The sequence below is a fragment of the Mastigoproctus giganteus genome, chromosome 3, assembly GCF_048544385.1.
Source record: "Mastigoproctus giganteus isolate SK-2022 chromosome 3, ASM4854438v1, whole genome shotgun sequence".
Lineage (NCBI taxonomy): Eukaryota > Metazoa > Arthropoda > Arachnida > Uropygi > Thelyphonidae > Mastigoproctus > Mastigoproctus giganteus.
Window position 1 is genome coordinate 520,113 of NC_143577.1, and position 1,117,397 is coordinate 1,637,509.

The 1,117,397-nt window shown below is 39.6% G+C and overlaps 5 protein-coding genes across 10 annotated transcripts; 2 read left to right on the forward strand and 3 right to left on the reverse strand.

The window, feature by feature from the left end:
• Window positions 1-21,598: 21,598 nt before the first annotated feature.
• Ntmt (N-terminal methyltransferase) lies at window positions 21,599-47,724 on the reverse strand. Its single transcript, XM_090369881.1, has 3 exons — window positions 47,497-47,724; window positions 26,320-26,509; window positions 21,599-21,921 (listed from the first exon to the last, which is right to left on the reverse strand). Exons 1-3 carry the CDS (start codon window positions 47,644-47,646, stop codon window positions 21,599-21,601), a joined length of 663 nt encoding a protein of 220 aa, XP_090226007.1. The 5' UTR covers window positions 47,647-47,724.
• Window positions 47,725-71,746: 24,022 nt separating this feature from the next.
• Window positions 71,747-340,017, forward strand: LOC150087600 (uncharacterized). Of its 4 annotated transcripts, XM_090369160.1 has the most exons (9): window positions 71,747-71,959; window positions 96,261-96,571; window positions 120,840-120,962; window positions 135,610-135,819; window positions 164,379-164,572; window positions 194,010-194,121; window positions 289,842-289,928; window positions 313,240-313,354; window positions 339,798-340,017. In XM_090369160.1, the coding sequence occupies exons 1-8, from the start codon at window positions 71,836-71,838 to the stop codon at window positions 313,279-313,281; spliced, it is 1,203 nt and encodes a 400-aa protein (XP_090225286.1). In that variant the 5' UTR covers window positions 71,747-71,835; the 3' UTR covers window positions 313,282-313,354; window positions 339,798-340,017. The 4 variants fall into 4 exon arrangements, with proteins under 4 accessions (XP_090225286.1, XP_090225287.1, XP_090225289.1 ...); XM_090369161.1 differs by lacking the exon at window positions 313,240-313,354; XM_090369163.1 differs by lacking the exon at window positions 289,842-289,928.
• On the reverse strand, window positions 315,806-920,062 carry LOC150087601 (ras GTPase-activating protein nGAP-like). 3 transcript variants are annotated; one of them, XM_090369157.1, is made up of 25 exons: window positions 919,945-920,062; window positions 819,457-819,569; window positions 788,802-788,899; window positions 748,799-749,008; window positions 736,290-736,382; window positions 695,323-695,421; window positions 678,273-678,358; window positions 678,133-678,187; window positions 661,615-661,729; window positions 624,174-624,239; window positions 601,405-601,501; window positions 584,784-584,863; window positions 581,332-581,394; window positions 555,819-555,934; window positions 534,374-534,522; window positions 490,428-490,503; window positions 473,525-473,615; window positions 444,078-444,200; window positions 425,402-425,631; window positions 390,224-390,533; window positions 366,728-366,947; window positions 362,644-362,881; window positions 340,907-341,009; window positions 340,558-340,760; window positions 315,806-316,240 (listed from the first exon to the last, which is right to left on the reverse strand). In XM_090369157.1, exons 1-25 carry the CDS (start codon window positions 920,012-920,014, stop codon window positions 316,000-316,002), a joined length of 3,345 nt encoding a protein of 1,114 aa, XP_090225283.1. In that variant the 5' UTR covers window positions 920,015-920,062; the 3' UTR covers window positions 315,806-315,999. The 3 variants fall into 3 exon arrangements, with proteins under 3 accessions (XP_090225283.1, XP_090225284.1, XP_090225285.1); XM_090369158.1 differs by lacking the exon at window positions 919,945-920,062 and adding an exon at window positions 869,777-870,210; XM_090369159.1 differs by lacking the exons at window positions 340,558-340,760; window positions 340,907-341,009.
• A 44,030-nt stretch (window positions 920,063-964,092) lies between these two features.
• Window positions 964,093-964,668, forward strand: LOC150087602 (uncharacterized). Its single transcript, XM_090369823.1, has one exon. The coding sequence runs from the start codon at window positions 964,093-964,095 to the stop codon at window positions 964,666-964,668; it is 576 nt and encodes a 191-aa protein (XP_090225949.1).
• Window positions 964,669-989,260: 24,592 nt separating this feature from the next.
• On the reverse strand, window positions 989,261-1,045,078 carry LOC150087603 (calcium channel flower-like). Its single transcript, XM_090369882.1, has 5 exons — window positions 1,044,818-1,045,078; window positions 1,024,777-1,024,849; window positions 1,011,339-1,011,464; window positions 1,000,618-1,000,725; window positions 989,261-990,031 (listed from the first exon to the last, which is right to left on the reverse strand). Exons 1-5 carry the CDS (start codon window positions 1,044,921-1,044,923, stop codon window positions 989,923-989,925), a joined length of 522 nt encoding a protein of 173 aa, XP_090226008.1. The 5' UTR covers window positions 1,044,924-1,045,078; the 3' UTR covers window positions 989,261-989,922.
• Window positions 1,045,079-1,117,397: the final 72,319 nt, after the last annotated feature.

Genomic DNA, 1,117,397 nt, shown 5'->3' on the forward strand with positions numbered 1-1,117,397 from the left:
TGCCTTCAGCCGTTGAATTTCTTTTTCTTCTTTCCACCTCTGGCATGCTCGTGAATAGGCTGGGTGTTCTCCTCACAGTTAATGCAGGTGAGTTTTTTGCCTGAACATGCTGTTGTTTCGTAGTCCTTTGCACCACATCGAGCGCATGCAAGGACTCCATGGCAGGCCATTGGAGAATGCCCATATTTCTGGCATTTAAAACACTGTAAAGGGTTCAGAACATATGGACACACTGGACAGTTGATGTAGCCAGCTTTAATCTCATCAGGAGGTTTGGGCGAGTTAAGTCAGCATAATGCTCCTGGTTTTAACAAGTTTCCCATCCCTACGCACACTAATTCTCTTGACGGCGATAACTCCCTGTGGTTTCAATTTCAAGCAGATTTCCTCCTCAATTACGTCGAGAAGATCCCATTCTGAAATGACACCTCTCGATGAATTTAGTGTTCTATGTGGTGTCACTGTTATGGGTACTCCTCCGATTGATGTTGCTCGGAGTAGCTGCTCAGATTGCCTGTCAGTTTTAGTTTCAATTAAAGGGTCTCCAGAACGGAGCCTAACTGATTTGGGTGACCCTGCTAAACCACCTAAACCTTTTTGTATAAAAAAGGGTGACATTTTACCAATCGGTGTTTCATTGGTAGAATGTATAATTAGAAATCTTGGAACAGTCCCTGATATTTCTGTTCGCTGCCTCTTTTTAGCAATAATGCTATCTGAATCTTTATCTATGTTTTCAGATAGTGACCGGGTTGGGGCCCCTGAAGAAGTTAATTTATCATGATTCATAGTTTTAATATGGTTCAGTGCCCGGGCTCCCCACCCACCACGGAGCCCAAAGGGATGCCCACTACCTGGCATGCAATAAATTCGCTCGGGAGTGGAACGCCAGGGCTACCCAGACACCATACCCGCATCACCGCCAGCCTGAATCCTGTCCCTCGGACCATGAGGGTAGGGGCGTGGCATTGGCACAGTTGACCCTCGCAGGCAAGCCTACTAGCCAATTGATCCTAGCCGGGCCTTCCAGGACTACCCATCGAAGCAGGGGCCAAAGTGGTGTATTGAAGCTGGGCCCCTCAACCACCAGGATCCCCCTTTTCGAATTTCCATGGGTCGCAACACATGGCAAACACGACGGATTCCATTGATGTAAGCCTGGAACCTGGGCTGTGGGCGTTGGATCCCAGTGATGCTAGTCTGGAAGTCCAGCAGCGTCACTGGAAGGTCCCCTCACCACGTACAGGTGCCCACATCGAGGGGAAAAAGTTTCATGTAAATAGTTAAAAATACAATGGACCCCCGCTTTACAATTGGTTCACTATACAACCAAATCACATTACGATGGACTCACTATAGCAAAGTACCGTTCACTATATGTGTAGTAAGCGCCGGTCATCGTGATCATGTATGTGAATTCAGTTTTAATTCTATTAAACAGCGATTCTAATTAGCGAAAATAGGAGAAATATTATCCACAGGCTATAAAAGTAAAGATATATTAAGAACAAATTTACCCTTTATTACCTTACCAATTAAAAAATTAAATGATACGTGAAAATCGGAATAATTAATACTTACTGTAATATGTAAGCAGAGTAATTGCAAGTAGAGATAGGGACATGATAATCCCATTATATAAGGCTTTTGTTAGACCACACTTGGAATACTGTGTTCAAGTATGGAGACCGCACCTAAAGAAAGACATCGAGCTTCTTGAAAGGGTGCAAAGAAGGGCAACTCGACTGGTGAGATCGGCAAAAGGGCGTCCTTATGAAGAAGGACTTCGAATATGTGGGTTGCAGAGTTTGGAAACTAGACACCTTAGAGGAGATTTGATTGAGGTGTTTAAGGCTCTGAGAGGCATCAGTAAAATGAATGAGGACAAAATTTTCAAGATTATAAATGATGCTAGAACTAGGGGACATAAATTCAAGTTATGGGGGGAAATGTTTAGATTGGACTGCAGGAAGTTTTATTTTAGCCAGCGAGTTATAAATTACTGGAATAAGTTGCCTTCATGGGTGGTAGAAGCCGACAGTTCGGGGAAATTCAAAGGTCATCTGGATAGTACTTTCGGGTAAGGGAAGCGCATAGGATGATAGGTTTAATTTCCTTTTTATTTTATTTTTTTGGTGCAGCATAAGCCATAGGCTTTCTTGCACCATGTGGCCGTTACTAATATTAATACTAATGTACATACTAACTAGTTGACATTTGTGGGTGGGGGTTAAAATTTAAAACAGTAAATAGATAAGCAATCAATAACAAAGAACACGGCACACACAAATTGCAAGTAACACGATACGCGCAAGTGAGAACGGAGTAACAAGTTACGAAGCTTTAAAAATTGGAATGAAGAGAAGATTCTGAAAATAAATTTTTTTATATGATTGGAGATTCCATGGAAGTGTAAACAGATTTCACCATAATAACCCACAGAATTCCAGCTGTCAGTATTATCGCAAATTCAATAAGATTGAGTTTACTATCTGTTTATGATAGATTGCACTAACAGAAAAGCCCAATAATCAGATGACTGCTAATCGTTTTTGTTTTATGGTTGTGACCTCCAGAAATCCGACTGAACCATGTGGTATGGTCGGAGACAATCGTAGGGTAATCTCCAGTGCTGCAGTCTCCTGCCCCGATTAAATGGCATGTTGTCCCAATTAAGTTAAGTAAACCCTGGCTATTTTCTCGATTGGGTTCTGTTTTTTTCAAATTTGCCCCAAACAAATGGTTGCCCCGATTAACCGGTGGCCCAAATAACTGGAATCCACTGTATATATAAATATATATGTATACACATTATGGCTGTACGGTACACTTTGCTAATGCAGTGACCCTGATCCATAATCAACACTATCTTCATTTTTGCACTCTCTAAACTCTATGATTACATAGCTTCTTAATATTATTCTTTTATTATATATATATATATACACATATATACTTAACTGTTAATTTGGTCTTATATGTTCTATAAATATGAATATAAATGCTCTGACATTCTTTAAAGAATTCTATAACGGATGTCAGATGAATTAATGAGGTTCGTGGCAGAGGACATATGGAATGCATAAAAAGTATCAGGTGACACAGAAGCCTATGGCAGGTATAAACTAGTCTGTGATCAAGTCACAAAGGAGGTTTGGCAGGCAAAGGCAGATTACAAGAAATCTTTGGCAAAGGAAAACAGCAAAGAATTCTTTACTTATGTCAACTCTAGAAGGAAAGAGATGAATCAGATTGGACCACTGAACATAGATGGGTTGACTATTGATGATCATGCTCAGGTAGCTGATAAACTGAATGAGTATTCTGCATCTACATTCACACGAGTCATTCAATGAGGAGAGTGCCAGAAGTTTATCAAACGCTAACAGGGAGCTAACTGATTTTGTAGTAACTGAGAGCAAAGTGGAGGAGAAATTGTTGAAGTTAAACAAGGCACCTGGGGTGGATGGGATCTATCCAGTTATATTAAAGGAGGCAGCAAACCCTTGGCCATAATTATGAGAGCTTTCCTGGACTCAGGGGAGGACCACACAGACTGGAAGTGTGCAAATGTATCACCAATTTACAAAAGGAGTTCAAAAGATGACACAAGTAACTATAGATCTGTTAGTTTAACTTGTGTTCCAGGGAAAATAATGCAATCACTGGTAAAAGAAGCATTGCAGGATCATCCAGACAAAACTGCAGTAATAGTTAAGACACAGCATGGGTTTGTTAAAGGGAGGTCTTATCTGATCAATTTGACTGGATACTATGATGTGGTCCCAAAGGAACTGAATGGCCAAAAATAATTTTGATATCTATTTGGATTTCAGGAAAGCTTTTAATACTGTTGCACAGGAAAGACTGCTGTACAAATTGGAGAGGTATGGCATTGAGGATAAGTTGCTACAATGGAAAAGGGATCGTTGAGTGGGAGACAACAGAGAGTGGTAATCAATGGACACTGCTCTTCGTGGACAAATGTTATTAGTGGAGTTTCCCAGGGTTCAGTGTTGGGCCCATTGTTGTTTTGTGTATTTATCAATGATAAATATACATTTATATATTAATAAATAAATATATATATCTATATATATATATATATATTATGTGAGGTAAAAATTAGGCAAAAGTAATAAAAATAAATAAATATGGCTATGTAGCTATCATTAGAGGCAGCAAATGCACATCCTCCACATGATGCCTAATTATATCTGATAATTAAAATAAAAATAAATATGATATTTAAAATAAAAACATCAGCCAGTAGTACGGCAATAATGCAGAGCGAAACGAAACGCAAAATAATATAAAATAAACAAACAGGGAAGGGAAAGTAAAGATAATAGGACAAAAAGGTAGTCGATAATCCCCTGTATAATTTAGTCAATTAAGTCATTAAACCCAATTAATAAAATGATGTAAATTTAAAATAATGTCAATTATAAATAATTTAGCGGTACCTAAATTATTTATAATTGACAATTACAAATAAAAGCGGTACCTTTCCCTTCTGCATTATTGCCGTACTACTGGCTGATGTTTTTATTTTAAATATCATATTTATTTTTATTTTAATTATCAGATATATATATATATATATATACACACACACACACACACACACATATATATATATATATATATATAAATAATATATTTATCAATGATAAATAATAATATATTATCATTGATAAATATTTATCAATGATAAATAAATGATATTGATGAAGGTATATCAGATTTAATGCCCCAGTTTGCAGATGATACAAAGGTTGGCAGGATTGTTAACGACAATAAAGACAGTATGCTGCTCCAACTGGATCTAGATAAGTTGGGATAACGGGCTGAGAAGTGGCAACTGAAGTTTAACATTTACAAATGCAAAGTACTGCATATGGTTGGCAATAACCGAAGAGAAATGTACCAACAGGGTGGTGCTACACTCAGAGACGGGGAAAGTGAAAAAGACCTGGGGGGTAATTGTGCAGTCAAATATGAAGTTCGCTGAGCAGCGTAGACAGGCTGCCAGGCAGATCATGGAGTCTTGTCAATGACATCTAGGAATTTTGCTAGCAGGGACAGAGAGGTTATTATCCCGTTATACAAGGCAATGGCCAGGCCACACCTAGAGTACTGTGTACAGGTCTGGAGGCCTCGTTTTGGGAAGGATGTAGAGTTGCTAGAACGAGTAAAAAGGGCAACAAGATTGGTGAGGGGAACAAATGAGTGCTCTAACCAAGAAAGGCTTAAGTTCTGCAAATTGCAACACCTGGAGAGTAGGCACCTGCAAGATGATCTGATTGAGGAGTATAACGCCTTAAATGGGTTGAGCAAGCTGAATGTTGATTGGATTCTTCCACTTGCTCACACTAAGAACCTGAGAGGGCACTTATTAGCCAGCGGGTAGTTGATTGGTGGAACAAGCTTTCATTCTTTTATTGTGGAAGCTAATAGCCTAAATAAATTTAAGGCTGAGCTGGACAGGCATTTGGAACGAATGGAGGGGTGAAAAGGTTTTTTTTTTTTTTGGTTGATGCTGCATAAGCTTGCTTTCTTGCATCATATGCCTCTACTAATGCTAATGCTAAAGGAATAAACTTTCAATTGTATAAGTAGCTGCAGAACTGTGGCATTAATGCTATTGTAAAGTTAACAATTATCCAGGGTCCTCAGCTGGATATCATCATTCTTCTCTTTCTTGGGTGATTTCCTTCTACTTCTCTCTCTCTCTCTCTCTCTCTCTCTCTCTCTCTCTCTCTCTCTCTCTCTCTCTCTCTCTCTCTCTCTCTCTCTCACACACACACACACACACACACAGGGTAACTCAAATTTTTTTTGGCTGGTGCAGCATAAGCCTCAGGCTTCCTTACACCATATGGCTAATAATAATAATAATAAAATAATAATACATTATATGCACATTGGGGCTTAGAGGGGGAACTGGCGTTCTGTGTGTTAACAACACTCAGTCTAAAACACTGATAGATCCAATATCTTTCTATTTCAGAAGATTTAGGAGTATGAAGGCCTATTTAGGAGTAAATAATTTAAGAAATAATTTAATTTAGGCAAATAATTTATAATTTAGGAGTTTGGCCTGCCTCCCTAAAATCCACTCATGCACACCTTCTCGATGGCAAGCCCTGTTACACCACTTAGGTGGCAACGAACGTGTAGAGTGGTTCCCTTCAAGATGCGTGGTTAGCGTGAAGAGGAAAAGACCAAACCCTCCAGCAGATAACAAATGGTCCTCAGTCCTAAGTAGCTTTCACTCCCCCTCTTACGGCAGCAAGAGGATCAGAGTGAAAGCGGAGGGTGCTAAGAATCTCTGGGTAAGACCAGGCTGCCATGCACATAAACTAAACTTGGCCTGTTACAATGTAAGATCACTCATCGGTGAAGATAGGATATTAGAGCTGGAAAAGAAATTAGAAAATGTGAATTGGAATATCATCGGTTTCGCTGAAACAACAAGAAGAAATGCACATTGGGGCTTAGAGGGGGAACTGGCGTTCTGTGTGTTATCAGACACTCAGTCTAAAACACTAAGTATATCAAGTGGAAATCTGCTGTACACCTATGGAAACAGTGAAAGGAGCGAAGGTAGAGTTGGCTTTCTGGTCCATAAAGATATAAAAAACAAGATATTGGAATCCAAAAGTACATCACCAAGGGTGTCAAGACTACTACTCAGGATTTCTAAGAGGTACAAGCTAAAGGTTATAATGATTTATGCACCAACATCAAGCCATGACAATGAAGAGGTTGAAGAAATGTACACAGAAATTGAGAATCTATTAGATGAGCAGAAAACCCACTACACTACAATTATGGGAGACTTCAATGCTAAAGTTTGAAGAAGACAAAACAGCACAGAAAGAAGAACTATAGGAAATTTTCAAATTAGTGAATGAAATGAAAGAGGTGAAAGACTTGTGGAATTTGCAGAATCTCGAGGAATGTCAGTAATCTACACTTTTTTCAAGAAAAGGGTGAACAGAAAGTGGACATGGAAGAGCCCAAATTGATTAACAATTAATGAAATCAACTTCATCCTCACTAATAGAAGATATATTGTGAATGATGTTACTGGTAAATGTCGGAAGTGATCACAGAATGCACACTAGATATAGATGTCAGAGAAGAAAGGAAAAAACTGACTCGAGTAAATAATACAAAGGTCTTTGAGATAACAGAAGAGGAGAAAAAGCAGAACGTAATGAAACTTAAGAACAAGTTTGAGCTTCTGCAGACTGTTCAGGACAAGGAATACTACAACTTTCTGAAAGTGATAAAGCCCAAGAAACCTATAAGTAAAAAGAAATCCAAAGAAGAAAAAATTAGTAGAGAAACACTTGTCATGATGAACCAAAGACAACAAATGAAGAGCAAGATAAACACTGACAAGGATAAAATTGAGTATACTGAGTTATGCAAAGCCATTAAAAAGAGACTCAGAAGACATAAGATTTAACACACGAAAAGTAGAACAAGCATTAGGGGAAAACAAAGGACTTAAATCAGCAGCCATGACCAGTAATACAGAAAGACAAATGATACTGAAACCGAAGAATAGCAATGGTGTACTTATAAACAAAAGAGAAGGCATCATTCAAATAACAGAAGACTACTACAGAGAATTATACAAGGAGTGAGGAATGATGTCAGCAGTGGGGAAGATGGATAACAAATTAGTAACACATACGACATACCTGATATCCTTCCTGATGAGGTAGAACATGCTTTGAAGAAAATGAAGAATCAAAGCCCTGGGGGAAGATGAAGTTACTGTAGAGTTGTTAAAATTGGAAGAGAAATAACACAAAAACTGGCAAGATTCTTCACAAAATGCATTAGAAAAGAAGTGACACCTGAGGAGTGGAATAATGCAATCATAGTTTTGCTGCATAAGAAAAGAGATAAATCAGAAATTATAGACCAATTAGCTTGTTATCCCACATCTACAAGTTGTTCACAAGGGTCATTACTAACAGATTAGAAAGAATACTTGATGAGAATCAACCAAAAGAGCAATCTGGCTTTAGGACAAGATTCGCAACTATGGATCACCTTCATGTAATATCACAGCTAATAGAGAAAGCAAATGAATATACAGTAAGTAACAGTAATTATTCCTGGCATTTGTGGATTATGAAAAGCCATTTGATTGCATACAACATAATGCAATGTTTCGGGCACTGGAAAGACAAGGCATAGATACCCCATATATTATTTTTTTGAAGAAAATATATGAGAACGCTACCTCCTTTATTAGACTAGACAAAGACAGTAGCAAATTTAAAATTGAGAAAGCAGTTCGACAAAAAGAGACAATTTCTCCGAAGTTGTTTACTGCTACCCTTAAGAAAGCTTTCAGGAGATTAGACTGGTCGCAGAAAGGATTTGGTTTGGTTTGGTTTTTTTTGGCGCATTAGCTTCTATGGCTATAATGTGCCAAGACCATACGCAGAAAGGAGTCAATGTGAATGGAGAGTACCTAAACCATTTACAATTTGCAAATGACAATGTGATCATAAGCCACGATCCCAAAGAATTAGAGGAAAATCTTAATCGGTTATGCAGAGTTAGTAAGGATTTAGGACTAAAGATGAATATGGCTAAAACAAAAATAATGATGAACAAGTGTGCTACAGAAGGGATATAGTCGTTGAAAGAGCAGTAATTGAAAAGGTGGATTCATAGACTTATCTGGAATAAGTCAGCTGTAATAATGATAAATGGCTGGAAGTGAAGAGAAGAATAAATTTTGGATAGTTAGCATTCAGGAAATATAGTCACATACTGAGAAGCAATATCCCAATTTGTGTGAAATGTAAAATAATGAACCAATCAATGTATACTCCCCACCATGACTTATGAAAGTGAAACTTGGGCACTCACCAAAAGAATAGAAGAAAAGCTGAGAAATATACAGCAAAGAATGGAACAAATTATATTAGGAATCACTGTTAGATAAGAAGAAAAACACATTGATTAGGCAGCAAACTCAAGTAAAGGTCATTCTTATCAAAACTAAAGAACTAAAATAGTCTTGGGCAGGACACATAGCTCGAAGAAATGACAGATGGACTAAGAAAATAACAGAATGGTACCCAAGAGGAGCTAGAAGACCTGGAAGACAATGACATAGATGGGCAGATAAAATTCACGAGATTGTGGGTAATAAGTGGATAGCTATTACCCATAAGTGGATGGCTATTGCACAAAACAGAAGGAACTGGAAAGTTGCTGGAGAGGCCTTCCTCCTCGGCACCGGTGAGGTGATCTGATAGAGGTGTATAAAGCGTTGAATGGTTTGCGCATGCTCAATGTCGATGGGATTCTTCCTCTTGCTCAGACTAATCAGCTGAGAGGGCATAAATTCAAATTGAGGAAAGACAGATGTAGGATACATGTGCGGAAATTTGCCTTTAGCCAGTGGGTAGTTGGTTGGTGGAACAGACTTCCATCCCTTGTTGTGGAAGTTGATAACCTAAATACATTTAAGGCTCAGCTGGACAGGTATTTTGAATGAACAGAGGGGTGAAATGGAAGTTTTTTTTTTTTTTTGGCTGATGCTGCATAAGCTTGCTTTCTTGCATCATATGCCTCTACTAATGCTAATGCTAATGCAGTGGATTGAAAATGGCTGATGATAATGATGATTCACATTAATATATTCAGGGTGAGATCTCTTTTAGCATTTACGTTTGAATATATATTTGAACAGGGGGCATTTCGGTCAAGGGCCTAACCGTACTGTCTAACAATTTGGTGTGCTAGCAGGTGCTGGTTCGTCTAAAGGTCTATGTTGTGAATTTAAACTAACCTAATCTAAAAAGAGATGGCCAAGTGAATTTCATTCACTTGGTCATCAGGGGGTTTTGAGCAGACAGACAGCCAACCAGCCATACTCAATGAATGTGTCATGCATACCTGTTTCTGTAGTCCCAATAACATTTTACTAAATTTCATTAACCATATTAAATAACCTTTATATAATAAAGTGCACCTAAATATTAATTATTTGTATCTTAGATTGGCATTTACAGTAAAGTGGAATTGGGACCCAAAGTCCAATGGGTATGCATCAGTATAAAGCATAAAAGTATTTACCTGCAATCATTCTGGGTGGTAGTCAGCATAAAAATATCGCTTATCAGTCCATGGTGCTGACTTTATACTGTAGATTTCTGCAGCACCATCTGATCACTTTTGCCAATCTGGGTGTAATTACAATTATTTATTTTTTAATTTTATTGGTTTATCTAAGACTAAGGGTATCTTTTAGGTTTGCATTAGTTCAAGAAAAGTGTTTTTGTGGTGTTATGGATTATAGTTAAATACATATTAGAATAAAATGAACTTGTAATACATTTAATTACAACTTTGAACTAAATTATAATTCTATATTACTACCAATTAGTAATGTTATGCATCCAATAGAAAAGGTACAATTAAGAGGCACAAGGTTACTCCTCACTCCTTGTATAATTCTCTATAGTAGTCTTCTGTTATTTGAATGATGCCTTCTCTGTTGTTTATAAGTACACCATTGCTATTCTGTAAAAAGCATTCCTGCAGCAAGGAATGCTTTGTTTTTGGATTGTATTAATGAAATCAGACATCTGTAAGAGGATTTATGTATTTAAGGTTTGAATAAATCAATAAAGGCAGTTATCTTTTTCCTTTTGCATGTGGCAGAAATAATTTTTTTTCTTTTTTTTTTTTTTTTTATGTAAACCCCAAACATGAGAAGTATTAGAACCTACAGTACTTAGTACCGTGCTTGGGTTGGAGGTTGAGAAGACGAAAGAAGATATTTGTTCACATTGGACTTGAACTTCTGTAGACTGTAATTTTCAGGAAATACGTACGAAGGAAGGTTGTTCCAGAAAATGGCAGTTGAACGAATAAACGAGGAAGATGAAAAGTTGATTCTGTGAGTCTGAAGTTGGACAGTAAATGGATGTTGGCAGGTGGCTGCATGTGTTCGAACTGTTTTGAAAGAGAGAGTGGGAATTATAGAAGCCAATTCAGAAGAACAGTGCCCATGGAAATACCTGTAGAAGAGGCATGCAGCAGAAACAGTATGTCTATGAGACAGCAAGTGGAGAGACTCTGTTAGGGATGAATCATTAATTAACCTAACTGCCCTCTTCTGAATGGAATCTAGAAGCCTGAGAGAGGTTTTGGAGGCCCCACCCCAGATGTGGGAACAATATTCCATGGTAGGGCGGATTTGAGATTTGTACAGAGTGAGCAGCTGTTTGGAAGAAAAGTAACGCCGGGAGCGAAAGAGAAAACCAAGATTTTTAGATGCAGAGGAAGCAATATTTGTAATGTGCTTGTGCAAAGAGAGATCAGAAGTCAGGGTAATCCCCAAAAGAGATGTATCATTTTGCCTAGAAACCGGAGTGTCGCTAAAGATAAGCATAGGAGCAGAAGAATCCTTTTTGTGAGATATAACACAAGGCTGAGTTTTAGAAGGATTGAAATCAACTAAGTTGTCTTTGCCCCACTGGAGAATTACATGATCAGCATTTAAGGAATTGGTAGCAGATTTTTCGAGAAGTTGAAGCTGATTGAGCAGAGAAAGGTTTCTCAAAATGGAAAGTGGAATGCAATATGCTATCAGTGGCAAAACTATGGATAGGATTTCCAGTCAATGGAAGAAGGTCATTAATATACAAGAGGAAAAGAGTGGGGAAAAGAACTGAACCTTGGGGGACACCAGCATTAGTGAACTTAGAAGACAGAGAGCCATCTCCCATCACCCTCAGTGAGCGATCAGAGAGAAAACTGGATAACCAATTACAAAAAACAGATGGCAAACCATAAGATGGAAGCTTGTTTAGAAGACCTAAACAAGTGTTTAGGTCTTCTTGTGTTTCACCGAACTTTTCCATTGAATTAGTCTATAAATAGGTAACATAAGCCAGAATATCACAAGAGGAGCAACACTGATGGAATCCATACTGGTAATCGTTGATCAGATTGTTGTTGTTATTTGGTTTTCAGGAGCATTAGCAACTAAGGCCATATTGCTCCGGGATATGCGGTGGTTATTCCCTCACCTTTCCGCATCCTCCGTATTTGGTGGTGACGGGCTCGAACCCCGGTCTAATCAAGAAGCGTGTGCTACGCACTGCTGCTCCTTCCCACCTGGCTACGGAGGCGCCTCGTTGATCAGACAGAAGGTTTCTAGGTAGTTTAACAGTTGGCGGTTAATTGATTTCTCCATTACTTTAAAAGAGTAGAAGTTTGTTTGTTGTTTGTTATTTGGTTTTTAGGAGCATTAGCAACTAATATGTGGTGGTCATTCCCTGACCTTTCCACATCCTCCGTTATTTGGTGGTGACGGGCTCAAACTCCAGTCTAATCAAGAAGCGTGTGCTACGCACTGCTGCTCCTTCCCACCTGGCTACTGAGGCGCCAAGAGTAGAATAACTGCAATGGGATGATAACTGGATGGGAGGGATTTGCAATCCTTTTTAGGAACTGGCTGCATATGAGCAAATTTCCAAGCAGAAGGAAAAACACCTTTGGAATAAGAAAGTGAAAAAATGTGGCAAAGAACAGGAGTAAGTTCAGGAGCACAGGTTTTGAGAACAAGGGGAGAAATACTATCGGGGCCTGGAGCTTTCTCAGCATCAAGATTCGTCAAAATCCTTCTGACATCCTTTTGATGGAAGACCACAGGAGGCATTGAATGGAGCGTGTTGGGAATGGTGGGAGGTGTTTTACCAAGATCATTAACACATGAGTTGGAAAAAAAATGGAATGCTAGCAGGTCAGCTTTATCCTTGGCTGAAGTGATAACAGAAAACCATCTGGTTTGATCAGAGTTGGGAGCAGAGATGGGCAAAAGTTGCAGCCAACAGCTTTGGCAAGAGACCAGAATTCTCGGCTACCATTAGGACAAGAAGCAAGTTTTCTACTCTTAGCCTGTTCATCAAACTCTAGTTTGGACTGATTAATAACTGCTTTACAATTGTTGCAAGCTTTGGTGTAGGCAGAAAATAAAACTGAAGAATTAAAAACAAGCCAATTATGATATGCAACTTTCTTCTCTTAAACAGCCCTAGCACATTTATTGAAAAACCAAGGTTTAGATAAGGGACGAGATTTTAAAGTGGAGTGTAGGATAAAGGATTTCATTCCTGCAAGAATAATTTCACTGACACAATCTGAGCAAACGTCGACATCAAAAGTTTGGAAACGGTAATCGACCAAGGAAAAGAAGAAAAGAAATCTCGCAGGTCATCCCATTTTGCATTCTTGTAATATTAAACAACACGAGGTTGTGAATAGCCCTGAGATAAAGGCTCCATTGGAGAAGGGACAATCACCAAGTTGTGATCTGAGGTGCCTAAAGGACCTCTCACTTCGACCGTGTACTTAGAAGGGTTGTTTGTGAGAAAAAGATCAAGCATATTGGCTGTATGATTAGGATTGTCCGGTATTCTTGTAGGTAAATGAACAATCTGTGCAAGATCATTAGTAATTGCAAAAGCCTCAGCATCTCGACCAGCTGGATCAGTGTGACTAGAAAATGAAAGCCAGCAGCTGGAGGTGTGAACATTAAAATCACCAAGGAACATTGCCTCACTGTTAGGAAAGTTGGACTGGAAAAAGTCAAGTTGCAAAGAGAGGAAGTCAAAGAGCTCCAAGTGATTAGTGGAGTTGGGAGAACGGTAGAGACAACAGATTGATTTGACACAATGAGGTAGGGAGATTTTAAGCCAGAGAACAGCGAAAAGAGGAGATTCCAAATTACCAAGTCTCTGACAGGGAATATCGGAACGGGCATATGCACAAGTACCACCTTTGAGGTGAAAGGAATCATATAGCGAATAATTTGGGCATCTGAGATGAGCAATAGTTGAATCAACCGATAACTGAGATTCTGTCAGAAAAATTACACGGAGTTTGGCAGACTGCAAGCAGAAATGGACATCGTTGAGATTAGAATTGAGACCACATATATTTGTGAAATGAATTAGGAAGTGTTTGGGAGGTTTAGATCTTTTCACAGGTAAGCTTGCTCTATTAGTTTGACAGTTACTTCTTCAAACTGCACAAGGCTACCTAACCCCCTACTTACCACCCACCATCAATTTTTTTTCCATTTATTTTTCACATAAAAATAATAATTCTAGTCACTGGAGATTTTCCCAGTATTTTCCAGTACCTTCAAAAGTTACAAACTATTAACTTTTTTTTTCTAACAGTATGGTTTATTTTCAGTCAAAACTGAGAGAAATGCAATCAGAATTGAATTAATCCCATTATTTGCAAACTTCGTGATATATTAATTTCATGATTCCACAGTGAAAAGCATGCAAAAAAGGTTACAAAACACATTTCTTCAAATTATTTCTGCTTATTTGCCTACAGAAAACAAGCAGATGCACTGTTCTCAAGAAGCAAAAAAAAAAAAAAAATTCTAAGAAATAAATAAATAAATAACAAGAGGTATTCTTAAGCTAACTTCTACTCCACCAACTCTACTTTGCTGAAGAATTAATTTGTTTGAAATCATTATGTGTTTTGTATGTATTAGCTGTATATGCATATATTCGGACGCATATGTGTTTATATGTCTCTACCTTTTGCTTGTGTCACTGTATATATTTGTATCTGCTTTATTTGCTCACTTCAGATGTTATTTGTTGGAATATAGAAACTAATGTTTCTATATTCCAACAAATAACATCTAAATTAATATAGAAACTAATGTTTCTATATTAAGTATGCTTAAGCTAACTACTACTCCACCAACTCTATTTTGCTGAAGAATTAATTTGTTTGAAATCATTGTGTTTTGTATGTATTAGCTGTATATGCATATATTCGGACGCATATGTGTTTATATGTCTCTACCTTTTGCTTGTGTCACTATATATTTGTATCTGCTTTATTTGCTCACTTTAGATGTTATTTGTTGGAATATAGCAACTAATGTTTCTATAAAATAGAAATAATAATAATATGCATAATTTATGTACAATTTCTATGTTTGTCTCTGAGTTATAATGTACAAATGTATATAGGCACCCTCCTAGCTGAAGGCTGTTCAGGGGTGAAGCAGATGTAATAAATTGAATAATAAATAAATAAAAAGTAAATAACTCTAACAGCTATGATCATAACATTTTATATTTGCAATGCTAAAGGAATTTAATTTTTTCTTGAAAAAGTAGACAAAACAGAGGATTGCTATATGATAAATGTTTGAAAATTTGTATTTTCAAGAATTTGTAAAAACCCTACTGCAGTTGTAAAGACATATTGCACATTTATAGGTGTTATACTTTTATAATTAGCATTAACATTAGCATAGGCACATGATGCAAGAAAGCAAGCTTATATACCATCAGCCAAAAAAAAAAAATAAAATAAAAATAAATAAATAAATAAACCCTTCTCATTTCACCGATCCATTTGCTCTAAATGGATGTCTAGTCCAGTGGTTTTCGACCTTTTTTTAATAACGGCACCCCTAAGTAATTTATTTTATTTTGCGGCACCCCTACTCAATTTTCTGTCTGTTAGATCTGATTCTCTCCCTCTCTGTATATGTCAAATATTTGAAAGGGATCTGGGGGTGATTGTGCAGGCAGATGTGAGGTTTTCTGAGCAGTGTGGATGGTCTGCAGGAATGGCTCATGGTGTCTTGTCGATGATATACAGGAATATTTCTAGAAAGAATAAGGAGCTGATTAACCCCTTGTGTGGGGCAGTGGTCGGACCACACCTTGAGTACTGTGTACAGGGCTTGGAGGCATCATTTTGGGAAGGATGTAGAGCTGTTGGAATGAGTACAGAGAAGGGCAACAAGATTAGTGAATGGAACAAAGGGGTGCTCTTACGAATAAAGGCTTAAGTTTTGCAAATTACAGTGTCTAGAGACTAGGCACTTGCGAGGTGATCTGATTGAGGTGTATAAAACCTTGAATGATTTCAGCATGCTCAATGCTGATGGGATTCTTCCTCTTGCTCAGAATAATCCACTGAGAGGGCATAAATTCAAACTGAGGAAAGACATTTGTAGGATAGATGTGCGGACGTTTGCCTCAGCCAGCGGGTAGTTGATTGGTGGAACACACACTTCCATCTTTTGTTGTGGAAGTTGATAGCCTAAATAAATTTAAGGCTGAGCTGGACAGGTATTTGGAATGAATGGAGGGGGTGAAATGGGAGCATTTTTTTTTTTTTTTTTGGCTGATGCTGCATAAGCTTGCTTTCTTGGATCATATACCTCTACTAATGCTAATGTCTCATTAGTTCATTAGACATCCATTTAGCCCTAAACCATGAACAATATTACTTAGTTGGTATGAAAAGCCTAGTAGTTTCCAAGATTAATTCTTTGAATGCATCCCATTTTGAATTTGAAAATGCTTCCCATTTTGAAACAGCAAATTCAAAATGGGAAGTGACCAACATCATCAGCTGGTCCCACCATACAGAATTTAAATACTGTTTCAGATCACCATAGTCACCTTCTTTACACTTGAGGGTAGTTAGCTCTTTGAGTAAATCCCACTTCAGCACACTGTGATCACTGCCACCTAGTGGTTTCTTTATCTGCAGATTAATGCACGAAGAATCACTACTGATAATTAGATCAAGAGTATTACTCCCTCTAGTTGCCTCCTGAATATGCTGCCATAGAAAACAATCATCCAATAAATCCACAAAAGCCTTCCTTATATCTGTGTGACACCACATCTCTGATATCCCAACAATATCTGCCTTTGATGTTTTGACCAACACCTCAAATTGATCAAATTTATTAACCAAACTCCTAGCATTGCTGTACACACCAGTATACGTGCATCTGTTCCTATTCTTAGCTACCCTAACACAGCCCATGCATTTACTTGTTTCGCAATGCCTCCCAGCAATCTCTGGAATGGAATCCCCTGCACCTTGTTTTCCAGGCTGCTGCTCATTCCAATAGAAGTAGTGCAAGAATCACTTTCACCTCTGCCGGCGACTACTGTTAATCAATTATTCTGTATATCCCCCCCCCCAAGCTAGCAGTTTTCTGTTACAACTAACAATGCCTCGATAGCTTCAGTAAATATTCTTGTACCCTTTCTATTTAAGTGTATCCTGTCCCTGTAGAAGCAGTCTCTCCTGTTAACAAGCACAGACCGAGCTGGAAAAATTCTACCTCTAATTAAAAGTATAATATCTATTAATTTTTTTTTATAATTTATAAAAAAAAACTGCATGAAATATTTACTTTTGGCTGCGCTACAGCTTTTCAAAAGAGGCTTGAATACTGCCATTTAGATTGAAATTTATTATTATTATTTTTTAAAAGTATGATGAGTACTTATTTCAATATACAAAGATGAATTGCAGACTTATAATCCTACAGTTTTGTTAAAAAATTTTAAAAAATAGTGAAAATTACAAAACAGCTTTAAACCTATAGGCATTACGAGTAGCTATGCATCAGATATAACAAGATTCTCTTTTAGCTAAGGGGATCACTACCATAACATAAATTACCATGTGATTTTATAAAACTAGAGATCATATATAAATTTAAGGAAAGGTTGGATGAAACTGGGTGGTTTTTTTTTTTTTTTTAAATAAGGCTGATTATAAATCCTGGTGTGCACTCAATTGTCTTCATTAATACATTTATATATATTATTAGTATTAGTAATGGCCGCATGGTGCAAGAAAGAATATGCTGCACCAGCCAAAAAAAAAAAAAATAAATAATAATAATAAAAAATAAATAAAAAAAATAAAAAATAATAATAATTAATAAAAGAAAAGGAAATTGAACCAATCATCCTATGCGCTTCCCTCACCCGAGGGTACTATCCAGATGACCTTTGAATTTCCCCAAACTGTCCGCCTCGCCCACGTAGGCAACTTATTCCAGTAATTTATAACTCGCTGGCTAAAATAAAACTTCCTGCAGTCCAATCTAAACATTTCCCCCCGTAACTTGAATTTATGTCCCCTAGTTCTAGCATCATTTATAATACTGAAAATTTTGTCCTCATTCATTTTACTGATGCCTCTCAGAGCCTTAAACACCTCAATCAAATCTCCTCTAAGGTGTCTAGTTTCCAAACTCTGCAACCCACATATTCAAAGTCTTTCTTCATAAGGATGCACTTTTGCCGATCTCACCAGGCGAGTTACCCGTCTTTGCACCCTTTCAAGAAGCTCGATGTCTTTCTTTAGGTGCGGTCTCCATACTTGAACACAGTATTTCAAGTGTGGTCTAACAAAAGCCTTATATAATTGGATTATCACATCCCTATCCCTACTTGCAAAAGTTCGATAGATCATCGGATAGGACACCCTGGGCCTTCTTCTTTGCAACCCGTTTACAATGCTCAGAGAATTTCATGTCTAACCGTATCGTAACACCCAAGTCCCTTTCCTCCACTACTGGGTTTAGTTGAATTCCACGAAATGAATAAGTTATTTTGGGATTACTGTTTCCCAGGTGTAATACCTTACACTTTGTTGGATTAAAGCATAGCTGCCATTTTTCTGACCATTCCTGAAGCCTATCTAGATCTCTCTGAAGAAGCTCAGCTTGACAGTGATCATTAACTACTCTACCAATTTTAACATCATCTGCAAATTTAGACATCATGCCCTCTATCCCTTCATCGATGTCATTTATGAAAATTAAAAACAACAGTGACTGTAATACTGATCCTTGGGGAACCCCACTTCTTACATCAACCCAATCTGAGGAACAGCCATTTATCACAACCCTCTGGCTCCTGCCCTGAAGCCATTCTGCCATCCATCTAAGGATTTTCCCAGTGATTCTAACATATTCCAGCTTATAAAGCAACCGTTCATGTGTGACTGAGTCAAAAGCTTTGCTGAAATCTAAATAAACAATGTCAAAATTATTCCCTAAATCCAGCTCGTAAGTGACCCTTTCAAAATAGCGAACCAGATTTGTTAAACATGATTTTCCCTTTACAAAACCATGCTAAGTATCCTTGAGAATTTCAATTCGATCCAAATGATCCTGAATTCCACCCTTGATCACTGCCTCCATGATTTTCCCTACAACTGAAGTTTATATTTATATTTTATTTACTTTTAATTTAAATTTAAAGTTTATATTTAACCTTATATTTATATTTTATATAAATATATACTAAATATAAATATTATGACTAAGAAATGGATAATTACTGGATCTCAAATTAGTGTACCTCCTGAATAATTTTACTCCAGGGACTCACATCCAGTGAGTATGGGCTTGGCACACCAAAGGTCCTGAGCTGAATATCAATCATCATTCTTCTCTTACTTGGCGATTCTCTCTCTCTCTCTCTCTCTCTCTCTCTCTCTCTCTCTCTCTCTCTCTCTCTCTCTCTCTCTCTCTCTCTCAGGATAACTCAGAATTTTTTTTTTTTGGCTGGAGCAGCAAAAGCCTCAGGCTTCCTTGCATCATATGGCTAATAATGATAATGATAATTCTATAACAGATTATTTAAAATGCAATGCATTTTGAAGTTGCTACCATTACCCAATTAATGATACAAGAATCCTATATGAATTTTAGTATGAATAATTAAAAATACAGTACAATAAAATTTGAAGCCTGAATTGGGCCTCGCAACTTGGGAATAGCCCATCTAATTCAAGACTGCCAATTCAAGATTTCTCAAGAATTGAAGAACTGTAGAGAATTCAGACACCTCTAGCTGGTTTAATAGGAGCACATATAATGCATTTGTTTACACCACTAACACTAAATATGCTGACTGCTAATGATAAAAAATATTCCAAATGCAGGTTCTGTACATCTTCAAGTTATGTCATGTTCAATATTCGTGACAGTGACAACGAATTTGCTTCGGCAAAAAAATAATTTCATGCTGGAGGAAATTAAAAAAAAAAAAAAAAACCTTCTAGAGGAAGAATTCACAAAAAAGGTAAGCAAAATCTTTCTTAATTTCTCGCATATAATTATAAAGCTTTTGCCACCATACTAGCAATGTAGCTCAACATATAGGAACTGTTCAGCAGTGGTGGCAGATCACCTTGTTTTCTGCATTCATTAATGATACTGATGATGGTATTTCAGGCTTCATGTCCAAATTTCCAGATGATATGAAGGTTGCCAGGGTTGTTAATGACACTAATAACAGTACGTTGCTGCAACAGGATCTAGAAAAGTTGAGCAGATGGGCTGAGAGGTGGCAACTGAAGTTTAACATTGACAAATGTAAAGTACTGCATATGGGAACCAGTAACCCCAGAGTAACGTATCAACTCTGTGGTACTACACTGACAGTGGTAGAGAGTGAAAAGGATCTGGGGGTAATTGTGCAGGCAGATATGCAGTTTTCTGAGCAGTGCAGACGGTCTGCAAGAGTAGCTCATGGTGTCTTGTCAATGATATACAGGAATTTTTCTAGCAGGGATAAGGAGGTGATTATCCCCTTGTATAAGGCAATGGTCAGGCACACCTTGAGTACTGTATACAGGTCTGGAGGCCTCATTTTAAGAAGGATGTAGAGTTGTTGGAACGAGTACAGAGAAGGGCAACAAGATTAGTGAATGGAACACTCTTACGAAAAAGGCTTAAGTTTTGCAAATTACAGTGTCTGGAGGCTAGGCACTTGCGATGTGATCTGATTGAGGTGTACAAAGCCTTGAATGGTTTGAGTAAATGCTGATGGGATTCTTCCTCTTGCTTAGAATAATCACCTGATAGGGCATAAATTCAAATTGAGGAAAGACAATTGTAGCATAGATATGTGGAAGTTTGCCTTTAGCCAGCGGGTGGTTGATTGCTGGAACAAACTTCCATCTGTTGTTGTAAAAGTTAACAGCTTAAACAGATTGAAGTCAGAACTGGACAAACATCTGGAGCAAGTGAATGGGTGAAATGAGAAGGGGGAGGGTGTTTTTTTTTTTGGACGATGCTATATAAGCTTGTTTGTTGCATCATGTGCCTTTGCTGATGCTAATAATCACCTTGCAGGTGCCTTTCCAAATAACAATCCCACCTTAAATATTAGTTACTGATTAAAAATCTTAAATAACTTCTACTTTCTAAATATAGACACAATAATGGTAATACCATACACTGCATGACACTTATAACACATGTGCGAAAACATGCTAGCAGCTATGCCATACAGTAATCAATTACTAATATGAATTAATTATTAATATACAAGAAACAACTACATGCAATAAAATATTGATGCCAAAAATTCATACTTAACAGAAATACATTTTGGAAAGCTGGTTCCAAAAACTTTAAGATTAGTTTTCTGTTGGGCTCATGCTAAATCCAAATCCTTGATCCTTTTCACCACAATTTCTTTTTAAATAGGAAGACATAAAATAAATTTTTTGCAAACTGGCATTTTAAATTTGTTAGGCAGAAATGCATTAAATCTAAGATGAAATATATGAATTAGTATCAACTTTTGAAAGAATGTAAAGCACAACAACATATTCATAACTGGAGCAATGCTTATAACAAATGTTTATTTAAATTTTTGGACAGTTAAAACAATACAGTCAGAAACATGTGCATTTTAAATATCTTCAAAATAAATTATCACCTCAAAGAAAACATCTTCACTTCATATAATCCTTTAGGAAATTTGTACTGTTTTCTTTCTCCAATTAAACTGAGTCCTGCTTCTTCAAAGAGCTTTAGAAACAAATCTCGCGGACGAGTTACACTACTATCTTGATTATCAACATCCACTTCACCAGATGCAGTCACATTGTCTTTTATTACAATGATTCCATTTTCTTTAAGAGATGTTTTACATCGCTTCAAGAATACAATGAAGTCCTTATCTGTGAGATGTCCTGTTACCCACTGACACCAAATAACACTATACATTCCAGGACCAGGTATAAAATCTTGAAGTCCTGAGATAAGAATAACCAATCATTTAAAATAATCATATTAAAGTAAAAATTAAATAAACAATTAAAACAATATTTGACTAATATTTTTTTAATTTACTATGAAAATTATTTCAGATTACTTTCTCTTCAATATATCATAGACAAAATATGCTGCCTATTGTCTAATAACTTGCATTGCATATTCAATGGGGTATCAGGATCTTGGATGGAGCTATTTATACAGCACAACAACATCTAAGTTCATAATGCACTGTGTGTTACATTTGTACAAGTGACCAACAGAACAATTTGCATGATGTACAAGCTGAAAAATCTTGAATAACCCACTACCTTGCACCAGAGATCAGAAAATTAGCCACTATGGAAGAGACCATTGAGAATTCTACAATAGAATTCTTATGAATATTAATATTCATAAGAAAATAATTTCCTCTGATTATTATAAATTTCAAAGAATTAACAGCCATTCCAATGTATTAGAATAGTCATTTTTTTCAGAGAAAGGAAAACTATGTTGGTAAATAAAGTTTATATCATCACTGCTCAGAGGTATCTTTATACAGCTTCACAAAACTGGATTTCAAGATCATTTTTTATAAGGGAAGGCCTTTTATTGGATTTTCCCATTACATTGAAAACTTGAGAATACAAAAAGTTAAAGGAACACTGGTAATCAACTATCAAGAACTGCAACTAAGGAAAGAAGTATCACTTTTCTAAAAGCGATACCATTCTTCTTCTTAACTTTATAAGTATACCTAAAGCATCCCAATGAGCTTAATAATTGCACGTGGCAAGAAACACTATACAGGTAGCCCTCGGTTTACGAGGGGGTTTCGTTCCTGAAGAACTGTTGCAAAAAAAAAAAAAAAAAAAAAAAAATCAGTGTAAAATGAACCTAATTATACAGGGTTATTCAAAATGAAGTCCGGAGTTATTCAAAATGAAGTCCGAATAACCCTGTTATAATATCTCAAGTTTCGTTCCCATGCTCGCGATGTTCAGACTTCATTTTTAATAACCCTGTATAATGTAAGTCAATGAGTTATGTTCCAGGCCCCTCTCAAAATTGACATAAGTAATATAATATTATATTTAAAGCTCTGAAATGAATGCTATGAATGTAAAAACAGTATTTTATGAATATAATCAATTAAATGTAATACAATATAAAATAACCAAACTAAATTTAATTAAATAAAGAAAATTAAATTTCGTACATTTACTTTGATATCTTCAAAGCCCAGACCAAAAGTTTTTGTCCGGGCTTAAACCCGGTATCATCATTTACTTTATTTTTGAAGCACCAGTGAAGCACCTGCATTAATCTTTGTTGACAGTGGCATAATGCAGAGATTTCACTTCTCTGATGAAGTCCCTGGTTGAGGATCTTCCCTTTTTTTTTGAAGAAAGCATGCAGTGCTGACTGTCAAGATTTCCTCTTTCTTTCTTTCTCTGAGAATCTCAGAATAAGGGCTAATGTACACAATTACGGCCCTTTTCACTTTTGCACGTTGCTCCCAGTCATGGTCAATCTCAGAGCTCATCAGTGAGGATCTCCATATCTGAAAGAATGCACTGTAAATCACTTGTATTCATAGAATTTATACGAGACTCTTCATCTTTTCCTTTCTCCTCCTCCTTCTGTTGGCTTATTTCTTTAGCCAATTCTTCCAAATCTTTATTGGAAAGCTACTGTCCATGGCTATCAAACAGCTTGGTTACATCTTCAGCTGTAACCAATCCTGCCTCTTGCACCAGCCTACTAACATCTTCAACAATGTTCTCCACTGGCTCTAATCCTATGAAGTCATGCATAAATTGAGGGAGAAGTTTGCAGTACACTCCATTCAAACAGTTCACTGACACTTCCTCCCAAGCTGCGTTGATGTTATTAATGCCCTTCAAAATGTTGAATGAGTAATCTGTCCAAAACTCTTGCCATTTCCATGAAGGTTTGGCGGAGGTTATAGGCTTTAAAGGTTCTATTACCCCCTGGTTAATTGGTTTCAAAACTGAAGTGGTGTTTGGTGGCCTGTAAACAACATTGACATTCAGAAATGTTCTGACTTTAGCAAGGTTTGCAAGATGGCAGGGGCATTGTGCAAGAGAAGAAGAGTCTTGGCTGGTAACTCAGGACCTCAGGACCTTGAGGAAAGAGAGGAATGACCTTGGCATTCCATGAGAATACCAAGGTCATTCTTCTCTTTCTTGGCAATTATTTTCTGCTTCTCTCTCTGGGTAATTCAGGAATTTTTTTTTGGCTGGTGCAGCATAAGCCTCAGGCTTCCTTGTGCCATATGGCTAATAATACTAATACTAACTCATTCTCTTGACAAAAAGCACAGTATGGCAAAATCAACTTGTGTACCAATCCAAGAAGATTTCTTGTGTCACCCAAGCCCTCTTGTGCCATTTCTAGTAGACCGGCAACGTGGCTTTGTTTAGGCCCTTGAGAACACATCATGTCTGTGAATGGTACACCAACATTGGTTTTAATTTTTAAGTGCCAGAGACATTTGCGCTCAGCAGAAGCGTTAGCCTGTCCTTTGAAACCTTGAAACCGTGCAGATTGCTGTTCGTGGGCAATGAAGGTTCATGACGGAAATTTCTTCCAATAAAGCCAGATCATCATCAATATTAGAAATCATCAACATTAAAAATGAGATTAGGAAGGTAATTACCCTCCTTTACAATGGCTTGAAACTCTGCAGGAAATGCTGCAGCTGCCTCAGCATCTGCACTTGCCATTGAATTTCACACAGAAGCACTAGGAGATTTAAATCACATGAACCATCCCTTGCTACTTAAAAATATCTCCACCCTATTTTTTTTTAAGATCTTCAAAAATTGATTTTGCCTTATCAGTAATAACGGCTTGAATCAACAGAATGTTTTTTTTTTTTTTTTTTCTGATTTAAGTCATCCACCCACAATGACAATAATTTCTCCATTTTTTCCTTCTCACTTCTGCTATAACTGCTACTTTACTTCCACCATAACTAACTTGCATCACACTTACTGTCATAGTATGTGGCATTGATTGTTTTATTTCATCTGCATTTTTCATTATGGTACTCACAGTTGATGGTGGCAATTTCATACTTCTACACACATTAGGATGTGTCTGACCATCTTCCATTCTACGAATTACCTCCATATTTTTTTTCAATGTGATAGATCTAAGTGACTTTTTAGAGACATTTTCATATTCACTTGGCTTTACTGCACTTCTCTTACTAGACATGGCGGCTCTTATTTTATTAATTTAATCAATTTTTAATTAAAACTCACAAATTGACACCGTAGAATAGTGGCCCAACAAGTAAACTGACTGTTCCTCTCCTCTTATCTCCGGCCACCTCAATCCTGATTAATTTAGATGGCAGATGGAGGATAGCTTTTTCTTTACATCATAATGTAATTTAATGGGGGCAGAAAATGAAGGTTTTATATACAAGATGCAAGCTTAAAGTAGAATGTGGAATTAAGGATTTCATCTCTGCAAGAATAATTTTATTGATATGATGTGAGCAAACACTATATCACATTTAAAACAGTAATCCAACCCAAGAATGAAGAATAAAAATCTTGCAGATAATACTATTTCACATTCTTGTACTGCAAAATAACACAAGACTAAGCACAGGAGAGGGAGGCTCCACTGAAGATGAGACCATCACCAATATGTACTGTGAGGTGCCTAGAGGGACCACCACCACTGATCACTTTAAAGGGTGATTTGTAGGAAAAAAAGACAGAGTGTTGATCTTTTTCTCACAAACAACCTAGTGGGTATATGAACCAGCTGAATTAAGTTACTGGTAATTTCAAAAACCTCAGAATTTTGTCCAGCATGGACCATGCAACTTGAAAACTGAAACTAACTAGAATTGTGAATATTAAAACCATCATGGGAAATTACCTCACTTTTAGGAAAACTAGATTGGGCAGAGTTTCTAAGGCAAAGCAATAGACGATTTTGACAAAATGGGTTACAGAGATTTTAAGCCAAAGATCAAACAGAGACAATTCCAAATTAGGAAGAATCTGACAAGGAATATCAAAGTGGACGTGAGAACAAGTATTACCTTTGAAGCGAAAGGAAGGAATCCTAAAGAAAATAATTAGGGAAACTGAGATCAGTAGCAGTTGAAGCAACCAATAACTGTAAGAAAATGTAAGTGGATCCACTGCAGACTGTAGATGGAAATGGACATCACTGAGAATGAGATTTAACTTAACAAGATTGTGTATATTAGGGAAAAGAACGAGAAGTTTTTGAATGAGAATAATAATGTAGAGCATGTGCTTCTCAGAACATTTTGTAATATAGCTGAAACTCCCATATTAACTGCATTCATAATAATACTAATCAAATTAACTAATAATCATTACCTGAGCAAAACAAATTATCCACACGGCACGCATCAGGTCCTATGTACTCTCTGGCTGAATCAAGAAATCTTTGGTTTTGTTCCACCATATCCACTGTAGAAAAAAATTTTAATAAAAGATGTTTCGTAATGCGTCCAATACCAGCACCACAGTCAAGTGCCCTTGCACAAGGAACTGGATTATCTTTGTTCTGGAAATATTAAAGATGCTTAGAAGACATCTACCCAACAGTAAACAGTTATGTAAAGTAATCTTATATAATATTGGTGTAGATACACCATAGTTTACCCATAAATTTGAACTACGTATGTAGTGTAAAGGCATCATTTTAATTGTATCTCATTGTGGGTGCCTTTACACTACATACGTAGTTCAAATTTATGGGTAAACTATGGTGTATTTACATCAATATTATATAGTTAATTACCTAAACCCATAAGAAACTATGCCTTGTGCATTTTGTCTTCTAGTAAATTAATCTTTTAGGTTTAAGATTTATTTATTTTGAATGCATTTCTAGTCAAGATCCTTTGACTTGCTAACAGCACCCGGCCTTGAGACTGACTAACTCAAGATACTGAGAAGGAAATCCACGACTACCAACAGCTGATCTCAAGCTCTGCACACTCCACTCAGTACAGCCTTATGCTCTTGCTAACATGGCTACCGGAGGCCCTAGGTTTAAGGTCATTTTACATAACTGATCCTTTTAAAGAAAGATTAACTGCAATTTGGCTTAATTTCTCATTGATTTCCAATTTTAGCCATATGACCACTTATAAACTAATCCCTTTTAGTAATACTTTGCATTATTTGTACTAATGCTATTAACAGTAAGAGATCTCATGATTTAATTAACAAGTACAGAACAATGTTGAGAAAAAAAGTCAGTACAGGATAAGAGTCTTGTCAATCGATTAGGAGAGCCTATGCAACGTTCACAGAGTAGAATTTTTCCCTGTGCAATCTATGCTAGTTAATAGGAAAGAGTGTTTTTACAGGGATAGGATACACTCAACTAGGAGTGTAAGAATATTTGCTGATGCTCTTAAGGCAGTGTTAGGTGAGTTGCAAAACTGCTGGCTTAGGGGGTTACCCAGGACTGCTAAATAAAAAAGCCTAACAACTAGAGTAGGCTTTGCTGCCAATATTACAAAGAGGCAATCACTATCTTCCTTTAGTGATCTCAGTTAGTGACCTTCATATAGTGATTGTACATGTGCTGATTTTTAGATTCATACAGGTCATTAATAATGGTTAGAAAGTGTTCCTATATATCTAGGTAATTACGCCAAAAGGACACGGTTCACTTTTTAAATTTCCTAATAACAGAAAAATGGATAACAGCTATTCACTGAAGAGATTTTTTGACTTCAAAGCATTAAGATGAAAGTGCCACACAAAACAAATTTCACCACTCTAAGTTAGTTTCCCTTTTACAGCCACTCACCGATTAATGTAAGGGTTGCACATTCCGCAGAACTCTACATAACTCAGAATTTCCCCCATGCATGTGCAGTACTCGCAACTGTGCTCGCTGATTTGATTGAATCAAAAAAGAAATATCCAATGAACATGCAAATAGAATTATTTATTGTATTTATTCAATTTTTTATCTTGTGCACAGGAAAAATTGCAAAAGCGTGCAATTTAAACAATTTCAAAATTATAAAATTACAAAAAAAAGAGACGAGACAGTAAGTTTTAACTCTCGAGCATCGTTGCCAGAATTGATGTCTTCAGCTGATAAGTATGGCACTGCGGAGGTTGAGGGCTGTGGAGATTTAGAAGGGGTCAGCCACTCAATCTTATGAAAGAACATATTAATCGATGACTTGATGGTGGCTTTTTTTCTTTTCATCATAGATTTCTTTGTAGCAAGCAAGCATACAATTCACCCATCTGTTAACTTTTAAGAATCGCTCGCTGTCAGGATCCATCTTCTTAAAATTTAGCATTGCCAATGCAATTTCACGAAATGCCATTGCCATTTCTCTGGTGGTGAAGTGTCTTGACTCCTCGTTTGGTTCATTCTGAGCTTCGTCAGCATTTTCTTCTTTCACTGTCGATGCCTACAAGTCAATAAGTTCTTTGTTAGATAATTCCATCTCCTCTTCCTCTATGTCTTTTTTGGAGGGGCAACAACCTCCAACTGAAGTAGCTCTGCAACCTTTACAATCTTATCTGTAACCTCTTCATATGATTTGTATTTTTTAAACCCTTCGAAGCCTTTTAGGCATATTTTCTACCACGTGCCATTTAAACAACTTTTAGTAATTTCTGTCCAGGCCTTATTAATGTTTAAGGTGGCGTGGTAAATATTGTAAGATTTCCAAAAGTCTCTTAACGTAAAATTTTTCTCACCATCTACTGCAGACAATGCCTGAGCAAATGTTGTGCGTAAATAGTATGCTTTTAAATTCGAAATCACACCCTGACCCATAGGCTGGATGGTGAAGTCATGTTTGGCAGTAGAAATATGATCCTCACGATTGAACTGAAATCATCTTAATGCGTAGGATGTCCAGGAGCATTATCTAATAGAAGCAAAATCTTGAAAGGAATGCTATTGTCTTTACAATATTTTTCAATCTCGGGAAAGCAGCAGCATTTAAACCAATCCTCAAAGAGAGAGATATTGTTATCCATGCTCTCTGGTTCGATCGTAAATGCATGGGTAGGGTGGCTTTATTGATGCCCTTAAATGCACAAGGATTTCCAGAATGGTACATAAGCAGTGGTATTAATCTGTAATCTCCTGCTGCATTAGCCCCTTCGCTTGAAGCCTTGAATACTGGCATTGTATTTTCCTCTTTGGCAATGTATGTTCGACCCAGCATTTTTTTCCAACACAGAGCAGTCTTATCAACGTTAAAAATTTGCTGCGACGAATAGCTGTCTCCATCGATAATTTTTTCCAACACATCACAAAATTTCTCTGTAGCTGCAGAATCAGCACTGGCAATTTCACTACATACTTTAATATGGAGTTGCCGTACTTATCTTTAATATCTTCATAAATACTTCTTGTTTCTTTTGAATGGCCATTGGACTCAGGACCCACTTATAATTAGATTGTGCTAACAGAGAAGTCCAATAAACTGGAAAGTGCAAATTGTTTTTATTGTTTTTTGGTCGTAACCGCCAGAAACATGCTTTAGAAAAATATCACAAAGATATTCAAAAATTGATTCTTATAAAGGGAACATATGATAACAATGAATGGGTAGTGCAATTTCCATTATAAATATGACCTTTTAGAGAGATAAATAGCTTAGTAACATAGCAAAATTTTCAACTCCCAAGGACTTGGAACAAATTACAAAAAAAAAAGTTATTGGGTTCACATTACGATATTTTAATAATACTTCCATTTATCCCTACAGATGTAAAATACATTTCCATATTTTTTTCAGTTTGCATAAGCTGGCAAAAACTTACGTTAAGTCGAATTTGTAAGTTGAGTATTACGTAAGTCTGGAAGTTCCTGTATTTTATTAATGATATTAAGAGTAGGAGACCGGCAGAATTACTTAACAAGTACAGGTCACTGTTGAACAAAAGCTGAGAATTAGGGTTGAATTTGAAAGTGTCTGCAATTCTGCCCAGACACGATAGGAGGGAATATATGATAAGAGCCTTGTCGATCAATTCGGCCCTGGAAAAATTGTGCAAGGCTCAAGGGGTAGAAATTTTTTCAGCCTGGACTGTACTTCTTAACAGGAGAGATTGCTTCTACAGGGATGGGATACACTTAAATAGAAAGGGTGCAAGAATATTTGCTGATGCTATCGAGGCAGTGTTAGGTGGGTCGGAAAACTGCTAGCTTGGGGGGAGACAAAGACCAATAGATTGACACTAGCCACTGGCAGAAGCGAAAGAGATTCTTGCACTGCTTCTATTAGAATGAGCAGAAGCCTGAAAAACAAAATGCATGATATTTCAGAGACTGCTGGGAGCCATAGCGGTACAAGTAAACACATGGTTTGTGTTAAGGTAGCTAAGAATAGAAACAGGTGCAGGTATACTTGCGTGTACACCAATGCTAGGAGTTTAGTAAATAAATTGGATGAATTTGAGGTATTGCTCAAAACATCAAAGGCAGATATTGTTGGGATATCAGAGACGTGGTGTCACGCAGATATAAGGGATGCAGAACTGAAATTTGGGGAGTACAACGTCTACAGAAAGGATAGACAGGATAGGAAGGGGGGAGGGGTTATGCTATTAGTTAAGAAACACATAAAAACCAAGGAAGTGAAGCCAATCGACATCGCTGGACAGTGCAGTGTTGAATCAGTTTGGTGTGACATAAGCATTGGGAGATCAAAATTGAGTAGGAGTGTGCTATAGGCCTAATGACTCTGATGAGTATAATAAGAAACTGTACAGGGAAATAGAGTGGGCCAGTAAATCAGAGAGTCTTATAATGGGAGATTTTAATTTCCCAGATATTGACTGGAATTTGGGGATTGGTTACTCACACACTAGCAGGGCTTTTGTGGATTTATTGGATGATTGTTTTCTACATCAGCATGTTCGGGAGGCAACTAGAGGGAGCAATACTCTTGATTTGATTATCAGCAGTGATTCTTCATGCATTAAGAATCTGCAGATAAATGAACCACTAGGTGGCAGTGATCACAGTGTGCTGAAGTGGGATTTACTCAAAGAGGTAACTACCATTAGGGGTAAAGAGAAGGGTTATTGCTTCCGTAAAGGCGACTACGATGGACTGAGACAGTATTTAAATTGTATACAGTGGGACCAACTGATGATGTTACCAACATCAAATTCAAAATGGGAAGCATTCAAAGAACTTATCTTGGAAGCTACTAGGCTTTACATACCAACTAAGAAATATTGTTCAAGGTTAAAGCCAAAATGGATGTCAGATGAACTAATGAGGCATATGGCAGAGAAGAAAAATGCATGGGATACTTACAAATTAACACATGACACAGAAGCCTATGATAGATACAACTTGATCTGTAACAACGTTACAAAGGAGGTTAGGCAGGCGAAGGTAGATTACGAGAAATCCTTGGCAAGGGATGCAAAGAAAAACAGCAAAGAGTTCTTTACTTATGTAAACTCTAGAAGGAAGGGGATGAATCAGATTGGTCCACTTGATATTGATGAGTCAACTGTTGATGATCCTGCTCAGGTAGCTAACAAACTAAATGAATATTTTGCATCGACATTCACACATGAGGAGTTGTTCAGCGAGGGGAATGCCAGAGGTGTTCAACTCTAGCAGTAAGCTACAGAATCTTGAAATAACTGGGAGTAAAGTGGAGGAGAAACTGTTGAAGATAAACACAAGAAAGGCACCTGGGGTGGATGGGATCTATCCAGTTATATTAAAGGAGGCAGCAAAGGAAGTAAGCAAACCCTTAGCCATAATTATGAGAGCTTCCTCGGACTCAGGGGAGGTACCCATAGACTGGAAATGTGCAAATGTGACCCCAATTCACAAAGGAGGATCAAAAGCTGACACAAGTAATTATAGACCTGTGAGCTTAACTTCTGTTCCAGGAAAATTAATGGAGGCACTGGTTAAAGAAGCACTGCAGGATCATTTAGACAAGACTTCAGTTATAGCTCGGACACAGCATGGTTTTGTTAAGGGGAAGTCTTGCCTGACCAATTTGATTGGATACTATGATGCAGTCACAAAAGAACTGGATGCAGGGAATAGCTTTGATATTATATACTTGGATCTTAGAAAGACTTTTGATACTGTTGCACATGGAAGATTGCTACACAAATTGGAGCAGTGTGACATTGGAGGCAAATTGCTGCTATGGATAAAGGGGTGGTTGAGGGGGAGAAGACAGAGAGTGGTAATCAATGGACACTGCTCATCATGGACTAATGTTATTAGTGGAGTCCCTCAGGGCTCAGTGTTGGGTCCATTATTGTTTTCTGTATTTATAAATGATATTGATGATGGTATATCAAGCTTAATGTCCAAGTTTGCAGACGATACAAAGGTTGGCAGGGTTGTCAAGGACACTACTGACACTATGCTGCTGCAACAGGATCTGGAAAGGTTGAGCAGATGGGCTGAGAGGTGGCAAATGAAGTTTAACATTGACAAATGTAAAGTACTACACATGGGAAAGAGCAACCCCAGAGCAATATATCAACTCTGTGGTACTACACTGACAGTGGTAGAGAATGAAAGGGACTTGGGGGTGGTTGTGCAGGCAGATATGAAGTTCTCTGAGCAGTGCACACGGGCTGCAAGAGTAGCTCATGGAGTATTGTCAATGATATACAGGAATTTTTCCAGCAGGGATAAGGAGGTGATTATTCTCTTGTATAAGGCAATGGTCAGGCCACACCTAGAGTACTGTATACAGGTCTGGAGGCCTCATTTCAAGAAGGATGTAGAGCTGCTGGAACGAGTACAGAGAACGGCAACAAGATTAGTGAATGGAACAAAGGGGTGCTCTTACGAAGAAAGGCTTAAGTTTTGCAAATTACAGTGTCTGGAGACTAGGCACCAGCGAGGTGATCTGATAGAGGTGTATAAAGCCTTGAATGGGTTGAGCATGCTCAGTGCTGATGGGATTCTTCCTCTAGCTCAGAATAATCACCTGAGAGGGCATAAATTCAAATTGAGGAAAGACAGATGTAGGATAGACGTGCGGAAATTTTCCTTTAGCCAGCGGGTGGTTGGTTGGTGGAACAGACTTCCATCCCTTGTAGTGGAGGTTGATAGCCTAAATAAGTTTAAGGCTCAGCTGGACAGGTATTTTGAACGAACAGAGGGGTGAAGTGGAAGTGGGTTTTTTTTTTTTTTTTTTTTTGGCTGATGCTGCATAAGCTTGCTTTCTTGCATCAAATGCCTCTACTAATACTAATTTTATGATTACAAAATATGATTTATTCAAAATGCTATAGTTAATGCACATTTTTACATATAATGAATAATGATCTGAAAAACAATCTAAAAGAGAAGCTTAAAATTTTGGTTATATTTCACGCTACTGAAGTTGAAGAAATCAGTAACGTTGAACATGGAGATAAATTAATGATGAAAAGTAATAGCCAAGAGATTCTTAAACTAAAAACAAGCATTTAAAATATCTTCCAAGAAATACTCTAAACATACTATATAGTATTTATTCTATTGTCATATTTGGATAAATTGACTGTAGGTTTTAAGTTGCAGATTTCTGCCCTAGCAATGGGTGATTCAAAATTCGTCCAATCCAAATACTAGTAATTAAAATTCTGTCACTATCAATTTCATGATCTAATAGTAAGAAGGAAAACTTCTTTGCATGTAATTTAATCAAAAGGCTAGACAGAAGAGGTTTAAGATGCCCCCAGCAATAACCCGTGTTTCAGTGTATCATATACTTTTATTGTTATGGAAAAACTGCTGCCTGAACAGAAACAAACATTTTTAAATGGGAAAAATCATGGATTTGTAGCTTGGAAATTGATGGTTAATATTGTTTTATCCAGTGAGGAATTTCTGTTAGAAAATATTTGTAATCAGCATTCCTCTCAGAAATTATGGGAAAAAATTGTAGGGACTTGTTCAAATATTCTGCTTAATAATTATTGTACAATGAGAAATAATTGAAGCCATTCAAAACCACACAAAATAAAATTAAAAACCGAAAACATTTAATAATTAATGTTCCACTTCTGTTCAGTAAATTGTGATTAATGTAATGGTATATTTATTATTTGCAGGGCTGCCTTAGGCCATTTGGACCTAATCGGGCCCCACACTCTTGTGGCCATGTGTGGCAGAAAAATTAAAATTAAACGAAAAAAGAATAGATGAAAAAAAGAGATAAATGAAAAGAAAATGCAGAAGGAAAAAGTAGTTTTAAGTTTAGTTAAAGAACTGATTTAAAAACATATTTAAATCATGTGGGGGTCCTGTGAAACCGAAACAATGACTATTTTTAGCTATGTTTAAAAATTATGATTAGCATTTTATAAATTAGTACAAAGGACGCAGAGAAAAATAGTGTTTAATTTTTATTATCATCTTCTTTTTTTTTTTTTTTCAATTCATATGTGAAAAGCAAAATCTGTATAATTTATAAAAGTGTGAAAATTTTGGCCATTATCAATTATCTCAAGGCCAGTTTTTACACAAGGGACAAGAATGTAACAACGTTCTTGTCCCTACCTACCTTCCATATGGGCCAGCCATAAGGTGGAGTATACAGGGTTATTCAAAATGAAGTCCGGGGTTATTCAAAATGAAGTCCGAACATCGCGAGCATGGGAACGAAACTTGAGATATTATAACAGGGTTATTCAGACTTCATCTTGAATAACCCTGTATATGTATGAAAATTAATTACTTTCATCCGGCACCCACTGTATGGCTGAGGAACCCCACTCACCCTGCCGAATGCAGTACACATCGCTATAAAGTTGCTTAATATTGGTGTGTTTTTATTTGAATAATTGTGCTCCTTATGTAAGTAAGTAAAATTTATTTTATTTATTGAGCTGGAGCTGGAATGTGACACAAACCCAGTGGCATAACTATGCCAATGCTGCTGCACTGGGGCAGAGCTTGAAAGGTCCCGTGAAATTTGGAAGATAGATTCATTTCAAGATAATTAATGAATTTCATTAATAAACGAGCAATTTTTAAAAATTAAATGTAATACATTCTTGTCAACTTGGCAACTAGCTGCCCGCATATTGTTTAGACCGATACCACACTTATATAGAAATATTAGTAAATAAAAAATAGTTGTGAAATATTCAGCAAAACCAGCGTCAACTATAAATATACATCATAGTCTGATTTTATTTTAGTGTTGGTGAATTTATTTTACATTTTTTGTGTGTAGAATACTCTGATTGTTGTCGGAGGGCAATATTTATTTTACAATACACAAATTTGTCACATAACAGTCTAGCTATGGCCAGTGTTGTCGTTTTAGCACCTATCGTGCTAGATTTGGCTTTTATTTTTTTGTTTATCTGAAAAGAAAAAATACAAGGACTAGGAATGAGTTATTACTATACTAACAAGAGACACACATCTGAATTGCTGATCCTTTGAACCTCACATATGGCATTCTGAAACTGATCAATGCATTAGGAGGGACCCTTCCTGTAATTAGCATTTATCCCATCTTGTTCACAGAGTGGAATAAGCAGTGACCACGAATAAAGCGTCTACTTAAGTCACTGCAAAGCATGAAGTTTCATTAAATTTAAGGTTTTGAGGTTCATTTGCCATTTTCACAACAACATTCTACCCTTGTCTATTGCTTTGTTTCTATATAGCCAGCAGGCTCTGGATTTTGTTGCTGGCCACGAATATTACATTTTATAAGGCTTTTATATGTACCTGTTCTGTTTTCGTTTGTGGTGGGAAAATTTGTTGCAAAGTTACGTGAAAGAGTAACTTAAGAAACAAGAGTGGGAAACGAAACAAAAAATTCAGCCAATCACAGAGATTTTCATTTGCTTTATTGGCAAAGAAAGAAAGTTCTGCAGCTCTTATGACCCTGTTTTGCTGGACGAAAAAAAGCTTGCTATCTGCACCTGAGACTGACTAACTCAGCAATGGAGTGAAAAAACTATGGAGTGTTAAAGTTCCTCACGTCATCAGTTCTACATTTTCAAGTACAGTTATTCTACATTTTTAAGTTTCTCAGAACATGAAAAAATTTACTCGTTACCACCATTTTTTCTAACTTGTGATAGAAAGGCTGAAGATGTAAGTAAATTTATTATTACAGTTTTCACTAGTTTCCAGTTTTCATTAGTAAATTATGAATGATCCATGACGGCGTCGATCATCAAACTTTGTCCAGTTTTGATATTAACATTTTTGATATTAACATGTTACTCATTGCTGTAAATTTATTTATTTACCGTTCTTTGCATTTTGTTACAGTTTTACAGAACGCTATGTAATTTTTGACTCTGGTGGTCAGTAAATTTTTTTAATTGAAAATTTGTTGAAGGATCATTTACAGATAAGAGAAGGATATAATATGAAAGATACGATATAATATAATATGGCTTTAAGGTATCAAGTATGCAATTTTTATGATGCACTTTTGGAAATAGCAGAAACATCAGAAGATGCCCAAGCAAGAAATGAAGCTGAATCAGTGGCTAACCAGATCAAGGAATAGAAGGTTTCTTGTTTCATTAGTATTTTGGAATGATTTGTTGTTTCAAGTAAATTTGTTAGTAAAGAACAGATCTTGCTACAGCTCGCTCTTCATTTAAAAAGCTTTTGCTCTGGATGTAAAAGTATAGAGAGACTGGCTTTAAACAAGTCTTAGTTGGTACCACAGAACTTACAACAGAATTGGAAGTATCTCCAGAATTTCGCAAAAAATTACAAAAAAGAAAGAAACACTTCAATTACGAGCCTGCTGATGAACCTATAACAAATACAAAGGAAGCTTACAATGTAAACCGCTTTGATCAAATTACAGACAAGGTTTTGCTGTCTGTAGAGCCACGTTTCAAGCAGTTAGTAAAACAATAATCTCTTTTGGTTTCTTGGGTAAATTTCTAAGAATTCCAAAGGATGAGTTAAGAAAACGTGCTGCAGATTTCAAAATCGCACTTTCAGATGCCAAAATTACTGAGGGCAACAAATTGGTCAAGTCTGTGAAGGTATCAGATATTGATGGCCATATGCTAGTGGAGGAAATGGAAGCACCGAAACCAATTGTTCCAGAATTGTGCTTTGAAAATCCTTTAAATATTTTAAAATTTCTCGCAACTAATGAAAGAGCCACTGGATTTCTGAATTGATTCATATCGCTATGAATATTTTTAACAATTCCAGTGACTGCAGTGTCAGGGGAAAGAAGCTTTTCCCAATTGAAGTTAATTAAAACATATCTGAGGTTGATGATGCTCCAAGAGAGACTCAGTCTTGCAATTTTATTCATTTAAAGAGAAGCAAGGAATTTAAATTTTGAGAAAGATTTGAAGGACTTTGCCGATAAAAGGGCAAGAAAAATATCCTTCTGATTTTGTTATATAATCAAAATACCTGGTCAATTGTTAACAAATTGTAATAATATAAAAATAATCAAATTAAATCAAATTATTTTATTAGTCACCCACAATTTCTTCTATATACCCATATATGTATTGTGTCTGTAAATTGGGTGTGTTCTCTTGTCGATTTTCCTGTTTTACTGGGCGAAGAAACCTTGCTATCTACGCCTGAGACTAACTAACTCAGCGACGGAGTGAAAAAAACCATGGAGTGTTAAAGTTCTTCACATTATCAACTGGATTCGAACCTGGGCCTTCTTTTCACCTGGTGTGGGGAGAATGGTGACAATGCCACTGTGCTACCCAAGCAGACAATATAAAAATAATAAAGAATTATTAATAGATTTAGTTTTTCATTATTTCAAAATATTGAAGGGCTAATATTGAATTTTTAGCAATGCATGCTCCAATCGGACCCAGCATTTGCTAAGGCCGGCACTGATTACTTGAGTACATTCAAAGAAAAATTTTATATTACAAGGTTGTGTGTGTGTGTGTGTGTGTGTGTGTGTGTGTGTGTGTGTGTGTGTGTGTGTGTGTGTGTGTGTGTGTCATACAATTGTGTTGTTTGATAACATTAACTGTGATTACCAAATGTTTGATAACATTAACTGTGATTACCAAATTGACTAATTCCTGCCACAATAAATATATTAAATTTATGTGATTAGTTCAAAACTATCATTATTGTCGTTTTATATGACTCCTTCAACTATGTGAAAGTAATTTTTTTTTGTAAAGGAATTATCAATAAAGTAAATTTGTACATTCTATGTTGTCCTTCTTAAAGTATTAAACATTCTGAAGTTTAATGTGAGGAATATTTTGATGTTGTAGATTCTAGCAAGGATGCAAGGATAGAGTTTAAGTTTACGAGAATAGCCCTTTTCAAACAATTACAAATTATTTAAAGAACAAAAAAAAAAAAAAAAAAGAGATTAGATTACTTATCTATAAAGGTATAAAAATTGAAATGCAGTAGAACCCGGATAAGAAATTCCCGCATAAGAAATTTTATCCTTATCCTGTAGGTTTGGTTTCTTAAGTCCCAATTTCAACTCTATACTGCATATTATAATTTATTATTTTCCCGAGTAAGAAGTTTCCCGCATAAAACGTTTGTGATAAAGAATACACAGTGTATTATTATAATGACGTTTTCCCACTTAATATATTTTTTAAATATAGAAATTCTTTCATTTCTATCTTTATTTCTTCACACATCAACAACGTGAAGCACAGTGAAATGTTTGCTGTTAAGTTCTCCCGGGTTCTGAATTAGTTAGTGGATTGCTGCTTTGTCTAATTGTAACCTTCTAAGGTATGTTGAAAGCTGAACTTATAATACTATATTTTATTTATTTCTGTAGATTACCATTACTATTTTTGGTAATTCTTTAAAGAATAACCGTATTGGCTCTAATTCTTTGTCCCTCCTTGGCAGTTTTATTTTAACGCTACAAATATTAATTATACTGAATTATAATTTTCTAATTTGGAAGGATGAACTCCAAAGGAATAAAAAGAAAGGCTTTGACATTAAAAGAAAAACCTGATGTCATAAAAACGGTGGAATCATGTGTCGAGGTGGCAAAAACACTTAATATGGCAGTTTCTATAGTAAATGGAATTATGTCACAAAAAGAATTGTTGAACTCAAATGCCCTTAATGTTTCATGTAAAGTTAAAAGGAGATGAACTGGAAAATGAAGATGTGGAGAAGACATTAGTGGTTTGGTTTAAGCAGATATCTACTGCAAACATTCAGTAAATGGCAATTTTTTTGAGAGAGAAGGGCAGAAAAATTGCCGATAGGCTTACAGTGAATTTTATTCCTTCCAACAGGTGGATTGATAGATTTAAAAAGAAATATGGTTTAGTTCTACAAAGTAATTTGTGGAGAATCTTCTAGTGTGAATATGTTACAAGTTGATGAGTGGAGAAAAAGAAAACTACGTGTTTTGATCAAACAATATGGATGGGTGAAATGTGATTTTTATTTTTATTATTGGCTGATGCTGTATAAGCTTGCTTTCTTGCATCATATGCCTCTACTAATGCTAATATAGAACGTGTGATATTTTTAATGTTGACGAATTAGGACTCTTTTAAAACCTACTTCCTAATAAGACTTATGCATTCAGACAGAATTGCCATGGTGGTAAACTGAGTAAGGAAAGAATTACAGTGCTAGTGGGAGCTAATATGGATAGCTCAGTGAAACTACCATTGCTTGTGATAAGAAAACCCAAGAAACCACGCTGTTTCAAGAATGTGAAAACACTTTCATGTAAATACAGAAACAATAAAACAGCATGGATGATCTGAGCTCTTTTTGATGAGTATTTAAGAACTCTAGATTCAAAGATGGCAGGAGAGAATATAAAAATTATTTGTCGATAACTGCCCTGCTCATCCGAAAAACAATCAGCACACTTAATGTCCATGTGGAGTTCTTCCCTGGGGATTCCACGTCAATTGTGCAACCAATGGATAAGGGAGTGATCAAAGTTTTAAAGATGCATTTTCGTAAGTAACATTTACATAAATCGCTTACCCTTGTAAAACTGAAAAGTTCAAAATTTCTTTGTTAGATGCAATATATTATTTGGAATCATCGTGGGATAAACTAAGCCCTCAGTTATAATTAATTCCTTTAAAAAGGCTTAGTTCCATAATGATATAGAAGAAAATGTTAGTGTTGAAAGTGAAGAACAGGAAGGGATTCCTTTTGACGAAAGGGATTTCCTACAGAGTAGATTTCAGTAAATTTTTATGATTATGGTAATGTTATCACATGTGAATTGCAATATATTGAAGATATTTGCAATGAAGATCAAAACATGACTGACAGTGATTCTGAACAAGAAGATGAGCCTGCTGTACCAACATTCCATGCAATGATTGGCTTTTCATCATTGCAGCAAATCATTCATAGTGTGTTCAATGTTCTTGAGTCAGTGTTAAAATGTGATAGGGAAATTATTTATTCTGTATGAAGCTTTCCCCAAAATATTTGAAGCAATCTTCTCTGGATAGCTACTTGAAAAAAATTATAAACCAATATAGTTAGGGAAGGATGTTATGTTATTGTTATCCATTAAGAATTATTAATATGTATAATTAACCACTCTTATACCACATGGAGTTATTAATATATATTTTATTTAAGAATTATACCCATCATCAGACTGTGCTGCTGACTGCCCTCAGACCTGAGGGCAGTCAGCAGCATGGTCTGATGATGGGTATTGGTAAGATACCTGAAATGTTACCCAATTGTATATATTAGTTTCGGATATGCTTAAATAAAATATATAATTTTATTTAAGAATACATACATATTAATAATTCTTAAAATTATAAACATTTTTTAGTTATTTTTTTGTACTACTTATTACAAGTATTACAATTATTGTAATCGATTTTTATCATTCTCATTACCTTTCTTCTACTACTTATTACAAGTATTACAATTATTGTAATCGATTTTTATCATTCTCATTACCTTTCTTCTTATTGCATCCTTGTTATAATTTTGAAATCTTATTAAATCATGAATAATAAATATTGTGTTGCATTAAATGTTAACTTTTATTCTTAGATAGTTTCCTACAATTTACATGATCATTCACATGTATGTGTATCTTTTCATTTTTATTCGTGTACTTAATAATATTTCATACCCTTATGCCATTTTCCCTTCTAAGAAATTTTCCCTCTTAAGAAGTTCTAAACCTCTGGTCCCTTGGAAAGCTTCTTATTCGGGTTCTACTGTATATTTTTAATTAAATGGAAAAGTACTTAAATATTTCATCATAAGATACAACTTACAAACCTGTTACATGTTTATAATATGGATAAGATAGGATTTCCTGTCAGTGGAAAAGGTCATTAATACAAGAGGAAAACAGTGGGAGAAAGAACTGGAAATTGGGGAACACAGCATTAGTGCAGAAGTTAACCAACTGATGATGTTAGCAACAGAAAATTCTACATGAGAAGCATTCAAGGAAGTAATTTTGGAAGCTACTAGGCTTTTCATTCAACTAAGAAATACTGCTTTTTTTTTTTTTTTTTTGGTAGTTGTTGGGGCATCGGCTTCTGTGGCCAAATTGCACCTCCCAAGGTTTTTGCATTTTTTTACTCTGATCCAAGCCCGAGGCGGGATTCAAACCCGCAACCTTTGGGTTGCCAGGCAGGCACTTTACCCAGCCGCCTAGCCCGGTCAGCAAATACTGCTCTACGTTTAGGCCCAAATGGATGTCAGTTGAACTAATGAGACTTGTGGCAAAGAATAAAATTGCATGGGATGCACATAAATTGTGAGGCAGTCACAAAGGAGGTTAGGCAAGGAAACGCAGATTATGAAAAATCGTTGGCAAAGAATGCAAAGACTTCTTTACTTATATATATTCTAAAAGGAAGGGGATAAATCAGACTGGTCCACTTGATATTAAGGGTTTGACTACAGATGATCATTTTCAGATAGCTGCCGAACTAAATGAATATTTTGCAGATACATTTACAAGTTATTCAAGGAGGAGAAGGCCAGATGTTTATCCAACTCTAACAGAGAGTTAAAGGATTCTGCAATAACTGAGCAAAGTGGAGGAGAAATTGTTGAAGTTAAACATAAGAAAGGCAACTGGGGTAGATGGGATCTATCCAAGGATGCTCTCATAATTATGGCTAAAGCCTTAGCCATAATTATAAGAGCATCCTTGGACTCGGGAGAAGTTCCGATGGATTGGAGATGTGCAAATGTATCTCAAATTTACAAAGAGGGATCAAAGGAATACATGAGTAGCATTAGAATTAGTAGAGGCATTTGATGCAAGAAAGCAAGCTTATGCAGCATCAGCCAAAAGAAAAAAAAAAAAAAAAAAACACTACTTCACCCCTCTGTTCGTTCAAAATACCTGTCCAGCTGAGCCTTAAACTTATTTAGGCTACCAACTTCCACGACAAGGGATGGAAGTCTGTTCCACCAACCAACCACCCGCTGGCTAAAGGCCAATTTCCGCACGTCTATCCTACACACCTGTCTTTCCTCAATTTGAATTTATGCCCTCTCAGGTGATTATTCTGAGCGAAAGGAAGAATCCCATCAGCATTGAGCATTCTCAAACCATTCAAGGCTTTATACACCTCTATCAGATCACCTCGCTGGTGCCTAGTCTCCAGACACTGTAATTTGCAAAACTTAAGCCTTTCTTCGTAAGAGCACCCTTTTGTTCCATTCACTAATCTTGTTGGCCTTCTCTGTACTCGTTCCAGCAGCTCTACATCCTTCTTGAAATGAGGCCTCCAGGCCTGTATACAGTACTCTAGGTGTGGCCTGACCATTGCCTTATACAAGGGAATAATCACCTCCTTATCCCTGCTAGAAAAATTCCTATATATCATTGACAATACACCATGAGCTACTCTTGCAGCCCGTCTGCACTGCTCAGAGAACTTCATATCTGCCTGCACAACCACCCCCAGTTCCTTTCATTCTCTACCACTGTCAGTGTAGTACCACAGAGTTGATACGTTGCTCTGGGGTTGCTGTTTCCCCGTGTGTAGTACTTTACATTTATCAATGTTAAACTTCATTTCCCACCTCTCAGCCCATCTGCTCAACCTTTCCAGATCCTGTTGCAGCAGCATAGTGTCAGTAGTGTCCTTGACAACCCTGCCTACCTTTGTATCGTCTGCAAACTTGGACATTAAGCTTGATATACCATCATCAATATCATTTATGAATACAGAAAACAATAACGGACCCAACACTGAGCCCTGAGGGACTCCACTAATAACATTAGTCCACGACGAGCAGTGTCCATTGATTACCACTCTCTGTCTTCTCCCCCTCAACCACCCCTTTATTCATAGAAGCAATTTGCCTCCAATGTCACACTGCTCTAATTTGTGCAGCAGTCTTCCATGTGCAACAGTATCAAAAGCCTTTCTAAGATCCAAGTATATAATATCAAAGTTATTCCCTGAATCCAGTTCCTTTGTGACTGCATCATAGTATCCAATCAAATTGGTCAGACAAGACTTCCCCTTAACAAAACCATGCTGTGTCCGAGCTATAATTGAAGCCTTGTCTAAATGATCCTGCAGTGCTTCTTTAACTAGTGCCTCCATTAATTTTCGTGGAACAGAAGTTAAACTCACAGGTCTATAATTACTTGTGTCAGCCTTTGATCCTCCTTTGTGAATTCGGGTCACATTTGCACATCTCCAGTCTGTGGGTACCTCCCCTGAGTCCAAGGAAGCTCTCATAATTATGGCTAACGGTTTGCTTACTTCCTCTGCTGCCTCCTTTAATATAACTGGATAGATCCCATCCACCCCGGGTGCCTTTCTTGTGTTTATCTTCAACAATTTCTCCTCCACTTTACTCTCAGTTATTACAAGATTCTCCAGCTTACCACTAGAGTTGAATACACCTCTGGCTTTCCCCTCGCTAAATAACTCCTCATGTGTGAATGTCGATGCAAAATATTCATTTAGTTTGTTAGCTACCTGAACAAGATCATCAACAGTTGACCCATTGATATCAAGTGGACCAATCTGATTCATGCCCTTCCTTCTAGAGTTTACATAAGTAAAGAACTCTTTGCTGTTTTTCTTTGCATCCCTTGCCAAAGATTTCTCGTAATCTGCCTTCGCCTGCCTAACCTCCTTTGTAACTTGGTTACAGATCAACTTGTATCTATCATAGGGTTCTGTGTCGTGTGTTAATTTGTATGTATCCGATGCATGTTTCTTCTCTGCCATATGCCTCATCAGTTCATCTGACATCCATTTAGGCCTAAACCTTGAACAATATTTCTTAGTTGGTATGTAAAGCTTAGTAGCTTCCAAGATAAGTTCTTTGAATGCTTCCCATTTTGCATTTGCTGTTGGTAACATCATCTGTTGGTCCCACTGTATAGAATTTAAATACTGTCTCAGTCCATCGTAGTCGCCTTTACGGAAGCAATAACCCTTCTCTTTACCCCTAATGGTAGTTACCTCTTTGAGTAAATCCCACTTCAGCACACTGTGATCACTGCCACCTAGTGGTTCATTTATCTGCAGATTCTTAATGCCTGAAGAATCACTGCTGATAATCAAATCAAGAGTATTCCTCCCTCTAGTTGCCTCCCGAACATGCTGATGTAGAAAACAATCATAACTCCACAAAAGCCTTGCTAGTGTGTGAGTGACCAGCCCCCAAATTCCAGTCAATATCTGGGAAATTAAAATCTCCCATTATAAGACTCTCTGATTTACTGGCCAACTCTATTTCCCTGTACAGTTTCTTATTGTACTCAGAGTCATTAGGCCTATAGCACACTCCTACTCTCAATTTTGATCTCCCAATGCTTATGTCACACCAAACTGACAACACTGCACTGTCCAGCAATGTCCACTGGCTTCACTTCTTTGGATTTTATGTATTTCTTAACTAATAGCATAACCCCTCCTCCCTTCCTATCCAGTCTATCCTTTCTGTAGACGTTGTACTCCCCAAATTCCAGTTCTGCATTCCTTATATCTGTGTGAGACCACGTCTCTGATATGCCAACAATATCTGCCTTTGATGTTTTGAGCAATACCTCAAATTCATCAAATTTATTTACTAAACTCCTAGCATTGGTGTACACGCAAGTGTACACCAATGCTAGGAGTTTAGTAAATACATGCACCTATTTCTATTCTTAGCTACTCTAACACAACCCATATGTTTACCCCAATGATTTCCAGCAGTCTCTGAAATATCCTGCATCTTATTTTCCAGGCTTCTGCTGCCCATTCCAATAGAAGCAGTGCAAGAATCACTTTCACCTCTGCCAGTGGCCACTGTTAATCTATTAGCCCTTGTATCCCCCCCCCAATCTAGCAGTTTTCCGACCCACCTAACACTGCCTCGATAGCATCAGCAAATATTCTTGCACCCTTTCTATTTAAGTGTATCCCATCCCTGTAGAAGCAATCTCTCCTGTTAACAAGTACAGTCCAGGCTGAAAAAAATTTTACACCTTGAGCCTTGCACAATCTTTCCAGGGCCGAATTGATCGACAAGGCTCTCATCATATACTCCCTCCTATCGTGTCTGGGCAGAATTGCATACACTTTCAAATTCAACACTAATTCTCGGCTTTTGTTCAACAGTGACCTGTACTTGTTAAGTAATTCTGCCGGTCTCCTACTCTTAATATCATTAGTGCCAACGTGTACAACTATATCACCTTTTGTGCCCTTAAAAGATGATATTCGCTCTACAACGTCATCAACCTTTGCCCCTGGCAGACATACCCTGGTCCTGTTCCACCTATCCTTTTTACAAAGCATGTTCCCCGTTTCCCTTTAATTATTTGTCTTTCCAAAATATTCCCTATAGAGCTAAGTATATTTTGGAAATGAAAATTTCTCGTACGATAATGTAGAATATGTACTTGCTGGTAGCACAGTGATCACGATGACCGTCCTTCGATTGTCCCTCATGTGGTCAAGTTAGTTGTGCAAAGTTTCCATAGTCCCCTGGCATCCCATGAAATTCTGGTTTTGCAACCAATTAAACAGGTGAACCATGAAACAAACATACTAGCATAGAGAGTATACTGTGATTTGGCTGTTGCTCAAGGAACCTCAAACATCAATTTCAGGTTTCCAAGTTTTCACATTAGGTTATATGAAATTATGCACATACAACACCACTGCGTTTTTCCATATAGCGTAAATTACTTTTCCAGGAAAAAAAAAAAAACACATACACACACAACTTACAGTACAGAAATACAGTGGCTTTTACATTTCAGCATTAGTAAAGTCAAATGATGCAACAAAGCAGGCTTATAAAGCATCAGCAAAAAAAAAAAAAAAAAACTTCCTACATCAAACCTCTCCATCCCCCTCCAAATTTATTCAACTTCTTTCTTGAATTTATTCAAACTATCAACCTCAACAATAACATAATGGAAATTGTTGCAACAAATGACAGCCCATTGGCTGAACACAAACTTCAACAAATCTATCCTGCAACCATCTTTCCTGAATTTGAAGTCAGACTACACACTTCTGTGAGCAGTCTGAGCAAAGAAAAAAAATTCTATCAACACTGAGCTTGCTCAATCCATTCAAAGCTTTAAACACCTCGCTGAGATCATCTTGATGGTATATAGTTTCCAGATGCTGCAATTCGCAGAACTGAAGCCCTTCTTGGTAAGACCAATCTTTTGTTCCCTTCATTAATCTAGTTGCCATTTGCTGCACCTGCTCCAGAAGAGCTACATCCTTCCTAAAATGACTTGTATACTATACTAAAAGATGTAGTCTAATGACTTCCGTCTACAATGGGATAACCACCTTATTCCTGCTAGAAAAATTTCTTTATATCATTGACAAAACCCTATGAGCTGTCTTGGCAGTTTGTCTGCATTTTTAGAGAACATCATGTCTGACTATTTATTTTTTTTCATTTTCCACTGACCTGAGTACAGTACCACACAGCTGACATGGTAATCTGGGATTACTACTCTCCATATACCATACTTTGCATTTGTCAATGCTAAACTTCAACTGCCATTTCTTGGCCCACCTGCCTATTTTTTTTTTATAGATCTTGTTGTAGTAACTGCTGAAATTTTGTATCTGGTACCCCTCGTCAACCTTTGTAGTCTGCAAACTTTGACATTAAGCCTGATATACTTTCATCAATTTCGTTATTTTTGTTGAACTATAATACTATGCCCAAAATCTGGAAATTTTCTCTGAGGATTTAGTTCCAAACTGCCTGTTTTGGGAGGTTTAACTGCAAGAGAAATAATTTGGGTCAATAAACTATGGGGTTACTAGAATCCATGTAGAGCAACTCAATATTTGTTTATTTCATAAATGAGCATACTTTACAAACAGGAGTGGTTCCAAGTAACGGCTAAAGGGGATACACCCCTCTCCTTATGTTAAAACAATGTTTTTTTTTTTTTTTAATTGTATATGATGATTAAAGCTGATGGATTCTCCGCAATGCCACTTTAGTCGCTCCCTTTAGAAAACCCTGGGACCGCCTCTGCTTACAAATAATATAAGTGAAAAAAAATTTTGTATGCTGAAAATAAAAGAACAGCTCCTATGTTATCAAAAATTTCGAAATTACTAACATACCTGCAAAAATGTGCTCAAGAATCTGGAGGACGCCTGGATATCAATATTGGAGATATTTGAGAAGCCTCCCAACATACCATCAACTGTAGCAGGAACCATTTCCCAGTATGCTTTCCCTTTACTGTAAAATTGATTATCAATTAAAGCCATGTCACAATAAAAGTAGCAAAACTCCAATAACAGAACTCTTATTTCCAACCAACCCACGTGTTATTTGCGTAAAGAGAAAATAAAATTTCTCAAACCATGAATACAACTAGAAACATCTTACATTGCTGATACTTATTTAAAAACAAAATGGAATATTGAACTTTTAATTGAACAATTTATTTTCTTAACACAAATATACATAACATTTTCGTAAATCGAACGCGGACAACAACCAAATTCCCAAACATTTCTGTTCACAGAAGATAAATAACAAACACACCAAAACCTGAGCACACTAATATAACCGCTAACGAACTTCACACTTGAATTTGGTTGAGCGCCCTCCAGTAGTAGTGTTTCTTTTTTTTGAAAATTGGTCCACATAAATTTGAACTTTAACCTTTAACCTGATTTTTATCAATTTCGTGAAAATCTATTATTTAAATTTATTTTCTTGTTACTTTGCGTTTCCCATCCTGTATGTCACTTAAACCAAATAAACTTTAATGTTAGATTTCATTTTTTATCGGTTTTCTTCAACGGGCAGGTCTTTACCTCGTAGGTAAAACAGTAGAATAGTAGTATAATCACCGAACTCTCCACACCGGATGGAAAAGATCAGAATTCTAAACCCGTAATAATGCGAGGGATTTTATGGATTATTTTCACAATGTGGCTAAGGGAAAGATAGTATGTTTTTTCTTCCGGAAACTTGGGTTTTTCGTAGCAAATCAACCCCAGAACACACGCAATTTACAAAGATATATAGCCGCAATACGGCTTCATTGCTCATGCGCCTAAAAACATACAACAACAATAATAACAATACTTCTCTGCCGCGCAAATCGACTTGGGGGCCTGGACGCAAAATGGGTTAAGGGCCTCGTTTATTTATGATGAGACTTTGATAGCTCCCTCGATTGGGCCCTCCTAGATCGCGAGATCTCGTGCGGCGCATCCAATGCATCCCCAATTGCACGGCCCTGCAGTCCAATTTTCCCTATCCTCAGCCCTTTTTTCATTTGCACATTGCAGAGCCGCCTCAGTATTCATTTAAGAGGGGTGATCATTTAATTCGCGGGTGCAAGATCCTATCTTAATCGTCACCAACTGAATCTTCTGTGAATTTCTCCTACTCAAACTACTCTCCCTTGAACTTACACACTTTCGCCACATCGATGTTTAAACTGTTTCCATAAAATACGAATTGTACTTTGGATTATCAATTTCCTGGACTGTGTCGACCATTTCAGTGGATGCAGCATCGCATCTTCTACCTGTAGGTAAAATTTTATACTTTTTTGATGTGAGAAGGCCATTTTACAAGCAAGTGAATATATCAAAGCGTCACAGAGGCAGTGAAACCTGTAAACTGTGAAACTGCAATTCTGCCCAGACACGATAGGAGGGAGTATATGATGAGAGCCTTGTCGATCAATTCGGCCCTGGAAAGATTGTGCAAGGCTCAAGGGGTAGAATTTTTTTCAGCCTGGACTGTACTTGTTAACAGGAGAGATTGCTTCTACAGGGATGGGATACACTTAAATAGAAAGGGTGCAAGAATATTTGCTGATGCTATCGAGGCAGTGTTAGGTGGGTCGGAAAACTGCTAGCTTGGGGGGAGACAAAGACCAATAGATTGACAGTAGCCACTGGCAGAGGTGAAAGAGATTCTTGCACTGCTTCTATTAGAATGAGCAGAAGCCTGAAAAACAAGATGCATGGTATTTCAGAGACTGCTGGGAGCCATTGTGGTACAAGTAAACACATGGGTTGTGTTAGGGTAGCTAAGAATAGAAACAGGTGCAGGTATACTTGCGTATACACCAATGCTAGGAGTTTAGTAAATAAATTTGATGAATTTGAGGTATTGCTCAAAACATCGAAGGCAGATATTGTTGGGATATCAGAGACGTGGTGTCACACAGATATAAGGGATGCGGAACTGCAATTTGGTGAGTACAACGTCTACAGAAAGGATAGACAGGATAGGAAGGGGGGAGGTGTCATGCTATTAGTTAAGAAACACATAAAAACCAAGGAAGTGAAGCCAGTCGACATCGCTGGACAGTGCAGTGTGGAGTCAGTTTGGTGTGACATAAACATTGGGAGATCAAAATTGAGAGTAGGAGTGTGCTATAGGCCTAATGACTCTGATGAGTATAATAAGGAACTGTACAGGGAAATAGAATGGGCCAGTAAATCAGAGTGTCTTATAATGGGAGATTTTAATTTCCCAGATATTGCCTGGAATTTGGGGGCTGGATACACACACACTAGCAGGGCTTTTGTGGATTTATTGGATGATTGTTTTCTACATCAGCATGTTCGGGAGGCAACTAGAGGGAGCAATACTCTTGATTTGATTATCAGCAGTGATTCTTCATGCATTAAGAATCTGCAGATAAATGAACCACTAGGTGGCAGTGATCACAGTGTGCTGAAGTGGGATTTACTCAAAGAGGTAACTACCATTAGGGGTAAAGGGAAGGGTTATTGCTTCCGTAAAGGCGACTACGATGGACTGAGACAGTATTTAAATTCTATACAGTGGGACCAACTGATGATGTTACCAACAGCAAATTCAAAATGGGAAGCATTCAAAGAACTTATCTTGGAAGCTACTAGGCTTTACATACCAACTAAGAAATATTGTTCAAGGTTTAGGCCAAAATGGATGTCAGATGAACTAATGAGGCATATGGCAGAGAAGAAAAATGCATGGGATACTTACAAATTAACACATGACACAGAAGCCTATGATAGATACAAGTTGATATGCAACCAAGTTACAAAGGAGGTTAGGCAGGCGAAGGCAGATTACGAGAAATCCTTGGCAAGGGATGCAAAGAAAAACAGCAAAGAGTTCTTTACTTATGTAAACTCTAGAAGGAGAGGGATGAATCAGATTGGTCCTCTTGATATTGATGGGTCAAGTGTTGATGATCCTGCTCAGGTAGATAACAAACTAAATGAATATTTTGCATCGACATTCACACATGAGGAGTTATTCAGCGAGGGGAATGCCAGAGGTGTATTCAACTCTAGCAGTAAGCTACAGAATCTTGAAATAACTGGGAGTAAAGTGGAGGAGAAACTGTTGAAGATAAACACAAGAAAGGCACCCGGGGTGGATGGGATCTATCCAGTTATATTAAAGGAGGCAGCAAAGGAAGTAAGCAAACCCTTAGCCATAATTATGAGAGCTTCCTTGGACTCAGGGGAGGTACCCATAGACTGGAAATGTGCAAATGTGACCCCAATTCACAAAGGAGGATCAAAGGCTGACACAAGTAATTATAGACCTGTGAGCTTAACTTCTGTTCCAGGAAAATTAATGGAGGCACTGGTTAAAGAAGCACTGCAGGATCATTTAGACAAGACTTCAGTTATAGCTCAGACACAGCATGGTTTTGTTAAGGGGAAGTCTTGCCTGACCAACTTGATTGGATACTATGATGCAGTCACAAAAGAACTGGATGCAGGGAATAACTTTGATATTATATACTTGGATCTTAGAAAGGCTTTTGATACTGTTGCACATGGAAGACTGCTACACAAATTGGAGCAGTGTGACATTGGAGGCAAATTACTGCTATGGATAAAGGGGTGGTTGAGGGGGAGAAGACAGAGAGTGGTAATCAATGGACACTGCTCATCGTGGACTGATGTTATTAGTGGAGTCCCTCAGGGCTCAGTGTTGGGTCCATTATTGTTTTCTGTATTTATAAATGATATTGATGATGGTATATCGGGATTAATGTCCAAGTTTGCAGACGATACAAAGGTTGGCAGGGTTGTCAAGGACACTGCTGACACTATGCTGCTGCAACAGGATCTGGAAAGGTTGAGCAGATGGGCTGAGAGATGGCAAATGAAGTTTAACATTGACAAATGTAAAGTACTACACATGGGAAACAGCAACCCCAGAGCAACGTATCAACTCTGTGGTACAACACTGACAGTGGTAGAGAATGAAAGGGACTTGGGGGTGGTTGTGCAGGCAGATATGAAGTTCTCTGAGCAGTGCAGACGGGCTGCAAGAGTAGCTCATGGAGTATTGTCAATGATATACAGGAATTTTTCCAGCAGGGATAAGGAGGTGATTATTCCATTGTATAAGGCGATGGTCAGGCCACACCTACCTAGAGTACTGTATACAGGTCTGGAGGCCTCATTTCAAGAAGGATGTAGAGCTGCTGGAACGAGTACAGAGAAGGGCAACAAGATTAGTGAATGGAACAAAGGGGTGCTCTTACGAAGAACGGCTTAAGTTTTGCAAATTACAGTGTCTGGAGACTAGGCACCAGCGAGGTGATCTGATAGAGGTGTATAAAGCCTTGAATGGTTTAAGCATGCTCAATGCTGATGGGATTCTTCCTCTAGCTCAGAAAAATCACCTGAGAGGGCATAAATTCAAATTGAGGAAAGACAGATGTAGGATAGACGTGCGGAAATTTGCCTTTAGCCAGCGGGTGGTTGGTTGGTGGAACAGACTTCCATCCCTTGTGGTGGAGGTTGATAGCCTAAATAAGTTTAAGGCTCAGCTGGACAGGTATTTTGAACGAACGGAGGGGTGAAGTGGAAGTGTTTTTTTTTTTTTTTGGCTGATGCTGCATAAGCTTGCTTTCTTGCATCAAATGCCTCTACTAATGCTAATGCTAATGCTAATGCTGACTGGGAACGGAGTTCTCCCAGGAAACTTTTAAACTAGTCACCTCACATTCGTCTTTATTTTAGATCTTAGCAGCAGCCGAGTGATCAGGCGCGAGGGTGCATGAGTACACGTGCTTGAGTGACCGTGCCTTCAAGCCCGTGACTGCTAAATACGGTGCTGATTCTCGTATGCTGTCTATATTGTGAACTCTTCTGACCGGTTGGTCGTCCCGGAGTGTAAAGAGAAAATTTGTTTTTCGCCAGTCTCCTTTGTTCGCCACCATATAAGCCTAAGGAATCCTTGCACCATATAACTAATAATAAAAATACAATGCAATGCAATACAATACAATTTATTTTTAACAAGAGAATTTGTTTAAAATAAATGCACTTGTTAAGAAAAGTAAATTTCTTGACAACAAGTTCTAATTATTCATTTATGCAAAATGTTCGATTCATTTATGCAAAAAGTCGATGCAAAATATTCATTTAGTTTGTTAGCTACCTGAGCAGGATTATTAACAGTTCACCCATCGATATCCAGTGGACCAATCTGATTCATCCCCTTCCTTCTAGAGTTTACGTAAGTAAAGAACTCTTTGCTGTTTTTCTTTGGATCCCTTGCCAAAGATATCTCGTAATCTGCCTTCGCCTGCCTAACCTCCTTTGTAACTTGGTTACAGATGAACTTGTATCTATCGTAGGCTTCTGTGTCACGTATTAATTTGTATGTATCCCATGCATTTTTCTTCTCTGCCATATGGCTCATTAGTTCATCTGATATCCGTTTAGGCCTAAACCTTGAACCATATTTCTTAGTTGGTATGTAAAGCCTCCAAGATAAGTTCTTTGAATGCTTCCCATTTTGAATTTGCTGTGGTAACATCATCAGTTGGTCCCACTGTATATAATTTAAATACTGTCTCAGTCCATCGTAGTCGCCTTTACGAAAGCAATACCCCTTCCCTTTACCCCTAATGGTAGTTACCGCTTTGAGTAACTCCCACTTCAGAACACTGTGATCACTGCCACCTAGTGGTTCATTTATCTGCAGATTCTTAATGCATGAAGAATCACTACTGATAATCAACTCCCTCTAGTTGTCTCCCGAACATGCTGATGTAGAAAACAATCATCCAATAAATCCACAAAATCCTTGCTAGTGTGTGAGTGACCAGCCCTCAAATTCCAGTCAATATCTGGGAAATTAAAATCTCCCATTATAAGACACTCTGATTTACTGGCCCACTCTATTTCCCTGTACAGTTCCTTATTATACTCATAAGAGTCATTAGGCCTATAGCACATTCCTACTCTCGATTTTGATCTCCCAATGCTTATGTCACACAAAACTGACTCGACACTGCACTGTCCAACGATGTCGACTGGCTTCACTTCCTTGGATTTTATGTATTTCTTTACTAATAGCATAACCCCTCCTCCCTTCCTATCCTGTCTATCCCTTCTGTAGACATTGTACGCTCCAAATTCAAGTTCTGAATTCCTTATATCTCTGTGACACTACGTCTCTGAAATATCAACAATATCTGCCTTTGATGTTTTGAGCAATACCTCAAATTCATCAAATTTATTTACTAAACTCCTAGCATTGGTGTACACGCAAGTATACATGCACCTGTTCTTTTTCTTAGCTAACTTAACACAACCCATGTGTTTACTTTTACCCCAATGATTCCCAGCAGTCTCTGAAAGATTCTGCAGCTTATTTTCCAGGCTGCGGCTCATTCCAATAAGTAGTATAAGGTTGGGGTTCTAGCCGAGTACGGCTCTATGAATTTTGGCGTCAATTTTCGTGCGTGCTGCCGCGTCGGTCGCTTGTTTTGCCGTTTAGGTTTTGCGCGTGTGCCGGTGAGGCGAGCCGAGGTTTAGGCTTAGCTGTTGCGCCGAGGCTTAGTTGCGTAGTTGGAGGAAAAAATATTTTAGTTCTTATTTCGCCCGCTAGATGGCGCCACCTATTTTTCACATTAAAAATATAAATTTTATTTTCGCTTTACCGAGGCTCGTACCCGTGTCGTTGCTACTGGTGGTCCAGTGCTTATCCCCACGGCTACCCTAAAGTTGTAAGAATATGTGTAAATGTAGCTCTTATAGTTAAGAGTGGTGTGAGTGACGTAGGAAGTTGTATTTCGCCTTGTTCTGATTGGAGGGGGATATGAACCGATGTTCTGATTGGTTTGGGGGTATAAACCGACTTCGACTCTGAGTCTACCGGTGATTTTCTGGTCTGTTTTTGCCGCGTTGGTTTTCAAGGTAGCGTTGGAGCGTGCGCAATGAATTGTGGGTTCGCGCACGCACACACACACAAGCCCGAGTTCTCGTGCGCGCACACACACACACACAAGAAAATAGAGCATTTCTTTCCCAAGACAAAGGATTTGGCGGGAAAAACGTGGACGCTGTAGACATACGGGTATCTGGGGGCCACACCACTTAGCGCACGACGATGCCCACGACAACAGAAGCCCACGAAACAGTGCAGCCATCTAGCGAGTCATTCTGAAAGCTGAAAAGTCTGAAACTAAAGATTTTATTTAAATATATATTTTTCTCACATACGGGTACTTTGGGGGTCACAAAAGTTCGACCACGACGATGCCCACGACAACAGAAGCCCACGAAACAGTGTCGCCATCTAGCGAGTCATTCTGAAAGCTGAAATCAAATATTTTATTTTATTTAAGGTGTTTAAATATATATATTTTTTTCCCCTATGTAGCTATGACTTTGCCGTTTAAATATATTTCAGTGGCTTTGCAAGATGTAGCGCCATCTGTGGAAGCAAACTGAAAGCTGAAATTAAGGATTTTATTTAAATATATATTTTTTTTTCCCCACATACGGATACTTGGGGGCCACAATACTTCTTGAACGAGAATGCACGACATCGGAAGACCTAGATTCTGAAAGTTGAAAAATCTGAAATTAAGGATTTTATTTAAATATATATTTTTTCCCCACTTACGGATACTTGGGGCTACAATACTTCTTGAACGGAGATTGTCACGACATCGTAACAACCAAGAAACTGTGTCGCCATCTAGCGTGTCATTCTGAAAGCTGAAATCTGAAATTAAGTATTTTCTTTAAGTTGCTTTGATGTTTAATTTTTTTTTTTTTTTTTTTACCAAAAGCACTGAGACTGTCATAACATCGTAACTACCAAGAAACTGTGGCGCCATCTACCAGGTCATTCTGAAAGTTGAAAATCTGAAATTAAAGATTTTATTTAAGATGTTTAAATATATATTTTTCCAATAGCTATGACGTTTAAAATATATTTCCGTGGCTTTGCAAGATGTAGCTCCATCTACCAGGTCATTCTGTAAGTTGAAAATCTGAAATTAAGTATTTTCATTTTATGTGTTTTTGTTTAATGTTATGTGTGCTTTTTTTTTGATGGTTAAATTTATATGTATATATTTTTACCTATAACTATTTGTGATGGTTCAAGTTGAATTTGTATTCTGATGATTAGAGTCTATCTTGGAAAAAAAAAAAAAAACTGAAAAGTAAAATGTATTGATGTGTATATTTATTTATTTACCGTCTTCGTGATATGGTGGCGCCATATTCAGATTCTATCTGCAACTTTGATTTTTTTTTAATCTATATTTGAAATCATTTTATGTCTTTTTTCTCTTTCCTAAAAGTAACTTCTCAATTTTTAAAAAAGGTTATTGATTAATGGAAAATTAAAACCTATTTTCTACTTTCTAAGAAAAAAGACAGGCAATATTTTTTCAAATAGATATGTTTTATTGGTAAGTTTTACAGATGTAGTTACTAATCACAAAAAAAATTCAACACAAACACTTACATGTGTACATTGCTTTGATCAGAACGGATACTTCGTATAAATGTATTGATGTGTATATTTATTTATTTACCGTCTTCGTGATATGGTGGCGCCATATTCAGATTCTATCTGCAACTTTGATTTTTTTTTAATCTATATTTGAAATCATTTTATGTCTTTTTTCTCTTTCCTAAAAGTAACTTCTCAATTTTTAAAAAAGGTTATTGATTAATGGAAAATTAAAACCTATTTTCTACTTTCTAAGAAAAAAGACAGACAATATTTTTTCAAATAGATATGTTTTATTGGTAAGTTTTACAGATGTAGTTACTAATCACAAAAAAATTCAACACAAACACTTACATGTGTACATTGCTTTGATCAGAACGGATACTTCGTATATTTCGTCGTGTAAGCAGTTTGAAGTTCTTCGATCATCGAAACTACAGCGTTGTACAAAGCATAAGGGTTGAACACCGTAGCTACACCTTCTTTCAAACACTTAGCAGAAAAAATTTTAACAGTTGTAGATGGTTCAGCATTTCTAAGAAAATAAGCATAAACATCGTTAAACGAAACATCGAGGGAGTCGATAAAGACATCATTCTTTATGCGCTCTCTAACGCAGTCAAGATGCTCCAATATAACTGTTTGCATTAACAGAAATGCAGGTTTTTCGTCTTCTAGACGTTCAAGAAAAGAATCTATGTCTATGATTCTAGTATATATCGATTCTATTTCAGAAAGGTGTAGAGTCATTCGTCTTTCTGCAGCTAGCGAGAATTGCTTCCAATAGAAATCACATTGTTACTGGCTCATAAACTCGTAACGTATCAGGAACAGGTAGAGGCGTGTTGTACAAAGGTTATATAACCGCATATAGTTAGCGCAGATGTTGCTCCCAAGTCTTTGTTCAAATTTAGAATGCTAAAGCAAAAGGTAGCTCAAATTCAAAGGCTTCGTTTGGTCACAGCTAGACACAAGACGTACAAAGACTATATATAACTAGAGGAGATACCACCCCCAAGTCGGCTCTACCACTCCCAAAGCCTTTGTACGACATGTGCCTGTACTACCGCTCCCTAGACTTTGTTCAAAATGTAGAGTGACAAAAAGTGCCATCTATCTGCAACTTTGAATTTTTCTGTATACATTATTTTTTAAAATTCATATCGATCCTTTTCCTAACAATATTCAAAGTATTGCTTCTAAGTTTAATGAAAAAATATACTTTTATTCTGAAATCAAAAAAAAAATTGTTTAAACTATCAATGAAAGTTAAGAGTTTAAGTTGGCACCATCTAGAGAGTGTTTCTGCAAGTTGATTTATTAATTTTTTATTAACTGACTACTATTCTTAGCAAGACAAGCATGTGATTTTGTGTTTTCTTTAGTTCACAACATTCCTTAGAAAGACAAAATAGAATCACAGCAACCAAATATCTTTTTACCCCCAACACAAGGCTTTCAAAACAGTTAAGATTTTTTTTTTTTTTTTCTAACGCTCATTGCTTTCAAAAATGCATTTCAAGGCAAGTAACAAGTTCCATGACATGGCATATTTTAAAGTTAAAAACTGGTTCCATCTAGTGTGTGTTTCTGCAAGTTGATTTATTATTATTTTTGCAATCTGTTTAATCTCAAAAATAACACGGTCACTTTATGATCACATGCTGTATCTCACACACACATATAACGGAAATAACTCGTTTCCTTTTCTCACAACCAAAACGGCGACTTTGTTTAAAGTTGATTTATTATTATTATTTTTTATTAACTGGATACTATTGTTAGCAAGACAAGCATACGATTTTTTTTTTTTATTAAGTTCATAACTTTCCTTAGAAAGACAAAATAGAATCACAGCAACCAAATATATTTTTTTTTAACGCCAACACAATTCTTTCAAAACAGTAAAGATTTTTTTTTTTCTAGCACTCACTGCTTTTCAAAAACTGCATTTCAGCTTTTAAAATTGAATTTCAAAGCACCAGCCATTCAAACCATACACTTTAATTACACACTTACAACGTATAGGATGTACAAGAGCGAACTTCGAACACAGAAACCAAAAAGACAAACCAAACGCATCCACAATGCGCATTCACAGACCTTCTGCTTCGCAGAAGGATTGTGAATGTTCGTCGGTTGGTTATGCCTACAGTGCCAATGTCACTTACTGCATACGCATTCCAAAATTCGATATCATCGTCAAGCTCCAAACCAAAGTCGTTGTTTGCAGCCTGGAACTGGTCAAGGGAGTATGATGATTGCCCTGAATATGAACTAGACATACATTTCAAAGCAACAGCATAGTACAAGATGTATGATGACTATTTCAACAAGTTGACTTATTATTTTTGGTCTATTTTGAAATATAACGACTTTACATTATAAAGTAACTTACCAAAATTTAAACTTATTGATTAATGTAAAAAAAATTAACTTATTTTCTAGTATCTAAGGAAAAAAAAGAGACAGACAGACATTATTTTGCCAAATACAAATAGTTGATTTTATTGGTTTAACTTTACAGGCTCGAATAGCAGTAAAAAGATTTAAAATACAAAGAAAAATGCTAAACCTAACTACAGTAGCCTGTTTCTGATGTGAACTCGTCACCGCTTCCATCGCTCAACATGAATGGTTCTGTAGTGGCACCTGACGTTGAAAACACACTGTCACTAGCGGCATACGGATTCCAAAAAATTCGATGTTATCTTCAAGCTCCAAGTCCACGTCGTTATTAGCACCCTGGAACTGAATATAATTTTCAATGAAGTATGAGGATTCATCTGAAAAGGTTCTAGAAGTAATAGTCGATGACAGATCGCCATAGTAATCAGTGCTTGAAGCTTCAGACATTGAGCTTTCACTGAACGATACCGGTGTTGAGCGTTTAACACTTGTAAAATTTAAATCAAGATCACTATTAAATTCATCGTCAAAGTCCTCTGTATGTAAAACGTTTTCAATTTCAGAGGAACCGAGAGAGTTGTTCAAGGCAAAACTTACACTAGCCGATGTACAAGATGTGCGATGATATGCCATTTTTAAAGTTTAAATTGAAATTTAAGCATTGCGGTGTTTTGTGTGCATATTTATAACCGCTCACAGTCAACACGTAGTACAGATACACAATGTACAGATACACAATGTCGCAATAAAGCAAAGACTTGAACTAAGATAATTTTTTACAACCTATGGAATGTACATGAGTGAACTTCGAACACTGGAACCCCATAGCCAACCAAACATCAACAGCCTTCTGTGAAACTGAAGGGCTGCGGGAACGTTTTTTCTGATTTGCACAGACCAGTCAAACCTAACGCGTACGCAGGATTAGATACAAACCATCAGTAACGATGACATTGGGTTCGAACCTCAGAAAATAAAAACAGAGAAATACATGGCGCCAGCTAGGATACGAAATAAGAACTTTCGTTTTGTGTGCGTATTTACAGCCGTCCAAGAGTGAACTTCGAACGATGAAACCACAACCGCCCAAACGCGACCTTCTGCGACGCAGAAGGTCTGTGGTGCGTCTAGCGGGCGAAATAAGAACTAAAATATTTTTTCCTCCGACTCCGCAACTAAGCCTCGGCGCAACAGCTAAGCCTAAACCTTGGCTCGCCTCACCGGCACACGCGCAAAACCTAAACGGCAAAACAAGCGACCGACGCGGCAGCACGCACGAAAATTGACGCCAAAATTCATAGAGCCGTACTCGGTTAGAACCCCAACCTTATACTACTCCAATAGAAGCAGTGCAAGAATCACTTTCACCTCTGCCAGTGGCTACTGTTAATCTATTAGTCCTTGTATCCCCCAATTTAGCAGTTTTCCGACCCACCTAACACTGCCTCGATAGCATCAGCAAACATTCTTGCACCCTTTCTATTTAAGTGTATCCCATCCCTGTAGAAGCAGTCTCTCCTGTTAACAAGTACAGACCAGGCTGAAAAAAATTCTACCCCTCTAGCCTTGCACAATCTTTCCAGGGCCGAATTGATCGACAGGGCTCTCATCATATACTCCCTCCTATCGTGTCTGGGCAGAATTGCAGACACTTTCAAATTCAACCGTAATTCACGGCTTTTTTTCAACAGTGACATGACCAGCCTGCAGGTTTCACCCACAGGTGGTAGATGACTTTCATCAACCGGTGAAATACCACCACTTTGCTTATTGGAGGCTTGAAGTGGTGAAACCCATGTTTAGTCTCTAGAGCAAAGTTTCCGGCATCCCCCTCTCCCCATACTTCTCCTTCAACCCATGCACGGTACTAAGTACTATAGGTTTTGATACCTTTCGTGTTTGGGGGTTTCATAAAAATAAAAATAAAAAAATATATATATATCCTAGCAGAATTCCCGACAAGAGGAATCCACTGACAATCACTACCAAACTTGGAAGACACTCCAGACCATGACAGCTAACCCCATATTGCGGTGGGATTACATAATCTGACTCTGCCACACTGAGTGGGAAACAGGCCTCGTCCTAGTAGGCACCCTACCAGAGAACCACTCACTAATCCTTAGAGCAGTGGTTTTCGACCTTTTTTTTTTTAATAACGGCAGCCCTAAGTAATTTATTTTATTTTGCAGCACCCCTACTCAATTTTCTGCCTGTTAGATCCGATTCTCTATCACTCTGTATATGTCAAATATTTTAAAAAAAATGTTATATGCTAGTTATTACAATAATATAACTCTAAACAAAATTACAATTCATAATACAAATTATATTTATAATAATTTTATTCTTTATACTGTATAAAGGTACTAAATAAACATCAATTATAGATCACCACAAAATTAAATAGATACTGTACACCTTTTTATAATGAAATAAATATATAAATTAAAAAAATAATAAATTTAAGTAACTTAAACCCAAATGACGTGGCACCCCTAGAATGTTGTTGCGGCACCCCGGTTGAAAACCACTGGCTTAGAGGGTAGAATATCAACCCCTCCACGGATCCGCCACTAGCTGATCCCTTTCCGGGATCAGCAAGTCCAGCTACAATCTGTAATCTGTTACTACTCTCATCACTTAGTTTTCTAGGGAATGCCTTCTTCGCTCATTCCCAACTTACTGTCTTCTTATCTCTCACCCCCCCACCCACCCAAACATCCCAAACTTCTCCAATATCACTAACTCCTTTCACTTACAACTTGGGGGTCTCCCAGCTTACCTGGGACCCCAGTAAAGAGTCATCGACAGTAGAACCCGGTGTGCCTCCACACGGCTAGGGATGGGGGTCAGGGGGTGCTAGACCTAGTGTCTAGTGCATCCTGACTGCTATACACCTGTTGGGTTTGGCCTGTCACAATATGTTCTGTTGTTGGCCGGAAGTAACGGCTTGGGCTATGCCCAGTACAGGGGACTCAGTAGAGAATGGGGGAAACCCTGGAGCCTGCAACAATGATACCAGACGTGTTTGCAGCTGAACCCCACAACTCTACTCCACACAGTACACCTTCGAAAATCACCACATGTCTTGATGTATATTTTTATCAGATTTCTGTTCTGAATATGTAACAAGTGCTGCTTGGCAATCCACTGTTCCTATTGAATTTGGCAGAGCTCCTCTATATTCTAAAAGCTGTTTAAAAAATGCTGAAGAATAAACCTCTTTGAGTATGGATTTATTCCCTATTCGCATTTAAAAAATTGGACATGCGTTAAATATGGAACATGTTTTTAATCCTATTTTTCTTTTTTTTTTTTTTGTAGGATTTTGCAGGTTCCGATTACAGACGGCGAAGTCATGAATGATTATAGCCTCTTCGCATACTAAGAGAAGTCGCTATAAGCAATAAGTCCGCATTCAAAAGTTCTAAAACTTATATATGGAAATCTTATTGAGAAGAATAGAAATTTTATTGAAAAATCATTTTACTCTTTCTTTCAAAATTGTTTTCTGGGAGGAGGGCATGCAAGATTGAAGAAATAGTTAGTGTGTTAGTAATTCTAAAGTATATCGTCCCAAATTCTCAGCAATCCAAATTCATCAAATTTCGACCTGTGGTTGTTCCGTGACATAAACCTGCTATTCGGAGCTGGCGTGTTGATCGATTACCTGTTACTCATCTCAATAGTGTCGCAGATTAGAAGAAGAATCTTTATTGCAACACTTAGATTTTTTTTATATATACGTTTATTATTTTTATTACTATTTTATTTTATTTATTTATTTTTTAACACCACAGGAACTTTTTTTCTTCTTCCTTATTTTTTTTACTTTTAAATTTTTTATTATTTTTAATAAATTCAACCCCAGGAGCTCACATCTGGTGAGTATGGGCTTGCCGCACCCAGAGTCCTGAGCTGGATATCAACATTCTTCTCTTTCTTGGTGATTCCCTTCTACTTTTGACTCTCTCTCTCTCAGGGTAACTCGGGAACTTTTTTTTTCCTGGTGCAGCATAAGCCTCAGGCTTCCTTGCACAATATGGCTATTAATAACAATAACAATAATAATAATAATTATTATTATTTTTATTTATTTATATTTTTTTATGTATATATATACTTTTTTTTTTTTTTTAGTTTTTTATTATTATTATTATTATAAATCAACAGGGATTACCTTTATTTTAGGTATAGGAAGCTTCTTTTCCAACTCAGAGAGTTGGAAAAATAATTCCTATATCTAAAATAAAGGTAATCCCTGTTGATTTATAATATAATAGAATATAGGAATTATTGAGCATTTAATAGCTCTCAATTATCAAATTTAGTTTTTTATATATATACGTTTATTTTTTTATAATTTTATTTATTTCTTTTAACACCCGGGAACTCTTATTCTTTCTTTTTTTTCCTTATTATTCCCCCCCCTGGAGTGGGCCCCAGAGGAATCTGGCCCACCTTTTCGCTACATCAGGTGGATCAGAGTCTCAAATTGAGACAGTACGAGCACTATAGGACTAGCACACCTTCTCGTGGTGTGGACGAGTCGGGGGATGGATTGATGCTTCTGAGTGGCGCTTGGCTACTCAGAAGCATCAATCACCTCTCCAGCTGATTGATGCTTCTGCGTAGCCAAGCGAAGCCCCACACACACACACACACACACACACACACACACGAAACATACGTCACTCACATATCTGGCCCATTTATAGTGACACTGTTCTTAACAGAGATACGAGGCAGAGTTAAACTGAGGTTTTAGGAGCTGCCTTTTACAAAAACACGTCCAACGCTTAGAATGATAACTCACATAACAGTAGTTATTATTATTATTATTATTATTATTATTATTATTATTATTAGCCATATGGTGCAAGGAAGCCTGAGGCTTATGCTGCACCAGCCAAAAAAAATTTTCCCTCCTACCCTGAGAGAGAGAGAGAGAGAGAGAGAGAGAGAGAAGTAGAAAGGAATCACCAAGGAAGAGAAGGAAGAGAAGAATGATGATATCCAGCTCAGGACCCTGGGTGTGCCAAGCCCATACTCACCAGATGTGAGCCCCTGGGGGTAATTGTAACAGCCCGTCACGACACAGTGGCCAAGGGATTACTACAATGTACTAAGAGACCTTATTGCCTCAATAAGCCTATGCTTTATTACATAAATAAAGCATAGGATAATAAATACGTGAAAAATATTACAGGAAAATGGAGAAATGAATTGAGTAAACTACATAAATGTACAAAACACTAAGACAGACTAAAAACCTATGCGGTTTGCTTCGTTATACCCTAGAAATAAATATATAATTAACAATGAAATAAAAATAAAAAATAAAATAATGATTGTGTGGGTAATTATTCATAATTGGATACATTGAATGGCACTTTTTCGAGGGCTAATAAAATTTTTTACAAAAAAATTAGAATATGGGAACCGCATAAACAAATGTGGAATGATAAATATAGACAAATGCAGAGAGCGGACACTAACCCTGATGGAATAAATCAAACTAATAAATAATTGATGAAAATTAATAAATCAAAGAATACAAACAAAATAATAATAATAAAAAAAAAATCTGCGTGTGTACCCTGTACGCACGCAAGATGTTTTATGTGAAAACATCATTAACAAAAATCCGGAATGTTTTAAAATTCAACTGCTAGAACCAAAGTCATGAATGATGTAAATTGTTATGCTCATGCCCTTCAGGCATATGATGCAAGAAAGCCAGCTGATATAGCATCAGCCAAATAAAAAAAAAAAAAAAAAAAACTTATCATTTCACCCATCCGGTCACTACAAATATTAATCGAGTTCAGCCTCGAATTTATTTGAGCTATCAACTTCCACAACCGACACAAGTGAAAGTCTGTTCCACCAATCAACTACCCGCTGGCTAAAGGCAAACTTCCGCACATCCATCCTACAACTGTCTTTCCTCAATTTGAATTTATGCCCTCTCAGGCGATTATTCTGAGCAAGAGGAAGAATCCCGTCAACTTTCAGCTTTCTGAACCAGTTCAAGGCCTTATACGCTTCAAACAGATCACCTCAGCAGTACCTAGTCTCCAGATGCTGCAACTTGCAGCACTTGAGCTTTTCATGGTAAGATGGCCCCCTTCGTTCACCTCACCAATATTTTTGCACTTCTCTGTACAAGCTCAAGCAACTCTAGATGCTTACTAAACTGAAACCTGCAGACTTGTACGCAGTCAGTCTCAAGGCGTTACCTGATAATTGCCTTAAAAAAAGTTGATAATCACCTCCTGTTCCCTGCTAGAAAAATTCCTATATGTCACTGGCAAGACACAATGTCATGTTCTGGCAGACCGCCCGCACTGCTCAGAGAACTTCATATCCGACTGCATAATTACCCGCACGTATTTTTCATTTTCCACATCCATCAGTGTGGTATCACACAGTTAGTACGTTTCTCTTGGATAACTGCTACCCATATGCAGTAAAGTAAAGTAAAGTGCAGCCATTATCAACCCACTGCAGGATGGAAGCCTCCTCAACAATTCATACTGAGGGAAATGGACCATAATCTGCCACGCTGGTCCAGTGCGGGTTGGCAGATCGACCGTATTCAGCAGTCAGGGGCTTGAACCCCGATCTACTCAAAGAGCGTGTGCTACTGCACTCCCGCTCCTGCCCACTCGGCTACGGAGGCCGGCAGTACTTTGCATTTCTTAATGATAAAATTCAGTTTCCACTTCTCAGCCCATCTTTTATAGATTCTGTTGCAGTAGCATACTCTCTTTATTGTCATTAACACCCTTCCAACTTTTGTATCAACTGCAAACCTGGACATTAAGCCTGATATATCTTCATCGATATCATTGATAAACACACAAAACAACAATGGACCCAGCACCGAACACTGGGGGACTCTACTAATAACGTTAGTCCAAGTACAGAAGTTAGTCCATTTATTACCACTCTCTGCCATCTATTACTCAACCATCCCTTTATCCATTGCAGTAACTTGTCCTTAATGCCATACCGCTCCAATTTGTAAAGAAGTCTTGCATGTGCAGCAGTATTAAAAGCTATCCTGAAATCCAAGTGTATGATATCAAAATTATTTTTTGCATCCAGCTCCTCTGTGACTACATCGTAATATCCAATCAAATTGTTCAGACAAGACTTCCTCTTAAACTCATATCTGTGTCTGACTGCAATATTGTCTAGGTGATCCTGTATCACTTCTTTAACCAGTGACTCCATTATTTTCCCCTGGTACAGAAATTAAATTAACAGGTCTATAATTAATTGTGTGACCCTTTGCACCCCCTTTGTGAATTGGCGATACATTTGCAAATCACCAGTACATGGGGTCCACCCCTGAATCTAATAATCTTCTCTTAATTTTGCCTAAGGGTTTGCTTATTTTCCTAGCTGCCTCCTTCAATGTAACTAGATAGATTCCATCTGTCCCAGGTGCCTTTTTAATGTTTAACTTCAACAATTTCTTCTCCACTTTGCTCTGAGCTCTCAGAAAATCACTTTGCTCCCTGTTAGAGTTTAATAAACTTCTAGCATTTCCCTCCACGAATACCTCCTCACGTGTGAATATAGATGCAAAATACTCATTCAGTTGACAGCGACTTTAGCAGGATTATCAATAGTCGAACCATTTATGTTATTGGATCCATCTGATTCATCCCCTTCCTTCTAGAGTTAACATAAGTAAAGAATACTTTGCTGTTTTTCCTTTGCATTCTTTGCCAAAGATTTCTCGTAATCTGCCTTTGCCTGCCTAACCACCTTTTTGACTTGATTACAGACTAGCTTATATCGACCGCAGGCTTCTGTGTTGCCTGATAATTTATATGCATTCCATGCATTTTTCTTCTCTGCCACAAGCCTCATTAGTTCATCTGATATCCATTTAGGCCGAAACTTTGAACAGTATTTCTTAGTTGGAATAAAAAGCCTAGTAGTCTCCAAAATTAAGTTCCCGAAGCTTCTCATTTAGAATTCAACGTTGGTAACATCATCAGTTGATTCTACTGTACAGAATTTAAGAATTGCTGAGACTCCAGTAGTCACCTTTATGAAAGCAAAAGCCCTTCCCTTAAGCCTTGATGGTAGTTACATCTTTAAGTAATTCCCATATCAGTACATTGTGATCATAGTTACCCAGTGGTTTCTTTATCTGCAAATTCTTAATGCTTGAATAACCACTGCTGATAATCAGATCAAGACTATTACTGTTTCTGGCTGCCGCTTAAACATGTTGGTGTAGAAATCAATCCTCCAATAAATCCAGAAACTTCTTGCTAGCATGCGAGTGATCATCGCATAAGTTCCACTCAATATCTGGAAAGTTAAAAACCCCCATTACAAGACTTTCTGATTTACTGACCCACTCTATTTCTTTGCACAACTGTTCGTTGTACTCATCATAGTTATTAGGCCTACTCTCATTTCCCTTGTGCAGTGTTTATGTAACACCAAACAGACTCGACATTGCACTGTCCACCCATGTCAACTGAAAGGACTTCTTTAGGTTTTATGTGTTTCTTAACCAACAGCATAACACCCTTCCTCCCTTCTTACCCTGTCTATCATTACTATACACATTGTGCTCCCCAAATTCCAATTATGCACAGCTTATATCTGTGTGACACCACCGTCTCTGATGTCCCAATATCGTCTTTCTTTTAATGCCTTGGTCAGCATTTAAATTCATCAAATTTGTTTACTATACTTCTAGCATTTGTGTTCATTGAAGTATACATGCACCTGTTCTTAGTCACCCTAACACAGCTCATGTATTTACTTGTTCCATGATGACTCCCAGAAGGTCGCGAAATTCCCAGCAACGTGCTCTCTAGGCTGCTGCTCATTACAGTAGAAGCAGTGCAAGAATCACTTTTGCCTCTCCTTGCAGCTACTGTTAATCTTTTAGACTCTGAATCCCTACAAGCCAGCAGTTTTCCGGATCGCCTAACGTCGTCTCGATAGCATCAGTAAATATTCTTGCACCCTTTCTACTTAAGTATACTCCGTTCCTGTAGAAGCAGTCTCTCCTGGTAACAAGTACAGACTAGGCTGAAAAAATTCAACCCCTTGAGCCTTGCACAATCTTTCCAGGGCCGAATTGATCGACAAGGCTCTCATCATATACTCCCTCCTATCGTGTAAGGGCAGAATTGCTGACACTTTCAAATTTAACCCTAACTCGAGAGTTTTTTTCTGCATTGTCCTGTACTTTTTAAGTAACTCTGCAAATATCTGACTCTTAACTAAGGTCATTACTGCCAACATGTACAACAATATCACCTTTTGTACCCTTAAAAGATATCTTCCCTACAATGTCATCAACTTTTCCCCCTGGCAGACATACCCTGGTCCTGTTCCACCTGTCCTTTTTGCAATATATATATTCTTCAGTCTCCCTGACAATAGGGTCATGAACAATAACTACTTCCACTGGGATCAGCACATTCTGCCTTGGAGATTGCCGCTGTGTTGCCTGATGCTCTGGCATTGAGTTGGGCAGCTGAGAGCTTCATGAGCCTCCCTGATATTAATTTCTTTGAGGGCATCTACCCTACAACTCAAAATCTCATAGACGTCCATCAGAACGCTGAGTTGGAACCTAATTTCTTCAGAGTCTTTGCACCTAGCCCACACAAAGACTTGGCTAGATGATGTTCTGTTCTAGAAAGTTCAGCAAAACATTTCACACATTTTTTTTAGATGTGCTGGAGAATCGGACCCTTCGGTTTTCCCCGAGCCACATCACACCTGTTATTTGTGCCCTTTGTTTTGTTGCTCTAGTCTGGGTCATGATTTCGTTTAAGTATAATTTAATTAACAATGTATTTAATAAGATTAATAAATTTTATTGATTAATTGATGATACAACACTAATCTAACAGATTTCGAACACAGTGCGTATTTCGCTATTTAGTTTTACGTTAAATATTACGCTAAGAAGTTCGGGATATAATCAGGGGCTCACATCTGGTGAGTTTGGACTTGGCACACCAAGGGTCCTGAACTGGATATCATCATTCTTCTCTTTCTTGGTGATTCCCTTCTACTTCTCTCTCTCTCTCAGGATAATTCAGAATTTCTTTTTTTTGCTAGTGAAGCAAAAGCCTCAGGCTTCCTTGTACCATATGGCTAATAAGAATAATACTACTACTAAAAATAATTGCTTTACGCTATTCCGTATCGTATAATAATGGGACAAGTTACGAATGGTAAGATCTATCGACATAAAGTATTAACTTTCAAACTTGCTATCTAAATTCAGAATAAACCACGAAGCTTGATTATAGTTACAAACCTACTTATAGAAAATAATACAGTATAACTATCAAGTAAATAAAGTAAATAGAAAAAAGCTGGTCTGTAACCAAGTTAAAAAGGAGGTTAGGCAGGCGAAGGCAGATTACGAGTAATCTTTGGCAAGTGATGCAAAGAAAAACAGCAAAGAGTTCTTTACTTATGTAAACTCTAGAAGGAAGAGGATGAATCAGATTGGTCCACTTGATATCGAGGGTTCAACTGTTGATGATCCTGCTCATGTAGCTAACAAACTAAATTAATATTTTGCATCGCATTCACACATGAGGATTTATTCAGCGAGGGGGAATGCCAGAGGTGTATTGAACTCTGGCAGTAAGCTAGATAATCTTGTAATAACTGAGAGTAAAGTGGAGGAGAAATTGTTGATGATAAACACAAGAAAGGCACCTGGGGTGGATGGGATCTATCCAGTTTTATTAAAGGAGGCAGCAAAGGAAGTAAGCAAACCTTTAGCCATAATTAAGAGAGCTGCCTTGGACTCAGGGGAGGTACCCATAGACTGGAGATGTGCAAATGTGATCCCATTTCACAAAGGAGGATCAAAGGCTGACACAAGTAATTATAGACCTGTGAGTTTAACTTCTGTTCCAGGAAAATTAATGAAGGCACTGGTTAAAGAAGCATTGCAAGATCATCTAGACAAGACTTCAGTTATATCTCGGACACAACATGGTTTTGTTAAGGGGAAATCTTGCCTGGCCAATTTGATTGGATACTATGATGCAGTCACAAAAGAACTGGATGCAGGAATAACTTTTATATTATATATTTGGATCTTAGAAAGGCTTTTGATACTGTTGCACATGGAAGACTGCTGCACAAATTGGAGCAGTGTGGCATTGGAGGCAAATTGCTGCTATGGATAAAGGAATGGTTGAGGGGGAGAAGACACAGAGTGGTAATCAATGGACACTGCTCATGGTGGACTAATGTTATTAGTGGAGTCCCTCAGGGTTCAGTGTTGGGCCCATTATTGTTTTCTGTTTTTACCATGAAAGAAAAAACATGAACATTAGAATTTTATTCTTAAGATTTTTTTAGTGTGTATTTATAAATGATAATGATGATGTATATCAAGCTTAATGTCCAAGTTTGCAGACGATACGAAGGTTGGCAGGGTTGTTGAGAACACTACTGACACTATTCTGCTGCAACAGGATCTGGAAAGGTTGAGCAGATGGGATGAGAGGTGTCGAATGAAGTTTAACATTGATAAATGTGAGGTACTACATTTGGGAAACAGTAACCCCAGATCAACGTATCAATTCTATGGTACTACTCTGACAGTGGTAGAGAATGAAAAGGACCTGGGGGTAATTATGCAGGCAGATATATAGTTCTTTTAGCAGTGCAGACGGGCTGCAAGAGTAGCTCATGGTGTCTTATCAATGATATACAGGAATTTTTCTAGCAGGGATAAGGAGGTGATTATTCTCTTGTATAAGACAATGGTCAGGCCACACCTTGGCCTGAGTACTGTATACAGGTCTGGAGGCCTCATTTCAAGAAGGATGTAGAGCTGCTGGAACGAGTACAGAGAAGGGCAACAAGATTAGTGAATGGAACAAAGGGTTGCTCTTACGAAGAAAGCTTAAGTTATGCAAATTACAGTGTCTGGAGACTAGCCACCGGCGAGGTGATCTGATAGAGGTGTATAAAGCCTTGAATGGTTTGAGTATGCTCAATGCCGATGGGATTCTTCCTCTTTTTCAGAATAATCACCCGAGCGGGCATAAATTCAGATTGACGAAAGACAGATGTAGGAAAAATGTGCGGAAATTTGCCTTTAACCAGCGGGTAGTTGACTAGCGGAACAGACTTCCACCGCTTGTTGTGGAAGTTGATAGCCTAAATAAATTTAAGGCTCAGCTGGACAGGTATTTCGAAAGAACGGAGGTGTGAAATGGAAGTGTTTTTTTATTTTTTATTTTTGGCTGATGCTGCGTAAGCTTGCTTTCTCGCATCATATGCCTCTACGAATGCTAATAAAACGACTAAATTAATAAAATCTTAGCGTTCGCTGGATTTGCAAAAAATCTTGTTGAGCGCGTGGATTTACCGTATAGGAGTCTGCAGTATACAGTATTATTATTATTATCATTAGCCATATGGTGCCCGGAAGCGTGAGGCTTTTGCTGCAGCAGCCAAAAAAAAAAAAAAAAAATTATGAGTTACACCTGAGAATTGTCTGAGAGAGAGAAAGACTAAGATATCGTTGATATTTTATTATATAGTTGATTGCGTTTTATTGTTATTATTATCAGCCATATGCAAGGAAGCCTGAGGCATATGCTGCACCAGCAAAAAAAATTCTCGAGTTACCCTGAGAGAGACAGGAGTAGAAAGGATTCATCAAGAAAGAGAATGATGATATCCAGCTCAGGACCCTATATCACAGGAAAGTAAAAATATAAACTTTAAATAGCATAAAAACTTGCACTAGGAATGAGAACACTATTCAAACTATTATCAAACTTTATTATTATTATTATTTTTTTTTTTCTGAATTACCGAAAATCTTTTGGTGAACGCCAATTTCAAGGTGGTAGATGACTTTCATCAAACGGTGAAATGCCATCACTTTGCTTATTGGAGGCTTGAAGTGGTGAAACCCATGTTTAGTCTCTAGAGCAAAGTTTCCGGCATTCCGCCCCCCAATACTTCTCCTTCAACCCATGCACGGTACTAAGTACTATAGGTTTTGATACCTTTCGTGTTTGGGATTTTCATAAAAAAAAAAAAAAAAATCACACGAATGATTAAGACCGCAGTGTACTACTATATCTTACTTCTCTGTGCCTGGAACTTTGAAATTGTCCCAGCCAATCACGGTTCAAGTCACCGCTCTTAGAATTGTGGGATTGGGAACGCTAAACTATAGGTTTAATGTATGAATAGAATATGTATTCTTCCACTATGTGTCGACGCGACATTTCGCTTATTTTCAAAAAGATATGGTCGCTTCATTGAATCAAGTGTATACGAATAGTGACATGGAAGAACAGGGTTCAATTCTACAAATAAAATTTTGGATTTTGGAACATGCTTTCAAGCATCGTATGGAGACGGTTATTGCGGGTAATAATTTCAGTACTTTTGCATTTTAAAATATACTTTGTACCGGCTGTTCGGACGCACTCCCTTCCCTCCCCACTCAGAAAAATGAAATATTCAGGCTTCCTTGCACCATATGGCTGATAATAATAATAATCAATGAAAATGTGCAAATAACCCCCCCCCCCCTTTTACGTACGATGAAATGGTCTTCAGTAGGTTTTGATTTCATTAACTTTTGATTTCTTCGGCAGGAAGTATTACTGCGGGAATTAATGATACTGAAATATTAAATATGCTTCTGAGAAAAGAGAATCACAGACATTTGTGTGTAAACAAACAAGTTCTGTCATACCAGATATCGCGATTTCAAGTTCAGCTTTGTTCAGTTCAGCATTGGACTATCCCAGTGTCTACTGATGCTAGAGTTGAATTTGGAATGCCCCCTCCCCCCCAAAGGAAAATCATCTTTGCTTTTGCAATTTCCCAATTCTGAAAGGTATTTGGATGATGATTAATTAATAGTATTTGCCATGTAGTGCAAGGAAGCCACAGGCTTTTGCTGCACTCACAAAAATCACCCAATAAAGTAATTATATTTGCAATAAGATCATGAAACACTAAATGAATAGAAGTAATTAATAAAAAAAACACTAAATAAATAACATAATTTCATCAAATACTAATACTAAATAAACAAACAATTCCTTGTGTGTTCATTTTATTCATTGTTGTTTCAGATAGTGCAGTTAACCTCAGGGGCTCACATCTGGTGAGTATGGGCTTGGCACACCCAGGGTCCTGAGCTGGATATCATCATTCTTCTCTTTCTTGGTGATTTCCTTTTACTTCTGACTTGATCTCTCTCCCTCTGGGGCGCCTCCGTAGCCAGGTGGGAAGGAGCAGCAGTGCGTAGCACACGCTTCTTGATTGGACCGGGGTTCGAGCCCGTCACCACCAAATACGGAGCATGCGGAAAGGTCAGGGAATGACCACCGCACCGGAGCAATATGGCCTTAGTTGCTAATGCTCTTAAAAACCAAATAACAATCTCCCTCTGGGTAACTCAGACTTTTTTTTTTTTTTTGACTGGTGGAGCAAAAGCCTCAGGTTTCCTTGCACCATATGGCTAATAATAATAAGTGGTACTGCCTCTTTCAAAACAGGCCATTTTCAACTGTATGAAAAAGGCCAATATTTTGAAAAATGCTCCCATTAGAATGAAAGGAACTTTTATTGAACAAGTGTGAGGCTTTTGTTCTCCCAGAAGTTCTGACTTTTCCTTATACAGATTAGGCATACTGATCATAGAATAGAAGTAATTTATGGACAACATGCTATACTGATACCATGTAGCTGTACTTGACTTGGAACAAATTTCAGCCCAACCTGTTCTGTGAGCTGGGATTGTGGGTTCATTACTCATTGCTCATAAAGAAAAGAACATTAGACTCTTAAGAAAAGGGTGTGGATTGAGACAAGTTCAGCAGATGCTGAAAAGATAAGTAAAGCAACTTTTATTATTGGGGCTAGATTGATGTTTGATAAACCCAAAATAACAAATTCTACAGTCCTTATATACGGGGTTCAAAAGGACTACATAAAAGATGAGATACTTGAGGATCTTTATTTAAAGAACTTTAGCATTAGTAGAGGCATATGATACAAGAAAGCAAGCTTATGCAGCATCAGCCATAAAAAAAAAAAAAAAACCTTCCACTTCACCCCTCCGTTCGTTCGAAATTGAGATATCTGTCCAGCTGAGCCTTAAATTTATTTAGGCTAACTTCCACAACAAGGGATGGAAGTCTGTTCCACCAACCAACTACCTGTGGGTAAAGGCCAATTTCCACACATCTACCCTATATCTGTCTTTCCTCAATTTGAATTTATGCCCTCTCAGGTGATTATTCTGAGCAAGAGGCAGTATCCCATCAGCATTTAGCATGCTCAAGCCATTCAAGGCTTTTTACACCTCTATCAGATCACCTCGCCGGTAAGCCGACCGGGCTAGCCGAGTGGGTAAAGTACCTGCCCGGCAACCCAAAGGTCGCGGGTTCGATTCCCGCCTCGGGCTTGGATCAAAGTACTGCAAAAACCTTGGGAGGTGCAATATGGCCACAGAAGCCGATGCGCCAATAACTACCAAATCAAAAAAAAAAAAAAAAAAAACCTCGCCGGTGCCTAGTCTCCAGAATGTAATTTGCAAAACTTAAGCCTTTCTTCGTAAGAGCAACCCTTCGTTCCCTTCACTAACCTTGTTCCCTTCTCTGTACTCGTTCCAGCAGCTCTACATCCTTCTTGAAATGAGGCCTCCAGACCTGTATACAGTACTCAAGCTGTGGCCTGACCATTGCCTTATACAAGGGAATAATCACCTCCTTATCCCTGCTAGAAAATTCCTGTATATCTTTGATAAGACACCATGAGCTACTCCTGCAGCCTGTCTGCCCTGTCAGAGAACTTCATATCCGCCTGCACAATTACCCCCAGGTCCTTTTCATTCTCTACCACTGTCAGTGTAGTACCACAGAGTTGATACGTTGCTCTGCGGTTACTGCTTCCCATATGTAGTACTTTACATTTGTCAATGTTAAACTTCATTTGCCACCTCTCAGCCCATCTGCTCAACCTTTCCAGATCCTGTTGCAGCAGCATAGCGTCAATAGTGCCCTTAACAACCCTGCCAACCTTTGTATCGTCTGCAAACTTGGACATTAAGCCTGATATACCATCATCAATATTATTTATAATTACAGAAAACAACAATGGACCCAACATTGAACCCTGAGGGATTCCACTAATAACATTAGTCCACGATGAGCAGTGTCCATTGATTACCACTCTCTGTCTTCTGTCACCGAACCATCCCTTTATCCATAGCAATAATTTGCCACCAATGCCACACTGCTCTAATTTGTGCAGCAGTCTTCCATGTGCAACAGTATCAAAAGCCTTTCTAAGATCCAAATATATAATATCAAAGTTATTCCCTGCATCCAATTCTTTTGTGATTACATCATAGTATCCAGTCAAATTGGTCAGGCAAGACTTTCCCTTAACAAAACCATGCTCTGTCTGAGCTATAACTGAATTCTTGTGAAGATGATCCTGCAGTGCTTCTTTAACCAGTGCCTCCATTAATTTTCCTGGAACAGAAGGTAAACTCACAGGTCTATAATTACTTGTGTCAGCTCTTGATCCTCCTTTGTGAATTGGGGTTACATTTTCACATCTCCAGTCTGTGGGTACCTCCCATGAGTCAAAGGAAGCTCTCATAATTATGGCTAACGGATTGCTTACTTCCTTTGGTGCGTCCTTTAATATAACTGGATAGATCCCATCCACCCCAGGTGCCTTTCTTGTATTTATCTTCAACAATTTCTCCTCCACTTTACTCAATTATTACAAGATCATCTAGCTCACTGCCAGTGTTTACTTCAACTATGGCATTCCCCTTCCTGAATAACTCCTCATGTGTGAATGTAGATGCAAAATATTGATTTAGTTTGTTAGCTACCTGAGCAGCATCATGAACAGTTGAACCATCGATATCAAGTGGACCAATCTGATTCATTCCCTTCCTTCTACAGTTTACATAAGTAAAGAACTCCTTGCTGTTTTTCTCTGCATACCTTGCCAAAGATTTCTCGTAATCTACCTTCGCCTACCTAACCACCTTTGTAACTTGGTTACAGATCAGCTTATATCTATCATAGGCTTCTGTGTCACGTGTTAATTTATTTGTATCCCATGCATTTTTCTTCTCTGCCATATGTCTCATTAGTTCATCTGACATCCATTTAGGCCTAAACCTTGAACAATATTTCTTATTTGGTATGTAAAACCTAGTAGCTTCCAAGATAAGTTCTTTGAATACTTCCCATTTTGAGTTTGCTGTTGGTAACATCATCAGTTGGTCCCACTGTATAGAATTTAAATACAGTCTCAGAGCATCGTAGTTGCCTTTACGAAAGCAATAACCCTTCCCTTTACCCCTGATGGTAGTTAACTCCTTGAGTAAATCCCACTTCAGCACACTGTGATCACTGCCACCTAGTGGTTCCTGTATCTTCAGATTCTTAATGCATGAAAAATCGCTACTGATAATCAAATCAAGATTATTGCTCCCTCTAGTTGCCTCCCGAACATGCTGATTTAGAAAACAATCATCCAATAAATCCACAAAAGCCTTGCTAGTGTGTGAGTGACCAACCCACAATTCCAGTCAATATCTGGGAAATTAAAATCCCCCATTATAAGACTCTCTGATTTACTGGCCAATTCTGTTTCCCTGTACAGTTTCTTATTATACTCATCAGAGTCATTAGGCCTATAGCACACTCCTACTCTCAATTTTGATCTCCCAATGCTTATGTCACACCAAACTGACTTGACACTGCACTGTCCAGCAATGTCGACTGGCTTCACTTCCTTGGATTTTATGTGTTTCTTAATTAATAGCATAACCCCTCCTCCCTTCCTATCCTGTCTATCCTTTCTGTAGATGTTGTGCTCACCAAATTCCAGTTCTGCATTACTTATATCTGTGTGACGCCACGTCTCTGATATCCCAACAATAGCCGCCTTTGATGCTTTGAGCAATACCTCAAATTCATTTACCAAACTCCTAGCATTGGTGTACACGCAAGTATACATGCACCTGTTCTTTTTCTTAGCTACCCTAACACAATCCATGTGTTTACTTGTAACCCCAATGATTCCCAGCAGTCCCTGAAATATCCTACACCTTATTTTCCAGGCTGCTGCTCATTCCAATAGAAGCAGTGCAAGAATCACTTTCACCCCAGTGGCTACTGTTAATCTATTAGTCCTTGTATCCCCCCAATCTAGCAGTTTTCCGACCCACCTAACACTGCCTCGATAGCATCAGCAAATATTCTTGCACCCTCTCTATTTAAGTGTATCCCATCCCTGTAGAAGCAGTCTCTCCTGTTAACAAGTACAGACCAGGCTGAAAAAAATTCTACCCCTTGAGCCTTGCACAGTCTTTCCAGGGCTGAATTGATCGACAGGGCTCTCATCATATACTCACTCCTATCGTGTCCGGGCAGAATTGCAGACACTTTCAAATTCAACCCTAATTCACGGCTTTTTTTCAACAGTGACCTGTACTTGTTAAGTAATTCCACCAGTATCCTACTCTTAATATCATTAGTGCCAACGTGTACAACTATATCACTTTTTGTGACCTTAAAAGATGATATCCGCTCTACAATGTCATCAAGCTTTGCCCCTGGCAGACATAGATTGTGGCTTCTTGCAGGATGAGGTTACAAATAAGACTACCTTTTGATTCAATTCTGGATCAGCTGTCAAGGTTACAAACCGAGTGATTGGGTTTAGGCCTAGACTTTTACATTGTTTAATACAAAACGACAGAGTGTATTTTGGTTTTATGTTACATACGTTTTGTAGATTTACCGTGGTTTCAGATTAACATTAGTAGAGGCATATGATGCAAGAAAGCAAACTTATAGAGCATCAAACTCATTTCACCCATCCATTCACTCCAAATGTTTGTCTAGTTCTGCCTTGAACTTATTTAAGTTGCTGATCTCAACTACAAGAGATGGAAGTTTGTTCCATCTGTTGTAATTGATCCCAGCAGTATTTCCTCAATATTTTCAAATTTATAAAATTTGAAAATATTGAGGAAATACTGCTGGGATTAATGTAGCCTTCAAGTTACAGGTGATTAGAGACAAACATGTTGAAAGGTGGTGTAAAGGTGATGGTAACTGTTGAGATAATTAGAAGAGCACATATGGATAGCTTGATTGTATAAACTCACCAGTATGTAAAAGTAAAAATTTTGGAGACTAAATCCATCTGTGTAGTTCTACAAGATTTACCGATATAGTCCTAAGTTTCAAAATATAAGAGCGATGAAGCCCAATTCTTCCTACTTTAAGTAATATTGTTAAAATATAACATAGATTATCATACCTTTTTGTAGGAAATTTCCCCTGACGCTCACATCAAACTAATGTGGATAGTATAATATAAAAGATCTAAGTGTATAACAAGAAATTATCCTTATTAAAAGATATAAAATTATGCAGTTTTTTATAAAACTAATCTTTTATTAATAATTACAATATAAATATAATAATAATAATATAAAACTAATCTTGTCTTCCTCCTCAAATACTGGTTCAAAATAGTCTACTGGTTCAAAATAGTATACATGCATATGTTTCTTTCTCTTAGTTAACCAAACCCATGTATTTACTTGTTTCATGATGACCCACAGCAGGGACCGAAATCTCTAACTCCTTGCTTTCTAGGTTGCTAATGTACCAGTAGAAGCATATAATAATAGTAATAATAATATAAAACTAATTTATAAAACTATTAATTTCTTAATTAATCTAATTTTAAAAACTATCAATGTCTTAATAATAACATAAATGTAATAATAATATAAAAAACCACATAATTTTATAATCTTTTAATAAGGATATTTTCGCGTTAAACACTTAGATCTTTTATATTATATTATATTAACCGGATTAGTTTGATGTGAGCGTTGGAAGAAATTTCTTACAAAAAGGTATGATAATCTATCTTATATTTTAACGGTAGCCTAAGATTGGAATAGAAGAAATAATTTTAGTGAATCTACTCTGTACTAGAGGTGGAAGGAACATCTGATGTTATATTGTAAATACAGATTGTTTAAAAGATTGTATATTATTACCCATTAAGAGTAATGAGTAAATTGAGGAGGAAACTTTGTATAATTGTACTGGTGTGATGAGTCCACTGGTTCAAAATAATTATTTTTTAAATTTATTTATTTTTATTTTATTTTATTTTATTTTATTTTTTTCTTGTTGATACCCATGACTGGGAGCCTGGGTATGGGATTTTTCTGGCATCCACAGGTATAGCACTACCTCCTGTGGATGTGGGATTTTGTCAGTGTATCCACTGGTTTTGTACTACCTCCAGTGGATGCAATAAAATACAGGAAACAGGACTGACTCCACATGCCAAGGACAGGCACTGGGAATCAGTTATGCAAGTGATGGCTGCTCCCTGGTGGCAAAGAGGACTGACACTCACAACACACCACAGAACATTCACTAACATTACATATACATTCATTAACCACACATCAGGCCCATGTTTTTAATGAATGTATATGTATCTTTTGTATTTCATCACAGTGACACTAGTTGGACATGGACATTAGTCTGGGATCCACCATAGAGAGGCTACACATATATCACTTTTTTGGCCTTTTGGCTAAGATCAAAATGTGTGCCCTTCCTATATACATTTACTTCCCATATTCAAATTCAGCATTGGTTATGGCTGAGCAACAACATGTTTCTGCTATCCCTACAATGTTTGCATTTGATGACTTCAACAGTACTCAAAATTCATCAAATTTATTTGTAATGCTCCTAGCAATGGTATACATGAATATGTTTCTTACTCTTAGTTAACCTAACCCATGTATTTGCTCGTTCCATGATGACCCACAGCAGGGACTGAAATCTCTGACGCCTTGCTTTCCAGGTTGCTACATATGCCAGTAGAAGCAGTGCAAGAATTAAGCTAGCAGTTTTCCAACACACTTATCACTGCTTCAAGAGCATTAGCAAATATTCTTTCCCCCTTCTATTTAAGTGTATCCTATAAGGCTGAGCTGGACAGACAGACATTTGGAACAAATGGAGGGGTGAAATGGGAGGGTTTTTTTTTTTTTTTGGCTGATGCTACATAAGCTTTCTTTTTTGCATCATATGCCTCTGCTAATGCTATTCCTTTAAAAACCATCTTATTAACAAGCCGACCAGGCTAGCCGAGTGGGTAAAGTACCTGCCCGGCAACCCAAAGGTCGCGCGGGTTCGATTCCCGCCTCGGGCTTGGATCAAAGTACTGCAAAAACCTTGGGAGGTGCAATATGGCCACAGAAGCCGATGCGCCAACAACTACCAAATCAAAAAAAAAAAAAAAAAAAATCTTATTAACAAGCACAGACCACACTGAGAAAAATTGTACCCCATGAGCCTTGCACATTCTCTCCATAGTTGAATTCATTTGTAAGGCTCTCAACATGTACTCCCTCCCTTCTCTCATTTCTGGGCAGAATTGCAGACACTTTAAAATTCAGTCATAACTCCAACATTGCTTTTTTTCAACATTGCCTGTATTTGTTGAACAAACTGTTGGAGGAAATGGATACTGTATACTGTTCAAGATTTAGACCTAAATGGATATCAGATGAACTAATGAGGCTCTTGGCAGAGAAGAAAAATTTGTGGGATGCATATAAATTATCAGGTGACACAGAAGCCTATGGCAGATATAAGCTAGTCTGTAATCAAGTCACAAAGGAGGTTACACAATCAAAGGCTGATTATGAGAAATCCTTGGCAAAGGATGCAAAGAAAAACAACAAAGACTTCTTTACTTATTTTAATTATGGCTAAGGGTTTGCTTAGTTCCTTTGCCGCCTCCTTTAATATAACTGGATAGATCCCATCCACCCTCAGGTGCCTTTCTTATATTTAACTTCAGCAATTTCTCCTCCACTTTGCTCTCAGTTATTACAAAATCATTAAGCACCCTGCTACAATTTGATAACCTTCTGGCATTTTCCTTCCTTAATAACTCCTCATGTGTGAATGTGAAAATACAATAAAAGAGAAATATAATGGATAAATTTTTTTCATGATAAAATATTAATATTGCAAATAAAAAATAACATGAAATATTTCCCATATGTCAAATAACATAAAAACTATCACAAAACATTTTACAATATAAAAAAAACAGATATTACATAAAACACAAACTATTCTAGAAAAGATACACAAAAAAGTTACACAAAAAAAAATTATTACGCAAATATTCAAGAAAAATTTATTCTAAAAACTGCCATATAGAATTTACTTCTTTATTAATATTTGTTGTCAATCTGTCACTCGATTTTAAAGTTAAATTGTCTTTGACAAAATCCCTAAAATCATTAATTTTTATTTCATATTTTATTAGAAAACTTAAATTTCTTATTTGGTTTTCATGCCATGGAGATGAAGGTTCTTCCATATTCCACAATTTCGGATAGCATATGTTTAAAATTTCTTTCCATTTCTCATCGTCAATGATATCATTTTCTTTATTTAATTTAAAATTACTCTGTCATTAATAACTGATCCTTTAAGGATAAAACAATGCAGTTTAATAACTTGTCATGAGGTAATTTTTTAAATGTGTTCTTACTTTCGATTTTGATTTCTTGAGATTCTTTCGACTTCAACATTCTCTCAATTTTAGCTTCATCATTTCCTTCATATTTGTTCAAATTAGCAATAGCATTGATAGTTCGAATAATTAATTTATCTGCTTTTACTATAGTGATGCTGCGATGTAAAGCTTCTGAAAGGTAAGAGAGCTCCAGCAGGATGACAATCATTAGTGCTAAATCATTAAGAAATTCCAGATTTAAAAATCAGTTTAAGAATCCCGAATATTTAACTTCTGATTCAAAATGGTTGCACAAAGCGGGATAATTCCTCAAAACTGCAATTGCCGTCCGCAAGCTACAAGCTGCACATCGTGGCCTGAACACACAATCGACCTATATAATTTCCACTTCAAGTTCTTTAGCAATCATCCTTAAATCACGCTGGTTTTTTGTAGATTGGTGATAATGCATACAGTTTTTTTTTTTATTATTGCCTATATCAGGCCTGGGCAAACTTTTTGGCTGAAGGGCCACATTAGGAATTCGAAAAGAAGGCGGGCCGCACGTAAAATACTATTTTTAGATATATATTATTTTTTATCATGAAGAAGAAATATAACATAAAAAAAAATTCTCTAATAATCAAGAATTTAATGAGATGGATGGAACTGTTTTACATCTTTTAACATTTTTTTTTTAATTTCGGGTGTTATTTTGTACTTGAGATTCTTAAAACTGCTTGTAAATGTTCATCGGTGATGCTCGATCGTAAAGAATTTTTATTTAGATTCATGATGGAAAATGTTTGTTCACATATTTAGGTCGATCCAAAAATAACCAACATTTTTCGGGCAAATCTTTAAGTTCATCGAATTTGTTCGAATTAAGAGTATTGTAGAATTTACAGATTTTCTCACGACGGTGCAATTCCCTTAAACCGGTATCACACTGCAGGTCTGTAATCTGAAGTTGTGGTTCACTTGGTGCCAGTGACGGATTTAGCACTTGAGAGGCCCCAGGCGCAATTCAATTTTGAGGCCCCCCTCTAAATATTTCCGGTACCACTACAGTGTGCATTCTACGCGCACGTTTTTACTATAGCACGCGCTCTAGATTTCGTGTTGCGGTTTTAATCATTTTGGTTGCGCAATTCTTTCATACATATTTTAACTAATGTTGAAATGAAAAAATGGCACAACTAAGCATTAATGATAATACGTATTCACTTAGTTCGCGTAGATATTTCATATAATATGTGGGGATATTCGCAGAAGAGTTGACTAACTTCTCATATTAAATTATAGTTTTATTCAGTAACGGTAATAAAGATGAGTGTAAAAATTTTAAATGAAACAATTTTATTTATTATTTTTTTTTGAGATCTGAGATTTGAGGCCCCCTCGATTTAAGAGGCCCCAGACGCGCGCCTCGTGCGCCTGTGCGGAAATCTGCCACTGCTTGGTGCACTATCCATTTCTATTGAAAATGGGTCGCGCACTATCGCCAAACTTCATGGTTGGAAAGTGGTCTACCTTGTTAATTAATAAATGTCGAAGGAACAACTGGAGTTTTAATTGAAATCCATTCAAACTTTTTACCATATCATGGGCGTATAAATTTTTCCCTCGTAACACGGTGTTGAAAGTATTTAAGCGTGTCATGATGTTCAGGGTAAACGCAAAATCACAAATCCAGTTAGTTAATTCGGGAAAGTCCATAATCTTTTTCAGTTTTAAAAATAGAACGATGTCATCTTTAGGATCCAATACTCGCCGAAGAACTTTTCCTCATCTGAGCCATCGAATTTGGCTATGATAAGGAATATCTGTGTACTCGGATTCAATATCTTGTACGAATTGTCTGTGTTTCAGGCCCCTCGAATTTATTCAGGCCCCTATTAAATTTACTAGTTTAACAATACAAGATGTGACATGTTCAAATATTAACACAATTTTACATAATACTTGTCGATGTATAATACAATGAATTGTAATTAAATTATAATCGGGATAATTTTCACAAATTTTATTCTTAATTTTCATTAACGCTCCAACATTTTTACCTGTCAAACTTGTTGCTTTGTCAGTTGTTACGCTGACCATTTTGTTCCATTGTAAATTATATCTTGTTAAGCATTTTTCAACTCTGTAACTGTTAAGCATTTTTCAAATTATAAAAGCACCCGTCGGCCCGCTCTAGTTCGCTCACAATTTCAAATTCTATCTCAATTTGAAGAATAGAGAGATGATAAAACAATTTACAAGTCGACAAATTCTATAATGTATTACATACACAAATTTATTTTTCAAAAAGGTGTCGCAAAGGGCATAAAATAAGTAAACTTTTTTCGAAAATACCATTAAAGCTCGCGGGCCGCACAAAAATGTTCAGCGGGCCGCATGCGGCCCGTGGGCCATAGTTTGCCCGGGCCTGGTCTATATGCATGGGTGCCAGCAGGATATTTTGCAGTGGTGGGTGTGGGAATAAATTTTTTGTTCACCAAATTTTCGAATATATGCAATATCTTAATTACATGTACAGCCAAGCCAACATTTTGTGTAGAATTTTTTTAAATTAATGAAAATATAAAAATTGCGTATTACAGGTAAGTGTTATACGGGACTAAGAACTAGTATAAAAAGGGGGGGGTTACATTCCAAAAGCTAACAATAATACACCTTTTTTTTTTTATAACTATCGGAAACTTCATTTTTATAGTAGTAATAACTTAATATTTTAACTTTATTTTTTATAATAGTAGTAACTTAAATAGTAATAACTGAACAAATGTTACAAACTGTGATACTTATATGTCAGATAATGTGCATTCATTTAATTTTCTTCTTCTTCATTGCTGCTAAGAACAATCTCTTCTGCAGCATCTAGATTTCATGCACCTTTTGCTCTCTTTAAAAGTCACCAACTGCACTTTTCGAAGTCACAATTATTTTTTATTGTCTGAAACAAGCACAAGTTCAATAGCATAGAACCTAACCCAGGGATCTCCCAACAAAATACAGTGGACCCCGCTTTAAATGATACGTGAAAATCAGAAGAATATTTTCCAGTTAGCAAAATAAAAATAAATTTACGCTTACATACATAGCTTAATTAATACGTACTGTAATATGTACGTACTAATTGATATTTCTGTCACTGACTTTTTTTTTTTTTTAGTTGTAAAATTTGAAATAGTAAAAATGATAAGCAATTAATAAAAAAGAACACGGCATGCACAAGTTGCAACAAACACAATACGCACAAGTGAGATACGGTGTAATGATTTTCTGAAAATTTATTTATGTTTTTTATATGATTGAATATTTCATGGAAGGGGAAACATGTTTCACCATAAAAACATGAAAACCCACAGAATTCCATCTGTCGGTACTATAGCAAATGCAAGAAAATTGAGTTTACTATTCGTTTAGAATTGATTACAGTAACAGAAAAGCCCAATAAACCGGAAACTGCAAATTTTTTATTGTTTCATTGTAGTGACCTCCAGAAAAGTGCTTCAGAAAAATATCACAAAAGCGATAACAACTAGTGAGTCAACAGCGGGGATTCACAAAAAGGAATGGAAAGGTTGAAAATTACATTGAACATAATAGCAGGGTTTTTCCAGCACTGGTCCTTGAGGTTGTCACAGACATCCTCTCAGATATGCCAGACAAGCTGTACTTTCTACCTGGGCATCTAAAACGCTGATGGAATTAATATTCGGATGACATTCAAGTCAAGTGGACCCAATTTCAACGAAGCACGGATGAGCTGTGACAGCCAAATCCTCTGCTTGCATCTTCACGATGGTGGGACTGTTAGTAACGCTGGGTATAACCTCCATGCACATGCACACTGTGGCTGACCACCCAGGTGTGTGAGGCGCCTCCGTATCCAGGTGGGAAGGAGCAGCAGTGCGTAGCACACGCTTCTTGATTAGACTGGGGTTCGAGCCCATAGCCACCACGGAGGATGCGGAAAGGTCAGGGAATAACCACCGCATATCCCGGAGCAATATGGCCTTAGTTGCTAATGCTCCAAAAAACAACAATAACAACCCAGGTGTGAACCAACATAGGTAGGGGGCGAGGCGTGGCACCACGCCACATGGAGGAATGCCAGCCCTCTGTGTTACCAGGCAATACTAGGTGGTAGATGACTCTCATCAACCGGTGAAATACCATCACTTTGCTTATTGGAGGCTTGAAGTGGTGGAACCCATGTTTAGTCTCCAGAGTTAAGTTCCAGTCAACCCTTCCCCATCTCTTCCATCATGCAGTATGACTGATGACTTTTGAGGTTATGATGAACATCGTGACCAGATCCGACAGGTGCCTCCGTAGCCAGGTGGGAAGGAGCAGCAGTGCATAGCACACTCTTCTTGATTAGACCGGGGTTCGAGCCCGTCACCACCAAATATGGAGGGTGCGGAAAGGCCAGGGAATGACCACCACATATCCCGGAGCAATATGGCCTTAGTTGCTAATGCTCCTAAAAACCAAATAACAAACAAACGAGATCCAATCTTCCTTACATTTTGAGGATACAGCTCTAAAACAGTATTTGCAGGCCGGACGCTAGTTAATACGCCGTACCGAACCTATTGGTAACTCTTTAGGAGGCTTCTGCATCAGCTAGTGTATAATCTTGCTACCTCTACACTGCCAGATAGTGACTGGAGCGAGTCTGAGTAGTGTTTATGTGGGGGGGGGGGCATTGTCGAGGCCACATTATGTCAAGGATCTGGGTATATTCTTACCATGTGCACACCATTTCCAAAAATTTCATTACGTCATACAGCATGTATCTCCCCCCCCCCACACTTTTTCTTACTATTGAATACACCACGAATTGGCAAACTAATAGCGTACGTTTATCTGCGAAAAGATCTAAACCTCTCAAACACTTCCTAGTTCATTTCACAAATATACGTGGTCTCAAATCTAATCTCAATGATGTCCATTTCCACTTGCAGTCTGCCAAACCCCATGTACTTTTTCTGACTGAATCTCAGTTATCAGTTGATTCGAACACTGCTCATTCGAACACTGCTCAGTTGCCCAAATTATGCGCTTTATGATTCCTTTTGCCTCAAAGGTGGTACTTATGCATATGTCTGTTCCGATATTCCCTGTCAGAGGGTTGGTAATTTAGAATCTCCTCTTTCAATCTTCTCTGGCTTAAAATCTCTCTACCTCATTGTGTCAAATTCATCTGTTGTCTCTAATTCCACTAATCTTGGAGCTCTTTGACTTCCTCTCTTTGCAATTTGACTTTCTCCAGTCCAACTTTCCTAACAGAGGTAATTTTCCTTGGTCACTTTAATGTTCACAACTCCCACTGGCTTCCGGCTAGTCACACGACCCAGCTGGTCGAGATGCTGAGGCTTTTGCAGTTACTAATGACCTAGCACAGATTGTTCATTTTCCTACAAGAATACCGAACAATCCTAACCATGCAGCCAACACACTTGATCTTTTTCTCACAAACAACCCTTCTAAGTACACGGTTAAAGTGAGTGGTCCTTTAGGCACCTCAGATCACAACTTGTTGATTGTCTCTTCTCCAATGTAGCTTTTATCTCATGGCTATTCCCAACATTGTATTGTTTGGCCTGGCACCTCCGGAGCCAGTTGGGCAGGAGCAGCAGTGCATATCACATGCCTGTTGATTAGACCGGGGTTCGAGCCCGTGACCACCAAATACGGAGAATGGAGCAATATGGCCTTAGTTGCTAATGCTCCTAAAAACCAAACAACAAACAAACATTGTTTGGCATTACAAGAATGCAAAATGGGATGACCTGCGAGATTTCTTTTCTTCTTTTCCTTGGTCGGATTACTGTTTGAAAACTTCTGATGTCAACGTTTGCTCAGATCAGGTCAGTGAAATTATTCTTGTAGGAATGGAATCCTTTATTCCACACTCAACTTTAAAATCTCATCCTTTATCTAAACCTTGGTTTTCCAATTATTGTGCTAAGGCTGTTCAAGAGAAGAACGTTGCATATCGTAATTGGTTTGTTTCCAAATCTTCAGATTCATATTCTGTCTACATCAAAGCTTGCAACAATTGTAAAGCAGTTATTAATCAATCCAAACTAGATTTTGAACAGGCTAAGAGTAGAAAACTTGCTTCTTGCCCTGATGGTATCCGATCATTCTGGTCTCTTGCCAAAGCTATTGGCCGCAACTTTTTCCCACCTCTGTCAAAACCAGATGGTTCTGTTGTCACTTTAGACAAGGATAAAGCTGACCTACTAGCATCCTATTTTTCTTCCAACTCATTTATTAATGATCTTGGTAAAACATCTCCCGCCATTCCCAACATGGTCCATTCAATGCCTCCTGTGGTTTTCCGTCAAAAGGATATCAGAAGAATTTTGACGAATCTTTATGCTAAGAAGGCTCCAGGTCCCGATGGTATTTCTCCGCTAGTTCTCAAAACCTGTGCTCCTGAACTTACTTCTGTTCTTTGCCGCGTTTTTTCAATTTCTTATTCCAAAGGTGTTTTTCCTTCTGCTTGCAAATTTGCTCATATCCAGCCAGTTCCTAAAAAGGGTGACAAACCCCTCCCATCAAATTATCCTCCCATTGCAATTACTTCTACTCTTTCTAAAGTAATGGAGAAATAAATTAACGGCCAAATCTTAAACTGCCTAGAAACCTTCCGTCTGATCAATAATATCCAGTATGGATTTCGTCAGTGTCGATCCACTAGTGATATTCTGGCTTATGTTACCCATTTATGGACAAATTCAATGGAAAAGTTTGGGGAAACACAAGCAGTAGCTCTAGACACCTCAAAGGCTTTCGATTGTGTTTGGCATAAAGGTCTCCTAAACAAACTTCCATCTTATGGTTTGCTAACTGTTTTTTGTAATTGGTTATCCAGTTTTCTCTCTGATCGCTCACTGAGGGTGATGGTAGATGGCTCTTTGTCTTCTAACTTTTCCACTAATGCTGGTGTCCCCACCAAGGTTCAGTTCTTTCCCCCACTCTTTTTCCTCTTGTATATTAATGACCTTCTTCCATTGACTGGGAATCCTATCCATAGTTTTGCCGATGATAGCACATTGCATTCCACTTTCCATTTTGAGAAACCTTGCCCTGCTCAATCAACTTAAACTTTTAGCATTAGCATTAGTAGAGGCATTTGATGCAAGAAAGCAAGCTTATGCAGCATCAGCCAAAAAAAAAAAAAAAACAAACAACTACTTGAACTTCACCCCTCTGTTCGTTCAAAATATCTGTCCAGCTGAGCTTTAAACTTATTTAGGCTATCAACTTCCACGACAAGGGAGAAGTCTGTTCCACCAACCAACCACCCGCTGGCTAAAGGCAAATTTCCGCACGTCTATCCTACATCTGTCTTTCCTCAATTTGAATTTATGCCCTCTCAGGTGATTATTCTGAGCGAGAGGAAGAATCCCATCAGCATTGAGCATGCTCAAACGATTCAAGGCTTTATACACCTCTATCAGATCACCTCGCTGGTGCCTAGTCTCCAGACACTGTAATTTGCAAAACTTAAGCCTTTCTTCGTAAGAGCACCCCTTTGTTCCGTTCACTAATCTTGTTGCCCTTCTCTGTACTCGTTCCAGCAAGCAGCTCTACATCCTTCTTGAAATGAGGCCTCCAGACCTGTATACAGTACTCTAGGTGTGGCCTGACCATTGCCTTATACAAGGGAATAATCACTACCTTATCCCTGCTAGAAAAATTCCTATATATCATTGACAGTACACCATGAGCTACTCTTGCAGCCCGTCTGCACTGCTCAGAGAACTTCATATTTGCCTGCACAACCACCGCCAAGTCCCTTTCATTCTCTACCACTGTCAGTGTAGTACCACAGAGTTGATACGTTGCTCTGGGGTTGCTGTTTCCCATGTGTAGTACTTTACATTTGTCAATGTTCAACTTCATTTGCCACCTCTCAGCCCATCTGCTCAACCTTTCCAGATCCTGTTGCAGCAGCATAGTGTCAGTAGTGTCCTTGACAACCCTGCCTACCTTTGTATCGTCTGCAAACTTCGACATTAAGCTTGATATACCCTCATCAATATCATTTATGAATACAGAAAACAATAATGGACCCAACACTGAGCTCTGAGGGACTCCACTAATAACATCAGCCCACGACGAGCAGTGTCCATTGATTACCACTCTCTGTCTTCTCCCCCTCAGCCACCCCTTTATCCACAGCAGCATTTGCCTCCAATGCCACACTGCTCCAATTTGTGCAGCAGTCTTCCATGTGCAACAGTATCAAAAGCCTTTCTAAGATCCAAGAATACAATATCAAAGTTATTCCCTGCATCCAGTTCCTTTGTGACTGCATCATAGTATCCAATCAAATTGGTCAGGCAAGACTTCCCTTTAACAAAACCATGCTGTGTCCGAGCTATAGCTGAAGTCTTGTCTAAATGATCCTGCAGTGCTTCTTTAACTAGTGCCTCCATTAATTTTCCTGGAACAGAAGTTAAACTCGCAGGTCTATAATTACTTGTGTCAGCCTTTGATCCTCCTTTGTGAATTGGGGTGACATTTGCACATCTCCAGTCTATGGGTACCTCCCCTGAGTCCAAGGAAGTTCTCATAATTATGGCTAAGGGTTTGCTTACTTCCTTTGCTGCCTTTTTTTAATATAACTGGATAGATGCCATCCACCCCAGGTACCTTTCTTGTGTTTATCTTCAACAATTTCTCCTCTACTTTAATCTCAGTTATTACAAGATTCTCTAGCTTACTGCTAGAGTTGAATACACCTCTGGCTTTCCCCTCACTAAATAACTCCTAATGTGTGAATGTCGATGCAAAATATTAATTTAGTTTGTTAGCTACCTGAGCAGGATCATCAACAGTTGACCCATCTATATCAAGTGGACCAATCTGATTCATCCCCTTCCTTCTAGCGTTTACATAAGTAAAGAACTCTTTGCATCCCTTGCCAAAGATTTCTCGTAATCTGCCTTCGCTTCCCTAACCTCCTTTGTAACTTGGTTACAGATCAACTTGTATCTATCATAGGCTTCTGTGTCATGTGTTAATTTGTATGTATCCCATGCATGTTTCTTCTCTGCCATATGCCTCATCTGTTCATCTGACATCCATTTAGGCCTAAACCTTTAACAATATTTCTTAGTTGGTATGTATAGCCTAGTAGCTTCCAAGATATGTTCTTCGAATGCTTTCCATTTTGCATTTGCTGTTGGTAACATCATCAGTTGGTATAGTATTTAAATACTGTCTCAGTCACTGTATAGTATTTAAATACTGTCTCAGTCCATCGTAGTCGCCTTTACGAAAGCAATAACCCTTCCCTTTACCCCTAATGGTAGTTACCTCTTTGACTAAATCCCACTTCAGCACACTGTGATCACTGCCACCCAGTGGTTCATTTATCTGCAGATTCTTAATGCATGAAGAATCACTGCTGATAATCAAATCAAGAGTATTCTTCCCTCTAGTTGCCTCCTGAACATGCTGATGTACAAAACAATCATCCAATAAATCCACAAAAGCCTTGCTAGTGTGTGCGTGACCAGCCCCCAAATTCCAGTCAATATCTGGGAAATTAAAATCTCCCATTATAAGACTCTCTGATTTACTGGCCCACTCTGTTTCCCTGTACAGTATCTTATTATACTCATCAGAGTCATTAGGCCTATAGCACACTCCTACTCTCAATTTTGATCTCCCAATGCTTACGTCACACCAAACTGACTCACACCAAACTGACTGCACTGTCCAGCGATGTTCACTGGTTTCACTTCCTTGGATTTTATGTATTTCTTAACTAAAAGCATAACCCCTCCTCCCTTCCTATCCAGTCTTTCCTTTCTGTAGACGTTGTACTCCCCAAATTCCAGTTCTGCATTCCTTATATCTGTGTGACACCACGTCTCTGATATCCCAACAATATCTGCCTTTGATGTTTTGAGCAATACCTCAAATTCATCAATTTTATTTACTAAACTCCTAGCATTGGTGTATACGCAAGTATACATGCACCTATTTTTATTCTTAGCTACCCTAACACAACCCATGTGTTTACTTGTACCGCAATGACTCCCGGCAGTCTCTGAAATATCCTGCATCTTGTTTTTCTGGCTTCTGCTCATTCCAATAGAAGCAGTGCAAGAATCTCTTTCACCTCTGCCAGTGGCTACTGTTAATCTATTCGTCTTTGTCTCCCCCCAATCTAGCAGTTTTCCGACCCACCTAACACTGCCTCGATAGCATCAGCAAATATTCTTGCACCCTTTTTAAGTGTATCCCATCCCTGTAGAAGCAATCTCTCCTGTTAACAAGTACAGTCCAGGCTGAAAAAAATTCTACCCCTTGAGCTTTGCACAATCTTTCCAGGGCCGAATTGATCGACAAGACTCTCATCATATACTCCCTCCTATCGTGTCTGGGCAGAATTGCAGACACTTTCAAATTCAACCCTATTCCACTGCTTTTTTTCAACAGTGACCTGTACTTGTTAAGCATTTCTGCCGGTCTCCTACTCTTGATATCATTAGTGCCAACGTGTACAACTATATCATCTTTTGTGCCCTTAAAAGATGATATCTGCTCTACAACGTCATCGACCTTTGCCCCTGGCAGACATACCCTGGTCCTGTTCCACCTATCCTTTTTACAAAGCATGTTCCCCATTTCACTGACAATAGAGTCACCAACAACTACTAGTTCCTTTGGGACCAGCGCATTCTGCCTTGGGGGTTGCTACTGTGTTGCGCAACGACCAAGTGCAAGCTCTGGCGTTGATGTGGGCAGCTGAGAGCTTGATGGGCCCCTCAGTTTAGTTCCTTCGAGGGCATACACCCAGTCCTTCAAGCTCTCATAAAGGCCCATAAGAACGCTGAGTTGCCTGATTTCGATACACTCCTTGCATCGTGCATACACAAAGACATCCCCCATGGCAATATCATGTCCTGTACCTGAATGCTCCACAAACATCATGCAAGCTGTGCATTTTAGAAGGCTGTCATTCAGAAGGCAACTGCCCCCCTCAGTTCTCCTCTGAGCCACAGCACTTCCATTAGCTTGAGCCTTTTGTTTTGCTGCTCTGGTCTGAGTCATGTTTCTCTTAATTTAAATAAAATTTCAATTTCAGTTTATAACCCTAAATTATCTCCCAACACAGTTAGAACAGGATATATATTTTTTAGTGTCAAGTATTAATTATCTCCGAGTTCCCTTTATATAACTTCCGTGTCAGTTATGTATTAATTAATTATGTTACGTTTGTAATATAAGTCGGTATATGTATTTAGTTAAAAGTACAATTTAAATGCCAACGAAGTTCAAAACGTTTCATAGATTTTACCGATCACTGAAAATATTATAACCTATACTATACTAACGCTACCTAGGTTCGATATATGACGATCGTATGACAAAGACAAAGGCGGGAAGTTACAAATGGTAATCTATGGACACTTATGTATTAATTAACTTTCAAATCTCGCTGTCTCAATTCAGAATAAACTAATGATCCTTACTAGGTCTATAAGCTACTTACAAAAAATAATTTGATAAAATAAATATGGCTAAAAAAAAACTTCTCGTTCAGTGGAGTTGCGACTTGTAACACGTGTATACTCTTACCGATACTTTTATGCAGTGGCAAGGCCGAGTAAAGAATAAATACACCAAATTTTTTTTTTTTTTTTTATGTGGACCCCAAACACGAGAGGTATTAGAACCTATAGTACTTAGTACCGTGCTTGGGTTGGAGATTGAGAAGACGAAAGAAGATATTTGTTGACATTGGACTTGAACTTCTGTAGATTGTAATTTTCAGGAAATACGTATGAAGGAAGGTTGTTCCAGAAAACGGCAGTTGAACGAATAAATGAGGAAGATGAAAAGTTGGTTCTGTGGGTTTGAAGTTGGACAGTAAACGGATGTTGGCTGGTGGCGGCACGTGTTCGGACTGTTTTGAAAGAGAGAGCGGGAAGTATAGAAGCCAATTCAGAAGAACAGTGCCCATGGAAGTATCTGTAGAAGAGGCATGCAGCAGAAACAGTGCGTCTATGAGACAGCGAGTGGAGAGAGACCGTTAGAGATGAATCATTAATTAACCTAACTACCCTCTTCTGAATGGAATCAAGACGCCTGAGAGAGGTTTTGGGGGCACCACTCCAGATGTGAGAACAATATTCCATGGCAGGGCAGATTTGCGATTTATACAGAGTGAGCAGCTGTTTGGAAGAAAAGTAACGCCGAGAGCGAAAGTGAAAACCAAGTTTTTTAGATGCAGAGGAAGCAATATTTGTAATGTGCTTGTGCCAAGAGAGATTAGAAGTCAGGGTAATCCCCAAAAGAGATTAATCAGAAAATCACAAAAATAATGCTATACTGCTAAATTTAAATCAAAAGTTTTAGAAAAACAATAATTTCAAATCAATAAATAAGAAGAATCCACTTAGCGGCTTTGAACACGTCTGGACCCTACTAGCCTCGTCAGCAGACTCCTGACGAGAATATCTGCTTCTCGAATATCTGCTACCAATTCCTTAAATGCTGAACTCCAGGTAATTCTTCAGTGGGGCAAAGACAACTTAGTTGATTTAAGTCCTCCTAAAACTCAGTCTTGTTTTATATCTTGCAAAAAAGGATTATTCTGCTCCTATGCTTATCTTTGGTGACACTCCAATTTCTAGGCAAAATGATATATCTCTTTTGGAGATGACCCTGACCTCTAATCTCTCTCTCTCTTGGCACAAGCTCATTACAAATATTGCTTCCTCTGCATCTAAAAAACTTGGTTTTCACTTTTGCTCTCAGAGTTACTTTTCTTCCAAACAGCTGTTCACTCTGTACAAATCGCAAATCTACTCTACCATGGAATATTGTTCCCACATCTGGGGCGGTGCCCCCAAAACCTCTCTCAGGCTTCTAGATTCCATTTAGAAGAGGGCAGTTAGGTTAATTAATGACTCCTCTCTAACAGAGTCTCTCCACTTGCTGTGTCATAGACATACTGTTTCTGACATACCTTTTCTACAGATACTTCCACGGGCACTGTTCTTCTGAATTGGCTTCTATAATTCCCGCTCTCTCTTTCAAAACAGTCTGAATACGTGCCACCACCAGTCAACATCCATTTACTGTCCCATTTCAAACTCACAGAACCAACTTTTCACCTTCCTCGTTTATTCGTTCAACTGCCATTTTCCGGAACAACCTTCCTTCATATGTCTTTCCTGAAAATTACAGTCTACAGAAGTTCAAGTCTAATGTCAACAAATATCTTCTTTCATCTTCTCACCCTCCAACCCAAGCACAGTACCAAGTACTATAGTTTCTAATACCTCTCGTATTTGGGGTTTTAATGAAAAAAAAAAAAAGCACAAAAGCTAAAAAAAAAAAACACCCCAGGGGCTCACATCTGGTGAGTATGGGCTTGGCACACTCAAGATCCTGAGCTGGATATCATCATTCTTCTCTTTCTTGGTGATTCCTTTCTACTTCTGACTCTCTCTCTCTCTCTCTCTCTCTCTCTCTCTCTCTCTCTCTCTCACACACACAGGGTAATTCAGAAATTTTTTTTTTTTTGGCTGGTGCAGCATAAGCCTCAGACTTTCCTGCACCGTATGGCTAATAATAATAAACACCGTGTTATGCAAGATTTCCAGAAATTCTCAACCCATGTTAGAGCGAAACAGTGTTATATAAGTGCTGTTTTGTGTGAGGATTGCCAGAAGTTATCAATTGTGTTAGAGTGAAACCGTGTTGTAGAAGTACCGTGTTATACGGTGGTTGCCTGTACTTCGAAATCCAAAGTTGGTGCACTTGCACCATGCCTCTATGCCATTATATTTTGAAACATTTTCTTCACAGTGAAGGCCTAGATGCAGTTTCAAAATCTCCCAACGTTTCATCTTCGGAAAGTTTATTTAATATCTTAGTTACCCTCATTTCACCCCCACCCCTTCAATGTTGCTACTGTCACTGTTTTCACCTCCTTAGTTCTTTGAAACTGTTGGAATCACTCGGATATTCAGATACTGTGACCATGTAAACTTAGGCAGGAGAAAATTACTGAAAGGCATGGATCACTCAATTCTCCAAAAAACAGATGACTTCTTTCCGGAGTAAAGGAAAACCACAACACAGATTGACCATAGGCTATTATCATCCATGTCGGGAATACACCTTAATCTTCTGACTGGCAATGGAAAGCATATTGACTAGTGCAACTTATCAGGTGGTGGGATAGGTGGCTGCATTTTTTTTAAGGGCACCACTAATATTACAGACCGGTAATCCCTTTAACCCTTAATTCACGCTTTCTAACTGCCTAAAGGTCGAACAATGCTTACAATATTGTCTCTCATAATCCGTTCGTTATATGGAAATTTTCTTTGTTCTACAGAAACTATTTTGAATGTTTAAACCAAGGGGAATTCAAAAAAATTGACTATAAAGAAGTTAATTAAACAGAGGTCTGACTGAAATTAAATCAAAAATGAAGCAACTTTAAAACATATCTGGTCGATTGTGCCAGTAAAATGCTGCGGATGGGGCCCCTGCTTGCCCCACCATAGTCCAGTTCTGGATATTCAATAATTGAATACAGGATTACATTTGTAAAATAAATAATCGTTTCAACAATGGGCTCGCAAATTAAAAAAAAAAATTAAAGGGGCTCTCGCGAACCCATGCGAGCCCACTATAGCTCATCACTGGGTACACTTGCGTGCGACTCCAAACACCTTTTGTGTGTATGGTCATGGTAAAAATATCGAGAGTGTAAAAAAAAATAATCTAAAGTAGAGTATGGTAACAGTTTATCATTAAACATTTTAAAAAGTAATTTACAATTGTAATTTACAAATGACAAAAATAATTTATGTATGGGAAGAATCCCTTTTTGGAATACAGTAACAAAATGTAGAAATAACAATGGAAGGAGTCTCTCTCTCTTTCTCTGCTTTCTGAGTTGTTTAAAATTTAAATCTTATAATATTTTTAATTTTTTTCATTTTATTTTTCATACCATTGCTGAAATGCATTTTCTCTAGTCATGTTGTATTTAAAATAGAAAATAATATTAGATACCTGTTTTCTGTTTCAGCTTTACTGGACAAAGATTCTCCATGTACAAAGTTAATTTTTGAACGGAATACATTTAATTTTGTTGAATTGAATAATCGTGTGAACCCAACTTTTCTTGGAATTATTTTATTAAATGAATTTGCAAGGATCCTAAATATGAAATGTAGATGCAGGAATAGTTCCAAAATGAAAAAGAAACCAGCAATGAATGTATTGTGGGATGCAGAATTTTTGGATATTCTTGTGGAGCTGACAGAAGAGCTGTATGTGCAGGACAAAATTATTTCTTTGAAGTTATTTTCTGATTTGAATGCTACTCTAAAGCTGATGGTGAGTTTCATATAAAATAATTTGAGTTGCAAGCTTTATGGTGAATTTATTATTAGTTACTAAAAGGTGTATATTAAAAATAATAGAAAAATTAAAAAAAAATAACAGTGATTAACTAATGCTAGTTAGTAGTAAAGATCTTAACATTATGCTAACTAGGATTATATCTAAGAAGATTTCCAGTTGCTCTATAGCAGTAATAATCACAGATAGCAAAGCTTCTTTAACCCTCCTTTGTTTGGGCCTAAATGGAATGAATACATTGGTGTGGTATCTGTATGACACATTTTTTGTTTAATTTTAAAAAAGTAATTTTTAGCTTTTATTATTCAAGTGAAAGCTGTGGTCTATTAATTATTACGTGCCAAATTGATTACAAAATATTGAAATAAATAAATGAGAGAAACAAATAATAATAATAAAGAATGTTTTTTTTCTAAAAATTTTTTGAAGGTTGCTGATCCCTGATTTGAAACACTGCTCATGTAGCATCTGAGAGATGCCAGTTGAGTATCTCTTGCTTTTGTAAGCTGTTTGCATTTAGTTTCTGCAAAGCTAGAGAAGCCAAAGCTCTATAGAAAGATTAGACAGCTCTTACCGGCATGTTGCAGATGCCACATCAATATGGGTGTTGAATATAAGAAACAGATGCTGTTGCTTGCCTGGCATCTGTTAAATACCGAACAAGCTATTTGTTATTATTCATGTTATATCAAAATGAAAACAGAAAATGATGTAATCATCGTTTAGAGAATATTGGTGGGGAAAGATACACGGGAAGATTTAATTTTATTTCAAAATTAAAAAAAAAAAAAAAAATTAAAAAAAAAGGGGGCATCTTGGACACCATGTTAGCAGCAGAGTTAATTTAATAACTGATCTCTGAAAATTTGAATAGTTAAATACTTATGTGGAAAGATCAGAAATAGAAAAGAAATAAAAACAACGAAATACAGAAATTGAAAAAACCAAAATACAAAAGCCGAAACAGAAATAAAAAAAAAAAAAAAATAGAAATAAAAAATGTAACCATTAAGGGGCATTAATTATTCTGAAATTAGCATTAGCATTAGTAGAAGTATATGATGAAAGAAAGCAAGCTTAAGCATCAGCCAAAAAAAAAAAAAAAAAACACGTTCCCATTTCACCCCTCCGTTCGTTCCAAATACCTGTCCAACTCAGCCTTAAATTTATTTACACTATCAACTTCCACAACAAAGAATGGAAGTCTGTTCCACCAACCAACCACCCGCTGGCTAAAGGCAAACTTCCACGCATCTATCCTACATCTTTGGTGGAATAAACTTCCATCCCTTGTCGTGGAAGTTGATAGCCTAAATAAGTTTAAGGCTCAGCTGGACAGGTATTTCGAACGAACAGAGGGGTGAAGTGGAAGTGATTATTTTTTATTTATTTATTTTTTTTTTTGGCTGATGCTGCATAAATAAGCTTGCTTTCTTGCATCAAATGCCTCTACTAATGCTAATGCTAATCTGTCTTTCCTCAATTTGAATTTATGCCCTCTCAAATGAGTATTCTGAGCAAGAGGAAGAATTCCATCAGTATTGAGCATGCTCAAACCATTCAAGGCTTTATACAGCTCAATCAGATCACAGATCACCTCGCCAGTGCCTAGTCTCCAGACACTGTAATTTGCAAAATTTAAGTCTTTCTTCATAAGAGCAACCCTTTGTTCCATTCACTAATCTTGTTGTCCTTCTCTGTACTCGTTCCAACAGCTCTACATCCTTCTTAAAATGAGGCCTCCAGACCTGTATACAGTACTCAAGGTGTGGTCTGACCATTGCCTTATATAAGGGGATAATCACCTCCTTATCACTGCTAGAAAAATTCCTGTATATCATTGAAAGACACCATGAGCTACTCTTGCAGACTGTCTGCACTGCTCAGAAAACTTCATATCTGCCTGCACTGCTCAGAAAACTTCATATCTGCCTGCACAATTACCCCCAGGTCCTTTTTGTTCTCTACCGCTGTCAGTGTAGTACCACAGAGTTGATACGTCACTCTGGGGTTGCTGCTTCCCATATGTAGTACTTTACATTTGTCAATGTTAAACTTCATTTGCCACCTCTCAGCCAATCTGCTCAACTTTTCTAGATCCTGTTGCAGAAGCATACTGTCATTAGTGTCCTTAACAACCCTGGCAACCTTCGTATTGTCTGAAAACTAAGCTTGATATACCATCATCAATATTATTGATAAATACAGAAAACAACAATGGAACAACAATGAACCCTGAGGGACTCCACTAATAACATTAGTCCACGATGAGCAGTGTCCATTGATTACCACTCTCTGTCTTCTTCCACTCAACCATCGCTTTATCCATTGCAGAAATTAGTCTCCAATGCCACACTGCTCCAATTTGTGCAGCAGTCTTCCATGTGCAACAGTATCAAAAGCCTTTCTAAGATCCATATATATGATATCAAAGTTATTCCCTTCATCCAGTTCCTTTGTGACCACATCATAGTATCCAATCAAATTGGTCAGGCAAGACTTTCCCTTAACAAAACCATGCCATGTCCGAGCTATAACTGAAATCTTATCTAGATGATCCTGCAGTGCTTCTTTAACCAGTGCCTCCATTGCCTGACCATTGCCTTATATAAGGGGATAATCACCTCCTTATCACTGCTAGAAAAATTCCTGTATATCATTGACAAGACACCATGAGCTACTCTTGCAGACTGTCTGCACTGCTCAGAAAACTTCATATCTGCCTGCACTGCTCAGAAAACTTCATATCTGCCTGCACAATTACCCCCAGGTGTTATTTTAACTCCTGGAACAGAAGTTAAAATAACAGATCTATAATTATTTGTGTTGCCCTTTGATCCTCCTTTGTGAATTGGGGTCACATTTGCACATCTCCAGTCCATGAGTACCTCCCCTGAGTCCAAAGAAGCTCTTAATTATTATAAATCACAAATAAATAGCAACTTTATTTAATTAATTAATAATGTCTGAAAACCTGTAGATTTAAATTCACATGTGCAAAGGTCAAAGATACTTGGATTGCAATCCAGGTATCTTTGATCTTTGTACATGTGAATTTAAATCTACAGATTTTCAGACATTATTAATTAATTAAATAAAGTTGCTATTTATTTGTGATTACAGAAACCAACTTTTTAAATTTAATTGTTGGGTTAAAGGAAAACATAAGTTGCGATATAAGAGACTTAAGTTGAAAATGACAGTACTGAACTTTTCCGTAATAAAGAAACTTCATAATTATATTATTGTTTTCCCTGAAATAATATCACTTATCCGAATGTTCAAATACTAATTTTTTAATCATTTGCAGTTTGGAAACTGCATTACACACATTAAATTGAACCTAGATGTATGTAGCCAAGTAGTAGTAGTGGTGAGCGATGCAAGAACATAAGCTTATATAGCATCAGCTAAAAAAAAAAAAAAAAATTCCACTGCACACTTCAACCATCCATACCCTCCAAGAATTGGTCTAGTCCTTCCTTGAATTTATTCAGACCATTCATTTCCAAGACAGCAAATGGTAGCCTATTCCGTCAATCGACAGCATGCTGGCTGAAGACAAACTTCTGCACTTCTGTCCTGCAACCATCCTTTTTAAACTTGAATTTATCCTCTCCCTCATGTAGTCTTAGCAGGTGGAAGAATGTTATTAACATTCAGCTTACTCAATCCATTCAAGGCTTTAAACATCTCAATCAGATCTTTCCTCAGGTGACTTGTCTCAAGGTGGTGCAATTTGCAGAAGTGAAGCCTTTCTAGATAACAGCACCCTTTTGTAGTAGTAGTAGTAGTAGTGGCATGTGATGCAAGAAAGCAAGTGTATGAGCTTATGCAGCATCAGCCAAAAAAAAAAAAAAAAATCAAACTATTCCCTCCAAATGCCTGTCCAGTTCTTCCTTAAATTTATTTAACGTATCAATTTCCACGACAGATGGAAGTTTGTTCCAGCAATTAACCACCCACTGGCTAAAGGCAAATTTCCGCACATCAACATCTATTCTACATCTGTCTTTTCTTAATTTGAATTTATGCCCCCTTAGGTTCATAATCTGAATCTTCAGTGGAAGGATCCCATCAGAATTCAGCGTGCTCAACCCAATCAAGGCCTTATACACATCAATCAGCTCACTGCACAGGTGCCTAGTCTCCAGCCACTGCAATTTGCAGAACTTAAGCCTCTCTTGGCAAGAGGATCCCTTCATTCCCCTCACCAATCTTGTTGTCCTTCTCTGTACATGCTCAAGCAAATCTACATCCTTTCTAAAATGAGGTCTGCAGACTTATATGCAGTACTCAAGGCCTTATACAGAGGGACAATCACCTCCTTTTCCTGCTAGCAAGATTCCTATATATCTTTGATAAAACACCATGACCTGCCCTGGCAGCCTGTCTGCATTGCTCAGAAAACTTCATATCTGACTGCACAATAACTCCCAGGTCTTTTTCATTTTCTACCACCTTAAGTGTAATATCACACATTTGGTACATTTATCTGGGGTTACTTCTACCCATATGTAGTACTTTGCATTTGTCAAGGTTAAACTTCAGTTGCCACTTCTTAGCCCATCTGCCTAAATTATCTAGATTCTGTTGCAGTTGCACTCTACTATTACTGTCATTAACAACCCTGCCAACCTTTGTATCATCTGCAAACTTCGACACTAAGCCTGATATACCTTCATCAATATCATTGATAAATATACAAAACAACAGAGGACCCAACAATGAACCCCGTGGGACACCACTAATAACATTAGTCCACGAAGAGCAGCGCCCACTGATTACCACCCTCTGTCTTCTCCCACTCAACCATCCTTTTATCCATTGCAGCAACTTACCCTTAATACCATTCTGCTCCAATTTGTACAGAAGTCTTCCATGCGCTTCAGTGTCAAAGGCTTTACTGAAATCAAATATATGATATCAAAATTATATTTTGCATCCAGTTTCTTTGTAACCACAAAGGAACTGGATAATATCCAGTCAAATTTGTCAGACAAGACTTTCCCTCAGCAAACCCATGATGTGTCTGAATTATTGCTGCAGTCTTCTCTAGATGATCCTGCCATACATTTTTAACCAGTGATTCCATTATTTTACCCGGAACAGAAGTTAAACTAACTGTTCTGTAATTACTCGTGTCACCCTTTGATTCCCCCGTCCTTTTTGAATTGGGGATACATTTGCAAATCTCCAGTCCATGGGGACCTCCCCTGAGTCCAAGGGTTTGCTTACTTCATTTGCCGCCTCCTTTAATATAACTGGATAGATCCCATCCGCCCCAGGTGCCTTTCTTATGTTTAACTTCAACAATCTCTCCTCCACTTTGCTATCAGTTATTACAAAATCATTAAGCACTCTGCTACAATTTGATAACCTTCTGGCATTTTCAATATTTAATAACTCCTCATGTGTGAATGTAGATGCAAAATACTCATTCAGTTTGTTTGCTATCTGAGCAGGATCATCAACAGTTGAACTAGCGATATCAAGTGGAACAATCAGATTCACACCTTCCTTTTAGAATTTATATAAGTAAAGAAATCCTTGCTGTTTTTCTTAGCAACCAAAGATTTTGCCAAAGATTTCTCGTAATCTCCCTTCACCTGCCTAATCTCCTTTGTGACATGATTACAGACTAGTTTATATCTGCCATCGGCTTCTGTGTCGCTTAATAATTTATATGCATCCCATGCATTTTTCTTCTCTGCCACAAGTCTCATTAGTTCATTTGACAACCATTTAGGCCTAAACCTTGAACGATATTTCTTATTAGGTATGAAACTTTTAGTAGCTTCCACGATTAATTCCTTGAATGCTTCTTACTTAGAATTTTCTGTTGGTAACATCATTATCAGTTGATCCCACTGTACAGAATTTAAAAACTCTCTGAGACCACTGTAGTCACCTTTACGGAAGCAAAAACTCTTTCTTTACTTTTGATGGTAATTATATTTTTAAGTAAATCCCACATCAGTACATTGTGATCACTACCACCTAGTGGCTCCTTTATCTGCAAATTCTTAATATATGAATGATCACTGCTGATTATTACCCTCTCTGTTTGCCTCTCGAACATGCTGTTGCAGAAAACAATCATCCAATAAATCCACAAACGTCTTACTAGTGTGCGAGTGACCAACCCACAATCCCATCAATATCTGGGAAGTTAAAATCCCCCATTATAAGACATTCTGATTTACTAGCCCACTCTATTTCTCTATACAATTGTTCATTGTACTCATTCGAGTCCTTAGGCCAAAAAACACTCCTACTCTTATTTTTGCTTTCGCAGTGCTTATCCTCCCTTCCTATCCTGTCTATCTTTCTGTACACATTGTATTCTCCAAATTCCAATTCTGCATCCCTAATAACTATGTGACACCTCGTTTCTGATATCCCAACAATATCTGCCTTCGATGTTTTGACCAACACCTCAAATTCATTAAATTTATTTACTAAACTCCTAGCATTGGTGTATACGCAAGTGTATACTTGCGTACAATGCTAGGCCGCTGCTTATTCTAATAGAAGTAGTGCAAGAATCACCTTTGCCTCTGCCTGTGGCTAGTTTTAACCTTTTAGTCTGTGAATCCCTCCTCAAGCTAGCAGTTTTCCAACCCACCTAACACTGCTTCGATAGCATTAGCAAATATTCTTGCACCCTTTCTATTTAAGTGTATCCCATCCCCATAAAAGCAGTCTCCCCTGTTAACAAGCACAGACCACGCTGAAAAAAATTCTACCCCTTGAGCCGTGCACAGTCCCTCCATGGCCGAATTAATTTACAAGGCTCTCATCATGTACTCCCTCCTATTGTGTCTTGGCAGAATTGCAGACATTTTCAAATTTAACTCTAACTCATGGCTTTTTTGCAACAGTAACGTGTACTTGTTAAGTAAATCTGCATATCTCCTACTCTTAATGTCATTGGTGCCAACGTGTACAACAATATGACCTTTGGGCCCTTAAAAGATGATATATGCTTCACAATGTCATCAACTTTTGCCTCTGGCAGACACAAGGGGCTCTGCTATCGAATTAAAAAAAGGTATTCCAGCAACGATCCTGGATATAGAGCTCTCACTAACTACGGATATAAAGCAGGAGAAATCTCGATGTCTCAATAAACTCTTCAATGTATGGCAGACCAGATGGGATTCTTCTACTGTACGGGTTGTAACTCGGAGTTTTCTTCCGGAGGTAACCTTTGCAACCACTAAAAATAACGCCCGATGGTTCTCCCTCAGCCTCGAATCTTCCTTTCTCATTACCGGACACGGTTCTCTAAATGAGAAACTGCATACACTGGGACTCATCGACACTCCCTACTGCTTTTGCGGACAAAGTGAAAGTTGGAAACACTTGCTTCTGGAGTGTGTACATTACAACGTCATCAGAAACCATCTCCAGAATAAGATCCAGGACTTCCCACCAGCAGATCTGCATCAACTGATATGTACCCAGAACAATCTTGAAGCCTTCCAGACCTTTGCAGCTGAGGTATTTGCCTGGAGGAGGACACTGATCGCCAATCACCAACGTGGAAATGCCGATCATTAACAATTCTACTGCCAACTGAAAGTCACTCAGAACTTCTACTGACTGTTTTTTTTTTTTTTTTTCTAACCTTCGTTCTGCACTGTTTCCGGGTCCTACCCTAGAACTAGGAGAAGCCTTGGATCACCTTTTCTTCTTTCTCACTCTGTGCAAGATTGATAACCACTCTCCCTTTTTTTTTTTTTTTTTCATTCTCTCTCTCCTGGCACCCTACTTACATCTTCCTCTTCACTGTAGCCATAGTGTGGGATTAAAATTATTTATTTATTCTTTAATTATTTTTATTTACTATTATTTTTTTATTTTTTTTCCCCTCTAACCTGCGTTCTGCACTGTTTCCGGGTCCTGCCCTGGAACTAGGAGCAGCCTTGGCTCACCTTTTCTTCTTTCTCACTCTGTGCAGGATAAATAACCACTCTCCCATTTTTTTTTTTTTTTTTTTCTTACTCTCTCTCTCTCTCTCTCTCTCTCTCTCTCTCTCTCTCTCTCTCTCTCTCTCTCTCTCTCTCTCTCTCTCTCTCTCTCTGCTGGCTGCTGGCACCCTGACTTACATCTTCCTCTTCACTGTGGGATTAAAATTATTTATTTATTCTGTGATTATTATTTATTTTTTTTTCAATTACTTAGCGTCATTTTTTTCTCTGTTCTGACACCTGGGATTTGGGCTGTCATTGGTGCCAGACAGCTCTCTCTTTCTTTTTTTTTTTCACAGGGAATTTATTTATTTATTTTATTTTTTATTATCATTATTTATTTATTATTTTTATTTATTTTTATTTATTTAATATATTTTCTTTTTCACTACGGGGAATTATTATAATTAATTATTTTATTTTATTTATTTTTTTTTTTTGCACCACGGGAAATATATTTTGTTTTTAGTTTATTTACTTTTTATTTATTATTTTTTATTATTATTATTATTATTTTTTTTTCCCCTCTCTGGAGTGAGCCCCCAGAGAAATCTGGCCCACCTTTTGGCAACATTAGGTGGTTCAGAGTCTCGTATCGAGACAGTATGTGCTCCATTGGGACTAGCCCACCTTCCCGTGGTGTGGACGAGTACCCAGAATCATCTGTCCAGGTGACTGATGCTTCTGGGTAGCCAAGAGGCCAGAACAGAACACACACATAATACACACAAACCTACGTCACACACATCTGGCCCGTTTGTAGTGATACTGTTCTTCACAGAGATACGAGGCGGAGATGAATTCACGTTCTAGGAGCCGCCCTTTACAAAAATACATGTCCACATGTCCACATACCCTGGTCCTATTGCATCTACCCTTTTTACCCGATATATTCCCCGTCTTCCTGGCAATAGAGTCACCAACAATAACTAGTTCCTTTGGAACCAGCAAATTCTGCCTTGAAGGTTGTCGCTGTGTTGTCTGAAGCACAGGAGTGGGCTCTGGCGTTGAATTGGGTAGCTGAGAGCTTGAAGGGTCCCCCTGTTATTAATTTCTTCGAGGGCATCTACCCTACACCTCAAGTTCTCATAGACGCCCATTAGAACGCTGAGTTGATGCCTAATTTCTAGACTCTCTGCACCTGGCACACACAAAGACATCCTCCTTGGCTAGATCATGTTCTGTTCCAGACAGTTCAGCAAACATTTCACAAGTTGCACATTTTTTTAGGCTGTGATGCATTGGAGAATTGTCCCCCTCAGTTCTCCCCAGAGTCACAGCACTCCTGCCATTTTGTGCCTGTTGCTTTGCTGCTCTGGTCTGGGCATGATATTTTAAATTAATAAGATCAATAAATTTAATCAACTAATTTTCAATACTACAATATCTAATAGGATCCTAAATGCAGTGATGCGTATCACGTTATGTATTTTTACGATAGAGCTACCTAGTTAGCACAATTAAAAATTTGAATTCCCCACTACTCTCTATACAAAAACAATGACTTCAAGATTCGAATGAAACAATGTTTTCATGCATATTAAGTAGCAATCTGCAAAAATTCTTATCTAAATAAAAAATAAAAATAACCAGCGTAACTAGAACTAAAAGGCTACTTATAAAGTAGAATATAAATAACAATTAGGTGACATGGGTAATTACAGATCTCTTTCCAGGGAAATTAATGGAGTTACTGGTTCAAGAAGTAATACAGGACAATCTGGACTGCAATACAATTATACTGAAGTCAAGCACGGATTTCCTAAGGGGCAGTCATGTTTAACCAATCTGATAGGTTACTATGATGCAGTGACCAAGGAACTGGATACAAAACATAATTTTTACGTAAATATACTTGGATTTCAGAAAGTTTTGATGCTGTTTACATAAAAGAGGGCCATATAAACTGGAGCAAACTAGCATTAAGGGCAAGTTATTGCTATGTGTAAAGGAATGGTTAAGTGAAAGAAGAGAGAGTGGTTATCAATGGACACTGCTCATTGGGGACTAATGTTATCAGTGGAGTCCCCAAGGGTTCAGTGCTTGGCCCATTGTTATTTTCAATTTTTATTAACGATATTGATGAAGGTATATCAAGCCTAATGTCAAAGTTTGCATATGTGGCAGGGTGGTTAACGATAGTAATTCGGGTGAGCTATTGCAACAAGGTCTGAGAAAATTGAATCAATGGGCTGAGAAAAGTTGAAGTTTAACATTGACAAATGCAAGGTACTGCACATGGGTAGCAGCAACCTCAGCGTAACTTATCAGCTATGTGATACTACACTCAGACTAGTGGAAAATGAAAAAGACCTAGAGTAATGAAGCCATATATGAAATTCTCTGAGCAATGCAGATATGCTGTCATGCAGTTTTGTCAATGATATAAAAGAAATTTTACTAGCAGAGATAAGGAGGTGATTATTCCTTTGTACAAGGTCATGATTACGTTGCACCTGCATTTAGTGTATACAGGTCTGGAGGCCTCACTTGAGGAAGGACGTAGATCTGCTGGAATGGATGCAGAGAAGGGCAACCAGATTAGTGTAGCAAACAAACAATCTGATTGGTCCACTTGATATCAGTGGTTCGACTGTTGATGATCCTGCTCAGATAGCAAACAAACTGAATGAGTATTTTGCATCTACATTCACACATGAGGAGTTATTAAGGTTTGAAAATGGCAGAAGGTTATCAAATTGTAGCAGGGTGCTTAATGATTTTGTAATAACTGAGAGCAAAGTGGAGGAGAAATTGTTGAACATAAGAAAGGCACCTGGGGTGGATGGGATCTATCCAGTTATATTAAAGGAGGCGGCAAAGCAACTAAGCAAACCCTTAGCCATAATTATGAGAGCATCCTTGGAGTCAGGGGAGGTTTCCACTGTCTGGAGATGTGCAAATGTATCCCCAATTCACAAAGGGGGATCGAAGGGTGACACGAGTAATTACAGACCAGTTAGTTTAACTTCTGTTCCGGGTAATTTTATGTATATAATAGTATATCCTATTAACAAATTTGATAGGATATTATGATGAAGGTATATCAGGCTTAGTGTCGAAGTTTGCAGATGATACAAAGGTTGGCAGAGTTGTTAATGACAGTATTGGTAGTGTGCTACTGCAACAGGATCTAGAAAATTTGGGAAGATGGGCTGAGCAGTGGCAAATGAAGTTTAACATTGACAAATGCAAAGTACTGCATATGGGTAGAAGTAACCCCAGAGGAACGTACCAACTTGTGGTACTACAGGTAAGGTGGTAGAAAATGAAAAAGACCTGGGAGTAAATGTGCATTCAGATATGAATTTTTCTGAGCAATGCAGACAGGCTGCCAGGGCAGGTCATGAAATTTTGCTAGCAGGGAAAAGGAGGTGATTGTCCCTCTGTATAAGGCAATGGTCATGGCCACACTTTGAGTACTGCATACAGGTCTGGAGGCCTCATTTTAGGAAGGATGTAGATTTGCTTGAGCATGTACAGAGAAAGGCAACAAGATTGGCGAGGGGAATGAAGGGATTCTCTTACCAAACGAGGCTTAAGTTCTGCAAATTGCAGTGACTGGAGACTAGGCACTTGTGAGGTGATCTGATTGAGGTGTATAATGTCTTGAATGTGTTGAGCATGCTAAATTCTGATGGGATTCTTCCATTGTTCAGATTCCGAATCTAAGTGGGCATAAATTCAAATTGAGGAAAGACAGATGTAGAATAGATGTGCAGAAATTTGCCTTTAGCCAGCGTGTGGTTAATTGCTGGAACAAACTTCCACCTGTCGTGGAAGTAGATAGGTTAAATAAATTTAAGGAGGAACTGGACAAACATTTAGAAGGAATGGTTGTGTAAAATTTTTTTTTTTTTGGCTGATGCTGCGTAAGCTGATACTCTTACTTTCTTGCATCCCATGCCGCTCTTACTACTACTACTACTACTACTACTACTACCTAATGTAGTACCTTTTGGCCCCCCTTTATGAATTAGGGATGCATTCGCACATCTCCAATCCATAGGAACCACCTCTGAAACCAAGGATGCTCTCATAATTATTGCTAAATATTTTCTCACCTCCTTCTCTGCCTTCCTTAATTGATTAGACCGGGGTTCGAGCCCGTCACCACCAAATATGGAGGATGCGGAAAGGTCAGGGAATGACCACCGCATATCCCGGAGCAATATGGCCTTAGTTGCTAATGCTCCTAAAAACCAAACAACAAACAAGCCTCCCTTAATATGATTGGATAGATTCCTCTACCATTGAGGAATAAAAGGTGTGTAGTTTTAAAAGTTGAAAGGTTCTTTGAAATTTTCAAACTACACACCTCTACAAGACCAGATGGGAGTTTGTTTCAACAATCTATCATCCTCTGACTTAAGGCAAATTCATGTGAACCAACCTGTAATCATCCTTCCTCAGGCCCCGGGTGCCAAGCGAATTCAAGGTCAAGCGATTTTTCTGCTATATATAGAGTGCTCATCAAAAGCGATTAAAGTTATTTCTAATTTCTTATGTTTTTATTAGCAGATTTATTTTTATATCGTTCTAAACTTAAAAGCCACAAGTTAGAACAGAGAAAGGAAACTCACCTTTCTTTATTTATCCATATATTTCTATTTCCACTAACCAACTAACACTTTAACTGCTTGGCCTCCTAGCGGCACTGCTCCTGCCTCCCTGTGGCAGGGCCGGAAATCTTGGCAGGTAAGTCCACTTGCCAAGGGCTAAAAGGAGCAAACATGGCAAACACAGACCATCAGGATATTGAGAATGATAATCCGAAGAGACAAAAGACTGATCGGATGGAGCAACCTTGCCCATCGTTCTTAATTATCCACTCTCTTACTAGTCAACCCATTAATAAAATGTCTCCGTTTGTCATACAAAAAAAAAAAAAAACATCTGGAGGGTATTGCAGGATCTCCCAAGACGGTAAAGAGACTGCAATCAGGAGACTTACTAGTAGAAACCACCAACCACAGACATTCCGAGAGGCTGTTACAACTTACAAGCTTTGCTGGCATTCCAGTTAAAATATCTCCACACACACACACACAACCCTAAATTCATCTAAGGGTGTGATATCCAGTTGGGACTTATTAAACGTTACTGAGGAAGAAATAACCCAAGAGCTGCAGTGACAACACGTAATTGAAGTAAGACGAATAATGATTAAAAAAGATAATGAACTTACACCTACAAGAAATATTATTCTCACCTTCAATACACCCAACTTACCCTCCTCTGTAAAAGCAGGTTATTTACTTTGCCGAATCCGCCCTTACATTCCAAACCCTTTAAGGTGTTACAAATGCCAAAAGTATGGCCACTCACAAACTGTATGCAGAGGAGTTCCTGTCTGCCCTAATTGTGGATCCTCAGATCACATACAAAGTAACTGTACAGCTACAAAAATTACCTGCCCAAACTGCAAAGGTGACCATCCTGCATATTCAAAGACATGTGAAAAGTGGAAAACCAAGAAGAAAATAGTAAAATACGAGGTTGAGAACAAAGTAAGTTACCCAGAAGCGAGAAAATTACTTGCTCCTTCTATAACCAAAAATATGACCTATACCAATGCTGTAAAAAAATATCAGACAGTCTCTACTCAAACCGATGTAACAGTTCTCACTAACAAATCAATTTCTGATTAGGCTAGAAATGTTCTTTCTAAGCAACAATCCAAGTTCTCTGACCAGGCAAATAATACTCCTCTGACAATACCAGCGGCATCTCCTACTCCAGCCATAGATACCACATCTCATAGTTCAAACGCAAATGTAGTGAAAAATTTTCAAGACACAACCATGGACACAGATGGCACATCCATGCAGGAAGATCCCCTTCTAGAAATCCATGCAGAAGAAGAAATGGACACAGGTCGGCCAGTTTTCTCCAAAAAAGATAAATCTAAATTAGAATGTCATAAGCCAGTAACCTTCAAAAAGCAGTCAGATACATCTCCATCAATTAAACACAAATAATGCCTTGTATTTTACAATGGAATTGCAGAGGCTTTCGTTGCAACACAAATGATATCCGTGATCTAATTAACCGATATTCTCCAGTTGCCCTTTGCCTTCAGGAAACTTACCTAACCTCGCAAATTTCTCCTTCAATAAAGAACTATTGTCTTTATCGAAGAGATCGTAATACAGCAAATGCTGCCCATGGTGGTGTAGCAATCCTGATAAATTCAAAGATCCCAATTAAACATATTCCACTTCAAACTGAAATAGAAGCTGTTGCTGTTCATATAACTCTCCATATTTCAATAACACTTGTCTCAGTATACCTACCACCAAACCATACTTACTGTTTAAAAGATCTTGAAGATCTCTCTTCATACAGATACCTCCACCTCTGTATATTAGGGGACTTTAATGGGCACCACCCCTTATGGGGCGATCCTAAACTAGACACACGTGGTCGACTCGTTGCAAGCTTTCTAGAGTCACAAAACCTCACCTTACTCAATACTGGTGTGCACACTCACATACAACTCCCAACTGGACACACCTCAGCAATAGATCTCTCAATTTGTTCTCCAATACTCCTTCCAACCATAGAGTGGTACGTTTTAACTGATCCTATGGGCAGTGACCACCTTCCAATCATATGCAATTTTTTAATATCACAGTCTCCTTCAAACAAACTCTGCAGGAAATGGAAATTTGTTCGTGCAAACTGGGCAAAATTTCGATCATCAATCTCTCTTGACGAGGAAAAAATCCAGCTCCAGAATATTGATAATGTACCATATTACATCACATCTCCTAAAAGTGGCCAAGGACACAATACCATTATCAAATCCCCCTGGTCGCAAACATTATAATTACTGGTGGAATGACGAATGCACAAAAACAAAGAAAGCAAAAATCAAAGCCTGGAATTTATTTCGGCAATGTCCAACCACAACCAATCTCATTAATTTTAAGAAGCTAAGAGCAAAAGCACGATTTGTACAAAGACAAGCCAAGAAAGAATCCTGGACCCTCACCAGCACATAGTCTCTACATTGATGCCCATGAACCCCCACTAACTTTACGTAGGAAAACACTGTTATTGAAGTATGCTGTCAAGATACAAAGCTGTGCCATGCATCCGACTCAGTCATACCTGTTCAATCCACCATTAGAAAACCTTTTTAGAAATAAACCAAGCATAGTAAAGCCAGCTGGTCTTTGCCTTCTTGAACTGATGCAAATTTGGAATGTTTCCATCCTTTCCGTACAACAGGTAACAACTTGTACTCAACCACCATGGGTTCCACCTCCTATACCGACCTGTGACACTTACCTCTCAATGGGGAAAGAACATTTTACAAACATCAAATTTCAAACAACTTCACGAAGCTCACACTCAAAGACACTCTGACTTTTCTCCAATTTATATAGACAACTCTAAATCTAAATCAAACGTTGGAGCGGCTGCAGTGTTTCCAAATACCGTTATTTCAGCATCCTTGCCATCTAAATTCAGTATCTTCTCAGCTGAATTATATGCAATCAAACTAGTTTACAGAATCTCTCTTCTGACTGTGCTTTAAAATCTGTTATTTACACTGATTCCCTCAGCTCAATCTTGGCTTTATGTAACCCCTTAGATAAAGTACACCCTGTTCTAGACGAAATAAAAAGCATATTACTACAAATTGAAGAACGTCATCAACTGGTCACCTTCTGCTGGATTCCAGCTCATTCTGGCATTTTGGGCAATGAACTGGCTGATAAAGCTGCAAAAAATCCAACTAGCTTCGATTTAACTGATATCCCTGTTCCGCCATCAGACTATGCATTAACCATTCAGGCTGCATGCCTGTCAAAATGGACAGCAATATGGCACTCTCAAATTAATAATAAACTCTTTCAATTTAAACATGATCCAAAAATTTGGTGCTCCAGTGTCCGCACATCAAGACGAGAAGAGGTAGTCCTTCCAAGGGCAAGAATAGGACGTACTTATCTGATCCACCTTTATTTACTCACAGGGAACGACCCGCCACAGTGTCCACTTTGTAATATAAATCTGAGTATTAAACACATTCTCATTGACTGCCCTTACTATGAACAAGACAGAACTTCAACCCTGCTATCACTGGTTAATCTTTGTAGACCAACAACTTTAGAGAATCTCATTGGAGATGATGCAGATATTTCCGAAATTTTCAACTTCTTAAAGCAAACTGGACTTTTTAATCAATTCTGAATTTATGAAACTTTTTCATCTTTTTTTATAATAAATGAATAGGTGCATTATAGCCAAAGTAGCTTATGCACCATCAAACCCCCATATCAACAACAACAACATCCTTCCTCAGTTTGAATTTATGCTCCCTCATGTGTATTCTGAGCAAGAGGAAGGATTCCATTCAGCCAACACTGAGCTTACACAATCCATTGAAGTCCACCTACACATCAATCAGATATTGTAGGTGCCTAGTGTCCAGATGCTGCAATTTGCAAAACTGAAGCCTTTCCTGGTAAGAGCACCCTTTTGCTCAGCTCACCAATCTTGTTGCCCTTTTCTGCATTTGTTCCAGCAAATCCAAGTCGTTCTAAAATGAGGCTTCCAGACCTGTATGCAGTACTCAAGATGGCCATTGCCTTATACTCTGGGATAATCTCCTCCTTATCCATTTTTGCAAAATTCCTGTATATCATTGTAAAAAACCTAATAAGCCATCGTGGAAGCCTGTCTGCACTGCTCAGAGAGCTTTATATCTGACTGCACAATTACCTCCAGGTCTTTTTCATTGTCTAATACCCTGCTGGTTTGTTAATCTGGAATTACCTTGCATTTATCAATATTAATCTTCAGCTGCCATTTGCATAATATGTCTGGATCTTGTTGTAGGAAGAATTTGTCATGTTATGATTAACTACCTCCAAGTTTGATATCAATTAGGACACAAAAACATCAAGCAGAGAAAATTCGTTTTTTTCTCTCTATGCAACAAACTAAAGACCCAGTTTACCGATCAGGGCTGTCAGAAGCCCACATGCTTACCCCCATTAAATGCTCAGTCTGGGAAGCAGCAGATCCACCTGCGCCACACCACATCCTGTACCTCCTTGCAAATGTGTCCAGTTTGGTAAAGAAGCAGAGATTGAAACCCAAAATCTGTCACGGGAGGGACAATGACAATGTAACTATATTATTTATGCTGAAAAAATTAAAATATTCACAATTTCCATGGACTATACCCAAATCACTGAGATTAATTAGCAAGCTAAACTCACAAATTCAGGCTGTGATTCAGAGGACAACTGCCCCCCCCCCCCCTTCAGTTCTCCCCTGAGCCACAGCACTCCCATTAGCTTGAACCTTTTGCTTTGCTGCTCTGGTCTGAGTCATGATTTCGATTTAATTTCAATAAAATTTCAATTTCAGTACAAAATTATAACTCTAAACTTGTATCCCAACACAGTTATAATGCTATATATATTTTTCAGTATCGAGTATTATCTATAAGTTCCGTTTATATAACTTCTGTATCAAGTTATGTATTAATTATTTATGTTAAGTTTTTAATCTAACTCATTATATGTATTTAATTAAAAAGTACAATTTAATTGACAATGAAGTTTAACAAGATTAATAGATTTTACTGATTAATTGACAATATTATATTATATACTGTACTATACTAAGCTTACGCTATCTAGTTCGGGATATAACGTTGTATCGTATAATAATGGCGGCAAGTTACGAACGGTAAATCTACAGACATTTAAGTATTAATTAACTTCCAAATCTTCCTGTCTCAATTCAAAATAAACTAAGGATCCTGACTAGTCCATAAGCTACTTATAGAAAATAATTTAATATAACAATTGGTCAATAAAGCGGCTAAATATGGCTAAAAAACTTCTTGTTCAGTGGAGCTACAACATGTAACACGTGGATTTGATACCCTTACCGATGCTAGTAATACCTACATATCTCTATCTAAGTTAAACTTTAAACTTAGTACCGTAACTAGGAATATAAAGCTACTCTAGAAAATAAGCCAATATGCCAATTTAAGCTAATAAAACAAAAAAAACTTTTCTATTCCAGAAGCAGTAAAAACTTCGCCTGTACAAAGCTACTCTTGTTCTCCCCCGATGATCATCTAGACAAGACTTCAGTTATATCTCGGACACAGCATGGTTTTGTTAAGGGAAAGTCTTGCCTGACCAATTCGATTGAATACTATGATATTATATATTTGGATCTTAGAAAGGCTTTTGATACTGTTGCACATGGAAGACTGCTGCACAAATTGGAGCAGTGTTACATTGGAGAGAAATTGCTGCTATGGATAAAGGGATGGTTAAGCGAGAGAAGATGGAGAGTGGGAATCAATGGACACTGCTCATCTTGGAATAATGTTATTAGAGGAGTCCCTCAGGGTTCAGTGTTGGGTTCATTGTTGTTTTCTGTATTTATAAATGATATTGATGATGGTATATCAAGCTTAATGTCCAAGTTTGCAGATGATACGGTGGTTGGCAGGGTTGTTAAGGACACTACTGACACTATGCTGCTGCAACAGTATCTGGAAAGGTTGAGCAGATGGGCTGAGAGGTGGCAAATGAAGTTTAACATTGATAAATATAAAGTAGTACATATGGGAAGCAGTAACCCCAGAGCAACGAATCAACTCTGTGGTACTACACTGACAGTGGTAGAGAATAAAAAAGGACCTGGAGATAATTGTGCAGGCAGATATAAAATTTTCTGAGCTGTGCAAGCAGATATGAAGTTTTCTGACAGTGCAGACGGGCTGCAAGAGTAGTTCATGGTGTCTTGTCAATGATATACAGGAATTATTCTAGCAGGGATAAGGAGGTGATTATAAGGCAATGCTCAGGCCACACATTGAGTACTGTATACAGGTCTGGAGGCGTCATTTCAAGAAGGATGTAGAGCTGCTGGAACGAGTACAGAGAAGGGCAACAAGATTAGTGAATGGAACAAATGGTTTCTCTTACGAAGAAAGGCTTAAGTTTTGCAAATTACAGTTTCTGGAGACTAGGCACCGGCGAGGTGGTCTGATAGAAGTTTATAAAGCCTTGAATGGTTTGAGCATGCTCAATGCCGATGGCATTCCTCCTCTTGCTCAGCATATTGTATTTTGTAAGGAAATCAGGCGACAACTCAGCGTTGTTATGGGCCTATATGAGAGCTTGAAGGACATGGGCATGGAACTTTGCTGGTGGGAGACAAGAATTCTTGTTGCTCTTCAGCAGTTTGCATCCGATGTTTTCACAAGAAGAAGAATTAGTTATACGTCTACGAATAATTCTACTCCTTTGTCTGGTGAAGCTACTCAATAGGGAACAACATTCCCAAAAAAAATTTTTTTTTTTTTTTTTTTTTATTATTTTATATTTATTTTTATTTTTATTTATTTTTTTTTTATTTATTTATTTATTTTTTTTTTATTCATTTATTTTCTATTTATTTATTTATTCATTTACTTTTTATTTATTTGTTTATTATTATTTATTTATTTTATTTATTTATTTTTTTTTATTATTATTTTTTTAACACCACGGGAAATCCTTTTTTTTTTTTTTTTTTTTTCTCTCTCCTCTGGAGTGGACCCCCAGAGGAATCTGGCCCATCTTTTGCCAACATCAGGTGGGTCAGAGTCTCGAATTGAGACAGTGCGAGCTCCATTGAGACTGGCCCACCTTCCCGTGGTGTGGACGAGTACCCAGAATCATCTGTCCAGGTGACTGATGATTCTGGGTAGCCAAGCGGTCAGACACAACAACAGAACACACACATAATACACACAAACATACAATACTTATTTCTGGCCCTTCTACAGTGGTACTGTTCTTCACAGAGATACGAGGCGGAGATGAACTGACGTTCTAGGTGCTGCCCATTACAAAAACACATGTCCACATGTATTTTGTAAGGAAATCAGGCGAAAACTCAGCGTTGTTATGGGCCTATATGAGAGCTTGAAAGACAGGGTGGATGCCCTTGAAGTATCTAAATTGAGGGGCCCATCAAGCTCTCAGCTGCCCACATCAATGCTAGAGCTTGCACTTGGTCATCATGCAACACAGCAGAAACCCCCAAGGCAGAATGCGCTGGTCTCACAGGAACTATAGTTGTTGGTGAATCTATAGTCAGGGAAACGGGGAACATGCTTTGTAAAAAGGATAGGTGGAACAAGAAGAGGGAATGTCTGCCAGGGGCAAAGGTTGATGATATTGTTTGAGCAGATATCATCTTTTAAGTGTACGAAAGGTGGTATAGCCAGACACGTTGGCACTAATGATATTAAAGTAGGAGACCTGTACTTAACAAGTACAGGTCACCGTTAAAAAAAAGCCATGAATTAGGATTGAATTTGAAAGTGTGTGCAATTCTACCCAGACATGATAGGATGGGCGCCTCCGTAGCCAGGTGGGAAGGAGCAGCAGTGCGTAGCACACGCTTCTTGATTAGACCGGGGTTCGAGCCCGTCACCACCAAATACGGAGGATGCGGAAAGGTCAGGGAATGACCACCGCATATCCCGGAGCAATATGGCCTTAGTTGCTAATGCTCCTAAAAACCAAACAACAAACAACAAACATGATAGGATGAGAGCCTTGTCGATCAATTCGGCCCTGGAAAGATTGTGCAAGACTCAAGGGGTAAAATTTTTTTCAGCCTGGTCTGAACTTGTTAACAGGAGAGACTGCTTCTACAGTGATGGGATACACTTAAATAGAAAGGGGACAAGAATATTTGCTGATGCTATTGAGTCAGTGTTAGGTGGGTTGGAAAACTGCTAGCTTGGGGGGATACAAGGACTAATAGATTAACAGTAGCCACTGGTAGAGGTGAAACTGATTCTTCCACTGCTTCTATTGGAATGACCAGCAACCTGGAAAACAAGAACAGAATATTTCAGAGACTGCTGGGAGTCATTGCGGTACAAGTAAACACATGGGTTGTGTTAGGATAGCTAAGAATAGGAACACGTGCATGTATACTTGCGTGTACACCAATGCTAGTAAAGAACACTCTGATATCCAAACTCCTAGCATTGGTGTACACTTGCGTGTACACCAATGCTAGGAGTTTGGATATCAGAGACGTGGTGTCACACAGATAATAAGGAATGCAGAACTGGAATTTGGGGAGTACAATGCGTACAGGAAGGATAGACAGGATAGGAAGGTAAGAGGGGGTTATGCTGTTAGTTAAGAAACACATAAAATCCAAGGAAGTGAAGCCAGTCAACATCGCTGGACAGTACAGTGTCGAGTCAGTTTAATGTGACATATGCATTGGGAGATCAAAATTGAGAGTAGGAGTGTGCTATATGACTCTGATGAGTATAATAAGACTCTGATGAGTATAATAAGAAACTGTACAGGGAATTAGAGTGGATCAGTAAATCAGAGAGTCTTCTAATGGGGGATTTTAATTTCCCAGATATTGACTGGAATTTGTAGTTTGGTCACTCACACACTAGCAAGGTTTTTGTGGATTTATTGGATGATTGTTTTCTACATCAGCATGTTTGGGAGGCAACTAGAGGGAGTAATACTCTTGATCTGATTATCAGCAGTGATTCTTCATGCATTAAAAATCTGCAGATAAAGGAACCACTAGGTGGCAGTGATCGCAGTGTGCTGAAGTGGGATTTACTCAAAAGAGGTAACTACCATCAGGGGTAAAGGGAAAGGTTTTTGCTTTCGTAAAGGCGACTACGATGGTCTGAGACAGTATTTAAATTCTATACAGTGGGACCAACTTATGATGTTACCAACAGCAAATTCAAAATGGAAGGTATTCAAAGAATTTATCTTGGAAGCTACTAGGCTTTACATACCAACTAAGAAATATTGTTCAAGGTATAGGCCTAAATGGATGTCGGATGAACTAATGAGACATGTGGCAGTGAAGAAAAATGCATAGGATACATATAAATTAATGGGTAACATGGAAGCCTATGATAAATATAAGTTGGTCTGTAACCAAGTTACAAAGGAGGTTAGGCAGGCGAAGGCAGATTATGAGAAATCTTTGGTAAATGATGCAAAGAAAAACAGCAAAGTGTTCTTTACTTATGTAAACTCTAGAAGGAAGGGGATGAATCAGATTGGTCCACTTGATATCGATGGTTCAACTGTTCATGATCCTGCTCAGGTAGCTAACAAACTAAATCAATATTTTGCATCTACATTCACACATGAGGAGTTATTCAGGAAGGGGAATGCCATATATGAAATAAACACTGGCAGTGAGCTAGATGGTCTTGTAATAACTGAAAGTAAAGTGGAGGAGAAATTGTTGATGATAAACGCAAGAAAGGCACATGGAGTGGATGGAATCTATCCAGTTATATTAAAGGAGGCAGCAAAGGAAGTATGCAAACCCTTAGTCATAATTTTGAGAGCTTCCCTGGACTCAGGGGAAGTACCCATGGACTGGAGATGTGCAAATGTGATCCCAATCCACAAAGGAGGATCAAAGGGAGACACAGGTAATTACAGACCTGTTAGTTTGACTTCTGTTCGAGGGAAATTAATGAAGGCACTGGTTAAAGAAGCATTGCAGGCTCATCTAGACAAGACTTCAGTTTTGTGGTTTTCTTAAGGGAGTATCTTTCCTGACCAATTTGATTGGATACTATGATGTGGCCACAAAGGAACTGGATGGAGCGAATAACTTTGATATCATATATTTGAATCTTAGAAAGGCTTTTGATACTGTTGCACATGGAAGACTGCTGAACAAATTGGAGCAGTGTGGCATTGGAAGCAAATTGCTACTAGGGATAAAGGGATGGTTGAGTGGGAGAAGACAGAGAGTGGTAATTGACGGACACTGCTAATCGTGGACTAATGTTATGGGAGCCCCCGAGGGTTCATTGTTAGGTCTGTTGTTGTTTTCTGTATTTATAAATGATATTTATGATGGTATATCAGGCTTAATGTCCAAGTTTGCAGACGATACAAACGTTGGCAGTGTTGTTAAGGACACTAATGACAGTTGTTGTTTTTTGGAGCATTAGCAACTAAGCCATATTGCTTGGGGATATGCGGTGGTCATTCACAGACCTTTCCGCATCCTCCATATTTAGTGGTGACGGGCTCGAATCCCGGTCTAATCAAGAAGCGTGTGCTAAGCACTGCTGTTCCTTCCCACCTGGCTATGGAGACTCCTCTAATGACAGTATGCTGCTGCCCAGGATCTAGAAAAGTTGAGCAGATCGGCTGAGAGATGGTAAATGAAGTTTAACATTGACAAATGTAAAGAATTACATATGGGAAGCAGTAACACCAGAGTAACATATCAATTCTGTGGTACTACACTGACAGTGGTAGAGAACGAAAAGGACCTGGGGGTAATTGTGCAGGCAGATATCAAGTTTTCTGAGCAGTGCAGACGGTGTGCAAGAGTAGGTCATGGTGTCTTGTCAATGATATATATATTAATATTTCTAGCAGGGATAAGGAGGTGATTATCCCCTTGTATAAGGCAATGGTTAGGCCACACCTTGAGTACTGTATGCAGGTCTGGAGGCCTAATTTTAAGAAGGATGTAGAGCTGTTGGAATGAGTACAGAGAAGGGCAACAAGATTAGAGAATGGAACAAAGGATTGCTCTTATGAAGAAAGGCTGAAGTTTTGCAAATTACAGTGTCTGGAGACTAGGCACCTGCGAGGTGAACTGATTGAGGTGTATAAAGCCTTGAAAGGTTTGAGCATGCTCAATGCTGATGGGATTCTTCCTCTTGCTCAGAATAATCACCTAAGAGGGCATAAATTCAAATTGAGGAAAGACAGATATAGGATAGATGTGCGGAAATTTGCCTTTAGCAGCGGGTAGTTGGTTGGTAGTACAGACTTCCATCCTTTGTTGTGGAAGATGATAGCCTAAATAAATTTAAGGCTGAGCTGGCCAGGTATTTGGAATGAATGGAGGGGTGAAATGGGAGAGTGTTTTTTTTTTTTTTTTGGCTGGTGCTTCATGCTTTCTTGCATCATATTCCTCTGCTAATGCTAAGTTTGCTTTCTTGCATCATGTGCCTTTACTAATATAAAGTTTGGAATTATGTTTGTTTGTAATTCAAGTTTTACTTGCTTTTTGACTGCCCATTATTATTTAACAAAAAAAAAAAAAAAAAGAACATAAAGTCTTGTACCAGCCAAAATCTCAGTCAGTGGGAAGTTTCGTACCAAATGGGGCATTAGTAGTTCACTCACTGGCCTGGGTTTCATAATAAAATATTTTCCTTCATAGAATTATTTAATTTTTTTTAGGAACTGTGTACTTTAATATCAGAAGGGAAGAATGTACCAAGCATAGTTGAGAGGCTAAATAGATTATTTCCAAGAGAAAGTGATGGTCTTATAAATAAACTGAGAGAAAGTTTCAAGATTCAGGTGAGCTTAATTGTTATACTTAAATATGCATAATTCTGCATTTTGAGATTAACAATTTCAAATAAATTTGATTAACAAATTGTGTAAACTCAATTAACAAAAGGTAATCAAAGTCACTTTTATTTAATTTTCTTTTCTTATTCCAATGAACTTTACCAATTAAAAGTAATTGAGGCATCATCAAAATTAAATTTTATTTCATTAATAATATTAGCAGATTATTTTGGAAGGAGTACACATTCATGTATTAAATTAATTTAATTAAAGGAGAAATTAGCAATTTACAACCATCGTTATTTTTTTTTAAAACCCAAAGATATTAGAACCAATGGTACTTAATACCATGTATGGGTAAACAGTTGAAAAGACAGATGATATTTTTTGATATATTACACTTGAATTAGATTGTAATTTTCTGGAAATATATATGAATGAAAGTTGTTCGAAATCAAAAAATTAGAAGGACTAAAAAGAAAAGTTAGTTCTGTGAAACTGATGTTAGTGAATGGATGTCGACCAGTTTCATTAAGAGTTGAAACTGGTTTGGAAGAGCATATGGGGGGGGGGGGTGGATTAATTATAGATGCCACTTCAGACGAGCAGTGCCCATGGAAGTATCTATAGGAAAGCCATGCAGGAGGAACTGAACTCCTGTGAGAGTGGAGAGGCTTTGTAAGAGATAGGTCATTAATGAACTTAACTGCCCTCTTTTGAATACAATCTGGAAACTCGAGAGAGGTTTTTTGGGGGCACCAACTCAGATGTGGGAACAATATTTCATTGTAGGATGTATCTGAGATTTATATGGAGCAGCAGTAGTTTATAAGAAAAGTAATGGCAAGAGTGAAAAGGAAAACCACTTGTTTTGATGCAGAGAAGGCATTATTTCTGATATGCCTGCCATAAGCATATAATGCTCTATCTCTCAATAAATTAGCATTAGCATTAGCATTAGTAGAGGCATTTGATGCAAGAAAGCAAGCTTATGCAGCATCAGCCAAAAAAAAAAAAAAAAACCCACTTCCACTTCACCCCTCTGTTCGTTCAAAATACCTGTCCAGCTGAGCCTTAAACTTATTTAGGCTATCAACCTCCACCACAAGGGATGGCAGTCTGTTCCACCAACCAACCACCTGCTGGCTAAAGGCAAATTTCTGCACGTCTATCCTACATCTGTCTTTCCTCAATTTGAATTTATGCCCTCTCAGGTGATTTTTCTGAGCTAGAGGAAGAATCCCATCAGCATTGAGCATGCTTAAACCATTCAAGGCTTTATACACCTCTATCAGATCACCTCGCTGGTGCCTAGTCTCCAGACACTGTAATTTGCAAAACTTAAGCCTTTCTTCGTAAGAGCATGGAACATGGAACATGGAAGACAACACGGCAATAGAGATGCCACAGAACTTTCCTCAAAGGATACTCGTGCTAATTCGTACAATATCACAGCAGTTCAGACTCGTGGTCTAATCTTTATATCTCGATAGGAACCGACTACTAAACCAGACAGCATTAAGGCCATGTTTACAGAAGTACATGGGATAAATATTGATGTGAGACAGAGAAGAACCAGGTATCCAACCTATGCCTTTTTCATCCTTACCTGCCACCCAGAGAAGATGAGCTTCGTACTGGATCCAAGGCTATGGCCCCCCTGGAACCCTCATCAAACCCTTCCTAGATCAGCAGCCAAGAACTGCAATAAACCACAGACATAAACATCAAATGCAATAGCAATTAAAGCTACCAAGCTTCCAAGCCAACAAAACGCATGAGAAATCAAATAACTTCACTGAGAACAAACTTACCAGAGGAAACAAACTGTCCACATATCGTTCAATCCAACTCTCAGCAGATTATAATGATAATCCCCAGAGCTTCAGACCTGTAAAGAATATCCCTGTACACATCGCAATGCACAGTAGACTAGTGCGAACCTTAAAAAGAGACCAGCCACCTGTACGAACTCCAGTTATTACGGCTACTACGATTCGAATTGTCTATCAAAATGCAAGGAGTATTTGTAACGAGCTAGACACTGTCGAACAGCTTCTCCTCTCTAAAACCTTTGATATTCTCTGCATTGCCGAAACGTGGCTTGGAAACGGGCGGGACTCCCTTGCCTGTGCTCCTCAGGCTGGGTACCAGATGCTCAGTTCCTCCAGAGAGGATCGTAGAGGGGGGAGTCGCAATATTCTATAATACCACTATCTTCTCATTTGGCACATTCTGTAGTAACCCAATCCCTTGCATTTGAAGCTGCTATGGTATCCCTCAAGCTCAATGCCAACATGATAGACATAGCAACAGTATACATTCCACCAGACCCAAACAGTGGCATCATTGAAGATGTGATCCACTGGCTGGTAAATCACCTCCATGCCTCTGCTAATCACATTGTTTGTGGAGATTTCAATCTTCCACCTACTCTCACACATCTTAGTAGGAAACTCATTAGCAGTATGGATTCATTGGGTATCGGCCTACTTAATTGCCACCTCACGAGAGGATCTAATCTCTTGGATCTGATGTTCTCTTCAGCACCATGCGACCTCGAAGACAGTCCTCAAAACCTATTTCAATCCGATCACGAACCCATTGCCATACTCCTGCACTTAGCCGCACCTAACTTTGATATCCAAGGCCCAAAAAAGAAAAAAGACATCACAGCACCCAGATTCATTGATCCATCACCATGTCTCGAAGCTGCATCCTCGATACCTTGGGAGGCTCTCAATAATTGTGATCTCGAGCTAGCTGTGGACCTCATGGCCAGATGGATTCGAACCATTGCAAGTTATGGTGCTACAAAGACTGTCTGCATCACTCCCCGTTCGAGAGCTTGGTGAACAACAGCTTTCAACAAAAACAAAATCTGCATAAGAGATGGAAAGAATCAGGCGCTATACAAGATCGTATTGCCTTCTCCAGAGCCCGGGCAGTTTTCAACCATCAGAAAATATTTTGCAATTAAAAAGCATTTAAATTCAACCCTACGAAAAGGCAAATCGTTTTATGACTCTCAACGCACAGGATTACCTAAAGCACTGGACCTTGAACTGTGGATGGACCACATTGTACGGTTCTCAAACACTGTGGCCCCGATGCACCTAGGCAACTTACCCATCAACAACGTCCCTACTGATATGCTCGCCACCGTTCGCATCACCAGGAAGCAGCTTATAACTGCAATAAATGGATTGCCACCCACTGCAACTGCAGGCCCCGATCGTGTGCCCCAATTCATGATTAAATGTCTTAGCTCGTTTATAATCGGTCCTCTACTATCAATTTTTAACCATGTCTTAACGCAGCAATACTTTCCCCCTCTCTGGAACAGATATACTGTGAAGCCACACCCTAAATGCCAATCTGCAACCCTAATTAAACAGTTCAGACCAGTTTCTCATTCTTCCAGTCTCCTGAAGCTCATGGAGAAGACATTACTTTCCACCATCATCAATCAAATCATGCCTCACAAACCCCCAAAGATTCACAATGGCATTCCAGGTAGATCCACAGTCACCAATTTAACATCGATAACCAACACCATTCTCAGTGCACTAGAAGCTAAAGCAGAGCTTTCTGTCACCTACATCGACCTGAAAGCTGCTTTCGACGCCATCAGTATCCCCTCACTTGTTCACCTCCTAGAACACTACTTCTACATAAAAGGTGACATGTTGTGGTTTATCACAGCCCTGCTCTCTGAGAGAACCATTCTTCTTAAAGCGGATCAACACACAATCCGGAGAAAGATCACTGCAGGAGTTCCCCAAGGCAGAGTTCTCTCCGGAGCATTATTCACCGCACTTATTATTCTGTTTGTGCAACAGAGAGAAGACATACTCTGCTATGCCGATGATATTAAAATATATACTCAGATTAACCCTGGCGAACATCTCTCAAACATCAATAAAAAGATCTGTGAAAAGTTACACGACTTAGGATCCTATCTCCATCAATTTGGCCTCCTCATTAACCCTGCCAAATCAGCCCAAATTGTCTTTTCGCTGAAGCGCCAACCCACTGAAATCCAAGCTTCTCTAGACGGCATTCCCTTCCCAGTGGTCAAGATGCATACAGACTTGGGAGTCGTCTTCGACTATAAACTGAGCTTCAACCCCCACGTTGACAAGCTCATAGCAAAATTCTGTCAAATGCACTGGACCACAAAATAATTGCTCCACGTTAGGGATCTGGATGTGACTCGTCGGTACATATACACCTCAGTATACTCCGTCGTACTGTATGCCTCGGAAATTTGGGGGTCCGCGGCCCTTACCAACATCAAGCGCGTGTACTCCGCCGAATACTGGCTCCTTCGTTGGATCACGCAAAAACATCGTCGTCCACCCCAGCAAAGGACAACTGCGATGGCGACGTCACTTCACTTTGCCCTTCCAGATCTTGTATTTGAAAAACGCCTTGTTCTCACTGTCAAGATGACAACTGGAATGGTCTCGAGGCCAAGCATCTGGGAACTGTGTGGCTGGAGGATCCCTCTACCCGGACTGAGGTCAGCTCCCACGCTCACAGCTAACTATAACAGACTATCGCTCAGTGACCGCTTTCTCCCCAGGGAGATGCTCCCCACAATCCTTTCAATTAACGGCGACCTCTGTAGGTTTGTGAAGGATCGGAGGTACCGAAGAGAGATCCTTAAGAGCCTGACCTTGGCCAGGCAAAGTGCACATTGATAAGGGCAGCATAATAATGCCCAACATATTGTAAATAATGTTCAAAGCACGATGTCTTTATGAGTATGTTGTAAATAAAGTCAAGAATATCTTTATGAAGATAAATATTAATATAACATAATGTAAATCGGAATATCTTTATTATTTCATTGTAAATACTGTGAAAAGCACAATATCCTGTAAATAATCTGACACTGATTCTATTTTATTGTTGGCTCTGGGGGATGAGCCCGAACTTCGATGTGGGCCCCCGTCTCCCCAAGGCTATTATTGTCCACCATACAATGTAAAACCCCTGGCATTGCTGCTGTGAAGGGTCTATTGTATATACCACGTTTGTATACAATAAAGATTATATATATATAATAACTGAGAGTAAAGTGGAGGAGAAATTGTTAAAGATAAACACAAGAAAGGCACCCGGGGTGGATGGGATCTATCCAGTTATATTAAAGGATAGGAAGGGGGGAGGTGTTATGCTATTAGTTAAGAAACACATAAAAACCAAGGAAGTGAAGCCAGTCGACATCGCTGGACAGTGCAGTGTTGAGTCAGTTTGGTGTGACATAAACATTGGGAGATCAAAATTGAGAGTAGGAGTGTGCTATAGGCCTAATGACTCTGATGAGTATAATAAGGAACTGCACAGGGAAATAGAGTGGGCCAGTAAATCAGAGTGTCTTATAATGGGAGATTTTAATTTCCCAGATATCGACTGGATTTTGGGCGCTGGTTACTCACACACTAGCAGGGCTTTTGTGGATTTATTGGATGATTGTTTTCTACATCAGCATGTTCGGGAGGCAACTAGAGGGAGTAATACTCTTGATTTGATTATCAGCAGTGATTCTTCATGCATTAAGAATCTGCAGATAAATGAACCACTAGGTGGCAGTGATCACAGTGTGCTGAAGTGGGATTTACTCAAAGAGGTAACTACCATTAGGGGTAAAGGGAAGGGTTATTGCTTCCGTAAAGGCGACTAAGATGGACTGAGACAGTATTTAAATTCTATACAGTGGGACCAACTGATGATGTTACCAACAGCAAATTCAAAATGGGAAGCATTCAAAGAACTTATCTTGGAAGCTACTAGGCTTTACATACCAACTAAGAAATATTGTTCAAGGTTTAGGCCAAAATGGATGGCAGATGAACTGATGAGGCATATGGCAGAGAAGAAAAATGCATGGGATACTTACAAATTAACACATGACACAGAAGCCTATGATAGATACAAGTTGATATGCAACCAAGTTACAAAGGAGGTTAGGCAGGCGAAGGCAGATTACGAGAAATCCTTGGCAAGGGATGCAAAGAAAAACAGCAAAGAGTTCTTTACTTATGTAAACTCTAGAAGGAAGGGGATGAATCAGATTGGTCCACTTGATATTGATGGGTCAAGTGTTGATGATCCTGCTCAGGTAGCTAACAAACTAAATGAATATTTTGCATCGACATTCACACATGAGGAGTTATTCAGCGAGGGGAATGCCAGAGGTGTATTCAACTCTAGCAGTAAGCTACAGAATCTTGAAATAACTGGGAGTAAAGTGGAGGAGAAACTGTTGAAGATAAACACAAGAAAGGCACCCGGGGTGGATGGGATCTATCCAGTTATATTAAAGGAGGCAGCAAAGGAAGTAAGCAAACCCTTAGCCATAATTATGAGAGCTTCCTTGGACTCAGGGGAGGTACCCATAGACTGGAAATGTGCAAATGTGACCCCAATTCACAAAGGAGGATCAAAGGCTGACACAAGTAATTATAGACCTGTGAGCTTAACTTCTGTTCCAGGAAAATTAATGGAGGCACTGGTTAAAGAAGCACTGCAGGATCATTTAGACAAGACTTCAGTTATAGCTCAGACACAGCATGGTTTTGTTAAGGGGAAGTCTTGCCTGACCAACTTGATTGGATACTATGATGCAGTCACAAAAGAACTGGATGCAGGGAATAACTTTGATATTATATACTTGGATCTTAGAAAGGCTTTTGATACTGTTGCACATGGAAGACTGCTACACAAATTGGAGCAGTGTGACATTGGAGGCAAATTGCTGCTATGGATAAAGGGGTGGTTGAGGGGGAGAAGACAGAGAGTGGTAATCAATGGACACTGCTCATCGTGGACTGATGTTATTAGTGGAGTCCCTCAGGGCTCAGTGTTGGGTCCATTATTGTTTTCTGTATTTATAAATGATATTGATGATGGTATATCAAGCTTAATGTCCAAGTTTGCAGACGATACAAAGGTTGGCAGGGTTGTCAAGGACACTACTGACACTATGCTGCTGCAACAGGATCTGGAAAGGTTGAGCAGATGGGCTGAGAGGTGGCAAATGAAGTTTAACATTGACAAATGTAAAGTACTACACATGGGAAACAGCAACCCCAGAGCAACGTATCAACTCTGTGGTACAACACTGACAGTGGTGGAGAATGAAAGAGACTTGGGGGTGGTTGTGCAGGCAGATATGAAGTTCTCTGAGCAGTGCAGACGGGCTGCAAGAGTAGCTCATGGAGTATTGTCAATGATATATAGGAATTTTTCCAGCAGGGATAAGGAGGTGATTATTCCATTGTATAAGGCGATGGGCAGGCCACACCTAGAGTACTGTATACAGGTCTGGAGGCCTCATTTCAAGAAGGATGTAGAGCTGCTGGAACGAGTACAGAGAAGGGCAACAAGATTAGTGAATGGAACAAAGGGGTGCTCTTACGAAGAAAGGCTTAAGTTTTGCAAATTACAGTGTCTGGAGACTAGGCACCAGCGAGGTGATCTGATAGAGGTGTATAAAGCCTTGAATGGTTTAAGCATGCTCAATGCTGATGGGATTCTTCCTCTAGCTCAGAAAAATCACCTGAGAGGGCATAAATTCAAATTGAGGAAGGACAGATGTACGATAGACGTGCGGAAATTTGCCTTTAGCCAGCGGGTGGTTGGTTGGTGGAACAGACTTCCATCCCTTGTGGTGGAGGTTGATAGCCTAAATAAGTTTAAGGCTCAGCTGGACAGGTATTTTGAACGAACAGAAGGGTGATGTGGAAGTGGTTTTTTTTTTTTTTTTTTTTGGCTGATGCTGCATAAGCTTGCTTTCTTGCATCAAATGCCTCTACTAATGCTAATGCTAATGCTAAAAAGGAGGCAGCAGAGGAGGTAAGCAAACCCTTAGCCATAATTATGAGAGCTTCCTTGGACTCAGGGGAGGTACCACAGACTGGAGATGTTGAAATATGACCCCAATTCACAAAGGAGGATCAAAGGCTGACACAAGTAATTATAGACCTGTGAGTTTAACTTCTGTTCCAGGAAAATTAATGGAGGCACTAGTTAAATAAGCACTGCAGGATCATTTAGACAAGACTTCAGTTATAGCTCGGACACAGCATGGTTTTGTTAACGGGAAGTCTTGCCTGACCAATTTGATTGGATACTATGATGCAGTCACAAAGGAACTGGATGCAGGGAATAACTTTGATATTATATACTTGGATCTTAGAAAGGCTTTTGATACTGTTGCACATGGAAGACTGCTGCACAAATTGGAGCAGTGTGACATTGGAGGCAAATTGCTGCTGTGGATAAAGGGGTGGCTGAGGGGGGAGAAGACAGAGAGTGGTAATCAATGGACATTGCTCGTCGTGGACTAATGTTATTAGTGGAGTCCCTCAGGGCTCAGTGTTCGGTCCATTATTGTTTTCTGTATTCATAAATGATATAGATGATGGTATATCAAACTTAATGTCGAAGTTTGCAGACGATACAAAGGTAGGCAGGGTTGTCAAGGACACTACTGACACTATGCTGCTGCAACAGGATCTGGAAAGGTTGAGCAGATGGGCTGAGAGGTGGCAAATGAAGTTTAGAAACAGCAACCCCAGAGAAACGTATCAACTCTGTGGTACTACACTGACAGTGGTAAGAATGAAAGGGACCTGGGGGTGGTTGTGCAGGCAGACATGAAGTTCTCTGAGCAGTGCAGATGGGCTGCAAGAGTAGCTCATGGTGTATTGTCAATGATATATAGGAATTTTTCTAACAGGGATAAGGAGGTGATTATTCCCTTGTATAAGGCAATGGTCAGGCCACACCTAAAGTACTGTATACAGGTCTGGAGGCCTCATTTCAAGAAGGATGTAGAGCTGCTTGCTGGAAAGAGTACAGAGAAGGGCAACAAGATTAGTGAATGGAACATAGGGGTGCTCTTACGAAGAAAGGCTTAAGTTTTGCAAATTACAGTGTCTGGAGACTAGGCACCAGCGAGGTGATCTGATAGAGGTGTATAAAGCCTTGAATGGTTTGAACATGCTCAGTGCTGATGGGATTCTTCCTCTCGCCCAGAATAATCACCTGAGACAGCATAAATTCAAATTGAGGAAAGACAGATGTAGGATAGACGTGCGGAAATTTGCCTTTAGCCAGTGGGTGGTTGGTTGGTGGAACAGACTTCCATCCCTTGTAGTGGAGGTTGATAGCCTAAATAAGTTTAAGGCTCAGCTGGACAGGTATTTTGAATGAACAGAGGGGTGAAGTGGAAGTGTTTTTTTTTTTCTTTTTTTGGCTGATGCTGCATAAGCTTGCTTTCTTGCATCAAATGCCTCTGCTAATGCTAATGCTAATATTGTGTCTCCTTGTCGAACTCCTTTCCCGATTTTAAATTTGCTACTGTCTTTGTCTAGTCTAATAAAGGAGGTAGCACTGTCATATATTTTCTTCAAAATCATAATAATTATTATTATTATTATTATTATTAGCCATATGGTGCAAGGAAGCCTGAGGCTTATGCTGCACCAGCCCAAAAAAAAAAAAAAATCCCATGATAACCTGAGAGAGAGAGAGAGAGAGTAAAAGGGAATCACCAAGAAGGCAAGAAAGAGAAGAATGATGATGTCCAGCTCAGGACTCTGGGTTTGCCAAGCCCATACTCACCAGATGTGAGCCCCTGAGGCAATATATGGGTTATCTATGCCTTGTCTTTCCAGTGCCCGAAACATTGCCTTATGCTGCATGGAGTCAAATGCCTTTTCATAATCCACAAATGCCAGGCATAATGGTATTTTATATTCATTTGCTTTCTCCATTAGCTGTGATATTACTTGAAGGTGATCCATAGTTGAGAATCCTGTCCTAAAGCCAGCTTGCTCTTTCGGTTGATTCTCATCAAGTATTCTTGCTAATCTGTTAGTAATGACCCTTTTGAACAACTTGTAGATGTGGGATAACAAGCTAATTGGTCTATAATTTCCAATTTCTGATTTATCTCCTTTCTTATGCAGCAAAACTATGATTGCATTATTCCACTGCTTAGGCGTCACACCTTTTCTAATGCACTTTGTGAAGAGCCTTGCCAGTTTTTGTGTTATGTCTCTTCCTCCCAATTTTAACAACTCTACAGTAACTTCATCTTCCCCCAGGGCTTTCCGAGTCTTCATTTTCTTCAATGCATGTTCTACCTCATCAGGAAGAATATCGGGTATGTCGTATGTGTTGCTACTTTGCAATCCATCTTCCCCACTGCTGGTATCATTCCCTCGCTCCTTGTATAATTCTCTATAGTAGTCTTCTGCTATTTGAATTATGCCTTCTCTGCTGTTTATAAGTACACCATCGCTATTCTTCAGTTTCAGTATCATTTGTCTTTCTGTATTACTGCTCATGGCTGCTGATTTAAATCCTTTTTTTTTTCCCCTTAATGCTTGTTTTACTTTTCTTGTGTTAAATCTTCTTATATCCTCTCTGAGTCTCTTTCTAATGGCTTTGCATAACTCAGTATACTCAATTTTCTCCCTATCAGTGTTTTTCTTGCTCTTCATTTGTCGTCTTTGGTTCATCATGACAAGTGTTTCTTGACTAATTTTTTCTTCTTTAGATTTCTGTTTCCCTATAGGTTTCTTGGGCTTTATCACTTTCAGAAAGTTGTAATATTCCTCGTCGATATCTTGGTCCTGAGCAGTCTGCAGAAGCTCAAACTTGTTCTTAAGTTCCAGTACATACTGCTTTTTCTCCTCTTCTGTTATCTCAAAGACCTTTGTATTATTTACTCGAGTCAGTTTTTTCCTTTCCTTTTGTACAACTATATCAAGTGTACATCTTACCATTCTGTGAACACTTCCAACATTTACCTTATTCAGGACGGTAACATCATTCACAATATATCTTCTGTTAGTGAGGATGATTTCATAAGTTGTTAATCCATGAAGTCGATTTCATAAGTTGTTAATCCATTTGGACTCTTCCATGTCCACTTTCTGTTCACTCTTTTCTTGAAAAAAGTGTTCATTACTGACAGTCCTTGAGATTCTGCAAATTCCAACAAGTCTTTCACCTCTTTTATTTCTTTCACCAATTCCAAAATTTCCTATAATTCCTCTTTCTGCGCTGTTTTGCCTTTTTCCAACCCATAATAATAGTGTAGTGGGTTTTCTGCTCATCTAGAAGACTCTCAATTTCGGTGTACATTTCTTCAACCTCCTCATCATCATCATGGCTCTATGTTGGTGCATAACTCTTTATAATCTTTAGCTTGTAACTCTTAGAAATCTTGAGTATTAGTCTTGACACCCTTGGTAATGTACTTTTGAATTCCAAAATGTTGTTTTTAAAATATTTATGGACCAGAAACCCAACTTCACCTTCACTCCTTTCACTGTTTCTATTGGTGTACAGCAAATTTCCACTTGATAAACTTATAAGTGATTCATTTCTTCTTCTTGTTTCAGCCAAACCGATGATATTCCAATTCACATTTTCTAATTCCTTTTCCAGCTCTAATATCCTGTCTTCACTGATGAGTGATTGTACGTTATAACAGGCCAAGTTCAGTTTCCGTGCATGGCAGCCTGGTCGTACCCAGAGATTCTTAGCACCCTCTGCTTCCATTCTGATCCTCACGCTGCCGTAAGAGGGAGAGTGAAAGCTGCTGGGGACTGAGGGCCATTTGTATTGTTGTGCTCTCATATGCTGGAGCGTTTGGTCTTTTCCTCTTCACGCTGACCAGGCATCTTGAAGAGACCACTCTACACGTTCGTTGCCACCTAAGTGACATAACAGGGCTTACCATCGAGAAGGTGTGCATGAGTGGATTTTAGGGAGGCAGGCCAACCGGACTTCTCCTAAATCTTCTGTAATAGAGAGATATTGAATCCATCAGTGTTTTAGGCTCAGTGTCTGATAACATACAGGATACCTGTTCCCCTCTAAGCCCCTAGACTAATGCACAGGAAGGTCCATCTAGAGAAAAAGAGAAGATATGATGCACTGCATGACTTGTTTGCCACTTTTGTGCAGGAATATGAGTAGTTAGAAGACAAACTGAAATACTTACAGGGATTGGCTAACTTACAGTAATGAAAATTCTATTCAAATCTTTGAGAAATAAATAAATCACTGAAATATGTCTGAATTAGTTGTTTGTTGATAAAAAACCAAAAAGTGTTGACTGTTCACTTTGTAAGACAGAGAAAAAAAAAAAATTAATTTTATAAATAAAATAAAAGGCTTTAGTTGCAATAAAACCAGAACATTTTATTTCCTGTAATTTCCTTTACAAACATTTACATCCAAATATTCTATTTTTTATTAAAATTAAAAGTTTTATATCAAAAGTTATTATTTGGTTTTTAGGAACATTAGGAACTACGGCCATATTGCTCCAGAGATATGTGGTGGTCAAGGGCTTGAACCCTGGTCTAATCAAGAAGTGTGTGCCACGCAGTGCTGCTCCTGGCCACCTGGCTACGGAGGCACCTCAAAAGTTATATTAAAATATATTTCTAAAATGTATTTCTAAAATATATAAATACAAAGGCGCCTCGGTGGGCAAGAGCAGCAGTGCATAGCACACGCTTCTTGATTAGACCGGGGTTTGAGCCCATGACCACAAAATACGGAGGAAGCGGAAAGGTCAGGGAATGACCACCGCATATCCCCGGAGCAATATGGCCTTAGTTGCTAATTCTCCTAAAAAAAAACCAAATAGCAAAAAAAATTACAATATAAATGCAAAATTTGTTGTATTTTGAAATATGAAATAATTTGTTTTTTGTAAATTAAAATTATGTGAGCATTCTTCCATGTGAGCATTCTTCCTGTGAGCATTTTTCATGTGAGCATTGATGACAGTGGGGGTTTTTTCTGTGCAGAATTTTCGTGTGGGCTTTTTTCATGTGCGCATTTATCTGGTCACCAAGACAGACTGGAGCATTGTGGCATTAAGGGCAAATTACTGCTATGGATAAAGGGTTGGTTAATTTGAAGAATACAGAGAGTAGTTATCAGTGGGCATTGCTCTTCGTGGACTAATGTTATTAGTGGAGTTGCCCAGAGTTCAGTGCTGGATCCATTGTTCTTTTCAATATTTATCAGTGATATTGATGAAGATACATCAGACTTAATGTCTAAGTTTCCATGTGTAAAGGTTGGCAGGGGGTTAACAACAGTCATCAGGGTGAGCTACTGCAAGATCTAGGAAAATTTGGTCAATGGGCTGACATTGACAAACCCCAGAGTAACTTATCAATTGTGTGTTAATACACTCAGGGTAGTGGAGAATGAAAAAGATCTGGAAGTAATTGTGCAGTCAGATATGAAATTCTCTGTGCAGTGCGGACATTCTGCCAGGAAAGCTCATGGGGTTATGTTAATGATATACAGAAATGTTGCTAGCAAGGATAAGGAGGTGATTATACCTTTGTATAAGGCCGTAGTCAGGCTGCATCCTGAGTACTGTATACAGAATGGAGGCCTCACTTTAGGAAAGATGTAGATCTTCTGGAATGGATGCAGAGAAGGGCAACCAGACTGATGAAGGAACAGAAGAGTGCTCCTACCTAGAAAGGCTTCAACAAATTGCTGAAAAATTGCAGAATTGGGTTCTGAAAATTGCAGTGTCTCTAGACTACTATGCATCTGAGGGGAGATCTGACTGAGGTATTTAAAGCCTTGAATGGATTGAGTATGCCGAATGTTAATGGCATCCTTTCACTTGATAAGACTACACATGGGGCATAAATTCAAGATGAGGAAGGATGGTTTCAGAATAGATGTGGAGGATTTTGTCTTCAGCCAGTGGTGGTTGATTGTTGCAACCAACTTCCATCTGTTGTGGAAGTGAATAGGTCGAATAAAATCTAAGAAGAATTAGGCAAATTCTTGAAGATTACGGATGAGTGAACTGTGAAGGTATTTATCTTTTTTGGCTGATTCTGTGTAAGCTTGTTTTCTTGCATCATTTGCCATTACTACTAATATTACTCTCCAGGGCTTCTACTTGCTTTCTCACCGATTTGATTTTTCCTGATAACCACGAATTTTGACAAAGCTAAACAGAATTTTGATAAAATTGAAAATATTAGAAGATAATCATTCTTCAGAAAATACATTATTTCAAAGAAATTTTAAAAATAACAACAAAAAACTATCTGTAACCTGTAACCTTTACTAATGTACTGTGTATTTCTTTTCTTTTATTTAAAGCTGCTTTCAAATAGGGAATTTGAACAGACAACACTTTATAACACTTTGAATAAAAAGTTTAAATAAAAATTCAGCTGCATATGACAGTAATAAAACTAAGGTATTTTAAAAACAATTTTTTTTTTTAATACATCCATACTTTAGGGACCACAAAGGAAAAAATCATGGAAAAAAAAAAGTTTTACCCATCTGCTACAGGCTGGAAAGGTGTGTAAAATGCAGGGAATGTCCACTTATATTGCAGGAGGTTAAATTCTTTTACCTGCTTCTTTAATTAGAAAGGGACACCTTATTTGAATATTGTCAGTTAGGAAAATGCATCCCCTAAATGGCAAAAAATAATTATTATAAAATAATTCTTTTTTTGAAGAATGAAGCATTGATATAAGAATTTTATCATTGTCTCTATTAAATTTTTGATACTTTACTTTTGATATCTCATACTTTGACATGTTTAAATTTTTATTAGGGTTCTAAAGCACTACAAAAGTATTTAAAAAGTCACAACAAATGTCGAGAATTTATTCTGCAAGTTCTGCTCACATCATCTCGTCGAGCTGATTATGTTAATGACCGTTATGAAAAAGATATGAATGCCTTTGGAATTTCTGTGAATGAAAATCTAAGCTCCATATTGAAAATATTGGAAGATAATTGCCCTCAATCAGCTATTGAACAGGTATGATTATTTGCATAATAATGCATTAGTTCTTAAAAACCTTCTTCATATAAATTTTATTTCCCAGATTAACACATCTAATTGTTAATTACAGTAGTGTGAAAAACATGCCGTAATTTGAAGGTTTGATTTAAGCTTATCCAGAATAGAAGTGTAATGTACCAGCTGTCATATTTTAAAGGGAGTCATTCCGGCTTATGAAGAAGATTCGACTCTAATCTAATTGAATACACAGCTAATGAGCACTGTGACATCCACTTCATTTTGGGAAAGTGCAAGGAAATATATGCAGTACACAGCATACACCAAACAGATTAATGGTATCCTGACACCAGTATCATCGGACAACTTTATGAGCACTTAAAAAGTGATCATGGCATGCCTACAGTTGATACAAATATGACGGCTTGCTTAGTGGAAATGCCTGATGTGGAAAAGTAATTCTGGACACTGCATTTGATCCAATGACTGGCTCAAGCATGCCAGCTCCATGATTAGGAGTAAATCTCCACAACACCACATTATTGAGAATAAATGGATTACATCCATTAGTATTAGAATTAGTAGAGGCATATGATGCAAGCAAGCAAGCTTATGCAGCATCAGCCAAAAAAAAAAAAACCCACTCCCATTTCACCCCTCCGTTCGTTCGAAATACCTTTCCAGCTGAGCCTTAAATTTATGTAGGCTATCAACTTCCACAACAAGGGATGGAAGTCTGTTCCACCAACCAATTACCCACTGACAAAAGGCAAATTTCCACATATCTATCCTACATCTGTCTTTCCTCAATTTGAATTTATTCCCTCTCAAGTGATTATAAGTGTTTGCCTTTTTATTTACATAATTGTTATTTTATATTGTACTTAACACGTAGTCTTATAGTTATAGTTACGCTGGTTATTTTTATTTTAATTTAGATAAACAGTATTTGTAGATATACTTAATATACGTAAAACCGTTATTTCGTTCGAATCTTGCAGCCATTGTTTTTGTATATAGTGGTAGGGAATTTAAATTTTTAATTGAGGTAGTTAGGTAGCTCTAACGTATAATTTATAGAGTATTACGTTTCACTGTTTCTATTAGATAGTGTAGTATTGACATTTAATTAATTTAATTTATTGATTTTATTAATTTAAAGTATCATGCCCCAAACTAGAGCAGCAAAGCAACGGGCACAAAGTGGCAGGAGTGCTGTGACTCGGGGGAGAACTGAGGGGAGCGATTCTCCAATGCATCACAGCCTAAAAAAATGTGCAACTTGTGAAATGTTTGCCGAACTCTCTGGAACGGAACATGACATTGCCATGGGGGATGTCTTTGTGTGTGCGCGATGTAAGGAGTGTAAGGAAATCAGGCGACAACTCAGCGTTGTTATGGGCCTATATGAGAGTTTGAAGGACAGGGTGGATGCCCTGGAGAGATCTAAATTGAGGGGCCCATTAGGCTCTCAGCTGCCCACATCAATGCCAGAGCTTGCACTTGGTCATCACGCAACACAGTGGCAACCCCCAAGGCAGAATGCGCCGGTCCCACAGGAACTAGTAGTTGTTGGCGACTCTGTTGTCAGGGAAACGGGAAACATGCTTTGTAAAAAGGATAGGTGGAACAGGACGAGGATATGTCTGCCAGGGGCAAAGGTTGATGACGTTGTAGAGCGGATATCATCTTTTAAGGGCACAAAAGGTGATATAGTTGTACACGTTGGCACTAATGATATTAGGACTAGGAGACCGGCAGAATTACTTAACAAGTACAGGTCACTGTTGAACAAAAGCCGAGAATTAGGGTTGAATTTGAAATTGTCTGCAATTCTGCCCAGACACGATGGAAGGGAGTATATGATGAGAGCCTTGTCGATCAATTCGGCCCTGGAAAGAATGTGCAAGGCTCAAGGGGTAGAATTTTTTCAGCCTGGACTGTACTTGTTAGCAGGAGAGACTGTTTCTATAGGGATCGGATACACTTAAATAGAAAGGGTGCAAGAATGTGCAAGAAAGGGTGCTGATGCTATCGAGGCAGTGTGAGGTGGGTCGGAAAACTGTTAGTTTGGGAAGATACAAGGACTAATAGTTTAACAGTAGCCGTAGGCAGAGATGAAGGTGATTCTTGCACAACTTCTAATAGAATAAGTAGCGACCTGGAGCGTCGGGTGTTGGGGGTTTCAGGGATGGATGGCAGTCATCCTGAAATAGGTGGGTATATGGGATGTGTTAGGGTAACTAAGAATAGGAGTAGGAGCATGTATACCAATGCTGAAGTATAGTTAATAAATTTGATGAATTTGAAATGTTGGTCAAGACATCAAAGGCGGATATTTTTGGGATAGCAGAGACGTGGTGTCACACAGATATAAGGATTGCTGAACTGGAATTTGGGGAGTACAGTTTGTACAGAAAGGATATACAGGATAGGAAGGGAGGAGGTGTTATGCTGTTAATAAAGAAAAACAGAAAATCAAAAGAAGTGCATCCAGTTGATATAGATGAACAGTGCACTGTTGAATCAGTTTGGTGTGACATAAGCACTGCGAAAGCAAAAATAAGAGTAGGAGTGTGTTATAGGCTAATGACTCGAATGAGTACAATGAACAATTGTACAGAGAAATAGAGTGGGCTAGTAAATCGGAATGTCTTATAATGGGGGATTTTAACTTCCCAGATATTGACTGGAACTTGTGGGTTGGTCACTCACACACTAGTCAGACTTTTGTGAATTTATTGGATGATTGTTTTCTGCAGCAGCATGTTCGAGAGGCAACCAGAGAAAGTAATACTCTTGATCTGGTTATCAGCAGTGATCATTCGTGTATTAAGAATTTGCAGATAAAGGAACCACTAGGTGGCAAAGATCACAGTGTACCGATGTGGGATTTACTTAAAGATTTAATTACCATCAGGGGTAAAGGAAAGGGTTTTTGCTTCCGTAAAGGTGAGTACAGTGGTCTCCGACAGTTTTTAAATTCTGTACAGTGCGATAAACTGACGATGTTACCAACAGTAAATTCTAAGTGGGAAGCATTCAAGGAATTAATCGTGGAAACTACTAAAAGTTTCATACCTATTAAGAAATATTGTTCAAGGTTTAGGCCTAAATGGTTATCTAATGAACTAATGAGACTCATAATAGAGAAGAAAAATGCATGGGATGCATATAAATTATCAAGCGACTCAGAAGCCTATGGCAGATATAAGCTAGTCTGTAATCAGGTGACAAAGGAGGTCAGGCGGGCGAACGCAGATTACGAGAAATCCTTGGCAAAAGATGTTAAGAAAAACAGCAAGGATTTCTTTACTTATATAAACTCTAAAAGGAAGGGGATGAATCTGATTGGTCCACTTGACATCGATGGTTCGAGTGTTGATGATCCTGCTGAGGTAGCAAACAAACTGAATGAGTATTTTGCATCTACATTCACACATGAGGAATTATTTAGGTTTGAAAATGGCAGAAGGTTATCAAATTGTAGCAGGATACTTAAGGATTTTGTAATAACTGAGAGCAAAGTGGAGGAGAAATTGTTGAAGTTAAACATAAGAAAAGCAACTGGGGTGGATGGGATCTATCCAGTTATATTAAAGGAGGCGGCACAGCAACTAAGCAAACACTTAGCCATAATTATATGAAAGTCCTTGGACTCAGAGGAGGTTCCCACGGACTGAAGATGTGCAAATGTATCCCCAATTCACAAAGGGGGATCGAAGGGTGACACGAGTAATTACAGACCAGTTAGTTTAACTTCTGTTCATGGAAAAATAATGGAGTCACTGGTTAAAGATGCATTGCAGGATCATCTAGACAAGACTGCAGCAATAATTCAGACACAGCATGGGTTTGTTAAGGGGACAGCATTGGGGATACATAATTATATGAGCGTCCTTGGACTCAGGGGAGGTTCCCACGGACTGGAGATGTGCAAATGTATCCCTAATTCACAAAGGGGAATCGAAGGGTGACACGAGTAATTACAGACCAGTTAGTTTAACTTCTGTTCATGGAAAAATAATGGAGTCACTGGTTAAAGATGCATTGCAGGATCATCTAGACAAGACTGCAGCAATAATTCAAACACAGCATGGGTTTGTTAAGGGTAAGTCTTGTTTGACAAATTTGATTGGATATTATCCAGTTCCTTTGTGGTTACAAAGGAACTGGATGCAAAAAATAATTTTGATATCATATATTTTGATTTCAGGAAAGCTTTTGACACTGTTGCGCATGGAAAACTATTGTACAAATTGGAGCAGAATGGTATTAAGGGTAAGTTGTTACAATGGATAAAAGGATGGTTAAGTGGGAGAACACAGAGGGTGGTAATCAATGGCTGCTGCTCTTCTTGGACTAATGTTATTAGTGGAGTCCCACAGTGTTCGGTGTTAGGTCCACTGTTGTTTTGTATATTTATCAATGATATTGATGAAGGTATATCAGGCTTAATGTCGAAGTTTGCAGATGATACAAAGGTTGGCAGGGTTGTTAATGACAGTAAAGGCAGTGTGCTACTGCAACAGGATCTAGATAATTTGGGCAGATGGGCTAAGAAGTGGCAACTGAAGAGTTTAACCTTGACAAAAGCAAAGTACAGTCTGTCCTCGTATAGCACGATAGTTGCGTTCCTAGAAACCCTCGTGCAATGCAAAATCGTGCAATATAAACAACAGGCCCTATGGGAAAAGTAGGGTTAGGTGCCGACCACCCAAGATTGAACCCACATTTGGAACCAAAACATTACCAAACACAATAAATAATCCGGTAATTTAAGTATTTTATAACGATTAAAATACATAATAAAAATAATATATTATAATAAAGTATTTTTTAATACTAAAAAAGTATTTTTTACGAATAAAATACGTATTTTATTCGTAAAAAATTTATTATATTAAATAAAATAGTCGTAATAAAATACTTACGTATTTTATAATACGTAAGTATAAATTATAATACGTAAGTCGTAATAAAATATTGCTAATGCTTTTGCTTCTGTCGTAAGCAAACTTGCTTTTTGTTTGATTTTCTATCCAAACAGATGACAGCCGTTCCATCTCTTCCAATTCTTTTGTCTTAATCTAATGGATTTTAATTACACTTTGAGTTGTTCCCGCTATGAAAGTTGTTTTTATTTTCTCTGCATTCTTTGTAATTCTCGGCGTTGCCTCATTTAGGTCTGTAGCACGTGCAATATCACATGGTCTTTAATTTCGCTTAAAGCGTTTCACAATTTCGTATTTTTTCTTTATCGACAGAAGAGGACTGGCCATAAGCCTTACGGGGGAAACCACGGTGGGCCGGAGGCCGGTGTGATTTTGGCCATAAACCCTAGTATGAGGCCACTATAAATTTTCCCGGGTAAGAATTTTTGACCCAGTCCGCCTCTGTTTATCGATATTGCTTTTTTTTTTTTTTTCTCTCTCTGAATCTGCAGTGTCTTAGCCAGGACGCTTCCTTTTCACACCTTTTAAGTATTTTACTAATTTTTAGGGAATAAAGCACAATTACAAACGAGGTGGCACACTTGATACACATAAACAAAGCTGCGCGCGTGTAGCAACTGAATAAATAACACCGTAAAGGCCGAGATACACTATTAATTAAAACCTCACATTTAACTAAAGCACATTTCTGGAGGTTACTACCATAAAACAATAAAAACAATTTCCAGTTGCATTTCTGCTAGTGGAATCTGTTATAAACTGGTAGTAAACTCCATCTAATTGCATTTGCGATTATACCGATAGCTGGAATTGTGTTGGTTTTTACGTTATTATGGTGAAATGTGTTTCCCCTTCACTGATATAAAACACATACATACATTTTCAGACTCTTCTTCATTGCTATCGTGTTGTGTTCAGTCGGGGTGATTCCGCGTTCGACTGCCATTTCTTGTAAACACAAAGGCGAATCGTGTATAAGCGAATTCAGTTCGTGTTATATAAGATAACGTTCCCCTATTTATAAATCGTGTATGATCGAATTCGTGTAATGCAAACATGTGCTATACGAGGACCGACTGTACTGCATATGGGTAGAAGTAACCCCAGAGAAACGTACCAACTGTGTGGTACTACACTTAAGGTGGTAGAAAATGAAAAAGACCTGGGAGTAATTATGCATTCAGATAGGAAGTTTTCTGAGCAATGCAGACAGGCTGCCAGGGCAGGTCATGGGGTTTTGTCAATGATATATAGGAATTTTGCTAGCAGGGAAAAGGAGGAGATTATCCCTCTGTATAAGGCAATGGTCAGGCCACGCCTTGAGTACTGCGTACAGGTCTGGAGGCCTCATTTTAGGAAGGATGTAGATTTACTTGAGCGTGTACAGAGAAGGGCAACAAGATTGGTGAGGGGAATGAAGGGATCCTCTTATCAAGATAGGCTTAAGTTCTGCAAATTGCAGTGGCTGGAGACTAGGCACCTGCACGGTGATCTGATTGAGGTATATAAGGCCTCGAATGGGTTGAGAATGCTGAATTCTGATGGGATCCTTCCACTTGTTCAGATTACGAACCTAAGGGGGCATAAATTCAAATTAAGAAAAGACAGATGTAGAATAGATGTGCGGAAATTTGCCTCTAGCCAGCAGGTGGTTAATTGCTGGAACAAACTTCCATCTGTCGTGGAAGTTGATAGGTTGAATAAATTTAAGGAGGAACTGGACAGGCACTTGGAGGGAATGGTGTGATTTTTTTTTTTTTTTTTTTTTTTTTTTGGCTGATGCTGCATAAGCTCATACACTTGCTTTCTTGCATCACATGCCACTGCTACTACTACTACTACTGCTACTACTATTATTCTGAGCAAGAGGAAGAATCCCATCGGCATTGAGCATGCTCAAACCATTCAAGACTTTATACACCTTTATCAGATCACCTCGCCGGTGCCAAGTCTCAAGACACTGTAATTTGCAAAATTTAAGCCTTTGTTCTTAAGAGCAACCCTTTGTTCCATTCACTAATCTTGTTGCCCTTCTCTGTACTCGTTCCAGCAGCTCTACATCTTTCTTGAAATGAGGCCTCCAGACCTGTATACAGTACTCAAGGTGTGGCCTGAACATTGCCTTATACAAGGGAATAATCACCTCCTTATCCCTGCTAGAAAAATTCCTGTATATCATTGACAAGACACCATGAGCTACCCTTGCAGTCCGTCTGCACTGCTCAGAAAACTTCATATCTGCCTGCACAATTACCCCCAGGTCCTTTTCATTCTCTACCACTGTCAGTTTAGTGCCACAGAGTTCATACGTTGCTCTGGGGTTACTGTTTCCCATAGATAGTACTTTACATTTGGCAATGTTAAACTTCGTTTGCCACCTCTAAGCCCATCTGAGGGAGAATGAAAATAGCTGAACGAGAAGTTTTTTAAATTAAAACCCTAAACTTGTATCCCAACACAGTTATAACGCTATATTTATGTTTCAGTATCAAGTGTTATCCACAAAATCCCTTTATATAACTTCCGTATCAAGTTAAGTATTAATTATTTATTTTTGCTAATTATTTATGTAACATAATGTAAGACGTTACGTGTATATTGTTAAAAGTACAATTTAATTGACAATGAAGTTCAACAAGATTAATAAATTTACTGATTAATTGACAATATTATATTATGTACTATACTATACTAAGCTTATGCTATCTAGTTCGAGATATTATGTATCGCGTAACTGTGGCAGCATTTTACGAACGGTAAATCTACGGAAACTTAGGTATCGATTAACTTCCAAATCTCGCTGTCTCAATTCAGAATAAACTAAGGATCCTGAATAGCTACTTACAGAAAATAATTTATATAACAATTGGTTAATAAATCGGCTAAATATGGTTAAAAAAAAAAACCTCTCGTTCAACGGAGCTGCAACTTGTAACACGTGGATTTTGATACCCTTACCGATACTAAGTGATACCTACAAAATCTCTATCTAAATTAAACTTTAAACTGAGTATCATAACTAGGAATATAAAGCTACTCTAGGAAATAAGTTAATATGCCAATTTAAGCTAATAAAACAGAAAATAGATCAGAAAAAACTTCTCTGTTCCAGGAGCAGCAATAAGCTACGTCTGCACACTACGTCCATAGCCAAGTGGTCCAAAGGGTTGCTCTTATGAAGAAAGCCTTAAGTTTTGAAAATTACAGTGTCTAGAGAATAGGCACCGGCGAGGTGATCTGATGGTTTGAGCATGCTCAATGCCGATGGGATTCTTCCTCTTGCTCAGAATAATCACCTGAGAGGGCATAAATTCAAATTGAGGAAAGACAAATGTAGGATAGATGTGCGGAAATTTGCCTTTAGCCAGATTTCCATCCCTTGTTGTGGAAGTTGATAGCCTAAATAAATTTAAGGCTAAGCTGGACAGGTATTTCGAATGAACGGAGGGGTGAAATGGGAGTGGATTTTTTTTGGCTGATGCTGCCTAAGCTTGTTTTCTTGCATCATATGCCTCTACTAATGCTAATCTGCTCAAACTTTCCAGATCCTGTTGCAGCAGCATAACGTCAGAAGCGTCCTTAACAACCCTGCCAACCTTTGTATCGTCTGCAATCTTGGACATTAAGCTTGATATGCCATCATCAGTATCATTTATAAACACAGAAAACAACAATGGACCCAACACTGAACCCTGAGGGACTCCACTAATAACATTAGTCCACCATGAGCAGTGTCCATAGATTTCCACTCTCTGTCTTCTCCCCCTCAACCATCCTTTTATCCATAGCGGCAATTTGCTTCCAGTGCCACACTGATCCAATTTGATCAGCAGTCTTCCATGTGCAACAATATCAAAAGCCTTTCTAAGATCCAAATATATAATATCAAAATTATTCCTTGATCCAGTTCTTTTGTGACTGCATCATAGTACCCAATCAAATTGGTCAGGCAAGACCTTCCCTTAACAAAACCATGCTGTGTCTGAGCTATAACTGAATTCTTGTCAAGATGGTCCTGCAGTGTTTCTTTAATCATCGCTTCCATTAATTTTCCTGGAACAGAAGTTAAACTCACAGGTCTATAATTTCTTGTGCCGGCCTTTGATCCTCCTTTGTTAATTTGGGTCACATTTGCACATCTCTAGTCTATGTGTACCTTTCCTAAGTCCATGAAGCTCTCATAATTATATCTAAGGGTTTGCTTACTTTCTTCTTTAATATAACTGGATAGATCCTATCCACCCCAGGTGCCATTTTTATGTTTAACCTCAACAATTTCTCCTCCACTTTCCTCTCAGTTATTAAAAAATCATCTATCTCATTGCCCGAGTTTACTTCACCTCTGGCATTCCCCTTCCTTAATAACTCCTCATGTGTGAATGTAGATGCAAATACTCATTTAGTTTGTTAGCCACTTGAGCAGAATCCTCAACTGTTGAACCATAAATATCCAGTGAACCAACCTGATTCATCCCTTCCCTTTTACAATTTACTTTACAAAGGTAAAGAAGTCTTTTCTGTTTTTCTTTGCATCCTTTGCCAAGGATTTCTCATAATCTGCTTTTGCCTGCCTAATCTCTTTTGTGACTTGGTTGCAGACTAGCTTATATCTATCATAAGCTTACATGTCACCCATTAATTTATATGTATCCCATGCATTTTTCTTCTCTGCCATATGTCCCATTAGTTCATCTGACATCCATTTAGGCCTAAACCTTGAACAATATTTCTTAGTTGGTATGTAAAGCCTAGTAGCTTCCAAGATAAGTTCTTTGAATGCTTCCCATTTTGAATTTGCTGTTGGTAACATCAACAGTTGGTCCCACTGTATAGAATTTAAATACTGTCTGAGACCATCATAGTCTCCTTTACGAAAGCAAAAATCCTTCTCTTTACCCCTGATGGTAGTTACCTCTTTGAGTAAATCCCAATTCAGCACACTGTGATCACTGCCACCTAGTGGTTCCTCTATCTGCAGATTCTTAATGCATGAAGAATCATTATTGATAATCAAATCAAGAGTATTACTCCCTCTAGTTGCCTCCCGAACATGCTGATGTAGAAAACAATCATCCAATAAATCCACAAAAGCCTTGCTAGTGTGAGAGTGACCAACCCACAAATTCCAGTCAATATCTGGGAAAATAAAATCCCCCATTAGAAGACTCTGATTTACTGGCCCACTCTTTCCCTGTACAGTTTCTTATTATACTCATCAGAGTCATTAGGCCTATAGCACACTTCTACTCTCAATTTTGATCTCCCAATTCTTATGTCACACCAAACTGACTCAACACTGCACTGTCCAGCGATGTCGATTGGCTTCACTTCCTTGGATTTTATGTGTTTCTTAACTAATAGCAAAAACCCTCTTCCCTTCCTATCCTTTCTGTACACACTGTACTCCCCAAATTCCAGTTCTTAATTCCTTATATCTGTGTGACACCACGTCTCTGATATCCCAACAATATCTGCCTTTGATGTTTTGAGCAATACTTCAAATTCATCAAATTGATTCACCAAACTCCTAGCATTGGTCTACACGCAAGTATACATGCACCTGTTCCTATTCTTAGCTACCCTAACACAACCCATGTGTACTGCATTGACTCCCAGCAGTCTCTGAAATACCCTGCATTTTGTTTTTTAGAATGCTGCTCATTCCATTAGAAGCAGTGCAAGAATCACTTTCACCTCTGCCAGTGGCTACTGTTAATCTATTAGTCCTTGTATCCCCCAAGCTAACAGTTTTCCAACCCACCTAACACTGCCTTGATAGCATCAGCAAATATTCTTTCACCCTTTCTATTTAAGTGTATCCCATCCTTGTAGAAGCAGTCTCTCCTGTTAACAAGTACAGACCAGGCTGAAAAAAATTCTACCCCTTGAGCCTTGCACAATCTTTCCAGGGCCGAATTGATTGACAAGGCTCTTATCATATACTCCCTCTTATCGTGTCTGGGCAGAATTGCAGACACTTTCAAATTCAACCCTAATTCACTGCTTTTTTTCGACAGTGACCTGTACTTGTTAAGTAATTCGACCGGTCACCTAATCTTAATATCATTAGTGCCAATGTGTACAACTATATCACCTTGTGCTCGTAAAAGATGATATCCGCTCTAGAACGTCATCAACCTTTGCCCTGGCAGACATACCCTGGTCCTGTTCCACCTATTCTTTTTACATACCATGTTCCCCGTTTTCCTGACAATAAAGTCACCAACAACTACTAGTTCCTTTGGAACCAGTGCATTCTGCCTTGGGGGTTGCCGTTGTGTTGCGTGATGCCCAAGTGCAAGCTCTGGCGTTGGTGTGGGCAGCTAAGAGTTTGATGGGCTCCTTACTTTTAATCCTTCGAGGGCATCCAACCTGTCCTTCAAGCTCTCATATAGGCCCATAACAACGCTGAGTTCTCGCCTGATTTCCTTACGTCGCACACACACACACACACACAAAGACATCCCACATGGCAATATCGTGTCCTGTACCCCATTGCTACACAAATATCAAGAGCAACTGACCCCCTGAGTTTTCCCCTGAGCCACAGCACTCCCATTAGCTTAGCCTTTTGCTTTGCTGCTCTGGTCTATGTCATGATTTCGATTTAATTTCAATAAAATTTCAATTTCAGTACAAAATTATAACCCTAAACTTGTATCCCAACACAGTTATAACACTATATATATTTTTAAGTATCAAGTATTATCTACAAGTTCCGTTTATATAACTTCTGTATCAAGTTATGTATTAATTAATTATGTTACGTTTGTAAAATCTAAGTCGTTATATGTATTTAGTTAAAAAGTACAATTTAATTGACAATGAAGTTTAAGAAGATTAATAGATTTTCTGATTAATTGATAATATTATATACTATGCTATACTAAGCTAATGCTATCTAGTTCGTGATATAACGTTGTATCGTATAACAATGGTGGCAAGTTGTGAACGGTAAATCTGTGGACACTTCTGTATTAATTAACTTCCAAATCTCACTGTCTCAATTCAGAATAAACTAAGGATCGTGATTAGGTCTATAAGCTACTTATGGAAAATAATTTAATATAACAATTGGTCAATAAAGCGGCTAAATATAGCTAAAAAACTTCTCGTTCAACAGAACTGCAACTTGTAACACATGGATTTGATACCCTTACCGATCTCCATCTAGAGATTTTGTAGGTATAAATATCACTTTCACCATATTTAATAACTCTCTGTTTACTAGAATTATCGGATTATGAATATCACATTTCCCACCTGAATGGGTTCTGCAATAATAGGTACTGATGAAGTTTTACAAATGTACCCTGTGGACTGTTAAAGCATGGTTCATTAGGGCATCAATGTGTGATCAGTATTCTTGAAGACAAGTCAGTTATTGGTCTGTATCTCTTCTTCAGACTATGGATCGTTATATCCCAATTTTTATCTATTGTGTTATTAGACTTAGATAATGTGCCCTTGACCATGTGCCATACAATGCAGCTCCAACCTGATAGGTCCTTGTGCATTTTAGTACTCCTGTTTACCGTTGTCTCAACATTGCATTTCCTGGGAGGTGGATAGGCTAAGGCTGTTTTGACTGTTTATACTGCCTGATCTAAATCCATTGGTTTATTTTCTCTTGAGCCAGTTTGAAAGAAGAGATTTACACCAACTTGGAAGCTTTGAAGATTTAATTAGCATTAGTATGATGCAAGAAAGCAAGCTTATGCAGCATCAGCCAGAAAAAAAAAAAAAAAAAAACTTCCACTTCACCCTTTCCGTTCGTTCCTGAGCCTTAAATTTATTTAGGCTATCAACTTCCACAATAAGGGATGGAAGTCTGTTCCACCAACCAACTACCTGTTGGCTAAAGGCAAATTTCCGTACATCTATCCTACATCTGTCTTTCCTCAATTTGAATTTATGCCCTCTCAGGTGATTATTCTGAGCAAGACGCAGAATCCCATTAGCATTGAGCATGCTCAAACCATTCAAGGCTTTATACAGACACTGTAATTTGCAAAACTTAAGCCTCCAGACACTGTAATTTGCAAAACTTAAGCCTTTCTTCGTAAGAGCAACCCTTTGTTCCATTCACTAACTTTGTTGCCCTTCTCTTTACTCGTTCCAGCAGCTCTACATCCTTCTTGAAATGAGGCCTCCAGAACTGTATACAGTACTCAAGGTGTGGCCTGACCATTGCCTTATACAAGGGAATAATCATCGCTGCTAGAAAAATTCCTGTATATCATTGATAAGACACCATGAGCTACTCTTCCAGCCCGTCTGCACTGCTCAGAGAACTTCATATCTGCCTGCACAATTACACCCAGGTCTATTTCATTCTCTGCCACTGTTAGTGTAGTACCACAGAGTTGATACGTTGCTCTGGGATTGCTGTTTCCCATATGTAGTACTTTACATTTGTCAATATTAAACTTCATTTGCCACCTCTCACCCCATCTGCTCAACCTTTCCAGATCCTGTTGCAGCAGCATAGCGTAAGTAGTGTCCTTAACAACCCCGCCAACGTTTGTATCATCTGCAAACTTGGACATTAAGCTTGATATACCATCATCAATATTATTTATAAATACAGAAAACACAATGGACCCAACACTGAACCCTGAGGAGCTCCACTAATAACATTAGTCCACGTTGAGCAGTGTCCATTGATTACCACTCTCTGTCTTCTCCCCCTCAACCACCCCTTTATCCATAGCGGCAATTTTCCTCCAATGCTACACTCCTCCAATTTGTGCAGCAGTTTTCCATGTGCAACAGTATCAAAAGCCTTTCTTACATCCAAGTTTATAATAACAAAGTTATTCCCTGCATCCAGTTCTTTTGTGACTGCATCATAGTATCCAATCAAATCGGTCAGGCAAGACTTCCCCTTAACAAAACCATGCTGTGTCTGAGCTATAACTGAAGTCTTGTCTAGATGATCCTGCAGTGCTTCTTTAACCAGTGCCTCCATTAATTTTCCGGGAACAGAAGTTAAACTCACAGGTGTATAATTACTTGTGTCAGCCTTTGATCCTCCTTTGTGAATTGGGGGTCACATTTGCACATCTCCAGTCTATAGGTACTTCCCCTCAGTCCAAGGAAGCTTTCATAATTATGACTAAGGGTTTGCTACCTCCTTTAATATAACTGGATAGATCTCATCCACCCCAGGTGCCTTTTTTATGTTCATCTTCAACAATTTCTCCTCCACTTTACTCTCAGTTATTACAAGATTCTGTAGCTTACTGCCAGAGTTGAAGACACCACTGGCATTCCCCTCGCTGAATAACTCCTCATGTGTGAATGTCGATGCAAAATATTCATTTAGTTTGTTAGCTACCTGAGCAGGATCATCAACAGTTGAACCATCGATATCAAGTGGACCAATCTGATTCATCCCCTTACTTCTAGAATTTACATAAGTAAAGAACTCTTTGCTGTTTTCCTTTGCATCCCTTGCCAAAGATTTCTCGTAATCTGCCTTCACCTGTCTAACCTCCTTTGTAACTTGGTTACAGATCAACTCTGACTTCATCTGTCACCACAGAATTTATTATATCGGTTATAGGAGTAAAACTTCCTTTTTCAGCACTTTTTTTTAGCATGCTCCTGTAATTGTCCACAATGTTGCCATTTCATGGGCAGTTATTTTTGTTAGGTTCCATAATAAATAATAAAATTTCATGAATTTTAACTCTTGGAAATCATACACTAGTTCTAGTCTTTTTTACCTGTGTGTTATTTGTTTCCTCAACAGTTACTCATCAGAGTCATTATGCCTATTCTCAATTTTTCAAATCAAATTTGAAAATTGATATCAAAATTGAGTTTTCCTACTCTCAATTTTGATCTCCCAATGCTTATGTCACACAAACTGACTCGATACTATACTGTCCAACGATGTTGACTCGCTTCCCTTCGTTGGATTTTATGTGTTTCTTAACTAATAGCATAATCCTTCCTCCCTTTCTATCCTGTCTATACATATTTTACTCCCCAAATTCCAGTTCTGCATTCCTTATATCTGAGTGACACCACGGCTCTAATATCCCAACAATATCTGCCTTTGATGTTTTGAGCAATACCTCAAATACATCAAATTTATTTACCAAACTCTTAGAATTGGTACTAAGCAAGTATACATGCATCTGTTCCTATACTTAGCTACCCTAACACAACCCATTTGTTTACATGTACCACAATGACTCCCAGCAGTCTCTGAAATACCCTGCATCTTGTTTTCCAGAGTGCTCCTCATTCCAATAGAAGCAGTGCAAGAATCACTTTCACCTCTGCGAGTGGCTAATGTTAATCTATTAGTCCTTGTATCCCCCCCCAAGCTAGCTGTTTTCCGACCCACCTAACACTGCCTCGATAGCATCAGCAAATATTCTTGTATCCTTTCTATATAAGTGTATCCCATCCCTGTAGAAGCAGTCTCTCCTGTTAACAAGTACAGACTAGGCTTAAAAAAATTCTATCCCTTGAGCCTTGCACAATACTTCCACGGCCAAATTGAACGACAACGCTCTCATCATGGGTCCTTGAGGTTGTCACAGACATTCTCTCAGATATGCCAGACAAGCTGTACTTGCTAGCTGGGAGTCTAAAACACTGTTGGAACTGATATCCGGGTGATACTCAATTCAAGTGAACCCAATTTCGGCGAAGTCCAGAGGGTCTGTGACAACCAAATCCTCTGCTTGCACCTTCACGGCTGTGGGACTGTTAGTAATCCTGGGTATAACCTCCATGCACAAGTATATGGTGGGCGACCACCCAGGTGTGAACCAAAGTAAGCAGGGGTCGAGGTGTGGTGCCCAAACCACATGGAGGAATGCCGCCCCTTTATGTTACCTGGCAGTACTAGGTGGTAGATGACTCTCATCAACTGGTGCAATACCGCCATTTTGCTTATTGGAGGCTTGAAGCGGTGGAACCCATGTTTAGTCTCTAGAGCCTAGTTCCGGGCAACCCTTCCCCATCTCTTCCATCATGCAGTATGATTGATGACTTTTGAGGTTATGATGAACATCGTGGCGAGATCCATCTTTCCTTACATTTCGACGGTACAGCTCTAAAACGGTGTTCACAGGCCGGCCGCTTGTTAGTACACTGGACCGAACCTATTCATAACTCTCTAGGAGGCTTCCGGATCAGCTAGTGTATAATCTTGCTACCTCTACTCTGCCAGATAGTGATTGGAGGGAGTCTGAGTAGAGTGTATGCGGGGGCCATTGTCGAGGCCACATTATGTCAAGGATCTGGGTATATTCTTACCATGTGCACGCCATATCCAAAAATTTCATTACTTCATACACCATGTCCCACCCACTTTTTCTTACTATTGAATACACCATGAATTGTAAAACTAATAGAGCAAGCTTATCTGCAAAAAGATCTAAACCTCCCAAACACTTCCTAATACATTTTACAAATATACGTGGTCTCAATTCTAATCTCAATGATGTCCATTTCCACTTGTGGTCTGCCAAACCTCATGTACTTTTTCTCACAGAATCTCAGTTATCGGTTGATTCAGCTATTACTCATCTCAGATGCCCAAATTATTCGCTGTATGATTACTTTCGCGTCAAAGGTGGTACTTGTGCATATGTCCGTTCTGATATTCCCTGTCAGAGACTTGGTAATTTGGAATCTCCTCTCTTTGATCTTCTCTGGCTTAAAATCTCTCTACCTCATTGTGTCAAATTCATCTGTTGTCTCTATCGTTCTCCCAACTCCACTAATCACTTGGAGCTTTTTGACTTCCTCTCTTTGCAACTTGACTTTCTCCAGTCCAACTTTCCTAACAGTGAGGTAATATTCCTTGGTGATTTTAATGTTCACAACTCCAGCTGGCTTCCGTTTTCTAGTTACACCGACCCAGCTGGTCAAGATGCTGAGGCTTTTGCAACTACTAATGATCTTGCATAGGTTGTTAATTTACCTACAAGAATACGGGAGAATCCTAATCATGCAGCCAAATCCTAATCCTAATTAGGAGAATCCTAATCATACAGCCAACACGCTTGATCTTTTTCTCACAAACAACCCTTCTAAATACATGGTTGAAGTGAGAGGTCCTTTAGGCATTTCAGATCACAACTTGGTGATTGTCTCTTCTCCAATGGAGCCTTTATCTCATGGCTATTTCCAACCTCGTGTTGTTTGGCATTACAAGAATGCAAAATGGGATGACCTGCGAGATTTCTTTTCTTCTTTTCCTTGGTCGGATTACTGTTTCAAAACTTCTGATGTCAAAGTTTGCTCAGATCGTGTCAGTGAAATTATTCTTGCAGGAATGGAATCCTTTATCCCATACTCCACTTTAAAATCTCGTCCTTTATCTAAACCTTGGTTTTCCAATAAATGTAGCCGACCGGGCTAGCCGAGTGGGTAAAATACCTACCCGGCAACCCAAAGGTCGCAGGTTCGATTCCCGCCTCGGGCTTGGATCAAAGTACTGCAAAAACCTTGGGAGGTGCAATATGGCCACAGAAGCCGATGCGCCAACAACTGCCAAATCAAAAAAAAAAAAAAAAAAAAACCAATAAATGTGCTAAGGCTGTTCGAGAGAAGAACGTTGCATATTATAATTGGCTTGTTTCTAATTCTTCAGTTTCATTTTCTGCCTACACCAAAGCTCGCAACAATTGTAAAGCAGTTATTAATCAGTCCAAACTAGAGTTTGAACAGGCTAAGAGTAGAAAACTTGCTTCTTGGCCTAATGAGACCCGAGCATTCTGGTCTCTTGCCAAAGCTATTGGCCGCAACTTTTGCCCATCTCTTCTCCCACCTCTGTGCAAACCAGATATGTCTGTTGTCACTTCAGCCAAGGATAAAGCTAACCTGCTAACATGCCATTTTTCTTCCAACTCATGTATTAATGAACTGGGTAAAACACCTCCCACCATTCCCAACACACATCATTCAGTGCCTCCTGTGGCCTTCCGTCAAAAGAATGTCAGAAGGATTTTGATGAATCTTGATGATAAGAAGGTCCCGATGGTATTTCTCCACTTGTTCTCAAAACCTGTGCTCCTGAACTTACTCCTATTTTTTGCCGCCCTTTTTCACTTTCTTATTCCAAAGATGTTTTTCCTTCTGCTTGGAAATTTGCTCATATCTAGCCAGTGACTAAAAAGGGTGACAAATCCCTCCCATCCAATTATCGTCCCATTGCAATTACTTCTACTCTTTCTAAAGTAATGGAGAAATCAATTAACCGCCAACTTTTAAACTACCTAGAAACCTTCCGTCTGATCAACGATTGCCAGTATGGATTCCATCAGTATCCATCCACTGTTGATATTCTGGCTCACGTTAGCATTAGCATTAGTAGAGGCATATGATGCAAGAAAGCAAGCTTATTCAGCATCAGCCAAAAAAAAAAAAAAAAAAAAACCCCACTCCCATTTCACCCCTCTGTTCTTTTGAAATACCTGTCCAGTTGAGCTTTAAATTTGTTCAGGCTATCAACTTCAACAACAAGTGATGGAAGTCGGTTCCACCAACCAACCACCCGCTGGCCAAAGGCAAATTTCCGCACATCTATCCGACATCCGTCCTTCCTCAATTTGAATTTATGCCCTCTGAGGTGATTATTCTGAGCAAGATGAAGAATCCCATTGCCAATGAGCATGCTCAAACCATTCAAAGCCTTATACACCTCTATCAGATCACCTCGCCGGTGCCTAGTCTCCAGACTCTGTAATTTGCAAAACTTAAGCCTTTCTTCGTAAGAGCAACCCTTTGTTCCATTCACTAATCTTGTTGCCCTTCTCTGTACCCGTTCCAGCAGTTCTACATCCTTCTTGAAACGAGGCCTCCAGACCTGTATACAGTACTCAAGATGTGGCCTAACCATTGCCTTATACAAGGGAATAATCACCTCCTTATCCCTGCTAGAAAAATTCCTGTATATCATTGACAAGACACCATGAGCTACTCTTGCAGCTCGTCTGCACTGCTCAGAGAACTTCATATCTGCCTGCACAATTACCCCCAGGTCCTTTTCATTCTCCACCACTGTCAGTGTAGTACCGCAGAGTTGATACGTTGCTCTGGGGTTACTGTTTCCCATATGTAGTGCTTTATATTTTTCAATGATAAACTTCATTTGCCACCTCTCAGCCCATCTGTTCAACTTTTCCAGATCCTGTTGCAGCAGCATAGCGTCAGTAGTGTCCTTCACGACCCTGCCAACCTTTGTATCATCTGCAAACTTGGACATTAAACTTGATATCCCATCATCAATATCATTCATAAACACCGAAAACAACAACGGACCCAACACTGAATCTTGAGGAACTCCACTAATAACATTAGTCCACGTTGAGCAGTGTCCATTGATTACCACTCTCTGTCTTCTGCCACTCAACCATCCCCTTATCCATAGCAGCAATTTGCCTCCAATGCCACACTGCTCCAATTTGTGCAGCAGTCTTCCATGTGCAACAGTATCAAAAGCCTTTCTAAGATCCAAATATATAATATCAAAGTTATTCCCTGCATCCAGTTCTTTTGTGACTACATCATAGTATCCAATCAAATTGGTCAGGCAAGACCTGCCCTTAACAAAACCATGCTGTGTCTGAGCTATAACTGAATTCTTGTCTAGATGATCCTGCAGTCCTTCTTTAACCAGTGCCTCCATTAATTTACCTGGAACAGAAGTTAAACTAACAGGTCTATAATTACTTGTGTCAGCCTTTGATCCTCCTTTGTGAATTGGGGTTACATTTGCACATCTCCAGTCTATGGGTACCTCCCCTGAGTCCAAAGAAGCTCTCATAATTATGGCTAGGGGTTTCCATACTTCCTTTGCTGCCTCCTTTAATATAACTGGATAGATCCCATCCACCCCAGGTGCCTTTTTTATGTTTATCCTCAACAATCTCTCCTCCACTTTCCTCTCAGTTATTACAAAATCATCCAGCTCACTGCCAATGTTTACTTTACCTACATCATTCTCCTTCCTGAATAACTCCTCATGCTGAATGTAGATGCAAAATACTTGTTTAGATTGTTAGCCACCTGAGCAGGATCCTCAACTGTTGAACCATCAATATCCAGTGGACCAATCTGATTCATCCCTTTCCCTCTTGAGTTCAAATATGTAAAGAACTCTTTTCTGTTTTTCTTTGCATCCTTTGCCAAGGATTTTTCGTAGTCTGCCTTTGCCTGCCTAATCTCCTTTGTGACTTGGCTACAGACCAACTTATATCTATCATAGACTTCCATGTCACCCATTAATTTGTATGTATCCCATGCATTTTTCTTCTCTGCCACATGTCTCATTAATTCATCTGACAACCATTTAGGCCTAAACCTTGAACAATATTTCTTAGTTGGTATGTAAAGCCTGGTAGCCTCCAAGATTAGTTCCTTGAATGCTTCCCATTTTGAGTTTGCTGTTGGTAACATCATCAGTTGGTCCCACTGTATAGAATTTAAATACTGTCTCAGACCATCATAGTCGCCTTTACGAAAACAAAAACCCTTCCCTTTACCTCTGATGGTAGTTACCTCCTTGAGTAAATCCCACTTCAACACACTGTGATCACTGCCACCTAGTGGTTCATTTATCTGCAGATTCTTAATGTATGAAGAATCACTACTGATAATCAGATCAAGAGTATTGCTCCCTCTTGTTGCCTCTCGAACATGCTGATGTAGAAAACAATCATCCAATAAATCCACAAAAGCCTTGCTAGTGTGCGAGTGACCAACCCACAAATTCCAGTCAATATCTGGGAAATTAAAATCTCCCATTATAAGACTCTCTGATTTACTGGCCCACTCTATTTCCCTGTACAATATCTTATTATACTCATCAGAGTCATTAGGCCTATAGCACACTCCTACTCTCAATTTTGATTTCCCTATGCTTATGTCACACCAAACTGACTCGACACTGCCCTGTCCATCGATGTCGACTGGCTTCACTTCCTTGGAGTTTATGTGTTTCTTAATTAATAGCATAACCCCTCCTCCCCTCCTGTCCTGTCTATCCTTCCTATACACATTGTATTCCCCAAATTCCAGTTCCGCAATACTTATATCTGTGTGACACCACGTCTCTGATATCCCGACAATATCTGCCTTTGATGTTTTGAGCAATACCTCAAATTCATCAAATTTATTTACCAAACTCCTAGCATTAGTGTACACGCAGGTATACATGCACCTGTTTCTATTCTTAGCTACCCTAACACAACCCATGTGTTTACTTGTACCGCAGTGACTACCAGCAGTCTCTGAAATATCCTGCATCTTGTTTTCCAGGCTTCTGCTCATTTCAATAGAAGCAGTGCAAGAATCACTTCCACCTCTGCCAGTGGCTACTGTTAATCTATTAGTCCTTGTATCCCCCCAACTAGCAGTTTTCCGACCCACCTAACACTGCCTCGACAGCATCAGCAAAAATTCTTGCACCCTTTCTATTTAAGTGTATCCCATCCCTGTAGAAGCAATCTCTCCTGTTAACAAGTACAGTCCAGGCTGAAAAAAATTCTACCCCTTGAGCCTTGCACAATCCCTCCAGGGCCGAAATGATCGACAAGGCTCTCATCATATACTCCCTCCTATCGTGTCTGGGCAGAATTTCAGACACTTTCAAGTTCAACCCTAATTCACGGCTTTTTTTCAACAGTGACCTGTACTTGCTAAGTAATTCCGCCGGTCTCCTACTCTTAATATCATTAGTGCCAACGTGTACAACTATATCACCTTTTGTGCCCTTAAAAGATGATATCCACTCTACAACGTCATCAACCTTTGCCCCTGGCAGACATACCCTGGTCCTATTCCACCTATCCTTTTTACAAAGCATGTGTCCCGTTTCCCTGACAATAGAGTCACCAACAACTACTAGTTCCTGTGGGACCAGCGCATTCTGCCTAGGGGGCTGCCTCTGTGTTGCCTGATGACCAAGTGCAAGCTCTGGCGTTGATGTGAGCAGCTGAGAGCTTGATGGGCCCCTCAATTTATTTCCTTCGAGGGCATCCACCCTGTCCTTCAAGCTCTCATAAAGGCCCATAACAACGTTGAGTTGTCGCCTGATTTCCTTGCACTCCTTACCTCGTGCACACACAAAGACATCCCCCCTTGGCAGTATCATGTCCCGTACCCGACTGCTCCGTAAACATCAAGCAAATACTGCATTTTAAAAGACTGTGATTCAGAGGGCAACTGCCCCCCTCAGTTCTCCCCTGAACCACAGCACTCCCATTAGCTTGAGCCTTTTGCTTTGCTGCTCTGGTCAGAGTCATGATTCCGATTTAATTCAATAAAATTCAAAACAAAAATTAAATCCTTAAGTTATATCCCAAAACAGTTATGTTATATATATATTTTTTCGGTATCTAGTGTTTTCTACGAGTTCCCTTTATACAACTTCCGTATCACGTGTACCACTATAGTTATGTATTAATTATTTGTTACGATTAAGTCGTTATATATATATAGAGTTAAAAATACAATTTAATTGACAATAAAGTTTATCAAGATTAATAGATTTACTGATGTTACCCATTTATGGTCTAATTCAATGGAAAGGTTCGGTGAAACACAAGTAGTTGCTCTTGACATCTCAAAGGCTTTCGATCGTGTTTGGCCTAAAGGTCTTCTAAACAAACTTCCATCTTATGGTTTGCCAACTGTTTTTTGTAATTGGTTATCCAATTTTCTCTCTGATCGTTCACTGAGGGTAACAGTAGATGGCTCTCTGTGCTGTAACTTCTCCAGTAATGCTGGTGTTTCTCAAGGTTCAGTTCTTTTCACCACTCTTTTCCTCTTGTATATTAATGACCGTCTTCCATTGACTGGAAATCCTATCCATAGTTTTGCCGATGATAGCACATTGCCTTCCACTTTCCATTTTGCCCTGCTCAATCAGTTTCAACTTCTCGAAAATCTGCTACCAATTCCTTAAATGCCGATCTTCAGGTAATTCTCCAGTGGGGCAAAGACAACTTAGTTGATTTCAATCCTTCTATAACTCAGCCTTGTCTTAAATCTCGCAAAAAGGATTCTTCTGCTCCTATGCTTATCTTTGGTGACACTCCAATTTCTAGGCAAAATGATATATCTCTTTTGGTGATTATCCTGACTTCTAATCTTTTTTGGCATAAACACATTACAAATATTGCTTCCTCTGCATCTAAAAAACTTGGTTTTCTCTTTCACTCTCGTGTGTTACTTTTCTTCCAAACAGCTGCTCGCTCTATGCAAATCCGCCCTACCATGGAATATTGTTCCCACGTTTGGGGTGGTGTCCCCAAAACCTCTCTCTGGCTTCTTGATTCCATTCAGAAGAGGGCAGTTAGGTTAATTAATGATTCATCTCTAACAGAGTCTCTTCACTCGCTGTCTCATAGACATACTGTTTCTGCTGCATGCCTCTTCTACAGATATTTCCATGAGCACTGTTTTTCTGAATTGGCTTCTATAATTCCCGCTCTCTCCTTCAAAACAGTCTGAACACGTGCAGCCACCAGCCAACATCCATTTACCGTCCAACTTCAAACTCACAGAACCAACTTTTCATCTTCCTCGTTTATTCATTCAATTGCCGTTTTCTGGAACAACCTTCCGTCATACGTATTTCCTGAAAATTACAGTCTACAGAAGTTCAAGTCCAATATCAACAAATATCTTCGTTCGTCTTCTCAATCTCCAACTCAAGCATGGTACTGTAGGTTCTAATACCTCTCGTGTTTGGGGTTTACATAAAAAAAAAAATAAATAAAATAAAAAAAAATCATATGTTCCCTCCTATTGTGTCTGGGCAGAATTGCAGACACTTTCAAATTCGACCCTATTTCACGGCTTTTTTTCAACAGTGACCTGTACTTGTTAATTAATTCCACCAGTCTCCTACTCTTAATATCATTAGTGCAATGTGTACAACAATATCACCTTTTGTGCTGTTAAAAGTATCCTCAACTTAGTCGTATATTTGGTTAGACATTCGTAGTCCTTGTAGTTTACTGCTTTAGATAAACAAAAAAAAAAAAACCGAAATTTAGCTAGACTTTTATGTGACAAATTTGTGTATTGTAAAATAAAAGATATTGCCCTCCGACAACACAGTACACATAAACACAAAAAATGTAAAATAAATTCACCAACACTAGAATGAAATCGGACTGTGATGTGTATTTATATTTGACTCTGGTTTTGCTGAATATTTCACGACTATCTGTTACTAATATATATCTATAAGCATGGTATGAGTCTAAACAATACTCAGGTGGCCAGTCGCAGGGTTGATATGAATATGTTATTTATTCTTTTATTTTTTTTTATGAAAACCCCAAACACGAGAGATATTAGAACCTGTAGTACTTAATACCATGCTTGGGTTGGAGGTTGTGAAGACGAAAGAAGATATTTGTCGACATTAGACTTGAACTTCTGTAGACTGTAACTTTTAGGAAAGACATAAAGGAAGGTTGTTCCAGAAAACAGCAATTGAATGAATAAACAAGGAAGATGAAAAGTTGGTTTTGTGAGTTTGGAGTTGGAGAGTTGGACGCGCCACCACCAGACTCACAGTTGTGAGTCTGGTGGTGGCGCGTGTTCCCACTGTTTTGGAGGAAAGAGCAGGAATTATAGAAGCCAATTCAGAAGAACAGTGCCCATGGAAGTATCTGTAGAAAAGGCATGCAGCAGAAACAGTATGTCTATGAGGCAGCGACTGGAGAGATTCTAGAGATGAGTCATTAATTAACCTAACTGCCCTCTTCTGAATGGAATCTAGAAGCCTGAGAGAGGTTTGAGGGGGGCACAACCACAGATGTGGGAACAGTATTCCATGGTAGTGCAGATTTGAGATTTGTACAGAGTGAACAGCTGTTTAGAAGAAAATAAAGGTGAAAGCAAAGGAGAAAACAAAGTTTTTGAGATGCAGAGAAAGCAATATTTGTAATGCGCTTGTGTCAAGAGAGATTAGAAGTCAGAGTAATCCCCAAAAGGGATATATCAACTTGCCTAGAAATTGGAGTGTCAACAAAGATGGGTTCCTCTGTAGCCAGGTGGGCAGGAGCAGCAGTGCATAGCACACGCTTCTTGATTAGACCGGGGTTCGAGCCCATGACCACCAAATATGGAGGATGCGGAAAGGTCAGGGAATGACCACCGCATATCCCTGGATATGCGGTCTTATGGCCTTAGTTGCTAATGCTTCTAATAAACAGATAAACAGAACAGTCACCAAAGATAAGCATAAGAGCAGAAGAATCATTTTTGCGAGATATAAGATAGGACTGATTTTTACAAGGACTGAAATCAACTATGTTGTCTTTGCCCCACTGGCGCAAAAATTATCTGGTGATCGGCATTTAAGCAATTGATAGTGGATATTCGGGAAGTTGAAGCTGATTGAGCAGGGTAAGTTTTCTCAAAATGGAAAGTGGAATGTAATGTGCTATCATCGGCAAAACTATGGATAGGATTCCCAGTCAATGGAAGAAGGTTGTTAATATACAAGAGGAAAAGAGTGGGGGAAACAGCTGAAACTTGGAGGCACCAGCATTTGTGGAGTAGTTAGAAGACGGAGAGTCATCTACCATCACCCTCACTGAGCAATCAGAGAAAAAACTGGATAGCCAATTACAAAAAAACAATTGGCAAACCATAAGATGGTAGCTTCTTTAGAAGACCTTTATGCCAAAACAATCGAGAGCCTTTAAGATGTCAAGAGCAACTGCTTGTGTTTCACTGAACTTTTCCATTGAATTAGTCCATAAATGGATAACATAAGCCAGAATATCACAGAATATCACCAGTGGATCGACACTGATGGAATCCATACTGGTGGTCATTGATCAGACAGAAGGTTTCTAGGTAGTTTAAGAGTTGGCGGTTAATTGATTTCTCCATTACTTTAGAAAGAGTAGAAATAATTGCAATGGGACAATAATTGGATGCGAGGAATTTTTCACCCTTTTTAGGAACTGGCTGGATATGAGCAAATTTCCAAGCAGAAGTAAAAACACCTTTGGAATAAGAAAAATTATGTTCAATATAAAAAAAATTGCTCATTTATTTGAAATTTGTTAATTGAGAAATTAATATGACTTTGAAATTTACCGTCTCCTTTCAAGCTCGGGTGCCAATGCAGCTGTGTTGGCATAGTTATGCCACTCAACAAAATCATTGGTTTTTCCAGAGATTTTTTCACGTAGACTGGAATCTCTTGAGAGAATAGAGAAGTGAAATGCCTCCTGTATTCTTTTTCTTTAATTTCGAATTTTTGGTTAAGGGAGGGCATATGCCCCCTCTGACATCTATTTAGGCTTAAACATTGAACAGTATTTCTTAGTTATCATAAAAAAATTAGTAGCTTCCAAGATTAATTCTTTGAATGCTTCCCTTTTAGAATTTGCTGTTGGTAACATCATCAGTTGGTCCCACTGTACAGAATTTGAAAACTGTCTGCGACCACTGTAGTCATCTTTACGAACGCAAAGGAAAATAAAAACTCAGTGCATTACTAGAAGAATTTGAGTCATGGAAGAAATGGGTGTTTGCAATAGAAGTAAATGTAACTAGTAGGTTGTTAGGGACTCAAGTATCTTGTGACCCTCTAAGTGTTACACCCTCCCCCCCTTACAATTTGGGTCCTATAACATCACATTGAAGGGCATACTGCTCTGATTGAATGGGATTTAGTTTTATTGGGATATTCTACTGATAGAAAACAGGTAACATTTTTTGTAATTAAGACAGGTGGAACAGACCAGAGTGTGTTTACTAGGAGAAACAGTTGATGATGTTATCAACAGATGTTCAGATTTTAAGGGACCATGCCGAAAAATTGAAGCTTTGGTAAAAAGGAAGAATGCGTATGCATCTGTAATTCTGCACATACATGATAGTATCTCTAGACTTAAGGAATTGTGTCTAGAGTTACAAAAAACTCTTAAGTTAATCATGTCTAGAGTTACATGATAGTAACTCTAGACATGATTAACTCTAGACTTAAGGAATCGGCAAGGCTTCCCTTGGGGGGGGGGGGGGTTCATCAGCATGGCTTGCACTTGTAGGTAGAAGGAAGTTATTTTGTAGAGATGGTACTCATTTGATCAAAAGTGGTGCTGTAGTTTTTTGCCAGTATCATTCAGGATACCCTGCGAATTCAAGGAAACCATAAATTAGAGGGAAGATAGCAATATAGACCTGTGTTCATCTGATGATATGGATCAAAGTAAGGTTTTTGTGCACATTTCAAGAATTCTTGTATGTTGCTCCAACAGTCAACATTGACAATATGTTCTGAGACTGGCAACATTTCAAATGAGCAGGAAGTTAAAGCTAGGTAAACAAGGATGAACTTCAAGGGGTATGTCAGGGTAGTAATCTATAGAAGAATACTTAGTCTTAACTGTGTCTCCAGTAATGTCATAAGTGTTGTCAACAGAATGGATGAATTCGAACTCCTGATTAGGACAAGAAATGCTAACATAATGGCAAATGTGACGTTACGTTGGCAAATATGATGTGACGTTACCTGATAATTGGGGATGATGATGTCCTTATGGTATGTATTTAGGAAAGATAGAGATGATTGAAGGGTTGATGGGTTATGCTTCTTATCACAAGCAGCTTGAGCATGAAAAGAGCTTTTGTTGAGTCAGAAGTTACTTCTGTCAGCATAGGATCTGTGTTGTATGAGTTAGTTGGATGCAAAGATGTAATGACAGTAGGAGTAATATATAGACCAGAAGATTGTGAAGATTATGATGAGTGCCTCTACATGCCAATGGAATGGGCAACTAATTCTGAATGTCTTATAATGGGTGACTTCAGTCTGTCCTGAATTGTTTGGAATAAGTGCGCGGAAAACTTGTCATGGGCAACAAAACTTTATATAAATTAGAAGGCATGGGTTTTAATTTCAGAAAAGGAGACTGGGAATTTAAGATGCTTCAGGGGCATCTGTTAATTGGGTGGATTGCAGAGGTAGTTCAACTACATTAGAATTATGGAATACCTTCAAAGCAATAATCATAAAAGCATGAATGCATATATATACCATTAAGAAAATTGCATATATACCATTGCAGAGAGTTTGGCAAACATTTCACAAGTTGCACATTTTTTTAGGCTGTGATACGTTGAACAATCGGCCCCCCTCAATTCTCCCCCGAGTCACAGCACTCCAACCACATTGTGTCCATGGCTTTGCTGCTTTAGTCTGTGGCCTGATATTTAAAATTAATAAGATCAATAAATTTAATTAATTAATTATCAATACTATACTATCTAATAGAATCCTAAATGCAGTGATGCATATTACACTATATAATTTTAAGTTAGAGCTACCTATTTGCCACAATTAAAAATTTGAATTCCCTACCACTCTATATGCTAAAAAATTATATACATAAAATTATATGTTAATATATAGCATATAATTTACCATAAAAAGAGTTTTAAGAAGTTTAAATAAGGTTTTAAAAAAGGGTTTGCATTAAACTTGGTGTTTTTGATTTTTCAACATCCACTTAACAGTTTTACCACTCCTTACTCAGCTCCTTTTGTATGAAAATTATTGACTCTTTTATTTACTTCAAAACTTATCATTATTAATATCTGAATTTTTTCTTTCAGATATTATATGGGACATTTGATGATTTAGCTTATTCTAAAGATGCAGCTATACAAATTATGCTTGACCATCTCAACACAAATATGACAGAAAGTGACTTTTTGAAGTTGATCAGTGCTTTAGACACAAATGCAGAAATTCCTTCAATTTCACATCTTTTTGACACCATTAGTGTAATATCTTCTGTAGATACAAGGTAAAATAATTTTTTTTATTAAACTATTTTTATTAGGTTTTTTTATAACTCATAATATTTTTAATGTTTAAATGTGTTTTGTGGATTGAAATAGTTTTTATGATCCAGTATAGAGAGAGAGATGCTTTATTATATTCTAAAAATGGATAACTTTATATTTATCTAAATGAGCCATACAGCCGTTTTTCTAGCTCTTCTTTAATGTCTATATCAATAAACAATGTGTAATTTGCATATACAATTAAAATGATTAAATTGTGCAGATAAAAGGTTACATCCTAACTGGGAAGCTACTAACTGAGAAATGAATTTTTTTTTTTTTTTTTTTTTTTAATGAAAACCCCAAAAATGAAAGGTATAAGAACCTGTAGTACTTTGCTTGAGTTAAAGGTTGAGAAGATGAAAGAAAATACGTTTGACATTATTCTTTAATTTCTGTAGATTGTAATTTTCAGGGAATACATGTGAAGAGAGGTTGTTCCAAAAAAAAAAAAAAAAAACAGATGTTCAAGGGATAAATGAGGAAGAAGAAAAGTTGGTTCATTGAGTTTGAAGTAGACAGTAAATGGATGTTGATTAGTTGTGGGACAAAAACTGGTTTGAAAAAGAGAGGGGAATTAAAGAAGCCAATTCAGAAGAACAGTGCCCATGGAAGTATTTATAGAAAAGGCATGTGGCAGAAACTGAATATCTCTGAAACATAGTGGGGGGAGACTTTGTAAGAGAGGAGTCATTAATTAACCTAACTGCCCTCTTTTGAATAGATTCTAGAAGCCTGAGAGAAGTTATGGGGACACACTCCCTAGATGTGGGAACAATGTTTAATGGTAGGATGGATTTGAGATTTATACAGACTGAGTAGCTATTTAGTAGAAAAGTAACGTCAAGAGCGAAAGAGAAAACAGATTTTTATTGCAGAAGTTGCAATCTTTGTGATATGCTTATCACAAAGATTGACTAAAAGTCTGGGTAGTCCTTAATAGAGACGTGATCTTTCTAGAAGTCTCAGTGTCACCGCAGATAAGCATAGGAACAGAAGAATCCTTTTTACAGGATAGAAGTATTGAAATTAACTAAGTTATTTTTGCCACTTTGGAGATCAGCATTTAAGGAATAGGTAGCGACTCTTTGAAAAGTTGAATCTGATTCCGTAGGACAAGGTTTCTCAAACTGGAAAGTGGGATGCAGTAGGAGGAATTTTTCATCCTTTTTTTAGGAACTGGCTGGATATGAGTAAATTTCCAACATGATAGCCTAAATAAATTTAAGGACAGGTATGTGGAATGAACAGAGGGGTGAAATGGGAGCGTTTTTTTTTTTTTTTTTTTTTTTTTTTTTTGGCTGATGCTGCATAAGCTTGCTTCTTGCATCGTATGCCTCTACTAATGCTAATATAGAAGGTCAGGGAATGACCACCGCATATCTCGGAGCAATATGGCCTTAGTTGCTAATGCTCTTATAAACCAAATAACAAACAAACAAACAATCCGAGGTTTAGAAAACCACTCGACTCGACTATGTACATGGAAGGGTTGTTCATTAGAAAATGATCAAGAGTGTTGGGTGTGTGTGGTTAGGCTTGTCTGGTATTCTTAGGTAAATGAACAATCTTTGTGAGGTCATTAGTAATTGCAAAAGCCTCAGCACATGGGGTCAATGTGACTAGAAAACTGAAGTCAGCTAGAGTTGTGAATGATAAAATTGGCAAAGAACATTATCTCTGTTAGTTAGGTTGGACTGAAGAAAGGAAGTCAAAGAGTTCCAAGTAATTAGTGGAACTGGGAGATTGATAGAGGAAGCAGATGAATTAGATAGAATTTGATAGAAAGACTTTCAGCCAGAGAAGATTGAAAAGAGGAGATTCCAAGTTATTCAGTCTCTGACAGGAAATATAAGAGCAAACCTATGCACAATACCACCTTTAAAGCAAATGGAATCATACAATGAATAATTAGGACAACTTAGATTAGCAATGAATAACCTGATAATTGAAATTTTTTCAGAAAAGTAAGTGGGGCTTGGCAGACTCTAAGTGGAAATGGACGTCCTTGAGATTGAAATTGATAATACATATTTATGAAATGAAGAGAAAGTTCAGGAGATTTAGACCTTTTTGCAAATAGTTTCTTCTATTAGTTTGACTATTCAATGTGTATTTAGTAGTAAAGAAAAGGTGGTGGGGCATTTTGTATGAAGTAATGAAATGTTTGGCTATGGCTTACACTAGGCAAGAATATATCCAGGACCCTGAGATAACCTCGACAAGACAATATACCCCCATGCATACATACCACTCAGACTCCATCCAGTTATTACCTAGCAGAGTAGAGAGATGAAATGAGATTATATAACTGTCAGCCTCAACAACCTGACAGGGCAACTTGTTCTAGCAATGAATAATAATAATAAGATTCTTTATTAACATAAATTTTATACACTAGTGATTCCTTACACAGAAAGCCAGAGGAATCTTACAATTAGTTGTTTATACAAGTGATTTTGATTTATAAAAAAAAAATAATAAATAAATAAAATAATAACTAAATAATAATTAATAGATCAAAGCAAAGATAATAGTCAAAATATAAAAATGAATGAAGTAGTAATTACAGCGAAAAAGGACTACAAGTTGAGCTGAACATGAAATTACATCGGCTAACTAAGATCGGCACTTACATAAATGTCCTTTACAAACAGCAAGATGGGACAAGATGCCATCTCGATATGCCTTGTCTATCGTCCACAGGTCGATGTCGATGTTGAGCGAGTTGAGAGTGTCCAGAGTCACATTTGGGAAGTGTCTCTTGAAATTCTGTAACCGCTGGAGCCTTGAGCACAAGGAGGGAGCACTACGGAGATGTCTGCCTGGCAAACGCCAACCAACCGTGTTCCAGATGTTGATGTGATCCTGCTTAGCTGAGCACAGATGAAGGAATGACTTTATTTTTAGCACATGGGCTCTGTGGACTATGGGCGTATATTGCAGGTTGCAGCAGAGAGTAGATTTAGATGTTGTGTAGATCTGGTGCGACCACAAGTTGGCCCACTTCAGCACCCAGAATTCGAGGCCCCACAGTTTCATGAGGCTGGTGGGTGGTGCCGCCGACCAAACTTCCACGGCATAGGAGAGTACACTACAGAAATAAGTTGCGAGGTACTTCTTGATTATTTTCTTATTGTGCGTTTTGCACAGATCAATTTTCATTCCCCAGAACGCTCTCAGGGCTTTGGAATACTGAGCTTGGATTTGTTTTTTATATGTGAGGTTGGCATCAAGGATTACTCCTAGGAATTTGACACTGTCTGTGGGAGTCAGGACATTTCCTGCCAATACCGGAAGTAGAGAAGATGCAGTATCAGTAGAAGTCATCCGACTTGGCGTAAAGATAAGATAGTTTGACTTCTCTGGATTGACTGACAGGCCAAAAAATTTAGCATACTTATAGAATGTATTTAGGTAGCTGTTTACAGATTCAGAGGCGGTTTGTCTTTCTTGTGAGGGACCAACATGGCGTTTGCATGGCAAATAGCAAACAATATCATCAGCATAAGATAGGAACGCTGGAATTTGATCCATTAGTGGAACGAATATTGCTGCAAATAACAAGGCTGAGAGACAACTACCTTGTGGGATCCCTACTTCAACGCTTTTAGTGACTTTAACGCCATTGCCTTCAAAGTGAAGCATTCTCCTAGATAGCAAACTATTGAGGATCTCGAGCCTCTTTCCGGATATCCCGTAGAATCCCTCAAGTAAGGCAAGAAGGGGTGTTATTTGGACTGAGTCGAAAGCAGATTTCATGTCGAGAAAAATGGTGTGAAGATCTTCGTTGTCATTCCAGGCCTGAAGTATTTTCTGTGATAATGACTGTAGGCAGGTTACCGTAGATCTATTAAGCATGGCATAATGGGTGTGTTCTGGCCTATGCGCAAAGATTGTGAGTGCTACATCATTATAGATGCACTTCTCGAGGCATTTCAGGAAGGGAGAGGCAATTGATATTGGCCTGAAGTCAGCCGGTATTTTCGCATGAGACTTTTTCGGAACTGCCACGACTCTGTATGATAACCAGCTTGAAGGCACCTGTGCAAATTTGAGTACTTTGTTGTAGAGTTGAGTGATCTCTTTGCTGATGAAACGAGAAGCAATTTTTAGACTAAACAGAGGTATTGCGTCAATTTCTATGGTGGACTTGTCAGGTAGTGAATTTATTATTTTTATTAGTTGTTCTTTGGAAATTTCTGTATTACTAGTAGGTGAAGAAATGTTAATCGCTTCGTTCCAAGGATATGCTTCGGACTCACGGTGATCTCGCTTAAAACGCAGCACATGCTCACACCATTCCTGGACATATAAAGGCAGAGGGGTGCAAGTATGACTTGTGGACCACACACGTTTTTCCCTGGATAGGCGGCCGTTCATGAAATTGTCAATAGAAAATTGTTTCCTCTTTTGGAAATCCATCCTTGCTTTGGAAAATCTGGCGTATGACTCTTGTGAAGGCGACTTCTTGTAAGAGGCATGGGCTGCCTGTTTTTCCCTAAAGGCCTTGGTCAGGAGGTCATTCCACCATGGCTTTGAGTGGGGACTAAGGATGCAAGTTTTGGACATTGCAGACCTTGCAATGAATTCCATCCATCTCGAAAGCCAGTAGGCAGCCTCATTTATGTTAAGCTCAGCCAGTATGTTCCATGGATAAAGTTGGAAAAGGGTAGTAACATTTCCAATGTTGATGTATTTTGGATTGTATACTCTCCTGACAGTGTTCGTAGTTTGTACTTGTGTACGTTCATCCTTAGGTGCCTGCAGAGATATCATCGCAGTAGTCGGAACATGATCGGACGGGAGGAAGTTCTCAGTTATGGTCAGGGTTTCCTCTACTAAACAGTTTGAGAAGATGCACTGCAGGGTGGCATCGCCGTGTGAGGGAGGAATGAATAAGACCAATGCCCATTTCCGACATGTTCAATGACAGAGTATCTAGGAGCTTCTTTGTGGCTGGCAGTGGAAGGTTAAAGTCTCCGAGGATGATGAGCTTTTGCCGATGATTGATTGTGGATGACAGCCATGCTGTCAGATTAAGGACAGAATCCTCAGAAACTGGTGGAGGTAAATAAACGGCACACACAGAGATCGACAAACCAGCAATTTGGTAGATTCCAAGAACAGCTTCTATATCACCTCCTGGATAAGTGGATGCCTTAATCAGGGGTAGTGAACTCCTTTGACAGATTGCTACACCGCCACCTCGTCTCCCAATTCTATTAGCAGCCAGCATGTGATAGCCAAGATTTGAGGTGAAGGCAGCAATTTCCATTTCATCTCTGAGCCAGGTTTCAATCAGAATGACGAAGTCGTACTCTGAGCAGGAAAGCAAATCAAGTAGACCATCTAGCTTGTTTTTGACACTCCTGATGTTTTGTAGGAAACATCAAATTTTTACTTCGACAGAAGGTTGTACTATGATGAGATTACTCTTGGAACAGTATTTGCTTTTCACATAATGATCTGAAATCTCGTCCTGGGATCGATGTCGCGTTCGATGTGCTCTCATTCTGGATATTCTAACTGGAATGCGATCGGTCCGATGTTCGCTCGTCATCTCCACGTTAGACATCCATAAGTTGCACCCGCTCTCGGATATAATTTGGGAGACTCCGCTAGAGAGGACAGGTAGCTATGCTGGTGTAGTTATATATTGTTGTGGAATGGGGTTCGGGTTTGATAAGTTCTTGTTCTTTGGTGTCCCGTAGTATGGCATTACCAACAGACCTCTGGGCCAGTATTCTGCATTGAGGTATTGTTGGTAATTAGGCCCATCAATCTGAATCCTAAAGGAAGCATAAGACGGATGCTTGGTATTGATTTTGAAAGGCTTTCCGGGTATGCCTAGTTCCATTAGCATTAGTAGAGGCATTTGATGCAAGAAAGCAAGCTTATGCAGCATCAGCCAAAAAAAAAAAAAAAAAACCCACTTCCACTTCACCCCTCTGTTCGTTCAAAATACCTGTCCAGCTGAGCCTTAAACTTATTTAGGCTATCAACCTCCACCACAAGGGATGGAAGTCTGTTCCACCAACCAACCACCCGCTGGCTAAAGGCAAATTTCCGCACGTCTATCCTACATCTGTCTTTCCTCAATTTGAATTTATGCCCTCTCAGGTGATTTTTCTGAGCTAGAGGAAGAATCCCATCAGCATTGAGCATGCTTAAACCATTCAAGGCTTTATACACCTCTATCAGATCACCTCGCTGGTGCCTAGTCTCCAGACACTGTAATTTGCAAAACTTAAGCCTTTCTTCGTAAGAGCACCCCTTTGTTCCATTCACTAATCTTGTTGCCGTTCTCTGTACTCATTCCAGCAGCTCTACATCCTTCTTGAAATGAGGCCTCCAGACATGTATACAGTACTCTAGGTGTGGCCTGACCATTGCCTTATACAATGGAATAATCACCTCCTTATCCCTGCTGGAAAAATTCCTGTATATCATTGACAATACTCCATGAGCTACTCTTGCAGCCCATCTGCACTGCTCAGAGAACTTCATATCTGCCTGCACAACCACCCCCAAGTCCCTTTCATTCTCTACCACTGTCAGTGTAGTACCACAGAGTTGATACGTTGTTCTGGGGTTGCTGTTTCCCATGTGTAGTACTTGACATTTGTCAATGTTAAACTTCATTTGCCACCTCTCAGCCCATCTGCTCAACCTTTCCAGATCCTGTTGCAGCAGCATAGTGTCAGTAGTGTCCTTGACAACCCTGCCAACCTTTGTATCATCTGCAAACTTGTACATTAAGCTTGATATACCATCATCAATATCATTTATAAATACAGAAAACAATAATGGACCCAACACTGAGCCCTGAGGGACTCCACTAATAACATTAGTCCACGATGAGCAGCGTCCATTGATTACCACTCTCTGTCTTATCCCCCTCAACTACCCCTTTATCCATAGCAGCAGTTTGCCTCCAGTGTCACACTGCTCCAATTTGTGTAGCAGTCTTCCATGTGCAACAGTATCAAAAGCTTTTCTAAGATCCAAGTATATAATATCAAAGTTATTTCATGCATCCAGTTCTTTTGTGACTGCATCATAGTATCCAGTCAAGTTGGTCAGGCAAGACTTCCCCTTAACAAACCATGCTGTGTCTGAGTTATAACTGAAGTCTTGTCTAAATGATCCTGCAGTGCTTCTTTAACCAGTGCCTCCATTAATTTTCCTGGAACAGAAGTTAAGCTCACAGGTCTATAATTACTTGTGTCAGCCTTTGATCCTCCTTTGTGAATTGGGGTCACATTTACACATTTCCAGTCTATGGGTACCTCCCCTGAGTCCAAGGAAGCTCTCATAATTATGGCTAAGGGTTTGCTTACTTCCTTTGCTGCCTCCTATAATATAACTGGATAGATCCCATCCACCCCGGGTGCCTTTCTTGTGTTTATCTTCAACAGTTTCTCCTCCACTTTACTCCCAGTTATTTCAAGATTCTGTAGCTTACTGCTAGAGTTGAATACACCTCTGGCACTCCCCTTGCTGAATAACTCCTCATGTGTGAATGTCGATGCAAAATATTCATTTAGTTTGTTAGCTACCTGAGCAGGATCATCAACAGTTGACCCATCAATATCAAGTGGACCAATCTGATTCATCCCCTTCCTTCTAGAGTTTACATAAGTAAAGAACTCTTTGCTGTTTTACTTTGCATCCCTTGCCAAGGATTTCTCGTAATCTGCCTTCGCCTGCCTAACCTCCTTTGTAACTTGGTTGCATATCAACATGTATCTATCATAGGCTTCTGTGTCATGTGTTAATTTGTAAGTATCCCATGCATTTTTCTTCTCTGCCATATGCCTCATTAGTTCATCTGACATCCATTTTGGCCTAAACCTTGAACAATATTTCTTAGTTGGTATGTAAAGCCTAGTAGCTTCCAAGATAAGTTCTTTGAATGCTTCCCATTTTGAATTTGCTGTTGGTAACATCATCAGTTGGTCCCACTGTATAGAATTTAAATACTGTCTCAGTCCATCGTAGTCGCCTTTAAGGAAGCAATAACCCTTCCCTTTACCCCTAATGGTAGTTACCTCTTTGAGTAAATCCCACTTCAGCACACTGTGATCACTGCCACCTAGTGGTTCATTTATCTGCAGATTCTTAATGCATGAAGAATCACTGCTGATAATCAAATCAAGAGTATTACTCCCTCTAGTTGCCTCCCGAACATGCTGATGTAGAAAACAATCATCCAATAAATCCACAAAAGCCCTGCTAGTGTGTGAGTAACCAGCCCCCAAATTCCAGTCAATATCTGGGAAATTAAAATCTCCCATTATAAGACTCTCTGATTTACAGGCCCGCTCTATTTCCCTGTACAGTTCCTTATTATACTCATCAGAGTCATTAGGCCTATAGCACACTCCTACTCTCAATTTTGATCTCCCAATGCTTATGTCACACCAAACTGACACCAACACTGCACTGTCCGGTGATGTCGACTGGCTTCACTTCCTTGGTTTTTATGTGTTTCTTAACTAATAGCATAACCCCCTCCCCCCTTCCTATCCTGTCTATCCTTTCTGTAGACGTTGTAATCCCCAAATTGCAGTTCTGCATCCCTTATATCTGTGTGACACCACGTCTCTGATATCCCAACAATATCTGCCTTTGATGTTTTGAGCAATACCTCAAATTCATCAAATTTATTTACTAAACTCCTAGCATTGGTGTACACGCAAGTATACCTGCACCTGTTTCTATTCTTAGCTACCCTAACACAACCCATGTGTTTACTTGTACCGCAATGGCTCCCAGCAGTCTCTGAAATACCATGCATCTTGTTTTTCAGGCTTCTGCTCATTCTAATAGAAGCAGTGCAAGAATCTCTTTCACCACCGCCAGTGGCTACTGTCAATTTATTGGTCTTTGTCTCCCCCCAAGCTAGCAGTTTTCCGACACACCTAACACTGCCTCGATAGCATCAGCAGATATTCTTGCACCCTTTCTATTTAAGTGTATCCCATCCCTGTAGAAGCAATCTCTCCTGTTAACAAGTACAGTCCAGGCTGAAAAAAAGTCTACCCCTTGAGCCTTGCACAATCTTTCCAGGGCCGAATTGATCGACAAGGCTCTCATCATATACTCCCTCCTATCGTGTCTGGGCAGAATTGCAGACACTTTCAAATTCAACCCTAATTCTCGGCTTTTGTTCAACAGTGACCTGTACTTGTTAAGTAATTCTGCCATCAATAGTGCCTGAATTTCTTCAACTTTTGTCAACGGATCCAGCCTGCTAATGAAGATATTTGCACGAGTATTGCTGGTGGCTTGGCGATCTCGTATTCTGAGGCTAGTGTTAACTACTCTTGTGCCAATCAAGGTGGTTTTGCTGTTTCTGGAATACAGTTGGCGTGGGGATGCTTGCGTCGGTTGAGGTCCGGGCATCTGGCTTTGCTGTGCTCCATTCATGCCTGCAATGTCAGAGTTCCGTTTCGTTGATATTAGCATGGCGCTATAGGCGCTGTCTTTAGAGAGTGTAACTGTATCTGTTTCGGGTAGTAGCGATGACTCAGGTGTGGGAGATGGGCGTTCCAGTGGGCCAGGACGAGGGAGTCTAGTGTTCACGGGCAAGAGACCTTGTAGTACGCTCAAGGACTTTCATTGATAATCTTCAAGCTGGCTCAGACGTTCCCTTAGCGAGCTATTTTCTGAATACAGTTTTCTTAGAATGCCTTCAATAGTTTCAAGTTTCTCAGTGTTACACCTGCAAAAAGCGCAGCTGACTTGAGCCTGTGATTCCATTTGAGAATAATTATCAGTAACCCCAGGGAAAAAGTTGCTATTCGTAGCCGGTTCACTGAGAGTGGAATTGATATGTGTGGTGACGTCATTAACAACATTCAGCATTCTAGAGGGAGAGACTGTGGGGGAGGGAGACAGTTGCACTAAGGGAGCAGCCAAATTGCCAACTGTATCTGACGAATCCCTATTTTGCTTGCGGCAGAGTACACATCTCCATTTTGATTTCCTAAGTTGTGCTGTCCGTTTTAGATCTTTAATGCCACTACAAAAATTGCAAAAAAGAAGCTGGCATGATAATGATGAGCATTTTATTAGGCAGTCGGAAAGTTTTTCGCAGCTCGAGCAGGGTTGCATATTTTTCGATGGCATTGTACCCAAAATTCGCTAAACACTACAGGGAGAGATATGGCAAGGTTGCTGACAAAGTAAAAGCAGACTACTTACTGACCCAGGAATGTTCCTTCAGGCTAGGATTAAGTAGGGTGATGAAGAGCTGACCGCTTACTTTTCGCAGTATGTGGGCTCGAAAGGGTAAATGAATACACACTGTACTCTCAATGGTGAACAATAAGGTCCGATTCAACTTTAGCAATTCTGCCAGGAAATCCGAAATTACTGTACGAAATAGTAGCAAAAACACTTTGATTTTCACTCTTCACGAGCTATGAATATAGATCTAAGACATTAGATGAAAATTAAAATGGTTACACTAGTTTAAGAAACTAAAACAATTGAAGTAAGCGGAGCATGTAAATAACCCGACCCGAACAATCACGCGCACGCGCACTCGCGTGACTCTGGAATGACTCTGGCTAAAAGAAAACTTCCTACAATCTAACTCAACCTCAACCACTGTAATTTATATTTATGGTCCCTAGTTCTGGAATCCCTCTCAGAGCCTTATAAACCTCAATCATGTTACCTCTGAGGTGACCTGATTCTGGTGAACTGTCTAGTGGCCTGCTTGAAAACATCATTTTAGAGCTCTATTCTTGAACTATAAGAAAGAGAAAGATTGGATCTCACCATAATGCCCATTATAACTTCAGAAGACATCAGACATACTTTTCATGATGGAAGATGGGGGATTGCCTCAGAGTTGGTCTAGAGAGTAAACTTGGGTTTCAGCTATTCAAGACTCCAATAACCAAAGTGTTGCTATTGCACTGGTTGATGAGAGTCATTTACCACCTAGTATTGCCTGCTAAAACAGAGGAGCAGCATTCCTCTGTGTGGTGAGGATGCCACATCTTGACTCCTGCTTATGTTTGGTTCATATCTAGATGGTCACCTCCAGTATAAGATGTACCATATTTCAGAGGTTCTACCCAGTGATTCTCATCAAGATGAGAATCAAACGAAACTTGCTCTTTCGGTTGATGAGAATCAACCGAAAGAGCAAGCTGGCTTTAGGACAGGATTCTCAACTAGTGATCACCTTCACGTAATATCACAGCTAATGGAGAAAGCAAATGAATATAAAACACCATTATGCCTGGCATTTGTGGATTATAAAAAGGCATTTGACTCCATACAGCATAAGGCAATGTTTCGGGCACTGGAAAGACAAGGCATAGATACCCCATATATTATCCACAATATCTCCAAAGTTTACTGCTCTTGAGGAAGCGTTCAGAAGATTAGACTGGTCGTAGAAAGGACTCAATGTGAATGGAGAGTACCTAAACCATTTATGATTTGCAGATGACATTGTGGTCATAAGCCACAATCCCAAAGGATTAGAGGAAAATCTTAATCAGTTATGCAGAGTTAGTAACGATTTTGGATTAAATACAAATATAGTTAAAACAAAAGTAATGATGAACAAGTATGCCACAGAAAGGGATATAATGATTGAAGGAGCAATAATTGAAGAGGTGGAGTCACTTATCTGGGACAAGTCATCAGCTGTAATAATGATAAATGGCTGGAAGTCAAGAGCATTAGCATTAGTAGTATGTCCGTTCTGATTATCCCTGTCCGAGACTTGGCAATTTGGAATCTCCTCTCTTTGATCTTCTCTGGCTTAAAATCTCTCTACCTCATTGTGTAAAATTCATCTGTTGTGTCTACCGTTCTCCCAACTCCACTAATCACTTGGAGCTCTTTGACTTCCTCTCTTTGCAACTTGACTTTCTCCAGTACAACTTTCCTAACAGTGAGGTAATTTTCATTGGTGATTTTAACGTTCACAACTCCAGCTGGCTTCCGTTTTCTAGTCACACCGACCCAGCAGGTCGAGATGCTGAGGCTTTTGCAATTACTAATGACCTAGCAGAGATTGTTCATTTACCTACAAGAATACAAGACAATCCTAATCATACAGCCAATACGCTTGATCTTTTTCTCACAAACAACCCTTCTAAATACAAGGTTGAAGTGAGAGGTCCATTAGGCACTTCAGATCACAACTTGGTGATTGCCTCTTCTCCAATGGAACCTTTATCTCATGGCTATTCCCAACCTCGTATTGTTTGACATTACAAGAATGCAAAATGGGATGACCTGCGAGACTTCTTTTCTTCTTTTCCTTGGTCTGATTACTGTTTCAAAACTTCTGATGTCAACGTTTGCTCAGATCGTGTCAGTGAAATTATTCTTGCAGGAATGGAATCCTTTATCCCACACTCCACTTTAAAATCTCGTCCTTTATCTAAACTTTGGTTTTCCAATAAATGTGCTAAGGCTGTCCAAGAGAAGAACGTTGCATATCGTAATTGGCTTGTTTCTAATTCTTCAGTTTCATTTTCTGCCTACACCAAAGCTCGCAACAATTGTAAAGCAGTTATTAATCCGTCCAAACTAGAGTTTGAACAGGCTAAGAGTAGAAAACTTGCTTCTTGCCCTAATGGTAGCCGAGCATTCTGGTCTCTTGCCAAAGCTATTGGCCGCAACTTTTGCCCATCTCTGCTCCCACCTCTGTCCAAACCAGATGGTTCTGTTGTCACTTCAGCCAAGGATAAAGCTGACCTGCTAGCATCCCATTTTTCTTTGAGCTCATGTATTAATGATCTTGGTAAAACACCTCCCACCATTCCTAACACGCTCCATTCAATGCCTCCTGTGGTCTTCCGTCAAAAGGATATCAGAAGGATTTTGATGAATCTTGATGCTAAGAAAGCTTCAGGTCCTGATGGTATTTCTCCACTTGTTCTCAAAACCTGTGCTCCTGAACTTACTCCTATTCTTTGCCGCCTTTTTTCACTTTCTTATTCCAAAGGTGTTTTTCCTTCTGCTTGGAAATTTGCTCATATCCAGCCAGTTCCTAAAAAGGGTGACAAATCCCTCCCATCCAATTATCGTCCCATTGCAATTACTTCTACTCTTTCTAAAGTAATGGAGAAATCAATTAACCGCCAACTCTTAAACTACCTAGAAACCTTCCGTCTGATCAACGATCGCCAGTATGGATTCCGTCAGTGTCGATCCACTGGTGATATTCTGGCTTATGTTACCCATTTATGGACTAATTCAATGGAAAGGTTCGGTGAAACACAAGTAGTTGCTCTTGACATCTCAAAGGCTTTTGATCATGTTTGGCATAAAGGTCTTCTAAACAAGCTTCCATCTTATGGTTTGCCAACTGTTTTTAGTAATTGGTTATCCAGTTTTCTCTCTGATCGCTCACTGAGGGTGATGGTAGATGGCTCTCTGTCTTCTAACTTCTCCACTAATGCCGGTGTCCCCCAAGGTTCAGTTCTTTCCCCCACTCTTTTCCTCTTGTATATCAATGACCTTCTTCCATTGACTGGAAATCCTATCCATAGTTTTGCCGATGATAGCACATTGCATTCAACTTTCCATTTTGAGAAACCTTCTCCAGCTCAATCAGCTTCAAGTTCTCGAAAATCTGCTGTCAATTCCTTAAATGCCGATCTTCAGGTAATTCTCCAGTGGGGCAAAGACAACTTAGTTGATTTCAACCCTTCTAAAACTCAATCTTGTCTTATATCTCGCAAAAAGGATTCTTCTGCTCCTATGCTTATCTTTAGTGACACTCCGATTTCTAGGCAAAATGATATATCTGTTTTGGGGATTACCCTGACTTCTAATCTCTCTTGGCACAAGCACATTACATATATTGCTTCCTCTGCATCTAAAAAACTTGGTTTCTTTTTCGCTCTCGGCGTTACTTTTCTCCCAAACAGCTGCTCACTCTGTATAAATCGCAAATCCGCCCTGCCATGGAATATTGTTCCCATGTTGGTGGTGCCCCCAAAACCTTTCTCAGGCTTCTTGATTCCATTCAGAAGAGGGCAGTTAGGTTAATTAATGATTCATCTCTAACAGAGTCTCTCCACTCGCTGTCTCATAGATGCACTGTTTCTGCTGCATGCCTCTTCTACAGATACTTCCATGGGCACTGTTCTTCTGAATTGGCTTCTATAATTCCCGCTCTCTCTTTCAAAACAGTCCAAACACGTGCCGCCACCAGCCAACATCCATTTACTGTCCAACTTCAAACCCATAGAACCAACTTTTCATCTTCCTCATTTATTCATTCAACTGCCGTTTTCTGGAACAACCTTCCTTCATACGTATTTCCTGAAAATTACAATCTACAGAAGTTCAAGTCCAATGTCAACAAATATCTTCTTTCGTCTTCTCAATCTCCAACCCTAGCACGGTACTAAGTACTATAGGTTATAATACCTCTCGTGTTTGGGGTTCTCGTAAAAAAAAAAAAAAAAAAAAAAAAAAAAAGTAGAGGCATTTGATGCAAGAAAGCAAGCTTATGCAGCATCAGCCAAAAAAAAAAAAATAAAGTAAAATAGATAAATAAAAAATAACCACTTCCACTTCACCCATCTGTTCGTTCGAAATACCTGTCCAGCTGAGCCTTAAACTTATTTAGGCTATCAACTTCCACGACAAGAGATGTAAGTCTGTTCCACCTACCAACCACCCGCTGGCTAAAGGCAAATTTCCACACATCTATCCTACATCTGTCTTTCCTCAATTTGAATTTATGCCCTCTCAGGTGATTATTCTGAGCAAGAGGAAGAATCCCATCAACATTGAGCATGCTTAAACCATTCAAGGCTTTGTACATCTCTATCAGATCACCTCGCTGGTGCCTAGTCTCCAGACACTGTAATTCGCAAAACTTAAGCCTTTCTTCGTAAGAGCACCCCTTTGTTCCATTCACTGATCTTGTTGCCCCTCTCTGTACTTGTTCCAGCAGCTCTACATCCTTCTTGAAATGAGGCCTCCAGGCCTGTATACAGTACTCTAGGTGTGGCCTGACCATTGCCTTATACAAGGGAATAATCACCTCCTTATCCCTGCTAGAAAAATTCCTATATATCATTGACAATACACCATGAGCTACTCTTGCAGCCCATCTGCACTGCTCAGAGAACGTCATATCTGCCTGCACAACCGCCCCCAGGTCCCTTTCATTCTCTACCACTGTCAGTGTAGTACCACAGAGTTGATACATTGCTCTGGGTTTGCTGTTTCCCATATGTAGTACTCTACATTTGTCAATGTTAAACTTCATTTGCCACCTCTCAGCCCATCTGCTCAACCATTCCAGATCCTGTTGCAGCAGCATAGTGTCAGTAGTGTCCTTGACAACCCTGCCAACCTTCTTATCGTCTGCAAACTTGGACATTAAGCTTGATATACCATCATCAATATCATTTATAAATACAGAAAACAATAATGGACCCAACACTGAACCCTGAGGGACTCCACTAATAACATTAGTCCACGATGAGCAGTGTCCATTAATTACCACTCTCTGTCTTCTCCCCGTCAACCACCCCTTTATCCATAGCAGCAATTTGCCTCCAATGCCGCACTGCTCCAATTTGTGCAGCAGTCTTCCATGTGCAACAGTATCAAAAGCCTTTCTAAGATCCAAGTATATAATATCAAAGTTATTCCCTGCATCATAGTATCCAATCAAATTGGTCAGGCAAGACTTCCCCTTAACAAAACCATGCTGTGTCCGAGCTATAACTGAAGTCTTGTGTAGATGATCCTGCAGTGCTTCTTTAACCAGTGCCTCCATTAATTTTCCAGTAACAGAAGTTAAACTCACAGGTCTATAATTACTTGTGTCAGCCTTTGATCCTCCCTTGTGAATTGGGATCACATTTGCACATCTCCAGTCCATGGGTACCTCCCCTGAGTCCAAGGAAGCTCTCATAATTATGACTAAGGGTTTGCTTACTTCCTTTGCTGCGTCCTTTAATGTAACTGGATAGATCCCATCCACCCCAGGTGCCTTTCTTGTGTTTATCTTCAACAATTTCTCCTCCACTTTACTCTCAGTTATTACAAGATTCTCTAGCTTACTGCTAGAGTTGAATACACCTCTGGCATTCCCCTCGCTGAATAACTCCTCATGTGTGAATGTCGATGCAAAATATTCATTTAGTTTCTTAGCTACCTGAGCAGGGTCATCAACAGTTGACCCATCGATATCAAGTGGACCAATCTGATTCGTCCCATTCCTTCTAGAGTTTACATAAGTAAAGAACTCTTTGCTGTTTTTCTTCGCATCCCTTGCCAAGGATCTCTCGTAATATGCCTTCGCCTACCTAACCTCCTTTGTAACTTGGTTACAGATCAACTTGTATCTATCATAGGCTTCTGTGTCACGTGTTAATTTGTATGTATCCCATGCATTTTTCTTCTCTGCCATATGCCTCATTAGTTCATCTGACATCCAATTAGGCCTAAACCTTGAACAATAGTTCTTAGTTGGTATGTAAAGCCTAGTAGCTTCCAAGATAAGTTCTTTGAATGCTTCCCATTTTGAATTTGCTGTTGGTAACATCATCAGTTGATCCCACTGTATAGAATTTAAATACTGTCTCAGTCCATCGCAGTCGCCTTTACGAAAGCAATACCCCTTATCTTTACCCCTAATGGTAGTTACCTCTTTGAGTAACTCCCACTTCAGAACACTGTGATCACTGCCACCTAGTGGTTCATTTATCTGCAGATTCTTAATGCATGAAGAATCACTGCTGATAATCAAATCAAGAGTATTACTCCCTCTAGTTGCCTTCCAAACATGCTGATGTAGAAAACAATCATCCAATAAATCCACAAAAGCCTTGCTAGTGTATGAGTGACCAGCCCCCAAATTCCAGTCAATATCTGGGAAATTAAAATCTCCCATTATAAGACTCTCTGATTTACTGGCCCGCTCTATTTCCCTGTACAGTTCCTTATTATACTCATCAGAGTCATTAGGCCTATAGCACACTCCTACTCTCAATTTTGATCTCCCAATGCTTATGTCACACCAAACTGACTCAACACTGCACTGTCCGGTGATGTCGACTGGCTTCACTTCCTTGGATTTTATGTGTTTCTTAACTATTAGCATAACCCCTCCTCCCTTCCTATCCTGTCTATCCTTTCCGTAGACATTGTACTCCCCAAATTCCAGTTCTGCATTCCTTATATCTGTGTGACACCACGTCTCTGAAATCCCAACAATATCTGCCTTTGATTTTTTGAGCAATACCTCAAATTCATCAAATTTATTTACTAAACTCCTAGCATTGGTGTACATGCAAGTATACATGCACCTGCTCTTCCTCTTAGCCACCCTAACACAACCCATGTGTTCACTTGTACCCCCATGATTCCCAGCAGTCTCTGAAATATCTTGCATCTTATTTTCCAGGCTGCTGCTCATTCCAATAGAAGGAGTGCAAGAATCACTTTCTCCTCTGCCAGTGGCTACTGTTAATCTATTAGTCTTTGTATCCCCCCAATCTACCAGTTTTCCGACCCCCCGAACACTGCCTCGATAGCATCAGCAAATATTCTTGCACCCTTTCTATTTAAGTGTATCCCATCCCTGTAGAAGCAGTCTCTCCTGTTAACAAGTACAGACCAGGCTGAAAAAAATTCTACCCCTTGAGCCCTGCACAATCTTTCCAGGGCCGAATTGATCGATAGGGCTCTCATCATATACTCCCTCCTATCGTGTCTGGGCAGAATTGCAGACACTTTCAAATTCAACCCTAATTCACGGCTTTTTTTCATCAGTGACTTGTACTTGTTAAGTAATTCCACCGGTCTCCTAGAAGAATAAATTTTGGATGGATAGCATTCAAGAAATATAGTCACATACTGAGGAGCAATATCCCAATTTGTCTGAAACCTAAAATAATTAACTAGTGTATACTCCCACCATGACTTATGGAAGTGAAACTTGGACACTCACCAAAAGAATGGAAGAGAAGCTGAGAACTACACCTCGAAGAATGGAACGAATTATATTGGGAATCAGACTGTTAGATAAGAAGAGAAACACGTGGATTAGGTAGCAAACTCAAATAAAGGACATTCTTATCAAAACTAAAGAACTAAAATGGTCTTGGGCAGGTCACATAGCTCGAAGACATAATGATGGATGGACTAAGAAAATAACAGAATGGTACCCAAGAGGAGCTAGAAGAAAACCTGGAAGACAACAACGGAGAGAGACAGATGAAATTCATGAGTTTGTGGGTAGTAAATGGATGGCCATTGCGCAAAACAGAAGGAACTGGAAATTTGTTGGAGAGGCCTTCATCCTGCAGTGGATTGAAAATGGCTGATGATGATGATGACCCAGAGTTACTAAAAGTCCTACCATCATGAAAGTGCAAACGGAGGATTTGGTTTCATATCCTCCATTCCTCTGAATATCAGTTCCATCTGCATTGGCCCTTGTGGGTAGCTTAGTTGGTTGAATTGCTGTCCTCCGAACACCAGGGGGAAAAGACTTGAGTTTGTGTCCCATTAATGACATGAGGAATTTTTTTGTGGGTATTTTTCCCAACATGGCTGAGTTAGTTGGGCTCAAGTGAGGGTAGCATGGTTTTTACTCCTGGACAGTCGAATTTTTCATCCAGCAAAGAGAAAATTGACCACAGAACACATATATGGAGCAGTATGGCCTTAGTCTTACAACTCGATTACAACAACCACCATCAGCATTTTAGACTCTCAGGTAGTAAGTCCCTAGCTCGTCATACCTGTGAGAATGTTTGTGATTTTCATCAAGGACTATAGTCTGTTTCCTATAATCTCGTTCAATCTCTGTCTCCCCTTCCCTCGATGGTCAAGTGGCTATTTTTCTTTCAGTTGTCTGATCATCATCTTTTTGGCTTGGTTGGATGACATTGCATTGGGAGCTGTATGAGTGTTGCTTGTATGTTGATTAGTAGTACTCATATAGCACGCCCAATGTATAAGTGCTGCTGGTATTGTGATTAGTTCTCCCAATGCTGCATTGGGGCAGGACAGAAACAAGATAGTTGTGCTACAATGATAATATATGTTCTCTGGCTATTGTTTTGGCCCTCCTGGAAAGGGAAGGGTTAGGTACTATAGCTACCATGCTATAGAAAATTGCAGGCTGTGAGTTCACAGTCTCAAATACTTAAACAGCTATAGGTGCAGTGGAGAAAAATTGCTCTCTGTTTCTGTTATATTTCATGGATGAACATTTGGTATTCTGTGGATTATCATCTGTAGTTGTGGATAACAGATAAAGTACTGTTGAAGAACTTGGCGTGTGACATTAAAGGAACTAAGGGGTGGGGGTTAAGTTGCTTCCATGCTGAAGGAAATGCAGGCTGTCTGTTTACAGATTAGTTGTAAGATTTGCATCCTCTCAAGACATGGATTAGTTGTAAGGCTAGCATCCTCTCAAGAGAACTTGTGCACAATGTTGATTTACTACATTCACAGAAAAAGATAAATGATGTATGTGCTCAGACTGTCAGCAAACATAGGCCATAGGGAACAACTTTTTTATCTAAGAGAAATTAGAGAATGGAAAAAAAAAAAATTAAAACTGTAACTTATCTTTATAGTAATGACATAAGTGTTGATTACAGGCTGATTACAGGGTTTAAACCTGTGGAATTATGATTAAATATTTTGTGGAGAGGAAAATGGACAGTCACATAAAGCAGCCAACCTAAGAGAATCAACAAAATCAACAATAGCAATCAGGGGTAACAGGAAGAGCTTGCCATACTGACATACCACTTTCAAAATGTATGATGCTTGACAAACAAATTGTCTCTTCACAAAACTTTTTCTTTCTTGAAAGATGTACCTTATTAATAAGAAACCTATTTAGTATAAATAAAATAAATAAATAAATAGAAAGTAGCTCATGGTGTCTTGTCAATGATATACAGGAATTTTTCTAGCAGGGATAAGGAGGTAACTATTCCCTTGTATAAGGAAATGGTCAGGCCACATCTTGAGTACTGTATACAGGTCTGGAGGCCTCATTTCAAGAAGGATGTAGAGCTGCTGGACCGAGTACAGAGAAGGGCAACAAGATTAGTGAATGGAACAAAGGGTTGCTCTTACGAAGAAAGGCTTAAGTTTTGCAAATTACCGTGTCTGGAGACTAGGCACCGGTGAGGTGATCTGATAGATGTGTATAAAGTAGTGAATGGTTTGAGCATGCTCAATGCTGATGGGATTCTTCCTGTTGCTCAGAATAATCACCTGAGAGGGCATAAATTCAAATTGAGGAAAGACAGATAGATGTGCGGAAGTTTGCCTTTAGCCAGTGGGTAGTTGATTGGTGGAACAGACTTCCATCCCTTGTTGTGGAAGTTGATAGCCTAAATAAATTTAAGGCTCAGCTGGACAGGTATTTCGAATGAACGGAAGGGTGAAGTGGAAGTGGGTTTTTTTTTTTTTTTTTTGGCTGATGCTACATAAGCTTGCTTTCTTGCATCATATGCAAGAAAGAAAAGCATAGATCTGAAAGCCACAGATTGCAAATAGAAGAGATAGAAGAGGGGTTTAAGTGATATTTTTTAACATAGACTTTCAAATAGAAAGCATAAAAGCAAAACAAACAGTATGAAAGCCATGTGTACAGTATTAAAAAATTATAGACTTTTCCATATCTGTGTCAGTTACCTCTCTCCATCCTCCATTATCATAATGACAGCAATTGAATGGAGTTTAGAAGTGGCAAATAATGCAAGAAGCAATGTTTATGCAGCATCAGGAAAAAAATCAGCTTTTCACCTATCAGTCCCTTCCAATAGGTTGTCTAGGTCTCCATTGAATATGTTTAGACTATCCACTTCTGCAAGAACATTCTCTCAGATACGCCAGACAAGCTGTACTTGCTACTTGGGAGTCAAAACACTGTTGGAACTGACATTCGGGTGACATTCAAGTCAAGTGGACCCAATTTTGGCGAAGTCTGGATGGTCTGTGACAGCCAAATCCTCTGCTTGCACCTTCATGATGGTGGGACTGTTAGTAATCCTGGGTTTAACCCAGGATTACTAACAGCATGCACTCCATGCACAAGCACACGGTGGGTGACCACCCAGGTGTGAACCAACATAACCAGGGGTTGAGGTGTGGTGCCCACACCACATGGAGGAATGCCACCCCCTCTGTGTTATTGGGCAATACTAGGTGATAGATGACTCTCATCAACCACTGCAATACCACCACTTTGCTTATTGAAAGCTTGAAGTGGTGGAACCCATGTTTAGTCTCCAGATCTAAGTTCCGGTCCACCCTTCTCCATTTCTTCCATCATGCAGTATGACTGATGAATTTTGAGGTTATGATGAATATCATGGCGAGATCCCATCTTCCTTGCATTTCAAGGGTACAGCTCTAAAATGACATTTTCAGGCTGGCTGCTAGTTAGTACACCGAACCGAACCTATTGGTAACCCTTTAGGAGGCTTCCGGATCAGCTAGTGTATAATCTTGCTACCTCTACTCTTCCAGATAGTGACTGGAGGGAGGGAGTTGGAGTAGTGTATATGTGGGGAGGCATTGTCGAAGCCACGTGATGTCAGTGATCTGGGTATATTCTTACCATGTGTATGCCATATCCAAAAATTTCATTACTTCATACAGCATATCCCCCCCCCCCACTTTATTTTACTATTGAATACACCACGAATTGTCAAACTAATAGCGTAAGTTTATCTGTGAAAAGATCTAAACCTCCAAACACTTCCTAAATTTCATTTCACAAAATGCGTGGTCTTAATTCTAATCTCAACGATGTCCCTTTTCACTTGCAGTCTGCCAAACCCAGTGTACTTTTTCTGACAGAATCTCAGTTATTGGTTGATTCAACTACTGCTCATCTCAGCTGCCCAAATTATTCGCTGTATGATTCCTTTTGCCTCAAAGGTGGTACTTGTGCATATGTCCGTTCCAATATTCCCTGTCAGAGACTTCGTAATTTGGAATCTCCTCTTTTTCGAACTTCTCTGCCTTAAAATCTCACTACCTCATTGTGTCAAATTCATCTGTTGTCTCTACCATTCTCCCAACTCCACTAATCACTTGGAGCTCTTTGACTTCCTCTCTTTGCAACTTGACTTTCTCCAGTCCAACTTTCCTAACAGTGAGGTAATTTTCCATGGTGATTTTAATGTTCACAACTCCAGCTGGCTTCTGTTTTCTAGTCATCCTCAGTAAAAGTGCTATTTAAACTGCCGAATTCAGCCTTATATCCCTAATCCCATTTGTTGTTTTAAATGCCAAAAATATGTACATTCCCAACAAGTATGCAGAGGTGTTGCCATTTGTCCTATTTGTATAGAAGGAGACTGTTCAGCCTCAAGTCCCATTTGCCCCAACTGCAAAGAAAGTCACCCAGCTTCTCCAAATCTTGTGAAATGTGGAAAACAGGGAAGAAAATCCAAAAATATAAAATAGAGCACAAAGTCACATACCCTGAGGTGCATAGACAGGTTATATTGACCATGTTAAATCGTTCATATGCATCTCACACTCGAAGCTTTCATTCAACAGCAGTTCAAACAGATGTATCAATACCTCCCAGCACATCTCTAGCTAACTGGGTTAAAAATACATTATCAAACTCTGGAAAAGACACACATCAAACTAAAACCATTGAATTGACCAACACTCCAGTCAGTATCCCAACTGATACTCTGACAATCCCGCACGACAAAGAAAAATTAAAAACTACTAAAGACAACAAGAAACCTGAATCATCCACCAATAGTATGGAAGTAGATGTACACTCAGATCATTAGGAACCCATACTAGAACTTCACACAAATGACACTGTGGATACCGGATGCCCCACCTTCCCAAAAAAAGACCGAAAAAAATGCTTCTCAAACAAAAAACAATCAGACAAACTAAACCTAAACCTAACTAAACTCAACTAAACCTAAATGAATCACAGTATCTTACAATGGAATTGCAGAGGTTTTCGTTGCAACACTGATGATATTCAATACCTAATTAACCAATATTCTCCAGTTGCCTCCTGTTTACAGGAAACTTATCTAACCTCACAAATTTCTCCTTTGATAAAGAACTATTGCCTTTATCGAAGAGATCGAAATACAGCTAATGCTGCCCATGGTGGTGTAGCAATCCTAGTAAATTCGAAGATCCCAACTAAACATATCTCACTTCAAACTGAAATTGAAGCTGTTGCTATTCGTATAACTCTCCATAGTGCAATAACACTTGTCTCAATCTACCTACTGCCAAACCGTACTTACTCTTTAAAAGATCTTGAAGACCTCTTTATACAGATACCTCCACCTCTCTGTATATTAGGGGACTTTAATGGGCACCACCCCTTATGGGGGCTCTCCTAAATTAGATAGACGGGGTAGCCTAATTGAAAGCTTTTTAGAAGCACTAAATATCACCATACTCAATACTGGTTCACTGACACATATACAACTCCCAACAGGACACACCTCAGCAATAGATCTCTCAATTTGTTCACCAGTACTGGTCCCGACCTTAGAGTGGTATGTAATAAATGATCCCATGGGCAGTGACTACTTCCCAATTGTATGTAACATTTTGATAGCACAGACCCCTTCAACTCAACACCGCAGAAAATGGAAATTTGTCCAAGCAGACTGGTCAAAATTTCAGTCATCAATCGCCCTTTATGAGGAAAAAATCTGCCTCCAGCATGTTGATAATGTGACAGATTACATCATGTTGCATCTTCTAAATGTGGCTAAAGACACAATACCACTATCAAATCCGCTAGACCGAAAGCATTATAATTACTGGTGGAATGAGAAATGCACCAAAGCAAAGAGAGCAAAAAATAAAGCCTGGAATTTGTTTCGGCAATGTCTGAGCACAGTCAATCTCATTAACTATAAGAAATTAAGGGCAAAAGCACACTTCATACAAAAACAAGCCAAGAAAGAATCCTGGACCTGTTTTGCATCCAGTTTTCACAGAAACACTGATCCCAAAATAATATGGAAAAAAAATTAGACAGCTGTCTGGTAAGTTTCCTACTATACTTTCTCCAATCCTCTCCTGGGATGGGCAAGATCTATCTAATCCTGTAGATATAGCTAATGCTTTGGGCAATACTTTTGCAGAAATCTCCGCAACATCAGCCTATACTACCTCATTCCAACGAATGAAACACACTAAAGAAAAACATGCTATTAATTTTCAAACTGCCCACCTTCTCCCATATAACAAACCTCTGCAATATTCTGAACTATTACATGTCATTAGAACAGTGCAATGGTGCTGCCAGGCCAGATGGGTTTTATTGTGTCATGCTACAACATCTTGATGACAAAGTTTTGCGTCTCCTCCTGGTCTTTTACAATTGTATATTTTTAGAAAATGTTTTTCCAGCTTCTTGGCATCACTCTACTGTTTTGGCATTCCTGAAGCCTGGAAAAGATCCATCCAATCCTTATAGCTATAGACCCATATCTCTCTCAAGCTGCGTCAGCAAAATCCTTGAGAAAATTATCCACAGAAGACTCTCTGGATCATTGAGTCAGAAAAGGTCACGCTTATGGTCAAGCTGAATTTGCCATTCATAAAGCTTTTGTCAAACATGAACATCTAGTAATGGTTTCAATAGATATAGAGAAGGCTTTTGATACCACCTGGTGGCATGGTATACTTAGTGATCTTTACTTTTTCGGACTACAAGGCAACCTTCCTATATTTGTTCAGAACTTTCTACATACTAGATCTTTTCAAGTTCGATACCAACATGCCCTTTCTGCAACTTTCATCCAGGAAGAAGGTGTTCCACAGGGATCAGTACTGAGTGCCACTCTTTTTTGCTCTTAGAATAGATTCTATCACTTAGCAGCTTTCAAATATAGTAGAAACTTACTTTTATGCAGATGACCTTTCCATCTCCTGCCATTTCTAAAATATGAGATCTATTGAAAGACAGCTCCAGATATCACTTAATAAAATGCATCCAGGCAGAAGATGTTCCACAGGGATCAGTACTGAGTGCCACACTTTTTGCTCTTAGTGTGGCACTCAGAGCTGCTCTGAGTGCCAACCTAACTGCTCACTTTTGAATGGAATCTAGAAGCCTAACAGAGGTTTTGGTGGCAATGCCCCAGAGGACGCTCTGGTCGCAGAAGAGAACAGTAGGTGGATTTTTGGCCGCTGTAAAGGGATAAGTATTGTTGATAGTTTTACTGTATTCTTCTAACCTACTACATTGTGTTTTACAAAGATATTAAATAGGTTTAGTAGCATTCGTTAGCTTCTTATTTTGAATTTAACTACTGATTTTTGGAAGTTACGACTCCCAGTGTTGGCGCCAATATTGTTGAACTAGCCGCCATACTGTAATCGATAAGAAATAGCATAATGTATATATATATATATATCTCGAACTGATAGCTTAAGGTTTAACATAAAACTAGATAACGTAATAAGAAGCACTGTATTAGGAATCTGTTATTGATAATACTGTACCGTGGTATAGTATTATCAATTAATCAAAAAGATTTATTAATGTTATTAAATTTCATTGTTAATTAAACTGTATTTAAACGGAAATCATGACCCAGACTAGAGCTGCAGAGCAAAGATCACAGACTATCGAGAGTGCTATGACTTGTGGGAGAAACGAAGGGGGCGATTCTCCAAAGCATCACTGCCTCAAAAAATGCCGAAATCTGAAATGTTTGCTGAACTTTCCAAAACAGAACATGATCAAGTCAAGGAGGTTGTCTTTGTGGGTGCTAGATGCCTAGTGTCAAGAAATTAGGCGCCAGCTTGACGTTCTGAGGGCATCTATGAGAGCTTGAGGTGTACGGTAAATGCCCTCCAAGAAATTAATAAGAGGTGCCCATCAAGCTCTTAGCTGCCCAGCTCAACGGAAGAGCTCACTCCTGTGCATTAGGCAACGCAGAGGCAATCTCCAAGGCAGAATGCGCTGGTCCCACAGGAACTAGTTATTGTTGGTGACTCTATTGTCAGGGGGTTGGGCAATATACTATGCAAGAAGAATACTTGGAACCAGGGAAGGACCAGGGAATGTCTGCCAGGGGCAAAGGTTGGTGACATTGTACAGTAGATATCATCTTTTAAGACCATGATATTGTTGTACACGTTGGAACTATTGACATTAAGAGTAAGAGACCTACAGTTTTGCTCAACACATACAGGTCAATGTTGAGAAAAAGTCGCGAGTTAGGGAATAATGTGAAAGGGTATGCAGTTCTGCCCAGACACAATAGGAGGGAGTATATGATGAGAGTATTGTTGATCAGTTTGGCCCTGGAGATATTGTGCAAGGCTCAAGAGGTATAATTTTTTTCAGCCTCGTCTGTTCTTGTTGACAGGAGAGACTGCTTCTACAGGGATGGGATACACTTAAATAGAAAGGGTGCAAGAATTTTGCTGATGCTATCGAGGCAGTGTTAGGTGGGTCGGAAAACTGCTAGCTTGGGGGATACATGGACTAATAGATTAACAGTAGCCGCTGGCAGAGGTGAAAGTGATTCTTGCACTGCTTCTGTTGAAATGCAATTGAGCAGCAGCCTGGAAATCAAGGCAATGGGGATTTCCAGGACTGCTGGGAGTCATAGTGTAACAAATAAATACATGGGCTTTGTTAGGGTAACTAAGAGTAGAAACAGATGCATGTATTCTTGCATGTACACCAATGCTAGGAGTATAGTTAATAAATTTGATGAGCTTGAAGTGTTAGTCAAGACACCAAAGGCAGATATTGTTGGGATATCAGAGACGTCATTTCACACAGATATATGCAGTGCAGAATTAGAATTTGGGGAGTACAACGTTTACAGAAAGGATATATAGGACAGGAAGGGAGGAGGGGTTATGTTGTCCACAAAAAAGGAAGTGCATCTAATTGATGTTGGTGAACACTGCAGTGTTAAGTCTGTTTGGTGTGACATAAGCACCGGGAAAAAAAAAATGACAGTAGGTGTGTGTTATAGGCCTAATGAATCTGATCAGTATAATGAGCAGTTGTTCAGAGAAATAGAGTGGGCCAGTAAATCAGAATGTCTTATAATGGGTGATTTTAATTTACCAGATATTGACTGGAACTTGTGGGTTGGTCACTTGTACACTAGCAAGACTTATTTTTGATTTATTGGATGACTGTTTTCTACATCAGCATGTTCGAGAGGCAACCAGTTAGAGTAATACCCTTGATCTGATTACCAGCAGTGATTATTCATGCATTAAGAATTTGCAGAAAAAGGAACCACTGGGTGACAGTGATCACAATGTACTGATATGGGAATTACTTAAAGATGTAACTACCATCAAGGCTAAAGGGAAGGGCTTTTGCTTTCGTAAAGGTGACTACAGGAGTCTCAGCCAGTTTTTAAATTCTTTACAATGGGATCAACGTTGATTTCTAATTGGGAAGCCTTTAGGGACTTAACCTTGGGGGTTACTAGACTTTTCATTCCAACTAAGAAATACTGTCCAAGGTTCAGGCCTAAATGGATGTCAGATGAATTAATGAGGCTCGTGGCAGAGAATAAAAATGTGCGGGATGCATATAAATTATCAGGTGACACAGAAGCCTATGGCAGATATAAGCTAATCAAGTCACAAAGGAGGTTAGATAGGCAAAGGCAGATTACAAGAAATCTTTGGCAAAGAATGCAAAGAAAAACAGCAAAGAGTTATTTTCTTATGTAAACTCTAGAAGGAAAGGTATGAATCAGTTTGGACCACTTAACATATATGGGTTGACTATTGATGATCATGCTCAGGTAGCTGATAAACTGAATGAGTATTTTGCATCTACATTCAAACATGAGGAGTTATTCAATGAGGAAAATGCTAGAAGTTTATCAAACTCTAACAGAGAGCTAAGTGATTTTGTAATAACTAAGAGCAAAGTGGAAGAGAATTGTTGAAATTAAACATAAGGACGGCACCTGGGGTGGACGGGATCAATCCAGTTATATTAATGGAGGCAGCAAAGGAAGTAAGCAAACCCTTAGCCATAATTATGAGAGCTTCCTTGGACTCAGGGGAGGTCCCTATGAACTGGAGGTATCCAAATGTATCACCGGTTTACAAAGGGGATTCAAAAGGTGACACAAATAACTATAGACCTGTTAGTTTAACTTGTGTTCTGGGGAAAATAATGGAGTCAGTGGTAAAATAAGCATTGCAGGATCATCTAGACAAGACTGCCGTAATAGTTAAGACACAGCATGGTTTGTTAAAGGGAGGTCTTGTGTAACCAATTTGATTGGATACTATGATGTGGTCACAAAGGAACTGAATGACAAAAATAATTTTGATATCATATACCTGGATTGCAGGAAAGCTTTTGATACTGTTGCACATGGAGGACTGCTGTACAGTTTGGAGAGGTATGGCATTAAGGGTAAGTTGCTACGATGGATAAGGGGTTGGTTGAGTGGGAGACAACAGAGAGTGGTAATCAATGGACACTGCTCTTCAAGGACAAATGTTATTAGTGGAGTTCCCCAGGTTTCGGTGCTGGGCCCATTGTTGTTTTGTGTATTCATCAGTGATATTGATGAAGGTATATCAGGATTAATGTTCAAGTTTGCAGTGATACAAAGGTTGGCAGGGTTGTTAACGACAGTAAAGACAGTATGCTACTCCAGCTGGATCTAGATAAGTTGGGCAAATGGGCTGAGAAGTGGCAACTGAAGTTTTAATGTTGACAAATGCAGAATACTGCATATGGGTAGCAATAACCCAAGAGAAACATACCAACTGTGTGGTACTACACTCAAGGAAGTGGAAAGTGAAAAAGACCTGGGGGTAATTGTGCAGTTAAATATGAAGTTCGGTGAGCAGGGCAGGTCATGGAGTCTTGTCAACAATATGTAGGAATTTTGATAGCAGGGACAGGGAGGTGATTATCCCGTTGTACAAGACAATGGTCAGGCCACACCTAGAGTACTGTGTACAGGTCTGAAGGCCTCATTTTAGGAAGGATGTTGAATTGCTAGAACGAGTACAATGTTAGGTTAAAGACAGTAGTAGAATAAATGTGTGGAAATTTGCCTTTAGCTAGCGGGTCGTTGATTGCTGGAACAGACTTCCATCTTTTGTTGTGGAAGTTGATAGGCTAAATAAATTTAAGGCTGAGCTGGACAGGTATTTGGAACGAATAATTTCTATTTTGCAACTTCAGCAGTTGCAGTGCTGTGCTGTGCTGTGCTATCATACTTTTAAACGTTTCTGGTGTTTTCGATGCTGTTAATTTGTTTTTTATGAAACATTAAGTTTATTCAATGATGCTTTGTTTATGGAGAATTTTTATATATGTAATTATCAAATGTGTCATTCTTAGAATATATCAGAATATATGAATTTGTTTCCTTCTTATAGGTATAAAGAGAATAATGATAATTCTCCTTTGTGCATTGATACTCTTGAAAATGAGACCTCATCTAATCCAGTCAAGGAGTATATATCAATTGGGCAAGTGTCTGAGGAAGAGGTACAACAATTTTCTTTCAAAATTCAGTCAGAAGTAGATATTGTTTCCTCTTTTATGATTAAGGCCATAATATCTATGAAGCACAACCGCCAGCTGAATCATACCATTAATTTACTATGGTGCATTTGAAAACTATCTGAAGTTTCATTTGGAAATTGTCACATTACTTTTTTTGAGTGGTTAGCCATGGCTCATTGCAAAATAAGTGTTGTGAATTACTCAGTTTGCCCATTCAAATCATATACAAACATCATTCGTATAGGCTCCGGCATATATTCTAATGCTGGTCTACTAGACAAACCAAGTTCATCTGGCAATTCTTTTCTTTGCAACTGATGTAAGGAGTGTACTGAAATTAAACATAAGGACGGCACCTGGGGTGGACGGGATCAATCCAGTTATATTAATGGAGGCAGCAAAGGAAGTAAGCAAACCCTGATTGATCTCATTGATCTGATTGATCTCAAATTACAACTTGGTGCATTACAAAAAGAATTTGAGTCACTGAAGAAACAAGTGCTTGCCCTAGAAACAGATGTAATTGGGAGCTCATCAGGGACTCAAGTATCTCCTGACCTACCAAGTAATGCACCCCTGATTCGGATCCCAGAAAAGAATAGTCAAGTGCAGACTTCTCAGGTCAAAAATGATCTAGTTTACTGGAAGATTATTGTCAGGGAAATGGGTAATAACATTTTTTATAATAAAGATAGGTAGCCCAGAACCAGGGTGTGTTTGCCAGGAGAAACAATTGATGACATTTCAAACATTGGTCCTCAAGGACCAAAATTTGGTCCTTGAGGTTGTCACAGATATTCTCTCAAATATGCCAGACAAGCTGTACTTGCAACCTGGGAATCTAAACTGATATTCGGGAGACAATCAAGTCAAGTGGACCCAATTTCGGCGAAGTTTGGATGGTCTGTGACAGCCAGATATTCTGCTTGCACCTTCACGATGATGGCACTGTTAGTAATCCTGGGTATAACCTCCATACACATGCACACTGTGGTTGACCACCCAGGTGTGAACCAACATAGGTAGGGGGTGAGGTGTGGCACCCACACCACATGGAGGAATGCCATCCCTCTGTGTTACCAGGCAATACTAGGTGGTAGATGACTCTCATCAACCGGTGAAATACCACCACTTTGCTTATTGGAGGCTTGAAGTGGTGGAACCCATGTTTAGTCTCCAGAGCTAAGTTCCGGTCAACCCTTCCCCATCTCTTCCATCATGCAGTATGATTGATTACTTTTGAGGTTATGATGAACATTGTGGCGAGATCCAATCTTCCTTACATTTCGAGGGTACAGCTCTAAAACAGTGTTCACAGCCTGGCTGCTAGTTAGTACACTGGACCAAACCTATTGGTAACTCAGTAGGAGGCTACTGGATCAGCTAGTGTATAATCTTGCTACTTCTACTCTACCAGATAATGGAGGGAGTCCGAGTAGTGTGCATGCAGAGGGGGGGGGAATTGTCAAGGCCACATTATGTCAAGGATCTGGGTATATTCTTACCATGTGTATGCCATATCCAAAAATTTCATTACTTCATACAGCATGTCCCACCCACTTTTCTTACTATTGAATACACCATGAATTGTCAAACTAATAGAGTAAGCTTATCTGCAAAAAGATCTAAACCTCCCAAACACTTCCTAATTCATTTCACAAATATATGTGGTCTCAGTTCTAATCTGAACGATGTCCATTTCAACTTGCAGTCTGCCAAACCTCATGTACTTCTTCTGACAGAATCTCAGTTATCGGTTGATTCAACTACTGCTCATCTCAGTTGCCCAAATTATTTGCTGCATGATTCCTTTCACCTCAAAGGTGGTACTTGGGTACGTTCACAACTCCAGCTGGCTTCCATTTTCTAGTCACACCCAGCTGGTCGAGATGCCGAGGCTTTTACAATTACTAATGACCTTGCACAGATTGTTCATTTACTTACAAGAATACCGGAAAATTCTAACCATACAGCCAACACGCTTGATCTTTTTCTCACAAACAACCCTTCTAAGTAGACGGTCGAAGTGCGAGGTCGTTTAGGCACTTGGTGAGGGGCATCTCCGTAGCCAGGTGGGCAGGAGCATCAGTGCGTAGCACACGCTTCTTGATCAGACTGGGGTTCGAGCCCGTGACTACCAAATACAGAGAATGCAGAAAGGTCAGCAAAATGACTACCGCATATCCCCAGAGCAATATGGCCTTAATTGCTAATGCTCCTAAAAACCAAATAACAACAATTGGTGATTGTCTCTTCTCCAATGGAGCCTTTATCTCATGGCTATTCCCAACCTCGTATTGTTTGGCATTACAAGAATCCAAAATGGGATGACGTGCAAGATTTCTTTTCTTCTTTTCCTTGATTGGATTACTGTTTCAAAACTTCTGATGTCAACGTTTCCTCAGATTGTTAGTGAAATTATTCTTGCAGGAATGGAATCCTTTATCCCACACTCCACTTTAAAATCTCGTCCTTTATCTAAACCTTGGTGGCACCTCCGTAGCCAGGTGGGCAGGAGCCAGCAGTGCGTAGCACACGCTTCTTGATTAGACCGGGGTTCGAGCCCGTCACCACCAAATACAGAGAATGCGGAAAGGTCAGTGAATGACCACCGCATATCCCGGAGCAATATGGCCTTAGTTGCTAATGCTCCTAAAAACCAAACAACAACAACAAAATAAACCTTGATTTTCCAATAAATATGCTAAGGCTGTTCAAGAGAAGAATGTTGCATATCATACTTAGCTGGTTTTTTATTCTTCAGTTTCATTTTCTGCCTACACCAAAGCTTGCAACAATTGTAAAGCAGATATTAATCAGTTCAAACTAGAATTTGAACAGGCTAAGTGTAGAAAACTTCTTGCCCTAATGGTTGCCGGGCATTCTGGTCACTTGCCAAAGCTATTGGCCGCAACTTTTGCCCATCTCTGCTCCCAGCTCTGTCCCAACCTGATGGTTCTGTTGTCACTTCAGCCAAGGATAAAGCTGCCCTGGTAACATCTCATTTTTCTTCCAACTCATTTATTAATGATTTTGGTAAAACATCTCCCACAATTCCCAACACGCTCCATTCAATGCCTCCTGTGGTCTTCCGTCAAAAGGACGTCAGAAGAATTTTGACGCTAAGAAAGCTCCAGGTCCTGATGCTATTTCTCCACTTGTTCTCAAAACCCGTGCTCCAGAACTTACTCCTGTTCTTTGCCACCTTTTTTCACTTTCTTATTTCAAAGTTGTTTTTCCTTCTGCTTGGAAATTTGCTCATATCCAGTCACTTCCTAAAAAGGGTGAGAAATCCCTCCCATCAAATTATCGTCCCATTGTAATTACTTCTATTCTTTTTAAAATAATGGAGAACTCAATTAACCGCGTAGTCTTTAACTATCTAGAAACCTTCCATCTGATCAACGATCGCCAGTATGGATTCCGTCAGTGTCGATCCACATGATATTCTGTCTTATGTTACCCATTTATGGACTAATTCAATGGAAAAGTTCGGTGAAACACAAGCAGTCTTGACATCTCAAAGGCTTTTGATCGTGTTTGGCATAAAGAGCTTCTAAACAAGCTTCCGTCTTATGGTTTGCCTACCGGTATTTTGTAATTGGTTATCCAGTTTTCTCTCTGAGGGTGATGGTAGCTGGCTCTTTCTTCTAACTTCTCCACTAATGCCGATGTCAACCAAGGTTCAGTTCTTTCCTCCACTCTTTTCCTCTTTTATATTAATGACCTTCTTCCATTGACTGGAAATCCTGTTCATAGTTTTGCTGATGATAACACATTACATTCTGCTTTTCATTTTGAGAAACCGTGCTCTTTCAATCAGCTTCAACTTCTTGAAAATCTGCTACCGATTCCTTAAATGCAGATCTCCAGGTAATTCTCCAATGGGGCATAGACAACTTAGTTGATTTCCCTCCTTCTAAAACTCAGACTTGTCTTATATATCTGTTATGTCTTAATTTGGGCAGATGGGCTAAGAAGTGGTAACTGAAGTTTAACCTTGACAAATGCAACATACTGCATATGGGTAGAAATCACCCCAGAGAAACATACCGACTGTGTGGTACCACACTGAACGTGGTAGAAAATGAAAAAAGACCTGGGAGTAATTGTTCAGTCAGATATGAAGCCTGGCAGCCTATCTGCAATGCTGAGCAATCCAGACAGGGTGCCAGGGCAAGTCATGGGGTTTTGTCAATGATATATAGGAATTTTGCTAGCAGGGAGAAGGAGGTGATTGTCCCTCTGTATAAGGCAATGGTCAGGCCGGGCCTTGAGTACTGCGTACAGGTCTGGAGGCCTCATTTTAGGAAGGATGTAGATTTGTTTGAGCGTGTACAGAGAAGGGCAACAAGGTTGGTGAGGGGAATGAAGGGATCCTCTTATCAAGAGAGTCTTAAGTTCTGCAAATTTCAGCGGCTGGAGCTGCAAGGTGATCTGATTGAGGTGTATAAGGCCTTGAATGAGTTGAGCATGCTGAATTCTGATGGGATTCTTCCACTTGTTCAGATTACGAACCTAATGGGGGGCATAAATTCAAATTAGAAAAGACAGATGTAGAATTGATGTGCAGAAATTTGCCTTTAGCGAGCTGGTGGTTAATTGCTGGAACAAACTTCCATCTGTCGTTGTGAAAGTTGATAGGTTAAATAAATTTAAGGAGGAACTGGACAGGCATTTGGACGGAATGGCGTGATTTTTTTTTTTTTTTTTTTTTGGATGACGCTGCATAAATTCATACATTTGCTTTCTTGCATCACATACCACCACCACTACCACTACTACCACTATCTCGCAAAAAGGATTCTTCTGCTCCTATGCTTATCTTTGGTGACACTCCAAATTCTAGGCAAAGTGAAATATCTCTTTTAGGGATTACCCTGACTTCTAATATTTTTTTGGCACAAGCACATTACAAATATTGCTTCCTCTGCATCTAAAAGACTTGGTTTTCTCTTTCGCTCTTGCCTTTACTTTTCTTCCAAACAGCTGTTCACTCTGTACAAATCGCAGATCCTATTGTTACTACATCTTGGATGGTGCCCCCAAAACCTCTCTCAGGCTTCTTGATTCCATTCAGAAGAGGGCAGTTAGGTTATTTATTGATTCATCTCTATAACAGAGTCTCTCCACTCGCTGTTTCATAGACGTACTGTTTCTGCTGCTTGCCTCTCTACAGATATTTCCATGGGCACTGTTCTTCTGAATTGGCTTCTATAATTCCCACTCTCTCTTTCAAAACAGTCTGAACACGTGCCACCACCACCAGCCAACATCCATTTATTATCCAACTCCAAACTCACAGAACCAAATTTTCATCTTCCTCTTTTATTCATTCAACTGCCATTTTCTGGAACAACCTTCCTTCATACGTATTTCCTGAAAATTACAGTCTGCAGAAGTTGAAGTCAAATGTCAACAAATATCTTCTTTCCTCTTCTCAACCTCCAACCCAAGCAGGGTACTAAGTACTATAGGTTCTAATACCTCTTGTGTTTGGGATTTTCATTAAAAAAAAAAAAAAAAGATTAGCATTAGTAGAGGCATTTGATGCAAGAAAGCAAGCTTATGCAGCATCAGCTAAAAAAAAAAAAATAAAATAAAATAAATAAATAAAAAATAACCACTTCCACTTCACCCCTCTGTTCGTTCGAAATACCTGTCCAGCTGAGCCTTAAACTTATTTTGGCTATCAACTTCCACGACAAGGGAGGGAAGTCTATTCCACCAACCAACCACCCGCTGGCTAAAGGCAAATTTCCTCACGTCTATCCTACATCCGTCTTTTCTCAATTTGAATTTATGCCCTCTCAGGTGATTATTCTGAGCAAGAGGAAGAATCCCATCAGCATTGAGCATGCTCAAACCATTCAAGGCTTTATACACCTCTATCAGATCACCTCGCCGGTGCCTAGTCTCCAGACACTGTAATTTACAAAACTTAAGCCTTTCTTCGTAAGAGCACCCCTTTGTTCCATTCACCAATCTTGTTGCCCTTCTCTGTACTCGTTCCAGCATCTCTACATGCTTCTTGAAATGAGGCCTCCAGACTTGCATACAGTACTCTAGGTGTGGTCTGATATTGCCTTATACAATGGAATAATCCTTATACAATGGAATAATCACCTCCTTATCCTTGCTAGAAAAATTCCTATATATCATCGACAATACACCATGAGCTACTCTTGCAGCCCGTCTGCACTGCTCAGAAAACTTCATATCTGCCTGCACAACCACCCCCAGGTCCCTTTCATTCTTACCACTGTCAGTGTATATAGATTTGATACGTTGCTCTGGGGTTGCTGTTTCCCATGTGTAGTACTTAACATTTGTCAATGTTAAACTTCATTTGCCACCTCTCAGCCCATCTGCTCAACCTTTCCAGATCCTGGTGCAGTAGCATAGTGTCAGTAGTGTCCTTGACAACCCTGCCAACCTTCGTATTGTCTGCAAACTTGGACATTAAGCTTGATGTACCATTATCGATATCATTTATAAATACAGAAAACAATAATGGACCCAATACTGAACCCTGAGGGACTCCACTAATAACATTAGTCCATGATGAGTAGTGTCCATTGATTACCACTCTCTGTCTTCTCCCCCTCAACCACCCCTTTATCCATAGCAGCAATTTGCCTCCAATGCCACACTGCTCCAATTTGTGCAGCAGTCTTCCATGTGCAACAGTATCAAAAGCCTTTCTAAGATCCAAGTATATAATATCCAAGTTATTCCCTGCATCCAGTTCTTTTGTGACTGCATCATAGTATCCAATCAAATTGGTCAGGCAAGACTTCCCCTTAACAAAACCATGCTGTGTCTGAGCTATAACTGAAGTCTTGTCTAGATGATCCTGCAGTGATTCTTTAACCAGTGCCTCCATTAAACTAACAGAAGTTAAACTAACAGGTCTATAATTACTTGTGTCACCCTTTGATCCTCCTTTGCGAATTGGGGTCACATTTGCACATCTCCAGTCCATGGGTACTTCCCCTGAGTCCAAGGAAGCTGTCATAATTATGGCTAAGGGTTTGCTTACTTCCTTTGCTGCCTCCTTTAATATAACTGGATAGATCCCATCCACCCCAGGTGCCTTTCTTGTATTTATCTTCAACAATTTCTCCTCCACTTTACTCTCAGTTATTACAAGATTCTCTAGCTTCCTGCCAGAGTTGAATACACCTCTGGCATTTCCCTCGCTGAATAACTCCTCATGTGTCAATTTCGATGCAAAAGATTCATTCAGTTTGTTAGCTACCTGAGCAGGATCATCAACAGTTGACCCATCGATATCAAGTGGACCAATCTGATTCATCCCCTTCCTGCTAGAGTTTACATAAGTAAAGAACTCTTTGCTGTTTTTCTTTGCATCCCTTGCCAAAGATTTCTCGTAATCTGCCTTCGCCTGCCTAACCTCCTTTGTAAGTTGGTTACAGATCAACTTGTATATATCATAGGCTTCTGTGTCATGTGTTAATTTGTATGTATCCCATGTATTTTTCTTCTCTGCCATATGTCTCATTAGTTCATCTGACATCCACTTAGGCCTAAACCTTGAACAATATTTCTTAGTTCGTATGTAAAGCCTAGTAGCTTCCAAGATAAGTTCTTTGAATGCTTACCATTTTGAATTTGCTGTTGGTAACATCATCAGTTGGTTCCACTGTATAGAATTTAAATAGTGTCTCAGTCCATTGTAGTCGCCTTTATGAAAGCAATAACCCTTCCCTTTACATCTAATGGTAGTTACCTCTTTGAGTAAATCTCACTTCAGCACACTGTGAAGTTTAACATTGACAAATGTAAAGTACTACATATGGGAAACAGTAACCCCAGATCAACGTATCAACTCTGAGGTACTACGCTGACAGTGGTAGAGAATGAAAAGGACCTGGGGGTAATTGTGCAGGCAGATATGAAGTTCTCTGAGCAGTGCAGACGAGCTGCAAGAGTAGCTCATGGTGTCTTGTCAATGATATACAGGAATTTTTCTAGCAGGGACAGGGATGTGATTATTCCCTTGTATAAGGCATTGGTCAGGCCACACCTTGAGTACTGTATACAGGTCTGGAGGCCTCATTTCAAGAAGGATGTAGAGCTGCTGGAACAAGTACAGAGAAGGGCAACAAGATTAGTGAATGGAACAAAACGTTGCTCTTACGAAGAAAGGCTTAAGTTTTGCAAATTACAGAGCCTGGAGACTAGGCATCGGCGAGGTGATCTGATAGAGGTGTATAAGGCTTTGAATGGCTTGAGCATGCTCAATGCCGATGGGATTCTTCCTCTTGCTCAGAATAATCACCTGAGAGGGCATAAATTCAAATTGAGGAAGGACGGATGTCGGATAGATGTGCGGAAATTTGCCTTTAGCCAGCGGGCAGTTGGTTTGTGGAATAGACTCCCATCGCTTGTTGTTGAAGTTGATAGCCTAAATAAATTTAAGGCTCAGCTGGACAGGTATTTCGAACGAACGGAGGGGTGAAATGGGAGTAGTGGTTGTTTTTTTTTTTTTTTTGGCTGATGCTGAATAAGCTTGCTTTCTTGCATCATATGCCTCTACTAATGCTAATGCTAATGATCACTGCCACCTAGTGGATCATTTACCTGCAGATTCTTAATGCATGAAGAATCACTACTGATAATCAAATCAACAGTATTACTCCCTCTAGTTGCCTCCCAAACATGCTGATGTAGAAAACAATCATCCAATAAATCCACAAAGCCTTGCTAGTGTGTGAGTGACCAGCTCCCAAATTCCAGTCAATATCTGGGAAATTAAAATCCCCCATTATAAGACTCTCTGATTTGCTGGCCCACTCTATTTCCCCATACAGTTTCTTATTATACTCATCAGAGTCATTAGCCCTATCGCACACTCCTACTCTCAATTTTGATCTCCCAATGCTTATGTCACACCAAACTGACTTGACACTGCACTGTCCAGCAATGTCGACTGGCTTCACTTCCTTGGATTTTATGTATTTCTTAACTAATAGCATAACCCCTGCTCCCTTCCTATCCAGTCTATCCTTTCTGTAGACATTGTACTTCCCAAGTTCCAGTTCTGCATTCCTTATATCTGTATGACACCACGTTTCTGAAATCCCCACAATATCTGCCTTTGATGTTTTGTGCAATACCTCAAATTCATCAAATTTATTTGATGAATTTGAGGTATTGCTCAAAACATCAAAGTGTACACATGTATACTTGTGTACACACAAGTATACATGCACCTGTTCTTTTTCTTAGCTACCCTAACACAACCTATGTGTTTATTTGTACCCCAATGATTCCCAGCAGTCTCTGAAATATCCTGCATCTTATTTTCCAGGCTGCGGCTCATTCTAATAGAAGCAGTGCAAGAATCACTTTCACCTCTGCCAATGGCTACTGTTAATATATTAGTCCTTGTATCCCCTATTAGTCCTTGTATGAAGTAAAGAGAAAATTATTATCCATGTGGGGAATTAACGATATCAAATGAACACAACGACAATCTGTGGACATAGGAAGAATGTGTATGTGTCTGCAATTCTTCATGGACACAATAGGAAGGATTATATCCTTGAAAACCTTGTGAATTAACTCAAGACTTGAGGGTATCTGCAATTGAAAGCATTATCAATCAATTTGGCCCAGAAGAGATTGTGCACAGCAAATGGGATTGAATTTTTCTCAGCATAGTCTCTGCTTTTTAACAGGAGAGATTGCTTCAACAGGGATGGGATACACGTAAATAGAAAAGGAGCAAAAATATTTGCTAATGCTATAGTAGTAATAGTAGTAGTAGTGGCATGTGATGCAAGAAAGCAAATGTATGAGCTTATGCAGCATCAGCCAAAAAAAAAAAAAAAAAAATCACACCATTCCCTCCAAATGCCTATCCAGTTCCTCCTTAAATTTATTCAACCTATCAACTTCCACAACGACAGATGGAAGTTTGTTCCAGCAATTAACCACCCGCTGGCTAAAGGCAAATTTCCGCACATCTATTCTACATCTGTCTTTTCTTAATTTGAATTTATGCCCCCTTAGATTCGTAATCTGAACAAGTGGAAGGATCCCATCAGAATTCAGCGTGCTCAACCCATTCAAGGCCTTATATACCTCAATCAGATCACCACGCGGGTGCCTAGTCTCCAGCCACTGCAATTTGCAGAACTTAAACCTCTCTTAGTAAGAGGATCCCTTCATTCCCCTCACCAATCTTGTTGCCTTTCTCTGTACACGCTCAAGTAAATCTACATCCTTCCTAAAATGAGGCCTCCAGACCTGTACGCAGTACTCAAGCCGTGGCCTGAACCATTGCCTTATACAGAGGAATAATCACCTCCTTTTCCCTGCTAGCAAAATTCCTATATATCATTGACAAAACCCCATGACCTGCCCTGGCAGCCTGTCTGCATTGCTCAGAAAACTTCATATCTGACTGCGCAATTACTCCCAGGTCTTTTTCATTTTCTACCACCTTAAGTGTTGTACCACACAGTTGGTACGTTTCTCTGGGGTTACTTCTACCCATGTGTAGTACTTTGCATTTGTCAAGGTTAAACTTCAGTTGCCACTTCTTAGCCCATCTGCCCAAATTATCTAGATTCTGTTGCAGTAGCACACTGCCATTACTGTCATTAACAACCCTGCCAACCTTTGTATCATCTGCAAACTTTGACTGTAAGCCTGATATACCTTCATCAATATCATTGATAAATATACAAAATAACAGAGGAACCAACACCGAATCCTGTGGGATTCCATTAATAAGGTTAGTGCATGAAAAGCAACACCCATTAATTACCACCCTCTGTCTTCTCCCACTCAACCATCCTTTTATCCTTTGTAGCAACTTACCCTTAATACCATTCTGCTCCAATTTGTACAATAGTCTTCCATGCGCAACAGTGTCAAAAGCTTTCCTGAAATCCAAATATACGATATCAAAATTATTTTTTGCATCCAGTCCCTTTGTAACCACATCATAATATCCTATCAAATTTGTCAGACAAGACTTTCCCTTAACAAACCCATGCTGTGTCTGAATTATTGCTGTAGCCTTGTCTAGATGATCCTGCAATGCATCTTTAACCAGCGACTCCATTATTTTACCCGGAACAGAAGTTAAACTAACTGGTCTGTAATTACTCGTGTCACCCTTCGAGAGAGAGAGAGAGAGAGAGAGAGAGAGAATCTTTATTACCCTTCACTGCCATAAAGCCAGGAGCTTACAGTTTCCCAAACTTCCGGGAGAATTGAACAATTATTTACAAAAAGGTAATTTTACAAAGAAAACATATTATAATACAAAGGAGAGAACTCCTTACGACAGTTAAATCTGATTGAGCTGGCTTAACATCGAGATAAGAGCACCAGCTCAATCAGACAGGAAGAGATGCAAGGTACACATGTCATTGCTGATTAGTCCTACTAGACATAATTTTTTTCCGGTAAGTCCGGTCAACAGCGAATTTGTTCAGGTCAGCGTCAAGTGCCTGGGTTTGCTTGAGCATCTGTTGAGGGAGGAACCTGTCCGAGAGATGGAGTCGCGCTGAATGCGAGTAGAGCTCGGGATTGGCCCTAAGGGCAGCAAGGGGAATCCTCCAGCCACAGGTATCCCAGAGTGAAGGTGTTGCGATTATGCCTGTTATCATCTTGACTGTTGCTAAGAGGCGTTGGTCGTCAACTAAGGTGGGAAGCCGTGGAATCCCAAGAGAGTTGGCAAGCTGCGTGGTACGAATCAGAGCTGAAGGTTGTGCTTCCTGTTGCCCCACTTTAGGAGCCAGAATTCTGTGGCAGAGAGTGGTTTCTTTATTGACGGTGCTGCTGACGCCCAAATTTCAGCAGCATAGAGTAAAGGTGGAAAGATAACTGTTCTTATGTACCTCACGGTTATCTTTTTATCTGTGATATGAAGGAGATGTTTTGCTATCCACCGGAGTCTTGAAGCATGTGTGAGGAGCATATCTATGTGGGCGTTGAATCGAAGTTTTGGGTTGAATACAACGCCCAGATCACGATGGCTGGACACAATTGGGATGATGGTGTTGCCGACCGAAGGCTGGAGAGAAGAAGGAGTTTGCTTCAATGAATACATCATGAATTCAGACTTAGCAGGATTGATCTTGAGCCCAAACTGGCAGAGGTAAGATGTGACTGTGGTGAGAGTGTTGTTAATTTCCACTTTTACCAGATCTAGGTCTTGACCGGGGATGATGGGAGTGAGTATCTTGATATCATCCGCATAGCTCAGTAGACATCGAGAATGTGCAACCAGTGGGAAGATAATGGATGAAAACAGAAGGCCCGAAAGGACCCCTCCTTGTGGGACTCCTGCGGTGATGGATCTAGTAAGGGTGCGATCTCCTGTATGAAGCTTTATAACTCTTATTCAGAAGAGAGGAGAGAGAAGTTGGTTTACTTGGACGGCATCAAATGCAGCCTCAATGTCTAAGTAAGTCACAGCTAGTTCCTCCCTATTCTCCAATGCTGACAAGATAGTATTTGTGGTGGCTAGCAGATTAGTGATCGTTGATCTGTTTGGAAGGGAGTAGTGAATTTGGGCTGGATTACTGGGCAAGATCTGCTTAGTGAGGATGGGGAGTAAGGCCTTCTCCAGGAGCTTCAGCAGGCTGGAGGAGTTGGAGATGGGTCGGAAGTGTTTAGGGTTCGATGGCGACTGAACTTTGGCTAAAGGTTTGATGAGATAGTTTTTCCACTGTTGTGGGAAAATTTTGTTCGAGAGTAACTGGTTGAAGATAATTAAAAGTGGCTGAATAATGTACGGACTTAGGCATTTGAGCATGAATTGGGGAACTCCATCATCATCACCGGTAGTTGACGAGGCAGGTAGAGAATTGATGGCTACGATCAGCTGTTGTTTTGTAATCTGAATGTTGTTCAACACTTCTTGCTGGATGGGCTCTGTTAGTAGAGCTAGATCTGAGTTTGGCATAGGATTACGGTTAAATCTTGTGACGAAATCGAGCCACAATTCAGGATCAAGTTGTAAAGGAAAATGAGGGTTTGCTTTCTTGTATGGAATTTTTCCTTTAGCCAGCTCACGGTTAACATGTAATTTGATTGCCTCAGATTTCAGGCGATTAAATTGAGCCTGTGCCCTTGAATAAACGATACGATCATTGACATTTTGAGACTGTTTCTATGTGCGATGGAGCTGTTGCTTCAGCTGGAAACTCGTTTTGAGTTCAGAATTCCACCAAAGTCTTGTATATGGACTGATTGTGATCTTTTTAGAGGCAGCATATTTGGCAACCGTGTTGATCCAGTTTGTGAGAATGTTCACAGCTAGTTCTGGGTCACAAGTCTCTAAGGCCATCCAGGGAATGAGAGAGGCGGCTCTGATGCACTTATCTACGTCAAGTAAGTTGGGACTAGTGATGTCAACCTTTGTTGTTGTCCTTCTGGCTTCTAATTTGGGGGCTGGCAGATATGCGGTCACATGTATCGGGACATGATCAGAGTCAAATGACGTTTCTGTAATGTAATCAAGGGTGCAAGGGAAAGAGGCTAGAACTAGATCTAAGAGGTTATTCCTCCTGGTTGGAGCTTCATTAATAAGTTGTAGGTCAGCACATCTCAAGTGTGCCAGAAGATCCTTTTTCAGATTAGATAGCTGAAGAGGTAAATTGAAATCACCACAAACTAAGTGAGAAGCTGTGGGATGCAGCTGATTGATTAACCAGTTGGAAACTTCAAGGATGATTTGCTGGGACGGCTTTGGGGGTATGTACAGCACACAGATGTCAAACGTCACGAAGTTGTATCCTAACGTAACGAGGATTGCTTCATAGTTAGGAGAGTTACTGGATTTATTATCCAATAGCTCGAAAGCGGATTTCTTGTAGAATATTGCGACACCTCCACCCTTGTGTGCAATCCGAGATGTGAATACGACCCCATAATCAGCTGGGGCAGCTGCCTCTAGGAATTCTTCATCATCATTCAGCCAGGTTTCGGTGATGGCGAGCAGGTCAAAATGTCCGGGGAGCAGAATTTGCTCCATAGTATCAAGCTTGTTCCTAAGACTACGCCCATTCTGATAAAAGATGGTGCAGGCAGGTACTCTAGGTACTTTGATATGGACGGGTGGTCTCTGACATGGCACTACTCAATTCAGTGGGGTGTGTCTAGGATTGACGAGCACAGGGATCGGCATATTGGTGTTCTGTGTCTGTGATTCTGGTTGCATTAACAAGATCTGGGATTGCTATGAATCAGGGTGCCATTGGTGGGAGTCCTTTCCATTACTCCTATATCGCTGCCCGAGATATGGCATAACAAGAGCTCCAGCAGGCCAGATTTCAGGATTGAAGAGTGCTTCAAAATCTGCATCAGCTGCATCGATCTTAAAGGAGGTGTAGGTGGGATATTTCGTGGACAGCTTAGTGACTCTACCATTCATTTTGCATGCAGCAAGAAGGTTTTCCACATCATCAGCTGAGGTAGCAGGGGAGAGCCTACTAATGAAGACATTACGCATATTTTTAGATATTACCTGGTCTTGGCGCATTATAGCCTTAGTCGCTAATGCGCCAATAAAATCCAATCCAATCAATCAAACATTACGCATCTGCTTGTCCATCATTCTAGCATTCACAATTTGCATCTTGCTGAAGTGCAAATTGGTTCCAATAACTTTAAGATTGGGGCTCAGTTCCTTAAGAGTTGGATTACGTGTCAGTGTTTGTTCTTTTGTTCGTTGGCTTGCAATCATTACATACGTTGTAGTGTCTCTATGGGTCTTTACATTAGATACAATCGTAGTCCCTGTATAATGGTTACCCCTCACGTTGTTTGAGGTGGAGCCACAATTGCGATGTACTTCCGCAGACAGAGCATTATCCGGTCTCGAGCACGAGGACCCCATATGTGAGTTTTGTGATCGCGAAAAGGTGCAATTTGGCAGGTTTTGCTCCTGATGACTTCTTTGGATCTTCTGGGAGGCAGTATTTCCAGAGTATTCGCTGGCATCTGCTGTGATTTCAGGGCACACAACTTCAGACTGACATCTTGTAAGAATGGGGGCTGAAGAGGAGTCATGTGATAATAAAAATGGGGTGGTTTGTGTAGGAGCTCTCAGTTTCGCATGAACGTGTCCGTCCGGAGGATGCTGCTCATGATGGTTAGTTTGAACAGCAAGATCACAAACAGAGTGCTTCAGATCATCAAAGTTTTTTTCCAACACCTCCAATGTTTTGTGCATGCATTCATTTTATTCTCGTAGTCGCTTGTTTTCAAGCAGTAGGTCTGCGAGGATATTATTAATTGGGGATAGCTTCTTACATAGAGTTGTCTCGATATTTGTGAGGAGCGAGACAAAAGTGGACTGTGTTCTAGTGATGCTTGATTAACTATTTCTGAGATCTCTGTTGATAGGATGTTATCCTGTTGGGAACTACTTGATTTTTGCATGATGAGATTTTGTTTTGCCAGTAATGAGTCAGGGGTCAATTCCACATGTGAATCTGACGATCTCAGTTTTTCCGTGTCTCCTTCAGGTGCGGGTTGGGTCCTGTGCTGAAGTGAATCTGAAATTTGGTTAACGTTGTTGTTAGAAGTTTCACCAGTTGTTCCTAGTGACTGCATATAATTTTCTCCCTTACAGGGGGTACACTGCCATTCTTTCCGTCGCTGCTTCCTGAGCCTCTTTAGGTCCAACGCAAGACATTCGCTTCCGTATGTCTTGAGACAGGAAGTACATTCTATAGCTACGTCCGGAACAGTGCCACAAATTACGCAGCTTTCATTATTTGGGTGATCTTGCTTTAAAGGCATTTTCAGATTTTAGGCGCAGATAAAAGGATTACAAGTGGGTTGAAAAAGAGTTTACAATTGTGTTTAGTAGTCAAAGTAAAAGTGGTCTGTTGAGAGCGTTGTCCAGCAAAAGCTGACAATTTCCAAAACTTCGTTGCCAGGCAAATAGCAGACAAATAACCAAACGCTTGATTGCCAAGTTTCTTCCAGCTTGTTGCCGAAGGCAGTCTCATAAGCAGAGCGGGAGCGTAAATAGGTCGGAGTTGTAAACGTCCTGCAATACGGGGGGTCGACTGGCGAAATAACTCCCAACACAATGCAACTGCTTGACCTTGTGATACAGTAGTGGGCAAGGGTTAGTGAGCAGTGAAGGCTAGTAACCAAGGAGTTAACATCCGGGCATTGAGACAAGCAAAGGCAGCAAATATGAATACAGTACAGGCAAGAAAAAATCACGTAAAAAAACAATAATTACCTAAAGATTCATGGTATTCATCTTCACCAAGGATGCAGGATAACTTAGGAAGTCACTATACGAACATATTACTCAGACTCGCTAAAAAAATACATTAAACACTGAAAACTTGAGGAGCTCAAGATTAGGCAGCCGTCACACCGACACGCACGCGAAAAGGTGCCCCCTTTGTGAATTGGGGTTACATTTGCACATCTCCAGTCCGTGGGAACCTCCCCTGAGTCCAAGGATGCTCTCATAATTATAGCTAAGGGTTTGCTTAGTTGCTTTGTCGCCTCCTTTAATATAACTGGATAGATCCCATCCACCCCAGGTGCTTTTCTTACATTTAACTTCAACAATTTCTCTTCCACTTTGCTCTCAGTTATTACAAAATCATTAAGTATCTTGCTACAATTTGATAACCTTCTGCCGTTTTCAAACCTTAATAATTCCTCACGTGTGAATGTAGATGCAAAATACTCATTCAGTTTGTTTGCTATCTAAGCAGGATCATCAACAGTCGAACTATCGAGCTTACTCAGACTCGCTAAAAAAATACATTAAACACTGAAAACTTGAGGAGCCCAAGATTAGGCAGCCGTCACACCGACACGCACGCGAAAAGGTGCCCCCTTTGTGAATTGGGGTTACATTTGCACATCTCCAGTCCGTGGGAACCTCCCCTGAGTCCAAGGATGCTCTCATAATTATAGCTAAGGGTTTGCTATCGAGGTAGTGTTAGGTAGTTTCTGAAAACTGTTAGTTTCGGGGGATTTAGAGACTAATAGATTAAGGAGCAAGTTGCAGGGGATTTCAGGAACTGCTGGGAGTCATGAAACAAGTAAATACTTGGGCTGTGTTAGAGTAACTCAGAATAGGAACAGGTGCATGTACACTTGCATGTACACCAATGCTATGAGAATACCATTGGTTTCTATTGGAATGAGCCGCAGCCTGGAAAATAAGATGCAGGATATTTCAGAGACTGCTGGGAATCATTGGGGTACAAGTAAACACATGGGTTGTGTTGGGGTAGCTAAGAAAAAGAACAGGTGCATGTATACTTGCATGTACACCAATGCTAGGAGTTTAGTAAATAAATTTGATGAATTTGATGTATTGCTCAAAACATCAAAGGCAGATATTGTGGGGATTTCAGAGACGTGGTGTCACACAGATATAAGGAATGCAGAACTGGAATTTGGGGAGTACAATGTCTACAGAAGGGATAGACAGGATAGGAAGGGAGGAGGGGTTATGCTATTAGTTAAGAAATACATAAAATCCAAGGAAGTGAAGCCAGTCGACATTGCTGGACAGTGCAGTGTCGAGTCAGTTTGGTGTAACATAAGCATTGGGAGATCAAAATTGAGAGTAGGAGTGTGCTATAGGCCTAATGACTCTGATGAAAATAAGTTTAAGGCTCAGCTGGACAGGTATTTTGAACGAACAGAGGTGTGAAGTGGAAGTGGGTTTTTTTTTTTTTTTGGCTGATGCTGCATAAGCTTGCTTTCTTGCATCAAATGCCTCTACTAATGCTAATGCTAATAAGAAACTGTACAGGGAAATAGAGTGGGCCAGTAAATCAGAGTCTTATAATGGGGGATTTTAATTTCCCAGATATTGACTGGAATTTGTGGGTTGGTCACTCACACACTAGCAAGGCTTTTGTGGATTTATTGGATGATTGCTTTCTACAGCAACATGTTAGAGAGGCAACAAGAGAGAGTAATACTCTTTATATCTGATTATAAGTAGTGATTATTCATGCATTAAGAATTTACTGATAAAGGAAACTCTAGGTGGCAGCGATCACAGTGTACTGATGTGGGATTTACTTAAAGATGTAACAACCATCAGGGGTAAAGGGAAGGATTTTTGCTTTCATAAAGGTGACTACAGTGATCTGAGAGATTTTTTTTTGTTCTGTAGTGTGGGATCAACTGATGATGATGCCAACAGCAAATTCTAAATGGGACGAATTCAAAGAATTTATCTTGGAAGCTACTAGGCTTTCCATACCAACTAAGAAATACTGGATGCCAGATGAACTAATGAGACTTGTGGCAGAGAAGAAAAATGCATGGGATCCATAAAAATTATCAGGTGACAGAGCCTATGGCACATATAAGCTGGTCTCTAATCAAGTCACAAAGGAGGTTAGGCAAGGGAAGGCAGATTATGAGAAATCTTTGGTAAAGGATGCAAAGAAAAAGAGCAAAGACTTCTTTATTTATATAAACTCTGAAAGGAAGGGGATGAATCAGATTAGCATTAGTAAAGGCACATGATGCAAGAAAGCAAGCTTGGCCGTGACAGGACAATTGCAACTTCACTGAAATCTATGTACATTGTATTCATTTAGTTGCAATAAAGAGTTGCTCTCTCTCTCTCTTATATATAGCATCAGTAAAAAAAAAAAAAAAAAACCTAGTTTGACCCATCCACTGTCTCCAAACGTTTGTCTAGTTCTGCCCTGAATCCATTTAAGCTATCAACTTCTACAATGACAGATGGAAGTTTGTGTCAGCAATCAACCACACGCTGACTAAAGCAGACTTCTGCTCATCTATCCTACAATTGTCTTTCTGCATTTTGAATTTATGCCCTCTCAGGTGATTATTCTGAGCAACAGGAAGAATCGCATCAGCATTGAGCATACTGAAACCATTCAAGGATTTTTATACACCACAATCAGATCACCTCGCAAGTGCCTAGTCTCAGACACTGTAATTTGCAAAACTTCAGCTTTTTTTCTTAAGAGCAACACTTTGTTCCATTCACTAATGTTGTTGCCCTTCTCTGCATTTGCTCCAGCAGCTCTACATCCTTCCTAAAATGAGGCTTCCAGACCTGTATAGAGTACTCAAGGTGTAGCCTGACCATTGTCTTATACAAGGGGATAATCACCTCCTTATCCCTGCTAGAAATATTCCTGTATATCATTGACAAGACTCCACGAGCTACTTTTTCAGACTGTCTCCGCTGCTCAGAAAACTTCATATCTGCCTGCACAATTACCCCCAGGTCCTTTTCATTCTCTACTACTGTCAGCGTAGTACCACAGAGTTGATACGTTGATCTGGGGTTACTGTTTCCCGTATATAGTACTTTACATTTGTCAATGTTAAATTCCAGTTGCCACCTCTCAGCCCATCTGCTCAACTTTTCTAGATCCTATTGCAGCAGCATACTGTCATTAGTGACATTAACAACTCTGCAACGTATCTTTTCCAAATATATTGTCTGCAAACTTAGACAATAAGGCTGATGTTCTATCATCAATATCATTAATAAATACAGAAAACAACAATGGACTCACCGAATCCTGAGGGACTCCACTAATAACATTAGTCCACGAAGAGCAGTGTCCATTGATTACCACTCTCTGTCTTCTCACACTTAACCATCCCTTTATCCATAGCAGCAATTTGCCTCCAAATGCCACATTGCTCCAATTTGTGCAACAGTCTTCCATGTGCCACAGTATCAAAAGCCTTTCTAAGAGTGAAATATATGATATCAATGTTATTTCCTGCATCTAGTTCCTTTGTGACCACATCATAGTATCCAATAAAATTACTCAGGCAAGACATCCCCTTAACAAAACCATGCTGTGTCCAAGCTATAACTGAAGTCTTGCTAGATGATCCTGCAGTGCTTCTTTAACCAGTGCCACCATTAATTTCCTTGCAACAGAAGTTATTTACATCAGCCATTTACAGTGCACTGCAGGATGAAGACCACTCCAACATCTTTCCAGTTCCTTCTGTTTTGTTCAATGGCCATCCATTTACTACCCACAAACTCATGCATTTCATCTGTCCATCATCTTTGTCTTCCAGGTTTTCTTCTAGCTCCTCTTGGGTACCATTCTGTTATTTTCTTAGTCTGTCTATCATCATGTCTTCGAGCTGTGTGTCCTCCCAAGACCATTTTAGTCCTTTAGTTTTTATAAGAATGTCCTTTACTTGGGTTTGCTATCTAATCCATGTGTTTCTCTTCTTATCTAACAGTCTGATTCCCAATATAATTTGTTCCATTCTTTGCTGTGCCATTCTCAGCTTCTCTTTCATTCTTTTGGCGAGTGCCAAAGTTTCACTTCCATAAGCCACAGTGGGGGGGGGGGTACATTGATTCATTATTTTAGATTTCAGACAAATTGGGATATTGCTCTTCAGTATATGACTATATTTCCTAAATGCTATTCATCCAAAATTTATTGTTCTCTTGACTTCCAGCCATTTATCATGAGTACAGCTAATGACTTGTACCAGATAAGTATATGACTCCATCTTTTCAATTACTGCTCCTGCAATCATTATAACCCTTTCTATGGCATACTTGTTCATCATTACTTTTGTTAGCATTTAGCATTAGTAGAGGCATTTGATGCAAGAAAGCAAGCTTATGCAGCATCAGCCAAAAAAAAAAAAAAAAAAAAAAAACCACTTCCACTTCACCCCTCTGTTCGTTCAAAATATCTGTCCAGCTGAGCCTTAAACTTATTTAGGCTATGAACTTCCACGACAAGGGATGGAAGTCTGTTCCACCAACCAACCACCCGCTGGCTAAAGGCAAATTTCCGCACGTCTATCCTACATCTGTCTTTCCTCAATTTGAATTTATGCCCTCTCAGGTGATTATTCTGAGCGAGAGGAAGAATCCCATCAGCACTGAGCATGCTCAAACCATTCAAGGCTTTACACACCTCTATCAGATCACCTCGCTGGTGCCTAGTCTCCAGACACTGTAATTTGCAAAACTTACGCCTTTCTTCATAAGAGCACCTCTTTGTTCCATTCACTAATTTTGTTGCCCTTCTCTGTACTCGTTCCTGCAGCTCTACATCCTTCTTTGAAATGAGGCCTCCAGACCTGTATACAGTACTCTAGGTGTGGCCTGACCATTGCCTTATACAAGGGAATAATCACCTCCTTATCCCTGCTAGAAAAATTCCTATATATCATTGACAATACACCATGAGCTACTCTTGCAGCCCGTCTGCACTGCTCAGAGAACTTCATATTTGCCTGCACAACCAACCCCAGGTCCCTTTCATTCTCTACCACTGTCAGTGTAGTACCACAGAGTTGATACGTTGCTCTGGGGTTGCTGTTTCCCATTTGTAGAACTTTACATTTGTCAATGTTAAACTTCATTTGCCACCTCTCAGCCCATCTGCTCAAACTATCCAGATCCTGTTGCAGCAGCATAGTGTCAGTAGTGTCCTTGACAACCCTGCCTACCTTTGTATCGTCTGCAAACTTCGACATTAAGCTTGATATACCCTCATCAATATCATTTATGAATACAGAAAACAATAATGGACCCAACCCTGAGCCCTGAAGAACTCCACTAAAAACATTAGTCCACGACGAGCAGTCTCCCCCTCAGCCACCCCTTTATCCAAAGCAGCAATTTGCCTCCAATGCCACACTGCTCCAATTTGTGCAGCAGTCTTCCATGTGCAACAATATCAAAAGCCTTTCTAAGATCCAAGTATATAATATCAAAGTTATTCCCTGCATCCAGTTCCTTTGTGACTGCATCATAGTAGCCAATCAAATTGGTCAGGCAAGACTTCCCCTTAACAAAACCATGCTGTGTCCGAGCTATAGCTGAAGTCTTGTCTAAATGATCCTGCAGTGCTTCTTTAACTAGTGCCTCTATTAATTTTCCTGGAACAGAAGTTAAACTCACAGGTGTATAATTACTTGTGTCAGCCTTTGATCCTCCTTTGTGAATTGGGGTGACATTTGCACATCTCCGGTCTGTGGGTACCTCCCCTGAGTCCAAGAAAGCTCTCATAATTATGGCTAAGGGGTTTGCTTAATTCCTTTGCTGCCTCCTTTAATATAACTGGATAGATCCCATCCACCCCGGGTGCCTTTCTTGTGTTTATCTTCAACAATTTCTCCTCCACTTTACTCTCAGTTATTACAAGATTCTCTAGCTTACTGCTAGAGTTGAATACACCTCTGGCTTTCCCCTCGCTAAATAACTCCTCATCTGGAATTTTGATGCAAAATATTCATTTAGTTTGTTAGCTACCTGAGCAGGATCATCAACAGTTGACCCATCGATATCAAGTGGACCAATCTGATTCATCCCCTTCCTTCTAGAGTTTACATAAGTAAAGAACTCTTTGCTGTTTTTCTTTGCATCCCTTGCCAAAGATTTCTCGTAATCTGCCTTCGCCTGCCTATCCTCCTTTTTAACTTGGTTACAGATCAACTTGTATCTATCATAGGCTTCTGTGTCATGTGTTAATTTGTATGTATCCCATGCATTTTTCTTCTCTGCCATATGCCTCATTAGTTCATCTGACATCCATTTAGGCCTAAATCTTGAACAATATTTCTTAGTTGGTATGTATAGCCTAGTAGCTTCCAAGATAAGTTCTTTGAATGCTTCCCATTTTGCATTTGCTGTTGGTAACATCATCAGTTGGGCCCACTGTATAGAATTTAAATACTGTCTCAGTCCATCGTAGTCGCCTTTACGAAAGCAATAACCTCTTCCCTTTACCCCTAATGGTAGTTACCTCTTTGAGTAAATCCCACTTCAGCACACTGTGATCACTGCCACCTAGTGGTTCATTTATCTGCAGATTCTTAATGCATGAAGAATTACTGCTGATAATCAAATCAAGAGTATTCTTCCCTCTAGTTGCCTCCTGAACATGCTGATGTAGAAAACAATCATCCAATAAATCCACAAAAGCCTTGCTAGTGTGTGCGTGACCAGCCCCCAAATTCCAGTCAATATCTGGGAAATTAAAATCTCCCATTATAAGGCCCCGGGTGCCAAGCGTTATAGTGATCAAGCGATTCCCTGAGTGATTTCTAGAGCGTTTTTGTCAAAGCTACAGTTATATTCATTTGTAAAAGTTTTCTTACGTTCCCATTAATTATTTGTTAACTTAGTAACTTTTGTTAACTTGTTAACAAAAGTTAACTTTTTGTTAACTTTTTTTTTTTTTTTTTTTTGGCTGGTGCAGCATAAGCCATAGGCTTTCTTGCACCATACGGCCGTTACTAATACTAATACTAACTTAGTATTACGAATTGTAACTAAGTTACAGGAAGGAAATTCACCTTTCTTTTTTCTCTTTAAACTAACGCATTAACCCTTATACCGCTTGGTCACTCTAGCGGCACTGCTCCTGCCTCCCCGTGGCGGGGCCGGTAACCTGGGAGAAGAAATCCACTCTCCCAGGGCTGAAAGGAGCAAAGATGGAAAACAGTTCTTTTCCACCTTTAGAGCCATCGAGCTCAAGACTAGAAAAAGACACCGAAAATGACTATTCTCAACCAAAGAGGTTGAAAACAACCCCACAAGAGGAAATACCAGCTTTCCTCATACTACACTCTCTATCAGAGCTGCCTCTGAGTAAACTGTCCCCATTCCTTATCCAAAAATGCATCGAGTCTGCTGCAGGCTCACCAAAAACAGTAAAGCGGCTCCAGTCTGGAGACCTTCTTGTAGAGACTATGAAACCACAGCATTCCGAAAAATTACTAAAGATGACTACTTTTGGCGGACAACCAATAAAAGTTACTCCCCATGCCACCTTAAACTCCTCGAAGGGAGTAATCGCAGAATGGGACTTGCTAACTGTATCAGAGGAGGAGATAGTTCAAGAGCTAGGTAAACAAAAAGTCATACAAGCAAGGAGAATTATGACTCGGAAAGATGGTGTGCTTGTTCCCACTAGGAGCATAATTCTCACTTTCAGCTCTCCCATCCTACCATCATCTGTCAAAGCAGGCTATCTCCATTGCCGTGTCCGGCCTTACATCCCAAACCCAATCAGGTGCTACAAGTGCCAAAAATACGGACACTCCCAATCTGCATGTCGAGGTGAGTCAGTATGTCCAATTTGTGGATCGAAGGAGCACAATCAAACTGAATGCACTGCTACGACGTCTGTTTGCCCAAACTGTAAGGGTGATCACCCAGCTTTTTCCAAAAGTTGCGAACTTTGGAAGCAAGGAAAAACAATCCAGAAATATAAAGTTGAAAATAAAGTGACATATTCAGAGGCCCGAAGGCAAGTACTAAAAACAGATCGAACACGTACATATGCAATGGCTGCTAAACAATTTCAGTCAATAGGTACACAAACAGATGTTGCCGTTCCCCCAAATATGTCCATCGCTAATTGGGCACGCTCCATTCTCTCTGCTCCCAAACAGTGTCCTTCGCAACAAAAAACTGAACAAGCCTGTAATACCCCAATTACCATTCCAGCTAATGTAAACCCAACAGCAAAACAAAAAGTGACAGAAACCATGGTACTGAAACCACCAAATTCAACCAGAATGGATATTGACCAGCACAATGACTCCGAAGAGGCCATATTAGAACTTCATGCGACTGATGAGATGGACGTAACACGCCCCTACTTTCCAAAGAAAGACAAAGGAAAATTGGATCGATGTAAACAAGTCACAACTAAAAAGCAGTCAGAAACAAAAACAACCAACAAAACCGCTTAATGGAAAGAATTCTTCAATGGAATTGTAGAGGGTTTCGCAGTATAAAAGATGATATATGTGATCTCATCCACCGTTATGATCCAACGCCGACCGGGCTAGCCGAGTGGGTAAAGTACCTGCCCGGCAACCCAAAGGTCGCGGGTTCGATTCCCGCCTCGGGCTTGGATCAAAGTACTGCAAAAACCTTGGGAGGTGCAATATGGCCACAGAAGCCGATGCGCCAACAACTACCAAATCAAAAAAAAAAAAAAAAATGATCCAGCAGCCATATCCCTTCAGGAAACATTTAAATTCACAAGTGTGTCCTACTATAAAAGATTACTCTATCTTTAGAAGAGATAGAAGTATCGACTCTCCAGCCCGTGGAGGAGTGGCGGTTCTTATAAGAAACAACATACCATCGAAACATATTGCTCTTCAGTCTCCTTTTGAAGTAGTGGCAGTGCGCATTGAAATTGGCATCACTCTTACAATAGCATCTATATATATTCCTCCTAATTTCTCATTTTCTTCAGATGACCTAGAAAATCTAATAGAACAGCTACCGTCTCCTTTCTGCTTACTTGGAGATTTTAATGCTCATCATCCGATGTGGGGATCTCTAACAATTGACAAGAGAGGCAAGTCAATAGAATCCCTTCTGGACTCTTATCAACTTACCCTTCTGAACACTGGTGAACCTACCTATATTCATTTTTCGACAGGATCCATGAGTGCAATAGACCTATCAATCTGTTCTCCTTCCATATATAGTATTATGGAGTGGTCGGTTCTTGAAAATCCGCTAAACAGTGACCACCTTCCGATTCTCTGCAAGCTGCAAACACGGGTAAACTCTCCTTCACTACGTCGCTCCTCTTGGAAATTTCGTAGGGCACACTGGTATGAATATGCCTCTCATGTGCAGTTAGACAACAAAATAATCCAATCTCAACCCATAGACAATGTCACAGAACATGTAACTAATCAAATACTACGAGCTGCTACCTCTGCAATACCAAAATCCTTCTCAGGGAAACGGAAACATAGTAATTACTGGTGGAATCAAGATTGCGCACACGCCAAACAGTACAAAAATAAAGCTTGGAATTTATTTCGTAAATTTCCCACAACTACCAATCTAATTAACTTCAAAAGACTGAAAGCCAAGTTCCGCCAAATAAGACGAAAAGCAAAGAAAGATGCCTGGATCAGCTTTTCCTCGAGCATAAACAAGGATACAGACAGCAGAATTATCTGGAGGAAAATACAAATGCTTAATGGCAAATACATTCAGTCCCCAGCTACAATACTAAACTGGGAAGGGAAAGAGTTGTCATCCGCGGGAGAAATAGCAAATGCCTTAGCGGAATCATTCGCCAGTATATCAGCAATAGCCTCCTACAAACCAGCCTTTCAGCAAATTAAAAAAACTGCAGAGCAGCATAAGATTAATTTCTCTACCAGAGTTTCACATCCATATAACCAGCCATTCACATTAACAGAGCTTTTTGGAGCGCTCAATAAAACATCAAATAGCGCTGCTGGCCCAGATGGGATCTACTATATAATGCTAAAACAACTGAACGACAGAGCAAAAAGATCACTGTTAAACTATTACAACCGAATATTCTTAGAAAATGCTTACCCTATCTCCTGGTGTCACTCAATAGTTCTAGCCTTCCCAAAGCCCGGAAAGGATCGTACCTTTCCACATAATTATAGGCCAATTTCACTGACCAATTGTTTAGGCAAAGTCCTGGAAAAAATGGTTCACCGGCGTTTAATCTGGTTCCTGGAAACAAACAACTTGCTAAATAGTAATCGGTACGGGTTCCGAAAAAACCGTTCCACCTTAGACGTAATGATAAAAGCAGAGTCAAATATACGGAATGCCTTCATAAGGGGACAGCATCTGGTCATGATTAATCTAGATATTCAGAAAGCCTTCGATACCACCTGGCGATATGGTGTTCTACAAGATCTTCATTCTTTCGGCTTGAGAGGTCATCTACCCCAATTTATACAAAGCTTCCTATGCCATAGAACTTTTCAGGTCAGATACATGAATAATTTATCTAAAACATTTGAACAAGAGGAAGGTGTACCACAGGGTTCCATTCTGAGTCCAACTTTATTTGCAATAAGAATCACCAACATGACAAGGGATGTACCAAATACAGTACAATCGTACATGTTCGCCGATGACCTCATTATCTCTACTCAATCCCAGACTATGAACACCATTGAAAGGCAACTTCAAATTGCTATAGCTAGAATAGAATCATGGGCATTGCAGAATGGTTATTCCCTAGCAGAAAAGAAGTCTGCTGCTATTCATTTCTGTAAAAAACGGAAACTACATCCGGATCCAGAAATATTTTTAAATAACAGCCTCATTCCTGTCACTACCAATTTCCGTCTGTTGGGTTTACATTTAGATAACAAACTTAACTTCGCTTCCCATATGGCATACCTCCGGAATACTTGTCTTAAAAAACTTAATATCCTAAGAGCTGTCTCTGCTATGTCCTGGGGTGCTGACAGAAGCTCTCTCCTACACCTCTATAGAGCTTTAATAAGATCGCGCTTAGATTATGGAGCACCTATCTACGACTCCGCCAGGAAAAGTTCTCTATTACATCTGAACACCATCCAGCATAGTGCCCTTAGAATAGCTGTTGGAGCCTTCAGAACATCTCCGGTTCACAGCCTGTATATTGAGGCAAACGAATCCCCTCTACATCTCAGGAGAAAAATGTTATTGTTAAATTATGCAGCAAAGATTGGAAGTAATCCAGCTCACCCCAGCTGGCAGTATCTGTTTGATCCTCAACACACCGTGCTATATCACAATAAACCTAATGAAAACCGCCCCGCAGGGATTCGACTGCAAGAACTCATGATCAGTTGGAAAATTAACTTTAAGAATATATTCCAAGACCTTGCCACTCCTGAACCTCCCTGGACTGAATTCATACCTCTCTGTGACAATTTCTTTTCAAGATGGGGAAAATCCTCCCTGGCAAATACCAACATTCAACAGCTACATAAACTGCATTCTTTGGAAAACTCAGAGAAAGTTCATATCTATACTGACGGCTCCAAAACAGATACGGCTGTTAGTGCAGCAGCAGTTTCTGCCACTTTCTTAACAGCTGCCTCTCTTCCCACTGAATGCAGTATCTATACTGCAGAATTATTTGCAATAAAACTGGCTCTAGATAACATAAACAAATATCATATCAAACAATCTTTGATATATACAGACTCTTTAAGTGCAATCAATGCCTTTCAATCTACCTTTCCTCCCTCTCATCCCGTTCTTAAAGAGATCCAGTCTAAATTATCTTACCATCAAACAGCCAACTACAAGGTTACCTTCTGCTGGATTCCTGGTCATGTCGGCATCCAAGGTAATGATTGTGCAGATGAGGCTGCTAAACATCCCGACTCTGGATCTTACAGTCAACTGAAAGCTCCATACACAGACTATAAATCCATTATTAAAAAAACATGTTGGAAACAATGGTCTGATCTCTGGCAATCTCAAACCAATAATAAACTGTTCCAGATAAAAAAAAGTGCCCCAACTGTGGACATCTAGTTTTAGAAGAAACAGGCGACAAGAAGTAATTCTGGCAAGGCTTCGCATCGGTCATTCACACCCAACTCATCTGCATTTGCTTTTGGGAGAGACTCCTCCTAAGTGTTTTTTCTGCCAGTCGCAACTAACAATAAAACATATTCTCATTGAATGTCCACACCTTTCATCTGTCCGAAATTCCAGCTTCAGCTCCCTCTCCAATTTGCAGGAACCCTTAACGTTATCACATATTCTTGGCAACGAAGCAAATTTCGAGGATCTCTTTAAGTATTTGAAACGCATCAATTTATATAATAGTCTCTAATCATAACGTGAAATCAGTGATACCCAAACCATGAACAGGCACAATATGGCCCAAGAGGCCCTTGTGCCAAAAAAACCTCAAATACAACAACTCCCATTATAAGACTCTCTGATTTACTATCCCACTCTATTTCCCTGTACAGTATCTTATTATACTCATCAGAGTCATTAGGCCTATAGCACACTCCTACTCTCAATTTTGATCTCCCAATGCTTATGTCACACCAAACTGACTCGACACTGCACTGTCCAGCGATGTCCACTGGCTTCACTTCCTTGGATTTTATGTATTTCTTAACTAATAGCATAACCCCTCCTCCCTTCCTATCCAGTCTATCCTTTCTGTAGACGTTGTACTCCCCAAATTCCAGTTCTGCATTCCTTATATCTGTGTGACACCACGTCTCTGATATCCCAACAATATCTGCCTTTGATGTTTTGAGCAATACCTCAAATTCATCAAATTTATTTGCTAAACTCCTAGCATTGGTGTACACGCAAGTATACATGCACCTATTTCTATTCTTAGCTACCCTAACACAACCCATGTGTTTACTTGTACCGCAATGACTCCCGGCAGTATCTGAAATATCCTGCATCTTGTTTTTCAGGCTTCTGCTCATTCCAATAGAAGCAGTGCAAGAATCTCTTTCACCTCTGCCAGTGGCTACTGTTAATCTATTCCTCTTTGTCTCCCCCCAAGCTAGCAGTTTTCCGACCCACCTAACACTGCCTCGATAGCATCAGCAAATATTCTTGCACCCTTTCTATTTAAGTGTATCCCATCCCTGTAGAAGCAATCTCTCCTGTTAACAAGTACAGTCCAGGCTGAAAAAAATTCTACCCCTTGAGCCTTGCACAATCTTTCCAGGGCCGAATTGATCGACAAGGCTCTCATAATATACTCCCTCCTATCGTGTCTGGGCAGAATTGCAGACACTTTCAAATTCAACCCTATTTCATGGCTTTTTTTCAACAGTGACCTGTACTTCTTAAGCAATTCTGCCGGTCTCGTACTCTTGATATCGTTAGTGGCAACGTGTACAACTATATCACCCTTTGTGCCCTTAAAAGATGATATCTGCTCTACAACGTCATCAACCTTTGCCCCTGGCAGACATACCCTGGTCTTGTTTTAGCCATATTCATCTTCAGTCCAAAATCCTTACTAACTCTGCATAACTGATTAAGATTTTCCTCTAATTCTTTGGGATCGTGGATTATGACCACAATGTCTTCTGCAAATCGTAAATGGTTTAGGTACTCTCCATTCACATTGACTCCTTTCTGCGACCAGTCTAATGTTCTGGAAGCTTCCTGACGGCCAGCAGTAAACTACTTCGGAGATATTGTGTCTCCTTGTCGAACTCTTTTTCTCAATTTTAAATTTTCTACTGTCTTTGTCTAGTCTAATAAAGGAGATAGCATTCTTATATATTTTCTTCAAAAAAATAATATATGGTGTATCTATGCTTTGTCTTTACAGTGTCCGAAACATTGCCTTATGCTGTATGGAGTTAAATGCCTGTTCATAATTTACATATGCCAGTTTTTGTGTCATCTCTCTTCCTCCCAATTTTAACAACTCTACAGTAAATTCATCTTCCCCCGGGGCTTTCTGATTCTTCGTTTTCTTCAACGCATGTTCTACCTCATCAGGAAGGTTATCAGGTATGTCTTATGTGTTACTAATTTGTGATCCATCTTCCCAACTGCTGGCATTATTTTCTCGCTCATTGTATAATTCTATAGTATTCTTCTGCCATTTGAATTATGCCTTCTTTGCTATTTATAAGTACACCATCACTATTCTTCAGTGTCATTTGTCTTTCTGTGTTACTGCTCATGGCTGCTGATTTAAGTCCTTTGTTTTCCCTTATTGTTCGTTCTACTTTTGTTGTGTTAAATTTTCTTATAACATCTTTGAGTCTCTTTCTAATGGCTTTGCATAACTCAGTATACTCAATTTTCTCCTTGTCAGTGTGTATCTTGCTCTTAATTTGTCGTCTTCAGATCCTCATGACAAATGTTGCTTGGCTAATTTTTTGTTCTTTGGATTTCTTTTTACCAGTAGGTTTCTTGGGCTTTATCACGTTTAGAAAGTTGTAATATTCCTCTTCGATATCTTGGTTCCGAGCAGTCTGAAGAAGCTCAAACTTATTCTTAAGTTCCAGTACATACTGCTTTTTCTCCTCTTCTGTTATCTCAAAGACCGTCGTATTATTTACATGAGTCAATTTTTTCCTTTCTTTTGTTACATCTATATCAAGTGTGCATCTTACCATTCTGTGATCACTTCCAGCATTTACCTTGTTCAGGAAGGTGACGTCATTCACGAGATATCTTCTGTTAGTGAGAATGAAGTTGATTTAATTAGTTGTTAATCCATTTGGGCTCTTCCATGTCCACTTTCTGTTCACCCTTTTCTTGAAAAAAAAATGTTTATTACTGACATTCCTCGAGATTCTACAAATTCCAGAAGTCTCTCAACACTTTAATTTCTTTCACCAATTCTAAAATTTCCTATAGTTCCCTTTTCTGCACTGTTTTGTCTCTTTCCAACCTTAGCATTGAAATCCCCTATAATGATAGTGTAGTGGTTTTCTGATGATCTACAAGACTCTCAGTTTCAGTATACATTTCTTCAACCTCTTCATCATCATGGTTCGATGTTGGTGCATAAATCATTATAACCTTAAGATTGTACCTCTTAGAAATCCTGAGTACTAGTCTTGACACCCTTGGTGATGTACTTTTGAATTCGAAAATGTTGTTTTTTACATCTTTATGGACCAGAAAGCCAACTGCACCTTCACTCTTTTCACTTTTTCCATTGGTGTACAACAGATTTCCACTTGATAAACTTATAAGAGATTCATTTCTTCTTCTTGTTTCAGCCAATGTGATATTCCAATTCACATTTTCTAATTTCTTTTCCAGCTCTAATGTCCTGTCTTCACCGATGTGATCTTAAATTGTAAGAGGCCAGGTTCAGTTTCCATGTATGACAGCCTGGTTGTACCAGAGATTCTTAGCACTCTCTACTTCCACTCTGATTCTGTCTGCCGTAAGAGGGGGGGGGGAGAAAGCTGCTGGGGACTCGGGCCATTTGTTTCATGCTGTCATATGCCGGAGGGTTTTGTCTTTTCCTGTTCACGCTGACCACGCATCTTGAAGAGAACCACTCTACACGTTCGTTGCCACCTGCATGATGTAACAGGGCTTACCATTGTGAAGGTGTGCATCAGTGGATTTTAGAGAGGCAGGCTAACCACATTTCTCCTAAATCTTCTGAAATAGAAAGATATTGGATCCATCAGTGTTTTAGACTGAGTGTCTGATAACACACACCTGTTCCCCCTCTAAGCGCTGAAGTTAAACTAACAGGTCTATAGTTAGTCGTGTCACCCCTAGATCTTCCTTTATGAATTGGGGTCACATTTGCACATCTCCAGTTCATGGGTACTCTCCCTCAAATCCAAGGAAGCTCTCAGAATTATGGCTAAAGGTTTGCTTACTTCCTTTGCTGCCTTGTTTAATATAACTTGGATAGATCCACCCCAAGTGCCTTTCTTATGTTTATCTTCAATAATTTCTCTTCCACTTTGCTCTCAGTTGTTACAAAATCATCTAGCTCACTGCCACAGTTTAATTCACCTCTGGCATTCCCCTCTGTGAATAACTCCTCATGTGTGAATGGAGATGCAAAAAACTCATTTAGTTTGTTAGCTACGTGAGCAGGATCATCAACAGTTGAACCATCAATATCCACTGGACCAATCTGATTCATCCCTTTCCTTCTAGAGTTTACATAGGAAAAGAACTCTTTGCTGTTTTTCTTTGCATCCTTTGCCAAAGACTTCTCATAATCTGCCTTCGCTTATGTAACCTCCTTTGTGACTTGATTACAGACAGGCTTATATCTATCATAGGCTTCTGTGTCACCCATTAATTTATATGTATCCCATGCATTTTTCTTCTCTGCCACATGCACACCCAGAGTCCTGAGCTGTATATCATCATTCTTCATTTTATTCGTGATTGTGTCTCTCTCTCAGGGTAATTGAGAAAATTTTATTTTGCTGGTGCAGCATTAACCTCAGCTTCCTTGCACCATATGGCTAATAATAATAATGTCAGATTAGTTCATCTGACATACATTTAGGCCTAAACCTTAAACAATATTTCTTAGTTGGGATAAGTCCCATACACTCCAGGTGGATAAAACTCTGATCCTCTCCTTGAATAACTCCTCATGTGAATGTAAATGCAAAATATTCATTTAGTTTGGCAGCTACCTGAGAATGATCATGTCATTGAAACCATTGATAAGAAGTGGAACAATCCGATTCATCCCCTTCCTTTTAGAGTTTATATAAAAAGATGTCCTTGCTGTTTTCTTTGCATCCATTGCCAGAAATTTCTCATAGTCTGCCTTCACTTATCTTTGGGGTCACAGACCAGCTTATATCTATCATAGGCTTCTGTGTCACCTATTAATTTATCTGTATCCCATGCATTTTTCTTCTCTGCCACATGTCTCATTAGTTCATCTGACTAAACCCTGAACAATATTTCTTAGTTGGTGTGAAAAGCCTAGTAACTTCCAAGATTAATTCTTTGAATCTTCCCATTTTGAATTTGCTGTTGGTAAATACAGTCTCAGACCTCCATAGTTGCCTTTACGAAAGCAAAAACCCTTCTCTTTACCCCTGATGGTAGTTACCTCTTTGAGTAAATCCTACTTCAGTACACTGTGATCACTGCCACCTAGTGGTTCCTTTATCTGCAGATTCTTAATGCATGAAGAATCACTACGGATAATCAGATCAAGAGTATTACTCCCTCTAGTTGCATCCCGAACATGCTACTCTAGGAAACAATCATCCAATAAATCCACAAAAGCCTTGCTAGTGTGTGAGTAACTAACCCACAAATTCCAGTCAATATCTGGGAAATTAAAATCCTCCAATTATAATCCTCTCTGAGGTTAAAGTTTACAAAAGGGTATGGATACCTTGAATTTTCCGAGGCCGTAGCCTGACGCCGTGTGTGACAGGCGTTGCTTCTCCGAAGAAGTTACATGATGTTTATGACGTCATACTTCACTTCCAATCATGTGATTTTTGTCATATTTGGTAGTGTGGGGACAACTGACAAGAGGGTACGGATACCTTGAATTTTACGAGGGCGTGGCCTGATGCCGTGTTTGACAGGCGTTGCTTCTCCGAAGAAGTCACGTGGTGTTTATGACTTTATATGTCACTTCTGATCATGTGAGTTATGACATATTTGGTCATGTGACATACGTGCGGAGTCAACCGCCGAGACTGCACATTGCCGTAGTAAGCTGGCCATATGACATTAATGGCATTATGCCTGCACTTTTCTTCGAACTCAGCAACCAGCAGTCTCACAAAATGTACATGGATGGCGCTATTCCACTGCTGCTTTCCTCGGATGTCGGCAACAGCAGTCTGAGCGAATGCAGGCATCCACTTGTACACATGCAAAGTAGCGCTAAAATGAATTCCTTTTTTTCCACCGGCTGCGTGCATGCCACACACACACACATGTCCACAGAACTGGCTAAATTTCGAAAGCCAGTCACGTGGTGTCATACATCATACACATAAACTGGTCATGTGACACACTGTTGCTTTCTCTGATCTCGTTGACAAGCAGGGAAAATATGTGTACCCACTTCTACACCTTCATAGAATGCCACACAAGTGCTCTACAGTGAATACCGTCTTTCCCCTGACTGCCAGCCAGCATGGCATGCATTCGGTGGCACTAAAAGGAAAACACATTAAAGAGAATACTTATGATGAAAAAAGCAAATATCTACTGAAGCAGTACACTCTTGTGATTTTTTCAGTTTTTTTTCTAAAATTATTGAATTCGTGTTTTGTGTAAACAGATATGGCCCTAAAAAGCGCAGTATGAAGAAAATTTAAAAAATTGATATGGCGAAAATTTCAACATCCAACGTCTTGCAAAGAATATAAAAATAAAAGTTACTCTTTTGCGAGGGGAGGCGGGAATTTTATTCCACCAGAGGTTAAACTCATGAATCCGGAAAAATCTGATTTTCTATTTTCCGCTTAAAACTATACATAGACACTTGATCTGACAAATTTTCAAGGAAAAATCTGTCGCTCTCACGTATTGTCGAATCCAGGAGGATGATCGGGGAGGGATAAGTTTCATCTTAGGTCGATTTCATTTCCTCTGGCCATAAAACAGCAATTTTTATTTTGATTTGGCAACATTCCATTATCAGAAATATTAACAAGCAATGCAATCCATACATATGCAATCATGAATAAGATTATAATAGTACTGTACTTAAAATGTTCCATTTTGGGCGAATTTTAATCTGCGATTTTGATATTATTGAAATGTGATTATTGTTTTCCCACATTCTCTAATAATTATATAAATTTTTTCCTTTTCTTTTTTTTGTAACATTTACACATATTATTAATGTATACACATGTGTAAAGTGTATTTAGGGTCATATGGCACCAGGAGTTACCCCATCTCCGCGTTGTTTATATTGTGATGGGTGTGCCAATTTGCTGGAAATGCCAGAGATTTAAAAGTGTATGGATATTGTACAGTGTATGGATATTGTACATGGATATTGTAAATGTACATGGATGGCGCTATTCCACTGCTGCTTTCCTCGGATGTCGGCAACAGCAGTCTGAGCGAATGCGGGCATCCACTTGTACACATGCAAAGTAGCGCTAAAATGAATTCCTTTTTTTCCACCGGCTGCGTGCATGCCACACACACACACATGTCCACAGAACTGGCTAAATTTCGAAAGCCAGTCATGTGGTGTCATACATCATACACATAAACTGGTCATGTGACACACTGTTGCTTTCTCTGATCTCGTTGACAAGCAGGGAAAATATGTGTACCCACTTCTACACCTTCATAGAATGCCACACAAGTGCTCTACAGTGAATACCGTCTTTCCCCTGACTGCCAGCCAGCATAGCAGTCAGGGGAAAGACGTGCCAGAGGTGAATTATGTAATGTCATGTACCGTTGTTCATCTGGTCATTTAGCCGCTGGACCCCTACTGAGGCCCAACGTTGCCCCATTTTTGCCCCCGTGGAGACAGACCAGGTACACCAGTATTATAATTATTTACTCTGGCAGGTCCTGCCACCTAATTTCCTTAGATTTCAGTGTCTAGGGCCCCTAAAAAAAAAAAAAAAAATGCACATATACACACATACAAAAATGCATATACATACACATCAATTGGTATAGGTTAGTTCGCATGGTGAAGGCACTAGAATGAGAAGCCGTGAGTTTTGGGCGAAATTCATTTTGATGGTTAAATTTGGATTGTGTGTGACTGTCGCTTGCGTATAGTTAGAGTGGGGGAGGGAGGCTGAAGATTGGGGGATATAGTTAGAAAAGGAGCCAATAGGGAAGGTAGCTCCAGCTTGCAGTGGGGCATGCCCATGCCCTACCAGAAAGAGAAGGGTGGTGGGGGTTGCAGGAGATGGCAAGCCGACTCCCTCCCCCACCGGGGAAGGGGGAGTAATAGTGGACCAGACAAGGGAGCTGACCCAGATCACCAATAGGGCGTGAAGGCTTGTGGCTGCGAAGTGGTCGTCTATCATCAGTGGCCTACCATCCAGGGCTAATGGAATTCGCTCAGGCTTTCTTGTCAGGTCCCTACAACGACTGTGCAGGTTCTTCATCTTTTGGTGAGAGTCGCTCATGGGACTGAGTCCCATCCGTGTGTCAGTTGAGAAGGATTTTCATCAGGGTTGAAGGTCCAATCATGTCCATTTGTTGTCTGTGCAGCGCGACAGCTGTTTGGTCATTAGTATTTATAGATTGGGCAACGCCCCAGCTGTGGGTTAAAAGAGTCAGATCTTTACGATCACTGTTTGTGGGATCTGTTCTCGTCATAGTGGCAGTCTTTACATGTTCATTTCTGTGCTTTTGTCCCAACCTGGGTATCTACAGTCATTTGCACGCTATAGGTTGGGCTTGTCTTTGGTAGTCGTGGTTTATCCGTGGGCCCTATGGCCTGTCCAGGAGTGAAAGTCGGGATGTTTGGATTCAGTCACAATGGGGAAATAGGGAGTCAAGACTCCTGTTTTTTTTGTGCTGGTTATTCCGCAAGTCAGTGCGGCTTGGTGTGGTCATACAAGCAGTGAGCTATGTTGGTTCTGGTTGCAGGAGGGTTTGCCATCTGGCATAGAGGCTCTGGGCAAATTTAGAGAATTGCTTGTAATTTTCTTCATTCTCCAGTAGATAATGCTCCTGGTTTTTGGGGTTGAATTGCATCTGTGTGATCAGGTGTCCACGTAGATCTTCATAGTGCTCATATTCATGCATTATGTGGTCCCATGTCTCCAAGGAGGCACACGCGTCAAGGAGGTTCAGTTTGTTGCGAATCGCTCCGTGTCCTGTGAGGAGGTAAGTAGCGTAGCGTCTGGGGTTGAACCATTACGGATATTGTGGGTAGACCTGTTGGAGATTAGATAGACACTTTCGAGTTATTTCACCTTTGGTTGAGTCAGTCCAATGTTGCTGCCAGATTGTTTGTAGGTATGTTTTCAGTCTTTTCTTCTCTGCCTGTCTGTAATTTATCGGATCTGTGGTAAGGTCTAGATACGTTGTGGCTTTTCCACGCCTGAGTTTCTGCTGCATTCCTGTGTGGATTACTTCCAAGTCGAGAGGCAAGGTTCCCGTGATAACTTGCAGTGCATGTGTTGATACTGTATTGCATGCTCGGGTGATGGTTAGGAGGATCGGTCTGTGTATTATTTCCAATCGTTGACGATTCACCACTGTTGAGGCCTTTTGATACCAGGCGCCGGAGGCATATATAATTGCTGGGATGATGGCTGCCTTGTAGAGGAGTGCAAGGGTGCGCCTCTTCAGCTCACAGTCTCGGCGGGTGACCCTGGCAAGCATGGCTATGTAATATTTGATCTTTGTCTGTATATAGTTGAGGTGGGGGTTAAATGATCGGTTTCTGTCTAGTATAATTCCAGGGTATTTAAGTTCAGTGACAAGCTTAATGGTTCTATCATTGATTCTGATTTGGGGCAGTCTGGTTGGGGTCAGGAAGCCTTTTAGGAGTATGGATTTCGTCTTGGTTGACGAAATGGTCAGGTGATGTCCCGGAGGGACATCACCTGACCATTTGACCTCACCTGACCCAGTCTCAGAGGGTGGTTAGTGCTTCGTTTGTGATGATCTCCATCTGAGCCCTTGAGTTAGTAGCCAGTACCAAGGAGAGATCATGAGCAAATGCCAATGATTTGACGTTCCCTAGATCCTTGCAGAGGAACATATCAAGTACACAGTTCCACAGGAGGGGACCCAGTACCGAGCCCTGGGGGCATCCCTGACAGACCCGGCGCTCCACCCTACACTAGGGAGTATCTACTAAGATTCTTCTTTTACTTAAGTAGCTCCGCATACAGCCATAGAGATTCATTAATAATTTTTATTTTTATTTTATTTTATTTTATTAATAAAAAGATTACACAACAGGTAACCATTAACAGTGTATCTGAGATCAGATCAATAAACATAATAACAATAATGTGAAATCCTACAGGACGATAAACATTCATATAGATTCAAACAATAAAAGCATATGTACAAAAGAGGATTGTCTTAAGTTAAGTTACCGGTAAAACAAGTAATAATTAATCCGTTAGAGAATAGAAAAATAATATAACAAATAATAAGCTACGATAATTAGATGTGAGCTAGTCACTTTGCAGTTTAAGTGAAGAGGCAAACTTGTGGATGGAGTTCATCAGTGATTGGGAGTTGTCAAAGAAGTCAATGCGAGAGTCATTTGCTGATTTGCTGATTCTGTTCAGTGGACTGAACTTCATTAAGTCCGTGTTGGCAGAGTCAAGGCGAAACGGTGTAAGGTTCCTGACTTGTCTACAAGGAGCATTGAAGTTTATTTTACTCAGGATATCAGATGCTTCATAAATTCCAGTGATTACTTTGGCTAGGAGGGCGATGTCAGCAGTAACTCTTCTAGTGCACAGAGGCCTTAGATGAAAGTAATCACACAGCGATTCATAATACACTGAATGATAGAATAGAGGATTGCGGTACGTAAGGTAACGGATAAAGTTTTTTTGGACTGCTTCAATTTTGTTAGTTAAAGTCTTTGTGTGAGGATTCCAGATGGGTGAACTGAATTCAAGGATTGGCAGAACAATAGTTTTATAAAGGATAACCGCATATCTGTAGTTTTTGAACTTGTATGTGTTCCGTTTGATGAATCCCAGTGTTTTGAATGCTTTGCTGGTGATTTTAAGGACATGGGCATCGAATTTAGCACTGCTGGAAAAGAGAATCCCTAAGTCGTTAACTTGGTCACACCTTTCGATGATCACAGAGTTAATACTATACTCCGTATTCATTAGTTGTGGAGATCTGCAAGATGAGAAAGAGATAACTTTGCACTTCGAGGGGTTAGCAGACAAGCCATTCAGAGATAGCCACAGAGAGAATTTATTGAGAGCACATTGAAGTTGTTGAGAATCGGTAGTCTCCTTCACTGCTGAGTAGATCTTAAGATCATCTGCATAGAGAGCAACTTGAATATTGGAGGTGTAGATGAAAGAAGGAAGATCATTTACGAAAACAATGAAGAGAAGAGGACCTAAGGGAGAGCCTTGTGGTACTCCGCTTAGTGGTATAAAACAGTCTGAGTTCACTTGATCGATGATAACGCTCAAGGAACGATGCGTAATGTAGCTGCGTAGCCATGAGAGCAAAGGGTCACGGATGCCATATAGCTTAAGTTTTTCCAGAAGTTGTTCGTGCGGGACTTTATCAAATGCCTTAGATATGTCTGTGTAGACTGCATCAACTTGTAGGTGGTTATCAAGAGCTTCAGAGGTGTATTGCCAGAAAGGAAGTAAATTTGTGACTACTGACTTGCCACTGCAGAAACCATGTTGATTCTGATCGATAAAAGGCTTGAAGAATTCGAAGAGATGTTTGTGCACTGCTGTGTCGAAGAGTTTAGCCAGGCTGTTTTGCAAGGTTATGGGTCTGTAATCGCAGACGTCATTTTTATCACCTTTTTTGAAAATAGGAACTATATTGACCTGCTTAAAGTGCTTAGGATACTTCCCCAGCCTGAGAGACAGGGTGAAGATCCGCAGTATGAGGGGTTTCAATGTAGTGACAGTCCTTTTCCAAAATAAGCCTGGAATGTCATCTGGGCCTCTAGTATAGTCATTTTTCATGCATTTTAATGCCGAATTTAAATCTTCATCAGTGATAAAGAGATTAATGAGGATATCATCTTTAACAGGTGTGAAGTCAGGAAATGAGGCAGGTCTCAATGTATCATTTGTTTGAATTCTAGAAAAGTGTTTGGCAAACTCTTGAGCAATACTGAATTCGTCAGATAAGAGAATTCCATCTGCGTTTCGGAGTTGTAACTTTCTACTGGTTATGTTCTTATGCTTCATGAAATTCCAGAATGGTTTGATATCTCTGTGAGTAAGCAGACTATCCTGAACTGACTCTGTATACATGTTGTAGGAGTTTAATATGAGAGTTTTCACTTCTTTGCGGAGTTGGCTGAATATTTCATAGTATTGACTGTCACCTGTTTGCTTATATTTGTTTCTGTAGAATTCTTTGGATTTAATTTTACGTATTAGTTCACTATTATACCAGTGCGGGTAGGTAGAGCGTGCGGTAAGATGGGATTGAGGAACAATGTCAGATATAACTGAATGGACACAGTTAATCAGGTTGTTGGTGAGCACATCGATGTCATCCATAGCGTCAGCGAGCTGCTTGTCTACGTTTCTTAGAGCTAGGTTGAGCAGAGGCCAGTCAGCCTTTCTGAAATTGAATCGAGGAGTACGGGAGCTGCATTTGAAGTTATGAGAAGTCACTGTGATGTCAAAAGTAATTGGTGAATGATCCGAGTGAAATATGGGGTTGTCGGTGTGAACATCTATATGAGTAGAGGAAAATATTAGGTCGAGGTAGGCATTTTCTCTGGTTGGAAAGTTGCAAATTTGTTCCAGACCATAGCTGTGAAGCATATTAAAGAAAGCCCTAGTCTGCAGTGAGGGAGAAGAAGATTCTAAATTGGCCATTTGACAGTTAAAGTCACCCAAAACCATTGCTATGTCGGCAGATTGAATTAGTGGGAAGATTGATTCCAGCGAGCTTTCTAAGTACTGGAGGTCTATATTAGTTAAGGGAGGTGGAAAATAAAGCAATACTATTAAAACCTTTAACTTGCCAAGATGAAGAAGGCAGTATACTGATTCAATATTTGTGAAATTTGATGCAGTTTCACAGAGTATATGGTTAGAATGTATAATAGCTACTCCGCCTCCACGAGATCCTCTGTCCTTTCTATGGATTGTATATTGTCCATCTATAATCTCCTGATCATCAATATCAATGGAGAGCCAGGTTTCAGTGAACAGGTAAATGTCGTAAATATGTGAGCCTTGGATTGCTCTGAAGTGGTTTAGGTTGCTAATTATACTCCTGCAATTCTGAAGGTAAACACTGAACAGTTGGGATCTGGGGATTCTATGACGAGAGGAGAACGTAGTATGTGTAGATAGCAGGGTATCTGATTGCTATGCCGGTGGAGAGGAGATTTTGGACTCCCTTGATGGTCTGTCCGTGAAGCGTTTTACTAGAGCCCCTGATAAAAGGGATCTTAGATTCAACACTTTTTCTGTTTGTGATGGAAGGCATGTTATTATAAAAGATGAGTAGGCGGGACATCGTGTCTTCAGAGAACGGACATCTACTCCGAAACCATATTCTTCTTTAATTAGGTTGATAAGATCTTCAGATTTAGTGGAGGGTCCAAGTCTAGAAAGAAAAATTCGGTCTTTTGTGGGAATAATTGTGATATTATACTTGTGTTTGAGTAACTGAGATTTTTCTGCAGTAGTTACATTCTGTGTTTGATGAGTTATGGCTGGAAGCTTGGAGAAAGTACCTTGAGATATAGATGCTTTAATATTTTCTGACGGTTTGTTCTGTTTTGATCTTTGGTGCGATATTTGAGACTGGCAATCAGAAACAGGTTTACTCACTGTGGCGGCAGATCTACAGACAGGTTTGCAGACCTCATTAGATGTGGCAGCAGTTATTTTTGCATATGTTGCCTTAACTGATGTTGAAGAGGATTCCGCTTGGTGACTCTGAGCTTGTGAAATAGAAGTACAGACAGAACTGTTCCGCAGAGGAGAGTAGGTGGGAGGAGTGGTTCTATTTACATCAGAAGAATCATCTAACAGAGTCTGTTTGGCAATAAATTGCTCAGTTGAATGACTTGAATCATGAATGTTAGCAGGCTTGGGCAAATTAATATTTGCAGCAGTAGAAGTATTGAGGCCGGTAGAAGGTGAAGATCTGGTCTCAGTAATGAGGGCATCGTCAGTTAATGAAGAATTCGTATTCACTTTGAGCCTTTTGGTGTCGAGAGTAGGTTCAGAATTCTTCCTAGCTTCCCTTAAGTGGCAAGACATAACTGATGTGAGATTTTTAATTTGGGCGTTAATGTCAGAAATTTCAGCCTGTTGATTAGCTAATATTGTTTTTATACCACAAATCTCCGTGTATAGCTCGCTGTTTCCTTCATTGAGTGTATTAGAATCCAGGAGAATTTCAGAGTTTGCAGTATGAGGTGCGCTGATTAGATGAGTTTGAATGAGGATTTTCTGCATGGTGTTAAAGAGTAGTTCCTGGAATTCAGTTGATTGCAGAATACCAAAGGTTGGATTCAGAGTTTCCGTAGGGAAGGAGTTAGCGCTGAGATCTTCTGACAGCACAGATATATGTGTTTGAGTTGATGCATCTGAGATGTGATGCGACAACAAAGAAGGATTAGAGGCTTCATCCATGTACGATTCAGAGTCGGTATTTCTAGTTATTGACATGATATTTGTCTCAAATGTACTAGAGTACGGCATTTCAACTTTGTTAGCCGAAGAGGAGGAAAGTGACTCAGGTTCCGTGCTGTTTGGCGTTGCAACAGTTATAGGGCTTTTCTGAGAATTTCTGAGTCGACATCTATCACAACAGAATGATTTCCGCCGACTTTTATTTAATTTTTTCAGGTCAGAATGTGTACAGTCATTGCATATTAATTGTTTGCACTCAATACATTGGACAATGGGGTCAGAGCTGGTCCCACAGATGGTGCAGACGTTAGAATTTTGACAGGAGGTAGTATTTGTCATATTGAATTCAGTTACTGTAGTTTTACTAGATAATTTAATATCACCACAGTTGTGGTTTAGCAAGCAATAGGCACTGTGACCAGCTGGTCGCCTTAGTTGCCCTGCAGTGAAATCCACAGGGAGCAGGGGACTAAGTAGGGAGGGAAGAACAGAGCGGCTAGGCAAAACTCTAATGCCTGGTCAAGGTCAAGTGTCTGTTGGACACATGTATAAGTTGAACTACAAGATAATGGCTGAAAGCGCTTGTATGGAGTAGCGGAATGAACATGCAGAAATTCATTTAATACTTATCTGTTGTCCGTTCAAATAATACAGTACTTGCACCTGGCAATCCAAGGGCCTATCCTTATGTGGTGGCACTAATAGGAACTTAATACTTTAAATAAAAAACACACAAAACAAGAAAAGTTTACGGAGCATATCATACAGACAGCCGGACACAATCATCCCCCTAGCGGCACCATGTTTGCTCTGAGTCTTGCAAGGATGCTCGGCCACCATAGAGCATCGACCGCCCCCGCAAAATCAGTCGAGATGAGAAGGAAATATTTTCGGTCACAACTCTCTGCTAAGTCCAGGATATGTTCCAGGTTTAAAGCCGAATTGGTTGTTTGCAGTTAAATTTGCTGTGTTGTAGTGTTCTACTATCCTCTGTTTGAGCAGTTGTTCAAATACTTTGCTTAGCACTGAAAGTAGGGCTATTGGTCAATATGATTCTGGTATCTGTGGCTGTTTGGATAGGTTTTTAAGTATAAGTTTCACGCTGGCCACCTTCCAGTCTGAGGGGAACCAGCTAGAGCTGAGGTAGTGGTTGTACAAATCTAGGCAGAGGTCAGGGGTATATTCGGCAACTTTCTTTACTATTTCCTGCTCCAGCATGTCCGGACCTGGAGTTCTTTTGCTTTTTAATTTGCTTATGGCTGTTTGTAATTCGTGGTGAGTGAAGGGCTCTTCCATTCGGGTGGTTTGGTAAGCTTTGTTGGCCAGACAAAGTAGTTGTTGTTCAGGAATATCATTTCCGTTTAGTGGTTTGAAGGTGGTATTTAGGATGTTGTTGATTGAATCTTGCCAATTTTTTGTCATAGTGCCTTGCGGGATAATTGTGGAGGATGTCACCTCCGCTCTGGGCAGTTTGTTCATGGTTATGCGATATATTATGCTCCATGGGCTCGAGTTGCCTACAGTAGACACCAGGTGCTCCCAGGACAGCTTCTTTTGCTGCCTGATCATCGCGGTATATGTATTCCTGGCAAACTCCACCTCAAGTGGGGGCCAGGTCCGTCTAGCTCTCTGGAAGGCTCGTCTCTTTTGGTTCATTTCCCATCTCAGTACTTCAAATTCTCATGACCACCACTGGACTGCTCCCGGCTGTGGGGTCCTTGTCCTGATCGTCTGGTTTGCAGCACTTGTTATGGCATTTGTTATTGCATGTTGGTGGTGATCCAGTGTGCAGCCCAGTAGTTGGTCGGTTTGTAGGTTATTGGCTTTGCAGATGACAGCCTCTTTGAATCGTTCCCAATTCGCTTTATCTACTGCATACCTGTTTAGTTTGAGACTAATGACTGGGGCTTGGTGGAGTGATCTTTGCATGTCAAATGTGATAGCTCGGTAGTCGGAAGTGTATACACATGTATGGTATATCCACAGAACTGGCCAAAGTTTCGCAAGCTGCTCATGTGGGGATACTTCATACACATAAACTGGTCATGTGACATGCCATTGCTTTCTCCGATCTCGGCGACAAGCAGGGAAAATATGTGTAACCACTTATACACCTTAGTAGCACATGCTTCTTGGTTAGACCGGGGTTCGAGCCTGTCACTACCAAATACGGAGGATGCGGAAAGGTCAGGGAATGACCACCACATATCCCGGAGCAATATGGCCTTAGTTGCTAATGCTCCTAAAAACCAAATAACAACAACAACAAACACCTTCGTAGAATGCCACACAAGTGCTCTGCAGTGAATGCTGTCTTTCTCCCAACTTCCAGCCGGCATGGCACTGAAAGGAAAACACATCCTAAAAAGAGCAGTAAGAAGAAAATTTCAATTAAAATTTTAAAAATATATATGGCAAAAATTTCAACACCCGACGTCTTGGAAAGGATATTAAAATAAAAATTTCTATTTTGCTCCCGGGGATGGGGGAGATTATTCCAACAGAGGTAAAAGTCACGAATCTGGAAAAATCTGATTTTATTTTTTACCTCTGAAAACTATACATAACTGCTTGATCAAATAAAATTTCAAGGAAAAATTCTTTAGCTCTCACCACGCAGTGTCAAATCCAGAAGGATAGATAACTGGGGGTGAGTTTTGTCTCCGGTAGATTATATTCCTCCCGCCCGGTGAAAAATAGCAGTTTTAATATGGCAACATTACATTATCAGAAATATCAATAAATAATGTGATTGATATATATGCAAAGATGAATAAGATTGTTATAGTACTTATGTTTGATTATTATTAGTATGATTTTGTGCGAATTTTAATCTGTGATTTCGGTATTATTAAACTATGATTATTGTTTTCTCATATTCTCTTATTATAATTAATAGTCATAAATATACAGAGTTCTCCCCCTAACATATACATATCTTGTAAATATATACACATGTATATCCACAGAACTGATTAAAGTTTCGCAAGCTGGTCATGTGACATTCCAGTGCTCTCCTCGGATCTTGGCAGAAAGCAGGGAGAATATAGTGTACCCACATCTACACCTACATAGAATGCGACGCAAGTGCTCTGCAGTGAATGCCGTATTTCCACTGACTGCCTGCCGGCATGGCTCGCATTCTGTGGCGCTAAAAGGAAAACACACCAAAAATCCACGTAAGGGATACCTGCTTATAAAAATTAACATTCGTAAGATAAAAAAAATCCACAGGAGAGGTACACTCTTATGAAAATTATTTTCTTTGTTTTTTTCTTGCACGAAAAGCTAGGCATAATCACTGATTATGCATAGCTTTTCTGAATGATTGAATGATATACACGTCAAGGGACGGTGAATATATCTCCTGTTCTAGAAATAATGATTCAAAAAGGAAGTTCAATGATGATTTATTTTTAAAGAGGAATATTTCCATTTGTAATGGGAATACTCCTCAGCCTGCAAGTAATTTTTGGTGGTAATTTTTTACCGCCAGAAAGTGGGATTCAAGGTGATGTGATCAGTTAGACTTCCAGCTATCATGCACTCCCGTACTCAATCTATCCATGTCCTCTTTGGTATTCTCCCTCTTCCTGGAGATATCCATTCCAGGATTGCCTTTGCATATGTTGTTTCTTGCATCCGTTTTATACGTTGATACCATTTTAAACGCTTTGCTTCGATAGAGACAATGATATCCATATCCTTTTTTTCGTCTTTGATTTTGGGGGGGGGGGGTATATCAACCCTGTACAAATCGCAGATTCGCCCTACCATGGAATATTGTTCCCAAATCTGGGGTGGTGGGGTGGTTGATTCCATTCAGAAGAGGGCAGTTAGGTTAATTAATGATTCATCTCTAACAGACTCTCTCCACTCGCTGTCTCATAGACGTACTGTTTCTGCTGCATGCCTTTTCTACAGATACTTCCACAGGCACTGTTCTTCTGAATTGACTTCTTTAATTCCCGCTCTCTCTCTTTCAAAACAGTCCGAACACATGCTGCCACCAGCCAACATCCATTTACTGTCCATCTTCAAACTCACAGAACCAACTTTTCATCTTCCTCGTTTATTCATTCATCTGCCGTTTTCTGGAACAACCTTTCTTCATACGTATTTCCTGAAAATTACAGTCTACAGAAGTTCAAGTCCAATGTCAACAAATATCTTCTTTCGTCTTCTCAACCTCCAACCCAAGCACGGTTCTAAGTAATTTGAATTTATGCCCTCTCAGGTGATTATTCTGAGCAAGAGAAAGAATCTCTTCAGCATTGAGCATGTTCAACCCATTCAAGGCTTTATACACCTCAATCAGATCACCTCACAGGTGCCTAGTCTCCAGACGCTGTAATTCGCAAAACTTAAGCCTTTATTCGTAAGAGCAACCCTTTGTTCCATTCACTAATTTTGTTGCCCTTCTCTGTACTCATTCCAACAGCTCTACATCCTTCTTAAAATGAGGCCTCCAGACCTGTATACAGTATTCAAGATGTGGCCTGACCATTGCCTTATACAAGGGGATAATGACCTCCTTATCCCTACTAGAAAAATTCCTGTATATCATTGACAAGACACCATGAGCTACTCTTGCAGACCATCTGCACTGCTCAGAAAACTTCATATCTGCCTGCACAATTACCCCCAGGTCCTTTTCATTCTCTACCACTGCCAGTGTAGTACCCCAGAGTTGGTACGTTACTCTGGGGTTACTGCTTCCCATATGTAGTACTTTACAATTGTCAACGTTCAACTTCATTTGCCACCTCTCGGCCCATCTGCTCAACTTTTCTAGATACTGTTGCAACAGCGTGCTGTCATTAGTGTCCTTAACAACCCTGCCAACATTCGTATCGTCTACGTGGACATTAAGCTCGATATACCATCATCAATATCATTTATAAATACAGAAAACAACACTGAACCCTGAGGGACTCCCCTAATAACATTAGTCAACGATGAGCAGTGTCCATTGATTACCACTCTCTGTCTTCTCCCCCTCAACCACCCCTTTATCCATAGCAGCAATTTGCCTCCAATGCCACACTGCTCCAGTTCGTGCAGCAGTCTTGCATGTGCAACAGTATCAAAAGCCTTTCTAAGATCCAGATATATGATATCAAAGTTATTCCCTGCATCCAGTTCCTTTGTGACCACATCATAGTATCCAATCAAATTGGTCAGGCAAGACTTTCCCTTAACAAAACCATGCTGTGCCCGAGCTATAACTGAAGTCTTGTCTAGATGATCTTGCAGTGCTTCTTTTACCAGTGCCTCCATTAATTTTCCTGGAACAGAAGTTAAACTAACAGGTCTATAATTACTTGTGTTACCCTTTGACCCTCCTTTGTGGATTGGGGTTACATTTGCATATTTCCAGTCCATGGGTACCTCCCCTGAGTCAAAAGAAGCTCTCATAATTATGGCTAAGGGTTTGCTTACTTCCTTTGCTGCCTCCTTTAATATAACTGGATAGATCCCATCCACCCCACGTGGCTTTTTTATGTTTATCTTCATCAATTTCTCCTCCACTTTCCTCTCAGTTATTACAAAATCATCTAGCTCACTGCCAGAGTTCAATTCACCTCTGGCATTCCCCTCCCTAAATAACTCCTCACGTGTGAATGTAGATGCAAAATACTCATTTAGTTTGTTAGCCACCTGAGTAGGATCATCAACAGTTGAACCATCAATATCCAGTGGACCAATCTGATTTATCTATTTTCTTCTAGAGTTTACATAAATAAAGGACTGTGCTGTTTTTCTTTGCATCCTTTGCCAAAGATTTTTAATAATCTGCCTTTGCCTGCATAATCTCCTTTGTGACTTAATTACAGACCAGCTTATATCTATCATAAGCTTCCATGTTACCCATTAATTTATATGTATCCCATGCATTTTTATTCTCTGCCATATGTCTTATTAGTTCATCTGACATCCGTTTAGGCCTAAATCTTGAACAATATTTCTTAGTTGGTATGTAAAGCCTAGTAGATTCCAAGATAAGTTCTTTGAATGCTTCCCATTTTGAATTTTGCTGTTTGTAAGATCGTCAGTTGGTCCCACCTTATAGAATTTAAATACTGTCTCAGACCACCGTACTCGCCTTTACGAAAGCAAAAACCCTTCCCTTTACCCCTGATGGTAGTTATCTCTTTGAGTAAATCCCACTTCAGCACACTATGATCACTGCCACCTAGTGGTTCCTTTATATGCAGATTCTTAATGCACGAAGAATCACTACTGATAATCAGATCAAGAGTATTACTCCCTTTAGTTGCCTCCTGAACATGCTGATGTAGAAAATAATCATCCAATAAATCCACAAAAGCCTTGCTAGTTTGTGAGTGACCAAATCACCAATTCCAGTCAATATCTGGGAAATTAAAATCCCCCATTATAAGACTCCCTGATTTACTGGCCCTGTACAGTTTGATTATTATACTCATCAGAGTCATTAGGCCTGTAACACTCCTACTCTCAATTTTGATCTCCCAATGGTTATGTCACACCAAACTGACTTGACACTGCACTGTTCAGTGATGTCAACTGGCTTCACTTCCTTGGATTTTATGTGTTTGTTTACTAATAGCATAATCTATCCTCCCTTCCTATCCTGTCTATCCTTCCTGTACACACTGTACTCCCCAAATTCCAGTTTTGCATTCCTTGTATCTGTGTGACACCACGTTTATGATATCCCAGCAATATCTGCCTTTGATGTTTTGAGCAATACCTCAAATTCATCAAATTTATTTACCAAACTCTTAGCATTGGTGTACACGTAAGTATACATGCACCTGTTCCTATGCTTAGCTACCCTAACACAACCCATGTGTTTTCTTGTACCGCAATGACTCCCAGCAGTCTCTGAAATACCCTGCACCTTGTTTTCCAGGCTGCTGCCCTTTCCAATAGAAGCAGTGCAAGAATCACTTTCACCTCTACCAGCGGCTACTGTTAATCTATTAATCAGTGTATCCCCCCAAGCTAGCAGTTTTCCAACCCACCTAACACTGCCTCGATAGCACCAGCAAATATTCTTTCACCCTTTCTATTTAAGTGTATCCCATCCCTGTAGAAGCAGTCTCTCCTGTTAACAAGTACCGACCAGGCTGAAAAAAATTCTACCCCTTGAGCCTTGCACAATCTTTCCAGGGCCGAATTGATCGACAAGGCTCTCATCATATACTCTCTCCTATCGTGTCTGGGCAGAATTGCAGACACTTTCAAATTCAACCCTAATTTACAGATTTTTTTCAACAGTGACTGTACTTGTTAAGTAATTCTACCGGTCTCCTACTCTTAATATCATTAGTGCCAACGTGTATAACAATATCACCTTTTGTGCCCTTAAAAGATGATATCCACTCTACGTCATCAACGTTTGCCCCTGGCATACATAACCTGGTCCTGTTCCACCTATACTTTTTACATACCATGTTCCCCATTTCCCTGACAATCACCAACAACTACTAGTTCCTGTGGGACCGGCAACTTACAGTTATGTCTGGATTCATTAGCTTGATACACTGTTTACCATTAAAAAGGTAGCCAGGTGGGTAGGAACAGTAGTGCGTAGCACGCACACTTGATTAGACCGGGGTTCGAGCCCGCTACCACCAAACACGGAGGATGCGGAAAGGTCAGGGAATGACCACCTCATATCCCCATAGCAATATGGCCCTAGTTGCTAATGCTCCTAAAAAAAAAACAAATAACAAATAACGATGAATTGATTAGTTTTTCTCATTATTAAAAGCAGATTTACTTACAGGTATGCCCTCCAGACTGCCTCAGTCCCACGATGTTAATCTCCCCTTCCTGCTGTTTTAAAATAGGAAAACGCCTTCTACAGACAGTGCGTGTTATCAGTAGAAGTCGTTTTTCTATCGGGTTAAAACAAAGGGGGACAAACACTCTAAGACTGAGGCAGTCTGGAGGGTGAACCTGTAAGTAAATTTCAGAGCACTCATGAACTACAATAATCTGTTTTTAATAACGAGAAAAAAGTTACCCTAACACAGCCCATGTGTTTACTTGTATCCCAGTGACTCCCAGCAGTCTCTGAAATGCCTTGCATCTTGTTTTCCAGGCTGCTGCTGATTCTAATAGAAGCAGTGCATGAATTACTTTCACCTCTACCAGCCACTGGTAGAGGTGCAAGTTTCATTACCTGCGGCTACTGTTAATCTATTACTCCGTGTATCCCCCCAAGCAAGTAGTTTTCTGACACACCTAACACTGCCTCGATAGCATCAGCAAATATTCTTGCACCCTTTCTATTTAAGTGTATCCCATCCGTGTAGAATCAGTGTCTCCTGTTAACAAGCACAGACCAGCCTGAGAAAAATTCTACCATTTGATCCTTGCGCAATCTCACCAGGGCAGAACTGATCAACAAGACTCTCATCATATACCCCCCCTCCTATCGTAACTCCTATTGCCTAACCTCCTTAGGAGGTTAGGCAAGTGAAGGCAGATTATGAGAAATCTTTGGCAAAGGATGCAAAGAAAAACAGCAAACACTTCTTTACTTATATAAACTCTGAAAGGAAGGGGGTGAATGAGATTGCTCCACTTGATATCAATCGTTTGACTGTAGATGATCATTCTCAGATAGTTGCCAAACTAAATGAGTATTTTGCATCTACATTCACACATGAGGAGTTATTCAAGTAGGAGAGGGCCAGAAGTTTATCAAACTCTAACAGGGAGTTAATTGATTGTGTAATAACTGAGAGCTAAGTGGTGGAAAAATTGTTGAAGTTAAACATAAGAAAGGCACTCACTTGTGGTGGATGGTATCTTTCCAGTTATATTAAAGGAGATGCCAAAGGAAGTAAGCAAACCCTTAGCCATTTTTTTTTTTTTGGCTGGCGTAGCATAAACCTCAGGCTTCCTTGCACCATGTGGCTAATTATGAGATCATCCTTGCCCTCAGGGGAGGTGCCCATGGACTGGAGATGTGTAAATATATCTCCAATTCACAAAGGGGGATTAATGAGTGATATGAGTAATTACAAACCTGATAGTTTAACTTCTATTCTGGGGAAATAAATGGAGGATCATCTAGACAAGACAGCAATAATAATTCAGACCCAGCATGAGTGTGTTAAGAGGAAGTCTTTTCTGACCAATCTGATTAGATACTATTATGACATGGTCACAAAGGAACTAAATGCAAAAAATAATTTTGATATCATACACTTGAATTTCTTTTCAAAAGGAAAGCTTTTGATGCTGTTGCATATGGAAGACTACTGTACAATTGGAGCAGTATGGCATTAAGGGCTAGTTGCTACAATGGGGAGAAAGGGATGGTTGACTGGGAGACAACAGAGAGTGGTAATCAGTGGACACTGTTCTTCATGGACCATTGTTATTAGTGGAGTTCCCCAGGGTTCAGCAATGGCCCATTGTTTTTCATCAATGTATTCTAGTGTATTCATTAATGATATTGATGAAGGTATATCAAATTTAATGTCAAAATTTGCAGATCATACAAAGGTTGGCAAGGTTATTAGTAATAGTAATGACCGTATACTGCTGCAACAGGATCTGGAGAAGTTGGGCAGATGTGCTGAGAAGGGTAACTGAAGTTTAACATTGACAAATGCAAAGTACTGCATATGCATAGCAGTAACCCCAAAGAAATGTACCAACTGGATGGTGTTACACCCAAGTTAGTGGTGAATGAAAGAGACCTGGGAATAATTGTGCAGTCAGGCATGAAGTTTTCTGAGCAGTGCAGACAGGCAGCCAGTGTAGGTCATGGGGTCTTGTCAGTGATGTATAGGAATTTTGCGAGCAGGCAAAGGAGGTGATTATCCCTTGTATAAGACCACACCTTGAGTACTGTGTACAGGGTCTAGAAGCCTCATTTTAGGAAGGATGTAGAGTTGTTAGAATAAGTACAGAGAAGGGCAACAAGACTGGTGAGTGGAACAAAGGAGTGCTCTTACGAAGAAAGGCTTAAGTTCTGCAAATTGCAGCATCTGGAGACTAAGTGCCTGTGAAGCTATAGGCTATCTGATTGAGGTGTATAAGACCTTGAATGGATTGTGCAGGCTCATTGCTGATGAGATTCTTCCACTTGCTCATATTGAAAACCTGAGGGGGTTTACATTCAAACTGAGGAAAAACATTTGTAGAATAGATGTGCAGAAAATTGCTGTTAGCCAGCAGGTAGTTGATTGGTGGAAGAAACTTCCATCTGTTGTTGTGGAAGTTGATAGCTTAAATAAATTCAAGGCAGAACTAGACAAACATTGTTAACGAATGGATCAATGAACTAGGAAGGTGTGTTTTTTTTATGGGGGTGATGCTGTAGAAGCTTGCTTTCTTGCATCTACTAACACTAATGCCAATCTGCACTGCTCTAGGGGGAAAACGTTTATCAGTGCTGTCTGCATTTGTAGGTAGAAGGGATCTGTTTTATAGAGATTGGATACAGTTGAACAAAGGGGATACAAGGATTTTTGCCAGTATTTTTGAAGATATGATAAAGGTTCCTGGGAATTAGCATTAGCATTAGCATTAGTAGAGGCATATGATGCAAGAAAGCAAGCTTATTCAGCATCAGCCAAAAAAAAAAAAAAAAACACACACCACTCCCATTTCACCCCTCCGTTCGTTCGAAATACCTGTCCAGTTGAGCTTTAAATTTGTTTAGGCTATCAACTTCAACAACAAGTGATGGAAATCGGTTCCACCAACCAACCACCTGCTGGCCAAAGGCAAATTTCCGCACATCTATCCGACATCCGTCCTTCCTCAATTTGAATTTATGTCCTCTGAGGTGATTATTCTGAGCAAGATGAAGAATCCCATTGGCATTGAGCATGCTCAAACCATTCAAAGCCTTATACACCTCTATCAGATCACCTCGTCGGTGCCTAGTCTCCAGACTCTGTAATTTGCAAAACTTAAGCCTTTCTTCGTAAGAGCAACCCTTTGTTCCATTCACTAATCTTGTTGCCCTTCTCTGTACTTGTTCCAGCAGCTCTACATCCTTCTTGAAATGAGGCCTCCAGACCTATATACAGTACTCAAGATGTGGCCTAACCATTGCCTTATACAAGGGAATAATCACCTCCTTATCCCTGCTAGAAAAATTCCTGTATATCATTGACAAGACACCATGAGCTACTCTTGCAGCTCGTCTGCACTGCTCAGAGAACTTCATATCTGCCTGCACAATTACCCCCAGGTCCTTTTCATTCTCCACCACTGTCAGTGTAGTACCGCAGAGTTGATACGTTGCTCTGGGGTTACTGTTTCCCATATGTAGTACTTTACATTTGTCAATGTTAAACTTCATTTGCCACCTCTCAGCCCATCTGTTCAACCTTTCCATATCCTGTTGCAGCAGCATAGCGTCAGTAGTGTCCTTAACAACCCTGCCAACCTTTGTATCATCTGCAAACTTGGACATTCAACTTGATATCCCATCATCAATATCATTCATAAACACCGAAAACAACAACGGACCCAACACTGAACCCTGAGGAACTCCACTAATAACATTAGTACACGTTGAGCAGTGTCCATTGATTACCACTCTCTGTCTTCTGCCACTCAACCATCCCCTTATCCATAGCAGCAATTTGCCTCCAATGCCACACTGCTCCAATTTGTGCAGCAGTCTTCCATGTGCAACAGTATCAAAAGCCTTTCTAAGATCCAAATATATAATATCAAAGTTATTCCCTGCATCCAGTTCTTTTGTGACTACATCATAGTATCCAATCAAATTGGTCATCAAGACCTGCCCTTAACAAAACCATGCTGTGTCTGAGCTATAACTGAATTCTTGTCTAGATGATCCTGCAGTGCTTCTTTAACCAGTGCCTCCATTAATTTACCTGGAACAGAAGTTAAACTAACAGGTCTATAATTACTTGTGTCAGCCTTTGATCCTCCTTTGTGAATTGGGGACTAAACTTTGCCCGACTGCCAAATCTTATGATGGAAACACGCTTCACCCTAACTGCCAAAATGACCACTGGAATAATCTCGGAACAAAACATATGGGAACTGTGCAGCTGGAGTATCCCTCCACCCGGACTGATTTGCACATCTCCAGTCTATGGGTACCTGCCCTGGGTCCAAAGAAGCTCTCATAATTATGGCTAGGGGTTTGCTTACTTCCTTTGATGTCTCCTTTAATATAACTGGATAGATCCCATCCACCCCAGGTGCCTTTTTTATGTTTATCCTCAACAATCTCTCCGCCACTTTCCTCTCAGTTATTACAAAATCATCCAGCTCACTGCCAATGTTTACTTTACTTACATCATTCTCCTTCCTGAATAACTTCTCATGCGTGAATGTAGATGCAAAATACTCGATTGTTAGCCACCTGAGCAGGATCCTCAACTGTTGAACCATCAATATCCAGTGGACCAATCTGATTCATCCCTTTCCTTCTTGAGTTTAAATATGTAAAGAACTCTTTTCTGTTTTTCTTTGCATCCTTTGCCAAGAATTTTTCGTAGTCTGCCTTTGCCTGCCTAATCTCCTTTGTGACTTGGTTACAGACCAACTTATATTTATCATAGGCTTCCATGTCACCCATTAATTTGTATGTATCCCATGCATTTTTCTTCTCTGCCACATGTCTCATTAGTTCATCTGACAACCATTTAGGCCTAAACCTTGAACAATATTTCTTAGTTGGTATGTAAAGCCTGGTAGCCTCCAAGATTAGTTCCTTGAATGCTTCCCATTTTGAGTTTGCTGTTGGTAACATCATCAGTTGGTCCCACTGTATAGAATTTAAATACTGTCTCAGACCATCATAGTCACCTTTACGAAAACAAAAACCCTTCCCTTTACCTCTGATGGTAGTTACCTCCTTGAGTAAATCCCACTTCAACACATTGTGATCACTGCCACCTAGTGGTTCATTTATCTGCAGATTCTTAATGCATGAAGAATCACTAGTGATAATCAGATCAAGAGTATTGCTCCCTCTTGTTGCCTCACGAACATGCTGAGGTAGAAAACAATCATCCAATAAATCCACAAAAGCCTTGCTAGTGTGCGAGTGACCAACCCACAAATTCCAGTCAATATCTGGGAAATTAAAATTCCCCATTATAAGACTCTCTGATTTACTGGCCCACTCTATTTCCCTGTACAATATCTTATTATACTCATCAGAGTCATTAGGCCTATAGCACACTCCTACTCTCAATTTTGATTTCCCTATGCTTATGTCACACCAAACTGACTCGACACTGCCCTGTCCATCGATGTCGACTGGCTTCACTTCCTTGGACTTTATGTGTTTCTTAACTAATAGCATAACCCCTCCTCCCCTCCTGTCCTGTCTATCTTTCTATACACATTGTATTCCCCAAATTCCAGTTCCGCATTACTTATATCTGTGTGACACCACGTCTCTGATATCCCAACAATATCTGCCTTTGATGTTTTGAGCAATACCTCAAATTCATCAAATTTATTTACCAAACTCCTAGCATTGGTGTACACGCAGGTATACATGCACTGGTTTCTATTCTTAGCTACCCTAACACAACCCATGTGTTTACTTGTACCGCAATGACTCCTAGCAGTCTCTGAAATATCCTGCATCTTGTTTTTCAGGCTTCTGCTCATTTCAATAGAAGCAGTGCAAGAATCACTTCCACCTCTGCCAGTGGCTACTGTTAATCTATTAGTCCTTGTATCCTCCCCAACTAGCAGTTTTCCTTCCCACCTAACACTGCCTCGACAGCATCAGCAAAAATTCTTGCACCCTTTCTATTAAAGTGTATCCCATCCCTGTAGAAGCAATCTCTCCTGTTAACAAGTACAGTCCAGGCTGAAAAAAATTCTGCCCCTTGAGCCTTGCACAATCCCTCCAGGGCCGAATTGATCGACAAGGCTCTCATCATATACTCCCTCCTATCATGTCTGGGCAGAATTGCAGACACTTTCAAATTCAACCCTAATTCACGGCTTTTTTTCAACAGTGACCTGTACTTGCTAAGTAATTCCGCAGGTCTCCTACTCTTAATATCATTTGTGCCAACGTGTACAACTATATCACCTTTTGTGCCCTTAAAAGATGATATCCGCTCTACAACGTCTTCAACCTTTGCCCCTGGCAGACATACCCTGGTCCTATTCCACCTATCCTTTTTACAAAGCATGTTCCCCGTTTCCCTGACAATAGAGTCACCAACAACTACTAGTTCCTGTGGGACCAGCGCATTCTGCCTAGGGGGCTGCCTCTGTGTTGCCTGATGACCAAGTGCAAGCTCTGGCGTTGATGTGGGCAGCTGAGAGCTTGATGGGCCCCCTCAATTTATTTTCTTCGAGGGCATCCACCCTGTCCTTCAAGCTCTCATAAAGGCCCATAACAACGCTGAGTTGTCGCCTGATTTCCTTGCACTCCTTACATCGTGCACACACAAAGACATCCCCCTTGGCAGTATCATGTCCCGTACCCGACTGCTCCGCAAACATCAAGCTAATGGGAGTGCTGTGATTCAGAGGGCAACTGCCCCCCCCCCCCCCTCAGTTCTCCCCTGAACCACAGCACTCCCATTAGCTTGAGCCTTTTGCTTTGCTGCTCTGGTCAGAGTCATGATTCCGATTTAATTCAATAAAATTTCAAAACAAAAATTAAATCCTTAAGTTATATCCCAAAACAGTTATGTTATATATTTTTTTTCGGTATCTAGTGTTTTCTACGAGTTCCCTTTATACAACTTCCGTATCACGTGTACCACTATAGTTATGTATTAATTATTTGTTACGATTAAGTCATTATATATATATAGAGTTAAAAATACAATTTAATTGACAATAAAGTTTATCAAGATTAATAATTTACTGATTAATTGACAATATTATATTATGCACTATACTACACTAAGCTTATGCTATCGTGTAAAAATGGCGGGAATTCTCGAACGGTACTTCTACGGACTCGTAAGTATTGATTAGCTTCCAAATCTCGCTATCTCAATTTAGAATAAACTAAGGATCCTGACTAGGTCTATAATCTACTTATAGAAGATAATTTGATATAACAATTGGTTAATAAATCGACTAAATTTGGTTAAAAAAAAAGACCTCTCGTTCAATTTGTAACACGTGGATTTGATACCGTTACCAATACTAAGTAATACCTACAAAATCTCTGTCTAAGTTAAACTTTAAACTAAGTATCGTAACTAGGAATATAAAGCTACTTGAGAAAATAAGTTAATATGACAATTTAAGCTAATAAATCAGAAAATAAATCAGGAAAAACTTCTCTGTTCCAAGAGCTTCAAAGAGCTTCGGCCGCACAGGCTGACCTCGCACCCAGACAGGTGCGAGGTTAGCCTGTGCTAACCTCGCACTACTAGTTAGGGGGATTAGGGTAATTTAGATTTGCATTTATCTGATTGTTGTCAGATAATATCTGATATTGATCAAAGTAATGCTTGCACTCACCTCATGAATTCTTGTTTGTTGTCACAACAGCTGATATTGATCAGATGCATGGAAGGTGGCAATGTTTCAAATGACAAGGAAGAAAAAAAGCTTAGGATACAATTCCAAATTCCTTCAAGAAGGTCTTCCAGGGTAGTAAACTATAGAAGAACACTTTGTCTCAAGTGTGTCTACAGTAATATCAGGAGTGTTGTCAATAAAATGGCTAAATTTGAACTCCCGTTTAGGACAACTAATGCTGATACAATAGGGCTTACAGAAATGTTGTGCCACCCAGAAATTGGGGATAACAATTTCCACTATGGTATATATAATGTATTTAGGAAAGGTAGGGAAGATAGAAAGGGTGGAGGGGTCAAGCATCCTGAGCAAGAAAAGAGCTTTTGGTGAGTCTGAAGTTACGTCTGCCAGTATAGATTCTGTGTGGTGTAATTTAGTTGGAAGAAAGGAACAATGAGAGTGGGAGTAATATACAGAACAGAAGATTGTGAAGATGACACAAATCTTTCCATGCAGATAGAATGGGCAACAAACCGTGAATTGAACTAAATGGTTATTATTTGTTAGAGAAAGTACTAGCAGTGAGAATATTCTTGATCTCATCATTATTAATGATTCAGATGATATCACAGGGCTTATACAGGAAACATTATCCGAAATGATCATGCAATTGTCAGTTGGAAGATGAAGAATGATGTTGCAGTAGTTAAAGGTAAAGGAATGGGTTTTAACTTCAGAAGAGGGGACTGTGATAGTTTAAGTTGCTATATGGCATCTGTGAACCGAACAGATTTTCGAGAGATGCCGAATACATTTGAATTAGCATTAGCATTAGTAGAGGCATATGATGCAAGAAAGCAAGCTTATGCAGCATCAGCCAAAAAAAAAAAAAAAAAAAAAAAAAAACACTCCCATTTCACTCCTCCATTTATTCAAAATACCTGTCCAGCTGAGCCTTAAATTTATTTAGGCTATCAACTTCCACAACAAGGGATGGAAGTCTGTTCCACCAGACAACTACCTGCTGGCTAAAGGCAAATTTCTGCACATCTATCTGTCTTTCCTCAATTTGAATTTATGCCCTCTCAGGTGATTATTCTGAGCAAGAGGAAGAATCCGATCAGCATTGAGCATGCTCAAACCATTCAAAGCTTTATACACCTCTATTAGATCACCTCACCGGTGCCTATTCTCCAGACACTGTAATTTGCAAAATTTAAGCCTTTCTTCGTAAGAGCAACCCTTTGTTTCATTCACTAATCTTGTTGCCCTTCTCTGTACTCGTTCAAGCAGCTCTACATCCTTCTTGAAATGAGGCCTCCAGACCTGCATACAGTACTCTAGGTGTGGCCTGACCATTGCCTTATGCAAGGGAATAATCACCTCCTTATCCCTGCTAGAAAAATTCCTGTATATCATTGACAAGACACCATGAGCTACTCTTGAAGCCCATCTGCACTGCTCAGAAAACTTCATATCTGCCTGCACAATAACTCCCAGGCCCTTTTCATTCTCTACTACTGTCAGTCTAGTACTACAGAGTTGATACGTTGCTCTGGGGTTACTATTTCCTATATGTAGTACTTTACATTTGTCACCTCTCAGCCCATCTGTTCAACCTTTCCAGATCCTGTTGCAGCAGCATACTGTCAGTAGTGTCCTTAACAACCCTGCCAACCTTTTGTATCATCTGCAAACTTGGACATTAAGCTGGTAGATGAATTTCATCAACCGGTGAAATACCACCACTTTGCTTATTGGAGGCTTGAAGTGGTGAAACCCATGTTTAGTGTTTAGAGCAAAGTTTCCGGCATCCACCTCTCCCCATACTTCTCCTTCAACCTATGCACGGTACTAAGTACTGTAGGTTTTGATACCTTTCATGTTTGGGGTTTTCATAAAAAAAAAGCTTGATATACCATCATCAATATCATTTATAAATACAGAAAACAACAATGGCCCCAACACTGAATCCTGAGGGATTCCACTAATAACATTAGTCTACAGAGAGTGGTAATCAATGTCCATTGATTACCACTCTCTGTCTTCTCCCCCTCAACCCCTCCCTTTATCCATAACAGCAATTTGCCTCCAATGCCACACTGCTCCAATTTGTGCAACAGTCTTCCATGTGCAGCAGTATTAAAAGCCTTTCTAAGATCCAAATATATAATATCAAAGTTATTCCCTGCATCCAGTTCTTTTGTGACTACATCATAGTATCCAATCAAGTTGGTCAGGCAAGACTTTCCCTTAACAAAACCATGCAGTGTCCGAGCTATAACTGAAGTTTTGTCTAGATGATCCTGCAATGCTTCTTTAACCAGTGCCTCCATTAATTTTCCTGGAACAGAAGTTAAACTCACAGGTCTATAATTACTTGTGTCAGCCTTTGATCCTCCTTTGTGAATTGGGGTCACATTTGCACATCTCCAGTCTGTGGGTACCTCCCCTGAGTCCAAAGAAGCTCTCGCAATTATGGCTAAGGGTTTGCTTACTCCTTTGCTGCCTCCTTCAATATAACTGGATAGATCCTATCCACCCAGGGTGCCTTTCTTGTGTTTATCCTCAACAATTTCTCCTCCACTTTCGTCTCGGTTATTAAAAAATCATCTAGCTCACTGCCAGAGTTTACTTCACCTCTGGCATTCCCCTTCCTGAATAACTCCTCATGTATGAATGTAAATGCAAAATACTCATTTACTTTGTTAGCCACCTAAGCAGGATCATCAACAGTTGAACCATCAATATCCAGTGGACCAATCTGATTCATTCCTTTCCTTCTACAGTTTACATAGGTAAAGAACTCTTTTCTGTTTTTCTTTGCATCCTTTGCCAAGGATGTCTTATAATCTGCATTTGCCTGCCTAATCTCCTTTGTGACTTGGTTGCAGACCAGCTTATATCTATAATAGGCTTCCATGTCACCCATTAATTTATATGTACCTATGAATTTTTCTTCTCTGCAATATGTCTCATTAGTTCATGTGACATCCATTTAGGCTTAAACCTTGAACAATATTTCTTAGTTAGTATGTAAAGCCTAGTTGCTTCCAAGATAAATTCTTTGAATGCTTTGTGTTTTGAATTTGCTGTTGATAACATCATCAGTTGGTCCCACTGTATAGAATTTAAATACTGTCTCAGACCATCATAGTCGCCTTTACGAAAGCAAAAACCCTTCCCCTTACCCCTGCTGGTAGCTACCTCTTTGAGGAAATCCCACTTCAGCACACTGTGATCACTGCCACCTAGTGGTTCCTTTATCTGCAGATTCTTAATGCATGAAGAATCTGCAGAATCACGACCCACCTCAGGGACCGCCAGCAACAGCACTCTCGATCGACCCCCCTGAGGTCTCCATGGTCGATGTTGAGCCTACAGTAGAAGAAGTGAAAGCAGCCATACAATCCCTGAAGAATGGCAGGGCACCAGGTGTGGACCAAGTCACCACAGAAGCGATCAAAGCCGGGGGAGATGTACTGCTTCGCCGACTACACTCGCTCCTCAAAACCATCTGGTGCACTGAACAAATTCCGCTAACATGGAGGAAAACCATTATCGTACCGATCCACAAGAAATGTGATAACCGGGACTGCAAGAACTACCGTGGCATCAGCCTCCTTTCCATCATCGGAAAGGTCTTTATGAAGATCATCCGGGCGCCTCCGTAGCCAGGTGGGAAGGAGCAGCAGTGCGTAGCACATGCTTCTTGATTAGACCGGGGTTCGAGCCCGTCACCACCAAATATGGAGTATGCGGAAAGGTCAAGGAATGACCACCGCATATCCCGGAGCAATATGGCCTTAGTTGCTAATGCTCCTAAAAACCAAAATAACAAATAACAAACATGAAGATCATCCAGTCAAGACTGCAAAAACATCGCGAGCAAACCAGTCGAGAAGAACAGGCAGGATTTAGACCCGGGCGAGGATGCTGTGATCAAATCTTTGCCATTCGTCAGCTGATGGTGGAGAGGATCCAGTGTGGACAGCGAACCGTCATTGTTTTCATTGACTTTAAGTCTGCTTTCGACTGTGTCCACCGGCCTGCCTTATGGAAACTACTAGAGGTTGAACATGTACCTCGAAAAGTCATCACGCTCCTCCAAACTGCATACAACGGTTTAACCAGCCAGGTGCACATCCAGAACGATTTATCTGAGGAATTTACCATCCAAACTGGAGTCTGCCAAGAGGATGTAGCCTCCCCATTGCTTTTCAACATCGTGGTCGACGCCATTATGAGGCAAGCATTCAGAAACAGACAGGGCATACAATATGACAAGGATCACTATGTGACTGACCTGATGATATTGCTATCCTTGCCGGTAACGACGCTGAAGCCACGGACATCCTCTACGACATTGCCTGCATTGCCCGGCCATACGGTTTGAAGATCAATGCTGGTAAGACAAAGGCCCTGACAACAGATGGGTTGCAGGCCACCATCTATCTCGAAGGCGTCCAGATCGAGCAAGTGCAGGACTTTAAATACCTTGGGTCGCTGGTCCAGGAGAAGAAAGTTGCATCCACCATGGAAATCCACAGCAGAATTGGACAGGCGGCCACTGCGTTCGCCTCGCTCAAATGGTGTCTGTGGAAGAGGACCAACATTTCCACAAAGACTAAAATCCGACTCTTCCGGACTTTGATCCTGCCCATTCTTCTTTATGGATCGGAAACATGGATTTGTCTCAAGTTAGATTTGAACAAACTTGAGGTATTCCAAATGCGATGCCTGCGGCAGATCTTGGGCATCTCTCTTCGCGACCGCATCACTAATGATACCATCCGCGCCAGATGCCAACAGCAACCAACCATTGCCGACCAAATCCAGAAGCGAAGGCTTAGATGGTTTGGCCACGTATGTAGAATGGGCATGAACAGAATACCATCCGCACTCCTTTGGAGACAACGACTCACCCAACGGACCGTGCCTAGGAAAACGTGGGCCAAGCAAGTGGAAAATGACTTGAAGAGCCGACGTCTCGACCTTAACCAGGCCAGGACTGACGCCATGGATCGTAAGGTATGGAAGAACATCACAGAGCAAGTCCGAAACCCTGCGGCACCTACAGCAGCATACTGGTTGCGTGGCCAACCGCCTCCCCTACTGCCAGCTAAGGACCAAAGAAGAAAGAAAAAGAAGAAGAATGCATGAAGAATCACTACTGATAATCAGATCAAGAGTATTACTCCCTCTAGTTGCCTTCCGAATATGCTCATTTAGAAAACAATCATCCAATAAATCCACAAAAGCCTTGCTAGTGTGTGAGCGACCAACCTACAAATTCCAGTCAATATCTGGGAAATTAAAATCTCCCATTATTAGCTCTCTGATTTACTGGCCCACTCTATTTCCCTGTACAGTTTCATATTATACCCATCAGGGTCATTAGGCCTATAGCAGACTCCTACTCTCAATTTTTATCTCCCAATGCTTATGGATTTATGGAATACTTTTCAATCAAAAATCACAGAAGCTATGAATGCATACATACCTTTAAGAAAATATTGCAGTAGGTGCAGGATGCTGAAATGGATGACTGCAGGGCTTGCTAGTCAAATAGAGCAGAAAACGATAGCATGGGACAATTACAGAGCGATGAAAAGTAGTGAAGCCTATGGCTTCACTACTTCACTACTAAGTTGATCTATAATAGTACCACCCAAATAAGGGAGGCCAAGGCTGCATTTGAGAAAGCATTGGCTAAGAGAGCATGTGGACATGTGCATATGTAAAGGGCGGCTCCTAGAACTTTTGTTCAACTTCGCCTCATGTCTCTGTGAAGAACAGTATTAATACAAATGGGCCAGATATATGGTGATGTCGGTTTGTGTTTATTATGCGTGTGTTCTGTTGTTCTCTTCTGGCCGCTTGGCTAACCAGAAACATCAGTCACTTGGACAGATTATTCTGGGTACTCATCCACAGCATGGGGAAGGTGGGCCAGTCCATGTAGAGCACGTACTGTCTCAAGAGAGACTCTGACCCACCTGATGTTCTCAGAAGGTAGGCCAGGATCCTCTGGGAGCCCATTCCAGAGGGGGGAAATGATCACCCACGGTGCTGGATATGGAACCAAAATTAATAAAAATGAAGCAGAAGAAAATAAAATAAAACATTTATTAAAAAAAAAAAAGAGAAATAAATAAAATGGAAGAAGGTGCTGCTAAAAAAAAAAAAAAAAAAATTAATCTAATAAATAAACAAATAAAAGAAATTAGTGGTGCTCCTAAAAAGAAAAAAATTATAATAATAAATAAATACATAAAAGAAAGAAAGTGATGCTACTAAAAGAAAAAAAAAAAAATCGAGAAAGAAAGCGCTTATTTTGTCTGCAGGTCGAGGAAAAATTTCACTTCTTGTGGATTTGAGTTTATATAACCATTATTAAAGGAGATCTAACCAGCTATGCATCAGCAGGACCATTGTGCTGCATTCTGTTGAGATCTGTCGCCACTGAACGCCTTCGAAGAAATACGCCTTGAGCGAAAGCCTGAAGAATCTGATATGACTCCGAGCTTTGAAGCAGAGACGATTCCTGTCGTGGTTGAAAATTAGAAGTCTGAGATCGTCATATAGGGAGCAATGAAACAAGATGTGATCCCAACTTTCTGGTGATCCACACAAACAGAGGTCTGTTTGTGATAAATTGAACCTAAAAAGACTCTGGTTCATCGATCCATGTCCTGTCAACAGGTAGGATGTGAATATAAATAAGTTTTCTGTTTATACTCCGGCACGACAACCAAGTGTGTAGAGTTTACAATAAATTGTCAATACAAATATTTATCGTATTTAGTAGTCACGGGCTTGAACCCCAGACACTCAAGTAACGCGTGCTATGCACCTTCGCTCCTGACTACTCGGTTACAGAATATGTCCATGCAGAACCACAATCGAACACGTTTATCAAGGAGAAATGAAACTTGTGGTATAAATTTTCTTATTGTTGCACCAACGGGAGCTGTATGCCATCGAGACTGCCAGATGTTAACTGACTCATTCCACAGTCTCCTTTCTCTTTTAGCATCATCTTGAAGGTTGATGGTTATTCCAAGAAATTCAGTCTCAATGTGGTTTTTCAGTTTGTATAAAAATCCTCTATAAGTAACTTGCAAGTCTAAAGGTAATGTTCCGGCTAGTACTTGCGTCGAGACTGTCCTGCATTCCTTAACTAAACACCGCAAAATGGTTGTCTGCAGTGAGGTGAGTTTTGCTTTGAAGTGTTTGAGCCGTGCCCTGTGAAACCATGCACCGGCAGCATACGTGATCAAAGGGAGTAAAACTGCATTGTAATAGATCCTTAAAGTTTTTCTGGAGAGCCCCCATTCAACACGGGACACCCTAACAATTGCATTAGTAAATCTACGTATTTTAGATGATAATTTGTCAAGTGAGGAATAAAATTAAGACTCGAATCAATTACCACTCCTAGAACCTTGTACTCTTTAACTATGGGGAGACGAATGTTGTTGATCTTGACCAACGGAGGACGAGAGATATCCAACTTTGATCCAAGAATCATCATCTTTGTTTTTGACAAGCTGATTTTAAGCTTATTGGCCACAGTCCAATCGTAGAGATCCCGGAGAACAAAATTTGCGGTAGTTTCAAGATCGGCCCTAGAGTTATCATTTACCATTAAGATGGTGAGATCGTCTGCATACGTTATTATTTTGACGTTATTGAAAGATCGGGAGGGCCACTGCTGCAGCACCATGTTCCATTTAAAAGGACCCAATATAGAGCTCTGTGGGCACCTTCTTGATATTTCGCTGTGTTTAGCCTTGACTATTATGGTTCTATTGGCAAAGTAATTACGGATTAAAAGGTGAAGGTGGTTGGAGCACCTAGCCGATCGCCGATGCTCTAGGATGCTCTCCCACCAAAGGGAGTTGAAGGCGCCCTCGAAGTTGATGAAAACGGCCAGGGTATATTTATGTACCGAGTTTCGAACTGAAGAGACAAAGTCCACAAGAACATCCTTGCAGGAACATCCGGTTAGAACCCATATTGACTCCTTGAAAGCAGATCCTGTTCTACCAGTAGGGTATTCAATCTAATGGCCATTAATTGCTCTAGCAATTTACCCAAATTTGCCAGCAGAGTGATCGGCCTGTACGATCTAGCCTCTCCAGAAGGCTTATCCGACTTTCTGATCAACTTAACTAGAGCGATCTTCCGAATTTCCGGAAAAGTTTCTTCCTTAAGGCATCTGTTGAATAAGTTCAGAAGAACATAAGGTTTTAATTTCAAGACTCTGATAATAAAAATATTTTCTAAAGATCTAGTTCTGGGCACTTCTGAACATTAACTTTATGCGAGACTGCCTGCAGTTCATCCAACGTAAAAGGTTCGGTGGTTGTTGAGGACACATAAGATTCATTGTCTGATCGGATTTTAGAATGAACAGATAAGTCTGAGGTAGGATCATACAACGGAAAAAGAGCATCTAAGATTGCATTTGCAGAATCGTGCCAGTTCAGTGTTTCCACAGAGTCCGCCACAGTTGAGCCAAATATGTTAGATACAGAGGTTTTTCCTCTTACAGGCTTGTATAGAAGACCCCAAGGGTTAGCATTTCCAGAGGTGTGAATGAAATTCATCGACATTTCATGCTTTCGAAAGCTACGTGAATGGCCTTCACGTAGCTTTTCCTCACTGAAGAATACTGCTGGTAAAAATGATTAACGTCAGCTTGGGGCCAGTCTCTATGCCTTTGGTAATACCTACGGGCTCGATGAACTTGCCTTCTTAACTGGGATAACTCCTGCGTCCACCATGAACACGTCTTCTGGTTAACCATCTTTTTCCTATGACGCTTTTATTATAGCATTTTGAATATAGTTCACTCGATGAGAAATAGGTGAGGTTTGAAAACAAGCAAGTTTCTGTTCGTCAAGGTCCAGAAGAATGGAAGAGTCAAAAGCACATCCAATCAATATTTCTGATGGAAAATCTTATTAATTCTGGCTGTGAGAAAGTGTGTGAAGATGGAATGGCAGAATCAGGGGAAAGCATATAATAGATGACTCTATGGTCACTGGTGCACCAGTCTGTATACACAGTCCAGTGAGAAAGCCGCAAATCGAAGTGAGAGTTTGTCATCGTTATATCTATATTAGATTCTCCCGCATAACTTGAGAAAGTATGAGGGTGATTAGGCTTGTTGTGAATTGAAACACAATGATTAATTATGAACTCCTCCAAGAGAAGGCCATGTGCATCTGTAGAAGAGCTGTGCCAAAAGTTTGATTTTGCGTTGACTTCCGATGAGATCAATATATTGCTATTTGGTCCCAAAGTATTTATCACAGTCTCAAGGTAAGCTAGAGAGTAATGAAAGTCCTCCGATGGAGGGCAGTAGATAGAAATTAAGTAAAAATTCATTACGGAGTGTGTGGCAAGAATGTAGGCAGAGAACTGAGTGCAAAATCCATGAAGAACCGTGATGCCTAAAGAGTCATTAAGAATTAATATAAAAGATTTGGGGTTCTGGTCAACGGGTTGTATTATTCTCATTTTCAACGAGTAACCCAGGATTTTAGACTTTGGTCCAGACTGGACGCTTGCAAAATAAGGCTCTTGTATAGCGACAATGTCAATACAGTTTGTCTCGGCAGAAAGCCTAATCTCGTCAGCTACTGCCCGAGATCGCTGCCCATTTATCTGCATAATCCTCAGACGTCCTGTCTCCCTCACTGAAGAAACTGGTGTAGAACCGTTTAGAGAAGTAGTGTTGTTTTCATTATGTACAGAGTGATGAGCCAAATTACTCATAAACGGGCCTTATTCTTGCAGCTTCTAATGCTCTTTTATATTCAGGACATTCACTGGCCTTTACAGAATGGCTGTATTCCCGTTTACGTTGCTTGCAGTTTGCACAACAAGCCGCCTCTTCCTTATGAGGGCACTCAGAGAAAACATGACCATTGCGGGCACAGTGACCGTATGAAGAGAATTCGTGGGAACAAAACTGTGTAGTGTGCCCATATCCTAAGCAGAGGTAACACTTTGTTACAATTGTAAACAGACAGAATTTGTGAGAACTCCAAGATAAGAAAATCCTTTCTTGTGACAGAAGGCGTGGCTAAGAGAGCAAAGAATGGGGGAAAGAATTAGACATTTTGAAGTGAATCCGGTCAATGAAAACTGAATGTGTGCACAATAATATAGAACTGGCAGGGTCAGCTGTAAACAAAATTATAAAAAATAAACAATTAATTTTAGCAGTGGGAAAGGTAGCTGTTTCAATATGGGGTACACTTAAATAGAAGGAGTGCAAGAATGACTGCTGATGCTATCGAGGTGGGTCGATAGTGTTCTTGCACTGCTTCTTTTAGAATGAGCAGCAGCCTGGAAACTAAGGTGCTTGAAATTTCCAGGATGCTGGGAGTCAGTGGAACAAGTAATAAATGGGCTGTGTTAGGGTAACTAAGAAGAGAAACAAATTCATGTATACTTGCATGTACAGCAATGCTAGGAGTAGTATAGTTAATAAATTTGATGAGTTTGAAGGTACTGGTCAAGACATCAGGGGCAGATAGTTAATAATATAGTTAATAAATTTAATGAGTTTGAAGTGCTGTTCAAGACATCAATGGCAGATATTGTTGGTATATCAGGGACGTGGTGTCACACCGATATAAGCAGTGCAAAATTGGAATTGAGAAGTACAATGTGTACAGGAAGGGAGGAAGGGTTATGCTGATAGTTAAGAAACATAAAATCTAAGGAAGTGCATCCAGTTGACATTGGAGGACAATGCAATGTTTAGTCAGTTTGGTGTGACATAAGCACTGGGAAAGTGAAAATGAGAGTAGGTGTGTGTTATACGACTAATGAATCTGAAGACTATATAATTAGCAATTGTGCAGAGAAATAGATGGGCCAGTAAATCCGAATGTCTTATAATGGGAGATTTTAACTTTCCAGATATTGATTGGAATTTGTGGGTTTGTCACTCACACACTAGCAAGATTTTTGTGGATTTATTGGTTGACTTTTTTCAACAGTAACGTGTTCGAGAGGCAACCAGAGGGAGTAATACTCTTGATCTGATTATCAGCAGTGATTATTCATGCATTAATAATTGGGTGACAGTGATCACAATCTAGTAGTAGTGGCATGTGATGCAAGAAAGCAAGTGTATGAGCTTATGCAGCATCAGCCAATAAAAAAAAAAAAATCACACCATTTCCTCCAAATGCCTGTCCAGTTCCTCCTTAAATTTATTTAACTTATGAACTTCCACAACAACAGATGGAAGTTTGTTCCAGCAATTAACCACCCGCTGGCAAAATTTGAATTTATGCCCCCTTATGTTCGTAATTTCAACAAATGGAAGGATCCCATCAGAATTCAGCATGCTCAACCCATTCAAGGCCTTATACACCTCAATCAGATCACTGCGCAGGTGCCTAGTCTCCAGCCACTGCAATTTGCAGAACTTAAGCCTTTCTTGGTAAGAGGATCCCTTCATTCCCCTCACCAATCTTGTTGCCCTTCTCTGTACACGTTCAAGCAAATCTACATCCTTCCTAAAATGAGGCCTCCAGACCTGTACGCATTACTCAAGGCGTGGCCTGACCATTGCCTCATGTAGCCGGGTGGGCAGGAGCAGCAGTGTGTAGCACACGCTTCTTGATCCAACCACCGTTCGAGCCTGTGACCACTAAATATGGAGGATACAGAAAGGTCAGGAATGACCACCGCATATCCCTGGAGAAATATGGCCTTAGTTGCTAATGCTCCTAAAAAACTAAATAACAACAATAACAACACCATTGCCTTATACAGAGGGACAATCAACTCCTTTTCCCTGCTAGCAAAATTCCTATATATCATTGACAAAACCCCATGACCTGTCCTGGCAGCGTGTCTACATTGCTCAGAAAACTTCATATCCAGCTGCACAATTACTCCCATGTCTTTTTCATTTTCTACCACCTTAAGTGTAATACCACACAGTTGGTACGTTTCTCTGTGGTTACTTCTACCCATTTGCAGTACTTTGCATTTGTAAAGGTTAAACTTCAGTTGCCACTTCTTAGCCCATCTGCCCAAATTATCTAGATCCTGTTGCAGTAGCACACTGCCATTACTGTCATTAACAACGCTGCTAGCCTTTGTATCATCTATAAATTTTGACACTAAGCCTGATATATCTTCATCAATATCACTGATAAATATACAAAACAACAGAGGACCCAACACCGAACCCTGTGGGACTCCACTAATAACATTAGTCCACGAAGAGCAGCACCCATTGATTACCACCATCTGTCTTTTCCCACTCAAACATCCTTTTATCCATTGTAGCAACTTACCCTTAATACCTTTCTGCTCCAATTTGTACAATAGTCTTCCATGCGCAACAGTGTCAAAAGCTTTCCTGAAATCCAAATATATGATATCAAAATTATTTTTTGCATCCAGTTACTTTGTAACCACATCATAATATCCTATCAAATATCCTATACGTACTGATGTGGGATGTATTAAAATATGTAACTACCATCAAGGATAAAGGGAAGGGCTTTTCTTTTTGTAAAAGTGACTACTGGGGGTCTCAAACAGTTTTAAATTTTATACAGTGGGATCAACTGATGATGTTACCAACATTGAATTCTAAATGGGAAGCCTTCATGGAATTCATCTTGGAGACTACTAGGTTTTTCATATAAATTAAGAAATACTGTTGAAGTTAGGCCTAAATGGTTGAATTAATGAGACTCCTGGCAGAGAAGAAATGTGTATGGGATGCACATAAATTATCAGCCAACACAGAAGCCTATAGCACATATAAAATAGTCTTTAATCAAGTCACAAAGGAGGTCAGGCAGGTGAAGGCAGATTATGAGAAATCTTTGGCAAAGGATGCAAAGAAAAACAGCAGAGAGTTCTTTACTTATACGAACTCTTGAAGGAAAGGGAGGAATTAAATTGTACCACTTAACATACATGGGTTGACTATTGATGATCATGGTCAAGGTAGCTGATAAACTGAATGAGTATTTTGCATCTACATTCTCACATCAGAAATTATTCAAGGAGGGGAATGCCAGAAGGTTATCAAACTCTAACAGGAGTTAAGTGATTTTGTAATAACTGAGAGCAAACTAGAGGAAAAATTGTTGAAGTTAAACATAAGTAATTTACATGAGTGGACAGGATCTATCCAGCTATATTAAAGGAGGCAACAAAGAAAGTAAGCAAACCTTTAAACCATAATTATGAGAGGGCCTCCCCTAAGTCCAAGGAAGGACTTAGGGGAGGTCCCCATGGACTGGAGGTGTGCAAATGTGTCACCACTTCACAAAAGGGGTTCAAAAAGGTGACACAAGTAACTAAAATGCTGCTATGGATAAAGGGGTGGTTGAGGGGGAGAAGACAGAGAATGGTAATCAATGGACACTGCTCATCATGGACTAATGTTATTAGTGGTGTCCCTCAGGGTTCAGTGTTGGGTCCATTATTGTTTTCTGTATTTATAAATAATATTGATGATGGTATATCAAGCTTATTGTCCAGGTTTTTTTTTTTTTTTTTTTTATGAGAACCCCAAACACGAGAGGTATTAGAACCTATAGTACTTAGTACCGTGCTTGGGTTGGAGGTTGAGAAGACGAAAGAAGATATTTGTTGACATTGGACTTGAACTTCTGTAGACTGTAATTTTCAGGAAATACGAATGAAGGAAGGTTGTTCCAAAAAACGGCAGTTGAATGAATAAATGAGGAAGATGAAAAGTTGGTTCTGTGGGTTTGAAGTTGGACAGTAAATGGATGTTGGCTGGTGGCAGCATGTGTTCGGACTGTTTTGAAAGAGAGAGCGGTAATTATAGAAGCCAATTCAGAAGAACAGTGCCCATGGAAGTATCTGTAGAAGAGGCATGCAGATTTCCCCGGTTGATGAGAGTCATCTACCACCTAGTACTGCCTGGTAACATAGAGGGGCGGCGTTCCTCCATGTGGTGTGGGCGCCACACCTCGACCCCTGCTTACTTGTGCATGAAGGTTATACCCAGGATTACTAACAGTCCCACCATCGTGAAGGTGCAAGCAGAGGATTTGGCTGTCATAGACCGTCCGGACTTCGCCGAAATTGGGTACACTTGACTTGAGTGTCACCCGAATATCAGTTCCATCAGCGTTTTAGACTCCCAGGTAGTAAGAACAGCTTGTCTGGCATATCTGAGAGAATGTCTGTGACAACCTCAAGGACCAAGGTTTGCAGACGATACAAAGGTTGGCAGGGTTGTTAAGGACACTACTAATGCTATGCTGCTGCAACAGGATCTGGAAAGGTTGAGCAGATGGGCTGGGAGGTGGCAAATGAAGTTTAACATTGACAAATGTAAAGTACTACATATGGGAAACAGCAACCCCAGAGCAACGTATCAACTTTGTGGTACTACACTGACAGTGGTAGAGAATGAAAAGGACCTGGGGGTAATTGTGCAGGCAGATATGAAGTTCTCTGAGCAGTGTAGATGGGCTGCAAGAGTAGCTCATGGTGTCTTGTCAATGATATACAGAAATTTTTCTAGCAGGGATAAGGGGGTGATTATTCCCTTGTATAAGGCAATGGTCAGGCCACACCTTGAGTACTGTATACAGGCCTGGAGGCCTCATTTCAAGAAGGATGTAGAGCTGCTGGAACAAGTACAGAGAACGGCAACAAGATTAGTGAATGGAACAAAGGGTTGCCTTTAGCCAGCGGGTAGTTGGTTGGTGGAACAGAATTCCATCCCTTGTTGCGGAAGTTGATAGCCTAAATAAATTTAAGACTCAGCTGGACAGGTATTTTGAAAGAATGGAGGAGTGAAGTGGGACTGTTTTTTTTTTTTTTCTTGGCTGATGCTGCATAAGCTTGCTTTCTTGTATCATATGCATCTATTAATGCTAATGCTAAAAACCTGTTAGCTTAACTTGTGTTCCAGGGAAAACAATGGAGTCACTGATTAAAGAAGCATTGCAGGATCATCTAGACAAGACTGCTGTAATAGTATTAGCATTAGTAGAGGCATATAATGCAAGAAAGCAAGCTTATTCAGCATCAGCCAAAAAAAAAAAAAAAAAAAAAAAAACAACCACTATTCCTATTTCACCCCTCCGTTCGTTCGAAAAACCTGTCCAGCTGAGCCTTAAATTTGTTTAGGCTATCAACTTCAACAACAAGCGATGGGAGTCTATTCCACAAACCAACTGCCCGCTGGCTAAAGGCAAATTTCCGCACATCTATCCGACATCCGTCCTTCCTCAATTTGAATTTATGCCCTCTCAGGTGATTTTTCTGAGCAAGAGGAAGAATCCTATCGGCATTGAGCATGCTCAAGCCATTCAAAGCCTTATACACCTCTATCAGATCACCTCGCCGATGCCTAGTCTCCAGGCTCTGTAATTTGCAAAACTTAAGCCTTTCTTCGTAAGAGCAACCCTTTGTTCCATTAACTAATCTTGTTGCCCTTCTCTGTACTCGTTCCAGCAGCTCTACATCCTTCTTGAAATGAGGCCTCCACACCTGTATACAGTACTCAAGGTGTGGCCTGACCAATGCCTTATACAAGGGAATAATCACATCCCTGTCCCTGCTAGAAAAATTCCTGCATATCATTGACAAGACACCATGAGCTACTCTTGCAGCTCGTCTGCACTGCTCAGAGAACTTCATATCTGCCTGCACAACCACCCCCAGGTCCCTTTCATTCTCTACCACTGTCAGTGCAATACCACAGAGTTGATACGTTGCTCTGGGGTTACTGGTTCCCATATGTAGTACTTTACATTTGTCAATGTTAAACTTCATTTGCCACCTCTCAGCCCATCTGCTCAACCTTTCCAGTTCCTGTTGCAGCAGCATAGTGTCAGTAGTGTCCTTGACAACCCTGCCTACCTTTGTATCGTCTGCAAACGTCGACATTAAGCTTGATATACCATCATCAATATCATTTATGAATACAGAAAACAATAATGGACCCAACACTGAGCCCTGAGGGACTCCACTAATAACATTAGTCCACGACGAACAGTGTCCATTGATTACCACTCTCTGTCTTCTCCCCCTCAGCCACCCCTTTACCCACAGCAGCAATTTGCCTCCAATGTTACACTGCCCCAATTTGTGCAGCAGTCTTCCATGCGCAACAGTATCAAAAGAATTTCTAAGATCCAAATATATAATATCAAAGTTGTTCCCTGCATCCAGTTCCTTTGTGACTGCATCATAGTATCCAATCAAATTGGTCAGACAAGACCTGCCCTTAACAAAACCATGCTGTGTCTGAGCTATAACTGACGTCTTGTCTAAATGATCCTGCAGTGCTTCTTTAACTAGTGCCTCCATTAATTTTCCTGGAACAGAAGTTAAACTCACAGGTCTATAATTGCTTGTGTCAGCTTTTGATCCTCCTTTGTGAATTGGGGTCACATTTGCACATCTCCAGTCTATGGGTACCTTCCCTGAGTCCAAGGAAGCTCTCATAATTATGGCTAAGGGTTTGCTTACTTCCTTTGCTGCCTCCTTTAATATAACTGGATAGATCCCATCCACCCCAGGTGCCTTTCTTGTGTTTATCTTCAACAATTTCTGCTCCACTTTACTCTCAGTTATTACAAGATTCTCTAGCTTACTGCTAGAGTTGAATACACCTCTGGCTTTCCCCTCGCTAAATAACTCCTCATGTGTGAATGTCGATGCAAAATATTCATTTAGTTTGTTAGCTACCTGAGCAGGATCATCAACAGTTGACCCATCGATATCAAGTGGACCAATCTGATTCATCCCCTTCCTTCTAGAGTTTACATAAGTAAAGAACTTTTTGCTGTTTTTCTTTGCATCCCTTGCCAAAGATTTCTCGTAATCTGCCTTCGCCTGCCTAACCACCTTTGTAACTTGGTTACAGATCAACTTGTATCTATCATAGGCTTCTGTGTCATGTGTTAATTTGTATGTATCCCATGCATGTTTCTTCTCTGCCATATGCCTCATCAGTTCATCTGACATCCATTTAGGCCTAAACCTTGAACAATATTTCTTAGTTGGTATGTAAAGTCTAGTAACTTCCAAGATAAGTTCTTTGAATGCTTCCCATTTTGCATTTACTGTTGGTAACATCATCAGTTGGTCCCACTGTATAGAATTTAAATACTGTCTCAGTCCATCGTAGTCGCCTTTACGAAAGCAATAACCCTTCCCTTTACCCCTAATGGTAGTTACCTCTTTGAGTAAATCCCACTTCAGCACACTGTGATCACTGCCACCTAGTGGTTCAATTATCTGCAGATTCTTAATGCATGAAGAATCACTGCTGATAATCAAATCAAGAGTATTCCTCCCTCTAGTTGCCTCCCGAACATGCTGATGTAGAAAACAATCATCCAATAAATCCACAAAAGCCTTGCTAGTGTGTGAGTGACCAGCCCACAAATTCCAGTCAATATCTGGGAAATGAAAATCTCCCATTATAAGACTCTCTGATTTACTGGCCCACTCTATTTCCCTGTACAGTTTCTTATTATACTCATCAGAGTCATTAGGCCTATAGCACACTCCTACTCTCAATTATGATCTCCGAATGCTTATGTCACACCAAACTGACTCAACACTGCACTGTCCTGCGATGTTAACTGGCTTCACTTCCTTGGATTTTATGTATTTCTTAACTAATAGCATAACCCCTCCTCCCTTCCTATCCAGTCTATCTTTTCTGTAGACGTTGTACTCCTCAAATTCCAGTTCTGCATTCCTTATATCTTTGTGACACCAAGTCTCTGATATCCCAACAATATCTGCCTTTGATGTTTTGAGCAATACCTCAAATTCATCAAATTTATTTACTAAACTCCTAGCATTGGTGTACACGCAAGTATACATGCACCTATTTCTATTCTTAGCTACCCTAACACAACCCATGTGTTTACTTGTACCGCAATGACTCCCAGCAGTCTCTGAAATATCCTGAATCTTGTTTTTCAGGCTTCTGCTCATTCCAATAGAAGCAGTGCAAGAATCTCTTTCACCTCTGCCAGTGGCTACTGTTAATCTATTTGTCTTTGTATCCCCCCAAGCTAGCAGTTTTCCGACCCACCTAACACTGCCTCGATAGCATCAGCAAATATTCTTGCACCCTTTCTATTTAAGTGTATCCCATCCCTGTAGAAGCAATCCCTCCTGTTAACAATTACAGTCCAGGCTGAAAAAAATTCTACCCCTTGAGCCTTGCACAATCTTTCCAGGGCCGAATTGATCGACAAGGCTCTCATCATATACTCCATCCTATCGTGTCTGGGCAGAATTGCAGACACTTTAAATTTCAACCCTATTTCACGGCTTTTTTTCAACAGTGACCTGTACTTGTTAAGCAATTCTGCCGGTCTCCTACTCTTGATATTGTTAGTGCCCACGTGTACAACTATATCACCTTTTGTGCCCTTAAAAGATGATATCTGCTCTACAACGTCATCAACCTTTGCCCCTGGCAAACATACCCTGGTCCTGTTCCACCTATCCTGTATGACTTCAACTAAGAGTTTAATTAAGTGAAAAATTTCCTTAATAGGAAGCTTCGTATAATTAATCAGTATCCAGTTATTATTTAACATATCCCAAAGAATATCTAATGTATATCAATATTTACATTCATATATAACGAGGTAACATCTAGTGAGAATAAATTGTCATTACCGCCAAGTCTACAGTCCTTAAGGTTATTATTAAATAGTGTATCGTAGTTCTTAGTACCAAATTGTATTGCCTGTCTAAAGGATTTTATAATGCTATATATATATATGTGTGTGTGTGGCCAAGGATGAAAATGCCGAGTTTCTGTAGGACACAATAAGCCAAATAGGAAATCCGGTCTTATGTAATTTTGCCTGACCGAAAAGTGCAGGAATATCGTAAGTTTTGGCCTTCAATTCCTTTAACTGAGCCATAGTAATGTAGCCGTTTTTTCGATACGTGGTTAACATTTTATTGTATTGATCCAAATTCGTAAATAGTGCCAGGTCTACTTCAAGATAAGTGGAGGTATCTGATAAACTGACTCTTAATTCATTAATATCATCAGGTTTATTGAGTATTACCACTGTATCTCCTTTATCAGCTCTCTGAATGATAATGTCTTTATTTTTCCGAAGTTCACGTATAGCTGAACTGTCACGTGTATTCAATTTAGGAAATCGCGTTTCTTTTATGTTATTCTCCACCTGGTTAACTTGTTGAATAAATAAATCTTTTTGTGGAACATTACAAAGTACAAATTCAATATCAATTACACACTGTTTTTCAGGTGGTTTTTGAGGTGGTAAATTGCAATTTACCTTTGGATAAAAGTGAAATATGGTCCTGCGATAGCGTATACAAGGAAAGATTTATAACCTGTGGATATGTCGGTTTGTTGAATGTTGGGCGAGGGGGTGTTCGCGAACTAACTGAAGTATTCTGCTGTAGACCATTGTGTGTATGTGGGGGGGGGGGGTTGTCATACAACGCATATGCATTTGCTCGCAAGCTCGCGACAATGTGTTTGACCTCATTAATAAATGTGTCTTGACCCTCACGATAATGTATTCAATTTGTTAACGTGTTTTTTTTTATTTCAGAGGCCTGTGCCTCATGTCGCAAATCTATGGAGGTCTTCAATACAGATGAATCGTTAGGATGCAGATAATTTTTTTAATTTGTCGTAACATTTCCTAACTTGGGAAAGGTATTTTTGGTTATTAGAATACCAAGATCTTAATGCAAGCTTAACTATGTTATGCGATGTGGCAAGTGCTTGTTACTTAACGCCCAAAAATTTATGATTTAAATTGACCCTGGCAAACTTTGGAACAATGTTTTAAGGCAATACTTTAGAAAAGAAATATGGTAACTTAGGGCCAAGTATCTTAGTGTTAATCTAATGTAATTTTGCTCCAAGGTATTCAAAAAATCCCTCATTATTGTGTGTTATTATTTGGTTTTTAGGAGCATTAGCAACTAAGGCCATATTGCTCCGGGGATATGCGGTGGTCATTCCCTGACCTTTCCGCATCCTCCGTATTTGGTGGTCATGGGCTCGAACCCTGGTCTAATCAAGAAGAGGTGCTACGCACTGCTGCTCCTGCCAACCTGGCTACGGAGGCATCTCCATAATTGTGTGTATCGATAGGTTATACCTATACGATATGATACGTATTGAGCATTATATCTCTCGTTCATGCTGTTAAATTCATTTTTAATCTCTTATTGACTATTTCATTCACTTCCTTTCTCTCCGCATATAACTTATTGACACACAGTTACACTATCACAGGACCAGATTTCACTTTTATCCAAAAGGATTAAATTATAATTTACCACCTCAAAAACTAGCTAAAAAACATTACATAATTGATATTGAATTTCAACTTTGTAATGTTCCACAAAAATATTTATTCATTCAACAAGTTAACCAGGTGGTGAATAACATAAAAGAAACGCGATTTCCTAAATTGAATACACGTGACAGTTCACTATATGTGAACTTCAGGAAAATAAAGACATTATTATTCAGAGAGCTGATAAAGGAGATACAGTGGTAATACTCAATAAACCTGATGATATTAATGAATTAGAGTCAGTTTATCAGATAAAGTAAAAAAAGTAAAGTGCAGCCATTATCAACCCACTGCAGGACGGAAGCCTCCTCAACAACTCATGCTGAGGGAAATGGACCATAATCTGCCACGCTGGTCCAGTGCGGGTTGGCAGATCGACCGTATTCAGCAGTCAGGGGCTTGAACCCCGGTCTACTCAAAGAGCGTGTGCTTCTGCACTCCCACTCGGCTACGGATCAGATACCTCCACTTATCTTGAAGTAGACCTGGCACTATTTGCCAATTTGGTCAATCAATACAATAAAACGTTAACCACATATTGAAAAAACAACTACATTTCTATGGCTCAGTTAAAGGAATTGAAAGCCAGAACATTCAATATTCCTACACTTTTCGGTCAGGTTAAGACCGGAAATCCTATTCTTCCTATTGTTTCCTACAGAAACTCGGCATTTTCATCCTTGGCCACACATGTATATAGCATTATAAAACTCTTTAGACAGGCGATACAATTTGGGATTAAGAACTATGATACGCTATTTAATAATAACTTTAAGGACTGCTGACTTGGCGATAATGATAATTTATTCTCACTAGATGTTACCTTGTTACATACGAATGTAAACCTTCAATACCCATTAGATATTTGGGATGCGTTAAATAATAACTCAATACCGATTAATTATACGAAGCTTCCTATTAAGGAAATTTTTCACTTAATTAAACCTTTAGTTGCAACCAACTAGAAGCCAACCTTTTGAGACAAAGTATACAAACAAATTTTTGGTTTGCCAATGGGATTAAGCTTGAGCAGCCTAATATCGCAGATGTAACTCTCAACGATTGAACTATACATTTGACTCTTTTTCTACCCCATATCTTGTACTATGGGAAGTATTTAGACGATGTTTTAGTCATTACCGATAGTAGCACTATCAAAGACATTTTACATTCGTTTAATAATATTCATTCTACACTCAAATTTACACTGGAGAGGGAGAATACGGATATTAAGTCATTAAATATTGCAAATTTCACACTTATTCGGAACGTGAATAAAATCCAATTTAACATCTATCGTAAACCTACAAGCACCAGTATGCTTCTGTGTTATAACAGCTATCACCCGTTCACCTACAAAATATCGATTATCTTTAATCAATTTCTCAATTCTTATAAATATTCAACAACGGAATATGCTTTGGGCTCAGAAATACAAATATTCACCAGCAGATTTTTAAACGGTTTACCCACTTGCTACAATAGACAGCTTTAGGGTACAAGCTAAGGATAGCATACAAAAAAAATACACCAACCAACCAACAAAAGTAATATCAAAAAATACTTTATTTCTGTTCCATACGTTGAACGGTGGCACAAACAACTTAAGAGATTCTAAAAAAATTGAATGGCAAATGCCTAAAAAACGGTACTCACCTTGTATAAATCTGCAATAAATTTATTAGTAAATGGTGGCTGAATTTAGTTTGGAAGAAGCATTAAAAAGAATAGGGTAAAAATATTTTTAAACAAATTTTAGCGCAAGGAAGTAGAAGTGCAGATCTCCAATCCTTGGTTGTCATAAAAAGGTTGAAGGATGCGAATGAAAGAATGAAATAAAAGAGAAGACCGGTGGTGCCAATAGTCGTTGCGAGAGACTTTCGTTAAATGAACCGTCATCAGTTGGCAAATGGAAGAGAAGTGAGCACGTGTTGTATTTAAAGTTGGTCTATACTCTCGTGATGCTCTTTTTGACACGTGGGAATTTTAGCTGTGAGAGGTTCCAAGCCGGTGAGGGGTTGAAGGGAAGTTTTGCGTTAATAATATTGAGATCGGAATTTTGTCAGTACCATTCGATGGTGAGGGCTTCATATTGAAGAATTCTGTAGCTCGATCTAAGTTTAATAATAGTGATGGCAGAGTCAATAAGGGGGGGGGGTTGTGGTTTTGAGCATGGGTTGTTAACTCAGTGCAGGATTGACTTGTCCTGAAACTGTTGAAGTGGTAGTATGCGCGGGTGTTGGAAGTTGTGGACGAACCGAATTTGGTGGTAGTGCTGCCGATGTAACAGGTGTCGCAGTTTGGTTGGCATTTTATGAGATATATTATATTATTGAGATCATTGATGGGATACTTGTATGTTTCTTTATAAGAATTAAATAGGGAACCTAGTTTATTATAAGTAGAGAAAGTGAGGGAGATGTCGGTATCTTATCAAAGATCTCCAATCCTTGGTTGTCATAAAAAGGTTGAAGGACGCGAATGAAAGAATGAAATAAAAGAGAAGACCGGTGGTGCCAATAGTCGTTGCGAGAGACTTTCGTTAAATGAACCATCATCAGTTGGCAAATGGAAGAGAAGTGAGCACGTGTTGTATTTAAAGTTGGTCTATACTCTCATGATGCTCTTTTTGACACGTGGGAACTTTAGCTGCGAGAGGTTCCAAGCCGGTGAGAGGTTGAAGGGAAGTTTTGCGTTAACAATATTGAGATCGGAATGGTGTCGGTACCATTCGATGGTGAGGGCTTCATATTGAAGAATTCTGTAGCTCGATCTAAGTTTAATAATAGTGATGGCAGAGTCAATAAGGGGGGGGGGGGGGTTGTGGTTTTGAGCATGGGTTGTTAACTCGGTGCAGGATTGACTTGTCCTGAAACTGTTGAAGTGGTAGTATGCGCGAGTGTTGGAAGTTGTGGAGGAACCGAATTTGGTGGTAGTGCTGCCGATGTAACAGGTGTCGCAGTTTGGTTGGCATTTTATGAGATATATTATATTATTGAGATCATTAGTGGGATACTTGTATGTTCGGTTCCTCTTTATAAGAATTAAATAGGGAACCTAGTTTATTTTAAGTAGAGAAAGTGATGGAGATGTCGGTATCTTTGAATGTACGTCGGAATTGTGCTGCGAGTTCACTATGGTAAGGGAGAACTGTGCGAGTATTTGTCTTGTTACTGTGTCTGATGGGGTTATTAATGTTGTTTTTAACGGTGGATAATGTGTGTTGAATGAGTTGAGGGGGATAGCTCCTGGCTATGAATTTATAAATACAACTCTCCAAAGCGCTTATCAAATATTTCTCCAACAAATTACACATAGCTTTCCTTCAAAAATGCTTATATCACAACGTCATCCCCAAATTCGCCCGCATCTTTCCCAAAAATAACTGTAAAAAATACCCACATATCATACACCGCACATCCATCGCGATCATACGCGAAGAACTTAAGAAAAGATTTAACAAAAAACACCAACTTTTAAACTGCATTCACCAATTACGATTCCTTCTCAAAAGAAATATGCCATCAGACGCCTGGATCGAATATACTAACCACAACAATGTACATATCAACGCCAGCATCCAACACATAACACAAAAACACACCAAAAAATGGAACACACTCACATCCAAAACCCCCCCAAAAATTTCCACCGTTAACCTCTCTTCAAAATCCTTCACCCCTTCTGAACTCTCCGGCCTAGAATTTGGCTTTAATTTTGCCATTAAAGAAGAACACTATCCAATAAAAGATTGTATAATCGAACTCCAGTCTAAACTCGACCAACATCCCGATAAGTGGCGACTTATACACCAGTCTAACAGGATAATAAATTCTAAACTCACATCTCTCTCCCTAACATAAAAAAACAACAAATCTCGGATTTACAAAGACTAAGCAAAACCCCAGATATCATCATCCAAAAAGCTGACAAAGGAGACACAATCGTTATCCTGGACAAGGACACCTACACAGAAAAAATGGAATTAATTTTAGCTGACCAAGATACATATACAAATGACAGCAACCACAACATTACAAAACTTAAAAATAAACTTGACACAATTCTCAGAAAACTCAGACAGAACAAAGAAATCAACCTCTTTACTTTACAACAGATAGGTATTCGCAACAACATTCTGCCCCACATGTTTGGAATAACCAAGCTACACAAACCTGGCCACCCACTAAGACCTATTGTTTCTTTTAGTAGATCAGCTTTTGCTAATTTATCCACCTTCCTTGTTAAAATTATATCCCCACTCACTCGATTCTCTACATTCAAAATTAATAATACAAACCAAGCGTTCCAAAAAATCAGCAACACCACAATATCCGACGAAGACATATTAGCTTCTTTTGACGTCATATCCCTATACACTAACGTGCATATTCCTTTCACCCTACAAGCATTACGCGTACTTCTAACAGCTGATGACACTTTAACGAAACGTACCTCTCTTTCAGTTGACTACATCCTTGAACTTACTACTCTTTTACTAGACGCTAGATATTTTAGATTTAATAATAAAATTTATCGACAAACATTCGGTTTACCAATGGGTTTAGGCATTTCTGCTCCCCTTTCTGAAATTTATCTCGCCACTATTGAAAACCAAATTTTACAACCTTTCCCTTCTGAAATTAAATTATACATCTGCTACGCCGATGATGTCTTAATAATAGGCAACAGAACAACCATAGACAATCTTTTTTTAAAATTCAACACAATACATGACAGGCTAAAGCTTACCCTCGAAATCGGAACGGACAACCAAATTAATTTTCTTAATCTCACTATTTATACAACAGACACAAATTTAAATACCAAGATTTTCAGAAAAAACACGCATACTGGTAAATATCTACATTTCACTTCACATCATCCCCTTAGTACCAAAAAAGCCGTCCTATACAACCAAATCTACAATGCTATCAAATTCAGCTCTTCACAAAACGATCTACACAATGAACTTCAATACCTTACTGATAAATTCATAGCCAGGAGCTATCCCCCTCAACTCATTCAACACACAATATCCACCGTTAAAAACAACATTAATAACCCCATCAGACAGTAACAAGACAAATACTCGCATAGTTCTCCCTTACCATAGTGAATTCGCAGCACAATTCCGACGTACACTCAAAGATACCGACATCTCCCTCACTTTCTCTACTTATAATAAACTAGGTTCCCTATTTAATTCTTATAAAGAAACATACAAGTATCCCGTCAATGATCTCAATAATATAATATATCTCATAAAATGCCAACCAAACTGCGACACCTGTTACATCGGCAGCACTACCACCAAATTCGGTTCCTCCACAACTTCCAACACTCGCGTATACTACCACTTCAACAGTTTCAGGACAAGTCAATCCTGCACTGAGTTAACAACCCATGCTCAAAACCACAACCCCCCCCCCTCTTATTGACTCTGCCATCACTATTATTAAACTTAGATCGAGCTACAGAATTCTTCAATATGAAGCCCTCACCATCGAATGGTACCGACACCATTCCGATCTCAATATTGTTAACGCAAAACTTCCCTTCAACCTCTCACCAGCTTGGAACCTCTCGCAGCTAAAGTTCCCACATGTCAAAAAGAGCATCACGAGAGTATAGACCAACTTTAAATACAACACGTGCTCACTTCTCTTCCATTTGCCAACTGATGACGGTTCATTTAACGAAAGTCTTTCGCAACGACTATTGGCACCACTGGTCTTCTCTTTTATTTCATTCTTTCATTCGCGTCCTTCAACCTTTTTATGACAACCAAGGATTGGAGATCTGCACTTCTACTTCCTTGTGCTCATTTTAAAATTTGTTTAAAAATATTTTTACCCTATTCTTTTTAATGCTTCTTCCAAACTAAATTCAGCCACCATTTACTAATAAATTTATTGCAGATTTATACAAGCTGAGTACCGTTTTTTTAGGCATTTGCCATTCAATTTTTTTAGTCAGTTTGTCACGGTATTATAAGACTACTATAATTTCACTATCGCTTAAGAGAGTCTTTAAAGATACCGAATTTAAAATTGTATCCAGGCCAATGCAGAAATTACACATATATTGAAGAATTGTTCAGACCTTTCCACGTTCACAACACAAATAAATGACCTAGTATACATTTCTTGCGGTGATTGCGACTCGTCTTATCAGGGTTCCATGCGGTTTCCTCTGAATTTTCGTGTTATTCAACACACGGCCTCAGTTCGTGCTTCTTGTTCAGCAGCGTCAGAATTACCCTTTCATTCCTTTAATGAAAAACACTTTTTTATTTAACAAAGCCAAAATACTTAATGTGCCCAACGTAATTATACGAGACTATTAATTGCAGAAACCATCGAACTTAAATTACATGAGAATTCTGTTAATGTTCACTGGCCCTACTAATCTCCGACTCGAGGTCCTTTACGCGCATGTGCGAAGACAAATAATCCCTATTTAAGTTCCATGTTCATTCCTATTCAGTAATTTTCATTACTGTGATCACGACATATGGTCGAAAAGCATAAATTAATTTTTTAATTGCATTAAATTGCAGTTTAATTTTTTAATTATTGTTAATTATTTCTTACTGTAAATGTAAGATTTTTGTGGGTTTTTTTTTAATTTTTTTCATTTTAATTTCTGGAGAGTATTATACGGAAGTGTTCTATGTATCATATTGAAGTAAACTTCTCTTATTCTTTTACAAATATTGATATCAACTTAGAAGGTATTGAGAATTATAGCTCTGGTTCACACTATCAAATTCGTTGTATTTCATTGTACTGAAATTATTTGGCAGCTGTGACATTATCATTGTATTCGATTGTACTGAAATTATTTTTTCAATAAAAATAATGCAGCAATACTTACTTTACTGTACCAGTTTCATAATGAGTTCCTGCAGTAAATATGATTTTAGCGGCTGCCACTGTGACACTGTCAGTCTCAGAGTAGAGCGGCAGCAACTCATTATGCACCTAGTACATAATTTTATTTATTTTACTGTATTTTAGTTGTATAAAAGAGTTAGCAAAAGCTTAAGATGCCGAAGTTCATGACAAGAAATATACATCTAGTCAAAGCTTAATAAAGAGATGGCACTCACCTCAATAATCCATTGTGGTTATATGAATCATGAAATAGTACAGTGAGAAGTCATTGGTTAAACTTAAAACAGAGTTTAAAGATTGCGAGAAGGAAAGCGTAATTTAAAAAGAGTAATGTAATTGAAAAAACAGCCTAGAGGAGGAGGGGTGCACCATATCGCCTCTAGTTGTCGAATTACAAAGCTGTATAAATAAGGCGCCTCCATAGCCAGTTGGGCAGGAGCAGCAGTGCATAGCACACGTTTCTTGATTAGACCAGGGTTCGAGCCCGTGACCACCAAATACCGAGGATGCGGAAAGCTCAGCGAATGACCACTGCATATCCCCAGAGCAATATGGCCTTAGTTGCTAATGCTCCTAAAAACCAAATAATAACAAAAAATATGTATAAATAAAATAAAATTATCTGAAATTAAAATTAAAAATTAAGAAAGGAATAAGGCCAATAGTCGAGAACAACAGACTTTCGATAGATTCATCTTCAGTTGTTGATAAAAAGAAGAGCAAAAGGGTTGCTGTAGATCTTAAGTACCCAAAATGTTTTGCTGAACACGTAATTTAATTTGTGTGAGATTCCAAATGGTAGACAAGGAAACCGGAAGTTTTGTGTTTAAGATGTCAAGATCGGTGTTGAGACGATACCATTCTATTATGAGTTTATAATTCAAATTTAATTTGACGATGGTTGTTGTGGCATCAACTGAGGGGTTGTGGTTATACATGTTGAGACAGTTCAGTATTTCCTTTTGTCCAAAAACTATGGATGTGATAGTAGGTGCATGTTTGCGATGGTGGATGATCCAACTTTATTAGTAGTGTTCCCGATGTTGAATGCGTTACAGTCGGGTTGACATTTGATTAAATAAACTATGTTATTGATGTCTTTAGTGTCGTATATGCGGGGTTTCTTTATATTTGTTAAAAGGGGTTCCTAATTTATTATAGGTAGGAAAAATTATAGATGTTTGTTATTTGGTTTTTAGGAGCATTAGCAACTAAGGCCATATTGCTCCGGGAATGTGCGGTGGTCATTTCCTGACCTTTCCGCATCCTCCGTATTTGGTGGTGACGGGCTCAAACCCCGGTCTAATCAAGAAGAATGTGCTATGCACTGTTGCTCCTTCCCACCTGGCTACGGAGGTGCCTAGGAAAAATTATAGAGACATCAGTGTTAGTGAAGATATGACATAATCGTTTAGTGATTTGGCAGTGGTAAGGGAAAACAACGAATGTTGGATGGGTTGGATTTTTTATAAAATTGGGTGTTTCTAAACCCAGTTATAAAAAATCCAACCCCTCCAACATTCGCATTGTTCTCGCTTACCACTGCCAAATCACTAGACGATTATGTCATACCTTTGCTAACACTGATGTCTCTATAAATTTTTCTACCTATAATAAATTAGTAGCCCCTATTAATAAATATAAAGAAACCCATATTTATGAAACTAAAGACATCAATAACATAGTTTATTTAATCAAATATCAACCCGACTGTAACACATGTTATATCGGGAGCACTACTAATAAATTTGAATCATCCACCATCGCAGACACGTGCCTACTATCACGTACATAGTTTTCGGACATGGCAAGGAAATACTGAACTGTGTCAACATGTACACACTCATAACCACAACCCCTCAGTTGATGCCACAACAACCATCATCAAACTAAATTTAAATTATAAACTCCTCATAATAGAATGGTATCGTCTCAACACCGATCTTGACATCTTAAACACAAAACTTCTGGTTATCTTGTCTTTGGAATCTCACGTGAATTAAACTACGTGTTTGGCAAACATTTCGGGTACTTGAGATCTACAGCAATCCTTTCGCTTTTCTTTTTATTGCCAACTGAAGGTGAATCTATCGAAAGTCAGTTGTTCTCGACTATTCACCGTATTCCTTTAATTTTTAATTTTAATTTCAGATAATTTTATTTTATTTATACAGCTTTGTAATTCAACAACTAGAGGTGATATGGTGCACCCCTCCACCTCCTCTAGGCTAAGTTTTTTCAATTACTCTTTAAATTACGCTTTTCTTGTCACAATCTTTAAACTCCATTTTAAGTTTAACCAATGATTTCTCACAATATTGTTTTATGATTCATATAACCACAATGGATTATCGAGGTGAGTGCCATCTCTTTATTAAGCTTTGACTAGATGCATATTTTAGTTTTATTTATTGATTTTATTGTATTTTAGTTTTATTTATTGTATTTTAGTTTTATTTATTGATTTTATTCTCTCTTCGTGCTCTGCTCTGCTCTGGATTTGGGACTTGTCCGTGGCTCTGAAGTAGCAATAGGACTCTGCTGCTAACTTTTTCCTCTTGTCTCCATCCTGTGCAGGATGGAAAAAAATTTTTTTCTTTTTAATCTGTCATGCTGTAGCTGGCACCCTGGCCAAAGCTCTTTTCCTTTCTGTAACTGGAGTGTGCAGGATCAAGCAAAAAATAAAAGGGGAAAAAAGAGAAAAAATTTTTTTTTATTTAATTATTTATTTTTATATATATATTTGTTTATTTTATTATTATTTTTTAAATTTAATTGAATTGAATTTATTTATTATTATTATTTTTTTTTTCCTTGCGACCAGCTTTGGGCTGGAGCTCCCCAGGTCAGTTCATCACAGCACATCCTCTCTCTCATCAATGTTTTTTTTTTTTTTGTTTAAAAAAAAAAAACCTGGAATGAGACTTCTCTGGGCCAGGGAGGTCCCTTTCCTCTCTTCTCCCTTCCCCTCTTTATCTTTATTGCTTACTTTTTCTCCTGAGGAAATTCTTCTCTTTCTAGGGAGGCGGTCGAGCTGGTAGTAGGGGAGGCCTTGCCTTCCCACAGCTAGGGACGAGTACTTGGAAACAGTTATCCAGGGAATTGCTGCTTCCGGGTAGCCAAAAGGCCAAAACAAAATGCTAAACTACAGAACATGCATCTAAGCTCCGATTTCTAGGCAAAATGATATATCTCTTTTGAGGAGTACCCTGACTTATAATCGCTCTTGGCACAAGCACATTACAAATATTGCTTCCTCTGCATCAAAAAAACTTGGTTTTCACTCTTCGTGTTACTTTTCTTCCAAACAGCTGTTCTGTACAAATCAAAAATCCGCCCTGCAATGGAATATTGTTCCCACATCTGGGGCGGTGCTCCCAAAACCTCTCTCAAGCTTCTCGATTCCATTCAGAAGAGGGCAGTTAGGTTCATTAATGACTCCTCTCTAACAGAGTCTCTCCAGTTGCTGTCTCATAGACATACTCTTTCTGCTGCATGCCTCTTCTACAAGTATTTCCATGGGCACTGTTCTTCTGAATTGGCTTCTATAATTCCCGCTCTCTTTCAAAACAGTCCGAACACACGCCACCACCAGCCAACATCCATTTACTGTTCAACTTCAAACTCACAGAACTGACTTTTCATCTTCCTCGTTTATTCATTCAACTGCTGTTTTATGGAGCAACCTTCCTTCATACGTATTTCCTGAAAATTACAGTCTACAGAAGTTCAAATCCAATGTCAACAAACATCTTCTTTCGTCTTCTCAACCTCCAACCCAAGCACAGTACTAAGTACTATAGGTTCTAATACCTCTAGTGTTTGGGGTTTACACAAAAAAAAAAAAAAAAAAAAAAGCTCACAAACACTTATTTTTTCTTTCCTATCTTTCTTCCGTGCGGGATGAAAAACTCTTGTGTGGGATGAAATACTTTTTTTTTCTCTCTCTCCCCCTTCCTATTCCTCTAACCTAACCCGGTATGATATTTACCTGTGTGAGATGAAATTTTTATTTACATACACATGGCCTTATTTTAACAGATTTTGAAAAAACTGAACAGAGCAATGACGTGGAGATGAACCTATGTTCTAGGAGCCGCCCAAACACAAAACAAATAAAAAAAAAATGTTCAATTTTAAAATGGTTTTGATTTGCATCAAAGATGTTTTCACACAAAACATCTTTTGTGCATACGAAAGATGTTTTGTATGAAAACACAAAACATCTTTGTATAAGGACCTTCCATGCTTTCTTGCATTATTTTCCACTACTTCTATTACCACTAATAATATTATACTTTGTATATATATTCATTGAGTTGCATATTAAAAAGGCCCCAGGTGCCAAGCGTTTCCGTGGCCAGGTGATTATTGTGCGTATATCGAGCGTTTTTCTTCCCAGCAACGTAGGTTTTCCTTTGTTTTCTCTTGCAGTTATTAAATTTTCTGTTAAGTAGCTCTAGTCTCTTATAAGAAATAAGAAGAGAGCCCAGAAGAAGGAAATCACCTTTTTCTTTAATTTAGATTTACTAACCATACTAACTCTATGCTTGGCCACAAAGCGGCACTGCTCCTGCCTCCCCGTGGCGTGGGTGGTAAGGAGAAATCCTCAGAGTGAAAAGGAGCCATTATGGATAAAAATAATTATCCTCCGTTAGAGCCTTCGAGCTCAAGAACAGACAATTATATTAATCATGACCCCAATCACGACTTAGAAAATGATCATCGAAAGAGACAGAAAACTAATCAGATGGAGCAACCCTGCCCATCCTTTTTAATGTTCCACTCCCTTACTAGTCAGCCAATGAGCAAACTGTCTCCCTTCGTAATACAAAAACATCTCGAAGGTATTGCAGGATCTCCTAAGACTGTCAAGAGATTACAATCAGGAGACCTGCTAGTGGAAACTATGAACCACAGGCATTCGGAGAAACTCTTACAGTTAACAAACTTTGCGGGCATTCAGGTAAAAATATCTCTTCACGCAACCCTAAATTCATCTAAGGGTGTCATATCGAGTTGGGACCTGTTAAATGTCACAGAGGAAGAAATTACCCAAGAGCTGCAGGGACAAAATGTAATTCAAGCCAAACGTATAATGACTAAAAAAGATAATCAACTTATCCCAACCAGAAACATTATTCTCACGTTCAATACACCCAACTTACCCTCCTCTGTAAAAGCAGGTTATTTACTTTGCCGTATCCGCCCGTACATTCCCAATCCTTTAAGATGTTTTAAATGTCAAAAGTATGGCCACTCACAAACTGTATGCAGAGAAGTTCCTGTCTGCCCCAACTGTGGTTCCTCGGATAAAAATACAAAGTCATACAAAGTGACGGTACGACTACAAAAATGACCTGTCCAAATTGCAAAGGTGATCATCCTGCCTATTCCAGAAATTGTGAAAAATGGAAAATGGAGAAACAAATTGTAAAATCCAAGGTCGAGAACGAAGACTAGTGGCACCTACGATGAATAAAAATATTTCCTATGCTAATGCAGTTAAAAAATACCAAACAGTCTCTACTCAAACTAATGTCACAGTTCCTACTAATATTTCAATTTCAGATTGGGCTAGAACTGTCCTCTCTGAGGAAAAACCAAATGTACGTAAACAACAACCCAAACTCTCAGACCAAGCAAATAATACTCCTCTTGCAATACCAGCGGAATCTCCTCCTCCTCCAATGAGTGCTACCACATCTTGTATTATAAACACAAATACTGTGAAAAATAGTCAGGACACAACCATGGATACAGATGGTACATCCATACAGGAAGATTCTATTTTAGAAATTCATGCCGAAGAAGAAGAAATGGACCCTAGTCAGCCAGTCTTCCAAAAAAAGACAAACATAAATTGGAACGCCATAAACCAGTCACTTTAAAAAAGCAGTCAGAATCAGCTCCATCAACTAAATACAAATAATGCCTTGTATTTTACAATGGAACTACAGAGGTTTTCTTTACAATACAGTCAATATCCAAGATCTAATTAATCGATTTTCTCCAGTTGCCCTTTGTCTTCAGGAAACTTACTTAATTTTGCAAATTTCTCCTTCGATAAAGAACTATTGCTTTTATCGAAGGGATCGTAATACAGCAAATGCTGCCCATGGTGGTGTAGCAATCTTGATAAATTCAATGATCCCAACTAAACATATTCCACTTCAAACTGAAATAGAAGCTGTTGCTGTGCGTATAATGCTCCATATTGAAATAACATTAGTATCAATCTACTGGGCGCCTCCGTAGCCAGGTGGGCAGGAGCAGCAGTGCGTAGCACATGCTTCTTGATTAGACCGGGGTTCGAGCCCGTGACCACCAAATACGGAGGATGCGGAAAGGTTAGACAATGACCACCGCATATCCCCGGAGCAATATGGCCTTAGTTGCTAATGCTCCTAAAAAAAACCAAATAACAACAATAATAATAACATCAATCTACTTACAGCCAAACCGTACCTACTGTTTAAAAGATCTTGAAGATCTCCTTATACAGATACCTCCAACTCTCTGTATGTTAGGGGACTTCAACGGGCACCGCCCCTTATGGGGCAATCCTAAATTAGATAGACGAGGTCGATTCATTGAGAGCCTAATAGAGGCAGTAAACCTCACTATACTCAATACTGGCACACACTCACGTTCAGCTCCCAAATGGACATACCTCAGCCATAGATCTCTCCATTTGTTCTCCATTACTGGTCCCGACCATAGAGTGATATGTTTTAAATGATATAATGGGTAGTGATCACTTCCCAATCGTATGCAACCTATTAACAGCACAGGCTCGCGCCTCCGTAGCCAGGTGGGAAGGAGCAGCAGTGCGTAGCACACGCTTCTGGATTAGACCGGGGTTCGAGCCCGTCACCACCAAATACGGAGGATGCGGAAAGGTCAGGGAATGACCACCGCATATCCCGGAGCAATATGGCCTTAGTTGCTAATGCTCCAAAAAACAACAACAACAACAGCACAGGCTCCTCCAGCTCAACCCTGCAGAAAATGGAAATTTGCCCGAGCAAACTGGGCGAAATTGCGGTCATCAATATCTTTTGATGAGAAAGAAATCCGTCTCCAGCCTATCGATGATGTGACAGAATACATCGCGTCACATCTCCTAAATGTGGCTAAAGAAACAATACCGCTATCAAATCCCTCGGTTCGTAAGCATTATAATTATTGGTGGAATGAGCAATGCACAAAAGCCAAAAAAGCAAAAAAATAAAGCCTGGAATTTGTTTCGGGAATATCCAACAACACCCAATCTAATAAATTATAAGAAGTCAAAGGCAAAAGCACGTTTCATACAAAGGCAAGCCAAGAAAGAATCCTGGATCCGTTTTGCATCAAGCATTAACAAAAACACTGACACCAAAATAATATGGAAAAAAATTAGACAGCTTTCTGGTAAGTTTCCTACCGTACCTTCACCAATTCTGTCCTGTAATGAGCAAGATCTATCTAGTCCTTTAGATATCGCAAATGCTTTGGGCAACACATTTGCTGAAATCTCAGCGGCAGCAGAGATATTCCACCTTTCCAGAGAATTAAAAACACTGCAGAACAGCACTCTATTAACTTCCAAACTGCCCTCCTTCTGCCGTATAACAGACCCCTACAATATTCCGAACTCTTGCATGCTATCGGAACAGCCCACAATGGTGCTGCCGGACCAGATGGAATCTATTAAGTCATGCTACAACATCTTGATGACAAAGCTTTGGGTCTCCTTCTGCTCTTTTACAATCGTATTTTTCTAGAAAATGTCTATCCAACTTCTTGGCATCATTCTACTGTTTTGGCATTCCTAAAACCTGGAAAAGATCCAACCAATCCCCATAGCTGTAGACCAATATCCCTCTCAAGCTGCCTCAGCAAAATTCTAGAAAAAATTGTCCACTGTAGACTCGTCTGGATCATTGAGTCAGAACAGTTAATGAGCAATAGTCAGTATGGCTTTCGTCAAAACATATCATGCCTGGACCTTATGGTTAAGGCTGAATTTGCCATTCGTAATGCCTTTATTAAGCATGAACATCTAGTAATGGTTTCCATAGATATCGAGAAGGCTTTTGATACCACCTGGCGGCATGGCATACTAAGAGATCTTTACTCTCTTGGTCTGCAGGGCAACCTTCCTATATTTATAAAGCAATTTTCTACACACTAGATCGTTTCAAGTTCGATACCAACATGCCCTCTCTGCAACTTTCTTGCATGCTTTCATTCAGGAAGAAGGTGTTCCACAGGGATCAGTACTGAGTGCCACTCTTTTCGCCCTAAGAATAGATTCTATCACTAAACAACTTCCAAATACTGTAGAAACTTACCTTTATGCAGATGACCTTTCCATCTCCTGTCATTCCCAAAATATGAGATCTGTTGAATGACAGCTTCAGATATCATTAAATAAAATACAGCAATGGGCCAGCCTTAACGGCTATAGGCTTTCACAGCAGAAAACAGTTGCTATCCATTTTTGTAGACAACGCAAATTTCATCTGGATTCTGAACTTCACATCTCTAATATTTCCATCCCAGTCACTAGTAACATTAGATTTCATCATGGACAACAAACTAAACTTCTTAGAGCACATTAAAAAAGTACGTACTGCCTGCTTAAAAAAGATAAACATACTCAGAGCTTTATCTGCACAAGCGTGGGGTGCAGATCGTACCTCCCTTCTTCGATTATACAGGGTATTAATCAGATCCCGTCTTGATTATGGAGCTCCCATTTATGACTCTGCCAGAAAGAGCGCATTACGCTGGCTTGATCCAGTTCAGCACAGTGCACTGAGGATTGCACTTGGCGCATTCAGAACATTGCCAGCACATAGTCTTTACATTGATGCACATGAGCCGCCACTATCTTTACGTGGGAAATTGCTATTGCTAAAGTATTCTGTCAAGATACAAAGTTGTGCCTCGCATCCCATTCAGCCATATCTTTTCAATCCGCCATTAGAAAATCTGTACAGAAATAAACCTAGCATAGGAAAACCAGCTGGTCATCGCCTTCTTGAACCACTGCATGTTTGGAATACATCCATCCATTCCGTACAACAAGTAGCCACTTGTACTCAACCACCATGGGTTCAACCTCCTATACTGACCTATATGTGACACTTACCTCTGTCAGTGGGGAAAGAATATTTTGCAATCATCAAATATCAGACAAGTTCATGCTGTTCACACTCAAAAGTATATTGATATTTTACCGATATACACAGATGGCTCTATATCCAATTCAAAAGTTGGAGCAGCTGCAGTGTTTCCGAATACAATTGTATCAGCAGCCCTTCCTCCTGAATTTAGTATCTTCTCAGCTGAATTATTCGCAATTAAACTAGCTTTAAAAAATCTCCCTCCTGACTGCTCTTTAAAATCAGTAATTTACACGGATTCCCTCAGCTCAGTCAAGGCTTTGTGTAGTTCCACAGATAAATTTCACCCTGTTATAAATGAAATTAGAAAATTATTACTAAAGATTAAAGAACGTCACCAACTGGTCACCTTCAGCTGGATACCAGCACATTCTGGTATTTTAGGCAATGAACAGGCTGATAAAGCTACAAAAACCCAACCAGCTTAGATTTAACCAATATCCCTGTTCCAGCCTCAGACTATGCACTAATGATTCATGCTGCATGCCTATCAGAATGGACAGCACTATGGCATTTCCAAACGAATAATAAACTCTTTCAGATTAAACAGGTTCCGAAAATCTGGCTCTCGAGTGTCCAGATGAGAGGAGATGTCCAAGACGAGAAGAAGTAATTCTTTCAAGAGTAAGAATAGGTCATACTTACCTGACCCACCTTCATTTACTCACAGGAGATGATCCACCACAATGTCCACATTGCTATATAAATATGACTGTTAAACACATTCTCATTGACTGCCTCTATTATAAACAAGACAGAATTTCAACCCTGCAATCACTGGTTATCCTTCAACAACCAATAACCCTAGAGAATTTGATAGGTGACAAGGAAAATATATCTGAATTTTTCCGTTTTCTGAAGCAAACTAGAATTTTTAATCTTTTCTGATTAAGGACATATCAGACAGTACGATTCTTTCTCTTTTTCTTTAATATAAATGAATAGGCGCATTACAGCCAAAGTAGCTTATGCGCCATGAAACCCCCACAACAACAACAGCATATTAAAAAATTTTTGTTTATTGAAAAAATGGAACTTTGAAATTATAAAATAGTTTTTATATTTTGGCATTTTCAAAATCATGAAAAAAGAAAACTTTCTCATGCTATTTTATCTTTTTGACTTTTTAAATCCTGCTAGTCAAAAGAAACAGAGTAGGAAAAGGTCCACCTTTTCCCTATTTATAAAAATGGAAATCAGCATATTTTCACTATTTTTTCTGATAAATATAATAATACTTCTGTTTTCAGATTTTGTCCAATGGTATTTTGCTTGTTCAGTCTTATAATCGAACCACCTGTAGAAAAAGATGTGAGGTAAAACTATACAAACGTATGGTATGTTTAATTTCCTTCTTGGTTTCTAAGTTAAAAAAAAATAAATAAAAAATTATAAAATTTTCTGTAATTCTGTAGGAGTATAATTAATATTAGAAGTGTTTATAAATTTATATTACATTATAATACATAATGTAATATAAATTTATAGCATACTACTGTGGCATAACTTTGGATTAGTTTAGCAATATCATTTTATTTGCATATCTCATAGTTAGAGTGGTATTTTTAGTTTCAGTTTAAGCCAAAATCATGAAAAAAGAAATATGACTGTCAAAGTCATGTATCAGACTACAACAGCAAAGCAATGGGAATGCCCTGGCCCAAGGGAGAAAAATCAGGGAAGTGTTCCTTGTATTTCTCCCAGTTGAATTGGCATTTAAAATTTTCATTACTGGTGTGGAAGACTCGGACTTAAAAGTTTCTGTTAAAGTAAAACTCTTAGTAAGGAGGGAAGGAATGGCAAATAACCTGGACCTGGAGGAGTTTATATGGAACATCTGAAATGCGGAGAAAGAGGAGTGGCTGTTTTGATACAAAAATTACACAAAAATGATACAAAAATGACAACATTAGAAACAACTTCACCTGGAGATTGGATGCTGCAATTAACATAGAGATAAAAGGTAATACTAAAGAAATCTGCGAATATTTAAAAAATATTGCAAAAAAAATAGCTCATGAAATCCTAGGCAGAAAGAAGAGCCAAGGACCAAAAAATACCTGAATTACAGAGAAAGTAAGAGTTGCTGTAGAGGAAAAGAAACATTAGCATTAGTAGAGGCATACGATGCAAGAAAGCAAGCTTATGCAGCATCAGCCCAAAAAAAAAACAACACTCCCATTTCACCCCTCCGTTCGTTCGAAATATCTGTCCAGCTGAGCCTTAAATTTATTTAGGCTATCAACTTCCACAACAAGGGATGGAAGTCTGTTCCACCAACCAACTACCCGCTGGCTAAAGGCAAATTTCTGCATGTCTTTCCTACATCTGAATTTCCTCGATTTGATTTTATGCCCTCTCAGGTGATTATTCTGAACAAGAGGAAGAATCCCATCAGCATTGACCATGCTCAAATCATTCAAGGCTTTATACACTTCTATCAGATCACCTCACCGGTGCCTAGTCTCCAGACACTGTAATTCGCAAAACTTAAGCCTTTCTTCGTAAGAGACTCTTGCATATCAGAAATGGCTGGGTGAAAGGAATGATGCATATAGGAACATTTATGTTGAAAAGAAGAAAATAGCCAATCGGTAGTAGCAGCAAAAACTGAAAAATTGGAAAGGAAGTGCATGACAATAGCAAATTGGGCTTCAAGCATTCAGTGGAATCATGGAAGGTCCTTAAATACTTGAGAAAACAGAATAAATACAATGCTGGTTTGCAATTAATACCTTTGAAAGATTGGATGAAGTACTATGAAGGACTTTTAAAAGAAGATCGGGAAGAGTTCAAGTCTGTGGAGGATTTCGGTGTGGAAGACTCGGGCTTAAACATTTCTGTTAGGGAAGTGGAACTCTTACTAAAGGAGGGAAGGAATGGCAAATCACCTGGACCTGGAGGAGCCTATATGGAACTTCTGAAATACGGAGGAAGAGGAGTGGCTGTTTTGATACAAAAACTGTTAAATAATATACTGAGAGGAGAAGAAATATTGAAAGAAATGACAACAGGATATATTACATCAATTTATAAGAAGGGCGATCGGAAAAGCTGTTCAAATTACAGAGGAATATGTGTCCTGAACCTGCTGTTAAAGATTCTTGGAAAATGGATCAGGAACCATTTAGAAGCCCGATTCGAGGTGTCAGAAGAACGAACTTTTTCATCTGGGAGGTCATGTATAGACCAAATCTCAACTGTACAACAGATTCTTGAAAAATTCCAATCGAAAGGAAAAGAAATCTTTATGATTTTCATTGACCTTGAAAAGGCATATGACAGTGTTCCAAGAAAACACTGAAAAACACATGGGAAACACTGAAAGAGGCAAATATTGGTGGATAATTGATTAACATTATTAAGGCAATTTACAGGAATAATAGATGCAGAATTAAAGTGGGATCAGCCTTATCACCTGAATTCCACACTTCAAAAGGCTTATTATAAGCCTGTTGCATGTCGCCAACACTTTTCAAAATTTATATCGACATCTGCCTAATATCCTGGTCAAAAAATACAAAATGGGATTGCAGATCAATACGAACATCTATATTCATAATTTACTTTTTGCAGACAATCAGGTAAAGTGAAAGTGCGTTTAGGGTCAAACGGCACCAGAGGTTCCCCCCATCTCTGCGTAGTTTACATTGTGGGTGAACCAGTTGACTGGAAAAGCCAGAGATTTAAAAGTGTGTGGGAATTTTATTTGTGTGGTGTCGTGTACCATTGTTCATCTGGTCATTTAGCTGCTGGATCCCTGCTGAGGCCCAACGTTGCCCCACTTTTTCCCCATGGAGGCAGACCAGGAACTCACTTGACTTAAGTTACTCTGGCCGGTCCTGCCGCTTAATAGACAATCAGGTGGTGATAGTACAAGAATTAGAAGATGCAGACTATGCATGTCGTAAATTGTTTGAGGAATATCAATGGGGTCTAAAAATTAATTTTAGCAAGACTGAAATGTTGTCTTCAAGATCAGGACACATTCTAAATGTTGAAGGTTTTAAAATGAAACAAGTCGATAAATTCAAATATTTGGGATTGATTTTACAAAGTGATGGATCATCCCAAGCAGAGATCAATAAGAGAATTGCAGATATCAGAAAGGCTATCGGCATTTTAAATTCTGTACAAAGTCTTCTATTGTATGGAGCGGAAACGTGGACGTTTAATAGGCGAGGGGAAAACAAATTGCTCTCCACAGAAATGGATTTTTGGAGAGCTCAGCAAGAACTTCTAGAAGAGACAGATAAAGGAATGAAGACATGAGAGAAAATGGAAGTGAAAAAGAATGTTATCGACACTATCAAAGAAAAGTGTTTAACATGGTATGGACATGTAAAACTGATGCAAGAAACCAGATATCCAAAGGCGATCCTGAAATGGCTACCTCCTGGAAGAAGGAGAAGAGGAAGACCTGGGAGGACATGGATGGGTGGAGTACGGGAGTGCATGACAGCTTGAGTTTTAACTGACCAAGACACCTTGAACCACACTTTATGGCGGGAAAAAAATTCTTACCAAAAAATATCTTGTAGGCTGTGGAAACCCATTGTAAATGGAAACACTCCTCTTGAAGAAGAAGAAAATTTTCATTACTTGTTGCATGTCTGTGAAGCATCTGTAGCAGGATATGGTACAACCAAAGATCATTTTATTGTGCAGAGTGCAAGGAAATTCTGCATTCTGATAGGTAATTATCTTCGGCATAAAAGGTAATAGTGTTTGCACATTCATACCAATGATATTAAGAATAGGAAATCTGAGGATTTCTAAACAAGAATAGGCAACGTTGAGAAAAAGCTGTGTGTTAGGATTAAATCTGAAAGTATAGTAAATGATTACTATATTTAATACCAAGTGAAATTAATAATATAGTTTATTAAGCAATTGCCTAAATCACTATATGTTAAGGTAAATTTCAGGTTTGCCAATACCCATCATCAGACCATGCTGTTGGAAGAAGAACAATAGAAGAGTTACGAATTTGACTATACAGGCTGGCCTCAATTAACGCGATTAATTTGTCCCATGAACGACGCATCGCGGAAAACACGTTAATCGAATATAATAATCAATAAGAAAAATTATAATTGGTCCTTGACCTTCTGGAATGTCCATAAAGAATTTTAAAAATACTTTTTAAATAACTTTTTAACTGTATACAATGTAAAAGATAATGAAAATAATTATGGAATTATCCCACTAATAAAGTCTGCATTGACTTTATTAGTGGGAAACAAACAAGTAACACATCTTCCAGTGGTTGATGGAGCACACCGAGGCGGGCAGCAGGCAAACGTTTGTTTATTTCCTGTCCGACATGTGGTAAGCTTAACGCACGATTCAAATCTTTTTCAACTATCGCATAAAAAAAAAAAAAAAAAAAAAAGATCGCATTAATTGGAAATTTGCATCTTGTAAAGTGAAAAGTGGTATAATTTTTTCAAATAGCGGTAACTGGAAAAATGCATTAATTAAACTCACATTATGCAAGGCCTGGCTGTATTATAGTAACAATTACAATTATTACAATTACAAAATTATTAATTAATTGTGAATATTAAGTCTAAAGTATCCAGTTTAAATATCATCAATGTTTCTTGCGGCAACCGACTAACTGGTTAAAATAAATTTATTAAAATAAAAATGATATATGCATATGATAAAACAGAAATAAAATAAGATAAAAGTGTTAAAATATAATATAATAAAAGCGTTAAAATACATAGTAGCTTTTGAAGCGAAGTACCTCTTTATCAGCTAGTCTCTGAATGGTGTACTTCAGTATATATTGATGGTTACAATAGCACAAGTCAGCTGGGCATGATCATGTATCACGAGTCTGGTGTCAATAAAGCAGAATTACGTACATGTGATAATCGCCAGCACTCATCACACTGCAATACAGTACATTTTATAATAGGGTGTAATCCCCTCGTGTGAGTCATAGTACTATTATTGGTGGCCATGAGCACTGGCAGTAATCATGTGAATAGCCAACGATTTCAATATCCCATTGGGGATCCCAAGATTGTGCTGCTCAACCCAGTAATGTTCGGCGACTGAGGAGCGTTCAAAATTAGTGGTTCACAGAGCCACCTCATGCTCAGAAACCCAATCTTTCAATCTTCTACCAGACTCACCTACATAACACCCCCCCCCCACAGTCCAGACACGTAATACGGTATACGGAACCACTCCGTAGGAAAGGAGGAACTGGTGTTTTCACCTGAGAAATAATAATGGCAATTTCCTCCCCAGAAGTTGCACACATTGTACATGATGGAGACGCAAAATCCTAGCAAGATGTTCCGATATGCCCGGATAATAGGTCATATTATCCAGGTGTATCGGAACATCTTGTTAGGATTTCTCCTATTATGCGGGCATATTGGAACGTCTTGTTAGGATTTCCCCTATTATCCGGGCGTAACGGAACGTCTCATTATGATTTTGCATCTCCATCATATACAATGTGTGCAACTTCTGGGTAGGAAATTACAATCTATTATTTGTAAGGTGAAAACACTTGTTCCTCCTTTTCTGCGGAGTGGTTCCGTATACCGTATTACGTGTCTGGTTTGTGTGTGTGGGGGGGAGGGATATTATGTAGGTTAGTCTGGTAGAAGATTGAAAGATAGGGTTTCTGAACATGAGGTGGCTCTGCGAACCGCTAATTTTGAATGCTCCGCAGTCGCCAAACATTATTCGGTTGACCAGCACAATCTTGATCCCCAACGGGATATTTAAATCGTCGAATATTCACGTGATTACCGCCAGCACTTATGGCTTGAAGCACACATAGCCACCAATAATAGTACTATGAATCGCACGAGGGAGTACGCTTACACCCTATTATAGAATGTACTGCAATGAGCACTGGCAATTATCACGTGTACGTAATTCTGCTTTACCAACACCAGACTTGTGGCACATGATCATGCCCAGCTCACTTGTGAACCATCAATATACAGGGTGTCTCAAAAATATTGGTACAAATGTTTAAGGAAGGTAGGTAACATCTAAAGGAATGTGAATCGCATACGAACCCATAACCAGAAACGTCACGGGAAAGCAGTAGCAGAGGCACAAGAAGCAGAAATGACACAAGACAGTAATTAGTGGCAAGCATTTATTTGACATAATATTAACAATGGAGTACAAGATGGATGCATTTCATGATGTTACAACAGATGCTCAAAGGTTCCAACATGAGATGCGATGCATGCGTGACACCGACGCGGCATGGATTGGCGGACACGGTTGAACACACCTGGAGTTTCTTTGACAGTAGCAACAGCGCAGACGGTCTCGCCACAAGATCCATTTCTGTCTCCACAGGCGATTCATACACGATAGGTTTGATGGGCCCCCCCACAGAAAGAAATTAAGGCTCGATAAATCAGGTGAGCTGGGGGCCCAGGCAACGGGTCGACCACGGCCAATCCATCGACACCCAAAACGCCTGTTCACGAACACACCTTCCATAATGGGCAGGCGCCCCGTCTTGTTGTAACCAAATGTTGCGACTCATTTGCTGGAACATCGTCAAGTAACCCTGGTAGAACTTGTTCAAGAAAGATCTGATATTTAGCAGAGTTCATGCGGGATGCTAATAGGTATGGGCCGACTAAGCAGTCACCGACCATCCCTGCCCACACATTTATTGCAAAGCGATGTTGTGCCGCATGGGGTGGGCGCACTGTGTGTGTGGGCCCTCTGCTAATCCATACACTAGGTGCATGTCTGCCAGCTCACAGTTCTTATATCGATGCATGCTCTTCGTGCGGAAACTACTGCTTGAATGAGTAAACCAAAAATTTTCCCTCTCTCAAACTGATGAACAGCGCCATGTACCGACTTACGGTGATATTTCCAGTTATTGGTTCCTATGCAATTCACATTCCTTTAGATGTTACCTACCTACCCTAAATGTTTGTACCAATATTTTTGAGACACCCTGTATACTGAAGTACACCATTCACAGACTAGCTGATGAAGAGGCACTTTGCTTCAAAAGCTACTATGTATTTTAATGCTTTTATTATATTATATTTTAACTCTTTTATCTTATTTTATTTCTGTTTTATCTTATGTATATATCATTTTTATTTTAATAAATTTATTTTAACCAGTTAGTCGGTCATCGCAAGAAACTTTGATGATATAATGCAACCCGACACACAAAGCCTGTTTTCTAATATTCAGTTTAAATTACGATTACAATTGGAAACAGATATTAATTTAAGTAAAGTCAAATATACATAAAGATTAAAATCCTTACTTGCTGATGCTGCCAGAAACCTGATGTGCATCCAGGCAGTTAATACCAAATACCTAACTTGTATTTTTTTCGTGTTAGGGTATTATTATTCATTTGTAAAACATTTTCTTATTTATTATTTACAGTATATATAGACACTTTCGACATTCGAATATTTAAATGATTAATAGTTATTACAAACTTTGAAGCAGCTTTTCAAACAAAATCCTCTGAAAGTTGCAAGGTTTTCACAATTAAAATGTTAGTGGTTACTGCACTTATGTGGATACCTGGTAGAACCAAGCTCCCACTTTTTGTAGCTAAAATGTGTTCCTAAAATATTATGTATAAACACTGTGATTGTTATCTTTACTAACAGTAATAAATGGAATATTAGTGAGGCAGAGAGAGAGGGGGGGGGAGCTAATAGTTCCTCTTAATTGACCGATTATATTATTCAGGAAGGACCACATTGTGCCATGCACATTATACTAATACCAAAAAGGGGCCCACTAAGAACACCAGCCCTGGTTTCCCAAGAACCTAGATCTGCCCCCCCTGGCCTGGTATAGCCTTCTGAGGATGCTGGGGCTCCCCGCAGGCTGTCAAAGGCACCAACAAAATTAACAGAGATGGCTGACATATATTTTACCTTCAGTATTCTGTGTTGTATTTATTTGTTGTTGTTGCATGACTTGAAGCCGAATTGTTTGTCTGACTACAGAGCTGCTCTTTGGTAGTGGCCTAGTAGCTAGGTTAATAAAAGTCTTTCCAAGAGCTTATCATAATAAATAAATAAATTTTCTGTTTATACTACGGCACGACAACCAAGTCGGTAGAGTTTACAATAAATCGTCAATACAAATATTTATCGTATTTAGTAGTCATGGGCTTGAACCCCGGTCCACTCAAGGAATGTGTGCTATGCACTCTTGCTCCTGACCACTCGGCTACGTCAGGCCTAATTAATATGTATATATGTAGCATGAAGTTGTGTTGTTCATGTTGAGTGACTATCCACTTAACCCAGATGGTGGTGGCAGGAGTTACCATCCCTGGCACATCAATCTGGGGTAGGGATCTACTGATCTAGCATTCCTTTTGAACTACACTGAGTGAGTTCTCTTCTCCCCCAGAGGAGAGAGATCTAAGTTGCATTAACAAAAGTAACATGTAGTAAGTAACAAAAGATTATTAAGTAGAATTTTTGAAGTATTCATTCTTGCACTGTTTTTGTTAGGATTTTCAACATGTGTGAACATATCACCAATTCATAAAGGGGGGATCAAAAGGTGACATGAGTAATCATAGACATGCTAGCTTAACATGTATTCCAGGGAAAATACTGAAGTCACTGACTAAAGAAGCAATGCAGGATCATCTGCACAGGAAGATTATACTGTAGTCACAGCATGGATTTGTTAAGAGGTAGTATGGTCTAACTAATCTGATAGGTTGCTATTTTAAAGGGACAAAGGAACTCAATACAAAAAATAATTTTCATATCATGTGTACTTGGATTTCTGAAAGGCTTTTGATACCGTTGCACATAAGACTGCTGTACAAACTGGAGCAATATAGCATTAAGGGTAAATTACATCATTAATTGTCAAACTAATAGAGTAAGCTTATCTGCAAAACCATCTAAAACTCCCAAACACTTCCTAGTTCATTTCACAGATATATGTGGTCTCAATTCTAATCTCAACAACGTCCATTTGGACTTGCAGTCTGCCAAACCCCATGTACTTTTTCTGACAGAATCTCAGTTATCTGTTGATTCAACTACTGCTCATCTCAGTTGCACAAATTATTCGCTGTATGATTCCTTTCGCCTCCAAGGTGGTACTTGTGCATTTGTCCATTCTGATATTCCCTGTCAGAGACTTGGTAATTTGGAATCTCCTCTGGCTTAAAATCTCTCTACCTCATTGTGTCAAATTCATCTGTTGTCTCTACCATTCTCCCAACTCCACCAATCACTTGGAGCTCTTTGACTGCCTCTCTTTGCAACTTGACTTTCTCCAGTCCAACTTTCCTAACAGTGAGGTAATTTTCCTTGGTGACTTTAATGTTCACAACTCCAGTTGGCTTCCGTTTTCTAGTCACGCTGACACGGCTGGTTGAGATGCTGAAGCTTTTGCAATTACCAATGACCGTGCACAGATTGCTCACTTACCTACACGAATACCGGACAATCCTAACTGTACAGCCAACACACTTGATCTTTTTCTCACAGACAACCCTTCTAAGTACACGGTCGAAGTTAGTGGTCCTTTAGGCACCTCAGATCACAACTTGGTGATTGTCTCTTCTCCAATGGAGCCTTTATCTCATGGCTGTTCCCAACCTCGTTTGGCATTACAAGAATGCAAAATGGGATGACCTGCGAGATTTCTTTTCCTTGGTCAGATTATTGTTTCAAAACTTCTGATGTCAACATTTGCTTAGATTGTGTCAGCAAAATTATTCTTGTAGAAATGGAATCCTTTATTCCATACTGCACTTTAAAATCTCGTCCTTTATCTAAACCTTGGTTTTCCAATAAATGTGCTAAGGCTCTTCAAGAGAAGAATGTTGCATATCTTAATTGGCTTGTTTCCGATTCTTCAGTTTCATTTTCTGCTTACACCAAAGCTCGCAACAATTGTAAAGCAGTTATTAATCAGTCCAAACTAGAGTTTGAACAGGCTAAGAGTAGAAATCTTGCTTCTTGCTTTAATGGTAGCCGAGCATTCTGGTCTCTTGCCACAGCTATTGGACGCAAATTTTGCCCATCTCTGCTCCCACCTGTGTCAAAACCAATTGGTTCTGTTGTCACTTCAGCCAAGGATAAAGCTGACCTGCCAACATCCTATTTTTCTTCCAACTCATGTATTAATGACCTTGGTAAAACACCTCCCACCATTCCCAACACGCTCCATTCAATACCTTCTGTTGTCTTCCATCAAAAAGATGTCAGAAGGATTTTGACGGATCTTGATGCTAAGAAAGCTACAGATCCTGATGGTATTTCTCCACTAGTTCTCAAAACCTGTGCTCCTAAACTTACTCCTGTTCTTTGCCGCCTTTTTTCACTTTCTTATTCCAAAGGTGTTTTTCCTTCTGCTTGGAAATTTGCTCATATCCAGCCAGTTCTAAAAAAAGGGTGACAAATCCCTCCCATCCAATTATCTTCCCATTGCAATTACTTCTGCTCTTTCTAAAGTAATGGAGAAATTGATTAACTGCCAACTCTTAATCTACCTAGAAACCTTCCGTCTGATCAATGATCGCCAGAATGGATTCAATCAGTATCCATCCACTGTTGATATTCTGGCTTATGTTACCCATTTATGGACAGATTCAATGGAAAAGTTCGGTGAAACACAAGCAGTTGGTCTTGACATCTCAAAGGCTTTTGATCGTGTTTGGCATAAAGGACTTCTAAACAAGCTTTCATCTTATGGTTTGCCAACTGTGTTTTGTAATTGGTTATCCAGTTTTCTCCCCGATTGCTCACTGATGGTGATGGTAGATGGCTCTCTGTCTTCTAACTTCTCCACTCATGCTGGTATCCCTCAAGGTTCAGTTCTTTCCCCCACTCTTTTAGCATTAGTATTAGCATTAGCATTAGTAGAGGCATTTGATGCAAGAAAGCAAGCTTATGCAGCATCAGCCAAAAAAAAAAAAAAAAAAACCCACTTCCACTTCACCCCTCTGTTCGTTTAAAATACCTGTCCAGCTGAGCCTTAAACTTATTTAGGCTATCAACCTCCACTACAAGGGATGGAAGTCTGTTCCACCAACCAACCACCCGCTGGCTAAAGGCAAATTTCCGCACGTCTATCCTACAACATCTGTCTTTCCTCAATTTGAATTTATGCCCTCTCAGGTGATTTTTCTGAACTAGAGGAAGAATCCCATCAGCATTGAGCATGCTTAAACCATTCAAGGCTTTATACACCTCTATCAGATCACCTCGCTGGTGCCTAGTCTCCAGACACTGTAATTTGCAAAACTTAAGCCTTTCTTCGTAAGAGCACCCCTTTGTTCCATTCACTAATCTTGTTGCCCTTCTCTGTACTCGTTCCAGCAGCTCTACATCCTTCTTGAAATGAGGCCTCCAGACCTGTATACAGTACTCTAGGTGTGGCCTGACCATTGCCTTATACAATGGAATAATCACTTCCTTATCCCTGCTGGAAAAATTCCTGTATATCATTGACAATACTCCATGAGCTACTCTTGCAGCCCATCTGCACTGCTCAGAGAACTTCATATCTGCCTGCACAACCACCCCCAAGTCCCTTTCATTCTCTACCACGGTCAGTGTAGCACCACAGAGTTGATACGTTGCTCTGGGGTTGCTGTTTCCCATGTGTAGTACTTTATATTTGTCAATGTTAAACTTCATTTGCCACCTCTCAGCCCATTTGCTCAACCTTTCCAGATCCTGTTGCAGCAGCATAGTGTCAGTAGTGTCCTTGACAACCCTGCCAACCTTTGTATCGTCTGCAAACGTGGATATTAAGCTTGATATACCATCATCAATATCATTTATAAATATAGAAAACAATAATGGACCCAACACTGAGCCCCGGGGGACTCCACTAATAACATTAGTCCACGATGAGCAGTGTCCATTGATTACCACTCTCTGTCTTCTCCCCCTCAACCACCCCTTTATCCATAGCAGCAATTTGCCTCCAATGTCACACTGCTCCAATTTGTGTAGCAGTCTTCCATGTGCAACAGTATCAAAAGCCTTTCTAAGATCCAAGTATATAATATCAAAGTTATTCCCTGCATCCAGTTCTTTTGTGACTGCATCATAGTATCCAATCAAGTTGGTCAGGCAAGACTTCCCTTTAACAAAACCATGCTGTGTCTGAGCTATAACTGAAGTCTGGTCTAAATGATCCTGCAGTGCTTCTTTAACCAGTGCCTCCATTAATTTTCCTGGAACAGAAGTGAAGCTCACAGGTCTATAATTACTTGTGTCAGCCTTTGATCCTCCTTTGTGAATTGGGGTCACATTTGCACATTTCCAGTCTATGGGTACCTCCCCTGAGTCCAAGGAAGCTCTCATAATTATGGCTAAGGGTTTGCTTACTTCCTTTGCTGCCTCCTTTAATATAACTGGATAGATCCCATCCACCCTGGGTGCCTTTCTTGTGTTTATCTTCAACAGTTTCTCCTCCACTTTACTCCCAGTTATTTCAAGATTCCGTAGCTTACTGCTAGAGTTGAATACACCTCTGGCATTCGCCTTGCTGAATAACTCCTCATGTGTGAATGTTGATGCAAAATATTCATTTAGTTTGTTAGCTACCTGAGCAGGATCATCAACAGTTGACCCATCAATATCAAGTGGACCAATCTGATTCATCCCCTTCCTTCTAGAGTTTACATAAGTAAAGAACTCTTTGCTGTTTTTCTTTGCATCCCTTTCCAAGGATTTCTCGTAATCTGCCTTCGCCTGCCTAAACTCCTTTGTAACTTGGTTGCATATCAACTTGTATCTATCATAGGCTTCTGTGTCATGTGTTAATTTGTAAGTATCCCATGCATTTTTCTTCTCTGCCATATGCCTCATTAGTTCATCTGACATCCATTTTGGCCTAAACCTTGAACAATATTTCTTAGTTGGTATGTAAAGTCTAGTAGCTTCCAAGATAAGTTCTTTGAATGCTTCCCATTTTGAATTTGCTGTTGGTAACATCATCATTTGGTACCACTGTATAGAATTTAAATACTGTCTCAGTCCATCGTAGTCGCCTTTACAGAAGCAATAACCCTTCCCTTTACCCCTAATGGTAGTTACCTCTTTGAGTAAATCCCACTTCAGCACACTGTGATCACTGTCACCTAGTGGTTCATTTATCTGCAGATTCTTAATGCATGAAGAATCACTGCTGATAATCAAATCAAGAGTATTACTCTCTCTAGTTGCCTCCCGAACATGCTGATGTAGAAAACAATCATCCAATAAATCCACAAAATCCCTGCTAGTGTGTGAGTAACTAGCACCCAAATTCCAGTCAATATCTGGGAAATTAAAATCTCCCATTATAAGACTCTCTGATTTACTGGCCCACTCTATTTCCCTGTACAGTTCCTTATTATACTCATCAGTCATTAGGCCTGTAGCACACTCCTACTCTCAATTTTGATCTCCCAATGCTTATGTCACACCAAACTGACTCAACACTGCACTGTCCAGCGATGTCGACTGGCTTCACTTCCTTGGTTTTTATGTGTTTCTTAACTAATAGCATAACCCCTCCCCCCTTCCTATCCTGTCTATCCTTTCTGTAGACTTTGTACTCACCAAATTGCAGTTCTGCATCCCTTATATTTGTGTGACACCACGTCTCTGATATCCCAACAATATCTGCCTTTGATGTTTTGAGCAATACCTCAAATTCATCAAATTTATTTACTAAACTCCTAGCATTGGTGTACACGCAAGTATACCTGCACCTGTTTCTATTCTTAGCTACCCTAACACAACCCATGTGTTTACTTGTACCGCAATGGCTCCCAGCAGTCTCTGAAATACCATGCATCTTGTTTTTCAGGCTTCTGCTCATTCTAATAGAAGCAGTGCAAGAATCTCTTTCACCTCTGCCAGTGGCTACTGTCAATCTATTGGTCTTTGTCTCCCCCCAAGCTAGCAGTTTTCCGACCCACCTAACACTGCCTCGATAGCATCAGCAAATATTCTTGCACCCTTTCTATTTAAGTGTATCCCATCCCTGTAGAAGCAATCTCTCCTGTTAACAAGTACAGTCCAGGCTGAAAAAAAGTCTACCCCTTGAGCCTTGCACAATCTTTCCAAGGGCCGAATTGATCGACAAGGCTCTCATCATATACTCCCTCCTATCGTGTCTGGGCAGAATTGCAGACACTTTCAAATTCAACCCTAATTCTCGGCTTTTGTTCAACAGTGACCTGTATTTGTTAAGTAATTCTGCCGGTCTCCTACTCTTAATATTATTAGTGCCAACGTGTACAACTATATCACCTTTTGTACCCTTAAAAGATGATAATCGCTCTACAACGTCATCAACCTTTGCCCCTGGCAGACATACCCTGGTCCTGTTCCACCTATCTTTTTTACAAAGCATGTTCCCCGTTTCCCTGATAATAGAGTCACCAACAACTACTAGCTCCTTCGGGACCAGCGCATTCTGCCTTGGGGGGTTGCCTCTGTGTCACGCGATGGCCAAGTGCAAGCTCTGGCGTTGATGTGGGCAGCTGAGAGCTTGATGGGCCCCTCAATTTAGTTTCTTCGAGGGCATCCACCCTGTCCTTCAAGCTCTCATATAGGCCCACAAGAACGCCGAGTTGTTGCCTGATATCGATACACTCCTTGCATCGCGCACACACAAAGACATCCCCCTTGGCCGTATCATGTCCCGTACCTGATTGCTCTGCAAACATCAAGCAAACAGTGCATTTTATAAGGCTGTGAGTCAGAGGACAACTGCCCCCCTCAGTTCTGCTCTGAGCCACAGCACTTCCATTAGCTTGCGCCTTTTGCTTTGCTGCTCTGGTCTGTGAAATGATTCTATTAATTTATTAATTAATTATAATTAATTATGTTATGTTATTAATTACGTTAAATATAATTAATTATATTACGTTTGTAATCTAAGTCGTTATATGTATTTATTTAAACGTACAATTTAACTGCTAACGAAGTTCAACTAACGCTATCTAGTACGGTATATAACTATCGTATCACAAAGGCGGGAAAATTACGAACTGTAGCGGAGTTTTCCTCTTGTATATTAATGATCTTCTTCCATTGACTGGAAATCCTATCCATAGTTATGCTGATGATAGACATTGCATTCAACTTTCAGTTTTGAGAAACCTTGCCCTGCTCAATCAGCTTCAACTTCTCGAATATCCGCTACCAATTCCTTAAATGACGATCTCCAGGTAATTCTCCAGTGGGGCAAAGACAACGTAGTTGATTTCAATCCTTCTAAAACCTAGTCTTGTCTTATATGTCGCAAAAAGGATTCTTCTGCTCCTATGCTTATCTTTGGTGACACTCCGATTTCTAGGCAAAATGAGATATCTCATTTGGGGATTACCGTGACTTCTAATCTCTTTTGGCACAAGCACATTACAAATACTGCTTCCTCTGCATCTATAAAACTTGGTTTTCTCTTTTGCTCTCGGCATTACTTTTCTTCAAAAGAACTGTTCACTCTGTACAAATCGCAAATCCGCCCTAACATGGAATATTGTATCCACATCTTGGATGGTGCCCCGAAAACCTCTCTCAGGCTTCTGGATTGCATTCAGAAGAGGGCAGTTAGGTTAATTAATGATTCCTCTCTAACAGAGTCTCTCCTCTCTCTGTCTCATAGACGTTCTGTTTCTGCTGCATACCTTTTGTACCGATACTTCCAAGGGCACTGTTCTTCTGAATTGGCTTCTATAATTCCCGCTCACTCTTTCAAAACAATCCAAACACGTGCTGCCAACATCCATTTACTGTCCAACTTTAAACTGACAGAACCAACTTTTCATCTTCCTCGTTTATTCATTCAACTGCCATTTCCTGGAACAGCCTTCCTTCATACGTATTTCCTGAAAATTACAGTCTACAGAAGTTCAAGTCTAATGTCAACAAGTATTTTCTTTCATCTTCTCAACCTCCAACCCAAGCACGGTACTAAGTACTATAGGTTCTTATACCTCTCGCGGTTGGGGTTTTCATAAAAAATAAAAAAGGATGTGGTATGAATAAAAGGATGGATAAGTGGAAGAAGATTGGTTAAAGAAGCATTGCAGGATCATTTAGACAAGACTGCAATAATAATCAGACACAGCATTGGTTTGTTAAGGGAAAGTCTTGTCTGGTCTGACAGATTTTGGATACTGTGATGTAGCCACAAAGGAACTGGCTGCAAAAAATAATTTTGATATCATATACTTGGATTTCAAGAAAGCTTTTGATACTGTTGCACATGGAAGACTACTGTTCAAATTGGAGCAGTATGGCATTTAGGGCACATTGCTACAATGGATAAAATGATGGATGAGTGGAAGAAGACAGAGTGGTAATCAGTGAACACTGCTCTTCATAGACAAATATTATTAGTGGAGTTCCCCAGGGTTTGGTGTTGGGCCCATTGTTGTTTTGTATATTATCAATGATATTGATAAAGGTATATCAGGTTTAATGTCCATCTTCCAGCCAGATGATACAAAGGTTGGCAGGGTTATTAATGATAATAATGACAATATGCTACTGCAACAGGATCTAGAAAAGTTGGGTGGATGGGCTGAGAAGTGGCAATTGAAGTTTAACATTTACAATTGCAAAGCACTGCATATGTGTAGCAGTAACCCCAGAGAAACATACCAGCTGTGTGATACTACACTCAAGATGGTAGAGAATGAAAAAGATCTGGGGTTAATTGTGCAGTCAGATATGAAGTTTTCTGAGCAGTGCAGGCAGGCTGCAGAGCAGGTCATGGGGTCTTGTTAACGATATATAGAAATTTTGCTAGTAGGGAAAAGGACGTGATTATCCCTTTGTTTAAAGCAATGTTCAGGCCTCGTCTTGAGTACAGGTCTAGAGGCCTGATTTAGAAAGTATGTAGAGTTTCTAGGACAAGTACAGAGAATGGCAACAAGATTGGTGAGGTGAACGAAGGGGTCCTCTTACCAAGAAAACCTCTTAAAGTTCTGCAAACTGCAGCTTCTCGAGACTAGGCACCTGTGACGTGATCTGATTGAGGTGTATAAGGCCTTGAATGGTTCCAGCAGACTCATTTGATGGTATTATTCCTCTTGCTCAGATTATAAACCTGACAGAGTATAAATTCAAATTGAGGACAGGCTGTTGTAGAATATATGTACAGAAATTTGTCTTTAGCCACCGGGCAGTTGATTGCTATAAGAAACTTCCATTTGTCATTGTGGCAGTTGAAAGCTTAAATAAATTCATGGAAGAACTGGACAAATTTTTGGAGCGAATGGAAATGGGCAGTTTTTTTTTTTTTGGTCGTTGCTGTATAAGCTTGCTTTCTTGCATGATATGCCTATGCTAATGCTAAAGACAGAAAGTGGTTGCCAATTGGCACTTCTCTCTCTCTCTGTGGACATACGTAGCACCCACCAGTATTGCACTACTTTTGGTGGGTGTGAGATTTTCGGTGGTAATTACACCGGTACAGGATGACAGTTGACCCAGGCCTAGTGCTAGGGATGAGCATCAGGTAGCAGCTGCCCATGTGTTGGCTGCATTCTGGTGGCAAAGTGGCCTGATACAAACAAAACAACACACATTAATATTTACACACACACATACACTTACACTTTTTCAGGCCCATTATGTAGAGTTTCTGCACCATAGCAGAGTACAAAGGTGGAGATGGGCTAACACCTGAGCTAGCCCAATACAAGAACACACACACACACACACACACACACACACACACACACACACACACACACACACACACACACACACACACACACACACACACACACAACCTTGATTACTATTATATAAAATGGATATATATATATATTATAATGTGTATAAAAAAACTGTATATAATCTTGTACATAAATTGTATATAGGCAGTTCTCGCTTTACGAGTTTTTATTCCCAATCAACAAAATTGAAAATATGAACATTAATTGCAAAAAATGAATGTTAAACATTCATAAATGCTGCATTCCAAACCACGTGCATAGCTATACAATACAGTGTACCCCACTTTATGATATTAATCAGTTCCAGAGACAGCATTGTATCGTTAAAATATCGTAATGTTAACCCAATAACACGTTGTTTTTTGGTAATTCGTTTCAAGAACTCGGAAGTTGAAATTTTCACTGTATAACTAAGCTATTTCTCTCTCTAAAATGTCATTTTTAAGGTCATGAGCATGGTTTGTAAATTGTATTAGTTACCAATTAAAATCCTTAAAATGCACTAGACTTTCATTGTTATATGTTCCGTTATAAGAATCAATTTTAAATGCCTTTGTGATATTTTTCTAAAGCACATTTCTGAAGGTCACGACCATAAAACAATAAAAACAATTTGCACTTTCCGGTTTATTATGCTTTTCTGTTACTGCAAGCAATTATAAACAGGTAGTAAACTCGATGATCTTGCATTTGCGAAAATACCAATAGCTGGAATTGTGTGGTTTTTTATGTTATTAGGTTGTTGTTTTATTTGGTGTTTAGGAGCATTAGCAACTAAGGCCATATTGCTCCGGGGATATGCGGTGGTCATTTCCTGACCTTTCCGCATCCTCCGTATTTGGTGGTCACGGGCTGAAACCCCCAGTCTGATCAAGAAGTGTGTGCAACGCACTGCTGCTCCCGCCCACCTGGCTACGGAGGCGCCACGTTATTAGGTGAAATGTGTTTCCCCTTTACCGAAATCTTCAATCGTATAAAGAACATAAATAAATTTTCAGAATCTTCTCTTCACTCTTTTTTTTTTTTTAAGCTTTAAACTTGTTACTCCACGCGAATCATGTTAGTTGCAATTTTCGTGTGCCTCTAAAAATACAATCGTGAAATTTATAATTAAAAGAGAAGATTATCTTGGAAACAAACGCCTCTTGAAACATTTCTGAAGACGACGACTCCTTGTGCAACAAACCAACGAGTGCCAAGCCAATAATGAGTGATCAATGAATGTGCATTTAGTCGATGATGATGAAGAATAAACATTCTTTAACATTTTTAAGTCGTAAATAATTTCTCTATTATTATAATTTGCTTGATTTTACAGGCTACATTTTCATTTCTTTCGATAAATCAGTCATTGTTTAAACATAAACTAATTAGCTAAAACTAATTTCATTGTTGAGAACGTGTCCCATATTTTTAACCTTATGTCTATGGGAAATAAATTCCCGCTTTACGAGCGTGCACTAGGAACGAATTAACTCGTAAAATCGAGAACTACCTGTATATATCATGAGAATGTACATAAAATTGTGTGTAAATAAATGGAATGGAAATGTGGACAAACGTTATTAGCAGTGTTCTCCAGGTTTCAGTGCTTGGCCCATTGTTGTTTTTGATATTAATGAAGGTATATCAGGCTTACTGTCGCAGATGATACAAAGGTTGGCAGGATTCTTAACAACAGTAATCAGGCTGATCTACTGCAGGAAAATTAGATCGACTGGCTGAGAAATGGCAGTTAAAGGTTAACACTGACAAATGTAAGGTACTGCATATGGGAAGCAGTAATCCCAGAGTAACTTATCAATTTGTGGTATTGCTCTCAGTGTAGTGAAAAATAAAAAGATCTGGGGGTAATTGTGAAATCAGATATGAAATTCTCTGAGTAGTGTAGACATGTTTGTTTTGTTTTGTTTTGTTTGTTATTTGGTTTTTAGGAGCATTAGCAACTAAGGCCATATTGCTCCGAGGATATGCGGTGGTCATTCCCTGACCTCTCCGCATCCTCCGTATTTGGTGGTCACGGGCTAGAAGACATGTTTGTAGGGGGCTTTTGTCAATGCCAAACAGAAAAGGTTGCTAGCAGGAATAAGGAAGTGATTATCCTATTATACAAGGCCATGATTAGGCTGCAACTTGAGTACTGTTCTTGAGTTCTGGAGGCTGCACTTTAGGAAAGATGTAGATCTGCTGGAAGGAGTGCAGCAAATGGCAACCAGATTGGTGAAAGGGACAAAAAGGTTTTACCAGAAAGGCTTCAGTTTTGCAAATTTCAGCATTTATAGACAATTAGATCTCCCCTGTGGGATCTAATTGAGGTGATTAAGGCCTTGAATAGATTAGATAAGCTAAATATTGACAACATTCTTCCTCTTGCTGCAAATACACACAATAATGTATGTATTAACCCAAAATGAAGAATGCCAAAAACTTAAATATTAATGGCACTCTTACTCTTTCTGAGAGTAAGAATGCCATTATTTCACGAGGGGGGGGGGGGCATAAATTGAAGTTGAAGAGGGATAGCTATAGAATAAATGTGCCGAAATTTGCTTTAGCCAGAGGGTGATTGATTGTTGGAACAGACTTCCATCTGTTGTGGAAGTGGATGGTTTGAATAAATTCAATAAAGAAGTAGACAAATTCTTGGAGAGTATGGATGGGTGAAGTGTGTGTGTGTTTTTTTTTTTTTTTTAATTGGCTGATGCTATATAAGTTTGTTTTCTTGCATCATTTGCCACTTCTATTTAAGTATTAGTGATGCAAGAAGATTTGCTGATGCTATCAGAGGCAGTGTTATCTGGGTCATAAAACAGGCAGCTTGGTGAGATAGAGAGACTAATAGCCACAGGCAGAGGTGAAAGTGATTTCTGCATTGCTTTTATTCCCAACAATTTAGTTGTTGGGAAACCTTGTGGAACAAGAAAATACTTGTGATAAATACTTGAATACAAGATAATACAAGAAAATACTTGAGCTGTGTTAGGGCTACTAACAATAAAATCTTTTGTAGGTATTCTTGTATGTACATTAGTGTTAGAAGAGCAGTAAATAAATTTTATGAATTTTAAGTGTTGATTAATTCACCATATGCAGAAATTCTGCAGGTATTAGAGCCATTATATTACTCAGATCTGCACATCTATTCAGGGATTCAGAATTTGAATATGGGGATTACAGTGTGTACAGAAAGGACAGGAGAAAGGGGGGAATTATGCTCTCAATTAAGAAGCACATAAATTCTAAGGTTATGCATCCAGTGAACATGGGTGGCTTATGCAATGTTGAGTCAGTTTGGTATTTATATTTATATCCCCTGAGGCTAATTTATGAGGGAATTTATATTGCCTCAGGCTACCAATCTTGGCAAGAGGAAGAATCTTATCAGCATTGAGCTTGCTCAAACCATTCAAGTCCTTATACATCTCAATCAGATCATCACCTGGGTGCCTAGTTTCCAGACGCTGCAATTTGCAGGATTAAGCCTTCTTTTAGTAAGATGTCATTATCACTGGGAAAACAAAAGGGAGGGTAAGAATGTGTTATTAGCCTAATGACCATGATGAGTATAATGAAAAACCTACAGACATAGTGGGCCAGTAAATCATAATGTCTTATAATAAGGGACTTTTAACTTTCCAGATATTGACTGAACCTTGTGGGTTGGTCACTCACACAGTAGCAAGACTTTTCTGGATATACTAGATGTTTCCTACAACAGCATGTTAATGCAAGGATGGTTAATACGCATTAAGAGTCTGCTGATAAAAAAAGACCCACTAGGAACAGTGATCCCAATGTTTTGATGTGATATTTATTAAAGATGTAACTCCTGTCAAAGGCAAGAGAAGGGGCTTTAGCTTTTGTAAAGGTGACCACAGCAATCTCAGACAGTTTTTAAATTCCATGTAGAGGTAACAACTGATGAAGTTACCAACAACATATTGTAAATGGGATGCATTCAGGGATGCATTTATTGTAGAAGATACTAGGATTTTTATACTGTTCATCCTAAATAGATGTCAGATGAACCGATGAGAGAAACTTGTGGAAGTGAAGAATAATGCATGGGATGCATATAAATTATTAGGTGAAACAAATGCCTACAACAGATATAAACTAGTCTGCATTAAAATCCACAAAGGAGGTTAGACAAGTTAAGGCAGATTATGAAAAGTCGCTGGAAAAGAATATGAAGAAAAGTGGCAAAGACAGGGGTTGAATCACTTTGGTCCACTTGACAGCAATGTTTTAAGTGTTGATAATCCTTCTCAGGTTGCTGAAAAACTGAATGGGTATTTTACATTACACATATGGAATTTATTTTTTAGGGTTGGGAATGCTAGAATTTAGTCAAATTCTGGAGAGGAAGGTGAATGATTTTGTGATAACTGAGAGAAAGTGGAGGAGAAATTGATCTGTTTTGTTGCAGGAGGTATCAGAGAGGTACACAAATCTTTAACCATAATTATGAGAGCATCCCTGGATACAGCTGAGGTCCATGTGTACTGTAGATGTGCAAATATCCTCCAATAACAACGGGGGATCAAAGGGAGACAAAATTATAAACCTGTTAGCTAAATATGTTTCAAAACAATCACTGGTTAAAAAAGTAATGCAGGATCTCCTAGACAGGAATGCAGTTATAATTTAGTCAGAGCATGTGTTTAAGGGAAGATCTTGTGTGACCAATTTGATTGGATACTGTATTGCATTGACAAAGGAACTGGATGAAAAAAATAATTTTTACATTATATATTTAGACATCAGAAAAGTTTTTTAAACTCTTGTGCATAAAAGACTGCCATACAAATTGGAACATTGTGAGATTAATGACACGCTACTGCTATGGATAAAGAGATGGTTCAGTGGGAGAAGAAAGAGAGTGGTTATCAGTGGGCACTGCTCTTCTTGAACTAATACTATTAGTGGAGACACACAGGGTTCAGTGATTGGCCCATTATCGTTTTGTTTTCTGTACTTTTTAATGATATTGATGAAGGTATATCTGGTGTAATGCTAAGTTTTCAAGTAATATGAAAATTGGAAGGGTAGATAATCACATAGTAATCACGGTATGTAATCAACAAGATATAGGCAGATAGGTTGAGAAGTTGCAGATTAATTTGGGATTATTTCTACCCATACTTCATATGGGTAGAAATAATCCCAGATCAATGTACCAGCCATGTGGTACCATAATCAGGATAGTGGAGAATGAAAAAGATGTGGGGGTAATTGTCCAGTCAGATATGAAGTTCTCGGTGTAGTGCCAAGACAGCTCATGGTATATAGGAATTTTTCCAGGTGGGAAATTGAGATGATTACCCATTGTACAAGGCAATAGGTAAGCCACATCTTGAGTGCTACATACAGGTCTGGAAGGCCTCATTTTAGGGAGGACATAGATCTGTTGTTGGAATGTATGCAGAGAAAAATAACAAGATTGGTGAGGGGAGCAGATGGGTGCTCTTACCGGGAAAGGCGCCTCCGTAGCCAGGTGGGAAGGAACAGCAGTGTGTAGCACACGCTTCTTGATTAGACCGGGGTTCGAGCCCGTCACCACCAAATACGGAGGATGCGGAAAGGTCAGGGAATGACCACTGCATATCCCGGAACAATATGGCCTTAGTTGCTAATGCTCCTAAAAACTCAATAACAATCTTACCGGGAAAGGTTTCAGTTCTGCAAATTGCAGTGTCTGGAGACTAGCTGGATGCAAAATCCCCCTCCCCCATTTTTTTTTTGCTGATGGTGTATAGACTTGCTTTCGTGCATCATTTTCCACTACTACTAGTAATAATAGAAGTTATAATAAATTTCTATTAACAGTGCATTTTTAATATTCAGTTTGCTTTATCAGATTTCTAAATGATGAAATATTAAATTAAATATATATATATATATATATATTTTTTTTTCCCCTTCAGATTTTTTGCAAAAATGATGAAGCACACGCCATCTTCAGCTGAGCTGGACTGTCTTTTAAATGGAATGAAATGCTTACCAAGAGTTTTTTAAATTTATTCTATCCACTTCATTGATGTAATTACAATTTATGATTTTATTTAAACTCCTTTCTTTTGGATCTGTTCTGCTCTGTTAAGATTCTAAACATATTCTATCATAATTATTGTATCAATTTATTTATATATTTAGAAGTGAAATGTATTTAATACCATTTCAAGAACATAATGATAAAAACATTTTAAGTAAATTCCACAAGAATAAAAAAAATAGATAATTCAGTCTATTTTCATTGAGGCCTATATGAATAGGAAATCAAGACTGTTGGATCAATTTTTTTGCAGAACAGATGGAGGCTTTTTTGGAAATTATTTGATATTTATTAAACAAGGGGCTGCCTCCATAGCCGAGTGGGAGTGCAGTAGCACATGCTCGAGTAGACTGGGGTTCAAGCTTCTGACTGATAAATACGGTTGATCTGCCAACCCGCACTTGACCAGCGTGGCAGATATGGTCCATTTCGCTCACCATGAATGGTTGAGGAGGCTTCCATCCTGCAGTGGGTTGATAATGGCTGTAGTTTACTTTACTTTTTATTTTTAAACAAGACATATGTTCAGTTAATGGAAAAAAAATTTGGCTGTTGCAGCTAAGGTCTGCAGCTTCCTTGCTCCATATTGCTAATACCAATTTCACAACAACTGATTTAGTCTATTGCAAAATAGATTGACCAAACTAATTTTACTATAACTTGTTGATCTTTGTGGATGTTTTCTGCAACCAAACCTCACTTTTAAGTTCATATTGCATTGGATAAAAAAATCTTTCACAGAAAAAAACACTGATCATTAGTGTATTCCATCTTGCTTACAGAATTTTCCTGGTAGAGCATATCACTGAATGGTAAAAAACTTCCATATCTTACGTATTTAATAACCAAAACTTGCCCAATGCCAACTTAATCTCAAAACAGAAGGCATTTTAAACTGTTGCATTTTTCCTTGATGGTCTTTTATATGATTAAAATTATTCTTGCATCCACTTCTGTAGGGACAACTTTGCAGCACTAATTGGAATTAGCAGACATGATTTTTCCCTGATACTGAACTGCAATTATTCACATCAGCATTTAAATGAATTTGAAGTGCTTGTCAAGTCATCAAATACAGACATTATAGGGATGTCAGAGACATGGTATCACTCAGATATAAAGTATGCGGAACTTGAATTACAATATGTACAGAAAGGTTTAATAAGATAAAATCAATGATCCAATGCACCACGGAACTGGAGCCCCTCGGACCCCTAAAAACTTTTGTCCAAAGGCTTAAATTATAATTTACCTCCCCACAATTTCCTTAAGAAACAACTCGTTATAGATGTCGAATTTGGATTTTGAAATGTTCTGCAGAAATAACAAAAGCATTCAACAGATTAACAAGATAGTGAATAACCCTAAAAGCCCGCTCCTTTCTGTTTAATTTGGGCAGGTGCGGGCTTTTAGGGTTATTCGCTATCTGGTTAATCTGTTGAATGATTTTGTTATTTCTGCAGAACGTTTCAAAATCCAAATTCGACATCTATAACGAGTTGTTTCTTAAGGAAATTGTGGGGAGGTAAATTGTAATTTAAGCCTTTGGACAAAAGTTTTTAGGGGTCTGAGGGCCTCCAGTTCCATGGTGCATTGGATCATTGATTTTATCTTCAAGTTTGAGAAATTTATCTCAAAATTATTTCAAAATTTATCTCAAACTAGGTAAATTATTTACCTAGTTAATTCAGCAACAGAGAATATCAGGTCATCATAGAGGTAATTGCTCCTTTTCTTAACTAATTAGAGTGAAATGTATTGGCTCTTACAATTCTATCTCAATGAATTGTGGTCTTGGGGAGGGAGAACATAAGCAAACCTTCCCTTTATTTTGAAATTTCATTCTTTTGAGAAAAGTAATATCTGTGTTTTATTTAATGCAGTTTTTGCACATACATTCACACCATCCTGAGTTTAGGACAATTTTAAATGGTCATTATAAATTAATTGAATGCTTAATAATTCTGAAAGGAAACATTTTTTCCCCTTATTTTAGACTCAGATATGTCCCAGAATTTTTTGCACATACTTTTGAAATGCCTCATATTTTCTAACACAATAACAATCAAAATATAAATAAAATTCTGTTGCAAAGAAAATTTTAAATATAACATCTGTAAACATTTGTGATTCTTTAGAATAATGGAATGAAATAAGGCCACTTGAAATTTGTGCATAAGATGAAATTAATCAATATCCTGTGTATATTTTTACTTATTAAAGACTGTACAATTGGAGAAATAATTTTTACATTTTTTCTATTTTCTTTAAAAAAAAAAATTCATTATTCTCGAACAAAGATAGGTGAAGACTATTTCATAGGAATGAAATGCACTTATCACTGGTGTGCACCAACATCCTGGTAGCCTATCTTCATAGAGAAAACTGTTCACATCCTTTTCTTCTATGATTAATGAAAATCTCCATAACGGCTTAAGAAAGGCAAGAATTTATTGCTATTTATAATAGAGATCCTATTTGAGTACTTTATACATAGAAAACCCACTGCTATCGCAGAGCAAAGCTAGTTCATTACTTAAAACATCAGTCCCCTTGTTTTAGTGATATCTAAAGAAGCAAGACAAAGTTTAGACATGCTGTTAGGTGTAAGAGTCATCAGTACAAGTTGAATTCAACACGATTTACTTTTGGTTACAGATGTTCGATGTGCAGAATGAGATTTCACGAAGCCATTTCGATGTTGCATCTGGTATCGCTCTCGAATATCCGATAGCATCATAATAAGGTGGTTATTTGCTGCATCCAAAGACTGGATTTTTTTTTCTTGTGCTTCGATGACCTTCTGTTTTGAGACAATCATATCTTGCATTTCTTGTTGTTCTTTCCACAGTTCTTCTTCTACACTAATTAATCTGAAAAAAAATATATATATTAACTACATTATTTTAAAGTATAAATATATTCTAAATAAACAGTTTTCATATATAATATCCTTGGCCCTATTCACTATTTCCATTCCTGTGGCTGCTAGTTTTAAAATAATGTTGAAAGCAATTATGAACTTAGATTTGTTTTTTTAATAGTGTCCCTTCCTTGTATCTATTATACATTTGTATGGTCTTGTACTGTATGTTACTACCCTGACTCACCTTTTTTTTATTTTATAGTAAGGCATCGGTTATCTGCATCAATCAAGAAAGTGGACACTAATGCATCCGCATGTGCTGTACATATACATGTTAAAATGTCTTAATAATAAAACACTTAATTTGTTTTGTTCAGCAATATCAAACAAGAAAAATCCAAATGCAAATTGTCTAATTTCTTCTAAGTGCAATAACTATTTTGAAATACTGTACAGAAAGTTGTGTATATGACTTCTGCCATTATATGGTAATTTATTTTTTGTGTTAAACTTAAACTTGAAAATGGGACAGGAAATTGTGTTTTTATGGAAAGATGCATTTAATATTTATAACTGAGAAACTGTAAATTAATGCATCCACATGTGCTGGACTTAAAATATTTTTTAACAGATTTAATTTACACAATTTGCTTTAGCAATATAACTTAATAAAATACAAATGTGAATAGTTTTTTATTCTGTTTTAAAACCAGTGACAACTGTACAGCAAGTTGTTTTTGTAACTTTTGTTGTTATACTGTTCTGTTGTAATTTATTTTAAGGCATTGAAAAATGTTAAACAGTATAAAACTTGAGCACAGGATAAGAAATTTTGTTCTTATGACAGCTTGGCTTAAAGTAATGCATATACTCTTTTAGAATATTTATTTCTAATGTGGGAGGTAAATTTTATTCTTTATCACACAGATTACTAAACTTCACTGAATTTAATAAATTTATATAAATAATTGATATTTCAAAAATACAATTTCCTTGTTATTCTGAAAACTAATCAAAATGCTAAACAACAAAAACTAACTTGAACTGTACATGGTAGTGATCTAGCTACCCTGCAGTCCTGTATCAAATCTGCAACATGATGATGATCTCTCTGATTTAATTATTTGTGACATAGAGTCACTGAGTTAAAATTATTTGTGACATATTCTACTGCTATTGTCTTTCATAATGGTCTCTAACTCTGTTCGTAAGATTAAGGCCTGCTCCAGGACTGTCTCCTGGGGAAGGGTAGGATCCAGTGGGGGGTTTTATCCCCCTGCATTTGGTCTTCGACACCTTTGTGCTGCTCTGACAGTTCCTTGGCTTTACTAGTGCTGCGCATTTCCCGGTCCAATTTTAAGCCCATTCTTCTTCTATTCTTCCATTTTGTGGTCTCCCGTCTTTGTTCTTCAGGGTCATCAACTCTTTCAATTGGAGTTTGTTCATTCATGCCTTCCTCAGATTGGCTTTGTGAGTCATTTGGGGTTATTTCCACAATTTCATTTTCCATTTTGTAAAGTTTCCGGATTAACGGGGTTGTCCGAATTAGCAGTTCCTAGTTGTATTACTTTATTGGATGCTCCAAGAGCTGCTGAAGGATTCAAACCACAAGTCTGTGGGTATATTTGTTGCCCTATAATCAACGGGCGAAGTTTTGGGCTCTCCCCCACTGGCAGGTGGGGGGATGCCAAATAACTCTTCAGATGGACATTAGTGAAATAGCGCAGTCAAAGTCACGGCTGAGGGGTAGTTGTTAATTCACTAATCCCTGAGCCAGAGGGGTTGTTGTCACACAAGCCTCCCAAGTCAGGTGCAGGGTATTTGCATAGCAACCACAGTATAATTGCCTCTCTATAGCCCTCCTGTCAGCCGCATGGTGACCAGTAAATAAGCAAAAGTTTCTCACCCTGAGATCCACTGTAGTAGTTCTACTAAAGAGTACACTTTTCAAAAACTAGTAGGCACTGTAACCACAAATTCATGAACAAAATTCAGGAGCGCAGAAAACGTGCGTCCACACTTAATGCCGGCCATACTGGCGATCCCTAAACCACACCAGTGTGTGTTTCTTTATCATAAACAGTTGTCATCATTTCTATTACAGATTTTCACAGTTTAAAGCAAAATTTGATACTTGTGTGTTGCAGAATTCCAAAATAGTAACAACGAATGTTAATGCTGCTAAAAAAAATGGTTCTTGCAACCTGTCAGCTCACTGGACAATGTACCATGTACTCTGTACCACCATCTGTTGGAGGAAGTTTGAACAACATACCACCATTTATTTTCAAACTTGTTCAACTTGAATGCAACAGTACCAGTCTGGGAACTTTACTGCTACACCTCATACGATTACTTGTTGGGAAACAGATAACAAAATACATGTTAGAATAAATTTACACAGATTTCAAATTATATATACAGAGTGTCTCAAAAATATTGGTACAAACGTTTAGGGAAGGTAGGTAACATCTAAAGGAATGTGAATCGTATAGGAACCCATAACCGGAAATGTCATGGGAAAGTAGTAGCAGAGGCACAAGAAGCAGAAATGACAGAAGACAGTAATTAGTGGCAAACATTTATTTGATATAATATTATAAATGGAGTACGAGATGGATGCATTTCATGATGTTACAACAGATGCTCGAAGGTTCCACCATGAGACGCGATGCATGTGTGACACCGACGCAGCATGGATTGGTGGACACGGTCGAACACACCTGGAGTTTCTTTGACAGTAGCAGCAGCACAGACGAGTCTCGCCAGGAGATCCATTTCCATCTCCACAGGCGATTCATATATGATAGATTTGAGGGGCCCCCCACAGAAAGAAACCAAGGCTCGATAAATCAGGTGAGCGTGGGGTGCCAGGCAACGAGTCAACCACGGCCAATCCATCGACGCCCAAAACGCCTGTTCAAATGGTCATGAACAGACCTTCCATAATGGGCAGGCATCCCGTCATGTTGAAACCAAATGTTGCATCTCACATTTGCTGGAACATCATCAAGTAACCCTGGTAGAACTCGTTCAAGAAAGATCCGATGTTTAGCAGAGTTCATACGGGATGCTAACAGGTATGGGCTGACTAAGCAGTCACCGACCATACCTGCCCAAACATTTATTGCGAAGCGATGTTGTGCTGCATGGGGGGCACACACCATGTAGGTTGTCGTGAGCCCACACATGAGCATTGTGCTGATTTTATTCAATAAGCCTTCCTGAGTGAAATACGCCTCATCCGTGAACAAAACATAGGCTGGAAAATTCAAGTCTTGAACACTTTCTTGGAGAAACTACTGTGCAAAAGCCACACTTGCAGGATGATCTTGGGGGAGCAGTAACTGAACCCTTTGGAGATGAAAGGGCTGTGGGGAATCATTGTGCCAGACATGCTGTACACTGCAACGAGACATTCCTAAGGCAAAGGCAACGGCACGTGTGCTGGTAGCAGGATTATTCTGGACAGCATTCAACACACTTTCTTCCATGGCGGGAGTTTGCGTCGAACGTGGTCAGCCCACACTACTCCTGTTACCTCTAAATGACCCATATTCGCACAAATTTTGATGCATATGCGCAAACAAACGGTGGCCGGTACATGTCTGTCTGTCTGGGAAGCATTCTCTATAAATTAAATTCGTTGAGCGGCTCGTCCATTGCCCTCTGCTAATCCATACACTAGTTGCATGTCTGCCAGCTCACAGTTTGTATATCGATGCATTCTCTTTGTGCGGCGACTACCGTGCCATCTACCGCCTTATGGTGACGTTTCCGGTTATGAGTTCCTATGCGATTCACATTCGTTTAGATGTTGCCTACCTCCCCTAAACGTTTGTACCAATATTTTTGAGACACCCTGTATAAAAAATTATTTATTGCCATTATATAAAGTAAGGGCAATACCCTAGTATAGCCAAGCTAGATGACGGGTTTACATAAATTAAGTGATAATAATAATGTATAAAATAGGTAAATGTAGCTTTAATATTTACCTGTTTTGTAAAAGGAATAAAATAAAACTGGAGATAAGTCTGCAAAAGTTGAAAATAAATGCGAGAGAATCTAAAATTCTTTTTCTGTACAACTTGTCAAGATTCCATACATCAGGGTGAAATCAATGCAGGGGCCTGGCTTAATGGAGTTGTTGAAAAAGCACATCTGTTTTTTTTTTTTTGGAGAGTTTAGACTTTAGAGTGGCTCTTGTGCTGTTGGATGGAATTTGCTACTGAAGAAAGTTCCAGACATTAAGGAAGTCGCTTTGGCTTGTGATCAGAGTTATGAAACACTGAATGGTTTTGCACTGCCAGCAAACAGTAATTTATGTAAAAGTAAAACTCTGGATAAAAATTCAAAAATAGAAGTGCAGCATTTTCAAGAACACAGCATCATGAAAATGCAATTTCTATTCTGGCCATAGCTCAGAACATGTTTAAAAGGGGTATAATCAAAGATTTGTTCATAATAACCAAAAAAATTATGATGTCATACAAACTGAATAACGGATTAAGTGATACATGCTGTATTTATAACACACAAAACCAATATGTATGTGAAATCAAATTTAAAACTGTATATGATATATTACTGCAGCTTATGTAATGAATACCATTTCAAAAACATTTCCAAGATCCAATCATCTTCCCTACATTTCGAGGGTAAAGCTCTAAAATGGTGTTTGCAGGCCGCTTCTAGATAGTTCACTGGACCAAACCTATTGGTAACACTCTCTCTCTCTCTCTCTCTCTCTTATATACATGGTCTCAGTTCCAATCTCAGTGATGTCCATTTCCACTTACAGTCTGCCAAGCCGTACTTAACTTTCTCTGACAAAATTCCAATTATTGTTCAATTCAACCACTGCTCATCTCAGTTGTCCTAATTATTTGCTGTATGATTCCTTTTGCTTCAAATGTGGGACTTGTACATATGCCTGCAATGATATTCTCTGTCAGATTCATGTGTTGCATCTATCATTCTCCCAACTCCACTAATCACTTTGGGCTCTTTGACTTCCTCTCTTTGCAACTTGACTTTCTCCAGTCCAACAGTCCTAATAGTGAGATAATTTCCCTTGGTGATTTTAATGTTCACAACTCCAGATGGCTTACGTTTTGTAGTCACAAGAACCCAGCTGATCCAAAGGGTGAGGGTTTTGCCATTACTAATGACCTTCCAAGATTGTTCATTTACCTACCAGAATACCAAACAATCGTAAGCACACAGCTAGCACCCTTCATCTTTTTCTCACAAAAAATTGTTCCAAGTGAGTGGTTCTCTAGCCACATCAGTGAACAAATTGTGACCGTCTCTTCTCCAATGGAGCCTTTCTCCTGTGGCCATTCTCAACCTCCGTTTCTGTTGCATTAGAAGAATCCAAAATGGGATAACCTGCGAGGTTTCCTTTCCTTAGATGGATTACTGTTTTAATTTTCTGATATCTATGTTTGTTCATATCATGTCGGCAAAATTATTCTTGTAGAGAGAAATCTCTTATTTCATACTCCTTAAAATCTCATCCTTTTATTTATTTATTTTTTAAATCTCAGCCTTTGTTTTTCCAGTAAACATACTTAGGCTATTCAAAATAAGAATGTTGCATATCACACAATTGGCTTGCAGCCAAATCTCCAAGTTTATTTTCTGCCCACACCAAAGCTAGCAGCAATTGTAAAGCAGTTATTAATCAGTCCAAACTAGATTTTGAGTACACCTCATTCAATGCCTCCTGTGGTCTTCCGTCAAAAGGATGTCAGAAGAATTTTGAATAATCTTTGTGCCAAGAAAGCACCATGGTGGTTCTCCAGTTCTCAAAACCTGTGCTCCTGAACTTATGTGTTGCCTTTTTACACTTTCTTATTCCATTGGTGTTGTTCCTTCTGCTTGGAAATTTGCTCATATCCAGCCAGTTTCCAAAAATGGTGAAAAATCCTTCGCATCAAATTATTGTCCCATTCCACTTACCTCTACTCTTTCCAAAGTAATGGAGAAATCTATTAACCAGCAAATCCTAAAGTATCTAGTTCCATCTGATCAATGATTGCCAGCATGAACTCCAACAATACTGATCCGCTGTTCATATTTTGGCTTATATTACCCATTTATGGTTTGGTGAAATTCAAGCAGTTGTTCTTGACATTTCAAAAGCTTTTAATCACGTTTGGCACAACAGTCTCCTAAATAAGATCCCATCTTATGGTTTGCCAACTGTTTTTTTGTAATTGGTTATCCAGTTCTTTTTCTTTCTCCAGTTCTTTTTCATCACTTCAGGTGATGGTAGATGGCTCTCTATCTTCTACTTCTTCACTAATGCTGGTGTTCCCCAAGGTTCAGTTGTTTCTCCCACTCGTTTCCTCTTGCATTAACTGGAAATTCCATCTGTAGTTTTATAGCACATTGCATCGCTTGTATATTAATGACCTTTTTCCACTGGCTGGTAATCCTATCCATAGTTTTGCTAATGATAGCACATTGCATTCCATCTTTCAGTTTGAGAAACCTTTCCCTGCATAAACAGCTTGAACTTCTCAATACCCACTAGCAATTTCTTAAATGCTGATTTCCATATAATTCTCCAGTGGGGCAAAGTAAATTAGTTAATTTTGAATGTTCTAAAAGCCAGACGTGTCTTATATCTTACAAAAAGATTCTTTTGCTCCTGTGCTTGACATCTACAAACCTCAGCTTTCTAGATAAGAACATAAAATTAGGCAGATGGGCTGAGAAATGGCAATTGAAGTTTAACATCGACAAATTTGGCCCTGGAGGGATTGTGCAAGGCTCAAGGGGTAGAATTTTTTTCAGCCTGGACTGTACTTGTTAACAGGAGAGATTGCTTCTACAGGGATGGGATACACTTAAATAGAAAGGGTGCAAGAATTTTTGCTGATGCTGTCGAGGCAGTGTTAGGTGGGTCGGAAAACTGCTAGTTGGGGGGATACAAGGACTAATAGATTAACAGTAGCCACTGGCAGAGGTGGAAGTGATTCTTGCACTGCTTCTATTCAAATGAGCAGAAGTCTGAAAAACAAGATGCAGGATATTTCAGAGACTGCTGGTAGTCATTGCGTTACAAGTAAACACATGGGTTGTGTTAGGGTAGCTAAGAATAGAAACAGGTGCATGTATACCTGCGTGTACACCAATGCTAGGAGTTTGGTAAATAAATTTGATGAATTTTAGGTATTGCTCAAAACATCAAAGGCAGATATTGTTGGGATATCAGAGACGTGGTGTCACACAGATATAAGTAATGCGGAACTGGAATTTGGGTAATACAATGTATATAGAAAGGATAGACAGGACAGGAGGGGAGGAGGGGTTATGCTATTAATTAAGAAACACATAAAGTCAAAGGAAGTGAAGCCAGTTGACATCGATGGACAGGGCAGTGTCGAGTCAGTTTGGTGTGACATAAGCATAGGGAAATCAAAATTGAGAGTAGGAGTGTGCTATAGGCCTAATGACTCTGATGAGTATAATAATATATTGTACAGGGAAATAGAGTGGGCCAGTAAATCAGAGAGTCTTATAATGGGGGATTTTAATTTCCCAGATATTGACTGGAATTTGTGGGTTGGTCACTCGCACACTAGCAAGGCTTTTGTGGATTTATTGGATGATTGTTTTCTACATCAGCATGTACGTGAGGCAACAAGAGGGAGCAATATTCTTGATCTGATTATCAGTAGTGATTCTTCATGCATTAAGAACCTGCAGATAAATGAACCACTAGGTGGCAGTGATCACAGTGTGTTGAAGTGGGATTTACTCAAGGAGGTAGCTACCATCAGAGGTAAAGGGAAGGGTTTTTGTTTTCGTAAAGGCGACTATGATGGTCTGAGACAGTATTTAAATTCTATACAGTGGGACCAACTGATGATGTTACCAACAGCAAACTCAAAATGGAAAGCATTCAAGGAACTAATCTTGGTGGCTACCAGGCTTTACATACCAACTAAGAAATATTGTTCAAGGTTTAGGCCTAAATGGTTGTCAGATGGACTAATGAGACATGTGGCAGAGAAGAAAAATGCATGGGATACATACAAATTAATGGGTGACATGGAAGCCTATGATAGATATAAGTTGGTCTGTAACCAAGTCACAAAGGAGATTAGGCAGGCAAAGGCAGACTACGAAAAATCCTTGGCAAAGGATGCAAAGAAAAACAGAAAGGAGTTCTTTACATACTTCAACTCGAGAAGGAAAGGGATGAATCAGATTTAGCATTAGCATTAGTAGAGGCATTTGATGCAAGAAAGCAAGCTTATGCAACATCAGCCAAAAAAAAAAAAAAAAAAAAAAGTAACATAAATAAATAAAAATAACCACTTCCACTTCACCCCTCTGTTCGTTCGAAATACCTGTCCAGCTGAGCCTTAAACTTATTTAGGCTATCAACTTCCACGACAAGGGATGGAAGTCTGTTCCACCCACCAACCACCCGCTGGCTAAAGGCAAATTTCCGCACATCTATCCTACATCTGTCTTTCCTCAATTGGAATTTATGCCCTCTCAGGTGATTTTTCTGAGCTAGAGGAAGAATCCCATCAGCATTGAGCATGCTCAAACCATTCAAGGCTTTGTACACCTCTATCAGATCACCCCGCTGGTGCCTAGTTTCCAGACACTGTAATTTGCAAAACTTAAGCCTTTCTTCGTAAGAGAACCCCTTTGTCCCATTCACCAATCTAGTTGCCCTTCTCTGTACTCGTTCCAGCAGCTCTACATCCTTCCTGAAATGAGGCCTCCAGGCCTGTATACAGTACTCTAGGTGTGGCCTGACCATTGCCTTATACAAGGGAATAATCACCTCCTTATCCCTGCTAGAAAAATTCCTATATATCATTGACAATACACCATGAGCTACTCTTGCAGCTCGTCTGCACTGCTCAGAGAACTTCATATCTGCCTGCACCACCACCCCCAGGTCCCTTTCATTCTCTACCACTGTCAGTGTAGTACCACAGAGTTGATACGTTGCTCTGGGGTTGCTGTTTCCCATATGTAGTACTTTACATTTGTCAATGTTAAACTTCATTTGCCACCTCGAAGCCCATCTGCTCAACCTTTCCAAATCCTGTTGCAGCAGCATAGTGTCAGTAGTGTCCTTGACAACCCTGCCAACCTTCGTATCGTCTGCAAACTTGGACATTAAGCCTGATATACCATCATCAATATCATTTATAAATACAGAAAACAATAAAGGCCCCAATACTGAACCCTGAGGGACTCCACTAATAACATTAGTCCACGATGAGCAGTGTCCATTGATTACCACTCTCTGTCTTCTCCCCCTCAACCACCCCTTTATCCATAGCAGCAACTTGCCTCCAATGCCACACTGCTCCAATTTGTGCAGCAGTCTTCCATGTGCAACAGTATCAAAAGCCTTTCTAAGATCCAAGTATATAATATCAAAGTTATTCCCTGCATCCAGTTCTTTTGTGACTGCATCATAGTATCCAATCAAATTGGTCAGGCAAGACTTCCCCTTAACAAAGCCATGCTGTGTCCTAGCTATAACTGAAGTCTTGTCTAGATGATCCTGCAGTGCTTCTTTCACCAGTGCCTCCATTAATTTTCCGGGAACAGAAGTTAAACTCACAGGTCTATAATTACTTGTGTCAGCCTTTGATCCCCCTTTGTGAATTGGGGTCACATTTGCACATCTCCAGTCAATGGGTACCTCCCCTGAGTCCAAGGAAGCTCTCATAATTATGGCTAAGGGTTTGCTTACCTCCTTTGCTGCCTCCTTTAATATAACTGGATAGATCCCATCCACCCCAGGTGCCTTTCTTGTGTTTATCTTCAACAATTTCTCCTCCACTTTGCTCTCAGTTATTACAAGATTCTCTAGCTTACTGCTAGAGTTGAATACACCTCTGGCATTCCCCTCGCTGAATAACTCCTCATGTGTGAATGTCGATGCAAAATATTCATTTAGTTTGTTAGCTACCCGAGCAGGGTCATCAACAGTTGACCCATCGATCTCAAGTGGACCAATCTGATTCATCCCCTTCCTTCTAGAGTTTACATAAGTAAAGAACTCTTTGCTGTTTTTCTTCGCATCCCTTGCCAAGGATCTCTCGTAATCTGCCTTCGCCTGCCTAACCTCCTTTGTAACTTGGTTACAGATCAACTTGTATCTATCATAGGCGTCCGTGTCACGTGTTAATTTGTATGTATCCCATGCATTTTTCTTCTCTGCCATATGCCTCATTAGTTCATCTGACAACCATTTAGGCCTAAACCTTGAACAATATTTCTTAGTTGGTATGTAAAGCCTAGTAGCTTCCACGATAAGTTCTTTGAATGCTTCCCATTTTGAATTTGCTGTTGGCAATATCATCAGTTGATCCCACTGTATAGAATTTAAATACTGTCTCAGTCCATTGTAGTCGCCTTTACGAAAGCAATACCCCTTCCCTTTACCCCTAATGGTAGTTACCTCTTTGAGTAACTCCCACTTCAGCACACTGTGATCACTGCCACCAAGTGGTTCATTTATCTGCAGATTCTTAATGCATGAAGAATCACTACTGATAATCAAATCAAGAGTATTACTCCCTCTAGTTGCCTCCCGAACATGCTGATGTAGAAAACAATCATCCAATAAATCCACAAAAGCCTTGCTACTGTGTGAGTGACCAGCCCCCAAATTCCAGTCAATATCTGGGAAATTAAAATCCCCCATTATAAGACTCTCTGATTTACTGGCCCACTCTATTTCTCCGAACAGTTTCTTATTATACTCATCAGAGTCATTAGGCCTATAGCACACTCCTACTCTCAATTTTGATCTCCCAATGCTTATGTCACACCAAACTGACTCGACACTGCACTGTCCAGCGATGTCGACTGGCTTCACTTCCTTGGATTTTATGTGTTTTTTAACTAATAGCATAACCCCTCCTCCCTTCCTATCCTGTCTATCCTTTCTGTAGACATTGTACTCCCCAAATTCCAGTTCTGCATTTCTTATATCTGTGTGACACCACGTCTCTGAAATCCCCACAATATCTGCCTTTGATGTTTTGAGCAATACCTCAAATTCATCAAATTTATTTACTAAACTCCTAGCATTGGTGTACACACAAGTATACATGCACCTGTTCTTTTTCTTAGCTACCCTAACACAACCCATGTGTTTACTTGTACCCCAATGATTCCCAGCAGTCTCTGAAATATCCTGCATCTTATTTTCCAGGCTGCGGCTCATTCCAATAGAAGCAGTGCAAGAATCACTTTCACCTCTGCCAGTGGCTACTGTTAATCTATTAGTCCTTGTATCCCCCCAATCTAGCAGTTTTCCGACCCACCTAACATTGCCTCGATAGCATCAGCAAACATTCTTGCACCCTTTCTATTTAAGTGTATCCCATCCCTGTAGAAGCAGTCTCTCCTGTTAACAAGTACAGACCAGGCTGAAAAAAATTCTACCCCTTGAGCCCTGCACAATCTTTCCAGGGCCGAATTGATTGACAGGGCTCTCATCATATACTCCCTCCTATCGTGTCTGGGCAGAATTGCAGACACTTTCAATTTCAACCCTAATTCACGGCTTTTTTTCATCAGTGACCTGTACTTGTCAAGTAATTCCGCCGGTCTCCTACTCTTAATGTCATTAGTGCCAACGTGTACAACTATATCACCTTTTGTGCCCTTAAAAGATGATATCCGCTCTACAACGTCATCAACTTTTGCCCCTGGCAGACATACCCTGGTCCTATTCCACCTATCCTTTTTACAAAGCATGTTTCCCGTTTCCCTGACAATAGAGTCACCAACAACTACTAGTTCCTTTGGGACCAGCGCATTCTGCCTTGGGGGTTGCCGCTGTGTTCCGCGATGACCAAGTGCAAGCTCTGGCATTGGTGTGGGCAGCTGAGAGCTTGATGGGCCCCTCACTTGTAATCCTTCGAGGGCATCCACCCTATCCTTCAAGCTCTCATATAGGCCCATAACAACGCTGAGTTGTCGCCTTATCTCCTTACACTCCTTGCATCGCACACACACAAAGACATCCCCCATGGCAGTATCATGTCCCATACTTGACTGCTCCGCAAACATCAAGCAAATAGTGCATCTTACAAGGCTGTGATTCAGAGGACAACTGCCCCCCTCAGTTCTCCCCTGGGCCACAGCATTCCCATTAGCTTGAGCCCTTTGCTTTGCTGCTCTGGTTTGAGTCATGATTTAGAGTTACTTTCAATAAAATTTCGATTTCTGTACAAAATTAAATCCTAAACTTGTATCCAAACACAGTTATAACGCTATATTTATGTTTCAGTAACGAGTGTTATCTACGGAATATTTACGTTTCAGTAACGAGTGTTATCTACGAAATATTTACGTTTCAGTAACGAGTGTTATCTGCGAAATCCCTTTATATAACTTTCGTATCAAGTTATGTATTAATTATTTGTTTTTACTAATTATTTATGTTACGTAACCTAAGTGGTTATATGTATAATTAATTATGTTAAATAAAATTAATTATATTACGTTTGTAATCTAAGTCGTTATATGTATTTATTTAAACGTACAATTTAACTGCTAACGAAGATTGGTCCACTGGATAGTGATGGTTCAACAGTTGAGGATCCTGCTCAGGTGGCTAACAATCTAAACGAGTATTTTGCATCTACATTCACGCATGAGGAGTTATTCAGGAAGGAGAATGATGTAGGTAAAGTAAACATTGGCAGTGAGCTGGATGATTTTGTAATAACTGAGAGGAAAGTGGAGGAGAGATTGTTGAGGATAAACATAAAAAAGGCACCTGGGGTGGATGGGATCTATCCAGTTATATTAAAGGAGGCAGCAAAGGAAGTATGCAAACCCCTAGCCATAATTATGAGAGCTTGTTTGGACTCAGGGGAGGTACCCATAGACTGGAGATGTGCAAATGTAACCCCAATTCACAAAGGAGGATCAAAGGCTGACACAAGTAATTATAGACCTGTTAGTTTAACTTCTGTTCCAGGTAAATTAATGGAGGCACTGGTTAAAGAAGCACTGCAGGATCATCTAGACAAGAATTCAGTTATAGCTCAGACGCAGCATGGTTTTGTTAAGGGCAGGTCTTGCCTGACCAATTTGATTGGATACTATGATGTAGTCACAAAAGAACTGGATGCAGGGAATAACTTTGATATTATATATTTGGATCTTAGAAAGGCTTTTGATACTGTTGCACATGGAAGACTGCTGCACAAATTGGAGCCGTGTGGCATTGGAGGCAAATTGCTGCTATGGATAAGGGGATGGTTGAGTGGCAGAAGACAGAGAGTGGTAATCAATGGACACTGCTCAACTTGGACTAATGTTATTAGTGGAGTTCCTCAAGGTTCAGTGTTGGGTCCATTGTTGTTTTCGGTGTTTATGAATGATATTGATGATGGGATATCAAGTTTAATGTCTAAGTTTGCAGATGATACAAAGGTTGGCAGGGTCGTTAAGGACACTACTGACGCTATGCTGCTGCAACAGGATCTGGAAAGGTTGAACAGATGGGCTGAGAGGTGGCAAATGAAGTTTAACATTGACAAATGTAAAGTACTACATATGGGTAACAGTAACCCCAGAGCAATGTATCAACTCTGCGGTACTACACTGACAGTGGTGGAGAATGAAAAGGACCTGGGGGTAATTGTGCAGGCAGATATGAAGTTCTCTGAGCAGTGCAGACGAGCTGCAAGAGTAGCTCATGGTGTCTTGTCAATGATATACAGGAATTTTTCTAGCAGGGATAAGGAGGTGATTATTCCCTTGTATAAGGCAATGGTTAGGCCACATCTTGAGTACTGTATACAGGTCTGGAGGCCTCATTTCAAGAAGGATGTAGAGCTGCTGGAACGGGTACAGAGAAGGGCAACAAGATTAGTAAATGGAACAAAGGGTTGCTCTTACGAAGAAAGGCTTAAGTTTTGCAAATTACAGAGTCTGGAGACTAGGCACCGGCGAGGTGATCTGATAGAGGTGTATAAGGCTTTGAATGGTTTGAGCATGCTCAGTGCCAATGGGATTCTTCATCTTTCTCAGAATAATCACCTCAGAGGGCATAAATTCAAATTGAGGAAGGACGGATGTCGGATAGATGTGCGGAAATTTGCCTTTGGCCAGCGGGTGGTTGGTTGGTGGAACCGACTTCCATCACTTGTTGTTGAAGTTGATAGCCTAAACAAATTTAAAGCTCAACTGGACAGGTATTTCGAACGAACGGAGGGGTGAAATGGGAGAGGGTTTTTTTTTTTTTTTTTTTTTGGCTGATGCTGAATAAGCTTGCTTTCTTGCATCATATGCCTCTACTAATGCTAATGCTAATTCAAAGTAACCTCAGAGTAATGTACCAACTGTGTGATGCTATACTCAGGGCACTGGAAAATGAAAAAGTTGCTTTTCATTTTCCAATTTTTCAATTAAAAAAATGTGCAGCTGGATATTAAGTTCTCTGAGCAGTACATACAGGGCAGCTGATGAAATTGTCAATGATATACAGGAATTTTGCTATCAGGGATAAGAAGGTGAGGATCCCATTGCATAAGGCAATGGTCAGGCCATATCTTGATTACTGCATATAGGTCAGGTGGGCTCATTTTGGGAAGGATGCAGTGCTGCTGAAATGGGTACAGGCAATGAGATTGGTGAGGGAAAGAAAAGGGTGCTCTTACCAAGAAAGGCTTCACTTCTGCAAATTGCAGCATCTGTAGACTAGGCACCTGCGAGGTGATCTGATTGAGGCATTTAAGGCCTCGAATGGCTTCAGAAAATTTTGTGATGATGGGACTCTTCCTCTTGCTCCTACTATGCACATGGGGCATAAATTCAAATTGAGGAAGGATGGTTGTAGAACAGAAGTGTAAACGTTTGCCTTCACAGCCTATGGGTGGTTGAATGCTGTAACAAGCTTCTGTTGTGGAAGTGGATAGTTTTAATAAATTCAAGGAAGAACTAGACAAACTACTGAAGGGGATGGATAGGTGATTTTTTTTTTTTTTTTTTTTTTTGCTGATGATGTGTAGGCTTGCTTCTTTGCATCATTTGCCCCTATTAATACTAATATCTCTGTTGGCATTAACATTATTTCTAATTTCTCTTGGCATAATCACATCATAAATATTTTTTCATATCTGGAGCAACTACCCCACATTTGGGAACAATTTTTTCTCAGTCCCATTTGAAAGGGGGCAGTTAGGTTAATTAATGATCAATCTCCTTACAAATTTGTTTCCATTCTCTGTCCCATAGATGTTCCATTTCTGCTTCATGCCCCTTCTATAGATATTTCCATGGACCCCATCTTCTGAATTGGCGTTTATATTCCCCCCACCCCAAACCAGTCCAAGCACGTGCCGCAACCAGTGAGTACTCTTTCACTGTCCAATTTCAAACACAGAGAACCAACTTTTCTTCTTCCTCATCAGGATATACATATAACAACCTCTGTATATGTATATCCTGAAAATTGCAATCTACAGAAATTGAAGTCTAACGTCAATAAGTATCTTCTTTTATCTTCTCAACCTTCAACCCATGTGCGGCACTAAGTACCACCATAAAAAAATAAAGGGATGATTTTGTGTTAGTGGTGAGTATATGCCTTCTTCCATACCTTGAATATGGAGAGTGAGAGCCAACAAACCATCATGATTACTTCTGATTTTTATGGTGGATATATCAAAGTTTACAAAGTCTGCAGATTAAAAAATCTAGTTTATTCCAGCATTCCATCCTCTATTGCTCCAGAGGCACACAATGAAGATCTGCCAATTCTCAATCTACTTCCAGAGTAAAGTGTTCAGAATTTGATGGTGAATCCAGTGAAAAGAATAATTGGGATTATACCTCATAAGCTTTTTTGAGTAAATTTTGAGCGGATGACTTAGTGAGGGACATGGATTTAACTGAATCCAATGCAAAGCTCCTGACATTTAAAAGAATGGCATCTATTTAATATCAGCTTCAAGACATCTACATACAGAAAAAGATATGTCACTTATGCATATCTTTACACTGCTCCCTGTGCTACTGTTTTAGTTTTATTGATCTTCATGAAGAAATTGGTATTAGTCAAAATACAAAAGAGTGGCATCTCTTCAAGTTTTGGAAGCTATTTTTATTCACAGTAGGAATAAATATACACTCATTGATGAGTATATTTATTGTATCCTGTTCATATTAGCATTAGCATTAGTAGAGGCATTTGATGCAAGAAAGCAAGCTTATGCAGCATCAGCCAAAAAAAAAAAAATAACTAGTTCCACTTCACCCCTCTGTTCGTTCGAAATACCTATCCAACTGAACCTTAAACTTATTTAGGCTATCAACTTCCACGACAAGGGATGGAAGTCTGTTCCACCAACCAACCACCTGCTGGCTAAAGGCAAATTTCCTCACGTCTATCCTACATCTGCTTTCTTCAATTTGAATTTATTCCCTCTCAGGTGATTATTCTGAGCAAGAGGAAGAATCCGATCAGCATTGAGCATGCTCAAACCATTCACGGCTTTATACACCTCTATCAGATCACCTCGCTGGTGCCTAGTCTCCAGCCACTGTAATTTGCAAAACTTAAGCCTTCCTTCGTAAGAGCACCCCTTTGTTCCATTCACTAATCTTCTTGCCCTTCTCTATACTCGTTCCAGCATCTCTACATCCTTCTTGAAATGAGGCCTCCAGACCTGTATACAGAAAAGTGGCCTGACCATTGCCTTATACAAGGGAATAATCACCTCCTTATCCCTGCTAGAAAAATTCCTATATATCATTGACAATACACCATGAGCTACTCTTGCAGCCCATCTGCACTGCTCAGAGAACTTCATATCTGCCTGCACAACCACCCCCAGGTCCCTTTCATTCTCTACCACTGTCAGTGTAGTACCACAGAGTTGATATGTTGCTGTGGGGTTGCTGTTTCCCATATGTAGTACTTTACATTTGTCAATGTTAAACTTCATTTGCCATCTCTCAGCCCATCTGCTCAACCTTTCCAGATCCTGTTTCAGCAGCATAGTCAGTAGTGTCCTTGACAACCCTGCCAACCTTCGTATCGTCTGCAAACTTGGACATTAAGCTTGATATTAGCATTAGCATTAGCATTAGAAGAGGCATTTGATTCAAGAAAGCAAGCTTATGCAGCATCAGCCAAAAAAAAAAAAAAAAAAAAAAAAAAACCACTTCCACTTCACCCCTCTGTTCGTTCAAAATACCTGTCCAGCTGAGCCTCAAACTTATTTAGGCTATCAACCTCCACCACAAGGGATGGAAGTCTGTTCCACCAACCAACCACCCGCTGGCTAAAGGCAAATTTCCGCACGCCTATCCTACATCTGTCTTTCCTCAATTTGAATTTATGCCCTCTCAGGTGATTATTCTGAGCTAGAGGAAGAATCCCATCAGCATTGAGCATGCTTAAACCATTCAAGGCTTTATACACCTCTATCAAATCACCTCGCTGGTGCCTAGTCTCCAGACACTGTAATTTGCAAAACTTAAGCCTTTCTTCGTAAGAGCACCCCTTTGTTCCATTCACTAATCTTGTTGCCCTTCTCTGTACTCGTTCCAGCAGCTCTACATCCTTCTTGAAATGAGGCCTCCAGACCTGTATACAGTACTCTAGGTGTGGCCTGACCATCGCCTTATACAATGGAATAATCACCTCCTTATCCCTGCTGGAAAAATTCCTGTATATCATTGACAATACTCCATGAGCTACTCTTGCAGCCCGTCTGCACTGCTCAGAGAACTTCATATCTGCCTGCACAACCACCCCCAAGTCCCTTTCATTCTCTACCACTGTCAGTGTTGTACCATAGAGTTGATACGTTGCTCTGGGGTTGCTGTTTCCCATGTGTAGTACTTTACATTTGTCAATGTTAAACTTCATTTGCCACCTCTCAGCCCATCTGCTCAACCTTTCCAGATCCTGTTGCAGAAGCATAGTGTCAGTAGTGTCCTTGACAACCCTGCCAACCTTTGTATCGTCTGCAAACTTATACATTAATCCCGATATACCATCATCAATATCATTTATAAATACAGAAAACAATAATGGACCCTACACTGAGCCCTGAGGGACTCCACTAATAACATCAGTCCACGATGAGCAGTGTCCATTGATTACCACTCTCTGTCTTCTCCCCCTCAACCACCCCTTTATCCATAGCAGCAATTTGCCTCCAATGTCACACTGCTCCAATTTGTGTAGCAGTCTTGCATGTGCAACAGTATCAAAAGCCTTTCTAAGATCCAAGTATATAATATCAAAGTTATTCCCTGCATCCAGTTCTTTTGTGACTGCATCATAGTATCCAATCAAGTTGGTCAGGCAAGACTTCCCCTTAACAAAACCATGCTGTGTCTGAGCTATAACTGAAGTCTTGTCTAAATGATCCTGCAGTGCGTCTTTAACCAGTGCCTCCATTAATTTTCCTGGAACAGAAGTCAAGCTCACAGGTCTATAATTACTTGTGTCAGCCTTTGATCCTCCTTTGTGAATTGGGGTCACATTTGCACATTTCCAGTCTATGGGTACCTCTCATAATTATGGCTAAGGGTTTGCTTACTTCCTTTGCTGCCTCCTTTAATATAACTGGATAGATCCCATCCACCCCGGGTGCCTTTCTTGTGTTTATCTTCAACAGTTTCTCCTCCACTTTACTCCCAGTTATTTCAAGATTCTGTAACTTACTGCTAGAGTTGAATACACCTCTGGCATTCCCCTCGCTGAATAACTCCTCATGTGTGAATGTCGATGCAAAATATTCATTTAGTTTGTTAGCCACCAGAGCAGGATCATCAACACTTGACCCATCAATATCAAGTGGACCAATCTGATTCATCCCTTTCCTTCTAGAGTTTACATAAGTAAAGAACTCTTTGCTGTTTTTCTTTGCATCCCTTGCCAAGGATTTCTCGTAATCTGCCTTCGCCTGCCTAACCTCCTTTGTAACTTGGTTGCATATCAACTTGTATCTATCATAGGCTTCTGTGTCATGTGTTAATTTGTAAGTATCCCATGCATTTTTCTTCTCTGCCATATGCCTCATTAGTTCATCTGACATCCATTTTGGCCTAAACCTTGAACAATATTTCTTAGTTGGTATGTAAAGCCTAGTAACTTCCAAGATAAGTTCTTTGAATGCTTCCCATTTTGAATTTGCTGTTGGTAACATCATCAGTTGGTCCCACTGTATAGAATTTAAATACTGTCTCAGTCCATCGTAGTCGCCTTTACGGAAGCAATAACCCTTCCCTTTACCCCTAATGGTAGTTACCTCTTTGAGTAAATCCCACTTCAGCACACTGTGATCACTGCCACCTAGTGGTTCATTTATCTGCAGATTCTTAATGCATGAAGAATCACTGCTGATAATCAAATCAAGAGTATTACTCCCTCTAGTTGCCTCCCGAACATGCTGATGTAGAAAACAATCATCCAATAAATCCACAAAAGCCCTGCTAGTGTGTGAGTATTCAGCCCCCAAATTCCAGTCAATATCTGGGAAATTAAAATCTCCCATTATAAGACACTCTGATTTACTGGCCCACTCTATTTCCCTGTACAGTTCCTTATTATACTCATCAGAGTCATTAGGCCTATAGCACACTCCTACTCTCAATTTTGACCTCCCAATGTTTATGTCACACCAAACTGACTCCACACTGCACTGTCCAGCGATGTCGACTGGCTTCACTTCCTTGGTTTTTATGTGTTTCTTAACTAATAGCATAACACCTCCCCCCTTCCTATCCTGTCTATCCTTTCTGTAGACGTTGTACTCCCCAAATTGCAGTTCCGCATCCCTTATATCTGTGTGACACCACGTCTCTGATATCCCAACAATATCTGCCTTCGATGTTTTGAGCAATACCTCAAATTCATCAAATTTATTTACTAAACTCCTAGCATTGGTGTACACGCAAGTATACCTGCACCTGTTTCTATTCTTAGCTACCCTAACACAACCCATGTGTTTACTTGTACCACAATGGCTCCCAGCAGTCTCTGAAATACCATGCATCTTGTTTTTCAGGCTTCTGCTCATTCTAATAGAAGCAGTGCAAGAATCTCTTTCACCTCTGCCAGTGGCTACTGTCAATCTATTGGTCTTTGTCTCCCCCCAAGCTAGCAGTTTTCCGACCCACCTAACACTGCCTCGATAGCATCAGCAAATATTCTTGCACCCTTTCTATTTAAGTGTATCCTATCCCTGTAGAAGCAATCTCTCCTGTTAACAAGTACAGTCCAGGCTGAAAAAAATTCTACCCCTTGAGCCTTGCACAATCTTTCCAGGGCCGAATTGATCAACAAGGCTCTCATCATATACTCCCTCCTATCGTGTCTGGGCAGAATTGCAGACACTTTCAAATTCAACCCTAATTCTCGGCTTTTGTTCAACAGTGACCTGTACTTGTTAAGTAATTCTGCCGGTCTCCTACTCTTAATATTATTAGTGCCAACGTGTACAACTATATCACCTTTTGTGCCCTTAAAAGATGATATTCGCTCTACAACGTCATCAACCTTTGTCCCTGGCAGACATACCCTGGTCCTGTTCCACCTATCTTTTTTACAAAGCATGTTCCCCGTTTCCCTGACAATAGAGTCACAAACAACTACTAGTTCCTTCGGGACCAGCGCATTCTGCCTTGGGGGTTGTCTCTGTGTCACGCGATGCCCAAGTGCAAGCTCTGGCGTTGATGTGGGCAGCTGAGAGCTTGATGGGCCCCTCAATTTAGTTTCTTCGAGGGCATCCACCCTGTCCTTCAAGCTCTCATATAGGCCCAAAAGAACGCCGAGTTGTTGCCTGATATCGATACACTCCTTGCATCGCGCACACACAAAGACATCCCCCTTGGCAGTATCATGTTCCGTACCCGATTGCTCTGCAAACATCAAGCAAACAGTGCATTTTATAAGGCTGTGAGTCAGAGGACAACTGCCCCCCTCAGTTCTGCTCTGAGCCACAGCACTTCCATTAGCTTGAGCCTTTTGCTTTGCTGCTCTGGTCTGAGTCATGATTCTATTAATTTATTAATTAATTATGTTATGTTATTAATTATATTACGTTTGTAATCTAAGTCGTTATATGTATTTATTTAAACGTACAATTTAACTGCTAACGAAGTTCAACTAACGCTATTTAGTACGGTATATAACCTACGGTATATCTAGTACGGTATCACAATGGCGGGAAAGTTAATAACGGTAGCGGTAGTTACGAACACGTGGAAACCCTTACCGATACTTTTACAAGGCCGAGTAAAGAATAAATACACAAAATTAATCAAAAAATCACAAAATAATGTTATACTACTAAATTTAAATCAAAAGTTTTAGAAAAACAATAATTTTAAATCAATAAATAAGAAAAATCCACTTAGCGGCTTGGAACACGACCGTCACTAGTAGCCTCAATATACCATCATCAATATCATTTATAAATACAGAAAACAATAATGGACCCAACACTGAGCCCTGAGGGACTCCACTAATAACATTAGTCCACGACGAGCGGTGTCCACTGATTACCACTCTCTGTCTTCTTCCCCTCAACGACCCCTTTATCGATAGCAGCAATTTGCCGGCAATGCCACACTGCCCCACTTTGTGCAGCAGTCTTCCATGTGCAACAGTATCAAAAGCCTTTCTAAGATCCAAGTATATAATATCAAAGTTATTCCCTGCATCCAGTTCTTTTGTGACTGCATCATAGTATCCAATCAAATTGGTCAGGCAAGACTTCCCCTTAACAAAACCATGCTGTGTCCGAGCTACAACTGAAGTCTAGATGATCCTGCAGTGCTTCTTTAACCAGTGCCTCCATTAATTTTCCTGGAACGGAAGGTAAACTCACAGGTCTATAATTACTTATGTCAGCCTTTCATCCTCCTTTGTGAATTGGGGCCACACTTGCACATTTCCAGTCTGTGGGTACCTCCCCTGAGTCCAAGGAAGCTCTCATAATTATGGCTAAGGGTTTGCTTACTTCCTTTGCTGCCTCCTTTAATATAACTGGATAGATCGCATTCACCCCAGGTGCCTTTCTTGTGTTTATCTTTAACAATTTCTCCTCCACTTTACTCTCAGTTATTACAAGATTCTCTAGCTTACTGCCAGAGTTGAATACACCTCTGGCATTCCCCTCACTGAATAACTGCTCATGTGTGAATGTCGATGCAAAATATTCATTTAGTTTGTTAGCTACCTGAGCAGGATCATCAACAGTTGACCCATCAATATCAAGTGGACCAATCTGATTCATCCCCTTCCTTCTAGAGTTTACATAAGTAAAGAACTCTTTGCTGTTTTTCTTTGCATCCCTTGCCAAAGATTTCTCATAATCTGCCTTCGCCTGCCTAACCTCCTTTGTAACTTGGTTGCATATCAACTTGTATCTATCATAGGCTTCTGTGTCATGTGTTAATTTGTAAGTATCTCATGCATTTTTCTTCTCTGCCATATGCCTCATTAGTTCATCTGACATCCATTTTGGCCTAAACCTTGAACAATATTTCTTAGTTGGTATGTAAAGCCTAGTAGCTTCCAAGATAAGTTCTTTGAATGCTTCCCATTTTGAATTTGCTGTTGGTAACATCATCAGTTGGTCCCACTGTATAGAATTTAAATACTGTCTCAGTCCATCGTAGTCGCCTTTACGGAAGCAATAACCCTTCCCTTTACCCCTAATGGTAGTTACCTCTTTGAGTAAATCCCACTTCAGCACACTGTGATCACTGCCACCTAGTGGTTCATGTACCTGCAGATTCTTAATGCATGAAGAATCACTACTGATAATCAAATCAAGAGTATTACTCCCTCTAGTTGCCTCCCGTACATGCTGATGTAGAAAACAATCATCCAATAAATCCATAAAAGCCTTGCTAGTGTGTGAGTGACCAGCCCCCAAATTCCAGTCAATATATTAAAGGGGACTACAGAAATGTAAAGCATGTGTTAAAAGATCAGGTATGACCAGTATAAATGGGATGACTGCCTACTTCAAAATTATGAAATTCCTTCTGGTTTTTCAAAGTGGTTGCACTAGGTTCTCTTTCTTTCTCTGCCTCTCAAACAGCCAGGCAGTAAATGAACAGTACAGAAGAAGAGAGATCAGTTTGCCAAAATTGATTGGCCTGCTTAGCACCCACAATCCTTCGATTCTGAGAAACGAAGGTTTGCCTCCATCACTACATATCAAGCTGGATATGTAGTGATGGAGATATGGCTAAATACTTTCTTGAAGCATTGTAACCTCAGGTGACACACCCTCAAGCATATACAATCTATGTTACCAAAGATTGTCTGATTTAAAAGTGAGAGGTGGCTTATTTATTGTTCTATAACTTAAACCAACATTGACTGGAAGATAGAATGACTGATGCTGAGTTAATGCCTGGCAGTTTTGCCTTGCAGTGAATGGCTTTCTTTCTTGGTAACATTGAGTGAAATTACAAATTTTTTGAAAAGTTGATTGAAAATTATAAAAATATAAAATGCAGAATGTCAATAAAGATACATTAATGGTACCTCACTTGGATTTTTTCAGGCCAAATTTGGGCAATGTTAGTAAAGCATGGGGAGAGATTCCACCAGGACATGTAGTCAATGGAGAAAAGAAATTAAAGAAACTGTGATGGATGACTATATCTGGTTCTTGATTTGAGATGGTTGCACTCACCACAAAAGACGAAGACATTCGAATATAAATTTTTAAGGAAATTTTCTTGATTAACCTGGGAGTTTCTTTTTTAGTTTGTTTTTTTACTTGTAGCAAAGATGAATACTCTGTTGTTATGTAGAAGTTAAACATTGTTCATAGATCTGATATAATATTATTACGTATTTAATTTTCTTTAATTTCTGGACAAACCATTGATGCTATTCTGATTTTGAATAAATTTTAGTCGTATTCAGAATCAGCATTCCCAGATCATATATAAATACAAAGAAATTTTGTTACAGTGTTCTTGATATATATATATATATATTCAATGTTTTGTTGTTTTTTATTCCTTAGTGGCACTCTCTAACTTCTTAAAATTATACAAAAGGTGCCTGGCCAGCCAAAGAATGGTTGGTAGTACAATCATTTAGTAAAATTTATCACCATATTAAAAAAAAAATTATAAATATCAATTATTACATTTATTCACTACTTGAAAATTAATGGAGAAATTATTCAAAGCAAAGCTCAAGGCGAAGCTATAAGATGATTATGTATATTGTGTAGGCTTTACAAGGTTTATAACTTAAAAGTAGAATGAGAATGATCTTATTGAATAAACAAAAGAAAAGTGAAAGCATACCTGGTTACAATTGATTTCATCTGAAGTTCTTTTTCCTCCTGATGTTTGAATACTTTTTGTTCTTCTTGTTCAAGATGAAGCTGCCATTCCTTCAGTACCTGTTCTTTAGAAACTTCTTGTTGCCGTAATCTTTCTTCTGTATTCTGTAGCTGGGCCTGCAACTGCTGAGTCATTATCCTCAGTTCTTCCAGTTGCTCCTCACACTACACAAACAAAGATTGTGTCACAAGTCAAACAACATTAATCTTAAAAATGCAGAACTTGGGCCACTGACATGTAACATGCTATGTGATTGGCAGAAATGCATGCATCATGCACAGTCCTATGAAATTAGTCATAAAGGACCCACCTCCTCCACTGTTTTCTGTGGAACAAATACAGATATGCAACTAGAATGTTCAGAATGCATTTTGTGAAGAGAAACATTGCGTTGCTGCTCTCTCTCATTGGATCTGTCAAAAAATATATAATTGCATTATTGTTTTTCCAAGCTTAACTTGATAGCAAGATTTACAATAAATGTGGGTGAATCATGTGCGAAAGTACACAGTAATTTCAGTGAGGTTTTTTTTTTCATATTTTCTTGTTTTTTAGTATTTTAAAACTTCCTTGCAGGCAAACTGATGCAAGGAAGCTAGGCTTATTTAGCATTAGCCTTAAAAACAGTCACCTAATTTCATCCTTTAAGAATCTGTTATGGGAATGAAGCTAGTTAAACTTTTCAAATAGTAATTAACAGATAGTGCTTTCACTCTTAATTGTCGATAATCTGTTTTATCTTAAATTAACCAGCAACATGGACATTCAGTCTAATCCCTTATTGAATAAATAAATAAATTTCTATTTATTATTAACTTTTTATTTATTGATTATTTATTTATTAATAAATTTTCATTTGTTTGTTTATTTTATTTATTTTTTTTTATGTATAAATTATTCATACAATCACCATGGACAGAGGAGTGTACAAACTATTCAGATGCTTCATTGCAGCAAATAAATTAGTGCAACAGTTAAAAATGAGCTGTGCACTTTTTGTGGCAGGATATGAACTCAGGTCTCCCAATGCATATACTTTTGTCTGAATATGTTACCCAAAGACCACACCAACCCTTGAAATTAAGACTGGCATGGGAGGAGTTCATCCGAAGATTCAGTAATGTTATCTAAGTAACAGATTAGAAAAATATATTAACTGATAAGATAAAGAATAAAATAAATATCAGAACACTGGGCCCAACTAACCCAGTGTTCTCATATCTGCAAACTTCCCTTATAGGGAAATTTGTAAATATTAGTAATTTGCCCATGACATGCTGGATCACATGTGATTGACATATAGAAAGGCTTCAATCTCTGTGGAATTAAAAGTGTACCAATGAAAAGGGAGGTGCCACCAACAACCTCATGGGAGACATGATTATAGTTGCTCTGACTGTGGGAGCATTGTTACAGTCAATAATAACAAGTTTAGTTGGAGAAGATACTCCATGACTAGGGCCACAGATGCCTGGCCCAATGCATACACCAAAATCAGACGGTAACATTGCAGATAACCATCAAAACTTTTAACACCATTAACTCGAGTACAACACATCTTTTTCATTTACATCTAAATTGTAAAATTGTAAATTTAGATGAAAATGAAAAAGATGTAAATAATTGCAAAACTAAATAACATAGTGCACTTATCTTTAAAGAATGCAATAGGTGATATTGTTTTGCACATGGGCACTAATGATATTAAGAGTAGGAGATGTGAGGATTTAATTAACAAGTACACGACAATGTTGGGAAAAAGTCATGAGTTAGGATTAAATCTGAAAGTGTCTGCAGTCCTGCCCAGACATGAGAGATACATGTCCAGAGCCTTGTCAATCAGTTTGGCCCTAAAGAGATTGCAAGGCTTATGGAGTAGAATTTTTCTCAGTTTGGTCTATGCTTGTTGACAGGAGAGATTGTTTTTACAGGAATGGGATACATTTAAACAGAAGAATATTCACTGATGCTATTGACACAGTATTAGGTGGGTCAAAAAATGCTATCTCGGGGGGGGGGGGGGGTTACAAAGACTAACACATAACTAGAGCTCAGGCAGAGGTGAAAGTGATTCTAACACTTCTTCTATTGGGAGGCCATGCAAGAGCCTAGTGAGCGAGGTGCCAGGAATTTCAAGCCCTGCTGTGAGTCGTCACGGAACAAGTAAATACATGGGCTGTATTAAGAGTGATTCAGATTAAGAACAAGTGTGTGTGTGTGTGTGTGTGTGTGTGTGTGTGTGTGTGTGTGTGTGTGTGTGTGTGTGTGTGTGTGTGTGTGTGTGTGTGTGTGTTATTTGGTTTTTAGGAGCATTAGCAACTAAGGCCATATTGCTCCGGGAAATACGGTGGTCATTCTCTGACCTTTCCTCATCCTCCGTATTTGGTGGTGACGGGCTCGAACCCCGGTCTAATCAAGAAGTGTGTGCTACGCACTGCTACTCCTTCCCACCTGGCTACGGAGGCACCCATGTGTGTGTGTGTGTGTGTGTGTGTGTGTGTACTTGCTATTTGCATGTGCAAGAAGAATTGTAAATAAATTTGAATTTGAAGTACTGATTAAATCATGAAATGCAGACATTGTGTGGATATCACTGATGCAGTGTCACTCAGACATAACTCATGCGGAATTTGAATATGAGAAGTACAATGTGCACAGAAGGGAGAGGAGGGCGGGGTTATGCTCTTAACTAAGAAGCATACCAAATCTAAGGCAGTGCATCCAGCCAGTGCAACGTTGAGTTCGTTTGGTGTGACAACCACTGTGAAAATGAGGATAGGAGTGTGTTATAGGCCCTGACTTGATGAGTATACCAAACAGCTATACAAAGAAATAATGTACTAATGTAAAATTTAAATAAAAACAACTACTGTGAAGGGTAAAGGGAATGGTTTTTCCTTCTGTAAGGGTAACTATAGGAACTTTGCCAGCAGGGACAAGAAAGTGGTTATCCGTTATATAAGTAATGGTTAGGCCACATTTGAAAGGAAATTTTGGTATACAAGTCTGGAGGCCTCATTTTAGGAATGATGTAGATTGGTGGGAACAGATCTACATTATTCCTCAATTTGAATTTATGCCCTTGCAGAGGACAACATGACTGGTGAAGCAAATGAAAGGGTGGTCCTACCACAATAGGCTTCAGTTCTGGAAATTGCAGTATCTTCAAACGGTGCACCTGGAAAGTGATCTGATCGAAGTTAGCATTAGCATTAGTAGAGACATATGATGCAAGAAAGCAAGCTTATGCAGCATTAGCCAAAAAAAAAAAAAAAAAAAAACTTCCACTTCATCCCTCCGTTCGTTCGAAATACCTGTCCAGCTGAGCCTTAAATTTATTTAGGCTATCAACTTCCACAACAAGGGTTGGAAGTCTGTTCCACCAACCAACCAAACCACCTGCTGGCCAAAGGCAAATTTAAGCACATCTATCCTACAGCTGTCTTTCCTCAATTTGAATTTGAATTTATGCCCTCCCAGGTGATTATTCTGTTAGCAAGAGGCAGAATCCCATCAGCACTGAGCATGCTCAAACCATTCAAGGCTTTATACACCTCTATCAGATCACCTAGCCGGTGCCTAGTCTCCAGACACTGTAATTTGCAAATCTTATGCCTTTCTTCGTAAGAGCAACCCTTTGTTTCATTCACTAATCTTGTTGCCCTTCTCTGTACTCGTTCCAGCAGCTCTACATCCTTCTTGAAATGAGGCCTAGAGACCAGTATACAGTACTCTAGGTGTGGCCTGACCATTGCCTTATACAAGGGAATAATCACCTCCTTATCCCTGCTAGAAAAATTCCTGTATATCATTGATAAGACACCATGAGCTACTCTTGCAGCTCATCTGCACTGCTCAGAGAACTTCATATCTGCCTGTACAATTACCCTCAGGTCCTTTGCATTCTCTACCACTGTCAGTGTAGTACCCCAGAGTTGATATGTTGCTCTGGGGTTGCTGTTTCCCATATGTAGTACTTTACATTTGTCAATGTTAAACTTCATTTGCCACCTCTCAGCCCATCTGCTCAACCTTTCCAGATCCTGTTTCAGCAGCGTACTGTCAGTAGTGTCCTTAATAACTCTTCCAAACTTTGTATCCTCTGCAAACTTGGACATTAAGCATGATATACCATCATCAATATCATTTATAAATACAGACAACAATGGTCCCAACACTGAACCATGAGGGACTCCACTAATAACATTAGTCCAAGATGAGCAGTGTCCATTGATTACCACTCTCTGTCTCTCTCCCTCAACCATCCCTTTATCCATAGCAGCAATTTGCCTCCAATGCCAGACTGCTCCAATTTGTGCAGCAGTCTTCCATGTGCAACAGTATCAAAAGCCTTTCTAAGATCCAAATATATAATATCAAATTTATTCCCTGCATTCTGTTCTTTTGTGACTGCATCATAGTATCCAATCAGATTGGTCAGGCAAGACTTTCCCTTAACAAAACCATGCTGTGTCCGAGCTACAACTGAAGTCTAGATGATCCTGCAGTGCTTCTTTAACCAGTGCCTCCATTAATTTTCCTGGAACGGATGGTAAACTCACAGGTCTATAATTACTTGTGTCAGCCTTTCATCCTCCTTTGTGAACTGGGGTCACATTTGCACATCTCCAGTCTATTGGTACCTCCCCTGAGTCCAAGGAAGCTCTCATAATTATGGCTAAGGGTTTGCCTACTTCCTTTGCTGCCTCCTTTAACATAACTGGATAACTCCCATCCACCCCAGGTGCCTTTCTTGTATTTACTTCAACAATTTCTCCTCCACTTTACTATCAGTTATTACAAGATTATCTAGCTTACTTCCAGAGTTGAATACACCTCTGGCATTCCCCTCGCTGAATAACTCCTCATGTGTGAATGTCGATGCAAAATATTCATTTAGTTTATTAGTTACCTGAGCAGGATCATCAACAGTTGAACCATCGATATCAACTGGACCAATCTGATTTATCCTCTTCCTTCTAGAGTTTACATAAGTAAAGAAGAACTGTTTTCTGTTTTTCTTTGCATCCCTTGCCAAAAATTTCTTGTAATCTGCCTAACCTGGTTACAGATCAACTTATATCTATCATAGGCTTCTGTGTCAAAAGTTCTTAAGGCTTTGAATGGATTGAAGTAAGCTCAATGCTGATGTGATTCTTCCTCTTTCTCAGACCACACACTTGATTTTTAGAAATTAAAATTGAGGAAGGACAGTTGCAGAATAGATCTGTGGAACTTTTCTTTTAGCCAGTGAGTGGTTGATTGCCAGAACAAAATTCACTCTTTTGTGGAAGTTCATAGCTTAAATAAATTTAAGAAGTTGACAAACTGTTTCAGGGAATGGATGTGTGAGATGGGAAGTGTTTTTTTTTGCTGTTGCTCTTCAAGATTGCTTTCTTGAATCATATGCCACCACTAGTGCTAATGCTAAAGAGCAGTCTGTAAAAGTTTCAAAGAAGGTAATGCAATTAGTGATGAGATGCATATATGCTAATGCATCAATTTTATAAAACCAGGCAAACTTCTCACCTCATCAGGAGATCCTTCCCAATCATAACTCATTAGGTGTATTCATGAGCTATGACTGGGAAGGGTGCAATCAAATAAAAATCAATAGAAGAATCTTCCAATTGTCTTGCTGAAACACTAAGGCAGTTGGCTGTTGATAGAGCTTCCATGGTAACCCGAATTGTCCTCTCCCCCCACAATTTGGCATGGTTCAATCCAACTGTAAAAAGGGATTTTCTCAAAAAAAGAAAAGCATACCTCCCGACTAGAAGATTACATAATGCACAAGAGGCGCCTCCATAGCCAGGTGGGCAGGAGCAGCAGTGTGTAGCATACGCTTCTTGATTAGACCGGGGTTCAGGCCTGTGACCACCAAATACGGAGGATGCGGAAAGGTCAGGGAATGACCACTGCATATCTCTAGAGCAATATGGCCTTAGTTGCTAATGCTCCTAAAAACCAAATAACAAACAAACAATGCACAAGAAAGGGAGAGCTAATTTCCTCAGGAGTAAAAGAGGAACAGTAAAACGTGATTTACTTCAAACTGTGTTGATGAAAGTGAACTTATAAAAACAGCACTGAAGCTTTGAAATGAATGAATAAATGTTCCAAGAATGGTTTCAGGTGACATTTGATCAGGGCAGTCATTCCATAGCCAATTTACATCTCCCGAACATAGCTGAGAAAAAAAATAAATAGCATTAGCAGAGGCATATGATGCAAGAAAGCAAGCTTATGCAGCATCAGCCAAAAAAAAAAAAAAAACTGCTCCCATTTCACCCCTCCGTTCGTTCCAAATATCTGTCCAGCCTCAGCCTTAAATTTATTTAGGCTATCAACTTCTGCAACAAGGGATGGAAGTCTGTTCCACCAACCAACTACCTGCTGGCTAAAGGCAAACTTCTGCATATCTATCCTACATCTGTTTTTCCTCGATTTGAATTTATGCCCTCTCAGGCGATTATTCTGAGCAAGAGGAAGAATCAAATCAGCATTGAGCATTCTCAAACCATTCAAGGCTCAAACCATACACCTCAATCAGATCACCTCACAGGTGCTTAGTCTCCAGACACTGTAATTTGCAAAAATTAAGCCTTTCTTTGTAAGAACAACCCTTTGTTCCATTCACTAATCTTGTTGCCCATCTCTGTACTTTTTCCAACAACTCTACATCCTTCTTAAAATGAGGTCTCCAGACCTGTATACCATACTCAAGATGTGGCCTGACCATTGCCTTATACAAGGGGATAATCACCTCCTTATCCCTGCTAGAAAAATTCCTGTACAGTAATACCCCGACTTACGCTACCCCGACTTACGCGAACTCGGAGTTACGCGGTTCTTGATTTTTTCGTTTGGCAACGCTGCCGCCCACTATCTTCAAGGTCGTTTTTTATATGTTATCGATATACGGTGCGACGGCGGAGATTGAGAGCGAAAGATGAACAAAATTCAACTTTGCTGCTTTTATGTTTTTTATATCAGTGAAGGGGAAACACATTTCACCATAATAACGTAAAAACCAACACAATTCCAGCTATCGGTATAATCGCAAATGCAATTAGATCGAGTTTACTACCAGTTTATAACAGATTTCACTAGCAGAAACGCAACTGGATTTTTATTGTTTTATGGTAGTAACCCCTAGAAATGTGAGGTGTTAATAGTGTATCTCTGCCTTTATGGTGTTGTTTATTCAGTTGCTACATGCGCGCAGCTTTGTTTATGTGTATCAAGCGTGCCACCTCGTTTTGTAATTGTGCTTTATTCCCTAAAAATGAGTAAAATACTTAAAAGGTGTGAAAAGGAAGCGTACTGGTGAAGACACTGCAGATTCAGAGAGAAAAAGAAAAGCAATTATCGATAAACAGAGGCGGACTGGATCAAAAATTCTTACCCGGCAAAATTTGTAGTGGCCTCACACTATGGTTTATGGCCAAAATCACACTGGCCCACCGGGGTTTCCCCGGTAAGGCTTATGGCCAGTCCGCCTCTGTCGATAGAGAAAAAATATGAAATTGTGAAACGCTTTGAGCGAAATGAAAGACTATGTGATATTGCACGTGCTACAGGCCTAAATGAAGCAACGGCGAAAAGCACATGACAATTGCAAACTTGACAGGTTGAAAATTGAAAAGGGCTCAATTGTAAAGGGCTTAAAAATTTTAGAAAACAGACTCCAACGAAGAACGCGTTATAGCTACAAAGCAAGGAATAAAAAAAATTATTAGCTTGCTACGAAGAAATTCTGCGTGAAAAAAAGAACGCGCTGTGTCGTCAGACGAATTTGTTAGATTTTATGAAGCCATCGACATCGAAATAACTTTTTAACGTAAGTCATTTGTTTTTTTAATACATATTTTGTATTAATATGTATAAAGAACTGCAATTTTATTAATATTTTTCTTCTAAACTAGTGTTTTTGTTGGTCCTTGGTCCCAATTAAGCAAAATTTATATGTATTTATATGCAAAGTTGTACCCCGACTTACGCGAATTCGACTTACGCGATTTTCGTCGGACCCACCTATCGCGTAACTTCGGGGTATTACTGTATATCATTGACAAGACACCATGAGCTATTCTTGCAGAGCATCTGCACTGCTCAGAAGACTCTACCACTGGCAGTGTAGTAACACAGAGTTTATACATTACTCTGGGGTTACTGCTTTCCATATGTAGTACTTTACATTTGTCAATGTTAAACTTCATTTGCCACCTCTCAGCCCTTCTGCTCAACTTTTCTATATCCTGTTGCAGCAGAGTACTGTCATTAGTGTCCTTAACAACCCTGCCAACCTTCGTATCGTCTGCAAACTTGGACATTAAGCTTGATATACCATCATCAATATCGTTTATAAATACAGAAAACAACAATGGACCCAACACTGAACCCTGAGGAACTCCACTAATAACATTATTCCACGACGAGCGGTGTCCATTGATTACCACTCTCTGTCTTCTCTCACTCAACCATCCCTTTATCCATAGCAGCAATTTCCCTCCAATACCACACTGTTCCAATTTGTTCATAAAGAGAAGACCCTCTTTATGAACAATTAGGATTACTCGTGAGAGCCTTAAGGAAATTATTGGCCAAAATTAGACCACAGTAGGACCAAATGGTTCCCCACAATTTTTGATAAAAGTATGCAGGAAAGAATCAAGGATGAAATCCTTGATTCTTTCCTGTATCTCTCTAATCACGTCTCGGAAGAGGCAATCACACCAAAGATTTGGGATCATTACTGCTTGTGCTCAAATCAAAGAACCCAAAGGTACCCAAGGACTTCCAACCAAAATCTTTAAAAGGGTGCAGAAGAAGGCTGCACCCTTTTAAAGATTTTTGTAAAGGCAATATAGTTTGATCTTGTTCAGCACTGCTTCAGTCACAGGCCTTCCCACTTGCACATGGTTGTTCAGGGAATATCCACCATCATCAACTTGCTTGACTCCTTTGCCAAGAACCCAGCATACACTCAATAGTAAAGCACAGTCAGACATCCTCTTCCTGGATATAAAAGTAGCCTGTGATAGCTTGGCTTTACCTGCTTTACTACATATACTCAGAAGATACTTTAACATAGAGAGGAAAGTATTGGAGGTCATTAATGTGATCATTATGCCTAGGCACCTCTCAGTCACCCATAAAAATCTCCAAGCATCATATACAATTGACAGAGCGGTATCTCAAGGAGAAGGGGCCCTCTCAGCGACCCTATTTGCAGCAGCACTGGAACCTTTTTTTTAGTCCTATCTCCCACTTCACTTCTAATGAAGATGACAAATCTTTTCATAATCTCAAAAGATGCTAAGCAGATTCCGTACATGCAGAAAAGTGCAAATCATCAAATACAGTTGCTTCTGAATTATTTAACCCCATTTGGCCTCAAGCTTAACTCAACCAAATCTACTCCACTGGTAGTGACAAAAAAAGAAAGAAAAACAACATTGACATCCAAATAGGAGGCACTCTAGTGAATAAAGGTTCCTCCCACTTAGACCTGGGCATTATATGGCACAAAGGATTAACCATTGGAAGGCACTTTAACTACTTAAAGTGTCTTCCAATATACTGATATACATAGTGCATCAATATATCCAAAGATGCTTCTTTCTGCTGTATGCCTTCATAATGTGGTCCTCCACCCCACAAGCACAGCTCAGCAGATACAATGGGCTAGGATACTGGATCATGCAGTGGGTAAACTGGTTAACGGGATGACTGTTTACAATCTCTGGGTTAATTCTCTATTCCAACCTCGGTCTAACCCCATGGAAAATACAGATTTAGCAGAAAATCTCTGCCTGCTAGCAAAACTTATCACAGGGATCATGGATAGATGTATCCTCAGTTTCAAGTATTATTGGATGCAGAGGCCAAGCGAGCTGAGAACCAGTATGCAAGAGACTTCCACCACTCTGGACCACTGTGAAACAATTTAGTGTGTCTCAAAAACATGTTCCCATCCAACACAACTGGCCTCTTCAATGCACTCAACACAGATCCCTACAAATTTTGTAAAGAGTACAGCTACATGAAAGATGCAATTAAGAAAACTTACCAATTCATTGAGATATAGGCAGCAACCACTGACCATGTTGGACAAGAGCGAAGTAACAACCAGTTTATCATAACAAAGTGGTATCCTCCTGCTAAAATTCCAACAAGCATGCCTTGCATCCTCAAAAGAAATGACTGGTTCTAGAGAATATATTTTATTGTCACTCTACAAAACTTATGCAATTCCAACCTGAATTTGTAAATACATTATAATCAGTAAATAAGTACTGATGATATTGTGGTGTTATTCATAAGTATCTGTAAATAGTTATTCAGGTATTTCTCGACTTTACGAGTTAATTCATTCCTAGCGTGTGCTCGTAAAGCGGGAATTTATTTCCCATACACATAACGTTAAAATAGCGGTTATGTTCTCAATAATATGATTAGTTACCTAATTAGTTTGTTTAAACAATGATTGATTTATCGAAAGAAATGAAAACGTAGCCTGTAAAATCAAGCAAATTATAATAATAGAGAAATTATTTACAACTTACAAATGTTAAAGAATGTATTCTTCATCATCATCAACTAAATGCACACTCGTTGATCACTCATTATTGGCTCGGCACTCGTTGGTTTGTTGCACAAGAATTCATCTTCCTCAGAAATGCTTCAAGAGGCATTTGCTTCCAAAATAATCTATTCTTTTAATTATAAATTTCACGATTGCATGCATAAGCATTTTTTAACGGCACACACCAATTGCAACTAACATGATTTGCATGGAGTAACAAGTTTATGAAGCTTAAAATAAAAGGAATGAAGAGAAGATTCTGAAAATTTATTTGTTTTTTTATACGATTGAAGATTTCAGTAAAGGGCAAACACATTTCACCGTAATAATTAAAAACCACACAATTCCAGCTATCGGTATTTTTGCAAATGCAAGAAGATCAAGTTTACTACCCATTTATATTTGCTTGCAGTAACAGGAAAGCCCAATAAACCAGAAAGTGCAAACTGTTTTTATTGTTTTATGGTCGTGACCTTGAGAAATGTGCTTTAGAAAAATATAACAGGCATTTAAAATTCATTCTTATAATGGAACATATGATAACGATGAAAGGGCAGTGAATTTTTAATAATTTGAATTGGTAACTAATACAATTTACAAACCACGCTCACGACCATTTATATGGCCTTACGGTCATGCTTGTGATCTTAAAAATGACATTTTAGAGAGATAGATAGCTTAGTTGTACAGCGAAAATTTCAACTTCCGAGATCTTGAAACGAATTACCAAAAAACAATGTGTTATTGGGTTCACATTACGATATTTTAACAATACGATGGTGTCTCTGGAACTTGTTGTTGTTGTTATTTGGTTTTTAGGAGCATTAGCAACTAAGTCCATATTGCTCCGGGAATATGCGGTGGTCATTCCCCGACCTTTCCGCATCCTCCGTATTTGGTGGTGACGGCTCGAACCCCGGTCTAATCAAGAAGCGTGTGCTACGCACTGCTGCTCCTTCCCACCTAGCTATGGAGGTGCCCGTCTCTAGAACTGATTAAATTCATAAAGTGGGGTACACTGTATTGTATATCTATGCACGTGGTTTGGAATGCGGTATTTATGAATGTTTAGCATTCATTTTTTTGCAATTAATGTTCATATTTTCGATTTTGTTGATACTTGGGGAAAAAAAACTCGAAAAGTGAAACTTGTAAAGCGAGAGCTGCCTGTACATGTTTTCATCTCTCAGTTGTTACCTTAACCTGAATATGTAAGCACATCATCTTCTGTCAAAATGGAAACATTACTTCAAACTTCCACTGCTAATTAATATCTTGAATGCATATGTGAATCTCACTGAATTGGATTCATTTTAATTTTGTATCATGGCCTTCTGTCTGTGTAGGGGCAAAACCTTACATTAGCATTGGTATTAGTAGAGGCATACAATGCAAGAAAGCAAGCTTATGAAGCATCAGCTATAAAAAAAAAAAAAAAAACTCTCTCATTTCACCGCTTCGTTCGTTCCAAATACCTATTCAGCTCAGCCTTAAATTTATTTAGGCTATCAACTTCCACAGCAAAAGATGGAAGTCTGTTCCACCAATCAAGAGAGAGAGAGAGAGAGAAAAATCTTTATTATACACTAAAGATACAATAATGTGCTCACCACAGCTAGGAGGCCAGGGGCTTGACAAAGATATAGGGTAATATAAAAATATGTATAGTATAACAAAAAGATAACATAACATTAAATTAACTTAAAAATGTAGCATTAACCATTCAATAGATATGAGTATAAGGCAGTCATACACCAAGGTATATACACGTTCATATGTACAAAGCACATATTTCAGAATATTTACACAAGTCAGAATATTTCACGGTGCCAAATTGATGTTCAGTATAGCATTTTCTTGTGAAACAGTTCATCGATTTGCCTGTGACGTGCCGTTCTGTGCCTCATAGGAGATAGCAAGTGGAGATATCAGTAACAGTCGACATCAGGGGCCAAACAAAAGGGAACAAGTTCGGCCAACAAGTGCCTGTAATTGCGATCCGAAGCGAGTTTCAGGAGATCAACTCCGATCATTAGCAGAGCTTGTATTGTAGGAAGTACTTGGCCAGGTAGGAATCTGTCACTGATCTTCTTCCATTGTAGCTGAAGAAGAGGTGCGGCTCGTAAGGAAGTAAGTGGAACATGCCACTGACATATATCCCAGAAGTCAGGGGAGTTGATTTTGCCAACCAGCATTTTGACTGTGGTCACAGTTCGAGGTTGAGAAGACAAGGGAAGATATTTGTTCACATTAGACTTAAACTTCTGTAGACTGTAATTTACAGGAAAGACATATGAAGGAAGGTTGTTCCAGAAAACAGCAGTTGAATTAATAAATGAGGAAGATGAAAAGTTGGTTCTGTGAGTTTCAAGTTGGACAGTAAATGGATGTTGGCTGGTGGCAGCATGTGTTCGGTCTGTTTTGAAAGAGACAGTGGGAATTATAGAAGCCAATTCAGAAGAACAGTGCCCATGGAAGTATCTGTAGAACAGGCTAGCAGCAGAAACAGTACGTCTATGAGACAGCGAGTGGAGAGACTCTGTTAGAGATGAATCATTAATTAACCTAACTACCCTCTTCTGAATGGAATCAAGAAGCCTGAGAGAGGTTTTGGGGGCACCACCCCAGATGTGGGAACAATATTCCATGGCAGGGCGGATTTGCAATTTATACAGAGTGAGCAGCTCTTTGGAAGAAAAGTAACGCTGAGAGAAAACCAAGTTTTTTAGATGCAGAGGAAGCAATATTTGTAATGTGCTTGTGCCAAGAGAGATTAGAAGTCAGGGTAATCCCCAAAAGAGATATATCATTTTGCCTAGAAATCGCAGTGTCATTAAAGATAAGCATAGGAGCAAAAGAATCCTTTTTGCGAGCTATAAGACAAGACTTGAGCTTTAGAAGGGTTGAAATCACTAAGTTGTCTTTGCCCCACTGGAGAATTACCTGAAGATCGGCATTTAAGGAATTGGAAATAGATTTTCGAGAAGTTGAAGCTAATTGAGCAGGACAAGGTTTCTCAAAATGGAAAGTGGAATGCAATGTGCTATCATCGGCAAAACTATGGATAGGATTTCCAGTCAATGGAAGAAGGTCATTAATATACAAGGGGAAAAGAGTGGGGGAAAGAACTGAACCTTGAGTCACACCGGCATTAGTGGAGAAGTTAGAAGACAGAGAGCCATATACCATCACCCTCAGTGAGCAATCAGACAGAAAACTGGATAACCAATTACTAAAAACAGTTGGCAAACCATAAGATGGAAGCTTGTTTAGAAGACCTTTATGCTAAACACGATCAAAAGCCTTTGAGATGTCAAGAGCAACTACTTGTGTTTCACCAAACCTTTCCATTGAATTAGTCCATAAATGGGTAACATAAGCCAGAATATCACCAATGGATCGAGACTGACGGAATCCATACTGGCGATCATTGATCAGACGGAAGGTATCTAGGTAGTATAACTGATTTCTGCGGTTAACTGATTTCTCCATTACTTTAGAAAGAATAGAAATGATTGCAATGGGATCATAATTGGATGGGAGGGATTTGTCACCCTTTTAAGGAACTGGCTGGATATGAGCAAATTTCCAAGCAGAACAAAAAACACCTATGGAATAAGAAAGTGAAAAAAGGCGGCAAAGAATAGGAGTAAGTTCAGGAGCACAGGTTTTGAGAACAAGTGGAGAAATACCATTAGGACCTGGAGCTTTCATAGCATCAAGATTCATCAAAATACTTCTGATATCCTTTTGACGGAAGAACACAGGAGGCATTGAATGGAGCATGTTGGGAATGGTGGGAGGTGTCTTACCAAGATCATTAATACATGAGCTGGAAGAAAAATGGGATGCTGGCAGATCAGCGTTATCCTTGGCTGAAGTGACAACAGAACCATCTGGTTTGGACAGAGGTGGGAGCAGAGATGGGCAAAGGTTACGGCCAATAGCTTTGGCAAGAGACCAGAATGCTCGACTACCATTAGGGCAAGAAGCAAGTTTTCTACTCTTAGCCTGTTCAAACTCTAGTTTGGACTGATTTATAACTGCTTTACAATTGTTGCAAGCTTTGGTGTAGGCAGAAAATGAAACTGAAGAATTAGAAACAAGCCAATTACGATATGTAACATTCTTCTTTTGAACAGCCTTAGCACATTTATTGGAAAACCAAGGTTTAGATAAAGGACGAGATTTTAAAGTGGAGCATGGGATAAAGGATTCCATTCCTGCAAGAATAATTTCACTGACACGATCTGAGCAAACGACATCAGAAGTTTTGAAACTAATCCGACCAAGGAAAAGAAGAAAAGAAGTCTCGCAGGTCATCCCATTTTGCATTCTTGTAATGCCAAACAACACGAGGTTGGGAATAGCCATGAGATAAAGGTTCCATTGGAGAAGAGACAATCACCAAGTTGTGATCTGAAGTGCCTAAAGGACCTCTCACTTCGACCATGTACTTAGAAGGGTTGTTTGTGAGAAAAAGATCAAGCATATTGGTTGAATGATTAGGATTGTCCGGTATTCTTGTAGGTAAATGAACATTCTGCATTCTGTGCTAGGTCATTAGTAATTGCAAAAGCCTGAGCATCTCGACCTGCTGGGTCAGTGTGACTAGAAAACGGAAGCCAGCTGGAGTTGTGAACATTAAAATCACCAAGGAAAATTACCTCACCTCACTGTCAGGAAAGTTGGAGTGGAGAAAGTCAAGTTGCAAAGAGAGGAAGTCAAAGAGCTCCAAGTGATTAGTGGAGTTGGGAGAACGGTAGAGACAAAAGATGAATTTGACACAATGACGTAGAGAGATTTTAAACCAGAGAAGATCAAAGAGAGGAGATTCCAAATTGCCAAGTCTCTGACAGGGAATATCAGAATGGAGATATGCACAAGTACCATCTTTGAGGTGAAAGGAATTATACAGCGAATAATTTGGGCATCTGAGATGAGCAGTAGTTGAATCAACTGATAACAGATTCTGTCAGAAAAAGTACATTAGGTTTGGCAGACTGAAAGTGGAAATGGACATCATTAAGATTAGAACTGAGATCACGTATATTTGTTAAATGAATTAGGAAGTGCAATGGGCTATCATCAGTAAAATTATGGATAGGATTTCCAGTCAGTGGAAGAAGGTAATTAATATACAAGAGGAAAAGAGTAGGGGAAGGAACTGAACCTTGGGGGGACACCGGCATTAGTGGAGAAGTTAGAAGACAGAGAGCCATCTACCATTATCCTCAGTGAGCGATCAGACAGAAAACTGAATAACCAATTACTAAAAACAGTTGGCAAACCATAAGATGGAAGCTTGTTTAGAAGACCTTTATGCCGAACACGATCGAAAGCCTTTGAGATGTCAAGAGCAATTACTTGTGTTTCACCGAACCTTTCCATTGAATTAGTCCATAAATGGGTAACATAAGCCAGGACATCACCAGTGGATCGACACTGACGGAATTCATACTGGCGATCGTTGATCAGACGGAAGGTTGTTTAAGAAGACTTGGTAGTTTAAGAGTTGTCGGTTAATTGATTTCTCCATTACATTAGAAAGAGTAGAAGTAATTGCAGTGGGACGACAATTGGATGGGAAGGATTTGTCACCCTTTTTAGGAACTGGCTGGATATGGGCAAGTTTCCAAGCAGAAGGAAAAACACCTATGGAACAAGAAAGTGAAAAAAGGCGGCAAAGAATAGGAGTAAGTTCAGGAGCACAGGTTTTGAGACAAGTCTAGAAATACCATCGGGACCTGGAGCTTTCTTAGCATCAAGAATCGTCAAAATCCTTCTGACATAAGACCACAGGAGGCATTGAATGGAGCGTGTTGGGGATGGTGGGAGGTGTTTTACCAAGATCATTAATATATGAGTTGGAAGAAAAATGGGATGCTAGCAGGCCAGCTTTATCCTTGGCTGAAGTGACAACAGAACCATCTGGTTTGGACAGAGGTGGGAACAGAGATAGGCAAAACTTGCAGCCAATAGTTTTGGCAAGGGACCAGAATGCTCGGCTACCATTAGGACAAGAAGCAAGTTTTCTACTCTTAGCCTGTTCAAACTAGTTTGGACTGATTAATAACTGCTTTACAATTGTTGCGAGCTTTTGTGTAGGCAGAAAATGAAACTGAAGAATTAGAAACAAGCCAATTACGATATGCAGCATTCGTCTCTTGAAGAGCCTTAATTATTTATTGGAAAACCAAGGTTTAGATAAAGGACAAGATTTTAAAGTGGATTGTGGGATAAAGGATTCCATTCCTACAAGAATAATTTCACTGACACGATCTGAGCAAACGTTGATATCAGAAGTTTTGAAACAGTAATCCGATCAAGGAAAAGAAGAAAAGAAATTTTGCAGGTCATCCCATTTTGCATTCTTGTATTGCCATACAACATGAGGTTGGGAACAGCCATGAGATAAAGGCTCCATTGGAGAAGAGACAATCACCAAGTTGTGATCTGAAGTGCCTAAAGGACCTCTCATTTCGACAGTGTACTTAGAAGGTTTGTTTGTGAGAAAAAGATCAAGCGTGTTGGCTGTATGATTACGATTGTCCGGTATTCTTGTAGGTAAATGAACAATCTGTGCAAGGTCATTAGTAATTGCAAAAGCCTCAGCATCTCGACCAGCTGGTCAGTGTGACTAGAAAACGGAAGCCAGCCGGAGTTGTGAACATTAAAATCACCAAAGAAAATTACCTCACTGTTAGGAAAGTTGGACTGGAGAAAGTTAAGTTGCAAAGAGAGGAAGTCAAAAAGCTCCAAGTAATTAGTGGAGTTGGGAGAACGGTAGAGACAACAGATGAATTTTACACAATGAGGTAGAGAGAGAGATTTTAAGCCAGAGAAGATCAAAGAGAGTAGATTCCAAATTACCAAGTCTCTGACAGGGAATATCAGAAGGGACATATGCACAAGTACCACCTTTGAGGCGAAAGGAATCATACAGCGAATAATTTGGGCATCTGAGATAATCAGCAGTTGAATCAACCAATAACTGAGAATCTGTCAGAAAAAGTACATTGGGTTTGGCAGACTGCAAGTGGGAATGGATATCATTAAGATTAGAATTGAGACCACGTATATTTCTTAAATGAATCATGAAGTGCTTGGGAGGTTTAGATCTTTTTGGAGATAAGCTTGCTCTATTAATTTGAAAATTCATGGTGTATTCAATAGTACGAAAAAGTGGGTGGGACATGCTGTATGAAGTAATGAAATTTTTGGATATGACGTACACATAGTAAGAATATACCCAGATCCTTGACATAACATGGCCTCGACAATGCTCCCCGCATACACACTACTCGGACTCCCTCCAGTCATTATCTGGCAGAGTAGAGGTAGCAAGATTATACACTAGCTGATCCAGAAGCTTCCTAGAGAGTTACCAATAGGTTCGGTCCGGTGTACTAACTAGTGGTAGGCCTGCAAACACTGTTTTAGAGCTGTACCCTCGAAGTGTAAGGAATATTTGATCTCGCCACGATGTTCATCATAACCTGAAAAGTCATCAATCATACTGCATGATGGAAGAGAAAGGGAAGGGTTGATCAGAACTTAGCTCTACAGACTAAACATGGGTTCCACCACTTCAAGCCTCCAATAAGCAAAGTGGTGGTATTGGACAAGTTGATGAGAGTCATCTACTACCTAGTAACATAGAGGGGCGGCATTCCTCCATGTGGTGTGGCCGCCACACCTCGACCTCTGCTTACGTTGGTTCACACCTGGGTGGTCACCCAGGATTACTAACAGTCCCACCATCGTGAAGGTGCAAGAAGAGGATATGGCTGTCACAGACCGTCCGGACTTCTCCGAAATTGGATCCACTTGACTTGAGTGTCACCCAAATATCAGTTCCATCAGTGATTTAGACTCCCAGGTAGCAAGTGCAGCTTGTCTGGCATATTTGAGAGAATGTCTGTGACAACCTCAAGGACCAGGTTGTATATCATTTTGCCTAGAAATCAGATTGTCACCAAAGATAAGCATAGGAGCAGAAGAATCCTTTTTGCGAGATATAAGAAAAGACTGAGTTTTAGAAGGATTGAAATCAATTAAGTTGTCTTTGTTCCATTGGAGAGTTACCTGGAGATTGGCATTTAAGGAATTGGTGGTGGATATTTGAGAAGTTGAATCTCCTTGAGTAGGGCAAGGTTTCTCAAAATGGAAAGTGGAATGCAATGTGCTATCATCAGTAAAAGGACAGTATTCAATGGAAGAGAAAGTCATTAATATACAAGAGGAAAAGAGTGAGGGAAAGAACTGAACCTTGGGGGGCACTAGCATTAGTGGAGAAGTTAGAAGACAGAGAGCTATCTACCATCACACTCAGTGAGTGATCAGAGAGAAAATTGGATAACCAATTACAAAAAGCAGTTGCCAAACCATAAGATGGAAGCTTGTTTAGGAGACCTCTATGCCAAACATGATCGAAAGCCTTTGAGATGTCAAGAGCAATTGCTTGTGTTTCACTGAACTTTTCCATTAAATTTGTCCATAAATGGGTAAAATAAGCCAAAATATCACCAGTGGATCGACACTGATGGAATTCATACTAGCGATTGTTGATCAGAGGGAAGGTTTCTAGGTAGTTTAAGAGTCGGCGGTTAATTGATTTCTCCATTTCTTTAGAAAGAGTAGAAGTAATTGCAATGGGACGATAACTGGAAGGGAGGGATTTGTCACCCTTTTTAGGAACTGGCTGGACATGAGCAAATTTACAAGCGGAAGGAAAAACACCTTTGGAATAAGAAAGTTAAAAAAGCGGCAAAGAACAGGAGTAAGTTCAGGAGCACAGGTTTTGACAACAAGTGGAGAAATACCATCAGACCTGGAGCTTTCTTAGCATCAAGATTCGTCAAAATCCTTCTGACATCCTTTAGATGGAAGACAACAGGAGGCATTGAATGGAGTGTGTTGGGAATGGTGGGAGATGTTTTACAAGATCATTACTACATGAGTTAGAAGAAAAATGGGATGCTAACAGGTTAGTTTTATCCTTAGCCAAAGTGACTACAGAACCATCTGTTTTTGACAGAGGTGGGAGCAGAGATGGGCAAAAGTTGCAGCCATTAGCTTTGGCAAGAGACCAGAATGCTTGGCTAATATTACGGCAAGAAGGAAGTTTCCTAGTCTTAGCCTGTTCAAATGCTAGTTTGGACTGATTAATAACTGCTTTACAATTGTTGCGAACTTTGGTGTAGGCAGAAAATGAAATTAAAGAATTGGAAACAAACCAATTATGATATGCAACGTTCTTCTCTTGAACAGCGTTAGCACATTTATTGGAAAACCAAGGTTAAGAGATTTTAAAGGGGTGTGTGGAATAAGGATTCCATTCCTACAAGAATAATTTTGCTGACACGATCTGGTCAAACTTTGACATCAGAAGTTTTGAAACAGTAGTTCGACCAAGGAAAAGAAGAAAAGAAATCTCACAGGTCATCCCATTTTGCATTCTTGTAATGCCAAACAACACGAGGTTGGGAATAGCCATGAGATAAAGGTTCCATTGAAGAAGAGACAATCACCAAGTTGTGATCTGAGGTGCCTAAAAGACCACTCACTTCAACCGTGTACTTAGAAGGGTTGTTTGTGAGAAAAACATCAAGCATGTTGGCAATTGCAAAAACCAAAGCACCTCGACCAGCTGGGTCGGTGTGACTAGAAAACGGAAGTCAGCTGGAGTTGTGAACATTAAAATCACCAAGGAAAATTACCTCACTGTTAGGAAAGTTGGACTGGAGAAAATCAAGTTGCAAAGAGATGAAGTCGAAGAGAGCTCCAAGTGATTAGTGGAATTGGGAGAATGGTAGAGACAACAGATGAATTTGACAGAATAAGGTAGAGAGAGATTTTAAGCCAGAGGAGATCAAAATGAGGAGATGTCAAATTACCAAGTCTCTGACAATGAATATTGGAATGGACATATGCATAAGTACCACCTTTGAGGTGAAAAGAATCATACAGCGAATAATTTGGGCAACTGAGATGAGGAGTAATTCAATCAACAAATAACTGGGGTTTGGCAGACTGCAAGTGAAAATGGACATCGTTGAGATTAGAATTGAGACCACGAATATTTATGAAATGAACTAGGAAGTGTTTGGGAGGTTTAGATCTTTTCCCAGAGAAGGTTACTCTATTAGTTTGACAATTCATGGTGTATTCAAAAGTAAGAAAAAGTTGTGTGGGGCGGGGGGGGAGACATGCTGTATGAAGTAATGAAATATTTGGATATGGCATACACATGGTAAGAATATATCCAATTCCTTGACAAAATGTGGCCTCAACAATTCCCCCCCCCCATGCATACACTATTTGTACTCCCTCCAATCACTATCTGGCAGAATAGAGGCAGCAAGATTATACACTAGCTGATCCAGAAGCCTTCTGAAGAGTTACCAAAAGGTTTGGAAGATTGTATCTCACCATGATGTCCATCCTAACCTCAAAAGTCATCAGTCATACTGCATGATGGAAGAGATGGGGAAGGGTTGACCGAAACTTAGCTCTGGAGAGTAAACATGGGTTCCACCATTTTGAGCCTCCAATAAGCAAAGTGGTGGTATTGTACCAGTTGATGAGAGTCATCTACCACTTAGTATTGCCTGGTAACAAAGGGGTGGCATTCCTCCATGTGGTGTGGGTGCCACACCTCGACCCCTGCTTACATTGGTTCAACTTGGGTGGTCACCCACAGTGTGTGTGCTTGTGCATGGGGGTTATACTCAGGATTACTAACAGTCCCACCATTGTGAAGGTGCAAGCAGAGGATTTGGCTGTCACAGACTGTCCGGACTATGCCGAAATTTGGTCCACTTGACTTGAGTGTCAACCAGATATCAGTTCCATCAGCGTTTTAGACTCCCAGGTAGCAAGTACAGCTTGTCTGGCATATCGGAGAGAATGTCTGTGACAACCTCAAGGACCAAGTTGAATAATACTAAAATAATATGAGTAATAATCCTATACCTTTTATTTTTGGCATTTGGATTTTTTTTATTGAATTTTAAATTTCCATTATATTAAGAATAAATTTTTTTCAAAAGTTTTTTTCCTTAAATTTACCATTCCGCAATTAGGGTGCATCTTCCATGCTGCAGTGTCTTATAAGCAAACAAATACGATACCTACCAGTGGCAGAGGCAATAAGCCTGGCTAGGTTAAAAGTGGAATTCAATATTGAATTATTGTTCATACTGTGTGCGAATGGGAACAGTATGAACACTGTGCTTTATTTTTATTATAATTATTATTTGATTTATGTTTTTTATTTTTTGTTAATGCAGGAAAAGTGTGCTTCCTTACATCATTTGCTTCTACTAATAGTAATATTAGATCATTGGCTTTAGCACATTGTAGTAAATGTAGGTATGCAACTTCAAACTTTTGTACAGTTAAGTTCAATAAATATTTCTCATTTCAAGTACTAGCAATATATTTACTCTTACTGTCTGTTAATAACCGAATCAGTGGAAGACCTCTGTATGTGGTTCCTTGCAGATGTCCAATCTAAAAAGTCCTGAGTTCCCCATAATTTAGTGGCAGTGCAGTAACTAGAGTTACGTATTGGAGATGACTTTTTACTAGTTTGAGATATCCTTGCTGATTCGAGCAAATACTGATCAGATGAATGTGTATCAGATACAGCCTGGCTTGAAAGTAATGTTGATTGACTCTCAGAAGATCCTATAAAGTACAAATTTTTCATACTGGAAGCTTTTTCATCTTTCAAGAAAAAAATAAATAATCAGAAACACATTTCTGTTCTGCAACACGCATCTGAATATCAAGTAATTTACTGTATTATATTTAAAAAAAAAAGGAAACTAAATCATAAGTATAGCGTAGCTTAGTTTTCAGCACTCACCTCATAATAATCTGCATGGTTTGATGAAACTTATAACAGGTACATAGTAATCATAAAAAGTGGCTATTCGTAGCTTAGTGTAATTAAGAATTAAAAAATTACTAAATTATGAGCTTTAAAACATGTTAAAATTTGCCTAAGAAAGGAAAGTGCACATTCCATTCTATTCGCGCACGAGCAACTTTTGAAACTGTCCTCAGTTAGCTTTAGCTACCCCAAAACTAACTGAGGACGGTTTCGAAAGTCGCTCGTGCACAACTATTAGCTTCTATCCCGTTTTAATTCTTTCTTAATGTAATATATAAATTTAATAAGACAACCATAGAATGGAATGTGCACTTTCCTTTCTTAGCAAAATCCATTTTAAAGCTCATAATTTAGTAATTTTTTAATTCTTAATTACACTAAATTACGAATAGCCACTTTTTATAATTACTGTGTATCTGTTATAAGTTTCATCAAACCAAGTGGATTATTACGAAGTGAGTGCTGAAAATTAAGCTATGCTATACTTATGATTTAGTCGTTATATCACAGCACATAAGGAATCCTTAATATATGATCAAAAAAGGAAACTATTTTCTATGGTTAGTGAACATTTTTTTTTTTTTTTTATGTGCTCAGAAATGGTACATTTAATCAAGCACAGAGGAATATCATTATCAAAAAAAAAGAATTCCTTGGGTACATAAAGTGATTGATTTAGGTGTTACATTCACTAATTATGCTAGTTTTAGAAATTGTATGTAGCATTTTACCAAGCAGGTCTCATGAATTAGACACCCCTAAGAGAATTTTTTTGAGAAATTGACAAAAATTATACAATTAAAGTCTAATCAAAATTTATATGCTTTACCTGTGTTCAATTTCAATCATGGAGAGACTTACTGCTATCGCTGAAGATGGAGTACAGAGTACTAGGTGCTAAGGCTTGAGGTTATGTTCAAATCAGGGAAAATACCATTATGCACAGTTCTGCTTAAGTTGCTAATAACTGTTTAAATTGTATAGCATCAACAGAATAGGTGAAATTTTTTTTTATGAAAACCACAAACAGTAAAAGTATTAGAACCTATAGTACTTAGTAAAGTGCTTGGGTTGAAGTTGATAAGATGAAAGAAGAAGCCTGTTGATATTAGACTTCAATTTCTGTAGATTGTAATTATCAGGAAATACGTATGAAGGGAGGTTGTTCCAGAAAATAGAAGTTGAAGGAATAAAATGAGGAATGTTTGTTTGTTATTTGGTTTTTTAGGAGCATTAGCAACTAAGGCCATATTGCTCCGGGATATGCGGTGGTCATTCTCTGACCTTTCCGCATCCTCCGTATTTGGTGGTGACGGGCTTGTACCCCAGTCTAATCAAGAAGCATGTGCAACGCACTGCTGCTCCTTCCCACCTGGCTACAGAGGCGCCTAAAATGAGGAAGAAGAAAAGATAGTTCTATGAGTTTGAAGTTGGACAGTAAAAGGATTCTGACTGGTTGCAACATGTGTTCAGACTGGTTTGGAAGAGAGAGCAGAAATTATAGAAACCAATTCAGAAGAATAGTGCCCATGCAAGTATCTTTTCTATAGATACTTGCATGGCAGAAACATAATGCGGCAGAAACATAATGTCTATGAGATAGAGTGTGGAGAGACTTTATACAATAAAGGTCCTTAATTAACCTAATTGCCCTCTTTTGAATGGAGTCTAGAAGCCTGAGATGGGCTCTGAAAACACCACCTCAGATAGGGAAAAGAGAATTCCTAGAGGTTAATACAAAGATGAAGCAATATTTGCAATGTGCTTATGCAGAGATAGAGAGAGATTGATCAGAAATCAGTGTAATCCCTAGTAGAGATATGTGATCTTGTCTAGAAATCTGAGTACATTAAAAAAAAGCATAGGATCAGAGGGATCGTTTTTGCGAGATATAGGAAAGGACCGAGTTTTAGTTGAAGTGAAATTAACTAAGTTCTATTTTCCCCATTGGCAAATTACCTGGAAATTAGCATTTGCAGAATTGGTAGTGGATATTCGAGAAGCTGAAACTGTTTGTGCGGGGCAAATTTCTCAAAATGGTAGATGGAATGCAATGTACTCCCATCAGCAAAACCATGGATAGGATTTCCAGTAAATGGAATATAATGTCATTAAACCTGCTCCTCAAGTCCTCATATCAGCCCATCACAACAGTGATTTGATGCCGATCCTCACACTCTCTATAACAAAAAGCACACAAACACAACTACCCCATGGGCTTTATCATATTCCACTACAGATAGCCAAGCAAAAAAGGCCACACTTAGAACAATGAAGGCAGTTATGATTCCAAAGAGAACTGCCATCAACGTTCTATCCTGAGCCAAGAATTCCTGCTATTTTGTATTTTTTGTTTTCCTGCTCTTGTTTGAGGGCATGATCCTATTCTAAATTTAATTTCAAATTACCACATAAACTAAGGGGTAAGAATATAACAATGCACAGCATTATCAGATTTTGTTACTAATGTGCTAAGCTATTACCTTTTGAATAACACTACTAAATTTCTAATTTTTTAGCAAAAAACAAAAAAAATACCAACCAACTGTAGAACCTCTGAGCTACTTATTTACCAAAATTACTACTATGGTGCACTATACTACACTACAAGTTACTAATTACAAGATACAATGCTCACAACAAAATTACCAATAGCAAGAACTCTATAAATATAAAGTTGTAACTTATTAAATCCCTAGCTAAATTTAAAAATCAAATAATAAATGTGACTGGGACAATTATAACTGTTTAATTTAATTTACTGAGCACAATTTAGTATAGTAATTAAGTAAAAGAACAGCAAAAATTAAAAAAAAACACGTTTTCAAGAGCATAACATTCTTTGCCTTTCACTCAGTTCAATACTGATCTCAAATTATGCAGTTATTATTAATCTCTTCACCCACCAAAACAATTTAAGAAATCCTATAGTAGCTTTTTATAACAAAAATGTAAACTAAGGCAATTGCAAGACCACACTTGGAATAGTGTGTTCAGATATGGAAACTGCACCTAAAAAAGCCATCAAGCTCCTTGTAAGGGTAGAAAGCCTGGTGAGATAGGCTAAATGTCATCCATATGAAGAAAGACTCTGAATAGGTGGACTAGAGAGTTTGGAAATTAGGCACCTTAGAGGATTCTTGATTAAGGTGTATAAGTAAAAAAAACGAGGGTGAAATCATCATTATAACCGATCCAGAATTATCAGGGAATATACTGGAATGCCATACATTTTCTTCTAGAAAACAAACAAGTTGTCCATTACTGGAAGAGTGGTTGAGGCTGACAGCTTGAGAAATTTCAAAATTCAACTGGATAGATATCTGTATGAGGAGAGAGTCAAACAGGTAGTTTAGTTTAATTTATTTTCCCATTTATTTATTATTTTTAATTAAATAACTTATTATTATTTATTTAATATATTTTTTTTTGGCTGGTGCAACAAAAGCCTAAGACCTCTTTTCATTTTAACATTAATGCTGCTAACTTCCCAACAATTCTGGTGTAAAGTTTCCCATTCTCTTTTCACTTTTATAAAAAAAAATAAAGTAAGCTTAGGAATGGGAAGAGGAGCTTATTTTATTTAAATTTCAGTGTAATTGACTTATTATATAAGATTATTTATGTTTAAGCCTTACCAATACAAGGCTGAACAATGATGGATATGTCTTCATTACTGTCACTGATTACTGAACCAGATGTTTTTGAGCAGCAGAAATCATCAGGCACTGGAAAGTGATACATAGGGTTACTAAAGGCAAGAGCCTGGTAAGAAAGTGTCTCAGAACCCTCAGGCTTCATTAAGGAATGGGATGAGGGAAGGAAGGAATAGTACTCAATAGATTCGGCAGTAGATTCCTGAAATATTAAAAAAACATCAATAATTCCTGCTTATTATATCTAACTGCTGTTTGCTATACACAACAAATGAGAACAAAGAACATCTTCTATTCATTGCAAAAAATAAACTGACATCAACAGTACAGTTTCAATCTGTAATGTAAGGCACTGTCATCTGAGAAAGAACAAATTCTGAAAAGAGAACTTGCTCTTCCTCAGACATCAAAAGGATGGTTGCAGGGTAGATGCGCAAAAATTTGATTCCAGCCAAAAAGTAACTTCATTGCTAGAAAACAAACTTCCATCTGGCATTGTGAGAGTGGGTAGCATGAATAAATATAAGGAAGGATTAGAAAAAATATTAGAGGGGATGGGCAGATGGTATAGGTAGGTTTCTTTTTTTTTTGGTTGATGCTATATAAGCTTGTTCCATTTAAACTACTAATACAAACAAAGGCAGAATATTAGGTGAATGGGAAGTGGGTTTTTTTTTTTTTTTTTTGGGTGATGCTGTATAAGTTTGCTTTCTTGCATCATATGCCAACTACTAATGCTAATGTTATTCTGCAACCAGGAGAGACTGCTTCTATAGGGATGGGACACACTTATATAGAAGGTGTGCAAGGATATTTCCTGATGCTATCGAGGCAGTGTTAGGTGGGTCGGAAAACTGCTAGCTTGGGGGAGATACAAGCACTAATAGATTAACAGTAGCCACTGGCAGAGGTGAAATTCATTCTTCCACTGCTATAGGAATGAGCAGCAGCCTGGAAAACAAGATGCAGGGAATTAAAGAGACTACTGGGAGTTATTGCGGTACAAGTAAACACATGGGTTGTGTTAGGATAGCTAAGAATAGGAACATGTGCATGTATACTTGTGTATACACCAATACTAGGAGTTTGGTAAATAAATTTGATGAATTTGAGGTATTCCTCAAAACATCAAAGGCAGATATTGTTGGGATATCAAAGACATGGTGTCACACAGATATAAGGAATGCAAAACTGGAATTTGGGGAGTACAATGTGTACAGGCAGGACAGGAAGGGAGGAGGGGTTATGCTATTAGTTAAGAAACACATAAAATTAAAGGAAGTGCAGCGAGTCGATATTGCCGGAGAGTGCAGTGTCAAGTCAGTTTCGTGTGACAGTAGCACTGGGAGATCAAAATTGAGAGTAGGAGTGTGTTATAGGACTAATGACTCTGATGAGTATAATAAGAAACTGTACAGAGAAATAGAGTGGGCCTGTAAATCACAGAGTCTTATAAAGGGGGATTTTAATTTCACAGATACTGACTGGAATTTGTGGGTTGGTCACTCACACGCTAGCAAGGCTTTTGTGGATTTATTGGATGATTGTTTTCTACATCAACATGTTTGGGAGGCAACTAGAGGGAGTAATACTCTTGACGTGATTATCAGTAGTGATTCTTCATGCATTAAGAATCTGCAGATAAAGAACCACTAGGTGGCAGTGATCACAGTGTGCTGAAGTGGGATTTACTCAAAGAGGTAACTACCATCATGGGTAAAGGGAAGGTTTTTGCTTTTGTAAAGGCGACTACAGTGGTCTGAGACAGTATTTAAATTCTATACGGTGGGACCAACTGATGATGTTACGAACAGCAAATTCAAAAGAGAAAGCATTCAAAGAATTTATCTTGGAAGCTACTAGCGACTAAGAAATATCATTCAAGGTTTAGGCTTAAATTAGCATTAGTATTACTAGAGGCATATGATGCAAGAAAGCAAGCTTATGCAGCATCAGCCAAAAAGAGAAAAAAAAAAAAAAAAAAAAACCCACTCCCATTTCACCTCTCCGTTCATTCAAAATACCTATCCAGCTGAGCCTTAAATTTATTTAGACTATTAACTTCTACAACAAGGGATGGAAGCCTGTTCCACCAACCAACTACTCACTGGCTAAAGGCAAATTTCCACACATCTATCCTACATCTGTCCTTCATCAATTTGAATTTATGTCCTCTCAGGTGATTATTCTGAACAACAGGAAGAACCCAATCAGCATTGAGCATGCTCAAACCATTCAAGGCTTTACACACCTCTATCAGATCACCTCGCCGGTGCCTAGTCTCCAGACACTGTAACTTGCAAATCTTAAGCCTTTCTTTCGTAAGAGCAACCCTTTGTTCCATTCACTAATATTGTTGCCCTTCTCTGTACTCATTACAGCAGCTCTACATCCTTCTTGAAATAAGGCCTCCAGACCTGTATACAGTACTCAAGGTGTGGCCTGACCATTGCCTTATACAAGGGAATAATCACCTCCTTATTCCTGCCAGAAAAATTCCTGTATATCATTTACAAGACACCATGATGACCTACTCTTGCAGCCCATCTGCATTGCTCAGAAAACTTCATATCTGCCTACACAATTACGCCCAGGTCCTTTTCATTCTCTACCACTGTCAGTGTAGTATCACAGAGTTGATACATTACTCTGGGGTTACTGTTTCCCATATGTAATTCTTTACATTTGTTAATGTTAAACTTCATTTGCCACCTCTCAGCCCATCTGCTCAACCTTTCCAGATCCTGTTTCAGCAGCATACTGTCAGTAGTGTCCTTAATAACCCTTCCAAACTTTGTATCGTCTACAAACTTGGACATTAAGCATGATATATCATCATCAATATCATTTATAAATACAGACAACAATGGTCCCAACACTGAACCATGAGGGACTCCACTAATAACATTAGTCCAAGATGAGCAGTGTCCATTTATTACCACTCTCTGTCTCTCTCCCTCAACCATCCCTTTATCTATAGCAGCAATTTGCCTGCAATGCTAGACTGCTCCAATTTGTGCAGCAGTCTTTCATGTGCAACAGTATCAAAAGCCTTTCTAAGATCCAAATATATAATATCAAAGTTATTCCCTGCATTCTGTTTTTTTGTGACTGCATCATAGTATCCAATCAGATTGGTCAGGCAAGACTTTCCCTTAACAAAACCATGCTGTGTCCGAGCTACAACTGAAGTCTAGATGATCCTGCAGTGCTTCTTTAACCAGTGCCTCCATTAATTTTCCTCGAACAGAAGGTAAACTCACAGGTCTATAATTACTTGTGTCAACCTTTCATCCTCCTGGCGCCTCCGTAGCCAGGTGGGAAGGAGCAGCAGTGCCTAGCACACGCTTCTTGATTAGACCGGGGTTCGAGCCCGTCACCACCAAATACGGAGGATGCGGAAAAGTCAGGGAATGACCACCGTATATCCCGGAGCAATATGGCCTTAGTTGCTTATGCTCCTAAAAACCAAATAAAAACAACAACTTTCATCCTCCTTTGTGAATTGGGGCCACACTTGCACATTTCCAGTCTGTGGGTACCTCCCCTGAGTCCAAGGAAGCTCTCATAATTATGGCTAAGGGTTTGCTTACTTCCTTTACTGCCTCCTTTAATATAACTGGATAGATCCCAACCATTCCGGATGCCTTTTTTATGTTTATCCTCCACAATTTCTCCTCCACTTTCCCTCAGTTATTACAGAATCATCTAGCTCACTGCCAGAGTATAATTCACCTCTGGCATTCCCCTTCCTGAATAACTCCTCATGTGTGAATGTAGATTCAAAATACTCATTTAGTTTGTTAGCCACCAGAGCAGGATCATCAACAGTTGAAACATCAATATCCATTGGACAAACCTGATTCATTCCTTTCCTTCTGGAGTTTACATAGGCAAAGAACTCTTTTCTGTTTTTCTTTGCATCCTTTGCCAAGGATTTCTTATAATCTGCCTTTGCCTGCCTAATCTCCTTTGTGACTTGGTTACAGACCAGCTTATATCTATCATAGGCTTCCATGTCACCATTAATTTATATGTACCCCATGCATTTTTCTTCTCTGCCATATGCCTCATTAGTTCATCTGACATCCATTTTTGACATTCATCTGCAGGATCATCAACAGTTGAAACATCAATATCCATTGGACAAACCTGATTCATCCCTTTCCTTCTGGAGTTTACATAGGCAAAGAACTCTTTTCTGTTTTTCTTTGCATCCTTTGCCAAGGATTTCTTATAATCTGCCTTTGCCTGCCTAATCTCCTTTGTGACTTGGTTACAGACCAGCTTACATCTATCATAGGCTTCCATGTCACCATTAATTTATATGTACCCTATGCATTTTTCTTCTCTGCCATATGCCTCATTAGTTCATCTGACATCCATTTAGGCCTAAACCTTGAACAATATTTCTTAGTTGGTATGTAAAGCCTAGTAGCTTCCAAGATAAATTCTTTGAATGCTTCCCATTTTGAATTGGCTGTTGGTAACATCATCAGGTGGTCCCACTGTATATAAATACGGTTTCAGACCATTGTAGTCACCTTAGAGTAGATTGTTGGCATTCGAGGTGAGCGGACGCGCTTTGACAGGGCTCCTTAGTTAAGTGGTTTACTTTCGGATAGTGCTTTTAAATATTTGATTTATTTCGATATTGTTGGATTATTTTGTTATAGGTTTTCCTGTAACTGTTTGATTTTAATAATATTATAGATATAATTTTTTAAAGTTACTTTCATTGATATTTATTTAATTTTATAATGGTAGTTACGAGATCTGGCTTTAACACGTCACAGGGTATCGTGACTCACACGGAAATAGCCGATGGCGATTTACGGGGGAGTAATGATTTAATCCGTTGTGGAACGTGTGGAATGTTTTCCAAGGTTGACCTGGTGACTAATCCTACCTCACCTGGGGATTCTTTTCTTTGTGATCGATCTAAGGAGTGCACCGATCGTAAATTACAATTTGGTGCACTGATGGAACAATTTGAGTCCCTGAAAAAACGAGTGCTTGCCCTCCAAATAATGCATCTGGGAGCTCATCAGAGACTCAAAACTCAAGCAATCTACCAAGTGATGCACACCCGATTCGAGCCTCAAAACAGAAAAACCAAGTGCAAACTACTCTGGTTAAAAAGGACATTATTATTAGACTCCATTGTCAGGGAAACGGGGAATATTTTTTGTAATAAGGATAGGTGGAGCAGAACCAGGGTATGTCTGCCGGGAGCAACTATTGATGATGTCACGAACAGATTGTCAGATTTTAAAGTGGGTAAAGAAAATATTATTATTCATGTGGGGACAAATGATATTAAACGTACACGATCTGACGATTTGTTGGAAAAATACAGGACCATGCTGAGGAAATGTCGCAAGCTAGGCCATAATGTCTATGTGTCTGCAATTCTGCCCAGACACGATAGGAGGGATTATATGTTAAGAGCCTTGTGGATTAACTCAAGACTTGAAGCAATCTGCAAGGCTTTAGGAGGTAAATTTCTATCAGCATGGCCCACACTTGTAGGTAGAAGGAATTTGTTTTGTAGAGACGGGATACACTTAAACAAAGGTGGTGCAAAGGTTTTTGCCAGTATTATTGAGGATACCTTAAAGGTTCACGGAAACTGCTAGTTAGGGGGGATGTGGGTAATACTGACACGCATTTATCTGATAATATTGGTCAAAGTAACTCTTGCACATACCTTAAGAGTTCTTATCTGTTACCCCACATCCCCCACATTACCACAGTCTGCTGACGAGGCTACTAGTGACGGTCGTGTTCAAAGCCGCTAAGTGGATTTTTCTTATTTATTGATTTGAAATTATTGTTTTTCTAAAACTTTTGATTTAAATTTAGTAGTATAACATTATTTTGTGTTTTTTTGATTAATTTGGTGTATTTATTCTTTACTCGGCCTTGTAAAAGTATCGGTAAGGGTTTCCACGTGTTCGTAACTACCGTTACCGTTAGTAACTTTCCCGCCATTGTGATACCGTAGGTTATATACCGTACTAGATAGCGTTAGTTGAACTTCGTTAGCAGTTAAATTGTACGTTTAAATAAATACATATAACGACTTAGATTACAAACGTAATATAATTAATAACATAACATAATAAATTAATAGAATCATGACTCAGACCAGAGCAGCAAAGCAAAAGGCTCAAGCTAATGGAAGTGCTGTGGCTCAGAGCAGAACTGAGGGGGGCAGTTGTCCTCTGACTCACAGCCTTATAAAATGCACTGTTTGCTTGATGTTTGCAGAGCAATCGGGTACGGGACATGATACTGCCAAGGGGGATGTCTTTGTGTGTGCGCGATGCAAGGAGTGTATCGATATCAGGCAACAACTCGGCGTTCTTGTGGGCCTATATGAGAGCTTGAAGGACAGGGTGGATGCCCTCGAAGAAACTAAATTGAGGGGCCCATCAAGCTCTCAGCTGCCCACATCAACGCCAGAGCTTGCACTTGGGCATCGCGTGACACAGAGACAACCCCTAAGGCAGAATGCGCTGGTCCCGAAGGAACTAGTAGTTGTTGGTGACTCTATTGTCAGGGAAACGGGGAACATGCTTTGTAAAAAAGATAGGTGGAACAGGACCAGGGTATGTCTGCCAGGGGCAAAGGTTGATGACGTTGTAGAGCGAATATCATCTTTTAAGGGCACAAAAGGTGATATAGTTGTACACGTTGGCACTAATAATATTAAGAGTAGGAGACCGGCAGAATTACTTAACAAGTACAGGTCACTGTTGAACAAAAGCCGAGAATTAGGGTTGAATTTGAAAGTGTCTGCAATTCTGCCCAGACACGATAGGAGGGAGTATATGATGAGAGCCTTGTCGATCAATTCGGCCCTGGAAAGATTGTGCAAGGCTCAAGGGTTAGAATTTTTTTCAGCCTGGACTGTACTTGTTAACAGGAGAGATTGCTTCTACAGGGATGGGATACACTTAAATAGAAAGGGTGCAAGAATATTTGCTGATGCTATCGAGGCAGTGTTAGGTGGGTCGGAAAACTGCTAGCTTGGGGGGAGACAAAGACCAATAGATTGACACTAGCCACTGGCAGAGGTGAAAGAGATTCTTGCACTGCTTCTATTAGAATGAGCAGAAGCCTGAAAAACAAGATGCATGGTATTTCAGAGACTGCTGGGAGCCATTGCGGTACAAGTAAACACATGGGTTGTGTTAGGGTAGCTAAGAATAGAAACAGGTGCAGGTATACTTGCGTGTACACCAATCCTAGGAGTTTAGTAAATAAATTTGATGAATTTGAGGTATTGCTCAAAACATCGAAGGCAGATATTGTTGGGATATCAGAGACGTGGTGTCACACAGATACAAGGGATGCAGAACTGCAATTTGGGGAGTACAACGTCTACAGAAAGGATAGACAGGATAGGAAGGGAGGAGGGGTTATGTTATTAGTTAAGAAACACATAAAAACCAAGGAAGTGAAGCCAGTCGACATCGCTGGACAGTGCAGTGTGGAGTCAGTTTGGTGTGACATAAACATTGGGAGATCAAAATTGAGAGTAGGAGTGTGCTATAGGCCTAATGACTCTGATGAGTATAATAAGGAACTGTACAGGGAAATAGAGTCGGCCAGTAAATCAGAGTGTCTTATAATGGGAGATTTTAATTTCCCAGATATTGACTGGAATTTGGGGGCTGGTTACTCACACACTAGCAGGACTTTTGTGGATTTATTGGATGATTGTTTTCTACATCAGCATGTTCGGGAGGCAACTAGAGGGAGTAATACTCTTGATTTGATTATCAGCAGTGATTCTTCATGCATTAAGAATCTGCAGATAAATGAACCACTAGGTGGCAGTGATCACAGTGTGCTGAAGTGGGATTTACTCAAAGAGGTAACTACCATTAGGGGTAAAGGGAAGGGTTATTGCTTCCGTAAAGGCGACTACGATGGACTGAGACAGTATTTAAATTCTATACAGTGGGACCAACTGATGATGTTACCAACAGCAAATTCAAAATGGGAAGCATTCAAAGAACTTATCTTGGAAGCTACTAGGCTTTACATACCAACTAAGAAATATTGTTCAAGGTTTAGGCCAAAATGGATGTCGGATGAACTAATGAGGCATATGGCAGAGAAGAAAAATGCATGGGATACTTACAAATTAACACATGACACAGAAGCCTATGATAGATACAAGTTGATATGCAACCAAGTTACAAAGGAGGTTAGGCAGGCGAAGGCAGATTACGAGAAATCCTTGGCAAGGGATGCAAAGAAAAACAGCAAAGAGTTCTTTACTTATGTAAACTCTAGAAGGAAAGGGATGAATCAGATTGGTCCACTTGATATTGATGGGTCAAGTGTTGATGATCCTGCTCTGGTGGCTAACAAACTAAATGAATATTTTGCATCGACATTCACACATGAGGAGTTATTCAGCGAGGGGAATGCCAGAGGTGTATTCAACTCTAGCAGTAAGTTACAGAATCTTGAAATAACTGGGAGTAAAGTGGAGGAGAAACTGTTGAAGATAAACACAAGAAAGGCACCCGGGGTGGATGGGATCTATCCAGTTATATTAAAGGAGGCAGCAAAGGAAGTAAGCAAACCCTTAGCCATAATTATGAGAGGTACCCATAGACTGGAAATGTGCAAATGTGACCGCAATTCACTAAGGAGGATCAAAGGCTGACACAAGTAATTATAGACCTGTGAGCTTAACTTCTGTTCCAGGAAAATTAATGGAGGCACTGGTTAAAGAAGCACTGCAGGATCATTTAGACAAGACTTCAGTTATAGCTCAGACACAGCATGGTTTTGTTAAGGGGAAGTCTTGCCTGACCAACTTGATTGGATACTATGATGCAGTCACAAAAGAACTGGATACAGGTAATAACTTTGATATTATATACTTGGATCTTAGAAAAGCTTTTGATACTGTTGCACATGGAAGACTGCTACACAAATTGGAGCAGTGTAACATTGGAGGCAAATTGCTGCTATGGATAAAGGGGTGGTTGAGGGGGAGAAGACAGAGTGGTAATCAATGGACACTGCTCATCGTGCACTGATGTTATTAGTGGAGTCCCTCAGGGCACAGTGTTGGGTCCATTATTGTTTTCTGTATTTATAAATGATATTGATGATGGTATATCGGGCTTAATGTCCAAGTTTGCAGACGATACAAAGGTTGGCAGGGTTGTCAAGGACACTACTGACACTATGCTGCTGCAACAGGATCTGGAAAGGTTGAGCAGATGGGCTGAGAGGTGGCAAATGAAGTTTAACATTGATAAATGTAAAGTACTACACATGGGAAACAGCAACCCCAGAGCAATGTATCAACTCTGTGGTACTACACTGACAGTGGTAGAGAATGAAAGGGACTTGGGGGTGGTTGTGCAGGCAGATATGAAGTTCTCTGAGCAGTGCAGAAGGGCTGCAAGAGTAGCTCATGGAGTATTGTCAATGATATACAGGAATTTTTCCAGCAGGGATAAGGAGGTGATTATTCCATTGTATAAGGCGATGGTCAGGCCACACCTAGAGTACTGTATACAGGTCTGGAGGCCTCATTTCAAGAAGGATGTAGAGCTGCTGGAACGAGTACAGAGAAGGGCAACAAGATTAGTGAATGGAACAAAGGGGTGCTCTTACGAAGAAAGGCTTAAGTTTTGCAAATTACAGTGTCTGGAGACTAGGCACCAGCGAGGTGATCTGATAGAGGTGTATAAAGCCTTGAATGGTTTAAGCATGCTCAATGCTGATGGGATTCTTCCTCTAGCTCAGAAAAATCACCTGAGAGGGCATAAATTCAAATTGAGGAAAGACAGATGTAGGATAGACGTGCGGAAATTTGCCTTTAGCCAGCGGGTGGTTGGTTGGTGGAACAGACTTCCATCCCTTGTGGTGGAGGTTGATAGCCTAAATAAGTTTAAGGCTCAGCTGGACAGGTATTTTGAACGAACAGAGGGGTGAAGTGGAAGTGGGTTTTTTTTTTTTTCTTGGCTGATGCTGCATAAGCTTGCTTTCTTGCATCAAATGCCTCTACTAATGCTAATGCTAATGCTAATGGTTCACGGAAACTGCTAGTTAGGGGGGTTTGTGGGTAATACTGACACGCATTTATCTGATAATATTGGTCAAAGTAACTCTTGCACATACCTTAAGAGTTCTTATCTGTTACCCCAACTGGACGTATTATCTAGATGTTCTGGGGGCAGAAACGTTTCACATGAGCGGGTAGCTAATATCAGGGAAGAGAGCCTAAAAAACTTCAAGGGTTGTGTTAGGGTTCTTAAATATACAAGAACAGTAAATCTTAATTGTTTATACAGTAACGTTAGAAGTGTCGTCAACAAAATGAGCGAATTCGAACTGCTGGTTAAAACAAGTAACACGGACATAATAGGGCTTACAGAGACGTGGTGCCACCCGGAAATTGGGGATGATGAGTTTCAGTACGGCTTGTATAATGTATTTAGGAAGGATAGGTTAAATAGAAGGGGTGGTGGGGTAATGCTTCTTATCAGAAGCAGCCTGAGTGCGGCGATAGCTTTCCCGAATTCAGACATTTCACATGTTAGTATAGAGTCTGAATGGTGTGAGATAGTTGGAAACAAAGGTATAATGCAAGTAGGAGTAATCTACAGACCAGGTGATTGTGAAGATTATGACAAAAGCCTCTACATGCAAATGGAATGGGCAAGTAAGCGTCAATGCCTTATTATGGGTGATTTCAATTTGCCTCTAATTGATTGGAGTAAATGGGAAGGAAACTCGACATGGGGAACAAAATTTTTAAATCAACTAGATGACTGTTATTTGTATCAACATGTCGGGGAAAGTACTAGAGAAAAGAATATCCTAGACCTCATCATCACACATGATTCAGATGACATAACAGGGCTGACAGTAGAGGAACCAGTAGCAGGAAGTGATCAAGGAGTTCTACGGTGGATGATGACGAGAGAGGTAGCAGAAGTAAGAGTCAAAGGAATGGGTTTTAATTTCAGAGGCGCCTCCGTAGCCAGGTGGGAAGGAGCAGCAGTGAGTAGCACACGCTTCTTGATTAGACCGGGGTTCGAGCCCGTCACCACCAAATACGGAGGATGCGGAAAGGTCAGGAATGACCACCGCATGTTCACGGAGCAATATGGCCTTAGTTGCTAATGCTCCTAAAAACCAAATAACAAACAAAACATTTAATTTCAGAAAAGGAAATTACGATGCCTTAAGGTACTACATAGCCTCTATTAACTGGGTAGATATCGCGCAGAGAATGAATACAATTGAACTGTGGTATGCTTTTAAAACATTAATCACAGATGCCTTGAATGCGTCTTTACCATTAAAAAAATACTCCACGAGAAGGGTTCGAAGTTGGATGAATAGTGAAGTAGCCACATTACTTGAGCAGAAAAAGGTGGCATGGAAAGGTTGCAGAGCAATAAAAAGTACTGAAGCCTATAACAGCTACAAGGTGATGTGTAATAGAGCCACAGAAAAGGTTCGACAGGCAAAGGCAGTTTATGAGAAATCACTAGCAAACAGAGCAAAGAGGGGGGATAAAGAATTCTTCACATATATAAATGCCAAGAAGAGCAGGACAAATCAGATCGGACCTTTATGTAAGGGAAAAGGGATAGTAATAAATACACCAGCTGCCTTTGCAGATGAACTCAACAGTTATTTTGCATCGATATTTACAAATGAAAAGCCTTTTGTGGCAATGGGAAATTGTGGGAGCAAAGTTAAAAAATATGTAATTAATGATATTGAAATTTCACAAGATTATTTAATGAAAAAACGTTCGAGCCTACAGACCAGTAAGGCGCCTGGAGTTGATGGAATATACCCTATAATCTTAAGAGAGGCGGCAAGCGAGTGCATTGAACCATTGAAGCTAATTATGCGAGCATCACTAGACTCTGGGGAGATTCCCTTGGATTGGAAAAGTGCAAATGTATCTCCCATACATAAGGGTGGCTCTAAATGTGAAGTTGGAAATTATCGACCTGTCAGTCTGACTTCAGTTGTAGGGAAAATCATGGAGGCAATGATCAAGGGTGGAATTCAGGATCATTTGGATCGAATTGAAATTCTCAATGATACTCAGCATGGTTTTGTAAAGGGAAAATCATGTTTAACAAATCTGGTTTGCTATTTCGAAAGGGTCACTCACGAGCTGGATTTAGGGAATAATTTCGACATTGTTTATTTAGATTTCAGCAAAGCTTTTGACTCAGTCCCACATGAGCGCTTGCTTTATAAGCTGGAACAGGTTGGAATCACTGGGAAAATCCTTAGATGGATAGAAGGATGGCTTCAGGACAGGAGGCAGAGGGTTGTGATAAATGGCTATTCCTCAGATTGGGTTGATGTAAGAAGTGGGCTTCCCCAAGGATCAGTATTAGGACCACTGTGTTTGATGAAGGGATAGAGGGCGTGATGTCTAAATTTGCAGATGATGTTAAAATTGGTAGAGCAGTTAATGGTCACTGTCAAGCTGAGCTTCTTCAGAGAGACCTAGATAGACTTCAGGAATGGTCAGAAAAATGGCAGCTGTGCTTTAATCCAACAGAGTGTAAGGTATTACACTTGGGAAACAGTAATCCCAAAAAAACTTATTCACTTGGTGGAGTTCAACTAAACCCAGTACTGGAGGAAAAGGACTTGGGTGTTACGATACGGTCAGACATGAAATTCTCTGAGCATTGTAAACAGGTTGCAAGGAAGGCCCATGGTGTCCTATCGATGATCTATCAAACTTTTGCAAGTAGAGATAGGGATGTGATAATTCCATTATATAAGGCTTATGTTAGACCACACTTGGAATACTGTGTTCAAGTATGGAGACCGCACCTAAAGAAAGACATCGAGCTTCTTGAAGGGGTGCAAAGAAAGGTAACTTGCCTGGTGAGATCGGCAAAAGGGCATCCTTATGAAGAAAGACTTTGAATATGTGGGTTGCAGAGTTTGGAAACTGGACACCTTAGAGGAGATTTTATTGAGGTGTTTAAGGCTCTGAGAGGCATCAGTAAAATGAATGAGGTCAAAATGGGACATAAATTCAAGTTACGGGTGGAAATGTTTAGATTGGAGTGCAGGAAGTTTTATTTTAGCCACAGAGTTATAAATTACTGGAATAAGTTGCCTTCATGGGTAGTAGAGGCAGACAGTTTGGGGGAATTCAAAGGTCATCTGGATAGTACTTTCAGGTAAGGGAAGCGCATAGGATGATAGGTTTAATTTCCTTTTTTTTTTTTTTATTAATTATTATTATTTAGTTATTTATTTATTATTTTTTTTTATCATTGTTTTGTTCGGATTTTTTTTTTTTTTTTTTGGCTGGTCCAGCTTAAGCCATAGGCTTTCTTGCACCATGCGGCCGTTACTATTACTAATACTAATACCTTTACAAAAGCAAAAACCCTTCCCTTTACCCCTAATGGTAGTTACCTCTTTGAGTAAATCCCACTTCAGCACACTGTGATCACTGCCACCTAGTGGTTCCTTTATCTGCAGATTCTTAATGCATAAAAAATCACTACTTTTAATCAGATCAAGAGTATTACTCCCTCTAGTCTGCCTCCCGAACATGCTGATGTAGAAAACAATCATCCAATAAATCCACAAAAGGCTTTCTAGTGTGTGAGTGACCAACCCACAAATTCCAGTCAGTATCTGGGAAATTAAAATCCCCCATTATAAGACTCTCTGATTTACTGGCCCACTCTATTTCCCTGTACGGTTTCTTATTATACTCATCAGAGTCATTAGACTTATAGCACATTCCTACTCTCAATTTTGATCTCCCAATGCTTATGTCACACCAAACTGACTTGACACTGCACTGTCCAGCAATATCGACTGGCTGCACTTTCTTGGATTTTGTGTTTCTTAACTAATAGCATAACCCCACCTCTCTTCTTATCCTGCCTGTAGACATTGTACTCCCCAAATTCCAGTTCTGCATTCCTTATATCTGTGTGACACCACGTCTCTGATATCCAAACAATATCTGCCTTTGATGTTTTGAGCAATACCTCAAATTCATCAAATTTATTTACCAAACTCCTAGCATTGGTGTACAGGCAAGTATACATACATACATAATGTTCCTATTCTTATCTACCTTAACACAACCCATGTGTTTACTTGTACCGCATTGACTCCCAGCAGGCTCTGAAATACCCTGCATCTTGTTTTCCAGTCTGCTCCTCATTCTAATAGAATCTTTGCAAGATCCACTTTTACCTCTGCCAGTGGCTACTGTTAATCTTTTAGTCCTTGCGGTACAAGTAAACACATGGGTGGTGTTAGGGTATCTAAGAATAGGAACAGGTGCATCCCATCCCAATAGAAGCAGTCTCTCCTGTTAACAAGTACAGCCCAGGCTGAAAAAAATTCTACCCCTTGAGGCTTGCACAATCTTTTCAGGGCTCAATTGATCGACAAAGCTGGTTGCACATCTCATCATATACTCCCTCCTATCATATCTGGGCAGAATTGCAGACACTTTCAAACTCAACCCTAAATCACCGCTTTTTTTTTTTTCAACAGTGACCTGTACTTCTTAAGTAATTCCGTCGGCCTTCTACTCTTAATATCATTAGTGCCAATGTACAACAATATCACCTTTTGTGCCCTTAAAGGATGATATCCACTCTACAACATCATCAACCATTGCCCCTGGGAAACATACCCTGGTCCTGTTCCACCTATCCTTTTTTACTTACCATGTTCCCTGTTTCCTTGACAATAGAGTGACCAACAACTACTAGTTTCTGTGGGATGTCAGATGAACTAATGGGACATATGGCAGAGAAGAAAAAATGCATGGGATACATATAAATTAATGGGTGACATGGAAGCCAGTGATAGATATAAGCTGGTCTGTAACCAAGTGGCAGAGGAGATTATGCAGGTGGGGCAGATTATGAGAAATCATTGACAAAGGATGCAAAGAAAAATGGCAACACGTTCTTTACCTATGGAAACTCTAGAAGTAAAGGGATAAATCACATTGGCCAACTGGATGATAATCCTGCTCAGTTGGCTAACAAACTAAATGAGTATTTTGCATCTACATTCACACATAAGGATTTATTCAGGAAAGGGAATTCAGGAAACCAGTGTTGAATTATACTCTGGCAGTGAGCTAGATGATTTTGTAATAACTCAGAGGAAAGTGGAGGAGAAATTGTTGAAGATAAACATAAAAAAGGCATCTGGGGTGGATGGGATCTATCCAATTATATTAAAGGAGGCAGCAAAAGAAGTAAGCAAACCCTTAGCCATAATTATGAGAGCTTCCGTGGACTCAGGGGAGGTACTCATGGAGTAGAGATGTGCAAATGTGACCCCAATTCACAAAGGAGGATCAAAGGGTGAGAAAAGTAATTATAGACCTGTTAGTTTATCTTCTTTTCTAGGAAAATTAATGCAGGCACTGGTTAAAGAAGCACTGCAGGATCATCTAGACAAGGCTTCAGTTATAGCTCGGACACAGTATGGTTTTGTTAAGGGAAAGTCTTGCCTGATCAATTTGATTGGATATTATGATGTGGTCACAAAGGAACTGGATGCAGGGAATAACTTTGATATCATATATTTGGATCTTAGAAAGGCTTTTGATACTGTTGCACATGGAAGAGTGCTGCACAAATTGGACATGGAAGACTGCTGCACAGTGTGAAGAAGAAAAGACCAAACCCTCTAGCATATGACAGCACAACAATACAAATGGCCCTCAGTCCCCAGCAGCTTTCACTCCCCCTCTTACGGCAGCGAGAGGATCAGAGTGGAAGGAGAGGGTGCTAAGAATCTCTGGGTATGACCAGGCTGGGGCCTGAGGGCCATTTGTATTGTTGTGCTGTCATATGCTGGAGGGTTTGGTCTTTTCCTCTTCACGCTGACCAGGCGTCTTGAAGAGAACCACTCTACAGCCACCTAAGTGACGTAACAGGGCTTACCATCGAGAAGGTGTGCATGAGTGGATTTTAGGGAGGTAGGCCCACCGGACTTCTCCTAAATCTTCTGTAATAGAGAGATATTGGATCCATCAGTGAATTGGAATATCATCGGTTTGGCTGAAACAAGAAGAAGAAATGAATCACTTATAAATTTATCAAGTGGAAATCTGCTGTACACAAATGGAAACAGTGAAAGGAGTGAAGGTGGAGTTGGGTTTCTGGTCCATAAAGATTTTAAACACACAATTTTGGAATTCAAAAGTACATCACCAAGGGTGTCAAGACTAATACTCAAGATTTCTAAGAGGTACAAGCTAAAGATTATAACGATTCATGCACCAACATCGAACCATGATGATGAAGAGGTTGAAGAAATGTACACCGAAATTGGGAGTCTTCTAGATGAGCAGAAAACCCACTACACTATTATTATGGAGGACTTCAATGCTAAGGTTGGAAAAAGGCAAAACAGCGCAGAAAGAGGAATTATAGGAAATTTTGGAATTAGTGAAAGAAATAAAAGAGATGAAAGACTTGTGGAATTTGCAGAATCTCAAGGACTGTCAGTGATGAATACTTTTTTCAAGAAAAGGGTGAACAGAAAGTGGACATGGAAGAGTCCAAATGGATTAACAACTAATGAAATTGACTTCATCCTCACTAACAGAAGATATATTGTGAATGATGTTACCATCCTGAATAAGGTAAATGTTGGAAGTGATCACAGAATGGTAAGATGTACACTTGATATAGATGTAGGAAAGGAAAGGAAAAAACTGACTCGAGTAAATAATACAAAGGTCTTTGAGATAACAGAGGAGGAGAAAAAGCAGTATGTACTGGAACTTAAGAACAAGTTTGAGCTTCTGCAGACTGCTCAGGACCAAGATATCGACGAGGAATATTACAACTTTCTGAAAGTGATAAAGCCCAAGAAACCTATAGGGAAAGAGAAATCCAAAGAAGAAAAAAATTAGTCAAGAAACACTTGTCATGATGAACCGAAGACGACAAATGAAGAGCAAGTAAAACACTGACAGGGAGAAAATTGAGTACAGTCGGTCCTCGTATAACACGTGTTTACATTACACGAATTCGATCATACATGATTTATAAATAGGGGAACGTTATCTTATATAACACGAACCGAATTCGCTTATGCACGATTCGCCTTTGTGTTTACAAGAAATGGCAGTCGAACGCGGAATCATCCCAACAGAACGCAACACAACAGGAATGAAGAAGATTCTGAAAATGTATTTATGTTTTATATCAGTGAAGGGGAAACACATTTCACCATAATAACGTAAAAACCAACACAATTCCAGCTATCGATATAAGCGCAAATGCAATTAGATGGAGTTTACTACCAGTTTATAACAGATTCCACTAGCAGAAACGCAACTGGAAATTGTTTTTATTGTTTTATGGTAGTAACCCCCAGCAATGTGCTTTAGTAAAATGTGGGGTGTTAATAGTGTATCTCGGCCTTTACGGTGTTGTTTATTCAGTTGCTACACGCATGCAGCTTTGTTCATGTGTATTAAGCGTGCCTCCTCGTTTTGTAATTGCGCTTTATTCCCTAAAAATGAGTAAAATACTTAAAAGGTGTGAAAAGGAAGCGTCCTGGCGAAGACACTGCAGATTGAGAGAGAGAAAAAAAAAAAGCAATATTGATAAACAGAGGCGGACTGGATCAAAAATTCTTACCCGGGAAAATTTATAGTGGCCTCATACTACGGTTTATGGCCAAAATCACACCGGCCTCCGGCCCACCGGGATTTCCCGGGTAAGGCTTATGGCCAGTCTGCCTCTGCCCATAGAGAAAAAAATATGAAATTGTGAAACGCTTTGAGCGAAATGAAAGACCATGTGATATTGCACGTGCTACAGACCTAAATGAGGCAACGCCAAGAATTACAAAGAATGCGGAGAAAATAAAAACAACTTTCATAGCGGGAACAACTCAAAGTGTAATTAAAATCCATTAGATTAAGACACAAAGAATTGAAAGAGATGGAACGGCTGTCGTCTGTTTGGATAGAAAATCAAACAAAAAACAAGTTTGCTTACGATAGAAGCAAAAGCATTAGCAATATTTTATTACGTAATAGTCGTAATAAAATACGTAAGCATTTTATTACGACTTACGTATTATAATTTATACTTATGTATTATAAAATACGTAAGTATTTTATTTAATATAAAAAATTTTTTACAAATAAAATACGTATTTTATTCGTAAAAAATACTTTTTTAGTATTAAAAAAATACTAAAAAAAACATACTTTTTTAGTATTAAAAAAATACTAAAAATACTTTATTATATTTTTATTACGTATTTTAATCGTTATAAAATATTTACGTATTTTATAATGATTAAAATTACCCGATTATTTATTGTGGTTGGTAATGTTTTGGTTCCAAATGTGTGTTCAATCTTAGGTAGTCGGTACCTAACTAGGCGCCTCTGTAGCCAGGTGGGAAGGAGCAGCAGTGCATAGTGGTACCTAACCCCACTTTTCCCATAGGGCCTGTTGTTTATATTGCACGATTTTGCATTGCACGAGGGTTTCTAGGAACACAACTATCGTGCTATACGAGGACAGACATTATACTGAGTTATGCAAAGCCATTAGAAAGAGACTCAGAGAGGACATAAGAAGATTTAACACAAGAAAAGTAGAACAAGCATTAAGGCAAAACAAAGGATTTAAATCAGCAGCCATGAGCAGTAATACAGAAAGACAAATGATACTGAAACTGAAGAATAGCGATGGTGTACTATAAACAGCAGAGAAGGCATAATTCAAATAGCAGAAGACTACTATAGAGAATTATACAAGAAGCAAGGGAATGATACGAGCAGTGGGGAAGATGGATTGCAAAGTAGCAACACATACGACATACCCAATATTCTTACTGATGAGGTAGAACATGCATTGAAGAAAATGAAGAATCAGAAAGCCCCGGGGGAAGATGAAGTTACTGTAGAGTTGTTAAAATTGGGAGGAAGAGGCATAACACAAAAACTGGCAAGCCTCTTCACAAAGTGCATTAGAAAAGGTGTGATGCCTAAGCAGTGGAATAATGCAATCATAGTTTTGCTGCATAAGAAAGGAGATAAATCAGAAATTGGAAATTATAGACCAATTAGCTTGATATCCCACATCTACAAGTTGTTCACAAGGGTCATTACTAACAGATTAGAAATTATACTTGATGAGAATCAACCGAAAGAGCAAGCTGGCTTTAGGACAGGATTCTCAACTATGGATCACCTTCACATAATATCACAGCTAAAAAGAGAGAAAGCAAATGAATATGAAACACCATTATGCCTGGCATTTGTGGATTATGAAAAGGCATTTGACTCCATACAGCATAAGGCAGTGTTTCGGGCACTGGAAAGACAAGGCATAGATACTCCATATATTATGATTTTGAAGAAAATATATGAGAGTGCTACATCCTTTATCAGACTAGACAAAGACAGTAGCAAATTTAAAATCGAGAAAGGAGTTCGACAAGGAGACACAATATCTCCGAAGCTGTTTACTGCTGCCCTTGAGGAAGCTTTCAGAAGATTAGACTGGTCGCAGAAAGGAGTCAATGTGAACGGAGAGTACCTAAACCATTTACGATTTGCAGATGACATTGTGGTCATAAGCCACGATCCCAAAGAATTAGAGGAAAATCTTAATCAGTTATGCACAGTTAGTAAGGATTTTGGACTAAAGATGAATATGGCTAAAACAAAAGTAATGATGAACAAGTATGCCAATGAAAGGGAAATAATGATTGAAGGAGCAGTAATTGAAAAGGTGGAGTCATATACTTATCTGGGACAAGTTATTAGCTGTAATAATGATAAATGGCTGGAAGTCAAGAGAAGAATAAATTTTGGATGGATAACATTCAGGAAATATAGTCACATACTGAATAGCAATATCCCAGTTTGTCTGAAACGTAAAATAATGAACCAATGTATACTCCCCACCATACTCCCCACCATGACTTATGGAAGTGAAACTTGGGCACTCACCAAAAGAATGGAAGAGAAGCTGAGAACTACACAGCGAAGAATGGAATGAATTATATTGGGAATCAGACTGTTAGATTAGAAGAGAAACACATGGATTAGGCAGCAAACTCAAGTAAAGGACATTCTTATCAAAACTAAAGAACTAAAATGGTCTTGGGCAGGACACATAGCTCGAAGACATGATGACAGATGGACAAAGAAAATAACAGAATGGTACCCAAGAGGAGCTAGAAGAAAACCTGGAAGACAAAGGCGGAGATAGATAGATGAAATTCATGAGTTTTTGGGTAGTAAATGGATGGCCAGTGCTCAAAACAGAAGGAACTGGAAAGTTGCTGTAGAGGCCTTCATCCTGCAGTGGATTGAAAATGGCTGATGATGATGATGATAGTAGAGGCATATGATGCAAGAAAGCAAGTTTATGCAGCATCAGCCAAAAAAAAAAAAAACCACACTTCCACTTCACCCCTCCGTTCGTTCTAAATACCTGTCCAGCTGAGCCTTAAATTTATTTAGGCTTTCAACTTCCACAACAAGGGATGGAAGTCTTTTCCACCAACCAACTACCCTCTGGCTAAAGGCAAATTTCTGCACATCTATCCTACATCTGTCTTTCCTCAATTTGAATTTGTGCCCTCTCAAGTGATTATTCTGAGCAAGAGGCAGAATCCCATCAGCATTGAGCATACTCAAACCATTCAAGGCTTTATACACCTCTATCAGATCACCTCGCCAGATCCACATATATATCTGTGCAATCAGTTCGAAAGGTTTTCTTGGAGGTTTAGTTTTTTTTTTTTGGGATAAATTAGTTCCATTAATTTTATTATTCATGATGCAATAATGTAAATTAAGTAAAATTAGTTTGTGGAGGAGGAGTATATAAATTGGGTAATTTTTAGGTTTGACATACATTTGTAAATATATACCATTGTATTGTCCTACCTAGTTTCTTAACAAAACATGGACTTTGCAGTGTCCTCCGAATGATAACATACTAGTCAAAATGGTAAGACACTAGCTGATCCACATGTTCCTTAAAGTGTAACAAATCAGTTTGGTTCAGTGGGCTATCTAGCAAGTGGGCTGTAAAAACTACTATTACCTTATAATGCTTGTTTTTGTTTTGTTTTGTTTGTTTTATGGCGCATAGCATCTAAGGCTATAATGCGCCGTCAAATCTTATAATGCACACACATATTAAAATATGCTTGTTCAGTTACTGGATTTGGAAAATAAGGCAATAAACATTCAATATGGTGCATTCTAAATTTTAATCCTTATTCTGACAATATTGGATAATAAGTAATAATACCTTTAGCAATAGTAGTCTTGTCAGCCAAAAATAAAAAAAATATATATAATAAAATAAAATTCATGACTACCATACATCCAAACTCAGGCCAGAAGCATGCAAAATCAAAACTGAAACCAAACATCAGAAAAATTAATACAGTATGCCTATATACAGCTTTAAAGAAATAAAAAGTAATCAATGATGCACATTTAAACTGATGATACCATACTGAAGGAATACAAAAATATATTTTTTAATTTTAGAGAGAATTTTTAGAATGCACCATTTTAATATAAGAAATCCAAGATGTAGTTGAAAATTCAATATAAGAAACATTGGATTTTCAATATCTTGCCTTTTTTTCGAAATATATTCATTGAACCTGCATATTACAATGTGTAACTTTTTTATATAATTTTAAGCAAGTTTAACTTTTTTGACATGCCCACCAGAAGGTAAAAGTGATAAAAGCCCATGCCTGAATTCTACAGCAAAGCTATGGTATCTCCCCATCTCAAACCTTCATCAAACAAAGTGGGGATCCTCTACCAGCCTGTCTCCGTAGCCAGGTGGGAAGGAGCAGCAGCAGTGCGTAGCACACGCTTCTTGATTAGACCAGGGTTCGAGCCCGTCACCACCAAATACGGAGGATGCGGAAAGGTTAGGGAATGACCACCGCATATCCCGGAGCAATATGGCCTTAGTTGCTAATGCTCCTAAAAACCAAATAACAAACAAACAAACATAACGATACTCTACCAGGTATTGAGAATTGTCTTTCATCTAGTATCACAGACTCACTCATTCTTCTGTGTGGTGTGAATGCTACACACCTCAATCAACGCTTACAGTGGTTCATACCTGGTTTCTCATACTCATAATAAGCGCTCATATTATTTTTAGACCATGAACATGGAAGATATACCCAAAGTTACTAACAGAATTGGTTGAACATTGGCAAGCTCCAACATTGAAAAATTATCATGCAGTTGTGACAAGAATATCAGCTTCATCAGCATTTTAAATTTTCAAGTGGCATCCTTAGACTGGAAGAATATTTGCATTATGCCTCAAAGAGCAAGTTGCAAAGGATATCATTAAATTGCTCATAAAGGATTATCACTAACTGGAGGCAGAACTATATTCTATCATCTCTTAGTAATGAAAGTTAGAAACTTTTCTGGGGAGGAGCCTTCTACAACCTCCTGTATGCAGTGGTGAAACTATCAAACTTAAGTTGTTACTATAGGAGAAATGGTGGGCTTGTTACATTTTTTAAATGAGCCTGGCAGGCCTTTTCATGAATCCCACTTTCAGAATTTGTAATTTCATCACTGATCCTCATCATAGTCCATTAACCAACAAAACTTTACAGATTTCTGTACTTGTATAGGATGAGAGTTAGACACTGTTTTTGAGATAATAATTCAGAGGGAAAAGGGAGAGATGAATATATGATTACATTCTGGCAATTATGGACCAGCCTTGTGGCAGAAAATATATGATAATGATAGAATTCTTGAAATACCTTCATGATGATAAACACGATCTCCTCCTCCTCCTCTTGAATAACTGTTAGCTCTATAAATATCTCAAATGCTTCCTTCTATGGAACATTGTTATATCTGAAAGAGGTGATCTCTCTAAACTTCCATAAAACTTGAACTCTATCCAAAAGAGTGCAGTTTAATTAAATACCTCACCCAGCAGCTGTTCATTTGTTATACAACTTTTTTTGCAGATATTTCCAAGGGCATTGTTGTAAATTAACTAGCACCTATCTTTTTCTACATTCTTTCCCCACCAATCAAATGTCAAATTGCCAATATCCATTCCATTTGCTCTAACTCCAAAGCATTAACCATTGCTGTTGTTGTTGTTCTTCTTCTTCTATGCTACGGAATAGCATTTCTTTGTATATACTTCTGAATTTAATGAACTATAAAAATTAGAAACTTAAGTCCAATATTAACAACCTCCCTTCTGAATTGAGCCTGAATCCATCTATGGCATTATAAAATGATAATTCTCTACAATCTTGTGTATTTGTCATAATGAGAAAAAAAAAGAAAGCTGACTAATTTATATTAAAAGTTATGCCTTCATTTAATCTTTGCAGACATTTTCTTTTAATAATTTTTTAAATATTCAAAAATGCATACCGAAAATCCAGAAAATCGACTTGCTTCACCCAGTTGCTCATCATCTTGCCTGAACATAACAGGAAATGTGGGAGGTGCACTGGATCTTCCTTTTTCTATTTCAGTGTCTTCTCTACTTGTCCAGCTTCCAGGCTCTGTTTCTGTATATGTGCATTCTACACCTCCTTGAACACAAGAATGATTGTGTCCTTTTTTATTATTATAAAATTCGTTGGCACTTGGAGAATGATCTGGTAAGGAATTGAACAAGAATGAATAATCTGTTGTAGCTCGCCTGGCAGTCAGATGTCTTCTTTCTGCTTCAAAGGAACTGAAAGAAAAAGTTTATAAATTACAATATGCTTCATAAGCCACATTAGCATCCTAAATAATGGTTCCCAAATGTTTCATTGTAAAGTTCCCATTCTTGCTTTTCATTTTACTCAAGCAGCAAAACCCTTTTTGTTTGTTTTTTGTTAAAAAAATTCCAATTTTAAAACCACTTCCTTAATAAATATCAAAAGATATTCCTAATATTTTAAAAAATTCTCAAAATAAATAAATAAACAAAAAACCAAAATAATTGCTTGCTTAAATTCACTCTGATATTTTTTATAATTTTGCTGTGATCAAAGAAAAGTTTAAGCAAGCCTTCTATACAGACTGCTTTAGAAGCAACTAATATTCACAAAAGATCACTTGGTTTAATATGCACATGTCAGCAATTCTCAGAATGGGTATTAAAAAGACACCTGCCTGCCAAAACTTTCAAATGCTGAGAATTACCTCAGCAAATTATTAAACTAATAAAATTGTTCAATAAAATTAAACTATATTCATTACAGTGATATGTCAAGAAATTACATATACCTATCAGATTATACATCTGAAGTCTTTAGAGTTAACATACATAACATGCCTGCATTTACAAATATTTTAACATTTCCAGAACTATAAAATATTGTGAAAATTTGAAATGGTGCCATCTGGGTGGTGGTGGTAGCCGCTGAGAATAAGTAACAGTAGTCTTCTCCACTGGTGAAGTGTTACTTATTAGAGGAAGTACAATACCATGGCAACATGAGGGATGTCTTTGTGTGTGCGCGATGCAAGGAGTGTATCGAAATCAGGCAACAACTCAGCATTGTTATGGGCCTAGGAGGACAGGGTGGACAGGGTGGAGAGCTTGAAGGACAGGATGGATGCCCTCGAAGGAACTAAATTGAGAGGCCCATCAAGCTCTCAGCTGCCCACATCAACGCCACAGCTTGCACTTGGTCATCACGCAACACAGCAGCAACCCCCCAAGGCAGAATGCACTGGTCCCACAGGAACTAGTAGTTGTTGGTGATTCTATTGTCAGGGAAATGGGGAACATGCTTTATAAAAGGATAGGTGGAACAGGACCAGGGTATGTCTCCCAGGGGCAAAGGTTGATGACATTGTAGAGCGGATATCATCTTTTAAGGGTACAAAAGGTCATATATAGTTGTATACATTGGCACTAATGATATCAAGAGTAGGAGACCGGCAGAATTACGTAACAAGTACAGGTCACTGTTGAAAAAAAGCCGTGAATTAGGGTTGAATTTGAAAGTGTCTGCAATTCTGCCCAGACACGATAGGAGGGAGTATATGATGAGAGAGCCTTGTCGATCAATTCGGCCCTGGAAAGATTGTGCAAGGCTCAAGGTGTAGAATTTTTTTCAGCTTGGACTGTACTTGTTAACAGGAGAGACTGCTTCTACAGGGATAGGATACACTTAAATAGAAAAGGTGCAAGAATATTTGCTGATGCTATCGAGGCAGTGTTAGGTAGGTTGGAAAACTGCTAGCATGGGGGAAGACAAAGACTAACAGATTAACAGTAGCCACTTGCAGAGGTGAAAGAGATTCTTGCACTGCTTCTATTGGAATGAAAAGAAGCCTGAAAAACAAGATGCAGGATATTTCAGAGACGGCCGGGGGTCATTGCGGTACAAGTAAACACATGGGTTGTGTTAGGGTAGCTAAGAATAGAAATAGGTGCATGTATACTTGCGTGTACACCAATGCTAGGAGTTTAGTAAATAAATTGGATGAATTTGAGGTATTGCTCAAAACACCAAAGGCAGATATTGTAGGGATATCAGAGACGTGGTGTCACACAGATATAAGGAATGCAGAACTGGAATTTGGGGAGTACAACGTCTACAGAAAGGATAGACAGGATAGGAAGGGAGGAGGGGTTATGCTATTAGTTAAGAAACACATAAAATCCAAGGAAGTGAAGCCAGTCGACATCACTGGACAGTATAGTGTAGTGTCGAGTCAGTTTGGTGTGACATAAGCATTGGGAGATCAAAATTGAGAGTAGGAGTGTGCTATAGGCCTAATGACTCTGATGAGTATAATAATAAACTGTACAGGGAAATGAGTGGGCCAGTAAATCAGAGAGTCTTATAATGAGGGATTTTAATTTCCCAGATATTGACTGGAATTTGGAGGCTGGTCACTCACACACTAGCAAGGCTTTTGTGGATTTATTGGATGATTGTTTTCTACATCAGCATGTTCGGGAGGCAACTAGAGGGATTAATACTCTTGATTTCATTATCAGTAGTGATTCTTCATGCATTAAGAATCTGCAGATAAATGAACCACTAGGTGGAAGAGATCACAGTGTGCTGAAGTGGAATTTACTCAAAGAGGTAACTACCATTAGGGGTAAAGGGAAGGGTTATTGCTTTCGTAAAGGCGACTACGATGGACTGAGACAGTATTTAAATTCTATACAGTGGGACCAACTGATGATGTTACCAACAGCAAATTCAAAATGGGAAGCATTCAAAGAACTTATCTTGGAAGCTACTAGGCTTTACATACCAACTAAGAAATATTGTTCAAGGTTTAGGCCTAAATGGATGTCAGATGAACTAATGAGACATATGGCAGAGAAGAAAAATGCATGGGATACATACAAATTAACACGTGACACAGAAGCCTATAATAGGTACAAGTTGATCTGTAACCAAGTTACAAAGGAGGTTAGGCATGTGAAAGCAGATTACGAGAAATCTTTGGCAAGGGAATCAAAGAAAAACAACAAAGAGTTCTTATGTAAACTCTAGAAGGAAGGGGATGAATCAGATTGGTCCACTTGATATCGTTGAGCCAACTGTTGATGATTCTGCTCAGGTAGCTAACAAATTAAATGAATATTTTGCATCAACATTCACACATGAGGAGTTATTCAGCGAGGGGAATGCCAGAGGTGTATTCAACTCTGTCAGTAAGCTAGAGAATCTTGTAATAACTGAGAGTAAAGTGGAGGAGAAATTGTTGAAGATAAACACAGGAAAGGCACTTGGGGTGGATGGGATCTATCCAGTTATATTAAAGGAGGCAGCAAAGGAAGTAAGAAAACCCTTAGCCATAATTATGAGAGCTTCCTTGGACTCAGGGGAGGTACCCACAGACTCGAGATATGCAGATGTGACCCCAATTCACAAAGGAGGATCAAAGGCTGACACAAGTATTTATAGACCTGTGAGTTTAACTTCTGTTGCAGGAAAATTAATGGAGGCACTGGTTAAAGAAGCACTGCAGGATCATCTAGACAAGGCTTCAGTTATAGCTCAGACACAGCATGGTTTTGTTAAGGGGAACTCTTGCCTGACCAATTTGATTGGATACTATGATGTAGTCACAAAAGAACTGGATGCAGGGAATAACTTTGATATTATATACTTGGATCTTAGAAAGGCTTTTGATACTGTTGCACATGCAAGACTGCTGCACAAACTGGCGCAGTGTGGCATTGGAGGCAAATTGCTGCTATGGATAAAGGGGTGGTTGAGGGGGAGAAGACAGAGAGTGGTAATCAATGGACACTGCTCATCGTGGACTAATGTTATTAGTGGAGTCCCTCAGGGTTCAGTGTTGGGTCCATTATTGTTTTCTGTATTTATAAATAATATTGATGATGGTATATCAAGCTTAACATCCATGTTTGCCCACGATACAAAGGTTGGCGGGGTTGTTAAGGACATTACTGATGCTATGCTGCTGCAACAGGATCTGGAAAGGTTGAGCAGATGGGCTGAGAGGTGGCAAATGAAGTTTAACATCGACAAATGTAAAGTACTACATAGGGGAAACAACAACCCCACAGCAACGTATCAAATCTGTAGTACTACACTGACAGTGGTAGAGAATGAAAACGACCTGGGGGTAATTATGCAGGCAGATATGAAGTTCTCTGAGCAGTGCAGACAGGCTGCAAGAGTAGCTCATGGTGTCTTATCAATGATATACAGAAATTTTTCCAGCAGGGATACGGAGGTGATTATTCCCTTGTATAAGGCAATGGTCTGGAGGCCTCATTTCAAGAAGGATGTAGAGCTGTTGGAATGACAGAGAAGGGCAACAAGATTAGTGAATGGAACAAAGGGTTGCTCTTACGAAGAAAGGCTTAAATTTTGAAAATTACAGTGTCTGAAGACTAGGCATCGGCGAGGTGATCTGATAGATTTAAAGCCTTGAATGGTTTGAGCATGCTCAATGCTGATGGGATTCTTCCTGTTGCTCAGAATAATCACCCGAGAGGGCATAAATTCAATGGTATTTCGAACGACCGGGGGGGGTGAAGTGGAAGGTTTTTTTTTTTTTTTTTTGGCTGATGCTGCATAAGCTTGCTTTCTTGCATCATATGCCTCTACTAATGCTAAAGGTATAAAATAATGATATATAAATAAAAAAAAGAAACATTATCACACTGAAAAGAAACTGAATCTTTATATCTTCAAAAAGAAATATATTTCCAATTTTAAAATAAGCTGAATGGAATTATGAAACACACACACACACACTCTCTCTCTCTCTCTCTCTCTCTCTCTGGCATCTATATAAGTTAATTTTAGTCTGAACTGAACAGCTAAAGCACTTTTAGGATAAACACTTATAAACGCTGATAAAATTTATTAGTTATTATCATTAAAATACCATTCAAATTAAAACTCAATGAAAGATAACTTAAAAACAAGCAATGTTGTGTTTACACATAGGCACATACAGTATAGGTGGTTCTGAGCACTAGGCCAGTGTCCAGAATCACCTTTGGCCTGAATGATAATTAATCTTCTTAGGAATACTTTCTTCCAACATCCAGTAGTCAACTAGAATTCACCTACAAACAACTAAAATTATAGCCTGAAACAGTGACTGGTGCAATTCTAGACTCAAACAACTATTGAAAACTTTTGGGAATGCCTAATAAGTATGGGGCAATACTGAGAAAAAGTTGTAAGTTCGGAATACATTTGAAACTGTACGCAATTCTGCCCAGACACAATGATGGGGCACATGAGGAGAGCCTGATCAATGAATTTAGTTCTGGAGAGAGACTGTCTGGGCTTATTACAGGGATGGGACACAATTAAATGGAAGGTGTCAAAGAATATTTTCTGATGCTATCAAGGCAGAGTTAGGCAAGTCACTAAATTGCTATCTTTGCGGATACAGAGCGAAAGATTAATAGCAGCCACAGGCAGAGGTGAAAGTGATTCTTATACCGCTTCTATCATGGGACAAGCAAATATTGTATACGGGTTGTGTCGGGGTTAATAAAAGCAAAAACAGGTGCATGTACACTTGCTTGTACACCAATAATATTGATAGAAACAAATATCTCAAAAATATTGGTACAAATGTTTAGGGGAGGTAGGTAACATCTAAAGGAATGTGAATCGCATAGGAACCCATAACCAGAAACGTCACGGGAAAGTAGTAGCAGAGGCACAAGAAGCAGAAATGACACAAGACAGTAATTAGTGGAAAATATTTATTTGACATAATATTAGCAATGGAGTACGAGATGGATGCATTTCATGATGTTACAACAGATACTCGAAGGTTCCACCATGAGACGCGATGCATGCGTGACACCGATGAAGCATGGATTGGCGGACACGGTCGAACACACCTGGAGTTTCTTTGACAGTAGCAGCAGCGCAGATGAGTCTCGCCACAATATCCATTTCCGTCTCCACAGGCGATTCATACACGATAGATTTGAGGGCCCCCACAGAAAGTATATTTGTAACCAAATATTACGATTCACATTTGCTGGAACATCGTAAAGTAACTCTAGTAGAACTTGTTCAAGAAAGATCCGATATTTAGCGGAGTTCATGTGGGATGGTAACAGGTATAGGCCGACTAAGCAGTCACCAACCATACCTGCCCACACATTTATTGTGAAGTGATGTTGTGCCACATGGGGGCGCACCCACGTGTGGACCCTCTGCTAATCCGTACACTAGATGCATGTCTGCCAGCTCACAGTTCGTATATCGATGTATGCCCTTTGTGCGGCGACTATTGCTTGAGTGAGTAAATTAGAAATTTTCCCGCTCATGAACTACTGAACAGCGCCGTGTACCGACTTACGGTGACGTTTTCACCGTAAGTCGGTACACGGTGAAATCACATTCCTTTAGATGTTACCTACCTCCCCTAAATGTTTGTACCAATATTTTTGAGACACCCTGTATATATATATACAGACTAGCTTATATCTACCATAGACTTCTGTGTCAGTGTCACCTGATAATTTATATGTAATGTATATAAAATGTTAACGATGTATCGAAAAAATTACTACATAACTGTGTCTCAATTAAAGGATTTGAAGACCACACAATATTCCTGCATTTTCAGTCAGGTGAAACTGCATAGAACTGGATTTCCTATGGATGAAAATGATGAGTTTCTTATAGAAACTCACAATTTTCATCATCAGCCACATGTATATAGTATTATAAAACCCTTTAGACAGGCGATGCAATTTGGGATAAAAAAAAACTAGGATACATTATTTAATAATCTTGAGGACTGTAGAGTCGGTGATAATGATAATTTATTCTCAGATGTTACTTCGTTATATATGAATGGAAGAAATGTACACCGAAATTGAGAGTCTTGTAGATGAGCAGAAAACACTATTATTATGGGGAACTTCAATGCTAAGGTTGGAAAAAGACAAAACAGCGCAGAAAGGGGAACTATAGGAAATTTTGGAATTGGTGAAAGAAATGAAAGAGGTGAAAGACTTGTGAAATAACAGAATCTCAAGGATTGTCAGTAATGAACACTTTTCAAGAAAAGGGTGAACGAGAAAGTGGACAGGAAAGACTCCAAATGGATCAACAACTAATGAAATCGACTTCATCCTCACTAACAGAAGATATATTGTGAATGATGTTTTTTTTTTTTTTTTTTGTGAACCCCAAACATGAGAGGTATTGGAACCTATAGTACTTAGTACCGTGCTTGGGTTACCGTCCTGAATAAGGTAAATGTTGGAAGTGATCACAGAATGGTAAGATGTACACTTGATATAGACAAAGGAAAGGAAAAAACTGACTTGAGTAAATAATGCAAAGGTCTTTGAGATAACAGAAGTGGAGAAAAAGCAGTATGTACTGGAACTTAAGAACAACGCCATTTTTACACGATAGCATAAGCTTAGTGTCGTATAGTGCATAATATAATATTGCCAATTAATCAGTAAATCTATTAATCTTGATAAACTTTATTGTCAATTAAATTGTACTTTTAACTCTATATATATATATATATATATATATATATATATATATATGTAACGATTAATCTAACAAATAATTAATACATAACTATAGTGGTACACGTGATACGGAAGTTGTATAAAGGGAACTCGTAGAAAACACTAGATACCGAAAAAAAAATATATATAACATAACTGTTTTGGGATATAACTTAAGGATTTAATTTTTGTTTTGAATTTTATTGAATTAAATCGGAATCATGACTCTGACCAGAGCAGCAAAGCAAAAGGCTCAAGCTAATGGGAGTGCTGTGGTTCAGGGGAGAACTGAGGGGGGCAGTTGCCCTCTGAATCACAGTCTATTAAAATGCACTGTTTGCTTGATGTTTGCGGAGCAGTCGGGTACGGGACATGATACTGCCAAGGGGGATGTCTTTGTGTGTGCACGATGTAAGGAGTGCAAGGAAATCAGGCGACAACTCAGCGTTGTTATGGGCCTTTATGAGAGCTTGAAGGACAGGGTGGATGCCCTCGAAGGAAATAAATTGAGGGGCCCATCAAGCTCTCAGCTGCCCACATCAACGCCAGAGCTTGCACTTGGTCATCAGGCAACACAGAAGCAGCCCCCTAGGCAGAATGCGCTGGTCCCACAGGAACTAGTAGTTGTTGGTGACTCTATTGTCAGGGAAACGGGGAACATCCTTTGTAAAAAGGATAGGTGGAATAGGACCAGGGTATGTCTGCCAGGGGCAAAGGTTGATGACGTTGTAGAACGGATATCATCTTTTAAGGGCACAAAAGGTGATATAGTTGTACACGTTGGCACTAATGATATTAAGAGTAGGAGACCGGCGGAATTACTTAGCAAGTACAGGTCACTGTTGAAAAAAAGCCGTGAATTAGGGTTGAACTTGAAAGTGTCTGCAATTCTGCCCAGACACGATAGGAGGGAGTATATGATGAGAGCCTTGTCGATCAATTCGGCCCTGGAGGGATTGTGCAAGGCTCAAGGGGTAGAATTTTTTTCAGCCTGGACTGTACTTGTTAACAGGAGAGATTGCTTCTACAGGGATGGGATACACTTAAATAGAAAGGGTGCAAGAATTTTTGCTGATGCTGTCGAGGCAGTGTTAGGTGGGTCGGAAAACTGCTAGTTGGGGGGGATACAAGGACTAATAGATTAACAGTAGCCAGTGGCAGAGGTGGAAGTGATTCTTGCACTGCTTCTATTGAAATGAGCAGAAGTCTGAAAAACAGGATGCAGGATATTTCAGAGACTGCTGGGAGTCATTGCGGTACAAGTAAACACATGGGTTGTGTTAGGGTAGCTAAGAATAGAAACAGGTGCATGTATACCTGCGTGTACACCAATGCTAGGAGTTTGGTAAATAAATTTGATGAATTTGAGGTATTGCTCAAAACATCAAAGGCAGATATTGTTGGGATATCAGAGACGTGGTGTCACACAGATATAAGTAATGCGGAACTGGAATTTGGGGAATACAATGTGTATAGAAAGGATAGACAGGACAGGAGGGGAGGAGGGGTTATGCTATTAATTAAGAAACACATAAAGTCCAAGGAAGTGAAGCCAGTCGACATCGATGGACAGGGCAGCGTCGAGTCAGTTTGGTGTGACATAAGCATAGGGAAATCAAAATTGAGAGTAGGAGTGTGCTATAGGCCTAATGACTCTGATGAGTATAATAAGATATTGTACAGGGAAATAGAGTGGGCCAGTAAATCAGAGAGTCTTATAATGGGGGACTTTAATTTCCCAGATATTGACTGGAATTTGTGGGTTGGTCACTCGCACACTAGCAAGGCTTTTGTGGATTTATTGGATGATTGTTTTCTACATCAGCATGTTCGTGAGGCAACGAGAGGGAGCAATACTCTTGATCTGATTATCAGTAGTGATTCCTCATGCATTAAGAACCTGCAGATAAATGAACCACTAGGTGGCAGTGATCACAGTGTGTTGAAGTGGGATTTACTCAAGGAGGTAACTACCATCAGAGGTAAAGGGAAGGGTTTTTGTTTTCGTAAAGGCGACTATGATGGTCTGAGACAGTATTTAAATTCTATACAGTGGGACCAACTGATGATGTTACCAACAGCAAACTCAAAATGGGAAGCATTCAAGGAACTAATCTTGGAGGCTACCAGGCTTTACATACCAACTAAGAAATATTGTTCAAGGTTTAGGCCTAAATGGTTGTCAGATGAACTAATGAGACATGTGGCAGAGAAGAAAAATGCATGGGATACATACAAATTAATGGGTGACATGGAAGCCTATGATAGATATAAGTTGGTCTGTAACCAAGTCACAAAGGAGATTAGGCAGGCAAAGGCAGACTATGAAAAATCCTTGGCAAAGGATGCAAAGAAAAACAGAAAAGAGTTCTTTACATACTTGAACTCGAAAAGGAAAGGGATGAATCAGATTGGTCCACTGGATATTGATGGTTCAACAGTTGAGGATCCTGCTCAGGTGGCTAACAATCTAAACGAGTATTTTGCATCTACATTCACGCATGAGGAGTTATTCAGGAAGGAGAATGATGTAGGTAAAGTAAACATTGGCAGTGAGCTGGATGATTTTGTAATAACTGAGAGGAAAGTGGAGGAGAGATTGTTGGGGATAAACATAAAAAAGGCACCTGGGGTGGATGGGATCTATCCAGTTATATTAAAGGAGGCAGCAAAGGAAGTAAGCAAACCCTTAGCCATAATTATGAGAGCTTCCTTGGACTCAGGGGAGGTACCTATGGACTGGAGATGTGCAAATGTGACCCCAATTCACAAAGGAGGTTCAAAGGCTGACACAAGTAATTATAGACCTGTTAGTTTAACTTCTGTTCCAGGTAAATTAATGGAGGCACTGGTTAAAGAAGCACTGCAGGATCATCTAGACAAGAATTCAGTTATAGCTCAGACGCAGCATGGTTTTGTTAAGGGCAGGTCTTGCCTGACCAATTTGATTGGATACTATGATGTAGTCACAAAAGAACTGGATGCAGGGAATAACTTTGATATTATATATTTGGATCTTAGAAAGGCTTTTGATACTGTTGCACATGGAAGACTGCTGCACAAATTGGAGCAGTGTGGCATTGGAGGCAAATTGCTGCTATGGATAAGGGGATGGTTGAGTGGCAGAAGACAGAGAGTGGTAATCAATGGACACTGCTCAACGTGGACTAATGTTATTAGTGGAGTTCCTCAAGGTTCAGTGTTGGGTCCGTTGTTGTTTTCGGTGTTTATGAATGATATTGATGATGGGATATCAAGTTTAATGTCCAAGTTTGCAGATGATACAAAGGTTGGCAGGGTCGTTAAGGACAATACTGACGCTATGCTGCTGCAACAGGATCTGGACAGGTTGAACAGATGGGCTGAGAGGTGGCAAATGAGGTTTAACATCGACAAATGTAAAGTGCTGCATATGGGAAACAGTAACCCCAGAGCAACGTATCAACTCTGCGGTACTACACTGACAGTGGTGGAGAATGAAAAGGACCTGGGGGTAATTGTGCAGGCAGATATGAAGTTCTCTGAGCAGTGCAGACGAGCTGCAAGAGTAGCTCATGGTGTCTTGTCAATGATATACAGGAATTTTTCTAGCAGGGATAAGGAGGTGATTATTCCATTGTATAAGGCAATGGTAAGGCCACATCTTGAGTACTGTATACAGGTCTGGAGGCCTCATTTCAAGAAGGATGTAGAGCTGCTGGAACGGGTACAGAGAAGGGCAACAAGATTAGTAAATGGAACAAAGGGTTGCTCTTACGAAGAAAGGCTTAAGTTTTGCAAATTACAGAGTCTGGAGACTAGGCACCGGCGAGGTGATCTGATAGAGGTGTATAAGGCTTTGAATGGTTTGAGCATGCTCAATGCCAATGGGATTCTTCATCTTTCTCAGAATAATCACCTCAGAGGGCATAAATTCAAATTGAGGAAGGACGGATGTCGGATAGATGTGCGGAAATTTGCCTTTGGCCAGCGGGTGGTTGGTTGGTGGAACCGACTTCCATCACTGGTTGTTGAAGTTGATAGCCTAAACAAATTTAAAGCTCAACTGGACAGGTATTTCGAACGAACGGAGGGGTGAAATGGGAGTGGGTTTTTTTTTTTTTTTTTGTTTTTTTTGGCTGATGCTGAATAAGCTTGCTTTCTTGCATCATATGCCTCTGCTAATGCTAATGCTAATGCTAACAAGTTTGAGCTTTTGCAGACTGATCAGGACCAAGATATCGACGAGGAATATTACAACTTTCTGAAAGTGATAAAGCCCAAGAAACCTATAGGGAAAAAGAAATCCAAAGAAGAAAAAATTAGTCAAGAAACATTTGATATGATGAACCGAAGGTGAAAAATGAAGAGCAAGATAAATACTAACAAGGAAAAAATTGAGTATACTGAGTTATGCAAAGCCATTAGAAAGAGACTTAGAGAGGACATAAGAAGATTTAATACAAGAAAAGTAGAACAAGCATTAAAGGAAAACAAAGGATTTAAATCAGCAGCCATGAGGAGTAATACAGAAAGACAAATGATATTGAAACTGAAGAATAGCAATGGTGTACTTATAAGCAGCAGAGAAGGCATAATTCATTTAGCAGAAGACTACTATAGAGAATTATACAAGGAGCAAGGGAATGATGCCAGCAGTGGGGAAGATGGATTGCAAAGTAGCAACGCATACGACATACCCAATATTCTTCCTGATGAGGTAGAACATGCATTGAAGAAAATGAAGAATCAGAAAGCCCTGGGGGAAGATGAAATTACTGTAGAGTTGTTAAAATTGGGAGGAAGAGACATAACACAAAAACTGGCAAGACTCTTCACAAAGTGCATTAGAAAAGGTGTGATGCCTAAGCAGTGGAATAATGCAATCATAGTTTTGCTACATAAGAAAGGAGATAAATTGGAAATTATAGACCAATTAGCTTGTTATCCCACATCTACAAGTTGTTCACAAGGGTCATTACTAACAGATTAAAAAGAATACTTGATGAGAATCAACTGAAAGAGCAAGCTGGCTTTAGGACAGGATTCTCAAGTATGGATCACCTTCACGTAATATCACAGCTAATGGAGAAAGTAAATGAATATAAAACCATTATGCCTGGCATTTGTGGATTATGAAAAGGCATTTGACACTATACAGAATAAGGCAATGTTTCGGGCACTGGAAAGACAAGGCATAGATACCCCACAGATTATGATTTTGAAGAAAATATATGAGAGTGCTACCTCCTTTATTAGACTAGACAAAAACAGTATGAAATTTAAAATCGAGAAAGGAGTTCGACAAGGAGATACAATATCTCTGAAGCTGTTTACTGCTGCCCTTGAGGAAGCTTTCAGAAGATTAGACTGGTCGCAGAAAGGAGTCAATGTGAACAGAGAGTACCTAAACCATTTACGATTTGCAGATGACATTGTGGTCATAAGCCATGATCCCAAAGAATTAGAGGAAAATCTTAATCAGTTATGCACAGTTAGTAAGGATTTTGGACTAAAGATGAATATGGCTAAAACAAAAGTAATGATGAACAAGTATGCCACAGAAAGGAAAATTATGATTGAAGGAGCGGTAATTGAAAAGGTGGAGTCATATACTTATCTGGGAAAAGTTATTAGCTGTAATAATGATAAATGGCTGGAAGTCAAGAGAAGAATAAATTTTGGACGGATAGCATCCAGGAAATATAGTCACATATTGAAGAGCAAAAATCCAGTTTGTCTGAATCGTAAAGTAATGAACCAATGTATACTCCCAACCATGACTTATGGAAGTGAAACTTGAACACTCACCAAAAGAATGGAGAAGAAGCTGAGAACTACACAGTGAAGAATGGAACGAATTATATTGGGAATCAGACTGTTAGATAAGAAGAGAAACACATGGATTACGCAGCAAACTCAAGTAAAGGACATTCTTATCAAAACTAAAGAACTAAAATGGTCTTGGGCAGGACACATGGCTCGAAGACATGATGACAGATGGACTAAGAAAATAACAGAATGGTACCCAAGAGGAGCTAGAAGAAAACCTGGAAGACAAAGGCGGAGATGGATAGATGAAATTCATGAGTTTGTGGGTAGTAAATGGATGGCCAGTGCTCAAAACAGAAGGAACTGTAAAATTGCTGGAGAGGCCTTCATCCTGCAGTGGATTGAAAATGCCTGATGATGATAATGATATGAATGGAAATTTGAATATATGTTAGATATTCTTTGGGATATGTTAAATAATGCTATAGCAATTAATTATACGAAGCTTCCTATTAAGAAATTTTTCATTTAATTAAACTCTTAGTTGAACCAACTATATCACCTTTCGAGACAAAGTATACAAACATTTTTGGTTTGCCAATGGGATTGAGTCTAAGTGGCTTAATATCAGTGATCTATCTCTAAATGTTTGAGCATATACATTTGATGCCGTTTCTACCCTATATCACATATTATTGAAGGTATTTTGACGGTGTTCTGGTTATAACTGATAATAGCACTATTCAAGACATTTTACATTCATTTAATAATATTCATCCTAGACTTAATTTTACACTACAAAGGGAAAATACAGATAGTAAGTCATTAAATTTTCTAAATTTCATGCTTACTCGGGATGCAAATAAAATTCAATTTAACATCTATTGTAAACTAACAAACACCGATATGCTTCAGCATTATAACAGCTATCACCAGTTCACTTACAAAAGGCTATTATCTTTAATCAATTTTCTCAATGGCTATAAATATTCAGTGATGGAATCTGCTTTAGACTCAGAAATATTGATATTAACCAGCAAATTCTTAAACAGGGGTTAACCTCTTTCTAATAAACCGAATTAGAGTACAAGCTAAGGATAAGATACAAAAAACTACACCAACCAGCAATAGCATGCTATACTGAACAAATAAATGGCCTGGTATGCATTTCTTGCAGTGATTGCGACTCATCTTACCAAGTCTCAACGTGATTTCTGCTGAATGTTCAAGTAAAACAGCATGCATCCTCAGTTCGTGCTTCTTGTTCAGCAGCGTCGGAATTAGTCTTTCCTGCCGTTTACGAAAATCATATATTTTTATTTAATGAAGCCAAAATACGTAGTGTCCAACGTAATTATACGAGACTATTAATTGCAGAAACCATTGAAATTAAATTACATGAGGATTCTATTAAAATTCGCAGTCCATAGCTAATCTCCAATTCATGGTCTTTTACATGCATGCACAAAGACAAATAATCTCTCTATTTAAGAGTCAAGCTGTGGGATGTTAAAATCCCCCATTATAAGACATTCTGATTTACTGATCCACTCTATTTTTTGTACAGTTGTTCTTTGTACTCATCATTGTCAGTAGGCCTATAACATGCTCCTACCTTCATTTTTGCTTTCCAGTGTCACACCAAACTGACTCCACATTGTCTGTCCACCCATGTCAACTGGATGCATTGCCTTAGATTTTGTTTCTTAACTAACAGCTGTGATTACCTTCACAACTGGGTTGTCATGACTGCAATACCAGGGTACCTGCCCACCCACCGATGATAGGCCAATAGCTTTGAAACGGTTCCGTCTGGGTCGTGGTACTCACTGAGAATAAGTAACAACAGTCTTCTCTATTAGTGAAGCGTTACTTATTCAAGGTTGTGCAATACCATGGCAACTCGTGAAGGAAGAGCACAATATGAGATACAGAGCAAATGATGCTTCCCACATTACCACCATAGTTTCTTAAGAGTTATCTTTGGTGTATCTACACCAATATTATATAGATATTAACTAACAGCATAACCCTCCTCCCTTGCTATCCTGTCTATTCTTACTGTAAAATTGTACTCCCCAAATTCAAATTGCGCATTCCTTATATCTGTGTGACACCACATCTCTGATATAATCCAATGATATCTGCTTTGGTTGTGTCTTGACAGCACCTCAAATTCATCAAATTTATTTACTATACTCCTAGCATTGGTGTACACGCAAGTATACATGCACCTGTTCTTATTCTTAGTTACCCTAACACAACCCATCTATTTAATGGTTCCAAAATGACTCCCAGCAGTTCTTGAACTCCCTAGCAACTTGCTTTCCAGGCTGCTGCTCATTCCAATAGAAGCAGCACAAGAGTAACTTTCACCTCTCCCTACGGCCACTGTTAATCTATCAGCCTGCGAGTCCCTCCAAGTTATCAGTTTTCCGACCCATCTAACACTGCCTTGAAAGCATCTTCAAATATTTTTGCACCCTTTCTATTTAAGCGTATCCCATTCCTGTAGAAGCAGTCTCTCCTGTTAACAAGCACAGGCCATGCTGAGAAACATTCTTCCTCAGGAGACTTGCATGAATTGACTGACAAGGTCCTCATCATATACTCACTCCTATCGTGTCTGATCAGAATTGCAGAAACTTTCAAATTTAATCCTAACTCGCAACTGTTTTCAACATTACCTTGTACTTGTTACATAAGTCTGCAGATCTCCTAATGTAATTTGTGCCAAAGTGTACAACAATATCACTTTTTTATGCTGTTAAAAGTTGATATCTGATCTCTAGCGTCAGAAACTTTTGCCCCTGGAACAGGACTAGGCTATGACAGGCATACCCTAGACCTGTTCCACCTATCTTTTTGCACAACTTATTTCTCATTTCTTGATAATTGAGCCAACAATAACTAGCTCCTGTGGGTCCAGCACATTCCCTTGAAGATTGCCATTGTATTTCTTGATGCACAAGAGTGAACTCTGGCACTGAGTTGAGCAACTGAGAGCTTGATGGGCCCCCATTTTAATTCCTTCGAGGGCATCTACCCTAATCCTCAAACTCTCATAGCCTGAATCAGATTGCTGAGTAGGTCCCTAATTTCTTCACACTTTTTCGCATTTCTTCACAAAGGCTTCCATAGTCGAGTGGTCAGGAGCGAGAGTGCAGTAGCACACGCTCGTTGAATAGACCGGGGTTCAAGCTCCTGAATGCTAAATACAGTCGATCTGCTAACCTGCACTGGACTAGCATGGCAGATTATGGTCCATTTCCCTCAACGTGAATCGTTGAGGAGGAGGCTTCCATCCTGCAGTGGACTGATAATGGCTGCAGTTTTTTTTCTTCACACTCTCTGCACCTAGCACACACACAAAGGCACCCTCTTTGGCTAGATCATTTCCTGTTCCAGAAAGGTCAGCAAACATTTCATAAGTTGTACATTTTTTTTAGACTGTGATGTTTTGGAGAATTGTCCCCTTTCTCGTCCCAGGAGTGCTGTGCCTTGGTTCTCCCCCAAGCCACAGCACTCCCACTACTTTGTGCCCATTGCTTTGCTGCTCTGATCTGGAGCATGATTTCCATTTAAATACAATTTAATTGATTAACAATGAAAATTTATAAATTTAATTGATTAATTGACAATACTATACTAAGCTAACAGATTCCTAAATGCAGTGCTATGTATTACACTATCTAGTTTTATGTTATACCTTATGCCACCAAGTTTGAAATATATGTCACATTATACTGTAACAATCTGATATACAGGGTGATCAAAAAGTCAGTAAACAATTACAGACTCTGTATTTCAGGGAGTTTTTGACGTATGGTAACAAGATTAGTGCAGAAATGCATAGAATTACGTGGGTTTTTTTTCCCGAAAGGATGCCAAAATTAGTTTCAGATATGTCCACCAGGTGGCACTGTACCATGAATGACATCGCGCAAGTGTCTGCTATAAAGGCACTGCAAGAACAACAGCTAAGCAGTTTAGTGAACATTTTGGAAAGAAAAAGAAAAGAAGCTAAGCGGTCATGTTATCATTACCGGATAAAACACTGTTGGTTAAATGTTATTACCTTAACACTGAATCTGCAACTGCATCTTTAGGCGCATTATAGCCAAAGTAGCTTATGCTCCATCAAACCCCCATATCAACAACAAGCAACTGCATCTTTGCGTCAGCTGAAGGGTAGCGATGTGGTAAAGGACCAATCACTGTTGCAGGACTAAAGACGATTAAGAAATTTGAGACAACTGGTTCATTACAAGATCGTCCACGAAATGGAAGACCATCAATATGTGCTACAACTGTGGCTGCAGTTGTGAAAGACATGGATACTCTAATGGCATCATCATCACATGGAGAAGCAAGCTCTCGTGAAGTTTCACTTCAAACTGGCATCCCATATGGGAGTGTGTGGAGAGCACTAAGCGTAGTCCTCCATAGATATTCGTACAAAATTCAACACCTTCATGAACTTAGGTGTCCTGATTTTGCAGAGCGGGAAGCATTTCGTTATGGTTCTTTCAATGGATTGAAGAATGTGACAACTGGCTGTCAAATGTTTTGTGGACAGATGAAGCCCATTTCACTCTCAAAGAATTTGGGCGACAGAAAACCCTCGAGCTTACACAGAAACACCATTGCATGTCAAAAGTAACAGTGTGGTATGGATTCGCCTCTTCTTTTGTTATAGGGCCATTTTTCTTTCAGGAAATCAGTAGCTCTGGTTTTGAAACTGTTACTGTCACAGGTCAGAGTTATGCTGACCTGTTACAAAACTGTGTTACCCGTAGCCTGGGGGAAAGGCAAGCTTTGGATTGTGACATTCATACAGGATGGAGCACCACCCCTATATTGCTTCTCCTGTGAAACAACTGTAACTCTCAGCATTTGGAGAGAATCGAGTGATAAGCCGTCATTTTCAGCATGAATGGCCACCAAGGTCTCCAGACCTGACACTCTGCGATTTTTGGTTATGGGGCTACCTGAAGTCCTGGGTTTACAGAGATTACCCAACAATGGCAATGCTAAAAGACTATTGATGGCAAGTATCAATGATACTTCCAGAAATGTTGTCCATAATGTCGTTACTCATCTTCAGGGAATGCTCAACAGCAAAGGCCACCATATTGAACATTTACTATAATGAAGTGCTTTGTGGTGTTGCAGATCAAGCGCCACCTGGTGGACATATTTGGAAATAATTTTGACATTCTTTCGGGGGGAAAACCCATCTAATTCTATGAATTTCTGCGCTAATCTCGTTACCATACGTCAAAAATTCACTGAAATATCGATTCTTTAATTGTTTACTGACTTTTGGATCACCCTGTAACAACGGCGGCAAGTTTTGAACAGTACAAAAGTTCTATAACTTACAAAATCTCTAACTAAATTCAAAATAAACTAAGCAGCATGATTGGGACTATATAGAATATATAGTCCCAATATATAGCTACTTATAGAATATGCTTTAATGTGACAATTAGGTAAATTAAATGGCAAAAATATTAAATACTTGTCAGTATCCAAGGGCAGAAAATTCTTCATTTCCAGGATTCTAGAGCATTATTATTGGACTTCAAGAAATATTTCACATATAAAATATTTTTGCATAATCAATTTGTTTAAGAAACTTGCTTTCAACATTCACAGGTTAATTTATTTAATCCTAAATGTTATTTCTAGTGATAAGCATTCCCATTATATTCAACACATAGTATTATATTTATTTATTTTTGTACTTTAACACAACACTGCACTGAAATAAAAAAATGACTTTTGGAATAACTTATGAAAGTACGCACTGTGTGCTGAGATGACTGTACATTCTTCTTCATGGCACATGCTTTCACGGTTCTAGATTTATATACTAAGATGCCAAAAGATAAATTACCATTAGCTAGGGCACATGACGCAAGAAAAAAAAGCTTTTATAGCATGAGCCAAAAAAAAAAAAAACCACACCTACTTCTCATTTCACTCATCCACCTGCTCAAAATGTTTGTCTATTTCTGCCCTGAATCTTTAAGTTATCCACTCTACAATGTCAGATGGAAGTTTGTTCCAGTAATTAACCACATGCTGGCTAAAGGCAAACTTCAGCACATCTATCTTATAACTTTCTTTCCTCAATTTGAAATTATGCCTTCTAGGCAATTATTCTGAGCAAGAGGAAGAATCCCATCAGCATTAAGCATGCTCACACCATTCAATGCTTTATACACCTCTAACAGATCACCACGCTGGTGCCTAGTCTCCAGACACTGTAATTTGCAAAACTTAAGCCTTTCTTCATAAGAGCAACCCTTTGTTCCATTCACTAATCGTGTTATTAGACATAACATAATATGTTGCCCTTCTCTGTACTCATTCCAACAGCTCTACAACCTTCTTAAAATGAGGCCTCCAGACCTGTACACAGTACTTAAGATGTGGCCTGACCATTGCCTTATAAAAGGGGATAATCACCTCCTTATCCCTGCTAGAAAAATTCCTGTATATCATTGACAAGGCACCATAGGCTACTCCTGCAGACCGTCTACACTGCTCAGAAAACTTCATATCTGCCTGCACGATTACCCCCAGGTCCTTTTCACTTTCTACCTCTGTCCGTGTTGTACCACAGAGTTGCTGTTTCTGCTTCCCATATGCAGTACTTTACATATCTCAAGGTTAAACTTCAGCTGCCACCTCTCAGCCCATCTACTCAACTTTTCTAGATCCTGTTGCAGCAGCATACTGTCATTATTATCATTAACAACCCTGGCGACCTTTCTATCTTCTGCAAACTTGGCCCATTAAGTCTGATATACCATCATCAATATCATTAATGAATACAGAAAACAATGGACCCAACACTGAACCCTGGGGGACTCAACTAATAACCTTAGTCCACGAAGAGCAGTGTCCATTGATTATTTGTGCAGCAGTCTTCCATGTGCCACAGTATCAAAAGCCTTTCTAAGATCCAAATATATGATATCAAAATTATTCTTTGCATCCAGGTCCTTTGTGACCACATCATAGTATCAAATCAAATTGGTCAGACAAGACTTTCCCTTAACAAACCCATGCTGTCCGAGCTATAACTGAAGTTATGTCTAGATGATCCTGCACTGCTTCGTTAACCAGTGCCACCATTAATTTCCCTGGAACAGAAGTTAAACTAACAGGTCTGTAATTACCTTTGTCTTCCTTTGTCCTCCTTTGTGGATTGTGTCACATTTGCACATTTCCAGTCCATGAGTACCTCCCCCTGAGTCCAAGGAAGCTGTCATAATTATGGCTAAGGGTTTCCTTACTTCCTTTGCTGCCTTCTTTAATATAACTGGATAGATTCCATCCACTCCATCCACAATTCTTCTATTGGAATGAGCAGCAGCCTGGAAAACAAGATGCAGGGTAATTCAAAGCCTGCTGAGAGTCATTGTGGTACAAGTAAACACATGGGTTGTGTTAGGGTAACTAAGAATAGGAACAGGTACATGTATACTTGCATGTACACCGATGCTAGGAGTTTGGTAAATAAATTTGATGAATTTGAACTATTGCTCAGAACATCAAAGGCAGATATTGTTGGGATATCAGAGATGTGGTGTAACACAGATATAAGGAATGCAGAACTGGAATTTGGGGAGTACAATGTGTACAGGAAAGATAGACAGTATAGAAAGGGAGGAGGGGTTATACTATTAGTTAAGAAAAACATAAAATCCAAGGAAGTGGAGTCAGTCAACATCGCTGAACAGAGTAGTGTAGAGTCAGTTCAGTGTGACATAGGCATTGGGAGATCAAAATTGAGAGGAGGAGTGTGTATTATAGGCCTAATGACTCTGATGAGTATAATAAGGAACTATACAGTGAAATAGAGTGGGCCTGTAAATCACAGAGTCTTATAAAGGGGGATTTTTATTTCACAGATATTGACTGGAATTTGGGGTCTGGTCACTCACACGCTAGCAAGGCTTTTGTGGATTTATTGGATGATTGTTTTCTACATCAACATGTTTGGGAGGCAACTAGAGGGAGTAATACTCTTGATCTGATTATCAGTTGTGATTCTTCATGCATTAAGAATCTGCAGATAAAGGAACCACTAGGTTGCAGTGATCAGTGTGCCGAAGTTGGATTTACTCAATGAGGTAACTACCATCAGGGGTAAAGGGGGTTTTTGCTTTTGTAAAGGTGACTAGTGTGGTCTGAGACAGTATTTAAATTCTATTCAGTGGGTCCAACTGATGATGTTACCAACAGCAAATTCAAAATGGGAAGCATTCAAAGAATTTATCTTGGAAGCTATTAGGCCTTATATACCAACTAAGAAATATTGTTTAAAGTTTAGTCCTAAAGGGATATCAGATGAACTAATGAGATATGTGGCAGAGAATAAAATTGCATGGGATACATATAAATTAATGGGTGACATGGAAGCCTATGATAGATACAAGTTGGTCTGTAACTAAGTCACAAAGGAGATTAGGCAGACAAAGGCAGATTATGAGAAATCTTTATCAAAGGATGCAAAGAAAAATAACAGAGTTCTTTACCTATGTAGACTCTAGAAGGAAAGGGATGAATCAGATTAGTCCACTGGATATTGATGGTTCAACTGTTGATGATCCTGCTCAGGTGGCTAACAAACTAAATGAGTATTTTGCATCTACATTCACACATGAGGAGTCATTCAAGGAGGAGAATGCCAGAGGTGTGTTAAAATCTGGCAGTGAGCTGGATGATTTTGTGATAACTGAGAGGAAAGTGGAGGAGAAATTATTGAAGATAAACATAAAAAAGCACCCGGGGTGGACAGATTCTATTCAGTTATATTAAAGGAGGCAGCACAGAGAGTAAGCAAACCCTTAGCCATAATTATGAGAGCTGTTGTTGTTTGTTTGTTATTTGGTTTTTAGGAGCATTAGCAACTAAGGCCATATTGCTCCGGGAATATGCGGTGGTCATTCTCTGACCTTTCCGCATCCTCCGTATTTGGCAGTGACAGGCTCGAACCCTGGTCTAATCAAGAAGTGTGTGCTACGCACTGCTGCTCCTTCCCACCTGGCTATGGAGGCACCCTTATGAGAGCTTCTTTGGATTCAGGGGGTACCCATGGGCTGGAGATGTGCAAATGTGACCGCAATTCACAAAGGAGGATCAAAGGACAACACAAGTAATTATAGACCTGTTAGTTTAACTTCTGTTCCGGGAAAATTAATGGAGGCACTGGAGGATCATCAGTTATAGCTTGGACACAGCATGGTTTTGTTAAGGGAAAGTCTTGCCTGCCCAATTTGATTGGATACTATGATGTGGTCACAAAGGAACTGGATGCATGGAATAACTCTGATATCATATATTTGGATCTTAGAGAGGCTTTTGATACTGTGGCCCATGGAAGACTGCTGCATAAAATTGCAGCAGTGTAGCATTGGAGGCAAATTTCTGCTATGGATAATGGGATGGTTGAGTGGGAGAAGACAGAGAGTGGTAACCAATGGACACTGCTCTTAGACTAATGTTATTAGTGGAGTCCCTGAGGGTTAAGTATTGGGTCCATTGTTGTTTTCTGTATTTATAAATGATATTGATGATGGTATATCAAGCTTAATGTCCAAGTTTGCAGATGATAAAAAGGTTGGCAGGGTTGTTAAGGACACTAATGACAGTATGCTGCTGCAACAGGATCTAGAAAAGTTCAGCAGGTGGATTGAGAGGTGACAAATGAAGTTTAACATTGACAAATGCAAAGTACTACATATGGGAAGCAGCAACCCTACAGTGATGTATCAACTGTGTGGTATTACATTGACAGTGGTAGAGAATGAAGAGGACCTGGAGGTAATTGTGCAGGCAGATATGAAGTTTTATGAGCAGTGCAGACGGTGCAAGAGTAGCTCATAGTGTCTTGTCAATGATATACAGGAATTTTTCTAGCAGGGATAAGAAGATGATTACCCCCTTATATAAGGCAATGGTCAGGCCACACCTTGAGTACTGTATACAGGTCTGGAGACCTCATTTTAAGAAGGATGTAGAGCTGTTGGCGCGAGTACAGATAAGGGCAACACGATTAGTGAATGGAACAAAGGGTTGCTCTTACGAAGAAAGGCTTAAATTTTGCAAATTACAGTGTCTGTCATGCTGCTTTTACTGCTTGCGGCCTAAGCCTTGGTCGCACTATACTGCCTTCGGAAATAATTTTCCACCCGCGACCACCTGTTTTTACCCCATTGCATTGCAACGCGCTTGTCCGACTTAAACGCTATTGTTCTCCCTCAAACTCTACCAACTTGCACTTAGACTTCAGAATTGTCAACTGACTGCCCCACCCCAAAAATTCCCACACTTCACTATGTGTGACACAGATATCGAGGTTATTGACCGGCAAAATGAAGCGCTGGTTACAAATGAAGAGACAACCAAATCTTCAAAATTAAAACTAAAGAAGAGGTGTAGAAGAAAATCTGCGACAGACTCGCAACCAGCAAAGGAAAATCCAGACAACGGAGAAAATGATCGACAAGTGATTCCGACCACAAGGATAATAATACCCGAGCCTCTCCCCTTGCTCAGGTTCCCCCACTATCAGGAACCCCTGTGGACCAAGTCATTGCTCTTAGAGGGACACGATGAATATTTGGGCAAGAAATCCAACAGAGTCACTGCTGCTTTCCGCACTGACATTCTCACCATCTTCAGCGAAATGGAGACGGTAATCCTAAATCTCCATATTGAACATGAACGACTACAATCCAAACTGGAAGTTCTTTCACAGGAAAGAGGAAATAAAATGCAACAATGCCCCCCAACCTTTGCAAAGGCTTTGAGAAATGCCGCACCTGTTGCGCATAACAACCCTGACATTTTCCAGACCAAGAGGACAACACAAAAGCCAGAATCGCACATTGTTTTGATTAAACCGGTAGAGGATGCACAGCTTGACACTAGTGAAGCCATCAAAGAGACCCTGACAGCTAATCTAAAGGAGAAAATGAAGACTGTCAAGATTAGGAGTATCCGGAAGACCAGGCACCCAGGTGTGGTCATAGAAACAGACGCCAGGGAGGAGGCACAAACTATCCTTAAAAATGCCAATATGACCAAGTTTGGACTAAGGGCAGAAGTTCCCAAGAAAAAGGGGCCTTCAATTGTAGTGTTTGACGTAGATCAGGACGTCACCCCTGAAGAACTTGCAGAAGAAATTTACAGTAAAAACCTCAGCCTGCACTTACATGAAAACACAGATGAAGATGACGTCACTCCAAAATACAAGACTAAATCAAAAACTCACTCTAATGTAAACTGGGTAATCCATCTCTCTACTAGAGCGTGGCAAATCCTAGGAATGCAGAGCCGTATTTTCATTGGCTGGGGAAGCCACAGATTTAAAGAACATATTCCTGTCCCCAAATGGTATAAATGTCTTCGCTTTGGCCACACTTCGCACACATGCAACCAGCGAGAGTCAACGTGTGGTCACTGTGCCCAAAAAAGGGCATGGATACAGGGACTGCCCAGCAAAAGACCAACCACCAACCTGTGCCAACTGTAAGGTGGCCAAGGCACCCCACCAGCACTCAATCAGGGATGGAAACTGTCCAGTATACCTTAAAAGCTAAAAGTCTGTACCAAATGAGAATCAACTATGGATAGAGCCCCTTTAACCAATAACTACAAAGAAATAAGAACTGTCCAACAAAATGCACAGAGAGCTAGGGGGGGGGGGTAGCCGACCAGCTAAAAGTAAAAATAGAGGAAAATCAAATAGATGTGGTCTTACTTTAAGAACCCTATGTCCGGTCGGGAGTGGTTACACGGTATCCTGCAACGTACAAAACAGTTTATTGCACAACAGAGAACCCTTGGGCTGCAATAATAGTCAGAAATCTATATATCACTACCACTAAGATAACGCCACTCTGTACTGCAAACAGTGCCTGCGCACAAATTATAACTCCGCTGTCGTTATATACCCATCCTGGAGAAGATATTGCCCCAGCAATCTCAACTATCCAGACAGCTCTCCAACTTCTTTCGGGTTGGGGGGGTGGTTGCTGCTAGCCATGGATGCAAACTGCCGATCTGTGCTTTGGCACAGTCACACACCTGACAGGTCTGCTCATAGGAATGGTGCACGACTCGAGGATTTCTTCCTCACAACAGGACTTCAAGTTGCAAACCGCCCTGGTCATCTCCACACCTACAGCGGCCCCCTCTGGGAAAGCAACATTGACGTTACAGCGGCGACTCCAGATATTGCTGTCAAGCTCGCCAGATGGACTGTTCAAGAATCCTGGACTACGTCGGACCACAGAGCGATTTCATTCTCCCCGGTTCGCTCTCTGGATCGTATCCCTCTAGTCCCCAAAGATGTGAGATACATTATAACGTCAAGAAGGCTGACTGGGAGTGCTTTCGAACTGAACTGTCAACGAGACTCCCTGAAGATATTCCACTCTTTGACACACTAACTCCGGATGACTGTGTGAAAAGCATTACCGCTACTATCAGAAGCCCCACGCAGAAGGCCCTACAGGTATGCTGTCCCTAGGTGAACCACCAGCTAGACGATCTAAGAAGAAGGGTCCACCATGCTAGGAAAATGTTCCAGCGGGCAAGGGCGACGATGTCCTCCCAAGAGATTACAGCAGCCAGGGAAGCTTACCGCACAGTCAGAAATGAATATACTAAAGAAATTTGCAAAAACAAAAAGCAGTCGTGGCAAACTCTGGTGTCTATCTCTGGAAATGAGAACTCCTGGGGAATCGTTTTCAAAATTGTAACTAATAAATTACCAAGTGGTGAGGTGCTTGATACAACACTGAAAATAGACGGTACTTCCACCTATACCTGGGAGGACACTATAAATAACATTCTTGATACCATTTACCCTGTTGAAGAGGCACCCTTGATGCAACAGCAACAAGAAATTATCAACCAGAATTTAAAATACCACACAGCAACGGTGGAGCCTCCGTTCACCGGCTTTGAGATGGACCTGGCAATTAACAAGATGAAAGATGGAAAAACACCAGGTGCAGACCTGCTGGAGGTAGAAGTTCTCAAAAAATTCGCTGAGGCCTGCCCAGCTATACTTCTAAGCTTACAGAATAAGTGCCTGGCAGAGGGCACCTTCCCAGCTTCATGGAAGACTGCAACCTTAAAACTAATTCTGAAAAACTCGGACAAGTCACCACAGAACCCAGCCTCATATCACCCGATTGCCTTACTCTCCGTGATGGCCAAACTACTGGAGCGTCTACTCTTGTTTCGACTTTCTGCCTGCTACGAGGAACACCAACTCTCCTCAGAAAAACAATATGGCTTTAAAACAGGCTGCAGCACTGAAGATGCTATCAACAATCTAATCACCCAAGCAAAGCACTCCGCTTTCAAGTACTCTCTTGCTATATTGGTGGACTTTGCTGGAGCTTTCGAACGCCTGTGGTGGCCCAGGGTTCTTCGGAGACTTTGGCAATCAAATGTTTCTAAAAATCTATATAACAGTTTGAAGTCTTATCTAACCAACAGAAAAGTACGAGTTACTAACAAATATCAGACAGTTACCAGATTCATCCACTGGGGATGTCCGCAGGGCTCTGTGCTTGGCCCGTTCCTCTGGTCTATTGTCTTGGACGAGTTCCTGGGCTTGGACCTTGGGGGGGGCTGAGCCCTTGGCCTTTGCGGACGATCTTGTCCTGTTGGTGCGTGCGGACACTAGGTCGTCCTTGGAAATTATTGCAAATGCGGCGCTTGTGAAGCTCCAGAACTGGGCAGCCTTGCACAACCTTACCATCTCGGCAGAAAAAACAAAATCCATTCTCCTCAAGGGCAGACTACAAATTAGAAGACCACCTACATTGAAATTAAACTTCACCCCCATCCGACTGTACACAGAGGTTAAATACTTAGGTATTTACATTGACTCGGGTCTTACTTTTCATAACCACCGGAAATATCTAGCCACCAAAATCCGGAAGTATGCCGCCATGATCGGGAGTGTGAGCAGAGCCGACTAGGGCCTGAAGCACAAAGCTCTGACCCTCATATACAAAGCAGTATACGTCCCGATTGTTTGCTACGGTGCCTCCACCTGGTTAGTATAGACAAGCTACACTAACAAAAAACAAACAGAAGCTGGATACAATTCAAAGGTTCATGCTGCTATCAATTAGTAGGGCGTGCCGCACTGTTAGCACCCCTGCCTTGCAAGTTCTAACAGGTTGTCAGCCACTCTACCTAGAAGTAGTCAGGCGAGGCCTATATTACCACCTTAGGAAAGGAACACCAGCTGAAATAGTTAATCTCCAGCTGGATCTTGCAAATGACCCCAAGATAGAGAAGAGGAGAATCACCCAACACCTACAAGTGATATGGCAACAGAGCTGAAACCACGCAGAAAGGAGACATCGCGAGGCGATTCCTCCCAACTATAAACCATACTCACCCAGAGCCCCCTCCCTGGTTCTCACCTGGTCTGCACATGACGTTTATTATCACTGGACACGGCCCCTTCCGTCAGAAACTCACAGCTCTGGGGATTGAAAGAGACCCGCAGTGCCATTGTGGAGAAGAAGAGTCCTGGGGCATCTCATGTATGAGTGCCCTGCCTATGACAACAGTAGAATCAAGTTTGCTACCGCAATTCAAAGGAATCCACATAACCAAGATTCCTCGCTATTGCTCGATGAAAACACGTACAGGGCACTAACTGTGTATGCGCAGGAAATCTTCGCACTGAGGTTAGCCAAGATTGCTGAAATGAGAACAACATTGGATCATGCTGCCCAAGGCCTGAATCAGACTGGTGTGGGTTAGCTCCTTCTCCGCTAGAGGACACTGCCTTGACAACTTGCTAATCCTTTAAGGGTAGGAACACTGCTGGTACCATTCTGGTGCAGGACTGCTGGCACTCATCGAGTGCGGGATACTGCTGCAAACCCCTTATAAGGTAGGATCAGCCGGCACTGTTCTGGTGCGGGATTGGTGGCACTCTGGAGAATTTCTGAGTGCGGGATACAGAGTCTATTGGCCTCTGGTGATCATGCAGGGACACCTGTCCCCTGCTACTTTAAATCCCACTTCCAGACCCTTATTTTCACCTCACAAAGAGCGGACTGCTCCTCAACTTCAGTCCGTCCTCCTTTTCCCTCTTTCTGTTCCTTCTAACTCGTACTCCTGCTCTATGTTTCCTCTCCCCCCCCCCTTTTTTTTTTCACTTGACCTTTGTCAGGAAGCTCAGGCAACCCTGGCAAAGGCCAGCCAGAGTATAATGGGCAGCCTGGCTCACCTCCCAGTGGTGGCGGCGGGCAACGTGGGGTCCCACTAGGGGCTCTGCGGCCAAACAGCCAGAGACACAACAAAACATAACACTACTCTGACAGAAACCAGACAAATGACCTACAGAGATTCTGTACTTCTTCACAAAGTACCATGGTGCAGATGTGGGAAACCACAGGTGGCACCTTTCACAAAACACTATGCCACTATGTCTGTAGACTAGGCACCAGCGAGGTGATCTGTTTGAGGTGTATAAAGCCTTGAATGGTTTGAGCATGCTCAATGCTGATGGAATTCTTCCTCTTGCTCAGAATTATCATTTGAGAAGGCATAAATTCAAATTGAGAAAAGACAGATGTAGGATAGATGTGTGCAGATGTTTGCCTTTAGCCAGCAGGTGGTTGGTTGTTGGAACAGACTTCCAACCTTTGTTGTGGAAGTTGATAGCCTAAATAAATTTAAGGCTGAGCTGGACAGGTACTTGGAACGAACAAAGGGGCGAAATAGGAGCGTGTTTTTTTTTTTTTTTGGCTGATGCTGCATAAGCTGGGTTTCTTGCATCATATGCCTCTACTAATGCTAATTCTAATTTCTCCTCCACTTTACTCTCAGCCATTACAAGATTATCTAGCTTACTGCCAGGTGACTCCGTAGCCAGGTGGGAAGGAGCAGCAGTGCATAGCACACGTTTCTTGATTAGACCGGGGTTCGAGCCCGTCACCACCAAATGCGGAGGATGCGGAAAGGTCAGGGAATGACCACCGCATATCCCGGAGCAATATGGCCTTAGTTGCTAATGCTCCTAAAAACCAAATAACAAACAAACAAACAAGCTTACTGCCACAGTTTAATACACCTCTGGCATTTCCCTCCCTACATAACTCCTCATAGGCGAATGTAGATGCAAAATGTTCACTTAGTTTGTTATCTGGTTAATGTTCAACTATTGATGATCCTGAGCAGGATCATCAACAGTTGAACCATCGATATCAAGTGAACCAATCTGATTCATCCTGTTCCTTCTAGAGTTTATATAAGTAAAGAACTCTTTGCTGTTTTTCTTTGCATCCTTTGGCAGAGTTTTCTCATAATCTGCCTTTGCCTGCCTAAATTCCGTTGTGACTTGGTTCAGAGCAGCTTATATCAATCATATGCTTCTGTGTCACTTATTAATTTATATGTGTCCCATGCATTTTCTTCAATGCCACATGTCTAATTAGTTTATCTGACTTCCATTTAGGCCTAAATCTTGAACAATATTTCTTAGTTTGTATGAAAAGCCTAGTAGTATCAAAGATTATTTTGTTGAATGCATCCCATTTTGAATTTTCTGTTGGTAACATCATCAGTTGGTCCCACTGTATAGAATTTAAATACTGTCTCAGACCACCGTAGTCACCTTTACAAAAGCAAAAACCCCTTCCCTTTACCCCTGATAGTAGTTACCTCTTTGAGTAAATTCCACTTCAGCACACTGTGATCACTGCCACCTAGTGGTTCATTATCTGCAGATTATTAATGCACGAAGAATCACTACTGATAATCAGATCAAGAGTATTACTCCCTGTAGTTGCCTCCTGAACATACCGTTGTAGAAAACAATCATCCAATAAATCCCCAAAAGCCTTGCTAATGTGTGAGTGACCAACCCACGAATTCCAGACAATCTCTGGAAAATTAAAATTCCCCATTATAAGATACACTGATTTACTGACCTACTCTATTTCTCTGCACAATTGCTCATTATACTCAGATTCAATAGGCCTACAGCACACACCTACTCTCATTTTTCCTTTCCCATTGCTTATGTTATGTCACACCAAACAGACTCAACATTGCATTGTCCAACAACATCAATTGGGTGCACTTAATTAGATTTTATGTTTCTTAACTAACAGCATAACCCCTCCTCCCTTCTTCACTGGTTATGTCTGTATGACACCACATCTCTGATATCCCAACAATATCTGACTTTGATGTCTTGACTAGCACTTCAAGCTCTGCACCTCCGTAGCCAGGTGGGCTGGAGCAGCAGTGCATAGCACACGCTTCTTGATTAGACCGGAGTTTGAGCCCAGGATCACCAAATATGGAGGATGCGGAAATGTCAGGGAATGACCACTGCATATCTCCGGAGCAATATGGCCTTAGCTGCTAATGCTCCTAAAAACCAAACAACAACAACTTTAAGCTCATCAAATTTATTAACTATACTCCTAGCATTGGTATACACAAAAGTATTCATACACCTGTTTCTACTCTTAGTTACCCTAACACACAGCCCATGTATTTACTTGTTCCACTATGACTCCCAGCACTCCTGGAATTCCCCAATTCCTTGCTTTCCATGCTGCTGCTCAATTGCATTTCAATATAAGCAGTGAAAGAATCGCTTTCACCTCTGTCAGCGGGTGCTGTTAATTTATTTGTCCGTGTATCCCCCCAAGCTAGCAGTTTTCCGACCCACCTAACTCTGCCTCAATAGCATCAGCAAATATTCTTGCACCCTTTCTATTTAAGTGTATCCCATCCCTGTAGAAGCAGTCTCTCCTGTTAACAAGCATAGACCAGGCTGAGAAAAATTCTACTCCTTGAGCCTTGCACAATCTTTCCGGGGCCAAATTGATCGACAAGGCTCTCACATCATATACTCCCTCCTATCGTGTCTGGGCCAAATTGCAGATTAAATGATTGAATACAACTTACAGGTCCCCATCTCATCAGCTACTACAAGGCTGTTTGGTTGTTTTGAGTACCAGTAGTCAAAACAACCAAGGACCATGGCATTTCAGTAACCTCAACTGTTCAAAGACTACATTTCTATGTATTATTCAAACCACTAAACAAATGAAGTAGTGCAAGAAAGAAAGCATTACCTATGCTTTCTTTTTTGTGCTAATTCATTTGTCAGTCATTTTCTTCAGTGATCACTACAGACTTCAATGATTACTCCCACATAGCAAACTCTAATGAAAAATTAAATAGAAATGTGAACGGCAGAACAAAAAATTTATGAAAAACAGAACGAAAAATTAAAATAAAATAATACACAAGAAATGTTAAAAATGTTCTCATACAGAAATTAATCTGGTATTCCAAAACAGCAGATACTACTACTAAATATCAAGTTTCCCAAAACGTCAAGATTTTCCAGTAGGAGAAAAAAATATATATGCACCTGTGAGTAGATTGTAATTCCTGTGTATATCCTTCCCTCATATACTTTTGAAATAAATGTTTTCATTTATTCATAATATCTTCCCTTTGATTTTTTTTTTTAATTCTTTGAAAAAAATTTCTTACTGGGATTTGATCCCACTTTCAAAAACCTGTACGTATGCACTATACAGTCATTCCCCAATTAACGTAAGGGTTGCATTCCACAGAACTCTACATAAGTTGGAATTTTACCCATTCTTGTGCAGTACTCACTGAATTGATTGAATCAAAAAGGAAATGTTCAGCAAAAATATGAATATAATTATTTATTGTATTTATTCAATTTTTTATCTCGTGCGCAGAAAAAATTACAAAAGTGTGCAATTTAAAAAATTTAAAAATTATAAAATTACAAAAAAATAAAGGAGACAGGTATAATATCAGTAAGTTTACCTCTTGAGCACTGTTGCCAGAATCAACATCTTTAGCTGATAAGTACGCCACTGCGGAGGTTGAGGGCTGTGGAGATTTAGAAGGGGTCGGCCGCTGAACCTTACGAAAGAACATATTTATGGATGGCTGGATGGTGACTTTTTTATTTTCATCATAGATTTCTTTGTAGCAAGCAAGCATATCATTCACCCTTCTATTAACTTTTAAGAATCGTTTGCTGTCAAGATTCATCTTCTCAAACCTCACCATTGTCGATGCAATTTCACAAAATGCCATTGCCATCTCTCTGGTGATGAAGCATCTCGGCTCCTCATTTGGTTCATCTTGAGCTTTGTCAGCATTTTCTTCTTTCACTATTGCTACTTACGAGTCAATAAGTTCTTCGTTAGATAATTCCTTCTCTTCTTCCTCTATTGACTCCTCCTCCATGTCTTTGACATCAACCTCCAACTGAAGTAGCTGTGCAACCTTTACAACCTTATCTGTAACCTCTTCATATGATTTGTCTTTTTCAAACCCTTCGAAGACTTTTACATGCCGTGGGCATATTTTCTTCCATGTGCCATTTAAACAACTTTTAGTAATTTCTGCCCAGGCCTTATTAATGTTTAAGATGGCGTGGTAAATATTGTAAGATTTCAAAAAGTCTCAACGTAAAATTTTTCTCACCATCTACTGCAGACAATTCCTGAGCAAATGTTGTGCATAAATAGTATACTTTTAAATTCGAGATAACACCCTGGTCCATAGGTTGGATGAGTGAAGTCGTGTTTGGCAGTAGAAATATGACTCTCATGTTCCAATTGAAATCATCTCGATGCATAGGATATCCAGGAGCATTATCTAATAGAAGCAAAATCTTGATAGGAATATCGTTGTCTTTACAATATTTTCCAACCTCGGGAATGAATCAAATTTTAAACCAATCCTCAAAGAGAGATATTGTTATCCATGCTCTCTGGTTTGATTTGAAATGCATGGGTAGGGTGGCTTTATTGATGCCCTTAAATGCACGAGGTTAGTTAGTTAGTTAGTTAGTTGGTTTTTAGGAGCATTAGCAACTAAGGCCATATTGCTCCGGGAAATGCGGTGGTCATTCTCTGACCTTTCCTCATCCTCCGTATTTGGTGGTGACGAGCTCGAACCCCGGTCTAATCAAGAAGTGTGTGCTATGCACTGCTGCTCCTTCCCACCTGGCTACGGAGGCGGCAAATGCACGAGGATTTCCAGAATAGTACACAAGCAGTGGTATTAATCTATAATCTCCCGCTGCATTAGCCCAAAGCAAGAGCATGGCCCTATCTTTTGAAGCCTTAAAACCTGGCATTGTCTTTTCCTTTTTGGCAATGTATATTTGATCCAGCATTTTTTCCCAATACAGAGCAGTCTCGTCAACATAAAAAATTTGCTGCATTGAATAGCCACCTTCATCAATAATTTTTTCCAACACATCACAAAATTTCTCTGCAGCTGCAGAATCGGCACTGGCAACTTCACTGCATACTTTAATGTTTTGGAAACCAACGTGATGCTTGAACCTATTAACTACCCAATGCTTCAGGTTCGCCAGTACTTATCCTTAATGTCTTCATAAATACTTCCTGCTTTTACTTGAATGGCCATTATACTCAGGCACACTTGCTTCTGAATCTGATTTTCCATCCATATTATTAATAGCTGTTCCGTCTTCGATATAGCACCTGAACACTGTTGATCTTAAATGCATTGATCCTTTGCCATGTTCTTTTATACAAGCACTGTCCTTTAAAATAGTATTCACTGTGGTAGCAGCAAGACCTAATTCCCTTGCAATAGATGAAAAACTTTGTCCTGCTTTGTACTTCTTAATCATTTTCGTCTTCATTTCTAAATCAATTTTGTTTCGTTTCCTGGCACTGCCAGCACTTGCACTTTTCATTGGTCCCTTTCCCTTCATCATTGTAATACTTAATAGGAATGAAGAGAAGTTTCTGAAAATTTGTTTTTTTATATGATTGAAAATTTCAATCATATAAAAAAATATAAAAGTGAAAGGGAACACATTTCACAATAATACCATAATGTAAAAACCTATAGAATTTCAGTTATCGGGATTATCGCAAATGCAATAAGATCGAGTTTACTACCCATTGATAATAGATTGCACTAACAGAAAAGCCCAATAAACCAGAAAGTGCAAATTGTTTTTATAGTTTTTTGGTCGTGACCTCCAAAAATAAAGTGCTTTAGAAAAATAACACAAAGGCATTCAAAATTGATTCTTATAACAGGAATATATGAAAACCATGAAAGTCTAATGCAATTTCCATTTATAAATATGATCTTTTAGAGAGATAAATACCTTAGAATTATAGAGAAAAATTTTCAACTTCCAAGGACTTGGAACAAATTACAAAAAAAAACCAAACAATATGTTATTGGGTTCACATTACAATATTTTCACAATACCTCCCTTTTATCCCTACAGATGCAAAATATATTTTTTCAGTTTGCACCGGCCGGCAAAAACTTATGTAAAGTCGAATTTGCACAAGTCAAGTATTACGTAAGTCTGGGAGTTCGTGTACTCTGATTCACACAATACACTGCAAAAAAAAAAAAAAAAAAAAAAAAAGAAAGAAACCACCAAGGTAGTTAAAACATCCACAGTGATCAAATGATATGCCTTGCTATTCAAGTGATAACTTCAGAAAGTTTACTAAAATGGCTAATATTGTTCTGATATCTCATTCCTAGGCATGATTTCATTTCAAAATATTAGTTCAAATTTGATTATCACAAATTTGATTCCTTGTTTAGCCGATAAAAGGAATGCCTATTATAATCTATAATAGGCATTTACAAAATTAACCTTTACAAAATTAATTTTTGTTTCTCATTATACAAATTTTAATGAATGTTAGATTACATAAAATTATACAAATTCAGAACTGTTCACTACTTACCTTGGTGACAATGACAGTGTGGAGTAAGAAGCAGCTTGGCATGCACTTCTTTTATTTTCCATTTGACTGGAAATATCTGGGCTAAAATTATTTACATTGTTAAACTGTCCACACTGATTGTCATGCAAAGGCAGTTTGAAATTTGACTGGCAGGAAGATGACGGCTGATAGAGATTATTAGATATTCCCTTTAGAACTTGTTTTAGCTTGTCAACTTGGTCATATAAATGCTAAAGTAAAATAATATTTTTTTTCCAATTACCATAAAAGAATAATTAATACAAAATAAACAACTGAAAACTTTATAATAAGTAGAGGTTATAAAGAAATAAATCAGTAAGAAGAATTAAATCCCTTATATTTAGGTGTTACTAGTAAAGGATAGCGAAAGCTTAAAAAGTGGTACTCACCCTGAATTAATCTGCGATGGCTTACTTAGGCAGCGTGGTTAATATTTATGTTGAATTATTAAATTGAATAAAATTAAAAGGGAGGAAGTAGGTAAGTGTTGACTGAGTTAAAATAAGCACAAGGAGACAGAAGCATACACATCCAATCCTTGGTTGTCATTGAATTAAAGAAGCAAAAGAATAATTGAAAACTAAATAGGTGAATATTGGTAAGCCAATAGTCGTTACGGGGACTTTCGTTAGTTAAAACGTCTTCAGTTGGCAATGTGTGGAGAGAGAATGCGCATGGTATTTAAGAAATAAATAAATTATACTCTTGTGATGCCTTTTTTGACATGTGGGAACTTTAATCGCGAGAGGTTCCAAATTGGGGAAAGATTGAAGGGGAATTTGGAATTTAGAATTTTGAGGTTTGAGTGGTGCCAGTATCATTCAATAGCTAGGGCTTCATCTTGAAGTATTCTGTAGCTAGATTTTAGTTTAATGATGGAAATGGCAGGGTCAATGAGGGGGTTGTGGTTGTGGGTCTGGGCATGAATTGTAAGTTCTGTAACAGATTGGTTAGACATAAGACTATGGAAATAATAGTATACACGGGTGTTGGATGTTTTTGATGAGCCAAATTTGGTAGTGGTACTTCCAATGTAACATGTGTTACAGTTTGGTTGACAATTAATGAGGTATATTATATTATTGAGGTCATTTGTAGTATATTTCTGTGTGTCTTTATAGGCACTGAAGAAGGATCCTAATTTGTTGTAGGTGGGAAAAAAAAAAAAAGGGAAATATCAGTGTCGTTAAATAGACGGCGGAACTGTCCTACAAGTTCATTGTGATAAGGGAGAACTATGCGGATATTTGTTTTTTTATTGTCTTTGGTTGGGTTGTTAAGTTTCATTTTATTTTTAGCGATGGAGATTGTGTTTAAAATAAGTTGGTGGGGGGGTAACCTCTGGATATAAATTTGTCGGTGAGATATTGGATTTCATTGTAAAGGTTGGTAAGGAACTGTACTTTAGTGCATTGTGAATTTGATTACATAAAACTGCTTTTTTAGTGTTTAGAGGGGTGATGAGAAGCAAAATGTAGGTATTTACCATGTTTGTATTTTTCTGAAAATTTTCGTATTTAATTTTGTGCCTGTTATATAGATAGTGAGATTGAGAAAATTTATCTGATTGTTTTGTCCAATTAAAAGGGTGAATTTAAGTCTGTCGTGTATAGAGTTGAGTTTTACGAAGAGGTTATCAATAATGGATCTGTTGCCTATTACAAGAATGTCGTCGGCTTAGCGCATGTATAGTTTTAGTTCAGGGAAAAAGGGGTGTAGAATTTGGCTCTCAATGGCAGATAGGTAAATTTCGGACAATGGGGCCGAAATGCCTAGTCCCATTGGTAAGCCAAATATTTGTTGGAAAATTTTTTTTGTTATATCTAAAAAATCTTGCTTCTAATAGGCTTGTAAAGTAAATGGAATATGGACATTAGTGTAGAGAGAAGTGACTTCATAGGAAGCTAAGATGTCTGTATCGCATATTGTAATATTATTGATTTTTTGAAAAGCTTGATTGATGTTATTTATCTTGAATGTGGAAAATTTAGTAAGAGGGGTTATAATTTAGACCAGAAAGGAGGATAAATTAGCGAAAGCTGATTTGCTGTATGAAACAATTGGTCTTAAAAGATGGTCAGTTTTGTGTAACTTAATGAGCCCAAACATGTGGGGGAGGATGTTATTGCGGATTCCAATTTGCTGTGGAAAGGTTGATTTCCTCATTTTCCTGAGTTTCCTGAGAATTATGTTGAGTTTGTTTTTAATTTTTATATGTTATGGTTATTTTCATTTATGTATGTATTTGAATCTGCTAAGATGGATTCTAATTTTTCGGTGTAGGTATCTTTATCTATTATAGCAATCATGTCTCCTTTATCAGCTTTTTGAATAATAACATTAGAAGTTTTAGTGAGTTGTGTAAATCCATAAGCTGTTGTTTTTTATATTAGAGCGGGAAGAGAGTTTGGTGTTAATAATACTATTAGTTTGGTGTATTAGATGCCATTTAGCATTAGCATTAGTAGAGGCATTTGATGCAAGAAAGCAAGCTTATGCAGCATCAGCCAAAAAAAAAAAAAAAAAAAAAAAACCACTTCCACTTCATCCCTCTGTTCGTTCCAAATACCTGTCCAGCTGAGCCTTAAACTTATTTAGGCTATCAACCTCCACCACAAGGGATGGAAGTCTGTTCCACCAACCAATCACCCACTGGCTAAAGGCAAATTTCCTCACGTCTATCCAACATCTGTCTTTCCTCAATTTGAATTTATGCCCTCTCAGGTGATTTTTCTGAGCTAGAGGAAGAATCCCATCAGCATTGAGCATGCTTAAACCATTCAAGGCTTTATACACCTCTATCAGATCACCTCGCTGGTGCCTAGTCTCCAGACACTGCAATTTGCAAAACTTAAGCCTTTCTTCGTAAGAGCACCCCTTTGTTCCATTCACCAATCTTGTTGCCCTTCTCTGTACTCGTTCCAGCAGCTCTACATCCTTCTTGAAATGAGGCCTCCAGACCTGTATACAGTACTCTAGGTGTGGCCTGACCATTGCCTTATACAATGGAATAATCACCTCCTTATCCCTGCTGGAAAAATTCCTGTATATCATTGACAATACTCCATGAGCTACTCTTGCAGCCCGTCTGCACTGCTCAGAGAACTTCATATCTGACTGCACAACCACCCCCAAGTCCCTTTCATTCTCTACCACTGTCAGTGTAGTACCACAGAGTTGATACGTTGCTCTGGGGTTGCTGTTTACCATGTGTAGTACTTTACATTTGTCAATGTTAAACTTCATTTGCCACCTCTCAGCCCATCTGCTCAACCTTTCCAGATCCTGTTGCAGCAGCATAGTGTCAGTAGTGTCCTTGACAACCCTGCCAACCTTTGTATCATCTGCAAACTTGGACATTAAGCTTGATATACCATCATCAATATCATTTATAAATACAGAAAACAATAATGGACCCAATACTGAACCCTGATGGACTCCATTAATAACATTAGTCTGCGATGAGCAGTGTCCATTGATTACCACTCTCTGTCTTCTCCCCCTCAACCACCCCTTTATCCATAGCAGCAATTTGCCTCCAATGTCACACTGCTCCAATTTGTGTAGCAGTCTTCCATGTGCAACAGTATCAAAAGCCTTTCTAAGATCCAAGTATATAATATCAAAGTTATTCCCTGCATCCAGTTCTTTTGTGACTGCATCATAATATCCAATCAAGTTGGTCAGGCAAGACTTCCCCTTAACAAAACCATGCTGTGTCTGAGCTATAACTGAAGTCTTGTCTAAATGATCCTGCAGTGCTTCTTTAACCAGTGCCTCCATTAATTTTCCTGGAACAGAAGTTAAGCTCACAGGTCTATAATTACTTGTGTCAGCCTTTGATCCTCCTTTGTGAATTGGGGTCACATTTGCACATTTCCAGTCTATGGGTGCCTCCCCTGAGCCCAAGGAAGCTCTCATAATTATGGCTAAGGGTTTGCTTACTTCCTTTGCTGCCTCCTTTAATATAACTGGATAGATCCCATCCACCCCAGGTGCCTTTCTTGTGTTTATCTTCAACAGTTTTTCCTCCACTTTACTCCCAGTTATTTCAAGATTCTGTAGCTTACTGCTAGAGTTGATTTTTTTTTTTTTTTTTTTCTTTTTTGATTTGGTAGTTGTTGGCGCATCGGCTTCTGTGGCCATATTGCACCTCCCAAGGTTTTTTGCAGTACTTTGATCCAAGCCCGAGGCGGGAATCGAACCCGCGACCTTTGGGTTGCCGGGCAGGTACTTTACCCACTCGGCTAGCCCGGTCGGCTGCTAGAGTTGAATACACCTCTGGCATTCCCCTTGCTGAATAACTCCTCATGTGTGAATGTCGATGCAAAATATTCATTTAGTTTGTTAGCTACCTGAGCAGGATCATCAACAGTTGACCCATCAATATCAAGTGGACCAATCTGATTCATCCCCTTCCTTCTAGAGTTAACATAAGTAAAGAACTCTTTGCTGTTTTTCTTTGCATCCCTTGCCACGGATTTCTCGTAATCTGCCTTTGCCTGCCTAACCTCCTTTGTAACTTGGTTGCATATCAACTTGTATCTATCATAGGCTTCTGTGTCATGTGTTAATTTGTAAGTATCCCATGCATTTTTCTTCTCTGCCATATGCCTCATTAGTTCATCTGACATCCATTTTGGCCTAAACCTTGAACAATATTTCTTAGTTGGTATGTAAAGCCTAGTAGCTTCCAAGATAAGTTCTTTGAATGCTTCCCATTTTGAATTTACTGTTGGTAACATCATCAGTTGGTCCCACTGTATAGAAATTAAATACTGTCTCAGTCCATCGTAGTCGCCTTTACGGAAGCAATAACCCTTTCCTTTACCCCTAATGGTAGTTACCTCTTTGACTAAATCCAACTTCAGCACACTGTGATCACTGCCACCTAGTGGTTCGTTTATCTGCAGATTCTTAATGCATGAAGAATCACTGCTGATAATCAAATCAAGAGTATTACTCCCTCTAGTTGCCTCCCGAACATGCTGATGTAGAAAACAATCATCCAATAAATCCACAAAAGCCCTTCTAGTGTGTGAGTAACCAGCTGCCAAATTCCAGTCAATATCTGGGAAATTAAAATCTCCCATTATAAGACTCTCTGATTTACTGGCCCACTCTATTTCCCTGTACAGTTCCTTATTATACTCATCAGAGTCATTAGGCCTATAGCACACTCCTACTCTCAATTTTGATCTCCCAATGCTTATGTCACACCAAACTGACTCAACACTGCACTGTCCGGCGATGTCGACTGGCTTCACTTCCTTGGTTTTTATGTGTTTCTTAACTAATAGCATAACCCCTCCCCCCTTCCTATCCTGTCTATCCTTTCTGTAGACGTACTCCCCAAATTGCAGTTCTGCATCCCTTATATCTGTGTGACACCACGTCTCTGATATCCCAACAATATCTGCCTTTGATGTTTTGAGCAATACCTCAAATTCATCAAATTTATTTACTAAACTCCTAGCATTGGTGTACACGCAAGTATACCTGCACCTGTTTCTATTCTTAGCTACCCTAACACAACCCATGTGTTTACTTGTACCGCAATGGCTCCTAGCAGTCTCTGAAATACCATGCATCTTGTTTTCCAGGCTTCTGCTCATTCTAATAGAAGCAGTGCAAGAATCTCTTTCACCTCTGCCAGTGGCTAGTGTCAATCTATTGGTCTTTGTCTCCCCCCAAGCTAGCAGTTTTCCGACCCACCTAACACTGCCTCGATAGCATCAGCAAATATTCTTGCACACTTTCTATTTAAGTGTATCCCATCCCTGTAGAAGCAATCTCTCCTGTTAACAAGTACAGTCCAGGCTGAATTTATCGGGATGTTGTTCGAGTTTGGACTGGAATTCGACAATGCAGTCTTTTATACAGTAATGTTGATTTTTGATGGCAAAATTAAAGCCGTATTCCAGGCCAGAAAGTTCAACGGTGGTGATTTGGGGGGGGGGGGAAGACATGAGAGAATTCCATTTTTTGTTATGTCTTTGTATTATATTTTGGTTGATAGCGTTAATACGTGTATTGTTTTGATTGGTGAACTCGATCCAGGCATGAGGGGTCATTTCTTTTTTAAGGTAAAATCTAAGTTGGTGTATGTTATTTAAAAGGCTACATTTTTTGTTAAATCTCTTCCTGAGTTCTTCACGGATAATCATGATAGATCTACGGTGTATGATGTGTGGTTATTTTTTACAATTATTTTTAGGAAAAAGGTGGGCAAATTTGCAGATGATATTGTGGTGGAGACATTTTTGTAAAAAGGCGATATGTAACTTATTAGAAAAATATTTAATGAGTGTGTTGGTTAGTTGAGGTTTTTTATTATTATTAGACGTGTCTAATAATAATAATAATAATAATAAAAACCGCAATGACTCCCAGCAGTCTCTGAAATACCCTGCATCTTGTTTTCCAGGCTGCTGGTCATTCCAATAGAAGCAGTGGAAGAATCATTTTCACCTCTGCCAGTGGCTACTGTTAATCTATTAGACCTTGTATCCCCCCAAGCTAGCAGTTTTCCGACCCACCTAACGCTGCCTCGATTGCATCAGCAAATATTCTTGCACCCTTTCTATTTAAGTGTATCCCATCCCTGTAGAAGCAGTCTCTCCTGTTAACAAGTACAGACCAGGCTGAAAAAAATTCTACCCCTTGAGCCTTGCACAATCTTTCCAGGGCCGAATTGCTCGACAAGTCTCTCATCATATACTCCCTCATATCGTGTCTGGACAGATTTGCAGACACTTTCAAATTCAACCCTAATTCACGGCTATTTTTCAACAGTGACCTGTACATGTTAAGTAATTCAATGTTCCATGTTCCATTAGTCTCTACTTAATTTTATTATTGAAAAGTACATTCCAGAGTTCCCCATATTTCATCCCTTGTTTCTGTTTAAAGCCACCTGGATAAATTTCTTAATGTAAAAGGCCTATTTTTATTTTTTCAACACCTCTTTCTTAACCCTATTACTGCAAAGTTCCTATCTATATTCCAATGTATTCCAATTCATGTTCCACCAATTCTAATTTTGTAGTGTTGACTTTAGCTACGTGTTTGTTATGTTCATCTATGCTCATTTGAAATTTTCTTCTTGTCTATACAGGGTGATTCACTACCAGTGCGACAAACTTGCAGGAGGTGTAGGGGGCACAAAGACGAATCGGAATCACATACATTATAGCATTGCAGGGTCCGAAATGCCTTCATCATGCGGTAGAGGACGTTGAATGGGAGGTCGCATGAACAGCGATCCCACTGGAAGTCAGCATTTGTGAACTGGTTCCCAAGGCAGTAGGATGGACGAGTATTCAAACGTTGAACTGGCCGACATGTATCTCGCGTATGGAGCTGTGGACTGTAATGGGTGCACCGCTCTGCGCTTGTACCAGGAACGTTTCCCGCACAGGCGTGCTCCTCATCATACGATTTTCACACGTGTGCACAGAAGGTTACGTGAGACTGGTTGTTTCACCAGAGGTACCATGAATCGAGAGCGAATGATGAGGACACCAGACAATGAGGAGAATGTCCTACGTCTTGCGGAAGGCAGTACGAGTATTTGAGCGATAGGCCAACGATTGGGTATTTCCCAATCCACTGTATGGAGAATACTGTCAACAAACCAAATGAGTTCATACTATCTGCAATGCGTTCAATCATTGGAGCCTGCGGATTATCCACTCCGGAGGACTTTTGCTACTTGGTTTCTTCGAGAGAAACGGTTCGCAAATGCTGACTTCCAGTAGGATCGCTGTTCACGCGACCTGCCGTTCAATGTCCTCTACCGCATGACGAAGGCATTTCGGACCCTGCAATGCTATGTGATTCCGATTCATCTTTGTGTCCCCTACACCTCCTGCAAGTTTGTCGCCCTGGTAGTGAATAACCCTGTATATACTTTTGCCACATTTGCACAAATTTTTGTATGGTATATACTCAGGTGACAGACCTTTGAACAAGCTTTCCATCTTATTAATTGGCTTAAAGATCAGTTTAGAAAAGATAACTGTAAAAAGTACAGGCTTGGATTTTTCTGTTCAAAACCAAGTTAGGCTTTGAACAGAAAATGGCAAAGGTAAAGAAAGCCAAGATGAGAACCATGGCAAACTACAGGAAACTTACTGAACAAACTGGTTTGCCACTATTGCACTTTAGTGCTGCTAGTTCGGTAAACAATATATATATTGACACATAGGCATGACATATGATGTAATGATGACTGGTGCCTTAACATTAATAAACGATAATATCATATGGTTAAATTATTGGTTTGCATGTATTGACGTGAAGGCAATGAAATGATTGATGTATTAAAAAAAGGAAAAGATTTCTTTATATTTCCTAACCTTACATTAAATGTTAGGTTACAAAATAATAGAAAAAGTTTCCTTACCTATTTTTAAAGGTTAGGTTAGGAAAAGGTTTCCTATTATTGGGAGCACACTCCAGTCTATTCGGTTAAATTATCATGCCAGTGAACTGCATTTTTTTTTTTTTTTTAATAGATTACTATTCAGCTATTGAAAAAGGTTAGGTTATTTTACACCACAGATTCAGGATGGATTAAAGCAAAAACGGTATCGTATGCGATCACAGTTTTTCACTTGAATCTGTCCTGAATTAGTGGCATAAACTAACATAACCTTTTTTTCACTAGCCAAATATTAGCCTATTAAAAAAAAAAAAAAAACAGTTCACTGGCAACATAGTTTAACCAAATAGACTGGAGTGCACACCCTGTTCTAAATTTAATCTATAGAGGCTCACATCTGGTGAGTATGGGCTTGGCACACCCAGGGTCCTGAGCTGGATATCATCATTCTACTCTTCCTTGGTGGTTCCCTTCTAATCCGGCGCCTCCGTAGCCAGGTGGACAGGAGCAGCAGTGCGTAGCACACGCTTCTTGATCAGACCTGGGTTCAATCCCATGACCACCAAATATGGAGGATGCGGAAAGGTCAGGAAATGACCACCGCAAAGCCCCGGAGCAATATGGCCTTAGTTGCTAATGCTCCTAAAAACCCAACAACAACCTTCTACTTCTCTCTCGCAGGGTAACTCAGAAATTTTTTTTAGCTGGTGCACCATAAGCCTCAGGCTTCCTTGCACTATATGGCTAGTGCAAGGAAGCACTAGCCATATTATTATTATTATTATTATTATTATTATTATAATAAAATGGTATTCTCCCGATGGTATTCTCCACCTTGTCGCGGTGGGGGGGGCTTGCGTGTCCCGATGACCCGTAGCGCTAAGTCAGCGGTAGCTTAGCTACTGGTAGGGCCTCCCAAGCTGGACAGGTCAAAGGGTAGGGGCCAGACTAAGAGAGATACCCCGGCCCTCCAGGTTGGGGGTTGCTGCAACAGGCTAGCTCCTAGTTCAGTGTAAAAAATACACAAATGCTAAACGACCTACAAGTGAAAATGAAAATGGACTGTACTTTCGGAAACGACTCGGCAAACGGAATAGGACTATGATTTTGGGATGCTGGAATATTCAAGGCTTTTCAACTAAAAGAAACTTTCTTCCAGATGAACTGCAAAAATTCAAGTTAGACATCATCGTGTTATCAGAGACAAAGAAAAAGGGATGTGGAGAGGAAATAATGGGAGAATACTACCATTTTTAAAGTGGAGTCAATAAGAGTGAAAGAGCAAGAGCAGAAGTTTCTATTGTTGTGAAAAAGAAATTGAGACACAACATCAAAAACTGGAAATTTATTAATGAAAGAATGATCTCATTGGAACTGAAAATGTATGGGAGAGAAATATGTATTTTGGGAATATATGCCCCGACTAATGACACCGCTGATACCTTGAAGGATGAATTTTGGGAGGATCTGAGAGAATTAATAGAAAAAAATCCCTAAGAACAAAGAGATATTTCTAATGGGAGATTTCAGTGCAAGAGTAGGAACTGAACAAAATAGCAAAGTTATTGGAAGATTTGGAGAGAAAGAGAGGAACGACAACGGAGATAGACTATGCAATCTTTGTGAGCAGTTCAACTTGAGAATAAACAACACATTTTTCCAACACAAGGATATCCATAAATATGCTTGGTCACAGGAGACAAGACAAATTAGATCAGTTAGATCTGAAAAATAAGATGTCAGAGTTTATAGAGGAGCTGAATGTGGATCTGACCATTTTCTTGTTAAAACAACACTTAGGTGGAACTGGATTAAGAAAATATGTGTGGACAACCAACAATGCAGGAAAGGAGAAATGCTACAATTGAATCAATTTAACGTTAACCTACTCCAGGACGACAGCATTAGAAATGACTTCACCCAGAGACTGGATGCTGCAATTAACATAGAGATAAAAGGTAATACTGAAGAAATCTACGAATATTTAAAAAATACTGTTAAAAAATAGCTCATGAAATCCTAGGCATAAAGAAGAGCCAAGGACCAAAAAAGACCTGGATTACAGAGAAAGTAAGAGCTGCTGTAGAGGAAAAGAAACTTGCATATCAGAAATGTCTGGGTGATAGGAATGATGCATATAGGAACATTTATGTTGAAAAGAAGAAAATAGCCAATCGGTTGGTAGTAGAAGCGAAAAATGAAGAAGGGGAAAGGAAATGCACAACTATTAATAGCAAATTGGGCTTCAAGCAATCAGTGGAATCATGGGAGGTCCTTAAAGACTTGAGAAAATAGAATAAACACAACGCTGGTTTGCAATTAATACCTTTGAAAGACTGGATGGAGTACTATGAAGGACTTTTAAAACAAGACTGGGAAGAGTTCAAGACGATGGAGGATTTTGGTGTAGAAGACTCAGGCTTAAAAGTTTCTGTTAGGGAAGTGGAACTCCTGCTAAAGGAAGGAAGGAATGGCAAATCACCTGGACCTGGAGGAGTTTACATGGAACTTCTGAAATATGGAGGAAGAGGAGTGGCTGTTCTGATACAAAAACTGTTAAATAGTATACTGAGAGGAGAAGAAATACCGAAAGAAATGATAACAGGATATAATACATCAATTTATAAGAAGGGTGATCGGAAAAGCTGTTCAAATTATAGAGGAATATGCATCCTAAATCTGCTGTTAAAGATCCTCAGAAAATGGATCAGGAAACATTTAGAAGCTCGAATCGAGGTATTAGAAGAACAAAGTGGTTTTTCAGCTGGGAGGTCATGTATAGACCATATCTCAACAGTACGACAGATCCTTGAAAAATGCCAATCAAAAGGAAAAAAAAAACTTCACGATTTTCAATGACCTTGAAAAAACATATGACAGTGTTCCAAGGGAACACTGTTATATGCCTTATGGGAAGCACTGAAAGAGGCAAATATTGATGGACAACTGATTAACATTATTAAGGCAATTTACAGGAATAATAGATGCAGAATTAAAGTGGGATCAGCTTTGTCACCTGAATTCCACACTTCAAAAGGCTTATTACAAGGTTGTTGCATGTCACCAACACTTTTCAAAATTTATATCGACATCTGCCTAAGATCCTGGTCAAAAAAATGTAATAAAATGGGACTGCTGATTAATAAGAACACCTATATTCACAATTTACTTTTTGCAGACGATTAGGTGGTATTAGCACAAGACTTAAAAGATGCAAAGTATGCATGTCGTCAATTGTTTGAGGAATATAAACATGGGGTCTAAAAATCAATTTTAGCAAGACTGAAATGTTGTCTTCAGGGCCAGGACATGTTCTAAATATTGCAGGTTTTAAAATCAAACAAGTCAATAAATTCAAATATTTGGGATCAATCTTACAAAGTGATGGATCATCCCAAGCAGAGATCAATAAGAGAATTGCAGACGGCGGAAAGGCTATCGGCATGTTAAACTCTGTTCTGTGGAGAAAAAATATCCTAAATAAAACAAAGAAACTTATATTTCAAACGATTGTACAAAGTCTTCTATTGTATGGAGCAGAAACCTGGACATTGAATAGGCAAGCAGAAAACAAATTTTTCTCCACAGAAATGGATTTTTGGAGACGCTCAGCAGGAACTTCTAGAAGAGACAGAAAATGGAATGAAAACATAAGGGAAAAAATGGAAGTGAAAAAGACTATTATTGACACCATCAAAAAAAAGCATCTAACATGGTATGGATATGTAAAACGGATGCAAGAAAACAGATATCCAAAGGCTATCCTGGAATGGATACCTCCTGGAAGAAGGAGAAGAGGAAGACCTAGGAGGACATGGATGGATGAAGTAAGACACCTTGAACCGCACTTTATGGCGGGAAAAAATTCCTAACAAGAAATAACTTGTAGGCTGAGGAAACCCATTGTAAATGGAAACACTCTTCTTGAAGAAGAAGATAATAATAAAATAATATATACATATCATAATGTCAGTCAATCACTTAAGGCTATGATATTATTGTTTGTTGTATTCACGCACCAATCAGCACAGTGTGTTTCATGCCTAAGTGTCAATCAATATATTGTTTTCGATTTCTGCTCCAGACCAATAGCATGCACCACTTGTTTACTGAGCATGCAGAAGCTTCGGTAGCAGCAAACCAGTTTGTCCAGTAAGTTTCCCATTGTTTGCTGTGGTTCTCATGTTGGCTTTATTTACCTTAGCCCAGTAAATATTAAGAAGGAGCATGGCAAGTGTGCTGGGGAAGAATTTGAGGATGTAAGAACACCAGACTTTGGATTGGAGATGTCTCATACGATTTAACAACAGCAGTTAGAGAAAAGCTATTTTTTTTTTTTTTTTTTTTGGTAGTTGTTGGGGCATTGGCTTCTGTGGCCATAATGCACCTCCCAAGGTTTTTCCAGTACTTTGATCCAAGCCCGAGGCGGGATTCGAACCCGCGACCTTTGAGTTGCCAGGCAGGCACTTTACCCACCCGGCTAGCCCAGTCGGCAGCTAATTTGTAATCCTTGTTCTGACTCATTATGTATATGAACATGGATCTGATAACAGGTAAAGAATTTGTAATGTGATTCTCATTTACTAAAATTATTTATCATGATGTATAAAGTTTATTTCTTGATACTATTCTTACTGAAATGATTAGCTGTGAACTCCTCTAATATTTCTGGTCATGTGGGAGCATAGACAGAAAATTTTTAAAAAATTAAATGAAATATCTGGTATGAAAGATAAAAAAAGGATACCCCACACTATATTTTAGTAATTATTTTTTATTACTGTGAATTATCACATATCTGTTGGAGACAATGCACAAATGTTAATTTTTGATCATTTCTTCAGTCTGTTTGTAAGTTTGTCTTCATTTAATTTTTTCTAATTTGTTTTTAAGTATTTTGTCACAAAAGTAAAACTAAGATTATTTGAATTTAGACATCTGATTTGTTAATTTTTAATGCAATTATTCCTGGCATTTCTCTTGTATTTGTTCATTATCTCCAACAGACATGCCTAAATTGCTGTGTAACTCACCAGCAATAACATATATAATCACAATGAAATAATGAATTTCTCTTTCTTATCTTTCATTTGACTTTACCATGCCTTTCAGAAATCTCAGTACTAATATCTGGTATACACGTTAAAAGTAATTTTAAAAAGTTAAATTAAAGACTAAGAAACACAAAGTCTTCAGATCACCTCGCAGGTGGCTAGTGTCCATATGCTGCAGTAGTAGTGGTAGAAAAGGAATATGATGCCGAAAAGCAAGCTTATGCAGCATCAGCCAAAAAAAAAAAAAAAAAAAAAAAAGCCATTACGCACATCCATTTTCCTCTAAAAGTTTGTCCAGTTCCTCCTTGAATTTATTTAAGCTATCAACTTGCACAATGATAAATGGAAGTTTGTTCCAGCAACCAACTATCTGCTGGCTAAAGACAAATTTCTGCATATCTATTCTACAACTGTCTTTCTTCAATTTCAATTTATGACCCCCCCTCAGGTTTGTGATCTGAGCAAAAGGAAGAATCCCATTACAATTGAGCAGGTTCAACCCATTCAAGGCCTTATACACCTCAATCAGATCACCTCGCAGGTGGCTAGTGTCCAGATGCTGCAGTTTGCACAACTTAAACCTTTCTTGGTAAGTGGATCCTTTTGCATATGCTATCAATACAGTGTGCTTGAAAACTGCTAGCTTGGATGAGGGAATACACAGACTAACAAATAAAAATAGCCGCAGGTAGAGGTGAAAGTGATTCTTGCCTTCCTTCTATTAGAATAAGCAGCAACCTGGCAAACTGCTGGGAATTTCTATAACTCCTGGGAGTCATCATGGAACATGTAAATATATGGGTTGTGTTTGGGTAACAGAGTAAGAACTAGGTGCATATATACTTGCATGAACACCAATGCTAGGAGTAAAGTAAATAAATTAGATTAATTTAAAGTACTGGTCAAGACATCAAAGGTGGATATTAGCATTAGCAGAGGAATATGATGCAAGAAAGCAAGGTTATATAGCATCAGCCAAAAAAAAAAAAAACCTTCCCATTTCACCCAACCATTCACAAAAATGCTTGTCTAGTTATGACTTGAACTTAATTAAGTTCTCAACCTCCACTACGAAAAATGGAAGTTTGTTCCAACTACCTACCACCCACTAGCTAAAGGCAAATTTTGGCACATCTATTCTACAATTGTCTTTCTTTAATTTGAATTTATCCCTTGGGTGAGTAATCTGAGCATGAGGCAGTGTTAGGTGAGTCGGAAAACTGCTAGCTTGGGTATACAGTAGCCACTGGTAAAGGAGAGATTCTTGCGCTGCTTCAATTGGAATAAACAGCAGCCAGGAAAACAAGATGCAGGGGATTTCAGAGACTGCTGGGAGTCATTGAGGTACAAGTCTTAGCTACCCTAACACATGGGTTGTGTTAGGGTAACTAAGAATAGGAACAGGTACATGTATACTTGCTTCTACACCAATGCTACGAGTTTCGTAAATAAAATTGATGAAGTTGAGGTGTTGACCAAAACATCAAAAGCAGATATTGTTGGGATATCAGGGACGTGGTGTCACACAGATATAAGGAATGCATAAATGGAATATGGAATTTGGGGAGTACAATGTGTACAGAAAGGGCAGACAGGGTAGGAAGGGAGGAGGGGTTATAGTATTAGTTAAGAAACACAAAAAATCCAAGGAGATACAGCCAGTCGACATGGCTGGACAGTGCAGGGTTGAGTCAGTTTGGTGTGACATAAGCACTGGAAAATCAAAATTGAGAGTAGGAGTGTCTTATAGGCCTAATGACTCTGATGAATATAATAAACAACTGTACAAGAAAATAGAGTAGGCCAGTAAATCAGAGAGTCTTATAATGGGGGATTTTAATTTCCCACAGATGGAATTTGTGCATTGGTCACTCACACGCTAGCAAAGCTTTTGTGGATTTATTGGATGATTGTTTTCTACGGCGGCATGTTTGGGAGGCAACTACAAGGGGTGTAATACTCTTGATCTGATTATCAGTAGTGATTCTTCATGCATTAAGAATCTGCAGATGAAGGAACCACTAGGTGGCAGTGATCACAGTGTACTGAAGTGGGATTTACTCAAAGAGGTAACTGCCATCAGGGGTAAAGGGAAGGGTTTTTACTTTCGTAAAGGTGACTACGGAGATCTGAGACAGTGTTTAAATTCTATACAGTGGGACGAACTGATGATGTTACCAACAGCAAATTCAAAATGGGATGCATTCAAAGAATGAATCTTGGAAGCTACTAAGCTTTTCATACCAAGTAAGAAATATTGTTAAAGGATTAGGCCTAAATTGATGTCAGATGAACTAATGAGACATGGCAGAGAAGAAAAATACATGGAATACATATAAATTAACAGGTGACACGGAAGCTTATGATAGATATAAGCTGGTCTGTAACCAAGTCACAAAGGAGGTTAGGCAGGCAAAGGCAGATTACGAGGAATCTTGACAAAGTATGCAGGGAAAAAAAAAAAAAAACAGCAAAGAGTTCTTTACTTATGTAAATTCTAGAAGGAAGGGGATGAATCAGATTGGTCCACTGGATATCGATGCTTCAATTGTTGATGATTTTTTTTTTTTTTTTTTGGTAGTTGTTGGCGCATAGGCTTCTGTGGCCATAATGCACCTCCCAAGGTTTTTGCAGTACTTTGATCCAAGCCCGAGGTGCGAATCGAACCCGCGACCTTTCGGTTGCCAGGCAAGCACTTTACCCACGCGGCTAGCCCAGTCGGCACTGTTGATGATCTTGCTCAGATAGCTAACAAACTAAATGAGTATTTTGGAACTGTATTCACACATGAAGAGTTATTCACGGAGGGGAATGCCAGAGATAAATTAAACTCTGCAGTGAGCTAGATGATTTTGTAATAACTGAGAGCAAAGTGGAGGAGAAATTGTTGAAGATAAACATAAGAAAGGCACCTGGGGTGGACGGGATTTATCCAGTTATAATAAAGGAGGCAGTAAAGGAAGTAAACAAACCCACAGCCATAATTATGAGAGCTTCTTTGGACTCGGGGAAGGTACCCATGGACTGGAGATGTGCAAATGTGACCCCAATTCACAAAGGAGGATCAATAAAGGGACACAAGTAATTACAGACATGTTAGTTTAACTTCTGTTCCAGGGAAATTAATGGAGGCACTGGTTAAAGAAGCACTGCAGGATCATCTAGACACAACTTTAGTTATAGTTCAGACACGGCATGGTTTTGTTAAGGGGAACTCTTGTCTGACCAATTTGATTGGATACTATGATGTGGTCACAAAACAACTGGATGCAGGGAATAACTTTGATATCATATATTTGGATCTTAGAAAGGCTTTTGATACTGTTTCACATGGAAGACTGCTGCACAAATTGGAGCAGTGTGGCATTGGAGGCAAATAGCTGCTATGGATAAAGGGATGGTTGAGTGGGAGAAGACAGAGAGTGGTAATCAATGGACACTGCTCATCGCAGACTAATGTTATTAATGGAGTCCATCAGGGTTCAGTATTGGGTCCATTGTTGTTTTCTGTATTTATAAATGATATCGATGATGGTATATCAGGCTTAATGTCCAAGTTTGCAGACGATACGAAGGTTGGCAGGGTTGTTAAGGACACTAATGAGAGTACGCTGCTGCAACAGAATCTAAAAAAGTTGAGCAGATGGGCTGAGAGGTGACAAATAAAGTTTAACATTGACAACTGTAAAGTACTACATTTGGGAAGCAGCAACCCTAGAGTGACGTATCAACTGTGTTGTACTACACTGACAGTGGTAGAGAATGAAAAGGACCTGGGGATAATTCTGCAGGCAGATATGAAGTTTTCTGAGCAGTGCAGACGGTGTGCAAGAGTAGCTCATAGTGTCTTGTCAATGATATATAGGAATTTTTCTAGCAGGGATAAGGAAGTGATTATTCCGTTATATAAGGCCACACCATGAGTACTGTATACAGGTCTGGAAGCCTCATTTTAAGAAGGATATAGAGTTGTTGGAACAAGTACAGAGAGGGGCAACAAGATTAGTGAATGGAACAAAGGGTTGCTCTTTCGAAGAAAGGCTTAAATTTTGCAAATTACAGTGTCGGGAAACTAAGCACCTGCGAGGTGATCTGATTGAAGTATATAAAACCTTGAATGGTTTGAGAATGCTCAATGCTGATGGAATTCTTCCTCTTTCTCAGAATAATCATTTGAGAGGGCATACATTTAAATTGAGAAAAGACAGATCTAGGATCAGTGTGCAGAAGTTTGCCTTTAGCCAGCTGGTGGTTGGTTGGTGATCAGACTTCCATCCTTTGTTGTGGAAGTTGATAGCCTAAATAAATTTAAGGCTGAGCTGGATAGGTACTTGGAACGAAAGGAGGGGTGAAATGGGAGCGTTTTTTTGTTGTTATTTTTGACTGATGCTGCATAAGCTTGCTTTCTTGCTTCATATGCCTCTACTAATGCTAATGGCAGAAGGGGGGTAATTCTGGGGAACTTGAGAACACTAGACACTGAATTGAAGACATCTCATACAATGTAACATCAGCAGTTAGAGAAAGGCTAATTTGTAATCCTTGTTCTGACTCATTATGCATGTGAACAAGGACCTGGTAAAGGGTGTGCAATGTGCTCATTTATTAAAATTATTTATCATGGTATATGTGTTTGGATAGCTTATTTCTTGATGGATAACATCTTATTTAAAGACATGATTAAAGCTAAAGAATAGTATCATTCATTGTATTGTTATGTATCCATATTTAATTAACTGGTGACATATAGTTAGAAGCTGGCACATGAAAATTAACAGAGTAGCTGCCTCAGTAAAAGAATTAAATCATAAAACCCCTGTGGATATGTTAAAATGACACTACCATCTATCATGTACAATGCAAACTACGAATCAATGTTATGCAAGTCTCCGTGCCTATATGCAGCTAGAAAGCTACACTATATAGTTTACTCAATGCAATCTATAAATTAGAAATTTTGTCTTCTCATCCTGGACACATCACATGTCTCATACTGAATTAGAATTTGAAGACATTGTTGGCTGTACTGCAATGGTCAGACTCATGACCCTTAGAAACTTAAATCTCAATGCTAGTGACCTGTTGTCATTCTGTATAAATTTCTTTTATTTTTATTTTTATTTTTGTTACTCATGGCCTCTGGTTATGAAGCATTTGCTTATTTGTGAGAAATCATTGTTGCATACTCATGAAAATAAGGACATTATATACTGACCTTGTCTGTAATTCGGGAAATGCATTCACCAAGAAGACCATGAAGTACTGCTAATTCTCTTCCTGTGTCAATGTGACCATCAAACTCATACTGAGTTGGATAGCGACTAATGTCTACAGGATCCTGTGAAAAGGATATAAGATATAATGTAATTTAGTAATGACAATATGTGGTGTTTATCCATAGATTAATTATATAATCTCAGTGTAGATACACCATAGTTTACCCATAAATTTAACTACATTCGTAGTGTAAAGGCATTGTTTAATTTTATCTCATATTGTGGCTGCCTTTACACTATGTATGTAGATAAATTTATGGGTAAACTATGGTGTATCTACACCGATATTATATAGTTAATTTAAACCCATATCATATCATGCCTTGTGCATTTAATCTTCAAATACGTTATCATTCTGTACACCATTTGGCATCTCTCATATTGTGGAATGACTTCACAACTGTGATGGCATGTTTGCAATATCATGATACCTGCCTGCCCGCCCACCAGTGATGAAGCCAACCAGCTTCGAAATGGCCATCTGGGTGGTGGTGCACACTAAGAATAAATAACAGTAGTCTCCTCTACTAAAGGAGCATTATATATTCGAAGTAGTGCAATACCTGGTATCTCGTTGTGAAGGCAGCCACAATATGAGATAAAATTAAACAATGCCTTTGCACTACTTATGTAATTAAATTTATGGGTAAACTATGGTGTATCTACACTGATATTATATAGTCAATTTATGATAAATTATGTATAATTAATGATATATAATTTATCATATTATGCCTTGTGAACCTTAAAATAGATTAATTATATAATGAAATACTTTTATACCACACGAGATTTTCAAAATTAATTATTAAGTAAATTTTTGACCATCACTTTTGAAAAACCCTGTATATGAGCTGAAATTTAAATAGAGCAAAAAGGGCAAATTAACATTAGCATTAGTAGAGGCATATGATGCAAAAAAGAAACATCTGTTATTTCTAAAAATGTGTCTTTGATGAATTGACCATCAGAAAATGATTTGCATTTTTTTGCAAGAAGATGATTCACTTTAAATGATGCCAAAAAAAAATCGCTTCCGATTTCACTCACCTATTCACTCCAAAAGTTTGTCTATTTCTTCAGTGAGTTTATTTAAGCTATCAACTTCCACAACAACAGATGGAAGTCTGTTCCAGCAATCAACAACTGATGGGGCTAAAAGCTAAAAGCAAAATTTGCACATCTATTCTACAACTGCCTTTCAACAATTTGATGCTATCAGCATCAAATTCAACAATTCATGCTATCAGCATTGAGCATGCTCAACCCATTCAAGGCTTTATATGCCTCAATCAGATCACCTTGCAGGTGCCTAGTCTCCAGATGCTTCAATTTGCAGAACTTAAGCCTTTTTTGGTAAGACCAAAGTACCACCTTTTTCCCCCTCATCAATCTTGTTGCCCTTCTCTGTACTCACTCTAACAACTCTATATCCTTCGTAAAATCAGGCCTCCAGACCTGTTCACAGTATTAAAGTGTGGCCTTATACAAAGAGATAATTACCTCCTTATTCCTGCTAGTATATTATTTACAAGACTGATGATCTGCTCTGCTCAGCTCAGAAAACTTCATATCTGACTGCACAATTAGCCCTAGGTCTTTTTCATTCTCCACTACACTGAGTGTAGTACCGTACAGTTGGTATGTTACTCTAGGGCAGGGGCAGCCAATTTAATTTGTGATGCGATCTACTTTTTTTCCTTCAAAATGTGTCGTGATCTACCATCTCAAAAATTTCATTGCACAAGGTTAAAAAAGTTAATGAACACATATTGAAAAATGTTGTTTATAAATTTTAAAATTCAATACAATTCAGAATTCTTATTTTAAATTCATACGTATTTAAAATTTTAATTTATGCGAAGTTTGTCTTCATTTCAACTGCCAAGCTTTCAAAATCGGGGATATACTGTGATAAGGCCAACCATAAAGAAGCTTCTGTATGCAAGTCCGTAAGAGCACAGTGATTCTTCGTCTTTATTTGTTTCAAATATGAAAAGGCTGATTCACACAGATATGTGGAACCAAAACAGGAATTTAAAAGTTCACTGCATTTTTTTACATTTGGGTAGTTTTCTCGGCAAACATATTTACAAAAGTCTTCTTCTGATGATCTGGCTTTTAGGAAGATATCGTTTCCCAATGTAATAATTTCATTTTCTCCATGTGAAAAATTACAGCGATTTTTTTCTGCATTTGTTTCATATCTAAGTGGACATTAAATGGATAAGATATATATTGAATAATATCTTCAATTATTTTAAAATCACTGATTCTGGTTTCAAAATCGTCCACAACATTCTCACTTTCAGAAACATATTTCTCACTATTAAGTTCAAAAACACGATATTTTTGCAAATGACCTTGCATATTTGCAAAATGGTCGAATTTTTTTTTCTTTGAAATCCTTAGCCATTGCCAAAAACTGATATTCATAAGCAGAAATACTACTAATCGTGTCACCCACATTTTTATTTTTTCCTTGTAATTCCAAATGCAGATCACTTTTACTGGTAAAATCTGCCAAAAAAGCCAGATCACACAACCACTCCGTATCTTTTAGCTGCTGATAATCATCTCCCCTTTGATCAACAATTTTTTTAAAATTTCATTCAGCAAATTTCGAAATCTCTGTAGAAAATCTCTCCGACTCAGCCACCTCACATCCGTGTGTAATATCAGATCTGGTTCATTTTCATCGAGTTGCATTTTGAAAAGTCTCCTTTGAAGAGATTGTCCTCTGATGGAATTCATGATTTCGAAAGTGATGTACATAATACTTTTAGTATTTAATCTTTTGCTTGCTAACACTTGTTGGTGGATGATACAGTGGTAACTCAAAAAATCTGGGAATTCATCATCCTTTTGGCACAATGCGATGAATCCGTTAAGATGCCCTGTAGCTCCATCTGTTGTTACTGATATAAGCTTAAATAGTGGTAATTTAATTTTTTCAATAAAATGTTTGAATGAGTTAAAGATATCAAGACCTCTAGTTCTTTCTTTTAACGAAACCATACCCAGCAGTTCTTCTCTAGTGGCAGAATCATCGAAAAACATACCAACAAAAACAAGCAATTGAGCTGTATCACTGACGTCTGTAGATTCATCCAGTTGTAAAGAAAAGGACACACAATTGTTCGCTCATATTTTTACTCATTTTGTCCAATGCATTGCATCACAGTATTTCAAGATAATTGCAAATCTTGAAGGGCACTTTTAATTTCATTTTTATTCTTAAAATTTTCAAAAAGAGAATCTGTTATTTCTAAAAATGTGTCTTTGATGAATTGACCATCAGAAAATGATTTGCATTTTTTTGCAAGAAGATGATTCACTTTAAATGATGCTACAGTTACTGCTTTAGATTGTAAATTAGGTGTCATGAAGAAATTTTGTTACGCAAATAATCTGGATTTAAGTTCTAATTTATTTTTTCTAAGGTCACTATTTGGCGTTAAATTTGACTGGTATCTACCATGTTGTGCATTGAAGTACCTTTCTAAATTTCCTTTTTTGGGTATAATGTTCCACGGAAGCATTGCAAATCAAACAGCAACATTTTTCTTTCACCATTACAAAAAAAAGTATTCTAGTTCCCACTCTTGATGAAAATTATATGTTTTACTCTTTTTTGTAGTATTTATTTTAAATCAAAAGGTATTAAATTAACATAAATACTGTCCAGTTATTAAATCAGCAAATGCAATGCTTACTGATTAAAACACTTTAAGTTGCGGGAACCAGTAAATATTCTGTCTGTACAGCTAACATAAGATAATTGATGAAGAGGATTCCTGAATGAGGAAGTTGTTTCCAAAATAACCAGACAAACAACCACCGTTTATTGCTCTGTTTGGTTATATCCTTATAAGAATCAGTTTTGAATGCCTTTGTGATATTTCTCTAAAGCTATTTCTGGAGGTCATGACCATAAAACAATAAAAACAATTTGCACTTTTCTGTTAGTGCAATCTAATTATAAATGGGTAGTAAACTCAATCTTATTGCATTTGCAATAATACCGACAGCTGGAATTCTGTGGTATTTTATGTTATTGTGGTGAAATTTGTTTCTCCTTCAATGAAATCTTCAATCATGCAAAAAAAAAAAAAAAAAAAACAAGAATAAATTTTCAAAATCTGCTCTTCATTCCTATTTTTTAAGCTTCATAAAAAATAACGTGCAGGTAGCAAAACCCTTCTGTGCAATATAAAATTTTGGTAGTATACTTGTCACGCAAATTGAGGGATGACTGTATATTTAAAATTTGTCGTGATTGACAAAAATTAAAGCACGATCGGCTTGCTGGCCACCCCTGCTCTAGGGCTACTGTTACCCATATGCAGTACTTTGCGTTTGTCAATGTTAAATTTCAGTTGTTACTTCTCAGCCCATCTGCCCAACTTTTCTAGATCCCATTGCAGTAGAATACAGTCATTATTGTCATTAACAACCCTGCCAACCTTTGTATCATCTGCAAACTTGAACATTAACCTGATACACTGTCATCAATATTATTCATAAATATACATAAAAACAATGGGTCCAAGACCGAACCCTGGGGGACTCCACTAATAACATTAGTCCGCAAAGAGTGGTGTTCGTTGATTGCAAATCTCTGTTTTCTCCTATTCAACCATTATTTTATCCATTGTAGCAACTTGCCCTTAATGCCATACTGCTCCAATTTGTAATGTTGTCTTCCATATGCAACAGTATCAAAAGCTTTCCTGGAATCCAAGTGTATAATATCAAAATTATTTTTGCATCCAGTTCCTATGTGACCCCATCATAGTATCCAATCAAATTTGTCAGGCAAGACTTTCCCTTAATAAACCCGTGCTGTGTCTGAATTATTACTGCAGTCTTGTCTAGATGATCCTGCAAAGCTTCTCTAACTAGTGACTCTGTTATTTCCCCAGAACAGAAGTTTAACTAACAGCTCTGTAATTATTCTTGTCACCCTTTGTGAATTGGGGATACATTTGCACTTCTCTAGTCCGGGACAACCCCTGACTCGAAGGATACTATCATAATTATGGCTAAGGGTTTGCTTACTCTCTTTTCTGCCTTCCTTAATATAACTGGATAGCTCCCACATGCCCAGGTGCCTTTCTTATGTTTAACTTCAACAGTTTTCCCTCCACTTTCCTCTCAGTTATTACAAAATCTTTTATTAGAGTTTGATAAACTTCTGGCTTCCACTTCTCTACAGAATTCCTCATGTGTGAACGTAGACACAAAATACTCATTCAGTTTTTCAGCTATCTGAGCAGGATCATCAACAGTTGAATCGTTGATATCAAGGGGACCAATCTGATTTATCCCCTTCCTTCTAGAGTTTACATTAGTAAAGAAGTCTTTGCTCTTTTTCTTTGCATCCTTTTCTAAAGTTTCTCATAATGTGCCTTCACTTGCCTAACTTCGTTTGTGACTTGATTACAGACTAGCTTATATCTACCATAGGCTTCTGTGTTGCCTGATAATTTATATGCATCCCATGCAGTTTTCTTCTCTGCCCTGAGTCTCATTAGTTCGTCTGATATCCATTTAAGCTTACACTTTGAAGAGCATTTCTTAAAATTGGTATGAAAACCTAGTATCTTCCAAGAATACTTCCTTGAATGCTTCCCATTTGGAATTTGCTGTTGGTAACATCATCGGTTGGTCCCACTGCATAGAATTTAAAAACTGTCTGAGACCACTGTAGTCACTGTGATATATAAACATATGACAAAATTAACTTATTTTTTAAAGTATTAAAATTTATAAAAAGCTACACAATAACATAAATAATAAAATAGAGTTAAATAATAAAAAAATCAATTAATTTTACACACCTTGCAATCTAATACAACATACCTGATAACAACTCCTCACTTCTTTGTCCTCATTCCTGCATCCTCAATGCTCCATCCTTACTGTACAAGGATGCAGCATTCTTCACAGCCTCCTGACTTTGCATGCTTAAGCAGTAGCAGTGAGATTGACAGCCAAAAGATAAGGAGATGTTAACAGCTGTTAAATTTTAGCTCATTGTTCTGATGACATGAATGGCAAGGGCTATGAAATATCATCTTTGTGTCAGATTTAGTGTAATTAGTATTAATATTAGTAGTGGTGCCTCCGTAGCCAGATGAGCAGGAGCAGTAGTGCATAGCGCACGCTTCTTGATTAGACCGGGGTTCGAGCCCGTACCCACCAAATACAGAGGATGCAGCAGGTCAGGGAATGGCCACCGCATATTCCCAACCCGGATAAAGGGAGAGGATTGGCGTCAGGAAGGGCATCTGGCCGTAAAAATTGCATGCCAAAACAATAAAAACGCCGACCCCATATAATAATGGGAAAAGGCGAGGACAAAAAAAAAAAAAAAGTATTAATATTAGTAGTAAGCAAATGATGCATTAAAGAAATACACCAGCCAGAGAAAAAAAAAAAAAGAAATCGTTTCCCATATCACCTCTAACAGTATGTCTAGTTCTTCCTTGAATTTATCCAAACTGCCTACTGCAACAACAACAGATAGAAGTTTGTTCCAAAATGAACTACCTGCTGGCTGAAGGCAAATTTTCAACATTTATCCTGTAACCATCCTTCCTCAATTTCGATTTATGTCCCCTTATGTTGCATAGTTTGAGCAAGAGAAAGAATACCATTAGCACTGGGCTTGCTTAATCCATTTCAAAGCTTTAAACACCAAAATCAGATCACCTCACAGACGCCTAGTCTCCAGATGATGCAATTTGCAGAACTGAATCCATTTCTTGGTAAGAGAACCCTTTTGTTTCTGTTATCTTTTTCTGCACTCATTCCAGCAGAACCACACCTTGATTGGAAACTGTTAGCTGTGGGGGGGGGGAATACACAGACTAACAGAAGGCACAGGTGAAAGTGATTCTCACACTGTTTCTATAGGAACATGCAGGAGCCAGGAAAACAGGTGGCTTCAAGGCCTGCTGGAAGCCTTCATGGAACAGGCAAATACATGGGCTGTGTTATGGTTAATACGAGTAAAACCAGGTGAATGTATACTTGCATATACACTAATGCTAGGAGAATATTAAATTAATACGATGAATTTGAAGTATTGGTGAAGTGCTTGAAAGTGATCAAACACAGAGACTGCGGAGATTCGGAGACATGGTGTCACTCAGATATAAGGAATGGAGACTTTGAATTTCGGGAGTACAATGTGTACAGAATGAACAGACAGGACAAGGGGGAGGAGGGTTATGCTCTTAGTTAAGAATCATAAAATCTAAGGCAGTGCATCCAGTTGATATCAGTGGCCAGTGCAATGTTCGATCAGTTCAGTGCTACATAAGTGCTGGGAAAACAAAAATGAGAGTATGATTGTTATAGGCCTAAGGACTGTGATGAGCATAACAAACAACTGTACAGAAAAATAAAGAGGGTGGGCCGGTAAATCAGAATGTCTTATAATGGGGGATTTTATCTTTCAAAGTATTGACTGAAACTTCTGGGTTGATTGCTCACATAGTAGCAAGACTTTTGTGGATTTACTGGATGACTGTTTTCTACAGTAGCATGTTAGAGAGGCAACAAGAGGAAGCAATATTCTTGATATGAATATCAGCAGTTACCCTTCATGCAATCAGAATCTGCAGATAAAAGATACACTATGATCACAGTGTGTGGATGTGGAAGTTACTTAAAGATTTAACTACCATTAAGGGTAAGGGGAAGGAATTTTGCTTTTGTAAGGGAGACTGAGATGGTCTTGGGCTGTTTTTAAATTGCATGCAGTGGGACCAAATGATGACATTAACAACAGCAAATTCTAAATGGGAAGCATTCAGAGAAATAATAAAAGAAGCTACCAGGCTTTTCATAGCAACTAAGAAATATTGTTCAATGTTTAGTTTAAGATGTCCAATAAACTGATGAGACTTGTGACAGAAAAGAAAAATGTATGGGATGCATATAAATTATCAGGTGATACAGAAGTCTATGGTAGATATAAACTGGTCTGTAATCAAGTCACAAAGGAGGTTAGGTAAGCTAAGGCATATTAATAATAGAAGATAGAAGTCTATAGAAATCAATAGAAGTCTCTGGAAAATAATGCAAAGAACAGCAGCAAAGACTTCCATGCTTATATTTTCAGCAGAAGGAAAGGGTTGAATCACATTGGGATACGTCATGACTTTAACTGTTGATGGCCCTGCTCAGGTTGCTGACAATCTTAGTATTTTGCCATTCACACATGTCGAATTCCTTAGGGAAGAGGATAACAGAAGTTCATAAAACTCTAACAAGGAGCTAAATAAGTTTGTGATAACTGAAAAGAAAGAGGAAGAGAAATTGTTGAATCTAAACATAAAAAAGGCACATAGGGTGAATGGAATCAAACCAATTTTATTATGGGAGGCAGAAAAGGAGGTAAGCATACCCTTAGCCATAATTATGAGTATACTTGGATGATGTGCAAATGTATGCTCAATTCACAAAAGCAGATTGAAAGGTGACATGACTAATTACAGTCCTGTTAGCTTAATGGCTGTTCCAGGAAAAACAATGGCATCACTAGTAAAAGAAGTAGTAGTAGTGGCATGTGATGCAAGAAAGCAAGTGTATGAGCTCATTCAGCACCAGCCAAAAAAAAAAAAAAAAAATTACAAAACAATCCCCTCTAAATGTTTGTCCAGTTCCTCCTTAAATTTATTTAACCTATCAACTTTCAAAATGACAGATGGAAGTTTGTTCCAGCAATTAACCACCCACTGGCTAAAGGCAAATTTTCACACATCTATTCTACACCTGTCCTTCCTCAATTTCAATTTATGCCCCCTTAGGTTCGTAATCTGAACAAGTGGAAGAATCCAATCAGAATTCAACGTGCTCAACCCATTCAAGGCCTTATACACCTCAATCAGATCACTTCGCAAGTGCCAAGTCTCCAGCTGCTGAAATTTGCAGAACTTCAGCCTCTCCTGGTAAGAGGATCCCTTCCTTCCCCTCACCAATCTTGTTGCCCTTCTCTGTACATGCTCAAGCAAATCTACATCCTTCCTAAAATGAGGCCTCCAGAACTGCATGCAGTACTCAAGGCGTGGCCTGACCATTGCCTTATACAGAGGGAAAATCACCTCCTTTTCCCTGCTAGCAAAATTCCTGTATATCATTGACAACACCCCATGACCTGCCCTGTCTGCATTGCTCAGAAAACTTCATATCTGACTGCATAATTACTCCCGGGTCTCTTTCATTTTCTACCACCCTAAGTGTAGTACCACACAGTTGGTACATTTCTCTGGGGTTACTTCTACCCATATGCAGTACTTTGCATTTTTCAATGTTAAACTTCGGTTTAACACTTCCCAGCCCATCTGCCCAAATTTTCTAGATCCTATTGCAGTAACACACTGCCATTACTGTCATTAACAACCCTGCCAACCTTTGTATCATCTGCAAACTTCGATACTAAGCCTGATATACCTTCATCAGTATCATTGATAAATATACAAAACAACAGTGGACCCAACACTGAACCCTGTGGGACTCCACTAATAACATTAGTCCACGAAGAGCAGCACCCATTGATTACCACCCTCTGTCTTCTCCCACTCAACAATCCTTTTATCCATTGTAGCAACTTACCCTTAATACCATTCTGCTCCAATTTGTACAGTAGTCTTCCATGTGCAACAGTGTCAAAAGCTTTCCTGAAATCCAAGTATATGATACCAAAATTATTTTTTGCATCCAGTTCCTTTGTAACCACATCATAATAACCAATCATATTTTTCAGACAAGATTTACCCTTAACAAACCCATGCTGTGTCTGAATTATTGCTGAAGTCTTGTCTAGATGATCCTGCAATACGGTTAACCAGTGACTCCATTATTTTACCCAGAACAGAAGTTAAACTAACTGGTCTGTAATTACTCGTGTCACCCTTCGATCCTCCTTTGTGAATTGGGGACACATTTGCACATCTCCAGTCCATGGGGACCTCCCCTAAGTCCAAGAATGCTCTCATAATTATGGCTAAGGGTTTGCTTACTTCCTTTGCCGCCTCCTTTAATATAACTGGATAGATCCCATCCACCTCAGGTGCCTTTCTTATGTTTAACTTCAACAATTTCTCCTCCAATTTTTTCTCAGTTATTACAAAATCATTGCACCCTGTTACAATTTGATAACCTTCTGGCATTGTCAAACCTTAATAACTCCTAATGTGTGAATGTAGATGCAAAATATTCATTCAGTTTGTTTGCTATCTGAGCAGGATCATCAACAGTCAAACCATCGATATCAAGTGGAATCAGATTCATTCCCTTCCTTTTAGAGCTTATATAAGTAAAGAAATCCTTGCTGTTTTTCTTAGCATCCTTTGCCAAAGATTTCTCATAATCTGCCTTCGCCTGCCTAACCTCCTTCGTGACTTGATTACAGACTAGCTTATATATATCATAGCTTGTGTCGCCTGATAATTTATATGCATCCCATGCAGTTTTCTTCACGAGTCTCATTAGTTCGTTTGACAACCATTTAGGCCTAAACTTCGAACAATATTTCTTAATAGGTATGAAACGTTTAGTAGCTTCCACTATTAATTCCTTGAATGCTTCCCCCTTAGAATTTGCTGTTGGTAACATCATCAGTTGGTCCCACTGTACAGAATTTAAAAACTCTGAGACCACTGTAGTCACTAAGTAATGCAGAACCAGCTAGACTCTTGCAATTATACTACAGAATGGATTTTGTTAATGGATGGTCTTGTTCACCAATATAATTGGCTACTATAATCCAGTAACAAAGGAGCCAGATGCAAAAAATAATATGGGCTTAAGTTGCTAATGCTCCTAAAAACCAAATAACAAACAAACAAACAAGCAAAAAATAATTCTGATTTCATATACTTGGTTTTCTGAAAGGTTTTTGATATTGTTACACACAAAAGACTGCTCTGTACAAACTTCACCAATATGGCGTTAAAGTCAAGTTACTTCTATAGAGAGAGTGGGCTAATGTTATTAGCGGAGACCCGAGGCCTCATTTTTGTTTTAATATCTATTAGTGATATTGTTGAAGGTATATAATGCTTAATATATAAATTTGCAGATGATACAAAGGTTGGAAATTTGGTGATGATAGTAGTCAAGGTAAGCTACTGAAATAAGATCTAAAAAAAATTAAGCCAATGGGCTGAGAAATGGAAGTTGAAGTTTAAAATTGACAAATGCAAGGTACTGCATAAGAGTAACGGTAATCACAGATTAATATAATCAAATGTGGTTACTACACTCAGCATAGTGGAAAATGTGCAGTTAGATAAGTTTTCTGAGTAGTGCAGGTGCGCTTCCAGGACAGGTCATGGTGTTTTGTAAATGATATACAGGAACTTTGTTAGCAGGGATAAGGAAATGATTATCCATTTGTATAAGGCCATAGTTAGGCTGCATCTTGAGTACCAAATATGGGTCTGAAGGCCACCTTTTAGGGAGGATGTAGATCTGCTGGAACAGGTGTAAAGAGATTGGTAAAGGGAACAAAAGGGTGCACCTACTAAGAAAGGTCTCAGTTTTGCAAATTGCACCACTTGAGACTAGGCATCTGAGAAAAGATCTGATTAAGGTGTTTAAGGCCTTGAACAGATTAAGTAATCTCTATGTTGATGGCATTCTTCTTCTTGATGGGACTACATGAAGGGCCATAAATTCAATTCAAGCAAGGATTGTTGCAGAATAGATGCACAAAAGTTGGTCTTCATCCAGGGGGTTTTTGACTGTTGGAGCAAACTTCCATCTCTTGTGTGAAAGAGGATAGTTTGAATAAATTCAAGGAAAACAAATTCTTGGGGAGTATGAATGGGTAAAGTGGTTTATTTTTTTTTTTTTTTTGTCTGTTTCTCTATAACCTTGCTTTTGCCTCCACTAGCACTAATACTTCATTTGCCACAACTAGCACTAATACTAATACCATAAGTTCACTTCCCTGACATCATTTAGCCATTATACTAATATACCAATATAAGTCAAACTCTTATAAATTCTCAAAATCTTATTTACAAACTCCTGTAGCAGTGTATTAAATTAAAATCTGTATTTAGAGCATTACTTTGCCCTTTCTTTTAAAACTTTATGTTATAGCATTTCATTACCATGCATAATAAACTAAAAAAAAAAAAAAAAATGAGCATACTGTACTTCTTTATGAAGGTCACAAAAGCAACATCTACAGACATTAAATTAAAAGCTGTATTTAGATCAATATTTGGCCCTTTCTTTTAAAACTTTATGTTATGGCATTTTATTACACTGCATAATAAACTAAAGAAAGCTAAGATCATACTGACATATGATCTTAGACACAAGTGAAGTTTTTTCATCACTCTTATTGACATATGTGTACATGGGAGACTTTATGTAATCCAGTCATTCCTCATTGTCTGTGTTTCATACTGTAATGCAAATTGATTTCAGTGCAAACAAAACACCTCCATATGGAAGCACACTTACTACAAGAAATTGAACACTCTTGAAAGTTTTCTTTTTCCAGTTCTCAAAAAGTCAGCCCAAGATCATAACTCCTGAAGAATTACATGAATTGTTTATCTGTCTGACAAAGAAGATAAATAAATTCATGAAATTTTAAAAGGTGAAGCAATGTACATTTTTGTAAATAATATATATATACAGGGTGATTCACTACCAGTGCGACAAACTTGCAGGAGGTGTAGGGGGCACAAAGACGAATTGGAATCACATAGCATTGCAGGGTCCAAAATGCCTTCGTCATGCGGTAGAGGACGTTGAACGGGAGGTCGCGTGAACAGCGATCCCGCTGGAAGTCAGCATTTGCGCCCATTACAGTCCGCAGCTCCATTTGCCTCAGTTCCCGAGGCAAATGGAGCTGCAGACTGTAATGGGCACGCCGCTCTGCGCTTGTACCAGGAACATTTCCCACACAGGCGTGCTCCTCATCATACGATTTTCGCACGTGTGCACAGAAGGTTACGTAAGACTGGTTGTTTCACGAGAGGTACCATGAATCTAGAGCGAACGTTGAGGACGCCAGACAATGAGGAGAATGTCCTACGTCTTGCAGAAGGCAATCTGAGTACGAGTACTCCAGCGATAGGCCAACGATTGGGTATTTCCCAATCCACTGTATGGAGAATACTGTCAACAAACCAAATGAGTTCATACCATCTGCAATGCATCCAATCATTGGAGCCTGCGGATTATCCACTCCGGAGGACTTTTGCTACTTGGTTTCTTCAACAGAAATGGTTCGCAAATGCTGACTTCCAGCGGAATTGCTGTTCACGCGACCTCCCGTTCAACATCCTCTACCGCATGACGAAGGCATTTCGGACCCTGCAATGCTACACGATTCCGATTCATCTTTGTGCCCCCTACACCTCCTGCAAGTTTGTCGCACTGGTAGTGAATCACCCTGTATATACAATATACACTAGGCCTCTTACAGCTTAGAAAACCTGTACCCACCAATTGGCCTAACACAGTGTATTAACCATGTATATAATTTAATTTTTAATTTTCATTTCATTATCTATCTGTCATATTTTTCTCACTCACACAACTGGCCTTAAATACATGATGTACTCACTCCCAAACTTTCGTTCAAGGTCCTAACTACAGGAACGGGTTTTGCAACCCCGAATTACCCGAGCCTTTACTTTCCTCTACTTCATTCATCTTTCTGCTTTATTTGTCAATACTTCTTATGTCCTGTGAGCCATTAGTTTATCGAATGCAATATGCAGGATACTACCTTCTTACTTTACCCAATCTATTTTTTGCCTTAACAAAGTTTAGCTGCTTTTCACCACTACTTTGTAAGCTATTATATCCCTCAACTATCCTAGGCAGTTTGGGCAACATGTATTTAACAGCGTTCATCACCACATATTGCATTTCAATTTATATGTCCAACTAGCCCACAGATACCATACCATACAATTTTTTTTTTTTTTTTTTCGCACCATTTTCTAATGATAGGAACTGCTAGCGTAACTATACATAAATATACTGGCGCGCCGCCATCTTGGTCATTTTCAGTTTTACAAGGTAACAGTAACTTCCTTTCTTCTTGCTTATTCCTACATTCCAATATCATTACTTCAGTTTTTTAAATTCTTTTTACTTGCTTCTGTAAGGTCATCCATGATCTGTATGACCTACATAATATATTTACATTTATTGGCACAATTTATTAGACCTTATTCTTGCCGCAAATTTTCAAATTTTGTTCTTAACACGTGTCTACAGCACATGTGCACCATAGCATACAGAACATGTTGGAAACAGAAGCAAGAACATTGCTGTCTTTCTCATAATTTTGGTGGATAGCCTCTGATAAAAACACTGCAATGCAGTCTTATTTTGGTCGCCTTTTCATTTCTTATTTTAATTTCTTGCCAACTATTTATCTCTCTCTTTTTTATATCTTACCTGGTCACCTCATCCTACCATATATCACTACATTCCTTGTCCATTTCGTCAAGTTCACTTCTGGAGGCATATATATATATATATATATATATGCCTCCAGACCACCAAGTGGTCTGGAGCAGAAGTGCAATAGCATGTGCACTTTGAGTAGACTGGGGTTGAATCCCCTGAATGCTAAATACAGTTGATCTGCCAACCTGCTCTGGACCAGTAAGGCAGATTATGGTCCATTTTCCTCAACATGACTTTTTGTTGAGGTTTTTTGGTTTTTTGTTGAGTAGGCCTCCATTCTGCAGTAGATTGACAATGGCTGCAGATTTAGTTTATTTTTTATTATATATATATATATACACACACACACACACACACACACACACAGTTGGGTCTCCATATTCGCAAGATCTGTATTTGCGGATTCGTGTTTTTGAGTTAGCAGTCGCGGAATTTATCATACTAAAAATTTGGCTGCTACTTGCTGCAATCACCCTGAGGCACGTTCATCTTCAGTCTAGCAGTCTGCATGGGTAGCACAGTGGTATCATCGCCATCCTCCCCACTCCAGGAGGAATCCCGTCAATGATGCGAGGAACTTTTATGGGCTTTTTTTCACTCTGTGGCTGAGTTAGTCGGTCTCAGACTTAGATAGCAAGGTTTTTCCCCGGAAGCCGAGGTTTTTGTCCAGAAAAACATGCAAATCGACTAAAGAACACATGAAATTTACAGACACAATGTACATGGATAGTTAAATTAACATGCTGGGCACTAATAAATAGTTGTTTTTTTTTTCAGTCTTGCAGTGAGTGCCATCCTATTAGGACAGCTTTTGACTTTTGTGTGTTGTGTGTATCTGCATTATGCTAAAAAAGGCAAAGGGTAAACTGCAACCATTATCAACCCATTGCAGGATGGAAGCCTCCTCAACGATTCATGCTGAGGGAATGGATCATAATCTGCCAAGCTGGCTCAGTGCCATTTGGCAGATTGACTGTATTTATCAGTCAGAGACTTGAACCCTGGTCTACTCAAGGAGCGTGTGCTACTGCACTCCCACTCCTGACCACTTGTCCACAGAGGCTGCTTGCATTTGGCTACTTGTGCTTAGGTGAATACCTAAGTACAAAGTGCGAGAAAGTGCAGATTCTGATAAATGTTGTGAAGGACTCATATACGTAGCCATAGGCCACATGTTTGGTATCAATGAAAGTACCGTACGATACATAAGGAAACAAGAAACTGAGATCAGAGAGGCAGTACAAACTGGTGGAATTCTTACTGCTAAATACACGGCTTATTTATGTGATAAAGTGGTGTTAAAAATGGAGAATGCACTGTTCGTTTGGATCGAAGACCAGCACAAGAAGAACTTGCCTGTGAACATTGGTATGATTTCTGCTAAGGCCCTCGTTCTTTACAACAGATTTGAGCAGCAACCCCCCCCCCCCATGTACTAGCAGCTCTGCAGAAACCACTTTCATTGCCAGCAAAGGCTGGTTCCAGAAATTCAAGAGGCTTTGTTCACTCTGTAATGTAAAGATTATAGGAGAGTCTGCTTCAGCTGATCATAAGGCCTACCCTGCGCAACTCGAGAAGCTCATCAAGGAGAAGGGATATAAACCTGAACAGGTTTTCAATGCTGATGAGATGGCATTATTCTGGAAGAAGAAGATGCCAGCACAAGACTGGGTTATGCTGTTAGTTTGCAGTAATGCAGCAGTCCATATGAAAAGCCTGGCCTACTTTTCCATGTTTCCTAAAATGAGGCCTCCAAAAGCTTTTAGAGGGCGAAGTTTCAAGGAGGAGGGCATCAATGATTTAATTGATGGAAGCAATAACACTGATGGATAATGAACTTGAGGAGCTTGTTTGTTTCAACTATGAAGATGAGGACGAGGTTGAGGAAGAACCACGCCAATAGAAGAAGTTTGACTTGGAAAACTTAGCGCAGGCAATGCATGACTCCAAAACGCCTAGCAGGCTTCTTCTATGAATATGATGAAGAAGAAACAGTTTCCCATCACAATGTTCCCGAAAAGGACAACTTCTACATCGACACCTAAACTCCTCATGCCACCAAACCAGAAGTATAAATGACAGCCAATCCTGCTTCTTCTCCAGAACCTGCGACCCCTACTACTGAGGAGTACTGGCTCCTGTAGTGAATACCCTGGTGCATGCCTTGTTCTCAACTATGTAATAAAATTTTGATACAGTATTTCTGAAACATGGGTCTAAAATATTACTTATTATTGTAAAACACATTTAAACATTTTTCTGTTAATTGTAAATGGTTGCATAAGTGTTTAGCGTATGTAGAAAACATCTGGGGCTACTTGGGAGAAAATACAGATTTATGCGGGAAGTGTTAACACGAAATGGAGACTCGACTATATGGAGACCCGACTGTGTGTGTGTATATATATGTGTGTGTTTTTAAGGTAGCAACAGTTTAAAATATTATTAATAATAGAAATAAAAATAAAAATCATAATGGATTATGGACCTGGGATACTGCTATAAGCAGAAAGTACCCAACAACCATAATTTCTACATAAGTTAGTAGTTCTCCATAACCAGCATTACCATTCCAGTAACGTTAGCACAATACCCTTCACCACTACTAATTTATATATATATATACATATAGTAGTAATATAAAACTATTAAGAAGCAAAAATAAGCAGAAAGAGGAAAATAACAAAAGTTATTGTATGTTTAATGCTCCAAAACATGCAGTGAAGGAAGTAAAGGAAGCAAAAGGATATAAATAATGTGTGGTTCGTAAAATAAATAAAGTGTCTGTGAAAATGAAAATGAAAAAACACCGTGTGTACTTTTCATTTCCATGTTCACAGACACTTTATTTATTTTACAAACCACACATTATATATATATATATAAATAACAATAATTATTAATAATTATTGTTATTAATTATTAATAATTATTAATAATAATAATTATTAATAATTAACACCATACTATATACCCCCATATAATATAAATATATATATATATATATATATATATTATATGGGGGTATATAGTATGGTGTTAATTATTAATATTAGTATTAGCATGCAGTATTTATGGGCTGGAAATTACATTAAAAGTGGCAAATGATGCAAGAAAGCAAGCTTATACAGCATCAGCCAAAACAACAACAAAAATAAAAAAAAAAGACACTTCCCATTTTGCCTATTCATTCCCCCCAATAGTTTATCTAGTTCTTCCTTGAATTTATTTAAAGTATCAACTTCCATAACAACAGATGAAAGGTTGTTCCAACAATCAACCACCCATTAGCTAAAGGCAAACTTCTGCACATCTGTCTGCAACTGTCCTTTCCCAGCTTGAATTTGTGTCCTCTCATATGTGTCTGTTTGGTCTGAGCAAGAGGAAGAATCTCATCAGCACTGAACTTGCTCAATCCATTCAAAGCCTTAATCCAGAGCACCCATTTGTTCTGCTCACGAATCTCACTGACTGTCTCTGTACTAATTCCAGTAGCTCCACATCCTTCCTAAAATGAGGCCTTCACATGTGTAGCAGTACTCAAAATGTGACCTGACCATTGCCTTATATAATGGGATAATCACATTCTTATCCCTGCTAGCAAAACTGATAGCTGTATATCATTAACGAAACCTCATGAGCTGTCCTAGAAGCCTGTCTGCATTGCTCAGAAACCATATCAGACAGAACAATTATCCCCAGTTCTTTTAAATTTTCCACTATCCTGAGTGTAGTTCAACACATTTGGTACATTACTATGGGGTTATTGCTACCTATATGCAGTACTTTGCTGCATTTATCAAGGTATAAACTTCAATTGCCATTTCACAGCCCATCTGCCTAACATTTCTAGATCCCGATGATTAATCACATTACTGTGATTAATCATCCTGCATCCTGCCTACCTTCATACCATCTGTAAACTTGGATATTAAGACTGATATGCTTTGATTAATATCACTGATAAATATAGAAAACAACAATGGGCCCAATGGCAAACCCCTTTTTTTTTTTTTTGTTAGTTGTTGCCGTATTGGCTTCTGTGGCCATAATGAACCTCCCAAACTTTTTTGCATTTTCTACTCTGATCCAAGTCCGAGGCGGGATTCGAACCCGCGACATTTGGGTTACTCGAACCCCATGGGACCACTAATAACATTCATCCACAAAGAGCAAGGTCCACTGATTACCACTCTCTGTCTTCTCTCAATCAACCATGCCTTCATTTATAGCAGCAACTTTCTCTTAATGTCACGCTACTCCAATTTGTACAGCAGTCTGTTATGAGCAACAGTATCAAAAGCTTTCCTGAAATCCAGTACATGATATCAAAATTATCTTTTGCATCCAGTTCTTTTGTGACCACATCACAGTATCCACTGAAATTGGTCTAACAAGATTTCCCCTTAACAAATCCATGCTGTGTCTGAACTATAACTGCAGTCTTGTATAGATGACCATGTGCTTCTTTAACTAGTGACTCCATTATTTTCCCTAGAACCCTAGATATGAGTAATTACAGGCCTGTAATTACTCATATCATCCTTTGATCCTCTTTGTGAATTGGGGATACATTCAGACATCTCCAGTCCACGGGGACCTCCCCTGAATCCAAAGGTGCTCTCATAATTATGACTAAGGGTTTGCTTAATTCCTTTGCTGCCTCCCTTAATATAATTGGATAGATCCCATCCACTGCAAAGGCCTTTCTTATGTTTGACTTCAACTTTATCACTTTCTCTTTCACTTTCCTCTCAGTTATTACAAAATCATTTAGTTCCTTGACAGATTTCCGTTACCCCTTCTCTAAATAATTCCTCATGTGTGAATGTAAATGCAAAATACTCATTCAGTTTGTCAGCACCTGAGCAAAATCATCAACAGTCAAACCATCAATATTGAATGGACCAATCTGACTCATCACTTTCCTTCTAGTGTTTGCATAAGTAAAGAAGTCAATATATATACTACAACCGTAATGTCATATATAGTATTATTTGTTAGAAAATGAGTGTATTAGTATTTGGCAGAGAGTATGAAAATTTTCAACAATTTAACATTACAAATGTTAAATTGTTGAAAAAGAAATGTTTGATTGCTAAAAACATGTTAGATTTTTAAAGAATACAAATACATATGATAAAATACAAAACTCATTATTGTATACCTACAATTTTGTTGACTTTCTCTAGGGTCCAAACACCCAAATTGAAAGGAAAATAACAATAAGCGGTTCTCTGTTTCTGTGATCATCAATATTCAGTATGGCAAAACCAATTTTAAATAGGCTTTTGAGGTTATATGCACAATACGATGTTAAACGGTACCTGGTATTTAAATGACATAATAGTATTGTCTTCCTTTTTTCATTACTTTCTGCCAAACACTAATACACATATTCTAACAAATAATATTATATATATAAAGTGATCAGATGAGAAGAAAAGGAATAAAAGTATAGTAAAAAAAAAAAAAAACGGAAAGAATAGAAATAAAAGAATAAAGTTAAAGAAAGATAGTGAGCAGGACAGATAGTGAAAATAACTAAGAGATAACTAATAAAATATGCATAATAAAAATTTATCAAAAGAGAAAGTTGCCACACAACTTAGAAAACCAGCCTCTCATCGAGTGCTAACAACAGGAACTGCAAGAAAAATAGCAACGTTGTCTTCATTTCTGATGTAAACCATAAGCCAATGGGCAAAAAGCATAAACATAAATGAAAATGAGAATAAAATTTAGTTATCAATATAATGGAAGGTGCAAAATATAAATTACTAAATCAAAAGAGGGATTGATTAGAAAATGGCTTGTGAACTTTAAAATTGACATAATGTAGAAGCAAAATTGACAATGTACACAGGGAAAAACTTTGGCAGATTCTACGTGAAGAAAATATCCCAACCAACTCCGGAAAGCGATCCAAAGCCTATATAAAAACTCAAGTCTGTATAAAATATTCTAATGGCCAACTATCAGACCCAATTAACACCAATAAAGGAATGAAACAAGGATGTGGACTATCACCAAATTTATTTAATATCAACATCAATAAAATTCTTAAAGAATGGAAACAAACAATTAACAACAGAATACAGTTGAACAACAGGAATAAAATCCAAACTATATTATATGCTTATGATCAAGTTATAATTGCAAAATCCGAAGATGAACTACAAATAGCAGCAAATGAACTTAATAAAATAGGTAAAAAGTACGAGATGAAAATCTCCACCTCAAAAACAAAATCAATGGGATTATGTGGAAAAAAACATACAGAGAGTCAAAATTGTTATTGATGATAAAATAAAAATAATAGAACAAATATCTGACTTTACCTATTTGGGAAATTTAATATCAAATGAAGGGAAAGACATCCACACTAAACTACAAAAATATAATAAAATGAATGGAATGATTAAACCACTTCGGAAAACAAATGACAACTGAAACAAAATTACAACTGCACAACATCACTTCAAAAACCAGCCCTCTTCTACAGCTGTGAGACTTGGGTCATAAATAAGAAATGTGCACACAAACTAGAAGCAGCCCAAATGAGATTTTTAAGACCATTATTAGGCTTTACACGACTAGACCACCAAAGAAATTTAGATATCCATGAGAAATTAAAAGTAGATAACATAGTAAATAGCATTAGTAGAGGCATATGATGCAAGAAAGCAAGCTTATTCAGCATCAGATAAAAAAAAAAAAAAAAAACACAACCACTACTCCCATTTCACCCCTCCGTTCGTTCGTAATACCTGTCCAGCTGAGCCTTAAATTTGTTTAGGCTATCAACTTCAACAACAAGTGATGGAAGTCTATTCCACAAATCAACTGCCTGCTGGCTAAAGGCAAATTTCCGCACATCTATCCGACATCCGTCCTTCCTCAATTTGAATTTATGCCCTCTCAGGTGATTATTCTGAGCAAGAGGAAGAATCTCATTGGCATTGAGCATGCTCAAGCCATTCAAAGCCTTATACACCTCTATCAGATCACCTCGCCGATGCCTAGTCTCCAGACTCTGTAATTTGCAAAACTTAAGCCTTTCTTCATAAGAGCAACCCTTTGTTCCATTCACTAATCTTGTTGCCCTTCTTTGTACTCAGTCCAGCAGCTCTACATCCTTCTTGAAATGAGCCCTCCAGACCTGTATACAGTACTCAAGGTGTGGCCTGACCAATGCCTTATACAAGGGAATAATCACATCCCTATCCCTGCTAGAAAAATTCCTGTATATCATTGACAAGACACCATGAGCTACTCTTGCCGCTCGTCTGCACTGCTCAGAGAACTTCATATCTGCCTGCACAATTATCCCCCAGGTCCTTTTCATTCTCTACCACTGTCAGCGTAGTACCACAGAGTTGATACGTTGATCTGGGGTTACTGTTTCCCATATGTAGTACTTTACATTTGTCAATGTTAAACTTCATTTGCCACCTCTTAGCCCATCTGCTCAACCTTTCCAGATCCTGTTTCAGCAGCATAGCATCAGTAGTGTCCTTAACAACACTGCCAACCTTTGTATTGTCTGCAAACTTGGACATTAAGCTTGATATACCATCATCAATATCATTTATAAATACAGAAAACAACAATGGACCCAACACTGAACCCTGAGGAACTCCACTAATAACATTAGTCCACGTTGAGCAGTGTCCATTGATTACCACTCTCTGTCTTCTGTCACTCAACCATCCCTTTATCCATAGCAGCAATTTGCCTCCAATGGCACACTGCTCCAATTTGTGCAGTAGTCTTCCATGCGCAACAGTATCAAAAGCCTTTCTAAGATCCAAATATATAATATTAAAGTTATTCCCTGCATTCAGTTCTTTTGTGACTACATCATGGCATCCAATCAAACTGGTCAGACAAGACCTGCCCTTAACAAAACCATGCTGTGTCTGAGCTATAACTGAATTCTTGTCTAGATGATCCTGCAGTGCTTCTTTAACCAGTGCCTCCATTAATTTTCCTGGAACCGAAGTTAAACTAACAGGTCTATAATTACTTGTGTCAGCCTTTGATCCTCCTTTGTGAATTGGGGTTACATTTGCACATCTCCAGTCTATGGGTACCTCCCCTGAATCCAAAGAAGCTCTCATAATTATGGCTAGGGGGTTTGCTTACTTCCTTTGCTGCCTCCTTTAATATAACTGGATAGATCCCATCCACCCCGGGTGCCTTTCTTGTGTTTATCTTCAACAATTTCTTCTCCACTTTACTCTCAGTTATTACAAGATTCTCTAGCTTACTGCTAGAGTTGAATACACCTCTGGCTTTCCCCTCGCTAAATAACTCCTCATGTGTGAATGTCGATGCAAAATATTTATTTAGTTTGTTAGCTACCTGAGAAGGATCATAAACAGTTGACCCATCGATATCAAGTGGACCAATCTGATTCATCCCCATCCTTCTATAGTTTACATAAGTAAAGAACTCTTTGCTGTTTTTCTTTGCATCCCTTGCCAAAGATTTCTCGTAATCTGCTTTCGCCTGCCTAACCTCCTTTTTAACTTGGTTACAGATCAACTTGTATCTATCATAGGCTTCTGTGTCATGTGTTAATTTGTATGTATCCCATGCATGTTTCTTCTCTGCCATATGCCTCATCAGTTCATTTGACATCCATTTAGGCCTAAACCTTGAACAATATTTCTTAGTTGGTATGTATAGCCTAGTAGCTTCCAAGATAAGTTCTTTGAATGCTTCCCATTTTGAATTTGCTGTTGGTAACATCATCAGTTGGTCCCACTGTATAAAATTTAAATACTGTCTCAGTCCATCGTAGTCCCTTTATGAAAACAAAAGCCTTGCTAGTGTGTGAGTGACCAGCCCCCAAATTCCAGTCAATATCTGGGAAATTAAAATCCCCCATTATAAGACTCTCTGATTTACTGGCCCACTCTATTTCCCTGTACAGTATCTTATTATACTCATCAGAGTCATTAGGCCTATAGCACACTCCTACTATCAATTTTGATCTCCCAATGCTTATGTCACACCAAACTGACTCGACACTGCACTGTCCAGCGATGTCCACTGGCTTCACTTCCTTGGATTTTATGTATTTCTTAACTAATAGCATAACCCCTCCTCCCTCCCTATCCAGTCTATCCTTTCTGTAGACGTTGTACTCCCCAAATTCCAGTTCTGCATTCCTTATATCTGTGTGACACCACGTCTCTGATATTCCAACAATATCTGCCTTTGATGTTTTGAGCAATACCTCAAATTCATCAAATGTATTTACTAAACTCCTAGCACTGGTGTACACGCAAGTATACATGCACCTATTTCTACTCTTAGCTACCCTAACACAACCCATGTGTTTACTTGTACCGCAATGACCCTCGGCCGTCTCTGAAATATCCTGCATCTTGTTTTTCAGGCTTCTGCTCATTCCAATAGAAGGAATGCAAGAATCTCTTTCACCTCTGCCAGTGGCTACTGTTAATCTATTCGTCTTTGTCTCCCCCCAAGCTAGCAGTTTTCCGACCCACCTAACACTGCCTCGATAGCATCAGCAAATATTCTTGCACCCTTTCTATTTAAGTGTATCCCATCCCTGTAGAAGCAATCTCTCCTGTTAACAAGTACAGTCCAGGCTGAAAAAAAGTCTACCCCTTGAGCCTTGCACAATCTTTCCAGGGCCGAATTGATTGGCAAGGCTCTCATCGTATACTCCCTCCTATCGTGTCTGGGCAGAATTGCAGACACTTTCAAATTCAACCCTATTTCACAGCTTTTTTTCAACAGTGACCTGTACTTGTTAAGCAATTCTGCCAGTCTCCTACTGTTGATATCATTAGTGCCAACGTGTACAACTATATCACCTTTTGTGCCCTTAAAAGATGATATCTGCTCTACAACGTCATCAACCTTTGCCCCTGGCAGACATACCCTGGTCCTGTTCCACCTATCCTTTTTACAAAGCATGTTCCCCGTTTCCCTGACAATAGAGTCACCAACAACTACTAGTTCCTTTGGGACCAGCGCATTCTGCCTTGGGGGGTTGCCGCTGTTTTGCACGACGACCAAGTGCAAGCTCTGGCGTTGATGTGGGCAGCTGAGAGCTTGATGGGCCCCTCAATTTAGTTCCTTCAAGGGCATCCACCCTGTCCTTCAAGCTCTCATATAGGCCCATAAGAACGCTGAGTTGTTGCCTGATTTCGATACACTCCTTGCATCGCACAACACACACAAAGACGTCCCCCATGGCAATATCATGTCCCGTACCTGAATGCCCCACAAACATCATGCAAGCAGTGCATTTTAGAAGGCTGTGTTTCAGAAGGCAACTGCCCCCCTCACTGCTCCTCTGAGCCACAGCACTTCCATTAGCTTGAGCCTTTTGTTTTGCTGCTCTGGTTATCAATATCAATTAAAAGAAACATGTCTGAGTCATGTTTCTTTTAATTTAAATAAAATTTCAATTTCAGTTTATAACCCTAACTTATCTCCCAACACAGTTATAACGGGATATATATTTTTTAGTCTCAAGTATGAATTATCTCCGAGTTCCCTTTATATAACTTCCGTATCAGTTATGTATTAATTAATTATGTTACGTTTGTAATCTAAGTCGGTATATGTATTTAGTTAAAAGTACAATTTAAATGCCAACGAAGTTCAAGAAGTTTAATAGATTTTACCGATCACTGAAAATATTATAACCTATACTATACTAACGCTACCTAGGTTCGATATATGACGATCGTATCACAAAGACAAAGGCGGGAAGTTACAAACGGTAATCTATGGACACTTAAGTATTTATTAACTTTCAAATCTCGCTGTCTCAATTCAGAATAAACTAACGATCCTTACTAGGTCTATAAGCTACTTACAAAAAATAATTTGATGTAAAAAATATTCAATAAGCGGCTAAATATGGCTAAAAAAAACACTTCTCATTCAGCGGAGTTGCGACTTGTAACACATGCATATTCTTACCAAAACGTTTATGCAATTGCAAGGCTGAGTAAAGAATAAATACACCAAATTAATCAGAAAATCACAAAATAATGCTATACTGCTAAATTTAAATCAAAAGTTTTAGAAAAACAATAATTTCAAATCAATAAATAAGAAAAATCCACTTAGCGGCTTTGAACACGTCTGGCCCCTACTAGTCTCCTACTACCCCTACTGGTTGGAAATCACTTGACCTATTACAGTGTCTGGAGACCTTAGTCTCCAGACACTGTAATTTACAAAAATTAAGCCTTTCTTCATAAGAGCAACCTTTGTTCCATTCCTAATCTTCTTGCCCTTCTCTGTACTCATTCCAGCAGATCTACTTCCTTCTTAAAATGAGGCCTCCAGACAGTACTCACAAGATGTGGCCTGACCATTGGTGATAATCACCTCCTTCACCCTGCTAGAAAAATTCCTATATATCATTGACAAGACACAATGGGCTACTCTTGCAGACCGTCTGCACAATTACCCCCAGGTCCTTTTCACTCTCTACCTCTGTCAGTGTAGTACCACACCGTTCATACTCTAAGGTTACTGCTTCACATATGCAGTACTTTACATTTGTCAATGTTAAACTTCAGTTGCCACCGCTCAGCCCATCTACTCAACTTTTCTAGATCATGTTGCTGCAGCATAGCATCAGTAATGTCCTTAACAACCCTGCCAACCTTTGTATCATCTCCAAACTTGGACATTAAGCATGATATACCATCATCAAACAGGCCTCTGTAGCCAAGTGGTCAGGAGTTGGACCCCAGTCTACTCAAAGAGCATTTGCAGTAGCAAATGCTCTTTGAGTAGACTGGGGTTCAAGCCCCTGACTGCTAAATGCAGTTGATCTTCCAACCCGCACTGCACCAGCATGGCAGATTATGTTCCATTTCCCTCAGCATGAATTGTTGAGGAGGCTTCCATCCTGTAGTGTGTTGATAATGGCTGCAGTTTACCTTTTTTAACATCATCACCTTTTACCTTTTTTTACCATCATCAATATCATTAATGAATACAGAAACAACAATGGACCCAACACTGAACCCAGGGAGACTCCACTAATAACATTAGTCCACGAAGAGCAGTGTCCATTGATTACCACTCTCTGTCTTCTCCCACTCAACCATCCCTTTATCCATAGCAGTAATTTGCCTCCAATGCCACACTGCTCCAATTTGTGCAACAGTCTTCCAGGTGCAACAGTATCAAAAGCCTTCCCAAGATCCAAATATATGATATCAAAATTACTCCTTGCATCTAGTTCCTTTGTGACTACTTCATAGTATCCAATCAAATTGGTCAGACAAGACTTCCCCTTAACAAACTCATGCTGTGTGCGAGCTATAACTGAAGTCTTGTCTAGATGATCCTGCAGGGCTTCTTTAACCAGTGCCTCCATTAATTTCTCTGTAATGGAAGTTAAACAGGTCTGTAATTAGCTGAGTGTCCCTTTGATCCTCCTTTGTGGATTGGGGTCATATTTGAACATTTCCAGTCCATGGGTATCTCACCTGAGTCCAGGCTTCCTTGGACCCAGGAGAAGTTTTCATTTTTCCTCTCTGCCACATGTCTAATTAATTCATCTCATTTAGGCCTAAATTTTGAACAATATTTCTTAGTTTTTATGAAAAGCCTAGTAGCTTCCAAGATTATTTATTTCAATTCTTCCCATCTTGAATTTGCTGTTGGTAACATCATCAGTTGGTCCCACTGTATAGAATTTAAATACTGCTTCAGACCACTGTCGTCACCTTTACAAAAGCAAAAACTGTTCCCTTAACCCCTGATGGTAGTTACCTCTTTGAGTAAATCCCACTTCAGCACACTGTGATCACTGCCACCTAGTGTTTCCTTTATCTGCAGATTCTTAATGCATGAAGAATCACTACTGATAATCAGATCAAGAGTATTACTCCCTCTAGTTGCCTCCCGAACATGCTGCTGTAGAAAACATTCATCCAATAAATCCACAAAAGCCTTGCTAGTGTGTGAGTGAGCAACCCACAAATTACAGCCAATCTCTGGAAAATTAAAATCCCCCATTATAAGACACTCTGATTTACTCTCCCACTCTATTTCTCTGCAGATTTACTCATTATACTCATCAGATTCATTAAGCATATAACACACCACTCTCATTTTTCCTTTCCCAGTGCTTATATCACACCAAACAGACACGACATTGCATTATCCACCAACATCAATTGGATGCACTTCCTTAGATTTTATGAGTTTCTTAACTAACAGCATAACCCCTCCTCCCTTCCTGTCCTGTCTGTCCTTTCTGTACACTTTGTGCTCCCCAAATTCCAATTCTGCACTGCTTATGTCTGTGTGACACCACGTCTCTGATATCCCAACAATATCTGACTTTGATGTCTTGACTAGCACTTCTAGCTCATCAAATTTATTAACTATATTCCTAGAATTGGTATACACACAAGTATACATGCACCTGTTTCTACTCTTAGTTACCCTAACACAGCCCATATATTTACTTGTTCCACTATGACTCCAAGCAGTCCTGGAAATCCCCATTGCCTTGCTTTCCAGGCTACTGCTCAACTGCATTTTAATAGAAGCAGTGCAAGAATCATTTTCACCTCTGCCAGCATCTACTGTTAATCTATTAGTCCATGTATCCCCCCCAACTAGCAGTTTTCCAACCCACCTAACTCTGCCTCAATAACATCAGCAAATATTCTTGCACCCTTTCTATTTAAGTGAATCCCATCCCCATAGAAGTTGTCTCTTCTGTTAACAAGCACAGACCAAGCTGAGAAAAATTCTACCCCTTGAGCCTTGTACAATCTCTCAAGGGGCATATTAATTGACAAGGCTCTCATCATATACTACCTCTTATCACGTCTGGGCAGAATTGCAGACACTTTCAAAATCAACACTAACTCACGGCTTTTTTTAAACATTGACCTGTACTTGTTAAGTAATTTCCCTGGTCTCCTACTCTTAATATCATTAGTGCCAATGTGTAGGGCAAAACATGCTGTTGTTATCATTGTTATTTGGTCTTTAGGAGCATTAGCAACTAAGGCCATATTGTCTGGAGATATACAGTGGTCATTTCCTGACCTTGCCGCATCCTCCGTATTTGGTAGTCACGGGTTCGAACTCCAGTCTAATCAAGAAGCATGTGCTATGCACTGCTGCTCCTGCCCCCCCTGGCTAGGCAGGTGCCGGTAAAATATGCAGGTGCCCGTATATCAACTATAGCCAACATAGTAAAGTACGCCCATTCTGTGGTGTTACAAGTCTACTATAACTGGCTCAATGGGTTATGGTTGTATCACTGTGGAGCCAGTCATACTACCATAACTGATCACACATGGCACAGTTATATGTGGTCAGCCCGGGGTGAGTGTCATGTGTCATAACACAGTAGCAATGTATCAGTGTCATAATTAACTACCCAGTACAACAGAGGAATAACAAGACCAATATCCACATGGAATATGCACCAGCCATTTAATTGAAAAGGCTATGGTAGATGACAGCTGTGACCCATGTTCAGCGCAAGACACAAGAAACCGCACCTAGAATGGGCACTTCAGCATCAACACTGGACCCGTGACATGGAAATCTGTCACCTGGACTGATGAATGCCATTTAAAACTCCATAATACTGACGGGGTTGGAAGAAGGAATATTGAATAAATGTGTAATAAAATGTAAATATACTGGTATTGATTCATGTCTTTGTAATCTAAGTTAAGTTGGACCTAAAATTTTATAAGATATTTTAGGGCTTAAAAGTACAATTTATATAGGAAAATATGTGGTATATATTTTTGAACAACTTTCTATTCTATATAATTTCCTTTACTCCCCCCCCCCCTCAAAAAAAAAAGAATATGCTTAATTAAGCATTATACTGTGCATGTATGTGAGTGTAAAAATACTCTCTAATACTTACAGATATTAGGCCTAGAAACATTTTCATTGTACTCCACTCTCTCTCTAGAAACTCATTCATGAATTCCATGAAGTTTTCTTTCCCACCAAACCTATAAAAGTCCAAATGAATCAAGTGGAACTCTTTAGCATATAATAATAATAATAATATAATAAAATTCATTCAATAAAATTATTCAATGAATTTTATTAAATTCAATGTAATAAAATATTACATTGAATTTAATAATAACAATAATACAGTCAAATTCATTACAACAAACTTCTTGGATATGCACAGATCATTTTTTTCAGAAAGAAATGATTTCAAAAGAATTATTATTTGCTTACTACTGATAATCAGATCAAGTGCTTTAGTAAATATTTAACGGTAACTGAAACTTAATCATGTAGTTACTACATGAATTTGAAGTGTTGGTCAAAACATCAAAGGCAGATATTGTTGGGATATCAGAGACGTGGTGTCACACAGATATAAGGAATGCAGAAATGGAATTTGGAGAGTACAATATGTACAGGAAGGATAAACAGGATAAGAAGGGAGGAGGGGTTATGCTATTAGTGAATATTTGTAAAATAATAAGAGGAGTTTACCTCAATATAGTAAACAGAACACTTCCATATGATACTCTCCAGAAATTAAAACGAAAAAATCGAAAACTTACCTTACAGTAAAAAATAAATAATTAAAAACCAATTTAACACAATTCAAATCAATTTAACACAATTAAAAATCAATTTAACGCAATTAAAAATTAAAAAGAATCTAACGAAAATATTCAAAACAATTTTCCTTCCTGAAGCTGACAATGCTTTTTGACCATATGTCATGATCACAGGAATGAAAATTACCGAATAGGATTGAACCTGAAACTTAAATAGTGATTATTTGTCTTTGCACATGCACATAAAGGTTCACGCATCGGAGATCAAATATGGCCACTGAACATTAACAGAATTCTCGTGTAATTTAATTTCTACAGTTTCAGCAATTAATAGTCGCATATAATTACGTTGAACATTAAGTCTTTTGGCCTCGTTAAATAAAAAAGTATGTTTTTCGTTAATGGCATGAAAGGCTAATTCTGATGCTGCTGAATGAGAAGCACAAACTGAGGCTTCGTGTTGATTTACATGAATATTCAGAGAAAATCGCGTCGAACCTTGGTAAGACGAGTCGCAATCACCGCAAGAAATGTTGTATACCAGATCATTAATTTGTGTTGCGAATGCGGAAAGAACCAAGCGATCGTTCAGTATAGTGTGTAATTTTCAGTATAGTCCATATTGGCCTGGCCACAATTTTAAATTCTGTATCTTTAAAGAATCTATTAAGCTGTTTGCGCCACTGTTCAACGTATGGGACAGAAATAAAGTATTTTTTGATATTACTATTGTTGGTTGGTGTAGTATTTTGTGTCCTATCATTAGCCTGTACCCTAATTCAGTTTATTGTGGCAAGGGGATAACCCCTGTTTAAGAACCTGCTAGTTAATATTTGTATTTCTGAGCCCAAAGCAGATTCCGCCGTTGAATATTTATAGGCATTTGGAAATTGATTAAAGATAATCGATCTTTTGTAGGTGAACAGGTGATAGCTATTATAATGTAGAAGCATACTGATGTTTGTAGGTTCTGAACGAGAAGAATGAACTGAGGCTTCATGTTGATTTACACGAATATTCAGAGAAAATTGCATCACACCTTGGTAAGACAAGTCGCAATCACCGCAAGAAATGTGGTGATTGCGACTCGTCTTTCCCAGGTTAGCAAGCTTCACAATAAATTAAAAAATTATCTACATCCGAACGATTGGTCTGTATTGAAGACCTCCATAGATTTGCGACGGGAAGCACAGGCCTCAGAAACAAAAAACAGACACGTTAATAAATTGCAAACATTATTGGATAGGTCAAGACACGTTCAGGCAAATTCTAACACATATTCGCTGGCTTGCAACCAAGTACATACGAGTTGGGTGACAATCCTCCCCCCCCAGACACAACGTACCCACAGAATACGTCAGCTAGGTCACGAACATCCCCTCACACAGTATTCAACGAACCGACATATCAACAGGTTACAAATCTTTCCTTGTGTACGCTATCGCAGGACCAGATTTCTCTTTTATCCAAAGGACTAAATTATAATTTACCACCTCGAAAACTACCTAAAAAACAATGCGTAATTGATATTGAATTTGGACTTCGTAATGTTCCACAAAAAGATTTATTTATTCAACAAGTTAACCAAGTAGTGAATAACGAAAAAGAAACGCGACTTCCTAAATTGAATGCACATGACAGTTCAGCTTTACAAGAACTTCGTAGAAATAAGGACATTATTATATAGAGGGCAGATAAAGGAGATACAGTGGTAATACTAGATAAACCTGATTATATTAATAAGTTAGATTCAGTTGTTTCAGATACCTCCACTTATCTTGAAGTAGACCCAACACTGTTTACCAATTTGGTCAATCAATACAATAAAATGTTAACCACGTATCGAAAAAATGACTACATTACCATGGCCCAGTTAAAGGAATGGAATTGAAGGCCAGAACATACAATGTTCCTGCACTTTTCGGTCAGGTAAAATTACACAAGACTGGATTTCCTATTCGACCTATTGTTTCCTACAGGAACTCGGCATTTTCATCCTTATCCACACATGTATATAGCATTATAAAACCCTTTAGACAGGTAATACAATTTGGGATTAAGAACTACGATACATTATTTAATAATCTCAAAGACTGTAGACTTGGCGACAATGACAATTTATTCTCACTAGATGTTAACTCGTTATATATGAATGTAAACATTGAATACACATTAGATATTATTTGGGATATGTTAAATAAAAACTCGATACTGATTAATTATATGAAGCTACCTATTAGGGAAATTTTGCACTTAATTAAACTGTTAGTTGAGGCTAACTATATCACCTTTCGACACAAGGTGTACAAACAAATTTTTAGATTACCAATGGGTTTGAGCCTGAGCGGCTTAATGTCAGAGATCTATCTGTCAACGATTGAGCATATACATTTGACACTGTATCACATACTATGGCAGGTAATTAGACAATGTTCTAGTCATTACTGATAGTAGTACTATCCAAGACATTTTACATTCATTTAATAATATTCATTCTAGACTTAAATTTACATTGGAAAGGGAGGATACGGATACGAAGTCATTAAACTTTCTAAATTTCACGCTTACTCGGGACTCGAATAAAATCCAATTTAGCATCTATCGAAAACCTAAAAACACTGGTATGCTTCTACATTATAATAGCTATCACCTGTTCACCTACAAAAGATCGATTATCTTTAATCAATTTCTAAATGTCTATAAATATTCAACGACAGAATCTGCTTTGGGCTCAGAAATACAAATATTAACTAGCAGGTTCTTAAACAGGGTTATCCCCTTGCCACAATAAACCACATTAGGGTACAGGCTAAGGATGGTATATAAAATACTACACCAACCAACAATAGTAATATCAAAAAATACTTTGGCACTAATGACATTAAGAGTAGGAGACCGGCGGAATTACTTGACAAGTACAGGTCACTGATGAAAAAAAGCCGTGAATTAGGGTTGAAATTGAAAGTGTCTGCAATTCTGCCCAGACACGATAGGAGGGAGTATATGATGAGAGCCCTGTCAATCAATTCGGCCCTGGAAAGATTGTGCAGGGCTCAAGGGGTAGAATTTTTTTCAGCCTGGTCTGTACTTGTTAACAGGAGAGACTGCTTCTACAGGGATGGGATACACTTAAATAGAAAGGGTGCAAGAATGTTTGCTGATGCTATCGAGGCAATGTTAGGTGGGTCGGAAAACTGCTAGATTGGGGGGATACAAGGACTAATAGATTAACAGTAGCCACTGGCAGAGGTGAAAGTGATTCTTGCACTGCTTCTATTGGAATGAGCCGCAGCCTGGAAAATAAGATGCAGGATATTTCAGAGACTGCTGGGAATCATTGGGGTACAAGTAAACACATGGGTTGTGTTAGGGTAGCTAAGAAAAAGAACAGGTGCATGTATACTTGTGTGTACACCAATGCTAGGAGTTTAGTAAATAAATTTGATGAATTTGAGGTATTGCTCAAAACATCAAAGGCAGATATTGTGGGGATTTCAGAGACGTGGTGTCACACAGATATAAGAAATGCAGAACTGGAATTTGGGGAGTACAATGTCTACAGAAAGGATAGACAGGATAGGAAGGGAGGAGGGGTTATGCTATTAGTTAAAAAACACATAAAATCCAAGGAAGTGAAGCCAGTCGACATCGCTGGACAGTGCAGTGTCGAGTCAGTTTGGTGTGACATAAGCATTGGGAGATCAAAATTGAGAGTAGGAGTGTGCTATAGGCCTAATGACTCTGATGAGTATAATAAGAAACTGTTCGGAGAAATAGAGTGGGCCAGTAAATCAGAGAGTCTTATAATGGGGGATTTTAATTTCCCAGATATTGACTGGAATTTGGGGGCTGGTCACTCACACAGTAGCAAGGCTTTTGTGGATTTATTGGATGATTGTTTTCTACATCAGCATGTTCGGGAGGCAACTAGAGGGAGTAATACTCTTGATTTGATTATCAGTAGTGATTCTTCATGCATTAAGAATCTGCAGATAAATGAACCACTTGGTGGCAGTGATCACAGTGTGCTGAAGTGGGAGTTACTCAAAGAGGTAACTACCATTAGGGGTAAAGGGAAGGGGTATTGCTTTCGTAAAGGCGACTACAATGGACTGAGACAATATTTAAATTCTATACAGTGGGATCAACTGATGATATTGCCAACAGCAAATTCAAAATGGGAAGCATTCAAAGAACTTATCGTGGAAGCTACTAGGCTTTACATACCAACTAAGAAATATTGTTCAAGGTTTAGGCCTAAATGGTTGTCAGATGAACTAATGAGGCATATGGCAGAGAAGAAAAATGCATGGGATACATACAAATTAACACGTGACACGGACGCCTATGATAGATACAAGTTGATCTGTAACCAAGTTACAAAGGAGGTTAGGCAGGCGAAGGCAGATTACGAGAGATCCTTGGCAAGGGATGCGAAGAAAAACAGCAAAGAGTTCTTTACTTATGTAAACTCTAGAAGGAAGGGGATGAATCAGATTGGTCCACTTGAGATCGATGGGTCAACTGTTGATGACCCTGCTCGGGTAGCTAACAAACTAAATGAATATTTTGCATCGACATTCACACATGAGGAGTTATTCAGCGAGGGGAATGCCAGAGGTGTATTCAAATCTAGCAGTAAGCTAGAGAATCTTGTAATAACTGAGAGCAAAGTGGAGGAGAAATTGTTGAAGATAAACACAAGAAAGGCACCTGGGGTGGATGGGATCTATCCAGTTATATTAAAGGAGGCAGCAAAGGAGGTAAGCAAACCCTTAGCCATAATTATGAGAGCTTCCTTGGACTCAGGGGAGGTACCCATTGACTGGAGATGTGCAAATGTGACCCCAATTCACAAAGGGGGATCAAAGGCTGACACAAGTAATTATAGACCTGTGAGTTTAACTTCTGTTCCTGGAAAATTAATGGAGGCACTGGTGAAAGAAGCACTGCAGGATCATCTAGACAAGACTTCAGTTATAGCTAGGACACAGCATGGTTTTGTTAAGGGGAAGTCTTGCCTGACCAATTTGATTGGATACTATGATGCAGTCACAAAAGAACTGGATGCAGGGAATAACTTTGATATTATATACTTGGATCTTAGAAAGGCTTTTGATACTGTTGCACATGGAAGACTGCTGCACAAATTGGAGCAGTGTGGCATTGGAGGCAAGTTGCTGCTATGGATAAAGGGGTGGTTGAGGGGGAGAAGACAGAGAGTGGTAATCAATGGACACTGCTCATCGTGGACTAATGTTATTAGTGGAGTCCCTCAGGGTTCAGTATTGGGGCCTTTATTGTTTTCTGTATTTATAAATGATATTGATGATGGTATATCAGGCTTAATGTCCAAGTTTGCAGACGATACGAAGGTTGGCAGGGTTGTCAAGGACACTACTGACACTATGCTGCTGCAACAGGATTTGGAAAGGTTGAGCAGATGGGCTTCGAGGTGGCAAATGAAGTTTAACATTGACAAATGTAAAGTACTACATATGGGAAACAGCAACCCCAGAGCAACGTATCAACTCTGTGGTACTACACTGACAGTGGTAGAGAATGAAAGGGACCTGGGGGTGGTGGTGCAGGCAGATATGAAGTTCTCTGAGCAGTGCAGACGAGCTGCAAGAGTAGCTCATGGTGTATTGTCAATGATATATAGGAATTTTTCTAGCAGGGATAAGGAGGTGATTATTCCCTTGTATAAGGCAATGGTCAGGCCACACCTAGAGTACTGTATACAGGCCTGGAGGCCTCATTTCAGGAAGGATGTAGAGCTGCTGGAACGAGTACAGAGAAGGGCAACTAGATTGGTGAATGGGACAAAGGGGTTCTCTTACGAAGAAAGGCTTAAGTTTTGCAAATTACAATGTCTGGAAACTAGGCACCAGCGGGGTGATCTGATAGAGGTGTACAAAGCCTTGAATGGTTTGAGCATGCTCAATGCTGATGGGATTCTTCCTCTAGCTCAGAAAAATCACCTGAGAGGGCATAAATTCAAATTGAGGAAAGACAGATGTAGGATAGATGTGCGGAAATTTGCCTTTAGCCAGCGGGTGGTTGGTGGGTGGAACAGACTTCCATCCCTTGTCGTGGAAGTTGATAGTCTAAATAAGTTTAAGGCTCAGCTGGACAGGTATTTCGAACGAACAGTGGGGTGAAGTGGAAGTGGTTATTTTTATTTATTTATGTTACTTTTTTTTTTTTTTTTTTTTTTTTTGGCTGATGCTGCATAAGCTTGCTTTCTTGCATCAAATGCCTCTACTAATGCTAATGCTAATGCTAATGCTAATGCTAATAAGGCAATGGTCAGGCCACACTTAGAGTACTGTATACAGGTCTGGAGGCCTCATTTCAAGAAGGATGTAGAGCTGCTGGAACGAGTACAGAGAAGGGCAACAAGGTTAGTGAATGGAATAAAGGGTTGCTCTTATGAAGAAAGGCTTAAGTTTTGCAAATGACAGTGACTGGAGACTAGGCACCGGCGAGGTGATCTGATAGAGGTGTATAAAGCCTTGAATGGTTTGAGCATGCTCAATGCTGATGGGATTCTGCCTCTTGCTCAGAATAATCACCTGAGAGGGCATAAATTCAAATTGAGGAAAGACAGATGTAGGATAGATGTGGGGGAAATTTGCCTTTAGCCAGGGGGTAGTTGGTTGGTGGAACAGACTTCCATCCCTTGTTGTGGAAGTTGATAGCCTAAATAAATTTAAGGCTCAGCTGGACAGGTATTTTGAACAAACGGAGGGGTGAAGTGGAAGTTTTTTTTTTTTTTTTTTTTTTTTCCTGGCTGATGCTGCATAAGCTTGCTTTCTTGCATCATATGCCTCTACTAATGCTAATGCTAATGCTAATGCTAATACTTTATTTCTGTCCCATATGTTGAACAGTGGTACAAACAGCTTAATAGATTAGATTCTTTAAAGATACCAAATTTAAAATTTTGTCCCGGCCAATACGGACTATACTGAACAATCGCTTGGTTCTTTCCGCGTTCACAACACAAATGAATGATCTGGTATACAACATTTCTTGTGGTGATTGCGACTTGTCTTTAGCATTAGAATTAGTAGAGAAATATGACGTAAGAAAAAGCTTATGCAGCATCAGCCAAAAAAAAAAAAAAAACCCACTTCCATTTCATCCCTCCGTTCATTCGAAATACCTGTCTAATTAACTGTCTTACCAAGGTTCAACACGATTTTTTCTGAATATTCATGTAAATCAACATGAAGCCTCAGTTTGTGCTTCTCGTTCAGCAGCGTGAGAATTAGCCTTTCATACCATTATGAAAAACATACTTTTTTTATTTAACGAGGCCAAAATAGTTAATGTTCAACATAATTATATGCGACTATTAATTGCAGAAACTGTAGAAATTAAATTACACGAGAATTCTGTTACTGTTCGGTGGCCATATTTGATCTCCGATGTGTGGACCTGCATGCGCGAAGACAAATAATCACTATTTAAGTTTCAATTTTAACCCTATTTGGTAATTTTCACTCCTGTGATCATGACATATAGTCGAAAAGCGCTGTCAGCTTCAGGAAGGAAAATCATTTTGAATATTTTCGTTAGATTCTTTTTAATTTTTAATTGCATTAAATTGATTTTTAATTGTGTTAAATTGATTTGAATTGTGTTAAATTGGTTTTTAATTATTTATTTTTTACTGTAATGTAAGTTTTAGATTTTTTTGTTTTAATTTCTGGAGAGTATCATACGGTTCTACATATATAGTTCTACGTACTATATTGAGGTAAACTCCTCTTATTATTTTACAAATTATTATACTCTTAGCACTGGTGTACATGCGAATACACCAATGACCTATCTTATACATGCACCTATCTTTACTCTTATTTAACCAATGTATGACAGCCCATGTATTTACTTGTTCCATAATGACTCCCACCAGTTTTTGAAATCCCTAGCACCTTGTTTTCAAGGCTACTAATCATTCCAATAGAAGCAGTGCAAAAATCACTTTCAGATCTACCTGCAGCTATTGTTAATCTATTAGTCTTTGTGCCCCCCTCCCCACCCAAGTTGGCAGTTTTCTGACCCACTGCCTTAATGGTATCAGCACATATTCTTGCACTATTTATATTTAAGTGCATTCCTTCTTTGTTGAAACAGTCTGTCCGGTTAAGAAGCAAAGACCAAAATGAGAAAAATTTTCCCCCACGAGGCTTGCACATGCTTTCCAGGGCCAAATTGATTGACAAGGTTCTCTAGTATTGTATCTGGGCAGAATTACAACACTTTCAAATTTAACCGTAACTCATGACTTTTTTCCAATGTGGCCCTGTACTTGTTAAGATCTCTTAATGTCATTAGTGTCAGTATGTGCAACAATATCACCTTTCAAAAAGTGTGATCAGTAGTGAGACTCGTGCCAGTTGATTTTGTGAAGGAATTAGTCAGCCTTCCAGTTTGGTCACTAAATCCAAAGTCTTTTGTTGATTCTTTTTAGCCAGTTTTCCCCTTTTTGCACTACTTGAACATGTTTCATCTTGTGTGTATGAAAATTACAGAAGAATGAATGTTAAAAAATACACAAACTTGCAAAAGTTACTATTTTAAATTTGTAATAAGTACACTAATTGAGAGTGGATTTTGTTTAACCTTCAGTATCACAGGAAGAGTGATTTTTTGGAAGAAAACTTTTTTTAAAAATGCGGTGGAAAGTCGAACACGGCAGGTAAGAACAATAACAAAAAATCAATTAACGTAGCATGTGGCAGTGAAAGAGTTAAAGTTGGCATGATAGCTGGGGAAAATAACTGTAATACCCCTTTCCCTTGGTGCCCTAAGAATGTGCTTATTTTGTTATCGATTAATCCAGCACTGCATGGTTCTCATGTTAGCTTTCTTTACCTTAGCTCTCATCTCTTCATTTCCCTACAGTGCTATGTTTTTTTTTGATATCCTCTCCCACAGTTGCACTATTTTCACTCGAAATACCTTGAGAGAAGTGCCCGTTACATATATTTGAGTGCATGAGAGAGTTTACCAAAAAAAAATTTTTTTAATGCTCGTAAATCCAATTCTCTAATTAACTTAAATTCACAGTACACGCCGTTAAAGGTGTATTCCTTGATTTTACTATAAAAAATTGACTTTTAGCATTGGCATTAGCATTAGTAGAGGCTTATGATGCAAGAAAGGAAGCTTATACAGCATCAGCTAAAAAAAAAAAAAAAACACCTTTCCAATTTTACCCATCCATTCACTCCAACTGTTTGTTTAGTTCTGCCTTGAATTTATTTAAGCTGTCAACTTGTCAACTTCTCCAAATTTCTGCATATCTATTCTACAACTGCCTATCCTGAATTTGAATTTATGTCCCCTTAGGTGATTAATCTGGGAGGAAGAATCCCATCAGTATTGAGCATGCTGAAACCATTCAAAGCCTTATACACCTCAATCACCAATCACATCATCTTTCAGGTGCCTAGTTTCCAGACACAGCAATCTGCAGAACTTAAAGAATTTCTTCATAATAGCAACCCTTTGTTCCAATCACATCTTGTTGCCCTTCTCTGTACACGTTCCAGCAACTTTATTATCCTTTCTAAAATGAGGCCTCCAGACTTGTAAGCAGTACTCAAGGTGTGGCATGACCATTGCCGTATAAAAGGGATAATCCTATCCTTATCCTTGCTAGAAAACTTCCTGTATATCATTGACAAGATACCATGAGCTACTCTTGCAGACAGTCTGCACTGCTTCATATCTGCCTACACAATTACCCCCCAGGTCCTTTTCATTCTCTACCACTGTCAATGTAGTACCACAGAGTTGATACGTTATTCTGGGGTTACTGCTTCCCATATGTAGTACTTTACATTTGTCAATGTTAAACTTCATTTGCTACCTCTCAGCCCATCTGCTCAATTTTTCTAGATCCTGTTGCAGCAGCGTACTGTCATTAGTGTCTTTAACAACCCTGCCAACCTTCATATCATCTGCAAACTTGGACATTAAGCCTGATATACCATCGTCAATATAATTAATAAATACAGAAAACAATGGACACAACACTGAACCCTGTGGGACTCCACTAATAACATTAGTCCAAGAAGAGCAGTGTCCATTGATTGCCACTCTCTATCTTCTCCCACTCAAACAACCCTTTATCCCTAGCAGCAATTTTCCCTTAATGCCATACTGCTCCAATGTGTACAATAGTGTTAATATGATAGCATAGCTTAATTTATTATGGTACTCACCTTTTTTTATAATCTGCAATTGATATTTGAATAGGGTGGATTATAATTTTAATTTAAATTGGGAGTAAGTAAGTTGGGGTTTTAAAAACAGAAGTTAAAATATGCGCAAGGAAGTAGACGTGCACATCTTCATCCTTGGTTGTCAATATTAAAGTTGAAAATAAATGGTTAACACTGGAGGCCAATAGCCATAACAAGTGGCTTTCGTTATCCACGTTTTCAGTTGGCAATGATGGGTTGAGAGTAAACGCGTGTATTTAAGAAAGCTAAGTTCCCGTAATGCTCCTGGTTACATGTGGAAATCTCAGGTGCATGAGATTCCAATCCGGTGCCATGTGGTAAGGTAGTTTGGTATTTAATACTTGGAGATTGGAATGGCTGCAGAACCATTCTATAACTAGGGCTTCATATTGGAAAATTTTAAAACTGGATTTTAATTTGATAATGGGAATGGCTAAGTCTACTAAGGGGGGTGATTGTGGGATTGAACATGTATGCTAGTTCTGTGTTGGTTTGACCTGTCCTAAAGCTGTTGTAGTGGTAGTATGCGCATGTGTTTGATGTTTTAATAGAACCATATTTTGAAGTTGTGCTACCAATGTAACATGCATTGCAGTTAGGTTGACATTTTATTAGGTAAATAATATTGTTCATATCACTGATGTGATATTTTTGTGTGTCTTTATAAGTTATTTTATGTTGTGTCTTAATTTAGGCTTACTGTAAAATATAATTTTATTGCATGGACATTGTGCAATTGTTTAAATTTCTCTTTACTTTACACTCCCTTATTATCTATCCCCCCCCCCCCGTAACACTACTCTTAAATACCATTAGCATGAAAACATAGGGTAACAGTTAATTGCAAAAAGGTTTTGAATCGCTGATCTAATAAATCCATAAAAGCTTTGCTGGTGTGACAGTGATCAACCCACAAGTTCCAGTCAAAATCTGGGAAGTTAAAATCTCCCATTATAAGACAATCTGATTTACTGTCCCGCTCAATTTCTCTGTACAGTTTTTCATTGTACTTATCAGAGTCATTAGGCTATAACACACTCTTACTCTCAATTTTGCTTTCCCAGTGCTTATGTCACACCAAACTGACTCAACGTTGCACTCTCCACCCATGTGAACTGGATGCACTCCCTTAGATTTTATGTGTTTCTTAACTCACAGCATAACCCCTCTTCCCTTCCTATCCTTTCTGTAGACATTGTACTCCCCGAATTCCAATTCTGCATTCCTTATATCTTTGTGACACCACACATCTGATATTTTAACAATATTTGCCTTTGATGTTTTGACCAGCACCCAGTGGCGTAGCTACCATGTAGGCAGGCAAGGCAATTGCCTCCAGGCCAGGGCCCTTTGGGGGCCCAGCGTATTTCGCTGTCTCCTCTTTTTGCAATTTTCATTAATTAAATAAAGGCTCGAACATGTTCTTTGCCTCCGGGCCTGACAAAGGGTAGCTACACTACTGCCAGCACCTCAAATTCTTCAAATTCATTTACTAAACTCCTAGCATTGGGATACATTCACCTGTTCTTATTCTTAGTTACCCCTAACACAGACCATGTATTTACTTTTTCTATGATGACTGCCAGCAGTTCTTGAAATCCCCAGCATCTTGTTTTTCTGGCTGCTGCTCATTCCAATAGAAGCATTGCAAGAATCACTTTCACCTCTGCCAGTGGCCACTATTAATCTATTAGTCTGTGTATCCCCCCCCCCCAAGCTAGCAGTTTTCCGACCTGCCTAACACTGCCTCAATAGCATCAGTAAATATTCTTCCACCCTTTCTAAAATCTCATCCCTATAGAAACAGTCTCTCCTCTTAACAAGCACTGACCATGCTGAGAAAAATTCTACCCCATGAGCCTGGCACAATCGCTCCAGGGCCAAATTTATTGATAATATGCTCATCATATACTCTGTCGTATCTGTGTAGGCAGAATTGCAGATACCTTCAAATTCCACCCTAACTTGCAGCTTTTTTTTCAACATTGACTTGTACTTGTTAAGTAATTCCGCTGTTCTCCTACTGTTAATGTCATTAGTGCCAACATGTAATTATGTACTTGTTTACTGTAATTGTTTGGCTGTTCTAAATTGCTAACAAAACTGGAAATGATACAGAGAATTTGCAACTTATGATGAGGAGAACCTTTGAAAGTTGTTTGTTTATTCCCCCAAAAGTTAATTTAATGTTAATGAGTAATTACTATCTTTGTTGTAAAATTTCTGCAGCTGTTTTCCGTTCAAATGTTTCCTGTGGATATAAAACAGTCACTCAATGCTATAGGCGGGAAAAATATCAAATTCATCACATGCACATTTTCTTACATATTACAAATGTGCACTTTATACATCCAACTGCCTGGTCTTGTCATGAGAAAGTGAGCGGCATCCACTCAAGGGTTCTAATTATGCAAAGTATCATTTATAAAACTTCTCTTTAAGAACTGCTGCATGCTCAAGTGAGTTGCTTGTAGATAAACACTAAACACTTGCCAATGATGTTTTCAGTTTAGTTTTGGTTTCCAATCAGTTCTAATGATATACAGTGAAACTTCTCCTAACAGGCACCTCTTGTTAATGGACATCTCTCTACAACGGACATTTTCAAATTCCCCAACTCACCTCCATTGGTTTTAACGTGTTTGCAGCTTCTGTCTAGCGGACATTCTCTGTAACAGATGCGGACAGGCAATCTGCACTGTTTCGTTTAGATTAGCACTTAATTTGATCTCCCCATAACGGACAGCAGGCGAGCTCACGGCCCTTTTTCTAGGAACTTTTCTTCCACGTATTGACTCAATCGTGTGTTTATTTTCTATTTCCGATTCTCTGAATTTTATCAAGGTTTACGTCGCGGTTCTAAACCCTTTTTCAAGAATTTTAAGGCACGTGTAAAACTTCTGATGAATTCGGTGTGTGCAGGGAGGGGAGGAATATAGTCGGCCTTTCGTGTTTTCAGTTTCAATTTTCAGTTTTGTTCAGTGTCGTGTGAAGTACACAATGTCTTCTCGTAAACATTTAACTTTAAAAGATAGTCGAACTCATTAATGCGTATGATCGGCAAAAAAATAGTGTTCGCAATCTCGCTGTAAAATTCAAAATCGGGAAGACGCAGGTAAGCAACATCCTAAAGAAAAAAAATGAACTGCTCAAATAATTTTGGCAACACGTAAATGACCAGGTTCAAATATCATTCCCGAAAACTGTTGGACTTCAAATTTGTCGCGCACGTGCTAAAAAAATTCCCATTAATGGGCCTATTATTAGGGAAAAGGCTTTGGAGGTTGCGAAATCTATGGGTAAATGAGTTCAAAGCTTCTGTGGGATGGCTAGACAAGTTCAAAACTCGGCATAAAATTTCTTGGAAAACCGTAAGTGGTGAAGGTGGATCTGTTGATACTGGGGTTGTAACAGAGTGGACCGTCAAATTGGAAGATTTATGTCATGATTTTGAAGCTAAGGATATTTACAACTGTGACGAAACAGGGTTGTTTTTTTAAAGCTCTTCCTGAAAACACAATGAGTCTAAAAAACGAAAAGTGCCAGGGCAGAAAAATTTCTAAGGAACGCTTGACTGTACTATTGTGTACAAATATGCTGGGAGACTTTGAACAACCTCTTGTTATAGGAAACCCACAAAATCCTCGTTGTTTCAAGGGCATAAAGTTGAATCTTTTGGATGTTGACTGGAAGTCTAATAAAAAAGCGTGGATGACACGAGATATCATGAGTGAATGGATAAGTCACTTTAACCAAAACATGATTCGTCAAAACAGAAAAAAAATTATTCTTTTCATGGATAATGCTGCATCTCACCCGCACATTGAATTGTCCAACATTCAAATCATTTTTCTGCCACCAAACACATCTGCAGAGTGTCAGCCCTTGGATCAAGGGATAATAAAAAATTTTAAACTTCACTACAGAAAACGTGTTTTAAGACATCTCATTGCAAACATGAACGATGTAACATGTGCGAGTGACCTTGCAAAGAAAATCAGCATCCTAGCTGCGATTCAATGGATTTCCTCTTCAGTAAACGCAATTAGAAAACAAACTGTCGTGAACTGTTTTGTAAAGTCTGGCTTCTCAAACGCAAAAATTGAAGTTGTGAACAGCAATGTGGAGCACCAAGAAGAACAAGAACTTCAACATCTATTGATAATGTACGATACTTCCGCTACAAGTGACCCTGGCTACAAAGATATAGACTCAAACCTCACTACAGAAGATGGTGCTCTAGATATCAACGACATTATCATTGATACTTTTCAAGAAGTTCCTCATGAGGATGAAGAAATGGAAGGAGGTCATCTGTCGAAGAACATATTAACGACGAACCACCGATGAAAATAGAAGAAGCGCTCATACAAATCAATCGTTTAAAAATGTTTTTCGCCGCTGAAGAAGATACTGAAGGACTTTTGATGGTTTCTTCACTCCAAACAAATGTTGAAAACAAAATTATCAGCCGGAAGAAGGTGCAGAAGAAAATAAGTGATTACTGTATGTATTTTTCTTAAGATAAAGTCATAATATGCATAGCACAATTGTATGTATATTATTTACAAAAATATTGTGCAAAATCTGTATATAATTTAATTTAATTTTACATTAAACGTTTAACGATTTGTCTTTATCTCTTGTGTATGTAATTGTATATTATTTACAAAAATATTGTTCAAAATCTGTATATATTTTAATTTAATTTTACATTAAACGTTTAACGATTTTTTTTTCTTTCTTTTTTTTTTTTCCTCCCTCAGACTTCTTGTTAGCGGACACTTCTCTCTAACGGACGCATTTTCGTTCCCCATGGCTGTCCGTTAAAGGGAAGTTTCACTGTACTGGAATTTTTCTAGCAGGGATAAGGAGGTGACCATCCCCTTCTATAAGGCAATGGTCAGGCCATACCTTGAGTACTATATACAGGTCTGGAGGCCTCATTTTAAGAAGGATGTAGAGTTGTTGGAACGAGTACAAGAAGGGCAATAAGATTAGTGAATGGAACAAAGGGTTGCTCTTATGAAGAAAGGCTTAAGTTTTGCAAATTACAATGTCTGAAGACTAAGCACCTGCGAGGTGATCTGATACACTTGCATGTGCGAGGTGTATCAGATGAGATACACTCTTCAGCACTGAGCATGCTCAATGCTGACGGGATTCTTCCTCTTGCTCAGAATAATCACCTGAGAGGGCATAAATTCAAATTGAGAAAAGATGGTTGTAGGATAGATGTGCGGAAGTTTGCCTTTAGACAGCGGGTGGTTGACTGCTGGAACATACTTCCATCTGTCGTTGTAGAAGTTGATAGCTTAAAGAGATTCAAGGCAGAACTTGCTAAACATTTGGAGTGAGTGGATGGGTGAAATAAGAGTTTTTTTTTTTTTTTTTTGTTTTGGCTGATGCTATATAAGCTTGCTTTCTTGCATCATGTGCCTTTGCTAATGCTAATTTATATATGTTCATTTTGCATCCAAGGGACTGATTTAGTTTACCATGTATGTAGTTTCAACTTCTCCTTTAATTTCAAATGACCAATTTAATTTCAAGTGAATCAGCAATTTCTAATAACAACAAAGTGTCAAGCTACCAGAAAAGGTTGTCACTAGAAATTAAATTGGAATTCTAGAAAGACTGGATTTTTATAGAGAGCAGACTGACCTGTACAAAACATTTAATTTAGCAAGACCCACCATCAGAACCACAATAAAGAACAAGGGGAAAAATGTAGGGATGTGGCAAGACAGCAACTCCTTTCAAGTGAAATGAAATTAATAGATTCATAACTTCAAAAGTAATTGAGGTCACCTATCAAGGGTCACCTATCATCAAAATCCATGATTTTAATCTTTTCAAGTTATAATTAAGGCATTAAATGCTTTAATTGTTTAAACTTATACTGAACTGAGTCTGCAATTCATATTTATATAAGTAAATGTTAAATTTAGAGATACCTGCTCTGTCCACTTACCTGGTAAAATTTGCAAGATTTTGAAGGCTTTTTGCTATAAGTGTTAGATTACGTGATGCCCTTTCTTGAGGATATTCTAAAACAGTAGAAATAATCAGTGTTACACTATTTTAATTGTGATTATGGATATACATAACTTTTCATTATTTAAATGAGCTTTCTTTGCAGAACGTAAAATCAAAATCAAGTTAAATATTCTACTAATATGCCTTATAACAATGAAAAATGCAAAGATGAGCATACCATTTAACTCACAAGATTATTTCTGGAAATTACATAAATGAAAATATAAAAGCTGTGTGAAAGAGAAAAATGTGCAACAAAATGTTTCATAATCTAGTGACCATTTGTACATCAGATATACGAATAGATTTCTTTTTTTGTTTGTTTAAAGTTTTACTGGTGAATCAGTAGCTATGGGCTATATATGTCATGCATAGGTTATGAGAGTATCATTGATCGGACATGTCGAAAAAAATGTGTGGTGAACTCAAAATCCTAATTATAGATTATTAGTAGTGGCATATGATGCAAGAAAGCAAGCTTATAGATCATCAACAAAAAAGAAAAAAAACCTTCCAACATCACCTTTCCAGTTCTTCCTTGAATTTATTCAAACTGTCCACTTCCACACCAGGTGGAAGTCTATTCGAACAATCGACCAGCCACTGGTTAAAGACAAACCTCTACACATCTATCCCAACAATCCTTCCTCAATGCAAAATTCATAGATATCATATTTTCAACACATACTGCAACTTTAGCTGTCATCCAGTCAAGAGCAGAGGTTCATTTGCTCCAGCATATAGGTTATGAATTAGGGATGTACAAAAGTCTTCCAAAGAGATACATATATCACTGGGAAGATTTGATCAAGTAAGTGAAGAGCACTTGGTTTTACAATGGTGCTTTGTAGCCAAGATGTGACCTGATTATAGCTCTGTACAATCAGAGTAGAGTGAGGTGATCAGCTCGCCACTTGGTAGATAAGAAGACTCTCAGAATGTTTAACATTTTCAAGCAGGTGGTTCTAAGCTGTTTAATTTGTTTCAGGTAGGTTAGTTTGCAAAAATATTATTCCTAAAAAACAAATACTTTTTTGTACCAGAATTAGTTGTCTATCAACTAATTCTGGTCAGCATAATCTCTAGTCAAATCCTGAGCTGACAGTGTCAGCTCAGATCCTAACAACAGCAATCGATGCCTGCATTTTTTTAAGGGGAATAATGGGAATCCATGTGATTGTGCCCATTAGCTGGCTTTATTGTTGGCACATTGCAGTGATATTCTCCACCATTCATATGTTTTCGAAATGCCAGGAGATTGTGTTGTGCCCATCTTGACAGTTGTTATGCTAAAGTGTACTGCATGTACGAACAGGGTAGGATCCATTACTGTCTCCTGAGGGATGCCTTCTTCTTATAGGAAAAGTATGTTAAGGAGGCAATAAGAGAAAGTAATGCTCTTGTCTGATTATTAGCAGTGACTCTTCATGCATTAAGAATCTGAAAATAAAGGAAGTACTAGCAGAAATACTAGAAGAACTGGCAGTGATCACAGCATATAAACTTAACAATGTAACACTGTCAAATGCAAAAGTAAGGGCTTTTGTTTTCATAAAGGTGACAGAATGGTCTCAGACAGTTCATAAATTCTGTGCAGTGAGGAGAATTGATGATGCCACCAACAGCAAATTCTAATTGGGAAGCATTCAGGTAAGTAATCATAAAAATACTCTATATACCAACTAAGAGATACTGTTTAAAGTTTAGACCTAAATGTATGTTTTTTTTTTATGAAAACCCCAAACACGAGAGGTATTATAACCTATAGTACTTACTACCATGCTTGGGTTGGAGGTTGAGAAGACGAAAGAAGATATTTGTTGACATTAGACTTGAACTTCTGCAGACAGTAATTTTCAGGAAATACGTATGAAGGAAGGTTGTTCCAGAAAACGGCAGTTGAAAGAATAAACGAGGAAGATGAAAAGTTGGTTCTGTGAGTTTCAAGTAGGACAGTAAATGGATGTTGGCTGGTGGCAGCACGTATTTGACTGTTTTCAAAGAGAGAGTGGGAATTATAGAAGCCAATTCAAAAGAACAGTGCCCATGGAAGTATCTGCAGAAAACACATGCAGCAGAAACAGTACGTCTATTAGAGAGCAAGTGGAGAGACTCTGTTAGAGAGGAGTCATTAATGAACCTAACTGCTCCCTTCTAAATGGAATCAAGAAGCCTGAGAGAGGTTTTGGGAGCACCGCCCCAGATGTGGGAACAATATTCCATGATAAGGCGGATTTGCGATTTGTACAGCGTGAACAGCTGTTGGGAAGAAAAGTAACGCTGAGAGTGAAAGAGAAAACCAAGTTTTTTAGATGCAGAGGAAGCAATATTTGTAATATATTTGTGCCAAGAGAAATTAGAAGTCAGGGTAATCCCCAAAAGAGATATCATTTTGCCTAGAAATTGGAATGTCACCAAAGATAAGCATAGGAGCACAAGAATCCTTTTTGTCAGATATTAGACAAGACTGAGTTTTAGGAGGCCTGAAATCAACTAAGTTGTCTTTGCCCCACTGAAGAATTACCTGGAGTTCAGCATTTAAGGAATTGGTAGCAGATATTCGAGAAGTTGAAGCTGAGACAAAACTATGGATAGGATTTACAGTCGATGGAAGAAGGTCATTAATATACAAGAGGAAAAGAGTGGGGGAAAGAATTGAACCTTGGGGGTCACCAGCATTAGTTGAGAAGTTAGAAGACAGAGAGCCATCTACAATAACCCTCAGCGAGCGATCAGAGAGAAAACTGGTAAACCAATTACAAAAAACAGTTGGCAAACCATAAGATGGAAGTGTGTTTAGAACACCTTTATGCCAAACATGATCGAAAGCCTTTCAGATGTCAAGAGCAACTGCTTGTGTTTCACCGAACTTTTCCATTGAATTTGTCCATAAATGGGTAACATAAACCAGAATATCACCAGTGGATCGACATTGATGGAATTCATACTGATGATTGTTGATCAGACGGAAGGTTTCTAGGCAGTTTAAGAGTTGGCGATTAATTGATTTCTCCATTCCTTTAGAAAGAGTAGAAGTAATTGCAATGGGACGATAATTGGATAGGAGGGATTTGTCACCCTTTTTAGGAACTCACTGGATATGAGAAAATTTACAAGCAGAAGAAAAAACACATTTGGAATAAGAAAGTAAAAAAAGGCAGCAAAGAACAGGAGTAAGTTCGGGAGCACAGGTTTTGAGAACAAGTGGAGAAATACCATCACATCCTGCAGCTTTCTTAGCATCAAGATTTGTCAATGGAGCGTGTTGGGAATGGTGGGAGGTGTTTTAACAACATCATTAATACATGAGTTGGAAGAAAAATGGGATGCTAGCAGGTCAGCTTTATCCTTGGCTGAAGTGACAACAGAACCATCTGGTTTTGACAGAGTTGGGAGAAGAGATGGGCAAAAGTTGCAGCTAATAGCTTTGGCAAGAGACCACAATGCACGGCTACCATTAGGGCAAGAAGCAAGTTTTCTACTCTTAGCCTGTTCAAAATCTAGTTTGGACTGATTAATGACTGCTTTACAATTGTTGCAAGTTTTGGTGTAGGCAGAAAATGAAATGAAGAATTGGAAACAAGCTAATTACGATATGCAACATTCTTCTCTTGAACAGCCTTAGCACATTTATTGGAAAATCAAGATTTAGATAAAGGATGAGATTTTAAAGTGGAGTGTGGAATAAAGGAGTCCATTCCTACAACAATGATTTCACCGACATGATTAGAGCAAACGTTGACATCAGCAGTTTTGAAACAGTAATCTGACTAAGGAAAAGAAGAAAAGAAATCTTGCAGGTCATCCCATTTTGCATTCTTCTAATGCCAAACAACAAGAGGTGGGGAATAGCCATAAAGGCTCCATTGAAGAAGTGATAATCACCAAGCTGTGATCTGAGGTGCCTAAAGGACCACCCACTTTGACTGTGTACTTAGAAGGGTTGTTTGTGAGATAAAGATCAAGTGTATGGTTAGGATTGCCCAGTATTCGTGTAGATAAATGAACAATCTGTGCAAGGTCATTAGAAACTGCAAAAGCCTCAGCATCTCAACTAGCTGGGTCAGTGTGACTAGAAAACGGAAGTAGGCTGGAATTGTGAACATTAAAATCACAAAGGAAAATTACCCAACTGATAGGAAAGTTGGACTGGAGAAAGTCAAGTTGCAAAGGGAGGAAGTCAAAAAGCTCCAAGTGATTAGCGGAATTGGGAGAACGGTAGAGACAATGGATGAATTTGACATAATGAGGTAGAGAGAGATTTTAAGCCAGAGAAAACTGAAAAGAGGAGATTCCAAATTATCAAGTCTCTGACAGGGAATTCGGAACAGACATATGCACAAGTACCACCTTTGAGGCATTAGCATTTAGCATTAGCATTAGTAGAGGCATATGATGCAAGAAAGCAAGCTTATTCAGCATCAGCCAAAAAAAAAAAAAAAGAAAACAACCACTACTCCCATTTCACCCCTCCGTTCGTTCGAAATACCTGTCCAGCTGAGCCTTAAATTTGTTTAGGCTATCAACTTCAACAACAAGCGATGGGAGTCTATTCCACAAACCAACTGCCCGCTGGCTAAAGGCAAATTTCCGCACATCTATTCGACATCCGTCCTTCCTCAATTTGAACTTATGCCCTCTCAGGTGATTATTCTGAGCAAGAGGAAGGATCCTATCGGCATTGAGCATGCTCAAGCCATTCAAAGCCTTATACACCTCTATCAGATCACCTCGCCGATGCCTAGTCTCCATGCTCTGTAATTTGCAAAACTTAAGCCTTTCTTCGTAAGAGCAACCCTTTGTTCCATTCACTAATCTTGTTGCCCTTCTCTGTACTCGTTCCAGCAGCTCTACATCCTTCTTGAAATAAGGCCTCCAGACCTGTATACAATACTCAAGGTGTGGCCTGACCTATGCCTTATACAAGGGAATAATCACATCCCTGTCCCTGCTAGAAAAATTCCTGTATATCATTGACAAGACACCATGAGCTACTCTTGCAGCTCGTCTGCACTGCTCAGAGAACTTCATATCTGCCTGCACAATTACCCCAGGTCCTTTTCATTCTCTACCACTGTCAGCGTAGTACCACAGAGTTGATACGTTGATCTCGGGTTACTGTTTCCCATATGTAGTACTTTACATTTGTCAATGTTAAACTTCATTTGCCACCTCTCAGCCCATCTGCTCAACCTTTCCAGATCCTGTTGCAGCAGCATAGTATCAGTAGTGTCCTTAACAACCCTGCCAACCTTGGTATCGTCTGCAAACTTGGACATTAAGCCTGATACACCATCATCAATATCATTTATAAATACAGAAAACAACAATGGACCCAACACTGAACCCTGAGGAACTCCACTAATAACATTAGTCCACATTGAGCAGTGTCCATTGATTACCACTCTCTGTCTTCTGCCACACAACCATCCCTTTATCCATAGCAGCAATTTGCCTCCAATGCCACACTTCTCCAATTTGTGCAGCAGTCTTCCATGCGCAACAGTATCAAAAGCCTTTCTAAGATCCAAATATATAATATCAAAGTTATTCCCTGCACAAGTTCTTTAGTGACTACATCATAGTATCCAATCAAATTGGTCAGACAAGACCTGCCCTTAACAAAACCATGCTGTGTCTGAGATATATAACTGAATTCTTGTTCAGATGATCCTGCAGTGCTTCTTTAACCAGTGCCTCCATTAATTTACCTGGAACAGAAGTTAAACTAACAGGTCTATAATTACTTGTGTCAGCCTTTGATCCTCCTTTGTGAATTGGGGGTACATTTGCACATCTCCAGTCCATGGGTACCTCCCCTGAGTCCAAAGAAGCTCTCATAATTATGTCTAGGGGTTTGCTTACTTCCTTTGCTGCCTCCTTTAATATAACTGGATAGATCCCATCCACCCCAGGTGCTTTTTTTGTATTTATTTTCAACAATTTCTCCTCCACTTTCCTCTCAGTTATTATAAAATCATCTAGCTCACTGCCAATGTTTACTTCACCTACGATATTCCCCTTCCTGAATAACTCCTCATGTGTGAATGTAGATGCAAAATACTCGTTTAGATTGTTAGCCACCTGAGCTGGATCCTCAACTGTTGAACCATCAACATCCAGTGGACCAATCTGATTCATCCCTTTCCTCCTTGAGTTTAAATTTCGAGTCAATATCTGGCAAATTTTAATTTCCCAGATATTGACTGGAATTTGGGGGCTGGTTACTCACGCACTAGCAGGGCTTTTGTGGATTTATTGGATGATTGTTTTCTACATCAGCATGTTCGGGAGGCAACTAGAGGGAGTAATACTCTTGATTTGATTATCAGCAGTGATTCTTCATGCATTAAGAATCTGCAGATAAATGAACCACTAGGTGGCAGTGATCACAGTGTGCTGAAGTGGGATTTACTCAAAGAGGTAACTACCATTAGGGGTAAAGGGAAGGGTTATTGCTTCCGTAAAGGCGACTACGATGGACTGAGACAGTATTTAAATTCTATACAGTGGGACCAACTGATGATGTTACCAACAGCAAATTCAAAATGGGAAGCATTCAAAGAACTTATCTTGGAAGCTACTAGGCTTTACATACCAACTAACAAATATTGTTCAAGGTTTAGGCCAAAATGGATGTCAGATGAACTAATGAGGCATATGGCAGAGAAGAAAAATGCATGGGATACTTACAAACTAACACATCACACAGAAGCCTATGATAGATACAAGTTGATATGCAACCAAGTTACAAAGGAGGTTAGGCAGGAGAAGGCAGATTACGAGAAATCCTTGGCAAGGGATGCAAAGAAAAACAGCAAAGAGTTCTTTACTTATGTAAACTCTAGAAGGAAGGGGATGAATCAGATTGGTCCACTTGATATTGATGGGTCAACTGTTGATGATCCTGCTCAGGTAGCTAACAAACTAAATGAATATTTTGCATCGACATTCACACACGAGGAGTTATTCAGCAAGGGGAATGCCAGAGGTGTATTCAACTCTAGCAGTAAGCTGCAGAATCTTGAAATAACTGGGAGTAAAGTGGAGGAGATACTGTTGAAGATAAACACAAGAAAGGCACCCGGGGTGGATGGGATCTATCCAGTTATATTAAAGGAGGCAGCAAAGGAAGTAAGCAAACCCTTAGCCATAATTATGAGAGCTTCCTTGGACTCAGGGGAGGTACCCATAGACTGGAAATGTGCAAATGTGACCCCAATTCACAAAGGAGGATCAAAGGCTGACACAAGTAATTATACACCTGTGAGCTTAACTTCTGTTCCAGGAAAATTAATGGAGGCACTGGTTAAAGAAGCACTGCAGGATCATTTAGACAAGACTTCAGTTATAGCTCAGACACAGCATGGTTTTGTTAAGGGGAAGTCTTGCCTGACCAACTTGATTGGATATTATGATGCAGTCACAAAAGAACTGGATGCAGGGAATAACTTTGATATTATATACTTGGATCTTAGAAAGGCTTTTGATACTGTTGCACATGGAAGACTGCTACACAAATTGAAGCAGTGTGACATTGGAGGCAAATTGCTGCTATGGATAAAGGGGTGGTTGAGGGGGAGAAGACAGAGTGGTAATCAATGGACACTGCTCATCGTGGACTAATGTTATTAGTGGAGTCCCTCAGGGCTCAGTGTTGGGTCCATTATTGTTTTCTGTATTTATAAATGATATTGATGATGGTATATCAAGCTTAATGTCCAAGTTTGCAGACGATACAAAGGTTGGCAGGGTTGTCAAGGACACTACTGACACTATGCTGCTGCAACAGGATCTGGAAAGGTTGAGCAGATGGGCTGAGAGGTGGCAAATGAAGTTTAACATTGACAAATGTAAAGTACTACACATGGGAAACAGCAACCCCAGAGCAACATATCAACTCTGTGGTACTACACTGACAGTGGTAGAGAATGAAAGGGACTTGGGGGTGGTTGTGCAGGCAGATATGAAGTTCTCTGAGCAGTGCAGACGGGCTGCAAGAGTAGCTCATGGAGTATTGTCAATGATATACAGGAATTTTTCCAGCAGGGATAAGGAGGTGATTATTCCATTGTATAAGGCAATGGTCAGGCCACACCTAGAGTACTGTATACAGGTCTGGAGGCCTCATTTCAAGAAGGATGTAGAGCTGCTGGAACGAGTACAGAGAAGGGCAACAAGATTAGTGAATGGAACAAAGGGGTGCTCTTACGAAGAAAGGCTTAAGTTTTGCAAATTACAGTGTCTGGAGACTAGGCACCAGCGAGGTGATCTGATAGAGGTGTATAAAGCCTTGAATGGTTTAAGCATGCTCAATGCTGATGGGATTCTTCCTCTAGCTCAGAAAAATCACCTGAGAGGGCATAAATTCAAATTGAGGAAAGACAGATGTAGGATAGACGTGCGAAAATTTGCCTTTAGCCAGTGGGTGGTTGGTTGGTGGAACAGACTTCCATCCCTTGTGGTGGAGGTTGATAGCCTAAATAAGTTTAAGGCTCAGCTGGACAGGTATTTTGAACGAACAGAGGGGTGAAGTGGAAGTGGGTTTTTTTTTTTTTTTTGGCTGATGCTGGATAAGCTTGCTTTCTTGCATCAAATGCCTCTACTAATGCAAATGCTAATGCATTCTTTGCATCCTTTGCCAAGGATTTCTCATAATCTGCCTTTGCCTGCCTAATCTCCTTTGTGACTTGGTTACAGACCAACTTATATCTATCATAGGCTTCCAAGTCACCCATTAATTTGTATGTATCCGATGCATTTTTCTTCTCTGCGATATGTCTCATTAGTTCATCTGACAACCATTTAGGCCTGAACCTTGAACAATATTTCTTAGTTGGTATGTAAAGCCTGGTAGCTTCCAAGATTAGTTCCTTGAATGCTTCCCATTTTGAATTTGCTGTTGGTATCATCATCAGTTGGTCCCACTGTATAGAATTTAAATACTGTCTCAGACCATCATAGTCGCCTTTACGAAAGCAAAAACCCTTCCCTTTACCTGTGATGGTAGTTACCTCCTTGAGTAAATCCAACTTCAGCACACTGTGATCACTGCCACCCAGTGGTTCCTTTATCTGCAGATTCCTAATGCATGAAGAATCACTACTGATAATCAGATCAAGAGTATTTCTCCCTCTAGTTGCCTCCCGAACATGCTGGTTTAGAAAACAATCATCCAATAAATCCACAAAAGCCTTGCTAGTGTGTGAGTGACCAACCCACAAATTCCAGTCAATATCTGGGAAATTAAAATCCCCCATTATAAGACTCTCTGATTTACTGGTCCATTCTATTTCCCTGTACAATATCTTATTATACTCATCAGAATCATTAGGCCTATAGCACACTCCTACTCTCAATTTTGATTTACCTATGCTTATGTCACACCAAACTAACTCGACACTGCCCTGTCTGTCAATGTCGACTGGCTTCACTTCCTTGGATTTTATGTGTTTTTTAACTAATAGCATAACCCATAACCCCTCCTCCCCTCCTGTCCTCTCTATCCTTTCTATACACATTGTACTCCCCAAATTCCAGTTCTGCATTACTTATATCTGTGTGACACCACGTCTCTGATATCCCAACAATATCTGCCTTTGATGTTTTGAGCAATACCTCAAATTCATCAAATTTATTTACTAAACTCCTAGCATTGGTGTACACGCAAGTATACATGCACCTGTTTCTATTCTTAGCTACCCTAACACAACCCATGCGTTTACTTGTACCACAATGACTTCCAGCAGTCTCTGAAATATGCTGCATCTTGTTTTTCAGGCTTCTGCTCATTCCAATAGAAGCAGTGCAAGAATCTCTTTCACCTCTGCCAGTGGCTACTGTTAATCCATTAGTCTTTGTCTCCCCCCAAGTTAGCAGTTTTCCGACCCACCTACACTGCCTCGATAGCATCAGCAAATATTCTTGCACCCTTTCGAGGCGAAAGGAATCGTACAGCGAATAATTTGCTGTATGAAGTAATGAAATTTCTGGATATGGAATACACATGGTAAGAATATACCCATATCCTTGACATAACATGGCCTCGACAATGCTCCTGCATACACACTACTCGAACTCCACCCAGTCACTATCTGGCAGATTAAAGGTAGCAAGATTATACACTAGCTGATCCGGAAGCCTCCTAAAGAGTTACCAATAGGTTCGTTCTGGTGTACTAACTAGCAGCCCTGCAAACACCGTTTTAGAGCTGTACCCTCGAAATGTAAGGAATATTGGATCTTGCCATGATATTCATCATAACCTCGAAAGTCATCAGTCATACTGCATGGTGTAAGAGATGGAGAAGGGTTGATTGGAACTTAGCTCTGGAGACTAAACATCGGTTCCACCATTTCAAGCCTCCAAAAAGCAAAGTGGTGGTATTGCACCAGTTTATGAGAGTCATCTACCACCTAGTATTGCCTGGTAACACAGAGGGGTAGCATTCTTCCATGTGGTGTAGGTGCGACACCTCGACCCCTGCTTACATTGGTTCACAATTGGGTGGTCACCCACAGTGTGCTTGTGCATGGAGGTTATACCCAGGATTACTAATAGTCCCACCAGCAGTTGAAGGTGCAAGCAGAGGATTTGGCTGTCAGAGACTGTCCAGACTTTGATGAAATTGGGTCTACTTGACTTGAATGTCACCCGAATATCAGATAAACGTGAGACTTGTGACAGAAAAGAAAATTGTGTGGGTACATTAGCATTAGTAGAGGCATTTGATGCAAGAAAGCAAGCTTAATCAGCATCAGCCAAAAAAAAAAAAAAAACCCACTTCCACTTCACCCCTCTGTTCGTTCAAAATACCTGTCCAGCTGAGCCTTAAACTTATTTAGGCTATCAACCTCCACCACAAGGGATGGAAGTCTGTTCCACCAACCAACCACCCGCTGGCTAAAGACAAATTTCCGCACGTCTATCCTACATCTGTCTTTCTTCAATTTGAATTTATGCCCTCTCAGGTGATTATTCTGAGCTAGAGGAAGAATCCCATCAGCATTGAGCATGCTTAAACCATTCAAGGCTTTATACACCTCTATCAGATCACCTCGCTGGTGCCTAGTCTCCACCCACTGTAATTTGCAAAACTTAAGCCTTTCTTCGTAAGAGCACCTCTTTGTTCCATTCACTAATCTTGTTGCCCTTCTCTGTACTCGTTCCAGCAGCTCTACATCCTTCTTGAAATGAGGCCTCCAGACCTGTATACAGTACTCTAGGTGTGGCCTGACCATCGCCTTATACAATGGAATAATCACCTCCTTATCCCTGCTGGAAAAATTCCTGTATATCATTGACAATACTCCATGAGCTACTCTTGCAGCCCGTCTGCACTGCTCAGAGAACTTCATATCTGCCTGCACAACCACCCCCAAGTCCCTTTCATTCTCTACCACTGTCAGTGTTGTACCACAGAGTTGATACGTTGCTCTGGGGTTGCTGTTTCCCATGTGTAGTACTTTACATTTGTCAATGTTAAACTTCATTTGCCACCTCTCAGCCCATCTGCTCAACCTTTCCAGATCCTGTTGCAGCAGCATAGTGTCAGTAGTGTCCTTGACAACCCTGCCAACCTTTGTATCGTCTGCAAACTTGGACATTAATCCCGATATACCATCATCAATATCATTTATAAATACAGAAAACAATAATGGACCCAACACTGAGCCCTGAGGGACTCCACTAATAACATCAGTCCACGATGAGCAGTGTCCATTGATTACCACTCTCTGTCTTCTCCCCCTCAACCACCCCTTTATCCATAGCAGCAATTTGCCTCCAATGTTACACTGCTCCAATTTGTGTAGCAGTCTTCCATGTGCAACAGTATCAAAAGCCTTTCTAAGATCCAAGTATATAATATCAAAGTTATTCCCTGCATCCAGTTCTTTTGTGACTGCATCATAGTATCCAATCAAGTTGGTCAGGCAAGACTTCCCCTTAACAAAACCATGCTGTGTCTGAGCTATAACTGAAGTCTTGTCTAAATGATCCTGCAGTGCGTCTTTAACCAGTGCCTCCATTAATTTTCCTGGAACAGAAGTCAAGCTCACAGGTCTATAATTACTTGTGTCAGCCTTTGATCCTCCTTTGTGAATTGGGGTCACATTTGCACATTTCCAGTCTATGGGTACCTCCCCTGAGTCCAAGGAAGCTCTCATAATTATGGCTAAGGGTTTGCTTACTTCCTTTGCTGCCTCCTTTAATATAACTGGATAGATCCCATCCACCCCGGGTGCCTTTCTTGTGTTTATCTTCAACAGTTTCTCCTCCACTTTACTCCCAGTTATTTCAAGATTCTGTAACTTACTGCTAGAGTTGAATACACCTCTGGCATTCCCCTCGCTGAATAACTCCTCATGTGTGAATGTCGATGCAAAATATTCATTTAGTTTGTTAGCCACCTGAGCAGGATCATCAACACTTGACCCATCAATATCAAGTGGACCAATCTGATTCATCCCTTTCCTTCTAGAGTTTACATAAGTAAAGAACTCTTTGCTGTTTTTCTTTGCATCCCTTGCCAAGGGATGCAACATCTATATCACCTGATAAACATATAATTTATCAGGTGATATAGATGTATATACAAGATATAGACTAGTTTGCAATCAAGTCACAAAGGAAGTTAGGCAAGCTAAGGCAGATTACAAGAAGCTTAAGGACAATAATGATGTAGAAAATTTTTTCTATAATGTTAACTTTTGCCTCAGGCAAACATACCCTGCCCCTATTCCACCTTTCCTTTTTACAAATTCTCAGACATGGCTGAGAAAGGTTTATTAGGATGTATACTTAAAAAAAACTAGTTTATATTTTTGTGCATTGGTATTTGCAAGTAATATGCATATATCGGTTTTTCAATGCTATTTGGAATGACATTTCATTTAGCCTCTCCGTAACATACATTACGTTGTATTTTATATTTCTGTAAGGATTTTTCAGTTTTCTATCAATCATATGTCTTTGAACAGGCTGGTTGATCTATTTGACAGTTTAGATATTCAATCTGAGGGCCACTGCAGTCTTGCCATTTAGCATTAGCATTAGCATTAGCATTAGTAGAGGCATTTGATGCAAGAAAGCAAGCTTATGCAGCATCAGCCAAAAAAAAAAAAAAAAAAAAAAAAAAAAAAAGTAACATAAATAAATAAAAATAACCACTTCCACTTCACCCCTCTGTTCGTTCGAAATACCTGTCCAGCTGAGCCTTAAACTTATTTAGGCTATCAACTTCCACGACAAGGGATGGAAGTCTGTTCCACCCACCAACCACCCGCTGGCTAAAGGCAAATTTCCGCACATCTATCCTACATCTGTCTTTCCTCAATTTGAATTTATGCCCTCTCAGGTGATTTTTCTGAGCTAGAGGAAGAATCCCATCAGCATTGAGCATGCTCAAACCATTCAAGGCTTTGTACACCTCTATCAGATCACCCCGCTGGTGCCTAGTTTCCAGACACTGTAATTTGCAAAACTTAAGCCTTTCTTCGTAAGAGAACCCCTTTGTCCCATTCACCAATCTAGTTGCCCTTCTCTGTACTCGTTCCAGCAGCTCTACATCCTTCCTGAAATGAGGCCTCCAGGCCTGTATACAGTACTCTAGGTGTGGCCTGACCATTGCCTTATACAAGGGAATAATCACCTCCTTATCCCTGCTAGAAAAATTTCTATATATCATTGACAATACACCATGAGCTACTCTTGCAGCTCGTCTGCACTGCTCAGAGAACTTCATATCTGCCTGCACCACCACCCCCAGGTCCCTTTCATTCTCTACCACTGTCAGTGTAGTACCACAGAGTTGATACGTTGCTCTGGGGTTGCTGTTTCCCATATGTAGTACTTTACATTTGTCAATGTTAAACTTCATTTGCCACCTCGAAGCCCATCTGCTCAACCTTTCCAAATCCTGTTGCAGCAGCATAGTGTCAGTAGTGTCCTTGACAACCCTGCCAACCTTTGTATCGTCTGCAAACTTGGACATTAAGCCTGATATACCATCATCAATATCATTTATAAATACAGAAAACAATAAAGGCCCCAATACTGAACCCTGAGGGACTCCACTAATAACATTAGTCCACGATGAGCAGTGTCCATTGATTACCACTCTCTGTCTTCTCCCCCTCAACCACCCCTTTATCCATAGCAGCAACTTGCCTCCAATGCCACACTGCTCCAATTTGTGCAGCAGTCTTCCATGTGCAACAGTATCAAAAGCCTTTCTAAGATCCAAGTATATAATATCAAAGTTATTCCCTGCATCCAGTTCTTTTGTGACTGCATCATAGTATCCAATCAAATTGGTCAGGCAAGACTTCCCCTTAACAAAACCATGCTGTGTCCTAGCTATAACTGAAGTCTTGTCTAGATGATCCTGCAGTGCTTCTTTCACCAGTGCCTCCATTAATTTTCCGGGAACAGAAGTTAAACTCACAGGTCTATAATTACTTGTGTCAGCCTTTGATCCCCCTTTGTGAATTGGGGTCACATTTGCACATCTCCAGTCAATGGGTACCTCCCCTGAGTCCAAGGAAGCTCTCATAATTATGGCTAAGGGTTTGCTTACCTCCTTTGCTGCCTCCTTTAATATAACTGGATAGATCCCATCCACCCCAGGTGCCTTTCTTGTGTTTATCTTCAACAATTTCTCCTCCACTTTGCTCTCAGTTATTACAAGATTCTCTAGCTTACTGCTAGAGTTGAATACACCTCTGGCATTCCCCTCGCTGAATAACTCCTCATGTGTGAATGTCGATGCAAAATATTCATTTAGTTTGTTAGCTACCCGAGCAGGGTCATCAACAGTTGACCCATCGATCTCAAGTGGACCAATCTGATTCATCCCCTTCCTTCTAGAGTTTACATAAGTAAAGAACTCTTTGCTGTTTTTCTTCGCATCCCTTGCCAAGGATCTCTCGTAATCTGCCTTCGCCTGCCTAACCTCCTTTGTAACTTGGTTACAGATCAACTTGTATCTATCATAGGCATCCGTGTCACGTGTTAATTTGTATGTATCCCATGCATTTTTCTTCTCTGCCATATGCCTCATTAGTTCATCTGACAACCATTTAGGCCTAAACCTTGAACAATATTTCTTAGTTGGTATGTAAAGCCTAGTAGCTTCCACGATAAGTTCTTTGAATGCTTCCCATTTTGAATTTGCTGTTGGCAATATCATCAGTTGATCCCACTGTATAGAATTTAAATACTGTCTCAGTCCATTGTAGTCGCCTTTACGAAAGCAATACCCCTTCCCTTTACCCCTAATGGTAGTTACCTCTTTGAGTAACTCCCACTTCAGCACACTGTGATCACTGCCACCAAGTGGTTCATTTATCTGCAGATTCTGAATGCATGAAGAATCACTACTGATAATCAAATCAAGAGTATTACTCCCTCTAGTTGCCTCCCGAACATGCTGATGTAGAAAACAATCATCCAATAAATCCACAAAAGCCTTGCTACTGTGTGAGTGACCAGCCCCCAAATTCCAGTCAATATCTGGGAAATTAAAATCCCCCATTATAAGACTCTCTGATTTACTGGCCCACTCTATTTCTCCGAACAGTTTCTTATTATACTCATCAGAGTCATTAGGCCTATAGCACACTCCTACTCTCAATTTTGATCTCCCAATGCTTATGTCACACCAAACTGACTCGACACTGCACTGTCCAGCGATGTCGACTGGCTTCACTTCCTTGGATTTTATGTGTTTCTTAATTAATAGCATAACCCCTCCTCCCTTCCTATCCTGTCTATCCTTTCTGTACACATTGTACTCCCCAAATTCCAGTTCTGCATTTCTTATATCTGTGTGACACCACGTCTCTGAAATCCCCACAATATCTGCCTTTGATGTTTTGAGCAATACCTCAAATTCATCAAATTTATTTACTAAACTCCTAGCATTGGTGTACACACAAGTATACATGCACCTGTTCTTTTTCTTAGCTACCCTAACACAACCCATGTGTTTACTTGTACCCCAATGATTCCCAGCAGTCTCTGAAATATCCTGCATCTTATTTTCCAGGCTGCGGCTCATTCCAATAGAAGCAGTGCAAGAATCACTTTCACCTCTGCCAGTGGCTACTGTTAATCTATTAGTCCTTGTATCCCCCCAATCTAGCAGTTTTCCGACCCACCTAACATTGCCTCGATAGCATCAGCAAACATTCTTGCACCCTTTCTATTTAAGTGTATCCCATCCCTGTAGAAGCAGTCTCTCCTGTTAACAAGTACAGACCAGGCTGAAAAAAATTCTACCCCTTGAGCCCTGCACAATCTTTCCAGGGCCGAATTGATTGACAGGGCTCTCATCATATACTCCCTCCTATCGTGTCTGGGCAGAATTGCAGACACTTTCAATTTCAACCCTAATTCACGGCTTTTTTTCATCAGTGACCTGTACTTGTCAAGTAATTCCGCCGGTCTCCTACTCTTAATGTCATTAGTGCCAACGTGTACAACTATGTTACAACAATTTGTGTTCTGAGGATCCATATTTTGCACAATTGAGAGTTCCTCTGCGAGCTGTTTGGACATATCTAAACTTCTATCATCTATAACATCCCAGGTAGTTCAAGGTGTAAGGTTTGATGTTGAAAATTAAGTATCCAATTCTGATGGATGTTGAGTGTAATGTGTTAAACATAAGAATTATCTTGTATGCAGTAATAAAGTTACTATTACACTTGGTTTACATTCCTTTTACTACAATCATTCTTTGACCTTTTAAGTTTGGTTTGAATTCCTTTTTGTAGAATTTCAATGTTCCAGTTTTAAAACTGCTCCTTTTGAAGATTTTGTGAGGTACAGAAACTTTCCAAAGCAGTTGATGTTCAGTAGCCATACTTAAGTATTTTGGATTAGTTCTTTCAATGAAAATGTTGCTTCATTTGAATTCCCAAAGACTACTAGTGGTGCTCTGCAGTTATTTCTGAATCCTGAAAAGGACAGTTTGATAACTTGGAGTTCATTGGTGGAATATGTGATTAGGAATGCAAGTCAAAACCAGGTATGTCTTGACATCAGTCTTCTGCAACTGTGACAGATGATCCCCCCGAACATTATTGGTCCAAATAATGTTGGGGGGGGTCATCTCCCCTGCCTGTCATCTGAGCTACATCTGGCACCTCAACAGGATTATTTTTTCTACTCAAGTTACCAGCCTTGCCACAGAGACAAGAGAAGTGTCAATTGGTAACCAAACACAGAGGTTAGTATAGTTAGTAGTACTAATTTAAATTAGCATTAGCATTAGCATTAGTAGAGGCATTTGATGCAAGAAAGCAAGCTTATGCAGCATCAGCCAAAAAAAAAAAAAAAAAAACCCACTTCCACTTCACCCCTCTGTTCGTTCAAAATACCTGTCCAGCTGAGCCTTAAACTTATTTAGGCTATCAACCTCCACCACAAGGGATGGCAGTCTGTTCCACCAACCAACCACCCGCTGGCTAAAGGCAAATTTCCGCACGTCTATCCTACATCTGTCTTTCCTCAATTTGAATTTATGCCCTCTCAGGTGATTTTTCTGAGCTAGAGGAAGAATCCCATCAGCATTGAGCATGCTTAAACCATTCAAGGCTTTATACACCTCTATCAGATCACCTCGCTGGTGCCTAGTCTCCAGACACTGTAATTTGCAAAACTTAAGCCTTTCTTCGTAAGAGCACCCCTTTGTTCCATTCACTAATCTTGTTGCCCTTCTCTGTACTCGTTCCAGCAGCTCTACATCCTTCTTGAAATGAGGCCTCCAGACCTGTACACAGTACTCTAGGTGTGGCCTGACCATTGCCTTATACAATGGAATAATCACCTCCTTATCCCTGCTGGAAAAATTCCTGTATATCATTGACAATACTCCATGAGCTACTCTTGCAGCCCGTCTGCACTGCTCAGAGAACTTCATATCTGCCTGCACAACCACCCCCAAGTCCCTTTCATTCTCTACCACTGTCAGTGTAGTACCACAGAGTTGATACGTTGCTCTGGGGTTGCTGTTTCCCATGTGTAGTACTTTACATTTGTCAATGTTAAACTTCATTTGCCACCTCTCAGCCCATCTGCTCAACCTTTCCAGATCCTGTTGCAGCAGCATAGTGTCAGTAGTGTCCTTGACAACCCTGCCAACCTTTGTATCATCTGCAAACTTGGACATTAAGCTTGATATACCATCATCAATATCATTTATAAATACAGAAAACAATAATGGACCCAACACTGAGCCCTGAGGGACTCCACTAATAACGTTAGTCCACGATGAGCAGTGTCCATTGATTACCACTCTCTGTCTTCTCCCCCTCAACCACCCCCTTATCCATAGCAGCAATTTGCCTCCAATGTCACACTGCTCCCATTTGTGTAGCAGTCTTCCATGTGCAACAGTATCAAAAGCCTTTCTAAGATCCAAGTATATAATATCAAAGTTATTCCCTGCATCCAGTTCTTTTGTGACTGCATCATAGTATCCAATCAAGTTGGTCAGGCAAGACTTCCCCTTAACAAAACCATGCTGTGTCTGAGCTATATAGCCGACCAGGCTAGCCGAGTGGGTAAAGTACCTGCCCGGCAACCCAAAGGTCGCGGGTTCGATTCCCGCCTCGGGCTTGGATCAAAGTACTGCAAAAACCTTGGGAGGTGCAATATGGCCACAGAAGCCGATGCGCCAACAACTACCAAATCAAATCAATCAAAAGTCTGAGCTGTAACTGAAGTCTTGTCTAAATGATCCTGCAGTGCTTCTTTAACCAGTGCCTCCATTAATTTTCCTGGAACAGAAGTTAAGCTCACAGGTCTATAATTACTTGTGTCAGCCTTTGATCCTCCTTTGTGAATTGGGGTCACATTTGCACATTTCCAGTCTATGGGTACCTCCCCTGAGTCCAAGGAAGCTCTCATAATTATGGCTAAGGGTTTGCTTACTTCCTTTGCTGCCTCCTTTAATATAACTGGATAGATCCCATCCACCCCGGGTGCCTTTCTTGTGTTTATCTTCAACAGTTTCTCCTCCACTTTACTGCCAGTTATTTCAAGATTCTGTAGCTTACTGCTAGAGTTGAATACACCTCTGGCATTCCCCTCGCTGAATAACTCCTCATGTGTGAATGTCGATGCAAAATATTCATTTAGTTTGTTAGCTACCTGAGCAGGATCATCAACAGTTGACCCATCAATATCAAGTGGACCAATCTGATTCATCCCCTTCCTTCTAGAGTTTACATAAGTAAAGAACTCTTTGCTGTTTTTCTTTGCATCCCTTGCCAAGGATTTCTCGTAATCTGCCTTCGCCTGCCTAACCTCCTTTGTAACTTGGTTGCATATCAACTTGTATCTATCATAGGCTTCTGTGTCATGTGTTAATTTATATGTATCCCATGCATTTTTCTTCTCTGCCATATGCCTCATTAGTTCATCTGACATCCATTTTGGCCTAAACCTTGGACAATATTTCTTAGTTGGTATGTAAAGCCTAGTAGCTTCCAAGATAAGTTCTTTGAATGCTTCCCATTTTGAATTTGCTGTTGGTAACATCATCAGTTGGTCCCACTGTATAGAATTTAAATACTGTCTCAGTCCATCGTAGTCGCCTTTACGGAAGCAATAACCCTTCCCTTTACCCCTAATGGTAGTTACCTCTTTGAGTAAATCCCACTTCAGCACACTGTGATCACTGCCACCTAGTGGTTCATTTATCTGCAGATTCTTAATGCATGAAGAATCACTGCTGATAATCAAATCAAGAGTATTACTCCCTCTAGTTGCCTCCCGAACATGCTGATGTAGAAAACAATCATCCAATAAATCCACAAAAGCCCTGCTAGTGTGTGAGTAACCAGCCCCCAAATTCCAGTCAATATCTGGGAAATTAAAATCTCCCATTATAAGACTCTCTGATTTACTGGCCCACTCTATTTCCCTGTACAGTTCCTTATTATACTCATCAGAGTCATTAGGCCTATAGCACACTCCTACTCTCAATTTTGATCTCCCAATGCTTATGTCACACCAAACTGACTCAACACTGCACTGTCCAGCGATGTCGACTGGCTTCGCTTCCTTGGTTTTTATGTGTTTCTTAACTAATAGCATAACCCCTCCCCCCTTTCTATCCTGTCTATCCTTTCTGTAGACGTTGTACTCCCCAAATTGCAGTTCTGCATCACTTATATCTGTGTGACACCATGTCTCTGATATCCCAACAATATCTGCCTTTGATGTTTTGAGCAATACCTCAAATTCATCAAATTTATTTACTAAACTCCTAGCATTGGTGTACACGCAAGTATACCTGCACCTGTTTCTATTCTTAGCTACCCTAACACAACCCATGTGTTTACTTGTACCGCAATGGCTCCCAGCAGTCTCTGAAATACCATGCATCTTGTTTTTCAGGCTTCTGCTCATTCTAATAGAAGCAGTGCAAGAATCTCTTTCACCTCTGCCAGTGGCTACTGTCAATCTATTGGTCTTTGTCTCCCCCCCAAGCTAGCAGTTTTCCGACCCACCTAACACTGCCTCGATAGCATCAGCAAATATTCTTGCACCCTTTCTATTTAAGTGTATCCCATCCCTGTAGAAGCAATCTCTCCTGTTAACAAGTACAGTCCAGGCTGAAAAAAATTCTACCCCTTGAGCCTTGCACAATCTTTCCAGGGTCGAATTGATCGACAAGGCTCTCATCATATACTCCCTCCTATCGTGTCCGGGCAGAATTGCAGACACTTTCAAATTCAACCCTAATTCTCGGCTTTTGTTCAACAGTGACCTGTACTTGTTTAGTAATTCTGCCGGTCTCCTAGTCTTAATATTATTAGTGCCAACGTGTACAACTATATCACCTTTTGTGCCCTTAAAAGATGATATTCGCTCTACAACGTCATCAACCTTTGCCCCTGGCAGACATACCCTGGTCCTGTTCCACCTATCTTTTTTACAAAGCATGTTCCCCGTTTCCCTGACAATAGAGTCACCAACAACTACTAGTTCCTTCGGGACCAGCGCATTCTGCCTTGGGGGTTGTCTCTGTGTCACGCGATGCCCAAATGCAAGCTCTGGCGTTGATGTGGGCAGCTGAGAGCTTGACGGGCCCCTCAATTTAGTTTCTTCGAGGGCATCCACCCTGTCCTTCAAGCTCTCATATAGGCCCACAAGAACGCTGAGTTGTTGCCTGATATCGATACACTCCTTGCATCGCGCACACACAAAGACATCCCCCTTGGCAGTATCATGTCCCGTACCCGATTGCTCTGCAAACATCAAGCAAACAGTGCATTTTATAAGGCTGTGAGTCAGAGGACAACTGCACCCCTCAGTTCTGCTCTGAGCCACAGCGCTTCCATTAGCTTGAGCCTTTTGCTTTGCTGCTCTGGTCTGAGTCATGATTCTATTAATTTATTAATTAATTATAATTAATTATGTTATGTTATTACTTATGTTAAATATAATTAATTATATTACGTTTGTAATCTAAGTTGTTATATGTATTTATTTAAACGTACAATTTAACTGCTAACGAAGTTCAACTAACGCTATCTAGTACGGCATACAACTATCGTATCACAATGGCGGGAAAATTATGAACGTAGCGGAGTTGAAACACGTGGAAACCTTTACCGATACTTTTATGCAATTACAAGGCCGAGTAAAGAATAAATACACCAAGTTAATCAGAAAATCACAAAATAATGTTATACTACTAAATTTAAATCAAAAGTTTTAGAAAAACAATAATTTCAAATCAATAAATAAGAAAAATCCACTTAGCGGCTTGGAACACGACCGTCTCTAGTGGCCTCGTCAGCAGACTCGAAAATTAAAGAAAAAGGCACTTACCTTTTTTTCTGTACTTGATTATTAATTTTAAGAAAAGAGCTAATTAAAAGAAAGATTTATAGCTGTAAAACAAAGAAAAGTATGAGTCACAGTAGGAAACACTATAAAGTTGCAGAGATAATTTGGCTATGGAAACACTTGGCACCTGGGGCCATAAGATTGGAAATTGGTCTTCCAAATGAATACAAAGCACTGAAATATAACCACATTTGGTGCTGGAAATAGAAAGAGCCTTTCCAGTAATGAGTCTCTGTAACTTAATACAGTTTTTTTTTTTTTTTTATTCAATAAGATAGTTTCATTTGTATTCAGAATTAACAATAATGATTGAGGGAAAATATATCTGATTCAGAATGTTTGCTCACTAGCTACATAATTTGATTACACCTTTGTGTATACACAAATTCTATTATTCCATTTTATAATTCAAGTGGTCATGCAGCATTATAATACCTTACAATGTGCAACCTCAATGCACTGCCATTTACAGTGTGCTTTTCTATTCAGAAAAGTAACTTAAAAATATAAGAATATTTTTAAGTTACTTTTCTGGTCAATACTAATGGTATTTCAGAGACTGCTGGGAGCCATTGCGGTACAAGTAAACACATGGGTTGTGTTAGGGTAGCTAAGAATAGAAACAGGTGCAGGTATACTTGCGTGTACACCAATGCTAGGAGTTTAGTAAATAAATTTGATGAATTTGAGGTATTGCTCAAAACATCAAAGGCAGATATTGTTGGGATATCAGAGACATGGTGTCACACAGATATAAGGGATGCAGAACTGCAATTTGGGGAGTACAACGTCTACAGAAAGGATAGACAGGATAGGAAGGGGGGAGGGGTTATGCTATTAGTTAAGAAACACATAAAAACCAAGGAAGTGAAGCTAGTCGACATCGCCGAACAGTGCAGTGTTGAATCAGTTTGGTGTGACATAAGCATTGAGAGATCAAAATTGAGAGTAGGAGTGTGCTATAGGCCTAATGACTCTGATGAGTATAATAAGGAACTGTACAGGGAAATAGAGTGGGCCAGTAAATCAGAGAGTCTTATAATGGGAGATTTTAATTTCCCAGATATTGACTGGAATTTGGGGGCTGGTTACTCACACACTAGCAGGGCTTTTGTGGATTTATTGGATGATTGTTTTCTACATCAGCATGTTCGGGAAGCAACTAGAGGGAGTAATACTCTTGATTTGATTATCAGCAGTGATTCTTCATGCATTAAGAATCTGCAGATAAACGAACCACTAGGTGGCAGTGATCACAGTGTGCTGAAGTGGGATTTACTCAAAGAGGTAACTACCATTAGGGGTAAAGGGAAGGGTTATTGCTTCCGTAAAGGCGACTACAATGGACTGAGACAGTATTTAAATTCTATACAGTGGGACCAACTGATGATGTTACCAACAGCAAATTCAAAATGGGAAGCATTCAAAGAACTTATCTTGGAAGCTACTAGGCTTTACATACCAACTAAGAAATATTGTTCAAGGTTTAGGCCAAAATGGATGTCAGATGAACTAATGAGGCATATGGCAGAGAAGAAAAATGCATGGGATACTTACAAATTAACACATGACACAGAAGCCTATGATAGATACAAGTTGATATGCAACCAAGTTACAAAGGAGGTTAGGCAGGCAAAGGCAGATTACGAGAAATCCTTGGCAAGGGATGCAAAGAAAAACAGCAAAGAGTTCTTTATTTATGTTAACTCTAGAAGGAAGGGGATGAATCAGATTGGTCCACTTGATATTGATGGGTCAACTGTTGATGATCCTGCTCAGGTAGCTAACAAACTAAATGAATATTTTGCATCGACATTCACACATGAGGAGTTATTCAGCATGGGGAATGCCAGAGGTGTATTCAAATCTAGCAGTAAGCTACAGAATCTTGAAATAACTGGGAGTAAAGTGGAAGAGAAACTGTTGAAGATAAACACAAGAAAGGCACCCGGGGTGGATAGGATCTATCCAGTTATATTAAAGGAGGCAGCAAAGGAAGTAAGCAAACCCTTAGCCATAATTATGAGAGCTTCCTTGGACTCAGGGGAGGTACCCATAGACTGGAAATGTGCAAATGTGACCCCAATTCACAAAGAAGGATCAAAGGCTGACACAAATAATTATAGACCTGTGAGCTTAACTTCTGTTCCAGGAAAATTAATGGAGGCACTGGTTAAAGAAGCACTGCAGGATCATTTAGACAAGACTTCAGTTATAGCTCAGACACAGCATGGTTTTGTTAAGGGGAAGTCTTGCCTGACCAACTTGATTGGATATTATGATGCAGTCACAAAAGAACTGGATGCAGGGAATAGCTTTGATATTATATACTTGGATTTTAGAAAGGCTTTTGATACTGTTGCACGTGGAAGACTGCTACACAAATTGGAGCAGTGTGACATTGGAGGCAAATTGCTGCTATGGATAAAGGGGTGGTTGAGGGGGAGAAGACAGAGAGTGGTAATCAATGGACACTGCTCATCGTGGACTAATGTTATTAGTGGAGTCCCTCAGGGCTCAGTGTTGGGTCCATTATTGTTTTCTGTATTTATAAATGATATTGATGATGGTATATCAAGCTTAATGTCCAAGTTTGCAGATGATACAAAGGTTGGCAGGGTTGTCAAGGACACTACTGACACTATGCTGCTGCAACAGGATCTGGAAAGGTTGAGCAGATGGGCTGAGAGTTGGCAAATGAAGTTTAACATTGACAAATGTAAAGTACTACACATTAGAAACAGCAACCCCAGAGCAACGTATCAACTCTGTGGTACTACACTGACAGTGGTAGAGAATGAAAGGGACTTGGGGGTGGTTGTGCAGGCAGATATGAAGTTCTCTGAGCAGTGCAGATGGGCTGCAAGAGTAGCTCATGGAGTATTGTCAATGATATACAGGAATTTTTCCAGCAGGGATAAGGAGGTGATTATTCCATTGTATAAGGCAATGGTCAGGCCACACCTAGAGTACTGTATACAGGTCTGGAGGCCTCATTTCAAGAAGGATGTAGAGCTGCTGGAACGAGTACAGAGAAGGGCAACAAGATTAGTGAATGGAACAAAGGGGTGCTCTTACGAAGAAAGGCTTAAGTTTTGCAAATTACAGTGTCTGGAGACTAGGCACCAGCGAGGTGATCTGATAGAGGTGTATAAAGCCTTGAATGGTTTAAGCATGCTCAATGCTGATGGGATTCTTCCTCTAGCTCAGAAAAATCACCTGAGAGGGCATAAATTCAAATTGAGGAAAGACAGATGTAGGATAGACGTGAGGAAATTTGCCTTTAGCCAGCGGTTGGTTGGTTGGTGGAACAGACTTCAATCCCTTGTGGTGGAGGTTGATAGCCTAAAAAAGTTTAAGGCTCAGCTGGACAGGTATTTGGAACGAACAGAGGGGTGAAGTGGAAGTGGGTTTTTTTTTTTTTTTTTTGGCTGATGCTGCATAAGCTTGCTTTCTTGCATCAAATGCCTCTACTAATGCTAATGCTAATGCTAATGCTAATGCAAGCAATTTATAAATATACTATAACTATTCATCAAGGTAATAATATAGATTATTATATGATTATAAAGTCCTTGTGCAACTTTAAACTTTAATAACTTTGGATGTACACATGATAGAAACAAACTGTAAATTGTATATAAAAGGTGAATTCTTAAACAAATTGTTGTTAATTTTGGATTAATTAATTTTTATTTCTTTTCAGTTCCTTTAATTGGTTGAAAATGCCGACAGTATAAGTAAAGGGCAACTTTATAGAGTGTTTCCTACTGTGACTCATACTTTTCTTTGTTTTCCAGTTATAAATCTTTATTTTAATTAGCTGTTTTCTTAAAAGTAATAAGAAAGTGCAGAAAAAAAGGAAAGTATCTTTTTCTTTAATTTAAATTAGTAGTACTAACTATACTAACCTCTGTGTTTGGTCACCAAGTGGCACTTCTCTTATGGCTCGTAGAAGTGAAGTCCATAACAGCTGTGAGAAGAAGATTCACTGATCATTACAGGAATGTGCCTGTATGTATGTATGCATGCATGCATGTACAGGGAGTGTGTATGTGTGCATGTTGTATGTGTGTATGCATGTATGTTAATAGGTGTATGTATGCACATCACCTTGATGCTAGTTTTAAATTTGTGTAGCTCTCAGGGTGGGAAATAAGTCGACTTAACCTGGGGGGAAAATTACAAAGCATGTGCACTACATCTTTTTCAGGGTACTGTTACAAAAGGAATAACTGTGTGTGAATGATGACTGAATGAGAATGCCCGATATATGCCAACCGTTGCATCCTGAATAAGTATGCTAAAAAAAAAAAATTGTGTTAAATTTCCCGGATTAGGCTGTACAAACATGAATGAAAGCAGTGGTCACCAGTGCAAACAATCAAGTGGCTGAGTGAATGTTTTGTGATTTCAGATTAAAAAATAGTTATCCTCATTTCGGTGGCACCTGTGTCCTGTCTGAGTGTGTGATGATGGATGAAATAAGGTAAATGAGTGAGTAAGTTTGGGTAACTAATCTGCCCCTAAATAAGTATATATTTATACTTATTTAGGGGCAGATTAGTTTTTTATTTAGGGGCAAAGTGAGCAGGGGTTTTGCCCCCTGCTCACTTTGCTATGTAAAATGTAGAGGTATGACATTTTAAGTCAAATCTTTTCTACGTAAAAGACACCTGTCAAAACATACTGATGTTCTTCCTTCCCCTTTTCACTCCCATCCTTCAGCTATCTCCCTCAATCATGCTTTTTTTTCCCTTTTGTTCTCCATCAGGAAGCTTAGGCGACCCACAATGGAGAGCAGCCAGAGTACTGTGGACAGCCTGACTCACCTCCCAGTTGTGGTGATGGGCAACATGAAGTCCAACTAGGGGCTCTGCAGCCAAGAAGCCAGCACAAACAACAGAACCCAACACTAAACTACACATGCAACACAACACTTTACTGGCTTTTACACAGGTTCTATATTCATCACAAGAGTATTGATGGTGCAAGTGTGGGAAACTACAAGTGGTGCCTTACCCAAACATTATGCCACTATAATGATATCTAATCTAGAAATAACCTATGCAATTATTTACCTGTGCATCTGCAGTGATGTAATTGTACCACCCACTTGTACCACATGACCCACATCCCTCTTCACTGGTTACCACACCCCCACCACGTGGCATTCTCAAGGCAAAATAAATATCATTATGTAATTATTTACCTGCACGTTTGTATTGATGTAATTGCTCCACCCTCTTCTCCAATTGGCTTGAATAAATATCACTAGGAGGAAAACTTTTTTAATGTATAGAGAGATATATATAAAAAAAAAAAAAAAAAGTGTGTAATTGTGTAACTGTTAGTATGATAGCTGTATATTTGATAGGAATAAATGGTTTGTGTGTGTGTTGTTCTGGCAGATCCCTTCCCAAAACTGGATTACAGTGGGGAAAAACTACTTGTCCCCACTGTAATAAAGTTACTATTACACTTGGTTTACATTCCTTTTACCACAATCATTCTTTGACCTTTTAAGTTTGGTTTGAATTCCTTTTTGTAGAATTTCAATGTTCCAGTTTTAAAACTGCTCCTTTTGAAGATTTTGTGAGGTATAGAAACTTTCCAAAGCAGCTGATGTTCAGTAGCCATACTTAAGTATTTTGGATTAGTTCTTTCAATGAAAATGTCATGATGTCAGCAGGGAAGAGAAACCCCCCATCCCTGCTGACATCATGTGCTTGTGGCACTGCATGGGATATGCTGACACCAGCCACAACTGGTCGGGCTGGTGTGGGAATACACGCAGAGAACCATAGCCCTCTGTGTGATCACCTCCCACATAAGGCAACCTGACCCTATGCTTTTAATCCCCTAGGGCTAAGCCTATTTCTTCACTCCTTCCTGTCTCCACCTCTAGTATGGCCCTTCTCCATGGCTTGCTCTTATTTAACTATATTCTGACCCATCTTCTTTGCTATTTCCATACTTGCTCCTTCCAAACTTTTTTTTTTTTTTTTTTTTTTTGTCTCTGTCAGGAAGCTCAGGTGACACTGGCAGACAGAAGACAGAGTATAATGTACAGCCTGGTTCACTTTCCTGCAGTGATGGCAGCAGGCAATGTAGGATCCCACTAGGGGTTCTGTGGCCAATTAGCCAGTTACCAACAACAGAAGAACACTATTCTGACACTAACCAGACATTACACTTTTTCTGGCTTTTACAGAGGTTCTGTACTTCTCCACAAAGTACCATGGCAGAGATGTGGGAAACAACCGGTAGTGCCTCTCACAACACACTATGCCACTATCATGTATAAATTAAATTAGTAGAGGCATGTGATGCAAGAAAGGAAGCTTATGCAACATCAGCCAAAAAAACCCTCCCATTTCACCGCACCATTCGTTCCATATGCCTGTCCAGCTCAGCCTTAAATTTATTTAAGCTATCAACTTCCACAACAAAAGATGGAAGTCTGTTCCACCAAAAAACTGTCTTTCCTCAATTTGAATCTATGCCCCCTGAGGTTCTTAATCTGAGCAAGAGGAAGAATCCTATCAGCATTGAGCCTGCTCAAACCATTCAGGCCTTATACACCTCAATCAGATCACCTAACAGGTGCGTAGCCTTCAGACACTGCAAAAAAACTTAAGCCTCTCTTGTTAAGAGCACCCCTTTGTTCCCCTCACCAATCTCATTGCCCTTCTACGTACTCATTCTAGCAACTCTAGATCCTTCCTAAAATGAGGCCTCCAATCTGTACACAGTACTCAAGGTGTGGCATGACCATTTCCTCATACAAAGGGATAATCACCTCTTTATCCCTACTAGCACAATACCTGTACATCATTAACAATACCCCATTACCTGCTCTGGAAGCCTGTCTACACTGCTCCAAAAACTTCATATCTGACTGCACAATTATCCCCAGATCTTTTTCATTCTCCACTACTCTCAGTGTAACACTACCCAATTGGTACATTTCTCTGGGGTTAGTGCTACCCATATGCAGTATTTTTGCATTTGTCAATGTTAAACTTCAGTTGCCACTTCTCAGCCCATCTGTCCAACTTTTCTAGATTCTGTTGCAGTATCATACTGTCATTAACAACCCTGCCAACCTTTGTGTCATCTGCAAAATTTGACATTTATCATCAATGATATTTATCAATATCATTGATAAATATAGAAAACAACAATAGTCCCAACACCAAACCCTGAGAGACTCCACTAATAGCATTGGTCCATGATGAGCAGTGTCCATTGATTACCACTCTCTGTCTTCTCCCACTCAGGGTCCTTGAGGTTGTCACAGACATTCTCTCAGATATGCCAGACAAGCTTCACTTGCTACCTGGAAGTCTAAAACACTGATGGAACTGGTATTCGGGTAACACTCAAGTCAAGTGGACCCAATTTCGGCGATGTCCGGACGGTCTGTGACAGCAAAATCCTCTGCTTGCACCTTCACAATGGTGGGACTGTTAGTAATCCTGGGAATAACCTCCATGCCCAAGTATATGGTGGGTGACCACCCAGGTGTGAACCAATGTAAGCAGGGGTCAAGGTGTGGCGCCCACACTACACAGAGGAATGCCGCCCCTCTATGTTACCAGGCAGTACTAGGTGGTAGATGACTCTCATCAACCAGTGCAATACCACCACTTTGCTTATTGGAGGCTTGAATTGGTGGAACCCATGTTTAGTCTCTAGAGCTAAGTTCTGGTCAACCCTTCCCTATCTCTTCCATCATGCAGTATGACTGACGACTTTTGAGGTTATGATGAACATCATGACGAGGTCCAATATTCCTTACATTTCTAGGGTTCAGCTCTAAAACGGTGTTTGCAGGCCGGCCGCTAGTTAGTATACCGAACCAAATCTATTGGTAACTCTCTAGGAGGCTTCCAGATCAGATAGTGTATAATCTTGCTACCTCTACTCTGCCAGATAGTGACTGGAGGGAGTACGAGTAGCGTGTATGCAGGGAGCTGTTTGTTATTTGGTTTTTAGGAGCATTAGCAACCAAGGCCATATTGCTCCGGGGATATGCGGTGGTCATTCCCTGACCTTTCCGCATCCTCCGTATTTGGTGGGCATGGGCTCGAACCCTGGTCTAATCAAGAAGCGTGTGCTACGCACTGCTGCTCCTACCCACCTGGCCACGGAGGCACCATGCGGGGAGCATTGTTGAGGCCACGTTATGTCAATGATCTGGGTATATTCTTACCATGTGTACGCCATATCCAAAAATTTCATTACTTCATACACCATGTCCCACCCACTTTTTCTTACTATTGAATACACCATGAATTGTCAAACTAATAGAGCAAACTTATCTGTGAAAATATCTAAACCTCCCAAGCACTTCCTAATTCATTTCACAAATATACGTGGCCTCAATTCTAATCTTAACTCACTCCATTTCCACTTGCAATCTGCCAAACCCCATGTACTTTTTCTTACAGAATTTCAGTTATCGGTTGATTCAACTACTGCTCATCTCAGATGCCCGAATTATTCACTGTATGATTCCTTTTGCCTCAAAGTGGTACTTGTGCATATGTCCATTCTGATATTCCCTCTCAGAGACTTGGCAATTTGGAATCTACTCTCTTTGATCTTCTCTGGCTTAAAATCTCTCTACATCATTGTGTAAAATTCATCTGTTGTCTCTACCATTCTCCCAACTTCACTAATCACTTGGAGCCCTTTGAGTTCCTCTCTTTACAACTTGACTTTCTCCAGTCCAACTTTCCTAACAGTGAGGTAATTTTCCTTGGTGATTTTAATGTTCACAACTCCAGCTGGCTTCCGTTTTCACACCGATCTAGCTGGTCGAGATGCTGTGGCTTTTGCAATTACTAATGACCTTGCACAGATTGTTCATTACTTTACAGGAATACCAAACAATCCTAACCATACAGCCAACATGCTTGATCTTTTTCCCACAAACAACCCTTCTATGTACACGGTCAAAGTGAGCGTGTACATAGAAAAAAAAAAAAGACTCAACCATCCTTTTTTCACTTATGGCAACTTGCTCTTAATGCCATACCACTCCAATTTGTACAGTAGTCTTCCATGTGCAACAGTATCAAAAGCTTTCCTGAAATCCAAGTATATGATATCAAAATTATTTTTTGTATCCTGTTCCTTTGTGACTATCAATCAAATTGGTCAGATAAGACTTCCCCTTAACAACCCCATACTGTGCCTGAATTATTACTAGTCTTGTCGAAATGAAGCTTCGATGATTCTTGAACAAGTAAGTAACTCCATTATTTTTAACTTGCTGAACAGAAGTTAAAACTTACAGGAATGTAATTCAGGTGTCACCCATTGATCCCCTTTGTTAACTGGGGAATAAATTTGCATATATCCATTCTGTGGGTCCCCTAAGTCCAAGAATTCTCTCTTAATTATGGCTAAGTGTTTGCTTACTTCCTTAGCCACCTCCTTTAATATAATTGGTTAGATCCCATCCACACCAGATGCCTTTCTTATGTTTAACTTAAACAATTTCTCCTGCAATCTGCTCTGAGTTATTAAAAAAATCATATATCTCCCTGTTAGAGTTTAATAATCTCTTCACTTCCCTACAGAATTCCTCAATGTGTGAATGTAGATGCAAAATACTCATTCAGTTTTTCAGGTTCGGAGCAGGATCATGAACAGTTAAATCATTCAAAGTGTATGTGTACCAATCTTATTCATCCATTCCTTCTAGAGTTTATATAATAAAGAAGTTTTTGCTATTTTGGTTTGCATCCTTTACCAAAGTTTCTCGTAATCTGCTTTCACTTGCCTAACTGCTTTGTGACTTGATTAAAGACTAGGTTATATCTACCCTATTCACCTGTGACAACTGATAATTTTCAGGTGTCACAGATGCCTAGGGTAGATATAACATTTTTCTTTTCTGCCATGTGTCTCATTAGTTTATCTGACGTTTTAGGTCTAAACCTTGAACCATATTTCTTAGTTGGTATTAAAAGCCTAGTGGCTTCCAACATTAATTCCTTGTATACTTCCCATTTAGAATTTGCTGTTGGTAACATCATTAGTTGGTCCCACAGTACAGAATTTAAAAACTGTCTGAGACCACTGTATTTACCTTTACAAAAGAAAAAACCCTTCCCTTTACCACTGATGGTACTGTAGTTATATTTTTAAGTAAATCCCATATCAGTACACTGTGACCACTGCCACCTAGTGGTTCCTTTATGTGTTGTCTAAATGAATTTTAGACAAGACATAAAGGAATTTGTCTTAGGAGATTCTTAATGCATGAAGAATCACTGCTGATAATCAGATCAAGAGTATTACTACTTCTGGTTGTCTCTCGAACATGCTGCTGCAAAAAACAATCACACAATAAATCCACAAAAGCCTTGCTAGTGTGTGAATGACAAGTTCCAGTCATATCTGGGAAGTTAAAATCCTTTGTTACAAAAGATTCTGATTTACTGCTCCATTCTATATCTCTGTATAGTATTTGTTGTACTCTTCAGAGACATTAGGCCTATAACACACTCCTACACTAATTTTTCTTTCCCAGTGCTTATGTCACACCAAATTTACTCAACACTGCACTGTCCACCAATGTCAACTGGATGCATTACCTTAGATTTTATTGTTTCTTTACTAACAGCATAAACCCTCCTCCCTCCTTTCCTGTCCTTTCTGTACACATTGTACTCCCCAAATTCCTATTCTACATTCTTTATATCTGTATGACACAACATCTCTAATATCACAACAATATCTGACTTTGATGTCTTGACCAGCTTTTCAAATTCATCAAATTTATATACTATGCTTCTAGCATTGGTGTACATGCAAGTATACATGCATTTATTCTTACTCTTAGTTATCCCAAAACAGCTCATGTATTTACTTATTTCTGGTGACTCCCAGCAGCTGATATAGTTGTGATAAAGGTGATATAGTTGTACACGTTGGCACTAATAATATTAAGAGTAGGAGACCGGCAGAATTACTTAACAAGTACAGGTCACTGTTGAACAAAAGCCGAGAATTAGGGTTGAATTTGAAAGTGTCTGCAATTCTGCCCAGACACGATAGGAGGGAGTATATGATGAGAGCCTTGTCGATCAATTCGGCCCTGGAAAGATTGTGCAAGGCTCAAGGGGTAGAATTTTTTTCAGCCTGGACTGTACTTGTTAACAGGAGAGATTGCTTCTACAGGGATGGGATACACTTAAATAGAACGGGTGCAAGAATATTTGCTGATGCTATCGAGGCAGTGTTAGGTGGGTCGGAAAACTGCTAGCTTGGGGGGAGACAAAGACCAATAGATTGACAGTAGCCACTGGCAGAGGTAAAAGAGATTCTTGCACTGCTTCTATTAGAATGAGCAGAAGCCTGAAAAACAAGATGCATGGTATTTCAGAGACTGCTGGGAGCCATTGCGGTACAAATAAACACATGGGTTGTGTTAGGGTAGCTAAGAATAGAAACAGGTGCAGGTATACTTGCGTGTACACCAATGCTAGGAGTTTAGTAAATAAATTTGATGAATTTGAGGTATTGCTCAAAACATCAAAGGCAGATATTGTTGGGATATCAGAGACGTGGTGTCACACAGATATAAGGGATGCGGAACTGCAATTTGGGGAGTATAACGTCTACAGAAAGGATAGACAGGATAGGAAGGGGGGAGGTGTTATGCTATTAGTTAAGAAACACATAAAAACCAAGGAAGTGAAGCCAGTCGACATCGCTGGACAGTGCAGTGTGGAGTCAGTTTGGTATGACATAAACATTGGGAGATCAAAATTGAGAGTAGGAGTGTGCTATAGGCCTAATGACTCTGATGAGTATAATAAGGAACTGTACAGGGAAATAGAATGGGCCAGTAAATCAGAGTGTCTTATAATGGGAGATTTTAATTTCCCAGATATTGACTGGAATTTGGGGGCTGGATACTCACACACTAGCAGGGCTTTTGTGGATTTATTGGATGATTGTTTTCTACATCAGCATGTTCGGGAGGCAACTAGAGGGAGCAATACTCTTGATTTGATTATCAGCAGTGATTCTTCATGCATTAAGAATCTGCAGATAAATGAACCACTAGGTGGCAGTGATCACAGTGTGCTGAAGTGGGATTTACTCAAAGAGGTAACTACCATTAGGGGTAAAGGGAAGGGTTATTGCTTCCGTAAAGGCGACTACGATGGACTGAGACAGTATTTAAATTCTATACAGTGGGACCAACTGATGATGTTACCAACAGCAAATTCAAAATGGGAAGCATTCAAAGAACTTATCTTGGAAGCTACTAGGCTTTACATACCAACTAAGAAATATTGTTCAAGGTTTAGGCCAAAATGGATGTCAGATGAACTAATGAGGCATATGGCAGAGAAGAAAAATGCATGGGATACTTACAAATTAACACATGACACAGAAGCCTATGATAGATACAAGTTGATATGCAACCAAGTTACAAAGGAGGTTAGGCAGGCGAAGGCAGATTACGAGAAATCCTTGGCAAGGGATGCAAAGAAAAACAGCAAAGAGTTCTTTACTTATGTAAACTCTAGAAGGAGAGGGATGAATCAGATTGGTCCACTTGATATTGATGGGTCAAGTGTTGATGATCCTGCTCAGGTAGCTAACAAACTAAATGAATATTTTGCATCGACATTCACACATGAGGAGTTATTCAGCGAGGGGAATGCCAGAGGTGTATTCAACTCTAGCAGTAAGTTACAGAATCTTGAAATAACTGGGAGTAAAGTGGAGGAGAAACTGTTGAAGATAAACACAAGAAAGGCACCCGGGGTGGATGGGATCTATCCAGTTATATTAAAGGAGGCAGCAAAGGAAGTAAGCAAACCCTTAGCCATAATTATGAGAGCTTCCTTGGACTCAGGGGAGGTACCCATAGACTGGAAATGTGCAAATGTGACCCCAATTCACAAAGGAGGATCAAAGGCTGACACAAGTAATTATAGACCTGTGAGCTTAACTTCTGTTCCAGGAAAATTAATGGAGGCACTGGTTAAAGAAGCACTGCAGGATCATTTAGACAAGACTTCAGTTATAGCTCAGACACAGCATGGTTTTGTTAAGGGGAAGTCTTGCCTGACCAACTTGATTGGATACTATGATGCAGTCACAAAAGAACTGGATGCAGGGAATAACTTTGATATTATATACTTGGATCTTAGGAAGGCTTTTGATACTGTTGCACATGGAAGACTGCTACACAAATTGGAGCAGTGTGACATTGGAGGCAAATTACTGCTATGGATAAAGGGGTGGTTGAGGGGGAGAAGACAGAGAGTGGTAATCAATGGACACTGCTCATCGTGGACTGATGTTATTAGTGGAGTCCCTCAGGGCTCAGTGTTGGGTCCATTATTGTTTTCTGTATTTATAAATGATATTGATGATGGTATATCGGGATTAATGTCCAAGTTTGCAGACGATACAAAGGTTGGCAGGGTTGTCAAGGACACTACTGACACTATGCTGCTGCAACAGGATCTGGAAAGGTTGAGCAGATGGGCTGAGAGGTGGCAAATGAAGTTTAACATTGACAAATGTAAAGTACTACACATGGGAAACAGCAACCCCAGAGCAACGTATCAACTCTGTGGTACAACACTGACAGTGGTAGAGAATGAAAGGGACTTGGGGGTGGTTGTGCAGGCAGATATGAAGTTCTCTGAGCAGTGCAGACGGGCTGCAAGAGTAGCTCATGGAGTATTGTCAATGATATACAGGAATTTTTCCAGCAGGGATAAGGAGGTGATTATTCCATTGTATAAGGCGATGGTCAGGCCACACCTAGAGTACTGTATACAGGTCTGGAGGCCTCATTTCAAGAAGGATGTAGAGCTGCTGGAACGAGTACAGAGAAAGGCAACAAGATTAGTGAATGGAACAAAGGGGTGCTCTTACGAAGAACGGCTTAAGTTTTGCAAATTACAGTGTCTGGAGACTAGGCACCAGCGAGGTGATCTGATAGAGGTGTATAAAGCCTTGAATGGTTTAAGCATGCTCAATGCTGATGGGATTCTTCCTCTAGCTCAGAATAATCACCTGAGAGGGCATAAATTCAAATTGAGGAAAGACAGATGTAGGATAGACGTGCGGAAATTTGCCTTTAGCCAGCGGGTGGTTGGTTGGTGGAACAGACTTCCATCCCTTGTGGTGGAGGTTGATAGCCTAAATAAGTTTAAGGCTCAGCTGGACAGGTATTTTGAACGAACGGAGGGGTGAAGTGGAAGTGGTTTTTTTTTTTTTTTTTTTTTTGGCTGATGCTGCATAAGCTTGCTTTCTTGCATCAAATGCCTCTACTAATGCTAATGCTAATGCTAATGCTAAAGCTCTTGAGATCTCCGGCAACTTGCCTTCCATTCCATTCTGCTGCTCATTCGAATACAAGCAGTGTAAGAATCACTTCCGCTTCTGCCTGCGGCTTCTGTTAATCTATTCGTTGTGTATCCCACCAGGCAAGCAGTTTTCCGATCCACCCAACACTGCCTCTATAGCATCAGCAAATATTCTTGCACTGTTTCGATTTAAGCGTATCCCATCCCCGTACAAGCAGTCTCTCCTGTTAACAAGCACAGAATACGTTGAGAAAAATTCTGCCTCATAAACCTTGCACAATCTCCCCAGGGCCGTATTCATTGACAAGGTGCTCATCACATATTCCTTTGTATCATGTGCGAACAGGATTGCAGACACTTTAAAATTCAACACTAACTCATGGATTTTTTAAAACATTGACCTGTACTTAAGTAATTTCGCAGTTCTCCTACTGTTAATGTCATTAGTGCCAACATGTACAACAATATCACTTTTTTTGCCCTTAAAAGATGATATCTGCTCTACAACATCATTAATTTTTGCCCTGGCAGACATGCCACAGTCCTGTTCCACTTCCTTTTTGCACAATCTATTTCCCATTTCTCTGACAATAGAGCCACTGACAACTAGTTCCTGTTGGACCAGCACATTCTGTCTTGGGGATTGCTGCTGAGTTGCCTGATAATTAAATGCAAGCTCTGCCAGTAATGTGGGTAGCTGAGAGCTTGAAGGGCCCCCAATTTAAATATTTTGAGGGCATGCACCCTGTTTTTCAAACTCTCATGAAGGCCTAACAATGCTGAGTTGGTGCCTAACTTCCTCACATTGAGCATACATGAAGACAGCCCCCTTAGTAATATCATGTCCTGTTCCTGATAGCTGCTGTTTGTTGGTTATTAGCAACTAAAGCCATATTGCTCCGGGAATATGCGGTGGTCATTCCCTGACCTTTCAGCATCCTCCATATTTGGTGGTGACGGGCTCAAACCCCAGTCTAATCAAGAAGCGTGTGCTACGCACTGCTGCTACTTCCCACCTGGCTATGGAGGTGTCCCCTGATAGCTGCGCAAACATCAAACAAGCAGTAAATTTCAAAAGGCTGTGAATCTGAGGACAACCATCCCCCTCAATTCCACCCCACCTCCCCTAAGCCACAGCACTCCCACTACCTTGAGCCTTTTGCTTTGCTGCTCTGGTCTGAGGCATGATTTTGATTCAATTTCAATACAATGTAAAATACTACACTAAATTTATATCCCAAAGCAGTAATAACACTACATATTTCAGTATCAAGACTAGAGTATATGTATTTTGTATCTACTATGAAGTTTATGTTATATGAATTCTAGTTTAAGTTATATGCATTAAGTTAGAATCTTTCCAGAAAAGTTCACTATGTTGAAAGCGTCGTGAAATTGATAATATGGCTGACAAAACAAATTATAACGTAAAAGCACCTAGTTTACTTTATTCAGAACTCAGTTCTCTTTTCCAAGACCCTCCAGGGCTTACAAATAATCTTGCCAGCCGCCAAACTTGAAGGCTGGCAATTTGACAAGTGAGAAAATCCACGTGATAAATTTTCTAGAATCCTAGAATGTTTATGCTGAATAAGCTTGCTTTCTTGCATCATATTAGCATTTTAGCATTAGTAGAGGCATTTGATGCAAGAAAGCAAGCTTATGCAGCATCAGCCAAAAAAAAAAAAAAAAAAAAAACCCACTTCCACTTCACCCCTCTGTTCGTTCAAAATACCTGTCCAGCTGAGCCTTAAACTTATTTAGGCTATCAACCTCCACCACAAGGGATGGAAGTCTGTTCCACCTACCAACCACCCGCTGGCTAAAGGCAAATTTCCGCACGTCTATCCTACATCTGTCTTTCCTCAATTTGAATTTATGCCCTCTCAGGTGATTTTTCTGAGCTAGAGGAAGAATCCCATCAGCATTGAGCATGCTTAAACCATTCAAGGCTTTATACACCTCTATCAGATCACCTCGCTGGTGCCTAGTCTCCAGACACTGTAATTTGCAAAACTTAAGCCTGTCTTCGTAAGAGCACCCCTTTGTTCCATTCACTAATCTTGTTGCCCTTCTCTGTACTCGTTCCAGCAGCTCTACATCCTTCTTGAAATGAGGCCTCCAGACCTGTATACAGTACTCTAGGTGTGGCCTGACCATCGCCTTATACAATGGAATAATCACCTCCTTATCCCTGCTGGAAAAATTCCTGTATATCATTGACAATACTCCATGAGCTACTCTTGCAGCCCGTCTGCACTGCTCAGAGAACTTCATATCTGCCTGCACAACCACCCCCAAGTCCCTTTCATTCTCTACCACTGTCAGTGTAGTACCACAGAGTTGATACGTTGCTCTGGGGTTGCTGTTTCCCATATGTAGTACTTTACATTTGTCAATGTTAAACTTCATTTGCCACCTCTCGGCCCATCTGCTCAACCTTTCCAGATCCTGTTACAGCAGCATAGTGTCAGTAGTGTCCTTGACAACCCTGCCAACCTTTGTATCGTCTGCAAACTTGGACATTAAGCCCGATATACCATCATCAATATCATTTATAAATACAGAAAACAATAATGGACCCAACACTGAGCCCTGAGGGACTCCACTAATAACATCAGTCCACGATGAGCAGTGTCCATTGATTACCACTCTCTGTCTTCTCCCCCTCAACCACCCCTTTATCCATAGCAGCAATTTGCCTCCAATGTCACACTGCTCCAATTTGTGTAGCAGTCTTCCATGTGCAACAGTATCAAAAGCCTTTCTAAGATCCAAGTATATAATATCAAAGTTATTCCCTGCATCCAGTTCTTTTGTGACTGCATCATAGTATCCAATCAAGTTGGTCAGGCAAGACTTCCCCTTAACAAAACCATGCTGTGTCTGAGCTATAACTGAAGTCTTGTCTAAATGATCCTGCAGTGCTTCTTTAACCAGTGCCTCCATTAATTTTCCTGGAACAGAAGTTAAGCTCACAGGTCTATAATTACTTGTGTCAGCCTTTGATCCTCCTTTGTGAATTGGGGTCACATTTGCACATTTCCAGTCTATGGGTACCTCCCCTGAGTCCAAGGAAGCTCTCATAATTATGGCTAAGGGTTTGCTTACTTCCTTTGCTGCCTCCTTTAATATAAATGGGATAGATCCCATCCACCCCGGGTGCCTTTCTTGTGTTTATCTTCAACAGTTTCTCCTCCACTTTACTCCCAGTTATTTCAAGATTCTGTAGCTGACTGCTAGAGTTGAATACACCTCTGGCATTCCCCTCGCTGAATAACTCCTCATGTGTGAATGTCGATGCAAAATATTCATTTAGTTTGTTAGCTACCTGAGCAGGATCAGCAACACTTGACCCATCAATATCAAGTGGACCAATCTGATTCACCCCCTTCCTTCTAGAGTTTACATAAGTAAAGAACTCTTTGCTGTTTTTCTTTGCATCTCTTGCCAAGGATTTCTCGTAATCTGCCTTCGCCTGCCTAACCTCCTTTGTAACTTGGTTGCATATCAACTTGTATCTATCATAGGCTTCTGTGTCATGTGTTAATTTGTATGTATCCCATGCATTTTTCTTCTCTGCCATATGCCTCATTAGTTCATCTGACATCCATTTTGGCCTAAACCTTGAACAATATTTGTTAGTTGGTATGTAAAGCCTAGTAGCTTCCAAGATAAGTTCTTTGAATGCTTCCCATTTTGAATTTGCTGTTGGTAACATCATCAGTTGGTCCCACTGTATAGAATTTAAATACTGTCTCAGTCCATCGTAGTCGCCTTTTCGGAAGCAATAACCCTTCCCTTTACCCCTAATGGTAGTTACCTCTTTATGTAAATCCCACTTCAGCACACTGTGATCACTGCCACCTAGTGGTTCATTTATCTGCAGATTCTTAATGCATGAAGAATCACTGCTGATAATCAAATCAAGAGTATTACTCCCTCTAGTTGCCTCCCGAACATGCTGATGTAGAAAACAATCATCCAATAAATCCACAAAAGCCCTTCTAGTGTGTGAGTAACCAGCTGCCAAATTCCAGTCAATATCTGGGAAATTAAAATCTCCCATTATAAGACTCTCTGATTTACTGGCCCACTCTATTTCCCTGTACAGTTCCTTATTATACTCATCAGAGTCATTAGGCCTATAGCACACTCCTACTCTCAATTTTGATCTCCCAATGCTTATGTCACACCAAACTGACTCAACACTGCACTGTCCAGCGATGTCGACTGGCTTCGCTTCCTTGGTTTTTATGTGTTTCTTAACTAATAGCATAACCCCTCCCCCCTTCCTATCCTGTCTATCCTTTCTGCAGACGTTGTACTCCCCAAATTGCAGTTCTGCATCCCTTATATCTGTGTGACACCACGTCTCTGATATCCCAACAATATCTGCCTTTGATGTTTTGAGCAATACCTCAAATTCATCAAATTTATTTACTAAACTCCTAGCATTGGTGTACACGCAAGTATACCTGCACCTGTTTCTATTCTTAGCTACCCTAACACAACCCATGTGTTTATTTGTACCGCAATGGCTCCCAGCAGTCTCTGAAATACCATGCATCTTGTTTTTCAGGCTTCTGCTCATTCTAATAGAAGCAGTGCAAGAATCTCTTTTACCTCTGCCAGTGGCTACTGTCAATCTATTGGTCTTTGTCTCCTGTCAATCCACTGGTGATATTCTGGCTTATGTTATCCATTTATGGACTAATTCATGAAAAGGTTTGGTGAAACACAAGTAGTTGCTCTTGACATCTCGAAGGCTTTTGATTGTGTTTGGCATAAAGGTCTTCTAAACAAGCTTCCATCTTATGGTTTGCCAACTGTTTTTAGTATTTCTCCACTTGTTCTCAAAACCTGTGCTCCTCAACTTACTCCTGTTCCTTGTCGCCTTTTTTCACTTTCTTATTCCAAAGGTGTGTTTTTCCTTCTGCTTGGAAATTTGCTCATATCCACCCAGTTCCTAAAAAGGGTGACAAATCCCTCCCATCCAATTATCGTCCTATTGCAATTACTTCTACTCTTTCTAAAGTAATGGAGAAATCAATTAACCGCCAACTCTTAAACTACCTAGAAACCTTATGTCTGATCAACGATCGCCAGTATGTATTCCGTCAGTGTCAATCCACTGGTGATATTCTGGCTTATGTTACCAATTTATGGACTAATTCATGAAAAGGTTTGGTGAAACATAAGTAGTTGCTCTTGACATCTCGAAGGCTTTTGATTGTGTTTGGCATAAAGGTCTTCTAAACAAGCTTCCATCTTATGGTTTGCCAACTGTTTTTAGTAATTGGTTATCCAGTTTTCTCTCTGATCGCTCACTGAGGGTGATGGTAGATGGCTGTCAGTCTTCTAACTTTTCCACTAATGCAGGTGTCCCTCAAGGTTCAGTTCTTTCCCCCAACCTCTTTTCCTCTTGTATATTAATGACCTTCTTCCATCGACTGGAAATGCTATCCATAGTTTTGCCGATGATAGCACATTGCCTTCCACTTTCCATTTTGAGAAACCTTGTCCTGCTTAATCAGCTTCGACTTCTCGAAAATCTGCTACCAATTCCTTAAATGCCGATCTTCGGGTAATTCTCCAGTGGGACAAAGACAACTTAGTTGATTTCAACCCTTCTAAAACTCAGTCTTGTCTTATTTTTCACAAAAAAGGATTCTTCTGCTCCTATGCTTATCTTTAGTGACACTCCGATTTCTAGGCAAAATGATATATCTCTTTTGAAGATTACCCTGACTTCTAATCTCTCTTGGCACAACACATTACAAATATTGCTTCCTCTGCATCTAAAAAACTTGGTTTTCTCTTTCGCTCTCGGTGTTACTTTTCTTCCAAACAGCTGCTCACTCTGTATAAATCGCAAATCTGCCCTGCCATGGAATATTGTTCCCACATCTGGAGTGGTGCCCCCAAAACCTCTCTCAGACTTCTTGATTCCATTCAGAAGAGGGCAGTTATGTTAATTAATGATTCATCTCTAACAGAGTCTCTCCACTCGCTTTCTCATAGACGTTCTGTTTCTGCTGCATGCCTCTTCTACAGATACTTCCATGGGCACTGTTCTTCTGAATTGGCTTCTATAATTCCCACTCTCTCTTTCGAAACAGTCCGAACACGTGCCGCCACCAGCCAACATCCATTTACTGTCCAACTTCAAACCCACACAGAACCAACTTTTCATTTTCCTCGTTTATTCATTCAACTGCCATTTTCTGGAACTACCTTCCTTCATACGTATTTCCTGAAAATTACAATCTACAGAAGTTCAAGTCCATTGTCAACAAATATCTTCTTTCATCTTCTCAACCTCCAACACAAGCATGGTACTAAGTACTATAGGTTCTAATACCTCTCGTGTTTGGGGTTCACATAAAAAAAAAAAAAAAAAAAAAAAAAAATTACAAGTAAAAGAAAAACGTGCATATTTACTTAATAGGCAACACCATCCTTATGCCCAACAGTCTGATAGGTGCTGGGCAGGAGAGTATACACTTGGCAAACTATCTTAGACTGGTAGCCCTTTTTTTTACAAAATTGGTGAAAGTCTATATTGAGGATGAGGTACATTTCAACAATATTAGAAGGGGACAACAAATCAAGCTTCTTTATCCCATTCCTATGTGGTGCTTTGTGGTTTTGCTACCACAGTGGGGTCTGCTGCTGGTTGGGTGTAGGAGGTCAATTTCAATGAGAGGTGGAACAAAAATTCCACCTCTCATTGAAATTGGCAGTCTTGACAGGATGGACATGTTAAGTTTGATTATGCCTTTTCCAGGGGATCTAGTTGAGTTTTGCATGAAGAATATGGTTCAGTCACTTCAGAATACAGCATTCCACAGACAGGAATCCCCTCTGATTGATGGTGAGGCATAGATTTATAAAAGCAAAACATATATGGTGACTTGGGATACACATCTCACCACACATAGCAAATTATGAGGATGAACTCCATATCGCAATTAGCTCCTGTATAACACACTGCAATGCTCCCAGGATTTTCTTTTTTTGAATCTGTGAGGTGAGGGACAAAGGTGAGTTTGTTGTTCTATATCATGTGACATCACACTCTCTGGACAGGATGTCTATTTAAGGTGACATTAATGTCTATCTTCAGTCTTTTCATTCTAAAGGACATTTGATGTCTGGATTAAGGATGAAAAAAAATTGAGAATTGAGTCTGTCTTTGAGTTTTCTGGAGACATCTTTGGAATAACTATATTTCTATCAAGATATATACTTGTATTACTTCCATTATTTTCACTGGCACAAAAGTAAATCTTACAGGACTATAATTACTCAATCTTCCCTTTGATCACCCTTTGTAAATAAGAGAGCCATTTGCAAATCACCAGTGTGTGTGTGTGTGTGTGTTTGCTTCCCTGATTCCAACAATACTGTCATAATTATGGATAATTATGACAGTATTGTTGCAGTTAGTAAACTGTTTTGTTTTTTTTTTTAATAATACTTCTTTTCCAAAGAAGTGAACCTGTTATTCTTTCTTTCATTTCCATGTGACATTATTTCAATAATTTATTTTACTTACTACTACATATTCTTTTACCTCTGAATGGCATAGAGAATAATGGGAAATATACAGTGGAAATTACAAAGGAGGATAACAGGCTAAAAAAATTACCTTGAGTAATATTGAAGAGGCTTGGTGAGAGAATTGCTGGACATAAAAATCTTAAAAAGATAGAAGCACTGATTAAATTATCCCCGAGGGTATCTTTGTTGCAAGCCGCTAAACGGATTCGGCAATCATGGAAAACTTCTTGAAGCTCCCTGAAAAGATATATATATATATAAAAAAAAAAAAACATTCCTACCACAAGTATTATATTAAAAGTGATAAATCTGAATACTGGTTATTTTAATAAAAGTCAGTTCAAGTTACCATAAATTACTTATCATTTTTAATTTTATTATTATTGGCAAAATAATGTAAGGAAACAAAGTTTATACAGCATAAGATATAAAAGAACAATTACACACTTTTTTTGCTAATAAATTATCCAATCGTTTATTATAATTTATTTAAACCACACACACTTCCATAATACCCAATGGAAGTTTATTCCAACAATCAATTACTTTCTGGCTGAATACAAATTTCTGTACATCCATTCTCAAATAATTTTTCTCACATTTATGGTTTTTTTTTTTTTTTTTTTATGAGAACCCCAAACACGAGAGGTACTAGAGTAGAACCTATAGTACTTAGTATCGTGCTTGGGTCGGAGGTTGAGAAGACAAAAGAAGATATTTGTTGACATTATACTTGAATTTCTGTAGACTGTAATTTTCAGGAAATACGTATGAAGAAAGGTTGTTTCAGAAAATGGCAGTTGAATAAACAAGGAAGATGAAAAATTGGTTCTGTGAGTTTGAAGTTGGACAGTAAATATATGTTGGCTAGTGGCGGCACGTGTTCGGACTGTTTTGAAAGAGAGAGCGGGAATTACAGAAGCCAATTCAGAAGAACAGTGCCCTTGGAAGTATCTGTAGAAGAGGCATGCAGCAGAAACAGTATGTCTATGACACAGCGAGTGGAGAGACTCTGTTAGAGAGGGGGTCATTAATTAACCTAACTGCCCTCTTCTGAATGGAATCTAGAAGCCTGAGAGAGGTTTCGGGGGCTCTTGTTGTTATTTGGTTTTTTTAGGAGTATTAGCAACTAAGGCCATATTGTTCTGGGGATATGCAGTGGTCATTCCCTGACCTTTCCGCATGCTCCGTATTTGGTGGTCATGAGCTCGAACTCTGGTCTAAGCAAGAAGCGGTTTTGGGGGCACTGCCCAAGATGTAGGAACAATATTCCATGGTAGGGGGGATTTGCGATTTGTACAGAGTGAACAGCTGTTTGGAAGAAGAGTAACGCCGATAGTGAAAGAGAAAACCAAGTCTTTTAGATGCAGAGGCAGCAATATTTGTAATGTGCTTGTACCAAGAGAGATTAGATGTCAGGGTAATCCCCAAAAGAGATATATCATTTTACCTAGAAATTGGAGTGAAACCAAAGATAAGCATAGGAGCAGAAGAATCCTTTTTGCGAGATATAAAACAAGACGGAGTTTTAGGATTGAAATCAACCTAAGTTTTCTTTGCCCCACTGGAGAATTACCTGGAGATTGGCATTTAAGGAATTGGTAGCAGATAATTGAGAAGTTGAAGCTGATTGAGCAGGGCAAGGTTTCTCAAAATGGAAAGTGGAATGCAATGTGCTATCATCAGCAAAACTATGGATAGGATTTCCAGTCAATGGAAGAAGGTCATTAATATACAAGAGGAAAAGAGTGGGGGAAAGAACTGAATCTTCGGGACACCAGCATTAGTGGAGAAGTTAGAAGACAGAGAACCATCTACCATCACCCTCAGTGAGCAATCCCTAAGGGGGTATAAATTCAAATTGAGGAAAGACAGCTGTAGAACAGAAGTGCAGAAATTTGCCTTTAGCCAGCGGGTGGTTAACTGCTGGAACAAACTTCCATTTGTCGTTGTGGAAGTTGACAGGTTAAATAAATATAAATTTAAGGAGGAACTAGACAAACATTTAGAGGGAATGGTTGTGTGAATTGTTTTTTTGGCTACATAAGTTCATATGCTTGCTTTCTTGCATCACATGCCACGATTGGCACCTCCAGATGAGCAGGTGCAGTAGTGCATAGCACATGCTTCTTGATTAGACTGGGGTTCAAGCCCATGACCACCAAATACGGAGGATGCGGAAAGGTCAGGAAATGACGACCGCATATCCCCGGAGCAATATAGCCTTAGTTGCTAATGCTCATAAAAAAAAACCAAATAACAATAACAATGCCACGATTAATATTATTGTTACTAATAGATATGCGCAAGTTTGCCTTTAGCCAGTGGGTAGTTGATTGCTGGAACAGAATTCCATGTGTTGTTGTGGAAGTTGATAGTTTAAATAAATTTAAGGCTGAACTAGACAATCATTTGGAGCAACTGGATGGGTGAAATGGGAAGTGTTTTTTTTGGCTGATGCTTTATAAGTTTGCTTTCTTGCATCATATGCCTCAACTAATGCTAATGCTGAAGGGATTCTTCCTCTTGCTCAGATTACGAACCTGAGGGGACATAAATTCAAAATGAGGAAAGATAGTTGTAGAACAGATGTGTGGAAATTTGCCTTTAGCCAGCAGGTAGTGATTGCTGGAACAAACTTCCATTTGTGATTATGAAAGTTGATAGTTTTGTGAAATGGGATTTATTTGTGTTGACTAATGCTGTATAAGCTTGCTTTCTTGTATTACAAGCCTACTACTATCACTAATTTCTTCCTCGTCTTCCAATAGTGCATATAACCCAATGACATTCGAGTATCCTTGATGTAATTTAATGTTGATTTGTAGTTTTCTTTGCTTTAATAAATTTAATTGTCAATTTTCTTTTCCAGGGAATTGTGTATCATCAGTGCTACTACTGCTAGCAGTAGTGGCACGTGATGCAAAAAAGCAAGTGTATGAGCTTATGCAGTATCAGCCAAAAAAAAAAAAAAAAAAAAAAATCACACCATTCCCTCCAAATGCCTGTCCAGTTCCTCCTTAAATTTATTCAACCTATCAACTTCCACAACGACAGATGGAAGTTTGTTCCAGCAATTAACCACCCACTGGCTAAAGGCAAATTTCTGCACATCTATTAAACATCTGTCCTTTCTTAATTTGAATTTATGCCCCCTTATGTCCGTAATCTGAACAAGTGGAAGGATCCCATCAGAATTCAGCATGCTCAACCTATTCAAGGCCTTATACACCTCAATCAGATCACTGCGCAGGTGCCTAGTCTCCAGCCACTGCAATTTGCGGAACTTAAGCCTCTTTTTGTAAGAGGAGCCCTTCATTCCTCTCACCAATCTTGTTGTCCTTCTCTGTACACACTCAATCAAATCTACATCCTTCTTAAAATGAGGCCTCCAGACCTGTACGCAGTTCTCAAGGCGTGGCCTGACCATTGCCTTATACAGAGGGACAATCACCTCCTTTTCCCTGCTAGCAAAATTCCTATATATCATTGACAAAATCCCATGACCTGCCCTGGCAGCTTGTCCGCATTGCTCAGAAAACTTCATATCTAACTGCAAAGTTACTCCCGGGTCTTTTTCATTTTCTACCACCTTAAGTGTAGTACCACACAGTTGGTACGTTTCTCTGGGGTTACTTCTACCCATATGTAGTACTTTGCATTTGTCAAGGTTAAACTTCAGATGCCACTTCTTAGCCCATCTGCCCAAATTATCTAGATCCTGTTGCAGTAGCACACTGCCATTGCTGTCATTAACAACCCTGCCAACCTTTGTATCATCTGCAAACTTCGACACTAAGCCTGATATACCTTCATCAATATCATTGATAAATATACAAAACAACAGTGGACCCAACACCGAACCCTATGGGACCCCACATCAACGCCAGAGCTTGCACTTGGGCATCGCGTGACACAGAGACAACCCCCAAGGCAGAATGCGTTGGTCCCGAAGGAACTAGTAGTTGTTGGTGACTCTATTGTCAGGGAAACGGGGCACATGCTTTGTAAAAAAGATAGGTGGAACAGGACCAGGGTATGTCTGCCAGGGGCAAATGTTGATGACGTTGTAGAGCGAATATCATCTTTTAAGGGCACAAAAGGTGATATAGTTGTACACGTTGGCACTAACGATATTAAGAGTAGGAGACCAGCAGAATTACTTAACAAGTACAGGTCACTGTTGAACAAAAGCCGAGAATTAGGGTTGAATTTGAAAGTGTCTGCAATTCTGCCCAGACACGATAGGAGGGAGTATATGATGAGAGCCTTGTCGATCAATTCGGCCCTGGAAAGATTGTGCAAGGCTCAAGGGGTAGAATTTTTTTCCGCCTGGAATGTACTTGTTAACCGGAGAGATTGCTTCTACAGGGATGGGATACACTTAAATAGAAAGGGTGCAAGAATATTTGCTGATGCTATCGAGGCAGTGTTAGGTGGGTTGGAAAACTGCTAGCTTGGGGGGAGACAAAGACCAATAGATTGACAGTAGCCACTGGCAGAGGTAAAAGAGATTCTTGCACTGCTTCTATTAGAATGAGCAGAAGCCTGAAAAACAAGATGCATGGTATTTCAGAGACTGCTGGGAGCCATTGCGGTACAAGTAAACACATGGGTTGTGTTAGGGTAGCTAAGAATAGAAACAGGTGCAGGTATACTTGCATGTACACCAATGCTAGGAGTTTAGTAAATAAATTTGATGAATTTGAGGTATTGCTCAAAACATCAAAGGCAGATATTGTTGGGATATCAGAGACGTGGTGTCACACAGATATAAGGGATGCAGAAATGCAATTTGGGGAGTACAACGTCTACAGAAAGGATAGACAGGATAGGAAGGTGGGAGGGGTTATGCTATTAGTTAAGAAACACATAAAAACCAAGGAAGTGAAGCCAGTCGACATCGCTGGACAGTGCAGTGTTGAGTCAGTTTGGTGTGACATAAGCATTGGGAGATCAAAATTGAGAGTAGGAGTGTGCTATAGGCCTAATGACTCTGATGAGTATAATAAGGAACTGTACAGTGAAATAGAGTGGGCCAGTAAATCAGAGAGTCTTATAATGGGAGATTTTAATTTCCCAGATATTGACTGGAATTTGGGGGCTGGTTACTCACACACTAGCAGGGCTTTTGTGGATTTATTGGATGATTGTTTTCTACATCAGCATGTTCGGGAAGCAACTAGAGGGAGTAATACTCTTGATTTGATTATCAGCAGTGATTCTTCATGCATTAAGAATCTGCAGATAAATGAACCACTAGGTGGCAGTGATCACAGTGTGCTGAAGTGGGATTTACTCAAAGAGGTAACTACCATTAGGGGTAAAGGGAAGGGTTATTGCTTCCGTAAAGGCGACTACGATGGACTGAGACAGTATTTAAATTCTATACAGTGGGACCAACTGATGATGTTACCAACAGCAAATTCAAAATGGGAAGCATTCAAAGAACTTATCTTGGAAGCTACTAGGCTTTACATACCAACTAAGAAATATTGTTCAAGGTTTAGGCCAAAATGGATGTCAGATGAACTAATGAGGCATATGGCAGAGAAGAAAAATGCATGGGATACTTACAAATTAACACATGACACAGAAGCCTATGATAGATACAAGTTGATATGCAACCAAGTTACAAAGGAGGTTAGGCAGGCGAAGGCAGATTACGAGAAATCCTTGGCAAGGGATGCAAAGAAAAACAGCAAAGAGTTCTTTACTTATGTAAACTCTAGAAGGAAGGGGATGAATCAGATTGGTCCCCTTGATATTGATGGGTCAACTGTTGATGATCCTGCTCAGGTAGCTAACAAACTAAATGAATATTTTGCATCGACATTCACACATGAGGAGTTATTCAGCAAGGGGAATGCCAGAGGTGTATTCAACTCTAGCAGTAAGCTACAGAATCTTGAAATAACTGGGAGTAAAGTGGAGGAGAAACTGTTGAAGATAAACACAAGAAAAGCACCCGGGGTGGATGGGATATATCCAGTTATATTAAAGGAGGCAGCAAAGGAAGTAAGCAAACCCTTAGCCATAATTATGAGAGCTTCCTTGGACTCAGGGGAGGTACCCATAGACTGGAAATGTGCAAATGTGACCCCAATTCACAAAGGAGGATCAAAGGCTGACAAGTAATTATAGACCTGTGAGCTTAACTTCTGTTCCAGGAAAATTAATGGAGGCACTGGTTAAAGAAGCACTGCAGGATCATTTAGACAAGACTTCAGTTATAGCTCAGACACAGCATGGTTTTGTTAAAGGGAAGTCATGCCTGACCAACTTGATTGGATACTATGATGCAGTCACAAAAGAACTGGATGCAGGGAATAACTTTGATATTATATACTTGGATCTTAGAAAGGCTTTTGATACTGTTGCACATGGAAGACTGCTACACAAATTGGAGCAGTGTGACATTGGAGGCAAATTGCTGCTATGGATAAAGGGGTGGTTGAGGGGGAGAAGACAGAGAGTGGTAATCAATGGACACTGCTCATCGTGGACTAATGTTATTAGTGGAGTCCCTCAGGGCTGGGTCCATTATTGTTTTCTGTATTTATAAATGATATTGATGATGGTATATCAAGCTTAATATCCAAGTTTGCAGATGATACAAAGGTTGGCAGGGTTGTCAAGGACACTACTGACACTATGCTGCTGCAACAGGATCTGGATAGGTTGAGCAGATGGGCTGAGAGGTGGCAAATGAAGTTTAACATTGACAAATGTAAAGTACTACACATGGGAAAAAGCAACCCCAGAGCAACGTATCAACTCTGTGGTACTACACTGACAGTGGTAGAGAATGAAAGGGACTTGGGGGTGATTGTGCAGGCAGATATGAAGTTCTCTGAGCAGTGCAGACGGGCTGCAAGAGTAGCTCATGGAGTATTGTCAATGATATACAGGAATTTTTCCAGCAGGGATAAGGAGGTGATTATTCCATTGTATAAGGCAATGGTCAGGCCACACCTAGAGTACTGTATACAGGTCTGGAGGCCTCATTTCAAGAAGGATGTAGAGCTGCTGGAATGAGTACAGAGAAAGGCAACAAGATTAGTGAATGGAACAAAGGGGTGCTCTTACGAAGAAAGGCTTAAGTTTTGCAAATTACAGTGTCTGGAGACTAGGCACCAGCGAGGTGATCTGATAGAGGTGTATAAAGCCTTGAATGGTTTAAGCATGCTCAATGCTGATGGGATTCTTCCTCTAGCTCAGAAAAATCACCTGAGAGGGCATAAATTCAAATTGAGAAAAGACAGATGTAGGATAGACGTGCGGAAATTTGCCTTTAGCCAGCGGGTGGTTGGTTGGTGGAACAGACTGCCATCCCTTGTGGTGGAGGTTGATAGCCTAAATAAGTTTAAGGCTCAGCTGGACAGGTATTTTGAACGAACCGAGGGGTGAAGTGGAAGGGGGTTTTTTTTTTTTTTTTTTTGGCTGATGCTGCATAAGCTTGCTTTCTTGCATCAAATGCCTCTACTAATGCTAATGCTAATTATATCATCTGCATAAATTTTTATAAAGGAGTTCTTAATTACTTCGAATATGTCATTTATATAGATGTTGAACATGATCGGCCCAGCATGAGTGCCCTGAGGTACTCCTCTCTTTACATTATAAGATTTTCCCTTTACATTATAATGCTAACTGCATAGTTACTCCTGGGTCTTTTTCATTTTCTACCACCTTAAGTGTAGTACCACACAGTTGGTACGTTTCTCTGGAGTTACTTCTACCTATATGTAGTACTTTGCATTTGTCAAGGTTAAACTTCAGATGCCACTTCTTAGCCCATCTGCCCAAATTATCTAGATCCTGTTGCAGTAGCACACTGCCATTGCTGTCATTAACAACCCTGCCAACCTTTGTATCATCTGCAAACTTCGACACTAAGCCTGATATACCTTCATCAATATCATTGATAAATATACAAAACAACAGTGGACCCAACACCGAACCCTATGGGACCCCACTAATAACATTAATCCACGAAGAGCAGCACCCATTGATTACCACCCTCTGTCTTCTCCCACTTAACCATCTTTTTATCCATTGTAGCAACTTACCCTTAATACCATTCTGCTCCAATATGTATAATAGTCTTCCATGTGCAACAGTGTCAAAAGCTTTCTTGAAATCCAAATATATGATATCAAAATTATTTTTGGCATCCAGTTCCTTTGTAACTACATCATAATATCCTTTCAAATTTGTCAGACAAGACTTTCCCTTAACAAACCCATGCTGTGTCTGAATTATTGCTGCAGTCTGGTCTAGATGATCCTGCAATGCATCTTTACCCAGTGACTCCATTATTTTACCCGGAACAGAAGTTAAACTAACTGGTCTGTAATTACTCGTATCATCCTTCGATCCTCCTTTGTGAATTGGGGATACATTTGCACATCTCCAGTCTGTGGGAACCTCCCCTGAGTCCAAGAATGGCTAAGGATAATTATGGCTAAGGATTTGCTTAGTTGCCTCCTTTAATATAACTGGATAGATCCCATCCACCCCAGGTGCTTTTCTTATGTTTAACTTCAACAATTTCTTCTCCACTTTGCTCTCAGTTATTACAAAATCATTAAGTATCCTGCTACAATTTGATAACCTTCTGCCACTTTCAAACCTTAATAATTCCTCATGTGTGAATGTAGATGCAAAATACTCATTCAGTTTGTTTGCTATCTCAGCAGGATCATCAACAGTCGAAACATCGATGTCAAGTGGACCAATCAGATTCATCCCCTTCATTTTAGAGTTTATATAAGTAAAGAAATCCTGGCTGTTTTTCTTAGCATATTTTGCCAAGGATTTCTCGTAATCTGCCTTCGCCTGCCTAACCTCCTTTGTGACCTGATTACAGACTAGCTTATATCTGCCATATAGGTTCTGAGCCGCATCATAATTTATATGCATTCCATGCATTTTTATTCTCTGTTACGAGTCTCATTAGTTCATTTGATAACTATTTAGACCTAAACCTTGAACAATATTTCTTAATAGGTATGAAACTTCTAGTAGCATCCATGATTAATTCCTTGAATGCTTCCCACTTAGAATTTACTGTTTACTGTTAGTAACAGCGTCAGTTGATCCCACTGTACTCACCTTTACGGAAGCAATAACCCTTTCTTTTACTCCTGATGGTAATTAAATCTTTAAGTAAATCCCACATCAGTACTCTGTGATCACTGCTACCTAGTAGTTCCTTTATCTGCAAATTCTTAATACACGAATGATCACTGCTGATAACCAGATCAACAGTATTAGCATTATAATTAGTAGAGCATTAGCATTAGTAGAGGCATTTGATGCAAGAAAGCATGCTTATGCAGCATCAGCAAAAAAAAAAAAAAACACCACTTCCACTTCACCCCTCTGTTCGTTCAAAATACCTGCCCAGCTGAGCCTTAAACTTATTTAGGCTATCAACTTCCATGACAAGGGATGGAAGTCTTTTCCATCAACCAACCACCAGCTGGCTAAAGGCAAATTTCCGCACGTTTATCCTTCATCTATCTTTTCTCAATTTGAATTTATGCCCTCTCAGGTGATTATTCTGAGCAACAGGAAGAATCCCATCAGCATTGAGCATGCTCAAACCATTCAAGGCTTTATACACCTCTATCAGATCACCTCGCTGGTGCCTAGTCTCCAGACACTGTAATTTGCAAAACTTAAGCCTGTCTTCGTAAGAGCACCCCTTTGTTCCATTCACTAATCTTGTTGCCCTTCTCTGTACTCGTTCCAGCAGCTCTAAATCCTTCTTGAAATGAGGCCTCCAGGCCTGTATACAGTACTCTAGGTGTGGCCTGACCATTGCCTTATACAAGGGAATAATCACCTCCTTATCCCTGCTAGAAAAATTCCTATATATCTTTGACAATACACCATGAGCTATCCTTGCAGCCCGTCTGCACTGCTCAGAGAACTTCATATCTGCCTGCACAACCACCCCCAGGTCCCTTTCATTCTCTACCACTGTCAGTGTAGTACCACAGAGTTGATACGTTGCTCTGCGGTTGCTGTTTCCCATATGTAGTACTTTACATTTGTCAATGTTAAATTTCATTTGCCACCTCTCAGCCCATCTGCTCAACCTTTCAAGATCCTGTTGCAGCAGCATAGTGTCAGTAGTGTCCTTGACAACCCTGCCAACCTTCATATTGCCTCCAAACTTGGACATTAAGCTTGATATTCCATCATTAATATCATTTATAAATACAGGAAACAGTAATGGACCCAACACTGAACTCTGAGAGACTCCACTAATAACATTAGTTCATGATGAGCAGTGTCCATTGATTACCACTCTCTGTCTTCTCCCCCTCAACCACCCTGCATCCAGTTCTTTTGTGACTGCATCATAGTATCCAATCAAACTGGTCAGGCAAGACTTCCCCTTAACAAAACCATGCTGTGTCCGAGCTATAACTGAAGTCTTGGCTAGATGATCCTGCAGTGCTTCATTAACCAGTGTCTCCATTAATTTTCCTGGAACAGAAGTTAAACTCACAGGTCTATAATTACTTGTGTCAGCCTTTGATCCTGCTTTGTGAATTGGGGTCACATTTGCACATCTCCAGTCTGTGGGTACCTCCCCTGAGTCCAAGGAAGCTCTCATAATTATGGCTAAGGGTTTGCTTACTTCCTTTGCTGCCTCCTTTTATATAACTGGATAGATTCCATCCACCCCAGGTGCCTTTCTTGTGTTTATCTTCAATAATTTCTCCTCCACTTTACTCTCAGTTATTACAAGATTCTCTAGCTTACTGCCAGAGTTGAATACACCTCTGGCATTCCCCTCACTGAATAACTCCTCATGTGTGAATGTTTATGCGAAATATTCATTTAGTTTGTTAGCTACCTGAGCAGGATCATCATCAGTTGACCCATCGATATCAAGTGGACCAATCTGATTCATCCCCTTCCTTCTAGAGTTTACATAAGTAAAGAACTCTTTGCTGTTTTTCTTTGCATCCCTTGCCAAAGATTTCTTGTAATCTGCCTTCGCCTGCTTAACCTCTTTTGTAACTTGGTTACAGATCAATTTGTATCTATCATAGGCTTCTGTGTCATGTGTTAATTTGTAAGTATCCCATGAATTTTTCTTCTCTGCCATATGTCTCATTAGTTCATCTGACAATTCATATCACGTTCATAATTGTAGTACAGTACAGTACGCTTTCTTTGGTCAACTGGTATTTAATTGCTAACTTCCGATGAATTATCCTGGGTATGCAGTTGTGTCTATGAGCATACTCAGTCTGGGTGATCACCTTGCATCCCCCTATGATGAGTTGGATCGTTTCTGAGGCCAGGTGGCGTCTTTGACATATGTTACAGGGCTCTTTTTCGATGTGTTTTCTATAGATTCTGGTGTTGATTTTCCGGTCTTGGATGGCCAGCATGAATCTTTAGGTCTCGTGGAAGAGTGTCCCGCTTGTGAGCCATTCTTTGGAAGCAGTGTTATCGATGTCATCCTGATGGAGGTCATTGCTGTGTCTGCCATGGAGTGTCTTCTTTGCTCATCTTTCTAGCTTCATTTCTTGTGCGATTGGTGGGAGGGGCTCCTCGCTTAGGTTCAGCGGGGTATACCACTTATCTATCTTCCTTATGGGCTGGAGGTGTGGTGCTGTGTTGTTCTCGAAGTTTATTATTATTATTGTTATTAGTGGCATGTGATTCAAGGAAGAAAGCTTAAAAAGCATCAGCCAAAAAAAATGAAAATTCCCACATCACTTGTCCACCCCTCGAGTAATTAGCATTAGCATTAGCATTAGTAGAGGCATTTGATGCAAGAAAGCAAGCTTATGCAGCATCAGCCAAAAAAAAAAAATAAAGTGAAATAAAAAAATAAAAAATAACCACTTCCACTTCACCCCTCTGTTCGTTCGAAATACCTGTCCAGCTGAGCCTTAAACTTATTTAGGCTATCAGCTTCCACGACAAGGGACGGAAGTCTGTTCCACAACCAACCACCCGCTGGCTAAAGGCAAATTTCCTCACGTCTACCCTACATCTGTCTTTCCTCAATTTTAATTTATGCCCTCTCAGGTGATTTTTCTGAGCTAGAGGAAGAATCCCATCAGCATTGAGCATGCTCAAACCATTCAAGGCTTTGTACACCTCTATCAGATCACCTCGCTGGTGCCTAGTCTCCAGACACCTCTGGAATTCCCCTCGCTGAATAACTGCTCATGTGTGAATGTCGATGCGGAATATTCATTTAGTTTTTTAGCTAAATGAGCAGGATCATCAACAGTTGACCCATCAATATCAAGTGGACCAATCTGATTCATCCCCTTCCTTCTAGAGTTTACATAAGTAAAGAACTCTTTGCTGTTTTTCTTTGCATCCCTTGCCAAGGATTTCTCGTAATCTGCCTTCGTCTGCTTAACCTCCTTTGTAACTTGGTTACAGATCAACTTGTATCTATCATAGGCTTCTGTTCATATGTTAATTTGTATGTATCCATGCATTTTTCTTCTCTGCCATATGCCTCATTAGTTCATCTGACATCCATTTAGGCCTAAACCTTGAAAAATATTTCTTAGTTAGTATGTAAAGCCTAGTAGCTTCCAAGATAAGTTCTTTGAATGCTTCCCATTTTGAATTTGCTGTTGGTAACATCATCAGTTGATCCCACTGTATAGAATTTTAATACTGTCTCAGTCCATCGTAGTCGCCTTTACGAAAGCAATAACCCTTCCCTTTACCCCTAATGGTAGTTACCTCTTTGAGTAAATCCCTGTTCTTCCTTGAATTTATTCAAACTGCCCACCTGCACAACAAAATGAAATGAAAAAATTTCATTTCACCAAACTAAAGTTTGTTCCAACAAACTAAATAAATATTTTGCATTGACATTCACACATGAGGAGTTATTCAGTGAGGGGAATGCCAGAGGTGGATTCAACTCTGGCAGTAAGCAAGAGAATCTTGTAATAACTGAGAGTAAAGTGGAGGAGAAATTGTTGAAGATAAATACAAAAAAAGCACCTGGGGTGGATGGGATCTATCCAGTTATATTAAAGGAGGCAGCAAAGGAAGTAAGCAAACCCACAGCCATAATTATGAGAGCTTTCTTGGACTCAGGGGAAGTACCCATGGACTGGAGATGTGCAAATGTGACCCCAATTCACAAAGGAGGATCAAAGGGCGACACAAGTAATTATAGACCTGTTAGTTTAACTTCTGTTCCCGGAAAATTAATGGAGGCACTGGTTAAAGAAGCACTGCAGGATCATCTAGACAAGACTTCAGTTATAGCTCAGACACAGCATGGTTTTGTTAAGGGGAATTCTTGCCTGACCAATTTGATTGGATACTATGATGCAGTCACAAAACAACTAGATGCAGGGAATAACTTTGATATTATATACTTGGATCTTAGAAAGTCTTTTGATACTGTTGCACATGGAAGACTGCTGCACAATTTGGAGCAGTGTGGCATTGGAGGCAAATTGCTGCTATGGATAAAGGGGTGGTTGAGGGGGAGAAGACAGAGAGTGGTAATCAATGGACACTGTTCATTGTGGACTAATGTTATTAGTGCAGTGTCTCAGGGTTCAGTATTGGGTCCATTATTGTATTCTGTATTTATAAATGATATTGATGATGGTATATCAAGCTTAATGTCTAAGTTTGCAGACGATACGAAGGTTGGCAGGGTTGTCAAGGACACTACTGACACTATGCTACTGCAACAGGATCTGGAAAGTTTGAGCAGATGGGCTGAGAGGTGGCAAATGAAGTTTAACATTGACAAATGTAAAGTACTACATATGGGAAACAGCAACCCCAGAGCAACGTATCAACTCTGTGGTACTACACTGACATTGGTAGAGAACGAAAGGGACCTGGGGGTGGTTGCACGGGCAGATATGAAGTTTTCTGAGCCGTGCAGACGGGCTGCAAGAGTAGCTCATGGTGTATTGTCGATGATATATAGGAATTTTTCTAGCAGGGATAAGGAGGTGATTATTCCCTTGTATAAGGCAATGGTCAGGCCACACCTAGAATACTGTATACAGGTCTGGAGGCCTCATTTCAAGAAGGATGTAGAGATACTGGAACGAGTACAGAGAAGGGCAACAAGATTGGTGAATGGAACAAAGGGGTGCTCTTATGAAGAAAGGCTTAAGTTTTGCAAATTACAGTGTCTGGAGACTAGGCACCAGTGAGGTGATCTGATAGAGGTGTATAAAGCCTTGAATGGTTTGAGCATGCGCAATGCTGATGGGATTCTTCCTCTTGCTCAGAATAAACACCTGAGAGGGTATAAATTCAAATTGAGGAAAGACAGATGTAGGATCCACGTGAGGAAATTTGCCTTTAGCCAGTGGGTGGTTGGTTGGTGGAACAGACTTCCGTCCCTTGTCGAGGAAGTTGATAGCCAAATAAGTTTAAGGCTCGGCTGGACAGGTATTTCGAACAAACAGAGGGATGAAGTGGAAGTGGTTATTTCTTATTGATTTATTTATTTATTTATTTATTTATTTTTATTTTTATTTTTGGCTGATGCTGCATAAGCTTGCTTTCTTGCATCAAATGCCTCTACTAATGCTAATGCCAATAACAATAATAAGAAATCCAACAGGAAGATAAACATTGATATAGATTCAAACATTAAAATCATATGTACAAAAGAGGATTGCATTAAGTTAAGTTACCGGTAAAACAAGTAATAATTAATCAGAGAATAGAAAAATAATAAAACACATAATACTAATAAACTACAATAATTAGATGAGAGCTAGTCACTTTGCAGTTTAAGAGAAGAGGTAAACTTGTGGATGGAGTTCATCATTGATTGGGAGTTGTCAAAGAAGTCAATGAGAGAGTCATTTGATGATTCTGTTCAGTGGACTGAAGTTCATAAAGTCCGTGGTGGCAGAGTCAAAGTGAAACGGTGTAAGGTTCCTGACTTATTTACAAGGAGCATTGAAGTTGATTTTGCTAAGGATATCAGATGCTTCATAAGTTCCAGTGATTACTTTAACTAGAAGGGTGATGTCAGCAGTAACTCTTCTGGTGCACAGAGGCCTCAGATGAAAGTAATTACACAGCGATTCATAATACACTGAGTGATAAGAGTAGGGGATTGCGGTACGTAAGGTAATGGACAAAATTTTTTTGGACTGCTTCAATTTTGTTAGTTAAAGTCTTTGTGTGAGGATTTCAGATGGGTGAACGGAATTCAAGGATTGGCAGGACAATAGTTTTATAAAGTATAACTGCATATCTGTAGTTTTTGAACTTGTATGTGTTCCGTTTGATGAATTCCAGTGTTTTGAATGTTTTGCTGGTGATTTTAAGGACATGAACATCAAATTTAGCACTGCTGGAGAAGAGAACCCCCAAGTCGTTAACTTGGTCACATCTTTTGATGATCACAGAGTTAATACTGTACTCCGTATTTTTTAGTTGTGGAGATCTGCCGGATGAAAAAGAGATTACTTTGCACTTCGAGGGGTTAGCAGACAAGCCATTCAGAGATCTTTGATATTATATACTTGGATCTTAGAAAGTCTTTTGATACTGTTGCACATGGAAGACTGCTGCACAATTTGGAGCAGTGTGGCATTGGAGGCAAATTGCTGCTATGGATAAAGGGGTGGTTGAGGGGGAGAAGACAGAGAGTGGTAATCAATGGACACTGTTCATTGTGGACTAATGTTATTAGTGCACAGCCACAGAAAGAGATAGCCACAGAAAGAATTTATTGAGAGCACATTGAAGCTGTTGAGAATCGGTAATCTCCTTCACTGCTGAGTAGATCTTAAAATCATCTGCATAGAGAGCAACTTGAACATTGGAGGTGCAGATGAAAGAAGGAAGATCATTTACGAAAACAATGAAGAGAAGAGGACCTAAGGGGGAGCCTTGTGGTACTCCATTTAATGGTATAAAACAGTCTGAGTTCACTTGATTGATGATAACGCTCAAGGAACGATGCGTAATATAGCTGTGTAGCCATGAGAGCAAAGGGTCACAGATACCATATAGCTTAAGTTTTTCCAGAAGTTGTTCTTGCGGGACTTTATCAATTGCCTTAGATATGTCTTTGTAGACTGCATCAACTTGAAGGTGGTTATCAAGAGCTTCAGAGATGTATTGCCAGAAAGGAAGTAAATTTTTGACTACTGACTTGCCACTGCAGAAACCATGTTGATTCTGATCAATGAAAGGCCTGAAGAATTAGAAGAGATGTTTGTGTACTGCTGTGTCGAAGAGTTTAGCCAGGCTGTTTTGCAAAGTTTTGCAAGGTAATCAGTTACATCATTTTTATCACCTTTTTTGAAAATAGGAACTATATTGACCTGCTTAAAGTGCTTAGGATACTTCCCCAGCCTGAGAGAGACAGGTTGAAGATCTGCAGTATGAGGGGTTTTAAGGTAGTGACAGTCATTTTCCAAAATAAGCCTCGAATGTCATCTGGGCCTCTAGTATAGTCATTTCTCATGCTTTTTAATGCCAAATTTAAATCTTCATCAGTGATAAAGAGGTTAATGAGAATATCATCTTTAAGAGGTGTGAAGTCAGGAAATGAGGCAGGTCTCAGTGTATCATTTGTTTGAATTCTGGAAAAATGTTTGGCAAACTCTTGAGCAATACTGAATTCGTCTGATAAGAGAATTCCATCTGTGTTATGGAGTTGTAACTTTCTACTGGTTATATTCTTATGCTTCGTGTAATTCCAGAATGGTTTGATATCTCTGTGAGTAAGCAGACTATCCTGAACTGGCTCTGTATACATATTGTAAGAGTTTAATATGAGAGTTTTCACTTCTTTGCGGAGTTGGCTGAATATTTCATAGTATTGACTGTCGCCTGATTGCTTATACTTGTTTCTATAGAATTCTTTGGATTTAATTTTATGTATTAGGTAGAACGTGCACGTAGGTAGAACATGCGGTCAGATGGGATTGAGGAACAATGTCAGATATAACTGAGTGGACACAGTTGATCAGGTTGCTGGTGAGCACATCGATGTCATCCATAGCGTCAGAGAGCTGCTTGTCTACGTTGCTGAGAGCTAGGTTGAGCAGAGGCCAGTCAGCCATTCTGAAATTGAATCAGGGAGAACGGGAGCTGCATTTGAACTTATGAGAAGTCACTGTGATGTCAAAAGTAATTGGCGAATGATCCGAGTGAAATATAGGGTTGTCATTGTGAACATCTATATGAGTAGAAGAGAATATTAGGTCAAGGTAAGCATTTTCTCTGGTTGGAAAATTGCAGATTTGTTCAAGACCATAGCTGTGAAGCATATTAAAGAGAGCCCTAGTTTTCAGTGATGGAGAAGAAGATCCTAAATTGGCCAGTTGACAGTTAAAATCACCCAAAACCTATGTCGGCAGATTGAATTAATGGGAAGATAGATTGCAGCACGCTTTCTAAGTACTGAAGGTCAATATTAGTTAAGCAAGGTGGAAAATAAAGCAATACAATTAAAACTTTTAACTTGCCAAGATGAAGAAGGCAGTATAGTGATTCAATATTTGTGAAATTTGATGCAATTTCACAGAGTATATGGTTAGAATGTATAATAGCTACTCCGCCTCCACGAGATCCTCTGTCCTGTCTATGGATTGTATATTGCCCATCTATAATCTCCCGATCATCAATATCTATGGAGAGCCAGGTTTCAGTGAGCAGGTAAATGTCGTAAATATGTGAGGCTTGGATTTTTGAGTTCAAGTTCAATAACTTGAACTTTCTAGTTATTTGCTAATTATACTCCTGCAATTCTGAAGGTAAACACTGAACAGTTGGGATCTGTGGATTCTATGACGAGAGGAGAGCATAGTATGTGTAGATAGAGGGCCTCTGATTGCTATGCCTGTGGAGAAGAGATTTTGGACTCCCTTGATAGTCTGTCCATGAAGCGTTTTACTAGAACCCCTGATAAGAGGGATCTTAGATTCAGCACTTTTTCTGTTTGTGATGGAAGGCATGTTATTATAAAAGATGAGTAGGTGGGACACCGTGTCTTCAGAGAACGGATATCCACACCGAAACCATATTCTTCTTTAATTAAGTTGATAAGATCTTCAGATTTAGTGGCGGGTCCAAGCCTAGAAACAAAAATTCGGTCTTTTGTGGGAATAATTGTGATAGTGTACTTTTGTTTGAGTAACTGAGATTTATCTGCATTAGTTACATTCTCTGTTTTATGAATTTTGGCTGGAAGCTTGGAGAAGTATCTTGAGATATAGAAGCTTTAAACATTTTCTGAAGGTTTGTTGTTTTAATCTTTGATATGATATTTGAGACTGTCAATCAGAAACAGGTTTACTTACTATGGCGGCAGCCCTCCAGACAGGTTTGCAGACCTCATTAGATGTGGCAGCAGTTATTTCTGCATATGTTGCCTTAACTGATATTGAAGAGGATTTCACTTGGTGACCTTGAGCTTGTAAAATAGAGGTACAGACAGAACGTTCCGCAGAGGAGAGCAGGTGGTAGGAGTGGTTCGATTTACATCAGAAGAATCATCTGACAGAGTCTGTTTGGCAATAAATTGCTCTGTTGAATGACTTGAATCATGAATGTTAGCAGGCTTTGGCAAGTTAATATTTGCAGCAGTAGGAGTATTGAGGCTGGTGGAAGATGAAGATCTGGTCTCAATACTAAGGGCATCGTCAGGTAATGAAGAATTCCTATTCACTTGAGCCCATTAGTTTCAAGAGTAGGTTCAGAATTCTTCCTAGCTTCCCTTAAGCGGCAAGACATAATTGACTTGAGATTTTTAATTTGGGTGTTAATGTTGGAAATCTCAGCCTATTGATTAGTTAATATTGTTTTTATACCACGAATCTCCATGGATAGCCCGCAGTTTCCTTCATTGAGTGTATTAGAATCCAGGGGAATATCAGATTTTGCAGTATGAGGTATTTGTTTTGTTTTTATTGGCGCATTAGCTACTAAGGCTATAATGCGCGGTATGAGGTATGCTGATTAACTGAGTTTGAATGAGGATTTTCTGCATAGTATTAAAGAGTAGTTCCTGGAATTCAGTTGATTGCAGAATACAAAAAGTTGGATTCAGAGTTTCGGTAGGGAGGGAGTCAGCACTGAGATCTTCTGACAGCACAGATCTATGTGTTTGAGTTGATGCATCTGAAAGTTGATGTGACCCCAAAGACAACAAAGATGGATTAGAGGCTTCATCCACGTACGAATCAGAGTCAGTATTTCTAGTTATTGGCATGATATTTGTCTCAAATGAACTAGAGTAGGGCATTTCAACTTTGTTAGTGGAAGAGGAGGAAAGTGTCTCAGTTTCCATGCTGTTTTACTTTGCAACAGTTATAGGGCCTTTCTGAGAATTTCTGAGTTGACATCTATCACAACAGAATGATTTCCGACGACTTTTATTTAATTTTTTCAGGTCAGATTTGGTACAGTCATTGCATATTAATTGCTTACACTCAATATATTGGACAATGGGGTCAGACGCTATAATTTTGACAGAAGGTAGTATTTGTCATATTGAATTCAGTTACTGTAGTGTTACTAGACAATTTAATATCACCACCAGTTGTGGTTTTGCAAGCAATTGGCACTGTGACCAGCCGTTCGCCTTAGTTGGCCAGCAGTGAAATCCAAAGGTAACATGGGTCTATGTGGGGAGGGGAGAGCAGAGCGGTTATGCGAAACTCTAATACCTGGTCAAGGTCAAGTGTCTGTTGGACACATGTATAAGTTGAACTACAAGATAATGGCTGAAAGCGCTTGTATAGAGTAGCCGAATGAACATGCAGAAATTCATTCAATACTTATCTGTTGTCTGGTCAAATAATAAAGTACTTGCACCTGGCAATCCAAGGGCCTATCTTTATGTGGTGGCACTAATAGGAACTTAATACTTTAATTAAAAAAAACACACAAATCAAGAAAAGTTTACGGAGCACTTATTATTATTATTATTATTATTATTATTATTATTATTATTATTATTATTAGCCATATGGTGCAAGGAAGCCTGAAGCTTTTGCTGCACCAGCCAAAAAAAAAAAAAATTTCTAAGTAACCCTGAGAGAGAGAGAGAGAGAGAGAGAGAGAGAGAGAGAGAGAGAGAGAGAGAGAGAGAGAGCAAACAAGAGTAAGAAGGGAATCACCAAGGAAAGAGAAGAATGATGATATCCAGCTCAGGACCCTGGGTGTGCCAAGCCCATACTCACCAGATGTGAGCCCCTCACTTCATACAAACAGTCGGACACAATCATCCCCCTAGTGGAAAAAAAAAATATATATATATCATCTGAGAAAGAGTAAGGATGCTGTCAGAATTAGCATTTTCCTTTGGTCTGCCTTCTTTCAAATGGTACCATGTAAATTTTGAGGTATCACCTTGTCTCCAAGGGTGATGTCTCCTTCTGTTCCATGTACTCAAATAGAGAATCATTAAAGTTTATGCTTTAGCACCATTCATGTGGCGCCTCCATAGCCAAGTGGGCAGGAGCAGCAGTGCATAGCACACACTTCTTAATTAGACCGGGGTTCGAGCCATGACCACTAAATATGGAGGATGCAGAAAGGTCGGGGAATGACCACCGCCTATCCCTGGAGCAATATGGCCTTAGTTGCTAATGCTCCTAAAAACCAAATAACAAACAAACCATTCATGTTTACTGATGGGCTGAAGTTTTTAATAGAAAGAACAACACTTTTCATTTTAGGATATATGTAAACTCAAAAAAAAAAAAAATTAATTAATTAATAAATTAAAAAAAGGCAAACTTAGAGAATAATGCTAAAATTAATTGTAGGTAGTAAAACTGAAGGATTACTTGAATGTGAATGGAGATGGCTTCCTTCAGAAGGCAGAAGATGTAATATGGTTTCTTTGGGCAGAAGTGGTGATATGGTTTCTGATAAATTCAAGGGTTCTATCTACAGAAGTCTCCTTAATACACAAGGTTAGTTTAAGCTAGGAAACGAAACATGGAATCTTTTAACGGACTCCACTATTTCTTTTTATTATCTAAATTAAATTTCTCCAAAGGCCATAGAGACTTCAGTTAATCTACAACCTGGATAATCAAAATTTTGGGTGGTGCTATATACATTTGCTTGCTTATATTGTTTATTTGCCAATACTAATACTATACCACTGAATGATGCCAATGTTCAGTTGCTTGTCACAGACTGCGGCATTTGGAAAGGAAAAGTGCAAGCCAATTAGAAAACTGGTTTGCACAACATTTCACAAGTTACATTTCCAAATCCCTCAGAGATGCTCATGGAATCATGGTTTAAAAATACTCGACCACATTAATGTATAATACACTAACTTTATTAGTGAAAATTTCAACAAAATATTAAAACAAAACTTTTTTTTTCAGTAAAAGCAAAATCATACAAATCAAATGAATCAAAGAGGTAATGTAGTAGAGAAGTGGAACTTAATATTGTTTCATTTGATTTATTGGGCAGAAAGTATACAGTATCAATGTATAGTTAAGAAGCACCATATATTTTAGATTTATCTTCATATGTTTTCCTGTACTTACTTGGGAAATTGTGATGCAGAATTAACTATACTTCTCCAAACCCTTTCTACGTATACAACCAAATTCGACTGCTGTTTCTGCAGAGCAGTATTGCTAGCCACCTTAATAGGATCAACCTAGACAACAAAAAAAATAAAAAAAATAAAATAAATAAATAAAATAAATAAAATAATTATTATAATAATTAAAAATTAAAGATTATATCAAGATTTACATACCAAGCTACATTAAATATCATCAACCAGACATCATTATCTCATTATAATTACCAACTCACAGGATACAGTTGAGGCAGAAATCAAACATTTGGCATGTTGACTGCACATAGCCGAATCATATTTTGTATTGTGTTTTGTGGTCCAGGTGCTAATGTATGCAAGTTTATAGTGCTACAACTATGTGAAAATAAGAATATAAATTTACATAAAAACTGACAAATTATACAACTTTCCAAATATGTCTTGTTATATGAAGCAGATCTTAATATGTGAAATATATATATATATATATATTTTTTTTTTTATGAAAACCCCAAACACAAGTGGTATTAGAAACTATAGTACTTAGTACCATGCTTGGGTTGGAGGTTGAGAAGACGAGAGAAGATATTTGTTGACATTAGACTTAAACTTATATAGACTGTAATTTTCAGGAAAGACATATGAAGGAAGGTTGTCCCAGAAAATGGCAGTTAAATGGATAAACGAGGAAGATGAAAAGTTGATTCTGTGAATTTGAAGTTGGACACTAAATGGATGTTGGCTGGTGGTGGCATGTGTTCGGACTGTTTTGAAAGAGAGAGTGGGAATTATAGAAGTCAATTCAGAAGACCAGTGCCCATGAAAGTATCTTTAGAAAAGGCATGGAGCAGAAACAGTTTGTCAATGAGACAGCGAGTTGACAGACTCTGCTAGAGATGAGTCATTAATTAAGCTAACTGCCCTCTTCTGAATGGAATCTAGAAGCCTGAGAGAGGTTTATGGGGCACCGCCCAGATGTGGGAACAATATTCCATGGTAGGGCGAATTTGCAATATGTACAGAGTGAAAAGCTATTTGGAAGAAAACTAATGCTGGGAGCAAAAGAGATAACCAAGTTTTTTGGATGCAGAGGAAGCAATATTTGTAATATGCTTGTGCCAAGAGAGATTACGAGTCAGGATAATCCCCAAAAGAGATATATCATTTTGCCTAGAAATCGGAGTGTCACCAAAGATAAGCATAGGAGTAGAAGAATCCTTTTTGTGAGCTATATAAGACAAGACTGAGTTTTAGAAGGATTGAAATTTGGGCATTTTAGAAGGATTGAAATCAACTAAGTTGTCTTGGCCCCACAGGAGAATTACATGGAGATTGGCATTTAAGCAATTGGTAGCCGATATTCATGAAGTTGAAGCTAATTGAGCAGGACAAGGTTTCTCAAAATGGAAAGTGGAATGCAAGTTGCTATCATCAGTAAAACTATGGATAGGATTTCTACGTCAATGAAAAAATGTCATTAATATACAAGAGGAAAAGAGTGGGGGTGAAAGAACTGAACCTTGGGGAACACCAGGATTAATGAAGAATTTAAAAGACAGAGAGCCATCTACCATCACCTTCAGTGAGCAATCAGAGAAAATGCTGGATAATCAATTATGAAAAACAGTTGGAAAACCATAAGATGGAAGCTTGTTTAGAAGACCTTTATGCCAAACACGATCGAAAGCCTTTGAGATGACAAGAGCAACTGCTTAGGCTTCACCAAACTTTTCCATTGAATTTGTCCATAAATGGGTAACATAAGCCAGAATATAACCAGTGGATTAACATTGACGGAATCCATACTGCCAGTCGTTGATCAGGCAAAAGGTTTCTAGGGAGTTTAAGAGTTGGCGGTTAATTGATTTCTCCATTACTTTAGAAAGAGTAGAAGTAATTGCAATGCAATTATAATTGGAAGGGAGGGATTTGTCACCCTTTATAGAAAGTGGCTGGATATGAGCAAATTTCTAAGCAGAAGGAAAAACAACTTTAGAATCAGAAAGTGAAAAAAGGTGGCAAAGAATAGGAGTAAATTCGGGAGCACAGGTTTTGAGAACAAGCCGAGACATACCATCAGGACCTGGAGCTTTGTGAGCATCACGATTCATCAAAATTCTTCTGACATCCTTTTGACGGAAGACCATAGAAGGCATTAAATGGAGCATGTTGGGAATGGTGGGAGGCGTTTTAGCAAGATCCTTAATACATGAGCTGGAAGAAAAATGGGATGCTAGCATGTAAGCTTTATCCTTGGTTGAAGTGACAACAGAACCATCTAGTTTGAACAGAGGTGGGAACAGAGATGGGCAAAAGTTGCAGCCAATAGCTTTGGCAAGAGACCAGAATGCTCAGCTACCATTAGGGCATGAAGCAAGTTAGCATTAGCCTTAGTAGAGGCATTTGATGTAAGAAAGCAAGCTTATGCAGCATCAGCCAAAAAAAAAAAAAACCACTGCCACTTCACCCCTCTGTTCGTTCGAAATACCTCTCCAGCTGAACCTTAAACTTATTTAGGCTATCAACTTCCACGACAAGGGATGGAAGTCTGTTCCACCTGTTCAAACTCTAGTTTGGACTGATTAATAACTGCTTTACAATTGTTGCGAGCTTTGGTGTAGGCAGAAAATGAAACTAAAGAATTGGAAACACGCCATTTACGATATGCAAAGTTCTTCTTTTGAACAGCATTAGCACATTTATTGGAAAACCAAGGTTTAGGACGAGATTTTAAAGTGGAGTGTGGAATAAAGGATTCGATTCCTACAAGAATAATTTCGGCAACACGATCTAAGCAAACGTTGACATCAGAAGTTTTGAAACAGTAATCCGACCAAGAAAAAGAAGAAAAGAAATCTCGCAGTTCAACCTATTATGCATTCTTGTAATGCCAAACAATACGGTGTTTGGAATAGCCATGAGATAAAGGCTCAATTGGAGAAGAGAGAATCACCAAGTTGTGATCTGAGGCACCTAAAGGACCGCTCACTTTGACCGTGTACATAGAAGGGTTGTTTGTGGGGAAAAAGATCAAACGTGTTGGCTGTATGGTTAGGATTGTTCAGTATTCCTGTAGAGAAACGAACAATCTGTGCAAGGTCATTAGTAATTGCAAAAGCCTCAGCTTCTCGACCAGCTGGGTCGGTGTGACTAGAAAATGGAAGCCAGCTGAAGTTGTGAACATTAAAATCACCAAGGAAAATTGGACTGCAGAAAGTCAAGTTGCAAAGTGAGGAAGTAGCAGAGCTCCAAGTGATTAGTGCAGTTGGAAGAACGGTAGAGACAACAGATGAATTTGACACAATGAGGTACAGAGATTTTAAGCCAAAGAAGATCGATAAGAGGAGATTCCAAATTATCAAGTCTCTGACAGGGAATATCGGTATGGACAAATGCACAAGTACCACCTTTGAGGCAAAAGGAATCATACAGCGAATAATTTGGGCAACTGAGATGAGCAGTAGTTGAATCAACCGATAACTGAGATTCTGTCAGAAAAAGTACATGGGGTTTTGCAGATTGCAAGTGGAAATTGACATTGTTGAGATTTGAATTGAGACTACGTATATTAGTGAAATGAACTAGGAAGTGTTTTGAAAGTTTAGATCTTTTTGCAGATAAGCTTACTTTTTTAGTTTGACAATTCATGGTGTATTGAATAGTAAGAAAAAGTGGGGGTTACATGCTGTATGAAGTAATGAAATTTTTGAATATGGCATACAAATGGTTAGAATATACCCAGATCCTTGACATAACGGGGCTTCGACAATGTCTTCTGCATACACACTTCTCAGACTCCCTCCAGACTATCTGGCAGAGTAGAGGTAGCAAGATTATACACTAGCTGATCCAGAAGTCTCCCAAAGAGTCACCAATAAGTTCGGTCTGTGTACTATCTAGCAGCCGGCCAGTGAACACAATTTTAGAGCTGTATCCTCAAAATGTAAGGAAGATTGGATCACGCCATGATATCCATCATAACCTCAAAAGTCATCAGTCATACTGCATGATGAAAGAGACAGGGACGGGTTGATTGGAACTTAGCTCTGGAGACTAAACTTGGGTTCCACCACTTCAAACCTCCAATATAATACTATTACTAATTTCAGTTGCATTACAGGTAGATATGGATTAAGTCTACATGGTACTGACTAATTTACATTATTTTGAGAAAGGTTTTTAAATGGACAGGGTCATCAAGTCAATTGTTCGATTGTTGATGTCCTGCTTAGGTAGCTGACAAACTAAATGAGTATTGTGAGTAGCTGACAAACTAAATGAGTATTATTCACATGTGAGGAATATACATGTGTATATTTCCTGCTATATACATGTGTGGCCAAGGATGAAAAGGCTGAGTTTCTGTAGGAAGCAATAGGCAGAATAGGAAATCCGGTCTTATGTAATTTTACCTTACCAAAAAGTGCAGGAATATAGTCGTGTTTTTGATACTTGGTTAACATTTTATTAAAGAGATTGCCCAAATTAGTAAATAGTGCCAGGTCAAGATAAGTGGAAGTATCTGATACAACTGACTCTAACTTATTAATATAATTACTTTTATTGAATATTACCACTGTATCTCCTTTATCAGCTCTTTGAATGATAATGTCTTTATTTTCCTGAACTTTATGTAAAGCTAAACTATTATGTGTATTCAATTTAGGAAGTCGCATTTCTTTAATATTATTCACCACCTGGTTAACACTTGTTGAATAAATAAATCTTTTTGTGGAACATTACAAAGTCCAAATTCTATATCAATTATGCACTGTTTTTTAGGTAGTTTTCGAGGTGGTAAACTGTAATTTAATCCATTGGACAAAAGTGAAATCTGGTTCTGCAATAGTGTATATGAGGAAAGATTTGTAACCTGTTGATATGTTGGTTCGTTGAAATTTGGACAAGGGGGTGTTCGTGAACTAGCTGAAGTATTCTGCCGTAGACCATTGTGCATATGTGGGGGCTCATCATACAACTCATACATTTGGTCGCAAGCTCACGACAATGTGTTAGAACTCGTATGAACGTGTCTTGACTCTCCCGACAATGTATTCAATTTGTAAGGTGTGTTTTTTATTTCTGAGGCCTGTGCTTCACGTTGCAAATCTATGGAGGTCTTCAAAACAGACCAATCGTAAAGATGCAGATAATTTTTTAATTTGTCGCGAAGTTTCCTAACTTGGGAAAGGTATTTTTGTTTATTAGAATAACAAGATCTTAAGACAAGCTTAACTATATTACAACATGTGGCAAGTTCTAGTTGCTTAACCCCCGAAATTTTATGATTTAAATTGACCCTGGGAAATCTCGGAACAATGTTGTCTTGAAGGTAATACTTTAGAAAAGAAATATGGTAACTTTGGGCCGAGTATCTTAGTGTTAATTTAATGTAATTTTGCAGAAAGGTATTCAAAAAATCCCCCATAATTGTGTGTATCAATAGGTTATACCTGGAGAGAAAGGAAGTGAATAAACAGTCAATAAGAGATTAAAAATGAATTTGATAGTATGAATTAGAGCTATAATACGTTCATATAAATCAATACATTCTACGTTGAAATCAATATTTGTAAGAGAATAAGAAAAGTTTACCTCAATATGATATGTAGAACACTTCTGTATGATACTCTAAAAAATTTGTAGAGAGCTGATAAAGGAGATACAGTGGTAATACTCAACAAACCTGATTATATTAATAAGTTAGAGTCAGTTGTTTCAGATACCTCTACCTATCTTGAAGCAGACCCAGCACTATTTACCAATTTGGTCAATCAATACAATAAAACGTTAACCACATATCGAAAAACCGACTACATTACTATGGCGCAGTTAAAGGAATTGAAAGCAAGAACATACAATATTCCTGCATTTTTCGGTCAAGTAAAATTACAAAGACCAGATTTCCTATTCAGCATATTGTTTCCTACAGAAACTCGGCATTTTCATCCTTGGCCACACATGCATATAGCATTGTAAATTCCTTTAGACAGGTGATACAATTTGGGATTAAGAACTATGATACATTATTTAATAATCTTAAAGACTGTAGACTTGACGGAAATGATAATTTATTCTCACTAGATGATACTTCATTATATATGAATGTAAACATTGACACACATTAGATATTCTTTGGGATATGTTAAATAATAATTCGATACCGATTAATTATACAAAGCTTCCTATTAAGGAAATTTTTCACTTAATTAAACTTTTAGTTGAAGCCAACTATATCACCTTTCGAGATAAAGTATACAAACAAATTTGTGGTTTGCCAATGGGATTAAGCCTGAGCAGCCTAATATCTGAGATGTTATCTCTCAAATGTATGCGTTCACATATTAAACGTATATATATTTGACGCCTTTTCTACTCCATATCACATACTATGGGAGATATTTAGACAATGTTCTAGTCATTACTGATAATAGCACCATCCAAGAGATATTTTACATTCATTTAATAATATTCATTCTAGACTTAAATTTACATTGGAGAGGGAGAATATGGATACGAAGTCATTAAATTTTCTAAATTTTTCACGCTTACTCAGGACGCGAATAAAATCCAATTTCATATCTATCGTAAACCTACAAACACCGGTATGCTTCTGCATTATAACAGCTATCAACTGTTCACCTCCAAAAGATCGATTATCTTTAATCAATTTCTCAATGTTTATAAATATTCAATGAAGAATCTGCTTTGGGCTCAAAAATATAAATATTAACCAGCAGATTCTTAAACAGGGGTTACCCACTTGCTACAATAGACAGAATTAAGGTACAAGCTAAGGATAGAATACAAAAAAATACACCAACTAACAATAGTAATATCAAAAAATACTTTATTTCTGTCCCATACGTTGAACAGTGGCACAAACAACTTAACAGATTCTTTAAGGATACCGAATTTAAAATTGTAGCCAAGCCAATACGAAAATTACACACTATACTGAACAATCACTCAGTCCTTTCCTCATTTGCAACACAAATAAATGACCTAGTATACAACATTTCTTGAGGTAATTGCAACTCTTCTTATCTAGGGTTCTACGTGGTTTCCTCTGAATTTTCGTGTTAATCAACACATGCCCTCAGTTCGTGCTTCTCGTTCAGCAGCATCAGAATTAGCCTTTCATGCCATTAATGGAAAACATACATTTTTATTTAACGAGGTCAAAATACTTAGTGTCGACGTAATTATTAATTAATTAATAAATCTTTATTGTGAAGTAGTTACAGCACAATACCCCATCACGGCAACGAGCGCCAGGGGTTCACATATAGCAGTTAGAGAAAAGCAGAATAAGTAGAGGGTACAAATACAAAAGGCTACAAAATACAGTGAACAAATACAAAAAGGTTACAAAATACAGATTACAAATACAAAAAGAAATACAAATATAGCATAAAAACACAGAGCTGAACACAAATACAACTTGGCAATGATTTGGGGTTCAAGGGCTTTGATAAAGTTGTCTGTCCTGCTTGTTACTTATTATCCTGTTGAAGTCGGTGTCCACACAGTTCAGGATGGCGAGCATCTGCTTGGGGAGAAATCTCTCAGTGAGTAGAAGACTGTTGTGGTAAGCCACAAGTGCAGGTGCCGACCTTAGGCTTGGCTGTGGGATCCTCCAAGAGCAAGCATTCCAAATATTCGGAGATGATATCTAGCCTGTGATGAGTGTGGTGTGAAGACCAGCCGCTTTTCCACGATCAGGAACTTCATCCTTGGGATATTGAGTGCTTGTGCCATCATGGTGGTTGTGGTAGCAGGAGGTAGACAAAGCGATTGGCCCATTTCAATAACCAGTATTCAGCGGTGTACACCCTCTTAAGGTTTGTGGGTGCTGCAGAGCCCCATATTTCTGCACCATAGAGAATGGCGGGGTAGATCGTGGAGGTGATGAACCTTTTAACAGTGAGAGAATGTCAGACGTATAGCAGCTGTTGCTTTGAGATCCACCGTATACGAGAAAATTTGGTACTGATTTTGTCGATCTGGTTGACAAAGGACATCTTTTGATCAAACAGAACGCCACGCTGTGCGAGGCTATGTTTGGTATTCGTACCCCAAATAGTGTTGGTACGGATTTAAGGGAGAATATAACCTGAGCAGACTTCTGTGGGCTGATTTTTAGATTGAAGCTTGTCAGGTACAATTCAAGATCCTTACACTGGGAACTGATCCTGTTGCTGAGATGAACGAGGTTGTCACCAGGGTTAATTCGCATCAGCAGTTTGAGGTCATCGGCATAGCATAAGAGACTATTCATGGAGGCAATAATGGGCACGATGATAGCCATGAACAGGAAACCAGATAGGACCCTCCCCCTGCAGTACTCCAGCAGTAATGTCGGAGGATAGTGTATGTTGCTGCTGATGGACAATAAGTATTCTGTGACAGAGCAGACATTCCAAAAAGCACAGCATATCACCTCAAATATTCCTTAAGTAGAAGGAGGAAGGCCGGGATCGACACAGCATCAAAGGCTGTGCTTATGTCGAGATATGTGGCTGCCAGCTCAGCTCTTTGTTCAAATGCTGAGAGGATGCATTCTGTGGTGGCTGCCAAGTTAGTGATTGATGATTTTCCTGCGATGGCATAGTGGATTTCCAGTGGTTTGATCTAGAGGATTTGGTGGGTAATTGTGGGTAGCAAAGCCTTTTAGAGAGATTTTAACAGACAAGAGGAAACTGGTATGGGTCTGAACAGGCTGACGTTTGTGCCGAATTGGTTTTAGGGATGGGGTACACTCTGTACTTATTCCATTGGGGTGGGAAATAATGCTCAGTGAGGCATCTGTTGTAGATTGAGAGAAGAGGGTCTATAATGAATAGGCTCAAGCATTTGACCATAAATTGTGGAATTCCATCCTCCCCACAACAGTGGCTGTTGTGGGAAGTGAACTGATGGCAGGTATTAGCTCCTGTTTCGTGATCTGAATAGTCCCTCGGACATCTGAAGGGTTTTCATAGTTTGGCTGGACAGCTGTAGATGGGATTGTGGTTGTATTTGAAAACCTGGCGATGTATTTGAGCCAGTCTTGAGGATTAAGCATTTCATTGAATCCACAATGTGGGGCAGCATAGAATGGCTTTCCTCAGAGTCCGGTTAAGATTTACTTGGATTTTAGCAGCTTTCTTTCAATTAAAGTGGGCCCTAGCGCAGGTTTGATTGATTTGGTAGTTGTTGGCGCATCGGCTTCTGTGGCCATATTGCACCTCCCAAGGTTTTTGCAGTACTTTGATCCAAGCCCGAGGCGGGAATCGAACCCGCGACCTTTGGGTTGCTGGGCAGGTACTTTACCCACTCGGCTAGCCCGGTCGGCCCCCTAGCGCAGGAAAAAGTGATTATCTTGACTGCTATTCATAAGCTTCCATTTCTTACGTAGGACTTGTTTCTTTTTGAAGCTGTTGTTGAGGTCAGCAGTCCACCAAAATCTGGAACGGGGAGTCACTGTTACTCGTTTGGTGGCAGCATAGTCGGTGACGGATTTTATCCAGTTGGACAAGAGTGTCACTGCTAGGCTGAGGTCATAGTCAATGAGGTCATCCCAAGGAATGCAGAATGCTGCTTCTACACAGAGTAGAGGATTAAGGTATTTAGGTGCTGAAATGTATTTGACTATTTTGTTGTCAAATATGTTAATTCGGTTTATTCGATTATGTTGAATATTCGGGAACGAGAGTAACCTTGTGCAGGCGAAGCTTTTACTGCTCCGGAAAATACAGACGTTTTTTCTGTTTTATTAATTAAATTGGCATATTAACTTATTTTTTTAGTAGCTTTATAATCCTAGTTACGATACTTAATTTAAAATTTAACTTAGCTAGAGATTTTGTAGTTTATTACTTAGTATTGGTAAGGGTATCCAATCCACGTGTTTTACAAGTTTTGCAGTTCCGACGAACAGTAAGTTTTTTAGATATATTTAGCTGCTTTATTGACTAATTGTTATATTAAATTATTTTCTATAAATAGCTTATAGACATAGTCAAGACCCTTGGATTATTCTGAATTGAGACAACAAGATTTTGGAAGTTAATTAATACTTAAGTGTCTGCAGATTTACCATTCGTAACTTTCTGCCATTGTTATACGATACAACATTATATCCTGGACTAGACAGCATTACCTTAGTATATATATTAGATAATATTAACAATTAATCAGTAAAATTAACAATACGAAATTTTTAGAAATCTTCAAGTACCGTGTTAATAGACTAAAAAAGAATAGCGAAAGCTTAAAAAGCGGTACTCACCTTGAAATTAATCTGCGATGGTTTACTTAGGTAGCGTGGTTAATGTTTAAGTTGAATTGTTAAATTGAAAAATTAAAAGGAAGGGAAGTAGGTAAAAGTTGACTGAGTTAAATAGGTGCAAGGAAATAGAAGTGTACACATCCAATCCTTGGTTGTCATCGAAATAAAAGAAAAGAAAAGAATAGTTAAAAACTGTAAGTGAATCCGGTGAAGCCAATAGTCTTTACGAGGACTTTCGTTAGTTAAAGAATGTCTTCAGTTGGCAATGTGTGGGGAGAGAACGCGCATGGTATTTTAAGAATAAAAAATTATACTCTCGTGATGCCTTTTTTGACATGTGGGAACTTTAATCTCGAGAGGTTCCAAATTGGGGAAAGATTGAAGGGGAGTTTAGAATTTAGAATTTTGAGGTTAGAGTGGTGCTTGTACCATTCAATAACTAGGGCTTCATATTGAAGTATTCTGTAGCTGGATTTTAGTTTAATGATGGAAACGGCAGAGTCGATGAGCGGGTTGTGGTTGTGAGTCTGGGCATGAGTTGTAAGTTCTGTGACAGATTGGTTAGACATGAGACTATGGAAATGGTAGTAGGCACGGGTGTTGGATGTTTTTGATGAGCCAAATTTAGTAGTGGTATTTCCGATACACCTCTTGCAGACCATCTTGCAAATGGTCTGCAAGAGGTGTATAAAACGTTGAATGGTTTGAGTATGCTGAATGCTGATGGGATTCTTCCTCTTGCTCAGAATGATCACCTGAGAGGGCATAAATTCAAATTGAGGAAAGACAGCTGTAGGATGGATGTGCAGAAGTTTGCCTTTGGCCAGCGGGTAGTTGGTTGGTGGAACAGACTTCCATCCTTTGTTGTGGAAGTTGATAGCCTAAATAAATTTAAGGCAGAGCTGGACAGGCATTTGGATCGAATGGAGGGATAAAATGGGATGGTTTTTTTTTTTTTTTTTTCTGATGTTGCATAAGCTTGCTTTCTTGCATCATATGCCTGTGCTAATGCTAATAATATATGTCCCCATGACTGACTCATCTTTCTAATGGTAATCCACTAGTAATATTCCATTAGCATTTTAAAAATCCAGTGGCATCACCCTGCCAGCAGAAGGAACAGACCTGGCTTTCTTTGGAAGAGGAGAAGAGCTGGATTCCCATTGTTTGTAGTGCTGACTGTCCCACTGTTTCAGTCTCTAACCAAAAGTGATGGACCCGAATCTCATCCATGGTCACAAACTTTGCAAGGAAATCTGTAGGATTTGCTTGAAAACAATGCAAATGTTCACTTACCTGACAACTCTTGTATGGTTTTTATATGCATTCAACAACTTTGGACCCATCATGCTGACTCCTTTTGAACATGGAATACGTTTTGAACATGTATTCCTTTTGAACATGGAACACATGTTCTGATGAGATGCCCAAGATGCTGACAATGTATCATACCAAACTGTTATTCATTGATCACGATATCAAGATATCATGCAAACTGTCGTCAACTTCAGATAGATGGACATTGCAGGTCTTTCATACCATGAGTCCAGGTTCACTGTTCCTTGTTGAAATTCTGGTGCCCACTTCTTAAGCATAGGAAGGGTTCACAATGAGGAAGGCTCTAAAATGAGGATTCCTTTAGGGAAGGGGATGCCAGAAGTTTATCAAACTCAAACAGGGAGCTAAATGATTTTGTAATAACTGAAAGGAAAGTGGAAGAGAAATTGTTGAAGTTAAACATAATAAAGATACATGGGGTGGATATGATCTATCCAATTATATTAAGAAAGGCAGCAAAGGAAGTAAGCAAACCTTTAGCCACAATTATGAGAGCATCCTTGGATTCAGGGGAGGTGCCCAGACTGGAGATATGTGAATGTATCTCCAATTCACAAAGGGGAATCAAAGGGTGACACGAGTAATTAAAGACCTGTTAGTTTAATTAGGAAACAGGCCTGGAGCTTCAGGTTGCATATCACAAAACTTTCTGGCAACAACCAACAAACTGACAAAATAAATTGATTAAAATAAATTTAATAAATTTTCTGAACATGAGGTGGCTCTTCAAACTTCTAATTTTGAATGCTCTGCGGTCACCAAACATTATTGGTTGAGCAGCACAATCTTGATCCCCGACAGGATATTGAAATTGAAGACTATTCGTGTGATTATTGCCAGCACTCATGGCTTGAGGCACTACACATAGTTATCAGTAATAGTACCATGAATAGTACTGTGATAGTGGAGTGCACTTGCACCCCATTATGGAATCTACTCTATTTTGCAGTGCGATGAGCTCTGGCGATCATCACATATGAATAATTCAGCTCTACTAACACCAGACGCATGATCATGCTCAGCTGACTTTTGCTGTTGTAACCAACATACATATAACTGCAATATACCATTCACTGACTAAGCTGATGAAGAGGCATTTCATCTCGAAAGCTACTGTATATTTTATTAGTTTTATCCAAAATTTATTCTATTTTAATGCTTTTATTTTATTTTATCTCTGTTTTAGTATTTTATGTAGATATTATTTATATTTATTTAATAAATTTATTTTAGGTCAGTTTGTTGGCCATCACCAAAAAGTTCTGTGGTGATGTTGTTAGTTTAACTTCTGTTCCAGGGAAAATAATGGAGTCATTGGAAAAAGAGGTAATGCAGGATTATCTTCACAAGGCTGCAATTATACTTTAGACATGGCATGGATTTGTTAAGGGGAAATCTTGTTTGACCAATTTTATTGGATACTATGATGTGGTCACAAAGGAACTGGATGCAAAAAATAATTTCACTATCATATACTTGGATTTCAAGAAAGCTTTTTATACCGTTGAACATAAAAGACTGCTGTGCAAATTGGAACAGTGTGGAATTAAGGGCAACTTGCTTCTATGGATAAAGGGATGATTGAGTGGGAGAAGACAGAGAGTATTAATCACTGGACATATACATTAGTCCATTGCTTTTCATGGACTAATGTTATTAGTGGAGTCCCCTGGGGTTCAGTTTTGTGCCCATTGTTGTTTTCTATATTTATGCCAACTGAGTGGTACTACGCTCAGAGTAGTGGAAAACGAGAAAGATCTGGGAGTAATTGTGCAGTCAGGTATGAGTTTCTCTGAGCAATGCAGACAGACTTACAATAAATATCATGGGATTTTGTCAACGATACAGAAGAATTTTTCTACCAGGTCTGCAGGCCTCATTTTAGGTAGGATGTAGAACTGTTGTTGTTTGTTGTTTGGTTTTTTTTTTAGGAGCATTAGCAACTAAGGCCATATTGCTCCGGGAATATGCAGTGGTCATTCCCTGACTTTTCCGCATCCTCCGTATTTGGTGGTGACGGGTTCGAACCCCAGTCTAATCAAGAAGCGTGTGCTACGCAAGGATGTAGAACTGCTGGAATGAGCAAAAAGAAGGGCTCGACACTGATCAGTGGAACAAAGGGATGAACAACACTTACCAAGAAAGACTTCAGCTCTGCAATGCAGCATCTGGAGACTAGGCACCTATGAGGAGATCTGACTGAGAAGTTAAAGACTTTGAATGGATTGAGCACACTCAAATGCTAATGGGATTCTTCCTCTTGCTCAGACTACACATTAGAGAGCAAAAATTCAAATTCAGGAAGGATGATTACAGAACAGATGTACAGAAGTTTTCCTTTAGCCAGCAGTTAATTGATTGAGGGAGGAAACTTCTATCTGCTGTTGTGAAAGTTGATAGCTTAAATAAATTCAAGGAAGACAAACTACTGGAGGGAATGAATAGGTGAAATGGAAGGTGGTGTGTTTTTTTTTTTTTTTTTTTTGGCTGATGCTATATAAGCTTGCTTTCTTCCATCATTTGCCACTGCTAATGCTAATGTTAATATTATAACCACATCCTCATGAATTGCCTTTGGCATTAGTATCTTTTTTCCCAAATACTGGATGACTGCACGGTATCTAATTCTGACCAACCTTCCTCATTCACACAACTGCTAAGATTTCAGGACCTGTAATTAAAAAAAGGCATTACTGAAACTGCATATAACTTCGTGGGTTACTATTTGAAGTGTTATACATTAAGTACAGAAATTTTTAACACAACACCACTACACTTTCATACTCAGGACATAAACAACCCCCATATGTATGTACACATATTACACATATCCATAGTACATAAATGAGAGCTTATATATGCTCAATTTTTCCTACATTTTATTAATATTTTTGAAATAAAGGAGTTACCTTTTATTCAGTCAGTAGTATATCTTCTTTACCAATTCTCCTTATGCAAATAAATTACGAATGATACGTTAAAACAATATTACATAATATTAAAATCATTTAAAACTCAATGTGTTCCTCACTACTGACACATGGGCAGTCCAACACCCCAGGATCACAGTGGTGAACCTGGGGTGTTGGACTGCCCAACCCGACCACAGAAATATCCAACTCCATGCAACCTTTAGTGAAGAAAGATATTTTGTCATAAACACAAATTTGAAATATGAATGAAATACTATTAAAATGAGATAAAATTATGATAATAGAACATTATGTAATATTGTTTTAACGTATCATTTCATTATTTATTTGTATAAGAGAAAATATTTGCATAAGCAGAATTGGTAAAGAAGAAATCCTACTGACTGAATAAAAGGTAACTCATTATTCATTTCTAAAAACATAGATATGCACATGTGCACTACTGTATATAGCAATTATTGCACATACATAAGTTACATTTAATCTTATACTGTACAATTAATGAAAAATGTACAATCTTCATTTTCTTGATTAATACTGTAATATACATGTTCTGAATTAGATTATACTATATTTTATTTAAAGAATTATATTAAAAGTTTAAATTTTCTTTGTTCTTTTGCCGATTTTATGAACTATCGATATAATGTCTTTTTGATACAATGACCATTATTTTCATTTTCCTAAGAATAAAGATTCTGGTTTTGTTTTATGACTCCTCCCCCAAACAAACAAACTTTTCATTCTGTTAGAGGGGTTACTCTAAAGAGTTTCAACTGTATTACTCATATATTGAACGCATTCAAGAAATGATGGAAGGAAGTAATGGAAACTGTGAGAGAGATGAAGATGAAATTAACAAAGAAGAAACTTCTTAAAAAAATAAACATTTTCAGGCTGTCAGCTATGGCTGAAATACTAAAAATTTTCTGTCTTCCATACAATGATTCCAGGGGACTAAAGCTAGCCACAGACATTGAAATCTACCTTGAGTCAACTGTTGGTAAAAGAACTAAAATTTCTGCTTATTTTCCTAAATGTAAAAGCCAATTTTTTGGGGCTGGCTGTGGCCTGGCAGTAATCTGTGTGGATAAAAATCTGCACATTGTGAGGTCAAACCCATACGCTACCACAAGCAGCACACAGTACAAAACAGTTACAACAAAGTTATAAACTCTTCTGGCGTCAGCCATCCAGAGAATAAATGGATATTTATTTATTTAAAATGAATGGTGTTCAGGTTGTCAGAGATATTCTCTCAGATATTAGCATTAGCATTAGCATTAGTAGAGGCATTTGATGCAAGAAAGCAAGCTTATGCAGCATCAGCCAAAAAAAAAAAAAAAAAAAAACCCACTTCCACTTCACCCCTCTGTTCGTTCAAAATACCTGTCCAGCTGAGCCTTAAACTTATTTAGGCTATCAACCTCCACCACAAGGGATGGAAGTCTGTTCCACCAACCAACCACCCGCTGGCTAAAGGCAAATTTCCGCACGTCTATCCTACATCTGTCTTTCCTCAATTTGAATTTATGCCCTCTCAGGTGATTTTTCTGAGCAACAGGAAGAATCCCATCAGCATTGAGCATGCTTAAACCATTCAAGGCTTTATACACCTCTATCAGATCACCTCGCTGGTGCCTAGTCTCCAGACACTGTAATTTGCAAAACTTAAGCCTTTCTTCGTAAGAGCACCCCTTTGTTCCATTCACTAATCTTGTTGCCCTTCTCTGTACTCGTTCCAGCAGCTCTACATCCTTCTTGAAATGAGGCCTCCAGACCTGTATACAGTACTCTAGGTGTGGCCTGACCATCGCCTTATACAATGGAATAATCACCTCCTTATCCCTGCTGGAAAAATTCCTGTATATCATTGACAATACTCCATGAGCTACTCTTGCAGCCCGTCTGCAATGCTCAGATATGCCAATTGTTATTTGGAGCATTAGCAACTAAGACCATATTGCTCCGGGGATATGCGGTGGTCATTCTTTGACCTTTCCGCATCCTCTGTATTTGGTGGTCACAGGCTCGAACCCCGGTCTAATCAAGAAGCATGTGCTATGCACTGCTTCTCCTGCCCACCTGGCTACAGAGGCGCCAGATAGGCCAGACAAGCTGTACTTGCTACCTGTGAGTCTAAAACGTTGATGGAACTGATATTCGGATGGCATTCAAGTCAAATGGACCTAATTTCGGCAAAGTCTGAACAGTCACAGATTGTTCGGACTTTGCTGAATCCTCTGCCAAATCCTCTGCTTGCACCATCACGATGGTGGGACTGTTAGTAATCCTGGGTATAACCTCATGCACAAGCATACTGTGGGGTGACCACCCAAGTGTGAACCAACGTAAGCACGGGGGGGGGGGGGGATCCGAGGTGTGGCACCCACATCACATGGAGGAATGCTGCCCTCTGTGTTACCAGGTAATACTAGTTATTAGATAACTCTCATCAACCGCTGCAATACCACCACTTTGTTTATTGGAGGCTTGAAGTGGAGGAACCCATGTTTAGTCTCCAGAGCTAAGTATTAGTAGTAGTAGTAGTAGTACTAGTGGCATGTGATGCAAGAAAGCAAGTGTATGAACTTATGCAGCATCAGCCAAAAAAAAAAAAAAAAATCACACCATTCCCTCCAAATGCCTGTCCAGCTCCTCCTTAAATCTATTTAACCTATCAACTTCCACAACGACAGATGGAAGTTTGTTCCAGCAATTAACCACACGCTGGCTAAAGGCAAATTTCCGCACATCTATTCTACATCTGTCTTTTCTTAATTTGAATTTATGCCCCCTTAGGTTCGTAATCTGAACAAGTGGAAGGATCCCATCAGAATTCAGCGTGCTCAACTCATTCAAGGCCTTATAGACTTCAATCAGATCACCGCGCACGTGCCTAGTATCCAGCCACTGCAATTTGCAGAACTTAAGCCTCTCTTGGTAAGAGGATCCCTTCATTCCCCTCACCAATCTTGTTGCCCTTCTCTGTACACATTCAAGCAAATCTACATCCTTCCTAAAATGAGGATTCCAGACCTATACGCAGTACTCAAGGCGCGGCCTGACCATTGCCTTATACAGAGGGACAGTCACCTCCTTCTCCCTGCTAGCAAAATTCCTAAATATCATTGACAAAACCCCATGACCTGCCCTGGCAGCCTGTCTGCATTTCTAAGAAAACTTCACATCTGACTGCACAATTACTCCCAGGTCTTTTTCATTTTCTACCACCTTAAGTGTAGTACCACACAGTTGGTACGTTTCTCTGGGGTTACTTCTACCCATATGCAGTACTGTCATTAACAACCCTGCCAACCTTTGTATCATCTGCAAACTTTGACACTAAGCCTAATATACCTTCATCAATATCATTGATAAATATACAAAACAACAGAGGACCCAACACCGAACCCTGTTCCACTTAGTCCACAAAGAGCAGCACCCATTAATTACCACCCTCTGTCTTCTCCCACACAACCATCCTTTTATCCATTGTAGCAATTTCCCCTTAATACCATTCTGCTCCAATTTGTACAATAGTCTTCCATGTGCAACAGTGTCAAAAGCTTTCCTGAAATCGAAATATATGATATCAAAATCTTAAAATTCTTATCTGTTACCCCAACTGGACGTATTATCTAGATGTTCTGTGGGCAGAAACGTTTCACGTGAGCGGGTAGCTAATATCAGGGAAGAGAGCCTAAAAAACTTCAAGGGTTGTGTTAGGATTGTTAAATATACAAGAACAGTAAATCTTAATTGTTCATACAGTAATGTTAGAAGTGTCGTCAATAAAATGAGCGAATTCGAACTGCTGGTTAAAACAAGTAACGCGGACATAATAGGGCTTACAGAGATGTGGTGCCACCCTGAAATTGGGGATGATGAGTTTCAGTATGGCTTGTATAATGTATTTAGGAAGGATAGGGTAGTTAGAAGGGGTGGTGGGGTAATGCTTCTTATCAGAAGCAGCCTGAGTGCGACGATAGCTTTCCCGGATTCAGACATTTCACATGCTAGTATAGAGTCTGTATGGTGTGAGATAGTTGGAAACAAAGGTATAATGCGAGTAGGAGTAATCTACAGACCAGGTGATTGTGAAGATTATGACAAAAGCCTCTACATGCAAATGGAATGGGCAAGTAAGTGTCAATGCCTTATTATGGGTGATTTCAATTTGCCTCTAATAGATTGGAGTAAACGGGAAGGAAACTCGACATGGGGAACAAAATTTTTAAATCAACTGGATGACTGTTATTTGTATCAACATGTCAGGGAAAGTACTAGAGGAAAGAATATCCTAGACCTCATCATCACACATGAATCAGATGACATAACAGGGCTGACAGTAGAGGAACCAGTAGCAGGAAGTGATCACGGAGTTCTACGGTGGATGATGACGAGAGAAGTAGCAGAAGTAAAAGGCAAAGGAATGGGTTTTAATTTCAGAAAGGGAAATTACGATGCCTTAAGGTACTACATGGCCTCTATTAACTGGGTAGATATCGTGCAGAAAATGACATTTGAACTGTGGTACACTTTTAAAACATTAATCACAGATGCCTTGAATGCGTATATACCATTAAAAAAATACTCCATGAGGAGGGTTCCACGTTGGATGAATAGTGAAGTTGCCACATTACTTGAGCAGAAAAAGGTGGCATGGAATGGTTACAGAGCAATAAAAAGTACTGAAGCCTATAACAGCTACAAGGTGATGTGTAATAGAGCCACATAAAAGGATCAACAGGCAAAGGCAGTTTATGAGAAATCACTAGCAAACAGAGCAAAGAGGGGGGATAAAGAATTCTTCACATATGTAAATGCCAAGAAGAGCAGAACAAACCAGATCGGACCTTTATGTAAGGGAAAGGGGATAGTATTAAATACACCAGCTGCCGTTGCAGATGAACTCAACAGTTATTTTGCATCGATATTTACAAATGAAAAACCTTTTGTGGCAATGGGAAATTGTGGGAGTGAAGTTAAAAAATATGTAATTAATGATATTGAAATTTCGCAAGATTATTTAATGAAAAAACTTTCAAGCCTACAGACCAGTAAGGCTCCTGGAGTTGATGGAATATACCCTATAATCTTAAGGGAGGTGGCAAGCGAGTGCATTGAACCATTGAAGCTAATTATGCGAGCATCACTAGACTCTGGGGAGATTCCCTTGGATTGGAAAAGTGCAAATGTATCTCCCATACATAAGGGTGGCTCTAAAAATGAAGTTGGAAATTATCGACCTGTCAGTCTGACTTCAGTAGGGAAAATCATGGAGGCAATGATCAAGGGTGGAATTCAGGATCATTTGGATCGAATTGAAATTCTCAAGAATACTCAGCATGGTTTTGTAAAGGGAAATCATGTTTAACAAATCTGGTTCGCTATTTCGAAAGGGTCACTCACGAGCTGGATTTAGGGAATAATTTCGACATTGTTTATTTAGATTTCAGCAAAGCTTTTGACTCAGTCCCACATGAGCGGTTGCTTTATAAGCTGGAACAGGTTGGAATCACTGGGAAAATCCTTAGATGGATAGAAGGATGGCTTAAGGGCAGGAGGCAGAGTGTTGTGATGAATGGCTATTCCTCAGATTGGGTTGATGTAAGAAGTGGGCTTCCCCAAGGATCAGTATTAGGACCACTGTTGTTTTTAATTTTTGTAAACGACATTGATGAAGGGATAGAGGGCATGATGTCTAAATTTACAGATGATGTTAAAATTGGTAGAGTAGTTAATGATCACTGTCAAGCTGAGCTTCTTCAGAGAGACCTAGATAGACTTCAGGAATGGTCAGAAAAATGGCAGCTATGCTATAATCCAACAAAGTGTAAGGTATTACACCTGGTTAACAGTAATCCCAAAATAACTTATTCACTTGGTGGAGTTCAACTAAATCCAGTACTGCAGGAAAGGGACTTGGGTGTTACGATTTGGTCAGACATGAAATTCTCAGAGCATTGTAAACAGGTTGCAAGGAAGGCCAATGGTGTCCTATCGATGATCTATCAAACTTTTGCAAGTAGAGATAGGGACGTAATAATCCCATTATATAAGGCTTATGTTAGACCACACTTGGAATACTGTGTTCAAGTATGGAGACCGCACCTAAAGAAAGACATCGAGCTTCTTGAAAGGGTGCAAAGACGGGTAACTCGCCTGATGAGATCGGCAAAAGGGCATCCTTATGAAGAAAGACTTCGAATATGTGAGTTGCAGAGTTTGGAAACTAGACCCCTTAAAGGAGATTTGATTGAGGTGTTTAAGGCTCTGAGAGTCATCAGTAAAATGAATGAGGATGAAATTTTCAAGATTATAAATGATGCTAGAACTAGGGGACATAAATTCAAGTTACGGGAGGAAATGTTTAGATTGGACTGCAGGAAGTTTTATTTTAGCCAGCGAGTTATAAATTACTGGAATAAGTTGCCTTCATGGGTGGTAGAGGCTGACAGTTTGGGGAAATTCAAATGTCATCTGGATAGTACTTTCGGGTAAGGGAAGCGCATAGGATGATAGGTTTAATTTTCTTTTTTTTATTAATTATTATTATTATTTTTTTTTTTTTTGTTTTTATCATTGTTTTGTTGGGATTTTTTTTTTTTTTTTTTTTTTTTTGGCTGGTGCAGCATAAGCCATAGGCTTTCTTGCACCATGCGGCCATTACTAATAGTAATACTAATACTAAAATTATTTTTTGCATCCAGTACCTTTGTAACCACATCATAATATCCTATCAAATTTGTCAGACAAGACTTTCCCTTAACAAACCCATGCTATGTCTGAATTTTGCTGCAGTCTTGTCTAGATGATCCTGCAATTAATCTTTAACCAGTGACTCCATTATTTTACCCGGAAATAGAAGTTAAACTAACTGGTCTGTAATTACTCGTGTCACCCTTCGATTCCCCTCTGTGAATTGGGGATATATTTGCACATCTCCAGTCCATGGGGACCTCCCCTGAGTCCAACGATGCTCTCATAATTATGGCTAATGGTTTGTTTAGTTGCTCTACCACCTCCTTTAATATAACTGGATAAAGCCAATCCACCCCAGGTGCCTTTCTTAGGTTTAACTTCAACAATTTCTCCTCCACTTTGCTCTCAGTTATTACAGAATCATTAAGCTACAATTTGATAACTTTCTGCCATTTTCAAACCTTAATAACTCCTCATGTGTGAATGTAGATGCAAAATACTCATTCAATTTGTTTGCTATCTCAGGTGGATCATCAACAGTCGAACCATCGATATCAAGTGGACCAATCAGATTCATCCCCTTCCTTTTAGAGTTTATATAAGTAAAGAAATCTTGCTGTTTTTCTTAGCATATTTTGCCAAAGATTTCTCATAATCTGCCTTCGCCTGCCTAACCTCCTTTGTGACCTGATTATGAGACTAGCTTATATCTGCCATAGGCTTTTGAGACGCTTGATAATTTATATGCATCCCAAGCATTTTTCTTCTCTGTCACTTGTCTCATTTGTTCATTTGATAACCATTTAGGCCCAAACCTTCAACAATATTCCAATAAACCCTTCCCCATCTCTACCATCATGCAGTAGGACTGATGATTTTTGAGGTTATGGTTAAACACCATGACGACATCCAATCTTCTTTATATTTTGAGGATACAGCTCTAAAATGGTGTTTGCAGGCTGGCCGCTAGTTACTACACCAGACTAGACCTATTGGTAACTCTTTAAGAGGCTTCTGGATCAGCTAGTGCCTCCACTCTGCCAGATAGTAACTAGAGGGAGTCTGAGTAGTGTGTATGCGGAAAGGGGGGCATTTTCGAGGCCACGTTATGTCAAGGATCTGGATATATTCTTACTATGTGTATGCCATATCCAAAAATTTCACTACTTCATACATCCCACCCCACCCATTTTTTTTTTTTACTATTGAATACACCACGAATTGTCCAACTAATAGAGTAAGCTTATCTGCAAAAAGATCTAAACCTCCCAAACACTTCCTAGTTCATTTCTCAAATATAAGTAGTCCCAATTCTAATCTCAACGATGTCCATTTCTATTTGCAATCTGCCAAACCCCATGAACTTTTTCTGACAGAATCTCAGTTATCAGTTGATTCAACTACTGCTCATCTCAGTTGCCCAAATTACTCCCTGTATGATTCCTTTTGCTTCAAAGTTGGTACTTGTGCATATGTCCGTTCCGATATTCCTATCAGAGACTTGGTAAGTTGAAATCTTCTCTTTTCGATCTTCTCTGGCTTAAAATCTCTCTACTTTATTGTTTCAAATTCTTCTGTTGTCTCTACAGTTCTCCCAACACCACTAATCACTTGGCGCTATTTCACTTCCTCTCTTTGCAACTTGACTTTCTCGAGCCCAACTTTAATAACAGTGAGGTAATTTTGCTTGGTGATTTTAATGTTCACAAGTCCAACTGGCTTCCATTTTCTAGTCACACCGACCAAACTAGTCAAGATGCTGAAGCTTTTGGAATTACTAATGACCTTGCACAGATGGTTCTTTTACCTACAAGGATACCGGGCAATCCTAACCATACGGCCAACGTGCTTGATCTTTTTCGCACAAATAATCCTCCTACGTACACGGCCGAAGTGAGTGGTCCTTTAGGCACCTCAGATCACAACTTGGTGATTGTCTCTTCTCCAATGGGGTCTTTATCTCATAGCTATTTCCAACCACATGTTGCTTGGCATTACAAGAATGCAAAATGGGATGACCTGCGAGATTTCTTTTCTTCTTTTCCTTGGTTGGATTACTGTTCCAAAACTTCTGATGTCAACGTTTGCTCAGATCGTGTCAGTGAAATTATTCTTGCAGGAATGGAATCCTTTATCCCACACTCCACTTTAAAATCTCATCCTTTATCTAAACCTTGGTTTTCCAATAAATGTGCTAAGGCCGTTCCGGAGAAGAATGTTGCATATTGTAATTGGCTTGTTTCCAATTCGTCAGTTTCATTTACTGCCTACACCAAAGCTCGCAATCATTGTAAAGCAGTTATTAATCAGTCAAAACTATATTTTCAGCAGGTGAGTAGAAAACTTGCTTCTTACCCTAATGGTAGCCAAGCATTCTGGTCTCTTGCCAAAGCTATTGGCTGCAACTTTTGTCCATCTCTGCTCCCACCTCTGTCAAAACCTGATGGTTCTGTTGTCACATCAACCAAGGATAAAGCTGACCTGATAGCACCCATTTTTCTTCCAACTCATGTATTAATGATCTTGGTAAAACACCTCCAACCATTCCCAACACACTCCATTCATTGCTTCCTTTGGTCTTCCTCAAAAGGATGTCAGAAGAATTTTGACGAATCTTAATTCTAAGAAAGCTCCTTTGTCCTGATGGTATTTTTACACTTGTTCTCAAAACCTGTGCTCCTGAACTTACTCCTGTTCTTTTCCACCTTTACTTTACTTAGAAGTAGAATTACTTCTACTCTTTCTAAAGTAATGGAGAAATCAATTAACCGCCAACTCTTAAATCTACCCAGAAATGTTCTGTCTGTTCGAAGATCACCAGTATGGATTCTATCAGTGTCGATCCACTGGTGATATTCTGGCTTATGTTACCCATTTATGGACAAATTCAATGGAAAAGTTCAGTGAAACACATGCAGTTACTCTTGACATCTCAAAAGCTTTCAATCGTGTTTGGCATAAAGGTCTTCTAAAGAAGCTTCCATCTTATGGTTTGCCAACTGTTTTTTGTAATTGGTTATCCAAGTTTCTCTCTGATTGTTCACTGGGGGTGATAGTAGATGGCTCTCTGTCTTCTAACTTCTCCACTAATGCTGGTATCCCCCAAGGTTCAGTTCTTTCCCCCCCCATTTTCCTCTTGTATATTAATGACCTTCTTCCATTAACTGGGAATCCTATCCATAGTTTTGCGGATGATAGCACATTGCATTCCACTTTCCATTTTGAAAAACCTTGCCGTGCTCAATCAATTTCAACTTCTTGGATATCCGCTACCAATTCCTTAAATGCTGATCTCCAGGTAATTCTCGAGTGGGGCAAAGACAACTTTGTTGATTTCAATCCTTCTAAAACTCCGTCTTATTTTATATCTCGCAAAAAGGATTCTTCTGCTCCTATACTTATCTTTGGTTTCACTCCAATTTCTAGGCAAAATGATATATCTCCTTTGGGGATTACCCTGACCTCTAACCTCTCTTGACACAAGCACATTACAAATATTGTTTCCTCTGCATCTAAAATACTTGGTTTTCTCTTTCACTCTCGGCGTTACTTTCCTTCCAAACAGCTGTTCACTCTGTACAAATCGCAAATCCACCCTACCGTGGAATATTGTTCCTACATCTGGGGCGGTACCCCCAAAACCTCTCTCAGGCTTCTCGATTCCATTCAGAAGAGGGCAGTTATGTTCATTAATGACTCCTCTCTAACAGGGTCTCTCCACTCGCTGTCTAACAGACATACTGTTTCTGCTCCATGCCTTTTCTACAGATACTTCCATGGGCACTGTTCTTCTGAATTGGCTTCTATAATCCCCGCTCTCTCTTTCAAAACAGTCGGAACACATACCGCCCCCAACATCCATTTTCTGTCCAACTTCAAACTCACAGAACTAACTTTTCATCTTTTTCGTTTATTCTTTCTATTGCCGTTTTCTGGAACAACCTTCCTTCACACATATTTCCTGAAAATTACTGTCTACTGAAGTTTAAGTTTAATATCAACAAATATCTTCTTTCGTCTTCTCAACCTCCAACCCAAGCATGGTACTAAGTACTATAGGTTATAATATCTTTTGTGTTTGGGGTTGTCATAAAAAAAAATATATATATATATTAAAATATTAATTAGGCATTTTTTATGATGTACTAGAGCGGAGGAAATTTATGTAAATGGCGTAAATGTGGAATGAATATATAATTTTTATTATATTAATGTTTCATATATATTATATATAGTCTTACCTCGCAATTATCTGTGGATATTAGAATACTTCTAATGATATCACCAAGTGTATCTTGCAAATACTAAAATATACAGAAGAAACCAAACTTTAAAACTGAATTCTAGAGAGTAATAAAGAATCACCATATAATACTTAAGTAAAAAATAAATAAATAACCTTTATTTTTAATGTCCCATAAGAGGTTAGTATTAAAAATGCAAAATGCTCATTGCAGGAAGGAAGTTAGACGAACAGGAAAGTAACATGGTATGACACATATAAATATTAAACATTTAAGATTACTGTTAGAGACAGGTACATGTAGGTTAAAAATACAAATTTATCAATTAGAAAAATAACACTAAATTAAGGACTAAGGACCTGCACAGAAGGGTCAAGAAGGACAACTAGCAAAAAAGAATTTACTATCACATAAATATATAAAGATATGCACATTATTATTAGCATTAGTAGAGGCATACGATGCAAGAAAGCAAGATCATACAGCATCAGCGAAAGGAAAAAAGACCCATCCCATTTCATAGATTCATTCAATACAAATGTTTGTCAAGGTTTCCCATGAATTTATTTAAGCTGTCTAACTTCCACAACAGATGGAAGTTTGTTCCATCCACTGGCTAAAGGAAAAATAAAATACATACATAAACAGATAAACAAAAATGCATAAATAAATCACAATAAACAAATTCTGTAAAATCAAGAGTTGACAACCAGCTCACTGAAGTCCAGAAAATATGTAGGCAGAAGCATATTCACTAGAAAAATTAGCAAGCAAGCTTATATAGCTACAGCAAAAAAAAAAAAAAAAAAAAAAAAGCACCTACCCATTTCACCCATTCTTTCGCTCCAAAAGTTGGCCCAGTTCTTTTTGAATTTATTTAAATTATCAACTTCTACAACAACAGAAGGAAATTCGTTCTAGTACTCAACCACCTGCTGACTAAAGGCAAATTTCCACATCTATTCTTCACATATCTTTCCTAAATTTGAATTTATGCCCTCTCAGGTGCATAGTCTGAACAAGAGGAAGAATTCCATCACCACTGACCTTGCTCAAACCATTCAAGGCATTATACTTCTGAATCAGATCACAGCACAGGTGCCTAGTCTCCAGATGCTGTAATTTCTAGAACATAAGCCTTTCTTTATAAGAGCACACCTTTGTGCCCCTCACCAATCTTGTTTCCCTTCTCTGTATTCTTTCCAGCAGCTCTACATACTTCTAAAAATGAGGCGTACAAACCTGTATACAGTACTCAAAGTGTGGCCTAACCATCACCTTATACAAAGGGATAATCACCTCGTTACCAGTATAATAATATAAACAAATTTTGCTACCTCCTGGTAACAAAACTCATGTGTATCATTGACATCATGTCGGCATTGCTCAGAAAACTTCATTTCTGACTGGCCCTTTACTGCTGGGTCTTTTTCATTCTCCACTACCCTGAGTGTAGTACCTTACAGTTGGTACGTTACCATTGGGTTACTGCTACCCATAGGCAGTACTTTGCATTTGTAAATGTTAAACATCAGTTGCCACCTCTCTCACAGTAGCATACCATCATTGCTGTCATTAACAACCCTTCCAACCTTTGTATCATTTGCAAACTTGGACATTAAGCCGGATATTAATACTCAACATTAATATAAATATAGAAAACAACAAAACCCAACACAGAAACTTGTGGGGGGGGGGGGGGGGCTCCACTAATAATATTAGTGGACAAAGTCCACAAACAGAAGTATCCACTGATTAACACTATCTGTCTCCCAACTCAGAACCTTAGGTTAGTGGAACACCTCTAATTACATTAGTGGACAAAATCCACAAAGAGCAGTGTCCATTGATTATCACTCTCTCTCTTCTCCCACTCACCATTCCTTTATCCATAGCAGCAACTTGCCCTTAATGACGTACTGCTCCAATTTCTACAGCAGTCTTTCTTGTGCAAAAGTATGAAAAGGTTCCCTGAAATCCAAGTATGTGATATCAGAATTATTTTTTTGCATCCAGTTCTTTTGTGACCACATCATAGTATCCAATCAAATTGATTACACAAGATTTCCCCTTAACAAACCCATGATGCGTCTGGACTATAACTGCAGTCTTAGCATTAGCATTAGTTGAGGCATATGATGATTATAGAGAATCAGCCAAAAAAAAAAAAACCCTTACCATTTTCACCCATCCATTTACTCCAAATGTTTTTCTAGTTCAGCCTTAAATTTATTTAAGTTATCAAATTCGACAACAGATGGAAGTCTGTTCCAGCAATCAACTACCCACTGGCTAAAGGCAAATTTCCACACATATATTCTACAACTGTCTTTCCTCAATTTGAATCTAGGTCCACTCAGGTTCTAAATCTTAGCAGGCGGAAGTATCCCATCAGCATTGGGCCTGCTCAAACCATTCAAGGCCTTATATACCTCAATCAGATCACCTCGCAAGTGCCTAGTCTCCAGACATGGATACCTGTGCATTTTTCTTCTCTACCATTTTTTTTTATGGCCTGGTGGAGTGCTGCTGTGTGTTTCTGGAAGTAATCCTTCAGGTTAACTGTTGCTATCTTCTGTTGCTCAATGAGATCTATCAGGCCCTTCCTCCTTCCCAGACAATTGTCAGTCTCTCCATAGCAGATTTCAGGTGGCGTTGGCAGCTCTTGGTCATCATTTTCCTTGTCTTTCTCATGATATCCTCTAGCTCTGTTTTAGTCCAATCTATGACCCCGAAGGAGGTCATAGATTGGACCCCCTTGTGCTCAAGGCTCCAGAGGAGCCTTGAGCACAAGGAGGGGGAACTTGTTGCTCTTGTTTATGGAACATGAGCAAAACTTACAGAATTTTAAATGTCTCTGGACACTTTCAACTCACTCAGCATCGACCTGTGGACTATAGACAAGGCATATCGCGATGGCATCTTGGCCTATCTTTCTGTTTGTAAAGGACAGTTGTGTAAGTGCTAGTTTTAGTTAGCCAGTCATTTCACGTTCTGCTCAACTTGTATTTTATTTATTTATTTTTTTCTAATAAAAAAAAATCACTTGTATAAACAACATATTGTAAGATTCCTCTGGCTTTCTGTGTAAGGAATCACAATTGTATACAATTTATGTTAATAAAGAATCTTATTATTATTATTATATCTTCTAGATAACAAATGTCAGATTCAGGATTTGATGGCATATGTTCAAAAACAATGAGGAGGTGAGTGGATCAGGTCACTAGGTACACAGTGCTCTTCTTGTTCTTCATGTTATAACATGCTACATTTATGGAACAAGCGCAACACTTATTAATATGACCCCAATGTTTTATTTATAATTTACTACTTATATAATTTACTGTTTTTTTTTGTATGATAAAATTGCAGTTACTTCTGAATCACCCTTGTATTTATTTTCAAAAACAACATCTATATTTATATTTCATCCAAATTCTGCTTACCCTTTCTCCTAGTAACTTCATGTAAGCTTCAGTAGCCTTTGTAGCCAAAGAATTACCTCGGAATGTTAAATGAAAATCATCTGGGAAAAAAAAGCACAACCTTTAAAAATTTGTAACTTCCATAAATTGCTGTATACACATGAATTTTTCTATACATTATATAAATACACTGTTTTTCTATTTGTATAATAACAGGGAAATTTTTTTTTTTTTCAAATTGATTAGCATCAATAGTGGAAAATGATGCAAGGAGGAAGGCTTTTACAGCATCTCAGCACCCCCCCCCCAAAAAAAAAACAAAAAAAATCATTCATTCATCCCATCCCCTCTAATAATTTGTCTAGCTCTGCCTAAAATTTATTCCAACACCAGATGAAATTTGAGTTTGTTCCAACAATCAACTACCCTCTGGTTGAAAGCAAAATTCTACACATGTACCCTACAACCATCATTTCTCAATTTAAATTTATGTACCATCATGTGATTGTCTCAGCAAAAGTAAGAATGTATCATCATTTAGCATAATCAGTCTATTCAAAGCCTTGAATACCTCAATCAAAGCTTCTCACAGGTGCCTGCCTAATTTCTAGATGCTGCAATTTGCACAATTTGTCTTTCTTGGTAAAGTACCTTTTGTTCTCACTAAACTCAATGTTCATCTCTGCACATGCAATAGATCCACTTCATTCCGGTGCCTCCATAGCCAGGTGGGCAGGAGAAGCAGTGTGTAGCACATGCTTCTTGATTAGACTGGGGTTTGAGCCTGTGACCACCAAATATGGAGGATGTGGAAAAGTCAGGAAATGACCACTGCATATCCCCGGAGCAATATGGCCTTAGTTGCTAATGCCCCTAAAAACCAAATAACAAACAAACAACCACTTCATTCCTCAAATGAGATTTCCAGATATTACATAATGAGATAATCACCCCCTTATCCCTGCTAGTAAAATTGCTATACTGTATATATCATCATTAAAACCCCCCTGAGCTGTCCTCAGAGAACTTCATGTATTTTTCCTGGTATTTAACCTGGTATTTTAACCTGGTATTTTTCATTCTCAATTCGAACAAACAAACTGAAAAATAGACATTTTTTTCATTTAAATTTTTTTTCAATGAAAAAAAATAATAATAATAATTTTACTTTAAATAAAGTAAAATTTGCCATACATGCATTTTAATTTTATCAACACTTGGGGCACTTCAAATTTTAACTTTAAAATAACTGGAAGATGAAATGCCACAGTGCACTACCAGAAAAAAAAGTAAATCTCATTATTACATTGACCAATATTACATTTTATACACAAAGGCATTGAGAAAAGTAATGACTCTTAGTTCATAACCTCAGCATTACATGGTGCAGCAAGTTCCAACTATATTCTTCATGTGGCTGATAGTTTCCAGTTAGCACATATTCAACAGTGTTTCTGTGTGGTTGCTCATTTACAAGTTACACAATCTAAAATAAAATCACCTGTGAACATGCAGTTAAAACAATATATTATTGAGTTCCTAACTGCAAAAAAAAAAAAAAAAAAAAAAGTTACACTCTAAAAGAATGCTGGATTCACCACTGATATGGGAAACAAAACAGTTCAAGATATTTTTCCGTAAACATCTCCAGGAGGAGGAGGAGACAGGATGGTGAGGAATTATGCTCTTGGTTAAGAAGCACACAGAATCAAAGACAGTGCACCCAGTTAAATGGGTGGCAAGTGCAATGTTGAATTAGTTTGGCATGACACACACAAAACAAAAATGGGAGTATGTTATAGGCCAAATGATTTTGACAGGTATGACACTGTCATACTTGGTAAAGAAGCATTGCAGGATCACCCTGACAGGAATGGAATTATCAGACCAATGTTCTGACCAGTCAACTTGTCTGACCAATATGATTAGCTACTATGATGATGAAATAAACTGGACACAATGAATTAAGAATCGGCACATAAAAGAACCATTATGTGGCAGTGATAACAGTGTATTGATATGGGATTTATTTAATGAACTACTAAGAAGGATAAAAGGAAGGGTTTTTACTTTTTTTAAGGAGACTACAGTGGTCTAACAAATATTTTTTAATTCTATACAGTGGACAGTCTGATGATGTTACTAACAGCAAATTCTAAATGAGAAGCACTCAAGGAAGTAATCATAGAAGCTACTAGTCTTTTCATACCAATTAAGAAATACCATACATTTCATACTTTTAAGAAATATGTTACAGGTTTAAACCAAAACCAATGTCAGATGAACTAATAAGACACGACAAAGAATATGAATGCATGGGATACATATAAATTACCAGGTGATTCCAATGTCTATGGTAGATATAAACTAGTCTACAATCAAATCACAAAGGAGGTTAGGCAAGCCAAGGCAGATTATGAGAAATCTTTAGAAACAAATGGAAAGACTTGTTTACTTACGGAAACACTTGATATGAATGGTTCACTGGTTGATGATCCTGCTCATTTTACTGATAAACTGAATAAATATTTTGCATCTACATTCACACATGAGGAATTCTTAAGGGAAGTGAATGCTACAGGTTTATAAAACTCTAACAGGAAACTAAATAATTTTGTAATAACTGAGACGAAAGTGGAGGAGAAATTGTTGAAATTAAACATAAGAAAGGCATCTGGATTAGATGGGTTCTATCCAATTATATTAAGGGAGACAGAAAGATAGACAAACAAACCCTTAGCCAAAATTATAAGAGTATCTGTGGATTCAGGGGAAGCCCCAATGGACTGGACATGTACAAATGTATCCCCCAATTCACAAAGGGGGTCAAAGATTGATGTAAGTAATTGCAGACCTGTTAGCTTAAGTTACAAATAAAATAATGGAGTCTCTAGTTAAAGAAGTAATGCAGGGCCATCTAAAGAGGAATGTAGTTATAGTTCAGACACAGTATGGGAAAATCTTGTGTGACCCAATTTGATTGGATACCTCTATGCAGTCACAGAGAAACCGGGTGCAAAAAAATAATTCTGATATCATATACTTGGATTTCAGGAAAGATTTTGGTACTGTGACATATTAAAGACTGCTGTACAAATTGGATCAGTGTGGCATTAAGGGCAAGTTACTGCTAAGAATAAAAGGATGGTTGATTGGAAGATGAACACTGCTCCTCATTGACTAATGCTACTGGTGGTTTTCTGCAGGGCCCATTGCTGTTTTCGATATATATAAATGATAGTGACAAAGGTATATCAAGCTTAATAGTTGTTCAAGTTAATAGTAGTTCAAGTTGAATAAACCAAAGATGGCAGGATGGTTAATGACAGTTATGACAGTTGTTATTACAACAGGATATAGAAAAATATGGGCTGAGAAATGGCAATTGAAGTTTAATCTTGACAAATGCAAAGAACTAAATAAATTCATATCACAAATGTACACGGTCAGCATATATTTGTGATATCTCAATTGACATATCGCAAATATCTCTGATGACCATTTCAACTAACTTACAGTCTGCTGAACCCCAAGTACTTTTCTGACAGAATCCCAATAATTAGTTGATTCAACCACTGCTCATCTCAGTTTTCCAAATTATTACATAAACACTGGGAAAGGGAAAATGAGAGTAGGAGTGTGTTATAGGCCTAATGACTTTGATGAGTACAAAACAATTGTGCAGAGAAATAGAATGGGCCAGTAAATCAGAATGTCTTGTAATGGGGGGGGGGGTTGTAACTTTCCAGATATTGAGTGGAACTTGTGGGTTGGTCATTCGCATGCTAGCAAGACTTTTGTGGATTTATTGGAGGATTGTTTTCTACAGCAACATGTTTGGGGGCAACCAGAGGGAGTAATACTCTCGATTTGATTATCAGCAGTGATTATTCATGCATTAAGAATTTGAAGATAAAGGAAACACTAGGTGGCAGTGATCACAGTGTATTGATGTGAGATTTACTTAAAGATATAACTACGATCAAGGGTAAAGGGAATGGTTTTTGCTTTCATAAAGGTAACTACAGTGGTAATAGTAGTAAAAAGAAGACATGTGAGCCAAGAAAGAAAGCATATGAGCTTAGCATCAGTCAAAAAAAAAAAATTTTTTTTTCACACATTTCCCTCTGAAAGTTTGTCCAGTTCCTCCTTGAATTTATTAAAGCTATCAACTTCCACAACGACAGATGGAAGTTTGTTGAAATTAATCACCTGCTGGCTAAAGGCAAATTTTCACACATCTATTCTACAACTGTCTTTCCTCAATCTGAATTTATGCCATCGCAGGTTCATAATCTGAGCAAGCGGAAGAATCTTATCAGAATTAAGCATGCTCAACTCATTCAAGGCCTTATAAACCTCAATCAGATCACCTTGCAGGAGACTGGTCTCCAGCTGCTGCTGCATTTTGCAGAACTTAAGCCTTTCTTGGTAAGGCAACCATTTTGTTCCCCTCACCAATCATGTTGCTCCTTTCTGTACACACTCAAGCAACTCTAGATCCTTCCTAAAATGAGGCCTCCAGACCTGTATGCAGTACTCAAAGCCTGACCATTGTCTTATACAAAGAAATAACCACTTCCTTTTCCCTACTGGCAAAATTCCTGTAAACTGTGTGTGGTCTCAGAGAGTTTTTAAATTCTACACACTGGGATCAACTGATGATGTTAAAAACAGTGAATTCTAAATGGGAAGCAGTCAAGGAAATAATCTTGGAGTTACGAGGCTTTTCGTACCAACTAAGAAATACTCTTCAAGATTTAGACCTTAATTGATAACAGATGAACTAATGAGGGTCGTGGCAGAGAAGGAAATGCATGGATGCATATAAATTATCAGGTGACACACAAGCCTATTGCAGATATAAGCTAGTCTGTAATCAAATCACAAAGGAGGTTAGGCAAGTGAAAGCTGATAGAAATCCTTGGGAAAGGATGAAAAGAAAAACAACAAAAAAACTTCTTCTAAAGCATATGTAAACTCTAGAAGAAAGGGGATGAATCAGATTGGTCCACTTGATATTAATGGTTTGACTGTAGATGATCAATCTCAGATAGCTGCCAAACTGAATTAGTGTTTTGCTCCTACATTCACACAAGAGAAATTCTGTAAGGAAGGAGAGGACAGAAGTTTACCAAACTCTAATAGGGAGCTAAATGATTTTGTAATAATGGAGAGCAAAGTGGAGGAGAAATTGTTCAAGTTAAATATAAAAAAGATACCTGGTGTGGATGGAATCTAAATTCATAAAAGGGTTTCAAAGGTGATACAAATAATCATAGACCAGTTAGTTTAACTTCTTTTCCTCGGAAAATAATGGAGTCACTAGTTAAAGCAGTGTTGCAGGATCACATAGACAAGACTACAGTAATAGTTCAGACGCAGCATGGGTTTGTTAAGGGGACGTCTTGTCTGACCAATTTGATAGCATACTACAATGTGGTCACAAAGGAAAGGATGAAAAAAATAATTTTGATATCATAAACTTGGATTTCATGAAGGCTTCTGATACTGTTGCACATGAAAGATGCAACAGTAAAAATTGGAGCAATATGGCATTAAAGGCAATTTTCTACAATAGATAAAGGGATGGCACTGCTCCACATGGACTAATGTTATTAGTGGGGTCCCCTAGCGTTCGGTGCTGGACCCATTGTTGTTTTGTGCATTTACCAATGATTTCAATGACAGTATATCAGGTTAATGTCCAATTTTGCAGATGATACAAAGGTTGGCAGGGTTCTTAAGATGGCAAAACATTATGCTACTGCAACAAGCTCTAGAAAAGTTAAGTAGATTGGCTGAGAAGTGGCAACTGAAGTATAACACTGATGTTGCTGTTATTGTTATTTGGTTTTTAGGAGCATTAGCAACTAAGGCCATATTGCTCCGGGGATATGCGTGGTCATTTCCTAACCTTTCTGCATTCTCCATATTTGGTGGTCACGGGCTCAAACACCGGTCTAATCAAGAAGTGTGTGCTACGCACTGCTGCTCCTGCCCACCTTGCTACACAGGTGCCATATAACTGACAAATGCAAAGTACTGCATATGGGTAGCAATAACCAAAGAGAAATGTACCGACTATGTTGTACTACACTCAGAGAAGTGGAGAATGAAAAGATCTGCGGATAATTGTGCAGTTAGATATGAGGTTTTCTGAGTAGTTCAGATAGGCTGCAAGAGCAGGTCGTGGAATCTTGTCAATGATATATAGCAATTTTGATAGCAGAGACAAGGAGGTGACTATCCCTTTGTATAAGGCAATGGTCAGGCCACACCTTGAGTACTATTGTTTGTTATTTAGTTTTTAGGAGCATTAGCAACTAAGGCCATATTGCTCCTGGTATATGTAGTGGTCATTCCCTGACCTTTCCGCATCCTCTGTATTTGTTGGTGTCGGGCTCGAACACGGATCTAATCAAGAAGCATGTGCTATGCACAGCTGCTCCTTCCCGCGTGGCTACGGAGGTGCCTCCTCGAGTACTGCATACAGGTCAGAAGGCCCCATTTTAGGAAGGATGTAGCGTTGCTAGAACGAGTACAGAGAAGGGAAACAAGGTTAGTGAGAGGAACAAAGGGTTGCTCTTACCAAGATAGGCTTAAATTCTGCAAGCTGCAACATCCAGACACTAGGCAACCGCAAGGTGATCTGATTGAGGTGTATAAGGCCTTGAATGGTTTGAACAGGCTCAATGTAATTTCAAAGCATCTGCATTCTGCCCAGACATGATAGGAGGGAGTGTATGATAAGAGCCTTGTCGATCAATTCGACACTGGAGAGATTGTACAAGGCTCAAAGGGTAGAATTTTTCTCCACCCGGTCTCTGCTTGTTAACAGGAGAGACTGTTTCTACAGGGATGGGATACACTTAAATAGAAAGGGTGCAAGAATACTTGTTGATGCTATTTGGGCAGTGTTAAGTGAATCAGAAAACTGCTAGCTTGGGGGAGGATATACGGACTAATAGATTAACAGTAGCTGCTGGCAGAGGTGAAAGTGATTCTTGCACTGCTTCTATTGGAATGAGCAGCAGCATGGAAAACAAGGTGTAGGGGATTTCAGACACTGCTGGGAGTCATTATGGAACAAGTAAATAAATGGCCTGTGTTAGTGTAGCTAAGAATAGGAACAGGTGCATGTATAGTTGAATATTTTACCAAACTCATACCAATGCTATGAGTTTGGTAAATAAATTTGATGAATTTGAAGTGTTGGTGAAAAATCAAAGGCAGATATTGTTGGGATATCAGAGATGTGGTGTCACATGTCTCTGATATCCCAACAATATCCCATTTCTACATTCCTTATATCTGCGATATAAGGAATGTAGAAATGGGATTTGAGGAGTACAATGTGTACAGGAAGGATAGATAGGATAGGAAGGGAGGAGGGGTTATGCTATTAGTTAAGAAACACATAACATTGAAGGAAGTATAGCCAGTCGACATGGCTGGACAGTGCAGAGTCAAGTCAGTTTGGTGTGACATAGGCACTGGGAAATCAAAATTGACAGTAGGAGTTTTTTATAGGCCTAATGACTCTGGTGAGGATATATAAACAACAGAACAGGGAAATATAGTGAGCCAGTAAATCAGAGAGTCTTATAATTGGGGATTTTAATTTCTCAGATATTGACTGGAATTTGTGGGTTGGTCACTCACACTCTAGCAAGGCTTTTGTGGATTTATTGGATTATTGTTTTCTACAGCAGCATGTTCGAGAGCCAACTAGAGGGAGTAATACTCTTGATCTGATCTGATCATCAGTGGTGAATTTCCATGCATTAAGAATCTGCAGATAGAGAAACCACTAGGTGGCAGTGATCACAGTGTGCTGAGGTGGAATTTACCCAAAGACTTAGCTACCATCAGGGGTAAAGGGAAGTGTTTTTGCTTTCATAAAGGCGACTACAGAGGTCTGACACATTACATAAAATCTGTGGGACCAACTGATGATGTTACCAACAGGAAATTCAAAATGAGAAGCATTCAAAGAATTAATCTTGGAAGCTACTAAGGTTTTCATACAAACTAAGAAATATTGCTCAAGATTTAGGCCGAAATGGATGTCAGATGAACTAATTAGACATGTGGCAGAGAAGAAAAATGCATGCGACACAGAAGCCTATAATAGATATAAACTGGTCTGTAACCAAGTCACTAAGGAGGTTAGACAGGCAAAGGCAGATTACGAGAAATCTTTGGCAAAGAATGCAAAGAAAAACAGCATAGAGTTCTTTACTTATGTAACTTCTAGAAGGAAGGGGATGAATCAGATTGGTCCACAGGATATTGATGGTTCAATTGTTGATGATCCTGCTGAGGTAGCTAACAAACTAAATGAGTATTTTCATCTACATTCAAACACGAGGAGTTATTCACAGAGGGGAATGCCAGAGGCAAATTAAACTCTGGTAGTGAGCTGGATAATTTTGTAAAGAAAAAGAAAAAAAAAGGTAACCTGCAGCCATTATCAACCCACTGCAGGATGGAAGTCTCCTCAACAATTTATGCTGAAGGAAATGGACGATAATCTGCCACACTGGTCCAGTGAGGGTTGGCAGATCAACCGTATTTAGCAGTCAGGGGCTTCAACCCCAGTCTACTCAAACAGCGTGTGCTACAGCACTTCAACTCCTGACCAATCGGCTATGGAGACCTTTTCTAATAGTTGATAGCAAAGTGGAGAAGAAATTGTTGAAGATAAACATAAGAAAGGCTCCTGGGATAGATTAGATCTATCCAGTTATATTAAAGGAGGCAACAAAGGAAGTAAGCAAACCCTTAGCCATAATTATGAGAGCATCCTTGGACTGAGTAGAGGTATCCATGGACTGGAGATGTGCAAATGTGACCCCAATTCACAAAGGAGGATCTAGGGGCAACACAGGTAATTATAGACCAGTTAGTTTAATTTCTGTTCCAGGGAAATTAATTTAGGAACTGGTTAAAGAAGCATTGCAGGATCATCAAGAGAAGACTTCAGTTATAGCTCAGACACAGCATGGTTTTGTTAGTGTGAAGTATTGTCTGACCAACCCCAGGGACTCACATCTGGTGAGTATGGGCTTGGCACACCCAGGGTCCTGAGCTGGATATCATCATTCTTCTCTTTCTTGGTGATTCCCTTCTACTTTTGACTCTCTCTTTCTCAGGGTAACTTGGGATTTTTTTTTTTTTTTTTTTTTTTTTTTTAGCTGGTGCAGCATAAGCCTCAGCCTTCCTTGCATCCTATAGCTAATAATAATAATAATAATAATAATAATAATAATTAGATATTATGATGTTATAACAAAGGAACTGGATGCAGGTATTAACTCTGATATCACATATTTGGATCTTAGAAAGGCTTTTGATGCTGTTGCACATGGAAGACTGCTGCACAAATGGGAGCAGTGTGGCATTGGAGACAAACTGTTGCTATTGATAAAGGGATGGTTGAGTGTGAGAAGACAGAGAGTGGAAATCAATGGACACTGCTCTTCATGGAGTAATGTCATTAGTGGTGTCCCTCAGGATTCAATGTTGGGTCCATTGTTGTGTTCTGTATTTATTAATTATATTGATGATGGGATATCAGGCTTAATGTCCAAGTTTGCAGATGATATGAAGGTTGGCAGGGATGTTAAGGACACTACTGACAGTACGCTGCTGCAACAGGATCTAGAAAAGTTGAGCAGATGGGTTGAGAGGTGGCAACTGAAGTTTAACATTGACAAATGTAAAGTACTGCATATAAGAAGCAGTAACCACAGAGTAACATATCAACTATGTAGTATTACACTTACAGTGTTAAAGAATGAAAAGGACCTGGGAGTAATTGTGTAGGCAGATATTAAGTTTTCTGAACAGTGGAGATGGTCTGCAAGAGTAACTCATGGTGGCTTGTTAATGATATATAGGAATTTTTCTAGCAGGGATAAGAAGGTGATTATCCCCTTGTATAAGGCAATAGTCAGGCCTCGTTTCAGATCACCTCGCTGGTGCCTAGTCTCCAGACACTGTAATTTTCAAAACTTAAGCCTTTCTTCATAAGAGAGGCTTAGGTTTTGCAAACTTAAGGGAACTACCCCTTTGTTCCATTCACTAATCTTGTTGCCCTTCTCTTTATTCATTCTAGCAGCTCTACATCCTTCTTGAAACGAGACCTCCACACCTGTATACAGTACTCAAGGTGTGGCCTGACAAGGGAATAATCACCTCCTTATCCCTTCTAGAAACATTCCTGTTTATCATTGACAAGACACCATGAGCTACTCTTGCAGCCCGTCTGCACTGCTCAGAGAACTTCATATCTGCCTGCACAATTACCCCCAGGTCCTTTTCATTCTTTACCACTGTCAGTGTAGTACCATAGAGTTGATATGTTGCTCTGGGGTTGCTGTTTCCCCTATGTAGTACTTTACATTTGTCAATGTTAAATTTCATTTGCCACCTCTCAGCCCATCTGCTCAACCTTTCCAGACCCTGTTGCAGCAGCATAGTGTCAGTAGTGTCTTTGACAACCCTGCCAACCTTTTTATCGTCTGCAAACTTGGACATTAAGCTTGATATACCATCATCAATATTATTTATAAATACAGAAAACAATAATGGACCCAAAACTGAACCCTGAGGGACACCACTAATAACATTAGTCCACGATAAGCAGTGTCCATTGATTACCACTCTTTGTCTTCTGCCCCCTCAACCACCCCTTTATCCATAACAGCAATTTGCCTCCAATGCAACATTGCCCCAATTTGTGCAGCAGTCTTCCATGTGCAACAGTATCAAAAGCCTTTCTAAGATCCAAGTATATAATATCAAAGTTATTCCCTGCATCCTGTTTTTTTGTGACTGCATCATAGTATCCAATCAAATTGGTCAGGCAAGACGTCCTCTTATCAAAACCATGCTGTGTCCGAGCTATAACTGAAGTCTTGTCTAGATGATCCTGCAGTGCTTCTTTAGCCAGTGCCTCCATTAATTTTCCTGGAACAGAAGTTAAACTCACAGGTCTATAGTTACTTGTGTCGGCCTTTGATCCTCCTTTGTGAATTGAGGTCACATTTATGGAATTATGGAAGCTCTCATAATTATGGCTAAGAGTTTGCTTACTTCTTTTGCTGCCTCCTTTAGTATAACTAGATAGATCCCATCCACCCCAGGTGCCTTTCTTGTGTTTATCTTCAACAATTTCTCCTCGCCACGATGGATCTTGCCACGATGTTCATCATAACCTCAAAAGTCACCAATCATACTGCATGATGGAAGAGATAGGGAAGGGTTGACTGGTACTTAGCTGTAGAGACTAAACATGGGTTTCACCACTTCAAGCCTCCAATAAGCAAAGTGGTGGTATTGCACCGGTTGATGAGAGTCATTTACAACCTAGTACTGCCTAGTAACATAGAGGAGCGGCGTTCCTCCATGTGGTGTGGGCACCACACCTTGACCCCTGCTTACATTGGTTCACACCTAGGTGGTCACTCACCATGCACTTGTGCATGGAGGTTATACCCAGGATTACTGATCTTCTTCTCCACTGTACTCTCAGTTATTACAAGATTCTCTAGCTTACTGCCAGAGTTGAATACACCTCTGGCATTCCCCTCGCTGAATAACTCCTCATGTGTGAATGTCAATGCAAAATATTCATTTAGTTTGTTAGCTACCTGAGCAGGATCATCAACAGTTGACCCATCGATATCAAGTGGACCAATCTGATTCATCCCCTTCCTTCTAGAGTTTACATAAGTAAAGAACTCTTTGCTGTTTTTCTTTGCATCCCTTGCATCCCTTGCCAGACATATGTGCACATGTCTGCTCTGATATTCCCTCTCATAAACAATAATTTGGAATCTCTTCTTTTCAATCTTGGAGAACATATTGGTAACTCTATTAGGAAGCCTCCTCTGGATCAGCTAGTGTATAATCTTGCTACCTCTACTCTGCCAGATAGTGACTGGAGGGAGTCCATGTAGTGTGTATGCGGGGAGCATTATCGAGGCCACATTATGACAAGGATTTGGGTATATTCTTACCATGTGTACACCCTATCCAAAAATTTCATTACTTCATACAGCATGTTCCACCCACTTTTTCTTACTATTGAATACACAATGAATTGTCAAACTAATAGAGCAAGCTTATCTGCGAAAAGATCTAAACCTCCCAAGCACTTCATAATTCATTTCACAAATATATGTGGTCTCAATTCTAATCTCAACAATGTCTATTTCCACTTGCAGTCTGCCAAACCCCATGTACTTTTTTCTTACAGAATCGTAGTTATCGGTTGATTCAACTACTGCTTATCACATTTGCCCAAATTATTCACTGTATGATTGCTTTCACCTCAAAGGTGGTACTTGTGCATATGTCCGTTCTGATATTCCCTGTCAGGGACTTGGTAATTTGGAATCTCCTCTTTTCAATCTGCTTTTCCTTAAAATCTTTCTCTCACATTCTGTCAAATTCATCTGTTGCCTCTACTGTTTTCCTAGCTCCACTGATCACTTGGAATGCTTTGACTTCCTCTCTTTGAAACATATCTTCCTGCAGTGCCACATTCCCATCAATGAGGCAGAGTTTTTCTTGGTGAATTTAACTTTCACAATTTCAGATCTCTTCCATTTTCTAATCACACAAATCCAGCTGGTCAAGGTGCTAAACCAATTGCCATTACTAATGACCTCACACAGTCTGTTCATTTACCCATCAGAATACCTAACCATAGAGCCAACACCCTTGATTTTTTTCTCACAACAATTCTTCTAAGTATATATTCAAGGTGAGTGGTCCTCTAGGCACCTCAGTTTTATTTGTAATTACAATAATGCAAAATGGAATAATGTGCAAGATTTATTTTCTTCTTTTCCTTCTTTCTCTGTTTCAAATTTCTGATATCAACATTTTCACAGATCATGTCAGCAAAATTATTCTTGTAGGGATGAAATCCTTTATTCTACACTCTACCTTAAAATCTTGTCCTATGTCTAAACCTTGGTTTTCAATAAATGTGCTAAGGATGTTCAAGATAAGAATGATGCACATTACAAATTGCTTGTAGCCAAATTTCCATGTTCATTTTCTACCTGCACGAAAGCTTTCAACAACTGTAAAGCAGTTATTAATCAATTCAAAGTAGATTTTCAGAAGGTTAAGAGTAGAAAATTTGCTTTTTTTTCAAATGGTAGTCAGGCATTCTGATCTCTTACGAAAACTATTGGCTGCAACTTTTGCCAATCTCTAGTCCCACCTCCGACAAAATCAGATGGTTCTATGTTATGTTATGTTGTTATTTAGGAGCATTAGCAACTAAGGCCATAATGCTCTGGGGATATGCGGTGGTCATTCCCTGACCTTTCCGCATCCTCCATATTTGTTGGTCATGGGCTCGAACCCCGATTTAATCAAGAAGCGTGTGCTACGCACTCCCACTCCTGCCCACCTGGCTACAGAGGCGCACAATGGTTCTATGTCACTTCAGCCAAAGATAAAGCTGACCTGTTAGCATCCTACTTTTCTTCTAACTGGTTTTAATGACAGGATTTTGATTATCTTGGTAACCCACCTCCATATCCTGTGGTCTTCCGTCAAAAGGATGTCAGAAGGATTTTGATCAACCTTGAAGCTAATAAAGCTCCAGATCCTGATGGCATTTCTCCATTCGTTCACAAAACTGTTTCTGAACTTACTCCTGTTCTGTGTCATCTTTTTTCCCTTTCTTATTTCACACGTGTTTTCCCTTCTGCTTGGAAATTTGCTCATATCCAGCCAGTTCTTAAAAACGGTGACAAATGAATCCCATCTGTTATTGACCTATTGCACGTACTTCTACTCTTTCTAAAGTAATGGAGAATTTAATTAACTGCCAACTCTTAAACTATCTAGAAAATTTCCATATGATCAATGATTGCCAGTATGGATTCTGTTAGTGTCAATACACTGGTGATATATTGGCTTATGTTACCCATCTATGGACAAATTCAATGGAAAAGTTTAGTGAAACTTAAGCAGTTGCTCTTGATATTTCAAAGGCTTTTGATCATGTTTGGCATAAAGGTCTTCTAAAGAAGCTTCTATCATATCATTTGCCAACTGTTTTCTGTAATTGGGTACCCAGTTCTCTCCCTCTGACCGCTCACTGTGAGTGATGGATTGTCTGGAGGTAGAAGGTTCTCTGTCTTCTAAATTCTCCACTAATGCGGGTGGTCCCCAAGGTTCAGTTCTTTCTCCCACTCTTTTCCCCTTGTATATAGCTTATACATAGGATATCTTAGTTCATTTCAATCCTTCTAAAACTCAGTCCTGTCTTATATCTCACAAAAATTATACCTCTGCTCCTATGTTTATCTTCAATGGCACTCTGATCACATATCTCTATTGGGAATTACCCCAACTTCTAATATCTCTTGGCATAAGCACATCGCAAATATTGCTTATGCTTATTCCTCAATCTAAAAGAAATATGGGGATATAAATTCAAAAGAGGGCAGTCTTATTAATTAATAGCTCATTTCTAACAAAGTCTTTCCACTCTCTGTCTCATAAGAAATCTGTTTCTGCTGCATGCCTATAAGACAGAGAGTGAAGAGAAATAAATATTTCCAAAAAATTACAATATACAGAAATTTATCTCATGTCAACAAATTTCTTCTTTCATCTTTTCACCCTTCAACCAATGCAAGGTACTAAGTATTATAGGTTCTAATACCTCTAATGCTTGGAGTTTTCATATAAAAGAAAACTTTACATATGTTTAGTTGTTGTTGTTATGTTGTTATTTGGTTTTTAGGAGCATTAGCAACTAAGGCCATATTGCTTCGGGGATATGCGGCGGTCATTTCCTGACCTTTCTGCATCCTCCGTATTTGGTGATCACGGGCTCGAACCCCGGTCTAACCAAGAAGCATGTGCTATGCACTGCTGCTCCTGCCCACAGAGGTGCCACATATAGTTAGTAATCCCCAGACTATAGTACTGACTGTGTATTACTACACTCAGGCATTGGAAAATGCATTGTAATTATGCAGTCAGATATGAAGTCTGAGCAGTGTAGACAGGCTGCTAGAACAGTTCATGGTGTTTTGTCAATAATATACAAGAATTTTGCTAGCAGGATAAGGAGGTGATTATCCCATTGTATATGGCAATGCCCAGGCCACATCGTGAGTACTGCATACAGGTCTGGAGGCCTCATTTTAGGAAGGATGTAGGTAGAGCTGCTGTAATGGGTACGGAAGAGGAGGAGGAGGAGATAAGTGAGGGATACAAAGGGGTGCTCTTTACACAAAAGGTTTCAGTTCTATAAATTGCAGCGTTTAGAGTCTAGGCACTTGTGAAATGATCTGATTGAGATGTTTAAGGCTTTAAATGGATTGAGCAAGTTCAATGCAGATGTGATTCTACCTCTTTTTCAGAATATGCACGAAGGGGCATAAATTCAAATTGAGGAAGGATGGTTGCAGAATAGATGTGCAGATGTTTGCCTGTGGCCAGTGGGTGGTGTGATTGATTGCTGGAGTAAACTTCTATCTGTTGTTGTGGAAGTGGATAGCTTAAATAAATTCAAGGAAGGAGGGAAAGGATAGGTGAAATGGAGTGTTTTTTTTTTTTTTTTTTTTCTTTTTGGCTGATTCTCTATACGCTTGCTTTCTTGCATCCTTTGACACTACTAATACTAATAACTTTGACATCATACACTTTGATTTTCAGTAAAGCTTTTCACAATGTCCCACATAGAGATTGCTGTACAAATTACAGAGAGATTTTAGCATTAGAGGCAAGTGACTGCTATGAATAAAGGGATGGCTGAGTGACAGAACAGTGGTTATAAATGAGCAGGGTTCTTCCAGGACTAACTAATGTTGTTAATTGAGTCACTTATGTTTCAGTGGTGGGCCCCTTATTGTTTTCAATATTTATTAATGATGTTGATGAAAGCATATTGAGTTTATGGTCTAAGTTTTCAGATCCAAAATTAATATGACAGTTGATGTAATTAATCATGGCATGCAACCACAGCAAGATCTAGAAAAATTATGCAAATGCGCTGAGAATTGGCAACTGAGGGTTAACATTGAGAAATGCAAGGTACTGCATATGATCAGCAATAATCCAGACCCACATACCAATTTTGTGGTACCACAGCTGAGGTGGAGAAGAGACGGGTAATTGTACAAATGAAAGAAGTTCAGAAGAAAGGCTTCAGTTGTGTAAATTTCAACATCTGGAAATCAGGAAATTCTGTAAGTAGCCCTGATTGAGGTGTTTAAGGATAGTGGACTGAGTAGGCTCAATGCTGATGGAATCCTTCTTGCTCAATCTAAAAAAAATATGGGGATATAAATTCAAATTGAATTTATGCAGATTAAATGTGATGAAGTTTACATTCAGCCAAAATGTATTTGATTGCTGGAACAAACTTCCATCTGATATAAAAGTGGGTATTTTGAAGAAATTAAAGGAAGAAATAAACTATTAGAGGGGGCTGGATAGAAGAGTTGGGTAGTTTTTTTTTTTTTTTGAATGATACTGTTTAAGTTTGTTACTCACATCATTTGCCACTACTAATTAATTAGATTTTTTAGATATTTATCTGTTGCACATGGAAAAATTTTTGCCTACTCTCTTAAAAGGGAAATATACGTACCTGTCTTATGAACATCTGCCATTATTAAGTCAACAAGGAAAGACTTCGCCATTTTTTCTTTTTGCATTATGTAGATTAAAGAAGTAGCTATGTCTTCCTGTTAAAAAAAATGTTAATTTTATAATAATTTTATAACAAAATATGCAGTTTTCAGCCTGTTGTTCATGAATGTTTAATCAACTAAGAGGACAGAAATGAAATTATTTAAGTTTACATTATTTTCATCTTGATTTCCCTATTTTCATCATTATATTCTGGAATAGAGTTAGAGGTTATTTCCATAAGAAAATTCATTAAAGTTTGCAAAGTGAGCAAGTAAGTGTGTAGGTATAAAAACTATTCCAAAATTTAAATGCTTGCAGTACAACCATTTCTGAATATTTCCCATTATCTTTTTTTTCTAGGAAATAATAGACTGCTTTATATATACTGTACAGTACTATATACTTTATATATATAGTACTCCCTCTTATCTGGTCTCACTTTAACTGGCCATATTTTCATAGAGATTTTTCTGAGAATCAGATTTCCTGTGTCATGGGCCCAGTAGAAAAACAAAATTAAAAGATTCCAGAAAACAGTACAGTGCACCGTAACAATCTTATAACTTTTTTCACTTCAGTTAGTCTTTGCTATCTGTGCCATTTGGATTTCAGTTACTCTGTGTGTACATATTTTTGTTGTTAATTTTTGTTTTTTAAATTACGTTAACTTGAAATGATAGGCTCAAACAAGCGTAAACGGAATGTGTTAACTATTGAAACAAAACTAAAAGCACTGGAACGTATTGATAATGGAGAATCTGTAAAATGGATATGCAATGAAATGGGTGTCGGAAAAAGTATGGTGACTGACTGGGAGAAACCAGAAATCCCTTCAAGACTTCAGTAAGCAAACATAATCAGAAAAAGTACTCTCAGAGAGGTGCACTATGAAGAAGCCAAGAAATGAAGTTGTTGATGATGCATTATGGATATGGTTCATGCAAGAACGACAAAGAGGAACACCTCTTAGCAAGTCAGTTTTGAAGAAAAAGGCAGTACACTTGCACATGAAAGTCAACGGCGGAGACAAATTATTAGCAAGTGAGGGATGGCTTTCACGATGGAAAAAGCACCATGGAATTCATTATCTAGGTTTGCGGTGAGAAACTCAGCAGATCAAAATGCTGCAAGTGAATTTTCCCAAAAATTTTTAGATGTTATACAGAAAGAAAATCTTACTCCTGAACAAGTCTACAATTTGGATGAAACAGACATAAATTTAAAGCTTCTTCCAATGAAAATGGTAGCAACACTACAAGAAACATTTGCTACTGGTTTCAAAATGAATAACTCTAGAGTATCAGTGACCCTTTGTACAAATGCTGCTGGGAGTCACAAACTGCCCCTTTTCGTTATAGGAAAGTCAGCCAAACCAAGAGTATTTAAAAATGTAAATTTCAATGCTCTACCAGTTTACTGCAAAGTCCAGAGGTCAGCTTGGATGGATTCTTTTCTATTTGAAGAATGGTTTTCAACTGAATTCATTCTAAAAGTTAAGGCACATTTGATGCATTTGAAATTACCCTTCAAGGCTGTCCTTCTCCTTGACAATGCTCCAATGCATCCCATTGACCTATCTTCTGATGACATCAAGGAGGTCATAGAGAAAACTATGGCCTGATGTTGAAAAATTAATTGCAAACTGCAATCTGGACAAAGGGCCATGTGCTGAGGATTTGACAGACCTTGACAACATTACTCTAATTAACGATTTCAAACAATTATCAGAGTTCAAAGACCTGGAACAAAGGGACATTGATAAATGGCTTGTAGGCAATAACATTCTAGAGAATGAAATGTTAACAGACGTTGAAATTATCGAAGCAGTTAGTCAAGGAGAAATGGTGGAAGATGAAGAACCAGAGAACCAAAAAACTATGAACGGAGATAAAATGACAAAAAAATAAGTCACTCGGAAGGAAAGAAAGTGCTTGAAACTGCAATAAGATATATCGAATAGCAAGATAATTCATCTGCCATTGATATAATTCTTATGAAAAAGTGGCACGATTTTGATTCAAAAAACGAATTTAAATCAAAAAGACAAATGAAGATTACCACGTTTTTATCTAAGTAAATGTTTAATAAATATTTATATACAACATACTGTATATATATATATATATTGTTTTTATTTAAATTATTTACAACCTATAAAAGGTATTTTGTATGTGTTTTCAGATTAACCGGCCATTCGTTTATCCGGCCTGAGGTCTGATCCCATAGGGGCAAATTAATCAGGCTTCTACTATATAGGGTGGCTAAGAATAGAAACAGGTGCAATTATACTTGCGTTACACCAATGCTAGGAGTTTAGTAAATAAATTTGATGAATTTGAGGTATTGCTCAAAACATCAAAGGCAGATATTGTTGGGATTTCAGAGACATGGCAGATACAACATCTACAGAAAAGATAGACAGGGTAGGAAGGGAGGAGGGGTTATGCTATTAGTTAAGAAACAAATAAAATCCAAGGAAGTGAAGCCAGTCGACATTGCTGGACAGTGCAGTTTCGAGTCAGTTTGGTGTGACATAAGCATTGGGAGATCAAAATTGAGAGTAGGAGTGGCTATAGGCCTAATGACTCTGATGAGTATAATAAGAAACTGTACAGGGATATAGAGTGGGCCAGTAAATCAGAGAGTCTTATAATGAGGCATTTTAATTTCCCAGACACTGACTGGAATTTGGGGGCTGGTCACTCACACACTAGCAAGGCTTTTGTGGATTTATTGGACGATTGTTTTCTACATCAGCATGTTCGGGAGGCAACTAGAGGGAGTAATACTCTTGATTTGATTATCAGTAGTGATTCTTCATGCATTAAGAATCTGCAGATAAAGGAACCACTAGGTGTCAGTGATCACAGTGTGCTGAAGTGGAATTTACTCAAAGAGTTAACTACCATAAGGGGTAAAGGGAAGGGTTATTGCTTTCGTAAAGGTAACTACGATGGACTGAGACAGTATTTAAATTCTATACAGTGGGACCAACTGATGATGTTACCAACAGCAAATTCAAAATGGGAAGCACTCAAAGAACTTATCTTGGAAGCTACTAGGCTTTACGTACCAACTAAGAAATATTGTTCAAGGTTTACGCCTAAATGGATGTCAGATGAACTAATGAGACATATGGCAGAGAAGAAAAATGCATGGGTTACATACAAATTAACACTTGACACAGAAGCCTATGATAGATACAAGTTGATCTGTAACCAAGTTACAAAGGAGGTTAGGCAGGCGAAGGCAGATTATGAGAAATCTTTGGCAAGGGATGCAAAGAAAAACAGCAGAGAGTTCATTACTTATGTAAACTCTAGAAGGAAGGGGATGAATCAGATTGGTCCACTTGATATCGATGGGTCAACTGTTGATGATCCTGCTCTGGTAGCTAACAAACTAAATGAATATTTTGCATCGATATTCACACATGAGGAGTTCTTCAGAGAGAGGGAATGCCAGAGGTGTATTCAACTCTGGCAGTAAGCTAGAGAATCTTGCAATAACAGAGTGAAGTGGAGGAGAAATTGTTGAAGATAAACACAAGAAAGGCACCTGGGGTGGATGGGATCTACCCAGTTATATTAAAGGAGGCAGCAAAGGAAGTAAGAAAACCCTTAGCCATAATTATGAGAGCTTCCTTGGACTCAGGGGAGGTACCCAAAGACTGGAGATGTGCAAATGTGACCGCAATTCACAAAGGAGGATCAAAGGCTGACACAAGTAATTATAGACCTGTGAGTTTAACTTCTGTTCTAGGAAAATAATGGAGGCACTGGTTAAAGAAACACTGCAGGATCATCTAGACAAGACTTCAGTTATAGCTCGGACACAGCATGGTTTTGTTAAGGGGAAGTCTTGCCTGACCAATTTAATTGGATACTATGATACAGTCACAAAAGAACTGGATGCAGGGAATAACTTTTATATTATATACTTGGATCTTAGAAAGGCTTTTGATACTGTTGCACATGGAAGATGCTGCACAAATTGGAGCAGTGTGGCATTTGAGGGAAATTACTGCTATGGATAAAGGGGTGGTTGAAGGGGTGCAGACAGAGGGTGGTAATCAATGGACACTGCTCATCTTGGACTAATGTTATTAGTGGAGTCCCTCAGGGTTCAGTATTGGGTCCATTATTGTTTTCTGTATTTATAAATGATATTGATGATGGTATATCAAGCTTAATGTCCAAATTTGCAGACGATACAAAGGTTGGCAGGGTTGTTAAGGACACTACTGACACTATGCTGCTGAAACAGGGTCTGGAAAGGTTGAACAGATGGGCTGAGAGGTGGCAAATGAAGTTTAACATTGGCAAATGTAAAGTACTACATAGTGAGAAACAGCAACCCCAGAGCAACATATCAACTGTATGGTACTACACTGACAGTGGTAAAGAATGAAAAGGACCTGGGGTAATTGTGCAGGCAGATATGAAGTTCTCTGAGCAGTGCAGACAGGCTGCAAGAGTAGCTCATGGTGTCTTGTTAATGATATACAGGAATTTTTCTAGAAGTTTGTTTGTTTGTTATTTGGTTTTTAGGAGCATTAGCAACTAAGGCCATATTGCTCCGGGATATGCGGTGGTCATTCCCTGACCTTTCCGCATCTTCGATATTTGGTGGTGATGGGCTCGAACCCCGGTCTAATCAAGAAGCATGTGCTACGCACTGCTGCTCCTTCCCACCTGGCTACAGAGGTGCCTTTTTCAGGAAGGGATAAGGAGGTGATTATTCCCTTGTCAGGCCACATCTTGACTACTGTACAGGTGTGGAGGCCTCATTTCAAGAAGGATGTAGAGCTGCTAGAATGAGTACGGAGAAGGGCAACAAGATTAGTGAATGGAACAAAGGGGTGCTCTTACGAAATGTTTCTTAAGTTTTGCAAATTACAGTGTCTGGAGACTAGGCACCAGTGAGGTGATCTGATAGAGATGTATAAAGCCTTGAATGGTTTGAGCATGCATGCTCAATGCTCATGGGATTCTTCCTCTTGCTCAGAATAATCACCTGAGAGGGCATAAATTCAAATTGAGGAAAGACAGATGTAGAATAGACGTGCAGAAATTTGCCTTTAGCCAGCGGGTGGTTGGTTGGTGGAACAGACTTCCATCCCTTGTCGTGGAAGTTGATAGCCTAAATCAGTTTAAGGCTCAGCTGGACAGGTATTTCGAATGAACAGAGGGGTGAAGTTAAAGTGTTTTTTTTTTTTTTTTGGCTGATGCTGCATAAGCTTGCTATCTTGCATCAAATGCCTCTACTAATGCTAATGCTAATATATATATTCTTTATTGTCCAAAATAAAAAAAGAAAAACAGTTATGTGTAATCTGCTCTACATTAACTCGTATAACAAAAAGTTTATTAAAAAAATTCAAATAAATTTTGATTATAAAATTTCACATTAAATGCAAAATAAAGTCCAGTTTCCAATTCCATTCCATTTTTACTGCAACAGTGGATTCAATCAAAAGGCGGTAGAGGGAATCTCCAAAGAATACTGTCCACAGATCATAGCCTTACCCTCCGGGAGCTCAAGAATATCTTAATTATCACTTCTTGCACACAGTATGAACTGTTTTAATATTAAAATCTAGCTACTTGATAAGGTCCATTACTGTTTTCATTCATCCATTTTAATGTCCAACATTCACATGATAGACAGCTTAATTTAGGACTCATTGGCAGCTGACCATAAAGAAGAGCAATAATTACACATGTATAAGGAAGTGCATATTAAAGGAAGAATACTGAGTGTTCCAGAGAACAGATGTAGAAAAGATAGATGAAGAGATAAATGAAAAATTGGTTCTGTGAGTTTAGAGATGGAGAGTGAACAGATCCTGACTGGTTGCAGCATGTATTCAGAGCAGTTTGGAAGAGACTGGGGGAATTACAAATGGCAATTCAGAAGAGTGGTACCAATGGAAATATCTATAGAAAAGGCATGCAGTAGAAACTGGGTTTTTATGAGACAGAAAATAGACTTTGTAACAGACAAGTCATCAATTAACCTGACTGTCCTCTTTTGGATGAAATCTAGAAGGTTTGAAAAAGATTTTTGGGAAACCCCCCCACATGCAAAAACAAATATTCCACGGCAGGGCAGATTCAGATCCTGTTGCAGCCACATACTGTTGTTACTCTTGTTAACAACCCTTTGTATTATCTTCATACTTCAACATTACACCTGTTATACCTTCATCAATATCACTGATAAACATTGATAAATAAACAACAACAACAATGGTCCCAATACCAAACTCAGGGGGACTCCCTAATAACATTTGTCCACGATGAAGAGTCCATTGATTACCACTCTCTGTCTTTTCCCACTCAACCATCCTTTTAGCCTTAGCAGCAAAGTTCCCTTAATGTCCTACTGCTCCAATTTCTACAGGAGCTTTCTATATGGTTAATATCCATTTTTGCAGACAATACGAAGGTTTACAGGGGTGTTAATGATAGCCATGATAGTACGCTACTGCAACAGGATCTGGAAAAGTTGAGCAGATGGGCTGAAAAGTAGCAACTGAAGTTTAACACTGACAAACGTAAAGTACTGCATATGGGTAGCAGTAAACCCAGACTAATGTACCAAATGGGTGGAACACTCAAAGTAGTGGAGAAAGAAAACGACCTGGGAGTGATTGTGCAGTGCAGATATGAAGTTTATTGAGCAGTGCAGAAGGCTGCAAGAGTAGCTCATGGTGTCTTGTCAATGATATACAGAAATTTTGTTAGCAGGGATAAGGAGATGATTTTCCCCCTGTATACGGCAATGGTTAGGCCACACCTTGAGTACTGTATACAGGTCTGGAGACCGCATTTTAGAAAAGATGTAGAGCTGCTGGAACAAGTACAGAGAAGGGCAACAAGATTAGTGAATGGAACAAAGGGCTGCTGTTATGGAGAAAGGCTTAAGCTTTGCAAATTACAGTGTCTGGAGACTAGGCACCTGCGAGGTGATCTAATTTTGGTGTATAAGGCCATGAATGGTTTGAGCAAGCTCAATCCTGATGGAATATTTCCTCTTGCTCAGATTACTCACATAAATTCAAATTGAGGAATGACAATTGTAGAATAGATGTGCGAAAATTTGCCTTTAGCCAGGGGGTCATTGATAGCTGGAACAAACTCCCATCTGTTGTAGTTGAGGTCAACAACTTAAATAAGTTTAAAGCAGAACTAAACAAACATTTGGAGTGAATGGTTGGGTGGTGAAATGGGAAGTTTTTTTTTTTTTTTTTTAATATACAGTCAGTCCTCGATTAGCACGATAGTTGTGTTCCTAGAAACCCTCGTGCAATGCAAAATCATGCAATATAAACAACAGGCCTTATGGGAAAAATAGGGTTAGGTGCCGACCACCCAAGATTGAACACACATTTGTAATCAAAACATTACCAAACACAATAAATAATTGTAATAAAATACTTAGATATTTTATTACAACTATTATGTAATAAAATATTGCTAATTCTTTTGCTTCTATCATAAGCAAATTTGTTTTTTGTTTGGCTTTCTATCCAAACAGATGACAGCCGTTCCATCTCTTCCAATTCTTTGTGTCTTAATCTAATTGATTTTAATTGCACTTTGAGTTGTTCCTGCTATGAAAGTTATTTTTATTTTCTCTGCATTCTTTGTAATTCTCGGCGTTGCCTCATTTAGGTCTGTAGCACGTGCAATATCACATGGTCTTTCATTTCGCTCAAAGCGTTTCACAATTTCATATTTTTTCTCTATCGACAGAGACGGACTGGCCATAAGCCTTAACGGAGAAACCCCGGTGGGCCGGAGGCCGGTGTGATTTTGGCCATAAACCATAGTATGAGGCTACTACAAATTTTCCCGGGTAAGAATTTTTGACCCAGTCCGCCTCTGTTTATCGATATTGCTTTTCTTTTTCTCTCTGAATCTGTAGGTCTTCACCAGGACACTTCCTTTTCACACATTTTAAGTATTTTACTCATTTTTAGAGAATAAAGCACAATTACAAAAGGGAGGAGGCACGCTTGATACACATAAACAAAGCTGCGCGCGTGTAGCAACTGAATAAACAACACCGTAAAGGCAGAGATACACTATTAACACCTCACATTTTACTAAAGCACATTTCTAGGGGTTACTACCATAAAACAACAAAAACAATTTCCAGTTGCGTTTCTGCTAGTGGAATCAGTTATTAACACCGGGGCTCACATCTGGTGAGTATGGGCTTGGCATACCCAGGGTCCTGAGCTGGATATCATCATTCTTCTCTTTCTTGGTGATTCCCTTCTACTTTTGACACTCTCTCTCTCTCTCTCTCTCTCTCTCTCTCTCTCTCTCTCTCTCTCTCAGGGTAATTCGGGAACTTTTTTTTTTCCTGGTGCAGCATAAGCCTCAGGCTTCCTTGCATCATATGGCTATTAATAATAATAATAATAAACTGGTAGTAAACTCAATCTAATTGCATTTGCGATTATACCGATAGCTGGAATTTTGTTGGTTTTTATGTTATTATGGTGAAATGTGTTTCCCCTTCACTGATATAAAAACATAAATACATTTTCAGAATCTTCTCTTCATTCCTATCATATTGCGTTCGGTTGGGGTGATTCTGCATTCGACTGCCATTTTTTGTAAATAAAAAGGCGAATCGTGCATAAGCGAATTCAGTTCATGTTATATAAGATATCGTTCCCCTATTTATAAATCGTGTATGATCGAATTCTTGTAGTGTAAACACGTGTTTATACGAGGACTGACTGTATAAGCTTGCTTTCTCGCGTCATTTGCTAATGTGTAACAGTATCAAAAGCTTTCCTGAAATCCAAGTATATGATATCAAAATCATTTTCTGCATTCAGTTCCTTTATAACCACAGTGTAGTATCCAATCAAATTGGTCAGGGAAGATTTCCCCTTAACAAACCCATGCTGTATCTGAACAATAACTTTAGTCTTGTCTACATGACTCTTTATTATTCCTTTAACCAATCACTCCTTTATTTTTCCCAGAACAGAAGTTAAACTAACAGGTCTGAAATTACTCCTGTCACCTTTTGATCCCCCTGGGATTATATTTGCACCTCACCAGTCTGTGGGGTACCTTCCCTGAGTACAAAGATGCTCTCTCATAATTATGTACAAGGGTTTACTTATCTACTTTGCTGTCTCTCTTAATATAAGTGGAGAAATTCCATTCACCTCAGGTGCCTTTCTTATGTCTAACTTCAAAAATTTCTCCTCCACTTTCCTCTCAGTTATAACAAAGTCATTTAGCTCCCTAATAGAGTTTGATAAACTTCTGGCTGCTATTTCTCTACAGAATTGCTCATGTGTGAATGTAGATGGAAAATACTCATTCATTTCATCCACTATCTGAGCAGGATCATCAACAGTAGAACCATTGATATCAAGTGGACAAATCTGATTTACCCCCATCCTTCTAGAGTTTACATAAGTAAAAAAGTCTGTTTTGTTTTTCTTTGCTTCCTTTGCCAAAGATTTCTTGTAATGACGTAGCCTATCTAACCTCCTTTGAGACTTGATTACAAACTAGTTTATATCTATCATGGGCTTCTGCATAATCTCATAATTTATATGCATTCCATACATTTTTCTTCTAGGCCACAATTCTCATTAGTTCCGCTGACATCCATTTAGGCCAAAACTCTGAACAGTATTTCTTACATAATAAAACAGGCCTACGTGCTCTGGATTCATAATGCGAAAATTTATTTTTATTTTTGTTACACAGAGCATTAAAACTACGATAAATGAATTAGCTTTCGGCTGGGTGGCAGCCTTCATCAGATTAAAATACTTTGAATGGCAGTTGGAATAGAGATGCACTGCCAGGATGGTGCGTGAGGCACGTGGTTAATTGTTTGTTGATGTTTGTGGCTGTGACATATGGTGGTGATGTGGCCAGCATTTGTCTATGGACAGAATTACTGCTTCTGTGATGGGGTTAAGTTGACAACCACTGTTCCTGTTCAACGAGGTATCCGAGCATTTTATACTTAACGATTCCAACCAGGTGCGCCTTAGGTAATGGTGGGACTTGTCCACAACCAACGTAAGCCTATGTGTGCTGGCCAATTTACCAACTTCCAGTCAGCACACGCACGGGGCCACCTCCTCTCAACCGCCCGAACCTTGCTAACTCGCGCCTGGACACACTCCAGCTCTGCAGATGAAAGGCGCAAAGAGATCACCAGAGTCAAAGTAGACCTTATGAGGTGTGGCTACCCCATCGACGTCCTTAACAGGTGTGATCTACAAGCACGCGACAACGTGACGACCAACAGCAACGCCAACAGTGACGAGTCATCCACGAGGGCATTCATCCCATACTACCCCAACCTGTCACAGCAGATCGGTAGAATCCTAAGATCGCATGGGATAAAGTGCATCCAACTCCCAGGCAAGAAACTGCGTTCTCTCCTTTCCAACATAAAAACACCTGTCCCCACCCTTCTACGGAGTGGTTTGGTCTATCGCATCTCTTGCCGTGACTGCACGAGCTGCTACTTTGGAGAGACTGGACGTCGACTCGAGAAACGCCTCTCAGAACATAAAAGGGCAATCCGTTTGGTGGATGTAGAGCACTCAGCTATAGCCGAGCATGTCTGGACAACCCACCACGACATCGACCCACACCGCGATGTCGTGGTTGTGGACAAGTCCCACCATTACCTAAGGCGCACCTGGTTGGAATCGTTAAGTATAAAATGCTCGGATACCTCGTTGAACAGGAACAGTGGTTGTCAACTTAACCCCATCACAGAAGCAGTAATTCTGTCCATAGACAAACGCTGGCCACGTCACCACCATACGTCACAGCCACAAACATCAACAAACAATTAACCACGTGCCTCATGCACCATCCTGGCAGTGCATCTCTATTCCAACTGCCATTCAAAGTATTTTAATCTGATGAAGGCTGCCACCCAGCCGAAAGCTAATTCATTTATCGTAGTTTTAATGCTCTGTGTAACAAAAATAAAAATAAATTTTCGCAGTATTTCTTAGTTGGTATGAAAAACCTTGTAGATTCAAAGATTAATTCCTTGAATGTTTCCCATTTAGAATTTGCTGTTGATAACATCATCAGTTGTTCCCACTGTTTAGAATTTAAAAACTGTCTGCAATCACCACAGTCACCTATATAAAAGCAAAATCCTTTCCCTTTACCCTTGGTGGTAGTTACATCTTTAAGTAAATCCCACATGAGTACGCTGTGATCACTGCTACCTAGTGGTTCTTTTATTTGCAATTTCTTAATGCAAGAATAATTACTGCTGATAATCAGATAAAGGGTTACTACCTCTGGTTGTCTCTCACACATGCTGCCATAGAAAATAGTGATCCAGTAAATCCACAACAGCCTTGCTAGTATGCAAGTGGCCAACCCATATGTTCTAGTCAATATCTGGAAAGCTAAAATCCCCATTACAAGACATTCATTTACTGCCACACATTATTTCTCTGTATGGGTGTTCATTGTACTCCTGAGAGGTATTAGGCCTATAACACACTCCTACTCTCATTTTTGCTTTCTCAGTGCTTGTATCACAAAAAAATGACTCAACATTGCACTAACTACCCACAAAGGATGGTCAGTGCAATGTCCATCCATGCAGGGAGGTCTCTGCAGGGCCAAAATCGATTGGCAAGTCTCTCATCATATACTCATTCCTATTGTTCATAGTCAGAATTGTATACACTTTCAAATTTAACCGTAATTTTTTTTTTCAACATTGACCTGTATTAAGGGGAGGAGTGGTTATGCTGTTAGTTAAGAAACACATAAAATCTAAGGAAGTGATACAATTGATGTTGGTGAACAGTGCAGTGGTGAGAGTGTTTGGTGCGACATAAGCACTGGGAAATCAAAATTGAGAGTAGAAGTGTGTTATAGGCCTAATGACCCTGATGAGTAAAATAAACAGCTGTACAGGGAAATAGAGTGGGCCAGTAAATCACAGAGTCTTATAATGGGGGATTTTAACTTTCCAGATAATGACTGGAATTTCTGGGTGTGTCACTTGCACGCTAGCAAGGCTTTTATGGATTCATTGGATGTTTTCTACAGCAGCATGTTCAAGAGGCAACCAGAGGGATTAATGTTGTTGTTGTTGTTGTTGTTGTTGTGGGGGGTTTCATGGCGCATAAGCTACTTTGGCTATAATGTGCCAGAGGGATTAATACTCTCGTTCTGATTATCAGCAGTGATTATTCATGCAATAAGAATTTTCAGATAAAAGAACCACTAGGTGATAGTCATCACAATGTACTGATATGGGAATTACTTAAAGATGTAACTACCATCCACGCTAAAGGGAAGGGGTTTTGCTTTCTTAAAAGTGACTACAGGGGTCTCAGAGAGTTTTTAAATTCTGTACAGTGGGATCAACTGACGATATTACCAAAGTTGAATTCTAAATGGGAAGCCTTCAGGGACTTGATTTTGGAGGCTACTAGGCTTTTCATTCCAACTAAGAAATACTGTTCAAGGTTTAGGCCTAGCATTAGCATTAGTAGAGGCATATGATGCAAGAAAGTAAGCTTATGCAGCATCATAAAAAAAATAAAACCACTCCCATTTCACCCCTCCGTTCATTCAAAATACCTGTCCTGCTGAGCCTTAAATTTATTTAGGTTACCAACTTCCACAACAAGGGATGGAAGTCTGTTCCACCAACAAACTACCCGCTGGCTAAAGGCAAATTTCCGCACATCTATCCTACATCTGTCTTTCCTCAATTTGAATTTATGCCCTCTCAGGTGATTATTCTGAGCAAAAGGAAGAATCCCATCGGCATTGAGCAAGCTCAAACCATTCAAGGCTTTATACACCGCTATCAAGATCACATCGCCGATGCCTAGTCTCCAGACACTGTAATTTGCAAAACTTTAGCCTCTATTCGTATGAGTAACCCTTTGTTCCATTCACTAATCTTGTTGCCCTTCTCTGTACTCGTTCCAGCAGCTCTACATTATTCTGGAAATGAGGCCTGGAGACCTGTATACAGTACTCAAGGTGTAGCCTGACCACTGCCTTATACAAGGGGATAATCACCTCCTTATCCCTGCTAGAAAAATTCATGTAGATCATTGACCAGACACCATGAGCTACTCTTGCAGCCCGTCTGCACTGCCCAGAGAAATTCATATCTGCCTGCACAATTAACCCAGATCCTTTTCATTCATTCTCCACTGCAGTATAGTACCATAGAGTTGATATGTTGCCCTGGGGTTGCTGTTTCCCATATGTAGTACTTTACATTTGTCAATGTTAAACTTCATTTGCCACCTCTCAGCCCATCTGCTCAACCTTTCCAGATCCTGTTGCAGTAGCATAGTGTCAGTAGTGTCCTTGACAACCCTGCCAACCTTCGTATCATTTGCAAACTTGGACATTAATCTTGATATACCATCATCAATATCATTTATAAATACAGAAAACAATAATGGACCCAATACTGAACCCTGAGGGACTCCACTAATAACATTAGTCCAAGATGAGCAGTGTCCATTGATTACCACTCTCTGTCTTCACCCCCTCAACTACCCCTTTATCCATAGCAGCAATTTGCCTCCAATGCCACACTGCTCCAATTTGTGCAGCAGTCTTCCATGTGCAACAGTATCAAAAGCCTTTCTAAGATCCAAGTATATAATATCAAAGTTATTCCCTGCATCCAGTTCTTTTGTGACTGCATCATAGTATCCAATCAAATTGGTCAGACAAGACTTCCCCTTAACAAAACCATGCTGTGTCTGAGCTATAACTGAAGTCTTGTCTAGATGATCCTGCAGTGCTTCTTAAACCAGTGCCTCCATTAATTTTCCAGGAACAGAAGTTAAACTAACAGGTCTATAATTACTTGTGTCGCCCTTCGATCCTCCTTTGTGAATTGGGGTCACATTTGCACATCTCCAGTCCATAGGTACTTCCCCTGAGTCCAAGGAAGCTCTCATAATTATGACTAAGGGTTTGCTAACTTCCTTTGCTGCTTCATTTAATATAACTGGATAGATCCCATCCACCCCAGGTGCCTTTCTTGTATTTAAGAAACACATAAAGAAACACAAGGAAGTGAAGCCAGTCGATATCGCTGGACAGTGCAGTGTTGAGTCAGTTTGGTGTGACATAAGCATTGGGAGATCAAAATTGAGAGTAGGAGTGTGCTATAGGCCTAATGACTCTGATGAGTATAATAAGGAACTGTACAGGGAAATAGAGTGGGCCAGTAAATCAGAGGGTCTTATAATGGGAGATTTTAATTTCCCAGATATTGACTGGAATTTGGGGGCTGGTTACTCACGCACTAGCAGGGCTTTTGTGGATTTATTGGATGATTGTTTTCTACATCAGCATGTTCGGGAGGCAACTAGAGGGAGTAATACTCTTGATTTGATTATCAGCAGTGATTCTTCATGCATTAAGAATCTGCAGATAAAGGAACGACTAGGTGGGAGTGATCACAGTGTGCTGAAGTGGGATTTAGTCAAAAGAGGTAACTACCATCAGGGGTAAAGGGAAGAGTTTTTTCTTTCATAAAGGCAACTATGATGGTCTAAGACAGTATTTAAATTCTATACAGTGGGACCAACTGATGATGTTACCAACAGCCAATTCAAATGGGAAGCATTCAAAGAATTTACCTTGGAAGCTACTTTACATACCAACTAAGAAATATTGTTCAAGGTTTAGGCCTAAATGGATGAGAAATCTTTCGCAAAGGATGCAAAGAAAAACAGAAAAGAGTTCTTTACTTATGTAAACTCTAGAAGGAAGGAAGGGGATGAATTAGATTGGTCCACTTGATATCGATGGTTCAATTGTTGATGATCCTGCTCAGGTAGCTAACAAACTAAATAAATATTTTGCATCAACATTCACACACGAGGAGTTATTCAGTGAGGGGAATGCCAGAGGTGTATTCCTCTCTGTCAGTAAGCTAGATAATCTTGTAATAACTGAGAGTAAAGTGGAGGAAATTGTTGAAGATAAACACAAGAAAGGCACCTGGGGTGGATGGGATCTATCCAGTTATATTGAAGGAGGCAGCAAAGGAAGTAAGCAAACCTTTAGCTAAAATTATGAGAGCTTCCCTGGAATCAGGGGAGGTACCCATGGACTGGAGATGTGCAAATGGGACCCCCAATTCACAAAGTAGGACAAAGGCTGACACAAGTAATTATAGACCTGTGAGTTTAATTTCTGTTCCAGGAAAATTAATGTAGGCCCTGGTTAAAGAAACACTGCAGGATCGTCTAGACAACACTTCAATTATAGATCGGAGACAGCATGGTTTTGTTAAGAGAAAGTCTTGCCTGACCAATCTGATTGGATACTATGATGTGGTCAAAAAGGAACTGGATGCAGGGAATAACTTTGATATTATATATTTGGATCTTAGAAAGGCTTTTGATACTGTTGCATAAGGAAGACTGCTGAACAAATTGGAGCGTGGCATTGGAGGCAAATTGCTGCTATGGATAAAGGGATAGCTGAGTGGGAGAAGGCAGAGAGTTGTAATCAATGGACACTGCTCATCATGGACTAATGTTATTAGTGGCGTTCCTCAGGGTTCTATGTTGGGTCCATTGCTGTTTACTGTATTTATAAATGATAATGATGATGATATATCAAACTTAATGTCCAAGTTTGCAGACAATACGAAGGTTGGCAGGGTTGATAAGGACGCTAATGACAGTACACTGCTGCAACAAGATCTAGAAAAGTTGAGTAGATGGGCTGAGATGTGGCACATGAAGTTTAACATTGACAAATGTAAAGTACTTCATATGGGAAGCAGTAACCCCAGAGTAACGTATCAACTCTGTGGTACTACACTGACAGTTGTAGAGAACAAAAAGGACATGGGGGTAACTGTGCAGGCAGATATGAAGTTTTCTGAGCAGTGCAGACAGTCTGCAAGAGTAGCTCATGGTGTCTTGTCAATGATATACAGGAATTTTTCTAGCAGGAATAAGGAGGTGATTATCCCCTTATATAAGGGAATGGTCAGGCCACACCTTGAGTACTGTATATCTGTAGGCCTCATTTTTAAGAAGGTTGTAGAGCTGTTTGAACGAGTACAGGGAAGGGCAACAAGATTAGTGAATGGAACAAAGGGTTGCTCTTATGAAGAAAGGCTTAAATTTTGCAAATTACAGTGTCTGGAGACTAGGCACCTGCAAGGTGATTTTACTGAGGTGTATAAAGCCTTGGATGGTTTGAGCATGTTCGATGCTGATGGAATTCTTCCTCTAGCTCAGAATTGTCATTTGAGAGGGCATAAATTCAAATTGAGGATAGACAGATGTAGTCTAGATGTGCGGAAGTTTGCCTTTAGCCAGCAGGTGGTTGGTTGGTTGGTAGAACAGACTTCCATCCTTTGTTGTGGTAGTTGATAGCTTAAATAAATTTAAGGCTGAGCTGTACAGGTACTTGGAACGAATGGAGGGGTGAAATAGGAGCGTGTTTTTTTTTTTTTTTTTTGGCTGATGCTGCATAAGCTTTCTCTCTTGCATCATATGCCTCTACTAATGCTAATGTAACCATTATATTTCAGAGACTACTGGAAGTCATTGCGGTACAAGTAAACACATGGGTTGTGTTAGGGTAGCTAAGAATAGAAACAGGTGCATGTGTACTTGCGTGTACACCAATGCTTGGAGTTTAGTAAATAAATTTGATGAATTTGAGGTATTGCTCAAAACATCAAAGGCAGATATTGTTGGGAAATCAGAGACGTGGTGTCACACAGATATAAGGAATGCAGAACTGGAATTTGGGGAATACAATGTGTATAGAAAGGATAGACAGGACAGGAGGGGAGGAGGGGTTATGCTATTAGTTAAAAAATACATAAAATCCAAGGAAGTGAAGCCAGTCGACATTGATGGACAGGGCAGTGTCGAGTCAGTTTGGTGTGACATAAGCATAGGTAAATCAAAATTGAGAGTAGGAGTGTGCTATAGGCCTAATGACTCTGATGAGTATAATAAGATACTGTACAGGGAAATAGAATGGGCCAGTAAATCAGAGAGTCTTATAATGGGGGATTTTAATTTCCCAGATATTGACTGGAATTTGTGGGTTGGTCACTCACACACTGCAAGGCTTTTGTGGATTTATTGGATGATTGTTTTCTACACCAGCATGTTCGGGAGGCAACTAGAGGGAGTAATACTCTTGATCTGATTATCAGTAGTGATTCTTCATGCATTAGGAATCTGCAGATAAAGGAACCACTGGGTGGCAGTGATCACAGTGTGCTGAAGTGGGATTTACTCAAGGAGGTAACTACCATCAGAGGTAAAGGGAAGGGTTTTTGCTTTCGTAAAAGCGACTACGATGGTCTGAGACAGTATTTAAATTCTATACAGTGGGACCAACTGATGATGTTACCAACAGCAAATTCAAAATGGGAAGCATTCAAGGAACTAATCTTGGAAGCTACCAGGCTTTACATACCAACCAAGAAATATTGTTCAAGGTTCAGGCCTAAATGGTTGTCAGATGAACTAATGAGACATATGGCAGAGAAGAAAAATGCATGGGATACATACAAATTAATGGGTGACATGGAAGCCTATGATAGATATAAGTTGGTCTGTAACCAAGTCACAAAGGAGATTAGGCAGGCAAAGGCAGATTATGAGAAATCCTTGGCAAAGGATGCAAAGAAAAACAGAAAAGAGTTCTTTACCTATTTAAACTCAAGAAGGAAAGGGATGAATCAGATTGGTCCACTGGATGTTGATGGTTCAACAGTTGAGGATCCAGCTCAGGTGGCTAACAATCTAAACGAGTATTTTGCATCTACATTCACACATGAGGAGTTATTCAGGAAGGGGAATGTCGTAGGTTAAGTAAACATTGGCAGTGAGCTAGATGATTTTATAATAACTGAGAGCAAAGTGGAGGAGAAATTGTTGAGGATAAACATAAAAAAGGCACCCGGGGTGGATGGGATCTATCCAGTTATATTAAAGGAGGCAGCAAAGGAAGTAAGCAAACCCCTAGCCATAATTATGAGAGCTTCTTTGGACTCAGGGGAGGTACCCATGGACTGGAGATGTGCAAATGTAACCCCAATTCACAAAGGAGGATCAAAAGCTGACACAAGTAATTATAGACCTGTTAGTTTAACTTCGGTTCCAGGAAAATTAATGGAGGCACTGGTTAAAGAAGCACTGCAGGATCATCTGGACAAGAATTCAGTTTTAGCTCAGACACAGCATGGTTTTGTTAAGGGCAGGTCTTGGGTCTTGTCTGACCAATTTGATTGGATACTATGATGTAGTCACAAAAGAACTGGATGCAGGGAATAACTTTGATATTATATATTTGGATCTTCGAAAGGCTTTTGATACTGTTGCGCATGGAAGACTGCTGCACAAATTGGAGAAGTGTGGCATTGGAGGCAAATTGCTGCTATGGATAAAGGGATGGTTGATTGGCAGAAGACAGAGAGTGGTAATCAATGGACACTGCTCAACGTGGACTAATGTTATTAGTGGAGTTCCTCAGGGTTCAGTGTTGGGTCCATTGTTGTTTTCTGTATTTATAAATGATATTGATTATGGTGTATCAGGCTTAATGTCCAAGTTTGCAGACGATACTAAGGTTGGCAGGGTTGTTAAGGACACTACTGATACTATGCTGCTGCAACAGGATCTAGAAAGGTTGAGCAGATGGGCTGAGAGGTGGCAAATGAAGTTTAACATTGACAAATGTAAAGTACTACATATGGGAAACAGTAACCCCAGATCAACGTATCAACTCTGTGGTACTACGCTGACAGTGGTTGAGAATGAAAAGGACCTGGGGGTAATTGTGCAGGCAGATATGAAGTTCTCTGAGCAGTGCAGACGAGCTGCAAGAGTAGCTCATGGTGTCTTGTCAATGATATACAGGAATTTTTCTAGCAGGGACAGGGATGTGATTATTCCCTTGTATAAGGCATTGGTCAGGCCACACCTTGAGTACTGTATACAGGTCTGGAGGCCTCATTTCAAGAAGGATGTAGAGCTGCTGGAACGAGTACAGAGAAGGGCAACAAGATTAGTGAATGGAGCAAAGGGTTGCTCTTATGAAGAAAGGCTTAAGTTTTGCAAATTACAGAGCCTGTAGACTAGGCATCGGCAAGGTGATCTGATAGAGGTGTATAAGGCTTTGAATGGCTTGAGCATGCTCAATGCCGATGGGATTCTTCCTCTTGCTCAGAATAATCACCTGAGAGGGCATAAATTCAAATTGAGGAAGGACGGATGTCGGATAGATGTGCGGAAATTGCCTTTAGCCAGCGGGCAGTTGGTTTGTGGAATAGACTCCCATCGCTTGTTGTTGAAGTTGATAGCCTAAACAAATTTAAGGCTCAGCTGGACAGGTATTTCGAACGAACAGAGGGGTGAAATGGGAGTAGTGGTTGTTTTTTTTTTTTTTGGCTGATGCTGAATAAGCTTGCTTTCTTGCATCATATGCCTCTACTAATGCTAATGCTAATATATCTGTAATGAGCTATATTATCATTTTATTTTTACTATTTCATTTTATTTTATTATATGTGTTTATTTATATGGTACAACAAAGAAGTCCAACTTGGGTTAATTAAATTTGACACTTTGAATTAATGAGTATAGCTTTCACCTATAATACTTTTGTCCAATTTATCTAGTTAGTATTATAATTAACTAAAATATTGTTATGTACAGACAGATGTAATGTACAATCATAATTTTGATGGCATTAATCTGATCTGCAATTCTTTCTCTTTCTATTTCTTATATTCTTTTACATAACTTCATATATATAATATATATATAATTTATAAGTTATGGGGTAAAATCAGAACAGCTAAAAAAGAACAAAAAAAAAATAATAATATATTTTACTAGTTTATGGATCATATTTGTCTATATATATATATATATATATACTAAATAGATACATACTAAATAGATACGTTATAGTGTAAAGTTAATATCTTTAAAGTTTGAAAATCCATATAGCCATAGTCCTGCCATATCTCCAGTATACATGAAAACCAAAATATAAATAAAATGTTCGATCGTTTGATGGCATTAATTGGGTGTTCTATATATTACACTTTAACTATAATTTTACATCTTTACAACCTAAACTCAGTAATTTTATGGATGCTTTATATATATATATATATATATATATATATATATATATATATATATATAATTTGGTAGAGTAAGAGGAAGAGAATAGGAAATGAGCTAAACGGGAATTGGAACTACAGAAGGCATGGAAGATACAAGGAAAAATAAAAAGAACTTAGTGCTGAAAATGTTGTGATTTCAACGTCTTCGGTTGAAATCGGTTGAAGCCAATACAATTTAATTGACAATAAAGTTTATCAAGATTAATAGATTTACTGATTAATTGACAATATTATATTATGCACTATACTACACTATGTAAAAATGGCGGGAATTCACGAACGGTATTTCTACGGACTCGTAAGTATTGATTAGCTTCCAAATCTCGCTATCTCAATTTAGAATAAACTAAGGATCCTAACTAGGTCTATAATCTACTTATAGAAGATAATTTGATATAACAATTGGTTAATAAATCGACTAAATTTGGTTAGAAAAAAAAAAAAAAAAAAAAAGACCTCTCGTTCAATTTGTGACACGTGGATTTGATACCGTTACCGATACTAAGTAATATCTACAAAATCTCTGTCTAAGTTAAACTTTAAACTAAGTATCGTAACTAGGAATATAAAGCTACTCTAGAAAATAAGTTAATATGACAATTTAAACTAATAAAGCAGAAAATAAATCAGGAAAAACTTCTCTGTTTCAAGAGCTTTAAGGAGCAACGGCCGCACAGGCTAACCTCGCACCCAGACCCTATGATAATGATTGATAAAAGTTTATCAAGCTTAATGCCTAAGTTTGCATATACAATAAATGTTAGCAGGGTGATTAAAGTATGCTACTGAAACAAGATATAAAAAAAATTAGACAGATGGGCTGAGAAGTGGAAGTTGAAATTTAACATTGACAAATGCAAGATTCTGCATATAGGTAGTATTAATTCCAGACATACCAACATGAAGTTTTTCTGAGCAGTGCAGCTCATGAGTTTTGTCAATGTTATACAGAAATTTAGCCTGCAATGAAAGGAGGTGATTATCCTGTTGTAAAAAATAGCATTTAGGTGACATCTTGAATACAGCATAAAGGTTTCTTGGAAATTGGAACCCATTCTTGGAAATTGTTGGAATGGGTTCAGAGAAAAGCAATGAGATCAGTAAGAGAGGCAAAAGAGTGCCCTCACCAAGAAAGTTTTCAGTTCTCATATTGCCATATCTGGACACTAGGCATCGGCAAAGAGATCTGACTTGAGATCTAAGAAGCTTCACCTGCATGTTGCTGCTGGTTCCAGGTAAGTGGCTACCAGCATTCTACATGTAAGCATCCTAGGGTGCTTACACGTAGAAGTTGCACTGGTCAACTGCTTTCTATGTGTTCATAGCCAGTGAGACACTTCCACTTTATGTTGCTGAGGTATTTAAGGCTTTGATTGTCGAAATGGTACCTTGAATAAATTCAAGAAAGAACTAGATAAACTGTTAGGGTGCTTACACATAGAATGCAGGTAGCTTCTTACCGGAAACCAGCAGTGACATAAAGCGGAAGCTTTTCACAGGCTATGAACACATAGAAAGCAGTTGACCAGTACAACTTCTTGGTATGCGATGGAGTAACATTTTGCATTGGTAAACTGCTTTCTGTTGTGTTCAGAGCCAGTGAGAAGCTTCACCTGCATGTTGCTGCTGGTTCCAGGTAAGTAGCTACCAGCATTCTACATGTAAGCATCCTAGGGTGCTTACACGTAGAAGTTGCACTAGTCAACTGCTTTCTATGTGTTCATAGCCAGTGAGACACTTCCACTTTATGTTGCTGCTGGTTTCCGGTAAGCAGCTGTCTGCATTCTACATGTAAGCACCATTAGAGAGGATGAACAGGTGACATGGGAAGTCTTTTTTCTTTTTTGTTGGCTAATGTTGCTTTCTTGCATCATTTACTTCCTCTTTTGCTTTCTTGCATCATTTTAGAATATTAATAATAAAAATATTTTCTTATAATAATTTTATTTACAATGTCCACTAATCATGTAATCAAATGTACAATTACACATTTAAAATTTAGCACATTTAATTCTCCTTTTAATTCTCTTTAAATTGTCCATTTAGCACATTTAATTCTCCTTAAATTGCTCTTTAAATTTAAAGAGCAAGCAAAACAGAAAGGTTAATTCAGTTCGGAAATTTTCAAACTGAATAATGGAATTCCATTCTAGAGGTGGAGCTCAAACTGAGAAACTGCCTGCATTCATTTGTTCATCTGACATCTAAAACACTTTGAAAGAAGTGAAAATTTTCATAATTCTTAAAATACAATAGTATTTATTATACAGATTCAAGCACTAATTTTAAAAAAGGCGCCTCCGTAGCCAGGTGGGAAGGAGCAGCAGTGCGTAGCACACACTTCTTGATTAGACCGGAGTTTGAGCCCGTCACTACCAAATACGGAGGATGCGGAAAGGTCAGGGAATGACCACCGCATATTCCCGGAGCAATATCCTTATTTGCTAATTCTCCTAAAAACCAAATAACAAACAATATTAAAAAAAATAATAAAACAACAAAATGCAATCTTACCTTTGTTCGAATAGTAATTACAGGCTCCAACATATCACATAGAACCTTATATTCATCTTTCAAATACTAAAAACAAAACCATATCTGTATTAACATTAAAATATTAGCACTAAATATATTTAAAAACATTCACAGAATTTATTAAGTGACAATCAATTAACAATGAATAAGCATTTCTATTCAACCTGCACTTTGTTTACAAGTTTACTCAGCCCACTACTACTTCATACCAACAAAATCAATGGATGAAAAGAGTTGAATAATTTCTTTCTCCTCTGTGAAGAGGAATATTAGTCCCCTAATTTTTATGTAAATAGATAACTACATATATGAGAGGTGATCAAAAATTAAATTTTGATAATTACAGTTGTAGGATTATATTTTAACAAAATCTACCACCCATGTAGGTAACTTATTCCAGTAATTTATAACACACTGGCTAAAATAAAAATTCCTGTGATTAGGCCTAAACATCTCCCCAGTAACTTCAAATTATGGCCCCTAGTTCCAGAATAATTTATAACTGTGAAAAGTTCATCCTCATTCATTTTACTTTTGCCTCTCAAAGTCTTCAACACCTCAATCAAGTCTCCTCTAAGATGGCTAGTTCCCAAACAGCAAGAAAGCAAGCTTATACAACAATAGCAAAAAAAAAAAAAAAAAAACCTTACCCATTTCATTCATCCGGTCACTCCAAATGTTTGTCTAGTTTGGACTTAAATTTAAGCTATCAACTTCCACAACAACAGATGCAAGTCTATTCCAGCAATCAACTGCCTACTGGGTAAAGGCAAACTTCTGCACATCTATTCTACAACTGTCTTTCCTCAATTTCAGTCTAGGCCCCTCATGTTCTTACTCTGAGCAAGCAGAAGAATCTCATCAGCATTGAGCCTGCTCAAACCATTCAAGGCCTTATACACCTCAATCAGATCAGATCACCTCACAGGTGCCTAGTCTCCAGATGCTGCAACTTGCAGAACTTAAGCCTCTCTTGGTAAGAGCATTCATTTGTTCCTCTCACCAATCTTGTTGCCCTTCTCCGTACTTGTTCTAGCAACTCTACATCCTTCCTAAAATGAGGCCTTCAGACCTGTATGCAGTACTCAAGGTGTGGCCTAACTATTGCCTTATACAAAGGGATAATCACCTTATTGTCTCTGCTAGCAAAATTCCTATATATCATTGACAGGTCTACATGACTTGCTCTGGCCGCCTATCTGCACTGCTCAGAGAACTTCATATCTGACTGTACAATTATCCCAGGCCTTTTTCTTTCTTCACTTTCTGAATATATGCAACTCACATATTCGAAGTCTTTCCTCATAAGGATGCCCTTTTGCCGATCTGACCAGGTGAGTTAACTGTCTTTGGACCCTTTCAAGAAGCTTGATGTCTTTTTTTAGGTGCGGTCTCCATACTTGAACACAGTAATTCAAGTGTGATCTAACAATAGCCTTAGTTGATGTGTGTTGCTAATATCTTTTAACAAATGGCATTACCAAAAACTAAAATGAGTTATGAAACACACATTTTGTAAGGAAGGAACAACAAATATGATACATACTACATAATAAACTCTAAACTTTTACAACCCAGGTGCAAAAACATTTCTGGATTTTAGAATGACAATCTTATTTATAATTATCAGCTGGTCTTTTATTGGGTAACACGAAAATGTATCCCACTTAGTTCCTGTAGCTCTGTATAGATTTTTATAGATGTCACAAATTTCTAGATGTAGCATGATATTCATTTACTTCATGTCTCAAAAAAAATATTGAGACAAACCAAATAACGGAATGCAGTAAATATGAAGTAAAACTGAATTCTATAAGACAAATGTGACTTATCTTAATTTTAGAAAAGAATTCTGCTAAGAAAAACTCATAAAGTGAAAATTAATAACTGAGTAAAGTTATCTAATTTTCTAGTTTTCAGTGTCTATGTCTTTCACGTTGTAGCAATGCCATATGGCAGTCACACATGGCATTGCTGCCATGTGTGATCCCTCCACTTCAGAAAATCCTGTGGTAGTCACAGGATTTTCTGAAGGGGGTGGAAAGCTAAAGCAGCATGCAATTTGTAATACATTGTAGTTTGGTATTTTGCATTTTGTCATATTCTGAAGTACATTTTCTTATTCAGAAGAAATCATTTTTCTCCAAATTTGGGGAAATCATTTATCTTTAATCATCAAGTCTTGATGATTGTCTCTGCTACCAAAATTCCTATATTAAGTAGCACAAAAAAAACACCACATTTTTTTATTTTTTTAATCACTGGGGGGATTTTAGTACTTTTCTGAACTGCCACTGGTTCTAACCAAGTCTTTCACTCTTAATTCAAAATCACCGATAGGACTGATGTTTAGGTCATTCTTTTTGAGCAGAATTTCACAATTTTTTTTGGCCTATTCAAAATCATTTTATTATATTCTTATGTCTTTCCATTTAGAAACCACAGAAAATTCCCCAAGAAAAAAATATGCAATTGTTAATGTCTTCCACAATAGTCTACTTCGTGGCAGATGGTAATGCTTTGTCATATGTCATGAGTTTGATGAGTTACGAGCAAAAAAAAGTTCCGTTATTGTTACAATAATGACTGATTTTGAATTTATCGATGTCTACCTGCTGAGGCATCTAGTTATGAACTAGGTATTAATTTTTGCACAAAACAGGAAAATATGTAAACAATAATGAATTTCACTGTATAATGAACAGACTAACATGGAAGAGGCTAGTTACCTGGATCAGATAACTGGCCTTGAAAAGATGCTTATTCTCATGTGATTCCAAGAGGAGCACTTTAATAAATTACTGAAATATATAATAAAATATAAATTGAAACAATAAGCACAAATACAAGTCGATTATACTGGCCTGGAAATTTAAATGTGTAAAATGTTTAATATGTTACCCTCCAAATTGCTATGCTCTCTTCAACATTTAACTTTTTTGTTTTGGATCATGGAATGATCATAAAAAGCCAGTAGGGAGGATCATGGAAAGCCACAAGGCAATGGTCAGGCAACACTTGGAGTACTGTGTATGGGTCTGAAGGCCTCATTTTAGGAAGGATTAGCATTTCTAGAATGAGTACAAAGGGCAACAAGATTGGTGAGGGGGAACAAAGGGGTGCTCTTAACAAGAAAGGCTTAAGTTCTGCAAATTGCAGCACCCGGAGAGTAGGCACCTGCGAGGTCATCTGATTGAGGTGTATAAGGACTTCAAGGGGATGAGCAAGCTGAATGCTGATGGGATTCCTCCTCTCGCCCAGATTAAGAACTTGAGGGGGCATAGATTCAAATTGAGGAAAGACAGTTGTAAAATAGATGTGCGTAAATTTGCCTTTAGTTAGCGGGCGGTTCATTGGTGGAACAGACTTCCATCTTTTGTTGTGGAAGTTGATAGCCTAAATAAATTTAAGGTTGAGCTAGACAGGCATTTGGAACAAATGGAGGGGTGAAATGGAAGGGTTTTTTTTTTTTTTTTTTTTGGATGATGCTGCATAAGATTACTTTCTTGCATCTAATGCTAACGCTAATATATCACAAATTCAGAAAGAGCAAAACGCATTTTTCATGAATACATATTAATTAGTATTAGTGATGATGATGCAAGAAAGCAAGCTTATACATCAGACAAAAAAAAAAAAAAAACCACTTCACAATTCACCTTTCCATTGCTCCAATAGTTTATCTAGTTCTTCCCTGAATTTATGAAGCTCTCCACTTCCACAATAACAGAGGGAATGAAAGTTTTGTTCCAGCAATCAACCACACCATCCATTAGCTAAAGGTAAACTTCCACACATCTATTCTGCAACCATCCTTCGTGAATTTGAATTTATGCTCCTCATGTGTGTAGTCAGAGCAAGAGGAAGAATCCCATCAGCACTGAGATTGCTCAATCCACTCAAAGTCTTAAACACCTCCTTCAGATAACTTTGCAGGTGATTAGTCTCCAGTTGCTGCAATTTACAGAATTGAAGCCTTTTGTAGCAAAAGCATTATTTTTTTTCTCACCAGTCTCATTGCTCTTCTCTGTAAATAAGAGAAAAGAAATCACACATTTCCTAAACCTCTAGACCTGTACATCTTCAGAGGGACTGGAGATGTGAAAATGTATCTCCAACTCACAAAGGGTGACATAAGTAATTACAGACCTGTTAGTATAACTTCTGTTCTGGGAGAAATAATTTTTTTTTTTTTTATGTAAACCCCGAACATGAGAGGTATTAGAACCTATAGTACTTAGTACCGTGCTTGTGCTGGAGGTTGAGAAGACGAAAGAAGATATTTGTTGACATTGGACTTGAACTTCTGCAGACTAATTTAAAGGAAATAAGTATGAAGGAAGGTTGTTCCAGAAAACTGAAGTTGAATGAATAAACGAGGAAGATGAAAAGTTGGTTCGTGAGTTTGAAGTTGGACAATAAAGAATGTTGACTGGTGGTGGCACGAGTTCAGACTGTTCGGGGAGAGAGAGAGAGAGAGAGGGAATTATAGAAGACAATTCAGAAGAACAGTGCCCATGGTAATACCTGTAGAAGAGGCATGCAGCAGAAATAGTATGTCTATGAGATAATGAGTGGAGAAACTCTGTTAGAGATGAATCATTAATTAACCTAACTGCCTTCTTCTGAACGGAATCAAGAAGCCTGAGAGAGATTTCGGAGGCACTACCCCAGCTGCGGGAACATTTGGGGTAGTGCCTCCAAATATTCCATGGTAGGGTGGATTTGCGATTTGTACAGCTGTTTGGAAGAAAAGTAGCACCAAGGGAGAAAGAGAAAACCAAGTTTTTTAGATGCAGAGGAAGCAATATTTGTAATGTGCTTGTGTCAAGAGAGATTAGAAGTCAGGATAATACCCAAAAGAGATATATCATTTTGCCTAGAAATTGGACTGTCACCAAAGATAACCATAGGAGCAGAACAATCCTTTTTTTGAGATATAAGACAAGATTGAGTTTTAGAAGGATTGAAATCAACTAAGTTGTCTTTGTCCCATTGGAGATCGGCATTTACAGAATTGGTAGCAGATTTTTGAGAAGATGAAGCTGATTGAGCAGGGCAAGATTTCTTAAAATGGAAAGTGGATACAATGTGCTATCATTGGCAAAACTATGGATAGGATTTCCAATCAATGGAAGAAGATCATTAATATACAAGATGAAAAGAGTGGGGGAAAGAACAGAACCTTGAGGGACACCAGCATTAGTGGAGAAGTTAGAAGACCGAGAGCCATCTACAATCACCCTCAGTGTGCGATCAGAGAGAAAACTGGATAATCAATTACAAAAAACATTTGGCAAACAATAAGATAGAAGCTCGTTTACAAGACCTTTATGCCAAACATGATCAAAAGCCTTTGAGATGTGTAGAGCAACTGCTTGTGTTTCACCAAACTTTTCCATTGAATTAGTCCATAAATGGATAACATAAGCCAGAATATCACCAGTGGATCGACAATGACGGAATCCATACTGGCGATCATTGATCAGACGGAAGGTTTCTAGATAGTTTAAGAGTTGGCAGTTAATCAATTTCTCCATTAATTTAGAAAGAGTAGAAGTAACTGCAATGGGACGATAATTGGATGGGAGGCATTTGTCACCCTTTTTAGGAACTGGCTGGATATGAGTAAATTTCCAAGCAGAAAGAAAAACACCTTTGGAATAAGAAAGTGAAAAAAGGTGGCAAAGAACAGGAGTCAGTTTAGGAGCACAGGTTTTGAGAACAAGTGGAGAAATACCACCAGGAGCTGGAGCTTAGCATCAAGATTCGTCAAAATCCTTTTGACGGAAGACCACAGGAGGCATTGAATAGAGCATGTTGGGAATGGTGGAAAGTGTTTTACCAATATCATTAATACATGAGTTGGAAAAAAAATTGGATGCTAGAAGGTCAGCTTTATGCTTAGTTCAAGTGACAATGGAGCCATCTGGTTTGGTGAGAGCAGAGATGGGCAAAAGTTGCAGCCAATAGCTTTAGCAAGAGACTGGAATGCTCGGCTACCATAAGGGTATGAAGCAAATTTTCTTCACTTAGTCTGTTCAAACTCTAGTTTGGACTGATTGATAACTGCTTTACAATCGTTATGAGCTTTGGTGTAGGCAGAAAATGAAACTGAAGAATTATAAACAAGCCAATTACGATATGCAACGTTCTTCTCTTGAACAGACTTAGCACATTTATTGGAAAACCAAGGTTTAAATAAAGGACTAGATTTTAAAGGGGGTATGGGATAAAGGATTCCATTCCTACAAGAATAATTTCACTGACATGATCTGAGCAAACGTTGACATCAGAAGTTTTTAAACAGTAATCCAACCAAGGAAAAGAAGAAAAGAAATCTCGTAGGTCATCCCATTTTGCATTCTTGTAATGCCAAACAATATGAGGTTGGGAATAGCCATGAGATAAAGGCTCCATTGGAGAAGAGACAATCACCAAGTTGTGATCTGGGGTGCCTAAAGAACCTCTCACTTTGACCGTGTGCTTAGAAGGGTTGTTTGTGAGAAAAAGATCAAGCGTTTTGGCTGTATAGTTAGGATTGTCCGGTATTCTTGTAGGTAAATGAACAATCTGTGCCAGGTTATTAGTAATTACAAAAGCCTCAGCATCTCGACCAGCTGGGTCGGTGTGACTAGAAAACGGAAGCCAGCTGGAGTTGTGAACATTAAAATCACCAAGGAAAGTTGCCTCACTGTTAGGAAAGTTGGACTGGAGAAAGTCAAGTTGCAAAGAGAGGAAATCATAGAGCTCCAAGTGATTAGTGGAGTTGGGTTAGTTAGTTATTTGGTTTTTAGGAGCATTAGCAACTAAGGCCATATTGCTCCTGGATATGCGGTGGCCATTCCCTGACCTTTCCACATCCTCCGTATTTGGTGGTGACGGCTCGAACCCCGGTCTAATCAAGAAGCGTGTGCTACGTACTGCTGCTCCTTCCCACCTGGATACTGAGGCGCCTAGTGGAGTTGGGAGAACGCTAGAGACAACATATGAATTTAAAACAATGAGGTAGAGAGAGAGAGAGATTTTAAGCCAGAGAAGATCCCAAATTACCAAGTCCCTGACAAGGGATATCGGAACAGACATATGCACTATTACCACCTGTGAGGTGAAAGCAATCATACAGTGAATAATTTGGGCAACTGAGATAAGCAGTAGTTGAATCAACTGATAACTGAGATTCTGTAAGACAAAGTACGCAGGAATAGGCAGACTGCAAGTGGAAATGGGCATAATTGAGATTAGAATTCAGACCACACAGATTTGTGAAATGAATTAGGAAGTCCTTGGGAGGATTAGATCTTTTCGCAGATAAGCTTACTCTATTAGTTTGACAATTCGTGGTGTATTCAATAGTAAGAAAAAGTGGGTGGGACATACTGTATGAAGTAATTAAAATTTTAGGATATGGCGTACACGTGATAAGAATATACCCAGATCCTTGACGTAATGTGACCTCGAGAATGCCCCCTGCATACACACTACTCAGATTCCCTCCATCCAGTTACTATCTGGCAGAGTAGAGGTAGCAAGATTATACACTAGCTGATCCGGAAGCCTCCTAGGGAGTTACCAATATGTTCGGCCCGGTGAACTAACTAGCAGCCGGCTTGCGAACACCGTTTTAGAGCTGTACCCTCGAAATGTAAGGAAAATTGGATCTCACCACAATGTCCATCATAACCTCAAAAGTCATGAATCATACTGCATGATGGAAGAGATGGGGAAGAGTTGACCAGAACTTAGCACTGGAGACTAACCATGGGTTCCACCACTTCAAGCCTCCAATAAGCAAAGTGGTGGTATTGCACTGGTTGATGAGAGTCATCTACCACCTGGTACTGCCTGGTAACACAGAGGGGTGGCATTCCGCCATGTGGTGTGGGCACCACACCTCGATGCCTGCTTACATTGGTTCACATCTGGGTGATCACTCACCGTGTGCTTGTGCATGGAGGTTAAACTGAGGATTTCTAACAGTCCCACCATCGTGAAGGTGCAAGCAGAGGATTTGGCCGACACAGACCATCTGGACTTCACCAAAATTGGGTCCACTTAACATGAGTGTCCTGTGAATATCAGTTCTATCAGGAACTCAGGTGACACTGAAATGATATTTAGACTCCCAGGTAGCAAGTACAGTTTGTCTGGCATATCTTAGAGAATGTCTGACAACCTATATGATGAGAGCCTTGTCGATCAATTCGGCCCTGGAGGGATTGTGCAAGGCTCAAGGGATAGAATTTTTTTCAGCCTGGACTTTACTTGTTAACAGGAGAGATTGCTTCTACAGGGTTGGGATACACTTAAATAGAAAGGGTGAAAGAATTTTTGCTGATGCTGTCGAGGCAGAGTTAGGTGGGTCGGAAAACTGCTAGTTGGAGGGGATACAAGGACTAATAGATTAACAGTAGCCACTGGCAGAGGTGGAAGTGATTCTTGCACTGCTTCTATTGAAATGAGCAGAAGCCTGAAAAACAAGATGCAGGATATTTCGGAGACTGCTGGGAGTCATTGCGGTAGATGTAAACACATGGGTTGTGTTAGGGTAGCCAAGAACAGAAACAGGTGCATGTACACCTGCGTGTACACCAATGCTAGGAGTTTGGTAAATAAATTTAATGAATTTGAGGTATTGCTCAAAACATCAAAGGCAGATATTGTTGGGGTATCAGAGACGTGGTGTCACACAGATATAAGGAATGCGGAACTGGAATTTGGGGAATACAATGTGTATAGAAAGGATAGACAGGACAGGAGGGGAGGAGGGGTTATGCTATTAGTTAAGAAACACATAAAGTCCAAGGAAGTGAAGCCAGTCGACATCGATGAACAGGGCAGTGTCGAGTCAATTTGGTGTGACATAAGCATAGGGAAATCAAAATTGAGAGTAGGAGTGTGCTATAGGCCTAATGACTCTGATGAGTATAATAACATATTGTACAGGGAAATAGAGTGGGCCAGTAAATCAGAGAGTCTTATAATGGGGGATTTTAATTTCCCAGATATTGACTGGAATTTGTGGGTTGGTCACTCGCACACTAGCAAGGCTTTTGTGGATTTATTGGATGATTGTTTTCTACATCAGCATGTTCGTGAGGCAACAAGAGGGAGCAATACTCTTGATCTGATTATCAGTAGTGATTCTTCATGCATTAAGAATCTGCAGATAAATGAAACACTAGGTAGCAGTGAGCAGTGATGACATTGTGTTGAAGTGGGATTTACTCAAGGAGGTAACTACCATCAGAGGTAAAGGGAAGAGTTTTTGTTTTCGTAAAGGCGACTATGATGGTCTGTGACAGTATTTAAATTCTATACAGTGGGACCAACTGATGATGTTACCAACAGCAAACTCAAAATGGGAAGCATTCAAGGAACTAATCTTGGAGGCTACCAGGCTTTACATACCAACTAAGAAATATTGTTCAAGGTTTAGGCCTAAATGGTTGTCAGATGAACTAATGAGACATGTGGCAGAGAAGAAAAATGCATGGGATACATACAAATTAATGGGTGACATGGAAGCCTATGATAGATATAAGTTGATCTGTAACCGAGTCACAAAGGAGATTAGGCAGGCAAAGGCAGACTACGAAAAATCCTTGGCAAAGGATGCAAAGAAAAACAGAAAAGAATTCTTTACCTATTTAAACTCAAGAAGGAAAGGGATGAATCAGATTGGTCCACTGGATTTTGATGGTTCAACAGTTGAGGATCCTGCTCAGGTGGCTAACAATCTAAACGAGTATTTTGCATCTACATTCACGCATGAGTTATTCAGGAAGGAGAATGATGTAGGTAAAGTAAACATTGGCAGTGAGCTGGATGATTTTGTAATAACTGAGAGGAAAGTGGAGGAGAGATTGTTGAGGATAAACATAAAAAAGGCACCCGGGGTGGATGGGATCTATCCAGTTATATTAAAGGAGGCAGCAAAGGAAGTAAGCAAACCCCTAGCCATAATTATGAGAGCTTCTTTGGACTAAGGGGAGGTCCCCATAGACTGGAGATGTGCAAATGCAACCCCAATTCACAAAGGAGGATCAAAGGCTGACACAAGTAATTATAGACCTGTTAGTTTAACTTCTGTTCCAGGTAAATTAATGGCGGCATTGGTTAAAGAAGCACTGCAGGATCATCTAGACAAGAATTCAGTTATAGCTCAGACGTAGCATGGTTTTGTTAAGGGCAGGTCTTGCCTGACCAATTTGATTGGATACTATGATGTAGTCACAAAAGAACTGGATGCAGGGAATAACTTTGATATTATATATTTGGATCTTAGAAAGGCTTTTGATACTGTTGCACATGGAAGACTGCTGCACAAATTGGAGCAGTGTGACATTGGAGGCAAATTGCTGCTATGGATAAGGGGATGGTTGAGTGGCAGAAGACAGAGAGTGGTAATCAATGGACACTGCTCAACATGGACTAATGTTATTAATGGAGTTCCTCAGGGTTCAGTGTTGGGTCCGTTGTTGTTTTCGGTGTTTATGAATGATATTGATGTTGGGATATCAAGTTTAATGTCCAAGTTTGCAGATGATACAAAGGTTGGCAGGGTTGTTAAGGACACCACTGACGCTATGCTGCTGCAACAGGATCTAGAAAGGTTGAACAGATGGGCTGAGAGGTGGCAAATGAAGTTTAACATTAACAAATGTAAAGTACTACATATGGGAAACAGTAACCCCAGAGCAACGTATCAACTCTGCAGTACTACACTGACAGTGGTGGAGAATGAAAAGGACCTGGGGGTAATTGTGCAGGCAGATATGAAGTTCTCTGAGCAGTGCAGACGAGCTGCAAGAGTAGCTCATGGTGTCTTGTCAATGATATACAGGAATTTTTCTAGTAGGGATAAGGAGGTGATTATTCCCTTGTATAAGGCAATGGTTAGGCCACATCTTGAGTACTGTATACAGGTCTGGAGGCCTCATTTCAAGAAGGATGTAGAGCTGCTGGAATGGGTACAGAGAAGGGCAACAAGATTAGTGAATGGAACAAAGGGTTGCTCTTACGAAGAAAGGCTTAAGTTTTGCAAATTACAGAGTCTGGAGACTAGGCACCGGCGAGGTGATCTGATAGAGGTGTATAAGGCTTTGAATGGTTTGAGCATGCTCAATGCCAATGGGATTCTTCATCTTGCTCAAAATAATCAGCTCAGAGGGCATAAATTCAAATTGAGGAAGGACGGATGTCAGATAGATGTGCGGAAATTTGCCTTTGGCCAGCGAGTGGTTGGTTGGTGGAACCGACTTCCATCACTTGTTGTTGAAGTTGATAGCCTAAACAAATTTAAGGCTCAACTGGACAGGTATTTTGAGTGAACGGAGGGGTGAAATGGGAGTGGTGTGTTTTTTTTTTTTTTTATCTGGCTGATGCTGAATAAGCTTGCTTTCTTGCATCATATGTCTCTACTAATGCTAATGCTAACCTCAAGGACCAATAAAGACACTGGTTAAAGAAGCATTGAAGGATCATCTAGACAAGACTTCAGTTATAATTCAGACACAGCATGGGTTTGTTAAGGTTAAGTCTTGTGTGAAGAATATGATTCGATACTACAATGTAGTCACAGATAAACTGGTGGAAAAAATAATTTTGATATTATGTACTTCGATTTCATGAAACCCTTTGTTACTGTTGCACATGGAAGGCTACTGTACAAATTGGAGCAGTATGGCATTAAGGGCAAGTTGCTACAATGGATAAAAGGGTAGTTGAGTGGGAGAAGACAGAGAATGGTAATCAATGGATGCTGCTGTTCGTGGATTAATGTTATTAGTGGAATCCCCAGGGTTCAGTGCTGGGCCCATTGTTGTTTTGTGTATTTATCAATGATACTGATGAAGATACATCAGGCTTAGGCAGACAATATGAAGGTTGGCACAACTGTTAATGACAGTAACAACATTAACACGATTGTTAATGACAGTAACAGTGACAAAATATACTACTGCAACATGATCTAGAAAAGTTGGGCAGATGGGCTGAGAGTAGCAACTGAAGTTTACTGCTCTAGGATTACTGCTACCCATCTGCATATGGGTTATTTGTTGTTGTTATTTGGTTTTTAGGGGCATTAGCAACTAAGGCCATATTGCTCTGTGGATATGCAGTGGTCATTCCTTGACCTTTCTGCATCCTCCGTATTTGGTGGGCACGGGCTCGAACCCCGGTCTAATCAAGAAGAATGTGCTACGCACTGCTGCTCCTGCCTACCTGGCTATGGAGGCGCCCTGCATATGGGTAGCAGTAATCCCAGAGTAATGTACGAAATGTGCAGTACTACACTCAGGTTAGTGGTGAATTAAAAAGACCTGGGAGTAACTGCGCAGTCAGACATTAAGTTTTCTGGGCAGTGCAGACAGACTGCAAGAGCAGTTCATGGGGTCTTGTCAATGATATACAGGAATTTTGGTTGCAGGCATAAGGAGGTGATTATCCCTTTCTATAAGACAATGGTCAGGTCATGCCTTGAATTTTGCATTCAGGCTTGGAGGCCTCATTTTAAGAAGGATGTAGAGCTGCTGGAACGAGTAGAGAAGAACAAGATGTATTAATGATATTGGTAAAACACCTCCCACCATTCCCAACACGCTCTATTCAATGCCTCCTGTGGTCTTCCGTCAAAAGAATGTCAGAAAGATTTTGACGAATCTTGATGCTAAGCTCCAGCCCCTGATGGTATTTCTCCACTTGTTCTCAAAACCTGTGCTCCTAGACTTACTCCTGTTCTTTGCCACTTTTTTTCACTTTCTTATTCCAAAGGTGTTTTTCCTTCTGCTTGGAAATTTGTTCATATCCAGCCAGTTCCTAATAAAGGGTGACAAATCCCTCCCTTCCAATTATCGTCCAATATCAGTTACTTCTACTCTTTCAAAAGTAATGGAGAAATCAATTAAACACCAACTCTTAAACTACCTCCATAAATTACCCATTTATGGACAAATTGAATGGAAAAGTTCGATGAAACACAAGCAATTGCTCTACACATCTCAAAGGCTTTTGATCGTGTTTGGCATAAAGTTCTTCTAAACGAGCTTCCATCTTATCATTTGCCAGCTGTTTTTTGTAATTGGTTATCCAGTTTTCTCTCTGATCGTTCACTGAGGGTGATGGTAGATGGCTCTCAGTCTTCTAACTTCTCCACTAATGCCGGTGTCCCCCAAGGTTCAGTTCTTTCCCCCACTCTTTTCCTCTTGTATATTAATGACCTTCTTCCATTGACTGGAAACTCTATTCATAGCTTTGCCGATGATAGTACATTGCATTCCACTTTACATTTTGAGAAACCTTGCCCTGCTCAATCAACTTCAACTTCTCGAATATCCGCTACCAATTTCTTAAATACTGATCTCCATAGAAATCGGGCTAAGACAACTTAGTTGATTTCAATCCTTCTAAAACTCCGCCTTTTCTTTCATCTTGGAAAAAGTATTCTTCTGCTCCTATGCTTATCTTTGGTGACACTTCGATTTCTAGGCAAAATGATATATCTCTTTTGGGGATTACCCTGACTTCTAATCTCTCTTGGCACAAGCACATTACAAATATTGCTTCCTCTGCATCTAGAAAACTTGGTTTTCTCATTCGCTCTGGGCATTAGTTTTCTTCTAAGAGCTGTTCACTCTACACAAATCGCAAATCTGTCCTACCATAGAATACTGTTTTCACATCTGGGGCGGTGCCCTCTCTGAGGCTTTTAGATTCCATTCAGAAGAGGGCAGTTAGGTTAATTAATGATTCCTCTCTAACAGAGTCTCTCCACTCGCTGTCTCATAGACATACTGTTTCTGCTGCATGCCTTTTCTTTAGATACTTCCGTAGTCACTGTTCCTCTGAATTGGCTTCTATATTTCCCTCCCTCTCTCTCTCTCTCTCAAAACAGTCTGAACCCGTGCCGCCACCAGCCAACATTGATTTATTGTCCAACTTCAAGCTCACATAACCAACTTTTTATCTTCCTCCTTTATTGATTCACCTACCGTTTTCTGGAACAACCTTCCTTCATACTTATTTCCTGAAAATGACAGTCTACAAAAGTTCAAGTCTAATGTCAACAAATATCTTCTTTCGTCTTCTCAACCTCCAATCCAAGCATGGTACTAAGTATTATAGGTTCTAATACCTCTCGTGTTTGGGGTTTTCATAAAAAAAAAAAAAAAAGAAACATTGCAGGATCATCTAGACAAGACTTCAGTTATGACTCGGACACAGCATGGGTTTGTTAAGGAGAAATCTTGTCTGACTAATTTGATTGGATACTATGATGTGGTCACAAAGGAACTGTATGCAAAGAATAATTTTGATATCATATATTTGGATCTTAGAAAAGCTTTTGATACTGTTGCACATGGAAGACTGCTGAACAAATTGGAGCAGTGTGGTATTGGAGGCAAATTGCTGCTATGGATAAAGGGATGGTTGAGGGGGAGAAGACAGAGAGTGGTAATCAATGGACACTGCTCTTTGTGGACTAATGTTATTAGTGGAGTCCCCTAGGTTTCAGTGTTGGGTCCATTCTTGTTTTCTGTATACATCAATGATATTGATGATGATATATCAGGTTTAATGTCTAAGTTTGCAGATTATACGAAGGTCGGAAGGGTTGTTAATGACACTAATGACAGTATGCTGCTGCAACAGGATCTAGAAAAGTTGAGCAGGTGTGCTTAGAGGTGACAACTGAAGTTTAACATTGGCAAATGTAAAGTACTGCATATGAGAAGCAGTAACTTATCAACTGTGTGGTACTACACTGACAGTGGTAGAGAATGAAAAGGACCTGGGGTTAATTATGTAGGCAGATATGAAGTTTTCTGAGCAGTACAGATGGTCTGCAAGTGTAGCTCATGGTGTCTTGTCAATGATATATAGGAATTTTTTTAGCAGGGATAAGGAGGTGATTATCCCCTTGTATAAGGCAATGGGCAGGCCACACCTTGAGTACTGTATACTGGTCTGGAGGCCTCATTTTAAGAAGGATGTAGAGCTGTTGGAACGAGTACAGAGAAAGGCAACAAGATTAGTGAATGGAACAAATAGTTGCTCTTATAAAGAAAGGCTTAAGTTTTGCAAATTATACTGTCTGGAGACTAGGTATCTTCGAGGCGATCTGATTGAGGTGTATAAAGCCTTGAATGGTTTGCACATGCTCAATGCTGATGGGATTCTTCCTCTTGCTCAGAATAATCGCCTGAGAGGGAATAAATTCAAATTGAGGAAAGACAGTTGTAGGATAGATGTGCGGAAGTTTGCCTTTAGCCAGCAGGTGGTTGTTTGATGGAACAATCTTACATATGCCATTGTGGAAGTTGATAGCTTAAAGAGATTCAAGGCAGAACTAGACAAACATTTGGAGCAAGTGGATTGGATGAAATGAGAGGTGTTTGTGTTTGTTTTTTTTGGCTGATGCTATATAAGCTTGCTTTCTTGCATCATGTGTCCTTGCTAATGCTAATATACATCTTGGTCACAGCAGAGGAGTAACGCAATTTAAATGAATGAAACTTTAATATGTAGATTATTCGGTATCTTGGTGCATGTGTGAAAATGACCATGAATCAGATATATGACATGGGCAATGTACATTAATCAAACCTTGTGCATTTTGATTTCCAGGGTTTCGTCAATTATTAATTTAGTGTAGTTAAGGTGTATACTTAGTATTTTAGACTCGTTAAATAAGTTAAATAAAAAAGTGCAGTTTTCATTGATAGCATGAAAAGGTAATTCCAAGGCACTTGCTCTAGAAGCATGCACCGAGGCCAAGTGCTGTCGATCCTTGATAGGTTCCATCACATTCACTACATGAAACATTACATACTAGATCATTTATCTACTTTCAAACTGCAACATGATTGAATGATTATTTTGTTCAGCATGTAATTTATTATGAGAGAGGCTACCAAAATTAAGCAGTCAAGAAAGTAAGGCCTTATATGATCTATGGAAGAACAAAGATATTATGATTCATAAAGCCAACAAGGGGGATATGGTATTAATTCTCGATAAATCAGATTATATCAATAATTTAAACTCAATTATTTCGGACATGTCTACATAGCTTGAAGTAAACCCTTCTTTGTTTACAAACTTGGTCATGCAATAGAATAAAACTTTAACTACTTATCGAAAAAACAATTTCATCACTTTGTCCCAGTTTAAAAGACTTGAAAGCCAGAACTTTTAATATTCTCACTCTTTTTGGTCAAGTAAAGCTTCACAAAACAGGATTTCCCATTTCGCTCAATTGTTTCCTACAGAAATTCTGCTTTTGTATAACTAGCCACCCATGTATACAATATTATCAAACCTTTTAGACAGTCAATTAAATTTGGTGTTAAGAATTATGATGCATTATTTAATAGCCTGAAGGATTGTAGTCTACATAAATGATAACCTGTTCTCCCTAGATGTCATATCCTTATACACAAATGTAAACATTGAGTACTTTAGATGTAGTGTGGAATATATTAAGCAATAACACTATACCAATTAACCATACCAAACTGCCCTTTAAAGAGATTTTTACCTGATTAGACTCCTAATAGAAGGAAATTTTATTACGTTTCGAATAAAGTATATAAATTTACGTTTCCACTATTCATAAATAGTGGAAAGGTAATTTAGACATTTCAGAAATTTATCTTTCCACTGTTGTGCGCATGTATCTGATCCATTTTTTATCCCAAATTAGATAGAGGTCGACCGTCACTAATCCAGCATCATTGGGACCTGTGGGGTGCCAGATTAGTGAGTTTGCCGGATCACCAGTGGTTATTTTAGAGCATACAGTTTATCCAACAGTTAATCTACTACCTTTAACATGTTGACTGCCAAGCCAATTTAAGAAAAAAATTCCCCAGGAACCAAAAAATGTTTAGCAAATAATTTGATTGGTAATTCTAAAATAAATATTGTAATGTCAGTGTTGTCGTTTTTTCACTTAAAATATATAAAAAATTAGAATTTTTTTTTATGTCGCATATATGTGGCCGACATGGCCCAGTAGGTTACTTTATTTTTTGAGAAGACGTGTTGGCCACATAAGTGTCACTAGGGCTTACAATACCGGTCAAAACCTTAATACTGGTATTTCGGTATTTTTAATTTATGAAACCGAGATACCGGTATTCCAAAAACAAACGTTTTTCTCAATAAAGTAAGGAAATAAAAAGTACTGTAATTACTTGAATTCAAGTTTTAAATAAACATTTATTGCAATAATAAATATTCTGAAAAAAATCATAAAAAATACAAAAAAATACATATTGTTACTGCAAAGTTTAGTTATGTTTAAGCATGCACACTACCTGTCCGAATAAAATGAGCTTAAGAAACATAAGCAATCAATAGTATGATCGTTTAAAATGGATCTAATTTTTGGTACATATTTGATTAGCGGCAGAAAACGCCCTTTCGGATTCTATTCTGGTACTATTGTACATAGATAATAGTAGATGATCCAGTCCATATTTTCTAGGTTTTGAACTTTTTTAGCAAAAATAGTTAAAAGTATTTCATTAATTTCCGACTCAAGTTCATCTTTTAAAATCTCATTGGAGTCAGGCAATTTCTTATTTTGGAAAGAATTTGTGGAACACTGATGTTCTGTTCCATGTTGGTCTTCCATGGTTGAATTATGTTCATCGTTTCAATCAATGGCAGATCACTGTGCATAAGTTAACATCAAAATAGAATATGGGGGGGGGATGCAAGAACAACATCCCAAATGACAATGCATCACATACTCAGACATATGTGGTTCCACAGCAGATGACCCAAGAGACACCTGCTGATCACTGAATGCTGTAGTGTCAACAACATGCTGTTTGGACACTAGAGGACAGGAGGAAACAAGCGTGCTGGTTGGATGAATCCGAATACCTGATGCAACATGCCAATTGCTGCCTATGTGTGTGTGTGTGTGTGGTGCAAGCAACATGACTTATGCTGAGAAGATAAGAGAAAATGGATCCACGACTGGACCCATTATGCTGAGAAGATAAGTCCACTCAGTACAGAAACTTTCAGCAAGCCCACAGATCCTGGCCACAATCAGAAGTAGAGGCCCTTCAGAACACTAACTGCAACTTAAGAAACTGATACACAAATGAGATCAGGCAAAAGAAAAGGCAATTCTGGAAAAACCTTGTCTCCAGTACTGGCAACACGTACCCTTGGGATGGTGTAGTTTATAAAATCATCACTAGCAAACTACCTTGTGGAGAGGTCCCAAATGCAACAATCACACCAAATGGAATTCTGACCAATACTTGGGAGGACTTGATGGGAAACATTCTTATCTGTTTGTTTCTAGAAGATGACTGACAAGAAAATGAAACACATTTGTGAAGAAAACACCAATGTGTTTTCTTCACAAATACACCTGACTGAACCGCCTATCTGGCTTAAAGAACTTGCAGCTTCTCTTTCTTCTTCCTCCTAGCATTTGTCTGGCATCGGAGCAGGATCTGCTTGTCTGCACTTCATTCATTACTTCATGTGATCTGCAGCATCATTTGGTTTGATATTAACAGTTCGCATATCCTCATTCAGTTGATCGAGCCATCACTTCTTTGGTCATCCACGTGGTTGCCTACCATCTAGACTTAGGTTTAGTGCCGTCTTTGCTATTGAATCGTCATTGCCCCTATACATCTTTTCATGTATAGGAGCTAAACCAAGAGTCCTTCGTAGATGCACATTTGTGATGTGGTCAAGTCTAGTCAGGCCAAGTGACCTCCTGAGCATTTGCATTTCCATAACATGCAGGATCTGCTCATGCTTCTTTGTTGCTGGCCAGCATTCTGCCTCATACAACACCACCGGTCTGATGATCGTCTTGTAAACTTTTGATTTTATGTACAGTGGATTCTGGTTATATGGCCACCGGTTAATCGGGGCAGCCGTTTATTTGGGACAAATCTTAAAAAACAGAACCCAATCGAGAAAATAGCCAGGGTTTACTTTGCTTAATTGGGACAACATGCTGTTTAATCGGGGCAGGAGACCGCAGCACTGAAGATTACCCTACGATTGTCTCCGACCATTCCACGTAGTTCAGTCGGATTTCTGGAGGTCACAACCATAAAACAATAAAAACAATTAGCGGTTACCTGTTTATTGGGCTTTTGTGTTAGTGAAATCTATCATAAACTGATAGTAAACTCAATCTTATTGAATTTGCGATAATACCGACAGCTGGAATTCTGTGGTTATTATGGTAAAATGTGTTTACACTTCTATGGAATCTTCAATCATATAAAAAAAATAATTTTCAGAATCTTTTCTTCATTCCTATTTTTAAAGCTTCGTAATTTGTTACTTCGTTCTCACTTATGCGTATCGTGTTACTTGCAATTTGTATGTGCTGTGTTCTTTGTTATTGATTGCTTATCTTTTTGCTATTTTAAATTTTAACCCCCACCCACAAATGACAGTGAACAGAAATGTCAACTAGTTTAGTTAGTATGTACATATTACAGTACGTATTAATTCTTCCGATTATCACATATATTCTTACGAATTTCAAGTATCATTTAATTTTTTAATTGGTAAGATAATAAAGGGTAAATCTGTGCTTAATATATCTTTGCTTTTATAGCCTGTGGATAATATTCCTCCTATTTTCGCTAATTAGAATCGCTGTTTAATTGAATTAAAATTCAATTCACAAACGTGATCACAATGACCGACGCTTATTACACATCATATAGTGAACAGTACTTTACAATGGTGACTCCATCGTAACGTGATTTGATTGTACAGTGAACCAATTGTAAAGGGGGGGGGGGCATTGTATTTTTAACTATATACGTGAAACTTCGGATAATTGGGGCAGCCACTTAATCGGGCCAAAATGCACTAGTCTCGATGTGTCCCAAATAACTGGAATCGACTATATTGGGATTTTGTGGTTGCACAGGACTCTGGTAGTTTGCCACCACTTCAGCCAGGCAGCATTGACTCACATCTGAGCATTTTGTAATGTGTCGCAATCAGAGGAAACATATAAGCAGGTATTTATACTGGGTGACCTTATTTAATGCCTGTCCATTGATTGTAATTGAGCCATCTGTCTGGGCACTGCATTCTAGATATTGTCTTCTTGATGTTCTGTTGCAATCTGAACTTCGCCATATGTGATTTCCATTCCTGTGACTGCTGTTTAAGGCCCTGGCATGTTTCATATGCTACAACATCATCAGCATAAAATAGGGTACACAGGTGGGGAATCTGGATGTCTGCTCACACTTTGTCCATACAAGGATTGAAGAGAAGCAATGATAGGGCAGAGCCTTGATGCACGCCTATGCAGATGGCAAACGGTGAGGTGGCAGCAGCACAGCAGACTGAGCTGGTGACATTTTGGTACAGCAGCTGGGTCCAGTGGATGTAGCTCCATGGGATCATAGTGTGTGTCATATGAGCTCATATGGCACCCTGTCAAAGGTTTTTTATAGGTCTAAAAACAGCATGTGCACCACTTTTATCTTTTCATGGTAGCTTTCCATCAGCAAACAAGCAGCATGAACAGTGTCTGTTGTTCCACATCCCTTTATGCCACACTGGGTTTGTGAGATTGTGATGATATTGCAGTTGCATGTGTCGAGTATGTGCTCAAAGATCTTCATTGTGTAGCACACCAGACATATCGGCCTGTAGTTCAAGCAGTCGACATCGCCTTTTCTCTTCCAGATTGGGATTATGATGCTTGTCTGCCAGCTTGGCGGCATTTCATTCTTCTTCTTTTTCTTCTCAGTAATCTTATTGAAAAGTTCTTCTAAGAGTTTTGCTCCATGCCAGCCAAGTACCTTCCAGACATCAGCTTGTATGTTGTATAGGCCTGTTGCTTTTTCATTCTTCATTTTACTAATTGCAGCTGCTACCTCGTCAGCTATAATAGGGAGCACAGGTTCTGGAATCGCCACAGTAGTTGGAATTGGTGGATGAGGGGTATTCCTGATTGCATATTTTCATATAATAGTCATTCCAGCGGCATAGGATATCAGCTGGATTTTGCAGCAGCTGCTGGTTCTCATTCTTGATGTTTACAATATGTCGGAAGTCCTGGTTTGAGCGGTGGCATGATGCAGCTAGCTGGTAAATCTTATTTGCGCCAACAGGTGTGTCTAATTCATCATACAAACCCTTGTAGTGTGTGGCATTGGTACTTGCAACGTCTTATTTTGCTGCAGCTTTCAGCTCCTTATAACATTTGAAGTCATCACCATTTCTTGTCTTTAGCCATGTTTTGTATGCACATTTCTTCACTTTAATTGCTTGCTGTATATGGCATTCCACCACCAGACTTGGTGAAACCCATGTTTAGTCTCTAGAGCAAAGTTTCTGGCATCCCCCTCCCCCATACTTCTCCTTCAACCCATGCATCGTACTAAGTACTTAGGTTTTGATATCTTTTGTGTTTGGGGTTTTCATAAAAAAAAAAAAAAAAAAAAGACTTGTTTGTCAATGCAGCGGCAGCCAGGTTTTGTAATTCCTAGGACAGTTGTAGCACAAGTGCTGATATGTGCAGCCATGTTGTGTCATATGACCGCTGGAATTTGGCCCGGGTCCATTTGCAATGTGCTCAGCAATATTCTCAGCTGGGCTTGGTGGTAGGGTAGCTTCCACCACTTAATGCATTCTATCTCAGTTGTGTACATTTTGAGGAATAAGTAGAGTTGTAGCTGGAAGTCAAAGACCAGTAGTCAGTGTTGGGTGGCAATGTTGTCTGATGGTATGACTTTTGCATTAGTCACCAGCTTTCGATCTCCCATTGCAGGAGCTAGTAGTCAATTTATGTGGTACTGCTGCTGTAGGCGATGAGGTGTGAAAGCCTCTTCTTAAAAAAGGTGTTTGCGATTCCCTGATTGTTGGCTTCTGCACTCTAAAATGCAGATACCATCATCATTGTGTACACCATACCCTTATCCTCCGTGGACTCACTTGAAGCCTTGTCTAGTGTAGCATACACATCCATTTAAGTCTCCACCTATGAGGAGGATCTCATCATTGTCAAATGTTTGGAGGTATGTCTCAAAGTTTTTCCAAAATTTACCTTTTTCCTCATTTGATCACCCAGTTTGTGGTGCACAGAACGAGATGATTTGTAGGGTGCTGGATATAATGTTGATCCTAACCAACATTAGGTAATCTGAAATCCACTTGACTTCAGTGATGTTGTCATGGTATTTCTAACCGATGATCACAGCAAAGCTATTTTGCCTGGCCTTTCTTCCATAGTATAGCACTTTATATCCTTCTCCAATGTCTCCAGCTTTCAATCCTGTCCACTTTGTCTCTTGCGAACAAGTGATGTCGACATAGTGCTTTTTCAAGGCATCAGCTAGTTTGTGGCTGCGGCTAGTAAGTGTGCCAATGTTGATTGTTGATAGTCAGATATGGTGAACTTGCTTCTTTAACCTACTCTGTCCCTGAGCAGGTAGCCCTTGCCTACTGTTCTCGCCACTTGGGTGGGGGCGAACAGTAGGCAAGAACCTGCAGCTACACTTGCAAAAACAAAACCCAATAAGGATCCAGGCCATGAAGTGGAGATTATTCACAAATTCTACGAGCACTTTCCAGAGCACCTATTATAACAATTGCCTTTATAACAATTGCCTTGAAAAAATCTACCTTTCCATCCACATGGAAGCTAGCTTGCATTTACTTAATCCTCAAGAAACCAGACAAACTAACAACACAGCCCAATTTCTTACTGGCCAATTGCCCTTCCCCTTCTTGGAAAAATATTGGAATGATTATTGCATACTAGAGCAACCAACTACTACAATCAGGCAAATTTACAATTCCCACACCAACATGGATTCAATAAAGGCAGCTGCAATGAGGACACTCTGTCAACACTTACCACTCCTCCATCCACAACTGACAAAAATATCAGCTCGCTGTCTCCATGGTGCCTCCGTAGCCAGGTGGGAAGGAGCAGCAGTGCGTAGCACATGCTTCTTAATTAGACCGGGGTTCGAGTCCGTCACCACCAAATACGGAGGATGCGGAAAGGTCAGGGAATGACCACCACATATTCCCGGAGCAATATGGCCTTAGTTGCTAATGCTCCTAAAAGCCAAATAACAACAACAACAGCTGTCTCTATAGACGTTGAGGGAGCCTTCAGTGCCCTCTGGTGGCCTAGCATCAAGAGGCATCTGAGGCTTGCTGCCTTCCCAAAAAATTTCTACTCCTGCCTACAGAATTATCTGACAAGTCACACGGTCATGATCCATACAAAATACAAAGAATCCTACAGAGTTGTCACCAATAAAGTGCCCACAAGGGTCTGTGCTTGGGCAATTGTTCCGGTCAATCACACTATATGAGCTCCCAAATACCAACATAGAGTATGCAAGACTTCTAGCCTTCGTGAATGACCTGATTATCATTATAGATGCAAATACATGCACTCAGCTTGAAGAAAGGACAAATTCAGTCCTAAAAGTTATCTATGATTGGACTATCACACAAACTAAAAATATCAGCAGAAGACTCAAGCAATTGTAATCAAAAGCACCCTCAGTGCCACTAGATCATCAACAATCAGGATTGATGGCAGGCCAGTAAAACTTGTAACTAAATTAAAATATCTAGGAGTTATAGTTGACAATAAACTTACCTTCCACCTGCATCTACAACATCTTGCAGAAAAGATCAGGAAATACACAAGCATGATTTCCAGAATTACAAGGTGTGACTGGGGTCTAAAAAGAAGAACATTAACAATCATCTATAAGGTTTTCCTTGCTACCTGCTATCTGCTAGGGTGCAGGTACCTGGTGACACAGAGTAATCCTCAAAATAAATAGAAGAAAATTGGATACAATACAAAGGCATATCCTACTCACCATCACCAGGGCATGCTGCACTGTCCGAATATCTGCACTTCAAGTCCTGGTGGGTGTGCTCCCCTTGCATATGGAAGTGATTGCGAGAGGGCTCTTATACCACCATTGGAAAACCCTGCCAATGACAATCATGAACTATGTTCTTAACCTCATCAACAACCAGAAACAGGAAAGGAAAAATATTATATCCCACCTCCTCTGTAGATGGCAGTCGGACTGCCATGCCTCGGCCAAAGGACGAGTCACCCAGAGATTTGTGCCAGATGTCTTGATGACCCATCCGAACCCACCAACTTGGTACGCTCCTGGCATGAGTTACATATATTTTAACCAACTATGGTTTCTTCAAAGCCAAGTTAACTGATCTAGGAATTGACCATAACCCTCTTTGTGTGCAGAGAAGACAAAAATTAGGAGCATATGCTTTACAACTGCCACCTTTACCATGCTCCTAGAAGCCACATGCTCACCTCTCTACTGTCTCTCTCTCTCGTGGTGAGCACTACTTCCCTGCTAACGAAGACACCTACAAACAGCTCTCAATCTTCGCATAAGCTGCTTTTGAAATCAGGAGGACAATTCTATCACAGCTCAGCCAGTGGCAAGACCAGTAAACTAATTGAAGGAAACTCAACTTGGATTAATCATTGAAAACAGCTGCCAAATGCTGTCTCTCTCTCTCTTTCTCTCTCTCTCTCTCTCTCTCTCTCTCTCTCTCTCTATGCAGGCACTCTAGCCTTGCAACTGTTTCAACTTTTCCCATTCTATTGGGGGGGAGGGGGCCCAGAACAGGGAGAAACTCATTCTTGGCCCCCCCACGTATCTATCTCAACCGAAAGATGCCTTCCTTCCTCGTCCTTCTATCTTCCTCCTGACTATGAATCCCTCTCATGCTATCTACCCCCACTTGACCTCATTTTGTTTCAGCATTAGCATTAGTAGAGGCATTTGATGCAAGAAAGCAAGCTTATGCAGCATCAGCCAAAAAAAACATAAAGTAAAATAAATAAATAAAAAATAACCACTTCCACTTCACCCCTCTGTTCGTTCAAAATACCTGTCCAGCTGAGCCTTAAACTTAGTTAGGCTATCAACTTCCACGACAAGGGATGGAAGTCTGTTCCACCTACCAACCACCCGCTGGCTAAAGGCAAATTTCCGCACATCTATCCTACATCTGTCTTTCCTCAATTTGAATTTATGCCCTCTCAGGTGATTATTCTGAGCAAGAGGAAGAATCCCATCAGCATTGAGCATGCTCAAACCATTCAAGGCTTTGAACACCTCTATCAGATCACCTCGCTGGTGCCTAGTCTCCATACACTGTAATTTGCAAAACTTAAGCCTTTCTTCGTAAGAGCAACATTTTGTTCCATTCACTAATCTTGTTGCCCTTCTCTGTACTCGTTCCAGCAACTCTACATCCTTCTTGAAATGAGGCCTCCAGACCTGTATACAGTACTCTAGGTGTGGCCTGACCATTGCCTTATACAAGGGAATAATCACCTCCTTATCCCTGCTAGAAAAATTCCTATATATCATTGACAATACACCATGAGCTACTCTTGCCGCCCGTCTGCACTGCTCAGAGAACTTCATATCTGCCTGCACAACCACCCACAGGTCCCTTTCATTCTCTACCACTGTCAGTGTAGTACCACAGAGTTGATACGTTGCTCTGGGGTTGCTGTTTCCCATATGTAGTACTTGACATTTGTCAATGTTAAATTTCATTTGCCACCTCTCAGCCCATCTGCTCAACCTTTCCAGATCCTGTTGCAGCAGCATAGCGTCAGTAGTGTCCTTGACAACCCTGTCAACCTTCGTATCGTCTGCAAACTTGGACATTAAGCTTGATATACCATCATCAATATCATTTTACTTGGTCCTCATCCAGAAAGCCCAGGTGACCCTGGCAGAGACCAGCCAGAGTATAATGGGCAGCCTGGCTCATCTTCCAGTTGCAGTATAGAGGTCAACATAGGGGCCCTGTGGCTGAGCAGTCAGACACAAGAACAGAACAAAGCACAATACTATATAAACCATACACTACACTTTTCCTGGCTTTTGCAGTAGTTCTGCATTTCATCATAGAGTGCATACGGCACAGAAGTGGGAAGCCACCAGCTGCAACTGACCCCAAATACTATGTAACTATGTGCATTGTGCCCACTATTCAGGCAGGTGGTAGTGGTTACTTAATATATGAGTATGTTTAGCTGGCAAGAACTAGAACCCTGGTGCGTGAGTAAAATAATAATAATAATAAATTAAATTAAATAAATGTTTGTTTTTTGGTTTTTAGGAGCATTAGCAACTAAGGCCATAACGATCCGGGGATATGTGGTGGTCATTCCCTGACCTTTCTGCATCCTCCATATTTGATGGTCACGGGCTCTAATCCTGGTCTAATCAAGAAGCGTGTGCTATGCACTGCTGCTCCTTCCCACCTGGCTATGGAGGTGCCAATTAAATAAATAATTAATAAATAATAAAAGAAAAGGAAATAAGCACCTAAGCATTTCCTTCCACCAGTACGTAACTGTCCAGCTGAAATTTGAATTTCCTCAAACTGTCAGCCTCTACCACCCATGTAAGTAACTTATTCTAGTAATTTATTATTTATTATTCCAGTAATTTATAACTTGCTGGCTAAAATAAAACTTCCTGCGATCCAACCTAAATATCTCCCCTGTAACTTCAATTTATGCCCCTAGTTCTAGAATCATTTATAACCGTGAAAAGTTCGTCCTCATTCATTTTACTTTTGCCTCTCAAAGTCTTAAACACCTCGATCAAGTCTCCTCCTAGTTTCCAAGCTGTGCAACCCACATATTCGAAGTCTTTCCTCATAAGGACACTCTTTTGCTGATCTCACCAAGCGAGTTACCCATGTCTGAACCCTTTCAAGAAGCTCAATGTCTTTTTTTAGGTGCGGTCTCCAACTTGAACACAGTATTCCAAGTTTGGTCTCTTAGGAGACCAGGTGCATTCTGCCATGTTGAATTTTTTCCTGGACAGAAGCAGGATCTTTCAAGACAATGATGTTTCATGTTATTGAGCACATACTGTGCACAAGTGATTGAAGGAACACAGTAAAGATTATTGCCTGCTTAATTGGTCTCCAAATTCGCCTGATCTCAGAAATTGAACGCCTGTGGAATGTTTCGGAATGGGAAGTGAGGGATATGGACATACAACCATTATTATTCTGAAACTGTGGAAAGCTTTGCAGAAGCATGGATTTCCAACATCTAGTGGAGTCAATGCCTAGGCCAGCGTTTCTCAAACTGTGTTCCATGAACACTTATTCACATCTCAAACTGAGATGTGAACAAGGGTTCCGCAAAAAATATTAATTAATAATTAAAAAAATAAAATAAATAAATTTGCATATTTGTGGTGTATACCACTTTTGTATCATTATAATATTTAAAATAATTTTTTGGTTATTAATATACTGGCATAGACTAATAATCAAATAGACCGCAGAACACTTTATTTTGGTGGGTTTTGCATAGAGAAGTATGTGTAGAGGTAATGACACCTAAGAAAAAGTAGAAATGTGGTAATCTAGTATGCCATTCATATGCGATTTAGCCTGGAGTATGCAGGTTGAAGGAGAAGAGGAAGTGAACCGATATCATAACAAAACTCACTCCCTTGTATACATTTTTTTTTCATAATTATTAGTATTAGTATTAGTATTAGTAACGGCCGCATGGTGCAAGAAAGCCTATGGCTTATGCTGCACCAGCCAAAAAAAAAAAAAAAAAATCAGAACAAAACAATGATAAAAAAAAAAAAAAAAAAAAGGAAATTAAACCTATCATCCTATGCGCTTCCCTTACCCGAAAGTACTATCCAGATGACCTTTGAATTTCCCCAAACTGTGGGCTTCTACCACCCATGAAGGCAACTTATTCCAGTAATTTATAACTCGCTGGCTAAAATAAAACTTCCTGCAGTCCAATCTAAACATTTCCCCCCTTAACTTGAATTTATGTCCCCTAGTTCTAGCATCATTTATAATCTTGAAAATTTTGTCCTCATTCATTTTACTGATGCCTCTCAGAGCCTTAAACACCTCAATCAAATCTCCTCTAAGGTGTCTAGTTTCCAAACTCTGCAACCCACATATTTGAAGTCTTTCTTCATAAGGATGCCCTTTAGCCAATCTCACCAGGCGAGTTACCCTTCTGTGCACCCTTTCAAGAAGCTCAATGTCTTTCTTTAGGTGCGGTCTCCATACTTGAACACAGTATTCCAAGTGTGGTCTAACATAAGCCTTATATAATGGGATTATCACGTCCCTATCTCTACTTGCAAAAGTTTGATAGATCATCGATAGGACACCATGGGCCTTCCTTGCAACCTGTTTACAATGCTCAGAGAATTTCATGTCTGAATTTCAGTAATTATGTATCGTAACACCCAAGTCCCTTTCCTCCAGTACTGGGTTTAGTTGAACTCCACCAAGTGAATAAGTTTTTTTGGGATTACTGTTTCCCAGGTGTAATACCTTACACTTTGTTGGATTAAAGCATAGATGCCATTTTTCTGACCACTCCTGAAGTCTATCTAGGTCTCTCTGAAGAAGCTCAGCTTGACAGTGATCATTAACTAGTCTACCAATTTTAACATCATCTGCAAATTTAGACATCACGCCCTCTATCCCTTCATCAATGTCGTTTATGAAAATTAAAAACAACAGTGGTCCTAATACTGATCCTTGGGGAACCCCACTTCTTACATCAACCCAATCTGAGGAATAGCCATTTATTACAACCCTCTGCCTCCTGCCCTGAAGCCATCCTTCTATCCATCTAAGGATTTTCCCAGTGATTCCAACCTGTTCCAGCTTATAAAGCAACCGCTCATGTGGGACTGAGTCAAAAGCTTTGCTGAAATCTAAATAAATAATGTAGAAATTATTCCCTAAATCCAGCTCGTGAGTGACCCTTTTGAAATAGCGAATCAGATTTGTTAAACATGATTTTCCCTTTACAAAACCATGCTGAGTATCCTTGAGAATTTCAATTTGATCCAAATGATCCTGAATTCCACCCTTGATCATTGCCTCCATGATTTTCCCTACTACTGAAGTCAGACTGACAGGTCAATAATTTCCAACTTCACTTTTAGAGCCACCCTTATGTATGGGAGATACATTTGCACTTTTCCAATCCAAGGAAATCTCCCCAGAGTCTAGTGATGCTCGCATAATTAGCCTCAATGGTTCAATGCACTCGCTTGCCGCCTCTCTTAAGATTATAGGGTATCAAAGGTTTTTTCATTAAATAATCTTGCAAAATTTCAATATCATTAATTACATATTTTTTAACTTCACTCCCACAATTTTCCCATTGCCACAAAAGGCTTTTCATTTGTAAATATCGATGCAAAAAACTGTTGAGTTCATCTGCAACGGCAGCTGGTGTATTTATTACTATTCCCTTTCCCTTATGTAAAGGTCCGATCTGGTTTATCCTGCTCTTCTTGGCATTTATATATGTGAAGAATTCTTTATCCCCCCTCTTTGCTCTGTTTGCTAGTGATTTCTCATAAACTGCCTTTGCCTGTCGAACCTTTTCTGTGGCTCTATTACACATCACTTTGTAGCTGTTATAGGCTTCAGTACTTTTTATTGCTCTGTAACCTTTCCATGCTACCTTTTTCTGCTCAAGTAATGTGGCAACTTCACTATTCATCCAACTTGGAACCCTTCTCGTGGAGTATTTTTTTAATGGTATATACGCATTCAAGGCATCTGTGATTAATGTTTTAAAAGCGTACCACAGTTCAAATGTATTCATTCTCTGCGCGATATCTATCCAGTTAATAGAGGCCATGTAGCACCTTAAGGCATCGTAATTTCCTTTTCTGAAATTAAAACCCATTCCTTTGCCTTTTACTACTGCTACCTCTCTCGTCATCATCCACTGTAGAACTCCGTGATCACTTCCTGCTACTGGTTCCTCTACTGTCAGCCCTGTTATGTCATCTGATTCATGTGTGATGATGAGGTCTAGGATATTCTTTTCTCTAGTACTTTCCCTGACATGTTGATACAAATAACAGTCATCTAGTTGATTTAAAAATTTTGTTCCCCATGTCGAGTTTCCTTCCCATTTACTCCAATCAATTAGAGGCAAATTGAAATCACCCATAATAAGGCATTGACGCTTACTTGCCCATTCCATTTGCATGTAGAGGCTTTTGTCATAATCTTCACAATCACCTGGTCTGCAGATTACTCCTACTCACATTATACCTTTGTTTCCGACTATCTCACACCATACAGACTCTATACTAGCATGTGAAATGTCTGAATCCGGGAAAGCTATCGTCACACTCAGGCTGCTTCTGATAAGAAGCATTACCCCACCACCCCTTCTATCTAACCTATCCTTCCTAAATACATTATACAAGCCATACTGAAACTCATCATCCCCAATTTCCGGGTGGTACCACGTTTCTGTAAGCCCTATTATGTCCGCGTTACTTGTTTTAACCAGCAGTTCGAATTCGTTCATTTTATTGACGACACTTCTAACGTTACTGTATAAACAATTAATATTTACTGTTCTTGTATATTTAACAACCCTAACACAACCCTTGAAGTTTTTTAGGCTCTCTTCCCTGATATTAGCTACCCGCTCACATGAAACGTTTTTGCCCCCAGAACATCTAGATAATACGTCCAGTTGGGGTAGCAGATAAGAACTCTTAAGGTATGTGCAAGAGTTACATTGACCAATATTATCAGATAAATGCGTGTCAGTATTACCCATCCCCCTTAACTAGCAGTTTCCCTGAACCTTTAAGGTATCCTCAATAATACTGGCAAAAACGTTTGCACCACCTTTGTTTAAGTGTATCCCGTCTCTACAAAACAAATTCCTTCTACCTACAAGTGTGGGCCATGCTGATAGAAATTTACCCCCTAAAGCCTTGCAGATTCCTTCAAGTCTTGAGTTAATTCACAAGGCTCTTAACATATAATCCCTCCTATCGCGTCTGGCAAGAATTGCAGACACATAGACATTATGGCCTAGCTCGCGACATTTCCTCAGCATGGTCCTGTATTTTTCCAACAAATCGTCAGATCGTGTACGTTTAATATCATTTGTCCCCACATGAATAATAATATTTTCTTTACCCCCTTTAAAATCTGACAATCTGTTGGTGACATCATCAATAGCTGCTCCCGGCAGACATACCCTGGTTCTGCTCCACCTATCCTTATTACACCATATTTCGATATTATCCATATTTCGAAATATTATTATTAAAATATATGACCATAGATTTGTGATTGAAAAAGGAACTTTAAAACGAGAAGCAAAGTACTTCTAGTAGTGCAACTGTGGTCAGTGAAAACGAACACAAAATATTGTCACATTTCAAAGTGAGGATGAACAATCGCAGCCTTTTGTTCCCCAAAAATCCAAAGTGAAAAAACAGGAACCAACTAATAAAAGACCAAAACAAAAGTATAATGGCAGTTATTTGAATTCCAGCTTTATATGTGTTAAAAATAATGATGCACAGTGCACCATATGTAATAAAATATTAGCTAGCAAACAGTTCTTTGGCTCCAACTAAACTTGTGTTTCGTAAGTGTTCCATGAATATGTTGTGAGATTATTATTATTAGCCATATGGTGCAAGGAAGGCTGAGGCGTATGCTGCACCAGCCAAAAAAAAAAAAAAAAAATTCCCATGTTACCCTGAGAAAGAGAGAGAGTAAAAGGGAACACCTCGAACACCAAGAAGGCAAAAAGAGAAGAATGATGATGTCCAGCTCAAGACCCTGGGTTTGCCAAGCCCATACTCACCAGATGTGAGCCCCTGAGGCAAGTGTTCCTTGACTAAAAAAGTTTGGGAAATGCTAGCCTAGGCGATTAGCATCTGTTATCCATGCAAAAGTATAACATAGTTATCCAGCTGTTATCCATGCAAATGCAACATAGTATTTGGTAGGTGGTCATAATTCAGTGATCACTGAGTGTATATCAAAATAAAAGAGCTGCATTCTGCATATCTGAACTGCATGAGCTGTTCAGATATGCAGTTGCAATTGAGCTGCATCTGAAGATTCCTGAAGTTGACTAATGTGTGAAGCTACAGTGCCATATTTTTTTCTAGGATATCTAATTTGCCCAGCTATAAATTTTAAAATTCTTTCACATATCTTGTCAAGGCTGGACCCAGACTACTGACTATACTTTGAGCACATGCACGTTAATTCATGATTTTCATTCACAGTGCCTACTTAGTATGAATGTTATACGAAATTTTTAGAAATCTTCAAGTACCGTGTTAGTAGACTAGAAAAGAATAGCGAAAGCTTAAAAAACGGTACTCACCTTGAAATTAATCTGCGATGGTTTACTTAGGTAGCGTGGTTAATGTTTACGTTGAATTGTTAAATTGAAAAATTAAAAGGGAGCGAAGTAAGTAAAGGTTGACTGAGTTAAATGGGCCCAAGGAAACAGAAGTGTACACATCCAATCCTTGGTTGTCATCGAAATAAAAAAAAGAAGAATAATTAAAAACTATGTAAGTGAAGCCAATAGTCTTTACGAGGACTTTCGTTAGTTAAAGAACGTCTTCAGTTGGCAATGTGTGGGGAGAGAACGCGTATGGTATTTTAAGAATAAAAAATTATACTCTCGTGATGCCTTTTTTGACATGTGGGAACTTTAATCTCGAGAGGTTCCAAATTGGGGAAAGATTGAAGGGGAGTTTAGAATTCAGAATTTGGAGGTTAGAGTGGTGCTTGTACCATTCAATAACTAGAGCTTCATATTGAAGTATTCTGTAGCTGGATTTTAGTTTAATGATGGAAATGGCAGAATCGATGAGCGGGTTGTGGTTGTGAGTCTGGGCATGAGTTGTAAGTTCTGTGACAGATTGGTTAGACGTGAGACTATGGAAATGGTAGTATGCACGGGTGTTGGATGTTTTTGATGAGCCAAATTTGGTAGTGGTTGTTGTTGTTGTTGTTGTTTGGTTTTTAGGAGCATTAGCAACTAAGGCCATATTGCTCCGGGGATATGCGGTGGTCATTCCCTGACCTTTCCGCATCCTCCGTATTTGGTGGCTCACGGGCTCGAACCCTGGTCTAATCAAGATGCATGTGCTACGCACTGCTGCTCCTGCCCACCTGGCTACGGAAGCGCCTTTGGTAGTGGTACTTCCGATATAACATGTGTTGCAGTTTGGTTGACAATTAATGAGGTATATAATATTATTAAGGTCGTTTGTAGAATATTTGTATGTGTCTTTATAGGTGCTGAAGAAGGATCCTAATTTGTTGTAGGTGGAAAAAACAAGGGCGATATCAGTGTTGTTAAATAGGCGTCGGAACTGTCCTGCTAGTTCATTGTGGTAAGGGAGGACTATGCGGATGTTAATTTTATTTTTGTCTTTGGTTGGGATGTTAGATTTAATTTTATTTTTAGCGTGAAGGATTGTATTTAAAATGAGTTGGTGGGGGTAACCTCTGGATATAAATTTGTCGGTAATATACTGTATTTCATTGTGAAGGTCGGTGGGTGAGGAACTGTACTTTAGTGCATTGTGAATTTGGTTATATAAAACTGCCTTTTTAGTGTTTAGAGGGTGATGAGAAGCAAAATGTAAGTATTTACCGGTGTTTGTATTTTTCCTGAAAATTTTCGTATTTAATTTTGTGCCTGTTATATAGATAGTGAGATTAAGGAAATTTATCTGATTGTTCTGTCCAATTTCAAGGGTGAATTTAAGTCTATCATGTACAGAGTTAAGTTTTACGAAGAGGTTATTAATAATGGGTCTGTTGCCTACTACAAGAATGTCGTCGGCATAGCGCATGTATAATTTTAGTTCAGGGGGAAAGGGGTGTAGGATTTGGCTTTCAATGGCGGCTAGGTAGATTTCGGACAATAGGACCGAAATCCCCAGTCCCATTGGTAAGCCATATATTTGTTGGAAGATTTTTTCGTTGAATCTAAAAAATCTTGCTTCTAATAGGAGGGTGGTGAGTTCAAGGATATGGTCTATAGAAAGGGGGGTACGTTTTGTTAAGGTATCGTCTGTTTCTAAGAACTTGCGTAAGGCTTGTAAAGTAAATGGAATATGGACATTTGTGTAAAGAGAAGTAACGTCATAGGAAGCTAGGATGTTTGTATCGGATATTGTGATGTTATTAATTTTTTGAAAAGCTTGATTGGTGTTATTGATCTTGAATGTGGAAAATTTTGTAAGGGGGGTTATAATTTTGACCAGGAAGGAGGATAAATTAGCGAAAGCTGAATTGCTATATGATACAATTGGTCTTAAAGAGTGGTCTGCTTTATGTAACTTGATAATTTTACCTTAAAAAAGAAATGACCCCTCATGACTGGATTGAGTTCACCAACAAAAACAATATACGTATTAATGCTACCAACCAAGAAATAATACAAAGACATAATAAAAAATGGAATTCCCTTACGACTCGCTCCCCGGCAAAAATCACCACCGTTAACCTCTCTTCCAGATCTTTTAAACCCGCTGAACATTCTGGCCTGGAATATGGCTTTAATTTTGCCATCAAAAATCAACATTACCCTATAAAAGACTGCATTGTTGAACTCCAGTCCAAACTCGAACATCATCCCGATAAATGGCGTCTAATGCACCAAACAAATAGTATTATTAATACCAAACTATCTTCTTGCTCTAATATAAAAAAACAACAGCTTATGGATTTACACAAACTCAGTAAAACTTCCAACGTTATTATTCAAAAAGCCGATAAAGGTGACATGATTGTTATAATAGATAAAGACACCTACACCGAAAAATTAGAATCCATCTTAGCAGATCCAAACACATATATAAATGTAAATAACCATAACATCGTCAGACTCAAAAATAAACTCGACATAATTCTCAGAAAACTCAGGCAAAATAAGGAAATCAACCTTTCCACACTACAACAAATTGGAATCCACAATAACATCCTCCCCCACATGTTTGGGATTATCAAGTTACATAAAGCAGACCACCCTTTAAGACCAATTGTATCATATAGCAATTCAGCTTTCGCTAATTTATCCTCCTTCCTGGTCAAAATTATAACCCCCCTTACAAAATTTTCCACATTCAAGATCAATAACACCAATCAAGCTTTTCAAAAAATTAATAACATCACAATATCCGATACAAACATCCCAGCTTCCTATGACGTTACTTCTCTTTACACAAATGTCCATATTCCATTTACTTTACAAGCCTTACGCAAGTTCTTAGAAACAGACGATACCTTAACAAAACGTACCCCCCTTTCTATAGACCATATCCTTGAACTCACCACCCTCCTATTAGAAGCAAGATTTTTTAGATTCAACGAAAAAATCCTCCAACAAATATATGGCTTACCAATGGGACTGGGGATTTCGGCCCTATTGTCCAAAATCTACCTAGCCGCCATTGAAAGCCAAATCCTACACCCCTTTCCCCCTGAACTAAAATTATACATGCGCTATGCCGACGACATTCTTGTAGTAGGCAACTGACCCATTATTAATAACCTCTTCGTAAAACTTAACTCTGTACATGATAGACTTAAATTCACCCTTGAAATTGGACAGAACAATCAGATAAATTTCCTTAATCTCACTATCTATATAACAGGCACAAAATTAAATACGAAAATTTTCAGGAAAAATACAAACACCGGTAAATACTTACATTTTGCTTCTCATCACCCTCTAAACACTAAAAAGGCAGTTTTATATAACCAAATTCACAATGCACTAAAGTACAGTTCCTCACCCACCGACCTTCACAATGAAATACAGTATATTACCGACAAATTTATATCCAGAGGTTACCCCCCACCAACTCATTTTAAATACAATCCTTCACGCTAAAAATAAAATTAAATCTAACATCCCAACCAAAGACAAAAATAAAACTAACATCCGCATAGTCCTCCCTTACCACAATGAACTAGCAGGACAGTTCCGACGCCTATTTAACAACACTGATATCTCCCTTGTTTTTTCCACCTACAACAAATTAGGATCCTTCTTCAGCACCTATAAAGACACATACAAATATTCTACAAACGACCTTAATAATATTATATACCTCATTAATTGTCAACCAAACTGCAACACATGTTATATCGGAAGTACCACTACCAAATTTGGCTCATCAAAAACATCCAACACCCGTGCATACTACCATTTCCATAGTCTCACGTCTAACCAATCTGTCACAGAACTTACAACTCATGCCCAGACTCACAACCACAACCCGCTCATCGATTCTGCCATTTCCATCATTAAACTAAAATCCAGCTACAGAATACTTCAATATGAAGCTCTAGTTATTGAATGGTACAAGCACCACTCTAACCTCCAAATTCTGAATTCTAAACTCCCCTTCAATCTTTCCCCAATTTGGAACCTCTCGAGATTAAAGTTCCCACATGTCAAAAAAGGCATCACGAGAGTATAATTTTTTATTCTTAAAATACCATACGCGTTCTCTCCCCACACATTGCCAACTGAAGACGTTCTTTAACTAACGAAAGTCCTCGTAAAGACTATTGGCTTCACTTACATAGTTTTTAATTATTCTTCTTTTTTTTATTTCGATGACAACCAAGGATTGGATGTGTACACTTCTGTTTCCTTGGGCCCATTTAACTCAGTCAACCTTTACTTACTTCCCTCCCTTTTAATTTTTCAATTTAACAATTCAACGTAAACATTAACCACGCTACCTAAGTAAACCATCGCAGATTAATTTCAAGGTGAGTACCGTTTTTTAAGCTTTCGCTATTCTTTTCTATGAATGTTATTTAAAAATAATATCTACTAAAGTTTGATTTTTACTTTCTTTTCCTCACTTTTTCACTTTCTCAGAAACAATTGAGAAAATAAAAATTTTCAATCACTGATTTTTCTAATTAACTTTATTTTACCATCCATTATGATACTTATTTTAGCATTTACTTAGGAATTTATTTCAAGAAAACTGCTTGGTCACCAAAGATTATCAATGTATTTGTGTAAATTATAATTTTTCTTTGTTTAGCAATTTATTTTTTTACTATGCCCCTTCCATCAAATGTTCTGGATCTGCCACTCAAACTGGCAAGGCACTGACTCTAACAACCTTAAGAAAAAAGAACTCCTTAGAGTCATTCCAAATTATAACAAAAAAAGTAACTGTATTTCAGAAACATATCATTACTAAATCCACATAGTGATACTCTAAATTACACAAATTCAGAAAAAGTTCTCTGTCATGCTCTTTCCTATCATTAAATGATATCATTTCAATTCAATTAGTAATTTTAAAATACTATACATTTAAATTTGCTTAGTCAATTTACCATGCAATTTAAATATATTCAAAAAGCTGAGATTTTTTTTTTAACAGAGAGAGAGGCTGGGTTTAACTCTAAAACTGTGCTGCAAATGGCTCCCATTTAAACAAAAATAACAGAAATTTCACAGGCAACAAAATATATTTAATAATAAAATGTTTTTAACCTGCAAAAACTCATAATATTTCTCTTCTGGAAGAATGTCTATTTGAAGAAAACGGGCTTTTATCCTTAAAGAAGGGCATTCTTTTGGACTAGATTTTCCCATAATAGCTGGGTACCTAAGGAGAAAAAATCCCATTACTTCCAAGTAAGAATGAGAAGATAATTTAACTAGCAGCCTGATTAGTTGTATAAAAAAAAATGAGCAAAGAAACCAAACCAAGAAGCCTTTTATACAGAATGCGTACTCTTATACAGCTTTCGGTGGAAAGTCACATAATATTAGTAATAACAGTTAACAGTGGAAGACTGGGCTGCTGGGAGACTGAAAGAAGGCTCAGGGGCCAGTCTTCAATTTAAAAAATGGGCCAAGTTTATTTTTGCTGGGCTAATATGAGATTAAGGCATTTTAGTTTGGATATCTGGAGCTGCTCTACTCTCAAATATTCAAGCTTGGCACATCATGGCCTTAGTCACTCATGTGCCATAAAAACCAAAATCAATCAATCAGTACTCTCAAATATGATCCAAAAATTGCTTATGAAGTAGTATTTAATTTTTAAATATATTTCTGTCATACCTTAAATGAAAAATGTCTAGTCTTCATAATTAACTTTACTGAACAGGCTTTTTGTATTTTATTTCTATGTTAAAGGTATCATAAATTTTAAAATATATTTGAAAGCTTTCTTTTTTTTTTTTTTTTTCTATCAAACAAAACTTTTTTTCTGGCCAAATTTCTTCCCATAACCTAGTAAAAATATTCCTCTGAACCTAAATATGTAATGCAATTATATATTACTAAGTCTCTGATGGATATTCCCTGTCAGAGACTCAGTAATTTGGAGTCAGTTTTTTTAGAGTAAAGAAAGCAATTTTTTATATGAATACGTCTTGTTCTTCTCTAAAAAGACCCTCAGCATGGAAGTCATGGTTGATAAGTGGTTAAAGTGATAAGTTACTTGGCCCTTTGGGATACTGAACAAGCACTATGGAATGGTACTGGTTTCAGAGGACTTGTCCAGTGTTCCAAAAGGATAAGAAAAACATTTTTTTAATTCTGCATATGACAACCTCAAGAACTCGAATAAAGAATAGCAATTCATTGCACTGGACAACAATGCAGAATAGTAATGACTGAAAGTACTTGTATTTCAGTGAAATTTATTTGGATTTACGAAATTTATAAGTTATTATCATTAAGAAAATAAGACAAAGTTGAAAAAGTGGTGAAGTCTGATATTTTCTGGATTGAAATTTTTTAATGCTCATGGCCATTGATATGATATTTATCATCAAGAAAATGCTGAACTTAGAATAATCTTATAAGACATTAGAATAATCCTGTATTTATTATGATAACTGTCTTTCCACTTACTTTTTCTGACAGAATCCCAATTATAGTTTGATTCAAACTCTGCTCATCTCAGTTGTCCCAATTATTTGCTGATTCTTTTTGCTCTAAAGGTGGTACCTCTGCATACATCAAAGACTTAGTAATTCCCTGTCAAAGACTTAGTAATTTGGAATCTCTTCTTTCCGATCCTCTCTGGCTTAAATCTCTCTATGCAATTCTGTTAAAATCATCTCTTTCCCCTATCATTCTCCCAACTCCACTAATCACTTTTTACACCTAGATTTTGAATAGGCTAAGAGTAGAAAACTTGTTTCTTGTCTAAATGGTAGTTGAGCAGTTTGGTCTCTTAGCTATTGGTCGCAATTTCTGCCCATCTTTACTCCCACCTCTGTTAAAACCCAATGGTTCTATTGCCACCTCAGCCAAAGATAAAGTCAACTTGCTAGCATCCTACTTTTCTTCTAATGCATTTATTGATGATCTTGGTAAACCATCTCTTACAATTCTCAGATATACTCCATTAAATGCCTCCTGTGGTCTTCTATGAAAAGGATGTCAGAAAGATTTCTGAATAGTCTTGATCATGAAAGTTCCAGGTTCTGATGCATTTCTCCACTTATTCTCAAAACCTGTGCTCCTGAATTTACTCGTATTTTCTGTCTTCTTTTTTTCACTTTTTTCTTTTGCTTGGAAATTTGCTTATATCCAGCCAGTTCCCAAACTAAAAGATCACATAACTCTTCCATCTGATCAATGATTGCCAATATTTTTTCATCACTGTCAGTCCACTGGTGATATACTGGCTTATTTTACACGTCTGTGGAGAAAAAAGTTTGGTGAAACTCAAGCAGGTGCCCTTGACATTTCAAAGACTTTTTATCATGTTTGGCATAAAGGTCTTCTAAATAATTAAATATTATGGTTTTCCAAATGTTTTTGGATAATTGGATATCCAGTTTTCTCTCTGACCACTCACTATAGTGATAGCAGATAGGGCTCTGTCTTCTAACTTCTACAATAATGCTGGTGTTCTCCCGGGGCTCCATTACTTCTCCCAATCTTTTCCTCTTGTATGTTAATGACCTATTTACATTGATTGGAAACCCTATCCATAGTTTTGTTGATGGTAGTACGCTGCATTCCACCTTACAGTTTGAAAAATCTTGCCTTGCACAAACAGCTTCAACTTCTCAAATATCCAATACCATTCCTTAAATGCAGATCTTCAGGTAATTCTCCATGGGGTAAGGGTAACTTAGTTAATTTCTATCGTTTTAAAACTTGGTCCTGTCTTATATCTCACAAAATGATTTCTTCTGCTCCTATGCTTATTTTCGATGACACTCAGATGTCTAGACAAGATCACATATCTCTATTAGGGATTACCTTGACTTCTGATCTCTGCATAAGCATATCACAAATATTGCTTCCTCTGCATCTAAAGAATTGGGTTTTCTCTTTCGCTCTATTGATCCACTGGTGATATTCTGGCTTATGTTACCCATTTATGGACTAATTCAATGGAAAAGTTTGGTGAAACACAAGCAGTTACTCTTGACATCTCAAAGACTTTCAATCATGTTTGACATCTCAAAGGCTTTCGATCATGTTTGACATAAAGGTCTTCTAAACAAGCTTCTATCTTATGGTTTGCCAACTGTTTTTTGTAATTGATTATCCAGTTTTCTCTCCGATCGCTCACTGAGGGTGATGGTAGATGGCTTTCTGTCTTCTAACTTCTCCACTAATGCGGGTGTCCCCCAAGGTTCAGTTCTTTCCCTCACTCTTTTCCTCTTGTGTATTAATGACCTTCTTCCATTTACTGGAAATCTTATCCATAGTTTTGCAGATGATAGCACATTGCATTCCACTTTCCATTTTGAGAAACCTTGTCCTGCTCAATAAGCTTCAACTTCTTAAATATCTGCTACCAATTCCTTAAATGCCGATCTCCAGGTAATTCTCCAGTGGGGCAAAGACAACTTAGTTGATTTCAATCCTTCTAAAATTCAGTCTTGTCTTATATCTCACAAAAAGGATTCTTCTGCTCCCATGCTTATCTTTGGTGACATTCCGATTTCTAGGCAAAATGATATATCTCTTTTGGGGATTACCCTGGCTTCTAATCTCTCTTGGCACAAGCACATTACAAATATTGCTTCCTCTGCATCTAAAAATCTTGTTCTTCTCTTTCGCTCTAGACGTTACTTTTCCTCCAAACAGCTGTTCACTCTGTACAAATTGCAAATAAGACCTACCATGGAATATTATTATTATTATTATTGCCAGCTATATAGTGCAAGGAAGCCTGAGGCTTATGCTGCACCAGTCAAAAAAAAATTCCGAGTTACCCTAATATTGTTCCCACATCTGGAGCATTGCCCCCAAAACCTCTCTCAGGCTTCTAGATTCCATTCAGAAAAGGGCAGTTAGGTTAATTAATGACTCATTTCTAACTCAGTCTCTCTACTCACTGTCTCATAGATGTACTGTTTCTGCTGCATGTCTTTTTTACAGATACTTCCATGGGCATGGTTCTTCTGAATTGGCTTCTATTATTCTCACTCTCTCGTTCAAAACAGTCCGAACATGTGCCACCACCAGCCAACATCCATTTACTGTCCAAACTTCAAACTTACAGAACAAACTTTTCATCTTCCTCGTTTATTCGTCCAACTGCCGTTTTCTGGTACAACCTTCCTTCATACGTATTTCCTGAAAATTACAGTCTACAGAAGATCAAGTCTAATGTCAACAAATATCTTCTTTCGTCTTCTCAATCTCCAATCTAAGCAAGGTACTAAGTACTGTAGTTCTAATACCTCTCGTGTTTGGGGTTTTCATTAAAAAAAAAAAAAAAAAAAAAAACAGAGACAAGAAAGCAAGCTTATAGAACATTGGCTAAAAAAAAAAAAAAAACCACTTCCCATACAGTCTAATAGTCTAATTCTTCCTCGAACTTATTCACACTACCCACTTCCACAACTCCAGATGGAAGTTTGTTCCAACAATCAACTACCTGCTGGCTGAAGGCAAATTAACACACATCTATCCTACAACCATCCTTCCCCAATTTGAATTTATGCTCTCTTCTGTGTCCTTAGTCAAACAAGAGTCATTAGTGGAGTCCCACAGGTTTTGGTGTTGGGTCCACCATTGTTCTATGTATTTTTCAATGATATTGATGAGGGTATATCAGGCTCAGTGTTGAAGTTTGCAGATGATACAAAGGTTGGCAGGGCTGTTAATGACAATAATGGCAGTGTGCTACTGCAACAGGATGTAGAAAATTTGGGAAGATGGGCTGAGAAGAGGCAACTGAAGGTTAACATTTTACAAATGCAAAGTACTACATATGGGTAGAAGTAACCCCCAGAGGAATGTACCAACTGTGTGGTACTACACTTAGGGTGATAGAAAATGAAAATTACCTGGGGGTAATTGTGCAGTCAGATATGAAGTTTTCTGAGCAATGCAGACAGACTACCAGAGCAGGTCATGGGGTTTTGTCAATGATATACAGGAATTTTGCTAGCAGAGAAAAGGAGGTGATTGTCCCTCTGTATAAGGCAATGATCAGGCCATGCCTTGAGTACTGTGTACAGGTCTGGAGGCCTCATTTTAGGAAGAAAGTAGACTTGCTTGAGTGTGTACAGAGAAGGGCAACAAGATTGGTGACGGGGAATGAAGGGATGCTCTTACTAAGAGAGGCTTAAATTCTGTAAATTGCAGCGACTGGAGACTAGGCACCTGCGAGGTAATCTGATTGAGGTGTGGTCTTAAATGGGTTGAGCAAGCTGAATTCTGAAGGGATTCTTCCACTTGTTCAGATTAGAAACCTAATGGGGCATAAATTCAAACTGAGGAAAGACAGCTGTAGAATAGATGTGTGCAAATTTGCCTTTAGCCAGCGGGTGGTTAATTGCTGGAACAAACTTCCATCTGTCGTTGTGGAAGTTGATAGGTTAAATAAATTTAAAGAGGAACTGGACAAACATATTTAGAGGGAATGGTTGTGTGTATATATATACTTTTTTTGGCTATTGCTACATAGCCTCATACACTTGCTTTCTTGCATCACATGCCACAATTACTATTACTATTACTTAGCCATGGTGTCCTATCGATGATATGTTGAACTTTTGCAAGTAGAGATAGGGACGTGATAAACCCATTATATAAGACTTTTGTTAGACCACACTTGGAATACTCTGTTCAAATATGGAGACTGCACCTAAAGAAAGACATCGAGCTTCTTGAAAGGATGCAAAGATGGGTAACTCGCCTGGTGAAATTGGCAAAAGGGCGTCTTTATGAAGAAAGACTTCGAATATGTGGGTTGCAGAGTTTGGAAACTAGACACTTTAAAGGAGATTTGATTGAGGTGTTTAAGGCTCTAAGAGGCATCAGTAAAATGAATGAGGACAAATTTTCAAGATTATAAATGATGCTAGAACTAGGGGACATAAATTCAAGTTACGGGGGGGGGGAGACATTTAGATTGTACTGCAGGAAGTTTTCTTTTAGCCAGTGAGTTATAAATTACTGGAATAAGTTGCCTACATGGGTGGTAGAGGCTGACAGTTTGGAGAAATTCAAAGGTCATCTGAATAATATCTTCTGGTGAGGGAAACGCATAGAATAATAGGTTTAATTTCCTTTTCTTTTATTAAGCCATCGGCTTTCTTAGACCATGCGGCCATTACTAATACAAATACTAGATAGTGACAGAGGTAGTCAGAGAAGTGTGTATGCTGGGGGCATTGTCGAGGCCATGTTAGGTATATTCTTACCACGTGTACGCCATATTCAAAAATTTCATTACTTTATACATCACATCCCCCCACCCCACTTTTTCTTACTATTGAATACCTCATGAATTGGCAAACTAATAGAGCAAGCTTATCTGTGAAAAGGTGTAAACCTCCCAAACACTTCCTAGTTCATTTCACAAATATACGTTGGCTCAGTTCTAATCTCAATAATCTCCATTTCCACTTACAGTTTGCCAAACCCCATGTCCTTTTTTCTGACAGAATCTCAGTTATCGGTTGATTCAACCACTGCTCATCAATTGCCCAAATTATTCGCTGTATGATTCCTTTTGCGTCAAAGGTGGTTTTACTCCAGCTCCTCCAGCTGGCTTCCGTTTTCTAGTCAGACAGACCCAGCTGGTAGAGATGCTGAGGCTTTGGCAATTACTAATGACCTCGTACAGATTTATCTACCAGAATATGGGGCAATCCTAACCATACAGCCAAAATGCATACAATCAGCACTGCTCAGAGAACATTATTGTGCAAAGGCATATTAAACTCCTTGTTCTTGCTAGCAAAATTCCTGAATATCATTCAAAAAACTCCACAAGTTGTACTAGCAGCCCAACTGCACTGCTCAGAGACAACATCATCAATGGGACCAACCGATTATGATGCCAATAGCAAATTCTAAATGGGATACATTCAAGGAATTAATCTTTATTACTATTATTATTATGATTAGCCATATGGTGTAAGGAAGCCTGAGGCTTATGCTGCACCAGCAAAAAAAAATTTCCGAGTTACCCTGAGAGAGAGAGAGAGAGAGAGAGAGAGAGAGAGAGAGAGAGAAGTAGAAAGGAATCACCAAAAAATAGAAGAATGATGATATCCAGCTCAGAACCCTGGGTGTGCCAAGCCCATACTCACCAGATGTGAGCCCCTTGGGTTTTTTTTTTTGGAAGCTACTTGGCTTTTCAAGAAATACTGTTCCAGGTTTAGGCCTAAATGGATGTCAGATAAACTAATGACTTGTGGGAGAAACAAAATATTAATAGGATGCATATAAATTATCAGGCGACACAGAAGCCTATTGCAGATATAAGGTAATCTGTAATCAAGTCACAATGTAGGGTAGTCAAGTGAAGGCAGATTATGAGAAAGCTTTAGCAAAAGGATACAAAGAAAAACAGGAAGGATTTCTTTACTTATATAAACTGAAGGAAGAGGATGAATCAGGTTGGTCCACTTGATATAGATGGTTCGGCTGTTGATGATCTTGCTCAGATAGCTGACAACTAAATCAGCATTTTGCATCTACATTCACACATAAGGAATTCTGTAGGAAAGTGGAGGAGAGATGCTTATTAAACTCTAATGGGAAGCTTAATAATTTTTTAAAAAACTGAGAGAAAAGTGGTTACAAAGGAACTGGATGCAAAAAATAATTTTGATATCATATACTTGGATTTCAGAAAAGCTTTTGATACTGTTGCACATGGAAGAATACTGTATAAAAAAATGGGAGCAGTATAGTATTAAGGGCAAGTTGCTACAATGGATAATCGAGTGGAAAAAGACAGAGAGTGGTAATCAATGGAGACTGCCCTTTGTGAACTAATATTATTAGTGGAGTCCCCCAGGGTTCAGTGTGGGGGCCCATTGTTGTTCAGTATATTTATCAATGATATCAATGAAGGTATATTAGGCTTAATATCCAAGTTTGCAGACGATATGAAGGTTGGCAGTTTTCTTAATGACAGTATGCTGTTTGTTGTTTGTTATTTGATTTTTAGGAGCATTAGCAACTAAGGCCATATTGCTCCGAGGATATGCGGTGGTCATTACTTGACCTTTCCGCATTCTCCATATTTGGTGGTCATGGGCTCGAACCCCGATCTAATCAAGAAGCGTGTGCTATGCACAACTGCTCCTGCCCACCCGGCTATGGAGGCACCATGACAGTATGCTACTGCAACAGGATCTAGAAAAGTTGGGCAGATGTGCTGAGAAATGGCAAATGAAGTTTACCATTGACAAATGTTAAACTTCAGTTGCCTACATCAGACTACTTTTAGAAAATAAATTAATATGCCAATGAAGTCAATAAAATGGTAAAAATTTAAGAAAAATTTCTCTGTTAGCTGGAACCATAAAAACTTTGCACGCACCGAGCTAATCTCATTCCCACCACGGTTAGTTAAGAAACACATAAAATCTAAGAAAGTGCATCCAGTTGATATGGGTGGCATGTTGAGTCAGTTTGGTGGGACACTAGGAAATGAGAATGAAAGTAGCTGTGTGTTATAGGCCTAATGACTCTGATGAGTACAATGAACAATTCTGCAGAGAAACAGAGTGGGCCAGTAAATCAGAATGTCTTGTAATGGGGGGGGTTTAACTTTCTAGATATTGACTGGAACTTGTGGGTTGGTCACTCACACAATAGCAAGCCTTTTGTTGATTTAATGGAGGATTGTTTTCTATAGCAACATATTCAAGGGGCAACCAAATGAATAATACTCTTGATCTGATTGACAGCAGTGATTATTCATGCATTAAGAATTTTCAGGTATAGGAACCACTAGGTGACAGTGATCACAGTGTACTGATGTGGGATTTACACAAAGATGTAACTACCATCAAGGGTAAAGGAAGGGTTTTTATTTTCATATAGGTGACTACAGTGGTCTCAGACAGTTTTTAAATTCTTTACAGTGAGATCGAATGATGATGATGTTAAAAACAGCAAATTCTAAATGGAATGCCTTCAAGGAATTAATCTTGGAAGCTACTAGGCTTTTCATACCATCTAAGGAATACTGTACAAGATTTAGACTTAAATGGATGTCAGATGAACTAATTAGGCTCATGGCAGAGAAGAAAAATGTGTGGTATGCATATAAATTATCAGTTGACACAGAAGCCAATGGTAGGTATAAACTAGTGTGCAATAAATTCAAAAAGGAGGTTAGACAAGTGAAGACTGATTATGTGAAAACCTTGACGAAGGATGCAGTGAAAAACAACAAACAACTTGTTGTTTTTCATTTTTGTTTTGAAAAACAAACAACAATGTAAACTCGCAAAGGGGATGAAACAGATTGGTCCACTTGATATTGGTGGTTCAACTGTTGATGATCCTGATTAAATATGTTCAACTGTTGATGATCCTGATTAAATATGTTCAACTGTTGATGATCCTGCTGATGCTCTCGAGGCAGTGTTAGGTGGGTCGGAAAACTGCTATCTTGCGGGGATACAAGGACTAATAGATTAACAGTAGCAATGGCAGAGGTGAAAGTGATTCTTCCACTGCTTCAATTGGAATGAGCAGAAGCCTGGAAAACAAGATGCAGGATATTTCAGACACTGCTGGGAGTCATTGCGGTACAAGTAAACACATGGGTTGTGTTAGGGTAGCTAAGAAAAAGAACAGGTGCATGTATACTTGCGTGTACACCAATGCTAGGAGTTTGGTAAATAAATTTGATGAATTTGAGGTATTGCTCAAAGCATCAAAGGTGGATATTGTTGGGATATCAGAGACGGGGTGTCACACAGATATAAGGAATGTACAATGTAGTACAATCTACATTCCTTATATAAGGCAAATAAGGTACAATGTGTACAGAAAGGATAGACAGGATAGGAAGGGAGGAGGGGTTATGCTATTAGTTAAGAAACACATAAAATCCAAGGAAATGAAGCCAGTCGACATCGCTGAACAGTGCAGTGTGGAGTCAGTTTGGTGTGACATACGCACTGGGGAATCAAGATTGAGAGTAGGAGTGTGCTATAGGCCTAATGACTTTGAAGAGTATAATAAGAAACTGTACAGGGAAATAGAGTGGGCCAGTATATCAGAGAGTCTTATAATGGGGGATTTTAATTTCCCAGATATTGACTGGAATTTGTGGATTGGTCACTCACACACTAGCCATGCTTTGGTGGATTTATTGGATGATTGTTTTCTACATGAGCATGTTCGGGAAGCAACTAGAGGGAGTAATACTCTTGATTTGATTATCAGTAGTGATTCTTCATGCATTGAGAATCTGCAGATAGAGGAACCACTAGGTGGCAGTGATCATAGTGTGCCGAAGTGGGATTTACTCAAAGAGGTAACTACCATCAGGGGTAAAGAGAAGGGTTATTGCTTTCATAAAGGCGTTTACGATGGTCTGAGACAGTATTTAAATTCTATACAATGGGACCAACTGATGATGTTACCAAGGTTTAGGCCTAAATGGATGTCAGATGAACTAATGAGACATATGACAGAAAAGAAAAATGCATAAGCATTAGCATTAGTAGAGGCATTTGATGCAAGAAAGCAAGCTCATACAGCATCAGCCAAAAAAAAAAAAAAAAAAAACTTCCACTTCACCACTCCATTCGTTTGAAATACCTGTCAAGCTGAGCCTTAAATTTATTTAGGCTATTAACTTCCACAACAAGGGATGGAAGTCTGTTTCACCAACCAACTACCCGTTGGCTAAAGGCAAATTTCCACACATCTATCCTACATCTGTCTTTCCTCAATTTCAATTTATGCCCACTCAGGTGATTATTCTGAGCAAGAGGCAGAATCACATCAGCATTGAGCATGTTCAAACCTTTCAAGACTTTATATACACCTCTATCAGATAACCTCGCCGGTGCCTAGTCTCCAGACACTGTAATTTGCAAAACTTAAGCCTTTCTTCCTAAGTGCAACATTTTGTTCCATTCACTAATCTTGTTGCCCTTCTCTGTACACGTTCCAGCAACTCTACATCCTTCTTGAAATGAGGCCTCCAGACCTGTATACAGCACTCAAGGTGTGGCCTGACCACTGCCTTATACAAGGGAATAAACGCCTTATCCCTGCTAGAAAAATTCTTGTATATCATTGATAAGACACCATGAGCTACTCTTGCAGCCCGTCTGCACCGCTCAAAGAACTTCATATCTGCCTGCACAATTACCCACTGGTCCTTTTCATTCTCTACCACTGTCAGTGTAGTACCACAGAGTTGATACGTTGCTCTGGGGTTGCTGTTTCCCATATGTAGTACTTTACATTTGTCAATGTTAAACTTCATTCGCCACCTCTCAGCCCATCTGCCCAACCTTTCCAGATCCTGTTGCAGCAGCATAGTATCAGTAGTGTCCTTAACAACCCTGCCATCCTTTGCATCGTCTACAAACTTCGACATTAAGCTTGATATAGCATCATCAATATTATTTATAAATACAGAAAACAGTAATAGACCCAACACTGAACCCTGAGGGACTGCACTAATAACATTAGTCAACGATGAGCAGTGTCCATTGATTACCACTCTCTGCCTTCTTCCCCTCACCCACCCCTTTATCCATAGCAGCAATTTGCCTCCAATGCCACACTGCTCCAATATGTGCAGCAGTCTTCCATTTGCAACAGTATCAAAAGCCTTTCTAAGATCCAAGTATATAATATCAAAGTTATTCCCTGCATCCAGTTCTTTTGTGACTGCATCATAGTATCCAACCAAATGCATGGGATACATAGAAATTAACACGTGACACAGAAGCCTATGATAGATATAAGTTGATCTGTAACCAAGTTACAAAGGAGGTTAGGCATGCGAAGGCAGATTACGAGAAATCTTTGGCAAGGGATGCAAAGAAAAACAGCAGAGTTCTTTACTTATGTAAACTGTAGAAGGAAGGGGATGAATCAGATTGGTCCACTTGATTATCAATGGTTCAACTGTTGATGATCCTGCTCAGGTAGCTAACAAACTAAATGAATATTTTGCATCGCCATTCACACATGAGGAGTTATTCAGGGAGGGGAATGCCAGAGGTGTATTCAACTCTGGCAGTAAGCTAGATAATCTCGTAATAACTGAGAGTAAAGTGGAGGAGAAATTGCTGAATATAAACACAAGAAAGGCACTAGGGATGGATGGGATCTATCCAGTTATATTAAAGGAGGCAGCAAAGGAAATAAGCAAACCCTTAGCCATAATTATGAGAGCTTCCTTGGACTCAGGGGAGGTACCCATAGACTGGAGATGTGCAAATGTGACCCCGATTCACAAAGTAGGATCAACGGCTGATACAAGTAATTATAGACCTGTAAGTTTAACTTCTGTTCCAGAAAAAGTAATGGAGGCACTGATTAAAGAAGCACTGCAGGATCATCTAGACAAGACTTCAGTTATAGCTCAGACACAGCATGGTTTTGTTAAGGGGAAGTCCTGCCTGATCAATTTCATTGTTTACTATGATGCAGTCACAAAAGAACTGGATGCCGGGAATAACTTTGATATCATATATTTGGATCTTAGAAAGACTTTTGATACTGTTTCACATGGAAGACTGCTGCACAAATTGGAGCAGTGTGGCATTGGAGGCAAATTGCTGCTATGGATAAAGGGGTGGCTGCGGGAGAGAAGGCAGAGGGTGGTAATCAATGGACACTGCTCATCGTGGACTAATGTTATTAGTGGAGTCCCTCAGGGCTCAGTGTTAAGTCCATTATTGTTTTCTGTATTTATAAATGATATTGATGATGGTATATCAAGCTTAATGTCTAAGTTTGCAGACGATACAAAGGTTGGCAGGGTTGTCAAGGACACTACTGACACTATGCTACTGCAACAGGATCTGGAAAGGTTGAGCAGATGGGCTGAGAGGTGGCAAATGAAGTTTAACATTGACAAATGTAAAGTACTACATATGGGAAACAGCAACCCCAGAGCAACGTATCAACTCTGTGGTACTACACTGACAGTGGTAGAAAATGAAAGGGACTTGGGGGTGGTTGTGCAGGCAGATATGAAGTTCTCTGAGCAGTGCAGACGGGCTGCAAGAGTAGCTCATGGAGTATTGTCAATGATATACAGGAATTTTTCCAGCAGGGATAAGGAGGTGATTATTCCATTGTATAAGGCAATGGTCAGGCCACACCTAGAGTACTGTATACAGGCCTGGAGGCCTCATTTCAAGAAGGATGTAGAGCTGCTGGAACGAGTACAGAGAAGGGCAACAAGATTAGTGAATGGAACAAAGGGGTGCTCTTACGAAGAAAGGCTTAAGTTTTGCAAATTACAGTGTCTGGAGACTAGGCACCAGCGAGGTGATCTGATAGAGGTGTATAAAGCCTTGAATGGTTTAAGCATGCTCAATGCTGATGGGATTCTTCCTCTAGCTCAGAAAAATCACCTGAGAGGGCATAAATTCAAATTGAGGAAAGACAGATGTAGGATAGACATGCAGAAATTTGCCTTTAGCCAGCGGGTGGTTGGTTGGTGGAACAGACTTCCATCCCTTGTGGTGGAGGTTGATAGCCTAAATAAGTTTAAGGCTCAGCTGGACAGGTATTTTGAACGAACAGAGGGGTGAAGTGGAAGTGGGTTTTTTTTTTTTTTTTTTTTTTTTTTTGGCTGATGCTGCATAAGCTTGCTTTCTTGCATCAAATGCCTCTACTAATGCTAATGCTAATGCTAACAGTACAGAGGATACCATAACATAATCTATTTACAATAACTGATATTGAATAAAGCCTATAAACAAAGTAAAATACTAAATTTTTAAAATACAATAAAATATACAAGATCAAAAGCGTTAAAACTATTAAAACTATACAATTGTAGCTTTCGGGGGCATCTGTCTCCTTTCTCAACAAAAAATAATACTTACCCAGCACATCCTTAAGTATCAGGTTCACGACACACATGGTTGATCAGCCGCATGAACAAAAGCTTCTACACGTGCCCCAGAACCGGAAGCAGCTCAGGAACGTGGTAAACAGAAATGCTCATCTTTTTAGAGGACTATAGCCTCTTATTAGTGCTATTGTGGTGAACCTAGCCATGGAGGAATTATAAAACAGGATCTTTGAAGGATTGGAGTTCCCTATGCGTAAGTGGAAAAGGTATGTGGATGACACATTCACTATTGTTCAAAAGGGGAGAGAGGAAGATGTGCTTAGTCTTCTCAACAGTTTTTCTCCGTTTATACAGTTTACCTCAGAGGTAGAAGCAGATGGTATCGTCCCATTCCTGGATGTAATGGTATACAGAGAGATGGCTCCAGGCTAAAAACCACAATATATAAGAAACCAATGTGCCGGAGCCAGTATGCCCACTATAGGTCAGCGCAGACTAGGCAACATAAGAATAGTGTCGCTAAGGCACTATTTGATAGGACTGGAACCCACTGTAGTACCTCTGAGGAGAAAGAGAAAGAAATTTAACGAATTGCAGCGGACTTCATGAAATGCGGTTACCCCCAGAGGATCATGGATAAATATAGTAGAGGAGTGGAGTCTATCCATAGAAAATTGGCTGTTCCGGTTACCACAGCTTACATTCCCTACTATCTGGGCCTCACAGAATGCATTGCAAGAGTATTTCGGGATTATCAAGCACGCCGTGTGCAACTTCTGAGTCGGAGGTTGCACACAGTAGTGTCGCAAATTAAGGACCCCATATCAAGGGACTCCAGTAGTGGGGTTATATATGAGATTAAATGCCCGGATTGTGGGGAATGTTATGTGGGGGAAACAGGGTGGCAGCTTAAGGACGATCCTTAAGCCACGGCCCCATTTCCCCCACATAGCGAGTGCCATACAGACTGCAGAGTTTAACAAGTCCGCTGTTGCTGAACATTTCTGGGAAAGACAGCACTACATCTCCCCAGAAAATCCTGTCATCCTTGATCGGGCGCATAGGTTCTGGGACAGCAAGTGGCTCGAGAGCTTGTGGATTTGCTCATCCAATAACAATACTATGAATAGGGATAGGGGTGTGTGGCTTCACCCCCTTTTTGAGGCTATAGTCCTCTCAAAAGATGAGCGTTTCTGTTTACCACGTTCCCCGAGCTGCTTCCAGTTCTGGGACACGTGTAGAAGCTTTTGTTCATGCATCTGATCAACCACGTGTGCCATGAACCTGATACTTAAGGATGTGCTGCATAAGTATTTTTTCTTGTTGAGAAAGGAGGCGGACACCCCCAAAAGCTAGAATTCTATAGTTTTAATAGTTTTAATGCTTTTAATCTTATATATTTTATTGTATTTTAAAAATTTAGTATTTTATTTTGTTTTTAGGCTTTATTCAATATCAGTTATTGTAAATAGATTATGTTACAGTATCCTCTGTATTATATATAATACAGAGGATATACTATATATATCTATATATACAGTATTAAGTTATTTTAACTCAACGGTTGGTGTATTAATGTAATATTGTGAATATGAACTTTCCCAACCTCAGAGGCCTTTTTGATAATAGTATTTTTTTTTTTTTTTTTTTTTTTTTTTGGTTTTTAGGAGCATTAGCAACTAAGGCCATATTGCTCTGGGAATATGCGGTGGTCATTCCCTGACCTTTCCGCATCCTCCGTATTTGGTGGTGACGGGCTCGAACCCCAGTCTAATCAAGAAGCGTGTGCTATGCACTGCTGCTCCTTCCCACCTCGCTATGGAGACGCCAACCTTGAAAATACTAACTAGCTCCTGTGGGACCAGAACGTTCTGCCTTGGAGATTACCGCTGTGTTATCTGATGCATAGGAGATGCTCTGGCATTGAGTTAGGGAGCTGAGAGCTTGATGGGCCACTCATATTAATTTCTTCAAGAGCATCTAGCCAACACCTCAAACACTCGTAGCCACCCATCAGAACACTGAGTTGGCACCTAATTTTTTCACAGTCTCAGCACCAAGCACAAACAAAGACATCCTCCTTGGCTAGATCATGTCCTGTTCTATAAAGATCCACAAACATTTCACTTTTCGCACATTTTTTTAGACTGTGATATGTTGGAGAATCACCCCATTTGGTTCTCCACTGAGCCACAGCACTCCCGTTAATCTCTGCACGTTGCTTTGCTCTTCTAGTCTGGATCATGATTCTGTTTAAGTACAATTTAATTAACAATGAAATTTAATAAGATTAATTTTTACTGATTAATTAATAATATTATACTAAGTTACCAGATTTCTCATACAGTGCTATAAATTTCACTTTCTAGGTTTATATTAAACCTTACTCTATAAAGTTTAGGATATATGCATTACGCTATTCCATATCGTATACCAATGGCAGCAAGTTACGAATGGTAAAATTTACAGACACCAAATATTAACTTTCAAAATCGCTATATAAATTCAAAATAAACCAAGGAGCTTGACTAGAACTATAAAGCTACTTATAGAAAATAATTTAATATAACAATTAAGTCAATAAAATGGCTAAATATAAATAAAAATTTAGTGTTTTCCAGAGCTGCAAAATCTTGTCCCACACATGGATATCTAAAGGAAACATAATTTCAAATATAAGAAAGAAAGAGAAAGAATCAGAGACAGAAATAGGAGCTAAAAAAAAACCTACTTGTATCAATAAAATATATATTTTTTATACTTACCATTTTTCCACTAAATGACGACTATTTACAACTGACACAGGTATATTTACAGAACCTAAGAATGAATTAAAATAGTTACTGCCATTACTTACTAATAAATGAATCAACAGTGTGCACAAATTCACAGAATTAGTACTCACCTACAAGCACTGTCCTATCTCTCTTCTTTTTCTTGTCTGGTTCTTTGTACAGACTCACAGTTATGTTCGATAAAGATGGCAAATTACTGTAAAATTGTTAGAGGCTTTTAATATTTTTTAATATTTACTTAAAGTAAAAAAAATCATTTGTACTGTAAAAAAGATATAACAGTATGTTTTTTTACTTTATACTACTAACTTCATGGTATAATTTGTGTGATCCACAACAAGCATGGTCCAAGCAAGCCATAATTATCAAACATCTGCACGCACACACACACAGAGCTGGATTTATTATTCGAAACAATCTAGGAACCAGAAGACATTCACACACACATTCATGCCTGGCAGAGTATCCATTTATTTTACATTGGATAAAATATATTAACAATAAAAAGCCGGATAATAACATGTAAAGCAAAATATCTTTATTCTCTTTTAACACCAACAGTTGCTAAATACACATGCTTTAACTTAATATACAGTGAACCTTCTTTATGACTTTTGATGTTATTAGCATTAGTAAAGGCACATGATGCAAGAAAGCAAGCTTATATAACACCAGCCAAAAAAAAAAAAAAAAAAATCTTCTAATTTCATCCATCCACTTCCACGAAATGTTTGTCTAGTTCTGCTGTGACTCCATTTAAGCTATCAACTTCTACAACAGATGGAAGTTTGTTCCAGCAATTAACCACACGCTCGATAAAGGCAAATTTCTGCACAGCTTTCCTACAACTGTCTTTCCTCGATTTGAATTTATGCCCTCTCAGGCAATTATTCTGAGCAAGATAGAGAATTCCATCTTGCTCAGAATAAAGAGTAAAGAACTCCTTGTTGTTGTTTTTTTTTTTTTTTTGCATCCTTTGCCAAAGATTTCTCGTAATTTGTCTTTGCCTGCCTAACCTACTTTGTGACTTGGTTATAGACCAGCTTATATCTATCATAGGTTACCGTGTCACGCATTAATTTATATGTATCCCATGCATTTTTCTTCTCCGCCACATGTCTCATTAGTTCATCTGACATCCATTTAGACCTAAACCTTGAACAATATTTCTTAGTTAGTATGAGAAGCATAGTACCTATCAAGATTAATTAGCATTAGCATTGGTAGAGGCGTATGATGCAAGAAAGCAAGCTTATGTAGCATCAGCCAAGAAAAACAAAAAAAAAAAAAAACGCTCCCATTTCACCCCGCGGCTCGATCCAAATACCTGTCTAGCTCAGCCTTAAATTTATTTAGGCTTTCAATGTCCACAGCAAAGGATTGAAGTCTGTTCCACCAACCAACTACCTGCTGGTTAAAGGTAAACGTCCGCACATCTATCCTACATTTGACTTTCCTCAATTTGAATTTATGCCCTCTCAGGTGATTATTCTGAGCAAGAGGCAGAATTGCTCAAACCATTCAAAGCTTTATACACCTCTATCTGATCACCTCGCCGGTGCCTAGTCTCCAGACACTGTAATTTTCAAAATTTAAGCCTTTCTTCGTAGGAGCAACCCTTTGTTCCATTCACGAATCCTATTGCCCTTCTCTGTACTCATTCCAACAGTTCCACATCCTTCTTAAAATGAGGCCTCCAGACCTGTATACAATACTCAAGGTGTGGCTTGGCCATTGCCTTATACAAGAGGATAATCACCACCTTATACTTGCTAGAAAAATTCCTGTATATCATTGACAAGACACCATGAGCTACTCTTGCAAACCATTTGCACTGCTCAGAAAATTTCATATCTGCCTGAACAATTATCCCCAGGTCCTTTTCATTCTCTACCACTGTCACTGTGGTACCACAGAGTTGATACATTACTCTGGGATTACTGCTTCCCATATGTAGTACTTTACATTTTAGTATTAGTATTAGTAATGGCCACATGGTGCAAGAAAGCCTATGGCTTATGCTGCACCAGCCAAAAAAAAAAAAAAATCGGAACAAAACAATGATAAAAACAAAAAAAAAAATAATAATAATAATAATTAATAAAAATAAAGGAAATTAAACCTATCATCCTATGCGCTTCCCTTATCCGAAAGTGCTATCCAGATGACCTTTGGATTTCCCCAAACTGTCGGCCTCTACCACCCATAAAGGCAACTTATTCCAGTAATAAGTTGTAATAAGCCTGCAGTACAATCTAAACATCTCCCCCAGTAACTTGAATTTATGTCCCCTAGTTCTAGCATAATTTATAATCTTGAAAATTTCGTCCTCATTCATTTTACTGATGCCCCTCAGAGCCTTAAACACCTCAATCAAATCTCCTCTAAGGTGTCTAGTTTCCAAACTCTGCAACCCACATATTCGAAGTCTTTCTTCATAAGGACGGCCTTTTGCCGATCTCACCAGGCGAGTTACCCGTCTTTGCACACTTTCAAGAAGCTCGGTGTCTTTCTTTAGGTGCAGTCTCCATACTTGAACACAGTATTCCAAGTGTGGTCTAACATAAGCCTTATATAATGGGATTATCACGTCCATATCTCTACTTGCAAAAGTTCGATAGATCATCGATAGGACAACATGGGCCTTCCTTGCAACCTGTTTACAATGCTCAGAGAATTTTATGTCTGACTGTATCATAACACCCAAGTCCCTTTCCTCCAGTACTGGGTTTAGTTGAACTCCAGTCATTTTGGGATTACTGTTTCCCAGGTGTAATACCTTACACTTTGTGGGATTAAAGCATAGCTACCATTTTTCTGACCATTCCTGAAGTCTATCCAGGTCTCTCTGAAGAAGCTCAGCTTGACAGTGATCATTAACTACTCTACCAATTTTAACATCATCTGCAAATTTAGACATCACGCCCTCTATCCCTTCATCAATGTTGTTTATGAAAATTAAAAACAACAGTGGTCCTAATACTGATCCTTGGGGAACCCCACTTCTTACATCAACCCAATCTGAGGAATAGCCATTTATCACAACCCTCTGCCTCCTGCCCTGAAGCCATCCTTCTATCCATCTAAGGATTTTCCCAGTGATTCCAACCTGTTCCAGCTTATAAAGCAACCGCTCATGTGGGACCGAGTCAAAAGCTTTGCTGAAATCTAAATAAACAATGTCGAAATTATTCCCTAAATCCAGCTCGTGAGTAACCCTTTTGAAATAGCGAACCAGATTTGTTAAACATGATTTTCCTTTTACAAAACCATGCTGAGTATATTTGAGAATTTCAATTCTATCCAAATAATCCTGAATTCTACCCTTGATCATTGCCTCCATGATTTTCCCTACTACTGAAGTCAGACTGACAGGTCGACCATTTTCAACTTCACGTTTAGAGCCACCCTTATGTATGGGAGATACATTTGCACTTTTCCAATCCAAGGGAATCTCCCCAGAGTCTAGTAATGCTCGCATAATTAGCCTCAATTTTTCAGTGCACTCGCTTGCTGCCTCCCTTAAGATTATAGGGTATATTCCATCAACTCCAGGAGCCTTACTGGCCTGTAGGTTCTAAAGTTTTTTCATTAAATAATCTTGTGGAATTTCAATATCATTAATTACATATTTTTCAACTTCGCTCCCACAATTCGCACCACGTTTCCATAAGCCCTATTATGTTTGCATTACTTGTTGTAACCAGTAGTTCGAATTCACTGTTTTATTGACGACACTTGTAACATTACTATGTAAACAATTAAGACTTACTCTTCTTGTATATTTAACAACCCTAACACAATCCTTGAAGTTTTTTAGGCTCTCTTCCCTGGCATTATCTACCCGCTCACCTGAAACATTTTTGCCCCCAGAACATCTAGATAATATGTCCGGTTGGAGAAACAGATAAGAACTCTTGAGGTAAGTGCAAGAGTTACTTTGACCAATATTATCAGATAATTGCATGTCAGTATTACCCACATCTCCCCCCCCCCCCAACTAACAGTTTCCCTGAACCTTCAAAGTATCCTCAATAATACTGGCAAAAACTTTTGCATCACCTTTGTTTAAGAGTATCACGTCTCTACAAACCAAATTTGTTCTACCTACAAGTGTGGGCCATGCTGATAGAAATTTCCCCCACAAAAGACTTGCAGAGTCCTTCAAGTCTTGAGTTAATCCACAAGGCTTTTAACAGTACCTGGTCTTGGCGCATTATAGCCTTAGTTGCTAGTGCGCCAATAAAACCCAAATCAATCAATCAATCAATCAATCAATCAATCAAGCTTTTAACATATAATCCCGCCTATCGTGTCTGGGCAGAAATGCAGACACATAGACATGTATCAGTGTTGGGTCCATTATTGTTTACTGTATTTATAAATAATATTGATAATGGTATATCCAGCTTAATGTCCAAGTTTCCAGACGATACAAAGGTTGGCAGGGTTGTTAAGGATGCTATGCTATGCAACAGGATCTGGAAAGGTTGAGCAGACGGGCTGAGAGATGGCAAATGAAGTTTAACATTGACAAATGTAAAGTACTACATATGGGAAACAGCAACCCCAGAGCAATTTATCAACTCTGTGGTACTACACTGACAGTGGTTGAGAATGAAAAGGACCTGGGGGCAATTGTGCAGGCAGATATGAAGTTCTCTGAGCAGTGCAGATGGGCTGCAAGAGTAGCTCATGGTGTCTTATCAATGATATACAGGAATTCTGCTAGCAGGGATAAGGAGGTGATTATTCCCTCGTATAAGGCAATGGTCAGGCCACACCTCGAGTACTGTATACAGATCTGGAATCCTCATTTCAAGAAGGATGTAGAGCTGATGGAATGAGAACAGAGAAGTGCAACAAGATTAGTGAATGGAACAATGGGTTGCTCTTACGAAGAAAGGCTTAAGTTTTCCAAATTACAGTGTCTGGAGACTAGGCACCAGCGAGGTGATCTGATACAGGTGTATAAAGCTTTGAATGGTTTGAGCATGCTCAATGCCGACGGGATACTGCCTCTTGTCAGAATTATCACCTGAGAGGGCATGAATTCAGATTGAGGAAAGACAGATGTAGGATAGCTGTGCGGAAATTTGCCTTTAGCCAGCGGGTAGTTGGTTGGTGGAACAGACTTCCATCCCTTGTTGTGGAAGTTGATAGCCTAAATAAATTTAAGGCTCAGCTGGACAGGTATTTTGAACGAACGGAGGGGTGAAGTGGAAGGTTTTTTTTTTTTTTGGCTGATGCTGCATAAGCTTGCTTTCTTGCATCATATACCTCTACTAATGCTAATGAGTAAACAAGATGTATGGGTGTCCAACGTCTTTCACTTTTGCAACAACTCCTGAATGATATCCAGTCATGCTTGTGGCACTGTCTGTGCATATCCCAACACATTTCTTCCATTCAATACTGTGTTTCAGGAAATAACCATCAAGTGCATTGAAAATTTCAGAGCTGGTTGTTCTACCTGACAAGATTAGTGAACAGAGGAGTTCTTCCATTAATTCTCCTTGGCAATCAAACCTCACAAAACAAAGAAGAACTGCCTTGTTAGTTATGTCTGTTGATTCGTCAAGTTGAATTGAATAAAACGTACAATTTTACACAAGTACCATGTCTTCAATTCTGCGATTCACAATTTTAGCGGACATACTAATTCCTTTCAGTTTCTGGACAGCCTGTTCACCACAATATAACTTGACAGGCTTAATTAATTCTTCTCCAATCGAATACGGCTTTTTGCATCTCGTGATTTGAGGCACTATCAGATAAGATTTTACTAAGTTCATTAGCAACAATTATTAGCAACAATTATTGTTGCTAATGAACTTTTTTGCTTTTGCAAACTTTCACGCATCCTTTGGAAGTATTCAACTGACGTTTTAGCTAAATCTGTGTGTTTTGACTGCAAGTGCCTACCGAGTTTTGAAGGTTTCACGGCATCATTGGACGTGGTGTCACACAGATATAAGGGAAGCAGAACTAGAATTTGGGGAGTACAACGTCTACAGAAAGGATAGACAGGATAGGAAGGGGGAAGGGGTTATGCTATTAGTTAAGAAACACATAAAAACCAAGGAAGTGAAGCCAGTCGACATCGCTGGACAGTGCAGTGTTGAGTCAGTTTGGTGTGACATAAACATTGGGAGATCAAAATTGAGAGTAGGAGTGTGCTATAGGCCTAATGACTCTGATGAGTATAATAAGAAACTGTACAGGGAAATAGAGTGGGCCAGTAAATCAGAGAGTCTTATAATGGAAGATTTTAATTTCCCAGATATTGACTGGAATTTGGGGGCTGGTCACTCACACACTAGCAGGGCTTTTGTGGATTTATTGGATGATTGTTTTCTACATCAGCATGTTCGGGAGGCAACTAGAGGGAGTAATACTCTTGATTTGATTATCAGCAGTGATTCTTCATGCATTAAGAATCTACAGATAAATGAACCACTAGGTGGCAGTGATCACAGTGTGCTGAAGTGGGATTTACTCAAAGAGGTAACTACCATTAGGGGTAAAGGGAAGGGTTATTGCTTCCGTAAAGGCGACTACGATAGACTGAGACAGTATTTAAATTCTATACAGTGGGACCAACTGATGATGTTACCAACAGCAAATTCAAAATGGGAAGCATTCAAAGAATTAATCTTGGAAGTTACTAGGCTTTACATACCAACTCAGAAATATTGTTCAAGGTTTAGGCCAAAATGGATGTCAGATGAACTAATGAGGCATATGGCAGAGAAGAAAAATGCATGGGATACTTACAAATAAACACATGACACAGAAGCCTATGATAGATACAAGTTGATATGCAACCAAGTTACAAAGGAGGTTAGGCAGGCGAAGGCAGATTACGAGAAATCCTTGGCAAGGGATGCAAAGAAAAACAGCAAAAAGTTCTTTACTTATGTAAACTCTAGAAGGAAGGGGATGAATCAGATTGGTCCACTTGGTATTGATGGGTCAACTGTTGATGATCCTGCTCAGGTAGCTAACAAACTAAATGAATATTTTGCATCGACATTCACACATGAGGAGTTATTCAGCGAGGGGAATGCCAGAGGTGTATTCAACTCTAGTAGTAAGCTACAGAATCTTAAAATAACTGGGAGTAAAGTGGAGGAGAAACTGTTGAAGATAAACACAAGAAAGGCACCCGGGGTGGATGGGATCTATCCAGTTATATTAAAGGAGGCAGCAAAGGAAGTAAGCAAACCCTTAGCCATAATTATGAGAGCTTCCTTGGACTCAGGGGAGGTACCCATAGACTGGAGATGTGCAAATGTGACCCCAATTCACAAAGGAGGATCAAAGGCTGACACAAGTAATTATAGACCGGTGAGCTTAACTTCTGTTCCAGGAAAGTTAATGGAGGCACTGGTTAAAGAAGCACTGCAGGATCATTTAGACAAGACTTCGGTTATAGCTCGGACACAGCATAGTTTTGTTAAGGGGAAGTCTTGCCTGACCAATTTGATTGGATATTATGATGCAGTCACAAAAGAACTGGATGCAGGGAATAGCTTTGATATTATATACTTGGATCTTAGAAAGGCTTTTGATACTGTTGCACATGGAAGACTGCTACACAAATTGGAGCAGTGTGACATTGGAGGCAAATTGCTGCTATGGATAAAGGGGTGGTTGAGAGGGAGAAGACAGAGAGTGGTAATCAATGGACACTGCTGCTCATCGTGGACTAATGTTATTAGTGGAGTCCCTCAGGGCTCAGTGTTGGGTCCATTATTGTTTTCTGTATTTATAAATGATATTGATGATGGTATATCAAGCTTAATGTCCAAGTTTGCAGATGATACAAAGGTTGGCAGGGTTGTCAAGGACACTACTGACACTATGCTGCTGCAACAGGATCTGGAAAGGTTGAGCAGATGGGCTGAGAGGTGGCAAATGAAGTTTAACATTGACAAATGTAAAGTACTACACATGGGAAACAGCAACCCCAGAGCAATGTATCAACTCTGTGGTACTACACTGACAGTGGTAGAGAATGAAACTGACTTGGGGGTGGTTGTGCAGGCAGATATGAAGTTCTCTGAGCAGTGCAGACGGGCTGCAAGAGTAGCTCATGGAGTATTGTCAATGATATACAGGAATTTTTCCAGCAGGGATAAGGAGGTGATTATTCCATTGTATAAGGCAATGGTCAGGCCACACCTAGAGTACTGTATACAGGTCTGGAGCCCTCATTTCAAGAAGGATGTAGAGCTGCTGGAACGAGTACAGAGAAGGGCAACAAGATTAGTGAATGGAACAAAGGGGTGCTCTTACGAAGAAAGGCTTAAGTTTTGCAAATTACAGTGTCTGGAGACTAGGCACCAGCGAGGTGATCTGATAGAGGTGTATAAAGCCTTGAATGGTTTAAGCATGCTCAATGCTGATGGGATTCTTCCTCTAGCTCAGAAAAATCTCCTGAGAGGGCATAAATTCCAATTGAGGAAAGACAGATGTAGGATAGACGTGCGGAAATTTGCCTTTAGCCAGCAGGTGGTTGGTTGGTGGAACAGACTCCCATCCCTTGTGGTGGAGGTTGATAGCCTAAATAAGTTTAAGGCTCAGCCGGACAGGTATTTTGAACGAACAGAGGGGTGAAGTGGAAGTGGGTTTTTTTTTTTTTTTTTTTTTTTTTGGCTGATGCTGCATAAGCTTGCTTTCTTGCATCAAATGCCTCTACTAATGCTAATGCTAATGCTGGATTTGTTCCTTATACGTTAGGTTTTCGTCCATTACCCATTACCACTCTTAGGAATTTTACGGTTGTTGTTGTTGCTTAGGGGCTTTACGGCGCAAGGACAGCAAAGGCCATAATGCGCCTAACTATGGTGATGTTAAATACATAGTTCTATCTGTATAGATGTTATTCAAGTTTATATCGTGTTGTATAGTTTTATCTGTTTGAGGAAATCAAAAATTTTGATCCCATGTGGTGTGCCTGCTAGTAGGTCAGAAAAGCTGAGAGAGGAGTTCGTCATGGGAAATGAGATAAACATAGCTTGTCGCTCAGTACTGTACTTGGGACAATCAATAAGTAGATGATGAACAGTAAGCTGGGTGTTACAGTTTATACACAGTGGTGGGTCAGTGGCTGCAAGCAAATAAAGATGTGTCAGGTGCATGTGGCCTATCCTTAATCGGGCTAATACGACTTCTTCATATCAGTTCTCACGTATACTAGATCTCCATGGTTTTAGATCTTTTTTTATGCCAAGTAGCTTATTGTTGACTTGATTCTGCCAGATATGTTGCCATTGTTCAAGGCATTGTTTATTTATAATGTACTTATAGTCAGATGCGGGTGTAGTGAAGGATTAGTCTATAGGATTGGTAGCAGTTTTGGCAGCTAGGTCGGCCTGTTTGTTTCCAGAAATTCCAGTGTGACCAGGGATCCAACATAACAGAACTTGTTGTTTCTTCTGGTTTAATTTAGTCAGAGTATTCCAGATCTGTCTAAGTAAGGGGTTATCATTTTCTGTATTGCATTGTATAGCTTGGATAGCACTAATGGAGTCAGTATAAATAACGCTCTGCAGTGTAGTTCTTAAGAGTGTATAGTTTAATTCTATGTGGATAGCACAGAGTTCTGCAGTATACTGCTACTTTCAGTGGGGAGTTTTTTGGACATAGTGATGTTAGGAAATACTGCTGCTGCACCAACATGATTGTCAGTTTTAGACCCATTTGTGTAAATTGGTGTGTACTGGCCGTGCTGGGTTCTCAGTGTGGCGTACATGCCTGGAGAAGTGCTTGTTTAAAGTGGTTGCCAATCAGACCCTTTCCCAGAGACCTCAGCATACACATTATGCACTCTCACAAAGATTGCCGATAACATGCATACAGGCTCTGAATTTGAAAACCCTTCACGCCTGGGAGCAAGGCTATGTTATGCATGCTGTTTTTCTGGATCTGAAAACAGCCTTCAACTCAGTGCAAGTTAAGCCACTTATGTGCCTCCTAGAGAACTACTATAGTTTCACGGGTAATGTCTCAAAGCTACTCAGAAATTTGCTGACCAAGAGGTGCCTTACGGAATGAGTGGCGACGAGAACATGCCCTGCAATGAAGGGCTGCAGAGAGGCTGCTGGATTGAGGTCTGCTTGTGCTCTAGGTGAGAAGATGATATATTTGGATTTTCCAGGGTTTATTTTAATAAGTAGCGTATTCACAGAAAGAGGACAGATATTTGTTCAGGATAATAGAATTCGATAATTCCTCTGCCAGGTCCGGTAAGGTGTTAGCCAGGCTTGAGAGGTAACATACAATGTCGTCAGCGTAGGCCATAAATGCAGATATTTCATTCATTAATGGAATAAATATTGCATTAATGGAAAAAATCCACCTTGGGGTATACTGACTTCCACCTGTTTTGTGATGCAGTTATTCCCTTGCTGGAAGGTAAGGCACCTCTTGGTCAGCAAATTTCTGAGTAGCTTCGAGACATTACCCATGAAACTGTAGTAGTTCTCCAGGAGGCACATAAGTGGCTTAACTTGCACTGAGTTGAAGGCCGCTTTCAGATCCAGAAAAACAGCATGCATAACATAGCCTTGCTCCCAGGCTTGAAGGGTTTTCAAATTCAGAGCCTGTATGCATGTTATCGGCAATCTTTGTGAGAGCGCATAATGTGTATGCTGAGGTCTCTGGGAAAGGATCTGATTGGCAACCACTTTAAACAAGCACTTCTCCACGCATTTGAGAAAAGGGGAGGAGATTGAAATATACCTTCAGCAGTAGAGGTCAGATTCAGCACCTTTGGAATAGGGATGACTGTATAATTTAGCCAAGCATTTGGGACGACTCCCTGTTGTAAAATTCTATAGAACAATTTTGTCAGCTCGTCGCTGATGAAGTAGGAGGCAACTTTAAGGCAAAAGGTGGGAATAGAGTCACTTCCCATTGATCTTTTATTGGACAGGGCGTTGATCGCTTTGATTAGCTTCTCTTTGCCAATCATCATGTCAGTGAGATTAGTTATGTCGTAGTGTGCACTGTTCCAGGGAGAGTCTGCAGCTGCACTGTCTATTTTGACATTCTGTATATGGTCAGGCCACACCTTAAGTATCGCATACAGGTCTGGAAGCCTCATTTTAGGAAGGATGTAGAGTTGCTAGAACAAGTAAGAAGGGCAACAAGATTGGATTGGGGAGGGGAACAAAGGGGTGCTCTTACCAAGAAAGACTAAGTTCTGCAATTTGCAGCATCTGGAGACTAGGCACCTGCAAAGTGATCTGATTGGTGTCTAAGGCCTTAAATGAATTGAGTAGGCTCAAATCTGAGCAGGAGGAATCTTCCTCTTGCTCAGATTTGAGAGAGAGCATAAACTGAAATTGAGTAAAAAGACAGTATTTCGAATAGATATGTGGAAATTTGCCTTTAGCCAGCGGGTCATTGTTAACTGAAACAAACTTCCATCTGTTGTGGAGGTTGATACCTTAAATAAATTCAAGGCAGAACTAGACAAACATTTGTCTAGATGGGTGAAATGGGAAGGGGCTTTTTTTTTTTTTTTTTTTTTTGTCTGATGCTGTATAAGCTTGCTTTCTTGCATCATATGCCTCTACTAAAGCTAATGCAAAGCATTACAACCCATTGCAACTGTCTAGACAGAAGTTGTTGTTGTTGCTGCTGTTTGGTTTTTAGGAGCATTAGCAACTAAGGCCATATTGCTCTGGGGATATGCGGTGGTCATTTCCTGACCTTTCCACTTCCTCCGTATTTGGTGGTCACGGGCTCGAACCTCAGTCTAATCAAGAAGCATGTGCAACGCACTGCTGCTTCTGCCCACCTGGCTATGGAGGCACGTCTAGACAGAAGTGAAACTGCCCCGGTTGCTCCCAGTAAGGAATACTCTATGTTGGTCCAGACAGTGTGCACACGCCTTCTTTCTTCAAGTTCAAAGACAGCATACCTTTTATTACCACTTGGAAATCCCTGTGAATTAACTAATGGGCATAACAGAAAATGAGCCTGGCACATGCTGCTCTCTCTCTCTCTCTCTCTCTCTCTCTCTCTCTCTCTCTCTCTCTTGAACGGTGAGGACAATAGTCAGTACTGTGAATTGTGTATATATATATCTGTTGTCATTAGGTTTATTTAAGTTTAATGTTCTAAATCTGGCGGTACGCCATCTTTGTAATGTAATTTGTTTAATACCAGTTCTCGTCACCTTAATGTCCTATGTAAATTGATGGCACCCTATATTATTCAAGTCTTATGTTGTTTAATGTACAAATACTGTAAACCCCTGGCCTTTTAACCATGAAGGGAAAATGCAACACTATTTAAAATTGAAACCAATTACAATATAATGTTGTTGTAGTAGTAGTTGTAGTAGTGGTGGTGGTGGTGGCATGTGATGCAAGAAAGCAAGTGTATGAGCTTATGCAGCATCAGCCAAAAAAAAAAATCACACCATTCCCTCCAAATGCCTGTCCAGTTCCTCCTTAAGTTTATTTAACCTATCAACTTCCACAATGACAGATGGAAGTTTGTTCCAGCAATTAACCACCCGCTGGCTAAAGGCAAATTTCTGCACATCTATTCTACATCTGTCTTTTCTTAATTTGGATTTATGCGCATGGAACCCATTCCATGTGCATAAAGTCCACTTGTTCAGATTACGAACCCGTTAGGTTCGTAATCTGAACAAGTGGAAGGATCCCATCAGAATTCAGCGTGCTCAACCCATTCAAAGGCCTTATACACCTCAATCGGATCACCAAGCAGGGGCCTAGTCTCCAGCCACTACAATTTGTAGAATTTAAGCCTCTCTTGGTAAGAGGATCCCTTCATTCCCCTCACCAATCTTGTTGCCCTTCTCTGTAAATGCTCAAGCAAATCTACATCCTTCTTAAATGAGGCCTCCAGACCTGTATGCAGCAGTCAAGGCATGGCCTGACCATTGCCATATACAGAGGGACAATCACCTCCTTTTCCCTGCTAGCAAAATTCCTATATATCATTGACAAATACCCATTACCTGCCCTGGCAGCCTGTCTGCACTGTTCAGAAATATCAACATTTACTCACAGATCTTTTCCATTTTCTACCACCTTAAGTGTAGTATCACACAGCTGGTACGTTTCTCTGGGGTTACTTCTACCCATATGCAGTACTTTGCATTTGTCAAGGTTAAACTTCAGTTCGCACTTCTTAGCCCATCTGCCCAAATTATCTAGATCCTGTTGCAGTAGCACACTGCCATTACTGCCATTAACAACCCTGCCAACCTTTGTATCATCTGCAAACTTCGACACTAAGCCTGATATACCTTCATCAATTTCATTGATAAATATACAAAACAACAGAGGACCCAACACCGAACCCTGTGGGACTCCACTAATAACATTAGTCCAGGAAGAGCAGCACCCATTAATTACCTCCCTCTGTCTTCTCCCACTCAACCATCCTTTTATCCATTGTAGCAACTTACCCTTAATACCATTCTGCTCCAATTTGTGGAATAGTCATCCATGCGCAACGGTGTTAAAAGCTTTCCTGAAATCCAAATATGTGACATCAAAATTATTTTTTGCATCCAGTTCCTTTGTAAACACATCATAATATCCTATCAAATTTTGAGACAAGACTTTCCCTTGTTGGAATAAACTCTCTCTCTCTCTCTCTCTCTCTCTCTCTCTCTCTCTCTCTCTCTCTCTCTCTCTCTCTCTCAAATTTACTTCTAGAAAAGTTGCCCGCACAGGTAGTTCTCTCCTCATGAAAGTAACTAGATAGTTACTTTCATGAGGAGAGAAATACATAATTTGTTGTTTCTTATCTTTATTTTCTTTTTGGCTGGTGCATCAAAAACCTGTGGTTTCCTTGCACTATTTGGCTAATATTAATACTAATTAATACTAATACAGGGTATTTTGGAGACTGCTGGGAGTCACTGCTCTACAAGTAAACACATGGGTTGTGTTAGGATAGCTAAGAATATGAACAGGTGCATGTACACCAATGCTAGGAGTTTGGTAAATAAATTTGATGAATTTGAGGTATTGCTCAAAACATCCAAGGCAGATATTGTTGGAATATCAGAGATGTCGTGTTACACAGATATAAGGAATGCAGAACTGGAATTTGGGGAGTAAATGTGTACAGAAAGTATAGACAGGATAGGAAGGGAGGAGGGGTTATGCTATTAGTTAAGAAAGACATAAAATCCAAGGAAGTGAAGCCAGTCGACGTCGATGCACAGTGCAGTGTTGAGTCAGTTTGTGTGATATAAGGACTGGGAGATTAAATTTGAAAGTAGGAGTGTGCTATAGGGCTAATGACTCTGATGAGTATAATAAGGAACTGTACAGGGAAATAGATTGAGCCAGTAAATCAGAGAGTCTTATAACATAAAATCCAAGGAAGTGAAGTCAGTCGACATCACTGCACAGTGCAGTGTCAGGTCACTTTGTGTAATATAAGGACTGGGAGATTAAAATTGAGAGTAGGAGTGTGCTATAGGGCTAATGACTCTGATGAGTATAATAAGGAACTGTACAGTGAAAGAAAGTGGGCCAGTAAATCAGAGAGTCTTATAATGGGGGATTTAAATTTCCAGATATTGACTGGAATTTGTGGGTTGGTCACTCACACACTAGCAAGGCTTTTGTGGATTTCTTGGATGATTGTTTTCTACATCAACATGTTTGGGAGGCAACTAGAGGGAGTAATACTCTTGATCTCATTATCAGTAGTGATTCTTCATGCATTAAGAATCAGCAGATAAATGAACCACTAAGTGGCAGTGATCACAGTGTGCTGAAGTCGGATTTACTCAAAGAGGTAACTACCATCTGGGGTAAAGGGAAGGGTTTTTGCTTTCGTAAAGGCGACTACGATGGTCGGAGACAGTATTTAAATTCTATACAGTGGGACCAACTGATGATATTACCAACAGCAAACTCAAAATGGGAAGCATTCGAAGAATTTATCTTGGAAGCTACTAGGCTTTACATACCAACTAAGAAATATTGTTCAAGGTTTAGGCCTAAATGGATGTCAGATGAACTAATGAAACATATGGCAGAGAAGAAAAATGCATGGGATAATATAAATTAATGGGTTACAAGGAAGCCTATGATAGAAATAAGCTGGTCTGTAACCAAGTCACAAAGGAGATTAGGCTGGCAAAGGCAGATTATGGGAAATCCTTGGCAAAGGATGCAAAGAAATACAGAAAACAGTTCTTCTTTACCTATGTAAACTATAGAAGGAAAGGGATGAATCAGATTGGTCCACTGGATATTGATGGTTCAACTGTTGATGATCCTGCTCAGGTGGCTAACAAACTAAATGAGTATTTTGCATCTACATTCACACATGAGGAGTTATTCAGAAAGAAGAATGCCAGAGGTGAAGTAAACTCTGGCAGTGAGGTAGATGATTTTGTAATAACTGTGAGGAAAGTGGAGGAGAAATTGTCGAGGATAAACATAAAAAAGGCACCCGTAGTGGATGCGATCTATCCAGTTATATTAATCGAGGCAGCAAAGGAAGTAAGCAAACCCTTAGCCATAATTATGAGATCTTCTTTGGACCCAGGGGAGGTACCCATAGACTGGAGATGTGCAAATGTGACCCCAAATCACAAAGTAGGATCAAAGGCTGATACAAGTAATTATATACCTGTGAGTTTAACTTCTGTTCCAGGAAACTTAATGGAGGCTCTGGTTAAAGAAGCAGTGCAGGATCATCTAGACAGGACTTCAGTTATAGCTCGGACACAGCATGGTTTTGTTAAGGGAAAGTCTTGCCTGATCAACTTGATTGGATACTATGATGCAGTCACAAAAGAACTGGATGCAGCGAATAACTTTGATATCATATATTTGGATCTTAGAAAGGCTTTTGATACTGTTTCACATGGAAGACTGCTGTACAAATTGGAGCAGTGTGGCATTGGAGGTAAATTGCTGCTATGAATAAAGGGATGGTTGAGTGTGAGAAGACAGAGAGTGGTAATCAATGTACACTGCTCATCGTGAACTAATGTTATTAGTGGAGTCTCTCAGGGTTCAGTGTTGGGTCCATTGTTGTTTTCTCTATTTATAAATGATATTAATGATGGTATATCAAGCTTAATGTTCAAGTTTGCAGACGATACAAAGGTTGGCAGGATTGTTAAGGACACTACTGACAGTATGCTGCAGCAACAGGATCTGGAAAGGTTGAACAGATGAGCTGAGAGGTGGCAAATGAAGTTTAACCTTGACAAATGTAAAGTACTACATATGGGAAAAAGTAACCCAGAGCATCGTATTAACGCTGTGGTACTACACTGACAGTGGTAAGAATGAAAAGGACCTGGGGCTAATTGTGCAGGTAGATATGAAGTTTTCTGAGCAGTGCAAATGGGCTGCAAGAGTAGCTCATGGTGTCTTGTCAATAATATACAGGAATTTTTCTAGCAGGGATAAGGAGATGATTATTCCCTTGTATAAGGCAATGGTCAGGTAACACCTTCACTACTGTATACAGGTCTGGAGGCCTCATTTCAAGAAGGATGTAGAGCTGTTTAAAGGAATACAGAGTAGGGCAACAAGATTAATGAATGGAACAAAGGGTTGCTCTTACAAAGAAAGGCTTAAGTTTTGCAAATTACAGTCTGGAGACTTGGCATCGGCAAGGTGATCTGATAGAGGTGTATAAACCCTTGAATGGTTTGAACATGCTAAATGCTGATAGGATTCAGAATAATCTTGCTCAGAATAATCACCTCAGAGGGCATAAATTCAAATTGAGGAAAGACAGATGTAGGATAGATGTACGGAAATTTGCCTTTAGCCAGCAGGTAGTTGGTTGGTGGAACAGACTTCCATCCCTTGTGGAAGTTGATAGCCTAAATAAATTTAAGGCTCAGCTGGACAGGTATTTTGAATGAACAGAGGAGTGAAATGGCAGTGGGTTTTTTTTTTTTTTTTTTTTTGGCTGATGCTGCATAAGCTTGCATTCTTGCATCATATGCCTCTACTAATGCTAATACTAATCATGAGAAAATTCTAACACACAGGGATAATTTTGTCATAAATTGCATAGATTACATATTCACTTTCAATCTATGCAATTATAAAATGTTTCAAGCTATACTTCAAGATATGTATAATTAAAAGTGGGGAAAATAATGATGAAACTTACTTGAGCTCAAAACGTTCTCCCCAGAAACACATATCATGTTTGTATGTTGATGAAGTTCGAGCATACAGAGTATTGTCAAGGTAAAGCTCACAGAAATATCTGAAAATTAAAAATTCTAGTTGCCATAAATTCAATAAAAAAACACAAATTAGAAAATTAATATTAATAATATTAAAATAATTTATATTTTATTTTATATGTGAATAAATTAATTTTTAATTTCAAAACTCACTGCCTCATATAAGAAATATATCTTTAAAAAAAAGCCCTCTGTTAAAATCCTGCTATAGCAAATATCATTTTAATGAAAATTTCCCTACAATGAAATATTCCAGATCTCGGCTGACTTCCCTTATCAATAATATTTTGTAAATATTATCTGAGCAAAACATTTCTGATGAAATTTTACTACACGTTCTACCTATTCAGTTCAAAGTCCACCTACTCAGTTCCGCAAATTATAGGACACTGCCATTTGCAAAACTGAAGCCTTTCTTGTTAAGAGGACCCCCCTTTGTTACTCTCTTGCTGCCCTTCTCTGTACCCAGGATTAGAGATTATTTCACTAGCAGGTTTGTTACTGTCATGTCTTCTTTTCAGTTACTCAACAGAGCTTCCATGGTTAGAGATCAGGGTTCGAGCCTGTGGCCAAATATGGAGGATGCGGAAAGGTCAGGGAATGACCACCGCATATCCCCGGAGCAATATGGCCTTAGTTGCTAATGCTCTTAAAAAAAAAACAAATAACCATGGTTATAACCTACCCCCACCCAGAGTTACACACTGAATCTTCTGTTATGGAACCTTGTACTTAAAATCAGCAGCTTATCAAAGAATTTAACAATTATTCTTCCATGGCATATACAGATGCTCTCACATTATATTTTCATTGCAATTCAAGATGTCAATTGGAAGAAAATGTAAACCTTAGTCAAGTGTCTCCATAGTCCATTACAAGCAAATTGAAAATTTGCACTTCTAAAACCAACATGCTGGTTTTCATAGGTATTTTTATTTCTACTGGACCTCCACTTTTCGAAATTAATGGACAACCTACCGTATTTCCCCATGTATAAGACACACCTTAATTTTGGGGCCCGAAATTTAAAAAAAAAATGTATTACATAAAGTTATTGAACTCAAGTTTTATTCATCATAAAATTCATACAACTCATCACTGTCAAAACTCCCATCCATTAGCTTGTTCTCATCTGTGTCTGATGACGAATCAATGTCTTCATATATTGCCTCATCCTCAGTTCCATCTATGGCGTTTGAAATGCCACACTTCTTAAATGATTTGATAACGATCTCAATCTTGATATTATCCCAGGATCTTTTCATCCAGGTACAAACTTCTCCTATAGTTGGTTTCATCACTCTTCCTGCTTGTGTCAAATTGTCCCCAGAAGACTTTATCCATTGGTTCCATTCGTCTCTCATGGCAGCTTTGAAGGGTTTGTTAATGCTGACATCAAGTGGTTGGAGCTGGGATGTCAAGCCTCCAGGTTTGATGGCGAGTTTTGTTTTTGGCTCTGCAGCAATCTTCTTTGTAATTTTTGTTGTATGCCCTGAACTGATCAAGCACTAATAGGGCAGGTTTGCGTAAGAGCCCACCTGGTCTCCTGCTCCAAACTTTCTCAAACCAGATCTTCATCCCATCCTAATCCATCCAACCCTTGTCATGAGCGTGGACAATCACTCCTTGAGGAATGTCTTCTATTGGCATTGTTTTGCGTTTGAAAATCAGCATAGGAGGCAGCTTGGTTCCGTCGGCACAACAAGCTAGAACAACTGTATAATGGCTCTTTTCGTGTCCACTTGTCTTCACAGTTACAGTTTTCACCCCCTTCTTATCAACAGTTCTGTTACTTGGGACATCAAATTGAAGGGGGACTTTGTCCATATTTGCAATCTGCCCAACTCAAACTGATGTGTCTTCCGACATTGAATGACAAAACGATGAAATTCAAGGACCTTATGCTCATAGCTTTCAGGCAACTTTTGGGCAAGTCTGGTGTGTGTATGCATGCTTAGTCCATTCCATTTCATGAACCTAAAGCACCAATTGTGTCCTCCTTTGAAATCAGTAACTTCTTTTTCATCAGCAATTCTTCTTGCCTCATGCTTGAACCATCTTTGTGGACACAGGAATTCCAATTGCCTTTTGCTCTTCAATCCATATCTTCAATTCCCTCTCTAAATCAGGCCATTTTGCTGACTTGCCTCTCATCGCCTTCTGCCGTGGCATTTTCAGTAGGGTTTCTTCTTCCCGTAGCCAGTCTCGGATTGTTTTCTCAGTTGAAGGAGGACCAAACTTACGTTCAGCAGCACAATTTCCATTCACTTTTGCAAACTGGATCACTTAACTTGAATTCAGCACTGTACGAAAATCTTTTCTGAGCCATTTCTGGGCAAAATGTAACCTAATATACCGGTAACAAGTGCGAAACAATGAGCGCAAAGACAAGCGTGAAATGCAAGTAAAAAAAATCTACAACCACTGTATAAGACGCACCTAGTTTTTAGACCCCAAATTTTTCGAAAAAAGGTGCGTCTTTTACATGGGGAAATACGGTATATCTTTTGTCAGTATCACTAAATTTCTGAGACTAATGATTGATAGTCATGCCATTTGATCCACATTTAACCTGCATTTCAGAAAAGCTTTATAAGTTCCCTTCATTGATTCTTGATATCACTAGGCAAGAATGAGGCCTTATTAAGGTTCTTAGAATTCTTACATAGCTGTTGTTGCACTGATCGGGGCTGGTGCCTGATAATGCAAGGTCAGTCTCTTTACAATCCGGGATATATTAGGATGTATGTGTACTTTTCTGTTTCTGCTGTGTGAAATACATGAGATACTCTACTGCTGCATTACTAATCTTAACTGGATGTATTCCTTTGGACTTATTTTTTAACTATGGTCTTTACTATTCCATAAGAAGGAATTTGCCTACTGAATTTGGAGGTATTTTCATTACTGTATCTGCTACTCTTAAGGAAGCATAAGTTTAAGTAAGAGTAAGAAGACTCTTACTTAATTCCTGCAACCAGGTAGCAAGAACACTGACTCACTTCTATCAAAAGCAGAACCACTAAATTATTCATACTCAGGGTATCCTTTCTTTCAAAATCTAACTTAAAATGATTTTCATCACATTTATTTACCAGCTTCATCTTGACAGGTCATGGTAGTTTAAATGCCAAACTGGCATATTTTAATTCATTGAAAACTGGTTTATATTTATGTGGTTTTGCTTTCTAATGTTTTGCTATCATGTCCTAATTACAATGATTTCAGAACCTAACTCTTTTCAATTACTGGTTCTATTGCTGACAATCAGGTTTACAAATTGCTGGGCTCTGAAACTAATTTTACACCAAGTTACTAATAGTCAATTCATGTATCACTGAAGAAGTGATACAGGAACTATCACAAAACATCTGAAAATAATCTGGAATTATTTAAGAAATTAAAGGCAGATTATACTCCCTACAAGTTTTTAAGTGGTCATTATTTCACAATTTTTCCATTCTTGATATACCTGCACCAACCCCCCCCGTCTTCGTAAGCGAGACTAATGGTATCATAAGGACAGTATTAAAGGAGTGTAAGTTATCCATTTACTTTATGTTAAATGATTTATTATTAATCTTATTAACCAAGTTAATAACTAATCTAAAATTATTTAAAATTATTAAAACAATTCTTTACCTAATGTTTGCTAATAGCTATTTGTTAACTAATTCAAGACCTAACTTTAACAAATACGTAATATGTAATCCAAATTAATGGGTACTAATGTGTAATCCAAATTAATGGGTACTAATAATAATTAATGGGTACTAATAATATTAAGAATAGGAGACCGGCAGAATTACTTAACAAGTACAGGTCACTGTTGAACAAAAGCCGAGAATTAGGGTTGAATTTGAAAGTGTCTGCAATTCTGCCCAGACACGATAGGAGGGAGTATATGATGAGAGCCTTGTCGATCAATTCGGCCCTGGAAAGATTGTGCAAGACTCAAGGGGTAGAATTTTTTTCAGCCTCGACTATACTTGTTAACAGGAGAGATTGCTTCTACAGGGATGGGACACACTTAAAAAGAAAGGGTGCAAGAATATTTGCTGATGCTATCAAGGCAGTGTTAGGTGGGTCGGAAAACTGCTAGTTTGGGGGGAGACAAAGACCAATAGATTGACAGTAGCCACTGGCAGAGGTGAAAGAGATTCTTGCACTGCTTCTATTAGAATGAGCAGAAGCCTGAAAAACAAGATGCATGGTATTTCAGAGACTGCTGGGAGCCATTGCAGTACAAGTAAACACATGGGTTGTGTTAGGGTAGCTAAGAATAGAAACAGGTGCAGGTATACTTGCGTGTACAACAATGCTAGGAGTTTAGTAAATAAATTTGATGAATTTGAGGTATTGCTCAAAACATCAAAGGCAGATATTGTTGGGATATCAGAGACGTGGTGTCACACAGATATAAGGGATGCAGAACTGCAATTTGGGGAGTACAACGTCTACAGAAAGGATAGACAGGATAGGAAAGGGGGAGGGGTTATGCTATTAGTTAAGAAACACATAAAAACCAAGGAAGTGAAGCCAGTCGACATCGCCGGACAGTGCAGTGTTGAGTCAGTTTGGTGTGACATAAGCATTGGGAGATCAAAATTGAGAGTAGGAGTGTGCTATAGGCCTAATGACTCTGATGAGTATAATAAGGAACTGTACAGGGAAATAGAGTGGGCCAGTAAATCAGAGAGTCTTATAATGGGAGATTTTAATTTCCCAGATACTGACTGGAATCTGGGGGCTGGTTACTCACGCACTAGCAGGGCTTTTGTGGATTTATTGGATGATTGTTTTCTACATCAGCATGTTCGGGAGGCAACTAGAGGGAGTAATACTCTTGATTTGATTATCAGCAGTGATTCTTCATGCATTAAGAATCTGCAGATAAATGAACCACTAGGTGGCAGTGATCACAGTGTGCTGAAGTGGGATTTACTCAAAGAGGTAACTACCATTAGGGGTAAAGGGAAGGGTTATTGCTTCCATAAAGGCGACTACGATGGACTGAGACAGTATTTAAATTCTATACAGTGGGACCAACTGATGATGTTACCAACAGCAAATTCAAAATGGGAAGCATTCAAAGAACTTATCTTGGAAGCTACTAGGCTTTACATACCAACTAAAAAATATTGTTCAAGGTTTAGGCCAAAATGGATGTCAGAGGAACTAGTGAGGCATATGGCAGAGAAGAAAAATGCATGGGATACTTACAAATTAACACATGACACAGAAGCCTATGATAGATACAAATTGATATGCAACCAAGTTATAAAGGAGGTTAGCCAGGCGAAGGCAGATTATGAGAAATCCTTGGCAAGGGATGCAAAGAAAAACAGCAAAGAGTTCTTTACTTATGTAAACTCTAGAAGGAAGGGGATGAATCAGATTGGTCCACTTGATATTGATGGGTCAACTGTTGATGATCCTGCTCAGGTAGCTAACAAACTAAATGAATATTTTGCATCGACATTCACACATGAGGAGTTATTCAGCAAGGGGAATGCCAGAGGTGTATTCAACTCTAGCAGTAAGCTACAGAATCTTGAAATAACTGGGAGTAAAGTGGAGGAGAAACTGTTGAAGATAAACACAAGAAAGGCACCTGGGGTGGATGGGATCTATCCAGTTATATTAAAGGAGGCAGCAAAGGAAGTAAGCAAACCCTTAGCCATAATTATGAGAGCTTCCTTGGACTCAGGGGAGGTACCCATAGACTGGAAATGTGCAAATGTGACCCCAATTCACAAAGGAGGATCAAAGGCTGACACAAGTAATTATAGACCTGTGAGCTTAACTTCTGTTCCAGGAAAAAGTAATGGAGGCACTGGTTAAAGAAGCACTGCAGGATCATTTAGACAAGACTTCAGTTATAGCTCAGACACAGCATGGTTTTGTTAAGGGGAAGTCTTGCCTGACCAACTTGATTGGATACTATGATGCAGTCACAAAAGAACTGGATGCAGGGAATAACTTTGATATTATATACTTGGATCTTAGAAAGGCTTTTGATACTGTTGCACATGGAAGACTGCTACACAAATTGGAGCAGTGTGACATTGGAGGCAAATTGCTGCTATGGATAAAGGGGTGGTTGAGGGGGAGAAGACAGAGAGTGGTAATCAATGGACACTGCTCATTGTGGACTAATGTTATTAGTGGAGTCCCTCAGGGCTCCGTGTTGGGTCCATTATTGTTTTCTGTATTTATAAATGATATTGATGATGGTATATCAAGCTTAATGTCCAAGTTTGCAGACGATACAAAGGTTGGCAGGGTTGTCAAGGACACTACTGACACTATGCTGCTGCAACAGGATCTGGAAAGGTTGAGCAGATGGGCTGAGAGGTGGCAAATGAAGTTTAACATTGACAAATGTAAAGTACTACACATGGGAAACAGCAACCCCAGAGCAACGTATCAACTCTGTGGTACTACACTGACAGTGGTAGAGAATGAAAGGGACTTGGGGGTGGTTGTGCAGGCAGATATAAAGTTCTCTGAGCAGTGCAGAAGAGCTGCAAGAGTAGCTCATGGAGTATTGTCAATGATATACAGGAATTTTTCCAGCAGGGATAAGGAGGTGATTATTCCATTGTATAAGGCAATGGTCAGGCCACACCTAGAGTACTGTATACAGGTCTGGAGGCCTCATTTCAAGAAGGATGTAGAGCTGCTGGAACGAGTACAGAGAAGGGCAACAAGATTAGTGAATGGAATAAAGGGGTACTCTTACGAAGAAAGGCTTAAGTTTTGCAAATTACAGTGTCTGGAGACTAGGCACCAGCGAGGTGATCTGATAGAGGTGTACAAAGCCTTGAATGGTTTCAGCATGCTCAATGCTGATGGGATTCTTCCTCTAGCTCAGAAAAATCACCTGAGAGGGCATAAATTCAAATTGAGGAAAGACAGATATAGGATAGACGTGCGGAAATTTGCCTTTAGCCAGCGGGTGGTTGGTTGGTGGAACAGACTTCCATCCCTTGTGGTGGAGGTTGATAGCCTAAATAAGTTTAAGGCTCAGCTGGACAGGTATTTTGAACGAACAGAGGGGTGAAGTGGAAGTGGGTTTGTTTTTTTTTTTTTTTGGCTGATGCTGCATAAGCTTGCTTTCTTGCATCAAATGCCTCTACTAATGCTAATGCTAATGTGTAATCAAAATTAACATCTTTATGAAAGTTGATACATTGCTCTGGGGTTACTGTTACCCATTGACAAATGTAAAGTACTACATATGGGTAACAGTAACCCCAGAGCAATGTATCAACTCTGCGGTACTACACTGACAGTGGTGGAGAATGAAAAGGACCTGGGGGTAATTGTGCAGGCAGATATGAAGTTCTCTGAGCAGTGCAGACGAGCTGCAAGAGTAGCTCATGGTGTCTTGTCAATGATATACAGGAATTTTTCTAGCAGGGATAAGGAGGTGATTATTCCCTTGTATAAGGCAATGGTTAGGCCACATCTTGAGTACTGTATACAGGTCTGGAGGCCTCATTTCAAGAAGGATGTAGAGCTGCTGGAACGGGTACAGAGAAGGGCAACAAGATTAGTAAATGGAACAAAGGGTTGCTCTTACGAAGAAAGGCTTAAGTTTTGCAAATTACAGAGTCTGGAGACTAGGCACCGGTGAGGTGATCTGATAGAGGTGTATAAGGCTTTGAATGGTTTGAGCATGCTCAATGCCAATGGGATTCTTCATCTTTCTCAGAATAATCACCTCAGAGGGCATAAATTCAAATTGAGGAAGGACAGATGTCGGATAGATGTGCGGAAATTTGCCTTTGGCCAGCGGGTGGTTGGTTGGTGGAACCGACTTCCATCACTTGTTGTTGAAGTTGATAGCCTAAACAAATTTAAAGCTCAACTGGACAGGTATTTCGAACGAACGGAGGGGTGAAATGGGAGAGGGGTTTTTTTTTTTTTTTTTTTGGCTGATGCTGAATAAGCTTGCTCTCTTGCATCATATGCCTCTACTAATGCTAATGCTAATGCTAATCATATCACCATAATTTACAAGTTCTGATGTCTTTAGATTCACTGAAAAAATGGTACAGGAAGCATCACTTCCTTCTTAATGCGGTGTATTTTAACTTCAACCAATACCACATAATGCTTCTACACCTGCTTCTACAAATACAATTAAAAATTATTTTGTAATCGTATTTTAAAATTGTGAAGATTTGAATTATAATTTTGTTAACTTGACAATAAGTAACTATTTGTACAGTATGTTGCTATATGAACTGTATACTTTTCTCACGTATTCCATAATTCCATATATTACTATATGGAATTATACTGTGGGGGGTGGAAAAGAAGGTCTTTAATTTATATACATAAATATACATATGGCTTTACTCTTCTTTAAATTTTATTTTGAATATATATAATAATAATGCTTTATTAAATATTCCTTATTTGTTCTGTTCCCTTATAACTATAGACCTCTATTCCTTACACCCCCACATACACATCTGACTTTGCTTTACAGGAGAATTCCAGATTCGTGGGAACTTCTCAATTGTGTATAATTCCCTTCGGAAAGGCTGAGTGTTCAGGAATAACAAACTCACAAATTAATAAACAACAAAGTTTATTTACATATATATATATACAACATAATATACAATTAAAAAAAAAAAACATGTAATATGCATACAAGGTTAAGTCAAGGATACCTTGCATATATTATTCTTATATTAACAATCAATATGCTATTTTCATCATTATACTCTGTGTTCTCGCCATTCTGTTACAATACACTGAAGACCAATCGTAACTTTCCTAAAGTCTCTATTTGTTATTAGTCTTTCAGTTGGGCCAACAGTTCTTCATTAATACAAACACTATATTCAATTACCTATCCTTAAACATAATCAAAACTTCTCATAGGATTCAATTATCTGTCCTTAAAACATTCAAGGTTTGTTTTTTATATATAGTTCAGTTATCCTTCTAACATATTATAATCATCTGAACAACAATTTAATCTATTACTTATCTTTCATTTCTCTTGCATTTTACAATAACCTTTTTGAATTAATTAAACTCTGTTAGTATATATATAATTTACTTAAGAGATAATTTATCAATCAATTTACTTCTAGTGCTATCCCTTTTTCATTAATTAATCACTATACTGTTTCACTCACAGTCCTTGTTAACTTACAGTACTTACTATTATCCTTTTTCTTTCCTTTGCTTTCCGGGGCGGTTTCAAGCTTTCCATTTGGCTCTCTGAGGATCTCCTTCATCTGCTTTCACCTGAATTTGCTACAGATAATTTTTTTTTTTTTTTGGAACTCTTGGCTGCATGGGACTGGCATTCTTTCTCCACCTTATTTGGGCTACCATCCATTCGCTGCTTCCTTCCTTCTCCTCGAGCTACTAATTTCGCATTTTCGCTCCTTTCTCTCGAGCTACTGATTCTGCGGATTTCGCTCCCTTTCTCTCCACCTTATTAAAACCTATCACAAGGAAAAACTCATAGGGCATCTCACTCTAACCCCTTCTCCACTCCACTTTATTAAAACTTATCACAAGGAAAACTCATAGGGCATCTCACACTAACTCCTTTTCCACTCCACTTTATTAAAACATATCACAAGGAAAAACTCATAGGGTGCTACCCTCGTTTTTCCGCTCCACCTATTAAGAACTCTTTCAAGAAGAAAACTTCCTAGGGTGCTACCCTTCTTTTTTCCCACCATGACCAAACACTCCACTGTTAACTGACACATATTTCCTACAACAACAGAACCCTCAATTGTCCATGTTGCTAACTCATTTCACTTATCTCGACGAAAATCTTGACTGCTGTGTCCGCTGAATATTTCATTTTCCCTAGCACCAACAAAAACTCAACTTAGAATCCCACTAACTCATTTTCCTAAACACCCACATAACTCAACTCGGGGATCTGTGTCTAACTCATCTTCGCAAAACACTCCCAAATTCTCAACTCTGTGTTCGCCACTCACATTTTCTAACACGACAAAAACTCAACTGTCCGTCCTAACTCACTTTCCCAAACACCGACAAGAATCTAAACTTTGTTTCCCCCTAACTCATTTCCATAAACACCCACATAACTCAACTCGGGAATCTGTGTCTGTCTCACTTTCCCAAGTACTGACAAAAACTTCAACTGTGTCTCCCCTAACTCATTTCCATAAACACCCACATGAATCTCAACTCGGGATATGACTGTCTCCGTCTCCCCCTGTTCACTCACTTTTTGTTCATCTCAATTTCTGTACCGCCTACATATGTCAAATCCGCCCTAGTTTTTAGTTTAACCAATCTTACTCATTTTATCAACTTCCACTCTCTTCTTATTTGCCCGTTTTATTTTCTCAAGCTGATTCCTTATTGCTCGATCTAACTTCTTATTTTAAGAAATTTGTAAACTTTCTCAGGCTGTCTGTACCTTTGAAGTTCGCCGCTTATAGTTATACTTTAGCAGACTAATTTCCCACGATCTATAAAACTTGCCATCACTGCCAGCCAGACAGACTTAAATCTAATTCCCAGCATTTGTTCCGTTTTTACCACCTTATTATCCTCTTCAGGTGTCACCGATTAAAGAAATGTCCCGTCAACACATGGTCCGCCGCGCTATTGTTTACCAGAGTTGACCCTTCTACTAATAGCAGTTGCTACTAGTTTCTATTGTTTGGTTTGTTTGTGTGAGCTGAGAGTCGAAGTGTCCCTAGGTTGCTAATAGCTTTTCACTACCGCTCCCCTTGTATAGACGTTGTCTAATTTAATCCCTTGGCTTCTAAGGTTCACTCCCCCATATTGTCATATTATAAGTTTTACTTTAAATAAATCTCACTCCTCCACAAAATATTATATTTGTAAGATTTTACATCTTACAATACGTCATTAATATATGGAGTAAAATCTCTCTTTTGACTTTTAAAATCATGGATCTGTGCCAATATGTATGGAACGTTATGATATTAGCATTAGTAGAGGCACATGATGCTCATCCATTCACTCTAAAAGTATGTATTTAAGTTGTCAATTTCCACAAAGGCAGATGGAAATTTGTTCCAGCAATGAACCACTCACTGGCTCAAGGCAAATTTCCACACATCTATTCTACATCTGTCTTTCCTCAATTTGAATTTGTCCCTCAGATGTAGAAATTGAGCAAGAGGAAAAATCCTATCAATCCTATGAGCTTGCTCAAACCATTCAAAGCATTAGTAACACTTCAATCAGATCACCTCACAGGTGCCTCATCTCAAGACATTGCAATTTGCAGAAATTAAGCCTATCTTAATATTAGTATTAGTATTAATAATGGCCGCATGGTGCAAGAAAGCCTATGGCTTATGCTGCACGAGCCAAAAAAAAAAAAAAAATGAATAAAACAATGATACAAAAATACAAAAAAATAAATAAATAATAATAATAATTAATAAAAGAAAAGGAAATCAAACCTGTCATCCTATGCGCTTCCCTCGCCCGAAGGTACTATCCAGATAACCTTTGAATTTCCCCAAACTGTCAGCCTCTACCACCTATGTAGGCAACTTATTCCAGTAATTTATAACTCGCTGGCTAAAATAAAACTTCCTGCAGTCCAATCTAAACATTTCCTCCCATAACTTGAATTTATGTCCCCTAGTTCTAGCATCATTTATAATCTTGAAAATTTCATCCTCATTCATTTTACTAACGCCTCTCAGAGCCTTAAACCCCTCAATCAAATCTCCTCTAAGGTGTCTAGTTTCCAAACTCTGCAACCCACATATTCGAAGTCTTTCTTCATAAGGACGCCCTTTTGCCGATCTCACAAGACGAGTTACCCGTCTTTGCACCCTTTCAAGAAGCTCGATGTCTTTCTTTAGGTGCAGTCTCCATACTTGAACAGAGTATTCCAAGTGTGGTCTAACAAAAGAATTATATAATGGGATTATCACGTCCCTATCTCTACTTGCAAAAGTTCAACATATCATCGATAGGACACCATGGGCCTTCCTTGCAACCTGTTTACAATGCTCAGAGAATTCCATGTCTGAATTTCAGTAATTATGTATCGTAACACCCAAGTCCCTTTCCTCCAGTACTGGGTTTAGTTGACCTCCACCAAGTGAATAAGTTATTTTGGGATTACTGTTTCCCAGGTGTAATACATTACACTTTGTTGGATTAAAGCATAGCTGCCATTTTTCTGACCACTCCTGAAGTCTATCTAGGTCTCTCTGAAGAAGCTCAGCTTGACAGTGATCATTAACTACTCTACCAATTATAACATCATCTGCAAATTTAGACATCACGCCCTCTATCCCTTCATCGATGTCGTTTATGAGAATTAAAAACAACAGTGGTCCTAATACTGATCGTTAGGGAACCTCACTTCTTACATCAACCCAATCTGAGGAATAGCCATTTATCACAACCCTCTGCTTCCTGCCCTGAAGCCATCCTGCTAGAATGGAAACACTGAGGATTTTCCCAGTGATTCCAACCTGTTCTACCTTATAAAGCAACCGCTCATTTCGGACTGAGTCAAAAGCTTTGCTGAAATATAAATAAATAATGTCGAAATTATTTCCTAAATCCAGCTCGTGAGTGACCCTTTCAAAATAGCGAACCAGATTTGTTAAATATTTTTTCCCTTTACAAAACCATGCTGAGTATCCTTGAGAATATGTAATTAATGATATTGAAATTTCGCAAGATTATTTAATGAAAAAACGTCTGAGCCTATACGCCAGTAAGATTCCTGGAGTTGATGGAATATACTCAATAATCTTAAGGGAGGCGGCAAGTGAGTGCAATGAACCATTGAGGCTAATTATGTGAGCATCACTAGATTCTGGGGAGATTCCGTTGGATTGGAAAAGTGCCAATGTATCTCCCATGCAATCTTAGAGCCACCCTTATGCATGGGAGATACATTGGCATTTTTCCAATCCAACGTAATCTCCCCAGAGTCTAGTGATGCTCGCATAATTAGTCTCAATGGTTCAAGGCACTCACTTGCTGCCTCCCTTAAGATTATAGGGTCATCATTATCATCAGCCATTTTCAATCCACTGCAGGACAAAGGCATCTCCAGAAACTTTCCAGTTCCTTCTGTTTTGAGCACTGGACATCCATTTACTACACACAAACTCATGAATGAATTTCATCTATCCATCTCCGCCTTTGTCTTCCAGATTTTCTTCTAGCTCCTCTTGGGTACCATTCTGTTATTTTATTAGTACATCTGTCATCATGTCTTCGAGCTATGTGTCCTGCCCAAGACCATTTTAGTTCTTTAGTTTTGATAAAAATGTCCTTTACTTGAGTTTGCTGCCTAATCTGCTTAATCCATATGTTTCTCTTCTTATCTAACAGTCTGATTCCCAATATAATTCATTCCATTCTTTGCTGTGTAGTTCTCAGCTACTCTTCCATTCTTTTGGTGAGTGCCCAAGTTTCACTTCCATAAGTCATGGTGGGGAGTATACATTGGTTCATTATTTTACGTTTCAGACAAACTGGGATATTTCTCTTCAGTATGAGACTATATTTCCTGAATGCTGTCCATCCAAAATTTATTCTTCTCTTGACTTCCAGCCATTTATCTTTATTACAGCTAATAACTCGTCCTAGATAAGTATATATATATGACTCCACCTTTTCAATTACTGCTCCTTCAATCATTATTTCCCTTTCTGTGGCATACTTGTTCATCATTACTTTTGTTTTAGCCATATTCATCTTTAGTCCAAAATCCTTACTAACTGTGCATATCTGATTAAGATTTTCCTCTAATTCTTTGGGATCGTGGCTTATGACCACAATGTCATCTGAAAATTGTAAATGGTTTAGGTACTCTCCGTTCACATTCACTCCTTTCTGCGACTAGTCTAATCTTCTGAAAGCTTCCTCAAGGGCAGCAGTAAACGGCTTCGGAGATATTGTCTCTCCTTCTTGAACTCCTTTTTCGATTTTAAATTTCCTACTGTCTTTGTCTAGTCTAATAAAGGAGGCAGCATTCTCATATATTTTCTTCAAAAAAAAAAATCATAATATGTGGGGTATCTATGCCTTGTCTTTCCAGTGCCTAAAACATTGCCTTATGCTGTATGGAGTCAAATTCCTTTTCATAATCCACAAATGCCAGGTATGATGGTGTTTTTATATTCATTTGCTTTCTCCATTAGCTGTGATATTACATGAAGGTGATTCATCGTTGAGAATCCTATCCTAAAGCCAGCTTGCTCTTTCGGATGATTCTCATCAAGTATTCTTTCTAATCTGTTAGTAATGACCCTTGTGAACAACTTGTAGATGTGGGATAACAAGCTAATTGGTCTATAATTTCCAATATCTGATTTATATCCTTTCTTATGCAGCAAAACTATGATTGCATTATTCCACTGCTTAGGCATCACACCTTTTCTAATGCACTTTGTGAAGAGTCTTGCCAGTTTTTGTGTTATGTCTCTTCCTCCCAATTTTAACAACTCTACAGTAACTTCATCTTCCCCGGGGCTTTCTGGTGCTTCATTTTCTTCAATGCATGTTCTACCTCATCAGGAAGAATATTGGGTATGTCGTATGTGTTGCTACTTTGCATTCCATCTTCCCCACTGTTGGCATCATTCCCTCGCTCCTTGTATAATTCTTTATAGTAGTCTTCTGCTATTTGAATTATGCCTTCTCTGCTGTTTATAAGTACACCATCGCTATTCTTCGGGTTCAGTATCATTTGTCTTTCTGTATTACTGCTCATGGCTGATGATTTAAATCCTTTGTTTTCCCTTAATGCTTGTTCTACTTCTCTTGTGTTAAATCTTCTTATGTCCTCTCTGAGTCTCTTTCTAACGGCTTTGCATAACTCAGTATACTCAATTTTCTCCTTGTCAGTGTTTATCATGCTCTTCATTTTTTGCCTTCGGTTCATCATAACAAGCGTTTCTTGACTAATTTTTCTTCTTTGGATTTCTTTTTCCCTATAGGTTTCTTGGGCTTTATCACTTTCAGAAAGTTGTAATATTCCTCGTCGATATCTTGGTCCTCAGCAGTCTGCAGAAACTCAAACTTGTTCTTAAGTTCCAGTACATACTGCTTTTTCTCCTCTTCTGTTATCTCAAAGACGTTTGTATTATTTACTTGAGTCAGTTTTTTCCTTTAATTTCCTTTCCTTTCCTACATATATATATATATATCAAGTGTGGATCTTACTATTCTGTGATCACTTCCAACATTTACCGCATTCAGGACAGTAACATCATTCACAATATATCTTCTGTTAGTGAGGATGAAGTCGATTACATTAATTGTTAATGCATTTGGACTCTTCCATGTCCACTTTCTGTTCACCCTTTTCTTGAAAAAAGTGTTCATTACTGACCTCCTTGAGATTCTGCAAATTCCACAAGTCTTTCGCCTCTTTCACCAATTCCAATTTTCCTATAGTTCCCCTTTCTGTGCTGTTTTGTCTTGTTCCAACCTTAGCATTGAAGTCCTCCATAATAATAGTGTAGTGGGTTTTCTGCTCATCTGTAAGACGCTCAATTTCGGTTTACATTTCTTCAATCTCTTCTTCATCATGGCTCGATGTTGGCGCATAAATCATTATAACCTTTAGCTTGTACCTCTTAGAAATCTTAAGTATTAGTCTTGACACCCTTCGTGATGTACTTTTCAATTCCAAAACGTTTTTTATATCTTTATGGACCAGAAAGCCAACTCCACTTCACTCTTTTCACTGTTTCCATTGGTGTACAGCAGATTTCCACTTGATAAACTTATAAGTGATTAATTTCTTCTTGTTTCAGCCAGACCGATGATATTCCAATTCACATTTTCTAATTCCCTTTCCAGCTGTAATAGCCTGTCTTCACTGATGAGTGATCTCACGTTGTAACAGGACAAGTTCAGTTTCAGTGCATGGCAGCCTGGTCGTACCCAGAGATTCTTAGCACCCTCTCCTTCCACTCTGATTCTTTCGCTGCAGTAAGAGGGGGAAGCGAAAGCCACTGGGGACTGAGGGCCATTGGTTTTGTCGTGCTGTCATATGCTGGAGGGTTTAGTCTTTTCCTCTTCACGCTGACCAGGCATCTTGAAGAGAACCACTGTACACGTTCGTTGCCACTAAGTGACGTAACAAGGCTTACTATCAAGAAGGTGTGCATGACTGGATTTTAGGAAGGCAAGTCAACCAGACTACTCCTAAATCTTCTGTAATAGAAAGATATTGGATCCATCAGTGTTTCAGACTGAGTGTCTGATAACACACAGGATACCTGTTCCCTTCTAATCGCCTTAGAGAGAGGAACAGGTATCCTGTGTGTGGAATATACCCTAAGATTATAGGGTATATTCCATCAACTCCAGGAGCCCTTTCAAAATAGCAAATCAGATTTGTTAAACATGATTTTCCCTTTACAAAACCATGCTAAGTATCCTTGAGAATTTCAATTCAATCCAAATGATCCTTGATCATTGCCTCCATGATTTTCCCTACCACTGAAGTCAGACTGACAGGTCGATAATTTCCCAATTCACTCTTAGAGCCACCCTTATGTATGGGAGATACATTGGCACTTTTCCAATCCAAGGGAATCTCCCCAGAGTCTAGTGATCCTCGCATAATTAGCCTCAATGGTTCAATGCGCTCACTTGCCACTTCCCTTAAGATTATAGGGTATATTCCATCAACCCCAGGAGCCTTAATGGCCTGTAGGCTCGAAGGTTTTTTTATTAAATAAGCTTGCGGAATTTCAATCTCATTAATTACATATTTTTCATCTTCGCTCCCACAATTTCCCATTGCCACGAAAGGTTTTTAATTTGTAAATATCGATGCAAAATAACTGTTGAGTTCATCTGCAATGGCAGCTGGTGTATTTAATACTATCCCCTTTCACTTACATAAACATCTGATCTGGTTTGTCCTGTGCACCTTGGCATTTATATATGTGAAGAATTCCTTATCTCCCCCCGCTCTTTGCTCTGTTTGCTAGTGATTTCTCATAAACTGCCTTTGCCTGTCGAACCTTTTCTGTGGCTCTATTACAGATCATCTTGTAGCTGTTATAGCATTAGCATTAGTAGAGGCATATGATGCAAGAAAGCAAGCTTATGCAGCATCAGCCAAAAAAAAAAAAAAAAACCCTTCCACTTCACCCCTCCGTTCGTTCAAAATACCTGTCCAGCTGAGCCTTAAATTTATTTAGGCTATCAACTTCCACAACCAGGGATGGAAGTCTGTTCCACCAACCAACTACCCGCTGGCTAAAGGCAAATTTCCGCACAGCTATCCTACATCTGTCTTTCCTCAATTTGAATTTATGCCTTCTCGGGTGATAATTCTGAGCAAGAGGCAGTATCCCATCAGCACTGAGCATGCTCAAACTTTTCAAGGCTTTGTACACCTCTATCAGATCACCTTGCCGGTGCCTAGTCTCCAGAAACTGTAATTTGCAAAATTTAAGCCTTCCTTCGTAAGAGCAACACTTCGTTCCGTTCACTAACCTTGTTGCCCTTCTCTGTACTCATTCCAGCAGCTCTACATCCTTCTTGAAATGAGGCCTCCAGACCTGTATACAGTACTCAAGGTGCGACGTGACCATTGCCTTATACAAGGGAATAATCACCTCCCAATCCCTGCTAGAAAAATTCCTGTACATCATTGACAATACACCATGAGCTACTCTTGCAGCCCGTCTGCACTGCTCAGAGAACTTCATATCTGCCTGCACATTTACCCCCAGATCCTTTTCATTCTCTACCACTGTCAGTGTTGTACCACAGATTTGATACGTTGCTCTGGGGTTGCTGTTTCACATATATAGTACTTTACATTTGTCAATGTTAAACTTCATTTACCACCTCTCAGCCCATCTGCTCAACCTTTCCAGATCCCGTTGCAGCAGCATAGTGTCAGTAGCATCCTTAACAACCCTGCCAACCTTTGTATCATCTGCAAACTTGGACATTAAGCTTGATATACCATCATCAATATTATTTATAAATATAGAAAACAACAATGGACCCAACACTGAACCCTGAGGGACTCCACTAATAACATTAGCATTAGCATTAGCATTAGCATTAGTATAGGCATATGATGCAAGAAAGCATGCTTATTCAGCATCAGCCAAAAAAACAACCACTACTCCCATTTCACCCCTCCGTTCGTTCGAAATACCTGTCCAGCTGAGCCTTAAATTTATTTAGGCTATCAACTTCAACAACAAGCGATGGGAGTCTATTCCACAAACCAACTGTCCGTTGGCTAAAGACAAATTTCCGCACATCTATCCGACATCCGTCCTTCCTCAATTTGAATTTATGCCCTCTCAGGTGATTATTCTGAGCAAGAGGAAGAATCCCATCGGCATTGAGCATGCTCAAGCCATTCAAAGCCTTATACACCTCTATCAGATCACCTCGCCGATGCCTAGTCTCCAGGCTCTGTAATTTGCAAAACTTAAGCCTTTTTTCGTCAGAGCCTAATGACTCTGATGAGTATAATAAGAAACTGTTCGGAGAAATAGAGTGGGCCAGTAAATCAGAGAGTCTTATAATGGGGGATTTTAATTTCCCAGATATTGACTGGAATTTGGGGGCTGGTCACTCACACAGTAGCAAGGCTTTTGTGGATTTATTGGATGATTGTTTTCTACATCAGCATGTTCGGGAGGCAACTAGAGGGAGTAATACTCTTGATTTGATTATCAGTAGTGATTCTTCATGCATTAAGAATCTGCAGATAAATGAACCACTTGGTGGCAGTGATCACAGTGTGCTGAAGTGGGAGTTACTCAAAGAGGTAACTACCACTAGGGGTAAAGGGAAGGGGTATTGCTTTCGTAAAGGCGACTACAATGGACTGAGACAGTATTTAAATTCTATACAGTGGGATCAACTGATGATATTGCCAACAGCAAATTCAAAATGGGAAGCATTCAAAGAACTTATCGTGGAAGCTACTAGGCTTTACATACCAACTAAGAAATATTGTTCAAGGTTTAGGCCTAAATGGTTGTCAGATGAACTAATGAGGCATATGGCAGAGAAGAAAAATGCATGGGATACATACAAATTAACACGTGACACGGACGCCTATGATAGATACAAGTTGATCTGTAACCAAGTTACAAAGGAGGTTAGGCAGGCGAAGGCAGATTACGAGAGATCCTTGGCAAGGGATGCGAAGAAAAACAGCAAAGAGTTCTTTACTTATGTAAACTCTAGAAGGAAGGGGATGAATCAGATTGGTCCACTTGAGATCGATGGGTCAACTGTTGATGACCCTGCTCGGGTAGCTAACAAACTAAATGAATATTTTGCATCGACATTCACACATGAGGAGTTATTCAGCGAGGGGAATGCCAGAGGTGTATTCAACTCTAGCAGTAAGCTAGAGAATCTTGTAATAACTGAGAGCAAAGTGGAGGAGAAATTGTTGAAGATAAACACAAGAAAGGCACCTGGGGTGGATGGGATCTATCCAGTTATATTAAAGGAGGCAGCAAAGGAGGTAAGCAAACCCTTAGCCATAATTATGAGAGCTTCCTTGGACTCAGGGGAGGTACCCATTGACTGGAGATGTGCAAATGTGACCCCAATTCACAAAGGGGGATCAAAGGCTGACACAAGTAATTATAGACCTGTGAGTTTAACTTCTGTTCCCGGAAAATTAATGGAGGCACTGGTGAAAGAAGCACTGCAGGATCATCTAGACAAGACTTCAGTTATAGCTAGGACACAGCATGGTTTTGTTAAGGGGAAGTCTTGCCTGACCAATTTGATTGGATACTATGATGCAGTCACAAAAGAACTGGATGCAGGGAATAACTTTGATATTATATACTTGGATCTTAGAAAGGCTTGTGATACTGTTGCACATGGAAGACTGCTGCACAAATTGGAGCAGTGTGGCATTGGAGGCAAGTTGCTGCTATGGATAAAGGGGTGGTTGAGGGGGAGAAGCCAGAGAGTGGTAATCAATGGACACTGCTCATCGTGGACTAATGTTATTAGTGGAGTCCCTCAGGGTTCAGTATTGGGGCCTTTATTGTTTTCTGTATTTATAAATGATATTGATGATGGTATATCAGGCTTAATGTCCAAGTTTGCAGACGATACGAAGGTTGGCAGGGTTGTCAAGGACACTACTGACACTATGCTGCTGCAACAGGATTTGGAAAGGTTGAGCAGATGGGCTTCGAGGTGGCAAATGAAGTTTAACATTGACAAATGTAAAGTACTACATATGGGAAACAGCAACCCCAGAGCAACGTATCAACTCTGTGGTACTACACTGACAGTGGTAGAGAATGAAAGGGACCTGGGGGTGGTGGTGCAGGCAGATATGAAGTTCTCTGAGCAGTGCAGACGAGCTGCAAGAGTAGCTCATGGTGTATTGTCAATGATATATAGGAATTTTTCTAGCAGGGATAAGGAGGTGATTATTCCCTTGTATAAGGCAATGGTCAGGCCACACCTAGAGTACTGTATACAGGCCTGGAGGCCTCATTTCAGGAAGGATGTAGAGCTGCTGGAACGAGTACAGAGAAGGGCAACTAGATTGGTGAATGGGACAAAGGGGTTCTCTTACGAAGAAAGGCTTAAGTTTTGCAAATTACAGTGTCTGGAAACTAGGCACCAGCGGGGTGATCTGATAGAGGTGTACAAAGCCTTGAATGGTTTGAGCATGCTCAATGCTGATGGGATTCTTCCTCTAGCTCAGAAAAATCACCTGAGAGGGCATAAATTCAAATTGAGGAAAGACAGATGTAGGATAGATGTGCGGAAATTTGCCTTTAGCCAGCAGGTGGTTGGTGGGTGGAACAGACTTCCATCCCTTGTCGTGGAAGTTGATAGCCTAAATAAGTTTAAGGCTCAGCTGGACAGGTATTTCGAACGAACAGAGGGGTGAAGTGGAAGTGGTTATTTTTATTTATTTATGTTACTTTTTTTTTTTTTTTTTTTTTTTTTGGCTGATGCTGCATAAGCTTGCTTTCTTGCATCAAATGCCTCTACTAATGCTAATGCTAATGCTAATGCTAGAGCAACCCTTTGTTCCATTCACTAATCTTGTTGCCCTTCTCTGTACTCGTTCGAGCAGCTCTACATCCTTCTTGAAATGAGGCCTCCAGAGCTGTATACAGTACTCAAGGTGTGGCCTGACCAATGCCTTATACAAGGGAATAATCACATCCTTATCCCTGCTAGAAAAATTCCTGTATATCATTGACAAGACACCATGAGCTACTCTTGCAGCTCGTCTGCACTGCTCAGAAAACTTCATATCTGCCTGCACAATTACCCCCAGGTCCTTTTCATTCTCTACCACTGTCAGTGTAGTACCACAGAGCTGATACGTTGCTCTGGGGTTGCTGTTTCCCATATGTAGTACTTTACATTTGTCAATGTTAAACTTCATTTGCCACCTCTCAGCCCATCTGCTCAACCTTTCCAGATCCTGTTGCAGCAGCATAGTATCAGTAGTGTCCTTAACAACCCTGCCAACCTTGGTATCGTCTGCAAACTTGGACATTAAGCCTGATACACCATCATCAATATCATTTATAAATACAGAAAACAACAATGGACCCAACACTGAACCCTGAGGAACTCCACTAATAACATTAGTCCACGTTGAGCAGTGTCCATTGATTACCACTCTCTGTCTTCTGCCACTCAACCATCCCCTTATCCATAGCAGCAATTTGCCTCCAATGCCACACTGCTCCAATTTGTGCAGCAGTCTTCCATGTGCAACAGTATCAAAAGCCTTTCTAAGATCCAAATATATAATATCAAAGTTATTCCCTGCATCCAGTTCTTTTGTGACTACATCATAGTATCCAATCAAATTGGTCAGACAAGACCTGCCCTTAACAAAACCATGCTGTGTCTGAGCTATAACTGAATTCTTGTCCAGATGATCCTGCAGTGCTTCTTTAACCAGTGCCTCCATTAATTTTCCTGGAACCGAAGTTAAACTAACAGGTCTATAATTACTTGTGTCAGCCTTTGATCCTCCTTTGTGAATTGGGGTTACATTTGCACATCTCCAGTCCATGGGTACCTCCCCTGAGTCCAAAGAAGCTCTCATAATTATGGCTAGGGGTGTGCTTACTTCCTTTGCTGCCTCCTTTAATATAACTGGATAGATCCCATCCACCCCTGGTGCCTTTTTTATGTTTATCCTCAGCAATTTCTCCTCCACTTTCCTCTCAGTTATTAGAAAATAATCTAGCTCACTGCCAATGTTTACTTCACCTACGACATTCCCCTTCCTGAATAACTCCTCATGTGTGAATGTAGATGCAAAATACTCATTTAGATTGTTAGCCACCTGAGCAGGATCCTCAACTGTTGAACCATCAACATCCAGTGGACCAATCTGATTCATCCCTTTCCTTCTTGAGTTTAAATAGGTAAAGAACTCTTTTCTGTTTTTCTTTGCTTCCTTTGCCAAGGATTTCTCATAATCTGCCTTTGCCTGCCTAATCTCCTTTGTGACTTGGTTACAGACCAACTTATATCTATCATAGGCTTCCATGTCACCCATTAATTTATATGTATCCCATGCATTTTTCTTCTCTGCCATATGTCTCATTAGTTCATCTGACAACCATTTAGGCCTGAACCTTGAACAATATTTCTTGGTTGGTATGTAAAGCCTGGTAGCTTCCAAGATTAGTTCCTTGAATGCTTCCCATTTTGAATTTGCTGTTGGTAACATCATCAGTTGGTCCCACTGTATAGAATTTAAATACTGTCTCAGACCATCATAGTCGCCTTTACGAAAGCAAAAACCCTTCCCTTTGCCTCTGATGGTAGTTACCTCCTTGAGTAAATCCCACTTCAGCACACTGTGATCACTGCCACCCAGTGGTTCCTTTATGTGCAGATTCCTAATGCATGAAAAATCACTACTGATAATCAGATCAAGAGTATTACTCCCTCTAGTTGCCTCCCGAACATGCTGGTGTAGAAAACAATCATCCAATAAATCCACAAAAGCCCTGCTAGTGTGTGAGTGACCAACCCACAAATTCCAGTCAATATCTGGGAAATTAAAATCCCCCATTATAAGACTCTCTGATTTACTGGCCCATTCTATTTCCCTGTACAGTATCTTATTATACTCATCAGAGTCATTAGGCCTATAGCACACTCCTACTCTCAATTTTGATTTACCTATGCTTATGTCACACCAAACTGACTCGACACTGCCCTGTCCATCGATGTCGACTGGCTTCACTTCCTTGGATTTTATGTGTTTTTTAACTAATAGCATAACCCCTCCTCCCCTCCTGTCCTGTCTATCCTTTCTATACACATTGTACTCCCCAAATTCCAGTTCTGCATTCCTTATATCTGTGTGACACCACGTCTCTGATATCCCAACAATATCTGCCTTTGATGTTTTGAGCAATACCTCAAATTCATCAAATTTATTTACTAAACTCCTAGCATTGGTGTACACGCAAGTATACCTGCACTTGTTTCTATTCTTAGCTACCCTAACACAACACATGTGTTTACTTGTATCACAATGACTTCCAGCAGTCTGTGAAATATCCTGCATCTTGTTTTTCAGGCTTCTGCTCATTCCAGTAGAAGCAGTGCAAGAATCTCTTTCACCTCTGCCAGTGGCTACTGTTAATCCATTAGTCTTTGTCTCCCCCCCAAGCTAGCAGTTTTCCGACCCATCTAACACTGCCTCAATAGCATCAGCAAATATTCTTGCACCCTTTCTATTTAAGTGTATCCCATCCCTGTAGAAGCAATCTCTCCTGTTAACAAGTACATTCCAGGCTGAAAAAAATTCTACCCCTTGAGCCTTGCACAATCTTTCCAGGGCCGAATTGATCGACAAGGCTCTCATCATATACTCCCTCCTATCGTGTCTGGGCAGAATTGCAGACACTTTCAAATTTAACCCTACTTCACGGCTTTTTTTCAACAGTGACCTGTACTTGTTAAGTAATTCCGCTGGTCTCCTACTCTTAATGTCATTAGTGCCAACGTGTACAACTATATCACCTTTTGTGCCCTTAAAAGATGATATCTGCTCTACAACGTCATCAACCCTTGCCCCTGGCAGACATACCCTGGTCCTGTTCCACCTATCCTTTTTACAAAGCATGTTCCCCGTTTCCCTGACAATAGAGTCACCAACAAAATTAGTCCACAATGAACAGCGTCCATTAATTACCACTCTCTGTCTTCTGCCACTCAACTATCCCTTTATCCATAGCAACAATTTGCCACCAATGCCACACTGCTCCAATTTGTGCAGCAGTCTTCCATGTGCAACTGTATCAAAAGCCTTTTTAAGATCCAAATATATAATATCAAAGTTATTCCCTGCATCCAATTCTTTTGTGACTACATCATAGTATCCAATCAAATTGGCAGGCAAGACCTTCCCTTAACAAAATCATGCTGTGTCTGAGCTATAACTGAATTCTTGTCATGATGATGATGCAGTGCTTCTTTAACCAGTGCTTCCATTTATTTTCCTGGAACAGAAGTTAAACTCACAGGTCTATAATTACTTGTGACAGCCTTTGATCCTCCTATGTGAATTGGGGTTACACTTGCACATCTCCAGTCTGTGGGTACCTCCCCTGAGTCCAAGGAAGCTCTCATAATTATGGCTAATGGATTGCTTACTTCCTTTGCTGCCTCCTTTAATATAAATGGATAGATCCCATCCACCCCAGGTGCCTTTCTTGTATTTATCTTCAACAATTTCTCCTCCACTTTACTCTCAATTATTACAAGATCATCTAGCTCACTGCCAGTGTTTACTTCATCTATGGTATTTCCCTTTCTGAATAACTCCTCATGTGTGAATATAGATGCAAAATATTGATTTAGTTTGTTAGCTACCTGAGCAGGATCATGAACAGTTGAACCATCGATATCAAGTGGACCAATATGATTCATCCCCTTCCTTCTAGAGTTTACATAAGTAAAGAACTCCTTGCTGTTTTTCTTTGCATCCCTTGCCGAAGGTTTCTTGTAATCTGCCTTTGCCTGCCTAACCTCCTTTATAACTTGGTTACAGATCAACTTATATCTATCATAGGCTTCTGTATCACATGTTACTTTATATGTATCGCATGCATTTTTCTTCTCTGCCATATGTCTCATCAGTTCATCTGACATCCATTTAGGCCTGAACCTTGAACAATATTTCTTAGTTGGTATTTAAAGCCTAGTAGCTTCCAAGATAAGTTCTTTGAATGCTTCCCATTTTGAGTTTGCTGTTGGTAACATCATCAGTTGGTCCCACTGTATAGAATTTAAATACTGTCTCAGACCATCGTAGTTGCCTTTACGAAAGCAATAACCCTTCCCTTTACCCCTGATGGTAGTTACCTCCTTGAGTAAATCCCACTTCAGCACACTGTGATCACTGCCACCTAGTGGTTCCTGTATCTGCATATTCTTAAGAATCACTACTGATAATCAAATGTATCTGCATGAAGAATCACTACTGATAATCAAATCAATAGTATTGCTCCCTCTAGTTGCCTCCCGAACATACTGATTTAGAAAACAATCATCCAATAAATCCACAAAAGCCTTGCTAGTGTGTGAGTGACCAAACTACAAATTTCAGTCAATATCTGGAAAATTAAAATCCCCCATTATAAGACTCTCTGATTTACTGGCCCACTCTATTTCCCCGTGCAGTTTCTTATTATACTCTTCAGAGTCATTAGGCCTATAGCACACTCCTACTCTCAATTTTCATCTCCCAATGCTTATGTCACACCAAACTGACTCAACACTGCACTGTCCAGCGGTGTTGACTGGCTTCACTTCCTTGAATTTTATGTATTTCTTAACTAATAGCATAACTCCTCCTCCCTTCCTATCCTGTTTATCCATTCTGTAGACGTTGTACTCCCCAAATTCTAGTTCTGCATTACTTATATCTGTGTGACACCACATCTCTGATATCCCAACAATATCCGCCTTTGATGCTTTGAGCAATACCTCAAATTCATCAAATTAGGCTTCAGTACTTTTAATTGCTCTGTAACCTTTCCATGCCACGTTTTCTGCTCAAGTAATATGTCAACTTCACTATTCATCCAACTTGGAACCCTCCTCGTGGAGTATTTTTTTAATGGTAAATACGCTTTCAAGGCAACTGTGATTAATGTTTTAAAAGCATACCACAGTTCAGTTGTATTTATTCTCTGTGCGATATCTACCCAGTTAATAGAGGCCATGTAGTATCTTAAGGCATCGTAATTTCCTTTTCTGAAATTAAAACCCTCCTTTGCCTTTTACTACTACTGCCTCTCTCATCATCATCCACCGTAGAACACCGTGATCACTTCCTGCTACTGGTTCCTCTAATGTCAGCCCTGTTATGTCATCTGATTCGTGGGTGTGATGAGGTCTAAGATATTCTTTTCTCTAGTACTTTCCCTGGCATGTTGATGCAAATAACAGTCATCTAATTCATTTAAAAATTTTGTTCCCCATGTCGAGTTTCCTTCCCATTTACTCCAAGCAATTAGAGCCAAATTGAAATCACCCATAATAAGACATTGATGCTTAATTGCCCATTCCAGCTGCATGTAGAAGCTTTCGACATAATCTTCACAATCACCTGGTCTGTAGATTACTCCTACTTGCATTATACCTTTGTTTCCAACTATCTCACACCATACAGATTCTATACTAGCACGTGAAACATCTGAATCCGGGAAAGCTATCGTCGCACTCAGGCTGCTTCTGATAAGAAGCATTACACCACCATCCCTTTTATCTACCCTATCCTTCCTAAATACATTATACAAGCCGTACTGAAACTCATCATCCCCAATTTCCAGGTGGCACCACGTCTCAGTAAGCTCTATTATGTTCGCGTTACTTGTTTTAACCAGCAGTTCAAATTTCCTCATTTTATTGACAACACTTCTAACATTACTATATAAATAATTAAGACTTGCTTTTCTTTTATATTTAACAACCCTAACACAACCCTTAAAGTTTTTTAGGCTCGCTTCCCTGGCATTAACTACCCGCTCACTTGAAACGTTTCTGCCCCCAAGAACATCTAGGTAATATGTCCAGTTGGGGGAAACAGATAAGAACTCTTGAGAGGTACGTGCAAGAGTTACTTTGACCAATATTTTCGGATAAATGTGTGTCAGTATTACCCACATCTGCTCTAACTAACAGTTTCCCTGAACCTTTAAGGTATCCTCAATAATACTGGCAAAAACGTTTGCACCACCTTTGTTTAAGTGTATCCCGTCTCAACAAAACAAATTCCTTCTACCTACAGGTGTGGACCATGCTGATAGCAATTTCTCCCCAAAAGCCTCAAAGAGCCCTTCAAATCTTGAGTTAATCCACAAGGCTTTTAACATATAATCCCTCCTATTGTGTCTGGGCAGAATTGCAGACACATAGACATTGTGGCCTAGCTCGCAGCATTTCCTCAGCATGGTCCTGTATTTTTCAAACAAATTGTCAGATCATGTATGCTTAATGTCAACAATCCCCACAAGAATAATAATAATATCTTTATCTCCTTTAAAATCTGACAATCTGTTGGTGACATCATTAATAGTTGCTCCCGGCAGACATACCCTGGTTTTACTCCACCTATCCTTATTACAAAATATATTCCCCGTTTCCCTGACAATGGAGTCTCCTAATAAAACAAAGTACTTTTGAACCAGAGTAGTTTGCACGTGGTTTTTTTTGTTTTGAGGCCCTTATCGGGTGTGTATCACTTGGTAGATTGCGGAGTCTTATGTCCCTGACGAGCTCCCAGATGCATTATTCTCGAGGGCAAGCACCCGTTTTTTCAGTGACTCATTTTTTCATCAGTGCACCAAATTGTAATTTAAGATCAATGCACTCCTTGCATCGATCACAAAGAACAGAATCCCCATGATTAGTCACCAGGTGAGCTATGATTAGTCACCAGGTCGACCTTGGAAAACATTCCACAGGTTCCGCAACGAATTAAATCATGACTCACACGTAAATCGCCATCGGCTATTTCCATTTGAGTCACAATACCCTGAGACGTGTTTAAGGCAGATCTCGTAACTACCATAATAAAATTAGCTAAATATCAATGAAAATTAACTTTAAAAAATTATATCTATAATATTATAAAAATCAAACTGTTACAGGTAAACCTATTACAAAATAATGCAACAATATCTAAATAAAACAAATATTTAAAAGCAATAGTCAAAAATAAACCAATCCACTTAACTGAGGAGCCCTGATGAAGCGCATCTGCTCACCTTGAATGCCAACACTCGAATGGTAACAGAAATCCTTTGTTTCACTCACTAATCTTGTTATTCTTCTCTGTACTCATTCTGGTAGTTCAACATCAGCCCTCCAGACCTATATGCAGTACTCAAGATCTGGCCAGACCATTATACAATGAGACAATCACCCCCTTATACCTGCTAGCAAAATTCCTGTATATCATAGACAAAACACCAGGAGCTACTCTTGCAACCCATCTGCATTCCTCAGAAAACTAACTTCACATCTGACTGCACAATTACCCCCACGTCTTATTCATTCTCCACTAGCCTGAGTGTACTATTACATGGTTGGTTTGTTACTCTGGAGTTACTGCTACCCATATGCAGTACTTTGCATTTGTCAATATTAAACTTTAGTTGCCAACTCTCAGTCAAACTTCTCATTTTTTCTATATCCTGTTGCAGTAGTGTACTGTCCTTATTGTCATTAACAACCCTGCAAACCTTTGTTTCGTCTGCAAATGTGGAGATTAAGCGTGATATTCATTCATCAGGCCCGTCCGTAGCCAGCTGGGCAGAAGCAGCACCAGTGCGTAGCACAAGCTTCTTGATTAGACCAGGGTTCGAGGCCGTGACCAACAAATACGGAGGATGCGTGGAAAGGACAGGGAATGCCCACCGCATATCCCCAGAGCAATATGGCCTTAGTTGCTAATGCCCCTAAAAACCAAATAACAAACAAACAAATACATTCATCAATATCATTGACAAATGCAGAAAACAACAATGGGACCAACTCAGATCCCTGTGGAACTCCACTAATAACATTAGTCCATGAAGAGCAGTGTCCATTGATTACCACTCTCTGTCTTCCCCCACTCAACCATCCCTTTATCTCTTGTAGCAACTTCCCTTACTGCCATACTGCTCCAACTTGTGCAGTAGTCTTACATATCCAACAGTTTCAAAAACTTTCCTAAAATTCAAGTATATGATATCAAAATTAATTTTTCCATCCAGTTCCTTTGTGACCACATCATAGTATCCAATCAAATTGGTCAGACAATACTTCCCCTTAACAAGCTTCCCCTTGTCTAGATAATCCTGTGGTGCTTCTTTAACCAGTGACGCCTTTATTTTCCCTGGAACAGAAGTTAAACTAACAGATGTGTAATGACTCGTATCACCCTTTGATTCCCCTTTGTGAATTGGGGATACATTTGCATATCTGCAGTCAGTGGAGTCCTCCCCCTGAGTACAAGGATACTCTCATAATCATGGCTAAGGGCCTCCTTGCTTCCTTTGCTGCCTTCTTTAATATAACTGGTCCCATCTGCTTTCTTTATATTTAACTCCAGCAATTTCTCCTCCACTTTGCTCTCAGTTATTACAAAATCATTTAACTCCTGATTAGTTTGACAAGCTTCTGTCCTCCACTCCCTGATATCAACCTAGTTTTGATATCAGCTGAGTGCGAAGAGCACTTTACTTTTGATATCAGATCAGGTGTTCAAGGTTTAGGCCTAAATGGATGACAGATGAACTAATGAGACATATGGCAGAGAAGAAAAATGCATGGGATAAATATAATTTAATAGGTGACATGGAAGCCTATGATAGATATAAGCTGGTCTTTAACCAATCACAAAGGAGATTAGGCAGGCAAAGGCAGATTATGAGAAATCCTTGGCAAAGGATGCAAAGAAAAATAGAAAAGAGTTCTTTACCTATATAAACTCTAGAAGAAAAGGGAAGAATCAGATTAGTCAACATGATATTGATAAGTCAACTGTTGATGATCCTGCTCAAGTAGCTAACAAACTAAATGAATATTTTGCATTGACCTTCACAAATGAGGAGTTATTCAGGGAGGGGAATGCCAGAGATGAACTAAACTCTGGCCATGAGCTACATGATTTTGTAATAACTGAGAGGAAAGTGGAGCAGAAATTGTTGAAGATAAACATAAGAAAGACATCTGGGGTGGATGGGATCTCTCCAGTTATATTAAAGGAGGCAGCAAAAGAAGTAAGCAAACCCTTAGCCATAATTATGAGAGCTTCCTTGGACTCAGGGGAGGTACCCATAGACTGGAGATATGCAAATGTGACCCCAATTCACAAAGGAGGATCAAAGGCTGACACAAGTAATTATAGACCTGTGAATTTAACTTCTGTTCCATTCTTCTGTGAATAATAACTTCTGTGAATTTAACTTCTGTTCCAGGAAAATTAATGGAGGCACTGGTTAAAGAAGCACTGCAGGATCATCTAGACAAGACTTCAGTTATAGTTCAGACACAGCATGGTTTTGTTAAGCAGAAGTCTTGCCTGAAAAATTTGATGGGATACTATGATGCAGTCACAAAAGAACTGGATACAGGGAATAAGTTTGGTATTATATACTTGGATCTTAGAAAGGCTTTTGATACTGTTGCACATGGAAGACTGCTGCACAAATTGGAGCAGTGTGGCCCTGGGTTTCAAATTGCTGCTATGGATAAAGGGGTGGTTGAGGGTAAGAAGACAAGAGAGTGGTAATCAATGGACACTGCTCATCGTGGAATAATGTTATTAGTGGAGACCCTCAGGGTTCAGTGTTGGGACCATTATTGTTTTCTGTATTTATAAATGATATTGATGATGGTATATCCAGCTTAATGTCCAAGTTTGCAGATGATGCAAAGGTTGGCAGGGTTGTCAAGGACACTACTGACACTATGCTGCTGCTGCAACAGGATCTGGAAAGGTTGAGCAGATGGGCTGAGAGGTGGCAAATGAAGTTTAACATTGACAAATGTAAAGTACTACATATGAGAAACAGTAACCCCAGAGCAACGTATGAATTCTGTGGTACTACACTGACAGTGTTAAAGAATGAAAAGGACCTGGGGGTAATTGTGCAGGCAGTTATGAAGTTCTCTGACCAGTGCAGATGGGCTATAAGAGTAGCTCATGGTGTCTTGTCAATGATATACAGGAATTTTTCTAGCAGGGATAAGGTGATTATTCCCTTGTATAAGGCAATGGTCAGGCCACATGTATACAGGTCTGGAGGCCTCATTTCAAGAAGGATGTAGAGCTGCTGGAACGAGTACAGAGAAGGGCAACAAGATTAGTGAATGGAACAAAGGGGTGCTCTTATGAAGAAAGGCTTAAGTTTTGCAAATTACAGTGTCTGGAGGCTAGGCACCAGCGAGGTGATCTGATAGAGGTGTATAAAGCATTGAATGGTTTGAGCATGCTCAATGCTGATGGGATTTTTCCTCTTGCTCAGAGTAATCACCTGAGAGGGCATAAATTCAAATTGAGGAAAGACAGATGTAGGATAGACGTGCGGAAATTTGCCTTTAGCCAGCGGGTAGTTTGTTGGTGGAACAGACTTCCATGGAAGTCTGTTCCACCAACAAATTTTGGCTATCAACTTCCATGTCATGGAAGTTGATAGCCAAAATAAATTTAAGGCTCAGCTGAACAGAGGAGTGAAGTGGAAGTGGTTTTTTTTTTTTTTTTTTTTTTTTTTTTTGGTTGATGCTGCATAAGCTTGCTTTCTTGCATCATATGCCTCTACTAATGCTAAATGCTAAATACTAACAGGAAGCTAAGTGATTTTGTAATAACTGACAGCAAAGTGGAGATTAAATTGTTGAAGTTAAACATAGAAGGCACCTAGGATGGACAGGATCTCTCCAGTTATATTAAAGGAGACAACAAAGGAAGTAAGCAAACTGTTAGTCCTAATTATGAGAGCTTCCTTGGACTCTGGGGAGGGCCCCATGTACTGTAGGTGTGCAAATTTATCACCAATTCACAAAGGGGGTTCAAAAGGTGACACAAATAACTACAGATCTGTTAGTTTAACTTGTGTTCTGTGGAAAATAATGGAATCACTGGTTAAACAATCAGGATCATCTAAGACAAGAGTGCAGTATTAATTAAGACACAGGATGGGTTTGTTAAACTGAGGTCTTGCCTGACTGCTATAATTATGACTTGTCTGCTATAATTATGAGAACGTCCTAAGATTCAAAGTAGGTCACCATGGACGGTAGATTTGCAAAAGTATCCTGAATTCACAAAGAGGGTTCAGAGGGTGACACAAATAATTATAGACCTGTTAGTTTAATTTCTGTTCTGGGGAAAATAATGGAGTCATTGTTTAAAGAGGTGATTCAGTAACACCTAGACAAGACTGTAGTAATAGGTCAGACACAGCATGGGTTTGTTAAGGGAAAGTGTTGTCTGACCAATTTGATTGGATACTATGATGTGGTCAAAAAGGAACTGAATGCCAAAAATAATTTTGATATCATATACTTGGATTTCAGGAAAGTTTTTAATACTGTTGAACATGGAAGACTGCTGTACAAATTGGAGAGATATGGCATTAAGGGCAAGTGTCTACAATGGATAAAGGGAGGTTTTAGTGGTAGTCGACAAAGTGGTAATCAATGGACACTGCTCTTCATGGGCAAATATTGTTAGTGGAGTTCCCCAAGAACCTGTTGCAGCAGCATACTGTCATTAACAACCATGCCAAATTAGAAATATAGAAACATGAATCGAATTATAAAATATACATAAATACATATATTTAACACACAGATCCAGTTAATCGAGTTCAGTAAAAGACACTTAAGGACTACAACCCCATTAGAGAGGAAACACACTAAAATGACATCAGTCCTTCAATTATAAAAAGTGACCACTGAAGTTTAGACGTAATGAAGATGTCACCAGAAAGAAGAATCCACATTAGCTAACTTAATTCAACAAAGTCCAAAAGGGGCGATGGGTTTACAAAAGATGCACTCTCCAGAAGAAGAAGTAGTAGTAGTAGTAGTAGTAGTAGTGGCATATGATGCAAGAAAGCAAGTGTATGAGCTTATGCAGCATCAGCGAAAAAAAAAAAAAAATCACACCATTGCCTCCAAATGCCTGTCCAGTTCCTCCTTAAATTTATTTAATCTATCCACTTCTGCAATGACAGATGGAAGTTTGTTCCAGCAATTAACCACCCGCTGGATAAAGGCAAATTTCCGCACATCTATTCTATATCTGTCTTTTCTTAATTTGAATTTATGCCCCCTTAGGTTCGTAATTTGAACAAGTGGAAGGATCCCATCAGAATTCAGTGTGCACAATGCATTCATTCAAGGCCTTATACACCTCAATCAGATCACCAAGCAGGTGCCTAGTCTCCAGCCACTGCAATTTGCAGATCTTAAGCCTCTCTTGGTAAGAGGATCCCTTCATTCCCTTCACCAATCTTGTTGCCCTTCTCTGTACACATTCAAGCAAATCTACATCCTTCCTAAAATGAGGGCTCCAGACCTGTACGCAGTACTCAGAGCGTGGCCTTTTGCTTTTGCTTGCTTTTTTGCTTGTTTGGTTTTTAGGAGCATTAGCATCTAAGGCCATATTGTTCCGGGATATGCAGTGGTCATTCCCTGACCTTTCCGCATCCTCCGTATTTGGTATTGATGTGCTCGAATCCCCAATCTAACCAAGAAGCGTGTGCTGACCATTGCCTTATACAGAGGGACAATCACCTCCTTTTCTCTGCTAGCAAAATTCCTATATATCATTAACAAAACCCCATGACCTGCCCTGGCAGCCTGTCTGTATTGCCCAGAAAACTTCATATCTGACTGCACAATTACTCCCAGGTCTTTTTCATTTTCTACCACCTTAAGTGTAGTACCACACAGTTGGTATGTTTCTCCAGGGTTACTTCTAACCATATGCAGTACTTTGCATTTGTCAAGATTAAACTTCAGTTGCCACTTCTTAGCCCATCTGCCCAAATTTTCTAGATCCTGTTGCAGTAGCACACTTACATTACTGTCATCAACAACCTTGCCAACCTTTGTATCATCTGCAACCTTTGGCACTAACCCTGATATACCTTCATCAATATCATTGATAAATATAAAAAACAATGGTGGACCCAACACAGAACCCTGTGGGACTCCACTAATAACATTAGTCCACGAAGAGCAGCACCCATTGATTACCACCCTCTGTCTTCTCCCACACTATTAGATTCTATTAAAATCCTTTTATCCATTGTAGCAACTTACCCTTATACCATTCTGCTCCAATTTGTACAATAGTCTTCCAAGCACAACAGTGTCAAAAGCTTTCCTGAAATCCAAATATATGATATCGAAATTATTTTTTGCATCCACTTCCTTTGTAACCACATCATAATATTCTATCAAATTTGTCAGAGAAGATTTTCCCTTAAAAAAACCCATGCTGTGTCTTAATTATTGCTGCAGTCTTGTCTAGACGATTCTGCAATGCATCTTTAACCAGTGACTCCATTAATTTACCTGGAACAGAAGTTAAACTAACTGGTCTGCAATTATTCGTGTCACACTTCGATCCCCCTTTGTGAATTCGGGATACATTTGCACATCTCCAGTCCGTGGGGACCTCCCCTGAGTCCAAGGATGCTCTCATAATTATGGCTAAGGTTTGCTTATTCACATTGCCGCCTCCTTTAATATAACTGGATAGATCCAATCCACCCCAGGTGCCTTTCTTATGTTTAACTTCAACAATTTCTCCTCCACTTTGCTCTCAGTAATTACAAAATTGTTAAGCACCCTGCTACAATTTGATAACCTTCTGCCATATTCAAACATTAATAACTCCTCATATGTGAATGTAGATGCAAAATACTCATTCAGTTTGTTTGCTATCTGAGCAGGATCATCAGCAATCGAACCATCGATATCAAGTAGACTAATCAGATTCCTCCCCTTCCTTTTAGAGTTTATATAAGTAAAGAAATCCTTGCTGTTTTTCTTACCACCTTTTGCCAAAAATTTATCGTAATCTGCATTAGCCTGCCTAACCTCCTTTGTGACCTGATTAGAGACTAGCTTATATCTGCCGTAGGCTTCTGAGTAGCTTGATAATTTATATGCATCCCATGCATTTTTCTTCTCTGTCACGAGTCGCATTAGTTCATTTGATAACCATTTAGGCCTAAACCTTGAACAGTATTTCTTAATAGGTATGAAACTTTTAGTAGCTTCCACGATTAATTCCTTGAATGCTTCCCACTTAGAATTTACTGTTTTTAACATCGTCAGTTGATCCCAGTGTACAGAATTTAAAAACTGTCTGAGACTACTGTACTCACCTTTCCTTTCCTTTACTCCTGATGGTAATTATATCTTTAAGTAAATCCCACATCAATAAACTATAATCCTGCTACCTAGTGGTTCCTTTATCTGCAAATTCTTAATACATGAATGATAACTGCTGATAACCAGATCAAGAGTATTACCCTATCTGGTTGCCTTTCAAACATGCTGGTACAGAAAACAATCATCCAATAAAACCACAAAAGTCTTACTAGTCTGTGAGTGACCAACCCACAAGTTCCAGTCAATACCTGGGAAGTTAAAATCCCCCATTATAAGACATTCTGATTTACTAGTCCACTCTATTTCTCTGTACAACTGTTCATTGTACTCATTCGAGTTATTAGGCCTATAACACACTCCTGCTCTTATTTGCAGTCTGCCAAGTACACCTTAGCAGACTGCAAAGACTCTTAACAGTCAATATAAACCAAATTAAGGCCACCTATCATCAGCAGTCTGTCAAGTATATAAGATCACTAAATCAGAATATAGTCCAAGCTGAAACTCTTGGCAGCACACAAGACAATGCATAACTCAAGATGCAAAGAGGAGATAAATAGCAGAGCTACCACTCCAAGTTCTCATGCAGCATGATATCTGTCTAAGAAAGAAAGACAGATCTGATGGCTTTAAAAAACCTGCAGATTCCTTTGAATAATGAAATAATTTTAAAAAGCATATTTTTAGAAAGAAAATATGTAGTTTCTGTGAACAATAAACTAATGTTAGTTTCTTAATTTAATGTCCTTCAGGTCCTTGAGGTTGTCACAGACATTCTCTCAGATATGCCAGACAACCTGTACTTGCTGCCTGGGAGCCTAAAACACTGATGGGACTGATATTCGGGTGACACTCAAGTCAAGTGGACAGGTATTTCGAACGAACAGAGGGGTGAAGTGGAAGTGGTTATTTTATTATTATTTTTTTTATTTATTTAGTTATTTATTTTATTTTATTTTATTTTTTATTTTTGGCCGATGCTCCATAAGCTTGCTTTCTTGCATCAAATGCCTCTACTAATGCTAATGCTAAAGTGGACCCAATTCCGGAGAAGTCCAGATGGTCTGTGATAGCCAAATAATCTGCTTGGACCTTCCCGATGGTGGGACTGTAAGTAATCCTGGGTATAACTTCCATGCACAAGTATATGGTGGTGACCACCCAGGTGTGAACCAACGTAAGCAGGGGTCGAGGTGTGGCGCCCACACCACATGGAGGAACGCCGCCCCTCTATGTTACCAGGCAGTACTAGGTGGTAGATGACTCTCATCAACCGGTGCAATACCACCACTTTGCTTACAGCATGTTCATACAGCATGTTCAGGCCACTTTTTCTTACTATTGAATACACCATGAATTGTCAAACTAATAGAGCAAGCTTATCTGCGAAAAGATCTAATTTTAATTAGCATTAGCATTAGTAGAGGCATATGATGCAAGAAAGCAAGCTTATTCAGCATCAGCCAAAAAAAAAAAAAAAGCACAACCACTATTCCCATTTCACTCCTCCGTTCGTTCGAAATACCTGTCCAGCTGAGCCTTAAATTTGTTTAGGCTATCAACTTCAACAACAAGTGATGGAAGTCTATTCCACAAACCTCCCAAGCACTTCCTAATTCATTTCACAAATATACATGGTCTCAATTCTAATCTCAATGATGTCCATTTCCACTTGCAGTCTGCCAAACCCCATGTACTTTTTATGACGAATCTCAGTAATCAGTTGATTCAACTACTGCTCATCTCAGATGCCCAAATTATTCGCTGTATGATTCTTTTCGCCTCAAAGGTGGTACTTGTGCATATGTCCAATCTGATATTCCCTGTCAGAGACTTCGCAATTTGGAATCACCTCTCTTTGATCTTCTCTGGCTTAAAATCTCTCTACCTCATTGTGTCAAATTCATTTGTTGTCTCTACCGTTCTCCCAATTCCACTAATCACTTGGAAGTGTTTGACTTCCTGTCTTTGCAACTAGACTTTCTCCAGTCCAACTTTCTTAACAGTAATTTTCCTTGGTGATTTTAATGTTCACAACTCCAGCTGGCTTCCGTTTTCTAGTCACACCGACCCAGTTGGTCGAGATGCTGAGGCTTTTGCAATTATTAATAACCTGGCACAGATTGTTCGTTTACCTACAAGAATACCTGACAATCCTAATCATACAGCCAATATGCTTGATCTTTTTCTCACAAACAATCCTTCTAAGTACAGGGTCGAAGTGAGAGGTCCTTTAGGCACTTCAGATCACAATTTGGTGATTGTCTCTTCTCAAATGGAACCTTTATCTCATGGCTATTCCCAACCTCATGTTGTTTGGCATTACAAGAATGCAAAATGGGATGACCTGTGAGACTTCTTTTCTTCTTTTCCTTGGTCAGGTTACTGTTTCAAAACTTCTGATGTCAACGTTTGCTCAGATCGTGTCAGTGAAATTATTCTTGCAGGTGTGGAATCCTTTATCCCACACTGCACTTTAAAATCTCGTCCTTTATCTAAACCATGGTTTTCCAATAAATGTGCAAAGGCTGTTCAAGAGAAGAATGTTACATATCATAATTTGTTTGTTTCCAATTCTTCAGTTTCATTTTCTGCCTACACCAAAGCTCGCAACAATTGTAAAGCAGTTATTAATCAGTCCAAACTACAGTTTGAACAGGCTAAGAGTAGAAAACTTGCCTCTTGCCCTAATGGTAGCTGAGCATTCTGATCTCTTGCCAAAGCTATTGGCCGTAACTTTTGCCCATCTCTGCTCCCACCTCTGTCCAAACCAGATGGTTCTGTTTTCACTTCAGCCAAGGATAAAGCTGACCTGCTAGCATTCCATTTTTCTTCCAACTCATGTATTAATGATCTTGGTAAAACACCTCCTACCATTCCCAACAAGCTCCATTCAATGCCTCCTGTGGTCTTCCATCAAAAGGATGTCAGAAGGATTTTGACGAACCTTGATGCTAAGAAAGCTCCAGATCCTGATGGCATTTCTCCACTTGTTCTCAAAACCTCCACTTGTGCTCCTGAATTTATGTTACCCATTTATGGTCTAATTCAATGGAAAGGTGCGGTGAAACACAAGTAGTTGCTCTTGACATCTCAAAGGCTTTCGATCGTGTTTGGCATAAAGATCTTCTAAACAAGCTTCCATCTTATGGTTTGCCAACTGTTTTTTGTATTTGGTTATCCAGTTTTCTTTCTGATCGCTCACTCAGGGTGATAGTAGATGGCTCTCTGTGTTCTAACGTCCCCACTAATGCTGGTGTCCCCCAAGGTTCAGTTCTTTCCCCCACTCTTTTCCTCTTGTATATTAATTAGTAAATGGAACAAAGGGGTGCTCTTATGAAGAAAGGCTTAAGTTTTGCCAATTACAGTGTCTGGAGACTAGGCACCAGTGAGGTGATCTGATCGAGGTGTATAAAGCCTTGAATGGTTTGAGCATGCTCGATGCTGATGGGATTCTTCCTCTTCCTCAGAATAATCCCTGAGAGGGCATAAATTCAAATTGAGGAAAGACAGATGTAGGATAGATGTGCAAAAATTTGCCTTTAGCCAGCGGGTGGTTGGTTGGTGGAACAGACTTCCATCCTTTGTCGTGGAAGTTGACAGCCTAAATAAGTATAAGGCTCAGCTGGACAGGTATTTCGAACGAACAGAGGGGTGAAGTGGAAGTGTTTTTTTTTTTTTTTTTTTTTTGGCTGATGCTGCATAAGCTTGCTTTCTTGCATCAAATTCCTCTACTAATGCTAATGACCTTCTTCCATTGACTGGAAATCCTATCCATAGTTTTGCCGATGACAGCACATTGCATTTCACTTTCCATTTTGAGAATCCTTGTCCTGCTCAATCAGCTTCAATTTCTCGAAACTCTGCTACCAATTCCTTAAACACCGATCTTGAAGTAATTCTCCAGTGGGGCAAAGACAACTTAGTTGTTTTCAACCCTTTTAAAACTCAGTCTTGTCTTATATCTTGCAAAAAGGATTCTTCTGCTCCTATGCTTATGTTTAGTGACACTCCGATTTCTAGGCAAAATTATATATCTCTTTGGGGATTACCCTGACTTCTAATCTCTCTTGGCAAAACTTGGTTTTCTCTTTCGCTCTCGGCATTACTTTCCTTCTAAACAGCTGCTCACTCTGTATAAATCGCAAATCCGCCCTGCCATAGAATATTCTTCCCACAACTGGGGTGGTGTCCCCAAAACCTCTCTCAGGCTTCTTGATTCCATTCAGAAGAGGGCAGTTAGGTTAATTAATGATTCAACTCTAACAGAGTCTCTCCACTCGCTCTCTCATAGACGTACTGTTTCTGCTGCATGCCTCTTGTACAGATACTTCCATGGGCACTGTTCTTCTGAATTGGCTTCTATAATTCCCGCTCTCTCTCTCTTTTAAAACAGTCCGAACACGTGCCGCCACCAGCCAACATCCATTTACCGTCCAACTTCTTCTTCCTCGTTTATTCATTCAACTGCCTTCAGAACCATCTTTTCATCTTCCTCGTTTATTCATTCAACTGCCGTTTTCTGGAACAACCTTCCTTCATACGTATTTCCTGAAAATTACAGTCTACAGAAGTTCAAGTCCAATGTCAACAAATATCTTCTTTTGTCTTCTCAACCTCCACCCAAGCACGGTACTAAATACTATAGGTTCTAATACCTCTCGTGTTTGGCGTTTACATAAAAAATAAATAAAAATTATCTGTGCATGTGTACACACACACACACACACACACACACACACACACACACACACACACACACACACACACACACACACACACACACACACACACACACACCACTTTTCAATACTACTATTACTACAAATCCATACACATATGATTAGGAAAAGGAGTTCCTATGACTATTTATAACCAATATTATATATCAAATCCAAAAGGGATGGGGTTCCAATTGGCATACTGAAGAGTTTTTTCCTTATACATGCTTTAAAAGCTCAATGAAACTACATATGTGTTAGTACTTTATATATTTATCTTGAATTACTGGAACATTAAAGTAAGTGGAAAGTTTGTCAAGCAAGTATATAAGGAAGAAAAATTAAGATTAAAAATAACATTTTCCAAGCTGAATTTTATGATATACATTTCAGTGATAACACACGCACACACACACACACACACACACACACACACACACACACACACACACACACACACACACACACACACACACACACACACACACACACACACACACACACACACACACACAGCATCTGCTTGTTACTGTATTTTTTAATCAAAATGCAGTTTAAACGTTTAATGCAGGTTATATGTTTGAATATCATTTCAACATCTTAAGAGCTTAATTTTTAAATGATCATTTGGTTATTAAACTTGAATACTTAATTTTTCTTGAACTCAAAATGTATTATCTCTTTACTTTTAGAAGGACTTGTTCAATTTTTATAATTCAAAAAAATATTGGAATCATTAGACTTGCCTTTTTTTTGTAGTAATGCCTTTTGCTTCAAGTATCCAAATGAGAAGAGATTTTTCTGTGTGTTTCAAGCTTTGATGACTTGATGGGGTTACTCTAAAATATAAGAAAATAACAATCTTATTATATATAACAGAAGCCTAAAATGGTTTTGGTACCTAACTAATTATACGTGTCTTTCAGTTCAGAGATATACTTATAAGTTCAGAAAGAATACTTGATGAGAATCAACCGAAAGAGTAAGCTAGCTTTAGGACAGGATTCTCAACTATGGATCACCTTCACATAATATCACACCTAATGGAGAAAGCAAATGAATATAAAACACCATTATGCCTGGCATTTGTTGATTATTAGACTAGACAAAGACAGTAGGAAATTTAAAATCGAAAAAGGAGTTCAAGAAGGAGAGACAATATCTCCGAAGCCATTTACTGCTGCCCTTGAGGAAGCTTTCAGAAGATTAGACTAGTCGCAGAAAGGAGTGAATGTGAACGGAGAGTACCTAAACCATTTACGATTTTCAGATGACATTGTGGTCATAAGCCACGATCCCAAAGAATTAGAGGAAAATCTTAATTGGTTATGCAGAGTTAGTAAGGATTTTGAACTAAAGATGAATATGGCTAAAACAAAAGTAATGATGAACAAGTATGCCACAGAAAAGGATATAATGATTGAAGGAGCAGTAACTGAAAAGGTGGAGTCATATACTTATATGGGAAAAGTCATTAGCTGTAATAATGATAAATGGCTGGAAGTCAAGAGAAGAATAAATTTTGGGTGGATAGCATTCAGGAAATATAGTCACATACTGAAGAGCAATATCCCAATTTGTCTGAAACACAAAATAATGAACCAATGTATACTCCCCACCATGACTTATTGAAGTGAAACTTGGGCACTCACTGAAAGAATGGAAGAAAAGCTGAGAACTACACAGCGAAGAATGGAACAGATTATATTGGGAATCAGACTGTTAGATAAGAAGAGAAACACATGGATTAAGCAGCAAACTCAAGTAAAGGACATTCTTATCAAAACTAAAGAACTAAAATGGTCTTGGGCAGGACACATAGCTCGAAGACATGATGACAGATATACTAAGAAAATAACAGAATGGTACCCAAGGGGAGCTACAGGGAACTGAAGGAACCGAAAGTTGCTGGAGAGGCCTTCATCCTGTAGTGGATTTAAAATGGCTGATGATGACGATAATGTTCAGAAATACATCTATTTTTCTCCATATAGATTTTTTGCAATCCAATATACTGTTTTTTTTGTTTTTCAATAGAACAAGCAAAACATATTGCATTTTTTTATTATTAAAAAGTTGGAGAAGACTGGTTACCTATTTCTAGTATGATCTCAAGCACAGAACTTTACAAAAGATGACGGTGCGCAGCAGTACAAAATGTATTCAAATGATGGATAATGCTTTTCTTGCCACAAATCTACTCAAAAACCTGGAGCGAATTCTATCTGTACATCTCATAGTTGGTGACACAGTGTGTATATGTGTGGGGGGAGGGTGGAACTTTGGCTCTCCTGCTTAATCGAGATATCCTAGTTAGAATTATGATTCATAAAGGCATATGATGCAAGAAAGTGTGAGACTGATAAATTCTCAGCTCACGACGATCGGATAAATCTAATTTTTGTTCAATAAATAAAACCGATATGTAGGGTATTAGGGCGAAATGATCGAAAAACAGTTTTCAATTAGAATTCGTAATATTCAAGGTAGGGAAAGCCAAACCGAAAGTATTGAAGAGAAGATGTGAGTGAGCCAATGAGAAGGCAAGAGCCCATGACTAACACAAACTTACTTTCGATTTGAACAGGGGATCGTAACGGGGGTAGAAAGAGTCAGCGAGAACTTCGGCCCCGCGCTAACGATAATAAACAAAAAAGCAAGGTTTAGGGTGATAGCGAAACCAGACACACTTGCCTGTGACGCAGACCTGGGCAACAAAAAGAACAGAACTCGGGCATATTTACGACTTTCCCCACTGTCATTGGGAGGGAGCAAAGAATTCCTCATTGTTGAGTAATCAACGAGGGAAAAGAAAAGAGGGAAGTAGCGCCGGAGTCGAGGAGAATACAGGAGGACTGAGACAGAGACGGAGAGAGGACACAGAGGAGAGGAGAGTTGGCTCTTCATAGACGAACATCGAGTCGAAAGATCGCCAAGGCAGCGAGAGACAAAGGCTGAGAAGGAGCAGAGCGGCCACCAGAAAAGTCGCCCGAAAACCCGTAGAGGACCCCGCCCAGATTTCGCTGAAGAGAAGGAGGCCGTATCACTGAATTCTAGGAGCGAGCAAATTAACTGGTAAGCAATTATATTATTCGTGTGAATGTAACAATCCGAAACCGAAACCAAAATGATAACCTGTTCAATGCTTCTTTCCTAACCACAAATGAATTACATGTTAATACACTGTAGGTTAAACGACTAGAATGCTCCCATAGACACGAAAATCCCCATCCTGATGTCCATAAGAAAAGTGCAGCCTAATCGAGCATGATCAAGCGCTAAGCTCCGGATGATGACGAAGGATGCACTGAGAGATAACTAGCGGACAGGAGAATTAAACACACCCACTCGCGTTTAGCCTCAGAATATGAGGAGTACCAAAAAGGTCTATGGGCATTCTGGACGGTTAACCTAGAATAATCTAGTACACTACAAAAGGTAAGAATTGTGAAGAGTTAATGTTGCAAGATAAATTATTGAATTTCTATGAAGAGCAGAATGTACTAGCTTAATACCTGATTCACACAATGACATTATGAAATGTAAATAATGCCTGAATGCGACTATTTAAACTGATCACTTAAGCGGAGTGCAAGTGTTGTATATTTAGTTTTGTTTTGTGTTAATAAATATTGTTATGTGTTTTACTAAGTCTCATCCTCTCTGCCCATATCCAATCACACCAGCACAGGTAAGAACCTACTAAAATAAGTTATTGCGGGGAAACGAACCAACGCATTGCGATTGGTCTATTCTTTAACACAGCGCTAATTCTTTGCTGCAGTCACAGGGGTTATATAATTTCTGGAGACCGAGGGCGGGGATTTTGTCCTAAAAGATAGTGAGTTGAGTGACTAGACAGAAAAAGGGCGTCGCCCCACAGAAACGAGAGGAAACAAGATGGCGCTTGAATCAACCAACCCAACCAAGAAGTGCCACGTAACCAAAGAGAACAGGGCCATCCACAAGATGAAGGCGACACCCTACAAAAGCAAGCTTGTATAGCACCAGCCAAAAAAAAAACACTTCTAATTTCACCCATCCACTCACTCCAAATTTTTGTCTAGTTCTGCCTTGAACCTATTTAAGCTATCAACTTCTACAGCAACAGACAAAAATTTGTTCCAGCAATCAACCACCCACTGGCTAAAGACAAACTTTTGCACATCTATCCTACAACCATCTTTACTCAATTTGAATTTATGCCCTATCAGGCGATTATTCTGAGCAACAGCATTGAGCATACTCAAACCATTCAAGGTCTTAATATATACCTCAATCAGATCACCTCACAGGTGCCTCATCTCCAGACTCTGCAATTAGCAAAAAGCAAGCCTTTCTTCATAAGAGCAATGCTTTGTTCCATTCACTAATCTTGTTGCCCTTCTCTGCACTCGTTCCAGCAGGTCTACATCCTTCCTAAAATGATGCTCCAGACCTGCATACAGTACTCAAGGTGTGGCCTGACCATTGCCTTATACAAGCAGATAATCACCTCTTTATCCTTGCTAGAACAATTCCTGTATATCATTGACAAGACACCACAGTCACTCTTGCAGACCATCTGCACAGCTCAGAAAACTTCATATCTGACTACACAATTACCACTAGGTCCTTTTCATTCTCTACACCCGTCAGTGTAGTACCACACAGTTGATACTTTACAACAGCTAATTCAAAATGGGAAGCATTCAAAGAATTTATATTGGAAGTTACTAGGCTTTACATACCAACTAAGAAATATTGTTCAAGGTTTAGGCCTAAATGGATGTCAGATGAACTAATAAGACATATGGCAGAGAAGAAAAATGCATGGGATACATATAAATTAACTGGTAACACAGAAGCCTATGACACATATAAGCTGATCTGTAACTAAATCACAAAGGAGATTAGGCAGGCAAAGGCAGATAATGAGAAATCTTTGGCAAAGGATGCAAAGAAAAACAGCAAAGTGTTCTTTACTATGTAAACTCTAAAAGAAAAGGGACGAATCAGATTGGTCCACTGGATATTGATGGTTCAAATGTTGATGATCCTGCTCAGGTGACTAACAAACTAAATGAGTATTTTGCATCTACATTCACACATGAGGAGTTATTCAGGAAGGGGAATGCCAGAGGTGAGTTAAACTCTGACAGTGAGCTAGATGATTTTGTAAAAACTGAGAGGAAAGTTGAGGAGAAATTTTTGAAGATAAACATAAAAATGGCACCCGGGGTGGATGAGATCTATTCAGTTATATTAAAGGAAGCAGCAAAGGAAGTAAGCAAACCCTGAGCCATAGTTATGAGAGCAGACACAGGGGAGGTACCCATGGACTGGAGATGTGCAAATATGACACCAATTCACAAAGGAGGATCAAAGGGCGACACAAGTAATTATAGACCTGTTATTTTAAATTCTGTTCCAGGAAAATTAATGGAGGCACTGGTTAAAGAAGCACTGCAGGCTAATCTAAACAAGATGTCAGTTATAGCGCGGACAGAGCACAGTTTTGTTAAGGGAAAGTCATGCCTGGCCAATTCGATTGGATACTATGATGTGGTCACAAAGAAACTGGATGCAGGGAATAACTTTGATATCATATATTTGGATCTTAGAAAGGCTTTTGATACTGTTGCACATGAAAGACTGCTGAACAAATTGGAGCAGTGTGGCACTGGAGGCAAATTGCTGCTATGGATAAAGGGATGGTTGAGTGGGAGAAGACAGAGAGTGGTAATCAATGGACACTGCTTATTGTGGATTAATGTTATTAGTGGAGTCCCTCAGGGTTCATTGTTGTGCCCATTGTTACTTTCTGTATTTATAAATGATATTGATGATGATATATCAAGCTTAATGTCCAAGTTTGCGGACGATATGAGGTTGGCAGATTTGGAACAGTTTGCCATGTCTTACCTGATCAAAGGCTTTTTCATAATCCAAGAAGCAGATGAATACCTTCACATCTTGGCATCTTTCTATTAGAACTTGTCATACTACCTCAACAAGATCACCTGCCGACCGGGCTAGCCGAGTAGGTAAAGTGCCTGCCTAGCAACCCAAAGGTCGCGGGTTCGATTCCCGCCTCGGGCTGGATATCATGATGGTGCCGAACCAACCGGTTGGTTCGGCACAAAGACGAATAGATTAACAGTAGCCACTGGCAGAGGTGAAAGAGATTCTTGCACTGCTTCTATTGGAATGAGCAGAAGCCTGAAAAACAAGATGCAGGATATTTCAGAGACTGCCGGGAGTCATTGCGGTACAAGTAAACACATGGGTTCTGTTAGGGTAGCTAAGAATAGAAATAGGTGCATGTATACTTGCGTGTACACCAATGCTAGGAGTTTAGTAAATAAATTTGATGAATTTTAGGTATTGCTCAAAACATCAAAGGCAGATATTGTTGGGATATCAGAGACATGGTGACACAGATATAAGGAATGCAGAACTAGAATTTGGAGAGAACAACGTCTACAGAAAAGATAGACTGAATAGGAAGGGAGGAGGGGTTAGGCTATTAGTTAAGAAATACATAAAATCCAAGGAAGTGAAGCCAGTGGACATCGCTGGACAGTGCAGTGTCGAGTCAGTTTGGTGTGACCTGAGCATTGGGAGATCAAAATTGAGAGCAGGAGTGTGTTATAGGCCTAATGACTCTGATGAGTATAATAAGATACTGTACAGGGAAATAGAGTGGGCCAGTAAATCAGAGAGTCTTATAATGGACGATTTTAATTTCCCAGATATTGACTGGAATTTGGGGGGTGGTCACTCACACACTAGCAAGGCTTTTGGCGATTTATTGGATGATTGTTTTCTACATCAGCATGTTCAGGAGGCAAATAGAGGGAAGAATACTCTTGATTTGATTATCAGCAGTGATTCTTCATGCATTAAGAATCTGCAGATAAATGAACCACTAGGTGGCAGTGATCACAGCGTGCTGAAGTGGGATTTACTCAAAGAGGTAACTACCATTAGGGGTAAAGGGAAGGGTTATTGCTTCCACTTCACCCCTCTGTTCGTTCGAAATACCTGTCCAGCTGAGCCTTAAATTTGTTTAGGCTATCAACTTCAATGACAAGGGATGGAAGTCTATTCCACAAACCAACCACCCGCTGGCTAAAGGCAAATTTCCGCACATCTATCCGACATCCGTCCTTCCTCAATTTGAATTTATGCCCTCTCAGGTGATTATTCTGAGCAAGAGGAAGAATCCCATCGGCATTGAGCATGGTCAAGCCATTCAAAGCCTTATACACCTCTATCAGATCACGTCGCCGATGCCTAGTCTCCAGACTCTGTAATTTGCAAAACTTAAGCCTTTCTTCGTAAGAGCAACCCTTTGTTCCATTCACTAATCTTGTTACCCTTCTCAGTACTCGTTCCAGCAGCTCTACATCCTTCTTGAAATCAGGCCTCCAGACCTGTATACAGTACACAAGGTGTGGCCTGACCAATGCCATATACAAGGGAATAATCACATCCCTATCCCTGCTAGAAAAATTCCTGTATATCATTGACAAGACACCATGAGCTACTCTTGCAGTTCATCTGCACTGCTCAGAGAACTTCATACCTGCCTGCACAATTACCCCCAGGTCCTTTCATTCTCTACCACTGTCAGCGTAGTACCACAGAGTTGATACATTGATCTGGGGTTACTGTTTCCCCATATGTAGTACTTTACATTTGTCAATGTTAAACTTCATTTGCCACCTCTCAGCTCATCTGCTCAACCTTTCCAGATCCTGTTGCAGCAGCATAGCATCAGTAGTGTCCTTAACAACCCTGCCAACCTTTGTATTGTCTGCAAACTTGGACATTAAGCTTGATATACCATCATCAATATCATTTATAAATACAGAAAACAACAATGGACCCAACACTGAACCCTGAGGAACTCCACTAATAACATTAGTCCGCGTTGAGCAGTGTCCATTGATTACCACTCTCTGTCTTCTGTCACTCAACCATCCCTTTATCCATAGCAGCAATTTGCCTCCAATGCCACACTGCCGCAATTTGTGCAGCAGTCTTCCATGCGCAACAGTATCAAAAGCCTTTCTAAGATCCAAATATATATTATCAAAGTTCTTCCCTGCATCCAGTTCTTTTGTGACTACATCATATTATCCAATCAAATTGTTCAGAGAAGACCTGCCCTTAACAAAACCATGCTGTGTCTGAGCTATAACTGAATTCTTATCTAGATGATCCTGCAGTTCTTCTTTAACCAGTGCCTCCATTAATTTTCCTGGAACTGAAGTTAAACTAACAGGTCTATAATTCCTTGTGTCAGCCTTTGATCCTCCTTTGTGAATTGGGGTTACAATTGCACATCTCCAGTCTATGGGTACCTCCCCTGAATCCAAAGAAGCTCTCATAATTATGGCTAGGAGTTTGTTTACTTCCTTTGCTGCCTCCTTTAATATAACTGGATAGATCCCATCCACCCCGGGTGCCTTTTTTATGTTTATCCTCAACAATTTCTTATCCACTTTCCTCTCAGTTATTAGAAAATCATCTAGCTCACTGCCAATGTTTACTTCACCTACGACATTCCCCTTCCTGAATAACTCCTCATGTGTGAATGTCGAAGCAAAATACTCATTTAGATTGTTAGCCACCTGAGCAGGATCCTCAACTGTTGAACCATCAGCATCCAGTGGACCAATCTGATTCATCCCTTTCCTTTTCGAGTTCAAGTATGTAAAGAACTCTTTTCTGTTTTTCTTTGCATCCTTTGCCAAGGATTTCTCATAATCTGCCTTTGCCTGCCTAACCTCCTTGGTAACTTGGTTACAGATCAACTTGTATCTATCATAGGCTTCTGTGTCATGTGTTAATTTGTATGTATCCCATGCATGTTTCTTCTCCGCCATATGCCTCATTAGTTCATCTGACATCCATTTAGGCCTAAACCTTGAACAATATTTCTTAGTTGGTATGTATAGCCTAGTAGCTTCCAAGATTAGTTCCTTGAATGCTTCCCATTTTGAATTTGCTGTTGGTAACATCATCAGTTGGTCCCACTGTATAGAATTTAAATACTGTCTGAGACCATCATAGTCGCCTTTACGAAAGCAAAAACCCTTCCCTTTGCCTCTGATGGTAGTTACATCCTTGAGTAAATCCCAGTTCAGCACACTGTGATCACTGCCACCTAGTGGTTCCTTTACCTGCAGATTCTTAATGCATGAAGAATCACTACTGATAATCACATCAAGAGTATTACTCCCTCTAGTTGCCTCCCGAACATGCTGGTGTAGAAAACAATCATCCAATAAATCCACAAAAGTGAGTGACGAACCCACAAATTCCACTCAATATCTGGGAAATTAAAATCCCCCATTATAAGATTCTCTGATTTACTGGCCCATTCTATTTCCCTGTACAGTATCTTATTATACTCATCAGAGTCATTAGGCCCATAGCACACTCCTACTCTCAATTTTGATTTACCTATGCTTATGTCACACCAAACTGACTCGACACTGCCCTGTCCATCGATGTCGACTGGTTTCACTTCCTTGGATTTTATGTGTTTTTTTAACTAATAGCATAACCCCTCCTCCCTTCCTATCCTGTCTATCCTTTCTGTAGACATTGTACTCCCCAAATTCCAGTTCAGCATTCCTTATATCTGTGTGACTCCATGTCTCTGATAACCCAACAATATCTGCCTTTGTTGTTTTGAGCAATACCTCAAATTCATCAAATTTATTTACTAAACTCCTAGCATTGGTGTACACGCAAGTATACATGCACCTGTTTCTATTCTTAGTTACCCTAACTCAACCCATGTATTTACTTGTACCGCAATGACTTCCAGCAGTCTCTGAAATATCCTGCATCTTGTTTTTCAGGCTTCTGCTCATTCCAATAGAAGCAGTACAATAATCTCTTTCACCTCTGCCAGTGGCTACTGTTAATCTATTAGTCTTTGTCTACCCCCAAGCTAGCAGTTTTCCGACCCACCTAACACTGCCTCGATAGCATCAGCAAATATTCTTGCACCCTTTCTATTTAAGTGTATCCCATCCCTGTAGAAGCAATCTCTCCTGTTAACAAGTACAGTCCAGGCTGAAAAAAATTCTACCCCTTGAACCTTGCACATCTTTCCAGGGCCAAATTGATCGATAAGGCTCTCATCATATACTCCCTCCTATCGTGTCTGGGCAGAATTGCATTAGTTCATCTGACATGTCTCATTAGTTCATCTGACAACCATTTAGGCCTAAATCTTGAACAATATTTCCTCAATATATATATAACCTCTAAAAGAAAAATATATAAACTCTAAAAGGAAGGGGATGAATCAGATTGGTCCACTTGATATCGAGTGGGGAGGACCAGATGTTTATCGAACTCTAACAGGGAGTTTAAATGATTCTGTAATAATAGAATTCTGAGAGCAAAGTGGAGGAGAAATCGTTGAAGTTAAACATAAGAAATGCACCTGAGGTGGATGTTTTCTAACCAGTTATACTATAGGAGGCAGAAAAGGAACTAAGCAAACCCTTAGCTATAATTATGAGAGCATCCTTGGACTCAGGGGAGGTCCCCACGGATTGGAGATATGCAAATGTATCCCCCAATTCACAAAGGGGGATCGAGGAGTGACTCGAGTAATTACAGTTAGTTTAACTTCTGTTCCGGGTAAAATAATGGAGTCACTGTTTAAAGATTGAATTGCAGGATCATTTAGACTATGGCTGCAGCTATAATTCAGGCACAGCATGGGTTTGTTAAGGGAAAGTCTTGTCTGACAAATTTGATTGGATAGTATGATGTGATAACAAAGGAACTGGATGCAAAAAATAATTTTGATATCATATATTTCGATTTCAGGAAAGCTTTTGACACTGTTATGCATGGAAGTACTTTCCATATGCAGTACTTTGCATTTGTCAATGTTAAACTTCAGTTGCCACTTCTCAGCCCATCTGCCCACTGTTGTTTTGTATATTTATCAATGAATTGATGAATGTATATCAGACGTAGTGTCAAAGTTTGCAGATGATACAAAGGTTGGCAGGATTGTTAATGACAGTAATGGCAGTGTGCTACTGCAACAGGATCTAGAAAATATGGGCAGATGGGGTGAGACGTGGCAACTGAAGTTTAACATTAACAAATGCAAAGTACTGCATATGGACAGAAGTAACCCTAGAGGAATGTTCGAACTGTGTGGTACTACACTTAGGGTGGTAGAAAATGAAAAAGACCTGGGAGTAATTGTGCAGTCAGATATGAAGTTTTCTAAGCAATGTAGACAGGCTGTAAGAGCAGGTCATCGGGTTTTGTCAATGATATACAGGAATTTTGCTAGCAGGGAATTGTCCCTTTGTATAAGGCAATGGTCAGGCCATGCCTTGAGTACTGCATACAGGTCTGGAGGCCTCATTTTAGGAAGGATGTAAATTTGCTTGAGCGTGTACAGAGAAGGGCAACAAGATTGGTGAGGAGAATAGAGGGATCCACTGTGCAAGAGAGGGTTAAGTTCTGCAAATTCCACAGATATAAGGAATGCAGAACTGGAATTTGGGGAGTACAATGGGTACAGGAATGATAGACAGGATAGGAAGGGAGGAGGGTTATGCTATTAGTTAAGAAACACATAAAATTGAAGGAAGTGAAGCCAATCAACATCGCTGGACAGTGCAGTGTCGAGTCAGTTTGGTGTGACATAAGCATTGGGAGATCAAAATTGAGAGTAGGCATGTGTTTGTTATAAGCCTAATGACTCTGATGAGTATAATAAGGAACTGTAGAGGGAAATAGAGTGGGCCAGTAAATCAGAGAGTCTTATAATGGGGGGATTTTAATTTCCAGATATTGACTGGAATTTGTGGGTTGGTCACTCACACACTAGCAAGGCTTTTGATTGTTTTCTAACATCAGCATGTTTGGGAGGCAACGAGAGGGAGTAATACTCTTGATCTGATTATCAGTAGTGATTCTTCATGCATTAAGAATCTGTAGATAAAGGAACCACTAGGTGGCAGTGATCACAGTGTGCTGAAGTGGGATTTACTCAAAGAGGCAACTACCATCAGGGGTAAAGGGAAATGTTTTTGCTTTCGTAAAGGCGATTACGGTGGTCTGAGACACTATTTGAATTCTATACGGTGGAAGCAACTGATGATGTTACCAATAATAAATTCAAAATGGGAAGCATTCAAAGAATTTATCTTGGAAGCTACTAGGCTCTACATACCAACTAAGAAATATTGTTCAAGGTTTAGGCCTAAATGGTTGCCAGATGAACTAATGAGACATATGGCAGAGAAGAAAAATGCATGGGATACATATAAATTAACTTGTAACACAGAAGCCTATGATATTTCTATCATAGGCTTCTGTGTTGGGAGCATTTTTTTTTTTTTTTTTTTTTTGGCTGATGCTGTATAAATTTTGGTTTCTTGCATCATATGCCTTTACTAATGCTAATCGTAAAATTGCAGTGCCTGGAGACTAGGCACCTGCGTGTTATCTGATTGAGGTGTATAAGGCCTGGAATGGGTTGAGCATGCTGAATTCTGATGGGATTCTTCCACTTACTCAGATTATGAACCTAAGGCGGCATAAATTCAAATTGAATAAAGAAAGTTTCAGAATAGATGTGCGGAAATTTGCCTTTAGCCAGTGAGTGGTTAATTGTTGGAACAAACTTCTATCTGTCATTGTGGACGTTAATAGCTGAAATAAATTAAAGAGAAACTGAATAAACATTAGAGGGAATGGTTGTGCGAATTTTTTTTTTTTTTTTTTTTAGCTGATGCTAAATAGGCTTGCTTTCTTGCATCACATGCCTCTATTACTATTATTTCAAAAAACCAAGCCAGTTACTTTTTCTATGTTGCTTGTCTGCAAGTCACAAGACTAACACAATCCAAACAAAATGCCTTTCAATGCTAGATAGTCGGGGCTTCAAAGCAGATCTTTAAATTGATTAGATGTTAGTCAACCCATATCGAGATATGAGGATTCTAAGAGACATTAGTAAACTGGTAGTGAACATATTAATAATGCTGAAAATAGTTAACATATTAATAAGTAAAATTAAGGTCAAATACAATGAAAAATAAGTTGTAATAAGTTTAGTATAAAATAATGATTTTAATTTTTGCATTATGTTTGTTAATTGGAACTTTATAGTTTTGTTATCCTATTATCCCAAATTAGACCATTAGTTCATCTTTATTTCTTTGAGCAGTGATATAAAAGCACTTGTATATAACTTAAATCATATATTCACCTATGGATCCAACTGTCATTTTTATCTACATCATCTGAATTTTCCATATTGTTATCAGATATCCGATGAAAGTGAAATCTGTGATTAGATCCATTGGAATCATGGGTATCAGTCACATCATCCCCAATGATGTCTGTAGATAGGAGACTGGAACTTGATTGGAGAAGTGATTCATGAGAATGGGCTGTCCGCATCTGTGCAGGATTGACACTGAAAATATAAAATACACACACACAGCCATATATATATATTTGTATATATGATTGTACATATTGTTTATTCCAGATTAAAAAAAAAAACTTGGTTCTCCAAGATTACTATTGGAAAAATAGTGGAGAAAGAAAGCAAGCATAAGTAATAGCAAAAAAAAGGAAAGAAAAAATTGGATGTAATATTTATTCTATAATTATTCCCTCAATTTAACATTTTCATTGTAATTTAATGCCTTAAACACCTTTGTGCAGTCATCCTGCAATTCCCCAGTTTCCAAATGTTGTCACACAGAACTTATAGAAGACAAGTCTCTCTTGATAAAAACATCCCTTTGTTTCCCTAACCAATATTATAGCTTTTCTCATTCCTAAAATGTTGTTTCCTATCTTCCATGAAATATTCAAGATGTAACCTTACTGCACATTACTTTATATAATACGAGGACTGGTACGAAAGTAATGCCTCCTAAATTTTTGCTTTCAAATGTGGTGCCATAGATCATTTCATGTGTAACTGAGTGATCACTAGAGGTCTCTAGTTCACCATACTGAGTGGTGCTGTGATCGGTCTTGTGAATACAGCACACAGATAGTTCAAAATGGTGGATGTTACAGATATGCGTGATGATTGAATTTCTTACCTAAGAAAAAGTGACACCTATTGAAATCCATACACATCTCAAAAATGTTAATGGTGACAATATTCTAGATTGTGAGTACAGTTAGACATTGGGTAAGACACTTTAAGAGTGGGGGAAAGTAACATTGTTGACAAGCCCCAAAGCAGCCGGCCAATAACGTCAGTGATAACAGACAACAAGAGGTGGATCGACGCACTGACCAAAGAGGACCGCTGCATCACAACATGCAAATTGTGTGATGTGATATAGTATGTATAGGGAAACCTGCTGTGTAACCATCATAAAGGAACTAGGCTACAACAAGGTTTGTGGCAGGTAGGTCCTGAAAATTCTGACACAGGAGCACAAAGAAGCCCAGAAAGTCATCTGTGGAAGACATTGCAAAACTGGGTTTCACCGTTCTTCCTCACCCCTCTCATAACCAGGATCTTGCACCTTCTGACTATCACCTCTTTGACCCACTGAAGGATGAACTCCATAAAAATCCATTTTGTGGACAATGGCCAGTTCAAGCACTGTGTTCATGAAGCCCTCCGGTTCAAGAGTAAGGACTTTTACAGGATTGGAATACAGCAGCTTCAAAATGATGGTGCTTTTGTGGAAAAATAACAGTGTGTTTATTAATGATTGAGGATTAATTGATGTAAAAGGCATAGTTGTAGGAATTAAATTTTCTGAGGGAAAAATAGGAGGCATTACTTTCGTACTGCTCCTCGTAGTTTAATCTCCTCTCTGTCTTTACTAGCAAAGCTCCTATATATCACTGTCAGAATGCAGCAAACTTCAACATGAAACACAAAATGATAACAATGTAGTACATGGTTACTGGAATTGTAGTATTTTAATTGTGGTAAATAAGTAGCTCAAAGGTTCTAATAACATAGGTTGGTATATTTTTTTGTTATAAGTTAAGAAATTTTATTATCTAGTATGGCTTTACTATAACTATTTATAACTTTATGAATGGTACAGCATAATACATATAACATAAACTTGATAGTGCAATATATATAATAACATAAACTTGCTAGCATAATACATATTACCACTGCACAACCTGTAAATAGAAACAGTGCAGTTATTATAAATAATAAACAAATTTTCTTTTTATACTCTGGGATGACCAGTGGAGTTCACAAGATAGAGGAATACAAGAAATAGCACAACAGAATGGTATTTATTTGGATTCAGGGATCCATTAGTTTAATGTAGTATTCTCAAATTAAGTTGAATTTAAATGGAAATCATGCCTCAGACTACAGCAGTAAAAAAAAGTGCTCAAAGAAACAGGTATGGCTGGTTTCATTTTTTATAGCGCATTGACAGCTTAGACCATAATGCACCAAGTCAACAAAGGAATGGGAGTGCTGTGACTCAGGGTGGGGGCAGGTCTGAAGAGAGCAGCTCTCCTACAATTCATGGCCTTACAAAAGGTGCTACATGTTCAATGTTTGCAGTTCTGCTGCATGCCTTTTCTATAGATACTTCCATGGGCACTGTTCTGAATTGGCTTCTATAATCCCTGCTCTCTTTTCTAAAACACATGCTGAAACAAGTCAATATCCTTTTAATGTCCAACTTCAAACTCACAGAACCAACTTTTCTTCTTCTGTTTTCTGGAACAGCCTTCCTTCTTATGTATTTCCTGAAAATTGCAATCTACAGAAGTTCAAGTCTAGTGTCAACAAATATCTTCTTTCATCTTCTCAACCTCCAATCCATGCATAGTACTATAGATTCTAATACCTCTTGTGTTTGAGGTTTTCATAAAAAAAAAGATTCAGTGGAAAAGGCCATGATAGAGCCAAGAAGGATTTCTTTGTATGTTCAGTGCAAAGAGTATGAGGAAATTAAGCACAAACTCAGAGTTTTGATTGGTGTTTATTAGAGCTTAAAGAACACAGCAGCAATCCCCAAGGCACAATACACAGGTCCCACAGGAGGTGTATATTGCCAGTGACTCTATTGTCAGGGAAACAGGAAATATATTCTACAAAAACAATAGGTGAAATTGGGCATGAGTAAGTCTGACAGAGGAAAAAGATGTAGTGCATATATCACTTAATAGCATGAAAGGTCATACTGTTATACATGTTGGCACTAATAATATTTAAGAGTAGGCAATCTGAAGACTTACTTAACAAGTACAGGGAAATGTTGAAAAAAATTGTAAGTTAGGATTAAAAGCATCTGCAGTTCTGAATAGACATGATAGGAAAGAGTGAGAGCCTTGCCAATCGATTCAGCACTGGTTCAGATGGTGCAAGGCTCATGGGGTTCAATTTTTCTCAGCCTGGGATAAACGCAGGAGGCTGTTTTTATAGGATTGGGATACACTTAAATAGAAGGGGTGCAAGAATATTTGCTGATGCTATCGAGACAATGTCAGGTGCATCATAAAACAGCTAGCTTAGGAGGATACACAAACTAATATATTAAAAACAGCTGCAGGCAGAAATGTAAGTGATTCTTACACTGCTTTTATCAAAATATGCAGCAGCCCGGAAAGCAAGTGTCAGGGACTTCAGGACTGCTGGGTGGACGTCCTCATGGAACAAGTAACTACGTGGGCTGTGTTATGATAACTAACAGTATGAACAAGTGCATGTATACTTGCAATGTACATTAATGCAAGGAGCATAATAAATAAATTTGATGAATTTGAAGTATTAGTTACGTAATTAAATATGGACATTGTAGGGATATTGGAGATGTGGTGTCACTTGGGCATAAAAGATTTTAACTTAACGGTACTGACTGGAACTTGTTGGTTCGTTACTGACAAAGTAGCAATACTTTGGGGATTTATTGGATGACTGTTTTTTTACATCAGCATTTTAGAGAATATAACATGAGAAAATAATATTTTTCATGTGATTATCAGCAGCGTTCTTCATGTATTAAGAATCTACATATAAAAGACATACTGGGTGTTATTGATCACAGCGTACTGATAGGAGATTTATAACTACTGTAAGGGTAGAGGGAAAGACCTGTAAATGTAACTATGGTCTGGGACAGTTTTTAAATTATATAAAGTGGGATCAACTGTTGATTTTACCAACAGCAAATTCTAACATTATCAGGCATTACACAAGCCTAGAGTAGATATATAAAACAGTCTACAATCAAGTCACAAAGCAGGTTAAGCAAGCTTAGGGAGATTATTATTATTAGCCATATAGTGCAAGGAAGCTTGGGGCTCATGCTACACCAGTCAAGAGAAATTTCCGAGTAACCCTGAGTGAGAGAGGAATCACCAAGAAAGAGAAGAATAATGATATCCAGCTCAGGACCCTGGGTGTGCCAAGCCCATACTTACCGGATGTGAGTTCCTGGGGTTGATGAGAAGACTTTGGCAAAGGATGCAAAGAAAAACAGCACAGACTTATGTAAACGTTCAAAGGAAGGGAGTGAATCATATTGGTCCACTTGACCAATAGTTTATATGTTGATGTCATAAGTGGAAGAAAAATTATTAAATCAAAACATAAAAAAGCCATTTGCTGCTTCCCTTAATATAACTGGATAGCTCCATCCACCTAAGGTGGACGTTTTATGCCTTTCGCAGTGCCCACGATATGTAGGGAGCCAAAAAATCACGTCACAGGCTGTTACTTCTGTATGATGCCTCCTATTAGAAAAGGGATGACAAAGAAGAAAAAGTGGACAGTGACATACCCAGATATACCATCTGAAATTCCTGTGTCTCATGGTGAAGTGCTACCTATTCCTGAACCACCTGACAGTTTTTCTACACTCTGATGAAGATGAAGACACTGATGAACATCAACTTGATATACACAAAGTAGTACAGCAGCCGCCTACATCAAGGGATCCACCATTTTGTTCAAACCTTTATACTTCTGAACCACATAAGAACACAGAAATAAGCTTAAAGGCCTGTCACGGATCTCGAACTGCCAAAGAATAGGGCAGATCTTCTGGCCGCGAGGTTACAACAGTGGAATCGTCTAGTTCATTCTGTAAAAGTGACAACATTTCATACTCAAAATAAAGACTATGATAAATTCTATCAAACAGAAGGTGAACTCTGTTTGTAAGGATGTTGACGGTTTAACGGCAGTAATGAACATGAGGCATGTTCCAGAAGAATGGTGAATGAAGTGTCTATTTACAGACACTTCTAAGTTTAGCCTTAGAGCTGTGTTATTAATCAATGGAAACATGCTGCCTTCGATACGTCTTGCGTATGCTGTCCACAAAAAATAAACATACACAAACATGGAGAACGTCCTCTTAGGCATGCACTATCAGAAGTATGAATGGCAGATATCTGGTGATTTAAAGGTAATCACCATTTTATTAAGATTACAAAAGGGTTACACTAAGTATTGTTGCTTTCTCCGTGAGTGGAATAGTCATGCCAAGGATATGCACTACGAGAAGAGGAATTGGCCTCAACAAAAATCATTAACATCTGGAATGAAGAACGTAGCATTTGAACCTCTGGTAGATCCAAATAAAGTTCTGCTTCCACCACTCCACATAAAACTATGGGTCATAAAAAAATTCATGAAGGCTTTGGAAGTGAGTAGTCCTGCATTTACATACTTGCAAGAAAAATTTCCAAGACTTAGTACAGAGAAGATTAAGGCAGATGTTTTCATTGGTCTACAAATAAGGCAACTTTTCAGAGATGAACAGTTCTGAAATGAACAGTTCAGATTTACATTCTCCTTAATGAGAACAAGAAATCAGTGTGGAAAGCTATATAAATAAAAAAAAACTACTTTTTTTCAAAAACAAGATCCAATCTGCCATTTTAAGCATTATTTCCATGTTTAGCACCCCAAAATCTATAAAGTAACCTTATTTTCGTGTAACAAGATTTCATTCTGTAACAAGATATGACCCAAAATTTGTTGTTTGGTGTTATCCATTCTCAATTTGAATTTATGTCACCTCAAGTGTGTAGTCAAGAATGTCATCAATCACTGAGTTCACTCAAACAATTCAACACATAAAAACCAAAACCAACTCAACAGATTACCTCACAGGTGCTGCCTAGTCTCTAGATGCTGCAATTTGCAGAACTAATGGAAAGATTATCCTTTTGTTCCCTTCAACATCATCACCCTTCTTTGCACCAATTCCAGCAGATTTACATCCTTCTTAAGATTAGACCTCCAGATGTTTATGTAGTACTCAAGATGCAGCCCACTGTCTTGTACAATGGAATAATCACTTCCTTTTCCTCACAAAATTCTTGTATATCACTGACAAATCCCATCAGCTGTCCTGGCTACCTGTCTGCATTGCTCCAAGACTTGATATCTGATTTTACAAAACTCTTGATAGCACTGAATTGTGAATTGGAGGGCTCTGCTAATAAATAATATTAGTCTATGAGGAGTAGTATCTATTACTAACACACACTCTCTCTCTCTCTCTCTCTCTCTCTCTCTCTCTCTCTCTCTCTCTCTCTCTCTCTCTCTCTCTCTCTCTCTCTCTCTCTCCCCCACTCAACCATCTGCTTATCCCAAGTAGTAATTTACCCTTAATGTCACACTTCTCGAATTTATACAGTAGCCTTTTATGTTCAACAGTATTAGTGGAGTTCACGGCCAGGTTTCAGTACTGGAGCCTTTTTTGTTTTCTATATTTTTTAATGATATTGATGAGGGTATATCATGCTACATCTCAGTTTTCAGATGATAAAAGGTTTTCATGATGGTTAATGACAGTAATCAAAGTATGCTACTGCAACAAGATATAGAAAAATTAAGCAGATGGGATGAAAAATGGCAATTGAAGTTTAATATTGACAAATGCAAGATTATGAATATGGGTAGCAGCAATCTCAGATTAACACTCAACTGTGGTACTACACTCAGGATGATGGAAAATGAAAAAGACCCACAGTAACTGTGCAATAACATACAAAATTCTCTGAGAGCAGTGCAGATAGGCTACCAGGACAGCTCATAGCATTTTGTCAATGATATACAGGAATTTTCTAGCAGGGATAAGGAGGTGATTATCTCATCAACCCGTTCCACTAGAATAGGTGTAGAAAAGGTCCACAAGGTTGTTGAGGGGGAACAAACAGTTGCTCTTCTGAAGAAACATTACAGTTCAGCAAATTGCAGCATCAGGAGACTAAGCATTTGTGAGGTGATCTGACTGAGGTGATTAAGGGTTTGAATCAATTGAGCAAGCTCAATACTGATAGGATTCTTCTTCTTGCTCAGACTTTCCACATAAAGAAGCATAAATTCAAACTGAGGAAGGATGGTTGTGAATATATATGTAGAAGTTGCATTCAACCAGCAGGTGGTGATTGTTGGAACAAACTTCCATCTGTTGTAAAAGTGGACAGTTTAAATGAATTCAGTTAAGAACTAAATAAACTAAAGAAGCAATGGATAGGTGATGTGGGAAGGTTTTTTTTTTTTTTTTTTTCTGTTACTGTATAAGCTGGCTTTCTTACATCATTTGTCACTACTAATAACATATGCCAATACAAGAATATAGTGTGTGACAGTGGGAGATTTCCAGCTTCTGAAAATGTTTAAATTCTTGGGAAATTTTGAATGTAAATAGTGTTTAAGAAATAGTTTTAATTATCCTAATAACATGCACCAATGAGCCAAAACATTATAACAACCTACCTAATATGATGCTGGTCCTCCACGTGCAACCAAAACAGCTTGTACCTGGCAAGGCATGGATGCTACAAGATTTCTAAATGTGTCTTGTGGTATCTGGTACCAACACATAACCAACAGATTCTTTAACTCCTGTATGGTCCGTGGTTGAGATTCCACAGATCAGAGTTGCTGTTCCAACACAAACCACACATGCTCGATGGGACTGATGTCTGAGGAATTTGGAGGCCAGGGCAACACCTGGAAGTCTTCCTCATGTTTCGTGAACCAGTCTCGAACAATCCGGGTGGTGTGGCATGGCGCATTATCCTGCTGAAAGACAGCACCGTCAGAGAGGAATACCATAGCCATGAAAGGGTGTACCTGGTCAGCAATGATGTTTAGGTAGGTGGTAGATGTCGGAGTGCTTGGCATATGGATGACTGGACCCAGGGTATTCAAGCAGTACATCGCCCAAAGAATGACGCCGCCGCCACCGGCTTTGTTTTCTTCCCACAGTGCATCCAGGTGCCATCACTTTCCCCAGGTAAACGATGCACACGTACCTGGCTGTCCACATGGTGCAACAGGAAACGTGATTCATCGGACCAGATGACCTTTTTCCAATCACTCAAGGTCCAGTTTCGATGCTTGCGTGCCCATTGTAGGCGCTGTTGCCCGTAAACCGTGGTTAGTATGGGCACTAGGAGTGGCCTGCGGCTACGCAGCCCAATTTGCAGCAGGGTTCGATGTATTGTGTGTTGTGACACATTACTCCCATCACCAACATTCCAATTACCGGCTAGTTGCACCACAGTCACCCTTCTGTTGCCACGTACCATCCGGGAGAGCCTTTGTTCACCTTGAGCATCAATGAGCCATGGTCGTCCAACACCTTGCTGGCGGTTTGTGAGTTTTCCTTCCTCGGACAACTTTTGGTAGGTGCTAACCATGGCTGACTGTGAGCACCCCACCAGCTGTGCCGTTTTGGATATGCTCTGACCCAGTCATCTGGCCATTACAATTTAGCCTTTGTCAAACTCGCTTAAGTCCACTGCCTTTCCCATCTAAAGAACAAGAGTAACACTGATTAATGGAGCTCAGTATGAGATGTTTTTAGCATTAGCATTAGCAGAGGCATATGATGCAAGAAAGCAAGCTTATTCAGCATCAGCCAAAAAAAAAAAAAAAAAAACCACTCCCATTTCACCCCTCCGTTCGTTCGAAATACCTGTCCAGTTAAGCTTTAAATTTGTTTAGGCTATCAACTTCAACAGCAAGTGATGGAAGTCAGTTCCACCAACCAACCACCCGCTGGCCAAAGGCAAATTTCCGCACATCTATCCGACATCCGTCCTTCCTCAATTTGAATTTATGCCCTCTGAGGTGATTATTCTGAGAAAGATGAAGAATCCCATTGGCATTGAGCATGCTCAAACCATTCAAAGCCTTATACACCTCTATCAGATCACCTCGCCGGTGCCTAGTCTCCAAACTCTGTAATTTGCAAAACTTAAGCCTTTCTTCGTAAGAGCAACCCTTTGTTCCATTTACTAATCTTGTTGCCCTTCTCTGTACCCATTCCAACAGCTCTACATCCTTCTTGAAATGAGGCCTCCAGACCTGTATACAGTACTCAAGATGTGGCCTTACCATTGCCTTATACAAGGGAATAATCACCTCCTTATCCCTGCTAGAAAAATTCCTGTATATCATTGACAAGACACCATGAGCTACTCTTGCAGCTCATCTGCACTGCTCAGAGAACTTCATATCTGCCTGCACAATTACCCCCAGGTCCTTTTCATTCTCCACCACTGTCAGTGTAGTACCGCAGAGTTGATACGTTGCTCTGGGGTTACTGTTTCCCATATGCAGCACTTTACATTTGTCGATGTTAAACCTCATTTGCCACCTCTCAGCCCATCTGTTCAACCTTTCCAGATCCTGTTGCAGCAGCATAGCGTCAGTATTGTCCTTAACGACCCTGCCAACCTTTGTATCATCTGCAAACTTGGACATTAAACTTGATATCCCATCATCAATATCATTCATAAACACCGAAAACAACAACGGACCCAACACTGAACCTTGAGGAACTCCACTAATAACATTAGTCCACGTTTAGCAGTGTCCATTGATTACCACTCTCTGTCTTCTGCCACTCAACCATCCCCTTATCCATAGCACCAATTTGCCTCCAATGCCACACTGCTCCAATTTGTGCAGCAGTCTTCCATGTGCAACAGTATCAAAAGCCTTTCTAAGATCCAAATATATAATATCAAAGTTATTCCCTGCATCCAGTTCTTTTGTGACTACATCATAGTATCCAATCAAATTGGTCAGGCAAGACCTGCCCTTAACAAAACCATGCTGCGTCTGAGCTATAACTGAATTCTTGTCTAGATGATCCTGCAGTGCTTCTTTAACCAGTGCCTCCATTAATTTACCTGGAACAGAAGTTAAACTAACAGGTCTATAATTACTTGTGTCAGCCTTTGATCCTCCTTTGTGATTACATTTGCACATCTCCAGTCTATGGGTACCTCCCCTGAGTCCAAAGAAGCTCTCATAATTATGGCTAGGGGTTTGCATACTTCCTTTGCTGCCTCCTTTAATATAACTGGATAGATCCCATCCACCCCAGGTGCCTTTTTTATGTTTATCCTCAACAATCTCTCCTCCACTTTCCTCTCAGTTATTACAAAATCATCCAGCTCACTGCCAATGTTTACTTTACCTACATCATTCTCCTTCCTGAATAACTCCTCATGCGTGAATGTAGATGCAAAATACTCGTTTAGATTGTTAGCCACCTGAGCAGGATCCTCAACTGTTGAACCATCAATATCCAGTGGACCAATCTGATTCATCCCTTTCCTTTTCGAGTTCAAGTATGTAAAGAACTCTTTTCTGTTTTTCTTTGCATCCTTTGCCAAGGATTTTTCATAGTCTGCCTTTGCCTGCCTAATCTCCTTTGTGACTTGGTTACAGACCAACTTATATCTATCATAGGCTTCCATGTCACCCATTAATTTGTATGTATCCCATGCATTTTTCTTCTCTGCCACATGTCTCATTAGTTCATCTGACAACCATTTAGGCCTAAACCTTGAACAATATTTCTTAGTTGGTATGTAAAACCTGGTAGCCTCCAAGATTAGTTCCTTGAATGCTTCCCATTTTGAGTTTGCTGTTGGTAACATCATCAGTTGGTCCCACTGTATAGAATTTAAATACTGTCTGAGACCATCATAGTCGCCTTTACGAAAACAAAAACCCTTCCCTTTACCTCTAATGGTAGTTACCTCCTTGAGTAAATCCCACTTCAACACACTGTGATCACTGCCACCTAGTGGTTCATTTATCTGCAGGTTCTTAATGCATGAAGAATCACTACTGATAATCAGATCAAGAGTATTGCTCCCTCTTGTTGCCTCACGAACATGCTGATGTAGAAAACAATCATCCAATAAATCCACAAAAGCCTTGCTAGTGTGCGAGTGACCAACCCACAAATTCCAGTCAATATCTGGGAAATTAAAGTCCCCCATTATAAGACTCTCTGATTTACTGGCCCACTCTATTTCCCTGTACAATATCTTATTATACTCATCAGAGTCATTAGGCCTATAGCATACTCCTACTCTCAATTTTGATTTCCCTATGCTTATGTCACACCAAACTGACTCGACACTGCCCTGTCCATCGATGTCGACTGGCTTCACTTCCTTGGACTTTATGTGTTTCTTAATTAATAGCATAACCCCTCCTCCCCTCCTGTCCTGTCTATCCTTTCTATACACATTGTATTCCCCAAATTCCAGTTCCGCATTACTTATATCTGTGTGACACCACGTCTCTGATATCCCAACAATATCTGCCTTTGATGTTTTGAGCAATACCTCAAATTCATCAAATTTATTTACCAAACTCCTAGCATTGGTGTACACGCAGGTATACATGCACCTGTTTCTATTCTTAGCTACTCTAACACAACCCATGTGTTTACTTGTACCGCAATGACTACCAGCAGTCTCTGAAATATCCTGCATCTTGTTTTTCAGACTTCTGCTCATTTCAATAGAAGCAGTGCAAGAATCACTTCCACCTCTGCCACTGGCTACTGTTAATCTATTAGTCCTTGTATCCCCCCCCAACTAGCAGTTTTCCGACCCACCTAACACTGCCTCGACAGCATCAGCAAAAATTCTTGCACCCTTTCTATTTAAGTGTATCCCATCCCTGTAGAAGCAATCTCTCCTGTTAACAAGTACAGTCCAGGCTGAAAAAAATTCTACCCCTTGAGCCTTGCACAATCCCTCCAGGGCCGAATTGATCGACAAGGCTCTCATCATATACTCCCTCCTATCGTGTCTGGGCAGAATTGCAGACACTTTCTAGTTCAACCCTAATTCACGGCTTTTTTTCAACAGTGACCTGTACTTGCTAAGTAATTCCGCCGGTCTCCTACTCTTAATATCATTAGTGCCAACGTGTACAACTATATCACCTTTTGTGCCCTTAAAAGATGATATCCGCTCTACAACGTCATCAACCTTTGCCCCTGGCAGACATACCCTGGTCCTATTCCACCTATCCTTTTTACAAAGTATATTCCCCGTTTCCCTGACAATAGAGTCACCAACAACTACTAGTTCCTGTGGGACCAGCGCATTCTGCCTTTTTTATACCATGTCCCGACCTGTGCACGTGCCATAGTTCGCCTGCAGTTGGTTCAATTTGCATAACGACTTGCTGGTCATAATGTTTTGGCTCATCGGTGTATGTTAGCTTATTTAGCTAAGGATTTATTATGTTATGACTTAATATTCATAAAGCATTTGTTATCAGTGATTTTAGTGTGAACATCATATATCATAATTAGTTAACTTGTAGTTTACATTATAGCAGTAATTGCAGCATATTGAATTAGTAAATAAGTAGCTCAGAGGTCCTAATCACATAGGCTGGCACATCTTTGTATTTAGCTATGAATTTAAAAAGTCAATAGCATTATCTAGAAACACAATAGTATTATATTTACTGCACAGCACAATCTGGGATTTTAAAGTATTTAAAGTGTTTGTGTATTGTATGGCAGTCTCGAGGGTTTCTCCTATAAGCCGCTGATTCATCTGACAAGACATAGCAGCAATGCCGGCAAGTGTGTGTATATGTAGGTATGTACAGTGTATGTGTGGGTTGTGTTGAATGTTGAGTGTCAGCACCTGGTATTTCGTAGCCTGGTCCCCTGACTCCCATCCCTAGTCACGTGGAGGCAGCCAGGATGAACCACCAAAAATAGACTCTTAATGGGGATATCAAACAAGCCTGGGAGCCCCAAGGTATTCAAGGAAAGGAAATGGGATTTAGAGGGAATAGTATGGGAAATGAAGGGGAAGGAAAGTGGACAGAAAGCAGGGGAAGAAAGAAAAGACATCCTCTGAGTAAGAAGAGAGCAGCGTAAAAAAGTTTATAGGAAAAGAAACATATAGTGGATCAATTTTAACATAACCTTAAACACCTAAAATCCTTAAAACTAAAACTATAATGTTTTAAGGTGTAGATCTAGCAACATAGCTATTTACATATATACAATTATTCTAGTCTGCCAACTGCAGACAGAATCAGAGAAATTCTTTTATCTCAATCTTAGACCACAAGAATTACAACACAAACTGTTGTCAACTTAAAACATAGTTCACAATCAAAACATAACTTAGAAGTATGAATCCAAGCAAACCCAATATAAATGGGCATTCAATCCACACAGTTCCTGATCAGTTGAACAAAATAAAAGCGTCCCTACATTTCATATAATTTGCCTACCACCAGAACAATCTATTATATTAGGCCACAAGTTATACTTAACATATAACCAATTGTCTAAAAGCTCCATCCATAGACCAACAAAACTTCAACATCAATTATAAAACCCATTCTTTTCCTGCAAACAATCCGGGTGCAGCCCAAGCACCCAGGATGAAGCAGAAGACATTGACAATTTATTTACAAGTCTAAATAAATGCCATCAACATTAGTCTACCTACCATTATCCAACAATACATCAGGCAAAGATGTCCAGCCACCAAAATATTCATTAAGAACTGTACAATGTCTCAGGTTACAATTCCCTAAGTTAAAGTTTTTTAAACGTCCTCAACCTGAACAACCATCAACCGGTCTAACAATCACAATACCTCATTTCAGCACTCATGACAAAACAGCTGTCACATCATTATCCAACTGCAAACGATTTACCGGTATTCAAAATCAATTGCACTCATTTGACAGAATAGTTAGACAACATTCAATACAACCCATTTCTATTGTCCAATAAAATATCCAGTTCTCGTCACTTTACCAAATCACTGCTACATTAATAATCAGTGCAACAGTCTCACTTCGACCCTACAGTCTCCAGCTCAGATACAAACATAAAGATCTGCAATTGAACAGTTCTATAATTTAAAGAACATAATTTATGCCCAATCCACAAGACCAATGGCGTTTCAATTGAGCATCAAACACTTGCTCAAAAACCCTCATTCTGACTCAATTTGTCAGGTAATCCAGAAAAAAACTCAAAACTCCAAGAAATCCATTACAAGAATTTTCCTTGCAATTTTCAACAAGTATAATGCCTTGGATTATATAGACTTCCATACATATTAACATTTACTACAACCTCTGATGTAGTAAAACATATAAAACTGAACACTATTCATCATTAAATTTACTACTCCGAGTTAATCATTTGCATCCAATTCATTATCATAAATTTGCTTTCTTCGTCTAAACAATTTATCTGTGAAATCTGAAAAAGCATAAAAATTTTCCTTGCAACTAAGAAACTGAGGCAAATCATTGTCGTTGCACACATTTGTGAAGAGTTGGAGGCTATTTTGTAAATCTAAATAAAAATCACATTCAAATATTAAATGGATAACAGTCTCCTGAGCCTCCACATTTACAGAAGGGTGTGGCAGCCAACCCAAACTTGTATAGCTTAGAGTTAAGGCTACCATGACCAGTCAATAAAAAAAAACGCATTCGTACTTGGGTTAAACCAAGCAATTTGCTGTTTACTATACTCCATCACATTTGGGATAAATTTATTAGTTACTCTACCTTGTTCAGCAGTTGACCAGACCATTTGCCAGTCGTTTATAAACTCTGATCTTATTCTAAGATTGTCCTCCTTCACTGGCATGTCCAAATCAATAGAGAAATTCTCTACTCTTGCCGGCAAGACTTTCTGCCTGAAATACTGAAGATAGTGATACATCACTTCATAAGGAGACCGGCGGAAGGAGACCGGCAGAAGGAGACCAGCGGAATTACTTAGCAAGTACAGGTCACTGTTGAAAAAAAGCTGTGAATTAGGGTTGAATTTGAAAGTGTCTGCAATTCTGCCCAGACACGATAGGAGGGAGTATATGATGAGAGCCTTGTCGATCAATTCGGCCCTGGAGGGATTGTGCAAGGCTCAAGGGGTAGAATTTTTTTCAGCCTGGACTGTACTTGTTAACAGGAGAGATTGCTTCTACAGGGATGGGATACACTTAAATAGAAAGGGTGCAAGAATTTTTGCTGATGCTGTCGAGGCAGTGTTAGGAAAACTGCTAGTTGGGGGGGGATACAAGGACTAATAGATTAACAGTAGCCACTGGCAGAGGTGGAAGTGATTCTTGCACTGCTTCTATTGAAATGAGCAGAAGCCTGAAAAACAAGATGCAGGATATTTCAGAGACTGCTGGGAGTCATTGCGGTACAAGTAAACACATGGGTTGTGTTAGGGTAGCTAAGAATAGAAACAGGTGCATGTATACCTGCGTGTACACCAATGCTAGGAGTTTGGTAAATAAATTTGATGAATTTGAGGTATGCTCAAAACATCAAAGGCAGATATTGTTGCGATATCAGAGACGTGGTGTCACACAGATATAAGTAATGCGGAACTGGAATTTGGGGAATACAATGTGTATAGAAAGGATAGACAGGACAGGAGGGGAGGAGGGGTTATGCTATTAATTAAGAAACACATAAAGTCCAAGGAAGTGAAGCCAGTCGACATCGATGGACAGGCCAGTGTCGAGTCAGTTTGGTGTGACATAAGCATAGGGAAATCAAAATTGAGAGTAGGAGTGTGCTATAGGCCTAATGACTCTGATGAGTATAATAAGATATTGTACAGGGAAATAGAGTGGGCCAGTAAATCAGAGAGTCTTATAATGGGGGATTTTAATTTCCCAGATATTGACTGGAATTTGTGGGTTGGTCACTCGCACACTAGCAAGGCTTTTGTGAATTTATTGGATGATTGTTTTCTACATCAGCATGTTCGTGTGGCAACAAGAGGGAGCAATACTCTTGATCTGATTATCAGTAGTGATTCTTCATGCATTAAGAATCTGCAGATAAATGAACCACTAGGTGGCAGTGATCACAGTGTGTTGAAGTGGGATTTACTCAAGGAGGTAACTACCATCAGAGGTAAAGGGAAGGGTTTTTGTTTTCATAAAGGCGACTATGATGGTCTGAGACAGTATTTAAATTCTATACAGTGGGACCAACTGATGATGTTACCAACAGCAAACTCAAAATGGGAAGCATTCAAGGAACTAATCTTGGAGGCTACCAGGCTTTACATACCAACTAAGAAATATTGTTCAAGGTTTAGGCCTAAATGGTTGTCAGATGAACTAATGAGACATGTGGCAGAGAAGAAAAATGCATGGGATACATACAAATTAATGGGTGACATGGAAGCCTATGGTAGATATAAGTTGGTCTGTAACCAAGTCACAAAGGAGATTAGGCAGGCAAAGGCAGACTACGAAAAATCCTTGGCAAAGGACGCAAAGAAAAACAGAAAAGAGTTCTTTACATATTTAAACTCGAGAAGGAAAGGGATAAATCAGATTGGTCCACTGGATATTGATGGTTCAACAGTTGAGGATCCTGCTCAGGTGGCTAACAATCTACACGAGTATTTTGCATCTACATTCACGCATGAGGAGTTATTCAGGAAGGAGAATGATGTAGGTAAAGTAAACATTGGCAGTGAGCTGGATGATTCTGTAATAACTGAGAGGAAAGTGGAGGAGAGATTGTTGAGGATAAACATAAAAAAGGCACCTGGGGTGGATGGGATCTATCCAGTTATATTAAAGGAGGCAGCAAAGGAAGTAAGCAAACCCCTAGCCATAATTAACAGAGCTTCTTTGTACTCAGGGGAGGTACCCATAGACTGGAGATGTGCAAATGTAACCCCAATTCACAAAGGAGGATCAAAGGCTGACACAAGTAATTATAGACCTGTTAGTTTAACTTCTGTTCCAGGTAAATTAATGGAGGCACTGGTTAAAGAAGCACTGCAGGATCATCTAGACAAGAATTCAGTTATAGCTCAGACGCAGCACGGTTTTGTTAAGGGCAGGTCTTGCCTGACCAATTTGATTGGATACTATGATGTAGTCACAAAAGAACTGGATGCAGGGAATAACTTTGATATTATATATTTGGATCTTAGAAAGGCTTTTGATACTGTTGCACATGGAAGACTGCTGCACAAATTGGAACAGTGTGGCATTGGAGGCAAATTGCTGCTATGGATAAGGGGATGGTTGAGTGGCAGAAGACAGAGAGTGGTAATCAATGGACACTGCTCAACGTGGACTAATGTTATTAGTGGAGTTCCTCAGGGTTCAGTGTTGGGTCCGTTATTGTTTTCGGTGTTTATGAATGATATTGATGATGGGATATCAAGTTTAATGTCCAAGTTTGCAGATGATACAAAGGTTGGTAGGGTTGTTAAGGACACTACTGACGCTATGCTGCTGCAACAGGATCTGGAAAGGTTGAGCAGATGGGCTGAGAGGTGGCAAATGAAGTTTAACATTGACAAATGTAAAGTACTTCATATGGGAAACAGTAACCCCAGAGCAACGTATCAACTCTACACTGACAGTGGTGGAGAATGAAAAGGACCTGGGGGTAATTATGCAGGCAGATATGAAGTTCTCTGAGCAGTGCAGACGAGCTGCAAGAGTAGCTCATGGTGTCTTGTCAATGATATACAGGAATTTTTCTAGCAGGGATAAGGAGGTGATTATTCCCTTGTATAAGGCAATGGTTAGGCCACATCTTGAGTACTGTATACAGGTCTGGAGGCCTCATTTCAAGAAGGATGTAGAGCTGCTGGAACGGGTACAGAGAAGGGCAACAAGATTAGTAAATGGAACAAAGGGTTGCTCTTACGAAGAAAGGCTTAAGTTTTGCAAATTACAGAGTCTGGAGACTAGGCACCGGCGAGGTGATCTGATAGAGGTGTATAAGGCTTTGAATGGTTTGAGCATGCTCAATGCCAATGGGATTCTTCATCTTGCTCAGAATAATCACCTCAGAGGGCATAAATTCAAATTGAGGAAGGACGGATGTCGGATAGATGTGCGGAAATTTGCCTTTGGCCAGCGGGTAGTTGGTTGGTGGAACCGACTTCCATCACTTGTTGTTGAAGTTGATAGCCTAAACAAATTTAAAGCTCAACTGGACAGGTATTTCGAACGAACGGAGAGGTGAAATGGGAGTGGTGTGTTTTTTTTTGTTTTTTGGCTGATGCTGAATAAGCTTGCTTTCTTGCATCATATGCCTCTACTAATGCTAATGCTAATGCTAATAATTTATTGGTAGCTTTCCATTTACAACTTGCAGGGCTAAATTGAAGACGATTCTACAATTTATAGATATAGTAAGTAGAAAAAAGCATTGTGCTTGTATTATATATATTTTTCACTTGGCAATTTGTGATAAGAGAGCCCCATGCACCTGCAGCATAACATATTATCGGAATAAAGATACATTTGTAATAAAGCTTTAAAGTAGCAGACTTAACACCCCAGACACATTTTGAAATTCTAATTATTTTCCCTGTAAGTGCCTTAATTTTTTGAAGCAAATATTAGCATGAATAATGAAACTGAAGCAGTCATCCATCATGATGCTTCAGTTCCCTAAATATTTATAAGATCTTACAATTTGAATAGCATTGTCATTGAGTCTAATATTTGGTGGTCTGTTCAAGTTAAAATAGCCCTTTAGAAGCATCTGTTTTGTCTTAGATGTCAAAATTTGTAGCTTATGAGTTTTGGACCAACAATTTAAATCACTTAGTGTGTTGTTTGCTCTCATTTTTAACTCAGGTCTAGATTCTCCAAATACTAGGACCACAAGGTTGTCAGCAAACACTATTTTCAGGACCTTCTCATTCTCAACAGCGAGCCACCCATCAAGGACCGCATTCCAACACCATTTGGACCAGACCATTTGCCAGTCGTTTATAAACTCTGATCTTATTCTAAGATTGCCCTCCTTCACTGCCATGTCCAAATCAATAGAGAAATTCTCTACTCTTGTCGACAAGAAAAATTGGAGGAGTTACTAGGGGGTGAACCCCGGTCCACTCAAGGATCGCGTGCTATGCACTCTTGCTCCTGACCACTGGGCTACGTCAGGCCTAACCGGTCTACTTACAAAGCAATAGCCCAATGAGACTAAAAGATGTCTATTAAAGTAGTCAGATGTAAGCCTATAGATAAGGGGAGAGAGTGTCAAAGGCCCCTTTGATGTCCACAAAGAGGCCGAGGACATACTTTGATTCTGTAGATGAAACAGAATCAATCACTTGTCTGATAGCATCAATTGTGCATGTTAAAAAATGCTTGTTAAAACCATACTGGGATTATACCTGCAAATTTTTATCCTGATAATACACCAAAGATCTGCCTATGATTAACTTCTTTAACACCTTGCTTTACATAGGCAAGAGGGCAATTCGCCGATAGGACGATGCATCATTAGAAGACCTGTTTGAATGTTTAAACAAAATTTTGAGATTGGCTCATTTCCAAATACTAGGGAAAGAACCATCCCTTACACAAGAATTAACTACATTTAAAATGAACTGTGAACACACATGCCCAATTCTTTACAAAATCACAACCTCGAGAAGATCCAATCCACAGCATTTTTTTAATTTTCTTCTTCTTCTTATTATTATTTTATTCTTATCATTTAATTGTATTTATTTTTTTGTTATTTTATTCTTATCATTTTATTTTATTTATTTTTTTGTTATTTTATTCTTATCATTTTATTTTATTCATTTTTTGTTATTTTATTATTATTATTATTTATTTATTTTTATTATTATTTTATCTATATAGTATCGGTGTAAATACACCATAGTTAACCCATAAACTTGAACTACGTATGTAGCATAGAGGGCATCGTTTAAATTGTATCTCATAATGTGCTTGCTTTCACAACGAGATAGCTACTATTGCCTTACTTCAAATAAATAATGCTTCTCTAGTAGAGAAGACTACTGTTATTTATTTTCAGCGGTACCACCACCCAGACGATCGTTTCGAAGCTATTCGGCTTCATTATCAGTGGGCGGGCAGGTACCCAGGTAATACAACAAGCCATCACAGTTGCGAAGTTATATCCACAATATGAGAGATGCCAAAAGGGTGTGGTGGTAATGTGTTTTGAAAATGAAATGCACAGGGCATAATCCTTATGGGTTTTGATAATTAACTATATAGTATCGGTGTAAATACACCATTGTTAACCCATAAACTTGAACTACGTATGTAGCAAAGAGGGCATCGTTCACAACGAGATAGCTACTATTGCATAACATCAAATAAATAACGCTTCTCTAGTAGAGAAGACTACTGTTATTTATTTTCAGCGGTACCACCACCCAGATGATCGTTTCGAAACTATTCGGCTTCATCATCAGTGGGCGTGTTACCTGTACCTGCCCGCCCACTGATGATGAAACCGAATAGTTTCGAATTAGTTCATCTGATATCCATTTAGGCCTAAACATTGAACAATATTTCTTAGTTGGTATGTAAAGCCTAGTAGCTTCCAAGATAAGTTCTTTGAATGCTTCCCATTTTGAATTTGCTGTTGGTAACATCATCAGTTAGTATAGTATTTAAATACTGTCTCAGACCATCGTAGGTGCCTTTATGAAAGCAAAAACCCTTCCCTTTACCCCTGATGGTAGTTACCTCTTTGAGTAAATCCCACTTCAGCACACTGATCACTGCCACCTAGTGGTTCCTTTATCTGCAGATTCTTAATGCATGAAGAATCACTACTGATAATCAGATCAAGAGTATTACTCCCTCCAGTTATATTAAAGGAGGCAGCAAAGGAGGTAAGCAAACCCTTAGCCATAATTATGAGAGCTTCCTTGGACTCAGGGGAGGTACCCATTGACTGGAGATGTGCAAATGTGACCCCAATTCACAAAGGGGGATCAAAGGCTGACACAAGTAATTATAGACCTGTGAGTTTAACTTCTGTTCCCGGAAAATTAATGGAGGCACTGGTGAAAGAAGCACTGCAGGATCATCTAGACAAGACTTCAGTTATAGCTAGGACACAGCATGGTTTTGTTAAGGGGAAGTCTTGCCTGACCAATTTGATTGGATACAATGATGCAGTCACAAAAGAACTGGATGCAGGGAATAACTTTGATATTATATACTTGGATCTTAGAAAGGCTTTTGATACTGTTGCACATGGAAGACTGCTGCACAAATTGGAGCAGTGTGGCATTGGAGGCAAGTTGCTGCTATGGATAAAGGGGTGGTTGAGGGGGAGAAGCCAGAGAGTGGTAATCAATGGACACTGCTCATTGTGGACTAATGTTATTAGTGGAGTCCCTCAGGGTTCAGTATTGGGGCCTTTATTGTTTTCTGTATTTATAAATGATATTGATGATGGTATATCAGGCTTAATGTCCAAGTTTGCAGACGATACGAAGGTTGGCAGGGTTGTCAAGGACACTACTGACACTATGCTGCTGCAACAGGATTTGGAAAGGTTGAGCAGATGGGCTTCGAGGTGGCAAATGAAGTTTAACATTGACAAATGTAAAGTACTACATATGGGAAACAGCAACCCCAGAGCAACGTATCAACTCTGTGGTACTACACTGACAGTGGTAGAGAATGAAAGGGACCTGGGGGTGGTGGTGCAGGCAGATATGAAGTTCTCTGAGCAGTGCAGACGAGCTGCAAGAGTAGCTCATGGTGTATTGTCAATGATATATAGGAATTTTTCTAGCAGGGATAAGGAGGTGATTATTCCCTTGTATAAGGCAATGGTCAGGCCACACCTAGAGTACTGTATACAGGCCTGGAGGCCTCATTTCAGGAAGGATGTAGAGCTGCTGGAACGAGTACAGAGAAGGGCAACTAGATTGGTGAATGGGACAAAGGGGTTCTCTTACGAAGAAAGGCTTAAGTTTTGCAAATTACAGTGTCTGGAAACCAGGCACCAGCGGGGTGATCTGATAGAGGTGTACAAAGGCTTGAATGGTTTGAGCATGCTCGATGCTGATGGGATTCTTCCTCTAGCTCAGAAAAATCACCTGAGAGGGCATAAATTCAAATTGAGGAAAGACAGATGTAGGATAGATGTGCGGAAATTTGCCTTTAGCCAGCGGGTGGTTGGTGGGTGGAACAGACTTCCATCCCTTGTCGTGGAAGTTGATAGCCTAAATAAGTTTAAGGCTCAGCTGGACAGGTATTTCGAACGAATAGAGGGGTGAAGTGGAAGTGGTTATTTTTATTTATTTATGTTACTTTTTTTTTTTTTTTTTTTTTTTTTTTTTGGCTGATGCTGCATAAGCTTGCTTTCTTGCATCAAATGCCTCTACTAATGCTAATGCTAATGCTAGTTGTCTCCCAAATATGCTAATGTAGAAAACAATCATCCAAGAAATCCACAAAAGCCTTGCTAGTGTGTGAGTTACCAATCCACAAATTCCAGTCAATATCTGGGAAATTAAAATCCCCCATTATAACATGCTCAGATTTACTGGCCCACTCTATTTCCCTGTACAGTTTCTTATTATACTCATCAGAGTCATTAGGCCTATAGCACACTCCTACTCTCAATTTTGATCTCCCAATGCTATGTCACACCAAACTGACTCGACGCTGCACGGGCCAGTGATGTAGACTGGCTTCACTTCCTTGGATTTTATGTGTTTCTTAACTAATAGCATAACCCCTCCTCCCTTCCTATCCTGTCTATCCTTTCTGTACACATTGTACTCCCCAAATTCCAGTTCTGCATTCCTTATATCTGTGTGACACCACATCTCTGATATCCCAACAATATCTGCCTTTGTTGTTTTGAGCAATACCTCAAATTCATCAAATTTATTTACCAAACTCCTAGCATTGGTGTACACGCAAGTATACATGCACCTGTTCCTATTCTTAGCTACCCTAACACAACCCATGTGTTTACTTGTACCGCAATGACTCCCAGCAGTCTCTGAAATATCCTGCACCTTGTTTTCCAGGCTGCTGCTCATTCCAATAGAAGCAGTGCAAGAATCACTTTCACCTCTGCAGTGGCTACTGTTAATCTATTAGTCCTTGTATCCCCCCCCAAGCAAGCAGTTTTCCGACCCACCTAACACTGCCTCGATAGCATCAGCAAATATTCTTGCACCTTTTCTATTTAAGTGTATCCCATCCCTGTAGAAGCAATCTCTCCTGTTAACAAGTACAGACCAGGCTGAAAAAAAAGTCTACCCCTTGAGCCTTGCACAGTCTTTTCAGAGCCGAATTGATTGACAAGGCTCTCGTCATATACTTCCTCCTATCATGTCTGGGCAGAATTGCAAACACTTTCAAATTCAACCCTAATTCACGGCTTTTTTTCAACAGTGACATGTACTTGTTAAGTAATTCTGCCGGTCTCCTACTCTTAATATCATTAGTACATAATATCACTCATATGTGAATGTAGATGCAAAATACTTCAGTTCGTCTACTATCTGAGCAAGATCATCAACATTTGAACCATCGATATCAAGTGGACCAACCTGGTTCATCCCCTTCCTTTAAGAGTTTATATAAGTAAAGAAGTCCTTGCTGTTTTTCAAAATCATTTAACTCCCTGTTAGAGTTTGATACACTGGCCTTTTCCTCCCTGAAAACTCCTCACTGTGTGAATCTAGATGACAAAACTTACTCAAACATTGCACTGTCCATCTATGTCAAATGGAGGCACTTACTTAGATTTTGTGTGTTTCTTAACTAACAGCGTAACCCCCCCCACCCACTTCTTATCCTGTCTATCACTTCTGTACACATCATACTCCACAAATTCCAATTCTGCATTGCTTGTATCTGTGTGAAACACCACATTTCTAATATCCCAACAATATCAGCATTTGATGTTTTGACCAGCACTTCAAATTCATCAAATTTATATACTTTACTCCTAGTATTGGTTTACATGCAAGTATATATGAACATGTTCTTACCCTTAGGCAAAGGAAGTAAGCAAAACCCTTAGCCATAATTATGAAGCATCCGTGACTCAGGGAAGGTCCCTAATGGACTGGAGATGTGCAAATTAGCATTAGTAGAGACATATGATGCAAGAAAGCAAGCTTATGCAGCATTCCAAAAAAAAAAAAAAAAAAAACCCCACTTCCACTTCACCCCTCCTTTTGTTCGAAATACCTGTCCACCTCTATCAGATCACCTCGCTGGTGCCTAGTCTCCAGACACTGTAATTTGCAAAACTTAAGCCTTTTTTAGTAAGAGCAACCCTTCGTTCCATTCACTAACCTTGTTGTGCTTCTCTGTACTCGTTCCAGCAGCTCTACATCCTTCTTGAAATGAGACCTCCAGACCTGTATCCAGTACTCAAGGTGCGGCCTGACCATTTCCTTATACAAGGGAATAACCACCTCCATATCCCTGCTAGAAAAATTCCTGTATATCATTGATAAGACACCATGAGCTACTCTTGCATCCACCTGCACTGCTCAGAGAACTTCATATCTGCCTGCACAATTACCCCCAGGTCCTTTTCATTCTCTACCACTGTCAGTGTAATACAACAGAGTTGATACGTTGCTATGGGGTTGCTGTTTCCCATGTGTAATACTTTACATTTGTCAATGTTAAACTTCATTTGCCACCTCTCAGCCCATCTTCTCAACCTTTCCAGATCCTGTTGCAGCAGCATAGCATCAGTAGCGTCCTTAACAACCCTGCCAACCTTTGTATCGTCTGCAAACTTGGACATTAAGCTTGATATACCATCATCAATATGATTTATAAATACTGAAAACAACAATGGCCCCAACACTGAACCTTGAGGGACTCCTAATAACATTAGTCCACGATGAGCAGTGTCCATTAATTACCACTCTCTGTCCTCTGCCACTCAACCATCCCTTTATCGATAGCAACAATTTGCCACCAATGCCACACTGCTCCAATTTGTGCAGCAGTCTTCCATGTGCAACAGTATCAAAAGCCTTTCTAAGATCCAAATATATAATATCAAAGTTATTCCCTGCATCCAATTCTTTTGTGACTACATCATAGTATCCAATCAAATTGGTCAGGCAAGACCTTCCCTTAACAAAACCATGCTGTGTCTGAGCTATAACTTAATTCTTGTCAAGATGATCCTGCAGTGCTTCTTTAACCAGTGCTTGTATTTATTTTCCTGGAACAGAAGTTAAACTCACAGGTATATAATTACTTGTGTCAGCCTTTGACCCTCCTTTGTGAATTGGGGTTACATTTGCACATCTCCAGTCTGTGGGTACCTCCCCTGAGTCCAAGGAAGCTCTCATAATTATGGCTAACGGATTGCTTACTTCCTTTGCTGCCTCCTTTAATATAGCTGGATAGATCCCATCCACCCCCAGGTGACTTTCTTGTATTTATCTTCAACAATTTCTCCTCCACTTTAATCTCAATTATTACAAGATCATCAAGCTCACTGCCAGTGTTTACTTGATCTATGGCATTCCCCTTCTGAATAACTCCTCATGTGTGAATGTAGATGCAAAATACTCATTTAGTTTGTTAGCCACCTGAGCAGGATCATCAACATTTGAACCATCAATATCAAGTGGACCAATCTGATTCATCCCCTTCCTTCTAGAGTTTACATAAGTAAAGAACTCCTTGCTGTTTTTCTTTGCATCCCTTGCCAAAGATTTCTCGTAATCTGCCTTCGCCTGCCTAATCTCCTTTGTAACTTGGTTACAGATCAACTTATATCTATCATAGGCTTCTATGTCACATGTTAATTTATATATATCCCATGCATTTTTTTTCTCTGCCATATGTCTCATTAGTTCATCTGACATCCATTTAGGCCTGAACCTTGAACAATATTTCTTAGTTGGTATGTAAAGCCTAGTAGCTTCCAAGATAAGTTCTTTGAATGCTTCTCATTTTGAGTTTGCTGTTGGTAACATCATCAGTTGGTCCCACTGTATGGAATTTTAATATGGTCTCAGACCTTCATAGTCATACGAAAGCAATAACCCTTCCCTTTACCCCTGATGGTAGTTACCTTCTTGAGTAAATCCCACTTCGCCACACTGTGATCACTGTCACCTAGTGGTTCCTCTATCTGCAGATTCTTAATGCATGAAGAATCACTACTGATAATCAAATCAAGAGTATTGCTCCCTCTAGTTGCCTCCTGAACATGCTGATTTAGAAAACAGTCATCCAATAAATCCACAAAAGCCTTGCTAGTGTGTGAGTGACCAACCCACAAATTCCAGTCAATATCTGGGAAATTAAAATCCCCCATTATAAGAGTCTCTGATTTCCCCAAATATATCCCCAATTCACAAAGGAGGATTAAAGGGTGACACAAGTAATTACAGACCAGTTAGTTTAACTTCTGTTCCGGGTAAAATAATGGAGTCACTGGTTAAAGATGCATTGCAAGATCATCTAGACAAGACTGCAGCAATAATTCAGACACACCATGGGTTTGTTAAGGGAAAGTCTTGTCTGCCAAATTTTATTGGATATTATGATGTGGTTACAAAGGAACTGGATGCAAAAAATAATAAAAAATAATTTTCATATTATACACTTGGATTTCAGGAAAGCTTTTGACACTGTTGCGCATGGAAGGCTACTGTACAAATTGGAGCAGAATGGTATTAATGTAAGTTGCTACAATGGATAAAAGGATGGTTGAGTGGGAGAAGTGGGACAGAAGGTGGTAATCATTGGGCACTGCTCTTTATGGGCTAATGTTATTAGTGGAGCCCCACAGGGTTCAGTGTTGAGTCCACCGTTGTTTTGTATATTTATCAATGATATTGATGAAGGTTAAAAAAAAAAGTTAACTGCAGCCATTACAACCCACTGCAGGATGGAAGCCTCCTCAACAATTTATGCTGAGGGAAATGGACCATAATCTGCCAAGCTGGTCCAGTGCGGGTTGGCAGACCGACCGTATTTAGCAGTCAGGGGCTTGAACCCCGGTCAACTCAAAGAGCGTATGCTACTGCACTGCCGCTCCCGACTACTCGACTGCGGAGGCCTTGATGAAGGTATATCAGGCTTAATGTCGAAGTTTGCAGATGATACAAAGGTTGGCAGGCTTGTTAAAGACAGTAATCGCAGTTTGCTACTGCAACAGGATCTAGAAAATTTGGGAAGACGGGCTGAGAAGTGGCAACTGAAGTTTAACATTGACAAGTGCAAAATACTGCATACGGGTAGAAGTAACCCCAGATGAATGTTCCAACTGTGTGGTACTACACTTAAGGTGGTAGAAAATGAAAAAGACCTGGGAGTAATTGTGCAGTCAGATATAAAGTTTTCTGAACAATGCAGACAGGCTGCAAGAACAGTTCATTTGGTTTTGTCAATGATATACTGAAATTTTGCTGGGAAAAGGAAGTGATTGTCCATCTGTATAAGGGAATGGTCAGGCCACACCTTGAGTTCTGCAAATTGCAGCGGCTGGAGACTAGGCACCTGCGAGGTGATCTGATTGAGGTGTATAAGGCCTTGAATGGGTTGAGCATGCTGAATTCTGATGGGATTCTTCCACTTGTTCAGGTTATGAACCTAAGGGGGCATAAATTCAAATTGAGGAAAGACAGATTAAGAATAGATGTGCGGAAATTTGCCTTTAGCCAGCGGGTGGTTAATTGCTGGAACAAACTTCCATCTGTCGTTGTGGAAGTTGATAGGTTAAATAAATTTAAGGAGGAATTGGACAAACATTTAGAGGGAATGGTCGTGTAAATTTTTTTTTTTTTGGCTGAGTAGTAGTATTAGTAGTAATAGCAGTATGTGATTCTTGCATAACATGTCACTATTACTAATACTACCCTAACACAGCCTATATATTTATTTGTTCCATGATGACTCCCATATGTCTCTGAAACCTCAGCACCCTGCCCTCCAGGCCGCTGCTCATTCTAATAGAAGCAATGCGAGAATCACTTTCATCTCTGCCTGTGGCTACTGTTAATCTTTCAGTCTGTGAATTCCCTCCAAGCTTTCAGTTTTCCGACTCACCTAACACTGCCTTGATAGCATCAGCAAACATTCTTGCATCTTTTCTATTTAAGTGTATCCCATCCCTGTAGAAACAATCTCTCCTATTAACAAGCATAGATCACGCTGAGAACAATTCTATGCCATGAACCTTGCACAATCTCTCTAGGGCCAAATTGATTGATAAGGCTCGCATCATATACCCCCTCCCATTGCTGGGAAGAATTGCAGACCCTTTCAAATTTAACCCTAACTCACAACTTTTTTTCAACATTGCCCTCTACTTGCTAAGTAAATCTGCAGATCTCGTACTCTTAATGTCATTAGTGTCAACGTACACAACAATATCACCCTTTGTGCCCTTAAAAGATGATATCTGCTCTACAATGCTATTAACTTTTGCCCCTGGCAGACATACTCTGGTCCTATTCCACCTATCCGTTTTTCACTATATATTACTCATCTCCCTGACAATATAGTAGCCGACAATAATTAGCTCCTATGGGACCTGCAAATTCTGTGTTGGAGATTGCTGCTGCATTTCCTGATGGACAAGAGTGAGCTGTGACATTGAGTTCGGCAGCTGAGAACTTGGGCCCCCACTTTAATACTTTTGAGTGAATCTACCTGACTTTTCAAACTCTCGTAGTTGCCCATTAGAACACTAAGTTGGCGCCTAATTTCTTGACACTCTCTGCACACACAAAAATGTCCTCCTTGTCTAGACCACATCCTGTTCCAGACTAATATACACGACTAGAGAAATAAAGTTCTTTATAGAATACAATTTTCAACCACTTATCTGTTCCCAGAATCTCAAAATTTTTCGACTTCACAGTTCGGATAATCCATTTTTCCCAGTGCTTCTCACAAACCAAACTGATTCAACATCATACTGGCCACTCATGTCAATTCGATGAACTCCCTTAGATTTTATGTGCTTCTTAACCAAGAGCATAATGCTTCCTTCCTCCTGTTCTGTAGAACAGTGCAACTCTCCCCATTCAAATTCTGCATTCCTTATATCTGTGTGATACCATGTCTCTGACATCCCCACAATGTCTACATTTGATGACCTTGACCAGTACTTCTTCAAATATATTTACTATGCTCCTAGCATTAATGTATTCATGCACCTGTATATGCAAGTGAACAAGCATGGGATACTTACAAATTAACACATGACACAGAAGCCTATGATAGATACAAGTTGATATGCAACCAAATTACAAAGGAGGTTAGGCAGGCGAAGGCAGATTACGAGAAATCCTTGGCAAGGGATGCAAAGAAAAACAGCAAAGAGTTCTTTATTTATGTAAACTCTAGAAGGAAGGGGATGAATCAGATTGGTCCACTTGATATTGATGGGTCAACTGTTGATGATCCTGCTCAGGTAGCTAACAAACTAAATGAATATTTTGCATCAACATTCACACATGAGGAGTTATTCAGCAAGGGGAATGCCAGAGGTGTATTCAACTCTAGCAGTAAGCTACAGAATCTTGAAATAACTGGGAGTAAAGTGGAGGAGAAACTGTTGAAGATAAACACAAGAAAGGCACCTGGGGTGGATGGGACCTATCCGGTTATATTAAAGGAGGCAGCAAAGGAAGTAAGCAAACCCTTAGCCATAATTATGAGAGCTTCCTTGGACTCAGGGGAGGTCCCCATTGACTGGAAATGTGCAAATGTGACCCCAATTCACAAAGGAGGATCAAAGGCTGACACAAGTAATTATAGACCTGTGAGCTTAACTTCTGTTCCAGGAAAATTAATGGAGGCACTGGTTAAAGAAGCACTGCAGGATCATTTAGACAAGACTTCAGTTATAGCTCAGACACAGCATGGTTTTGTTAAGGGGAAGTCTTGCCTGACCAACTTGATTGGATACTATGATGCAGTCACAAAAGAACTGGATGCAGGGAATAACTTTGATATTATATACTTGGATCTTAGAAAGGCTTTTGATACTGTTGCACATGGAAGACTGCTACACAAATTGGAGCAGTGTGACATTGGAGGCAAATTGCTGCTATGGATAAAGGGGTGGTTGAGAGGGAGAAGACAGAGAGTGGTAATCAATGGACACTGCTCATCGTGGACTAATGTTATTAGTGGAGTCCCTCAGGGCTCAGTTTTGGGTCCATTATTGTTTTCTGTATTTATAAATGATATTGATGATGGTATATCAAGCTTAATGTCCAAGTTTGCAGATGATACAAAGGTTGGCAGGGTTGTCAAGGACACTACTGACACTATGCTGCTGCAACAGGATCTGGAAAGGTTGAGCAGATGGGATGAGAGGTGGCAAATGAAGTTTAACATTGACAAATGTAAAGTACTACACATGGGAAACAGCAACCCCAGAGCAACGTATCAACTCTGTGGTACTACACTGACAGTGGTAGAGAATGAAAGGGACTTGGGGGTGGTTGTGCAGGCAGATATGAAGTTCTCTGAGCAGTGCAGACGGGCTGCAAGAGTAGCTCATGGAGTATTGTCAATGATATACAGGAATTTTTCCAGCAGGGATAAGGAGGTGATTATTCCATTGTATAAGGCAATGGTCAGACCACACCTAGAGTACTGTATACAGGTCTGGAGGCCTCATTTCAAGAAGGATGTAGAGCTGCTGGAACAAGTACAGAGAAGGGCAACAAGATTAGTGAATGGAACAAAGGGGTGCTCTTACGAAGAAAGGCTTAAGTTTTGCAAATTATAGTGTCTGGAGACTAGGCACCAGCGAGGTGATCTGATAGAGGTGTATAAAGCCTTGAATGGTTTGAGCATGCTGAATGCTGATGGGATTCTTCCTCTGGCTCAGAAAAATCACCTGAGAGGGCATAAATTCAAATTGAGGAAAGACAGATGTAGGATAGACGTGCGGAAATTTGCCTTTAGCCAGCGGGTGGTTGGTTGGTGGAACAGACTTCCATCCCTTGTGTTGGAGGTTGATAGCCTAAATAAGTTTAAGGCTCAGCTGGACAGGTATTTTGAACGAACAGAGGGGTGAAGTGGAAGTGGGGTTTTTTTTTTTTTTTTTTTGGCTGATGCTGCATAAGCTTGCTTTCTTGCATCAAATGCCTCTACTAATGCTAATGCTAATGCTAAAAGCACCAGTTTTTATGCTTAGTAACCTAAAACTTCTTATATTTGCTTATATTTCTCCCCCCCCCCCCCAAGTAAGCCTTGAAATCCTTGACACTTTGCTTTCCAGGCTGCCACTTGTTCTAATGGAAGTGGTAAATTACATTGCTTCCACTAGAACAAATGAAAAGCAAGAATGCAATGCTAGAATCATTTATACCTCTGTCTGCAGCTTTAATAGTGGAATTCATCTGCAGGCCAAACTGTTTTTGTTCACCAGTGATTAAAATAACAAAGGACTGGAAAAAATGAATGAAAAGTTTTCTGAACATCTTTGGCCTGACGTAGCCCAGTGGTCAGGAGCGAGAGTGCATAGCACGCGTTCCTTGAGTGGACCGGGGTTCAAGCCCGTGACTACTAAATACGATAAATATTTGTATTGACGATTTATTGTAAACTCTACTGACTTGGTTGTCGTGCCGGAGTATAAACAGAAAAATTTTTTTTTTTTTTTTTCTTGTACTACTAACTGTCCTGTAATCATGTGAAAAAGAGTTAAAGTTCGCTGTATACGCTGTTAGTAAGAGAATGTCCCACAATATCACAAACACTGTGTGCAGCCTTCTTTCAAGGCATAATGTGTCATGCAAGAAACAGAACATAGTGATTGTGATAAGAGGGTGGGACACGGTGATCATGACAAGGTGGGATGTAAAATATGAATGAATACGGGAGCAGTTTTTTTTGAAAGGTTCACATAGATTACAGCAATATGTATTTAGGTTCACAATGGAGAAACTATAACCACATCATTATGACTTCTGATCATGTTATTCTCCACTGTGTCAAATACTGCTATAGATATTTATTATTATTATTTCTCGCTGATTCAGGATTCCACCTCATGGCAGGTATTCTAGCAAGTAGACAGGGTGATTGTTGTTATGTCTGGTGTTACTATTGGTTTATTATTATTATTTTATTATTATCAATTTATTACCCCAGGAAACTGTGGGCTACCCCAAAGCCAATGTGCCAGGAAGGTGTGAGATTTACATGCTAAGGTGCGAGGAACCACAGATACAACGTACAAGAGTAAGAGAACGTGCATGGTGGACCTGACATATTTACAGAGATGAACTTTTAGCATTAGTATAGGCAAATGATGCAAGAAAGCAAGCTTATATAGCATCAGCCAAAAAAAAAAAAAACTTCTAATTTCACCCATACAGTCTCTCCAAATGTTTATCTAGTTCTGCCTTGAATCTATTTAAGCTATCAACTTCTACAATGACAGATGGAAGTTTGTTCCAGCAATCAACCACCTGATAACTAAAGGCAAACTTCCGCACATCTATCCTACAACTGTCTTTCCTCAATTTGAATTTATGCCCTCTCAGGTGATTATTCTGAGCAAGAGGAAGGTTCCCATCAACACTAAGCGTGCTCAAACTATTCAAGGCCTTATACACTCATTTTACCTTATACACTCATTATACCTCAATCAGATCACCTCATAGGTGCCTAGTCTCCAGACACTGTAATTTGCAAAACTTAAGCCTTTCTTCATAAGAGCAACCCTTTATTCCATTCAATAATCTTGTTGCCCTTCTCTGTACTCATTCCAGCAGCTCTACATTCTTCTTAAAATGATGCCACCAGATGTAATGTATACAGTATTCAAAGTGAGGCCTGACCATTGCCTTATACAAAGGGATAATCACCTCCTTATCCCTGCTACAAAAATTCCTGTATATCATTGACAAGACACCATGAGCTACTCTTGCAGACTGTTTGCACTGCTCAGAAAACTTCATATCTGACTGCACAATTATCCCCAGGTCCTTTTCCTTCTCTACCACAGTTGATACATTACTCTGGGAGTTACTGCTGCACATATGCAGTACTTTACATTTGTCAATGTTAAACTTCAATTGCCACCTCTCAGCCCATCTGTTCAACCATTCCAGATCCTGTTGCAGCAGCATAGTGTCAGTAGTGTCATTAACAACCCTGCTGACCTTTGTATCATCTGAAAATTTAGACAGACATTAAGCTTGATATACCATCATCAATATCATTAATAAATACAGAAAACAACAAGGGACCCAACACTGAACCCTGGGGGACCTCATTAATAACTTTAGTCCATGAAAAGCAGTGTCCATTGATTACCACTCTCTGTCTTCTCTCACTCAACCATCCCTTTATCCATAGCTGCGATTTGCCTCCAGGGCCAAACTGCTACAATTTGTGCAGCACTCTTCCTGTCTGAGCTATTACTGAAGTCTTGTCTAGATGATCCTGTAATGCATCTTTAACCAGTGCCTCCAATAATTTCCCTGGAACAGAAGTTAAACTAATAAGTCTGTAATTACTTGTGTTGCAATTAATTACAGACCCTTTGATCCTCCTTTGTGAATTGGGGTCACATTTGCAAATCTCCAGTCCGTGGGTACCTCCCCTGAGTCCAAGAAAGCTCTCATAATTATGGCTACGGATTTGCTTACTTCCTTTGCCACCTCCTTTAATATAACTGAATAGATCCCATCCGCCCCCACATGCCTTTCTTATGTTTATCTTCACAATTTCTCCTCCACTTTGCTCAGTTATTACAAAGTCATCTAGCTCACTGTCAGAGTTTAATTCACCTCTGGCATTCCCTTCCATGAATAACTCCTCATGTGTGAATGTAGATGCAAAATACTCATTTAATTTGTTAGCTACCTGAGCAGGATCATCAACAGTTGAATCATCGATATCAAGTGGACCAATCTGATTCATTCCCTTCCTTCCTAGAATTTACATAAGTAAAGAACTCTTTAGAAACCGGCCTTGTGCGTCGGATTGCATTATATCATCAAAGTTTCTTGCGACGACTGCCTAACTGGTTAAAATAAATTTATTAAAATTAAAATATAATATGTACATAAGATAAAATAGAAATAAAATAAAAGTGTTAAAATACAATAAGATAAAAGTGTTAAAATACAATAAGATAAAAGAGTTAAAATATATATAATAAAAGCGTTAAAATATATATAATAAAAACATTAAAATATATAGTAGCTTTCGAAGCGAAGTGCCTCTTCATCAGCTAGTCTGTGACTAGTGTACTTCAATATATATTAATGGTTAGAACAGCACAGGTCAGCTGGGCATGTATTACGAGTCTGGTGTTGGTAAAGCAGAATTACGTACATGTGATGATCACCAATGCTCAACACACTGCAATACAGTACATTCTATAATAGGATGTAATTTACACCCTATTATAAAATTTACATTACATCCTATTATAGAATGTACTGTATTGCAGTGCGATGAGCGCTGGCGATCATCATGCGTACATAATTCTGCCTTACCGACACCAGACTCATGATAATGCCCAGCTGACTTGTGCTATTGTAACCATTAATATATACTGAAGTACACCAGTCACAGACTAGCTGATGAAGAAGCACTTCGCTTTGAAAGCTACTATATATTTTAACACTTTTATTATATATACTTTAACTCTTATCTTTTTGTATTTTAATGCTTTTACTTTATTTCTGTTTTATCTTATGTATATATTGTATTTTTATTTTAATAAATTTATTTTAACCAGTTAGTCGGTCGTCGCAAGAAACTTTGATGATATAAAGAACTCTTTGCTGTTTTTCTTTGCATCCTTTGCCAAATATTTCTCATAATCTGCCTTTATTATTATTATTATTATTAACCATATAGTGCAAGGAAGTCTGAGGCTTATGCTGTACCAGCCAAAAAAAAAAATTCCAAGTTACCCTGAGAGAGAGAGAGAGAGAGAGAGAGAGAGAGAGAAATCACCAAGAAAGAGAAGAATGGTAATATCCACCTCAGGACCCTAAGTGTGCCAAGCCCATACTCACCAGATGTAAGCCCCTGAGGTTCTTTGCCTGCCTAGCTTCCTTTGTGGCTTGGTTACAGACCAGTTAATATCCATCGTAGGCTTCTGTGTTACCAGTTCATTTATATGTATTCCATGCATTTTTCTTCTCTGCCACATGTTTCATTAGCTCATCTGACATCCATTTAGGCCTAAACCTTGAACAATATTTCTTAGTTGGTATGAAAAGCCTAGTAACTTCCAAGATTAATTCTTTGAATGCTTCCCATTTTGAATTCGTTGGTAACATCATCAGTTGGTCCCACCGTATAGAATTTAAATACTGTCTCAGACCACCGTAGTCACATTTACTAAAGCAAAAACCCTTCCCTTTACCCCTGATGGTAGTTACCTCTTTGAGTAAATCCTTCTTCAGGACACTGTAATCACTGCTACCTAGTGGTTCCTTTGCACGACACAACTTACAAGAGCTCGAATTAAAAACAAAGTTTGTAATAAACAGCAAGGTAAATGCAGCAGGCAAAAAAAAGTCCAGGTGTAGGTGAATGTCATAGATTTAATAGGTGGTAGCAGTTCTTAAGTATTTCCTTTCTGCAGAACTTGACCTCACAGAACTTATCAGGGTGGATGCTTAATTTATTGCAGATCTGAAGTCATTTGGATAGAAACATGTCCCTCAGGACATGTTTACACTTACAAACATTGATTCTCTAAGGGAATCAATGTTTGTAAGCGTAAGCCATAGAGGGAGGCAGGAGTCGGGGTGTTCTCCTCTTGTCTTCTTTGGTCCATTGATTAATGGAGATCCTGAAAGAGGCCTCTGAGGTCGGGAAAACTCATGTCTAAAAATATATATAAATTCATACACCGACCATTGAATTTAAAATTTAATATGACTACAATCTTTACACAAAAATATTTACAATAAACTATTGCGGAATGCTAAAAACTGTAATAAAAGATCATTTACAATAAAATTTGCTAAAATATAAAACATTAAAAGCGCTAAAAACCTGAAGCTTTCGGGAGCGTCAGCTCCCTTCTTCAACAGTGATATGACTTCCTGCAACATCTCCTTAAGTAGCAGGCTCACGGTACCTCCACACGTGGTATTTCTCCACGTGGTTCAATCGGCACATGGTCAGAACTGGAAGCGGAAATGTCTCGGGAACGTGGCAAAGAAAATCGTTCATCCGACCTTAATATAATTGTTTCAAAGATAGGATTAATACGTATACCTCTATCTCTATTGATGGTATTCCTACTGGATGAACTAATCCGTAAACCCTCGAGCCATTTACGCTCCCAGTATCCATGTGCACAATCCAAAATAATAGCGTCCTCCAGGGGATTTGATGCTGCTTCTCCCAAAAATGTTCGGCCACAGCAGACTTGTTGTATTCAGTGGTTCTTATGGCATTTAAATGTTCCCCCAGACGATCCCTGAGCCGTCGTTTTGTTTCCCCCACATAACACTCCCCACAATCCGGGCATTCTATTCTATAAACCACTCCACTACTAAGATCTTTTGGTATGCGGTCTTTGACCTGAGACACAGCTGTGCACAGCCTCTGCCCAGGAAGCTGTACACAGCGTGTCCCATAACCCCGTAAAATTCTTGCCAGATGTTCAGTAAGGCCCGGATAGTAGGGGATGTATGCGGTGGCTACCGGAACGAACGACTCCCTACGTTCGGACACTTCTCTACTATATCTATCCAGGATCCTCTGGGGGTATCCGCACTTTCTAAGTTCTGCCGTGACACGATTAATTTCTTTTTCTTTATCCTCAGAAGTGGTACAGTGTGATCTTACTCTGTCAAATAAAGCTTTTGCTACACTATTCTTGTATTGTCCAGCTTGTGCTGAATTGAAATGGGTGTATTGACCTCTACACACATGGGGTTTTTAAAAACTGACGTCTTAAGTCTAAAACCCACCCTGGAGATCAATACATCCAAAAATGACAGGGTACCACCCGTTTCCACCTCTGAGGTGAATTGTATAAATTGGGAGAAGCTATTAAGCTGGCTTAATAGCTTCTCCCAATTTATTTCTCCCAATATAGCTTCTCCCAATACATCTCCCAATGTATTGGGAGAAGCTATTAAGCTGGCTTAATTCGTTCCGGTAGCCACCGCATACATCCCCTACTATCCGGGCCTTACTGAACATCTGGCAAGAATTTTACGGGGTTATGGGACACGCTGTGTACAGCTTCCTGGGCAGAGGCTGTCCACAGCTGTGTCTCAGGTCAAAGACCGCATACCAAAAGATCTTAGTAGTGGAGTGGTTTATAGAATAGAATGCCCGGATTGTGGGGAGTGTTATGTGGGGGAAACAAAACGACGGCTCAGGGATCATCTGGGGGAACATTTAAATGCCATAAGAACCACTGAATACAACAAGTCTGCTGTGGCCGAACATTTTTGGGAGAAGCAGCATCAAATCCCCCGGAGGACGCTATTATTTTGGATCGTGCACATGGATACTGGGAGCGTAAATGGCTCGAGGGTTTACGGATTAGTTCATCCAGTAGGAATACCATCAATAGAGATAGAGGTATACATATTAATCCTATCTTTGAAACAATTATATTAAGGTCGGATGAACGATTTTCTTTGCCACGTTCCCGAGACATTTCCGCTTCCAGTTCTGACCATGTGCCGATTGAACCACGTGGAGAAATACCACGTGTGGAGGTACCGTGAGCCTGCTACTTAAGGAGATGTTGCAGGAAGTCATATCACTGTTGAAGAAGGGAGCTGACGCTCCCAAAAGCTTCAGGTTTTTAGCGCTTTTAATGTTTTATATTTTAGCAAATTTTATTGTAAATGATCTTTTATTACAGTTTTTAGCATTCCGCAATAGTTTATTGTAAATATTTTTGTGTAAAGATTGTAGTCATATTAAATTTTAAATTCAATGGTCGGTGTATGAATTTATATATATTTTTAGATTAATGGAGATATAGATGGAGCATCACTTCGACCTGTGATAAACTGAGCCAGCGTGAGTGCCTTTCTTTTCGTGATGAGAAGTCTCCAAGGAGTGGTGCCTATATTTGCTTGGAGGATGGATCTGGAAATGGTAAAAGGGTGGCCCACCACCCTGTTCATCCATTTAATAGCAAGAAAAAATTTTATTGTTATCAAAACAAATTACGAATTATTTAAATTGAAGGTACTTCAAGATTTGGGGGAAATGAACTACTTTGAAAAGATTTTACTGGAAGGGGAATGGTAATTTTTATGCTACCTGATGGATGATGTCTGCCAGAAATGTGTTTTTCAATGATTTCATTACATTCAGTTCATTCACAAGCATAATGAGCTGTTTCCTCTGTTCCTACATTTCATGAATTCACAGTAAGACCAAGATTCCAAGTAACTTCTTAACATGTAACATTGGTACTGAGGATCAGAGATAATCAGTATATAAAACAAAAAATATACGAGTAAAAGGTTAATATTGGCAAAATGATGCAAGGAAGCAAGCTTACTTATGTAGCATCAGGTTAAAGAAAAATAAAGCAAACTAAGTGTAACCAGTGTCAGTGTTTTCTTCACATTGTTTAATTATTTCTTTCACTTTCAGGTATTCATCTGCTTCCCTTCAACGTCCAGCCTCCACATAAGTAAATGAAAATTCATTCCAGTAGTCTAACTCTTCAACTAAAAGCAAATAAAAAATGTTCAATTTATCTTTCAGCATGACCAATGAGTCAGATTTTACAATTAATCATTTCAATAATGAATACAACTGTTAACCATATTTAGCCGTCTTGAACCATGGCCTTTCATAAGCATGTTGCACTCCATTTTTTTTTTTTTTTTAGTTGTTGGTGCATTGGCTTCTGTGGCCATAATGCTCCTCTCAAAGTTTTTGCATTTTACTCTGATCCAAGCCCAAGGTGGGATTCAAACCCGCGACCTTTGGTTTGCCATGCAGGCACTTTACTCACCTGGCTAGCCCGGTTGGCATTGCACTCCATGCTTGACCATTCAACAAATGCAAGCTTAAGAGTTAATTTGAATAAAGGATAATTTAAAATAAGAAAAATAGTTACATGACTGCCCATCATGCACTCATTAGTTCATGAGTTACATGCACTAATTTAACAACTTTTTTGAAGCAATAATATCACTGACATCTATTTATGTATCACTTAATTCACTGTCATCAACCTGTGAACCTGAATTGCAGAGAATTTTGGCTTTCATCAACAAAATCTTTTGATGATGAAAGCCAAAACATGTCTAGTAAATCACTCTAAAATCAGGCAGTAGCTGCTGACAAGTACAATGTTTTCATCTGATTCAAAGATATTTTCAGACTACTATGTATTAAAACCTTTGTCTACTATCGACTGGAAATATAAATAAGAGATGGCAGAACTGGAAAAGCCAATTCATACATAAAAGAACAGAGCCAACATGAAAAACATAAGACAATTTGCTCACTCCTGAAAGTGTCAGGAGATTCATTTTCTATTTTGTGTTTATGGTTATTTGTTCCTGGTGACACTACTGCTTATGATAATTTTGTCCAATAATATCAAATAAATAAATGACAATGTTTCAAATGTCACATAAAAATCATAATGAATATTTTTAGCTCATTCAAGAGGCCAAATTACAAATTGCTATAGTTGTTTCATACTGAGGTCTCAGAAACTTTAATATCGTTGATTTTACTATGATGGATCATCGTGTAACTCATCAATAGTGTTGACAGAAATCATTTTTTTAAGAGTATCAGAATTAGTTATCTCCACACACATGGAGATAAGTAATTCTAATTACAGATCAAAACCAAAACACTGCACTATAGTGAAAAAAATTATTGACTGCATTGAAAATAGATGAAAATGAAAGAAATAAGCTTTACAAAAAACATTTACCAATAACCCAAACCTTTTTTATGCCAGGTTTGATAACATTTCAAAATCCAAGAGGGTATCACTGATATGTCTAGCTTATGATCATCTCTATAATATTTACACAAACTTGATAATGATATCCTCAAGGATTTTGAAACATCATCAAAAGAAAATAAAAAATTAAACTTAAATTCCATCATAAAGAAGAATTACTAGTATATTATTCAAGTTCATGCTATAAGCTTAGTTTTTTAAGTAATATATACTGTAAGTTTAGTTTTTATAGTATTAATCACACCTTTCACTGTCATTTGAAAACTGCCTCCTTTCTAACTTGGTTGAACTTTTGGTTCGCTTGAGAGCATTAGATTTGAAGGAGCGTTTGGAAAAAAAGTTCTGTAAAAAACAATAATAAATAATAATATAAGCAACAGATAACATTAAAATAATAATGTCTACAACAAGAAGAAATAGTAATAGTAACAGCAATAGAGGCAGGTGATGCAAGAAAGCAAGCATATGAGCTTATGCAGAATCATCCAAAAAAATAAAATAAAAAATTCACACAACCATTCCCCTCTAAAAGTTTGTCCAGTTCCTCCTTGAATTTATTTTTTCATATTTTTTCGAATCCCGCCTTGGGCTTGGATCAAAGTAAATGCAAAAACTTTGGGAGGTGCATTATGACCACAGAAGCTGATGTGCCAACAACTAACAAAAAAAGAGTATTAGTGCCAGTACTCAGTGGGAAATTATACTTAAGCAAGAGCAAGATTACTGTCTCAATTGGGAAAGAAAAAAAAAAAAAAATTACACCTCTCCTTGTCCATCCCCTCTAATAATTCACTGCCAACAAAAATAACTTTTTTTTTTTTATATACTTCTTTTTTTTTTTTCATACCACAGCAAAAGTTGCAGATTCTAAAGGAATCTAATCTGCTGAGTGCAAAAATAGAAACTTTTTTCTCTCGTGTCTCCATTGAAAGATATACTGAATTCTAGTAATTTAATGAGCAACCAATTTCAAATATCATTCAATAATGCATATGTCATCTTAACCAGTCAGCATGCACAAAAAAATTGTTCTTTCTTTAGCATTAGCATTAGTTGAGACATATGATGCAAGAAAGCAAGCTTATAGAGCATCAGCCAAAAAAAAAAAAAAAAAATTCCCATTTCAGCCTTAAATTTATTTAAGCTATCAACTTCGACAACAACAGATGGAAGTCTGTTCCAGCAATCAACTACCCACTGGCTAGAGGCAAACTTCCGCATGTCTATCCTACAACTGTCTTTCCTCAATTTGAATCTATGCCCCCTCAGATTGATAATCTCAGCAAGTGGAAGTATCCCATCACCATTTAGCCTTCTCAAACCATTCAAGACCTTGTACACCCCAATCGGATCACCTCACAGGTGCCTAGTCTCCAGATGCTGCAGCTGACAGAATTTAAGCTTCTCCTGGTAATTATATTAGCATTAGCATTAGTAGAGGCATTTGATGCAAGAAAGCAAGCTTATGCAGCATCAGCCAGGTTTCTTGGTTTGTTATTTAGGAGCATTAGCAACTAAGGCCATATTGCTCCGGGGATATGCGGTGGTCATTCCCTGACTTTTCCGTATCCTCCGTATTTGGTGGTGACGGGCTCGAACCCCGGTCTAAATCAAGAAGCGTGTGCTACGCACTGCTGCTCCTTCCCACCTGGCTACGGAGGCGCCCTCATTTTAGGAAGGATGTAGAGTTGCTAAAACAAGTATTAGCATTAGCATTAGCATTAGAAGAGGCATTTGATGCAAGAAAGCAAGCTTATGCAGCATCAGCCAAAAAAAAAAAAAAAAAAAAAAAAAACCACTTCCACTTCACCCCTCTGTTCGTTCAAAATACCTGTCCAGCTGAGCCTTAAACTTATTTAGGCTATCAACCTCCACCACAAGGGATGGAAGTCTGTTCCACCAACCAACCACCCGCTGGCTAAAGGCAAATTTCCGCACGTCTATCCTACATCTGTCTTTCCTCAATTTGAATTTATGCCCTCTCAGGTGATTTTTCTGAGCTAGAGAAAGAATCCCATCAGCATTGAGCATGCTTAAACCATTCAAGGCTTTATACACCTCTATCAGATCACCTCGCTGGTGCCTAGTCTCCAGACACTGTAATTTGCAAAACTTAAGCCTTTCTTCGTAAGAGCACCCCTTTGTTCCATTCACTAATCTTGTTGCCCTTCTCTGTACTCGTTCCAGCAGCTCTACATCCTTCTTGAAATGAGGCCTCCAGACCTGTATACAGTACTCTAGGTGTGGCCTGACCATCGCCTTATACAATGGAATAATCACCTCCTTATCCCTGCTCGAAAAATTCCTGTATATCATTGACAATACTCCATGAGCTACTCTTGCAGCCCGTCTGCACTGTCAGAGAACTTCATATCTGCCTGCACAACCACCCCCAAGTCCCTTTCATTCTCTACCACTGTCAGTGTTGTACCACAGAGTTGATACGTTGCTCTGGGGTTGCTGTTTCCCATGTGTAGTACTTTACATTTGTCAATGTTAAACTTCATTTGCCACCTCTCAGCCCATCTGCTCAACCTTTCCAGATCCTGTTGCAGCAGCATAGTGTCAGTAGTGTCCTTGACAACCCTGCCAACTTTTGTATCGTCTGCAAACTTGGACATTAAGCCCAATATACCATCATCAATATCATTTATAAATACAGAAAACAATAATGGACCCAACACTGAGCCCTGAGGGACTCCACTAATAACATCAGTCCACGATGAGCAGTGTCCATTGATTACCACTCTCTGTCTTCTCCCACTCAACCACCCCTTTATCCATAGCAGCAATTTGCCTCCAATGTCACACTGCTCCAATTTGTGTAGCAGTCTTCCATGTGCAACAGTGTCAAAAGCCTTTCTAAGATCCAAGTATATAATATCAAAGTTATTCCCTGCATCCAGTTCTTTTGTGACTGCATCATAGTATCCAATCAAGTTGGTCAGGCAAGACTTCCCCTTAACAAAACCATGCTGTGTCTGAGCTATAACTGAAGTCTTGTCTAAATGATCCTGCAGTGCTTCTTTAACCAGTGCCTCCATTAATTTTCCTGGAACAGAAGTTAAGCTCACAGGTCTATAATTACTTGTGTCAGCCTTTGATCCTCCTTTGTGAATTGGGGTCACATTTGCACATTTCCAGTCTATGGGTACCTCCCCAGAGTCCAAGGAAGCTCTCATAATTATGGCTAAGGGTTTGCTTACTTCCTTTGCTGCCTCCTTTAACATAACTGGATAGATCCCATCCACCCCGGGTGCCTTTCTTGTGTTTATCTTTAACAGTTTCTCCTCCACTCCTCCCAGTTATTTCAAGATTCTGTAGCTTACTGCTAGAGTTGAATACACCTCTGGCATTCCCCTCGCTGAATAACTCCTCATGTGTGAATGTCGATGCAAAATATTCATTTAGTTTGTTAGCTACCTGAGCAGGATCATCAACACTTGACCCATCAATATCAAGTGGACCAATCTGATTCATCCCCTTCCTTCTAGAGTTTACATAAGTAAAGAACTCTTTGCTGTTTTTCTTTGCATCCCTTGCCAAGGATTTCTCGTAATCTGCCTTCGCCTGCCTAACCTCCTTTGTAACTTGGTTGCATATCAACTTGTATCTATCATAGGCTTCTGTGTCATGTGTTAATTTGTATGTATCCCATGCATTTTTCTTCTCTGCCATATGCCTCATTAGTTCATCTGACATCCATTTTGGCCTAAACCTTGAACAATATTTCTTAGTTGGTATGTAAAGCCTAGTAGCTTCCAAGATAAGTTCTTTGAATGCTTCCCATTTTGAATTTGCTGTTGGTAACATCATCAGTTGGTCCCACTGTATAGAATTTAAATACTGTCTCAGTCCATCGTAGTCGCATTTACGGAAGCAATAACCCTTCCCTTTACCCCTAATGGTAGTTACCTCTTTGAGTAAATCCCACTTCAGCACACTGTGATCACTGCCACCTAGTGGTTCATTTATCTGCAGATTCTTAATGCATGAAGAATCACTGCTGATAATCAAATCAAGAGTATTACTCCCTCTAGTTGCCTCCCGAACATGCTGATGTAGAAAACAATCATCCAATAAATCCACAAAAGCCCTGCTAGTGTGTGAGTAACCAGCCCCCAAAATCCAGTCAATATCTGGGAAATTAAAATCTCCCATTATAAGACACTCTGATTTACTGGCCCACTCTATTTCCCTGTACAGTTCCTTATTATACTCATCAGAGTCATTAGGCCTATAGCACACTCCTACTCTCAATTTTGATTTCCCAATGTTTATGTCACACCAAACTGACTCCACACTGCACTGTGCAGCAATGTCGACTGGCTTCACTTCCTTGGTTTTTATGTGTTTCTTAACTAATAGCATAACACCTCCCCCCTTCCTATCCTGTCTATCCTTTCTGTAGATGTTGTACTCCCCAAATTGCAGTTCCGCATCCCTTATATCTGTGTGACACCACGTCTCTGATATCCCAACAATATCTGCCTTCGATGTTTTGAGCAATACCTCAAATTCATCAAATTTATTTACTAAACTCCTAGCATTGGTGTACACGCAAGTATATCTGCACCTGTTTCTATTCTTAGCTACCCTAAAACAACCCATGTGTTTACTTGTACCGCAATGGCTCCCAGCAGTCTCTGAAATACCATGCATCTTATTTTTCAGGCTTCTGCTCATTCTAATAGAAGCAGTGCAAGAATCTCTTTCACCTCTGCCAGTGGCTACTGTCAATCTATTGGTCTTTGTCTTCCCCCAAGCTAGCAGTTTTCCGACCCACCTAACACTGCCTCGATAGCATCAGCAAATATTCTTGCACCCTTTCTATTTAAGTGTATCCCATCCCTGTAGAAGCAATCTCTCCTGTTAACAAGTACAGTCCAGGCTGAAAAAAAATTCTACCCCTTGAGCCTTGCACAATCTTTCCAGGGCCGAATTGATCGACAAGGCTCTCATCATATACTCCCTCCTATCGTGTCTGGGCAGAATTGCAGACACTTTCAAATTCAACCCTAATTCTCAGCTTTTGTTCAACAGTGACCTGTACTTTTTAAGTAATTCTGCCGGTCTCCTACTCTTAATATTATTAGTGCCAACGTGTACAACTATATCACCTTTTGTGCCCTTAAAAGATGATATTCGCTCTACAACGTCATCAACCTTTGCCCCTGGCAGACATACCCTGGTCCTGTTCCACCTATCTTTTTTACAAAGCATGTTCCCCGTTTCCCTGACAATAGAGTCACCAACAACTACTAGTTCCTTCGGGACCAGCGCATTCTGCCTTGGGGGTTGTCTCTGTGTCACGCGATGCCCAAGTGCAAGCTCTGGCGTTGATGTGGGCAGCTGAGAGCTTGATGGGCCCCTCAATTTAGTTTCTTCGAGGGCATCCACCCTGTCCTTCAAGCTCTCATATAGGCCCATAAGAACGCCGAGTTGTTGCCTGATATCGATACACTCCTTGCATCGTGCACACACAAAGACATCCCCTTGGCAGTATCATGTCCCGTACCCGATTGCTCTGCAAACATCAAGCAAACAGTGCATTTTATAAGGCTGTGAGTCAGAGGACAACTGCCCCCCTCAGTTCTGCTCTGAGCCACAGCACTTCCATTAGCTTGAGCCTTTTGCTTTGCTGCTCTGGTCTGAGTCATGATTCTATTAATTTATTAATTAAATATGTTATGTTATTAATTATATTACGTTTGTAATCTAAGTCGTTATATGTATTTATTTAAACGTACAATTTAACTGCTAACGAAGTTCAACTAACGCTATCTAGTACGGTATATAGCCTACGGTATATCTAGTACGGTATCACAATATGCATGTGTTTAGTGACATCTGTCACATAAAATTATTGATAGTGAGCTGACTTTACTGAAGCATGCTTTCCATCAATTAATAACAGTCTGGCTTCATGAAATTGAAGCATCACCTGTAATCAAAGTGTTGATTTGTGTGCTTCATATTCCATGCAGTGGGTACTCCTGTTACAGGCTGCTGTCCATTTGCAAGAATTCATTAAAGTGTGTGAGTTTTTCAATTTGCATTTTGTTTGTTTAAATTAAACAAACCTGCTTGCCAACAGGTTTGTTTAATTTAAAAAATTTATTAAAAATATGTTTTTAATACAGAAAATAGATTTTTCACTGTTGTGTTCAGAAAAGATTAAAAATAAAGGTGGCATCAAAAAAGTGGACAATTTTGAATTATTTTTTGTTTATTTTTCAAAGGTACGCACATTGAAGTAGCCTTGCATGCTTCCAGAAATAGGGGCCATAAATTCAAATTGTAGGGTGGGAGAGGTTTAGGCTGGACTGCAGGAAGATTTCTTTTAGCAAGAAAATTGTTAATTATTGGAATAAATTGCCTCCTTGGGTGGTCTGAGGCTGACAGCTTCGTTAAATTCAAAGCTTAGCTGGATAGATGCCTACAAAAGGTGGGAGTCAAATAGGTGGTTTATAATTATTTTATTATATATATATATATATATATATATATATTTTTTTTTTTTTTTTTTTTTTTGGCAGGTGAAGCAAAAGCTATATAAGCTTGTTTCTTGCATCATATGCCTCAACTAATGCTAATGCTAAAAGCTCAGGGCTTCCTTGCATCATACTACTAATACTAACACAATCCATTTTAGAAAAAAAAAATTATATTTCCCTGACAACAGAATCAGTGAATTTTGTATGGAACCAAAAGAATTCAAAAAGGAAAGCATCCTGTACTGGATGGAACAACTAAATGCACGTTTTAATGCTATGTGTGTCTTTTGTATGAATCAGCCTAATGTAGATAGAGTTGTTGAATACATTTCTACAAAGCACAATCTGAAATTGCCCAATGTAAATTACAGAAGAATTTATATAAACTGCATGTATTTGTATGCATCAAACCTGAAATTAAGAAAAAAATTATAGTAAAAGAGAGTGGGTGTAATTTATCACAAGACATAGGCCTTCTAGACTGGGCTCAAAGAAGAGCAACTAGATGAAAGGCAAACTAGCTAAAGAGCACTAATTGTTGCCTTTATTAGAAAAGGCTGAGAAGAAGCAGATTGCAGAGTTTGACAACCATTGACATCAAGCACTGCAATCTGCACCTGCTCAATGTGGGTCATTGGATTAAGTTGCCTAATAAGGTGGTTGAAGTAGGAAGTTTGCAGTTAAAGGAAGAATTGTATAGTTACTTTTTCAATAGGAAAAGTGTGAATGATTGCAGATTTTTTCTTTTTTCTTTTTTTTTTTTTGGACAAGCAGATAATGTCTAATTTGTTACATCACTGGTCATTCTAATATAGTACTAATACTAATTTTAAAAAAAAAAATGAGAACAGCAAAAATGGAAAGAAGGATTAGACAGAAAAATCAGAAACCCTAACCATTATGCATCAACCATTCCCACAACGTGTTGAAGTAAGTTGTGGACCAAACAAGCATGTAACAGACAATGCATTATCATACATGGAAGGCTTTGTTCCAGTTCTTTTAAGAAGTACTGGAACAGACTCTTTCTCCAGAAATAAACACTTCTCATTTTTGCACTGAAAAACTGTGCATTCACTGGAGAATATAATTTTGAAATGATTATGATAATTTTAACAATAATAACCCTCAACCAAGAGGGTTGAGGGTTATTGAAACATATTTCTTTAAATTTCTTTTAATTTACAAATTTCTTTAAACTATTATTTCTATTAATCTTCATGAATAATATAATTTTTCAGGTTTTATTCTTTCAGTATTTTAATTTCATTCTGATATAACAAGTCCTTTCTAGGTTAATCTGGTTTTGCCATTTTAGTTAATGATCACACTCCTACAACATACTTAATAATTAATGATCACACTCCTACAACTTTCTCCTACTATTTGCTTTCAGCACTTTTGCTCAATTTTAAATAATTTTCCTGCCTAATTCTGAATAGGTGACAACTGCTGCCTTCCTTCAAGTAAATATTAAAAATCAAACTACCAAACAAAATAAATTAATTAAAAACATAGAATAAATAAATAGGGGCTTACACTCATGTAGACAATACAAAGGTATGGTTTCCTGCTTAAAGAATAGTGCAACAGTTGCTAGATACAAGGAAACTCCCAATATTTTTCTTCTCAAGTGGATTTTATTTTTTTTTATGTAAACCCCAAATACGAGATATTAGAACCTATAGTACTTAGTACCGTGCTTGGGTTGGAGGTTGAGCAGATGAAAGAAAATATTTGTTGACATTGGACTTGAACTTCTGTAAACTGTAATTGTCAGGAAATACGTATGAAGGAAGGTTGTTCCAGAAAACGGCAGTTGAACGAATAAACGAGGAAGATGAAAAGTTGGTTCTGTGAGTTTGAAGTTCGACAGTAAATGGATGTTGGCTGGTGGCTGCACATGTTTCGACTGTTTTGAAGGGGAGAGCGGGAATTATAGATGCCAATTCAGAAGAACAGTGCCCATGGAAGTATCTGTAGAAGAGGCATGCAGCAGAAACAGTGCGTCTATGAGACAGCGAGTGGAGAGACTCTGTTAGAGATGAAACATTAATCAACTTAACTGCCCTCTTCTGAATGGAATCAAGAAGCCTGAGAGAGGTTTTGGGGGCACCACCCCAGATGTGGGAACAATATTTCATGGTAGTGGGATTTGTGATTTATACAGAGTGAGCAGCTGTTTGGAAGAAAAGTAACGCCGAGAGCAAAGGAGAAAACCAAGTTTTTTAGATGCAGAAGAAGCAATATTTGTAATGTGCTTGTGCCAAGAGAGATTAGAAGTCAGGGTAATCCCCAAAAGAGATATATCATTTTGCCTAGAAATCAGAGTGTCACCAAAGATAAGCATAGGAGCAGAAGAACCCTTTTTGCAAGATATAAGACAAGACTGAGTTTTAGAAGGGTTGAAATCAACTAAGTTGTCTTTGCCCCACTAGAGAATTACCTGAAGATTGGCATTTAAGGAATTGGTAGCAGATTTTTGAGAAGTTGAAGCTGATTGAGCAGAGAAAGGTTTCACAAAATGGAAAGTGGAATGCAATGTGCTATCATCGGCAACACTATGATTAGGATTTCCAGTCAATGGAAGAAGGTCATTAATATACAAGAGGAAAAGAGTGGGGGAAAGAACTGAACCTTGGGGGACACCAGCATTAGTGGAGAAATTAGAAGACAGAGAGCCATCTACCATCACCTCAGTGAGCGATCAGAGAGAAAACAGGATAACCAATTACAAAAAAACAGTTGACAAACCATAAGATGGAAGCTTGTATGGAAGACCTTTATGCCAAACACAATCGAAAGCCTTTGAGATGTCAAGAGCAACTACTTGTGTTTCACTGAACATGTTCCATTGAATTAGTCCATAAATGGGTAACGTAAGCCAGAATATCGCCAGTGGATCAACACTGACAGAATCCATACTGGCGATTGTTGATCAGACAGAAGGTTTCTAGGTGGTATAAGAGTTGGCGGTTAATTTATTTCTCTATTACTTTAGAAAGAGTAGAAGTAATTGCAATGGGACGATAATTGGATGGCAGGGATTTGTCAACCTTTTTAGGAACTGGCTGGATATGAGCAAATTTCCAAGTAGAAGGAAAAACACCTTTGGAATAAGAAAGTGAAAAAAGGCGGCAAAGAATAGGAGTTAGTTCAGGAGCACAGGTTTTGAGAACAAGTGGAGAAATAGCATCGGGACCTGGAGCTTTCTTAGCATCAAGATTCGTCAAAATCCTTCTGACATCCTTTTGACGGAAGACCACAGGAGGCACTGAATGGAGTGTGTTGGGAATGGTGGGAGGTGTTTTACCAAGATCATGACGTAGCCCAGTGGTCAGGAGCAAGAGTGCATAACAAGCGTTCCTTGAGTGGACCAGGGTTCAAGCCCGTAACTACTAAATGCGATAAATATTTGTATTGATGATTTATTGTAAACTCTACCGACTTGGTTGTCGTGCCGGAGTATAAACAGAAAATTTATTTTTATTTTATGAGTTGGAAGAAAAATGGGATGCTAGCAGGTTCAGCTTTATCCTTGGCTGAAGTGACAACAGAACCATCTGGTTTGGACAGAGGTGGGAGCAGAGATGGGCAAAAGTTGCGGCCAATAGCTTTCGCAAGAGACCAGAATGCTCGACTACCATTACAGCAAGAAGCAAATTTTCTACTCTTAGCCTGTTCAAACACTAGTTTGGACTGATTAATAACAGCTTTACAATTTTTGCGAGCTTTGGTGTAGGCAGAATATGAAACTGAAGAATTAGAAACAAGCCAATTCCGATATGCAACATTCTTCTCTTGAACAGCCTTAGCACATTTATTGGAAAACCAAGGTTTAGATAGAGGATGAGATTTTAAAGTGGAGTGTGGGATAAAGGATTCCATTCCTGCAAGAATAATTTCCCTGACACGATCTGAGCAAGCGTTGACATCAGAAGTTTTGAAACAGTAATCCGACCAAGGAAAAGAAGAAATGAAATCTTGCAGGTCATCCCATTTTGCATTCTTGTAATGCCAAACAACACGAGGTTGGGAATAGCCATAAAGCTATTCCCAACTGCTCCATTCCCACTGCTCCATTGGAGCAGTGGCAATCACCAAGCTGTGATCTGAGGTGCCTAAAGGACCTCTCACTTCGACCATGTACCTAAGTACACAGTCGAAGGGTGGTTTGTGAGAAAAAGATCAAGCATGTTGGCTGTATGATTAGGATTGTCCGGTATTCTTGAGGTAAATGAACAATCTGTGCAAGGTCATTAGCATTTGCAAAAGTTTCAGCATCTCGACCAGCTGGGTCGGTGTCACTAGAAAACAGAAGCCAGCTGGAGTTGTGAACATTAAAATCACCAAGGAAAACCACCAGAAACAGCCTACTGTTTTCTTGAACAGGAAGCCAGGACTTACAAAAACAAAATCAAAGAAAACGCTTCGTTATGTGAGGAATGTTGGTTTGGGTTTCAAAACTCCAAGAGAGGCTATTGAAGGTACCTATATTGACAAAAAATGTCCATTCACTGGTGATGTTAGCATACGAGGTCGTATTTTGGGAGGTGTTATCATTAAGATGAAGATGCAACGTACAATTGTCATCAGAAGGGACTATCTCCATTATGTTTGTAAATATAACAGATTTGAGAAGAGACACAAAAACATGTCTGTTCATTTATCACCTTGTTCCAGGGATGTAGCAATAGGAGATGTGGTCACTGTTAGGAAAGTTGGACTGGAGAAAGTCAAGTTGCAAAGCCATGAATTAGGGTTGAATTTGAAAGCGTCTGCAATTCTGCCCAGACACAATAGGAGGGAGTATATGATGAGAGCCTTGTCAATTAATTCGGCCCTGGAAAGATTGTGCAAGGCTCAAGGGCGTAGAATTTTTTTCAGCCAGGTCTGTACTTGTTAACAGGAGAGACTGCTTCTACAGGGGTGGGATACACTTAAATAGAAAGGGTGCAAGAATATTTGCTGATGCTATCGAGGCAGTGTTAGGTGGGTGGGAAAACTGCTAGCTTGGGGGGATACAAGGACTAATAGATTAACAGTAGCCACTGGCAGAGGTAAAAGTGATTCTTGCATGGATTCTATTGGAATGAGCAGAAGCCTAGAAAACAAGGTGCAGGATATTTCAGAGACTGCTGGGAGTCACTGCGGTACAAGTAAACACATGGGTTGTGTTAGGGTAGCTAAGAATAGGAACAGGTGCATGTATACTTCCGTGTACACAAATGCTAGGAGTTTGGTAAATAAATTTGATAAATTTGAGGTATTGCTCAAAGCATCAAAGGCAGATATTGTTGGGATATCAGAGACGTGGTGTCACACAGATATAAGGAATGCAGAACTGGAATTTGGGGAATACAATGTGTACAGAAAGGATAGACAGGATAGGAAGCGAGGAGGGATTATGCTATTAGTTAAGAAATACATAAAATTCAAGGAAGTGAAGCCAGTCAACTCCACTGGACAGTGCAGTGTCCAGTCAGTTTGGTGTGACATAAGCATTTGGAGATCAAAATTGAGAGTAGGAGTGTGCTATAGGCCTAATGACTCCGATGAGTATAATAAGGAACTGTACAGGGAAATAGAGTGGGCCAGTAGATCAGAGAATGTTATAATGGGGCATTTTAATTTCCCAGATATTGACTGGAATTTGTGGGTTCGTCACTCACACACTAGCAAAGCTTTTGGGGTTTTTCTTGGATGATCGTTTTCTACATCAGCATGTTCGGGAGGCAACTGGAGGGAGCAGTACTCTTGATTTGATTATCAGTAGTGATTCTTCATGCATTATGAATCTGCAGATAAAGGAACCACTAGGTGGCAGTGATCACAGTGTTCTGAAGTGGGATTTACTCAAAGAGGTAACTCCCATCAGGGGAAAAGGGAAAGGTTTTTGCTTTCGAAAAGGTGACTACAATGGTCTGAGACATTATTTAAATTCTATACAGTGGGACCAACTGATGATGTTACCAACAGCAAATTCAAAATGGGAAGCATTCAAAGAACTTATCTTGGAAGCTACTAGGCTTTACATACCAACTAAAAAATAGGGTTCAAGGTTTAGGCCTAAATGGATGTCAGATGAACTAATGAGACATATGGCAGAGAAGAAAAATGCATGGGATATATATAAATTAACACATGACACAGAAGCCTATGATAGATATAAGTTGATCTATAACCAAGTTACAAAGGAGGTTAGGCAGGCGAAGGAAGATTATGAGAAATCTTTGGCAAAGGATGCAAAGAAAAACAGAAAAGAGTTCTTTACTTATGTAAACTCTAGAAGGAAGGGGATGAATCAGATTGGTCCACTTGATATCGATGGTTCAACTGTTGATGATCCTGCTCAGGTAACTAACAAACTAAATGAATATTTTGCATTGACATTCACACATGAGGAGTTACACTCCTCATGTGTGAAAGAAGCACTGCAGGATTATCTAGACAAGACTTCAGTTATAGCTGGGACACAGCATGGTTTTGTTAAGGGAAAGTCTTGCCTGACCAATATGATTCGATACTATGATGCAGTCACAAAAGAACTGGATGCAGGGAATAACTTTGATATTATATACTTGGATCTTAGAAAGGCTTTTGATACTGTTGCACCTGGAAGACTGCTGCACAAATTGGAACAGTGTGGCATTGGAGGCAAATTGCTGCTATGGATAAAGGGATGGTTGAGTGGGAGAAGACAGAGAGTGGTAATCAATGGACACTGCTCATTGTGGACTAATGTTATTAGTGGAGTCCCTCAGGGTTCAGTATTGGGTCCATTGTTGTTTTATGTATTTATGAATGATATTGATGATGGTATATCAAGCTTAATATCCAAGTTTGCAGACAATAGGAAGGTTAGCAGGGTTGTTAAGGACACTACTGACACTATGCTGCTGCAACAGGATATGGAAAGGTTGAGCAGATGGGCTGAGAGGTGGCAAATGAAGTTTAACATTGACAAATGTAAAGTACTACATATAGGAAACAGCAACCCCAGAACAACGTATCAACTGTGTGGTACTACACTGACAGTGGTAGAGAATGAAAAGGACCTGGGGGTAATTTTCTAGGCAGATATGAAGTTCTCTGAGCAGTGTAGACAGGCTGCAAGAGTAGTTCATGGTGTCATGTCAGTGAAATACAGGAATTTTTCTAGCAGGGATAAGGAGGTTATTATTCCCTTGTATAAGGCAATGGTCAGGCCACACATTGAGTACTGTATACAGGTCTGGAGGCCTCGTTTCAAGAAGCATGTAGAGCTGCTGGAACGAGTACAGAGAAGGGCAACAAGATTAGTGAATGGAACAAAGGGTTGCTGTTACGAAGAAAGGCTTATATTTTGCAAATTACAGTGTCTGGAGACTAGGCACGGGCGAGGTGATCTGATAGAGGTGTATAAAGCCTTGAATGGTTTGAGCATGCTCAATGCTGATGGGATTATTCCTCTTGCTCAGAATAATCATCTGAGAGGGCATAAACTCAAATTAAGGAAAGACAGATGTAGGATAGATTTGCGGAAATTTGCCTTTAGCCAGCGGGTAGTTGGTTGGTGGAACAGACTTCCATCCCTTCTTGTGGAAGTTGATAGCCTAAATAAATTTAAGGCTCAGCTGGACAGGTATTTCGAACGAACGGAGGGGTGAAGTGGAAGGTTTTTTTATTTTTTTTTATTTTTGGCTGATGCTGCATAAGCTTGCTTTCTTGCATCACATGCCTCTACTAATGCTAATGCTAAAAGAGCTCCAAGTGATTAGTGGAGTTGGAAGAATGGTAGAGACAACAGATAAATTTGTAGTACTAATGCTATACTTTATGCATTGGGAGAGTTTAATTTTATTTCTTTTAAATTACCATTATTGTTGTCAAAATTTTAAGTTAACACAGGGAGATGTACTGCCTCAGCTGATATTTTCAAGCTTCATCTTTCATTTGTTGGTGTCAACAATAACTTGACAATCATTTTACCCTCAACCTCAACAAAGGGCATTTATTTTATTTTCTTTTGTTTTCTACATCAGCATGTTCGGGAGGCAACTAGAGGGAGTAATACTCTTGATTTGATTATCAGCAGTGATTCTTCATGCATTAAGAATCTGCAGATAAATGAACCACTAGGTGGCAGTGATCACAGTGTGCTGAAGTGGGATTTACTCAAAGAGGTAACTACCATTAGGGGTAAAGGGAAGGGTTATTTCTTCCGTAAAGGCGACTACGAAGGACTGAGACAGCATTTAAATTCTATACAGTGGGACCAACTGATGATGTTACCAACAGCAAATTCAAAATGGGAAGCATTCAAAGAACTTATCTTGGAAGCTACTAGGCTTTACATACCAACCAAGAAATATTGTTCAAGGTTTAGGCCAAAATGGAAGTCAGATGAACTAATGAGGCATATGGCAGAGAAGAAAAATGCATGGGATACTTACAAATTAACACATGACACAGAAGCCTATGATAGATACAAGTTGATATGCAACCAAGTTACAAAGGAGGTTAGCCAGGCGAAGGCAGATTACGAGAAATCCTTGGCAAGGGATGCAAAGAAAAACAGCAAAGAGTTCTTTACTTATGTAAACTCTAGAAGGAAGGGGATGAATCAGATTGGTCCACTTGATATTGATGGGTCAACTGTTGATGATCCTGCTCAGGTAGCTAACAAACTAAATGAATATTTTGCATCGACATTCACACATAAGGAGTTATTCAGCAAGGGGAATGCCAGAGGTGTATTCAACTCTAGCAGTAAGCTACAGAATCTTGAAATAACTGGGAGTAAAGTGGAGGAGAAACTGTTGAAGATAAACACAAGAAAGGCACCCGGGGTGGATGGGATCTATCCAGTTATATTAAAGGAGGCAGCAAAGGAAGTAAGCAAACCCTTAGCCATAATTATGAGAGCTTCCTTGGACTCAGGGGAGGTACCCATAGACTGGAAATGTGCAAATGTGACCCCGATTCACAAAGGAGGATCAAAGGCTGACACAAGTACTTATACACCTGTGAGCTTAACTTCTGTTCCAGCAAAATTAATGGAGGCACTGGTTAAAGAAGCACTGCAGGATCATTTAGACAAGACTTCAGTTATAGCTCAGACACAGCATGGTTTTGTTAAGGGGAAGTCTTGCCTGACCAACTTGATAGGATACTATGATGCAGTCACAAAGGAACTGGATGCAGGGAATAACTTTGATATTATATACTTGGATCTTAGAAAGGCTTTTGATACTGTTGCACATGGAAGACTGCTACACAAATTGGAGCAGTGTGACATTGGAGGCAAATTGCTGCTATGGATAAAGGGGTGGTTGAGGGGGAGAAGACAGAGAGTGGTAATCAATGGACACTGCTCATCGTGAACTAATGTTATTAGTGGAGTTCCTCAGGGCTCAGTGTTGGGTCCATTATTGTTTTCTGCATTTATAAATGAGATTGATGCTGGTATATCAAGCTTAATGTCCAAGTTTGCAGATGATACAAAGGTTGGCAGGGTTGTCAAGGACACTACTGACACTATGCTGCTGCAACAGGATCTGGAAAGGTTGAGCAGATGGGCTGAGAGGTGGCAAATGAAGTTTAACATTGACAAATGTAAAGTACTACACATGGGAAACAGCAACCCCAGAGCAACGTATCAACTCTGTGGTACTACACTGACAGTGGTAGAGAATGAAAGGGACTTGGGGGTGGTTGTGCAGGCAGATATGAAGTTCTCTGAGCAGTGCAGACGGGCTGCAAGAGTAGCTCATCAGGTATTTTTCCAGCAGGGATAAGGAGGTGATTATTCCATTGTATAAGGCAATGGTCAGGCCACACCTAGAGTACTGTATACAGGTCTGGAGGCCTCATTTCAAGAAGGATGTAGAGCTGCTGGAACGAGTACAGAGAAGGGCAACAAGATTAGTGAATGGACCAAAGGGGTGCTCTTACAAAGAAAGGCTTAAGTTTTGCAAATTACAGTGTCTGGAGACTAGGCACCAGCGAGGTGATCTGATAGAGGTGTATAAAGCCTTGAATGGTTTAAGCATGCTCAATGCTGATGGGATTCTTCCTCTAGCTCAGAAAAATCACCTGAGAGGGCATAAATTCAAATTGAGGAAAGACAGATGTAGGATAGATGTGCGGAAATTTGCCTTTAGCCAGCGGGTGGTTGGTTGGTGTAACAGACTTCCATCCCTTGTGGTGGAGGTTGATAGCCTAAATAAGTTTAAGGCTCAGCTGGACAGGTATTTTGAACAAACAGAGGGGTGAAGTAGAAGTGGGTTTTTTTTTTTTTTTTTTTGGCTGATGCTGCATAAGCTTGCTTTCTTGCATCAAATGCCTCTACTAATGCTAATGCTAATTTTTAGAGTTGGCAGTTAATTGATTTTTCCATTACTTTAGAAAGATTAGAAGTAATTGTAATGGGACAATAATCAGAAGAGAGCGATTTGTCACCCTTTTTAGGAACTGGCTGGATAGCAGCAAAAGGAAAAACTCCTTTGGAATAAGAAAGTGTAAAAATGCACCAAAGAGCAGAAATAAGTTCAGGAATACAGTTTTCGAGAACAAGTGGAGAAATACCATCAGGACCTGGAGCTTTCTCAACATCAAGTTTCATCAAAATCCTTCTGACATCCTTTTGACAGAAGATCACAGGAGGCATTGAATGGAGCATGTTGGGAATGGTGGTAGGTGTTTTACCAAGATCATTAATACATGAGTTGGTAGAAAAATGGGGTGCTAGCAGATCAGCTTTATCCTTGGATGAAGTGACAACAGAACCATCTGTTTTTGACAGAGGTGGGACTAGAGAAGGGCAAAAGTGGCAGCCAATAGTTTTGTCAGGAGACCAGAATGCTTGGCCACCATTAGGGCAAGAAGCAAGTTTTCTACTCTTCGCCTGTTCAAAATCTAATTTGGAATGATTAATAACTGCTTTACAATTGTTGCGAGCTTTGGTGTAGTCAGAAAATAAAAGTGAAGAATTGGAAACAAGCCAATTTCGATATGCAACATACTTGTCTTGAACAGCCTTATCACATTTATTGGAAAACCAAAGTTTAGATAAAGGACGAGATTTTAAAGTGGAGTGTGGGATAAAGGATTCCATTCCTACAAGAATAATTTCACTGACACGATCTGAACAAACGTTGACATCAGAAGTTTTGAAACAGTAATCTGACCAAGGAAAAGAAATCTCCCAGGTCGTCTCATTTTGCATTTTTGTAATTCCAAACAACACTAGGTTGGGAATAGCCATAAATGCTCCATTGGAGCAGTGGCAATCAACAAGCTGTGATCTGAGGTGCCTAAAGGACCACTCACATCGGCCGTTTACTTAGAAGGGTTGTTTGTGAGAAAAAGATCAAGCACGTTGGCTGTATGGTTAGGATTGTCCGGTTTTCTTGTAGGTAAATGAACAATCTATGCAAGGTCATTAGTAATTGCAAAAAGCCTCAGCATTTCTAGTCACACAGACCCAGCTGGGTCTGTGTGACTAGAAAACGGAAGCCAGCTGGAGTTGTGAATTTATCCTGAACACCAAGGAAAATTACTTCACTGTTAGGAAAGTTGGACTGGAGAAAGTCAAGTTGCAAAGAGAGGAAATCAAAGAGCTCCGAGTCACTAGTGCAGTTGGGAGAATGGTAGAGACAACAGATGAATTTGACACAATGAGGTAGAGAGATTTTAAGCCAGAGAAGATCAAAGAGAGGAGATTCCAAATTGCCAAGTCTCTGACAGGGAATATCAGAATGGACATATGCACAAGTACCACCTTTGAGGGCAAAGGAATCATACAGTCGATAATTTGGCAGCTGAGATGAGCAGTATTTGTATCAACTAATAACTGAGATTCTCTCATAAAAAGTACATGGGGTTTGGCAGACTGCCAGTTTAAATGGACATCATTGAGATTAGAACTGAGACCGTATATATTTGTGAAATGAACTGGGAGGTTTAGATATTTTTGCAGATAAGCTTACTCTATTAGTTTGGCAATTTGTGGTGTATTCAATAGTAAGAAAAAGTGGGAGGGGCATGCTGTATAAAGTAATGAAATTTTTGGATATGGCGTACACATGGTAAGAATATTCCCAGATCCTTGATATAATGTGGCCTTGACAATGCCCCCCCCCCCCGCATACAAACTACTCGGACTCCCTCCAGTCACTATCTGGCAGGGTACAGGTAGCAAGATTATACACTAGCTGATCCGGAAGCCTCCTAAAGAGTTACCAATTGTCCGTTGTACTAACTAGCAGCTGGCCTGCGAACCCCGTTTCAGAGCTGTACCCTCAAAATTTAAGGAAGATTGGATCTCGCCATGATGTACATCATAACCTCATAAGTCATCAGTCATACTGCATGATGGAAGAGATGGGGAAGGGTTGACCGGAACTTAGCTCTAGAGACTAAACATGGGTCCCACCACTTCAAGCCTCCAATAAGCAAAGTGGTGGTATTGCACCGGTTGATGAGAGTCACATACCATTAGTACAGGAACTCCCTGACTTACATAATACTCGACTTATGGAAATTTGACTTTACGGAAGTTTTTGCCGGCTGATGCAAACTTAAAAAAATCGTGGAAATGTACTTTGCATCCTGTAGGAATAAATCAAGGTATCATCAAAATATCATAATGTCAACCCGATAACATATTGTTTTTTTTTTTTTTTGTTTTTTTTTGTAATTTGTTCCAAGTCCTTGGAAATTGAAAATTTTGTTATATTACTGAACTATTTATCTCTCTAAAATTTCATATCTCTAAAAGGTTTGTCTGACATCTATTTAGGCCTAAACCTTGAACAATATTTCTTTGTTGGTATGAAAAGCCTAGTAGCTTCCAAGATTAATTCTTTGAATGCTTCTCATTTAGAATTTTTTGTTGGTATCACCATCAGTTGGTCCCACTGTATAGAATTTTAAAACTGCCTGAGACCACTGCAGTCACCTTTATGCCAGCAGATACCCTTCCCTTTACCACTGATGGTAGTTAAATCTTTAAGTAAATCCCACATCAGTCCACTATGATCACTGCCACATAGTGGTTCCTTTTATCGGCAGATTCTTAATGCATGAGTAATCACTGCTGACAATCAGATCAAGAGTATTACTCCCTCTGGCTGCCTCTCTAACATGCTCCTGTAGAAAAGAGTCATCCAACAAATCCCCAAAATCTTACTATTGTGCGAGTGACCAATCCACAAGTTCCAGTCAATATCTGTAAAATTAAAATCCCACATAATAAGACATTATGATTTACTGGCCCACTCATTTTCTCTGTTGAACTGTTCATTGTATTCATCAGAATCATTAAGACCATAAAACACTCCTACTCTCATTTTTGCTTTCCTCTGGGAAATGAATTTTCATTCATTTAAGCCTCTGGGTCTGAAAATTCTTGGCCTTTTGCCATTCCTGAGGCCAGAAGATTCTTGGATTTCAGTGCTGACCCTAAAAGCTCTGCAGAACTGTTGGTAGATGTAAACCTCTCATGAGATAATCAAAACTTCTTTTTGTAAATAGCTGTGGTCCAGGATTGTGAATTTCTTCATCCCAATGGTTTTTAATCATTCTCTAGATCACAAATATCAAATGCCAAATCTTCTGAATTGGCTTCTATGATTCTCTCTCTCTCTAATGGTGCCTCCCTAGCCAGGTGGGCAGGAGCAGCAGTGCGTAGCACACGCTTCTTGATTAGACTGGGGTTCGAGCCCATGACCACCAAATACGGAGGATGTGGAAAGGTCAGGGAATGACCCCACATATCCCTGGAGCAATATGGCCTTAGTTGCTAATGCTCCTAAAAAACCAAATAACAAACAAACAAACAACTGGTATTTTAGGTCCATGGCATACAGTCTAGAGTAAACAATACTATACTCGTTCTTCACGTCATAACTTGCCACATTTATGGCACAGCTGCAGTCATTGATATGTGCCGTCCACACCATGGGAATGGCAAATGTTATGCCTTTCTTTTTACCACACTTCCACAATCGCAAGCCCTCCACACATGTACAGTACACTTTATGAGAGCCCCCCCCTGGTTTACCTTGGTCACCTAATTTAATTCCAAAATATCCAGCACATAAATTTTTTGCAAGTAATATTTTTTTCTGACTTTGGTTTGCCACAACACAGTTACTGCAAATATAACAAATATTGAATTGTTCAGACAAGGGATTCACATCTGGTGAGTATGGGCTTGGCACACACAGGGCCCTGAGCTGGATATCATCATTCTTCTTTTTCTTGGTGATTCCTTTCTACTTCTAACTCTTGTTCCTCTCTCTCTCTCTCTCTCTCTCTCTCTCTCTCTCTCTCTCTCTCTCTCTCTCTCTCTCTCTCTCTCTCAGGATAACTTAGAAATTTATTTATTTTTTTGGCTGGTACACAAAAGCCTCAGGCTTCCTTGCACCATAGTGCTAATAATATAAAAAAATTATAATAATAATAACCATGATTTGCCATTGTCAGAGACAAAATATGAAAATCACATTAGAAGCAGATACTAGTTAGAAACATCAGAAAAAAAATTGTGTGCCAAGCACGCATAGCGGAAGTTAAGTGAAGCTTCTTTAGGTGAACATTTATCACTTTATCGTGGATCCCGTATTGACCGTATGAATGCCACATGCTATGAATCTGCATGAATGGGAGCTTCAGAGGTATGAGACATTCCATTACCAAATCTAGTTTTGGCAAATGCTGTTTGAAGAAGGGCATGATCTCGTGTTGCTACAATCTTCACATCGTTCTTCAACCAAAGCCGATCACATACAGAGCAGACTGAACCAAAATCATTATCTAGGAATGTATGTTTAAACTGTGTGTGTGGATGCTTCAGTGTTTCTTAAAATCCTGTTGCTGCTCCTGCTGTGTATTATGTTGAATGATTTGATGGAGTACTTCTGGCAGTTGGTTTTGGCTTCTTTGCTTTTCATTTAAAACTGAGCATTGAGGACTCTTCATCATTTTCATTTGCAGTATCAACTTCCATGACTCCTTCTTCCAAATTCACTTCTAACATTTCTGGGGAGATGCAAGGCTCTGATGATGTGGTAGGAACTTCTCGGGCTCATTCGTTCAACTCCATCGCTTGCTGCAATTTCTTCCACTGTTAAACTAGCTTAGATCTCTCCTTTGTACTCAATGGAGATGGTTTCAGTGATCACACTGCACATATACACACTCTATACGTCTTTGACATGTTGAATTATAAATTTTTTTTTTGTCGAAATTTTTTTTGATTAAATATGGTTGAGAATGATGAAAGAAATAGCATGACACAATCAGGAGTATTGATTGGGTCATGCATCACTCATGCCTGGTACGGAGTGGTACAATGGTGTGGGGATGAATCATTTTGTGTCACATTTTCTTGGCAATTTTTATCAATCCACAGATGCATTGCACGTAAACGTGCTCTATACGCCTCACAACGCTCACTACAGTGGGCCCTCGCTTTATGATTGATTCACTGTATAATCAAATCGCTTTACAATGGACAGTCCATAACAAAATACCGTTCACTGTACAATATGTAGTAAGAGCGGGTCATTTTGATCACATTTACAAATTTGAATTTGAATTTTATTAACGGAGATTCTAATAAGCGAAAATAGGAGGAATATTATCCACAGGCTATAAAAGTAAAGATATAAAGCACAGATTTACACTTTATTATCTTACCAATTAACAAAATTAAATGATACATGAAAATATTTCCAAAGGTTAATAAAAGAAAAAAAAAGACAGGAACCACACCAGGTATTCCCAGGTGGTTACCCTCCCAATTACCAACTGCACCTAATGCTGCTTAATTTCGGTGATTGCATGTGAACTGGGACATTTCACTTAGTACGATAGTTGGCTGTTCAGAGTACCTGTAATGCCTTTACTTATGGCAATGGTCACAGTTTCATTGCATTTTTTGTCAATCCACGAACGCAAGTTACTCCCACTGAAAACTGCCTAGAGTGCACCTAAAGAAGTTTCAGTTCAAAAAGGGGTGCAGTCATGCCAACAAATTCACCAGTTGTTGAAATTTACCCCAAGGGCTCACATCTTGTGAGTATGAGCTTGCACACCAAGGGTCCTGAGCTAGATATCATCATTCTTCTCTTTCTTGGTGATTCACTTCTTCCCTTCTGCTTTTCTCTCTCTCTCTCTCTCTCTCTCTCTCTCTCTCTCTCTCTCTCTCTCTCTCTCTCTCTGGGTAACTCAGAAATTTTTTTTTGACTGGTGCAAGGAAGGCTTCTTTGCACCATATGGCTAACAATAATAATAATAAATACTTCAGATTTGTATAGCTACCTGACTTGTGTGTCTTAAACATGTGTAAACATGTCTGGGCAGGTCTCTACCTGTCAGTACCAAAGGAAGTAGTGTACATATCATGGAATGTGTATCCTAAGAAATATGTACATGGAATGTGTATCTTAGCAATTCTTATTGTTTGGAAAAAAACTGTTTTACTACGTAGATTAGTCTTTCACTGAAACCATGCTTAATAAATATCATAAATCAGTATAGCTTTGAAGGTTCCTGAAAAACTTGGTTTTATCAGTGACAAACAGGAGAGCAATTCTATCATGATGATGGCAGATTACTGCTGGTCTTTGAAATGGGAAAGTGACATAATGCATAAAATAAAAACCACAAAAAATCTTTTAGTTGAGCCCAAAAGACCTAAAATTTATTCAAAGAAATCTGATCTTATCTTATCTTCCTTCATGGATTAGGCGATCCGCCTGTTCCGATCTCAAAGAGGTCTGCCCATCTTTTCTTTGGTCTTCCTCTGTCTCTTTTTCCTTTTGCTCTATAGGTATAAGCTAATTTAGAGAATCTATTATCTTCCATTCTTTCTACATGTTCTTTCCATCTTTGTCTATATTCTATAATTTTTCCATTAATTGAGTAAATCTTTAATTCCTTTATAATATTTACATTTGGTATTTTATCTAATTTTGCACATCCTTTAACATATCTTAAAAATTTCATTTCTGCTGCTTGTATTCTATTAATGTCTCTTTGTTTCGGTATCCATGTTCCAGAACCATAAAGAAGTGTTGGTATTGCCATTACTTTGGAAAATTTCAATTGTGTTTCTTTCCTTGTTTTCTTAGCCAGATTTATTTTTATTGTTCTACATATATTTTGAAATTTCGCCAATTTCTGGTTCATATCTTCTTCGACATCATATGTTATATCACATCCGATAAATTTGTAATCTGATAAATCTGATTTTATAAATCTGATAAATTTGTAAAATCATTCACTTTGTACCAATTTTCTTCTATTTCCTTCACTTTAACTGTCTTTTTCCCATTTTATTATAAAAAAAGTAACATAACTTGTTATTTGAATAAATTAAATAACATATACAAAAAAGGAAAACTGCAATATATAAGTTGAAGAGCATCTGACACGAATGAAGGACAACCATTCTGCTTGATTAAGGGCTACATTTATTGAGCCACAGTTTACTTTTCCTGCAAATTAATGAAATAGTAACAATTCAGTAACAAATGGTTTCTCTTTCTATTTATGTTTTATTAATCTATTATACTTATTGTATTTTAGTTTATCTTTCTGTGGTTATCTCTATGCATCTGCAAATTCTGCAAATTGGTCATTCATTACATATTTTGGAATCAAATTACTTTTCCTATCAAATTGCTTATTTCATATTTTGTAATGCAAGATTACAGTGCATCAGTGGTCTCAAACTCAAATTGCATGCAGGCCGAATGCACGATCAGAAAGCAGCTGATGGGCCGGAATTTTTTTTTTTAATAAAATGAGAGTGAATATATATAAATATATATTGCACCGTACTTACCCCTAATGTCTGGATACCACCCCTTTATAACCTAGTGTTATGCGTGACGCACGTGTGTGTGGTGTGTTGCATGTAAGTTTATAATAAGTTTGGAAATTCTCTTTCTCTTTCTGAACCTATTCGCTTTCTTTTATTTATTAAATTTTTCTTCAACACATACAGAAAAAATACTTATGTTTGTATGTAAATAATTATAAACTTCTTTATTTCTTACTACAACTTGACACTTGATGGCGTTTCGATTCTGATAAAGTTTGTAGCCTTGGAGAAAAATTACTAGAAACTATCTTCATCACGGATTGGAGATGCTCATCGGTCAATCGGGTTCTTTTCTTAGACTTAATAATTTTCAACTGCGAAAAAAACTGTTCACATATAAATGTACTCCCAAAGAAAGCAATTATTCTTATTGCAAAAATTCGTAACTGAGGGTATTTATCTTTTGACAAGTACGAATAAAAGTTAATCAAATCTGTACTTCAAATCTTTGAATAAGATTTATATCACACTATAAATTAATTAGCTCCATTTGTAGATTTTCTGGTGCATTATTCATGTTCATTTTTAATGGTAATGAAAATAATGTAAAATTGGACTCCAAATCATTAAAATCTTTAAATCTTACTTCAAATTCTTGTCGTAATAATGCTATTTTTCTTGCATATTCTTGAGATTTTTCATTTGAAATAATAGGGTAGGGTAGGATTTAAGATGTAGGAAATGTACGGAATTTTTTGATTCCAGTTGTGTTTCCCATAATTGCAATTTAACTTTAAAAGCTTTAATACAAGCATACATGTCAGTGATAAGTTTATTCTTTCCTTGCAGCTCTTTATTGAGAATATTTAAATGGCCAGTTAAGTCAACAAGAAATGCTAAATCTGTTACCCATGTATCATTATGTAGCTCGTCGATGGTTTATTTTTTTGTGTCATGAAAATTTTGATTTCATTTATGAAATCAAAAAATCGTTTTAATACAGCTCCTCGACTTAACCACTTCGCCTCATTATAATAAATCATTTCTCCGTACTCGCTTTCAATTTCTTCAAGCAATGCAACAAATTCTCGATGATTCAGAGCTCGTCCATGGATAAAGTTTACTGTTTTAGTTACTGTCTCCATAACATTTTCCATAACATTATGCAAACTTTTGGCACAAATTGCTGCTTGATGAATAATGCAATGTATAGTGCAAAAATTATTCCGAAATTTTTCTTCTTTCACTATATTTCTTAATTTTGCCGCTACTCCATTTTTTTTTTACCAACCATAGCAGCTGCACCATCACTTGCAAATCCAACCATTTTATCCCAACTTAATTTATATTACTTAATTTATATTATATTATCTATTACAGTTTTTATTTCAGAAAAAATATCATGTGCACCAGTTTTTCCTTTCATAGGAATTATTTCCAATAATTCCTCAATTACTTCAAATTCATTAGTAACTTTCATAAGTAATTCATAAGTAAATGAAGTTTAACATTGACAAATGTAAAGTACTACACATGGGAAACAGCAACCCCAGAGCAACGTATCAACTCTGTGGTACTACACTGACAGTGGTAGAGAATGAAAGGGACTTGGGGGTGGTTGTGCAGGCAGATATGAAGTTCTCTGAGCAGTGCAGACGGGCTGCAAGAGTAGCTCATGGAGTATTGTCAATGATATACAGGAATTTTTCCAGCAGGGATAAGGAGGTGATTATTCCATTGTATAAGGCGATGGTCAGGCCACACCTAGAGTACTGTATACAGGTCTGGCGGCCTCATTTCAAGAAGGATGTAGAGCTGCTGGAACGAGTACAGAGAAGGGCAACAAGATTAGTGAATGGAACAAAGGGGTGCTCTTACGAAGAAAGGCTTAAGTTTTGCAAATTACAGTGTCTGGAGACTAGGCACCAGCGAGGTGATCTGATAGAGGTGTATAAAGCCTTGAATGGTTTAAGCATGCTCAATGCTGATGGGATTCTTCCTCTAGCTCAGAAAAATCACCTGAGAGGGCATAAATTCAAATTGAGGAAAGACAGATGTAGGATAGACGTGCGGAAATTTGCCTTTAGCCAGCGGGTGGTTGGTTGGTGGAACAGACTTCCATCCCTTGTGGTGGAGGTTGATAGCCTAAATAAGTTTAAGGCTCAGCTGGACAGGTATTTTGAACGAACAGAGGGGTGAAGTGGAAGTGGTTTTTTTTTTTTTTTTTTTGGCTGATGCTGCATAAGCTTGCTTTCTTGCATCAAATGCCTCTACTAATGCTAATGCTAATGTAACACTTCGTATGAAAACGGCAAGTTGTGCTATATCTGTGATGTCAGTACTCTCATCAACTGCTGTTGAGAATGCTGCAAAATCTATACTTTTTTTCTTTTAACTGACATCGTAAATCCCTAGCGATTTTGTTAATACATTCCGCTACCGTGTTGGCTGACAAACTAATATTTTTAAATAATTGTTGTTTGTTAGGACAAAGAAGTTCAGCAGACTTAATCAAACAATCTTTAAGCAATTCGCCATCAGTAAATGGTTTTGATCGTTTTGCAATGATGTGCACGAGAGCAAAACTTACGTGAACTGCTGCGTCATTAGATTTATTTGCTTCAGTAAAAAAATTTTGTTGTCGTTGTAAGCCAGATTTCAGAAACTAACTTTTCTTCCCTCAATTTGCCTTCCAACATTTCAAATTTTTCTTTATAATTTGTTTCGTAATGGCGACATAAATTGTATTCTTTTAGAACTGATATTCCCTTATTACAAATAAAACACAATTTTATTGCGCACAACACCACAAAAGTACATAATTTCCCATTTATCTTGAAAAACACGTCCTTCTTCGTCCACTTTTCTTTTACCCTTTGTTAAAGACATGGCTTGCAGTTTAATCTCTTAATTAAAATCACTATTATAATTTTATGTACAAATTTAATTTAACAAGATGAATTTTCATATGAAAGCAACACTCAAAAGTTATACACAATTCTAAACAATAGGTATTGATGTAATGTAGAATCTACATTATATCAATACCTATTGTTTATAGTTAGATCTACATTGTAGATCTAACAACAAGCACAAATAAACAGGTTTTATAAGCTGTACGTCAGTCACTAGTTGGTTAGTTGGATGCACAGCTTCTGTGCATCCAGCTAACCAACTAGTGACTGACTCAAGGAAAATATATATCAGAAGTACTAACTCAATAGAAAAAATCAGAAACACCACAATTCTGAAGCGCTACCAGCTGTTGGCTGGCGAACTAAATTTACTGATTGTACCGACGTGGGAAGTTCTCCCACCTTACCCCAGTCACGTGGCCTGGCATACAAGCATACAAAGCCAAAGCCCCAACCTATTCATTCTGTCTCTTTTTTTCTTCAATAGCAGTGGCACACATAAGCTCAGTCCATATTTCTATGTCTCTAAAACTATAAGCACTGTATTTACAACAAATACATTTTTTTTTGTAGTTGTTGGCGCATCGGCTTCTATGGCCATAATGCACCTCCCAAGGTTTTTGCAGTACTTTGATCCAAGCCCGAGGCGGGATTCAAACCCGTGACCTTTGGGTTGCCAGGCAGGCACATTTCAATTATGTATTTGTTGTGCCGACCGGCTAGCCCGGTCGGCACAACAAATACATAATTGAAATGTATTCGCAGGCCGTGTAAAATTGCTTTGGGGGCTGGATGAGGGCCACCAGTTTGAGACCACTGCAGTACGCCATGTAATAAATATAGCTTTAATGTCATACACGGTGGAGTTCTCTCATTAATACCTATTATCACTAATATCTATTGAAATCCTTTCATGATTCAAAAAAAAAAAAAAAAAAAATTATTATATTTTTAAATCAGCATCGCATACTAATGAGTAACATTGGAACAGAAATCACATTCTACACATTTCAATTTGAATGGCTGTTTGATCAACTCATATCTGTGTTTATTATTACCATTTATGTTTTTTTGTATACTTAAGTAATTTTTCACACTGCTCCTCTTCAAATCACTTAAGCATTAGCATTAGCATTAGTAGAGGCATATGATGCAAGAAAGCAAGCTTATTCAGCATCAGCCAAAAAAAAAAAAAAAAAAAAACCCTCTCCCATTTCACCCCTCCGTTCGTTCGAAATACCTGTCCAGTTGAGCTTTAAATTTGTTTAGGCTATCAACTTCAACAACAAGTGATGGAAGTCGGTTCCACCAACCAACCACCCGCTGGCCAAAGGCAAATTTCCGCACATCTATCCGACATCCGTCCTTCCTCAATTTGAATTTATGCCCTCTGAGGTGATTATTCTGAGAAAGATGAAGAATCCCATTGGCATTGAGCATGCTCAAACCATTCAAAGCCTTATACACCTCTAACAAGAATCTTTTCAGGGCTAGTTACCTGTATTAAGTATGTTAGCCTGTTCAGTCTATAGTGAAGTTCATTACTGTTTGCATTTTAGCATTAGCATTAGTAAAGGCACATGATGCAAGAAAGCAAGTTTATATAGCATCAGCCAAAAAAAAAAAAAAAAAAAATGAAATCTTCTGATTTCACCCATCCATTAGCTCCAAATGTTTGTCTAGTTCTGCCTTGAATCTATTTAAGCTATCAACTTCTACAACAACAGGTGGAAGTTTGTTCCAGCAATCAACCACATGCTGATTAAAGGTAAACTTCCGCACATCTACCCTACAACTGCCTTTCCTCAATTTGAATTTATGCCCTCTAGGCGATTATTCTGAGCAAGAGGAAAAATCCCATCAGCATTGAGCATGCTCAAACCATTCAAGGCTTTATACACCTCAATCAGATCACCTCACAGGTGCCTAGTCTACAGACACTCAAAACTTAAGCCTTTCTTCGTAAGAGTAACCCTTTGTTCCATTCACTAATCTTGTTGCCCTTCTCTGCACTCGCTCTAGCAGCTCTACATCCTTCCTAAAATGAGGCCTCCAGAGCTGTATACAATACTCAAGGTGTGGCCTGACCATTGCCTTATACAAGGGGATAATCACCTCCTTATCCCTGATAGAAAAATTCCTGTATATCATTGACAAAACACTATGAGCTACTCTTGCAAACCGTCTGCACTGCTCAGAAAACTTCATATCTGCCTGCACAATTACTCCCAGGTCCTTTTCATTCTCTACCACTGTCAGTGTAGTACCACACAGTTGATATATTATTCTGGGGTTACTGCTTCCCACATGCAGTACTTTACATTTGTTAATGTTAAACTTCAGTTGCCACCTCTCGGCCGATCTGCTCAACTTTTCTAGATCCTATTGCAGCTTTTTCCTGTTTGTGCAAAAAATTAATACCTAGTTCATATCTAAATGCTCCAGACATTAATGCATTCAAAAACAAGTTATTATTTTGACATTACTCGAGCTTATTGCTCATACCTCTTCAAATAAGTAACAGATGGCAATGTATCACACCAACTAAGCTGCCAGATTTTTTTTTTTTTTTTTTTGATAGTTGTTGGCGCATCAGCTTCTGTGGCCATAATGCACCTCCCAAGGTTTTTGCAGTACTTTGATCCAAGCCTGAGGCGGGATTCGAACCCGTGATCTTTGGGTTGCCAGGCAGGCACTTTACCCACCCGGCTAGCCCGGTCGGTAAGCTGCCAGAGAAGACAGTGATAGCTGTATGGTTTTTTCTGGGAAATGTACCTTCGAGTTATTTAAAGGGACAAATATTATGAGAATATAACAAATGGACTTTTGATAGACCACAAACAATTGCAAAATTCTGTTCAAAGAGCATGGGCTGAACATCAGTTCTGTCAGTGAATTGGCCTTTGGGGTGACAGGCTTAATTAGTGCCAGTGATGGTCCAGATAAGTGCTAAAGGAGCCACAGTCTGCCCATGATAAAAATAATGTGGATTTTTTCTGGCTATATGATGATTACAGCTCAATGATTTCCTCAAATCTGAAGAAAGAAATGATTTTTTAAGATAAGTAAATGTATTTCAGAAAAAGGGAAAAAAAAAATATATATATATACAGTATATATATATATATATTACAAATTGGATGCTTAAGGCCTCCGTCAGAAAATCCTGGGACCAGTGATTGGCACTATGACATTGCTAAAAGGTGAAAGACTTTAAACTTTAAGAAAGACAAACTTTAATAAGTTATCTAATCTTTGTTTTATGCGGGGTTTTTTTTTACCTAGCAGAAATTTTGGCTGAATATAAGAAGAGGAGAACAAACTGCTCTGCAATAAAATCTGTAGTGTGATGATGAGCACACTGCCAATGCACTGTCATGTAGCCACTGCCAGTACATTACAGACCTTGCTGCAGTGCAGTTTGTTTTATTTTACTCTTCTTGTATTTAGCCATTTTTTTTTTTTTTTCAAATTAAGGTAAAAGTCAGGTTTCTCTTTCAAAATTCAATATATAAAAAAATTCATACAATTTCTGAAGTAAAAAAATTTGTACAAATCGATATTTTTTGCATTTTAGACATGCAGTGTGTATTATGCTATATATAGAAAATTTACTGGAGAACTAATTTATCCCACCTTCTACTAGTAATAACAGAAGGGAAAGCTTACCATTAATCTTGATGATGAGGATGATGAAATTTCCATCATGCTATTCTGAAGGATATCTGGAGTCTGAGAAGAACCCCTTCGCTCATCTGAATTCACTTTATCATAAGAGGACTCTATAAAAAGAAAAAATACCTAAATGCCTAAAAAGTCTTTGTCTTATATAATTATTATTGAACAGTACAACTTTTAGATAAAAAATGAAATTATGTTTAAGCAGTTTCCTTTCAGTGATTAACAACAAACACTATCTGCATACAATAAATAATTTAATTTTTGTTATTCTCAATACAGCCAAGGCCAGAAAAATTTACATGTTCATTGTGACTGCAACCAGATTTTATGGTTTACCATAGCTCACAAAGGAACGTGAACTCTTCATAAAAACACAGGTTCAAACCCACACCCTCTTTACTTGGTGTCCCACATGCTAACCACTAAACCAGAATGTTTAATAAAGTTATAGTCTGAGATGGCCACATTATAGAAATTACTGTTAGCAATGAAAACATTTAGTGGCATAATCAGGGTTCAGGATGGACCCTAATTTATTCCTATTCTAGAATGCCAAAATGGCATTCTAGAATAGGAATAAATTGGAATTGATCGTACTCATCAGTAACAAGAGGTATAACTCTTAGTGTCAAATATACTCTTCTGTTCTGCTATCCTGATGAGTGTTCTGTTTCACAAAATTTTCCATTTTGGGCAGTGGGCACTATGCAAAATAAAAGAATGGAAGATTCAGACTTCACTATCATTATGCTAATCACATAGCTATGGGCAGTATCAAACACAATGTATTCCTAACACACTGAGGGATATTAGAGACTCACTAAAATAGAACTAAAACTTTAGTAGTCTAAAAAGGCAAGCAACATCAGATCACTATAAATAACAATGATGTGACTCTACAAACAATTATCCATGTAACTGTAACATAATAACTGAGAGCAGCCATACTAGAAATAACCCTAGCCTACATGGTACCGTGCAACAATATTTAGAGTCAAAGAAAGATGGAATCTCTGAGGAAATAAAAAGGAGTTGTACTACTGCAAAATAAGTGGTGTAATGACCTTTGAAAAGTATTTGTCTGAAAAGATACTTAGATTAAAGGAAAACGAGGCTCCTAGGAAGGATGGTGTATATCCAATTACGACTAAAAAGTCTGTATGTGAGTATATCAAACCCAATGGGAATGTTAATGACATCATTAGACTGCAGGAAGATTCCCCCCCCCTTGGACAGCAGATGTGCTAATATCTCCCCAATCCACAAAAGAGATGCTAAAGAAGAGTTCGGTAACTATAGGTTAGTGAGTTTAACTTCTATAGCAAGAAAGATCATGGAATACGAATAATATTCTTGTCAACACTGACCAGACAGGAACTGCGACTAAAATTTTTAAGCTCAGTCCACTTCTATGAAAAAGAAGGGAAACAGCAAAGAAAATATTGAAATAGCATGTCTCTTTTCAGGTTTAGAGTTTTCAAAAATTAAACTAGAATGAATAGAAGAAAATTTTGAATAGAGAATGAACAGAAGAAATGAAAACTCTGAAATGCAAAGGAACATACTATTTCACTAATTTTTAGAGTTTTGCTTCCTTTTCCTCTTATTCCTTTTTACTGTATAAGCAGTCTTGCTTTATTATTTCAAAAATTTAAGTCACACTTCCTGTCTAGTCAGTGTTGACAAGAATATTGTTCATATTTCATTCCCAATCTCTTAAAAAGAATCATTATAATAAAAATCATGGAGTCTATGATTAAGAATGAGATCCAGGACCATCTTGACAAAAATGGTATGCTCTAACAGATCCCAGGTAGATAGTAAATTATTATCACGAAGCCATTTAACATTTGGATGCAGGAAATCATTTGACATTATATACCTTGACTTTAGTAAATCTTTACTAAAGTCAAGGTATACAATCCAGCACAAAAGATGGCCACATAAACTGGAACAAATAGGAAGAGAGAAGATTCTACACTGGATTGAATGCTGGCTAAAGGATAGGAGATAGAGGATTGTCAAAAATGGTCAACTTCAGTGTCGACCAGTATAACAAATGGATCCCCTAAAGGGATTGGCACTGGATTTCCTCCTAATTCTAATTTTCATTAATGATACAGATGAGGGAAACCAAAGAAAGCTGTCAAATTTTGCTGATGATATGAAGATGGGAAGGGTAGTTAAAAAGTTGGTCATGCCATATTGCTTCAAAAACACTTGCACTGGTTGCAGTGTAGTCCAGGAAAATAAAGTTTAACGATTCTAAATGTAAAGTTTGGGGAACAATTGCTTCAAAAACACTTGCACTGGTTGCAGTGTAGTCCAGGAAAATAAAGTTTAACGATTCTAAATGTAAAGTTTGGGGAACACAAATTCTGGAGTCACATATAAGCTAGGTAGAGAAGAGCTAAAAGTTGGTTCATGACAAAAGAGATTCGAGGGTTAAGATTCAGGGATCTAAATGATTTTTGATAACTAAGAGGAATGTGGAAGAGAAACTGTTGAAGTTAAATGTAAAAAGAAGTATCTGGGGTGGATTGGAACTATCCAATTAGTATTAGTAATGGCCGCATGGTGCAAGAAAGCCTATGGCTTATGCTGCACCAGCCAAAACAACGAATAAAACAATGATAAAAAAATAAATAATAATAATTAATAAAAGAAAAGGAAATTAAACCTATCATCCTATGCACTTCTCTCACCCGGAGGTACTATCCAGATGACCTTTGAATTTCCCCAAACCGTCAGCCTCTACCACCCATGTAGGCAACTTATTCCAGTAATTTATAACTCGCTGGCTAAAATAAAACTTCCTGCAGTCCAATCTGAACATTTCCCCCCGCAACTTCAATTTATGTCCCCTAGTTCTAGCATCATTTATAATCTTGAAAATTTCATCCTCATTCATTTTACAGATGCCTCTCAGAGCCTTAAACACCTCAATCAAATCTCCTCTAAGGTGTCTAGTTTCCAAACTCTGCAACCCACATATTCAAAGTCTTTCTTCATAAAGATGCCCTTTTGCCGATCTCACCAAGCGAGTTACCTGTCTTTGCACCCTTTCAAGGAGCTCGATGTCTTTCTTTCTTTAGGTGCGGTCTCCATACTTGAACACAGTATTCCAAGTGTGGGCTAACAAAAGCCTTATATAATGGGATTATCACGTCCCTATCTCTACTTGCAAAAGTTCAATAGATCATCGATAGGACACCATGGTCCTTCCTTACAACCTGTTTACAATGCTCAGAGAATTTTATGTCTGACCGTATCGTAACACCCAAGTCCCTTTCCTCTAGTACTGGGTTTAGTTGAACTCCACCAAGTGAATAAGTTTTTTTGGGATTACTGTTTCCCAGGTGTAATACCTTACACTTTGTTGGATTAAAGCATAGATGCCATTTTTCTGACCACTCCTGAAGTCTATCTAGGTCTCTCTGAAGAAGCTCAGCTTGACGGTGATCATTAACTAGTCTACCAATTTTAACATCATCTGCAAATTTAGACATCACGCCCTCTATCCCTTCATCAATGTCGTTTATGAAAATTAAAAACAACAGTGGTCCTAATACTGATCCTTGGGGAACCCCACTTCTTACATCAACCCAATCTGAGGAATAGCCATTTATTACAACCCTCTGCCTCCTGCCCTGAAGCCATCCTTCTATCCATCTAAGGATTTTCCCAGTGATTCCAACCTGTTCCAGCTTATAAAGCAACCGCTCATGTGGGACTGAGTCAAAAGCTTTGCTGAAATCTAAATAAATAATGTAGAAATTATTCCCTAAATCCAGCTCGTGAGTGACCCTTTTGAAATAGCGAATCAGATTTGTTAAACATGATTTTCCCTTTACAAAACCATGCTGAGTATCCTTGAGAATTTCAATTCAATCCAAATGATCCTTGATCATTGCCTCCATGATTTTCCCTACCACTGAAGTCAGACTGACAGGTCGATAATTTCCCACTTCACTCTTAGAGCCACCCTTATGTATGGGAGATACATTGGCACTTTTCCAATCCAAGGGAATCTCTCCAGAGTCTAGTGATGCTCGCATAATTAGCCTCAATGGTTCAATGCACTCACTTGCCACCTCCCTTAAGATTATGGGGTATATTCCATCAACTCCAGGAGCCTTACTGGCCTGTAGGCTCGAAAGTTTTTTCATTAAATAATCTTGCGAAAATGCAATATCATTAATTACATATTTTTAAACTTCGCTCCCACAATTTCCCATTGCCACAAAAAGTTTTTCATTTGTAAATATCGATGCAAAATAACTGTTGAGTTCATCTGCAATGGCAGCTGGTGTATTTAATACTATCCCCTTTCCCTTACGTAAAGGTCCGATCTGGTTTGTCCTGCTCTTCTTGGCATTTATCCCCCCTCTTTGCTTTGTTTGCTAGTGATTTCTCATAAACTGCCTTTGCCTGTCGAACCTTTTCTGTGGCTGTATTACAGATCATCTTATTATTTCGATAATGGCAATTGTAGAATATTTTTAAAAAGGAATTCTGAAGATTTTCTTTAAATCCATATGGCAGTTGATTTAGTGCCTACATTACCAATGTGACCAGGCCATACGCCTCTATGCTCGACAAACAGATATCAGCAATTCCTCCCCCCCACAGCATATTTTACTTTTGTACAAATCTGGAAGTAATTGCATATTATTATTTATTGTACATTCATATTAAATTCGTATATTGAGATTTATTTTTTTGTATTGCTTATGCTGTATTTATTTTTTTAGAATAATTCAAGTAATGGATTATTCTACAGGGTAAGCAGCAGCCACTATCAATTAACTGCAGGATGGAAGCCTGCTCAATAATTTATTTTGAGGGAAATGGACATAATCTGCCATGCTGGTCCAATGCAGATTGGCAGATCTACCATACTTAGCAGTCTGGGGCTTGAACCCTGGTCTACTCAAAGAGCATGTGCTACCGCACTCCCGCTCCTGACTACTCGGCTATGGAGGCCGAGTTAGTTCTCAGTAAATGAAAACATTAGTTGTCATTGTAGTTGGTCCTTGAGGTTCTCACAGACATTCTCTCAAATAAGCCAGACAAGCTGAACTTGCTTCCTGGGAGTCTAAAACACTGATGCAACTGATATTCGGGTAACACTCAAATCAAGTGGAACCAATTTCGGTGAAGTCCGGATGATCTGTGACAGCCAAATCCTCTGCTTACACCTTCACGATGGTGGAAATGTTAGTAATCCTGAATATATCATTCTTCCATTTCTTGATTATTCCATTTTATCTCTCTCTCTCTCTCTCTCTCTCTCTCTCTCTCTCTCTCTCTCTCTCTTTCTTTCTCTCTCAGGGGTAACTCAGAATTGTTTCTTTTTTGGCTGGTGCAGCAAAAGCCTCAGCCTTCCTTGTACCATATGGCTAATAATAATTATGATAACAGTAATAATAATAACAAACCCTGTGACAAGAACACTGTGGGCGACCACACAGGGGTGCACCAATGTAAGCAGGGGTTGAGGTGTGGTGCCCACACCACATGAAGGAATGTTGCCCCTCTGTGTCACAAGGCAATACTAGGTGATAGATGACTCTCATCAGCTGGTGCAATTCCACCACTTTGTTTATTTGAGGCCTTGAAGTTGTAGAACCCATGTTTAGCCTCCAGAGCTAAGTTTCGGTCAACCCTTCCCCATCTCTTCCATCATGCAGTATAACTGAGGACTTAGGAGGTTATGATGTACATCATGGCGAGATCCAATCTCCCTTATATTTTGAGGGTACAGCTCTGAAACGGTATTCGAAGGCCAGCAGCAAGTTAGTACACGGGACCGGACCTATTGGTAATTCTTCAGGAGGTTTCCAGATTAGCTAGTATATAATCTTGCTACCTCTGCTCTGCTAGACAGTGAGTGAAGGGAGCCCGAGCAATGCGTATGCGGGGGGGCATTGTCGAGGCCACATTATGTCAAGGATCTGGGCATATTCTTACCATGTGTACACCATATCCAAAAATTTCATTACTTCATACAGCATGTCCCCCCCACCACAATTTCTTACTATTGAATACACCATGAATTGTCAAACTAACAGAGTAAACTTATCTGCGAAAAGATCTAAACCTCCCAAACACTTCCTAGTCCATTTCACAAATATAAGTGGTCTGAGTTCTAATCTGAACGATGTCAATTTCCACTTGCAGTCTGCCAAATGCCATGTACTTTTTCTGAAAAAATCTCAGTTATTGGTTGATTCAACTACTGCTGATCTCAGTTGCCCAAATTATTCGCTGTATGATTCTTCTCGACTCAAATGTAGTACTTCCAATATTCCTTGTCAGATACTTGGTAATTTGGAATCACCTCGTTTCGATCTTCTCTGGCTTAAAATCTCTTTACCTCATTATGTGAAATCCATCTGTTGTCTCTATTGTTCTCCCAACTCCACTAATCACTTGGAGCTCTATGACTTCTCTTTGCAATTTGACGTTCTCCAGTCCAACTTTCCTAACAGTGAGGTAATTTTCCTTGGTAATTTTAATGTTCACAACTCCAGCTGGCTTCCATTTTCTAGTTACACCAACTCAGCTGATCGAGATGCTGAGGCTTTTGCAATTACTAATGACCTTGCACAGATTGTTCATTTACCTACAAGAATAGCAAACAATCGTAACCATACAGCCAACACGTTTGATCTTTTTCTCACAAACAACCTTTCTAAGTACACTTTCGAAGTGAGTGGTCCTTTAGCTTCTCAGATCACAATTTGGTGATTGTCTCTTCTCCAATGGAGCCTTTATCTCATGGCTATTCCCACCCTCGGGTTGTTTGGCATTACAAGAATGCAAAATTGGATGACCTGCGAAATTTCTTTTCATCTTTCCCTTTGTCGGATTACTGTTTCAAAACATCTGATATCAACATTTGCTCAGGTTGTGTCAGTTAAATTATTCTTGTAGGAATGGAATCCTTTATCCCACACTCCACTTTAAAATCTCCTCCTTTATCTTGTCCTAAACCTTGGTTTTCCAATAAATGTGCAGTGGCTGTTCAAGAGAAGAATGTTGCATATCATAATTGGCTTGTTTCCAATTCTTCAGTTTCATTTTCTGTCTACACCAAAGCTTGCAAAAATTGTAAATCAGTTAGCATTAGCATTAGTAGAGGCATATGATGCAAGAAAGCAAGCTTATTCAGCATCAGCCAAAAAAAAAAAAAAAAAAACCCCACTCCCATTTCACCCCTCTGTTCGTTCGAAATACCTGTCCAGTTGAGCTTTAAATTTGTTTAGGCTATCAACTTCTACCACAAGTGATGGAAGTCGGTTCCACCAACCAACCACCTGCTGGCCAAAGGCAAATTTCCGCACATCTATCCGACATCCGTCCTTCCTCAATTTGAATTTATGCCCTCTGAGGTGATTATTCTGAGAAAGATGAAGAATCCCATTGGCATTGAGCATGCTCAAACCATTCAAAGCCTTATACACCTCTATCAGATCACCTCTATCTATCAGTTATTAAAAGTCTGAACTAGATTTTCAACAGGCTAAGAGTAGAAAACTTGCTTCTTACCCTAATGGTAGCCAAGCATTCTGGTCTCTTGCCAAAGCTATTGGCTGCAACTTTTGTCCAACTCTGCTCCCACCTCTGTCAAAAACAGATGGTTCTGTTGTCACTTCAGCCAAGGATAAAGCGACCTGCTAGCATCCCATTTTTATTCTAATTCATGTATTAATGATCTTGGTAAAACACCTACCACCATTCCCAACACACTCCACTCAATGCCTCCTGTGGTCTTCCCTCAAAAGGATGTCAGAAAGATTTTGACGAATCTTGATGCTAAGAAAGCTCCAGGTCCTGATGGTATTTCTCCACTTGTTCTCAAAACCTGTGCTCCTGAATTTACCCCTGCTTTGCCACCTTTTTTCACTTTCTTATTCCAAAGGTGTTTTTCATTCTGCTTGGATATTTCTCCATATCCTGCCAGTTCCTAAAATGGTGAGAAATCCCTCCCATCAAATTATCGTCCCATTGCAATTACTTCTACTCTTTCTAAAATAATGGCAAAATCAATTAACTGCCAACTCTTAAACTACCTATAAACTTTCCATCTGATCAATAATTGCCAGTATAGATTCCGTAAGTGTCGATCCACTGGTGATATTCTGCCTTATGTTATCCGTTTATCGACAAATACAATGGAAAAGTTTGGGAAAACATAAGCAGTTGTTCTTGACAGCTCAAAGGCTTTCGATCGTGTCTGGCATAAAGGTCTTCTAAACAAACTTCCATCTTATGGTTTACCAACTGTTTTTTGTAACTGGTTATTCAGTTTTCTCTCTGATCGCTCACTGAAGTTGATGGTAAATGGCTCTCTGTCTTCTTTCTTTTCCACTCATGCCGGTGTTCCCCAAGGTTCACTTCTTTTTCCCACTCTTTTCCGATTGTATATTAATGACTTTCTTCCATTGACTGGAATCCCATCCATAGTTTTCCATGGATGGAATTTCCATTGACTGGAAATCCCATCCATGATAGCACATTGCATTCCACTTTCCATTTTGATAAACCTTGCCCTGCTCAATGAACTTCAACTTCTCGAATATCCGCTACCAATTCCTTTAATGTCAATCTTCAGGTAATTCTCCATTGGAGCAAAGACAACTTAGTTGATTTCAATCCTTTTAAAACTCAGTCTTGTCTTATAGCTCGCAAAAAGGATTCTTCTGCTCCTACGCTTATCTTTGGTGCCACTCCGATTTCTAGGCAAGTTGGCATATCTCTTTTGTGGATTATCCTGACTTCTAATCTCTCTTGGTAAAAGCACCATGCAAATATTGCTTCCTCTGCATCTAAAAAACTCTGTTTTGTCTTTCGCTCTGGGCGTTACTTTCCTTCCAAACAGCTGATCACTCTGTACAAATCGCAAATCCGCCCTACCATGGAATATTGTTCCCACATCTGGGGCGGTGCCCCAAAAGTATGGGAGAAGCCTCTCTCATGCTTCTAGATTCCATTCAGAAGAGGGCAGTTAGGTTAATTAATGACTCATCTCTAACAGAGTCTCTCCACTCGCTGTGTTATAGACGTACTGTTTCTGCTGCATGCCTTTTCTACAGATACTTCCATGGGCACTGTTCTTCTGAATTGGCTTCTATAATTCCCACTCTCTCTTTCAGAACAGTCCGAACACATGACGCCACCAGCCAACATCCATTTACTGTCCAACTTCAAACTCACAGAACCAATTTTTTATCTTCCTCGTTTATTCATTCAACTACTGTTTTCTGGAACAACCCTCCTTCATATGTATTTCCTGGAAATAATAGTCCACAGAAGTTCATGTCAACAAATATCTTCTCTCGTCTTCTCAACCTACAACCCAAGCAAGGTACTAAGTTAATATAGGTTCTAATACCTCTCATGTTTGGGGTTTTCATAAAAAAAAAAAAAAAAAAAGTAATACAGTTGGACAAAACTCCATTATTTTGGTACCACTTCTCTCTGCGCAGTGGGTGCGGTTGTAGAACGGAGTGACTGAACGATGGAGTTCTGTGATTGGGTGATTATTGTGAAGGTGTTTCTTTTTTCTGATTATTTTCTATCGTCGAGGATGGGGGTGCTTAGCTTAGGTAGGGTGTTTATCCCCCCAGTCCCGCTGTTTTAAATTTAGAAAACAAGTTCCCGATTTAAAAACAGCCTAGGCATTAGTGTTGAATCCACGGGAGGTGAGTTCCCTCCAGTGGAATAAAGTTCCCCCTTGCGAAAAATAGTAATACTGTATTTATTTTTAATATTAGTTCCAAGACCTCAGATGTTGAGAAATTTTCGCCACATTTTTTGTTTAATTTTTAAAGCTGTTTTCTTCTTACTGCACTCTTTGGTGGCTATTTTATCAGTTTATGCAGTGCTGAAATTATAATATATGAATTAACTTAATTTATTTGTTCACTTAATTCATAAAATATGAATTCACTTAATTCAAAAAATCACATCAACTAAAGCAGTGTTTCCCAGAGTGCAGTACTCTTACCAGTGTTAAAGATAATTAAATGGGCAACGCTTCTGGTTGCATACATTGTAACCTAAAGCCATTATTTACAGTGTCGGCATTTTCGTTTTATGGTTTTCAGTTTCCCTCTATTTTCACCCAAATCATCTCTTGATAGTGTTTCACACAAACGGTCTACTTGCAACTAATTCTTTGTTTGTATATTGCAAAACAAGATCGCAGGCCACAAATAGGTTCACCTGAATTGGATCCTGACAGATACTATCATAATTATAAAGTGTCCCGCGGCTTTCAGGAGGTGCCAACTGTCTCAGCAGAGAGAGGAGTCTACTGCAGCCACTAATTCAATTGTCGGCAGTTCCGTTTTAATGTTTTCAGATTCCCTGTATTTGTTTTTTTTTTTTCACATCAAGAATCTACTTGTGGCTAATTCTTCTTTTGTATACTGCAAACAAGATGGTTTGGTCGCAGCCTATAAACAATACATTTTATAAACTTTTTTATAACTTATATATTAGCATTAGCAAGGGCACAGGATGCAAAAAAAAAAAAAAAAAAAAAAAAAAACACCCGCTCCAAATGTTTGTCTAGTTCTGCCTTGAATCTGTTTAAGCTATGCACTTCTAAGACGACAGATAAAAGTTTGTTCCAGCAATCAATCACCCGCTGGCTAAAGGCAAACTTCCGCACATCTGTTCTACAATCCTCGATTTGAATTTATGCCCTCTCAGGTGATTACTCTGAACAACAGGAAGGATCCCATCAGCATTGAGCATGCTCAAACCATTCAAGGCTTTATACACCTCAATCAGATCACCTCACAGGTGGCTAGTCTTCAGACACTTTTTGTTCCATTCACTCATTCACTAATCTTGATGCCCTTCTCTGTACTCGTTCGAACAGCTCTACATCCTTTTTAAAATGAGACCTCCAGACCTGTATACAGTACTCATGGTGTGGCCTAACCATTACCTTACACAAGAGGATAATCACCTCCTTATCCCTGCTAGAAAAATTTCTGTATATCATTGACAAAACACCATGGGCTACTCTTTCAGACTGGCTGCACTGCTCAGAAAACTTCATATCTCCCTGAACAATTACCCCCAGGTCCTCTTCACTCTCTACCACTGTCAGTGCACAGTTGATACGTTATTCTGGGGTTACTGCTTCCCATACGCAGTATTTTACATTTGCCAATATTAAACTTCAGCTGCCACCTCTCAGCCCATCTGCTCCACTTTTCTAGATCCTGTTGCAGCAGCATCATTAGTGTCATCGAAAACCCTGCCGACATTCGTATCGTCTGCAAACTTGGACATTAAGCCTGATATACCATCATCAATATCATTAATGAATACGGAAAACAACAATGGACCCAACACTGAACCCTGGGAGACTCCACGAGAACACTGTCCATTAATTACCACTCTGTCTTCTCTCACTCAACCATCCCTTTATCCATAGCAGCAATTTACCTCCAACGCCGCACTGCTTCAATTTGTGTATCAGTCTTCCATGTGCAACAGTATCAAAAGTCTTTCTAAGATCCAAATATATGATATCAAAATTATTCTTTGCATCTAGTTCCTTTGTGACTACATCATTGCATCCAATCAAATTGGTTAGACAAGAATTCCCCTTAACAAACCCATGCTGTGTCCGAGCTATAAATGAAGTCTTGTCTAGATGATCCTGCAATGCTTCTTTAACCAGTGCTTCCATTAATTTTGCTGGAACAGAAGTTAAACTAACAGGTATGTAATTACCTGTGTCTCCCTTTGATTCTCCTTTGTGGATTGCGTCACATTTGCACATTTTCTGTCCATGGGTACCTCCCCTGAGTCTAAGGAAGCTGTCATAATTACGGCTAAGAGTTCGCTTACTTCCTTTGCTGCCTCCTTTACTATAACTGGATAGATTCCATCACCCCATGTGCCTTTCTCATGTTTATCTTCAACAATTTCTCCTCCATTTTACTCTCAGTTCTCACAAGATTATTAGCTTACTGTCAGAGTTTAATACTCACGGTATACATATGTATCTGTACTGTAATACTGCAAGAAGATAAGCTTAGAGGGTCCAATTGAATTATTGGAAATTCTAATCAATGCAGTCATTGATAAACACGCAAAGAAGGTTAAGATTATTGGAATACAGTGCTTGCATGTTTGATTATAATTCGTATATATATATTTTTTTCTTCTTTTTTTCCGAATTTTAATCGGTGATTTTCATATTATTAAACTCTGATTATTGACAGTAATGTGGTTTTTGTGAACTGACTGTTTAGATGTTAAATAATAAATATTTCCTTTTGTTTCCTATTTCGTTTTCTCTTATTATAAGATTCATAAATATACAGATTTGTTTGTAACATACAGGGTGATTCACTACCAGTGCGACAAACTTGCAGGAGGTGTAGGGGGAACAAAGGTGGAAGTGATTCTTGCACTGCTTCTATTCAAATGAGCAGAAGTCTGAAAAACAAGATGCAGGATATTTCAGAGACTGCTGGTAGTCATTGCGTTACAAGTAAACACATGGGTTGTGTTAGGGTAGCTAAGAATAGAAACAGGTGCATGTATACCTGCGTGTACACCAATGCTAGGAGTTTGGTAAATAAATTTGATGAATTTGAGGTATTGCTCAAAACATCAAAGGCAGATATTGTTGGGATATCAGAGACGTGGTGTCACACAGATATAAGTAATGCGGAACTGGAATTTGGGGAATACAATGTATATAGAAAGGATAGACAGGACAGGAGGGGAGGAGGGGTTATGCTATTAATTAAGAAACACATAAAGTCAAAGGAAGTGAAGCCAGTTGACATCAATGGACAGGGCAGTGTCGAGTCAGTTTGGTGTGACATAAGCATAGGGAAATCAAAATTGAGAGTAGGAGTGTGCTATAGGCCTAATGACTCTGATGAGTATAATAATATATTGTACAGGGAAATAGAGTGGGCCAGTAAATCAGAGAGTCTTATAATGGGGGATTTTAATTTCCCAGATATTGACTGGAATTTGTGGGTTGGTCACTCGCACACTAGCAAGGCTTTTGTGGATTTATTGGATGATTGTTTTCTACATCAGCATGTTCGTGAGGCAACAAGAGGGAGCAATACTCTTGATCTGATTATCAGTAGTGATTCTTCATGCATTAAGAACCTGCAGATAAATGAACCACTAGGTGGCAGTGATCACAGTGTGTTGAAGTGGGATTTACTCAAGGAGGTAACTACCATCAGAGGTAAAGGGAAGGGTTTTTGTTTTCGTAAAGGCGACTATGATGGTCTGAGGCAGTATTTAAATTCTATACAGTGGGACCAACTAATGATGTTACCAACAGCAAACTCAAAATGGGAAGCATTCAAGGAACTAATCTTGGTGGCTACCAGGCTTTACATACCAACTAAGAAATATTGTTCAAGGTTTAGGCCTAAATGGTTATCAGATGGACTAATGAGACATGTGGCAGAGAAGAAAAATGCATGGGATACATACAAATTAATGGGTGACATGGAAGCCTATGATAGATATAAGTTGGTCTGTAACCAAGTCACAAAGGAGATTAGGCAGGCAAAGGCAGACTACGAAAAATCCTTGGCAAAGGATGCAAAGAAAAACAGAAAGGAGTTCTTTACATACTTGAACTCGAGAAGGAAAGGGATGAATCAGATTGGTCCACTGGATATTGATGGTTCAACAGTTGAGGATCCTGCTCAGGTGGCTAACAATCTAAACGAGTATTTTGCATCTACATTCAAGCATGAGGAGTTATTCAGGAAGGAGAATGATGTAGGTAAAGTAAACATTGGCAGTGAGCTGGATGATTTTGTAATAATTGAGAGGAAAGTGGAGGAGAGATTGTTGAGGATAAACATAAAAAAGGCACCTGGGGTGGATGGGATCTATCCAGTTATATTAAAGGAGGCAGCAAAGGAAGTATGCAAACCCCTAGCCATAATTATGAGAGCTTCTTTGGACTCAGGGGAGGTACCCATAGACTGGAGATGTGCAAATGTAACCCCAATTCACAAAGGAGGATCAAAGGCTGACACAAGTAATTATAGACCTGTTAGTTTAACTTCTGTTCCAGGTAAATTAATGGAGGCACTGGTTAAAGAAGCACTGCAGGATCATCTAAACAAGAATTCAGTTATAGCTCAGATGCAGCATTGTTTTGTTAAGGGCAGGTCTTGCCTGACCAATTTGATTGGATACTATGATGTAGTCACAAAAGAACTGGATGCAGGGAATAACTTTGATATTATATATTTGGATCTTAGAAAGGCTTTTGATACTGTTGCACATGGAAGACTGCTGCACAAATTGGAGCAGTCTGGCATTGGAGGCAAATTGCTGCTATGGATAAGGGGATGGTTGAGTGGCAGAAGACAGAGAGTGGTAATCAATGGACACTGCTCAACGTGGACTAATGTTATTAGTGGAGTTCCTCAGGGTTCAGTGTTGGGTCCGTTGTTGTTTTCGGTGTTTATGAATGATATTGATGATGGGATATCAAGTTTAATGTCTAAGTTTGCAGATGATACAAAGGTTGGCAGGGTTGTTAAGGACACTACTGACGCTATGCTGCTGCAACAGGATCTGGAAAGGTTGAACAGATGGGCTGAGAGGTGGCAAATGAAGTTTAACATTGACAAATGTAAAGTACTACATATGGGTAACAGTAACCCTAGAGCAATGTATCAACTCTGTGGTACTACACTGACAGTGGTGGAGAATGAAAAGGACCTGGGGGTAATTGTGCAGGCAGATATGAAGTTCTCTGAGCAGTGCAGATGAGCTGCAAGAGTAGCTCATGGTGTCTTGTCAATGATATACAGGAATTTTTCTAGCAGGGATAAGGAGGTGATTATTCCCTTGTATAAGGCAATGGTTAGGCCACATCTTGAGTACTGTATACAGGTCTGGAGGCCTCATTTCAGGAAGGATGTAGAGCTGCTGGAACGGGTACAGAGAAGGGCAACAAGATTAGTAAATGGAACAAAGGGTTGCTCTTACGAAGAAAGGCTTAAGTTTTGCAAATTACAGAGTCTGGAGACTAGGCACCGGCGAGGTGATCTGATAGAGGTGTATAAGGCTTTGAATGGTTTGAGCATGCTCAATGCCAATGGGATTCTTCATCTTTCTCAGAATAATCACCTCAGAGGGCATAAATTCAAATTGAGGAAGGACGGATGTCGGATAGATGTGCGGAAATTTGCCTTTGGCCAGCGGGTGGTTGGTTGGTGGAACCGACTTCCATCACTTGTTGTTGAAGTTGATAGCCTAAACAAATTTAAAGCTCAACTGGACAGGTATTTCGAACGAACGGAGGGGTGAAATAGGAGAGGGTTTTTTTTTTTTTTTTGGCTGATGCTGAATAAGCTTGCTTTCTTGCATCATATGCCTCTACTAATGCTAATGCTAAAGACGAATCGGAATCACATAGCATTGCAGGGTCCAAAATGCCTTCGTCATGCGGTAGAGGACGTTGAACGGGAGGTCGCGCGAACAGCGATCCCGCTGGAAGTCAGCATTTGCGACCCGGTTCCCGAGGCAGTAGGATGGACGAGTATTCAAACGTTGAACTGGCCGACATGTACCTCGCGTATGGAGCTGCGGACTGTAACGGGCGCGCCGCTCTGCGCTTGTACCAGATATGTAATCTGGTAGCTCCCCTGAGTCTAGGGAAGTTGTCATAATTACGGCTAAGAGTTCGCTTACTTGCTTTGCTGCCTCCTTTAATATAACTGGATAGATTGCGTCACCCATGTGCCTTTCTCGCACAGGCGTGCTCCTCATCACACGATTTTCGCACGTATGCACAGAAGGTTACTTGAGACTGGTTGTTTCACGAGAGGTACCATGAATCAAGGACGCCAGACAATGAAGAGAATGTCCTACGTCTTGCAGAAAGGCACATGGGTGACGGAATCTATCCAGTTATATTAAAGGAGGCAGCAAAGCAAGTAAGCGAACTCTTAGCCGTAATTATGACAACTTCCCTAGACTCAGGGGAGGTACCAGATTACATATCTGGTCCACTTGATATTGATGGGTCAAGTGTTGATGATCCTGCTCAGGTAGCTAACAAACTAAATGAATATTTTGCATCGACATTCACACATGAGGAGTTATTCAGCGAGGGGAATGCCAGAGGTGTATTCAACTCTAGCAGTCAGCTACAGAATCTTGAAATAACTGGGAGTAAAGTGGAGGAGAAACTGTTGAAGATAAACACAAGAAAGGCACCCGGGGTGGATGGGATCTATCCAGTTATATTAAAGGAGGCAGCAAAGGAAGTAAGCAAACCCTTAGCCATAATTATGAGAGCTTCCTTGGACTCAGGGGAGGTACCCATAGACTGGAAATGTGCAAATGTGACTCCAATTCACAAAGGAGGATCAAAGGCTGACACAAGTAATTATAGACCTGTGAGCTTAACTTCAGTTCCAGGAAAATTAATGGAGGCACTGGTTAAAGAAGCACTGCAGGATCATTTAGACAAGACTTCAGTTATAGCTCAGACACAGCATGGTTTTGTTAAGGGGAAGTCTTGCCTGACCAACTTGATTGGATACTATGATGCAGTCACAAAAGAACTGGACGCAGGGAATAACTTTGATATTATATACTTGGATCTTAGAAAGGCTTTTGATACTGTTGCACATGGAAGACTGCTACACAAATTGGAGCAGTGTGACACTGGAAGCAAATTTCTGCTATGGATAAAGGGGTGGTTGAGGGGGAGAAGACAGAGAGTGGTAATCAATGGACACTGCTCATCGTGGACTGATGTTATTAGTGGAGTCCCTCAGGGCTCAATGTTGGGTCCATTCTTGTTTTCTGTATTTATAAATGATATTGATGATGGTATATCGGGCTTAATGTCCAAGTTTGCAGACGATACAAAAGTTGGCAGGGTTGTCAAGGACACTACTGACACTATGCTGCTGCAACAGGATCTGGAAAGGTTGAGCAGATGGGCTGAGAGGTGGCAAATGTAGTTTAACATTGACAAATGTAAAGTACTACACATGGGAAACAGCAACCCCAGAGCAACGTATCAACTCTGTGGTACTACACTGACAGTGGTAGAGAATGAAAGGGACTTGGGGGTGGTTGTGCAGGCAGATATGAAGTTCTCTGAGCAGTGCAGACGGGCTGCAAGAGTAGCTCATGGAGTATTGTCAATGATATACAGGAATTTTTCCAGCAGGGATAAGGAGGTGATTATTCCATTGTATAAGGCGATGGTCAGGCCACACCTAGAGTACTGTATACAGGTCTGGAGGCCTCATTTCAAGAAGGATGTAGAGCTGCTGGAACGAGTACAGAGAAGGGCAACAAGATTAGTGAATGGAACAAAGGGGTGCTCTTACGAAGAAAGGCTTAAGTTTTGCAAATTACAGTGTCTGGAGACTAGGCACCAGCGAGGTGATCTGATAGAGGTGTATAAAGCCTTGAATGGTTTAAGCATGCTCAATGCTGATGGGATCCTTCCTCTAGCTCAGAAAAATCACCTGAGAGGGCATAAATTCAAACTGAGGAAAGACAGATGTAGGATAGACGTGCGGAAATTTGCCTTTAGCCAGCGGGTGGTTGGTGGAACAGACTTCCATCCCTTGTGGTGGAGGATGATAGCCTAAATAAGTTTAAGGCTCAGCTGGACAGGTATTTTGAACCAACAGAGGGGTGAAGTGGATTTTTTTTTTTTTTTTTTTTTTTGGCTGATGCTGCATAAGCTTGCTTTCTTGCATCAAATGCCTCTACTAATGCTAATGCTAATGAATCAAGGACGCCAGACAATGAAGAGAATGTCCTACGTCAGGTGGTAGATGACTTTCATCAACCGGTGAAATACCACCACTTTGCTTATTGGAGGCTTGAAGTGGCGAAACCCATGTTTAGTCTCTAGAGCAAAGTTTCCGGCATCCCCCTCCCCCCATACTTCTCCTTCAACCCATGCACGGTACTAAGTACTATAGGTTTTGACACCTTTCGTGTTTGGGGTTTTCATAAAAAAAAAAAAAAAAAAAAAAAGAAGGCAATCCGAGTACGAGTACACCAGCGATAGGCCAACGATTGGGTATTTCCTAATCCACTGTATGGAGGATACTGTAAACAAACCAAATGAGTTCATACCATCTGTAACGCGTCCAATCATTGGAGCCTGCGGATTATCCACTCCGGAGTACTTTTGCTACTTGGTTTCTTCAACAGAAACGGTTCGCAAATGCTGACTTCCAGCGGGATATCTGTTCACGCGACCTCCCGTTCAACGTCCTATACCGCATGACGAAGGCATTTCGGACCCTGCAATGCTATGTGATTCCGATTCGTCTTTGTGCCCAATACACCTCCTGCAAGTTTGTCGCACTGGTAGTGAATCACCCTGTATACATGTTGTAAATATTAAATAATATACACATATACTACAAGTAATCCTCAATGTTTTTATATATGTATATATATATATATATTTTTTTTTTTTTTTTTATTCTTTTTAATGAAAATCCCAAACACGAGAGGTATTAGAACCTATAGTACTTATTACCGTGCTTGGGTTGGAGGTTGAGAAGACGAAAGATATTTGTTGACATTAGATCTCAACTTCTGTAGACTGTAATTTTCAGGAAATACGTATGATGTAAGGTTGTTCCAGAAAACGGAAGTTGAATGAATAAACGAGGAAGATGAAAAGTTGTTTCTGTGAGTTTCAAGTTGGACAGTAAATGAATGTTGGATGGTGGCGGTACGTGTTCGAACTGTTTTGAAAGAGAGAGCGGGAATTACAGAAGCCAATTCAGAAGAACAGTACCCGTGGACGTATCTGAAGAAAAGGCATGAGGCAGAAAAAGTACGTCTATGAGACAGCGAGTGGGGGGTGGCTCTTTTAGAGAGGAGTCATTAATTAACCTAACTGCCCTCTTCTGAACGGAATCTAGAAGCCTGAGAGAGGTTTTTGGGGGGGGGGGGGGCACTGTCGCAGATGCAGGAACAATATTCCATGGTAGGGCTGATTTGCGATTTGTTCAGAGTGAACAGCTGTTTAGAAGAAAAGTAACGCCGAGAGCGAAAGAGAAAACCAAGTTTTTTTAGATGTAGAGGAAGAAATTTGTAATCTGCTTGTGCCAAGAGAGATTAGAATTCAGTCTAATCCCGAAAACAGATATATATTATTTTGCCTAGAAATTGGAGTGTCATCAAAGGTAAGCATAGGAGCGGAAGAATCATTTTTGCGAGATATAAGACAAGACTGAGTTTTAGAAGGATTGAAATCAACTAAGTTGTCTTTGCCCCACTGGAGAATTACCTGGAGAGTGACATTTAAAAAATTGGTAGCAGATATTCGAGAAGTTGAAGTTGATTGAGCAGGGCAAAGTTTCTCAAAATGGAAAGTTGAATGTGCTTTAATCAGTAAAACTATGGATAGGATTTCCAGTCAATGGAAGAAGGTCATTAATATACAAGAGGAAAAGAGTAAGGAAAAGAACTGAACCTTGGGGGGAAAGTAGCATTAGTGCAGAAGTTAGAAGACAGAGAGCCACCTACCATCACCCTCACTGATCGATCACAGAGAAAACTGGATAACCAATTACAAAAAACAGTTGGCAAACCATAAGATGGATGCTTGTTTACAAGACCTTTATGCTAAACACGATCGAAAGCCTTTGAGATGTCAAGAGCAACTGCTTGTGTTTCCCCAAACTTTTCCATTGAATTTGTCCATAAATGGATAAGATAAGCCAGAATATCGCCAGTGGATCGACACTGACGGAATCCATATTGGCGATCGTTGATCAGACGAGAGGTTTCTAGGTTGTTTAAGAGTTGGCAGTTAATTGATTTCTCCATTACTTTAGAAAGAGTAAAATTAATTGCAATGGGACGATAATTTGATGGGAGGGATTTGCCCCCATTTTTAGGAACTGGCTGGATATGAGAAAATTTCCAAACAGAAGGAAAAACAGCTTTGAAAAAACAAAGTGAAAAAAAGGCGGCAAAAAACAGGAGTAAGTTTAGGAGCACAAATTTTGAGAACAAGTGGAGAAATACCATCAGTACCTGGAGCTTTCTTAGAATCAAGATTCATCAAAAATCCTTCTGACGTCCTTTTCATGGAAGACCACAGGAGGCATTGAATGGAGAGTGTTGGTAATGGTGGGAGATGTTTTACCAAGATCATTGATACAGCAGTGGGGAAAAAAATGGGATGCTAGCAGTTCAGATTTATTCTTGGCTGAAGTGACAACAGAACCACCTGGTTTTGACAGAGGTGGGAGTAGAGAAGGAAAAAAGTGGCTGCCAATAGCTTTATCAAGAGACCAGAATGGTCGGCTACCATTAGGGCAAGAAGGAAGTTTTCTACTTTTAGCCTGTTCAATATCTAGTTTGGACTGATTAATAACTGCTTTACAATTGTTGCGAGCTTTGGTGTAGGCAGAAAATGAAACTAAAGCATTAGAAACAAGCCAATTACGATATGCAACATTATTCGCTTGAACAGCCTTAGCACATTTATTGGAAAACCAAGGTTTAGATAAAGGACGAGATTTTAAAGTGGAGTGTGGGATAAAGGATTCCATTCCTGCAAGAATAATTTCACTGACACGATCTGAGCAAACGTTGACATCAGAAGTTTTGAAACAGTAGTCCGACCAAGGTAAAGAAGAAAAGAAGTCTCGCCGGTCATCCCATTTTGCATTCTTGTAATGCCAAACAACACGAGGTTGGGAATAGCCATGAGATAAAGGTTCCATTGGAGAAGAGACAATCACCAAGTTGTGATCTGAAGTGCCTAAAGGACCTCTCACTTCGACCGTGTACTTAGAACGGTTGTTTGTGAGAAAAAGATCAAGCGTTGGCTGTATGATTAAGATTATCCGGTATTCTTGTAGGTAAATGAACAATCTGTGCAAGGTCATTAGTAATTGCAAAAGCCTCAGCATCTCGACAAGCTGGGTTGGTGTGACTAGAAAACGGAAGCCAGCTAGAGTTGTGAACATTAAAATCACCAAGGAAAGTTACCTCACTGTTAGGAAAGTTGGACTGGAAAAAGTCAAGTTGCAAAGAGAGGAAGTCAAAGAGTTTGAAGTGATTAGTGGAGTTTGGAGAACGGCAGAGACAACACATGAATTTGACCCAATGAGGTAGAGAGATTTTAAGCCAGAGAAGATCGAAACGAGGTGATTCCAAATTACCAAGTCTGACAGAGAATATCGGAACGGACGTATGCACAAGTACCACCTTTGAGGCGAAAGGAATGATACAGAATAATTTGGGTAGCTGAGATGAGCAGTGCTCGAATCAACCGATAACTGAGATTCTATCCGAAAAAGTACATGGTGTTTGGCGGACTGCAAGTGGAAATGGATATCGTTGAGATTAGAATTGAGATCACGTATATTTGTGAAATTAATTAGGAACTGTTTGGGCGGTTCAGATCTTTTCCCAGCAGATAAGCTTACTCTATTAGTTTGACAATTCATGATGTATTCGATAGTAAGAAAAAGTGGGGTGGGGGGCATGCTGTATGAAGTAATGAAAATTTTGGATGTGGCGTACACATGGTAAGAATATACCCAGATCCCTGACATAACGTGGCCTCGATAATACCCCCCCCCCCATACACACTACTCAGAATAGAGGTAGCAAGATTATACACTAGCTGATCCGCAAGCCTCCTAAAGAGTTACCAATAGGTTTGGTCTGGTGTACTAACTAGTGGCCGTCCGGCGAACAACGTTTTAGAGCTGTACCCTCGAAATGTAAGGAAGATTGTATCTTGTCATGATGTTCATCGTAACCTCAAAGTCATCAGTCATTCTGCATGATGGTTTGTTTGTTTGTTATCTGGTTTTTAGGAGCATTAGCAACTAAGGCCATATTGTTCGGGAATATACAGGGGTCATTCACTGACCTTTCCGCATCCTCCGAATTTGGTGATGACGGGATCGAACTCAGGTCTAATAAAGAAGTGTGTGTTACGCACTGGTGCTCCTTCCCACCTGGCTACGGAGGCGCCACTGCATGATGGAAGAGATAGGGAAGGGTTGACCGGAACTTAGCTCTAGAGACTAAACATGGGTTCCACCACTTCAAGCCTGCAATAAGCAAAGTGGTGGAATTTCACCGGTTGATGAGAGTCATCTACCACCTAGTATTGCTTGATAACACAGAGGGGTGGCATTCCTCAATGTGGTGTGGACGCAACACCTCGACCCCTGCTTACGTTGGTTCACACCTGGGTGGTCACCCACAACCGACAGTGTGCATGTGCATGGTGGTTATACCCATTGTTACTAACAGTGCCACCCTGGTGAAGGTGCAAGCAGAGGATTTGGCTTCACAGATCGTCCCGACTTCGCCGAAATTGGGTCCACTTGACTTGAATTTCAACCGAATATCAGTTCCATCAGCGTTTTAGACTCCCAAGTAGCAAGTACAGCTTGTCTGGCATATCTGAGAGAATGTCTGTGTGACAAATTGAAGGTTCGATATTTTTCCCTCACTGCCGTGCATGTACCACCGAAGTTTACATTCTTCTCCCCAATCTTGGCAGTTGCAAACGCTCTGGATTCAACACTGTTATGGATATCAACCTAGGCCAGTGGGTGGGTCAAAGCAGTCAGTGGCACCTACGAATCACTTTGTTCCTCTTTGCACCTACGAATCACTTCGTTTGTTGAAATATGGACTAGCATCAATAGACGCATACTATGCAAGAAAGCAAGCTTATGCAGCATCAGCCAAAAAAAAAAAAAAAAACCCTCCCATTCGTTCCAAATGCCAGTCCAGCTCAGCCTTAAATTTATTTAGGCTATTAGCTTCCACAGCAAAAGATGGACGCCTACGCCTGTTCCACCAATCAACTACACGCTGACTAAAGGAAAATTTCCGCACGTCTTTTCTACAACTATCCTTCCTGAATTTGAAACTGTGTCCCCTCAGTTTCTTAGTTTCAGCAAGAGGAAGAATCCCATCAGCATTCAGCTTGCTCAACCCATTCAAGGCCTTATACATTTCAATCAGATCACCTGGCAGATGACTAATCCCCAGGCGCTGCAATTTGCTTAAGCCTTTCTTGGTAAGAGCACCCTTTGTTCCCCTCACCAATCTTGATTTCCTTCTATGAACTCGTTCTAGCATCTCTACATCCTTCCTAAAATGTTGCCTCCAGGCCTGTACACAGTACTCTAGGTGTGGCCTGACTATTGCCTTGTATAACGGAATAATCACCTCCCTGTCCCCGCTAGCTAAATTCCTATATATCACTGATAAGACTCCATGACCTGCCCTGGCAGCCCGTCCTAAGTGCTCAGTGAACTTCATATTTCTCTGTACAATTAACCGCAGGTCTTTTTCACTTTCTACTTTACTAGGTGTAGTACCACACAGTTGGTACGTTTCTCTTCTGTTACTGCTACGCAAAAGCAGTACTTTGGATTTGTCAATGTTAACCTTCAGTTGCCACTTCTCAGCCTATTTGCCCAACTTATCTAGGTCCGGTTAGAGTAGCATACTGTCGTTAACAACCCTGCCAACCTCTGTATCATCTGCAAACTTGGACATTAAATCTGCTATACCTTCATCAATATCATTGATAAATATACAAAAAAAAACAATGGGCCCAACACGAACCCTGGGGAACTCCACTAATAACATTTGTCCACGAAGAGCAGTGTCCATTGATTACCACTCTCTATCAACTCCCACTCAGCCATCCTTTTATCCATTGTAGCAACTTACTCTTAATGGCATACCTCTCCAATTTATAAAGCAGCCTTCCATCTGCAACGGTATCAAAAGCTTTCCTGAAATCCATGTTTATGCTATCAAAATTCAGTTTCTTTGTGATCATAATATCCAATCAAATTGGTCAGACAAGACCTCCCTTTAATAAACCCATGCTTTGTCTTAACTATTACTGTAGTCTTGCCTAGATGATCCTGTAATGCTTCTATAACCAGTGATTCCATTATTTTCCCCAGAAGACAAGTTTAACTAACAGGTCTGTAGTTAGTTGTGTCACATTTTGAACCCCCCTTGTGAATTGGTAACATTTGCACACCTCCTTTCCACGGGGACCTCCCCTGAGTCCAAGGAAGCTCTCATAATTATGGCTACATGTTTGCTTACTTCCTTTGCTGCCTTCTTTAATATAACTGGATGGATCCCGTCCACCCCTGGTTCCTTCCTTATGTTTAACTTCAACAATTTCTCCTCCACTTTGCTCTCAGTTATTACCAAATCACTTAACTCTCTGTTAGCGTTTGATAAACTTCTGGCACTCCCCTTCTTGAATAACTCCTTATTTGTGAATGTAGATGCCAAATCCCCATTCAATTTATCAGATAACTGAGCATGATCATTAATAGTCAACCCATCTGTGTTAAGTGGTCCAATCTGATTCATCCCTTTCCTTCTAGAATTTACATAAGTAAAGAACTCTTTGCTGTTTTTCTTTGCATCCTTTGCCAAATATTTCTTGTAATCTACTTTCGCCTGCCTAACCTGCTTTGTGACTTGATTACAGACTAGTTTATACCTGTCACCTGATACTCTATATGAATCCCATACATTTTTATTCTCTTCCACGAGTCTCATTAGTTTATCTGACATCCATTTAAGCCTAAATCTTGAACAGTATTCTCATCATCCCCATGGGCTCACATCTGGTGCGTATGGGCTTGGCACATCCAGGGTCCTAAGCTGGATATCATCATTCTTCTCTTTCTTGGTGATTCCCTTCCTTTCTCTCTCTCTCTCTCTCTCTCTCTCTCTCTCTCTCTCTCTCTCTCTCTCTCTCTCTCTCTCTCTCTCTCTCTCTCTCTCACACACACACACACAGGTGTAACTCAGGAATGTTTTTTTTTTTTTTTTGGCTGGTGCAGTAAAAGCCTCAGGCTTCCTTGCACCATATGGCTAATAATAATAATAATTTGCAGAATTGCTGTGACAGGCACATTTTGCCCTTGTGCCAATAAACTTCCATTAAAACCTTAACCTTGAACAGTATTTCTTAGTTGGAATGAAAAGCTTAGTAGCCTCCAAAATTTCCGAATTAAACGTTGGTAACATTATCGGTTGATCCCACTTGACACAATTTAAACTCTGTCTGAGACCTCTGTAGTTACCTTTACGAAAGCAAAAGCCCTTCCCGTTAGCCTCGATGGTAGTTACATCTTTAAGTAATTTCCACATCAGTACATTGTGATCACTGTCACCCAGTGGGTCCTTTATCTGCAAATTCTTAATGCATGAATGATCACTGCTGATAATTAGATCGAACATGCTGCTGTAGAAACAGTCATCCAATTAATCCACAAAACTCTTGCTATGTGCGAGTGACCAATCCACAAGTTCCAGTAAATATCTGTAAAGTTAAAATCCCCCATTACAAGACATTCTGATTTACTGGCCCACTCTATTTTTCTGCACAATTGCTCATTATACTCATCAGATTCATTAGACCTATAACACACACTTTCTCTCATTTTTCTTTCCTAGTGTCTAGTCCCAGTGCCACACCAAACAGACTCAACATTGCATTGTCCACCAACATCAACTGGATGCACTACCTTAGATTTCCAGGCTGCTGCTCATTCTAATAGAAGCGGTGCAAGAATCATTTTTGCCTCTGCATGCAGCCACTGTTAACCTTTTAGTCCGTGTATCCCCCTCCCAAGACTAGTACCCAAGATCTGGAGTTTTACATACAGTTGTTTAAACCAGTTTTTTTTTTTTTTTTTGTGTGTTTGTTGTTACGGTTGTAGGGCTTGGAATAGAAGGGAATTCTATTCCGTATATTACTCCTTTCCATTGCAAGGTACCGGAACACTTTCCCAGTACATATGCATAGAGAGTATATGATTATTAAAAATAATATAGTGTATATTCTTATTTTCAAGAATCGAAACGAAACGTTCGTTAATACAAACGTTCTTTTACATTAACGAACTTTTGGAGTGGGGAAGGGGTCTGTCTATGTTCCACTTAATACGGGAGATCGCCGCCTTGTCGTTCCCATTTTCCAAATATGCAGGACGTGGGCATCTTCGACCTTCTATTTTAGAGAGAGAGAGAGAGAGAGATAATCTTTAATGCCCTTCACGGCCAAAAAGCCAGGGGTTTACATTTGTACAACTTCCCGAAACTTCCGGGAAAATAGAACAATTAATTTACAAAAACAGGTAATTTTACAAAAGAAAACATATTTTATACAAAGGAGAGAACTCCTTACGAGAGTTAGGTCTGATTGAGCTGACTTAACATCGAGATAAGAGCACCAGCTCAATCAGACAGGAACAGATGCAAGGTACACATGTCAATGCAGATTAGTCCTACTAGACATAATTTTTTTCCTGTAAGTCCGGTCAATAGCGAATTTGTTCAGGTCGGCGTCAAGTGCCTGGGTTTGCTTGAACATCTGCTGAGGAAGGAACCTGTCCGAGAGATGGAGTCGCGCTGAATGCGAGTAGAGCTCGGGATTGGCCCTAAGGGCAGCAGGGGGGATCCTCCAGCCACAGGTATCCCAGAATGAAGGTGTTGCGATTATGCCTGTTATCATCTTGACTGTTGCTAGGAGGCGTTGGTCTTCGACTAAGGTGGGAAGCCGTGGAATCCCGAGAGAGTTGGCAAGCTGCGTGGTGTGAATCAGAGCTGGAAGGTTGTGCTTCCTGTTGGCCCACTTTAGGAGCCAGAATTCTGTGGCAAAGAGTGGTTTCTTTATTGATGGTGCCGCTGACGCCCAAATTTCAGCAGCATAGAGTAAAGGTGGAAAGATGATTGCTCTTATGTACCTCACGGTTGTCTTTTTATCTCTGATATGAAGGAGATGCTGTTTTGCTATCCACCGGAGTCTTGAAGCACGTGTGAGGAGCATGTCTATATGGGCGTTGAATCGAAGTTTGGAGTCGAATACAACGCCCAGATCACGATGGCTGGATGCAATTGGGATGAGGATGTTGCCGACCGAAGGCTGGAGAGAAGAAGGAGTTTGCTTCAATGAATACACCATGAATTCGGACTTAGCAGGATTGATCTTGAGCCCGAACTGGCAGAGGTAAGATGTGACTGCAGTGAGAGTGTTGTTAATTTCCGTTTTTACCAGATCAAGGTCTTGACCAGGGATGATGGGAGTCAGTATCTTGATATCATCTGCATAGCTCAGTAGACATCGAGAATGTGCAACCAGTGGGAAGATAATAGATGAGAACAGAAGGCCGGAAAGGACCCCTCCTTGTGGGACTCCTGCGGTGACGGATCTAGTAAGGGTGCGATCTCCTGTATGAAGCTTTATAACTCTGTTATTCAGAAGAGAGGAGAGAAAGCATAATATGTTCCCTGTGATCTGGAAGTGGCATTCCAGGAGAGTGAGTAGTTGGTTTACTTGGACGGCATCAAATGCAGCCTCAATGTCTAAGTAAGTCACAGCTAGTTCGTGCCTTTTCTCGAATGCTGACAAGATAGTATTCGTTGTGGCTAGCAGATTTGTGATCGTTGATCTGTTTGGAAGGGAGTAGTGAATTTGGGCTGGATTACTGGGCATGATCTGCTTGGTGAGGATCGGGAGTAAGGTCTTCTCCAGGAGCTTCAGCAGGCTGGAGGAGTTGGAGATGGGTCGGAAATGTTTAGGTTTCGATGGCGACTGAACTTTGGCTAAAGGTTTGATAAGATAGTTTTCCCATTGCTGTGGGAAAATCTGGTTCGAGAGTAACTGGTTGAAAATAATTAAAAGTGGCTGAATAATGTACGGACTTAGGCATTTGAGCATGAATTGGGGAACTCCATCATCACCAGCGGTTGACGAGGCAGGTAGAGAATTGATGGCGACGATCAGCTGTTGTTTTGTGATCTGAATGGTGTTCAACACTTCTTGCTGGGTGGGCTCTGTTAGTAGAGCCAGATCTGAGTTTTTGATAGGATTACGATTAAATCTTGTGACGAAATCGAGCCACAATTCAGGATCAAATTGCAGAGGAAAATGAAGGTTCACTTTCTTGTATGGAATTTTTCCTTTAGCCAGATCTCGGTTAACATATAATTTGATTGCCTCAGATTTCATGCGATTAAATTGAGCCCGTGCCCTAGAATAAACGATGCGATCATTGACATTTTGCGACTGTTTCCATGTGCGATGGAGCTGTTGCTTCAGCTGGAAACTCATTTTGAGTTCTGAATTCCACCAAAGTCTTGTATATGGACTGATTGTGATTTTTTTAGAGGCGGCATATTTGGCAACCGTGTTGATCCAGTTTGTGAGAATGTTCACAGCTATTTCTGGGTCACAAGTCTCTAAGGCCACCCAGGGAATGAGAGAGGCGGCTCTGATGCACTTATCTACGTCAAGTAAGTTGGGGCTAGTGATGTCAACCTTTTTTGTTGTCCTTCTGGTTTCTAATTTGGGGGCTGGCAGATATGCAGTCACATGTATTGGGACATGATCAGAGTCGAATGACGTTTCTGCAATGTAATCAAGGGTGCAAGGGATAGAGGCTAGAACTAGATCTAAGAGGTTATTCCCCCTGGTTGGAGCTTCATTAATAAGTTGTAGATCAGCACATCTCAAGTGTGCCAGAAGATCCTTTTTCATATTAGATAGCTGAGGAGGTAAATTGAAATCACCACAAACTACGTGAGAGGCTGTGGGATGCAGCTGATTGATTATCCAGTTGGAAACTTCAAGGATGATTTGCGGGGAAGGCGTTGGAGGTATGTACACCACACAGAAGTCAAACGTCACGAAGTTGTATCTTAACGTAACGAGGATTGCTTCATAGTTAGGGGAGTTACTGGATTTATTATCCAATAGCTTGAAAGTGGATTTCTTGTAAAATATTGCGACGCCTCCACCCTTGCGTGCAATCCGAGATGTGAATACGACCCCATAATCAGCTGGGGCAGCTGCTGCTAGGAATTCTTCATCGTCATTGAGCCAGGTTTCGGTGATGGCGAGCAGGTCAAAATATCCGGGGAGCAGAATTTGCTCCATAGTGTCAAGCTTGTTCCTAAGACTACGCACATTCTGATAAAATATGGTGCAGGCAGGTACTGTAGGTACTTTGATATGGACAGGTGGTCTCTGACATCGCACGACTCGATTCAGCGGGGTGTGTCTAGGACTGATGAGCACAGGGATCGGCATATTGGTGTTTCGTGTCTGTGGTTCTAGTTGCGGTAACGAGATCTGGGATTGCTATGAATCAGGGTACCATTGGTGGGAGTCCTTTCCATTACTTCTATATCGCTGCCCTTTATGCCCGAGATATGGCATAACAAGAGCTCCAGCAGGCCAGATTTCAGGATTGAAGAGTGCTTCAAAATCTGCATCAGCCACATCGATCTTAAAGGAGGCGTAGGTGGGATATTTTGTGGATAGCTTGGTGACTCTACCATTCATTTTGAAAGCAGCAAGAAGGTGTTCCACATCATCAGCTGTGGTAGCAGGGGAGAGCCTACTAATGAAGACATTACGGATCCGCTTGCTCATCATTCCAGTGTTCGCAATTTGCATCTTGCTGAAGTGCAAATTGGTTCCAATAACTTTAAGATTGGGGCTCAGTTCCTTAACAGTTGGATTACGGGTCAGTGTTTGTTCTTTTGTTCGTTGGCTTGCAATCATTGCATACGTTGTAGTGTCTCTATGGGTCTTTACATTAGATGCAATCGTAGTCCCTGCATAATGGTTACCTCTCACGTTGTTTGAAGCGGAACTACAATTGCGATGTACTTCAGCAGCCAAAGCATTATCCGGTTTTGAGCGCGAGGACCCCATATGTGAGTTTTGTGATCGCGAATAGGTGCGATTTGGCCGATTCTGCTCCTGATGAATTCTTTGGGTCTTCTGTGAGGCAGTATTTCCTGAGTATCCGTTGGCATCTGCTGTGATTTCAATATATACTGGTCTAGTGCTACGTTCAGGGCACACAACTTCAGACTCACATGTTGTAAGAATGGGGGCTGGAGAGGGATCAAGTGGTAATAAAGATGGGGTGGTTTGGGTAGGAGCTCTCGGTTTCGCGTGAAAGTGTTCGTCCGGAGGCTGCTGCTCATGATGGTTAGTTTGAACAGCAAGATTACAAACCGATTGCTTCAGGTCCTCAAAATTTTTCCGCAACACCTCCAATGTTTTGTGTATGCATTCATTGTGTTCTCGTAGTCGCTTGTTTTCTAGCAGTAGGTCTGCGAGGATATTATGAATTGGCGACAGCTTTATACATAGAGTTGTCTCAATATTTGTGAGGAGCGAGACCAGGAGTGGACTGTGTTCGAGTGATGTTTGATTAATTATTGCGGAGATCTCTGTTGATAGGGTGTTATCCTGTTGGGAGCTACTAGATTTTTGCATGATGAGATCTGAATGGTCATTTTGTTCTTCCTGTAATGAGTCGGGTGTCAATTCCACATGTGCATCTGGCGATGTCAATTTTTCCGTGTCTACCTCAGGTTCGGGTTGGGTCCTGTGCTCAGGTGATTCCGAAATTTGGTTAACGTCGTTAAAAGTTTCACCAGTTGTTCCGAGTGAATGCATATAATTTTCTCCCTTACAGGGGGGACACTGCCAAACTTTCCGTCGCTGCTTTCCGAGCCTCTTTAGGTCCAACGCGAGACATTCGCTTCCGTATGTCTTGAGACAGGAAGTACATTTTATAGCTACGTCCGGAACAATTCCACAAATTACACAGCTTTCATTATTTGGGTGATCTTGCTTTAAAGGCATTTTCAGATTTTAGGCGCAGATAAAAGGATTACGAGTAGTGGGCTGGAAAAGAGTTTACAATTGTGTTTAGTAGTTGCCTTAACTACGTATCGTATTCCAAGTGATACGTTTACCGATCAGATACAAAATAAGTCAAAAATTACGGCTTATTTTAGTTGGCTAGACTTGTTACTGTTGGATGTAGAAATCCGCTTGTCCGAGGCGTGGATAATTGCTAGGAGGCAGTAAACGACGTGTGTTGCCATGGTCACTTGACCGCAAGTACAAACCCACAGCGCATTTGCCTGACCTTGACCTGTAGCCGGAAGCGATAGGTATCTCTGGTCAGCCGTGAGTAGCAAAAACAGCAAATTTTGCAGTATAAGAAAACTATAAATAATAAATACCTGGATGTCCAGGTCGCCACACAATGGATATCCTCTTGTTCAGCATCAAATTAGGAATACACCAACATAAAATCATCATATAAACCTGAGCATAATTCTGTTAATTTAACTGATTAACCGGAGCAACAAAGATTTTCTCTTTCTCTTTCTATTTTCTCTTTCTCATAGTAGTGCACCTTCCTTCCATGTTTTTCTGGGGCGTCCTTGCCTTCTCTTCCCTTGTGGTATCCATTCATATATAATTTTAGGCCATCTCTCTTCATTCATGGACAGCAGATGTCTAAACCATCTCAACCTCCTATTTTCTATTCGTTCTATAATTTCTTCTGCGTCTTCTTATTTCCTCGTTCGTTATCCTCTCTCTAGCCTAGAAATCGTAGCACTCAGACGTAGGTAGTCCATCTCTATGGCCCTAAGCTTCTATTTGTCACCTTTCAGTGTCCACACCTCACAACCATAGCAAAGTATCGATTCCTTTAACGACTGTCCGATATATTTTTTAGTTCTACAGGAGATATTGTTGTCCCACCATGGAGTTTAGGGCACTAAGAACCCTAAATGAATTCATGTGTAAACTTTCTTTTTCCCCAATCCTTCCTTAGTTAATCTATATCCAAGATATTTGAAAAAGTCGATTAGTTTTAGACGTTAACTTCCAATTCATCAGGATATTCTGCAGTGCTTAGATATTGTCTTTGTAAAATTGATATTGAGGTCCCATTAGTCGTATGTAAGATGCAATTTTCTCAATATGTATTCTAAATCATAAGCTTCTTTCGCAATGATAACCTGATCATCGGCAAAATTTAAACTCCAAAAATATCTGTCGTTAAGTGGTACTCCATTCCATAATGGCTTCTTTTCCATTCTTGTAAAAGCACATTCCAAAAAAACAATAAAGGTGATAAGCCGCATCCTTCTCTCAGCCCTTTTGTTGAATAGATTGGGTTAGATAAGGCGTTCCCAACTTTAATACATGCTATGTTGTTATCGTACAATTCCCTAATCACTTCCACAAGCTCTGGATCAATTGACATATTTTGAAGGGCTTTTCATAATTCCTTTCTTGGAACGGAGTCGTAAGCCTTTTCTAAATCGATTAGGCAAAGAAGGTATCTTTATTCTTTGTTTTTTCTCCACTAGCTGCTGTAGAACAAACTTCTACAGTTTTCTCCACTAGCTGCTGTAGAACAAACAAATTGTCCACACAAGAGCGACCTAACCTAACTCCACTTTGTTCTTATCTTAAGTGTTAATTGCACTATGTACAGGGGACATAGTGCAATTAACACTTAAGCCTATATAGTTCCCCGGATACAGCTTATTTCCTTTTTTTATATATGGATGAATACTTACTTTCCATTCATTTGGAGTTTTCCATAGCTGTATACCTCTATTAATTAGCTGTGCTTTCAGATCGAAAAAACTTAGTGGTCCATATTTAATTAGCTCCATCACTATGTTCCCAGGGTCTGGAGATATTTTGTTCTTCATTAATTTTGCACAGTCAAGAACTTGATGTTTCGTAATTTCTATCTCCTTTTTATCTACTGATGGAGGGATAATTATGCTCTATTGAGATCGTCTTCCGTTTAGGGGGTTATTATAGTGATTTTCCCATGTTGGCATATTTAAAAAGTTCTTATTCAATGGAGATTTATTTGTTTTCAGTGCTCTCAAGCTTCGCCAGGCTTTGAATGACTGTGTTCCTCCTAATGAGCTGTCAATTTCTTTGCATCTTTTCTTCCATGCTGCATTCTTCGATTCAGCAATTTTACTTTTAACTTCAGTATTGCACTTTTAAGTGTTAATTGCACTTAAAATTCTTCTCTATTTTCCTGATTTTTATTCATTAACCATTTGTTATAGGCCCTTTTCTTTCTCCAAATCCAATACCCCACATTCCACCAATACTGTTGTTTATGTTTGTTATCCATTAGGCCTAGTGCTTCATTAGCAGCCTTGTGTATGGCGGTTTTAATATATCCGCAATCACCAGGAAATGATCTGACCCGCAGTTGGCACCTGTTATTACTCTGTAGTCTTTTGTTGTCCTTACCGAATTCTGGCAAGTAATTATAAAGTCTATAATTGATTTCTGCTGGAGTGATGGTCGCTCCCATGTATATTTATGGATGTTTTTGTGTTGAAAAAAAGTTAAGAATTTTAGAGGCGGTGCTGTTTACAGAAATCGATGTCTCTCGGCGTTGTCGTACACAGTCACTGCTCCAAATTGACCCACAATGTCGTCATTCCTTTTTGATCTAAATGCATCCATTTAGATCTCCTGTCACAACTATTTGTTGATTCTTCTTAACCAAATCCATTTGTTCATAGAGCATATGGTAGAACTTATCCTTTTCAGCATCAAGCACATCGTCTACAGGTGCATATATACCCATCATAACCATTTCCTGACCTCCTAACATTAAAGTCATGTTGAAAATGACTTTAATGCATCTTTCATTAATTTGATCATAGCCCTTAACAAATCCTTTTAGTCTCTTACCCACTAGAACACCACACTTGCTTTAACTCTTTCTGATTTTTTAATTTTTTAACCCCACTCCAGTAATGAGCATATTCTCCAATCTGTTCATTACCTTTTCCAGTTATCTTTGTTTCCGTCATGACAAGAATATCAAGGCGCATCTCTTATGCTTCTGTAATTATCTCTTGTGCCTTGTGTGAGCTTCTAAGAACGTTCCATGTACCAATATAAATAGTCTTTTTTCAGCGCTTAAGTAGTTTTCCTTTTAGTCCATCCGGCTTCTTTGCAATAATGGTAGTTTTAGCCAAGTGCCAGGCTGCTCGCCCGACGCATTAACCCTCAACCAGGGATTTGATATCAAGGTTACTTTCCACGAGCCTCTGCTGATCCAACAGCTCATCCTGCAAGGCAGCAAATTGGCAGCGCTTCCTCATCTTGACACAGAGACGTCATTGAGTTATTGTGGCATTTAATTTTTTGGAATGAATCTGCCACAGTTCATCCCTCCACAAACTGTTATCTCTGCCGCCTCGGTCCGGGATTCATTATTGATTATTCGCAGCTAACCCACATACTATGGGCCATTCGCTATCCGCCACCTGCGACTCATCTGGTAGCTGAGACCCGCCTCAGAGTGGGGAAGAGCACACAGGATATGGAAACAACCTATTGGGTTGGGTCCACTGCTGTTTTGCATATTTATCAATGATATTGATGAAGGTATATCAGGCTTAATGTCGAAGTTTGCAGATGATACAAAGGTTGGCAGGGTTGTTAATGACAGTAATGGCAGTGTGCTACTGCAACAGGATCTAGATAATTTTGGCAGATGGGCTAAGAAGTGGCAACTGGAGAGTTTAACCTTGACAAATGCAAAGTACTGCATATGGGTAGAAGTAACCCCAGAGAAACTTACCAACTGTGTGGTACTACACTTAAGGTGGTAGAAAATAAAAAGACCTGGGAGTAATTGTGCAGGCAGATATGAAGTTTTCTGAGCAATGCAGACAGGCTGCCAGGGCAGGTCATGGGGTTTTGTCAATGATATATAGGAAATTTGCTAGCAGGGAAAAGGAGGTGATTATCCCTTTGTATAAGGCAATGGTCAGGCCACGCTTTGAGTACTGCATACAGGTCTGGAGGCCTCATTTTAGGAAGGATGTAGATTTACTTGAGCGTGTATAGAGAAGGGCAACAAGATTGGTGAGGGGAATGAAGGGATCCTCTTACCAAGAGAGGCTTAAGTTCTGAAAATTGCAGTGGCTGGAGATTAGGCACCTGCGCGGTAATCTGATTGAGGTATATAAGGCCTCGAATCGGTTGAGCACGCCGAATTCTGATGGGATCCTTCCACTTGTTGAGATTACGAACCTAAGGGAGCATAAATTCAAATTAAGAAAGGACAGATGAAGAATAGATGTACGTAAATTTGCCTTTAGCCAGTGGGTGGTTAATTGCTGGAACAAACTTCCATCTGTCGTTGTGGAAGTTGATAGGTTGAATAAATTTAAGGAGGAACTGGACAGGCATTTGGGGGAATGGTGTGATTTTTTTATTTATTTATTTTTTTTTGGCTGATGCTGCATAAGCTCATACACATACTTTCTTGCATCACATGCTACTACTACTATTACTATTGATGCGATAGTTGAGACAAAGGCGTAGCGAGGATCTTTTGTCAGCAGGTACATTCACAAAAAAGGCGCAAATTGCAATTCACAAAAAAAGGGCGTCATTTGCTTTCTAAAAAAAAAGCGCCACAATACCAGATTTAGGCGTCAGGTGGTACAACATACCTGCTGACCCTACCGTGGCTACGCCACTAGGTTTAGAAGCGGTTTTCGAACTTTTTTGTAATAATGGCACCCATAACTTATTTTATTTTATTTTCTCAATTTTCTGCCTGTTAGATCCGATTCTCTCTCTCTGTAAATATATATATATATATATATATATTTACTATACTTCTAGCATTGGTATACATGCAAGCATACATGCTCCTATTCCTATTCCTAGTTACCCTAACACATCCCATACACCCATCTATTTCAGGATGACTGCCATCCGTCCCTGAAACCCCCAACACCCCTCCGTCAAGTTCGCTACTTATCCTAATAGAAGTTGTGCAAGAATCACCTTCACCTCTGCCTACGGCTACTGTTAATCTATTAGTCCTTGTATCCCCACCCAAGCTATCAGTTTTCCGACCCACCTGACACCTCGATAGCATCAGCAAATATTCTTGCACCTTTTCTATTTAAGTGTATCCCATCCCTGTAGAAGCAGTCTCTCCTGTTAACAAGCACAGTCCAGGCTGAAAATTTATTACTAATTATGTTTCCAGGGAATGGCAATGTAGACTTACACAGGCTGTCATAGTCTTTATAAGTTATCTTGGCCTCATTGCCCGCAGTATACCGTTATGTTTATACACATATTCAGCATCTATAATAGTACATATTATACTTTTACTATAATAACTATATATATATATATATATATATATATATATATATATTTACTTATATAAACTCTAAAAGGAAGGGGGTGAATCTGATTGGTCCACTTGACATCGATGGTTCGACTGTTGATGATCCTGCTCAGATAGCAAACAAACTGAATGAGTATTTTGCATCTACATTCACACGTGAGGAATTATTAAGGTTTGAAAATGGCAGAAGTTTATCAAATTGTAGCAGGATACTTAATGATTTTGTAATAGCTGAAAGCAAAGTGGAGGAGAAATTGTTGAAGTTAAACATAAGAAAAGCACCTGGGGTGGATGGGATCTATCCAATTATATTAAAGGAGGCGGCAAAGCAACTAAGCAAACCCTTAGCCATAATTATGAGAGCATCATTGGACTCAGGGGAGGTTCCCACGGACTGGAGATGTGCAAATGTATCCCCGATTCACAAAGGGGGATCGAAGAGTGACACGAGTAATTACAGACCAGTTAGTTTAACTTCTGTTCTAGGTAAAATAATGGAGTCACTGGTTAAAGATGCATTGCAGGATCATCTAGACAAGACTGCAGCAATAATTCAGACACAGAATGGGTTTGTTAAGGGAAAGTCTTGTCTGACAAATTTGATAGGATATTATGATGTGGTTACAAAGGAACTGGATGCAAAAAATAATTTTGATATCATATATTTGGATTTCAGGAAAGCTTTTGACACTGTTGCGCATGGAAGACTATTCTACAAATTGGAGCAGAATGGTATTAAGGGTAAGTTGCTACAATGGATAAAAGGATGGTTGAGTGGGAGAAGACAGAGAGTGGTTATCAATGGGTGCTGCTCTTCGTGGACTAATGTTATTAGTGGAGTCTCACAGGGTTCGGTGTTGGGTCCACTGTTGTTTTGTATATTTATCAATGATATTAAGGTATATCAGGCTTAATGTCGAAGTTTGCAGATGATACAAAGGTTGGCAGGGTTGTTAATGACAGTAATGGCAGTGTGCTACTGCAACAGGATCTAGATAATTTGGGCAGATGGCTAAGAAGTGGCAACTGAATTTTAACCTTGACAAATGCAAAGTACTGCATATGGGTAGAAGTAACCCCAGAGAAACGTACCAACTGTGTGGTACTACACTTAAGGTGGTAGAAAATGAAAAAGACCTGGGAGTAATTGTGCAGTCAGATATGAAGTTTTCTGAGCAATGCAGACAGGCTACCAGGAGAGGTCATGGGGTTTTGTCAATGATATATAGGAATTTTGCTAGCAGTGAGGAGGTGATTGTCCCTCTGTATAAGGCAATGGTCAGGCCACGCCTTGAGTACTGCGTACAGGTCTGGAGGCCTCATTTTAGGAAGGATGTAGATTTACTTGAGCGTGTACAGAGAAGGGCAACAAGATTTTTGAGGGGAATGAAGGGATTCTCTTACCAAGAGAGGCTTAAGTCTGCAAATTGCATGGCTGGAGACTAGGCACTTGCGCGGTGATCTGATTGAGGTGTATGAGGATTTGAATGTGTTGAGCACGCTGAATTCTGATGGGATCCTTCCACTTGTGCAGATTACGAACCTAAGGGAGCATAAATTCAAATTAATAAAAGACAGATGTAGAATAGATGTGCGGAAATTTGCCTTTGGCCAGAGGGTGGTTAATTGCTGGAACAAACTTCCATCTGTCGTTGTGGAAGTTGATAGGTTGAATAAATTTAAGGAGGAACTGGACAGGCATTTGGAGGGAATGGTGTGATTTTTTTTTTTTTTTTTTTTTTTTGGCTGATGCTGCATAAGCTCATACACTTGCTTTCTTGCATCATATGCCACTAATAATAATAAATTTCCTGTTTATACTCCGGGACGACCAAACAGTCAGAGGAGTTAACAAGATTGACAGAATACAAGAAACAGCACCGTATTCAGCAGTCACGGGCTTGAACCCCGGTCACTCAAGGCACGTGTACTTATGCACCCGCGCGCCTGACCACTAGGCCACTACTACTACTACATTGCCAAACCCTGGAAATAAACATAATTAGTAATAATATATAATACAATAATGATTATGTAGCTAATTATTGATATATAGATACATTGAAAGGTACTTTTCCAAGGGCTAACCCTTTCAATATATCCCGCCAATAATTAACAGAGTTATCTGTTTCTGATTGCTATATGACTGTTTAACTAAGTCCAATTCTTAAACTTAAACATAAGAATAATTTGGTTATAAATTTAGCAGCAAACAGGCAAGATAACTGCTAGCCCGACAGATAACTTCGAAAGGAATATATAGAAAATAGAAGGCCAACTATAATTTTCAAATTCTGATGTGGTAGTTTTATTTGATTTGTATTCATGCAAAAGAAAGCTACTACTGCTGCCCTAAGGAGAAAGAAAGTAGAGATAAGTATAGTAATAGTACCTCAATTTCCCTCGAATTGCTCTAATAGATCTTGAGGTATGAAAAATTAGGGTTAAATAGTAAAAGGTACTTAGGATATATACCGGGAGCATAACTGCCCGACCCTTTAGTAGGGGATCCTGGTATGTCTATAAGAGGACACCAGTAGGTGTTTAATAGATAGAGACAGTGGCGTAGCTACCATGTAGGCAGGCAAGGCAATTGCCTCTGGGTGGGGACTCTTTAGGAGCTCGGCGTCTTTGGCTGTCTCCTGTTTTTGCAATTTTCATTAATTAAGTAGGGGCCGAACACGCTCTTTTCCTCCGGGACGGAAAAAGGGTAGCTACGCTGGTAGATAGAGATGAGTTTACCATGTTTGCACAAGCCCTCTTCACAAGACGGAGCACCCTATTGCCAACACAAAATAGGAACAACCCAAACATCTGATCCTAACCTAACTGGCCAACCGATCTTAACCTGGATAGGATCAACTGACGTATGGACCATCTCATTCCTCAGTGGCAAATTGCACACAGCTCTCTTGCTGCCTTATTTATTGTCCTTCCCGGGTTCCCCTTTCAACTGATGGCGCTTATTGCTCCATTGATAACCTGGAGGATACCTTCGCCTACATCCTCCATATTTCTAGCTATACCCTCCTTTCTTGCGTACACTCTGTACTTCCCCAACTCTACCTTTTTTTTTTTTTTTTTGTCTCCGTCCAGGAAGCTCTGGCGACCCTGGCGGAGACAAGCCAGAGAATAATGGGCAGACTGGCTACCTCCTAGTGGTGTGTGCGGGCAACGTGGAGTCCCACTAGGGGCCCTGCGGCCAAATGCCAGGACACACAACAGAACCTAACGCGATATGTCATATACAACACACAACACTTTTCTGGCATTTACAGTAGTACTGTATTCCTTCACAGCGAACATATGGCGCAGATGTGGGAAACCACAGGTGGCGCCTGACCGTAATACTATGCACACTATGGTAGATAGAGATAATGATAAAATAAAGAATAATAAGGAAATAAAGGAATGGCTAATTCAAAATACCTAAATACTAACTGATTTTATAATAAATTATAGACATCTTTACCGATCATTTAAATTATCCCATTACTTCTAAATTGCATATGTTCTATCAATAAATAAATTGCATATGTCCTATCAATAAATAAAAAGGAAAAAACTGCTTACCACATTAAACCGTTCTAAGTGAAAGAATGAAAATGTTGAGCGCATGTTACTTTATACCAAACAATTAGTGACAACAGCGCCCTCGCAATACTGAAGACTAAAGAACTGAAAACTAATTAAATTAAATAAATTTAAACCAAAAACAACAGCGCCCTCTGATTTTTTGGAAAAGCTTTTTGAACTAACTAATAATTTTAAATTATAGTTGAATTGTATACTGAGAATTTGAAATTTGTTCAGAGAAAATCCAATCAAAGTGAATAGATGGCTCTCAGTTTTTCAGTATGCAAACTAACAAAAACAATTGGAATAAAAAAACTTTTTAAAATATTTTATAATATAGAAATGAAAGTACCCTTTAAAAGATTAAATTAATTACTACCTTATGAACAAATATTTGTTCATAAGGTAGTAATTAATTTCATCTTTTAAAGAAATGAAAGTTTACATTTAAAGAAATTTAAAGAAATGAAAGAACAATGGCATGAAAACTGTGTGTCCGCATGGGCCGCAAGCAGACGGATTCTGGTCTCATTATGTACTTTGCGAAAGGTTCACATAGCAAAATAAAAAATAATAAACAAAAGACTAATTCTGAAAGGTAATCTGTTGTCAAATAACCTTTCAGAATTAGCGAAAAGTAAATAAATAATTTCTGGAAGCAGAGATATAAGCGATTGTGATAGTAGTAGTAGTAGTGGTGGCATGTGATGGAAGAAAACAAGTGTATAAACTTATGCAGCATTAGCAAAAAAAAAAAAAAAAAAAAAATTACACCATTCCCTCGAAATGCCTGTCCAGTTCCTCCTGAAATTTATTTAACCTATCAACTTCCACAACGACAGATGGAAGTTTGTTCCAGCAATTAAACACCCGCTGGCTAAAGGCAAATTTCCGCACATCTATTCTACATCTGTCTTTTCTTAATTTGAATTTATGCCCCCTTAGGTTCGTAATCTCAACAAGTGGAAGGATCCCATCAGAATTCAGCGTGCTCAATCCATTCAGGGCCTTATACACCTCCATCAGATCACCGCGCAGGTGCCTAGTCTCCAGACACTGCAATTTGCAGAACTTAAGCCTCTCTTGGTAAGTGGATCCCTTCATTCCCCTCACCAATCCTGTTGCCCTTATCTGTACACGCTCAAGCAAATCTACATCCTTCCTAAAATGAGGCCTCCAGACCTGTACGCAGTACTCAAGGCGTGGCCTGACCATTTCCTTATACAGAGGGACAATCACCTCCTTTTCCCTGCTAGCAAAATTCCTATATATCATTGACAAAACACCCTGACCTGCCCTGGCAGCCTGTCTGCATTGCTCAGAAAACTTCATATCTGACTGCACAATTACTTTCAGGTCTTTTTCGTTTTCTACCACCTTAAGTGTAGTACCACACAGTTGGTACGTTTCTCTTGGGTTACTTCTACCCATATGCAGTACTTTGCATTTGTCAAGGTTAAACTTCAGTTGCCACTTCTTAGCCCATCTGCCCAAATTATCTAGATCCTGTTGCAGTAGCACACTGCCATTACTGTCATTAACAACCCTGCCAACCTTTGTATCATCTGCAAACGTCGACACTAATCCTGATATACCTTCATCAATATCATTGATAAATATACAAAACAACAGTGGACCCAACACAGAACCCTGTGAGACTCCACTAATAACATTAGTCCACGAAGAGCAGCTCCCATTCATTACCACTCTCTGTCTTCTCCCACTTAACCATCCTTTTATCCATTGTAGCACTTACCCTTAATACCATTCTGCTCCAATTTGTACAATAGTCTTCCATGCGCAACAGTGTCAAAAGCTTTCCTGAAATCCAAATATATGATATCAAAATTATTTTTTGCATCCAGTTCCTTTGTAACCACATCATAATAACCAATGAAATTTGTCAGACAAGACTTTCCCTTAACAAACCCATGCTGTGTCAGAATTATTGCTGCAGTCTTGTCTAGATGATCTTGCAATGCATCTTTAACCAGTGACTCCATTATTTTACCCGGAAATAGAAGTTAAACTAACTGGTCTGTAATTACTCGTGTCACCCCTCGATCCCCCTTTGTGAATTGGGGACATATTGTGTATTGCGGAAATGCGACAGACAGGAGAGATAGATTTTTTGGTGCGCTGGCTCGGCTTTCTAAATCCAGTCCTTACAGGCGATCTTATTGAAGCTTATGAGGAGAAAACTGTAAAATGAATGAAGGTGAAATTTTCACCGCTGTAGATGATTTCGCTGCTGTAGTTGGGATTTTCTATTGTAAGATATTTATATAGTGACTGGACTACTTATATTGTAACAGAACTTCTGTTGTGATAGGACACTTAAATTTCGGATATGTTTTGCTTTACTTAACTGACTTCAGAAAAATTCTATTGTGAGAACTTCTGTTACGGTTAGCTCGGTGGCAGGATATACAAATTAGTGGACATATTTTTCTGATGATTCTCACTCGAATTGGACTTTACTGAATTTGGGTTGTTAAATTGATATACTGTACATAAATAGTGACTGGGCTAATATAGTGACCTATATTGTAACAGAACGATATTGTGACAAGTCAAAAATTTTGGATGTCTTGTTTGACGACTTTCACTTGACTTGGACTTATCTGACTCTAGAACTTTTATTGAGACAGAATGGACAAAACTACAGTGGGGACAGGATATATATATAAACTGGACATGTTATCTTGAAGCAACTTTTTTTTTTTTCACTTGAATTGGACATACTTGACTTTGGATTGTTACTGTGATGCGATTCATATTGTGATAGAATTCATACTGTATTTCCATTGTGACAGGATTTATAGTTTAATATGACATGTTTTGCTAGACTGGACAGTGTCCAGTCAAGTCCAAGACAATACTGCCTGCATATATATAGTGTATATATTGTTGTAACTTTAATGCCCAATGAATTGGTAGTATCCATGGGGCATGATTTTCTTACTAAGTTTTGGATTTTTCTGCTTGACAGATATCATGATGATTAAATTATTGCTGCTGATCCTAAAGAAATAGGATGGGATTCTCATAGGATATTATCCTATGCAGGGCTGTGCCGAGCCATTTTAGTACCTGAGGCAACAATGAAAAATTGCGCCATATTGTTAATGATGACAACGTTGGCTTGGCGCCTCCGTAGCCAGGTGGGAAGGAGCAGCAGTGCGTAGCACACGCCTCTTAATTAGACCGGGGTTCAAGCCCGTCACCACCAAATAAGGAGGATGCGGAAAGGTAAGGGAATGACCACCGCATATCCCGGAGCAATATGGTCTTAGTTGCTAATGCTCCTAAAAACCCAACAAACGACAACGTTGGCAATTATTTAATGGGGCCCTTTTCAGGTGAGACAAGAGTCTCGTTCACCTCATCCTCGGCACGGCTCTGATCCGAAGAAGAAGAAGCAAGTTCCACTTCTCCTTCTTCCTTCTTTACACTTCTTGCTTTGACTTCTTATATCTTCTAAATTGCAAGGCGGGTCCCTCTGCCTGATCGTCCCTCTTTGTTATTCCTTTCCTCCCAGTTCCCAAACTTCTCCTTCTGTAATCTTCTCCTTCTTATTGCTCTTATTTGGGTTCTCTTGGGACTTTCCCAGGTTTGCCTAGCAAGTGATTGCAGATCCTGGGAAAGTCCCAAGAGAACCCAAATAAGAGCAGAGAGAGAAATACTCTCTCTCTGCTCTTATTTGGGTTCTCTTGGGACTTTCCCAGGTTTGCCTAGCAAGTGATTGCAGATCCTGGCATGCCTCCACGTGGCGGGGATGGGGGGTGGGACATGGTGACCAGGCGTTGCCGCTTCTCACCTGCTAAGATGCCAGGCGCCAGTCATACAACACTACACACAATACACTACATACACATTATTATTATTATTATTATTTTGCTGGTTATTATTATTATTATTATTTTGCTGGTGCAGCAAAAGCCTGAGGCTTTTGCTGCACCAGCCAAAAAAAATATTTACCCTGGGAGGTGGGGGGGGAGAGAACAAGAGTCAGAAGTAGAAGGGAATCACCAAGAAAGAGAAGAATGGTGATATCAAGCTAAGGACCCTGGGTGTGCCAAGCCCATACTCACAAGATGTGAGCCTGCCTGGATATGGCGAAAGCTTCTTCACATGGTGTATAAAAAGCGGCTAATGGGGTAAACCCCGGGGTCCGCAACAACACTTGAATCCTCTGAATCCCCTGTTGTAGATGATTCCATAAATTCAAATTACGAGGGAACAAGTTTAGAGCGAATTGTAAATAGTTTTCTTTCATACAGCGAGTTGTTGATTGCTGAAATAATTTGCTTCCATGAGTGGTCGAGACGAACAGCTTCAAAGGTTAACTGGATGAGGAGGGAATTCGATAGCTAGTTTAATTATTATCATTTTACAATTTATTTTTTATCCTCATTATTTTTAGTATTATTATTACTTTTCGGCTGGTACAGCCTGTACTGAACGATTAGTCGTACTTCCGTTGTATGGCAGATGCTAAATATTGACTGAGAGCGGAGCCATTAAAGCGCTGTAGAGGTTCAGTTTTGTGGCTTAAGATTATGCGGAATGTAATATTAATCAGAAAGAGTCAATTAGATGAACACGGTACAGAAAACTGTTAAATAACTTCAGTGGGACAGGCTTGACAGTACAGCATCGGTGAGATTGTTTTTATGCGCTTTCGAAAATGCGCCTATTTTGTTCACCGCATTCGGCTTTCTATCCGCATGTCACAACTCAATAATGAATGACACGACTTTGGGAATTTAAAATAAAACAGATTTGTTTGGCTATTCTAACTTTCGTTAAAATCGAACTAATAGAAATCCAGAATTTCATATTTATAAAATATATTTGGGCATTATTCGATAAGGAAAAGTCAGAGCGATACTTTCTTCAGAGTACGTTTTGTCCTCGAATTTGTCCACGACATCAGAGCTCCGAATGGAGCGGAGCACCCAGGAACGTTCCGGTTCTTCACTCGCAATGGTAATGCCATATAGATACTTCGTTATTAAATATCAGGTATGTTATAAACGAGAATTCAGTTTCATAAAATTTTCCATTTTCAATCCTTGCTTCCATTTTAACAGCCTTAAACCACTTCAGATCCGCCTCTCCACTACGAATTAATGCAAATTATTAGAAATACTTTAAATGGGCGGGCATTACTGGAGAAGGAAAAGTCGGATCGACATCATACGTTCATGGTCCGATTCTGTACCCACGTTTTCCCCACCCCCTACAGAAACATTCTAAATAAATAAAAATTCTGAACAGCAACCACGATCCTTTGTAAAATTTCACGACTTTTTTTAGATTAGAATATCCTTCTAAAGCAGGGTCATGAAAACGTTTTTTCTTGACATTTTTCGATCCCCAAAATAGAATATCGTATTGTTTTATTGTCCTCGATAACGAAACATTGATCGACAAACAAAAGTATTTCTAAACGACTTTTAAAACTTGTCCTTGCACGTTTTGGTGCACATTTAAAAAATAAAATTAACGTGTAATGTACGCAATGCGTTAGACGTTAATTTTATTTTTAGGTACATTAGCAAATAGTAATAAAACACGATTTATAACAAAAAAAAAAAAAAAAACGAGCAAAAAGCAACTTTTTTTCTGAACGAACTGAGAGCATTTCGCTTTCCTCCAAGCCGCTCATAGCAACGAACACTAACACAACATCCAGCGCTTTAGCTGCAACATAAGGGTACATGGATAGCCTACGTGATATGTATGAAAATGATAAATAAAGAAATAATAATAATTGCTGGATTTCTATTGTTTGATTTTAATAAAAGTTGGGAAGGCTTCGAAAATCCTTTTATAATTTCACGATCCATTCAGTGGGAGTAGATTACCATGCGAGCTGACAAAGAAATAATAATTTTCACTGGGAGTCCAGTTATCAGATGCGGACGAACTGATAGGATGAAGACAAATAGGCGCATTACGCATATTAATTTACTGGAATAAGTTGCCTTCAGCCAAATAGGAAAAGCATTAAGCAGCCAGCACCGTGTTCGTGGGTCAGTGGCACTTCTTCCTTCCAGAGGACAGTCATCGCAAGTTTAAAATTAAAAATCGATACCACAACACCTGGCAAGTACCGGGCACCATTAAAATGTATATTTATTTTTTATTGACTTTTCAAACGTACATTACACAGAAGTACTGCTCCATTTACAATGTACGAAAATACTAAGTACTAAAACAGAACAAATTAAATCCTACCAAGAGTGGTGTGTATTCTTTGGACTCAAAACGCTAGAAAAAAGAAGAGATAAAGCCGACTTACTCCTTCTTAACCAGCTGTTAAATGGTACCCTGAATTGCCCTCATCTCGTCTCACAAATAAATTTCAACGCACCGACAAGATGGTTTCTTAACGCACCGTTAAGTAACCATCCACTGCTGAAACCATCCTATGCGAGAACAAATTATGGATACTACAACTTCTATAAGAAGGACTGCAAGATCAATGAACAAAGAAAATATGGAGATATTTGACACTCCCGGACACTTCAAGAGGCAACTGAAATCGCTAATCTCATCCGTTACCTGACTTAATATTGGACTCTTCTTGCAAGTTCTAAGACTCTGATTGTGTAATGTGTGTGAAGAAATACCAGTGCTTTGCATTACTCCTATCTGTTCCCTTAAATAGGACGGATGAGTTCTACTTTCATTTATTTAATCTGTACATTTCAATAGTCAATTCAGTAGTCTTCTTACATTTACTTTTCTCTTTACTTTGGGAATTGTATACTCCAAGCTTCTGCTTTGAAGCTGTGTTATAATGCCTTGTAGCTGCACCCTCAGGCACGTTTGTTTGCTGTTTTGTAGCTGTTAACAATAATAATAATAATAATAATAATAAATCGCAACAAAAGTTTCAAACAAAAAAATCTTTTTTGGTTTCTATAAATATGAAATTGAATACATTTAAATAATATATCATTTAAACTTTCATTATTTAAAACCTTGTATAAGCAGAAACAAGAAATGCGTAGTCTGAAATTTAACCTTGACAAATGAGACCTAACTCTCGTAAGGAGTTCTCTCCTTTGTATAAAATATGTTTTCTTTTGTAAAATTACCTGTTTTTGTAAATTAATTGTTCTATTTTCCCGGAAGTTTCGGGAGGCTGTAAAAATGTAAACCCCTGGCTTTTTGGCCGTGAAGGGCATTAAAGATTATCTCTCTCTCTCTCTCTCTCTCTCTCTAAATGCAAAGTACTGCATATGGGTAGAAGTAACCCCAGAGAAATGTACAAACTGTGTGGTACTACACTTAAGATGGTAGAAAATGAAAAAGACCTGGGAGTAATTGTGCAGGCAGATATGAAGTTTTCTGAGGCTGCCAGGGCAGGTCATGGGGTTTTGTCAATGATATACAAATTGTATAGCAATTTTGCTAGCAGGGAAAACGAGGTGATTGTCCCTCTGTATAAGATATTGGGCAGGCGACGCATTGAGTACTGCGTACAGGTGTGGAGGCCTCATTTTAGGAAGGATGAAGATTTGCTTGAGCGTGTACAGAGAAGGGCAACAAGATTGGTGAGGGGAATGAAGGGATTCTCTTACCAAGAGAGGCTTAAGTTCTGCAATTTGCAGCCGCTGGAGACTAGGCACCTGCGAAGCGATCTAATTGAGGTGTATAAGGCCTTGAATGGGTTGAGCACGCTGAATTCTGATGGGATCCTTCCACTTGTTCAGATTGCGAACCTAAGGGGGCATAAATTCAAATTGAGGAAAGGCAGTTGTAGAATAGATGTGCGGAAATTTGCCTTTAGCCAGCGGGTGGTTAATTGCTGGAACAAACTTCCATCTGTCGTTATGGAAGTTGATAGGTTGAATAATTTCAAGGAGGAACTGGACAAACATTTATAGGGAATGGTTGTGTAAATTTTTTTTTTTTTTTGGCTGATGCTGCATAAGCTCATGCACTTGCTTTCTTGCATCACATGCCACTATTACTATTACTAATACCATCCCCTTTAAGCAGCGGTTGTAATTTATATCGCGTTAAATATTAGCCGTAATGGATGTCTGTGAAAACTGGTGCGCTTCTTAATTTTCATCAGAAATTTCACAAATAATGAAAGCTTCAGATTATATTAGCTGAATATTCCGGAGAAACAAAGTATGCAAGCATATTTTAATACAGTATAGACAAAACGAAGGCGACAAAACGAGTATTATCTTCTGATCTTTTTAATTAATGGGGCGCCGTATAAACTTTTGCAAACTCCTGGCGCGCTCGTCGCCAGGGTATAGTAGTACCCTCGCGTTTCAGCTTATTGCTGAAACTGTGACATTCTTGTACTCTGAACTGATGGGACCTTATGTGTCCTTTCCAGAATTTAAAGAGAAATTTTATTTTTCGTTTATAAATGCTTAAGTTACTGTGGGTAACTGGAGAAAGACATATAGCTCAAAATTCTATTTTAGCTATTTTATCTCAAAATATTTCAAAATTTTATTTTATAAATCATATTCCGCTTCATCACATATATGAAATATGGAACTCGAGATGATATTTTTTTCTCATAGTATTCATTTTCATAGTATTCATAGTACTCATTTTCCCAGACCCATTCGAAGTACAAGTATAGCTGCTGCACTGCTGCACTAGGAGCTCCACAGGATGACCGGCTTTAAACTTTTATTAAACAATTAGCAAAACTATGCTCAGCTTATCACATTTATTCCCGAAAAAAAAAAAAAACAAGTTTAAATTAAAAATTATATTTTAACTCGTTATTTTTCGGGAATAAATGTGATAAGGTGAGCATAGTTTTGCTAATTGTTTAATAAAAGTTTACAAGCAGTGGCTTATCACCCTGTGCAGCTCGTAGTGCAGCAGCTATACTTGTAATTCCAATGTGTCTGAAAACATGAGTACTATGAGAAAATGTCACCTCGAGGTCCATATTTCATATATATGTTGAAGCGGACTATGATTTATAAAATAGAATTTTGAACTATCGTTTTAAAGGGATCAGTTTAAGTTATCGTGTGACATTTTAGCACTTTCCAAAGTCCTGCGCTTCATTAATAGAAAAGCTGTGTTGAAGGAGCCCATATTTGAAACTGGGACAATGTGTTCGTAATTCATTCTAATCTCAGGCAGAGAATGTTAATCTCGAGCAGACAATGAAAGAAACGCTGCTGAAATCTCTTAATGCACGTTGGCAAAACCTCTAGAAGGATTCTTCTAAATGCCCTGTTAACTATTAGTTTCTGCATCAGGTTTTCTTTGCAACTCACAAATCTAATTTTAAATAGTTCCATCCAGGTCTCAAACCCTATCTGTTCTGTCCTCTCACGGTCCCTTTAATGCAAAATTGCCTAGCTTCAATGGTACTGTGTTTTTTTTATGGTATCCATGAGGACTGGGAACTCTGTCATGATTTTTACCAAGACCTCTGTCGCCCTCTTGCCTGCAATGGTGCTACTGCTTCCATAACTAAAAGATCCTTCCTAAGTTCCAATGGAAACATTTAGCTACTTCAGGATTTTGCCCGTTAACTCTTCGAGCATTGTCATATTCTGCCTGCACATTACTGCTGTCCCCAACTAGGTCACTGCTGATCATTGAAGAATTTTCTTCAACTTTTTACTTGTAACTCTTCTCTCTCTTTTTTTTCTATCAACTTTTCTTTCGTGTTTTTGTGATTGTCTGCAGATATATTTTTCTGGCCTCATTTTAAAGCGAAATTTATTTTATTTTAGGGATTTCTAGAGCCAATAGGACTTGGGTTACTACCAATGGATGCGAGATTTAATCCACAAAAGACAGTACGCGAACAGTGGTGGCCTGTCATCCTCGTGGCGTGGAAGGATACTGGGGAGCAGCCTTCCTGATAATTGCGGCTTCCTGGTACCAAAGTGGCCAGAACCAACTAAACAACTCATACACAAGCATGACATTATATCCACTATTCTGGACATTTCAAAAAGTTATGTGTCATCACACAGCGGAGTTGATACTAACGTTTAGGAGCGGCCCCTACACAAAGCACAGCATTTCTTTTCTTTTTTTTTTTTTTTTTTTGTTTTCTTGCAAAAATATTCCGTGATAAATCAAAGCATTATCTGAATGAACTGCAATTGTAGGGCTAATCATTAGCCCAACCTTTCTACTTCAGCATATCTCGACATTTATGCTTTCCGCTTCTTCGGATTACAGTTCTCTTTCTTTCGTTCATTAGGGAAATTCTGTTCCACACTTGGACTATGGTTTCCTTCCAAGCTTTAGCTAGAGGATTCCTTTCTAATGTTCCTTCGCAAACATTTCGTCAACGCTTCCTCCAGAAAGTTATGATGGCATAGCACAAATGCCACCGATCATTCCTGCGAAGATTGTCGTGCTGTGGATGAAAACACTTCGAAGAAGTCCACTGTGTTCAGCAATTACGACCAGAGAATCGACTCGTTTGTAACATGGATGAGAAGCCTATTTGTCACATGAGTTGAAAAGCGAATTTAAAAAATGCGGGTACTTGGCCTAGTAACGGAAAATTTAAATAAAGAAAGATGCGCAAAATTTACGCGTTGCCCTTTCTTTTAACTTTTCTTTAAATACTAAAGTGAAAAGGAGAAGTGGGAAGAACAAACCAAAGGCGCCGATGCACACGAAACATCTGCACAGAAAAAATCGTCTCTTTTTCCCCGGTCGTTTCATGACGAACCAAAAAGGCCTCCGTTCCTCGTGGTGCTCTCGTTGCCTACTCCCAGGTGGAACGGCACATCACATAATTGTCGATCGGGGCTCGGGTGGGATGCGATGCCGAGGGACACAAACTGCGGCGGCTAACGTCGCCTTCTGTTTCTTCGGCCGAAGTCATTTTTGCAGACGATCCACAAGATGCGAACGCACACGCACAATGTAGGCTAAAGCTTCTGCGACGCACTGCACGTAAACTGGTGTGGCGCAAACACAACAGAGACACAGGTAATGATGGGCTGGAAGCGATCGTGCGCTCGAACTTCTCGTGTCGAGCTCGCACTCGAAAGCGGCATTAATGGACGCACACAAAAGCGGAACAGCGCGATATTCAGTCGTTACCTTCCGTTCTTTTATCGGCATCTCGGGAACACACAGCGTCTCGGACAATAGCCGATGCTTCGACTGAACTTGGCCACCAATCGAGTAAAAAAAACCCTACCGTCACCTACATTCACTTTTGCTCCTTCACAGAAATATTCAAACCCTGGCAAGAAGCCAAAGTTACGAGCGTTCCATCAGAAGCCCCTCCGAGAGGCAACGCAGTGAAATTTGAAATTAGACTTTCGGGAAGAAGAGGGCCGGCCGCGTGTATTCATTATTTACCCTTCTCGGACCACAGAATTCAATTCGTTTCCACGGAATGAATTTTGTACGAAATAAATTTGAATAACTGCGCTAAAAGTAAATATATAAGAACAGAATTATCGCCTTACACTGCGTTAAACGAATACTAAGATTATAATCGGTCGATAAATAAATTTTCTGTTTATACTCCGGAACGGTCACATGTTTAGAAGAACTCACACGGTAGAGAGAATACGAGAAACATCACCGTATTTAACGGCGCAACTCTTTAACAGCATACGGTTAAAATACGTTTGACTAATCCTGGCTTTTGAAGAAAATATTTCATCTACAAATTAAAGATACGAGCAGTTATAAGCAATCTGCAAAAGGGAATGAAAAGTTAATTAAAAAAAGTAACGACAGATATACCTTCAGTAACACCTTTTTAATAAACATGACAGCTTTTATCCCCCACTCCTAATTATTATGTAGCAAAATACTCCAATTCCTCATTATTTAAAAGCCTATTCCGCGGCATTTGTCAAATTCTCTCTCTCCTTGAGTACCGCATTGTAAGAGCCCATAACACCCCACCCCCTCCTCCCACACTTGGCTTAAAGAGTAGCCCAGCGATGATCTCTCGCAAACTGGGGTTTCTGGTGCAACGCTTTATACTGACATTAAAAGAAAAGAGAAAAACGACTTCGAGGTCATTTTTCTCTTTTCCGGAGCTCGGGGTCCTGGTGCATCTTTACCGAATGATGGGATCACACGGCGTTCTACCTTTCTTCCTCCACTTTTAGAAAACACAAAGTGATCTTAAATGTATAATTCTTCTCACCGAGCATTTTATCTTCCTGTTTTTGATTATTGTGATATTATTTGGTCACCACAACAGACTTGAACGAATTTATATAAAATTCATTTAATTCCTTCTTTCAAAATCGTCTTTCTTCACTGTCAAAACTATACAGCACTTTGTTGTTGGTTCAGTGATAGTTGAATCAATCTTTCACTGTACCCCGCTTGAATTCTCGTAGAGGGTAGTCACCGCATTGATTATACGCTTAATCCATCTATGCACAAGAAATTATCTTCCACTCTGTTTCATTACCTCAAGAATTTTCGCATTTTCTCATCACAAGAATTCATGTTTGTTGTCGCAACAGCTGATTTTGGCAAGATGTTCTAAGGTTAGCAACGCTTCAAATGAGTGGGACGAGAAAGATGGGAAAACGAGCCTAAATAATTTCGATTTCAACGGGAATGTCAGGGATGTCAATTATAGAAGGATACGTAACCTTAACTGTGTCTACGGTAGTCTGCGCAGTAACACAGTGGTATCGTCACCGTCCTCCCCACACCGAGTGGAAAAGGGCTGGGTTAGAATTCCATCGATGACGCCTTTATGGGCTTTATTCACTCCATGGCTGAGTCAGTCGGTCTCAGTTTTTTCCCCAGAAACTGGAGTTTTTCGTCCAGCAAAACAGGCAAATCGACCACAGAGAACACACGGAATTTACAGACTGAATGCACATACACTGTGCTGCCACGTTATTAGGTGCACCCCTGCTATGCACACAAATGGTTTGTCCCACAACGTTGCGAGTCACATGACCAAATTTGTGTCTATAAATGCAGCAGAACAACCGTACAAACCGTAGCAAGAATGGGGAAAAGGAGTCATCTAACGGACTTCGAACGTCGCATGGTTGTAGGTGCAAGAATTGCTGGACAAAGCATCTCTGAAACGGCAGTTCTCCTGAACTTTTTACGCATCACAGTTTCAAGGGTGTATCGAGAATTATGCAACGAACAGAAAACATCCTCTCAATGGCACTCCTGTGGAAGAAAATCGCTTGTTAATGAGAGAGGTCATAGGAGGATGTCTAGAATTGTGCAAGCAAACAGACGGGCCACAATGTCGCACATCACCTCAGAATACAACCTTGGTGCGCAGAACAAAATATCGCAACGGACCACTAGTCGCACTTTGTCGCGAATGGGCTACAACAGCCGACGGCCACATCGCGTACCTTTGTTATCGATGAAGAACAAGAGAGCACGCCTCCTGTGAGCACAGTAATACCAGCACTGGACTATCGAGGATTGGAAAACAGTTGTTTTGTCCGAGTCGAAGTTCCTGGTGCATCATGTTGATGGAAGGCTCAGAATTTAGCGAAACCAACATGAATCCATGGGCCCGTTATGTCTGACGACTATTGTGCAAAGTGGTGGGGACAGTGTTATGGTGTGGGGAATGTTTTCTTGGCACACGTTGGGTTCATTGATACCCATAGATTCACGTTTGAATATTACATCGTACCTAAACATCGTTGCTGACCAAGTGCATCCGTTCATGTTGAAAATTTATCCTTAGGCAGATGGTTACTTCCAGCAGGATAATGCGCCGGCGCACAAAGTCCGAATCACTGTGGAATGGTTCCAGGAACATGACAATGACTTTTCTTTGCTGCAGTGGCCCGCTGAGTCCACAGATATCAATCCTATTGAACATCTTTGGGATGAGCTGGAAAGGGCTGTTCGCTGCAGGCCTACACCTTCGTCGAATCTCAAGGAACTGCGTGGCACATTCATGTCTGCATGGTACTCCATTCCTGCACAAACTTTTCCGCATCTTGTTCAATCTATGCCTAGACGAATTCAGGATGTTTTGAAGGTTAAAGGAGGCTCAACACGCTACTAGGTAGGTGTACCTAATAAAGTGGCAGCACAGTGTATATACAGGTAGCCCTCGTATAACACGGTTATTAGATTCCTGTAAAATGTCTTGTTGTGCGAAACCGTTTATGCGTTTATTAATCACACGAAACTGTGGGTCACCCTGGGACGGCAGTGTGCCAGGAGGGTGAGAGATTTACATACTGAGGTGCGAGGAACGGCATGTTCGATGTACAAGAGTACATGCGTGCTCCACCCGAGATATTTACATAATTGAACTTACATACGCTTCAAATAAAACAAAGTTTATAGCAGTAGACATCTGAATTTAAAAATATATAAAAAATAAACAAATAAATAGAAAAAAAAGTAAAAATAAAAATGCAGCAGGCAAAAAATTCAGGTGTAGGCGGTCGTCACAGGTTCAATATTTGGTAACAGTTCTTGAGGCAGTCCTTTCTGTAGAGCTTGTCCTCACAGAACTTATCAGGGTTGATGCCTAGTTATCAACCGCTATGCCATTAGCAAAGCCAATTGGGAGCTGTTCACCACTTCTCTCCAGTCAACAATCATGGATCACCCTTCTGATATCCTCTCCTTGAATCCCGAGCAGCATCAAAAGCTTGTAACTAACATCATCACCCTCTCCTGCAATCAATCTATGCCCAAGAAAAAACCTCTTCCAAGTGCTGTACCATGGTGGTCTCAGGAACTCGAACGTCTACGCTGGACTGTTCATAACAAGAGGAAAGCTTTTCAGAGAGCTCGCACCTCTTGGCCAGCTACTGATGTGGAAGCCCTTCGTGAAGACTACAAGAGGACCAGGAACCAATACACTTCCATGATCAGGCAGCGAAAAAGAACTACATGGGAGCGGCTGGTTACCACCACTGGTAACTCGGACCCTTGGGGAGTGGTGTACCGAGTTACTACCAACAAATTGCCAAGAGGAGAAGTAGTCCATTCCACAATAACACCACAAGGAATCATGACAACGTTATGGGAGCAATCCATGATGAATATCTTGGATACTCTCTTTATCAGCGACACCGATCATCTCACAACACAACAGCAGCAAATTTGTCTAGATAATGACAATTACCACATTGACTCTGTGGAGGAAGAATTTAACACTGAAGAACTGCAGCAAGCCCTTGGCAAAATGAAGGATAAAAAATCCCCAGGACTAGATCACATTGAACCAGAAATACTAAAAAAGGTCGCCCAGGTAAATCCCCAATTTCTGCTTAACCTGTTCAATAAATGCCTAACCCAGGGATCCTTCCCAGAAAGCTGGAAAATAGCTGAATTAAAGTTAATACTGAAAAATCCATCGAAGCCTCCAGAACAGCCTAACTCATACCGACCCATTGCCCTCTTGTCCACATTGAGCAAACTACTTGAACGCCTCCTCCATACCAGACTCCTAACACACTACACAGAAGCTGGCCTACAATCCAATTCACAGTATGGATTTCGCCCAGGACGCTGCACAGAGGATGCTCTCTACCAAATAACCCAAGCTGCAGCCAACACTAATTACAAGTACTTCCTCCTCATAACCATTGACTTTGCCGGGGCCTTTGACATGCTCTGGTGGCCAAGCATTCTTCGCAGGCTAAGATTGGCACGCATACCAGCCAACTTATACAGGTGTATAGAAAGTTACCTTTCCAACAGGAAGATCACCGTCTCCTCACCATACCAGAAGCTCACCAAATCTATCTACAGAGGCTGCCCACAGGGTTCGGTCCTCGGCCCGTTCCTCTGGAACATCGTCCTTGATGAGTTACTTGGTCTGGATCTGGGCCCTGTTACTATCCAAGCATTCGCAGATGATATTACCATCTCCATCGCAGCGGACACCAGAGCAGCTCTCGAGGCAGCTGGAAATCAGGCACTAGAGATCTTACAGGACTGGGCAACTCTACACAAGCTCCGGATTTCTCCACAGAAGACACAATCCATACTTCTCAAAGGCACCCTACAAATATCAAGGCCACCTCAGATCAAGGTACAAGGAAAAACCATCAAGCTGGTAACTTCCCTAAAACACCTGGGTATCATCCTGGATTCAAAGCTCTCCTTCTTCCCGCACCTCTCATACCTTCAAGTAAAAATCAGAAATTATGCAGCCTTAATCGTCCGAGTAAGCAGGTGTGACTGGGGTCTGAACCGGAGAACACTCAAACTCCTGTATAACGCTATATTCCTCCCTGTTATTACATACGGATCCGGGATTTGGTACCATAGAGCAATAATTGTTCGCAATAAATGCAAACTGGAAACAATTCAGCGAAGTATACTGCTTGCCATTACCAGGGCCTGTTGCACAGTAAGTTCTCCGGCCCTACAGGTTCTTGCAGGTGTCCTCCCCCTTGACTTGGAGGTTATCCGTCGAGGATTGCACTACTGCCTGTCGCGGGGAATCCCAGCTACCATCTTTGGACATACCATTGACACCCGCACTGACTGCAAGCAAGAAAAGAAAAAACTAGCTGCCATACTACTTCAAATCTGGCAGACAAGATGGGAGGAGACGGACAAGGGCCTGATAACTAAGAAATTCATCCCGGATGTCAAACTAGTTTATCCAAAGTCGCCGCCTTGGTTCTCTCCTGGCCTCTACTGTACATATATTATAACTGGACACGGCTCTATAAATCATAAGTTGACTACCTTGGGAATCATCAATAACCCCTACTGTACATGTGGAGAAATTGAAGATTGGGACCATCTTCTTTATAACTGCCCAATTTATAACGATCTTCGAGGAACACTGTACACCAGGCTACAACACATACCTCAAGGACAGGAGCACCTGCTAATTTCTGAAGAACAATATTATAAATCATTAACTGAGTACGCACAGAACCTCTTTTCTAGGCGCAGGACTCTACAACCAACTCAAGCCAGGGATAGAAACCTGTAAAGGACTTACTCAAACTTGAAATAAAAAATCTACTTGACTGTTTTACCAGCATCGACTTGCTAACCCTGGAACATCCAAAGTAGGATTACCTGCTAACTTTCCATATGGTTGGGTAGGCTCCAGTGGTCCTGACCACTCCACCGCAAAATACAAGTCACACTCAGCACTCTCGCTGAGTGGTTTTTCTACCCTTCTGGAGTTATCCCCTCCCCCTTTTCTCCTGGTGGGGCATATGCTCCACTGTCAATTTGCCCTTACCTACATCCCCTTACTCTTACTTTCATCCCCCATCTTCTTCCGTACACCCTGTACTGCCGCACTCTACATTATTTTTTATTTATTTTTATTATTTATTTACTTATTTTATTTTATTTTTATTTATTTTATTTTATTTTATTATTATTTTTTAATATTTTTTATTTTTTTTATTTTATTTTATTTTTTTTTATTATATATATATTTTTTATTATTATTATTTTCTATTATTATTATTATTATCATCGGTTTTTTTTTATTATTATTATTTTTTTTTTTAATTTAAATTAAATTTTTTTTATTATTTATTTATTTATTTTATTTATTTTTTTTTTTTTTCATTTTATTTTTTTTTATTGGTCTCCGTTCAGAAAGCTCAGGCGACCCTGACGGAGACCTGCCAGAGAATAATGGGCAGCCTGGCTACCTCCTAGTGGTGTGTGCGGGCAACGTGGGGTTCCACCAGGGGCCCTGCGGCCAAATGCCAGGACACACAACAGAACCCAACACAATACTACACATTCAACACACTACACTTTTTCTGGCATTTACAGTGTTCTGTATTTCTTCACAGTGTACATATGGCGCAGATGTGGGAAACCACAGGTGGCGCCCGACCCTAACACTATGCACACTATGCACTATGCCTAGTTAATTATTCCGATGCCATTTGCACCAAATGCGCTACGCCGTCTTCTTTTTCTACCAGTAATTCTTGAACGTCTTCAATAATCATATCTTGTTTTATTTTTTTAGGAGCATCGCCATGTTACTCTGTAAATTGTCTATAAATTGCGTGTGTCCTGAGGTCGATTTTCTGTTTTGCTGGACGAAAAACCCGAGTTTCCGGGAGAAAAAAACATGCTGCCAGAGCCCGACTAACTCAGCCACATTGTGAAAAAGACCAATAAAAATTCCTCCCTTCATCGACAGGATTCGAACTCGGGTCTTTTCCAGCCGGTGTTTGGAGCAGGACGATTCTATAAACTGTGCTACCCACGAGGGCCTCAGTAGTCATACTATCAAAACCTTCCCCTCCTACTGACGTAGCAAGTTCTACTATCGCACCGATTAACGTTTTCTGCCGGTTCGACCATATTTCCTCAATGAACTGACTCTGGCCATACATTTTCCCCCACGCATTTAACCTTGTTGGTTTTACTTCTTTCAGCGATAAAGCTATGGTTCTGATACAGTCCATAATTGAGAATTTTTCCATGCCTCCATTACTTCAATAGATTCGGAATCATGTTTTTTCCAAAATCCATTGTAACGATTAAATTGTAACGAAAAATTGTAACGAAAAAAAAAATTGTAACCATTGTAACGAAAAAAAAAAAACGATTCCACAAGTTCAATAGCACAGAACGTAACACGGGGATTTCCTAACAAAATAAAATACGGGAATTTCTCAATAATTTTTATTCACCAGCGAGTCAACAACGGGGATTCAAAAAGAGTGGAAAAGTTGAAAAATTACATCCATCATAATGGCAGGGTTTCTCAGGTTTTCTTCACAAAAGCTCAAAAAATACCCTGTTATGCGAGATTTACCAAAATTCTCTAACCGTGTTGTAGAAGTACCGTGTTATACAGGGTTTGCCCGTATAAATATCCGTAGTAAAGGGGGCGTCGAAAAATCCTTTTATCCGGGACGCGAAAGTACTTTGTGCCAGCACTGCCTGTGGATGTTGCACGTCTTCTTTTTCATTTTATTTTCCCAATCCTATCTATTTTTGATTCCTTTTACAAAAAAAAAACGAGTGATATTATAGAAACGAGAAAACTGATTACGGCGCTCTAAAGACCAAATGCTAAAATGCGACCTTTGTTTCAGTAAAGAAAATACGTAACCCATTCACGCAAACATATTACATAATCGATAAGTTTATGTATTTTAATATTGTTCGCACTCAACGTTATTACTACATATAATTAATATTTAATATTTTACCATTAACGATAAAATTACTGTAATTTGCTAACATTTTAAAATATTTATTTATTAATATTCCGTCTAAGGGTGTGCAAACCGTGTTGTGAGAAAGGAGATAATTACAGAGTATACTTTAAAATTTAAATAAAATTAGGTTTAATAGTAATACTAATAACCCCTTCTCCTCACACAGGTAACTATCTAATTGACCTTTGAATTTATTCAAATTGACAGCCTCCACTACCCGTGAACAAACTATTCCAGCAATCAATGACTCGCTTGCTAAAACAAAACTTCCGACAATCTAGTCTAAATCTGTAATATGGATTTATTCCTGAGTTCTGGAATTCTCCATAACAGTGAAAATTCCACTTTCATTCATTATACTAACCCCACTCAGACCCTTATAAGCCTCTGTCAGGTCACCTCTGAGGTGCCTGGTTGCCAAGCTCTGTACACCACATGATCGAAGTCTTTCCTCATACAGTCGTCCTTCTGCCGATCTCACCATTCGAGTTGCCCGTCATTGGACCCTTTCAAGAAGCTTAATGTATTTTTTCGGATGAGGTCTCCATATCTGAACACAGTATTACAATTGCCTCATACAGGGTGTCTCAAAAATACACATCATAACTTCAGGAATGAGTTCCTCATATGCAGACAATAAAAAATATTTTATATCAACATAGTTCCGGAAATGCTTGGTTTCCGAGTTTTGAAGGTCTGTCTATGACACTTAACTGTTCACATCACCATATAGTAATTGTGAGGCCTGAATACAGGCCTCACATCGACGTCTCATGGACTCGAGAAAACGATGCCAAATTCCTGGCACGTTTCGTATTGTCTCACAACCTGCCATAATTCGATTGCTAGAGTTTCCACGTCAACTACCGGAGTCGAATACACCAATGACTTTAAATGGCCCCACAAGAAGAAATCTAGTGGGTTTAAATCAGTGATCGTGGAGGCCAGGCAGTTGGTCCACCCCTGTACTTCAGGAGTCATAGATCTTGGTCGTCCTCTGTCGGCAGCACGAGGTGTAAAGGTCCCATGTTCACAAAGGCGGCGATGGATATCTTCAAACCTTTTCCTGTCTGGACATCTTCGTTCAGGAACCTTTCGTGGTACAAATGACGAGCCTCCAGAGCATTGCCGTCCGCCAAACCGTACATAAAGTGCATATCCGCTTGCTTCCGATTTGAGCACATGGTTAGAATGGAAAACCACCAGATTCTGTCAGTGCCTTGTGATGAAGGAAATAACCTGAGGGAGATGAGACATTCCGGTTAATAACTCGGGAACCAAGCATTTCCAGAACTATGTTGATATAAAATATTGTCTACATATGAGGAACTCATTCCTGAAGTTATGCCGTGTATTTTTGAGACACTCTGTATAGTGGGATTATGACCTCTCCATCTCTACAGGACATTGTTCAATAAATTTTAGAGAGGAGACCATGGGTTTCCTGGCTGTCCGCTTACGCTGTTGACAAATCTTCATACCTGCCCATATCGTAACTCCTGATTCCCTCTTAATCCTACATTCTTTTTAATTTAGCCTCACCAAGTGAATATTTTTTTTGTGGGTTGCTATTCCCCAAGTAAGTGTAAGTGTAAGTGTAAGTGTGTTTAGGGTCAAACGGCACAAGGGGTTCCCCCCATCTCCGCGTAGTTTACATTGTGGGTGAACCAGTTGACTGGAAAAGCCAGAGATTTAAAAGTGTATAGACTTTGTATATGTGTGATGCCTTGTACCGTTGTTCATCTGGTCATTTAGCCGCTGGGCCCCTACTGAGGCCCACGTTGCCCCACTTACGCCCCGTGGAGGCAGACCAGGAACCCAGTAGTCTGTTTCACTCTTGCAGGTCCTGCCACTTAATTTCCTGAGATTTCGGCGGCTAGGACCTTAAAAAAAAAAAAAAGACAGAAACGCGTCGACGTAGGGGTAGAATCGCTTAGTTTTGCTAGGCCAAGTTATGGGCGTAAGGTAATTTAGATATGTTAAGTTTTTGGGTAGGGTATTCCCCAAGTGTAAGACCTTTCATTTAGCAGCGTTAAAACATCGATGCCACTTCTCTGACATCTTTGAAGCCTGTTCAAGTCATCCTGAAGGAGCGCTGTTTTCCACTGATCATTAACGCCTTTGCCAATCTTTACGTCATCTGCAAATTTTGATATCACTCCTTTTATCCCATCGCCAATGTCAAAAACAACAGTGGACCAAGAATCAATCCCTGGGCAACTCCACTTCGGAATTTACACCAATCTGAAGAACGTCCATTAATTCCAGCCCTCTGCCTTTCGCCTTGCACCCACCCGGCAATCCATCTTAGAATCTTTCCAGTAATAACAAGATGTTCCAGCTTATACAATAATCTATCATGATGAAATTGTTGAAATTGTTTTCTACATCCAGCTCATGAGTAACTGTGTCAAAATAGCTTACTAAGTTAGTTAAACATGATTTCCCCTTAACAGACCAGGTTGTGTATTATTCAAAATGCCATATCTATGCAATGTCCCTGGGTTGCACTCTAAATCATTGTCATTACGATTTTCTATCCCACTAATGTCAGACTAACTGGACTGTAGTTACCAACTTCACTCTTAAAACCGCATTTATGCATCAGTGATACAGTTATACTTCTCCAATCTAAAGGATTCTCTCCCGAGTCCAAAGATTCCCTCAAAATTAACTTCAGTTGTTAAATATACTCCCTGGAGGCCTCTTTCAAAATTACTAGGTACATGACATCAACTGCGGGAGCATTACTTGCCTTCATGATCGACAGATTTTCTAATAAACAGAAAATCTGTAATTTCAAAATCGCCAATTTCACAAGACAGCCTTACTTGCACGCCCTCTTGTCAGCACGAAGGGTCTATCTTCAGTAAAGACAAATGCAAAGTACCTGTTCAATTCATCCACAACATCAGCTGGGTTGTCTAAGACAAACCAGCTGATGAGTTGTTTGAGACTTTCTCACACCCAGTGCACAAGGGTCCAATCTGATTCACTTTTTTCTTCCTTGTTTTCACATACATGAAAAATTCCTTGTCCCCATTCTTTGCTGTCTTAGCAAGTGATTTCTCGCTTGACCTCCTTCACCTTATTTGTGGTGCCATTACAGATCAACCTTTGGCTGTTGTAGACTTCAGTACTTTTTATCACCCTCTCGATTGCTCGTGTCACCTTCTGGGGATCAGAGGGTGACACGAGTAATTACAGACATGGTAGTTTAACTTCTGTTCCGGGGAAAGTAATGGAGTCATTGATTAAAGAAGCAGTGTAAGATCATCTACAAAGAGCTGCAGCTATAGTTCAGACACAGCATGGGTTTGTTAAGGGGAACTCTTGCCTGACCAATTTGATTGGGTGGTACAACGTGTCACAAAGGAACTAGAAGCGAAAAATAATCTTGATATCATATACTTGGATTTCAGGAAAGCTGTTGATACTGTTGCACATGAAAGGCTGCTACTGTACAAATTGAGCAGTATGGCATTAAAGGAAAGTTGCTGCTATGGATAAAAGGATGGTTGAGTGGGAGAAGACAGAGAGTGTAAATAAACGGACACTGTTCGTCGTGGACTAATGTTATTAGTGGAGTTCACTAGGGTTAGGTGTCGTTTTCTATATTTTCCCATGATATTGATGATATAACAGGCTTAATGTCCAAGTTTGGGGATGATACAAAGGTTGGCAGGGTTGTTAGTGATAAAAACGGTACGCTGCTGCAACAGGATCTGGAAAAGTTGGGCAGATGGGCTGAGAGGTGGCAACTGAAGTTTAACACTGACAAATGCAAAGTACTGCACATAGGTAGCATAACCCCAGAGTAACGGACCAACTGTGCTGTATTACTCTGAAGATAGTGGAGAATGAAAAAGACCTGGAGGTAATTGTGCAGGCAGATATGAAATTTTCAGAGAAGTGCAGACAGGCTGCCAGAGCAGCTCATGAGGTCTCGTCAATAAGGAGGTAAGCAGAGATAAGGAGGTGATTATTCCCTTGTATAAGGCAATGGTCAGGCCACACCTTGAGTACTGCATACATGTCTGGAGGCCTCATTTTAGGATGGACGTAGAGCTGCTGGAACGAGTAGAGAGAAGGGCAAGGAGATTGGTGAGGGGAACAAAGGCGTATTCTTACCAAGAAAAACTTAAGTTCTGCAAATTTCAGCTTCTGGAGACTTGGCACCTGCAAAGTGATAAAATTGAGGTGTATAAGGCCTCGAATGGGTTGAGCAGGCTCAATTCTGATGGGATTCTTCCTCTTGCTCAGATTACGAACCTGGGGGGATAAATTCAAATTGAGGAAACCTTGTTAGAAAATAGATGTGCCGAAATTAGCCTTTAGCCGTGTAGTTAATTGCTGGAACAAACTTCCATCTGTCGTTGTGGAAGTTGATAGCTTAAGTAAATTGAGGAAGAACTGAATAAACGTCTGGAGCGATTGGATAGGTGAACGGGAAGTTTTTTTTTTTTTTGCTGATACTGTATAAGCTTGATTTCTTGCATCATATGCCACAACTAATGCAAATGCTAATTTCACTGACCAGCTCTGCATTCATCCATTTCGGCATACTTCTGGAATATTTTCTTAATAGTATGTATGCGTTCATGACTTCTGTGATTTTGAAGGTATTCTATAAGTCAATTGTACTCGCCCTCACTCTGCAATCTGCTGAATTAATAAATGCCATATAGCGACTTAAACTGTCAACGTACTCTGTTCCGAAATTAAAACCCGCGTTTTACCTTTAACTACCGCAATTTCTTTCTTCATCATCCAACTGACGTTATCACCACCTACCGATGTTTTTTGTATTTTAAGCTTTGTGATGTCATCTAATTCTTCAGTAATGATGAAGTCAAGAATATTCTCACTCCTACTGCTGGTATTATTGACATGCTGGTACATATGGAGATGGGGAAACCCTTGGTGCCGTCCGACAACTAACACATGCTCGTACAAATAATAATCTATTTTATTTAGAAAAATTTTACCATAAGGTGAGTTTTCCCCCTCCCACTTATTCCAATCAATTCTGGAGAGATTAAAAGCACCCGTAATAAGACATTCGTGCTTGCTTGCCCATTTCATCTGCACGCAAAGGCTTGTCATATTGTTCACAATCTTCTGGTGTGCAGACTACAGACTACACACCAGAAGATTGTGGAATTTGAGACTGGGCAAAAGCTGTTCTTTTTCTACCGTAATGTAACTCATCATGTCCAATTTCCTGGTGACATCACGTTTCTGTTAGTCCTATTTTGTTAAGAATAGTTTTCCTAACCAATAGTTGAAATTCAGCCATTTTATTGATAACGCTCCTGGCATTACTGTAGACACACAAAAACAATCGCACTTTATATTAAGGTCACCCAGTAAGTTATTACATATACCTACTGTATGTCAAAATAGCTGAGTAAGTTAGTTAGGCATTTACTGTCAACAAAGTTATGTTGTGTGTCATCCAGAATTTCATATCTATCTAAATGTCCCTGGATTCCACTCTTAATCATTACCCCTAAGATTTACCATACCGCTGAAGTCAGACTTCCCGGTCTGTGGTTACCGACTTCGCTATCAGAACGGCCTTTATGATGTTGGCACTTCTCAAATCCAAAGCAATTTCTACCGAGTCCAAAGATACCCTCATAATTAACCTCAATGGCTCGATACACTTTCAGGCGGCCTTCCTCGAAATTAAAAGATAAAAATAAACTTTCTGTTCATACTCCAGGATGACAACATGATAGGGGGAGTTCACAAGATAGTTATTTATTTGTTATTTAGTTTTTTTTAGGAGCATTAGCAACTAAGGCCATATTGCTCCGGGGATATGCGGTGGTCATTCCCTGACCTTTCCGCATCCTCCGTACTCGGTGGTCACGGGCTCGAACCCCGGTCTAATCAAGAAGCGTGTGCTACGCACTGCTGCTCCTACCCACCTGGCTACGGAGGCGCTTCACAAGATAGGAAAGATACAAGAAACAGCACCGTAATTATCAGTCACGGGCTTGAACACCGGTCACTGAAAGCACGCGTACTTATACACTGTTTGGCAAGACCACTCGGCTATGGCGTTCTTTCTGGGAGCCTTAATTGCCTTATGGTCGAAAGTTTTTCCAATAATTTCGAAACCATTAATTTCGTATGGCTCAGCCTCACTCGCACGGCCTCTCCTCAGCACGAATGGTTTCTTTGCAAGCGTCACTGCCCACAATTAGCGGTCTTCCCCAATTCCGAAATTCCCCACCCCCCTTCTGCTTCTCCAGCCGTTGTTCGCCCGGAACATTCAAGCGAAATACTTCGCTTTCTCGGCAAAAAGCTGCCCGCTCTTCGAATCTTAGCAACACTCTGAACTCGCGGTCACGGGACAATTCGCTCACTCGGCTACTCTCGGCGCGCGTGATAGCCTTTCGTTCATTTTGATTCGGGCTCGCTGCTGCCACGCCAGAAAAAACCAAGCCGTAGTGCAATATTTCGTTAATAGAGGGCGCCATACAAAGTAGCGAAATCAGTGTTTCCATTTGCTGAGTTGGACCACTTTTAGATTATTATATTATCCAGTTTATTAAGTGTGAATTCGCCTTCCTGTACAGCTGGTTGGCTAGAAGGGTGGGCACAGAATTATAAAAATGTATTCAGATTTATAAAAACAAATACATTAAAAGGCCCAAATTCACTACTCCCTTCCAAACAGATCAACGATCACAAATCTGCTAGCCACCTTCTTGTGAGCATTGGAGAATAGGCAGGAACTAGCTGTGACTTACTTAGACATTGAGGCTGCATTTGATGCCGTCCAAGTAAACCAAGTACTCACTCTCCTGGAATGCCACTTCCAGATCACAGGGAACATATTATGCTTTCTCTCCTCTCTTCTGAATAACAGAGTTATAAAGCTTCATACAGGAGATCGCACCCTTACTAGATCCGTCACCGCAGGAGTCCCACAAGGAAGGGTCCTTTCGGGCCTTCTGTTTTCATCCATTATCTTCCCACTGGTTGCACATTCTCGATGTCTGCTGAGCTATGCGGACGATATCAAGATACTCACTCCCATCATCCCCGGTCAAGACCTAGATCTGGTAAAAGTGGAAATTAACAACGCTCTCACCACAGTCACATCTTACCTCTGCCAGTTTGGGCTCAAGATCAATCTTGCTAAGTCCGAATTCATGGTGTATTCATTGAAGCAAACTGCTTCTTCTCTCCAGCCTTCGGTCGGCAACACCCTCATCCCAATTGCGTCCAGCCATCGTGATCTGGGCGTTGTATTCGACTCCAAACTTCGATTCAACGCCCACATAGACATGCTCCTCACACGTGCTTCAAGACTCCGGTGGATGGCAAAACAGCATCTCCTTCATATCAGAGGGAAAAAAAGACAACTGTGAGGTACATAAGAACAATCATCTTTCCACCTTTACTCTATGCTGCTGAAATTTGGGCATCAGCGGCACCATCAATAAAGAAACCACTCTTTGCCACAGAATTCTGGCTCCTAAAGTGGGCCAACAGGAAGCACAACCTTCTAGCTCTGATCGTACCACAGAGCTTGCCAACTCTCTCGGGATTCCACGGCTTCCCACCTTAGTCGACGACCAACGCCTCCTAGCAACAATCAAGATGATAACAGGCATAATCGCAACACCTTCATTCTGGGATACCTGTGGCTGGAGGTTCCCCTGCTTCCCTTAGGGCCAATCCCGAGCTCTGTTCGCATTCAGCACGACTCCATCTCTCGGACAGGTTCCTCCCTCAGTAGATGTTGAAGCAAACCCAGGCACTTGACGCTGCCCTGAACAAATTCGCTGTTGACCGGACTTACCGGAAAAAAATTATGACTAGCCGGACTAATCAGCAATGACTGATGTGTACCTTGCATCTGTTCCTGTCTGATTGAGCTGCTGCTCTTATCTCGATGTTAAGCCAGCTCAAGCAGATTTAACTCTCGTAAGGAGTTCTCTCCTTTGTATTAAAATATGTTTTCATTTGTAAAATGACTTTTTTTTATCTCAATAATTGTTCGATTTTTCCGGAAGTTTCGGGAGGCTGTAAAAATGTAAACCCCTGGCTTTTTGTCCGTGAAGGGCAATAAAGATTATCTCTCTCTCTCTCTCTAAGACGATTGACACTGTTTCACAATGCGCTTGATTACAGATGGTATAGTTTAAGTATATTATTATTATTATTGTAGTAGTGTCATGTGATGAAAGAAAGCAAGCGTATGATCTCATGCAGCATCAGCCAAAAAAAAAAAAAAAAAAAAAAAATTACAGAACAATCCCCTCTAAATATTTGTCCAGTTCCTCCTTAAATTTATTTAACCTATCAACTTCCACAACGACAGATGGAAGTTTGTTCCAGCAATTAACCACCCGCTGGCTAAAGGCAAATTTCCGCACTTCTATTCTACATCTGTCTTTCCTCAATTTCAATTTATGCCCCCTTAGGTTCGCAATCTGAACAAGTGGAAGGATCCCATCAGAATTCAGCGTGCTCAACGGCCTTATACACCTCAATCAGATCACCGCGCAAGTGCCACTGGAATTTGCAGAATTTAAGCCTCTCTTGGTAAGAGGGTCCCTTCATTCCCATCACTAATCTTGTTGCCCTTCTCTGTACACGCTCAAGCAAATCTACATCCTTCCTAAAATGAGGCCTCCAGGCCTGTATGCAGTACTCAAGGTGTGGCCTGACCATTGCTTTATACAGAGGGATAATCACATCCTTCTCCTTGCTAGCAAAATTCCTATATATCATTGAGAAAACCCCATGACCTGCCCTAGCAGCCTGTCTGCATTGTTCAGAAAACTTGATATCTGACTGCACAATTATTCCCAGGTCTTTTTCATTTTCTACCACCTTAAGTGTAGTACCACACAGTTGGCACGTTTCTCTGGGGTTACTTCTACCCATATGCAGTACTTTGCATTTGTCAAGGTTAAACTTCAGTTGCCACTTCTTAGCCCATCTGCCCAAATTATCTAGATCCTGTTGCAGTAGCAAACTGCCATTACTGTCATTAACAACCCTGCCAACCTTTGTGTCATCTGCAAACTTCGACATTAAGCCTGATATACCTTCATCAATATCATTGATAAATATACAAAACATGGTTCGGTGGACCTAACACCGAACCCTGTGGGACTCGACTAATAACATTAGTCCAAGAACAGCAGCCCCCATTGATTACCACCCTCTGTCTTCTCGCACTTAACCATCCTTTTATCCATTGTAACAACTTACCCTTAATACCATTCTGCTCCAATTTGTACAATAGTCTTTCATGCGCAACAGTGTCAAAAGCTTTCCTGAAATCCAAATATATGATATCAAAATTATTTTTTGCATCCAGTTCCATGCTGGATGCAAAAAATAATTAACATGCTGTGTCTGAATTATTGCTGCAATCTTGTCTAGATAATCCTGCAATGCATCTTTAACCAGTGACTCCATTATTTTACCCGGAACAGAAGTTAAACTAACTGGTCTGTAATTACTCGTGTCACCCTTCGATCCACCTTTGTGAATTGGGGACACATTTGCACATCTCCAGTCCGTGGGAACCTCCCCTGAGTCCAAGGAAGCTCTCATAATTATGGCTAAGGGTTTGGTTACTTCTCTTGCCGCCTCCTTTAATATAACTGGATAGATCCCATCCACCCCAGGTGCCTTCCTTGTGTTTATCTTCAACAATTTCTCCTCCACTTTGCTCTCAATTATTACAAGATTCTCTAGCTTACTGCTAGAGTTGAATACACCTCTGGCATTCCCCTCGCTGAATAACTCCTCATGTGTGAATGTCGATGCAAAATATTCATTTAGTTTGTTAGCTACCTGAGCAGGATCATCAACATTTGAACCATCAATATCCAGTTGACCAATCAGATTCATCCCCTTCCTTTTAGAGTTTATATAAGTAAAGAAATCCTTGCTGTTTTTCTTAGCATCTTTTGCCAAGGATTTCTCGCAATCTGCCTTCGCCTGCCTAACCTCCTTTGTGACCTGATTACAGACTAGATTATATCTGCCATAGGCTTCTGAGTCTCTTGATAATTTATATGCATCCCATGCATTTTTCTTCTCTGTTACGAGTCTCATTAGTTCATTTGACAACCATTTAGGCCTAAACCTTGTTATTGCTCTTATATTATTATTATTATTGCTCTTATATTATTTCTCCCTGATTGGGGGTTCCACCTCGTGACGGGTATTGCTACCAAGTACACAGGGTGGTTGTAATCGAGGAACTCTCCCACTATCCTACACGTGTTCGGGGTTGCGACTTCCTGGAGTTCCTTGTAGGTGTCTCTGTCTGTGCTGTAGCACAGTGGTAATCGTCACCGTCTTCCCCCTCACCGGGTGGGAAAGGCCCGGGTTCGAATTCCGTCGATATCGCGAGGAACTTTAGTGGGCTTTTTTCACTCCGTGGCTGAGTTAGTTAGTCGGTCTCAGGCGTAGATAGCAAGATTTCCCCCCTCAGAAAGTGGGGTTTTTCTTTCAGCAAAACAGGCAAATCGACCAGAGAACACACAATTTACAGACAAAATACATATATGGGTATATATTAGAAATAATGGTGGCCCTAATACAATAATTTGATTTTTCTTTTTTTTTTTGTAGGTGTTCTCTGGGAGATCTGTTGCTGTTAGGCTGCTATGTAGAGTCTTTGGTACCATACCGGTGGTTGACACGATGATTGGGATGGTCGTTACTTCTTGCATATGCCACATCTCCCTGATCTCATGTCTCAGGTTTGTGTACTTCCTAATTTTTTCCCCTCATGGGTTTTCTGGACATTGCTAGTATTCGTCAATCAGGTAGGTAGCCTTTTCCATCTTGTCCACAAGGGTTATGTCTGGTCTGTTGTGCGGGATCGTCCTGTCCATTATTATGGCGCGGTCCCAGTACAGCTTGTGGGTCGGGGTCTCTAGTACTGCCTGAGGTTCGTGCTTGTAGTACGGTACTCTTTCTTTGGTTAACTGAGCTTCTGATGTATTATCGTGGCTATAGTCGTGTCTTTGAGAGTACTCAGTCTGGGTGATCACCTTACATCCCCCTGTGACCTGTTGGATCAGGTGGCACCTGAGGGCAGGTGGCATCGTCGACATGTGCCATCTGATATTCCGGGCTCCTATGCGATGTGTTTTCATAGTTTCTGGTGTTGATTATCTGGTCTTGAATGGCCAGAATGAATCCTTCAGTCTCGGGGAAGAGCGTCCCGCTTGTGAGCCAAGCATTGGAAGCAATGTTATTGATGTGATCTTGATTGAGGTCATTGTATTGTCTGCCATGGAGTGTCTTCTTTGCCCATCTTTCTAGCTTCGTTTCTTGTGCCATCTGGGTGGAAGGGGGCTCCCCGTTTAGGTGGAGTGGGGTGTACCACTCATCTGTCTTCCTTATGGCCTGTTGGAGTGGTGCTGTGTTGTTCTCGAAGTAATCTTTCAGGTCAACTATCGCTGTTTTCTGTTGCTCTATCAGCCACTTCTTTCCTCTTTCCAAGCTATTGTTAGTAGCTAGGAAACTCTCTCCACTGCTGATTTTGGGCGGTGTTGGCAGCTCTTGGTCATCATTGTCCTTGTCTTTCGCATGATATCCTCTAGCTCGGTGTTAGTCCAATGTATGACCCCAAAGGAGTATGTCAATACTGGAGCTGTATAGGTGTCTATGGCTTTAACTGTGTTCCCTCCATTCAATTTTGCTTTCAGCAGGGTTCAGAGTCTCTGATGATATTTTTCGGTCAGGCACTTCTTGATTTCCTTGTGCTCTAACTGCTGAGCCTGCATCATCCCTATGTATTTGTAGGTCTCTCCTTCTGTCATAGCTTCGATCTCTTTATCGGTGAGCAGCTGATAGTTTCAGCCGACTAAATTTCCCTGGTGCAGTGCGTGGGTCTTGCATTTGTCTAAACCAAATTCCATCCTGATGTCCTTGCTTTTAGGAGCATCACCGCCTAAGCCGGTGATGCTCCTAAAAGTTTAAGTGTGTATTGTGTGTAAATTGCGTGTGTTCTGAAGTCGACTTCTATTTTGCTGGAAGAAAAACCCTAGTTTAGGGGAGAAAAAACCATGCTACATCCTTAAGATCGACGAACTCAGCCATGTTGTGAAAAGGCCCATAAAAATTCCTATCGTCATCGGCGGGATTCGAACTCCGTTCTTTTCCACTCTGTGTGGAGAGGACGGAAATTCTACCACCTGTGCTACGCACGAGGGCTAAAAGCGTAGAAGCTTCTACGATTCTTTCCCCTAATTGCTTTCCACGTAGAGTTTCCAGTTGGTAACATCATCAGTTGGTCCCAGTGCAAAGAATTTGAAAACTGTCTGAGACCAATAAATTACCATTACGAAAAGAAAAACCATTCCCCTTACCCTCGATGGTAGTTACATCTTTAAGTGATAGATGTAACTACCATCTTTCACTTAAAGATGTATCAGTGCACTGTGATCACTGCCACATCGTGGTTCCTTTATCTGCAGATTCTTAATTCGTGAATAATCACCGCTGTTAGGTTAATTAACGGATCATCTCTTGCAAAGTCTCTCCATTCTCATTTGATGATTTCAGATTAAATTTCGCATTTTTCTTTTTTCATTCTTTTCAGGTTTGTTGGTGCCTGTTTCGTGGCTTCGTAGGTCATCTGATCACAGCCTTTGTGCACATTGAGCTGCACATTATTCGCCACGTCTTTTTACGGGAAAATCTGCTTTCAAGCAATTGAGGCTGTCCAGACTGCGTTGGCGGGACCCGCAATCTGACTGACCTCTTCGAGCAATCTGATCTTTTTCACGACTTCTGTTAACTCTGTCATCGCGTTTTGAATCTGGCAAGGTTTTAAACTCTGGCTTGGCAGGGTCTGGGTGCGTCCAGTGATGGGTGCGGCTGTACCAGCTTGTTGCTGGCTTCCATCTCGTGTCTTGGTTTGGCATACATTGATCTGGATTCACTCTTGTTTGCGGTGTCCAGGGTTCCTCCATACGCCATCCGGATTGAAACTAAAAGTTTTCGAGTAACGAGTCTGACTTGTGGCGGAAAAAGTGCTCTCGGGCGCCATTAGTGATCCTAACAAGTACACGTGCCTTGAGTGACCCGGGTTCAAGCCCGTGAGTGCTGAATATGGTTCTGTTTCTTGTATTCTCTCTACCTTGTGAATTCCTCTGACCGTGTGGTCGTCCCAGAGTATAAACAGAAAATTTATTATTTTATTTATGTTGGACCTCTCCGCCTACGGTCCTCTCCAACTTTTGACACAAAACAACAGATCGGTGCTCCTCGAACGATTACTACCCTCGAACTTGCCGCCGATGGAGTAATTGGATCGGATATGACACCAACGCCAAGTACACAGTGATATTGTTAGTCGTCTGGTGCTGCGTGATGCATACGGGTCACTGTAAAAGCCAGAATGTGTATGTGTAAGTTTAGGGGTGTGTTGTGTTGCTCTTTTGGCCAGTGTCTGCGCGGGTAACACAGTGGTATCGTCACCGTCCTTCCCACACCGGGTGGAAAAGGCCTGGGTTCGAATCCCGTCGATGACGCGAGGAACTTTAGTGGGCTTTTTTCACTCTGTGGCTGAGTTAGTTAGTCGGTCTCAGGCGTAGATAGCAAGGTTTTTATTCCCCAGAAACTGGGTTTTTTTCGTCCAGCAAAACAGGAAAATCAACCAGAGAACACACGAAATTTACAGTCATAATACATACATGAGTGTATGTAAGAGATTACGGGTGGCCCTGAAATAATAATTTGAATTTTGAATTTGCTCTTTTGACCACTGTCAGCACTCCCTGCCCCTCAGGGTATCACTGGATGTTTGCCGCTCTATCTTGATTGGTGATTAAAAAGGGCCTTTACCATCGATTAAAGAAGAGAATTACGACGCAGTTGTTAAATCTTCAAATGGAGGTTACCAATTACCTGAAACAAGAAAGCAATGGTATTTTCAAACACCTTCAAGGACTTTGGCAACATTCATGGGAAACCACGCCAAAAGGAGAAATCACCAGAAGATTCCTCTCATCCACTGACATGATTTTCCCAAAGTCCCCTTCCTGGTTTTCACCTGGTTCGCAAGTTACATTCATGATCACAGGACATGGGCCCTTTCAACAGAAATTGATAGCAATGGGAATTTAAAGAAATCCGTTCTGCCACTGTGGCGAAGAGGAGTCACGGAGGCATCTCATGTATGAGTGCCCTGCTTAGGACGATCGTAGGCTCAAATTTTTTACTGAAATCCAGGGAACCCTCGCAACCAGAAAACATACCTGCTTCGGGATGAAACAACATACAAAGAGGTGTATTGCTAAAAAAAATAGTACTGGAACGTTCGTTCTTGAGAAGATTATAGGATAACGCCACATCGACTGTACAGTAACTGAATCAGACTTGAGGCTCACGGTTCACAGAACAAAATCATCATCATTCTTCTCTTCTTGGTGATTCTCTTCTACTTTGGGCACTCTCTCTCTCTCTCTCTCAGGGTAACTCGGAATTTATTTTTTTATTTTTTTATTTTTGGCTGGTGCAGCATAAGCCTCAGACTTCCTTGCACCATGTAGCTAATAATAATAATAATAATAATCATCAGTTCGTCATCAATATCAATCATCAATTCGTCATTAACCATCAATAATAATCTAGCGTTCAGCTCATGGAGAATCAAAATGCAGAGTTCGCACGCATCACAGTATATTTCATTCGTTGGAATTCTTTGTCTAACACATTGTACTTTAGTAAGAAACTAAGTTCTTAAAGAAGTCTATTAATTTTAAAGAATACTATTAATATATATTTTTAGTAGCAATGGGTAGAATAGATATTTCTCTCCTCCCCCTTTGATTATGCCATTGTTTCATAATATTAATTTTTTTCATAATTTAATGATTTTCTATTATGACATTTAGAAAAAGTACCGGAACATATTTCCGGTGCATTCCTGCCCGAATACACCACTGATAAAAAAAAAAAGGTAAAGTGCAGCCATTATCAACCCACTGCAGGATGGAAGCCTCCCCAACAATTCATGCTGAGGGAAAATGGACCATAATCTGCTACGTTGGTCCAGTGCGGGTTGGCAGATCGACCGTATTCAGCAGTCAGGGGCTTGAACCCCGGTCTACTCAAAGAACGTGTGCTCCTGCACTCCTGCTCCTGACCACTCGGCTACGGAGGCCGTGCACACCACTGATACAAAGCCCTAACGAGTGATACGCAAGCTGTCTTTACCATCAGAAGGGCAAAGCTTGCTGAACAATCAACCCTCAAGTGCAAACACAAACCGGAATCGGATAGCATTTTCTCAACTGATAAAAGATTAAGAGAAAAGGTTGTACCGAAGATTAAGATGATTAAGATTGGAACTCCTTGGAATGCCGACTTCCAGAGAGTGCGTGGCCTTTGACACTCGTGACGTTTGATCCCACTCCCCAACCCCTATTTCGCCTTACTCGGCTGGACTGCCTTATCAATCCACTTTAGATTTTTCCCCACGTTCAGACCTCCCTTCCTCTTGTTCCCCCGGGCCTTCTCTTCATCTTTTTTTTTTTTAACTTGGCCTTTGTCCAGGACGCTCGGGCGACCCTGGCGGAGACCAGCCAGATATTAAGGGAAGCCTGGCTACCTCCTAGCGGTGTGTGCGGGCAACGTGGGGTTTCACCAGGGGCCCTGCGGCCAAATGCCCGGACACCGAACAGAATCCAACGCAATACGTCATATACAAGAGAGAACACTTTTCTGGCATCTACAGTCGTTCTGTATTTCTTCACAGCGTACATATGGCGCAGGTGTGAGAAATCACAGGTGGCGCCTGACCCTAACATTATGAGAGAGAGAGAGAGAGAGAGAGAGAGAGAGAGAGAGAGAGATAATGTTTAATGCTCTTCATTGCCAAAAAGCCAGGGGTTTGCTCTTCTGGCCAGCACATCGCAACAACGCAAAATACAGACACATGACACAAGTTCGAGTGTGGCCTGGTTTACAGAGTCCGGTGAAACCAGTAACACGAGACGGATTTGAACTGACGTTCGAGGAGCCGCCCCAACCATAACACGTGTCCACACGCTCTTCTAGCCGATTAGCCCCGGGGCTCCTCCTGGATGGGACCCCACGTTGCCCATCACCAATCACCACGTGCAGGTAGGCCAGCTATCAGAGAGGGCTACGCTTTGGCTGGACCCATACAGCTTTCTGCTTGGGCCCAAAAAAATAAAAATAAATAAAATAATAATAAAAATGACGTCAAGTGGAGCAGGTTCCTCGTGTACGTAGAAGACACAGGCCGCTTGTCATCTTCCGGTGTCAAGTGATGTTCGTGCTGCTGAGCGAACACTCCGAGATGTTGCTGCTGCACTTTTAGTAACCACTCCCACCTCGCCTCGCCTCGCTCTCAAGGACTGCCGCGACATTCCATGAACTAATTTCTTTGTTTTTGCACGAGCTTCGTTCAGTTTTCCCTTTGCAACTGCAGATAGTCCCCCCCCTCTCCCCCAAAAGAAAATATTGGAAGGACTGCGTAAACGGCCACTCGCGGTATTTCCGTTTCGTGTTCACTCCCGTGCAGAGTACACATTGCGGTGCTCACCAACTGATCGCCCCCCGTTGCGCTCGTGGCCCCTGGCATCTCCCAAATCGACCGAATTTGCTGCTTCAGCCGACGACGAAGACGACTGGGTCTCATGACAGCTGTCGCACGAGGAGTCCTCGCAGGAGACACGGCAGAAGGACACTCTCCTCTTCCTCCTCCTGTTGTTGTTGTTTTCAATGGCACGAGTTCAATGCGATTCCAGTCCCTTTCGCAGTTAAAAAGGAAGGCGGTGGTCGGGGTTAGGTTCCAGCGTAGAACCCTCCCTCCACCTTCCCCTTCCCCGCATCGCGAAATTTCTTTAATTATGGCCGCATTATCTCCTCCTTAAGTCACTCGTGGGTTCCGCGTCCGTCCCCGAAGAATTATTTTCAAAATTTCGGTGTGCAGTTCGGCAGGCGAACACACGACGGAAGCATCGCACAAAGACCAAAACCGCACAAAGAAGTCTCTGCAGTAAGAGGAACTGTTCCGTTCCCCCCCCCCCTTACCCCTCTGTGTCGAGGATCAATGCGAGCTGCCGCGGCGAAACTCGTAAAGTATTTTGGTTTACTAACGGAGGGGGTATTCGCTCGGAACTTGCGTTACAATTCCGGAGATGCTGGCGGTGCCAATGACCCCGCCGCTGTGCCAACCAAAAGCTCGAACTCCGTATTCGTTGCACCGTGTGTCTCGCATTTGGCTTCCTGCCAACTTCTCTGACCTTTCCACAATGCCGGTCAGCACCGCCACGAATCCGGGGAGGGCTCCGGCAAGATGCTTGGCGAAGGTGTAGCGACACAAAATACGAAATGCGCACTTACCTCGGCGGTGTGGCCATCCCGTGACCCCTGACCGCGAAGCGAGGGTGGCTCCATTGGTGTCCGTCGTAATCCAATGCACCGCATTTCGTGTCAATTCGCACGTTTGCGAGGAAGGCGTTTGGCACTGACATCTGGCGACAAAGAGCGCGTGGAAGGCGTGCTCATTGTGACGTCACAAGGGAGGGGGGGAGAGGATGGGCCGCATTCGGCTCGATAACGTTAATACGGAGCTGGACAAAATCGAGGAATCGGAGGGAGGGAAGGAGGGAAGCTGTCGGGAATACGGATGTGGAAGGTCGAAAGACGGAGGATAAGAGAACTTCGGCGATCGTGTTCGATTAACGACGATTGTTTTCTTCGGCGGTCGTCCATTAATTAATCGATTAACGGTTTTCGCGTCGAGTGTGTAATTGGCAGGCGCAGTTCTAACGACATTATTCCTATAATGTTTGACTTATAATACAGTCGGTTCCCCCAACCTCCTTTTCGATGACCCCAAATTTTCGTCGTTTTCAGTAATGCGCGGTGTCGGCGGTTGCTGTTTCATGCGTGCGTTTATTGCGCAGAATACCCTTCGCTGATTGCCCTTTTGCCGCCGAGAAATTCTCCCCTCATCGATGAAAGCGTATTCGGGGCGCCCCCGCTGGTTGTTCTCCGCAATGACGAAAATTTGTTTCGTTTTCGGATTTACTTTCCGAGAAATTTAAAATTAAATCGTTTTTATAACTCATTCCTCCTCCTCCCCCTCCCCCGTTTGTAGAATGAATCGACGCAATTTCTGCGGGGAATCCGCGGCGTTGCTAACGGAAGGCGACAAAATGACTGTCGGCAACGAAAGCCTCCCGTGTTCGGGCACACAAGAGCGACGCTTCGTATACCCGTAGCTTTTGGTTTTGTAGCCAAAAAAGTTCGCCTCCCCTCCCCACAAATACGTTTTTTTTTTAGTATTTTCCGAACTGGAAATTGCGACGTCATCGGCATTGTGCATTTGACAGAGTGCGACCCCCGAAGAAGGCGTAATCGGAACACAAATTTGTTTCGATTAAAATTGTTGAGTTCTCCGGCAAACCGCACAGGTCGGTGTATTGGAGGGTTTATCGGTGTACTCTTAAAAGGGGAGCTTAAAACAAAGAAAAGCGGCAGGTAAACAGGCGCATCCCCTTCGTTCCTCCCACCAGAGCCGGACCGAACAAAAGCGGAGCCCGGTGCAAAGTTGACAAATTTCGTTCAACAAAACAATTGATTGCATTTTGATGTTTCTTACTTCGCACAAATTGGTTTAGTGAGGATTACTTGGAAATGATAAATAATTAAATTATTTTAATAAAAACAACATTTCAATCACAAAAAAATGAAATAAGGAAAATAATTGCTTCATATACTTACAAAATACAATTTGGTATGCAGCTTAATCGAATAAGGTCACAATATGCGAATTTTGTTTCATTTTCTTACGTTTTATAGCAAATTCGTTGATAATATCGTCATAATTTAGTTTTTTGCCTATTTCGGATTCGATACATAAAATGGCTAATCGTTCTTCACTAATGCTACATCTCGAGTAATTTTTTATTATTTTCAATCGAGAAAGATCTTTCTGCAGATGCGAGACCTCTACTAACAGAAATCACCATAACCAAAGAAAATGTAATTCAGGCATTAAACAGTCTCCGAAATAAATCCACTTCTGGCCCCGATATGTTCCCCCTCTTCATCATGAAAGTAAGCAGTCCATTCATCATCGAGGTCTTGCTACACATATTTAGAGAAACCCTACACACTGGAATTATCCCTGAAATATGGAAACATTATATTGTAAAACCCGTGCCTAAAGTCAAACATCCGAAAGACAAGAAGGATTTTCGTCCCATCTCTATCAGCTGCAATTTACTGAAATTGTTCGAGAAGACTCTGCTGCCAATCCTTGTTATGCATTTTTTCCATAAAAGACCACCATATTTACACACTGTAATTCCAAAGAGATCAACTGTGACTAATCTAATGGACACCCTATTTCGGATCCAAACGACTCTGAACGCCAAAGAACAGATTGATGTAGTATTTTTAGACATTAAATCTGCTTTCGATAATGTCTCAATCAATTCCTTGATGACAATACTTGAAAGGCATTTCAGAATACAGAGAGGCCTATTAAAAGTCATCGTTTCCATTCTCAAACAAAGGCATTTGAGAGTAGAACATAGAACCTTCCAATCGAACCACGTCGTCTACAGAGGAGTCCCCCAAGGTGGAGTCCTTTCCGCACTATTTTTTGCTGCCGCTTTGGACCCCTTCCTCTCTACGCATCCTGACTGCAGCTCTTACGCAGATGATATGAAACTCTTCATCTCGTCAAAACACGGTGACAAATCTGAAGCAATCACCGCCCATGCCACTGCCCTAATAGAAGAACTTGACCATTATCTTGAGAATATTGGCCTATCCATAAATCCGACCAAGTCAGCACAAATGTCATTCACCAACTTGAAGAAGAAGATGAACATAGACATCTACATCAATGGTATTAGAGTCCAAAAGGTTTCTCATCACACTGATCTAGGGCTCACCTGGGATGAAGGCCTGACCTTCCAACAGCACTTCGCCAACACTAAAGCAAAAACTCTGTCAGCAATGTGGGCGATAAGACAGGAACTTACTGGTGTAAACAACCAAAAACTTGCCACTCACTACATACAAACATGTCTTGTTCCGATTCCCATGTATGCCTCGACGATCTGGTCCTCTGCTTCCCTCACTAACATCAAAAAATTCATGGGTCTCGAATACTGGATTTTAAGGTGGTTGAACCGTGTTAATGGCCACCCTTTCACCATCTCGAGATCAGTCATGTATGCTAACCTTGGTTGCACCCCTTGGAATCAGTTGCTCATCAGAGGAAATCTGCGTAATCTCTGCCAACTCCTCACCGATCGCTTTGATTCTCCAAATGTCCATAATCTTGTTGCAGGCCCTAGGCTTTCCCGCTCCCTTTGCAATAGTGCTTGGAATCCCCTGAGAAGCTTATTACAGGATTTTTAACTATGCTTAGAAGATGTTTTCCGTGTAACATCCTCGAAACGTACAACACCCTGAAGATTGATCCCCACAAGTCCTGTGATGAGAAAGCGTACAGATCTGAGAAGATACAGGACATGTACCACCACATACAACTGTAGAAGTTTCCTTATTATCTCCTTCAGGATGGAATCTCCCATGAACTCTACTTTACTGATGAATTAATTTGTTTTAAATCGATGTGTGTTTTGTATGTACAGATGTATTAGCTGTAAATGCATATATTAGGACGCGTATGTGTTTATATGTGTCTGTCTTTTGCTTGTGTCATTGTATATATTTATATCTGCTTTATTTGCTCACTTTAGATGTACGATTTCTATGTTTGCTCTCTAACGTATAATGTATAAATGTATATAGGCACCCTCCTAGCTGAAGGCTGTTCAGGGGTGAATCATATGTAATAAAATGAATAAATAATAATAATAATAATTGGTAAGGTTAATATAATTTTCAGAGCAGTAACAAAATTTGGATACAATTCAAATAAATTATTTTTCGGTAATATTTGTAACATTGTGATCGTGGAAGGCAAAAGACGACGACAAATTTTGATTTCATTAAATAAATCGACGCAATCAATGTCGTCTCGCGAGGTCGCAATTAAGTCTTTGCAACATTTAAGAAGATCGTCTTCACAGTCAGTTTTCGAATATTATCCGAATTATATAAAAAACCATATGATGTCTCGTGTTCGTGATAAATTTCGAATCTTTTCTAAAAGAAATAAACGCACTATCGATTACGACTAGAAAATATTGAATTCTGGAATATTCTTCGCCCGATGATGAAATTGGCTGATCGGTTCCTTCTTAACAAATTGCTTTGTTTTTCGTCCAGTTCTTTGATTCTTAAATTCAGGTGTCACTCGTAATTCTTTCCTTTGCGGTTATTAAAGAAGATTTGAATCCCGATTCACGATACTGTTCAAAAAAACTTTAAAAGGCCTTTTAAATGTGAATTCGCAATATCTATATTTGAATTTTGAAATATCTCGCTCACAATATTTACTTCATTCGGTATGTCATACCAAATGACCAAACTTAATAAAAATTCGAATGAAGTAAGTTTATTTTCGATCGATTGGATTTCGTTTTCGTGTCACTGGTACGTTCATAAAGGTATTTCAAAGCTAAAGAAAATTGCGGTATCTCACACATTTCACACTTTCGAGGCGACATTCCCAACTCGTTGCTGACAGTGGTTTTGAAGTAAGATGTTTGGCACGCTCTTTTAATATATCCCAGCGTATCGCAGAACTTGCACAAATATTACATATGTTTTGTAAAGTCCCAAAAAATGAATTTGCGAGAGAAGATGATTTTGAAATGTCTCCCAATAACTAAATTCAAATTATGACTTTGATCTTGCAGTAACTGCGAATTATGCGTTTCTTCAGTTTGTTGCACATTTCGGTTTTTAAAAATTTTGGGAGGGAGTTCCTCTGTTTTTCCGTAATTTCTTCTTTCTTTCTTTCTTTCTTCAATTTATCAGAGCCACACATTTACTTTCTTCGTGCATCTCTGTCTCTACTACTCACCTTGCCAAATAGATACGAACATGTTATTTTCCCACCTCGCGATAAAAATGTACGATGTACGATCAGCTGTCATAAATAAATAAATAAATTTTCTGTTTATAATGCGGGACGATCAAACAGTCAGAGGAGTTCACAAGATAGACAGAATACAAGAAACAGAACCGTATTCAGCATTCACGGGCTTCAACCCCGGTCACTCAAGGCACGTGTACTTATATATAAATAAATAAATATAATCTTTATTGTGTACAAAGAATGTATACAATTTACCCTTCACGGCAGGAATGCCAAGGGCCTCACATTGGCTGGTGTCCAAAGGCCTTGAGGACGGGGCCCACATCGAAGTTCGGGTTCATCCCCCAGGGCCAACAATATAGTACGTTTCAGTTAAATTATTCACAATATTCATAAAAATGTTATACAATATTTTTGACATTATATACAATATTATACAGACATCCTTTTTAAATTTATTATACTGCGACATTATGTACAATATTATACAGATATCCTATTTAAATTTATTATACTGCGACATTACTGTGCAGTTTGCCTCGTTGAGTGTAGGTCATCAAGAATCTCCCTCCGGTATTTGCGGTCCTTGACAAATTTGTAGAGGTCGCCTTCGATTGCTTGGACTGTGATAAGCATCTGCTTGGGGAGAAAGCGGTCGCTAAGGGCTAGTCTGTTATGGTTGGCTATAAGGGTTGGAGCTGATCTCAGTCCGGGTTGAGGGATCCTCCAGCTGCACAGTACCCATATGCTTGGCTCCGAGATTATTCCAGTGGTCATTTTGACAGTTAGGGTGAGGCGTCTTTCCATTATAAGGTTTGGCAGTCGTGCAAAGTTCAGTGCGGTTGCCATCGCAGTTGTTCTTTGCTGGGGTGGACGATGATGTTTATGTGTGACCCAACGAAGGAGCCAGTATTCGGAGGAGTACACCCGCTTGATATTCGTGGGGGCTGCAGATGCCCATATTTCTGAGGCGTATAACACGACGGAGTATACAGAGGTGTATATGTACCGCCGAGTCACATCCAGATCCTTAACGTGAAGTAGTTGTTGTTTGGTAATCCACCGCATTGGTTGGGGATCGGGCGCGGACACGGTGAAGCGGTTGTTTTAAGTGCTCCTGATTGTCACTCGATTTTTATGTTATAAGTGAATGTTAAAAGGTTCTCACATGTTACAGTGCAACGGCCAAATGGTTCTACCTCTCCCGAGGTGAGTATATCCCGGATCCGTTTATTCTAACGCTTTCAAATTGTGTGTAATTTTAATCGAACCAAGCACGTTCTGCAGTAGAAGATCGTCGTTTTCAGCAGTTCGGATTTCTGCCTACTGGATTGCAGCCCGAATCAAGGTCAGAGGGGAGTGATAATTCCCCCCTCAGGTGAAGTTTCTTAAAGTGACGTCTCGCCGTAGGGCGAAACGACATACAGCGTCAGTCACAAAGCCCTTGCAAAGTGCCAAATGGAAAAGGTGGCTTCGTGTTCCTGGAAAGCTTTACGATCCTCCCCCATACAAATTTCTGTCGTCCAAAATGTCGGATTATAGTGTTTCAATAGCCGAGTTGTCTGGTGAATTGACTTTCTCTGAAGTTGCAGACACCAGTTTCAAGGAACCTCCAGCTATGATGGAAAAAACACTGGAAGACAAATTTCCCCCTATAAAAGGACCTTTAAACTCTACTAATACGTTTAATGATTTTCAAGATTGTGAACAAACTGGTAGCTCGGCTATTCTGGACTATCTTTTTGGATTGAAAGCAAATATGCTTGATGTTTTTATCGAGAGCTCTACTGTGACACCTCTTATGTTTGTCGAGATGTCCAAAAATTGGAACAATATGGAAAGGTTAGTGATAGATCTAACTATAGAGAATGAAAAGTTAAGAACAAAATTAAATGATTTTAAAATTCAGAGGAAACAACAAAATGTCTTGCCAACCGTTCCGGCTCCCACCTATTCGGGTGTGGTTGCCTTAGGCGCTGGCAAACAATCTCAGAGTATTGTTAACTTATCGGACGTCCAAACAAAGCACGTACTCATAGTTAAAGCAAATGCAGATAGTAATTGTAAAACTAGTGAGGAAGTTAAAGCTGAAATTTCTAAAAGTCTTAAACCTGAATTTAAAAAAAATTAAAGATTAAATCAATAAGAAAAATAAGAGAAAAGGGAGTTCTAATCGAAACTGACAACAGCAAGGATCTAAATAAACTTAAATCCTGCCCTAAGTTCAAGGAGTTAAAATTCTCTGTGGATTCCCCTAAAAAATTAAATCCCACTGTCATAATATATGACATACCTAAAGATGTCAATGACTCTGATTTTCTAGAGGACGTATTCAATAAAAACCTTGTGGATCATGGGATTTCCCAGGAAGATTTCGAGTCTGTTAAGGTTCGTTTTAAAATCAGGTCTCGGAACAAAAACAATCAACATTGGGTTCTTGAGATCCCAAATAAAATTAGGAAAGCGTTTTTGGCTTCAAATTGCAAGGTTTTTGTCGGATGGTCCGTCCATGGTATGAAGGATTTTTTCACAGCATCACGCTGTTTTAAATGTCTTGGCTACGGACACTCGGCTAAAAACTGCCACCAGTCCGAGTTTACCTGCGGACATTGCGGTGACCTGGGTCATCAAATTCAAGACTGTCCTAAAATGGAGGAACCTGTTGTTTGCCCAAATTGTCGGCTTAAGAAGAAGAATGCGGACCATTCCTTCAAGGACGTTAAGTGCCCTGAATTTGTGAAAGCCCAAGAGGTAACAAAAATTCGGACCGACTTTACCTAACTCTGAAATGTCTTGTATATATACTTTACAGTTAAATTGTCAGCGATCTTTATCGGTTTTAAGTGATCTTTCTAAGTTAATGGTCCAACACAAATTTCAACTTTTAGGGTTACAAGAACTGTATTCTTATAAGGGTATGGTCAAGGGCCTCCCTCTCAGCTGTCGCATTATTTCTTCAAACCCTGTTACGGTCGGTGACCGTGGTAACGCCACCAGGGTTTGGGCGGCTCTGGTTGTTGCCGACCCCTTCATTACTGTAACAAAAATTTCTAGTCTTTGCACCACACATGCCGCATGCGCATGCTTGGAAGGCCGTTTTGGAAAAATTTATGTGGTTTCTCTGTATGCTCAATGTAGTCAGGCTGGGCAGGCCATAGAGCCATTTCTAAATTACATGGAAGACGTTTTGATCCGTTTAACTGGTTTTCCCATCATTTTTATGATGGATGCTAATGCTCACTCCCAGCTTTGGAATAGTCCTACTACAGACTCTAAAGGTGAGCTTTTGGAGGAGCTTATTCAGTCTAATAACCTCACTCTGTGGAATACCCCGGGCCATCCGCCTACTTTTGTTTCTTCTCTGGGTCAATCTTATATTGACATTACCCTTTCAAACTCTACTCTTGGTTATAGCATTTCCAACTGGCTTAGCCATACTTCGTGGTGCTCGAGCGACCACAATGTCATCACGTTTATGATCAGTCCAAACAACAATCCTAAGGTTGTTAGGTGCTGTTTTGACTTCCCGCGGTTTAAGACAAAACACATCGATTGGAATATCTTTGATGTAAAGGCTCAAGAGCTTACTTCAGAAGAAATAATCGTCCAACTTGGTTCGCTTCCTGCTGATATGCAGGTTTCTAGAGTTCAAGAGATTCTAACCACCGTCTGTGAGTCCACTCTAAAAAAGAAAAAACGAAAAATGAATAGTGTTTCATGGTGGACCCCAAATCTCACAATTCTCAGAAGAAACTTACAAAATGCTCGTCGTAATTTTCAGAGAGTAAAGAGAGCTAACAGGCCCAGAGATGAGATTGACAGACTTGGCGAGTTGTATAAATCCAATAGAAGGAGTTATTTCAATACCATTTTCCAAGAGAAGAAACTTGCCTGGGCAAGGTTTGTTCAGCATAACATAAATGAAGATCCGTGGGGATTACCCTACAAACTTGTTACTAACAAGGTTCATCCCGGCGATGTTCTTTCTTCTATTATTGTAAATGGTAACGAAACCCTGGACTGGAGTTTGTCCATAAATGCTATCTTGGACGGCTTGCTCCATGAGGACACTGCTTCTTGTGAAAACATCATCCAAACTACAATGAGATTAGATCATTTATCTTACCAAGGGCCCCGAACCGAAGCTCAATTTACGGATACGGAGTTGGAATCTGCTATCTCAACCTTAAGGGATGGTAAATGTCCTGGACAGGATCTCCTTGAGGTTTCTGTACTTAAAAGATTTTGGAAAAATTGTCCATTAATTATATTAAATCTTTTGAATGCTTGTCTGTCTTCAGGATTATTCCCGCTGGCTTGGAAACAGGCTAGACTTAAACTCCTGCTTAAGTCCTTTGACAAACCCTCCAATGATCCGGCCTCTTACAGGCCCATTGCACTACTGCCCATCCTTGGCAAAGTCTTGGAAAAATTAATTGTTTCTCGTCTTCTAAATTATTATTTAGACAGAAACCTAAGTTCCCCACTTCAGTTTGGCTTTACACGTGGAAGGTCTTCTGTTGATGCTATTTGTCAGATCTTGAGTTCTGTTCAAAATTCCAATTCTAAATATGTCCTCGGTCTCTTTGTTGATTTCCAAGGGGCATTTGACACTATTTGGTGGCCAAGTGTCCTGGCGAGGTCCAGAGAGGCTGGGGTATCTGCTCCTATTTACCGTCTCCTTTCGAATTACTTTGATTCTCGTAGCATCACAGTTTCCTCAGGATTCTGCTCTGTCTCCAGATCTGTTTCTAGGGGCTGCCCTCAGGGCTCTGTTCTTGGCCCTGTGTGCTGGAACATGGTCCTTGATGGGTGGCTCGCGGTTGATCGAGACAACATCCTTCAGATAGCTTACGCAGACGACCTTGCTATTCTGATTTTTGGTAATTCCCGCCGGGAGCTAGAGTGCAGAGCAAATGAAGTTCTAGAGGACTTGGATATCTGGTGTCAAACACATAAACTTCAAATCTCGACTAATAAAACAAAACAAATGCTGCTAAAGGGCTCTCTTGATGTGAATAGACCACCTGTTATTAAGTTGAATGGAGTAATGATTAGGAGTACTCGGCAGCATAAATACTTAGGAATTTATCTCGATGACCGTCTTAATTTTAATTACCACGCAAAATATGTACTTCAGAAAATAAAAGCTATGACCTATAAAATTATTAAGATTACCAGGAGTACTTTTGGTGTAAAGAAATCTTCCATTAAATTATACTACTCTTCTATATTTATACCAATTGTGTGTTACGGGGCTGGGGCCTGGGGATACAGAATCGGTAACTCCCTTGTTCAAAAATATCTTACACAAGCACAAAGATTCTTTCTTCTCGCTGTAAGTAGAGCTTGTCGAACTGTCTCTACAGCTGCTCTCCAGGTCCTCAGTCATCGACTGCCAATCCAATATGAAGTAATGTTACACTATCTTTTATATTGTAGAAGAAAAAATGTTCCTGCGATTGTAAATGGTATAACATTTGTATAATACTGACTTGCAAGAAAAGGTAGACATTAAAAGAATGAGAAATGAATGTTGTAGAGCATGGCAAAATACCTGGTCTACATCTACTTTGGGTAGGGAGACCTTTAAGTTTTTTCCCGAGGTTGTTGATTACGACAAGAAAATGGACTGGTTCAATCCTGGTTTATATGTCACGTTTTTATATACCGGTCATGGAAGTCTCAACTTTAAATTGTTCTCACTAGGAATAAGTAACACTCCTCTCTGTAGTTGTGGTGCTCAAGAAACTGTCGAGCACCTCGTGTTTCATTGTCCTCTGTACGATGATTTAAGACTGGACTTTCAAATTCTCACAAATGTATTTGACTGCTCCGAACTGCCAAGATTGGTTAACTGTTCCGAATATTATACTGCCTTCTCCACCTATGCAGAGAAATTGTTTAAACGGAGGAAAAGAATTCTTGCTCCTGAGGTTCAGTAAAATGCTAGACTGTCTCTTTGAATTACTCTTACCTGATGTATTGATCAGTCTGCTGGACTCCGAAGCCCAGTATTTATTTATGTATCATCATTGTATATAGTCTTTTATGTACCACCATTGTATATAGTCTTTTTATGTACCACCATTGTATATAGTCTTTTTATGTATAATTAACCATTGTACTCTTTATGTATAACTAATCATTGTACTTGTATGTACAATTAATCATTATAAATTGTACCCAATGTATAGATTACTTTCAGCAGTGAATAGGGGAAACCCTGGAGCCCGCCAAAAAAATATAATAAAATACTTTGAATACTTTGAATCCACCGCATTTTGCAGAATTTTGTTATGAGCTTGTCAATGTGGGGCTTGAAGGTCAGTTTGCAATCGAAAACTACTCCCAAGTCTGTATGTATATTTACCACTCGAAGGAGAATGCCATTTAGAGAAACTTGGACTTCAGTGGGTTGCTGCTTCAACGAAAAGACAATTTGGGCTGATTTTGCAGGATTAATAAGTAGTCCAAATTGATGGAGTTGGGATTCTAAATCGTGTAGCTTTCGATTGATCTTTTCATTAATTTTTGAGATATGTTCCCCCGGGTGAATCTGGGTGTGTAACTTAATATCATCAGCATAGCAGATTATGTCTTCTCTCTCTTGAACAAACGGAATAATGAGTGCAGTAAATAATGCTCCGGAGAGGACTCCGCCTTGGGGAACTCCTGCAGTGATTTTTCTTGAGATTATATCTTGATCCGCTGTAAGAACAATGATTCTGTCTGATAGCAGGGTTGTGAAAAACCACAACAAGTCACCTTTTATATGGAAGTAATTTTCTAGGAGGTGAACGAGTGAGGGAATGCTGATTGAGTCGAAGGCAGCTTCCAGGTCGACATACGTAACAGCAAGTTCTGCTTTGGTTTCGAGTGCACTGAGAATGGTGCTGGTTATGGAAGTTAAATTGGTGACGGTGGATCTTCCGGGAATGGCATAGTGAATTTGTGGGGGTTTGTGCGGCATGATTTGATTGGTAATGGTTGAAAGTAATGCCTTCTCCATAAGTTTCAAGAGGCTGGAAGAGCGAGAGATTGGCCTGAACTGTTTAATGAGGGATGCAGATTGGCATTTAGGATGTGGCCTCACAGCATATCTGTTCCACAGAGGGGGGAAAGTAGTGCTGCGTTAAGATACGGTTAAAAATTGAGAGTAGTGAATCCGCGCGCCTGACCTACGGCTACTACGGCTTATATATTCGTGTTTGTGGGGAATATTTATTCAATGATTTCAAATGAAACTCCAATAAATTATTATTTTTATTTGTAAGGAGAGACATTTGAAAGAAAATATATTTTTTCGTGTTCTTCGGAGAATTCTTGGCGGGCTTTCAGATAATGTTTTATTGACATTTTATTTCTTATTTTATTTCTTATGTATATTCAAAATATGGCGATGTCGCTAGATTTTGCGACAGTATTAAAACAAAAAAAAAAAAAAAAATGAAACCATTTATTTTGAAAAATCAGTCAGCGGCGCGGGACCTTCAGAAACTTGGGGGCTGTGCGCTCGCACCGTTCGCACCCCCCTCGGGCAGGCTCTGCCTCCCACCTTCAAAGAACCCCCACAATTTGTTTCGCAAACGCATCATCCGAATGGATTTTACCATTCCCGACCGGCTGTGTGCCGAGAAAGACGAAGGCACCCAAAGGACCGGCACACGTTGAAAAGTGCGCTTCTAATCTCACCTCTGAACGATTCAGCAACTCGCCGATCCGTCGTCATTGAGAGTTCACCCTCCGTGAAAAAAAAGTAGACGAAAATATGTCGCCACATCGCAGTCCAAGGAAAAGCGCTCGTTGAGAAATTGACGCGAGCAAAGTGACCAACGCCTCGCAGTTACGGAAAATTAATTAATTGTCAGGCTCAGTCAGATGAGGCGCCCTGACCGTGGGAAACGGGCAGCCAGGAAAGAAAAATAAACAAATAAAAGGACAAAAAAACTTCGGGCAGGTAAGACTGATCATTCTGTTCAACGGGAACAAACGGTGCACTCGCCGAGGGGAGAAGACGAGTTCCCCAGGAGGATTGGGGGGGAAGTGAAGTCGGAAGTCGGCACGCGGAGAGCGTTGCGCAGAAAAGTAAAAAGCAGTTTCCTGGCAAGAAGTAATTGTACGGCCTTTAAACTCTCAAATACGAATCAGCTTCACTAAGATCGGACAGCGGAGAAAAGGGATGTGACCCACAGAGGGCAAGAAGATCCTACGGATCGCTGAATTATTAGTTCTGCGGGCCAACTGCAGGAATCAACGATTGGAGAGGAGAAGTGTCATCGGAAGGCTGCGAAAAGAAGGAGAGAGGTCACGCAGTTCGCGACACCCCTAACAAAGAGTGCTGACAAGCGGACAACGTCTGAACTCAAAAAAGTAAGTGAAAATTGAAACTAGACATCCGCCACGAGCAAATTTGAAAACCTTTCAAACAGCGTTCATTGCAGATTAGCGGAAATTGCGGCTTGAACTTTACCAGAGCTTGAAGTGCCGAGACCCGCGGGTTCTTTCTTGCCATGTGTACGCCATATCCAAAAACGTCATTACTTCATACACCCCACGTTTTCTTACTACCGAATACACCATGAACTGAAAGAAAAAGAAAGAAACAAACAAAGATATAAACCTCCCAAACAGTTCCTCCTTCACTTCACACGCGTGGTCTTTTATTATTATTATTGCCCTTGTATTATTTCTCCCCGATTGGGGGTTCCACCTCGTGACGGGTACTGCTACCAAGTACACAGGTTGGTTGTTGTTATGTCTGGTATTTATGTCTGTTGTTATGGTTGGTCGAGAAACTCTCTGACTATCCCACAGGTGTTCAGGAATACGACTTTCTGGAGTTCCTTGTAGGTGTTCGCTGGGAGACCTATTGCTGCTAGGGTGTATGTAGGGTCATTGGCACCATCCATTCCTGTGGTTGACACGATGATCGGGATGGTCGTTACTTGTTGCATATTCCACATCTCTTTGATCTCCCGTCTTAGGTTCGTGTACTTCCGGATTTTTTCCCCATGGGTTTTCTGGACTTTGCTAGTGTTGGGCACCGGTATGTCAATCAGTAGGTAGCCTTTTCCATCTATTGTGCGGGATGGTCTTATCCGTTCCAGTACACCCTGTGGGTTGGGGTCTCTAGTACTGTCTGGGGTTCGTACTTGTAGTACGGTACACTTTCCTCGATCAACTGGTATTTCCTTTCTGGCTTCTGATGTATTATCCTGGTCGAGTCTATGAGTGTACTCAGTTTGAGCGATCATTATTATTATTTCTCGTAACAGACCTCCAGTTAACAGCCATTGACTAGGAGGTGAAGATACATCTTCTATTACGCGAGAGAAAATAATCCAATTTGACATTATATGTGACACGTTATCACAATTATAGGACACTCGTAATCTGCTGAATACAATAAATATTAACGAGGGAAACGGAAGTGCTGCAATTAAAGCGTAACAACTGATTTGAGACAAAGCAATGGGAGGATCGCCACCACAGTTACATTAACACGGATATTCACGGCAGAACAGCGTGTGGGATGTAACGTGACTTTGACGTAGCCGAGTGGTCAGGAGCGAGAGTGCATAGCACGCGTTCCTTGAGTGACCGGGGGTTCAAGCCCGTGACTACTAAATACGATAAATATTTGTATTGACGATTTATTGTAAACTCTACTGACTTGGTTGTCGTGCCGGAGTATAAACAGAAAAAATTTCTTCTGGGGGAGTACGCTGGTAAAGGTCACACGCATTTTCAAGTATATTTCTTGATCAGGTCGGGCTTCTTGATGCCCGCTTGTTCCTGCCTGGAAGTCCAGGATGCTGATATCTCAGGAGCATATAGCAAAGTTTCTCCCGGAACCCAGAGTTTTTAGTCCAGCAAAGCAGGCAAATCGACCACACAACACAAGCAATACACATGCGTAAATGAAATAACTTTCGGCGTGATCCTAATAAATAGTTTTTTTTTTTTTTCTTTTTAGTCTTGTAAGGTGAAATCCTTTATTCCACACACCACTCTAAAATCTTCTCCTTTATCTAAACCTTGGTTCTCCAATAAATGTGCTCAGGATGTTCAAGAGAACAATGTTGCTTATCGCACTTGACTTCCATCCAAATTCCTGGGTTCATTTTCTGCCTACACTAAAGTTAGAAATAATTGCAAAGCAGTTATTAATCAGTCCAAACTAGATTTCGAACAGGCTAAGACTAGAAAACTTGCTTCTTGTTCAAATGGTAACCGAGCATTCTGATTTCTTGCCAAAGCTATTGGCCGCAACTTTCGCCAATCTCTGCTCCCACCTCTGTCCAAACCAGATGGTTCTGTTGCCAATTCAGCCAAAGATAAAGCTGAACTGCTGGAATCCTATTTTTCTTCCAACTCATGTATTCATGATCTTGGTAAACCACCTTCCATCATTCCCAGTGCGCTCCATTCATTTCCTCCTGTGGTCTTCCGTCAAAAGTATTGCAGAAGGATTTTGAACAATCTTGATGCTAAGCTCCAGTTCTTGATGGTGTTTCTCCACTTGTTCTCAAAACCTGTGCTCCTGAGCTTACTCCGTTTCTATATCGCCTTTCTTCACTTTTCTATTCCTAAGGTATTTTCCCTTCTGCTTGGAAATTTTCTCACATCCAACCAGTTCCTAAAAAAGGGTGACAAATCTCTTGCATTCAATTATTTCTACTTTTTTTTTTTTTTCTATAGTGATGGAGAAATCAATTAACCGCCAACTCTTAAGCTACCTAGAAACCTTCCGTCTGATCAACGATCTCCAGTATGGATTCCATCTGTGTCAATTCACTGGTAATATTCTGGCTTTTGTTACCCATTTATGGACAAATTCAATGGAAATGTTCGGTGAAACACAAGTAGTTGCTCTTGACATCTCAAAGGCTTTTGTTCGTTTTTGGCATAAAGGTGATCTAAATAAGTTTCCGTCCTGTGGTTTGCGAACTGTTTTTCGTAATAGGACATCTAGTTTTCTCTTTGACCGCTCACTGCGGTGAAGGTGAATGGCTCTCTGCGTTCTACGTAACTTCTCCATTAATGCTAGTGTTCTCCAAGGTTTAGCTCTTTCTCCCACTGTTTTCCTCTTGTGTATTAATGACATTCTTCCATTGAACGTAAATCTCATTCATCGTTTTGCTGATGATAGCACATTGCATTCCAACTTCCACTTTGGGAAACCGTGTCCTGCTCAAACAGCTTCAACTTCTCGAAAATCCGCTACCAATTCCTTAAATACTGATCTCCAGGTATTTCTCCAGTGGGGCAAAGATAACGCAGTTGATTTCAGATCTTCTAAAATTCAGTCAGTCCTGTCTTATATCTCAAAAAAAGGATTTTTCTGCTCCTATACTTATCTTCGATGACACTCTGATTTCTAGGCAAAATGATATCTCTCTTTTGGGGATTACCCTGACTTCTAATCTCTCTCTCTTGGCACAAGCACATTACAAATATTGCTTCCTCGGCATCTAAAAAACTTGGTTTTCTCTTTCGCTCTCGGCGTTACTTTTCTTCCAAACAACTGTTCACTCTGTACAAATCCGCCCTGCCATTGAGTATTGTTCCCACGTCTGGTGCAGTGCCCCAAAAACCTCTATCTCAGGCTTCTAGATGCCATTAAAAATGGGGCGGTTAGGTTAATTAATGACTCAACTCTAACAGAATCTGTCCATTCCCTGTCTGGTAGACATTATGTTTCTGCTCCATGCTTCTTCTTCTTCCTCATTTATTAATTCGACTTCCGTTTTCTGGAACAACCTTCCTTCACACGTATTTCCTGATAATTACAATCTACAGACATTCAAGTCAACACAGACATTCAAGTCAACAAATATCTTCTTTCAACTTTTCAACCTTCAGCCCATGCACGGTACTAAGTACTATAGATTCTAGTACCTCTCGTGTTTGGGGTTTTATTAAAAAAAAAAAAAAAAAAAGCTTTTTTAATTACAAATGAACAGTACCATCCTCCCCAGCGGCCTTTAATCTCGTTAGCTTTTCTATTTCTATCAACCGCTTTTCTCAGATCTCTAAATCAGTTATTTTACAGCAGTTTCGTACCTTAACCCTCTTCACTTTCCAGCCTGCTCTCCACTGTAGATATCATTCATAAGTATCGGTGCAAACATCGACTTGAAAGGTCCCGGGTTCGAATCCCAACGATGGCGTGAGTTATTTTTATGGGCTTTTTTCACAATGCGTCTGAATTATTCGGTCTCAAGAGAGGGTAGCATGGCTTTATCTCCAGGAAACGGGTGTTTCGTCCATCAAAGAGAAAATAGACGCAATTTACAGATACGGCACAATGGGTTGAGTTGCTGATGGGCCTAAAGTCTTACAACAACAACAAACTGATAAACTGGTTGTTACATTGGCAATTTTATCTTCTAGTAGACATTCCTCTAGTAGGTTCCCTGTTTACCTAACATTTGGGTCCCCAAATAAGACTATCTCCTGTGGAACCAAAGCGTTCTGCACCGGCTGATCCATCTGTGGGCTGCATTCTGGAGCACATCGCCTGACACGGGGTTCAGCCACTTGAGTATCCGACGAATCTCCGGACTGCATTTGCTGTTGAGCATCGACCCCCTTCCTCAGCGACTCAAAATAGGCTGTAGTGGGGCTCGGAATGATCAAGAAAGACAAACAGGTCAGGATTACTTTAAGCATGAGTCTCAAATGCTAAAAGAGTTACTCGAGGAACTCCTTCTTCCAATCCACAAAACTCTGCAAGGGATCAAAGAAGAAAACCATGAACTGCATGAACAGAATAGAACTTTAATAGCCAAACAGAAACTAATTGATGATAAATTAGACACAGTCCTAACTCAACTACGTGCAATTAACGGAACAGTCGGACGAAATATCCCGATACTCGAAAACCCACAGGCTTGCCCAGCTGGCACCTCGAAAGTTGCAAGAGGGAAACCGATGGAGAACCCGCACATTAAATCACAACGGACGACTACCCTCAAATGTACGGCTGAGTTGCAAGATGCTGATCCCTGCAAAGAGCAGCCACCTCCTCAAAATTTTGATAATTCAAAAAACCAATCCTCCAATAAAAGGTATGCACAAATGCACAGGTCGGAAAACGGTCCAGCGACCGCTATCCCCAGCTCTACTTCTTCTGCAAACCAAGATGGCAATAAAAAGAAATCAACCCCTCCATCGGAGCCAAACATGAACCAGAAACCTACTTTTGCTCAGGTTGTTTCTCTGCCGACAAAATCGGCCCCTCAAAATTCCACTAAAAAGGACCCCCCTCACCTAAATGCCCATCAGCAACAACATGCCATACGGACAAATGGCGATCCTACTGATCATCCTCCAACATCCCAGCCATCTGATTATCACCCTTGTCTTGCAGAAAGATACAGCATCACCTCAGTTCAAACAAGAGGAAAGCTATTTGTCTCGCGGATTGAACCCAGTATCACACCGAGCGTCATTAAAGAAATGTGCGTAGAGGGGATGGGTATTGACGTGGAAGTACGACAAGTACGAACAAGACATCCAGCATATTCCTCCTTCACTATCTCATGCCCTATTAATTGTGAAGCACGATTACTAGACAAAACCATTTGGCCCACTGGCACCCTGGTTAAACGCTTCAGGGAACGTGCTTCGAGGCTCTCAACCAGGGCTGCTCAGTAGCAATTAAGGAATTCCTCATCAGACTCGAAAGAAAATATGCAAGTCTCTCTTTACCTTCAAAATGTGCGCAGCATAGCCAATAAACTTCACACTTTGCAGAACCTTCTATTAAGCTCCGAATATGAATTCATCTGCCTGACAGAAACCTGGCTTCATAATAATAGACAGCTAGATGCTCTGGCTGACAATTTTGGTTTTAAATGCGTTACAAGAGGAAGAGAAAACAAAAGAGGAGGAGGAGTAATGATACTCTATAAGAATAATTTCTCTGTAACTAAAAACCAAGAGTCACACTCGGAAAATTTTGAAGCCGTCTCAGCAACCTTCAGAGAATGTACAAATTTGTATTATATACCTTCCACCCAACCATGACAGCGAAGCCAGAAATGAACTCCTTACTTGGCTCGTTGCAAACTTGAACCCAAATGTAGAATCTATTGTGATGGGAGATTTGAACATGCCTCTTCCTAAGTACAAAGATGCAAAGAGCGAATTGGATGATACTATGGAAACCCTCTCGATGAAACAACTGGAAACGCCCCTCACAAGAGGCACACGGCGCCTTGACCTGGTATACTATAATGCTCTAGACATCACATTAACTGACAGTACGACTCGCTTCGCTTCGGATCACATCCCTCTCTCAATCCAAGTCAACCTGAGAAGTCAAGCTTGTAGACAAAAAGAGAACTGGAAGAGGGAAAACAACGCTGATGTTATCTTCTCAACCAAGTATATAAAACCAGACGTAATTTTGAAACGGCTCGTGAATTTCAACTGGCAAAATCTCTTCCAACTCCCCGTAGACGATGCCTTAGAAGCACTTTTGCTCTTGAGGGCGCATCAAAACACACAAAAATTTCCCATCGAGCAAATTCCTGGTTTAGTCCACAAGTAAAATATGCTTTTAAAAAGAAGCAAAAACTCTTCAGAAAATGGAAAAAAACTGAACACCCACCTGATTATATTCGATATAAAGAAGCTAGAGCGCGGTTCATTCGATTGAAACGTCAAGCTCACTATGACATGGTGCGATCACATTTAAAGAAAGGAAGCAGGATATATAATAAGAAAAGGGGTACGGATATAATGCCCGAGCACATCTTCTCAGAATGGACCCAAGCCACCTTTGGAACTCCTCTAGCAGAAAATCAAGTTGAAAGTGAAGTCAACACAGAGAAAATCCGTGAAGCAATTAGCAAACTGAAGACAGAGTTCTATCCTGAACTGTCTCAAATCAGTATCGCTAGAGATGACATTAAAGCCGCTGTGAATAGCCTCAAGAATAAAGCCACAATTGGGCCTGATAAATTCCCATTCTTCATGATTAAGATCAGTAGTGTATACATCATAGATCTGCTCCTTCACATTTTCCACAAAATTTTAAGTGAAAACCACTTTCCGAAGATATGGAATACGTACTTCGTTAAACCTGTTCCCAAAAATAACAATCCTAAATCCGCCAAAGACTACAGGCCTATTGCAATTGGATGTTCGGTTCAAAAAATATTTGAGAAATCCATTTTAAATACCATCAACCATCACTGCTTTGGCCATAGACCGGGGTACCTTCCTTCAGTGATCCCACAAAGATCTACTACCACCAATCTCATGGAGACTCTATTTCGAATACAACACGCCCTTAACTTCAGACAGCAATTAGACATTGTCTTCTTAGACGTTGCATCCGCTTTCGACAGAATATCCATCTCGGCTATTACTATCATCTTGGAGGAATATTTCCATATAACTGGGCACGTATTAGCTATAATAACGAGTTCTTTGAGGGAGAGACACATCACTGCCATAAATGGAACTTCCAAAGAGACCTTCCAAGTCAACAGGGGAGTCCCACAAGGTGGTGTCCTCTCTGCTACTCTCTTCGCAACAGCACTGCATCCCTTCCTGACCCAAAATCAAAAGCAATTTGTCGTACATGCAGACGACTTGAAATATTTCGTCACCTCGAATGACCAAAACACATCTTTACAATGCAACAACGAAGCAAACTCCAAAATCGCCGAGTTGCAAGAATACCTTAATTGCATGGGGCTCCGACTAAATGAACACAAGACAGCCCAAATGGTTTTCACCAACAAGGTAATAAAGAACCACATATCAATACGCGTCAATGGCAGCGTGGTCAAAAAAGTCAAGACACATATTGATCTTGGTCTGAAATGGGACGAAAACCTAAACTTCACACCCCATTTCGGACATGTAAAGAAGAAAACTTACGCAGCGCTATGGACCTCCAGACAAGAACTAGTAGGTATCAGGAACCCTGACCTTGTTAATCGATGTATTTTAAGATGCGTCATCCCCGTCCCTCTCTACGCATCTCAGATTTGGTCTTCTGCCCCAGATGCTACCATCAAGGCTTTCCGGGGTTTAGAGTACTGGATGCTGAGTTGGTTAAACAGGATCACTACGAAGCCATTTACAATCTCAAGAACCATTTTATATGCCAACTTGGATGTCACGCCTTGGTCTCACATTATTGTCACCATGAACATCCTCACGCTTGCAAAACTACTGACCGGAAGAGTCGACTCGCCGAAAACTGACCACCTGCTGACTCGGCCCCACATGACACAAAGGTGGGCGAATAGAACAACATCCCTTCCAATCAGTAGCGCGCTCACACAGCTGGAAAGCCTTCGGCGATTTTTTCCTTTGAACACCATTAAGATGTTCAACGATCTACAAGCAGACCCAGAAAGGCATTACTCCACCTATAAATGTTGAGTGATGCCGACAGATTAAAACAAAAGAGAATGTAGGAAATGAAAACTGAACTGGTCAGGACTGTTTTTGCTCCGCACTGGTGCTCGTGTTAAATTTATATTGGACGTCTTGTCTTTCTGTGAACTCGCTGTGAGAATAGTGGTGTAGATGTGAACTTTCTCTAGTTCCTTGTAAAATTGTAAATTATGCTTGTGCTCTCTTTCTATCTGCCTGTCATGCAAAATAAGGCAACGATGTGTATAATATAATTAATTAGACAATGTATGATTTAGAAAATGTATAATTTAGACATTGTATAATTTGTATAATTTATAAAGACTGATTTGTATAAATTATAAATAGATAACTATGTATATAAATTATATTTGTATATATGAATGTGCACCCCCTGGTTAATAGCTGTAAGCGGGTGTCTCTTAGGAGAAAATCTACGGTGGATGATGACGAGAGAGGTAGCAGAAGTAAAAGGCAAAGGAATGGGTTTTAATTTCAGAAAAGGAAATTACGATGCCTTAAGGTACTACATGGCCTCTATTACCTGGGGAGATATCGCGCAGAGAATGAATACAATTGAACTGTGGTACGCTTTTAAAACATTAATCACAGATGCCTTGAATGCGTATATACCATTAAAAAAATACTCCACGAGAAGGGTTCCAAGTTGGATGACTAGTGAAGTTGCCGCATTACTTGAGCAGAAAAAGGTGGCATGGAAACGTTACAGAGCAACAAAAAGTACTGAAGCCTATATACCATTAAAAAATACTCCACGAGGAGGGTTCCAAGTTGGATGAATAGTGAAGTTGCCGCATTACTTGAGCACAAAAAGGTGGCATGGAAAGGTTACAGAGCAATAAAAAGTACTGAAGCCTATAACAGCTACAAGGTGATGTGTAATAGAGCCACAGAAAAGGTTCGACAGGCAAAGGCAGTTTATGAGAAATCACTAGCAAACAGAGCAAAGAGGGGGGGGGGATAAAGAATTCTTCACATATATAAATGCCAAGAAGAGCAGGACAAACCAGATCGGACCTTTACGTAAGGGAAAGGGGATAGTAATAAATACACCAGCTGCCGTTGCAGATGAACTCAACAGTTATTTTGCATCGATATTTACAAATGAAAAACGTTTTGTGGCAATGGGAAATTGTGGGCGCGAAGTTAAAAAATATGTAATTAATGATATTGAAATTTCGCAAGATTATTTAATGAAAAAACTTTCGAGCCTACGGACCAGTAAGGCTCCTGGAGTTGATGGAATATACCCTATCATCTTAAGAGAGGCGGCAAGCGAGTGCATTGAACCATTGAGGCTAATTATGCGAGCATCACTAGACTCTGGGGAGATTCCCTTGGATTGGAAAGTGCAAATGTATCTCCCATACATAAGGGTGGCTCTAAAAGTGAAGTTGGAAATTATCGACCTGTCAGTCTGACTTCAGTAGTAGGGAAAATCATGGAGGCAATGATCCAGGGTGGAATTCAGGATCATTTGGATCGAATTGAAATTCTCAAGGATACTCAGCATGGTTTCGTAAAGGGAAAATCATGTTTAACAAATCTGGTTCGCTATTTCGAAAGGGTCACTCACGAGCTGGATTTAGGGAATAATTTCGACATTGTTTATTTAGATTTCAGCAAAGCTTTTGACTCAGTCCCACATGAGCGGTTGCTTTATAAGCTGGAACAGGTTGGAATCACTGGGAAAATCCTTAGATGGATAGAAGGATGGCTTCAGGGCAGGAGGCAGAGGGTTGTGATAAATGGCTATTCCTCAGATTGGGTTGATGTAAGAAGTGGGGTTCCCCAAGGATCAGTATTAGGACCACTGTTGTTTTTAATTTTCATAAACGACATTGATGAAGGGATAGAGGGCGTGATGTCTAAATTTGCAGATGATGTTAAAATTGGTAGAGTAGTTAATGATCAATCACTGTCAAGCTGAGCTTCTTCAGAGAGACCTAGATAGACTTCAGGAATGGTCAGAAAAATGGCAGCTGTGCTTTAATCCAACAAAGTGTAAGGTATTACATCTGGGAAACAGTAATCCCAAAAAAACTTATTCACTTGGTGGAGTTCAACTTAACCCAGTACTGGAGGAAAGGGACTTGGGTGTTACGATACGGTCAGACATGAAATTCTCTGAGCATTGTAAACAGGTTGCAAGGAAGGCCCACGTTGTCCTATCGATGATCTATCGAACTTTTGCAAGTAGAGATATGGACGTGATAATCCCATTATATAAGGCTTATGTTAGACCACACTTGGAATACTGTGTTCAAGTATGGAGACCGCACCTGAAGTAAGACATCGAGCTTCTTGAAAGGGTGCAAAGAAGGGTAACTCGCCTGGTGAGATCGGCAAAAGGGCGTCCTTATTGAAGAAAGACTTCGAATATGTGGGTTGCAGAGTTTGGAAACTAGACACCTTAGAGGAGATTTGATTGAGGTGTTTAAGGCTCTGAGAGGCATCAGTAAAATGAATGAGGACGAAATTTTCAAGATTATAAATGATGCTAGAACTAGGGGACATAAATTCAAGTTACGGGGGGAAATGTTTAGATTGGACTGCAGGAAGTTTTATTTTAGCCAGCGAGTTATAAATTACTGGAATAAGTTGCCTTCATGGGTGGTAGAGGCCGACAGTTTGGGGAAATTCAAAGTTCATCTGGATAGTACTTTCGGGTAAGGGAAGCACATAGGATGATAGGTTTAATTTCCTTTTTATTTTATTTTTTTTTATTTATTAATTATTATTATTTAGTTATTTATTTATTTTTTTTTTTTTGTTTTTATCATTGTTTTGTTCGGATTTTTTTTTTTTTTTTTGGCTGGTGCAGCATAAGCCATAGGCTTTCTTGCACCATGCGGCCGTTACTAATACTAATAGTAATACTAATTAATCAAAATATTAATCAAAATAAAGATAATAATAATAATAATAAATAATAACAAAATATATTTCATTCCTAACACAATCGAAAATCGATGTTTACCCCGTAAAGTTAGGACAACAGAAGCACTCAAAATTGGAGCAAACTCAATCAAGGATTGCAAATTTTTATTGCAGAAGAAGAGAAAAAACGGTCATAAATTCATTGAGAGTGCACCTTGTGAGGAGTTCGGGCGTCACAAGGTAGGCTGATCGTGACGTCATCATTCTAAGAAGAGCCATTCGGCAAATGCGCGTAGTTTGACACGGGCTAAGGAGCGGACACAAAAAAAAGGTTACTCACTGGTCGGTGGCGAAGATCCTCTGCTGACAGGGCCGGCGGACTTGTAACAACACGACAGGGCATACGGCATGGCTCAGTGGGTGGACCGAATCTTCGGGAAATGCTCTGGTTTCGGCATTTTGTGGTCCCATCGCAGGGAATCGAGTTGTGACGCCTACCCTAATTCGGCGTGTTGTGTGCACGGGCGGGCGAGCGGAAGTAACTTCAGGAAACATCCACCGAAGTCGAGAACGGATGTCCGAGTCAGCGGGGTTGGAAAGCGAGCCCACGTGACCGACCATTGCCCGTTGCACGCTACTTCCCGAAACGAAGTTGCGGAGAAATTGAGCGCAGATGAGGAGGAATAACGCCCGCTCGCGCAGCCTTTACTTTATCTATTTTTTTAAAAATTTATTAATAACAAGATACGCAACAGGTAACCAAGACTGTATCTGAGAGCAGAGTTGAAAACAATAACAAGAAACTCGTCAGGGAGATAAACGATTGACACGAACAGGTTCAAACATCAAAATCATGCCCTCGTGGGTGGCACAGTTGATAGGATTGCCGTCCTCCCCACAGTTCATTAGTAATTGCAAAACACTTGAATTCGAATCCCATCGATGACGGGAGGAATTTCTATGGGTATTTTTCAAACCGTGGCTGAGTTAGTCGGTCTCGGGCGAGGGTAAGGTGGTTTTTCGTCCAGCACACAGAAAATTATACGGACAACGTGGCTACGTATATATTGCTGCGAAAAGTCCTACAAGAACATTAAAACGAGATGTACAAAAGAAGTAGTGCATTAAGTTAAGTTACAACAAATAATAAATAAATGAATTTAAGAAAAAACTTTTAAAAAAATAAATAAACTACATTAATTAAATGAGCCACTTTGAAGTTCAAGAGAAGTGTAGATGGAGTTCATCGGTGATTGGGAATTGTCAGAAAAGTCAATCAGAGAGAATCATTCGCTGATTCTGTTTAGTGGACTGAACTTCATAGAGTCCGTGGTAGCAGAGTCAAGCGAAACAGCGTAAGATTCCTGACTCTTCTACAAGGAGCAGAAGTTGGTTTTATTGAGGATATTTGGCTAGAACGGTGATACCAGCAATGACTCTTCTAGTGCTCAGAGGACTCAGGTGAATGTAATCACACAGCGATTCATAGTACACTGATCGGGGCGATGACTGTTCACCTGGGAACGACACCTGTCGGAAGTTCATAGAGAGTGTGGACCGGAAATGACGCAGCCATGTACGCTCAGTGGATCCTTGTATGTGTCGGGTTTTTGAATTTAAATCCTTTTTTTACCTCCGTGGAACAATTTATTTAAGATTCGATCAGTTCGCTTCTTAATAAACAATTCTCCATGAATAATTCTCTTCAAATAAACAATTCTCCATTCAAATCTCGACAACTATTTTTTATACTTTCTGCTTGTCTTAACAAGCTTGAACTCTGTTATTCGTGGTAAGTGTAAAGTGTATTCGTGTCAAACGGCACCAGGGGTTTTCCCCCATCTCCGCGTAGTATACATTGTCATGTGAAACAGAACACTGTTGAGGCCAGAGATTTAAAAGTGTATGGATTTTGTACATGTGTACTGCCGTGTACCGTTGTTCATCTGGTCATTTAGCCGCTGGACCCCTACTGAGGCCCAACGTTGCCCACACTTGGCCCGTGGAGGCAGACCAGGTACACCAGTATTACAATTATTTACTCAGCAGGCCCTGCCACCTAATTTCCTGAGATTTCAATGGCTAGGGCCTATGTCAAAAAAAAAAAAAAAAAAAAGGGGGGGTAGACACTAGAAGTTTAAGTAAGGCCGAGATAAGTTTTAAATGAAGGTTAGGTTAAATTTTCACATTGAAGTTTAGTAGCTTGCAGTGAGACATTCACGGTCGGTAAAGGTAGAGTGGGGGAAGACTGAAGATTGGGGGGAACAGGTAGAAGTATGGGGACGAAAGAGAAGGCGATCCCAGGAGTGTCAGTGGAGCAAGCCCCACCAGGGAGAAAGGGTGGAGCAGGGGAGGGGATGAGACAGAGGCCCATCTCTTCCCCTTCCCTGCCTAGGGATGGGGTTTTAAAGGTGAACTGGGAAAACGTGCCCAGTTCAGAACGCCAGGCGACGTGCTGCAGCAGAGTTGCTGTGGTCATGTGGTCCAGTCGTTGTGTCGCACATGGGAGAAAGAGTCCCGTCCAGAGAGAGAGAGAGAGAGATCATTGTCTAGTAGAAGTCCGCATATATGGAGTCGGATCGTCTATCATTTGCGATGGATGTTTAATCCTAGGAGAGAGAGTGAGGAACCACCATAACGGCCATAGACTGGTTCAGTTTAGATGCTCATGTGCAGGGAGCCCTGGGCTATCGGCGTGCATTATTGAATCCAATTTGTGTTCTCCTTCTTGCAAATAAGTCTTGTGCAAATTTGGCTAGCGCACTATATTCATCGAAGCTGTCCAGGAGATGGTGTTCCCGGTCCTGAGGTAAGTAAGTTAGTCTGGTGATTAGGATTCCACGTAGGTCGTCGTACAGTGGACATTGGTGCATCAAATGTTGTCAGCTCTCGCATTCCCCACATGGACAATGTGGGTCCTCCACAAGCCGAAGCTTGTGGAAGGCTGCAAGTTTTTCATTGAAAGGTCCGTGACCCGTCAGGATGTAAGTGGAGTGCAGTCCTGGGTGGAGCCAAGGCGGTGATTTAGGGTACACTTTGTGTATGTCCGGAAGAAATTTCCTTGTCACTTCTCCTTTGGTGCTGTTTGTCCAGCGGGTTTGCCATTCTTGTTTTAGATGTCCCAATAATTGGGTCTTTTCTATCTTTCTGTCATTCCTAGGTTCGATGGTGTACCCCATGAATGTGACGGGCATCCCTTTAGATAGGTAGTATGACAAGCCACACCTGACAATCTCCAGGTCCAGCGGGAGAACCCCCGCCAGCACTTGGAGCGCATGCGCACTGACAGTCCTGCCTGCGCAGGTTATTGTTATTATTATTATTATTATTATCTGTTTATTTCCATAAGGAAACCACCCCGGGACGGCAAAGTGCCAGGAGGGTGCTAAGTACAAATCAGGGTACGAGATACTACGTGCAGTGGGTTACATATACTGAACACGTAGTCTCGTCCCGAAATATTATATACACATTTTATGTTTAATATATACAGTATTTACACATTAATGATTCTGTACATACATTATACAGCACATATAACTTACATATTAACATAACTGTTACAGAAGGTATATTTTTACAGTCAACAGATTATTGTTCTTAAAGCAGAAAGCTTCACTTTTATTCACAATTCTTTGGTACTTTGCAGCCGATTCATATTTCGGTAAGTCTGTACGAATCCTGGAAGATCTCTTTCCGGTATGTTGCATCCTTACACAGTTTTTCGGCATCTATGTGTAGTGAGTTAAATATTCTCGCTGCATTTGATGGGAAGAATCTTTGCAGGCTACTAAGATTGTTCAGGACTGAACGCAGTGGATTATTTAGTTCTCCGCAACGTCTAGCAGTGGCACGCGGTTTAACTAGAATATTATCCAGGACTGGAGCATCCACTCTGCCTGTGAGCATTTGTGCGAGAGTGTGTATGTTCCTGTTAATTGTCCGCTGCATCCAGGGTGTGATGTTAAGGTTTGAGTAGAGAATGGCCCTTGAGATAGTAAAAGGGTGGCCAGCAACTCTGTTAAGCCATCGCAAGAACCAGTACTCGATCCCAAGGACGGACTTATAATGTGAATCTGGAGCTGAAGACCAGATTTGCGAGGCATACATTGCAATTGGCAGGACACACATTAAAATGTACTTGGTCGCTAGCTGAGGATCCCTAATTCCTACCAGTTCCTGCCTAGTAGCCCATAAAGCGGCGAATATTTTTGTCTTCATATGGGCGAAGTGTTGAGCAAAGGTGAGTCTGTCATCCCACTTAAGACCCAGGTCCAGGTGAGAGTGCACTTTTTCCACACTAGACCCGTTCACAGAGATTGAGATGTCATTTTTATTCTGCTTGTAACTTATGGTCATTTGGGCAGACTTCTGTGCATTAATACGGAGCCCGATGCAATCCAGGTAGCTCTCAAATTCTCGGATTGTGCTATTTGCCATCTGGCAAATACTTTCTGCTGATTCATGGTCTTTGGAAGTGATGAAGAATTTTACATCGTCAGCATATGTTATAAAATTGTAGTACCGTGCAAGAAACGGCTCCAGGACGGCCGCGAAGAGAGTAGCCGAAAGAACTCCCCCTTGAGGCACTCCTTGCGAGATGGTAAAGCAAGATTGTAGCTTTTGGTGCTTAACAATAAGTTTCCTATGTTCTAGCAGGCTGCTTATTATAGTTAACAGATTTCCTCTTACATTAAAATAATTCTTTAAAATCGCAATGAGCGCTGGAATTGAGACGTTGTCGTAGGCTGCGGAGATATCCAAAAAAATAATATCAATTTGCTTTTTCTCATTTAGTGCTTTCTGCACGCGAAAAAGGGTTTCCAGTAAGTTTGTTATTGTTGATCTACCCGAAATAACTGAGTGCAAATGTGGTGGTCTATGGCTGAAGCAGTGTTGATTGATGGTGGGAAGAAGCGCTTTTTCGAATACCTTCTGTAGGGTGCAACTAACAGAAATTGGTCTGTAATCCTTAGCCAATTTTGGGTGTTTAATCTTTGGTATTGGGGTTACAATGTAATTTTTCCAAGCTTGCGGGAAAGCTCCTGTCCTGATGATTTTCTGATAGATGTGCAGTAATAGATCTATTATAAATGGGCTACTTATCTTAAGGATGAACATTGGAAATTTGTCTGGTCCAACAGTGGCCTTATTGGGCAGATCGTTGATTGCTTTCATTACGCTCTCTTTGGTGATTAGTATTTCACTCAATGGAGGTCTTGTTGGTTCCTCTCTTGCCGAATAGTTTCGCTTGTTTAAATCTTTCAGGAATTCCAAAATTTTGTTACCATTATCAGTGTTCTCAATTTGATTCAGTCCATGCAGGTTACTAAAAGTGTTATTAGCCCATTCCTTGAAAATGCATTCGGTCATATTCTCTGTGCTATTTCTATTGCTAGTAATTCTTTTTGCTCGTTTTAGTTTGTTATGAATAACACTGCAGTGTGCCTGTCGTTTTGCTTTGATGAAATGTGCTCTTTCTTTCTTATAACGAATGTGATCGGCAGGATGACCCGTTCTTTGCCATTTTCTATACAGTTTTTGCTTCCTGAGGAAACTTGCTTTCAGTTGTGGGTTAAACCATTCTTTTGTTCTCTCAGATATTTTGATTTCTTTTGCTGCTCCTTCCAATGCTGTTTGGTATAGCTTTTTAGTGATCATTTCTAAAGCTTCGTCTACTGGCTTTTCTTGCAGGTCATTCCAGTTGTAACTAGTCAGGTGACTGAGAATGACCTCTGCATTAATATACTTCACGGAGAAAAGATACTTCCTTTGCTTTTCCCAGTTCGTGTGGTTACCCTGCATGTATTTGTGTATCTTCAGTGCTGCTTCTATTTCAATGGGATTGTGGTCCGACTTAAATTTTATGCAGTTTTGCGTTAGCCTTATGTCTAAGGAACTATGGTACAACAGGTCAAGTTGCTGCATTCCCCTTGTCACTGGTGTCGGAAGCTGCGTTAAGTGCAATGCACCCAATGTCGCATCCAGCTCTTTCTTGGCCTCCCTGTGTTTCGGAAGAGGCAAATTAAAATCTCCCGCTATTACTGTGTCGACTGATGGCTTTAGATTTGCAGCAAGCCAAGCATAGAGTTCGTTTCTTGTCTCCTTTGTGTGCTCAGGTGGGAGGTATATGATGCATATCTGTATTTTCACGTGCTCTTTTGAAAAGGTAACGCAAATCCCTTCAAAATTATTTGAATTGGTTTTTCGTTCTCTTATAGACTGGTATTTATTTTGATAGCAAATTATAACTCCCCCTCCTCGCCTATCTGTTCTTCCGGTTCCCACACATTTGCAGTTTGCTGCCGCAGTTAGCCGATCTAACTGTTTTCCATTTCCCAACCAGGTTTCGATTAGGCAAATGAAATCCAGGTCCTCGTACATCATCATCGTTTGTAGGGTGTGGAGCTTATTTGAGATGCTCCTCACGTTTTGTACAAACAGGTGGATGTGATGTTCTGCATTCCCAGCTGGGGGTAGTTTTCTTGATTGCTATTGAGCCCGATTCCTTGCATCATTTTTAACCAGTGGTCTGGCCCATCTGTCTCTGTAGGGCTTGACTAAGGTACCTACTGGCCAGGCGCTTACGTCTTGTAGGCGAGTTGCCTTATCTGGTGGACAAGAGATTATAAAGGAGGAGTAAGCTGGGTGTCGTGTTTTCACTTGCTTTACTTCCACAGTTATCCCATGTTCGCCCTCACACATGGCTTTAATATTTTTGGGCTGTGTTGTGGGTCCCAGCCTTGATACAAAAATTTGCTCTCTGGTTGCAACGGAAGTAATGTTGTACATTTCAGAAAACCGTTTGTTTGTTTCTGGTGTGTTACAGGAAGACACGTTAATACTTTCTCTGTGAACTGGATTACGTCGTCGGCCGTCCTCGGCGAGAGTAGGCATGAAATTTTGGGATGGGCGGGTTTTTCTACCCTCAAAAGTGTTATGCTTTTTAGGTAGCATAGTGATATGCGCATAAGTGAGTGGGTTTGCAGGAACATGATTTGAGGGGGAAGATGTAACTCTCGCGATCGTACTCTTGGAATACATGCATGCCCCAATCATTTCAGTTGATTCCTGTTGTCCTAATATTTCTGAGACTTCTTTATTTTGGTTTCGACTTTTCCTAGTGGAATGTGTGGAGCCATTTCCTTGTGCTGCCCCTAAAGTTTCACTGGGTTTGGTGCTATTGCTTGCGAGGTCCTGCTGCAAACAGACAGTTCCCGGCTGGGCTTGAAATTCACATATTATTTGGCTGTCTTGTAGTTTTGCAATTCGTTCTGATACGTTTTCCCCCGAATTCAATTCTTTTCTTGTCTTCTGTTTCTGATTTTGAATGCTTTCTGTCCTCCTGTACAATCCATGCATACCACTTCTACTTTTCTTTGGGTAGCTCTGCCTCGCATAGCAAGTTTCGTCGGTTACGGGGGCCGCTGAGCCACCTTGTGCAACGAAGACTGATTCAAAGCATCCTAGCTTTTCCTCCAGTCGTTTAAGGGTGTGCAAAATTTTACTGTTTTGTTCTTTGAGAAGAAAATTCTCTTCCTGCAGTTCCTGTAGCATTTTATGTACAGGGATGAAATTGCTCGCGAGGTTTTCAGCGTATTCCACAGCCTGCATCGAAAAGGGGCTGATGCAGTCTGCAAGGATATCCTTTAATTCCGTACGCGAGACATATTCTTTACGGTTCTCCTCCTGCCTTTCATTCGGGCTATGATTGCTCCTCTGTCTAGCGAAAGCCCCTTCAGAGTGCTCGCAGTCTTCCGGGCAAATATCGCATCCCAAGGTTTCAAAAATTGATCCTTCAGGATGGCCCAAGATGCCATTTCCAAGGTCAGTCTGCGAGAGGATTTCTCTTGTTGCTTGTTCAAGGTCATTAATCTGTTCTGTGCAAGAATCTTCACAAATGACTTCATTAGGTAATTCTTCATTATTTTTCCCTATTTGTTGCCTACAGGCGTTACATTCAAACTTGCGTTTTCTAGTTTTGTTTAATTTCTTAATATCTACAGAAGTACAATCAGGCTTATTGCAATAGTTTTTGTGACAAGTAACGCATTTAATTATGAAGTCATCATTGGTCAGACATATGCAGCAAGTAAGCGGCACGGCTGATGCGCTGAAATCTGTCATTCTGAAATGCAAATGGAGCCGGAATTTCAGTAATTTCGAGGCAGGTAGTCTTTAGTACAACAAGATAGGGCACTTCTATCGTTCGATGACTAGCCTATGAAATATGCAGGTGGAAATGGGGGAGGTTTTAATCCCTAACTTTGTCACCGTTTGACCTTGTCCAGAGCTTAAGTGCCGTATTGCCTTAAGCAGAATATTGCTATGTTCCGCTGCACTGAATCGCTATAAACCAACCGTTCCTTTCAACTATTACGCGAAGTATGAATGCTTAAAATCAAGATTAGACATATTACCTGTTCAGGATTCCATTAGTAGACACTATATCCAGATTCCACTTCTCATAAGCTCTCTGTCAATATGCAGTTCATTTATGATTCTTTCAGATTAACTTAGGTATTTGAGTATTTTTAGGAGCACATAATTCAGTAACTCACTGACCTTCGCCTCCTAGCGGCCTTTTCCCTTTGTTAGAAGGATTGATCTCTGGATTGAATCAAGAATTCTTTTATTTACGGCCATGGCTGTCTTGTGGAACCAGATTGGAGCAGCATATGAGATTGCTGGTATAAATGTAGCCTTATAGTAGAGAGAGAGTGTTCGCTTTTTCAGGCCCCAGTCACGCCTTGTAACACGGGCAACCAGTGCAGAGTAGTTTCTAATTTTTATTCTTAGTTGCTTGAGATGAGGTTGGAAGGAGAGATTGTGTTATTCGTGGTATGATTATATGCTTTACAAAATGTTATTTTTTTTCTTACGTACGTATCGCGCAAGGTCGAACGTTGCAATTGGGCAGTAGCAGCCGCCTCTTATGGGCAACACTTAATAAACAGAAAACATGAAGAAAATCTGATTGAAAAATTGTGGTATTTGAGATTGAAGTACAGGCACAAGTCTTCAGTAATATCGTTCCTTCACTAATACGCAATGTACAAATGAAGAAAGGACAGAAGAGGGAAGGAATCATCACTTTTTGGAAAATCTGATTTGCAGTCACACTTCAAGTGAACGCTAACTGTCAGAAACTGCAGTTATTAATTTATGTCCTATCTGGAATGGACGGATTCTTGAAAGCCTCTTCTCTGAGCGGTGGGGCCCTCGTGAGTAGCACAGTTGGTAGGATCGCTGTCCACCCACACCGGGTGGAAAACATCCCAGTTGGGGTCTCGTCAATGACGGGAAGAATTTTTGTGGGTCTTTTTCACAACGTGGCTGAGTTAGTCGGTCTCAGGCGAGGGTAGCATTGTTTTTTCCCCAGAAACTTGCGTTTTTCTTCCAGAAAACAGAATGGACCTGAGGACACACGCAATTTACAGACAATATATACGGACTAATATGGCCTTAGTCGCTGATGCTCTTAAAACTCTACTACAGTTCTCTGAACAGTGCATACAGGCGGCCAGAACACTTCACAGGTTTTGTCAGTGATATACAGGAATTTTGCTAGCAGAGATAAGGAGACGATTAGCCCCTTGTATAAGGCAGTGGTCAGGCCGCATCCTGAGTACGGTATACAGATCTGGAGTCCCCATTTTAGGAAGGATGTCGAGCTGCTGGAACGGGTTCAGAGAAGGGCAACAAGATTAGCGAATGGAACAAAGGGATGTTCTGCAAATTGCAGCGTCTTGAGACCAGGTCGAGAACAGTTGTGGCTGAATTCCACGAGGCGTAAAAGGGAAGCATCTATCATCGTGATTCCTGTTTCTTGGCAGTCACTTTTCTTGGCATAGAACGACTGCAAACACATGTACACCCACGCACACACAGGACTACACTGACTTCTGGCCATGCTACAGAGTTCTGTATCTTTACAGTGTACCACATAGTTGATCTACTATTCTGGAGGCACTCCACATAAGACTATTCCTGGCCCACTATTAGAACCGTGGAAGTTCGTGCAATATGCAAAAATATAGAAGAAAAAGAACTCTTTATTGTATACAGAAGGCACATTGCTGTACACATCACCCTTGAAGGCTACGAGCCAGGGATTTACATAAAAATATGTTAAACGAATGAATTAACCGCCCGGAAAAAATCGTTGAACGGATGCATTCGTGGGCGAAACGCAAGCGTTGCTCAAAAGTCTGGAAGAGATTGAGAATCACCACGCGAAGAACCCTACAAAAATGTAGGGTTCACGGTAGCCGCTCTTCTCTGACACACACACACACACACACTGGGACAAGGTTCATCTACTCACCAAAAAACTGTTCGCCAGTGCCGATCCCCGGTATCTCCGTGGTTCCAAGGGTGTGTCTCCTCAACGAGCAGTCCTCGATCCCTGCGAGAAACGAATCGTATTAGTAAACAAATAATGTTTATTACAGGGCTGAAATACTGAACAGTTATCAACTAAACCCTAATCGGCCACAGCTTTACGGCAGAAAAGAAAACAAATAACAGAACGCAACTTGACCTAATTTTCTTCGAAATCAAAGCGGCCGGCCTGCGGTAGGGTAGGTAAGAATCTCCATTGGAAGAATTACTTCGATAGCGCAGCAACACCGCAAACGTAATTCGGTTTATTTATTTCCTTTACAAAATACTCGTACAATGAATACGAACATGTACAAGCAGCGAACTGTACAAACTGTATAGCCGTGGTCAGGCGCGAGGGTGCTTCAGTACAACGTGCCTTGAGTGATCTGCATTCAAGATCGTGACCGCTAAATGCGGCGCTGTTTCTTGTATTCTCTCTCTCAACCTTGTGAACTCCTCTGACTGTGCGGTCGTCCCGGAGTATAAACAGGAAATTTATTTATTTAATTGTAATTCATTAGTTTTTATTCGATAATATACATTAGAGAGTTCACTTCAGTGACAAAGTGCAGTATTTTAAGGAAAATAAAAGAACGCTTCATTTAGGAATGGTGCACATACGCATATGTAATAAGCACACGGACAATCCATTAGTGTTTAGATGATGACTGAACATAAGAAAACAGGCCGATTCTTTTCTTTATACAGAAATTACAGATAAATCCGAATTACTACGTTCAATTTTGACAAATGTCAATGAAATTTCAGTAATTTATGAAACGATCCACTTGCAAGTTGTTCAACAAACTCAAAGCACTCGGCGCTGTGTTTGATTGAAATGAGAGAGCGAGACCGAAATGAGGTGAAAGGAATAAGTTATGATTCTACTTAGCTCGTATCTAAGAGTTTATGATGTAAAAGAAGCTTAGAAACAAATTTAAGTTTGAACAGAGTGCGTCTGTTTGATAAATAAGATGAGCAAAATCTTAAGAGGTACACGCAACAATATTTCTTGTGGAAACATTTAGCGCCATCTAATTTTCGGGACAGTCTTATGCACTTTGAAATATTTTCCAACTCTTGAGCAATGTTCTGCTGTTCTGGGCCCATAGAGGGACAGCGTATTCAAGAATCGGCAACACTCTTTTACCACACAAATTAATTTGTGTAGGGCGGCATCTCCGCCTCGTTTCACTGTTCACATAGAGGACTCCGTAGAAGTGGCCACAAATGAACTGGCTCTTTGGCTACCCGAATCAGCAGGTCGGAAACACGCCACCGCCGCCACCACCACCACTGAAAGTAGACGAGGGGCTACCAGTCACCAGCCGCAGAAGAGGGACGCAAAGAGCCCAACAAGGTTCGAGCCAAAGACCCTAGCCATAGCCAAAAATCGTTAAAAAAAAAAAAAAGTATCTTAACAACTACACAAAAATTAAACAGTATACACAAGATAACCTCAACATATTGAAGTTAACATACTTTCAGGTTTTCAAAGTAAACAACGCAAGTAATCTCATTACATTTTAAAAATTAACATAAATATCAAAAATTAAAGGTTATATACAAGATCAAAGAAAATAATTAAGGATAATAATCCCTAACCAAAAAAAAAAAAAAAAACCCTAGGCCAGTACCATTAAACCGACAAAACTTGACACACGCATTTCAGCACAGAAGCAGGCACAAATCTTAAAAACAGATTTGGTTAAATGTAACTTCCAGTAAGTCCTGCAATTTTCAGTAGCAAAGTAACAGTCAGTCAATCACCAATAACAAAGTCACAGTCAGTTAACAATTTCAGGTGCCAGCCAAGCAATTTCGGGAGCACACGAATTCTCGTGGTTAAATTGAGTTGTAGGTTAAACACTTGTAGAGTTTCCAAAAAAAAAAAAAAAAAAAACAAGTCCAAAATTGTAGATCTTGCTGAGAAAATGGACGTCATTGTAGTGAAGGTAAAGAGTCTTGAGCTGAATTTGAGACATTTGCAGTCATTTCAGAAAAGAATGGCAACTCTTTTATTGAAAGCTGCCTTAGAAATGTCCTGAATGGTGCGGTAACTGGTGGCATTTGATACAAAATTAGGTTCCAATTCTGATGAAAAGTTAGGAATTGCATTCTGCAGAATTACTCGAAATTCATTGTATGTGGCACCAGAGTACAACACGTGCTGCCAATCTTCCACACCTCTGCAATTGACAGAGTTCCATAAGAGACAAGCGAAATTTAAACAGTTTCTGATTCGATGATCCATGTCCTGATAACAAATAGGAGGTAAACAAATCAAGACTAAACCAGACTGTATCTTTTTTATCCATAAGAGTGTCAACTTCAGGAAAAAAAACTTACATGTTACACTACCCAGTGTTGTGCTATCCCACCTACTCTGCCACAAATTTATCAACTCTTGCCAAATTTTTCGTCGTTCAGCTTTAACATCGACTTCAGTATTAATAGAAATTCCAGGGATCTGACGTTTCAGGCGATAAAATAAATCTCTGAAAATTACAGAGAGATCGAATGGTAACGTTCCAGCTAAAACCTGCAAAGCAGATGTTGAAACCATTCGAAAAATCTTCAAAATCCAAAGCATCATTGTACGCTGGATTGACATCAATTTTGATTGAAATAACACAGTCCGCACCCTATAGAACCAAGCACCAGCAGCACATGCAACCATAGAGAGAAACACGGAGTTATAATAAATTCTTAAAGATCTTCTAGAAAGACCCAACTCAGTTCCAGAACCTCTGACAAGAGCGCCGGTGAAATTTCTGAACTTAATTCGCAGATTAGCATTTGCATTAGCATTAGTAGAGGCATATGATGCAAGAAAGCAAGCTTATGCAGCATCAGCCAAAAGAAAAAAAAAACACTCCCATTTCATCCCTCCGTTCGTTCAAAATACCTGTCCAGTTCAGACTTAAATTTATTTAGGCTATCAACTTCCACAACAGAGGATGGAGGTCTGTTTCACTAACCAACTACCCGCTAACAAAAGGCAAACTTCCGCACATCTATCCTACATCTGTCTTTCCTCCTTGAATTTATGCCCTCTCAGGTGATTATTTTGAGCAAGAGGAAGAATTCAATCAGCATTGAGCATGCTCAAACCATTCCAGGATTTATACACCTCAATCAGATCACCTCGCACGTGCCTAGTCTCCAGACACTGTAATTTGCAAAACTTAAGCCTTTCTTCGTAAGAGCACCCCTTTGTTCCATTCACTAATCTTGTTGCCCTTCTCTGTACTCGTTCCAACAGCTCTACATCTTTCTTAAATGAGGCCTCCAGATGTGTATACAGTACTCAAGGTGTGGCCTGACCATTGCCTTATACAACGGGATAATCACTTCCTGATCCCTGCTAGAAAAATTCCTGCTTGCAGAAAGTCTGCACTGCTCAGAAAACTTCATATCTGCCTGCACAATTACCCCCAGGTCCTTTTCGTTCTCTACCACTGTCAGTGTAGTACCACAGCGTGATACGTTACTCTGGGGTTACTGTTTCCCCAATGTAGTACTTTACATTTGTCAATGTTAAACTTCATTTGCTACCTCTTAGCCCATCTGTTCAATTTTTCTAGATCCTGTTGCAGCAGCGTACTGTCATTAGTGTCCTTAACAACCCTGCCAATCTTCGTTTCGTCTGCAAACTTGGACATTAAGTTTGATATACCATCATCAATACCATTTATAAATAGGGACTCCACTAATAACATTAGTTTACGATGAGCAGTGTCCATTGATTGTCACTCTCTGTCTTCTCCCACTGAACCATCCCTTTATCCATAGCAGCAATTTGCCTCCAATGCCACACTGCTCCAATTTGTGCAGCAGTCTTCCATGTGCAACAGTATCAAAAGCCTTTCTAAGATCCAAGTATATAATATCAAAGTTATTCCCTGCATCCAGTTCTTTTGTGACTGCATCATAGTATCCAATCAAATTGGTCAGGCAAGACTTACCCTTAACAAAACCATGCTGTGTCTGAGCTATAACTGAAGTCTTGTCTAGATGGTCCTGAAGTGCTTCTTTAACCAGTGCCTCCATTAATTTTCCTGGAACAGAAGTTAAACTCACAGGTCTATAATTACTTGTGTCAGCCTTTGATCCTCCTTTGTGAATTGGGGTCACATTTGCACATCTCGAGTCCATGGATACCTCCCCTGAGTTCAAGGACGCTCTCATAATTATGGCTAAGGGTTTGCTTAGTTGCTTTGCCGCCTGCCTTAATATAACTGGATAGATCCCATCCACCTCGGGTGACTTTTTTAATTTTATCTTCAACAATTTCTCCTCCGCTTTGCTCTCAGTTATTACAAAATCATCTAGCTCACTGCCAGATTTTAACTCACCTCTGGCATTCCCCTCCCTGAATAACTCCTCATGTGTGACTGTAGATGCAAAATACTCGTTTAGTTTATTAGCCACCTGAGCAGGATCATCAACTGTTGACCCATCGATATCAAGTGGACCAATCTGATTCATCCCTTTCCTTCTAGAGTTTACATAGGTAAGGAACTCTTTGTTGTTTTTCTTTGCATCCTTTGCCAAAGATTTCTCATAATCTGCCTTTGCTTGCCTAATATCCTTTGTAACTTGGTTACAGACCAGCTTATATCTATCATAGGCTTCCAGTTCACCCATTAATTTATATGTATTCCCTGTGTTTTTATTCTCTACCATATGTCTCATTAGTTCATCTGACATCCATTTAAAAATTTCCTCTAATAATGAGTCTCAGATCATCGGCATTTTGATTTTGAATTGCCACTAATAATGACTGTGAAATCATCAGCATATGCGATGATCTTCACGTTGTCAAAAGTTCGGGCAATCCAACCTTGAAAAACAAAGTTCCAGAAAAGTGGTCCCAAAATGGCGCCTTGAGGACACTCTCGAAAGACCTGACGCAAAATTTCTGTACCTATATCTCACGGTGATAAATCTGTTAGAAAAATAGCCCTCAATTAGAAGATAAAGTTGCTGGGAACATTCGGCATGACGTAAACGTTCGAGATCACTTTCCCACCAAAGGGAATCAAAAGCACCCTCGAAATCAATAAAGATAGCAAGAATATACTTGAAACTGAAGTGTTCAACTGAAGCAATGAAGTCATCAAGGGCGTCCTCCTTGGACCTTCCAGAAGTGAATCCATATTGATAAGGCGCAATTAGCCCCCCTTCCAATAACAAGTTGTTTAATCGCAGGGCAATTAAACGTTCTAGTAGCTTACCAAGATTGGCCAATAAGCGTATAGGCCGATAAGACCTCGGTTCCTGAGAGAGCTTGTCTGGTTTCCTAATCAGCTTGATAAGGTCAATCTTCCACAGATCCGGAAAGTTCCAGCATCTAAACATTTATTGAAAAGTTGTAAAAGTATATTGGGCTTAACCTTGGCGAGACACACAATAAAGGCATTCTCCGGCATGTTCATTCCTGGGCATTTCTTAACTTTCACTTGCTTGACCACTGTGTTCAACTCGATGGCCCTAAAAGACTCAGTCTTAATTGAAGAAACATACAGAGTCTTGGCAAAACAAATAGTAGTGTAAAAATCAGAATCAGAGCTCACATTGTCGTGTAGGAAAAGATTATCCAGAATAATGTTTACAGAATTCATCCAGTTAGTGGTCTCCAAGCCATTGTATACGATCGGTCCATACACTTCTTGCGTAAATAATTTATTTCTTACAATTTTATAGTAAAAAGTAGCCCCCACGGATCTGCACTGCCAGAGTTGTGCACAAATTCTGTCCATGTTTCTTCCTTTCTGTTAGCAATCGCCTTCGCATAACGTTTCTTGAGACCAAAGAAACAATTATGAAAGGTGGGAACATCAATCTGAGACAAATGACGATTGCGCTGATAGGTGCGTCGAGCGTGGTGACCTGTTTCCGAAGCGAAGGTAATTCTGACGACCACCAGGAACAAGTTCTGGATTTGACACGTTTTTTCCTTGATGATTTATATTCAGAATTTTTTGAATCTGTGTCGCAGCTTCAGTCACAGACATCACGTCAAAATGAGAGTCAATTTGGAGAAATCAGCATTTACAGAGTATTGAAATATGTCCCAATTAATATTAATTGAGAAGCGAATGAAATCAGGCACACTGATACTCGAAACTGAGGAACTAGAAAGTGTGGAAGCCGAGAAAGAAATTGTCCGATGGTCACTAGTTGTCCAGTTAGGCTGTACAGTCCAATCGTTGATAGCTAGATTACAGAAGGAATTTGAGAAAGTGATATCAATGTTTGATTCGCCGTAGAAGCTGGAGAACGTAGTGAACTGTTGAGGTCTGTTAAAAATCTTCATGTTATTATTAATAATAAATTATTCCAGTAAATGTCCTCGAGCATCACAGCGTGCACTAAACCAAAACTTAGACTTGGAGTTTACATCGGCTGAAACAACGACGTTATGAGGACCCAGAAAATTTAATGTGGATTCTAGATAATTTAACGAATTATTTAAGTCTTCAGATGGAGGGCAGTATATTGAGATGGTATAAAAGGTCATGGAAGAATATGAGACAAGGGTACAAGTTGCAGTTTGGTGACAGAGACCATTAATGACAGTTACATCAATCTTGTCGTTTAATACAACAATACAAGTCTTCGGTTCCTGGGAACAGGTTGGATTACACAAATTAATATGTAGGCATGTATAGTGTCTTACGTAAGGCGGCGCCCAAACACTAGTTCAACTCTGCCGTGGTACACTGTAACGTTACAAAAACTCTGCAGAAAGGCCAGAAATGTGTGTGTGTAATGTTATGTTTGTGCCATGGATGTGTTTGTTATGTTGTTTAGTTGTTTCTGGCCGCTTTGCTATCAGGAAGCAACAAGCACCAGGGTGGTGCGTCCTGATACCCATCTACGCCGCGAGGAGGCGGGCCACAACTGAGCGCGAACCGCAGCAAACCTCGAGTACTGAATGTCGAGATCATTCAAAGTATGAGCAAATAAAGTTAATTTTAACAATAAATTTAAAAAAAAATAAATAATAATAATAAAATAATCAGAAAAATTAAAGATAAAAATAAGTAAAAAAAAAAATAAATAAAATAAAAATAAAATTCAGTAAAAATAAAGTTAAAAATAAGTTAATAAAATGGGAAAAAAATAATAAATAATAATAATAATAAATCATCCTGCACCAGTGTAAGGATGCAGACCCTGCCTGAGGTTAGCAGGAAATAGAAGTGAAGAAGACAGTGATGTCACTCGGCGTCATACACGTTTGTTAACCAACTGTCCAAGTCGAAGATGGTGGTGAAGATGGTACTTCAGCTAAAAAAAATGGTGGTAGTGACGATGGTGATGGTATCACGAGATGGAGATGATAGAGATGCTGGTCTGGACTGGAGGTAGAGCTGGAATGGGAGTAGTTCCTGAAATTCGGGCACTACTGATGATTTGACCGCGTCTGGCAAAGGCTTTATGTGCAAAATCTTGCAGAAGTTGAAATTTTTCTTTGGAGTCCAAGAGAGAAGACTCATTGCCTGGGGAGAATTGTTGACACAGAGTAGACAGAGGCTGACGAAGATCCAAGTAATATGGACAGGTGAAAAGAACATGCTGCCAGTCTTCTGGGCTGTCACAGTTACAGATGGATGAATCAGACAGGTTAAACATAGCAAGTTTAGTACGAAGGGAACCATGGCCAGTTAGAAGAAAAAGAGTGCGGAGACTCGGACTGAACCATTTTAGAATAGACTTTTGTAAGGCAAAGGACACAGATGGAATAAATTTTCTTGTGACCATACCTTTTGAAGAAGAAGACCACCGATCTTGCCAGAGTTGAACCAGGTGGTTCCACCAACGAGTTTTTTCGGTTTTAGGGTCGCAGTGGATATTAACAGTGAAGCCTAAAAAGTCAACTGGAATGGCATGTCTAAGGTAATAGCAAAAACCTCGATAAGCGATTTGGAGATCCAGGGGTAGGCAACCGTTTAAAACCTGGAGCGCATCTGTCGACAGCTGGAGCGACAAGTACGACTCTTCATTAAGAGCATACGTCTTTGGATAGAGGAGAGTTTCTTTTGGATGGCAATCTTCTTAGTATACCAGGCACCAGTGCCATAGGTACAAATCGGAACAAACACCACTTTGTACGAAAAACGAAGGGTATGACGGTTAATACCCCAGGATTGATGCGAAAGACGGACAAGCATAGATGTATACTTGCCTATTTTATCATGAAGGTGGAAGATATGTTTCTGAAAGTTTAACTTTCGATCTCGAATAATACCCAAAAATTTATGCGAGCTAACCATGGAGAGAGAACACCCAAAAAGTTTAACAGTCGGAGGCCTGAAAGTGTTAAGGTTGGCCTTAAGATAAAGAAGCTTAGTCTTGTTAGGAGAAATGGTAAATTTATTAATAGCAGACCAAGAGCACAGATCATTCATAATGCTACTGGCAGTACTTTCCAAAGAAGCTCGAGAATTAACAAGAACAAGAAGGGTTAGATCATCGGCATATGCTATTTTAGAAGCATTGGGATTTGAACGGAGAAGCCACTCATCTAGAACCAAATCCCAGACGAGTGGACCAAGCACCCAACCTTGTGGGCATAGTCGAGGATAGAACGACTAAGTTGCTGAGTTCTAGAAATTACTGGTACACAAATTAATATGTAGTGAACGCTGCATTATTGAAGACATAAGAGGGCCTTACACGTCTTCTTAAAAGTTTCCAAAATATGAGGAACGAAAGAAGCGCCGCAGGAAACAACACCCCGAATTCCTTCTAATGGGATTTACGGGTAATGAAGTCATTATTAATATCGTAGGGGGGGGGGAGTTCTTTTTCTTTTCAGGGTCGGCATACGTGACCGCAGTACATTTTGAAACGTTGAGAAATGTTGTGTGCCTGCTTGTGTAGGGCGCGCTGTAAACTAGCCACGTACAGCTTAATGTCATCTGCGTAAGGCAGGGGTAGGTGTGCAACCTTTATAAATGGCGGGCAAAATAAATGTGCGAGGTACACGCGAGCCAAATTTTAAAATTGGTTTTAGAATTACTGTATGTATTTGCATTTCGAAACTGATAACGGGAAATATTGAAAACAAAATTAAATAAATAAAGGCGCGCATCGCACACACAAATAGAAACGAAGTTAGCGCATTATAGTTAAAAGTAGGCGTAAAGAAAATAAAAAAAAACCGGGTCACGAAGCAAAACCAATAGGTTTAAATTTACTTTATGGCGCTTACCCATGGATCTTTGCGACGAGTGACGAACTGAGTCTCGCTCCGCCCACTGGTTCGCAGTGATTGCAACGATCGATGTTCTTGCGCGCAACTTGCTGATTTTAAACCAGCACCAGGGGGGACCGAAACTATTTCCCCCTTTGGCGCTGGTTTAAAACCGAGACTAGATTTACCCCCTTTATTAGCCAGCACTTCTCTTTGTAGTGGAGAAGGGGAACCCCCTGGTGTCGTTTGACAGTAAACACTTCTCTCGTTGTCGCAAAGATCCACGGGAAAGCAGCCAGCATAAAGGAAAATTGAGCCAACTGATAGTATTCAACGCGAAATAGTAATATTGAATGGCAGGAGATTAAAGCTAAGCGAGGAATAAGAAATGCTTGAACGGCCCAATTAAGCGGCTCTTTCACTAACCCGATTAATGCAAAATGGACGCCTGTCAAATGTTTTCTTAAAATGAAGCAAAACTGCCAACGTGTGCGCGTGCTCCTGTTTGAGGTACGCGAGGGTGCTGCGCGATATCAAACGGGTGTTGATGCCTTCTACCAATTTGCAGCCAACGTCTAATTGAGCAAAATTTATTTAAGTGGACGATAGATTTAATTAAATATCAGCGGCTACTTTAATTTATATTTAGAAAAATAAACTCAGAAAAGTAAGCCACGACAAATTTCGAATATTTTAATGATTCTAATTACAGTATTTTTATTTTAATTCGTTTATTACAGACTGCTAATTTGCAACTACACCAACGAATCAAAATATCTGAGAGAACGAAAGAATGGTTCAACCCACAACTGAAAGCAAGTTTCCCCAGGAAGCAAAAACTGTAGAGAAAATGGTAAAGAACGGGTCATCCCACCGATCACATTCGTTATAAGAAGGAGAGATCACATTTCATCAAATCAAAAAGACAGACACTCTGTTATTTATAACAAACTAAAATAAACAAAAAGGACTACTAGAAATAAAAATAGCACAGGGAATATGACTGAATGCATTTTCAAGGAATGGGCTAATAACACATTTGGTAACCCTTCTGGACTGACACTTCTGATAATAGGAACAAAATTTTGAACCTCCTGAAAAAGTTAAACAACAAAATTTCTTCAATCTGCGAATTAAGATCCAATCTGCTCCAAATTCCTTTGAATGATATTCAAATCACTAAAGAGAGCACAATGAAAGCACTCAACGATCTGCCCAATAAATCCACTGTTGGACCAGACAAATTTCCAATGTTCATCCTTAAAATAAGTAGCCCATTTATAATAGATCTATTACTACACATCTATCAGGAAATCATCAAATCAGGAGCGTTCCCGAAAGCTTGGAAAAATTACATTGTAACCCCAAATCCGAAGATTAAACACCCAAAATTGGCTAAGAATTGCAAGCCAATTGGGCGTCTCCGTAGCTAGGTGGGAAGGATCAGCAGTGCGTAGCACACGCTTCTTGATTAGACCGGGATTCAGGCCCGTCACCACCAAATATGGAGGATGCGGAAAGGTCAGAGAATGACCACCGCATACCCCGGAGCAATATGGCCTTAGTTGCTAACGCTCCTAAAAACCAAACAACAGCAAACCAATTTTTGTTAGTTGCACCCTACAGAAGGTATTTGAAAAAACACTGCTTCCCACCATCAACCAAACACTGCTTCAACCATAGACCATCACATTTGCACTCAGTCATTTCAGGTAGATCAACAATAACAAACTTACTAGAAACCATTTTCCGCGTGCAGAAAGCACTATGAGTAAAAACAAATGAGTAAAATCAAATCGATATTATTTTTTTGGATATCTCTGCGGCCTACGACAACATCTCAATTCCAGCCCTCATTGGGATTTTAATATAAGAGGAATTTTGTTAAACATAATGAGCAGCCTGTTCGAACAAAGAAAACTTACAAAGAAAACAATCTTGCTTTACCGTCTCTCGAGGAGTGCCACAGGGGGGCAGTTCTTTCGGTTATCCTCTTCGCGGCCGCCCTGGAGCCGTTTTTTGCTCGGCACTGCAGTTTTATAACATATACTGACTATGTGAAATTCTTCATCACGCCCAAAGACCACGAATCAACAGAAGGTATCTGCCAGATGGCGAATAGCGCAATCCGAGAATTTGAGAGATACAGTATCTTGATTGCATTGGGCTCTGTGTTAATGCACAGAAGTCTGGTCAAATGACCATAACTTACATGCAGAATAAAAATGACATCTCCACCTCTGTGAACGGGTATAGTGTGGCAAAAGTGCACTCTCACCTGTACCTGGGATGACAGACTCACCTTTATCCAACACTTCGCCCATATGGGCTACTAGACAAGAACTGGTAGGAATTAGGGATCCTCATCCTCGGCTAGCGACCAAGTACATTTTAAAGTGTGTCCTGCCAATTCCAATGTACGCCTCTCAAATCTGGTGCTCAGCTCCAGATTCACATTATAAGTCTGTCCATGGGATCGAGTACTGGTTCTTGCGATGATTTAACAGAGTTGTTGGCGACCCTTTTGCCATCTGAAGGGCCATTCTCTACTCAAACCTTAACAGGAACATACACACTTACCAGGAATTAACAGGAACATACACACTCTCGCAAAAATGCTCACAGGCAGAGTGGATGCTCCAGCTCTGGATAATATGTAGTCAAACCACGTGCCACTGCTAGACGTTGCGGAGGAGTAAATCATCAACCGCGTCCAGTCCAGACCAATCTTAGTAGCCTGCAAAGACTCTAATCATCAAATGCAGCAAAAATATTTAACTCTGTGCACATAGATGTCGAAAAACTGTGAGGATGCAACATACCGGAAAGAGATCTTCCAGAATTTCTAATGAAAATATGAATCGGCTGCAAAGTGACAATATTCCAAAGAATTGTGAGTAAAAGTGAAACTCTCTGCTTTAAGAACAATAATAATTTGGTAAGCTGTTGACTGGGAAAATATACGTTCTCTAACAGTTATGTAAATATGTAAGTTATAGATGGAATTATTAGTGAATCGTAAATATAATGCAGATACAGAATCATTAAATTCCTTTTGTGAAATAAACAAATAATAATAATAATAAAGCATTGCTCATTCTGGTTTTGAAAAGGTGGGTCTTTCTACAATAGAAAAAGGCACCATTTCAAAGATTAAAGGTTAACTTGGTGAGAAACTTCGTGAGAAAATATTTTTGAAAATTTCGCTTGTCGAAAGTTATTTGGAAATGTGCGCTACGAAATGTTAATACTTAGTGCTTTAGTATTAAACACACACACAGTACACCTTAAATCTTACATAGCGGTACACAAGGTCAATCATAAAACTAAAGTTGAGGAGTCTCCGAATAACCATTTGCCTCATGTAATAAATAAATAAATAAATTTTCTGTTTATACTCCGGGACGACCAAATGGTCAGAGGAGTTTAGTTTTCGAGATGGCTTCAAAATATTTCCTCGCCAATGTGCTTTCACAGTAATAGTTCTGAACCGGCTTTCTTAGCTGTGCGGAGCAGCAGTGAGAATGTTTGTGCGTTATCCTCCATGTGTCCCTCCTGCAGTAGTCGATATAATCAAACGATTAAACCCTACAGAACACTGGCTCCTGAAGTGGGCGACCTGGAAGTGTCATCTCCCACCACAGCACCACAAAACGCCAATGGTCAAAGCACTGAATATAACCAGGTTTTCAGCCTTAATGCATGAAAGAAGAAGACTCATCTTCGCCATAAAAATGATCCCTGGGAAAATTTCGGCGCCCATTATGTGGGACACCGTATGTTGGCAGATTCCCCAACCAGCTCTCCACTCCACTCTCAAGCTTGTTGCACTTCCTTCGAAGAGCAAGAAGCTTGGAAAGAGCAAAAAACATCTCTTCCTCTCTCATCAAAAGCTTCATCTAGCCCAATCCTCGGATGGTGACCCGGGTAAAATTGTAGATGACAAGAAGTACCTACGTCTGTCTCATCGTAGATCTTCACGGGTATTCCACAACCATCAACTGATGTGAGATCGCTCCGGCTCGCCAAGAATTTTAGGAAACCGAACTCAAGAAAATTGTCCTGTGTTATTTTCATTTATTTTATTAATCTTTAATTTGATGTATTATTATTATTTTATTATTTTTAAGTTAATATAATGTGCATTATGCTGTTTATATATAATTTTTCTTCAATTTAATCGCATTAAAGCTATTGTACGAATCCTGTATTATATTGCCGCTTGTTAATCCCTGGCTTAGTGCCGTGAAGGGTTTTACGAAGTCAGGATTTTACAGTAAAGACCATATATATAATAATAATTATTATTATTTCTCCCAGATTTGGGGGATTCCACCTCTTGACGGGTATTGCTACCAAGTACACAGGGTGGTGGTGGTTGTTATGTCTGGCGTTACTGTTGGTCCAGGAACTCTCCGACTATCTGACTACAGGTGTTCAGGATTGCGACTTTGTGGAGTTCCTAGTAGGGTTTTCTCTGAGAGATTTATTGCTGTTGTCTGTTATGTTGGGTTTTTGGCACCATTCCGGTGTGTGATAACATGATTATTATCATTATTACTATTATTATCATTTTTATTCTGCGTAACTAGATTATTTTAGTTATAATAGAGATCTACTTGTGAAAAATTTGTGATAGGTCGATCTAGAAACCTTATTTCTTGTTAAAGGAGCTAATATTGAAGGAGAGGGTGAGACCCCTTGTGAAAAACATCATAATACAAATATTAAGTAATTTCGTAAGTTATGTTTTTTGGAAACGCGTGTACATATTGTATTAATATTGCATTTGCCTCCAAAGGGAAGTTTCCTTTTATCTCCACGATCGTACTGCCCGGAGAAAGTTCATAAAATCCCAGAGTCCCACTGTGGTGTGCTTGAACCCGAACACTTCTGGTAAAACCACGAGTGGTGAGTCTGGGTACGATCCGTATCGAGAGAGACACTTCTGGTAAAACCACGAGTGGTGAGTCTGGGTACGATCCGTATCGAGAGAGACATCGTCCATCAGGTTGTCGTATGGACGAGTCACGAGTGGATCGCAATTGACTCTTGGTGTGAAGGGTTTGTCGCGATCGAAGAGAAGGGCCACTCCTTGGTTCCGTTTCCTTTTAGTTCAGAACTGACAACTAACGAAGGGTGTGGCGGGGGGGGGGAATATTTGCGAGTTCTGCTTAAGAGTTAAGAAGCAAACGGAAACGACAGGTTAATAAGAGAAGCACACAACGGTGACACTTACAAATGTCGTACTTCCTTCGCCGGACGAGCGAGGCCCACACATCGCGACAAGCCATTTCCAACCACAGACACATTCCTCCACCATTTAAACTTGGCAGCAGTCGAGGAAGCTCTTCCTCTCGGCTCACCGTTTCTAAGTAATGCTGCGTTTCCGAGTAATACAGGATGGTACGGATTGAGCTTCCGGTGCACGTCACGGCTTCGGCGAGAAGCAAAAGGATGCAGGTCGGCGAACTATTTGTGTTGACTGGCGGATACATTACAGAGCCCTGACACTTCGCAAAAAACCCTGGCGGCATTTCATCTACAACTTACGGGGCCCGCTATAATTAAGATGTACACACAACATGGTTTAGGCAGAAAAAAAAAATCACTTCGCACCATCTCCACACGCTACCGCCAGCGGTTTAATTGATAAAAGAATTATGCAATAACTCACACATCCCTACACTCGCGGCAAAAATTATTCGAATCAAATGATTACATTAGGGTCTCCCGTAAATGATTACGTACACCCGTTTATGTGTTATGTCTGTAAATTACACTCGCAGCAGTTAAAAACGTAAGAAGGTTGCTAACATTTGTCAAAACGTTAAACTTCAGTTGCCACTTCAGTTGCCACTTCTCAGCCCCTCCGCCCAACTTTTCTAGATCCTCTCATTCCAGAAAACTGCAAATGGACCACAAAACACACGAAATTTACAGACATATTATCTATCTACCATATTAGCTAAATATGGTCTGAATTGCTGTTGCACCTAAAACACTATAACTAACCAACCAACCATTAGCCTTGCACAGTCTTTGCAGGGCCAAATTGATTGACAAAGCTCTCAACATGTATTCCCTCCTATCATGTCTTGGAAGAATTCCAGGCACTCTCAAATTTAATCCTAACTGGAAACTTTTTCCTGACATTGCCCTGTACTTGTTAAATGAGTCCTCAGATGTACTCTTAATAGCATTTAGTACCAACGCATACAACAATATCATCTTTCGTGCCGTAAAAAATGGTATCTGGTCCACAACGTTATTTTCTTTATTTACTTTAGACCACATATTTATGCCATTTACGTAGGAACAAAAGCAAATGCGATCCTGTTGCACCTATCATTTTTGCACAATATATTTCCCGGTTCCCTAACAACAGAGTCACTCGCAATAACTTCCTGTTGAGGGACCAGGGCAATCTGCCTTGGGGATTGTCGCTATGTTGCCTCATGCTTAAGTGTGAGCTCTGATAATCAGTTGGGTAGTTGAGAGCTTGATGATCCTCCATTTTAATTCCTTCGATGACATCCACCTTACTCTCCACGTTTTTATAGACAGCCATCAGAAAGCTGAGTTCGCGTCTAATTGCCTCACACTCTTTGCATCGAACACACACTAAACATCCTTCTTGGATGTGCCATGTCCACTTACAAATATCTGCAAACATCGCGCAAGCGGCACATTTTTTAAAGCTGTGTTTCGTAGGGAAAAGGCCCTCTACAGTCCCTCCCCCGAGTCACAGCGCTGATTTGAGCCCAGTGTTGTGCTGCTTTAGTTTCAGTCATGATTTCTATTTAAAATCAGTTTAATGCACTAAACTAATAGATATCTAAATGTAATCGTACGTGTTACGCTGTTAAGTTTACGTTCCAAGTATGACACTGTGCCGCTATTCCGTTTCAATTCGCGTACATTCGTCGATGTAGAACATTATCAGGAACCGATCACGCGAATTTCTTTATTGATTATTGGGGGGGGGGGCTGTATTGCTGCCCACAGCAAGGCAGATCATAGTGTTTAGTGAAGATATAACGTCAAAATTTCTGAATTTATCTTCACCGGGCGATAGATATTAATTGGACAATATTTATGAACAATTCACAAAATTGGACAAGAAACTGACGAAAGGCACGAATGGGTGCACTTCCTGCTTTTCACTCGAATTGGTTACTACTAATTTAGAAATATTTAAGCCTCTTCGAACACGCTCAAACCGACCAAAAGTGATCGGACACATACTGTCGAACACTAAGCAATGCTCTGCAAAGTGTCCTCTGTCCAATTACATTTGTTCATTCCAACAGTTGCCGAAAGTTGCCTCAGTATTGCGCCGCTTATTAGCCATAATGATGCGAGGAAGCCTGAGGCTTTTGATGCACAAGCCAAAAAAAAAAAAAAAACAAAGTTCTGCGTTACCCTGAGAGAGAGAGAGTGAAAGAGGAATGCAGTCAATACACTTTTAAAATAGCTACGCTTTCTCTTTTAACTGCGTTTTCAAACCTATGTTTATTTTTATGTGTCTGTTTACTGGGCGGTTCCTGTAGTGCATCCACGCAGATCAATGGCGTATCATCGTAATGGGGGCGCGTGGCGACCAGATCCAGATATCATCGTAAGGGAGGGGGGCATCACGACCAAGCTTTTCGGTTTTTTTTTTTTTAAGAATGCCTCCTGGGTTCTTTTTCTTTAATGTCAAATTGTTGGTTAAGGGGCGACATATGCTCCCTCTGTCCACCACTGAATATGCCCCTGATTCGGATGAAATAAAAAGCAATAAAAACAAAAGAGGCATTCCAGATCCTCTCAATAAAGATTTATTTTGTAGTTGCTGCCATCTATCGTGAAACGATGTTATGAAGACATTTTGTGTGTGTCAGAAGTTGTTTTAAAAGGCTAATTAACGCTCCCGAATTTGGCACGAATCCCTAACTTCGCTTATTCATTTCTTCTTCGAAAGATTATTTTTGATATTACTGGGTTAATGATTGTGCCACTTATTACATCACTTCGGGGAATGTTGCCTATTTTACATGGGTTTCGTAATAGAACTTATTCACATAACCAATCGACATTTCTCCAGTTTAAACATGTCATGATTGTACTTTGTTGTGACAAAACTGCCAATTCGACATCATTTTGAATTTTATTATTTATTATGTTATGAATAATAACAAATAAATAAACTTAAAAATGGTGGAAAGGAGAGAAAAACCAAACTTTTATTGCGTAGCAAGGGAGCCATCGACTGAAAAAAAAAATAATTAACTAAAAAATAAATAATCTCTTTCTCTCTCAATTCAACCTTTTAAAACTGCTGCCACGTTATTAGGTACACCCCTGCAATGCACACAAATGGATTGTCCGACAACGTTGCAAGTCACATGACCAAATTTGTGTCTATAAATGCAGCACAACAACCTTTCTAGTATCAGTTAAGCGTACAAACCGTAGTAAAAATGGGGAAAAGGAGTGATCTAACGGACTTCGAACGTGGCATGGTAGTAGGTGCAAGACCTGCTGGACAAAGCATCTCTGAAACGGCAGTTCTCCTGAACTTTTCACGCACCACAGTCTCAAGGGTGTATCGAGAATTATGCAACGAACAGAAAACATCCTCTCAACGGCACTCCTGTGGAAGAAACTCGCTTGTTGATGAGAGAGAGGTCACAGGAGGATGGCCAAAATTATGCAAGCAAACAGAGAGGCCACAATGTTGCACATCACGTCAGAATACAACCTTGGTGCGCAGAACAAAATATCGGAACGGACCATTAGTCGCACTTTGTCGCGAATGGACTGCAACAGTCAACGGCCACATCGCGTACCTTTGTTATCAATGAAGAACAAGGGCACAGCAACACCAGCACTGGACTATCGAGGATTGGAAAGCAGTTGCTTGGTCTGACGAGTCTAAGTTCCTGAGGCATCATGTTGATGGAAGGCTCAGAATTTGGTGAAAACAACATGAATCCGTGGACCCGTCATGCCTGCGACTACCGGCAAGGTAGTGGGGCAGTGTTATGGTGTGAGGAATGTTTTCTTGGCACACGTTGGATCCATTGATACCCGTCAGAATGGCACATCGTACCTAACCAAGTGCATCCCTTCATTTTGACAGTTTATCCTCAGTCAGATCGTTACTTCCAGCAGGATAATGCGTCGGTGCTCAAAGCCCGAATCACTATGGGATGGGTCCAGGAACATGACAATGACTTTTCTTTGCTGCAGTGGCCCGCTCAGTCCACAGAACTCGATCCTATTGAAAGGGCTGTTCGCTCCAGGCCTACACCTCCGTTGAATCTCAAGGAACTGCTTGACACACTCATGTCTGCATGGTACTCCATTTCTGCACAACGTTTTCAGCATCTTGTTCAATCCATGCCTAGACGAATTCAGGCTGTTTTGAAGGCTAAAGGAGGCTCAACACGCTACTAGGTAGGTCTACCTAATAAAGTGGCAGCACAGTGTATATTTATTTATTTATTTACATTTGTGCGAACAATTATATTCCTGTACAGCAAGGCTTTTAAAGAGGAAAAACCCGTCACTTCATAAACTGTTTGTGGCTGGTTGTCCAAATAAGCTGTTCTACTTCGTGGATGCCCTGTGTTGGAGAACATAGAGTAGGATGTACGGACCACACCTAAATCCGTACCTTAATTCTCTTCACTTAGTCAGTGCAATGTAAAATGAGTTACAGAACGGTTGGGACAAAGTGAGGAGACGTCCCGGATTATGCGGGACAGTCCGATCTGGTTTGCCTTCTCTCTTTGTAATTATATATGCGAAGAATTCCTTATCCCTCCTCTTTGTTCTCTGCTGGCGATTTCTCATAATGTGCCTTTGCCAGCCTAACCTTTTCTGTGGCCCCAATATTTCAGATCAATTTGTATCTGTTCTACGCTTCAGTACTTTTTATTGCTCTGTAACCTTTCCATGCCACCTTTTTCTGCTCAAGTAATGTGGCAACTTCACTATTCATCCAACTTGGAACCCTTCTCGTGGAGTATTTTTCTAATGGTAAATACGCATTCAAGGCATCTGTGATTAATGTTTTAAAAGCGTACCACAGTTCAATTGTATTCATTCTCTGCGCGATATCTACCCAGTTAATAGAGGCCATGTAGTACCTTAAGGCATCATAATTTCCTTTTCTGGAATTAAAACCCATTCCTTTGCCTTTTACTTCTGCTACCTCTCTCGTCATCATCCACCGTAGAACTCCGTGATCACTTCCTGCTACTGGTTCCTCTACTGTCAGCCCTGTTATGTCATCTGATTCATGTGTGATGATGAGGTCTAGGATATTCTTTTCTCTAGTACTTTCCCTGACATGTTGATACAAATAACAGTCATCTAGTTCAGGAGTGGCCAACTTAATTTGTGATGCGATCTGCTTTTTTCCTTCAAAATGTGCCGCGATCTACCACCTCAAAAATTTCATTGCACAAATCGAGGGATGACTGTATATTTAAAATTCGTCGTGATCGACCGAAATTAAATCCGCGATCGACTCGTTGGCCACCCCTGATTCTAGTTGATTTAAAATTTTGTCCCCCACGTGGAGTTTCCTTCCCATTTGCTCCAATCAAATAGAGCCAAATTAAATTAACTCATAATGAGACATTGACGCTTACTTGCCCATTCCATTTGCATGTTGATGCTCTCATCATAATCTTCACAATCACCTGGCCTGTAAATTACTCCCACTCTCATTATACCTTTGCTTCCAAGTATCTCACACCATACCATACAGATTCCATAGTAGCACGTGAAACATCTGAATCCGGGAAAGTTTTCGTCGCCCTCAGGCTGCTTTTTATAAGAAGCATGATCCTATCACCCCTTCTATCTTCCCTGTCCTTCCTAAATACATTATACAAGCCGTACTGAAACTCGTCATCCCCTATCTCCAGGTGGCACCACGTTTCCGTAAGCCCTATTATGCCAGTGTTTCCTGTCCTAACCAGCAGTTTGAATTCGCTCATTTCATTGACGACACTTCTAACGTTACTGTATAAACAATTAAGATTTACTGTTCTTGTATATTTAACAACCCTAACACAACCCTTGAAGTTTTTTAGGCTCTCTTCCCTGTTATTAGCTACCCGCTCACGTGAAACGTTTCTGCCCCCAGAACATCCAGATAATACGTCCAGTCGGGATAACAGATAAGAACTCTTGAGGTATGTGCAGAGTTAATTTGACCAATACTATCAGATAAACGCGTGTCAGTATTACCCACATCCCCCCCTAACTAGCAGTTTCCCTGAACCTTTAATTATTATTATTATTATTAAAATCCGTTTATTAAAATAGCAAGTGTTTGCTTTCACCCCTTATACACAGCCGACCGGATAGAAGGGTGTGCAAAATGCAAGAATTGCAATTATTACAATTATATACAATATGAGAAGGGTGTACAAAAATGTCAGATTACAATTATTTACAGTATTTACAATATAAGAAGGGTGTACAAAATGCACGAATACAAATATTTACACAAGTGCGTATATTTACAATATTGTTTACAAGTTCACTCATTGTCAAGATTACAGTTGAAGTAAGCTGTGCGCTTCTGAGAGGCTCTTCACTCTCTACTGCTTGCTTTCGGAGTATTTCACAGGGTGGTCTATTGCCAATCAATTGAAAAGGTTCACTGCGTTGTTTGGGAAGAAGTTCTTCAGACAGCACAGGTTGGATAGTTTAGAATGCAAAGGTAAGTAGGGACTGTCATTACTGCGTCCAGCACGTGGAGTAGAGATAAGTCCTCGAAGACTGGGGGCGTCAATCACACTAGTAAGCATCTGAGAAAGAAGAAGAATATTCCTGGATGCAATGTGAACTCTCCAGGGAGTGATATTTAAGTTGGTATATAACACAGCCCTGGAGATGGTGAAAGCATTGCCCGTGACCCTGTTCATCCATCGCATTACCCACTACTCGACTGCGAGGAATCTATTTATGTACGACGTCGGGGCAGAAGACCAGATTGCTGATGCATACACGTGATCACAATGGGTTGTAGGCACCGCTGAACGTATCCTCCGACTACATCTACGTTCAGTAACCCCGTCAGCTCTTGTCGAATTGCCCGCATCGCTGAGAAAGTCTTCGTTTTCATGGTCGAGAAGTGGGTCTGAAAAGTCTTGAGGCCCTCGTCCCAAGTCAAGCCGAGGTCGGTGTGAGACTTCACTTTCCTCATCTGCACTCCGTTGTGATGTCATTTTTTATTCTCTTTTTTGTGAAGGTAAGTTGAGCTGACTTTGATGCATTTATTTCCCGACCTATCTGCAGTAGATATGCTACAAGGCTGTCAATCAGGACGGAGACTCGCTGATTGGTCAGGTGAGTTTGTTCAGCTTCTTTAGACGTTATGTATAATTTGAGGTCGTCTGCATACGATGAGAAATCGGTATACCTTGCGAGGAAGGGTTCAACGGCGAACAGTACACAGGATAGGAGGTATCCTCAATAATACTGGCAAAAAATCGTTTGCACCACCTTTGTTTAAGTGTATCCCGTCTCTACAAAACAAATTCCTGCTACCTACAAGTGTGGGCCATGCTGATAGAAATTTACCCCCTAAAGCCTTGCAGATTCCTTCAAGTCTTGAGTTAATCCACAAGGCTCTTAACATATAATCCCTCCTATCGTGTCTGGGCAGAATTGCAGACATATACACATTGTGGCCTACCTCGCGACATTTCATCAGCATGGTCCTGCATTTGTCTAACAAATCATCATATCGCGTAGGCTTATTGTCATTAGTCACCACATGAATAATAGCATTCTCTTTACCCCCCTTAAAATCTAAATCTGACAATCTGTTGGTGACATCATTAATAGTTGCTCCCGGCAGACATACCCTGGTTCTACTCCACCTATCCTTATTACAAAAAATATTTCCCGTTTCCCTGACAATGGAGTCTCCTAATAGAAGTAAATCCTTTTGGACCAGAGTACTTTCCACTTGGTTATTCTGTTCTGGGGCCGGTATCTGGAGTGCATCGCTTGGTAGGCTACTAGAGTCTTGAGTCCCTGACGAGTTCCCAGATACATTATTCTTGAGGGCAAGCACCCGTTTTTTCAGTGACTCAAATTGTTCTAGCAATGCACCAAATTGCAACTTAAGATTGATGCACTCCTTACAACGGTGACAATATTTACACTGAGTGCACAGAAATCAGGGATACCCACCTAGTAACAGATAGCCCCACGTTTCGCCCAGATAAAGGCAGTCACACGGCGAGAAATTGAGTCCACTAGTTCACGTAAGCGTTCCACAGATATTTCTATCCATACTTTTTGCACCGCTGTCCATAATACGGTCGCATTCCTGGGTGGAGGATCCGAAGCTCGATCGGACTTTTCCAGAGCATTCCAAAGATGCACCACAGGTTCATATCCGATGAACGGGGAGCCCATTCCACGGTGGTAAAAATCTGCAGAATGCTCTTCGAACCATGTTCTAATCACCACAGCTCTGTGAGGAGGCGCGTTTTCCTGCTGGAAGAGTCCGTTACCCTGTGAATGCACGATGACAATGAAGGGATGCAGATGGTCTGCAAGGATGGACACATAACCTGGACCATTCAGAGATGCATCTAGACATACTAGAGGTCCCAACGTGTGCCAGTTGAACACGCCCCAGACCATTACCGACCATCCATCTGCCTGAACATTCCTTGTTTACAAATCACCGCCGTCTTCAACGAGGGAGGTGTCAGAAACATCGCCACCAAGACCATCAGGTGATCATTAGCCCCAATAGGTTATGGAAGTCGCCGACCCACCCGAGTCCCATTGCTAACTCCATCACATAGGAACTCTCAACTGGGTGAAAGAACGTCGGCATTGGACCTTGGATGTTGGACACGGATCTCCTGGTCCGATGAGTCCTGTTTCTAGTTATTTCGACGGACGGGAGATTGCGTATCTGACAAAAACTGCGCGTAGCTGTTCACCAGTCTTGTAAACAAGGAATGTTCAAGCAGATGGATGGTCGGTAATGGTCTGGGGCGTGTTCAACTGGCACACGTTGGGACGTATCTTGTATGTCTAGATGCATTTCTGAATGGTCCAGGTTATGGAATAATTGTGTGTAATCCATAACCGGGACCATTCACAGATGCATCTAGACATACCAGAGGTCCCAACGTGTGCCAGTTGAGCACGCCCCAGACCATTATCGATCATCCATCTGCCTGAACATTCGTTGTTTACATGACCAGTGAACAGCTACGTGCAGTTTTTGCCAGTTGCGCAATCTCCCGTCCGTCGAAATAACTAGAAACAGGACTAATTGGACCAGGAGACCCGTGTCCAATCCCCCAAGGTCCAGTGCCGACGTTCTTTCACCCAGTTGAAGGTTCCTGTGTGATGGGGGTTAGCAATGGGACGCGGATGGGTCGGCGACTCCCATAACCTATTCGGGCTAATGATCGCCTGATAGTCTTGGTGGAGACGTTTCTGACACCTACTTTGTTGAAGACGGCGGTGATTTGTGGCACTGTCGCACTCCTATTGGCTGAAACAATGCAAGACAGACGGCCACTCATACACCACCTTTCTCCGCCCACAATGCTGTCCATGATGAGATGTTATTCTGGAAATTTCATATTACCGGTACACTATTGATACTGTGGAACGAGGATGGTGCAATTTCTGTACACCTTCGGGATAGAGTGACCCATACGTCGGGCACCCACTATCATTCCTCTTTCAAAGTCTGTTAACTCACGACGTTTATCCATACTGACATCCAATTACCGTCTACGTGAATGTAGTGATGCAGTGTACCTATATACTTGCCAAGTGGTGGGTTCGTCCACTAGCGAGAGAGAAACATAGTCGCGTTGCCCAGGAACCAGGTATCCCATGAATTCTGTCCTTTCATTGTACAATAAAGATAATATATGTTAGATAAATATTTATACCGACACTTTGTAGATACACGTCGATTCTCTCTGGTTTACAGAGGCGTGGAGTTTGATATAGCATGCAGGAGAGCTTGGCACATGGCAACGAGGGTAGCAATGACCTCACCCTGGACTTCCGGGATGATAGCGAACTGCTAATATACTGTGTCGGCGGAGGCACTCCTTTCCTATAGGTTTTTTTAGTGAAAAACTTAATGAGGTCGGCATCGAGGTGCTGTACTTCAGTTGGCATTTGATTTGGAAGCAAACGATTTGAGAGACGGTCTCCAGTGCTTCGGGCAGTGCATCTTGGTTGACTAAAGTTCTGGCTTGGTATTCGCTACTAACACGAATCCTGAAAGGACAGTATTGAGATTTCGTCTGTAATGTTTTTAAATGTGGCTACTAGTTGCTGTATTTTAATAATATCACGTAGTAGCTGCATACCCGTGGAAGAAGCTGAGGTTATAGTTCTGTCCTGTGGTGAGAGACAAGGCTTCCGGTTAGCCCATTTACAGAGCCATAATTCTGCTGCAGGATTGGCTTCTTCGTTGTTGTAGCTGCAAAGCCTACACTTCAGCGACGTAAAGGAGTGGAGTATATATTCCAGTTCTAATGTATTTCCTTATTATCTGAAGATCATAAACATAGATTACATGTTGTTTAGCTCTCCATCGAACAGAAGCAACTTTGGACATAAGGTTGTCTATAAAACCAAAGTTTTGAGTACTATTTCCCAAATCTGCGTGGGTAGGAGTGGCTGCTATTACAGTTCCATCGCGCATTAGATCAATTATGGTTCAGGTTTGTTTGAGGGGGAAAAACCACTAGCTTTATTTTTTGTGGATTAGTTGATAGTCCATACTGTTGGAGATGTGAGGCAATGTTTATAAGACTGTTATTAATAGGTTGTAAATAATAGGAGAGACAGAACTCCTCCTTATGGAACACCAACCGATTGTTTTCTTGTGAGATTGTCCATGGGCATCATTCTGTCCTTTCAGTTATTATTTGTATTATTATTATTAGGGAGGAATAATAATAATACAAATAATAAGAATAAGAGGCCCTGCACTCAATGTTTACACCCAATTCCACGAAATCTGTAGTCCCCTATCATGGAGGACTGATGCTATGATCAGAGGATATCACCCTGGAATAGATGGTTGGATTCAAGTAAGTCGATGAGTGCTGACATGTTGATGGCATCCAAGACAGTTTCAATATATGGGCACTTGATAGCAGGCTCTTCATGCTGATCAAAGGCACATTGGTTGCTTGTTTAAGGATTTTATGGCGCATGAGCGTCTAAGGCTATAATGCGCCAAGTCAAAAAGGTGTAAAATGTAAAAGATATCAGAGGCAGACAATATAGTATGTGGGGGGGGGGTTGTCACTGTGAACCAGTTACTGATGGCATAGTGGATCTGTGGTAGCTTGTCTCCAAAATGGGCAGAACAGTTTTATCCAGGATTTTTAGGAGTGTTGGGGAGTTAGATATCGGCCAAAAGTGCATGGGCAGAGTGGGGTTTCAAACTTTTGGTTGTGGTTTCATGAGATAACTGTTCCAGACTTTAGGAAAGATTCTTGTGGTCAGAAATCCATTGAAACCTGAGTGATTGGAGGATGAACCAGCTGAGACATTTAATCATACATTGTGGCACTTTGTCGGAATCAGTGGTTGCATTCTCTTGAAGCAGGTTTATTGCTACTGTCATAAATTTGCAATAAATTTGTACAGTAAATTTATTGCTGGTGTACAGACAGCGCCAGCTTGAAGCGAGCGCAACTGCACCCGGCTCGACACTCGGAAAGGTCCCAAACTTGGGCAGGCATTTATTTTTTAAAAAAATATTAAATTGCAAAAAATGTTTAAAAAAATTTAAATTAACTAAAATATTTTATATTGTAATATGTAATACGAAATAATTTCATATTACTATTATAGTAATTAAGTACACGTAGAACTAGACATTTTACTTCCCCGTATTGGTTAAGACACTCTGCTCTGCCCTACAGAAAACCAACGACTGCTGAGGGCTTCAGGAGACACACCACAGGCTCTCATGCCACAGGGAGGAATAATAATACAAATAATAAGAGGCCCCGCATTCAATGTTTACACCCAATCCCACGAAATATCTAGCCTTGCACTGTGTGTAGAGATAAATAAATAAATATTCGTTTATTGCAAATACAGCAAGCCCATCACAGCACATGGCTAGGGGCAGGTAAAAATACAACGGGAATGACATAAAATAATCGAGCAGATGTACATAGCAGATTTTCATAGATATTAACAATGGCTACGGATTTTGGCTATGAATTTAAAAGAAAAATTGCAGAACAGGACATTTGGCTTTCAGTTGCAATTACTCGGTTGGATTATTTTTCTTCATTTTATCGGAGATCTGACTCGTGTAGGCTTCAGAGTTGATTAACCTGTTGCAATCAATGTTGTGATGATTTATGAGGTGAAGAGATGCATTGAGGAACATTTGTTTGAGCTTGGAGAGGTTGGATTTGAATCGCTGGTTTCTTGTATTTTCCCTGTTGGGGACAGCTATTATATTGGCTAAGTTTGGTGAATCGCATGAGCAGGTGATTAACTTTGCAAGAAGCATGACTCCAGACTCGTTGATCATCTGTTGCAGAGGCTTTGTTTTTAGGTTTTCATAAAGCTGTTGCCTGGATATTGTATGGGGAAAACGAAGCTTACTATTGAGCCATCTAAGAACCCAATATTCTAGGGCAAGGAATTTCTTGACGGTTACTTGAGGAGCACCAGACCAGATTTCGGAAGCATAGGACAGAATGGGAAAGATGCATCTTTGAACATGCTTAATGACTGCTTTTCTGTCTTGATGATCGAATGCAGGAAGTCCTATTGTGATTCGTGGTTTGGAAATAGAAGAGGGTTATTATTATTATTTTAAAGATAAAACTTACTCCGTCATACCTCTACATTTTACGTAGAAAAGCGTGCGCGGGGATTGGTGGCGAAGTCCCTAGTTATTCTTCTTATTATTATTGCTTTTATATTATTTCTCCCTGTTTGGGATTTCAACCTCGTGACGGGTGTTGCTACCAAGTACAGTTTAAAAAAATTGCAGAACAGGACATTTGGCTTTCAGTTGCAATTACTCGGTTGGATTATTTTTCTTCATTTCATCGGAGATCTGACTCCTGTAGGCTGTGCGAACACATGCTCCCAGGCTGTGCGAACCTGCGGCCACTGCGCTGGCAAGGGCCACAACTTCACCGACTGCCCAAATAAGAGCACAGACGCCGTTTGTGCAAACTGCAAAAGTCAGAAAATGGATGCCTCCCATTCCCTCAGAGACAGCATGTGTCCCATATACCAAAAATACAACAGCTTGACCCAATCCAGAACAGATTATGGCACCACACCATAAACAATTCAACACTAAAGTAATCAAATTCTTCCAGCTAAACGCTCATAGAACCAGGGCAGTGGCCGACCAGGTCAGGATGAAAGCCGACGACGAAAATATAGATATCATCATACTCCAAGAACCATACGCAGCCGCCAATCAAGTAAGGGGATACCCCCTACAATACAAGATCATACAACCTGAAAATGAAATCCCCTCGGCCGCTATTGTGGTCAGAAACCCAGATATAACAGCTACCAGGATCACTCACCTCTGCACGGCCTGGGCAGTCTGGTCGCATCTTTTCTCAGCACTGGGAGCCTTCTACGTCGTAGCCCTTTATTGCCGCCCTGGAGAGGACATAACGATGGCTACAAGGTACCTAGAACATGTAACAAATATCCTCCCTGACCAGAAACTAATAATAGGAGCGGACGTGAACTGCAGGTCACCAGCTTGGTACAGCCATACCCCGGACAGGCAGGGGACAAGGAATGGGCAGCGCCTGGAGAAATTCCTAGCAACATCAACGATAACAGTGCTAAACCAACCTAATCAACTACCGACTTACTGCAACCTACGATGGAAATCAACCATCGATGTCTCCCTAGCCACTAGAAACATTGCTGGCAATATAACAGACTGGACGGTTCAGGATGCCTGGACAACGTCCGACCACAGGGTCCTGACCTTCCAACTCAACAGAGACCATCAGAGACAATATCCTGAGAGAAAAATGCTGCAGAGATATGCGGTGAACACTGCAAACTGGAACCAATTCAGAGACACCCTAATAGCAGAAAAAGATACACAGCAAGCTGCAATTCAAACAATCCAAGACCCTGACCAACTCCAAAAAATAGTCACAGCGATCATTACTAAAGCAGCGAATGCTGCCATAAAACGAAGAAAACCTGCCTCAGGTGCTGTACCATGGTGGAGTCCGGAGCTCCAGAGGCTCCGAAGAGAAGTCCAGGACAAACGAAAAGCATTCCAGAGAGCCAGACGCTCCTGGCCTGCCCCTGAAGTGGATGCACTACGGGAAATCTACAAAGAGGCCAGAAACCAGTACACCTCGCTCATACGCAGAAGTAAACAACTCTCGTGGGAAAATCTGGTCGCAACCACTGGCAACACTGACCCCTGGGGGGTGGTCTGCAAAGTAACCACTAATAAACTTCCCAGGGGAGAGGTAATTTCAACCACTATAACACCACAGGGAGATGCTACCAATTCTTGGGAGGCATCTGTTAACAATATTTTGGATGCAACCTTCCACCCTCATGTAGACCCACAGACACCCCAACAAATCAAGATGTGCACAGAGAATGACGACTACCGAACAGAAGACAGGGAACCGGATTTCACAATAGAGGAACTACAAGCGGCTGCGCACCTTATTAAAAGTAAGAAATGTCCGGGTCCGGACCTCTTGGAGCCCGAAATCATCAGGAAGGTGGTGGAGATAGCCCCTGACATGCTACTGAACCTCTTCAATCTATGTCTCCAAACTGGAACCTATCCGAAGGACTGGAAAAAAGCAAATATTAAACTCATAATTAAAAACCCGACAAAACCACCAGACCAACCAACTTCCTACAGACCAATAGCCCTACTAACAGTCTGCAGTAAACTCTTGGAACGACTCCTGTTAACCAGAATACAGGCTCACTACCTACAAAGTATTCAAAGTATTTTCTGTAGGTTAATGACGGTAACCAAGGTTTCCCTTATACCCGTCGAGTTTTAGGCGAGAGCGCCAACTGCCGGCATGAAAAAAAAAAAAAAAAAAAAAAAGAGAATCTTCTAAAGAAAGCAAGAACTACAAAGGAGGATAGAATTGTAATTAGTGTTGGGTAGTATGTTGTTTATGTTGTTGTGTATGCCGGCACCTGGCTTTAGCAGCAGGGGGTTGAGAGCGAAGAGATGCTCCAACCCCCCACTCCCGTCCCTAGCCACGGGGAGGCAGCCAGGAACTACTATGCGAAACTACTTAGGAAGAATAACTTTTTTGACTAGTTGGAGAAATTTAGATTAGTAAACAAAGCATTTTTAGAACAATGGAAAAGAGGTAAAATTTACAAAAGAGTTGACAAAAACAAAGTCATATTATCATAAGGTCCCGGAAAAGGGGGAAGGGGAAAAATTTAAACAAGTTTAGATAAATTAATTACAAGTTAGCAAAATCCACAACCTGGGGAGATACAATACCAGAAGTTAATCTATTATAGCAAGTATGCTAAGATCTGTAAAATTATGAAGGCCAAAATCATAAAACAATCAATACATAACTTGTTCTCCAACCCAGCCGAGGAACCAAAACTTATGGTAAACCCCAGCCAGGCCAATAACCCACCAAAACAGGAGGTACAATAATTAAAAACTTATCATTATAAGCCAAAACATCACACTCAACAAAACTTTGGCAAAACCCCAGCCAGGAAGGCCCACTAAACTGGCAGGACATACATAAATAAACAAGGTAATTTTAATATATATCATATGTGAGTATTAAGCTTACTAACGAAGTATATAAACCTGCCAGGGAACCAAGTCCACTGGACACATGTTAATCACATCAATGTACATTGTAAGCACTGTTTTAAACTGTAAGGTCAGAATCAAGACAAACTATTAAAACAAACTAGTCTTCCAACCCAGCCGAGGAACCAAAACCCATGGTTAACCCCAGCCAGGCAAAAGACCCAACAAACATATAATACAATTCTTTAATATTTTATCTAATTTAGACAAAAGTAATTTATAATAATCATCATTTAAGAACATTAATTTTATGATACAATAGTTAAACTTGCCAGGGAACCAAGTCTCTAATGGCTACACCCCAATTGACAAGCCCCAGCAGCCAGCTGGTCTATCAAGGTACATCTTATATACAGTTTATAACACAATTAAAACAGGATTTGTCTGATGAGAAATTGTCAATAATTACAAAGGTAATTTATGAACAATACCAAAAATAATTTATAAACAGACCATTATTAAACATAAATTTACAATTTAACATTTTAACCTGCCAAGGAACCAAGTCCGTGATGGCTACCCCCGGACAGGCAAGTCCCAGCAATCCGCTGGACTAATCAGGTTTATCTAATTAAATAACAACATAAATTAGAACCTACAATTTTGTTTAAGCAAACAGATTTAAAATTAATAATTTTAAGCCAAACTATAATTAGTTTTTTCTTTAACAGAAGCCAAGGCAGCCAAGTATACGGGACAATTGTGGTCCCTAAATGAATGATGGGCATCCTTCTTCCTAATCAAGCAATTAGGACAAGTTACAGGAGAATCAGAGGAAGGGCACGAGGAGGCTTGATGGCCCGAGAGGCCACAGTGACCACATGTGGAAGTTGTTTGCCTACAGTAGCGAGCGATGTGTCCATACTGCAAGCAATTTGTACAGCGAGTAGTGATGTAATAGTCCTTGATTGTGTGCAAAGCGCATTCAAAGTATAGACGACTTTTAAGTTCAAGAAAATAACTTCTTAACCTGGGAGAAACTTCCAGGATCCAATGCCTGTTATTCTTGTTTTTAGCTTTGATTTTGAAGAGCAACTTAATTTCTTTAATGAAGTCATCTAAAGGAAGTTTAGAATTTAGTAAGTTCCCTAATGTCCCCAAACCAGGACGGCTTTAGACCGGGAACGTCGACTGTAGATGCCCTGAAGAACGTCCTTGCACGTGCAGCTGCCACAGAAAACAAATATTTCCTGGCTATCTCTATCGACTTTGCTGGGGCGTTCGACACCCTTTGGTGGCCGAGCATCCTGGCCCGGCTCCGGGGGAATGGGATGCCAGGCAACCTCTATCGAGTAATCCAAAGCTACCTCTCCAGTAGACTCATCATGGTGAATGCTCCATATAAAATACTCACCAGAAAAATCAACAGAGGCTGTCCACAAGGCTCCGTTTTAGGACCTACGTTATGGAACATCGTTTTGGATGAATTCCTAAATACCGATATTGGAGAGGCGTCTTCACAAGCCTTTGCAGACGACCTCATCCTGATGATAGAGGGAAACAGCAGAATCCAGCTGGAAAGAAAGGCAAATCATGCCCTTAAAATCCTACAAGAATGGACCAATATCCACTTCCTTAGGATCTCAGCAACCAAAACGGACTCCATTCTCCTCAAGGGTGCCCTAGATTACAGGAGACCCCCACAGATTAAGATTGATGGTATCACATTACGACTGTCCAAGGAACTTAGATACCTGGGAGTAATACTGGACCCCACTCTCTGCTTCCAGGCACACTTGAAATACATCCGTATGAAGATACGGGGCTATACAGCCCTTGTTACCAGAGTCGCAAAAAGGGATTGGCGATTGAAAAAGAAGACCCTCAAGCTGTTTTACAAAGCCGCCTTCCTGCCGATAGCTACCTATGCTTCCGGAGCTTGGTACCCCAAAGTCACCATGGCTGTAAATCGCAGAATCCTCGACTCTATCCATAGAGCCATGCTGCTCGCTATAACCCGGGCCTGCAGAACAGTTAGCACCCACGCGCTGCAGGTGCTGGCAGGAACCCCACCTTTAGACCTCGAAGTAGCTAAATGTGGAGTATTATATGAACTCTCCAAGGGAAGAGCCTGCACCTTCGCCGGCTTCGACGCAGATCCTACCACAAATCGTTTGACTGAGAAAAAGAGACTTGCAAATCATCTCATGCAAACCTGGCAAACCAGATGGGAGAATTCCCCAAAGGGAGAAGTCACCAAACGATTCTTCCCCAACGTTGGAAAACTCTATCCAATGGCTCCAGCATGGTTCACGCCGGGACTCCACGCGACCTTCCTGCTAACAGGACATGGTGCCTTTAAGGCTAAACTTACAGTCCTGGGCATTACAGATGACCCTACTTGCTGCTGTGGAGAGCTGGAGAGCTGGCACCACCTCATGCATGAATGCCAGCTTTATGATGACCTCCGCTGCCAACTCATCACTCGGATCACTTTTTTGCCCAGAGATAGAGAACAACACCTCCTGGATGGGAGACAGGAATATATTGCCTTCTCAAAGTTCGCTGAAGCCCTGTACAGAAGAAGACGGGACCTGAATGCACATTAGCCACATAATGGCTAGAAGCCAAAATGTGCATAACACCAAAGATGGACTACTAAGCAACCATGAAGATAGACAAAAAATCTGAATGAAGGACGAATAGCAGCTGTTCTGGCGGCCTGAGCCAAGCACTAGCCTGGCTCTCCTTTAATATCCCTTCCTGGCAGGAGGACGAGATGACCAGTCGCCTCGCCCCCTGCTACCCCACCTTTCCTTCTGGTGAGGCATGGGCATGCCTCACTGACCACCTGGGGGAATCTCTTCTGTGTCCCCCATACTTCTGCCTTTTCCCCCCAACCTTCTTCCTCCCCTCCCCCACTCTATCTATACACAACGCGACCGCCCTACACACTAAATTTAATCTAGCAAAAAATAATCTTCGCCCAGTCTCGGCCTAATTATCCTACGCAATGCCCTACTCCTGCCATATGAATGCATGCACACGTGCTGTATGCAAACATCCAAAGTAATTACGATTGCATGGATGCGTATATATTATGTATCACTGTTGTGTATATGTGCATATATGTGTATGTGTACATAAGTTTTTTTTTTTTTTTTAGGTCCTAGCTGCCGAAATCTCAGGAAATTAAGCGGCAGGACCTGCCAGAGTAAATCTTAGTCTACTGGTGTTTCCTGGTCTGCCTCCACGGGGCGAAGGTGGGGCAACGCTGGGCTCCAGCAGGGGTCCAGCGGCTAAATGACCAGATGAACAACGGTACACGACATTACACAGGTACAATACCCACACACTTTTAAACCTCTGGCATTCCCAGGAAACTGGTACACCCACAAAGAAAGCAACGCGGAGATGGGGGAAACCCCTGGGGCCGCATGACAACAATATACCTTACACCTTACACCTTACACCTTACCAAGTACACTGTGGTCACTGCGCCGACAAAGGCCATGACTACAAGGAGTGCCCAAAGAAAGATGAGGAACCAACATGTGCCAACTGTAAGAGTCAGAAGTTGAACGCTTCACACTCAGTTCGTGACAACAAATGTCCTATTTACGTCAAAAACAAGAGTTTAAACCAAGCCAGAATCAATTACGGCAGCACACCATAACCACTATAATACCACAAAAATCAAATTCATCCAACTGAATGCACAACGGGCAAGGGCCGTAGCCGACCAAGTCAGGCTCAAGGACGATGAAATTAATGCAGATGTAATCATATTGCAAGAACCGTATACCCACTCCAAGCTAGTCAGAGGGAATCCCCTCAACTACAAACTAATACAAGCAGATGATACTACCCCGTGGGCTGCAATCCTAATCAGAAATCCCGACATCACTGCAACCAAAGTCTCCCACCTGTGCACGGACTGGACGGCCTGCGCTCAAATTATCACCGCACTAGGTGCCCTCTACATAATCTCGCTATATTGCAGACCTGGTGAAGACATCACCACAGCCACCAGATACCTACAACATGCTACCAACTTACTAAGAGGGGAAAGAATTATCATTGGAATGGATGTAAATTGTAGATCACCAGCCTGGCACAGCCAAACCCCCGACAGCCAACGTACTAGGAATGGCCAGAGACTGGAGGAATTTATTACGAGTTCATCTATCGTAGTCCTCAATAAACCAAACCAGCTGTCAACTTTTTGCAACCTCCGTTGGGAGGCTACAATAGATGTCTCTCTTGCCACTCGAAACATAGCAGGAAACATCACAGACTGGATGGTCCAGGATGCTTGGACCACTTCAGACCATAGGGCCCTGACATTCCAACTCAACAGGAACCTGAAGCGACAACCGCCAGCAGAAAGAATACCCGAACGCTATGCATTGCAAACTGCAAACTGGGACCTGTTCCAGAAAACCCTCACAGACAACAAAAACAGAAAGATGCAAGAGATCAAAACGGCTGGGAACCCTGATGAACTCCAGAAGACCATCACCGAAATTATAACAGTGGCTGCAAACACCTCAATCAAACGGAGACGGCCCAAACCTGGTGCTGTACTTTGGTGGAACCAAAAACTTCAACAGCTTCGCAAGGACGTCCAGACCAAAAGGACAAACTTCCAAAAGGCATGAAGAACTTGGCCTGAGCAGGAGGTGGACGCGCTCAGAAATCTGTATAGAGAAGCATGAAATGCTTATACCGCCCTCATAAGAAAAAATAAAAAGGAAACCTGGGAGAGACTAGTAGCAAACTCAGGGAACACTGACCCTTGGGGTGTTGTGTACAAGGTTGTCACAAAAAAGCTCCCCAGAGGTGAAGTGCTTACAACCACTGTCACGCCCCAAGGAGAAGAAACCTGTTCGTGGGAGGCATCAATAAACAACATACTAGATGTCACCTTTCATCCCCACAAAGACCCACAAACGGAGGAGCAGATCCAGACCTGTAGGGAAAATGATAAGTACGGAACAGATAATGCAGAACCGCGATTCACTACGGATGAGCTCATTCTGGCGGCTTCACGTATAGCAGCGAAAAAATGCCCAGGTCCAGACCTCCTGGAGCCGGAAATAATCAAAAAAGTCGTAGACATAGAACCGGAACTCTTGCTCCAACTCTTTAACCTATGCCTCACAGTGGGAGCATACCCGCAAGATTGGAAAATGGCCAATGTTAAACTAATAATTAAGAATCCAAACAAACCACCAGAACAGCCATCCTCCTACAGACCGATCACACTACTCACAGTACTAAGTAAACTTTTTGAACGGCTACTGTTATCCAGAATAAATCACCACTACCAACAGGCAAACCTATCCTCACCAAACCAGTACGGATTCAAACCAGGTCGATCCACAGTTGACGCACTCCAAAGCCTAATTGCCCAAGCACAAGAATCTGAGAAAAAATACGTGCTAGCTATCTCAATTGATTTTGTCGGGGCGTTCGACACCCTATGGTGGCCGAACGTCCTGGGTCGGCTCCGGGAGGCAGGGGTTCCTGGCAACCTCTTCAATGTGCTTAAAAGCTATCTCACCAACAGAGCAATCAAGATAAAAGCTCCCTACAAAGAAATAGAAAGAAAAATATATAGAGGGTGCCCACAGGGGTCAGTACTTGGACCAACAATGTGGAATCTCCTGATGGACCAGTTTCTAAACGAGGATCTGGAAGGGATTCGCTCACAAGCCTTCGCGGACGACCTCATCTTAACAATAGAAGCTAATTCCAGGGCACAACTGGAAATACTGGCAAACCGCGCTGTGCAAATTCTCCAAGACTGGGCCACACACCATTTACTACAAATCTCACCGACGAAGACCAACTCCATCCTCTTAAAGGGAACACTGAACATCCACAGACCACCCAAATTAAGATTGGCACTAGAACAATAAGGCTCAGCACAGAGCTCAAATACCTGGGTATCATCTTGGATACCCGCTTATCCTTCAAACCGCACCTAAACTACGTAAGAAGAAAAATAAGAAACTGCACTACCTTAATAAACAGAATTGGCCGAAGAGACTGGGGATTGAAACAGAGAACGATGATGTTTTATTATAAAGCAGCCTTCTTACCAATCGCAACATACGCAGCTGGTGCCTGGTACAAAAAGGCCAGCACAGCTGCAAACCTAAGAATACTTGATTCCATACATAGAATCGTGCTACTCACTGCTACTCGCGTCTGCAGCACAGTGAGCACACACGCTCTGCAAGTCATCGCAGGAACCCTCCCCTTAGACCTAGAGGTGGTGAGGAGAGGCATCCTCCACGAGCTCGCTAAAAGCAATGCTTGTACACACCTTGACTTCAACGGAGATCCAGGAAATAACCGCATTGCTGAAAAAAGAAGACTCCAGACCCACTTGCTGCAGGCGTGGCAGGCACGACGGGATGTCTCCATCAAAGGTCGGATAACAAATAAATTCTTTCCAAATATAGATAGATTCCAATCTAAATTACCAACCTGGTACGCACCTGGTCTGTTTGTGACGTACCTACTCACAGGACATGGTGCCTTAAACGCCAAACTAACAACTCTGGGAATAATTGAAAATCCAAATTGCACTTGTGGCATTCCAGAAACTTGGACGCATCTAATGTATGACTGCCACCAATACGACGACATCCGCTGCCAGCTGGTGACAAGACTACAACATTCACCCAAGGACCAGGAGCAATTCATTCTTGACGATAAAGGACCATATTTGGCATTAACCGAATTTGCACAGAAACTGTTTAACAGAGGCCGAGCCACTCTGGCCCAACAAGCAAATAACACAACTGGAAACTAAATGGCACAAGCTACTATTCCCACAATAAATTCCATACCTCCAACGAGAATAAAAGGACATGGTCTATAACTCTGCAACTGACTGAACCATGAATCTGCAAAGGGGCCACACGGACTTGAACCATGCAGCTTCGCTGCCATCAAGACTCGTTGGGGACCAGAATCGAGCACTTGACTCGATTCCTTTCCAACCCTTCCACGGCGGGGCGGAGACTCCTTGTCTCCCCTCGAAACCCCCCCTTCCCTTTCCTCTTTGGTGAGGCATGGGCATGCCTCACTGACCAACTGGGGGCATCTCCTCTATCGCTCCCATATTTCTCTCTTTACCCCCCAGTCTTCTGTCCCCCCTCCTAACTATGTATATACAACGCGAACGCCCCACACACTAAATTTACCAACACTCAAAATAATCTTTGCCCAGTCTCGGCCTATCCATCTACGTAATATCAAACCCCCCAGCGGTGTGTATAGGCATACAACGTATGGTGTATGCAGACAAGTGAAATGAGTATATACATGTGTATATACACATACATATTATGATTTTTTTTTTTTATATAGGTCCTAGCCGCCGAAATCTCAGGAATCTAAGCGGCAGGACCTGCCAGAGTAACTGAGTCTACTGAGTTCCTGGTCTGCCTCCACGGGGCAAAGGTAGGGCAACGTTGGGCTCCAGCAGGGGTCCAGCGGCTAAATGACCAGATGAACAACGGTACATGACATTACACATGTACAATACCCACACACTTTTAAATCTCTGGCATTCCCAGCAAACTGGTACATCCACAATGAAAGCAACTCGGAGATGGCGGAAACTCCTGGTGCCGCATGACATCAATACACCTTACACCTTACCAAGTACACAGGGTGGTTGTTGTTATGTCCAGTAATGAAGCCAGACCGCCACAGATAAAAATCGACAACAGGACCATAAAATTCTCCACTCAACTTAAGTATCTAGGAGTCGTACTTGGCAGCAAACTAAATTTCCAGCCACATCTTAAATACTTAAGAAGAAAGATACGCAATTACACCGCCCTTGTCACCAGGATCTCCAGACGGGACTGGGGACTCAATAGGCACACTCTGTCCTTATTCTATAAAGTGATATTTACCCCAATTATAACGTACGCAGCAGGCATCTGGTACCCGAAAGCAATCACTGTTAGTGGTAGAAGAATCCTCGACTCTCTGCAAAGAAACATCCTGCTCGCTACTACCCGTGCCTGCTGCACTGTCAGTACCCATGCTCTGCAAATCCTGGCAGGCGCCATGCCACTGGACCTGGAGGTGGTCCGCTGTGGACTACTCTTCCACCTCTCCAAAGCAAATTCCAAGACCATCCTCGAATTCACAACAGATCCCGCAAACGACAGAACAGCAGAAAAGAAGCGTCTCCTCACGCATCTGCAGCAGGCGTGGCAAGCGAGATGGACTACTTCCAACAAAGGCGAAATCACTAGAAAGTTCTTCCCTTACATTAACAGGGTGTTCCCCAGGCTTCCTCCCTGGTTTTCACCTGGCCTTTATGCTACATACCTGTTAACTGGCCATGGATCATTAAAAGGCAAACTGACGGCCCTGGGAATCATCGATGATCCCACTTGCACCTGTGGTGGGACTGAGAGTTGGTCGCACCTTATGTATGACTGCCCCCTGTATGAGGATCTTCGCTGCACCTTCATCACTACCTTGACCTACATACCCAAAGACCAAGAAACACACCTGCTTGATAGTAGGGAGGAATATACAGCTTTTACGCGTTTCGCACAAGAGCTCTTCAGCCGAAGGAAATCCTTATCTACAGTTCCTGTACCTGCGCCACAGCAGTCCCAAGGAAGACAACAGACGGTCTGAGACTATGATGGACTTTCATCCAGACTAGACAGTCATGAACTTGACCGCCACACCATCAAACGGACAACTATCCGATGATTGAAGTTTGAAAGCTACCATTGGATCGAATTAAACCCCTGGATTGGACAGCACCCGATGTCGATGACAGAGGCGCCAAATGGCGATCCTATCTGTGCTCAATTGTACAGTCACTTTCGACCCCATTCCTTCCCCTTTCTTCGCCTTCACCTGATTGACTGAGTGTACATTGACTGGTTGGGGATGCCTTCGCCTATATCCCCTTACTCTTACTTTCATTCCCCCTCTTCTGTGTACACCCTGTACTACCTCACTCTATCTAATCGCTGCTTTTTTTTTTTAATTAATTAATTATTTATTATTATTTTTTCTTTTAATTAATTTTTTTTTTTAATTTTTATTTTATTTTATTTATTATTTTTTTTATTTTTTATTTATTTTTTTTATTTTTTATTTATTTTTTTATTATTATTATTTTTTTATTTATTTATTATTATTTTTTTAAACTTGGTCTTCGCTCAGGAAGCTGAGGCGACCCTGACGGAGACTAGCCAGAGAACTATGGGTAGCCTGGCTACCTCCTAGTGGTGTGTGCGGGCAACGTGGGGTTCCACCAGAGGCCCTGCGGCCAAATGCCAAGGCAACAAAAGAACCCAACACAAAACTACACACTCAACACACAACACTTTTCTGGCATTTACAGTGTTCTGTATTTCTTCACAGTGTACATATGGCGCAGTTGTGGGAAACCACAGGTGGCGCCCGACCCTAACACTATGCACACTATGCAACACTATGTTACTGTTGTTCGAGGAACTCTGACTATCCTACAGGTGTTCAAGATTGCGACTTTCTAGAGTTCCTTGTAGGTGTTCGCTGGGACACCTATTGCTGCTAGGCTCTTTTGTAGGGTCTTTGACACCATGCCGATGGTTGACACGATGATCGGGATGGTCGTAACTTGTTGCATATGCCACATCTTTTTGATCTCCTGTCTCAGGTTCGTGTACTTACTGATTTTTCCCCATGGGTTTTCTGCAGGTTGCCAGTGTTGGGTACGGCTATGTCAATCAGATAGGTACCCTTTTCCTTCTTGTCCACAAGGGTTGTGTCCGGTATGTTGTGTGGGATTGTTTTAGCATTACCATTAGCATTAGCATTAGTAGAAGCATTTGATGCAAGAAAGCAAGCTTATACAGCATCAGCCAAAAAAAAATAAATAAATAAATAAATAAGTAAATAAAAAATAACCACTTCCACTTTACCCCTCTGTTCGTTCGAAATACCTGTCCAGCTGAGCCTTAAACTTATTTAGGCTATCAACTTCCACGACAAGGGATGGAAGTCTGTTCCACCTACCAACCACCCGCTGGCTAAAGGCAAATTTCCTCGCGTCTATCCTACATCTGTCTTTCCTCAATTTTAATTTATGCCCTCTCAGGTGATTTTTCTGAGCTAGAGGAAGAATCCCATCAGCACTGAGCATGCTCAAACCATTCAAGGCTTTATACACCTCTATCAGATCACCTCGCTGGTGCCTAATCTCCAGACACTGTAATTTGCAAAACTTAAGCCTTTCTTCGTAAGAGCACCCCTTTGTTCCATTCACTAATCTTGTTGCCCTTCTTTGTACTCCTTCCAGCAGCTCTACATCCTTCTTGAAATGAGGCCTCCTGGCCTGTATACAATACTCTAGGTGTGGCCTGACCATTGCCTTATACAAGGGAATAATCACCTCCTTATCCCTGCTAGAAAAATTCCTGTATATCATTGACAATACTCCATGAGCTACTCTTGCAGCCCGTCTGCACTGCTCAGAGAACTTCATATCTGCCTGCACAATTACCCCCAGGTCCTTTTCATTCTCCACCACTGTCAGTGTAGTACTGCAGAGTTGATACGTTGCTCTGGGGTTGCTGTTTCCCATGTGTAGTACTTTACATTTGTCAATGTTAAACTTCATTTGCCACCTCTCAGCCCATCTGCTCAACCTTTCCAGATCCTGTTGCAGCAGTGTAGTGTCAGTAGTGTCCTTGACAACTCTGCCAACCTTCATATCATCTGCAAACTTGGACATTAAGCTTGATATACCATCATCAATATCATTTATACATACAGAAAACAATAATGGACCCAACACTGAACCCTGAGGGACTCCACTAATAACATTAGTCCACGTTGAGCAGTGTCCATTGATTACCACTCTCTGTCTTCTCCCCCTCAACCACCCCGTTATCCATAGCAGCAATTTGCCTCCAATGCCACACTGCTCCGCAGTGTGGCATTGGAGCAGCAGTCTTCAATTTGTGCAGCAGTCTTCAATGTGCAACAGTATCAAAAGCCTTTCTAAGATCCAAGTATATAATATCAAAGTTATTCCCTGCATCCAGTTCTTTTGTTACTGCATCATAGTATCCAATCAAGTTGGTCAGGCAAGACTTCCCCTTAACAAAACCATGCTGTGTCTGAGCTATAACTGAAGTCTTGTCTAAATGATCCTGCAGTGCTTCTTTAACCAGTGCCTCCATTAATTTTCCGGGAACAGAAGTTAAACTAACAGGTCTATAATTACTTGTGTCAGCCTTTGATCCTCTTTTGTGAATTGGTTGTGTGTTTTATTCGTTACTATGGCGCAGTCCTAGTACAGCTTGTGGGTTGGGGTTCCTACTTTAGTATAGTACACTTCCTTTGATCAATTAGTATTTCCTTGCTAGCTTCTGATGTATGCCGACGGGGCTAGCCGGGTGGGTAAAGTGCCTGCCTGGCAACCCAAAGGTCGCGGGTTCGAATCCCGCCTCGGGCTTGGATCAAAGTACTGCAAAAACCTTGGGAGGTGCATTATGGTCACAGAAGCCGATGCGCCAACAACTACAAAAAAAAAAAAAATTCAGATGTATAATCCTGGGTACCTGGTGGTGTTTACGAGCATAATCAGTCTGGGTACTTACCATGGCTCCTACGGTTAATGGTTGGATCGTTTCTAATGTCAGGTAGCATCGTTGATACGTGTCCTCGGATACTCTGGGCTCCTGGGGATTGTTTTTTCTATAGTCTGGTGTTGATTACCTGGTCTTGGATGGCAGCATGAATCCTTCCGTCTCGGGGAAGAGCGTGCCGTCAGCGATGCATTTGAAGCAATTTTATTTATGTAATCCTGATGTGGATCATTGTAGTGTCTGCATGGAGTGTCTTCTATGCCCATCTTTCTAGCTTTGTTTGTGCCTCCTGGTTGGGATGAGATGCCTCGTTTCGGCTGAGTAGGGTGTACCCACTCAGCCGAAACGGTGTCTATCTTCCCTATGGCCTGGTGGAGTACTGCTGTGTGTTTCTGGAATTAATCTTTCAGGTTAGCAATCGCTGTTTTCAGTTGCTGAATGAGGTCTGTCAGCCCTCTTCCTGCTTCGTTCCGAGCAATTGTCAGTCTCTCCACGGCTGACTTCAGTTAGTGATGGCGGCTCTTGGTCATCATTGTCCTTGTCTTTCTCATGATATCCTCCAGTCTGTGTTAGTCCAATCTATGACAACAAAGGAGTATGTTAGCACTGGGACTGCACAGGTGTTTATGGCATTAACTGTGTTCCTTCCGTTCAGCTTTGCTTTCAGCAGGCTTCTGCGTCTCTGATGATATTTTTCGGTCAGGCAGGCCTTAATTTCCTTGTGCCATAACTGCTGAGCTTGCATCATCACCAAGTATTTGTAGGTCTCGCCCTCTGCCATGGCTTCGATCTCTTTACCAGTCTGCAGCTAGTAGTTTCGATTGATTAATTTTCCCTTGTGCAATCTGTGGGTCTTGCATTTGTCTAGACCACATTCCATCCTAATATCATTACTGAATTCTTCGGTCATCCGGAGTATTTGCTGGAATTGCTTCCCGGTTCCCGTGTAGAGCTTGATACAATACAGCAGCTTTAACTCCTGATGACTTCAAGGACCTGTAATACTGTTATTTGTGAAATTCAGGCAGGTGGCCTCTCTGCCTTTGGACAGGCAGTTGAGCAGCCAACGGTAACAATCTCCCGATTCAGGAGGAGGAGGCACCCACAAGGACCTGGAATGCGTGGGTATTAACAGTATTACAGGTCCTTGAAGTCATCAGGAGTTAAAGCTGCTGTATTGTATCAAATTTTCTTTTATTAACCGCAGTTTTGGCCTTTTTGAACCAACCATGGCTTTATAGATCAGTTCCATTGTCTCCTTTCTAAGGCCCCAGTCTTTACAGGTAACCCTCATAACCAAAGTGGGGTAATTTCTGATCTTCATCCTGATGTAGGCCCATGTTTGGTGTAAACGACAGGTTTTTATCCAGGATTACGCCGAGTTGCTTCAGTTCAGTAGTCAGCTTGATAATAGTGCCTTGGTTATGGATTTGAGGAGATCTCCTGATGTCTAAGGATCCTTTAAGCAATAGGATGATATCTCGTTAGGTGATATTTTTAGCTTATTTCTATCCACCCAGACTTGCAGACAAGGTTCCAGAAGAGAGCACCTAGGACTGAACCTTGCAGACGCCCTCTGTGAACTTGGCATGTCACTGAACTGTAGGGGGTTTGGAATATGCCCAATTTGTTTGTAATATATGCCTTGATGCAGTTGTGAAGGTTAGTGGGCAGGTTTGCCTCCCGAAGCTTGCCAAGGACGCTTGGCCACCATAGTGACTGTAGATCCGATGCAGGGTAGTGGGTTTCGATTCGGTTCCGAAGGAGAATCTAGGCGTTTACTTAGCACAAACAGGAGTGTGATGGGACGATAGGACTCCGGGAGGTCCTATCTACTGGTGGTGAGATTCTCTAATATGAGACGCAGTTTTGTGGTTCGCCATGCTAGCGGGATATATATCCTCGGAGGCACAGTGGTTGAAGAGATGTAGTATTTCCTCCTGGAAAGCACTCGACGGCTTTCTTGGTGATCTCTGGCCTCGGCAGTTGGCGTGCTGTAGCAGTTGTTTTGTTGGAACAGCTGCTTGTTTAAGTGCAGGGTTCAATGTGCTTTGGAAAAATGGCTTTCATGATATTGTTAGGGGTTTTCCGTGGCTGAGTTAGTCGGTCTCAGGCGTAGATTGTAACAGGAGAGATTGCTTCTACAGGGATGGGATACACTTAAATAGAAAGGGAGCAAGAATATTTGCTGATGCTATCGAGGCAGTGTTAGGTGGGTCGGAAAACTGCTAGCTTGCGGGGAGACAAAGACGAATAGATTAACAGTAGCCAGTGGCAGAGGTGGAAGGGATTCTTGCACCGCTTCTATTGAAATGAGCAGAAGTCTGAAAAACAAGATGCAGGATATTTCAGAGACTGCTGGGAGTCATTGCGGTACAAGTAAACACATGGGTAGTGTTAGGGGAGCTAAGAATAGGAACAGGTGCATGTATACCTGCGTGTACACCAATGCTAGGAGTTTCGTAAATAAATTTGATGAATTTGAGGTATTGCTCAAAACATCAAAGGCAGATATTGTTGGGATATCAGAGACGTGGTGTCACACAGATATAAGGAATGCGGAACTGGAATTTGGGGAATACAGTGTGTATAGAAAGGATAGACAAGACAGGAGGGGAGGAGGGGTTATGCTATTAATTAAAAAACACATAAGGTCCAAGGAAGTGAAGCCAGTCGACATCGCTGGACAGTGCAGTGTCGAGTCAGTTTGGTGTGACATAAGCATTGGGAGATCAAAATTGAGAGTAGGAGTGTGCTATAGGCCTAAAGACTCTGATGAGTATAATAAGAAACTGTACTGGGAATTAGAGTGGGCCAGAAAATCGGAGAGTCTTATAATGGGAGATTTTAATTTCCCAGATATTGACTGGAATTTGGGGGCTGGTTACTCACACACTAGCAGGGCTTTTGTGGATTTATTGGATGATTGTTTTCTACATCAGCATGTTCGAGAGGCAACTAGAGGGAGTAATGCTCTTGATTTGATTATCAGCAGTGATTCTTCATGCATTAAGAATCTGCAGATAAATGAACCACTAGGTGGCAGTGATCACAGTGTGCTGAAGTGGGATTTAGCATTAGCATTAGCATTAGCAGAGGCATATGATGCAAGAAAGCAAGCTTATTCAGCATCAGCCAAAAAAAAAAAAAAAAAAAAAAAACCCACTCCCATTTCACCCCTCCGTTCGTTCGAAATACCTGTCCAGTTGAGCTTTAAATTTGTTTAGGCTATCAACTTCAACAACCAGTGATGGAAGTCGGTTCCACCAACCAACCACCCGCTGGCCAAAGGCAAATTTCCGCACATCTATCCGACATCCGTCCTTCCTCAATTTGAATTTATGCCCTCTGAGGTGATTATTCTGAGAAAGATGAAGAATCCCATTGGCATTGAGCATGCTCAAACCATTCAAAGCCTTATACACCTCTATCAGATCACCTCGCCGGTGCCTAGTCTCCAGACTCTGTAATTTGCAAAACTTAAGCCTTTCTTCGTAAGAGCAACCCTTTGTTCCATTCACTAATCTTGTTGCCCTTCTCTGTACCCGTTCCAGCAGCTCTACATCCTTCTTGAAATGAGGCCTCCAGACCTATATACAGTACTCAAGATGTGGCCTAACCATTGCCTTATACAAGGGAATAATCACCTCCTTATCCCTGCTAGAAAAATTCCTGTATATCATTGACAAGACACCATGAGCTACTCTTGCAGCTCGTCTGCACTGCTCAGAGAACTTCATATCTGCCTGCACAATTACCCCCAGGTCCTTTTCATTCTCCACCACTGTCAGTGTAGTACCGCAGAGTTGATACGTTGCTCTGGGGTTACTGTTTCCCATATGCAGCACTTTACATTTGTCGATGTTAAACCTCATTTGCCACCTCTCAGCCCATCTGTTCAACCTGTCCAGATCCTGTTGCAGCAGCATAGCGTCAGTATTGTCCTTAACGACCCTGCCAACCTTTGTATCATCTGCAAACTTGGACATTAAACTTGATATCCCATCATCAATATCATTCATAAACACCGAAAACAACAACGGACCCAACACTGAACCTTGAGGAACTCCACTAATAACATTAGTCCACGTTGAGCAGTGTCCATTGATTACCACTCTCTGTCTTCTGCCACTCAACCATCCCCTTATCCATAGCAGCAATTTGCCTCCAATGCCACACTGCTCCAATTTGTGCAGCAGTCTTCAATGTGCAACAGTATCAAAAGCCTTTCTAAGATCCAAATATATAATATCAAAGTTATTCCCTGCATCCAGTTCTTTTGTGACTACATCATAGTATCCAATCAAATTGGTCAGGCAAGACCTGCCCTTAACAAAACCATGCTGCGTCTGAGCTATAACTGAATTCTTGTCTAGATGATCCTGCAGTGCTTCTTTAACCAGTGCCTCCATTAATTTACCTGGAACAGAAGTTAAACTAACAGGTCTATAATTACTTGTGTCAGCCTTTGAACCTCCTTTGTGAATTGGGGTCACATTTGCACATCTCCAGTCCATAGGTACCTCCCCTGAGTCCAAGGAAGCTCTCATAATTATGGCTAAGGGTTTGCTTACTTCCTTTGCTGCCTCCTTTAATATAACTGGATAGATCCCATCCACCCCAGGTGCCTTTTTTATGTTTATCCCCAACAATCTCTCCTCCACTTTCCTCTCAGTTATTACAAAATCATCCAGCTCACTGCCAATGTTTACTTTACCTACATCATTCTCCTTCCTGAATAACTCCTCATGCGTGAATGTAGATGCAAAATACTCGTTTAGATTGTTAGCCACCTGAGTAGGATCCTCAACTGTTGAACCATCAATATCCAGTGGACCAATCTGATTCATCCCTTTCCTTCTTGAGTTTAAATAGGTAAAGAACTCTTTTCTGTTTTTCTTTGCCTCCTTTGCCAAGGATTTTTCATAGTCTGCCTTTGCCTGCCTAATCTCCTTTGTGACTTGGTTACAGACCAACTTATATCTATCATAGGCTTCCATGTCACCCATTAATTTGTATGTATCCCATGCATTTTTCTTCTCTGCCACATGTCTCATTAGTCCATCTGACAACCATTTAGGCCTAAACCTTGAACAATATTTCTTACTTGGTATGTAAAGCCTGGTAGCCACCAAGATTAGTTCCTTGAATGCTTCCCATTTTGAGTTTGCTGTTGGTAACATCATCAGTTGGTCCCACTGTATAGAATTTAAATACTGTCTCAGACCATCATAGTCGCCTTTACGAAAACAAAAACCCCTCCCTTTACCTCTGATGGTAGTTACCTCCTTGAGCAAATCCCACTTCAACACACTGTGATCACTGCCACCTAGTGGTTCATTTATCTGCAGGTTCTTAATGCATGAGGAATCACTACTGATAATCAGATCAAGAGTATTGCTCCCTCTCGTTGCCTCACGAACATGCTGATGTAGAAAACAATCATCCAATAAATCCACAAAAGCCTTGCTAGTGTGCGAGTGACCAACCCACAAATTCCAGTCAATATCTGGGAAATTAAAGTCCCCCATTATAAGACTCTCTGATTTACTGGCCCACTCTATTTCCCTGTACAATATCTTATTATACTCATGAGAGTCATTAGGCCTATAGCACACTCCTACTCTCAATTTTGATTTCCCTATGCTTATGTCACACCAAACTGACTCGACGCTGCCCTGTCCATCGATGTCGACTGGCTTCACTTCCTTGGACTTTATGTGTTTCTTAATTAATAGCATAACCCCTCCTCCCCTCCTGTCCTGTCTATCCTTTCTATACACATTGTATTCCCCAAATTCCAGTTCCGCATTACTTATATCTGTGTGACACCACGTCTCTGATATCCCAACAATATCTGCCTTTGATGTTCTGAGCAATACCTGAAATTCATCAAATTTATTTACCAAACTCCTAGCATTGGTGTACACGCAGGTATACATGCACCTGTTTCTATTCTTAGCTACCCTAACACAACCCATGTGTTTACTTGTACCGCAATGACTACCAGCAGTCTCTGAAATATCCTGCATCCTGTTTTTCAGACTTCTGCTCATTTCAATAGAAGCAGTGCAAGAATCACTTCCACCTCTGCCACTGGCTACTGTTAATCTATTAGTCCTTGTATCCCCCCCAACTAGCAGTTTTCCGACCCACCTAACACTGCCTCGACAGCATCAGCAAAAATTCTTGCACCCTTTCTATTTAAGTGTATCCCATCCCTGTAGAAGCAATCTCTCCTGTTAACAAGTACAGTCCAGGCTGAAAAAAATTCTACCCCTTGAGCCTTGCACAATCCCTCCAGGGCCGAATTGATCGACAAGGCTCTCATCATATACTCCCTCCTATCGTGTCTGGGCAGAATTGCAGACACTTTCAAGTTCAACCCTAATTCACGGCTTTTTTTCAACAGTGACCTGTACTTGCTAAGTAATTCCGCCGGTCTCCTACTCTTAATATCATTAGTGCCAACGTGTACAACTATATCACCTTTTGTGCCCTTAAAAGATGATATCCGTTCTACAACGTCATCAACCTTTGCCCCTGGCAGACATACCCTGGTCCTATTCCACCTATCCTTTTTACAAATGATGTTCCCCGTTTCCCTGACAATAGAGTCACCAACAACTACTAGTTCCTGTGGGACCAGCGCATTCTGCCTAGGGGGCTGCTTCTGTGTTGCCTGATGACCAAGTGCAAGCTCTGGCGTTGATGTGGGCAGCTGAGAGCTTGATGGGCCCCTCAATTTATTTCCTTCGAGGGCATCCACCCTGTCCTTCAAGCTCTCATAAAGGCCCATAACAACGCTGAGTTGTCGCCTGATTTCCTTGCACTCCTTGCATCGTGCACACACAAAGACATCCCCCTTGGCAGTATCATGTCCCGTACCCGACTGCTCCGCAAACATCAAGCAAACAGTGCATTTTAATAGACTGTGATTCAGAGGGCAACTGCCCCCCCTCAGTTCTCCCCTGAACCACAGCACTCCCATTAGCTTGAGCCTTTTGCTTTGCTGCTCTGGTCAGAGTCATGATTCCGATTTAATTCAATAAAATTCAAAACAAAAATTAAATCCTTAAGTTATATCCCAAAACAGTTATGTTATATATATATTTTTTTCGGTATCTAGTGTTTTCTACGAGTTCCCTTTATACAACTTCCGTATCACGTGTGCCACTATAGTTATGTATTAATTATTTGTTACGATTAAGTCGTTATTTATATATATATAGAGTTAAAAGTACAATTTAATTGACAATAAAGTTTATCAAGATTAATAGATTTACTGATTAATTGGCAATATTATATTATGCACTATACGACACTAAGCTTATGCTATCGTGTAAAAATGGGGGGAATTCTCGAACGGTACTTCTACGGACTCGTAAATATTGATTAGCTTCCAAATCTCGCTATCTCAATTTAGAATAAACTAAGGATCCTGACTAGGTCTATAATCTACTTATAGAAGATAATTTGATATAACAGTTGGTTAATAAATCGACTAAATTTGGTTAAAAAAAAAAATTTGGTTTGTGACACGTCGATTTGATACCGTTACCGATACTAAGTAATATCTACAAAATCTCTGTCTAAGTTAAACTTTAAACTAAGTATCGTAACTAGGAATATAAAGCTACTCTAGAAAATAAGGTAATATGACAATTTAAACTAATAAAGCAGAAAATAAATCAGGAAAAATTTACTCAAAGATGAAACTACCATCATGGGTAAGGAAGGGTTATTGCTTTCGTAAAGGCGACTATGATGGTCTAAGACAGTATTTAAATTTTATACGGTGGGACCAGCTAACGATATTACCACCAGCAAATTCAAAATGGGGATCATTAAGAATTAATCTTGGAACCTACTAGGCTTTACATATCAACTATGAAATACTGTTAAAGGTTTAGGCCTAAATGGATGTCAGATGAACTAATGAGACATATGGCAGAGAAGAAAAACGCATGGGATACATATAAAATAAGAAGTGACACAGAAGCCTATGATAGATATAAGTTGGTCTGTAACCAAGTCACAAAGGAAGTTAGGCAGGCGAAGGCAGATTATGAGAAATCCTTGGCAAAGGATGGAAAGAAATACAGAAAAGAGTTCTTTACCTATGTAAACTCTAGAAGGAAAGGGATGAATCAGATTGGTCCACTGGATATTGACGGTTCAACAGTTGAGGATCCTGCTCAGGTGGCTAACAAACTAAATGAGTATTGTGCATCTACATTCACACCTGAGGAGTTATTCAGGGAGGGGAATGCCAGAGGTGAGTTAAACTCTGGCAGTGAGCTAGATGATTTTGTAAAAACTGAGAGAAAAGTGGAGGAGAAATTGTTGAAGATAAACACAAGAAAGGCACCCGGGGTGGATGGGATCTATCCAGTTATATTAAAGAAGGCACCAAAGGAAGTAAGCAAACCCTTAGCCATAATTATGATAGCTTCTTTGGACTCAGGCAAAGTACGCATAGACTGGTGATGTGCAAATGTAACCCCAATTCACAAAGGAGGATCAAAGGCTGACACAAGTAATTATAGACCTGTGAGCTTAACTTCTGTTCCAGGAAAATTAATGGAGGCACTGGTTAAAGAAGCACTGCAGGATCATGTAGACAAGACTTCAATTGTAGCGCGACACAGCATGGTTTTGTTAAGGGAACGTCTTGCCTGACCAATTTGATTGGATACTATGATGGAGTCACAAAAGAACTGGATGCAGGGAATAACTTTGATATTATATACTTGGATCTTAGAAAGGCTTTTGATACTGTTGCACATGGAAGACTGCTGCACAAATTGGAGCAGTGTGGCATTGGAGGCAAATTACTGTTATGGATAAAGGGATGGTTGAGGGGGAGAAGACAGAGAGTGGTAATCAATGGACACTGCTCAACGTGGACTAATGTTATTAGTGGAATTCCTCAGGGTTCAGTGTTGGGTCCATTGTTTTCTGTATTTATAAATGATATTGATGATGGTATATCAAGCTTAATGTCCAAGTTTGCAGACGATACAAAGGTTGGCAGAATTGTTAAGGACACTACTGACAGTATGCTGCTGCAACAGGATCTGGAAAGGTTGAACAGATGGGCTAAGAGGTGGCAAATGAAGTTTAACATTGACAAATGTAAAGTACTACATATGGGAAACAATAACCCCAGAGCAACGTATCAACTCTGTGGTACTACACTGACGGTGGTAGAGAATGAAAAGGACATGGGGGTAATTGTGCAGGCAGATATGAAGTTTTCTGAGCAGTGCAGACGGGTTACAAGTGTAGCTCATGGTGCCTTGTCAATGATATACAGGAATTTTTCCAGCAGGGATAAGGAGGTGATTATTCCCTTGTATAAGGCAATGGTGAGGCCACACCTAGAGTATACAGGTCTGGAGGCCTCATTTCAAGAAGGATGTAGAGCTGTTGGAACGAGTACAGAGAAGGGCAACAAGATTAGTGAACGGAACAAAGGGTTACTCTTACGAAGAAAGGCTTAAGTTTTGCAGATTAGTGTTTGGAGACTAGGCACCTGCGAGGTGATCTGATTGAGGTGTATATAGCCTTGAATGGGTTGAGCATGCTGAATGTTGATGGGATTCTTCCTCTTGCTCAGAATAATCACCTGAGAGGGCATAAATTCAAATTGAGGAAAGGCAAGTTTAGGATAGACGTGCAGAAATTTGCCTTTGTGGAACAGACTTCCATCCTTTGTCGTGGAAGTTGATAGCCTAAATAAAATTAAGGCTCAACTGGACAGGTATTTAGAGCGAACGGAAGGGTGAAATGGGAGTGTTTTTTTTTTTTTTTTTTTTTTGCTGATGCTGCATAAGCTTGCTTGCTTGCGTCATATGCACCTTCTAATGCTAATTCTAATGGTAGATAACAAGGTTTTCCCTCCAGCAAATAGACAAATCAACCATAGATAAGACATGAGACACAGCACGGCAGATGAATTTAATTATAATGGTGGCCTAAATATAATTGTTTGGTTTTATTATTTTTTGTTGTTAGTGGTTTCTTCCCACATCTTGGTGTAGTTGCCCTGCAGTGTGCTGGTTGCAGGGATGACCTCTCCCCTGGGGAGTTTATCTGTGGTCACCTTGCAGACCACCCCAGGGTTCATTGTTACCGATAGTGGAGATGAACTGCTCCCATGAGTGTTGTTTCCACAGCTGTGTAGTTTTTACACACTTCGCGATATTGCTGTAGCAGTATGGCCTCAGGAGCTCCATGCACAATGAAAAGTTTTCGTCTGCTTTGTACCTCTCTTCAGAGCTGTTGTAGCTCCGGCCACCACCACGGGACTGACACAGGGACTGGTTTCCTCTTCCTGATGGAGTTGGATGCCACTTCAGTTATGAGCCTGACGATGGTAGCCTGTTGTTTATCCGGGTTTAGTCCATTTATTTGTAGAGTTTGGGTGCAGTGCATAGTAATGTCTGGAATTTGGGCCAGTCCGCCTTGTCAATAGATTTGATTTGGATTTGCCTGCCATTTGCTTATCTGGCTAATGAGTGGTGGAGGTGGAAAGTGATGGCTCTGTGGTTCAGCTTTCTCTGACAGTCCATGATGCGATGTGTCCTGCAATGGATCTGGTAGTCTCGTTGATGTCGATGGTGGATTCCCACATCGAGCTCGAGAATGTTGACAGATTATTTGGTTGAGTGAGGACAGCATAGGAGCTGTTTGTTAAATATTCTTCTAGTAGTGGCACCACCACTGTCCTGGGTCTTGCTGAACTAAGCCGGCGACGGCCCCCAGAATGATCCTGGTATTTAGAAAGTTGGTGAGGTTACGTTGCAGTTATGTAGTGGCTGGATTTCCTCTGGTTCGATAGCATAATGATGCTGCATAGATTTTGCCTAGCAGGGTGATTATGTGGGTGCAAGCGGCCCAAGGAAGACAGTGGTTTGAGATCTTTGTTACAGTCAGTTTAGGATTTCTAACCAAGATAGCGGGCCAGTGGGTTTTGCTTTCATCTTGCACTTTGTAAGCCAGCAGAGTACCCCTGACCCGTTTGCCATGTAGTATGGCTCCTGGATAAGGAGGATGTCAAGATTCTCTTCGTTGGCCTTTTTAGTTAATTGTACGGCGACCACTTTGGATCGTTGGTTATTTAGTTGGAGGAAGTTCACTTTGTTATGGTTGAACGGTCTAAGGTGTGTCCCCATAATTTATCCTCATTTGTTGTGCGCTCTTTGCCTTGCAATATACAGGGCAATTTCTGTCCCTGATGGAATGGTTGGCTTGTAGGTTCTGGGATTTACTGTTGGCAGTTCCTCCTCTTTGGGGCTTATGCCATAATCATGGCCCCTTTCTGCACAATGGCTGAGTCTGGGAAGTGTTCCCAAAATGTCAACAGTTTGGGAAGACACGTGTTCATCGAAGCAGTGGCTGCCCCATTGTATGAAAACTGTTGTTCTCGCTGATTGTCTTCCATGCCACTGGTGAGAATTCCACTACGCAGTTTGTTACTTCCAGCTCTGGCCTTTGTTTAATGTCTTGGTGTTATCAGAGTGGTTGGTTCCACATCTGGATGCTCATGTTGGAGGTTCCTGGTGTATAGTTCCTCCTGCAGTGCCTCTGGGTTAGGTCTTTGTTGGTATTGTATATTACTACATTGGGGCCCTTTCTTTTAGGGGGCAGAGCTTCCAGGCCAAGTGTCTATATCTTGGGGTTATTGAGTATCTTGTTGGCATCTTTCTTTGTCTGCATCTCAATGATGATGCCCACATTGCGCGGACGTCATTTGCGAACAGATTTTTTTTTTTTGTTGTTGTTGTTGTTGTCCTGACGTCCTGCAAGAGATTTGCAATTATAGTCTTCTTGACCTCCTCATTGGTGCAATGCTGTTCTGAGGATGACCAGATGCGGTGTCAGCAGGATAGTCTTGCGTTTAGTTGTATTAGTCACTTGTGATCCCTGTCTTTGGGGTGTGGTGTCCAACTGTGTGTACATCCCGAAGTATAAGTGAAAAATTTATTAATCACTTAAGATGCAGACCTCGTGGGTTTCAGTTGTTAGAATTGCCATCCTCCCTACACCAGTTGGAAAAGACATGAGTTAGAGTCCCCTTGACGACATGAGGAATTTCATATGGACCTTTTCACAATGTGGCTGTCAGTCTTAGGCAAGGCTTTCCCTCACTGAACTCGAGTGTTTCATTCAGCAAACAGAAAATCGACCACAGAACACGCAATTTATAGGCAGCATGCACAGAGCAATATATCCTTAGTTGCTGGTGCTCCAAAACCCTGCAACGTGAGATGCAGAATGTTTCACTGTGGAGACTACTGTCAGGATGAATTTGTTTTTGTCTAACAATCTGCTGGCCATTAAAACCATAAAAATTTAATTTTGATTTATCAGAGAAAATAACACATTTCCACTAATCCTCAAACCAACTAGCATGCTCTTTTGTCCATTTTAAGCATGCTCTTTTGTCCATTTTAGATGTTGGTTTCACTTCTTGTGTCAAAAGTGGCTTTTTGTTTTCCTTGGGCAAGTATCAATCTTTACTCATTGGGCTACTAATCCCAATGAGTAAAGCCATCTGCTAATTGGAGTAGTACCTGCTTTTACTCCATTATCTCCTCCCATGTTGTTTTGTACACCGATTTTTTTTGGACACAGGCCAGAAAGCTGTCCTACACTGCAGGTATTCATGGATGTTCACTTCCTTTCCTTCTGATAATTTCCATAATAAATGTATCACTGTTGGCTGATTAGCGAATCCTATAGCTGTTGCATGCATTTTATATTTCAATTTTTTTGAGCAGAATCAAAAGTAGAAGACCAATGCTTTTATTACTGGGCTAATTTTGCAATTTGAATTGATAGCAAGGGAATGCTGTTTCAGATCCTCACAATATTCGTTAGTAGCAGGGCTGGCCATAAGCATTTTTCTACTAGTTCTGCAAAACAAGGCTTCGCATTCAAATAGTCCAATAATAATATAATTTGCGGCTTTTTGGCATTTCTATCAGCGAGCTTACAATTACCCAGTCACTTCAAGAGCACTTACGCTAGTCACCTTAAAAATTGCCTGTAGCAGAGCATTTACTTCGTTCTCAATGTGTGTTTCTTTTGGTATCGAACATATTAATTATTTAAAAATGTAACTTTTATGTTATACCCACTTTCAATCTGTAGTATCAACACCTTGAAGTTGGTCAGCAGGAAATCGGCAGATAGATTAGATTGGGCAGAGAGAACAGGGTGTTTATTTCCCGGTCTGACAGAGTAGTTCGTTTTGAATAACAGCGTGTCGTGCAAGCAAAATATTGCGTAGCTGCAACAAAGTTGAAGACGACTTTGTTGATAAATAGCTCTCTGGCATATTTCACATTCTCAATAGGATTGAGATCACATGAATGAGGAGCCAGGACGATTATTATTATTATAGTTAGCCATATGGTGCAAGGAAGCCTGTGGTTTTTGCTGCATTAGCCAAAAAAAAATTCTGAGTTACCCCCGAGAATCAGAAATAGAAGGGAATCACCAAGAAATAGAAGAATGATGATATCCAGCTCATGACCCTAGGTGTGCCAAGTCCATACCAGATGTCAGCCCCTGGGGGTAAATGATGGAAATTTATGTTCTCCAAACCAAATGGGCACCGCAAGTAATACTTGAACAGGGCCCAGCCCCGAGTAATAGTCAAAACACCTATTGTAGAAGCTGTCGATTTCCGATTGTACGCTTTTTAGTAGCAACACCTTGAAGTTGCTCAGCAGGAAATAAGTTAGATTAGATTGTGCAGAGAGAACAGGGTGTTTATCTCCCAGTCTGACCGAGTAGTTTGTTTTGAATAGCATATCGTGTCAGCAGAATATCGCGTAATTGCAATAAAGTTGAACACAACTTTGTTGAAAAATAGCTCTCTCCGGCATATCTCACATTCTCAATAGAACTGAGATCACATGAATTAGGAGCCAAGGAAGAGGATGGAAATCTGTGTTCTCCAAACCACTTTCAAGATTCTGGCATGAGGCCCACCTTCAGGGTAAATGACTGACATTGCAGGGTGCAGTAGATCTGATACAAAATTCAAGTGACATTCGAACTTCAACTGGTATCAAAAGACCCAGCCTGTACCAACAGAACGTTCTCCATGTTGTGATACCATCTGATCGAAAAATTTTGGTCATCATTTGTAATCGATACTGAAATTAGAGGACTTCAATGCACAGTGAATTTATTTCTGAAGTCTCTCTGAAGAATTTCAAAGGAAATTTCAAGTGAATTTCCTTTGAAGATTTTTTATGCAGGTATCCACAGCAAAAGTTTTCAAAATGCTTTGATAAGAACAGCTACTTTGTGTTTTGAACTTATTAAGTTGCTCACCTCCACTACAACAGATGAAAGTTTGTTCCAACTATCAACTATCCACTGGCTAAAGGTAAATTTTTGCATATCTATTCTACAATTGTCTTTCCTAGATTTCAATGTCCCCTCAGGTGAGTAAACTGAGCAAGAGGAAGAATCCCATCAGCATTGAGCTTGCTCAAACAATTGAAGGCCTTAATACACCTCAATTAGTTCACCTCGCAGGTGCCTAGCCTCCAGAAGCTGCAATTTGCAGAATTTAAACCTTTCTTGGTAACAGCAACCCTTTTTCACTCACCAATCTTGTTGCTCTTCTCTGTACTCATTCCAGCAGCTCGACATCTTTCTTAAAATGAGGCCCTCCAGACTTGTATACAGTATTCAAGGTGTTGCCCGACCACTGCCTTGTACAAGGGGACATTCACCTCCTTACACTTGCTAGCAAAATTGCTGTATATTGACAAGACACCATGAGCTACTCTTGCAGCCTGTCTTCACTGCTCAGAAAACTTCATATCTGACTGCATAATTACTCACTTGTGCTTTTCATTCTCCACTACCCTGAGTGTACCACTCAGTTGATACATTACTCTTGGATTACTGCTACCCCTATGCAGATCATTTGTCAATGTTAAACTTCAGTTGCCGCCTCTCAGTCCATCTGCTCAACTTTTCCAGATCCTGTTGCAATAGCGTACTATCATTACTGTTATTAACAACCTTTGTATCATCTGCAATCATAGACATTAACCCTGATATAACTTCATCAATATCATTGATAAACAATAATTTGCCCAACATGGAACCCAGAGGATTCCACTAACATTAGTTCATGAAGATCAGTGTCCACTGATTACCACTCTGTCTTCTCCCATTCAATCCTTTTATCCACTATAGCAATTTGCCACTAATGCCATTACAACATATATGCAGCTGGAGTCCCAACAGAAACAACAAAACAAACTGATTACCTATAATAATTTCATTATTTTAACAACTGATAATCTTGTGGTCCGGCAATGCCACGAGGTCCAGCTCTACTACCTTTAGTCTCTGAAGCATTCCCAATCACATGGTGGGATTAAGGCAGCTGTTTCCTGCCAATCCTCTGGAGCTCTTTAGAGACTTCAAAATCAACCCGAATAGATACTGTCATGACAAAACCTACAGGAAGCTGATAGCAGCAGACTTGTATACTACACTACAAATTGAATGAAGAGAAGAGTGTACATTTCTGTGGAATTTGAACTCTTGATCATCTATAATGAATGATTTTTGTCTTCAACAGGCTCTGAGGACTGCAGAAATTCTATGAGATTCATTCATAGTGGCTGTTGCTTGCACCAAGTGACTGTTGATATATCTATTCTTATGTATTTTCTGATTTTTTTGTTGGTATCTAATTTTTTATAGAATGCCTCTATTAGCCACCCTCCTAGATAATGGCTGTACAAGGGTGTTAGATAAATAAACTAACGTATAAAGGAAATTCACTTAATTTATTTTGAAAGTAGTATTCAATGACTTGCATCCTTTTCAAGCCAGTTTAGCCATAGATATAATATGAACTGAATACTTCTAGTTTCATACAAGATGAAGCGCTTTTCTGTTCCAGGTAAATTAATGGAGGCACTGGTTAAAGAAGCACTGCAGGATCATCTAGACAAGAATTCAGTTATAGCTCAGACGCAGCATGGTTTTGTTAAGGGCAGGTCTTGCCTGACCAATTTGATTGGATACTATGAGGTAGTCACAAAAGAACTGGATGCAGGGAATAACTTTGATATTATATATTTGGATCTTAGAAAGGCTTTTGATACTGTTGCACATGGAAGACTGCTGCACAAATTGGAGCAGTGTGGCATTGGAGGCAAATTGCTGCTATGGATAAGGGGATGGTTGAGTGGTAGAAGACAGAGAGTGGTAATCAATGGACACTGCTCAACGTGAACTAATGTTATTAGTGGAGTTCCTCAAGGTTCAGTGTTGGGTCCATTGTTGTTTTCGGTGTTTATGAATGATATTGATGATGGGATATCAAGTTTAATGTCTAAGTTTGCAGATGATACAAAGGTTGGCAGGGTCGTTAAGGACACTACTGACGCTATGCTGCTGCAACAGGATCTGGAAAGGTTGAACAGATGGGCTGAGAGGCGGCAAATGAAGTTTAACATTGACAAATGTAAAGTACTACATATGGGTAACAGTAACCCCAGAGCAATGTATCAACTCTGCGGTACTACACTGACAGTGGTGGAGAATGGAAAGGACCTGGTGGTAATTGTGCAGGCAGATATGAAGTTCTCTGAGCAGTGCAGACGAGCTGCAAGAGTAGCTCATGGTGTCTTGTCAATGATATACAGGAATTTTTCTAGCAGGGATAAGGAGGTGATTATTCCCTTGTATAAGGCAATGGTTAGGCCACATCTTGAGTACTGTATACAGGTCTGGAGGCCTCATTTCAAGAAGGATGTAGAGCTGCTGGAACGGGTACAGAGAAGGGCAACAAGATTAGTAAATGGAACAAAGGGTTGCTCTTACGAAGAAAGGCTTAAGTTTTGCAAATTACAGAGTCTGGAGACTAGGCACCGGCGAGGTGATCTGATAGAGGTGTATAAGGCTTTGAATGGTTTGAGCATGCTCAATGCCAATGGGATTCTTCATCTTTCTCAGAATAATCACCTCAGAGGGCATAAATTCAAATTGAGGAAGGACGGATGTCGGATAGATGTGCGGAAATTTGCCTTTGGCCAGCGGGTGGTTGGTTGGTGGAACCGACTTCCATCACTTGTTGTTGAAGTTGATAGCCTAAACAAATTTAAAGCTCAACTGGACAGGTATTTCGAACGAACGGAGGGTTGAAATGGGAGAGGGTTTTTTTTTTGGCTGATGCTGAATAAGCTTGCTTTCTTGCATCATATGCCTCTACTAATGCTAATGCTAATGCTTATCCATTTTCATAAGAGTAAAATATTTAGGACTTTTTTTTTTTTTTTTTTTTGTAAAATTACTAAGTTAACCCCTTTTGAAAATAAATGATTTAGCTGCATTCCTGGTCAAAAAGACAATGGAAACATCACTTCCATAATTATTGGAAATTATAATCAGCATGAACATGTACTTATGTGCAAATTTCAGTGCAATGCCATGATATGTCTGTTGTGAAAAAAGCAAGCAAAACGTAACACACATCAATTTTATTTTATACGAAAATAAATCTTTCGAAAAGTTACAAAGACAAACTTCATTACTAAACAAGTAAAAACGTCACGTCGTGGAAGATAAGTTTGTTTAAAACAATCTTCTTAAGTACAAGTGAAAGAATACAATATGAAATAAAAATTCCAGTTCTTTTACTTTCTCTTTATAAAAAAGAATGCCATATAATTTCAAATAATTACATAATTTATTTTACATCCATTAAAAAGAAAAGGAAAATGTTGTGGGGGAGAAAAACACAATATTATCATACTTGGTATTACAATCTCTAAATTATTACCAATCATCGAGAATAAAAGCAGAGCCCCCTATCCCCCCCGTCTAAAATTTATGCACATATCTAACTTCATAGAAATTACATGCATTGAGTTTCTATGAGGTGTGGATACACCACTACCCACAAAACAGGTACATTGGTACATTTGTTCAATATTTATTACAGGGAGGTCTATTCTAATATACTATAAAAGAAAAATATCATGTTGGTAGAAAAGAAATGGAAAAGAATTGGGAATTCTAATTCTTTGTGCATTTTGTTTCCAATAACTTAAATTCACAACAGCAGCTGCCTATTTTTTCGAATTCAATATAAATTAACACCTTCACATCTAAAACAAATTTCTTAACAAGTCCCATTCCTGTAAATATTGCCCCTGTGCACCTTATTTTAATCACTTTCACTAACCACTGATGCCAAGTAAGTAGGCTTCATGAAATTATACTTTAGACCATAGCAGAAGGCTGCTGATGAACACGTGCAACAGGATCTTCTTGGTTGGGTAGCAGATTAGAAGTGCTCCTTGCTTTAAGTTTCATTTCATCCACTGGAGCTCTATAAATAAATTGCAATGAAAATTAATCACCTTCTTCAAAAATTAAATGAAGTAAACAAATGTTAAACATCACAAAATCATAAGCTTTTTAAAAAAAAAAAATTGCATTCAGAATGTGATAGTCTTCTTTTATTATTATTATTTTTTTTTTTTATGGAAACCCCAAACATTCACACAGGTATGGTTCACTCTGACCAATTTACACCTTCTTCCCCCACCACACACACTTGGGGTTACTTCAGTTGTTATAAATTTGCTGGGAACTTTCAGCTAACTTCTTTGGTCTGTGTTACAGCCTTGCTGTTGATGCCCTCGGTTTGTCAGTAAGTTGTCATTTCCTGACTATTTTCTGTCATCCTGAAATTACCTTTTTCATTGAAATTTACATAGGACTGTTTGCTGTCTTTCATTTTTTCTTTAACTGGAATCTATTAGTTTTAATTTTAGAGTAATTGTGCATTTTACTTTTTATTAATTTTAGAAGTTTATTGGTTTTTATTCCTTTTCTGTCTGGTCTCCACTCTGGTGAAAGGAGTGAAGGTGGAGTTGGCTTTCTAGTCCATAAAGATTTTACAAACAACATTTTGGAATTCAAAAGTACATCACCAAGGGTGTCAAGACTAATACTCAACATTTCTAAGAGGTACAAGCTAAAGATTATAATGATTTATGCACTAACATCGAGCCATGATGATGAAGAGGATGAAGAAATGTACACCGAAATTAAGTGTCTTCTAGATGAGCAGAAAACCCACTACACTATTATTATGGGGGACTTCAATGCTAAGGTTGGAAAAAGGCAAAACAGCACAGAAAGAGGAACTATAGGAAATTTTGGAATTGGTGAAAGAAATAAAAGAGGTGAAAGACTTGTGGAATTTCCAGAATCTCAAGGACTGTCAGTAATGAACACTTTTTTCAAGAAAAGGGTGAACAGAAAGTGGACATGGAAGAGTCCAAATGGATTAACTACTAATGAAATCGACTTCATCCTCACTAACAGAAGATATATTGGGAATGATGTTGCCGTCCTGAATAAGGTAAATGTTGGAAGTGATCACAGAATGGTAAGATGTACACTTGATATAGATGTAGGAAAGGAAAGGGAAAAACTGACTCGAGTAAATAATGCAAAGGTCTTTGAGATAACAGAAGAGGAGAAAATGCACTATGTAATGGAACTTAAGAACAGGTTTGAGCTTCTGCAGACTGCTCAGGATCAAGATATCGACGAGGAATATTACAACTTTCTGAAAGTGATAAAGCCCAAGAAACCTATAGGAAAGAAGAAATCCAAAGAAGAAAAAATTAGTCAAGAAACACTTGTCATGATGAACCGAAGACGACAAATGAAGAGCAAGAAAAACACTATCAGGGAGAAAATTGATTATACTGAGTTATGCAAAGCCATTAGAAAGAGACTCAGAGAGGACATAAGAAGATTTAACACAAGAAAAGTAGAACAAGCATTAAGGGAAAACAAAGGATTTAAATCAGCAGCCATGAACAGTAATACAGAAAGACAAATGATACTGAAACTGAAGAATAGCGATGGTGTACTTATAAACAGCAGAGAAGGCATAATTCAAATAGCAGAAGACTACTATAGAGAATTATACAAGGAGCAAGGGAATGATGCCAGCAGTGGGGAAGATGGATTGCAAAGTAGCAACACATACGACATACCCGATATTCTTCCTGATGAGGTAGAACATGCATTGAAGAAAATAAAGAATCAGAAAGCCCAGGGGGAAAATGAAGTTACTGTAGAGTTGTTAAAATTGGGAGGAAGAGACATAACACAAAAACTGGCAAGGCTCTTCACAAAGTGAGAAAAGGTGTGACGCCTAAGCAGTGGAATAATGCAATCATAGTTTTGCTGCATAAGAAAGGAGATAAATCAGAAATTGGAAATTATAGACCAATTAGCTTGTTATCCCACATCTACAAGTTGTTCTCAAGGGTCATTACTAACAGATTAGAAAGAATACTTGATGAGAATCAACCAAAAGAGCAAGCTGGCTTTAGAACAGGATTCTCAACTATGGATCACCTTCACGTAATATCACTGCTAATGGAGAAAGCAAATGAATATAAAACACCATTATGCCTGGCATTTGTGGATTATGAAAAGGCATTTGACTCCATACAGCATAAGGAAATGTTTCGGGCACTGGAAAGACAAGGCATAGATACCCCATATATTATGATTTTGAAGAAAATATATGAGAGTGCTACCTCCTTTATTAGACTAGACTAGACAAAGACAGTAGCAAATTTAAAATCGAGAAAGGAGTTCGACAAGGAGACACAATATCTCCGAAGCTGTTTACTGCTGCCCTTGAGGAAGCTTTCAGAAGATTAGACTGGTCGCAGAAAGGAGTCAATGTGAACAGAGAGTACCTAAACCATTTACGATTTGCAGATGACATTGTGGTCATAAGCCACGATCCCAAAGAATTAGAGGAAAATCTTAATCAGTTATGCACAGTTAGTAAGGATTTTGGACTAAAGATGAATATGGCTAAAACAAAAGTAATGATGAACAAGTATGCCACAGAAAGGGAAATAATGATTGAAGGAGCAGTAATTGAAAAGGTGGAGTCATATACTTATCTGGGACAAGTTATTAGCTGTAATAATGATAAATGGCTGGAAGTCAAGAGAAGAATAAATTTTGGATGGATAGCATTCAGGAAATATAGTCACATACTGAAGAGCAATATCCCAATTTGTCTGAAACGTAAAATAATGAACCAATGTATACTCCCCACCATGACTTATGGAAGTGAAACTTGGGCACTCACCAAAAGAATGGAATGGAAGAGAAGCTGAAAACTACACAGCGAAGAATGGAACGAATTATATTGGGAATCGGACTGTTAGATAAGAGAAATACATGGATTAGGCAGCAAACTCAAGTAAAGGATATTCTTATCAAAACTAAAGAACTAAAATGGTCTTGGGCAGGACACATAGCTCGAAGACATGATGACAGATGGACTAAGAAAATAACAGAATGGTACCCAAGAGGAACTAGAAGAAAACCTGGAAGACAAAGGCGGAGATGGATAGATGAAATTCATGAGTTTTTGGGTAGTAAATGGATGGCCAGTGCTCAAAACAGAAGGAACTGGAAAATTGCTGGAGACGCCTTCATCCTGCAGTGGATTGAAAATGGCTGATGATGATGTCTGGTCTCTGTCGGGTTGGCTATGATGTATACGTCTGCTTGCTTTTTCTGGCTGCCACATAATCATAACAGAAACAGAGACCTTGCTGATTGCTGTGCATCCCTTGGTTTAGGCTGTCGGCCCATGATGATGTAGTTCAAATCTTGGGATGTACAGTATTAAATACTGTTTATATTTTTTAATTTAATTTAATTATATTAATTTGTTATTTAATCTGCTTTTATTGTTCAGGCACTCTTAATTTTTCCATTGTTGCCACACCTGTCAGGTCAGCACTCCTGCCCATAAAAAAAAAGATAAAGTGCAGCCATTATCAACCCACTGCAGGATGGAAGCCTCCTCAACAATTCATGCTGAGAGAAATGGACCATAATCTACCACACTGGTCCAGTGTGGGTTGGCAGATCGACCGTATTCAGCAGTCAGGGGCTTGAACCCTGGTCTACTCAAAGAGAGTGTGCTACTGCACTCCCACTCCTGCCCACTCGGCTATGGAGGCCGGTTACCCATACATTTATCTAATCTATTTCCCTATATTTCATTATAGTTGCTGGGCATTTCTGCTATTACTAGTAATGTCCAGGATCCATAATCCATTCTAAGATATTATTATTAATTTTTTGTCATTTTTAGACTTTCCATAGCATCACTACAACCTATACAAGCTATTATTTTTAATTATATATAATGTGTGTATATATATATATGAAATCCAAAATAAAACTGAAAGATTAATACGAAATATAGACAAGGCTAGTGGAAGCCAGACGTGTTCAAAGCTGCTACGTGAACTTTTTTATTTATTGATTTGAAATTGTTTTTGTACAAATTTTGATTTAAATTTAGTTGTATAGTTTTTTTAGTGATTTGCTCATTAAATTGCTGCATATTTTTTTTTACTCGGGTTTGTAATTGGTAGAAAACCAGTCGATTTCTGGTGGCATTGTTTTCATCTCAATACAGCGGATACTGGTAGTTTCTACGTAATTTCTAGCAGTGTAATCAGTATCAGCAGAGGATTATAATGATAAATTATAGCACTACTTACATGATTAATAAATGAATTTGTCACGTAGATCATAATGTACGACAGTAATATTCGTAGAGCTTTTAGAATTGGTGATTTAGCATAGATAGCTGGTGCAGAGTTTGAACCAGGCGGGTGGTTCAAACTCTCCACTACATACATAGTTAAATTTATTATCTATTATAACTACTCAGATTTTACAAACGTAATGTTATAAATTAGTACATGTGATAGGAGATACCAAGTTTATATAATGTAATTCGGTTGGAGATAAAAACGCTATACTGAAACGTGTGCATGTGTGTATATATACAGTGCTTTTTTTGGGACGGTATGCAACGGTACGGCGTACCGGCACCTTTATTAACAGTGACTTGTGACATTTGGATGCAGTGCACTTCGAAATTTGTAATATTTCGTAAATTTTTTTCAACTTTTCCCTACTGTTCAAATAAGCTTAAAATTATTTAACTAAATTTGCATTTTTTACTGTCTATTGTTAAGATATTTTTTATATAAAACTGTATAACCATTTTTATAATTCTAAATTACTCAGTCGGGCTTCTGTTTCATGAAGTCCTTTTATAGCAAATTATTTTGAATTCCCCTTGGAAGTTACATTTAAAATAGTTTCCGTTGAGCGAAGAAAATTTTCATATAGTGAATGGATTAGGAGAAAATTAACACAGTACACACTGTTCACATTTCGCCTTCAGTCAATTAGTCCTGCTGCGCGAATTAAGAGAACTAAAGCATTCTACAACTTAGTGGTACCTGGTAAAACCAATCCGACCACCTATCCCACATACGGAGGAGTCGCGCTAGTCAACAGTGAGCAGATCAAGGACAATCCTAATCATACAGCCAATACACTTGATCTTTTTCTCACAAACAACCCTACTAAGTACACGATCGAAGTGAGAGGTCCTTTAGGCACTTCAGATCACAACTTGGTGATTGTCTCTTCTCCAATGGAACCTTTATCTCATGGCTATTCCCAACCTCATGTTGCTTGGCATTACAAGAATGCAAAATGGGATGACCTGCAAGATTTCTTTTCTTCTTTTCCTTGGTCGGATTACTGTTTCAAAAGTTCTGATGTCAACATTTGCTCAGATCGTGTCAGTGAAATTATTCTTGCAGGAATGGAATCCTTTATCCCACACTCCACTTTAAAATCTCGTCCTTTATCTAAACCTTGGTTTTCCAATAAATGTACTAAGGTTGTTCAAAAGAAGAATGTTGCCTATCGTAATTGGCTTGTTTCTAATTCTTCAGTTTCATTTTCTGCCTACACCAAAGCTCGCAACAATTGTAAAGCAGTTATTAACCAGTCCAAACTAGAGTTTGAACAGGCTAAGAGTAGAAAACTTGCTTCTTGCCCTAATGGTAGCCGAGCATTCTGGTCTCTTGCCAAATGCTATTGGCCACAACTTTTGCCCATCTCTGCTCCCAACTCTGTTAAAACAAGATGGTTCTGTTGTCACTTCAGCCAAGGATAAAGCTGACCTGCTAGCATCCCATTTTTCTTTCAACTCATGCATTAACGATCTTGGTAAAACACCTCCCACTATTCCCAACACACTCCATTCAATGCCTCCTGTGGTTTTCCGTCAAAAGGATGTCAGAAGGATTTTGACGGATCTTGATGCTAAGAAAGCTCCAGGTCCCGATGGTATTTCTCCACTTGTTCTCAAAACCTGTGCTCCTGAACTTACTCCTATTCATTGCCGCCTTTTTTCACTTTCTTATTCCAAAGGTGTTTTTCCTTCTGCTTGGAAATTTGCTCTTATCCAGCCAGTTCCTAAAAAGGGTGACAAATCCCTCCCATCCAATTATCGTCCCATTGCAATTACTTCTACACTTTCTAAAGTAATGAAAAATCAATTAACCGCCAAATTTTAAACTACCTAGAAACCTTCCGTCTGATCAACGATCGCCAGTATGGATTCCGTCGGTGTGTCGATCCACTGGTGATATTCTAGCTAATGTTACCCATTTATGGACTAATTCAATGGAAAGGTTCGGTGAAACACAAGTAGTTGCTCTTGACATCTCAAAGGCTTTCGATCGTGTTTGGCATAAAGGTCTTCTAAACAAGCTTCCATCTTATGGTTTGCCAACTGTTTTTAGTAATTGGTTATCCAGGTTATCCAGTTTTCTTTCTGATCGCTCACTGAGGGTGATGATAGATGGCTCTCTGTCTTCTAACTTCTTCACTAATGCCGGTGTCCCCCAAGGATCAGTTCTTTCCCCCACTCTTTTCCTCTTGTATATTAATGACCTTCCATTGACTGGAAATCCTATCCATAGTTTTGCCGATGATAGCACATTGCATTCCACTTTCCATTTTGAGAAACCTTGTCCTGCTCAATCAGCTTCAACTTCTCGAAAATCTGCTACCAATTCCTTAAATGCCGATCTTCAGGTAATTCTCCAGTGGGGCAAATACAACTTAGTTGATTTCAATCCTTCTAAAAGTCATCCTTGTCTTATATCTCGCAAAAAGGATTCTTTTGCTCCTATGCTTATCTTTGTTGACACTCCGATTTTTCGGTATGATGATATATCTCTTTTAGGGATTATCCTGACTTCTAATCTCTCTTGGCACAAGCACATTACAAATATTGCTTCTTCTGCATCTAAAAAACTTGGTTTTCTCTTTCACTCTCGGCATTACTTTTCTTCTAAACAGCTGCTCACTCTTTATAAATTGCAAATCTGCTCTGCCATGGAATATTGTTCCCACATCTGGCGTGGTGCCCCCAAAGCCTCTCTCAGGCTTCTTGATTCCATTCAGAAGAGGGCAGTTACGTTAATTAATGACTCATCTCTAACAGAGTCTCTGCACTCGCTGTCTTATAGACGTACTGTTTCTGCTGCATGCCTCTTCTACAGATACTTCCATGGGCACTGTTCTTCTGAATTAGCTTCTATAATTCCTGCTCTCTCTTTCAAAACACGGCAGAGTGTTATTGGTAGGATTGATATGCTAATTTCTTTATCAGACTTGTTTTGGCCATTCACTTTTCTTCTACTACTATGGACAAGTATAGAAACGCAGTTCCTGATACATGGTCAGGTGTAGTCCCCTGATGTAATGTTGTTGTTGTTGTTATTATTATTTGGCTTAACGACACAAGGGCTACTGAGGCCAAATTGTGTCTGCTCATAGTTTATTTAGTCGAAATATACCGCTGAAGATGTTAAATTAAATACTCCTATATAGACCAATATATTTTAAATAGATTACAAGTTCTTTTATGTTTGCTTCATTTCCCAGGATATGAGCCCTGATGAAATACCTGATCATGTATCAATAATTATTTCTGCTGACATCAGATCATGCATATTTGCATCACCTATACTCGACCATTTCTAAATATGTTCTCCCCCATATCTGATGACAGCTATAACATTTTCATTTTAATTTTTATTTCCATTTTATTTGCATTATATTATTATTTTGATGTACTAATTTTCCTTTACAGTTCCCCACTTTATAATGATAGGTAATTCAGCCCATAATTTTTCTTAATTTATCATAACCTCTAGGATTTTAATATTCTTTCACCTTTCATTAATCTACTACACTTCTTTTTTCTACTTTCCTCACCCTGCCAGTACTTTGTATAACTATCACATCCATTTTTGCATATTTAATACAACTTTTTAATACAACATATATACAGGGGGATTCACTACTAGTGCGACAAACTTGGAGGAGGTGTAGGGGGCACAAAGACGAATCGGAATCACATAGCATTGCAGGGTCCAAAATGCCTTCGTCATGCGGTAGAGGACGTTGAACGGGAGGTCGCGTGAACAGCGATCCTGCTGGAAGTCGGCATTTGCGAACCGGTTCCCGAGGCAGTAGGATGGAAGAATATTCAAACGTTGAACTGGCCGACATGCACCTCGCGTATGGAGCTGCGGACTGTAATGGGTGCGCCGCTCTGCGCTTGTACCAGGAACATTTCCCGCACAGGCATGCTCCTCATCATACGATTTTTGCACGTGTGCAAAGAAGGTTACATGAGACTGGTTGTTTCACGAGAGGTACCATGAATCGAGAGCGAATGAAGAGGACGCCAGACAGTGAGGAGAATGTTCTACGTCTTGCAGAAGGCAATTCGAGTACGAGTACTCAAGTGACAGGCCAACGATTGGGTATTTCCCAATCCACTGTATGGAGGATACTGTCAACAAACCAAATGAGTTCATACCATCTGCAACGCATCCAATCATTGGAGCCTGCAGATTATCCACTCCGGAGGACTTTTGCTACTTGGTTTCTTCAACAGAAACGGTTCGCAAATGCTGACTTCCAGCGGGATTGCTGTTCACGCGACCTCCCGTTCAACGTCCTCTACCGCATGACGAAGGCATTTCGGACCCTGCAATGCTATGTGATTCCGATTCGTCTTTGTGCCCCTACACCTCCTGCAAGTTTGTCGCACTGGTAGTGAATCACCCTGTATATATAAAGGGTGTTTCAAAAGTGATGGTCAATAATTTAAAGGTGAACTGTACAGATTACAATATGCAAAAAAAAAGCCTAGTAAATTGGTCCTTAAGTGAATCATTTTCGAGATATTGCACATTTCTAGTTGGGATCCACCACTGACTTGTTCGTTTGGGTTAGGTTATGCTCATTCTCTCCATTTCCCCTTTCTCAATGCTCTGAGATGTAGCAGGCATATTAATACTTGTCAAAGGATAGTCAACGTGGAAAGAGGTTACATCAACGAAGAGTATGTGGACATGCACTTCATGTATGGTAAAGCCAATGGCAGTGCACTCGAGGCTGCACGTTTGTACCAAGAAGCATTTCCCCGTGAAGCCAGCCCAACAGGTGCACAGTCATCAGGGTACAACAACGCATTAGAGAACACTGGCACTTCGCACATGGAGTACGAGCAGGTAGGCCCAGAAAGCATAACACCTGATGTTCAGGAAAGGGTGTTAGAAAGAAAAGTACAAAATCCAGGAATTTCGACAAGGAGGGTTGCTCTGCAAGAGCACGTACTGAGTCATAGCAGTGTGTGGCAAATTTTACATCGCCAATTACTGTACCCCCCATATCCAGTATGTACAAGGTCTCAGCAATACAGACTACCCTCCCAGAGTGCTCCCATAGTCGGTGACAGAAGTTAACAGAAAATATGCATTATCTTTGAAAACGGTTCATTTTCAGCCTTTTGGAACTTGGGACTTTTTTGCTTATTTTAGTTTGTACTTTTCACCTTTAAATTATTGACCATCATTTTCGAAACACCCTGTATATATAACTAAATAAAAGGTAAAGTAAAAATAAATAAAATTTATGCCAGCAACATGGCAAACTAGTAGAGTGAAGAACTTAACAGATAAAACAGCATAAAATACAAGAAAAAGAGGGGGGGGAAAGAATTAGGGTATTGCTGTAGAAATGCTCCTAAATAATTTAGAAAATTAAGTCCAAATTTAATGGCACCCCCATGATGGCACTAGTTTCCGAATTGTGTGAAATATCACTAATGTTGAAATGTATTCTACCAACCATACAACACAATAAACAAAAATAAAAATTAAAATAATAGAACATAAAATAAAATGGATTAGGAAACACTGACCATTATGCCTCATCTCGTCGGAGGACCACGAAGCCATAGTTAGGGAACCACTGCATTTTGAATTCTAAACAAATCCATGCCACGACAGAATGACACATAGATCAAACTGCCGATGCATAACAGTGGTCCTCCGTAATGCATCATCAGGACCACCGCTATGCAAATCTATTACATCTATTGCAAAGTCAATATTTGAAAAATAACAAGAATATATATTGTAGATTATTTGAGAAATATACATCAAATTTCATCAAAATGTGGAAGAAAAGTAAACTTTACATAAAAGAGAATTTCCAAAATCTGAAAATCTGTAAAATTGAAAAGGTGGTTGGTAAGTTTTTGCGTCGTGTTTGAACAGAACATAGCACACTTTCATCCCCTAGAGAGAGATCTCTTTTCCAACCCAAAAAATTAAGATTTGGAGGGAAAAATAAGGTTGGGGGATAAAGGGCTGAAATATAGGACAGGCCCAAATTAATGACAATGACTATTCAAAATAAAAAGACCCTGTATTATATCAATATTTAAGCTCAGTGTATTGGGCTGTTGAAAACAAATTTACAAATGTTTATTTTATATTAAAATCAACCCAAAACTAAACAACTATTATATTTCAAAATTTATTGTGGAATTTTATAGAAAAAAAAAAAAAAAAAAAAAGGATTCACACACACACACCCTTGTTGAGTTGAAGTTCATAAGTTCATTTTTTTAACATCCATAAAACAACTGGCAAAAGCAATGCTTACTTTTTTCCTAATGACAATACTCCATATAGCCCACCAGTTACGAAAATAAGACCAGATCCCAAGTAGGTGGAAAGCTCACGGCAGAGTGTTATTGGCAGGATTGATATGCTACAAAAAATTTTTTTTTTTTTGCATTATCAGAAAAAATAACATTAACAGCTTTAAATACAAGTTTAAAATGCTTGTCTGAACTTATCTATATCAGCTTTGAACCCACAGTTCATCATGCTAAAATGCACCATCTTACAATAATGCACCTTTCAAGTTACATGCACAAAAATTTAAAGTCATGCAGACAAAACTCATTTCAGTTTATAGAGTGCCATAAGCAGCACACATTCATATTTTGATTTTTTATATATTTTGTGTAAAAATGTACGTACAGTTGCAATGTTATACAGTATATACAGTAAAAGTCCAAAAATCCGGATGCCAGAAATACAGACCACTCAAGAATCCAGACTTTTCAAACTCACAAACATTTTAAATTTAGCAGATTTTTGTGTGTGTATGTGCATGTGTGCACGCCGCAGATGCCCAGCAACAACAAGCGAGCTCGCGGTCGGCATTTTGAAATGAGCAATCAAACCAATGGCTATAAATTTTATCCTACTCTTTCCATTTTGTCCTATTCTTTCCTACCTAAAACAAGACTTTGCTAATAAAAATTTTGTCCTACTCTTTCCATATATAACTTACATATTTACAAGCCCATAATAATGGCTCCTAAAATAGATAAACTTCATGATGTGAAGAGAAAGAGCACATTGAACTTGAGCAAAAAACTTGAAATAATTAAGAAACTAGAAAGTGGTGTGAGCAATGCTGTTCTAATGTAAACATACAATAGCGGAAAGTCTACAATTTATGACATAAAAAAGGCAAAGAATAAAATTCTAGAATTCACAGCCTCGTCTCAGCCTTACAATAAAATTGCTGAGAGAAAAAGTTTACATTGACCAAAATTAGAGAATCTCAATAAAGTGTTGTACGAATGGTTTTTGTTAAAACAATCGGAAGGTATGGCAATTTGTGGACCAATGCTTATTGCCAAAGCAAGATCTTTTAAGAAGCAAATGAACATTGAATCAAAGTGCACATTTAGTGATGGATGGCTTAGGAATTTCAAGGCTCGTAATGGTATTAGACAGATATTGCTGGAGAAAGACAGTTGGCTGATACACAAGCAGCAACAGAATACAGTGCAACATTTCAAAAAATTGTATTTGACTATGACCTTAGCCGATCAAATTTATAATGCTGATGAAACAGTGGTTTACTGGAAGTGTTTGCCCACAAAAACTTTGCCTGGAAACCAAGAACGAAATGCAACAGAGTTTAAGTTTAATAAGGAAAGAGTAACCGTTCTTATGTGTACTAGTGCTTCAGGTCAGCATAACATTAAGCTTTTGGTGATTGGCAAATTTCAGCGCACACCTTTAAAGGAATTGTGCACTTACCTGTGACCTATAAAGCCCAAAATAATGCTTGGATGGACAAAGATATATTTTGCAATTGGTTTGTTTGCGATTTTGTTCCATCAGTTCGTCAGAACTTGAGAAAATTGGGGAAGCCTGCAAATACAAAGTGCCTGCTACTTCTCGACAACTGTAGGGCCCACCTACGCAAATCAAAATTAGTGTCTGATTGCGGGAATATTTTTGCACGTTACTTTCCACCAAACATAACACCATTAATTCAACCCATGTATCAAGGAGTCATTAGGAAGTTTAAATGTCACTATAAAAATGATTTCATGACGAAAATGATGCATAAGAATATCGACCCTTCAGAATTTCAATGCAGTTTTACAATCAAAGATGTAACATTTCACTCGCGACTGCATGGAATGCAATCAAGCCTGTAACTCTTAAGAGTGTGGCGAAAGTTATGGTCAAACATGATGTTTGCAGATCTACAATCTGATTGAAACGAAGATTTTGAAGGATTTCACATAAAGCTGAAGGCATCTGAAGTGAAAGAACTGATGGAAACTGTTAAATTATGTATGGAATACAATCCTCTTACGCAAACAACACTGAAGACATAGAAGAGTAGGTATGCATTGAAGATGATGTTGAAGTTGCAGCGACATTCACTGATCAAGAAATTATTCAAAGCATTATGACTCCTGATAAGATAGAAGAGAATTATTCAGAAGAATCTGGTAAAGAAAATGACAAAGTTGAAGAAGAAAAGATATCTTGGGCTACTGCAGAAAAGTCCATTGAAAGGTTATTAAATTTATATAACAGAACCATAGCTACAGTCTTCAAGACATCATGCATGCACACATGGTGTATAATAATTTTATCACAAAGAAATTACAAGATAATATACAATATGATAAACAAGATGATATACGAAAGTATTTAAAGAAAGCCATAGAAGCATCAAGCAGTGCAGCAGACAGAGTAGAAGCTGCAAGTGTTCAACCACAAGCATTGCAACAGAAATCACGGAAAAGAACAAATAAATACTTGTTTGTTTTTCGAACGTTGTATTGTATTTTATATGAAAATATTTCGTAAAGATACTAAAAAGAAATAATTTATATAAAACATGTATCTTCTACTTTCATTTATATACAGTATTTTTCTTTTACACTGTTCATTTTTAATCACGACTTCAAGCATTACACACTTGAATTTTTTTGTGGTGAAAATTTTTATGTTTACATCTTTGGTAGGTGTTGACTATTTTTCTTTAAAACTGCTCATTTCGATATATGAAGCATGCTTTATTCACTAATCAATAAACTGTCAAAATTTACCTGGTCATCTCTTTATTCTATCTTAAATTTGAATTTTAAAATAAAGGCTTTTGATATTGTTGCACACAGAAGACTGCTGAACAAATTGGAGCAGTGTGGCATTGGAGGCAAATTGCTGCTATGGATAAAGGGATGGTTGAGTGGGAGAAGACAGAGAGTGGTAATCAATGGACACTGCTCTTCATGGACTAATGTTATTAATGGAGTCCCCCATGATTCAGTGTTGGGTCCATTGTTGTTTTCGGTATTCATTAATGATATTGATGATGGTATATCAGGCTTAATGTCCAAGTTTGCAGATGATACGAAGGTTGGCAGAGTTGTTAATGACACTAATGACAGTACGCTTCTGCAACAGGATCTAGAAAAGTTGAGTAGATAGGCTGAGAGGTGGCAACTGAAGATTAACATGACAAATGTAAAGTACTGCACATGGGAAGCAGTAACCCCAGAGTAACGTATCAACTGTGTGGCACCACACTGACAGAGAGAGAGTGAAAAGGACCTGGGGGTATTGTGCAGGCAAATATGAAGTTTTCTGAGCAATGAAGATGGTCTGTAAGAGTAGCCCATGGTGTCTTGTCAATGATATGCAGGAATTTTTCTAGCAGGGATATGGAGGTGATTATCCCCTTGTATAAGGCAATGGTCAGGCCACATTTTAAGAAGGATGTAGAGCTGTTAGAACTAGTACAGAGAAGGGCAACAAGATTAGTGAAAGGACCAAAGGGTTGCTCTTACGAAGAAAGGCTAAAGTTTTGCAAATTACAGTGTCCGGAGACCAAGCACCTGCAAGGTGATCTGATTGAGGTGTATAAAGCCTTGAATGGTTTGAGCATGCTCAATGCTGATGGGATTCTTCCTCTTGCTCAGAATAATCGCCTGAGAGGGCATAAATTCAAATTGAGGATTTTCGGACTTTTACTGTACATATTCTTATTGCCCTTATTATAATTAAGGAGTAACAAAAGAAGACAACTGTTAAAAATAAAAATGGAAAGCATCAAATATCAAAATAAAAGTGAAAGTCTTAAAATTTTGGTGAAAATGGTTACTGCAATACTGCTCATAAATTTTTTATTTAATTAACCTCTGAATATTAATATTTTATTTATCAACCATAGAATAATATGTATTGTTAAAAAAATAGAAAAGGAATAAGTATTAACAACTTAGAGCTTTCACAAAATTAAACCCGACTGTTATCAGAAAATGTGCATGCTAGAGTGTGCACTCCTACTATAAGTTGTAAGAACAATGCGCCATTTTTTTCAGAAATATCATGAATTATAGCAGGATGAGCTGCATCTAAAATATCAATCTTCCCTCATTTTTAAACAGTTTTTGCTCAATGTACTTAAAGTAAATCAAGAAATTAACTATTCAAATAGAGTCAATTCCAGTTATTTGCGACACATCAGGACTAGTGTATTTTGGCCTGATTAAGCGGCTGCTCCAATTATGCGAAGTTTCACATAAATAGTTAAAAATAAATGGACCCCCCCCACTTTACAATTGGTTCACTGTACAATCAAATCATGTTATGATGGACTCACCATAGTAAAGCACTGTTCCCTATACGATGTGTAGTAAGCGTTGGTCATTGTGATCACATTTGTGAATTGAATTTTAATTCTATTAAACAGTGATTCTAATTAACAAAAATAGGAGGAATATTATTGTCCACGGGCTATAAAAGTAAAGATATATTAAGCACAAATTAAATTTGTGCTTAATATTATTACCTTACCAATTAAAACATTAAATGATACGTGAAAATCTGAAGAATATATGTGATAATCGGAATAATTAATACATACTGTAATATGTACATACTAACTAGTTGACATTTCTGTTCACTGACATTTGTGGGTGGGGGTCAAAATTTAAAACAGTAAAAAGATAAGCAATCAGTATCTGATGATACCATAATCCTAGAGCCAGGTTTTAACATCCTCACTGAGCAATCTGTTTGATTGTTTATTTTAAACTGTGATAAGGTAATCCATTTTTTTTTTTTTTTTTTTCTATTTTACATGTTCTTGCCAAATATACTCAATCCTTGTGTTGTCTTTTATTCACATTTTGTGTATGTTCTTCCTTGCCTATCTATGATCTGCATTGTTTCTCTTACGTAAATTTTCTGCAATTTATGTTATTTATATATATTTTATATTTATAAACAGTATGTTTTTGTTTATTATGTCAGATATTTTAATTTTACCATTTTGTTTATTGGTTTCACCTTGTGGTGGTGGTGGCACCTAACAGGTTCCTGTAAACAGCATTCCCATTTTAACCATTAATCAGTGATCAAAATTTTGAAATTTTTTCTATCTTCCTAAATATAGAGAAAAGTTTACTGCAGTAGGTTATAAAGTTATTTTCTTAATTTCATACAGAAGCTGCATGCACAAACTTATCAGGTGCCCTGCCACTGTTTTTGCAACTATCTGTCTTTTGTTTGAAGAGTGGCATGGTACTGGAAAAGTGTCAACACTGTTTAAAGTTCCAGGTTGCTTTTTTCCCTGTCTTGTTAGTTCAATGAGCAACATATGATAACATGAAACTCAATGTTCTCTGTAAGTGGCCACTATTCTGTGGAAACAACTTAGGTAGTTTCAAATTTCACATGCTGTGAAGGGCACCAAATTTGAAATAAACTTCAAAATGGAAGTAACTAAAGGATTGAATATATGATTTTTAAATTTTTTAATAATATTTATATATATATAATCAGAAATATATGCATATGTTTGAAATTTCACAAACTCAAGGACTGTTAAATTAGAAAATAACAGATTAAGAGACCGATGCTTCTATTTTATGTCTAAAACATTTTTCTCGTGCTTTTTAGCAGAATTAATTTTTGTTTTGTTTTTTTTAAATAAAAGGTCTAAACAGCATTTCACAAATTTTAATATATTTTTTTTAAAACTTTAAGCTACATGCAGTTAAGTATTGCAGTCTATTAAGAAAGTATGAAATATTGGCATTGTTAAAGTAGAATTCAAAAAACAAAAATAAATGGGTCATTGAGGCTGTCACAGACATTCTCTCGATATGCCAGACAAGCTGTACTTGCTACGTGGGAGTCTAAAACGCTGATGGAACTGATATTCGGGTGACATTCAAGTCATGTGGACCCAATTTCGGGAAAGTCCGGACGGTCTGTGACAGCCAAATCCTCTGCTTGCACCTTCATGATGGTGCGACTGTTAGTAATCCTGGGTATAACCTCCATGCACAAGTATATGGTGCGTGACCACCCAGGTGTGAACCAACATATGCAGGGGTCGAGGTGTGGTGCCCACACCACATGGAGGAATGCCACCCCTCAATGTTACCAGACAGTACTACGTGGTAGATAACTCTCATCAACCGGTGCAATACCACCACTTTGCTTACAGGAGGCTTGAAGTGGTGGAACACGTGTTTAGTCTCTAGAGCTAAGTTCCAGTCAACCCTTCCCCATCTCTTCCATCATGCAGTATGATTGACGACTTTTGAGGTTATGATGAACATCATGGCGAGATCCAATATTCCTTACATTTCGAGGGTACAGCTCTAAAACGGTGTTTGCAAGCCGGCCGCTAGTTAGTACACGGGACCGAACCTATTGGTAACTCTCTAGGAGGCTTCCTGATCAGCTAGTGTATAATCTTGCTACCTCTACTCTGCCAGATAGTGATTGCAGGGAGTCCAAGTAGTGTGTATGCGGGGAGCATTGTTGAGGCCATGTTATGTCAAGGATCTGGGTATATTCTTACTATGTGCATGCCATATACAAAAATTTCATTACTTCATACAGCATATCCCACCCTCTTTTTCTTACTATTGAATACACCATGAATTGTCAAACTAATAGAGCAAGCTTAACTGTGAAAAGATCTAAACCTCCCAAACACTTCCTAATTCATTTCACAAATATACGCGTCTCAATTCTAATCTCAACGATGTCCATTTTCAATTGCAGTCTGCCAAATCCCATGTACTTTTTCTGACAGAATCTCAGTTATCGGTTGATTCAACTACTGCTCATCTCAGATGCCCAAATTATTCGCTGTATGATTCCTTTTGCCTCAAAGGTGGTACTTGTGCATATGTCCGTTCTGATATTCCCTGTCAGAGACTTGGCAATTTTGAATCTCCTCTCTTTGATCTTCTCTGGCTTAAAATCTCTCTACCTCATTGTGTCAAATTCATCTGTTGTCTCTACCGTTCTCCCAACTCCACTAATCACTTTTGACTTCCTCTCTTTGCAACTTGACTTTCTCCAGTCCAACTTTCCTAACAGTGAGGTAATTTTCCTTGGTGATTTTAATGTTCACAACTCCAGTTGGCTTCCGTTTTCTAGTCACACCAACCCAGCAGTTCGAGATGCTGAGGCTTTTACAGTTACTAATGACCTAGCACAGATTGTTCATTTACCTACAAGAATACTGGACAATCCTAATCATACAGCCAATATGCTTGATCTTTTTCTCACAAACAACCCTTCCAAGTACACGGTCAATGTGAGAGGTCCTTTAGGCACTTCAGATCACAGCTTGGTGATTGTCGCTTCTCCAATGGAACCTTTATCTCAATGGCTATTCCCAACCTAGTGTTGTTTGGCATTAAAAGAATGCAAAATGGGATGACCTGCGAGACTTCTTTTCTTCTTTTCCTTGGTCGGATTACTGTTTCAAAACTTCTGATGTCAATGTTTGTTCAGATCGTGTCAGTGAAATTATTTGTGCAGGAATGGAATCCTTTATCCCACACTCCACTTTAAAATCTCGTCATTTATCTAAACCTTGGTTTTCCAATAAATGTGCTAAGGCTGTTCAAGAGAAGAATGTTGCATATCGTAATTGGCTTGTTTCTAATTCTTCAGTTTCATTTTCTGCCTACACCAAAGCTCGCAACAATTGTAAAGCAGTTATTAACCAGTCCAAACTAGAGTTTGAACAGGCTAAGAGTAGAAAACTTGCTTCTTGCCCTAATGGTAGCCGAGCATTCTGGTCTCTTGCCAAAGCTATTGGCTGCAACTTTTGCCCATCTCTGCCCCCACCTCTGTCCAAACCAGATGGTTCTGTTGTCACTTCAGCCAAGGATAAAGCTGACCTGCTACCATGATAGTATCATGGTATTTATTATTGGTGGTGGTATCTGCTGAGAATAAAGAACAGTAGTCTTCTCCACTGGTGAAGTGTTATTTATTCGAGGTAGTACAATACCATGGCAACTCGTGAAGGCATTCACAATATGAGATATAACCAAAACGATGCCAATTTATTTAACTACTTTGGTAGATGGCTACGTTAAAATGATAACGACCTTTCACAGTATGACTTGTTTAGGCTAACTGAATGGGGGAGAGGAAGGGGTGTAGTTGTGAGACCAAGAATTCTCGTGTGTCTCTACGATCAGGCAGATCTAACTATCTATTGCATAACTAGAATCGTATCTTGGGAATCTTTAGGATAAAATTATAAAACTGTATTCATTTGGAGCCCACGGTTTAATACAATAAGGGAGGAGAAACTTATATTCCAGGGAGAGAATGTATGTACAGATATTGTGCAATTTCTAGCTCGAGTTCTCTGTCATGGGCCTCTCATCAACATAGCGGAAGGAGAGGAGAGTGCCTCCGTTCTCACGCCCACAGGGGCACTAAAAAGGATTTTATCGCTACACTACAGACGGGATGTCCAGATGTTTTCATGGGATGATTACCAAAATAGGTAGTGTCACTGTAAAATGGGCATTCTTGGATGACTGTCTCTGTGATGCAGAACAAGATTATGGCTGTGTATAAATGGTTCTGAGAAGCACTGAAGGAAGCTGGTAACAGAGTTGAATGAGAAGGGTCTTGGGAATGTGAAGGGAAAGTTCGCAGTCATTATCGTTCCAGTGGGTTGCGGTAGCTGAAGCCTTAAGAAAGATAGAGGAGCTGAAACAAAGGAATCAAGGCTCGGAAAGGACCGCAACTCTAGTTTCCACCAGAGGGAAGGTCTCATAACCTGCTCTGGAGCAAGTGATCTAACTGGTTAGCAAACTATTCTATTTGTGTGAATGAAAATGTCAGAAATAACATTAATTGATACAACTAATTGCTCCCTTCATATTTATTTGAACTTCTTGTTAATTTGATGTGTGGAATGGCTATAATGCTCTTAAAGTACCTGAGAGTCTTCCCTGGTAAATAGAACATCCAAAGGAGCCAAAATAATCAAACGTGGACCAATGTTAGTCCTTTAATCATGATGAGAATAGGTGGTGAGAGATGACTGGACTCCTAATAATATGACCGGCCTATATTTTCCTTTTTTAACAAAGAGATGCAAAGGTGCTTATGAACATTATGGTTATTCAGCCTAGAGCGATACAGTAAAATTAATAAAGTTAATGAATGAATAGTTTCAGAACTCTATGAACGGTTAAATGTATGATTTTATAACTTTAATCAAACCCTTGATATTATTAATACTATTATTTTGAGCTTTGATTGGGAAGCAATGTATGTTTTACATTTAAACCAGATAGAGTGCAAGTCTGTATACATGTTTTCTTTTGTTTTAATAAATGTTATGTGTTATTGCAGGTCCCGTTCTCACTGCCAATATTCTAATACACCAGAAACAGACGGGGCATACAATATGACAAGGATCACTATGTGACTGACCTGATGTTTGCCGATGATAGTGCTATCTTTGCTGGTAACGACTCTGAAGCCACGGACATCCTCTACGACATTGCCCGCATTGCCTGGCCATACGGTTTGAAGATCAATGCTGATAAGACAAAGGCCCTGACAACAGATGGGTCGCAAGCCACCATCTATCTCGAAGGCGTCCAGATCGAGCAAGTGCAGGACTTTAAATACCTTAGGTCGCTGGTCCAGGAGAAGAAAGTTGCATCCACCATGGAAATCCACAGCAGAATTGGACAGGCGGCCACTGCGTTCGCCTCGCTCAAATGGTGTCTGTGGAAGAGGACCAACATTTCCTCAAAGACTAAAATCCGACTCTTCCGGACTTTGATCCTGCCCATTCTCCTTTACGGATCAGAAACATGGATTTGTCTCAAGCTAGATTTAAACAAACTTGAGGTATTCCAAATATGATGCCTGCGGCAGATTTTGGGCATCTCACTTCGTGACCGCATCACTAATGATACCATCCGCACCACATCCAAATCCTGAAGCGAAGGCTTAGATGGTTTGGCCACATATGTAGAATGGGCAGGAACAGAATACCATCCACACTCCTTTGGAGACAACGACCCACCCAATGGAGCATCCAACGGGCCGCGCCTAGGAAAACGTGGGCCAAGCAAGTGGAAAATGACTTGAAGAGCCGACGTCTCGACCTTAACCAGGCCAGCACTGACGCCATGGATCATAAAGTATGGAAGAACATCACAGAGCAAGTCCGAAACCCTGCGGCACCTACAGCAGCATACTGGTTGCGTGGCCAACCGCCTCCCCCAGCTGCCAGCTAAGGACCAAGAAGAAGAAGAAGAATACACCAGAAGAAACACGTACAAACCAGTAAAGGGTTAAAAGTGGGAGGTTGGACAACACCCAGTGATCACCCAACCTTAAAATCACAATGCAACCCAATGCTGCAGCAGCCAGGCATTACAACAACCCCTGGTTGCCGAGGGTACGTGTTTTTTGTCCTAGCCTGGCAATCATTTCATTTGTTACAATTATCATAGGAAAAGTCACATGGCCAAAAGTAAAGGGGAATAAACAAGAGACACCACAAGCTATCCTAACACAGTCTTAGTAAAAATTCATCTAAAATTTTTGTCTAGCCTGGACAATTAAGCAAAAAAGGGTATGAGATATCTAAAAAGTATAAGATCATGAATTTTCATCTTGAGATAATACCAGATCTGACTGGTATAGTTTCTTATATTAAAAAATTAAATAATTTGCTAAAGAATATTTACTTACACTATATATAAAGCTGCTCTGTGCCAGTATGGCTTGCGATCAAAATAAAGACTTGGAGCTTGAGCAAAGTCCAAAAATGCACAAAAGCATGGGGCTTCAATTACAGCTACCAAGAAGCCAGCTAGCCTAGAAATAAAAACCAAATTAAAAAAATAATAAACAATTAAATTTCTCCCAAAATTTAGGTCCCAAAGCCTTCATATATAACTGCACCTTTATATCAGACTGACAAACAAGTTATCTTCAAATTTTTGTTCATTTGCAATTAAGTTTTTAAATTGAATATAGTGTATACCTCTATTGATGCAAGTAATTGGAATGAACTAAAGTAAATTAATAACTAGTGTTGCATGCAGCTGGAATGAGCTAAAAGGAGATCTTCTGCTGAATTTCATAGATAAAATTGATAATGCTATTTTGGCCTCTTTAAAATAATGAAAAGTAGAACTTTTTTTTCATCTTTAATGTCTAGCAGGGTTTGAACTGCTAGTTAATGCATTGGTCTAAATTCTTACAAAAGAACAAACTTGCCTAAACTGAAAGTTGACTTAGTATAGTTTTACTTTTAAATATATAGTATGATCAAATTTCCCATTTAAAAGATGTCAGCATTGTTTCAATAGTCTGTTTTTGGACTTGTTAATCACTCATAAGATAAGCTCACTGTATTGACCAATGTGAACTTTGAAATCCTCCCAAAACTCACTTCCATAAGTATGGTTTTAAATCATCATTCCAACTTCTCCAGCAGCAGTAGCATAAAAACAAGGATTATTAAGAGATGCAACTAAGAACCCCTCCCCAAATTTGGGGGGAGGGATTCTTGGTTGTCAAACTTCTATCTAAAAAAGAGCTATTATTAAGTTTTATACAAAAAAGTCAGGCAGAAAGCTATGACCACTTTTTCCATTACTCCACCCCCCACAACTCACATCCTCCCACTATCACCCAATGCTGTTACTCCAGATCCAGAATTGGTAAGAAAATGGACAGAATAGCCAGGGGGATAAAACATTAAAATGTTTTCAAAGGCAGTAAAAAGTTAAAACAAGTATTCAGATCTTCTTCCCCTTCCCTCCATATAATTGATAAACCATGCTGACAACGATCTGATTTTAAATGTCTTGATTATCCTATAAGATCCCAAAACTTTAGAGAACTATCATCTGGGTAAGGTAGAAATAGTAGTAGTGACAAATGATGGAAGAAAGCAAGCTCACACAACATCAGCCAAAAATCAAAAAAAAAAATAATAAAAACGTCAGCACTTCCCACCTCATTTGTATACAAAGCAAGCTAAGCTTGCTTTCTTGCATAATTTGCCACTACTAATACTTTCCTGATGAGAGCACCCTTTTGCTTCTCTCACCAATCTTGTTGCTATTCTCCACACCCGTTCCAACAAATTCATGTCCTTCCCATAATGAGGCTTCCAGACATGTATGCTTGTTTGTTTGTTTTGTTTTTTAGGAGCATTAGCAACTAAGGCCATATTGCTCCAGGAATATGCGGTGGTCATTCCCTGACCTTTCCGCATCCTCCATATTTGGTGGTGACGGGCTCGAACCCCGGTCTAATCAAGAAGCATGTACTATGCACTGCTGCTCCTTCCCACCTGGCTACGGAGGTGCCCCAGACATGTATGCAATATTTAAAATGTGGCCTAACCACATCCAGAATATTACATACAAAGTATTCAGGATGTGGTTAGGGAGATGATTATCCCTTTGTACAAGACACAGAATTCTCCATCTTGTACAAAAGGGATAATCACCCTTTGTACAAGAGAGTTAATTCACCTCTCATTCTATGCTGGCAAAATTCATATACATCATTGATGAAACCTCATGAGCTGTCCTGGCAGTCACTCTGCACTGTTAAAGAACTTTTCTGAGCAGTGACTGCACAAACATCCCACACATCTTTTTCATTTTCCACTGTCCTGAGTGTGGTACCACACACACACACCTAGTACATTAATCTGGAATTACTGCTCCCCATATAAAGTTGCCACTTCTCAGCCCATCTGCCTAATTTGTCTAGATTTTAAAACATTATGACTAATACACCTTTATAAATATTATTAATAAATACAGTATACAACAATGAGCCTAGCACTGAACTCTGGTGGGCCACCACTAATAACATTAGTCCAAAAAGAGAAGTGCCCACTGATAACCAATGTGTCATTTCCCGCTCAACTATCCCTTTATCCATAGCAGCAGCAGCTTGCCCTTATTACCACACTGATCCAATTTTCATAGCAGTCTTTTATACGCAACAGCATGAAAACTTTCCTGAAGTTTAAGCATATGATTTCAAAATTAGTTTTTGCATCTAGTTCCTTTGTTATCATATCAAAGTATCCACTAAGATTGGTCAGAACCTTAACAAATCCTTGCTGTGACTGCAGTTAACTGCATTCCTATCTAGATGGTCCTGCATTACTTATTTAACCAGTGAATCCATTTTCCCTGAAATAGAAGTCAAGCTAACAGATCTATAATTACTCATATCTCCCTTTGATCTCCTTTGCAAAACGAGGACACATTTGCACATCTCCAAATCATTGCTAAAGGTTTGCCTACCTCTTTTACTGACTCCTTCAATATAACTGGATAGTCTCATTCACCTGAGGTGACTTGTTTACACTTAGCTTCAATTTCTCCTCCACTTTCCTTTCAGTTATCACAAAATCATTTAGCTGCCACGAGGTGAGTCATTCTGATGGGTGGCTGATCCAGCATCCCCATCCCTAAAAAAAATTCCCCATGTGTGAATGTACACTGAGTAGACAGAAATCACTGGATACCTAACCTAGTAATGGGTAGGCCCACCTTTTGCTCGGATAAGGGCAGTCACAAAGCAAGGCACTGAGTCCACGAAAGCATTACACAGGTATTTCCATCCATGCTTGCTGCACCGCTGTCCATAATTCCATCATATTCCCGGGTGGAGGACCCAAAGCTCGAACGGACCTTTCCATAGCATCCCAAAGATGCTCCAAAAGGTTCGTGTCCCGTGAACAGGGAGGCCAATCCACGGTGGTAAATCTGCGGAATGCCCTTCAAACCATGTTCTAGTTACCATGGTTCTGTGGGGAGGCGCATTGTCCTACTGGAAGAGTCCATTGCCCTGTGTGTGTGTGTGTGTGTGTGTGTGTGTGTGTGTGTGTGTGTGTGTGTGTGTGTGTGTGTGTGTGTGTGTGTGTGTGTGTGCGCGCACGGTGACCATGAAGGGATGCACATGGTCTGCAAGGATGGACACATAACCTGGAGAGATGCATCTAGACGTATTAGGGGTCTCAAAGTGTGCCAGTTGAACATGCTCCAGACCATTACCAACCATCCACTTGCCTGAACAGTTCCTTGTTGACATGACATTCATACAAAGAATTTTTGGGGCTGTTGCCAGAAGTTTATCCAATTACAGGGTAATCTGATATACTTCTGGCATCATGGAAGCCAAATATAAATATGGCACATGGGACAGATGGGATCTTTCCAATTATTTTGAGAAAGCAGCAAAAGAGTTCAGCAAACCTTTAGACTAATAATGAGAGCATTCACAAATTCAAGGGAAGTCTCTATGGACTGGAGATGTGCAAGTGTAAAACCAATTCAAAATGAATAAAGGGTGAAGTGAGTAACTACAGACCTGTAAGCTTGATCCATGAAAAAAAATGAAATACTGGTTTATGTAATAAAGCATGACTATCTAGACAGGCAAGTGGTCACCAACGTGGATATTGTTAAGGAGCAATCTTGTCTGACCTTATCTGATTGGATGTTATGATGCAGTAACAAAGGAACTGGATGCAAAATGTAATTCTGATATTGTATACTTAGATTTCAGAAAAACGTTTGACAATACTTTACATAGAAGACTTGTATAAATTGCAGCAGTAAGGCAATATGGGAAAATTACTGTTTACTGATGAAGAAATGGTCGAGTGGGGAGAAGACTGTTTATCAAAGCACACTGCATGGCTCTTCTTGGACTAAAGTTATTAGTGGAGTCTTCCAGAACTTTGTGCTAGACCCACCGCAGTTTTTTATATGTATTAATAATGAAGGCATATCAAGAATAATGTCTAAGTTTGCAGATGACACAAAGGTTGGTAGAGTGATTAATGACAGTTAATCAATGAATGTTAAACTTCAAGTGGCAAGCTAAGTTTAATATTGACAGAGGAAAAGGCACTGCATGTGAATAGCAGTACCTTGCACCCAAGAATAACATACCAACTGTGTGGTACAACACAAGGTAGTACAAAACAAGAGATCTGGTGGGGAGGGTCAAAAATCAATTGCTCCAAAAATAACAATATGCAATGAACGTTGTTGAAATTTCTGCTAAGTACTAATAATGCCAATTTAAAGATAAATAACAAATAAAGTTTATATGATAGAAAGAATGCTTTACTAATAATAAGGCACCAGAAATAAATTATAAATTAAAAATTAAACATTTTAAAATAGTGTTCCAGTGAACCCCTTAGAATGCTGTGCCTGGAGCCTCGAGCTTGCCCCACTCTAGTTCCAGCACTGGCCATATATCACAGAGGGACACCATTTAATGCTTGGTTGCCTTTTGGCAGTTAAAATTAGCATAGGCATATGTTGCAAGAAAGCAAGTTTATGTAGCATCAGCCAAAAAAAACCATTTCACACATCCATTCCCTCTAAACATTTGTACAGTTCCTCCTTGAATTTATTTAAGCTATCAACTTCCACAACAGATGGAAATTTATTCCAGCAATCAACAACCCACTGGCTAAAGGCAAATTTCTGCACATTATTCTATAACTGTCTTTCCTCAGTTTGAATTTATGCCCTCTCAGGTGAGTAATCTCAGCAAGAGGAAGAATCCCATCAGAATTGAGCCTGCTCAACCCATTCAAGGAATCAGATCACCTTGCAGGTGCCTAGTCTCCAGATGCTACAACTTGAAGAACTTAAGTCTTTCTTTGTAAGACCACCCTTTCATTCCCCTCACCAATCTTGTTGCCCTTCTCTGTACTCACTCAAGCAACTCTACATCCTTCCTAAAATGATGCCTCAAGACCTGTACGCAGTACTCAAGGCGTGGCCTGACCATTGCCTTATACAAATGGACAATCACCTCCTTTTCCCTACTAGCAAAATTCCTGTATATCATTGACAAGACACCACGACCTGCTCTGGCAGCCTGTCTGCACTGTCAGAAAACTTCATATCTGACTGCACAATTACTCCATGGTCTTTTTCATTTTCAACCACCCTAAGTATAGAACAAAACAGTTGGTATGTTACTCTTGGGTTACTTCTACCCATATGCAGCACTTTGCATTTGTCAATGTTAAACTTCAGTTGCCACTTCTCAGCCCAACTTTTCTAGATCCTGTTGCAGTACCACACTGCCATTACTGTGATTAAACTACCCTGCCAGCCTTTGTATCATCTGCAAACTTCGACATTAAGCTTGATATACCTTCATCAATATGATATATATATACAAAACAATAGTGGGCCCAACACTGAACCTTAGGTCACTATGAAAACAGGATCTTTTTGGGTGAGGTTTCTTTATGGGGCACTCATAGCGCTATAAAGAAACCATGCTTGTGACACCCTATATTTTTCATTTCTTTAATTCTTTCTTATTATTTTATGATTTCTATTTATTTTTTATTTGGGAGTGTGCTTTTGTCTTTCGGAATGGATTCCTTCAGTCTTTTTGTGCAAGTCACAGCACTGTGAAGTGCTCATAATTATTACCATGTCAAAAGTAGGTTTCCATTATTGAATTAACTTGGTCAGTTCATTAATTTTTTTTATTTTTATTTTTTTGGTAACAGTAGTAGTAACATAAATATGTAATGTGCTGGAATTTCAGCACTATAATTTTAACATCATTTTTTTTTTTTTTTTTTTTTGTAGTTGTTGGCGCATCGGCTTCTGTGGCCATAGTGCACCTCCCAAGGTTTTTGCAGTACTTTGATCCAAGCCCGAGGCGGGATTCGAACCCACAACCTTTGGGTTGCCAGGCAGGCACTTTACTCACCCGGCTAGCCCAGTCGGCTTAACATCATTTAAGACAGTGATTAATTTAACTAAACTGAATATTTATTTGGTTAAATATTTCATGTTAAATATCTTTTTCTTATCTGATCATATATAGAGTTAGGTATTTTAATTTAAATTGGTAATTACTATTTCATGGTAATTAACAATTAAACAATTTTAACTAGTGCAATACCACCACTTTGCTTATTGGAGGCTTGAAGTGGTGGAACCCATGTTTAGTCTCTAGAGCTAACTTCTGGTCAACCCTTCCCCATCTCTTCCATCATGCAGTATGATTGATGACTTTTGAGGTTATGATGAACATCGTGGTGAAATCCAATATTCCTTACATTTCGAGGGTACAGCTCTAAAACGGTGTTCGCAGGCCGGCCGCTAGAGAGTACACCGGACCGAACATATTGGTAACTCTCTAGGAGGCTTCCGGATCAGCTAGTGTATAATCTTGCTACATCTACTCTGCCAGATAGTGACTGGAGGGAGTCCAAGTAGTGTGTATGCGGGGAGCATTGTCGAGGCCATGTTATGTCAAGGATCTGGGTATATTCTTACCATGTGTACGCCATATCCAAAAATTTCATTACTTCATACAGCATGTCCCACCCACTTTTTCTTACTATTGAATACACCATGAATTGTCAAACTAATAGAGCAAGCTTATCTGCAAAAAGATCTAAATCTCCCAAGCACTTCCTAATTCATTTCACAAATATACATGGTCTCAATTCTAATCTCAACGATATCCATTTCCACTTGCAGTCTGCCAAACCCCATGTATTTTTTCTAACAGAATCTCAGTTATCGGGTGATTCAACTACTGCCCATCTCATATGATCAAATTATTCGCTGTATGATTATTTTCGCCTCAAAGGTGGCTTGTGCATATGTCCGTTCTGATATTCTCTGTCAGAGATTTGGCAATTTTGAATCTCCTCTCTTTGATCTTCTCTAGCTTAAAATCTCTCTACATCATTGTGTCAAATTCATCTGTTGTCTCTACCGTTCTCCCAACTCCACTAATCACTTGGAGCTCTTTGACTTCCTCTCTTTGCAACTTGACTTTCTCCAGTCCAACTTTCCTAACAGTGAGGTAATTTTCCTTGGCGATTTTAATGTTCACAACTACAGCTGGCTTCCATTTTCTAGTCACACCAACTCAGCTGGTCGAGATGCTAAGGCATTTGCAATTACTAATGATCTTGCACAGATTGTTCAATTATCTACAAGAATACCGGACAATCCTAATCATACAGCCAATACGCTTGATCTTTTTCTCACAAACAACCCTACTAAGTATACGGTCGAAGTGAGAGGTCCTTTAGGCACTTCAGATCACAACTTGGTGATTGTCTCTTCTCCAATGGAACCTTTATCTCATGGCTATTCCCAACCTCATGTTGTCTGGCATTACAAGAATGCAAAATGGGATGACCTGTGAGACTTCTTTTCCTTGGTTGGATTACTGTTTCAAAAGTTCTGATGTCAACATTTGCTCAGATCGTGTCAGTGAAATTATTCTTGCAGTAATGGAATCCTTTATCGCACACTCCACTTTAAAATCTCGTCCTTTATCTAAACCTTGGTTTTCCAATAAATGTGCTAAGGCTGTTCAAGAGAAGAATGTTGCATATCGTAATTGGCTTGTTTCAAATTCTTCAGTTTCATTTTCTGCCTACACCAAAGCTCGCAACAATTGTAAAGCAGTTATTAACCAGTCCAAACTAGAGTTTGAACAGGCTAAGAGTAGAAAACTTGCTTCTTGCCCTAATGGTAGCCAAGCATTCTGGTTGCCAAATGCTATTGGCCACAACGTTTGCCCAACTCTGTTAAAACAAGATGGTTCTGTTGTCACTTCAGCCAAGGATAAAGCTGACCTGCTAGCATCCCATTTTTCTTTCAACTCATGCATTAACGATCTTGGTAAAACACCTCCCACTATTCCCAACACACTCCATTCAATGCCTCCTGTGGTTTTCCGTCAAAAGGATGTCAGAAGGATTTTGACGAATCTTGATGCTAAGAAAGCTCCAGGTCCCGATGGTATTTATCCACTTGTTCTCAAAACCTGTGCTCCTGAACTTACTCCTATTCATTGCCGCCTTTTTTCACTTTCTTATTCCAAAGGTGTTTTTCCTTCTGCTTGGAAATTTGCTCATATCCAGCCAGTTCCTAAAAAGGGTGACAAATCCCTCCCATCCAATTATCGTCCCATTGCAATTACTTCTACTCTTTCTAATGTAATGGAGAAATCAATTAACCGCCAAATTTTAAACTACCTAGAAACCTTCCGTCTGATCAACGATCGCCAGTATGGATTCCGTTGGTGTGTCGATCCACTGGTGATATTCTAGCTAATGTTACCCATTTATGGACTAATTCAATGGAAAGGTTCGGTGAAACACAAGTAGTTGCTCTTGACATCTCAAAGGCTTTCGATCGTGTTTGGCATAAAGGTCTTCTAAACAAGCTTCCATCTTATGGTTTGCCAACTGTTTTTAGTAATTGGTTATCCAGTTTTCTCTCTGATCGCTCACTGAGGGTGATGATAGATGGCTCTCTGTCTTCTAACTTCTCCACTAATGCCGGTGTCCCCCAAGGATCAGTTCTTTCCCCCACTCTTTTCCTCTTGTATATTAATGACCTTCCATTGACTGGAAATCCTATCCATAGTTTTGCCGATGATAGCACATTGCATTCCACTTTCCATTTTGAGAAACCTTGTCCTGCTCAATCAGCTTCAACTTCTCGAAAATCTGCTACCAATTCCTTAAATGCCGATCTTCAGGTAATTCTCCAGTGGGGCAAAGACAACTTGGTTGATTTCAATCCTTCTAAAAGTCATCCTTGTCTTATATCTCGCAAAAAGGATCCTTTTGCTCCTATGCTTATCTTTGGTGACACTCCGATTTTTCGGTATGATGATATATCTCTTTTGGGGATTATCCTGACTTCTAATCTCTCTTGGCACAAGCACATTACAAATATTGCTTCTTCTTCATCTAAAAAACTTGGTTTTCTCTTTCACTCTCGGCGTTACTTTTCTTCTAAATAGCTGCTCACTCTGTATAAATTGCAAATCCGCTCTGCCATGGAATATTGTTCCCACATCTGGCGTGGTGCCCCCAAACCTCTCTCAGGCTTCTTGATTCCATTCAGAAGAGGTCAGTTATGTTAATTAATGACTCATCTCTAACAGAGCCTCTGCACTCGCTGTCTCATAGATGTACTGTTTCTGCTGCATGCCTCTTCTACAGATACTTCCATGGGCACTGTTCTTCTGAATTAGCTTCTATAATTCCTGCTCTCTCTTTCAAAACAGTCCGAACGCGTGCCATCACCAGCCAACGTGCATTTACTGTCCAACTTCAAACTCACAGAACCAACATTTCATCTTCCTCGTTTATTCATTCAACTGCCGTTTTTCTGGAACAACCTTCCTTCATACATATTTCCTGAAAATTACAGTCTACAGAAGTTCAAGTCCAATGTCAACAAATATCTTCTTTCGTCTTCTCAACCTCCAACCCATGTACTAAGTACTATAGGTTCTAACACCTCTCGTGTTTGGGGTTTACAGAAAAAAAAAAAAAAAAAAAAAATTTAACAATTAAAATTATATGATCTGGTTAAGGTAAAGAAAGTCAACCCAAGAAACGTCAGATAACTTACGCGGAAAATTAGTTTCCCCGACACCAGACTCTAGCACTGCTTGCTCAGTAAACAGACGATAGTTGTTATCGGTCTGGAGCCGAGAGAAAATGATTGGTGGTGGTGGGAGCAACAGAGGACAAGCTACTGTGTAGTCATTGGTTGGCATTATAATGTGTATTTATGAGTAAAGAACGGTACATAATAGTTTTGTAATGAATGATAAACAGGTAATAGTAGCGATGAATCTTTTAAAGATGGAAGAAATTTGTAAAGAAAAGTGGTTGATTTTTTGATGAAAACTAAATTAATAAAAGTTTCGTTCTCTTCATTTTTATGTTCTTCATTATGTTTTTTTTCTCATTATTAAAAGCAGATTTTTGGCATTAATGTGTTTTTACTATACTGTTGATTTAAGTTTGGTTACAAAAAAAGGAAAAGGTTTCTTTATTTTTCGTTATATTTCATAACCTGACGTTAAATTGTAGGTTAGGAAATAATAGAAACAGTTTCCTTATGTTTAGTAACCTAACCTTAAACGTTAGGTTAGGAAATAATATAAGAAAAGAAAGATTCTATATATATATATAGTGAATAGCTGTTGAGGTGTTGATTGACGTTATGATACACACGTGTATCTGCACAAGTGTTTTTAAAAATAAAAGTACAGTAATAAAAAAATAATATTTTGTTAATAAGCAATTTATGTACTAGTCCACATGATTCTAAATAAAAAAAGTTATGTTATCCCCCTCCATTTCGGGAGAGGTTCAAGCTCCCATGGGATTCAAGTGGAGGTAACCTGACCTTTTTTCACCATTCACCATTATGGAAAGCGTTCATTAGGGCAAGTTACCATTAGTGCTTCTGAGTGCTACTAAAATGATACTAAGCAGATGTTATCGTGTCTTGTGTTGTGTACACGCACCAATCAGCACATTGTTTGCCCCACCTACCTGCCAATCAATATATCGTTCTCGACTTTGCTCCAGACTGATAACACGTACCATCTGTTTACCGAGCGAGAAGCACTAGAGTGCTGTATCTAGAAACTAATTTTCCACTAAGTTATCCGACGTTTCTTGTCGTTCTTGTGTTGGCTTTCTTTACCTTCGCCGATGATCTTTATCAAAAGATTGCCAAATATTTCTTAGTGATGAGACTACTTTCCACAAATTTGAATAGGTAAACAGTAAAAAAGGTTTTATTTGGATTTATTTTTATGAAACTGCCAAACATGGTAATAAGTACTTGGTTCAGATCAAGTACTGTGCATGGGTTGAGATTGAGAAAGTGAAAAAAAAAAAAGATATTTATTGACATTAGATTTGAATTTCTGTTGGTTGTAATTTTCAGGAAATATGTGCAAAGGGAAGTTGTACCGACAAGCGTAAGTTGAAGGAATATATAAGGAAAAAGAAAAGCTGGTTATATGAGTTTAAAGTTGGACTGGATGAAAAAGGATGCTGACTGATTGTGTCACACGTTTGGAATGGTTTGGAGGAGAGAGGGGGAATTATAGAAGCCAATTCAGAAGAACAGTACCATTGGAAGTATCTAGAGAAAAGGCATGCAGCAGAAACAAAACATCTACGAGAGTAGAGAGAGAGAGAGAGAGAGAGAGAGAGAGAGAGAGAGAGAGATTGTGAATCTCCAGAATATTGTTACATGTATGATAATCCCATGTGGTGTCTCACAAACAGATATAAAGCCTATTTTTTTACAGGAATAATGCAACTAGAATTGTCTATTGCAACATAATGGAAATATGGTCAATGGCTTAATTGCTACTGGTATTGCCATTGCTATGCCAATGACCATATTTCTTTAAAAAAAAAAAACATTTCTTTTAACATCACATTGAATACATCACTTATCCTTCATTTGAAGAGGCTTGGATTTGAAATCCCTCAGACTGAATGAGTTCTTCAAAGCCCCTTCAATCAGGTGTATACAGCCAGCCAATCTCAAGTGAAGGTAGTAGATCACCCACCCCCACAATTCTCCATGAGTTATTCTGGGTTTTTTAACACACACATATCAAGAAGTCTAGTGCATCATTCACATTGGGCCAAGGTCTTTATTTATATGGAAAATCCAAAATGCATGAGGCTGCCTAAACCAATGGTACTTCAGTACCAGGATTGACTGAGGAATGAGAAGCTGGCTAAAACCTGAAATTAATATTCGATTTCTATAGATGTACAATATGAAGATGGCTGTCCATTGATTCCCTCTATTTTATCTTCTTTAGAGCAGAGGAAATAGATGAAGAAAAGGTAGTTTGATCCGAATCATAAACAGAACAGCAGCTGGTTGCCACATATTTTTACTGGTTTAGGAGTGACAGAATTAGATGGCAATTTGGAAATATCTATGCAAAGATATGCACAAAATTAAACATCATGTAAAAGATGTTGTTATTAATCTCCTTTGAATTGGGTCATTGATTCTCGGTTTTAAGGACATCAAATCAAATGCAGATACAGTTTTCTATTAGCATAAGTTGTAATTTTGTTTCTAAATATATATATATATATATATATATATATATATATATATATATACACACACACACACAGTAGACTCTCGATTATCCGGGATAGATGGTAAAAAACAAATCCTGGATAATCGATTTCCCGGTTAATCCAAAAATACAAAAGTCCCCGACATATGTAAGAGATGCGTTCCAGGACTTCTAACTTCGTTGAGTTTTACGTAACTCGGGAATGACTAATAACATATTGCTACTATACTATTATTGACAAATCTGAATTCCGCACAATACTTGTTAATGTTTGATGTTTGGCCATTTTGATACATCCTTATTATAATGATTCCTTAGAGATTTAACAGATGCATCGTTTTCAAACTTTTGAATAATTTCAAGTTTTTGTTTAATTGAAAACGCAACTCTTTTGCATTTACCCATCATTTTCGTGATTTCTAAACAACAAAAAAAATTTACTAAAAAAAAAATTCTGACATCCCTGACATAAATAATGAAACAAAATTTGTCCTTTTGCACTGCAACAGAACACAACAATCGATGCGATGCACTAAAACAAACTAAACATTTGATCTCTCTCTCTCTCTTTTTTTTTTTGAGCGGCAGCTGTGAAGACAGCGGGGATTGCAAGATAATAGGTATGCTAATCTCCCAGTGGCGACTTAATTCTGCTTGTCATTTATTTACGACTTGAAAAATATCTGTTTATACCTATTCTAGTTATTACTTGAATTTTTTGATTTCTGGTTGATTTTTTTTTTTAATTTGGAGTCTTGAGTATCCTGGCTAATCTGATCCTAGTTAATCAAGAGTCTCCTGTGTATATATATATATAAAGTAATCATTATTACTTCCCCTTTATCTTAGCTCCCAGCTTTGTTCACCGTGATTGCAATCACAATTCCGCTCGCCCTTTGTTCTCCATAACCAGTGTTACCAGTCAAGTAACATTAGCACATTGCCCTTCACGCCTACTAACTTATGTAGAAATTATGGTCGTTGGGTACTTTCTGCATACAGCAGTGTCCCAGGTCCATAATCCATTATTATTATTATTTTTATTTCCATTATTAATAATATTTTAAACTGTTGCACATTTAAATCATATATATATATATAAGAAAATACTTCATTAATACAATCCACTTATCCGATTACCACAAAATAAAGCATTTGAAGGAAAAAAAAAAAACATACACATACAGAAGACCCTTACATTTGCATGATGCCACCTAGCAAGCAGGCAGGAGTAACAGTAACACAAGCCCATAATCCTAAACAGAGAGCAGCTGAAAGAAATATTCACATTTCAGGTTAAACAAGTAAAATGTTACTAATAACATACTTTTTATTTTATTTGTAACATTATAAAATAAATATAATAAATTTGTATTTCATTTACTTACTTTTCATGAATAACTTCCATTAATTATATGCAACTGCAATCACATGCAATGTGCAGCAAAGGCAACTGAACTTGATGCACACTGCCAAATCCAATTACTCATGCTAAAAACATTTTGAATTTGTTCAACAACCTGCTGCCCATAGGTAAATTTCATGAGATCCAATCTTCTGTTATTCGTTAAGATTTTATATCTGCACCTCCTGGTCCTTGTTCTACCTACATGGCAAACCTTCCTCATTCATTTTATTCAACCACTAGGCATCTCAGTCAGATCTTTCCTTAGATATCTATAAAACTAATTCTGCAATTCAAATGTTCTAAGCTGTTCTTCATATGTGCATTGATTTGCACTCATCAATTGCTCTTGAACCCTCACCAAAAGTTCTGTCTTTTTTTTCAGGTGGTCTCCAGTCTAATCCATCATTTTATATATAAAAATAATGGTATCCTTATCCCTACTGGCAAAGGTTCTATAAATTGTAGGCAGGAATTTCCTAACAGCCAGTTTACACTGCTAAGAAAATTTCATCACATTGAATCATACACCTAAGTCTTTTTTGTCTCTAACTACTTCCAGCCCCCCCCCCCCACACACAGCTTATGTGACACCACAATTTCTGTTCCCCAAACGTATACCCTTACATTTAGAAACATTAAACTTTAGTTGCCATTTTTTGGATAATACATGTAATTGATCCAAGTCTTTTTTGAATTATCATGATCTAACTAAAATCGTTAACCACACTTCCCACTTTCATTTAAATCCGTTAAACGTTGGCAGCTTCCCTTGAAAAACCTTTGTCAATATCATTTATAAAAATTAGAAATAGGAGGAGACACAATATCACCCCGAGGGATGCCACTTGTTACACTGGTCCACCCTAAAGACTGACCATTTAGTAACAAAGGAATGGGGAAAATAATTTTGATATTATATATTTAGATTTCAGAAAACCTTTTGATTCAGTTGCACATAAAGAACTGCTGTATAAATTGGAGCAGTGTGGTATTAAGGGCAAGTTGTTGATATGGATAAAGGGATGGTTGAGTGGGAGAAGACAGTAGTTATCAATTGACTGCTCTTCTTAGCCTAATATTATTAAAACAGTCCCACAGGGTTTAGTGTTGGGCTCATTGTTATTTTCTATATTTATTAATGATAATGATGAAGGTATATCAAGCTGAATGTCTAAGTTTGCAGATGATATGAAGGTTGGCAGGGTGATTAATGATGATCATCAAGATATGCTACTGCTAAAAGATCTAGAAAAATTAAGGAGGTGATTATCCCATTGTATAAGTACTATTGTATATTATTCCACTGTCCAACAGATCCCCCCTCCCCCTCTCCTGGGTCACCCTGCCTTGCTGGAGGTGCCCATAGTAACTAGATAACACCAAAGAGGAGGGGGGAAGTATATGCAGCCAGGGAGGCATCTCAGCCGAAAAATAGTAGTAAGCTGGGATACCTGGGGATGCAATGCAGAGAGAAAGAAATGAACATATGAAATGAATAAGAGAAATTAAGTGAATGAGTGGACGAGAGCAGAAAGTGATAGTATGATTGTAATAGGGTGTTAGCCCTACAAGTAATAATAGTTGTGGTAAAAGGGAATGTCTGAGGGTTATGGTAAATGGAAATGACTGAGATGAGTGAATGTGGTTGTGCGAAAGAAAACACATTTACTATATATCTGAGTATATAATTAGTATAGATATATCTCATTTATTATGTTTACTAGCTATATAACTTTGTTAACACATAAGACCAACACATACACTGCATACCTCTCTGGTAAGTGAGAGCTCACCTGTGGCTGCACCTCAGCTGAATAACGATAGTAACATGAGGTGCCAGTGGGTGCAATGTCAAAAGAAAAGAACTGAATGTGCGAAATATATGTGTGAGAAACTGAGTGAATGAAAGGATGCATATGTGCAAGAAAATAGGCAGAATGGTGGGAATGAATGCTTATTGAATGTAAGGGGTGCATACCCTGTGAGTGAGAGGAATTGTGGTGAAAGGGAGAGACTGTGGGTTATGATTAATGGGAATGACTGATGCTGGAAGTAAATGTGGAAATATGTTTGGACAGTGTGAAAGGATACATACTTTTATGTTTAAACTAACAATATTATATATTATTTAATTAGATTAAGTACCTATATCTTGAATTTACCTTTACTTTAGTTTAATATCACACTACACACCCATTGCATACTCCCCTGGTGTGTGAAAGAGGTTGGATGCAGGCATGAAAAAAAAAAAAAAAAATCATATCCAAAAAAAAAAAAACCTTTAAAATAGAAAATGTAGGAAAAAAAAAAAAAAAAAAAAATGGGTATGTACCCTACACACACACAATAGATGTTTTATTTTATGTGAAAGTATCTTTGACAAAAGTCAAAACTGTTTAAATTTTTAAAATCGAACAGCTAGAATCAAAGTTATGAACAATGTGACATTTTATGCTCACGCCTGCTGCTTACCTTGCATCATTTCAGTCTCGCATTTCGTCACCAATCAGTTTTACTTCAGTCCGAAAAATTTAGTAGGTGCCACCAAAGATGTTTTTCACATCAAAAATTACAAAATCTGAATGAAAGCTGAGTGAATGAGTGTAATAAATTGTATATTTCTCCTACTCCCTCATCAGACAAACTGATAAAACATGTGAACCACCTATGGCCCTATGCTGATCTAAACAGACACCATGCCATACAGTTCCTTTTAGCCGATCCTGACACTGGACATCAGGTCTGACCCTTGCAGTGTGGGACAGAGCTCCTAGAGGCACTCCAACATAGGGATCCCTTTCCCTATGGTCTTTTATTCCTACCACCTGGTGGGGTGCTCTCAACTTGCCTACCACATCCACACCCTGGGTGGCCCCCTTTGCCTGGTGGTTCAACCAACTGCTCACTTTCAATCCCCATCTATTCACCAGGATGGGCAACTTCACTACTGCCCCTCTATCTTTCTACCAGTTTATCCCCTACTTCCTATTTCCCCACTCCTTCCCAACTTTCACTTTTTTTTAGGTCCTCCCCAACTGTAGCCTCGGCTTCTTCAGGGTTTGCCCCTCCAGAGCTCTTACACTCCCTACTGCCCAGCCAGCTTCCTCGTGGCACAGGACAGTAAACTACAGGTTTTTTTGTGGCAAAACACAGGCCTGAGAGGCCAGATGAACGACACAAACAACATTCACAAACAACTAAATGAACTAAATGAAAAAAAAATCAGTACTTTACAGGGATGTACTCATCACAGAGTTAAACGCGGAAGGGGGGAACACCCTTGACCACGTTACAAATAACATAACCGCCGGGGCTCACATCTGGTGAGAATGGACTTGGCAAACTTGGCAGGATCCTGAGATGGATATCATCATTCTTCTCTTTCTTGGTGATTCCTTTCTACTTTCACTGTTGAAATAAAGCTGTGAATTAGGGTTAAATTTGAAAGTGTCTGCAATTCTGCCCAGACACGATAGGAGGGAGTATATAATGAGAGCTTTGTTGATCAATTCGGCCCTGGAGAGAGATTGTGAAATCTCAAGGGATAGAATTTTTCTCAGCCTGGTCTGTACTTATTAACAGGAGAGACTGCTTCTACAGAGATGGGATACACTTAAATAAAAAGGGTACAAGAATATTTGCTGACGCTATCGAGGCAGTGTTAGGACCCCTCCTAACACTGCCTCGATAGCGTCAGCAAATATTCTTGTACCCTTTTTATTTAAGTGTATCCCATCTCTGTAGAAGCAGTCTCTCCTGTTAATAAGTAAATGTACCCCCCAAGCTAGCAAAACTGCTAGCTTGGGGGGTACACGGACTAATAGATTAACAGTAGCCGCTGGCAGAGGTGAAAGTAATTCTTGCACTGCTTCTATTGAAATGAGCAGCAGCCTGGAAAACAAGATGCAGGGGATTTCAGAGACTACTGGGAGTCATTGCAGTACAAGGTAACACATGGGTTGAGTTAGGGTAGCTAAGAATAGGAATAGATGAATATATACTTGCGTGTACACCAAGGCTAGGAATTTGGTAAATATATTTGATGAATTTGAGGTGGTGGTCAAAGCATCAAAGGTAGATATTGTTGGGATATCAGAGACGAGGTTTCACACAGACATAAGGTTAGTTAGTTAGTTGTTTGGTTTTTAGGAGCATTAGCAACTAAGGCCATATTGCTCCGGGATATGCAGTGGTCATTCCCTGACCTTTCCGCATCCTCCATATTTGGTGGTTACGTGCTTGAACCCCGGTCTAATCAAGAAGCGTGTGCTACGCACTGCTGCTCCTTCCCACCTGGCTATGGAAGCACCCAGATATAAGGAATGCAGAACTCGAATTTGGGGAGTACAATGTGTACAGCAAGGACAGACAGGATAGGAAGGGAGGAAGGGTTATGCTATTAGTTTAGAAACACATCAAATTCAAGTGCAGAGAGTCAGCATCGCTGGACAGTGCAGTGTCGAGTCAGTTTGGTGTGACATAAGCACTGGGAAATCAAAATTGAGAGTAGGAGTATGTTATAGCTTAATGACTCTCATGAGTATAATAAAAAACTGTACAGGGAAATAGAGTGTGCCAGTAAATCAGAGAGTCTAATAACGGGGGATTTTAATTTCCCGGATATTGACTGGAATTTGTGGTTTGGTCACACACACTAGCAAGGCTTTTGTGAATTTCTCGGATGATTGTTTTCTACAGCAGCATGTTCGGGAGCCAACTAGAGGGAGTAATACTATTGATTTGATTATCAGTAGTTATTCTTCATGTATTAAGAATCTGCACATAAAGGAACAACTAAGTGGCATTGATCACAGTGTGCTGAAGTGTGATTTACTCAAAGAGGTAACTACAATCAAGAGTAAAGGGAAGGGTTTTTTGCTTTCGTAAAGGCGACTGTGGAGGTCTGAGACAGTATTTAAATTCTATACGGTGGGACCAAGAGATGATGTTACCAACAGCAAATTCAAAATGGGAAGCATTCAAAGAATTTATCTTGGAAGCTACTACTAAGAAATATTGTTTGAGGTTTAGACCTAAATGGATGTCAAATGAAGTAATGAGACATGTGGGAGAGAAGAAAAATTCGTGGGATACATATAAATTAATGGGTGACATCAAAGCCTATGAGAGATATAAGCTGGTCTGTAACCAAGTCACAAAGGTGGTTAGGCAGGCAAAGGCAGATTATGAGAAATCTTTGGCAAAGAAAAACAGCAAAGAGTTCTATACGTATGTAAACACTAGAAGGAAGGGGAAGAATCAGATTGGTCCACTGGATATCGATGGTTCAACTGCTGATGATCCTGCTCAGGTAGCTAGCAAACTAAATGAGTATTTTGCATCTACATTCACACATGAGGAGTTATTAAGGGAGAGGAATGCCAGAAATGAACTAAACTCTGGCCAAGTGGAGGAGAAATTGTTGAAGATAAACATAAGAAAGACATCTGGGGTGGATGGGATCTCTCCAGTTATATTCAAGTAGGCAGCAAAGGAAGTAAGCAAACACTTAGCCATAATCATGAGAGCTTCCTTGGACTCAGGGGAGGTACCCATGGACTGGTGATGTGCAATTGTAACCCCAATTCACAAAGGAGGAAAAAAGGGTGACACAAGTAATTATAGACCTGTTTGTTTAACTTCTGTTCCAGGGAAATTAATGGAGGCATTGGTTAAAGAAGCACTGCAGGATCATCTAGACAAGACTTCAGTTTTAGCTCGGACACAGCATGGGTTTGTTCAGGGAAAGTCTTGTCTGACCAATTGATTGGATACTGTGATGTGGTCACAAAGCAACTGGATGCAGGGAATAACTTTGATATCATATATTTGGATCTTAGAAAGGCTTTTGATACTGTTGCACATGGAAGACTGCTGCACAAACTGGAGCAGTTCTTCACCTGACAGAGTGGTAATCAATGGACACTGCTCTTCGTGGACTAATGTTATTAGTGGAGTCCTTCAGGGTTCAGTGTTGGGTCCATTGTTGTTTTCTATATTTATAAATGATACTGATGATGGTATATATCAGGCTTAATGTCCGAGAGTGCAGACGATATGAAGGTTGGCAGGGTTTTTAACGACACTAATGACAATATGCTGCTGCAACAGTATCTAGAAAAGTTGAGCAGATTTGCTGAGAGGTGGCAAATGAAGTTTAACATTGACAAATGTAAAGTACTACATATCTAAAGCAGTAACCCCCAGATTAATGTATCAACTCTGTGGTACTACACTGACAGTGGTCGAGAATGAAAAGGACCTGGGGGTAATTGTGCAGGCAGATATGAAGTTTTCTGAACAGTGCAAACAGTCTGGAAGAGTAGCTCATGGTGTCTTGTCAATGATATACAGGAATTTTTCTAGCAGGGATAAGGAGGTGATTATTCCCTTGTATAAGGCGATGGTCAAGCCACACCATGAGTACTGTATACAGGTCTGGAAGCTTCATTTTAAGAAGGATGTAGAGCTGTTGGAATGAGTACAGAGAAGGGCAACAAGATTAGTGAATGAACAAAGGGATTCTCTTATGAAGAAATGCTTAAGTTTTGAAGATTACAGTATTTGGAAACTAGGCACCTGCAAGGTGATCTGATTGAGGTGTATAAAGCCATGAATGGTTTGAGCATGCTCAATGCTGATGGGATTCTTTCTCTTGCTCAGAATAATCACCTGAAAGGACATAAATTCAAATGAAGACAGACAGTTGTAGGATAGATGTCCGGAAGTTTGCCTTTAGCCAGCAGGTGGTTGATTGGTGGAATAGACTTCCATCTTTTGTGGTGGAAGTTGATAGCTTAAATAAATTTAAGGCTGAGCTGGACAGGTATTAGGAACAAACAGAGGGGTGAAATTGGAACATTTTATTTTTTTTATTTTTGGCTGATGCTGCACAAGCTTGCTTTCTTGCATCGTATGCCTCTACTAATGCTAAATACCTCTCTCTCTCTCTCTCTCTCTCTCTCTCTCTCTCTCTCTCTCTCTCTCTCTCTCTCTCTCTCTCTCTCTCTCTCTCTCTCTCTCTCTCTCTCTCTCTCTCTCTCTCTCTCTCTATCTCAGGGTAACTTAGGAATTTTTTTTTTTGGCTGGTGCAGCATAAGCCTCAGGCTTCCTTTCGCCATATGGCTAATAATAATAAATTCTAGGAAGTACACGAACCTGAGACATAAGGTCAAGGAGATGTGGCATATGCAAGAAGTAACGACCATCCTGATCATCGTGTCAACCACCGGTATGGTGCAAAAGACATAGCAGCAATAGGTCTCCTAGAGAACACCTACAAGGAACTCCAGAAAGTTGCAATCCTGAACACCTGTAGGATAGTCAGAGAATTCCTCGACCAACAGTACCAGACATTACAACTGCTCTGTGTTCTTGGTAGCAGTACCTGTCACGAAGTGGAATCCCCCAATCAGGAAGAAATAATATAAGAGCAACAATAATAACACTATGTCCAACAGATCTTGACTACTGCACAGAAGTCTGAAGGCCTCATTTTAGAAAGGATGTTGATCTGCTGGAATGGACGCAGAGAAGGGCACACAATTGGTGAAGGGAACAAGAGTGGTCTTACAAAGAAAGGTTTCAGTTCTGCAAAATGCATCATCTGGAGTTTAGGTACCTGTGAGGTGACCTGATTGAGGTGTTAATGGACAGCAATCAGTGCTGATGGCATCGATTTGTTCCCCCCACTGTACACACGTGGGGGGGGGGAACAAATGCAAACTGAGGAAGGATGGCATCGGCTAGATGTATGGAAGTTTGCCTTTAACCAGTAGGTAGTTATTTGTTCTAACAAATTTCCCTCTGTTGCTGTGTCAGTAGATAGTTATTTGTTCTAACAAATTTCCATCTGTTGTTGTGTCAGTAGATATTTTGAATAAATTCAAGAAATAACTAGACAAACTGGCAAACTATTGGAGGTGATGGATTGGTGAAATGGCAAGATTTTCCTTCCCCCCCCCCTCACTGATGCTGCATAAGCCTGCTTTCTTGCATCATTGCCACTACTAATACTAACTTTAAAACAAAAGAGAATGGTTTGCAGAATAGATATGTGGAATTTACAACGAAGAGTAATCAGATGTTGGAATAAACACTGAACAACATTGTGAAGTTGAATAATTTTAAGAACATTTGGATGAATTATTGGAAGGAGCAGGCAATTTTTTTTTTCTGTTCTTTTGGTGGTGCTGTATAAACTTCATCTTCTTGCACCGTACTGGCAATGCCAATGTAAGTTTGTTTTTAATGTCAGATTTTTTGTTGCATTAATACGTTAATATTTAAAACCTTTTTTTCTTCTTTTTTTTTGTATATAAGTGAACACCATTCTCTTGAATTTTAATTTCAACTTTTTTTATTTATTATTTCTACTAGGAAGGAACTAGTTTGAATTTATCATCTCACAGACAGCATCTTTTTTGGGGGTGGGGTTATAATAATCATTTAAAAATGGGAAAGCTTAAACGGAGAGTGTGTATTTTTTTCAATTAAATGCTCCCACAACAATATGAGTGTAAACCAATACATTTTAAACATTGATTGGCTAAAAGAATAACTCATTTTACTGAATTATTTATCACAACTATTTCACAGAATAGGATTTAAGAAATTATTGAAGTTGGCCAGGACCTGGAAATGTTTTTGTAACAGTGAAATTTTCATTGAAAAGTTACTCATTTTAATAGAATTTTACTTTATTCCTACAGAGTGAGTCTTAGTTTTGTGGATTGCAAAGTTTTGAGACTAGTTGTTTAACCTTTTCCAGAGTGAGTTTCTTCAAAATGTACATGCTTGGTGGGTGCATTTTTTGCTAGCAGCAAGATATGTTGAGAGTTTTTTCATGAAATTTTGAAGTCCTAAAAATGAAAAATTTGTGAATAAATGCCTTTGTATATTAATTTACTCTTATTTTAGCTTGGCTGTATAACATTAGAGTGAACTATTTCAAAAATGCTATAATTTTAAAAAATATATATAAAATCGCAAAAGACTTATAAAAGAAATAAATTTGTAAAATACCTTGTCATTAGTTCCTTTATAATGTAATACTGTCTCCTGTACCTAATTGTATACCACATGATTCATTTTCATTAAATTCCAAAATTTTAAGATTCATAAACCAAAATCAGAAAACAATGACTGACAGGTACAACAGCTCCTTGTTTTGATTTTAAATTCTATTTTTTTTTTCATTTCCATGTCTACAATTACTAAGAATAGACTCCACAGGGTCCTCTTGGCCATTTCTAAGGATGTACATGTATATTATATAAGAAAAAGTACCTCATTTTCTTTCTAAATATAAAGAAAAGAGGGGGTACTTCATTACTTAATTTACTTCACTTTCTTCTTTTGATTTCAACCTTTTCTATATTAAAAACTGCTAGCTTGGGGGATACACGGACTAATAGATTAACAGTAGCCACTGGCAGAGGTAAAAGTGATTCTTGAACTACTTCTATTGAAATGCAATTGAGCAGCAGCCTGAAAAGCAAGGCAATGGGAATTACTAGGACTGCTGGGAGTCATAGTGGAACAAATAAATACATGGGCTCTGTTAGGGTAACTAAGAGTAGAAACAGATGCATGTACACCAATGCTAGGAGTATAGTTAATAAATTTGATGAGCTTGAAGTGCTAGTAAAGACATCAAAGGCAGATATTGTTTAAATATCAGAGACATGGTGTCACACAGACATAAGCAGAGCAGAACCAGAATTTGGGGAATACAATGTGTACAGAAAGGATAGACAGGACAACAAGGGAGGAGGGGTTATGCTATTAGTTAAGAAACACAAAATCTATGGAAGTGCACCCAATTGATGTTGGTGGACAACGCAATGTTCAGTCTGTTTGGTGTGACATAAGCACTGGGAAAGGAAAAATGAGAGTAGGTGCATGTTATAGGCCTAACGAATCTGATGAGTATAATGAGAAATTGTGCAGAGAAAGAGTGGGCCAGTAAATTTGAGTATCTTATAATGGGGGGTATTTTAATTTCCCGGATATTGACTGAAATTTGTAGTTTGGTCACACACACTAGCAAGGCTTTTGTGGATTTACTGGATGATTGTTTTCAACAGCAGCATGTTCGGGAGGCAACTAGAGTGAGTAATACTCTTGATCTGATTATCAGTAGTGATTCTTCATGCATCAAGAATCTCCAGATAAAGGAATCACTAGGTGGCAGTGATCACAGTGTGCTGAAGTGGGATTTACTCAAAGAGGTAACTACCATCAAGGGTAAAGGGAAGGGTTTTTGCTTTCGTAAAAGTGACTACGGTGGTCTGAAACAGTGTTTCATTTCTATACGGTGGGATCAACAGATGATGTTACCAACAGCAAATTCAAAATGGGAAGCATTCAAAGATTTAATCTTGGAAGCTACTAGGCTTTACATACCAACTAAGAAATATTGTGCAAGATTTAGGCCTAAATGGATGTCAGATGAACTAATTAGACATGTGGCAGAGAAGAAAAATGCATGGGATACATATAAATTAGCATGCGACACAGAAGCCTATGATAGATATAAGCTGGTCTGTAACCAAGTTACACAGGAAGTTAGGCAGACGAAGGCAGATTACGAGAAATCGTTGGCAAAGGATGCAAGGAAAAACAGCAGAGAGTTCTTTACTTATGTCATCTCTAGAAGGAAGGGGATGAATCAGATTGGTCCACTTGATATCGACGGTTCAACTGTTGATGATCCTGCTCAGGCAGCTAAAAAACTAAATGAATATTTTGCATCGACATTCACACATGAGGAGTTATTCAGGGAGGGGAATGCCAGAGGTGTATTCAACTCTGGCAGTAGGCTAGATAATCTTGTAATAGCTGAGAGTAAAGTGGAGGAGAAATTGTTGAAGATAAACACAACAAAAGGCACCTGGGATGGGTGGAATCTATCCAGTTATATTAAAGGAGGCAGCAAAGGAAGTAAGGAAACCCTTAACCATAATTATGAGAGCCTCCCTGGACTCAGGGGAGGTACCCATGGACTGGAGATGTGCAAATGTGCCCCCAATCCACAGAGGAGGATCAAAGGGAGAGAGGTAATTACAGACATGTTAGTTTAACTTCTGTTCCAGGGAAATTAGTGGAGGCACTGGTTAAAGAAGCATTGCAGGATCATTTAGACAAGACTTCAGTTATAGCTTGAACACAGCATGGGTTTGTTAAGGGGAAGTCTTGTCTGCATAATTTGATTGGATACTATGATGTAGTCACAAAGGAACTGAATGCAAAGAATAACTTTAATATCATATATTTGGATCTTAGAAAAGCCTTTGATTGTATTGCACATGGAAGACTGCTGCACAAATTGGAGCAGTGTGGCATTGGGGGCAAATTGCTGCTATGGATAAAGGGATGGTTGAGTGGGAGAAGACAGAGTGGTAATCAATGGACACTTCTCTTTGTGGACTAATGTTATTAGTGGAGTCCCTTAGGGTTCAGTGTTGGGTCCATTGTTGTTTTCTGTATTTATAAATGATATTTATGATGGTATATATCAGGCTTAATGTCCAAGTTTGTAGACGATACGAAGGTCAGCAGGGTTGTTAATGGCACTAATGACAGTATGCTGCTGCAACAGGATCTAGAAAAGTTGAGCAGATGGGCTGAGAAGTGGCAAATGAAGTTTAACATTGACAAATGTAAAGTACTACATATGGGAAGCAGTAATCCCAGAGTAACATATCAACTCTGTGGTAACACACTGACAGTGGTAGAGAATGAAAAGGACCTGGGGGTAATTGTGCAGGCAGATATGAAGTTTTCTGAGCAGCGCAGACGGTCTAGAAGAGTAGCTCATGGTGTCTTGTCAATGATATACAGGAATTTTTCTAGCAGGGATAAGGAGATGATTATCCCCTAGTATAAGGCAATGGTCAGGCCACACCTTGAGTACTGTATACAGGTCTGGAGACCTCATTTTAAGAAGGATGTAGAGTTGTTGGAAAGAGTACAGAGAAGGGCAACAAGATTGGTGAATGGAAGAAAGGGTTGCTCTTACGAAGAAAGGCTTAGGTTTTGCAAATTACAGAGTCTGGAGACTAGGCACCTGCAAGGTGTATAAAGCCCTGAATGGTTTGAGCATGCTCAATGCTGATGGGATTCTTCCACTTGCTCAGATTACGAACCTAAGTGGGCATAAATTGAAATTGAGGAAAGACAGTTGTAGGATGGATGTGCAGAAGTTTGCCATTAGCCAGCAGGTGGTTGATTGCTGGAACAAACTGCCATCTGTCATTGTAGAAGTTGATAGCTTAAATAGATTCAAGGCAGAACTTGACAAATATTTGGAGCGAGCGGATGGGTGATATAAGGGTTTTTTTTTTTTTTTTTGGCTGATGCTATATAAGCTTGCTTTTTTGCAGCCTTTGCTAATGTTAATACTGAAGTACCTCTTTTCTTTCACAGATGACACAAGAAGATGCTCACGAGACTTTCTTGGTGCAGCCACAGCTGAGTTAAGGAAGTACTGGGTAGATAACAGAATAAAATAGCAGTTTTTTAAGGCTAAATGACTCCAGCTTTCTTGTATAAATTTGTCTTTTGTACTAATTAGTATATTCTGTTATGCTACCAAAAAAAAAAAAAAAAAAACCAATATACAATATACTGAAACCTTTCAACTTAAGTTAATAAAAATTCCTAAAATTAGACTTTACTCAATGTTTGTTTTGCAATTTTAAATGGTTTATTGGGTCCCAAAATTAGAAATTCTTAAAACTGTTTCCTACAAACATGTTCAATACACTAAATAGTGCACTAATGTCAATTCCTCCCATGAATTGACATAATGCATTCCACACAATATATTTATTAAAGGAGTGGGGGGAACACGTATGCCTAATACAACAACACAATTCTGGTGGAAAGGAGGGGGAGAAACTGTGTAAAGTGTGGGCAAAACAAAATTTCATCCCTTTAAGAAGGGTGACACGAGTAATTACAGACCAGTTAGTTTAACTTCTGTTCCGGGTAAAATAATGGAGTCACTGATTAAAGATGCATTGCACGATCATCTAGACAAGACTGCAGCAATAATTCAGACACAGCATGGGTTTGTTAAGGGAAAGTCTTGTCTGACAAATTTGATAGGATATTATGATGTGGTTTCAAAGGAACTGAATGCAAAATTAATTTTGATATCATATACTTGGATTTCAGGAAAGCTTTTGACACTGTTGTGCATGGAAGACTACTGTACAAATTTGAGCAGAATGGTATTCATGGTAAGTTGCTACAATGGATGGTTGGGTGGGAGAAGACAGAGGGTGGTAATCTATGGGTGCTGCTCTTCATGGACTAATGTTATTAGTGGAGTCCCACAGGGTTCGGTGTTGGGTCCACTGTTGTTTCGTGTATTTATCAATGATATTGATGAAGGTATATCAGGCTTAGTGTCGAAGTTTGCAGATGATACAAAGGTTGGCAGGATTGTTAATGACAGTAATAGCAGGTGCCACTGTAACAGGATCTAGATAATTTGGGCTGATGGGTTAAGAAGTGGCAACTGAAGTTTAACGTTGACAAAAGCAAAGTACTGCATATGGATAGAAGTAACCCCAGAGGAACATACCAACTACGTGGTACTACACTTAAGGTGGTAGAAAATGAAAAAGACCTTGGAGTAATTGTGCAGTCAGATATGAAGTTTTCTGAGCAATGCAGACAGGCTGCCAGGGCAAATCATGGGGTTTCGTCAATGATATACAGGAATTTTGCTAGCAGGGAAAAGGAGGTGATTATTCTCTTTGCATATAAGGCAATGGTCAGGCCCTGCCTTGAGTACTGTGTACAGGTCTGGAGGCCTCATTTTAGGAAGGATGTAGATTTGCTTGAGCGTGTACAGAGAAGTGCAACACGATTCGAGGTTGGCATTCGAGGTGAGCGGACGCGCATAGACAGGGCTCCTCAGTTAAGTGGTTTACTTTTGGATAGTGCTTTTAAATATTTGATTTATTTAGATATTGTTGGATTATTTTGTTATAGGTTTTCCTGTAACTGTTTGATTTTAATAATATTATAGATATAATTTTTTAAAGTTACTTTCATTGATATTTATTTAATTTTATAATGGTAGTTACGAGATCTGCCTTAAACACGTCACAGGGTATCGTGACTCACACGGAAATAGCAGATGGCGATTTACGGGTGAGTCATGATTTAATCCGTTGTGGAACCTGTGGAATGTTTTCCAAGGTCGACCTGGTGACTAATCCTACCTCACCTGGGGATTCTTTTCTTTGTGATCGATGTAAGGAGTGCACCGATCTTAAATTACAATTTGGTGCACTGAGGGAACAATTTGAGTCCCTGAAAAAACAAGTGCTTGCCCTCGAAAATAATGCATCTGGGAGCTCGTCAGGGACTCAAAACTCCAGCAATCTACCAAGTGATGCACACCCGATTCGAGCCTCAAAACAGAAAAACCAAGTGCAAACTACTCTGGTTAAAAAGGACATTGTATTATTAGGAGACTCCATTGTCAGGGAAACGGGGAATATTTTTTGTAATAAAGATAGGTGGAGGAGAACCAGGGTATGTCTGCCGGGAGCAACTATTGATGATGTCACCAACAGACTGTCAGATTTTAAAGGGGGTAAAGAAAATATTATTATTCATGTGGGGACAAACGATATTAAACGTACACGATCTGACGATTTGTTGGAAAAATACAGGACCATGCTGAGGAAATGTCGCGAGCTAGGCCATAATGTCTATGTGTCTGCAATTCTGCCCAGACACGATAGGAGGGATTATATGTTAAGAGCCTTGTGGATTAACTCAAGACTTGAAGGAATCTGCAAGGCTTTAGGGGGTAAATTTCTATCAGCATGGCCCACACTTGTAGGTAGAAGGAATTTGTTTTGTAGAGACGGGATACACTTAAACAAAGGTGGTGCAAAAGTTTTTGCCAGTATTATTGAGGATACCTTAAAGGTTCAGGGAAACTGCTAGTTAGGGGGGATGTGGGTAATACTGACACGCGTTTATCTGATAATATTGGTCAAAGTAACTCTTGCGCATACCTCAAGAGTTCTTATCTGTTACCCCAACTGGACGTATTATCTAGATGTTCTGGGGGCACAAACGTTTCACGTGGGCGGGTAGCGAGCCTAAAAAACTTCAAGGGTTGTGTTAGGGTTGTTAAATATACAAGAACAGTAAATCTTAATTGTTTATACAGTAACGTTAGAAGTGTCGTCAATAAAATGAGCGAATTCGAACTGCTGGTTAAAACAAGTAACGCGGACATAATAGGGCTTACAGAGACGTGGTGCCACCCGGAAATTGGGGATGATGAGTTTCAGTACGGCTTGTATAATGTATTTAGGAAGGATAGGTTAGATAGAAGGGGTGGTGGGGTAATGCTTCTTATCAGAAGCAGCCTGAGTGCGACGATAGCTTTCCCGGATTCAGACGTCTCACATGCTAGTATAGAGTCTGTATGGTGTGAGATAGTTGGAAACAAAGGTATAATGCGAGTAGGAGTAATCTACAGACCAGGTGATTGTGAAGATTATGACAAAAGCCTCTACATGCAAATGGAATGGGCAAGTAAGCGTCAATGCCTTATTATGGGTGATTTCAATCTGCCTCTAATTGATTGGAGTAAATGGGAAGGAAACTCGACATGGGGAACAAAATTTTTAAATCAACTAGATGACTGTTATTTGTATCAACATGTCAGGGAAAATACTAGAGAAAAGAATATCCTAGACCTCATCATCACACATGAATCAGATGACATAACAGGGCTGACAGTAGAGGAAACAGTAGCAGGAAGTGATCACGGAGTTCTACGGTGGATGATGACGAGAGAGGTAGCAGAAGTAAAAGGCAAAGGAATGGGTTTTAATTTCAGAAAAGGAAATTACGATGCCTTAAGGTACTACATGGCCTCTATTAACTGGGTAGATATCGCGCAGAGAATGAATACAATTGAACTGTGGTACGCTTTTAAAACATTAATCACAGATACCTTGAATGCGTATACACCATTAAAAAAAATACTCCACGAGGAGGGTTCCAAGTTGGATGACTAGTGAAGTTGCCGCATTACTTGAGCAGAAAAAGGTGGCATGGAAAGGTTACAGAACAATAAAAAGTACTGAAGCCTATAACAGCTACAAGGTGATGTGTAATAGAGCCACAGAAAAGGTTCGACAGGCAAAGGCAGTTTATGAGAAATCACTAGCAAACAGAGCAAAGAGGGGGGATAAAGAATTCTTCACATATATAAATGCCAAGAAGAGCAGGACAAACCAGATCGGACCTTTATGTAAGGGAAAGGGGATAGTAATAAATACACCAGCTGCCGTTGCAGATGAACTCAACAGTTATTTTGCATCGATATTTACAAATGAAAAGCCTTTTGTGGCAAAGGGAAAGTGTGGGAGCGAAGTTAAAAAATATGTAATTAGTGATATTGAAATTTCGCAAGATTATTTAATGAAAAAACTTTCGAGCCTACAGACCAGTAAGGCTCCTGGAGTTGATGGAATATATCCTATAATCTTAAGAGAGGCAGCAAGCGAGTGCATTGAACCATTGAGGCTAATTATGCGAGCATCATTAGACTCTGGGGAGATTCCCTTGGATTGGAAAAGTGCAAATGTATCTCCCATACATAAGGGTGGCTCTAAAAGTGAAGTTGGAAATTATCGACCTGTCAGTCTGACTTCAGTAGTAGGGAAAATCATGGAGGCAATGATCAAGGGTGGAATTCAGGATCATTTGGATCGAATTGAAATTCTCAAGGATACTCAGCATGGTTTCGTAAAGGGAAAATCATGTTTAACAAATCTGGTTCGCTATTTCGAAAGGGTCACTCACGAGCTGGATTTAGGGAATAATTTCGACATTGTTTATTTAGATTTCAGCAAAGCTTTTGACTCAGTCCCACATGAGCGGTTGCTTTATAAGCTGGAACAGGTTGGAATCACTGGGAAAATCCTTAGATGGATAGAAGGATGGCTTCAGGGCAGGAGGCAGAGGGTTGTGATAAATGGCTATTCCTCAGATTGGGTTGATGTAAGAAGTGGGGTTCCCCAAGGATCAGTATTAGGACCACTGTTGTTTTTAATTTTCATAAACGACATTGATGAAGGGATAGAGGGCGTGATGTCTAAATTTGCAGATGATGTTAAAATTGGGAGAGTAGTTAATGATCACTGTCAAGCTGAGCTTCTTCAGAGAGACCTAGATAGACTTCAGGAATGGTCAGAAAAATGGCAGCTGTGCTTTAATCCAACAAAGTGTAAGGTATTACACCTGGGAAACAGTAATCCCAAAAAAACTTATTCACTTGGTGGAGTTCAACTAAAGCCAGTACTGGAGGAAAGGGACTTGGGTGTTACGATACGGTCAGACATGAAATTCTCTGAGCATTGTAAACAGGTTGCAAGGAAGGCCCATGGTGTCCTATCGATGATCTATCGAACTTTTGCAAGTAGAGATAGGGACGTGATAATCCCATTATATAAGGCTTATGTTAGACCACACTTGGAATACTGTGTTCAAGTATGGAGACCGCACCTGAAGAAAGACATCGAGCTTCTTGAAAGGGTGCAAAGAAGGGTAACTCGCCTGGTGAGATCGGCAAAAGGGCGTCCTTATGAAGAAAGACTTCGAATATGTGGGTTGCAGAGTTTGGAAACTAGACACCTTAGAGGAGATTTGATTGAGGTGTTTAAGGCTCTGAGAGGCATCAGTAAAATGAATGAGGACAAAATTTTCAAGATTATAAATGATGCTAGAACTAGGGGACATAAATTCAAGTTACGGGGGGAAATGTTTAGATTGGATTGCAGGAAGTTCTATTTTAGCCAGCGAGTTATAAATTACTGGAATAAGTTGCCTTCATGGGTGGTAGAGGCCGACAGTTTGGGGAAATTCAAAGGTCATCTGGATAGTACTTTTGGGTAAGGGAAGCACATAGGATGATAGGTTTAATTTCCTTTTTATTTTATTTTTTTTTATTTATTAATTATTATTATTTAGTTATTTATTTATTATTATTATTTTTTTTTTTTTTGTTTTTATCATTGTTTTGTTCGGATTTTTTTTTTTTTTTTTTTTTTTTTTTGGCTGGTGCAGCATAAGCCATAGGCTTTCTTGCACCATGCGGCCGTTACTAATACTAATACTAAGATTGGTGAGGGGAATGAAGGGATACTCTTACCAAGAGAGGCTTAAAATTCTGCAAATTGCAGTGGCTGGAGACTAGGCACCTGCGACGTGATCTGATTGAGTTGTATAAGGTCTTGAATGGGTTGAGCACGCTGAATTCTGATGGGATCCTTCTACTTGTTCAGATTACGAACCTAAGGGGGCATAAATTCAAATTAAGAAAAGACAGATGTAGAATAGATGTGCGGAAATTTGCCTTTAGCCAGTGGAAGGTTAATTGCTGGAACAAACTTCCATCTGTTGTTGTGAAGGTTGATGGGTTGAATAAATTTAAGGAGGAACTGGACAAACATTTAGAGGGAATTGTTGTGTAAATTTTTTTTTTCTTTTGGCTGATGCTGAATAAGCTCATACGCTTGCTTTCTTGCATCACATGCCACTATTACTACTACTAGGAAATTTTCTGTTAGTATTTACTATCTTTGGCTCTTCCTGTTTGAGTATTTCAGAGGTTTATTTGTTGTAACTAGAGCTCCTTCAGAGAACATATCTGAGCTTGATAAACAGCTCTGATACCTTTCCATGAAGAAGGTTTTGAATGTAGAATGGATTTCTGGGTGCCTGGATTTCAGTTTAATCCCTTTAAGAATCTTAATTTAACTAGGTTTTGATGCATGCTGTTTTGTTCAGTTAAATATATTCAAGATTTTAAACCTACTTCACAGTTTCAATGTTTATTTCTTGTCGAAATATAAGCCTAATCATTCTGATTTCACTTATAATGTTCTCCTAGTTCCTAACAAATATGAATTTTTTGACCTGGGCCTGAGACCTTAATTTCCAGAGGAGTGTCTTCCTCCCAGTGCCTGAGCAAATTGGCATATTTAACCCCAGGGACTCACATCTGGTGAGTATGGGTTTGGCACACCCAGGCAGGGCCGTGCCGTGCTATGATACAGAGAGGCGGCCGCATCAGGCAGCACCGTAAGGGGGCAGCATAAGCAGCGAAATCAAAATACAACTTGAACCATTAAGGGGCGGCATTTCAAAGACTTGCATCATACTGAGAAAATCTACCGCACGGCCTTGCACCCAGGGTCCTGAGCTGGATATCATCATTCTTCTCTTTTATGGCAATTCCTTCCTACTTCTCTCTCAGGGTACTCAATTTTTTTTTGGCTTGTAGTAGTAGTAGTAGTAGTGGCATTTGATGCAAGAAAGCAAAACCTCGAATTCCTTGCACCACATAGCTAATAATAATAATATACTAAGCTGTAACTATTCTATGTGTGTGTGTATTAGATAAAGGCTGGTTAAAAATTCGAGATAAATTCATGCCACATTCCAGATGAATTTTAAAATTACTGTTAATAACATACATATCCTCGTATCGCCCTCGCCGAAATATCTGTCTTGATTCATCTGAATTCGATTGTTTCTAATAGGGTTTTGTGCTGCATCTTTATTTAAATATCTATAAAACAGCTCACGCTTACCATTATTTTTTTTTTTCATTATCAGTAAAAATTGAAAATCAAAAAAAAAAGTAAAAACTGAAAATAAGTTAAAAATAAAATCTAACGCAAAATCGTGACACAGGCACTACTTCGCTAAATGACGACAAACAATTATAGGGCAGTGTCCCGCAAGTAAAAGGCAGAGTGAAAGACAAAACGCATACCTAATGAACTGACAGTAGCAACCAAGCGAACCACTTGCTTCATCCACCATGGTGATTCATCCGGTGGCCGATTAGGTGAAACTTGTCCAGTAGCTGCTGGATTCATTACGACTACTTCTATCCCTTTAGATCACTCGCCAGCTAATGTACAGCAGTAGAGTTCCCCGATAAATAAAATGGATTAACTTAATTCAAACACTCAGCTAACAAAAAACAAATTCATAATAACCAGTTAAGTTCAACAGCTGGTTTCAATAAGCCGTGTAGAGCGCCCTCTGATTTATTTACATTATTTTATTTATTTATTATTTTTTTTTTTTTTTCGAAAAGAGAAGCGTGCAAAAGTTTTGCAATATATATATGCATTATATTTTAAAATATAATGCATATATATTCTGAATATATCTGCCCTGTTCATCCTTCACGCCATCATTAAATAAAACTCATAAATTTTATGATTGGATCCCTCTAACCACTTCTCCATTCCATGTCAGTAGTTTCGTTGGCCATAGCTGGCACCAAATTGAACGGCAACAGTAATTGGCGGCACGATGAATTTTGGAGTAAGTAGTGTGAACTCAGAGATTAGATTTTCGAAAAAGAAAACCACATATGAAGTTTTCTGAGCAGTGTTGATGGGCTGCAAGAGTAGCTCATGGTGTATTGTCGATGATATATAGGAATTTTTCTAGCAGGGATAAGGAGGTGATTATTCCATTGTATAAGGCAATGGTCAGACCACACCTAGAGTACTGTATACAGGTCTAGAGGCCTCATTTAAGAAAAAGGTAGAGCTGTTCGAACGAGTACAGAGAAGGGCAACAGGATTAGTGAATGAAACAAAGGGTTGCTGTTTCGAAGGAAGGCTTAAGTTTTGCAAATTACAGTGTCTGGAGACTAGGCACCGGCGAGGTGATCTGATAGAGGTATATAAATCCTTGAATGGTTTGATCATGGTCAATGCTGATGGCGCTGTTGGGATTCTTCCTCTTGCTCAGAATATTCGCCTGAGAGGGCATAAATTCAAATTGAGGGAAGATAGTTGCAGGATAGATGTGCGGAAGTTTGCCTTTAGCCAGTGGGTGGTTGATTGCTGGAACAAACCTCCATCTTTCATTGTAGAAGTTGATAGATTAAACAGATTCAAAGCAGAACTAGACAAACATTTGGAGCGAGTGGATGTGCGAAATGAGAAGGGTGTGTGTATGTTTTTTTTTTTTTTTGGCTGATGCTATATATAAGCTTGATTTCTTGAATCATGTGCACTTGCTAATGTTAATGCTAGCTCGAGTCTTTTCCACCTTGCGTATATATACTCATAGTGCTGGATTATGGCACAGGCTAGCAGGAGCTCTTTCCCGGGACGTCATTCTTTAGGGGGCGCCCAAATTTTACAAATCATATATATATATATATATATATATATTCTTTTTCTGCCTGGGGCGTGAATATACCTTGGTCCGGCACTGTATACTCAGTGATCACTAAATTGTAACCACCCCGATCTCTAATAGACAATACTGCATTGCTCACAGTATGAAAAGCCGAACAACTTCGTACGCTAGAGCAGTGATAATTTGCATCTGGTCGTGAAAGTGATAAAGTAGCAGTTAAGGGATGTAGTAATGATATCACGGAGTGTCAAAAGGGCGTTATTCTAGGAGCATCAGAAACGGTACGTCTTGTTAGTTGCGCACGGCCCGCTGTAAGGTGTACAAAGAATGCTGTCGAACTAGTCAGACCACCTATCGCCGGCAATAGATTACGTAAGGTGGATATTCGTGGTGGAGAAAGGGTGCAGCGCATTGTATGGGCTCAACGGCAGGTCACTGTGCAAGTTGACATCGCTTTACCATATTCCAAATGACGGTTATCCGATGCTCAGATGTATGAGGTTTCACAGCAGACAACCCAAAAGATCCTCTCCTTATTGCTGATCATCGTATGGGGTACCAGAGAATTCGTAGACTGCAAATACTAAACTAAACTAAACTATTACATTAGGGTAAGCTGGAAAGTAACTTTCAACTACACATGTATATTTCATCTACAAATGGCGTGTGTACTTTGGTCGACCTGCCTCTTTTGTTGGATAAAAAACCCCAGTGTTTCAGGGGAAAATCTTCCTATCTACGCATGAGACCGACTAACTCGCCACGCAATGAAAAACATTCCTCGGGTCATCGACGGGATTCGAACCCGGGCCTTTTCCACCCAGTGTGAGGACGACGGTGACGATACCACTGTGCTACCGCGTAGACTGACTGCAAATATTCTGGTGCCAACAACATGCTGGTTGGACGCTGGAGGAGGACTAGAAATGAGTGTGCTGAACGGATGAGTCCAAATACTTGGCACAACACGAGCACCGATGACGTCGTATATGGCGCAAGCAACATTTAACCATGTATATGATGTCCACCAACTAGACAGGTGGCAGTGATTGCTTAAATGGGACATGTTTCACTGGCAAGAACTAGGATCGGTGGTACGTATAGACCAAGTTTTCACTGGTGGGGTCTGCTGGAAGATCGTAGGAGACCATGTATACCCTGCAATGTTGCAGTTTTTCCAGGACAGAAGCATAATATTCCAAGACGACAATGCACCGTTTAATCTGATCCGCACTGTACACGACCGGTTCGAGGAACACAGTTAGATATCATCTGTCTTGACTTGCCTTCAAATTCTCAAATCACCTGATCTCAATCGAATTGAACACTTTTGAAACGAGAACTGAGGCATATGGAGAATGTCTAGCGAATAGCAGCTATTAACTGTACGAACGGTGGCCCAACGTGGTATTAGGTATGTGGTCATAATTCATTGATCCCCGAGTGTATATATAAAAAATGTCTCGCTGTGGCCACCAGAAGTATACATTCATCAGCCCATTGTATATTACGTTCGTGAATTGCGAGTATTCTCTGGTCGATTTGTCTGTTTTACTGGAAGAAAAACACAATTTTCCGGTGGGTGGAGGGAAGTAAATTAAGTAATATATATATATTATTTAATTTACATTAAAAACAATAAACAGGGAGAGTGAAACGCTCAGGCAAATAAAGTATAAGTATTACAATGGCTAAATGGTACAAGAAGAAGAAGACTTTTCTGCATGGGCCAAAAGAAAGGAAAAAATTCTTTATCATTATATCTAATATAGTTATTAGAGATAATAACAATCTTTATCGCTATACTTTCCCCGTCATCGAAAAGTACTATACAATTCCGCTTTGTTCGACCACTGTGGTAGGACAATTATTTCAACCCTCTACAATAATATGCTTTCCGAAACGTAATGAGATTCAGCTTTCTGTAACTTTCCGAAATCCTGTATTTTTTGTCTCCTTGTTCTTCATTCTTCAGCCAGTAAAAATATACCACTCTCGTTCAATTTATTATTCCAGTCAAGAAATAATAAAATGAACCTTACATACCAATGAGGTTCCCCCACGGCGGCAAGTTCTACTGTCCGAATCTTCTTAGCTGTTTTGCTAATGGGTATCGATTAGCATTCGTCGCAAATCTGAATTGCCTTCTTTGAACTCTTTCTAGAAATTCCATGTTTTTTTCTTTCTTCAAGTGTGTCCCTACAGAACTGGACCCATTATTGTAAATGCGCTCTTCTATATTGATAAACAATGATTTCCTTTTCCTGCTTGTGAAAGTCTTAAATTTTAAGAGAGATCACAGCGTGTCCGCAGTATATTAGTACTAGTATTAGTATTAGTAATGGGCTTAGAGGGGAACAGGTATCCTGTGTGTTATCAGACACTCAGCCTAAAACACTGATGGATCCAATATCTCTCTATTACAGAAGATTTAGGAGAAGTCCGGTTGGCCTGCCTCCCTAAAATCCACTCATGCACACCTTTTCGATGGTAAGCCCTTTTACGTCACTTAGGTGGCAACGAACGTGTAGAGTGGTTCTCTTCAAGACGCCTGGTCAGCGTGAAGAGGAAAAGACCAAACCCTCCAGCAATGAGAGCACAACAATACAAATGGCCCTCAGTCCCCAGCAGCTTTCACTCTCCCTCTTACGACAGCGAGAGGATCAGAGTGGAAGCAGAGGGTGCTATGAATCTCTGGGTACGACCAGGCTGCCATGCACGGAAATTGAAATTGGCCTGTTATAACGTACGATCACTCATCGGTGAAGAGAGGATATTAGAGCTGGAAAAGGAATTAGAAAACGTGAATTGGAATATCATCGGTTTGGCTGAAACAAGAAGAAGAAATGAACCACTTATAAGTTTATCAAGTGGAAATCTGCTGTACACCAATGGAAACAGTGAAAGGAGTGAAGGTGGAGTTGGGTTTCTGATCCATAAAGATTTTAAAAACAACATTTTGGAATTCAAAAGTACATCACCAAGGGTGTCAAGACTAATACTCAACATTTCTAAGAGGTACAAGCTAAAGATTATAATGATTTATGCACCAAAATCGAGCCATGATGATGAAGAGGTTGAAGAAATGTACACCGAAATTGAGAGTCTTCTAGATGAGCAGAAAGCCCACTACACTATTATTATGGGAGACTTCAATGCTACGGTTGAAAAAAGGCAAAACAGCGCAGAAAGAGGAACTATAGGAAATTTTGGAATTGGTGAAAGAAATAAAAGAGGCGAAAGACTTGTGGAATTTGCAGAATCTCAAGGACTGTCAGTAATGAACACTTTTTTCAAGAAAAGGGTGAACAGAAAGTGGACATGGAAGAGTCCAAATGGATTAACAACTAATGAAATCGACTTCATCCTCACTAACAGAAGATATATTGTGAATGATGTTACCGTCCTGAATAAGGTAAATGTTGGAAGTGATCACAGAATGGTAAGATGTACACTTGATATAGATTTAGGAAAGGAAAGGAAAAAACTGACTCGAGTAAATAATACAAAGGTCTTTGAAATAACAGAGGAGGAGAAAAAGCAGTAGGTACTGGAACTTAAGAACAAGTTTGAGCTTCTGCAGACTGCTCAGGACCAAGATATCGACGAGGAATATTACAACTTTCTGAAAGTGATAAAGCCCAAGAAACCTATAGGGAAACAGAAATCCAAAGAAGAAAAAATTAGTCAAGAAACACTTGTCATGATGAACTGAAGACGACAAATGAAGAGCAAGAAAAACACTGACAGGGAGAAAATTGAGTATACTGAGTTATGCAAAGCCATTAGAAAGAGACTCAGAGAGGACATAAGAAGATTTAACACAAGAAAAGTAGAACAAGCATTAAGGGAGAACAAAGGATTTAAATCAGCAGCCATGAGCAGTAATACAGAAAGACAAATGATACTGAAACTGAAGAATAGCGATGGTGTACTTATAAACAGCAGAGAAGGCATAATTCAAATAGCAGAAGACTACTATAGAGAACTATACAAGGAGCGAGGGAATGATACCAGCAGTGGGGAAGATGGATTGCAAAGTAGCAACACATACAACATACCCGATATTCTTCCTGATGAGGTAGAACATGCATTGAAGAAAATGAAGAATCGGAAAGCCCCGGGGGAAGATGAAGTTACTGTAGAGTTGTTAAAATTGGGAGGAAGAGACATAACACAAAAACTGGCAAGGCTCTTCACAAAGTGCATTAGAAAAGGTGTGATGCCTAAGCAGTGGAATAATGCAATCATAGTTTGGCTGCATAAGAAAGGACATAAATCAGAAATTGGAAATTATAGACCAATTAGCTTGTTATCCCATATCTACAAGTTGTTCACAAGGGTCATTACTAACAGATTAGAAAGAATACTTGATGAGAATCAACCGAAAGAGCAAGCTGGCTTTAGGACAGGATTCTCAACTATGGATCACCTTCACGTAATATCACAGCTAATGGAGAAAACAAATGAATATAAAACACCATTATGCCTGGCATTTGTGGATTATGAAAAGGCATTTGACTCCATACAGCATAAGGCAATATTTCGGGCACTGGAAAGACAAGGCATAGATACTCCATATATTATGATTTTGAAGAAAATATATGAGAGTGCTACCTCCTTTATTAGACTAGACTAGACAAAGACAGTAGCAAATTTATTAGACTAGACTAGACAAAGACAGTAGCAAATTTAAAATCGAGAAAGGAGTTCGACAAGGAGACACAATATCTCCGAAGCTGTTTACTGCTGCCCTTGAGGAAGCTTTCAGAAGATTAGACTGGTCGCAGAAAGGAGTCAATGTGAACAGAGAGTACCTAAACCATTTACGATTTACAGATGACATTGTGGTCATAAGCCACGATCCCAAAGAATTAGAGGAAAATCTTAATCAGTTATGTACAGTTAGTAAGGATTTTGGACTCAAGATGAATATGGCTAAAACAAAAGTAATGATGAACAAGTATGCCACGGAAAAGGAAATAATGATTGGAGGAGCAGTAATTGAAAAGGTGGAGTCATATACTTATCTGGGACAAGTTATTAGCTGTAATAATGATAAATGGCTGGAAGTCAAGAGAAGAATAAATTTTGGATGGATAGCATTCAGGAAATATAGTCACATACTGAAGAGAAATATCCCAGTTTGTCTGAAACGTAAAATAATGAATCAATGTATACTCCTCACCATGACTTATGGAAGTGAAACTTGGGCACTCACCAAAAGAATGGAAGAGAAGCTGAGAACTACACAGCGAAGAATGGAACGAATTATATTGGGAATCAGACTGTTAGATAAGAAGAGAAACACATGGATTAGGCAGCAAACTCAAGTAAAGGACATTCTTATCAAAACTAAAGAAGTAAAATGGTCTTGGGCAGGACACATAGCTCGAAGACATGATGACAGATGGACTAAGAAAATAACAGAATGGTACCCAAGAGGAGCTAGAAGAAAACCTGGAAGACAAAGGCGGAGATGGATAGATGAAATTCATGAGTTTTTGAGTAGTAAATGGATGGCCAGTGCTCAAAACAGAAGGAACTGGAAAGTTGCTGGAGAGGCCTTCATCCTGCAGTGGATTGAAAATGGCTGATGATGATGATGATGATTAGTAATGGCCGCATAGTGCAAGAAAGCCTATGGCTTATGCTGAACCAGTCAAAAAAAAAAAAAAAAAACCGAATAAAACAATGATAAAAAAATTATTAATAATAATAATAATTAATAAAAGAAAAGGAAATGAAACCTATCATCCGACAATCTGTTGGTGACATCATTAATAGTTGCTCCCGGTAGACATGCCTTTCCTTATTACAAAAAATATTCCCCGTTTCCTGAAAATGGAGTCTCCTAATAAAACAAAGTCCTTTTGAACCAGAGTAGTTTCCACTTGGTTTTTCTGTTTTGAGGCCCGAATCGGGTGAGCATCACTTGGTAGATTGCTGGAGTCTTGAGACCCTGACAAGCTCCCAGATGCATTATTCTCGAGGGGAAGCACCCGTATTTTCAGTGACTCAATTTGTTCCATCAGTGCACCAAATTGTAATTTAAGATCGGTGCACTCCTTACATCGATCACAAAGAAAAGAATACCCAGGTGAGCTATGATTAGTCACCAGTACGACACTGCAAAACATTCCACAGGTTCCGCAATGGATTAAATCATGACTCACCCGTAAATCGCCATCGGCTATTTCCGTGTGAGTCACGATACCCTGTGGCGTGTTTAAGGCAGATTTCGTAATTGCCATTATAAAATTAGCTAAATAGCAATGAAAATTAACGTTAAAAAAATTATATCTATAATATTATAAAAATTAAACTGTTACAGGAAAACCTATAACAAAATAATCCAACAATATCTAAATAAATCAAATATTTAAAAGCAATAATCAACATAATCCAATCAAATTTAGTAGGTGGTAGATGACTTTCATCAACCGGTGAAATACCACCACTTTGCTTATTGGAGGCTTGAAGTGGTGAAACCCATGTTTAGTCTCTAGAGCAAAGTTTCCGGCATCCCCTCCCCCATACTTCTCCTTCAACCCATGTACGGTACTAAGTTTGTTTGTTTGTTTTTTTTTGATTTTTAGGAGCATTAGCAACTAAGGCCATATTGCTCCGGGAAATGCGGTGGTCATTCCCTGACCTTTCCGCATCTTCCGTATTTGGTGGTGATGGGCTCGAACCCCGGTCTAATCAAGAAGCATGTGCTACACACTGCTGCTCCTTCCCACCTGGCTACGGAGGTGCCTACCGTACTAAGTACTATAGGTTTTGATACCTTTCGTGTTTGGGGTTTTCATAAAAAAAAAAATTAACTAAGGAGCGGCGCCTCCATAGCCAGGTGGGCAGGAGAAGCAGTGCGTAGCACACGCTTCTTGATTAGACCGGGGTTCGAGCACGTAACCACCAAATAAGGAGGATGCGGAAAGGTGAGGGAATGACTACCGCATATCCTCCTTTAAGATCGATGTAGCTGCTACAGATTTTGAAGCACTCTTCAATCCTGAAATCTGGCCTGCTGGAGCTCTTGTTATGCCATATCTCGGGCATACAGGGCAGCGATATAGAAGTAATGGAAAGAACTCCCACCAATGGTACCCTGATTCATAGCAATCCCAATCTCGTCACCGCAACCAGAACAATAGACACAGAACACCAATATGCCGATCCCTGTGCTCGTCAATCCTAGACACACCCCGCTGAATCGAGTAGTGCCATATCAGAGACCACCCGTCCGCATCAAAGTACCCAGAGTACCTGCCTGCACTATCTTTTATCAGAATGTGCGTAGTCTTAGGAACAAGCTTGACACTGTGGACATGTGGACATGTGTTTTTGTAATGGGCGGCACCTAGAACGTCAGTTCATCTCCGCCTCGTATCTCTGTGAAGAACAGTACCACTGTAGAAGGGCCAGAAATAAGTAGTGTATGTTTGTGTGTATTATGTGTGTGTTCTGTTGTTGTGTCTGACCGCTTGGCTACCCAGAATCATCAGTCACCTGGACAGATGATTCTGGGTACTCGTCCACACCACGGGAAGGTGGGCCAGTCTCAATGGAGCTCGCACTGTCTCAATTCGAGACTCTGACCCACCTGATGTTGGCAAAAGATGGGCCAGATTCCTCTGGGGGCCCACTCCAGAGGAGAGAAAAAAAAAAAAAAAAAAAAAGGATTTCCCGTGGTGTTAAAAAAAAAAAAAAAAAATAAATAAATAAATAAAATAAAATAAAATAAATAATAAACAAATAAATAAAAAGTAAATGAATAAATAAATAAATAGAAAATAAATGAATAAACTAATAAAAAAAAATAATAAATAAATAAAAATAAAAATAAATAAATAAAAAATAAATAAAAATAAATATAAAAAAAAAAAAAAAAAATTTGGGAATGTTGCTCCCTATTGAGTAGCTTCACCAGACAAAGAAGTAGAATTATTCGTAGACGTATAACAAATTCTTCTTCTTGTGAAAACATCGGATGCAAACTGCTGAAGAGCAACATAAGAATTCTTGTCTCCCACCAGCAAAGTTTCATGCCCATGAGAGAGTGTAGAAACTGACGAACGAAGAACATCTCTAAAGTCATTATACAGCGGACATTCAAATAAAATGTGGCTCCAATTTTCATTTTCCCCGCATTGACAAGCTTCCGTCCTAGAAAGACCAAAACGACATAGTTTTTCGTTAAGAGATCCATGTCCCGTTAAGAGGAAGGATGTATATAAATCCAAAGAGAACCAGACAGGTTTCTGCTTTACACAAAAGGTCACCTCAGAGAAAAAAGTCCTAGTAACAGATCCGACAGATGACGTATCCCAGCGTGTCTGCCATAGATTTATCATTTCATTCCACAAACGATTACGTTCTTGCTTAATATCTGAATTAATGTTCAGAACCAAACCCATAAATTCAGTTGATAGTTGGTTTTTTAACCTATAACAAAGACCTCTGTAAGCAACGTGAAGGTCCAATGGCAATACACCTGCAAGAACCTGCAGTGCAGAAGTTGAAACAGTACGACAAGCTCTTAACATACATAATAATATTGTGCGTTGCATAGTAGCCAACTTCAATCGAAATTTAACAGTTCTAAGCCTGTGAAACCATACACCTGCCGCATAAGTAGCCATAGGAAGGAATACGGCATTATAATAAATTCTCATGGTACGTCTAGAAAGTCCCCAGTCTGAACGAGAAATTTTTACAATAGCACCAGTGAATCTTCTGATCTTTGTTGTTACATTATTTAAATGAGAGACAAAATTAAGCTTTGAGTCGATTGTAATCCCAAGTAATTTAGTTTCAGAGACAAGTGGAATCCTGTTATTATTAATCTTCACTAAAGGGGGTCGTTGAGGGTTTAAATGTGATCCAAAGATCATTATTTTAGTCTTAGACAAACTTATTGTCAATTTATTATCCACTGTCCATTGAAATAAATTTTGTAAGACATCATTGGCATTACTTTCGATAGCAGATCTAGATGAACCATGAATTAAGATAGTGAGATCGTCGGCATAAGCGATGATTTTAGTGCTACTGAAACAACGGGAAATCCAATCCTGTAATACCATATTCCATATAAGAGGCCCTAAGATAGATCCCTGGGGACATCCTCGTGAGACTTCTCTAGACACCTCCTGAAATTTAGATTTCACTAAAATGTGACGATTACTGAAATAGCTTGCGAACAGATGGTACAGTTGCTGAGAGCATCCAGCTGATCGTAACCGTTCGAGAGCACTCTGCCACCATAGAGAATCAAATGCGCCCTCGAAATCAACAAAGGTAGCTAACGTGTACTTTGATGTTGAATTCTCAATGCTGCGAGCAAATTCAACAAGTGCATCTTCACAAGACTTCCCTACACAGAACCCGTATTGATTAGAGGACACCATATTTTTCGACTGAAGAAGATCAGTAACACGCAGAGTCATTAGGCGCTCTAGCAACTTCCCAAGATTTGGCAAAAGTGCAATAGGCCTATAAGATCTAGGATTTAATGCTGGTTTATCTGGTTTTTTAATCAGTTTTAAAAGCGCAATTTTCCACATATCAGGAAAGAGACCTTCTTGAAGACATTTATTAAAAAGTAAAAGCAGTACTTGTGGACGCAATTTGAAAAATCGCAAAATAAATGTATTTTCAACCAGATCTATCCCTGGACATTTCTTAATATTAATCTTTTTAGCAACAGAGGTTAACTCATCAATGGTAAATTCTTCTGTCTGAATATTGGTGGTATAAAGCGAATTTGCAACTCGAATATTTGAATGTACAACAGAATCAGTAGTTAGATCATCCACCGGGAATAGTCTGTCAAGAATAACATTAACTGTATTTATCCAATCAGTAGTCTCCAGGAAATCTTCTTTCACAGTACCGTATACGTCTAAAGAGTGAATCTTATTACGAGCTATCTTATAAATAAGACCCCAAGGATTATCATTACCAGCACTGTGAACAAACTCCTTCCATGTTTCCCGTTTACGTTTCCCGTTTACAAGCTTGACACTATGGAGCAAATTCTGTTCCCCGGATATTTTGACCTGCTCGCCATCACCGAAACCTAGCTCAATGATGATCAAGATTTCCTAGTGGCAGCTGCCCCAGCTGATTATGGGGTGGTATTCACATCTCGGATTGCACGCAAGGGTGGAGGCGTCGCGATATTTAACAAGAAATCCGCTTTCAAGCTATTGGATAATAAATCCAGCAACTCCCCCAATTATAAAGCAATCCTCATTACGTTAGGATACAACTTCGTGACGTTTGACGTCTGTGTGGTATATACCCCCAACGCCTTCCCAGAAAATCATCCTTGAAGTTTCCAACTGGTTAATCAATCAGCTGCATCCCACAGCTTCTCACTTAGTTTGTGGTGATTTCAATTTACCTCTTCAGCTATCTAATCTGAAAAAGGATCTTCTTGCACACTTAAGATGTGCTGAACTACAACTTATTAACGAAGCTCCAACCAGGGGGAATAACCTCTTAGATCTAGTTCTAGCCTTGATCCCTTGCACCCTTGATTACATTGCAGAAACGTCATTTGACTCTGATCATGTCCCAATACATGTGACTGCATATCTGCCAGCCCCCAAATTAGAAGCCAGAAGGACAACAAAAAAGTTTGACATCACTAGCCTCAACTTACGTGATGTAGATAAGCGCATCAGAGCCGCCTCTCTCATTCCCTAGGTGGCCTTAGAGACTTGTGACCAAGAACTTGATGTGAACATTCTCACAAACTGGATCAACACGGTTGCCAAATATGCTGCCTCTAAAAAAATCACAATCAGTCCATATACAAGACTTTGGTGGAATTCAGAACTCAAAATGAGGTTCCAGCTGAAGCAAGAGCTCCATCGCACATGGAAACAGTTGCAAAATGTCAATGATCGCCTGAAATCTGAGGCAATCAAATTATACGTTAACCGAGATCTGGCTAAAGGAAAAATTCCATACAAGAAAGTGAACCTTCATTTTCCTTTGCAACTTGATCCTGAATTGTGGCTCAATTTCGTCACAAGATTTAACTGTAATCCTAGGCCAAACAGATCTGGCTCTACTAAAAGAGCCCACCCAACACGAAGTGTTGAACGTCATTCAAATCACAAAACAACAGCTGATCGTAGCCATCAATTGTCTACCTGCCACGTCAACCGGTGATGATGGAGTTCCCCAATTCATGCTCAAATGCCTAAGTCCGTACATTATTCAGCCACTTTTAATTATCTTCAACCAGTTACTCTCGAACCAGATTTTCCCACAGCAGTGGAAAAACTATCTCATCAAACCTTTAGTTAAAGTTCAGTCGCCATCGAAACCAAAACGCTTCCGACCCATCTCCAACTCCTGTAGCCTGCTGAAGCTCCTGGAGAAGGCTTTACTCCCCATCCTCACTAAGTAGATCTTGCCCAGTAATCCAGCCCAAATTCACTACTCCCTTCCAAACAGATCAACGATCACCAATCTGCTAGCGACCACGAATACTGTCTTGTCAGCATTTGAGAAAAGGCACGAACTAGCTGTTACTTACTTACTTAGAAATTGAGGCTGCATTTGATGCCGTCCAAGTAAACCAACTACTCACTCTCCTGGAATGCCACTTCCAGATCACAGGGAAAATATTATGCTTTCTCTCCTCTCTTCTGCATAACAGAGTTATAAAGCTTCATACAAAAGATCGCACCCTTACTAGATCCGTCACCGCAGGAGTCCCACAAGGAGGGGTCCTTTTGGGCCTTCTGTTTTGATCTATTATCTTCCCACTGGTTTCACATTCTCGATGTCTACTGAGCTATGCGGATGATATCAAGATACTCACTCCCATCATCCCCCGGTCAAGACCTAGATCTGGTAAAAGTGGAAATTAACAACACTCTCACTGCAGTCACAGTGAGACTGTGACTGCGGTGAGAGTGTCAATCCTGCTAAGTCCGAATTCATGGTGTATTCATTGAAGCAAACGCCTTCTTCGGTCGGCAACACCCTCATCCCAATTCTGTCCGGTCATCGTAACCTGGGCGTTGTATTCGACTCAAAACTTCTATTCAACACCCACATAGACATGCTCCTCACACGTGCTTCAAGACTCCGGTGGATGGCAAAACAGCATCTCCTTCATATCAGAGATAAAAAGACAACCGTGAGGTACATAAGAACAATCATCTTTCCACCTTTACTCTATGCAGCGTCACCGTCAATAAAGAAACCACTCTTTTCCACAGAATTCTGACTCCTAAAGTGGGCCAACAGGAAGCACAACCTTCCAACTCTGATTCGTACCACGCAGCTTGCCTACTCTCTCGGGATTCCACGGCTTCCCACCTTAGTCGACGACAAATGCCTCCTAGCAACAGTCAAGATGATAACAGGCATAATGGCAACACCTTCATTCTGGGATACCTGTGGCTGGAGGATCCCCCCCCCGCTGCCCTTAGGGCCAATCCCGAGCTCTACTCGCATTCAGCGCGACTCCATCTCTCGGACAGGTTCCTCCCTCAGCAGATGTTCAAGCAAACCCAGGCACTTCACGCAGACCTGAACAAATTCGCCGCTGACCGGACTTACCGGAAAAAAAATTATGTCTAGTAGGACTAATCTGCATTGACATGTGTACCTTGCATCTGTTCCTGTCTGATTGAGCTGGTGCTCTTATCTCGATGTTAAGTCAGCTCAATCAGACCTAACTCTCGTAAGGAGTTCTCTCCTTTGTATTAAAATATGTTTTCGTTTGTACCTTTTTTTTTTTTTTTTTTGTAAATAATTGTTCGATTTTCCCGGAAGAGTTTCGGGAGGCTGTAAACCCCTGGCTTTATGGCCGTGAAGGGCAATAAAGTTTATCTCTCTCTCTCTCTCTCTTTCTCTCTCTCTCTCTCTCTCTCTCTCTCTCTCTCTCTATCCCCGGAGCAATATGGCCTTAGGTGCTAATGCTCCTAAAAATCAAATAACAAAAAACTGAGGAGCCCTGACGAAGCGCGTCCGCTCACCACGAATGCCAACACCAAAATCCATGGAAAGAAGCGCTCAGCGTTTCTTCAACTACCAGTAATATCAAAATTTCCGAAGAACAGCTAATAAAAATAATAAACTCACATTGTAACTCGTCCACCATAGGAACTGACGCAATACCTGTTTTTAGTCTTAAAATTGTTTCTTATTTCATCAGTAGAAGCTCACCCACCTCTACAACAAAATACTCAAAAAGGCACAGGTGCTTGCAAGCTGGCTGATTTATAGAGTCGTGGCAGTTCCAAAAAAGCCTCATGCAAAAACATCTGCGGACTTCAGATCAATATCAATCGCCTCTCCTTTCCTGAAATGCCTGGAGAAGTGCATCTACAACGATGTTGCACTCGCAATCTTTGCGCATAGGACCGAGCATATCATTATGCCATGCCAAATAGATCTACTACTGTATTACTTGTCTACAGTCCTTATTACAGAAAATAATTCATGCCTGGAATGACAATGAAGATCTCACACCATATTTCTGGATATGAAATCTGCATTCGACTCAGTACAAATCACATCCCTTCTTGCCTTACTTAATAGATTCTACGGAATATCCGGCAATATACTCGCGCTCCTCAAAAGTCTGCTATCTAGGAGAATGCTCCACTTTACTTGTAATAAGAGTACAATCTGTAAAAACACAGATGCAGGCATCCCACAAGGTGGTACCCTCTCTGCGCTGCAATATTCGTGCTACTTATGGATAAAGTTCCAGCGTTCTTGTCACATGCTGATGATATTGTGTGTTACTTGCCATGCCAACGCTAGGTCGTTGATCCCCAAACAAGACAACCCGCCTCAGAAAGTGTAAACGACTAACTTTTTTGGCCTGTCAGTGAATCCAGAGAAGTCAAGTTATTTAATCTTACACTGGAAGTGTAAAATTCCTGGCAGAAATTTTTGTGTTTTACACTGGAAGTGTAAAATGCAAAAATACTGAGCTTGTATTTTAAAGTGTAAAATACTGAGCTTGTATTTTAAAGTGTAAAATACTGAGCTTGTATTTTACAGTGGAAGTGTAAAATACAAGCTCAGTATTTCAAAACCTTGCGAGCCTTCTGGGCAATGAAAATAGATCTGTTCAGAATTCACAATAAACAAATAATCAGGAAATACCCCGAAACGCACTTCTCTAGCGTGCTGTCCTATGCCGTGGAAATTGGTCTGCCGCACCTCCCACCAGCCCCATAGTTTCTTGAGGCTGGTGGGAGGTGTGGCTGGTCTGCCTCACCTCCCACCAGCCTCAAGAAACTATGGGGTCTAGAATTCTGGGTGCTGAAGTGGACCAACTTGTGGTCTCACCAGATCTACACGACATCCAAATTTGCCCTATGCTACAACCTGCTATACACGCCCACAGTCCACAGAGCCCATGTGAGGAAAATAAAGGCATTCCTTCGTCTGTGTTCATTGAAGCATGATTACTTGAACATCTGGAACACGATTGGTTGGCGTTTGTTAGGGAAAAACCTTCGCCGTACTCTCTTTTTGTGTTCAAGACTTCAGAGGTTACAAAGTTTCAAGAGACACTTCCCAAGTGTGACTTTGGACACTCCCAACTCGCTCAGCATCGACATTGACCTATGGTGTATTGACAAATCATATCGAGATGACATCTTGGACTACCTTACTGTCTGTATGTAAAGGACAGGTGTGCAAGTGCCGGTCGTAGTATGCTGATGTCATTTTATGCTACGCTTAATTTATAGTCTTGCGTGTTTTAATTACGATGATTTTTATATTCTCGTATTTTATTTGTAATGGTCATTTTGTAACTGAACTTTGTATTTCTGTGCTTGGTCACATGTACAGTTAACTTTTTTGTAAGATTCCTCTGGTTATCTGTGCATGGAATCACAATTATATACCATTTAACTTAATAAAGAATATTATTATTATTATTATTATTATTATTATATTGTAAACAAATTTTGTCAACAAACTTTTATTGTAAACAAATTCTCTTGATAAAATAAAATTGTATTGTATTATTATTATTATTATTGTCATATGCAGATACCATGTTCAACCATAGCCACTTGCATGGAAAACTGCATATCTTACTGAAAAGTAAGACTAAATAGTCGTCGTCCTGAAGAACACTTCGGTTGCACTCTCCCCCTCCTCCTCCTCCTCCTAGTAAGTAACGCTTGCATTTCTCTTTCACAGTTACGAAATCATACGTTTCGACGCATTAAGCTGCAGATGCCATTTTCAGACAATTTACATTAGTATTAGCGTTAGTGCTGAAAAACGATGCAAGAAAGCAAGTTTATACAAAAAAAATAAAAAATACACAACTTCATCTTTCCATCCCCCTCTAATAACACTGGAAAAATATTCGTACCTCTGGAATAAAATTTGCAAATTTTAAATGACCGCTGATCCCAAGAGTACCACGTCTTTATCACGAATCTATTGAAAATGCGTTGAAATTTGATAGTAATACAGATAGTAATATATCTACTATGTTAAAAATGAGTGGCATTTATTTCAAAATAGTTTAATCAAACGCATAATGTACTATATACTGTACTGTCCAAAAATATCCGAAGCATTATTCTGTATCGAATGGAGTCGCCTTTGTTTCGAATAATAGCGAGTGTACTGGCACAGCATGGATTCTATAAGGCGTTGCAGTGCGTTTTGGTCTAATTTTAATAATGTTTTGTTCTAACATTATTCCATCAAAATATCGCGTAGTTGAGACAAAATTGAAGAGGAATTCATTGCCGGATAGCTCTCTCCAGCATATTACATGCATTCTCAATAGGATTTCGATCTGATTAATGTGGAGGACGGGGAAGGTGATGGAAATAATAATAATAAGATTCTTTATTAACATAAATTTTATACAATAATGATTCCGTACACAGAAATCCAGAGGAATCTTACAATTTGTTGTTTATACAAGTGATTTTGTTTTATATAAAAAAAAAAAAAAATATATATATATATATATGTATATATAATAATAATAATAATAATAATAATAATTAATAGATCAAAGCAAAGATGATAAACAGAATGTAAAATGAATGAAGTAGTAATTACAGCGAAAACGGACTACAAGTTGAGCAGAACATGAAATGACATCGGCTAACTAACTGAGATCGGCACTTACATAAATGTCCTTTACAAACAGCAAGATTTGTTATGTTATGGTAAAGAGAACATAACAAAATTTGTTATGTTCTCTTTACCATTATGACGCGATGCGCTGTTTGTCATCCATAAATTAGATGAAAATACAAAAGTGACTTGTGGGATAAATGCGCAGTAACCTATTCTGCAGCCAAACGGGTTTGTCAGATGTTTAGTGGTTCGTTCCAGGTGCGGCGTTTTTCGCTTTTAATATCGACTGTTAAATCGCAGGTAATGCCTAAAATTTCGGTTGGAATTTAACCTGTAGGAAAGGCCTTTATATATCACATTAAGGTCGACAGATAAAACTACGGCTAGAATTTGTAGAGCAGCAGAAGATACTGTTCTGCGGGCCCGAAGCATAGATCGCTGTCCGGACATCATTTTAGTTTGTATGGTTTTATTAGAGTAGCCCTCTGGAGCCGGACTCCAGACGCAAAGAAAACAATCGGAATGAATACAGCTTTATAATAAAGAAGCTTTGTTTCCTTGTTCAGGCCCCACTCGACACGGTTAATTCTCATTATAGCAACGGTAAATTTCTTGACAAACCCATGCTGTGATTATTAAGAATCCATTTTTCTCTTCTGTTGTATTCTTAACCAGACACGCCGTGATCTTTCCCACCACTGGAGTGACACTTGCTGGTCCATAGTTGCCCTTCTAGTCTTTCTCACCTCCTTTGTGGAGTAGAAAGACATTTGCCTTTTCCAGCCCAGGGGTATCATCGCGGAGTATAATACTGATTTCATTACCAACCCCATCAGGATGATGCATTTACATGCAGCCCACTTTAAGTAAGACAGGTCGTGCAACGTCCAGTCCTCCAGGGTTGGAGTTGCACAACCCTGGAGGACATTTTTTCCAAATAGTAATCATAAACGAGATATAACTGAACTCTTAATTGTGCGTAAATTCCATTGCGAAAGTTGAAAGGTGGAAAAGAAAGAAAAACTGAGAGATGGGAAAGCATGAAAGAATACCATCTTTGTGAAGTGCGCCGCACAGAACAATACCGGTAGTCACACGAAAAAGAAAAAAAAAGCGAGAGGGGAGAACCTTAAATTAAAAACAGTGAGAAGAGCACCAATCTTTTCAAGTTCATCGTTGCAATATCGGCAATTACCGCATAAGGATGCCCGCGGAAGAACAGGATTTTATAAAGTCAGGAGCGATAATGTGAATCTGAGAACCGTGCGGGATTAGTCATTGATGAAATTAATTTTGTCTAATTAGCTGCAGATTTCTGAAAATTAATCTCGTACGATCAAGATATTTTGCTGTCGGCCTCCATTGCTCCAACGTTGGGTACAACAACTCGTTATTCTGGTACCGCTTCATTCAATCATTTATCTTCATAGCAACGCTTAACAGTTTTAATGGCTGACGAAGATGTCGAAAGCTACCGTGGTTCATTCATGTTTATATCTTGCTTTTATCTTATTTTAAATCAATAGTTTGATTTGTAATTATGTTATTATATTTTTGTCTCTGCTTTTAACTGTTTGTACAGTTGGTTGGAGTTCGTAATTTTAATAATGTTAATAAAATTCTGATGTCGTTCAATCTCTACTCAGAAGGCCTTTTCTGTTCTATTTGAGAACTTCGCAAAAATACCTGTCACATAAAAGTTCTGAATAACCAATTCAGAATACAGATTGCTGGGCAGTCTAATAGAGCACTAAAAGATGTTGTGCAACAGTTAGTGAGCGATGAAACATAAGGAAGCCTTAAAGTTTATCTGTAAGATATTGAAGGAGGCTGCCGGTGAATGCTTGTATTGAACGATTAGGGCTAATTATGAGTGTATCATTGTACTCTGGAGAGAGAGAGAGATTCTCGGCATTGAATTAGAGTGCTAATGTACCACCAGTATAAACGCAATTCTAAGATCGAAGCCAGTAAGTACAGACCGGTTAGTCTGCATTCAGTGGTAGGGAAGATTTTGGACGCAATGATTAAGAGTTCAATCCAGGGACATTTAGTTAAAAATGGAATTCGGAAGGATGCGCAACACGCTTAACTTTTGTTAAGGGGGTACCGAATATAAATAATGTGGTTAGATACTTTGACAAAATTTCTTTCTCATGAGCTGGATATAATTTTGACATTTAAATTCGGCAAAGCATTCAACTAACGAGACGTTACCGTATAATCTGGAACGTGTCAGATTCGTGTGCAAGATTCTAAGGTGGATCGCAGGGTGGTTGCAGCTAGGAGGCAGAGAGGTGTGATTAATGGTTATTCTTCATATTGGTGTTACGTTAGAAGTTTGTGGAAGAGCAACCCCAAAATACTGAAATGTTTGACCCGGTGAGATTCGGAGTGATGTACGTCAAATTTATGTTCTTTCCAGTAGGTTTAGTACATCACCGCAGAAAAATTAAGGCGGGAGAGCCTTCGCTCACCTCGAGCATCGATGAGCTGTGGTCGTCCGGGTTTTCCCTCCTCAGACCACTTTTGGTAGGTACTAACCACGAGTGACTGTGAGCATCCCACCAGCCGTGCCGTTTCGGATATGCTCTGACCCAGTCTGGCCATTACAATTTGACCTTTGTCAAACTTGCTTAAGTCCGCTGCCTTTCCCATCTGAAGAACAAGAGTAACACCGATTAAGGGAGCTCAGTATCGGGTGCTTTTTATACCGTGTCCCGACCCGGGCACGCGCCGTAGTTCACTTCCAGTTACTTCGATTTGCATTACGACTTGCCGGTCATAATGTTTTGGCTCATCGGTGTATTTGAACTGATTTTTGCAAACAGTTCTTGCTTAACTATTTCAAGTTATATTTCTTAAAATGCTGCTTGTATTTTCTTTTAATTAATACTTAAATAAAATGTAAATGCTCGAGGCTATAATATATCACGAGTTTAAAATACTGTACAAAATACCGGTGTAGATACACCATAGTGAACTCATAATGAAAATCTACAATCGTACTACAATCGTTATGTAAATATGTAATTTATAGATGGAATTATTAGTGAATTATAAATATATCAGTTGTATAATGTATGTACAGAATCATCAATGTGTAAATACTGTATATATTAAACATAAAATGTGTATAAAATGTATTTCGGGACGAGACTACGTGTTCAGTATATGTAACCCACTGCACGTAGTATCTCGTACCCTGATATGTATTTAGCACCCTCCTGGCACTTTGCCGTCCCGGGGTGGTTTCCTTATGGAAATAACCGGATAATAATAATAATAATAATAATACTGTAAAGCATCGATTTGATTGTATCTCATATTGTGACTACCTCCACAACGAGTTGCTCATGTATTGCACTACCTCGAATAAGTAACGCTTCACTAATAGAGAAGACTATTGTTACTTATTCTCGGTGGGCAGCACCACTACCCAAGGCTTATCATCGGTGGGTTGACACGTACCCTGGTGTTGCAACCATGCCAGCCCAGTTGTGAAATTATATCCAATATGAGATACAATCAAATCGATGTCTTTACACTACTTATGTAGTTTTTCATTACGATTTCGCCATATTTACACCGATATTTTATAGTTTTTAATTAATAAAACACAAATTAATTAAAATGTTTTTAGAGTATTCATTTATTATTAATTGTCTAATCGGAATTGGTTCCATTTTTGTTTTGGCTACCGACAAAGTCAGTCTCTACGCCTTTTTCTTTTTTTTTTTATTTAGATGTTCCCTATTCAATTTTTTAAAAATTTAATTAATTCATTTTTATTGCTGGTATCTTGGGTTTGGGCTGGCCAGCGTATGGGATTATTTGCTGGCACATACTGGTCTAGCAAGACCAGTAGGTGCCAGCAAATAATCCCAGACGGACCAATGTCCGTCTACTCCTCGAGAAAGTGGACAAGCTTTCCCGGTGATTATTTTGCTGGTGACAAAATGACCAGAAACAACACACACACACACACACACACACACACACACACACACACACACACTGCACAAACATAGCATCGTATACATTTCTGGCCTTTTACAGAGTTCTGTGTTCATCACAATGTATCAAGGCAGAGTTGAGCTGACGTTCAGGTGCAGTCCTACATAAGATACACGTCGACATTATTTATTTGTAATTTATTATTTATTTATTTATTTGTAATTTATTATTATTTATTTATTTATTATATATTTATTATTATTTATTAATTTATGTACTATTATTATTTTTTAATTTTATTTACTTGATTTGGAATCAGGTTTGATTCCAACCGCATGGATTGGCAACCGAACGTTCAAAATTTCATTCATTTTTGAATGTTCCTAGCGGATGACGAGTATTGAAGACCGGATAAGAGAGACATCGGCCTTCGACAAGGAACAAAGTGTTCGAACAACACCGATCAAACGATTTGTGGTCGGTTGGGGTTGGGGGGAAAGACAATGCAGGTATCAAAGTCTCCCGTGAATCGTGTTCTTCGCTGAATTCTTCTTCGGAGATCTCGTGTTTCTTTTGAACCAGCAGGGCGTCCAATATAGCCGATGACTAACGTAATGACAGACACATTTACTCGATCACGAATAATGACATATTATAGACCTCTCGGAAGAACGTGAAGAACCAAAGGTCGCCGAATTGCGCAGGCTCTTGCAAGGGTCGCACTGGCCTGTACGAACAATCACAGACTGCAACTTCCAACGTATTTTATATTCGAAGAAAATTTCCAGAGGAAAATGAAACTGCGCAGATCGAAGGTTCTGATCTCAGCAGCTGACCAACTTCCAATAAACAATCAAATTGGTCGTAAACAAAAAAATAAATATTAATTAAAAATATATTATAGAATAGAAGTAATAGGTACGGGAGTTGTAATAAGAGGAATATATGAAGGAATTGGAAGAACTGGGTTACTACTATGTAGAGTAGAAGGCACCCAACGACTATAAATAAATAAAAGCAGAGGCGGATTTAACGGCGGGCGCACCGGGCGCGCGCCCTGGGCCCCGACTTCTGAAGGGCCCACGCAAAACCCGAACAAATTAGTTGAACATATTAGTTCAAAACTTTGATTATTATTAATTATATTATACATAATATATTCAAATTTTATCGGAAATAAAACATTAATGGTACATAATATTTTTTATTTATTTAAAAAATTATTAACATGTATTTTTATTTTCCCTGTCTCTCTTTTTTTTTTTTTAAGGGGCCCAATATTTTCTTCTGCGCCCGGGGCCTCAACCGACCTTAATCCGCTCCTGAATAAAAGATAGGAGGTTATGCAAAGCATAACCTCCTATCTTTTATCATATATATATATAATATTTATTATATTTATATTTATTATATATATTATTTTTATTATTTTTTTATTTTGATTGCTTAGATTACTTAAATTTTTCTGGTATCTATTTTTATTATATATATATCGATATTTACCCCAGGGGCTCACATCTGTGAGTATGAGCTTGGCACACCCAGGGTTCTGAGCTGGATATCATTATTCTTCTCTTTCTTGGTGATTCCTTTCTACTTTTGTCTCTCTCTCTCAGGGTAATTCTGGAATTTTTTTTTTTTTTTGGCTGGTACAGCATAAGCCTCAGGCTTCATATAACTAATAATAATAATAATACAATACAATACAATTTATTTTTATTAAGAAATTTGTTTACAATAAACGATAATAATGATAACAATAAATATATTATTATTATTATTATTATTATTGTTGTTGTTGTTGTTATTATTATTATTATTATCCAAATTACAAAATTACAAATCCATAACATTTATTTAAATAAAATCGACCAATATATATACAATATATTTTTTTTATTATTTAAGATGTTAGTTTTAGTGGTAGAGTCTAATGGTATATTTATAATCAAAATTTAGCAGGTTATAGAATATACCGAGAAACCGATTATGCATTTTACATACCTTGGATATATAGTTATTATAGTAAAAGTATAATATGTACTATATAGATGCTGAATATGTATATGAACATAACCGTATACAGCGGGCCATAAGGCCAAAATAACTTATAAAGACTAAGATAGCTAGTGTAGGTCTACAATGCCATACCTGGAAACAAACATATAATTAGTAATAACATATAAATATATATTCAAAGTATTTTATTAAAGTTTTGCGGGCTCCAGGTTTTCCCCTATCCGCCGCTAAAAGGTACAGTATACATAGTGTACAATTTAAAGCAACTATAGACGATGATGATGATACATAAAGGCTGTTTACAATGGTAATGATAATGATACAAAATAAACACTGGACTTTGGAGTCCAGCAGACAGATTAGTACATCAGATAAGAGATGTTATCAGTCCCCAACAACCAGCTGATTGTTACAAAGATTTATACTTCAAAAGAATAGTTAGTTACAATTGCTGGTTTCCAAAACAATAAAAAGGGCCCTAAACCCTTCCATCTAAAGTTCAAAAAAAAAAAAAAAAAAACCAGTAAAATCTTTCCAACTAACCGACAGACGGCGGTATTTTTCTATCAATTAACATTAGGTTAGTATTTTACTGAACTCAGGAGTAAGAATTCTTTTCCTCCGTTTAAACATTTTCTCCTCATAGGTGGAGAAGGCAGCATAATACTCAGGACAGTTGACTAACCTTGGCAGATCAGAGCAATCGAATACATTTGTCAGTTGAAAGTCCTGTCTTAAATCATCATACAGAGGAGATTGAAAGACGAGGTGCTCAACAGTTTCTTGAGCACCACAACTGCAGAGAGGAGTGTTACTTAATCCGAATGAGAACAGTTTGGAGTTAAGACTGCCATAACCGGTATATAGAAACGTAACATATAAGCCAGGATTGAACCAGTCCAGTTTCTTGTCGTAATCAGCAATCTGGGAAAAGTCTCCCTACCCAAGGTAGAAGTAGACCAAGTATTTTTCCACGCTCTAACAACATTCCTTTCTCATTCTTTTGATGTCTACATTTTCTTGTAAGTCAGTATTATATGTTATACCATTTACAATCGCAGGAATGTTTTTTCTTCTACAATATAAAAGATAATGTAACATTACTTCATATTGGATTGGCAGTCGATGACTGAGGACCTGCAGAGCAACTGTACAGACAGTTCGACAAGCTCTGCTTACAGCGAGAAGAAAGAATCTTTGAGCTTGGGTAAGATGTTTTTGAACAAGGGAGTTACCGATTGTGTATCCCCAGGCCCCAGCCGCATAACACACAATTGGTATAAATATACAAGAGTAGTATAATTTAATGGAAGATTTCTTTACACCAAAAGTACTCCTGGTAATCTTAATAATTTTATAGGTCATAGCTTTTATTTTCTGAAGTACATATTTTGCGTGGTAATTAAAATTAAGACGGTCATCGAGATAAATTCCTAAGTATTTATGCTGCCGAGTGCTCCTAATCATTTCTCCATTCAACTTAATAACATGTGGTCTATTCACATCGAGAGAGCCCTTTAGCAACATTTGTTTTGTTTTATTAGTCGAGATTTGAAGTTTATGTGTTGGACACCAGATATTCAAGTCTTCTAGAACTTCATTTGCTCTGTACTCTAGCTCTCGGCGGGAATTACCAAAAATCAGAATAGCAAGGTCGTCTGCGTAAGCTGTCTGAAGGATGTTGTCTCGATCAACCTAGAGCAACCCATCAAGGACCATGTTCCAGCACACAGGGCCAAGAACAGAGCCCTGAAAGCAGCCCCTAGAAACAGATCTGGAGACAGAGCAGAATCCTGAGGAAACTGTGATGCTGCGAGAATCAAAGTAATTCGAAAGGAGACGGTAAATAGGAGCAGAAACCCCGTCCTCTGTGGACCTCGCCAGGACACTCGGCCACCAAACAGTGTCGAATGCCCCTTGGAAATCAACAAAGAGACCGAGGACATATTTAGAATTAGAATTTTTAACAGAACTCAAAACCTGACAAATAGTGCGAACGGAAGACCTTCCACGTGTAAAGCCAAATTGAAGTGGAGAACTTAGGTTTCTGTCTAAATAGTAATTTAGAAGACGAGAAACGATTAATTTTTCCAAGACTTTGCCAAGGATGGGCAGCAGTGCAATGGGCCTGTAAGAGGCCGGATCTTTGGAGGGTTTGTCAAAGGACTTAAACAGAAGTTTAAGTCTACCCTGTTTCCAAGCCAGCGGGAATAATTCCAAAGATAGACAAGCATTCAAAAGATTTAATTTAATTAATGGGTAATTTTTCCAAAATCTTTTAAGTACAGAAACCTCAAGGAGATCCTGTCCAGGACATTTACCATCGCTTAAGGTTGAGATAGCAGATTCCAGCTCAGTATCCGTAAAAGGAGCTTCGGTTCGAGGCCCTTGGTATGATAAATGATCTAATCTCATTGTAGTTTGGATGGTGTTTTCACAGGAGGCAGTGTCTTCATGGAGCAAGCCGTCCAAGATGGCATTAATTGACAAACTCCAGTCCAGGGTTTCATTACCATTTACAATAATAGAAGAAAGAACATCGCCGGGATGAACCTTGTTAGTAACAAGTTTGTAGGGTAATCCCCACAGATCTTCATTTATGTTACGCTGAACAAACCTTGCCCAGGCAAGTTTCTTCTCTTGGAAAATGGTATTGAAATAACTCCTTCTATTGGATTTATAGGACTCACCAAGTCTGTCAATCTCATCTCTGGGCCTGTTAGCTCTCTTTACTCTCTGAAAATTACGACGAGCATTTTGTAAGTTTCTTCTGAGAATTGTGAGATTTGGGGTCCACCATGAAACACTATTCATTTTTCGTTTTTTCTTTTTTAGAGTGGACTCAGAGACAGTGATTAGAATCTCTTGAACCCTAGAAACCTGCATATCAGTAGGAAGCGAGCCAAGTTGGACGATTATTTCTTCTGAAATAAGCTCACATCAAAGATATTCCAATCAAAGTGTTTTGTCTTAAACCGCGGGAAGTCAAAACAGCACCTAATAACCCTAGGATTGTTGCTTAGACTGATCATAAAAGTGATGACATTGTGATCGCTCGAGCACCACGAAGTATGGCTAAGCCAGTTGGAAATGTCATAACCAAGAGTGCAGTTTCAAAGGGTAATGTCAATATAAGATTGACCCAGAGAAGAAACAAAAGTAGGCGGATGGCTTGGGACATTCCACAGAGTGAGGTTATTGGACTGAATAAGCTCCTTAAAAAGTTCACCTTTAGAATCTGTAGTAGGGCTGTTAGGTGGAGTTCAAATTCCTTATGTTGCTAAAACTAAGTATTTGGGATTAATCATAGATGACAAACTTTCCTTTTTCCCACATGTTTCACACCTAAATGTAAAAGTAAGACACTTTACAGGCTCCACTGCTAGGATTTCTGGTAAGGAGTGGGGATTGAATAAGAGAGTGTTGTCATTGTATTATAAGACTATTTTTCTCCAGATAGTGGCATATGCGGCTGTTGTTTGGTTTTCTGTGGTAACTAAAACTAGGATTCGATCGAAACTTTTATCGCTTCAGCGCTCTATGTTATTAACTTTAGTGAAAGTACCTAGAACAGCGTCTACAAACGCCCTACAGGTAATTGCTGGTACCATGCCATTGGATTTATTTATTGTCTACAGAGGGTTTTTGTACAAATTGAAAAAGGGTACATCAGTAACGTTTTTGGATATTACAATCGATTTGGAGAATAATATTAAAGAAGAAAAACAACGAATATGGAACAAATTAATGGATTTATGGCAGACCAGATGGGAAAGTGGTGATGTTGGAGCTGTGACGAGGAAATATATTCCCCAGGTGAACTATGCATTGGCAAAAACCGTGGCATCTTGGTTTACGCCTTCTGTGTACACTTCTTATTTGTTAACAGGACACGGCTCACTTAGGGCCAAATTATATGAGAGAGGGTTGGAGACAGATCCTTTCTGTACATGTGGCGAGCAGGAGTCTTGGATGCATGTAATTTTTTTATGTCGGAAGTATGAAGACCAAAGGCGGATTTTGATGGCGCATATTCCTGACTTATCATTTGATACAGTGCATTTGCTTATTGCCAATCGTGACTGTTTTAATTTATTTCAGGAGTTTTCAGCTGCTGTTTTTGCAATGCTGCCATAATCCCAATTACAACCTACGCTGCCAGCCTTTGGTTTAGACGTACTGCACTCAAAACAGTACAAACCAAGTTATCCACTATTCAACGTTGCTTTCTCCTCAGCCTACTTCACGTTTGCCGAACAGTATCAACTCCAGCTTTACAGACCCTTGCAGGCACCATACCACTTGACTTGCATGTTGTGTTTAGAGGGCTTTGCTTTTACATCCGCAAAGGCATTTCTGTGGAATTTCAGGGAATCATTGTTAACCCTCAGACTGATCCCAAAACTGAGCGAACCAGATGCTGGAATTTGTTAGTGAATACCTGGCAGAATAGATGGAATTCTACCGAAAAAGGAGCTGTCACCAAAAACTTCGTTCCCGACCTAACTGCACTACTCTCATCATCCACCAGAAAATGGTTTTCACCCTCACTGTTTACCTCCTACATACTAACTGGGCATGGTTCGCTTAACGCAAAACTCTACCAATTCAGACTTTCCAATACAGTCTCCTGTCGATGTGGGCTACCGGAAGACTCTCCTCACGTACTTTTTGAATGCTCCATTTACGATGATCTAAGATCGGCTCTTAAGGCAACAGTACCAAACTTGTGTCCCGGAGGTGAGAAGATACTCATTTCTGTCAACAATTTCCAGGCCCTTCAAACCTTCTGCAATGCTGCTTTTAATCGCAGGAAGGCTCTCAACCTCAATGTTAATTCAAGAAATGAAACTGAAAATGCATCATAAATCATAATACAACTGTGCGCTGCCTCGTCGTCCTGATGACGTCATATACAAAATTGTTGTGGCTTTCAAGAACACACAAAGATTTTGACAGATGCTGCACTTCTCTGACTCATCCTTTATCAAGACTCTCTTCAACTAAACCTCTGCTCAGTGATACCGTCATCTACCAGAGACTTCTGACACCACTCCAGATTAACAGAATTCAGAATTATATCTAGAACTTGTTCCTGCCGATCATGATTGAATGACATTACAACTTCTGTTTGACAATACACCTTTTCTCTTTGTGGACCACTTTGGGCAGCACTGCATACAGATGTGGGCAAGAAATGGATAAAGATTTTATTTTTATTTTTTTTTTTTTATTTTTTTTTTTTACTTTATGCTATTCTCATCCTTATTTCTTCGTCTTCTGCTGTCCTTTCTCCTGGGAGTGTGTGTGTGTGTGTGTGTGTGTGTGTGTGTGTGTGTGCGTGCGTGCGCGCGCTGTTGCCGGCTTGCTGGCGCGGGGTTCTTTTGAATGGCTCCAAATCCTCTTTGGACATTCAGTACGTGACTGTTGAGGTTGGCCATGGTTCTTGCGCAGTTGTGGCCTACCTCCCCGTGGTGTAGACGGACACTGGGCAGGCTTTCCAGGTGATCGCCTGCCTGGTGACAAAACGGCCAGAAACAACTAAACAACACAACAACATATACACTGCACGAACATAACGTTACACACATTTCTGGCCTGTTACAGTGCTTTCTGTAACCATCACAGTGTACAAAGACGGAGATGAACTTTCGTTCAGGTGCGTCCTACATAAGATACTATACATGTCTACATGTCATGCTGTTTTTGCAAGAAGAACTGTTCTCAGAGCCTTTCTTCAGAGGCAAACCTAGTGTCTTAATTGTCTTCATGGAGTTTCATTATTTGTTTCTACAGCTGGGATGCTGGACCTGATTCATGGTGTTGGGTCTAGTGCTCTGGTTAGTTGTCTTTTGTGCTGCGATCATGAATACTCCATTCTGGATTCTGCCGTGCTGGATCAGATTCATTGCGTCGGGTCAGGTGGTCTAAAGGTTCTATTATCCATGGCGTACAGCTGGAGATTGCTGGATAGTACCGTTATTGGTTTTGGAGGTTCCAGTGCATGTGAAACAGCAACTGAGGAAATATTCAGTTGAACTGTGATTTTTGAAGTTTATAGTTGTGCCATCCAGACTATTGAATATTATTGTTGTTTTATTATATATATATTTTTTTTATTATTTTTTTATTTTATTTTATTTTTTTTTCCCTGCTGGCTCCCTGGTATGGGCAACCCGGGGCGCGGGATTGCTGGCACTCACTGGTATTGCACTACCTCCAGTGGGTGCGGGATTTCAAGTGCGAATTGCGCTACAGTAAAATCAGACTCAGGTAATTTAACATACTTTTTAAGGGCTGCTTTGTAAAGACTATATATTCCCCAGTTCTCAAGATAGATTTGGGCTTATGCCTGGGAGCTACCCTGAATAAGAACACACTTGCACACACACACACGAGAGTTTAATGTTTGTCAGAGCATATAATTATATGTAAATATATCTTGTATATAAATCATGCATATACTTTTATGTACATAATGTTGAGACTATATTGTGTGTAATTAATAAATGCATGAATGAATGTTCTAAAGCTGGGAGAGAGCATTAGCATCCATCATAAAAATGACAGGAAACCAGATAAACGGTTCGAAACGTCTTCCATGTAATTTAGAAATGGCTCTATGGTCTGCCCGGCCTGACTACATTGAGCATACAGAGAAACCACATTAATTTTTCCAAAACAGCCTTCCAAGCATGCACATGCATTTTTGTTACAGTAATGAGGGGGTCAGCAACCACCAGGGTGGCCCAATATATATTACAATAATGATTATGTAGCTAATTATTGATATATAGATACATTGAAAGGACCTTTTTCTAGGGCTAACCCCTTTCAGTACCCCGCCAATAATTAACGGGGCTATCTGTTTCTGATTGCAATCTGCTTGTTTAACTAAGTCCAATTCTTAAACTTAAACATAAAGGCTAATTTGGTTATAATTTAAATTTAACAGCAAACAGGCAAGATAACAGCTAGCCCGACAGATAACTTCGAAACGAATATATAGAAAATAGAGGGCCAACCATAATTTTCAATTTCAGTTGAAGAAAGCTGCTGAAATAAAGAGAAAGGAAGCAGGGATACGTATAGTAATGGTACCTCAATTTCGAGGGAAATTCAGGTACAATTACTATGCACTGTAAAGAAATACAGTACTACTTTTATTTATTTATTTTTATGTAAACCCCAAACACAAGAGGTATTAGAACCTATAGTACTTAGTACCATGCTGGGGTTGGAGATTGAGATGACGAAAGAAGATATTTGTTGACATTGGATTTGAACTTCTGTAATTTTCATGAAATACGAAGGTTGTTCCAGAAAACGGCAGTTGAATGAATAAATGAGTAATATGAAAAGTTGGTTCTGTGAGTTTGAAGTTGGACAGTAAATGGATGTTGGTCGACGTGTTCGGACTGTTTTAAAAGAGAGAGCGGAAATTATACAAGCCAATTCAGAAGAACAGTGCCCATGGAAGTATCTGTAGAAGAGGCATGCAGCAGAAACAGTGCATCTATGAGACAGCGAGTGGAGAGACTCTGTTAGAGATGAATCATTAATTAACCTAACTGCCCTCTTCTGAATGGAATCAAGAAGCCTGAGAGAGGTTTTGGGGGCACCACCCCAGATGTGGGAACGATATTCCATGGCAGGGCGGATTTGCGATTTATACAGAGTGAGCAGCTGTTTGGAAGAAAAGTAAAGCCGAGAGCGATAGAGAAAACCAAGTTTTTTAGATGCAGAGGAAGCAATATTTGTAATGTGCTTGTGCCAAGAGAGATTAGAAGTCAGGGTAATCCCCAAAAGAGATATATCATTTTGCCTAGAAATCGGAGTGTCACTAAAGATAAGCATAGAAGCAGAAGAATCCTTTTTGCGAGATATAAGACAAGACTGAGACAACACAATCGAATTTTAGAAGGGTTGAAATCAAATAAGTTGTCTTTGCCCCACTGGAGATTTACCTGAAGATCAGCGTTTAAGGAATTGGTAGCAGATTTTTGAAATATTGAAGCTGATTGAACATGGAAGGTCTCTCAAAATGGAAAGTTGAATGCAATGTGCTATCGTTGGCAAAACTATGGATAAGATTCCCAGTGAATGGAAGAAGGTCATTGATATACAAGAGGGAAAGGTGGGGGAAAGATCTTCACCTTGGGGGACACCGGCATTAGTGGAGAAGTTAGAAGACAGAGAGCCATCTACCATCACCCTCAGTGAGCGATCAGAGAGAGAAAAAACTGGATAACCAATTACTAAAAACAGTTGGCAAACCATAAGATTAAAGCTTGTTTAGAAGCCCTTTATGCCAAACACGATCAAAAGCCTTTGAGATGTCAAGAGCAACTACTTGTGTTTCACCGAACCTTTCCATTGAATTAGTCCATAAATGGGTAACATAAGCCAGAATATCACCAGTGGGCCGACATTGATGGAATCCATACTGGCGATCGTTGATCAGACGGAAGGTTTCTAGGTGGTTTAAGAGTTGGCGGTTAATTGATTTCTCCATTACTTTAGAAAGAGTAGAAGTAATTGCAATGGGACGATAATTGGATGGGAGGGATTTGTCACTCTTTTTAGGAACTGGCTGGATATGAGCAAATTTCCAAGCAGAAGGAAAAACACCTTTGGAATAAGAAAGTGAAAAAAGGCGGCAAAAAACAGGAGTAAGATCAGGAACACAGGTTTCGAGAACAAGTGGAGAAATACCATCGGGACCTGGAGTTTTCTTAGCATCAAGATTCATCAAAATCCTTCTGACATTCTTTTGACGGAAGGCCACAGGAGGCACTGAATGGAGTGTTTGGGAATGGTGGGAGGTGTTTTACAAAGGTCATTAATATATGAGTTGGAAGAAAAATGGGATGCTACCAGGTCAGCTTTATCCCTGACTGAAGTGACAACAGAACCATCTGGTTTGGACAGAGGTGGGGGCAAAAGTTGTTGCCAATAGCTTTGGGAAGAGACCAGTATGCTCGGCTACCATTAGGCTATGAACACATAGAAAACAAGCAGTTGACCAGTACAAATTATACGTGGAAGCACCCTTAAGTTGCTTACACAGGTTGAACACAGGTTACATAGAACACAGGTTGACCAGTTGAAAACTTTACCCCATCATATACCGGGAAGTTGCACTGGTCCACTGCTTTCTATGTATTCACAACCAGTCAGAAGCTTCAGCTACCTATTGCTGCTGGTTTCTGGTAAGTGGCTACCTGCATTCTATATGTATGCACCCTTAGGGTAAGAAGCAAGTTTTCTACTCTTAGCCTGTTCAAACTCTAGTTTGGACTGATTAATAACTGCTTTGCAATTGTTGCGAGCTTTGATGTAGGCAGAAAATGAAACTGAAGAATTAGAAACAAGCCAATTACGATATGCAACATTCTTCTCTTGGACAGCCTTAGCACATTTATTGGAAAACCAAGGTTTAGATAAAGGACGAGATTTTAAAGTGGAGTGTGGGATAAAGGATTCCATTCCTGCAAGAATAATTTCACTGACACGATCTGAGCAAACATTGAGATCAGAAGTTTTGGAACAGCAATCAGACCAAGGAAAAGAAGAAAAGAAGTCTCGCAGGTCATCCCATTTTGCATTCTTGTAATGCCAAACAACACGAGGTTGGGAATAGCCATGAGATAAAGGTTCCATTGGAGAAGAGACAATCACCAAGTTGTGATCTGAAGTGCCTAAAGGAGCTCCCACTTCGACTGTGTACTTAGAAGGGTTGTTTGTGAGAAAAAGATCAAGCGTATTGGCTGTATGATTAGGATTGTCCGGTATTCTTGTAGGTAAATGAACAATCTGTGGAAGGTCATTAGTAATTGCAAAAGCCTCAGCATCTCGACCTGCTGGGTCGGTGTGACTAGAAAACGGAAGCCAGCTGGAGTTGTGAACATTAAAATCACCAAGGAAAATTGCCTCACTTTTAGGAAAGTTGGACTGGAGAAAGTCAAGTTGCAAAGAGAGGAAGACAAAGAGCTCAAAGTGATTAGTGGAGTTACGAGAACGGTAGAGACAACAGATGAATTTGACACAATGAGGTAGAGAGATTTTAAGCCAGAGAAGATCAAAGAGAGGAGATTCCAAATTGCCAAGTCTCTGACAGGGAACATCAGAACGGACATATCCGCAAGTACCACCTTTGAGGCGAAAGAAATCACAAAACGAATAATTTGGGCATCTGAGATGCACAGTAGTTGAATCAACAGATAACTGTGATTCTGTCAGAAAAAGGTTTGGAAATTTTGGAACTATAGGAAATTTTGAAATTAGCATTGAGACCACATCTGTTTGTAAAATGAACTAGGAAGTGTTTGGGAGGTTTAGATCTTTTCGCAGATAAGCTTATTCTATTAGTTTGACAATTCCTGGTGTATTCAATAGTAAGAAAGAGTGAGTGGGACATGCTCTATAAAGTAATGAAATTTTTGGATATGTCGTACACATGGGAAGAATATACCCAGATCCTTGGCATAACGTGGCCTCGACAATGCTCCCCGCATACACACTACTCGGACTCCCTCCAGTCACTATCTGGCAGAGTAGAGGTAGCAAGATTATACACTAGCTGATCCGGAAGCCTCCTAGAGAGTTACCAATAGGTTCGGTCCAGTGTACTAACTAGAGGCCGGCCTGCGAAAACCGTTTTAGAGCTGTACCCTCGAAATGTAAGGAATATTGGATCTCGCCACGATGTTCATAATAACCTCAAAAGTCCTCAATCATACTGCAAATGCATTTACTACTGTAAATGCCAGAAAAGTGTTGAACGTGCAGTATTTTGTTGGGTTCTGTTGTATGTCCTGGCATTTGGCCGCAGGCCCCCTGGTGGAACCCCATGTTGCCCGCACATACCACTAGGATGTAGCCAGGCTGCCTATCTCTGGCTAGTCTTCGTCAGGGTTGCCTCAGTTTCCTGAGGGAAGACTAAGTTAAAAAAAAATAATAATAAAAAGAAAAAAAAAAGAAAGAAAGAATTAATAATAAAAAAAAGCGATTAGAGAGAGAGTGAGGTTGTACGGAAGAAGAGGGGGAATGAAAGTAAGGGTAAGGGGATATAGGCGAAGGCATCCCCAACCAGTCAATGGGCACTCAGTCCATCAGGGGAAGGTGAAGAAAGGGGGAAGGAACTGGGTCGAAAGTGACTCTGCAAGGGGGCACAGATAGGATCGCCATTTGGCGCTTTTGTCAAGTCCGGATGGTGTCCAGTCCAGGGGTTTAAGTCAATCCAGTGGTAGCTATCAAACTCCAATCGACGGATAGTTGTCCTTTTGATGGTTAAGTTCATGACTGTTAGTCTGGATGAAAGTCCATCATGGTCTCAAATTGTCTGTTGTCTTTCTTGGAACCCTTGTAGTGCCAGTACAGATACTGTTGATAAGGATTTTCTTTGGCTGAAGTGGTCTTGTGCGAAACGCGTAAAAGCTGTATATTCCTCCCTACTTTCAAGCAGATGTATTTCTTGATCTTTGAGTTATGTATGTCAAGGAAGTGATGAAGGTGCAGCGGAGATCCTCATACAGGGGGCAGTCGTACGTAAGGTGCGACCAACTCTCTCAGTCCCACCACCGGTGCAAGTGGGATAATCGATGATTCCCAGGGCCGTCAGTTTGCCTTTTAATGATCCATGGCCAGTTAATAGGTATGTAGCATAAAGGACAGGTGAAAACCAGGGGGAAGCCTGGGAAATACCCTGATATTGTAAGGGAAGAACCTTCTAATGATTTCATCTTTGTTGGAAGTAGTTCATCTCGCTTACCACGACTGCTGCAGATGCGTGAGAAGACGCTTCTTTTCTGCTGTTCTGTCGTTTGTGGGATCTGTTGTGAAGTCGAGGATGGTCTTGAAATTTGCTTTGGAGAGGTGGAAGAGTAGTCCACAGCAGACCACCTCCATGTCCAGTGGCATGGCGCATGCCAGGATTTGCAGAGATGGGTACTGACAGTGCAATAGGCACGGTTAGTGGTGAGCAGGATGTTCCTTTGCAGAGATTCGAGGATTCGAGGATTCTTCTACGAGTAACAGTGATGGCTTTGGGTTTCAGATGCCTGCTGCGTACGTTATAAGTGGAAATTGCGTACGAGTGGAAGTTGGCATTGCTCAAGATTCTTCACAAGACAGGGAAAAACACATCCGATCCCCGTGCTTACAGGCCAATTTCCTTACTTGCTAATCTGGGAAAGTTATTCGAACATCTTCTGGCTCCCAGAATACTAAAGAAATTTGAGGAAAAACAATTATGCTCAAGCTGTCAGTTTGGCTTCAAAAAAGGGAGGTCCACCGACGATGCTATTCTTACATTGACTAACTTTATCCATAATTCATCTTCTAAATATGTTTTGGCAATTTTTGTGGACTTTGAGGGCGCTTTTGACTCCCTCTGGTGGGAGAGTGCCCTCAGGTCTTTAAGGCTGGCTAAATGTGATAATTATGTGTACAGGGTACTGAGATCATACTTTAATGAGAGATACATCATGGTTAAATCAAAGCATCTGTCTTATAAGGCCCAGGTTTCGAGAGGATGCCCCCAGGGGTTGGTGTTGGGGCCTCTCCTCTGGAATGCCGTATTAGATCAGTGGCTCACGAGAACACATGAGGTTTCTCTAAAGGTGGCCTACGCCGATGATCTCGTGATTGCCATAGAAGGAAGGTCACGTAAGGTATTAGAGGACAAAATTCAATCCATCTTAGATGATTTGGTGGCATGGGCTGAAATCAACAAGCTCAAGATATCTCCGAGTAAAACAAATTTTATGACATTTAAAAACCACTTTAATAATGGAAGACCACCAAGAATTCAACTGAATGGTTTACAGATACCTTATGTTCCTCAAAACAAATATCTTGGCATAATTCTCGATGATAAATTAACCTTTCTCCCTCATGTCACCAAACTGAAGGAAAAAATTAGAAATTTTACTGCTTCGGTCATAAAAATCTCCAAAAGAGACTGGGGTTTGAATAAAAAGACCTTGAAACTATATTATAAAGCAATATTTCTGCCTATAGTATCATACGTACTGAGCAGGTATTTGGCACCAGAACATCGTTAAGGTGAAAATCAAAAATAAGCTACTATCAATTCAAAGGACAATGCTTCTGGCACTAAACAATGCCCCTCGTACAGTATCAAACAATGCCCTCCAAATCCTTGGAGGAGAACTGCCTTTAGATTTATTTATCTTATACCGTGTCATGATTTATAAACATAAGAAAGGACTGCAGGTATATTGAACATGTTGAGTTTGCTTCTACTCAACCTTCTGTTTCATGGTTTGCACCAAGCATGTTTACCATATATTTATTAACAGGCCATGGGTCTTTGAGGGCCAAACTTTTCGACAGAGGTTTGGAGCCGGATCCTTTTTGCACCTGTGGTCAAATGGAAGACTGGATCCATGTTTTACTGTTTTGTCCTCAATATACAGACCATCGAGTATTGCTACTTAATCAGGTTCCAGGTCTAGCTGAGGACAACGTGAAAATACTAGTTGAGAACAAAACAAACTTTGAGACTTTGCAGACCTTTGCAGAATCGGTCTTTAAGAAAAGACTTGAACTGAGAACTCAAATCCAAAATCGAATATAAATCTGACAGCTGAGTAGTTAATATATGCTTGTATCCCATTAAATATAAATAGAATGACTTGTTGTAAGATATATAAATTTAATTGGATTGCTAGAATTTAGAGTTAAAATTCTATTATCTTGTACAAATGTAAATAAGTTTATTCGTTAAGTTTATTGGAGTTTTCCAAATTGACTTGTATCTGCTGCTGCTGAGGGTTGGATATTCTTAGTTCCTGATACTCTTCGTTTCCTTGTACACCCTGGGCTTTTGCAGTTCTTCTCTGTTCAATAAGTTTAAAAGTGGCTTCTGTAATCCAAGGTTTCCTGATATTTGACCTTTCTCTAATGTGTCTATTTGCTGAATCCTTAATAATGCTTTCTGTATTTTCCCACATTTCCTCAGGCAGCATATCGTCATCTAATTCTATTAGAATTAGAACCAGATTGCCTGATACACGATATACGATTGCCCAATTTAGTGATACCACACCCTCACAATGCTCTTCTGCAGCTGAATCTTACTTCTTGGCTCCTCACAATGCTCTTCTGCAGCTGAATCTTACTTCTAGGCTTCTGAGCAATTTTAGACAACATTATTTACCAGCAATTTTCAATAGGGTTAAAATCTGCACTGTTGCCGGGCCAGTCCAACACTGTAATGCCAGCATTTCTAAGGTATGACTGGACCTTAAGGGAGAAAAACGAGGGAAAACATTGGTGTAAGTATATTTGAAGCCTTGTGAGACAAGAAGACAAACTCATCATTAAATCTAATTAGCATAAAACTTACCCATTTTGCTGTGTGGCAAGGTGCTGAGTCCTGTTGAAAAATGCAGTTTTGGACGTCTGTGTGGTGAGCCCCTAATAACGGGCTTCAGGCACTCCTCCAAGATAGCAGTGTAAGTTTCTGCATTCACCGTTCCGTTAAAAAACTTAATTTGCCCCACCCCTTTGCTTGTTATGCATCCCCAGACCATCTCACTGGCGGGGAACTTTACAGATGGTGTTATGCAGTCAGGATGGTATGCCTCAGAGTTTCGTCTTCTGACATATCGCTTCTCATCCGAGCCATGCAGGCCAAATCGACCTGCTGATTCCAGATAGCCAAACAGCCAGTTCATTTCTGGACATTTCTACAGAGTCCTGTTTCTTAAAAGTGAAACGAAGAGGAGATGAACTAACGTTCCAGGTGCTGCCCTGCACAAATACATACATACATGCAGGCCAAAACGCTTATCGAGGTTTTTGCTATTACCTTAGACATGCCATTCAGTTGACTTTTTAGACTTAACAGTTAATATCCACTGCGATCCTAAAACCGAAAAAACTCGTTGCTGGAACCACCTGGTTCAACCGTGACAAGATCGGTGGTCTTCTTCTTCCTGAGGTATGGCCACAAGAAAGTTTATTCCATCTTTGTCCTTTGCCTTACAAAAGATTATTCTAAAATGGTTCAGTCCATTTCTCCGCAATCTTTTTCTTCTAACTGGTCGTGGTTCCCTTCGTGCTAAACTTGCTTTGTTTAACCTGTCTGATTCTCACCTCTGTAACTGTGGGAGCCCAGAAGACTGGCAGCACGTTCTATTCACCATCCTCAATTAAGAAAGGAGGATCAAAGGGTGAAATGAGTAATTATAGACTTGTTAGTTTAACTTCTGTTGCGGGAAAATAATGGATTCACTGGTTAAAGAAGCATTGTGGGATCATCTAGAGAAGACTGCAGTAATAGTTAAGACACAGCATGGGTTTGTTAAGGGGAAGTCTTGTGTGACCAATTTGATTGGATAATACGATGTGGTCACAAAGGAACTGGATGAAAAAAATAATTTTGATATCATATATTTGGATTTCAGGAAAACTTTCGATACTGTTGCACATCGAAGACTGCTGTACAAATTGGAGTGTTGTGGTATTGAGGGCAAGTTGCTGTTATAGATAAAGAAGCGGTTGAGTGTGACAGAGAGCGGTAATCAATGGACACTGTTCTTTGTGGTCTGTGGTTATTAGTGGAGTTCCCTAAGGAACTCCACTAATAACAACATTAGTGTTGTTTTCTGTATTTAGCAATGATATTGATGAAGGTACAACGAGCTTAATGTCGAAGTTTTTAAATGCTACAAAGGTTGGTCAGGTTGTTGTTAATGACAGCATACTACTGAAAGAGAATCTAGAAAAATTGGCCACATGTGCTGAGAAGTGGCAACTGCAGTTTTACATTAGCAAATGGAAAATACTGTTTGTTGGTAGCAGTAACCCAACGGTAACGTACGAACTATGCGGGACATACAGTTGGTACGGTACTACACTCAGGTTAGTGGGGAATGAAAGAGCCTGCGGGTAATTGTGCAGTGATATTTGAAATTTTCTGAGTAGTGCAGACAGGCTGCCAGGGTAGGTAATGGCGTTTTTCCAAAGATATACAGGAATTTTGCTAGCAGAGATAAGGAGTTGATTATCCCTTTATGGTCACGCCTGGCCTTTAGTACTGCGTACATCCTTCCTAAAATGAGGCTTCCATTTTAGGAAGGATGTAGAGCTGCGGGAATGAGCACAAAAAAGGTCAAAGAGATTTGTGAGGGGTACAAAGAGGAGCAAAGGTTAAGCATTTCTTACCAAGAAGGGCTTATGCACTGTACGCATCTTAAGTATTGTATAGAAGTCTGGAGGACTCATTTCAGGAAGGATGTAGAGTTGCGAGAACGAGTACAGAGAAGGGCAACAAGATCGGTGAGAGGAACAAAGGGGTGCTCTTACCAAGAAAGGCCAAAATTCTGCAAACTGCAGCTGCTGGAGACTAGGCACCTGCGAGGTGATCTCATTTTGAGGTGTATGAGGCCTTGAATGGCTTGAGCAAGCTGAATTCTGGTGGGATTTTTCCTCCCGCTCAGTTTGCGAACGTAAGGGGGCAAAAATTCAAATTGAGGAAAGACAATTGTAAAATAGACGTGTGAAAAGTTGCCTTTTGCCAGCGGGTGGTTGATTGCTGGAACAAACTTCCATCTGTCGTTGTGGAAGTTGACAGTTTAATTAAATTCAAGGAGGAACTGGACAAACTTTTGTTGCGAATGAACAGGTGAAATGGGAGGTTTCTTTTTGGTTGATGCTTGGATAAGCTCGCTTTCTTGCATCGCGTGCCACTGCTAATGCTAACAAGCAATCAACTGAATCTTATACACTGTTAATGGTTACGTGTTGTGTATCTCTTTATTAATTTTTAAAATTATCTAAACAACGAGGCATAATACTTTAAGAGTTAAGAGTTTAATATCTGTATAATATCGGTGTAAATACACCGTAGATAACTCTTAAGAAGCTCGATGGTTGTGTTATTAATAAAAATTAAAATGTATTTTGACAGTGGTAGTGCCGGGCTATGACAAAAGATGGCGGCACTGCAGCGTCATGAACATTTCATTTTAGAGAGAATTATAATTCACTCGAAAAATTCGCTCTTTAGCGATAAATGAATAATTATTTATCTCTCGACATGCGCATAAAATGTATTTTTATTATTCATATGGTGCAACGAAGCCTGAGGCTTATGCTGCATATCAGCCAAAAAGATTTCTGAGTTACCCCGAGAGAGAGAGAGAGAGAGAGAGAGAGAGAGAGAGAGAGAGAGAGAGACTGACAGACAGAAGTAGAAAAGCATCACCAAGAAAGAGAAGAATGATGATATCCAGCTCAGGACCCTGGGCGTGCCAAACCCATACTCACCAGATGTGAGTCCCCGGATATAAAAATTTAACCCTTCAGAACCAAAACGCCAGGGATTTACAAATATGGCTGGTGAATTAATAACGTGGAGCCCAACTGTTAGGTTAACCCCAGGGGTCTCTCTCTCTCTCTCTCTCTCTCTCTCTCTCTCTCTCTCTCTCTCTCTCTCTCTCTCAGGGTAACTTGGAATTTTTTTTTTTTTTTTTTTGACTGGTATCAATAAAAGAATACGTGCAGTTTCCAGAGGAAGAAATGAAAAATAGAAAAACGAATTGCAAACATAACATTAACATTAAACTACACCGGTTGAAGCCCATTTAGTAGGCAGCACAGTGGGCACCGCAGCCAGTGGGATGCAATTCTCATCACGCCGAGTTGAAAGGAGCGGGGTTCGAATCCCTTCGATGACACGAGGAATTATTATTGGCCATTTTCACAACGTTGCGGAGTGAATCGGTCACAAGAGAGAATAGCGTGGTTTTTCCCTCGGGAAACTTGCCTTTTCCATCCAGCTGACAGAAAATCTACGGGTGCACACACGTATAACGCAGGGGACGGCTTATCTGGAACCAGCACCGACATGCGGCTGAAGTTTCTCACTGGCTCTGAACGCATAGAAAGCAGTTGACCAATGCAACTTCTCGGTATGCGATGGGGTATGTTTTACAGACGTCACTGAATTGAGGAACGTTAATCCCTTTAGCTGTCGGGTGAACTGGTACTCTAAAATTCACCAATAAACTGCCAATGAACCCCTCCTGCAATTCAGCGGATGTCCAGTAATTTTCGGGTGAAAACTTATCATGGAGGAAAGAGCGGGAGGGGTGGTTTACTAAAGTCCATCGCTGGACATTTCCATAAAGTGTTCGTTGGAACGCGCACTGAAAATATTGAAAGTGGAAGGGAGAAATATTTTTACAGGTGAACGATTTTAAATTTATTGAGATTATTACTATATTTAATACCACTCATATACCGCGAAAAATTAATAGTATAGTTTGTTATTAATTATATTATTAATAATAAACGACATATATTATTTATCGTTTGATAATAATAATAATTATTATTATTATTATTATTATTATTATTGCTCTTACATATTATTTCTTCCTGATTGGGGGTCCACCTCGTGACGGGTATTGCTACCAAATACACAGGGTAGTTGTAATGTCTGGTGTTACTAGTGGTCGAGGAATTCTCTGGCTATCCTACAGGTGTTCAAGATTGTGACTTTCTGGAATTTCTTGTAGGTATTCGCTGGGAGACCTATTCCTATTGCTGCTAGGCTGTTATGGCACCATACCTGTGGTCGACACAATGATCGGGATGGTCCTTACTTGTTGCATATGCCACATCTCTTTGATCTCCTGTCCTAGGTTCGTGTACTTCCTGATTTTCCCCCATTGGTTTTCTGCAGGTTGCCTGTGTTGGGTACCACTATGTCAATCACATAGGTAGCCTTTTCCTTCTTGTCCACAAGGGTTATGTCCGGTCTGTTGTGGAGGACTGTCCTATCCGTTATTATGGCGCGGTCCCAGTACAGCTTGTGGGTTGGGGTCTCTAGTACTGCCTCGGGTTCGTACTTGTAATACAGTACACTTTCTTCGATCAACTGGTATTGCCTTGCTGGCTTCTGATGTATTATCCTGGCTACCTGGTCGTGTCTATGAGTGTATCAGTCTGGGTGATCACTTTGCATCCTGCGGTGATAATGTATTGGATCGTTTCTAAGGCCATTTGCATCTTGGACATGTGTCATCGGACACTCCGGGCTCTTGGCGATGTATTCTCTATAGTTCCTGGTGTTGATTACCTGATCTTGGATGGCGAGAAAGAATCCTTCAGCTTCGGGGAAGAGCGTCCATCTCGATAGAAATGCATTGGAAGCAATTTTATCTATGTGATCTTGATGGAGTTTATTGTAGTGTCTGTCATGCAGTGTCTTCTTTGCCCATCTTTCTAGCTTCGTTTGTGCTTCCTGGTTGGGAGAGGACTCCTCGCTTAGGTTGAGTGGGGTATACCGCTTGTCTATCTTCGTTATTGCTTGGTGGAGTGCTGCTGTATGTTTCTGGAAGAAATCCTTCCAGAAACATACAGCAGCAATCGCTGTTTTCTGTTGCTTCATGAGGTCTATCAGGCCTCCTGAAGCAACAGAAAACAGCGATTGCTAACCTCCCTTCCCCCTTCTTGTCAAGCAATTGTCAGTCTCTCACGGTTGACTTTGGGTGGTGTTGGCGGCTCTTGGTCATCATTGTTCTTGTCTTTCTTTCGCATGATATCCTCTAGCTCGGTATTAGTCCAATCTGTGACCCCAAAGGAGAATGTTAGTACTGGAGTTGCATTGGTATTTATGGCTTTAACTGTGTTCCCTCCATTCAGCTTTTCTTTCAGCAGGCTTCTGAGTCTCTGATGGTATTTCTTGGTTAGGCAGGCCTTAATTTCCTTGTGCTATAATTACTGAGCCTGCATCATTCCCAAGTATTGTAGGACTCTTCCTCTGCCATGGCTTCGATCCCTTTACCAGTCTGCAGCTGGTAGTTTCGGTTGACTAATTTTCCCTGGTTCAATCCGTCTGACTTGCATTTGTGTAGACCAAATTCCATTCTATTATCATTGCTGAAATCTTCGATGCTCAGGGATGCCCTGAGCATCTTCGATGCCAATCGAAGATGGCTCAGGATATCACAACGAGATATCACAACTTCGAGAATATCACAACTAGGACAATCCCCATTCCTGATGGGGGATTGGCCTAGTTGTGATATTCTCGATCTTAATGGTGGTACTCCATTTCGCCATCGTTCCTCCTAGGAGGTTTCTCACTATTGGATTGACTTTGTAGATGTTCAGCGCCTCCATTAGCCAGCTATGAAGTACGGAGTCGATGGCCTTGCGGTAATAGATGTAGACTGTGTGCATGTTGCGGCGCTTCTTGAAGGCTTGGTCCAGAACCATGGCATCTACGGTTAATTGCTCCTTGCATCCTTTGCTCATTCGCTCGAATCCTTTCTGCTGTTTGGCCATGTCTGCGCGGGTAGCACAGCGGTATCGTTACCGTCCTCCCCACACCGGTTGCAAAAAACCCAGGTTTGAATCCCGTCGATGACGCGAGGAACTTTAATGGGCTTTTTTCACTCTGTGGCTGAGTTAGTCGGATTCAGGCGTAGATGGCAAGGTTTTTTCCCCAGTAGCTGGGGTTTTTAGTCCAGCAAACAGACAAATCGACCATAGAACACATGCAATTAACAGACTTGGCACAGCACGGCAGATGAATTTAATTATTCGGGTGGCCTAAATGTAATAGTTTGGTTGATTGGATTTTTTTTTTTTTTTTTTTTGCTATTCGGCCATTATGTTTTGGCTCTCCATGTGGTCTTTTATCTCTTCCTGGTTATGCAGCTGGTCAGGATCTTGTACATTGTTGGGAGGCAGGTGATTGGCCTATATTTCGCCGGTTTTCTTGTATCTTCGTCTTTAGGTATGTGATTCCTTGAGTGAGAAACTTCGGGATTGCCTCTGGGTGCCTTATCATTCGGGTGAACTGCTCTGCCAGGTGCTCGTATGTGCAAGTGAGCTTCTTGAACCAGTGGTTGTGGACGTTATCTATTGCTGGAGTTCGCCAGTTGTGAGAGTTCTTGATCGTCTGTTTTACTTCTTATTCCCGAATCTCCCATCCTCTCATTTCTTGTACGTCCTTGGTATTTTTGCGTTCTAGTTCTATTCAGGGGGATGCTCGGCTGTTATGTCTTACTTCCCTGCTCCATAAGTTGCCCCAGAACTCCTCAATAAATCATCTTCTGCTCGGGTGGCCCGTTCTCTTTTTTCTCCGAGACTCCTGTAGAAGGCTCTTTAGTTCTCATCGAAGATTCTGTTGTTTATTTCCGTCTGGGAGCTCTCTTCGTATCGGAGTAGTCTCTTGTTGAGTGTGAGGAGGATCTGCTTAAGTGTGTCCAAGTATTGTCCTATTTGATTTTTTGTGCCTTTTTGATATATAAGGGTGGTTTAAAGAGTAGTTACGTTTATTAAATATATGACATGGATAGAGATAACATTGGTGAGTCATAGGATAAAATTGTATTGCAGGTGCTGAAGAGACATACAAGATATTGGTGTTTGAAAATTTTGTCTCCAATAGCGACACATACACTGTGCTGCCACTTTATTAGGTACACCTACCTAGTAGCGTGTTGAGCCTCCTTTAGCCTTCAAAACAAACTGAATACGTCTAGGCATGGATTGAATAAGATGCTGAAAACGTTGTGCATTAATGGAGTTCCATGCAGACATGAGTGTGTTACGCAGTTCCTTGAGATTCGACGGAGGTGTAGGCCTGCTGAGAACAGCCCTTTTCAGCTCATCCCAAAGATGTTCAATAGGATTGAGATCCGCCGACTGAGAGGGTCACTGTAACAAAGAAAAGGCATTGTCATGTTCCTTGAACCATTCCACAGTGATTCGGACTTTGTGCACCGGCGCATTATCCTGCTGGAAGTAACCATCTGGGTGAGGATAAAGTGTCAACATGAACGGATGCACTTGGTCAGCAACGATGTGCTGACCGATGTTTAGGAACGATGTGGCATTCAGACGTGAATCTATGGGTATCAATAGAACCAACGTGTGCTAAGAAAACATTCCCCACACCTTAACACTGACCCAAACACCTAAACAGTTGTCGTCAGACATTACGGGTTTATGGATTCATGTTGTTTTCGCCAAATTCTGAGCCTTCCATCAACATGATGCAACAGGAACTTTGACTTGGTGCATCGTGGAATCGTCAGAACAAGCAACTGTTTTCCAATCCTCGTTAGTGCAGTGGTGCTGTTGCTGTGCCCATAGGAGGCGTGCTCTCTTGTTCTTCATTGATAGCAAAGGTAGCGATGTGGCCGTCTTCTGTTGTGGCCCATTCGTGACAAAGTGCGACTAGTGGTCCGTTGCGATATTTTGTTGTACGCACCAAGGTTGTATTCTGACGTGATGTGCGACATTGTGGCCTGTCTGTTTGCTTGCACAATTCTAACCCTCCTCCTCTGACCTCTCTCATCAACAAGCGATTTTCTTCCATTGGAGTGCCGTTGAGAGGATGTTTTCTGTTCGTTGCACCATTCTCGATACACCCTTGAAACTGTGGTGCGAGAAATGCCGTTTCAGAGATGCTTTGTTCAGCACGTCTTGCACCTACTACCATGCCACGTTCGAAGTCCCTTAGAGTATTCCTTTTCCGTATTCTTGATACGGTTTGTATGCTTAACTGATAGCAGAAAGGTTGTTTTGCTGCATTTATATCCACAACTGTGGTCATGTGACTTGCAAACGTTGTCGGACAATCCATTTGTGTGCACAGCAGGGGTGTACCTAATAAAGTGACAGCACAGTGTGTATAGACAGCCTCATAGGCTTACCACAGAGGATTTTCCCTTGTGAAAATTCCTATGGACTTTACGTTGTTCCGTTGCAATAACATTAAACAAAATGGAGACTCGTTGCCTTAGATATTTAGTGGCTTGGGTTAGCCACCTTTAGGGAAAGCCATTAAATATTTAAATGTGATCATTTACTGTGGACATATTAGTGTTTTGTTACTTATAATTCACATTTACATTTTGGGGAAATCCCGCAGGCTAACATGGGGTTAGTTCTGGGCTACTTTTAAAGAAACTTTAAGTGGCTTTAACTCTCTTGATTTTGGTATCTTTAATTTGAAGAAAAGAAACTTTTCGTAATTACTTATTTGGTACATAATTTTGTGGCGGCCCCTGTCCATTAGGGGCTGAGATCTGAAATTTCGCCTTAGGGAACTCTTATGCAGATTTCATCCCGGGTGGGGAAAAGTGTGTATATAGACATGTATTGACCTTCTTCTTCTTCCAGTCACATAGTTCCCTGAGGAGCTGTTGTGGCCACCAACAAATTTTTTTTGTTTCTTTTTTTTTTTATCCTTTTATTATTACTTCTTTATTATTATTATTTTATTATTATTATTATCTTCTTTTGACTTATTTTATATTTTACTCAGATATTCTTAGGTGCCCTCACCCCTACAAGCCCCACTCTTTGCCACCTGACTGCTCTGCTCTGCAAATATCACAGAAGATTCTCAAGCTGTTGAGGGTAATTTCCATTGATTCCCCTTAATCAGAGACCAGGACTCTCTTACCTAATTGCGGGAGAGCAGGTTCTTAACTAGGCAAGTAAGGCGTGTGTTGATGAGACTAACAGGACTCGAGTGAAAACAAAACATGAAATTTATTACATACAATATTACGTACAATTTACTAGTTAAGGACAGCGAATGCTTAAAAATCGGTGCTCACCTTGTAAGTTACCGCGTCCCAAGCCATGTTGCTGATTGGTTGAAAACTTACGAACAGTAGACCCGGATTTGCCTGGAACAACGGAATTTAGGTTAAGCAGTGTTCGTGTGGGAATCGAGAAGAAAACTCAAAATTTAAATCGTGACAATTGACATAATTAATTGACATAATTAATCTATTAATGCGACAAAAACGATTTAAATGATGACAATAGTCTTAAATTAAAATTCATTTAATGTTAACTGCAAATGGAAACCCCACATTAAATCGATGGGTGTTAGCAATCGCTGCCTTTTTTTTAGGCCGTGATTGAAAATATAATATTTTTTATTTAAGCTCCACGCGGGCTGTAATTTGTTGTAGAAAGTTTATTTTTTTTTAAGTTTCTTTTTAAGAAACTTAAAAAAGGGCAAACTTAAAAAAACGATAGTAAAATGCGACGCGATATTTTTAGGAAAAGAGAAAGTGTACCTATAAAAGCTGAAGTAATGAAAAACACGGACTAATTCTACTTATTTATTAGCGCTTTACAGATTAACATCAGAAAATCAGAACTGTCGTTACTTTCAGCCAGAAAAAAACAAATAAATGGTATTATGTTTTCTTGCCAGCACCAGTTTGAATGTAGTTTTAACACTTTTGTCCATATTTTGCCTGTTTCGCATAAATCCATAAACGTTTAAAATTAAAACTTCGCTATCCACCATTGAAACTTCTGCATTCCAAGTTTGGAATTCGCGCTTTCTACAGCAACAGCGGTTCGAATAATTGCCCGAAGGCCGCAGGGGCGGGCCATGCGTGCCCACTTCAGTAACGAAATCAAATTCCGAACTATTTTATTAGAGTCGCCCAGAATCGCCTCCATATTCCCATATACGTATTGTGTCTGTAAATTGCGCGTGTTCTCTGGTCCATTGGCCTGTTTTTCTGGACGAAAAACCCCAGTTTCTGGGGGAGAGGAACTCTGCCGTCTACGCCTAAGACCGACTAACTCAGCCACGGAGTGAAAAGAGTGTACTCAAGTTCCTCGAGTCATGGAAGGGCATATTTATACGTATATTTGTAGAAGGAAAGGGAAATTTAGCTCGATATGACACGTAGAACACTTCCGCGTGACACTCTACAGAAAACAGAACGAACGTGAAATAAACGCAAAATAGTTTCGGTAAAATATAACGAAGAGAAAATAATTAAAAAATCAATTGAACACAAATAAGAAATTAATTTAAAAAATTAAAAGAAGTTTAACGCAAATTTTGAAAAACGATTTTCCTTCCTGAAGTTGACAGAGCTTGTCGACCGCATGTCGTGATCACAGGAATGCAAATTACTTTTCATTTTTATTAGCAGGCCGCCCCTAGCCAGAAACTGGCCACTCCGCTATATACACACCTTCATACGATAAACAAAAATATAAATCGGAAATAACTACAACGAGGGTACGAAATAAATAAGACCAAAATGGCGCAGGGAGCCACTGATCTTACCAAGTCAACAAGAGACGATAGTCCAACCCAGCCTTCTACTCTTCTTTCCTCAAGTTCAAGCGGCAATCTAATCTTCTCTGGAACAATTTCTTAGAAAGCCTGAAAATCTTCCTCGGTCTTAATTAATCGAGCCTCATCGCCCTCAGTGAGGTGAGCAAGATTTGGACTAGCAAAAAAAATTCATTTCTGAGATCCAAGTGCTCGTGACAATAATATAACGCACGACTCCACGTCTCCAGAGCCGTGCGGTGACACTGAGACCTTTCTGAAACGCCCAGCTGATTCAGCTTTGCTACAATGAGCCAGGGCCCGTTAATAAAACCGCAGTTTGTAGACTAGACACGAACCATTTTTCTGACGGAACATCTACAACAGAGGGAAAGAACCTACCAGTTATTTCATCTAGCCCAGCTATGATTCCAAAGAGTCATTAAGATAGCTAAGGTTCACTTGGCCTCATTCTTAGGATAATTAGCCAAATCCAATTGAAGATCAGAAATAAAAAAAGGAGATCCACACCGAATGTCGAAAGGCATTACTCTGTAAATGAGAAAGAGGTCAATTGGCATTTTCCTTGTGACAATCTGCAGCGCATCAGTGGAAACAGTTCTACAAAGTAGTGCCATCTTCAGGAGCATCATCCCCTGAATACAGTTTTTTATATATTTTTTAAAATTAACACAGTCTATCCAAGCTGAAAAATCACATGAAACAATAGGAAGGAAAACACAGTGATAAAGAACAGATAGTATGTCTCATACCTCTTTCCTTCCTAGCTATTCTTGCTATCGTGTTAACAAATTTTGCAACCTTTTCAGATAGAAAATTGATGATATGTGTGCTAAATCTAAGACCTCTAATAAAGACGCCGAGCTATTTAATTTTTTTAAGAGCTTTATACTTTCACAACCAATCAGCACAAGAGGTTCTCTACGAACACATTGGTTCCATTTCAGCAATAATATTTTTGCTTTCGACCTGGATATCGTTACTTTATGGAACTCCCACCAGGCATTCGGATCTTTTATTATTTCATTAGATCGTTGTTCAATTTGTGCGCGTGAAAAGCCTTCACTAATATTACCGGGTCATTTGCATATGCAACCACATGAATGTGACTGTATTCCTTTTGTAACCAATCCTCTAATACCAATTTTCACATCAGTGGCCTAAAAACATATATATATATATATATATATATATATATATATATATATATATATATATAATCTTTATTGTATACAAACATGGTATATACAATAGACCCTTCACAGCAGCAATGCCAGGGGTTTTACATTGGATGGTGTACAATACTAGCCTTGGGAGAACGGGGTCCACATCGAAGTTCGGGCTCATCCCCCAGAGCCAACAATAAAATAGAATCAGATTTTATTTACAGATTATTTACAGGACATTTTATGCTTTTGACAGTACAAATTTGTATTTACAATGAAATAATAAAGATATTCATATTTACATTATGTTATATTAATATTTATATTCATAAAGATATTCTTCACTTTATTTACAACATATTAATAAAGATATCGTGCTTTGAATATTATGTACAATACATTGGGCATTATTATTATGCTGCTCTTATTAATGTGCACTTTGCCTGGCCAAGGTCAGGCTCTTAAGAATCCCTCTTTGGTACCTCCTATCCTTCACAAACCTACAGAGGTCGACGTCAATTGAAATTATTGTGGGGAGCATCTCTCTGGGGAGAAAGCGGTCACTGAGCGATAGTCTGTTATAGTGAGCTGTGAGCGTGGGAGCTGACCTCCCATGAGGAGGCCAAATTGATCCCTCTACCTCAGTCCGGGTAGAGGTGCAACTATCTGACAAAACACTTGGCCCAGGTGCCAAGTGTTTTGTCAGATAGTTGGTCAGATTGATTATCATTGTGCTAAATTGAATTGATCTAGTGATAAGTGCGGTTTCTTTTTGAAATCCCTGTCTGGCAAACTGCTTGAAGAAGCTCCTCCTCCAAGTGGTCTGGGCTGGGCAGATGGGGTGATAGTCCCCCTGCTGGCAGATTGAGCTTATTTTGGCTATTCTGTTTGAAATTCCGTGTGCTAAAATTTTGTCTAGATTACAGCTTTGGTTTAATAATGCCAAAAGCTAAAAAGAAAGTCCAGGCACTTCTGGTTGAAGAGCCTGAGACAGTTTCAGAAGAAGAGGTAGAGATCCCAAAGGAATTATCTCAAAGAAGAACTCCGGCTAAGGCGAGTCCTAGAAGGAAGTTACGAGAACAGGAGTCTCAAACTGACCAGGAAGTAGATCTCTCCTCTGATCTGATCGGATTAGAGGAATTGAGCTCCCTGAGAAGTAAATTGAGGCTTTTTGTCGCAATCCTTCCGGATGCATCAGGTCATGATGTGGATATAGTTATGCAGTACTGGGATAGAATGGCGGATTTAGTACATTCCTTGATGTTCGAGAATCGAATACTAAAGGAAAAGTTGGATATTTTAAGCAAGAGAAGGTATCTAATCAAAAGACGTACGCTGAAGCTGTTTATTCTCAGAAGGAACAATCCAAGAATAAAACCATAATATTGAAGGCAACAACAGATAAATATCAGACAGGTGACGAAGTTAAGACTGAGATAATAGGCCGAGTTGCTCCTGTCTTAACAGATGTTAGGACAGTGTCGGTACGTCCGATACGAGATAAACGGGTGATCATTGAGGCTGCATCAGAATCCGATGTCGATAAGATAAAAAATTGTCCAGAAGTCCAGGACATTGAATTGGAGGTTGAGAAGACCCTCCGAAGACTGCCGAGATTCGTGATTTTTGATGTGGACTCAGAGATTAGTCAAGATATCTTAAAGCAGGAATTGTGGGGAAAGAACTTTGCTGATGATTGTCTCACCAAGGATCAGGTACTATCAGAAATCAAGGTGTTGGCTAGGAATAAAGCAAGGAACTCTAATGGATACAATTATGTGGTGGAGGTTTCCCCACGTATAAGAAGAAAATTGATAAACTGTTCCAGAGTATTCTTGAAATGGAATTCGCACCGAGTCCGTGAACTATGGACCCCTACACAATGTTTTAAATGTATGGCGTATGGCCATGTGGCCCGGCACTGTAAAGCAGGCGAAGTCTGCGGTCATTGTGCCGGGAGGGGGCCATACTTTTAGATCTTGTACTAATCGGGAGGATATCCCGCAGTGTGTCAATTGTCAAAGAAGGAAATTGCCCTCAGAACATGCTGCAAATAGTCGGGCATGTCCTGACTATTTGCGTGCGATTGATATTTTGAAACGTCGAACAGAAATGTAAGACGTGGTGTGAGATGTTTTCCTGTTTGACGAAGTATGGCTTCTCCTGGTGTTGACCGGGGGTCGTCAGTTACAGTTGACGCTGTTTGTGGGGATTCATAGGGATCGGACTGAAGTGATTTTTCTGTGTAATGGTGGAGTGTTATTATTATTTATTATGTTGAATAATGTAGATCAATTTTGTGATTATTTGTTTGACAGATTGTCAAACGTGGTTTCCTGGATAGGGCAACCTACCTCCTCGTGGTGGGGACGGTAACTTGTGGTGGGGGCGAAGATGTCGTCTCCGCCGCGAGGCTAAAGGTTGTGCTATCTAGTTTTATGTTGTTTAGTCAAATTAGACTATCATAATTGTGTTTTAAATTGACTATTGAAGGTTATGTTAGAGAAAACAATTGTGATGTAATTGGCAGATGAGCGACAGCTCAGGTGGCCAGTTAGGTGTAGTTTGATTAAATGAAAAAAAAAAATGAAAACGTCCGGGTAGAGGGATCCTCCAGCGACACAGTTCCCAGATGCTTGGCTCCGAGACCATTCTGGTTGTCATTTTGACAGTGAGAACGAGGCGTGTGGACATTCTCGAATATCAGATCTAGTTACCGAATTCCAACTAGACAACTGAAAAAGATCTTTCCTGAAAATATTTCACCATGACGCTATAAAGCTGATGGGAGCATTTTGAGAGGCGAAGCATCGATACCACACTGTCCCAAGAGATATCAAAAGCTCCTTCAAAATCAACGAAAATGCCAAGAACATATTTTGCACTCGAACCTCTAACGAATTTAACCAAAGATTTTAAAGAATCCTCCGTAGTACGACCAGGACTAAAGCCATATTGCTTATTTGCGTAATATTCGTGATATTTGCAATATTCGCTGCGAAGGCACGCTTTCATAGACCTTGCCGAAACCTGGAAGAAGCGCAATTGGACGATAAGAAGAGGGCTCAGTTTTAGATTTTTCAGCTGACTTCAAATGATATTAAGTAGAGCATCCTTCCGAGACAAGGGGAAAATTCTTTGAAGCAGGCATTTATTGGAAACAAGAAGAATATGCCGAGGAAAGTGTTCGAAGAAACGTTTAATAACTTCTCCCTCAATGAGGCCCATAGCGGGACACCCGTTATTACGAACTTTGTTTACAGCTGAATTAAGACCTTCCATCGAAAACGGTTCCTTTTGAACCTCGCTAACACAACCGCGATCTAACCGATCAGTACTGTCAGAATGCTTCACCCGATCCATCCGATGAAGAGATCCATCGATGGGGTGGTCAAATATAACGTAGATACTGCCGAGCCAATGTACAGTTTCAGAGTCTTCACAACGAATAGAACTCATCGGGTCCAAATTACGGGGGATATGTGTGAGCGGCAATCTTAAATAGAGATTATTTGTCTTCGCGCATGCGCGCAAAAGACCACGAATCGGAGATTAGATACGGCCGGCGAACATTAACGGAATTCTCGCGTGATTTGATTTCGACGGTTTCTACGATTGGTATAACTCTCCTTAACTGCGTCGAACCCCCAGAATTTTGGCCTCGTTCAATAAAAATCGATGGTTTTCGTTAAAAGGCTAATTGTCACTCTGCTGAACGAGAAGCACGAACTGAGGACGGACGGACGGACGGACGGATGCGTGCTGTTTTTCTCTGAAATTTAATCGCTGTCGCAATCGCTTCAAGAAATGTATACGAGGTCATTTGTTTGCGTCGCGATTGTTCGGTATAGCGCGCAATTTCCGTATCCGCGATCTTAAATTCGGTGTCTTTAAAGGATCTGCGAAACTGCTCGTGCCACTGTTCAGTCTGCGAGTCTGTTTCCTGCCAATACTCTGTGGACACTTCAAAAGGGACCCGAACAGAAAGGGCCCATCACAAAACCCGCAGGAAGCTGATAGCGGCGGACGGACTTCCATAAAATATTAGAAATTGAACGAAGAGGAGAGTGTTTGGAATTTGAACTGTTGATCGCGTGCAATGAATGAACGATTTTTGTGTCTTCAGAAGACTCTGCGAGGACTGCTCACATTCATTCGTACAACTGTTGCTTCTGTTTATGTTGCTCGCATCGAGTTGCAGTTCATCTGCTTTTATTCTTACATATTTATTTCTTTATTTATTTATTGTTTTTTTTATTCTTGCCCATTTTCTGATTTTAAACTTTGCCGTCTAATTTGTTTAGGATGTCTGTATTAGCCACCCTCTTAGATAATCTCCTAGATAATGTCTGTACGGGGGTGTTACGTGAATGAACTGATAATCGTAATACTGTCACTATCGTCCAAATCCAATACGAATTACGCGCTGTTTTTTAGGGAGTTTTCTGGGTGGTTTTTTAATCCTTTTGGGCAAAAGAGAAGTGTGGTCCCGCCCGCGATAGCGTAGACGAGGAAACATTTGTAACCCGTTGACACGTCGGTTCGTTGAATGCTGAGCGAAGGGGTGTTCGGGGGGACTAGCCGGAGCATTCTGTGGCAGCACGTTGGGCGTATGCGGGGGGGGGGGGGGGTGTCACTCAACTCGTACGCATTTGTTTGAACTCGAACGAACGTGTCTTGACCCCGATAATGTATTCAATTTGTCCGTTTTTTTTTATTTCCGAGGCCCGTGCTTCGTGTCGCAAATCTGAGCAGGTCTTCGATACACCAATCGTTAGGATGCGGATAATCTTTTTAATTTGTCGCGAAATTTCCTGACTTGGGAAAGGTACTTTTGTTTATCGGAATATCGAGATCTTAAGGCAAGCTTAACAATATATCAGGCGATGTGGCAAAGTGCTTAACGGCCGAAATTTTACGATTTAAATTGACCCTGGCAAACTTCGGAACGAAGTTGTTCTGAAGGCAACATTTTAGGAAAGAAATTTGGGCCGAGTATCTTGGTGTGGTAGGCAGTGGCACCACCGCATTCTCTGATGCCACAGAGACCGTAAAAAACCGACTGCAAAAACTGCCGTTAAAGGAAGACCCGCAACTAGGTGGAAGGATGGGATCGGTGAACTTTTGGGCGTAACATTTTGCGGTTCCGCTCGTATAGCGTACAATCGACGCAGTTGGAGGATTTTGTTGATGGCCACAACAGCTCCTCGGGGAACTATGTCACCGGAAGAAGAAGAAGAAGATCTTAGTGTTAATGCGATGTAATTTTGCGCTATGAAAAACTATGTAAGTAGCGTAAAAGCCATCGGTTTTCAACAGATGTTGAAAAATGTGCCATAATTGCGTGTACAGTGAACGAGAGTTCAAAATATGAATTCGATAAACCGCAGTTATGGCGCTCAATACGTTCGACATCGATTTCAATACTTGTAGAAGAATACGTAAATAAAATGCAAATGCTCGAGGCTTATTAGTTTAAAATACACCGTACAATATCGGTGTGAACACGCCACAGACAACTCTTAAAGGAAAAACTACGACGGGAGTGTGGGAGGCATCATTCGCTCCATACAGTACTTCATATTGCACTCATCCTCCACAACGAGTTGCCACGCGTTGCACTACCTCGAATAAGCAAAGCTTCAAAGAACACACAACATTATTGTTCGTCACTTATTCCCAGCGGGCACCAACACCACAGACAGGGTAGTGGTGGTGGTGGTGCCCATTGGGAATAAGTGTAAAGTGTAAAGTGTGTTTAGGGTCAAACGGCACCAGGGGTTTCCCCCATCTCCGCGTTGCTTTCATTGTGAGTGAACCAGTTCACTGGAAATGCCAGAGATTTAAAAGTGTATGGATATTGTATATGTGTAATGTCATGTACCGTTGTTCATCTGGTCGTTTAGCCGCTGGACCCCTACTGAGGGGAATATTAGTGTTGTTAATTTCTTTTGTGTGTTTGTTAATGCCCTTTTTTAATTAAAAAAGAAAGCATCGGCAGAAGACGACTTCCCGTTTTATTCGCCGAGTAGCGCCTTCGTGGTGGGTGCAATCGGCGTCGGATGGAAAAGACCCCACATCCGATGGAAAAGACCCGAGTTTGAATCCCGTCGAATGATGAGGAATTTTTATGGGCCTTTTTCGCAATGGCTGAGTTAGTGGGTCTCGGGCGAAGGTAGTCTGATTTTTTTTCTCCCAAAACTCGGGTTTCTCGTCCATCAAAACAGAAAATCGACCTCACAACACGAAATTTACAATTTGCGCGGAGCAACAGTCGCCGATGCTCCTAAACGCTACAAAGACACCACCCAAACGCCAAATAGCAATCGACGCTGATCCAGCGAGCGGATCACTCCTTTCAATTTCGTCATCGCCTTCCCTGGGTGAAAGTTCGCTTCACAAAACGCGAATCACGAGTCGAAACGCGACGGCAGTAAATGCGATTCTCAACTGATAGAAAGAGCGGGCCAATTGCACCCCATGTGTGACCTGTCCTCCTCCTGGTACCTGAAATTCGAAGAAAAATCTCTTCCACTCAGCCCTCCACTCCACTCCACCCCACCCCTCGCTAGTGGCATTGATGGAACTGTTTCTGATCTCGTAATTTATTGGCGGACATCGGACGGCCAGCATTTCGTTCGCTCGATATCCTCCTCCTCCTCTCCGTCCCCCCTTCCCCCCACGACCATTTTTCACGCTTTCATCAAGCCGCCGTTCCGCTCAAGAGAGCGAAAAGGGTTGCCGTAACAGGCTTCATCATTCCGTCAATCTGAACAGCCTTTTCAGTCCCGTAATGACGTCTTTATCCTCCGAGCTGCGGGGGGTCATAACCGATAACCCCCGCTTCGCTCAGCTTCTTATCGCCGCTGCCCTCCTCTCTTACGGAGACCGATCGATGCGGCCTTTTACTCCCATCTTGCGGGCAGTCGCCATGGAAACGCGAGACATTCTTCGCGGAAATTAACCTCATTACGGAGCTTACTGTTGCTTCTTACGGCGACCTTAAGGCCGCTTTGGCTCTTCCTCTCCCCCCACCCCACGACGCCGTTGCTCCGAAACGAACGAAGAAGTTTCGCTCACAAGACGACGAAAGCGTTCAGTTTCTGAGGCAACCCCCACCTACGCAGCACCGACAGACGAACGACATTCTCGTCCGAGGGAAGGCGTCTGCTGTTACCGTGACGACGGGCGAGGGCCCTGGAATGCTCAAACCCCAACTGCAGCGGACGAGATCCCTCCACCCCCGTGCACACTCACGTGACGTTACCATTTCCGTCGAAGGACCGCGAACAAAAGGAGAGGTCGACACTGTGACATTTTAATCGTGGAGCGCGCACTGCGCATGTCCGACAAGCGGCTGAACGCCAAATTGCTCGGCACAGAGTGGAGGGCACTTCGTCAGAGGCTCCGAAGCTCGCGACGAAAGGTCGGCCAGGAAGGGGTAAGTTTCTCAATCGAGCGCTTTTCCCTCGCTGGCTGTTGTTTCTGTTTAAGTTATTCCGTCGGACCACCCTTCTGCGGAGAGGATCGTTCGCACAGCGAGCGCAAAACACGCTTTGAAAACTTTAAACGCGCACGAAATTGACGACCCCCCTCGATCCACCCTCTCCTTCTAGAGAACGCTCTTGTAGCAAGTTGTAGCGCTTGACCCGTGTCACTGTCGGAGATCACCCGTGTGCAGTCGCTTCTCTCGTTGAAACACCGACATCGGGCGGAAGTTATCGGGGAGTTCATTCTCCCCCCCGTGTACCGACCGTGAAACTGCCCTCCCTCCTCGAAGCAATCCTCCTTTTGCCCCTTTCGCGTGTCGAAACACAAGTGTGTCACATTCGATCTGTTTCGCTCTTTCTGTTCTGTCTGTCGCACAGAAAGCGGCAAGAGTTACAAAGCGACCAGCGTTTTCGTCGCCCCTCCCCTCCCCTTTCATCCAATTTCCCGTTATCCAACAACGATTACCCGTAAGGGAATTTCGCCCGGATTATTTATTCTCAGTGACTTTCATCCGTCTTAGTGTCACGTCGGTTACGATGAGATATTAGAAGAACTCTTCATTATAAACAGAAAGCACACTGCTGTATGCAACTCCCTTCACGGCTACAAGCCAGGGGTTTACATAAAAGAAATCATATAATACAATAAACACAAAAAAACAAAACAAAAAAAGCATTATGACTCCTGAAAAGTTTGTACACTGAGATGATGGATTCAGGGCAGTGATGAATAGATCTCCGGGAGCAGGGTCTACTGTCCTCTAACGTGGTCCTGGGAAGGAAGTCTCTTTGGGGAACCGCCCTCTCACCCTGCTTGACCTCCGGTGTTACCAACAGAAAATTATTTGTTTACGTTCGCGACGTTTAGTGAAACCCGCTGTATCGCCGACATCTGTTTTTTTTTTTTTTTTTTTTTTTTATGAGAACCCCAAACACGAGAGGTATTATAACCTATAGTACTTAGTACCGTGCTTGGGTTTGGCTCTGCGCGTTGATCGTCTGATCGCTCACCCATAATTTTGCGCGGCTTTCGACAGAAAACCCCCGCAACGCCACTTTTCCATCTCCCGCCGCTTTCGGGGTTGTTTGCGAGAAGCCACAACACCACAAATGGTGTCTCTGGCTTCTGCGGTCGATTTGCTCATTATTCGGGATGAAAAACCCGAAAATCCAGGAAGGAAAAAAAAAAAACATTACACGACCTTTTGCCCCCCTTTAAAATAGAGCCAAAAAAGTCCTCCCTTTCCAACCGGAAGTAATTTTAAAAAATGGCCGCCGCAGTTCACGGCCATTGCGCGATCGACGTCTTCGCTGTTCCTCGCATTCATCGACGACACCGCCGTCCTGTGAATCGGCATTGCCGCGAGATCTTTAAACTTGAACGCGAATCGAGGCAGGTCAAAGGTCGAGAAGTGTCCGCGGTCTCCGAAGTGTGTTTCCCGACCCCGCATCTCGCAAAACATTCCGTTAAATTTTTGCGGTCAACTGCTGAAGGTTAATTTGCGATCCTGTTTTTGAATTGTCGCTCTTAACGAACCGAGTCACATCTCGAAAGTAATTATTTTTAACACAACACGCATTCGCCCAGTTAAAGTGTGTTAAAGTGTGTAATAGAGCAAAGGTTGTACAAAACATAAAAATAAATGGTAGACTAATATACTTCGTACAATGAAAGTTAATTCAAACTGGAATTCACAAAAATAAAAAAAGATATTCATGACGTCAAGTCCAGCGCTATGTAAACTCGCAGAAAGCAGTTTGCTGCAGAAGACATCATCTCTCACACACACACACACACGAATAATGAGGACATCTTTAGCCCAGAGCTCATCCATCAATCGGTCAACTTACTCCAAATAGTTCTGTGAAATTGTTTCTTGTTGATAGCCATATCCAAGTCAAACTTGTTCATGAGTGCCAATGTTCTTTTGAAGAAGGAGTTCCTGGATATCTCTAATCTAGAATTACCGATGTGGAATGTAGTCTTCTGTCTAGTAGCCACCACTGGAGCGTGAAGGTCAATATGGCATAGAAGATCCGGCAGGTAGGTTGAACCAGCGAAAATGTGGTACAACAATTTGAGATCAAGAGCAGTTCGTCGAGTTTCCAAGTTTTGAAGCTTGAAGTAGGAACAGAGATTCCGGTAGAAGATTCCGTGGTAAAACATGGGGTTACGTCTTGAAAGATAGTGGATAAATTTCATCTGGAGCGATTCTATTTGCTCTATCAAGTATGCATAGTGTGGGTTCCATATAGGAGAAGCAAACTCCACTATAGGGAGTACAGTTGTGTTGAATAGGAGCACGGAGAACTGAGGATCTTGAAATCTGCACGTCTGCCGTTTAATGAAGCCAATTTGTTTTTTCGCTTGGCTTAATATATTCCTAACATGTTTTTCAAACCCACATGTAGCAGTAAAAGTAACTCCCAGATCTTTAACTTCGTCAACTCTGGAAATCGGCATCTCCTTGATGAAATATTCATTAACTAAAGTCTTAGTTTTCCTCGTAGCGGCAAAGGAAATAGAGCTGCACTTCCTAGTGTTAACCTCCAAACCATTCAAAGCAACCCAATCAGCAAAAGAGTTGAGAGCAGTCTGAAGGTTGACAGCATCATCTTGACTGCTGATACGTGAATATAGTTTCACATCATCGGCAAACATTAGTGTCTTGATTCCACCTCTCTCAACAAATTGCGGTAGATCGTTGATAAAGATGGTGAATAAAAGAAATGATCCCTGTGGTACTCCTCTCGGATTAGCGTCGGGGAAAATCTTCGAACCATCAACTGCAGCCCGCAGTTTTCTAACTGTCGAAACGTAGACGAAAAGTGGTGGTGAGCGACGTAATTGACGAAGTACCCGCAACATCGGAGAACAGACGAGACAAATTCCGCGGCTGCTTGTGCAGTCCCCGAATAAGATCGATCCCTCTTTTAGGGGTTGGAGTAACGTTAACTGTTTTGTGGCGAGTGGGGCAGTCTCCATAGAAACATTGAACACGCGGAACTTTACGTATTTCGTAGGTGGAATTTCTTCCCGAGTAGAGGCGGAATCTCATCTGGGCCACATCAGATCGCTTATTTCTTTCCACAATTTCCACGAGCCTTTTAAAGGAGGAGACAAATTAGTACCGTCCGATCCGTGTCATCGACAGACTGGCCATAATAATTTCCAACAGTTTGTGGCCTTCTTTTCATCAGATGTCTTTCGGGATTTCTGGTAATTATGGACGCGAGTCTCCAGAAAGTTGTAGACGCGATTACAGCGAGACGCTATTTATTTGCGCGTGACGAAAACTTTTAAATCAGTCACTCGTGACCGCTCGCGGCGTATTAATTATCAAATGCGAGGCGGAAACATTTTTGGAAAATCGCTCGATGGTTATTAAATTGAAGGATCGGTAGCCAACTGGACCCACGGTTAACGAGGCGCGTCCCAGGGATCTTTCTCGGGGCGGCACTTCTTTCCATTAATGTAACGTAGAAGTGACGTCGTTACAAAATGAGGCCCCCCCCCCGAAATTAAAATACCGACGATCCCAAAGTGTGCGATGCCCCTCAACCAGTTCCACCGCTCGCTACTCAACATTCGTCGATAGTGCGATCACGGAGGGATGGAACCCCCTAACACTCAGTGCGGCGAAACGTTCCACGATTTCTCATTACAAACTGTAAAATTTGGTTACAAACCGGAAACGACTTTTAAACCCAGAAACAAATTCGTGCGTGACGTTCTGCGAAGTGGCCCGCTTCAAAAACCACAGTCAACTCGCAATTTGTAAACAGCGCCAAAAGAGAGTTGGAATTCATCAAAAGAATTTGCAGGAACTGGAATAATCCAGAATTTGTAAAAATCGATGGGATTGTAATGCCAATCGTTAATTTAATCAAATTACCGTATTTGTCGGCTTATAAGACGCTGAGTGGTGGAAGACGCGCCTAATTTTGGAACGGTACATTTAAGAAAAAAAAAAACTTTTGAAAAAATTTGTTGTTGATACAACGGAAATTTAAAATTTAATAAAAGTAAAACCGAAAACCCTATGAAGAAAGGTATAGGATTATTACTCTTAGTATTTATTCAACTTCAGATTCATCACTCACTTCCTCATCATTCGTCATCCTCTTCACTAGTATCGCTGTCTCTCTCACGCAATAAATGACCTTCAGTGCCATCCGTCGCATTACTTATGCCACACTTTCTAAGGACCAAGCCTGGTAATTACTGAAAAGTGTACCGACCCTGATCGCGATGTAAACTTCCCGTTAACTACATTTTGTCGTTCGCCGACTTCTGCGCATGTGCTGTTTTGCCACTTTAGGCTTCTAAGGCGCAGGGCGATTTTTTAAGGTATGTATAAGGAAAAAAAGTGCGTCTTATAATCTGGCAAATACGGTAATTTAATTCGCCCATTTGGAATCCTTATGGACGGAGGAGCAAATCCGTCTTAATCTTCCAGCTACTTCTGCTTTAATTAAAATAAGATTTTACGCCAATTATCTCAATTATCGACGCAGGCGATTTGAAAAATGTGCAAAACTACATTTTTCAGATACTTCTCCCCCCCCCTCGACAAAAAATTGGAGAAGGCGCCTATTTATTCTGCGCAGAACTAAAATTAATTTCTTACCAATTTTTAAGAGCGGTGAGATTACAAATCGCATACACGCGATGTTTTTAATTCTAATTATTTCCACAGCAATTATTAAACTAATTTTTAAAAAATCAATTTTTTCAGAATTGATCTGTCTTTGAATTTTAATATAAAGTGAATCTCGCACGTACAAATTGAACTTAAACTGAAACGAATCTTAAAGTATAAAAATCGATGTTTTTATTTATTTCAGATTACATATTTGTAGTTTCTAATCTCAATTGCGCATGTTTCCATTTTCGAGGAATTGAAATTCTCGATGAAAATTAAAATTTCCATTTTCGGTCGATGATGAAAAAGAGTCGAACTCTGAAAAGAAACGCTTTTAAAATAAGTGTCGATCGAAAGTTATTTTAAAAATAACGACGAATTAGATCGACGATGAGGCTGCTGTGACATTCATTAAAGATGATTTATTGAAGTTACGTAACTTTTATGATCAGATTGAGCGATTGTATTATTTTTAAATTTCCTTTTTCTTCGCAGCCAAAATTGACGAGTACTCATTTCGACTTTTCACGCAACTGATTGATAGTAAGTGGACTAATCCCTTTCGTCTAATCCTAGCGCTGTTCGGATTAAACTAATAATTTGCCTAAATGTTTAGTTTCTCGATTTGTTTTATTCTTATTATTAAGATTAATCGGGATGTTATTAATTAAATTTGCTATTAAATCACTAAACGCGTTATTCATTAATACCAGGATCTATTATTAACGGATGTCTGTTATTAATTCACCAGAACATCTTCAGTTCATCCAGAACTCTGTCTTCTTACCGCCTAAATAATCGAGTCCTTTATAACAACACGATCAGTGGGCAGATTGCAGCAGTAAACAGAAAAACGATCCTCAATCAGATATCCTCAGAGATACTTCTTTTCCAAACTCTGCAACGATCTTTGTATTACAATCTTTTCTGTGTATTACAGTCTTCAATTACAATCTTTGTAATTTCTTTTGCTGTGGACATTCATTTGCTATTCTCACCAGACGGGTCACTTATCTTTCGAATCTTTCAAGAACCTCGATGAATATGGTCTTTCCACTCTCTCTAGATGCAAAGGTCCGGTAAATCATTGATATGACACTGATAAGGCCCATTCTGCCCGCACGCTTACGCTTTTTGCTAACTGCCCATGTCCGACTGTATCAAAACACGACGAAGTCCCCACCGGTGTGGTTTTTAATAAAAGACCAAGTATTGGTGACTAAAGAAGAAGAAGAAATCTTTATTGTATACAAAATGCATATGCCGTGCACAATACCCTTCACGGCTAGAAGCCAGGGGTTTACAGTAAAGGTTAACACAAGGTAAAAGTCTAATATAAAGGTTACAAAGGCTAATACACTGCAATAAACAAGGAACGTAAATACACAACAGCATGTTATCATGCTAATTTATCCTCCAGGGAGCAGTCCTCTTACAGTGTTGGAGTCATCTGAGCAGGCGCAGAAAGTTGGAGCAATGTAGTGAGGGATCCATGGCAGTGATGGACAGGTCCTTGGGAGCAGGTTCTAATGCCCTGTGACATGGTCTTGAGAAGGAAGTCGATGGAGTAAGTTCTGCCTGTATTTTTTATCCAATGCGAACTTGTAGAGGTCGCCATCCAAGGAGTATACGTACTGCAGCATTTGCACGGGTATGAAGCGATCGGATAACTTTAACCGGTTTGGGGTGGCCTGGAGGACTGGATTGGCCCGAAGGCTTGGGACCGGGATCCTCCAACCGCAGTTGGCCCAGAAGTCTGGATGCGAAATAATGCCAACCATCATTTTTACAGAAAAGACGAGTCTTCTCTCATGAATAATGGCAGGAAGACGTCTAATGTTTAGAGATGCTGCCATCTGGGTGGTCCTTCGTGCAGGGGGAAGTCGGAATTTCCATATGGCCCACTTCAATAGCCAAAATTCGCCCGCAAAAATCCGTCTTAGATGCGTTGCGGCAGTTGAGGTCCAGACTTCTGCTCCATAAAGAATGACCGGATAGACACACGTCTTAATATACCTGCACCCAACGGCCTGGTCATGGACATGCATAAGTTGTTGCTTAAGCATCCACCGGAGTCGACAGAATTTTTTTTGCAGGTGGTCTATGTGTGATATAAAGGAGAGCTTCTGGTCAAAAATAGCATTTCAGAATGTGCAGCTCGAGGTACCTTGTCACGGATAGGATCTCGCAGCCGAAGACTGAACCGAATTCCACTAATGTTAGGAAAGAAACAAAAAGGCATGGTTAAAGTGGTTTCCCGACCCCACTCTAACCAAGTTTTCCCATTCCTCCAGGAACAGTAGAGGAATAGAAAAACGTTCCCTGATCCAATGAATCTCGGTTTCTGTATTTTTACATTGATCAAAGCAATAGATTATATTGAAAATAGCGAATCCACGGATCGATCCTGCCACGTGCCACACGTCGGAACTAATTTGGGCCCCTCTTCAATTGGGCTTCAAACCTGGCCATGGATGTGGCCAGGTTTGAAGCCCAATTTATTATTTCAAATGAAAAAATTCACCGAAGATTCTACCTTAAATACACACTGGCTGTATTATAGGTTTTGAATGCTTCTTCGATACCCTCTGATGTATGGGGGGGGGGTGTCCTCCCTCAGCTCCAATTGGGTCCTTGTTCAAATTCACTTATCTTCCTCACTAAAACTATTCCTCAAACCGTTCCATTCAAGTTAGGACAAAATTCCAAACCATTTCCAGATCTGTCTTTCGAGGTAGCCCCCGGGAGTAAATTTTTGTTCTCCAGGGGTAAATTAGACAATTGACTAACCAGTAATTCTGCCACAGGTACTATTCAAATGCTAGCTTGCATCGATGACCTGTCAATTATTATCCAAGGAAATTTTAGAGCTAAAATGGAAGCACAAGCAAGCACCTTTCTCTCTAGGCAATTTGATTAAACACCTGCCAATACCCTAATTATGCCGGTAACAAAATCCAAAATGATTATTTTTAAGGGTAAATTGAATTATGGAACTCGGAATCGCTGGGAATCTCGTAAAGACGCAAGCATCTTGTTGTTCTTCTTGATGATGGCTTTTCTTTTTCTCCGTTTATCCAAAATCTAAGCATCAAGGATAAAAACGTCGTTGTAGTGGTCCGTCTTCAGTGTATCACGCTATGAACAAGGGTCAGTGAATAAGACTTCAAGCTTTCTTTATAATACAGTATCATACCTGTAGGAACACGTGTACTGTATCTGGTTCAAACGAACCTGTCTTCTTCGCCAACTACACTGGTGTGTGCAAAATTTAAGGACCAGTCAGGTTTTCACCTGTAGCTTCTCAGAGGAGTGGCATGGATATGGGAAAAGCATACCAAAGGAACCTCGTCAGGTACAGATGTGATGAAGGAAACAACACCGACACAACAACGGAAACAAAATGGTACAGAGGGACTTTATTCAAAAATGGCAACATGAGCACTGGCTGCCATGATACAGATGCATCACTGCCAAAGATGGAACAAATGGAAGAGGTGGTCCTCAGTAGGAGATACGGCCTTGATAGATGAGATATAACTGCAAGCTTTGCACCGCCTGTCCATACTTAGAACAACGTTGTTGATAAGTTCTTGCGGTAACATCATCCATTCCTCTGTCAGTGCCATCTTCAGCTGGTGAATATTTTCTGGTGGGTGTGGACGTGCCACTAGGAGTCTCCCCAGAGTGTCCCATATATGTTCGATGGGATTTAGATCGGCAGAAATGGGTAGACCAATCCATACGAACAATGTCGTCACTTTCCAAAAGAATATCAACAGCTGCAGTGCGATGGGGTGTGGCGTTATCATCCATAAACACGAACTCGCGGTTAATGGCACCTCGGAACACATGGGCAAGGATTACCTCAGTACAGTAGGGTGCACCGGTTACAGTACCGACTTCCAGTATCTAGAGTTGTGTACGTCCATCCAAGATAACGCCTCCCCAGACGAGAACACCTCGACCGCCATATCGATTCCTTTCAGTGATGTTTGCTGGGTGATACCGTACTGTTTAACTGCGCTGATATTTCATCAGCGAAGTTGCCAAAAAAAGAGGGTGGAGAGACAAAAGTCTTGGATTTTTTTTTTTTTTTTTTTTTTTTTGTTATTGGGTTTCGGGAGCATCGGCGACTAAGGCCATGGTGCTCCGTGTACATTGTCTGTAAATTGCGTGTGTTGTGAAGTCAATTTTATGTTTGCTGGAGGAAAAACCCGAGTTTCCAGGAGAAAAAACCATGTTACCCTCGCCTGAAACAACTCACCCAGCCACTATATGTGAAAAAGACCCGTAAAAATTGCTCACGTCCTCGAACTCGGGTCTTTTCCACCCGGTGTGGGGAGGATGGCGATCCTACCAATTGTGGGTAGGATGGCAAAAATGCTGGAATAACATGCAGAAAAATGGCAGCGAAGATGTTCAATCCTTTCAAAAGGATCTACCACCAAATGTCTTATCCCAAACATGTCAATTTCCGCCTTTTAAGAATATTCGTTCAGTCCTGAACTTGACTGGTCACGGTTCTCTCAGGGCTAAGCTCCATGACAGGGGCTGGGGGGTTGAGCCAGATCCGTTCTGCACTTGTGGTCAGAACGAGGATTGGGAACATGTCCTGTTAATCTGTCCACTGTATTAGAAACAGAGACGACGTCTTATAAATAGGGTCCCTAACCTATCGATGGAAAATGTTCGTATCCTTCTAGAAAATGAACAAAATTTTACCGCCCTCCAGATCTTCTCAGTGTCAGTTTTTCAGAAGAGAACTGAACTTAGGAATCAACTTGTTTAATTAAATTGAACTCAAATTGGTGTACGAATTGCAGGAGCTGCATTTTAATGAACAAAATAGCCTACTGTGTTTCGTTGGAATACCACTCGTTGTAAATAAGGCAGATATCAAGTAAACAATGGAAATAACAAAAATATCAATTCTAGGAGGGAAGATCTACTTGAAATACTTGGGGAAAAAAAATCTTGTAACCTCCTGCTTGCTGGACTCTGGAAACAGATATCATACTGATGGAACCCCACATAGCTCAATATAAAATTCAAACTACATGCTCCAAAGCACCACTATTGGATTAGATAATATAAATCGTGCCGTGACATTCTCAATGCGACTGTTCACAGCAACTTTCATCACCCTAATTTTCTGAACAAAAGATTTCCTGGACTGCGTGTAAAATGATGAATTGTTAAATAGTGTATTATAGAGGAACGGTCTCATTGTGGCTGTTGACATAATTCCTGACGCTTGAGGTTTTTGTCATCTTTATCCAGTAGATATCTTCTGTGGAAGATTGAAAAGCAAGATTTCTAATTGTTGAGTACCTTCGACTGGGAGGATGACGAGGATCATTTACGCTGTTCCGTGGCAGTGGTCTCTTGCAAGGTTGATAATTCAAGTTGAGCATTGTCTCTTTGGACCGGCTAATATTAATGGGCTTTGACAGTCTCATTATGGCTGTTCTTAGAAAACCATTAAATTCTGATAAAATTTTCCTGAATTTTTGACAGCATGGCAATCAGTGCTTTATAGAGAAACAGCCTCATTGCGGCTGTTGTTTCCCTGTTGACGCTACTGGCTTTATCATCTTCTTCTAGTACGCCTCTTCTCGTGGAAGACTGAACAGATGTATTTCATTGCTGCGTATCTTGGAGCAGAAGAGACGAATATCAACGTGCTTCCTGTGGCAGTAGTCTCATCGTGACTGCTTCCCACCACCACCGACTATCCTTTTAAATGGTCTCTTGTACATAGCTAAAGTTTAACTTCAAAATTTGCTCGCAATATCTTAAAGTTAAATTTAAGTAAGGTGAAAATCAGAATTTCTGAGTAAAATAATTAATAGGTTAATTTACACAGAGCTTTTTTTTTTTTTTTTTTTTTTGCTGGCTTCCTGGTTTGGGCAATCTGGGAGCAGGATTACAGGTATTGCACTGTCTCCGGTTGGTGAGGGATTTTGTGCATTTCAACACTACAGGTGATAGTGGACCCAAATCAGCACATTAGGCTGACACACGAGCGCCAACACTTTTTTCGTGCCCGCTCTGCAGAGATTCTGCACCAACACAGATGAACACGGTGGAGATGGGCAAATGCCTAGGAGCCACGAGCGATATCCACACACACACATACATACAGTCCTGAACTTTACTGGTCCTAGCTTTCAACTGGATGTGCTTTTGCTGAACACGAAATTGCATCCGTTTAATCTAACACTTACCGATGCTTGTGGCTCGATTCCTTACAGGATTGGCGACATCTCTCATTTTACTGTCCTTTTCGTAATGATCTGCGACAAATTTTTGCTGTTGGATTTTATGTGCATTGCGCGTGTAGCACAATGACATTGTTATCGTCCTCCGCATACCGTGTCGAAAAGACCCTGGTTCAAACCCGTCGATGACGCGAGGAACTTTAATGGGCTTTTTTCCCTCCGTCGCTGAGTTAGTTGGCCTCAGGAGTAGATAGCGTCTTTCCCAATAGAATCTGCAGTTTTTCGTCCAAAAAACAGACAGATCGACCTTAGAACACACGCTATTAACAGACATAAGACACAGCACAGCAGATGAATTTAATTATTCGGGTGGCCTAAAAATAATAGCTTTTTTTTTTTTTAACGTGCAGGCCAACGAGGCCAGTCCGCATCGCGTGCGCTCTCTTGCTATGAAACAACGGTATTATTATTATTATTATTATCTGTTTATTTCCATAAGGAAACCACCCCGGGACGGCAAAGTGCCAGGAGGGTGCTAAGTACATATCAGGGTATGTGGGCGGGCATTATCCCGAGGGGCAATAGTATTTTGGTTGAGCGTAGATGAAGTGGTCACATCACAGTCAGACGTGACTCTCCCAGAAAACACCTGGGTGTGTGCGCCCGCGCGTGAAAACGTCAGTGGATACGAAACAGAAACCTCATTCGTTGGGAAAGATACCCCGAGCAGTTCCTTCCCTCCCTGCACCACTGCAGACGACGATTGCATGGCGTCTGAGGCAGACGTAAGACAACAACACAACGCTACATCTCACACTCCTACGCTAATCGTCTTTGCCATCGCAGGAACAGACAACAATGGCGTTACGATGTATGTGGTGGTACTCAAAGGTGGTACTTGTGCATATGTCCGTTCTGATATTCACTGTGAGAGACTTGGTCATTTGGAATTTCCTCTTTTCCACATTTTGTGACTTTAAATCTCTCTACCTCATTGTGTCAAATTCATCTGTTGTCTCTACCGTTCTCCCAACTCCACTAATCACTTTGAGCTCTTTGTCTTCCTCTCTTTGCAACTTGACTTTCTCCAGTCCAACTTACCTAACAGTGAGGTAATTTTCCTTGGTGATTTTAATGTTCACAACTCCAGCTGGCTTCCGTTTTGTAGTTACACCGACCCAGCAGGTCGAGATGCTGAGGCTTTTGCAATTACTAATGACCTTGCGCAGATTGTTCATTTACCTAAAAGAATACCGGACAGTCCTAATCATACAGCCAATACGCTTGATCGTTTTCTCACCAACAACCCTTCTAAGTACAAGGTTGAAGTGAGAGGTCCTTTAGGCACTTCAGATCACAACTTGGTGATTGTCTCTTCTTCAACGGAACCTTTATCTCATGGCTATTCCCAATCTCGTGTTGTTTGGCATTACAAGAAGGCAAAATGGGATGACCTGCGAGACTTCTTTTCTTCTTTTCCTTGGTCTATTTACAGTTTCAGAACTTCAAATGTCAACGTTTGCTCAGATCGTGTCACTGAAATTATTCTTGCAGGAATGGAATCCTTTATCCCACACTCCACTTTAAAATCTCGTCCTTTATCTAAACCTTGGTTTTCCAATAAATGTGCTAAGGCTGTCCAAGAGAAGAATGTTGCATATCGTAATTGGCTTGTTTCTAATTCTTCAGTTTCATTTTCTGCCTACACCAAAGCTCGCAACAATTGTAAAGCAGTTATTAATCAGTCCAAACTAGATTTTGAACAGGCTAAGAGTAGAAAACTTGCTTCTTGCCCTAATGGTAGCCCAGCATTCTGGTCTCTTGCCAAAGCTATTGGCCGCAACTTTTGCCCATCTCTGCTTCCACCTCTGTCCAAACCAGATGGTTCTGTTGCCACTTCAGCCAAGGATAAAGTTGACCTGCTAGCATCCCATTTTTCTTCCAGCTCATGTATTAATAATCTTGGCAAAACACTTCACACCATTCTCAACACGCCCCATTCAATGCCTCCTGTCGTCTTCCGTCAAAAGGATGTCAGAAGGATTTTGATGAATCTTGATGCTAAGAAAGCTCCAGGTCTTGATGGTATTTCTCTACTTGTTCTCAAAACCTCTGCTCCTGAACTTACTCCTATTCTTTACCACCTTTTTTCTCTTTCTTATTCCAAAAGTGTTTTTCCTTCTGCTTGGAAATTTGCTCATATCCAGCCAGTTGCATGCCTCTTCTACAGATACTTCCATGGGTACTGTTCGTCTGAATTGTCTTCTATAATTCCTGCTCTATTTTTCAAAACAATCCGAACACGTGCCGCCACCAGCCAACATCCATTTACTGTCCAACTTCAAACCCACAGAACCAACTTTTCATCTTCCTCATTTATTCATCAACTGCCGTTTTCTGGAACAACCTTCCTTCATACGTATTTCCTGAAAATTACAGTCTACAGAAGTTCAAGTCCAATGTCAATAAATATCTTCTTTCGTCTTCTCAACCTCCAACCCAAGCACGGTACTGAGTACTATAGTTTCTAATACCTCTCGCGTTTGGGGTTTTCACAAAAAAAAAAAAAAAAATGTAGGAAATCTGGGGGACTGTGGTTGATGTGGTTCCAATCGCTAGTTGGCGGATCCTTCTGTTTCTTCCGATGCTGTGTATCTTTCCTGCACCGTTTCCGGCAAATCACGTTTCTAGGTAACAACAACGACAGACATGATGTCTGCCATACTAGAGGTGTTGTTGGTGGGGGGGGGGGGATCCGATTCAGATTCGTAGGCAGTTCCTCTCGGTTTACCTACAGCATCGGGTTCCAATCGTGGCCTTGCGATTGTCCCTGTGGCAACTCCGCTTGGCTGCTTAACTAACTGTGGTCGCACCTTCCGTCCAAAATAATTTGGGTTTATGGAGGACACTCGTGGCGGTTTTAGATTGAGTCTCTCCTTCAGAATGTTTGTAAAGAGATCTGGTTTCTGTGTTTGGGGGCTTTTGGGGGGAAAGCCACTCCTCGAGGGAAGATAGTGGAGTAGATTTTTTGCGAGTTGTTTCCACCCACACTCTTCGTCTTGGGCTTTTGCGGTAGCACAGCTGATACAATCGCCTCTTATCCGTAAAAAGCCCCGAGTGGGGAAAAAGACCGGAGTTTGAATCTTGTCGATGACGTGAGGAATTTTTGTGAGTGTTTTCACAACGTAGCCGAGTTAGTAGGTCTGAGGAAAGGGTCGCATGGAATTTTTTCTCGGAAACTCGGGATTTTTTGTCCAGCAAACGGAAAATCGACCAAAGAACACACACACACACACACACACACACACACACACACACACACACACACACACACACACACACACACACATTACATATGGCCCAATATCGCTTAAGTTCCTGATGCGCCTGGACGTCTCTTTCCTCTTCTAAGGAAACAAGAAGGAAGCATCTGAAAACAGCAGCTAGGGCTTGGTGTGGGGCAGATTTGTGGATGAGGGACCGGAGTGTATATTTAGACGCACTCTGGGCTGCACAAAGTGATAAGAGCCTCGGTGGCAGTGACGAAATGTTGTTCTCAGATAAAACGCTTTTTTATTTCAGGTCAAAGGAGCGCCGTTTCTTTTCTCCGTTCTTCCAATCTTATCTTATCTTATGCGGACTTGCTCGTACAAATTCCATGTCTGATTAGTCATCGGCACTCGGGAAGAACCCACCCCCTTATGTAGTAATAAGAAGCGGTCTTCGCTTTCGCGCGAATTTCTACATCTGGACCAGAAGGGGGTCAACCCAGGCAAGTGTTTCCTTTTGTTTTTTAAGTTCGCGCATTAAAAGTTAAGGGCGGGCGCCACAAACTGTTCAGTGAACGTCCTGATCAGGCGCTCACGCGAGAAATGAGAGAAATAAAGACGACAGTTAAAAATAGTGAAGTCATCTGGACGAGAGGGTTTCGAATGAACACGGCAGCCATCGGTGGGGGGGCAGCGTGTGGGGATGCGTGTAGTAAACGGACACGCGCAAGAGTTGGATGGAGTTCGGTTGTCTGTACAAATGCGAAATAGGAAAAGTACGAATACGCGTTGATCGAGCCATCGATGAGTGGCCGCTGAAATTGTGACCCCAAATGAAACGGAAATCCAACCACGATGCCCTCAGTTTTCTGGACATCGACGTCCTATCACCGTGCGGTACAAATGGCGTGTCCGGAGTGACGACCCCCATTTAGAGCAGTCCTACGACGCCTATTTAATGGCGTATTGTAGCCCTGGTTGCCTCATTCGCTCTGACCGTTGGTAAGAACGTTTCCCCTTTTTCGCTGCAATCTGTTTTGGTTGTTCCCAGTTTTCAGACCTGCGAAGAAATGAATATTTCCTCTCTCTCCCTCTTACTCTCCGTAATTTTTTAAATTTGCTTGAAACACGCAGCTATAAAAATAAAATCAAATAGAATAAAAATAAATAAAACAGAATAAATTAAAT

Coding starts and splice junctions, on each gene's coding strand:
- Ntmt (XM_090369881.1), bottom strand. CDS start 47,646: ATGGCTTTAATTGATAATCAATTTTACAGTAAAGGGAAAGCATACTGG. Junction 26,510..47,496: donor TCTTGAGCACATTTTTGCAG/GTATGTTAGTAA, acceptor TAATATTTCCAG/AACAAAGATAATCCAGTTCC. Junction 21,922..26,319: donor GGATAATTTGTTTTGCTCAG/GTAATGATTATT, acceptor TTCTTATCTCAG/GACTTCAAGATTTTATACCT.
- LOC150087600 (XM_090369160.1), top strand. CDS start 71,836: ATGGTCGCTTCATTGAATCAAGTGTATACGAATAGTGACATGGAAGAA. Junction 135,820..164,378: donor CTCAATCAGCTATTGAACAG/GTATGATTATTT, acceptor TTTTTCTTTCAG/ATATTATATGGGACATTTGA. Junction 164,573..194,009: donor ATATCTTCTGTAGATACAAG/GTAAAATAATTT, acceptor TCCTTCTTATAG/GTATAAAGAGAATAATGATA.
- LOC150087601 (XM_090369157.1), bottom strand. CDS start 920,014: ATGCCGTATGCCCTGTCGTGTTGTTACAAGTCCGCCGGCCCTGTCAGC. Junction 624,240..661,614: donor AATATTATGAGTTTTTGCAG/GTTAAAAACATT, acceptor TTTTGTTTTTAG/TATTTGAAAGATGAATATAA. Junction 425,632..444,077: donor TTTCCCGAATTACAGACAAG/GTCAGTATATAA, acceptor ATTTTACTTTAG/CATTTATATGACCAAGTTGA.
- LOC150087602 (XM_090369823.1), top strand. CDS start 964,093: ATGGATGTAAATTGTAGATCACCAGCCTGGCACAGCCAAACCCCCGAC.
- LOC150087603 (XM_090369882.1), bottom strand. CDS start 1,044,923: ATGAATCCAGCAGCTACTGGACAAGTTTCACCTAATCGGCCACCGGAT. Junction 1,011,465..1,024,776: donor CTAGGTGGCATCATGCAAAT/GTAAGGGTCTTC, acceptor TTTTATTTCTAG/GCTAGCTGGCTTCTTGGTAG. Junction 990,032..1,000,617: donor GTATTGTCATTAGGAAAAAA/GTAAGCATTGCT, acceptor ATTTATTTATAG/AGCTCCAGTGGATGAAATGA.